The following is a 1,153,433-nucleotide window of genomic DNA, read 5'->3' as shown; positions in this document are numbered from 1 at the left end:
GTCGATTTCAATGGAAGCTGGCGAAGAAGTGCTGCTGCCGTGAAGAGAAGTGTCCGAAGTGATCCAAGCCTGATCTAGGATGGAAGGAACCTGAAAGCAGAGGGGACAGAGTCTGGGTCACTTGCCACTGACCAGGGGTACGATGGACCAATGCCCACAGATGTCGGGTGCTTCAGGTGAGTTGACGGGCGTCTTGACTCTTCAGCCACAAGGTCCAGGAGGCGCCAATGACAGCCAGGAGCTGGATTTGAGCTGTCCCACAAAGTCTGTCGAGTGCTGCGGTGTCGGCGACCAGATTAGACCCAACAAGCCTTGGCAACGGCAAGTTACTGGAAATCAGAGAAAGGACTGCAGTGCAGACCAGCAAGGTCTGAGGGACTCACCCAGCGAGGGTACGTCGGGGCACGTCTGGAGCACCTAGGAAAGCCCAACCTGAAGAGGAGTTGCCTTTGTGGGAACCTACTAACCAACGGGCTAGCGATCGCGAAGGAGCCTCAAGCAGTCGCACTTGAAACTGGCCCACGGGTCACTCGTGGAGTGGAGGCCAGCAATCTTCGGTGCAGGAGGTGCTCAAGGCGGGGGCTACTCGGAGCCCAAGGCACAACTTTTGGCTTTGTCTAGGGAGCTAGCACAGTAGATTTGGGACAGATGTCACGCTCATGATCCCGTACCATTAGGTTACACTTTCTTCCGACCACAGACCAATTTGCATTCTTGGTCTGAAATGAGACGCAGTCTGGCGGGAAGCTTTGCAGAGTACACCCAATCTGGCACGTTCCCGCTCTGCCGGAGATATCAATTCTCCTCTGTTCATGCTACTGTGCGTGAGATCCCCCGCACACGGCAGCTATGCCTGCAAAACGTCTCTTTGATTCTGCCATCCGACCTCCCTCCTGCCTCCCACCCCAGCGTGACTCTCTCCACCATCTCTTGTTTTTAATTGGGAAGTATTCTCATTTTCGGTTTACAACTTAAATCCTTATTGTTAATTAACGAGCAGCCTAATTCACGAATCCTGCCGAACTGTTTCTGTTTTCTTCTATTGTGTGCTGCAAATCCGTTTTCTAAAGGTTAGCTACTGGTTGTGCAGGTATAGCTTTCATGTGACCATTTTATAAGAGTTTTGTTTGGCGGTGAGCTTTAAGGGTTTCAGCTGTATTTATTTTGGCACACAGTGACAAAGCATCCATACGACTTTTCATGTCAAGTAACAACCTGTAGAAGCATACCTTTAATGAAAACTAGCAGAACTGGAGCTGCCTTGCCTAGCTGCATGTCTTTGTCGTGAGCTATTTTTAGGACTGTGTGTAAATGTGTGTTTAATTTTAGTTTTATTTTCAACTATGAGCAACAGAAATCCGTAACCGATATACTGCCTCTCAAGTTTTGAAATGTTGACAAACAGAACTTGTGTAATGCTAGATGTAGTATCACTGTTTCGCTGGTCGGACATGTGGCGCTGAATTGATATACGGGCATAAATTTTATGGTGAGGGGAACACAATTTATGTCACCACTAAGCACTGCACAAGAACTCTGCTTACATAGAACAGAGGCTCAAGCAGTACGTATTTCATTCATTTACACTGCAAACCAGGACAGTCCAGGTCGATAGAGGGGCACTTTCCATCAGCGCCCTCAAGCCCAGAATGGAAGAGCAGCATTCGCATCAAAGGCAAGGACGGGATTTCTTCCTCAAAGTTTACAGCCCAAGCCCATATGCCTTGATTTGCTCTCTTAAAAACGGACATTACAGAAATGCGTTTTACCTCCACCTTTAACCCACTCAGGAGTGTTTGAGGGGACATAATGCACTGAAGTGAAGAACTACATGATTTGCGCCTTGGGTGGCAAAGGAGGAAATACTGCTACAAAGTGGTATTACAGAACACAAAATATGTCTGCACAAGACCATGCTGGCAGAAACCAGTAAAAAGAATACATGTCAAAGTCCAGCCATGCACAATCACCTTACAGCTGGATATCTCGGCCCATTTCTCTGCATTCCGGTCCTGGAGCATTCCCCGTATTCCACGCTTTAATTAGTTTTTAGTGCGTTTAAATGCTTCAAGAGTACACATTCACAATGCCTTTATAACCCTTCTTGCTTTTTGAAATGTGCTTTATTAAAATGTACCATTTGCAACTCATTTTTTACATAATTTTCTTGAGTGGCGACCCTCCACCCCTCCCTTCAACCGCTCTTATATCTGTGAGCTTACTCACATACTCATCCCCAACTTTTACGCCGCACAAACTTTGAAATGTCACTAGCCGCCACCGGCAATGTGGTAGTGAATGAATCATGAACAAAGAGACATCTTAGGCTAATTAAAGGACTCAAACGCCTAACATGATGCACTGAACCTATATATATGGGTAGCACTAAGAATGCTTCAAACAAATCATCTATTGCATTGAGCCATTATATTTGCTCATTTAATCTCACAAAATGCAGAAAGAGCCTCGTTTATGCTATGGGTGCATTTTAGTTGAAGCTACAGGATATGTAGGTCATTCTGTATAATGCATCATGGAATAAACACGTGAGTTCCAGCCAGTCCCTGTAATCAAGACAAATGCTTGCATTCAGTACTCCTGTCTGAAAGGAATCACGTTTTATTGGAAATGTATTGCTTAAACTTCTAAATCGCTGCTTGGCAAATACTGGGCACTTTTAGTCAAGTCTCATTACACAACCTCAGGCACACTGCACAAACACTCTGCAAAAAAAGTAAAAGGAAACAATGAATTTCTACCCAACAGTTCACATACGCACACCATTCCAACCTTTGTACAACAAACCACAAGGACAACGGGGAATCATTAGATTCTCTCACAAGCACTTGGAGAAACAGAGTCACCTGTGCACACTCCTCCCAAGTCAACACACCCCTACACTTTCTTGCAGGGACTACTGTAGTGAAATTCATAAATAGCCTGTTAAATAAAGTGAGAGAGGAGTTTGTGCCAAGCAGCAAAGTGCATGGCAGAGACTGTGTTCAATTGCCATCCAATTGCAAATGTCACAAAGCAGATCAAAAGCAAAACTCTAATCATGAAACAAGCATTTGCAATGCAATAGGTCTCGCATATATGCGAGTTTGACCTATTTGCATTGAAAATAACAATGCCTTTTATGTTTGGTTTTTAAAGCATAAATAAAAGGCTTTGTCATTTACAATGCCAATAGCTTACACTCGTGTGGTTAAAAAAATGCAATAATTTGCAAAAGTTTAAGCTATTGGCATTGTAAAGGACAATGCCTTTTATTTATGCTTAAAAACAAACATTTAAATAGAACGCATTGTCGCTTAAAATGCCAATAGCTGAAACTCTCGCTAATGCGAGACCTATTGCATTGCAAATGCTTGTTTTCCTAGGACTAGAATCACAGGAGTTTAGGTACCCTTATTTTTATTATTTTGTAATTCTTTAAATAACTGGCGACATTAAGGGGGGGGGCCGTTGCCTGTATTAGTCTTTTGAACAGTCACTACCTCAAACCCATGAAAGTCACCTTATTTGATTACAGCACAGATGTTTCTTTTGAAGAAAGTCACACAATTGACATACCGCATGATCACCAATGCACTTTAATTAAAATGTGACCCTTTATTGTTAGTTCTCTATGTGGGCATATAAGTATGGACCGTACGATGTCCTGTTACAACATGGGTTTCCACAGGTTCAAGTGGGTTACTTGAACCTTGTTCCTTTTAAAAACATGTCACAGTGAGTGTCTGCCAAGGACTTTAATTGTCTTATACCCACTATGTTCCAAATATGTATCCTATATGTTTCTTAGCCCTGAGGAAGTCACTTTTTACTTTTTTGTACTCGACAAAACTAGGGTTGGCTAGGCTAAGGCTTTTAATGAAAGTGCTCACGAGAGGAACAATAAACCCTGGATACAAATCGAGCAGTGGATGAAGAGCGATTTTACATTGTCATTATTTGTTTGTAAACTACAGGCCACACAGGGGAATTTTTGTGTTTCTTGCGTTTTATTAAAGCCATTTATTTTTCTTAAATGCAGCTAGTTTTTATTAAAGGAAAATGGGATGCTTTTAAAAAGCAAAAAGGAAACTTTTAAGGTTAATTTTTTAAGAGCAGGCAGTGGTCCATTTGCAAATGAACCACTATTATTTGCAAATGGTTACCACCTGCTCTGAGGTGTCAGTAAAAAAATTAATGTCTCGCGACCATAATTTGGTTGCAAAACATACATACATAGCATTACGCACCGATATTAGGAAGTGACGCCCTAGATGCCTTCTAAACAACGATTTCCAAACCCAAATTGTGTTGCCCAATTGCAATTTGGCTTTTGAACATTTGAAAAATACTTTTGATGTCAAACAGCCCGCTTTTGCAAAGCGGACAATTTGCAGCCTCAAACAAGGTTTCGTACATAAGCCCAAAGTTTTGATTTGTTAAGCTGTATCCTTTCAGTTCTGATGTTAGGGAACTTTTCTTCCTTTTTCATATAACTGGTATCATTTAGTTTTCTTGACTTGTTGTAGTGGGTGAATGAATCAGCAGATTTAATGGAAAGCATGCCTTTATGGTGCAACTGGTGTTAATTTTGGGTGCTGCTTTTTTTAATCTGTGCCTTTTTATTGCAATTGTTGTTTCATTAGGATTTTACAACAGTGTATCTTTTTACTAAGGACGTGTCTATTTACCCGGATACCAGCCAAATAGTATGAAATCTCCACTATTTACCCAGCAGCTGGTAAATAGTACATAATTTCCGCCGTTTAGCTGCCCATAGACTAAATACTAGAGCTGATGTACAATTTGACCAGCAGCGAGATTAATATTGAGAACGAGGTCTTTGGGGAAAACCTTGATCTACACATATGACCCCCTGATGAATTCGGAATTGTTTCTACATTTCATAAATATCTAGTTTTCCTGGATCACCCATGTGTTTCACACTGATTTGCACCACAAACTGGAAGTAGGTTGAAAGCACAACAATAGGAAAAATGGACTACATCTTTAATAAAATGCAAAAATTATGGGAAAAAGTTATGTTTTTAGGTCTCACATGAGCCAGCGCATGCGTTGCACGGTGAGACATTTAGTAAACAGGGCTTTTAAAAGTACGACCGCACTTTTGGCTGGCATTCTGCGTGCGTTCACGTGCACAGGCACGAGCAGAGGCGCCATATGGCTTTCCTCTTGCTCGGCCAAGCGCGCGTGCCTCGCTTCAATGCCCCTCCCCCACCACAGAGCGTGTCTCGCAGCTTGTTGTTATTTATTTTTTTGAACTTTGAGCTCGAGGCGCGCGCGCGGCCAATGCTTGTTTAAAACTCTGCTCAAGATTAGCAAGTAAATGTCCTGTTCTAACTCCAGCCCACACCCCCCACGTCTCTGTTCACAATATTGACGCGTCCAAAGTGCGCAGATATAAATTATTTTGAAAATCAGACTTATACTTCCCGCATTGTACTGTCACTGAATTAATAAAACGCGTCATGTCCCTGGCAAGCTTAGGTGTACGGTATTAATAAAACTGTCGGTTTTAATGTATGGCTTAGGAGGGACGTGTTTCAGTGTTGACTCAAGTCTTTTAGGTGATAAGACACAAAGGCCTACCATAACAGACCCAGAAAGGTATTGAGAGGAAGTACTTTTCACATCCCATCACGACTTTCCTGACGCAGCTCCTCTCCTCTACGACGCTCACTGTGATGTAGCCTGGGCCTCTTTCCTTACCGGGCTGCAGCTGTGACCTGCATCTTTAAGGGGCTGAGCGCGCATGCCGAGGGCGGTAATTTAATAATGTGGCTGTTATGTGTTTATGCTCCGAGGGTGGGGAACGCTGAAGCAGTCGTTTTATTTTAAACTATTCTGCCAGGAATGCTGACACGGAAAAATAGATTTTAATGGCAAACCAGGACCGTCTGCGCCAGTAGCCGCGATCCCTACTGCCTCCTCTACCCACAGGCACAGTTACAGCATTCCCATCATTGCCCCAAGGCTTAGCTACACAGATGCAGGAGTTGAATTCCTGTCTTGTGTGTGTCTTGTGCTTTATAGTCTTGCTTGAGGCATCACTTTTTCAGCAAAGAAGTAATATCGCCATAGGTACAGAGGAGCCGCTCTCTGTAGAGCTTACCGTGAACAGGCCTCACAGGCACAGAGGGTTGGAGAGGGTGACACAGACCTGGCAAGAATACAACTCAAACAAGTTAAGGACGAGGGCAGTGTGAACAGCTTACAAGCACACAGTTTATACAAGGAGGTGAGAGGGCGACCCCTGCAGACCTTGCAGGCACGCAGCTCAGCTGCTTTAAAAGGGCGCATACAGTCAGTCACCAAGTACCTGCATTTATTTATTTTGAAAAGGGGAAATAACTGCACTTCTCAACAAGGGTGGAGTACAATTTTAATGGGACAGTACTGGCACATCCGAGGAGCAAATAGGTGCTCTATAATAGTGATCACCTACCCATCTGCATATCCATTTCAAGCACTGCAGTCAAATAAGTACAGTGGTGAGAGGGGGCCACTTGTAGAGCTGACAGGAAGAAATATTATACAGATACTGAGTGGGCGGGCGAGGTATAGGCCCTTCTAGAGTTTAGAGGTCCAAGCTGATGTAGGTGCTGGCTGACTGACTACAAAGTCCTCCCAGCAACGTCAAATAATCACTCAGAGGGCATTATTCTCTAGTACAGTGGTTCCCAAACATTTTAGAACCATGACCCACTTTTTACAACAAACATTCACAACTCACCTATGTTTATTTACATGATGGGCGATTTTTTAATGTAACTAAAGTATTGGGTGGTAGTGCATTGTCATTTACAGACAACGCATTTTTCATTGAAATGGCCGCTAACTTTGCATAGACATTTTGTTATGTGTTGCAAAAAATAGACATCCTGTAGCCTTACCGTTCACTCTCGCTGTACTCCAGCAAGATTGTCACACAATTCACTCTATAAAAACTCCTCTCACTTTAGTCAGAGAAAGAAAAATAAATACCAATCCCATGTTAGAAGATAAGCAGTAATTTTTCAGAAGACAAAGCCTAACATTTGGCCTCTGTCTTTGAAGCAAAGGCAAACGTGACAAGATAAATACAGAATTTAAAGGCATCTTTAATTATTGCTTGGACTTTTCTGACCCACAAAAAAATTGTCTTGACCCACATTTTTGGGAAACGCTGCTCTAGCACACTGCCAGCTTGGTAAGCTAACGTGGTATTATATTACCACAACATTATACCTTTGACACAATTTCAATGGTAAAACAAACAAGCATTGGCATAGCCAATAGGTCTCGCTTTTGGGACCTTATAAGTATTTAGTTATGCAGCACAATATCCTTGGTGCAACAACATCAACTGTTGCATGGCTAAACACTTATACGGTCCCAAAAGCGAGACCTATTGGCTATGCCAATGCTTGTTATTACTTGTTTCCTCCTTTGTGTGGATCCCACCTTTGCTACTGTATCGGAATCCAAGTCTGCCAATATTTTTTTTTATATTATCCATCCATGAAGATTGGTCTTTAAGTTGTAGATACTGTTTAATCAATTGTCTTAGCGAATCCTCTACCGCTTTCAAAATACCATACCTGTAGTTCAATACTCCCTTCTGATATTTGAAACTGAAGAATAGGCGGAGCTCATGTCTTAGTGCACTATTCACAGAACCTCTTGGTAAACTTAGCCATTTTTTCTAGAGTTTCTATTCTTTTGATTCATTTCATGCATTGCTCGGGAAGAATCTCACCTCCATACAACAGTAAACTAGTTATTTTTGCATTATAAGCCACCAAGAGAAATTCAGTTGACCTGCTACCTAGTGCCGAGTCCATCTTCTTTAATGTTCCTGCGACTGCTTTTGCTCTCTGTTCTTGTTGATCGATGTGTGAGTTGAAATTTTAATTGTACTTAAAAAAACAGACCTAAATGCGTACATTCAGGCACAATTTCAGATTGTTAACCCTTAACATAAGCAACCAGTTCATTTTAAATTTCCGTTTTGCATGTTTTGAGAATATCATTATTTTTGTTTTTAAATATTTTACCCAATATATTTCCCATTATTCTGTGAAGGTATTTAGTTGTCTTTGTAGGTCAACTGGGGTGAGTTCCAATAGAACTATGTCATCAAGCATAAACATTTGATGGAATGAGTTCCCAATTTTAGAGGAAGTAACACTTTTGACTTAATGTTTGATGTGCATCTGCAATATATATAGAAAAGAGGAAAGGTGGCAACATACAACCTTGACCTAAGCAATTTGGTGTGCAATTTTCAGTCCTAGATCCATTATTTCAAACTAACTTGCTCGTCCAGGCACCATCATGTAGTTGCATTATCTTATTTTTTTAAATATCTTAATTTTGTTATTTTACTTTATAAAACAGCACATTTGGGCACAAACCTGCACTCAAAATAGACACAAAAACATCAGAGAGGTCAGGAATGCACATGCCTCTGTTTACACAGGTCAAGCACATCACAACAAGGTGTCGGGCCAAGAAGGATGGAATACATTAATTGCTAGGACGACACCACGGTACACATTAAAAATGTAAGTCAGGTTGATGGATCCAACCCATCCATAGGGAAGTGTAGGTTATAGGGCTTGAGCCAGCTCCCCCAAACCTTGAAAAATGTGCATGGGCACCCCTACTCTTAAATGTGACCTTCCCAGTTGCCATATATAGGTCCATCCCATTCTTCCATTCTCCTAAGGTCGGGACCTCAGGTGCACCCCAGTGACTTGCCACATAGCGCTTGGCCACCACAAGCCCCAGGTTGCAAAAGAGGAGTTTCGCCCTGGGGACGTCCACATTGCCCGGGACACCCAGTAAGATGTATTTGGGTTTGTTAGGGATGATTTCTTTCAGCACGCGACTGAGCTCCCTCACCATCCGTGACCAGTATTACTGAATAGTTGGGCAACCACATATCATGTGGATAAACGTACCCCTTCTTCCCCCCACCAGCATACACAACTCTGGGATGCCGCCCAATCCATACATTGTAGGGAGTTTCTACCATAGTAAACCCGTTGCAGCATTTTGAGCTGGATCAAGCACAGTCTGGACTTTATGGCCACCTCTCTTGGGTGCATCAGAGCTGCCTCCCAGTCCACAGCATCCAACTCCCCCAAGTCTCCCTCACACCTGGCTCTCAGCTTAGCCAGTGTGTCTGGCATATTGCTGTTCAGTGTCTTGTTGGTGAACGAGATAGCCTTCGATTCTAGCTCTTCCAGTAACAATCTGCCCTTGAGGGGGAATTTTCGGGTATATCTAACTCCCAGTCCCTACGCTTGTCAAGCATTCCTCAGCTGTGCGTTTTTTAAGTACTGGTTCCGGTTTATGCAGTACTCTCTTTAAAGGGACAAGAAAAGCACCAGGCCACCCTTTTCCAAGAAATTGCCTATGTGGGCGATTCCCAGCAGGTCCCATGCCCTGAAATCCCTGTGTTTTCCCAGCCCACGCAACCATGCTCCACCACAGACCGCAGTTACCCGTGTTCTCTTTCCTGCCAAGCTTATGCACCAGGTGGCTTTCTTCCAGGCATTCAATGCCACCAGTGTCGCTGGCAACAGCTGTCGGGCTCACTTCCCACTGTACACATAATGCAAGTATGACCTGCTGGCGTACTGATGTAGTTGCATTATCAGTTTCAATAAGGCTGATGAGATGTCTCTCTTTAACACTTTTCCCATAGGTGGTCACAATTTATGGTATTGAATGCCATAGATGGATCAATATATACGCTGCATATATCGGTACCGTCCTTTTAACAATTTAGTCTGATACAACTAATTTTAAGGTGAAACACCCATCCACCGTAGAATAGCCTTAGCTGGGTCATGGGTAAGACTGCCTCTTTTCTAACCCATTCACCTACGGATTGCAGCAGTTGCTTGGCATATATTTTGCTGGGTATATCCATTAATGTGAGAATACAATAATTTTTTGGTGATGGTGTACACCTTTTTTATATATAAGAACCCTTATACCGCCATTCTAAGACTCTGGGATATCGTGACCCTTAATTATGGCTGCAAAGACTGGGGTTAGAATTGGAGCCCATTTACTGAACGCAGACTTCAGTATGTCAGCACATAGGCCAGCTGGGCCTTGTACCCATGAACTTCGTATGGTTTTGATAATTAACTCGACTCCTTTTACAGATTGTATTTAGTATTTCAAACCAGCTTAAGTATTAAGGCAGTCTAAGTTTTGCATAAATAATAGTGTGCTTTGGTTGTTGTTGTTTTTTACACCATAGAGCTCTGTTATATAGTTGCACCATTCTTCCACAACAACTGGAGGGGCTTCAATTTACTTTCTCTTTTTCTGTTTAAGTTTTTGTTTTTATAATCCTTTCTATTTTGTTTAATAAGGTGTAGTCTCATTTTTACCTCAATTTTAAAAGCTTCCTTATATTCTTGTTCAACTGCACTCTTGCCTTTTTATTGAAAGACCTCTTTCGATCCTTTAAATGGTTACCTTCTTTGTTTGATGAGGATGCAATTCGTCTATTAGTGCATAGTGATTTTCTATATTCTTTCAAGAGTTTTTTAGTTCATCTCTCTAAACGAAGTGAAAGTGTCGAATGTCATTAAAGCTGTTGCCCTTTTCACTGCTGAAGACCATACAATCCTTTGATTATTATTACACTGTAGTTGTTCGCTATTACTCAGTTTTTCCTCCAATGCTAAGTAATGAAATAAATTTAACACCGGTACATGTGATTGCTTCCAGTGAATCTCCAATCTCCATGTCATATATATGATGAACATTTTCAGTGGAGATTACAGTGTAGCCTATTAGGGATGTAGTCCTTGCATTATCAAATATATGTCTCCCAGACTGATCACCTTTTGGCCTTTCATTTATTATTGGGACATTTAGGGTGTCAACCACCGTATTCAGTCTTTTCCCTTTACAATCACCTAACAAATCTGTTAAAATCTGCCCTGGAATATGCACTCCCCTCTCTTGTTCTTGCTGGAACTCATCAAAGGGCAGAGCACTTGGTACTTTTTTATTGAAATCTCTCACCAGTAAAATGGGGTTCTTTGGGTCACATGTCCCGATTCTCTCTGTTAGACATACCAAATCTTTTAATAGCTTATCTTGGGTTTTGTAGGGGGGAAATATGCTTTCACAATTATTAAATCTGTTCTGCTGCTTGTCATACTGCATCCTTTAGGGATCTGTATTCCTGATACTATGACAGTAATAAAATCAGTGAATTCTTGCATTATTCACCTTCTCAGTGCTTTTCTCACATCTACTAAGAACATTAGCCCACCGATGGTCTACCATACTTGCACTGTACTGCCTTTGAAGAATAGATAAGATACTTGTTTATCAGAACCTCTTCTGTTTTCTATTTTCTTTGGAGTGCAAAATAGTGCTGTCTGTAATATCAGCGATGTTAGGGATTTCCAATTTCTCTTCAGACCTGCTACATTCTGAGAAATAATTTGCATCAGGGCCTCCAAAATAAAGGCTTTGGGAAATGATGGTCCACATCAATGACTGCAGCTACCCAGTACCAATCTTGTAGATTAACTGAGGCACCTTTAACATTGGTATACATTTGCCTGCCTGATGCTGATCTTGTGACCATGATTCCTTTCCCTGTAGGAAGGTTGCTCATCAAATTAGATTTAATAACTAATCTTTGGTCAATAGTGCACCTCCAGCCAGGGCCGGCTTTAGGGCAGTGCGACTGGTGCGGCTGCACTGGCCGCTCACCTGTGGAGGGGGGCGCTGTGACCTCAGGGGGCGCAATGCTTAGCAATATCTTATGATATAAGAGATGAGGGGCACTTTTGCAGGTGGTAGTGAGAGAATCGAGGAGGTGGTCAAGAGAAGTGGGGGCGCCAAAAGTGATTATCACACCGGGCACCACCAGCGCTAAAGCCGGCCCTGCCTCCCGCCTTAAGAGTTTCCCGTTTCTCATCCTTTGCCAGGGTTATGCCTTGCCCTATGAACTTTTGCTTTTTGAATACATCATAACCTGATCGTCTTAATTTATCTACTGAGGCTAATACCTCATCGGTAACAGTTCTTGAATAAAAATGGACTAAGGCATGTGGTCATGATGTAGACTGCTCGCTCTCTTGTGGAAAATAGACCAATTTTATGTCATTTGAATATATTTTAGAGAACTCTGGGAGTAATTTAAAGATTGACAATATTTTTGACCTCTTTCAGTATAGATCGTGACCCCAGTCTGCAAAAATATCCACTGCTTGAAGAACTCATTCTCTTGTAAAATGACATACTAGAGAATTCCCACTTACTAGCTCTCCTACAGATTCCTACACCATAGACATGGGTGCGTCTGATGAACCCTCCTTGATATTCAGCTGAATAAAAGGGGTATACTGGTTGCTAGAGTAAGCTCTGTTGGAAAGATCTGGTTTAATTGACTTGCCAACACTTCTGATGGTATGTTGGGAAGTTGTGTTTTCCCTATTTTTTCACTGGAGCTTTCTTGAATACCTAGAATAAGTTAATTTTCTGCTTTAGGGTGGTCCTGACTCCAGAGTTTATGATGTGACCTCTAATGAATGATTAGAATTTATCCCAAGTGTTTGTACTAATGTCTCTTCTATCCTTGTATGGGCTGGAGAGAATTCAACAACAATTGAGTCCAGTGCCTCTTTTATTCCTTTAGTCTGTTTCTGAATTCACTGGTACTCTTTCCAGGCCAATAATAACTGTATCCTCTGCAAAACCTATAAATAAATGATGGGGCAAACCTTACTACCTTTCTACCTTCTCTAGGAATGTTTCTGTTTTTTTTGTTTTACCCAGAGCCTCTTTTGTTTTTGTGTTTGAAAGATAGGCAAAACTTACTTAAGTATTTCAAATTGTAATTTTTGGGCTGTTCCATATTTCTAACTTTCTCTTTTGCTAAGTACTACGGGGTAAACTTCTTTACTTGATCCATTCTCAATTATACAAATATCGCCGGCTTCTTCTCCTATCCTACTCCTCACATTAGGATTAGGCTCTCTAACTAAAGTTTGGCTAACTTTTTCAGTCTTCATATTCTTTTGGGTGTTCAGAATAACCCTCTTGTCCATAGTCTTAGGGCCTTGTTATGAGTTTTGAGTGCGGTACCACCCTCTCATGCACTGCCAAACCTGTGTAGGAACTGCCCACCAGATCAGGAGTTTTCTCCTTGTCTGGCAAGTGGTTCTTTGGCGTTCCCAGGGTGGTGCCTATGAAATAGCGACCGCAATGAGCAGTACCTGCACAGCATGGACTGATGCTGTCCAGGCCCTGCATCCACATGGCGTGAGGCACCCCTTTGTTTCCTCACCCCCACATTTTTCATGGCGGTCACATCACAATGAAAAGTGTGGCGGTTAGGAAACTCATAATATGCTTGGTAGGATTGCAGCAGCCCCGCCAAGAATATAGCGGCCTCAGGACTGTGGCACAACCACCAAGGACCGGCGGTTCCCTGACGGTTACGACGTTTGCAGTGGTCCCAGGGCCGACCACCTAGTCGTAATGGGGCTGTCAGGAGACAGCCACCGTGTGTCTGGTGGTCTCTGGATCGTCAGACTTATAATAAGGTCCTATGACTCTAGTAAATGTTGTAATATAAGCAGATTTGTGTCTACATCACAATTGGAGTTATTCACTAATTTAATCAATAGCTGGACAAGAGATTCCAAGACTTTTTTAATGAGGCTAACCTATTCATAGCCTACTTTTCTCCTGTACTTCCCATCCTATTATGTTCAATATTCTCCTCTCCTGGGGTTGCACCATTATTCACTGGTGTTTTGGTCTCTCAGGAAAGATCACTAATATCAAACAGCAATGAATAGTTGCATGTATGGGAAGGATACTTTCCTCTGCGTCCTACAGGAGTCTTCCCCCTCTTTTCAATTATGTCTCAACCCTCATATGGGACCTGAGCACTGATTAGTTTCCAATAATCAATCAATTAATCAGGTTTCTTATAAAGTGTGAATACTCACCTGTGAGGGTCTCAAGACGCTGGGTGGGGGAGTGGTTCTGTGGTTCAGTCGAACAGCTAGGTCTTGAGGTCCTTCCTGAATTGCAGAGATGTCTAGTCGGAGTGAAGAAGGAGAGGCTGTGTTTGAGGTTTGTAGGTCCCTCGTTTTGGAGGGCTTTGTAGGCGTGAGTGAGGGAGCATGTAGGTAATTATTTTGTTGACAGGTAGCTAGTGATGGTTTCTCAGGTGGCAGGTGATGTGGCTGTGGCGTGGGATCCTCTGGATGAATAAGGTGGAGGGGTTCTTGATGTTTTTCAGTTTCTTTAGGAGTTTATGGGTGATGCCGGCATAGAGTGTGTTGCTATAGTCAAGCCTGCTGCTGACAAGCTCATGGGTGACCATTTTCCCGGTTTTGTGGGAATCCACTTGAAGATTGTATGAAGCAGGTGGAGCGTATGGAAGCAGGAGGACAAAACAGTATTGATTTGGCAGTTCATTGAGAGTGAGGAGTCCAGGATGATGCTGAGGTATTGTGTGTGTGGTCCGTGGGTGTGTGTGGGGAGGTTTCCTGAGTGCTGCGGGCCTTCAGGAGTCCTCCCAGGTGGAGGGGGTGAAGCCCAGGATGATGACTTTGGTCTTGTCTGAGTTAAGCTTGAGGCCTGTCCTTCATCCAGGTGGCGACTGCCTTCATCCCATTGTAGAAGTTGCTCTTGGCAGCTGTGGGTTTGTTAGTGAGGGAGAGAATCAGCTGGGTGTTGTTGGCATAGGGGATGATGTAGAATCTGTGGCTTCTGGCGATGGCTCCCAGCAGGGCCATGTAGATGTTGAAGAGGGTGGGGCTCAGGGAGGATCCCTGAGGCACTCCACATCTGATCTCTGTGGGTCCTGAGTTGAATGGTGGACATCTGATTCTCTGTGTTTTACTGGTGTGGAAGGAGCAGATCCATTCTAAGGCTTTGTCACTGATGCCGGCGTCGTGTAGTTTTGCGCAGAGGGTGTGATGGTAGATGGTGTTGAAGGCTACCGAGCGGTCCAGTAAGATGAAGGCTGCAGTTTCACCTCAGTCGAGGAAGGTGCAGATGTCTGTGGTGGCAAGGAGCGCAGTCTCGGTGCTGCGGTTGCTTCTGAAGCCCGACTGGGAGAGGTCCAGAATTTGGTTTGTTTCAATGAACTTGAGGAGTTGGAAATTAATGGCCTTTTCTATGACTTTGGCTGGCAAAGGGAAGATGGGTCTGTAGTTACTGGGGTCCATCGGTCGGCAGAGGGTTTCTTCAGCAGTGGGTTGATCTCTGCGTGTTTCCAGTCTTTGGAGAAGGTGGCGGACTCGATGGAGCAGTTGATAGTGCAACAGAGTTTGGGGGCGATGGAGGTGCTGGCTCTGAAGATGTGGTGAGGGCAGGAATCCAAAAGGGCTCCATTGTGGATGCTCTTCATGATCCTGAGGGTGTCTTCAGAGTGATGGTGGTCCAGTTTGGCAGGGTCTGCTGGGGTCCGGAGCCATTGGGTGCAGTGGTTTTGGGGGGCTGTGTGGCCCTTGGGTTGCGAAGCTGTCGTAGATCTCCTTGATCTTCAGTGGAAGAAGGTGACGAGGTTGTCACAGAGGTCTTAAGAGAGGGGTATGTCTGCTGTTACTGTGCTGGGTTTGGTGAATTCTTTTACCACAGTGAAGAGTTATTTGCTGTTGTGTGCATTTGCGTTCTTGTATAGCTATTTTCTTTGTTGTTCTGTTGAGGTGGTTGTGTGCTATGAGGACGGTTTTGAAGGTTGCGTGGTCTGCCTAGATCTTGCTGCTCCTCCATTTTTTCTCGAGCTGTGTGCTGGTTTCCCTGGATTCTTGGAGGGCGGGAGGGAACCAGCTGGTTTTCTTGGAGTGCTGCTTGCCTGATGGTTTCTTGAGGGAAGCCAGTGTGTCAGCGCAGTTGAAGATCAAACGGTGGAGGTTGTGTGCTGAGGTGTTGGCGTCTGTGGATTTTGGTGGTGCGGTTTTGCTGAGGGAGGTCGTGAGCTGGTCTTCGGTGACTTTGTTCCAGCTTCTGCGACGATGGCCGTGGGTGTGGTGGTGTACGGTGGGTTTGGCAAAGGAGAAGTAGACGCGGTGGTGGTCGGTCCAATGTAGCTCGGAGGTGTGGCTGACAGAGATGTTGTTGCTTGCGGAGAAGATAAGGTTGAGTGTGTGTCCTACTGAGTGGGTTGGAGAGGTGACCAGTTGCTTGAGTCCAATGGAGGCAAGGTTCTCCAGTATGGAAGAGGTGTTATGGTCGAAGAGGTTGTCCAGGTGGAAATTGAGGTCACCAAGGAGGATGTAGTCAATTGAGGCAAGAGATTGGTGAGCGATGAAGTTGGCTCTGGCTTCACTGGTGGGGTCCAGGCGGATCTGTAGACGAGGGTACTGGGGGGGTGGTGTTCAGGTTGGTCTGGATCTAGAAGTGGAGGCGTTCTATGTCAAGGAGTGGTCGTCGGAGTTGGTTGTGAGGCGGAAGGTATTTTTGTGTACGATGGCGCTGCCTCCTCCTGGCTGGTTGTGTCAAGAATTCCTGTCATGCGAGGAAAGGAAAACGGTAACCAGCGAAAATGGACTACATCTCCCAGGATGCTTAGCGGTTGAGAGGTTATGTAAACAGGAGAGCTGTTACATAACTCAAGGAAAACACGCCCTTATGTAAACAGGAGAGCTGTTACATAACTCAAGGAAAACACGCCCTTATGTAAACAGGAGAGCTGTTACATAACTCAAGGAAAACACGCCCTATAAAGGGAGGAACCGGGAGGTACAACGCTGTCGGATATTGTGTTTACACCGACGTACCTGCTTAGTGAAGAGCAGTGTTCCGGAGTGGTGCTCCAGTAAGGCAAGAACGGAGGTAGGTCGAGTCGTTACTCCCTGGGCCGTGTCTTGCCCCATCGTCACCTGTGAAGGACCCGGAAGCTCTACCGGATAACCATTGAGCTTCGCTTTTTGACTCGGCTGAGTCAAAGCGCAGTGGCGCTTTTGCTGGTTGGAGTCGTAACTCCCAGCCCGACCAGAGATACAGGGACTGCCAGCTGTAACGCACACCAGGAGGTGTTTGCCGCGTTACAGACTCGGAAGTCCACAGGATCGATCGAGCGGCTGCTCTCGGTTCAGTCTTCTTTGCTTGTGATTGGGGTATCGGTGACGCATCACCAGGAGGTGACTCCGCGTCCCGGTGCAGTCTGAGGAAGAGGTTGAGCGGCTGCTCCCTTCAGGTAGAGACCCCGGCTGGGTGTTTCCCTGACTCCTCGATTCTCCCCAACACTCTTCGTGCCCCTCACAGCCTACCGATTGGCATTGTCGGCCATTTCATTTCTGCCCTCTGTTGGCATACGCCGGGATCGGCGTATATGCAGAGGACGGTTAGGACCATCCGTGCTGTGGGCTGGTAACGTACTTAGCCTGGAGGATTCCAGTGACTATAACCTTTGTTTATTCCTTGTATTATTTTTGCCTTCATTAAAATAACTAAACCTTCACAAGTGGTTGCGTTCTCATTATCGTGTCTGTTAAACGATCCTGAGACGTTCAGGGCGTTACAAAATATCCGACCTTAATAACACTAACTGTCTCCCGGTCGATAACAGACATGGCAACACTTGATGATGTGCTGGCTGCTTTAGCGACCGTGCAAATTGAATTGGCTGCCTCCAGGCAAGAAACAGCCGATGTAAAAGCCAGACTGGATGCTATCCAATTGGACCCGCTCACGCCCAGCACCTCCCTCACGAACCAGACCCCTGCGATAGTAGTGGAAATGCCGGTAGCCGTCCCCTTGGCAACACCAGAGAGGTACAGTGGGGATCCTAACACAGTGCAGGTATTCCTCACACAAGTGGCGCTACATTTATCGTGCAAACCAAGGGCGTTCCCCACGAGTCAGGCTCGTGTGGCTTTCCTTATATCCTATTTGGCTGGAAACGCGGCACAATGGGCCGTACCTCTGGTGAGCAGAGACGACCCCATCTTATGTGATTGGGGTGCTTTTCGCGAGGAATTCCTGAAGGTCTTCGACAGAAGGGCTGACTCGTACACGGCGGACCGTGAAATGCTTGAGTTGAGACAGGGATCCAACGACCTGGTGCAGTATCTCAACGCGTTCCGAAGGCTGGTTGCGGAAACCAAGTGGCCTGTTGCTAAACAGACGGCGCTCTTCCATCACGGGCTGTGCGATGAGCTCAAGGACGCCGTGGCTCATATTGACCCACAACCCAAGACATGTGAGGGCCTTATCAACCTGGTATTACGGCTGGAACATGGGCTAAGTGAAAGAAAGGGGGATCATGGGAGAAAAGGAAAATCCCTTCCATCCTATGTGACAGTGGGAAGTCCTGAAACTTCCACCGCATCCAAGGGAGAACCCATGGACATCGGCGCAATACGAGCGAGCCTCACAGCCACGGAGAAAGAGTCACGCCGTAAACAAGGATTGTGCCTATATTGTGGCAAAAAAGGCCACTACGTACGTGAATGCCCTGCCAAACCGAAGACGTCACGTTATCGGGCCAACCGGTCGGTAACAGCCGTGGTGGACGTACCGGCGGAAAACTAGAGGACTCCCAGACCAAAGAAGGGGCATCTCGGAGTCACTCATCCATCCCTTCACTTTCCAACTCTGTCACTAAGGGACAACGACACCTGTTTCTCACGGTGCACGTGGGAGTGCATGACCAGTGGATACCCGTTGTGGCCATGGTGGATTCAGGGGCCACTGGCATGTTTATGGACCACAACGAGGCATGCAGGCTAGGGCTAGTGCTTCTTCCCAAAGCTGTACCCGAAGACGTCTATGCTGTAGACGGAAGGCGATTGGTGACGGGGCCCATCGGGCAGCACACGGGGGTCCTTCCGATGAGATGTGGGAGGAACCATTTGGAACAAATCGATTTTAACATCATCCGAGCGCCCCAATATGGCGTCATATTGGGATGGCCGTGGCTACAGAAACACAACCCCTCTGTGGATTGGCCAACACATCACATCGAACTGACGTCACCGTATTGCATCCTGCATTGTGGAATAAGAACGGAATCCCTTGACGCAGATGAGAGCGGGAGTCAGACGGTGGCTACAGCGGCAGAAAAAGATGTGGCTCTCCCCCAGGCTTATCACAGTTTTGAGGATGTATTTGATGAGGTGAAGGCGGAAGTGCTACCACCACATAGACAGTTTGACTGCCAGATCGACCTGGTGCCAGGGGCCAGCGTTCCCAGCGGCAGGCTGTATGCCCTGACGGAGCCTGAAAACGTGCATCTCCGGGGGTACCTGGATAAACTCCTCAAGCTAGGATTCATCCGCCCGTCCAAGTCTCCGGCCGCCTCGCCACTCTTCTTCATCCCGAAGGCTAATGGGGAGCTGAGAGCCTGTGTGGACTTTAGGGCATTGAATGCGATAACCGTAAAGAATCGGTACCCCTTGCCTCTCATCAGTGTACTTCTGGAACAGGTCAAGAAAGCTCGTATCTACACCAAGTTGGATTTGAAAGGGGCATACCATCTGGTGCGCATGAGGGACGGAGACGAGTGGAAGACCGCCTTTAAGACCAGGTTCGGCCTTTTTGAGTACCTCGTCATGCCGTTCGGTCTGTGCAACGCCCCGGCAGCCTTTCAGTACTTTTTGAATGAGGTATTCAGAGAGGAGTTGGATATCTACGTGGTCGTATATATCGACGACATCCTCATCTATTCGTCCAGTGTGGAGGAGCACGTACACCACGTCAAAGCTGTGCTCCAAAAGCTGAGGGAAAACATGCTGTTTTGTAAACTCAGCAAGTGTGACTTCCACGTCACATCCGTGGAATTCCTCGGAGTGATGCTGAGTCCAGAGGGACAGGAGATGGCAGAACGAAAGATCAAGGCGGTGAAAGAATGGCCGGTGCCCCAAAGCATGAAGGACGTCCAAAGTTTAATTGGCTTCGCCAACTTTTACAGGCGGTTTATAGATGGAATTTCAGGATTGGTGGCCCCAATCACACAGCTACTGAGGAAGTCCAAGGAGTTTGTCTGGTCCCCTGAAGCGAACAAAGCCTTTGAGGCCCTGAAAAGCGCCTTTGGTAAGGCGCCGGTGTTGGCTCACCCCGATCCGGATCTCCCCTACGTGGTGGAAGCGGACGCATCGGATGTGGCGCTGGGGGCTATCTTGTCCCAACGCAACCACGACACAGGGGTGCTTCATCCCGTTGCGTACATGTCCCGCAAACTCAACGACGCCGAACGCAACTACCATATTGCGGAGAAGGAGCTTCTCGCAATCAAGGACGCCTTCACCGAATGGAGGCATTGGTTGATGGGGGCAAGACATGTGGTATCGGTGTACACGGACCATCGGAACCTACAGTTCATGACGGCCGCAAGACACCTTTCTCCCAGACAGCTGCGGTGGATGATCTTCTTTGCGGGGTTCAACTTCCGCATCACATATCGGCCGGGGACGGAAAACCGGAAGGCGGACGCCCTGTCCCGTCAATCTGCAGTTAAGGAACCACTGCCTGCGACCGAGCATTCCATCATTTCCCCGAGGATGGTATTGGGGGTTATCCAACCGGATACTTTCCTGAGGGGAATAAAGAGAGGGATCAGGTCATTCGCATGGCGGAGGTGGCTCCTCAGTCACAGAGAATGGCAGCTGAAGGACGGGATACCCCTGAAGGGCAGGTGCCTATTGATACCCACGCCTAGGCTAAGGAAACAAGCATTCATCTGGTGCCATGACTCTCCATGCGCAGGTCATTTGGACTTTGAAAAAACGGTGGCTAGCATGGGAAGGCATTTCTGGTGGCCAACCATGAGAGTGGATGTCAGGAGGTGGGGACAGGAGTGTCCTACGTGTGCTACCATGAAGGCCGACCATGGCCGAACCCAAGGGCTCTTACATCCACTTCCGACCCCGGATAGACCATGGGATAGCATATCACTGGACTTCGTGGTGGGCCTACCGGTAGACCAGGGGATGACGGCAATACTGGTGGTGGTGGATTACTTGACGAAAATGGGGCACTTCATCCCCTGCAAGAGAGTCCCTACGGCCGGGGAATTGGCGTCACTACTCCTAAAGAATGTGGTACGACTGCATGGATTACCTGGGGTGATCGTGTCGGACCGGGGGTCGCAGTTTACTGCGCAATTCTGGAAGACTTGGTGCACTGCGCTGCATGTTAAGACCGCCCTGTCCACCAGCTACCACCCTCAAACGGACGACCAAACCGAGCGCCTGAACCAAACGCTCAAACAGTATCTGCGATGTTTTGTGGACCAGGGCAGGGAAGAATGGGTCGACTTGCTATGGGTTGCAGAGATAGCCTATAACAACGCCACTCACAGCTCCACACAGTCATCTCCGTTCTATAGCAACTATGGCCAACATCCCAGGTTCTTGCCATTTCTACATCCGTTCAGAGAGGACAGGATTCCCGCCACAGCGGACAGGGTGGCACACATAAAAGACACGTTGATGCGCTCAAGGGCTGTCCTAATAGAGGCCAAGAGAAGATACAAGGCTGCGGCAGACAGGAAGAGAAGGCCCGGGCCACTGTACCGCACTGGAGACTACGTCTGGATATCCACAAGAAACATGAGGTTTCGAAAGAACAGTGTGTTCCATCCCAAGTACATGGGCCCCTATCGAATTACCAAGTGTATGGGTCCCGTGAACGTGAAGGTGTGCTTGCCCCAGTCATTGCGGATACACCCTGTCTTTCATGTATCATTGCTCAAACCAGCACCCTCCAAGCCGTCTGGGACACCTAGGCCGGTATGCGTGGAGTCGGAGGTGGAGTATGAAGTGTCGGGCATACGGGCGTCCAAATGGCGCAGGGGGAAGCTGTGGTACCTGGTTGCGTGGAAAGGCTATGGCCCGGAGGAGCAGTCATGGGAACCGGCTGAAGGGGTTCATGCTCCGCGCTTGGTCTCCTTGTTCCATCGGCGTTTTCCTGCCAGCGCTGGACCCGTGGGGAGCCGCTGAGAGGGAGGATGTACTGTCAAGAATTCCTGTCATGCGAGGGGAGGAAAACAGTAACCAGCGAAAACGGACTACATCTCCCAGGATGCTTAGCGGTTGAGAGGTTATGTAAACAGGAGAGCTGTTACATAACTCAAGGAAAACACGCCCTTATGTAAACAGGAGAGCTGTTACATAACTCAAGGAAAACACGCCCTTATGTAAACAGGAGAGCTGTTACATAACTCAAGGAAAACACGCCCTATAAAGGGAGGAACCGGGAGGTACAACGCTGTCGGATATTGTGTTTACACCGACGTACCTGCTTAGTGAAGAGCAGTGTTCCGGAGTGGTGCTCCAGTAAGGCAAGAACGGAGGTAGGTCGAGTCGTTACTCCCTGGGCCGTGTCTTGCCCCATCGTCACCTGTGAAGGACCCGGAAGCTCTACCGGATAACCATTGAGCTTCGCTTTTTGACTCGGCTGAGTCAAAGCGCAGTGGCGCTTTTGCTGGTTGGAGTCGTAACTCCCAGCCCGACCAGAGATACAGGGACTGCCAGCTGTAACGCACACCAGGAGGTGTTTGCCGCGTTACAGACTCGGAAGTCCACAGGATCGATCGAGCGGCTGCTCTCGGTTCAGTCTTCTTTGCTTGTGATTGGGGTATCGGTGACGCATCACCAGGAGGTGACTCCGCGTCCCGGTGCAGTCTGAGGAAGAGGTTGAGCGGCTGCTCCCTTCAGGTAGAGACCCCGGCTGGGTGTTTCCCTGACTCCTCGATTCTCCCCAACACTCTTCGTGCCCCTCACAGCCTACCGATTGGCATTGTCGGCCATTTCATTTCTGCCCTCTGTTGGCATACGCCGGGATCGGCGTATATGCAGAGGACGGTTAGGACCATCCGTGCTGTGGGCTGGTAACGTACTTAGCCTGGAGGATTCCAGTGACTATAACCTTTGTTTATTCCTTGTATTATTTTTGCCTTCATTAAAATAACTAAACCTTCACAAGTGGTTGCGTTCTCATTATCGTGTCTGTTAAACGATCCTGAGACGTTCAGGGCGTTACAGGTTGGCCCGGTTCTTGTGGATGATTTTGTCACAATCAGGAATCGCAGTTGCGATGTCTGGGGCTGAGGTAGGGTTCATCCATGTTTCCTTAAAAAAGGCAACGTTGGGTAAAAAGGAGTCGAACAGGTCCCAGATCTCTACGGCGTGTCTTCTGAGGGAGCAGGTGTTGAGTTGGATGCAGCTGAGGTGGTCGGGTCTGGTTTTCGATGGTCATGCGGTCAATGGGTCTGGTGTGTGGAGGCAGGAGAAGGCGCAGTTGCATCGGGTGAACGGGCCTTGGATGGCCTATGTCGACGCAAGATGGCAGCAGGCAGTGGGGCATCCGGGGTTGATAGCGTGCAGGGTACTGACGTCGTAGTGGTGGGGACCGCGAGAAACAGGGTCTCTGGTGCAGGATGCGGTCCAGGGGCAGACGGGCACGGACGGGCGCAGACGGGCTTGCCTTTGGTGCGGTTGCCATTAAGTAGTGGTGGGGAGGTGGGAGGAGCTCGTCAGATGGGAGGCGGGAAGCTGATCTGGGAGGGGGCAGGGCCACAGGGGCAGGCAGCGGCAAGGGCAGGAAGCACAAAGGGGCACAGAGAACAGCTCAGAAGGAAAAGGGCACAGAAGGAGAGATTAAACCAGAGAAATAGCACAGAAAGAGAAATACAGTAGATAAATACAAAAAATACAGAAAACATAAAGAAATACAGAGAACAGAAAGACAGACAGTACTCACCACTGGACCACCAGGGATAAGGTGCAGACGGGAACCTGCGGGGGAGGAGGGCTCTGAACTCAGGACCTGGGCACAGGAGGGCAGACCACTACTAGGTGGAGCTGCATGGCGGGGGAGCAACACACGCTGACAAGGTCAGTGAGGTCACTCCTTCACTGCACAGCGGCCGCCATTAAGTAGTGATGGGGAGGTGGGAGGGGCTGGTCAGCTGGGAGGCGGAAAGCTGTTCTGGAAGGGGGCGCAGAGACAGGCAGGGACGAGGGCGGGAAGTGCGAAGAGGGCAGAGAGAAGGGAGCAGAAGCAAAAGGGCACAGAAGGAGAGATAAAACAAGAGAAATTGCACAGAAAGAAAAATACGGTAGAGAAATACAAAAGATACAGGAAACAGAAAGAAATATAGAGAACAGAAACACAGACAGACAATACTCACCACTGGACCACCAGGAATGAGGCGCAGGCGGGAGCCTCCAAGTGGAGGAGGGCCTCAAGCTCAGGACCTGGGCACAGGAGGGCAGACCACTACTAGGTGGAGCTGCGAGCGGGGATCAACGCACGCTGATGCTGTCAGTGAGGTCCCTCCTCACTATACAGCGGCCGCCATTAAGTAGTGGTAGGGAGGTGGGAGGTGTTGGTCAGCTGGGAGTCAGGAGGGGAGAAATCATGCTGAAAGGGGGTGGAGTCGTAGGGGCAGGCAGCCAGCGAGGGCAAGAAGCGTGAAAGGGGCACAGAGAACAGTGTAGAAGGAAAAGGGGCAGCAATCAACAACTTAGCCAACCTACCTTCAAGTGGTTTAACTATGTCTTTATTGAGTGCCCCCAATCTGTTGCACAGCATATCAAAAATAGTTTTTTCGGATGGGGCAAGAGTAGGAGCTCTCCTTCAGTGTTGGAGTCTGTTACGATGGGGAGGGTTTTCTATACCTTCTGTACATTGTGCCCTCTCTGTTTATGCCTTACTATGGGCTCTGCGACGGAAGACCTCTGATTTGGGGAGTACTGTGCTTGGATATGACTTTGATTGGACTAACTGCTACTGTTCCAGTGAGATGACGGTCGGTCCCAGGGTCGCTGATAATGGTAACCATGAACATTCCACCCAAGGCAGGGCTTCCGTTAGAGAGCTGCCTCTCTGCTAACTCAGTTTCCTTGTTTAACACATCCACTGCGCGAACAATGAACTTACCCAGCGTATTGCTGCTACTACTAGGCAGTTACCAGTTGCCTTGCGTGTCCTCATTGGGAGCAAGCCCTAAATCACGGCTTTCTAACTTACCGGCTAGAGGCTAATTACTCAGTACATTAGTGAATGAGCAGGAGAATAGTCTGGATCAACACATATCTATTCCCTCACGTGGGGATCTAGCTGTGCTCTAGTGGGATGGTCAGGCCACAAGATCCCTAAATCTAGGAAAAGGTTGGTAATGTCACAATAAGTCCATAGCCAATGAGTTACAATAAAGTTCTGACAGGATGCACAGTGTGATGGCTTGTCAATAGGACATCAAGATCGACACTTAAAATGTTAAAATTCTAGAAACATTTAAAACATTCGCTCACCTTCCCTTGGAAAAAGAAAAAGCCTCGGCCACCACCTCTACCCGCAGAGTGCGCATCCACTCGAGAAACAGAATGCTCAAAATGCTTTCAGATGACGCTGTAGTCAGAGGGTATTGGTACAAGGGCTATGAGTAATCCTTGGAACAATCCTGGCATTTAACAGTGAGAAGGCCGCATGCCTAACCCAAGCTGTCCCCCAAACAGGCCCGGTTCTAGAGGGTGAGCCAGGCCTTCCCAAGATAGCTCTGTTCCCCACCCAAGACCAGCGGTGGCTAGCGTGTACCGAGGGTGGTGGGGCGGGGGCACCAAAAAGATAATTAAATTAAATTATTTCACTTACCTCCCTCAAATGTTTTCCAGGAAGCCTCCAATGCAGGAAACTGCACTACCCAAACCTGGCGCAGCTTTCACAGCATGTACGCAGCTCCAAGATTGAGCAGGCTCTCCCAGCGCTACTAAGAGCACTGGGGGCCTGCGCTTTCTCTAACCCAGCTATCTAAGACAGCTAGGTTAAAGAATTGTAAAATGTGCACGTCTGGCTGGCCATCCCAAGACTGCTTGCCAAATAGACATGCCTATTTTAAGGCACACAACTCTCTACCGCTGCCACTCACAATCGCTGCCCCTGCTCCATCCTGACAGTTCAGGACGGTTGCTGAAAAATAAAACGGTAATATATAAACTTTATTACCTTTTCATTTTTCAGCTCTGGGGCATGTGGGGCGATGCTCCTCTACTCAAAGGGAGGAGCCGCTCTTGCCCAAGGCAGCAGAACCCATCTTTTGTTCTTTTTCTTAATGGAAAAATCACGCGGGTCTGCAGACTTGCAATCAATGCTTTATTGTGTAAATTTCATCTATATGTCTAATGGCTTGGGCTACTTTATGTGCCTGCTGACCGGGGTGAGGTCACGGGGATGGCTATTATTGTGCAGGTGTAAATAGATGGGGTACCTGAGACACTCCCAATGTATCGAAACCCTGGCACACAGTAATTAAGAGAGGAAAACAGTTTTATTGTAGAAATAGTGGGAAGGAATTTGCCATTGCAAGTAAAGTAAGTGAAAATGAACATACACTCAAGATATATATCTTAGTAGTGGTTAGTTATGTCTTCTTTCTCCTATGGCGTTATTCCTACCTTTTGTCCAGGGCCACTGGAATTATGCGGCTGGGGTAAAAGAAATGATGTGGCAGGGTTGACAAAGTTATGAGGCAAAATAAAGCAAATTATTCTGCTTAATCTGGCACATTTTGTGATGACACAAATTCATTATTTTGACATTTGACATAACACAATCTTGGAAAAGTTTACATCTTGTTAGTACTAATTTAATACCGAAATGCAGTAATATGCTACTGAAAGGTGACCAGTGGACCTTATGAAGGGACTTTCAAGTTGCTGTGTTTTTGGAAATTTCGATTTGTTTGAGCTTGAAACAACATTTTGTTTAGTTAAATTCTGCAAATTATGCAGTAGATTATGATTATGTGACAAATGTGGCACATACATAACTATGCGGAATACGCTATAGCTGAGACTCATATAATTCCAGTTGCCCTGCTTGTGCCACTATATTAAGCAAAAACACTTATAATGGCAAAGTTCTGACTATTAATTGAAAAGACTTGTTAAGTTTTTTTTTTTTTTTTTTTTTTTGAAAAACCTTTATTTCAAAAATCAGGACACAGCTATTCAGCCGACAGCCCGAAGGTTCGGCAGCATTGAGAGTTAGATACAGTGATGTGTCCCCAGTACAGTACAAAGAGTAGTGCAAAGGTCCAATTTTAGGTAAACACAAAAAACCCCCAACAAACCCCAGCAAGGCAAGAACATCGAAAGCCCATGGTGAAAGCCCCCAGGGGAGGCCGGTCCCCACTCATCTACTAGTTACAAGACGAAGGGGGACAGCAGAGGCCCAAAACGGTTCCTAAAGCCAAACTGTGCTGGAAAGAAGGTCAGGGAGAAAGCTGTTCCTCGGGAGGTTCCAGATCCGGGGCAAGACATATTCCCCCCCTGTATTGGTTCCACCGCCCCCAGATGGCATGCCACTTCCGGGGGCGACCTCTGGAGCAATAGACCGTCTTCTCCCTAAACATGCTCCAGTCCATGTTCTCTTTCCACGCGGTCAGTGTAGGGGATCCCGAGGAGCCCCACAATCGCGCGATATCCCTTTTAGCGACCATGTTACCCAGAGTCACCCATTGGGTCTGCGCCTCATCGAGGTCAGTGGGCCCCCAGACGTTCAGGAGGCAGCACCGCGCCTCCGGCTGCACAGCAATGCCCGTCACCTCCCCCATAACTGCATGGACTCTCCTCCAGAACTCCACAATGACACCACATTCCCAAATGATGTGCAGGAAAGTACCCACCATACCACAACCCCTCCTGCACAGGCCGTCCTCCGAGAATCCCATGTGGACCAGCCTTGGCCCCGTCACATACACCCGGTGCAGTATTTTAAGCTGCACCAGCCTCAGACGCGATGGGATCGCAACCTCCTTAGGAGAAGAAACCGCTGACTGCCAGTCCTCATTATCCAACTCAAGGCCATCCCTAGTCCACTGTTCTCTCAGCCCCAAAAGCATGTCTGCCCGGACGTTAATCAATTTCTTATATATGAGCGAGATCGTGCTCTCGGGCATATGACCATCAAGGACCCGGTCCTCAAGGGGAGAGGACTCCGGCACCTTCTCACCCTCCACGAGGACTGATCGGAGGGCGTGGCGCAGCTGGATATACCTGAAATACTCGGAGGGCCCCAGCTCATACTCGGTCTGCAACTCCTCGAAGGACTTCACCCTCCCCTTATGCAGCACATCTCCCACCTTGGATATACCTATCAGGTCCCACTTATCAAAGCCCTTCGTATGCCAGAGCCTTCCCAATCTCTCCGATTCAAACAATGGGGTAGCGAGGGTGAGCCTATCCTTCCAGCCCAGCGAGTCAGTCGCCATCTTCCACACACGCACCGCCACACCTGTGGGCCCCGTGAGGGACGAGTCTAGGGACCGCGAATACAACGCCCTGTAGTAGTTGCCACCACGCAGCAACCACCTGTCCATGGCATACCCAGGGCTGAGGGCAGGGCCATAAAACCCATGGTTGATCGCACTCAGCTGCGTGGCCCAATAGTACCGTCGGATGTCTGGGAGCGCAATGCCCCCATCGTACCACGGGAGCGTCAACTTTGCAATAGCTATTCGCGGCCTCCCATCCCACAGCAACGTCCGTTGGAGGCCTTCGACCTCCCGAAAGTATTTGGCCGGTACCCAGTCCAAAGTGTTCTGGAGGGCGTAGAGGAAGCGGGGAAGAGACATCATTTTGAACAGGGCCGCACGCCCAACAAGGGAGAGCGGCAGCCTCCGCCAACCTTCAACATCTCGCCTCAAGCGTGCCAGGGGGGGGAGCAGATTCTTCTCGTAGCGCACAGCAGGGTCCATGGATATAAAGATCCCCAAATACACGAAACCCTGCTGGGCGACCTGTATCGAACATGTTCTAGGGATCGGTGGGACCTCGCCACTAAGAACGTACAAGTACGATTTGCCCCAATTAATAACGAGCCCCGAGTTCCTACCGAACGATGCGAGTACATCACAGACCACTATAAGTGACTTCTTAGGTGAGGCAAGATACAACAGGATATCATCGGCATAAAGCGAGATACGGTCCTCGTGATCAGGCGACCACCGAAGGCCCCGTATATCCGGGTGCCAACGTATCCAAGCAGCCAACGGCTCAAGGGCGAGGGCGAACAACAGAGGCGACAGGGGGCAACCCTGCCGAGTACCCCTACCAAGCCGAAACGGAGTAGATGCCCGACCATTCACCACAACATTCGCTAGCGGCCCCTCGTACAGCAACCTAACCCAACTCACGAATCCGCGACCAAAACCAAACTTGGCCAGCACGGCCCATAAGTATGCCCACTCCACCGTATCAAAGGCCATCGTGGCATCAAGAGACGCCACAATAGCCGGTTCACGCAGCGTGCCCGCCCTGGCGATGACGCCATGAAGACGCCTAAGGTTTAATGCTGTGTTTCGGTGCGGGATGAAGCCGGATTGGTCCGGGTGGACCAAGTCGCCAAGTACCCTAATCAAACGGGTCGCCAGGAGTTTAGCCAGAATTTTCGGCTCAGCGTTGAGGAGTGAAATGGGCCGATAGGAGGCGCACCTATCTCGGGGTTTACCCTCTTTATGTATGACCACGATCGACGCTAGCCGCTGATCCAACGGAAGGATCCCATCCCCCCGCGCCTCCAAAAACATTGCGCGCAGGTGAGGGGCGACCCTATCCGGGAACAGCTTGTACAGATCGATCGGCAATCCGTTCGGTCCAGAGGCCTTACCCGAGTTTAACGCGCGAATAGCCCCCGCCACCTCGTCAACCGTTATGTCACCATCCAAATCGTCCCTATCTATGTCAGAGAGGCAGGGCAACTCGATATCACGGAGGAGATCCGATGAGTCCTCGGGCGGCCTGTCCGACACAGAGGAATAAACCCTACGAAAATACTCCGCGAAACACTTCACAATCCCCTCAGGTTCCACAATCGCCTCTCCCCTCTCTCCCGTCAACTCTGGCACCACTCTATTGACCCGTTCTTTCCTGTCCAACCACGCCAGGAGTTTCCCTGCCTTATCACCAACATCATACAGGCGGCCCTGTTGTTCCCTACTGAGGGTCTTAGCGGCGTTCGTCACCAGGTCCCTATACTCCGTCTGCTTCAAGCAAAGCTCATGCAGTGAGGACTCTGTAACCCCCTCCTCCATAGCCCCCTCAAGGGCCGCGATCTCCTCCTCTACCTGCCGTACCTCGCCATCCCTCCGACTCTTGGCAGCCACCACCAGGGAGAGGGCTTCCCCCCGAAGCACGGTCTTAAAAGCTTCCCACAGCGACACCGCCGAGTCCACGGTTCCCAGATTGTCCTTGAAGTAATTATCTACCTTCTTTACCAGGGCGCTGCGCATCTTGGGGTCTCGGAAATACCATGGGTTGATGGGGGCCACCCTCCCTCCTCCCGCCCGACCTAGATCCAGCTGGATCCACACTGGCGAGTGGTCAGAGATACCGCGTGCCATGTGCCTCGCCTCGGATACCAACGAGGCATGTGCGGCAAGAGTGAGCAGGTAGTCAATCCTGGAGAGGCTACCATGCGCCCCGGAGTGGAACGTGTATTGACTCTGTGTGGGGTGCCGGAGCCTCCAGCAGTCTATCAGACCAAGCGTGTCTAGGAAATCTGGAAGCCATTTCTGAGCCCCCCCTGTGTCCCTGGGCGGGTATCTATCCAACAGTCCGGAGCCACAGCGTTGAAATCCCCTCCCACTACCAGCATACCCCCCGGGAGAGTCAGCAAAGCCCTGCCCAGATCAGCAAATGTGGAGGCCTGCAGGGCCGGCGGGACATAAACCGAAACCAAAACCAAAGTCCTCCCTTCCCACCGCCCCGCCACCGCCACAAACCTCCCCCTATCATCAACAATGGTGGAGTCCACCTCAAAAGGCAACGATGCTCTAACTAGGATGCCCACACCCCTGGACCCAGAAGAGAATCCCGAGTGTGCAATGAATTTATACCCCTTCCTATTCAGGGCATAGCACGTATTACCTATGAGATGCGTCTCCTGCAGCAGGGCAACATCTGGCATTGAGCGTTTCAAAAATTGCAAAACAATCCCCCTCTTGATGCGATTCCCCCAAACCATTAACATTCCAGCTTATAACACTTAAGCCTCTACCCCCCATCCTCAAACGGAAAGAGGCCCACTCCACACCCGAGGAGCCACCATGGAACAGCCCTGAGGATAATCATCATGCCTTGCAGAAATAAACCCCCCAACAACAAACTCCAAATCCCCGAAACTCCCCCCACCCTGCACCCCTGCTGCAGCTTACAAAGCCCCCCCAACTTGCAGTGTGCCTGTCGCCCTACAAAAAAGGGAGGAAAAGAGCACCCCTCGTCCTCCCGCAACCCTCCACAGTTACTGCACTCTGTTCAATTTCTCAAGTATAGTCAAATCAAGTCAGGCCGGCTCTGAGATATCAGCCCTGTCCATCCCGGCCACTGTCTCCATGCTCGGCTGTGTCGTCCCCCGTCCGTCGCCGGGGCAAAGCGTCCAGCCATTCGTCGGCCATAACAGGAGAGTCAAAAAAGAATGTCCGATCTTCGTGCACCACCCGTAGTCTGGCAGGGAAAAGCATGGCATACTTCAGATCCAGTTCCCGAAGCCTCCGCTTCACCCCCAGGAAGCTCTGTCTCTGTCTCTGCACCTGCTGGGTGAAGTCCGGATAAAAATTCACCGACGCATTCTGGAAAGGAACTGGGCCCGCCACCCTCGATGCTTGCAGGATAGCGTCCCGATCTCGAAAATGAAAGAGCCGGGCGACAATCGGCCGCGGCGGGGCACCCGCCTTGGGCCGCCCGCCCGGCACCCTATGGGCCCTTTCCACCGCAAAAAACTTTCCAAGGCCCCTAGGCTTCAGATGATTAAGGACCAAATCCTCAACAAGCAGGTCCGCCGAAGCCTCATCCGAGGACTCCGGGACCCCGATGACGCGCACGTTGTTGCGCCTGGCCCGGCTCTCGAAGTCCTCCAGCCGGCGGGCGACGAGGTCACTCTCGGCCCTCAGCTTACGGACCTCGGTCTGCAGTTCCGCAACATCATCAGTGAGGCCCGTGGTCTTGAGGTCCAGGGTCTTAATGCGTTCGTTCGTCTTGCCCAGGTCCGAGCGGATCAGATTGACATCCACCAGGATGGCATCCACCTTATGCGCCAGGGCCTCGAACTGTCTCCCCATCGAGGTCTGCATCCCGTCGAGCGCGCCCATGACATCCTGTAGGGAGAGCTCCGGTGTCACAGGCGAGTCCTCCTTCTGGGCATCCGGCGCCTGGCTCGATCCACTCGGTGATGCTTTCTGGAGAGCGTAGCGGTCCATGCTGTTGACTTGGGTATACGTTCCCCGCCTGGTAGACTTAGTCTTCAGCCGATCCCCTTCTGCTTTGCCCGACATAATGGACTCCAGGCAGTCCAGTGCAGTTAAGACTGTTCCCTCTCAGGGAGAGGAATAAGGAGTGAGCAGTTCTGCCTTATGCTGCCAGAGTAGCCCGCCAAGCGTCCTTGGGGTAATAAAGCCACCCAGAGCTCTCCAGTGTCCGGGCAGTCAAAGGGAACGAAATCGAAAGTGAAAGAGCGGGGACCTCCGTCCGACAGTTCACACCTCGCCTGGCCGTTGTTGATCAACTAGGAGCCGGGCATCCTGCCAACTCTAGTCCCTGGCATCCCCGGGAGATAGGCCGCAATCTTCCGCCAGGCGTAAGTCCGGTTCCCGATGGGCGATCCGACCGCGGGTAGCATCAATCGCCTCCCTGACAACTCACCAACACGATGCCATGCATACCATCAGGATTAGAGACAGGATAGTCGACGGAGGGCGCGGGGGTCTCGGGAGCTCTAAGCTCACGCGGCCATCTTGGTCAAGCGCTAGGCTCCTCCCCAAGTTTAACTAATAAAACACAGCTGGGAAGGAGCAGTGCATGTGCTTAATATACAAACAAAAGCACTGCCAACAATTGCATGGCAGCACGGGCAACATGTGCTGTCACTGTCATGCCCACTCTCAATCTCCTGAGGTGCACACAAAAAGAGAAGATAGCTAATATAATTAGTAGGAATTTAAAGAACAGACTCCCAAATTTGGCGCACGGGTGACTTTGAATTTATCTTATCCCAAAAAATTCTCTCACTGTGTCTCATAAATAAACAGAAATCGATTATAGTCGGCGCCTCTGGAATTATGCAGCAGTGGCGTTTTATACGTAATTATGGATTTCTTTTTATTTTGAAATGTGTTTTTTGACATTTTCCTAATTACATTACAAAGACATTGTTCAGCAGCAGAACGTAATAGCATATTCAATGTGAGGTCAGCATCATACACGAATAACAGTGGTGAACAATCAAATAGCTGCACCGTATACTTATACATCATTGTGGGCCCCTTCCTGTCTTGCAACCCGTAAACCCACCAGAGGAGATCATTGTGAATCAGAGAGCGAGAGTCCATAATGTGTAAGCCATGGTTTCCATATTTTCCAGAACTTTTTGGGACAACCCTGTGCTTTATAGTTAGTCTTTTCCCCCAACAGGTACATATCCATACTTTTTTGTAGGGAATGTTGTTTCCGGGTTCGTGACATACTTTAAGATGTCATCAGCATATAGCAGATATGCGTTTGTCGGTCTTATCATTCTCTCCACTCCTGAATCCCGTTATGGCCGGGTGTAGTCGGATCACACAGGCAAGTGGTTCCAGCACCAGAGCAAAAAGCAAGGAGGATAGCGGGCACCCCTGTCGAGTGCCTCTACCTATAGGGAATTCCCATGACACTACCCCATTGACTCTAACCCTAGCCACGGGTCTATCATAGAGTACAGTGATACAACAACTGAATACCGGACCAAACCTGAACTCTTCTAAAACAGACATGAGAAAGGGCCAGTGGACAGTATCAAATGCCTTTTTGGCATCAAGGGAAAGGACAAGGTGTGGTTCTTCTCTTTTGTTAACCACTTCCAACCAGTTATGCAGTCTCCTCAGGTTGAGTCTTATCGAACTTTTGGGCATAAAGCCAGACTGGTCTCTATGAATGAGACTAGTAATTACCATGGCGAGCCTGTTTGCTAATATTCTGGCTAGTATCATGGTCTCCGTGTTTGAGGGAGATAGGGTGATATGAGCTACACGCCTGTGGTGGTCTGTCCTTTTTGGGGATTACCGCGATCGTGTCTGTCCGCAGGTCTCTGGGGAGGCTTCCCGTCTTATGCGCCTCCAAGTATAATTGGAGGAGGTGTTGGCCAAAAAGCGCCGCATGTTGCTTAAAGAATTCCGGAGGTAGCCCATTAGGTCCTGGGGCCTTTCCAGTTTTCGGTCTGCCAATGGTTGTCATAATTTCATCTGTTGTAATTTATCGTCTAATGCCTTGGACTCACTGTCAGCTAATTTGGGGAGCTGTATCTCCAGAAGATATATTTGTATTTGGGACAGCTCAGCTAGGTCACGTTGCATGTAAAAAGCCTCGTAATAGTCTGGTGTTGGCTATTGCAACTGGGGTCAGATGATTTTGACTGTCCTCCTCTACTATCAGTGATACCCATCTACTGTCAAGCTCTTTTTTGCTAAGCCATGCCAGCAATCAGTCTTGTCACCTATGTCATATAGACGCCGGTGCATGGCTTGTATCGCGTGCTGCGCGTTGTTTTTGGCCAGTGAAAAATATTCCTGTCGCAGGAGTTGTAGACTGCGTAGCATGGAGGGATCAGTGCTCGCCTGTGATTCGAGCTGTAGTAATTGGGATTCCAACCCCATGATCCCCTCTTCCTCTCTCCGTTTTTTGTGAGCTGTAATGTTTTGTGCCCTATCCTGTAGTACGGGTTTGTATGCCTCCCATAATATAATATTTATGAAAAACAAACGGTCCTTCAAACATAAATAAGTGAGAAAGCAATGAATATAGACAAGAATCAGTACTATATTAGGTAGAAATGTCGATCCAGATATGTGATTTAATATTTTAACCGTAATTATTCAAAATCAAACAGAACGTGATAAAGTGGGACACAGTCCTGTATCCTTCAACATACAACACATAAGGACAATCACATATATAGAGAAATGTATTCAGGCAAAACATAAGCTTATCTCCAATTCAGATAGTAGGGGCAAGCATTTAGAAAGTAAACAGTAATGCACTAGCTTTAACAAATGAGTTTAACGTGCATACTGTTTAAAGAGTCGACGACGTTTCGCTCTATAACAAGATACATAGATCATCATCAGGACGAGAGTTAACCAGCCTGAACACACACTGCCTGTGAAAGGAATGAAAAAACGGGGAGGGAGGCAGGAAGAGCAACATTAGCATTTTAAAAGAAGTGAGCGAAAAAATGAAAATAATGATAATTGACACATAACCTACTGAGGTCCAGATAACAAGTACGATGCAGAACAACGCAGTGATGGTCCAAAAATGAAGAACATATAATTACAAGGAATGCAACACGTCAGGGTGAGTGAGAACATTGGCACCACCTGCTCAAGGCACTGGTTAGTCTTAGGGATTGACATAGCAACTGAAACACTGAAAACACTAAACGAGGAACTACTGGAGATTGAAAAACAGATCAAAGAGTCTAGCACGGTCACCGAAGGCAAAAAACTCATTGACCAAGTACAGAAAACTGTGGATGATTTCCATAGAATTGAACAAAATAAAAAGTCACTCAAAGTAAAAAAAGACATCAAAGCTTATTCTGTTGAACGTACTTACCCGTACTTACAGAAAGACATATACAAACCCCCAAAACAACAGGCCTTGGGGCTGCTTTAGCAAACGTAACACCTTAGTGGCATTCTCAGATACGTCAGCTGAATCATCTGACAACTCAGATTCAGGCTAAGGGCCTAGCACGTCCAACAGAAACCCGAATTTTTTAGGGAGAGGCCAAACAGAACAAACAAAACGGGGACGTGTAAAACAGGCTCAGCATTGGTACAATCCACCCGGCGAACTGATATCACCCATCAAGGACAATTGACTACCATTACCATATTCAATCTATCAACTCTCAACCTAGCTGACTCAGAACTCTCCCTCCTCAGTAAAGGCTTATCCTTCGTCCCAACTACCCACCCTAATTTCCTGGAACTGCACACCGAACTACTTAGATTTTTTAGACGGTTACGCTTACACGCTTACTTTCTACAGAATCCCACACCCAACCTTATCTCAAACACTCCGTTCCGCCCTCCCTCCACTTTCTCACCCACAGCCAGTATGATACCGGGTGAAATCATTACTTTCGAGAAGATGGTGTTAAAAGACCTCACTGCACTTGAAAATAAAAAACAATTCATCCCATACAATATAACACTTCAAGAGAAAAAGGCCATTGAAACTTTAAAAATGAACAATTCCCTTGTAATTAAATCAGCTAGGTATCGTTCTACAAGAAATAGACTCCTACAAAACTGAAATACTGCACCAACTACAAAACACTGGGGGGGGGGCGGAGCTAGCCGTGCTTGGAAATGGCTGCGCCGTAGGCGAGCTCTCCCGATCACGCCACAATCCTGCAACAATCCTGGTATCTAGCTGTGGCTCAGCACATGAAACGGAGGGCCTGAGCGACTGTAACTGCAGGCACGAAATATACATGCCCCGATCTGCTCTGCTGGACCCTGGATCCAAGCGGAGCGGGCGGCGATCCTGGTCGGGCGGACGCCGGGAGTCTGAGGCCGCCTGCGTAGCAGCGCTCTAGGCACGGAAGCCTGGGGTGCTGCTGCGCGGTGTAGGCTTGTGGGCACTCCGGGCGCTGTAACTGACCTGCTGAGAGCGGGCGGCGCTTGGCTGCATATCCGGAGGGCGCCGACGGTGGATCGACGTCTTGCCTGGCTGCGCTGGCCCTGTGATGCTCCTCTGGATGCTGGCGCCACATTCGGGACGGGTGGCGGTCTGAAGCTGCGCTCGGCGAGATGGCGGAGCGGAATCACCCGGAGGGGGTTGCTTACTGGGCCGATTGACCTGAGCGCTCCCCACCACTCAGAAGCGCAGTGCACACGAAGATCTACATGCAGGGAAGCGGCATACCAAATGTGATAATATATGCCTGTTGAGGTAGGCCACAGAATTACAGCCACATGCTAACACTGCTGGGTGCAGCCTACACGGTGACCACAGGGGGTGCAGCAACATCAGTATAGAGCACGGGGGTGACTGCCTGGAGCCGAGCTGGTGATACCACAGACGGTGAGGAATGTGGTGGGGTGCAGGAGAGGCCTAAGTTGTTATGCTCGTCTTACGCAGCTCTCCCCCACATGAGAAGAAGAGACAAATGTGTAAGCATACGTGTTGAAGTCCCATGTTCATGAACGTGCGGTGGTCACGCTCAACGCTTACGCTGCGGGCGCTCTCTTGATCAGGTGATCGCAGGGCATCTTGCAAGTGGCTCGGAGCGTCTCTTTCAAGCTGCAGGGAGTGCATTGGACTGCTGGCATAGGGGCAGGCGGCCCTTGACCACACGCTGCAACATAGCTATTAGCCGCCATACTGAGCTGAGCCCTGGAGTGCTGTGGCCTGGTCTGCTGAACTCTCACCAACTTCTCAATATACTGCTTGGGGTGAGTGGTGGCAATGGGTAAACTGGATAAAAATCAGCCTAAACTGCACTTCGACCAACACCGGAGGACGGGGGACACGGGCACTAGGGTGCCGGAGCAGAATCATGGACAGGTGTCTGCGACGGGATCTGACTCAACTGTGGATTTCCAGGCGATGTTCACCACGATACAATCAACTCTCTCAAATATTGATGGGAAAATAGACTCTTTGACCTATCGGATTGACCGCATGTCAGAAAGGCTGGATAAGCACACAGAGCGCATAGATATGACAGAATGCAGTATATCAGAGGCAGAAGACTCGCAACGTCAAATCGATCTGAAACAAACAAAAGCTGATAAAACAATTCAATCTCTGTTGGCGAAAACTGAAGACTTGGAGGCCCGGTCGCGCCGCTGCAACCTGCGCATAATGGGAGTGGCGGAATCGACACGAACAGGGAACATGGAACTGTACATAGAAACACTATTAGTCACTCTCCTCGGCAGGGAAACATTCTCGGATGTATTCATTGTTTAGCGTGCTCACAGGTCTCTTGCTCCACAGCCGATACCTGGGGCACGTCCTTGCCCTATAATCGCCAAGATACTAAATTATAGAGACAGAGACGCGGCCCGTCGTAAAGCCCAGGAGCTCGGAACACTAAACCATGAAGGAATGAGCGTTTCAATATACCCGGACTTCACGTCACAAGTGCAAGAAGCGCAAAAGAAGTGAAGAAAAAACTGCGTGATGCGAATATCCCGTATGCTATGATTTATCCCGCACGTCTGAAAATCACGGATGATGACAAAAATGTTTTACAACGACCATAAGGAAGTTCTCAAATACTTGCAGCTGAAGCACCCACAGGCCCTATGTCGTAAATCTCCAAGGGGTATGATCGCTGAACAGGATCCCACTTCTGACGTAGAATGAGCACAGAGGCCTCATGGTCTTGGTGTACAGTATCCAGCGGTGGATATAGCGAACTTTCAGAACTCATAGACCTGCTCTATGGTATCCTGTGTATTTCTATATGCCGCGGACTATGTAAGTTTGGTAAATGTGGTTGCTCATGTTGTACTCTACTGAGTTACTGTTCTATTCCTACAACCTCCGTATCATAAATGCTTCATGTTTGGTTCTTGATTGTTACGTGATACCTCTAAATGTTTCTATTATGTGGTTGTGGCGTGGTCCCTCATCCGATTTTCGGGTACCCCACAACTTTGATTACTTGGGAAGGAACTTGAGGGTGGGGTAAATTTGTTTGCTGTTACGGGGATATGTCTTTGCCATGTTTGGGATGGCGGAGTGGGTGGGGGCGAGGTATGGGGCGTTTTTTTTTTAGTTATAAGGACAGTTGAATGTACTCCGGGACGTCATGCCCACATGCGCAACTAGATCGCATGTTCCAGAGTGTTACACACGAGCGCACACTGACTACGATTACAGCACGCAATACTAGAGCCAAAGGTAAACACGGGTAATGGCAAGTGCGTATTTAAAGGCTAAAAACACACCCTTTCAAATTATAACATGGAATGTAAGAGGCCTGAACAATCCCAAAAAGATTAGACAAGTCTTCGCCTATCTTGACAGGCATCACGTGGACATTGCATTGCTTCAGGAAACACATCTACTCAAGCATAAGGCAGATAAATTAGGTACCAGATGGGCAGAGCCGGCAATTTCTGCTACATATTTCGCATATGCTCGGGGGGTAACTACAATTATACGAAAGGGCACAGGTTTTATTTTACACCAGATGTTTACAGATCTTCATGGTAGATATGTCATCATCACTGGCGTCTTAAGGGGAACAAAAATAGGTATCATCAATGTGTATGGTCCAAATAATGATGCACCTGACTTCTTTATGAGCCTCTGGGCGCAGATACGTGCATTGCCAGATATGGAACTGATATGGGGTGGCGACATGAATGTAGTACTGGACGATATGCTAGACAGATCCCAGAATACTACGGAACGACACACACATGCAGCCTCCATTATTCTTAATGGCATGACGGAATTCCACATGCTTGATGTATGGCGTAAGCGCAACCCGACAACTGAGGAGAGCACTCATTCCTCAACTGCGAATAACAGCTGGTCGAGACTGTATTACTGGCTTCTCACTAGCCAGGCTTCTCATGGGCTAATGATATCACACATCTTCCCAAAACACTCTCTGACCACAAACCAGTCCTGCTGGTGTTAACGATTCCAACTTACATAACCCCACCATTTGTATAGCGATTCAACGCCGCTGCGCTCCTAGATCCTATTTATAAAGACACAATACAAACAGCGATAGAAGATTACTTTGTTAACAACGCCAAATCAGTTGACAGCGCTGGCACCCTGTGGGAAGCTTTTAAAGCCACGCTAAGAGATATCTGTATCAGTACGAATGCAGGTATCTTGAAGGATATCAGAACACAACTGAAGGCAAGTGAGGATCGCATACGACGTCTAGAAGCGGAGTATGACATATCTCACAGTGCATCGACCCTCGGTGAATTGCGGGAAGAGCTGACTAAATATAACGCGCTAGCAGATGATGAAATAAAATACATCTCCCGACACCATGTAGTGCGCAGGCTGGGAGAGGGGGGAAGACCAGGTAGACTGCTAGCTCAGAAGATACTCGTAGAACATAAACAGCATATAGTGACCCGGGTAGAGGATGGTAGCGGGCAATTACATTATGATACCCAGGGCATACTTAACACATTTGTGGAAACATACAGTGCATTTTATAAGTCGCAACATACCGCAATTTTAGAATACATCAAAAATATAGCCTTGGTATGGCTATCTGATACACACCGTGAATACCTCGCTCGACCTATATAAGAGGTGTTGACAGCCATCAAATCGCTACCTAATGGCAAATCGCCCGGTCCTGACGGATATACTGCCGAATTCTATAAAGCATATCCAGATCTACTCATCCCACAATTGCTAGAGATGTATGATGAAGCCTATAATGGCAAAATTCTCCCCCCAACGCTCCGCGAAGCGCTTATAGTGGCTCTCTTGAAGCCAGATAAGAGTCCGGACAAGGCAGAATCTTATAGGCTGCTATCGCTGATAAGCACGGACACAAAGATACTAGCCACAATCCTAGCTACAAGATTGCAACCGCTCATGCCCACAATAGTCTTGCCTGACCAATCTGGCTTTATACCGGCTCGCTCAACAGTGCATGACTTACGCACAATATTCGCTCTTCTTCATCAGCTGAAGCCGGAGTTACAGGCCGTAGCGGTGCTACTGGATGCAGCTAAGGCCTTCGACTCTGTTGAATGGCCTTATCTGTTTGCGATCCTGCGAGCGATGGGATTCCCACCCATGTTCATTAACTGGATTGCCCTATTATATAATAAACCTACTGCCCCCGCATCAAGGTAAATAGGAACATATCGGACACAATGGTAATACAACGTGGCACAAGACAGGGATGTACGTTGTCTCCAATACTTTCGCCATTGGCCTGTAAAATACGTCAGAACTATGCACATGCGGTGCTACGGTTTAGCTTGAGACCTATTATCATATCATTATATGCAGATGATATGGTTCTATATCTACGTGACCCAGAAGAGACCCTCTCTCCTCTGCTGGGTGAGTATATAAAGTAGGGGCGTGTTTCGGGACTGCACATAAACTGGAGTAAATCGGCAGTCGTACCACTGACGGCACAAACAAAAGCACCACAAATGGAATTTCCACTTGTTTGGCATGAAGATCCTATCAAATATCTGGGTATCTGGGTGCATCAAGATGTGGAATTAGTACTGAGATATAATTATGGAACAACGACAGACCGCATGGAAAAGCAGATATCCAGATGGATCGCACTGCCTTTGTTACTGGCTGATATAATTTCATTATTAAAAATGGTGCTATTGCCCAGACTGTCATATCTTTTTATTAATATACCAATAAAACCACCAGCTTCAATTTTTAAACGGATACGCTCAAATTTCAGCATGATATGGGCTGGGAAACAAGCCCGTATAAGTCTCCAAATCATGTCACTTCCCTATAACGAGGGTGGTTTCACAGTTCCAGATATTTACTTATATTACTTATGCGCACAGGCACAATATGCGCACTTTTGATATCACCCGGTGAGATATCTGCCACACTTAGCGGTGGAGGATGGTGACGCAGATCCCATACCACTAGCTAGTGTACTCACGCATACTCGACATCACCTATCACTGCGAGAAATAAATACGCTACACACGACATCAGATGCTTGGTGCAGCATAAGTCAGAAAGCGGGCAAAGCCCCGATATATACCCCTAATCTACCCCTAACTCATCATCCTGCGCTGTCAGTCACGCAAGAAAAAAACAGCATGAAGATTGTAGAACAAATAGGCATCACGCAAATGGGGGATCTATATCCAGACGGTACCTTTATCACATTAGAAGATCTGTCCTACATTAGTAACCAAACACTTCTATTCCGATTTAGTTACCACAGATTAAGGTCAGCCATGAAGGAACTGTACCCCACATTCCCAGCTGAGCCTCCAATACTACAGCCATTGCAGATGTTGATAGGCACACCTACGCATACTAACATGCTCTCCAGACTCTATAAGCTAGTTCAAGCCGAAATTGGGACACAAACGCATAAGGCCCGAGATAACTGGAATAAACTCCTAGACACCCCCCTGACGGACGACGATTGGACATCATGCTGTGCTACTCTGCTCACACCTAATGGTAACCTTCGAATCATTCATTATAAGTACATTCATCAAGCCTATCACACTCCAGCCAAATTACATAAATATGGTTTTAGGGACAATGCACGATGTAGGAGATGCGGAGCTGATCAGGCGGACTTTGCACATCTAGCGTGGAACTGTGCCAGGATAAAAGGATATTGGGAAACAGTGACTCATCATTTGAGTATATTGATCTTGTGTGCATTGGCTTGCACACCACAATTCTGTCTATTAGGATTGCGTATACCTGGGAAATCAATGAAATAGAAATTAACTGCCATACTGTTGCTCTTGGTAAAACGCAGGGTGGCAATGCACTGGGACAGTAAGCAGACCCCTACTTTGTCCAACTGGATACAAGACGCTGTATGCTGCAGAGACAATTTTCTGTTATATGCTGAGGAACTGCCGAATGCGTCGAAACCCTCAGACATTTGGAAGCCACTTACAGCATATCTATGTGACCATCCTGACTTACTCCAATCTAGTCATTGATTTAACTCTTGCTTTGTAAATATGATGTTATAGCATATTGTAATGCTCACTTGTGTCCTGTTTGGAAATGTGATTGACAGAACTTTGTTTTGCATTGTCCCTGCATGAACTGTCCTGGAAATGTCGACTGTTATGTACGGTTATCAGAAAATTCAATACAAAAAAATAAAAAAATAAAAAACTACAAAACACTGACCACCATTGTAGACTACCAACTAATCCCACCAAGGAACTACAAGGACTCATTCTTCAAATTATCACAGAGGCCAAAACTGATGGCTATCTCAGCCACAAAGAATTTCAATTCCTTAATGTAAAATCACCAAGAATACCAGTGTTTTACACACTACCTAAAATTCACAAAAACCTCACGACTCCACCAGGTAGACCTATAGTTTCAGGTTGTGGCTCCATACTGGAACCTCTTGGCCAATTTGTTAATTACTTCATTAAAGATTTTGTCCCCAAAACACAATGCTACGTCATGGACAGCATGGATATGATAAACATGGTTGAACATCACCCTTTCAACCAAACTACAGATTTGCTTTGTACTCTGGATGTCGAATCATTGTACACTAACAGCCCTCTTCCTATTAGTGATTAAAAAAAACTCTTGACTCCAGACCTAGACCACATACTGTTCCCACCCTTTTTCTACTCAAACTGCTTGAGTTGTGTCTCACCAGAAACTTTTTCAGCTTTGACGAGTTTTACCAGCAGGTGAAGGGTACTTCAATGGGGGCTGTTTTTGCCCCTAATCTGGCCATTCTTTTCATGGACTTCTTAGAAACCACCATCTTGTCATCCAACAATCCCTTCATTTCTGGCGTCACATTGTGGCATCGGTATATTGACGATGTTTTCTTAATCTGGCACAACAATGATGTTACACCCCGTCAATTCTTACACTGGCTTAATAACAACTGCCTGGGCTTACAATTCACTCTATCTTCAGATCATTCCTCCATTCCCTTGTTGGACCTCACTATATACCACTCCAATGGTGAACTCCTGACCAGACTTTACAGAAAACCCACTGAGCGCAACACATTGTTGCGGTACGAAAGTAATCACCCCACGGCTTTACGTGATTCCTTACCCTATTCCCAATTTTTACGCATCAGGCGTAATTGTTACACCAAGGAAGACTACTTCTAAGAGGTTTCTGTATTATCTGACAAACACAAATCCCGTGGCTACCCGAAACGCTTGGTTCGGAATGCCCAGAAACGCGCATGGTATTGTCCCAGGGAAGCCTTGCTCTCACCTAAAACCAAAAATAACACTAAGAGAATAGTCTGCGTCACAACCTTCTCTATGGCCTCTAACCCCATCCGCAAATCCATTCTCAAACATTGGCCAACACTCAACGTAGGTACTCTAAACATGGAACGGCCACTGTTCGCCTTCCGCAAGAATCGCAATCTGAAGGATCACCTAATACGAGCTGCATTACCCAGCACAACACCTTCCCTCACACTAGATGCACACTGGGGCCTTACACCACTGACCGGGCATGCTAAATGTGGCAATTGCAATATGTGTGACATCACTATGGAAGGTAAAATCTTCACTTTTGGTAACACTGTCATAAAATTCAGCACCTTCTCGAATTGCAATACCTATAACGTCATTTATTTGATCCAATGCCCATGCCAAAAGAACTACATCGGACAGACCACACAGAAGGTCAAGACCCGGATCGGTCAACATCGCAGCAGAATTCGCTGCAGCACCCCCAATGCGCCTCTGGTGGAACATTTTAACCATGCTGGCCATAAGGACGACGAGATTAAGTGGACAGTACTTAAAACTGTGAAACTACCAGCAAGGGGTGCTGACCTAACACAGATTTTGAACAAAGAAGAACTCAAACTCATTATTCGCTTGGACACTATAAAAAATGGTTTGAACAGAAGTGAGGACTGGACAACCCTAATCTAATTCTGTTACGTGTCCTCTGACCTACCACTCAAATGTTCCCCTTTTGCAACTCTGTACTTATTTTAAATTTTAATTTTAATTTTTGTCAACTTCCAAGTATAGTTTCCTCTTTAATCCTTGAATGTATATGTATGTGTGTATATATATATATATATATATATATATCTTGCTCAAAGAAATTCACGGCACACCTCTTGATGATGTTAGATTTGTTTATTCAGTTCGTGACTCCTACGCGTTTCGAACCGTAGTTCCTGATCACGGTAGAGTGTAATTCTAGTCCTTTTTTAATTTCCACTTATATACATTGAAGAGTTCAATAGTGCATTATGGGTTGTGTAGTTTATACAAGCATATGTTTTTTACTTTTTCCACATTTATTCAACAAACTTTATTGGCTTTTGCGCTATGCATTCTTTCACCTTTGTGGCGAGTTTGAGCATCATAAAACACAGTAATTTGGATGAACTTTCATCGCATTACCCCCATGTGCTAATGGGGTCTGATCGCTGAGTAGCGTTCATCCCGTGTGGGTAATTTATCCAATACGTTTTATGTGGTTGTACATGGGGTAGGTTTTAAACTGAGTGTTTCGCAGGGTAGATGGCTGAGTGCCCTTTACTGTGTTTTTGATTGCTCACTTCGCCAGTCAGATGAAAAGTGTGCGAGCATCAGCGTTTTCAATTCGGTTGTATTTATGTACTTCTGTTGCAAACTTATTGGTGAAAATTCACTTGATAGAGCAAATTCGTCGGGTTTCTTCATTTTCGATTTTTATCTTTTTTTCTTTCTTTCTTCTTTCTTCAGTCACCATCAGAGGTGAACATACATCTCCTCATCTCCGTTGAGACCCAGTGGTTGTTTTGTCTTGAATCTCATGATCATGCTGGACTCTAGGCGACGTAGTTTTTGAACTCTGTTCCCTCCACGTTCATTTATTGGAACTGTTATTAATCCTGAGTACTTGATGTTAAGCCAGGTTTTGTCCTTATGCATGGTCATGTGTTTCGCGATAGCGTATGTATTGTCCTTGTTTTGTATCGCTCGGATATGTTCTAATATCCTTTTCTTCAGGGGACAAATCGTGCTGCCTATGTATTGTTTTCCACAATCACATTGGAGAATGTATACCACATGTGTGGATTCACACGTGATGGTTTCCCTTATTTCAAAGTTTTTGCCCGTTGGATCATTCAAGTTCTTTAAATTTTTTCCAATTTTGCATGCCTTGCAGGATGTACATTTGGTGAACCCTTTCGATCTCTTTTGTAGCCAAGTTTCTGGTTTCTTTAATTCAAAGTGGCTTCTGATCAAATGGTCATTGAGATTTGGCGCTCTCCTGTACGATATCAGGGGTCGTTCCCCGATGGAGTTGCCTATGTCTGGATCTTTTTTGAGTACATTCCAGTATTTGGTTATTCTCTTTTGAATTTCATAACTTTCTTTGCTGTAGGTGAGTATAAGTCGTGGTGGATCATTTTTTGATGTTATAATACTCTTTTGGCTGTCTAGATTGTTCTCTGTGTCTGTGCTGTTTTCTTCATCACTCCCTCGTGCTTTTTTAGGTAATAGTGTCTCCGCTCTAGTTTTTTGTCTTGCTTTCATTTCGCCACATCTTATGTCTGCATGTTTGTATCCACGTTGCTTGAAACGTTCTTTTGTTTCTTCAAACTTAACTTCCATTTCTTGTTCTTCCGAGCAGTTTCTTTTCATCCGCAGCAGTTCGCCGTACGGTATGCTCTTTTTCAGTGCTTGGGGATGGAAGCTTAGACCATGGAGTAGACTATTTGTTGCCGTTTTTTTGCGGTGGACTGTGCTGTGCAGTTGGTTATCCTTCACGTATATTTTTGTGTCCAGAAATTCGACTTCTTTTGGGCTTAAGTTGTAAGTAAATTTTAAACCTACATCATTTTCATTAAGCTTCTCAAAGAAGTCTTGAAATTGTTGCTCAGTTCCTCTCCACAAAATAAATAGATCGTCAATAAATCGTAGCCAAAGGGCTACGTTTGACATGTGATGGTCGTTTTCCTCTCTCCAAGCTATGTTCTTCTCCCACCATCCCATCATGAGATTCGCATAGCTTGGAGAGAAAGAAACTCCCATGGCGGTACCGCAGCATTGGGCATAGATTTTTTTGTTAAATAAAAAGACATTATTGTACAGGCACAGGGTGATCATTTCAATCAGCATTTTAGAATGCTCTAATTCATTCATAGGCCTCTGTTTTAAAAAATATTGAATCGCATTGAGGCCCCTTTGATGATCAATTGAGGTGTAGAGTGACACCACGTCGATGGTTGCCAGTAGGTAGGTGGGTTGCCATTCAGTGTTCATGAGTATCCGCAGAAAGTCCCCAGTGTCCTTTATGTAGGAACTCAGAGTTGTTACGAGGGGTGCTAAATAGAAGTCTACATATATTGATATGTTTTCGTACAGGCTTCCACAACTGGAGATAATTGGACGACCTGGTGGCTTGTTGAGTGTTTTGTGCACCTTTGGGAGGAAATAAATGGTTGGCATGATTGGGTATTCAACCATTAAAAATCCTTTCTCATTTTCGGTTAGGAGGCCTTTTTCTTGCCACATATTTAGTTTTCTTTGTAGATCTGTTATCAGCGAGGCAGTTGGATCCTTTGTCAGGATTTTGTAATTTTTTGTTTCATTTAGTTGGCGAAGTGCTTCTTCTATATAGTGTTGTTTGTCAAGCACTACGATGTTTCCGCCCTTGTCGGCCGGTTTGATTTCGATTTCATTATTATTCTTCAAGGATTGTATGGCCTCTCGTTCCTTTTTTGTTAAGTTTTCCGATTTTTTCTTTGAGTCAACATTTTGTATAGTATCTATTTCTGCCAAAATCAGATCATAAAAAATGTCAATTTTGTTCCCTGGATGCAATGCTGGGCAAAATTTAGATTTTTTCTTGAATGTGGTCGGCATGCGTTTGTTTAATTGTAGCCCCATTTCCCCCAAGATTTGGGTGTCTGTAAGTTCAGAAGCATCGGTCTCATTCGCTAATTCGTAGGCTAGTCGCAGATGTGGTGCATCAGAGATACTGTAGATTTCTGGATTTGTGGGATCAGGTATTCGGATTTGATTTAAATCCGCTTTAGGCGAGTACCTGGCAAAGTGTTTCTTTAGTTTTAGTTTCCTTACATATTTATATATGTCTATTTTCGTTTCCAGGGGGTCCTGATGTTTCTCTGGGCAGAATGATAAGCCTTTGTTCAAAAGTGTTGTTTCCGCTTGAGATAAGGTGTATCTGGATAAGTTGATGACCAGATTAGGGATTGTGTAGTCCTTACACTTTATTTTCTTACCACCGCGCGGTTCCTTAGGTTGTATCTTCCGCTTGGGCCGCTTGCTTCTTCTTGTTTTCCTTGGTCTCTTGAGTGAGAGAATCCCCTTCCCCTTGCTCTGGTCCGACCTGATCCACGTCCTCTTGGTTTGTCTCTGGGCGTCTGTTGTTCTTGATAGAGCAGTTTCATCTCCTCTAAAAAAGAAAATTTACGTAGACCGGTCTGTCTTTGTTCTCCTTCGCCTGGATCTGATTCAGAGCCACTTGTTGTGTAGCCCGTCCCAGTTTCTACATTTGGTTGTGTATCCCATTGTTGTTTGTAAATTTCGAATTTTCTCGCAAATGTGAAGATGGTTCCAAATTCATAGTCGTCTTCATCTCTCCGGAACTTGCGTTGTTTCCTCTGCTGTACTTCTTCTTCATGTTTGTCAATGTTGCGATCCATGTCAGCTCGTAGTTTTTTGATTGTCTCGCTGGTTTCATTTGATGCTGCGATTTGGGTTTCAAGTTCTGATATTTTTTGTTGTAATTCATCTACGTCTTTCTTGGCGTATTTGATGATGATGTGCATCATGTTCTTGGAACATTCCATGTTGTTCCTTCCCCACTCTTCGAGCATTTCAGGTTTTGTATCTGGATGGTTTGGGAGCGTGAAAATGCGGAGCCCTCTGGGTACCATGTCGCATTCGATGTATTTTTCCAGGGTAATGATCTCCCAGCTCCGTGAAGTTTCCTTGCGTAGTAATTTCTCAAGCTGCATGAATAATTGTTTGATGGTGGTGATTTGGGGTTGAGATCTTTTGTCCGATGAATCCGCAATCCTCTGCTGATGCTAATACTGTATTTGGACACTTATTTGCCCATGTCTTCTTCCATACATTTTTAGCTATACATATATTACAAATATTTTTTTTTCATAAAGACACATATGTCATCAGCAGAAGATTGCGGTCGCGTGAGTTATAGTTGCCTGCACTAACTATAACGGGGGAATTTCACTGGTTTTTTATCAGTAAAATTTCCGCTAACTATAACATGTGTGAAACCTATGGTTTTTTCAGTGAATTTGCAAGGTTTTTTAAATGCTAATTCCTAACTATAACGTGTGTGAAACCTATGGTTTTTTCAGTGAATTTGTACGTTTTTTTAAATGCTAAGTTACTTTACGCCATTCGTGGCGTGCGCGCCCACTTAACGCAGTTCGTTCCGTTATTTTAAAACCTAACTCTCAGTGCGAGAGAGAAAATGGCGGCCGCAGCTTCCTGGTTTCGGCCGATTCGAATGTTTACTAAGATCTAAGAGCCAATCAGAATCGCGCTCGCGCACGCCACCGTACGCGTACGGTAAGCGTACCGTAAGCTGGCTCAGATATATATATTGATTTAAAGGCTATTTTCTCAGAATCTACTGAACAGATTTACACCAAACCTACAAAAGGCACTTCCTTGACCTGAGGACTACCTCTCTGCCAAATTTCTAGTAATTCTGTTCAGCCGTTCGGGCTGTAGCCCTGTCTAAAGGTCCTATGGAAAAATGCATGGGAAAAACGCGTTTTGGGACCCCCCTTTTATCTCAGCCCCCGCTTGACGAATCCCCCCGAGACTTTCAGGGTAGGAGCGGAGCGTAGCGCCCCACCTATTTTGAAAAATTCGCGAGGATTCGTCGACCGGCGCCAAAGTTATTCAAAATAGAATGTTGCGGATTTCCTATGGAAACGTGGTCCTAACTATAACTACCTACTGGCGACCGCCAGTAGGTAATATATATTTTATAAAGCCTTACGCTCCTGCAGCGTAAGAGAAAAGTCGCACTCAGGATTCCAATCAGCAAGAAAACAAGTTTATTGACTTTGACGCGTTTCAACAACAACTGTCTTTGTCAAAAAGTCATTCAATGACCCGGAAGTGGTCATGGGCTTAAGAACACTTCCTCAGAAATGAGTAGACATAGAGAACAGAGTGTGTTGCAATCAATACATAATGCATATCCAATGAAAGACAGACTGTCATAATAATTTTACATAAAATCAAACATTGAATCAAATTAATGCAACATACATATACAACATTCTGCAAAGTAAAATACAATGAAAAAATGTATATATATGACCAATTCGTATGTGATTGATAAAAAGCCTACACATGCTAATGTCCTACTCCGGGCAAAAGAATTCAACAGTTTATAAATTAGAATAAATGCCAAGTGGCAAAAATGCTCTAATCTTGAATTCATATCTTGTTTATAATAATATAATGCTCCGCTTGTGTATAAATTTTATACTATAACATACTCTGTTACAAAAACTTGTAGCAAGTGCCACTGCTAACAAGAAAAAATCTTTTTCATTACCATCTACTATGGGAGCGAAAAGCCACTCAATCCGACCACCTGTGGGTCACACATTATGTGAAAAGTCATAGAGGGCGAAATACTTCAGAAGGTTAGAAAGAAAAAATCATTGGGCCAATTCAACTGTACATCGAGCAGCCGCTCTGAAAACAAGAAATGGCCCAAAAATGTGTGCATATTCCTTAAATGGTTATGGGAAATTCATCACCCATAATTGACAGGACAAATGTGAGAGGAAAGGGATATAAAGAAGAAGAAGAAAGAGTTAAGAGAAAGTTAGAGTACAGAAAAAGGTATATGCATATGTGTATATACAGAGAAACGAAAATAATCAATCCATTCCTATCAAAGGTGTTTTTTACCAAAAGAGCGAGTGGGGGACAGAAGAGGAAAACTACTGGACAATAGTACCAAAAAGTCCTATATCTCTATTTCTGACCAAAAAGACGTCAGCCTTTATCTATATTAGTCACAAAGTATAAAAATATATAGATATGATCCAGCTATCCAAGATGTATATGGAGGTCCTCCTCATGATTAAGCCCTCCCGGGAACTTGCTGCATAATTTGATGATGTATTCGGATTCTAGGCGTCTCAGTCGCCTTTCCCGGTCACCACCTCTAGCATTTACAGGAACCCTGTCAATACCAAAGAATGTAATTTTAGTATTGATGTCTTTGATGTTAGCATGCATTAAATGACAATGTTTTGCAATTGCATATGACATGTCACCATTTTTAACTGCACGCAAATGTTCCAAAATGCGTTTCTTTACGGGAAAGATTGTGCTTCCTACATAACGTAGGCCACAGATACAATTGATCACATATACAACATACTCCGTGTTGCAGTTGACAAAATTTCGTATTTTACCTTGCTTGCCATTCGGGAGAGAGAACGTTTTTACATTAGTACTACAGCTACAGGCTTTACATCTCCCACATTTGTGGAATCCTGGGAGTTCCCTCAACCAGGATTTTGATGTCAAACTAGGTGTAGTCAAGTGACTGTGTACTAGGAGATCTTTTAAAGATTGACATTTACGATAAGTGATATGAGGAGTTGGACTGACCAATTTACCAATTACAGTATCACTCTTGATAATATGCCAGTGTTTACGTACTATCTGATGTATGTCTCGTGATGCACAGTTGTAAGTGGTGATCAGTCTTATTTCCTGTTTGTCACTGTCCTGAAGCTTAGGAGTTAGTAAACTGCTCCTATCTCTTATATTGACTTTCTGAATAGCTGTTTTGAGATTGTTGGCAGCATAACCTCTGCTTCTAAATCTAGTCTGCATGTTGATGGCCTCTTTCTCATACAGCTCCCGGGTACTACAGTTCCTCTTAGCTCTTAAAAGTTCACCATAGGGAATACTTCGTTTCAAGCCCACTGGATGATGGCTCCCAAAGTGTAGAATACTGTTTCCTGAAGTTGGTTTTCTATACAACTTGGTTTGCAGGGTGCCATCTCCTACCTCCACCTGTACGTCTAAAAATTCAATAGTCAAAGGATCAGTTTTACTAGTAAATTCAAGGTTCAGTTGATTCATGGACAGACCCTGGATAAAGCAATCAAGGTCATCCTGTGGACCATCCCATATCAAAAAGATGTCATCTATGTATCGGGTCCACAGGATGACTTTTTCCTGGTATTTTGCATTACCCTCATGCCACAGATGTTCCGCCTCCCACCACCCCATCATAAGGCAGGCGTAACTAGGAGCAAAACAACTTCCCATGGCGGTTCCTGTGTATTGCTCGTACCACTGATCTTCAAATAAAAAGCAGTTATTGTGCAAACAAAAGTGTAACATTTGTAGTAGGACCGTAGTATGATCAAACAGTGTAAGAGGTCTGTCTCTTAGCAAGTATTTACACGCTTCAATGCCCAAATCGTGTTCGATGCAGGTATATAGAGCGACAACATCAATTGTTGCCAATATATATGTGTCCTGCCAAGGGATCTCTTGTATTTTGGACAAAAAATCCATAGTATCCCTACAATAAGAGGGAAGATTACAAACATATGGACAAAGAAAATGATCCAAATAGATGGAGGTATTCTCTAGGAGGCTCTGGTTCGCTGAAATTATGGGTCTCCCAGGGGGGTCTGTGGGATGTTTATGCACTTTAGGCAATAGATAAAAAACCGGAACCATAGGCTTCTGCACGAGTAAAAAAAGAAATTCATTTTTACTCAGCAAATCATTTTGCTGCCAGTCATTCAGCATTCTATGGTACTCCCATATTGTTTTATTGTATCTGCCCACACTGGATCGGAGATAGCTTCCAGAAAATTCCAATTGGCGCTTAGCTTCAGCGCGATATTTGTCAATGTCCCACAGAACCACATTGCCTCCTTTGTCAGAAGGTTTTATCACAAATGTTGTCGCTTTCTTAAGAGACAGAAGGCCGCTTCTCTGTGAGGGTGTCAAATTTTTTGCAAAAGTATCCTGTTGTTTTTTCCACAGGTCAAAAATATCCTTGAGGATAACTTCGTGAAAAGTGTCAATACCATCGTGCAGGGTTACAGGATTAAATTTTGACTTGGGTTTAAAGTCATTCCTTGACCTCCTGCTAATCTCCATATCCATATTAATCAAAAGTTCTCGGTCAGTCGACCAATCTTTAATGCCTGTCTGAAATTCCCTGAGAGTAGCCAAAGTCTCAATGTCACTGATAGATAACGTTCCTTCAACCAATTCCGAGGTATTTGTACCCTCATGTTTGGAATTAACAGCGTTGATATTGCGTGCAGTATGAATTTTGAGTAATTTCAATTTGCGCATAAAAAGAAACAAATCTATTCTTGTTTTCGCAAAATCAAAATTCGCAGTCGGGCAAAAAGAGAGACCCAGTTCCAAGACTGATCTCTCTTCCGGGGTAATTTCGTGGGTGGAAAGGTTAATAATAGAAAGATTGGTTTGCTCACCTTTCATTTGTTCCGCTTTGATCGCCTGGAGCCTCTCCCACGTGGCGTTTCGTTATATATATATATATATATATATCACCAAAAGATTGCCCTGCATCTGAGCCCGCACTCCATAACAGGTAAAATTGGAACACCAATATTTATTCAAAAGCAAAGCAGGCTTTTCAGTTTGAAGCTTTTCCAGTTCACTGCTAGTCTCTTGCCTGACGCGTTTCAGAGAACATTTCTCCGTTTTCAAAGGCATGTGAAGTTTTCAGCATTCAAAGCACCACAGTTACCTTCCTGCTTTTATTCAATTAATGAGCATCTGGTGTGCTGCTGCCTCCGGTGTGCTTTTTTTCAAAGGCCTGTTGGTCTCTGTAGTGCTTGCAAAATCGTTTTTTTAAACAGGGAAACACAGACTGAAAGTCCTGCTTTCACTTCACTTTTAAATTACCTGCTCGTCGTTTTCTCCTGGCATAATTCCAAGATAAGATCCCTCTCACATTTCAGGGAGGTGCGTCGGCCCCACGGCTGGACCTGCCGTGTATAAATCACCAAAAGATTGCCCTGCATCTGAGCCCGCACTCCACAACAGGTAAAATTGGAACACCAATATTTATTCAAAAGCAAAGCAGGCTTTTCAGTTTGAAGCTTTTCCAGTTCACTGCTAGTCTCTTGCCTGACGCGTTTCAGAGAACATTTCTCCGTTTTCAAAGGCATGTGAAGTTTTCAGCATTCAAAGCACCACAGTTACCTTCCTGCTTTTATTCAATTAATGAGCATGAAAACGATTTTGCACGCGCTGTCATCCTTGATAATTAGCTCTTAAACGATTCATACTAAATCCTTCGCACAAAACTCTTGCTGTCTATTCATCTGTCTATTTACAGTCCCACTCGGCCGTGTTTTAAGTGATGTGGACTCACCATATTCTCACTCACCCTCACGTGTTGCATTCCTTGTAATTATATGTTCTTCATTTTTGGACCATCACTGCGTTGTTCTGCATCGTACTTGTTATCTGGACCTCAATAGGTTATGTGTCAATTGTCATTATTTTCATTTTTTTCGCTCACTTCTTTTAAAATGCTAATGTTGTTCTTCCTGCCTCCCTCCCTGTTTTTTCATTCTTTTCGCAGGCAATGTGTGTTCAGGCTAGTTAACTCTCATCCTGATGATGATCTATGTATCTTGTTATAGATCGAAACGTCGTTGACTTTTTAAACAGCATGCACGTTAAACTCATTTGTTAAAGCTAGTGCATTACTGTTTACTTTCTAAAAGCTTGCCCCTACTATCTGAATTGGCGATAAGCTTATGTTTTGCCTGTAAAAATGTCTATATATATATGTGATTGTCCTTATGTGTTGTATGTTGAAGGATACAGGACTGTGCCCCACTTTATCACGTTAATTACGATTAAAATATTAAATCTACATATCCGGATGGACATTTCTACCTAATATAGTACTGATTCTGGTCTATATTCATTGCTTTCTCACTTATTTATGTTTGAAGGACCGTTTGTTTTTCATAAATAGTAACTACCCAAGGTCCTCCTCACCCTATGGGTTCCCTTGTTGAAAATAAACTCCCATAATGTAATGGCAGAGTCCACCGATCCCACATTCTCCCTAAAGTACAACTCCGTGTCCAACCTGAGTTCTTGAGCAACCTGAGGGTCCTTAAGTTCCCACAAGTTCAATTTCCATTCCCTATTCTGTCGTTGTGTACGGGTGCCCACAGTGAGCCACAAGGGTGAGTGATCAGAGAGGCCTCTTGCCAAATAGTCTACCTTGTGTATCTCCCTCAGTTCCCCCACTGGGGCAAAAATGTAATCGATCCTTGAAAAGGCTTTGTGCGCCCCTGAATAAAAGGAATAAGCTTCGGTCTGGGGATGCTGCCTACGCCATATGTCTGTGAGTGTTAGTGTATCTGCAAACCGTTTGAGCGGCGTCTCTTTGGGGTTCCCCGTTGGGACAGTCGTGCAGTCACTCGTAGGGTCCATTACGTCATTAAAGTCGCCCCCAATAATGTGTGTATCTGAACCCGCCTCTAATAAAATCGATGCACGCTTGTCCATCGTTTGCCTTTGGAGCTTGGGTGGTGCGTATACACTAATAAAAGTAATGTGTCTTTTTTTCCATACTCCTTTGATCGCTACATATGCACCGTTGGGATCTGTCCAAGTGTGTTCTACTCTGAAGGGTGGGTTTTTCCTGATGAGGATTGCCACACCCCTCGGTTTGTTGGAGAATCCATCGTACGCCATCGTTTTATATGCACCTCGACCTAGGAACCCACATTGAGTGCCTTTTAAGTGTGTCTCTTGCAGGAGAATGACATCTGGTTTCAATCTTTTAAAATATGCGGCCACCAGTCCTCTCTTAACCTTACTCCCCATTCCATTCAAGGAGAGGATCAAGTACATCCCTGCGTTAGGTGTAGCCATCTCAGTGGTGCACTATATCCAGCCTATCAGCGGGTCCATTTCTCCCTCCCCACTGCTGATGTCTCTGCAATAGCATGATGTATGCCGTCGTACTGTTTTGCCACTTTGCTTCAATGTCAGTATGTGTGCAATTTCCCAAAACAAAACAAACCCCCCCTCACCTCAAACACGGAATCCAAAATAGTGAACAACGCCCATCATGCCTCCTCCCCACACTCTGCAGGCATCCCCACCATCCCCAAACTTGTCAACAGGACAACACTGGCGCAGGCAAACCATCCAGAGGTCTGTAGCCCACCCCCTCCCCCACCCACTCAACTATATAGCACTACAGAAAAAAGAAAAATACACTCAACTCGTTGTATACTTTCCTGCCTTGCAGCAAGTGTCCCAAATATCCTAAACGTCGCCAGGACAATACAGCGTCTCTGTGAGGGCGTCTGGCCCCACTGCTTCATTCCTCCTCGCCATTGTGTGGGTGCTGCAGTGAGCAGGGATCCCCAACCAGGGGACCCATGCCTGAGGCCTCCAGATGCTGAATAGTCTCCAGAAGAGGGTGCGCAGTGACCTGAGTCTGAGAATCAGGGTTCTCCGATTGATTGGAGTCTCCATGGCCGCTGGATCTCAAGGAAGTCAAGTCAAGTCAAAAGTCAAGTCAAAAGATACTTTTTTCGACAGCCAAGAGTCATAAAAGCACAATTCATTGAAAAGTATTAATACATGAAACCTTAAAACACACTAAAAAGTTGTTTTCTAAAAATGCTAATGCAAAACAATAAAAGCATCGCAATTAGCAAGTTCATCATACACATATAAATCTACAAATAGAGCAGCAATATAAAGTATAAAAAGGCACTAAATATATGACCAAAGTAGAATAGAACTATCTCATAAAGTGCACATTAAGTAAGAGAACAGACTGACTCTAATGCCAGCAAACTTTTCCTGTATCTGATAGCCCCTATTAAATAGCTTGCAACCCCCAGGCAAACTTTCGGGGAGGGTAACATTTGAAGATAAGTCAGAGCCGGCCTCACTTGGGCAAACTGGCGGTCTTTAAACAATGTTAAAATATGGTTTCTGCGCAGAGGGTTGTAAAAGGTGGAAAAAAAATTAAATGTAATGTGTCCTGATCTGAAAAATTGTCACAGGGGCAGGGTTTGAGTGAATCAGGTTTCGAAAAACCTAGGGGAAATGCCAGAAGCCAAGGGACCTGATTCAGACGAAATCTGGTCAAAACAAAGCGGTGATATGCTTTGTTAACATAAGTTAAGTAAGGCTGCATTTGTGTGCCCATGCTTAGTATAACAAATCTTCTCACAGACGGTTTTGCTAATTCCACCTCCTCCCTAAACATCTGCCGCTTGTCCAAAAACTACTTTTTAAATTCTTTGATGGCTGTCTTGCCCAAAGCCCCTGGATTCAGGAACAGGTCAGGACGGCCGAGCCATTCAGTCTGCTCCTTTATATATTTCAACCAGGGAATGTGCAAGGCTCCATCCAAACTGGTGCAGTCGTTAATTATGTTTATTTAGGTTTGGGGTTGGACACGCCCAGATTCTAAGCCAACGCAACAGTGGGGCAACCGCAATCTCGTCTGAAATATATCCCGCTCCCAGTTCATTGTGCAAATTAAAAACAGGGGTTGCAATGGAGACTGCAAGGAGTTTCCGCATGTAATTATTCTCAGCTACCTGGATCCCTTTTACATCCTTGTAACCCCAAATGTCACTCCCATACATAGCCATTGGGATGCATTTTGCGTTGTAGATTTTTAATAGTGCAGGAAGTGGTTTAGACGCCAGTCTTTTAGCAGAATTCAGGGTAGCCCCCGCCGCTCTGGCTAAGGTGTTCTTTTTAAGTAGAAGTTGCGGGCACCAGGAACCCTTTTCAACAAAAACTACCCCTAAATAGGGAAACTTGGGCACCTTGGTCAATTCGGCACCTTTACAATAAAATTTGGCCTTGGCCGCCTTCCCTGAACCTATAGTCATACTGTGTGATTTCTTGTAGTTCGTAGTTAAATCTAGTGACTCCATAAAACTTCTGAAACAGTTTAAAAGACGTTGTAAGCCCAATGCAGATCTAGCCAGCAGAACTGCATCATCTGCATACAGAAGTGCAGGTATCATTTGGAGCAGGCTCTGGGAATGTCTTCACAACAGGCTGTTAGGGTTTCTCCCAATTTATTAATGTAGAGTGTAAACAGCAAAGGTGGCAAAATGCAACCCTGCCTGACTCCCCTTTTTACTTCCCATGGATTTGTCAAACTACCATCTCTGTTATACCTTATTGCTGCTATGGTGTTTTCATGGGCAGTATGCAAAAAGGACACTAGCTCTGCATCTATCCCTAAGTCACGTAACACTAGCCACAGCTTAGACCTGTTGACATAGTCAAAAGCTGAGGTTATGTCCATGAAAGCCAGATGTAAGACTCCTCTCTTGACAATGGTATACTTTCCAATGACTAGATGCAGGTTTCAACACTGGTCCAGGGTCCCTCTCCCCTGCCTGAAACCATACTGCAGATCAGAGATGATATTGGCCTGATCGAGATATCCTGTTAGACGATCCAGAATTACTTTTCCCAATATTTTAGCCACGGAATCTAAAAGGGAGATGGGTCTGTAACAGGTGGGATAATCCCGGGCTCCTTTTTTAAATATAGGAATGATGACCGCCTTAGCCCATGATTGAGGAAGACGCTGCATGCTGCATTAAAAACGTGGGTTAAACTCTTGACCCAAACCTTAGGATCAGCCTTATAGAGATGGTACCCCATCTGGCCCAGGCGCCTTTCCTGCTGAGGTTGAGACTATAGCTTTGTGAACCTCATCTATATTGTTGGGGATTACTAGATGGGCTGGGTATTGATTGTCCCACGGTGGATTCCAAATTTATATCGCTATAGATATTACTGAAATGCTGGACCCAGAGCTCCGCTGGTATCGTACAATCACTACTAGAATTAGGTGTGTTCGAGAAATAAGGGCTGTTAACCACTGACCAAAATCTAGCACTGTCAGCCAAAACGCTGGCTTTACTAAGAGCTTCCCAGGCCTGTTCCCTAATCTGTTTCTTCCTTGCCTGGATTGCAAGTTTATAGGCCATCCTACAACACCTAATCAATATAGCATCCCTTGGGAATTAATATAGCATCCCTTGGGAATCAATATAGCATCCCTTGGGAAGGAAGTCCTTGATGCACATTCCAGGGCTGTGTCGTCGTCTGAGTCAGACGTGGTTTCTGGGCCTCAAGAATCTCCCTGGTGTGCTCCCAGCTGATGTCAGGCACTTGATTTTTCTCCTCTGCCTCTTCGCCTGGGGCCTCTCCTAGCCAGGGCTTGGTTGCTTGGTTACAATCAGGGGAGCAGGAGAAGGCATCCCACGCCGCAGTTGAGGCAGTTTCTTAATCCAGGACCATGCATCCCCCGCGTCTGGAAAAAATGCGTGGTGTCCTGGAAGATAACTTTAAGTTTGGCTGGGAACAGCAGCATATACTGGATTCCAAGGGCACGAAGTTTCACTTTAATGGGATCGAAGGTGCTCCGTTGCTTTTGAACATCACGCGAATAGTCAGGGAACACCATCACTCTTGGTTCTCATACTTGATTTCACCCTTTTTCCTCAACTCCCTGAGTATCAGATCCCTGTCCTGATAGTTCAAGAATCGAGCTATCAGCGGCCTAACCCCAGGCATCCTGTGCGACCTTTCTATAACAAAGCAGGAGGAGAATTGCACCGCAGGAAGGGCATCCTTAAGTAAAGTCATGAAAAAGTGTCCAGGGCCTGTACGCTTCGCATTTTCCGGAAAGCCTACGAAGCGAGGGTTTGTTTCTGCAGGCCCTGTTTTCGGCGTCATGGACTCTCCAGATTACCTCCTTCACTGCAGCCTGAATATCCTTTACATCGTTACTTGCAGTCCCTGAGGTGTCCTCAAGCTCTGAGACACGTTGTTCAACTTCTGTCACCCGCTCAGAGACCTTGCGCAAGTCTTGTCGCATAAATGAGGCCTCCATTTGCACCTCGGCCAGCTTGCCCTCCAGGCGCGGATTGCATCCAGTCGGGCTCCCCTCTGCCCCGGCGGGCGCAGGAAGCACCTTCGTTTATCAATCCATCTTCCCCTGTCTGGCCATCTTGGGTTCCTTGGCTTATGCCATCATGACTGAACAATGTGAAGACCAGAGCTGGCACCCCGAGTGATGGACCCCCAGTAGGTGGAGAGGAGAGGTGGGGACCCCGTCCCGCAGCACACAGATGCCTAAACCTCAAAGGCGCAGCAGGTACCAGCCGGATCACCCTCCCACATCCAGCCCAGCAAGCAACTCAGTGAGGGAGAGAAGCAATACTCCTCCAGTTGTAGAGCCTTCGCGGGACTGACCACCAGCCTCCCTCCACCTCACACAATATATCCCGGGGACTGAGAAGCCCCTGGGACCCAAAGTGTTGAAAAGTGACTCAGCCGTGGTCTTCTCACCTTCCGTCCAGGGAACCAGGGAGTCAACCGCCCAGCATGTCAGAAATTGCGGTCTACGGACAGGTCAGATGGGCCACCAGGAAGCTCAGGTCCTTACGATACAACTGAGCCAGAGGCAGGGATCACAGGAGGTCACACGTCCACCAACCGGGGCTCCCCTCCACTGGGATCCAAAGCCCACACAAACTGTCTTGTGGGCCGGAGGGCTCCCTCCTACACCAGTGTAGATCGCTGCCCGCTGTGGGCCACCACCACTTCACCAGCCCCAAGGTGAGTCAGGAAGGGAAACGGCCACCGGGTACGGCGCTGTGCAGAGGGGGCAGGACAGCGCACAATTCCACTGTCTCTTATTGCTCCCGACGGGGCGCGCTGGTAGAGGTGCGCCACTCACTGCCACTTTGTGTGGGGTCTGGGGCCTCCAGGCAGGGTCTCCGTGCCTCGCCCAAAGTCGTGTCCGCAATTGTATGGCCTTCGGGCTGCGCCGCACAGCTCTTAACGGGTGCACTCTTCCCTCGGGCCTCCACCTACGCAGATTCCACAGATCGTAGGCAGCCACCACTGGCACCCTCAGTGGGTGAGCCGAGGCCGCCAGTCTCGCTGTCGCTGCCGGAGGGGCAAAGCAGGAGTCAGGATCCGCCCCTGGGACCACGATCTGCGGCTGTCCAGCACCACCACCGGCCTGCCGGGCGAAGGCTCCGTCGCACTGTTTCAGAGCCTCCGTTGGTCCGCTCCGGCCGCCGTCTGGGGAGCTGCGCGCCGATTGCTGCGCCGACCAAAGCTCCAATTCCAGTTATGGAGAAGCCCCAAAACTGCCAGCCAGGATCGCCTCCGCCTGTACAACCCTTCCAGGCGCAGATAAGTGTGTTTAGCGGCTAGGAGGAACAGGATTTGTGTCGGGCCAGCGGAGATCGTGGAGAACGCGCCTATCCAGCCATGCTGTCGGCCACGCCCCCTCGTAATTAGAGATTTCTAACCTTTTCCCACATAATTCATCATCTGCTCATGTATGATCTCAGCAGTGAATATGAAGCTAACAGAAGAGAGTGAGGTGAAGAGTCCAGGTTGAGGTGGAGAGAGAGATGGGTGAGGGAAAGAGGGGATGGTGAAGCAAAGAGACGGGAGGGAAATAAGAGGGAGCCTGAGGCACGAGGAGTGATAGTGAGAAAAAAAGGAGGCTGTGAGGGGGAGAGAAGGTGAGTCAGAAAGACAGAGGAGGGCAAGCAAGAGGGAGAGGAGAGAGAGCAAGATTGAGAGGAAGGCGAGAAAGAAAAGGTTGAAGAAGCCAGAGAACAGCGAGGAAAAGATAGAAGGGCGTGGAAGAGAGAGAAAAGTAAGGTGGAGAGAGAAGGGTGAACTGGAAATAGAAGGGTGAAGCGGATTGAGAGTAAGATGATGCACAGGGAAAGAATGACAGGGCCAGGAGAGAGTGAAATTAGGTTAAGGCAGAAAGAGTGGAGGGTGAGGTGAGAGAAACACAAGGGTGAAATGAAGAAAGAAGGGCAGAGCAGGGACAGAAAGTAGGGGGATAAAAATCTGAGCTGGGAGGAAGTAGAGAGTGAGGTGAGCGAGACAGCAGGGAGAACCAGAGAGACAGGAGGGTGAAGTCGGAAGTGGGTACGGACAGATGGAGAGAGAAAAGTGTGAGGTGGAGCCAGGAGGAGAGAAAGCCCTTAGTTCTAAACCTCTTGAACTAAACAGTTAAAATGAGTTATACAGTAGTTGGCAGTAGGTATGGTATGCATATTACATCCATACAAGACCATCCGGCATACCCTGACCCAGCTCTCTCACACCTGGGAGACTCTGGACAACCCCACTTTTCTTTATAGCCGACCCATTCTTTTCCATGGCCTTTCCAGATTACAAGTTCTGGAACTTGCCTGCCTCCAAAGCTTGTCCTGCCTTCCACCCTCCAAATGAGTCTTTCACCCGGTCTTCAAAACGCTAGCCGGGTGGCTGCAAAGCGCCCTGCTGAGCCCTTGACCCGGCTTACCAGGCCAGAACACAGGGATGGGCCTGTGACCGCCAGCTGCAATAGCCGCAATGGCCCGACCAGGAGCAGGGCAGGCAAGCTGGAAAGACTGCCAACATAACAACCAGTGCCCCGGCTCCACAAAGTGAGGGTTCGAGTGGAACCCCCAGACATGGAGGCTATGCTGGGGGTTATTGCCAGTCGGTTAGTCTTCTGCAGGAGCCTGCAAGCACACAGAGCTTCCACAGTGCCTCCCGTCGATCCAGACAACCGTAACCAAGGGGAGGAGCCAATGTGTTAATTAGAAATACGTAGCTGCCAAGGTGTGACATTTTCATAATTTCAGTGTAACTATGAGTGACATTCAAAGACTATGAGTGACACTTTCGCTGGAGCAAAATCAAGCGATGAAGACCAGGGAAACATTTATCAAGTTTTAAAAGAGATTTTTTTTGCAATTAGTTCAATTCAGTATAATAAGTACAAGATAAAATCATACATATAAGGTTATCAGATCAATAAAATATGCAAGAAAAGGGGGAGGGGAGGGGAGAGAATGACAATAAAGTTCTAAGAATGCTTATAATCACAGTTCAATAAATAACATCAAAGTTGATAGTAAAAGAATAGACCAATTAATATATCACTATTGTTGTAATACATGAAAAACAATCATGGAGGTTTAGGAACTTCCTCAATTCGGGGATTATGAGAACAAGCAGTCATAGCAGAAATGTCTAGAAAGGTAGTTATGGGTTGCCATAGGGTGTCACGTTTAATAGCAAGGGAAATGGGAGCGAGATATGCGCTATCCAATCTGTGATTGTAAAAAACGCAAACCACCAGGTTTGATAAGATATGTTTGTAGAAGTCTTTCATTCCCTGGTGATTTGTTGAAAAGCAATGGCAAGGAGAAGGTCTATTATGGAAAAATTGGTTACCTGGGAATCCCAATCTTCAGAGACACTCCCTAAGAAAATGTTAACAAAAGTAAGGGGGACTCATGTATGAAATATATCATTTATTTGTTGCCAAACATGCGTCCAAAAAGTATAAATATGTTGGCAGTCAAATAACATGTACTCTAAATCCGCTTTGTTAGAAGAACAAGACCAACAAGAAGGGAGAAGAGATTGATTTATCTTGTGTAATGAAACAGGAGTAAACCTAAGTCTATTATATATATATATATATATATATATATATATATATATATATATATATATATATATATATATATATATATATATATATATATATATATATATATATGTATATATATATATATACTCACTGAAAAAACCATAGGTTTCATGCACGTTATAGTTAGGAATTGGCATTTAAAAAACCTTTGTAATTCACTGAAAAAACCAAAGGTTTCAGGGGCGTTATAGTTAGGAATTGGCATTTAAGAAACCTTAGAAATTCACTGAAAAACCATAGGTTTCAGGGGTGTTATAGTTAGCTGGACATTTCCCTTGTACAAAACCCTAGAAATTCCCCTGTTATAGTTAGTTCAGCTAACTATAACTCGCGCCCCCGCAATGCACTGCTGATGACCTCACATATTACATAACTCATGACATGGTCAGTGACATCACTGATGACATCACTGATGACATCTCAAATGACATCACTGATTACATCACTGATGAAGTCATCCATGTGATAAATTAGTGCATCTTCTCACACCCTAATATAACCTTTGATACACCGACTCAAAATTTCAGACGGCCATTTTGACAACCATAGATACTCCAACACCAATAACTACTCACCCACTCATTGACTTTTAGGTCTACATACATCTCCACTCACTCACCTGTACAGTCACTCATACTTACAGTCACTCTGTGCATTTATACACCTATATAGACACTCACACACCGCCAATCATCCATTGAGATACTGATACATCTAGTCAGTCATGCAAATAATTAATCACAGTAGAATTTACTCCCCTATACAGTTAAAAACACTCAAGTTCACTTACTCATAAAAATACTAACAAATTCTGTGTCTTCCTGCAGAAAAACAAACAGCACATGACACAGATATCCTTGCACTATGGCGCATACAGCCACTCCCAAAATCACACACTCTCACATATAGATAATTATATACTCTTACACACATATACACTGCGTTTCACATATGTAGTTACTGACACATGTACAACTGAGATATACATTCAATCACTAACACACCCATACATACACTCACCCAACCATACAGTCCATCACAGATGCACTCTTAAAAACATGCACCCACTGAATCACCCACTCACACATCTAGTCACAGAGTCACACACACCCTACCCACACAAACACTCAGGCACTTATACAGATACTCAGACAACCAATCAACAACCCATATAGACGGATGTATGATGTTACAACGCATGCTTATACAACGCATGCTGTTACAATGACATTTTTACAACGCAAATGCAGTGACAACGCAAGTCTTTACAACGGAAGTCTTTACATCGACTTGCACTAGATGGCGTGCTAACATTAAAAAAGTGTAATTTACTATTCTAACTCCAGTCCACGTAACAGTAGGGAAGGTGTTTGGATAGTAAACTACACTATTTTTAATGTTAGCACGCCATCTAGTGCAAGTCGATGTAAAGACTTGCGTTGTAATGGCATGCGTTGTCAATGCATTTGCGTTGTAACAGTTTCGTTGTAATGGTAGTGCGTTGTAAAAGTTGCGTTGTAAAGGTTGTTCCCCATATAGACACTCCTATAGCTATTCACAAAACCATGCAGCCACTTATACACCAACACACAGACACATACAGACATTCACACAGTTTAGTCACTAGTCTGCAGTAAGATACATTTAATGACTCACTTATAGAATCAGTTACGCACCTAGAAAATCATCCATTCACACACTTGTACACCCACTTATTTTTCAACAGGCCTTTCCCTATATATATTAAACATAATAAAACTGTTCAGAAACACATACTCAATGGATGATGTCATCAGTGATGTCATCAGTGATGTCATTTGAGATGTCATCAGTGATGTCATCAGTGATGTCACTGACCATGTCATGAGTGATGTAATATGTGACGTCATCAGCAGTGCATTGCGGGGGCGCGAGTTATAGTTAGCTGAACTAACTATAACAGGGGAATTTCTAGGGTTTTGTACAAGGGAAATGTCCAGCTAACTATAACACCCCTGAAACCTATGGTTTTTCAGTGAATTTCTAAGGTTTTTTAAATGCCAATTCCTAACTATAACGCCCCTGAAACCTTTGTTTTTTTTCAGTGAATATATATATATATATATTTTCACTTAAAAAAACATAGGTTTCACACATGTTATAGTTAGCTGGACATTTCACTTGTGAAAAACCATTGAAAATCCCCCGTTATAGTTAGTGCAGGCAACTATAACTCACGCGACCGCAATCCTCTGCTGATGACGTCAGATATTACATCACTGTATTTAGACACTTATTTACCCATGTCTTCTTCCATTAATTTTTAGCTATACATATATTACAAATATTTTTTTTTTCAGAAAGACACATATGTCATCAGTGATGTAATATCTGACGTCATCAGCAGAGGCTGCAATGTGGATTTGTAACAACACAGCAACCCACTTGGGATTTATTTTAATTTATTACCGAGACAGCGCACCAGCTCACTTGAGTTCTACTAAGTGCAACTACAGAGTCCAGAAGGCCGTGCGGTCTGTCACGCCCACTGGGGCTGGACTTGATTTAAGAACTTAGCTGCACCTGTGGTGGCGCTGAACTTTGAACATTGCCTTTGAGAAAGTGCTCCGCGCATGAAACGCATCAGGCTTTTGTTGTTATGCATGCTGTAAGATGTTCCTTTCCTCGTTTCAGCAGCCTCCAGTAAACGAATTCCTGAAACAGAATCCACTTGTATGAAGGCTCTTTTGTTGGGGAAACTTTTACGTTGGATGTATACGGCTGGTTCCGGCCGTGAAAGAGCCCCGCTGCAATGCAGTCCTCGTGCGTGCCAAACGACATGCGCTTTGAGGGACAAGTGATGGAAGCTGAAGGCAGTTACAGGCTGCAATGTGGATTTGTAACAACACAGCAACCCACTTGGGATTTATTTTAATTTATTTCAGAGACAGCCCACCAGCTCACTTGAGTTCTACTAAGTGCAACTACAGAGTCCAGAAGGCCGTGCGGTCTGTCACGCCCACTGGGGCTGGACTTGATTTAAGAACTTAGCTGCACCTGTGGTGGCGCTGAACTTTGAACATTGCCTTTGAGAAAGTGCTCCGCGCATGAAACGCGTCAGGCTTTTGTTGTTATGCATGCTGTAAGATGTTCCTTTCCTCGTTTCAGCAGCCTCCAGTAAACGAATTCCTGAAACAGAATCCACTTGTATGAAGGCTCTTTTGTTGGGGAAACTTTTACGTTGGATGTATACGGCTGGTTCCGGCCGTGAAAGAGCCCCGCTGCAATGCAGTCCTCGTGCGTGCCAAACGACATGCGCTTTGAGGGACAAGGGATGGAAGCTGAAGGCAGTTACAGGCTGCAATGTGGATTTGTAACAACACAGCAACCCACTTGGGATTTATTTTAATTTATTACAGAGACAGCGCACCAGCTCACGTGAGTTCTACTAAGTGCAACTACAGAGTCCAGAAGGCCGTGCGGTCTGTCACGCCCACTGGGGCTGGACTTGATTTAAGAACTTAGCTGCACCTGTGGTGGCGCTGAACTTTGAACATTGCCTTTGAGAAAGTGCTCCGCGCATGAAACGCGTCAGGCTTTTGTTGTTATGCATGCTGTAAGATGTTCCTTTCCTCGTTTCAGCAGCCTCTAGTAAACGAATTCCTGAAACAGAATCCACTTGTATGAAGGCTCTTTTGTTGGGGAAACTTTTACGTTGGATGTATACGGCTGGTTCCGGCCGTGAAAGAGCCCCGCTGCAATGCAGTCCTCGTGCGTGCCAAACGACATGCGCTTTGAGGGACAAGGGATGGAAGCTGAAGGCAGTTACAGGCTGCAATGTGGATTAGTAACAACACAGCAACCCACTTGGGATTTATTTTAATTTATTACAGAGACAGCGCACCAGCTCACTTGAGTTCTACTAAGTGCAACTACAGAGTCCAGAAGGCCGTGCGGTCTGTCACGCCGACTGGGGCTGGACTTGATTTAAGAACTTAGCTGCACCCGTGGTGGCGCTGAACTTTGAACATTGCCTTTGAGAAAGTGCTCCGCGCATGAAACGCGTCAGGCTTTTGTTGTTATGCATGCTGTAAGATGTTCCTTTCCTCGTTTCAGCAGCCTCCAGTAAACAAATTCCTGAAACAGAATCCACTTGTATGAAGGCTCTTTTGTTGGGGAAACTTTTACGTTGGATGTATACGGCAGGTTCCGGCCGTGAAAGAGCCCCGCTGCAATGCAGTCCTCGTGCTTGCCAAACGACATGCGCTTTGAGGGACAAGTGATGGAAGCTGAAGGCAGTTACAGGCTGCAATGTGGATTTGTAACAACACAGCAACCCACTTGGGATTTATTTTAATTTATTACAGAGACAGCGCACCAGCTCACTTGAGTTCTACTAAGTGCAACTACAGAGTCCAGAAGGCCGTGCGGTCTGTCACGCCCACTGGGGCTGGACTTGATTTAAGAACTCAGCTGCACCTGTGGTGGCGCTGAACTTTGAACATTGCCTTTGAGAAAGTGCTCCGCGCATGAAACGCGTCAGGCTTTTGTTGTTATGCATGCTGTAAGATGTTCCTTTCCTCGTTTCAGCAGCCTCCAGTAAACGAATTCCTGAAACAGAATCCACTTGTATGAAGGCTCTTTTGTTGGGGAAACTTTTACGTTGGATATATATATATATATATATATATATATATATATATATATACAAAACCTCCAAGGAAGTAATTGGTCGCACTCCAGCAGTCTTTTTTTCAAAAAGTCTCAAAAAGTCTCAATTTATTCTTGAATCATTTTTCTTTTTCAGCCACAAAAACACAGATCAACCCATGCGTTTCGGTATATCCATATACCTTGATCACGGTTGGTTTGTCACATGATCAATTACATTTTTAAATGAGACCCTTTGCAGGAAGTGGGCATTTGTGGAGACATTGCACTGCCTGTGCTTTCAAGGTCTCCTACATTTTACTCTCTTTCTACCCTCCGGTGGGTGATCTCCAATTTTGGCATGCCATAACTTAAACTTCATATACCTATAATTAAAAGCATAGAAAACATCCATCCTGTTGCATTGCTTGAGGGTGGCAAATTGTTTTTACATGTGTATGTAAAGTTCCTCTGACTGGTTCAAACCAAAAGGTGTCATAGTTCTGAAATTTAAGATATGTCGGGACTTCTTTTGTCACAAAATCTTCTCCCTGTTACCTCCTCGTTCATTTGCCTGTATGGTCTCAATTCCATAAAACTTCAAAGATTTCCAATTTGCACTATGATATATCTCCATATGTTTTGCCACAGCGTTGTTCCTATCTTTGTTTTTCGTGGCACGTACGTGTTCCAGTATGCGTTTTTTTAAAGTCACAAATGGTACTGCCTATATACTTAAGCATACAGGGGCACTCAATTACGTATACCGTATATTGGCTTTTTGCATGTTATCAGGTCTCTGATTTGCCAGATTTTATTGTTTACCATTGTGACTTCTGTTACTGGTTTCGCAATTTCACATACTTTACAATTGTGGCATTTAATAAAACCCTTTGTATTGAGCCATGTTTCCTTTTGTTTTTTTGCTTTAAAATGGCTGTGCACTAACCGGTCTTTCAAGTTCCTGGCTCTCCGGTATGTTATAATTGGATGGGGACCCATTTTTTCGCCAATAGTTCCATCCATACGAAGGCTTTTCCAATTCTTTTTTATTATTTCGGCTATTTCTTTGGACTCTTGACTAAAGACCATAACGAGTCTTATGGGTTCCCCGTTAGTTGGTTCATCAACATTTCTTGGCGCCAGGCATTCTTCTCTTTGTTTTTCGTTTGCTCTATTCCAACATTTATTTATTATGTTTTTACTGTATTTTCTATCCTTGAATCCTTTTATTGTTCTTGCACTGTGCTTTTTGCATTCCTCCTCCTCACTGCAGATTCGCCGCAGACGGAGGAACTCCCCGTATGGTATACTGGAGATAAGGGATGGCTGATGAAAGCTTGTTGCCTCCAAAGTCGCATTAGTTGCCGTGCTTTTTCTATGTAATGTAGTTTCCAAGCAGTTGTTTTTTACATAAATTTCTGTGTCCAGGAAAACTACTCTTTCATCACTTGATTCAAATGTGAATTTTAGTTTGAGTTTACTTGTGTTCAAAATTTCATAGTATTCCTGGAAATCCACCTAATTTCCATTCCAAATAATGAACAAATCATCTATGAATCGTATCCAGCTAACTAGCCGTTTTGTATGCTTTTCATGCTTGATATTCCATGCTATCTCTTTCTCCCACCACCCCATTACCAAACAAGCGTAACTGGGGCTGAAGGAAAATACCATAGCCGCTCCATTTTGTTGATGATATAGCTCATCCCCAAATAAAAAAACATTGTTGGTTAAGCACAGATTAATCATGTCCAACAACATTTCATTATGTTCCTTAAAATGGATGTTTCTCTCTTGTAGGAAGTGATGACATGCTTTAAGACCAAGGATATTGTCTATATTTGTATATAGAGCGACCACACCCATCGTGATTAAATCGTGATAGTTTTGTAAGATTTGGATTTACTAAGGACATTGAAAAATAATCCAATATTATCTGCAATATGACGACCCTTAACACCACATTGTTCCCCTCTAATTAGTTGGGGTAACAAGGATTCCAGATGAAGAGCTAATATTTTAGCAAAAATGTTATAATCTAAATTGTTCAAAGAAATGGGCCTGTCATTTTTACACTATAAGGGATCCTTATTTTCTTTGGGAAGGAGGCAAATTAGAGCATCCTGGAAAAAGCCACCGGAAAAGATTATGCAATTTAGGAAGAAAAAAGTGAGAAAAGTGGGAGTAAAATTAAATGGTAAACCCATCAGGGCCCGGTACCTTCCTGATTTATTTTGACCTCCATAGTATTTCGCAGATGCCTTAAGTAAAAACGAATTTGCGTTATCTGTGGACAATTTATTAAAAGTGAATTTTAGTTTAATGAGAGCTTCAAGAGAGGATTTAGAATTTGTACGATAATAGGAATGTTCTAATCGTTTAATACATGTAGTGAGGGATTTCAAAGTACTTAAAGAGGATTTCTTTTTGGGGGATACATATGAAATAATGAAACCTCTAGACCAAGATTTAAAAGCATCCTGTATAATTTGCCGGGAGATACGTGAGTGTTATTTTTCAAGAAAAAAGGATTCAAAACTTTGAGTAAGATTATGATCGAACAGGAGGGAATTGTTAAATCTCCATCGTCTAGTACCATGAGTTGGAGGAAGGAGGTCCATATTTAAAAATACTGGAGCATTATCCAAAATAAGCATAGGGCCAATATCTGATTGAGTGATGTGTTGTGCAAGGGGGTGGGAGACGAATAAATAGTCTGATCTGGATTGAGAACAGTGTACCGGGGAGAAGAAGGTATATTCTAAAAGGGCGGGGTTGCAAAGTCTCCACACATCCACTAAAGACTGTTGTGCAATGGTAGAAGTAAATTGAGTGTGTATAAGAGAGGGAATAAATTTGGTTTTAGAGTTACGATCAGGTATAGGATCAATGACCAAGTTGCAATCACCACCCACCAATAGATAATCATCCTTATAAGTCATCAATTCGGACAGAATTGAGGGCCAAAAGTGTTATGCTGCCCTGGGATCCTCTCCTCGGGATAACGATGATGCTAGTTATGGGTCCACCTCCCATCCGTCCCCAGTCCGGCATATGTATAACACCCTCGGACTTGGGAGACAGGTGGGCGAGGGAAGGAAGGGTAGGGACCGCGGGGATGGAGACCTGAAAAGAGAGAAGAAGACAGGTTACTCCAAGGCGGTTCTTTCGGGCTCAGCCCCCTCCCTGGGCCTGAGTTTACTGCTCACCTGGGCTCCTGTCCTCCCTGCGAGGTAAGTCCGCGCAACACCAGAACTGCTAAGTCCCGTTCCGGGGAGCGTCTCAAGGTGATTAGCGGAAAGTGGGGCTTGGACAGGTGGCTACCTCGTTGCTTCACGGGTAGCTGGGATGTAGAGCCAAGTGTCTCGAAGAGGTGATTTGTTGGCTGGGGTAGGCGCTACCACTCAACGCCTCTCGGAGTCTGCACGGGCGGAGGAGCGCTGGAAGTGCTTTGTACTTCTTCCGTTCCTACACGGAGAAGTCCTTGGTCAAGCGATGACTGTTCCTGGCGCTACTACGTCACGTCCTCAATCCTTGGGCGGAGGAGCGCTAGGAGCCGGTTCGGGATTCTCCCGTGCCGGATACGAAGGAACCTGAAGGGAAGGCGGTGAGGAAACCCGGCGCTTCAACGTCACGCCCGGAATCCTGGGGCGGAGGAGCGCGGGGGGTTTCTCACCAGAAAGGAGAAGAAATTCGCTGGAAGTCTTGCTCGCTGTCCGGAAACTGAGCAGAGAGCCAAGCGGAGTAAAGTCTTCGGCGTTGCTGGCGGCACCAGCGGAGGAGGAGTGCCACGAGGCGCAACACACACTGGTAGGACTAGGAAAGTTACCTGGATCTTCAAGCAAGCAGGAAGCGGAGTCACTCAGGAAACGGAGACAAGCGGGTAGCCAAGATAGCGTTCGAGTCCAAACGCTCAGCCTCGCTGAAAGGAATCATTGGCCCCGCCTCCTGGGAGGAGCCGCGTTATGTGTGCTTCCGGAGACCACGTGATGCCGGCCGGCGCCTGGGTTTCTGGTTGTTGGTGTTCTAGCGCCACTATGGTGCTGGGCGGCGTTTCGAATCATGACAGCACCCCCCCCCCTCACACCGGCGCCACCACGACCGCCGGGGCCCCCAGGCCGGGCGGGCGAGCGGCGGTGGAAGGCCGCCACCAGGCGAGCTGCATGCACGGCCGACGCTGGTTCCCAGGAGTCCTCCTCCGGGCCATACCCTTTCCAGGCCAAGAGGTACCACAGCTTGCCCCGCACCATCTTGGAGTCCAGGACATGCCGCACCACGTACTCCCGGTCCTGGTGGACCCACACCGGAGCTGGCGCTTTTCGAACGGGGCACAGCGAAGGTTTGAGCAAGGACACGTGAAACACCGGGTGGATGCGCAGATGAGGGGGCAACCGGAGCTGCACCGCCACCGGGTTCACGTGTCGCACCACCGGGTAGGGACCGATGAACTTAGGATTGAAGACGCTGGGTTTCCGGAATCGGATGTTCCTGGTGGACAACCACACTCGGTCCCCTTTATGGTAGACCGGAGCGGGTCGGCGATGCTTGTCGGCTTGGGCCTTATACTTCCCTTTCGTAACCAGAAGGTGAGACCGGGCTTGTCGGAGAGCAGAGCGGATGGCACCCAGTCGACTTTGGAGATCAGGAAGGGGCGTGCTCTCACGAGGGAGTAGGAATGGAATGAAGCGAGGGTGGAACCCTGAGGCTAGGAAGAAGGGGGTGTGACGTGTAGCTGAGTGTTGTGCGTTGTTGTAGGCCACTTCCGCCACCCAGAGCAAATCCACCCAAGAGTTCGCTGCCCGGTCCACATAACAGCGCAAGTATTGTTTTAGCGTCTGGTTAAGTCGCTCGGTTTGGCCATCCGTCTGCGGGTGGAAGCTTGTGGAGAGGAAAGAGCGGATGCCAAGCTGTTCACACCACACCTTCCAGAATCTGGCCGTGAACTGCGAGCCTCGGTCAGACACTATTCCTAACGGGAGTCCATGCAGTCTCACCACGTGTCTCAATAGAAGAGACGCCAACCCCCCGGCCGACGGGACTTGTTTACAAGCGATAAAGTGGCCCATTTTGGTGAGGTAATCCACCACCACAATGATGGAGGTGCATCCCTGGTCTTTGGGTAGCCCCACCACGAAGTCTATCGAGATTCTTTCCCAGGGGTTCATCGGTGTGGGGAGAGGCATCAGGAGCCCTTGCTTCCTCAGATGGTCAGTTTTCATTTGCGCACAGATCGTGCACTGCTGGACCCACTGCAGCACGTCAGGTCTGACTGAGGGCCACCAGAATTGTCTTAGCACTCTTTCCAGGGTCTTGGTCCCTCCCATGTGCCCCGCACAGGGCTGTTCGTGGCACCAGGAGAAAACGATCTTGCGAAGCCGGGGCGTGGGTACTAGGAGTCTGGATCCGCACAGTGGAAGACCTTGGTGGAGGTGCCATTCCTTATGGCTCTTCAACCATGTGGACCAGGCGAAGGTGCGGAGTCCTTGTTTCACCTTCTGTAGGAAGGAGTCGGTCTCTACCCGACCTATGACCAGGTCAGGTGAAACAAGGGATTGGTCGGGGGTGCTCCTGGGAAGGTCCTGGGTATTCAGGCAGGATAGGGCGTCGGCCTTTCGATGGAGCGCTCCCGGTCGATAGGTGACCAAGAAGTGGTACTCTGCAAAGAAGAGCATCCACCTCTGTTGCCGGGGGGATAGGTGCCGGGCCGATCGTAGGAATTGTAGGTTCCGATGGTCCGTATACACCGTCACCTGATGTCGGGCCCCCATCAACCAGTGTCTCCATTCCAGAAACGCCTCCCGAATGGCGAGGAGCTCCTTCTCCGAGATGGTGTAGTTGAACTCGGCTGGACTCAGTTTCTTGGACATGTATGCGACCGGGTGGAGCACTCCCGTGTCCGGTTGTCGTTGGGATAGGATTGCTCCGACTGCTTCGTCCGAAGCGTCCGCTTCGACCAGGAAGGGTAGGTCAGGGTTCGCATGTCGCAAGATGGGAGCACGGGTGAAGGCACTCTTCAGCTGGTCGAACGCTTCCTGGGCTTCTACGGACCATACAAAGGGAACCCCTTTACGCGTTAGCTTGGTGAGTGGTGCTACCAAGTGCGAGAACTGATGAATGAATCTCCTGTAGAAGTTTGAAAAACCCAGGAAGCTTTGAATGTCTTTCACGGATGTGGGCTGGGGCCACTCGGCTACCGCCTGTACCTTGCGCTCCGTCATGACCTGCCCCTCGGGCGTGAGGAGGACCCCAAGGAATTCCACCGTGGTGACATGGAACTCACACTTGGTGAGTTTGCAAAACAGCCGGTTTCTTTCCAGGGCCGCCAACACCTTTTGGACGTGACCGACGTGTTCCTCCTGATTGGATGAAAAAATCAGGATGTCGTCGATGTATACTACGACATATCGGTCCAGGAACTCCCTCAATACTTCGTTGAGGAAGTATTGGAACGCAGCCGGGGCGTTACACAGCCCAAAAGGCATCACTAAGTATTCGTACAGGCCGAACCGCGTTTTAAAGGCGGTCTTCCATTCGTCGCCCGCGCGAATCCTGACCAGGTGGTAAGCCCCCCGGAGGTCCAACCTGGTGTAGATCTTCGCCCCCTGTACTTGCTCCAATAGTACAGGAATGAGAGGCAAGGGGTATTGGTTCCTGACGGTCTGGGCGTTGAGCGAGCGGTAATCGATACAGCATCGACGTTCGCCTTGGGAATGAAAAACAGGGGTGAAGCTGCTGGTGAGCTCGAGGGGCGAATGAACCCCAGTCTTAGATACTCTTCCAGGTACTCTCTTAGGTGTTCGGTTTCCGGGCCCGTTAGGGCGTATACTCGGCTGCAGGGTAGTTGGGTTCCTGGGACCAGGTCGATGCGGCAGTCGTACTCACGGTGGGGTGGCAGCTCCTCGGCCTTGATTTTATCAAGGACTGCCGCATACCGAGCATAGCAATTGGGGAGAGATACCTCCTTCTCCGCCGCGGTGGCCACGAACTGGGAGACCCTGGTTGTTTCCTCCTCCGGGGTCCCCCGTAAGCGGCACTGGGCCCGACAAAAAGAGGATTCGAAAGTGATTGAATTGGAGGACCAGTGGATGGAAGGCTCGTGTTGTCTCAGCCAAGGTAACCCAAGAATGAGCTTGCATCTAGGTGCATGGATGATGTTTAGGGCAATCCATTCGCCATGGTCTTTTCCTATGGTGATCCATAACAACGGGGTTATTTGTCGAATGGGACCGGAGTCCAGCTCCTTGCCGTCTACCGCATATACCATCTCGGGCACGGGTTTCGTGCGCAACGGAATTCTCAACCGTTCCGCCTCTGTGATGTCCATGAAGCAGCCCGTGGCTCCCGAATCGATCATGGCCCGTACTGCCATAGGGTTCTTGTCTAGGGTTACCTGTACGGTGAGAAACAGGTGGTCGGGTTCTCTGGTACCGTCAGCTTCCAGGGAAGGGATGAAGTGACAGCTTGAAGACTTCCTTCCCAGATCCTTCAAGCTCGTAGGTTTCCCGACGCCATTTCTCCCACACCGACCGTTGCTAGGCTGGCTTTAGGCCTGTTGTTCTTGGGACGTACCGGGCATTCGCGCAAGAAATGGCCCTTCTTGCCGCAGTAGAGGCAGAGGCCTTGTTTCCGTCGGTGATCTCGCTCGGTCAGGGTCAGGGACGCTCTCACCGTTCCGATCTCCATGGGGTCACCTCGGGACGCTGATGATTCCGGCATCCGGGGTGCCTCCCGCTGCAAGGGGTGTTTGTCCCTTCAGGTATTCTCCCCTTTCCTCTCCCGGAGTCGGTATTCCAGACGGGAAGCCAGCTCTATCATGGCAGCGCAATGGACTGGTTGCGGGTCGATCTGGGCGATGACGTCCTTGAGATCCTCCATCAACCCGCGGTAGAAGATCGCGGTCTGTTTGGACTCCGGCCAGTCGGTTTCCGCCACCAACCGACGAAAGTTGTTAACGTACCCCAAATAGTCCAAGCTGGATTGTCGCAGGTCAAGGAGATCCCGATCAGCTGAGAAGGTGTCTGCCCGGCGGTCGAAGGTCTTTTCAAACTCCTGCCTGAACGAGTCCCAGACGTAGAGGAGGGCATCATCTCTCCTCACTAGAGGAACTGCCCACTGTGCTGCCTCTCCGGTTAGATATGATATCAAGAACGCTACTCGGGCCTGATTGGTGACGAATAGTTTCGGTTTACAGTGAAAGTGCAGTTGTATTTGGGTTAGGAAGCCCTGCACCTTCTGTATATCCCCATGAAACCTTTCAGGGGGGGCCAGGGGTATTTGTGTGGGCATCTCTACCACTACCGGGGGGACAGGGACCGGTTGGATTGGACCTGCGTCAAAGGGGTTACGCTGTAAGCGGTCCAAGCGTGAGTGTAAGGCTACGGAATCAGCTCTGGAAGCTGCTAATTCTAGCTGCACTTGGGCCAACGCGGCTAACACGTCGTCCAAGGTGGCCATGACCAACACCACCGAAATCAGGAGGAGGATATTTCGTGGGCCAATGATTCTGTTATGCTGCCCTGGGATCCTCTCCTCGGGATAACGATGATGCTAGTTATGGGTCCACCTCCCATCCGTCCCCAGTCCGGCGTATGTATAACACCCTCGGACTTGGGAGACAGGTGGGCGAGGGAAGGAAGGGTAGGGACCGCGGGGATGGAGACCTGAAAAGAGAGAAGAAGACAGGTTACTCCAAGGCGGTTCTTTCGGGCTCAGCCCCCACCCTGGGCCTGAGTTTACTGCTCACCTGGGCTCCTGTCCTCCCTGCGAGGTAAGTCCGCGCAACACCAGAACTGCTAAGTCCCGTGTGGGGGAGCGTCTCAAGGTGATTAGCGGAAAGTGGGGCTTGGACAGGTGGCTACCTCGTTGCCTCACGGGTAGCTGGGATGTAGAGCCAAGTGTCTCGAACAGGTGATTTGTTGGCTGGGGTAGGCGCTACCACTCAACGCCTCTCGGAGTCTGCACGGGCGGAGGAGCGCTGGAAGTGCTTTGTACTTCTTCCGTTCCTACACGGAGAAGTCCTTGGTCAAGCGATGACTGTTCCTGGCGCTACTACGTCACGCCCTCAATCCTTGGGCGGAGGCGCGCTAGGAGCCGGTTCGGGATTCTCCCGTGCCGGATACGAAGGAACCTGAAGGGAAGGCGGTGAGGAAACCCGGCGCTTCAACGTCACGCCCGGAATCCTGGGGCGGAGGAGCGCGGGGGGTTTCTCACCAGAAAGGAGAAGGAATTCGCTGGAAGTCTTGCTCGCTGCCCGGAAACTGAGCAGAGAGCCAAGCGGAGTAAAGTCTTCGGCGTTGCTGGCGGCACCAGCGGAGGAGGAGTGCCACGAGGCGCAACACACCCCGGTAGGACTAGGAAAGTTACCTGGATCTTCAAGCAAGCAGGAAGCGGAGTCACTCAGGAAACGGAGACAAGCGGGTAGCCAAGATAGCGTTCGAGTCCAAACGCTCAGCCTCGCTGAAAGGAATCATTGGCCCCGCCTCCTGGGAGGAGCCGCGTTATGTGTGCTTCCGGAGACCACGTGATGCCGGCCGGCGCCTGGGTTTCTGGTTGTTGGTGTTCTAGCGCCGCTATGGTGCTGGGCGGCGTTTCGAATCATGACAAAAAGGCATTATTGGGAGAGGTAGGAGCATAAAGATTGAAAAGAGTAATAGGTATTTTGTTAACTAAAAGGGAAACAGACACCCATCTACCTTGCTAATCTCCTGAGGCACAGCCGGGAGAAGATAGAAAGATCGTGTATTTCACATTGTTTATTTTAAATTGTAATTAGAAAGTTACTTTTAAAACTGCACTTACCCTGCCTGTCACACGATTGCTGTGTGCAGACACCCCTTCTTCCAGCAAAACGAGCGCTGGAAAGGCTGAAAATCGCTGATCTCTCACTAAACCGCCATTACCCACGCCCTGACTGGACCACGCCCACTACGAGGCCACGCCCCCTCGCTCTTAAAAAGCGCGCTGAATTGCTAGTGCGCAGAGAACCTTGCTAATCTCCTGAGGCACAGCCGGGAGAAGATAGAAAGATCGTGTATTTCACATTGTTTATTTTAAATTGTAATTAGAAAGTTACTTTTAAAACTGCACTTACCCTGCCTGTCACACGATTGCTGTGTGCAGACACCCCTTCTTCCAGCAAAACGAGCGCTGGAAAGGCTGAACATCGCTGATCTCTCACTAAACCGCCATTACCCACGCCCTGACTGGACCACGCCCACTACGAGGCCACACCCCCCCTCTTCACATCCTCATAATAATGTGCATGGACCGGAAGCGCAGCGGACGAGCGCAGCGGGCGCGACGATTGCGCGCCGAAGGCGCGCTTAAGGCAAGCTCGTCTGCGCTCGTCCGCGATCAGGACGCGACCGGGGCCGGCCTCTATCTCCGACCAACCAGCCATACCACCGCTACTTACACTCGAAATGAGCTGTTGGCTCTAAAAACACCCCAATGCATGACCTGCCCTTCTCCCTCCTCTGACGCTCAGAGCAAAGCCTTTGTTTGCACTGCCTGCAACTTCTCCCTGCCCGTCCCAGGCCATACTATCAGGACGACCCATGCCCTGAACTCCGCCTCCTCGCGCGGAACCCAATCCCCCCTGACCCTCCCAGCCGCCTTAATCAACTGCAGATCTTTGAGTAAACATGCTATCGACATCTGGCAGTCCCTACGGGACAACGACTGGGACCTACTATTTTTAACCGAAACATGGTTGAATGACACCACAAATCCTGCAATCGCCCTCGCACTGCCGGAAGGTTATAACATCATCTGTGCAAACAGACCCAATGGTAAATCTGGGGGTGGTGTTGCGTTAATCCATAAATCCAAATGGACGGTTACCCTCCCCCCTTACGACCCAATCGACTGTATTGAAGGCCTCCCCTTCAGTGTTCAAATCTCCCCATCCTCCTCCTGTTCTGGAATCCTTATTTACCGTCCCCCACATTCCAATACCTCTCACTTACTCGCTCTGGCGGACTATCTCACTCAGCTTAGCACACGATACGCTAACTTTACTGCACTAGGAGACTTCAATCTCCACGTTAATAATGAATCTTGCTTGCACAGCAGCAACTTCATTTCAACGCTAGCAGTATGCAATTTAGTCCAAATAATTACCCTACCTACGCATAAAGCAGGTCACACGCTCGATCTGATCTGCTCCAACTTACCATCTATCCGGGCCACATCTCCTATCCCGGTTATATGGTCCGACCACTTCCTCATCCCTTTTGAAATCGACATTCCCTGTCATGTCAGACCCGCCATCACCCCTAAATCATCAGGCAGAAACTGGAGTCGTATCACCCCTGAATCGCTCCTGGGATATTTAAAAAACACTCTACCCCGTCCATCGTCCGACCCGGACTCACAGATTGACCATCTGGACGCATGGATTAGCCAGGCCATAGACGCCCTGGCTCCCATTAAACCCACTAAAACCTACAGGGCGGCACCCTCCGCACCATGGTACTCAGATGAGCTCCGGCAGAAAAAGGCCTCCTGTAAATCCCTCGAACGCCTCTGGAGACAAAACTACTCCTTGGACAGCAAAACCATTTATAAATCGGCCCTTAAAGAATACCGGAGAATGATCGAAAAACACAAACAAGATTTTCTAGCCTCCAGAATCAAACTTGCCAGCAATGGCGCTAGGGAAATTTTTAATATAGTAAGATCCTTTACAAACCCCAATGCGCTGACTCGTACTCAGCCCGCCTCTCTGTCGCTTTGCAACAAACTTTCACAATTTTTTGAGGATAAAATCGAAGCCATCTACTCTTCCTTCCCTATTCCTAACACAGAAGGGCGTCAAAAGGAACTCGTGACTTCCCCGCTTCTGCAGCCTATCCTACTCGAATTTACATCCATTTCAGAAACAGATTCCATGGCTGAACTTATCAAATGCAAATCAGGCTCACCCAAAGACCCTTGGCCTGCCAAGCAATATAAAAATCTTGCATCCCTCCTCAACCCCCACCTCAACTCTATCTGGAATAACTCCCTCAGAACGGGCTGTTTCCCTGTCAAATGGAAACATGCCTCCTTAGTCCCCATCCTTAAAAAACCCAACTTGGATCCAGACAACCCCAGTAACTACAGGCCTATTTCTCTCCTGCCTGCTCCAGCCAAGATCCTGGAAAAACTGGTACACTCGCAGTTGTCGAATTACATTGAAACCAATGGGCTTCTCCATGACTCCCAGCACGGTTTCAGGTCGGGCCACAGCACCGAGTCGGCCCTAATTGAAATGGCTGACTCGGTGAGGTGGACGCTTGACCAAGGATCGAGGGCGGTGTTGGTGCTGCTGGATCTCTCGGCAGCATTCGACACCGTCTCTCATAAAATCCTGCTGGAAAGACTGGAGGACCTTGGGCTGGGTGGCGCTGTTCTGAAATGGCTCTCATCTTACCTTTCGGACCGCACACAGCAGGTCTTCACTCCTCCATTCACCTCTTCTGCCAGACCACTCAAATGGGGAGTCCCTCAGGGTTCTTCCCTAAGCCCGCTCCTTTTTAATGTGTATTTCACCCCCCTGGCCAAGCTGATTGCACAGACGGGGATTAAATCTACCTCCTACGCTGATGACATCCAGCTTCTTTTCACCTTTGACTCCCCCTCCGCCTCAGCTTTTGATCCACTTAAATCCTGCCTTAGGGACATTTCGAGCTGGATGGATGCTAATTCCCTCCGACTCAATGCTGGAAAAACAGAGATCCTCTTTTTCAACACACCATCCCCTCTGGACTCCAGTATATGGTGGCCAGAAGACCTGAGCCTAGCCCCCACCCCCAAAGATTCGGTGAGAAATCTCGGAGTTCGCTGGGACAATCAACTTAGCTTTAACAATCAGGTGCAAACAGTTGCATCCTCCTGCTTTGCTAAGATCCGCACCATAAAACGCCTCATTAACTTCTTGCCGGCGGACTGCCGTAAAACTGTGATCCAGGCATTGATCATTTCACACCTCGACTATGCCAATGCCCTCTACCTTGGTATCACAGCAGGCCTCTGCCATAAACTTCAGACGGTCCAAAATGCCGCCGCCCGGCTGGTGGAGAGCATTCCTGCTAGACACCATATCACTCCACACCTCCGCAAACTCCATTGGCTGCCCATAGCCAAAAGATGTGTGTTCAAGGCCATGACATTGGCCTACCGAGCATCAAAAGGCAGTGGATCGGCACACCTGAAAAACACTCTGCGACCCTATGCCAACTCCAGGACTTTACGTTCCAATACCCTCCACTTCCTGGAAACTCCCCGATTTAAACGCTCTCGGGCAGGTGGAAAAACCTTTGAGGTCTGTACCTCTCAGCGCTGGAACAAGCTCCCACTAGCCTTACGCACTTGTCAATCAGAATCAGCCTTCCGTAAATCCCTGAAAACACATCTATTCTCCTCTTAAACAGTGGAATTCTGACCCCTGACCTCTATGTTTCAGAGTTCTCAGCGCCGGGACGCCCCGTTGGGGCCGCTGCGCGCTTTACAAAATACTCAAATAATAATAATAATAATAATAAATCATCAGAATCTTGTGATAGTAATTGAATATCTAAGCGTTTGTGACACAGAATAGCCACACCTTTACATTTTCCATTACCAGGGGAAGAAAAACATGGTTTACCGATTGCTGTTTAAGTTTAGCAATTACTTTGTGCACAATATGAATTTCCTGTAACAAGGCAATATCACATTTTGAATTGGAAAGATAAGTTAATACTCTCTGATGCTTTATAGGGAAAACTTAAACCTTTAACATTCCAAGATACAATGCGCAAAGCCATCTGTATTAGAATAAACATATTAAACAATTTAACTTGTAAAATAGAAAGAAAATGGAGTGATAATAAGATATAATAGAACAGATACATAATTCAAACATTTTAAAAAATAACAGGGAACTGGAATGTATATGAAATATAAGATGTGATTATAAAGGAAGAAATTAGTAAGATGAGATGTGAAGGAAAAAGGAAGAAACAGGGACCATGATTTAAAAATGAAAGGATTGTCGTAAAAAGAATAAGTAAGAGAAAGAGAGAACGGAAGAAAAAGAGAGAGAAGAAAGGAAACAAACACTAAATATACATAGGACAAAACAAATACAACAAAAAAGACATACCAAAATCGAGGGTGGTGAAGCCACATAACGAAGATGACACAACTGACCAGGCAGCTCAGGGCAAGGTCGGGGGGGAAGACACTCCATCCAAACGAACCAGTAATCACAAGGGTCAAATAAACAGGATACCGAACCTAATATAGACTGGAAGAAACAAGAAAACATGAAACAATGTAAAACAGTTCGAAACTCGAACAATTAACGTCATTCAGAGATAGAGTATTATAGGAACTATTGCAGAAGAGAGAAATTACTCATCATAACATCAAATATTGGAAAGTCTGGAAACGTTCATGTCTTCTTCTCCACAGTTCTCGATGAAGCGTTGCAGCAAAGCCGGATCTTCAAAATTTATTGTTTTGTTTTTATAAGTTACTTTGAACAGACATGGATGAAGGAGGCCAAATCTAGCATTAAAAGTTTGCAGTGCTGAGGGAGGAGCCTAGCGCGCAACCAAGATGGCCGCGTAGGTGCGAGGCTCCCGAGGACCTCCGCAATCTCCTACATTTATCCTGTATTCATCCTGCCTCGGTTGAGGGGACTGTGTTGGTGAGCCTGAGCTGAGGTGGTACCCGTTTCCCGTTCTCAAATCGAACCTCGGGTGCCGGAGTAAGCACCGATTGAAGTTTGCGGCCTTCTTCTCGCCGGACCCCGGATTTGCGCTGGGGGGTGACCCGGTGGCAAAGTGAACAACAACGGCGGGCTGGGCCTGGCGAGTCGCGTACCCCGCACTTTCGCTTTCACTTTCGCACCCCCTTGCCTTCTCTGCGAGTGAGATCGCGGAGCTCTTTGTGTTGGTGTGGCCTCGCTGGGGGACCCTGCCTGCCTGCCGGCTGTTGCCCACCCCGCCGATCTGGGGTGGCCCCCCCGGAGTTCGTGGCCCTAATTGCCTGCCCTCTACGGCGTCGCTGGTGCGAGTGTGAGACCTGTGGCGATGGCCACGAAACAAGATGGAGATCGGTCAAAGACCAAGTCGTCCCGGCGTGGCGCCGTACATCAGGCCAACATCATGGACCGCTATACCCTCCAGAAGGGATCTCCCGGCGGACCGCACAAGTCCTCTGAGGGCCCTTCTGATGCCCCGGACTTGCCCACGGATCTGACTCTGCAAGACGTCATGGGCGCCATTGCCGAGATGAAGGCCTCGGTGGGCCAGCGGTTCGACACCCTGGCACATAAGATCGACGCGGTCCTCGTGGATGTTGGCCTGGTAAGGGCTGATCTCTCCAAGACCAACGACCGGGTTGATTCTTTGGCCCAAACCGCATCGGGCCTCACGACTGAGGTGGCGGCCCTACAAACGGAGGTGCGCCGACTTCGTCAGGCGAGTGCACTTATGGATCGGCGCCTTGAGGATTCCGAGAGTCGGGCCCGGAGGAATAACATCCGCATCATCGGTGTACCTGAGGGACGGAAGGAAGCGGCGGCGGATCTATTTGTAGAGGACCTGATCGCTACCCATCTCCAGCCTCGGGGACTGAGTAAATTTTTTGCCGCGGAGAGGGCCCACAGAGTTCCCGGGGGAAGGCCGAAGGTCGGTGCCCCTCCGCGACCTCTCATTGTCCGGATTTTTAACTTTCGGGACAGGGACGCGATCTTGCAAGCCTCCAGACTGCAAGGGCCGATTAAGCTGGAAAATATGGAGGTGAACTTTTACCCTGATTTTACCCAAGCGGTCCAGAAGCAGAGACTGAGGTTCCTGGACGTCAAGCGCCGACTTCGGGACATGAACTTAAAATATGCCATGCTCTTCCCGGCCAAGCTGCGAGTGGAGGTGGATGGTCGCATGCACTTTTTTGATCGTCCCGAAGCGGCCGGGGACTGGCTGGACACTCTGTCTGGGGATCGTGATCGAGATGGCGGGGGGGGCGGCGGGAGGAGACGGCCCACTGGATCGGGACTGAGGGGTTGATATTGGGCCTCACTCTGGACGACTATGATGCCACTTTCGACCAAGCTTCTGTCTTTGTTCTTTCCTCTCCCATGGAGGTTGTGTGGGGTCTAGAAGGGGTACTCTTTCCTCCTCTAGGGGGTCTAGCTAGTTTTCTAGGGGCGACAGGCACACTGCAAGTTGGGGGGGCTGTCCGGGCTCATGCAGGGGTGCAGGGAGGGGGGAGTTTTGTTGGGGCGGGTGGGTTGGGGTGGGGTGTTGTTCGTTTACACCACAAGGCAAATGTATCATTGTGTTATCTCTAAAGTGCTCTCTGGGGGACGAGTGATGGCTTCTGCTTATGATGGGGGGTAGGGGACTGAGTTTGTTGTCCTGGAATGTCAATGGACTGGGGGACAGGATAAAACGAGGGGTGGTCCTGCAGTTCTTGAAGCGTATTTCGCCCAATATAGTTTTTCTGCAGGAGACACACCTCATTGGCAACTCCTTTTGTGCTATGAATCGACGGGGCTACCGCCTTGTGGCCCATTCGGGCTTCACGTCTGGTTCAAGGGGTGTGGGCATTATGGTTAAGAACTCGCTCCCGTTGGAGATTGATGAGGTGCTCCATGACGACAGGGGACGTTACACGGTTTTGGTGGGCAGAATGGAGGGCAGAGTGGTTGTTTTTGTGTCAGTATATGTCCCGCCGGGGCTGCAGACGACCACCTTTGCGGACCTGGGGCACCTCCTCCTTGGCCTTCCGGAGGGGATTCTAGTGGTGGGGGGGGATTTTAATGCTGTGGTTTCCAGAACTGTGGATCGTCACCACCCTAGGGATCTCCCCCGGGCCCAGGCGTGGTTGTCTGGCCTCTTGGATACCTTGGGGCTGGTGGATTGTTGGCGTTTGAAACATCCCGCGCAGCTACAGTACACCTTCCATTCCGGGGCTCATGGTAGTCTCTCATGGCTAGATTATGTCCTGGTCCCGGCGGCTCATGTGGGGAGGGTGGGGGAGGTGAGCCATTTGGCACGGGGTGTCTCGGACCACTCCCCGCTCTTGTTGCGCTTTGATATTCTTCCGAGGGGAGAGGGTAGGGTGGTCCCGATTAATCCCTGGTACCTGCGTGACCCCACTATTCGCGCGGAGCTGGTTAAATCCCTTAAGCGCTACTTTGACGAGAATGTGGGGTCTGTGTCATCGGCGGTCTCACTGTGGGAGGCGTTCAAGACGGTACTCCGGGGAGAGGCCCTGTCCCTTATTTCCCACTCCCGGAGGCGCGAGCAGGAGGAGGTGACCCGTGTTGAAGCTGAGATAACCGAGTTGGAGGGTGATCTAGAATGTGGGGTGACGGATGATAAATTACATGTTCTCCGACTCAAGCAAGCGGCCTATAAGGCCCTCGTCACGGAGGCGGCCAGGGGCCTCAGTAGGGAGCAACAGGGGAGACTGTATGATGTGGGTGATAAGGCTGGTAAATTGATTGCGTGGCTGGACAAAAAGGGGAGAGCGAGTTGAGTTGTCCCTTTGATTGAGAAACAGAATGGTGTGTGTGTCACTGAACCGGAAGAAATTGTTTCCTGCTTTTCAGACTATTTCCGTGGGGTGTATTCCCCGGTGTCCTCCCGCTCTGGAGAGGATTCCCATGCCCTGCTCAGAGATATCGCGCTGCCTTCCCTTTCGGAGGAGGACAGAGTGTCGTTGGACGCCGCTCCAACTTCTGATGAAATTGCCTTTGCCATACGCTCGGTCGCTTCCGGCAAGGCCATGGGTCCTAATGGTATTCCCATCGAGTTGTATAAACTGCGACCGGATACGCTGGCGTCACATCTCCGTGCTATGTTCCTTGCGGCCCACTCGATGGGTTCCCTCCCGCTAGACCAGCGTCTGGCTACAATCGTGGTTATCCACAAGGAGGGGAGGCCGCGGGACCGGGTCACATCCTATCGGCCCATTTCGCTATTGAATGCGGAGCCCAAAATTCTTGCCAAAGTGTTGGCCAATCGGCTGGTCGGCGTAGTGTGTGACTTGATTCACCAGGATCAGTCCGGCTTTATCCCCCATCGCAACACAGCGCTTAACCTGCGGCGTTTGCATGGGGTGCTCACACGTGTCCCGTTCATACGGGAGCCGGCCATCTTGGCGTCCTTGGACGCCACTATGGCGTTTGACACACTTGAATGGCCATATATTTGGGCGACGCTCGCGAAATTTGGGTTTGGCCCAGGGTTTATCAGTTGGGTTAAATTGTTGTACTCTGGCCCGCTGGCACAGGTGGTTGTGAACGGTAGAGTGTCGGCTCCGTTCGAGCTGGGCAGAGGCACGCGGCAGGGCTGCCCGTTATCGCCGCTCCTTTTCGCGCTCGCCTTGGAGCCCCTGGCGGAGTGGCTGCGGTGGCATCCTTCTATCCGTGGTCTCCGCTGGACCCCCGAGTATGAGGACCGCGTATCTCTATACGCTGATGACATTCTCCTGTACCTGGCTTCCCCACGTAAATCACTGATAGTACTGGTTGATGTACTGCATTCATTTGGCCATAACTCCGGCCTTGTCATCAACTGGGCTAAATCGTGCGTGTATGTTCTCTCCGGGGAGGCTCCTATCCTTCCGCGGGGCTGTCCTATCCAGATCGCCCCGCGGGGATTTAGGTACCTGGGTGTCTTCATTACCCTGGACGCGGAGGCCCGATATAGTCAGAACTTGCTTCCCCCCCTTCAGCGCCTGAAGGAGGATGTCGCGCGTTGGAGGCGCTTGCCGCTCTCGCCGCTCGGCCGGGCGGCATTGTTTAAGATGATGTCGCTGACGCGTTTCCTGTACGCTCTGCAGAACACAATGGACGTCGTCCCGGCGCGCTACTTCCGCGAGGTGGAGAGTTTGCAACGCCGCCTGTTCTGGGAAGGGAGACCGCGTATCGCCCTGGCGAAGCTGACGCTCCCGTGGTATGACGGGGGGATTGCCCTCCCGGATATCAAACGGTATTATTGGGCCTCCCAGCTGGCTGCGATTAATCACGGCCTATACGGGCCCGCTGTAAACCCGGCCTTTGAAATGGATAAGATGTTACTGCCGGGTGGTGATTATAACCGAGCGCTTTACTCCAGCTCGCTCGACGCACGTCTGACGGGCCCCACGCGTGTCATGGTACGAGTGTGGCACGCGGCTAATGTAGCGATGGGGTGGAAAGATCGTTTGACCCGGGCGTCGCCACTATACGCATCTGAGCAGTTGGGCTCCCTGTGGACCTCGAAGGGCTTCGAGAAGTGGGACATGATAGGCATCAGCAGGGTGGGTGATCTCTGGACGAGGGGGGGATTCAAAACGTTCGAGATGCTGCAGACGGAATTCCAGTTGCAGGACAGGGAGTACTTTCGGTATATGCAGATCCGTCATGCGCTAAGCTCCGTCTTCCCGGATGTTGCCTCCATCCCGGAGTATTCCCCTCTGGAGGATAGAGTGCTAGATGGACATGTACCGGAAAGCACGATTTCACTAATCTATAAAAAACTTATCAATGGCCGCGCGGGATTGCTAACTAGCCTTCGGGAGGCATGGGTTGCCGATGGATTGGAGCTGGACGACGAGGACTGGGTCTCTGCGGTGGCCTCCCCGAAAGAGGTGGCCATACCGGCCCGCCTTCGCTTCGTCCAGCTCAAGATACTCCATAGGGTCTACGTCACGGGGCCAAGGCTATTGCGTATGGGCTATGCTGTGGACGGGTTGTGTAAGCGTGGGTGTGGTTCTTTGGGGACCTTCCTTCATATTTTGTGGGAATGCCCGGAGGTGGAGCGATTCTGGTGCGGTGTGCATGAGGTCCTGCGGGTGGTTACGCGTGTGTCGCTGCTGCCCGAAGCGAGGAGATGCCTTCTGAATGTGTGGGAACCAACCGACTACTCGGCGCCGCAGACGTGGTGGGTGACTCTGGGATATATGGTGGCCAAACGCGACATTGCCCAACTGTGGGGTTCCCAGAGGTCGCCGACTGTCTCGGCCTGGAAGGACAACATGGACTGGTGCATGTTTCGGGAAAAGGTGGTGTATGTTGTGAGAGGTAAGCCTGGGACATGGGTGAAAGTATGGGGCCCCTGGAACGCCTACCGCGGGGGAATCTGTACCCCGCCGTTATTGCCCGATCCCTCTCCGGCCCCGTCCCCTTAGCCGGTTTATCTCCCCGGTACTGGGCACTGAGTCCACCTAGTCCCTGTCCTGACCTTTTCCCCCCCTTGATACTCCTATGGATTGGTAGGGTCCCCCTTCTAGGGGAGCACATGCTGCTGTTTCCAATTGTGGGTTGCCTTGTGGATTTGTTTTCTGTTGTTATTTATATTAAAAAGAAACCGTTATGTGGGGTCCGGATGGTGTGGCTATCAACGCTGCTAACTCCTGTGCATTTCCCTTTGCCGCAGCATGCGCGCTATTGTTTGTATCATATGCTCCTTTTGTTTGCTAGCGGCCGGCCTGAATGTTGTAGGCCCATCCTTGTATATTTTTTTGAATTTTGTAATAAACGGTTTCAAAAAAAAGTTCGCAGTGCTGGTCTCATATCTAAAAATGTCTTTCTCTTGTCTGCTGTTTCCTTTGCATAATCCTGGGAAAAGAAGAGATTAGAACCCTGCCAGGTTATCTGACCTTTAAGTTTGGCTTATTGTAATACTCTCAATAATTTAGTGTATTCTAAGAAGTACATGATGACACCTCTTGGTTTTGGAGAAGTTGAAGAACGTGGGCTGTGTCCTAAGCAATGCTCTCTCTGAATATTGAGAATTGGAGAGTCAGGAATACCCAGGATTTTTGGAAGAAAATACTTGAAAAACGGGATAGGAAACCTTCATGCCCCTCCATGAGACCATATAGACACAGGGTGTTACGTCTGATGCGATTTACAAGATTTTCAATTTGTTTTTTAAGAGATGTAATTTCCGTTTGCATTGCGAGAATCCGGTTTACCACAACTTGAATAGAATAAACACGTTGTTCCACTTGCACAACTTATTTTTCCATATGTGACCACTTATCCTCCAAAGCTTGCAGGCGATTATTCGTTTCTTCCATAGGAGGACAAAGGGTACGATTTTATCTAAAAGTAAGTCCTTAAATGTGGGTGGAGGAGAAGTGACAGGAGATGAAGGGTCCTTTTTAACACGTTTGCCAGACGAGAGAGTGGAAGAAACTGATGATTTGAGCAAAGGTTTCGAAGTTGGAAGTGGAATATTAGAGGAAGATGATGGAGTACCCACTGGGTGCGGTACGGTATTGCCAAAACTCTCTTCCATGCTGGATTGAAGAATATTGAAAGGAATATAATCTTCGAGAGGAGATGACTAGGCAGATAAGTGTATAGAGGAGAGGTGTGGCTCACTGGTTAGAGGCGGCAGACCCGCAAGCAGAGAATCGGCCAGGGACCAGGGTTCAATTCCTGACGCGGCAGGGTCGTGGACCAGGGTCAAAACGGACTCGATAATTCTCGCCTCGGTACCTACTCTAACCAGGAACACACTCGGCAACTCTGGGCATTAGCTTGCCTCATCTCCACAACGGCCCCCCACATTCGCCGGGGATGCCTGGTTTCACCTTGGAGATACCCTGGAGGTACCATCTCACAGGGATAGCCAGGACGGGTTCCCCAGCGGTCTACAGCGCCAGGACGCCTCAGGGCAGCAGTGCGCTTTACAAGACACATACATTTACATTTACATAGAACGCCCCACTGGCTTTGTTCTCGCCATAAAACAGACAGCATATGCACAGCAAAAGTGCTTAGATTATTGGGGGAGATTAGTAGATTTGTGGGAGAAAAATACGTTATAGAAGAAAATCAGATCCTGAATGGACACCTCCCTCAAATAATGTAAGCCATTGAAAGCAAGTAAAAAGCCGTCATGTGGATTCTAGCCAAAGAGACATGTTGACAGAAAATATGGTGAAATTAACCTCCCCACATTTCCTCAATAAGAAATGGTGAGAGGGAGTGCGAAACAAAGATATGAGGCAATGAGGGCAACAGTCAACAAAAACAGAAGCGTTGGGATGAGAGTGGAGACTCCGTCAGGAAATTATAAATGGCGGTCGCGAGTCACGTGAGGAAAACGCGCCGCACACATTGAAGGAAAAAGGAGCCATAAAGCTGCCGTTCTATTGAAGTCAGGTGAGGTTCAAGATCTGAAGGAGCCCAAGTTAGCGGCTGGATGTGCGGTTTGCCAGAACGGAGGTCGAAAACCCTCCCGAGATGCCACGGATCATCACCGGAGTGCGGCCTTCTTCTCCTGGCGTCAAGCCACGCCCCCCTCCCCCAGGGAAACCTTTATAAATATCAGAAATTACACCCATTTTCTCTTAAAACTGCTACACAGCATCAGAAATTGAAGGACTCTAACCTAGTGCCCTTATATAGGAGTGCCGACTGGAGGCTGTGCGTCGCTGCATCCAGGCTCCAGATTCGGGGGTTTTGAGGGAAGCAGTGGAGTGTTAGAAAGCTTCATACTGTATTTTACTTGGTGTTTCGCTGTACTAATATTTCTTTTAAGCACTTTAAATAATAAAATATTTGCTATTTTCATGAAACTCAATTTTAACACCACTTTGCTGGCTCAAACCCATAAGCATGAATAACCCCTGTGGCATCAAGCACATACTTCTAATAAGGCGTGCAATGACCATTGGGCTCAAAGGGCCTCCCCCCACCCCCGACCCCCATCATGTGTGTTAGCCCGGGCTGAGACAGCTTCCTGGGCTGACACACAGCCGCACCCAAGTACTTTACATGTCTTTAAAAGACCATTTACTTGTTAACAAGGCTTTGTTGTTCTTTCACCCCTTCTTAGAGCCCCTGCATCTTCACTTTGCCAATTGTTGTAAGAAATAGCCCCCCCCCCGTAATAATAGCCCCGCAAAATTTTGCTCTAGTTGCGCCTCTGCTGCCAATGTTATTATTATTATTATTATCTGGGAATATTACAAGCTCAGTCTTTCTTCTGCTGCTTTTGTCCCTATGTGAGATGTTTCAGCAGAACACATTTTACTGGATGCAGTTACTAATGTGTCGGTGGCTATCTTCACATTATTAACTAGGGCAGCAGTTTTTTCAAGCTTAAGAAAATATAATTTGTTAATAGGAGGAAACAGCACTGGATTTAATAGCAATGTGGTTAAACAATGTTCGTTAGTTTTTAGAAGAGTCACCGCTAGTACTGTTAAATGTTTGACATTTTGACATAAATACTTCATCATGCGACATACGAGTCTACAAATCGCAGTAGGAAAAGCGTTGTCTATTTGTGTTGCATGCCACAGTTTTCCAACATTATTTCAGATTAGAGAAAGGAATTGAGGTGGGCGTTGTAGTGGTTGAAGAGAACTCTCACACTGATTTAGCAATAGTGGTTGCAGTGCTTCCCAATCTTAGACCTGGCAACTGGTGATTTTTTTTCATGTGGGGTGGTGGGCCCATGAAGAGGGAGGGGCTTAGTGCTGAGTACAGCCCAGACACTTTTAAATCCACAGTCCCCCTCCCATGATAAGCCTTCACCCCTCCTACGATGCTCACAGCCCCCCAAAAATCAAAGCTTTGAGGCTGCCACCAGTGTCCTGATGAGGTTTCACACAATTAGCTGGAAACCTACTCTTTGCAGGGCGTTACAGCTAATTGTGTGCCCACTGTGTGATATCGGCTCCTCAATGGTTGACTGTGTGAAAGAAGCTGATATCGTGTGACACAGTGGAACGCTGTGGGCAGGCAGTACACTGTGTGTGCACTGGAGTCACCAGGCTCACGCTGCTTTACATAATGGAGTGCAGCTCCAACATCCATCTCGGCTTGTGCCACACAGCACCAATGGTGTGAGAAGGCACTATAAATGTGTGACTTTTGCATTTTAGTGCGGTGATGTGGACCACCATACTAAAATGCCATGGTACTTGGCAGGGCTGGACATACTGAAATTCAGCTATTCCACATTAAAAAAGTAGTACCTATGGCTTCGCCTTATGCCATACAGATCTTCTGTAGTATACCTCCATATTTTAAGGTTACATTTAGTTACGCTATCCCACACCCCCAGAGATGTTTATATTGCCTTGATCTCTGCGGCGAAATGAACGAATAGATACATCTCACTCTTTTATTTGGGCTATACTCATAGTATAGGAATATTAGAGATGTTAGAAATCCAACTGACCTGCGTGAGAAGCTCTTTTAGGGCATAATTGATGAGCAGTGTCCTGAACCATCCGAAACAGTACACACGCTTGTTTGCACTATGTTGTAATTAGTGGTCACTGTGTTGTGTTCTAATGTGTATCATATGTATTAAAATTATCACCACAGTAAGAGGTAATTTATCAGTAAGATGTATTATGAGAATGAGTAGGGTATACACCCCAGAATTAGTTGTATGCCAAATATATTATTCTAAAATCCGTGGTTGGCCTTTGGCATTACATTATTATGCTGTCTTGTTGCTGAGCCATGTTTTAGCACCCCACATACCAGCTGCAGACTTGGTCTGTTGGAGGAAAAATCTGTTGAACAAACACCAAGAAAACAAGTTGACACAGCAATATATGTTCATTACAATACTTCAGTGAAGATCAGTCACTACAGGTGAGATAAGTTCACCTCCGTAGAGATGCAAATTGATGTCTGAAGTTTTAGCTCAGAAGCAGCCCTATTTATTCCCAAAAACCACAAAGGAAAAGATTACGAGTTCATCACTGACCTAAGCAATGTTCAAACAGGACATACAAGATAGCATCAGTAGATGTAGCAATTTCTTGGAAACAAAAGCACATATCCGTGTGGGCCACATTGCCCTCTCCTCGCATGATTAGCAGAAACCCCCTCCGTGGGTTTTCAATTCTTGAAACTTAAACAATAGTAACAACGTTGCATATATAGTTGTATTTCTGCACAACGAGTGATGCGGATTGGCTATGCAGATCCAAATAAGCCAGACATTTCAACAGTAATTTTACCGGATGATTGGCAGGTGTATTTTAAAGGGCTCTATAACCACCCCACAGATCAAGTGGCCTTTTTGGCCCCAGTAGTCTCTATGGATTCCACACAGTCACTATTTTTCTCTATGGAGGAAGTCAGTGTAGGTATTGCCGCCCTAAGCCGTAACAAGGCCCCGGGTCCTGACGGTATCCCGCCAGATCTTTATCATAGCAATCCTGAAGTGTGGATCCCGCTTCTGACTAGAGTTTTAAATGCTGCTATTACAAGTGAAATGCCAGCCTCATGCAATAATTGTCCCGATATATAAGAAGGGCGACAGGGACAGCCCCCGCTGTTATCGTCCAATTTCATTAATAGACGCCACCATGAAGGTTTTGGGTGTGGTGATTTTAAACAGACTGGAGGACTGGGCAGAACTTAAGGGGGTGATTACCGACACCCAGTATGAGTTTCGGAAGGGAAAGTCCACAGTGGACCAATGTCTCAACCTATATTTAATTAGTGCCAAATACACCATAGCCAAAAAGGGATCATTATTTCGGGCCTTTATGGACCTCTCAGCTGCGTTTGATCGTGTGAATCGCAGCAAATTGTGGGCACTGCTTGGCGATATGGGGATTGACCCCTCACTTATAGGCATACTGCATACTCTTCACTCCGACACCTCAGCCGTAGTTAGGTACTCGCCCGCCGGGCATCTAACCAAAAGTTTTGAATGCTCGAGTGGGGTGCGCCAGGGTTGCATTCTTGCACCTTTTTTATTTGTGTTATATATAAATGGGTTGGACTCCACTCCTAGCAGTATTGCGACAGATGTCCCTAGGATAGGCTCACGTAAAGTTCCAGTCCTATTATATGCAGATGATGCTGTTCTCCTGGCTCGTACTCCCTCTTCACTACAAATTTTAATAGATGGTTTTACAACTTTTATGACAAATCTGGACATGTCTACTAATCTCACTAAATCATATGTGATGACGGTAGGGGAGAAACCACGAAGACAACAGAACTTTACAATTGGCGTAGTGGGCAAAAGAACGATGGATTTAACCCAGATCTCTTGACTGGGGGAGAATGTCTGCATTGTCAGCATTCCGTCCATTATTTGTTTGTTGTAACGCTTTTTGCCCTAAGTGGGATGGGTATTCCCAGACGTGGGACCCGTGCTCACTACGCCAGTCAAGCTATCCTGGCTGATGACGGCTGATAGCCAGAAACCGGTCCTAGGATGCTTGATTCCGGTCCAGGAAAGACATGGCTTGGCAGTTCGGGCTGGACTGTTCCCATGAGGCACAGGGTCAAGACTGATTTGCATATGGCCATGTCTGAACTGGGGTGGCGTAGTGGGCAAAAGAACGATGGATTTAACCCAGATCTCTTGACTGGGGGAGAATGTCTGCATTGTCAGCATTCCGTCCATCATTTGTTTGTTGTAACGCATGTTTACTTACTTAGGCATAACCTTTGATGTAAAGCTGAATTTTAAAAATGTAATTGACGTAAAATGTCTTAACATGTCCAGGATTACAGGGTCCATCAAGGGATATGCCACCCGGTTGGGGTACTGGACGCCCGGTCTTATTTTAAAATTGTATAATTCCATTTGCTGTTCAGCGGTTCTATATGGTAGCGAACTTTGGGGTTTCACAGCAACGTCGAACCTTCAAACTGTGGAAAATAAATATCTGAAAAGATTGCTGAGAGTTCCGCCTAGCTCACCTACTTTCAGCATTCACGAGGAGTTGGGGGTCAGCTATATCTCTGACTTGGTGGCCGTCAGACCTCTCCTTTGCTGGCTTAAAATTTGGCTCAATGAAGACTCTGGACTAACAAAATCTGTTTTATTGGACTGCTTGAACTTGGATCATAGCAGCAGAATCCCGTGGCTGCGATACGTCAAAACCACCTTTATGAAGTTGGGACGTGAGGAACTGTACAGTGTACCCGAGACAATTAGGCCCAGCGACAAGAGGAGTATAAAGATCTTGCATTCTAATTTTCCGGTTACCACCCGTGAAAAGGCGGAACTTTTAAAGCGGACTGTGAGAGAACATGCCTTGGTCAAAACAACCACTGGTATAGAACCCTATCTGTCTTTTGTACTTAACCCACATGAAAGATTTTTAATGACCCGTTTTAGATTTGGTCTTATCCACTTTTTATTAGCAGTGCCAGAGGGTTTTACTGATAAACTTAGTGATAAAGGGCCCTGTGGCTGCCATCATAGATCTCCACAGGATACCCTTCACTTTATATTTTTATGCTCTTTTTATGCCGGGCCAAGGAGACAGTATCTGAACGATCTGCTTAAGAAACTTATGTTTAAACATGTAAGGGTGTCATTACTGTTTTTAAAAATGTCTACTGATCACTTTACATTATTCTGTGTTCTAAACTTTTTGAAGGCAGCAATGAGATTATGAAAAACTAGAGGAGTTGTCTATTAATCCATTGTAATGAACTTGAAGATTGTGTATTGCATTGACTGGTTGGGAGGTTCTTCTTTTAAATGTAATGCTCTTATGATTTTATTTTAAATCGAAATAAAGCTTATTGAACTGAACTGAACTGGCTATGCTTATCTGCCCTCTGTATGTGGTCTCTTCCATCAAGCCTAGATGTTAAGTGTGAAATATGGTTTCCAGCTAAAGCGGGCATTTGCAACACCGTGTTCAGAGGCAGGATGTGCAGCTGGGTCAGCCCATCCTGTGTACGTACTTAATCTATGGGTGCATGTACCATCAGCAAGTTTACGAAGGAAACGGGCCCTAAAGTGATTGGTGCACTTTGGCCCATCTTTCTAGTCGATGGAGATTGTGGCAACCTATTTTTGTAGCCTCTGCACTTAAGCAAGGATGGTTTCCTGAGTCTGGAGGTAGATATGATCTAAGTTTCATGCAGTAGCTCAACTTACTAACCTCTAGATATTTCCTGACCTTCTAACAAACTATATGACCTATTAATCTCTACTAGACATATTGTTCTCCGTGGCATCGCTATTTATGTGCAGAGGCCTATGTTCCTACAGGGGCCTAAAACTGTCTCTAACTTGAAAACTTTGCATTGAAGTTTTGAGCTTTAGATCTGTGTGGGTCAGTGTATAATCTACCCGACTTTTCCCTATATCATTCCCCCCACTAGTTGATTCTTCAACTACTTCTCCTAACCACCCATCTTCTAGGGATAGCCTCATACTCACTACTCTGTCCCCTTACATGCTAGCACTCTTCCTAACCATAAATACTCTTCCAATGTTCGCTGTCATCCTCTTGCAGCACACTAATACTACCTGAAAAATAAGACATGTCAAGAGCAACACAACCATCAGAGGCAACAAGGCCTTGAACAACCTGACACATAGGATGGCACCAATTTGAACCAGCCCTCCAACTACCGGTCAGGTGAACCCCTCATTGACCATTTTCTTGTGTAGGTCATGCAATATCTCAATGGCCTCCGCCAATATCCCAGTGTCCTCTTGCACCCCCCCCCTCCTTCATGGCCGTCATCATCAACTTTAATTCTGGTTCTACTTCAAAATTAAGTGAGGGGAAGATCACAGGGAGTTTGCAAACCACATCTGGGCCTAGTTAGACTGTCACCGTTTCCCCCGGCTCAGCCCTCCGGTGGCAACCTCTTACCACGCAACTTATGACCAATTGTGCCATTGAATAGTCTGTGTTCCTGTGGTACGTTTTTCCAAACCGCAGTGTCATAGTATTCTGCAGCTCGTTTCTTCTACTGAGGGTGAAACCAAGGCTTTTAGATGGCTTATGGGACGATCATACAAATCGGAGGAGTCTACTGCTGGAATCACCAGTGAGAGGATGTGTACAGTCTGAAAGGCCATTCTAATTCAGGGGTAGTTGCATGTGGAGCCGGGTCCCGCACTGGCAGAAGTGATCCATCAGGCCGGGGGTGCCCCCTGCATGTCGGCATCATCCATAGAAGTGTTGCAGTCGAGCTTCCCTCCCACTTTTACTGTCCCATTTCCTCTGAAACAAAGAAAAAACTGTGTTAGTTTCATTGCTGTTCTAGGGTGTGTTAGTTCCTGTCCATGTATATCCGTGTATGTATGCATCCCATATTTGCTAACATTGTCCTATTACCTTATCAAATCTTAAATGGTAGTTTATCTCTGTGCCATTCCACAATTACATAGCTCTACGTGTGAACGTGGCTCCAGTATGCCATTTGTGAGCATATACTGATCCTGTGATGCTGAGACCTGGTATGACCGCGTAATCAGGGGATGGGGGCTCAGCCTCATAGTTACTACATTCAGACGGCGGTTGAGTTAGTAAAATATGCCAGTCTAATATTGACTTTTCCCAGTTTGCCCACTCTCCTATGACCTGCTTTCTTTATTCTTGATATTTGATCTCTTTTCTCTAGTCTCTGTCAACATCTGTAGTACTTCAGGGATGGCATCAAATCTAGTACTTTTAACTTGTGCAGTAACAGGGCTAACGTGCGTTGGTTGCAGCTGTGCTTTTATTCTACATAAGAAAGGTCCAAGAGACAGTGTTTAATGTTTGGGGACACCTATTTTGGGTGATGCAATTTATCTACTGTAGCAACATGGAGGATGAGAGAGGATGAGAGAGCATACGTAACAACTAGTGTTAGATGGAGATGTGCCTATACTGTGCATGTGCTGGTACCTGGTACCACATATTTTCAAACAATGCAGTGTATAGAGGATGATGGTCAGTATCATAATCAGCAGTTCTATGCATGCGTATAAGAGTTGATGTTGGATAAAAGAAATAGACACGGGCTAAAAGCATCAGTATTAGTGCACCGAGAATGATAAAATAAAACTAAAGTACATAACTTAAAATAAGTGTCTCTTGTTGAAGCGGTGGAGGAAGGCTTTACCCAGATTGCTTCTCCTGTTTTCCGATGCTGGAAAGAGAGAGTGAGCTCCATGGCTTGTGGCTGCAAATTTTCACTGTAGTAACTGTGCTGTCAGAATCTCTCCACTTCTGAAAAAGTTCCTGATGAAAATTGAAGTTTCCAATGGCAACGGTGTCTGTTGGCCATGCACTAGAGGGGCTTTGACATGCATGTCAATTACACGTGTATCCTGTTTAGAGATGAACTTTGACACTTGTGTTAGCTGCGACAAATTAACAGACATTTCAGTTCGTACAACTTCATGTGCACTCCCGCCTATGTCTAGTTAGTGGCACAACGGTGTTCATCCTTCTCTCTGTCACTATCTGATGTGGGGTCAAAGGCTGACACTGTGGTGTTTCTCAAGGTGAACAGTGCTAGTGGGAGACAGTACAACCAGTTATTTTCCAATGTTACACACAGTTTACTTATTTTATGTTTTAGGAGGCTGTTGAAGCACACCAAGATGTTGTTACTTTTGGGGAGGTAAGCTAACAAGAATTTGTGTGTCATTCCTAACAAAGAGATAAAGTGGGAGGAGATATTATTGACAGAAGTGTGTGTAGGCCAATGTTGAATCTGATCCCCTTAGGAATTCCCCACCGGGGCACTCAGACAAAATCAGTGTTACACAAGAAATGTTACATAAGATAGAGAACTACAAGGAGTAAGAATCACATGTCATCCATACTGCTGGGCAGTATAGTTTAAGAGTGCTTTGTCTGGAGAAACACAAACATAGCATTTAAACCCTAATACCATGGTTAGGAGTTCGCTTTATTAATAAGAATTTCTTTCAACTTTTTGCAACATTCGAATAACGAAAGACTGAACAAAAAATATATTGCTCTAATTTATACCTTGTAGTATCTCTACAGCTCTTTGATGACAGTTAATTACCCACTGCTATATATAATGAGTATAACTTATAAAGCTGTAAGTAATGCAAGGATCTTACTAACAAAAGTAATAAGCCACTCACCTGTTTACATTGTATGCACTTCGTTATTTGCTGGAGGCAAGGAATGCCAGCAATTGCTTTTAGAACCATAATATACTTGGAACCGGCACCCCTTTGCCCCCGAAGTTCAGTGCCCGGTATGGTGGCACCAGTCATACCGCCCTAGAGCCGGCCCTGATTACTGTGGAGGCCCGTTGTCGTCAAAGTATTGTGGAAACTATTGCCTTGAAGGTGGGGTTTAATTAACCCTGCTGGCACACAGTACAGCTGTGTACATACATTGTGATCATCTCATGCATGTTGTGAACAAACCTATCCTGGTGTAGTTGGGGCATGACAGACTTTCCTGTGGATATCTGTCTGTATATTAAATCTTTTACTGTCTGTTTGCATCCAATGGGCCTGAAGGTGGTGATGTTTCACTAGCTAAAAAAACTATAGTATGTGTGTTGCTAAGGGGGGCATTTGCACTGTACGGGTGACATAGGCTGAATCAAAGTATATGGTTATTGCTTCTTCTTCCCCTTGGTTTAGCGCTGGCACTAACACTACTAGTTCAGCAGCCTGAGTTTAGTAATGAGGTGGCAATGTTATCTGATCTGGTATCAGCAATATATCTCAATAGTCATGCTACATGGCTTTGACCACTACTGCACCTGTCTTAATCCCATGCCCTAATCTATGATGGAAAATCCATCTACCAAATATACAACACTGCCTGGAATGGGGTCTTATTGTGCTTGGCTACACCCATCTGGAGTATATGGGGCCCAGTCATGGATATCATCGCCTGTATCTAAAATGGGGTATGTAAAGAAGGCAGCTGTGTTGACTTTCTGACCCATAACTACCTTGATGATGTGAGTCAACATGAGGAGGGCATTTGTTTTTCTTGATCTCCCCTCTTCTGCTTTGTTATCACTAGGACCCTCTCGATTTGGCCATTTTCAGGGCCTCCCTCTTGGCCTCTTCTGGGCTTGTGCAACTTCTACTTGCTTCAATGAGAGGCTTGTTTTATACTAGAATGATGCTGGTTCAATAAATGCTTATTGAAAAGGTCCCCATCGTTTATTCTTTTTATCTCTCTGAGACTGAATGAGGATGATTGACTGAGTGAAAAGCCCTACACTGTTTCCACAATCCCTGAAGGATCAAGGGTTGTCATGTTTGATAGTTGGCAGAAACTATTTGCTCCTTGGTAAAGTTAGGGGGCTTATGTTGGCCCTGTGAGCTAGCTGGTCTAAAGGCCAACATATCCTTTGGGGGCGTCTGGAATCAGTCTGGACACCAATCCCTTAGTTTATGTTGTCCAAACGCGCAGATCCTATGTGTTATTAGGAACTACACGACATGGCGCCACAAACATTGGTAAAATCTGAGTAGTTCAGTTGGGCTTTCTCAGAGACCTCTACATACATATACCCAGAGACGTTGTAGTGCTGGAGGCACTCCTATGGTTTGGAACCATAAGTCGATAAGTCAAAACCACCTTTATGAAGTTGGGAAGTGAGGAACTGTACAGTGCACCCGAGACAGACAATTAGGCCCAGCGACAAGGGGAGTATAAAGATCTTGCATTCTAATTTTCTGGTTACCACCTGTGAAAAGGCGGAACTCTTAAAGCGGACTGTGAGAGAACATGCCTTGGTCAAAACAACCACTGGTGTAGAACCCTATCTGTCTTTTGTACTTAACCCACATGAAAGATTTTTAATGACCCGTTTTAGATTTGGTCTTATCCACTTTTTATTAGCAGTGCCAGAGGATTTTACTGATAAACTTAGTGATAAAGGGCCCTGTGGCTGCGATCATAGATCTCCACAGGATACCCTTCACTTTATATTTTTATGCTCTTTTTATGCCGGGCAGTATCTGAACGATCTGCTTAAGAAACTTAAGTTTAAACATGTAAGGGTGTTATTACTGTTTTTAAAAATGTCTACTGATCACTTTACATTATTCTGTGTTCTAAACTTTTTGAAGGCAGCAATGAGATTACGAAAAACTAGAGGAGTTGTCTATTAATCCATTGTAATGAACTTGAAGATTGTGTATTGCATTGACTGGTTTGGAGGTTCTTCTTTTAAATGTAATGCTCTTATGATTTAATTTTAAATCGAAATAAAGCTCATTGAACTGAACTGAACTGGTTATGCTTATCTGACCTCTGTATGTGGTCTCTTCCATCAAGCCTAGATGTTAAGTGTCAAATATGGTTTCCAGCTAAAGCGGTCATTTGCAACACCGTGTTCAGAGGCAGGATGTGCAGCTGGGTCAGCCCATCCTGTGTACGTACTTAATCTATGGGTGCATGTACCAGCAGCAAGTTTACGAAGGAAACGGGCCCTAACGTGATTGGTGCACTTTGGCCCATCTTTCTAGTCGATGGAGATTGTGGCAACCTATTTTTGTAGCCTCTGCACTTAAGCAAGGATGGTTTCCTGAGTCTGGAGGTAGATATGATCTAAGTTTCATGCAGTAGCTCAACTTACTAACCTCTAGATATTTCCTGACTTGTTTCCTGACCTTCTAACGAACTATATGACCTATTAATCTCTACTAGACATATTGTTCTCCGTGAATCGCTATTTATGTGCAGAGGCCTATGTTCCTACAGGGGCCTAAAACTGTCTCTAACTTGAAAACTTTGCATTGAAGTTTTGGGCTTTAGATCTGTGTGGGTCAGTGTATAATCTACCCGACTTTTCCCTATATCATTCCCCCCACTAGTTGATTCTTCAACTACTTCTCCTAACCGCCCATCTTCTAGGGGGATAGCCTCATACTCACTACTCTGTCCCCTTACATCCTAGCGCTCTTCCTAACCATAAATACTCTTCCAATGTTCGCTGTCATCCTCTTGCAGCACACTAATACTACCTGAAAAATAAGACATGTCAAGAGCAACACAACCATCAGAGGCAACAAGGCCTTGAACAACCTGACACATAGGATGGCACCAATTTGAACCAGCCCTCCAACTACCAGTCAGGGGAACCCCTCATTGACCATTTTCTTGTGTAGGTCATGCAATATCTCAATGGCCTCAGCCAATATCCCAGTGTCCTCTTGCACCCCCCCCCCCTTCATGGCCGTCATCATCAACTTTAATTCTGGTCCTACTTCAAAATTAAGTGCGGGGAAGATCACAGGGAGTTTGAAAACCACATCTGGGCCTAGTTAGACTGTCACCGTTTCCCCCAGGCTCAGCCCTCCGGTGGCAACCTCTAACCACGCTACTTATGACCACTTGTGCCATTGAATAGTCTGTGTTCCTGTGGTACGTTTTTCCAAACCGCAGTGTCGTAGTATTCTGCAGCTCGTTTCTTCTACTGAGGGTGGAACCAAGGCTTTTAGATGGCTTATGGGACGATAATACAAATCGGAGGAGTCTACTGCTGGAATCACCAGTGAGAGGATGTGAACAGTCTGAGAGGCCATTCTAATTCAGGGGTAGTTGCATGTGGAGCCGGGTCCCGCACTGACAGAAGTGATTCATCAGGCCGGAGGTCCCCCCTGCATGTCGGCATCATCCATAGAAGAGTTGCAGTTGAGCTTCCGTCCCACTTTTACTGTCCCATTTCCTCTGAAACAAAGAAAAAACGGTGTTAGTTTCATTGCTGTTCTAGGGTGTGTTAGTTCCTGTCCATGTATATCCGTGTATGTATGCATCCCATATTTGCTAACATTGTCCTATTACCTTATCAAATCTTAAATGGTGTTTATCTCTGTGCCATTCCACAATTACATAGCTCTACGTGTGAACGTGGCTCCAGTATGCCATTTGTGAGCATATACTGATCCTGTGATGCTGAGACCTGGTATGACCGCGTAATCAGGGGATGGGGGCTCAGCCTCACAGTTACTACATTCAGACGGCGGTTGAGTTAGTAAAATATGCCAGTCTAATATTGACTTTTCCCAGTTTGCCCACTCTCCTATGACCTGCTTTCTTTATTCTTGATATTTTATCTCTTTTCTCTAGTCTCTGTCAACATCTGTAGTACTTCAGGGATGGCATCAAATCTAGTATTTTTAACTTGTGCAGTAACAGGGCTAACGTGCGTTGGTTGCAGCTGGGCTTTTATTCTACATAAGAAAGGTCCAAGAGACAGTGTTTAATGTTTGGGGACACCTATTTTGGGTGATGCAATTTATCTACTGTAGCAACATGGAGGATGAGAGAGCATACGTAACAACTAGTGTTAGATGGAGATGTGCCTATACTGTGCATGTGCTGGTACCTGGTACCACATATTTTCAAACAATGCAGTGTATAGAGGATGATGGTCAGTATCATAATCAGCAGTTCTATGCATGCGTATAAGAGTTGATGTTGGATAAAAGAAATAGACACGGGCTAAAAGCATCAGTATTAGTGCACCAAGAATGATAAAATAAAACTAAAGTACATAACTTAAAATAAGTGTCTCTTGTTGAAGCGGTGGAGGAAGGCTTTACCCCGATTGCTTCTCCTGTTTTCCGATGCTGGAAAGAGAGAGTGAGCTCCATGGCTTGTGGCTGCAAATTTTCACTGTAGTAACTGTGCTGTCAGAATCTCTCCACTTCTGAAAAAGTTCCTGATGCAAATTGAAGTTTCCAATGGCAACGGTGTCTGTTGGCCATGCACTAGAGGGGCTTTGACACGCATGTCAATTACACGTGTACCCTGTTTAGAGACGAACTTTGACACTTGTGTTAGCTGAGACAAATTAACAGACATTTCAGTTTGTACAACTTCAGGTGCACTCCCGCCTATGTCTTGTTAGTGGCACAACGGTGTTCATCCTTCTCTCTGTCACTATCTGATGTGGGGTCAAAGGGTGGTCTGACACTGTGGTGTTTCTCAAGGTGAACAGTGCTAGTGGGAGACAGTACAACCAGTTATTTTCCAATGTTACACACAGTTTACTTATTTTATGTTTTAGGAGGCTGTTGAAGCACACCAAGATGTTGTTACTTTTGGGGAGGTAAGCTAACAAGAATTTGTGTGTCATTCCTAACAAAGAGATGAAGTGGGAGGAGATATTATTGACAGAAGTGTGTGTAGGCCAATGTTGAATCTGATCCCCTTTGGAATGCCCCACCGGGGCACTCAGACAAAATCAGTGTTACACAAGAAATGTTACATAAGATAGAGAACTACAAGGAGTAAGAATCACATGTCATCCATACTGCTGGGCAGTATAGTTTAAGAGTGCTTTGTCTGGAGAAACACAGACATAGCATTTAAACCCTAATACCATGGTTAGGCGTTCGCTTTATTAATAAGAATTTCTTTCAACTTTTTGCAACATTCGAATAATGAAAGACTGAACAAAAAATATATTGCTCTAATTTATACCTTGTAGTATCTCTACAGCTCTTTGATGACAGTTAATTACCCACTGCTATATATAATGAGTATAACTTATAAAGCTGTAAGTAATGCAAGGATCTTACTAACAAAAGTAATAAGCCACTCACCTGTTTACATTGTATGCACTTCGTTATTTGCTGGAGGCAAGGAATGCCAGCAATTGCTTTTAGAACCATAATATACTTGGAACCGGCACCCCTCTGCCCCCGAAGTTCAGTGCCCGGTATGGTGGCACCAGTCATACCGCCCTAGAACCGGCCCTGATTACTGTGGAGGCCCGTTGTCGTCAAAGTATTGTGGAAACTATTTCCTTGAAGGTGGGGTTTAATTAACCCTGCTGGCACACAGTACAGCTGTGTACATACATTGTGATCATCTCATGCATGTTGTGAACAAACCTATCCTGGTGTAGTTGGGGCATGACAGACTTTCCTGTGGATATCTGTCTGTATATTAAATCTTTTACTGTCTGTTTGCATCCAATGGGCCTGAAGGTGGTGATGTTTCACTAGCTAAAAAAACTATAGTATGTGTGTTGCTAAGGGGGGCATTTGCACTGTACGGGTGACATGGGCTGAATCAAAGTATATGGTTATTGCTTCTTCTTCCCCTTGGTTTAGCCCTGGCACTAAAGCTACTAGTTCAGCAGCCTGAGTTTAGTAATGAGGTGGCAATGTTATCTGATCTGGTATCAGCAATATATCTCAATAGTCATGCTACATGGCTTTGACCACTACTGCACCTGTCTTAATCCCATGCCCTAATCTATGATGGAAAATCCATCTACCAAATATACAACACTGCCTGGAATGGGGTCTTATTGTGCTTGGCTACACCCATCTGGAGTATATGTGGCCCAGTCATGGATATCATCGCCTGTATCTAAAATGGGGTATGTAAAGAAGGCAGCTGTGTTGACTTTCTGACCCATAACTACCTTGATGATGTGAGTCAACATGAGGAGGGCATTTGTTTTTCTTGATCTCCCCTCTTCTGCTTTGTTATCACTAGGACCCTCTCGATTTGGCCATTTTCAGGGCCTCCCTCTTGGCCTCTTCTGGGCTTGTGCAACTTCTACTTGCTTCAATGAGAGGCTTGTTTTATACTAGAATGATGCTGGTTCAATAAATGCTTATTGAAAAGGTCCCCATCGTTTATTCTTTTTATCTCTCTGAGACTGAATGAGGATGATTGACTGAGTGAAAAGCCCTACACTGTTTCCACAATCCCTGAAGGATCAAGGGTTGTCATGTTTGATAGTTGGCAGAAACTATTTGCTCCTTGGTAAAGTTAGGGGGCTTATGTTGGCCCTGTGAGCTAGCTGGTCTAAAGGCCAACATATCCTTTGGGGGCGTCTGGAATCAGTCTGGACACCAATCCCTTAGTTTATGTTGTCCAAACGCGCAGATCCTATGTGTTATTAGGAACTACACGACATGGCGCCACAAACATTGGTAAAATCTGAGTAGTTCAGTTGGGCTTTCTCAGAGACCTCTACATACATATACCCAGAGACGTTGTAGTGCTGGAGGCACTCCTATGGTTTGGAACCATAAGTCGATAAGTCAAAACCACCTTTATGAAGTTGGGAAGTGAGGAACTGTACAGTGCACCCGAGACAGACAATTAGGCCCAGCGACAAGGGGAGTATAAAGATCTTGCATTCTAATTTTCTGGTTACCACCTGTGAAAAGGCGGAACTCTTAAAGCGGACTGTGAGAGAACATGCCTTGGTCAAAACAACCACTGGTGTAGAACCCTATCTGTCTTTTGTACTTAACCCACATGAAAGATTTTTAATGACCCGTTTTAGATTTGGTCTTATCCACTTTTTATTAGCAGTGCCAGAGGATTTTACTGATAAACTTAGTGATAAAGGGCCCTGTGGCTGCGATCATAGATCTCCACAGGATACCCTTCACTTTATATTTTTATGCTCTTTTTATGCCGGGCAGTATCTGAACGATCTGCTTAAGAAACTTAAGTTTAAACATGTAAGGGTGTTATTACTGTTTTTAAAAATGTCTACTGATCACTTTACATTATTCTGTGTTCTAAACTTTTTGAAGGCAGCAATGAGATTACGAAAAACTAGAGGAGTTGTCTATTAATCCATTGTAATGAACTTGAAGATTGTGTATTGCATTGACTGGTTTGGAGGTTCTTCTTTTAAATGTAATGCTCTTATGATTTAATTTTAAATCGAAATAAAGCTCATTGAACTGAACTGAACTGGTTATGCTTATCTGACCTCTGTATGTGGTCTCTTCCATCAAGCCTAGATGTTAAGTGTCAAATATGGTTTCCAGCTAAAGCGGTCATTTGCAACACCGTGTTCAGAGGCAGGATGTGCAGCTGGGTCAGCCCATCCTGTGTACGTACTTAATCTATGGGTGCATGTACCAGCAGCAAGTTTACGAAGGAAACGGGCCCTAACGTGATTGGTGCACTTTGGCCCATCTTTCTAGTCGATGGAGATTGTGGCAACCTATTTTTGTAGCCTCTGCACTTAAGCAAGGATGGTTTCCTGAGTCTGGAGGTAGATATGATCTAAGTTTCATGCAGTAGCTCAACTTACTAACCTCTAGATATTTCCTGACTTGTTTCCTGACCTTCTAACGAACTATATGACCTATTAATCTCTACTAGACATATTGTTCTCCGTGAATCGCTATTTATGTGCAGAGGCCTATGTTCCTACAGGGGCCTAAAACTGTCTCTAACTTGAAAACTTTGCATTGAAGTTTTGGGCTTTAGATCTGTGTGGGTCAGTGTATAATCTACCCGACTTTTCCCTATATCATTCCCCCCACTAGTTGATTCTTCAACTACTTCTCCTAACCGCCCATCTTCTAGGGGGATAGCCTCATACTCACTACTCTGTCCCCTTACATCCTAGCACTCTTCCTAACCATAAATACTCTTCCAATGTTCGCTGTCATCCTCTTGCAGCACACTAATACTACCTGAAAAATAAGACATGTCAAGAGCAACACAACCATCAGAGGCAACAAGGCCTTGAACAACCTGACACATAGGATGGCACCAATTTGAACCAGCCCTCCAACTACCAGTCAGGGGAACCCCTCATTGACCATTTTCTTGTGTAGGTCATGCAATATCTCAATGGCCTCAGCCAATATCCCAGTGTCCTCTTGCACCCCCCCCCCTTCATGGCCGTCATCATCAACTTTAATTCTGGTCCTACTTCAAAATTAAGTGCGGGGAAGATCACAGGGAGTTTGAAAACCACATCTGGGCCTAGTTAGACTGTCACCGTTTCCCCCAGGCTCAGCCCTCCGGTGGCAACCTCTAACCACGCTACTTATGACCACTTGTGCCATTGAATAGTCTGTGTTCCTGTGGTACGTTTTTCCAAACCGCAGTGTCGTAGTATTCTGCAGCTCGTTTCTTCTACTGAGGGTGGAACCAAGGCTTTTAGATGGCTTATGGGACGATAATACAAATCGGAGGAGTCTACTGCTGGAATCACCAGTGAGAGGATGTGAACAGTCTGAGAGGCCATTCTAATTCAGGGGTAGTTGCATGTGGAGCCGGGTCCCGCACTGACAGAAGTGATTCATCAGGCCGGAGGTCCCCCCTGCATGTCGGCATCATCCATAGAAGAGTTGCAGTTGAGCTTCCGTCCCACTTTTACTGTCCCATTTCCTCTGAAACAAAGAAAAAACGGTGTTAGTTTCATTGCTGTTCTAGGGTGTGTTAGTTCCTGTCCATGTATATCCGTGTATGTATGCATCCCATATTTGCTAACATTGTCCTATTACCTTATCAAATCTTAAATGGTGTTTATCTCTGTGCCATTCCACAATTACATAGCTCTACGTGTGAACGTGGCTCCAGTATGCCATTTGTGAGCATATACTGATCCTGTGATGCTGAGACCTGGTATGACCGCGTAATCAGGGGATGGGGGCTCAGCCTCACAGTTACTACATTCAGACGGCGGTTGAGTTAGTAAAATATGCCAGTCTAATATTGACTTTTCCCAGTTTGCCCACTCTCCTATGACCTGCTTTCTTTATTCTTGATATTTTATCTCTTTTCTCTAGTCTCTGTCAACATCTGTAGTACTTCAGGGATGGCATCAAATCTAGTATTTTTAACTTGTGCAGTAACAGGGCTAACGTGCGTTGGTTGCAGCTGGGCTTTTATTCTACATAAGAAAGGTCCAAGAGACAGTGTTTAATGTTTGGGGACACCTATTTTGGGTGATGCAATTTATCTACTGTAGCAACATGGAGGATGAGAGAGCATACGTAACAACTAGTGTTAGATGGAGATGTGCCTATACTGTGCATGTGCTGGTACCTGGTACCACATATTTTCAAACAATGCAGTGTATAGAGGATGATGGTCAGTATCATAATCAGCAGTTCTATGCATGCGTATAAGAGTTGATGTTGGATAAAAGAAATAGACACGGGCTAAAAGCATCAGTATTAGTGCACCAAGAATGATAAAATAAAACTAAAGTACATAACTTAAAATAAGTGTCTCTTGTTGAAGCGGTGGAGGAAGGCTTTACCCCGATTGCTTCTCCTGTTTTCCGATGCTGGAAAGAGAGAGTGAGCTCCATGGCTTGTGGCTGCAAATTTTCACTGTAGTAACTGTGCTGTCAGAATCTCTCCACTTCTGAAAAAGTTCCTGATGCAAATTGAAGTTTCCAATGGCAACGGTGTCTGTTGGCCATGCACTAGGGGGGCTTTGACACGCATGTCAATTACACGTGTACCCTGTTTAGAGACGAACTTTGACACTTGTGTTAGCTGAGACAAATTAACAGACATTTCAGTTTGTACAACTTCAGGTGCACTCCCGCCTATGTCTTGTTAGTGGCACAACGGTGTTCATCCTTCTCTCTGTCACTATCTGATGTGGGGTCAAAGGGTGGTCTGACACTGTGGTGTTTCTCAAGGTGAACAGTGCTAGTGGGAGACAGTACAACCAGTTATTTTCCAATGTTACACACAGTTTACTTATTTTATGTTTTAGGAGGCTGTTGAAGCACACCAAGATGTTGTTACTTTTGGGGAGGTAAGCTAACAAGAATTTGTGTGTCATTCCTAACAAAGAGATGAAGTGGGAGGAGATATTATTGACAGAAGTGTGTGTAGGCCAATGTTGAATCTGATCCCCTTTGGAATGCCCCACCGGGGCACTCAGACAAAATCAGTGTTACACAAGAAATGTTACATAAGATAGAGAACTACAAGGAGTAAGAATCACATGTCATCCATACTGCTGGGCAGTATAGTTTAAGAGTGCTTTGTCTGGAGAAACACAGACATAGCATTTAAACCCTAATACCATGGTTAGGCGTTCGCTTTATTAATAAGAATTTCTTTCAACTTTTTGCAACATTCGAATAATGAAAGACTGAACAAAAAATATATTGCTCTAATTTATACCTTGTAGTATCTCTACAGCTCTTTGATGACAGTTAATTACCCACTGCTATATATAATGAGTATAACTTATAAAGCTGTAAGTAATGCAAGGATCTTACTAACAAAAGTAATAAGCCACTCACCTGTTTACATTGTATGCACTTCGTTATTTGCTGGAGGCAAGGAATGCCAGCAATTGCTTTTAGAACCATAATATACTTGGAACCGGCACCCCTCTGCCCCCGAAGTTCAGTGCCCGGTATGGTGGCACCAGTCATACCGCCCTAGAACCGGCCCTGATTACTGTGGAGGCCCGTTGTCGTCAAAGTATTGTGGAAACTATTTCCTTGAAGGTGGGGTTTAATTAACCCTGCTGGCACACAGTACAGCTGTGTACATACATTGTGATCATCTCATGCATGTTGTGAACAAACCTATCCTGGTGTAGTTGGGGCATGACAGACTTTCCTGTGGATATCTGTCTGTATATTAAATCTTTTACTGTCTGTTTGCATCCAATGGGCTGAAGGTGGTGATGTTTCACTAGCTAAAAAAACTATAGTATGTGTGTTGCTAAGGGGGGCATTTGCACTGTACGGGTGACATGGGCTGAATCAAAGTATATGGTTATTGCTTCTTCTTCCCCTTGGTTTAGCCCTGGCACTAAAGCTACTAGTTCAGCAGCCTGAGTTTAGTAATGAGGTGGCAATGTTATCTGATCTGGTATCAGCAATATATCTCAATAGTCATGCTACATGGCTTTGACCACTACTGCACCTGTCTTAATCCCATGCCCTAATCTATGATGGAAAATCCATCTACCAAATATACAACACTGCCTGGAATGGGGTCTTATTGTGCTTGGCTACACCCATCTGGAGTATATGTGGCCCAGTCATGGATATCATCGCCTGTATCTAAAATGGGGTATGTAAAGAAGGCAGCTGTGTTGACTTTCTGACCCATAACTACCTTGATGATGTGAGTCAACATGAGGAGGGCATTTGTTTTTCTTGATCTCCCCTCTTCTGCTTTGTTATCACTAGGACCCTCTCGATTTGGCCATTTTCAGGGCCTCCCTCTTGGCCTCTTCTGGGCTTGTGCAACTTCTACTTGCTTCAATGAGAGGCTTGTTTTATACTAGAATGATGCTGGTTCAATAAATGCTTATTGAAAAGGTCCCCATCGTTTATTCTTTTTATCTCTCTGAGACTGAATGAGGATGATTGACTGAGTGAAAAGCCCTACACTGTTTCCACAATCCCTGAAGGATCAAGGGTTGTCATGTTTGATAGTTGGCAGAAACTATTTGCTCCTTGGTAAAGTTAGGGGGCTTATGTTGGCCCTGTGAGCTAGCTGGTCTAAAGGCCAACATATCCTTTGGGGGCGTCTGGAATCAGTCTGGACACCAATCCCTTAGTTTATGTTGTCCAAACGCGCAGATCCTATGTGTTATTAGGAACTACACGACATGGCGCCACAAACATTGGTAAAATCTGAGTAGTTCAGTTGGGCTTTCTCAGAGACCTCTACATACATATACCCAGAGACGTTGTAGTGCTGGAGGCACTCCTATGGTTTGGAACCATGTGATGACCTTTGACTACCATTATTTTAATTGACTTTTGGTGTTTTACATCATTTTTTTCCTGCCTGTGCCTTTTTTACCTTCAAATTCTTTTTTTGTATCTCTTGTAGTTTTTTAAAGTGGAAGGTGTCACAGAGTAGAACAGCTTTCCAAGACCAGAATGCGTGGGATGCGCATTTGCAAGCATGAGAGAGAGCGAGAGAGAGAGAGAGAGAGAGAGAGAGAGAGAGAGAGAGAGAGAGATGTGGACAGGGCCGAACTGGCCGTAGCGGGCACCGGGCAATCCCCCGGTGCGCCGCAAGGATGGGGACCGGTTTTGGGCCCCTGGGGGCCGTCTTTGTTACTGGGCTGTTTTTGCAGCATAGCTGCAAAATCGGCCCTGTAACAAAATCGGCCGAAAACCGGCCCTGGCAAAGAGCTCGGCGGCACCCCAAACCCCCGGGGGGGGGGGGGGGGTGCAGGCCGAGCACTTTGCCAGGGCCGGTTTTGGTTCCCAGTCCAGCCCTGGATGTGGAATGTACTTCTTGGTCTCGAAGTGCAGTGTTATAAGCAGTGTTGCTCAAATGTGCATTATGTTGTACATTGGGAGATGAAGTTTGTGATGCTATAGGCAGTGATGCACAAATATGCATTGTGTTGTACATTGGGAAGTATTATGAAGTTCTCGCTATTGACTTTGACATGCCCTCCTGTCATCTTGAATTCTGACTCTGTCTTGCTTGTGCTTTTTGCGCGCACAGGAGGGCCCCCAGATTACTCAAGTTGTTTAGTTTATTCATGTTCAAGGTTGTTTTTGTTTTGTGTGCTTTCGGAGATTGTTGAATGTACTGCCGGATACTTTCATAAGCTTCATTAAGATAAAGGCTGGAACACATGAGAATGCAGAAGGAACATGAGTACGCCTTTGCCTTTGGAATGCTTGCATGGAAAGTTGTCAATTCCAGTAAGTTTCCTTGGCATGGAGGGAGGCCTCTCGAACCTTCTAGTGTGTTTTGCGACTATAAAGCTGGGGTTTGTTGACTTGGAGACCGGGATTGTTTGAGCTTGAAGGATGGACGCATCTACAGTGCAGTAGTTCCCGGCTTTGCTGAGTCTCTTGACCCCGGCTGTGAATCCCCCAGTCTGGAGTGGGCCAAGATGAAGTTTGCAGCCGGTGATTATCTTGTTTTTGATTATTGCCATTGTGATGGGTGACTGTCTGTGTGCGCCATCAGTTTCCAGTGGCTGTAACAGTCATTGTGATGTGTGAGTGTCTGTGTGCACCTTCAGTTTCCAGTGGCTATGATCATCAGAGATGTTTTATTTTTGATTATTGCCATTGTGATGCGTGACTGTCTGTGTGCGCATTAAGTTTCCAGTGGCTGTAACAGTCATTGTGATGTGTAAGTGCTTGTGTGTATCTTTAGTTTCCAGTGGGTATGATCATCAGAGGTGTTTTCTTTGAGTATTGACTTTGTGATGTGTGGGTGTCTGTGTGCACATCCAAGTTAATCATCTGATGTATTTAGTGTACATATCTTTCTGATTTCTTGCAGGACGTCCAGTATTATCTGCTTGTGTTTTATTCCATATTATTACCTGCTTGTTTTTCATTTTATTATTATCTGCTTGTGTTTCATTTCATATTATTATCCATGCATTTAACAGTTGCATTTGCCAAGTGTGTTATTATTGCTTGCATATACATATAATTATTTATTCATATACTCAACTATTGATTGACCTAGAGGACAGAGGACCTGATTTAAAATCTCTCATAAAAATCTCAAAAAATCCTCAAAAAAATCTCAAACGGTTTTATTAAAATGTAGCATCACTTTCTATAGTTACGAAAAGTTCATAATACTTAAATCTACCTGCATATATTGCCATCAATATTTGACAAACTGAGATATCCACTTTTCTACATACATTATTACAACTTGTTTGTATCTTACAGCGAGTCTAACTCATATGTCGTGACTCCGAGATCGTTTAACGGAAACAGCATTATTATTATGCACCATTAGGCCGCTTTTACATGTATTGACTTTGACTTGCGTATTTGCACAATTGGGACTGGTAGAATCCACAATACCTTCTGGAGGCCTGTACTGCCACCTATCATTCCAACAGGAGCTGACCACATCATATTAACTATGATTTATAATACGTATGCAACGAAGCTTGGTTTATAGCAGACATGTTAACATGACATGTATAAACGGTATCACTGGGGCTCCAGTGATGATTTTCTTTCACACACATTCATGTTCATTCATTCACCTATTCAGGTTCTTTTCGTTATGTTATTTCTCAATGTATTCTACTGAGATGCATTCATGCAGTTTATTGTGGTTATACACTTTGTATTGAGAAATCATGCACTAAACAGTGCAAATGGGGTATGACAAAAATATGCTCAAAAATATTCTCAATTACGCAGAACAAAGATCCCGTTGACATTATTACCGTCCATAATGTCAAAGGCTGTTTATGTACTACCATACTGTGTATCCCCCCTGGCACTATGCACTTTAGTATATTCTTTTCTGAGGTTTACAGATATAGTCAAGCGTAATGTAACAAACTTGCAAGCATTAGTTCCGCTCATATTAACAACTTGTTCTCAAAAAACCTAAATTATGTTATTTAAACCTAAATTTCCTTTTAAATACATTTTAGATGGTTTTAAGGTTTTTTAATCTTCTTGTCAAATTACTTGTATTTTACTCGTAGTTTTAAGCTGGAAAGAATATGCAACTATTATCTATTTGCTTGTAGTCTGTCATCCATGTCATTTGTTTCAACACATGCCAATCAGCTTGCTTGTTATTCGTATCATATAAACCAATGAATTGTAACGTTACCGTGTCATGTGATCAAGGCCCATGGTCGGGCTGAAACGCGGCATGGCGGCAAGGTGATCTTGAATAAAACATATTTTCTGCACGAAACTGTGGTCCGTATCCGTTGTCAGAAGCGACATTAGCGGATTTTTTGGATACATTACAAGTCGGCGGAGTCTCTTTCCGGCCAACATACGGACCCCCTCTCGGCTGAGGACCGAAATACTTGGAGAGACCGGATTTCCACGTTGTAGGAGATCAGTAGCAGTGACCCGGAAGGAGTCGTATTTCGGACCCCCCTGATACCGCTAAGAGAGAACACGAGCCTGTGATAACCTTGTGCGGGACTGTCTCGGAGGAAACGTTCATCCCAAGGATACATCCAGGTATGTGTATATTGGCGCGAAAGGGGTGAGAGGTGTGCAGACCGAATAATTCAAACCGACACTTAAAGTTTCTGTATTGGTTCGGTCATAATATATTTCAAACACATCACCATGACGGCTGACACGGTGAAGGAGAGAGAAGCAGCAGCATTAGCCATATTTAATGACTGCAAGGCGGGGACAAGTAAAGAAACAAACATTACCATCAACCCCCCGGAAAAGAACGCCACAATGAAAGAAAAATTCAAAATCCTAGAAAAAAAGAGTCGCTCCGAACAAAGTAAATGGTGGGAGTCACGCTCATTACGGATGTATCTGGACGTGGATAGAGTCCCGCGAGGGCTAAGAATTCTACTGGCTCCTAGTTATGAGGCACCTAACCCGCTTATGATGAGAGAATGGGCGGAATGTAATTTAGACTCTTCCAAACGTCTTATGCAGATTCTTATCAAATATGCGGATATAGATCGTGCAGTACTGCTGGAGGAAATAGCTAAATTGAATGATGAAATTGAGGCAATGGAACCAAAAGAAGAAAAAACGAAACTACGCCAAGAAATGATATCTAGGCTAAAAAAAGAAGAGGATAAAATAAAAGAACGAAAAGCCTTTAAATTCTGTCGAGACAAAACGGACTACGAAGTAGGTCAAATCTTCACGTTTTCGAAAAAATACGAAGCATTAAGAGCTAATAAAGGACAGAAGTCACGAGCGATTATACCTAATGTACACGAAGCAAGTGAAATGACCTCCGGCACATCGTCGGATCTAAGCTCGATCCCAGACAGTGATTCGGATAGAGGCTCAACAACCAACCTCAGCGGACAAAGACACACACTTGACGAGGAACTCAGTTTTTTATGTGTGGACAGGCGACAAACCCTTCGCCCACGCATAGAGAAAAACAATTTGGACCCACAAAGAACTACAAACGCAAGCAACGGCGAAAGGCAAACAAGGCAAGGAACAAATCAGAAAAGATGCGGTACATGGAGAAGAGGCAAATAAATGAAACAGGGAATGAAGGAGACATTAACAAAACTATTGTCAACCTATCTGAAATAACACTAAGCGACAATGAGAAGAAAATACTCAATCTTGGCCTCACATACTGTCCACCCAACAACTTTAATTACGCCAAGACGAGACTAGATATATTTAAGAGTACTCGCAAACTAAAACTTAAAAAGTATTTCAGACTGAATAACAATAAAAAATACGTTCCACCAAGCGGTGAAGGCCAAACAACTCCTATGCCAAGTCAATCAGAAACATCCTTCCTTAACACAATGCAAGAATTATGGGACTCTTCGGAAAACATAAATCATGCGGAAAATCAATCAGTGACTTCTACTTCCAGTCAACAAGATGTGTGCAATGAACACAATACAAATACCCAAAGCCCTAGAACTAAAACCAACTTCAAACCTAAGTCCAAATTTATTCCAGTGATGCTACGGGATTCTATAGACCTATTCCATGATCAAGTGACTAAGGAATTAAAGGCCCTTAATAGCAAAATATACAGAGGCAAAAGGCAATACAACAAAAAAGATGAGGACTATAGAAACTTAATTGAGAAACTCAAAGAAAACAACAATGTGATTGTCCGTGCTTCAGACAAGGGTGGAAACATTGTGCTGATGTCCAGAGAAAATTATTGTAAGGAAGCCTACAGTCAGCTCAACGACAGAACATGTTATGCCAAATTCAGTGGTGCAGAATTAAAAAGCATGTATGCATCGTACAACAAAAATCTTGCAATGTGGAAAACAAATGGTATTCTCACAGGAAATGAATACAAATTTTTGAAAAACAATCATCCTATTGTCACCTACTATTTATTTCATTCCCAAATTACATAAGGACCCCGCAAATCCTCCTGGAAGACCTATAATATCAGCCATGAACTGTCACCTTGAACACACTTCACAATACATAGATTTTTTCTTGCAGGATTTGGTGAAAGCTTTACCGTCGTATGTGAGTGACACTAGTGACTTTCTAAGAAAAATATTGAATCTCAAATGGAAAAACAACTACCACTTCATAGCGCTTGATGTCGTCTCTTTATACACGAGTATACAACATAAAGATGGACTACGCGCCATAAACTTTTTCTTAGATAAAGCCTTAGACACAAGTAGAGAACATAAGACTATGTTGATGAAGATAATCACATTCTGCTTGGAAAACAATGTATTTATGTTCAATAATATTCTATACAGACAAACAAGAGGCGTAGCAATGGGGGCCAGCTTCTCCCCCAGCTACGCGTGTTTACACATGGGATGGTGGAAGGAGTTGGTCCTCAAAATAGAGCATCATGACAAAGTTAACTCTCATGTGAAGCTATGGCTGCGATTCATTGATGATTTATTCGTAGTATGGGATGGAAGTAAGGATGAAGCACAAAAGTTTGTACAAGATATCAATGTCAATGATTTAAATTTAAGTTTCACAGCTGACATCAGTGATTCTTCAGTAACATTTCTAGACACCCAGGTATACATAAAGGAAAATCAAATAGTCACAAAATTGTTCCGCAAGAAAACAGCGGGCAACTCTACATTGCACGCGAGTAGCTCACATGTAAAGCACTTGATAACCAGTATCCCCTATGGGGAAATGCTTCGCCTTAGACGAATCCATAGCCTAGAAAGTGATCTTATATTAGCTCAAAATGAGAGTAAAAAAAGATTTAAAGAAAGAGGCTATTCAGAAAAGGTTATACAGAATGCGATCAATAAATCTATGCTAAAGAACAGGGAAACGCTACTCTTGGAAAAGCAAGTGACTAGATCATGTATACAAGAAACTACATCAAATGATGATACTAGGGGTGACTTTAGAATCATACTACAACACAGCCAACAGCACGGAAAGATTGAATCCATCATAAACCGTAATTGGTCTATGGTTCTTAGTGATCCAGTGATAGGATCTGAACTCCCGAAAAGACCCCCAATAACTTACAGTAGAAGCCGCTCCATGAGAGATGACTTAGTCAAAACAAGCCCAGAAGTCATAGAATCCACGAGCTGGCTCCAAACTCATACTGGTTTTTTTAAATGTAAAACGTGTAAAGCTTGCTCACAGGGTGAAAACAAAACATGTTACATTAACCCTTTCAGTGAGAAAAAACACAAAATATCTAAACTCCTAACATGCAAAACAGAATTTGCTATATATGTACTCTCATGCCCATGTAACCTACAATATGTAGGAAGTACAACACTTCAAGTACATAAACGCATACTACAGCACTTAAGGGCAATTACCAATCAAGATGAGACATATCCTGTAGCCCGGCACTTCAAATCCAACCATGGCTCCCGAAGTAGTGATTTAAGATATTTTGTGATAGATTCAATCCCAGCCAGTAGAAGAGGGGGTGACAGGGAGCATAGATTGCGCTAGCTAGAAACCAAATATATCCTGGAACTAAATACCAAATACCCATCAGGCCTTAATGCAACGGAGGATCTCTATACATGCCTATGATAACTCTTTGAAAGATACAAACCCATATATAACTGGGGTCACTACTCAACTATCTATGTATTATGTAAAATGGTGATAAATATACTCTTTTAGGTTCTTTTAAAAAAAAATCTTTTTAAAGGGAATTTTATAAGTATTTACTGAACTATTTATGAAAGTGTTTAGGGTCTTTTATATTCATTCACTCTTAGATGTATTTATTTATTTATTTATTATAGAACATAATATGTAAGCGGAATAATATCTATTTTTGATTATATTAGGACGCTCATACACCCGTATATTATGTAAAATGATATTTATATATTTAATTATTTATTCATATACTCAACTATTGATTGACCTAGAGGACAGAGGACCTGATTTAAAATCTCTCATAAAAATCTCAAAAAATCCTCAAAAAAATCTCAAACGGTTTTATTAAAATGTAGCATCACTTTCTATAGTTACGAAAAGTTCATAATACTTAAATCTACCTGCATATATTGCCATCAATATTTGACAAACTGAGATATCCACTTTTCTACATACATTATTACAACTTGTTTGTATCTTACAGCGAGTCTAACTCATATGTCGTGACTCCGAGATCGTTTAACGGAAACAGCATTATTATTATGCACCATTAGGACGCTTTTACATGTATTGACTTTGACTTGCGTATTTGCACAATTGGGACTGGTAGAATCCACAATACCTTCTGGAGGCCTGTACTGCCACCTATCATTCCAACAGGAGCTGACCACATCATATTAACTATGATTTATAATACGTATGCAACGAAGCTTGGTTTATAGCAGACATGTTAACATGACATGTATAAACGGTATCACTGGGGCTCCAGTGATGATTTTCTTTCACACACATTCATGTTCATTCATTCACCTATTCAGGTTCTTTTCGTTATGTTATTTCTCAATGTATTCTACTGAGATGCATTCATGCAGTTTATTGTGGTTATACACTTTGTATTGAGAAATCATGCACTAAACAGTGCAAATGGGGTATGACAAAAATATTCTCAAAAATATTCTCAATTACACAGAACAAAGGTCCCGTTGACATTATTACCGTCCATAATGTCAAAGGCTGTTTATGTACTACCATACTGTGTATCCCCCTGGCACTATGCACTTTAGTATATTCTTTTCTGAGGTTTACAGATATAGTCAAGCGTAATGTAACAAACTTGCAAGCATTAGTTCCGCTCATATTAACAACTTGTTCTAAAAAACCTAAATTATGTTATTTAAACCTAAATTTCCTTTTAAATACATTTTAGATGGTTTTAAGGTTTTTTAATCTTCTTGTCAAATTACTTGTATTTTACTCGTAGTTTTAAGCTGGAAAGAATATGGAACTATTATCTATTTGCTTGTGGTCTGTCATCCATGTCATTTGTTTCAACACATGCCAATCAGCTTGCTTGTTATTCGTATCATATAAACCAATGAATTGTAACGTTACCGTGTCATGTGATCAAGGCCCATGGTTGGGCTGAAACGCGTCATGGCGGCAAGGTGTTCTTGAATAAAACATATTTTCTGCACGAAACTGTGGTCCGTCTCCGTTGTCAGAAGCGACATTAGCGGATTTTTTGGATACATATATATCTCTATATACATTTGAATGTTGTTGATTTGACATCAGGGAAAGCCTTTCTGTTAGAGAGCATTGCATAAATAAAACCCCATGCTTTATTCTGAAAACAGTCTTTGATGTGCTTCATTTTATAAAGTGAAATCCCTTTCCAGGTGGTGTTGTGCTGTATTTATTGCTTTGTTACATTTGAGCCTCTGTGTAGGAGAGTGGTATTATCTGGGAGTGCAAAGCAATACAGACTTCTGGGGTGGGAAGGGAAAAATCAGCAGTAGCGGAGTAGGAATATCCTATGTATTGCCTGTAGGTTTGTTCAAGCTTGAAGGATTATAGTTCCCTACATTGTGCATAAACCTAATCTCTTCTCGTAAATACTTCCTCTCATAACGTCTCAGACTGGAGACACTAGTATGAGTGGTACTAGTGTAGAGGAAGCTGACCAGGAAGGTGCTCTTAACATTTCAGAAAATTGCAGACATGCTCTTACTATGAAATTATTAGATTTTGGAATCACATCATTTGGTAGGACCGTAACCTTCGTGATTGAGGCACACGAGGCATTCAGAACAGAAGTATTCTATTATTGAGTTAAATTCCCACATGCAGATGCACGCACACATATGTTTGTCTTATACATCAGATGAACTACCAGAAGAATACTTTCCATTCGAGGACATAGAAGTCCTGTTAACTTACTAAGAACATATAAACTGGTTAAAGGCACCCTCCCCCACACCACAGACAAAGTGAGACTCGTTCTGCTCAGCAGAGATGGAGCAACTTGGCCGGTCCTAGCTGCTTACACACCGCATCCAGAGATTGATACACTGCCAGCAGCAGAATACAGTCCACTTCACAAAGAGATAATAAATCTCTACAGAAATCTTACACACTTCGTAATGCGAACACTTACAATTCAACCTTTGACGGTCACTCAAGCTGGTCAACCGCAAGGAACAGCAACAAAAATCACCCCACAAATGCTGAATGTGATTATGGGAAGAATGCCCACTAGACATGAGCAAATGCCTTTCTGGATAGCACAGGAATTAGCCAAGCTTGAGGCAGTAGGGAAAACACAGAATACTGAATACTGACTATTTGCTTCCCAATTGGAACTGCTCCCTTGATAGAGGATTGTACCACTTGGGGTACTGTTTTCACTGCTGCTTATACCGGAACTCATGGTACCCCCTCAATAGCAGTCATATCAGAAGTATTGAAACACAGAATGAGTACGGACAGAACCTGGCCTGCACTTGGGGATGAAATTGATAGGCAATTTTGCCCAGGTATCGGCAATAATGTTAGCCAACATAAAAGGGTGGGCAGCAGTGGTGGCTATACGCCAACGCCTAAAGGAGTACACTCCTGTGCAACAGGAACACCAACTACCTAAGATTATCAAAGATACCTTTGAAAGTCCCTGTAGGCATGTCATTTGCAAGCAATGTTGTGCATTGGCCCGACTCGGATAATGTGACCGATGCAAACCTATCACTTTTGATGCATGGATTTGAGACCGCTTCTGCTGTTTAAATATGTCTGTCTGTTCCCTAGACACTTCACTTGCCTGCACTACCTGCATCATTTCTGCACCTCCCCATCTCTCTGCTGCTGTTACCACATCCTCTGGTAGCTCCTATGGCACTGACACAGCCCAGGGCCCCAGCTTTCTCAGAGGAGGAGAACCAGGCCCTGCTGGATACACAGCTGCCACTGCACAGTCAGATATATGGCAAACCAGAGGAGCAGGTGAGTGATGCTTACAGTGCATTGCCATTGGACATGTCCAATAACCATGCACTACTGGCATTAGGAATCTCACTTGCAAAAATTTAATTTGGGTTTTTGAAAGTTTAGCAGTGTGTTGGAAACTGTTCTGGGCAGGTACACTGCTGTAGAAGTGTGTGCACTTAGTCGTCTTTTTAGCATGTTTGGCATTAAGAATTAAATTAGGAATTGTGTCCAAACTGATTTGATTATAAATGTTTTTATTGCTTTGTACTTTTATGATGTGTATTCTGAAATGGATCGAATAAAGTTTTGTTGAGTGTGTGCACTGAGGCAAACATATCATCACTGTTCTCATCGGGCAGAGTTGTCAGTGAGCACAGGACTAATGCACATGATGCCATATGCATACCCCTTAGACATTTTTGTCAATCTCACCATGACCTATATGTAGAAGTGTATGACTCAGAAACATGTTGCATGTGAACTAAGGGACTGTCACCATGTCATCCTTACAGGCCAACCCCCATGAGAAGGCAAAGATGTGGAGGACCTTCGCCCGGAAGGTGCGTGACGTGGGAGTCACATATCGGCGCGTCCGTCATTGCCGTAAGAGATGGCAGGACCTTCGTGGCTGGGCCAAGAAGATAGCGGAGGTCCAGCTGGGCCTGTCACAACCTGGCAAGAGAGGCGGGTGCTGAACTCTGACCCCCCACATGCTCCGCATCCTAGCAGTGGTCTTACCTGACCTAGATGGGCGGTTGAAGGCCAAACAGCAGCAAGGAGGGGGTGAGTATGTGCCTGGTCGCACTTCTATCTTTAAGCATGCATGTTATAATATCTTAGCCTGATGGCACTTTTACAGGTCGTAAGTCTGCCAAACCCACTATTATTTTCAAAAGATGCATATGCAGAAGGATCATTACATGGCTGGTTATGCCCCTTTCCTCAGGGACATGTGAGTAAATTATGTTCAGGGCAGTGACAGTAGTGCCGTGAACATGTTTTCATCAAGAATTCCAAGAACGTGCAAGTGGATGAACTTCAGCAGTAATGCCATAGCTTGACATGTGTCTGCACATTGACTGATGGGTGAGCCTGTTCTCAGTGTGGTTTTAACAAATCATTGAAGTATGTTGTAATTGGAGCACTCGATTATGGAATGCCCTTGGTATACATTCTGGCAGAATGTGTTGTCTATGTTCTGGCCTAGGTGAGTTTGGCTTGGTCCTTGTGCCAATGTTTGGTCCCAGCCGTGCTGCTAAATGTAATCAAATGTATCCCATGGGACAATCACAGCTATGCTAACTCTGGTCACATGTCACACTGACCTTACACGTGATACTGTTGAATATTCCATTTTCTCCATTCTAAAAAGTGAGTCAGTGCGTCTGACTCTGTAAGGGTGAGAACACAAGCCATTCTGTGTCAAACACAGGTGGTCACTGGTCGATACATATCTGCAATATTGAGGTATGATGTGAGGTGCACAGTCACAACAGTTGACATGTATGAAATTGCTCTTGACTATTCCTACTTGATGGTTTTGTAAATCATGTGTTTGATGCATCACTGCCAGATTCAGAGATGTCAAATATGCATCAATTTGGAGTTAGTTACCAAAGTGAGATGTTAAACAGGAGCAATATCAGCTGTAGAAAGTGTGCAATACGTCTAATAGAAGTGAGGGACATTCAGACTTGGCCCATACAAATGGGGACTTGTGCAGTCTAATATTGCAAACTAACGGGGCCCCTGGAAATAGGATAAAAGGCTACCAAGGAAATGACAAATGTTTTAAAAAAGAACCAACGATCATAATTATATGCAAGCATAGAAGGGCAAGTTTCATGCAAACATGCAATTTGTCAAAACCTGTTGATCAGTGTTTTAAGAAGAGAAAGAATCATTAAATCATTCTATTTATCTTTATTTTTTATTTTTTATTGAATATATGAAAATTATTTGTCATATAAAAAATAGAAAAACATTCATGTGTACAGATTTACAAAAATAGAGTGAATAAATACATATACCCAATGATAATAATCAACACCACATGTGGAATTACCTCTATACCAAACAATGATTTTAGACAGCTGATAGCAATTGGCATAGTATAGTATTACAATATACATGATAAATCTAGTACCAACATTTCAATGATTGGCTGAAACAGTCTGAATTACTGACATACATGGTAAAGAAATTGATGACACATAATGAGAAAACCAGAAATCCAACGCGTTTCGGCAATGCCTTCATCAGGATTCCATCACTGTGGTTGACTGAACAAGGGAAAAAATATATATATACATATATGAAAAAACTAGAATACAAATTTGCCCTTACATGCATATACACAATACTTAAGTTCATCTTTAATTGATGCTGTATGATGAACAAGTGACTGATCTAAAATTTAAATAATGTGAGTCAATGGAAAGGAAAGGAGAACCTAGTGTGTGGTAAACAAAACCACTAATGCAATAAACACAAGTGTGTGAGTCTGAAAGTTATATACCCTCCACCATCCAGGTATTCATGTTTTCAATTCTCTCTGTCTCATAAACAAATTTATACAGATTAAATAGAGTTGGTATCTCACTGATTCTCTCATGAGTTAGAGACATTGCATCATTAAAATTGTCATTTCATTCTTTCATATTTTTCTTTTCATTTAGCTTCCAGTCTTATTGAGACACCATTTTTTATTAATGCTGATGTCTTGAATAAATAATGTCTTCGCCCCAGCAGGAACTAACAGAGGTAATTACCTGAGCTATATATAAATTGAGAACAGTACATCTATAATTCAACATGTGGTTTTGATTATTATCATTGGGTATATGTATTTATTCACTCTATTTTTGTAAATCTGTACACATGAATGTTTTTCTATTTTTGATATGACAAATAATTTCCATATATTCAATAAAAAATAAAAAATAAAGATAAATAGAATGATTTAATGATTCTTTCTCTTCTTAAAACACTGATCAACAGGTTTTGACAAATTGCATGTTTGCGTGAAACTTGCCCTTCTATGCATTGCATATAATTATGATCGTTGGTTCTTTTTTCAAAAATTAGACTTGTGCAGTCTAGACAGGATTGGTACACAGTGTTGACTGTACTCATGACGGATATTGGTTCAATAACAATAGTCTCTACAGTCAATGCACCCAGACGTGCCAGTGGAATGGTGTCCCACGTGCAGCATTGTGAAGCTGAAGACTTGGAAGTTTGTAGACCATTTTTCACATCTGTGAAACTTGAGCTGTTTTCAATGTGCAAAACATTCTGATTCTTCTACATGACACTGTGCATAGATGACACAGGACAGTGTGCCATGTGCCTTTCATCCTAGCTATGCGTACTGCTTTGGTGTCTCTGCAATGAGAGTCAGATGTGTGAACTGACAGTAGAGAAGCTAAGTTACAGGAAAAATGGGATCAATCACTGTTATCTGTGTGACATGACTCATGCAATGACTACGCAATGTGAATGTTTGACAAGGAAGACATTTGAGCTGTGACATATGAGCCAATGGTTCCCCATTTGATGACTAAGGATAGCAGAATGGATACCATGTCTCATTTCAAATCTGTGAATCATATTCCCATTGTGATGGCTAAACTCACTTGCAGAAGAGGAGAGAGGTATGTCAGGACACAAGACTGTCTGTGGTTCCCGCCCCCTGTGGTTCCCGCCCCCCCCTCCCGTTTCTTTCCTTTTCCCTTAGGAGTAAGTGAGGCAGAAACACTTGAGGGGGAAATTACGGGATTCCTTTATTAGTTGTTATGGAGGTAGTTCACATAAGGAGGTCAGGGACGTTTGCTTGGTACTGTCTCAGTCTTTGGGTATAAACAAAAAGGGGGGAAGAATAAATGTCTTCGCAGTCTTCAGGAGGGGGGGAGGAAAAGCTGTAGTGGTTGTCAGCTGCGGTCAGATGGTTCTTCTTCTTTGCCAGGGGTCGCGATGGGTAGCCGTTACCCTCAGAACAAGAAAAGAGGAACGACAGGATCAGTAAGCAAGTCACAGGTTGATTTGGGCCGACACCCTCAAGCAGTGTTTGTGTGCAAGATAGTGTTGTCTACAGAGAAGGGAGTGCTAGAAACAATGGTGTGTGACCAAAAAAAAAAAAAGGACAGAGGAGGGAAGAAGAGAGAAAAGGGCTCTCTATAATCCTGCCCACCACGAGCCTAGCATGAGGAATGTAAACAGGGGTACTTGCCTCCAGCCACGGCCCTCCAGGGTCGTGGCTGTCGGAGTCTGGCCGCCCTCTCCCTCCTCTCCGTGGGGCCGGCTGGACTCAAGCGCGGTGCCACAGGGCGGTATGCTGGACTCCTCTTGAGTCTTCGTGGGCTCCTCTTCCTCTGTTGTGGGGTCGTTTTCTGCCTCGCTCCTTCAAGCCTCCCAAACGCCACAGTCCTCTGCGCTGCCTCCCTGCTTCCTCCTTTGAAGGTCCCCCTCCTGCTTCGGCGCTCCGCGTGGGGAAAAGACTAGACCGCCTATGCTATTCTCCGGCGGTCTAGTCGCGAGCGCCGTCTTGGAAGTCCCGCTACTCGCAAGTAGCGCGGGACTACATGGCTTTCCTTCCAGGCATGGACGTTTGGGCCATGTGTCAGAGGGATACCGAGAAAGAAAGTACACATTTCCTTAAGCACGACCCGGGGCATGGATGGTCTGAAAAGAAAAAGGTTGCAAGGATAGGAACCATCGCAGTATTTTGGGGTTAGTGTCCTTGTGGGTAGAAAGCCAAGTGAGAGGGGCATGATCAGTAATTAGAAAAAAAGGTCGACCCAATAGGTAGTATTGTAGGGCCCCCATAGCCCATTTGATTGCCAGGCATTCTTTTTCCATTGTTGAGTAATGGGTCTCACGTTGGAATAACTTACGACTAAGATACAGTATAGGCCTCAGTTCACCTTTTTGGTCAGGTTGAGAGAGAATAGCTCCCAAACCACGGTCCGAAGCGTACGTCTGTAAGACAAAGGGCTTTTCAAAATTGGGACATGTGGTACTGTAAAATTCGGAACCACATTGGAGGCATGGCCCCACCATGCCTATTTTGGTGTCAACGAACCGCAAATGACAAAAGCGGTATGCACGAGTGTTTTCGTCATGTTTCAATGATGAATTCACCGTGTATACGATACTACATATTGTATCCATGGGTTCCATTTTACAATAGTAGCCATTTTTGTGGTTGCCCTCACATAGGCTGCGCTCTGAGGCCATGCCTAGGCCTAAAGGACACGTACACCTTCTATGACCCGTGTAAACTGACTCCGCTGCCCGAGGTCAATCCTGTCCGGCCGGTTCCTTTCCTCGCGGCCTAATGTGATTAGCATCAGGGCTCACACATCATAAAGTCCTTGTTCCCACACGATCTCTGACTAAGCTATTTCACACCTGACTCTGTTTCCTACTTTATGGCTTGTTTTACGAGCAGGAGGTGCCCGTGTTATTGGGGTCTGCTGATATCTGATGAGGGTTCTGAGCCTTGCTGGGTTAAATGATAGTGGGCTGAACAAGCTGAAATGTGGGATTGTCATCATAACTCTGTTTCTTCTTTGAAGCGAAAATATGTGAATGACCACTTGTAAAACAGGGGCGGTGTTGCCCAAAGCGTAATATTCTGTATAAAAGAGAAGACTGGTTTTTGTTCAGGAAGCTGCCTTGTTCAGTTGCTTTGGGTGCTTCTGGGCGACGTAGCCTCACTCATTTGAGTTTAATAAAGATGTCTTTTCATATTTCAGCTTCTTTGCCAAGTTCTTTGCTATATTACCCTGAGAGTAAAATTTTTAAGTACCGCAGACACATCAATACAGGGGCCTGGCATAACAGGGTCTTTAAGGTTTCAAAGCTATGGTTTTGGGCGTCCTTCCACCCTAGCTTGTTGGGGTATCGTTGTGCTAATAAGTCGGTCAGAGGGGAGGCTAGGGAGGAGAAATTAGGAATAAAACGTTGGTAAAAGCCTACTAGACCAAGGAAAGCGAGTACGTCCTTTTTGGTGGCTGGTCGAGGTATGGCCTGTATTGCTTCTAACTTGGTGTGCTGGGGTTGTAGTGTCCCATCTTTGATGGAATACCCTAAGTATTCTATATGGTTGGTTCCCAGGGTTGTTTTTTTCGGATTGAGTGTGAGACCTGCCTGTTGTAGGGAAGAGAAGAGACGTCGGAGGTGTTTTAGATGTGTCTCCCAATCGGGGCTGTAGACCACAACATCATCCAGATAGGCTACCGCTTATTGTTGGTGGGCCCGTAAAACAATGTCCATTAACCTCTGGAATGTTGCGGGGGCTCCGTGTAGCCCAAAGGGCATGACCTTAAAGTGGTACAGGCCTGAGGGAGTGGAAAAGGCCGTTTTTTCTCGAGCAGCAGGATGGAGAGGGATCTGCCAGTACCCCTTTGTTAGATCAATAGTGGACATTACCCGGGCCCCTCCGAGTCTCTCTATCAATTCATCAACTCTCGGCATGGGGTAGCTATCAAATTTGGAGTGGGCATTTAACTGGCGGAAGTCAATACAAAACCGGAGACTACCATCCGGTTTGGGTACTAGGACTACTGGGGAACACCAATTGCTCTGTGAGGGTTCTATGATATCGGCTCGTAACATTGCCTCTACTTCCTGTTCCACAGCCTGTCGCCTCGCGGCAGATATGCGGTAGGGCTTTAGTTTTATGACCATCCCTGCTTCGGTTGTTATATCATGGTGTACTAAAGTTGTTCTTCCCGGGTTACTGAATCAAACGCCGGGAATGTCCTTCAAAAGGCAATACAGTTGTGTTCTTTCGCTCTGGGTAAGTGATTCCCCTACCATGGGGTTTTCTGGGAGTGATGACTTTGAAGGCCGGTCGGGGATTTCCAGAGATTTGGTATAGGTGATATTGTTTACACCCACTACAGGATCCCTATCTTGTGAGGGTGGGTCCACCCATTTTTTTTTAATAAGTTAATGTGGTAGATCTGTTCCCTGGCTCTGGTCCCAGGTATGGTTACTCTATAAGTGCCGGGGGTTACCCAGCTGACTACTGTATAGGGGCCTTGCCAGGTTGCCAATAATTTCTTTTCGGAGGTGGGCATTAATATAAGAACCTTGTCATCGACAGCCAGCTGACGGGCCTGAGCGCCCTTGTCATACTGTGTCTTTTGCTTTTGTTTGGCATCTTTGAGGTGTTGGTGTACCTCCTCCCAGAGACCAATAAGATTTTCTTTAAGGGCAGTGGTGTATGTTAACAAAGGTCTTCCTTCCTCTTCTTCCTCAGTCCACTGTTCTACAGTCATATCTAAGAGGGTGCGTGGTTTACGACCAAAGACTATTTCAAATGGACTGAACCCGGTTGATGATTGTTCGTGTGTACGTATGGCGAACAGGACCAGGGGGAGCTTTCGGTCCCAGTCTTTTCCTGAACCTGTGATACATTTCCTGAGTATAGTTTTTATGGTTCTGTTATAGCGTTCCACCAGGCCATCCGTCTGGGGATGGTACACGGCAGTACGCAGTTGACGGATATTCAATAGGGCACAGATCTCCTTCATTAACCGGGACATGAATGGGGTTCCTTGATCGGTTAATATCTCTGAGGGGAAACCAACCCGTGAAAAAAAAGTAATCATCGCTTGGGCAACTGCAGGGGTAGTCATGCTTGAAAGGGGTAACGCTTCGGGGTAACGGGTGGCGTAGTCGACAAGGACCCATATATATCGGTGTCCTCGAGCAGAGGGGAAAAGATGGCCTACTAGGTCCATGCCTACCCGTTTGAAAGGGATATCGATTATGGGTAAAGGACGTAGCGGGGCCTTTCTGTCTGTAGACGGGTTAACCAACTGACATCTGACACAAGAAGCACAGAATCTGGCAACCTCCCTATAGATCCCAGGCCAATAAAACTTCTCTAGGAGGTAGTGTAGTGTGTGTTCTTGTCCATAATGCCCACCCCCAGCCTGGCTGTGTGCTAGGTGCAAAGCCTGTTCCCTGAACGCAAGGGGAACTAGGAGTTGTTCTCTTTTTGAGGTCGGGGTCCCACAGACTCTATGGAGGAGTCCCCGGTTGATAAGGAAATATGGTCCTACCTTATTGGGGTCTTCTTTGTAGGCCTGGTTCCATGCCTGGGTTAGGGTGCTGTCATCTTGTTGGGCACTGCGGAAGCTACGAGCTGGCCATTCACTGTTTTCTGGAGAGGAAAGAAAACAAGTAACAGGGGGACATAGGGATTTTGCATAACTTATCCGGTCTTTTCTTTTCTCTGACCTGGATTTCGGTACTTTAGTTTGTTTTGGGGTAAAGTCAGAGGACGAAAAGGGTGCTTCTTGTAACCAGTTTAGTTCGGGGGATTTGCTGGACACACTAGTTAGGTAGTCGTTAAACCGAGGAAGGTCTGTTCCCAGTATAACCCTTTCTGGGAGAGCAGGAACAATGCCGACCTGTCGCACCTGGGTTTCCCCATCTATCTCCATAAGAACGTTGGCTACGGGGTACTGTTGTACGTCACCGTGGACACAGGACACCTGTATATAGGCCTCAGTCTGGACATGATTGAGGGGGACAAGATCTTGGGATATCACTGTGTGGTGACACCCTGTGTCTAGTAGGGCGTCAATAGGTCCGCCATTAATGCGGATGGTCTTCCTGTATCTGGAGACATCTCCTCCTGTAGCTAAGATTCTTCCCAGAGTCAGTCCAACCTCCATGGGTTCTACTGTTTCTTTTTTTTCTGGACAATTTCTGGCTATATGTCCCCACTCCATGCATTTGAAACACTGGGGCCCGGAAGTTGAAGGAAAGAACGGTGGGGTTGGTTTCATCAGCCCCCTTCCTATGTTGGGTGTTTTGCTTTCGCTCGGCCTAAGGGAGGTTCTCAGAGCAATGGGTGGTGATGCCTTTACGGGCTGTGCTTTGAAGTCCGGGGACCGGTGATAGGCACACGCAAGGTCTACCGCCGTTTGAACAGTTAAATGGGGATGTTGTTTCAACCAGGATCTAGTATTGGTAGGGAGGGCGTCTAGATATTGTTCTAGGTAGATCTTTTCTGTAACCTCCTCCATAGTGGAGTTATTGGGTTGTAACCACCTTTCGCCCAAATCTCTGATGCGGTAGTATAAGGCTCTGGGATTGTCGCCCACCCCCCATTTCTCCTTACGGAATTTGGACCTATAGTATTCCGTATCATATCCCAACCGCTCAAGGATCATCTTCTTTATGTCAGGATAGGGAGTGTCTCCAGCGGGGTTAGCAGCCTGGTACGCAGCTTGCAGTTCACCTGAAAGGAGGGAGCTATATATTGACCCCATCGTTCGGGAGGCCAACTAGCTGTTGTGGCCACCCTCTCAAAGTTGACGAAAAAATAATCGGGGTCCTCCCCTTCCTGGTATTTTTGGAGCACTGAACTGGGGATGTTCGGATGGACCCGAGTTGTTGTTATGGCGTCGGTTAACCGCAGAATAGCGGTGTCCTGGACTTGTTGATTCGTCACTAGTAGGGAGGCTTGTTCTTTCAGGGCAGCCTGAAAGACTTCTCTGTCTTTCTGGGCTGCCTGCGTTTGGCTTTCCAGGACCAGTTGTAGGTGGCTCTGCCTCTCTGCTAACTGGGCGATCATCTCCTCCATGGTGACGGGTTGGGTCATAGTGTCTTTAATGACGTTATCCCACTTCTGACACCACTGTGGTTCCCGCCCCCCCTCCCTTTTCTTTCCTTTTCCCTTAGGTGTAAGTGAGGCAGAAACACTTGAGGGGGAAATTACGGGATTCCTTTATTAGTTGTTATGGAGGTAGTTCACGTAAGGAGGTCAGGGACGTTTGCTTGGTACTGTCTCAGTCTTTGGGTATAAACAAAAAGGGGGGAAGAATAAATGTCTTCGCAGTCTTCAGGGGGGGGAAGGAAAAGCTGTAGTGGTTGTCAGCTGCAGTCAGACGGTTCTTCTTCTTTGCCAGGGGTCGCGATGGGTGGCCGTTACCCTCAGAACAAGAAAAGAGGAACAAAAGGATCAGTAAGCAAGTCACGGGTTGATTTGCGCCACCACCGACACCCTCAAGCAGTGTTTGTGTGCAAGATAGTGTTGTCTACAGAGAAGGGAGTGCTAGAAACAATGCTGTGTGACCAAAAAAAAAAAAGGGACAGAGGAGGCAAAAAGAGAGAAAAGGGCTCTCTATAATCCTGCCCTCCACCAGCCTAGCGTGAGGAATGTAAACAGGGGTACTTGCTTCCAGTCACGGCCCTCCGGGGTCGTGGCTGTCGGAGTCTGGGCGCCCTCTCCCTCCTCTCCGTGGGGCCGGCTGGACTCAAGCGCGGTGCCACAGGGCGGTATGCTGGACTCCTCTTGAGTCTTCGTGGGCTCCTCTTCCTCCGTTGTGGGGTCGTTTTCTGCCTCGCTCCTGCAAGCCTCCCAAACGCCACAGTCTTCTGCGTTGCCTCCCTACTTCCTCCTTTGAAGGTCCTCCTCCTGCTTCGGCGCGCCGCGTGGGGGAAAAGATTAGACCGCCTATGCTATTCTCTGGCGGTCTAGTCGCGGGCGCCATCTTGGAAGTCCCGCTACTCGCGAGTAGCACGGGACTACACTGTCATTAGCACAAGATGAAACATCCCCTGCTACATAGTGCATTAGTCGACCTTGTGGTTGTGTAATTTCATGTTGATACACCCAATGTTGCAGATCACATCATGTGTGATTGAGCAATGGTTAACTGTAAGACTAACAAGTACAATGTTATGTCTTTTTGGATCTGTGAAGATTTGTGATGTTACCTATGTGTCAAGTACATATTGATGACTTATGTAATTCATTTTCATTCTTGGCCACAGCATCATCAGTGCCCACCGGAGGAGACAGTGCCACGGATTTGGTGGGAGCAGTACGTCAGTCTGGGTCCAGTGATGAGTCATTGGAGGAGGGACCCAGTGACGAAGAGAGTAAGGGGAGCCTCACTGAAGGCAGCTCTGCAACTTTATCAGCAGGCTCAGAAGCAGATCACAGCTCCCCTGAAGACTCCCATGTGGTGGTAGGGGAGACAGTGACTGGATCCTCAACCTCAAAGTTCACTATCACCACCGCTACCATCTCCACCCTCCCAGCTGCACTCCGTCCCACTGTCTGTAGCCACTCCCGTGGCAGGGGAGCCATCTCCTTTATGCCAGGCATCTCACCCCCTGCCCCTGTCTCCCATTTTGCCCCCAGTGTGGAGGCCAACGACTTCCTGAGGCAGATCTCTGTGGGGCAGACATACGTGCTGAGACATACCACTCTTTTGACACAAATGTCCTCATTCCTGGAGGTCATTCACTCTAACATGTCTGCCCTACAGAGATCCAATCAGGCTCTGGCCTCCACACTGATGGCAGCAGTGTCCCTGCTCCAGCAGAACCTCCCTCCTCCCCATCCACTGTCCCAACTACCCTCCCTGACCCAAGCATACGCAAACACACACATGCACACACCTCAACATCTACACGCAGCACACAAACACACAGACACAAGTTGCAAACCCCACACACTCACACTCAGGAGACAGAACGCACACTCTCCACCAGGGACATGACAGCAGACGATACACATGCATCAAGAGACACTCTGCATACCTCACAACTCTCTGCCTCCACAACCCCTACCCTTTCCTCTCCTGTTCCCCCCTCAGCCAGGCACCCCACCATGTTCCACTTGAATTTGTCCCTCCCCAAACCTACACCCCTCCTCGTAAGAAGAGAAAATACCTCCCCCCAGACCCGGCATCAGCATCTACTCCCCCCGAGAGGAAACAACCTAAACAAACAACCCCCACCAGAAAATCTCACTAGGCTCAGAGCAAAATAAGCTCCAACAACCCATAGTTCACCAGACCTGCTCAGTACCTCCGTCGCAAAAACCCACACTAAAAAGACCTGTCCCATCCCCATTTCTGACTCACCCCTCAAACATTACAAAATCCCCAAAATAGTTAAGGCCACCCTTCCCCACCTCCATCTGCCCCTCCACTACAGCTGCCCCCCTCAATTAGAGCCAACAACTGCAGCAGAGCCACCCCACTCCATCAGAATCTACCACTGCAGTGGACCCTAACACCCCTCCTGATTTCATCCCTCCCAAAACACAACGCAGTACCCACTAGTTTGTTCCCTTTGGTGCCTGGCATGCCTCCTAGATGCCCCTCCCAGGGTATGTCTCCCCTAGCAGAACTTGTGCAGGCAAGAGTAGATAGGCATGATGTTTTTAACCCATAAAACCAATGAACATTGATGGACTAGCGATTGGCCTTTTACTATTTATTTATCTTTATTTTGATGCTGAGTAAAGCATGTTTGCATTTTTAATTTCAAATTTCTGTGTCCACCAAATTGTTTTTTAGTTAAAAGTATGACATGTACAATTAGTAGTTCATGTATACAATGATGTTAGTATGACATGGATTTCATATGGTCCATGGAGTATGAGCACTATGGCAGTATGTATTCAAGAATTTTTGTGTCTACATTTCCTGGGCGTCATTGTCAACATCAGTTTTGGCTAAGACTGTGACATGAAGTCACAAACCTTTTCATTTTTAAAACACACTTACACATAGGTCATGCTTTCATTTGTCAACATAGTGCAAGTGTCTCAAAGTGCAACAGTATAGGCGAAGCATGCTGCATATGTTTGTGATATACAGAAACACTCGTGCCTCATTAATACACCTGGATACATATAGAGTTTGACTTCATGGAAGTGACTTTGGACACACCCATGTAAACAAAGTGATGTTACAATACTTGTATGTGACTTGATGGTGGTGGACCCATGAATGTGTCTTCTTCACATCTGGTAGAATAGTGCCAATGTCAACCTTGCCACAGGTGGCTTGCCACTGTGGACAAAATCCCTTCATGGCTGTGAACTCATCTGATGCATTTCCTGAACCCATGGGGAGTGTAAGGTGAGCACTGTTCTCAGTCTTCCGACCCTGTTGCCTCAACAGGACTCCACTTACTGCAGGGATTCTTGTTATTCTTGTTGCTATATGTGGTAAGGCAAGTGGACAGTGAGTGGACGTGTGTCTGTCTACTGTGTAGGTGCTCCAAGATCGGGAGTCTCCACCATGCTCTTAGTTGCCACACATGGGAGGATGTGTTTATGGAAATATGCATCCTAGCTGCGGATGTATTATCAAGGGTTCATGTTGCATGTGCTGAGCTTGTTTAAACAAAGGTAAAGGTGAGAGTGACTAGTATTTTAATTTTTGGTTGGAGTGGAGATACATCCGTCATGGTGGCAGGACAAATTTAGTGATTGTCACAGAGTGTAAGGTATGAGTTGAGTGCATAGGCAGATCTTGTGTGGGTGACATGAGGTATCCACATTCACCCTATGTGAGTGTTTAAAGATAGAATGATGTGATTCAGAGTATGATACTGGTTAAATCCTGTGCAAGGCATGGTATGAATGGGTAGATGTGATAGGTGTTAAACCACTTAGACAAGGTTTTATTCTGACAGGAGGTGAGCTGTAGTCTGTGCCTCTACAGTGAGGGATGGCTGTAACCAGGCAATTCCAATGAGTGAGGATAGTTGTTGAAATGCATAAGCCAATGGTGGTATTGAGCATGTAAGTCACATGTGGATGTGACAGAGCCACAGTGAGACAAGGTTCAACTTGTCATTTGTGACAATTTAGATAAGTGTATGTAAGGGTTATGCAGCATTTGTGTAATTTAGGGTGCTGAACAGTGACATATGAGGTGTAGTATAGTTGATGCATGTTTTTTTACAATATGTGGAAGCATCAGTTTCAGAAATGACAATCTGAAGAACTTAAACAGAGTATGGTGGGTGTCTATTTATATGCAAATGGCTGAGGACATATTCATTGAGCAATGTAAGTGTCTTGTTGTAAGATGTGTTGATGTGAGCATGTCAGAGTAGGCTATGATGCTGCACATTGTTAAATAAGTGCAGTCTGAGACATTATTGAGGATGCAACTGGGTATGAGAATGGTGCTGCCACTGAATGCTCATGACTGATTGTTGGAATGTCTGCATTGAGTGCAGTGTAATATGCCAAACCTATTCTCCTCACAAAACAATTTGCCTCCATCTAGCCTTGCCTTGTCTGAGTTGTGTGAGGGCATGAGTGGCGAGTTACCCTTTGTAGGTAGATGTTGTCACTGATTAATCATTCTTCATCTTGTATACTGCCCTGGAGATTGCTTATATTGTACAGTCATGATGCAGAAACTTTGGATGGCAGTCCATTGATCAGAGGGTTATTGCCCCCACAAATATTAAGTCAAGGATGTGTGTTGTTGGGCCATCTGGGGTCAGACTACTCCTGAAACAGATTCCCACACTTCCCAGGAGACTGCACACACATGTAAACTGATGTCACTTGTAAAGTCAGAGGTATGAGGGACACCAAGGGAGATGGACTCATTGTAATGATATCTCTGGTTGTGCTGAAGAAAATACAGTGCACTGCCACAAAACACACATGTGACACCAGATCATTACACCTAGTTCCATACGTTTTATCGACTGTAATCTGGTTTGGTAAGTGAAGCCCTTGTGTGGGTCCATATGAGGTTCCATTTACCACATTGAAAAGTGACACAGAGACAGAGAGCAATATGTCTTTGTAGAGGGTCTCATTGATGTTTTTAAATATAAAAGGTTCATTGTTTCATGACCAAATAAGGACACAGAAAGCTACATTCTGCACATATCCCTCATCCTCACAAGGTGTACCCATATCCCTTTGATTGAGGATGTATATTGTGTCCGAGAACCACAGGTTAAGCCCTGTGGCATCCTCAACAATGGTGGCAGCTCAGCTTACACAATGTGCTGTGCAGTGGTCCCTCCAATACTGTCAGTGGAACCTACGTCCTGAGGCTCATGTGTACTCCTACTACTCTGCAGTACACAATCTGCACATTCAGAATGGAATTATTTGTTAGCAGCACAAACTACAGCCTGAGTAGGTAGATGCTAAATTGGTATGAATGGCATTCTCAGGAGATGACCCACGACACCTACAGATTGGGTGTTGTGTGCTGTGCACCCAGTCCACACATGGTGACTGTAGCCTACATTGTTGTCGACCCATGCATTTTTCGCATTCCTGCTGGATTTTGTCTTAAAATAATTCACTGATGACTGGGACAGAACAACTTCTATGTTGTTTGAGTGGCAAACACTAAAATCCTTACTGTGTGGCTGTGTTTGTTTACTTGTGTGTTGTCTGGGCCAATTTCCTCAGGGCTTTGCTGTAGACAGAGGCATCACTATGTCATCAATAGACTGTGGTTCAGTTGCAGGCTGTGATGTTAGTCATGCTGACAGATGCTCAAACACACCACACCAATCTGATTGAGCAACTGGGTTGCTTTTACTTTGCCACATGACAAGCTGTGAAGAATACAGAGTGGGATAAGTCAGGACAACTTGTGTCCTGCCTCGTCTGTTGCTTGTCAACAAGCCAGCAGATGTTCCGGATTATGGATCACCATCCACAGATGCACAGTTTTGAGGCAACCATCCATGAATTGCTCAGTGTATTGTTTTCGCCTAAGCATTCACCCCTACTCTGAGCGCATTGCAGATGTTTCCTGATTCATGACTGGATTGAAGCTAACTGAACTTGATCTAGCAGCTCATCCAGTGATCAACACCACGTTGACTGGTACAAGAGATACTCTGAGTGATTCTGCACACTGCCATGTTGACCACTCATGCGTTGGACAGCCACCCGTACAGTTTCAATGATGCCTATGAGCTTTTACTTGGACACAGATGGCTGTATCTCTCTTGGACATGTAATCAGGAAAGGGGGGGACAAGACAGCTGGTTGTTTAAAGAGGTCCTGTTCTAATGCTCCCGGGGGTCTACGTAGGAAAAGACAGGTAAGAGCAGTTCCTCTAAATGGCCAATTTGGAAAAGATCGTGATGATTTTACTGTTGAATCTGATCTGGGAAGGGAAAATTAAATTTCAGATCTTGTTGCCCTCACACACCTGTTAGGGTGTCATGCTTCATCATTGGGCGCTCCTCGAATATATTCAGGTGAGGAGCAGACACGTCCTGTTTTGGCCTGCCCCCCGCTACTTTTTGGTGGGACCGTTCCAGTGGTCCGGTTGCTACTCCTTCACCTATGAAGCTCTGACCCCTCACTCTGAGGCGGAGCCATCTATTCTGTACCATATTTAGGTTCAGCTTTACATGTGGTTGACCTTAAGTACCCCGTTATAAGAAATTGTGGTTTATGTACTTATAATTGGTCCCACGGTCCTGAAGAAGTGTCGCTCGAGTTTGAGCATCCATGACACGAAACATGTTGACCCCTGTCAACTATAGGCTACCCTGATACCTAGAATCACCTGAGTAGCCTCCCTGGTTTTACCTAGTCCCAGCCCTACTTAACCTAATTAAAATTACTGAGGGGCCAGGGTCTATTTTAGTTTTTCCGAATCCCCACATTCTTAGGAGCTATTACCCTCCACAGTCATACACATGGTCTTCACACAAAACGGCGTTCTCAGATCAAAAGATCTCCGCTAAAGATGCCACCAGGCCCGTTGGACATTGCAGCGCCGGTCCGACGAGGAGCGCCCAATGATGAAGCATGACACCCTAACAGGTGTGTGAGGGCAACAAGATCTGAAATTTAATTTTCCCTTCCCAGATCAGATTCAACAGTAAAATCATCACGATCTTTTCCAAATTGGCCATTTAGAGGAACTGCTCTTACCTGTATCTCTCTTGGGCCACCTTGAGTGATTGGCGAAACCCACAATCCATGTAGAAATTTCTTCACTGTACCTTGCTAAAACAAAACAGTGCCCTGCTGACTGGCTGGCCTGAGTGAACAGTGGTGTTTGAATGGCCCGGGTCCACAAGGGGCGTGTTGACCTAGCCTGGCAAAGCATAGTGTGCCCAAAGATAGGTGTGTCCTTTATGTATTTGAGTGTGGTGTGTGTGCTATCTGACCTGTGTGCATGTTTGTGATTGTATGTAAGGGATTAATCTATCTGAGTCCTGCTCTGGATCTGCGCTGGGTCCATCCCATGTTGTTCTTACAGACACACCCAACATCTCGTTCTGGTTATGTCGCCCTATGATGACCTGTTCGGACACTGGTGTACTCATCATGACACAGGATGTGGGGCTGTGTGATTAGTCTGATTGGGGAGTGTAGGCCCTGGTTGGACTGTAGTAGTCAATTTGTTGTTTGTAGACATGTATTGCTCTGTCAACAGTTTGTGCATCGAGTAAAGTTAGGTGTGAGACAGTAAATAAGCCAGGCCTAGGTTATTCATCTGACTGGGTGGATGTTTTATCTTGCTACTTGGTAGATCAGCTATTGCTTTTGACTTCACTTTCCTGTGTGATTTATACATGTCGTAGTTTCTTTGGCTCCTATCCAGAGTAAACCATGTAATTCCTCTATGGTGTTTGTAAAATAGTAAGGTGATATGGATGATGTCACTTCTTGCAAAGTGAATTCCTATGACATGAAATGTAGTGGTCTTTGTATGCATTTCAGATCTTAGGATTTAGCCTATATCACAGATGGATGTAGGTGCAGGCATAGTGCCAGTGAATATGTCTCTGTGGACATACTTTGGTGAGTACATTGGAGTTCTGTTGCCCTGTGAAGTTTCGTTGTGTGTTTTGGTGGACTCATGCATTCACTTTGTGATACATACATAAGTGTGGCTATGGGCATTCCTGTTCCAACTTCAAATGTGTGTTTCTCCTAGTATTTAGCGGTCTTACTTTACCTACATGGTGATGACATTCCCTGATTTGACATACACAACATGCTATGGAAGCAGGGTCGGATTGGGATCCCAACGATGTTTGGGCACTCTCAAAGTCATTGGCACACATTCCATGATCATCACTTCCATTGTAGCCTCTGTGCATTCCCTTGGCAAGGGATGTTTTCAAAAGCACACTGCTGCTGATCAAGTGGGTGTGGGGTAGGTTAGACTGGACAAATGAAACTTGCCTTCCTGCGAGGCCACTACATGCAACGCAACCTCCCTTCACCTGCACCTGCCATGACCTGACAGTGATGGGTGGTTGGGGGAGATAACATTGCTTCTGTCAGGGCATGCGAGGCAGGGTGCCAAGGTGAGTATGTCCTGAAGGCTGTCCCCCAGCCTCAATTTACAGAACAGTTGTGGAGCGAACAACATACTGGCACCACATTGCAGTGGCCTGGTGGTGACTGTGGAAGTAAGTCAGTCTCTTGGTGTGGTTTACAAAGGCCCTAAAACTGTGTCACACGGGTGACCCTCGTGCACCGGCCCGTCGCCCAATGCTTAATTAGCTGCATTCCCAATCCAGGCCTATACCGAACACTTTCTCGTGGAACTCAACGCCCATAGGGCTCTATGGGCTTCAGCATCCCCATTGTGTGTGTCAGCCCAGGCTGAAACAGCTTCCCCACACACACAGACAGTTCTTGAGCTGCTGTGGGTGGCTGGTCTGTCGTCTTTGCACATCAGCACATGAGTATTTCATATGTATTTCAAAGCTGATGTGGCTTTGTTGGTTTTTTAACAGTCCCTAGTGCGCCGGCATATCCACTCTGCCCATTTCTTAAAGTTGACACTTACATTTGCTGCCACAGTGTGAGAAAGAATTTCCTGCCAAGTAACCTTAGGCTTTGTTTTTTTGCTGTTTTCCACAGCTTGTACTCCACCCAGAGTTATTGAGGCACTTTGCATGAACACCAGTTACATTAGTGAAGGACACATATGTATTTTTTTTGTAGAGTTTTATAAAGCGCGAACTTGACCAGAATCCAATCCGGTATCAGAGCGCTTTACATAGCACCAGTTACTTACATGAGGACACACATTCATTTTTAGGTCGGCAAAAAGACCCGGCTGTTCGCAAATTTAACAAAAATTCCCCCCCCCCCCCCCCCCCTTTTCCCATTTTTGCACTGTCCAATTTTCTTCATTAGTACAACATAAAATGTTCTTATTTGGATACCTACACTGTCCACCTCTTTATTTTTCCCTGAAGCAGACGTTCCGTTCGACCCCACAAGAGGCGTTTTGGCTTCTCTTGATCGGGCATACCTTGATGAGATTGATAATATTTCCACACATTTTATTGTTTAACATTTTTTAATATTCGAGAAAGAAAAAATACAACTTTTCCCACCACTTTTCAATAGCTTAGAATAGTTCTTCATCCATCACTTCGCCCATTTTGTGTTTTGGTCCCAAAACAGACAGCTTGTTATTCTTTTTGTAATTTGTCTCCTGTGTTTCCTTCTCAACGTTTTTGTAGGAAGAGATTTAAGGATCGATGTTGCATGCAGGCAGTTAATACAATTGTCTCGGTTTTTCCTGCTCTCCTAGATGCATCTTCAGTGCAGTTTTATCATCCTGGAGTAAGAGCCGACTCTTCACTTATCTTTCATTAGAATTTGTATTGAGTTCCCGCCTTTATGGGGGTTTCAGCCTGTGTCATTGCTTAAACTTGGGCGACATCCAGTGAGCTTGTTGGGGAGGGACAAGGGCACAGTTCCAGGCTGTTAATCATCTGCAGGGGGGTAGCAATTAGTAATACTACTGCTTTATTACTTGCCCCCAAAGAGCAAGATTATTCTCTTCAGCGAGTGCGCCAGGGTATAGATCCTCTTCCAAAAGATGGCCATTGAGTCCCGGTTATGCAGTTCTTCGAATTTAATATCAAATTTCACAGCTTTTCTGTTCATATTTATTATATTTCCGAGGCATTTTAATTTCATAAACTGTGTATTGTCAACTTTTCAAATGTAATAAAATAACCACACAAGAGGCTATTTGCTATTTCCTCACCTTGGAGTTCTTTTTAAGATAACCCCTCCAAAGGCTAACAAATGTCTGATTTCTGCCTCTAGTTGCATGCATGATTTGTTATCATAGTCTAATCAATATTGCTAGCATTCTAATGTGCTGTGCAATGATGCCTACCATTCAAAAAGGAATCATCTTGTGGCAGCTGTTTTTTTTCCAGCTGGGACCCGGGAGAGTGACATTCAACAATAGGCGAGAAGAAATGGAATTACATCAGATTGGCTAACATATTGCTCAAGATTATTGTTTGCACAGTAATATCATTGCCATTCTAAATAATGCTTAATAGAGAAGTCCGGCGTGGAAACTTTGTGAGAATAATGTTTCTCGTGGCATGGATTTTCAGTGGATTAGGTTAACATGAGACTGCAGCAGTGGTGTCTAAAATGAGTATTGAAGGGCCAGAGGCGTAACAGATTTTCAAACTAACGAAGGCCTGTGTGAATTATCAATTTTTCTTACATAGATATTGTGAAAATGTATCATAGAGCTTTACTAAGCCTGACAAATACTCTTCATGTTTGTAGAAAGGTGGGTTGATAGGGCCGCTCCACCCTTTAGGACGGATCCACATTGGACATTCTGAACCATAGTAGAACATGGATGGGAAGTGAGGGGGGTACCACATGGCACTTCATCTGTTGTGAGAAAGACATGACAGTACAGTGTATTGGGTGCGTGGTGGATTGTTTCTTTGAGTACTTTGTGGCACCCCCTGCATACTGGCCTGTGGTGAAAGGAACACCTCGTCAGTTCATTATTCTTAAGTGGTTTAGCTGCTGTCCATCCGCATTATAGGGGTGGCCTTGTATTACTGCCAGCCGGCAGCAGCCCTCGCGCACACATCACATTGAGAGTTGGCGTCCTTCAGACTCTTGGTTGTTAGTGGATTCCAAGTCTGGCAGATCAGTATAATACCTGTTAGGGGTCAGACGCCTTGTGCACTCGTTACTGGGATTGCTACTGTAGCATAGAGAATTGCTTGCTTGCCTTATGGTGACACACTTTTTACACGGTCCCTTAAGCAGGTGGAGTTTTCACAAGTTACCTCCTATATAAACCTTGGTTGGACTCGAATTCGGTGCTTGGCTTTCGGAGTTCTGAACCCTGGTCCACGCCCCTCTGTTTCCTGTCTGAGCGTTTGCTGTGTCCGTTAGGCTGAGGTCTACGCTAGCGGAGCAAACGGTGTTTCCTGTTTAAGTCCTCTGAGCTTTGCCTGGAAGTTTGTGTTGGTTTAGAGGCGCTCCCTTTATTTTTTATGAGAGAGAAGTGTAGGAGTATTTAGTGCTGGCATAAAAAGACGCGGTGAGTTGAGTTTTCTTCATACCGCGAGTATCGTTAGCAGTATTCTGCTCTGCATTGACTCTCTCTTCCGTCCCGTGTATTGTATTTCTCGGCAATGCATTGTGGGTCTTGTAGTTAAGAACGGTGTCGTTCTGTTGCCTTTCCCCAATACTACCTGAGTGCCAGTTTGTACCCTTTGAATCCTTACGAGAAAGCTTCCCCTCTTGATTACTTTCACAAGTTACATTGTTTCCACACTTCTGAATCTTCCCGTAGTTTTAGAAGTAGTTTTGCGCGGCCGCGCTACTAGAAGCCCTGGGAGTGTAGTCAGACGTATAATTATCACGCTGCTTTGGACACTACAGGATTCTCCCCTATTCCCTTGTACCCTTCCCCACTGCTGAGAGATATAACAGTTATCCACATAAAAGCCTGTTATACCCGAGGTAACTGTTTCAGTCACAGATTGTTACCTTTGCTGAATGAAACCTGACATATTTTGGGACGCTGTGGCCTGTAGCATGATACCTGTCATCTTGCTGAGTCATGCAGATATTCTTCTCAATTAAGGAGATGTTCAGTTGGTAAGAGACATTGTGTGGTGTGTCATTCATATTGTTAGCAATTGCAAGTCTCCTTTATATTCTATGCTAGGGGAGGGGGGCTGCTTGATTAATGGTATCTTGCTTGTTCTTTCTGTAGATTGTCCCATTCTGTTCCTGTGGCCACCGATCAACTTGGGGTTCCACACAGCTGCCTCTACCTTACCACCCCACATCTCCGTGGGTTCCCCTGTAGGCGAGCATTTCTTTGATTACGGCTCCCTCATAGTGGGGCTTTAGGAGTGTGGGGACTTCCTCGTCGCTCCCGTGGATTGAGCTAGCAGTCATCGTGGTGATCGGCAACAGAAAGCCAAGCCCACGTATTTAGTCCACCTGAGCGACAATGGATTCTGAAGGGGCCACTTCTTTAGCAGAGAACCCTTCACGTAGTCCCACTGTAGAAGAGTTAGCGTCAGCTCTTATAGATCTCCAAAGAGAGGTAGGGAGACTTAGAGGTGAAAATCTTCAGCTCCACACAGAATTAGAGAGATACCGTCACAGGGAGAGCGCTGTGGCAGGAGAAACACCACAAACACAGAAGCGCACTTATATACAACCTGCTCGCTTTACACTTCCTCCTCCTTTGACAGATAATCCCACACCTAGTACCTCTAGTCCTCCAGCAATTCAGGTGTCTGTGCAAACACAGAATCCTGTCCTGTTAGCTGTGCCTGAAAGATTTTATGGGGATAGCACAAAATTTAAAGTGTTCCTCAATCAATGCCAACTACATTTTCTTTGTAAAGCTTCTGCTTTTCCAGATGATGCGGCTAAAGTGGCCTTTGTTATTTCATATTTGGGTGGCAACGCTGCCAATTGGGCGGTTCCTCTAGTAGAAAGTAATGACCCTCTTTTGTACAATTTTCCCTTGTTCAAAGATAAACTGAAAGGGTTGTTCGCACGTCATGCATATGTACAAACTAGCGATAGTGAGTTACTTAGTTTAAAGCAAGGGAATAGAGATCTCATCTCCTATGTAACTGAATTTAACAGACTAATACTTGAAACCCATTGGCCAGAGGAGAAACGAACATCTTTATTTTATAGAGGTTTAAATGATGATCTTAAAGATCTTCTATCGCACATAGTAGATCCTCCTGAAGAATGCAATGCGTTCATTGATTTGGTGGTGAAGTTGAATCACCGAGTCACAGAACGGAAAGGAGACAAAGCCCGTGGCAACCTAGCACGTTATTGGATAGTAAGAGGAGATAAAAAAGAAACTAAGGATCCCAAGGATACTAGTGAACCGATGCAAATAGGTGGAATGAGAAACCCATTGACAACAGAAGAAAAAGAGAGGAGAAGAAAGCAAAACCTTTGTCTATATTGTGGCAAAGGCAGCCATTATGCCAGAAGTTGCCCTGTGAAAACCTGTACGGGTAATAAGATAGCAGTGAGTAGTCAAGAGACAGAATACCCTAAGGGAAACTAGAGAACTTGAAGAATAGAGAGACCGTTTCTTCAAGTTGTTCTCATATGGAGGTCTCCTTAGAGGTAGCCAGTGTTAACGCCCCTGTAGCACGACATTTTACTATACCTGTTACGTTTATTGTCTCTGTACAAAGTCGAAAGACGCTATCAATCTTACTTGATTCAGGAGCTACGGGTAATTTTCTGGACATACAACTTGCTCGCACATTGAGAATACCTTTTCTTCCCAAGATCAAGCCTGAACCCATTAGAGCAGTGGATGGAACCGAGCTGTCTTCGGGGTTAGTAGCTTACCATACGCCAGCAATAACCATGGTATGCAGTAACGGGCATTCCGAAGATATAGTGTTTGACTTAATTGACACTCCTAATTTTGGAGCTATTCTTGGGGTGCCCTGGTTGCAAGTTCACAATCCGCAGATAGATTGGAATGCAAGAAAAATCACTTTACGTTCAACCTATTGCATGTTACATTGTTATCAAGATGCTCAGGAGTGGGAAACCCCTTTATGTTGTGCATTAGAAGCTCCAGAAATGAGACTCCCTCCTATGTATCATGAATTCAGTGAAGTTTTTGATGAGGAAAAGGCTTCTGTCCTACCTCCTCATAGGAGCTATGATTGTAGGTTAGACTTGATTCCTGGGGCAGACTTACCGGTGAGTCGAGTCTATGCTTTAACGGAGCCTGAGACAGAATATCTTCAACAATACATTTCGGAGATGCTAGAGAAAGGATTTATCAGACATTCAACCTCTCCTGTGTCATCCCCCCTCTTCTTCATTCCAAAGCGTGAAGGAGGCTTAAGAGCGTGCCTCGATTACCGCGCACTAAACAAGGTGACTATAAAGAATAAATATCCATTACCCCTCATTTCGGTTTTATTGGACCAAGTGAGAGGGGCCAAGGTCTTTACAAAACTTGATCTCCGCGGGGCCTATCATTTGATCAGAGTCAAGGAAGGGGATGAATGGAAGACCGCCTTTCGGATGAAATTCGGTCTCTTTGAATATTGCGTAATGCCATTTGGCCTCTGCAATGCCCCTGCGGCCTTTCAGTTTTTTATCAATGACATATTGCGTGAATATCTAGACCTCTTTGTAATTGTATACATTGATGATATCCTGATTTTTTCTAAGTCAGAACAAGAACATGTAGATCATGTACGAAAAATCCTGTTAAAATTGAAGGAGAATCATTTATTTGCTAAATTGGATAAAAGCACCTTCCACACGGATCGAGTAGAATTTTTAGGATTTGTCATTTAACCTGACGGAATCCATATGGACCCAAAAAAGATAGAAGCGTTGGTCAAATGGCCTAGTCCTACCACGGTTAAGGAAGTCCAATCCTTTATAGGGTTTGCAAATTTCTATAGACGCTTCATTGATCATTTCTCAGACTTAATTGCTCCAATAACCAGATTGTTGCGGAAGGGCATGGTCTTTCAGTGGTCAAGAGAAGCGGAAAGTGCTTTCTCGCTGCTCAAACAGAAGTTCACAACCGCTCCTATCATTAGTCATGCGGACAATTCACAACCGTATTTTGTAGAGGCGGATGCCTCACAGTATGCGGTGGGAGGTGTATTATCTCAAAGGAATCCCACAACAGGCCGTTTACATCCTGTGGCATATTTTTCTAAAACACTTCTTCTAGCAGAACAGAACTATACCATAGGAGAAAGAGAACTCCTGGCTATAAAATTAGCCTTTCAGGAATGGAGGCATTATCTGTTGGGGTCGCCACATACGGTTACTATCTACACACAGACCATCGTAATTTGCAATTCTTTAAATCCGCTAAAGCGTTAACACCCAGGCAAATGAGATGGGTTTTATTCTTTAGTGAGTTTGACTTTGTTATAACCTATCGACCAGGGTCCCAACAAGGAAAGGCGGACGCTTTGTCTAGGTTGGGAGTCGATAAAAGAATTATAAGATGCAAACCTCCCCCTCTCATTCCTTATCATAAAATTGTGGGAGTTATTGAAAGGGACAAGGTAACCAACTCTTTTTTGAATAAGTTACTGACAGCCTATGGAGATATTTCTCCGGTGGAATGGATGAAGGATCCACTGCACACGATAAGAGAAGGCTTATATCTTCATGAGACGAAGATTTATGTGCCTTTAAAAGATCTACAACTACAGATCATCATGTGGTGTCACGATAACTCATTGGCAGGTCACCCTGGGGGTGAAAAGGCCATACAATTGTGTCAGAGATGGTTCTGGTGGAAACGGTTAAGTCAAGATGTGCTGGCTTATGTAGCGGCTTGTCCAGTGTGTGCCAGACAAAAATCGTTGAGATCTGCTCCTGCAGGATTATTACACCCTACACACATTCCTCCCGTCCCTTGGCATACGTTGAGTATGGACTTCATTACGGATTTGCCGCCTGTGCAAGGTTACACTACCATTTTAGTAGTGGTAGATTTGTTCACCAAGATGGCTCATTTTATTCCTTTGAAAAAATTGCCATCTTCCAAGGAATTGACACAAGTGTTCATTGATCACATTGTTAAATTACATGGGATTCCCTCTGTGATCATAACGGATAGGGGGGCCCAATTCATTTCCCGTTTCTGGCAAGGATTATGTGCAACGTTAGGCATAGATCACAGATTGTCTACAGCCTATCATCCTCAGACAGATGGACAAACAGAAAGAACTAATCAAACCCTAGAACAATTCCTTAGATGTTTGTTGTCTACTATCACATCTAATTGGGTGAAGGCGCTATCCTTGGCAGAATTTGCATACAATAATTCCACACATTCTTCTACTGGGGTGTCTCCCTTCTTTTTTGCTCATGCACATCATCCTTGATTCCTTCCTTTTCCAGCCCCTAGTCATTTAGATAATATCCCTGCAGTGCAACAACATCACGATACACTACGTGACATTTGGGAAACTGCCACCAGGGAATTACAAAAATCCAAGGATGCCATGAAAATACAATCAGACAAACACCGTAGGCCTGCACCTGATTATCAAGTAGGAGACAGTGTCTGGCTGTATACTAAGAATTTACGATTAGCGGGGCCGAAGAAGTTACATCCCTGTTATGTTGGTCCATATAAGATTCTGAAGATCATCACCCCTGTATCATTGAAACTTGAGTTACCAGAGGACATGCAGATTCATCCTGTCCTCCACATCTCGTTACTCAAGGAATATAAAGTCCCTCTGAATCCTGAACAGCCACCTCCTCCTCTTGTAGTGGGGGGGGGAACAGGAATATGAAGTGAAACGAATCCTAGATTCCCGCAGAATCAGGGGTAAGCTACAGTACTTGATAGACTGGGTGGGTTATGCACCTGAAGATCGCTCTTGGGAACCTGCTGGGAATGTTCACGCCCCTGTCTTGGTACGTAGGTTTCATGCCCTCAATCCCTCCAAACCTCGTCCTGTAAGACGGCCTTTGGGTGGGAGAACTGTTAGGGGTCAGACGCCTTGTGCACTCGTTACTGGGATTGCTACTTTAGCATAGAGAATTGCTTGCTTGCCTTATGGTGACACACTTTTTACACGGTCCCTTAAGGAGGTGGAGTCTTCACAAGTTACCTCCTATATAAACCTTGGTTGGACTCGAATCCGGTGCTTGGCTTTCGGAGTTCTGAACCCTGGTCCACGCCCCTCTGTTTCCTGTCTGAGCGTTTGCTGTGTCCGTTAGGCTGAGGTCTACGCTAGCGGAGCAAACGGTGTTTCCTGTTTAAGTCCTCTGAGCTTTGCCTGGAAGTTTGTGTTGGTTTAGAGGCGCTCCCTTTATTTTTTATGAGAGAGAAGTGTAGGAGTATTTAGTGCTGGCATAAAAAGACGCGGTGAGTTGAGTTTTCTTCATACCGCGAGTATCGTTAGCAGTATTCTGCTCTGCATTGACTCTCTCTTCCGTCCAGTGTATTGTATTTCTCGGCAATGCATTGTGGGTCTTGTAGTTAAGAACGGTGTCGTTTTGTTGCCTTTCCCCAATACTACCTGAGTGCCAGTTTGTACCCTTTGAATCCTTACGAGAAAGCTTCCCCTCTTGATTACTTTCACAAGTTACATTGTTTCCACACTTCTGAATCTTCCCGTAGTTTTAGAAGTAGTTTTGCGCGGCCGCGCTACTAGAAGCCCTGGGAGTGTAGTCAGACGTATAATTATCACGCTGCTTTGGACACTTCATGATTCTCCCCTATTCCCTTGTACCCTTCCCCACTGCTGAGAGATATAACAGTTATCCACATAAAAGCCTGTTATACCCGAGGTAACTGTTTCAGTCACAGATTGTTACCTTTGCTGAATGAAACCTGCCATATTTTGGGACGCTGTGGCCTGTAGCATGATACCTGTCATCTTGCTGAGTCATGCAGATATTCTTCTCAATTAAGGAGATGTTCAGTTGGTAAGAGACATTGTGTGGTGTGTCATTCATATTGTTAGCAATTGCAAGTCTCCTTTATATTCTATGCTAGGGGAGGGGGGCTGCTTGATTAATGGTATCTTGCTTGTTCTTTCTGTAGATTGTCCCATTCTGTTCCTGTGGCCACCGATCAACTTGGGGTTCCACACAGCTGCCTCTACCTTACCACCCCACATCTCCGAGGGTTCCCCTGTAGGCGAGCATTTCTTTGATTACGGATCGCTCATAGTGGGGCTTTAGGAGTGTGGGGACTTCCTCGTCGCTCCCGTGGATTGAGCTAGCAGTCATCGTGGTGATCGGCAACAATACCTACTGCAAGTGACGTCTCCTCTCAAGCACTGGACTCTCCCAAGCAGCAGTAGGCTAACTTTTAATGCGTTTGCTGCTTTGTGTGCATGCTTTCAAGGCAGCTTTTATAGCAGAGAGGGTACTACAGAGGGAGTCACTGTTGCTCTTTTTCATCTAGAATTGGCCTTTTTTTCCTTGACAGTAGAAAGCGCACATTTCTGTTTGGTAAGAATGGTGGATCACATGGATACTCATGTAGCACATTGTTAGTGATTGAGTTATCATTCCTGACTTCATTTTACCTTTCTGAAAACCAACTTGTTGCTTATTTCTTTTAGTTGTATTCACAGACATGCATTAAAGGTGATTGTGCACAGGATTGTTTTCCACCCTGACCTTTACCACCTCGTAAGTCACCAATGCAAGCATTAAAAGTATTTACCAGGCAGATTTGGCAAGACTTCGGGTCACACACCCAGAGAGCACAGCACTTTCGCTCACTATATGTACAGATTTTGTTAGGTCTGCGAGGCCATGGTAGCTTATGCTAATGGCAGAATGCACGATATTCAAATGACTATAACGGATCATATTGAACAGCAGTGTTTTTATGGTATGACCATTTGTCTACAGTGCAACTATCCCACGGATTTGTTAGCAGGTTAATTACCCTAGGACAAAATTTCTTTGCAGTTCTCATCCGAGTCCCACTGATCACTTAGTGCTTAAAATTCCCCACTCCCTCAGGCATATTTTCTTTAACATCTGCTGGCAATCTAGTACATCTTTCTACCAATGCCACCCATGAAATAGATAAAAGCTGTGGCCGTTGGAGTCAGTCGGGATCAGATTGGTAAGTCCAGCAGGACTTACCATGCTATCCCTGGATTCTGCGTTTCTTCTGCCACCTTTCACTTGGTCTCAAGTATGGCTAATATGAGAGGGATTCCTGGTATGCAGTTGCACTCGCCAGAATCTCTGGTAAAGTGGTGAAGCAGGCAGTGGAATACACAGCATCTTAGTTGCAACGACTATGCGCCCCATTTCAGGCTTTTCTGGTTATTATCCTTTCTCTTGTTCTCAGTAGGCCTCAAAGCAGTGCCTCAAAAGTGGAAAGGAGACAGCTCATAAACCTTTTCAACCAGGGCCGGCTTTAGAGCTGGTGGCGCCCTGTGCATCAATGTTTGTTGGTGTCCCCTCCAACGACCATCTTTGGTACGGATTCCTTCACTACCACCCTTTAACAGTGTCCCTCGTGTCACCATAACCACTCACTCGCTGAGATGCATTTATTTAGGTTTATAGCGCCACTGTAGGATGTCAAAGCACTTTAAATCACACACACATTACACAGAGATAATCAATCACACATGTGTAAATCAGTGTACAGGAATATTACATAACACAGAGGAATACAAGGTGTAGGAGTCACATGACATTCTAACTGGTAGACAGTATAGCTTTAAGAGTGCTTGGTGTGAAGAAGCACAAGCTCAGAATTTAAAACATAACACCATAGTTGGGGGTTACATTTAAGAATTCATTTTTTTCTTCTTTTTTACAGAAATGAGCCTATTTTGCAAGGTTAGAATAATGTAAAGGGAAAAGCATAACGCTACAATAATAATATACCTTGCAGTTTGCATGCAGCTCTTTGATGTCAATTAGCTCACTGTTCTATATTAGGTTTTTAACTGATACACTTCAAGGAACAAAAGGATCGCTCTTACAAAAGCACTGACCTCTTTAGATTATATGCACTTTGTGATCTTCACGGTACACGCACTTTGCATCAGGCATATTAACCCACTGCGCTACTTTTAATTTAGTCACAACTTCCCCTAAACAAAACTTGGATCTCACTCCAGGAAGAACGTTAATCACCGGAGTTATATAGACATTTTTATTTTATGAAAACTGCTGGATGCACAGAACGCGGCAGCAGGTGCTTTTAAAAGTATAACATAATTGTAAACGAAGGCGCCCTCAGAAGTCAGCACCCGGTGCAATGGCACCGGTCGCACCGCCCTAGAGCCGGCCCTGTTCTCAACCCCTCTTCAGTTGCCATTTCATTATCGGGAAGGAAAGGCATGTTGCCTGCACTTATCTTCGCCTGTCTTAGACTCCTATAGCAGGCATGGATACCTACCACTTCTGTTGTCATCCACCGCCCCTAACAACTGGCGCAAAAAGGATTCTCAAACTTCGTAGCAGCTTAATAAAAACAAACATTAGCATAGCCAATAGGTCTCGCCGTTGGGACCTTATACGTTTTTAGCGTGCAGGGCCCGGAATTATGGATGCTTTTGTTCTTTATTGCATTGGCAGTCGACACTCTCGACTTGGCCTTCAAAATGGCACAGTGAGGGTGAACTTTACAGCGAGGCATTAAGATGCGATGGTGCTTCAGTGATTGACGTACGGGTGCCCGGAGGAGGGGGTGATGCAAGGGTGCCCAGGGAGGTTGCAGAGTCATAGAGACAGGGCAGCGTCACAAACGAGAGCAGATATAGCTGTGCTTGGGGAGGGTCCCTCCCTGGGGCAGCAGGCCTATTGACGGAGAAGCATTGTGTGGATGGTGGTGTGGGGGCAGTAGTGCAAAAGTAGCAGCAATGGGGGATGCATATAGGGTGGACCGGTGAGGCACGTAGAATGCACGAGGGAGAGGCCCGCGGTGTGGAAAGGGGATAGAAGGGCAGGGAGCATGATTAGGGACAGAGGGGAACAGCATAGACGGGAGGGCAGAGAGGCAGAGCGTGGACAGGAGACAGTGGACGGGATGTGCATCTTACCCGGAGATGTTGGTATCCCGCGAGGTAAAAGGGCGTCCATTCTGTGGTGTGTGGTGGTAGAGGATTTTGCGGCACCGGCGCTTTACGCATGTTTAAAGGTAAAGCACCGGTGCCGCGATTGCTGCAAAAGTAAAGAAATAGAAAAAAAACATCTATTTCTTTACTTTTGCTATATTCACGGCATCGGCGCTTTACTTAAAAGTAAAGCGCGGGTGCCACAATTACAGCAAAAGTAAAGAAATAGATGGTTTTTCTATTTGTTTGCTTTTGCAGCAATCGCGGCACCGGCGCTTTACTCATAGTTAAAGGTAAAGCGCCGGTGCCACGATTGTTGCAAAAGCGTGGCATCGGCGCTTTAAAGCCAGATGGCAGCTGTGCACGTCGCGCGCACTTGTGCGCGTAACAGCAAGCTGGTGGCCGGCTGCCTCTGGGTAGCACTTCCAAAACCAGCTTACTAAATGTCTCGCTTGAAACAGCGGATGCGCTGGCTCAGGCGAGACCTAATGATTAACTCTTGGTCTATAAAACAGCTCACGTTTGTGGGGTTTAAACTTGCAATTGCTGAACTTTTGGTCTTGGTCAGTTAGATTCCCACTTTGGTTTGAGAACTGGTTCAAAAACTGATTTGTAAACCAACCTGTTTACATTTGCACCATTTTATTTCAAATGAAAGAAAGATTTGTAATTTAACCAATCAACCATGACATTCCTCCCAGGTTTCCTGTTAAGCTACCAACTAGTTTTTGCCATGTACCTAAGCTAAGTATTTTGATTGGGTAAGACACGTTTTGGTCTCCCAGATGTATTGCCCCCTTGACCAGTCAACACACAATTTTGCCAAAGAAGTAATCAATAATTTCGCAAAATTTCATGTGGTTTCATTGAAGAAATGGGACAAGAATTAGTTATCATAAAATAAAATGTTTTTCTTATTAACTATCCAACTCGCCCATATCTACAGAGTTGCTAATAGTGTCTTTGCAATAACACATATGCATACAAGAACCTCCGGTTGACTTTAGAGGCCCATCACGATGACTTGTCTTTTTCTGTATAGCGCCTGCCACTGCAGATGTGGAAATGTTATCAGATGTCACCATTACTCAACGTAATAGGGCACATCTTATCAATCTTTCAAAGTGCCACTCTGATTTGGCCAAGCCAGGATTTAAGTCTGAACTCCAGGTTACCATGTTTCCTAATAAATATTTCAATATAGTACGTTTTTGTGGTTTTACATCAAAACTGTGATTTGTTTTACCAGACGTCACTGGCATAGTGTATAAACTTGTAAAGTATGGGTTCTAAATCTACAGTTGTAGTGTAACAATAATTGAATACATGGTAATTAAAATGCTTCTATATTTGTCGGTGTGTATAACTTTATTAGATGGCTGGTAGGAACAGAATACTTTCAACAACTTGAAAAGGGTGTTTGAACTAGTGTTAATGTCCATGAGTCAGGAATCCCCAATTCAGCTAATATTACAACCATATATGTTTCTTACTATACCACTTTTTATGTCCAGTGTTCGCCATGATCTTTTGATTTTACCAAAATGTGTAATTTATTTACTTATAGGGGCCCTCTTCATCCTTTTGTCTGTCATTTTCATTCATGTTTTTCCTCTGCCTACTAGTGCAAACCTGCTCTATTGTTTGCACCACGCTCTACCTCTGGTAGCTAACCCTTTCTCTCACCCTCCCAGGACAGTCCCACCTCCAATTCATTCTGAGCAGATGCCTTTTACGCTGTGCCGTACCTTGGTGTCCACCACTCATGCTGGCACCTTGGTCCCTTTAGGTGAGTTTGCCTTCTCGCCTGTCCCCTGCCTGCACCATCTGTCACCCCTGTCAATTCATGCCATCTCTCTTATTCCTAGGGAAGTCCTACCTATCCCTGACCACGCGCAGACGCCGCCCATGCTGTGCCATAGCCACGATTAACAACATGCACAGTGGTACCCTGATTCTTCTTTGGACATACCAGTCTGCCCCTCGCAGCTTGCTCTTCTTTACCTGCAGGTAAGCCGTCCTCCAACTACCTCACGCCTACCGCAGTCCCTGCACCCCCTACCCTTGGTTCCTACCCTGAACTTTCCTTTTCCTCCCTGATACAGCACCTCTTAAATTTTGGCAACCCGGTCCTGATGATGGTCCTGAATTAATGGGACCGAAAAGCCGTCAAACGATTTATCAGCGCAACTCACAGCGCACATTCAACTTTGGTTCAGAAAAAGTTTAAAATCGTGTTCAATCATTGTAAATAATCATTCTTGTTGAACCACTGATCCCTGTACATAATTTTTGTCACTTTGTCACCTTGCGCCTTTCGCAGTCTTTTTCTCACTTGTCACTTGCGCCGTCACTCCTTGTGTCACAAGCACAACGTGCACCAAGTTCCTATGGGTTGCCTTCGCAATTTATGCTCACAGTGCTGATATAACTGTTCTGTATCAACTGTGATTTCAAATATATGATGCCATGAGCACTTTTGAACAAACCACCAGGAGTCTCCCTCTTTCCTTTTTGTAATGTCGTGGACATAAAGATGTATTCGCCTTTCTCATTGAATCCGGTTTAGACATTGTTGCTAGTCTTTAGGTCTCTCCTACGCAGCGCGCAAGCGCTGCATTGGAGTGACCTTTTGGAATCGCTCTGGGCTTTTTTTCAAACTCGTGCATGTTTTGCACTGTTTTCTATTGGTACTCGTGCACGTTTGGCGTTTTCCTTGCGGGAGCGAGCAGCGGCGCCATCTGTTTTCAATTATCTGGCTCGCGCTTTAGAATCAGATGGCGCTGCTGCTCGCTCCCGCAAGGGAAACGCTGTGCATGTCTCGTCCCCGTTTCAAACTTTATCTGTGTGCTTTGTCCCTCATGGCGGTCCTATTCATCTCTCTTTTATTGTCTATCACCTTTAACTTCCTCTTTCTCTGTTCATTTATCTTTGAGAAGTTTGAGTTCATTTGCCTTTTCCTACATCTGTTTTTCTTTCATTTTATTTGTGTTTATCTTTTATTATTTCTTTTTTGTGCTTTGCGGCCTTTTTTCATTTCAGCTGCGTAAATCGCAAATACGGCTGGATCAAAGATAGTTTAGAACACATGGCCTTTCAACTCGAGGCCACGCCGCACCTCTACCCCCTTCTGCCCTCCTGCTGTCTGCCCGTACCGTGCCGCGATTGCTCCTTCGTTTGTGTTTCTTTTATTATTTCTTTTTTGCGGCCTTTTTGTTCCAGCTGCATACATTGCAAATATTAATTTTTATATTTTCTTTGCAATGCTGTTGAAAAGACGGTGTTGGGATTAGAACAGCAGAGACATGGTTCACTGCCATTAACAAAGCTGCTCTGACACACATAAGATTTACGACTATTTACGACATGGCAGCCACGCACTGCCTCTGCTATAAAGGCAACAACTTCTTTCACTCGTGAGGGTGGTCCATGGGTCACTCACCCCCGCTGTGTCTCGGTCTGACAGCTGTAAAAGTAGCACGTTCAAATTTGAATGTGTCCCCCTGGGCACACGGAAGGAGGAAAAACGTTACAATTTTTTCAAGAGTTTAGCAATTTTATTCATTGCTTGGTTTGAATCAATAAAGTTTTCAATGTTGTCAATACGTTGTATTCTTTGGAATATACATGTTTTTTCACCAAATCAATGTCTGTTTGTAATCCAATGCATTTCGTGTTACTGAGAACCCTTCGTCAGGGACAAACATTGGGTATTCGGTGTCTGGGTTTTTCGGTTATCTGATGGCGGTGTTTCGGTCTGACAGCTGCCATTTCTGCAGCCGGGGAAGCTCACTTTACGAAAGCCATTTTCCAAACCTCCCCATCCCCCGCAGTCAATCTGCACACCCCGCACTCGGCAGCGAAAACAGCACTCAGCAAACATTTATACAGCTTAGAGTAACAGCAGCAAAGCAGCTAAGTGATTATTTACAGGGCAGCCGTGGCAATTTCTAGCTCTATTGTAGGTTCTGGTGCAGTAGCAAGGACAGCTTCTTCCAAGAAGAGAAACATGCTTCACATAAAAAAGTAATGTGCACTGATGCGCTGGACGTTACATCCACATACGCCGGCGGAAAAGTGGCAGTCTGTCCTCTGTGCACTCATGAAGTCGTTGCACACTCCCACCCAGGGACTGGAATCCCCTTGGCGCACTACTGCAAAATGGCTGTCCTTTTTTTATGGCAAGAAAGTTGGGTATTAAACAAACAAAACTTGACGGCCATAGTAAACGCCACAGTAATCTGGTTACAATAGAAGCGCTGTTACTTCTTGGTGAGTGCACATATGGGCTTTTGAGCTCCTTAAATCGACATCATGCTTTTGTTTTGTCATGAAATCGATCTGGGTTTCAGCACCATGAGTTTAACTCTCCACACACAAACCTTTTCACGGTCTTCCGACCCCCTTTTCCACAGCAAACCGGTCGCTTCACCTGCAACTTCACATGTTTTTAATTTCTTTTGTCTCATGGCTCTTGATGCACACACATTGTTTATGGCCCAAGAATGACCCGATAATATCATTTGATCCCCGATTCTGCAGACACACAAACTGGAATCTTCATATCTCGTTTTATTAATTTTATTAATTTAACTCACCTCACGACTTGTCACACACCACGCTCAGTTCACGGCTCCAGCCACTTACATATTAACCGGAGTTACCTAGTATATCGACTCACCTGTGCCATGAATGTTCACACGCACTTTATTTCAGTTTCCATTCTTCACGATGAACACAACTTTATTCTTTTTCATACACCCATTGAGGATGCTCTGTAGATGGTTCTTTTACCTGTTTAACTCAACTGAAAGTACATGCACTTATGACTAATTTTTTCAGGATTTTCACAAAGCTACCATGATGATTATGTATAGCGATTCACTATCAATTAACTGATCTGTTACTCGTGTTAGGAAACGAAAGCTACTTACAGATCGGTGCTCTCGATGCACTTTCTTGAAAATGCTGTGTGTGAGCTGGCTGCCAATGGCGTCTTGTTGGTGGACACTCATCTGCAGACTTGGCGGTCAGATTGAAACTGGGCGTTGAAGTACTTGTACACTGAACTGGAATCAGTACAGAAAGTTCCTTGGGTACAAGTCATGATTATGAAATCTTAAGGGAGCTCGATGAAAATTATGAATACTTGTGGGCTGCCACCCAGGCTTTGTTCACCCCAGCCATTAGTTCCTGGGCTTGCCACGCTTCAGCCTTCCTATTTGCATACTCTCCAGCTGCCTCTCATAGACTCTCCTTGTAAGAATACTGCACCTCCGCCCATGCCACACAGAGCCTGTTGGATGTAAGGAAGTAACACTGAGCAAGGTGCAGCTCCCAAAGTGTGGAAGCACTGGGATGTTAAATACTCTCTCTTAATTGTTCACATTCACTCAGGGAGTGCATGTGCCTGCAGTGCCTCTCCCTCACCCCCACTCTCTGTCTTTGTTTTTAACCCTCCCCCACCTTTTGTTGTTTCTAAACCCTAGTCCTTCTCCCACGTTCCCTTGTTTGTAACCCACCCTCCATTTCAACCACCACCCCCTTTCCACTGTCCTTTATGTTCCCTGTCGGCCTCCCTCATGTAGCTTGGTTATCACCCCATCCATCCCTAGGTGGACATTTGTGCGTTTTTGAGAACACCATAGAAGGCATTTTGCTCCAAACTGGATCAGAACAAGAACATACAGTGTAATCGTTCAGGTGGAACACGACTCGCACTGGATTGCTTGGCATCAAAGCACACTTGTTTTCTGGCTTTGACTGGAGTTTTGACCGAGTCGCAAAAGATTTTGGAAGGTGCATGCTGTGTACAAGTTTATTTTATCAAAAACATAAGAACAGTTTTCAAGAAATTCTAAATATCTGCATTGTGTTCCACTGCCGGATACATAATTATGGGATGCTGCTCATGCTTTGTTTGCGCCAGCCATTTGTTCCTGGGCTTGTTACACGCCACACTTCTGCCTTCTTGTCTTACTCTCATAGAGATTCCTTGTGAGAAATATGCGCCTCCACCTCTTCCACACACCGCCTGTTAGATGTAAGGGTGTAGCACTGAGCAAGGTATAGCTCCCAAGGTGTTGCAGCACTGGGATGTTAGATGAAGGTCATGCAGGCAGACTCCACCTCTTATGTGAGCGGCTTTTCAAAACTGGGGTTCTTACAGTAACCACACTCCTCTGAGCACAGAGCATTACGGACACTACAATGAGGGACACAAGCCACTTGAATTGAATATAAGCATCTGTCCAGCATTTATTAATAAGTCCTTCCTGGATCACCAAACAGATCTTTCATGTACTCACCACTCTTGACTCTCTAGATACTATAGGTGGGCGTGCCAACAAATTAACAGAACGCGAACCAGAGACAAGCCAAGGGTCTGGCTCGAATCTTAGAGCCCTTGCTTGAGGTGATCATTGAAAATGCTTGCTGTGTATATCACTGAACAGAAATCACATTAAATATGATTAAGTCTCTCAAATTCAATAATGTTAAATACTTTTTAAAAAGCCAATAGATCTTGCTTAGGTGAAACCTTCTGGCTTTTTGCCAGCTTTTTTATTGGGTCCCTAAGCTGCAGAAAAATGATGTAATGAGTGTATGCTACACCGTATTGCTTATGTCAGTTTCCTTAGTCACAACTTTTTCCTTCTCACACACTAGTGAAGCTTTATCTTAAAATGTCTTACTTCCGATGTGATCACATGTGGATCGAGACACATCACTAAAACACATGGGTGGGATGCAATGTTGCACTGGTTCTGGGCCTTTTTGCAGTCACATTTGCACTGACATGAAGAGGAGTGCAAACATCTTTAATTTGGCTTGTGGCGCTCTCAGCTCACTTTAAGGCATTAGAAAGGTAAAATTATTCAAACATTCTTCCTTGCAGCTTGAAAGGTTTTGTTTGTTTGTTTGTTCAGGTGCAATGCTTCAGCTAGAGTTCAGCCACCAAAGTAAACCATGTGGCAAAAATAAACGTGTCCATTCCATCACATTTAAAATGGTGTGTTTCAGAGCATTTTTACAATTTCAATACTTACTTTAAACTGTAGCCTACATTTTGGGTAAAACAACCCACAGTTCCCCCAAATCATGCAAACCGACATCTGTAAGTAAAGGCAAGGACATCTCTTCAGTAACCTCTTATAAGGACCCAAAAGCGAGACCTATTGGGTATGCCAATGCTTGTTTTGTTAAGCACAGGGAGATTAAGTGATTTGCCCAGAATCACAGGATGTTTAGCGTCATTACCGAGACTCGAACCCAGTTCCCCAGGTCCGAAATTTGGCTCCATATTGCTGGAGGTATTTGCACCCCAACCCCCAAATTGTCTCAAATTTGTTGTGGATATTTGCCCCCAAACCCCAATTTGGCTCTACATTGCTGGAGGTATTTGCCCCACAACCCCCAATTTGGCTCTACATTGCTCGGGGTGTTTGCCCCCCAACCCCCAATTTTGCTCTACATTGCTGGGGATAGTTGCCCCCAACACGAAAATTGTCTCTACATTGCTGGGGGTATTTGCCCCCAAACCCAAAATTGTCTCTACATTGCTGTGGGTATTTGCCCCAAAACCCCAATTTGGCTCTACATTGATGGAGGTATTTGCACCCCAACCTCAAAATTGTCTCTACATTGATGTGGGTATTTGTCCCAAAACCCAAACTTGTCTCTACATTGCCGGAGGTATTTTCCCCCAACCCCCAAATTGTCTCTACATTGCTGTGGGTATTTGCCCCAAACCCCCAGTTTAGCTCTACATTGCTGGAGGTATCTGCCCCAACCACCAATTTGGCTCTACACTGCTGTGGGTATTTGCGCCCCAATACCAAAATTGTCTCTAGATTGTTGGGAGTATTTGCACCCCAACCCCAATTTGGCTCTACATTGCTGGTGGTTTTTGCCCCCAACCCCAAAATTGTCTCTACATTGCTGGAGGTAGTTGCCCCCAATACCCAAATTGTCTCTACATTGCTGTGGGTATTTGCCCCCAAACTCCAATTTGTCTCTACATCGCTGGGGGTATTTGCCCCCAACACCAAAATTGTCTCCACATTGCTGAGGGTATTTGCCCCCAAACCCCATTTCAGCTGTACGTTGCTGGAGGTATTTGCCCCACCCCAAAATTGTCTTTACATTCCTGGGGGTATTTGCACCCCAACCCCTAAATTGTCTCTACATTGTTGGGGGTATTTGCCCCCAAACCCCAATTTGGATCTACATTGCTGTGGGTATTTGCCCCCAAACCCCAATTTGGCTCTACATTGCTGAGGGTATTTGCTACCCAACCCCAAAATTGTTTCTACATTGCTGTGTGTATTTGCACCTCAAACTTCAAATTGGCTCTACATTGCTGGGGGTATTTGCCCCCTCAATTTGGCTCTACATTGCTGGTGGTATTTGCCCCACAACCACCAATTTGGCACTACATTGCTGAAAGTATTCCCCCCCCCACCATTGGCTGTAGTTGCACCCCTGCTTTCTCTTGTATTGTCTTTCGCAGGGTAGTTACGTTATTCTGTATAGGTAGGTGTCAGACTTACCTTCTGCGACGACCGTGTCAGATGTGGTTGTAGTAGTGCTCAAAGAGGTAGAGTATAGTGATGACATGCACAGTGGGATTCAGGGCCGCACCATCTTGTTCGCAGGAATAATGTTGCGGCGCGAATCGGAGCTGAAATACTCTACTTCCGGATGCTCTGACATGTTGATTGTGGCGACCGATTCAGCACATTGGAAGTACACATCGTACTTGGGCGTTCAGAATCGGCTCTGGAAATGCCTCCGGACGGCTCCATTCTGTGTTTCCCAAGGCTTCTCGTTTGGAATATGAGGACGAATTTGGAGTGACCGACTTGTTCAGTAAGTAAAGGGTTTTGGGCATCATACTGCATCGTTTGCTAGAACCGGATCCCAGTATGAGTTGATTGGAAGGTCCGACTCCGGACGGCTGTGGGATGGCCTTCTGAATGAAATCGGAATCGGGCCCTAAATTGTGACATTTAAATTTTTACATCCATCCTAGTGACTCAGCTAAATCATACATGTCCTGTTAGACCTGGCACCATTGGCGTGGGTCTCCCTTCCATTTTTCTGCTGTTGCATCCTATATTTTTGCTATGTGTTTTGCTGGTCTAGATACTTTGGGCACTTTGCCACTGCTATTCAGTGCCAAAGTGCAAGTGCTCCCTATTGTAAAGTATTGTATTGGATTAGTGACTCCATGATTGGTTCATTTGATTTACTTGTCAGACCCTAGTACAGTGCACCATGTGTGCCCAGGGCCTGTAAATCAAATGCTGCTGGTGGGCTTGCAGCAGTGGTTGTGCCACCCACAGAGGCAGCTTGAAAGATGTGACTCACGCCTGCCATTGCAAAGCCTGGTTGCAGCCTGGGGCTGCCATGTCGACTTGGCAAGTGCACCCACTTGCCAGTCCCTAAACCTTCCCTTTTCTACATATTAGTCACCCCTAAGGTAGTGAATAACCGCCAATTTAGTTTTTCACTATTGCAAGATTACCTGTACCCATAGGCAAGAATGGGCAGTTTGATTATAACATCTTATAATCCTAACTGACTCAGGGAACTAGGTAGAATTTCAAGTTTAGTATTCCTGAACTCGGAATGATAAAATACATCTTTTAGTGAAGTTGGTTTTAACATTCTGTGTTTGAAAATACCACTTTTAGAACGTAGGTATTTTTTTGCCTAACCATCCAAGCCTGCCTCTGCTAGGTTGTGTATTCCATGTATGGTTTGTGAGTGACAGGGGCTGGGGTGGCTCCAGGAGACAGGGTGAGTGAGCACAAGGCTGAATAGACCTATCTGCATGAGGAGTGGTGGGAGGAGTAGCACCTGGGCCTGAATACGGATGTGCCTGCCTTCCACAATGCTGGCTTCACCTCCTGTGGTGTGTCTGATGACCCTGGCCCACACTGACAAAGGAAGAAGTTGTGCACTGGCAGAATGCACCCAGAACTGGTTTGGACTAGGTATAGACACTCTCTGCCTTAAGATACAAAGGATTTTGGTGTATAAAAAGGGGGACCCAGACCCCAGAATTTTAGATCACTTCTGGGAATCAAGACGACTCCTTTTCCAAGGAGAAGAACCAATGAAGCTGAAGGAGGAGACTGCCCCTGTACTGTGCTGTTGGGGTTGGTCTGCAGTGGTTACATTTTATTGCCAAGGAAAGGTGAAAAGGAACTTTGGGGCCTATGCATCAACAATGCCATTTGCGATTCCTTATTAGCGAAAAATAAGGAATCGCTAATAAGGAATAGCAAAAGGCTATGCATGTAGGAATCGCTATTCAAATAGCGATTCCTTAATATTCCTTATTACCGAATCGGTAATACCGAATCGGTAATAAGGAATACCTACCCATTCATTCCTATGGGCTTGGAGGCCCATAGGAATGAATGTAAAGCCAGTCTGTATTAGCGATTCGGTATTACCGAATCGCTAATAGCGGGAGCACTTTCAAGGGTGCCAGGGTGTCAAAAGGACACCCTGTTGCACCCCTGAAAATGATATGTGCACATATGTTGCACACACACATGCTCTAAGGGCATGTGTGTGCGCAACATGAAACTTTGAAAAATGCACAAAAGTGCATTTTTCAAAGTTTTTGCAAATTACCATGCAGTTCATCTTCATGGTAATTTGCTCCCCCTATTAGCGAAATCGCTAATTTTTTAACTTTGATGCATTGCATTTAAGGAATCTCACTTTGGGATTCCTTAAATGCAATCGCTATTTAAGGAATCGGTATTTAAGGAATCCCTATTTAAAGAATCGCTATTTAAGGATTCCTTAAATAGCGATTTCTGCTTTTGGGTTGATGCATTGGGATTGGGTATTTTTTACTTAATACCGGGAGCTATTACCGAATCGGTATTTTACCGACTGGATTTTGATTTTGGGTTGATGCATGAGGCTGTTTGTGTGTACTTTAGCAATCTTGAAGAATAATCTCCAAGGGCTCGAACTGTGCTTGCCTACTCCTGAAGTCTCAGGGATACAAGACTTCACCACCAGCTCCCCTGAATTCCCTTGCTGTGGAAATCTGCCTGTAGAGAGGTGCCTACTGTTGTTTGGACCCTCTGAGAAGACTGCGAGTCGCTGGGAGCTGGAAGAGTGTCACCGCCGCAGCAGTTGCCATCGCATCGCCAAAGAAGCGTGCCGCCGCTGCAGCTGTTCGCTGTCGCATCATCGACGAGGCGTGTCGCATCACCGGAGAAGCATGCCGCCGCAGAAGTTGCCTTCGTATCACCGAAGAAGCGTGTCGCAGGGCCTGTGACGGCGCAGAAGTTACCGAGTTCGCCGCATGGCCGTCGGGCGTGCACGCATCACATCCAACGTAGTCGCATCGCGACGCCATTTTCTCGCATCGAGGCACCATCTTGTCACATCGCACCGGATCACAGTAAGAAACCGACGCATCACCTCCTCTCAGGTAAGGAACCGATGCATCACCTCCCCTGCGCTGCAGTAAGGAACCAATGCATTACCTCCCCCGAAGCAAGGAACCGACGCATCACCTTCCCTGCGTCTCTATTGTTTGTATTGCGTGACGCATCCAAGGTACTTTGAGAGTAAAGTGTCGCATTTACCATCTACATTAAACTAAGCTATTTCTACCATTTTAACCCTTTGCGTGCTCATGACGGAGCGGTTCCGTCATGAGCCACGGTCAGCGTGTGCTCATGACTGAACCGCTCCATCACCCACCCATGGGGGAAGCGCTGGCGCTCCCCCCATGGGCAGCCGATCAAGCCCCCACGGAGCGGGATGGCAGCAGAAGAGATTCCGCTGCCACCCCCGAACCCCCCTCGGTGATCCTATGATGTCAGCGCGCACAGCGCATGCTTACGTCGTCAGAAAGCGCTGGACGCCTGGAAACCATTTGTTTCAAGGCGTCCAGGCGAGGAGAAGGTACGTTTTGTGCTCCGGTGGGGCGGGGGAGACATCGGTCCACATTGAGGCATCGGGGGAGAAGAAAGGGTGTTTCCTCTCCCCTGATGTCTCAATGCAGGGCATTCCTGCTGCATGATCGCGCACAGCGTCGCGATCCTGCAGCAGGAATGCACCCACTAGACACCAGGGATTTTTTTTGTGTAAAGGAAGTGGCCCCTTGGGCAAGGGTCGCTTCCAGGGGCCATATTTTTTTTAAATGTGGGGGCAGATCAGCTGGTTTATTTGGCAGAATACACCACTAGACACCAGGGAGCATGCGCCGACGTCATCAGGAAGAGCTGGACGCCTGGAAACCATTTGTTCTCAGGCGTCCAGGCGAGGAGCAGGTAAGTTTTGTGCTCCGGTGAGGTGGGGGGGACATCGGTTCACATTGAGGCATCGGGGAAGAGGAAAGAGTGTTTCCTCTCCCCTGATGTCTCAATGCAGGGCATTCCTGCTGCACGATCGCGCACAGCGTCGCGATCGTGCAGCAGGAATGCACCCACTAGACACCAGGTATGTTTTTTTGTGTAAAGGAAGCGACCCCTTGGGCAAGGGTCGCTTCCTTAGGGAGCAATATTATTTTAAGACTTTACTGCCCCCCCCCCTGGGGACAGATTGCCTGAATTTGTGGGCGTTTCTGGCCCCAGGGGGGCAGAAAAGCCCACTAGAGCCAGGGATATATAAAAAAAATAAAATGGAAGCGATCCCTTGGGCAAGGGTCGCTTCCAGGAGGCATATTTTTTTAAAATGTGTATTCTGCCCCTGCGGGGGCAGAACAGACCCCACTACACACCAGGGAGTTCTTTATTCATTTAAAGGAAGCGACCCCTTGAGCAAGGGTCGTTTCCTTAGGGGGCACATTATTTTTCAGCCTTTTCTGCCCCCCCCACCCGGGGACAGATTGCCTGCGTTATTTTGCATTTTTGGCCCCAGGGGGGCAGAAAAGCCGACTAGAGCCAGGGATATTATAAAAAATAAAATGAAAGCGACCCCTTGGGCAAGGGTCGCTTCCAGGGGGCATATTTTTTATAATGTGTATCCTGCCCCTCCTGGGGGCAGATCGGCCTGTTTATTTGGCCTTTCTGCCCAGGGGGGGGGGTAGAATACCCCACTAGACACCAGGGAGTTCTTTAAAATTTAAATGGAAGCGACCCCTTGGGCAAGGGTCACTTCCGGGGCGGCATTTTATTTTTTATATGTGTATTCTGCCCCCCTGGGGGCAGATCGCCCCGTTTTTTGGCCTTTCTGCCCCCACTAGACACCAGGGACTAATTGTAAAATCAAAATGGAAGCGACCCCTTGGACAAGGGTCGCTTCCAAGGGGCATATTTTTTATATGTGTATTCTGCCTGTTTGTTTAGCCTTTCTGCCCCGGGGGGGCAGAAAACCCCACTAGGCACCAGGGATTTTGTTTTGTGTGTAATGGAGGTTGCTTCCAAGGGGGTAAAATTTGCTTAATGTTTTTTCTGCCCCTCCTGGGGACAGATCTGCCCCTTTTTTTTTGCCTTTCTGCCCTAGGCGGGAGGGGGGAGTCAGAAAACCCTACTAGGCACCAGGGATTTATTTATTTTGTAAGGGGGCGCATTTCTGTCTGCTGTTTTCCTCCCCACCTGGAGGACAGATCGGCCTGGCCGACAACCTCACCCGATCCCTTGGGCAAGATCACCCCCCATTTTTCGCAGCCCTATTTGAAGGCCCATCAGGCAGATTGACTATTTGGGTAGTGACATAGCGTGTTATAATGTGAATTGTTTTTTTTTTTTTGTGAATTTCAATTGTAATACTTTATTTCTACCTTTTTGTTCTAGGTGAAGGCTTTTGCTCTTTAGACTGTTCCAGGTTGCGGTTTTGTTACTGGTGGTTCTGCTGTTTGTGTAGTTGCATGTGTTTGGGAAGAAACTTTTTTTTGTACAATGTAAATGAGTTTCATTTCTCTGCATGAATGTGTTTTTTTCAAATGGTGTAATAATAGCAGTATGTTTGGCTTCTGTTGTTTAAGTGTCAAAATATTTTTGCATTTGTGCTCGATGTGTATTTTGTTGTCTTGTGAGTAATTGGTTTTGTTTTTTTCTTTCTAGTGGGATATCGTTTCTGCAGAGTAGGTGCTGGTGAGTGTAGCTGTCTCTTGCAAATGAATCGTATAGTTTTTGAGTATATAGATCTTTGTTATAAAGGTACACATGTTTTTACTTGCTTATTTTGCAGTGTTGGTTGTTGTTGACTTGTTTGTGCAGTCTCCTTTCTTAATAAGGATAATGGCTAGCCGCAGGATTACTGCTCAGCAGGTTGTTGGTATGCTTTTTGAGTCTTCCTCTGACCATGGTTCAGAGACTGACTCTGCATCTGAGGCAGAGGAGGGAGGGGAAGATTCAGGCAGTGAGTTTTCTCTCCACATGGAATCATTGGATGATGAAGCCACTCTCAGTGCGGATGAAGCTGCTCTTACTGAGAATGAAGTGCCTGTTTTAGAGGAGGACATTGATGTGCCGATAGTGCAGCAAGAGGCATCTGGGCTGCAGCCTGGGGCTGCAAGACTTCCAGTTGGAAGTGATGACCTCTGGGTTGCCCCAGGCATGGTGAAGCCGGCATTGCCAGACTTTACTGGTGTTCCAGGGTGTAGAGTGAATACAGAAAAGTTTTTGCAGAGACATTTTTTTCAGTTGTTTATAAACGATGTGTTTTTGGCAGAGATTGTTGAGTAGACTAATTTGTATGCCGAACAGTTTTTGAGGGACAACAGTGCCAGCCTTAAGCCCCATTCTAGAGCTACCTGGTGGACTCCCACAAATCTCGAAGAGATTAAGAAGTTCTTGGGTTTAACTTTTTTGATGGGCTTGCTAAGGAAGCCATCAATGTCTTCATATTTGTCTACTAGTCCCTTGGTGGCAACAGCTATATTTCCGGCAGTCATGAGTCGTGATAGGTATTTGCTTCTGCTTCGGATGCTGCATTTTGTCGATAATGGTTTAGCGTTGCCACAAGATCACCCTGAGTGTGACCGTCTTTATATGATTCGGCCTCTCATTGGTCATATTGTAGATCAATTTTCTGAGATCTATGCTCCAGGGAAAGAAATAGCAGTGGATGAGTCTTTGGTCTTGTTCAAGGGCCGCTTGGTTTTGGGGCAATACATTCCTAGTAAGAGGGAACGCTATGGAATTAAGCTGTATATGCTGTGTGACAGTAGTACTGGATATGTCTCTAATTTCAGGGTGTACACCGGTAAGGAATCCAGGATTAACCCCCCTGGTTGTCTGTCCACTTTTGGAGTGACTGAGAAAATTGTGTGGGAACTTGGTAGAGGTCTTTTTAACAAAGGTCACCATTTATATGTAGATAAGTTCTACACTGGTGTGCGGTTGTTCAGGGAATTGGCCAAAGTGGACACTGTTGCTTGTGGCACAATCTGCTCTAACCGTAAAGGTTTCCCAAAAGAACTAGTTTGTCAAAAGCTTGTGTGGGGACAGTGCAGTGCGTTGTGTTGCGAGGAACTTCTAGCTATGAAGTTTTCAGACAGGAGAGATGTCTACATGCTGACTACTATCCATGATGAAAGCACTTCACCGGTGACTGGGGTCAGGTTGCTGAAGCGCGCAAACCTGTGTGCATTTTAGACTATAATAGGCACATGGGTGGTGTGAGTAGATCAGAGGTTGGAACCTTACGCTGCTCTTCATAAGGCTTACATTTGGTATAAGAAATTGGCTATCCATCTTTTCCACTTGGCAACCTTTAATGGTTTTGTTGTTTTCAAGGATTCTTGTCCTGAGTCAAAGTTGACTTTGGCTAAGTTTCAGGACTCTGTAATAGGCAGCCTTGTTTTAGCGGAACAGGCAAGTGTTCCTAGAGTTGGAGTGGTGGAGGATGTGGCTAGATTGAAAGATCGCCACTTTCCTGATCACATTCCTCCCACACCCTCAAAAGTCTTTCCCAGTAGGAGATGTAGAGTCTGTTGGCGAAGAGGTACGCAGAAGGAGACTCGTATGTACTACCCCGAGTGTCCTTCTAAACCTGGGCTGTGTGTGCCTTCTTGTTTTAGAATGTACCACATGCTGAGGTTCTGTAATTCTCGAGTCTGACTCTATTTTGTTCTGTGCCACCATTTTGTGTTGCCCTCACGTAGGCCTGTGAAGGTAGCCTGGCGAATAAAGTGGCCTGGCCTTCTTAGTTCATGTATACATTAACTAGGTTTCTTTTTGACTCTGAAATGAACTGTAAGAAACTGACCTCTGCACCTGAAACTGACCCCGCAAAGCCAATTTCCCTGATTGATCTTTGTCTGAGATTGCCAATCAATGTTCAGGACATCGTTAACTTTTAGTTTCCTTGCACATGCCTTATCTTGTTCAGCATCTGTTACCGTTTCTTTTTTCATGTTTCTTCATTACATGGGTTATGCTTTCAATTATAGGTTTGTCCGACTTGTGGAGATTGAATTTGGGACATTCCTAATAATTAACTTTTGGGTTGGGATAATGTAAATTGAGTTTGTTATGTGACACTTTATTTGAAAATGTACTTTATTGGCTAGAATTTTGTGCAGTGGGTGTACATTTATAATGTGAATATTGGGTATAAAAGGAGACGTCTCGCCTTAGTAAAATGAGCAGTTTCCTGAGAATTTACACCGTGATGTATTTTTAGGATCACTGTTACTAGCTGCAGCTAATAAACTTGGTCTCTGATGACATCCAGAAGTATTCCGTGTCTCTGTATACCAAGACAGGTGAACTCGAAGATCTTAGGTGTGCCCCTGACGCCGCTGGGTTAAACCCCGGTTCTTCAACTGGCGCCCAACGTGGGGCGACTTCAGCGGTACTGGTCCAAGCCCGAAGATTGTGAGGAGCCCCGTGAGGAAATTCTGGAGGACGGCCGCCACTTCATCGACCCCTGCATGTCGACGTGGTCCGAAGGTTTTTTTCTGCGAGGCTTCCCCTTTCCGACGGCTGCGAAGGACTGCTGCCCTGACTGTCGCCCTGTCTTGGACCCTCTTGTGATGATTTGTAAGGCGAGACGTTAGACGGTCTTCTGGTGGCGTGACAGACATTTTGGTTAAGTATAAGTGGGTCGCTCCCACGACTTTGTTTTGTTTCTTGGTTTTGATTCGGCCATTGCAATAGTCGAAGCCGGGGGGTTCGTATATTTGCGGGTGTATCATTTTTGATAACCCCTTGAAGTTTGAAGCAAGACTAGTGAGCTAAAATATGCCTGGTTTTAGCAAATTTAGGAAATGGTTTTGTTGTAGTTGTAATAGGGATTCCCGAATGGAGGACTCGTGTCCGATACCTCCGGTTGGAACTCCAACTTATGAGCTCTATTCAAAGCATGGTGTAGGTCCCCTTACCTTTAATGAAGTATGGGTCCGTTATACAAGGAAAGAGGGTGTTTTACGATGGCCCCAACATGGTAGTTTTGAATCAGATGTTTTAGATAACCTAGAAGTTGCGCTATTTAAGAAGAAAGCCCGGCCGGCGATGTTTGACTCTTTCCGCCTTTGGCGTAAGGAAGCCAAACAGCGAGAAATTAAGCAAGCTAAGAGAGATAGGAAGGAAAGGAATATATCGGTAATGCAAGCTGCTAGGCAGTTTAAGGAAGATGAAGAAGATCGTGCGATTGAAGTGTCAGATAGACAACATTGCATGGCCATTGAAAAAATGTTACCTGGCTTTGCCACCTCCCCTTTCAAATGTGACTATAGACCCTGAAAAGGATCCTTTGATGTCACATTTACTGAGATTACCACCCCCTTATGTGCAGGGTGCTAATGCACCTCCGTTACCTCCAGTTGTTGCACCCCTTGTTGTCGTTCAACCCCCTGTTGTTGTTCAGCCACCCGTTGCTTCACAGGTGGTTCTTCCTCCCCCGGCGCAGCCCCCTCCAGGGCCGCCAGCCTTGCCACCAGCCTTGCCTCAAACTCCTTTGCCTTACACTCCTTTATCTTCGACTTCTCTTATTTCTGTCCCTACGTCTCTGTCGAGATGACTGAGACTTTCACTAGTCTTTTGTCTCCTTTCTTTGGGTCACTGAATATGACCCCTGTTTCTGAACGTAAGCAGAGACGTAGTCAGCTCCCTGGTCCCGAAGAGCGGGCAGTGTTAGATCTCCTTGCTCGTAGATGGGTTTCGAATACCTCCAAGTACAGTCCACAAGTGGTTATGGATATCTTCCTACAGTGGTAGGCACCAAAACAAAGGTATGTTTTTGATGTCATGTGTACCTTCCTTCGTCAGGAGTGGGAAGATAATGAGTTGGGTTCAATTCCACTGGAATTGCTTAATGTTCAGTCTGAATTTGCTAAAGGGACGATAGTGGGTTCCGATGTTGAGGAAGCGGTAGAGACACTACTCACTTTTAGGTCTAGACTTCCACCTCAGTCATTGTTCGAACCTGACCCTTCTATTAGGAGAAAAGTGAAGCAGTATCCTATGAGAGAGGTTCCCCCTGTATGGAGAGAGGCAGTTGTGGCTGATGCCGCTCATGGTATTGCGGCTGCACCGGCTCATTTTCAGCGAGTGTGGGTGCATGTCCCTTGGAAGAGAGCTGAGGTCCTGGCTCTTAAGCAGACTTTGCCTGACCCCCGTAAAAATCCTGCTGGTTATTATAAGGAGTTGTCTCAGACAGTTGATGCGTGTGTTATGAATTTAGCTGACATAGATATGTTGATGGGTAATGTAGTTCCTCAACCCTTGTGGGCGAAGATTCGTCACGAGGATCACGCGCCAGAGTTAGGAGATATGTGGGTTAATATTACTGCTGCAGATGGTCGGCAGGTAGGAGGTGCCAAACCTGAACCCTTAGTTGCAGAACTACCTGGTAGGATTATTAATTTAATGAAAACTAAGATGCCTCCTCTGCGGGTGAATTGGGACAAGTTAGCAGCATGCAAACAAAAGAAAGACGAGAGTGTGTCTGATTTCTTCACTAGGTTTGAGGAAACATTCATTGATCATAGTGGTCAGGATATGAGTACAGAAGGTGGTCAGAGGTTGTTTGTAGATAAGTTTGTTTTTAATTTACTTCCTGAACTTTCTAATAAGTTAAAGGACTCTGAGAGTTCATGGGCTGTTTCTTCTTCGGCTCAGATATTGGCTACTGCGCAATACTATGAGAATAGAGATAAAGATGAGAAGGATAAAGTAGAGAAGAAGACTAGAGAATTAAAAACGAAAGTTCTTCTGCAGCAGGCTTATCCGCCTCGCCCTAATAAGCGTCAGTTTCAGCAACCTTCCCAGTTTCAGCAACCCCCACAGTTTCAGAAACTGTTGCAGAAGCCTGAGTCTTTTGCTTCGCGACTCCCGCTAGGCCCTAATCAGTGTGCTTATTGTAAAGAAGAAGGTCACTTCAAGAATAGTTGCCCGATCTTGCTACAGCGTACGAATGGTATGTCTGGTCTGAGAGGTCGTGGTGGTTTCTAACAAGTACCTAGGGGTAGAGGACGTGGTACATTTCCCCAGAATGAACGTTCCTTTTCCCCTCAGAATTCTATGAATTATTTTGACCAACAGAATGTTCCGACCGTCCAGTCCGCTCAGTACTACACTGATGATTATTATGTTGGAAGTGAGAGTGATGGTTTTAATGATAGTTAGGACAGCCATGGACAAAGGGAGGGAGTAGTGTCAGTTCCAGTAGACCAGAGTGGACCTTATGTTGAAGTGATTACATCAGGTGTGGCAGAACCTTTTCTTTTGGATACTGGTGCAGCAAAGAGTTCTATCATGCACTCTAAACTCCCCGGCGCACCTTTGTCTGGCTTGACCAATGTTTCAGTAGGATTTTCTGGCGCCCCAGTTCGTAATCCGGTTTCTTGTCCTTTGCCCCTTTCTATTGGTCCCTGTGAATTGGAGGCTCCCCTTATTCTAACGACGGGATGTGGCGAGAATCTGTTGGGTTTGGACTTGTTGAAAAGATTGCATGCAACATTACATTGTTCTCCTTCGGGAGTACATCTTACGGTGGGTAAGAAAGTGATTTCCCCGATGTATCTGTCTAAGGATCGCCTTCCACTGGAACTGCGTTCTCTCCCTGATACACTTTGGGCTACAGGTCCCAATGATGTTGGTCTCTTGCAGATTCCACCCTACGTTGTTACCCTTAAGTTGAATGCTAAATTACCTCGCATTCCCCAGTACAAAATTTCCAGTGATGGCGAAAGAGCTCTTTTAGCGATTATCTATGATTTGGTTGAGAAAGGTGTGGTTGAAGAAACAAGAGGTAATGTGTGTAACAGTCCTGTTCTGCCTGTCCTTAAGCGTACTGACTCTTCTCAGCCACCTGTGTATCGGTTTGTGATCGACCTTCGAGAGGTCAATAAGATCGTTGTGCCACAGTTTCCTGTTGTCCCGGACATTACTGCTTTATTGACTATGATCCCTGCCTCAGCTGCTTGGTTTTCTGTTATTGATCTGAAGAACGCTTTCTTCAGTATTCCGATTGCTGAGGAAAGTAGGGATATTTTTGGCTTCTCTTTAGGAGGCCGCAGTTTCCGGTTTAAGCGCGCTCCTCAAGGTTATTGTGAGAGTCCCTCCATTTACAGTCAGGCTTTGAAAACTCAGCTTGATACTCTTGCATTGCCTTCTGTTGTTACCCTTATCCAGTATGTTGATGATCTGTTGGTTGCTGCTGATGATGAAGAGATTTGTAAAGAAGTTACTCTTTCTTTGTTGCAACACCTGTCTGACCTTCATCATAAAGTGTCACCTTAGAAGTTGCAGTATTGCCGCCAAGAAGTGACCTACTTCGGTCATCTCTTGTCGAAGGAGGGAAGGCAATTGACCCCAGAGCGTATTCAAGCAATTGCCCAAATGACTGTGCCATGTACACTGAGAGAGGTGCGTGCCTTCTTAGGTTTCACCTCGTATTGTAGACAGTGGATTCCAAATTTTTCTTTGCTTGCGAAACCTTTATTGGCACTTACTCTTAAGGACACACCACACCCTCTTCCTTGGTCTGACGAATGTCAGAAGAGTTTTTCCGAATTGCGTGAAGCATTGTGTTCTACTCCGGTGTTGGGTACCCCCAACTACAGTAAACCTTTTACACTTTATGTACACGAGAGAGAAGGTTGTGCGTTGTCAGTGTTGACGCAACAATTTGGAGACAAGCAGCGCCCATGTGCGTATTTTTCAGCTACTTTAGATCCGGTAGCTAGGGCGTTGCCTAGTTGTCTAAGAGCTACAGCGGCAGCGGCTGTTTCTATCCGACAGTCTGCTGGTTTGGTATTGGATAATACATTGATTGTGATGGTCCCACATGCAGTGGATACCCTATTAAATAGAACGAAGACTCAACATCTTACCAGTGCACGTTTGTCAGGTTATGAGTTGACGCTTTTGGCTAGCCATGTGCACATCAAGTGGTGCCACACATTGAATCCAGCTACATTGTTGCCGATTTTTGTAGAGACAGATGCTCAGGAACACCATGACTGTTTTCTCCGGACAGAGGAGGAAACGAAGGGTAGAGTTGATCTGAAAGATACTCCTCTTTCGAATCCTGATGGTACCCTATGGGTAGATGGTTCGTGCTTTAAGCTTCCGAATGGAGAGACGACTGCAGCATATGCTGTCACAACTTTGCACGCGATTGTTGAAACAGCACGTATTACACAGAATTTAGCGCAAGCAGCGGAGTTGATAGCATTGACTAGAGCGTGTGTGTTGTCAAAAGGAAAGAGAGTGAATGTTTATACTGATAGCCAATACGCATTTGGCGTGGCTCACAGCTTTGGTCGCTTGTGGAAAGAGAGAGGATTTCTTACTTCCCATGGTACGAAAATTCAGCATGGACAATTAGTGAGTGAACTTCTTGAATCACTTACTTTGTCGACCCAAATTGCGATAGTGAAGTGTAGTGCGCATAAGAAGGTTACGGATGATGTGGGTCAAGGGAATGCGTTTGCAGATGAAGTAGCGAGAGAAACGGCGAAAGATGTGACGAGTCGGATGTATGTTGCAGGTCCTGCCAGATGGGTTGTGGAAGGAGGAATGTGTGAAGATACAACAGAAAGTGTGAAGATGATTCAGGCAGAAGCTACTGAGAAAGAATTGAGTATGTGGAGAGAGAGTACGGGAATGTTGGATTCAACAGGCTGTTGGGTTGAGTTGTCAGAGCACCAGCGATGGTTGTTGCCGGATGCATATGTGCTTCCGGTGGTTACTATGGCTCATGGGTTGGCTCACATTATGTCATGGCCCAGCGGAGGGGGCGCTGCAGAGCAGGTACGGAATGAGCGGTGTGAATGGGGGGCATAGAAACTACGATTCCCAGAATGCACTTGGAGGACTAACATTACGTATATAAGCCCCGCCCATAGGAGAATCCGTGCTTGTCACTCGAGCTCCCGAGACCCTGAGAGAAGCCACGGCGTATTTCAGTCGTCAGATCCCCGCAATCCAACTGCCTGGTGAAGAGTTACCAAAGACCGTCCTACAAACCAACGCGTCATCCCGGAGCGGTTACGGACTGTTCAAACAGAGTGAGAGAGCGGCGTTGCAGACATCCCCGCAGGCCAACGCGACGCACGCCAAACCTGAGAACTCGTTGCAGGCTCTTGAGAGAGAGAAGAGAGCTGCGTATCCAACACGTCTTCCCCCTTACTCCGCTACCTCCTCAGCGCTGATGCGGAAGTAGAGGGGTGAGGCGACCTAGTCTTTGTGCGCGTTGTTTCAGCGCACTGGTTATTTTCACAGCAGTTTCGGCACCAGGTCCGGCGGAGAGACTGCTGCAACTTTTAGTATTTCTTTTCCGTACGCCACAGAGGCGCAGCAACGAGGCTGCTAACAGAGACTCGCACCGCAGCAATCCAGGCACGGTTCAACCCGGTCTTCATATCCAGAGTGGAGTTAACTCTGGGCCAGGAACTGGAGACTTGTCCCATTGTGCGCTTATGATAGCGCTGGATACGAACCCATCCTATGTACTCGGAATTGCTGCACAGAACAGGAAGGCCAGGAAGGCGCTTCCCCAGCCCCCAGTGGCGTACTTACCTCTCGTTGAGAAAGAACTGTCTGCCACCCACCGGAAGGATAAGTACCATTTTCGATCTATATTTACAAGACTAAGTGCTAGAACTTTAACCTAAATATAGGTTTCATTGATTTGTGACACGCCTGTTTCTCCAAGCATCCACCCTGCCAATATCAATGTAAGTGACAGCTTGTAGAATAAGTACGGGTAGGGGGATTAGGAAGTGCAGGGCCTCGTACCTTATTGAATGTATGTTGTGTTTTCCTTGCAGGGCCTAGAGAGAGAATTCCGAGAGACGGGTCCTCAACATTAATTTCATGCTGGTCCGAGTGGTGGAGGCAACACTGTTTTTGTTTCCTTTGTCCCTTTTTTCCCTTCCCCGGTAGGGGTGTCATCTGTGCCGTTTAAGGCAATCTGCGCGCAGGTGTCACCTCTTAGGGGAGGAGATTATCTAGCATCGTTCCTGCTGTACCCGGCTTCCAGGTTAGTGGCACTCTCTGTTTTCTGGACCGCGACACATTAGTTCAAAAGGGCTATGTAAGTTGTTGGCTCCGGTATGGCAGAATGGTGGAATTCCTAAGTGTGCTGAGAATTTGGTTAAACACTGCATGATTTGCTTGATGCATAATCCTGGAAAGGGAACCCCAACTCCAGCGGGTCATTTTGCTCCTCCAATGTATCCGTTCGAGGTGCTGCAGATCTACTGTATTCATATGGAAAGATGCAATAACTTGAAGTATGTCCTTGTCGTTGTTTGTGCCTTTTCCAGATGGATAGAGGCCTACCCCCTAAAGGATAATACTGCCTTGTCTACAGCCAAGGTTTTGCTCAAAGAATTCTTTCCCAGATATGGCTTGCCGAGGATGGTATGGAGTGATAATGGAAGTGAATTCGTGGGTCAGATTATGAAGAAAGTATGTGCGGGTCTGGGTATTAAACAGAAATTTCACGCTGCGAATCACCCCCAGTCAGCAGGCCTGGTCGAGTGCTATAATGGCACTCTGAAGCTGAAGTTGGCCAAGGTGCAAGCGAGCTCTGGTCTTACATGGCCCGATGCCTTACCATTGGCACTTTTGTCCATGAGAACGACAGTACATTCTCGCGTGGGACTTAGCCCATACGAGATTGTTTTTGGACGCCCGGCAAATGTCTGGGGTGTGCCGAGGCCTAAGAAGTACAGTGATATCGAGTACCCTATGTTGGTTGACTACTTACATGATTTGACTGCTAAATTGCGTGTTCTTCACCAACAGGTCCATGACACTTTGCCTTCAGTTTCTGTAGACGCAGGCCACACGATTCAACCTGGCGACTGGGTTCTAACCAATAATTTCCAGAGCTCAAAGAACTTGGAACCAAGATGGACCGGTCCATACCAAGTCCTGTTATCAACTCGGACTGCTATTAAGGTGTTCGGCAAGAAAAACTGGGTACATGATACCCATTGTAAGAAGATACCTTTGCCCTTACCGTACGATAAGTGGGTCCGGGAAGGTGTTGCCGATTCCGAGAGTGAAAGGGTTCCGAGATTTGTACCTTTTAGCGATGCACATCTGGAATGGACTCAGTCAGAACGTGCGGATGATAAAGTCTTGCAAGAAGCTGTGCCGCCGTGTTTGAGACTTGATACTACGCACCCAGAGACACTCTTTCTGGATCAAACTGTGCCTGGTAAAGAACGCTACAACTTAAGGTCTAAAAAGGACAAATAAAATTAGAATTTTTTTGTGAATTACACTCTTTCAGACAAGAGACTATTTTTCTTTTTCTTTTTTGAACCACCATCCGGGTTCAGCTGCAGGGTCGCGGTATAAGAACTTAAGGGGTGGCCCGCGTATTGACGAAAGGTCTGTGGTTCTAGGGACGTCTAGGACGCCTGGATGCACACTTGAGTGAAGAAGGAAAATTGCTGCGAGCAGCACGTTAGAGGATGGAGTCTGTTGTAACTGAAAGAGATGTTGAGAGAATAGATCTTAAGATAAGATTTTGTAAATTGATACATAGCAAATGTTTTATAATCTTGTGCTTTTTGATGTTTTTAAGTATCACATTAGCTTGTGTGGGTTGGACTGTCTATGCTACACAACAGACATCTGCACCCACCTCCCAACCTATGCTTTCTTTCACTACTGTTTCTTTGCACCAGTTTTATACGTTGCCTGAACATGAACAGACAAGGAGATCAGAATTTGTCAACAACTCGTTTATACAGTTGTTGCATCAGCATCAGTTAGTAGTAAATACCACTAATTGTTGGGATTGTGGTCTTATGCCTCATACGACAGATAAAGGTATGCAATATTTGGTTTTGCCTTTTTCCTTTAATGGGTCTGTGTGGGCTTTTCAGACCATGTTTATCTATGCAAATGAGGTACGCCCCACACGTTCCCTTAAAGATAACTCGAGCAATAGTGCCTTAATAAGGGGAATAGTAGCTATGATCCGAGATATTGATGCATATAATGCTATCCCTAAAGATGAGGTGCAGGCTTACGTTGGTTGGAACGTGACTGGATATAGTACTAGTTTGACAGAGAAGGAGAGACGAAAAAGGTCTCCCCCTATTTGGATTGTACCCCACCGAGGCCACTTTTGTTTTCAAGGTAATGGTCGGAATACGAAAGCTCAGCTAGGTAAGAGTGTGTGTGCTCAAACCTAGGTCTATTCATCTCGGACTTCTACGCCGTTTGTGCCAGCTAAAGGCACATATTTTGTTTGTCATAACCGAGCCTACACATGGTTGCCGCCTTATTTTTCAGGAACGTGTTATGTGGCGTTTCTACTTCCCCCTACATACACTACTGCTTCAGACTATCATAGAATGAGATATGGTAGAGGTGTCTTCAATAAGGAAGATACCGCAGCACACGAAGTAGGAGATTTCTTCAAGGGCTTCTTGCCCTTTTGTGGTCCTATGATCAATAGTAGGCATATTCGACAGCTTGTCCGCGTTGTTGAAGCTACTATTAATGAGACAGCAGGTGCTCTTAGTAATGTTACAGCTGAGCTTCAAGCGGACCGTCTTATGACTTTGCAGAACCGTATGGTATTAGACATCATACTTGCAGATCGATGAGGAGTATGCAAATTGATTGGATCCAGTTGCTGTGTTTACATACCAGATAATGCCCCTACAGTGTACCAAGCCATCTCTAGGTTGTGTAAAATCCCTGAGTCTATCCATGTAGACGAAGGAGACTGGTCATTGACGGGATGGTTTTGGGGACTGCTGTCCAAATGGGGATGGAAGATTTTGACATTCCTTTATGGTTTTAACCATCCTTTTCTCTTGTTGTCTTTGCATCCAGTGTGGTCCCGCCATTTGTAGTCTTTGTGCTACTATGTGTGTTCGGAGACCTGTCCCGAGAGAAGTAGAGAATAATAAGATGATGCTACAGCAACACCTTGATGACCTAATGAATATCGACATAGACCTAGATTCTGATTAACATGAGTCTTAGGTTATTGCCTACGTAATGGCAAAAGGAGGATCTGAGGTTCTGTAATTCTCGAGTCTGACTCCATTTTGTTCTGTGCCACCATTTTGTGTTGCCCTCACGTAGGCCTGTGAAGGTAGCCTGGCGAATAAAGTGGCCTGGCCTTCTTAGTTCATGTATACATTAACTAGGTTTCTTTTTGACTCTGAAATGAACTGTAAGAAACTGACCTCTGCACCTGAAACTGACCCCGCAAAGCCAATTTCCCTGATCGATCTTTGTCTGAGATTGCCAATCAATGTTCAGGACATCATTAACTTTTAGTTTCCTTGCACATGCCTTATCTTGTTCAGCATCTGTTACCGTTTCTTTTTTTATGTTTCTTCATTACATGGGTTATGCTTTCAATTATAGGTTTGTCCGGCTTGTGGAGATTGAATTTGGGACATTCCTAATAATTAACTTTTGGGTTGGGATACTGTAAATTGAGTTTTTGTTATGTGACACTTTGTTTGAAAATTTACTTTATTGGCTAGAATTTTGTGCAGTGGGTGTACATTTATAATGTGAATATTGGGTATAAAAGGAGAAGTCTCGCCTTAGTAAAATGAGCAGTCTCCTGAGAATTTACACCGTGATGTATTTCTAAGATCACTGTTACTAGCTGCAGCTAATAAACTTGGTCTCTGATGACATCCAGAAGTATTCCGTGTCTCTGTATACCAAGACAGGTGAACTCGAAGATCTTAGGCGTGCCCCTGACGCCGCTGGGTTAAACCCCGGTTCTTCAATGCAAAATAATTTTTGGGAGCATCCATGAGTGGTAAAGTGAACTGCCTGGTCTCTCTTGTTTTATATTTTTTGTTCAGTTTCAAGGTTGGCATTTGTGCAATGTATTTAGTTTCAGATTTTGTGTTAGTAGATTTGTATCTATTTGCAACTTGTTTGGGTTTTCTTTTTTTTATAAAAAAATCCTAAATGTGATTGTGCTGTGCGTGGACTGGCACTTTGCTGGTGGTGTGCGTGGACTGGCGCTTGGCTGGTGGTGTGCGTGGACTGGCGCTTGGCTGGCGGTGTGCGTGGACTGGCACTTGGCTGGTGGTGTGCGTGGACTGGCACTTGGCTGGCGGTGTGCGTGGACTGGCACTATGCTGGTGGTGTGCCTGGACTGGCGCTTGGCTGGCGGTGTGCCTGGACTGGTGCTTGGCTGGCGGTGTGTGTTTACTAGCACTCAGCTGGTGGTGTACGTGGACTGGCACTTGGCTGGCGGTGTGTGAGTAGTGACTTGCTGCTGGTCACTACACACACTGCTAGCCAAACGCCACTCCATGCAATCCGTGAGCTGGTGTGGTTGCTGTGTCAGGAATGTGGGTGTGTGAAAGTGATGGACCCTTGAATGGCGCTGTCTGCTGGTGTGAGTGTTGTAATGTGTTGGGCCCACGGCTGACGGTGTGAATGGTTTTGTATGTGTCACACGTATGAAAGCTGTATGAATGGCCTGTAAAGAGGTTGGTGCCTTGTCGTGGCTTTATAGCTCACAAGCTGTGAGTCAATGGTTCAGTTTCTCGTCTTTCCAATTATTAACAGTGGATTTCACTTTTATGAAATCTCTGGTTAATACAACTGTATATACTGAACCATCACTCACCCACGTGCCAAATCCAACCAATATGTCTGTGTGCTTGAGGAATAGGTGGTTGTGCAGAAATATTTGTCTTTTCTGTCTTTCTCAAGCAGGGTGTACCTTGTCCCTTTTTGTGAATGTTGTAATGTGTTGGTTTCGTGCCTGGTGGCGTGAATGGTCTTGTGTGCATCACGTATGAAAGGTGTGTGAATGGCCTGTAAAGCGGTTGTGGCCTTGCCGTGGCTATACAGCTCACGAGCTGAGAGTCACTGGTTCAGTTTTTTGTCCTTTCAATTATTGACAGTGCATTTAATTTTTGTGAAATCTCTTGTTAATAAAATTTTATATACTGAACCATCACTCGCCCTCATGCCAAATCCAACCAGTATGTGTGTGTGCTTGAGGAATAGATGTCTGTGCAGTAATCTTTGTCTTTTTTGTCTCTCTGCCAGGGTGTACATTCCATCTAAGAATAACCTACCTACTGTAGATATTGTTGTAAAGTAAACACCCATGGGAGTACATGGTGATGTCTCTCTTATGGATCCCAACAAGTTATCTTACCTACAATGTCCAGCAAACCTCTAAATGTGTCAATTACATTTTCCTTGCATTTTTGTGCCAATATCTTCACGCTGCAGTAAGAAACAACGAATTTCATACCTCCGCCTTTCTCCAAGTATCCCAATAGAAATGGTATATCACTTTCGTGGGTAGGTCCCAAAACCTAGTGAGGCGACATCAAAATTACCTATCACAAACCAACCTGGTTTTCAAGGGGGATCCCATGAGTTTTGGCCCCGGGCTCCGCGGCCATCTAGGGAAACCTACCAAACCTACACATTTCTGGAAACGAGACACCCGGGGGATTCCAGGGAGGTATGGCTTGTGTGGATCCCCCAACGTTTTCTTACCCAGAATCCCCTGCAAACCTCAAATTTAGCTGGAAAAATCTCTTTTTCCACACATTTTTGTGTGGGAAAGTTGTGTCATCACCGGGCTGACACAAATTTCCTACCACCCAGCGTTCTCCCAGGTCTCCCGATAAAAATGGTGCCTCACTCATGTGGAAGGCCCAAGTACCCGTGACAGGCAAGGGCCCAAAACGTATTGAGGTGACATCAAAATTGCCTATCACAAAACAACCTGGTTTTGCAAGGGGGGGGGGGGTCATCTGGGTTTTTTGCCCCGTGCTCGGCGGCCAGCTATGGAAACCTACCAAACCCAAACATTTCTGAAAATGAAACACCCAGGGGATTCCAGGGAGGTATGGCTTGCGTGGATCCCCGAACGTTTTCTTACCCACAATCGCCTGCAAACTTAAAATTTAGATGAAAAAATCACTTTTTCCACACATTTTTGTGTGGGAAAGTTGTGGCGTCAACGGGCTGACACAAATGTCCTACCACCCAGCGTTCCCCCATGTCTCACGATAAAAATGGTGCCTCACTCATGTGGGACGCCCAAGTACCTGCGACAGGCAAGGGCCCAAAACGTATTGAGGCGACATCAAAATTGCCTATCACAAAACAACCTGGTTTTGCAAGGGGGGTCACTTGGGTTTTTGGCCATGTGCTCGGCGGCAAGGGCCCAAAACATTTTGTGATAGCCAATTTTGATGTCGCCTCAATACGTTTTGGGCCCTTTGCCTGTCGCGGGTACTTGGGCCTCCCACACGAGTGAGGCACCATTTTTATTGGGAGACCTGGGGGAATGCTGGGTGGCAGCTAAATTTGAGGTTTGCAGGGAATTGTGGGTAACAGAACCTGGTGAGAGCCAGTCAACTCACCCCATCCTGGATTCCCCTGGTTGTCTAGTTTTCAAAAATGTATAGATTTTCTAGGTTTCCCTAGGTGAGGGGCAGAGCTAGGGTTCAAAAACTACAGCTATGCATTTTGCAAATAAAGGGTCATTTTCACTGTGAAATTGTGGTGTGTCCACGTTGCGTTCTGCGCCGTTTTCTATCGCGGGCACTAGGACTACCCACAAAAGTGAGGTACCATTTTTTGCAGAAGACTTTGGGGAACGCGGAGTGGGTGGAAATTTGTGGATCCACTCAGACTCCAGAACTTTCCACCACAGAAATGTAAGAAAAATGTGTTTTTTGGACAAGTTGTTAGGTGTTTAGGTTTGCAAGGGATTCTGGGTAACAGAACCTGGTGAGAGCCAGTCATGTCACCCCATCCTGGATTTCCCTGGGTGTCTAGTTTTCATAAATGTATAGGTTTGCTAGGTTTCCCCAGGTGCCGGCAGAGCTAGGGTTCCAAAACTACAGCTAGACACTTTGCAAAAAAAGGGTCATTTTTCATTGTGAAAATGTGGTATGTCCACGTTGCGTTTTGAGCCGTTTCCTGTCGTGGGCACAAGGCCTACCCACACAAGTGAGGTGCCATTTTTATCGGGAGACTTAGGGTAACACAGAATTGTAGAGCAACTGTTATTACCTATTGACTTTCTTTTTTTTTATTTCCACAGCAGCATGTAAAAAAAGAAACAATACGGAAATACCGTCGCCTTACAGCGTCTATAATTAAATTGGGAGCGGCCACAACTTTTTTCCGCATTAAATAATCCCGGATTTGAAGAAATTTAAAAAACTGAGAATTAGGTCAATTATAATATTTCCCCAATTCTTCATATGACATTAGTGACCCCTCCTGGGAGAAAAAATCACCTAGTATAATAATACCTTTTTTCCTCCACCCGTTGTCAATATTGTCCCAGAAAATGGGAGGAAGGATCTTAGTTGCATTCATTGGTGTATAATATGATAATCTCTCCAATATACACATTTTCCGTATTCTCTTCCACACTTTAAGGGCTCCTTCCATCACTTTAAATCTTGTTCGCTTAAAGTAACTGCCATCAATCTCTTTAAACAAACAGTATCGGGCTTCAGATCTCAGCAAAATCTCAAAAATCGACGGGGCCTGGGCAATATTAGCTATTGCATCCCCTGTCAATAAAATCCGCATTTTTAACAAAAAGCATACATAAAAATGAAAGGCAAAATCTGGTATGGCTAAGCCACCTCTCTCTATTGGTAGCATCATAAATCTAACCGCTCGTCTTGGTTTGCCAGGAGCCCATATAAACTTCATACATAAAGATTGAAGATGTTGTAACTGAGTAGTTGTCACCTCCAAAGGAATTGATCTAAATATATATAAAACCTTTGGTAAGATATTCATTTTAATAATGTTGCTTCTACCAATTAAGGTAAAATGTAATTGTCCCCATTTATCAAGCGACTCCCTAACACTATGTAACATAGTATTCCAATTGACATCGACCAGTTCTAGCATTGAGGTCTTAATTTTAATGCCCAGATAAGTCACCTCATGTAACACTCTAATATCCTGTAAATCAATACTGTCTGAACAAAGAATTTGTGTTTTATTTATATTAAGTTTGTAACCAGATATCTGGCGAAACAATCTTGCTAAGTGTTCAATCTCTTGAAGTGCAAAAGAAGGATCCACCGACGTCACTGCAATGTCGTCTGCGTATGTGAAAACAGAGAATGGAATATAAGTACATAAAAGGGTTTAATACAAGGGTTGTTACCCAGATGTTCAACAAAAGGATTTATATACAAGGCAAACAAAAGTGGCGAGCAGGGGCAGCCTTGCCTAGTCCCTCTGGTGATTCTGACAGGATCAGTTAATAACCCCATAGCAGTAATTCTTCCGATCGGCGAAGTGTATAGTACCTGTAAAGCCTTCCTAAATCCCGATCCAAAACCCATGCATTGCATCAGTTACCATAGATACTCCCACTCCACTCGATCAAAGGCTTTCTCTGCATCCAATAAAATTAGCCCTAAATCTCGTTTTTCAGTATGAGCAACATCAAACAATGTAATTACTTTATTTACATGAGTAACAGTCCCAGAAGCTGGAATGAAACCATGTTGATTTAAAGAAACTAAAGAATTTATAACCTTAGATAACCGCATTGCCAGTATCTTAGAGTATATTTTACTATCGCAATTTAACAACGAGATCGGACGGTATGATCCTACTAGTTACGGATCTTTGCCCTTTTTACAAAAAAACGCTATAGTAGCTTCAGCCCATGAGATAGGAGCATAGCCCTTCTGAGCAGTCTGAAAAGTTTTCAGCATTTCATCCTTCAAGTGATGGAAAAACAATTTGTATATCTCAACCGGCAATTTGTCAGGGCCAGCCGCTTTTCCTAAAGATAAACTATTAACGGCAATTTCTAATTCTACCAATGTAATAGGGCTATCCAATAATTCTGCGTCAAGAGAGTCTAAATGTAATACTCCTTGCTTTAGAAAAACATTATCATTCTCCTCGACTCCCCCAGCATCCTGTTTAGTATACAATTCAGTATAAAACTGATGAAGAATAGAAAGTATCTGCTGCGGATCCTGATGAAGTTGGCCATTCTTATCCTTCAAAGCAGCAATAGAGCAAGAAGATTCTTTCATACGTAGCCGTAAAGCCAAGCATCTTCCAACCGTTTCCCCATATTCATACATTTGCTTCTTATAAACTAGATATTTTTTGGCATTTTCATAATTCCATACACCCTGAATTTTAGCTCGGGCTCCAGCTACCGAATTTTCTAACTCCAAAATGTTATTACTTTGCTGTATAATCCCCAAAGTTAAATTACCCTCTGCTTCTTTCAAGGCCGCATAGAGATCCTGCATCTCTGTTTTCATTTTCCTTTGCTGATGCAATCCAAAGCTAATTACTTCCCCCCGAAAGCAGGCCTTAAACGCATCCCAAATAATTCCAACATTAGCCGATTCCCTGTTATTATCAAAAACATCCTTCATTCAGGGGATTATGTGTTCTCTAAACTCCTCATTTAAACATAATTTCCTGTCAAAAGAAAAGTTCTTAGGTAAGACCTTCTGATCTAAAGCGATCAAATCCAAAACAAGTGGAGCATGGTCAGACGATATCCGAGGGAGTATTTGAGCAGAAGCCCCTGCCAAAAATTTGGTTGAGACAAAACAATAATCTAATCAGACTAATTTTTATGGGGAAAAGAATAAAATGTATAGCCCGGATCCTGAGGGTTTAACTTACCCCATACATCAACTAACCCATGATCATTTACAAAGTGATGTAAAGCTTTAAAAACACGTGGTTTACGACCTTTATAGCTACGAGGTCCATCCTGCAATTCATGATTCGCTAAATTTATATTTATATCCCCACAGATTATCAAAGGTTGCACCCATGTTGCTAATTCTAAATTTAGCTCCTCCAATATTTCTGCTTTGTCTATATTGGAGCCATAAATGGTACATACAGTGAATTTACTATCCCCAAGTCTGCATTCGGCAATAGCCCAGCGCCCAAGATTATCCGCCAAGGATCGCCCAGCAATTTGCACATTTGTTTTAGCTAATATAGCCACCCCACGAGTCATAAAAAGTTGTGTGGAGGCCGTTAGCAATGAAAACCCAAGTTCCTTTAAAATATGTTGTTTAGGCCAAGGTGTATGCGTCTCTTGAAGACATACCAGATCAGGCTGAATAAATCTTTCGTTTTCGTTGGTTGTTAAGACCAGCCACATTTAACAAACAAAATGTAATCCCTTTAGCAATCATCATGAAAGTGTGATAATATCCATATATATCAAGTCATATATACTGCTATAGCTAAGCAAATCTAATATCTTTGTGACCATATCGTTATTTTTTCGAATAGTTTTGCTGCTGTGAGTATTTTTTCCCCCCTTTTTACCCCGCCTAAGTGCCCCATCAACCCCCCATGCTCCCTATGCACCCAAATATCCCCCTTTCCCCCTCCCTCCCAACCCCCCTGTAACGAGGCTTTAGGACGCAAGGTCCTGTAGATGCAAGCTCCTGTGTGCCTCCTGCCATTCCCCGAATAAAAAAAAAGAGCAGAAAGGAAAAAGACCTCTCACTACCTTATGAAAATTCTATAAGGAGTTTCAAACGATATTTAAAGAAAAAAAAACTACTCGGTGCCTTCATAAAGGTCATAGATCAAAATCCGCCTCATTCAATAGAGCTTAGAAACTCCTTGGCTGACCCGACATTAGTAAAAAAGCGGGTGCGCTCATGAAAAATAATTTTCAACTTCGCAGGAAACATTAAGTAAGCTTGAGCCCCCTTAGCCTGAAATTGAGTGATCAGCTGTCGGAGTTGCCAACGAAGATCAACAGTATGGTGGCAAAGATCCGGTCTCACAAAAAATTTAACATCCCCCCCTATTCGTTTTATATCAGGTCGAGCTAACTTAAACACCTCCTCACGGGCCAAAAAACTATTAAATGAAATTAAGAAGGCTCTAGGCTTAGATTCCCCCTGACCAGGTCTATGTCGGATAGTAAAAGGAAACCTATGTGCGCGTTCAATCTCTTTATCCCAATCCCATCTGTTCAGCTCAGGGAAAGCTTTTTTGAATAAATCTATAATGAATCCGCGTGGGTCCTGCCCTTCTTTCCCCTCCGGAATCAAAAGTACTCTTAAATTATTTTGGCGCACTCTGTTCTCAAAATCCGCCATCTTCCACTGGATATCCTCTTTAGTGGTCAGCAACAATTCAGTAGTGCCCTTTTGCTGAATGAGTTCATCCTTTAAATTAGAAATACGTGATTCAGCTTTGTTAAATCTGGTAATAAAGTCAACATGAGATTTAGCAATGCGCCTAACCGAGTTCTGTAACTTTCGGCATAAATTCTATACTCTTTGACTTTCTTCTCGGGTTTCATCTCAATGAGACATTATAGATTGATAGATTAATGCCAAAGAGATCTCTTCACCATCCGCATTATTCAGCTCCCTCTGTATATCACTTTTATTTGTATTCAGTTCCAGTTTTTTTCGTACCGTATAAGGATGATTCTCCGCCATTTCCCCTGACTCTTCTAAGAAGAGATTACTATGGTCGCTACCATCTAATGTTGTATGCCGAGTAACCAAGTCCTCACAGGATGACATAGATTGCTCGGAAAGAGAAAAAAATCACCTGATTCTGCCTCAGGCACCTGTAATTGTTCGTGGCCCTGAGAATGTATTGGGACATTAGAGTCTTGACCCCCCAGCATCAACAGCGGTTGAGACTTCTGAAGGGAGAGGGCCAATATTAGGTGAACTAATAATCACAGTCAAGGGGTTCTCTTCATTTGATTCTATCAAATCACTCCCCCCTAGCAGAGGATCAGCCTTTTTACCCTTCCGTTTGTCTTTAACTGCGGAAAAAAGTGCTGGAATCTTTTTCCCCGTCAGGCTGCCTTTATCTCTTGCATCAACAGCGTCGCCGCTTCTAGCCAAATTAGCAATCCCACTCAAATTGCCGTTTCTCACCTGAGTGTCCTCGGCAGGTTTCCCTGTGCTACCGACTCCCTGAGTGCGAGGTTTCCCTCGTATCCCCTTCGGAGGCATCTCACCAATCTGTTTCGTAGTGTTCACCTCAGCAGCTCCCACCGCTTCGTAGGGCTGCCGTCAAGCTCCACGCCACAGTACGCACTTCCCAGCGGCAACGCCCACCACCTGTGCAGCTACTGAGCCAACACCGCTACAATGCTGATCGGCGTTCCAGGTATGGACGGTATAGACGTCGGCTCCGCAGCCCTTCACGGGTAAGTATAAATGAATTAAGGCAATTGCAGTCAAAAGAGAGTTTTCCGCAGCATTCCAGCAATATTAGCATCCAGCGAGTACATCAGGCATAATCACTTTCTGGGTCCGGCAGGAGCGGTCAGCTACACGGTCAGCTACACGGCCGCAGCAGCGGGCGCCATCTTGCCTCAAATCCCGCCCCTCTACCTATTGACTTTCGATGCCTTTCTGCCTTCCAAATGAAAGACAATGTATAAAAATTAAGTCATTTTGAAAAATGCCCTATAATTCTCATGCTAGTATGGGTACTCCCAATTTCAGAAATGTGCAAATATCTACTGTTTCTAAACTCTATATTTTGTTCCCATTTCAGAAATACATAGGTGTCTTTCATACCGATTTTTCCATGAATACATTGTCCCCAAATAATTGCTATATACCCGGTACATAATAAAAAACCATTGCAAGATGCTGCTCAGTTATTGGCTCTGGGTGCGTCGGGTTCTTGGTGAACCTACAAGTCCTATATATCCCCACAACCAGAAAGGTCCAGCAAATGTAACGGTATATTGCTTTCAAACAGCTGTCATAATTAGAAGAAGTTACAGGTAAAAATGTTGACACAAATGGCTGTTTGTTTCAACTAATTTTCAATTTTTCCTATATTTAACTGTTAGTTTCTAAGAAGAAACCTTTAAGGATCTGCACAAATGACCTCTTGCTGAATTTAGAATTTCGTCTACTTTTCTAAAATGTATAGCTCTCCAGGATCCATTATTGCTTTCATACCAATTTCTACCATTAACTGGAAGGAGGTTGAAAGCACAAAAAATTGCATAACATAGGCTATGTCCCATTAAAATCCCAAAACTGTGTAAAAAAGATTGGTTTTCAGACAAAAGTCTGCTTGTCCCTGACAGCTGGGAGATGGTGATTTCAGCACCACAAGCCCTTTTTTATACCATTTGCAGGGAAAAATCCAGACACTTTCATCCGGAGCCCTTTTTTCCCCATTTACCCCCCCCCCCCCCCCAAAAAAAAATATTTTGCTGTATTTTGGCTAGTTTCTGGGTCCCCTCCAATGGAATCCACAAACCCTGGGTACCTTTAGAATCCCCATGATGTCAGAAAAAAAGGGCGCAAATTTGGCGTGGATACCTTATGTGGTCAAAACGTTACAGAGGCCTAAGCGCAAACTACTCCAAACAGCCAAAATAAGGCTTAGCACGGGGGGGGGAAGCCTAGCAGCGAAGGGGTTAAAGTCTGTTTTTGAGTACAGTTTTGTGGATTTTTGTCGTTTGGTCTTGTGTTAAGTCTAGTAAAGATTACTTCTTTTTCTAAATTGGCGTGGTGTCCATTTGTAGTGTTTTCACTGTATTACTGTATGTGTTCACAAATTCTTTACACACTGCCTCTGAGATAAGCCTGTCTGCTCGTGCCAAGCTACAAAGGGGGTGAGCAGGGGTTATTTTAGAAGTGTAGCCCCTTACCCTGACTAGAAGCAAGGGTCCCTATTTGGTCAAAGGTACCTACCTCTGCCAACTAGAGACCCCAGTTCTAACATGTCCAATGCTAACATTGAAATCCTAGTCGGGCTCCATAATAAATTGACAGCCGAATGATTAGACTAACAGTTGACCTCTTAAAGATGGCAGAACAGAAGAAAACAAAAGTGATCATTTTCTCATTAGATGCGGAGAAGGTATTTGATCGGGGGTTTGGCAATACTTGACCAGTGTCCTACCTAAAAGAGGACTGAGTCAAAATATGACTTCATTTATATTAGCCATCCATACATCTCCCAAAGCTAGAATCAAAGTAAATGGTGAGTTAGGTTTACTTATTCCCATGTAAAAAAAAACAGGACAGATGTGTGTGTGCACTGCCACCCCTAGGCTTAGCTCTTACAATGAAACTGCTGATTTCCAAAATAAGTATCAAAGAAATTACCGGGAATAACAGCAGGCAGGCAGATGTATAATTATAAACATATCATGAGCAGATGAATCTAAATAGAACCAGCTTCTACATTGGATTTGCACATAACACACTAGGTGAACTCAGCAAACGTAAAGGAAGGAGAAAGAACCCCTTCAGGGACCAAGTATGTTCATATAGATAGAAGCACTCGAACATCATGAACTGTTAAAATAACAATGAATTGTAATGCCATACAATGATCAATAATTAGATATGGATGAGAGTGCTTCTCTCTATATGTACATGTTTGGCCCCTGTACACCAGTGGTTGTGAGTAAGGGTCTGTGATTGTGAAATTATGAGTGTGTGCAAGTGAGAAACAGTAAGAGCTAGTGTACAGGTACATTTGTGTGCTAGGGCACTGAAGGCAAATGTTAACAATGAGGTGTACCCAAGGCAAATATTATGCCACACCACTTTCAGAGATCACCAGCCGCCACCGATGGCTACCATTCAAAACCTTTGCAAAAGAGATTGAGTGGGACGCATATATTCTATGCCCACGGTTCTGAGAACATCGTAGATGTGAGAATTCATAATTATCAGACAATGTTGATGGATGTTAAATAATCAACGATTGAAACACCCTGACATTATTATTCGATATCTAACAATTATCAATATGCTTTTCTCAGAGTACAATCTGAAAATGACTCTACTGTACATATTTTGAGAGGGTAAATGGATTGGGATGCCATATGGTTCCTCAAAAGCAGCAAAACAGCTAATGCCTCCGCAGTCCTTTAGAATAGCAATGCTTGAACTACACATTCACTTGACATCCAGCCTTCAGGATCCAAATAAAACACAAAAGAGCGTGCTTTTGGAATTCTACTGGCCTGGAACATATGCCAATACTACCAGATACTGTCAGCAGTACCCCTCTTGCAAGTTAACAAATCCCCCATTCATAAGAAAGGCACCTCTAGAGTCCTTCCCTATGCAAAAAAACATTGGCCCGCATTACGATGGCGGGCAGACCGTTGGTGGCGGTCCCCCGTCATCTAAGGCATCGGTCCAACCGCTGCATTACAATGCAGGTGATCAGACCGCAGAGGTGGGGGGTAGGACTGCCACCTCTGACAGGATCAAAGAACCCGTAAGGATGGCAGTCAGCTTCCTAATCCCTACAATGGGGGCGGTGCCTGCGCAGACACTCCTTTAGGGATTAGGCTATCCCTTTCTGACCACCGCCATGAACAGACAGCCAGAAAGGGACTTTGGGGGCCCCAAGCAGGGCCCCCGTCTCCCGGTGAATAGATGTTTAAAAATATCCCTTTTTAAATTGTGGCTTGTGCTGTGGTCCTTTTCTGGGCTGCGGCACAAGCTGCAATTGAAAAAGGGATGTTTCCAACCTCCTACACTGCTTGCATCCTAATCTGGCAGGTAGGACTTCTGACTACTTGTTGGCCGGTCCCAATCCCGCAACGATTGACAGCCATCGTAATGACCCCCATTGCTTCGACTTATAGGTGTAACTATAGTGAAACGCTGAAATCTTCTGGACGAGGAAACTGTCAAATCTTAGTTGTTGTGGACTATACCCTCGCTACCATAAGGATTTTTAATTTAATGGTATCACTGTATCAATAGTCGATTTTCTCATACAAATGTTTGATGGGTAGGATTTCCTCATGAAGCTTTAACGAAATGAGGAACAAACTTTATGTTCATTTTGTTTAAACAACTTTGTCAAGTGATCCACATCAAATAAAACAATTAAAATTCCTCAAACAGTCGATTGAGGAGTCTAATTAGGGCCCCTGATATTATGCGAATCTGCGGCTGATGCATTTTCCGTCTAATTATGTGTTATGGATTCGCTGCATTTGCCACATGATCCATCATCTGCTGCATAATTTGCAGATTTTAACAAAAAACATTCTAGCTCAATCAAATGAAAATTTACAAATTAGTGACATGTGTTGCCCCACAGTGTAAGGCACTTCGCACTACGGATACCTTTCAGTAGTGTATTGCCGTATTCGGGTGTTAAAAGTGGTACTAGTGAGGTTAAAACCCTGCTAAGGCAGTGTTAACATGGATAAAAATGACAAAGAAATGTAGTAATACTTTCACAAAAATATGCCGCATCATGCTACATAATTTGGCTTTTCTTGCAGCATATTTAGTAAACTCTTCCACGTAATTTGGTCTTCTCCTGACACATAATTCCAGTGGCCCTGAATATAATCAAACCAATAAACAGATGCTGCCAAAAGTGAACAGCACAACCCGAAAGAATTGGGACAAAGTGTTATCGCTAGTTTTCTTCGCATTGAGACGAGAACTGCAGAATGTACACCTTTCACCTGTTGTTCTGAAGACAGACACATAACATGTTATACTTGGTGCTAGATGAATGGAGTGGAAATAAAGAGAGGATAGAAACATGTCTGAAGTTGCATTGCTTTAATTTCCAAGAATGCCTGAAAACCATCCAGAACATCGCAGTACAAGACTGGTTTTAGCTTAGCTGGGCCTCATCACTAAAGTACTCTTTGAGCCTTATGGAACAGTTTACACTGGATCCATGTGTGGGCTGGTATTGATGAAAACACAAAGTGCTTGGTAGAATGCTTGAAAAGGATTTAGCCACTGACTTACTACAATATGTGTACTAAAAGTCTCAATCAATTTGCAGCTATGTTATTTAAAAGAATGTGATATGTGTCTACTCCTCTGGTTCAGTGCTTTCAGGGTTCAACATTGGACAGCTCAGTTCAAAATATAGAAATGCTTTCACTCAAAACTCCACTTCCCAAACAGCAAAGGTCCAGTATTGTCAGTGGCTGATTTTTAAGGTGGCAAGAGCCTCGGGGTCCATTTCAATGGCTACTGGGAGCCTGATATCCACAGTGCAGGTGGGAAATTGTTTTTAGTTAGAAACCACTTAGGGACCCAAGCAGTCTCTGTGTCTTTCAGTGGGGTAGATGTGGTAGTGAATCAGCACTCAATACGATATACCCAAGGGGATCAAAGTCTAGGGGTCCGTATCTTAAAAACATCTGGTGGCGTTTAAGGTTTTCCAGGGACAGAGGCATCCACGGAACTGAGGGCACCCAAGCCATCTCCACTTCACACTGGAATCTGGGCTTTGCAGTTAGCAGTGACATAACACAGGCCCGCAGCATCCGTGGTACGGGGGGGTCTAAGCTCCAGGGTGGCCCCTCCACACAGTACTCTGGCCTGAGAGCTCCTGATTTAGTCCGAAGGGGGCCCCTCGACGTACCCTTGCAAGGGGGGTCTTCCTCAAGTTTCGTTACGCCAGTGGCGTTTAGGTGTACTAACGCCAACTTAAATAAGGTGGAAAATGCCTCTAACAATTCCAGAAGCAGGATGACAGGCTTCAGCCAGTGAGGACAGAGCCCACACTGAGAAAGTAAAGGATTGAAATCCACAGTTCCCTCTGTGACCAGGAGAGGGCAGAGGCACCCACCCTATGGGTACAGGATGGATTCGAGAAGGAGCATGTTCACTAGTGATGATACAAAAAAGCGTCTCTGCACCTGCAGGGTTCAGCCGATGTTTCCTTCTTGTTTTTGCCTTGCTTCCAGGTCTCATGTGTGGCAGGTTTCTCATTAGTCCTGTGCTTCCTCTGTTCAATGTGTCATCTTCCATGCAGAACCTCAGTCATCTGGGCCCTGTGGAGGTCAAGGTGATGGCAGCTCCTCTCTTTTCAGGGTGCTTCAGCTCCTCACCTCCCCAGGTCACAGTAGCAAACTGCTGTAGGACTCCAGCTTTGTGCCCAGTTGAAGTGAGAGCAACCACCAGCAAAGGTTCCATTTCTGGCAATACATCTGTCCAACACTGATGTGGAAGTTCTCTTGCCAGGATGCTCCAGCACCTAGCATCCCATAGGTCACAGTAGCAAAATACTGCATAACTCCAGCTTTGTTCCCAGTCTAGGTGAGAGCAACCACCAGCAAACGTTCCACTTTTGGCAATAAATCTGCCCAACACTGATGTGAAAAGTCTTTTGACTGTCCCGATAATGTACAAGTTGCTGGCTCAGAGGTATTTGAACCACTGAGGAAGGGTAGACAGGAAGTATAAGCCAACTAAAGTTATGCCTTGACATTTAATTTCTTACAATCAGGGCAAAGTAAATATTTTCCCTTGTTTTTATTTCTGCTGCCTCCAAGAACAAAGAGTTCAAGGACAGGCCAGTTTAGATTGGACCAGTGCTAAATTTGAGCCAGTGGTTTCTGGTGCTCAGCACTTAATTACCAAAACCGGGACTTATGCCAGTCTGCCACATGGTGTCGCCGTTTGTCTAATACAGAGATCATCACAATGTTAAATGGTAATCCGTATTTGTAAAGCGCAAACTACTTACCCTTTCGGGTCTCAAGGCGCTGGGGACCGTCGTGGAACTTGTGCTCCGAAGTCAGCTGCCCTGGCCGCTGCACCACACCTCTCCTAACCTAACAGTTGTTTATTAATTCAATATAACCTTATAGCCCGCCGTAGCGGGCTATACTGGCTATTAAAGGCCTGCTGCAGCGTTAAAGGCCCGAGCCGAAGGCGAGGGACTTTAACAAAGCCGCAGGACTTTAATTGCCGGTATAGCCCTGCTACGAAGGGCAATAAGGCTATTAGAACATTCTGCCACTAGAGGGCAGAATGTTCTAACAAATAAAACAAAGCCTTCAGGGAGCGCAAGGGGATTGAAATCCCCTCGGGTTCCCTGAAGCTCTGGCTGTGAACAAAGAAACATTGGAATGTTGGAGCTCCGGGCTTATACCAGCAATTATAAGCCCGGAGCACTCCATTGTTTTCAATGGAGCTATCAACATTCCAATGTTCTAATATAGCCTTATAGCCCGCCGTAGCTGGCTATACCGGCTATTAAAGGCCCGCTGCAGCGTTAAAGGCCAGAGCCGAAGGCGAGGGACTTTAACAAAGCAGAGGGACTTTAAAAGCCGGTATAGCCCTGCTACGAAGGGCTATAAGGCTATTAGAACATTCTGCCACTAGAGGGCAGAATGTTCTTACAAAACAAAGCCTTCAGGGAGCGCGAGGGGATTCAAATACCCTCAGGCTCCCTGAAGCCTTTGTTCAAAGACACATTGGAATGTTGGAGCTCCGGTCTTATACCAGCCATTATAAGCCCGGAGCACTCCATTGTTTTCAATGGAGCTACCAACATTCCAATGTTCTAATATAGCCTTATAGCCCGCCGTAGCGGGCTATACCGGCTGTTAAAGGCCCGCTGCTGCGTTAAAGGCCCGAGCCGAAGGCAGAATGTTCTAACAAAACAAAGCCTTCAGGGAGCGCAAGGGGATTCAAATCCCCTCAGGCTCCCTGAAGTCTTTGTTCACAGCCAGCGCTGTGAACAAAGACACATTGGAATGTTGGTGCTCCGGGCTTATACCAGCCATTATAAGCCCGGAGCGCTCCATTGTTTTCAATGGAGCTCCCAACATTCAATGTTCTAATATGCATTAAAAACGACTGATACCTGCCATCCAAGCTGTTTGTATAGCTTTGGGGCCTGGAATAGTCTAAGTTGATCCCTTGCAGGTGTGTGGTGGCAGTAGTTGTGTCAGTAATGTTATTGGCAGCGCTGGAAGGGGCAATGAATGGTGCATGCTGCAATTACCTCTTGACGAGGACCCCAGCAGTTAATTTTTTTTACAAATGAAGTACTGAGAGAGATTGATATCTGTGCTGTAGAATGTAATGCATTATTACGTGGCAACGATAGACGCTAATGCACTATGACACGGCAATGATGCACACCAATGCAGTATTACACGGCAACGATGCACGCAAATGCACTGTTACACAGTGCAGATACATGCTAATGCACTATTACATGGCACCGATACACGCTTGCGCTATTACACAGCGAAGATAAATGCTAATGCACTATTACATGGCAACAATACACGCTTGCACTATTACACAGTGAAGATACATGCTAATGGACTATTACATGGCAGCGATACACGCTTGCACTGTTACACAGTGAAAATACATGCTAATGCACTATTACAAGGCAACGATACACACTAATGCATAATGACACGGCAACTATACATGCCTCGTGTTATCCACACTCAGATCCTCAATGCTCTACCTTATGTCCCCTCAGATGAGTTCTTTTGTTCCTCAGGCTGCAGTATACAATGGGAGCGAGGGTGGCCCACCAATCCCCCTAGGGCCACCAGTAAAGCAGCAGTGTACGAGCCACAGGTTAAAGCGAACAGAGACCAAAACCCCAATATCCGGGCGAATATGTGAACCAAGACCTGGAAAATATCACCACAGACTTTCAAAACAACTTAACCCCCCCCCCCCCCCCCCCCCACCCACCCATCTCTAAAATCAACCATGGCGTTGTAAGAGAGTGTAATCTAATCTTAACCACTAAGTGTAGATTACACTCTCTTACAATGCCATGGTTGGTTTTAGAGATAAGGAGGAAAATACTAAATAAAGGAAGTGGAGGGCAATGTCTCCAACAAAACATGTAACACTGGTTTTGGAAGAAGGTTGGGATCACTGGTGTGTCCATCACGGCCAAAGGACAGCTCATGCAGCCACCTTCGTTGTGTCCTAATGGACCCCTTTCATTTATTTGGTTACAGCAAAACTCATACATAGCACAACCATGGCCATCACTAGTGAGAGCTGGCTGTCACTCTACCCACAGGGATGCAGGAAAAAGGATGGGCATTTCTTCACCACCTCCAGTCATCTCACAGCCTTCAATTATGGGGCAGCCATTGCTGAGGAGAACCATGAGGCAGCCGAAGAGAGGACCAGGTCCGGGAGCCTCAGCTCTTCCAGGCCACGCAGAGCCCCCTTGATCCGGGATGAGGACACTGGTTGAGAGAAGGTTGGATTTGCACACAAGAGCATTCAAAGTGCAATAAGTGGATAATACCCCATGGGCGAGTATGGTAACCTTATAAGCGATGGTCGTAGTTTCCTCAAGTGCATCTTCATTCTGTGCAAGATACAAACATGGAGGTCGTCAGTATGACCATCTCGACCTTTAGAATAGAAGGAACACCGTCTGTTATACATGTTTCTGTTCAGCGGTCATCATTATGACACAACAGTGATTGCTTTAAAGTGTGTCAAAAGTAGCATAAGCAATATTACTAAATACCATAATTTAAATAATAATACTGCAGATAAACGAGACGTCTTTCATGAACGTCCTCCTCTCAATTTTCAGTCACTTAAAAACAACTTTTATTTTTTGCATATTTATATAGCGCGAACTCGACCCGAAGGTATTGGAGCGCTTTACATGAGCACCGTATTTACATTACACATTCAGGCCGGGGAGATTAAAGTGATTTGCCCAGAATCACAGTATGTGGACGCGACCTCGAGGCTCGAACTCCGGTTTCCAGCACCAAAGTCCCCATTTTGACCCCATCATAGACCCCTATTGACAACAGCATCGAGGTTTTCATTACATTTCCATTTCCATGTGTGTCTTCGCTGCCATCTAAGGGCTTTAGATCCTATAGCATAAACATACATTAAAGGTGTGCTCTGCGCTGCCCCTTTCCATGAGGAATACTGTCTTAAAATTGAAATAGGGAGGAATCACTTAGTTAAAGTTGCCAATAATAATAATTAGAGCGAATGTAAACCTGTAATTAGAGGACGCTGAAAGAGCTGAAATAAACATCAACAGTTTGGTGTTTTGACTTTCCAGTTGTAAAACGCCTTCCACTTTGAAGAGCATTACACAAGATGAGATATGTCATACACCAATAATATTTTGTTTCTGGAGTTTACAAAATTAAATCCATTGGATAAAAGGTGCCAGAATGATGAGGCATAACCCTAACCCGCTAACACCACCATGGTTGCAAATCTGGTGGAGGTAGCTTCAGTCCATGGAACCCAACAGGATTCACAGGCAATAGTTAAAGTATTTACAAAATATATCAAGATGATTGTGACTTCCTAATAAAAAACAAATAGTAAAAAATAATCGTGGGTCATCATATGTGAGCTATTATTAGCCCATTGCAGTGAAATAGTACCATGCACCTGCATGACCTTCAAGCACTGAAAAGAGAGAGGAAGGACTACTGGCGTCGTTAAAGGTGGTCCAGATGGGGCCCGTACCCCATCTATAGTAGTCCTTCCCCTCAACCCCTTGTGCCATAGCTGTTGAGTGTGCTAGGAGAGGACACTTAAAAGTAAACACTGCTCCTTGCCACACATTTTCATTTGTCTGACTTTCACTTCAAAGCAATGTTGTTTATACAAGCCTAACTTTGTATATATGTGTAAATGCATGCAAATACATATATATAAAGTCAGACTTAATCATTTTAAGCAAACGTACAAACATAGATGTGTCATTAGACATATGTATATACACACACGCACACACACACACACACACACACATTTGTAGATGGCCCTACCGCCAGTTTTTCCTCTCCCTTTTTAGGTCTCACCTGACCCAGCGCATGCGCTGGTCTGGCGAGACTTATTGAGAGGGCTCCAAAAAGTGCTACCAGGCCAGCCTGGAGCTACAGTGCATGTGCGCAGGCGCGCGCGCTGCACTTTACCGCAATTACTTTCACTTTCGCGGCCCCATGGCCGCTTTGCATAGCCAATAGGTCTCGCTTTTGGGACCTTCTAAGTATTTAGTTATGCAACTGTTGCATGGCTAAACACTTATAAGTTCCCAAAGGCGAGACCTATTGGCTGTGCCAATGCTTGTTATATGTGTAAATGCACAGACACACACACACACTTGGAGATGGCCCCGCCGCCAATTTTAACTGTGACCTAATGGTGCTCCCCCCCCCCCCAATTTTTTGTTTACTTCTAGAGACGTTACGAGGAAGAATGATCAAAGTGTGCTTCCTTTTAATAGAAACAATAACAACTCTCTAGCCTACAGCTAACAGCGGGAATGCCAGAGTGGTAGAATGAACAATTTGCCCATGCCTTTGAGAGGCTCAATGGTTGGCTTGCTGGAGCGCAGTAGTGATGCCTACAAGGAGAGGTTCATACTCGGCGATGGTACAATTACTTGTCTTGGTAATCAGAGTTGCGAAGCCTGCAGTGAACCATCGAATAGACCTGGGTGAGATCTTCCCTTTCTAATCGTGCAGAACTAAATCCTTAATCCTATCCCAGGTACACATTAAAGTGACCCCCTGCTGGGAAACCACACTCCCCGATATAGCCGAGACAAGGGTCAGACTGGCCTATATGGCAATCAGGCAGTGCCCAATAAGTTGCTCTGAAAGGTCAGTGTGTGGGCCTGTTTTTGGCTCTTTGTGAGCCTGTTTGATTGTCTGCAGGGCTGTTTTCTAGGTTTAGCCTGCACAGCGCATGCGCTGTCCTTGTGGGGGTGTTGATTACAGTAGAGGGCTTGGAGCCTGCCCATTGCTTACCATTCCTTAGCATCATTGTCACTCTTCTATGTGCATCCTAATTGGCCAGCATTTGCTTGATGTCACTTCAATCAATCAAATGATCTTTATTCGGATATGTTAGAAACATCCATAAAAGTACATAAAAATTATTCCATATATTCTCATACAAAGTGCAAAGTCAAAGTATAGATGTGCAAGTGATACTTCTAAGACTAACAGGCCAGGTCCAGTTTGTTCACATCAGAAGCTCAATAAATACATCTTTAAAATCCATAAAAAGATCATCCCAATGAATAATTTAAAAAGTTAAAATATATGTTCAACACGTATTGTCGTACGCCTAAAGTGCAGAGATGCAACATACAATAATATACAAGCCGTTATACAGAAATCTAAAATAATAGACATAATTCAAATCGTGTTCATTGAGGCACGGGAGCGGACAGCAGTTCGAAGAAAATGACTGACTCTATAAATTACATCCTCATTGCTTAGTGTCCGCAAGGTTCTAAAGGCCTCTTTGAAAAATGTCAGGGCATTGGCTTTAAAATAAGGGATGAGAAAATATTTAGTATATTTTTTGTAAAAGCCACAAAACAGTGTAAAGTGCATCAAACTTTGCTTGCCACCTTGGTTACATGGACAGGGTAAGTCTTTTAAGTTATGGGAATAACCTAGGGGGAAACAAAGTAAATTTACCACGCTCCCATCCCTAAATCTAAACAACAGACTCCTGTCCCATCTGCCCAATACCTTACACAAATAACCTTGGGGTTTGATTGATGGCCTAATACAATGTTCTTGTATGTGTAGGTACCCAAGGATGGCTGGCTTTCTAAATTCAATATTTTCTCTATTTATTCGATATAGGTCGAATAAGGCCCTTTTCACTATAAGCTTGTGTGATGAATTTATTGTGTCAGGTGCTGAGAAAAGATGCCCCATTTCAACGCTTACTAGGCTCGCCTGTACCGCTTTAAGCCAAGGAATGCAATTTACCCGCTCACATTTTAAACAATCTGAAATTATATCGCGGGTCAATGAGGCAGCTTGGTTACGCCAAATTTTTAACCAGAATAGAGCGGGTCTTGATTTTATAAAATCCTCTATATAGGGGAGGTTCAATTCTCTATGGCATACGTATGATGGAGCCGAGAAGACTCCCCCCAGTACCTTCCTACAGAACTTATTTTCTTCTACCTGAAGATTGGTGCAGCTCGAGTGACCCCACACCTCGGCGCCATACGTTCCTGTAGGGACGCACTGGGTTTTATAGATTTGTAGTAAAGATAAGGTGACCTCAGCGTGCCTTGGTTGGCGTAAAGTAATTAAGGAATTAATAGCTTTACCCAATTTGTTCCTCCCTCTGGCAACATGTGGTTGCCAGGATCCAAAGTCAGAAAACAACAGGCCCAAATAAGGGAAAGTGCAAGTGCTGTCTAGGATATTATTCCCTGCCATTATATGTCGGATTTTATGTTTCTTTGGCCCGCAGGACATTATATAAGATTTTTTAAAATTTGTACATAAGTCCAGGTCGGCCATAAAAGAAACAAAGCCTGTAATTAAAGTGCGAAGTGCATTAGGTGTACGGCCTATGAGTACCGCATCGTCGGCATAAAGAAGTACGGGTAAAGGATTGCCATTGACGAGCGGAACATCAGTGGTTAGTTTATCTATTGATGAACTTAATTCATTTATATATAAGATAAAAAGTGGGGGAGCCAGGACGCAACCCAGTCTAACACCCCTACCAATTAAAATCTCGTCCGAAACCTCACCATCGTTATTGATGCGAACACGGGCCTTTAAGTCTCTGTGTAGATAAGCCAGAAATTGGACCAGAGATTCGTCTAAACCATAGCTCAGCAAGGCAGTCCATAGGCGAGATCGGTTGACAAAGTCGAAAGCAGAGCTTAAATCCATAAAACCTAGATAAAGTGGGGATTTTTTGGCTCTGATATGTTTATCTAAAACTAGGTTTAGGTTCAAGCACTGCTCAACCGTCCCTACGTTATTTCTAAAGCCTAGCTGGCAAGGGTGTAAAATTTTGTTTTCCTCGGCCCAGGTGCTGATCTTATTAAAAATGACCCTGCCCAAAATCTTCAATGTATTATCAATCAGTGATATTGGGCGATAACAGCCAGGGTCGAGTCTGTCGCCTTTTTTGAAAATAGGGACGATTGTGCTATTTGACCAGGTCTCAGGCAATGAGGTAATGGACAAGTTATTAAAAACATTGCACAGTAATGGGGACCATAGGTCGGGCTCTGATTTTATTAAATCGATGGATACTCCATCAGGCCCGGGCGCCTTATTTCCTGCGCTCTGAGAAATTGCATCCTCCACTTCTGTTATTAAAATATGTGGAAGCTTAAAAGGTTGACGATTTTCGGTGGGAGGGGTCGATGACAGATAAATGTTAGTGAAGTGCTTCACCCATACGTCCCCTGTTATACTACAATTTGTGGGGGTAATATTGGAACCAAACGTTTTCAGGTTTTTAACCTCTTTCCAAAACCCAGCAGCATCCCTAGTTGCTGCAGTACGTACGAGTGATTCCCAATGAGTTTTTAGTAGCTCTTCAGATCGTCTTTTTAAAGTACGTTTATAACTGATCCTCAGGGACCTCACCAATATTTGGTTGGGTGGATCGACTTTTAGGGCAGCTCTCAAATCTCTGTTTGCTCTAGAACAGGAGTTATCGAACCATCTAGGGTTAGTATCAAAGTTGATTTTAACTGGCTTAGATATCTCCTTTTTTATGGTCCTACACAGCTCCGTGAATGCTTCAATGATCGCATGATCTGGGCCTTCAGAAGATAAACAAGTAAGAACTAATCTTGGTTCAGATTTGATAACTCGGGCTAACACCCCCTTATTGTCAATCCCCTTCCAGACCACCCTAAGTTTGTCTGTAGATGCAACTAGGTTTTTTGCCCCAATTTCTATCCGGTTCACCCTCTTAAGGGGAAGTTTCAGAATGGATAGAATCGGGTGATGGTCACTATGTACAGACCTAACTACTTTGGCCTCTAATAAAAGGTCCACAAGTGCGGAGGTCACAAATACATAATCAATTGTGGATGCACTCCCATGCCCGACATAAGTGACCGCGGGACATTTATTTTCCATAATGTTGGCTTTTTCCATAACATTAATTAAGTCCCTTGTGGCCAGATGGTTAGATAATTCTTTGCCTCTTTTACAAGGAGGGGTTTGTCGGTGAATGTGTGCATTAAAATCTCCTCCTACACATATCCCGTCGAGTTTCCCAAATTTTTGTCCCTCTAAAATATCGTCGATAAAATTAAACAACCTTATAAAATTCATATTGGGATGTGTTTTAAAATCATTGTTGTAAAAATTTATTAAACATATTCTAATGCTACTGATGTAGAGCAAAGCCTGGAAATTCCTGTCGTGTGTTGCCAATGGTTCAATTTTGATATCTGCGCCTAATTTAACCCATGTGGATAGTCCCCCACTTGGTCTGCCTAACGCAGGAATTAGTGCGGTTTGGTTAAAACAGCGGTATCCATCAAAAAACAAAGGAGTGGTACACCAGGTTTCCTGAAACATCAGGATATCAATTTTAGAGACCCAGTCCACCCAATCCCCATTTGTTACTTTAGTATTTAAACCTGCTATATTCCAGCTCAGGATTGTCAAGTTATTGGTAGATATTACCGAGGGGGAGACATAACACCTGTCCGTGGCCGCCTTAGGTGCATTAGCAGTCATTTTAGTTGGATCCAAGGACAGATCCCCTACTGGGTCAAGTATATTAGATTGATTTCTACCCAGTGGGTCAAAGGAAATAGTTGATGGTCAGTCCAGGGTACCCAAGTCAGACAATGCACTATATCTATTGTGTAAGGGAAGAGGTAATGAAGAAGGGCTAAGTAATCTATGATGCGGTCTGTAAAAATAGCCCAGTTGCAGAGAAGTTATGTCGCTCGGAAGGGGAAAGCGCATGTTAGTACTGCCAAGGATATATTTAACTATAGAAGGGTTTCTAAAGTTGATGACAATACAGTCCCCTTCAATATTCTTGGGTGATGGCCCGACCCAACTCACCCGTCTAGTGGTTATAATTTCTCTCATGATGTTGGGGCCTACTCCTTTGTGTTTACATAGCCAGTCTGTGCATTTGTTGTTTAATTGCATCCATGACTCGCTCTGCCCCTCTCTTAGCTGTGGTACGCCTGCCAAAATTATTACATAAGGGCAGGCGTCGGGGGGCAGATGAAGGACAGGCCCAGAATGCGTTGTTGGCCTAATAGTAAGTGTATGGCCCTTATCTAATCCGATGGGAGCAGAAGCCTTCCCCCCAGTGGATAACAGGGTTGGGGCATCGTTTGGCATATTACTAGCCTGACTAATGTGGCGTATTGGTTTTACCTTCCTCCCTGAAGATGACAAAGTGGAAGCATCATTTGTCATATTACTGACCTGACTAGTATATGGTGTTGATTCTGTAGCTTTGTTAACACCTCTGGGTATGATGATGCTAGGGGTGGTCGTTTTATTGGGAGCATTTTGTTTTTCAATCAGAGTGCCCCTATTTGCAGCTTCTAGATCTTTAATGAAGCGCTCACCCCTTGTTAAGTCAAGGCTAATAGCCCCCTTCCTTTTTGCATCTTCGTTTTTGATCATAGTTTCAATACGATCTAGTCTTTTAAAAACATTATTAAACTGTTTGATCATTTGAGATTCTAGCTGTTTAAAAATGGTGTCCACAATGGTTTCCATAAAATTAGCATTTGGCTTATTGAGTGTGGAACTTTCACTCACTGGATCAGTCTGTGTGCAAATACAGTTTATACCGTCTCTGGGGGGGGTAGTATTCAACAATCCTTCGGCCAAGTGTGCGAGTTCAGTCCTGGCATTACTACCCTCTGTTGTTTTTTGTTTCCCTCTAGTCCACATGCTCTGTGGTGTGGGCTGATCCTTGTTGCATGTGGTTGGTTTCCTTCTATTAGTTGACTGTTTAATAGGCCCTTTTTTCCTTGTCCCTCCAGTGGGTTTGGTTTTTGAAGGTACCTGGGGAATAGGGACATATTCAGTAACGTCAAGCTGAGAATCAAGGATGATAGTGTCGCCCTCCTCCTCGGGGGTAATAGTAGGTGGATGACACGTGTTGGGCTTGGTAACTATCACAGTTGGAGATAGGGGTAGGGTGTGTTCTGTACTTGAGTCCCCGGGCTCCGGGTGTGTACGTAAAAGGCCCAATGACATCCGTCTCTCAGTGCTCGCGATTTCATTAGCGACCATATTAAAGGCATTATCCAGCATGCTTTCTAACGATGAAGGAATGGTGGGATGTGCCATTATTGATTTGCTGGTTTGATTTACAGGGCACTTCCCACTGATAGGCATTTTTTCGTTTCTCTCACCTGATAATCCCTGTGTAGGCAGCTTAGATGTGTGGCCCGCCCGACCACTGTTGACCTCTGAGGGCCTCAGAGGGCCCGCCCTTTGCCCGGGCTTAGCCCGGGCTTAGCCCGGCGCCGGCCCGCGCGCGATCCCGCGTCGCGGGGGCTCTCACTGGCTTTATGCGCCTTCAGCGCGCTCTGTTTGCGTGGGCGGGTTCCACCCGCAAGGGTTGCTGGGAGCGGTAGTCTCCCTGCACACAGCGGCCGTGTTGATGGAAGCTACGGCGGCGGCAGGGAGACGCTGTAGTATGCAGGTGTGGGCGACCTCACAGGGAGCAGGTAGGCAGCGTGGCGGGTAACAGCAGGCTAGAACAAAGACCCCCGCTCTGCCGGGGCTCTCACTGGCTTTATGCGCCTTCAGCGCGCTCTGTTTGCGTGGGCGGGTTCCACCCGCAAGGGTTGCTGGGAGTGGTAGTCTCCCTGCACACAGCGGCCGTGTTGATGGAAGCTACGGCGGCGGCAGGGAGACGCTGTAGTATGCAGGTGTGGGCGACCTCACAGGGAGCAGGTAGGCAGCGTGGCGGGTAACAGCAGGCTAGAACAAAGACCCCCGCTCTGCCGGGGCTCTCACTGGCTTTATGCGCCTTCAGCGCGCTCTGTTTGCGTGGGCGGGTTCCACCCGCAAGGGTTGCTGGGAGCGGTAGTCTCCCTGCACACAGCGGCCGTGTTGATGGAAGCTACGGCGGCGGCAGGGAGACGCTGTAGTATGCAGGTGTGGGCGACCTCACAGGGAGCAGGTAGGCAGCGTGGCGGGTAACAGCAGGCTAGAACAAAGACCCCCGCTCTGCCGGGGCTCTCACTGGCTTTATGCGCCTTCAGCGCGCTCTGTTTGCGTGGGCGGGTTCCACCCGCAAGGGTTGCTGGGAGCGGTAGTCTCCCTGCACACAGCGGCCGTGTTGATGGAAGCTACGGCGGCGGCAGGGAGACGCTGTAGTATGCAGGTGTGGGCGACCTCACAGGGAGCAGGTAGGCAGCGTGGCGGGTAACAGCAGGCTAGAACAAAGATGTCACTTCTGTTATATCCTGTGGTGCATGGACCAAGCACATATTGATTCAATTTAATTAGTGTGCATCCCCTGCTCTCGATGTGACTGAGGTACTATTTCTTTCACCTCTGCCACCTTGCTCCATCTCCTTTATCCCTAGCCCTACGGTATATGTTGCTCCCTTGCCTACTAGTCCCTCCCTATCTAAAACACTTCTATTTGTAAACCAGTTGTCAGGAAACAACAGTCCAGGGCCTGCAGATCACTGTCTGTCCACAACAGAGCTACAAAACAGCACAAGATAACTTGGTCCGTGCAGCGTTTACTGCAAAAGATCTGAGTGGAACATGCAGGCCAATGCTTGGAAGTCTACCTCGGGCGACTTGGCCTTGTATCCTTCCTTGGTCGATAAAGTGCCTACTGCTGCATTGAGAAATTAATTTCTAATTCTAACCAAGAGAAAATGTAATGTCTCTGCTTTATAAGATGGATCAATACAGTTTCACAACTCACAGTAACTGAAGATGAAGGATTTATCCTGGTCTCACCAATTCAGCCACTCCAAAAACTTTAATCTACGTCAGGGTGGGCAAGGGACACAATGTCTTTGAAACCTATAATTTAGACTGGCTGACTTATTTATGAAGAAGTGTAATCTCGATCCCATCTGACGATAAAGTACGAAGAGTGCATCATAGTCACGAATAGTCAGCACTCAATATATACTCTGTTGTAACTAATGTACTATAAGAGTGGAGTAATGCATATTGAAAGTTCTTTATTTGAAATATACATGTTTAAAACGTGATTAATAAAGTTACCTGTTAATTTACGTATTAAAATGACAGGAGAGATTACATAAAATGTCTTATTGTGAGATGTAACCAGGATGTGTGTAACTAGTGTTTTAGGTTCATACGTATAATCCAAATTAATATTGTGAAAGTATAAATATTATAACACCTCTGTAGTTGTTGCATTGTATTTATGCATATTTATTATAGAAATTAGCACACATTTGTAATCCAGTGCACTAGCCAAAGCTGATAAGTAAATTAAGGCCTAATGCATATGTTAGCCAGATTTCATATTTTATTTCATTTCAGCCTATCTTTTCTGTTTCAGTGCAAGCTCACATCATAATCTCATGTTTTATCTATGTTCAGCCTTCGTTGTGGATTTTTTTTGTTTCATTTTGCTTCAACTGCAGGTGTGGAGAAGGTTCATTAGCTAGAATAAAGGAGTTTCTGTCTTAGTATATAGTAAAGCATGAGAAGAAGGAGTCGGACGAAGAACGCGAGGTGACAAGCGAGGAGAGGAGTTCTCATGGGAGAGGATTGACCAAGGACGAAGAGAGATAATTTGCTATCTAGCTGAGAAAGGTGCTGAAAGAATCCAAATGTGCAAGAGCTATGGAAATTCCCAAGGAGAAGTCACATGAGAGCGTCAAGTTGATGGCAGATGATATTATGGGCCATATGTAGGTAGCCTAACATTTACCACTTCATAAATAACGAATTTTACCGATTCGGTATTTATGAAGTGGTAAATGATATGTAGGTAATCCATCGGTAATATTTACCGATTCGGAATGGGTCGGCAATTTAGAATCGGTATTTACCGATTCGGTAATGGTAACTGGCTTCCCATTGATTCCTATGGGCCAGGAGGCCCATAGGAATCAATGGGAAGCCAGTTACCATTACCGAATCGGTAAATACCGATTCGGTAATGGGGGGAGCACAATCAAGGGTGGCAGGGTGTCACAGTGACACCCTGTTGCACCCCTGATTCCTGCATGTGTGCACATGTGGCACACATACATGCCCTAAGGGCATGTATGTCTGCCACATTGCACACTTCAAAGTGCAAAAAAATGCTTTTTTACAGCTATTCGTCATTTACCACCAACTTTTAGTTGGTGGTAAATAACGAATCCCCACAACAACCACACACTCCCCCTACATATCATTTCAGGATTCGGTATTTACCGATTCGGTAAATTATCGAATCCTGAAATGTGCCCCCTACATACCAGAAGCCTGAATACCGGTCGGTAACGGGATATTTACCGAAAATCGGCCGTTACCGATCGGTATTGGGCTTCCTACATATGGCCCTATATGTTGTGTTTAGTGAGGAAGAGGGTCCATCTTGGGTTTCCTTAGAGAACAGACCTATACTTCTGCATGGGTGGCTTTAAGCTACTTTACCCATAATTGGAGTGTTTTCTGCTGAAGACTCTGACAGCTGACACCTTTCTTATTACCGTATTTGATTAAGTCCTTACTCAAATGCTTTTGTTGAGCGTTGCCCTTATTAAGGTAGTGTAGGAAAAGTAACTCTACTCATTCTCGTAAAGAGAATCAGCTGATGCAATTTAACATTCACTTCTTTTTCGTGATTGCTTACGTCATTATCTTAGAGTTAGTCATTTCATTTGTACTGTATAGGGTACATATCTTAAGGAGCTTTGGACTTAATTTGTCTTTTTGTACTTTTATATGCATTTGCTGAGATTGATCTACAATGATTTGTTTCTTAATTTATGATTGAACCTACTAAATTCAAATCAAAGAGTCGAGTGGCTTAATGTGTAGCCAGCGACATTGGTTGCACTGGGTTACGAATGAAAATGAGTGATTTATTTCCTTTCACCACTCATTCTACTAGAAAAACTAATACCCCTTGGAGAGAATTGTGTAAATGGGCCTTAACTTTAAAATGTACCATGTATGGTCCCTGCAAGGCTACAACTTGCCTGACCTCCTCCGCAGTGAAAATACATATGTCATATTACTTGGATATCATGACACAAGTTATACAGAACAGTAGATGAACACTACTTTACTTGTAGAAGGACACTGGACAAAAACACAAGAGATGAAAGCATACCTACCTGCCAGATCTAGTATCAATGTTCGCTCCACTGTGACTTAACTGTGCCCTCGGGCCCTTCTGGTATGAACACAAATGTTCAGGCCAGTACAGTAGCTTAACCATAGACATAAGTGATAGGCACAAGACGAAAGTGCATAAGAGACATGAGCTAGGTGTTATACATTGCAACTGTAATGTTGTATAGATTTGTAGGGTGTGCACATCACCCCCCTGAGGGTATGTTGCCACCAGAGAAGGAAGTTGCACTCAATCTATCTGAGGAGTGCCTATTGGAAAAGTCAAGTTTGAATATTCCCAACCATGCAATCTGTATTACCTTGTCAGTCAACTGTTCATGCATAGTTTTAATTGTAGATAAAATGCAATATATTTTGTGACGTTGACCCTATAGAACCATATAGAAAACATCCCTTCATTGAAATGTAAACTCTACAAATGTTTGTGTTCAGATCTGTCCTTGAGTCCCAGTTTATTCAGCCATCGTTAGGCAATAATCGGTCCCTTGTCAGCTCTGCCATGGAACAGTGGCCAATGTTCATAAAAGCACTTCCAGGAGGTACTGCTCCATGAAGGTCTTAAAAGAACCAGGAACGCTTGAGACTGCCCGCTGCAGTGCTGCCACACTTTTATTATGCCAAATGCAACCTAAAGCAGTTTTCATGAATCAATTAATCAGCAATACCATTTATACTAAAAAACAAATTCCAGCCATTGACTGCAATAAAAGTAATCCAGTGTTATCAAATGAGAAAACTGCGCTTTTCTGCCGGAGGCGGGCCAAGAACGAGTACCGAAAATATGACTTAAGTCTTTTTCTGGATGGTTAAAGCAAAACTGTACTTCTGAAATATGAAATGTAAACATTAATTTTTTGTGTCATGCTTAATCAATTTATTTGTAGTAATGAGGAAAACAACAAATTGAAAAGAACTGCAGAAGAGGAGATAGGCATGTTGCTGCATTCTTCCACTATCCTCATAAGCTTCCTAATTCAAATTACACTTCAAGATGTCCTCTGCTTCAAAACATTTATTTCTTTAAAGAAGCCATACACTGAATATTATTACAATGTCTCCCAAAACTCAATCTGCCATCATCAGAGAAAGGAACATTCTGGAAACAAGTAGTAAAGAGACAACATTGAGGGTATTACACTGTGCTACTGATTACCTTAGATGTGGAGGCTCTCTACACTAACTTCCCCCAGGATGCCACCTTAGAGGTTATTGAGGAGGTTATGAGATCTGAAACTTGGACCTCTCCGACACCAATACATTTCATTATAGAATGCGCAACCATCGCCTTGAAAGAACATTTCTTTATGTTTGAAGACATTCTATACCTACAAACACAAGGTACCACTATGTGGAGTACATGTGCTCCCAGCCTAACATGCTTGTATATGTCCGATTTCGAAAAGCATTTTATCCTGTGTGCTGACAACCCATATACAGATAACATCCAACTGTGGCGTTTCTATATGGACGACATTCTGAATTATGGAAAGGCGATTTCGTCACTTGCAAGGAATTCACATGATGGGTTAATTCTCTGAATCTATACCTCCACTTCACAAGAAATGTCTCTAATAAAGAACTGTATTTTTTAGATCTCCATATCATGATTGATAATGGTATCCTTAAGATCAGGACTTTTTTAAGAAGCCCAGAGACAACAATAGTTTCCTTGTTTATGACAGTCACCATCCTAGGGCACTAAGGAACAACCTTTGGGCAATTCCTCAGGATCCGTTGGAATTGTAGTGAGATCAAGGACTTTGACATGCAATCTGAGACCCTTAAAGAAAACCTGGCAGCAAGAAACCTCACATGCGTAATGACCTTTACCCTCAACTCTAATAAAATCAAAAAGATCATTAACAAACCATGGGACATCGTTAAGAGTGGATCCCTTGATCACCCCATCCCCTGGGTTGCTTGTAAATGCACCAATAACTTGAGAGACATGCTAGTTCACACTAGACACCACACTACAGCGTGTAAGGAACAGCTTAACCTATGGAACTTTCCCCCATTGACGGGTCATTTTCCATGTGGCAACTGATGCTGCCTCTCAAAACCAGCCAAAGAGATCCCGCTTGATTAAGCACATACATGGTCCTCGATCAATCATCCTAATTGTAATTAGGGCTCCCGGTTTTCCGTTTAAATGGATTTTTACATATAAATACAGACGGAAAACAAGTTTTCCTTTGTCTGTAATTATATTTAAAAACTGGTAAATACTAGCACATTTTGTGGCGCTGCCGTGCTCCAGCAGAGAGTTGCAAAACAGGATAGTATGGTGATTGCTCACAGAGTAATTCTTTCAGCCATAGGCAGAGTGGAAATGCAGGGGCTCTAAGAAGGAGTGGAAAACAACAAAGTCTCGTTAACAAGTGAATGGTCATTTAAAGACCTGTGAAGTACTTGGGTGCAGCTGGCAGCACAAAAACTGTCAGTGTGTGTGCCCGGGGAAGCTGTCTCAGCCCGGGCTCACACACATGACGTGGGGGGGAGAGAGGGGGGGGTCTGAAATATAAGATAAAATACATCCATGGATTGAGGAAATGCAACAGAAGTTTCCGTCTAACTTTAAGGTCACACGCTTGAATCCTTGTCGGGCCAACTCAGCCTTCCTTCCTTCCTTCAGATGTTGATAAAATGATATAATTGAAACAGGCATGGCTTAGAGTACCAAAACACCGTCAGTTCTGTTGGTATGTTGCATTCATTGTATTAAATCAAATGCAGGCATCTTTCTACGGTGCTCCACGTGTGCCTCTCTTATCTGGAGCAGCAAGGGTTAATAGATGCCTAACTGACTAACACTGAGCCCAGGAGGAAGGTGAGCCAGCTCGTCCTTTAAGTACAAAAACACCAGCCTTGATGAAAGTCATACCAGAGGTTCTGAAAACTTTGTAACTTGATGACACGTCTTCAGAAGGGCAGCAGACTCGGCCATCCAGTCTCACCTGCCAGTATTCTGCTATTAACAGGTCTTTATCTGTCCAAGGGATCTCTGCACTTCCTTGGAGCACCCCCGGGTCACCGCCTGCTTAAAGTGAGCAAATTCAACAATGGTGTGCAGAGGAGGGCTAGGTTTGTGGGGATAAGAGAGCGCCCACATACTAAACCATCATCAAAACCATCTTAGGCGTATCGCCTGACTCACAGCCACAACCAGCATATTTATAAGACATAAAATAACCGTAAAAAAAAGATCAATATACCGACTAAAACTTTCTAAAACTGACAAACACTAGAAGCTAGTCTGCGATAAAATCCTCGAAAGCAGAGGTCTAAAATCGAATGGTAGCAGAAAATGGTAGAATTCGTGCCATGTAGATAAAACATAACATATAAGTTATATTTGGGACATTCTGCGAATGGCAAAGTTTTCAGATTAATGTATTGACCAATAACAAATGAGTGTATGTGTGCATTGTCAATTTAAATAAATGTGGAAAAATACTAGCTGCAGCGACGTCTTTTACTTGTGGGAAAAATAAATACGGAGAAATACAGATAAAATATCCCAAAAATAAATATAGAGAAATACAGACGGAAATGGCAAAAAAATAAATACCAATAAACCGGGAGCCCTAATTGTAATACAAATAACTGTATCAACATGAACACTTGTCCCTGTAAACTAAGGTCTATAGGGATGTGTAGGAAAGTAGGATCTGCTTCTTATGGTTACCCCCACGTTTTTCTAAATGTGATCCTGTTTTTAACTAGTCTGACTGTGATCCTGCTAATCAGGACCCCAGTCTATTTGCTTTCTCCATAAACTGTTCTCATATGTACATATGAGAACAGTTTATGGAGAAAGCAAATAGACTGGGGTCCTGATTAGCAGGATCACATGCTAATCACCACTTACTTAAGATTTAGGTTTACTATATCTAAGTGTCACTGCACTTAAGACCTATAAGTCACCCCTCTAGCAGGCCTTTACAATCCTGAGGGCAGGGAGCTTGGTCCTAAGTGAAAGGGTGCCACTGCATGAGCAGAACACCCCTGAAGCCTACAAAGTCCATTCTTCCGGGTTGTCAGTGAGGCAGCCATTTACGACATATAGAGTGGCAGTATGCGACAGTGTGATGATCAACTCTAAAATGGCTGAAACTAACCCTATTGTGTTATGGCACCATTTCCTACCAAGAGCTCCGGCCTCCTTGCACCAAGTGCTCCTTCGGCTGCTGTTTGGTGAAATCACTCAAGGTCCTTTCGCGATTCCTCTGCCTCCGGCTTGAGGGTCCACTTGAGGGTCAACTTTGCTTTTCTTGGGCTCCCCTGGTTGCTCCAGGCCTGCCCTGACTCCCTTTGCTGTGGTGAGTCTCCTGGAACTTGCTGGTCCGAACCGTACATATCCTTGACCTTCTGCGTGGGTTGCCATTGCCAAGGCTTGTTAGTGCTCCAGCCAGACACTGACCACTCAGTACTCGACATTCTTTGTGAGACAGCTCATATCTGACTCCTGGTTGTCCTCAACGTCTCCTGGTCCCCGTAGCTGCAGTCAGGAACTCAATCAATGCACCTGAAGCACCCGACATCGGTGGACATTCATCTACCGAGCCCCTGGTCACTCCTGAGTGACCCAGACTCTGTCCCCTCTGCTTTCGTGTACTCTTCGACAAGAATCCACCTTTGGATTTCAACTGACACTTTTCTTCCTTCCAGCACTGGCTCTTCTGCGAAGTCCTCCATTGTGTTCGACGGCGGTTTCTGACGCCACTTCAGACCTATGCACCCGGCTTCCCTGGGATAGGTAACTTGGGTACTTCGATATCCAAGGGTGGGGTGGCTCCCCATCCTCCTATCTTTCACTGGGTTTGTTCGAAGTCCTCTGGGAAGGGTCCATAAACTCTAAAACTTCTACCACGACTTTCCCATAGAATTATATGGAGCACGCGGTCGTGTTCCCACACTGCACCCGTCCTCCGTAGGGTCCCTACTTACTCACCTTGGTTGGTTTCCTGGGGTCCCAGCGATTCTACTTCCTCTCAACACTGTCTTGACTCGAGTCGTGGTTCTTATACCACTATTTTAGTATATGGTTTGGTCCCCCCCTGGGGCCCACTGTGTATTAGTGCTATTTACTGTAATTTCTGTGCTTAAGTATTGTTTGCTTTGTGACTATCTCAGTGTAAGAGATACTGCGTCGAACAAGATAGTATTATATTAATAAATACATATTTTTATAACTACTGTGTGGTTCCCGTTTCATTTAACCAATACAATAAGGTTGCATTCTGGTAAAACAAGTTGCTTAATATGCCTTCGAGACTAAGCCTGAAGGCTGCTCTCCACAGCCACCACTTGGGTAGCTTTCTAAGGTTATCTTCAACCTCTTAAATCACCATAAGGATTGTTTGGACTGGTACACAGTGCCCACTTTAATTAGTGGACAGCATATACCAGGCCAACTTCTCACAAGATGACTACAAAACCAATAAAGACTTGCATTATTGAACACAGAAGCGGTATTAGATGCAATAGGGTAACCACTAATGAGTGCAAATTTCCTAGAAAGGAGCCACATTCCTGACGATATTGAATGGGCAATACTGGAGGTACGGCACAATGCTGACAGAAGAACAATTTTTTTGTAGAGAACCAAACTGGGTGTTTCGCCTCTAAACCACACTAAGGGAATTAAGAATGATAGGCCGTGGCGTGTACTCCTCCAGTCTGGGTCATTTTGCCCGTATGTACTATATATACAATCCTTTCCCTATTTGTTATCTCTATGGTTTTCCTAACTGTCTACTATGACCTTCACCAGTTCAGAAAAATACCTTTCCCTACTGCATACATTGCTACTTTTAGAAGTTGGGAACCTTTCTGATATCACACAGAAATTCCTGGCTGTGATTTAGAGTTTTACGTTACATAAAGATGGTATTTTGCTGATCAACAGCAGCACTGTGCAACTTCTAGAAGCTGATAACATTATGGAGCGTCCTGATTTGATACATCAAGCAGTTCGCTAATACAACCATCTGCTGTAATTATGATTTTTATTTCTGCTCCACTTAGAGTCCACTATGAGGGTTCTGCTTATTAGTAGAGATACCAGTTTTCCAAAGACACACAGTAAGCCCTGGGTTTACTACATCCGGTTTCCATAATTATCATCTTTAATTTCAATCTGTACAGAGTCCCCTAGGTGGCCTCTGTCAATTAATGGCGGCATAATGGTTCATTTTGAGCTGCCTGTCTCGCCTTTCTGTATACTTCAATCCCCGCAATTAGGTACCTGATATGCCCATACAGATCCCATTCCTAAACGCTCACTAAGCTCCCCACTCTGATGACGTCACTATACATGTGGAGCACACTTGCACAGGAGATTTAAGCTCCGTCCGGACTTACGCCGCCACTTCCAGGATTTCGGTGATGGGGTAGGTTCTTCGGCATTGTCCTCTTGTTGGCTGTGAGTATACTCTTCCACGATTTCAATACCCCTTGGAATCTCATCACCGACCTCCTTACTCTGACAGCCTTGCCTAGAAACCGCACATGGAGCGGTAACTGAGATCCTGCAATACCTAAGGGGCCCGATATCTTTATCAGTTGGGTAAGACACTTAAAATGCAATTCTATGTCAGGACCGGAGGCGAGTATTATGCTCAACTTTCTTTATTCCTTTTTCCAGCAGCATCTTCAACTTTGAACAAAAAACTAATGTTCCTATCATGCATGCAATAGGGTGTATGCTTCCTGCTTGACTTCCTCTTTCTTTCGTGCTTTCCAGCAGATAAGTACACTGTGATGTTCGTGAAATGAAGACACGAAGAGGAGGTAAGATCAAGCCGAGTTTAATAACACAACCCCATCCAACGACGAAGTAAAAGCAACTGTCACTTCATAGAATTCTCATGGTGAGCCACCACGAGAATTCTGAATGTGACTTCATAACACATCATCATACTTCTCCCTTATTATACAAAGAAATGCAAATGGAATATAAACAACAACAAAGAAGTATATAATAAAATCCAAAGAAGAACGAATTAGTTTTGAAAATAACAGATCTGCTCAAACTACAAAATCTTTAAGATAAGCAGGTCTCTTGATCACCCTAACACTACGTCTATGTGCAGGTGATGCTCTTCCAGAAGAAGTATACAAACATGAACTAGAAGAATCACCTGCAACCGGGAGAGATCTTGACTTTGAATGGAAAATAGGATCAGATATCTTGCGTGTAACCGATACCCTGTTTTTGTTCCAAATACGACCATCATGAGTCTTGACAGCATTGCTAAAGCATTTGATAACTTGTAATTCTTTGGTGAACTTGGACGAATCTGCACATCCCTTGGGAGCTCTGATCTTCACAAAATCACCAACACCAACTTCCACCTCTCTCACACACCTGCGAAAGTCAAAGTCATCTTTTCTTTTACATTGAGAAACTATCTCTTTCTCTCTCCACTTACAGGGGATTTATCCACACAACCCTTACTCCAATTCATCCACCCAGGGCACACAAAGGTGGAAGGTGACCTACCTTTGAATAATTCAAAAGACAATTTCCCAGTAGGGCTATGGGGAGAGAATCTAGAGCCCTGAAGTCTTTTGGACAACTCTTTTTTCCATTCTAAACCATTCACCCTGGCTAACTGAATCCCTTCCTTCAGAGTTTTGACAACCCTTTCAATGGCACCATTTGTCTGAGGATGGTACAAAGCTGATTTTTTATGAATGATTCCACACTTTTTCAAGAACGACTCTGTTTCGTAAGCACAAAACTGCACACCATTATCAGTAAGCAGATATCTTGGAAAACTTTCTCTCAAAAATATGTTCTCTAGAAACTTAATAATTGCTGAGGAAGAAATATCCTGTACACATGAAACCTCAACCCATCTGGAATTCAAACCCAAAAGCACAATGACATAAGGTGTGGCATGCTCACCCCTAATGGGTCCAAGTATATCCATTGCAACTTCTTCCCAAGGGTATTTAGGTAAAGGTCTACAAACCATGGGAAGTTGACTGGTCCTGAGATCTTTATCAGAGACAGAACATTCAATACAATCCCTAATCAAACACTCCACATCATGATCAAGTGTAGGCCAACAAAAATCTCTACGAAGCCTTCCTTTAGTTTAAACAATTACCATGTGTCCTTCATGAGCCAATCTCAAGATTTTCTTTTTTAAACTTTCAGGTGGAATTAATCTTGTGCCTCTCAACAAAAAACCTCTATCAGCAGCTAGTTCGTTCCAAATCTTTTCCCAACAACCAGTAAATTCTTTAAATTGAGAACTATGTGTTGTACCAGAGGCAACAATATCTCTAATCTTGACTAGAGTGATGTCCTTAATCATTTCCTCCAACCACTCTGCCTCACTAATGGATCCTTCAGTAACTTCACACACACTCACACTTTCTTCTAGATCCAGATCTTCACAACAATCAGACTGAACACAATCTAGATCAACAAGCCTGGATAAACAATCCGCTGAGAAATTTCCAGTTCCAGGAATATATTGAACAGTGAAAGAAAAATCTTTTAATCCTACTACCCATCTTCTTATGCGTAATGAAATAGGATCAAGACCTTTCTTTGCAAAAACCTCCACTAATGGTTTATGGTCTGACTCAACAGAAAATTTGATGCCCCAAAGAAATTGTTTGAACCTCATGATGGACCAGAAAACAGCCAACGATTCTCGCTCAATTACAGCATAATTGCGTTCAGAGTCTCTAAGAGTTCTTGAGATGCAAGCAATTAAATTCTCCTTGCCATTCTTAGTCTGAATTAGTAGAGCACCTAATCCTTTGCCACTCGCATCACACACAACTTTTATGTCATAAGACGCCTGAAAAGATTGTAAGGAAGGAGCATTGTTTGAGTCTTGTTTCACATTCCCAAACTCTTGACTACATTCTTTACCCCAAACAAATTCTGTGTCCTTCTTTAACAGTTTCCTCATGTGATACGTTTTGCTTGCAAAGTCTTTTATGAAACGACTGTAATATTCTACCATTCCCAATAAAGATGAGAGTTCCTCTTTAGTTGTAGGTTCTTTCAATGATTTGATTGTAGCAACCAGCTCTTTCTTTGGCTGAATTTCTGAAGCAGTAATTTTATATCCTAGATAGCTTACTTCTTTGACTCCAAACCTGCGCTTTTCAGCTTTAAGTGTAAGACCAGAGTCTTGAAGTCTTTGTAGAACTTGACGAACACATAGATCATGCTCTATGTCGTTTTGCGCAAAAATGATAATGTCATCCTGGTAACATTTCACTCCAGGCTGACCTTTAAGAATCATGGTCATCGCTCTCTGAAAAACTGCCGCTGCAGAGATTAAGCCAAAAGGCATTCTTTTGAAACGAAAAATACCAAAAGGAGTCGTAAAGGCTGTCAAGTCTTGGAAACTCTCCTGTAGTTTAACCTGATGATACGCCGACATCAGATCTACTGTACTGAAGACTTTAGCATCCGAAAAAGTAGTGATCATCTCTTCAATGTTGGGAAGTGGAAATTTATCAACCACGACCTCTTTGTTTAGTGCCCTCAAGTCCACACAAAGACGAATGTCGCCATTCCCTTTGCGCGCGAAGACAATGGGGGCTAACCAATTTGTAGCTTCTACCTCTTCAATGATTCCACAATCTAAAAACTTATTAAGTTCATTCTCAACTGCAGTCTCAACTGCAGTTTGAAGATGTAGGAGAGTGGAATCTGACTAATGGTTGCCCCCAACTTTTTGCCTGGTATTTAAGTGGTTTTTGACTAGTCAGGCTGGGATCCTGCGCTCCAGGGCCCCAGCCTATCTGCTTTCTCCCTAAAACTGATGTGACGTACCCTAGGTACAAACCTAATTGGATGCTGGGCATGCCCTACCAGTCCCTTGTAGATGGTACCCTAGGTACCCAGGGCATGGGTCCCCCAGTAGGCCTACCAGGGCTGCAGCACTTATTGTGCCACCCTGGGACAGCCACACAAACTGACACCACCAGACCACTACTGTAGTCTGGGTAAGGTGGTGCTAGAACCCCTTACAGGGATGTAGGTACCCTATATCCCACACCATTACAACACATATACTCTCATAGGTCACCCCTATGGCAGGCCCTGGTAATCCTACAGGGCTGGGTGCTGAGGTATGTGTGAGGGGGGACCCCTACATGAGTAGGGCCTCTCTGCAACCTTCGTAAAATCGTTACTAGGTTGTTTGTAGTGTAGCCATACCATATACTCTTAACCGCATTATAAGTGAATCGCGTCATCGCAATAACTTGAGAATGGCTACACAGAACCATATCGTGTTTGGTGTCAAACATGAAGGAATCATACCCCCAGTCCAGCCATGGGCATGAGGGTACGATTCCCCCTTGCTAGAAGGGCGATATGGGAAAAGCGGTAGAATTTAGATACCAATTTAAAAGTGCACATGTACCACAAAATGGCTACTGTCCGCCACCTACACGACTCTGGCTGGCTGTTGCTGGGGAAAACCCCAGCCTCGCCATCTGGACAATAGGGCTCCTGTGGCAGGGAGGTGCCAGCACCTCCCCAGACAGGATATGTGGATTGGAACAGGGTGGGTGCACCAAATGTCCTTTCAGAGTTGCACGTAGGCAGCTGCAGAGCCCCAATTCTGCATACACCGCCTGGAACCGGTTCAGGGGCATCCTGCCCCTCGCCCAGGCGGGAAACACACAAGAGGAGTGGGTGTAGCCACCCTTTCCCGCCTCTACTCTGATTGGTAGGCTCTAGTTGGGACCATCCCCTAATCTTGGGGATATATGTGAATAACTTGGCCCCAGAGCCTCAGATTAATCCAGAACTTTACAGAACTGACCTTCGACGAGCTGCTGCCCAGCTGACTGAAGAAATCTCCCTTGGGATAAAGGAGTTATCCCCCTGCTTGACAGGCACCTGAAAGACTGCAAGATACCCGGTTGGAACATCGCTGCTCTCACGAAGTTCGACGTCTTCCAGCAACCTTGAGGTGGATCTCTAGAGCATCCCAGAGTCCTGTGAGTGTGCCCAGCAAGTCTGAGCACCGTGGACCATGTGGGTGCCGAGATCCCTGCATACCCCAAGACCCCGGCCACCTCTTGCATAGCACATGACTCCGACCAGTGGGGAAATTGTGCTTTGGCCCATTTCTGAGCCAACCTTCAAGCAGCATCCGTGCCAAATCTCAGCTCCCTAGCCCACTCTGGTGGCCCGTGGGAGCCCTTTTACGCACTCCATTTTGCTGCCTTCCGCGGTCCCTTGTCTCTCAACTTGTGGGCCCTGGCGGACAACAATCTTCACATCCAAGAGTTCCCCTGGTTGCTCCAGGCCTGCTCTGCGCTCCCTCCAAAGGAGAGCACCCTCAGATCTCGTGGGTCTGCACCAGCAGCTGCTTTGGTCATCTTGCGTGGGTTGCGGTTGCCAAGGCTTGGTGGATCCAATCGGGACACTAACACCGCAGCGACCCTCACCCAATGTGGGACAGTCGCCCTCCAGAAGCTGGCCTTCCTTGAAGCCTCCCGGAGCCCGTGACTGCAGAGCCAAGCTGCATCTTCCTCACCTGAAGCACCCGACATCGAAGGGCTCCTTGCTGTGAGCCCCCTGGTCACTGTGCCGTGACCCAGACTCTGTCCCCTCTGCTTTCAGGTTCTTCTCTACATTTTCTACATCTTAGATCTTCACGACTTCATCGACGCTTTCAGCTAGCAGCAGTTTGGACTACTTTTCCATTGAAAATCAGCCCGCGACCCGACACCAGAATCGACCTATGCACCCGGTTTCCCTGGGGCAGGTAACAGTGGTACTTCGGTACTCCTGTGGTGGTGGGCTCTCCAAAGCCTTAAGTCTCAAGCCTTAACTTTGTACTACTGCTAGAAGTGTCTTTGATCTCTAAATATTCAACCGCGACATTCTCCATAGGCTAACATTGCGATCCCGATAGCAGCTCTTTGCACTGCACGCGTCTCCCGTGGGTCCCCTTCCTCATCACTGTGGGTGGATTCTGAAGGGGCAAAAGATCCTGAATGCCCTAGGCATTGCCTTTAGCATTGTCGTGGTTCTTATACCACTATTTTAGTATATGGTTTGGTCCCCCCCTGGGGCCCATTGATTTCTGTGCTATTTATTGTGTTTATAAATGCTTGTTTGAAGTGTAACTTTGCCACTAGTCACATAAAGTGACTGTGGGATTCTGTCTAGAATAAATACATATATTTTATATATATACCTGTGTGGGCTACTCTTTCATTTGGTTATTCAAGAGGTTATTATGGTAAAACAATAAGCTTAACACTCCTTCAAGACTTAGCCTGAAGGCTGCTCTCCACAGCTACCACTAGGATAGCTTTCTTTAAAGGTTGTCTTAAACCTATCATCAATAAGAGTCGAATTGGACTGGTGCAAGGTGTCCCTATAACTAGGAACAGCATATGCCAGGCCAACTTCTCACAGAAGATGAATAGGAATCCTTCTCACTTTGGCTACAACAGGGACGGCATTGTCTCTGAGTCTGATTTTGTGTTTCTAACCAAGAAGTTTCCCAAGTTTATTCTGAAACAAAGCACCAAATTCTTTGACAAACTTATTGTTACCATGTTCAATATGACCCACTTGTACCTGTGGAATTTTGTTCGGATGTAAACTGACGCCCAACTCCTCTTGGTGAGCCCAACCCAAAAGATCATCACCCTTGCAGGATACATAAACTTTGCCAGATGTCACCTTCCCACATACACCAATCTTAGCAGTAAAATAACCCATCATGTCAATCTTGCTTCCTCCATACCCCCCAGGTTGAATATCCATTTCATGGAGAGATTTATTATCAGGAAACAAATTTACCAGTGTATGTTTTGAGATAATAGTAATACGAGAACAAGAGTCAAATTTCATCATGGTCACCTTCCCATCAATGCTGACCATCTCAGATGGGAAAACTTTTCCATCTTGATTTACCTGTAATAATATCTCTTGACAGGTCTCTTTGTCTCGATTCTTATAATTCGTCCTATTTCGATTCCTGCAGCATTTGCTAAAGTGTCCTCTTAAACCACAAAAGTTGCAAGATTGCAACAAAGCCGGACAAGATTTGTCATTAGCTCGATGTCCACTATAACCACATCCGAAACACATGACATTGAGACTATGATCTTTACTCTTGGCTCCTTTTACTTCAACTGTTTGTTTAATGTTAGACTCACTCTGGGTTTTGACTCCACTAGATCTAACCACCTGAACTTCAGCAGTATTCTCTTTCTCTGTAGAATTAGAGATATCAACTTCCTTCTCTACTTTAAGTTCACTTACACACTTTAACATGTGCTCAACTTGTTTTGCTACAATAATTACCTCTTCCAGGGGGGGATCATCTTTCATCCAAAGTTCCTCTCTTATTTTATTACTGTTACAGCGAAGTAGAAATTGATTTCTAATTCTTTCATCTAGCATCCCACCAAATTTGCACTTGGATGGGAAATTCCTCAGAGAAGTTATGTAATCTTCAACTGACTCATCTTTCCCCTGACATCTTAATCCAAAATGGTACCTTTCTAAAATTGTGCTTACACATGGTAAGTAGTGTTGATCTAACTTTGTTATGGCAATTTCATATTCATTTAAATCACGTGCCAAAATATGAGGAAGATCAGATAAATTCTCCAAAACATCTTGCCCCTCTGCCCCTAGACAGTGTAACAATAGTGCATGTTTCCTTTCAGCACTAAGATTAGTGCCACAAACATGCGCATAGTTGGTAAAACCCTTTTTCCATTTAGACCACTCTATAGAGGGATCACCAGGTGAGGAGAGGAAGAAAGGAACAGTTGTGACATTCTGCATTTTCCTTAAGCAAGCAAAGAATGAAAAACAAAAAAAAACAATAAAATAAAATATATAAGATAATAAATGTGATCTGTATTTAAATATTCAAGTCCATACTATAAATACTCAAAATTGACTACACTGCATTCACTCAAGTCTTTTAAACACCCAATACAGTAAGATTGAGAAATAGTTGTCAAAAGATTAACAAAATTCTCTTCAATAGCCTGTTTAGAACATAAAACGAAAATAACAGCCTTTATATTTAGTAATTAAACATTAAGTCCAACTTTTACAGCTATTGTTGTAATATAAAAGTTCCAGTGACTCGAACAGATGAACTCTCCTTAATTTTCAAAAAACCATAAAGACTCTTTATGCCAGTTCGCAGTATATTTTTTTTAAACAGTGTAGGGAATCGTGAAGGTAAAAGAGAGTTTATTTCCCAAAGTATTTAATCCCAGAAATTCACTCCCTACGCATTCTAGTCGTTGCCTTCTTCCTTTTTTTTTTTTTAAAGAAATCATGTGATATCCTCCAGTCGCCTATGAGCATGCGCAAAACACACACGTCGGAGGGGTAAGAGTCGTTCCTCCCGACGTACAAAAACAAACAGGCTAGAGGGCGATCGGTCGTTCCTCGGAGCCCGTGGATTCGAAAGAAATGTACCTGAAAGCGGTGGTATGCCCACTGCCACCAACAACTCCAGCGTCAGCGCAAGTAAACTCCGTGTACCTTAGGAGGCGATTGTCGCTTCCGGTGAATGAACACTCGCCGAGCTCAATTAATCTCGCAAAAGCCTCAATAACACATCAGTGAGGCACATCAGATGCATTCCTACGCAGATCCCTGGCTACACGACAGCTCGCCTAGAACGACAGACTCCGCTATCAAGAGCGACCAGGTGAATTCAACATAACGTCTTGTTGGGGTGTAAATCCAGAACAGGATCCCGTCCTCGTCCGCAAAATATGATGTTCGTGAAATGAAGACAAGAAGAGGAGGTAAGATCAAGCCGATTTTAATAACACGACCCCATCCAACGACGAAGTAAAAGCAATTGTCACTTCATAGAATTCTCATGGTGAGCCTCCACGAGAATTCTGAATGTGACTTCATAACACATCATCACGTACACGTTTCTTGCTCTTATTGATTGCCACATAAAGTTTTACAGTTGTTCTTTAATAAGGCTTTCTCTTTAACGCTGTTATTATTGTGGTCTGTCACTCATTTGTAGAGGTTCGGGGCCGTGGGAGTGTTTCATCTGCTCCTCTCGGGCCCCTCATTGCCAGGCAGTGGTGCGGTGTGTTATGGAAATCACAGGGGGCGCGTGTCCCCGTCTCGTTGATCCCAGCTGTACTACCTGGCGGGATCAACGAATGTTTGACATCTCGCCGCGCCATGCACTGGCTGCCTGGATTCTTGCCTGGAAGCCCTGACGCCCACGTAGCAGCGGGTCTGTAACAGATTTGCCTCATCTTGCCCTGACGCCCGCGACGCAGCAGGTAGATATAAAGATTGCAATCGGTATGCCCGGCAGTCGGGTCTGTAATTAGACATGCGGGACGCAGGAACGCCTTCAGAGCGAAAGAGGCTTTAGGGGGCGGGCCCAGGTGTGAGAGACACCCGGTAAAGTTTTAAGGGTGAGTCGTCCGTAGAGGATTGGGAAAAATCCGTATAGCTCCTTGTGAATGCCAATATAGTGGCTTCTGTCACGCCGAGACTAGCCTTTGGCTGACTGGATTCCAGTGATAGCACATCGAACACTTGAGTAAAGGATTTCACAGAGTTTTACCCCATTACATTGCACAGAGCACCTAAGCATATTGTTGGCTGCATTACAGTGGGCCTGAGCAACTAGTTGCTTGTCCTTGCCCAGGGGTAGTGCTCGCTTTCATCATCATGGAGGACTACACAGAGAAAAAGTCTTTACATGTGCTCCCCCTTGATGATGAATTTTGCATAGCGGTGGAGGTGGATGCCTCCATCCACCAGGCAGTGGTGGCGGTCATGTGCCCTTTTGAACGCCGCATAATGCAGTTTGCATACGCCTGTCAGACTGATCAGTCCCTGCGTGCCCCGAAACGCAAAAGCGCCCCAGATATGGATATGGGGGCTTTTGAGCGCCTAAAGAGGGCTTTCCTAACTAGAGCAGACACATGCCAGCAGACTGTCCTGGAGACCCCAGAGGCTCCCAGCCTGCAGGATGATGGGGAGGAATCTTTGGGGGAGTCCGCGGTTCAAGCAGGTCCCTCCAGACCTTGGCATCCTATTGGGTCTCCCTCCTTAGACATGCCTATAGGCTCAGAGGAGCTATCTGACATGTTGGTCCCTGAAGTCCTAGTACACCCCCGGTCCTTGGAATGGGCACCTTTCCCCAAGGTCTCAGCGTTTGTAGCCAGGCGTCTCCGTAAACCCCTGGAGAAGGAAGTGAGAGCTTGCCTCAAAGTGGAATGCCCCTGCCCCGCCCTACCGAGCAAGGTGGCACTGATGCCAGAGGTGGATCCTAAAATGGCCACCTTCCTAAAGAAGTATATTAGGAACCCAAAAAAGGGGATCAGTAGATCGTGGAGGTCCTGTCAAGATAAATTATTAGATATATCGGGACCCATTACTAAGATCCTGGTGGTAGCAGAGGAGGCCAAACTGGTGGGCACCCCTCTTTCCCCGGAGAGGATCTTAAACTGGGCGCAACGCGCAATAGTGTTTTTGGGAAATGTCAATTGTGGTCTCTCTACAGGGAGATGCCGTTCATTCCTCCTTAAGGTCGATCCTAAATTAGGGGATTTGGCTTCCTCTGAAGCAGGTACGGTGGGACAAGGGGGGCTCTTCGGGGACCCTTTTATCAAAGAACTCACTAAGTTTGTAGCCACTTTCACATCGTTAGACAAGGTGCAGGCTTCCATTAAGAAGGTGTTTCATCCTAGAATTTTTGTCGGGGTCTGCCGTGGCAGGGGGCGCTCGGCTGGACGCCTTTATACACAAAGCCCTCAAAGAGGTGGCAAAAAAGGCCGAGATCTAGGCAGATAGGATTGATGCCGTGGTGGCAGAGGAGCAGCCAGAGGCCAACCCTTGGCCACATCAGGTGAGCCTTTTACCCTTTCCTCACTTAAAGATGGGCAGCAGGTTGACGGTTTTCGCACACAATCAGGGATCGATCCCCTCCGACGCATGGGTGTTGCAGACCATTCAAGGTTTCCAAATAGAGTTTTATGGGTCCACTGTTTAGGAGTTTTGCCCCCATCCGCTGGTTTTTGCACGAGATCAAGTTACCCTCATAGAACAGGAGGTAGCGGATCTGCTGCAAAACGGAGCAAGAGTACCATCACGCTTCCACCCGAGGGGTTTCCTCAGCAATATTTTCCTGGTGGACAAAACAGACGGCTGGCAGAAACCGGAGATAACTTTAAGAGAGTTTAATCAGTGGTTGGTTTATCGCTATTTCAAGATGGAGGGCATCCATCTTTTGCGGGGCCTCCTTCAACCCAACGACTGGATGGCCAGGTTGGATTTGAAGGACGTATACCTGGCGGTCCTTATTTTTCCCCCGCATCAGCAGTTCCTGCAGTTCCAGTGGAAAGGGCAGGTGTACTATTTTGCGTCTCTCCATTTCGGCCTTTCTTCGGCCGGTAGTGCTTCACCAAAGTCCTCAAGCCTGTGGTGGAGACACTGAGGGTGAAGAGCAATCATCTCATTATATACCTAGATGACATTCAGCTCTTAGAACAGTGACCGCTCCGCCTCCTGCATCAGTTACAAGAGACTGTGGATCTTCTCCAGAACCTGGGGCTTGTGATCAGCGCCAAGAAGTCGCTGTTGAAACCTTCCAAGCAGGTGACCTTCCTAAGGTTTGTCATAGACTCAATAACCTGCACCCTAAGTCTTTCCTCGAGGAAGATTATTAAAATCCGCAGGGAGCCCAGGAGAATAATAGCTCGTCCCTCCACCTTGCTGAGGCAAATAGCAAGGTTAGTAGGGCTTTTGTCCTCGTCTATCCAGGCAAATTTTTCAGGGCCGCTCCATTACAGAGCGCTACAACGCCTGAAAGCCACTCACTTGCGCAGAGGTCTACAGTATTCGGATCAGGTGCCGGTTGCAGACAAAGTGCGCATGGAGATGAGATGGTGGCTGGAGCACATGGAAGCCTGGAATGGCAGAGCCTTCTTCGGCTGTTATCCGGGATTAGTAATAGAGTTCGATGCCAGCAAGACTGGATGGGGAGCGCAATGCGGGGACTCCTTTACAGGAGGAAAGTGGTCTGCCACAGAAAGCAGCCTCCATATCAACTGCCTGGAGTTTATGGCAAGTTCCTTCACAATCCAATGTGGGACGAAAGACAAAATAGCTTGTGCAATGTCCTCCTCAGAATGGACAACGTCTCAGTGGTCCGTTACATCAATCATTTGGGGGGAACAACGTCCAAAGCCCTGGCAAACCTAGCAATGGACCTTTAGACATTTTGCCTATCCCACAATATTTCGGTGATGGCAGAATATTTCCCAGGGGCTTCCAATGTGGTAGCGGACTGGTGCTCCAGGAGCTGGTCAGACATGAGCCTGTGGCAACTTCATCCAGCAGTATTTCAGAGACTCCACCTTGTATGGAACCCATTCACAATAGATCTGTTTGCCTCATGTCTGGATCACCAACTACTGGAAACCAGACCCTCTGGCCACAGTGACAGACGCATTTCTCCAGGATTGGTCCGGGGAGATTGGCTACGCCTTTTCCCCCATTTGTGATGATAATGAGACTCAAGACTCTCGTATGCAGACAGCAGGCAAAGGTGGTGTTAATCTCTCCACATTGGAGGTCTCAAGTATGGTTACCAGTTCTTCCGGAACTTTCCTGAGATTCTCCAAACCTTCTACCCCGAGATCAGTTTATTCTGAAGGATCCCCAGGGCAATCCCTATCCTCTAGTCCAGCAGGGGCGAATGCCATTGGTGGCCTGGCGGATTTCAGGCATTGTTGGAGAGTCTCAGGCCTATCGAGCAAAGCTCAGAAGTTACTGGGAGCAGCGTGGGCTGACAGCACAAGCAAACGCTACAAGTCTGCATGGCCAGATGAGTCGGTTGGTGTGTTTAGAATGACCACAATCCCATGGGGTGCGAAGTGGCAGCTATCATGAATTTCTTGGTCTCCTTGCCAGCCCAAGTGTTAGCGCACCGTACTATTACCTCTTACAGCTCAGAGATCTCGGCGGGTCATATGCACATTCAGGGAGCCCAGATGATTTGCAAGTTAATGCGAGGAGTTCGCCTCACGTTGCCTCTGGAACCCAGGTACTCCTCTCTATGGGACGTCAATAAGGTTCTATACTTGTTCCGACCTTGGCAGCCTAACAAGTATTTGTCCTGTAAGGAACTGTCGGCTAAGCTGGCCGTGCTCCTGTACCTTGTGTCATGCCGATAGGTGTCGGATGTTAGAGCCCTGGACATCTCGGGAAGAGTATTCACCCCACAGAACCAAAACAGACTCCAGAATGGTGTCATATCCAGCTTTCAACAATTCCCCTATACTCTGCGTTGTCTGATGCCTCAAAGAATATGAGAGTATGACAGAGGAAACCTGTCCCCCAGGGGAACGGCAGTTGCTAATCTCCCTAAGGAAGCCTTTCAAAGCGGTTTTGCCACCAACCATAGCTCGTTGGATCAGATGGGTTATGAAAGAGGCGGGTATAAACGTCTCACAGTTGAGCACCCATTCAGTGAGGGGCACAATGGCTTCTAAGGCCTTTTCCCCGGGGGCCATACTCGAAGATATCATAAACGCCGCAGACTGGTCATCGGACTCAGTGTACAAGAGATTTTATTTCAAACCAGTCATGGACATGGCGTCGTTGGTGGTGGATAAGCTTGGAACGAGCATAATCCTCAGCTCCGGTCCTGACATAGAATGAAAAATGTCCTAGTAATCATGACGGAAAGTTTAAATTCTATTAAGGACGCTGAGGTGAGGATTATTCACACCCGAGGCTCAGGGAGTCCTGTTCCCAAACCGGAAATATTCAGTCTTACTGACATCAAGACGGTAGGACTAGTATGGTAGAAGTATGCGTTTTTTGGGAACAATGTATCTTTTCTAATAATGAAGCATGTTACATCGTCAGGTGTACTGTGATTAGTTTGCAATGTGTTCTTATGGTACTTACCTAAAGTTACAAAGAATAGGAGCCATCGGTCAGCTCTGGTTTCTTTCAGGTTCTGAAAGTTCCATGGCGGACTAACGAGACTTGAGGATGAAGAGGTCGCAGTCAAGAAAGAGGAGGTTAAACAGGAAGCGTACGCCCTTGTATCCTTCGGGGATTGCCTATTGGTGGATTGGACCTGACCCCTGCTGCGTGCATGATGGGAACATTAGTTTTTTATTTAAAGTTGAAGATGCTGCTTGAAAAAGGAATGAAGAAAGTTGAGCATAATCCTTGCCTCCGCATCCTGAATAAAATTACAACTTTCCGTTATGATTACTAGGACATTTTTCATTCTTCCGTTCATCACCGGAGTGCTTTTCCCTATTGTGTGGGGTATCATTAGTGTGTGTTTACGTTGCGTGCAGGTCATTATATATTGCAACGGACACATAGGTGATTATCGTGTACATTTGGCCACAAATTTGTGCTTGTTATAATTTGCTTTAGCTGCGTAAGGATTTGATTCACACTTATAGTTGAAAAGTATGAAGATGCATAACGATCTTTCTTTTGATCCACTCTGCAGGTCGGAGGCTTTTAATGACAATGTTTATTTATCAAGTAAGAGGAACTTATTTTCCTACACTGTAATGCTGGGTTCTAGTTTTGAGCACTTGACCACTTCAGATCCTTGCCCCAACCTAGTGTAGATTAGGAATTAACAGGTCATGATGAATTGCCACAGATCATTATGACTCCCTCTATGGCAAGAAGCATGTTGACCAGATATTGAATTTTACCATATTTCGAGAACAAGAAGGAACATCATTTTCCTTCACGCTCTACTTTGTTTTATCCCTTAACAAGGACCACCACTATAATAAACTAGTGACCTGGAGACCCTTGGTTAATTTTAACTCTCTCTCACTCTAGTCTACACCATTATTATACCTCCACTACAGGTTTGCAACTGCAAACCAACCAAAAGAATTCCGACAAAGAGCCCCTTAAGGTGCCTGCTGGGCATCAACGACGTCCCAAGGAGATGCCCGATGATAAAGTATGCCACCAAGTTCGGGGTGGGCGAGGGCTGTAGCTCCGAAATTGTAATATTCCACCGACTTGACTTCCTTAGGATACACTAGTGGTGTCTATCCTTAAGTAACATCAGGAACTGCATACTTTTTGTAGATATATATATATATATATATCCGCCGTAGCTCACAGTGAAAACCTACCAAGCAATTGGCCCGTGACTGCACGAAGGTACATTACTTACCAAGGTAGTGTTTCCAGGTTCTAGGTGTGAATACTACGGCGGGATGAGGGTCCAGGACAGCCGTTTTTCTTCCACAATAACATCCAGGCATGGGGTGAGAGGAAGCAGTCACCGCCCACTTGGGGAGTACGAACGCTGGCCACTGCTTCACAGAGACTCGGAGTGCCGGGGCTCAGGACACTCTCCCATTGGCTGTTTCAGAGTGCCTCAACCAATCGTAATGGGGCACACTGTTTTTAAAGTGGACAATATTTTGAACATTTATTTTTAGGCATTTGAGAAAGTCAATAGACGAAACGCGTCATGCCGCACTGTTCAAATAAAGCGTGCTTTCCTGATGTACCCGCGTGGGCTCGCTCTTTTCGGTGGAAGGGAGCATGGTTTTGGATATATATATATTCACTGAAAAAACCATGGGTTTCACACACGTTATAGTTTGGAATTAGCATTTAAAAAACCTTAGAAATTCAATGAAAAAACCAAAGGTTTCACACACGTTATAGTTAGGAATTAGCATTTAAAAAACCTTGCAAATTCAGTGAAAAAACCATAGGTTTCACACATGTTATAGTTAGCTGGACATTTCACTCGTAAAAAACCAATGAAATTCCCCCGTTATAGTTAGTTCAGCTAACTATAACTCGCGCGCCCGCAATGCACTACTGATGACGTCACATATTACATCACTCATGACATGGTCACTGACATCACTCATGACATCACTGATGACATCTCAAATGACATCACTGTATTCCTAACTATAACGTGTGTGAAACCCATGGTTTTTTCAGTGAATTTGCAAGGTTTTTTAAATGCTAATTCTTATATTGACCTTTTTTTTTTTTTTTTTTTAAATTTTTTTAACATATTTTTATTTTAATTTTCTATCCTTTTTTAAAGACTATGGTTAAATTTAAAAAATTCTACAATATATTTTTTATTTTTACCATTTTTTTAAACTAAACAGGTAAGATTTATTAGTATAACATAGTGGGTTTTTTTCCCCTTTTTTTTTTTTTTTTGTATTTTTTTAACGTTCGCGTACGGTAAGCGCACGTCTTGCTTTTATAACGTTAGATTTCTACGCTGTTTGCGTTCAGTTACGCAATTTGCGTAGACGTACGTCACGCGTGCGCAGCGCGTAACGCGTACGCTGCACGCGCATGTTACGCGGAAGTGAAGGGGCGTGCCTGTTTTGCGCATGCGCACGTGCGCGTGTCTTTTTTACGCGCATGCGTACTTTTGCCGTAAGCGCTCCGTAAGCGCACCGTAAGCGTAACGTACGCGCACGGTAGGTCATGTGATCAAGAAACACAAATTTTGATTGGTTGAAACTAATTTCAGTTCTAGAACTCTCCTACACCACACCCATTCCCCTCATTTCTGCTTGTGATCCCTTAGGAGAAGGAGCTGAGTTGTCTTTGTGATACGATGGCAGAACAGCAGAACTCTTCTGAGAGTGAGGCTAGCAGCACTACCTTGAGGCAGAGAAGGAGGAAACAAAAGAGCTCTTTCATATGGGAGTATTTTTCTTTTCCAGAGGGCAAGAAAAAGGTAAATGCACCCTTAGTGACTTGTAAGCTTTGTGGCCGTGTACTTTCAAGAGGGAATCCCAACAAGAAGTATTCCTTCGGGAATCACACCATGTTGAGACATCTTCAAGATGTACACGGTAGGACATATGCTCGACATACTGAAGGTAACCCTTCAGTAAGTCAACCAAGCACATCCACAGCAGCTCAGCCTGGTCCATCTTCGGCAGGTCAGCTGAGCCCTTCATCTGTGGGGGGAGCATCTCCTTTTTCTCGTCCTCTGGAAACTAACCATCGGTTTGCGAGGGTTTTAATTCGGTGCGCCACTTGTCATGATCTAATTTGTCATAGGGAGACCAGTGTTGCCCTAGTGAACAATTTAATAGATCAGCACATTTGTCGTACCGACTAATATTCCCATTCTTTCTTTCCTCTGTCCCTGCATGAACACAACGGCTCTTTTAAGAGCCAACCTTACCTTTCAACTTTTTTTAATATATTTTTTTAAACTTTTTTTTATTTTTTTTTACCGTACGCGTACGGTACGCGTAATTTTTTTTTTTTTTTTTAAAAACACTAAAAATCAATTATCACATTACAAGGTCCTTGAGAGACTACAATGAAAAACTGAAAATGTGATTGTGGAGAAGTGGAAAAAAGGGACCATGAAATTTTTGACTTACCATACCCACTCAAAAAATTATTTATTAATTAAAATTTAATTTTTATTGCTTTAAAAATGGTTCAAGTTTTCGAAAATTTTCTATCTCAATCTGAAAAAAAAGAAAAAAGTATTAATATTTAATAAAACATTTTATAATACAGTACACATATTTACATATTTACCCAAAAAATGTTTTGCCTTTTTTTTGCTGTTTTCAGAATATATTGCATTTCACTATAAATTGTGAAAGCAATTGCATTCATCATTTAACAGCGGGCAAAAAAAAAATAACAATCTCAAAGATTGTTTTAAAAAAGCCCAGAATCTCTTTTTACTTAAACATAACATTATAGAAATGCATAATATTCTAAAAAAATTTCATCTAATATCAATACTTATTTCTTTAAAATACCGTCTGACATTTTTGTTTCAGAAGTATAATCACAAAAATATATCTCAAATAACTCCACAATACATCTGGTTCCATTTCCTTTAGGCCAAATAGTAATTTTAAAATTCTTTTTTGATTAAATTTCCAATGTTAATCCAATAAAATTCTAAAGTTGAAATTGTACAGATCTCACCGATTCTCTGTAACATTTTGGTTTCCGAAAGATTAATTAATAATTAAATAAGTCCACAATACAATTGTTTACCTTTCCTCATGGCCAAATAGTAATTTTAAAAATCTTTTTTGAATAAATTTCCAATGGCAATCCAATAACATTCCAAAATTTAAATTGTGCAGATGTTACCGATTTTGTCTAAATTTTTGGTTTTCCAAAGTTTCATTAAAAATTTAAAAAGTCCACAATACAATTGGTTACCTTTCCTTTAGGCCACATGATAATTTTAAAAATCTTTAAATTTGAAAATTCCAATGGTAATCCAATAAAATGGTAAAATTGTTTTGTACAGATCTTGCCAAGTCTCTCTAAAATTTAGGTTTCAGGAAGATTAGATAGGAATTTGCTAAATCAAAAGGCAAATGTTGCTTGAAAATCAATTGGGAATCATTACACAGTGTCCAGCCTTTTTCACATTTAAGATAAACTGTGTAATGTCCAGAAGTAACAGTAGGTCCTTCATGGAAAATTATTGCAACTGTTACAAAAGTTTTTCCTGAAATTGATAATTGCTGTCCTGTAAACTTCTTTATTAAAGTATCCAATTTTGAACCATCAGCTTTACATCGTTGCATCATTAAAATTACATATTGTCTGTATTCCTTTAAAATTAACGTTGAAAACATTTCAGATTGACACTCACCGCATTCCATGCTATGATTAGCATCTTTAACTAATTTAGCAAAAGTGACTGTTTTACTTTCTGGCAATGTTAAATAAATAAACCTTTCAGAATCAACATTAGAGCCACATGTATTGTAACAGTTTTCACAACTATGTTCCCATTTATAAGAGACACCAAACATATTTTCAATGGGAACCCCTTCTTCTTCCAGTACCTGAAGAAAAAACATCAAGAATTCCTGTGCGTCTTGCTGTACATTTTGAGAAAACTGTGTTCGTCCTGAACATACATCTAAAAGTTTTCTAATTTCAGTAGCACTTTCTATTTGAGTTTTATCATTACTCAGCTTTTGAAAAAGGAGACTCAACTCAGAACAGAATCTTTTTCTCTGATTTACTATTATCTGCTCTTGCAAACTTTCCAGATAAAATGCAACATTCAGCACTACATTAGCGTAGCAGTTGACACCAGAGCTATTTTCAAAATGACATCCTACAACCTCTTCTTCATTTTCCTTTTTCTTTTTGCTTGCAATTACATCACTCCTTATTTTTTTCCTCCTCTCTACATCTTCATTACAGATATTCTCATTTCTCCTTTTACGAGAAACTACACGTTTCTCCAACACAGGATACTGACCTAAATGAGGAGCATAGGTTCTTCTTAATCTATTATACTCCTTTACACAATTTGTATCAGCACTAACTTTTGAGTCATCAAAGTCTATCATGAATAAACCAGATAATGTTTTCACTCGTGACAAAGCTACATAAGCCATACCTTCTTTGAACACAGTTGAACCAATGTTCACAAAAGCACAATCTACAGTCAATCCTTGAGACTTGTGAATAGTTACAGCATATGCTAGAGAAAACGGAAACTGCTTCCTACGTACATATAAGTCTTTCACAAGCATGAAACGAACTGAACAACGACAAATGTCTTTAACTTCTTCTATCTGATCAAATTTTATTTTTAAACATTCAATTCCATCTTTTTTCTGATAATTAATAAAACCCACAACTCTTCCCATAGCTCCATTAACTAAACCTTTTTCAACATCCAAATTTCTCCTTAAAAATACTCTACAGTTCATGCAAACATATAGATTTTTTTCTAATCCAGCTGTTTTGGAAATGTTCTTCTCTAGTGATTCCAATTTATTTTTCAGTGTGCCTGTTAATGGGATTGTAATTCTTCCATCCTCAATTTTGTCCACTGCTTCCAATTTCCTGATATCTTCCTTTTCCAATTTTAAAAGCTCCTCATTGAATATTGAGCATTCACGTAGAGTTGGCATTAAGCAGATGACACTTTTCTTTTCTGCAATGTTCTTGTATATCTTCTCTGCAACTATTTCTTCCTTTGGAAATAAATTATGTAGCAGCCGACTCTGTAATGCTTTTTTGCCAACTTCTGTGAGTAGTCCAATTCTGATATCTTTCAGAATACTTCCATATTCTTCATCGTTTGCTTGCCTCATATTAGTAGTAAGTTCCTTGTACTCAAAGAAGGACCAAATATTTGCATTACCGATGCTTCCCAATGACTTCTTTGTGTCTTCATGTGTCACAGTATTAAACACTGGTTGTCCTTTAACTGGAGTAAGTTGTAGAAGATCCCCAAAAACTATGACATGTTTTCCACCAAATAACACGTCATAGTCTGTCCTTAGAATTTGCTGCATTCTTAAATGCACAAAGGCAAGCATTAAGTTTGATACCATGCTCACCTCATCAATAATGAGAACTTGCATCTTCTTCAATACTCTTGAAACTTCCAAGCATGCTTCTCCAGTTAGCTTGTTGTATTGTATTTTGTTCTCATGCTCCACTGGTAACATTAGCAAACGATGTAAGGTGATTCCTTTTATGTTATATGCTGCTAACCCAGTTGGAGCAGTAACCACACAAGACAAAGTAGAATCCGTTTTTTGCTGTAGGTAGCTTCTGATGACTTTTATTAAGAAACTTTTTTCCAGTTCCAGCTTGTCCGCTTACATACATCCTGATTGGATGAAATGATGTGCATGAGCACTCTTTTTTTTCATGTAGAAACCCGTGATCAATTTTGCTTCTGATCTCTTCATAAATTTGTTGCTGCTCTTCATTCAGTTGTCTTTCCAAATTTTGTAAGTCTATAAATTCTTCTTGAGCTTGATTCATAGCCGTTTCCACTTCATTCATGGCTATTGATGCTTCATTTTCAACGATTGGTTGTCCTAGGGGATCTTGACTGAGTGTTCCTGAACTTTGGCTGTCTTGAGAACTGTCTCTAGCTACTTCAGCTGCAATTGTAGTTTCCTGTTCAATTTCTTCATTTAACATTTGCAGATAAGTTGAGAATGTACTGCATTGTATGCTGTCTTTGCAAGCATTAAAAGAATCTTCATAGCTTTGAAATTCTCCCAGTAGTTCGTCCTCTGTACGCCATGGTTTAAACAGCTGTAAAAGAGCCAAGTAGTAAAATTCCTTTTTGTCAGTAGTGTCGCAACTCAGCTTCCTGTGATTTATCAAACTTCCTTTTGTTTGCTTCACCAAACATCCTTCCTCACCAATGACTTTATATTTTCCATTGTTGATGTCTTCTGCGGCTTTCCGTGAATAAATGTAGTTCTGCAGCACTTCATAGAGACACATGTTCTCCAGATGATGACTTCTTTTTGGATAATATGTGTCCAACATGTTTGATTTCAAAATATCTGTACTTTCTGGGTCATTCTCGGCCAAATATTCAATTTCTCCAACAGATTTCAGTACCCGATTTCTCATTGCTGCAAGGCCTAAACTTGCCCAAATTATTCTTCTTGATTTCGAGTAGAGACTTGCAGAAGATAACCTATCTGAACATTCGTAGGATCCAATTTCTCGATGCGATAACATCTTTAAACTGAAACTGTACAGCTTCTTACTGACAGTCTTCTCGTGAGAAATCTCTTCCCACATTTCTTTCAATTCAGTTTTTTCAGATTTAGTAATGTAAGACGTTACATATCGAGCAACAGCAATGGAATTGTCAGCTACATACTGTATATCCATGTTAGCATTCCACATGGATAAAATGACTGGGTTGTAGTCATTTATATTTTTTGATTCTTCTTTTCTTTTTAGGTTGTAGGTATTCTTAGGTGATTTTCTTGTGATAGTATGTCTCACAGATGACATAAAACTGTTTACTCTTCCATTTGAAAGAACAGGTCTAGGAAATCCAAATCGACATTTAGTGTAGTATTTATCTTTGCTCTTGTACTTCCGTCGACAGTATTTTCCACACCGATGACTTTGGAAACGTAAAACTTGCTCCTTTAACTTTTTCTCTTCTGTGCTTTTTGGTATAGCACATGTTGCATATTCTTCAATGTAAGATAACACTGCTTCATCAGTATCTGTTCCAAACTTTGGGGCATCCTTGATCCACAACAGCATATGAATATGAGGAGCACCTCTTGCCTGGTACTCTTTTCTCCAAAAGAAATCCACTACTTCTCCAAGAGGTGGATTTTTTTTGTTGCAGATGAAGGACATCATAGCCTCAAATCTATGATTGAAATATCTGCAAACATTAACCGGATCCAATGAGCACAGTTCTCCTGCTGTCTTGTATTCAATGTTTTTAATGTTTGAATTTGCCTCTCGTAGAAAATCCAGTAAATCATCCCAAGCGTACTCAGCACAGTTTAGGGTAAGGAACCATGTTGGTGTTCCTAAATTCCGTAACATGCATTTTAATTCACCATGGCGTCGGTACCAATATTCATTTGTCCCACGCTGACAAGCCATCAGATTGATCAGTTGTGTTTCCAAATGATCATCTCGGTGCTGCACTTTCTCCATAAAATCCTTAGCAGACACATTTTGTAAATGTACTCCACTTTTTAAAATGTGATTTACTGCATAAGATAGTGCAGACAAGTCGCTTTCAAATAAAAGATGGAACAAATAAGGAATACTTTGTCGAAATCTGGGATCTTCTGCATATAGTCTTGTAGTCCGATACTCAGAAGCTGGAATCTGTTCTGGACGTTCATCGTATCGTCCTCCTTTTCCTTTAGGAAACAGCTGGGGAAAACATCGAGCTTCCAAGCTCTCCTCCCATACACTCACGGGAGTTCCTTTTGCTTTCTTCATCTGAAACAGAACAATATTGTCTCCCATAACTTCTTTTGAATGTAGAGGATGTATGCTAAAATGTTCATAAATTTCTTCTTCCTTTGACTTGTCCACTTTTTCAATTTGTCCAGTTGGTGTTTCTGTGTCTTCTTGTAAATCTTCTTCTTCTTCTTCTATATAAATTGATTCATACCATTTGTTATTCCTTTTCAAATACAAATTTGCTCTTTGTACTTTCCGTACATCTACCAGCTCCTGCCAAATCTTCTTATTCTTTGTAGGTACACCATTAACCAGAATAACTAATGGTTCAGTTTCCAAAGTATCTGCATCAATAGTTTCCATATTTTTTTTCAAATCCAAGGGCAAATACACCACTCTACCTTTTAAACCTCTCAGTAAATCTGAAGGAGGTAATTTACCAGTTTTGGGCTCCATACGTACTATGGTCTGGAACGGATGAACACATTGAATAAGTATAGACTCATATGTATTTAATTCAGCAAGTTCGGCAGGAATAACATCCAATTCTAAATTATTATGTACAGCTCTGGTTGGCATTCTATTTTCCTCTAACTTGTTGTAACAGTATTTACAAATACGCTGATCTTCACCCAATTCAAAACAATTTTCAAGAAATATATATGTGGCAAAATCCTTCCACTTATAATTATCTTCATTTTCACTCTTTCTGTAGAGATCAACATTCCTAGTTTGTTTTCTATAATGAGTTCTGCGGCAACAAATACAAGTTATATTTGGTCTTTCATTAGAGATTATTGCAAATTTTGTGATGTGATCATTAAATGTTTTACTTACAGAGGGTTCTACATTCTCTTCCACCTCTTCCTCATTTACTGTGTCCTTTTCTGCACTGTCTTGTTCAGGACCAAAGTAACAAAACTGAATTTCATCAACAACCTTCTCTACATCTGATACCGATCCACGGAACAGAGCCCTATTCAATTCATCTAACTTTATTGCTGGACTTTTAGCAAAATACAACCGTCTCACAAACTTTCTCATTTCAGTATGATGAACAGCCAGCATCCTAAAATGATGGAAAACACTATTACACACTTTTCTAGATAGACAAGCCAGAGAATGACCCTGCAAACCAGTATTCTCTCTCACTCTGCATGGATCTAGACTTTGAAGCACCTTAATCTTCTGTTTTACACTTTTTTTACTATATTCTCTTAGAAACTCACGAAATTTATCAATAGATTCCTGACGCACAGTGCAAATACTACTACAATTCCAAGTGTACACTGGGGCTTTAGGACGTCTCCCCATAGCCTCATCCGCCATCACTTGTACCTTATCTCTTGGAACCATTATCTCCTTCTCCATTATGCAACCATTTTTCACTTCATAAGCACGACCTCTGGTGTCAACTGCATGCAGCAAACTATTACTTTGAAAATAACTCTCTTCATTAAAAAAAGGTTCACTACTTGAACTATGCATCCATTCTCCTAAAAACACTTTACAAAAGTTTGTTCTTTTCACTACTCTTTTCCTTTTGCTTTGTGATTTCAGTACATTAACCATTGTATCTAATGTACGCATCCTATTCGAAATTAAAATGAATAGTTTCCTTTTTAATTCTAATGCCTTTGCTGCAATAGCTTCAATTTCTTTTTTTCTCTTGTAATATTTTGCCTTTTTCTTATATTTCTTCACATCCTTTATCAAATTGGACATAACTCTTCTCTGAAACATTTTTCTACGTATCTCTTTAAACGCTGTTTTTCTGTTTAAGTTAATCTTTGTTATTGCAGAAGGTATATTTGCATTAACTAAATTCTCAATTTTTTCCTGTCCTTTTCTATTGAAAACGTTCTTTCCAGTACAGACATTTTGTACATTTTTCCTTTTTTTGAAGATGTTCTTTAAAAAATCTTTTGTCTGCTTATAAGAAGACTTTCTCTTTTTCCCAACATGAGCATCTCCAACTAACTTAGGTCCTCCAGTTGTCTTCAAATGTAGTTTTTTTTGTGGTTTTTCGTTACTCTGGATTTTGTAGGCATCTTAAATTTTGTTCACTGCTCTTCAGCAATACCTGAAAAAAACTAAAAAAAAATTCCTTTTTTATATTTAAATATATTACTACATTTTTTATGATCTTTTCAAATCTTAAAATACTAAGTACCCCTTTCCTAGAAGTGAAAATCACAATAACACATTCACAAATTAAATATCTGTTATGTTATGTTATGTTAGGTGCCATTTGTAAAGCGCACTAACGCCGAAGCTTCCTGGCGCTGCTAGACAGGGAAAGAGAAAACGGAATACAGAGCAACCTAACATAGGGGTGGGAAGAGATGGGTCTTTAAGAGTTTTCTGAATGAAAGAAGAGAGAGGGAAGATTTGATAGACAGAGGGAGGGAGTTCCAAAAAGTGGGGGCCAAATGAGAGAAGCGGCGACCACCAAATTTCTTGGTTTTGTTTTTAGGGATAATTAGTAAGTCATTGTGGGCAGAACGAAGATTGCGTGTAGGGCGGTAGGGTCGGATGAGGGAGTTGAGAAACCCTGGACTGGGGCAGTGAAGACATTTAAAGGTGAGACATGCCACCTTAAAGGCGACCCTTTGATTCATTGGGAGCCAATGGAGGCTGTGAAGCAGGGGTTTAGCGGATTGCCATCTAGGTAATCCGTGGATCAAGCGGGCTGCCTGATTTTGTACGACCTGAAGGCGGTTAAGCAGATAGAGTGGGAGACCGTGGTAAATAGAGTTGGAAAAATCAAGACGAGAGAGTACAAGTGAGGTGACAGATTGAGTGAGTGCCGCAGAGGGGAGAAGGTGACGGACTTTACGAATCCTCCGAAGTTGGAACATGCATGATGAAATTACCGCTCCAACTTGGGCTTTGAGGGAAAGTTCAACGTCGATAATTACACCCAGACTTTTTATTGTTTTAGCTGGGGTAGGAGGGGAACCAAGCTCCGGCGGCCAGAACTGAGGGCCCCAATGAGTGTGGCTTAGGCCGGGGAGAAGGAGCTCAGTTTTTCCTGGGTTCAATTTTAATTGATTCTGGTCCATCCAGAGTTGTATGTGGATCATTACTACGTGGAACGTATTGATAGCTAGTGGGGAATTAAGTGAGAAAACGAGCTGCAAATCATCAGCATAATTGAAGATTGTGATGTCCCATTTGAGGAGGGATTGAATCAGTGGCCGGAGATACAAATTAAATAGAAGCGGAGAGAGGGAGGAGCCCTGGGGGACTCCACAGGGCGTAGAAGAGCTTTTGGCCGTATAAGGGCCCAGGCGAACTGCCTGTGTTCTTCCAGTAAGGAAGGATCTGACCCATTCGAGAGCAGGGCCTCGGATGCCAGCCTGCCCGACACGGTGGAGAAGGATGTTATGGTCCACCGTGTCGAACGCTGCGGACAGATCCAGAAGGACGAGGGCTTGGGGATTCCCGACGTCAGCGTTGCTCCTGAGAGTATCAAGAACTGCCAGAATGACCGCCTCGGTCGAGTGGGCAGGTCGGAAGCCCGCCTGGTTAGGCTCGAGGTACTGGGAAGATTCAACAAAGTTTGATAGGCAGCGGGTGACATGGGCCTCCAAGATTTTAGAGAAATAGGGAAGGAGGGAGATGGGACGATAGTTCGATGGCTCGGCAGGGTCAGCACCCGGCTTCTTAAGAAGGGGCACTAAGATGGCCTCCTTAAAAGAGGTGGGGACACTGCCACTGGTGAGTGATCTATTGAGTAAGTGTAAGATGCTATCTGGCAGATTAAGGCAGATGCTACGCAGAACATAGGGAGGGCAGCAATCATTAGGGGAGCCCGATTTCACACGGGTGGCAAGTTCCGCTAAGGAGGTCGTGTCTAAGACAGGAAAGGAAGTGAAGGTCAAGGTGTTATTGAGGGAAGGGTCCAGAGGAGGAAGCTGGGCGGGGGGAGGGATAGATTTTTTAATTTTGATGACTTTTTCCAAAAAAAGGAGTTCAAAGTATCACAGGTGGCCTGAGTAGGGGTCTGAGCTGGAAGAGATCTTTCATCAGTGGTTAGCTCGTTTAGAACTCTGAACACTTCCTTGGATTTATTTGTAGCTGAAGCAATCCGATTGGAGAAGTGTTCCATTTTTGCTGACCTAATAGCAGATTTATAGTTATTACGTGTAGCCAGGTAGGCCTGTCTGGCTGAGTCAGAATAGTCGCGCCTCCAAGTGCGTTCTGACTGGCGAGTTTTTAATTTCAGAGTCTTAAGGTCGTCGGAGAACCACCTGTGAGAGTACCGATGCCTGGTACAAGGGAAAGTGACCAGGGGGGCGAACTGGTCGCTGGCGGACTCCAGCCAGGAACCTATTTCCTGTTCCTGTATCTAAAAACAATTCCTGTGTGCCCACAGAGTCATGCTTTGAAATTAGGCAGAAAACAAAATTTCTTTGCCAATTGGAAAGCACACATTCTACTACTTTTTTGGCAAGTAATAAGTACTTTTACAGTCTGACACATTTTGAATCCACTTTTCAGATTCTGATAAAAGCACATGTCCAAACTACTTTTTGAGACCAGCACCATGTGTAACCTGGGTGACTGACTACACTCCAGCAAGGGCAACCAGCCTTAGTGATGCTGAATGTATTTGCATTACTGACTGCAACCTCAAACCCAACTCGGTTGTGAATACTGTGCATGATTCCACAGGATAAGCAGCTAGGTGTGTGCTAAGAGTCTGCTTCTGCATAAAAAAATAGCTCCCCCTTTCCATCTAATGCAAATGTAAAATCACCAGAGCAATACCAAACAGATTTCTGAGACCAGCAACATGTGTAACCTGGGTGACTGACTACACTCCAGCAAGGGCAACCAGCCTTACTGATGCTCAATGTATTTGCATTACTGACTGCAACCTCAAACCCTAAAAGTTTTCCTCATTTATACCACTACACCTTTATTTATGATGAAAACATAGTCCATATTATTTTACATGTTTTTATTTGCATTATGAAGTGCAACCTCAAACCCCACTCAGTTGTGAATACTGTGCATAATTCCACAGGATAAGCAGCTGGGTGTGTGCTAAAAGTCTGCTTCTTCATAAAAAAATAGCTCCCCCTTTCCTACTAATGCAACTGTAAAATCACCAGAGCATAACGCAATAAATCTCTGCCTGTAATTCCTGTTTGCACACAGAGTCATGTTTTCATATTAGTCTGAAAACGTAATTTCTTTGCCAATTTGAAACCACACTTACTACTCTTTTTTTTGGCAAGTGATAAATACTTTTACAGTCTGACACATTTTAAATCCACTTTTCAGATTCTTAAAAAAGCACATGTCCAAACTGCTTTTTCAGACCAGCAACATGTGTAACCTGGGTGACTGACTACACTCCAGCAAGGGCAACCAGCCTTAGTGATGCTGAATGTATTTGCATTACTGACTGAAACCTCAAACCCCACTCGGTTGTGAATACTGTGCATGATTCCACAGGATAAGCAGCTGGCTGTGTGCTAAGAGTCTGCTTCTGCACAAAAAAATAGCTCCCCCTTTACATCTAATGCAAATGTAAAATCACCAGAGCAATACGCAATAAATCTCTGCCTGTAATTCCTATTTGCACACAGAGTCATGTTTTCATATTAGTCACAAAACGAAATTTCTTTGCCAATTTGAAAGCACACTTACTACTCTTTTTTTTGGCAAGTGATAAGTACTTTTACAGTCTGACACATTATGAATCCACTTTTCAGATTCTTAAAAAAGCACATGTCCAAACAACATTTTCAGACCAGCAACATGTGTAACCTGGGTGACTGACTACACTCCAGCAAGGGCAACCAGCCTTAGTGATGCTGAATGTATTTGCATTACTGACTGAAACCTCAAACCCCACTCGGTTGTGAATACTGTGCATGATTCCACAGGATAAGCAGCTGGCTGTGTGCTAAGAGTCTGCTTCTGCACAAAAAAATAGCTCCCCCTTTACATCTAATGCAAATGTAAAATCACCAGAGCAATACGCAATAAATCTCTGCCTGTAATTCCTATTTGCACACAGAGTCATGTTTTCATATTAGTCACAAAACGAAATTTCTTTGCCAATTTGAAAGCACACTTACTACTCTTTTTTTTGGCAAGTGATAAGTACTTTTACAGTCTGACACATTATGAATCCACTTTTCAGATTCTTAAAAAAGCACATGTCCAAACAACATTTTCAGACCAGCAACATGTGTAACCTGGGTGACTGACTACACTCCAGCAAGGGCAACCAGCCTTAGTGATGCTGAATGTATTTGCATTACTGACTGAAACCTCAAACCCCACTCGGTTGTGAATACTATGCATGATTCCACAGGATATGCAGCTGGCTGTGTGCTAAGAGTCTGCTTCTGCAGAAAAAAATACCTCCCCCTTTCCATCTAATGCAAATGTAAAATCACCAGAGCAATACCAAACAGCTGTCTGAGACCAACAACATGTGTAGCCTGGGTGACTGACTACACTCCAGCAAGGGCAACCAGCCTTACTGATGCTGAATGTATTTGCATTACTGAGTGCAACCTCAAACCCTTAAAGTATTCCTTATTTATACCAGTACACCTTAATTTATCGTGAAAACATAGTCCATATTATTTTACATGTTCCTAACATTTAAATTTCTCCCAAAACAGAAAATGATAAACACAACTTCAACAAAAGGAATTCCAATTCTATTATTCATTTCTTAATTTACCATATACATCCCCTCTCAAACTCTAAACTCACCTTTAAAATTAGTTAGTTGTGAAAGAAATGTGGCACTCAAACAGCAGATTATCAGAGCCAGGATCTCTGTTCTGTACACCTCTCTCCTCTCAGCAGAACCAGATAATGGCAAAGTTTCCCTCTCTTTTTCCACACATATACATGTAAGTTTCAAATCTCAGTGCTTCCCCCTTTTTTTCAAATGTAATCACACATTTCTATTGGTTGAAAACCAACCCTTTTCCAAAAGTACCCTTCCCCCAACTTGACTTCTGCCTAGTACCCTTCCCCCAACTTGACTTCTGCCTGCTACCATAGCAACAGCTCATGAAACACTGCTGTGCAGAGTTAGGTCAGAAGTTCACCAAACAATGTTTCATTTTCAAAGAGCAGGAGTGCTTGACTTATCAAACCTAACAGCAAATCCATAGTACTGTTCTTTGGTAACACATTTTTCTGTACCAATACAAAACATGCTTCTATAAATTTACACATACAGCCTAGTTTTTATTGTAGAATGGTATGAAACAGCCAATCAGTTTATTTAAAAAAAAAAAATATGTATGCCTCCATTTCCAAACTGTCTTTCATTTCTTTTTACCATTCTACTGAATTACACCTCCTGAGTGCATCCAGTTCTCCTTTGAAGATGTTCACAGTGTGGATTGTAGGGCACAGCTATGTCTTCTGGAGTGAAAAGTATGCAGAGAAAACAGGTATGGTGAGAGACCTTGCTTTGCCAAATGTAGACATTAAATGGATTGGTCAGAGAGGGTTAAAGTGGCACCAATTGATGCCATTGGTGAAATCCTTCATGCAAATCCAACACCCTGACCTCATAATAGTGCACTGTGGTGGCAATGACCTAGGCACTTTGACTGGGGTAGGTCTGGAAATGCTTATGAAGGAGACCTTTGCACAACTGTTTTCACTTTTCCCTAAAACTGCCTTTGTGTTTTCTAACATATGCCAAAGGCAAAAATGGAACTGGTCCAATCATTTCTGTCCACAGATTGACAAAGCAAGAAAGCACGTCAACAAATCTGTTTCTGCTTTTCTCCGAGACTATGGTATGGGTTCCATTTACCACAACAACTTGCGTTACGACATGCAAGACATTTATAGAGGTGATGGTGTGCACTTCAATGATGAAGGGAACAGAGTCTTTCCTCTTGAACCTTAGACTCTGCATCGGTACTTACTTGTAGGTACCACTAAAAAATCACTTCATAAACACAACGGCTCTTTTTAGAGCCCCCTAATATCTAAACACTTAAATCTGCATTTCATTTCTTTTTTTTTTTTTTTTCTACCGTACGCGTACGGTGAGCTTACCGTACGCGTACCCCGTGATTTTTTTAAAAATTAATAAATGTTTTTTTTGTACTTTTCTGTCCTTCTTTGACCCCCTTTCAAATGTTAGGGGGTCTGTAACTCTCTTCCTTGCCCCCTTTTCAAGTTATCTCCCTTTTTTTTTCTGACTGAAACACACGAAATGGCGGCCGCCGCTTCCTGGTTTCGACCGATTCGAATGTTTACTAAGATCTAACAGCCAATCAGAATCGCGCTCGCGCACGTCACCGTACGCGTACGGTAAGCGCACCGTAAGCGCACCGTAAGCTGGCTCAGATATATATATTGATTTAAATGCTATTTTCTCAGAATCTACTGAACAGATTTACACCAAACCTACAAAAGGCACTTCCTTGACCTGAGGACTACCTCTCTGCCAAATTTCATTATTAAATTCTGTTCAGCCGTTCGGGCTGTAGCTCTGTCTAACGTCACATATTACATCACTCATGACATGGTCAGTGGCATCACTCTTGACATCACTGATGACATCATCCTTGTGATAGAGTGGCGGTCGCGCGAGTTATAGTTATCTGAACTAACCATTACGGTGGAATTTCATTGTTTTTTTACGAGTGAAATATCCACCTAACTATAACATGTGTGAAACCTATGGTTTTTTAAGTGAATTTGCAAGGTTTTTTTAAATGCTAATTCCTAACTATAACGTGTGTGAAACCTATGGTTTTTTCAGTGAATTTGTCCGATTTTTTAAATGCTAAGTTATGTATGTATTATTATTTTTTTTATATATTAATTTTTCAATAAACTACGTATTACATTTTTTATTATGGTTTTTCACCGTGCGCGCACCCCCCTCCCCTGATTTTTTCTGCTTTCGGGGTCCTTCAGGGACCCCCTGACAAAGGCTAGGGGGTCAGGAACTCTCTACCGGCTAGGGGGTCAGGAACTCTCTACCCTGCCCCCTTTTCAGGTTCGCCACCTTCCTTTTCCACTCTCGCACTGAAAACAAACAAAATGGCGGCCGACACTTCCTGATTTCGACCGATTCGAACGTTGACTGACATGTAACCAATCAGAATTACGCTCGCGCATGTTAGGGTGCGCGCACGGTGCGCGTACGGTGCGCGGCTATAGATATGTATGTGCTTTTACTGCAATTTTCTCAGGAACTACTGAACAGATTGACTCCATATATTCAAAAAGCACATCCCTGACCTGAGGACTACCTCTCTGCCAAATTTCAAGTAATTCTGTTCAGCCGTGCAGGCTGTACCTTCGACTAAAGGTCCTATGGGAAAATGCATGGGGAAAACGCGTTTTGGGACCCCCCTTTTTTCTCGGCCCCCGCTTGACGAATCCCGCCGAGACTTTCAGGGTAGGAGCTGAGCGGAGCACCCCATTAGTTTTGAAAATTTCGCGAAGATTCGTCAACCGACGCCAAAGTTATTCAAAATAGAATTTTGAGGTTTCCTATGGAAACACGGTCCTAACTATAACTATCTACTGGCGACCGCCAGTAGATAATATATATCTCCACTGAGTTGTCGCTGTATAACTAATCAACTTTTTATGTAACAGAATACACAGATTGCAAATACCTTTCAGAACAGGAATTTGCTAAATATTTTACTTGTACAGTTGATTAAAAATTTTTTTTTTTTAAATATTAGAATAAATATGTAAAACGTGAACTTGTATCTAGTGGTGTGTGCAGTGGCGTAGCTAGGGGGGAGGACAAAGGCATTCAGATATACGTGGACGTTTGGGGACGGGCAGAGAAGGAATAGGACTCGGGCAATGTCCTCTTCTTTTTTGTGCTGGCAGCTGTCCCCCCCTCTCATCCTATTATTCTTTCTCTTTCTGTCTTGCTCCTCACTTACTGAAAACCGTGACTTGAAGAAACGGTTCACAACCTCTATTTCCTTCTTTCATTTAGTTGCTTCCCTGTGAAATGGATCCAAAAAAGAAAACACTCTTGCGAGAAATGCCTTTTTTCTGACATTTTTCTATTCCAAAGTGCAGCGGGATGGAGAGAAATAGAAGGTTTTAAATATGAAAAATAAATACATAACTAAATAAAGCAAGACAGCGTGGTTGCAAAGTGTACAGATTGGTTTTATTTACATCCAAATACATCAGCATCACTTTACAGAGTTTGCCAGTGAAGCGCTACTTTAGTTTTCTCGTCTTTCTTTGAACAGCATTCTTGTTCCCAGGTGGGAAAGTGTACCATTCCTGGAGGTACTGCAATACCTGGTTGATGGGTGGATTGGAAAACAAAATGTGGACCATGGCTCCGTGTTTATGGATGTGGTCTTTTTAAACCATACTGCTTACGTTTTGTAAGGATATAAGCAATGGACATTGAAACGGTTCCCTTCAGGGCCCTCTAGTCATGTCCTTAACTTTTCAGGTAAAACCACTCGCTGATTTCTGAATAGTGAGTGAGAGATCGTTAAGGTAACCATGTTGTCTATGCTTACATTTCTCATGCTTTACTTAATCTTGCATTCCCGATGAGTGGTTGCTTTTACTTTTTTTTTTAGGCAGCATATTACTCTTATCAAGTGCATAATTTGAATTGAGCCACATCCAAGTGTTTATAGCGGGCAGAATTAGGTTATAACTGAAGGCAGTGCGAGTTTCTCTCAGTGGGTAAGTATGGTGTTCAGTGGGGGAGAGGATGTGGCACTATGGCCAGAGCTGTCGAATTTGGAACTGGGGAACCGGGTTCAGCCTTCATGACCAGTCCACCAGACCACTCTACTGAGGGAGCACATTCCCATGCTAGACCTCAGAAAGCCCCACTAGACCTTAGAAGGCTTGATGTCTTAGCACAAGCAGGTGTACCCTAGTGGTGTCAATTGTGGGTTAACCTTGAAGGCCTGTCCACCACAATCCATACTGAAGTACATCTCCAGTCTTGCGGGCAGGCCTACAAAGCAGCACACCCTAGAGCAACAGTGATCTAGTCGCTGTGACTCTGTCACGGAGGTCACATGAACCTTGAGCAGGTTAGGGCGATGCGAACGGTGTGACCGTACTGGGTACCTATTTCATGTGGGTGCGTAGTGTTTGCAAGTATATTATGGGTTTAAAAAAACTTGCTGCCTCCTTCCTGGCTGTGAGAAGTTGGCCTGGCATATGCTGTTCCTAGTTATAGGGACACCTTGCACCAGTCCAATTCGACTCTTATTGATGATAGGTTTAAGACAACCTTTAAAGAAAGCTATCCTAGTGGTAGCTGTGGAGAGCAGCCTTCAGGCTAAGTCTTGAAGGAGTGTTAAGCTTATTGTTTCACCATAATAACCTCTTGAATAACCAAATGAAAGAGTAGCCCACACAGGTATATATATAAAATATATGTATTTATTCTAGACAGAATCCCACAGTCACTTTATGTGGCTAGTGGCCAAGTTACACTTTAAACAAGCATTTATAAACACAATAAATAGCACAGAAATCAATGGGCCCCAGGGGGGGACCAAACCATATACTAAAATAGTGGTATAAGAACCACGACAATTCTACAGGCAATGCCTAGGGCATTCAGGATCGCTGGCCCCTTAAGAATCCACCCACAGTTAAGAGGAAGGGGACCCACGGGAGGCGTGTGCAGTGCGAGAAGTTGCTATCGGGATCGCAATGTTAGCCTATGGAGAATGTCGCGGTTGAATAATTAAGGTTTAAGGACACTTCTAACAACAGTACAAAGTTAAGGCTTGAGACTTAAGGCTTTGGAGAGCCCACCACCACGGAAGTACCGAAGTACCACTGTTACCTGCCCCAGGGAAGCCGGGTGCATAGGTCGATTCTGGTGTCGGGTCGCGGGCTGATTTTCTATGGAAAAGGAGTCCAAACTGCTGCTAGCTGGAAGTGTCGTTGAAGTCGTGAAGATTAAAGTTGAAGAAAAGACAAAGATGAACCTGAAAGCAGAGGGGACAGAGTCTGGGTCACAGCACAGTGACCAGGGAGCTCACAGGAAGGAGCTCGTGGATGTCGGGTGCTTCAGGTGTGGAAGGCACAGCTGGGCTCTGCAGTCACGGGCTCCGGGAGGCTTCAAGGAAGGCCAGCTTCTGGAGGGCGACTGTCCCACGTCGGCTGAGGGTCGCTGCGGTGTTAGTGTCCCGAATGGATCCACTAAGCATTGGCAACCGCAACCCACGCAAGATAAACAAAGCAGCTGCTGGTGCAGACCCACGTGGTCTGAGGGTGCTCTCCTTTGCAGGGAGCGTAGAGCAGGCCTGGAGCAACCAGGGGAACTCTTAGAAAAGAAGATTGTCCTCCGTCAGGGCCCACAAGTCGAGAGACAAGGGACCGCGGAAGGCAGCAAAATGGAGTGCGTAAAAGGGCTCCCACGGGCCACCGGAGCGGGCCAGGGAGCTGAGGGTCGGCACAATTGCTGCTTGCAGGTTGGCTCAAGAATGGGCCAAAGCACAACTTCCCCACTGGTCGGGGTCGTGTGCTGGACAAGAGGTGGCCGGTGTCTCGGGGTATGCGGGGATCTCGACACCCACGTGGTCCAGGGTGCTCAGACTTGCTGGGCACACTCACAGGACGCTGGGATGCACTGGAGACCCACCTCAAGGTTGCTGGAAGGCGTCGAAGGTCGTGAGAGCAACGAAGTTCCAACCGGGTATCTTGTAGTCTTTTAGGTGCCTGCCAAGCAGGGGGATAACTCCTTTATCCCAAGGGAGATTTCTTCAGTCAGCTGGGCAGCAGCTCGTCGAAGGTCAGTTCTGTGAAGTCCTGTACGAATCTAAGGCTCTAGGGCAAAGTTATTCCCATATATCCCCAAGATTAGGGGATGGTCCAAAATAGAGCCTGCCAATCAGAGTAGAGGCGGGAAAGGGTGGCTACACCCACTCCCCTTTGTGTGTTTCCCGCCTGGGCGAGGGGCAGGATGCCCCTGAACCGGTTCCAGGCGGTGTATGCAGAATTGGGGCTCTGCAGCTGCCTACGTGCAACTCTGAATGGACATTTGGTGCACCCACCCTGTTCCAATCCACATTATCCTGTCTGGGGAGGTGCTGGCACCTCCCTGCCACAGGAGCCCTATTGTCCAGCTGGCGAGGCTGGGATTTTCCCCAGCAACAGCCAGCCAGAGTCGTGTAGGTGGCGAACAGTAGCCATTTTGTGGTACACGTGCACTTTTAAATTGGTGTCTAAAATCTACCGCTTTTCCCATATCACCCTCCTAGCAAGGGGGAATCGTGCCCCCATGCCCATGGCTGGACTGGGGGTATGATTCCTTCATGTTTGACACCAAACACGATATGGTTCTGTGTAGCCAGTCCCAAGTTACAGCGATGACGCAATAACTTATAATGCGGTAAGAGTATATGGTATGGCTACACTACAAACAACCCAGTAACGGTGTTACGAAGGTTGCAGAGAGGTCCTACTCACGTAGGGGTCCCCCCTCACACATACCTCAGCACCCAGCCCTGTAGGATTACCAGGGCCTGCCATAGGGGTGACCTATGAGAGTATATGTGTTTTAATGGTATGGGACATAGGGTACCTACATCCCTGTAAGGGGTGCTAGCACCACCTTACCCAGGCTACAGTAGTGGCCTGGTGGTGTCAGTTTGGGTGGCTGTCCCAGGGTGGCACAATAAGTGCTGCAGCCCTGGTAGGCCTACTGGGGGACCCATGCCCTGGGTACCTAGGGTACCATCTACCAGGGACTGGTAGGGCATGCCCAGCATCCAATTATGTTTGTACCTAGAGTACTCACAACAGTTTTAGGGAGAAAGCAGATAGGCTGGGGTCCTGGATAGCAGGATCCCAGCCAGACTAGTCAAAAACCACTTAAATACCAGGCAAAAAGTTGGGGGCAACCATTAGTCAGATTCCACTCTCCTACATAACCCCCCCCCCCAAACGAAAGGAGATAAGGCTAACCTTGTCCAGATAAGCCTTTATTTCCTGAGTGGCCATATAAGGAAGAACCTGTACTAACATGGTTGCTCCCTGTGTCATGGTCCACTTGGGAAATCCTACCCCAGGGGGTTCTAGAGTTTCTCCAAAGTCTAGGGAAATTACCTGTATTGGTTTTTGGGTCAGAGGTGGGCTGGTGGGGTGTCTGAGTCTGGAAGTGGGACCCTACTTGGGTTGGTCTCAACCTCCTCAGATCACTGGCCACTATGGAAGCCTTTCTGCCCAGGACGGTGTCATATCTGGCCCTAAGGGTCAACCTCTGGCTGCCTACAGCTGGGGGTTGGATCCCTTTGGCTGGAATAGTGGAGGGCACTGGAAGGTTTGGGGCAGCTAGGCCCCAGGTTTCCCTGTGCTCAACAACATCCATTTGAGGGGTGCCTATACCTAGGGGTAAGGGGGATCCCTCAGTTTGTAGAGGAATATTCACCTGGCTGAAACTACTCTGCTGGGTGTCCCTAATCTGTTGATGAGGGGGTTCCTCTGGGCAGGGGCCCAATAAGGGTCCACTGACCTCCCTGACCTCTGCAGCCCTGGGCTGACTGAGGCAGGGTAGAGAGGGGCAGGATACCTGCTCCAGACTGGGTACCACCTTGGAAGGATCCCCTGCCATCAGAGAGGTGAGCAGGCCAGGCCTGTCCACTTCTGGGGCAGTTACTTCACAAGGGGCAGGATCAGTTCCCTGAGAAACTGGACCTTTACCTGTAGTCTGGTGGGGGGAAGACTGCTCCTCCTCCCCTATGCTCTCTGTTTGGGTAGAGTGATCCATAGTTTCAGGCTTCACTCTTTCTATTTTCTCTTGGGGTGGAGGTGAGGCCCTCAGGGTCTCATCCACTCTCTCAGGGATTCCTACCATTTTCAAATGGGCCTTGTGGTCAACCTCAGCCCAGGCTGAGATTTCTAGATCATTCCCCAGTAGACAATCTACAGGCAAGTTTGGGGACACTGCCACTCTCTTGGGGCCAGTGACTCCTCCCCAGCTGAGATTTATCACTGCCATGGGATGATCTGTCCTGATTCCATCAATGTTGGTCACCTGATAGCTAAACCCAGGTAAAAGCTGATCTAGGGGCACTAGCCTCTTGGTCACCATGGTGACACTGGCCCCTGTGTCCTTATAGGCCACAGCCTTCTGACCATTGATTATTGGTTCTTGTCTGTACCTGCCCAGAATACTGGGGCTCATGGTAAAGTTGGCAAACCCCATGCCACCATCACAGACCATAGTTGCTAATGCAGGGGACCTGGCTAGGCCAGAGTCCACTGGTGTCCCCAAAGAGAACCCAACTAAGTTTTTGGGTGCACTCCCACCACCTGGGGGATTACTACTAGTAGTAACAGGAGGTGTTGGAGCTGGTTTTGGAGGAACATTTTCTTTATTGCCATTCTTAGGACAGCTGGAGTCAGTCTTCCAGTGGCCAGGTTTCTTACACACATGGCAATATGGTTTCTTGTTATTAGGGGAAGTATTTTGGGACCCACCCCCAGCACTGGGTTGTTGGGGCCCTTCAGAGGACTTTTCTTGTTTATCATCCCCACCTTTCTCTTTGGGCTTAGTGGAATCCTTCTTCTGGTCACCAACTTGGTTCTTAGGCCTGATCCTGGTTCTGACCCATTTGTCTGCCTTCTTTCCCAATTCTTGGGGAGAGGTCAGATCAGAGTCCACCAGGTGCTGGTGTAAAAGTTGGTTCTGACAATTATTAAGAATCTGCTCCCTCATTATGAGATTATACAATCCTTGATAATCATTAACTTTACTGCCATTTAACCAACCTTCCAGTGCCTTGGTTGCACAATCCACAAAGTCTACCCAATCCTGATTTTGTGCTTTCTGGGTGTCTCTGAACTTAAGTCTGTACTGATCAGTGGTTAAGCCAAACCCATCTATTAAAGCATCTTTCAGGATATAATAATCATCAGCATCCTCTTCTCTTACAGAGAGGAGCTTGTCTCTTCCTTTATCTGAAAAGGAGAGCCACAGGATTGCTGCCCACTGCTCTACAGGGACCCTCTGTACTCTACAGGCCCTTTCAAGAGCAGATATCCATTTGTGGATATCATCCCCATTCTGATAGGGGGGCACAATCTTGTGGAGGTTCCTATTGTCAGGGACTCTCTCTCTAACTCTAGGGGTTTCATCACTGCCACCAGGGATCTCTAGACCCCATTTCTTTGAAGCTTTCTGAAGCTCCAGGGTTTCCCTGTCTAATGCTAACTGTTCTCTTTTAAGCTGAAGCTTAGCCTGCTCAAATTTGATCAGTCTGCATTTCCTCTCATGAGAGGTTTCTCTTCTCTGAGAAGAGGCAGAGGACCCTTTGGATCCCCTAGAATGGTTGGATCCCACTGAGGGGGATCTGTTCCTTCTGGGGCCCACCACTCTCCTTTTAAGGGTGGAGGGAGTGCCCCTTGGGCCATCACCTCCATGCTGTGAGTGGTTTGTGTCTTCCAGGTCGGGATTTTCATCCTCTTCCTGTTCCTCTTCAGATTCCACTCTGGGAGTGTCCTCTTCTGAGGGGTGCCCACCCACGTTGTCCGTCCCTCTGGATCCTATGGACTCCATAAAGTCTGCTATGAGCAGGATTTCCCTGAGACGTTTTGTGTTGGCACCTTTGTTTGTCTTCAGTTTTCTAAGGGTGCACATTTCCCTGAGCTCTGCAAAGGTGAAATTATCATACTTATCTATTGGGACCCTCTGGGGTCCTTCCATAGCCTTAGTGCCACCTGAAGACATGTTTAGTGTAGTGATGTATCTACCTACACTAAGTGTGGCCTACTGAACCCTCTCTTGAGTTGTAGTCAAGGTGTGCTAGACCCTCTACACACAACTCCAAGTTCAGTAGAACTTATTGTATTCTAGCTTGAATTTATATGTACCTTTGGTACCTTGTGGCTTTCACTTTAGAAATTCAATGTGTTATCTGGTAAAACAATGGCAAGCTTGAATCCAACCGCTGCACACCAATGTGAGAAGTTGGCCTGGCATATGCTGTTCCTAGTTATAGGGACACCTTGCACCAGTCCAATTCGACTCTTATTGATGATAGGTTTAAGACAACCTTTAAAGAAAGCTATCCTAGTGGTAGCTGTGGAGAGCAGCCTTCAGGCTAAGTCTTGAAGGAGTGTTAAGCTTATTGTTTCACCATAATAACCTCTTGAATAACCAAATGAAAGAGTAGCCCACACAGGTATATATATAAAATATATGTATTTATTCTAGACAGAATCCCACAGTCACTTTATGTGGCTAGTGGCAAAGTTACACTTTAAACAAGCATTTATAAACACAATAAATAGCACAGAAATCAATGGGCCCCAGGGGGGGACCAAACCATATACTAAAATAGTGGTATAAGAACCACGACAATTCTACAGGCAATGCCTAGGGCATTCAGGATCGCTGGCCCCTTAAGAATCCACCCACAGTTAAGAGGAAGGGGACCCACGGGAGGCGTGTGCAGTGCGAGAAGTTGCTATCGGGATCGCAATGTTAGCCTATGGAGAATGTCGCGGTTGAATAATTAAGGTTTAAGGACACTTCTAACAACAGTACAAAGTTAAGGCTTGAGACTTAAGGCTTTGGAGAGCCCACCACCACGGAAGTACCGAAGTACCACTGTTACCTGCCCCAGGGAAGCCGGGTGCATAGGTCGATTCTGGTGTCGGGTCGCGGGCTGATTTTCTATGGAAAAGGAGTCCAAACTGCTGCTAGCTGGAAGTGTCGTTGAAGTCGTGAAGATTAAAGTTGAAGAAAAGACAAAGATGAACCTGAAAGCAGAGGGGACAGAGTCTGGGTCACAGCACAGTGACCAGGGAGCTCACAGGAAGGAGCTCGTGGATGTCGGGTGCTTCAGGTGTGGAAGGCACAGCTGGGCTCTGCAGTCACGGGCTCCGGGAGGCTTCAAGGAAGGCCAGCTTCTGGAGGGCGACTGTCCCACGTCGGCTGAGGGTCGCTGCGGTGTTAGTGTCCCGAATGGATCCACTAAGCATTGGCAACCGCAACCCACGCAAGATAAACAAAGCAGCTGCTGGTGCAGACCCACGTGGTCTGAGGGTGCTCTCCTTTGCAGGGAGCGTAGAGCAGGCCTGGAGCAACCAGGGGAACTCTTAGAAAAGAAGATTGTCCTCCGTCAGGGCCCACAAGTCGAGAGACAAGGGACCGCGGAAGGCAGCAAAATGGAGTGCGTAAAAGGGCTCCCACGGGCCACCGGAGCGGGCCAGGGAGCTGAGGGTCGGCACAATTGCTGCTTGCAGGTTGGCTCAAGAATGGGCCAAAGCACAACTTCCCCACTGGTCGGGGTCGTGTGCTGGACAAGAGGTGGCCGGTGTCTCGGGGTATGCGGGGATCTCAACACCCACGTGGTCCAGGGTGCTCAGACTTGCTGGGCACACTCACAGGACGCTGGGATGCACTGGAGACCCACCTCAAGGTTGCTGGAAGGCGTCGAAGGTCGTGAGAGCAACGAAGTTCCAACCGGGTATCTTGTAGTCTTTTAGGTGCCTGCCAAGCAGGGGGATAACTCCTTTATCCCAAGGGAGATTTCTTCAGTCAGCTGGGCAGCAGCTCGTCGAAGGTCAGTTCTGTGAAGTCCTGTACGAATCTAAGGCTCTAGGGCAAAGTTATTCCCATATATCCCCAAGATTAGGGGATGGTCCAAAATAGAGCCTGCCAATCAGAGTAGAGGCGGGAAAGGGTGGCTACACCCACTCCCCTTTGTGTGTTTCCCGCCTGGGCGAGGGGCAGGATGCCCCTGAACCGGTTCCAGGCGGTGTATGCAGAATTGGGGCTCTGCAGCTGCCTACGTGCAACTCTGAATGGACATTTGGTGCACCCACCCTGTTCCAATCCACATTATCCTGTCTGGGGAGGTGCTGGCACCTCCCTGCCACAGGAGCCCTATTGTCCAGCTGGCGAGGCTGGGATTTTCCCCAGCAACAGCCAGCCAGAGTCGTGTAGGTGGCGAACAGTAGCCATTTTGTGGTACACGTGCACTTTTAAATTGGTGTCTAAAATCTACCGCTTTTCCCATATCACCCTCCTAGCAAGGGGGAATCGTGCCCCCATGCCCATGGCTGGACTGGGGGTATGATTCCTTCATGTTTGACACCAAACACGATATGGTTCTGTGTAGCCAGTCCCAAGTTACAGCGATGACGCAATAACTTATAATGCGGTAAGAGTATATGGTATGGCTACACTACAAACAACCCAGTAACGGTGTTACGAAGGTTGCAGAGAGGTCCTACTCACGTAGGGGTCCCCCCTCACACATACCTCAGCACCCAGCCCTGTAGGATTACCAGGGCCTGCCATAGGGGTGACCTATGAGAGTATATGTGTTGTAATGGTATGGGACATAGGGTACCTACATCCCTGTAAGGGGTGCTAGCACCACCTTACCCAGGCTACAGTAGTGGCCTGGTGGTGTCAGTTTGGGTGGCTGTCCCAGGGTGGCACAATAAGTGCTGCAGCCCTGGTAGGCCTACTGGGGGACCCATGCCCTGGGTACCTAGGGTACCATCTACCAGGGACTGGTAGGGCATGCCCAGCATCCAATTATGTTTGTACCTAGAGTACTCACAACAGTTTTAGGGAGAAAGCAGATAGGCTGGGGTCCTGGATAGCAGGATCCCAGCCAGACTAGTCAAAAACCACTTAAATACCAGGCAAAAAGTTGGGGGCAACCATTAGTCAGATTCCACTCTCCTACACTGGCCTCCAGCAATTTTCAGAAACAAACAAAAATGTCATGATAACTATAGTGATTAATGTTCTTCCTAGAGAGAGATCGGAGTTTTGTCTAGTGGAAGGGTTGACTCCTGGAAAGGTAGCGCAGAGGGTTAATGTGCCTGCTGCAAAGAACATGTACCATGCAGATCACAAAGTGCACTGCTGTAATGGGGGGACCATGATGAATGGTCATTTAATGTCAGCTGTAGATGATGGATCCCTGAACAGTGTCATGTATGTGCATGTTTGCATTGTGCTGAGGGGATTACCAGGTAATTATTCACGCAGCTCTCTGATGGATGTCACATGTGGTTTTTCTGAGTCCCCAGATAGATCATGCAGTCTGTGTGTTCTCTTTTGTACTGCCAGTCACTGGTGTATTCAACTGTGTAGCCTTGGACCGTGTCATGTATGTGCATGTAACTTGCATGATCGAGGTAACTATTAGCGGCGATACTATGTGTCTCTCGGACCTCTTTCAAGTGCTCGCCGTCCTTTTTCCCCAGCAACCCCCCCTCCCCAGGGGCAGCAATCTGAGGGATAGCCCCGGGCGCCACAAGCTCTAGCTACGCCTCTGGGTGTGTGGGAGAATTATGAGCCTAGTACAGTTATGCAAAGATTAGAGTGATTTAACAGTACAAACGCCAATTTATTTTGTGCAGATTGTCTGCCCAAGTGTTCAGCCTCTAATAGCGACACAGAATGTACTGTGGCAGTGCCCTGGTGACCAGGCCCCCCTGTGCTGTGCGAGGCGGGACCCTTTTGTCCAAGCCTCAGAGCAGATCTCTGATGTAGACACTTATTTTTAGTCTCGGCTGCACAGCGCATGCACATACCTGGCAAGGGTATTGTTTACACAGTGAAGAACCTTCAAGACCGCCCATTGCTTACCATTCTTTGGCAGCATTGTCACTCTTCTATGCTGCCTTCTAATTGGCCAAAATATGCTCAGTCTCACTTCCATTTCATTCTGTGACACATGGACCAAGCACAGAATGATTTTATTTTATTAGTGTGCATCCACTGCTCGTAATGTGACTGAGGTACTATTTCTTTCACCTCCCCCACCTAGCTCCATCTCCTTTATCCCCAACCCTACAATATATGTTGCTCTTCTCACACACTAGCCTCCCCCTTCTAAAAAAACCCCCACAATTATTTGTAAAGTATTCCTCGCAGAAGCGTTGGACATCTTACCATGCCCCTCAATCGGATCAAAGGCGTCAGATGCTGACATAGATCATCCATCGAGATAACTGGTAAGCTATTGTATTGGATTATAATGGACCAGGCTTTGAAGTGCTATAGGGCAATTAAATATCAAATCTGATAACTTTTCATGACAACAAAAAAGGGGGAGAAAGAGGTAAAGACTAGATTTATCCTCCTTATAGATATGTTTATCACAAAAATCATTTAACTACATCGATAAGTGCTCCAGCGTAACCGTTAAGTCGTAGCACGCTTCAATCTGTAGAGGATTGGGATGAACCCCAATGATGAAGCATGCCAACAAGGGGCAACACTGGTGAGTGAAGGGTCTCTAGGAAAAGGATTTTTTCCGACTAAACGATCACAGTGGAATTCGCTGCATCTCACACACCATCCCTTGGGCAGGTTTTTTTTAGAATCTTTCGATTTTTGTGATAAACTTTTTATACCACACAGTGGCACTCCATGCCACACAATTTTACGCCACTCAACACCACACAATACAACTCCACTGTATGTCACTCTACTGTGTATGTCACTTGCCACTCCACTCTACGCCACTCCACTCCATGTCACTCTACGCCAGTCCACTTCACAACACCCCACTCTACTCCACGCCAGTCTACTCTATGCAACTCTACTTTACTCACTCTATGCCACTCTGCTCTACAACACTCTTCTATATGCCACTCTACTCTGCGCCATGCTATTGCCCTCTATGCAACTCCACTCTATGCCATTCCATACCACTCCACTCTGCTCCACTCCACTCTACTTTATGCCACTCTACTCTGTGCCACTAAATGTTACTCCACTCTACACCACTGTGAGTCTCTATTCTCCTCTCTACACCACTTTACACCACTGTACGCTACTATATGCCACCCTGCTGCAGTCTAACCCACTTCACTCTATCCCACTCCATGGCACTAACCTTTAGTCATGCTGAGTCACAGTCACGCTGCTTTACAACATGGCTTAAAGACATTCGCAAAGCAAATAGCTCTTGCACAGGAAAGATCTATTGGCATGAACACTATAATAGACATGCTGTACATTCTTTGTCCTCTCTCCCCTTTGAGTCTTACTGAATGGAAGCCACACACTCAAAGAAGAGAGGAACATGTGTAAGTGAACATACATAGGACGTGCAAAATCTTGGACATTCTTAACCATCACTCCGTCCAAAACCCACAAAGTATTCGTCTTTGCTGATGCCTGCATTTTGGAGAGAGAGATCCAGCAAACTTATAGCAATTGTAAATGTGTGCTACAGTGGGCTAAATGTTTAGCAGTGTAAATATTTAGGTCTGACAAGAGACAGAACTAGCTGCTCATAAGAACATACATCATCTATAATGCGGGAGGAGTGGATATGTCCTACTCAGCCATTGGTTTTTATAACTGTTTATCATGATTTATAGAGTTTTTCCTCTTTATCAACATACAACAATTTCATTTGAACATTAGTTGTATGTGTCCACATTGGGAGCGGCATACTCTGTCTTGAGAGACCTCCATAAAAAGGACAAGCCTGGGCTCCCATTTGAGAACTTGACCTAGAGAGGAGCAATAGGTGGCGCGTGGCGGAAACAATACCTGCATAGCAGCTTCTGCTGCTGTCTTTTGATGTGGAAGCCATTTTGGAAAGAACACTTTCCACACTAGAGACAACAAAAGCCGCATGAGGAAGAAATGTTTAGTGAAAGTGTATTCTAGCAAAGTGGGTAATTTTACCTCCAAAATTGTCAAATATTATTTCTCAGTGCCTGTCTGAGTTTGTGTCATGAATCTGTCTTGCCTATACCACTTCCTAGTTCTGCTACTGTATTGGTCTTGTTCCTGTTACTTAAGTGTCTTCACTCTTGTCATGAGCCTGTTAATACTGGTTGGGAGCCTAAAAGCGGAGTGGTTGCTTGGGATCTCTTGTTCAAACTGTTACTTCTGCCGCCGTGGGTTCAGTTGTCGGAGCAGATCCATCCAAGCAAGGTGGCATGTCAAGGAAACGAGCTGGCATAGACATGATATTGAGCTTGATTTTTCGCTGAGAGGGATCTTGAGTTCCCCACGGGTGCTGTGAAACCCCTCTAAGAACAGTTATGGAGGACTTGCCTGCAGCCTCACAATTTTCAAACCTTTTTCCCACACTAGAGTCTCCATTTTGGTGAGTGTGCGCTCTAGTGTTACTGGATAATTATGTGCAGACTGCCCCTGCCCTATGTAGGGATGGCTGCAACGCCACATACTCCCTTTGTGCCCAGACCATGCCAGACCCAGCATTTTTTCCTTTATAAACCTTATGCTCATAATAGGGTAAGCTGTGATCTTATCCTATTTTTGAGGAAATCTCTAGTGACTGGCAATATGCGTTGGTGCCTAATTTCACTTCTGGATGCCTCAGGGTTCATGCTGTCTCAAAATCGTACTTCTGCTGCTTATTCAAGTTTCAGTAGGTCACATTGTCCTAACCAGCGTATCAATGGGTCAGCTGACCTTCTAAGTGTACTAATAGACATGATTTCAATAATGAAACACGCGATTATCAGTACGCAGCCGCCTTGATGATTAAAAAATTGATCTCGCTTTTATCACCAAGACATGGCTAAAAGACCATTCTGCCCCTGATTCCTATTCTTTTTGGATATGGCATAGATTTGCAAATCACCCCACCCGTGCAGGTGGGGGAGTTGTGGTGATTTATAAAAAAGAGCTTTTTATATATTCATGGACTATCCATTTACTTTTTGATACTGAATTCCTGGCAGTCACTGTCCCTCTCAACTCTAAGCGCGCTCTGAAATCACTATTAGTATACAGTCTGCAAGGATTGGTGAACAACGTAATTGTTGTCATGGCAGGAAGTGATATCCTCAGCCTTCTTGGAAACAAACAATGTGATTTTACTAGGCGATTTTGGCATCCATGTAGATAATGAAACATATGCTGATGCCACAGAGCTTTTAAACACTTGCTTGGCTCTTTACATTTCTTTGGGTCCACCCAAGTGGCACGACATACTTTGGATCATATCTATGCTAGGCGGAACCATGTGAATCTCTGTTTGCTAAAGGACCATGACTGATCACAAGGCAGTTTTCTTCTTAGTAGCTTTCAAGGGATATAAATCTGTAAATACTACCATCAAATCTACCGCCTTATTGTGCTTGGTCTAAACTCAATGTACATTAATGGAACAACCTCTTAGGGTCGAATGAACTGGCAAAGCATGAAGATATTAAGACTTCCTTAGAGCGTTTTTATAACTGGGTAACTAATGTGCTTGATGCCATCTTATGAAGATTGTTTATTCCTATCTTTCCACCCCCTCTGCTCCTTGGTATACTATTCACCTCTACTTAGCCAAAAGAAGGTGGGAAAAGTTTGAAAGGGCTTGAAGGCATACACAAGACACTGTTCACAGTGTCAACTATGAAAGTGAGCTTAAGAGCTATAAAGATCTCGGGCCTCATTTACGAGGCTTTGGCGCAGGGCAGTGCTGCAAGGAATCTTGCTGCGGTGCCCAGAGTCAAAAGAAAAAGGCAGGAATTCACCGTATCTATTCTTGTCCTTTTCCCCTGCGCTTGCACACAATGGACTACCATGCGCCAACGCAGTCACCCTTGCCCCATGGTGCAAGGGTGTCTGCACTGTAGGGGGTGATTGTGGAAAGGTGTCCCTTCCTGCACAAAAACAATTACTAGAGGTGTTTTCCTCTTTCTGCAGCACACATAGAAAGAGGAGAAAATGAGGAGGAAAACGGATATTTCTCCTCATTGCGCCTCCCTAATGCCACCCCTGGGGTGGCGTTAGAATGTGACGCATTCCCAGATTCCTCATAAATCTGGGAATGCTTCAGATTCCATGGGTGTTGTGTGGGAACAGGATTCTACTTGAAAGGGGCACATATTTACAAGGCCATGAAGAGCCAAATCAGTGGTTTTGCATAACCTTGTAAATATGCTGCCGCACATTGCGTCACCAGAGCGTCAAAAAAGTGACACTCCAGCGGTGCAAAAGTGCCACTAAGGGCCTCCTATATGAGGTCCCTCATTCGTGCCGCTCACACTTATTATTATTAATAGAGACAAATTTTATCTGCCAAAACCCTACTAAATAATTAACTTAATTCTGTGTGGTCTACAATTCCTTGGCCAATTGTGTGGCCATCACTTTTAAAATCACCCCCAACCAAAAACTCTGTTCTCATTTGGCTCGATTTTTCCTAGACAAGATTGTTCACTTTTTGCCTTCCTTAATTCCGCTCCCTGGATATTTTAGACATTTACCTTTGTCCTTGCCAGGTTTTTATCCAGTATTATACGATAGCACGTTATCTAAGACACAATCTATAAATTCTGGCTCTCCACTAGATCCCTGTCCTGCTAAACCCTTTAAGACTATTGCCTTGTCATTAGACTCTGTAAATATATCTATAACCAGTCTTTAGCTATAGGCCAGGTACCAAATTCTGTTAAAACATATTAATGGTTCCTCTACTAAAAAGTTTTAATTGGACCCTGGGACTCTAGCTCGTCCTATTTCTCTCCTCCCGTCGATCATGAAGATGCTAGAGAGATGTGTGAACTTTCAGCCACCACACCATATAGAGATGAACTCCCTCTCTAATATTTCTCATTCAAGATTTCCCCTGCCCTTGAGCACAGAGAGCACGTTGATTGCAGTTGGCAATGGTACTGACATGCTCTTAGATTTTGAGGGATCGGCAGGCCTCATCCTCGATTTGTCGATCGCTTTTGACACGGTCTCTAATAGCATCCTTCCAAAAAGACTCAAATTGGGCGGCCTACAAGGCAGTGTGCTTGTCTTGTACAGATCCTTTTTTGAGTTCAAGTATACAGACTGCTCCACTTACTCCCTTTTGATCTTGTTTTAAAGCCTAAACTGCAGTGACTCTCCGGGTTCCACCCTGAGTCCCGTGCTTTTTAATTTATATGTGGGGCCCCCTAGCTAATTTGATTGCCTCTTTTGGTTTCCAAAGTTATTCTTATGAAGACATGCAGATTCTTTTTCCTTTGGAGGGTGATTCTAAATCACTCCATAATCATTTGGAAAAGATGTCTTTTAGAGGTTTCCTTAAGACCGGAATCAGACGCAACCAGGTTTTGGTGTTCCTCCTATTGGTCTATGCTTTGGTGGCCCTAGTCTCTGGGCATTAGCCCCTTCCCTAGCCCTAGTGCCCATTAACTTGGTATTTATTTTGACAACAAACTTTCCTATGAGGTTCATATTCACAAACTCACCTATACCGGTTTTCCTATGATGAAACTTATGTAAAATCGTATATCTCATCCTCAGGGCCACCAGGTAATTTCTGATCAAGTCTCTGATTATAAGTAGACTGGATTACTGCAACACTTTGTTTGTAGGCCTTCCTTCATATCTGTTTCATGAATTACAGTTTACCCAGAACGCTGGAGCCAGACCTCTGCTGGACATTCCTAAACATACAAAAATGTCAACAAACCTTAAGCTTTCATTGTTTCTCGATTCACAAGAGATGTATCTTCAAGGCACTCTGTTTCTGCTATAAGCTATTCACATGCCTTCTAGCACTAGCTATATGTTGCAGATGCTTTCTAGATGCTCACTGCCCAGACTACATCTCTCCTCTGCCCTTCATCTGATCTCCATTCTAACATTTAGTAGATCACAACTAGGAGGACGCTGTATTTCGGCATCACCACTCAGGACTGGAACAGCCCCTTCTGGGCTATTTGTTTTGAATATCTCTCTACAATAAACCTCTCTATTCTTTACTAACAGACTCTTCTATGGAATGGCTAACAGATTATAGCACCAGAACTGTAATGAGTATTTGTGCTCTCTATAAATCCAAAAATCTAAATCAATAGGAAATCTAGTTGTAGTTCTAGGGAACACTTGACAAAGAGATGGAGGAAAGAGCCACTGCCTGTGTGCTAAATACTGAGATCTCGAATTTTGTCATCAGGTTTCAATATTGACATTTCATTCCAGTGCAATACAAAACAGCGATTTGTTGCACGCTAAGCAATGTCACATCAAAATAAGTTTGAGCAGTAAATAAAGAATGTCATTACATGTGTAATATGTTAAAATAGGGAATTGGAGACGTAAGTCTCTTTCATAAAGGTTGAGCCAATCCAGTCAAAACATGAAAAACAAATATATAATTCCACTCCCCTGAGAAAGCTGGAACCCGTCGTACACAACAGTCTGGTCGATGGTTCTTATTATGCAGCATGATGGGTAAACAGAAAACCTCTTTCACAATATCTAAATTAAAAAATCTAAAGTACTTAAGTAAGACCTCAGTTCGACAGCTAAATTCAGATTAGCGTTTTTATTTCAATTTCTGAAACAGATTAATGTACACCAATCTTAGCATTATGGTGTAAAAATACTAAGTAAACAGATTGAAACTAAATCTCCGGAACCGAATCACCCCACATAATAAAAGGAAAACGACTAACTTAATCACCACAACATATGTATTCAGGAGACAAAAATGCATGTTGGATTGCATCAAAATTCCATGCATAAGCCTTACAAATCTGTCCCTACGCTACCTTAAAGTGGAAATCCTAACCTAAAGAAAGTTTCAGCAGAGATGGGAAAAGGCCTCAGCCGTTAGAGCCCTCCTAAGAAGTACTCCAACCAGGGTCATGTAGCATGAAACCAAAAAGCCAAAGATGAGGTCTGTACCTCAAGGCATCCTAAATCAGAAGTGTCAGCTCTCCCTAACTACGTTACAACATATGCAATTTCTGAATTAAGGGACCTCCCATAGTGTTACTGGTATGTTTCCATTATTCTAGCATCCTCATGCTTCCATTCTCCGCCCACATGTTCACACTTTGGGGTATTTCTTAAGTCCTTTGTGCCATCTCCTTCTCCCACGAGAACTAGTCTCTCATCCATATCTCATTTCTTCTTCACAGGCCTCTCTATCTACTAGGAACAAGAACTCTTTCTCTCAACTAATGAAGCCTTGTCCACCTGCATTGCGATACATGCAATATTCCACAGTGCAAGCAAAATACAAATTCAAACGTTAGCTGAAAAATACAGTGAGAATGCATTTCAGGCCTACAGTTAGGCAAAATTAACAATGCACAGGTTACATTATGTGCACATTTCTACAAGCAAATATGCCATACGTTCGATATATACCTTAACAGTTATAAATTACATTTAGTATCATGTGTATAATATTAAACCAAATTAGCAAACATGTTTAGTTTGTTATCCCTTAACTAAGTATTAATGTACTATCCTGTCAGTTACATTTCTAGAGTACGCATGATTTGTGTTAACCATGGGGAGTCTTTCTTCTTTTTCATGTATTAGTTACACATAATATATGCAAGTGCAGACTACCCGTGTCTATAATGCACTCCTACTTCAATTCAAACAAGCATTTGCAATGCAATAGGTCTCGCATTATTAAAGTTTGAGATATTGTCATTGCTAATAATAATGCAACACCAATAGCAATAGCTATTGCATTGCATTTTTGCATGCGCACTGCTACAGGCTCCACCTAAAAATTAGCTGAAACACTGGTGAGGAGAGTGGGAGAAGAGAGAATAGAAGGCATTAGTGATGAGGCAGAGGGGATACAGAAAAATCATTGTGCAAGGACGAGAGAGAGCGAATGGCAGTTGAGAGTAGGCTCGAAAACGAAATTGTAGTGAGACAGCTGCAGTAAAAAGAGTAGAGCGAGAGAGAGAAGGAAGGATAGAGGTGCAGCCGGTCAGTCGGAGGTGGGTCACTCCACTCAGGGCAGGCCCAGTCCCGGGACGCCAATATTCTGAGGGGCACATGCCAACAGCACCCTTCTCATCTTGCTCCAGCCTTGTCCCTGACAGTTTCTTTCGGTCTGACTCGCCTGTTTAATGTACTTTTAGGCCTTCATTATCACAAGGTGGCGATGTTTTAACACCCCTTTAATTCCCTTCCTTGCCCTCTCTTTAGCCCCCCTTCCTTGCCCTCCCTTCACCCTCTAACCCTGCTGGCACACATCAACAAAACCATCATCTGTGTGAGGCAGCGAAGCTATCGGTGATTTAGGGACCCCCTGCTGCAATTTACTACTAACAGCAAGGGCGCCAAATTTCTCTCTGCTCACGCCCAGGGCGCTATCTTAGCAAAGGTTGACTCTGATGTCTTCAGTGACAGGGTCTCCACACAAAAAATAAAGTAATCATGTTTGTTTGCACAGCTTTCTCTCATCAAAAAAGTAGAGCAATTGAGTCATTTACAGAAAACACACTGAAGATGAGTAGGTTGATCGGTGGGCGGGAAACCTGATGTCATCTGGGGCACGCCTTCGTCTCAGAATGCGGACATCCGTGAAGGGACTTTGCAAGAACTTCAGCAATGAATAATGTATATAAAGTGAGTGCAGTGCCCAGCTGCTCCCTGCTGAGTGGGGGAGGGGAGCCACAGCTGATCAAAACACATTCCAAAGAGTCCCTTTGTGGCCGCAGGTTTTTCGCTAGCCCAGCCAAGCGCGACAGGACATTGTCTCGGGACCTCTCATGCAGTGGACGTGCTGGGGTTAGACGGTAAAGCCCGTTTCCACAGCACACTGGGCGCACTAGCCCCGACTGAGTTACAGGTTCAAATCGCAAATATAGGCCAATCAGGCTTGCACATTCATTCCAAGGCTGGTGACGGGTACACCCACTAAATTATAGGGAAAAAAACATTATAAAGTAGCCAAGTGTTTTGCTGATCCCTGCGCCACCACACCGAACGAGAGGCCTCACCCTTCCTTCTCTGTTCCCCTTTCCTGCCCGATCCCCAAAACAGAGGGAATGGCCAGGGCTTCCGATGAAGGTTTGAATCTAAAGTATTCTCATCCCCATGTAGGGATGTTGGGGGTAAGGTGATTTTCAGAGAGGAGCTAAGTAGTTCTCATTCTCAGTGGGCGTATTTTTGAGGGAATAACATAACATTTTAGAATCACAGTGCTTTTAGATTTGGTACATTCCATGGCTTCTTTGTGGCCAATATCGGAATAATAATTTATAGTTGTAATTATTGCATATGCGATAAACTATGATAATTCAGCATAAGGCAATTAAAAAAAAAAAAGCACACATGGTAAACTTAAAAGTAAACCAGTGGTGCCCGCGCACCACAGAGAAGCGGGGGCAGGAATCAAAACCAGTGGTGCGCGCGCACCACAGATGAGCGGGGGCGAGGGAGCGCAGCAGCGAGGCAAACGTGCGCTGCTGCGTGTAATAGACACCAATGGGAATGGACGGAGCAAAGGCGGGACATGCGCCCGCCTTTGCCCAATTGCGTGCCTTATTTTTTTTTTTAAAAACACACTAAAGCCAATTGCAGCCGGCGAAAGCAAAACCACATGCACAAGCATGTGGTTAGCTTTCAGAACTCCCTACATGAGGTCTCGCGCAGCGCGAGCGGTGCCGCAACCTGCAACGCTCGGCGCGAGACCTAAAAAGGGGGTTCAAACTACTCTCCTCCACCTCCCTCTCCCTGCGGGTGCGAGCAAAGAGTTCACAAGCCATTCTAGATCAGCAGCATTTCTCACGAAGCTACATAGTAATGTCTTTGCCATTATACAGGGTGTGCGTGCCAATTACTCTCTGCCCTTGGCTGTCCCTACCCGCCAAGCATAATAACGATTTATATTTTAAACATAATTGTAGCTACTGTCTGGGGTGAGTGTGGAATTCATTCATTTTCACGAGACCCTCCACATGTTTATCCTTATTGCTAGAGTGTTGTTTCATGGGAGTCTCTCATCTGTTTTGTTACAGCTTCTCACTAGCAACAGTAAGGCTTCCCCTTGCTGTGCTATGGGGCCTATTCTTATCTCTCTTTTCCTCCCTAAGCAACGCATAACTTTAATCTACGCCAAATTATGTCAGGGCCTTCTTCCACTTGCGCAGCAGTGTATGGTGTGGTTGCCTTACTGCTCATGTCATTTCGCTTTTCAGAGCATGCAACACTCGGTTAATACATTCAGAGTAAGATTTACCAATTTCTCACGCAGCACAGAGCAGCACCTGCAAAATGCTGTTCTGCGTGAGAAGGAGAGAGCAGGAGAGTGCTAAATTCACTGATATATGGCACTCTCCTCCCCTCTCCCTAATGCCAGTGCTGAAATCAGCTGCTGGGGCGCAATGGAGACACCTTTGTGCCATAGTGCAAGGGTGTCTCCATGAGTCAAGTGTAGGTTTTGTACTGTAAGGATGCCCTTCCAGTACAAAATACTATGCCTAGACTAATTTAAAACATTTTCCCACTTTGTATGTGTGCTGTACTGTGCAGCACACATGCGAAGTCGTAAAATAAAGGAGAAAAAAAGCATTTCTCTTTTATAGCGGCTGGTTGAAGGGTGCACTATTTTCTGACACTAACCCTGTGTACTTTATTTAGTAGATTGGGTTTAGCATCAGAAACCTTAGGTGGTTTCATGGGAACGCCCTTGCACCACCCATTGTACGCCCCGTGGTGCTAAGTAATTCAAAGCAGGGCTATGTTCTGCTTCACGTTACTTTCACGTTATTTATAAGAAAATCTGACAAAAAGATTTTGCACTGATTGCATTACTTTTGTGACGCAAACACAACGTAAAATCTTAGTAAGTCTGAGATGTCATCAGTGGTGTCATCAGTGATGTCACTGACCATGTCATGAATGATGTAATATGTGACGTCATCAGCAGTGCATTGCGAGGGCGGGAGTTATAGTTAGCTGAACTAACTATAACAGACAAATTTCTCTGGTTTTGTACGAGTGAAATGTCCAACTAACTATAACGTCCGGTGCCCCTTGTCCCCCCTCCTATTTGCCCTGGCTATTGAGCCCTTGGCCGCCAAAATCCGCCGACATTACAAAGAACATGCCCTTATTTACCCTGAGAGGCAAATATTAATTTCTCTATATGCTGACGACATTACCTTATACCTCCACAACCCGGAAGACAGTCTCAACCCTATTCTAAGGCTCCTCATCCTCTTTAGACACATCTCTGGGGTCAACATAAACTGGGGGAAATCCCAGATTTTCCCCCTCACTGACGCCACCACACACTTCATGCCTGACTACCCCCTTGCATGGTGCAACGACAGTTACCTATCTAGGAATAGTAATAACCCGCAACCGTAACGATTTGATGGCAGCTAATTATGGACGCGCACTAAACCTCCTTATCAATAAAATCACCAGGTGGATTGCCATGCCACTCTCGCTCGCTGGGAGAACCTCGCTTATAAAAATGATAATTCTGCCTAAATTTCACTATTTATTCACTAATATCCCATACGCCCCCAGCAGACATTTTTTCAAAGCTTTAAAAACGCAACTCATCCAGCTCACCTGGGGTGGGAAGCAACCTAGTCTGCATTGGAATATCCTCACTCGACCCTTTAGCGTTGTAGGGTTAGAAATCCCAGACTTAGAATTATACTTCAGCTGTGCACAGGCCCACTATGCAGCATATTGGGTGAATCCCCCTCCTTATATGCCCCACCTTGCAGTTGATGATGGGTACATGACCCCAACCCCATTCTCCGCCTATTTAAGCACTCCTGCCATTCCGAGACACCTAGCTTCTACCACAGTAGACTGCACCACCAGTGCCTGGCGCGACCTAGCCAGACACCTCAACATGCCTACACTATACTCCCCCATGCTGCCCCTCTCTGGCTGACTCGACATCCCGGTCAAGCAGGAGGGAGCATGCCGCCAAATCTTCCAGAAACTCCCTATTCGGAATTGCGGTGAGCTATATGTTAATGGTAAATTTCGCACCCGCGACAAGCTCTTTGCCGACTCCCCACCCACCCCCTTGGAACGCTTTTTCTATATCCAGCTGCGACAAGACATCAGGGCGTTAACCCCGTGCTTCCCACAGGAGCCCCCCACCGTGACCCCTCTGCACGCTCTCCTCCAGCAAGACACCCCCTCACATGTTGTATCGATGCCGTATCGCACCACCCAAGCAGACTGCGCACATGACCCCCCCCATTGTCCAGGGCGCGCTGGGAGGAGGAACTTGGCTCCCCACTCTCGCATCACCAGTGATCCTACTGCTGTCAACAGACTGAAAAAATATCCACTAGCAGTAGGTTGCGCATCATTCACTACAAATATCTACATCGCCTCTATTATACACCTGCACGACTGATGCGCCTCCACCTGCGAGACACTGACTGCTGCGACTGCTGCAGGAGGGAGGGGGCGGACTTCCGCCATCTGGCTTGGGACTGACCTCCCATCAGACGCTACTGGCTGGAAGTGCTTGCGGCACTGGACCAGATGACCGGTCTACACATTCCCGACGATCCCCTAGTCGCACTCCTCAGTTATACCGGGGCCCTGGCTGTACCAATGTGGAGATATGCCTCGTTGGCACTCGTGCTAGCTAAACGACGAGTCGCCTGTCGATGGGGCCGAGGAAGGGAGCCCAAATTTAAAGACTGGCTAAATGACCTTATATTTTGTCAGGATCAATTACACATCTATGCCGAGTTCCTACCGGCATCCTCCCGCCCACATGCTATATGGTCTCCCCTTCAGACGTACCTTCTGGAGCGGGCTGCCACAGGCGCATGACCGAACGACTGACAGGTCTCGCGGGAGGGCTGTAGCCCAAACCCGTTCACACCTCAGCATGTCTGAACGTAAAGCTCTCGCTGTATGTATAAATGAAAATGCATGTATCATCAAGAAGAACTAGTTTCAGTGTACGTGATAAAGGGGGGCTGTATGTTTAAGGTAAAAAGAAAAAGATTTTTTCTTTTTTATGAAGCCCTCACCCACCAACCTAGTTGGTGGCATGCTTGATCATTGGGCCCACCTGGTGACACCCTGTGTGTCCCTGGTGTGCTACAACGCCTATTTACAGCGGAGCAGGTATTTCAAATGTTTTTCAAATGCTAATTTCTAACTATAACGTCCCTGATACCTATGTGTTTTTCAGTGAAGTTCAAAGGTTTTTTAAATGCTAATTTCTAACTATAACATCCCTGAAACCTATGTTTTTTTCAGTGAATTTCAAAGATTTTTTAAATGCTAATTTCTAACTATAAAGTCCCTAAAACCTATGGTTTTTCAGTGAATTTCAAAGGTTTTTTAAAAGCTAATTTCTAACTCTGCCTACAGAGGTAGGACATGTGTAGAAAGAGGAAGAAAGGCAAAGAAAAAGCTAGAGAAATGCAACAGAAGTCCAGAAAGATGAAGAAAGGTGCAGAAAGAAGCAAGAGATATACAGAAAGAACCAACAGAGGTGCAGAAAGAGGCCTTGTTGCAAAGTCATCCCGTGCCCCCAACATTTTGCTGACTGGTACTGGTGGTAACTGACTCTGACAAACTAAGCTCGGAGCCACTCCTATGCTGAAAGACACTTAGAATACAGTGAAAACACCTACATACAGTAAGGTACACTATGGGTTGGGGTATCCCTGTGATTGGCATGACCTCCCCTGTAAGGCCCTACTACATAATGGGCAGGGAGATTAAAACTATCTCTAACTCAGAGGTGCAAATGAGGCAAGAGAAGTGCAGAAAGAAGCAACAGAGGTGCAGAAAGAGGCAAGAGAGGTGCAGAAAGAAGCAATTGAAGTTCATAAAGAGGCAAGAGAGGTGCAGAAAGAGGCAAGAGAGATACAGAAAGAGGCAGGAGGTGTGCAGAAAGAGGTACGAGGGGTACTCAAAGAGGCAAGAGAGGTACAGAAAGAGGCAGGAGAGGTACAGAATGAGGCAATAGAAGTACAGAAAGAAGCAACAGAGGTGCTGAAAGAGGTGCAAAGGGTGCAGAAAGACCAAGAGAAGTGCAGAAAGAGGCAACAGAGGTACAGAAAGAGGCGCGAAGGGTGCAGAAAGAGCAAAAGAAGTGCAGAAAGAGGCAACAGAGGTACAGAAAGAGGCAAGAGAGGTACAGAAAGAGAAAAGAGGGGTGCAGAAAGAGGCAAGTGAGGTTCAGAAAGAAGCTAGAGATGTTCAGAAAGAGGCAATAGAAGTGCAGAAAGAGGCAAGAGGGGTGCAAAAAGAGGAGAGAGAAGTGCACAAAGAAGCAAAAGAGGTAAGAGGGATGCAGAAAGAGGCAAGAGCAGTGCAGAAAGAACGAACAGAAGTGCAGAAAGAAGCAATAGAGGTGCAGAAGGAGGCCCGAGGGGTGCAGAAAGAAGGAAGAGAAGTGCAGAATGAAACAACAGAGGTGCTAAAAGAGGCATGAAGGATGCAGAAAGAGGCAGTAGAAGTGCAGAAAAAAGCAACAGAGGTGTAGAAAGAGGAAAGAGAAGTGCAGAAAGAGTCAAGTAAGGTGCAGAAAGAACCAACAGAGGTTCAAAAAGAGGCAAGAGGGGTGCAGAAAAAGGTAGGAGAGGTGCACAAAGAGGCAAGAGAGGTACAGAAAGAGGTAGATGGGCTGCAGAAAGAAGGAAGAGAAGTGCAGAAAGAAGTAACGGAGGTGCTGAAAGAGGCACAAAGGGTGCAGAAAGAACAAGAGAAGTGCAGAAAGAGGCAACAGAGGTACAGAAAGAGGCACAAGAGTTGCAGAAACAGGCAGGAAAGGTGAAGAAAGAGGCAATAGAAGTACAGAAAGAAGCGACAGAGGTGCTGAAAGAGGCACAAAGGGTGTAGAAAGAGACAAGTCAGGTGAAGAAAGAAGGAACAGAGATACAGAAAAGGCAAGAGTGGTGCAGAAAGAGGGAACAGAGTTGTAGAAAGAGGCAAGAGAGTTGCACAAAGAGGGAAGGGGTGCAGAAACAGGTAAAAGGGGTACAGAAAGAAGCAATTGAGGTGCTGAAAGAGGCAAGAGAGTTGCAGAAGGAGGCAAGAGAACTGTAGAAAGAGGCAATAGAGGTACAGAAAGAGGCAAGTGAGCTATAGAAAGAAGCAAGACAGGTGCAGAAAGAAACAAAAGAAGTGCAGAAAGAAGGAACAGAGGTGCAGAAAGAGGCAAAAAGGGTGCAGAAAGACTCAAGAGGGGTACAGAAAGAAGCAAATGAGGTGCAGAAAGAGGCAAGAGAGTTACAGAAAAAGGCAAGTGAAGTGCAGAAGGAGGTAAGAGAACTGCAGACAGAGACAAAAGAGGTACAGAAAGAGGCAAGTGAGCTGAAGAAAGAAGCATGATAAGTGCAGAAAGAAGCAACAGAGGTTCAGAAAGAGGCAAGAGGGGTGGAGAGAGAGGCAAGAGAAGTGCAGAAAGAAGCAGGACAGGTGCAGAAAGAAACAAAAGAGGTGCAGAAAGAAGGAACAGAGGTGTACAAAGAGGCAAAAAGGGTGCAGAAAGACATAAGAGGGGTACCAAAAAAGGCAAGAGACTGTAGAAACAGGCAAGAAGGGTGTAGGAAGGTGGAATCTGACTGCATGGTTACCCCCACTTTTTGCCTGATGTTTTGCTGGTTTTCGACTTAGTTTGACTGGGATCCTGCTAATCAGGACCCAAGTCTATCTGCTTTCACCCTAAATTGATTGCATATACCTTGGGTACACTACAGATTGGATTCTGGAGTACCCTTATAAGTCCCTAGTATATGGTATACTATATACCCAGGGCATAGGTACCCCAGATGCCTGTCAGGGGCTGCAGTATGATTATGCCACCCCTGGGAGACCATTCAAAATGACACAACAGGTCTGCTACAGCAGCCTGTGTAAGGTGGTGCATATCTATCCATATAACTGCACATATACACCTATGAGTCACTTCTATGGCAGGCCTTATCAATCCTGAAGGCAGGGTGCTGGGTTTTATGTGAGAGGGTGCCCATGCATGAGAAGAGCAGCTTTCAGAACCTATATTCCGGGGTTGTTTGTGATGCAGCCAACCATATATACTTAAGTGCATTATAACTAGGGCTCCCGGTTTTATGGTATTTATTTTTTTGCCATTTCCGTCTGTATTTATCCATATTTATTTTTTGGGCTTTTTTTCTGTATTTATCCATATTTATTTTTGCCACAAGCAAAAGGCGACGCTACAGCTAGTATTTTTCCACATTTATTTACACCATACTGCCCCACTGAGAGAAACTCGCACTGCCTTCAGCACAACTCAATTGTGCTGCGACTAAATTCAAATTATGCACTAGACACAGTAAAATGCTGTCTGAAAAAAAATGAATAACACCCTGGAAAAAGCAAACACTCATAGGGAATGCAAGAATAAGCAAAGCATGTGAACTGTAATCAGAAAAAAACATGGTTACCTTAACGGTTTTAAACTCATTATTCAGAAATCAGTAAGTGATTTTGCCTGAAAAGTTCAAGACATGGCTACAGGACCAGGAAGGGACCCCTTTCAATGTCCATTGCTTATATCCTTTCAAAATGTATGCAGTTTGGTTTAAAAAAGACCACATCCCCAAACACAGAGCCGCATTTTATAAGCTAAAATAATTAAAAAGTTGAAAACGATCATATTAAACGTTTCCACTCTACCCATCAACCAGGTATTGCAGTCCCTTTAGGAATGGCGCACTTACCCACCCTGGGAAAACATTGTTGTTCAAAGAAAGAAGATAAAAAGAAAGTAGCGCTTTCACTGGCAAACTCTGTAAAGTGGCGCTAATGTGTGTGGGTGTAAATAACAGTCTGACCTGTCTGCTGTCCACTCTGTATTGCTTTATTTAGGTATTTTACTATTTTTTCTCTCCATTCCGAGGTTTTTCTTTTCAATAGAAAACGGTCAGAAAATGAGGACACTTACAGCCAAAGTGTTCAGCCTTTTTTGGATCAATTTCACAGGGGAACAAATAAAGAAAAGGAGAGGCAAGAGAGAGTACCTTAAGAGCTGCCTCTTGAAATCAGCACGTAAGCAGGAGCGAGACAGAGACAGAAAGAGGTGGATGAATAAAGAGAGAGGGCAGCCGCCAGAGGCAGATCAGGAGTAGTGGACACGGTCCTTGCCATGAAGGAAAAGAGACAGCGTTTATTTTTTCTCCGTTCTCTGCCCTTCCCAGAACGGCTGAGCCTTCCTGCAGCATAACAAAAGGCAGAGGGCGGGTGGCCTCTGACTCCAGGCAGGTCAAGTGCAGGGCCATTAGGTAGCGCTTTCTCGTGCTAATGGCCCTGCGATAACAGAAGGGAGAGGGGAAATTCCTTTGTCCCCTCGTCCCCCCCACCCTTGTCCCCCGTGTCCCCCCCACTCCAAAATCTGGGGGGGATATATCCCCGCGTCCCCCACACTTCCTACGCCCATGCCCAGAAGGAAAGGAGAAGAGCCTATGCAAAGGGGGCGGGAGGGGCAGGACTGGACATTTGAAACGCAAATGCACTTTGTTTTCTTACCTTTCAGAAGCATGGCGCGCAATGGCAGAGAGAGGGTGATGCAAGAGTTGTGCACTGGCCTGGCAGGTTGCTGGCAGTGCGTACCTCCCCCCCCCCACGTTTGTGGCAGCCCGGGCTAAAACAGCTTACACACAGCCGCCCCGAGCACTTCACAGGTCTTTAAAAGACCATTCGCTTGTTAATGGGGCTTTGTTGGTTGTTGGTTGTTCACCCCTTCTAGAGCCCCTGCATCGCCACTCCGACTATTGCTGGAAGAATTAGCACGTTACACAATACTGCCCTGTCAGCTGAAACCCAGAGGCATCGGGTTTTTGCTTGCAGGTATCGGGAGGCGGGAGACTAGCGCGGCAACATTTACTCGTATTTTACCGTTTATAAATATAAATACAGACAAAGGAAATATCGATTTCCGTCTGTATTTATATGTATAAATCCGTAAATACGGAAAACCGGGAGCCCTAATTATAACCTCGCGGTAAATGCTAACTTTAAAACGGCTGCATGGAAACATGTCGTGTTTGGTGTCAAACACCTTGGAATCATACCTCCACACCAGTAACTGGTGTGGGAGGTATGATTCCACCCTACAAGAGGGAGAAATATGACAGCACCGGTAAACCCGGTACCAGCTTTGCAAGCCGTGGCATTACAAAATGGATGCTGCCAGCACAGACACGAGTCTGCCCTCCTGCTGCTGGACGAAACTCTGGCAGGGGAAGGTTGGACAATAGGTTTCCTGTCACAGGGAGGTGTGACCACCTCCCAGACAGGCTTTAGTGTATTGGGGCTGGGTGGGTGCATTCTGAGAGTGCTTTGATGTCTGCACTGGGGGCACATTTGGTGTCCCTGTGCATAGTCCAGCTCAAACCGGTTGCAGGGGCTACCAGCCCCTGCTCTGGCGTGAAACTGGACAAAGGATATGGGTGTAGCCACCACTCTGTCCTGACCCACCCCCCAGAGTTTGTCTCACCCCTTCCTTGGGTATAAAGTAGGAACCTCTGGCTACAGGACTTTAGATTTACCTGGACGAAACTCTGCTACAGAAACCAAGTACTTCAATTAACTACACTACGCTGGATGACCGAAGAATCGCCCTTGGAGTAAAGGAGTTACTCCCCTGTAGCAAGCACCTAAAATGCATCTGACCGGTTTGCATCTACGCAGCTCCCGACAGACTCCGAAGATTTTGAAACACAGGAGGTGAGTTCCTAAGCTTCCCTGAGGCTAACCAGTGCTCTCAGCAAACTTGAGATCCGCAGCCCTCGTGGGGACTTGCAACCCAGACCCCTGGACACCGTGCACATTTGCAGCAGCATATGCTTTTTGGCGATCCCTGAGGTTGTGCTTTGGGCTACTTGTAGTCCAGACCCCAAGCAGTGATTCCACTGAAAATTACTGGCCTACACTCCACAAGTGTTCTGTGGGTTGGTATTTAGTGATTCCTCTCAAGGTCCCTTCGCGATTCCTGGTCCGGTGACCTGTGTGTCCCTGAGGAGGGAACTGTAACTTTAAGTGTGCTTACCTGGTTGTTTCAGACTTGCCCTGACTCTCCATTGCTTGGGGAGTCCCCAGGACCTTGCTGGTCCACACCAAAGCATCTTTACTTTGACCATGTGGGTTGCAGTTGCTAAGGCTTGTTGGTCTTCAATCCGGACACTGACCCCCCAGCACTCAACATGCTTTGTGGGACAGCTCGCCTGTGGACTGTGGTTGTTGTCGATGTCTCCTGGTCCCCGTGGCTGCAGAGTCAAGCTTCACCTCATCGCAGCTGAAACACCCGACAACGGTGGGCATTCATCTATCGTGCCCCTGGTCACTGGCAAGTGACCCAGACTTTGTCCCCTCTGCTTTCAGGTTCGTCTCATTTTCGATCCAGGCTTGGATCACCCTGGACACTTTTCATCTTCCTGGCAGCAGCACTTTGCAACATCTCGCCATTAAAAACAACGAAGATTCCCGACACCATTTGACACCTATGCACCTGGCTTCCCTGGGTTAGGTAACAGGAGTACTCCGGTGCTCACATGGGTGCTGGCCTTAGAACCTTCTAAGTTTGAAAGGGTTTGCTCAAAGTCCTCTCCTAAGTGTCCTTAATCTTTAAATATCTAGCCGAGACTTTCCCATAGGATTGTACAGAGCTCACGGCTGTGTTCTCACACTGCATGTGTCCCCCGTGGGTCCCCTGTGTCACTACCTTGGGTGGTTCCTTGGGGTCCCAGTGATTCTACGTGCTCTAGGCACTGTGTCTAGTCAAGTTGTGGTTCTTATACCACTTTCTTAATATATGGTTTGGTCTTCCCCTGGGGCCCACTGTGTATTGTGCTTTTTACTGTCGTTTTAGTACTGTAATATTGTGTGCCTTGCTCTCTAATCTTATAAAGAGGTTAGTAGAGAGTGTTTAGAAATAAATACATATATTTTATATATATACCTTGTGTGGTTCTCCTTTCATTTGGACATTCAGGAGGTTATAATCTGGTAAACCAAGCTGCTTTACATTCCTTCGATACTTAGCCTGAAGGCTGCTCTCCAAAGCTACCACTAGGATAGCTTTCAATAAAGGTTGTCTTTAACCTAATCATCAATATAACTAGTGGACAGCATACACTAAGCCAACTTCTCACAAAGGGTGCAGAAAGAGGCAAGAGGGGTACAGAAAGAAGCAAATGAAGTACAGAAAGAGGCAACAGACGTGCAAAAAGAGGGAAGAGAGGTGCAGAAAGTACAAGAGATTTGCAGAAAGAGGCAAGACAAGTGAAGAAAAAGAAAGAAATGTGCTGAAAGAAGCAACAGAAATGCAGAAAGAGGCAAGAGAGGCGCAGAAGGAAGCAAGAGTGGCTTGCACGTCATTAGTACCAATTTAACACCCACATTTAGCAATAAGTAACAGGTGACCATTCTAGGTTTGCAAAGGGCCTTCCACCACGCTGTTACACTTGTCATTGTATTTTTGGTAACATTTGAGCCATTTGACGTAGCAACAAGGCTTTTTTTGTTCAAATCTGCAGATTAGGGAGCAGATGATGAATTATGTGGCTAATGCAGAAAATGTATAATTGTGCAAAAGACGTTGCAGCCAAAGAGTCACATAATTCGTCCTGCTCATACCTCTGACTAGATCCACAAGTGCTCCTCAGTGATTCCTTCTTTTTTTGTCTCACTGAATTCATAGTTGAGCTTCTATGGAAATGAGGAAGACTAAACCTGAGGTTACCACTCCAAAACACAAACTACCATGCCACATAATTACATTGCAAACACTTCTTTAACTGGTAGTCACGTTTGCAGACTGTTGGAAAAAGGGTGCAGGGCCTCCGACCAGCGCTCAGGAATTCCGCTGCATAGGACTTACAGGAGGTACCAGGAGGGCTTCTTGGCCCCCAAAGTCCCGCAGGAGTAAATTGGACTTCATCCCCATCCCGTAGTCTGCCAGGAGGCGCGTTTGCAGAGTGGTGGAGAAAGGGGGGCATGGCCTCCTAAAACGGCTTAGCAATCCCACTGTGTGGGACATACTGGAGGTAACAAGAGGGGTAGTTGGCCCCCAAGGACATCCTTGGGGGCCAACTATCCCTCCTATTACCTCCAGTTAGTCCCACACAGCAGGATTGCTTAATTCTCATAGCAGGCCACGCCCCCTTTGCCCACCACTCTGCAAACGCGCTCCCTGGCGTGCTCTTGGATGGGGATTGAAGTCCCCTTTGCTGCCTGGGTCCTTTAGGGGCCAACTAGCCTACCTCTTACCTCCAGTAAGCCCCACACAGTGGGATTGCTGAGAGGTGGACAAAGGCCACGCCCCCTTTCACCACCACTCCACAAACGCGCCCCCTGGCGCGTTCTAAGTTGGGGAATTAAGTCCCCTTGAATACTGAGTGTCCCTGGAGCCCAACTAGCCCACCAGGTACCTCCAGTAAGCGCCACACAGCTGGATTGTAGAGAGGTGGTCCGAGGCCATGCCCCTTTTTACACCACTCTGCAAACGCTGCTCCTGGTGAACTACTGCTCGGGGAAAGAAGTCCACTTGTATCCTGAGGTCCTCAGGACACAGAGGACCTAATCGCCCCACCAGCAGTGCTCCAAGAGGCACGTTTGCAGAGTGGTGTAAAAAGAGACGTGGCCTCGGACCACCTCTCTGCAATCCAGCTTTGTGGCACATACTAGAGGTATCTGGTGGGCTAGTTGGCCCCCAGGGACCCTCAGTATTCAAGGGGACTTAATTCCCCAACTTAGAACGTGCCAGGGGGCGCGTTTGCAGAGTGCTGCAGGAAGGGGACGAGACCTCCGGCGAGTTGCCGGTTTCTTCTTTTTATTTTTATTGCTATTATTTTCTGTGAGAGGCGGCCCCTTTTGCACCCGGGGACCCAATCCCCTGGGGCCTAGCAGCCTTGTTCTTTAAAAAACAAAAATTGGAGACGGGGACCACGTGGCCCCCCTCCAGAGGCCAATTATGGCCCTGGGACCCCACTCCCGGGACCTGGCCAGCCTTCTTGTTTTCATTATTTTTTTGGAGGGGGGCAGCGTGGCAACCCTCCTCAGGCCAATTATGGCCCCGGGACCCCATCCTCTGGGGCCTGGCCAGCCTTTTTATTTAAAATAAATTTTATGGGAGGGGGCCCAGTGGCCCCCCTCCCGGGCCACTCCTGGCCCCAGGGACCCCATTCCCCGGGGCCCGCCCTTTGCAGTGGGGACAGTGGGGGGAGCTGCAATGCCCCCACGGTCCCGCTGGCTCCCCGCCTCCTGCAGGAGCTGGCATTGCTTTTGAGCAAGTGAAGCTGCTGACATGCAGCTCCCCTTGCACAAAAGCAATCCTGCTATGCTTCATTGAAGCGAGTGCAGGTTTCCTGCTCTCGCTTCAATGAACCAAAGCAGTGTTTGCTGTGGCAGGACAGGAGCCATGCTCTCGCCCTGTCATAGCAAACAGCAATGTCCTGGGGGTGGGCACCCCGGGACATTGCAGGAGCAAGCCCTGGGGGTTGGCGGTCCCCGGAGCCATCAAGGGCTCCAGGAGGGAGGCTGCGCAGCCCCCCTCCCTTCATTTACATAGCCCCGGGGGGGTGGTTGTGGTCCCTGGGGCCGGATTTTGAATAATTAGTGCGACGGGGAGGTGAAGGCCCCCGTGGCAGTGTGGGGGGAGCAGGAGCTCCCCTCACACCTATTTACAGATATTTTAGCTACGGAGAAATGGCGGTCCCAGGGCCATAACCAATTAAAGAAGCCCCGGGGAGGTGGCGGTTCCCGGGGCTGCGGGAACCCCCGTGGCCCCCTGCTATTTAATTTCAGCATTGCCCCCGGGACCCCGCCCACCCGGGGCTCCAAAAAATGTGCACATCCAGCGTGAATTCTGCAGATTCTTTGTTTTTTAATGCTATTTTTGGCCCTGGGGATCCCTGTGAGACTCCCTGAGCAGGCCTAGGGGGTTAAGGGTTACCGAGTCACAAGATGGCTGCCAACACTTCCTGGTTTGGAGTATTGGCAGCCAATCAGAGTGAAGCTCATGCCCTGGAGGGTTCGTGACTCCTCCTCGGTGCTCGGATATCGAAAGTTTTCTTTTTTTAATTTCTCAGGAACTACTGAACGGATTTACACCATTTATAAAAAAGGTCGCTTACTGGACCACGACCTACCTTTTTGCCAAATTTGGTGAAATTCCTATCAGCAGTTCGGGCTGTAGCCTGTTCCAATTTTTCCTATAGAAATTAACATGGAGAAAACGCATTTTGGGACCCTCATTTTTTCTCGCCCCCCGCTTGACGAATCAGCCCAAACCTTTTAAGACAGGAGCTGACCAGAGCGTCCCATTAGTTTTGAAAATGTAGCCAAGATTCGTCAAACGGCGCCAAAGATTTGAGCAAATCAAAAAACGCTTTTCCTATGGAAAGTAGGTTCTAACTATAACTACCTACTGGCGACCGCCAGTAGGTAATATCCCTAAGACATGTATGTACCAATCTCACTTTAACTCAGTCACGCCCATCTCATTCCACCTGTGTGCGTATACCCTGTCATCTGTTTGCGTACCCAGACACTGACGGTGCATCTAGCTTCCTCTCACCAGCAGGAACATAGCCCCCCACTCACATTTATGTACCTAGTGCCCATCAATACTGAGACAAAGACTGCTCGAACCCATGTCTAGCAATCCCTTCCTCACCTGTGCACACTAATTGCTCTCTCTTATGACATGCTTTATAATAGGACCCCCAGGGCCCCATCCCAGCACCAAATTAGTGCTCGGTGGGCTCATCTTACACTACTATTTTATGGAAGAAATTTCTCTTATGTTAGTTAGAGGGTTTAGAAGCTAAAATTCGACAAGGCTCTATGTGAGCTTTATTCAAATGATGCTGGGCTTATATAAGGTGAAAGGCAAACCGAGACGCAGGTTTATTGACCTTATTTATGAGGTCTCCCTCACGATCATAAATGAAAAACCACAAAAATATTGATGAGGGGGAGGGGGTCTATGATGAAACAAGTCAATATGCGTGAGTGAGGGGTTCCATCCTATACAATTTTTTTTTACTTTGGGAGGAATGGTTGGTGGATGAAGAAGGGATAATATCCCCCTTTTTGGAGTTCCCTGGTACAAATTTGTGTTTATAGATTTATGATAGGAAGGTACTACTAAGATGACTCCTCAATAATTACTCTCTCTCCCCCTTGTTCATGTGCCAGGTTTCTGAACATGCCTCTTCAACTTAAAGGTTGTATAGAGTTGGGGCAAAGTAAGTCAGTCTCCACTTTTGACCGAAGAAAGTAGGTCTCTAGGCAAAATACTGTCAAGCAACTTTGTCCTATACTGTGTTACTTTAGATTCTTTACTCTCATGGATTGTTACATGCACCTATAGCTTCCCAGAGGTCTCCTGTCATTTGAAACTCTCAGTCATACCTGTATTATCTGCAATTTTTGATTTCATATATTAGTATCACCACCATTTGCAAGTTACATCAACAGTTAGAAGCTGTCATTGATTTGGAGCAGTGGGTCTTAACCTGTGATCGGTGGACTCCTGGGGGTTAGCAAATCCTACTCGGGGTTGGGGGGGGCGAGAATGTTCCGATAATTGAAAAATATTAGCAGATTAATAAAGTAAATAGACGGGGACCGCTATTTGGTTGAGATCTGGGGTCACGTTTGAGGTGCAGGATCAATGCATTGACATGGAGGGTAGATTCGTCTTGCTTTGGGGTAACCTAGATGGGAGCCCCATAGTCCTGGGTAGCCTGTATGCACCGAAATCCGATCATGAATGATCGAGTGAATGCTGCTCTGGCCGATTGGTCTGAGTTTGACTGGGTGCTGGGAGGCGACTTGAATGCGGTGGCTGATGTACAAATGGACAGGTCCTATCCCCCTCTGGCTGGGGCACCCAACACTAAGCCACTCGAAAACATTGCTTAGTTGGGTGCTGGGGTGGAACCTGGTGGATGTTTGGCGCAAGCATAACAAGGGCATGAGAGAGTATTCATTTTATTCTGCCACACACGGCCTCTATACGTGGCTTGATTATATCTTATTTAGCTTTTTGCTTACTACCCGGGTCACTCAAGCCGCCTTTGTGGGCAAAACAATTTCTGATCATAGTGCATTAGAGATTACACTTTGCTGGGGCCGCGTCCCCACACCAGTACCCACATGGTGATTTAACCCTTGCCACTTGGACGACAGAGTCTATCATGCAGCACTCAAATCCGCCATTACTCAGTATTTTGCTTAGAACACGGGTACATCCTCTTCGACGGGACTGGAGTGGGAAGCATTCAAAGTGGTAATAAGGTGTACAGCCATTAGCACCTTTACTGGAGCTCGGCAACAGATTTACCGGGAGTTGCAAATCACTGAAGATAGTTTACATACACTCGAAACTAGGGTGTATAGGGACCCCTCCGTTAAATCGGACCTCCAGGAAGCACGCATTAAATATGCGGAATTACTGGAGCAATTGCGTATGATTGACCACCGCACATACCTACATAAAACACATGCGGACTTAGATAGACCAGGTAACATGCTGCCACGGATTTTGAGAAATGCCATTCCCCCGCTCCCATCACTGCAATTTGGTCACCCCAACATATTAAGGTTGTTACACAACTGGACATAAATGCATAATTTTATGAATACTATAAAACACTGTACGCTGCTCCAACTCAGATTTCTCACTCGGAAGTTATTGTATTCCTAGACTCATTGGAACTCCCACAGGTCTCTGAAGAGAACAAGAAAATTCTGGCTGCTCCTATAACATTAATGGAGATAAAAGCCGCAATCAGGGATCTCCTTAGAAACAAAACTCCGGGGTTGGATGGCTTACCTGTGGAATTTTATGCTGCGTACGTACAGCAACTAGCACCACAGCTTCATAAACTATACACGGACGCTTTTGAGACTGGCACACTCCCCCCTTACACAACACAAGCGTTAATAACCTTGCTCCCTATACCCGGGAGGGATCACTCTCTATTAGCTTCATACCGTCCACTCTCACTGCTGAATACGGAGTTTAAGATTCTGAGCAAACTCCTAGCTAACCGCCTACAACTTTTAATAGAGGGATTAGTGCATATTGACCAATGTGGCTTTGTCCCTGGTTGCAGTACATCCTTGAACATACGTAAGCTCTGCAGCATTATGTTTTCCTGCACCGAGGAGACCTCCGAAGCAGGATGCATAGCGTTGGACCTTACCCAAGCGTTCGATACCTTAAGTTGGGAGTATATGTTGTCTGCATTATCGAAGTTCGGGATCCAAGTATTATATCATCTCTCCACAGCGAGGGTGTGTACAGGAGCGCACATTTCGGATCCATACCAGATACAACGTGGCACTAGGCAGGGCTGCCCTCTTTCTCCCATTCTGTTTGCCCTTGCCCTTGAACCTCATGCCCACAAACTCCAAGCGAGCTTTTTCTGGGGATTGGGGAATAGTTATTAATAACACTCACCATGCCCTGTCTCTTCATGCAGATGATATCATTTTATATTCTAGGAACTTGCGGACTAATTTACTCCCAGTAGCAAGTTTGTTCATACAATTTGAACGCATAGCTGGGCTTGCCATTAACTATGAAAAGTCTCAAGCTTTCCCCTTTGTCTCTAACATGGTTGACCAGACTATTCCATTTGGACACCGTGCGATAACTATTGCTCATCACACTTTTAAATATTTGGGGATACAAGTGTACAGAAATAAAACTGATTTAATTGAAGATAATTTACACAAGGCTATCCGTTCACAAAGGGCACAAATTACGTTTTTGACCTCTCTTCCTTTGTCGGTAGCGGGACGGTTGTCAATCTCCAAAATGGTTATGCTCCCGCGCCTCCTGTATTATTTTGTTAACCTGCCAGTGGTTATTCCCAGAGCTGTATTCACAACCCTAAACACACCTGATTTCCCTAATCTGGGGCTCAGGCCGTCGGCACCTGAGCCTGGCGAAATTATTGCTTCCAGACGATGCTGGAGGAATGCGAGCTCCTGATTTCTATGCATACTGCTTGGCTTCCCAGCTGTAATGGCTTTCCTACTAGCTAGCCGGGCGTAATCTACAGGAAATAGCATATTCGGAACACATGTTATCGCATGGTACATTACACAGGCTGCTCTCTCTGTGCGGCACATTACATCACACAGTGGGAACCCTTCTCCGAACTGCTATCACTTATTGGAAACAGCCACAGGCATTGAAATACGTGAACACTACTCCCGCATATTCGTCGAATATTCCCTTACTAGGTATCCCCACTACATCAGTAACACTTACCACTCGCCGGCTGGACCCGTGGACACAGGCTGGAGTGACGACTATATGGGACCTATTCGGAGATAAAATACTATTTACACATTTTAATTTTATAAATGAGAGGGGAGTCACTGATTCACTTTTCCTGAGATATGCGAGCCTGACACGGTATGTTAAAAAATGTTGGGCACCTCATGGTGCAGAGTCCGATACCCATGAGTTGGTTCATTTAATATAGCCTTATGGGGACTGGCAGCCATTTATCAGATGGTTTTACCGGGGCATACGGGCTCACCGCCTTTCCCCCCTCGCTGCAACTCGTTCCAAGTGGGAACTGGATATTGATAGGCCATTGTCTGACAGAGAGTGGGCAACAGTCTTAGAATACCTGAAACGGGTCTCTTGTAACTCCAGATTTAAGTTCATTCTTATATGATCACACAGAGAGCGTACTTGACCCCCCATCGCCTACTTGCCATTTTCTCTGGTCTCCCGTCGAGTTGTCCTCGTAGCCCCGAGCAAGACGCTAATCTGCTACATATGCTGTGGGACTGCCTCACCTTGAGGGCATATTGGGGGGGTGTAGTCACGATTCTGCAGGAGGTGGTAGGAAGCATGGGATGGTATAAAGTAGAAACAAGCATACTAGGTCTATACAAAAGATGTAAAGAACTTAAAGCACAAACCAGATTTGCGGACTTAGCTTTACTCCTTGCCAAACGGGGTATTACTAAGAGGTGGAAATCCCCTAGGTCCCCTACACTACTTAACAGAAAGGACGAAGTGGAGAGGTGGGGTCTAGCGGAGAGTGTGGCGATCTGCAGGGAAGAGAAAAGAGGCCTCAGGAAGGAACCGATCGTTTTGAGTTGGGACCAACTGTTGGAATCTTTCAAATCATTCGACATCCTGACTTTGTAGATGCTAAACCTAGGGGCTCCATCGTAATAGAGTAATACTTAAATAAGTGAACTTTTGTTAATTAGTCTTGACTTGCACCTGATAAGCGTACTCATTCTGGTCTTAGGCAATTTTTAACTGGACTAGAAGTATTGTGAAGAGTTGTGGTTCGTCGGCACGGGTGGAGGGAGGGGAGGGGAGTTAATTATAAGTATGTTACTGTCGCTTTATGTACACAGGTACTAAGTTATTCGCTACACAACATAATTTGAGGAAATGATCTGTTCGAATTACGGCGGTCCCACTGATTGTGTAGGCGGGACAGCGTTTGTATTACATAGATGTGCATTGGTATGTCTTCTCTCTTGCGCTGTTATTACTTTGCAACTGTGTATGGCCTAGTTATACAGAAAATAACAATTTAATGTCTTTTCTTACCTGTATTGTAACTGGCACTGAGGAATAAAGTTTGTTTTAAAAAAAAATAAAGTAAAGAGACAAAAAATAATTTTTTAAAAATTGTGAACTAAAAAATTAACAGGCGCATGCATCAAACATGCCATTTGCGATTCCTTATTTGCAAAAAATAAGGATTCGCTAATAAGGAAGCGCAAATGCCTATGCATGTAGGAGTGGCTGAGAAAATAACGATTCCTACAAATTCCTTAATTGCGACTCGCAAATTGCGAGTCGCAATTAAGGAATGGCTCCCCATTCATTCCTATGGGCCTGTATGGGAGATTGCATGCGCAATTTGCGAGTACCAATAGGTACTCGCAAATTACACATGCAATTTCAAGGGTTCAAGGGTGTCAAAATGACACCCTTTTGCACCCCTGAAATAGTGATGTGCACCCATGTTGCGCACACACATGCCCCAAGGGCATGTGTGTGCACAACATAAAACTTTGAAAAATGCACTAAAGTGCATTTTTCACAGTTTTGCAAATTACCATCAAGTTCAACTCCATGGTAATTTGCGACCCCTATTAGCGAAATCGCTAGTCTAAAGTGGTTCTTGCATTGCATTTTAGGAATCGCAAATTGAGAATCCTTAAATGCAATCACAATTTGAGAAATAGCAAATAATTGCGAATTCTCAAATTGCGAGTGCCTTGGACCTTGATGCATCGCAAATGCCCACTTTGCGGAGGTGTTAAATGGTAGCGGCAGTTTCAGTCGATAACCTTTCAAGTTTTGCCCGGCAGTAATCGCCTCTTATACCATTCGATGATTTACCAATAAAGAGGCAGGCGCTGAAGACTGGAAGGCAGGAAACAAAGTTTTATTCCGTCGGAGCAGAACACATCAAATCGGACAGCAAAGTATCGTCTCGAGGTGCTCTAACCACATCTCTGAGGCCTGGCCTCTTATACACAGGTTTATTGCTTCATTACATGTTACACATTCTTGTTGAGACTTTGATGTACGGAAAGACATCCTTGGAATCCCCACTTCAAGCTCGTTCCCACACATATCTACAGTGGAAGTCCCCACCCCACCCACAGTAGGAGATGGCTATCACACAGCTGGATATTCCGCCAATTCCCGGGGGTGTGTGCGACTGGTCGGGTCTCAGGGGGTGGGGGGCCTTGATCTACTGTAATCCCTTTGATGTGGGGTGTTTCCCTTACAGTAGGGGCAATAAACTGCATCCGCAGGGCTAGGTGATGGCCTGGGATCGGTTCGGACAATCGGGCGCAGAGAAAGGGGGTTATCAAAGGGATGTATGACCATGTATGGGATGAAAGAAGGTGTCGGTCAGGCGTGGGATGTGGTTCCATGGCAGGGTCGCGCAGAAGGAGAGAGTTTATGACCCATGTACGAGAGAGCGGGGGTGGTCAGCGCGCGGGGGGATGTTCGCAGCGCCAGAGGGACGCGCTGGCGATCGGCAATGAGGTCATGGTGCCTAAAATGGCCGTCGCGCGTTTTCTGCGTGTGGCGCTTGGGGAGAGACAAGATGGCGCAGAAAATGTTCAGTTACGAACTAAATTTCCACAGTCCTCCCTTTTAACATATCTCACCAGCTTGTTTAGTTCGGATCTATCCCCATAATACCACAAACTTCTACCTCGTATAAAGCTTTCATATGTTCTGCTTCAAAGTTCAGAGTCTTAGGGCAGATGCAGTTCGTGAAAAGTGAACATAGAGGTGGCAAGCATTGAATCCCCAAGCAGCATCCACACAGTACCACAATCGGTATTAGGATAAACGTAAACAACCTCCACCCCCAACTTTTAATAGTGTCCCAAAACCAACTCCCAAGCGACCAGCCTTCTTGCTCCTGATGAACCTCTGCGGAAAGTCTGTGGAGGTGTTCAATCGCCTTGTAGACTGAAGGCGAGTTATCCGGTACGTAGGTACAACAGCTGGACCCAATGATGCGGCATGCTCCTCCACGATCAGCCAGAACCACGTCTAGAACGAGGCGGTTCTGAAGAGCTACCAGGCGGACGGCCTGAAGCTCAGCGGTGTTGTTGGCGAGGATGCCGGCTGTAATGTTCATTGTGGTTTCGACTGCCTGGGTTAGGTGCCGGATGGCACGGCTGTTTGCCATTGGTCCCCACAGTGGAACAAGTCCCTTTACTGTGTCCATGAACTGCGCTCCAGTGGAGTCGGCTTGTACAATGTCCTTTGCACGTTTCTGCCGGTGATGGTTTGCTGGCGCCACATATGTTGGAGGAAGGATAAAAGCGATGTAGCAGGTGCCTCTCCAACCTTTCGGAAGCCAGGTGTAGGCCTTAGTACCACAGACGAAGTACATATTTGGGGAGGTAACAAAGGAGGGTGGGTCAACTGGGTCCAATGTTCGGGTGATGAGACAGGAACTGTGGCCTACCGGCTGTGTTCCTAGGCCTTCGAGGCACACCAGACCTGTGATGTTGACGACGGATAGGGCCACTGTTAGGGTGGCGGCCGTTCGTTTCCGGAGGTAAGAGAAGGTGGGTCTGGCTGGGTTGTTGAACACCTGCATTTCAACTCGCTCTTTGGCAGGGATGTCCATATGGAAAGAGGTGGTTGATCTCAGAGGACAAAAGGGGGCAGAGGTTTTCCCAGTTTGGTTCAGCCAGAACCCATGGTAGAAGTGCGACACAGTTTTGCCGGAAGTGGCATTGTCCTTGTAACTTTCTTGCAGGAGGATTAGCCAAGCGAGGCAGGAGCCATGGACAGAGAAGGGCGAAGGGATGAAAGGGATGGAATGTCCAGTGGCATGTGGTAGCAATCCACAGATCCAGCAGTTAGTGGCATTGGCGGCAAGGTTGTGTTGGTGGAGCAGTTGCACAAAAGAGTTATTCCAGAACTCCTTACGTCTTTCTCGGAGTTGGGGTGAAAGTGAAATCAGATGGTGTTCTTTCATGGTGGTGGGTTGGGCAGTGGTCAGCAATGTTTTATGAGCGGGTGCGTTTTCTTCCAGGATCCAGAAAGTGACCATGAGAAGGAGGCAAAGGAGAAGGGTAACAAAAAGTGCAATGGTCTTTGAGCTGTGCATTTTGTCAGTCTTTGGATTTTTGTAGTGGATCTTCGGACGTCCGGTTGCTTCCATCATCTTCATGTCGGGTGCTTCCATCACCTTCAAGGGACTCGGTATCGGGCAGAACCACAGACTTTGTTTAGTTTCTCTCCTGGAGGCCTTTGAGGTGACTAGGCAACCGCTCTGAGATTTCAACTTAGTTCGTGGTCTGCTTAGCCGAAGTTCCCTCCTTGCATCGTAGGTTATACCCTTCTTTGGATGGTACAGTGGGATCGGGATATTCAGTCAATTCAAGTGTCTCTGTATTCGGGCAGCAGCTCAGGGATGGTCGGTCCTTGTCCAGAAGTTCCTCTTGGGCGGTGATGTTGTCGGTGGTCGTCAGGGTCGATGATACCTTCTTGCAGTGGTGTGCATGCAGCCAATTACGTTTCCCCTCCACTCGAAGAGCTGTTCGGGTGGTGATCAGGACTTGCAGGGGGCCCGTCCACTGGGGCTCCAGACTCTTGGTGCGCTGGAAGTTGCGCACTAGGACAAAGTCGCCGGGTTGGATGTCGTGTCCGGGGCCCCTGGAAGCATCGGGAATGGCTTGCAGCACCTGCTGATGGATAACAGACAACGTTTTAGTTAGATTGTACAGATAGTCAGACATGAGGACGTCCGGGACGTCGTGAATGGATGCTGGTTTTGGTGCAGTCCAAAGGTTCATGGGTCGCCCGAAGACGACCTCGTAGGGGGTTAAGTGGTGTTTAGTAGGAGTGGAACACATTGATAGCAATCCTAGTGGGAGGGCGTCTGGCCATTTCAGTCCTGTGGTGGCAACTATTTTGGCTAGTTTGAGTTTCAATGTGGCATTATGTCGCTCAACCAAGCCTGCAGATTGGGGGTGGAAGACCGCATGAAATTTCTGTTTTACACCCAACCCTTTTAAGATGAGTTGGATAACTTCGGCTACGAAGTGGGGGCCGTTGTCGCTCCACAAAATTCGACAGAGGCCGTAACGGGGGAAGAATTCTTTCAGTAGTACTTTTGCGGTAGTCATAGCAGTGTTGTTGCGGGTTGGGTAGGCTTCCACCCATTTGCTGAAGGCGCACACGACGACAAGCACGTACTTCAGGATTTGGCACCTTTCTAACTGAATGTAGTCCATCTGTAGGACCTCAAAGGGGTGACTAGGAACCCCAAACCCTCCCCGGGGCACAGCAGTTCCTTTACCAGGGTTGTGTTGGAGGCATATCAGACATTGTTGGACTAGGCGTTTAGCTGAGTCTGGGATTTTGTCGTTGTGCCAGACTTTGGAGATGAGTTCAATCATGGGGGCAGACCCTATGTGTGCGGGGGAGTGTGTCATGGTCAGCATGGGAATCAGGTATGAGTCAGGTAGCAACCATTTGTTCGTGTCTCTAGTTCGCCAGCAACCTTCATCATCTTTCAATCCCACCCGTGCCCATTCAGTCAATTCGTGTGGTGAGCTGGCCAATTGTATGTCTCTAATGGTTTCCCTAGCATCCTTCCATTTTTCAGTTTGTGACCTGGTCACGTACATGTGTGTTGTTGACCTATTCTCGGCTGTGGTTCGGGCAGTAATGTCAGCCAACGCATTTCCCTGTCCTATAAGGTCCGTCACCTTTTTGTGTGCCTGGCATTTGATCACAGCTAGCCATGTGAGGAGGAGGATTGCTTCGGTCAGGGCGGAGACTAGATCTCCATGTAGGATGGGTGTGCCATGGGAAGTCAGGAATCCCCTCTCCTTCCATAGGAGCCCAAAGTGATGAACCACCCCGAAGGCGTACTGGCTGTCGGTGTAAATGTTTGCGGTTGTCCCCGCTGCTAGGATGCATGCTCGTGTGAGAGCAATCAGTTCAGCCGCCTGTGCGGGTCGCTGTGTGATGCGGGCTGTCTCAACAACTGTTCGGGCTGTGGTGACTGCATAGGCGGCTGAGGTGGTGCCGTCGGGGAGCTTGATGCATGAGCCATCTACCCACAGCTCTCCGTCAGGATCAGGGAAGGCAGTATCTCGGAGGTCAACCCTACTCTTGGTCTGTTCGTCGGTGAGGGTCACACAGTCATGTATAGGGGACGCATTGGAGTCATTGTTAGGGAGAGGTAGCAGAGTAGTGCATCGTTTCAACGTGATGTGGGGTGCAAGCAGAGTCAGTTCATAACCAGTTAGTCGTGCGCTAGTCTGGTGTTGAGTCTTAGTCTGGTTCAGGAGGGTGTCAACTGCATGGGGTACTAGCACGGTGAGGGGGTTTGAAAGCACGATCCCCTCACTTTGTCGGATAGAGACAGCAGCGGCGGCTACCGCTCGAAGGCAGGCGGGCAAAGCTCTGGCTACAGGATCAAGAGTGGCAGAGAAGTAGGCACAAGGGCGTTGCTTGGGACCTATGGACTGGGTTAGAACAGACAACGCGCATCCCTCCCTTTCGTGGGTGAAGAGGGAGAAAGGTTTAGTGTAGTCTGGGGTTCCTAGGACCGGTGCTGAGCAAAGGGCATCTCGTAATTCTTTGAAGGAGGATTGGCATTCGGGTGTCCAAGGGAGGGGGAAGGGGACATCTTTAGCCAACAGGGAAAGCAGAGGTTTCACAATAAGACTGAAGTTTGGCAACCACTGTCGACAGAAGGAGGTGAGGCCTACCAGAGACCGCACTTGCTTCTGAGTTTTGGGAACAGGGGTTTCTAGGATGGTCTGAATTCGGTCAGGTGTAAGCTTCCTCCCATCTTTGGATAGGAGGTGGCCTAGGTATGTCACTTGGGGTTGGCAGAATTGCAACTTCTTCCTGGAGACCTTGTGACCGTTCTCCGCAAGGAAGTGGAGGAGGTGGATGGTGGCTGTGACTGCGAGCGGAGTGGTGTCAGCCGCCAAAAGAATATCGTCGACATACTGTATTAACACCACTCCGTCCGGTAGTTGAACTGCATCCAGTTGTCTCTTGAGGGCCTGGCTATATATGCTGGGACTCTCAGTGTAGCCCTGTGGTGCCCTGCAAAATCTGTACGAACGGGCTTTTAAGGTGAAGCCGAAAAGGTAGCGGCTGTCTGGGTGGATGGGGATGGAAAAGAATGCGCTCTTGAGATCAATAACGGTAAAGGTAGTGGCAGTGGACGGAATCAGGGTGAGGATGGTGGTGATATCTGAGACTACGGGGTACTGAGGTATGACTACTTTGTTAACCTCTCGTAAGTCGACAATGAAGCGGTATGCTTTCTCATCTCCCTCGCCTTGCTTCTTAACAATGGGTAGGATAGGGCTGTTGCAAACATTACTAACTACTTCTTCTACCACTCCTGCATCGACTAGGGACTGGATGATTTCCACCAACGCCTTCTCGCCTTCGGGCGATATCCGATACTGCGGAAGCTTTGGGAGCACTGCGTCCGGTCGGACAGTTATGTGTACAGGGTCGATCACCATGCGTCCTACGTCGGAGTCGGTTTTAGCCCATAGATGTGTGGGTAACGTGTCAAGTAGGGACAGGTCAGCATCGGTTATGGAGAACATACGTCGTGTGAGACAAGGCCTGAACAGATCTGGGTTATCGTGCAGTATGACCTGGACTCCGTCTGGGGAACATCTGATGGTAGCCCGGAAATGTTTTAGTAAATCAAGACCCATAATGGCGTCGGGGGTGTTGGAGGAGAGCAGAAATGTCGTGTCAGTGGTGTTATTTTCCAAGTCAAAGGAGATTGGTGCGGACAAGGGATTAGTGGAGGGCGTTCCATCAAAGCCTATTGAGGTTACATGTGAGCCAGACAAGGGTGCCCTTGGGATCAGCCGTTTAGATAGCGCACTACGTGTTGCCCCAGTGTCTACCAAAAATGGAGACTTTGTGCCCAAGACCTTAGCAGTGACGTAAGGACCTTGTTGGTCAACACGGAGTTCGACTGGACCCCTCCCTTGCCCCTGGCGGTCCTATGCAAAGTCATGGGTGTTGTCGTAGTCGGACTGCTGGCACTGGTTCTGTCGGGGGCGGTCGAAGGTGTTTGGTCTGTATGGCCTGTCATTGGTGGTGTCGTTCGTGTACCCTCGTCCCTGTCCTCTATTTCTAGGGCTGTTTGCTATGTCTCGTGTCCCTATTCTTGTTCATATCCAGAAGGACCGGGCACTGGGATTTCCAGTGTCCGAACCCTTTACAGAACGCACACTGATTCTCGTCTAAGTCCCTGCGTCCAACGTAGGGTGCGGGTGCATGGTCTCTAGGGGGTGGTTTCCTAGGGGCAGTCGGTTGGTAGATTCCCTTGGGAGGTTCCCTTCCTATGGTCACCCCTTGCAACTGTGCGATCATTACCCTTTCCTTCAGCTCCTTTTTCTTTCTCTCGGACGCCCTATCGTTCTCATTCTTTTGGTGTTCGTAGTACTGGGCCATCTGGAGGATAGCCGCGGGTTTGGAGGCTGCCCAACTACTCTCGCTGGTCTGTAGCTTCTGGGAGACTTCCTGTGACAGACCCTTCACATAATTCTGGACAAAGAGGTGATGTCCGGTTGCAGTGGTCATGTCCTGGCCACTATAATCGGAAAACACTGTCTCGAATCGAGAGAAGTATTCGGATACATCCTCCTGGGGTTTCTGGCGGCAAGCCGTCACTATCGACCAGTCTACTTTTCTTTCTGGGATTAGGGTCTTTAATTTCTGAACAATCCTGTCTGGGAGTTCCAATATGGCTTTTAGAGGTTTCTGTCCAGGTTCTCGCTGCTTGTCTATGGTATCGAGTTGCACCCAGGTATATCCGAACGGTTCAGCGTGGTCGACTTTCCGGATTTGCTTCCACACATCAGCCGGCAGACATAACCCGAAGAACAAATCGATATCCGCCAAGGTCATTATAGTTGAACCTAAGGCCGTACCTAGTTCTGTGTAAAAGGCAGTCGGGTTCTTTCTTAAGTCGGGTAGAGTTTTTCTAAAGGTCAGGATGTCTTGTCGGTCCCATGGCTGATAGACCCAGTTATATACAACCCTTCCCTTCGCATCTTGGTGGTTGATGTCATCGTGTGTTCCCTGACCTCGTGGGGGGACCCAGTAAGGAGCGGCTTCCTTGATGGGCATCATGGTATCAGCCTTTCCTGCCTGGGGTTCAGTCGCTATGGGGGTTTCTGTCTTGGTCGTCAGTCTGTGTTCTTTAAGATGTCGGAAGACTTCGAGTGTACGTGTGAAGAGGTCCGTCACATCGCCCTCTCCCCCTTCTCCAATATCAACCTTTCTATACAAGGTTGCTAAGCCTTTGGGACCTCTATCCTGGTACCTATCCTCATAGGCATTCAGAGCGTGATAGCAAAGTCGTACGACAAGGTGTCGTCTGTGGTTGCCGGTATATGAGTTGTACATATCTGTCACATATTCCTCACTTTCCTTCCGTTCTACTAGTGTTCTCACTACCTTATCGATTCCGTCTCGTTCACCCTTTGTTAGCCGATTCATTTTGGCGGAATCTTTCTTTCTCGTCTCGGGGTCATCTAACGTTATTGCTAACGTCGTGTTCAGAACAAGAGGCTCGGCCGGCGCGGAGGCCGTGAGGACCGAGGCCCTGGTACTGTTTTCGCTTGCATTCGGGGGTTGTGGGTGCTGCACTATAGGTTGGGAGGGAGCGTATGGAGGGGGCATGTAGATGATCGGAGGACCTAATAGCAATTCATCGTTCGCCCGTTGCTTGGAAGGCAACTCAGGGTAGAGCGTAGAGGGGGTCCTAACAGGGCATTGGCCTGACGTTTCAGGTTTTTGTCTTTGTTTAGCTTCCTTTCTCTCCTTTATTTCTTCTTCTAACTTTCTAGCGACAAGGTGAGCTGTCTTTCGTAGTTCTTTTTCTGCCTTTACTTCTTATCTCTTCTTCCGTTGCGTTGTTTCTTTGCGCCACATGCCGAAACTGTCGAGCATAGTGGGCGTCGTTTTATTGCTACGTAGAGCTATTTCTAGCGTTTCTATTTTATGGTCATCAAAGGATCCCATCAGTGGCCACTGACTTTCGGAGTCCTTCTTTGTATATTTATGCCATAGTTTGCTATAAGCTACAGCGACTAGTCCATATTTAGTAAACATGTCCTTATTAGGGGTGCCTTCCAGTGGAGCCGGATGGTTCATCTCTAATAAGCGGTCCGGGCAGAACCAACTACCAATCCGTGGGGAGAAGATAGGCATGACGGGTTACAACGGGGACAAAAGTCTGCACTACCTATCTTTTCACTGCTGGCAAAGACTAGACAGAATATCTCTATTCCACGTTATTTGTAAGCAGAGAATACCTCCAAAGAACCAATATCGAACAACCAGTGTTCGGACAATCAATCATTCAATGGTGAGAAAGAGATAGGCACGACGGGTTACAACAGGGGACAAAAGTCTGCGTTACCTACCCTTCACTATCTGCAAAGACTAGACAGAATATTTCTATTCTACGTTATTTGCAAACAGAGAATATCTCAAAAAGCACTATTCGTCATAAACAATCAATGTTCGGACAATCAATCAGTGGGGAGAATAATAGGCACGACAGATTACAAAGGGGGACAAAAGTCCGCGTTACCTACCCTTCACTATCTGCAAAGGGAGAGAGTATCCCCATTTGTAGACAGCGAATATCTCAAAAAGAACAATCAAATAAGCAATACTAGTATTTTCAATCAATCAATCAATCGTTTCGCAATTTGTCATGTTATACGACCTTACCCGGACCGCATGGACAGTTTCTCGTCTTCCGCCTCCAGCGCCCGATCGTCCTCTACTCTCCGTATTTGCCACGGCACTCCTGATGGTTCCCAGTCAGGACCGTAGATCACTCGAGAGAGGTCTGCTCGGAACCAGTGAAGTTCGGATGATCGGCTGCCAGACGTGGATCTATCAGGCAGGAGCTCTCCCGATCGCTGCAGTCGTTCACTCTGTCGTCGGGACCTCTCCCACTGGATCCACGTGTCGCTGATGGGCCCTACGCTTGGGACGCCAATTGTTAAATGGTAGCGGCAGTTTCAGTCGATAACCTTTCAAGTTTTGCCCGGCAGTAATCGCCTCTTATACCATTTGATGATTTACCAATAAAGAGGCAGGCGCTGAAGACTGGAAGGCAGGAAACAAAGTTTTATTCCGTCGGAGCAGAACACATCAAATCGGACAGCAAAGTATCGTCTCGAGGTGCTCTAACCACATCTCTGAGGCCTGGCCTCTTATACACAGGTTATTGCTTCATTACATGTTACACATTCTTGTTGAGACCTTGATGTACAGAAAGACATCCTTGGAATCCCCACTTCAAGCTCGTTCCCACACATATCTACAGTGGAAGTCCCCACCCCACCCACAGTAGGAGATGGCTATCACACAGCTGGATATTCCGCCAATTCCCGGGGGTGTGTGCGACTGGTCGGGTCTCAGGGGGTGGGGGGCCTTGATCTACTGTAATCCCTTTGATGTGGGGTGTTTCCCTTACAGTAGGGGCAATAAACTGCATCCGCAGGGCTAGGTGATGGCCTGGGATCGGTTCGGACAATCGGGCGCAGAGGAAGGGGGTTATCAAAGGGATGTATGACCATGTATGGGATGAAAGAAGGTGTCGGTCAGGCGTGGGATGTGGTTCCATGGCAGGGTCGCGCAGAAGGAGAGAGTTTATGACCCATGTACGAGAGAGCAGGGGTGGTCAGCACGCGGGGGGATGTTCGCAGCGCCAGAGGGACGCGCTGGCGATCGGCAATGAGGTCATGGTGCCTAAAATGGCCGTCGCGCGTTTTCTGCGTGTGGCGCTTGGGGAGAGACAAGATGGCGCAGATAATGTTCAGTTACGAACTAAATTTCCACAGAGGCAAACGGCTGAATTTTGCGAATCGCACCGTTTGCACTCGCAAAAATGGTTGATGCATGTGCCTGCAAGTTGGTATCTTTATCCTATTCATGGGAGCAGCACAAGTACAGCAAACAGAATCTAGTGTGGATGATTGATTACCTCAATTGAAGCAGCACTGGTGTGAGTAGGCAAGAAGCGAGCATGTGTTAGGAGCAAAAAAGATAAAGCTATGTGCTACAATCTAGCACATTGCTTTATCTGTAGAAAAATAACTACATTCTGAAAAGCTACAACCTTCACATTAAAATTGCCATTTTGATTTTCAAATTTTTTTGTGAATTAAATAACATATTCCATAATTTGTATTTTTGTTTCATGTATACAGGTTCAAATTATTTAAATTGCTGAGGTGGAGGTTCTCAGCTTACCGTAGTGATTGAGTGGGGGTCCACAGAATACAAAAGGTTAATAACCACTGATTTAGTGTATTCTGCAGTATGATGCATGTAGTATACAGGGCACTATTCATCAACCAAAATGAATACTGAAAAGTGTCCATCTCTTGAGGCCGGCAAAACATTTTGTCCTTATTTTTGTCCTAAATAAAATCCATCCACACACCCAGCAGAGCGACCATCTGCAGTGTTAACGCTTGGGTCTCCATCTCTCTAAATGGATGAAATGTGCTCTGCTTCCCAACAGAACATATATCATCAAATTCAGAAGGATGAAAAGTTGATTCGCCAAAGAAGGATTTAATGGAGTCGAAATCTTATTTAAATTGTAGGGGTGCATCATAATCACCTGTAGAACACACCTTCATATAATCTGGAAACTGTATTAAACTGAAGTGCTAGAAATGTGAAATGTATTAACAAAAATATGTGACGTATTTAGGCCATTGATAAGTGTTATGGAAAATTAACGTAGAAAATGAATGTAACTATCAGAAAATGCTAACATGAAACTGACAATTACTCATGTATTAAACGTGCTTATTGATTTTAACATTTCATACGCAGGTAAAAGCATTAGTCAAAATTGCTTTAATGTTTATGTGAATTCGTAAAGCTTACATGATGTTTTCTTATGTTAGCTGAAATTGTACACCTGAGATGCAATTCTCTGAAAACTTTCGCTTTAGAATTAACAGTTGTATTTCATGTGTGCTGTGGAATTTGTTCTTTCACAAGTTTTTGTATCGCATGTGAAGAAACACTCTTGTAGGCAGAATAATGTGTTTGTTTTATTAGTTAGGCAAGGAGGGAAGAAGTTACAGCCGGGTGACTTGGGCCGATAAAGGAAGACGTTATGATTCACACTGGAGAAGGTCTGGGAACCAAGGACAAATTGTTGTGAGAAAGGTACACGGATGACATTGTGGAAAGGTACTTTCAGGACTGTACCGAGAGTGGATGGCGTGATGCAAGATGCATGATGGGAATGCTACCTGAGAATAATTGAATGCTGAACTAGGGAAAGAGCCCCAGTTCTTGGGTTCAAATGCCCCTCCCTTGGTTAAACAGTCTAGGGTTGAATTGGATTGGGTTCGCCCTGGGGAGGGTGCCTCTCATTCAGAAAGTAATGGGTTAAAAGTACGAAAGGTGAAGAATAGGATTCAGTATATTACAAAACGTAAGCCAAAAAAAAAAAGTTTCCTATGGTATCTAAGGAACCTGATAATACAACTTTGCCTCAAAATGGAAATGACTCCAAGTCTGTTGGGTCCCATGTCGGTCAGGATTTGGGGCGCCCGGAGGAAAATCCTCTCCCTTCCTCTATTATGATAGAAGAACCTGCATGGGGAGGATTAGGGAAAGAGGAAGGGTACAAGGGTATGGAGATAACTGGATACAACAAGGGAGGGATTGGGCACTGAATGGGAGAGCCATAAAACAAGGATAGACCTGGTTTCAGAAAACCATGAAACAAGGATAGACCGGGATTCAGAGAGTATAGCCGTAAAGGCAAATGATATTTCGCCACAGGCAGGGCGTATTCTTGATAGTTTTCCCCAAAACCTTTCTCTTAGGGATACCATCCCTGTACGGATAGATCCAAATCAAGGGAGCTTTTACAAAGGGGGCTTGGTTTTACTTCTCCTTTAGTATAAATGTCAGAACCAAAGGTTGATCAATGGGGTATGTGCACGACTTGGGTCAGGGCAAGCATCTAACACTCTGATCTTTGCTTCCCTGTTTGACAGAGAACTGGGCCCACTTAATAGGAGTTTCCTTTTACAGTTATTATCTGAAATTGAGGACCTGAGATTGGTAACAACTAGAGATTTTGAGCGAGTACTCTTAGACCCTCGAAGTGGACTCCCGAATTCCAGAGTATTATTTAGCTTTGAGATAATTGCAATGTTTGTTTTGGCCAATGTCGATAATTTCAGGAAAAGTGGGATTGATGTTTTGCCTTTTGAGGAGCCAGTTTATGCTCAGATTGAATCCCATAGGAAAGATCATCAGGACTTAGGTAGAGTGTTATCCAATAGTAGAGGGGGCTGTAAATTTGAAAGATATTAAAATCACAGTTGGCAGTTTTACTGGGAAAAGAGTGATTAATATTGCGGCTATGAGGACCAAAGGGTCACCAAACCCAGAGGGAAGGTGGAGGTGGCCCAGTGGATTTGGATAGCTGGTTCACTGAATGCTTCCAAAGAAAATATAAAACTCCCTATGCTGCAGAGGTAGCCCCTTGGGAACAATTTTGTCCTGGCACCTGCAGGTGTAGGACACCCCAGCTCTAAGCTAAGTTCCCTATGACATATGATCCAAAGATAATTTGCCTTCAGGAAACATGGAGCTGTGCAGATTTTAATTTTGAGAATGTCTTTATCTTCTGTTGTGCAACAAAACCTTCAGTAAAAGGTCATGCAAGTGGAGGGCTAGCTATCTTACTCAGTTGAGGTCCATCCTGACCTGGTGTTCCTTACGGAAACTTGGGCCAGTGAGATTTCTGACCCTGACTGGAATGTTGCAGTCCCCGCTGATTATTCAGTGGTTCATGTAGACAGGACTAACACCAAAGGTGCAGGGATTGCTATTATATATCGATCATGTCTTAATGTACGGATACTGCCTCAGTTCGCGGTAGAAGCGGAGACTCTAACCTTTGTCATTAAGTACAAAGATCTAGAACTTTTTAATGGGTTATTAATATACCGACCACCGGGGGAAAGGTCCAAGTTTATAAAAGCTCTTCAGGTAATTTAGAATCCTGTTTGGACTATCCCACTTTCACCATTCTGGGTGATTTTAACTTTCACTTAGAGGCCAATAGTAACTCTGATACCTCTAATCTGGTGGATAATCTGGCAAGTTATGGCCTTAAACAACTATTTGCAAAACCCACACATATAGCAGGACATACCCTGGACGGCATTTTTACCAATCACGAGCAGCTTCTAGTTGAGAGTGTTTTACCCACTCTGTGGTCTGATCACTCAACTATCCATTTCAGTATAAAACTTCCGTCAGTGTTGACAGGTCGGAAACGAAGGGCTGAGACATTTAAGTCTCGTCCTTGGAAAGAAATCAGAAAGAATGACCTGCTGACTACTTTGGAGACTGTGTCACCTAAGATGTCGTCCGACATCAACACCTCAGCATATAATTTTGAAGAATGGCTGAGATCAGCTGTGAATTTACTTGCTCCGGAAGTTATTAAATCTTCCCACAATAAAAGAGTTACTTCACCTTGGTATACGCATGAGCTGCGGCAAATAAAAATGATGTGTAGACGTAAGGAGCGATTGTGGAGATCTGATTATAGCTTGGAGCATAAGAAAGGGTACAATAGTATATTGGAAGAGTATAAGGCAGCGATAAAACAGGCGAAATCTGTGTATTATAACACAAAGATCTCAGAGGCTACCAGCTCCTGGAAAGAGCTGTTCAAAACAGTAGTTGAGCTAGCTAAGGATCCGGGTGATGTGCCTGACCAAAGCTTTGTGGAACAACTGTCTTTGTTCTTTCAGAATAAAGTTCAGATGGTATACAATTCTTTGTTGACTACCGTAGGTGCCCAACAACACCTGACTGTTCCATCCCCGAGTAACCGGGATCTTCCACATAAGCTAGCTCACTACGTCCCCCTGAAAGAGGACCAAGTGGTCAATCTGCTGCTCCAGACGAAGTCTGGCTCTCCATTGGACCCTTGTCCCCCGTATATCCTACATCTACTGCCTTACAAGATCAGTTCCTTTTTGACACCTCTCATTAACGCTGTCATTGCTTCTGGGGTCTTTCCTACGCCGTGGAAAACAGCCTGTATTAGGCCTATTCTGAAGAAACCCTCTTTAGACCCTTTAGATGTAAAGCACTATCGGCCAATTTCCTGCCTTCCATTACCTGCCAAAATCCTGGAAAAAGCTGTGAATTTACAACTAACAGAATATCTGGATAGGAACAACCTGTTGGATTCCACACAGCATGGTTTCCGCTCGTCTCACTCCACTGAATCTGCATTGCTCATGGCTATGGAACAGATTCGGAAGGTGATGGATGGGGGAGGCAGAGCCATACTTATTCTGCTCGATTTGACCGCAGCCTTCGACACGGTAAACCACTCGGTGTTGGTGCAGCGGCTGAAGGAAGTGGGTATTGTAGATAAAGCCTTAACCTTACTCACCTCCTTCCTAACATCGCGTGAGCAACAAATTCATTGGAATGGTGTCCAATCAGGATTATTTAAGCTCCCGTGTGGAGTACCGCAGGGCTCTGCGTTGTCTCCCACTCTTTTTAATCTGTTTGTCAGACCTCTGGCACAGATTATTACTGAACGTGGCTTAATGTTGGTGTCGTATGCTGACGACACTCAACTAGTGGTCTCCATGTTTCAGAATGTAGAACAAACAGCTGAGAGGTTTCGGAACTGTCTTACCGACGTAATGGCGTGGATGACTGGGAACTTCCTGAAGATAAATACTGATAAGACCGAGGTTATAGAGTTTGGCCAACTTCCTTCCATCTGGAGCCAATCCTGGTGGCCCCCTGAGGCAGGCTCTTGTCCAGTTCCGGTAATCAGGGCAAGGAACTTGAGAGTGGTACTGGATAAAGATCTAAAGTACGCCTCTCAAGTCAACCAAGTTACTTCAGCCTGCTTCTTTACTTTGAAAATCTTACGGAAGATTCTACCTTTTATCCGGTTGTCTCTCCGTAAAACGGTGGTGGGAGCCCTTGTCCTTTCAAAAGTGGACTATTGTATATCGGGATAGGAAAGGGACAGATGAAAAAACTCCAATCCCTCCAGAACGCGGCAGCCCGACTACTTTACGACCTTCCCAAATATCATCCGACCTCAGCAGCAATTTAACAGCTGCACTGGCTTCCAGTTGGCCAGAGGGTAAAATTTAAAGCTCTGTGTCTGGTGCATAAGGCAATTTATGGGGGCGGCGCCTTGGACATTCAACTGATGTTTCCCATGTACCGACCTCTTCGTACCCTCAGATCTGCCAATGCAGGGCTGGTCTGTGTCCCCAGAATGAAAAGAGCTAGATGGGGTGGAGCTGGCTTTTCATATAAAGCCTCCAATCTGTGGAAATCTCTTCCGGAGGCTGTCAGGCTCGAACCTAACAGGCTTCTCTTTAGGAAAAAGATAAAGACCTTCCTTTTTCCAAGACCCTAGTACTTCGCGCTGTGTGTTTGGTCCTCTCAGCGCCAAGACGCCACGGCATAAGCGCGTTTTATAAATGTTTCAGTCAGTCAGTCAGTTGCAGTAGAAATTGGAAACATCTGGTCTTTCTCCACCCATCAAATCTTTGTATGGGCATTAAACTCACTTTAGGTAATGGGATACAAGGTCAGTACCAAACCCTTTTATTGGTAAACTTATATATTCCCCCGGGAGGGCGTCTGACTCTCTGGTTGAATCATTTTTTTTCTTTTGTGCATAAAATTAGTACCTCAGAGTGCACATTGACATTGAAATTTTGGAGTTAAAATCTACCACCACCAAACTGTTCTTCCCTGGCCTTTTGTAACTGGGAGCTGGAAGATGTATGGACCATCCCTGAAACATCGTTGCCTGGCCATATCAGATCAGATAGGCGACGGTTGAGTTTTTTGGATTGTTTTAGAACTAATGATCTTTTTATTTTAAATGGGAGATTGCCAGAGTACTCTGCAGCCTCCCTTACTTTCCATGTTCCTAGGGAGCAGCCACTAATTGACTATATGGTGGTATCCTATCAAGTCTTTGGCACTGAGGACAAACTTGAGTGGCCACAGTATTTTATCAGTGGATGTCAATTTGGAACTCAAGACACTGGAGCTCTGGAATCCCAGATATGGTAATATGGTGTATAATAAAACAAATAGGTGCAACTTTTGGGCTAATAAAAATCTTACATGTTTAGAGAGGCTTGTTAAAAATGCAAGCTCTGGTCCCATACAGGAAAATCCCATCACCTGGTTCGAGAACTATCTGGCTTTATTTAGATCATGTGGAAGGAAGAAACAAGCAAGTGGCATTAGCCACCCAGTGGTCATTACGTGGGAGATAAAAAAGTTCAACCAGGAGCTAAATGCCCTAGTAAGGGATCAATTTAAGCAGTCATCCTTAACTAGGCACAGAGAAATCAACAGATTGAAGCGGGAAAGCACAAGAATGAAGGCATTCAAACATAGGGGGATGGAGGATTCAATTGGATTAAACTGAGAGATGATGCACATTCCGGTGATTCACGTAAATATTGGGCTCTAATAGCCGAATACTGTGATAGTAGAATTAAGGCTGAAGCCATATTAATATCGGCTGCAGAGTGGACCCAATATATCTCACAGTTATATGCATTAAACTCTAGGAACGTGCTCAATTTGGAGCTAACTATGGAGCCTTGCTTGGGGAATGCTCTCTGTAGGAAAACAGAGTGCTTCATTAAAGAGGCAAGGTACTCAGGTGTGATGGGCCCGGACGATCTACCGCTAGCTATAATTAAACAAGATAACTCCGCATGGGCTCATTTCCTTTGTTCGGTGGTCTCTTACTGCAATGCACATGGGATCATTTTGTCCTCTTGGAGAGGAAGCATTGTAGTTCTATTATATAAAAAGTGTCCCTAAATGTCCCCTGCCAGCTTTAGGCAAATCGCGTTACTGTTTGCAACTGAGAAACTGTTTGCTAAGAGCATTCTTCTCCATCTCCAGGACTGGGCTTTTGGTAATGACCTTGTCCCAGCAGAGCAAGAGGTGTTCCGTAAGCATAGCGGCACTTTAGATAATATTACTACCCTGCAAGCCTTGATCAAAAAATATTCAATAGGCAAGGGAATGGGCCCGTACACTGCCTTTCTAGATTTTTCCACGGCTTTCGACCGGGTTGACCGGGAGACACTGTGGAGGAAACTGGCTGCAAAGGGGATTCCAGTGCATTTGCTCAGATTGATCATTGCATTGTATTCCTCAAATTGGACTCAGGTCCTAATGGGAGGCAATAAGGACCAGTAAAGTGGAGACCAATAATGGGTTGAAGCAAGGGTGCTTACTATCTCTTCTCCTTTCCTCTCTTTATATTAATGACTTGCCTAGTAGTGTAGGGCATTGTAAAGGGGACTCACCGAAATTAGGAACAATGAAACTGAGCTGTCTACTTTATGCGGATGACGCCATCCTGATGGACTTAACTCCACTAGGTATACAAAAGCGTCTTAATGAGTTAGGCCATTACTCTGAAAATCATTTCTCAAAAATAAATTACTCAAAAAGTAAAATCATGGTTTTTAGGTCTCGAGGATGCAGAGTTAGGAAAAATATGAATTGGTTTCTGGCAAAAGATGAACTTGTAGTGAAGTTGTACTCGTACTTAGGAAGTCTTTTTACAAGCAAGTGTTCTAACAGTGATCACATTGACCAGTGCAGAAGTAAGGCAATGTCTCAGGCCTTCGCAATTGGTACGCTATATAAATGCTGCGGGCAAAGACATTTTGCACGCTTAATCAGTTTACAAAATTAAAATCCCACCTGTACTAAGTTACGCCTGCAAATCAGTGGATGAAAATCGGTGGGACTTTATTGAGAAGGTGGAAGGGCACATTTTGATCCAAATTTGTAAGTTGAATCATACAGCCTCCATAGTGGCCGTCTTGAATTCGGGCTCCTCTCGACTTATTTGTTTGCCATGTCTGCGTGCGTAAGGTGGGGTAATGCCTTACTGAAATAGTGTTAAGAACCCTATACGGGCAGAACTAAGACAGGAAATATTTTCCTGCCTGAAGGGGAAAAGCGTCGTCTTCAGGAATTATGAGAAAGCCGTAGACTTATTTGTGAGCGGGTCAAAGGAATGAGGTCCACAACAATAGGCGTTATGAGAGGATTTTATTTTATATACACGACGGGCTGATGTTGCCAGGGTTTATTTCAAGGATAATACGTCTTATCCAGGTATTCCCTTCTTCGTGCCTTCTGGTTTCTTGTGGCTCTGACGTGCAATGGGGAATCTAAGGGACCCAGGCTCCTCTCGAGAGAAAAAGACAAACAAACAGAGCGTTAGTGGAAGATTCTCTTTCCTAACCTTCACCACAGGGGGAAAGGAGTGAGGAGACACCAGGTGCTCTCAAAAGAAAAATAGAATTGTTAGGGTTGTGTACGTGAGAGGGGACGGTGGTCGGAATGGTCAGGGACGTGGGGAAATGCTTGATGTTTTATCACGACCTTCTCCCGCATCCCGTCCCACCCCGCAAACCGTGCACGCACCTGTGACCTCCTGGAGCGTGGCTGGGGGAGTGTGGGAACGTTGGCCTCCCGGCTCTCCCGACACTTCTGGGTGTTCATCCTTGGCTGTCAGCACCAGTACCAGAGCGTGACTGGAGGGCGGGGTCTTCCGAGGACAGCTCACAGTTAAAGGGACCTTGCGCGGATGTGGGTGAGTATCTGTCCTGACGGGGGCTCCGCGAGATAAACCAGTCCGGGGATTCCTCTGGGTGTGGAGAGAGGAGAGGATCCCCGCTGTCAGGTAAACTCCACCATTCGCCCCCTGTTATAGTATTAGTAACGGGGACGGGGGCCCCATGACATTATTTGAAATCAGGCATAGTGGCGTAAGCTCGCTTCCAAAACAAGTATTGAAAACTCTAAACAAAAATACCATTTATGAAGTCTGCCGCAAAAGAGAGACTGCCAGTGGTCTCCAGCGTGCTTTGTTACTGTTTGCGGAGTTTTGCCATCTTCAGGGTCTGCAAATTACCGTATCCAAAACAAAATTTATGACCTTTAACCACCACAAAACATTTAAAGGTGGTGTACGCATGAATAACCGTCCCCTGGAACAAGTTAGGATTTTTTACCTATCTGGGGGTTATTTTGCAAAATGACCTGAGGTGGAATTGCCAACTTCAAACGGCTACATTAAAACATCGGCAACTATCTGGGGCCCTATATACTGAGTTTAATACCTCCCTTACAAAAGCCAATTAGCACTGTGCTCCAGATTTACAGTATGAAAGTTGTGAGCTCTGCCTTAAATGGGGCCGAGCTCAGGGGTTTTCAGAACCTTTCCCAGCTAGCCGTTGCAGAAAACAGGTTCTTACTCAGGATTACTGGTCTCCCGCAAAGTACCCCAGTGCACCCATTGCTTTACGAACTAGGCCGAAAAGCACTGGTTGATATTGCCAGATTACGTCCAATATTATACTGGTGAAGAATTTGATGTACGCCAGAACTGGCATCCTACGCTTCCGGCTTCAATTATCTAATTCAGGCAGATTGTTATCACAAAATTAGATGGTTACGGGAGGTTTAAACCTCACTAGTCAAGATCAGCATGGCCACTTTGTGGGAAAATCCTTCCAAAGTATAATTTCCTCCAAAGGAATTCTTGAAAGAAAAATACTGGGAATTGGTGTTTCTTAACATCCACCGAAACAGTGACACATCTTCGCAGGAGGTTTTTTGGAAGTCAAATAGTGGCCAAATCTAGAGCAGTATTGGGATTTAATAACTAAACCGCATGATCCAAAGTTGTACTACCAATTTAGGGTGGGTACACTGCCAATAAGATCTCATACAGAAAAATGGGTCCCATCTGGTAACAGCAAGTGTCCCTTGTGTCTGGACCAGCAGGAGACCCTGGCTCATCTATTGTTTGTTTGTCCAGTTTATGCTGCGTGTGGCTCATGCCAATTTGTAGGTCACTGGGCACTAGAAGGTGCGCAGATGCACTAAGAATATTGCTCACAGAAACATCACTGTGTATTTCTATTGTCATTGCTAAATTCCTGAGCTGGTCATGGGTTATTAGATCACGATCAACCCCAGCAACTTGAAGAATGTTTTAAATGTCATCCTGGCGACTGTACACATGAAGTTGGATATCGTTTTTTTTATTCTGTAATGAATCTAAGTTTGGCCTTTTGATAAAGTGCATGGACCTTGAAAGTAATACATGTAATAGTGCCCATATTCACTCCTATGTACGGTAACAATATTACTAATTTGATCTGTCTCAGCTTTTTAACCCATATGATTTGTGTTTTATTACATGCTACCACAGTCTTCATGTATATTTAATATTGTTTTAAAACTAAGCCTATTTATTGTGTAGTGAGTTATGAAATATTTTTATCCTATGTATTGTGCTTTTATGACTCAACTGTTGAATAAAGATTTTTCGATTGGATTGGAGATACCGTATTGTGTTCAGGGCATTCCAGTAATGACACAATAGTGGGCAGCAACGTGTATAAACAAACCCCACCGCATGTTATATGGAACCCTCCCCATTGAGTGCGTAGAACTATCCTGATGCTAAGGTTGAATTTGCTCCCCTTGCGAATTATAACAGGGGCATGTGAGGGATTAGTCAGGGAGTACAGACTTTGTGACCTGTGTGGAAACCGGGTGCAGGATCTAATTTATGTGTTATTTGTGTGTCGCCTACTACAGCCATTTCCACGTCGTTTTTTAAACCAATGTTTCTAAAGTACAACATCACCATGGTAGAAGAGGCCCGGAACTGCCGTTTGGCACCTCCCTCTTAACCAGTATGTTTAAAAAATCATTTAGTTTTTTTTAAACGATTCTTAAATATATTTTAGAGAAGGACTATTGTGTTGTGTTTAGCTTTGGTATGTTGAACATGGTCCCCTTTATGCAACATACCTCGCACATTACAAGTAGAATTTTAGTCAGATTTGTGCAATTGGTTTTATATTTGCGCACTTGCACTTTATACATCTTGTACTTCTACTATAAGTGGAGTTTTTTTTGGTCTAATGCTGCTATGAATTTTCTACTGTATAGTGAAATTTGTAACTGTTAGGTTCTTGTATGTATTTTACCTTTTTATTAAGCTCTAAATGACTTTGTATACTGGAGTTTTCCTTGTATATTTTTATGTCGTATTCCTTGGAGTTCCAAATCATAATAAAATTGAATTGAGAGAGCGCATCCTAGAACGAGCTCTTTGTTGAGATGGGGGATTTATGCTACTTGACCCATTGATGGTGGAGAGGCTGCTTAGGAAGACTCCACTAACTTACACCTATTATCGGTTTCCTTGGGAATGCTTATGTAGGGATGTCACCTTAGTGTTAGTGTGGGGATAGATTCAATGCTTTATACTCACCAACCCTTGATGCAGGGGAATTTGGACTCATGCTTCCTGATTTTCGGTGTTGATTGTTATGTTCATGCTGCACTTGTTGCGGGGATTCTGCTCATGCACAGAACTATGCACAGGAAACCAGGACCTCAGTGAATTGAGGTGTACCAAAAAACTCACCTCAGTACCCAGAACCCCTATCCGACTAGCATAAGTGTCTCATTCGTTCTCCGTATCATCTCGAAGCTACCAATGATTAGACAACCCAGAACAAGTGACTTAGAGTACTCTCAGGAATGGTGGGAATCAGGGCCGGCTTTAGGGCGGTGCGACCGGTGCCACCGCACCAGGTGCTGGCTACCTGGGGGCGCCATGTTTGAAAGTTTATTATGCTTTTGCAGCACCTGCAGCGTTTCTTTCCCCGGCAATTACCGGGCCTCACATAAATGTCCAGATAACTTGTGTGATTAATTATCTTCCTGGAGAGAGATCAGCATTTTGTAAGGTTGAGGTTTTGACTTAGGTGAAGTTAGTGCAGAGGGTTAATATGCCTGCTGCAAAGAACGTGTACCAAGTAGATTACAGAGTGTGTATGATGTAAACAGATCAGCAGGTTACTGCTTTCAAAAGAGACATCTTTTTTTTACTTGCAATTTATAACTTAAAGTCCTAATATAGACTAGTGAGCTATTAACTTTCATCCTAGAACTGCATACACACTGCAAAGTATACATTATTAGAACATTGATTAATGTTGCAAAAGGGGAACAACCTTTACAACGCAACTTTTACAACGCACTACACTTACAACGCATTTTTTACAACGCAAAATCCACTACAACACATTCCATTACATCGCATGACACTACAAAGCATTTTTAAAAACTACCTTTACAACGCATTCCATTACATCGCATACTACCTTTGCAACGCATACCATTACAACGCATAATATTACACTACACTATCCAACACTTACCCTACTGTTGCACCCCCTGGAGTTAGAATAGTAATTTTTACCCCTATACTATCCAACACTTACCCTACTGTTGCACCCCCTGGAGTTAGAATAGTAATTTTTACCCCTATACTATCCAACACTTACCCTACTGTTGCACCCCCTGGAGTTAGAATAGTAATTTTTACCCCTATACTATCCAACACTTACCCTACTGTTGCACCCCCTGGAGTTAGAATAGTAATTTTTACCCCTATACTATCCAACACTTACCCTACTGTTGCACCCCCTGGAGTTAGAATAGTAATTTTTACCCCTATACTATCCAACACTTTCCCTACTGTTGCACCCCCTGGAGTTAGAATAGTAATTTTTACCCCTATACTATCCAACACTTTCCCTACTGTTGCACCCCCTGGAGTTAGAATAGTAATTTTTACCCCTATACTATCCAACACTTACCCTACTGTTGCACCCCCTGGAGTTAGAATAGTAATTTTTACCCCTATACTATCCAACACTTTCCCTACTGTTGCACCCCCTGGAGTTAGAATAGTAATTTTTACCCCTATACTATCCAACACTTTCCCTACTGTTGCACCCCCTGGAGTTAGAATAGTAATTTTTACCCCTCTACTATCCAACAATTACCCTACTGTTGCACCCCCTGGAGTTAGAATAGTAATTTTTAACCCTATACTATCTAATACTTACCTTAAATGCAATTTAATATTATGCGTTGTAATGGTATGCGTTGTAAAGGTAGTATGCGATGTAATGGAATGCGTTGTAAAGGTAGTTTTTAAAAATGCGTTGTAGTGTCATGCGATGTAATGGAATGCGTTGTAGTGGATTTTGCGTTGTAAAAAATGCGTTGTAAGTGTATGCGTTGTAAAAGTGTGCGTTGTAACGACATACATCCGTTGCAAAAAGCGTTAATTTGGCTAGAAATCGATTCTTATTATTAAAGAAATCTCCCAACTATGCAGTTTCTTTTTCGACTCTGAGTTTGTGCTTCTCCACACCAAGCACTCTTAAACTATACTGCCTACCAGTATAGATGACATGTGACTCCTACACTTTTAGTCCTTTGACTTTTGTAACATTTCCTATACACTGATTTACACATGTATGATTGATTGTCTCTGTGTAATGTGTGTGTGATGCAAAGTGCTCGGACACCCTACACTGGTATGAGTGGCGCTATATAACTAATTCAATGCATCTGAGAGAGTGTGGTTATGGAGACTTGGTCACTGTTAAAGGGTGCTAGTGAGAGAATCCGTGGTGGAGGTGGTCATTGGGGGGGGGGCGCTAACAAACATTGTCGCACAGGGCGCCACCAGCACTAAAGTTGGCCCTGGTGGGAATCAGAAACACCTTTTCGTTATTTCATTTCATTTGTTAGTCTTTATTTCGATCAAACTGATCATAAAAGACAAAAAATATTAACATCATTACAAAGTACATATATAAAATCCATATCCCAACAACGACTGTACAGATAATATGATAATACATGTTAAAAAAGACAAACAAATTAAAAAACTGTTAAAAGACTGATTAATAAATGTCCCCTATTACAGTAAAAAGCCGAGATCTATACAAGCTAGAAGAAGAATTCATAAAAATTCATAACATATTTTGTACTGACTGGACCCAATCCAAGGTGAAACAAATTTTAAAAATATGTAGATATAAAAATATGAAAGGTAGTATAAAACAGGGCTGAAGAACTAAGCAGAAGACAGAGCATTGTTGGGCACTGCCGCAGTCTGCTTGTTTACAATCTTATATCTTATTCTCCACACCCACCCCAAGAACTTCGCTATAGCGATCACAATTGCCTCTTGTGTACTGGTCTTTAGTAATCGTAGCGCAGTGGCACTCGACCTAGTACCCAGAGTCTGACAAATTGGTTTGAGCCATTTGCTCCGTGGAGAACTATATGCAGGGCAAGTAAATAATATATGAGGAATTGTTCCGTCCATACTCTGACAGAATAAGCATTTGCTATCTTGAAAATGATGCCAGTTTTTAGAGAAGACTTTGGTCTGTAATGTTCCTATCCGGAACTGAAAAAAACATTTTCTATCATTGGGGTTGGTTATAAAGTCCCAAAAATCTTTATATAGTGGTTCGGGCTTATGATCCAAGAAGGTACTTGTCAAAGATGGAGATTTAGAATGGCTCAAAACACCTGATCTGATCGTGGCCCAGTACACTTCTTTGAAACCTTTTTTGAAGGAAAAGTATTGTTCTGGATCTTCCCATAAATGTCTCATGCCCATATTTACCAGGGAACTCTTCACCTGTTGTAGCCATCTAATCTCAAGGGAAGTATCAGCTCCTCAAATATCTTTGAGAGCTAGTGCAAAATGGGCTAATTCCGGGGTAGACCAGAGTCTTCTCCAATAGGCCAGTGGTTTAAACCTAGCAGCCTCTGTCAGAGAATGTAATCCCATATCAAAATATAAGGGTGTAAGAGGGGTACTTTGGGGGAGGCCAACCAGACCTCTCAAAAAACTATTTTGAGCCTGAGCTATTGAGGACAGATTTTCAAACCCCCACTGTTCTGCCCCATTCAGAATAGACGCCACAACCTTAATATTGTATATCTTGAGTGCAGGGCCAACTGGCTTTGTCTGAGAGAGACTGTTTTCTTTCATGATCGCACCTGCTAGCTGGGAATGCTTAAGCGCCATTAATTCTATCTGTGGTTTCCAGTCTAATTTACAACTAATATTTACTCCAAGATAAGTAAATAAGTCTGTTTGCTCCAAAGGCTCATTGTTCATAGTAACCCTAGATTTAACAACTTTGCGGTTATGCAGCACCATGAATTTAGTTTTATCCACATTTACCAATAACTCATGTTCCTTACAAAATGTCTCAAAGCGTATCAATGCTTTCTGCAGCCCAACTTGGGTTTTGGATAGAATTAAAGTATCATCCGCGAACATGAGTATTGGTATTTTAATGCCAGCAACAGAAGGAGCATTGGTTGGATAATCAAAAAAATAGTTACCCACTCCATTTATAAATAATGAAAACAAAGTGGGGGCCAGTACACACCCTTGGCGTACCCCTTTAAGAATTGGAAATTTCGTGATAATATTCCCTTGTGCACCCCAACGAACCTGCGCATAGTTGTGTTCGTGCAATTTAACTACCAGCTGCAAAAGTTCAGAGGGTATTCCTAGATCTCTCAATACCGCCCAGAGTTTGTTTCTCGGGACCGTATCGAATGCTGCTTTGAGATCTACAAAGGTGGCATAAATAGTTCCACCCGCTAATAGTACAACACGCCAATAGATTAATACAAAATAAAAGACTTGATCTATTGTACTTACAAGGGCCCTAAAACCTGCTTGGAAGGGGGATAGTATGTTGTTCTCTGTTATCCAAATCTGGATGCTATTCAGAACCAACCTTGCCATGATCTTTTGGGTGAGTTGATCAGGCTGATGGGCCTGTAATTACCAGGACTAGAACGGTCGCCCTTCTTATAGATAGGCAGGATCTCGGCCCCTCGCCAGGACTCGGGAATGGATGCACCACTGGCAATCGCATTTGCAAGGATCAAAATATACTTGAGCCAATTATCTTTGTCGGATAAAAATAGATCCGACGGGATGCAGTCAGGTCCGGGGGGCCTTCCCTTTGGTGTTGAAATCACAGCGATTTCAACTTCCCTTAAGGAAAATATTACCGGTGTCACTACACTAGGGACTATAAATGGAAATGAGTTCTCAGCTACAGCGAATTGATGCTCAAAGAAAGATACCCATTTGTCAGGGGCAATATGATTTGACGGGACTTTGCCTTGACCTCCTCTGCCCCAATTAACAACCTGCCAAAATGATTGTGTGTTTCTCATCTTGCTAGCTTGCAAAAGCTCCATCCACCTTTGTTTGTCCTAGACCTTTTTTGCTAATGATTGCGTAATTTTGTACTGCTTCTGAGCTGTTCTTATCCTATCAATATCGTTAGTTTTTATAGCCCGGGACAGCTGCTTATAAGCTGCCTTACATGCCTTGTTGTACCAATGGCCATGGATTGATGACTGTCTCTTGGGGGTCTTGTGTGGTTTGACAAAAAAGCGCTTGATGTTTTCAAACATAGTCTCATGGGTACGTGTGATATTAGAATTAATTTCCTCCTGGTTATTACATTTTTCAAGGAGTTCTGGTGTGTTTGTCACCTTCGCTTTCATGTTTGTGAGAGAACATTCGTTCTCAACCACCCGGGACCATTTGACCCTCCTCATATCATTACTGATTAGAACATCAGCAGTCTCAGTTACATCAGCTAGGGGCAAGAGTACAGCATGAGCTGGGCTATTGAGTTTTAACAATAGTGGATCATGGTCACTTTCGTTCCTTGGGCAGACCTTCATGTCCACTAAAGATGACCAGTTTTCTATATTAATGAAAATATAGTTGATGCGGCTATTTCTAAGGCCACTATTATAAGTGTGGGATCCTAAGCGGTCTGAGGGTGTACCGTTTACTGCTCCCACACCCCTCTCTAGACTAAAGGCTTTCAACTGAAGTGCTGCCTCTGTCCATTTTTTAATTGGTGGGATTTCCAACTGGGGGATACCCCACTGGGAATCTTCATCTGCACTTAGGTTGCCATCTTCATAATCCAATGGCTCAAATGTAGTATTAAAATCACCAGCAATGATTATATTATACCCTTCACCCTTGCTAGCTAAATAATTATTGAGATCAGTGATTGTCTTGGAGGACCTACCACCCCCAAGGCCCCTGGCATATACATTAACTATAAGTAAATTTGGAGAATGCTTAGAGCTAATAAGCAATGCCATAATGTCAATATTTTCAATCTCCAATTCAACTATCTTGAAGGTGGGGCTCTGCCTTACCCATATTGTTAACCCTCCAGAGGGTCTGCCTTTATGACCACCTACCGCGGATTTATGGAAGTTTAAATAACCTAGATGAAAAACCGGAGCCAATGCCCAGGTATCCTGGAACACTATAATGTCCTGTGTTCCTATAAAATCTGTCCAATCGGATGAGTGAATCTTATGGGACAGCCCTGCCATATTTCAGGATACTCGTCTCAGTAAGGATGTGTCATAGTGGTCCGTAGTTTTGACTGGGCTAGCCTCCACTTTGATGCCTGTTTTGGGGGTAACTGGAAGTGAGGTAGGATTTTCAGTTTGGCTAGAATTGCCTGTTTGACTATGGGGAGCATTTAATGGTGTCACTAGGGTCCTAGACATTTCTATTTCACAATCCGTCCCATCATATTCAATTGTAGGTGGAAAACTTAAACAAAAGCTTTCAACCCTTCCTGTTGGAATTGCTGCCATAGATCTTACTTGGGAGCATGGATCAATCAAGAGTCAATCTATATTTTGAAGGGACGAATCTCCAATTCGCATGGGTTCGGGGACATTAATAGGTGAATGATGGACAGAATCAGGAGGGTTTAATTTCAACCTAATATTTGTGTGTATCAGATGGGAGGAACTTAATTCAAAAGCCAACAGGTTTTCTACCAGCGATGGTGAGGCTAGGGTAAGACACACATAATCAGAATCGATGGCCTTCGAAGAGTATCGTACAGCAGAGGATATATCCTCCCTGATTATTGATCCACACTTGCGCATGTGTCTTAGCCACTGGATGCACTTGTTAATCAGGGACTGCTCATCCTCCTTAATTAGACTTGGCAAAACTTTAGGAACATTAGTTAAGAAGATTTGCGGCATAAAAGGGCGGGGACGGGAATTCCTTACAGGTAATTTAGTCCTAGGTTGAAATGTGGGAGCATTCGGGTTATGCATTTCACTTCTAGTATAAGCATTAGACAAAATGGTAGATCTATTCACTGCCTCGTTGATAACCATAGATTTTTGCATGATATTTGGGTCAGTAATCGATTTTTTGGGAATTCTCTCTATTTGTCCGATAGCTTTGTTTTTAGTAGTTAAACAGCTTACATTTCTTTTTGTTGATATTAGGTATACTACTAGCTTGTGTCTGGGTCAAGGCTTCTGTGGCTGCATACTCCTTGCTTGTACTTGTTTGCAGTACTAAGTTAAGACTTTCTATCATGCCCTTTAGCTCCTTAACTTCCTCCATAAGGTTCCCAGTCCGATCTTTTAGTTCTGTTATCTGATTTTTAAACATAGCTGGACAAGAACACTGAACCCTATTATTTGTGTCATCACAACTAGTGCTTACACCATCAGACCCCTTTGGGTGTTGCTGAACATTTTGTTCCTGGGAACTTTGCAATAGGGGTAAAAATCTATTTGAACATATAATGGCAGGTGCATTTACACAAGTTGTTGAGAGACATGGGCTTAACAGCGAAGAATTAATACTCTCTTCAGATTGAGCATGTTCATAATTGGTAGTTTGTTGACCCTTTAGGGGAGGTTTTTTAAACATATCAGGAATAGCCAGGACAGTTTTTTTGATGGGTGGGGTCGATATAAGGGGTGATACACTGGTCGTATTAGAAGAACTACACAAACCGGACAATTAATATCTCCTCACAATCATCAACAAGATTGGCAATGCGATCCATGACAGCATGGGTTTTGCTTAACAATTTGGACTTTTTTTTCCTTTTTTTCCTTTCTTTGTAGGCCCCCCATCCCCGGTATCCAAGGCTTTCCTTTTCCACATTATATTCGGCCAAAATTAAATGATTAAGATCAAACAATTATAAAGTGATTGAAAAGAGAAATTAAATAATATATATAGGCAGTAATAACAAGTGATAAAAAGCAGTACAACAATATTCGAAATACCAATATGTGCCTCACAGTTAGGTTAAAAAGCCTAAATCTTTGATCGCCCACCGCTTATGGAAATCACAATATAAAAGAGGACAAAAAATATGGGTCCGGTGCTCGTTGGAAGGAGAAAAAGTACCTTTAGGGTGGATGTTCAGAACCTGCCGTTGGTTTAAGACACAGGGGGAGTAGCCCTGCCCTGTTGCATCTGGCGCAGACGGGTGCAGATTTTATAGCGCCTCCGAGTGCTTTCGAGTGATGCAGGTGATGCGGTGCAGGCAAGGCAGGCTGGGCGATGAAGTCCCCCTGGACCTCCCGATACCGCCAACAACAGCAGAGATGATTGCAGGAGCGGGACCTCGTTATTATTCTCATATCAGTCCACAACAAGAGTAATCAGAGACACAGAAAAGTTTAAAATGTTTTTTTTTAACTACGTGCTCTAAGGTGCAGTACTTTGGCTAACATAAGCAGACAAATGATTAAAAATAAAACTATCAGCATTGTTACAATTCCATAGAAAATTAAGGGAGAAATCATATTAAAAATGATAGTGGAAAACAAGTCCTATAACACTTTGTGAACCATCCTCCCTTGGCTAGGAAACTAGTTTTATAAACTATTAGAAGGTCTCTAGGTTTGAAAAAGATCAGCTTAGGTGAATCACATCACAGGATCAGCTCTGCTCTCTGTGTCTGGAAAGGTTTTCTCCAAGTGTCTGAATCATGCATGCAAATGCAATATTAAAGGCACCAGAGTTTCAGATATTTGCAGCTGTGTGCTTGTTGTGTCTAGAGCGTGGGCCGATCAACCTGAATTCAACAGCATACATTGTTATTTGACCTTGACGGCTTCTGCACACAGTGTTCAGACTAAGGTCGCGGGGCACGTCTAGGGATGTGAACAACAGACCGTTCTCATGTGAAGAAAAAGCAAGCAAGCAGTTTTACTTGTAATAACAGCTACCTGTAGTGTTGTGTGCAAAAGCAGCAAAGCGACAAGATGGCGTTTAGCTTCTAAAACGCTTATGCTAACATACAAATGTGTGCACATAAAACCCTGTCTTCACTACACCCTCCCTTGATCGGACCACGAACAGAAAAGGGAAGCAATGTAAGAACGCAGAGTTCAAGTTCGAGTGAGACAGGACCAAGTTCATATATTGGAAAGCCTTATAATTGGTAGTGAAAGTTTGAAACATTTGTTGGGAAAAGTAAAAATTTAAAACATCTCTCACGGGCGGTATACAGCCCAATTTGGAGTAAAAAAAGAAAAATTAAAAAATCTGGATTAGGACCTGCGGAAGATGGATAACTGCCAAATTAATCCATCAACGTGTAGGCACAATAAGTTGCAACTGCCTCCAAGAGGAAGTCATTATAATGTTCAGTAAAAGAGTCAGCCATCCAGTCAAGTAAAGTAAATGAACATACATGTTCTTCGATAACCGGAGCCGCTAGCACCATCAGAGGACAACTTGTGTGTTCTTCAAGATAACTTCGCACCAGGAAGTCATATGCTGCCGCATATATATGCCAATTCCCTAGGACTCCGTGCGCCGCTCCACAGGCCATAATCCCAATACCAGAACAGTCCAACTCATGAGCCACTAAGGGACTCATTAGTCGATCATAATCCGGGGCAGGAGACGCTGTGTTCAACAGGCACAAATCCAGAGCCCATTCGAATGGCAATGGAAAACAGGTGGCATGCAAGTAAAGTATGAGAACCAGAAGGATAATCCGTAGGCTACACTCCAAGTGGCCAGTGGTAGTGTTCCATAGTATTCAAGCAACTGGTTGCGCAGCTGAAGCAGCCGGGGCAGACTGTCGTGTGGCACAGAGCATGCAGCCATTGCAAACCAACAGCAGCACACCAGCAGTCAAGGCAAGAATTAACGGAAGCCCGCTGAAGACGCTGGAAAAAATAGAATTAAAAAAGGCTGGTATCACACCAAATATTGTTTGGAAGGAGGTCACAAGGCCGGAGCCCACAACTTTGAAAAAATGTACCAAGCCAGTTGTTGACGAGGCATTGAATATAGTGTGAATCAGAGCACCGAAATGAAGGGGGGAGATCAGTATTTAAAAGCGCATGCAGCTCAGTGCGGGTGTTTGTTACGTGAAGGACAAATGTTTCATGAGAGGACGTTAGGGCGACTTCTTTTTGAGACAATAGAGCCCTTAGTCTGCTCATCTTGTTGAGCTCTGCTTTCAAGGTTGGTATGGAAGGCCAGATGGATACATTCAGTCTCCCATGCAGGGGTGGGAAAAGGACATTCTTACAACAGACTACTCGTTGTGAGACAGTTACAATGTACGGAATCCCTACTAGCATCCCGCAGCACGCTTCATTATTTGAAAGTAAATAACTACCGTTAGCTAATAATGTGAAAGTGGGTGTAACCGCTGGTAGAGGATTTCCCTTCAGAATGCAAGCTAAATTTGGTGCGTGAACGTTGCATGCGCCATGCAATTGGATGTTCCTACAGACTACTGAGTGATCAGGTGTGGAAGTGCATTCCTCCCCTTTTAAATAAACCTCTTTATCCTCTCTCAGGCACCTGTATGTAAATGGGAGTGACCAAACTTCATGCAGGAAAGCGGTACCCAATGGTTCGTATCTACGTAGGGCATAGTGCTTCATACATGAACTGAACTTAAACAATGGAAATGGTAAAGTGATCAATCCATGGATAAGCCACACAGCTGAGTTCGATTCGGCCACAGAGAATGGTAAAAGTTCCAACTTTTCAATATGCAATAATGAGTATGTTGCATCTTTCATGGACATGAACTGTTGTTTATCAGTCAGATTAAATTGCAGGAATAAAGATGATGTGTTCATGTAGTCCCAGGGAACTTTTCCAGCCTTCAATGTTTGTAAAGTCCATGCAAACTGCATTATAGAACGCAATTGATTTTGACCATGGTATAAAACAGACATATCATCCTGTACAATGTCCACAACAGATGAAACAATATTATCTAATATGTAAATTCTGTAAGAAAGGGTGTTAATGCTATTATCTATGTCAGCAAGCACTTTTTCCAAATTTGCTTGATCAATAGCTATTAACCTAGAAGCAGCTACAATTTGAGATAATTTCCAAACTTCGTTGTAAACAGCATACACCCATCTTTTGAACCTGCCACCCACAGGGCCCTTAACAAAATCATTCAAATCTACTCTGTCATTTAATTTGGATAAATGAAGTTTAACAGATGCCAAGGTGAAATGTTGCAGCCAGGTTTGACATAACTTTCCTACAGAATAGGTAGTAACAGAATGGGAAGATTCAAACCGGGGGTCCACCCTAACCTGTCTACGATTCTGAGGTTATTGTGTTCTGAGGTTGCCAAAAACTAATCTCTGATAGCAGGAGAGTCTAGTGGCACTGCGAGCTAGCTAATGCAAACCATAGGCTAACATATGCGGCGGGGGTGTACGGAGTTAGTCTGCCACCAGATCCACAGTCTATGTTATCCGTAAACGTCGTAGGTCCTGCATGACAGGGTACTTTTGGGACTACACTACATGTGTCGCCCAACGTGGTATAATAAAGATACACTTACTCAACAGTAGAATCTGAGTAGCACAGTCGTGCTTGGTCTTATTCTCAGAGACCCTACTTACAAAACCCAGAGACGTCTGGAGTAAGTGGGAAAAAACTCCGCCACAGCTGAGTAGGTGAGATATCATATGCATTGGCTGTTTGTTAATAAAGCTTGAAACGAAAATTCCCAAAATTTGTGCATAATACCTTTGCAGAAATCCCTTAAATAACTTCCTTAGACAGTTGTTCTGTGTTCACAACACAATAGTTGAAGTGGGAAATTTAGACGCAGTAAATTAGGGACTTAATGAGACTAATGAGGAAGATGCAGATGCAATAGAGATTGCACCCAAAGTAAGAGAAGCCTTAACAGTTAAACTACTCAAACATGGGTTACCACCCAGAAGAGGTGTATTTATATTTGTGATAGATTCACACGAAAATTTCAAAACAGAGGTATTCTACTCATGGGTTATATTCCCAGCAGCAAATGCTGTAACAAAAACTTTTCATTATTACAAACATGATGACATTCCAGCGGTCTACACTCCTTTTGAGGAGACTGAGATTCCGCTTACTTTCCAGGAACATATTTTCTGGTTTAATGGTGCCATACCCCACATAAGAACAAGAGCAAGGCTTGGTCCTCTAGGGATTCCAGGAGCAACATGGCCGCTATTAGCAACCTAAACACCACATCCAGACATTGACACAATGCCACAGGATGAATTACTTGTTCAACACAAAGAGTTAATAAAACTCTACAGAAACATGACAAACTTTTTTCTGAGGACACTTGCGGTCCAATCCACAGTAATTACAACTACAGCAGCTCCTCCACAGAGCTCAGGGACTAAAAGTACTCCACAAACATTACACGTGGTAATGGGCAAGGTGCCCACAAAAAGTGAAGAAATTCCATTCTGGGTAGCTCAGAAAATAACCCAGTTAGAAGCAGTATTTCCAAATACAACACCATTTGAAAAACACAGAATGTTAACACTCTGTTTGCCCATAGGTATTACACCACAGTTAGAGGATTGCACCTCTTGGGGTATAGTCTTTGCTGCCATATATACCAGGACACATGGTATTCCTTCAATAGCAGTAGTGCATGTGATGTATTAAGACAAATACAAAACGACTATGGAACAGAACCTGCCCTAAATAACTATGACCAGGTATCAGCCATTATACTAGCTAACATTAAAGGGGAAGCAGCATCAGAGGCAATTCACCAACGCCTTACTCCATTAGAATAGGAGAATAGGAGAATGAACTACCCAAAATATTAGAAACTGCATATGCAGAATTAGGCAGAGATAGTTTGGGGAGAAAATCTTTAAAACCCCAACTACAGGGCAGTCCTGAAAAGGGCACTTTTAAACAAACACCAAATTCGGCGAAAATGAAGTGGGATAATAAAAAAGAAAATGTTAAAGACAAGAGATCTCAATCCCAAGGTAGGTCTCCCCAAAGGGAGCCCTCTGAAAAGAGGTACAACCTTAGGATAGGGATAATATTAAGAAACCTGACAGGTATCAGGATACTGATACACGTTCCTCTCGTTCCTTTCAGTGTTTGAAGAAAGGCTCCGAAAGAGAAGGACGGTCAGAACACAGAGAAGAGCGCACACAGTCCAGAGACAAGCAGCGCTCAAGACTTTACTTCTAAAAAAGAAGACAAACAAAATCCAAAACCTCAATTTAAGAAAAAGAAAGTTGCTGGTCTGAAAATCAAACATGCCCAGAATTCTGAGGACACAACTTCTAAACGGGGACGATGCTAGACAGTGTAGCTCGCCGGAACCTGAAGGAATTTCTGGTGACAGCGAATTTGAATGATTACATCACGATGGAAACACCAGACACCAGAGTGACCGTCCCACATAAGTTATATGAAGTAACACTCCGGCTTGAGGGGGACAAGCCCAGGAAAGTAAAAAGTATTTTTGGGAGAAACTAACGTCTGGTTATGACATCCTGTTAGCAGAACAAGATTGGCCGCATGCATTCATAATAGAGTGCCCCAGGGGAGAAGAAATAATTTTTGCTGCCTTTTCCGACTTTGTACCCGTTCACTTAAAACATGCTTATGCACAGGAGTGGGCAGTAGCCCAAGCTCCAGCACTGTACAAAAATCACGCAGGGTGGGATGAGAACTCAACCTACCATGTATTCCCGTTAAAAGTTTCACCCGCTGCTCAGAGGCAATACCCGATAAAGCAAGAAGCTAAAAAACAGGTCAGGGAGATCTTAGATCAACTTGAGTACCAGGGGGTCATTGAAAAATGTACCTCACCAATGAACAATCCTTTGTTTCCCGTTCCTAAACCTGACAACACATATCGTCTAGTTTTAGATTACAGACATTTAAACTAATGCACGAAGACATTTGCCGTCCAAAATGCACATAGTGCTGCATTTATGAATAACAATGTGCGCAAAAATACAAAACCACACTTGATATCTCAAATGGATTTTTCTGCCGAAATATAGCGCCTGAAAGCAGGTATCTGACCGCCTTCAGTGCATTGGGGTCCCAGCGACAATTCTGTCGTTTAGCACAAGGGTATAAAAATAGTCCAGGTGTATTTTCAGCAAGAGTAACAGAGTTACTTCAAAATTTTGATGAAGAAGCTTTGTCCTATGTGGATGATATTTATCTGACTGACGACGACTTAATGAGACACTTGACCAGGGTAAGCACCATTATTATGGGATTTGCCGCAGAGGGCTATAAGTTGAACTTTAAAAAGTCAAAAATAGCCCACCTCAATGTCCTATTTTTGGGATATGAGCTGTCAAGTGAAGGCAAAAGTCTGGCAGCTAACGTTTTAGAGAAGTGTGCGCTGCTCCAACCTCCAAAATCATAAAAAAATCTACAATCAATACTGGGATTCCTAAATTTCGGCAGGACATACATTTTAGATTACGCACAAAGGGTAAAACCTTTCTATAAATTAATAAAACCTGACTTTTCAGCCAGGGACTGGACACAAGAACATATCAATATTCTTTGCTTACTCCAGGAAGATATGATGGCTTCCAAACACTTACAAACATGCGTAAACGTACGCCACTTAGTGATCAGAATCATAGCAGGTCAATGCGGGTACATATATTCAACCTTTAATGAGGGGGAAACTGTACCAATTGCATACAAATCACACATGTACACAAATGCAGAAATGTGTTTCACTTCAACAGAAAAATCTTGACAGCAGTTCAGACTGCTGTGGCTAGAGAAAGAGCACTGGCTCAGGGGAAACGCATCATTGTCGTAACCCCAGTACCAGCTTTAGAAGCTGTCACAAAGGCCAGCATCCAAATGCAAAAGAGTTACATCCGAGGTGGATACAATGGGCTAATTCTCTTACTTCAACAGATGTTGAGTACAGATTTGATCCGAGTTTAAAAACTCAAGCATTCCTGCAATATGAACAAGAATATCCTCTGCCAAATGAAATCTTGCCTCTTGATCAATATGAATATATTATCTATACTGACAGATCTGTGCAACCTGCCATAGGGAGTAAGCAGCAATATTTTTCAGCGTGTGAACTCGTTAAAGGTCACATGCATGATGGCAAGTTCAACACAAAGAGTTAATAAAACTCTACAGAAACATGACAAACTTTTTTCTGAGGACACTTGCGGTCCAATCCACAGTAATTACAACTACAGCAGCTCCTCCACAGAGCTCAGGGACTAAAAGTACTCCACAAACATTACACGTGGTAATGGGCAAGGTGCCCACAAAAAGTGAACAAATTCCATTCTGGGTAGCTCAGAAAATAACCCAGTTAGAAGCAGTATTTCCAAATACAACACCATTTGAAAAACACAGAATGTTAACACTCTGTTTGCCCATAGGTATTACACCACAGTTAGAGGATTGCACCTCTTGGGGTATAGTCTTTGCTGCCATATATACCAGGACACATGGTATTCCTTCAATAGCAGTAGTGCATGTGATGTATTAAGACAAATACAAAACGACTATGGAACAGAACCTGCCCTAAATAACTACGACCAGGTATCAGCCATTATACTAGCTAACATTAAAGGGGAAGCAGCATCAGAGGCAATTCACCAACGCCTTACTCCATTAGAATAGGAGAATAGGAGAATGAACTACCCAAAATATTAGAAACTGCATATGCAGAATTAGGCAGAGATAGTTTGGGGAGAAAATCTTTAAAACCCCAACTACAGGGCAGTCCTGAAAAGGGCACTTTTAAACAAACACCAAATTCGGCGAAAATGAAGTGGGATAATAAAAAAGAAAATGTTAAAGACAAGAGATCTCAATCCCAAGGTAGGTCTCCCCAAAGGGAGCCCTCTGAAAAGAGGTACAACCTTAGGATAGGGATAATATTAAGAAACCTGACAGGTATCAGGATACTGATACACGTTCCTCTCGTTCCTTTCAGTGTTTGAAGAAAGGCTCCGAAAGAGAAGGACGGTCAGAACACAGAGAAGAGCGCACACAGTCCAGAGACAAGCAGCGCTCAAGACTTTACTTCTAAAAAAGAAGACAAACAAAATCCAAAACCTCAATTTAAGAAAAAGAAAGTTGCTGGTCTGAAAATCAAACATGCCCAGAATTCTGAGGACACAACTTCTAAACGGGGACGATGCTAGACAGTGTAGCTCGCCGGAACCTGAAGGAATTTCTGGTGACAGCGAATTTGAATGATTACATCACGATGGAAACACCAGACACCAGAGTGACCGTCCCACATAAGTTATATGAAGTAACACTCCGGCTTGAGGGGGACAAGCCCAGGAAAGTAAAAAGTATTTTTGGGAGAAACTAACGTCTGGTTATGACATCCTGTTAGCAGAACAAGATTGGCCGCATGCATTCATAATAGAGTGCCCCAGGGGAGAAGAAATAATTTTTCCTGCCTTTTCCGACTTTGTACCCGTTCACTTAAAACATGCTTATGCACAGGAGTGGGCAGTAGCCCAAGCTCCAGCACTGTACAAAAATCACGCAGGGTGGGATGAGAACTCAACCTACCATGTATTCCCGTTAAAAGTTTCACCCGCTGCTCAGAGGCAATACCCGATAAAGCAAGAAGCTAAAAAACAGGTCAGGGAGATCTTAGATCAACTTGAGTACCAGGGGGTCATTGAAAAATGTACCTCACCAATGAACAATCCTTTGTTTCCCGTTCCTAAACCTGACAACACATATCGTCTAGTTTTAGATTACAGACATTTAAACTAATGCACGAAGACATTTGCCGTCCAAAATGCACATAGTGCTGCATTTATGAATAACAATGTGCGCAAAAATACAAAACCACACTTGATATCTCAAATGGATTTTTCTGCCGAAATATAGCGCCTGAAAGCAGGTATCTGACCGCCTTCAGTGCATTGGGGTCCCAGCGACAATTCTGTCGTTTAGCACAAGGGTATAAAAATAGTCCAGGTGTATTTTCAGCAAGAGTAACAGAGTTACTTCAAAATTTTGATGAAGAAGCTTTGTCCTATGTGGATGATATTTATCTGACTGACGACGACTTAATGAGACACTTGACCAGGGTAAGCACCATTATTATGGGATTTGCCGCAGAGGGCTATAAGTTGAACTTTAAAAAGTCAAAAATAGCCCACCTCAATGTCCTATTTTTGGGATATGAGCTGTCAAGTGAAGGCAAAAGTCTGGCAGCTAACGTTTTAGAGAAGTGTGCGCTGCTCCAACCTCCAAAATCATAAAAAAATCTACAATCAATACTGGGATTCCTAAATTTCGGCAGGACATACATTTTAGATTACGCACAAAGGGTAAAACCTTTCTATAAATTAATAAAACCTGACTTTTCAGCCAGGGACTGGACACAAGAACATATCAATATTCTTTGCTTACTCCAGGAAGATATGATGGCTTCCAAACACTTACAAACATGCGTAAACGTACGCCACTTAGTGATCAGAATCATAGCAGGTCAATGCGGGTACATATATTCAACCTTTAATGAGGGGGAAACTGTACCAATTGCATACAAATCACACATGTACACAAATGCAGAAATGTGTTTCACTTCAACAGAAAAATCTTGACAGCAGTTCAGACTGCTGTGGCTAGAGAAAGAGCACTGGCTCAGGGGAAACGCATCATTGTCGTAACCCCAGTACCAGCTTTAGAAGCTGTCACAAAGGCCAGCATCCAAATGCAAAAGAGTTACATCCGAGGTGGATACAATGGGCTAATTCTCTTACTTCAACAGATGTTGAGTACAGATTTGATCCGAGTTTAAAAACTCAAGCATTCCTGCAATATGAACAAGAATATCCTCTGCCAAATGAAATCTTGCCTCTTGATCAATATGAATATATTATCTATACTGACAGATCTGTGCAACCTGCCATAGGGAGTAAGCAGCAATATTTTTCAGCGTGTGAACTCGTTAAAGGTCACATGCATGATGGCAAGTTCCATCCTAGCTGCAGAAAGACGCAATATCTAGGAGACTGCATGGCTCAGTTGGCAGAATTAAAAGTACTAATACTTGCACTGAAAAATACGGATCACGAATTCCCCACACTTAACGTGTGTGATTCTTTTTACTGTGTACAGTCGTACAATGAGTACTTACAGCATTGGGAACAGAACGGGTTTAAAGATGCAAAAGGTGGCACGATTTAGGATAAACTGCTATGGGAACAGGTAGCGGAATTGAAAACAGCACTACCAAGGACTCAAGTGATCCATACACTGAGTCATCAACGTGATAGCGTTTACGTTGAAGGGAATTCATTGGCTGATGAAGCCGCAAAGGGGGCTGTTCGCTCAGCTTCCGTGTCTGTGCTGACTCGTTCACAAACGAGAATAGACAGAGAACTAATGGTAGCTGTCATTGCATCACGCAAAGGCAGCACAGCAGTACCTAAAAAATTTCCACTCAAGTACTCCTACAAGTTAGATGCACAGAACATTCCATATGCTCAAATTCCTGGAGTGGGGGACAGAGTAATACCAAATATGGATCGTAGGCAAGGTTTAATACTAGCTGCACACAAGGGTTTGGGCTCTGAGCACACAGGTGTTACAGTGACCATTTCTTTACTGAAACAGCGCTATTGGTGGCCAGGGTTATCTAAAGACTATGTCTTGAAATGCGACATCTGCCAGCAGATTAAAGGCTCTACCATTTCACACCCAGCACAGACGCCATTACTGAAGACAGATAAACCTCTTGAATGTGTGTACTTGGACCACTGCGGCCCCTTACAAACGGATGGGGATAACAAATACATCATGGTTGCAGTGGATTCCTGCTCGAGATTCCTATGGGTTTGGCCTCAGCATTCTGCTGACGCTCAAACTGTTATAAAAGATTTGCGAGTCTTTATCAGTACATACGCAGTTAGCACGTTACACTCTGACCGCGGCCCTGCGTTTAGCTCTCTGGCTTACAAAGAGGCCATGGAAGGAATGGGCGTGCATTGCAGTTCTCATCTCCGTATCATCCTGGGGGAAATTCTGTTGTGGAGAGAAAAAAACGTGGCTTAAAGCAATCTTAAACAGCAAGGCGATTAGGCAAGGGCGGTGGTTGGGTCACACACCGGTATGGGGTTCAGTGGGCATTAAATAACCAGCCAAGAAGCTCACTAGGGAGAGTCACTCCATATGAGATCCTCTTTGGGATCAAATGTGGGTACCTGATCTTGATTGTGAAGGTGCAGTGGCGGATGAAAAACCATTTGACATCCATGATAATTTGGCTGTTTTACAGGATCTGAAAGAATCGAGGACAAAACAAAGCAATGTCCATCTAAAGCAGACCGCCACTGAGGAAGTCAAGGTAGTCACGGCAAGACCTGTCTCGATCCCAAAAGTCGGGGATCTTGTCAGAGAGAAAATTGCGGATAAAAAGGAATTTGGACCTTCTTACAGAAAACCTGTACCAGTCCTTGCAGTGCACAGAACAAGAACTGTGCTTCTCTCGCCTCTTGCCGAAAAAAAGGAGAAAAGATTTGTCTCAATTGACTTAATCAAACCACACTATGTGGCCAATACTGAACAGTAGGCCTAGTGGACTCCGATGTAGCAGATATCCTCCTCTAGCTACAATCCAAGAAGTTCAAACAGAGAGACTCATCACGTTTGAAGAGCCACCTGTCAGAAATGAAGGACTAAGCAACAACACTATGGAACGTATTCCACTTAAAGCAAATATTCAAAATTAAAATAATTCACAAGTTGCAATTCGACCAAATACAGACGTCTACATCAACTTGTCTCATCGAGAGGAAAATAACATTTCAACTAATCCCGGTGCAATTCCAACAATTGATCGAACAGCTTCTGGCTATTTCATGAACTTTGATACGTTTTCACTGGATCCAAGCGAACCGGAAACGACGCCAGCCAAAACACCGTTCAAGCTACAAACAAAGAACTTTCTTCTCTTCCTTCAAAAAACATACCTAGTATCACCTTGGATTGAACTCTGGGTAATTTCAGGGATAATGTTTTTTCTTTTATGGCTAGGCTTAGTATTGAATTTTAGTATGCTTATTAATGGACATTATCTTCCACAAGATTCCACAGCCCAAAAGGTAACGTCATCCTGAAGCCACACACATCGTCACATCGTGAACAGAGAGACTTGTCATCAGTGGACATCACAGCTGTTCCTATACCGGATGGTATAGTTTGGGACAAGGTTGATTACAACATATTCGAACCGACCGAACTTTTAAAAATTAATCATGTATTTAAAATCTCATGATGTGATTTCATTACCGCCAGTACATATTCTGATGATTGGGACACTGAAACAGTTAATAACATGTTATCTGATTTAGAGAAATCTGCTGCATTTTCTAAAAAATGAAATGTTAGGTGGTTCATCAAATTTATTATAAATGGTACTGCTATCAGCATTATGGCCATCACCACCGAAGAGTAGCTCACAAACATTTGCACAAAAATTTGCATACTTTTCTGGGTTTAACATCACAGATCCAGCCTAATTTTATTATGAGGTTACACCAGAATCAGCACTGAAAATGATGTTAACAAACACTAAACAGATTTACTCTGCTTCATTTTTGGTCCAATTGTCTGAACAGGGTTTCAACCTATGGCAAGACGAAATTGACACAAAATCGATTTGGGGTTCAAAGGGCTGGCAAGTCCAGGGTACAGAGGCACTATTTAGAACATGCCTCATTCCACAGCAGATAATCTTTTTAAATGACACTGTGCAACAAACATCCTGTCTAGAAATAGCCAAGATGAAGGAACTGAACACTCCAAATTTTCCAACACCACGCAGTGGTGGGCAGAATTCTTCTGAAAGGGAAAGGGCAACACTTGATGACATACTAAAGTACAATAGAACAGATCCCAACTGGAAGGAGTAGGTGGTTTGGCCCTTAGACAAAAACACATGTCATAACCGGTTCCTGCACATCACCGAGGGACTCAATATGCATAGGCCAGACCCACGTTATGTACAGAGAGAACATCCAGGGGTAGTGACATCGTATAGTGTTGGGAAGTTGTGCCTACAATGGCTAGAGACCTCAACACTTGCAGAAGTGAAACAACACTTAACTTTACTCACACAAGACATGGATCTTAGGGACTTTATAGTGGGACCTAGGAAACAACGTCAAAAACGCTTCATATATGCAGGCATTTATGCTGCCTATAATGAAATCTGGAAGATTTCCCAACAGGAAGCCGCAGAGAGAATACAGGAAATAGACCGTATTAACTTAGAAAAAGCTTTTGCTGTGGTAGATAATGGGTTAACAACTTTGACCTCCTGAGTATATTCATTGGGCAACATTGTATCTTCTGCTATTGACATACTGGAACAGGATTTAGCCATATCACAACACGGCCAATCACAGTTACGTTCTATTATGTTATTGAGCTGGACGCTACAATCTTTGCGTGCAGGCCTTGTGCCTTGGAATTTTATAAACAGTACGTCTCTGTTTTCAGAATACAATCTGACTGATACACAGATAGAAATGGCACAAAGGGGAGCTAAATATACAATGCTGCAAATTGAAAAACTGGACAGGTTTCCATTTACAGTAGCTGAATTACAATCAACTGAGTGGCTTATCTATGGCCAAATCACTCTCCCGGTCACTACATTTCAGTTTCACTATTGCCTTGAGCAGAGGCAGGCAGGCACATATGAGAGGGCGGGTAAAGAATACATTAGGAAATCCTGGGATTTACCATATAAGTTCAGATGCCGGAGTGGGGATCGAGAAGTGTTTCTTAGTGGTACCAACTGCAAGAACGCTTTAAGCGGTTCTCTCATATGCCAAGATATTGTTTTGCACAGAGCCTGTAATGGTTCAGTTTCAAATCTGTCTTGCCACATGAAAGGAACACCAGCTGCGATGATAACGCCAGTGTTGGAGTTACTTTCAAATGGGAGTTACTTGATGCTGAACGATCAAGGTTGTTGTGGCATGCTTCCAGGCATTGCATATCTGGTCACAGTGAACACCAGGGTTACTTACTGTATGCAAGTATTGTTTCCCCCGATTAATACAGCCAGGGAGGTGCTATTATGGCCTTCACTGAATGTTTCGTTGATACAGTTTGATGCTTTGAGCAGAATGAAAGCCATGCTTTTACAGCAAACCGTGCCGCTGACCTCCGCTCGAGAGACCCTTGAACTTCAGGTTGCAAGGACCTCGACAGAGATACTGGCGCTAATTCGAACTAATTGCCCCCTACATTTATGAGAAATGGTGGGTTGTATCGTTAACATGTCTGATGCGAGTGGCATTATTCACCTATTTAAGACCATAGGGTCCGGATTCCTTAGCACATTCCAGACTATAGCTGTAGCTGGAATCCTGATTATCGTCTACCTTCTGTGCAATTCACGGACCATCCGCCAGCGAGATTGCGAAAGCTCTCCTGGAAAGACATTACCGTGAGCGCATGATACAGCATCTCGGTGCACCTCGCCTACGTAAACGTCATAGGTCCTGCATGACAGGGTACTTTTGGGACTACACTACACGTTTAGGCCTGGCAATATGCAAATCAGTCTTGACCCTGTGCCTCATGGGAACAGTCCATCCCGAACTGCCAAGCCAGGTCTACCCTGGACCGTAAACAAGCATCCTTGGACCGGTTTCGGGGTTTCACCTCTCTTTAGCCAGGATAGCATGAAACCAGTGGCAAAGTGAGCCCGGGATCCACATCTGGGCATACTCGGCGCACTTAGGGCGAGAAAGCCAAAGACACACAATTGAGGGACGGAATGTAAAACAAATAAAAACATTCACCTCCAGTCAAGGGATCTGAGTTAAATACATCATTCTTTTGCACACCATGCCACCGAAGTTTAGACCTGGCCATATGCAAATCAGTCTCGACTCTATGCCTCATGGGAACAGTCCAGCACAAACTGAGAAGCCAGGTCCTTGCTGGACCGCAAACAAGTGTCCTAGGACCGGTTTCGGGGTTACACCCCTCATCAGCAAGCATAGCTTGAATCCAGTGGCACAGTAAGCCCGGGACCCGGCGAACTTAGGGCGAGAAAGCAAAAGACACACAATTGATGGACAGAATGCAGAACAAATCAAAACATTCAACCCTAGTCAAGAGATCTGGGTCAAATCCATCATTCTTTTGCTCACCATGCCACCCTAGTTTGGGCCTGGCAATATGCAAATTAGTCTTGACCCTGTGCCTCATGGGAACAGTCCATCCCGAACTGCCAAGCCAGGTCTACCCTGGACCGTAAACAAGCATCCTTGGACCGGTTTCGGGGTTTCACCTCTCTTTAGCCAGGATAGCTTGAAACCAGTGGCAAAGTGAGCCCGGGACCCACAACTGGACATACCCGCTGCCCTTATGGCGAGAAAGCGAAAGACACACAATTGAGGGACGGAATGCAGAACAAATCAAAACATTCACCCCCAATAAAGAGATCTGGGTTAATCCATCAATCTTTTGCTCGCAATGCCACCCCAGTTTAGACCTGGCCATATGCAAATCAGTCTTGACCCTGTGCCCCATGGGAACAGTGCAGCCCGAACTGTGAAGCCAGGTCCTTCCTGGACCGGAAACAAGCATCCTAGGACCAATTTCGAGTTTCACCCCTCATCAGCCAGGATAGCTTGAATCCAGTGGCACAGTGAGCTGGGATCCAGGTCTGGGCATACACGGCGCACTTAAGGAGAGAAAGCAAAAGACACACAATTGATGGATGGAATGCAGAACAAATCAAAACATTCATCCCCAGTCAAGAAATCGGGTTTAAATCCATCATTCTTTTGCTCACCATGCCACCCCAGTTTAGGCCTGGCCATATGCAAATCAGTCTTGACCTAGCGCCTCATGGGAACAGTCCAGTCTGCTCTGCCAAGCCATGTCCTCCCTGGACTGTAAACAAGCATCCTAGGATTGGTTTCAGGGTTTCACCCCTCATCTGCTGGGATAGGTTGAATCCAGTGGCACAGTGAGCCCAGGAGCCACATCTGGGCACTCCCAGTGCACTTAGGGCTCAAAAGCAAATGACACACAATTGATGGATGGAATGCAGAACAAATCAAAACATTCACCCCAGTCAAGAGATCTGGATTATATACATCATTATTTTGCTCACCATGCCACCCCGGTTTAGACTTGGCCATATGCAGATCAGTCTTGACCCTGTACCTCATGGGAATAGTCCAGCCCGAGCTGCCAAGCCAGGTCCTCCCTAGACCCTAAAAAAAATCCTAGGACCAGTTTCAGGGCTTGATCCCTTATCAGCCAGGATAGCTTGAATTCAGTGCAGTGTCACAGTCAGCCTGGGTCCCACGTCTTGGTATACCCGGCGAACTTAGCGCGAGAAAGCAAAAGACACATAATTGATGGACGGAATGCAGAACTAATCAAAACCTTCACCCCCAGCCAAAAGATCTGGGTTAAATCCATCATTCTTTTGCTCATCATGCCACCCCAGTTTAGACCTGGCCATATGCAAATGAGTCGTGACCCTGTGCCTCATGGGAACAGTCCAGCCCGAACTGCCAAGCTAGGTCCTCCCTGGACCGCAAATAAGCATCCTAGGACTGGTTTCGGGTTTCACCCCTCATCAGCCAGGATAGCTTGAATCCAGTGGCACAGTGAGCCGGGGACCTATGTCTGGGCTTACCCGGCGCACTTAGGGCGAGAAAGCAAAAGTCACACAATTGATGGACAGAATGCAGAACAAATCAAAACATTCCTCCCCAATCAAGAGATCTGGTTTAAATCCATCATTCTTTTGCTCACCATGCCACCCCAGTTTAGGCCTGGCCATATGCAAATCAGTCTTGACCCAGTGCCTCATGGGAACAGTCCAGCCCGAACTGCCAAGCCATGTCCTCCCTGGACTGTAAACAAGCATCTTATTGACCGGTTTCAGGGTTTCACCCCTCATCAGCCAGGATAGCTTGAATTCAGTGGCACAGTGAGCCTGGGACACTACGTCTGGGCATGCCCAGTGCACTTAGGGCGAGAAAGCAAAAGACACACAATTGATGAACGGAATGCAGAACAAATCAAAACCTTCACCCCCAGTCAAGAGATCTGGGTTAAATCCATCATTATTTTGCTCACCATGCCACACCAGTTTAGACCTGGCCATATGCAAATCAGTCTTCACTGTGTGCCTCATGGGAACAGTCCAGCCCAAACTGCCAAGCCAGGTCCTCCCTGGACCGGAAACAAGCATCCTAGGAACAGTTTCGGGGTTTCACCTCTCTTTAGCCAGAATCGCTTGAATCCAGTGGCCCAGTGAGCCCGAGACCCACGACTGGACATACCTGGCGCACTTAGGGCGAGAAAGCGAAAGACACACAATTAAGGGATGGAATGCAGAACAAATCAAAACATTCCCCCCAGTCGAGAAATATGGGTTAAATCCATCATTCTTTTGCTCACCATGCTACCCCAGTTTTGACCTGGCCATATGCACATCAGTCTTGACCCTGTGCCTCCTGGGAAAAGCCCAGCCCAAACTGCCAAGCCAGGTCCTCCCTGGACTGGAAACAAGCACCATAGGACCAATTTCGGGGTTTTACCCCTCATCAGCCAGAATAGCTTGAGTCCAGTGGCACAGTGAGCCGGGACCCAGGTCTGTGTACACCCAGTGCACTTAGGGCTAGAAAGCAAAAGACACACAATTGATGGACGGAATGCAGAACAAATCAAAACATTCATCCGCAGTCAAGAGATCTGGTTTAAATCCATCATTCTTTTACTTACCATGCCACCCCAATTTAGGCCTGGCCATATGCAAATGAGTCTTGGCCCAGTACCTCATGGGAACAGTCTAGCCCGAAATGCCAAGCCAGGTCCTCCCTGGACCGGAAAAAAGCATCCTAGGACTGGTTTTGGGGTTTCACCTCTCTTTAGCCAGGATTGCTTGAATCCAGTGGTACAGAGAGCCCGGGACCCACGTCTGCACATACCCGACGCACTTAGGGCAAGAAAGCAAAGGACACACAATTGATGGACGGAATGCAGAACGAATCAAAACATTCACCCCCAGTCATTAGATCTGGGTTAAATCCATCATCCTTTTGTTCACCTTGCCTCCCCAGTTTAGACCTGGCCATATGCATATCAGTCTTTACCCTGCCTCGTTCCGGACTGCCGCCGCTGCGGTTGTTTTGACCTTTGTTTAACGCGAATTTGTGCCTGATTGTCTTTAACCCGTTTTTTCCCTTGTTTTGACCAATCTTTGTGCATGTTTCGCTGTATTCCGTTTCCCCGTGTTTTGCCTCCTTCCCTGGTTGCCCGCCGCCCTCCGCCCTCCCTTCCCGCCAAACGCCGCTTTTCCCCGCCCTTTCTTGTATTCTGTACCCTCCCCGCTCCCGCCTCCCAGCTGCTCCGCCCACCCGCGCACTTGGCCTCAAAAGGCGACCGTGCGACGCAGGTGAGTGTGACCCACTTGTGGGACACCCCCGCGCCGCACGGCCACCTGCTGCTGCGTGTGCCCCTTGCTTCCTTGTGCCTCGCTGCTGCCTCGTTCCGGACTGCCGCCGCTGCGGTTGTTTTGACCTTTGTTTAACGCGAATTTGTGCCTGATTGTCTTTAACCCGTTTTTTCCCTTGTTTTGACCAATCTTTGTGCCTGTTTCGCTGTATTCCGTTTCCCCGTGTTTTGCCTCCTTCCCTGGTTGCCCGCCGCCCTCCGCCCTCCCTTCCCGCCAAACGCCGCTTTTCCCCGCCCTTTCTTGTATTCTGTACCCTCCCCGCTCCCGCCTCCCAGCTGCTCCGCCCACCCGCGCACTTGGCCTCAAAAGGCGACCGTGCGACGCAGGTGAGTGTGACCCACTTGTGGGACACCCCCGCGCCGCACGGCCACCTGCTGCTGCGTGTGCCCCTTGCTTCCTTGTGCCTCGCTGCTGCCTCGTTCCGGACTGCCGCCGCTGCGGTTGTTTTGACCTTTGTTTAACGCGAATTTGTGCCTGATTGTCTTTAACCCGTTTTTTCCCTTGTTTTGACCAATCTTTGTGCCTGTTTCGCTGTATTCCGTTTCCCCGTGTTTTGCCTCCTTCCCTGGTTGCCCGCCGCCCTCCGCCCTCCCTTCCCGCCAAACGCCGCTTTTCCCCGCCCTTTCTTGTATTCTGTACCCTCCCCGCTCCCGCCTCCCAGCTGCTCCGCCCACCCGCGCACTTGGCCTCAAAAGGCGACCGTGCGACGCAGGTGAGTGTGACCCACTTGTGGGACACCCCCGCGCCGCACGGCCACCTGCTGCTGCGTGTGCCCCTTGCTTCCTTGTGCCTCGCTGCTGCCTCGTTCCGGACTGCCGCCGCTGCGGTTGTTTTGACCTTTGTTTAACGCGAATTTGTGCCTGATTGTCTTTAACCCGTTTTTTCCCTTGTTTTGACCAATCTTTGTGCCTGTTTCGCTGTATTCCGTTTCCCCGTGTTTTGCCTCCTTCCCTGGTTGCCCGCCGCCCTCCGCCCTCCCTTCCCGCCAAACGCCGCTTTTCCCCGCCCTTTCTTGTATTCTGTACCCTCCCCGCTCCCGCCTCCCAGCTGCTCCGCCCACCCGCGCACTTGGCCTCAAATGGCGACCGTGCGAACGCGCAGCGGTCACGCGCAGCGGGCGCGCCGATTGTGCGCCGAAGGCGCGCCAAAGGTAAGCCCGTCTGCGCCCGTCCGCGACCGGATCGCGACCAGCGCCAGGACCCCTGGCCCACGAGGACCCCGACCGACCCGCCTGACGTACTCCGCCGCCACCCTCACCGCACTCAACACCGGCCGACTCCCTGATTGCCACCAAGCCACTCCAGAACGCACCCACGGACCCTTCAGCTGCCACGCCTGCAAGTTCTCCAGCACCCGGACCAGCCCCGTACCAGCACCCGCCAAGTCGAATACCAGCAGCACCCACCTCAAGTGCATCCTGCTCAACACCCGCTCCGTCCACAGACACGCCATCGAACTCTGGAACCTCCTAGACGCCACAGCCCCTGACGTTGCCTTCCTCACGGAGACCTGGATGAACGCCTCTTCAGCTCCCGACATCGCCATCGCTATCCCAGAGGGCTACAAGATCGTCCGGAGGGACCGAAACGCCAACCAGATGGGAGGAGGCATCGCCATCATCCACAGGAACACCATCCGTCTCACGACCAGCACCGACAACACCCTGACCACCGCCGAACACCTGCATTTCCAGATCCACACCGACCCGAAGACCACCCTCAGAGGCACCCTGATCTACCGACCCCCTGGACCACGCACGCAATTCAGCGAGGACATCGCCGACTTCGTCAGCCCGCATGCCCTCCCCTCCGCTGACTACATCCTCCTGGGAGACCTCAACTTCCATCTGGAGAACAACAACGACCACAACACCAGCGCCCTGCTCGACAACCTCGCCAACCTGGGACTCAAGCAACTGGTGTCCACCCCCACCCACCTCGCCGGACACACACTCGACGCCGTCTTCTCATCCAGCACAGACATCGACTTCAGCCACGCCACAGAGCTTCATTGGACGGACCACAGCTGCGTCCACTTCACCTTCAAGAGAACGACGACCCACCAACACCAGCAACACACCGCCCGCAGAAGCTGGAACAAGATCACAGCAGACCAGCTCGCAACCTCCCTGAGCCAACACCCTCCGGCCAGCTCAGCGAACCCCAGCCAGGCCGCCGATAACATCACGAAGTGGATCAGCAACTGCGCGGACGAGCTCGCCCCGCTGAGGACCCCGCCCAACAGACCCGGCAGCAAGAAGGCCCCATGGTTCACCGACGAACTCAAGAGCTCCAAGAAGAACTGCCGAGCCCTCGAGAAAGTCTGGAAAAGGGACCCGACACCGGACAACAGGACCTCCTACAAACTGGCCACCCGGAAACACCACCAGCTGATCCGCGCCGCCAAAAGAACAGCATTCAAGGACCGGCTGGACAACAACGCACACAACAGCAAGGAACTCTTCAACATCGTGAAAGAGCTCTCCAACCCCAACGCAGGAAACAACGACATCACCCCATCACAAGACCTCTGCAACTCCCTCGCCTCATACTTCCACAACAAGATCACGGACATACACAGCAGTTTCAACAACCAACCAACGCACACCACGGCCGACCAGCCACCCCCCCCCACCACCACCCTCCACGCCTGGACCCCGATCAGCACAGAAGACACCATCCGCACGATGAACTCCATCCACTCCGGATCACCAACCGACCCCTGCCCTCACCACGTCTTCAACAAGGCCGACGCTGTCATCGCACCCCACCTGAGAGACATCATCAACACATCCTTCGACACCGCCATCTTCCCTGAAAGCTGGAAACACGCCGAACTCAGCGCTCTACTCAAGAAACCAACAGCGGACCCCACCGACCTCAAGAACTACCGCCCCATCTCGCTTCTCCCGTTTCCAGCCAAAGTCATCGAGAAGACCGTCAACAAGCAGATGGCCGCCTTCCTCGAGACGAACGGATCCCTCGACCCCTCACAGTCCGGCTTCCGAGCCAAACACAGCACCGAGACCGCCCTCATCGCCGCCACAGATGACATCCGAGCCCTGATGGACAACGGAGAAACAGCGGCCCTCATCCTCCTAGACCTCTCCGCGGCATTCGACACGGTCTGCCACCGCACCCTAATACGGCGCCTCAGCAACATCGGAATCCAGGACAAGGCGCTGGAATGGATCATCTCCTTCCTCAACGGAAGAACACAGCGAGTCCGCCTACCACCGTACAAGTCAGAGGCCTCCGAAGTCATCTGCGGCGTCCCCCAAGGATCATCCCTGAGCCCCACCCTCTTCAACGTCTACATGAGCCCCCTCGCGGCCATCGTACGCAAACACCACCTCAGCATCATCTCCTACGCCGACGACACACAGCTGATCCTCTCCCTGACCAACGACCCCGCCGCCGCCAGAGCCAACCTGCACGAAGGGATGAAAGAGGTAGCCGAGTGGATGACGACCAGCCGCCTGAAACTGAACTCGGACAAGACGGAAGTCCTCATCCTGGGCCCTTCACCCTCCGCCTGGGACGACTCCTGGTGGCCCCCCGCCCTGGGCACCGCACCCAAACCAACTGACCATGCACGAAACCTGGGCTTCATCCTGGATTCCTCCCTCTCCATGACCAGACAAGTCAACAGCGTCTCCTCGGCGTGCTTCAACATCCTACGCATGCTACGGAAGATCTTCTGGTGGATCCCCACAGAGACCAGGAAGACCGTCACCCAGGCCCTCGTCACCAGCCGACTGGACTACGGCAACGCCCTCTACGCCGGGACCACCGCCAAGCTCCAGAAGAGACTCCAGCGGATCCAAAACGCCTCAGCCAGACTCATCCTCGACATCCCACGATCCAGCCACATCTCCGGACATCTGAGAGGCCTTCACTGGCTCCCCGTCAACAAGAGAATCACATTCCGCCTCCTCACCCACGCACACAAAGCCCTACACGACCAAGGCCCGAGCTACCTCAACAGCCGAGTCAACTTCTACGCTCCCAAACGCCACCTCCGATCAGCTAACCACGCCCTCGCCGCTGTCCCCCGCATCCGAAGAGCGACTACAGGAGGAAGATCCTTCTCCTACCTGGCCGCCAAGACCTGGAACTCCCTCCCGTCCGACCTGCGCCTGACCCAAGACCACCTCTCCTTCAGGAAGAAGCTGAAGACCTGGCTGTTCGAGCAGTAGCGGCACCACCCATCCCCAGCGCCTTGAGACCCTACGGGTATGTAGCGCGCTCTATAAGTGTCACTGATTGATTGATTGATTGATTTACCCTGTGCCTCAGGGGAACAGTCCAGCCCAAACTGCCAAGCCAGGTCCTCCCTGGACTGGAAACAAGCATCCTAGGACTTGTTTCGGGGTTTCACACCTCATCAGCCAGGATAGCTTGAATCCAGTGGCACAGTAAGCCCGGGACCCAAGTCTGAGCATACCCGGCGAACTGAGGGCGAGAAAGCAAAAGACACACAATTGATGGACAGAATGCAGAACAAATCAAAACATTCAACCCTAGTCAAGAGATCTGGGTCAAATCCATCATTCTTTTGCTCACCATGCCACCCTAGTTTGGGCCTGGCAATATGCAAATTAGTCTTGACCCTGTGCCTCATGGGAACAGTCCATCCCGAACTGCCAAGCCAGGTCTACCCTGGACCGTAAACAAGCATCCTTGGACCGGTTTTGGGGTTTCACATCTCTTTAGCCAGGATCGCTTGAATGCAGTGGCACAGTGAGCCCGGGACCCACGACTGGACATACCTGGCGCACTTAGGGCGAAAGAAACACAATTGAGGGACGTAATGCAGAACAAATCAAAAAATTCACCCCCAGTCAAAAGATCAGAGTTAAATCCATCAATCTTTTGCTCACCATGCCACCCCAGTTTAGACATGGCCCTCTGCAAATCAGTCTTGACCCTGTGCCTCATGGGAACAGCCCAGCCCGAACTGTGAAGCCAGGTCCTCCCTGGACCAGAGACACGAATCCTAGGACGGTTTCGTGGTATCACCCCTCATCAGCCAGGATAGCGGGAATCCTGTGGCACAGTGAGCTAGGACCCAGGTCTGGGTACACCCGGCACACTTAGGGCTAGAAAGCAAAAGACACACAATTGATGGACAGAATGCAGGACAAATCAAAACATTCATCCCCAGTCAAGAGATCTGGTTTAAATCCATCATTCTTTTGCTCAACATGCCACGCCAGTTTAGGCCTGGCCATATGCAAATCAGTCTTGACCCAGTGCCTCATGCGAACAGTCCAGCCCAAAATGCCAAGCCATGTCCTCCCTGGACTGTAAATAAGCATTCTAGGACCGGTTTCAGTGTTTCACCCCTCATCAGCCAGGATAGCTTGAATCCAGTGGCACAGTGAGCCTGGGACCTACGTCTGGGCATACCCAGGGCACTTAGGGCGAGAAAGCAAAAGACACACAATTGATTGACGGAATGCAGAGCAAATCAAAACATTCCCCCCAGTCGAGAAATATGGGTTAAATCCATCATTCTTTTGCTCACCATGCTACCCCAGTTTTGACCTGGCCATATGCACATCAGTCTTGACCCTGTGCCTCCTGGGAAAAGTCCAGCCCAAACTGCCAAGCCAGGTCCTCCCTGGACTGGAAACAAGCATCATAGGACCAATTTCGGGGTTTTACCCCTCATCAGCCAGAATAGCTTGAGTCCAGTGGCACAGTGAGCCGGGACCCAGGTCTGTGTACACCCGGTGCACTTAGGGCTAGAAAGCAAAAGACACACAATTGATGGACGGAATGCAGAACATATCAAAACATTCATCCGCAGTCAAGAGATCTGGTTTAAATCCATCATTCTTTTACTCACCATGCCACCCCAATTTAGGCCTGGCCATATGCAAATGAGTCTTGGCCCAGTACCTCATGGGAACAGTCTAGCCCGAAATGCCAAGCCAGGTCCTCCCTGGACCGGAAAAAAGCATCCTAGGACTGGTTTTGGGGTTTCACCTCTCTTTAGCCAGGATTGCTTGAATCCAGTGGTACAGAGAGCCCGGGACCCACGTCTGCACATACCCGACGCACTTAGGGCAAGAAAGCAAAGGACACACAATTGATGGACGGAATGCAGAACGAATCAAAACATTCACCCCCAGTCATTAGATCTGGGTTAAATCCATCATCCCTTTGTTCACCTTGCCTCCCCAGTTTAGACCTGGCCATATGCATATCAGTCTTTACCCTGTGCCTCAGGGGAACAGTCCAGCCCAAACTGCCAAGCCAGGTCCTCCCTGGACTGGAAACAAGCATCCTAGGACTTGTTTCGGGGTTTCACCCCTCATCAGCCAGGATAGCTTGAATCCAGTGGCACAGTAAGCCCGGGACCCAAGTCTGAGCATACCCGGCGAACTGAGGGCGAGAAAGCAAAAGACACACAATTGATGGACAGAATGCAGAACAAATCAAAACATTCAACCCTAGTCAAGAGATCTGGGTCAAATCCATCATTCTTTTGCTCACCATGCCACCCTAGTTTGGGCCTGGCAATATGCAAATTAGTCTTGACCCTGTGCCTCATGGGAACAGTCCATCCCGAACTGCCAAGCCAGGTCTACCCTGGACCGTAAACAAGCATCCTTGGACCGGTTTTGGGGTTTCACATCTCTTTAGCCAGGATCGCTTGAATGCAGTGGCACAGTGAGCCCGGGACCCACGACTGGACATACCTGGCGCACTTAGGGCGAAAGAAACACAATTGAGGGACGTAATGCAGAACAAATCAAAAAATTCACCCCCAGTCAAAAGATCAGAGTTAAATCCATCAATCTTTTGCTCACCATGCCACCCCAGTTTAGACCTGGCCCTCTGCAAATCAGTCTTGACCCTGTGCCTCATGGGAACAGCCCAGCCCGAACTGTGAAGCCAGGTCCTCACTGGACCAGAAACACGAATCCTAGGACGGTTTCGTGGTTTCACCCCTCATCAGCCAGGATAGCGGGAATCCTGTGGCACAGTGAGCTGGGACCCAGGTCTGGGTACACCCGGCACACTTAGGGCTAGAAAGCAAAAGACACACAATTGATGGACGGAATGCAGGACAAATCAAAACATTCATCCCCAGTCAAGAGATCTGGTTTAAATCCATCATTCTTTTGCTCACCATGCCACGCCAGTTTAGGCCTGGCCATATGCAAATCAGTCTTGACCCAGTGCCTCATGCGAACAGTCCAGCCCAAACTGCCAAGCCATGTCCTCCCTGGACTGTAAATAAGCATTCTAGGACCGGTTTCAGTGTTTCACCCCGGGAGGGGATGTAAAAAGTATGCAGATTGGCCAGAATACATGGAGATGAGAAATTAAGGATTTTAAAAGTAATGCAGAGGGTCTTGAACTCTAGACGCTTGGCCACAGTAGCGGCGTCACTATGGGGGTGCGGACCGCACCGGGTGACACCCTCACATGGGGTGACACCCAGCAGGGCGCAGGGGGAGGGCGAAGGCAGTGAGGAGCGAGGTTGGTTGCCTCTGATCACCGAGTTGTGGGCCCATCTTTTGAGCTGTCGGGTGGCCTGGGAAGACGACTTTCAGGCACAGCAGCTCTGTGTACCAGCTGAGGCCTCTCGCTTGCTAGCCTTACTGAAGACAGTGGCTGCAAGACGGAGTTCTCACTCTCTTTCCTCTGCTTTCTTTTATTTGCTTCCCTGTGAAAGGGATCCAAAAAAGAAAATCACTGTTTTGCTGGAAAATCAATGTAATATTTTTCCGACATTTAATTCCAAAGTGCAGCATCGGGAATAAAAGTTTAAAAATATGCAAAATAAATAACTAAATAAAGTAAGACAGAGTGGTAGCTAACTGGCCAGATTGATTTTATTCACACCCAACCTGGTGCAACCTGGTGCAACCGGTGTGACCGCACCAGGTGCTGACTTTAGGTGGAGGCATCATTTTTGCAAGTCTATTATGGTTTTAAAAGCGCTTGCTGCCTCCTTCCTGGCCTCCAGCAATTTTCGGTAACAATAAAAAAGTCATGATGACTCTGGTGATTAATGTTCTTCCTAGAGAGAGATCAGAATTTTGTCTAATGGAAGATTTGACTCATGGAAAGGTAGCTCAGAGGGTTAATGTACCTGCTGCAAAGAACATGTACCATGCAGATCACAAAGTGCACATAATGTAAATAGGCCAGTGGGCTACTGCTTTTGTCAGAGAGATCCTTTTGTTACTTGCAGTTTATAAGTTAAAATCCTAACATAGAACAGTGAGCTATTAACTGTCATCTACTCCGCAGCAACAAAAGTCCAATTATTTATTAACTTTTGATACGTTTGGTCTACAAACAATTTATTAGTTGAAATGGTCAGATCATGCTGCAGATCTTGCATTATGAGGCAAATATGGCAGAGCCATTATTATTTAGAAAACATTTGCAAACTAGGATTTTTAGCCATTTATGTTTGAACTGCTGTTGTGGAAAAGGGAGAAGTGCTGATGATAGAAACTTCATGGCTTCGAGACAAATGGCTTGTGCTTTTATCGTATTTGGGGACATTCTGTGATTAGAAGTGTATCCCACTTTGTGAATACATTTTACTGTCAATAACTCATTATAACCTTAAATAATTATGTGTATCCATTGGTTGATAAAACTGGGCAGTGAAACCAAACACATACAAAAAATTGGGATGTTTCCAATCCAATCCCATAATTTGTATAGCGCACTACTCACCCGGTAGGGTCTCAAGGCGCTGGGGGGAGGGGTCCGCTACTGCTCGAATAGCCAGGTCTTGAGTTGCTTCCTGATGGAGAGATGGTCCTGGGTCAGCCGAAGGCGGATGGGGAGGGAGTTCCATGTCTTGGCTGCCAGGTAGGAGAAGGATCTTCCTCCGGTGGTGGCTCTGCGAATGCGTGGTACGGCGGCGAGGGCGAGGCTGGTCGATCGTAGCTGGCGGGTGGGCGTGTAGAAAGTCAGGCGGTTGTTGAGGTACTTGGGGCCCAGGTCGTGGAGAGCCTTGTGTGCGTGGGTGAGGAGTAGGAACGTGATCCTCTTGCTGACCGGGAGCCAGTGTAGGTCTCTCAGGTGGCCGGAGATGTGGTTGTGTCGGGGGATGTCCAGGACGAGTCGTGCGGAGGCGTTCTGTATGTGCTGGAGTCTTTTCTGTAGTTTGGCTGTGGTTCCAGCGTAGAGGGTATTTCCGTAGTCCAGTCGGCTGGTGATGAGTGCCTGGGTGACCGTCTTCCTGGTTTAGGTGGGGATCCATCGGAAGATCTTACGGAGCATGCGCAGGGTGTTGAAGCACGATGAAGAGACGGCGTTGATTTGTCTGGTCATCGAGAGGGAGGAGTCCAGGATGAAGCCGAGGTTGCGTGCGTGGTCCATTGGCTTAGGAGTGGTGTCCAGGGCAGGGGGCCACCAGGAGTCGTCCCAGGCGGAGGGGGCTGATCCCAGGATGAGGACTTCCGTCTTGTCTGAGTTCAGTTTCAGGCGGCTGTTCTTCATCCACTCAGCGACGTCTTTCATCCCTTCGTGTAGGCTGGCTCTGGCGGTGGCGGGGTCGTTGGTGAGGGAGAGGATCAGCTGGGTATCGTCGGCGTAGGAGATGATGTTGAGGTTGTGTTGGCGTGCGATGGCTGCGAGAGGGCTCATGTAGACGTTGAAGAGGGTCGGGCTGAGTGATGATCCTTGTGGTACGCCGCAGATGACTTCGGTGGCCTCGGATCTGAGCGGGGGGAGGCGGACTCTCTGGGTTCTGCCGGCGAGGAACAAGATGATCCACTCCAGTGCCTTCTCTTGGATTCCGATGTTGCTGAGGCGCTGTACTAGGGTGCGTTGGCAGACAGCGTCGAACGCCGCAGAGAGGTCCAGGAGGATGAGGGCCGCTGTTTCCCCGTTGTCGAGCAGGGATCTGATGTCATCGGTGGCTGCGATCAGGGCGGTCTCGGTGCTGTGGTTGGCTCGGAAACCGGACTGCGAGGGGTCGAGGGATCCGTTCGTCTCAAGGAAGGCGGCGAGCTGTCTGTTGACTGTCTTCTCGATGACTTTGGCAGGGAAAGGGAGGAGCGAGATGGGGCGGAAGTTCTTGAGGTCGGTGGGGTCCGCTGTTGGTTTCTTCAGTAGGGCGCTGAGCTCTGCATGCTTCCATCTCTCCGGGAAGGTGGTGGTGGTGAAGGAGACATTGATGATGTCCCGGAGTTGGGGTGCGATGATGGAGTCGGCCTTGTTGAAGACGTGGTGGGGGCAGGGGTCGGTTGGTGATCCGGAGTGGATGGTGTTCATCATGCGGGTGGTGTCTTCGGTGCTGACCGGGGTCCAGTTGCAGATGGTGGTGGTGGGGGGCGTTGGTTCGGTGGTTGGGTGCGTGGTTGGTGCGCCGCAGCTGTTGTGTATGTCGGCGATCTTGCGGTGGAAGAATGAGGCGAGTGAATCGCAGAGGTCTTGCGAGGGGGTGATGTCGTTGTTTCCGGCGCTGGGGTTGGAGAACTCTTTGGCGATGCTGAAGAGTTCCTTGCTGTTGTGGGTGTTGTTTTCCAGTCGTTCTTTGAATGTTGACCTTTTGGTGGTGCGGATCAGCTGGTGGTGTATGCGAGTGGCGTTCTTGAGGGCAGTTATGTTTTCTGTGGTCTGGTCGTGGCGCCAGGCTTTCTCGAGGGTGCGGCAGTTCTTCTTGGAGTTTTTGAGTTTGTCGGTGAACCAAGAGGCTTTCTTGCTGCCGGGTCTGCTGGGAGGGGTCTTTAGTGGTGCGTGGTCATCTGCGCAGTCGGTGAGCCACTGTGTGAAGATGCGGGCTGCTACGTTGGGGTTCATTGCGCTGGCGGGAGGGTTCCGTCTGAGGGAGGTGGTGAGCTGGTCGGCGGTGATCTTGCTCCAGCTCCTGCGGGGAACCTGTTGCAGGTGGTGGTGGGTCGTGGTTCTCCTGAAGCTGAAGTGGACGCAGCTGTGGTCAGTCTAATGGAGTCCGGTGGAGTGGCTGAAGGAGATGTACTTGCTGGAGGGGAAGACTGGGTCAAGCGTGTGGCCGGCGTAGTGGGTGGGGGTGTTGACCAGATGCTTGAGTCCGAGGTTGGCGAGGTTGTCCAGCAGGGTGGTGGTGTTGCTGTCATTGGTGTTCTCCAGGTGGAAGTTGAGGTCCCCTAGGAGGATGTAGTCTGAGGAGGCGAGGGCGTGCGGGCTGATGAAGTCTGCGATGTCTCAGCTGAATTGTGTGCGTGGTCCCAGGGGTCTGTAGATGAGGGTGCCTCTGAGGGTGGTCTTTGGGTAGGTGTGTATCTGGAAGTGGAGGTGCTCGGCGGCGGTGAATGTATCGTCGGGGTTTGTCGTGATGCGAATGGTGTTCTTGTGGACGATGGTGATGCCTCCTCCGGTCTGGTTTACGCGGTCCTTCCGGGTGATCTTGTATCCGTCCGGGATGGCTATGGCGATGTCGGGCACTGAGGAGGCGTTCATCCAGGTTTCTGTGACGAAGGCGACGTCTGGTAATGTTGTGTCGAGCAGGTTCCAGAGTTCGATGGCGTGTCTGTGGGTGGAGCGGGAGTTGAGCAGGATGCACTTGAGTTGGTTGTTGCTGGTGCTCGTCGGCTTGGCGGGTGCGGTGCAGGTCCAGAGGCAGGTGAAATTGCAGGCTTGGCAGGTGAAGGGTCCGTGGGTGCGTTTCGGGGTGGCTCGGTAGCAGGCGGGGTTCCGGCCGGGTTTGAGAGCGTTGAGGGTGGCGGCTTCGTAAGTCCATTGTGTGGGCTGGCATCTTCGGGGGCCAGGGGTCCTGGCGCTGGGCGCGGTCCAGGCGCGGATGGGCGAAGACGGGCTTGCCTTCGGCGCACAATCGGCGCACCCGCTGCGCGTGCTCGCTGCGCGTACGCGTGGACTCCGCCATAAATGGCGAAGTGGGAGGGAGGAGCAGCTGGGAGGCGGGAGCGGGGCGGCGAATGGGGTACAGAAAGAAAAAGGGGGCGGGCCGCAGGGAGCAGCGGCGGGGAGCGGGGGGAAAGGAAAGCGGGAATAACGGGCGAGGGGGCAGGTACACAGGACAAAAACGGGCAGTACAATGAGCACAGAGACAAGGCAAAATACAAAATACAAGAACAGAATACAATACGTAGCAATAAAATACAATACTTAGCGGGAGCGGCGACAAAACACGGGCGGAAAAACCGGCGAAGGAAAAATCAAAAGCTCAGCTGCAGGGCAGCGGCGAACTCGAGGCAGCAGCGGTGGAGCCTGGCACACTCACGGGGAGTCGCGCAGTGTGTGGAGCGACCGGCCCTGAAGCAGGGACAAGGGTCACAGCTCACCACCGCGTGGACTCCGCCAAAAATGGCCAAGTGGGAGGGAGGAGCAGCTGGGAGGCGGGAGCGGGGCGGCGAATGGGGGGTACAGAAAGAAAAAGGGGGCGGGCCGCAGGGGAGCAGCGGCGGGGAGCGGGGGGAAAGGAGAGCGGGAAAAACGGGCGAGGGGGCAGGTACACAGGACAAAAACGGGCAGTACAATGAGCACAGAGACAAGGCAAAATACAAAATACAAGAACAGAATACAATACGTAGCAATAAAATACAATACTTAACGGGAGCGGCGACAAAACACGGGTGGAAAAACCGGCGAAGGAAAAATCAAAAGCTCAGCTGCAGGGCAGCGGCGAACTCGAGGCAGCAGCGGTGGAGCCCTGAAGCAGGGACAAGCGCATTCTGGCCACACCGGCTCCGCCCACTGATCCAATCCTTGGGTTATTCCCGCCCTCTGATTCTCCCCCCACAGTTCCCCTACTTTTTTACCCCCACTGCGACCACTGATATATCGTGTTGCTGGATAGTGGGAACACCACACCAGTACAAAGTACCATACCTATGATATTATAAATTCCAATAAACTCTTGACTAGCAGGTAGCCCACTGTACAACCTGATTAATGAGTCATTATTACACTGTTGTTAACAGGCACATTTTGTAAATATAGGACCTACATTTACAAACGTTACTAAGGATTCTGTATGGTCCCGTTATTTGCCAACTGTGTCCACTGGCGGACTTAGAGCGGAGGAGGTCCATGCGGTAAGTCGTGAGGGGGTGACACCATGAGTTACCCGCACCGGGTGACACCAACCCTAGTGACGCCACTGGGCCACAGGCCTCCAATGGAGGTGACGGATAGCATTAGAAGTAGGACACCTCCTCGGCAGGCCAAGGAGTGCTCGTGCCACTGCATTCTGGACCCTTTGTAGTCTGACAATCCCAGACTGGTTGACCCCCAGATAAAGGGAGCTGTCATAGTCCAATCTTGACAGGATCTAGGCCTGGACGATAACCTGCCTAATTGGGGGATCGAAAAACCCAACAGAGCTTTGAGCCCCCGCAATAACCCAAAATAAGTCCCTGCCACCTTCTTGGTTTGGGTTCGAAAGCAAAGGGCGGTATCAATTCAAACCCCAAGGTTTTTTACCACCTGTTTAGAGGCAGGTGCCGGCCCCAGCGTGGCAGGCCACCAGTGCTCGCTCCACAGCTCCGAGTCTCTCCCCACCAGCAGTACCTCGAGCTTGCTGGAGTTGAGCTGGAGAAAGTTGGTAGTCATCCACTCCGAAACGGCCTCAAGATCGCTACGGGACTTACAGGCGTCCCGAGTAATGTCATCAGAGAGTGTGACTACCAACTGAGTATCATCTGCATATGATACTACCGTAAGTCCTCTGTTCTCAGCCACCATCGCCAGTGGTTGAACATACAGATTGAAGAGGGTAGGGCTCAAAGCTGAGCCCTGCGTTACCCCCTGCTTGGTAGCATAAACTCTGCAGACAAAGGGAGAGGCTGCAACCTGGAAGGTGCTCCTGGAAAGAAAGGAGACAAACCAATCAAGGGCGGAGCCTGCTATTCCCACCTCCCACAGATGCCTCAACAGGATCTGGTGGCAGACCATGTCGAACGCGGCAGTGAGATCAAGCAGAATCAGTGCCGAAGTACGACCCTCATCCAAGGCCCTTCTCAGATGTTCGGTGACAGCAAGAAGGGCAGATTCCGTGCTGTGACCGGAACGAAAACCATTCTGAGAGGGGTCTAGTAGGTTATTTTTCTCCAGATACCCTGTCAAGATGGTATTGACGCAGGGCTCAGAGATTTTAGAGACCCAGGGCAGGAGGGAGATGGGGCCAAAACTCTCTGGTTTAGCCGTATCCATGTTAGGTTTTTTTAGCAGGTGGACCACCTTAGCATGTTTCCAAGTGCTCGGTACAACAGACGTAGAGAGAGATAAGTTAATCACATGACTCAACGGAGGAATGAGCAAAGGTAAAACTTTCATCGCAAAGGCCGGCTTAAGAGGATCGGACGGGGAACCGGGCTTGACTTTACTACGCAACACAGACAACATTTCTTGGGAGATGGCAGGGAAAGTAGTCAGAGTGTAAGAAGTAGGAGACCGAGCCACAGGGACAGAACCAGACATGACCTGAGGGAAGGATTTATAGATCTTCTCCACCTCCTCCACAAAGAAGGAGGCAGGAGCATCGCATTGCTCGTCAGATGATATCGGAGTAGCAGTCAGGGCTGTTGATGATTTCAGCTCTTTCAGTATCGATAAGATACTTTTAGATGGATTTGCACTGGTCTTGATCTCCTCTGCATAGTAAGTGGCCCGTTCCGACTGGATAGACCTATGATATTGCTTAATTGCTATGTTATAGGGCTTCTTCAGGTTAAAGTCATAGTTCCTTCTCCATGCTCTCGCCAACCTCTTATACTCTTTGCGCATGGGAGTGAGCTTAGCACTGTACCAAGGACTAGATTTGATACTGCGGCTTTTAGACCATTTTACTGGAATAAGAGTGTCGAAAGCACCAAAGATCCAGTCGGACAATGATTTATCGGCAGAGTCTGAATCTTCTGGAAGACTGGGCACAGATGAAGAAGGAAGCTCTAGAAATTGCACGATATGTAGAGGTCCATTACGATGGCGGTAAACAGGACCGCCCACAAGAGGTGCTGCGGTCCCGCCATGGCGATCACATTGCAGCGGGCGGTGCTGCAAGCAGCACCTGCCGCAATGTCAATAATGCATGTTGTGCATTAGCATGCACAACGTGACAGGCACCACGCGGTGCCTGCCACCTTCTCCATGCCAATGTTGGGGAGTACAATAGGTACACCCTAAGTGCAGCCCCCATCCCCCCACCCCCTTGGGGACCGCAACGGGCCCCCGAAGCGAAATCCGCAGTGCCTTTCCATGGCAGAGTCTCCGCCATGGAAAGGCATTGTAAATGCCACATAATAATATAGATGGCGGTGCCTGCAAGGCACCTCCACCATATCAAGGGCCTTTTCCGCCCAGTCGGGAATCCGACCGGCGGAGAAGCGGCGGACGGTCTTTCCATCCGCTGTGGTGCCCCTCGCCATTCTAATATGGCGGGGGTGATACGGCCCATCTGGCTGGTGGATCGCCACCGTTGGCCCGGCTGTGCGATCCACCTGCCATCCTTATGGGGACCTAAGTTTATGCCAAGGGCGCCTAAGTATGCACTTCTGAGGCACCCTGCTCATAGGCACAACCCCATCGTTATGAGATAGTGATCCGACCAGCACATCGGCGAGGGAGAGTGAACAGTCAGGAGAGCAAGATTAGTAAAGACTGGATCCAAGAAATGGCCAGCAGAGTGCGTAGGCCCTTGCACCAGTTGGAGTAACTGGCAAGCCTCAAGATCAGCCAAAAAGTTACCCATGTCAGCATCCTGGGGATTATCCAGATGCAAATTCAAATCCCCAAAGATACTGAAATTTGCTGCTGTCATGGCTAAAGGCTGTACAACATCAATAAGAGCCATTCTGAACTCTTTGGAGGGTCCAGGAGGGCGATAGATCAGTAGGCCCGACAAGGTATAGTTAGCATTAAAAGAGATTCCAAAGTGTGCAGCTTCGCACCCAACAAGGGACTCCCTCACAAAGAAGCATGAATAGGGAGATTTAAAAATGCCACCCCCTCTAGACCATCTGATGAGCATCTTGATACTAAAACCCGGGGGGAGCGCCAAACCTGGTTGAGCCACATTATCATCAGACAGCCATGTCTCGGTTAAGAAGAGGGCAACCTGGGCTTCATCCAGTATCAAGTCATAAACAACAGCATGATGTTTGACTAGGGAGCGGCAGTTTAGACTAAGCAGTTTTATTTTGGGGCTAGTGCTAAGGACAGGGCCTGGGGAGGGCAAAAGCAGGGGACACCCAAGAGTTAAACCCACAATGCAAACAGCAAAGAGGCCCCTCCAAAGTGGTACATGGAGGATGTCTGCAGGGTTGTACACCCCTCCAAATAACAACGAGATCTGTCATAGAGTAGGTGACCATACCTCTGTGGAAACCAGCAGCATTTCTGGCGTCTGGCGTCCGCTGCGCGCTCGCCAGGTCATAGATTTAAATAAAGGCACAACCCGGAAAATGCCACAAGTACACGCCGGCCCAGCTAACCTGATAACACGCCCTCTGCTCAATCGACACACTGCCGTGGCGGAACGGGGCGGAGGTCAGGGAAAATTGGGATGACCCTCGGCAGCAATAAGATGAAAGTACAAAGCCCCAAAAATGAAGGGTTACCCCAAAAGGACCCCCCCCAAATCCCTCGTATGTGTAAACAAAGGAGGCAAGTATTCGGCAACACAGATTGACAAATTTTAAAAACTAGAGAAACAGTGGTTAAAAGCTGAGAGCTGCCAGAACAAACCTCAGCGCTTGACCCTTTGCCCCATGGGAACAGTCCAGCCCAAACTGCAAAGGAAGGTCCTCCCTGGACCAGAAACAAGCATCCAAGGACCTGTTTCGGGGTTTCACCCCTCATCAGCCAGGATAGCTTGAATCCAGTGGCACAGTGAGCCCAGGACCCACGTCTACGCATACCCGGCTCTCTTAGGGTGAGAAAGCAAAAGACACACAATTGATAAACAGATCAAATCAAGACATTCACCCCCAGTCATGGGAACAGTCCAGCCTAAACTACCAAACCAGTATATATGTATGTGATGTATGTGTTTTTGTATAAGAATTGCTTGTATTTTTATTATATTGGGTTGATTCCGATACCGGGTCAGACAGCTCTCCGAGAGCTGTCCGTAGCCTTACCGTGCGACCGACACGTACCTGTAGCCGGTCCGTCCTGCAGAGGAAGTACGATGCGCATACCTGCCAAAAACCCGACCGACACGTACGCTGTGATTCAAGCTCCATTCCCCATCCGAGCCATAACTCCGAACGCTGAACCGAGTCGCCCGGAAGCAGTATCCATAGCAGTTTCCGGCCTGACAAGTACGATGCGTACTTCCTACGTGCCGGACAGGTCGCCACGTACAGGACGTCACAGCATTCGGAAAACAAGCATATCAGCTACGATTCGCGCCACAACTCAATACACGGCTACCAGACGGACCAGCTTGCAGCGGATATGAGACGGAGCAACAAGCAGCGTGTACGACACAAACACATCATGAATCCCATCGTGCAGGTCATTCCAGTACTCTACATCTATGACCGGCTCAGGAACCGACGCCGATGGCGCAGGCGGTAAGTCAGACACCTACCACATAAACAAACGACACGTACCCGCAAAATGGTACACACACACAGGGGATCCACATCCTGGCCACTAACAACAGACCACCATAGGGGTTGCCTGGCCAGCACCACTAACATCCCCACCCATAGGACTTATGTTTCCCATCACCCCTGCCACCCCTAGCCATAGGGCATATGTTGCCCATAACCCCTGCCACCCCCAGCCATAGGGCATATGTTGCCCATCACCCCTGCCACCCCCACTCATAGGGGACCTGTTGACCATCACTACTGCCCAACCACTCATAGGGGACCTGTTGCCCATCACCCCAGCCACCCCCACCCATAGGGCATATGTTGCCCATCACTACTGCCACCCCCACTCATAGGGGACCTGTTGCCCATCACTACTGCCACCCCCACTCATAGGGCATAAGTTGCCCATCACCCCTGCCACCCCCACCCATAGGGGACCTGTTGCCCATCACTACTGCCACCCCCACTCATAGGGGACCTGTTGCCCATCACTACTGCCACCCCCACTCATGGGGCTTACGCTGCCCATCACCACTGCCACCCCCACCCATAGGGGACCTGTTGCCCATCACCCCTGCCACCCCCACTCATAGGGGACCTGTTTCCCATCACCCCTGCCACCCTTACTCATAGGATGGGTGATGCGCCACACATCCATCATACTCCAACATTAGGTATGTCAGCAAAATACATCCCCCCTAACATCTTGACAACAGTGTGTAGTCTGTGACAAATGCCCACAACAGTGATTATGACTTCGAACATACAATGTAACTATCAGCACATGTGTGACCAACAAATGAGTGTGCCCTACACAAGGCAAGCATCACCATAGCACTGTGGCAATGTAAAAAGAACACCCCCTCACTGAGTAGAACAGAAGTTAAGTATGGTCTTCCAAACTGCAGCAGATGTTGAGCATTGTGGTGATGGGGTCTAAACCCCCCCTCATCACAGTGACCAAAAGGTAAGTGTCATCATGGTCAAAGCTGCAAATAACAAACAGCAAGTATGATCCCTGCTCCCAACACATTAAACACTTCTGTGGCAAACTAGTGGTTGTGTCCCATTCCCACAGAGATGTGGTGAGGCTAACAGTGCTGTGAAAACCAAACACACTCTCTGCCATGTGCAGACAAGCACCACACATGGGGACTGACAATGCATACAGTGTACAATGACACAAGAGCAGAAGTGACCATCACCAAGCATACACACATCTCGAAAATGGACACACTAATCAAAACAACCTGTGTAGAGTGTAGGTGTCAGTTCACAAACTCCCATTCTATGCCAGCAATGGCACTAACAACCAGGATGAATGTGCACAATGACGTGATGTGACTCACAGGGACAGCAGGGAAAATCACAGAAACAGCATCCAGACAAAGGCCTACAACAGCAATACCAATGCACTGATGCAGATGCACAAACACAAACAGGCAACCTCACACTGCACATCTGACACAGCATGTGTGTGTGTGTGTCACAGTATCCCCAGGCAACTACACAACACATGAGGGGGGCTGAACCACAGTGACACAGATGTGGACACAGTGCCATACAAAAGTAAACCATCATTGGGACACCCTTAGTGGGCATACAGGCATTGTGAGATGAGAGGGAGCACAAAAGACACATGTGACACAAGCTGGAATGAACACAAACTAACACAGCAAGAGACTGGCACACAACAGCACTACCCCCAGGGACCAGACATTGGGGTGAGACAAGCATGCATGACACCTCCACTGTGATGACAAAGGCAGATGTTGTATAAACTGGGAAACCCAGACGTGTCCTGTTCCACAGACGTACATCACACATACACAAACACAAATCACTCAGCATGGCCCCTCATCCATGGACAAACGGGAGCTAGGGGACCATCCATGCAAACATTTACATCAGTCCAGCCTCAACACCACACACCCTGAACTGCAACAGTGCGCATCTGTGAAGCCCACATGGACAGGTGACATTGCACATGCACCCATGACAAACACAGGAATGTTGGGAGGAACTAAGGTGCACAGACACATCACACAAGGACAGTTTACAACCCTGGGGAATGACAGACATACTGCACAGTATGCGGTACATGGCCATGACTTCAAAGCTCATGTAACCTTCAGAATCTCTGCCACAGTCCCAGGACAATGCAGAAGACAAGGAGAACCACAAGGCACACATGCTGACACCTGCCAACATTGCAGCAATGAACCCAACAAGTGGGAGCAGTCATACACACATACAAATGTGTCAATCCCTGAAAGGTACCACCTAGGGACAACTACATGATTTTGCAAATAAGAAAGTGCCTTGGGGAACCCTGACTGTGTCCCATCTGTGTCTGACAACATCATCACCACTCGGAACTGACAAATCCCAATGATGATACACCAATTAACAGTAGTGTGTCATGCACCCACACATCTGGTAGCCCATGGCAAAGTATTGGGATGAACCCAGTACCACTCAGCAAGCATCAACAACAGGAACATATCAAGGGAACACTGACTGTGTATGAACAGGGATGTGGACACAAACACATGCCCATACAACACACACCATGGGCCCAGGCTATGTCACGGGACAACACACTTACTTGAGGGGACCCAACTCCTGTGGAACCCCAGCTGTGCCAAACATATTCACAGCACCTCTCACTCATGTCTGCAGAACACTTGGTCAGTCAGCCATCAGTTACCACACAATGAAGGCTCTGGTCACAACAGCCTGGGTAAGTGAGTCTCCCCTAAGTCATCTGCACATACTCAAAACATATGTCTAGCAAGTTGCACAGAGGACCCAGTTGCTCCTATACCAATGATGCCCACACCTGTAGATCCAGTGGTGATGCACACAAAGTTTGTGGAATTGACAAATTGGACAATGGGAAGCACATCATATGTGCATGGGTGCAAACCAGAGATGTGACCATGCAAATGAAATGTTCACAGAGATGTCCACAAATAGTTGCTCATGACACACCCAGGTAGCTGCAAAGGATGACATGGATACCCACCAAAATAGGACACATATCTCATGGAACAGATGGAGTACCTCACAGCAACACATCAGTATTCAACATTGGCAACCATGCATTACAGGTGCAAGGGCATTTTAAACATCATCAACATAATGTACAGTTAAATCAAGTTCACAGGGATAAAGAAAAAAGCTTTATTCAGCATATTAAAAGTTAAACGTCCGTTCAAACAAAAGGCCAATGGCCAGTCCATGTCCAAATGCCGAGTGAACTAGTGTGACAACTGTCACACGTTGCTTGCCTGCACTGCTAAGGACCGGGGTCATCCCCTCGGAGGAGCATGCATGGGGGCAGGCCAGGCACCGCAGGGGCAGGATCAGGGCGCAGCAGAAGGAGGCAGTGAAGAGGTGGTGGATGCAGGCGAGACACTTGCAACTGCAGTGGAGCTGACTGAAGTGGTGGGTGCAGTCACAACTGTGGGGCACAAGTCAGATGGGGTGGGTGCCGGCACAACTCCAGTGGGCAGGTCAGATGGAGTGGATTGGCTCACCACTGCAGTGCCCAAGTCAGAAGGGGTGGTCGTGGCCTCCAAAGCAGTGCCTACATCCATGGGAGCAGAATGGGGGACAGGTGAGGTTGGCAGGGCAGGGGGGGGGGGGGGACACAGTCCCCACATCAGTGGCACTAACCGTATGACCAGGTGTGGAGGAGCAAGCGGTAGGGGGGATGGCTTTAGCATTTTGGGGATGGTGTATCTGTGGGTGGGGGAACCCAGGGCAGGGAGTGGCGGGGGAACCTCTGGAGTGGTGGCCTGGGGGATGGAGGACGGAGACTTTGCCTTGGAACTGCGTGGTGGCGGAGGGTCTTGCTCTTCCGGCTCCGGGGGGGACTTGAGGGTCTCAGTCTAACTGTGCCTGGAGGAGGGTGTCCGGGTGTGAGGGGCACTCCCCTCTGTGTGTGGGGACTTCCTCCTCCCCTTGTAACCAGGATCTTCTGGGTCGGTGGGGAAGAGGCCAAGGTCACAGAGGAAGAGCTTCTGGGGAGATGGGGTTGCAGGTGCTGCAAGGGAAGGGGGCTGGGAGGGAGAGGTCTTGGAGGACTGCAGAGTGGTTGTGGATGACTGTGTGTGTGTCTGCAAACCAGCCCCTGTGAGTGTGGTATCAGTCCCCTGCGCTTGCTTGTGTGCACGTCTAGACCTTGGTTTGAGTGTTTGTGTGCTTGGGACAGGTAGGCTGCTAGGAATCGTGGGTGGGGCAGGGGTAGGAGGGTTGCAGGACTGTTGGAGGAGGGACACTGCTGCCGTCAGGGAGGAGGCCATGGACTGATTGGTCCTCTGTAGGGCAGACATGCCCGAGAAAATGCCCTCCATGAACGACACCAGTTGTGTCAACAGACTTGTGTGTACATGGAGGACCTTCAGCATCGATGTCTGCCCTACATGGATCTGTCTAAGTAAGTCCGCAGACTCCTCACTCAGGGCAGCAGGGGACACAGGGGCAGGGGGTGCGGTGCCTGGCACAAAGGAGACATGCTCACGAACATGGGAGCCTACAGGGACATCTGGGATGGGAGCCAATGGGAGGGTGGTGGCGGTGGCGGGGACAGCCTCACTAGCTGGGGTTTGGTGGCTGCTGACACCCGCCACCACAAGGGAGTCATCCTCAGAGCTGCTGTGGCCCTCATCTGGGGGTGATGGTGCTGACGACTCCTCTGTGTGGCTCCACTCGCCCTCCGTGTAACTGGGTCCCCCCTCTCCTTCTGTCCCTGTCAGGCTCTGTGGCTCCTCCTGGTCCGTGGAGCTGTTCCCTCCTGTGGCCGTGGATGTATCTGGATAGGAATAGGAAGTAAGAGAACAACATCCGTCACCTGCACTGACTGCACACACCACAGTGCGTACATCGCATCACAGGGCAAGCCCTGGCATCATCAGCTGAACACAGCTCAAAGTGCCAACACTGTTTAGAATAAGCCAATTGTCATTCTCAACATCAACCATGGCACACATATCCCTCCTTGACTTGCACACATATGTCTGTTGCATGTTGGATGCTAACACCCCAATGTGCCGACATGCACCACCCACACCTCATTTGGACATGCAAGTGAACATGTAGGAGTATGTCACTATACACACAGCACATCTCTTGCTACTGACTCAGTACAGGTGTCCGGATGAAGGGATGGGCAGAGACTCATTTCACATGCTTGAGATGCATGCCAGCAACACACACTAAGATGTTCTCATGTCCTGATGGGCAATGCCACAATGGGGTGCATGGTGCACACTTGAACACAATGCAGGATCACTCATAGCAAGTTAAATGCCATGGCACTGGCATGCCTGGAAAGTCAGTCAACACTGTCTCCTGTCACAGGGGCAGGGCATCGAGACAACAACAATATGCACTGTGTCACAATCATTGCCCCGGGAAAAAGCTAACTTTGCAGATGACAAGTGCACTTGCCCATCCCCTGCAAACAACATATAACGGACCCAGAAGACCCCACATCATGCAAATCAGACATATGAGTTTCCGAAAACACAACTCCCTTTACATTAACACATCACAGTCTGCCATGCATGTAACCCAGCTGCATGAAGGACACGGTTGCATACACCATTGTGCGCTGTCAGATGATCACACCTATATGTCACACAGGTCTTGTCTCTCACAGTTACATCTCAGATGTCAGCGCCATGATGCTCCCTCCGGAGCGAACGCTGCGCTTTAGAAATACCCCCTCAAAATATCAAATATCAAATGCTGACCCTCTGAACCATGGCCACCCCAGTTGTACGTAACAACAAGCCACACCCTAATGACACAGAGGCAGACACCTGAGGGCACATGTCACTAAGCACAACCTGTAATTTGATACACAGGAGTGGGATTACAGAGTGTTTCTAAATGCCCTTGAGGAGGCATGACTGGCAAGGTCTACATGAAACAGTGTTTGGCCCTGGACAGTAGTCAGGTGGCCAAGCAAGTGTGACATACTTGATATACATACTCTTGAGGCCCCAAAAATGGAGTCCCCTGCTGCATGGGTTTGTTTGGAATACCCCAGCCACATGTGGCGAGTCAAACCAGCAATTGGAACACATCTCAAGGGCACACACAGATCACATGTCAGATCTCAGGCATAGTGTAAACAATTGACCCACCCATGAAACACACAACAGAGTCACGGGAACAGATGCTGTCCGGTAGATCAAGCATAGCTGACTGCAGGGACACAGTGCCCTAGTGACACAAGCAACAGACTGTAGGGGCCACACCTGTGGAACAGATGAGGAGGGTGCATCACACAATTGAGGGACCTGAGTATTGGACTACAAGACCTACATAATGTGGAAGTGTGACCAGGCCAAAAGACTGCAATTAGCATGTCAGACATAGTACACAGATTAGGCATGGACTTACCCCCTTCCTGCTGCTGTCTGGCCTTCAGCTGCCTATCCAGGCCCGGGAAGACCACCACCAGTATCTGGAGCATGTGGGGGGTCAGGGTCTGGTGTCCGCCCCTCCTGCACGGAGGTGACAGCTTCAGCTGGACTCTAGCTATCCTCCGGGTCCAGCCCCAAAGGTCCTGCCACCTCTTCTGGCAGTTGCGGATCCGGCGCTTGTAGACCCCCACCGAACTAACAGCCCGGGCGATGGTCAGCCATATCTCCTGCTTCTGGTGGGCATCAACCTGTGAGGATCACAAAGTAAAAAGTGCATTAACACACATGCCCCATATTTGTGCTGCACACATTTGGATATACATGTCATCATCACAAAGGGAAATGAGTTTCACAGGTAGTGCAACCATGGGGAAGGACAAATCACCTGCATGTCTGACATGTTAGCAATGCCTGGATAGTTTAAGCTTGCACTAATGCACTTTAGCAGCAGGACACCTGTTCATTACATGTACCTACACACTATGGGGGATGAAAGTAGTCAGTGAGAATGCTTGCCACTGGTGTACACACTGCTAGTCCTGCTAGTCAGACAACATGCATAATTAGGAAGGCAGTGGACTGCACACTCACCTGCTCCCCTGGTTTCCCATAGAGCTTGTTGTACTGTGGAAGGAGCCCGTCTAGCAGGGCCTGGTTCTCCTCCTCAGGGAAGGCTGGGGCCCTCTCCACAGTACGTGCCATAGGAGGTGCAAGAGGATGCAGAGACAGCAGCAGTGGTACCAGGGATGTGGTCCAGTAGCATGTAGCGCAGGCATGTGAGCTCCCTGGGGGCCAGCCAGCCTTATATCTGTGCTGCAGAGGCAGAATCTGTGCCATGTGTCCCAAGTGATAGGTCCAACACGGTTGCATTCTATGAATCTGGCCAATCCATTTAAATGTACGACTCGTACACGCCTTCCGCATCGTTCAAATCTTCACCTTCATGAAACACTTGAAATTGCAACATTGTTGTAGGCATCCAACTGAATTTCCAGTGCACAACTCGTATAAGTTTTGAATCCACATCTGTCTCCATGACAGTCCGGAGCCAATGGTTGTGCCCGTGTCGTTCAACTGACTGTACAACGCGTATTTTGAAAATACACATGCACTCGTCTCCACACGATTCAATGGCCAAGGCGTACGCCTGTCTCGGACCATGCCTGCCCGACGCGTATTCATGATAGTCACCCGTGTCTGACCTCATTGCAGTCAATGACAAAGCGTACGCACGGCTCGGTCATGAACCGTGCAATGCGTATGCATTGTCACCCGCGTCGGACCTCATTGCAGTCAATGACAAAGCGTACGCACTGCTCGGTCATGAACCGTGCAATGCGTACGCATTGTCACCTGAGTCGGACCTCATTGCAGTCAATGACAAAGCGTACGCACGGCTCGGTCATGAACCGTGCAATGCGTACGCATTGTCACTCGCGTCGGACCTCATTGCAGTCAATGACAAAGCGTACGCACGGCTCGGTCATGAACCGTGCAATGCGTACGCATTGTCACCCACGTCGTACCTCATTGCTGTGACTATTCTACGGCTGCAACACAAATTTACTGGACAGGGACACCTGTGCACATCTACCACACTACAGCATTGGCCACACAGTGTCCCATAGCATGTAAGGCTGCATTCCCTAGGTGTTTGGGGGGGGGGGGCACATGTGGTTTGTTGGATGGCACTTTTGTGCAGCCACTCCCAGGCTGTGCATGTGTATATGGGGGCAGAATCCTTTGTGTGTTGTGCACATTACCACTGTGATGTGCAATTGTACAGTAATGGGCATGAGTCACGGACACAGTTTCATGTTGGATATGTTTGGGGCATGTCACATACACCCTGAGTCCAGGGGGTGATGGCATGTACGTCACAGTGAGACCTGTAGCCACAATACTGATGTGCACCCACAGTCTGTGTGCATGTTGTGTCTCAGATGTGTCTGATCAAATGTGCCCAATGGGTGACAGTCTCCACATCCATGTGGTATATGAATCTACCTTGATGGTGTGTGTGTGCCTAAGAGACGTACATGTAGGGCCGGCAGGAAAAACAGTGGCCCCTACCTGTGGTACTTACGCTTGCCTTGTGGTGTGTATGTGATATGCTTTGTCCATGCCAGTGTCGATGTGGCAATACAGGGACCCTGGGCTTCTGCATGGCAAATATCTGTGATGCCTGGGAGACATCAGGCCTCACTAGTCACTGTGGTGTGTGTTTGGAACGTTGCAGCAGTACATAGGTTGGGTGACACAGCCAGATGATTGGCCATTGCACTACATGAGACTCATGTGGACATGTGGAATTGAGATGTGAGGTGGTGGTCTTGTAGGTGACATATGTGTCCATGCACAACAGCACACACCTCAGTACATTGTGTAATGTCATGATCTATCATGTGATATTGAGCCTGGTCATGGCCACATGGGTGGATGAACTGACAATCTTCCTTTGTGCATCTCTGTACTGCAGGGCACCAGCTGTCCATCGACCGTTGCCAGACCTTACGACCATGCAGGAACGCGACTGCATCAGATAGTACCGCTTCACCAGGCCACTGATTGAGGAGTTGGCGGAGCAGTTGGCGCCACATCTGCTACCTGGCCGGACATACCCTACAGCACTGACCCCAGAGGTGAAGGTGATGGCAGCCCTGCACTTATTTGCTACTGGTACCTTCCAGTACACTGTGGCTACTGCTGGTGGTATGTCGCAAACGATGTTTAGTCGGGTGCTACGCGATGTCTTGGAGGGGATGTTGCATTTCCTAGACCTGTACATCAAGTTCCCTAGCCCAGCTGAACTCCCTGAGATAAAGGATGCCTTTTATACACTGGGGAGGATGCCGAACGTCATCGGATCTATTGATGGGACACATGTGGCCCTGATACCACTACAGGCACATGAGCATGCATACCGGAACAGGAAGCACTACCACTCCATCAATGCTCTGGTGGTATGTCTTGCTGACATGTCTACCACACATGTGTGTGCACGGTTCCCTGGTTCTGCGCACGATGCCTACATTATGAGAAGTAGTCGCATTGCAACGCTGATGTCACAGATGCCAGCTCAGCATGCCTGGCTTATCGGTGTGTACTGACTGTTTATCATTGTGTGTGTTTGTCAATGTTGTATTTCGCACTCCTACAAAACTCAGCTACTTGTTCATTTTTGTGTGTGTATGTGACTACGGATACCCCAACATACCGTGGTTGCTGAGACCCCTCAGGAACCCTGTGACACCAGCCGAGCTGCGCTACAATGAGGCACATGGTCGGAGCAGGAGGGTGATTGAGAGGACATTCGGCCTCCTGAAAAGCCGCTTTTGCTGCCTGGACAAGACCGAAGGGGCCCTCCCATATGAGCCTGCAAAGGTGTGCAAAATAATCCTTGTATGCTGCATGCTACACAACATGGCAGTGCGGGAGGAGGTGCCTCTCATTCAGGAAGACGATGACCAACTTCCGGCACCTGTAGAGGATCCCGGCCTGGCCAAGATGCCAGTGATGATGAGGATGAGGGTGACGTCTGCTCACAGCTCATCAACAACTTCTTCACCTGAATGTGAGTTTCCAGGGTTGTTATGTCAATGTATGGAGGTAGCCTGGAATGTGTTGTGACAGCTCTGTTGCTGTCTGAGTGTGTCTGTGTGCCACTTGACTGGATGCGTGCAGTGATGTGTCCATTCAGGTGGTGTGTACTCCACAATAGGGTAGTACTGCTAACTTGTTTTTGTGTAGGTTTCTTGTGACATGTTTTGTGCATGTGTATTGCATTTCTCTCTCCTGTTCTGCTGTGCTTTTGACTGTGTCTTGTGTCTGTCCTTCCCAGGGTACTTTGCCTGTTGTTTGGTCAACACTGCCCCCCAACACCCAGAAGCCAACACCAGTGTGGAAGTTGTCAATAACCATCAACTGATGTACCACACATCCCTGGACTTCAATTCTCTAACACTTTGTGAGCGTGTGCCAATTGTTACGTAGTATTGCGGTGCAACTATTGTGGAATAAACGTGTTGCTAATGTGTAATGAACCTGTGCTATGCTTTGTTATGTGCGTTGTCTGTCTTCCCACATCTGAGTGACATCTGCTTACCTCACCTGTGGACTTGTTACCACTGACTGGGGTTGGTGTTGTGTCTGTGCATGCCAATGTGTTTCAGGTCAACATCATTGTGTGGGATGAGTAACATGGCCATGGTGAGTATGTGTTGTGGTGCCATAGTGGCGTGTCTCCCTCACATGTGTCACATCACCATGACTCACCTTACGTTGGTCACATTGTTGCAGTATTTGGCATGCACTGTGTTGTGTAGCAGATCGACATCTCCCTGAACATGACAAGTTGGAATCACAACAGAGGCAAGTATGGTGTACTGGTGAGTTTATTTTCAAACATGTGTGAGGGAATTGCACAGGATGGTGGGTGCTGTACAATGTTTTGGGAATCCAAAGTTCACATTAGAGTTGAAAGTGCTGGTAGATAAAATGTCCAGAGTAATGTCCACAGTCATCTGCTACATTGGCCCAACATGAACCCTCCATGTCATGTGGGCGAGTTGTGTGCGATTGAACAAGGTGAACGGGTTGCGCATTGTCCAGAACAGGTTTAGAGTCCCTGGGGGATGTGCTGGGACATCTGCCTCTCACATGTCCTTCTTCGGACGAACCCTCTTCTTCCCGGGGGAGGATCACCAGGTGCAGGCCTCTGCGGTGCAGGGGACTCTCCGCCAGAGTCCTCCTCCCTCCCTGTGGCGCTGGCAGATGGTGTTGCGACAGATGTTGTGGCCACACAGGGAGGTGTGGACAGGTTGGTGTTGATCTGGCGGAGGCATTGGAGTATGTCCCGATGCACCGCAGTACGGGCATCCCACTTGGCCTTCATGCGGGCATGGTGGGCGACCTGCTCCTGTTGCATGTCCTTGAGGATCCCCACTACCTGCCCAAATCCTCCGGTGCTATCCTGGTACGCATCTATGATGCGTGCCAGGTGGGGGTCACCATGCATTCCAGACCCCTCTGCAAAGCACGCCCTCTGCCTCCCACCCCTCCCAGCACCCCTATACACACGGGCAGGACCAGCGGCGGGACGCACAGGTGACACTGGGACCCCTTGGGTGGTGTTGCTGGTGGTGTTTGCTGTAACTTCCGGGGGGTCCTGTGTCCCTGTGCTGTGGGTGGTCAGTGGCCTTGATCTGTCCGTGTTGGCGGGGGTGCCCTGTCGGTTTCCAGATGCTGGAGGCGTGGATACAGGGGGTGCAGATGTTGATGCTGCTGGTACTGCATGATGGCTCACACCGGAGGAGCCAGGTTGGTCGTCGTCATCCGAAGAGGACAGAGAGAGAGTCAGACCAGAGAGCTTAGTGTCCGCCAGAGTCTGGGACTGGGAATCCTCATCATTTGGTGCTGGGTGCCCAGCACCACCTGTGTTTGGAAGAGACACACAATGTGAGTTATGTTTCTACATGCATAGATGGTTCCCAAACATGACATTGTCTACTTTTCGAACAGATGCCTGCCTGTACGCTGCTTTTTCCCAGCTTGTCACGGACAGAGTTTGATATTGTTGTTGGCCATTTCCCAGCATGGCCTTATGTTCCCACAACAGAGCCCTGTGTCAGACATCTTGTCAGTCCCTTCCCACTCCCTGTGAGGCGAGTATGGTTCAGTGTGAGCTTGCTGGGCAATGTGGGTGGGTGTAGATTATCTGTGACTGCGACTCCCATCATACTCTTGGCTACACCCCCCTTCCCAGCATGCACATACTTCCTTCCTCTTGACTCTGCTTCCCTGTGAGGGGGTGTGACAGCAATGGCAAGACAGCTGACTGTGAAATCCTGGTATTTGTTTGGCTACAAGTCCAAAGAGAGCCCCTGTGCTTCACACAGCAGCACCCAGTATGGGGTATCTTTTGCTGATATTTCAATGAGGTGTTTGTCAATGCATTCTACTCGGTGAGTTGTGTGGAGTTTGTGTTGAGGGGGGTGTCTCCACATGCTGGTAAGTATGTTCAGTGCTGTCAGTCCTCCTTCCCATCATGAAACGTGCTTCCATTGTAGGGCGTGCAAGTTGTGCTCCCCACAGCAGGACCCAGTGTTAGCCATCTTGTCAGTCATTTTCCACTCCCTGTGATGTGGGCATGTTTCAGTGAGGTCTTGATGGGCCAATCAGGAGGGGGAGCATTATCTGTGACTACAGGCCCCATCATGCTTTTGCATACACTCACTTCACCTGCATCCTCACAATTCCTTCCTGTCAGTCAGCTGCACTGTGAGGTAGTGTGTTTGTGGTGGCAAACTGTCTGGCGTGTCTATTTAGCTTTGTGCCACTGGCTTGCTCTATTTGTTTGTAGGTTGGTGCATGTCATGACACTGTTCCAAGTCCCTATGAGATGGCAGGTATTTTGTTTGTCTGACTGGCATACACATCTTGGGCTGATTATCTATTGGTTACTGTAGCTTTGCTTGCGGTGCATGGTTTCACTGTCCCCTTGCCACACAATCTTGGGTATGTTGTTTGTGTACTCACCAGTCTCTGGGATGTCTGTTAGGCCATGGACGCTCTCTGGTGGTAGGATGTCCCGCACCTTCTCCTCCCAGGTCCTGAAGTAGACTGGTTTGGCAGGAGGGCCACCGCCGGTGCACTGACTCAGGGCGTGATCTTTTTCGATGAGTTTCTTGACCCTCCTGCGCACGTCATACCACCTGTTCTGGATATCGTCCTTTGTGTGCCTTGCTGGTGCTTGAGCGTTCACCTTGTCCACAATCCTCACCCACATCTTGGTTTTCTGTGACATGTGGGTCCTTTGGACCAATGTACCAAGCAAATGTGGCTCTACTCTGATGATCTCGTCTACCAGCACTTCTAACTCACTATCTGTGAATTTTAGATTCTTCTTTGGGGGCATGGTGATGGGTGGTGGTGGTGAGGGATGTGTGTGTGAGGGTGCAAGTGAGGGTGGGTTAGTGCTGGTTTTGCTGGGTGTATGTGTGTGTGCTTTTGGATGAGGTGCTGATAGTGTGTGGGTTGTGTGATGTGTGAGTTGTGAGTGTGTCTGTGGTTGCTGTGTAGTGGTGTTTGCTGCTGGCTGTGTCTCCTGTTTGCAAGGGATGATTGTAGTCCTTTATATAGGTGGAGTTGTGGGTGTGTCTTTGTTCCAATTTTTTTTTTGTGGTATTTATTGGCTTGTTTGGTCCTTTTTTTGTCTTTTTTCCTTTGTGTTTTGTAGGCATGAAGGAGACGTTCATGTGACGGAAACGGACGCTGCTGTTGTCTCGTGCGGGCTTCTCCGCCTCGTTCACGCTGCCTATCTTCTGTGTTTGATACGCGTCGGTCGCGAAGGTCTCTATTGCTTGTGTGCCTGGTTTTCTGTGCGTGTCGGTCGTGCGGCTTGGTCTCCGTGCGAGTCGGTCTGGTTTTGCACGCATTGCATCGTAAGCGTGGTTGGGACATCGCGGGTACGGGTCGGTCGGGTTCATTCCGGGTTTGTGTCGGTCGGTGAAATTCGTGTCGGTTTTCCGGCCGAATCACTATTTTCCCTACGGCTTGGTCGTACGGCTTGTATTCCGTACGTGTCGGGTGTAATTCACTCGTGTTGCATCGTACTGCACGGGTCATACGCCGCTGGTCCGTGTCGGTCGGTATTCAGTCCAGGTCGGTACGATTTGCGGTCGGAATCGGCCCCTAAGTGTTAAAATTTTAGTAGTTATTCTTTTTTTTTATTTGAACTTTGCTTTTTTAGTTCCGTAGTGGGTTGTGGGTTTAAAGGGGAAAACGGTGGGAAATTATTTAGTTATATAAAATGTATAGATTATTTTTAGTTGTTATTAATATTTTTTTATTTAAATTTAGCATTTTTAGTTTCGTAGCAGGTTGTGGGTTTATAGGGGAATAGGTTGGGAAGTAATTTATTTATATTAAATCTATTGAATATTTTTTATTTAATAATATGTGTTTAATTTAGATGTTATAGTGTTAAATCTGTAATTTATTATTAATTACAAATTTGTTGTTAATTAATTTTAAATAATTAATTGGAAATTAATTATGGCAATTGTGTAATTCGTTTTAGGTGTGTGTTGAGGTGTTTATAGGTGTAAATGGTGGGAAGGTTGGGAAGTAATTTATTTTTAATTGATGAATTAACAATTAGTGTTAATTAATTTTAAATAATTAATTAGTAATTTATATAATGCTCATTGTGCAATTAGTTGTAGGTCTTTGCTGTGGTGTTTATAGGTGTGAATGGTGGGAAGGGTGGGAAGTAATTTATTTTTCATTGATGAATTAATAAGTAGTTGTTAATTAATTTAATTAATTAATTAGAAATTAATTATGGGAATTGTGTAATTAATTTTAGGGGTTTATTTTGGATATTATACTGTTAAAGCGTGTGTATTTAATGAATGTTTATTTTTTTTATTAATAATATTTTTTAATTTATTATCCCTTATGGTGATTATGGAAATAAATGTAAATAAAACTGTTAAAGTTTTTTTATTGGTGTGGTGTTATAGGGTAGAAAGAAAATACATTTATGTTTTAAATAAGTTTTTTTGTTTGTTAATATTTGCTCCTTTTAAATAATTATTATTTATAAATGTATTTATGAATCATTTTATATAATCTTTGCAGCTTTTTGTTATATGTAATTTATATTATAATGTGTGTGGTTTTTATATGTTTAATCAGATATTTTTAGGATTCTGTATATATTTTTATGATTTTTAAAACAATTTCTATTGTTTAAATGTTATTAGTAATTTTTGTTCCTCTGCTATCCAACACTTTCCCTAATGTTGCACACTGTGGCGTGTGAATAGTAATTCCCCCCCTCCGTTATCCAGCAGTTTCCCTACTGTTGCACTCACTGGAGTGGTAATAGTACGTTTTTACCCCTCCGCTATCCAACACTTTCCCTACTGTTGCACTTACTGGAGCGGGAATAGTAATTTTCACCTCTCCGCTATCCAGCACTTTCCCTACTGTTGCACTCACTGGAGTGGGAATAGTAATTTTTACCCCTGTGCTATCCAATACTTTACCTACTGTTGCACTCTCTGGAGTGGGGATAGTAATGTTTACCCCGCCTCTATGTAGCACTTTCCCTACTGTTGCACTCACTGGAGTGGGAATAGTAATTTTTACCCCTCATCTATCCAATACTTTCCCTACTGTTGCACTCACTGGAGTGGGATTAGTAGTGTTTACCCCTCCGCTTTCCAGCACTTTCTCTACTGTTGCACTCACGGGAGTGGGAATAGTAATTTGTACCCCTCTGCTATCCAACATTTTCCCTACGGTTACACTCACTGGAGTTGGAATAGTAAATTTAATTCCTCCGCTATCCAACACTTACCCTACTTTTGCACTCACTGGAGAGGGAATAGTAATTTTTTCCCCTCTGCTATCCAACACTTTCCCTACTGTTGCACTCTTTGGACTGGGAATAGTAATTTTTGCCCCTTCACTATACAACACTTTCCTTACTGTTGCACTCACTGGAGTCGGAATATTAATTTTTGCCCCTTCGCTATCCAATACTTTCCCTACTGTTGCACTCTTTAGAGTGAGAATAGTAATTCTTTCCTCTCCGCTATCCAACGCTTTCCCTACTGTTTGCCTTACTGGAGTGGGAATATTAATTTTTATGCCTCTGCTATCCCACACTTTCCCTACTGTTGCACTCACTGGAGTTGGAATAGTACATTTAATTATTTTGCTATCCAACATTTTCCCTACTGTTGCATTTATTGTATTGCAAAATGTACGTAGTAATTTTTTTTAATAATTTAATGTTTTAATCTATTATAGAATGTTTTTTTATTTTGATATATATATATATTATTTTTATATAATTTTACAATTTAAAAATTGAAAAAAGATAATAGTTAAATATATGTATATGTATAAATTATTATGTTTATATTTTTTAATTAAGTATATTTGTGATATTTAGTTAAAATGGATATTAAATCTAATTAATTTTGTTAAAAAGAATATTAATATTTAATATATATTTTATTTTATATATACTTTTAAATTGATATTTTGTACATCTATATTTTTTACTTCAATATTTTTGATTCAATATTTTTGTACTTACGTGTTTAAGTATAGGAAGTCGATATTTTTGCATTCTATATTTTTTCATAGATATTTTTGTCATCGATATTTTTAACATCAATAATATGTCAGTGAACCGAAAATATAAAAGCAAAAGCTACTGTTTTTCTAGCCGATAAAGGAAGGTATTCAAATAATTTTTTCTGTGCTTTTATAAGGCTGCAGCACATGCCATCTACAGCTATAGCTTGTGGGCAAAATGGCAGAGGGGCATCAAATGTTACACCAAGGTTCTTCACAACCTCGGCCAAAGGAGGTGGTGGAGGGGTTGCATTGGGCCACCATAAGTCCGGGTCGAAAGAGTTAGACTTCCCGAGAAGCATAATCTTTGTTCTATCGGTGGGGTTCATTCATCAAATTACTTCAGTTAAGCAGTTTTTAAGACTGGTCTCGGAATCGATAGAACCATTATCCAACGACAAAATTAACTGAGTATCGTTAGCATAAGATGTAGATTCAATACCATAAGAAAGTGATCAGCAAAAGCAAAGGGGCCATATAGATAGTAAACAATGCAGGGCTGAGCGCAGAGCCCCGAGGTACCCCAGATGTGACAGGTTTTTCTGAGTAAAAAAGGTATCTAGCATAACCGTCTGTCTGCAGTCTGAGAGGAAGGATTTAACCCAGGCCAGCACCCGGTGTGAAATCTCACAATCCTCAAGTAGTTGAAGCAGAATATCATGAGAGATGGTATCAAATACAGCTGATAGGTCTAATAAAATCAGAACTGCATTTTTTCCCTGCACTGAGTGTTAATTTCAATGTGTCTGCAACTTTCAACAGGCCAGACTCTGTAGAGTGTGTAGGATGGAAACTGGACTGCCATGGGTGTAAGATGTTCACCTCCTCTAGAAATGCAGTAAGTTGGTTATATACCAACTTTTCAGTGGTTTTGCTTAAACGGGTAAGTAGTGAAATTGGACGAAGATTTGAAAGGGCAGTGGGGCCTGCTAGTTGTTTTTTCTGTAGTTGTCACCACTGCTAATTTCCAATCCAGCTGGACTACAGCCCTTACCAGTGAAGAATTCACAATTTCATTAAACACAAGATTTACACAGTCTACAGTTGTGTGCAGTAAACTGGGAGGGCAAGGGCCAAGGGAAGATCCTTGTTTATAGGTTAGAATAGCATGGTGGGACTGAGCTAGAGTAGCAGTCTGAAAAGTTGCAGAGTGATCCTGTCAAGGGATTTCTTCCTATCCTGAGATCTACGGGGGGAGGAAGTACTGAACTCCTGTTTGATGATCTGTATATTCTCCTCAAAGAATGCAGAAACGTTATCAGGGATTGAGAGGGTGGAATATCCCTAGTCATTACTGTTGGTTGAAAAAGAATTTAGTAAATTTAGAGATAGTTTTTGATTACATTGAACTTTGCCTATCTGGACAGTGAAATAAGCCTTTTTTGCAATCTTAATTTGGCCATGTTATCTTTTCAGGGTCCTTCTATATTGAAGTAGATCTTCCGCATTGTAGGCTCTCCACCATTTACTTTCATGCTATTTACATCTAAGATGATATTCTGCTATGGTCTGTGAATACCAATGAGCTAAAGGCTGAGGCCTTGGTTTGTTCCTAAAATTCTTTTCCGGAGCTACTTTATTAATGTCTTGGCTGATCCCGTTTGCAGAGGCTGAGATATATTACATAGCAGAGTGGGAGTGGAAGAAGATAGCACCTTAGCTAGGGTTGGGTCTTGTCCCATTGTCAAGAGGATTAGGGGCCTGTCACTGATGAGGAAGAACAAGAGTTCCCTGAAACAAATTGAATTCTAAGCGATTTCAACACATGGTCAGGCCAAGCCAGCCTGATGGGATTTCGGTTGTAAGCCTAGCATGGTTAGAAAGCACTCCATCAAGGGTGTGCCCTGCAGTATGTGTTGGTGAAGTAACCAGTTGAGCAAGCCCCAGCGAACTCAAATTGTCCAGAAAATCGACTACGTCCAAGTTTTTGCTACACTCCAAACGGAGATTAAAATCTCCGAGCATTGTAAAATGTGCAGTACCAAAAGACACCTTACTGCACTGCGTGAAAGGAAGAGGGCACCCTCTCTTTGCGCTGGCACACTTTGGGCAAGCTAGCGCCAACACAGGCACCCTTGCACCATGGTGCAAGGGTGCCTGTGTTGCAGCCAAGATTGATTGTGTGCTGGAATGGCTAACTTCCTGCACTAAAACAATACTTTGAGGCTTTTTCCTCGTTCTGCGTGTGCTGCAGAATGAACAAGGAACAAGCAAGGAGATATAAAGATATTTCTCCTTGTTACACCTCCCCTGGGAAGGCAGAGCATTTTGATGCATTCCCAGTTCTACCACTCATAGTAAATCTAGGAATGCGTAGACACACACACTCCACCCATGGATCACCTCCCTTGGGCAGAGTAATGCATAACAGAGATTTGTGCTGCCTTGCATTATTCCAGAATAACCAAGTCATGCAGGGCCATGTACACTGTCCGTGTGTGGCTTAGTACAGTGGCGTCACTAGGGTTGGTGTCACCCGGTGCGGGTAACTCGTGGTGTCACCCCCTCACGACTTACCGCATGGACCTCCTCTGCTCTGAGTCCACCAGTGGACACAGTTGGCAAATAACGGGACCATACAGAATCCTTAGTAACGTTTGTAAATGTAGGTCCTATATTTACAAAATGTGCCTGTTAACAACAGTGTGATAATGACTCGTTAATCAGGTTGTACAGTGGGCTACCTGCTAGTCAACAGTTTATTGGAATTTATAATATCATAGGTATGGTACTTTGTACTGGTGTGGTGTTCCCACTATCCAGCAACACGATATATCAGTGGTCGAAGTGGGGGTAAAAAAGTAGGGGAACTGTGGGCAGAGAATCAGAGGGCGGGAATAACCCAAGGATTGGATCAGTGGGCGGAGCCAGAGGTGTGGCCAGAATGCGCAAACATCCCAATTTTTTGTATTTGTTTGGTTTCACTGCCCAGTTTTATCAACCAATGGATACACATAATTATTTAAGGTTATAATGAGTTATTGACAGTAAAATGTATTCACAAAGTGGGATACACTTCTAATCACAGAATGTCCCCAAATACGATAAAAAGCACAAGCCATTTGTCTCGGAGCCATGGAGTTTCTATCATCAGCACTTCTCCCTTTTCCACAACAGCAGTTCAAACATGAATGGCTAAAAATCCTAGTTTGCAAATGTTTTCTAAATAATAATGGCTCTGCCATATTTGCCTCATAATGCAAGATCTGCAGCATGATCTGACCATTTCAACTAATAAATTGTTTGTAGATCAAACGTATCAAAAGTTAATTAAAAATTGGACTTTTGTTGCTGCGGAGTAGATGACAGTTAATAGCTCACTGTTCTATGTTAGGATTTTAACTTATAAACTGCAAGTAACAAAAGGATCTCTCGGACAAAAGCAGTAGCCCACTGGCCTATTTACATTATATGCACTTTGTGATTTGCATGGTACATGTTCTTTGCAGCAGGTACATTAACCCTCTGAGCTACCTTTCCATGAGTCAAATCTTCCATTAGACAAAATTCCGATCTCTCTCTAGTAAGAACATTAATCACCAGAGTCATCATGACATTTTTATTGTTACCGAAAATTGCTGGAGGCCAGGAAGGAGGCAGCAAGCGCTTTTAAAACCATAATAGACTTGCAAAAATGATGCCTCCACCTAAAGTCAGCACCTGGTGCGGTCACACCGGTTACACCGCCCTAGAGCTGGCCCTTCTCAAGGGTCCAGTGATCTCAGTGACAGGGTCACTGTTGTTCTACGGTTTGCTGCTTCATAGACCTGCCCTCAAGACTGGAGGTGAAGTTCAGTATGAATAGTGGTGGACAAGCCTTGAAGGTTAACCTACACTTGTCATGCTAGGGTGCACCTGCTGGTGTTACGACACCAGGGATTCTAATGTCTTGCGAAGCCTTCTAAGGTCTAGCATGAGATAGTGCTCTCTCAGGAGAGTGGTCTGGTGGACTGGTTATTAAGGCTGAACCTGGTTCCCCAGTTCCAAATTCAGCAGCTCTGGCCATAGTGCCACATCCTCTCCCCCACTGAACACCATACTGCCCCACTGAGAAAAACTCAGACTGCCTTCAACTACAACCCAATTGTTGCCAGCTATAAACAGCTGGATGCAGCTCAATTTAAATTATGCACTGGGCAAGAGCAATATGTGGCCTACAAGTAAAAAGTGACAGCATCCTGGAAAAAGTAAACAATCATAAGGAATGCAAAATTTTGCAAACCATGTGAAATGTAAGCAGGAACAACATGCTTACCTTAATGCTTTTACACTCACTGTTCAGAAATCAGTGAGTGCTTTTGCCTGACAAGTTAAGGACATGACAACAGGGCCCTGAATGGACCCATTTAAATGACCATTGCTTATATCCTTACAAAACGTAAGCAGTATGGTAAAAAAAGACAACATCCCTAGATGCAGAGCAGCAGTACAAATTTTGTTTTTCAATCCTCACATTGCAGTACCTCCAGGATTGGTGCACTAGTTCCAAGCCCTGGGAAAACAAGGCCAAGACAACAAAAATAGCGCTTCACTGGCAAATTCTGTAGAAGTGGCGCTAATGTGTTTGGGTGTGAATAAAATCAATCTGGCCAGTTAGCTACCACTCTGTCTTACTTTATTTATAGGCACATGCATCAAGCTAAGAAATAGCAAATCCTTATTAGCGATTAATAAGGAATCACAAATAAGGACTCGCTATCTCCTATGCATGACGCAGATACCGGAAAAGTACCGAATCGCTAAAAATCGCTAAACGCGTTAGCGAAAATGACCAAAAAAGCGGAAAACACTCATATAGCGATCTCGCAAATAGCGAGATGGCAAATAGCGAGATCGCTAATTGCGAGATCGCTAATTGCGATCTCGCTAATTGCGAAAGTCGCATTGGGAACAGCCTGATGACATCAGAACCAGGAAGTAGCTCTTCCCATGGTGCATTCTGTGTCCAGAGGAAGCCAGAGCAGGAAGCTGAGTGCCTGCAAAGAGCTGTGCAGAGGACCACTGAATATCCAGACCACTGACAACCCAGGAAATGGCCAATAGATCTGCTGAGGAGGGTGCAGGTGCCAGGAAGAGAAAACTGAAGTTCAGTGAGAGGGAACTGGAGTACCTCATAGAAGATGTGGTGAAGAGCCATGACAAGCTCTTCGGGAAGCTCTCCCTGAAAGTCCCAGAGGCAGAGAAACGACGCCTCTGGAACAAGATAAAGACAAGGGTAAATGCTGTGGGTGTGACACACCGCAGCATAGATGACTTAAAAAAACGCTGGTATGATTTGCGCAGCCGTGCAAAGGAGCACATCGCCCAGAGGCTGAGGGAGGCTAAGAGCACCAGAGGAGGACCATCTACAGTCCCGGACAAGACATCCCTGGAGGACCTGGTCGAGGGCACTATCCTGCCTGAAGCTGCTGCGGGGGTCCCGCAGTTGGATACATCCGGCGCAGCCTGCAGTACTGAAGGTAAGAGGCACAATGATATACCCATCAATGTACATCATAATAGCGCCCATACAGGAATACGAAGGCAGGCAGCTGTAACCAACCCCAGTCCACAGTCCATATACAATAACTGATGCATCATGGGAGTTGTAGTCCCCTGAACCAATCATTGAGTCACATAGCACATAGTGAGACCATTATGGCCAAGATGCATTACAGACAGGGAATACAGAGAGTGAGAACGTAATAGCAGACATAATCACAATGTAGCAAAAATGTATCCAATGAAACATTAATCCTGCACTGTTTCACACAACAGGTGCTGAGGAAGGAGACAGTGATGACAGCGAATGTGGGGAGCACATCCAGTCCACCGCAGACACTGCCGTCGCAAGACCAGTCACACCTCCCAGCACATCCCAGGCACCCACACAACGCAGGGCTACTGTCCCTCCCATGCAGCCAATGGAGAGCTCTCCTGAACCAGAAAGGGCAACTGCAGAAGGGGCGCCTCGGGTCTGGTCCACCACCCCGCAGACAACCGTCCCGACGAGGCGTAGACTCAGGGCAAGGGGCCAGACAACTGCGCAGGAGCCATCTACACCAAATGTCTGGGGACCCGTTGAGCTGCAGATGACAAGGGTGCAGCGCCTGCAGGCACGCCACATGGGGGCCATCAGCCTTCAAATATCCAAACTGAACAAAAACCTCTCCACCATGGCAGAGCGCATGAGTGCCCTCACTCAAGCTGTTGTGGAGGGCAACAGGGGCACCAACGCAACATTTCACGAGCTTGTGCGTGTGATGCAGGAGGGACAGATTAACGAGCGAAGGAGGCATCGCCAATTCATCGGGCGCCTGTCTGGATTGACACGCTCAAACCTCAAGTTGAGCAATGCCACAGCACTGCTGTCACGTCGGTCGGTGGCAATGCAAATCAACATGTGGCATTGTTGTGGGGACGTGGCCAGGGCCCTTGGACAGGTTACAACAGCGGTTGAGCAGATCCAGGCTGGTGTAGGTGGCCTCAGCACTGCCACTGGCGATGAGGGGAGTGAGGGGGCATCCAGCGTAAGCAGCATGTCTGCGCCAGTCAGCACCGGCAGAAGGTGTAGTGCACGCCGTTCGACGCCTACAATTCCACCAATGGGTGAGGAGGGCGCAGCAGGAGATAGGCGCCCCGGTGTGCGTGGGAGGAGGCGCTGAGCAGTGACATCCTTCCGGACATTTGGCCATGGTGACGTAACCATGGTCAGGACCTACAGAGGGACTGACAATTGAGTCCTAAACCTTGTTCATCATCGTGCCTCGGTACATGACGTCATTGTATCCTCAGCCTACATGTCTGTTCTGACACCCAAGAATCCATGTGCAAGTGACAATAAAAACTTAGCATTTGATGGATGATCGTGTCTGTCTCAATAATACGTACCTTTGTTGTGATGTTGGGTGATGTGGGCACGTATCAACAGCCCCGCCGCATAGCTTCCATGATGCTGGTGTAGTGTGTGTACAGGGGGCTGATTGGCCGCAGTGCCGTGGTTATCTATGGGTATGCGTATCATGGTAGCTACGATGGGCTACATTGCACCTGCTGCCACCTTCCGACAGCAGGTCACCGGCTGGTCCTGCATCGCAGCCCTAGGTCTGTGCAGGATGTGGAGGCGACTATTGACCTATCCAAATGTCCTTTCAATCACATTACCTGTGCTTGTGTGTGGTGCGTTGTACCGCAGCTCCAGTTGTGCGCCTGTGTTCAACTGTGGAGTCAGGATATCGTACCTCACCGCGCATGCACTATCACCTACAGGGTAGCGTGGAATGTGTATGTGCCAGGTTTGCATTGCCATTACAGTATGCTTTAGTGTGCATGAGTATATTGTCTGACCTAGCAGGTGTCCCTCGGCATGTCCCCCCCTGAACAGGCGTGTGTGAATGCCAATGTTTCAGAAGATGTATGGATCATTGATGCTCCAAGGAGATTGCGCTGCGATATCCGACATGATCTCATCCACATTGCACATTAGTTGGACGTGGATGGAGTGATAACATTCCGGTCATGGAAGCTCTACTCATTGACTGATGGTGGACATATGGGTCGTGTGGGCTATCTCACCATTCAACTCACATCAGGGAACTGTGCAGTCATATTTGTATGGAGTCTTGGTGGAATCAATTCCTTTTGGGTTCTGGGGAGGCTGATGTGGTCGTGGGTCTGAGTCATCATGGCAGGCAGGGAGGTTATCTGGACACGTGAGTGGGAGCCCAGTGATACCCCTCCCGCTAATGCCACTACACCCTGGACACCTCATGATGCTGTGGGTGCAGGCAACATTACAGCTGGACATGGGGACCCTTAGCATGGGTCCTCTGTGTTTAGCGCAGCATTGGTGTTGTCAATTTGGATTTGTGGGTGAGTTGTATCGCAGCGTTGATCATGTACTACTCATATCAGTCATCTTGGGTGTGTCACATCTAAGTGATGCGCAGGCAGTATACCCTCACCTGGAATCTCCGTCTGACCTGCCCTGCTGCATGGGTCCTCATCCCCCCATCACACATGTTGTGTGCCGCCTTTGTGTGCCTCCTACATGGACTCATTGGTTAGTTGCAATAGCCCTCACCAGCTCCATTATTGTTTTACCATAGAAATGAGAAAGAAATATTTTTACCACCTGCTTCTGATACTCCTTATTCTGCACTTGCTAAATAGCGATTTTGGGTGAAATCGCTATTAGCGACTTTTGATGCATCCATTTGCGGGTTCATTCTGCGATTCCTTATTTGCTCCCACAATTCTGGTTGGTGCAGAATCCGATTCGCTATCTCTCAGGGATCCCGGTTATTGCGAGTCGGTATTTTTGCGAATTTCGGGGATTTGTTTGATGCATGGGAAATAGGTGGTTTGCGCTCGCAATTAGCTACTCGCAAATTTAGTGAGCTGTTTTAGGCTTGATGCATGTGCCAGTAAGTTATTTATTTTACATATTTTTAAACTTTTATTCCCGATGCTGCACTTTGGAATTAAATGTCGGAAAAATATGAAATTGATTTTCCAGCAAAACAGTGATTTTCTTTTTTGGATCCATTTCACAGGGAAGCAAATAAAAGAAAGGAGAAGAAAGAGACTGAGAACCCCGTCTTGCAGCCACTGTCTTCAGTAAGGCTAGCAGGGGAGAGGCCTCAGCTGGTACACAGAGCTGCTGTGCCTGAAAGTCGTCTTCCCAGGCCACCCGACAGCTCAAAAGATGGGCCCACAACTCGGTGATCAGAGGCAGGCAACCTCGCTCCGCACTGCCTTCGCCCTTCCCCTGCACCCTGCTGGGTGTCATCCCATGTGAGGGTGTCACCCGGTGCGATCCGCACCCCCCGCAACCCCATAGTGACGCCGCTGGCTTAGTAAATCTCATTCTAGGTTTGGCATTGCCCTATGTCCCCTTGGGTGGCCAAGCGTGATGCAAAACCTTTGATAAATCTTGCCCAATATGTATAAAGACATGGATTTTATCGAGCCTTAAAACTGTTTTAGTTCCAAAAGGAAAGGAGAAACCCAAAAGACAATTATCTGAAATTCAAATAAATTATATGCAATGACAAGAAAAAAATGCAGAGTGTCTCAGTAAAAAACAAATAAAAGAAGAACATAGTGAGGATGCTGTAATGTTGCAGGCCGAGGGGTGTTTCTTCTAATGCCCCCAGCATCAAGTAAGTAATGGTTCATCTGGAGGGTCACATGACCAGAGTTAAAAAATAAACGGGTGGGGCCGCCTGCTGGCAGGTCTGCCCTCAGGCAGGTGGTCCCCTCCCCAAACACAAATGGGCCCTGGGCACTCCATCGTCCGGGACATAGTTTAATTAAAGAGGAGTTGTCATGCGGCCCTCCTCCCCGTGTCTTAAAAGGCCCGCGGAACCCATCCTTACGGCACAATGTAATAAAAAAGGGGAGGGGCCACATAGCCCACCTCCCTAAGACTCATTAGGCCCCGAGGACCCATCCCCCGGGGTTGAATTCTATGATTAAGGAGGGGGGGCACAAGCGTAGGGAAACTACTCTGTCTCAGGGTTGGCTCCCCAGGACAGAGTACTTGAGTCAGTCCCAGAGAATGAGGTACTTGGGGCAATTTAAGGCTCAGTGAGAGGTGCCCCGGGGGCCCTCCTCCTTTACAAGTTATTTGTTACGGCCCTGTTTATAAGAAATCAGACCCAGGTAGGATGGAGTTCCTGGGGCCTACAAAGGCTTGGGGATGGGAAGCTGAGCGCCCCCCTCCCCTTACCTAATGCACCCCTCCCCTTACCTAATGCACCCAAAACTGACGCCTTCCTCCTAAAAGCAATGTGTTTGTAAATGGTGGCCCAACATTTTGTATTTTTGTGTGCAGGGATCCCACAGGAGGCTCTTGGGATTGTAGCAAAGAACAAGTTTGTTTTTTTTAGGACCCAGAGCGGGCTCTCCGGGTCCCCTCCACAGGGCCTAGGGGGCAGGGTATACCTAGTATTCCCCCTTATATTATTTTTATTTTGGAGCTTCAGGATAGGGGACTAAGTCCCTGAGTCCTGTAAGGCTGCCACCAACATTTCTCTCATGTTGCTGGCAGCAAATTAGAGCTTTGCTCCCATGGGAGCAAGTTGCTCAACGGAAAAAGAGCTCCCTGGGCCAATCAGAAGGCTCTATGTTTTTTCATTCGGTTCGAGGGACTCTCGCAAGAGTCCCCAAACCCAAATATCCAGATATATGTAAATATATTATTTGACCTTAATTTTTCAAAAACTACTGAACGGATTTACACCAAATCACAAAAAGCACAATTTATGGATCGAACTCTAGCTTTGTGCCAAATATCCTGTAATTCCATTCAGCAGCTTTTGTGATAGTGCTCCTTGAAGAAGTCTATGGAAAATGCAAACGGATTTTGCGTTTTGGGACCCCTCCTCTTTTCTCGGACCACTCTTGACAGATCACCTCAAAACGTTCAATGCATAAACTAGATATAAAAAGAGCAACATTCTGGTAAGTTTCGTGGAGATTCATCAAACGGCACCAAAGTTATTAGCGAAACAAAAAAGGCATTTCCTATGGAAATTCAGACCTAACTACAACTACAGTGGCGACTGCCACTGGGCAATAGATGTATATACATACATATATATTCACTAAAAAAATCAAAGGCTAAAGTAACGTTATAGTTAGGTGAAATGTTCAGTTCCAATAAAACGTTTTAAACAAAAAAAAAAGAAATTCATCAATTATAGTTATATCATGTTACTATAACTAAGATAACTGTAACTCACAACCCCATCATGCACTGTTTTCTCATCAACAATTTCATTGCAAATGTTGCAGTGATGTTATCAATGATGTCATAGAAAATGTCATGAGTGATGTAATATGTGGGGTAATTAGCAGTGCATGGCGAGGGTGCGAGTTATAGTTACCTTAGGGCACGAGTTATAGTTACTCTAGAACACTATAATTATAACTGATAAATTACTATGGTTTTTTTATTTTATAATGTTATGGTGTTACTGTACATTTCACCTAACTATAACGTAACTTTAACATTGATTTTTTCCAATTAATTTCTAGTATTTTTGTTAACAAAAAGTAGTATTTTGTTACCATATGTAAAGCCAACACCCCACTGCGCATGGCCGGTGAGGGGTTGGCCTCAGGCCCTGGCCTGCAGCCAGGGTCTGTTTCCAACCCCCCTACCGCAGCCAATCGCAAGCTGCACACTGTGGCCCTGCGGTAAACCCACCTGCAGGCAACCAACCCCACGCTGCCCACGACGTTTGACCATGCGCTGTGAGAGATTGGCCATAGGACTTGGCCTATGGCCAGGCCCTGGGGCAACTCCGCCCCATAGGTAGCCAATTCTATGATGCAAACAGCCTGCGGCCAGGCCCTGTAGCCAACACACCTGAAAGCAGCCAAACCCCCTCAGACTGCCAACCCATGCCACGCACATCCTTTGGCATGTGCTGCATAAAGTTCTCTCTAAATTACAGGTGGGTGTCCTGGAGCCCACCTGGGGCACCCACCAAACAAAGCTTAAATTAAGTGGAAAGGGGAGCATATCCCCCCTCTTCATGGCTCATTAGGCCCTAGGGACACTGTAGTCCCGCATCTCGCCAGAGCGGGATTTCCAAGATGGTGCCCGTGACCAGCCTCCCAGAAGGGGAGGGCAGCGGTCTAGCGGTTGAGGCACCAGGACATCAAAAGGGCAGAAGTGGGATTATGCCGGTGTTCAAGGGAGCAGAGGAGGACGCCGACATCGAAGGAGCAGAGAAGGACACCGACGTGGAGGCAGCAGAGGAGGATGCCATCGCGAAGGACAGAGGAGCAGGAGAGAAAACCTCGGATGACCTGGAGATCCGGACCAGCCTGCAGCGAGAGGACAGCCCAGGAGAAGGAACCTCGACCATACTGCCTAGAAGCACTGTGTGCAGGTCTGATCGACCCGAGGGTGGCAAGACCCCTACTGCCACGTCCCAGGAGGGCCGTGGCCAGAGCCAAGCACCCTTTGTACGGTATCTCACAACAGGGTGGTGGAGGTTGGGACACTGAGCGTCTACACCTGTCTGTCACTTAAGGGGGCCAGCACATCCTTTTCTTGTCACGTGTTGAACCTAAGCCCGCACATCCCTGGTGATGGTGACGGTATTTAGAGAAAACAGGACAGCTTTATTGAGTTTTGTTTATTTTAGTTTTTGAGGGTCACTGCTCCTATTCTCCTTCCCTGACCTAGCGGGAAGGAAGAGCGTCCGCGCATGCGCATTTGTGAGAAGAAGTTGAGGCAACCAGGAAGATGGAGCCCCGGGACGCCGCACCGCAGGTAAGGCATTTTACTTACTTTAAAATTCTTTAAATTATTTTAAAATGAGGGCGGCAGGCGGCAGGTGGCGGGCAGCTCTGCTTCGCCGTGGCATGTGTGTAGCGCTGCCTGTTACGCCTACTTCGTAAACCGCGAAGCAGGCAGCGTGTCGTAGTGTGCAGTCGCCCACGAGGGGCGGGACCGAAAAATAAGGCGTCTACTGATGATATGGATATTCTGCTTTATTTTGCCATACGTTTGAAAGAGTTTGTCAAAAGGTTAACCAAGTACAAGTAGGAGTTCTCTCCTCTCCCAGAAAAGAAACGAAAACAACTTAGTCTCTGTTTGAGGAATACATCTTCTGATGTCTTCTACGGGGAGGGTATCCTGTCTTCAGTGTTCGTAGTCTGCCACTTGAAGTACTCAGTGGTTGAAGAGAGGGAAAAAGAAAAGAAAACCGGTCTGAGGTACTGCTGTACTTTTGGTTCGCTTTGTGCTACCACCACCACAGGAGCGTGTGTAGGAAGGGAAGTGTGGGAGGCGGAAATTCACACTCTGTCCTAGTGCCCGTGCTTCCCGTTACACTCCTCCCCAACAACCCCACCCGAAAGGTCCCCGTAGCGTCACTTGCCTCAAGCCACGGCCCGTTCCTCGGACCGCGGCGCTGGGACCCGGGGCGTCTTCTCCTCCCTGCAGCCCACCGGGTTTGCTCGCCTTGATACTCAGGATGTTTCTTCTGTGTCCGCCGTCCTCCGCCTCTCCGTCCTTCGATTCTCCGTCCTCCGACTCTCCGTTCTGTACTCCTCCCGTCTCCCGATCTCCAACGCTCTCCTCTCGCTCTCCGCCGTTCGTCTCTCGATCGCCGTACTGTACTCTGTTCTTTCGCTGCTCTCCCACGCCACTCTCACTTCCTGTCGTCGTCTCTCCCTTTTTCTGCCGGGCTGCTTCCTCTTCCGATTGTGGCTCCTCCCCCAAGGGTGGTAACAACACTAGCCCGTCTCTCTCTTCCGGGTCGGAGCACAACGGCGCAGTCCCGCTGTGGTTCCGGTCTGGTTCGTTCTCACACAGCGCTACGTACACTCCGTGGGCGAAGCGGAGCACTACGCCCGGGCTTAATTTACACTAAATTACAGGAAGGAGTTTTCTGGACCAAAATCTAGCTTTCTGCCAAATTTGGTTGAATTTCGTTCAGCGGTTCGGGCTGTAGTCGTGTCTAAAATCCCTTCGGGAAACTGCATGGGGATGACACATTTAGGGACCCTCCCTTTTTCTGGCTCTTGCATGACGGATCACCCAGAAACTTTCTGGATAGCAGCTGATGTGACTTGCAAACAAGTTTTAAGATTTTGTGAAGATACGTCAAACAGCGCCAAGTTATTAACAAAACAAAAAATGCTTATCCTCTGGAAACTAGGTCCTAACTATGGGGCTCATTATGATGGCGTAACGATCGCCACTACCGAGCCGGCGTTGGCGATTGTTACGCCATTGTAACGAGAAATACCCCCGCCATATTATAATGGCGGTGGGTATCGCGGCGAACGCAAAGTCTGTCCCCTCTTTTCCGCAGGTTGGCAATCGTTACGATTGCCGGTCGGGCGGAGCTGGCCAGTAGTATGGTGGCGGTGCCTAGCAGGCACCGCCAGCCATATTATGATGTGGGTGTTGTACAGGCCTTTCATGCCGCAATGGAAAGGCGGGCGGGGATTGGCTTTGGGGGCCCATTGTGGGCCCCTGGGGGGTGGGGGGTGCACTTGGGGGTTCCCATGGACTTACAAGGCAATGGGAGGGACCGCTCGGGGGCAAACAACTCACCATGACACAAGTTTGACTACGGGGAGTTGTTCTTCCTCCCCCGCCAGTTCAAGTATTGAACTTCAATAAACTCGGTTCCCCACGGAAATCATCTCAACACATTTGTAGGGAGCATTCCTTGAGAAGGGGAGTCTATTCCCTGCTCCTGGACCGAGGAGGTAGGGATAGTACCTTTGGTATCTTTTCTTCCATCTGAAGTCCTGAAAAAACCTGGGGTAATGATTAAATAAATCTTTGATTTGGCTGAAACATATCAACGCTTGCTTGCAGATTGGAGGGGTAGGTGATTCATTATAGCTCACCTTACCTTCATCCACTGGTCAAATTTTTGACCTTCTTCTTTTACTCTGGGCAAGGGAGTTCATAATTAAAGTTGGATTGAGGACATCCTTTGATCCAGTTTTATATCACTACTTCTGCACCTTTATTCACATTTTTAGATCCCATGTTCTGCATTTTCTTTAAATGTTGTATTGTCTTCCCCTTCCCTATTGCTCCACATCCAGCATTGGCAAGCGCGGAGGTGTGTTAGCAGCCCTATGATGAAGCATGACAGAGCTTGCTGTGTGTGAGGGCAGTTTTACACACCTGGGCACTCTCCCCGGGACCCTAATAGTTTACAGCGATCCAGGTTCAAGAGTCCTACTTCTTTGTTGTGTATTTATGGCATTCTAGGAGGTTGAAGTGGGACTTATTTTCCTCCTAACCCTTCCTTTCCGTTTGTGTGGTTACCCCCTGCAGTTCCCTGCACCAAGTGGCTGGCACCACGTGGTGCCTGCCACATGGTGCAGGGAAATGCTGTGCATGCCCTTTTACCATTGCGGACGGTGCTGCAGCCAGCAGCACCGTCCGCAATGGTAAAAGGGCAGGATGCGCCTGCCAGTATGGCGGGGCATCCTAATTGGGCCGGTGGGACCGCCGCACGTCTGGCGGTCGGTCCCATCACCGTTATGGTGGCGGGCGGACTGATGTCTGCCCGCCATCATTTTTTTGATTAAATCTGTTTTTATTGATTTGAATTTTGCATAAGTATGATAGGCAACATACATTTGGAAATACATTTATACATAAGACCTTCTGCCGACAATTTGGTGTACATTTCCTTTTTTTTTGTGTGTGGCTGCTGGGCATACCATGGACCTCTATGGTCTCGTTCATACAGGATCAGATTTTTGGCCTTGGCATTTGGTCCATACTACAAATTGCAGAGGTTACAACCCAATAACAATGCATTTTCATAATGACGTTGTGTAGAGTCTTTGCAATATATTCACCTAGGGCTTCTAAACAGATGGTATGATTAAGAATAAAGAAAACAATAACAACAGCAGCATTAACGGGTACCTGTACATGTACATTCATCCCTCCCGCCCCTTCCCGTCACCCATCTCTCCAGTGGTTGCTATCCACCCGATGATTACTTGTACGCACTAGCAGCGACTACTTCTATGCTGGGTATCGATTAATTGGTATGTCTTCTTGGAATATCACGGTATTGCGCTGGTGGGGTGAGTGACTTCCACTGTGTGCTCACGGTCTGCTCCCTCGGGTTGCCCCCTAGAGCCCTCCTCCGTCTGATGTAATGCGCAGAGTAGTCCCTCTCATTGAGTTGCAATGGATTTTTCCACTGTCCCAGTGTTTCCTCCCGCTGGACGGCAATTCCCTCTGCTTTGGCCAATGCCAAGAGGGAGCAGCACCACGCTCGCAGGTGTGGTGGGTCTTGCACCTTCCACCACTTCGTTTGGAGGCGCTTGGCAACCAGCAGCCCTGGGTCTAGGAACCGAGATGTTACCTTTGTGGTGGGGGTCCTCTTAAAATGATGCAATAGGTACACAGTCCATTCAAAGGGTATGTCGCGGCCTGTGCATACTTGTAGCAGCCTGCTGATTGTGTGCCAATATGTGCATAGTCTAAGGCAACTCCACAACATATATATCAACTCAGCCCCTTGCTCGGTACATCGGGGGCACGTCGCATCGGTACGGTGAAAATACCTGTTGATCATCGCGGGTGTAAGGTATGCTCTATGGATGATAAATAATTGTATTTGTCGGAATCTCATGTTTCTGGGTATACGCACTGGACTTTTAAGTATCCTTTCCCATTCTTTATCTGCCAATTGCCGCCCCAAGTCCAGTTCCCATTTGCGGCGGAGTGGATTGAACTTATCGCTACATGGGTTCGGAGTGATGCTTCAAACCAGCGAACAAGGTGTCTGCCTTGTCCCACAACATTTAGGTACTGTATGGTTTGTTGCTGACTCGGCTCCGTGGTCATGTCCCCCCATCTGGCAGTCTGTGTCGCTACCAGCGAGCGGTGTGTTAGGAATTGCCCCGGTGGGAGTCCCTCACCCGCCACCCAGGACTCACACGGTATGTGTGCACCATCTCTGTACAGATCCCCTAAGGTCAGTATGTCAGCTTCTCGCCATTCCATGAGTGAAAGAGATGTGAGTATCCCTGGCCCACTAGGGGAACCCTCTAGTGGTATTGGGGGTGCGTAAGGGACAATATCCCTGGTGAGATATAGGCATCTGCGGTAGCATTTATATGCCACTGCTAATAGAAGCGGCGTTGGTGGCATGGCTTTGGCAGCTGGGTGAAAGAGTCTAAGTATTTGCTCCAGCGAGTGCGGTCGGCAATGTGGTTGCCGTGTCATCACGGCCTCTATCCGCGAGCCAGCGGGCTATCCAGCCAGATAATAGTGTTCAAAACAAGGCGCAGCAAAGCCCCCCTGATCAGTAGGTAAATATAGTTTCGCTAGTGCCATTCTATGCCAGGCGTTCCCCAGATAAAGTTTCTGAGCAGTTTAGTGAGTGTAGTGAAGAAGGCTGCCGGAACATACAAAGGTAAATTAACAAAATAATACAGTAGTCGGGAGAGCATCACCATTTTAGCCAGCGCTACTCTGCCAGTGACCGTCAGTGGAAGCGTGCTCCAGTAGTGCACCTGTGATCTGATTGCTGTTACAGCAAACAGGTCCTTCGGTTGGCGGTATATCTGTATCAAAGCAAAACCAAAGGGAATGATGGACGGAGTGTTGAACATTGCAAGCACTCACCCCCAGTCAACTGATCTGGGTTTAATCCATCATCATTCTTTAGCTCACTCGGCCACCCCAGTTCAGACATGGCTATATGCAAATCAGTCTGACCCTGTGCCTCATGGGAACAGTCCAGCCCGAACTGCCAAGCCATGTCTTCCCTGGACCGGAAACAAGCATCCTGGGACCTGTTTCTGGCTAATCAGCCGTCATCAGCCAGGCTAGCTTGAATTCAGTGGCAAAGTGAGCAAGGGACCCAAGTCTGGGCATACCTTGCCAACTTAGGGCAAACCAAGCAAAACCAAAGGGGATGATGGACGGAGTGTTGAACATTGCAAGCACTCACCCCCAGTCAACTGATCTGGGTTTAATCTATCATCATTCTTTAGCTCGTGAATTGCGGTGACAGTGTTCCCTGGGGTATCAGGTCTCGTAGCCAGCGCTCAACATACTGTTCTGGATTCCTTCCTTCCTCTCCTTCCGGAAGTCCCAGCACGCAAATGTTTTTTTTTTTTTTTTTTTGCAGCGTTTTATATAGCGCAAACTTGACCCAAATCCAATCAAGTATCAGAGCGCTTTACATAGCACCAGCTACGTTACATGAGGACACGCTTTCATTATTTTTGTTAGGCACGGGGAGATTAAGTGATTTGCCCAGAATCACAGGATGTTCAACGTCATTACCGAGATTTGAACCCAGTTCCCCAGGTCCGAGGTCGAGCGCCCTAGCCGTTAGGCCAACTCCTCTCCCCTGAATGCTGTTGCGGCGGGAGCGTCCCTCCGCGTCTTCTACTTTATCTTCGAGTGCATGCATACGATCCATCATGTTGTGCAGCGCAGCAGCGTAGTTTTGGGTGACAGGCTGAAGTTCCTTGAGGGTCTGACTGTGGGCGGTGACTTTCTCGGCCAGCTTACGGTGATCTGCATGTAGGAGTGTGAAGTCCGAAGTGACTTTAGCTATCCGTGTTTCCAGAGAGGTTCTGTTTTGTTCCACCGTGGCGCCAATCTTCTCTACTGCCACGAGCACTGAGTCCATCTTGGCCGCCAGGGTCGCTGTCTGTGGTTCCATCTCTCCGTCGTCTCTCATGTGCGAGGGGTCCAGGCCTCCCGTGCGTAGCGGTCCTTGTTGTATCTTTGCACGCATTCGGCCCATCACAAGTTGCTGCGCAGTTGGCATTCGCAGGTGGTCTTTAGTGAGGTTATTCTCGACTATTGACAAGCCACTAAGTGAAATCTGGAGGTTGTCTGGCTCACATGCGGCCTTTGAGCACTCGAGCCATGAGATTGTGTGCTGCAGGTGTAAATATCACCAGTGGGCTACTTCGCTAGTTAAGCGCAGCTGTCTCGGCGCAGGCAGCCGTCTCCTACACTATGTTACTTCTGCATGCCGGTCCGGTGTTTTAGTCGCTCACCTCGTCTCGGTCACAGCAGTAACGAGGTGGCGCTTGTTGGGCCTGTTCGGTGCCACTGTTTGGCCCACCGCCACCAGTGGTCTCAGGTCTCCGGCAGCCACCCAGTGCCAGTGCCGCGGGGTCCCACAATGATCTGGCTTCGGGGGGTCGCGGCCTGTTGTCTGGCGGCTACCCGCCTCTTCCTCTGCTTGCACAGCCTCGCCAAATATCCACCCCTCAGGGGGTCAGGCGGCTCAGGAGGCCTCCACCACAGTAGGTAGCCACGGTAAGTGCCTCCCCGGGCTCAGCACTCATGTACTCCCTCGCTACTGTGGTCGCCTTGTGTCCAGCTGCTTGGCGGCTACCCGCTTCCTCACATATTTGCGGGGCCAGGACAAACGCCTGTCGGCTTAAAGCCTCAGCTCCGGCGCGGATGGCCGTTTCCTACTCTGTGCCACCTCCTTGCACCCGTTCGACGTGTTGGCAGCACTCCTCACCTCAGTCTCAGCAGTCAGTAAAATGGCGCCCGTTATGTCTGTCCAGCATCATCTCGTAGTTCGCTACCACCAGCGACCTCAGACTCTGTCAGCAGCCCGGATCCGCTTCCAAGGGATCGTGGCCTCCTTGTGCCCAGTTGTCTGGCGGCTGCCCGCTTCCTCTCATATTTGCGGGACCGCATCCAATGCCTGGTCCCGGGGGCCCCCCTTGCTACTCAGGAGGCCTCCACCTCAGCAGACGGCTTCAGAGTGCCTCCCCAGGTTTAGCGTTCATTCGCGTTTACACTGCCGTATTTGCTTGGGGTCAGTCTCGCTGGGACCTAACTGCTTCTCCGCTCCAGTGCGTCGCGTCGTCGGGTCAAGGCCTCAGCTCCGACGCGGGCAGTCTTCTCCTATTCTACACTGCCTCTGCACGTCCCCTCTACGCGCGCGCTGCACTCCTCACCTCAGTTACAGCCATGGCCTCTGTCTGTAAAATGGCACCCGTTAGGTCTGTCCAGCGCCGCCTCCTGTTCCGCCACCACCAGCGACCCCAGGCTCCATCAGCAGCTCGGAGTCGCTCCCAAGGATCGCGGCCTCCTGGGTAGTGGCAACTCACCTCTCCCACCAGCGGGGTTTCGTCGAAGGTCTGCTTCCCCAGGGGTTCGACGCATTGTGCGACCTCCCCCACACCAGCATGTGTGTCTGGTAGGTGCTGCGTAGGTTTTAGCTCCCGTCACGCACTGTTCCCATGCGTTTTCACTTCTCGTAGGCCTCGCTTTCCCAGTCGGCCACGGCTGCGGCAATATCCCGGCGATTGGCAGGGCTTCCTTGCTTCTATGACCCTACACCTGACCAGTCCCTCGTATATCCAGCACGGATGGCTCGATTTCAGGATGGTTTTGGCGGATAATTAGGGGATGTCGGCTGGAGCGTCAGAAACTCGTGTCTGCCATGTTGGCCGGCTACACACGCCCCCCGTCTGCCCGCCATCATAATGCGCCCCTATATTTCCACACACACACACACACACACGCACACACACATATATATATATATATTTTGCAAACAATTCAGTCTTCATTCTCAGCGTGCTCTACATTGGGTGCTGGTGATGGGGCTCGACCACCTGCCCAATTTGATAGTTTGCCACAAAATTATGCTGCATTCCGTGAACTCCAATTCAAAAGAATTTATTTAGCTACGCACTCACTCCACCAATGCATTTCAACCCCTCAAGGTCTTTTTCACAGTCGGTGAGTCTTTCTTCACAAAGGTGTGTAGATTTATTAAATACAGGCCCTGTGTCCTGAATAATACGATGTCAGAGACTGCTTTTCAACTCACGTGCAGTGATTATGTTTGACTGCTCACTTGTAAGCTTGTATCTCTTTTAGCGGAGTTCACTGCTCGATACAATGTATCAAATTATGTTCTACAAAACTCCTGTGTATTGCAGAATCAGGGCCGCTTCAGCAACAACAACTACGCATTAGCACATCGTCGCATCCACTTTGGGGATACCCCTGTGCAGGTGGAAACCTCCAACTCCGACCTCAGGCGCTCTACCCAAGTGGGCTACCCTTGCTCCACGTGTTGTGCCGTGTGCCATCGAGTCTTTCACAGTATAAACAATTCAGTCCTGGTTCTCAGCTCGCTTTACAGTGGCTGCTGGCATTGGGGCGTGACCAGGGCTCGAGTCGGGGTACCACGCGGGTGGACGGCGTCCCCCCACTTATTTTACCAGGTTTTTCCGGGTGGACGCCGTCCCCCCTGCCCAAAAGCTGGACAGCATTGTGTGAGCAGAGAGCCCGGGTGGGAGGGAAGTTTCCCGTAAATTACCAAAGATATGCTAATGTTTGTAATTGGAGACTTTAAGAGGCACCGGTGGTGTGTGCAGGCTGGAGTGATTGGGAGGCGGAGCGAGCAGGCGTTGGCGGTTAACGCTTGGAATGTGTGTCCTTCTGTATCTTGTGCACTTTTGAGCACTTCGTTGTGCAACTGGGGCACCCCCTGGGGGAGTGGGGGGGAGGGGGGGTTGCAAAGGACATCGAGGAACAGACCAGGGGTAGCAGTGCTGTGAAATGCCCCGTCATCTAAAGGCATATGAATACTCATGAGATTCCTGTTGTGACGTCACTTCCGGTGACAGCGTCCCCCCACTTCTTTTCATGAGATTCCTGTTGTGACGTCACTTCCGGTGACAGCGTCCCCCCACTTCTTTTTTTAGGACTTGTGCCCTGGGCGTGACCACCTGCCCAATTTGGCAGTTTGCCACAAAATTACACCTCACTCTGTGAGCTTCAATTCAAAAGAATGTATTTAGTTACACATTCACTCCACCAACGTGTTTCAAAGTAGTTGAGTCTTTCTTCACTAAGGTTTATATACTAGTCCCACTGCAGCAATTTAGGAGGCTTCGTGGGAGCTGTAGTTGCGTAATAAATATGTTTTAAAACAATAGATAACTTATTACAAAGGAGACAGCATTGTGTTTAGTACATAATTCAAGAGTGTTCTTTGTTAAGTAACCAACTTTTCAAGTTTAGTACTTTGGGTCTGTGGTATGTGACGTGGGAAGTTGGTACTTCTGATTCACAGCTTGATATAGTACATACATAACCCAATTGCATTTGTCATAAGCAGGTCTCGTTCACATATAGCCTGTTTACTAATTTCGAATTGGTTGAATACCTCTTTCTTTATTCATTACTGTAAGTTGGTGTTTTATCTTAGGCATATAAAGTTTCTCTTTGGTATTCAAGTTCAATCTCACTTTGTGTCAACGTCGTTTTTCTTTGGGTCATTCTTTCTAAACAAACATGGAAACAATGGTTAATGATATCACATCACAAATGTACATAACATTCTTCATCATTGCTAGAGCCATTTGGTGTCTTAGTTTTAAGTCTGATAATGTATTTTGATTCCAACTTTCCCAGTTGTTGGGTCCTGTTTCTGCAGTGTTTATTTAGAGGAATCACATCCAGTCCAAAATATTGCATTAACTTGCAGTTATTATTTTGTCAGTGTGCTAGATGTTTCGCTGTTGCAGAGTTTGGATCCGGATGTCTTGTTGCTCTTAAAAAATATTTGTAATTTTTTGTAACATACTTTATTCGATAGCAAAGTATCATAAAAGTAAATGCAATACAACATACATCAGATAAAATACAATCTAAAAAAGTTAATATAAATTCATGAAACAACACTTGGGCAAATACACTTAAAATTTATAAAAAAAATTCCCGGGTAGGAATAAAAAGGGCGACGAACCCAGAAAAATACAAGCAAGCAAGTACATATCAATTAGGGCGCAAATTCAGAAAAATTGACACAGTTACACAATATAGCGACCTAGCCAGTACTTGATTCAACAAGCTTAGTTCGTATTCGCCACGCTATCCCCAGGTATTTAGCAACCCCACAGATTACCGACAGGGATGTAGTATCCGTTGTTAGGATACGTAGGGCCACTGAGTACTGTCTAGTTCCCAGATTTCTACATACTGGGCTTAGCCATCTTTTCCTTGGCCCCTTGTATGCCTTACAGGCAAACAGGAAGTGGCCCAAGGATTCGGTTGGGTTAGAACACCCCGGGAGAGCTGTTTGATGGGATTTAAAAATTTTCCAGCTGTTTGTAAAGACATTCAGAGGTAGCGTGCCTAACCTCATTTTAAGGAACAATGCTCTGTCTCTTGGAGTGGAAATAAAATCAAGAAATGGTTCCAGCTTTGGTACTGGCTTATGAGTCAAAAATATGTCAGTTAGAGTACCCATCTTAGGATTTCTCAGTTCCATTGCTTCTAAGCTTGCCCAGTATAGTTTCTTGATGGTATCTTTTGGCGGGGGCTGTTGTGATGACCATTCTTCTTTTAACCCCAGATTAATTACCAGGTCCAGTTTACGTAGTGGGTCGCGACACTGCTCGTCATACTAGCAAATAGCCCCAAAGAATTCTGGATAATGTAGTGGCAGCGGTGAGTACGCCTATGCCACGAGTATGTGAAATAATGCCATCCCTGGACACGTGTTTCGAGGTAATTGCCTCTCGTCAGCAGGGAGCAGGTAGGTATGCGGGGTGCCAAGTAGACTGCCAAAATATATAGGTAAAGTACCTTTCAAGGCGCGCAGGTGCAGACACCAGGCTCGTCAGCCCAAAGTCGCTCGAAAGAGCTTTAAATAGTTTACGTAGTGGGTCGCGACACTGCTCGTCATACTAGCAACTTTGGCTGACGAGCCCGGTGTCTGCACCTGCGCGCCTTGGAAGGTATTTTACCTATATATATGGCAGTCATCGGCACCCCGCATACCTACCTGCTCCCTGCTGACGAGAGGCAATTACCTCGAAACACGTGTCCAGGGATGGCATTATATTTCTATATACTCGTGGCGTAGGCGTACTCACCGTAGCCACTACACTGTCCAGAATCCTTTGGGGTTATTTGCAGCATGACGAGCAGTGTCGCGACCCATTTACGTAAATTACTAATAGCTCATTCGAGCGACTTTGGCTGACGAGCCCGGTGTCTGCACCTGCGCGCCTTGGAAGGTATTTTACCTATATATATGGCAGTCATCGGCACCCCGCATACCTACCTGCTCCCTGCTGACGAGAGGCAATTACCTCGAAACACGTGTCCAGGGATGGCATTATATTTCTATATACTCGTGGCGTAGGCGTACTCACCGTAGCCACTACACTGTCCAGAATCCTTTGGGGTTATTTGCAGCATGACGAGCAGTGTCGCGACCCATTTACGTAAATTACTAATAGCTCATTCGAGCGACTTTGGCTGACGAGCCCGGTGTCTGCACCTGCGCGCCTTGGAAGGTATTTTACCTATATATATGGCAGTCATCGGCACCCCGCATACCTACCTGCTCCCTGCTGACGAGAGGCAATTACCTCGAAACACGTGTCCAGGGATGGCATTATATTTCTATATACTCGTGGCGTAGGCGTACTCACCGTAGCCACTACACTGTCCAGAATCCTTTGGGGTTATTTGCAGCATGACGAGCAGTGTCGCGACCCATTTACGTAAATTACTAATAGCTCATTCGAGCGACTTTGGCTGACGAGCCCGGTGTCTGCACCTGCGCGCCTTGGAAGGTATTTTACCTATATATATGGCAGTCATCGGCACCCCGCATACCTACCTGCTCCCTGCTGACGAGAGGCAATTACCTCGAAACACGTGTCCAGGGATGGCATTATATTTCTATATACTCGTGGCGTAGGCGTACTCACCGTAGCCACTACACTGTCCAGAATCCTTTGGGGTTATTTGCAGCATGACGAGCAGTGTCGCGACCCATTTACGTAAATTACTAATAGCTCATTCGAGCGACTTTGGCTGACGAGCCCGGTGTCTGCACCTGCGCGCCTTGGAAGGTATTTTACCTATATATATGGCAGTCATCGGCACCCCGCATACCTACCTGCTCCCTGCTGACGAGAGGCAATTACCTCGAAACACGTGTCCAGGGATGGCATTATATTTCTATATACTCGTGGCGTAGGCGTACTCACCGTAGCCACTACACTGTCCAGAATCCTTTGGGGTTATTTGCAGCATGACGAGCAGTGTCGCGACCCATTTACGTAAATTACTAATAGCTCATTCGAGCGACTTTGGCTGACGAGCCCGGTGTCTGCACCTGCGCGCCTTGGAAGGTATTTTACCTATATATATGGCAGTCATCGGCACCCCGCATACCTACCTGCTCCCTGCTGACGAGAGGCAATTACCTCGAAACACGTGTCCAGGGATGGCATTATATTTCTATATACTCGTGGCGTAGGCGTACTCACCGTAGCCACTACACTGTCCAGAATCCTTTGGGGTTATTTGCAGCATGACGAGCAGTGTCGCGACCCATTTACGTAAATTACTAATAGCTCATTCGAGCGACTTTGGCTGACGAGCCCGGTGTCTGCACCTGCGCGCCTTGGAAGGTATTTTACCTATATATATGGCAGTCATCGGCACCCCGCATACCTACCTGCTCCCTGCTGACGAGAGGCAATTACCTCGAAACACGTGTCCAGGGATGGCATTATATTTCTATATACTCGTGGCGTAGGCGTACTCACCGTAGCCACTACACTGTCCAGAATCCTTTGGGGTTATTTGCAGCATGACGAGCAGTGTCGCGACCCATTTACGTAAATTACTAATAGCTCATTCGAGCGACTTTGGCTGACGAGCCCGGTGTCTGCACCTGCGCGCCTTGGAAGGTATTTTACCTATATATATGGCAGTCATCGGCACCCCGCATACCTACCTGCTCCCTGCTGACGAGAGGCAATTACCTCGAAACACGTGTCCAGGGATGGCATTATATTTCTATATACTCGTGGCGTAGGCGTACTCACCGTAGCCACTACACTGTCCAGAATCCTTTGGGGTTATTTGCAGCATGACGAGCAGTGTCGCGACCCATTTACGTAAATTACTAATAGCTCATTCGAGCGACTTTGGCTGACGAGCCCGGTGTCTGCACCTGCGCGCCTTGGAAGGTATTTTACCTATATATATGGCAGTCATCGGCACCCCGCATACCTACCTGCTCCCTGCTGACGAGAGGCAATTACCTCGAAACACGTGTCCAGGGATGGCATTATATTTCTATATACTCGTGGCGTAGGCGTACTCACCGTAGCCACTACACTGTCCAGAATCCTTTGGGGTTATTTGCAGCATGACGAGCAGTGTCGCGACCCATTTACGTAAATTACTAATAGCTCATTCGAGCGACTTTGGCTGACGAGCCCGGTGTCTGCACCTGCGCGCCTTGGAAGGTATTTTACCTATATATATGGCAGTCATCGGCACCCCGCATACCTACCTGCTCCCTGCTGACGAGAGGCAATTACCTCGAAACACGTGTCCAGGGATGGCATTATATTTCTATATACTCGTGGCGTAGGCGTACTCACCGTAGCCACTACACTGTCCAGAATCCTTTGGGGTTATTTGCAGCATGACGAGCAGTGTCGCGACCCATTTACGTAAATTACTAATAGCTCATTCGAGCGACTTTGGCTGACGAGCCCGGTGTCTGCACCTGCGCGCCTTGGAAGGTATTTTACCTATATATATGGCAGTCATCGGCACCCCGCATACCTACCTGCTCCCTGCTGACGAGAGGCAATTACCTCGAAACACGTGTCCAGGGATGGCATTATATTTCTATATACTCGTGGCGTAGGCGTACTCACCGTAGCCACTACACTGTCCAGAATCCTTTGGGGTTATTTGCAGCATGACGAGCAGTGTCGCGACCCATTTACGTAAATTACTAATAGCTCATTCGAGCGACTTTGGCTGACGAGCCCGGTGTCTGCACCTGCGCGCCTTGGAAGGTATTTTACCTATATATATGGCAGTCATCGGCACCCCGCATACCTACCTGCTCCCTGCTGACGAGAGGCAATTACCTCGAAACACGTGTCCAGGGATGGCATTATATTTCTATATACTCGTGGCGTAGGCGTACTCACCGTAGCCACTACACTGTCCAGAATCCTTTGGGGTTATTTGCAGCATGACGAGCAGTGTCGCGACCCATTTACGTAAATTACTAATAGCTCATTCGAGCGACTTTGGCTGACGAGCCCGGTGTCTGCACCTGCGCGCCTTGGAAGGTATTTTACCTATATATATGGCAGTCATCGGCACCCCGCATACCTACCTGCTCCCTGCTGACGAGAGGCAATTACCTCGAAACACGTGTCCAGGGATGGCATTATATTTCTATATACTCGTGGCGTAGGCGTACTCACCGTAGCCACTACACTGTCCAGAATCCTTTGGGGTTATTTGCAGCATGACGAGCAATGTCGCGACCCATTTACGTAAATTACTAATAGCTCATTCGAGCGACTTTGGCTGACGAGCCCGGTGTCTGCACCTGCGCGCCTTGGAAGGTATTTTACCTATATATATGGCAGTCATCGGCACCCCGCATACCTACCTGCTCCCTGCTGACGAGAGGCAATTACCTCGAAACACGTGTCCAGGGATGGCATTATATTTCTATATACTCGTGGCGTAGGCGTACTCACCGTAGCCACTACACTGTCCAGAATCCTTTGGGGTTATTTGCAGCATGACGAGCAGTGTCGCGACCCATTTACGTAAATTAATTACCAGGTCCCTTAGGTTTTTCAGCCACGGAATCACCCCAAAACCATTCAAAGCAATGAGTTCATCAAGGACTGCGGCATAGTTGCTAAGTTCCGCGGTCCTTCTAAGGCGAACCCAAAAAAGTTAAGGGCGGAGCCCAACAATATCTTTAATTGAGCGACGTCCCAAATCATTGAGTAATGGTTTAATGAGGGTAGAGACAGGGAGACCCACTAGCTCTCTCATAAATTTGTGTTCCGCTATGACTAGATCAGTAACTCTTTCTGACCCCCATAATTTAGAGCCATAGGTTGCGGCAGACAGTGCCTTGCCCTCATAAACTAGTAAAACAGGGCTAATAGGCTTACTAGAGGTCAGACGATAATCTCTAACAATTGCTCCTGTCACTCTCTTAAAGTTTAGTAACATTTTAGCGATGTGTAAATCCCATTTCATTTTAGAGTTTATCCTGACCCCTAGATTGTCAAATGCATCCCCTTCCTCTAATAAAGTGCCATTTAGTGCAATATTAATTTTCTTGGATTTTTTTTCCCTGGACAATACCATTAGTTTGGTCTTAGTAGTATTGACAGTAAGGCCACGATTATTGCAAAAGTCGGTGAACCTGTTTAGCAGTTTCTGGAGACCAGAAGGTGTTTTAGACATAAGAAGAGTGTCATCTGCAAAAAGGAGGGTCGGTATTTTCTCCCTTGCCAGGGCGGGGGCATCCGCTGGGTCCTCCCTCAAATGGTCTGCCACCCCATTAATAAAGAGGGAGAACAAAGTCGGAGCCATTGCACATCCCTGGCGGACCCCCCTCTGGACGGGTATTCTATCAGTCAATTGGCCTTCACTCCCCCATCTGATTCTTGCATACGTGCCATCATGCAATCTTTTAATCAGTTCCAAAAGATATCGTGGAAGTCCCATATCATGCAGTACCTGCCACAGTTTAACCCGGGGAACAAGGTCAAAAGCGGTTTTAAGGTCAATAAAGGCCAAGTACAGAGATCCCTTGCCAATCAGAACCACCTTTTGGATGACATCAATAAGACTTATCGGTCTGTAATTGGCGGGGTCCTCTCTCACCCCCTTCTTGTAAACTGTGACGACCTCTGCACCCTTCCAAGAATCTGGAACTGAATGACCCCGTAACAATAAATTCATCAGATTAAAAATAAGGTTTGCCCATACTGTAGGGTCATGAAGAATCAAATCACCTGGCTGCCCATCTGGACCTGCCGCCTTCCCAGGTGCGATGCTTTTAATAGCTGTCTGTACCTCCACAAGTGTAAAAAAATCTATTGGTTCCGGCTGGAGAGGCGCTGGCTTAGGATCTAAACTAACAGTCGAGGAGAGATCAAACTCTACCTCGCTGGAGTAAAGGTTTGAAAAATGCAAAAACCACTGCTGTTCAGATATGTTATTGGGAATGGGTCGGAGCCTCTTTTAGCTAGTTGGGTTATTAAAGCCCAAAAAGTTCAAGAGTCTTTTAAAAAGGCTGCCTTCTTTAATTCCTGCCAATGATCCTCCTCCCAAGCCCGTTTGGCAACTTCTATGGATTTTTTGTAATCTTGTCTGGCCAACCTTACAGCTACGGGATCTCTTTTCTGTAGGGCTAGTGAAATGGCCTTTCTCCGGGCTCTACATTCAGTAGTAAACCATGGATTACCTCGCTTAGCTGCGGGATTTGTCCCACCCTTTGGCCCTCTTATTTTAAAATGAGAGCCTGTGCCTTCTATAAATGCTTTATAAGAGTTGCTAAGCTCTGAACAATTCATCTCAGCCATGGTAGAATTAAGAAGGGCAAATTCATCTGCCATGGAGGCCACTTGGAGAGCTATAGCGGATAAGGTATCCTCATGGCATGACACTTTATGCCATTTAAGTCTTCTGTTGCAGTTTGTAGGGATTACTGCTTTTAAAACTAAATTCGTATTTGCAGTAGTTTCCTTAGTATGCCATTTGACAACTGCACAGAGAGGGTTGTGATCGCTATCTGGCATCTGTTCTACCTTCATGTCGACCACGTACCCCCAAGATTTTGTGTCTAAAATAATATAATCAATGCGCGAAGGTCCGTTTAATCTATTAAAGGTCATAGCCCCATGAGAGTCGGAGAGAGTTCTTCCATTTAATGCTCGAAGGTTAAATTCCATGGTAAAACCAGTGATCTGCAATGCCCTCGCTGTCCATCTCTTGATGGGACTCAGGTTTAAAGAAGGGATGAGATTTTTAGTATCATCCTCACTAGTCCCTATGAGATCTTTATCACTTAGCGGCTCATATGTACAATTTAAATCACCTCCTAAAATAATATTAGAAAGTGGGGGGGTACCTGCTAGAACATTTTCCAGAGAAGAGATAGTGACCGAATTTTGATTTGGGGGGCCACCTCTTGCATACACATTAAAAAGATCAACTCTAGTACCATTCCATGGCCCTTTAAAGGATAAATGAAGAATATCTAGTGATTTGTCATTATGGACTTTAATGTCCAATTTCAGTGCTACCTTGATCCAGATGTGTAGACCCCCCGAAGGGCGGCCCGCACCCTGGGTCACTGCCGGTATATAAAAGGTAGAATAGCCGGACATATAGAGGGGATCCAGGCTCCAGGTCTCCTGGAACAGGCAGATTTCATATTTATTAACGAAATCATGCCAATCCGGATTTACCAGATGTTTCTTGAGGCCTGCAATGTTCCAGGAGAGTATATGGATTATTCCAGAATTACCCCCCCCCCTCCCCCCCCCAGTGTCTGGTACAGCATTGTTCAGTGGTAGAGAGCAGTGATCACTAATTTCTTGTACCTTCATTGGGCCACCAGAAGGGCACCTAATATAGATTCCCTGGGAAAGTCAATCCACTTCCTCTAATCCTCTTAATGGGGAAAAACGATTAAAAGTAGGTAAATTAAAATTGTAATTAGAGGGCCCTACTTGGGACCATGAATACATGTTAGAGTGTGTTAAATTCCTGGTTAGTGTCTGTGGATAAAAATAAGTTAGGTCAAAGGTTCTAATGGTGCTCTGATGTTGGCCTTGGAACCAATTAATTATGTGTCTGGTTGCCCTATGGTCTCTAAAGTTAACAATGATTACATCACCTTCAATATCCTTTGGCCGTGAACCCACCCAACCAAGCCTACGTACATTCAAAATTTCGCCATTTATATTAGGAGGTAAAGGTCTATTCTTTCCTAACCAGTGCATTACCTTATTTTTTAGGTCATAATAGCCCTCTTTTTTCCCTACCTCTAGTACTGGGACTCCTGTCATAAGTACAGCATAAGGGACTGCCTCCGGGGGCAGATCTATATGGTGACAATTAGCACCATATGTTTTACTTGAGAAAATGACAGCAGATGTATTACGTGTGGGAAGATCGGGGCCATCAGAGCTAGAAATGGCGGTTGTCTTGTCATGGTTTGGCTCGGTATTATTCTTTCGATTCAGTGACAAATTAGTTAAATTTAGTGAGGATGAAAACATTTTAGTTTTAGTTACCTCAGAACTAATTTGTCTGTCGTCTAGGACTAAAGATGGGTTAGGATAAAGGGTACTATTTGATGGTACCGCAGCGTTAGGCGATATTTCTTTTACTTGATCACTATTTTTTGAGATCAGCTTCTCCATTACCCCAAGTTGTTTCGACATGCCCTTCATTCTTTCTAACAATGGCAAAAGAAGTGATTTGACCAGTGTCTCCAATCGACCCACAATCTCATTTGCTAATAAGTCATAATTGTGGGAATCCGAATCCATTTCTGGGTCAAAAGATTGTTTGACAACTGAAGGGGGACAGATCGCAGTATTTTCCACATGGTTGCACTTGTCATTACCAAGTTGGATCGTTTTATTATATTTCTTTCCTCCCTTTTTTCTTTTTTTCAAAGGGGGAGGACCTACATTATTGCTTCTCCTTCCCTTCTTTTGTGGGCTAGCAATGATGGCAATAGGAGTAGCCCTAGAAACTTGCGAGTTCGATGGTATACAATCAGAAGAATGATTAACATGAGGATTAGGAGCAGGCGGTGTTCCATGTATATGAGGATGTGTCACTATATTACAAACACGAGTGGGCGAAGAGGATCTAGAAACAGTCTGAGAAGTATTTGTTAAACAGAGAATAGGTGGAACCGACATCGGTGAAACGACCGTCTGAATGTGGCCGAGCGAAGAGCGTTTAGTTTGTAAATGCTCGGCCGATAGACGTCGCTCCACCATGGCAATCTCCTTCTCAAGAACTGAGGCTGCCCTTGTGATGAAATTGTCCAGCGTGCCTCTAACTGAGCCTCCCAACAAGGAAGTTCTACGTATTGGTGTGCGTGTTGACATAATGTTAGATAGATGAGGCAACTGTGCGAGATGATGGAAAAATAGCAATGGCACAAAGCAAAATCTACAGAGCACTCAGTCGAGACCAAAAGTCAATAAAGTAGTGTCAATTGAGATACACCATAATACGGACAGTACCTTAGGTGGAGTTACACAGATCTCAGGGAGTGGGCCCAGCCCAACCTCTTCCTGCCCCGGACGGCCACAGACGGCCCGCCCTTTGCCCGGGCTTAGCCCGGCGCCACCCGCGCGCTACCCACGACGCGGGGGTTGCGGCGATCTTTTGAGCGCCTCCTGGCGCGAAAACGGCGTCAGCGGCTCCCCTGCCGCAAAGGATGCTGGGGTGTGTAGTCCGTCCCCACTCCGCGGCCGCTGTTGGAAATAGCGGCGGCGGGAGACAGTAACACAACAAGGGGAGAGGCACTGGTGCAACAGGTAAGCCGACACGGAGGAGAAATCCACTAATCCACAACTAGAGACAGGAGCCCGCTCTGCCGAGGTTGCGGCGATCTTTTGAGCGCCTCCTGGCACGAAAACGGCATCAGCGGCTCCCCTGCCGCAAAGGATGCTGGGGTGTGTAGTCCGTCCCCACTCCGCGGCCGCTGTTGGAAATAGCGGCGGCGGGAGACAGTAACACAACAAGGGGAGAGGCACTGGTGCAACAGGTAAGCCGACACGGAGGAGAAATCCACTAATCCACAGTAGAGACAAATATAATATTCTTTTTTTTGAGCACACATGTAGTGCTTCCTACATAACAAGGCCCGCAAGCACACTAAATTATGTACAACACATACTTAGTGCTGCATGTAATCCTGTGTCAAATCTTAATGATTTTCCCTTCCCTGTCTTTGATGGTCTGCATATTCATACCAGTTTTGCATGCTTTACAGCTATTACCTTTTGTAAAGCAACTTTGTCTTTCTTCTAGCCAGTTCCTTTCAGTTATCCTGTAAATGGCTTCTTACTAATTGGCTTTTCAGTAGCTCACTTGAGGATACTACCCTAAAAGAGTACCAATGTCTGGATCCTTGGATATGAGATGCCAATGTTTCTGGATTATGTTTGTGATTTTTTTGCTCTCCTTGCTGTATATCAATATCTGTCAGAACCCGCTGTCATTCAGTCATGAACAAGAAGTCAGTGAATTTATTTATTCATAAAATCCCTCGCAGTGTAAGAAAAAATGGGGCTAGGTAGTGCAAGGAGAAATTCCAAGATGGCTGCACTCAGGAAAGATCAGCAGTCTAGTGCATCTCCCTGCCCCCAGGTGCATCCATCGGAATGTCCCAGAACGTTGCTTCTGGAATCTCGCACTTCACCTGAGATTCCAGGGGATTAGGCAGCATATCTTGATGCGGCGTGAAAGTTAGTCAGGGTAGAGGCGTCGAGGCTTTGTCGTTTCTGAAATGGAGTGCGTCGTGTGAAATTCCTGAATTCAAGTTCCTGAGTGTCTTCTGACTAAAGTAAGACTGTCCATGATTTATTTGTGGCGCTTGCGAGTTTAGAGGTTTAATTACGCACAAGGGAAGTCTTGTGAGGAACCTTATATTGTGAGCACAAGAGAATTGGCACATTTTGTTTAAAAGCGCATGTTATTTTACGGAGCTTCTGAGTGAAATTAAAAGCGCAGGGTTTATTATTTGGTTTTTAAAAGGTGAAAATTCTGTGTATGCATCATAAGAGTGGTATCGAGTTACCAGCAGTTGCTTTAGCTTTCCTTTGACAGAACACGTATAGTTAGAGGTTTAATTACCCAAACAGTTTATTAGCAAGTTCGACAGACAAGAGGTCAAAGGTTATTGCTTGAATTATTAGTTAACGTTACAGGCTCACAAGAATACTTCCCCACAGCTTAGTTTATTTCTGAAGTTGTAGTGAAGCCCGAGTTTCATTAGTGTTGTAAAAGAAAATAAATTCAAACGTCAGAGAAAAGAATTATAATTAGAAGTTTATATCAATACAAGGAAAAAAGGAGAGTTGCTTGAGGTAAGAATAGGAGCCAAAAAGTTATAAGAATTAGAAACAAGGGATTAACAGAGATAATAATGGGCTCATTTTTCTAATTGCAGAGAAAATTAAAATACGTAGCAGTTTTAATAGAAGAAAAGCAAACTCTTTTTAGAAGAGAAGCAGTAGCCAAGTGAAAGCGAAGTGGATAATACTAATATAGAGAACTAGAGCTTAATGATTAGGAATGGTAAGAGTAATGTCAATTTAACACCTGTATTACAGCTTGACCCACAGAATCAAAAAGAAGACCAAGGGCCCGATTCACAGAACTAACTTAAGACAAAATTCTAAACTTACTACTTTTGGTATTCACAGAAGTTAGGATTTTGTCTTAAGTTTGTCTTAAGACAAACTTAAGACAGACTTAAGACAGACTTAAGACAGACTTAAGACAAACTTAAGACAAACTTAAGACAAACTTAAGACAAACTTAAGACAGACTTAAGACAGACTTAAGACAGACTTAAGACAGACTTAAGTTAGGAGTTTGTCTTAAGTTTGTCTTAAGTCTGTCTTAAGTCTGTCTTAAGTCGGTCTTAAGTCTGTCTTAAGTTTGTCTTAAGTTTGTCTTAAGTCTGTCTTAAGTCTGTCTTAAGTTTGTCTTAAGACAAACTTAAGACAAAATCCTAACTTCTGTGAATACCAAAAGTAGTAAGTTTAGGATTTTGTCTTAAGTTAATTCTGTGAATCGGCCCCTGAAAGAGCAGGACGAGAGTCCAAAGAGGGAGAAAAACCTGGTGAAGACTTGACAGTCTCTTCTCTGTCCCACACCCCTTTCCCCCCTGAGGGTTTCTTGCCGAGCAAGTATATAATTTGGCGGCGGCAAAAGTCTTGGAAAGGCATTGGGATCTGACGTCATCCTACTCCCTTGCAAGTGGCCTAAAGGCGCTCTGACAGAGTAAAGTGCCCAAGTTTTACTTGCATCTGGGTGGAATGGCTGAAGGTCTAGACTTAAAGAGATTGGGTGGAATTTTAGAAGCAATTCAGAAGGAGGTGTGGCAGTAAGGGAAGAGAATAGAGATTTAAGGCAGGACCTTTTAATGGCTAGAAGAGAAAAAGCAGATTTAGCAGTGAAATTAAAAGAGGCTGTACCAGGTCTAAGTTATAAATTCCCTACTGCTCAGGAAGGAGTTTTTAGTGATGTCTCTGATTCCAGTTCACAACCTAAGTTAGCCACTCAGGTCATACATTCCTTGTCACCAGTGATTCCATTAGCTCCTCCCGAACGCTTTGCAGGTTATCCACAGAAAGCCCAAATATTCTTGACTCAGTGCACACTACATTTTATGTGTAGGCCAGCAGTTTTCCCAGATGCCCAGTCAAGAGTAGCCTTTGTCCTGTCCTATCTTAGTGGGGATGCAGCTTCTTGGTCGATGTCGTTAGTGTCTAGGAATGACCCCATCCTATACGGCTTAGAAGAGTTCAAGAAGGAGTTCCTCCGAAGTTTAGATCGTAGACGAGCATCCCAAGCAAGCGACAATGAACTCTTAGAATTACGATAGGGAAATCGAGAACTAATTGCTTATTTAGCTCAGTTCAATAAATTGATTGTCGAGACAGACTGGCCAGAATGCAAGAGAGCTGCAGTGTTCTATAGGGGGTTAAAGGATGAATTGAAGGATGCCCTTGCTCAGGTGCTCAACAGACCTACAGAAGTGTCCGCTTTGATTGACCTGGTATTAGAACTTGATTTACAACAAAATTAATGGAAAGGAGAAAGAAGACGAGATTACCGTTCAACACTTCCCCGTTTTGATCGAATTAAATCAGAAGGTTCGAGAACAAGTGAAGCACAGCAAGGTATAGAGTCGATGCAGATCGGAACTATTCGTGGGACGTTATCCAAGGAAGAGAAGGAAAAGAGAAGACAGAATAAATTGTGTTTGTATTGTGGAAATAGTGGGCATTTCGTGAGGAATTGCCCGTGAAAACCAAAACAATCGTTGAAGGAAAACTCTCAGCACCACCAGTGAGCGGAGGTGAACTGTTGAATGCAAGTATTAATCCGACTCCACAAAATAACCTTTTGGCCAACACCTTGCAAGTGTCATCTCCTCATCTGATAATCTCAGCGACTCTCAGGTTTCGAAACTCACATCTAAGGAACATTACAGTAATGGTAGACTCAGGAGCAATGGGGAATTTCTGTGATTTGAAGTTCGCTAGCAAGGTTGGTTTACTCTCTTTGAAGAAAGAAAGGAGTGAAGCAATTCGGGCAGTAGATTACACTAATTTATCATAAGGACCTGTCATACTGAGTCTGTTGAAATGACAACTGCAGAAGGGCATGTTGAAGAATTGCAGTTTAACCTGATTGATGTTCCCCAATTTCAGTTGATTCTGGCTCACGGAGCATAATCCTACGATTAACTGGAGTGCTCGCACCATCATTTTGGACTCTAAATTTTGTAAGAAAACTGTTACCAACAAAAATAATTTGTTACCAACAAAAAGAATTTCGAGCAGCTAATTCTCCATCCCTGCATTTATATGAAAGAGGTTCAACCATTTATGTGATTCACACCACTGAAATTCCTTGCCAATATGCAGGCGGAAAGATTACCACCTCACAGACTCTTTGATTGTAAGATTTAATTAGAGCCTGGTGCAAATTTGCCTTGTAGTAGGATTTACGTGTTAACCGAGCAGGAGAATGTGCATTTGAAGGAATACATACACAAGTACCTAGAAAATGGTTTCATTCGCCCCTCCCAGTCTCCCGTCTCATTTCCTCTTTTCTTTATACCAAAGAAGGAAGGCGAATTAAGAACTTGTATAGAGTACAGAGTGATTAACGGGTTTACAATCAAGAACAGATATCCATTGCCTTTGATTTCTGTGCTGTTAGATCAGGTTAAGAAGGCGGAGGTTTATACCAAGCTAGACTTGAGAGGAGCCTACTATCTAGTGCGAATCTGTGAGGATGATGAATGGAAGACAGCTTTCAGGACCAAGTATGGGCTTTTTGAATATCAGGTCATGCTGTATGGATTGTGCAATGCTCCAGCGGCTTTTCAGTATTTTATAAACGATGTGCTAAAAGACTTTATTGACCAATGTGCCATCGTTTATATAGATGACATCCTGATTTACTCAAGAACCGAAGAACAACATGAACAACAAGCGAAAGGAGTATTACAAAAGTTAAGGGAGAACAGTTTATTTGTAAAGCTGGAGAAGTGTGCCTTCAGTGTTACATCGGTGGAATTTTTGGGTTTCGTGTTGACACCCACAGGCATAACAATGGATCAGCAGAAGGTAAAAGCTGTGTCTGAATGGAAATTCTCTAAATCTGTAAAAGAAGTTCAAAGTTTCATTGGTTTTGCCAACTTCTATCGGTGATTCATTCAGAACTTTTCACAGAAATTGATTCCACTTACAGGACTCCTCAGAAAGGGCACTCCTTTCGAATGGTTGGAGAGTGCCGAGGTGGCCTTTAGGGCCTTAAAGCAGGATTTCACAACTGCACCAGTGTTGTTTCATGCCGACCCTGTGGAACCATTCTATGTGGAAACTGACGCTTCAAATTTGGCATTGGGAGGAGTGTTATCGCAGAGGCATAAGAAAACAGGTCAGCTGCATCCAGTGGCTTTTCATTCCAGAAAACTATTTTCGGCAGAGATAAATTATACAATCACAGAAAAAGAATTGCTTGTGATCAATGATACCTTTAAAGATTGGAGGCATTATCTTATGGGAGCCAGGCACACAGTTACAGTTTTTACAGACCATCGCAATTTGACGTTTTTGAAGTGTCATGATCATCAACTATCTGGACATAAAGGCATACAAAAGATTATAGAACTGATCAAACAATGTTTTTGGTGGCCTAAAATGAACAAAGATTTTCAACAGTATGTGTCTACTTGTGAGCTGTGGGCAAGAGGAAAACCGAGTAGACATTTACCAGAAGGCCTCTTACAGCACTTACCCAATCCCCCACACCCCTGGCACACAGTGACCTTAGATTTGATTGTAGATTTACCATCCAGTCAGGGTTTTGATACCATTTTAGTTTGTGTGGATGCTTATAGTAAGATGGCTAGATGTATTCCTTTAAAAGGGGTCCCAACGGCTAAAACTAGCACAGGATTTTAGTCAACACATAGTGAGAGCACATGGCATTCCCAAGGTACTGATTTCTGATTGTGATTCGCAATTTCTTTCTCATTTTTGGAGGGCCTTTGCCAAGAAGTTGGAAATTGAAATTAGATACTCCACCAGTTTTCACCCTGAGACAGACGGACAAACAGAGAGGGTTAATCAAGTGTTAGAACAGTATCTAAGATTATATTTGTTAGATCAAGAGGGAGATTGGCCAGAGCATTTATGGACTGCAGAATATGCATTTAACAATGCCAAGAATACTTCCACAGGGTTTTCTCCTTTCTTCTTGAATAAGGGTAGACATCCTAATCTATCGTTAAGTTTCCATGAAGCAGATGTCCCTGCAGTTAAAGACTCAGTACAGCACATAACACAAATACATAATTCAGCAATGACTAATTTAACTAAGGCAAAAGAAAGTTATAAGTAGTATGCCGATAAAAAGAGGAGGCAGGATTTATAATTCAGTAATGGAGACAAGGTTTGGCTAAGTACAAAAAACCTGAGACTGAAGGGAAACAAAGTTTCAACCAAGATTCGTAGGGCCATATAAAATAGAGAAAAGGATAAACGCAGTATCTTACAAATTGAAGCTACCAGATAGTTAGCAGATACATCCAGTTTTCCATGTCTACTTGCTAAAGAAGGCAGTCCCCGGTACAAACTGAACAAGGAACAGAGTTTGAAGTAAAACAGATCCTAGACTCAAAAGAAAAGAAAGGGCAGGTCTACTATTTAATAGATTGGTTGGGTTTTGGTCCTGAAGAGAGGTCATGGGAATTGTCTTCTGAAGTGCATGCTCCTCGGTTAGTCAGAGCATTTCATAAAAAGTATCCTTGCAAACCCCGGCCTGAAGAATCTGCTTTGCGAGTGGGTACTGTCAGAACCCGCTGTCATTCAGTCATGAACAAGAAGTCAGTGAATTTATTTATTCATAAAATCCCTCACAGTGTAAGACAAATGGGGCTAGGCTGTGCAAGGAGAAATTCCAAGATGGCTGCACTCAGGAACGATCAACAGTCTAGTGCATCTCCCTGCCCCCAGGTGCAGCCATCGGAATGTCCCAGAACGTTGCCTCTGGAATCTCGCACTTCACCTGAGATTCCAGAGGATTAGAGAGCATATCTTGAAGCGGCGTGAAAGTTAGTCAGGGTAGAGGTGCCGAGGCTTTGTTGTTTCTGAAATGTAGTGCGTCGTGTGAAATTCATGAATTCAAGTTCCTGGGAGTCTTCTGACTAAAGTAAGACTGTTCCTTGATTTATTTGTGGCGCTTGCGAGTTTAGAGGTTAATTTATGCACAAGGGAAGTCTTGTGAGGAATCGTATATTGTGAGCACGAGAGAATTGGCACATTTTGTTTAAAAGCGCATGTAAGTTTACGGAGCTTCTGAGTGAAGTTAAAAGCGCAAGGTGAAAATTCTATGTATGCATCAGAGTGGTATCGAGTTATCATCAGTTGCTTTAGCTTTCCTTTAACTGAACACGTATATTTAGAGGTTTAATAAAGCAAACAGTTTATTACCAAGTTCGACAGACAAGAGGTCAAAGGTTATTGCTTGAATTATTAGTTAACGTTACAGGCTCACAAGAATACTTCCCCACAGCTTAGTTTATTTCTGAAGTTGTAGTGAAGCCCGAGTTTCATTAGTGTTGTAAAAGAAATAAATTCAAACATCAGAGAAAAGAATTACAATTAGAGGTTTATATAAATACAAGGAAAAAAGGAGAGTTGCTTGAGGTAAGAATAGGAGCCAAAAAGTTACAAGAATTAGAAACAAGGGATTAACAGAAATAATAATGGGCTCATTTTTCTAATTGCAGAGAAAATTAAAATACGTTGCATTGTTAATAGAAGAAAAGCAAACTCCTTTTAGAAGAAAAGCAGTAGCCAAGTGAAAGCGAAGTGGGTAATACTAATATAGAGAACTAGAGCTTAATGATTAGGAATGGTAAGAGTAATGTATATTTAACACCTGTATTACAGCTTCACCCAAAGAATCAAAAAGAAGACTAAGAGAGCAAGACAAGAGTCCAAAGAGGGAGAAAAACCTGGTGAAGACTTGGCAGTCTCTTCTCTGTCCCATACCCCTTTCCCCCCTGAGGGTTTCTTGTCGAGCAAGTATATAATTTGGCGGTGGGAAAATCTTGGAGAGGCATTGGGATCTGACGTCATTCTACTCCCTTGCAAGTGGCCTAAAGGCGCTCTGAAAATATCAGTCTTGGTATTTCTTAATATTTCTTTAATGATATTATTTGTTTTTCTTTTCGAGTAATAATGTCTCTGCATGACATTTACTCCTGACTTTATCAAAACTTTTTTGTAGATCTCGTTGGCTATACTCTCAGTGTCTTAAATTCTGTTATTGTATTAGAGATTTTTTCTTCTGCATCTTTGGTTTTGCGAACAGTTTCTTCTCATTCTGATTAACTTTGGATGAGTGAATTTGGGTGGAAGCTTGTTCCATGTTAAATGCTGTTAGTAGATGTTTCTTTTCTATGTAGTGTTGATTGAATTTGGCCTTGTTCTATGTGGACTTGTATGGCTAGGAAATTGATCCTTCAGCTACATGTGGTACAGGTGAATGATAATCAAAGATTGTTTCCATTCAACCTGTTAAAAATGTCATGAAAGCATTGTTATCACCATTCCAAATAAAAAACAAATCATCAATGTACCTGGCCCATAAAATAACTTTTTCTTGTACTTGCCGATTGCCTGGTCCCCAGGCATGTTCCTTTTCCCACCATCCCATTACAATATTTGCATAGTTCAATGAAAATGATATGCCCAAGGCAGTTCTGCATTGTTGATGGTAGGTTGAAAAGGAAAATATTGTTGGTCAAAAACACTTCAATCATGGTCAAAAACATACATTTGAGTGTTGCAGCACTTGAACATTCCTTTGTTTGAGAAAGTATGTGCAAGCTTGAAGACTGATTTCAATATGAAATTAGTGATCGGGCTTTATTTGAATGAGGATGGCGTATTTCAAATGCAATTGGGTTATGTGGGTACTATACCAAGCTGTGAATCAGAAGTACCAAATACCTAGGTCACATACTATATATACAAACCCAAAGTACTAAGCATGAAAAGTTGGTGACTTAACAAATAACACTTCTGAATTATGTACCAAACACAATGCTGTCTCCTTTGTGATAAGTTGAAGGTTTGTTTTTTATTGTTTTAAAATATTTTTAAATGCAACTACAGCTCCTACAATGCCTCCTAAATGGCTGCAATGGGACTAGTATGTAAACCTTTATGAAGAAAAAAACTCACCTAATGTGAAAAAGACCCTGAGGGGTTGAAAGGCGTTGGTGGAGCGAGTGTGTAACTAAATGCATTCTTTTGAGCTGGAGTATACGAGTGTCTTGTAATTTTGTGAAAAACTATCAAATTGGGCAGGCGGTTGATCCCCAATGGCAGCACCCGCTATAGAGCGTACAGAGAACCAGGACCACATTGGTTGTAACGTGAAAGACTCAGGGGCACCCAGCACAACACGTGGAGGAAGGAGGGCCCACTGGGGTAGAGCACTGGAGGTCAGAGTCGGAGGGTCTCGCCTGCACGGGGTCTCCTCGAGGTGTCTAATCTGTATGTCTTTGCAGATGTAATGGTGATTTAAATTGAAAATCTATTGCCTGTAATGGCAATGCACCACCACTCCATGTGTACTGCACTCTATGACACACTATTCTATTCCATACCCCTCTATACCCCTCAACTCTATGCTATTCTACTCTATTCCATGCCACTCTACTCTACTCCACTGTATTCGTCTCTCCTCTTCTCCACGCTACACCACTCTATGACACAGTACTCAACTCTATGACACTGCCAACACCTCGACGCTATGACACTCTGCAACACTTTACTCCACTCTATACCACTCCACTCTATGCCACTTTACGCCACTCCACTCTACTCCACTCCGCTTCACTACACTATGAAACTCTGCAACACTACTCCACACCACTCTATGCCACTCTATTTTATGCCAATTCACTGCACAAAACTCTGCGCCACTTAATTCTAGGCCACTCTACTTCTCTCTACGGCACTCCACTCTACGACACTCAACTCTACGCCACTTCATGACACTCCACACTATGCCACTCCACTCTATGACACTCAACCCCACTCCACTCTATGACACTCTATGCCGCTTTACGACACTCCACCCTAAGACACTCTATGCCACTCCACTCTATGCCATTGCACCCTTTGCCACTACACTCTACTACACTCCATGTCACTTTATGCTGTTCCACGCCACTCCACTCAACAACACTACTTCACTTCATTCTATGCCATTCTACGACATTATGACACTCCACTCTATGACACTCTCCGCCACTCCATGCCACACCACTGTACCACACTGCACGCCACTTTACTTCACTCTATGCCACTCCACTCTGACACTTTACTCCACTCCACTCTACAGCACTCCACTCAATGCCACTCCACAACACTCTGTGACACTTTACTCCACTCTATGACACTTTGCAACACTCCACTCTATGCCACTCTACAAACACTCAGCTCTATGACACTCTATGCCACTCTACAGCACAGTGCCACTGCATGTCACTCTACTCTACAGCACTCTACGACACTCCATGCCACTCCACACTACTCAACTCTATGCCACTTTGTGCAACTCTACGACACTCTATGCCACTCCACTCTAATACACCTCACACCACTTTACTCCAAGCTATGCCTCGCCACCCTGACACTAAACTCCACTCTACTCCACAGCCCTCCATTCTACGCCACGCCACTCTATAACACTTTACTCCACTGTACGATGTACCACTTTACGACACTCCACTCGACGCTCATCCACTTTATGTCACTCTATGCCGCTCTGTGCCAGTCCACGCTACAACACTCTATACCATTCTATTCCACTTAACTCTAGGCCACTCTGCTCCATGCCACTCCACTCTACGACTCTACTACACTCCAGTCTATGACACACCACTCTATGACACTCTATGCCACACTAATCTACTCCACTCTATGACTCTACAACACTCAGTCTATGTCGCTCTACTCCACTCTAAGCTATGCCACTCCATTACACTTTACTTTATGACACTTCACCTCATTCTACGCCCATTCCACTCCATGCCCCTCCATTCTACAACACTCTATTCCATTCTATGCCCCTACACTCTGACACTTTACTCCATTCCACTATACGCCCCTCCACTCTACTACTCGGCCACGCACTATGCCACTCCACTCTACAACACTTTACTTCACTCTACTCTACACCACTCCCCTTTACTCTATTCCATTCTACGCCACTCCACTCCACTCCACTCTACAAACCTCTACGATTCTTATCTCTGCGCCACGTTAAACCCCTTCACTCTACAAATCTTTACTCCACTCTAATATACACCCCTTTTTTGCAGTTGTATATAGCGTGAACTCAACCCAAAGGTATCAGAGCGCTCCAGTTGCATTACAGATGGACACATTCATTTTTAGGCATGGGGTGATTAAGTGATTTGCCCAGAATCACAGGATGTTTGAGCCTCTGCACCAGACTAGAACATAGTTTCCGAGCTTCAAAGTCGGCCACTCTAGCCATTAAGCCACATCCTCTGCCTTCACTCTACAGCACTCCAACCTATAACATTCTACGTCCGCCACTCTACACCACCCTACTCTACTACACTTCATGGCACACTACACCCTTCCCTCTACGACCCTCAACTCCACGACACACCACTCTATAACACTCCTTTCTATGATACTCTATATAACTCTACCCCACTCTATGCCACTCCACTCACAACACTCTATTCCACTCCACTCTATTCCACTCTATGCCACTCAACTCTATGTAACTCAGTCTATGCCAATCCACACCACTTCACTTCACTCTATAACACTCTACTCTACTCTATTCTGTGCCCTTCTACTCTACACCCCTTCATTCTACACTACTCCGGTCTGCGCCAGTCAACTCTACAACTCTACTCCACTTTACACCGCTCTACGCAACTTTCTCCAAGCCACTCTAAGACACACTACTCCACTATACTCAGCTCCACTCTATGTGCCCCTGACTCAACAACACTACTCCACTAAATGCCATTCCGCTCTACGCTCTTCCACTCCACACCACTCTACTCTACTCTATGAAATTTCAACTGTACAAGACTTAACTCTACGACACTCCACTCTACTCCACACCACTAACTTTTAGCCATTCTGAACAGCAGCCCCGCTAGCTGATGTGACATTGGCAAATTCAATAGCTCTTGCATAGGCAAAACCCATTGGCTTGTTAGGTAGAGTCTAGAGGCTGTCCGCTCTGCGAGGCATGCAGTAGTAGAGTATGCTGTGTAAGCCTTGTCCTCTCTCTGCCCATACTTTTCATTGGCTGATGTCATTGTCCTTGGTAAATGCTGGCTTCCGATTCATTACGAGGCTTGTTAGTCCCTCCTTGTTACCGCCTTGTCTCCATTTGTTACTGCCCATGAGGACTCCATCTTACTCGGGAGCTTTCATTACCAGTTCAGAGAACTATTTACTTCATTAAGGGACTTAGCACGCATGGGGTGCCAGCTTCGGTAATGGCGGCCGCTTCTTAACCTAATTTGCATTTCATTTTCTGTTTTATTTTATTCAGACTTTAATATGGAGCGCGCGCCCTCTTCAGGGCCACGGCGCTCAGTTTATTATTTTCATTTTTTTATTTAATACCGTCTGGTCTGAAATAACAGGAAAGCTCATTTATGGTTGCGAACTTTCTTCTGGCTTCTAGATCAACTTGCATTCTATTCTATAGGTGCCATCTGAAACCTCAGTATTACACCAGAAGTTACGACGAGTCTCTCAATGGCATTACCCATCATCCTTCTTAGCTCCCCTCCCCAAAAAAAGTTAATCCTGTCCTGTTTATTTGAATTTTGGTTGTGCTTTTTAAAGTGTACACGGTAAAATTAAATTGAAGCATTGTTTAATCTATTTTTCTTCTCACGGAGACATCTAACTCAATGTTCTAATTCTACATGTTTGTGACGCAGTACTGTGAAATTACAAACAAGCGATGTTTTTCTGTAAGAAACATGTCATTATTGGTATGATTTAAAAATAAAATCTGTTTCCATTTTTCTTAAATTGGCTCAAAGGTTCTCACTAATTTTGCTTTAATGAACTTGAGTTTACTCGTCGATAAGGTGTTTAAGACACCTTACAACATAATGTATGTGTAAAACGCATATTTTGTTATCCTTTTAAAGTTTAAACGACAACAATTTAAGACTGAGCATTTACGATGTAAGAAAATGTCCCTTCCTCCCTACTTTTGAATTCAGCTCAATTGGGTTTCTGTCCACCCAGTCCAAACTGCTGGTCTCCTCTGTCCATCTCATAGCCTTTTACGTTCATCTGCACCTTCCTTCCCGACTGAAGGGCCTTACTGGCAACTTTGTGAACAAGCATTGGCATAGCCAATAGGTCTCGCTTTTGGGACCTATAAGTGTTGTTATGCAGCACAATATCCTTGGTGCAACAATATTAACAGTTGCCTGGCTAAACACTTACACGGTCCTAAAGGCAAGACCTATTGGCTATGCCAATGCTTGTTCTTTAAAATGTCATACGGAGCGCGGCGCACGCTTCTGGGACACCGTGCTAAGCTCTTATTAAACGGGTGTGGCTTAGCAGGAGGCCTGACCGGTAGTCCTGCGGGAGAAGACTAGTCTGTTAATACTTTTAATTATAGCTCTCTGCTCGCGTTATCTTCTGCATGTCTTTACATATAATGGCAGGCAGCCCCACCTGGATTTATTCTCACCTGGCATACTCGCCACCCGAGAGGCTGCTGCCACGTCTCTCCACGACCCGCTCTTCCAGAGTGCGCCTGGTCTACCGGGCGAAATGACGCTGCTCACTTCAGGGTGCTCCATCTAATCGCAAGCAAGTTCCGCTCAGGTAAGTTGCCCACCCTCCAGTAGCGGCTGGTGACATTTGAAAGTGGTGAGGGCGTAAAATGATTGTCATACTGCACCGTCGCAAGCAAGCATAGCGAGCGGACCCGAGCAACCTAAGGGGGTTTCAGGGGGATTCTACCCCGAGAAAATTTTGAAAAATAGTGGACAAATGGTGCATTTTCAAGCAAATTTGAGAAAGCAGGAAGGTTAATAAAGCATTTGTGAAAGTGCAGTTATTACATTAATAAAGAGATGTCATATAACATAGGTAGCTGCTTATTCAGTATAACTAGGAATATTAATCTGAAAATGTGCGAGTAGAAAAAACGCATACAAATATGAAATACTTGAGATGAACTGCTTCTAAAACTGAACTATCCTGTTCCTCCGAACAGGAGTGTGACATGTTAATTACTGACGATGCAATTTAAGTCAGATGAACATTCTGCTTTGAAGAAATGAATATGCTTCCCAATGGTTTTCTGTTAGAATGCATCAACTGTAGACACGCCGAGCTGGTTATCATATTTACAGCTTAAACATTACATTTACGAGAATCACCATCCGCAAGCATTAAATTGGGAAATCAGTGCTGGGAATTAAAATGAAGTCTACTTCTAAACAAAATGCAAATATAATCTAAAAATGTATCTCAATAATTATAAAAGCAAATGTACTGCGAGTGTGTTTACCTTTATAACACATGTGTCTGTGTGCATTAGCTGCCTCAAACTTAAATCCTTCCGGTCCACTGCCATTTTCTCTATTTAACATAGCAGTACCCCCAAAAAATCTGGGTTCTTTTAAGGGGCCATGCTGTTCTTTATACTCGGTGCAATGTCTGCTGAATGTAAAAGTAGACTGCGTGGTGGAAGGGAGGGGGATGTACGTCTAATCTCTCATAACCTTCAGAATCTATCCTTGATCTCAGCAAACAGAGCAGAGCAAAATGTTATTTATGGATTAATTCATCTTTTCATCAAGGGTGACTTATGTGGTCTTTACTAACTTAACGCACCCGTTCTGGCCCAAGTTCTGATGAATAAAAATGAAGATGTTGCCAAATAATAAAGTGACAGGTTAATTTATTTACAGCCTGGAATGGTATGAACAGTGAAAGCACTACTTTTGCAATCGGTGCTACGGCATGCGCCGGGTCGGCCGGGGCTCAGGCGGGACACGAAGGGCTTCTGTCTAACACAGCTCTGTTTGAGTGATGGGCACTTTGGCCGAGCCTACGCGCACCATGACATTCACTAGCCAAATCCCTTCTGGTCGCAGTAGTGCCTTGTACTTCCCTGTCCACCCCCACTTTCAAATGTGTGCCAGCATGTAGCCACTTGCACCGTCCCAGATTCGCTTCCCCTTCTACCCCTATTGATCAAGCAAAACTACAGTGCAGGGGCAGCTCTCTGCAGATTAGCAGAAGGCCTTGGATACACCAATTCCAAAACCGGAGGAACACGGCGGGATGCTGCTCAGTTGTGTTAATATCAGAGGAATGGATTTGATGATAAAGGCAAAACGTGAGATTAAGGTTGTCCCAGGCCAGGCTGCTAACAGGCCCTGCTGTAGGCCTTGGCGGCTGCTTGCGCACTCTGGGTCAGGAAAGCGCTGAGAAAATCAACAACAAACCTACAAGGTTTAAGGTTAACCGTTACAATAATTGAAACACATCATATCATTGGCCAAGCGTGCAATGACGCATTTACAGACGCATTTACGGATTCTTACTTATTCAATATCTATCTGATAATCTGACTGATTCTCATGTTAAGAAGATGCTCACACTTAGATGAAGCAGAAAGTTCCTTTAATTAACATAAACCAACACATGCTCCGGAAGGGAGGAGCGAATGACGACTTGCAGTGTCGGCGATCAGTTGTCAACTGTCAGTGATACAGTTGGACAGCTGATGACCTCACAGGTATGGTGTCCGCGCAGGGACACACAGTGGCAAACTAGAACGGTGTCCCAAGTGGGACACAAGAGGAACGTAACACATCTTCCCCCCTTGAAATCAACGTAAAAGTCAGGAAACTATGGAAGGGGTGAAAGGTCTAAGTGAGGTAAGTATCAGTCACAAACAAAGTCCTTGAGCTTCATGGGTGCCCCCAACAACCTTCCCGCACGTGTTCTGCGGACTTGTGGTAAATCTCCTTCAAGCGGTGTGGGTGGCAACTTGCGCCGGTTTTCCTTAATGGCCTGAGTGTCTTTAATCGTTATTGATGGATCCATGGTGGTTCCTGTATCGCTTCTTTCCACAGTCACGGGTGTTGCAGGGAACTCATAGTCAGACTCGTAGTCTGAAAAGTCCATAGATGTTTTGTTGTCTTTGGAGGCAGTACCTTGATTATCCCTGTAGCTTTCCGGAACGGGATCCTTCTTGGACTCAGCTTCGGGGTTTGCTGGATACTTGTACGCTGACAGTGCTGAGAAATGCCACACTCTTCCGTCGCTCAAACGCGCTGAGTTGCCATAAATGTTCCGTACTGACAAGGGTGGGGTATATCTATTCTGCATCTTCCCCACGTGACCACTCCTTCTCACCTTGACAAGATCTCCCACTTTGATTTCTACTTCCTTGCATCCGTGCTTTTTGTCATAGAAATCTTTTGTTTTGTGCTGGGCTAGCCTAAGTCTCTCTTGGATTTCTCTTGCCGACCACTCCACTCTTTTGGCAGCATTTATCCACCCCACGTTGTCTTTAGATAGTGGCGTTCTGCCGCGCATAAGTTCAAATGGGCTATGACCCGTGGTGTCACTTGGTGTGATGCGGTAAGCCCACACAGTTTTCAACACTTCTTGTTTCCAGTCGAGGTTATTGTTCGCTGCCAGTTTGATGGTCCCCTTCAACACTCTATTAAATCTTTCAACCGCACCATTGGCAGCGGGGTGATACACAGATGTGGTTTTATGTTTTATATTGTGTTTTTGTATATAATTTTGAAAAATGTGAGACATGAATTGTGCCCCATTGTCACTAATAATCTGCTTGGGTAGACCTTTCCTTGTAAATGTCTCGTCCATAAATTTAACAAGGTTGTGCGCATCTGGCTTACTGGTTATTTTTACTTCCGGCCATTTGCTGAAGTGATCCTTAATTACTATCACATACCATTGGTCCTGCGCTTCCGTGATGGGTCCCATCACATCAATGCCGATTCTTTCCCACGGCATGGTGGGTGACGCAATGGGTTGTAATGGTGGTCTAAACGGGACTTGTGATTTGTCTGCGTCCATGCATAACTTGCATTCTCTGATCACCCTTTCAACGTCTTTGCTCACGCCTGGCCACCAGTACATATTTTTCACTCTGCTCTTAGTCTTGGCAATACCCAGATGTCCTTCATGGCATATGTTGAGAATTTTGATACGTAATGACTCCGGCGGTACGAATCTTCCATTTCTGATCAAAAATCCATCCTCCTGGCACAATTCATTCTTGACTTCCCAAAAATGTTTCAGTTTTTCTTGTAGCCTATTCTTTGCTGGCCACCCCTTATTAATTTTTTCCATCACTTGAACGATGGTGTCATCTTTACTCTGTTCGGCGAACCATTCGTCTTTTTCTAACCTGCTGTTCTCATCAAAAATTTTAGCAATGCACATTTCTTCATTTTCCTCTTCAGTCTGCTCCCTGTTCTTCAAAGGCATTCTGCTGAGATAGTCAGCCACGACATTCTTCACACCTGGTATGTAATGCACCTTGTACACGAAGTCAAACAGGCGTACAGACATTCTCGCCAACCTTGAGGATGCAGTGTATAATCCCTTGGTTGTCAGCACTTTGACTAGGGGCTTGTGGTCAGTGCAGAGATGGACCATCCTTCCCCAGATATACTGCCGGAAATGCTCCAATGCCCATACACACGCGAGTGCCTCACGTTCAATCACGGAATATTTTTCCTCCGCTGGAGTTAGTGATCGTGAAGCGAAAGCCACAGTATTCTCATTGCCCTTGGAGTCTTTTTGGGTTAGGACAGCACCAATGCCCTTGTTACTGGCATCAGTTGTCAAATAGTTTTGCAAGGTTGAATCGTATCCTTGCAATGGTAAAGCCGTGCACATGTCGTTCTTGAGGTTTTGAAAAGCGGTTTCACAGTCCTTGCTCCATTCAAACCTGTTCTTTGTTTTGAGCAGTTGTCTAAGATCGTAAGTTTTCAATGCAAAGTTTTTGATGAATTTGGAGTAAAACTCCACCAGTCCTAAGAACGATCTTACTTCATCCTTGTTGGACGGAATAGGGGAATCCTTAATTGCCTGTAACAATTCCATTTTTGGGCTAATACCTTCACCTGTTATCTTATGGCCCAGGTAATTTACAGATTTACATGCAAATTTGCACTTGGAATGTTCTGCGGTGAGACCTTTACTTTCCAGGATTTCGAGGACTTGCTCAACTCTTACATCGTGTTCTTCCTTGGTCTTCCCCATTATCAGGATATCATCCTGAAATAGTAAAATCCCTTTAATTCATTTGAAGGCATGGTTCATAAGTCTTTGAAACATAGCTGCCGCTGAGGCCAAACCAAAAGGTACTCGGGTGAACCTGAAACAGCCATGTGGAGTAATGAAAGTCGTCAACGACCTGCTGTCACGATGTAGTGGCACTTGGTGGTATGCAGACTTCAAGTCCACTGTTGAAAACCATTTTATACCCTTGGTTGCAGCCAACATTTCGTTTATTTTTGGAAGTGGGTACTGTTCTACAATGATGTTTTGATTTAGGTCTCTCAAATCGACGCAGAGCCTCAATTTTCCGTTGGCTCGTTTGGCAATGACCAACGGGGCGACCCACTCAGAGGCATCTATTCTTTCAATAATTCCCTCGTTCAGGAGTTGGTCCAATTGAGATTCAACCTCCTCTCTGATGGCAAAAGGGATATTTCTTGATTTGTGTATCACGGGTGTGTTAATAGGTTTAAGTTGTATCTTATGTTGATACCCTTTGAGCTCTCCTACAGTCCCACTAAATGATGACCAGCTGATGACCTCACAGGTATGGTGTCCGCGCAGGGACACACAGTGGCAAACTAGAACGGTGTCCCAAGTGGAACACAAGAGGAACGTAACATCTCAATCCCAACGATGATCAGGGGATCTTTCTTGAACCAACCAAGGCTGAGCGCGAGGTGTGCTCCGATCCGAACTACACCACGAGTGGACCAACCACGAGCAGTAGGTACTAACACGAGGTGTCGTGTGGCGTGGTGACGGTCTGCTGCGACGACGTCATGTCGTCACGTCACCACGAATGAAATGGCCAATCACTGTCTGCATTGCTTCACATAAGCCACAGTGATTGGCCATACGCTTCACCAAGTGAGGCAGTGCTGTGCCACCCACGCGCGGCACCCAATGATATTTATGCCAGCCTCAGACTGCGCGGTGTCTCACTCTCAGCCAATCCAGACGCTGCATTAGCAGCGCCAGCATTGGCTAGAGACCGGGGGCTGCTGCATGAAGCAGCCCTCGCTCTCCTAAGGGGAAGAGCATGTTCGGGCTGGTCGTAAAAATACCAGCCCAAAACCGAACATGCACACTATTGCTGCTACACTGCGCTCTCAACAACAGTAGTCTGTCAGTCACCAAGTGGGCATGGCCCGGTGCCAGAAATTGCATCTGTTGTGTTGTATGCCTTCACAGCAATATTATTTGAAAAGACTTTAGAATTTCACTTAATAGAGAGGGCCTGAAAATGGATCATTACTCGTAGCAAGAAGTGGGTTTGGAGGCCATCTACTTACAGCAGGAGCGTCGTTCCCTTACGGGGAGCTTTGTACCACTATACGTGAGGTTGAGGTAACGAAGGACACATTTTTAGTGAAATTACAGAATCTACAGATAAACAGGCATCCGCTGCTGCCATTTGCAAAAAGATCCTCTGGTTTGGGTGCAAGTATGGATTACAACAAATTAAAAGAGAGTGGTAGAGACCTGTATACAAATTAACCAGGAGGGGACAGTGTCCATATTGAGACATGATAATAAACAGCACTTTTAATAACCCATTTAAAAATAATTTAGAAGGCATAAAGAAGACCATTTTGCTGCCTTATTTGTACAATTATGGAGCAGCTGATTATTTCTCTTTTGTGTCCTCCCAGGAGTAAGGCTCTTGATTACTAGGAGTGAGCAAAATAGGTGTCCTCCTAGATAACAGAGAGCCAGCAGTGTGGTAGAGAAGGCTAACGGAGTAGCGTGCCCCTCGCCGGAAAAGCGCTTCGACGCCCTGTCAGGGGTAGTAAGCGCTATATAACTGCAATTACAACACATTACGATATAACGACGCTTCTGTCGATATTAAGATACAGCGTCTAATGATCTGTATCGTCTTTTTCTCCTTGTTTCAGACTGCATTGCTCCTAGGAAGCGATATTTAAAACTAGTTTTGGAGCACTGTAGTTGCATATTTATTTTTCTTTGCCCCAGGACCAACTTTCATTTATTTCAGTGTTCTACTCTGTCACCTTCCAGGGCTGCTTTGAGACGCTTCAGTCATCGTAACATTGTTGAAGTTGACTTGTGTACCATTCGTTGGAGAGTTCTCTTTATCCACCACGTCCTTAGCCCTCCCTTCATTGATTTGCTTTGGCAAATTTTACTTATGGTTCTGTCCGAACTACACAGAAGCCAAACGTTGCGTTTCTGCACTGAGCCCGTTACTGAAGGAACAAAAATGAAGTGCTCTGAGCCTCACTGAGACTGCGCAGGGAGGCAGTGTCTCAATAAGCTTTGACAGAAGTTTAGGTCTCCCAACACGCATGTGCAGATTGTCAGTTTCCGCATCTCCCTTTCCTAGTTTTCGCGCATGCTCTTGAAATTCTGAGCTTTATATACAGAGGCAGCTCACTGTCAATGTCCCAGTGCTAGTAAACAATCCCGAATATTAAGGAAGAGCTGTTTGAGTCATTCCGGGCTCCTTTGGAGAGCTTTGTGTTGCAATGGCATCTAAAAACGAAATGTACGGGCTGGACTCAGGCGAGGTAAGTTGTGCTCTGTGGTGTTGCAAGCCCACTTGCTGCCCGTGTGTCGAATATGATTGTAACGAAAAAACTGTTCTCAGGTAAACCATCACTCCGCGGAATAAACCTGCAATCTTGCCTCTGCTGTTTGTAAAGAAAGAAACACATCCCATGCTGCGCCCGTTAGATCTATACTGCACCTCACTTTAGATTTATTTTTTATTTTTATTTAATGCATTTTTATATAGCGCGGACTTTATCAGAAGGTGTCAGAGCGCTGTACAATAGAACCAGTTACGTTACATGAGAGAAAGGGTACAAAATAGATCGTTACAAAAATAAACAGGAGAGGTACAGTAAAACCATAAAGGCAATAATGTGCCCGCCTCACCTTTTTAAGGACGAGGGCTAAGCGTTCGTGGGGTTGAACTCCGCAAGTTGCTGCTTCTTTTGATCTTGCTACAGATTTCCAACTAATCTGCATACAGCTCTACTTTGGGGCTTTCTTCTCGTGCTCCCTTGGGATAGTGAGATTTTTCATTTGAAGGTTCAGTTATATTTACATATACCGATCATGTCATATCAATGTCGTTTCCTATAATTGAAAGCATTACTTTTTTTTTTTTGTCGTCATTGTAGTGAGTTCAAAGTTAACCTTTGTTGTTAGAGGAAACAAAGATGTCATTGCAGCGCCTTCCCTTCCAAAGTTGAACTTCTCATAAACCCATTTTCCTTGTCTTTATGCCCCTCGGAGGAGGTTGAAGGTTCAGATGATAATTCTACGGTGTACATACAAATTAAAACGTAGCTCTGGTCATCATGCCCTTTTCTGTTTAGGGACCATTTCATATTGCTTTAAAATGCAGGGGCTTGATTTTGACCTGTATATGGGTAATTAACATGGATTGCTAAAGGCTGTATTGCTGGCTTTTTTTATTCTTCCAATGGAAACCTTAAGCGGGATGGTGAGCATGAAGATGTGTGTCAAGCTATGCTTGTGTTACGGAAAGGTATTTTAATTTGTTGGCTGTCTCAGCAGCGAGGCCTAAGGACAGATCGAAAGTAGGGTCAGAAGTCCATTTTATCCTCCTCCAAAGCTGGCACATATTGAATGGGCACAGAGCCGTGAATTCTCTGCATTGCCACTATATACTAATTCCACAGAACCAACACTTCTTTTTTGTATTCTTCAGTGCGAGAGCAGACCTGTTTACTTTGAATTAGATAGATATGGTAGTTCTCAGCAGAGAGGCTAGGGGATTAGTGGGGCGTTCATTTCGTGTTTTAGCAGGGCTGTCATATTGGTATAACTGCAAGTAGCAAAATTCACCAGAATGCGCTGGCAAAACGAAGGTTATAAACTCACTAGAACAAATATCAAAATTCAAACAAAAAATACAATAGAAATTTTTTTTATTTTCAATACTTACCATACAAACTTTGGCAAAGCTTGAATATGCACAATATCTTTTGGCATATTTATAAAAAAAAAATATAAAGTTAACTCAGTTGTTAGGTTTAATTTGGTCTCTCTGAAAGAATGTACCAGTTGACAAGCCTACTTAAGTGATGTGGAGATTTTCTGTTTTGATAAGAAAATTGTCCATATGTCAGTGACAAATACACATACATTAATTAAAGTGAAGCGAAACAGCTGCTGGCACATCCCTACATTCTCAAACACTGCTCCCACATGCACCACAACAAAAAAATCAACACAATAAATATTTAACTGACAAGCAAGGCCAACGTTTTTGTATGTGCTCCTTGTTGGAAGCTGGGTTTGTGTTGCAGTAACCCCCCCCACTTTTTGCCAGACTACTGATGCACTTTAACTTGATGTGCCCTAGGTCCTTGCCAATCAGGTTCTCAGGGCATGTGTTCTTTCCCAAAACTGTACCTTGTATCCCCAATTGGCACCTCTCTGGCCACATGTTAGTCTCTTGTAAAAGGTACAATGGGTTCTAAGGGCACTGTGGCCAGGGAAGGCCTCTAAGGGCAGCAGCACTTATTGTACCACCCTTAGAGGCCATGTACCTTTCCACACGTATACACTACCATTGCAGGCTGCGTGTTTTGGTGCAGAACAAAGTGAAGAGTTGACATGGCACACATCCCTGTGTGCCATGCCTACAACCCACTGCCCTGGCATAGGTCAGCCACCCCTCTAGCTGGGTGCACTATACCAGTGGTGAGGGAACAGGTGCATGAGCCGTGTACCCCTACAGTGTCTAGACCAATTTTGATAGAAAAAACAACAACAATCACACTCTGCTAGGTTAAATGAATGTGTAAATAAGTAATTCATTCAAGGGTGCAGATGGGTGTCGCTTTTTGATCCATCGGCGCAAATTTGTAACCTGAAAATAGCCATTTCCTAGAATGGAAAAACGCCCCTACCGTTCACTCCACAATGTTTATGAATCTTTCTTTCCAACCATATGAGTTTTTCCATGTATGTATCCAATATTCTCTTAATTCATATAACGTTACATACTCATAAATAGTGTTCAGATGTCACACTATTCCAAGATGTTTAACAAGTATCCATATCCATTCAGTCCGTTCATTGAGCCCAATGCATTTCGAGACTAGCCCTTCGTCAGGGGAAAGTTCCTAAAATGTATACAGCCAAATGCGAGTCACAGTACTAACATACAGGCAATACTAAATGGTCTCCAAAATCAAATTATTCTCAAATATAATCAATAATAACCACCATTGTCCTCCAAAAAGATGAAACTAAGTATGACCAGTTTGACAAACCCTTTCCAGCTAAAACGACTAGTTGGCTTAAAGAAATATATGTAGCGCCACTAATACCCGTGATTTCCACACAACGTGCATGCATCACTACTCTACCAGAACTATGCTGTCTGTTAAATAACATATTAGCCAATGAAAAGATTAAAAAATAAAGCATTCAAGTGTTCTAGTAATCATCAAATAAAATTGTCCTCAAAGTAAACGTGCTAGGTGAAAAAACTTCCGTGTGTAAAGTAAGTCCGAAATTGAACATAAGTGTTTTGGAAAAAAATCAGTGCAGAGAAAACCTTAGGTCGTGCTCAAGCAGGTTAAATAGTGAATAATAAATGTCACGGGGCGTGGCTTAGCCAACAATGGAGCCGGTCGTGTTGCTATGAAGCTCCGTCCTTGGCTACCTTCTCTGGCCTAATTAATCTGTGTATGACTAAGCTGGGGAAGCCGCTGCTAGCAGGAACCACTCCGTAGATGGCTCTGATGCACCAGTGAAGAAATGAGGGGATAGCTGCTGGGGGAAACTGAGGCGGACCCTTTGGCCCGCACCTCTGCCGCGAGTGGCTCCAGGGCATCGGGCGCAGTGTGGTACGCGGCGCTGGAGATTGACTCCTCCTCCCAGGCCCTGTCGACCGCTGCGGCCCGTTTCGCTCCTTTGTTCATTCCCGACAGCGGACGGTCCGGCATTGAACCGGGGGGACCCAAAAGGCGGCATGGTGTCAACCCCACCTGATTTTGGGGCGAATCCAGTCGCCCACAGGTTTGCTGAGTACGAGGCAGCTCAGCCTGTTGCGACACTTCATGTAAGGCCGAGGCCGGGCTCCGCCCACTGGGCCTCGCTGAGTGGGGTGCAGCCGCAACTACGTGGAAGCTGTGATCCACTGACGGGGTCCTGAAATCTCCAAGGAGACTCCGTTGTCGGGGTGCGTGGAAAGGAAGTTGCAATTTGCAGGCGAGTCCGAAATGTTGACCTGTTGCTGCTTGGGATAGCTAAGAGGCACTGAGCCCTGAGGCCCGTCTGGGACTGACGACTGCCCTGCCCCTGCCCCTGAGACTGAGCAGCTGAGCTGAAGCCCTTTGTTGCGGCCGCTCTATCCTGATCGTGTCTGTACAGAGATATCCCCAGGTGCCTGCGAGATAGTGACACATAGTTTGCTTTCATCAATGACTGCGGCCTGCAGCGTAGCAACTTGAACACCCTGCTGGGCGCTGACTGAGCAGCGGAGGCCGGGCCCGTTGGGGCGGACTGAGTTGTACATCGTGGGAGTAGGAGAGCGTGAGATTGCTCAGAGCGGTCCGGGGTGAGTTGTGCTGGTGATGCCCCCTTACCGTGCGTCCTGATTTGAATGCTCTGCCCCCCTGTGTGCTGTTCTCCCCGGAGTCCTCCTACCTGCGAAGCAGTTACTCGATGATTGACTATACATTAATGCCTAGTGCGCCTGGCTCACCCTACCTCCCATGACTGCAGCACTGGACTCAGAGGTGGTGGAACCCGCCTACTTACTTCTGTGCTGAGGCACTTGCGACATAGGCCACGGACGGGGCTGGTGTGACGCGGCTGCTCTACCTGATTGATCTTGGGCTTTGGCTGTTGCGTACGGAGGATACGAACCCCAAGGGTCGCTTCTGGGACACCTGAGAAGTGGGACGCCCGGTTTGGTGACGCTGACTACTGTCCCATGTCACGTGGAGGTCGCACGAAGGTTGGCACTGGGGGTGCAGGCTCTGACCCCACAGACATCTGGCTTAACGCCAGAATTGATACTGAGTGGGCAACTTGAGGCGGTACAAGCAGTGGTGAACATCAGTGGATCGCCGGAGGGAGAATCCAATTCGGACTCTGATCGTCAGGGGCTGCACAGTGACGAGGAACTTTCGGACAGTCTTCTTGTCTCCCAAGGCTCCTGTGTGTTGCCGCATGTCACCCCGCAGACTTCTGACAATATTGCCTGAACATGTGCATGTCAGCTATTTGCCTATCTTCTCCTTTGCAGTCTGAACATTACGCGACCTCCCCGGCCACGCAAGTATAACGGACTTACTTCGCTATCTTTGAACTGTAATGTTTATGCTTGATGCTCATGCAGCTTTTGCTCCTGTGGGACATGTTCTAGGCATGTTAACACACCCAATTTGGTAGCCCCCCCCCCTTTTAAAAAAAAAACTCTTTTATGTATGGGAATTTCATGTATAATGCGCTGGCAGCGGCTCTGTCCTATAAGTGTCAGGCCAGGGATAGGTCTAGCCGCACATGATGGTTCTCTCCTGCTCTTCAATTAGTCTTTAGATTGCTGCACGCAATAGTCTCCCCCCAGACGTTGGTTGTGTGCCATTACACTTTCTGTTTGGGCACTTGCTTGTTGCAAAATTGCTCTCATGGTATTTTCAATTGTTTGTTGTTTAATTGTTTTTCATGCCATCACTTTTCGACACAGGTATGATTGTTGCACCATTGGACTGTGCAGGGAAACACACGCTAGAGTAACCTCTACACATCTATTGTTAGTCATTCTCATCATTCGGCGGAATGGTTCCATCTCTACCTCTGGCACTCACCGATTATGGCGCCGATTAAGATAGGCACATGGAACGTGCGGGGCATTCATAGTCCGGCACGTCGTTATCTTATATATTCATATTTAAAACGTCATCACATACAAATAGCACTCCTTCAGGAGACTCATTTAACCAAGGTAGAAGCCACAAGTCTCCACAGGTGCTGGAAGGGGCAATTATATACAAGCTACTCTGCATACGCACGGAGTCTTAGTGTGGGTAAGACCAGGCACTCCATTTCGAGTGGTGGACACGATAATAGATGCGGAGGGCAGATACGTCATAGTTCAAGGGGTACTTGATGGGAAGCCGGTGGTAATAGCCTCACTTTATGGACCCAATACTGAACAAGCAGTCTTCTTAGATCAGATCTCACAAAAATTATCAACTTGGCACGACATCCCTTTGATTTTAGGCTGAGACTACAACTGTGTGCTAGATGTCTCCTTAGACCAATCCTTCCCTCCTCTACCTGGCACTGCCACATACACAGCTGTGAAGGCTTTGGCATACTGGGCCACGCAATGGCGCTTCTCAGATGCATGGCGGCACAAAAACCCAATAGATAGGGTGTATTCCTATCACTCTGGGGCTCATAAACTTCATGTTCGCCTGGATCGTTTCATGGTGTCGACCGACCTCTTGTCATGTATACCTGACTCCATCTACATGGGGAGTACGCACTCTAATCACAACCCACACATCATAGAGTTATAATTGGAGGTGGAGTTGCCGTCGATCCCAATATGGCGCCTCCAGCCGGATGTCCTCCTGGATGCGCCATTCCGAGTCTTACTGGCCACTACTGTGGCTCAATATTTCGAAGATAATGCGGGCACTGCCACATCGCCTGTGGTGGAGTGGGATGCACTTAAAGTGGTTGTTTAGGGGCACTGTTTGGGGGCGCAGGCAGGTATACGGGCGCAACTAGAAAAAGAGCTCACCGTTTTAGAGCGGAGATTAGCCACCAGCGAACAGGCAGACGCAGACGGTGTTCAGGGGCAGCTGGGCTGCCTCAAGGACGAGCATGCGCAACTGCTGGAGCGGCTGCACTGTATTAACTATGCGGCTCACTCGGCAAGGGCATACCATATGGGCGACCAGGCAGGCAAGCTACTAACATGGCTCATCCATCAGAATGAGACGTCGGCGCCCATAGTATCGGTGAGAAAGGTGAATAGGGAGATTGCATACACACAGAGAGACATTCATGATGCGTTTGTAACACATTACTGAGATTTATATAAATCGCGTATGCAGGCTGCGCCCCTCGCATTACAGACGTACTTGGCAGGCCTAGATCTACCACAGCTCATGCGCGCCCAAAGTGAAGAACTAAATACCCCTCTTCTCCCTGAGGAAATTCGAGAAAGTATCTTTTCACCATTCAATTGGAAGACGCCAGGGTCGGAGGGTCTACCCACCGAGTTTTATAAGGCATATACACATATCCTAGTGCCGCAGTTGTTAAAAGTGTACGAGACCGCGCTTGATGAATCTACTCTCACTGCCACGCAGAATGAGGCCCTGTTGGTCTCCCTCCTCAAACCTGATAAAAATCCCGACCTCCTAGGTTCCTACCGCCCGCTTGTGCTCCCGGTAAAAATGGTGCCTCACTTGTGTGGGAGGCCCAAGTACCCGCGACAGGCAAGGGCCCAAAAGATTTTTGGGATAGGCAATGTTGATGTCGCATCACTGCGTTTTGGGCCCTTGCCTGTCGCGGGTACTTGGGCCTCCCACACAAGTGAGGCACCATTTTTACCGGGAGACCTGGGGCAACGCTTGGTGGTGGGAAATTTGAGTGAGCCCGGTGATGCCACAACTTTCCCACACAAAAATGTGTGAAAAATGTGATTTTTTTCAGCTAAAATTGAGGTTTGTAGGGGATTCTGGGTAAGGAAACGTTGGGGGATCCACGCAAGCCATGCCTCCCTGGAAGCACACGGGTGTCTAGTTTTCAGAAATGTATGGGTTTGGTAGGTTTCCCTAGATGGCCGCCAAGCACGGGCCAAAAAGACAGTTGACCCCCTTGCAAAACCAGATCGTTTTGACATAATTAGTTGTTTGTTTCTACAGCGTGAGAATTTCGGCACAATATTGCAAGGAAAATGTGACAGACATTTTGAGGTTTGCAGGACATTGTGGATAAAATAACTTTTTGGAATTCACAAGAGAGACATCACCATGAACTCCCGTGGGTTTACGACAATATCTACAGTTGGTGGGTTATTCTTACCTGGAACATACACCTTGGCAGAGAAACTAAAAAGACAAAGATTCCTGCACAGCCATCTATTCCTCAAACGCACACACATACTGGTTGGATTTGGCACGAGGGCGAGTGATGGTTCAGTATATTAAATTTTATTAACAAGAGATTTCACAAAAATGAAATGCACTGTCAATAATTAAATGGAGAAAAAACTGAACCAATGACTCGCAGCTCGTGAGCTGTAAAGCCACGGCAAGGCACCAACCACTTTACAGGTCATTCACACACCTTTCATACGTGATACACACAAGACCATTTGCACTACCAGGCACAAAAACAACACATTACAAAATTCACAAAAAGGGACAAGGTACACCCTGCTTCAGAAAGGCAAATATTACTGCACAGCCATCTAATCCTCAAGCACACACACATACTGGTTGGATTTTGCACGAGGGTGAGTGATGGTTCAGTATATACAATTGTATTAGCAAGTGATTTCACAAAAATGAAATGCACTGTTAATAATTGAAAGGGCGAGAAACGGAACCATTGACTCACAGCTCGTGAGCTGGAAAGCCACGACAAGGCACCAACCTCTTTACAGGCCATTCATACACCTTTCATACGTGTGAGACATACAAAACCATTCACACCGCCAGCCGCGGGCCCATCACATAACAAAACTCACACCAGCACACAGCGCCATTCAAGGGCCCATCACTTTCACACGCCCACATTCCTGACACTGCAACTACACAAGCTGATGGATTGCGTGGAGTGGCACTCAGCTAGCAGTGTGTGTAGTGACCAGCAGCAAGTCACTACTCACACACAGCCAGCCGAGCGCCAGTCCACGTACACCGCTAGCCGAGCGCCAGTCCACGCACACTGCTAGCCAAACACCAGTCCACGCACACCGCTAGCCAAGCGCCAGTCCAGGCACACCGCCAGCCAATCGCCAGTCCAGGCACACCGGAAGCCAATCGCCAATCCACACACACCGCCAGCCAAGCGCCAGTTCACGCACACCACCAGCCAAGCGCCAGTCCACGCACACCGCCAGTCCACGCACACCGCCAGCCAAGTACCAGTCCACGCACACCGCCAGCCAAGCACCATTCCACACACACTGCCAACCAAGTGCCAGTCCACACACACCGCCAACACATTTAGAATTTTTTTAGACAAAAATAAAAACACAAACAAATCGCAAATAGATACAAATCTACAAACACAAAATCAGAAACTAAATACATTGCACTAACGGCAACCTTGAAACAGAATCACATTTTTCAAAGAATACAGACCAGGCAGTTCACTTTACCACTCATGAATGCTCCCAAAAATTATTTTGCGTGTGGTACGCTCTAAAACAAGCAGGGCCCAGGTTTAGAAGGACAGTCGGGGCAGTACATACGAATCTCCTTCCGCGTACCTCTTCGTCAACAGACTGCATATCCGAGTGGGAAAATCTTTTGACGGTGTGGGAGGGATGAAATCAGGAAAGTGGCGATCTTTCAATCGAACCACATCCTCCACCACTCCAAATCTAGGAACACTTGCCTGTTCCACCACAACAAGGCTAGCTATCACAGAGTGCTGAAACTGAAGAAATATCAACTTTGACGCAGGAGAACACTCCTTGAACACAATAAAAGCATTGAAATTTGCTAATTCAAAGAAATGGATGGCCAACTTCTTATACCAAACATAAGCCTTCCGAATAGCAGAGTAAGGTTCCAACTTCTGATCTACTCTGTCAACACCACCCATGTGCTTATTGTAGTCTAGAATGCACACAGGTTTGCGCACTTCAGCAACCTGACCCCAAACAGCCACAGTTGAAGTACTCTCATCATGGATGGTAGTCAGCATGTACACATCCCTCCTGTCCACAAATTTTACAGCTAGTAGTTCATCACTACGCAAGGAACTGCACTGCCCCCTCTGAAGTTTTTTGCAAACAAGCTCTTTCAGATAACCTTTACGGTTAGAGCGGATTGTGCCACATGCAAAAGTGTCCACTTTATACAATTCCTTAAATAATTGCACAGCAGTATAGAAGTTATCAAGGTACAAATGGTGGCCTCTGTTAAACAGTCTTCTAGCAAGATCCCACACAATTTTCTCTGAAACTCCAAAAGTGGACGGACAACCTGGGGGGTCAATAGTAGAATCTCTACCAGTGTACACACGAAAATTAAAAACAAATCCTGTCCTACTCTCAGACAACATATACAGCTTAATTACATAGCGTGCCCTCTTGCTAGGGATGTACTGCCTAAAAACCAAACGGCCCTTGAACAAGACCAAAGTCTCATCAATAGATATTTCTTTCCCTGGAGTATAGATCTCAGAAAATCGATCTACAAAGTGATCAAGAACGGGCCGAATCTTAAAAAGACGGTCAGTCAGCGTGAGCTCGAGGCAACGCCATAGAATTATCAACAAAATGCAGCATACGTAGCAAAAGTAAATACCGATTACGAGTCATAACTGCAGGAAATATGGCAGTTGCCAACAAGGGGCTAGTAGACCAATATGAAGCCAAGGTTGGCTTCCTTACCACACCCATAAATAAAGTCAAACCCAAAAACTTCTTAATCTCTTCCAGATATGTGGGAGTCCACCGGGTAGCTCTAGACTGGGGCCTAAGTTTGTCACTGTTGTCCCTCAAAAACTGTTCAGCATACAAATTTGTCTGCTCAACAATCTCAACCAAAAATACATCATCCATAAACAACTGAAAAAACTGTATAGGCAAAAAGTGTTCACAATCCACTGTACACCCTGCATCACCACTAAAGGCAGGCAACACCGGCTGCACCATGTTTGGATCAACCCAAAGTCCAGCACTTCCAGTAGGAAGCCTAGCAGCCTCAGACTGCAATCCAGATGCCTCTTGCACCATCGGCACAGCAGTTTCCTCCTCTAAAACAGGCACTTCATCCGCACTGAGAGTTGCTTCATCCACACCAAGAGTACCTTCATCTGCACTGAGAGTACCTTCATCATCCAATGATTCCATGTTGAGAGAAAACTCACTGCCAGAATCTTCCCCTCCCTCCTCTCCCTCAGACGCACACTCAGTCTCATAATCATGCTCAGAGGAAGATTCAAGAAGCATACCAACCACCTGTTGAGCAGTCATTCTACGGCTAGCCATATTGCTTACTAATAAAGGTAACTTGTCAAACAAGTCAACAACAACAAACACTTTGTAAAATAAGTAATAAACAAAAAGCACCTTTATCAAAAACTCATATATACTCCAAAACAATACCACTCACTTGCCAGAGGCAGCTAAACTACTCACCACCACCTACTCTGTACAGACACAGTATGGATCAACAATATCTCACTAAAAAGAAAGAGAAAAGAAATTACACATAAGAATATGCAAAACACATCGCAAAGAATTTCATGCTCAAACCACTAACTAAATATACCGCCATTATGACATCACTTACAAAAAAAATCATTCAAACATTACAATATTACTCATTTGGAGTAAATACAACAAAAAAAAATTCTTACCAAAACAATGGAACTACACAAAACTGCAGAACAACCACTGTCGAAACCGGAAACGGGAATCAAAAGCTTTAGACTAGAATAAAAAGGAGAAAAAAACATGAATGTCACATATGCATATAATGCTCTAGACCATCACGTACTGCGCAAAATTTATTGCTTGAACCTCCCACTTTCAAGAAGGAAAGATCGATGGCCCAATTCTTTACAAGCAACGCGGCGAGAATCTGGAACTCAGCCTCAGCTCCGGACCACCCCCTCCCTCTTCCCAGTCCTTCAAAACTGACCTCAAAGTTCTCCTCCTGCAAAGACACTTCCAAACTTAATTCACACCCTCTCTATTGTCTGAAGGAAGTCTTTACATTATAGGAAATTCTGTTCTCCATGCCCGTAGAAGTGCCTTCCCAGTGTGTTCCTGTGTTTTGAGTGTCTGCCATTTATTGCACTTTTATACCTCTACTTGTACTTTGTACTGTTTTGTAACTTGCACACATGTCACCTTTCCTCTTGTAACATATTGTTTGCTACCTCTTGTGTTTTGTTTGTTTTTGATACATGCACAGTTACCACCATTGCCTCATGTAACGTAACGTTTCCTCTTGTTTTCAGAGTGTCTGCCATTTATTGCAGTATTTGACCTCTACTTGCATTTTGTACTCTTTTGGTAACATGCACACATCACTTTTTCCTCTTGTAACGTATCGTCTGCTACCTCTTTGATTTTGTTTGCACTTTAAAATATTTAAAAAATAATGTGGCCATAAGGGGAGCGACCCTTGCCTAAAAAACGGAGAAAAAAAACCTGGCACTGGTGGCCATTCCTGCTGCACGATCGTGCAGCAGGAATGCATAAAAGTGACATTGGGGGAAGAGGTGTAGCTAGAGCTTGTGGCGCCCGGGGCTATCTCTCAGATTGCCGCCCCTGGGGAGGGGGTGTTGCTGGGGAAAAAAGACAGCGACCACTTGAAAGAGGTCTGAGAGACAAGTAGTATCGCCACTAATAGTTACCTCGATCATGCAAGTTACATGCACATACATGACACGGTCCAAGGCTACACAGTTGAATACACTGGTGACTGGCAGTACAAAAGAGAACACACAGACTGCATGATCTATCTCGGGACTCAGAAAAACCACATGTGACATCCATCAGAGAGCTGCGTGAATAATTACCTGGTAATCCCCTCAGCACAATGCAAACATGCACATACATGACACTGTTCAGGGATCTATCATCTACAGCTGACATTAAATGACCATTCATCATGGTACCCCCATTAAAGCAGTGTACTTTGTGATCTGCATGGTACATGTTCTTTGCAGCAGGCACATTAACCCTCTGTGCTACCTTTCCAGGAGTCAACCCTTCCACTAGACAAAACTCCATCTCTCTCTAGGAAGAACATTAATCACCAAAGTTATCATGACATTTTAATTGTTTCTGAAAATTGCTGGAGGCCAGGAAGGAGGCAGCAAGTTTTTTTCAAACCATAATATACTTGCAAACACTACGCACCCACCCGAAATAGGTACCCAGTGAGGTCACACCGTTCGCATCGCCCTAACCTGCTCAAGGTTCATGTGACCTCAGTGACAGAGTCACAGCAACTGGATCACTGTTGCTCTAGGGTGTGCTGCTTCGTAGGCCTGCCCGCAAGACTGGAGATGAACTTCAGTATGGATTGTGGTGGACAGGCCTTCAAGGTTAACCCACAATTGACACCACTAGGGTACACCTGCTTGTGCTAAGACATCAAGCCTTCTAAGGTCTAGTGGGGCCTTCTACGGTCTAGCATGGGAATGTGCTCCCTCAGTACAGTGGTGTGGTGGACTGGTCATGAATGCTGAACCCGGTTCCCCAGTTCCAAATTCGACAGCTCTGGCCATAGTGCCACATCCCCACTGAACACCATACTTGCCCACTGAGAGAAACTCGCACTGCCTTCAGCTATAACCTAATTGTGCCCGCTATAAACACTTGGATGTGGCTCAATTCAAATTATGCACTTGATAAGAGTAATATGCTGCCTAAAAAAATAAAATAAAGCAACTATTCATAGGGAATGCAAAGCATGTGAAATGTAAGCAGAAACAACATGGTTACCTTAACGATCTCTCACTCACTATTCAGAAATCAGAGAGTGGTTTCACCTGAAAAGTTATGGACATGACTAGAGAGCTCTGAAGGGAACCGTTTCACTGTCCATTGCTTACATCCTTACAAAACGTAAGCAGTGAATGGTATAAAAAGACAACATCCATAAACACAGAGCCATGGTACACATTGTGTTTTCCAATCCACCCATCAACCAGGTATTGCAGTACCTCCAGGAATGGTACACTCTCCCAACCTGGGAACAACAATGCTGTTCAAAGAAAGACGAGAAAACGAAAGTAGCACTTCACTGGCAAACTCTGTAAAGTGATGCTGGTGTATTTGGATGTAAATAAAACCAATCTGGCCACTTTGCAACCCCTCTGTCTTGCTTTATTTAGTTAGGTATTTAATTCTCATATAATACATTCAATTTCTCTCCATCCTGCTGCACTTTGCGATTGAAAATTTCAGAAGAAGGGCATTTCTCGGCAGAGCGTTTTTCTTTTTTGGATCCAGTTCACAGGGAAGCAACTACAAAAAAACACGAACGAAGCCGAGCCTTGTGGCATGCCTTCGACCTCCCCCAACATAGTGCCCCCACCCTAACCAAACCCACCGATCGCCAAAATCCCCCCTCCCGAGCCCCAAAACTCACCATCACTCTCCGACGCGCAGGAAGCAAATGGCTTCCTACGCCTCGGAGAACAAAGGGGAAACCTCCAATGACGTCAGCGCGGCTCGCGCGCTGACGTCATTGATGACGCGGGGTGGGGGGAGGCAGAGGAAGCTCTTCCCAGTAAAAAAAAAAAAGATCGACCACTCACGGGGGGAGTGCCAGCGCTTACCCCGTGGGTGGGTGTCATGACGAGCTGGACTCGTCATGGGCACAGCGCGACTGTGCTCCATGACGAGTCCAGCTCGTCATGGGCACAGAACGGGTTAATATACGCAGGTTGTTTAGAGTGCAACAATATGCAACGCATAGGTGGCCCCGATCAGGCTGCCTAAAGACTTGGAGAAAGCCTTCGATTCATTGGAATGGCCCTATTTGGCATCTGTGCTAGAGAAATACGAACTAGGGGACCACTATTTAAACATGGTTCGTCTATTGTATCAGCGACCCATTGTTCGAGTCCGTACTGGTAGGTTAGTTTTGGACTGCCTTGGAGTGAGACGAGGGACGCTCCAGGGCTGTCCGTTATCTCCTCTACTGTTCTCCCTAGCTATGTTACCTTTGGCTGTGTTGCTCCGGAGAGATGGTGAGGAGTGGGGGATACGACTAGGAGATGGGCTACATACTGTCTCTTTGTACGCTGATGATCTGCTTGTATATCTCTGAGATGTCACAGCAATACCTTCGTCCATAGCGGATATTCTTGCAACTTTTGAGGAGAAATCGGGGCTCTGGGTCAACTGGGCCAAATCAGGGATTGACTCGTCTAATGCTGACCCAGTTGAGGAGAATGTGTCTCTAAATGGCGCGCCTCTCACGTGGTATCCCACAACATTTAGGTTTCTTGGCATCTTTATGTACCGATCGCCCAATGACTTACTGGAGAGCAATCTGGTGAGAGCAATCTCAGCCATACGGGCTCTTTTGCAATTTTGGAAAACGCTTCCGTTGAATGTAATGAGTCGTGTCGCCTTGCTAAAAATGATTGTGCTCCCCAAACTGCTGTATTATTTCTCAAACCTCCCACTCTATATTCTTCTTAAGACTTTCAGAGACCAGGAACGGCTATTCCGGAAGTTAATATGGAATAAAGGGAGACTGCGAGTTGCTCTGTTGAAAATGTATGCTCCCATCAGTCAGGGTGGGCTGGCTGTCCCTAATATGGAATTGTATTACTTAGCAGCCCTGTTCCAATGGGCGATGAAATGGTTGGACGGCAGGTGTCTGGAAGACACAGTGACTACGCATCTGCCCTGGACCCACTCTCAAATTTGTCATCTGTTTCATCCCATCGCCAAACTTCCGCGACCACCGCAGTTACATTTGGGTTTAGCTCATAGGTGCTATAAAAGAAGTTTATACCTCACTCGCACAACTCTTCCATACGCCCTGATTTTGCCACTGTTGGAGACACCAAGGGGTACACTAGTCACATCGGAAGCAGCCCTGGCGACCTGGCGTGTGGCTGAGCTAGACACTTTAGGCGATTTATATAGAGACAGCGCATTATTACCGTTTGAAACGATAGTTGAAGATGCTGAATTGCAAGCAGGTCAATACCTTTTGCATACTTCTATTCTGAAGACTTTGACAGCCGCCTGGGGGAATCTGACAACTGAGCCACCAACACACCTTTTGATACAATACTTGCATGTAATGGGAGCGGGATCACATGTGGTACACTGGCTGGTGGGTGCACTACTTGCACACACGCTGAAACCGATGCAACGTCTCCGAGTGAGATGGGAGACGGATAGAGGCCGGCCTTGGACTGATAAGGAATGGGACGTAATATTAGCGGGCGCTAAACATATACCAAGGAACTCTAGGTTTAGGCTCATACAAACGTATATCATACAGAGGGCATACCTCTCACCTGACATGATAAATAGATATTTCCGTATCGCCACCTCTGCATGTCCACGTTGCCAACATCCTGATGCTGACCTGCTTCATATGCTGTGGGCTTGTGCGTTCCTTCAACATTATTGGCAGGAAGTGGTCACAATCTTAGCTTCATGAACAGATACGTCGATACCATTGACATGGGAAGTATGTATCCTAGGGCTTTATACCAGCTCCAAAAAGAATAAGGTCACTTTGAGATTCCGAGATTCAGGTCTCATTGCGGCAAAGCGCTTAATAACCAAGAAATGGAAAAATGCAAACCCTCCAGAGATACTCAATTGGAGGCGTTCACTTACAGTCTGGGCACAGGCGGAAAGCACGTCGCAACACAGAGAGGAAACAGCGGGGCTCCGCAAATTTCCCATTGAGCAGAGCTGGGACGCCCTACTCACTGCCTTACGGACAGGCCACGCAACGGAAGACAACAATACTCAAACTGCTGTCCTGAGCCAGGTACACTGATTCCTCACCGCTTAGTTAAGGGACGCAGATGTGCCTCAACACATACAGTAGAATGAACCACTGGACCCCTGGATCATTATAGATAATTGTCCATACCACCTCTGTTTTCGGATATAGAGGACCTCTTTGCTAGCTGGCAATTGCGCCTCAATATGAACACTGCTCCATTCTTTGGTTGGGTATGTTGTTTAAATGACACTGCACTGATGATACAGCTCTGTACCTATTGATTTTGTTTGCATTTTATAGATGGCATACTATTATTCTTTTTTTATTTTATGTTATTTGTTTCAGTTTGGTTGGAGTGTTTTTAAATATGTGTCTTATTGGTACATTTCAGTGTTTAATTTTTATGTCCTATCATCGTGTAAATCATAAATTATTCTTTCGCAGTGCGTGGTCGACCAGGTCTGACTTGCAAGGTTTTTTTTACTTTATAAGCAAGATGTATAACAATAATATCCTGCAAAAACAGTCCAGTCCGGAAATGTCATAAGTAAGATGCGGTCAGTGATGATTGTAATATGTAATATTTGGTGTAGCAAAAATGTGAACAAGGACACGCAGTGACTCCATGACACATGCTCGCAAGATGCACGGATCTGTGATTGGAAATGGCACACTAATGTCACTTTTATGTTGTTGCAATGGAAAATATTCTTTTATAAATGTGTTCTATATTTTTGTCTTTCATATATGAGCATTTTGTATAAAGTTGTGATGATAGTTATGTAAAAAACAGAAAATACCAATAAAGATATTTTTCAAGAAAAGAAAATGAATGTCACCATTATCGCGAAAATAGAAACCAAAAGATGTGCAAACATGCAGTTCCAACCAGTAAGAAATAATTATCTCATACCAGTGAGCTTCAAACTGTCTGTTTTGAGACGCCGATTCCAGACTGCGAATGGAGTCAGTGTCGGAAGTGTAGGAAAAATAGTGAGCGAAAGTAGAGCTAGAAAGGGGTTGCCATGAGAGTGAACGCCATGTTGGAAAAGTAACAATGAGTACGAAGGAAAAAAAGTACTAGACAAAGTAAACAGAGTAAAGCGCTCAAGAAATGAAAACATATTACAATAAAGAAACGAATACAATCGTAAAAATAGCAATCAATAGATAAAATGATATCATAAATAAAAGAAATCACCATGCTGATGGTAAAAAACAACTAAAAAAGTTTCAGAAGACAAATTGCAAAATGAATTACAGTCCTGCTTCTAAAAAGCAATTTAAATCCAAGCGTTCATTAAGTCCTTTCGGATTCACTGAATCAAGTAGGTTTAGCCAATATACTTCTCTTCGTAGGAGACATTTCAGATTGTTTCCTCCTTTTTTAAGGGTACCGTTTCTAAAATGAGAAATCTTAGTTGACTTATGTTGTGGTTATGACTGTTGAACTGTACCTGTAGATTTCTGTTTCAGTTGTTGTTACTTTTATGTTCTATTTTTTCATTTTTCGTTCAGTTTTTCCTACATTGACATGGACATGTAGATCACATTTTTTGAATTGCACATTGCGGTCATTTTCAATTTTTTGGGTGTTCCTTCTATAGGGTGCATAATGGTGGTACCTCGATTGATGCTATTGCAGTGGCCGCAATTAAGACACCGTACAGCACCCTTTTGTTTTGTGTTGATCGGTTCATCAGGTTTGGATAACAATTCTTTTATGTTTCTTGATCTTTGATATGCAAAGATAGGTTGATGGTTGAAGATACCTTTGAATTCTACCTCAGTCTGTAGCATAGACCAATGTCTTAAAAATGATTTTTTAACTTTGTGGCTCCTAGTCGATTATTTTGAAACAAACACTGTCCTTTTCGGCTCGTCTTGCCGATTACTCATTTCCAAAAGTTGAGATCTGTCCTTCTCTTTGGCTCTATCCATGGCATCTTGTAAAATTTTCTTCGGGTATTCTCTCTGTCTAAATCTGGCAGCCAAACTCACTTGACTGTTCTTATACTGTTGCTCACTTGAAGAAATGCGTTTAACCCTTAACATTTGGGAGTATATGTCGCGGGGCCTCGGGAGATGAGGAGGAGGGCTATGAGAAAACCCTCATTGACGACACCTTTACACCTCCTATACAGGGTGCAGGCGGCCCCTTTAACGCTGGCTGGCTCGTCTCGGCCGAGGAGACACCCCCTTTGACATCACCAACGGTGCACCAATCAGCGACAGTGAACCCCTGTAAGGCGGAAGGCCGCGAGAACAGCAGCGCGAAAGCCCAAGGAGGAGAGCGAGGAGTGAGAGCGGCAGAGAGAGAGAGGAGGCACGAAGAGAGAGAGTCGGAGGTCGGGACCGGAGGAGAGTCGGAGGTCGGGACCGGAGGAGAGTCGGAGGTCGGGACCGGAGGAGAGTCGGAGGTCGGGACCGGAGGAGAGTCGGAGGTCGGGACTGGAGGAGAGTCGGAGGTCGGGACTGGAGGAGAGTCGGAGGTCGGGACTGGAGGAGAGTCGGAGGTCGGGACTGGAGGAGAGTCGGAGGTCGGGACTGGAGGAGAGTCGGAGGTCGGGACTGGAGGAGAGTCGGAGGTCGGGACTGGAGGAGAGTCGGAGGTCGGGACTGGAGGAGAGTCGGAGGTCGGGACCGGAGGAGAGTCGGAGGTCGGGACCGGAGGAGAGTCGGAGGTCAGGACTGGAGGAGATGAGAGAACTGCAGAGCCTGGAGGCCACCTACACGGCGGCTCGCCCTGCCACGCGCCTGGAGAAGCGTGGCTGGGAAAGGTACGGGGCCGGATCCTGGGCTTACTATCCACACGGGGAGGCAGGTAGTTGTCTTGGGGTGGGATTGTTTAACCCCTTCAGTGCCCCGCCCTTTCCCCCTCCTGTGCCGGGTGTTACATTAGCGGGCGGGGTCCATGACGAGATAGTCTCGTCATGGGCACAGCGCAACCGTGCTCCATAACGAGACTATCTCGTCATGGGCATAGAAGAGGTTAACTTTGATTCTTCGGGGAGGTCACGGGGCTTCTAGAGTTATTGCTTTCTTGCATTCTCGGGGACTCGTCTCACTCACAGAGCTCCTCTTGAACCACGTGTATTTTTGGTGGTAGACCCCGGTGACTCCTCACTACCCCTCCCCCTCCCCCCTCACAACCCCCAAGGGAAAGGAATAGCCATCTGAATATTTGCTCTCCCTTCCTTACATGTCCACGGAGGCCTACTGTCTAAGAAGGACCCAGGACGTGGAAGACGACCCCAGCACGCCTGTCCCAGCCAGGAAGAGGAAGAGAGAGAGGCCGAATTATTGCTTGTAGACATTAATAAACCCCCAAACCCAGCATACCGTCTAGCAGTATTCTTGTTCTACTCACAGGAAGTGTACTGCCGGGTGACAGTATAGTAAATGTTTTTCAAGGCCATTTGATGAAAACTCTGGAAATGTAAATTATTTCGATCAGTGGGTTTTATAAACACATTTGTAACCAATAGTTGGTTGTGTATAGATACTTCAACATCCAGAAATGTGATAGCTTCCTTGCTCATGCAGTAAGCGAATTCAATCCTTTCATTGACGTTGTTGAACTTATTGATGGCCATTTCTAGATCGTATTTGTTGCCCTTTCAGATAACAAAAATATAATCAATGTATTGTAAGTAGATCATCAAGTTGTCAAGCCAATTCTGTTTTGAAAAAATGTTGTTCAAATCGATATATGAAGAGGTTAGCATAGCAGGGAGCTGCACAATTCCCCATAGGAGTTCCAGACAATTGTATGTAGTACTCCTTGTTCAATTCAAAAGTAACTGTGGTAAAGAGTAAAATGTAGTAATTCCAAAAGGAAGATTTTAAAATCCTCCTCCATTGAAGAATTTATAAGAGAAGATTCAACAGCTTCAATACCAAGGTCATGCAGAATCGAAGTATATAAAGATTTCACATCAATGGTGCAAATAATGAGTACAGTATCCTCATCGAATTCAATGTCTTTAATTTTATTTAAAAAATCAGTCCTGTCTCTGAGGTATGTAGTCATCTTCTGAACAATGGGTTGCAAGTTTTGGTCCAAATAATTGCAGACGAGTATATGATGCTGGGAGTTTGTCATTATGAACTCCACAGCACCATAATGGCTTTACTGAAAACTGGGAAGTTTGGTATCAAACCTCTCAACACATTAAACCCACACTGATGTCAGAGAGGGATTTAATGAAAAATGCACTCAGAGGGCATCTTAGAGATGCCCCCTGAAAAACGACCAGCCTCTGTTGAGTTCCGTGACTGGTACACACCAGCCTGCCACCACGAGACATGTTTCTGGAACCTGGGGAGGGAGCCTTCGCTCCCTGAGCCCAGAAACAAAGCTTTTCCTGGGCGGAGGTGGTCACACCTGCCCTAGACCAGGAAGAGCCATCTGTGGCAGCGGAGCCTCAAAGGCCTTGCTGCCTTTGTAACGCGACCCCCAGCCTCTCCTGCTATCAGGAGCAGGCCCCCTTCCTGTCTCCACTCCCATTTGGCGGGAAAAATTAGCCCAGCCCAGAAAGTGTGTCCACTTCTGCCAACCCCACCCCTCAGGTGGGGTAGACAGGGTGCAGCCCACTCTTCAGTGCCCACCATCTTGCAGATGGCAGGCACTCCAATCAGGATTAGGGATTGTGCCCACTCCGACTCATGGAGGGAGCACACCAAGGGTGTAGTCACCCTAAGGTCAGTAGCCCACTGGCTACTCACCTCAAGGCCCCTAGAATGCCCCCTAAATACAGTATTTAGGGGCTGTCCTAAACCAAGAAGAGAGATTCTCGCAACCTACAAAAGAAGAAGGATGAAAGAAGACGCCCAGCAGAGGAGACTGGAGAGAAGAACTGACTTGACTCTAGCCCTATTGGCCCGTCTGCAGTATCTAAAGATCCTGCACCAAAAGTAACCTTCTCCTGCAGCCAGCGACCTCCAGAACCCTGGGAGGACTGACTGCCTTAAAAAAAGACTGGATATCCTGAGAACAGCAGCTCTGTTCAAAAGAAACTCCCAAGACAAACTCTGAGCCTGCTGAGGACAAAGAAACCCAACGCCTGTAACCACCACTGCACCTATCACCTACGGCCCGAGTTCGAGTGGCCCATCTGTCCCAGCGAGGTCCCCCAGCGCTCCAGAGTCTGTGTCCACCGTGGGTTGACCCCTCCAGGACTCCCTGACATTACCTGCAGCCTCTGCACAGAGACCCCCTCACGTGGCCCGGTAAGGTGAAATCCGACCTCAAAAGCTACCTCTGCATCCAGCCATCCTGCGCCCTGGAGAAGAGAACCCAAGGTGCACCTAAGTCTCAAGCCCTTCAACTTACCTGCCCAGCTGTTGGTTCCTTCCGGAAGTCTTCCTGGACCGAGCCAGCAGGCCAAAATCCAAAACCGGCAACTCCTATTGAAAACAACAGGGCACCCGATGCCAAAACAGCACCCTGCACCCAGCCGCCCCGCGCCGGTGCGGGTGCACCTTGTGTACTAACTCGAATTCCCTTTGCCCTGAGCCTATAAACCAATAACTCCATTTCCTCCCATAGGACTGCATTGACTTATTTTCCTTGAAAATTCTTTTAAGTGTGGAGTTGGTTTGTATGAAAACTTGAAAAACTGCAAATGTACTAAAAGTAAATTACTTACCTTTTGTCTAGGAAATGTCTCAGTGTGATATCTTGGCATATCACAATGATTAGCAAAAGCAACTTAAAATGTAATCCAAGAAGTAATGAGTATTGTAATCTACAAAGTAACTTAAAAGTAATTCTGATTATTGACTTTCCTGTAAATCAACCAACTGCATTTGAACTTGCATTCAACTGTAAAGCACTGCAAACGATTTTGCAAAGTATTATTTTACTTACCTGCACCAGGCTTGGCTTGGTTTGGTTCTAGAAATAAAATAACTAGATAATATTTTTTTATACAAAACATTTGGTCTGAGTTCAGTCTTTGAGTGTGTGACATCACTTTTTGCCTGAGTGTGTACCACAAATGCTTAACACTACCCTCCAATAAAGCCTTATTGCTCGACCACACTACCACAAATAGAGAGTAAGGTGCTATCTACTTTTACCTCTGCCTACCTTTAGGGTTCCACTGGACTCTGTGCACACTATACCTCATTTTAGTATAGTATATACAGGGCCAGCTTCCTACACTGCTACCTAGTAACAGCCTAGGTTCTAATAACTTAATGGATGAGAGGGAGGTGGTGTGGCAAGAGACATTAAGTGCAAGAACGAAGTAGGTGTCTGACTGCATGGATGTCAAATGAAACAAGCATGGAAAAGCCAATAGGTCTCACCTTATGACTTCTGGGCTTTGCCAATAATCTTTGGAAATGCTGTACTGAAAAAATGCATCATGATGCTACTGGTGCCTCATCATTCAGTAGGCATGTGGATGCATGATAACGTATGCGCACCCTCGCATATTAGAGTGGGCACTCTTTCTAATACGTTTTTTAGTTAGTGATCCAAGGTGGTGGACACCACTTCGAACGGTAAAAACAAATTTTACATACTCAGAAGCACTTTTTAGACTTTGCTAAGACAGCGCGTACGCTGTCTCGTCTAGGCCTTTTGTTTTCTATTGCTGGGCTTAGAAACCGCCTATTGCTTACCATTAGTGGGCTTCATTGCCACTCATTTGCTGATTTTTTTTGTTCAGCAGCCGCTTCCTTCCTTCTTCATGTGTTTATCCCTCTCCTAGAGCATGGACGCATTACTTCTGTCCTTCTGCCGCTCACTTTTGCAGGTGCTACCTTTTTCTTTGTGTTAGTACACTGTACCACAGTGTGTCTTTTTCAGTTGGCTTTCTTCTGTACTTCTCCCCCCTTTGTTGTCTGTCTTCTTGCCCCTTTCCTACTGCCCTTCCTTCTTATGTTGTATCCATTTTGCATGTCCCCATATGCCCTCCTTCCGGGGTTGTTCGTGTTGATTGCATCTAACTGCCCTCCCTTTTTCCATTGTTGTCCAAGTTGCTTGCCCCCACTCACCTTCCCACCTTCTGTTGTTGTCCATGTTGCTTGCCTCCTCACTCCTACCTTCATTCTGTTGTCCTTGTTGCTTGCACCGATCTGTCTCTCTCTTTACGTTGTTGCCCAAGCTTCGCTTGCCCCCTACTCTCCTCCTTTCATTGTTTCCCTTGTGGCTTGCCCTTACATGCCCTTCTTTTTAGGTCTCGCGAGCCAAAGGCTCGAAGAGACATTTTATATGTGGGATTTTCAAAGTGCTACCCACAGTCTTTTGGCTGGCCTAAACCTTGAGTGCACGATCACATGCACGTGCACAGCTGCTCCTCTGCTCATTGCATTCCCCCCTCCCTTCTCACCCAGCCCTTTGATGCTCTGCTCGATTACTTTCACTTTCGCCGCTTTGACCCTTGCATTCCCCCCTCCCTTCTCACCCAGCCCTTTGATGCTCTGCTCGCATCTCCCTCCTCCCTGGGCGTGAAGGGAGACAAAGCCATCCTGCTTGATCAATGGCTTTGCATTCCCATGTGTTCCCGTAGTAAACATGCCCGAGGCGCCAGCCGAGCACAAGGCTCACGGAGACATTCTCTTTACCCTCGTTTATGGTTCTTGTTTTTCATGCCACTACAGAGACACATCTTTTTCACCATGATAACCTTTCCTTAAATCAAAAGTAGTTAAATCCTCTCCTGCAGACCTCCCCCGCCCCCTCCCTAAAAAAAGCTCTGAGGTGGGCAGTAGTAGAGGTGCTTCATGCCAAATAAACAAATTCACTCAGACAACCGTGGGTGCTACTTGTAGTTCCCAAATGTATCCACTTTAAAGTTGCATTTTTTTACTTTATGAACACATACTACATACAGTTCACATTTGCACTGTTACTCTGGGAATCCGTTTTTTAGCTTCATCTGCAGCCAGTGCTTTCCTTGCCCCGTGTCCTGCATAAGCCCCATTTTGGCTGCAGGCAGGAGGGTTTGTCAGGCAGACTGATCTGAGAATTTTCACATGCAGTAACTCCGTGTCAAAATGCATTATCATCTGCCACATTATCGTACAAGGAAAATCGGCGATTTGAAAAATGGGCAGTTGGATCAATTGTTCACAACATGTGCCGGGACTAATTCGGTGTGGCTTGTGTTACATTTCCCATTGCTTTCAGAATGAAGCATATGCACATGTGACATATGCGGTGCTAGGGACTACAGCTCGCTCTGTGGAAAGTATCCAAGTAACTGTCCGGAGCCCCTGCCTGTAAAACAAATGTCTTTTCCACGTTTATCAGCTATTTTTAGTCGGCGAAGACCACAGCGCTGTATGTTTTAGAAGCAGCTTTCCTCGAAGAACAGGTGCCGTTTGTTAATGGAGTACAACACGAACACTGACATTTTTATTTACAGGAAAATGTTTACCTATTTTTGCACAACTAACCTCTGTTTTCCCACAACTTTAACGGTTTGCGTACACATTCATTATTTTGGGGAATAAAAGCTATCAAGATCCAGTCAGTTTGACTAAAGCCGCGTATACATCTGGCCTTTTACTGCCTTAAAATAATACACGTTGCACTTAAATTGTCAGAACGTATGTCTTTGTGTCTCATTGAACCGAAAATCTATATCAACTAAACGCTTTTTAGTAACACATTTTTCATTGGTAGGGCTTTTTTTAACCCTCCCAAGGGCGTTTGTGAAAATAGAATTGGCTCTGTGAGAACCCAACTGTGAACAACAAAAGCAGGGCAGACAAAAAACAAGCATTTGCAATGCAATAGGTCTCGCATTTACGCGCGTTTAAGCTATTGGCATTGTAAATGACAATGCCTTTTATTTATGTTTTATAAACCAAAATATAAATAAAAGGCATTGTCATTTACAATGCCAAAGGCTCAAACTCGCGTAAATGCGAGACCTATTGCATTGCAAATGCTTGTTTCTTTTGTTGCCTGTGTTGCTTGCCCCAACTCGCTCCCCTTTCAGTGCTGGCTACATCATATTGCTTTCTTTTTTACTTTCAGCTATGCTGCACAGCTAAAACCAAGCCAATACCTCGCATAGGCGGGACCTATTGGCATTGCTAATGCTTGTTTACAGTGGAATTGGTCCGCAGCAAACGGCAGCTGCTGAGCCCTTCCAAAAAAAAAAAATACATATATGTGTATATACATATATATTTTTTATTTTTTAATGGCCACTAGGGGTGGAGGAGCAACAAAGTAGCGGGTGGTAGGAAAGAAACAGAGAGTGGGCTGGGGAGCAACAAACCAGGGTAAAGAATGATTTAAAAATATAATTTAAAAGCAAGGAGGAGAAAGAAACGGAATAAGGTGAAGGGAGCATCACAGAGCACATAGGGTAGGAGACTTGTGAAATTAAAAGCACCACACTAGAGAGAGAGCCAGTGGGCAATAACAATACAGAAGGCTTGTGGAGGGGAGTGTAAGAAGTTGATGGGGAGGAAGCAGCACATCAAGGAGAGAACCTGAAAATGCATACACTTGTGTGTTACTTAATGGAAAATAAAAAAATAAATAGTTCCCTGATGTGAGCAGTGAAAGGATGCTGATCACCCTTCAAAAAGATGGTAAAGAAGCTATACTCCAGGAGAGGTACAAACACAAGAAGAGACCGACAATCCATTGAATGAGAAGGAACAAATAAGAGTGACAATAAAGCCAACCAATGGTAGGCAGTGGGCAGATACTTCTAGCCTAAATACAGCTAAAAGGTGTCTGGTAAATGGGACCTAAAAAGGTCGAGAGTTCTCTGTTGAAGCTGCTATGTCAGCAGCCCTCCACCCCCATGGTGCGGCAGCTAGGCCGGTGCCCAGCCTCCATTTGCTTAGGGTTTGCACTCTGTAACTATGCACAGGTATGCCTCTTGTCACGACTCCTTTCATATTGCAAGAGGGGGTTTTGTATCTGAAGTGATGGACATTTTCTGGTAATGTCTCAACCCATACACATTTTTCTTCATACAGCTCAATGTGTATCATTTTTGGTTTCAGAAACCCATTACTTTTTGCGACATTGTTGCATGTTTCTCCGAAGAGGAGTGGAAGCTTCTAGAGCACTGGCAGCAGGATCTTTACAAGAACGTGATGAAGGAAATCCACCAGGCCTTGCTGTCTCTTGGTAACGTTTCATTTTACTTAACAGCTGTTTATTCCTGTTTAGAATTAACAAATATGGTGGTTGTTTTCTTATGGCTTCAAACATGTCTAATCGAAATGTTTTGGCATTGATACATATTTATTTGCCGGTAGGTGAATAGTGATGCAATTAGTTTTTTCCATTTTTATTTGACTGATCAATGTACACTTGCACTTTGATGTGTTAAGTGCCCTATCTACATACAATAAAATAGTTAAGCTCCCTGAAACCATTCGAGTTGTACTACTAGCACATGTTCAGATTCACAGCAGTTTAAGCTTCATTAGGAAATCTCACTCTTGTTCAGTTTGACGTTAGCCAATACCTTGTGAGTTTACTAATATTATATGTAAACTATACTTATTAATAGGGGCTTTTAGCGAGCACTTTTCATCCATTGGCCTGTTATTGTGCATTCACATTTTACTACTACAGTATGATGCAAATTGTCAAAACACTTTTCATTCCAACTTAAGGTATTCTGGCCTTTCACAGGAAGCACATCTGCACACATAGTAGTATCCGTTACTGCCATGGATCTACTGTGGCAATGTGTTTCTGTATGAGACCAAAAAAGACTTTTTCTTTTAGCCAGTGTTTTTTTTTTCCAATTGACAAGGGCCTAGCAGTTTACTCAAAAATAATGCTTTCTGGTTCGCCTCTCCATCCCTGCACCCACCACGATGGGTGGAAATAGAGACTGCTCTGTGTGCTCTATTGAATCTTTCTGCTGTCATCACGGTGCCAAAATGTAAAGCGCCACAATCGCTCACAATCTTTTCCAACACTATAGGGGCTCTCAAAAGGCTGGATAAACAAATGCAGACACCAGTACAAAACTATGCTAACAGCACTGTGGTATAATCCCAAGACTAGAATTGATACCGATAATTTCACTCCGGAGTCAAAGGCATCCAAGGGCATTATACAAAAGATCTATTTGATAGTGACAATAGCCCCTTACCCTTCTCTGGCTTAGCACAAACTCATAACCTTTCAACGCTAGATTTCTATAGTTTTCTAAAATTAAAAGTCAGACTGTCTAAACTTCTCAGGCCTAGATATCCCTCCTTACCAGGCCGCTTATTGAGCTGGCTTAAGTCTGGTCACATCAGCTCCAAAATATACAAAACAATCTCTAGCTCCCCTCTTCCACAACATTCCACCCATCCTATTAATGGACAATCATTTTGATACAGAAACAATTGGACACATTTCAGAAGAAAGCTGGTGAAATATCAATAAACTAGCCTTGAGGAAAAACTTTTCCCCCTCTATTTTCCAAGCAAAATACTTTGCTTTGAACCTTTTACACTGGACACAAGCTGGGGTACACAAATTAGAGCTTTGTGAAGACAACAAATGTTGGAATTGGAAAGAGGAGTCTGGTCCCCTCCAGCATATGTTTTACCACTGCGACTTCTCAAACAATACTGAGACCAAGTCCAGTCATAATTAACGGCAGTTTTCCTTACTTCCATAGCTCTAGACTACGTCATATTGATAATAGGCCTTTGGGCATCTAACTCTATGACTACTTTATGCAGTATTGATATGGCCCTGCTGGACCTACTCCTAACGGTTGCTGTGATGTTCATCCTATCCGAATGGAAATCGTTTAACCACATTTCTTACCATACATGGTGGGCGTGGGTCTCCTTCCTAAGAAGTGGTCATATTTCACACTAAAAAAATTGACCTTCCCCCAGATCTCTCCTGAAATCTGGATCACCTACACAAGTTTTCTGCACTCGAGAAAAAATTAGCAAACTGGATCACAAACTTACCTTGGCACCTACCATGGGGTATAGCTGAGCATTCTGATTACCCCCCTTTTTTCTTCCCTCCTCACTACGTACACCGGTGTCTTGACATGGTTGACTGCTACACCTTGCGTACATTAGGGGTGGGCGGAATTTGCGGAATTAACCTCCGCAAATTATCGCGAGAATGCAGAAAATCTCCGCAAACACGCCGGAAATATCGCGAAGATGCGGAAGTTTTTTTGCCGCCTGTTCGCGGTATTTTTTGCGTGTTCGCGGGTCGCCAACTTACCCATGCGGTCGCTCACGGGCGCGGCCATCTTGTTTTCACTTGTCCCGCCCTCTGGTGTTGTTTACTTCCTGTTCCGGGTCGCGCAATGCATGTTCGCGGTCGATATTTCCTGTTCGCGATCGCTTTTACTTGATCGCGTTGCTTTTTGCTTGCTCAGGGAGAAAATATCGCGCGAACTTGCGCACGTGGTCGCAACGGGCGCGGCCATCTTGTTTTCCACTCTATTGCATGGTTCTGGGGCCTGATTTTCAATCCTCCCTAAATCTTTTCAATCCTTTGTTTATAGCCACTTTTTTTGGATCTTTATTACTTATTATTTCTCTAACTATTTTCCTGCCTCTATATTTTTGGTTTTTGTGTACTTTTTTTTTGTTTTTTAGCTACTTTTTCTCTTTGTATTGCCCGCTATTTATTTCCTTTACTCCTTTATTTATTTTACCTTTTCTTTCCCGCCCCGTCCCCAGAACCATGTCCAAGGGCAGGGCTGTTCGCCGGCGCAGCCAGAGCCGCGACCGCCTTCCTTGCGGAAGGCGGCACCCACAAGGGGTGCATGCACGGGCCTTATTTGGGGAGGCGGAGTTGGCTGCACTAATTTTCTTTGTGCAGCGCCACCTCCCCTCAACCCTGGCAGCAGGTGGCAGGCCTGGGTCCGGGTACGGCCTCCGGGAGCGTCGGCAGCGGTGGGGGAAGGTGCGCCGGGCAGTGTCGCGCATCTCTGGGGTCCGGCGCACCCAGGCACAGCTGACGCACCGGTGGTCTGACATCCTGGACCGTGAGCAGGACCTGCTGGACCTGCTAGGAGTGGAGGTCCCGGGGCTTGGTGAGTACCTATTTAATTATTACAACTTTGTGTCTGTTCTTCTGCTCTATGTTATATATTGCGAATATCTTTTTTTCCTTCCAACCAGCTAGAATGTTGCTGCTTGCAATACATTCCAGGTTAATAACGTTTAAAAGTCTTCTGTGATTATGACACAGGTGCTCTTCTGCGCTACTACTAATCTTACTTGTTTGCAGCTTTCCGTTTGCGCTTGCTTAGCGTGATTCTTTACGAGTTTATTTTAGAGAAATTAAGTTACGTAATGCTACAGTGACTCACGTCCACTCCTTACTTTGTCCTGTCACTAATAGATAGGGGCGGATTGATACATAGGTTTAGGTACTTTGTATGAGCTTCTAATTGGTTAGTGGTATGCGTGATGCCCCCCTCACTCAGTTACGTGACGTGCTGCTAGTACGCCAGTCTTTAGAACCTTTCTAGTTTGTTCAATGAGTGGAGGTAGGCTTTGCAGTTACTTAGCAGTAGCAGATCAGCATCAATCAACCCAAAATTTGGTGTATACAAAAAATGTAGTCATGTTCATGTGTCCTCCATGATTGGATCATACACATTGTTGAGGAATACAGTCGAAATGCATACTTAATGTACAATTGGCATGCCTGGAATAGGTGGGCTAGGTTGGGTGGTACGTTGTACTAATTCTTAGGCTTACTTGTAACTTAGTTTTCTGGAATCAGAATGGAAGAATGGATTACTGTTGATAAATAGTAACTTAAGTAGTCGAACTGCGAATCCCCCGATATTACATGTTGACCAGATGAGATCGGTCAATGTAGTTATTGCAATTGTTTACATAAGTGTTTTTTGACCGTTGTTGAAAAATATTGTATTTGCTTAAGTTGACACCATCCATCAATGTTTGTCTCTTTCTTATATCTTTCCTGTTCATCAGCACCCAGGGGCAGACGGGCAGGGACTGGGCAGTCGGCGGGACAGGAACACCACGAGGAGGACACCGCTGAGGGCTCCTCTGCTGGCCCCAGTAAGTCTTCTTGTTTTTAATAATATTTCTTATTCCATAACTTTTACTGCCCCATTTCTCCCGAACTATAGTGTGTTTCCAAATGCTATTCTTTTACCACCAATTATCCTTCGATCTGTACGGTTTCAAAAAGCTTATCCCTGCCTCCGCTATGATGACTGAGTACCACTACATACTATCAGTCTGTCTGTCTGTACTGTAGTAGCTAGTCTTGCCCAGTTGGCCAGTGCCACTCTTTGTGAAAGGTTGTAATATAAAACTCATATTCACCAGTAGCTCATACAATCCGTTGGGTTGTTGTCTTGTACTACTTTTTACTCTTGTTGATGTTTAGGCTTTGAAAATTCACAGCAACAGCCCTACCAGATTTCTTAATATTTTGATATGATACCCTATAGGACATACAACTGTTGTAGGGATCTTGCACATACATTTGCACCAGAAAATAGGATGTTGGTGATGGTAGGTTGGACCTTCCTTGCACACCTCAATCAGAAATTCCGCACCCACCACAATTCCACTGCTTGACTATAGTACTGTCTTGTCATACCTATTAGGTCTCGGAACCCTCCCCCCAAGATAACCAACAAGTAGACAACCCAGAACATTAACACACGCAACCTCTGTCGTGGAAGCTATTCACATGCACACCCTTACTTTAATTTGCTCAATCGTGTAAGTTAGTCCACTCCACACCAAATACCACAAAGTCTATGTAAGTTTCAAATTTTTATTTCGATTTGAGAAGGTCTGTACACTGTTTTCTTAGCAGCACCAACCGGCAAATCAATAACATTAAAACAATATACATTGTTACACTTATACAGTTGGGAATTAAATCATGATAACTGAAGTGGTGGAAGGCAGCACCACCATCCCATAGCAATTTAGTTTATATACATTTATAAATGAAGATGTGAGTGAAGGGACCCCTCACCTCAGAAGAACCTAGTACTGGTAGTTGGTGCATCGTTCAGAAGCTCTGGTTCGTAGAAGCGAATCTTGCGTCTGTAATGCGAAAAAAGAAATGGTGTGCGTTAGTATATTGCAACTTGCAAGCATTTCTCAGCCGTGCCAAAAAGTGTAGCATCTATGGATAAGCAATATGGACTAACAGTAACAGTAGTACACCAGTTCTTCCTAAAAAAGTGGCTTGTTAATGTTTGTTGACCGCCTGTACGCAGCGCGTAGACTAGACAGTAGCAGTGTGAGGCAGGTCATGTGGGCTCAAAGGTGTCTTAAGAAGCTGCAAGGTAAAGGTAACGTCACATGTGCATGGCTAGGGCTAATCAAGCAAATGCTACAATGATCATATAACTTAGTGTCTACTCTACTACTACCTGATTTGTACTAGTGATTTATGTTAGTATTAACTCATTTTTCAACCTTGCTACTGATCAATAGGGGGGAGGTGTATATGTTGCCTAATAAATGTGTAATGTTTTCTAGGCGCACTACCGACCACCATTGCTGGGGCCAGCGAAGGCGACGCAGAGGGCGAGGATGCGGCAGTTGCAGATAGCAACGGAGGGGGAGTGGCAGCACCAGTGGCAGGCGGTGGTAAGTTAGATTCATAATCTTTAACTATTGTTGAACTTGACAGCACACTCACTGCAAAGGTGTACTGTATGTATATGTATACTGTAAAGTTGTGAATTAGGGCCCCATTAGGATGGTGGGCGTATTGCCCCCGCCGGGCTGGCTGGAATTCACTGCCGTCACAGCAGGGGCAAACCTCCCGCCATCCCTGTAGAAAATATTCAGACATGTCTAGGCGGAAAAGGGTTCAATATGGCGGTGGTGTCTCTCTCACCACACCGGCAGCCATATAATCTGCATTTTGGAATGCCTTTGCGTGGCGGCATTACCGTCCGCCACGGAAAGGCATGCACACATTGCAGAGTATGCTTGGGGGCACCCATGGAGGGTACCTACCGATGCTATGGTACCCCCCCGACTTTCAAAGCAAAACGTGACAGGCTCCGTGCGAGGCCCGTCATGTTGTGCTTGGAAAAGCAGCACAACATTTTAGCATTGCTTTCAGCAAAGCCAACCAGAATTTAAATTTAAAATAACAGGGTGCGCCCGCCACTGTGCCGGGCGCATCATCCTAATTAATTGTCCCCACGGGACCCCCACCCTTTTTTAGCAGTCGGATGGCGGGCGGACAAAGTCCGCCCGCTATCCGATGTCGTAAGTAAGTATGAGTTCTTGGGGACGTTTGAAGAGTGAACTAGAAGACTAGAATTCCCTTTAATTGGTATAGGACTAGGAGCCAGAGTATTGAGTAACCAATGGCCTCATCTATCTGATTTCAACTCCGCTTTGAAAGTTTTATGGAGAAGAGCACCTGGTGCACTGTTCAACTAAAAAGTGTAAGACAGGTGGAAGGAAGAAGGACGGGCGACATTTAAAATGTTATGTACTACTGTGCTTTATTTTATAGTGCTACTCTACCATGCCACTATGTGTGTAAATAATTACCTTGTCCTACTGTTTTATTAAGACTATATTTTACAATTGTCTTGCTTTTTCTTTTTGATACACAGCTACTCCAAAAATCAACCGGAAGGAGTTGGCCGCCAAGGCACGGCGCCGGAAGCTGGAGGCAATCCAGCATGAATACCGGCGGCTGGTGGTCCTAGCCGAGGAGGAGGAGGAGACTGCAGCAGCAATTCAAGCCTCCTCCAGTGCCCCGGGCCCCAGCCACTGCCCTCCAGCGGTACGGCGCCACCGTCTGGCGGCTGCCCGCCGCCACCGTGCCATCTCCGGTGCCCCCCCCCCCCCCACTGTGGCTGCAACTGCCGCGGCCTTAGACGCCGCGTCGCCCATTTAGAGGACCAGATTTGTGTCCTCCTCCAGTCCCGCCCCACCAGTTAGTCCCTGTCACTGCCCCTTTTTTAATTCCTGTTCGTTCTTGACTCGTTTGGGCGTTCTCTATTTCTATGGACAGTCGTTGGGGTTAGGGAGGTGGGTGGGTTAGCTTTTGTGGGTTTAGTTTATTTGTTAGGGTCAATTAAATATATTTTTCTATGTTACATGCAATGTTGTTAATGTTTTGTAGGTGGGGTAACTGTTTTACATCACACTGTTTCTTTGCTGGTGCATGGCCGCCCATAGCGTGTGTTTGATTTCAATAATTTGCTGACTGTATAAGACACAAACAGATAGATGCGACACACCTCACTCATTGACTGGTCCTACTATGCATTCTTTGGAGTGGTGTTTGAAACTGACATCATTGACAACATGTCCATTATTGATTCTGCCTCCCCCAAACTTCTCTCTTACCGGTGCTTGATGTTTATGTCCAACTGTGGCACAGCACTGGCTGCATGGTGAAGATGGTTTCCTTTTTCATACATGCCATGATTGGGGTGGTGGTGGTAGTATAGTAGTAGTAGTATACACTGGCAGGGTGGCAGCATTTCCAAAAAAAGAAAAGGAGATAGTCAATCGCCTTTGAGAGACTGTTAGAGGAGTAGTTGAATGAAGTACATCACAGAATTTACCGAGCAACAATTATATGCTCAAATATTTGAAAAAAAAACTGAATGCTGGTTATTATGAGGATAGCCTACTAGACAGAGTTACAAACTATAGTTTTGTCGACTTGGCTATGCCTACAGTCTAACAGTTAGTGCTGTATATGAGGAATGACAACAAACAAATCCAATCAATGCCGGCAATTCATGCTGAGGTATATGTTCCTTTGTTAAATAAAATAACCTGTGAAATATCCTACTCATGGGTGGGCAAGCAGAAGAAGTTCATCGCTCTGCATTGAAATTGAAGTAGTGTTGCTTTCACCACATCCGCCCCAGCAAGTGTGTGATTAAGTATTGGTGTACATTTAATTTAGTTACACCTCGACAATAAGTCACACAGCCCGGGGGAAGAGGGTTAGGGTCCGTTGATTGGATGGGAAGGGGGATTTTGGGAAAGGTTTGACATAGAAAAACAGTATGCATACATAGACAAACAAACGACAATCATTGAAGACTACCATACCATATCCATTCCATATGTTAAGGTATAAAAAAGGAAATGCATGCATGATGAGACCCGGATTACATACACTTCTATTTCTTGTTCTGTTCCGGCCTTAATACTTTAACAGATAGCAAATAGAAATTTAAAATATTGGTAGTGAAGAATCGTAAACACAGAGCAAACGTAATGATGATTGATAACAACAACTCCAAGAACACACTGTTGTAAAGAATGTATACAAGATATTAATCAAATTATTTAAAAGAAGTGAAAAGTGGATACTGTTACTGTCTTATCCTGGTCAAAAATGTGGACTGGTTTTTTGCATCTCGGCATTCCTCTTGCTCCTCTCGTCCATCAATCTTGGGTGTGTCGCCTCACCACTCGCCACTGCCCGGCTGGAATAAAAAGGTGATTGATTGGTAAGGTAATTAATATGCATTGTAATGTTTTACAAAGTTTTGACAAGGCCCGGCCTGTAATTTTAGATTGAAAACCAAAGGGGATATTCAGAAAGAAAGTGAAAACAAATGCACAAGTGATGGTGTAGTGCAACAAGAACACTTTCCGAGGTGGCATGTATGCATATGCATCATCTCTACTGTAGTCTGTTTCCAGCATAGACCTTCAACAGTAACAGGAGAGATCAGGCCCACAGTGCTTACCATTAGCACATCCTACGTTAACACTTTAGAGTCCTTTTTTTTTTTCTCTCAAAGAGTTGGACAAACGCAAAGCACATTATCCATTCCAGACATAGCATTTTACAGTTAAAGTTAGTAAAATCAATGCACTGCAGTCATCCCACCGCTACACTCTATTCAACTTCTACACAGACATTTGGGTGTGCTGTGGTTGTGGTTCACGTGTTTACCTTTAGGCTTTTCCGTTTTATGCCACTCATGAAACATCCTCCTGACTTCATCATCAGCTCTGATACTTCTACTGACTGAAGATCGGCCTGCAGTACAAGTGTAATTTTTATAACACAACAAGAGTAGAAATATAAATATTACTGACTTGAGTCATTCTTTATTGTGTACAGAAAGATAGATTAACACTAGTACACTTTGACATCACTTTGTGCACAACAAACAACGCAAACACAAAGACCAATAGCTCAGAGTCAGGTGTCCAATGCATGCCATTAATTATCATCATTTATTACCTGTTACTTCTCATCTTAAGTTAACGGGCCGTCTCTTTCGCCATCATCATGACGGACGGTGCTGTTAAGTCACAGTCATTTGCATTGCGCAGATTGAGTGAGTCCCCTTCCTGTATTGAATTAAAAGCAATGTATCACCAAGATGCAGGAGAAGTACACATTTCTTGTTTGCCTGAAGAGGAAAATTAGTAATTACTAGTGTGTTCTGTAGAAAGTTGATTAGTGGCAGTGCACAATTACATCAATTCATGCGCAACACACCACAAAATCTACATCATTCAGTCTGCTATTCTGCGGCCAATGCATGGCATCAATCATTACCTGTTGTATCTCATCTCGTTAACGCTGCAGGCCGTCTCTTTCGCCATCATCATGATGGACGGTGCTGTTAAGTCACAGTCATTTGCATTGCGCAGATTGAGTGAGTCCCCTTCCTGTATTGAATTAAAAGCAATGTATCACCAAGATGCAGGAGAAGTACACATTTCTTGTTTGCCAGAAGAGGAAAATTAGTGTGTTCTGTAGAATGTTGATTAGTGGCAGTGCACAATTACATCAATTCATTCATGCGCAACACACACAACAAAATCTACATCACTCAGTCTGCTTTTCTGCGGACAATGCATGGCATCAATCATTACCTGTTGCATCTTATTTTCAGTTAATGGCCAGTCTCTCTCGGCTCTGAAGGAGGATAGCTATAGAAGTCATCAGATTCATGGTCCACTTGTTTTGGAAGGACGAGGAAAGTTTGAATTTGTTGTTACCATCATCCAATCATCATTCATGAGGGAAATGGAATTGACCAGGAGATGCAGTATGATCGAGCGGAGGAGCTGGATTCTGAGGACTGTAGTGTCAAATGGCAGACACCTGAAACTTGTATCTTAAATTAGAAGATTAGAAGACGGTGATAATGCATTGGTTGCGATTCACAAGTTTATAACCGGAACAACAGACACAAACAAAGGGGGAAAAAAGGGAGGAAGACAGTAAGTGCGAGCCTAATTGTCAGGGAAGTATAGCTCGTCCTCAAACTCTGGGGGATCTTCCAGTAGTAGGTAATCATCTGACACAATACTTCCGTCACCTGAGCCGCTGTCCTCATCTTCCTCTGTTGATTCATGCATTGTGTAATTCGGTGGTATGAAGTGCTGATTCATTTTGATCATTGTTAACCTCTCCACGTTTTTGGGAGATAGACTGGTCCTTCTCAAGGTTACAATGGAACCAGCAGCACTGAAAACACGTTCGGAAGAGACACTTGCGACAGGGCAAGCCAGATAGCTTATCGCCAGCCTGCTGAGCTGTGGCCATTCAGACCTTTTCCTATACCAATACTGCACTGGGTTTTGATCAACGTACACCTCTGTTGGGTCGTCCAGATAGGCCTGGACCATCCGCTCAATGTTCAGGGTTGCTGCTGGTAAGCTTTTGTGCTGTTTTTTCTGTGCATCAGCACTGTGCTTACGGCCCATCTTTACATACCAATCTGATAATGATTGTACTCGGCTGAATGATCCAGTTCTTGTTTTTGTAGTCGATGGTGATGGTGAGTGTTGCGATTGTGAGCCAACCGCACTGCCCTCAGCCGACGAAGTTGCACTTGATTCTGCATGGCCTGCTTCAGTATCAGTACTTGTTGTGGGTTGATGTGGCGGGCTTTTAATTAGCAGCCCTTCGTTTTCAAACTTGATGGCTGCTTCAGCTATACAACTTTTGTAGCGGGCAACATCAGTGTCGGAAAAAGAAAGGAATAGTCCTAATTTTGCACGTGGATCCAGAATTGTGGCACAAATGTAATGTTCTTGTGACAAAATTTTATTTTGTATCCTTACATTTTCTGATAAGCGCCTGGATAAGCTCTCCACCAAGTCATGGGCTTGCCTTCTGTCCTCTACACCTTTGTAGGATTCAGACACATTATTCAGCTCATGCTCTAGCATTTGCAACAATGGGATAGCTTGGCCCATTGTACAGTCCTTCTTGCTGACTTCACGTGTGAAGACCTCAAAAGGAGACAGCATCTCAGTCAGGCATTGAATTAGGGTCCATTGCTCCCTCTGAAGGGTCATGCCTTTAACACTAGCATCACTGCTTCTGTACCAGACATAATCATTGAGTGACCTGTGCTGTTCGTACAGACGATCAAGCATGTAATACGTTGAGTTCCAACGTGTTGCCACCTCCTGGATGAGTGCCTTGACTGGCATCCTACGCTCACGTTGGAGGATCCTCAGCTGCTTCCGAGCTTTAAAAGAATGGCTGAAATGAGTGCATATTCTTCGGCAGATGGACAGTAAATTGCTTACTATGGGTTCTTTTTTCAGAAAGTCTTGCACTATAATGTTTATGCAGTGTGCCAAACACGGAACCCTGAAATAGGAACCAAGTTCCATGGCCTTAAGTACATTACTGCCATTGTCTGTGGCAACAAAACCAATACCAAGCCCTCTGGGCCGCAGCCATTCCAAAACCTTGGTGCGAAACTCTTCTAAAATGTTTTCAGCCGTATGAAATTTCTCCATGGCGAACATGGCTACAGTTGCATGTTTCCGAGTACCTTCAAAAATCGCAGCTGTGTCAACAACACCTCGTGCAGATAGTTGATCTTTAACCCCCACAAAAGAGATCCAGTGTGCAGTGATACACATGTAATCTGTGGCTTGGCAACTGGTCCACATGTCTGTTGTCAGGTGGATATTGTGCACAGCACTCTTCTGCAAAGCTTGTCCAACCAATTCCAGCACATCATGATGTAGTGCCGGAACAGCAATTCTTGCGAAATAGGACCGGCTTGGAACTTTCCATTTCGGGCAGATGGCAGACACAAATTCAAGGAAACCCACCCCTTCCACAAATGAAAAAGGAAGAAGGTCCAGCGCTAACATTTTAGCCAGCTTCGCATTGTACAATCGTGCCGTTGGGTGGTTGCGTTGTAACTGCCCCTCCAACCTAAACATGCTGTCAATGGTAGGCTGGCTTACTTTCCTTAGTGGTGCCATTAACCCACTAAGGCTCAATGACACAGATTGTCTCATTGAGGTACTCGCCGGTCGCCTTGGTGTCTCACCCACACTCTGAGTATGGCTCTTACTGCGGTGCCACTCTGATGTTACTGAGGAGGATGTGGGCGTTACCACTGCAGTGACTGCACTACTGGAGACAAGGCTAGAAATGCCTCCCTGTTCTTCACCTGCCACCACAATAATATCGCTCCCTGATTCCTGACCAACTTCAAAGGGTTTAGTTTTCCTACTTTCTTTTAACTTAAGTAGGTGATCCTCCCACACAATAGTGTGGTGTATTCTGAGATGACTTGCTTGTCGTCCGGTACCATAGTTTGTACCAAGCTTACCACGCCGAACACCTTGCCGACAAATTGCGCATATAGCAACGTTCTCCTCCTTGGCGCTAACAGAAAAGAAGTCCCAAACTGGGGAGGAGAACTTTCTGGCACTGCTGGATGTGCCACTTTCAACACCAGATGAACTTGAGGGGGTGCTTGAAAATATGTGACCCTGTCCACCTACACTGTGACTTTTACTACCACTTCCTACTGAGGTGGTTGAGCTGGATGTAGGTCCCTGCCGGGCCTTGGAAAATATGGCAGCTGGAGGTAGTGGTGGTGTAACCTGTGTTGGTGAGATCCGTGCTACATCCCGCTCAGTAGCAGCCTTTCTGGATAGGGTTAGAATGTCGGTCTCCAATCCCTTTGGGGCGGGAGTAATGTGCGTGATGACTGGCTCGTCTTCATCAACATCATCACCCCCCTCTTCTACATCTACCTCCATAACTCTAAGTTTTTCTGGGACCTTCCTTTTCAGAAGCAATGTCTTGTGGCGTACTTCACTCTCAGACCGAGCTGGTGGGACCCAAGTGTCATCACGATCATCAGAAGCGGGGCTTGAAGAAGAAGATGATGGACTAAGCCTCCTTTTCCTTGCTGGTGGTCTGGAAGACAATAGATGTTCTGAAACAGTGGTTTGACTTCGCTCCGCTTTGTCTGCAGGAAGCTCGATTTCCTGAAATGCCCCTACGTCAGGAGCAACAACTACTATGGTGGGCTGTTGTGGCGGCTGCTGCTGTTCTGGTTGCGGCGGCTGCTGCTGCTGTTCTGGTTGCGGCGGCTGCTGCTGCTGTTCTGGTTGCGGCGGCTGCTGTTCTGGTTGCGGCGGCTGCTGTTCTGGTTGCGGCGGCTGCTGTTCTGGTAGCGGCTGCTGCTGTTCTGGTTGCGGCGGCTGCTGCTGCTGTTCTGGTTGCGGCGGCTGCTGCTGCTGTTCTGGTTGCGGCGGCTGCTGCTGCTGTTCTGGTTGCGGCGGCTGCTGCTGCTGTTCTGGTTGCGGCGGCTGCTGCTGCTGTTCTTGTTGCGGCGGCTGCTGCTGCTGTTCTTGTTGCGGCGGCTGCACACTGATCTGCTGAGTTTGCGCCTGCGTTTAACTTGATTGTGTACTACTTTGCGGTAATGACATTTCTTCAACATCGCTGCCCGTTAGTAGACTGGCTACCTCTGCGACAGTAAAGCCCTTGGGCCTAGGTTGGTGGGGTTGCTGGACCGCTGTGCTGCTCCCAGCTTGGTTCCCGGACAACGCTTTGGTGCCAAAAAAAACCTTGGCCGGCACACCACCAGTCGTGGTTAATGGCACTTCCTTTTTCTGTTCCTTCTTCTCACCAGCAACTTTCTTGGTACTGGACCTGGTACCTTTCTTTGGGGCCATCTTATTCCGACGTCTGGCAGGAGGCAGATGCACAACAAGTTCTGGTCACACGTGGGCGTGATGCGCAGCAGGACTTCTGTCTGGCTGGCAGTACAACGGGTAGCCAGGTGATGCCGATGACACCTCCTACTCTGTCTTTTGTGCACCTAAAAGCAAAGAAGACAGGAGAAGAACATCAGTGAAATGTTGCATTTGTTTTTGTGGTTCAGTTACTTAGTACTGTACTAGTGCAAACAAAAGATAGTCTAGCCATTTATGAATTTTTTTTAACTAGAGCTATGTTATACTACTAGTACTGTGTACAGCCACACTACACTCTCAGGAAGGTGATGTCTAAAAATTCAACTGATCACATAGAAAACACTTGATCAATAAAGCTGTGGCTACCTGCTCTGGTAGCAGTGGATGAAAGCAGGCCTGTTGGCAGACAAGGCCAGGCAAGCTTGCAGGCCTAGGCCTCAAAATGGCCACCAGCCACATGGCGAGCCCCAACAACATCAGCAAGGCCACCCCAAAAAACACACTTCCCCAACTCAATCCAATGCCATCCATGCCCTAAATGATGTCTAAATTCAACAGAGCACACAGAAAACAGTAGATTACTAAAGCTGTGGCTACCTGCTCTGGTAGCAGTGGATGAAAGCAGGCCTGCTGGCAGACAAGGCCAGGCAAGCTTGCAGGCCTAGGCCTCAAAATGGCCACCAGCCACATGGCGAGCCCCAACATCAGCAAGGCCACCCCAAAATACACTCTTCCCCAACTCAATCCAATGCCATCCATGCCCTAAATGATGTCTAAATTCAACAGAGCACACAGAAAACAGTAGATTACTAAAGCTGTGGCTACCTGCTCTGGTAGCAGTGGATGAAAGCAGGCCTGCTGGCAGACAAGGCCAGGCAAGCTTGCAGGCCTAGGCCTCAAAATGGCCACCAGCCACATGGCGAGCCCCAACATCAGCAAGGCCACCCCAAAATACACTCTTCCCCAACTCAATCCAATGCCATCCATGCCCTAAATGATGTCTAAATTCAACAGAGCACACAGAAAACAGTAGATTACTAAAGCTGTGGCTACCTGCTCTGGTAGCAGTGGATGAAAGCAGGCCTGCTGGCAGACAAGGCCAGGCAAGCTTGCAGGCCTAGGCCTCAAAATGGCCACCAGCCACATGGCGAGCCCCAACATCAGCAAGGCCACCCCAAAATACACTCTTCCCCAACTCAATCCAATGCCATCCATGCCCTAAATGATGTCTAAATTCAACAGAGCACACAGAAAACAGTAGATTACTAAAGCTGTGGCTACCTGCTCTGGTAGCAGTGGATGAAAGCAGGCCTGCTGGCAGACAAGGCCAGGCAAGCTTGCAGGCCTAGGCCTCAAAATGGCCACCAGCCACATGGCCAGGCCCAACAACATCAGCAAGGCCACCCCAAAAAACACACTTCCCCAACTCAATCCAATGCCATCCATGCCCTAAATGATGTCTAAATTCAACAGAGCACACAGAAAACAGTAGATTACTAAAGCTGTGGCTACCTGCTCTGGTAGCAGTGGATGAAAGCAGGCCTGCTGGCAGACAAGGCCAGGCAAGCTTGCAGGCCTAGGCCTCAAAATGGCCACCAGCCACATGGCCAGGCCCAACAACATCAGCAAGGCCACCCCAAAAAACACACTTCCCCAACTCAATCCAATGCCATCCATGCCCTAAATGATGTCTAAATTCAACAGAGCACACAGAAAACAGTAGATTACTAAAGCTGTGGCTACCTGCTCTGGTAGCAGTGGATGAAAGCAGGCCTGCTGGCAGACAAGGCCAGGCAAGCTTGCAGGCCTAGGCCTCAAAATGGCCACCAGCCACATGGCCAGGCCCAACAACATCAGCAAGGCCACCCCAAAAAACACACTTCCCCAACTCAATCCAATGCCATCCATGCCCTAAATGATGTCTAAATTCAACAGAGCACACAGAAAACAGTAGATTACTAAAGCTGTGGCTACCTGCTCTGGTAGCAGTGGATGAAAGCAGGCCTGCTGGCAGACAAGGCCAGGCAAGCTTGCAGGCCTAGGCCTCAAAATGGCCACCAGCCACATGGCGAGCCCCAACATCAGCAAGGCCACCCCAAAATACACTCTTCCCCAACTCAATCCAATGCCATCCATGCCCTAAATGATGTCTAAATTCAACAGAGCACACAGAAAACAGTAGATTACTAAAGCTGTGGCTACCTGCTCTGGTAGCAGTGGATGAAAGCAGGCCTGCTGGCAGACAAGGCCAGGCAAGCTTGCAGGCCTAGGCCTCAAAATGGCCACCAGCCACATGGCGAGCCCCAACATCAGCAAGGCCACCCCAAAATACACTCTTCCCCAACTCAATCCAATGCCATCCATGCCCTAAATGATGTCTAAATTCAACAGAGCACACAGAAAACAGTAGATTACTAAAGCTGTGGCTACCTGCTCTGGTAGCAGTGGATGAAAGCAGGCCTGCTGGCAGACAAGGCCAGGCAAGCTTGCAGGCCTAGGCCTCAAAATGGCCACCAGCCACATGGCCAGGCCCAACAACATCAGCAAGGCCACCCCAAAAAACACACTTCCCCAACTCAATCCAATGCCATCCATGCCCTAAATGATGTCTAAATTCAACAGAGCACACAGAAAACAGTAGATTACTAAAGCTGTGGCTACCTGCTCTGGTAGCAGTGGATGAAAGCAGGCCTGCTGGCAGACAAGGCCAGGCAAGCTTGCAGGCCTAGGCCTCAAAATGGCCACCAGCCACATGGCCAGGCCCAACAACATCAGCAAGGCCACCCCAAAAAACACACTTCCCCAACTCAATCCAATGCCATCCATGCCCTAAATGATGTCTAAATTCAACAGAGCACACAGAAAACAGTAGATTACTAAAGCTGTGGCTACCTGCTCTGGTAGCAGTGGATGAAAGCAGGCCTGCTGGCAGACAAGGCCAGGCAAGCTTGCAGGCCTAGGCCTCAAAATGGCCACCAGCCACATGGCCAGGCCCAACAACATCAGCAAGGCCACCCCAAAAAACACACTTCCCCAACTCAATCCAATGCCATCCATGCCCTAAATGATGTCTAAATTCAACAGAGCACACAGAAAACAGTAGATTACTAAAGCTGTGGCTACCTGCTCTGGTAGCAGTGGATGAAAGCAGGCCTGCTGGCAGACAAGGCCAGGCAAGCTTGCAGGCCTAGGCCTCAAAATGGCCACCAGCCACATGGCGAGCCCCAACATCAGCAAGGCCACCCCAAAATACACTCTTCCCCAACTCAATCCAATGCCATCCATGCCCTAAATGATGTCTAAATTCAACAGAGCACACAGAAAACAGTAGATTACTAAAGCTGTGGCTACCTGCTCTGGTAGCAGTGGATGAAAGCAGGCCTGCTGGCAGACAAGGCCAGGCAAGCTTGCAGGCCTAGGCCTCAAAATGGCCACCAGCCACATGGCCAGGCCCAACAACATCAGCAAGGCCACCCCAAAAAACACACTTCCCCAACTCAATCCAATGCCATCCATGCCCTAAATGATGTCTAAATTCAACAGAGCACACAGAAAACAGTAGATTACTAAAGCTGTGGCTACCTGCTCTGGTAGCAGTGGATGAAAGCAGGCCTGTTGGCAGACAAGGCCAGGCAAGCTTGCAGGCCTAGGCCTCAAAATGGCCACCAGCCACATGGCCAGGCCCAACAACATCAGCAAGGCCACCCCAAAAAACACACTTCCCCAACTCAATCCAATGCCATCCATGCCCTAAATGATGTCTAAATTCAACAGAGCACACAGAAAACAGTAGATTACTAAAGCTGTGGCTACCTGCTCTGGTAGCAGTGGATGAAAGCAGGCCTGCTGGCAGACAAGGCCAGGCAAGCTTGCAGGCCTAGGCCTCAAAATGGCCACCAGCCACATGGCGAGCCCCAACAACATCAGCAAGGCCACCCCAAAAAACACACTTCCCCAACTCAATCCAATGCCATCCATGCCCTAAATGTGATTGAAAATGAAATATATTCAAAAAACAAAAGGAACAGTTGCTTCATCATGCACACAGTCACACACACCCATGAGGCCATGCCCATGGCTAGCTCGGGCCTACTACTACAACCCACAAAATTAAAATAAATTAAAAAAAAAAAAGGAATGATGATAATTAATTATCAAAAATAAATTGTAGTTACACAACAACTGCAATGCCCACAATCAAACACAACAACCACTTACTTGTAAAATATCCTATTCCAAAAATCCTGAAATCCAATTGCAATGATGCAGCAGACAAAAAGAGTGATCTTTCCAGCTCCAAATCCAAAGGCAGAATGAGCAGGAGATGGACAAAGCACTGGGAGGAGCCTGCTGGACAGGAACAGGAAGTTGGAGAATCTGTGTCACTTCCTCCCTCTCTCCACCTTGTAAAAAAAAAAATGACTCCTTGCACAAAAAAGGAAAGCCAAATGTGAATGTAAGGAGTTCTTTTCATCCAAAATCAGTATTTGCAGATGGTTTCATGCTGCTAGAGCCGATATTCCTCTCCAAATTGTAAATTTTACGTTGTTGAGTTCTCCAGCTTCACATTACTTCCGCCGGCGTGTCGAAAACGATATGATCGCGTTCTCTTCTTTGTCCCTGTCGCGTTGGATATGACGTGTTCGCGGTCTCTTTCTCCTGTTCGCGTTCGATTTCATGTGCCCGCGTCCTCATTCTCTGGCTCGCGATGTAGAATGACATGTTCGAGATCTCAATCTTCTCATACTCGCGCGGTGCATGATCGCGAGAAGAAAGACGTGATCGCGCGACAAATGACGTGATCGCGTGAAAAATGACTTGAATGCGGCCGCGAACTCTCGCGAGACAGCGCAAAATGGCTACCAAAATCCAACATCTCGTGGAGAACGCGACCGGGTCAAGAAAACTTGTCGGAGAACGCAGGGATTCAGGTAAGGCGATCGCGAGAATGTATTGTTTTACAGCGCGAGCAAGAAAAAAATTATCGCTAAGCTGCGGAATGCGGAAATTTTGACATTTTCGCGCTTTCCGCGGAACGCGAGAATGCCAAAATATCGCAATTTCCGCGAACGGAACGGAATTTTGGCCCAGGCCTAGCGTACATCTCACTATATGGAGCCACCTTCGTGGATGTCTATAGACTATAGACTATCTACTGGATGAAGTAGATCAATTTAAAAAAACTCTTGAAAGCACGGAAATATTATGCCATATTGTTATACAGAAAAAGTCTTGTATATACTTATGGGTTACTTAAGTGGTTATCAATAGCATGCTCTTAGACATCAGTACCAAATATTTAGTATTATATGGCTATGCTTTTCATGCACGTCTTGTATCATCTGAACTATACAATGTTGGGTCACAATATGTTACGCTTGCAACCATATTATGATATGTGTACTACATAATACAATGAATTATTCTGTACTATGTTATGCATCTTTAATGACGCAAGGTCTAATGACCTTTGAACGGTTACTATAGTAAATTAAATGCCAATAATGTCTCTGGAACACGCAAAAAATAATGTTTTGCAGGAAACCTTACAAAACCAACATTGACTAAGCCAAAGGCTGGCAACCAACTCCAGATCTGTTGGCTTTTTTAACTGTCTGTGCTATCAATGTGCAGACCTATACTTTACCACTGAAAGTTTCTGCAGTTGGGCGGCGATGCCTGTATGGGAAAGTATAAGGAAAAGTAAAAAGTAAGTTTAAGAATAAGTCTTGGCCAAGGGACATATTTGCAGACTCGATCTTTGCATCTTGGGAACACAATGGGATTAGAAGGATAGGGGATATTCTTGGGTTGGAGGGAATGGTGCAATTTTCGGATTTAGTAACTAAATTTCAAATAGACAGTAGGAGTTTCTTTAAATATTTGCAGGTGAGAAGCTTCCTGAATGCTAAACAAGGAGGTTTATAGGGTTTAAGAATAATGAAATCTTGGATAAGATCGAGAAGGGGAGAGACTGTAATATACGCAGCTTCTACGCATGCCTTTTAGCTGGTAAAAAAGATGATCTCGATAAATATGGTAACAAATGGGCCATGAAGTTGGGTATTGAGCTCGCTTGGTTCCAGGAATCATTGGATTTTGGTCGTACAGTGCTATGTTCGGCACCATTACAATCACAGCATTATAAAACTTTATACTGTCTGTATTATACACCAGCAAGAATAGCACAATGGGGTGGTACTTTAGGGACAAATTGTCCACGGTGCAATCATTCACAAGCGGATTTAATTCATATTTTCGCTACCTGTCCTCAACTTTCTACTTTGATTAGGGAGGTGGAGGGTTTTCTGGTAAACGTAGGAATTCGAATTACAATTACACCTACTGTGGTTCTTTTGGGAATAACAACAGAGAGTGAGGCTACTAATCGAGAGTTTGTTTTTGTCGCTATGGCAGTATTTCGGCTGGTGATAGCAAGAGCATGGCTTAATAAGGTACCTCCCACAAGGAATCAATGGTTGTCTATTCTTTTGTCAGTCTATAACTTAGAAAAAGGGATTTATGAACGGAAAGGACGAAAGGGGAGACAACTGGGTTTGAAAATTTGGGATCCAATACGGAGATGGAAAGATCAAATGGGGTAAACATTTTTGTTATGTCATGTTGTTTGGATTACCCTATCTAAAAGAAAGTTCTATGAGGTAACATTGAAGCTACTTACTTATAATATGTGATCTTCTTGGTTGTTCTCTTTATTGTTTTTTTTTTTTACAATTAATTGATGGATTCCATGCTGTGCTGTATTGTAATATCTGGTACGGAGTTTTTTAATAAAAAAAAAAAAGTAAAAGTAAAAAAGTTTATTCAACTTGGAAAAAGATTGTAAACATATTTTGATGGTAAATAGTAATGTAAATTAATTTTATTTTAATGCGGAGCTAAAGTAAAAATGCTCCAGCATGAATAACTACATTTTAAATAAATTGTCAATGTGAACATGTTAAATTACAAAAAAATGGTTTTCTGAACTTCAAAATAAAAAATAAATTCCTGCCTAAAGTGCAACAATATTTATTGTTCAATAATAATTATTATAAGTAATGTATAGAATTAAATGAAAGTAATTTAATTCGATTGTAATAACATGTATTGTTACATTAATTTTAAAATGCAAAAAGGTTATTAAAATACCTGATAATTGAACTGCAAAAAAATTGCTATTTTATTATCTTTTAACATTAAATTATAAGTATTTATATTTTCTACTGTTTTTAATAATTTATGGGCCAGTGAGCACTGCACAAGATGTGTGCTTTTTAATGAAGCTCTCTACCTGCTCCCGTAAGCCCTCACAATATCCTCTAGAAATGACCATCATGCCTGTGAATTACTAATATAATCTGTTTAGAATCAAAACGAGAATGTGCTGGCTTTTGTGAACTTAGAGCTGCCAAGTCAAGGGCTTGAACGATGCAGCCTATTTGAGGCATTGAATAGAGGCACAGCTCGGCTGCAGTAGAGTGAGCGGCTTAGTCAGTGAAACCTTCACCACAGAACCGAGTGCTAGAATGTGCGGGACCGCTGAAGGAGCCTCGCCTCGCACCAGAAGAGCATTGGACCGTACTGGGCCAAGAACCCTTGGAGGAGGGTGCACTGCAAATGAGAACAGCACTGAGAAAAGGTGGCGGGCAGTAGCCTTTCATGCAAGGATGCCCTGGACTTCGGGTGAGCACTATGTTAGTCATCTGTGAGGGCTGGTAAGAACACAGTCACAGTAAGATCATGGTCCTGGGGGAAGAGATTGACTGAACTTCAGGGAGAGTTTTGGGCGCTGCACTAACTTCTGAACTATCGCTTAAACTTGCTATACCCCAAGACGCTTACACCTGCTGGGGACACAAACCTCTACTGCTGCATACCCGGGTGGGACTCCTGTCCCAGGGTGCAATGTGCCTTTGTGCCGCTACTGTGTGCCATTACCCTGCGCTGCTGTATACCCTAGTGGGACTCCCTGACCCAGGGTGCAATCTGCCCTTGAGCCACTGCTGTGGGGGAGGCATGACTAACACGCATAAAGCGCTGCCTCTCCCCCCGCAGAGTGGGATGCGTGCGGGCTGTGCCTGGGCAAAACCCAGGCTAAGGGCGGGCCTGTCCGTGCCAGTCGAAGCCTGGAAGAAGCTGGACCATCCCTCTTACTCCTGCTCTTCGGGCTCCATTCAAGGTACTGTGTTTATTGTAGTCCATTTAGTGCTTTGTTATCTTTTCCCCACTGGCTGTGGTCGCTTGGGGGCTTGTTTTCTCTCCCCCAAGTCTGCACATCCAAGACCCACTTAAGGCATTGTGCCCACTGAAGACCAACTAGAGCTCTATTTACACCCCTTTTATTGGGTGCTTTGGCTTGGAAGTTCCTCTTCTCCTCTTGCATCCCCCCTCTGTCTTTGCCAGGTCTGCAGACACTATAGAGCTGACCCTAGCTAATGAGAGTTTAGTGCATAATCTTATTGCCCTGGAAGTTAGGACTCTTCCCCCTCACAAGTCAAATATCCAATTCAAGAGACAGTTGGCAACCTTTAGCCCATTGTGCAACTCTAATTTGCAGCATAATAGGATTTCTTCATTGTCCCCTTTAGCGGATATTGACTGACTACAACCCAGTTTTGCACTTAAGCTCACAGAAACCAGTGCCCCTTGCTTTGTCCCGAATTCAAACCTTCCAACAATCAAGGCATTATTGAGATCATCAAATTTTAGGGCTGGTCCAAAGTCCCCTGTGCAACTCATCTGGTAAGAAGTACCACATAGCCAGGATAGCATCAACATCAATCTTAACATAGGACCTGCTCATGAGGTAAGGGGCCTGGAGATACTTCCCCACTCTCCACTCAAGTTGCCTACAAGCCATCACTGTTCAAACTAATTTCAAGGAAAGTGGCTGGAATTAGAAGTAAATTGTGCCTAACCCATTCAGTACAGCTGGTCCAATCTCACGATATATGTGTTTTGCAGGAAACTGGGAGCTTAACTCCAACGTTTATGCCAGGCTACGTGTCATTCCAGCTGTCCGCAACAGCATCTAATAAGGGTCGCCCATCATGTGGAATGCTGATATCGATTAGTATTGAACTTAACTGAAGAACTGAGCTACCCACGAACAGCTCCGACATTCAAGCTGTTACATTGAAAGGTAACTCCGGCTACATTGTAGATATCTACAATGTGTATGCCAGAGGTACCAGAGGGGGAGGTAAATCCTTTACCTTGCAGACCTTGGATAAGTTCCTAGGCAATAGGCAGCCGGCCCATCCCCTGATTGTTGGGGGAAATTTTAATATAACCTTTGAGCCGTTTGATGAGGATGACATCCTTGAATTAAATAAGGAGGATAAACTCTCTGGTATGTCCCTTTGCTTAGCCTGCCTCAGATTAAGAAATGGCCCCAACCAGCTTTGCAACTAAACGCAATGAATATAGAACATAGATTAAGGGCCACCAATGGCAGGACCGTATCAGATATAGAAGGTGAACTGACTTGTATTGGCCCAACAGGAGCTAGCCGTATTGACTATTTTCTAGTAGATCTTAGGTTGTGGCCCACACTAGTTGAAAAGGTTATAATTAAGAACATTGATAGTGACCACAACCCACTTAGTCTGGAGCTAGTCTCTCCTTGGGAGGGGAATAATAGTGCTCCTAGGAGCAATCTGATCACAAAAGAGGTACTACCCACTAATGATAAACGTCGCCTCCAATGGCCCATGGTCTTGGGGGATGAAATTAAACGTAAACAAATTAAGCAGGATTTACTTGCAAGGTTGTCAGAGATTCAATCCTATGCCGAGGTCACAGGAAAGGTGGAGGGTGCCAGTGGGTTACACGCAAAGTTTTTTAATAAACTTACTGCATATTTTATTGTGCATTCCAAACGTACAAATTATAGTGATGGGGAATTAACTAAGTTGAGCTCCTGGTTCACAAGTGAGTGTAGATCCCTAAAGAATCAATTGGTTAGAGCTACCAAAACCAAAAAGGTACCCTTAGTGCGAGATCTACGGCGGTTTTACAAATTAGCTATAAAGAAGGCCAAGCGAAATAGGTACGAGTAAAAGTGGAAGCAAATTCGGAAGACGTGCTCCCAGAAAGTCTTCAGGAAATTTTGTTTTCTTGTAGGGAGGGGTAATTTGGGAAATCAACCTGTACTAGCCAATAATATTACAGCTGGGGTCTGGCATGATCACTTTGGTGCCCTCTACTCTACTGTCATTAACTATACTGAAGGGATGCCTCTGCTAGATCTACTCCCAAATCCAGCAAGGGTTATTTTTACCAATGAGTAAATAGAAATCTCAATCGAATCCATTGTATCCGCTAAAGCTATGGACCGGATGGAATTCCCAGAGATTCGTTTCGGCACACCAAAAGTAATTTGTCAAATTACTTGCTGTCACTTTTTATTGCCAATGCAGGGGGTGTCTGAATTCTGGACTCTTAGAAGGGAGCTGAGTTTATACCAGTTTTTAAAAAGGGGACCGAAATAATCCGACTAACTTTAGGCCTATCAGTTTAATAGACTGCATACAGAAGGAATTCAGCCTAACCATTATAGTGAGAAAATCCAGAACTGGATGGCAGAGAAAAACATACTGTTGCCATTCCAGGCCAGATTCCAACAAAAAACTGGAGGATTCCAACAAAAAACTGGAATAATTGACCAGGTTTATAAATGTATTCTTCTTTATTGGAAGGTGGTGGTATTGGGTAAGGGCAGACTATATGTTGCATTTGTTGATCTGAAGTCAGCATTCGACCTTGTGCCCCGTGGGAAGCTTTGGGTGGTGTTGAGAGGTATTGAGATGCCTCTGGAGATCATGGCATTGGTTGTTTGTCTTCATGATTACAACTATGCTCGAGTTCGATGGTGTAATCGGGGCCAAGTCACCAACCCCATTATTGTCACCAGGGGTGTCCGGCAAGGCTGTGTCCTGGCCCCCACGCTTTTTTCCTTATATATTAACCAAGTTGTAGACTTCTTAGCTAGGATCCGGACTGATGCTCCTTTGCTTGGGAATATGAAGATCACCACGCTTCTCTTTGTGGATGATACGCTCCTTGTTCCTGAAACTCCCAATGGTCTCTAGATGCTATTAAGCCAATTCAAGGCTTTCTGCGACGAGAGGGGACTAGAAATAAACACCACTAAAACAAAACTTATGGTGCTAAACCCGCATAAATCCTTTAAGGATGCTTAACTTTAAACACCACTTGTTTAGAGCGGGTATGTAGCTTCGTATATTCGGGCGTAAAATGGGCTGAAGGTATAACGTGGAAGCAACATTTGACTAAGACTAATTTAACATTTAAACAGATAGTTGAAGCCCTGAGAAAATAATTCTCTTGCTCATATACTAAACCGTCGCCCCATCCCTAGAGATCTATAAAAGCAAAGCAGTAAGCAGTGTTATTTATGGGGCTGAGTTGTGGGGCTTCGAGAAATTTGACGACCTCACAGCAACCGAGCATAGGCACCTTAGGAATTTAGTATCCCTTCCACCTAGCACTCCACTACTCCCACTTAATTTAGATATGGAGGTTAAATCACTAAAAGACTTTGCCAAAAAAGAAGAGGACGCAATTTGGCTGAGACTGATTTCAACCCCCTAATTGCCCCCGTATGCCACACCCTTAGAAGAAGTTTGCATCGTAGATACATCTAAGAAGGTAGTCTAGATAAGGAACATCAATATTCAACTTAAGAAGATTGGGTTAAAAAGGGGCTGTACCTGTCGTCTGGACCCCCCTCCACCCACCCCACAAAAAAACAACTAAAATCTATGTATTGGGGTTGGGTATTTGATAATGAGTCCAGGAAGAGCAAATTAGGAAGATTAACTGGGGAGTTCTTAGATTTTAAACTGTTGCGATCCCTGGAGGGTTTCCTTGATCTCATACAGGTGCCAGTAGATAGAAAATTATACATCCAATTTAGACATGCCACAATTCCTCTGAATACGTTTGCTAGTTCATGGCTATGCAATACTGCTGGCAACAAGGGTTGTCCCTGCTGTTCTGCGCCAACAGAAATTATAGGCCAAACTTTCTTTGGCTGTCCAGCATACTTAGTCCCTAGAAGCAGATGGCTTACTCCTATATGCAAACATCTGGGAACTAGAGATTATAGTGTGGCACTGTGTGTTTTAAGATCGAATGCAAGACCTGTCTGCTTGTGCAATTGCTACATTCCTAGGCCATATGTGAGGAACCAGAAGGAAAGTTCAATCTGAATTTGCTATTTCGTTGATTTGATCTAATGTGATTCCCCCAACTTTGGCCAGTGAACATCAACCAAAATTACCCTTGTAAAGCAGACAATGTATAGCTTTTTAATAGTGGAAGGTTTGGGGTCCATTGTTTAATAGTATTTTATCTCTTTCATTCAAATGATGAATCTTAATTGGCATTGTCTTTATTTGTTGTATCTGATTCGTAAAATGAGAATGTTTTAATGCATTGTTTTAATGAAATCAATTAATTTTGCATATATAACCTTTATTCATTTATTTATATGCACTTTGCACTTTCAAGGTCTGTAGACCAAAATAAAGTTCATTGATGATGATGGTATGAAGTTTCTTACTCAGTGTCTCCCTATGGCAGTAAGCAAATAGTAAATGTATTATTAGTGCGAACACAACTGCGCATATACGTCTGTCAGGGGCGGCCCTTGTGTACATATCAAACTCCACAGTATAAACAATATTGGGAATACAGGAGGGCTACGAGAAAGTAAACACCATCTTGCGGAGAAGCGTGTTGTGTCAGATGCCAAATTGGGTACCATTTGAACCGCTGATTTAAACGTGCCTGCACTTCTTTGAAGCAATGGGAAAACGGATCAGAAGCAACCAAACCTAACCTTTGAGACCAGGAGGGGAGTTAGAGAGCTGTCCACTGGGGGCACAGGACAAACCACAGGCAACAATATGAGTTGCCCTGACTCCAGCGCCATTGACTTTAAATCTCAGTTACTAGACATGCAATAGAGCCTACAAACCTTTGACAACAAAAATAGACACCCTAATATTTAGCGTTGATAGCATGTAGAACTGAATAGATAGATTTGCTGAATGAATGGACGGCGCTGAGAGACACATCTTGGATGTTGACGACGACTTAGGTATACAAGTAAAAGCTAGCCAGCAACTTGAGAAGGCATTAGAACTAGTCAAGTCAAGTCAAGTCAAAACCACTTTATTCGATTACTTAAAATCATAAAAGTATACTACACAAATAAATACATAAAATCATGCGATTCACAAATCTACAGTTAAAAACAAGTCCTAATAAAAATTCATAAAAGACCATAAACAACGTGCAATCAATAATACAGAATCAAATTCCATATATCAGATAGGCTCCACATCCTGTATAGGTTTTAGTCTCACCCTCCTTTCTCTAACAGCTGCCACCAGAAAACTAGCGACACAGAACATAATTAATGGACAATCAAGCATGCTTAGGAACAATAAAGCTGGTTTATACTGAGTAAAATTCCTACTCTTTAGCAAGGGAATAATAAACCTCTTCCTGGCATGTTTGAAAAAGGGGCAGAATAACATAAAGTGCGTAGTGTCTTGTGGAGAAATATCATCGCACTTGCAAGGTGCAACATTTTCAGGCTTATGCCAGCCAGCCACATCCCAAAGTACAAGGTGTAATTGGTTGAACCGGAATTTGGACAACAACCATTTGTGAAAGGGATGGGTTACCACTGTAAGATATAAAGACAACCCTGAGGATTGAGATACCAGGACGTGTCCCCTGACGGAAGGTTTACGTAGTTCAACTTCTTCCCGCTCGGCCTCCCTTAACTTCGTGAAATTGGATTTTACCCAGTCAAGATCTGCCTTACAGAGAGTTTCAGGGCTAGAAAAAATTTCCGGTCTCCCAATGTAGGCAGATAACCTCTCGATATTTGACAGCCATGGAATTTTATTCATGTTGTCAAGTCGAGTACAGTCCTTTAGTATTTTATGGTTTAGAGTAAGTTTCGGGTTTAGCCAAATTTTAATCCATAGCAATAATGGGGCTAATTTAATCATGTCTGCTATGTATCCTAACCCGAGTTCCAAATGGACTGAGAAAGAAGCAGTAGATTGTGGGAGGCCGAGGAGGGTGCGAAGAAATTTATTTTCTTCCGTTTGGATCGCATCGTGTTTAATGTAACCCCAGATTGGCGCCCCGTACCTTACAATGGAAACTGTTTTGGCTTTGTAAATTGTTAGTATTGCCTCTGTCGGTTTACCCCCCAGCCTTTTTGCAAAGCCAAGTACAGCCGCAGTTGAGATTTTTATTGAGTTTATCTTTATAGAGAGCTGGGGGGACCATGAGCCCTTGTCGTCAAAGACTACTCCCAAGTAGGTGAAAGTCTTTACTCTTGAGATTACGGCTCCCCTACAATAAAAAGGCTTTACCTTATTTTTCGCAAGGCCTAACGACATAGCGTGAGATTTGCCGTTATTAACCACCAAGTCCAGGCTATGCATAAAGTCCCCGAACGAGTCCAGCAATCTTTGCAGCGCCAGGGGAGTCCTAGCCAGCAGGACAGCATCGTCCGCGTATAGGAGGACCGGTATCGGGGTACCTCCCATGCGCGGGATGTCCTGCGTTGCGGCCAGCAGATTTTGTTCCAGGGAGTTTATGTATAGGGTGAACAGCATGGGCGCAAGAATGCATCCCTGTCGTACCCCTCTACTAGACTTAAAGCTGGCCGTACACTTCCCATCCGTCGTCATCCTTATCGATGCATTCAAATCTTGGTGGAGCTCTGAAAGGAAATACACAAGTGGGGGGTCGAGTCCCAAATCCAAAAGCATTGTCCACAGCTTTGACCTATTAACAAGATCAAAGGCCGTGGACAAATCCATAAAGCCCAAGTAAAAAGAGCCCCCGGCCACCCTAGTATATTTATCTATTACTAATAGGAGGTTCAGACATTGATCCTCCGTGCTCCGGCCAGCTCTGAAGCCATATTGAGCATCGGACAAGATGTTATTGTCCGAGGCCCAATTGGTTATCCTAGCAAGTATGACTTTCCCCAGGATTTTTATAGAGGAGTCTATCAAGGATATGGGCCTATAGCACTTAGGGTCTGCCCTTTGGCCTTTCTTGAACACCGGTATTATGGTAGAATGGGACCAGGATTTAGGAAAACCTGCGATAACCGAGGAGTTAAATACATTGGTTAATATATTGGCCCAAAAAACCGGATTTGCCTTATACAGGTCGGTGGGGACCCCATCCGGTCCGGGAGCCTTCTTACCCGCAGAGTCTTCAATTGCTTTTAAAACTTCAGTTAAATAAAAATTAACTGGAATTAAAGTAGAAGCCGAATCTTGCCTGTTTATGGGTTCTAAATCTAAGTCGCTACCATATATAATTTTAAAGTGGCTTAACCAGTCCTTCTCTGTTATATTAGTATCCAACACTCCATTTTTAACATCAGAGAATAAAGGAGTGTTGATAATAGACCAAAATTTCGCACTGTCTTTTAGAGTTGCCTTGTCCATAAGATCGGCCCAGGCGTTAAGTTTAATTTCTTTTTTCCGGACCAACAGTGCTTCTTTATAGTCGCTCCTTAACTGCGACACTAAAATTTTATTCCTCGGGCTGGCCTGAAGTGCAATTTTAAGATTGTTATGAGCTTTAGTGCAGTTATGGTCAAACCAGCCGGAGACTACTTTAGTTTGTACTGGTCTACTTTTACTAGTTAGGTCCTTTGACACTAGGAAACATACGGCTTCAAACGAGGAGATTACTTCCTTCCCTGTAGAAAGTTGGTCCCCACAGATTTCCAAGTCTAGGGCCGCCTCTAGCTTTATTGAGTTAAAAAAATCCTCTGGAACTACCTTAGACCAATTTAACCTTCTACCCTGATCCTTTGCCCTAAGATTATTGTCCAACATGGGTGAGGCAAGGGAATTTAAGAGAGAGAGGCCATCTAACATTTCGATTACCACCGGATTGTGGTCACTGAAAATAGATGGAATCGCGTTATAAAAACATACAAATTGTAAAAGTCCAGATGAAAGAAATATGTAGTCAATAATGGTGTTACTGTCCCTTCCAATAAAGGTGGGCACCCGTACGGTTTGTTCGTGGAAGCCTGGTTGATACAGCTGGTTTTCAATAAGAAGATTTTCCAGAGCTTCGCCCTTACTTGAGTGCTCAAAATGTTGGGGTGATGTCAGATCAGGTCCATCAATATCAGTTAAACAACAGTTATGACTACATAAATGTACGTTAAAATCACCAAGCAAAATATAATAACAAAAAGTGGTTTGCTTCAAAGAATACATTTTTAAAAAATTCGCCAACCATAGCAAGTGTTCATTCGGCACGACCTCTTGTTGAGAATTATAACAATTTATCAGTAACAACTTCCTATCATTGGGGAGTTTAAATTCCAGAATAAGAAAGTTGTTACATGTACAAGTTATCCTGCTAACGGTTCCTTTTAATTTCACCGAGAGCAAAACCACTAAGCCTCCTGAGGCCCTTCCGGAAACTGATTTAGAAGCTGGAACAAAGTGAGAAGTAAAACCATCTAGCCAAAAATTACTTTCTGTTTCCCAGGTCTCTTGAAATGCCAAGATATCAAAGTCCTTCAAGAAGCTTAACCAAAATAAATTATCACTCTTAGCACGTAAACCGGCAATGTTCCATGTTAATAGTTTGATCAAGTTTTTGGGTGAACCCCCCTTGCGGTCATCGGCAGGCAGATGACTCTCTGTAGGTAATGCGGGGGGCTGATCCTCTATGTGAAGAGCCTTAACCGAGGATGACTCGTCCCCCCCCCGTATACCAACCTCCTGTCAGTCGCACGTATCTAACAGGGAGAGTGCCTCAAAGCGATTAGATGTGGGTATATTTAGCCCACCCATAACCTGGTGGGGAGCACCTGCCCCCTGGTGAAAAAGAGGCAGCGAATTTGATGCTGGGATGAAGTTTCTCTGTCTAATCAGATGGAAACTATCTCTCCGTGGAAATTGAGAGTAGAAGAATCCAAGGGGGCGTACTTGAATACTATTAATATCTAATGGCAGTGAAGCTGCTCTCAGTAAAACAGTAGCCACATGTTGTGTGTGTTTAAAATTGACTATAACACAATCTCCATTTGATGTTTTTTTGGAAGGCCCAATCCAGTTTACCCTGCGAGTACTTAAGATATCGTTCGCCATGTTAAAAGGGAACCCACACTTCCTATGTAACCACGACACTGTCTTTTGCTTAAGTGAGTCGTGCGATTCCTCTTGCAAGGGAACTGCCAACCTATCCTGGGGAGGGACATTGGCTAAGATCACAACGTAGGGAGAGCAAGCCGGGGGGAGGTTAATAGATCTAACTTTCGTTACCGCCTCACCTTTAGACACTGAAACCCGCTCCTTTTCTATTGGGCAAGCTGTGTTTGAGGCTATAGTAATCATAGGTGATGATGGCGTGACACTAGCATTAAAGCTAACGGGCTGAGAAGAAGTTTGTGGGTTTTCTACTCTACCCAGATTGACGTGCCCAGCTACACACTGCCCCTTCTTTTTGTTACAGTCAACCCAATCAAGATGTTTTGTTAATAATCCTCCCAACCTTTTTACCTCGTCAGCGACCATATCGAGTTTCCTTACCAGAGGTTGAAAAAGTAGATCTAGCTTTGTATCGAGTAAAACCTCAAAGGAGCTGAACAATTTTGAAAAATGGTCAGGGAGTAAAGTAGTTGTTGCACCAGGACTGCTGTTTAAAGGCTCGTCTGGCACGATATGAGATTTTTCTCCAATGTTCTCCCTTTTTTTCCCTTTGGTAGAAGCCCCCCCCTTATTCCTTTGTTTCCTTCTGCAGGTCCTAACTGGTCTGGGAACATATGTATCCTCAACTGTCTCATCACTTGCAGAGTTCACATCCAAATCCTGATCTACAGGGCCCTTGTGAACCTGGGCAGTGGCCGTAATCATAGCGCTTGCTTGAATAAGGGGAGGGGAAACACAAACAACTTTGTCCGAAAGCGAACTCTCATTAGTTAAAGGATTTTGGGGGCTCACCTGGAGGCAATCCTTCCCCAGGGAAGCCCGTCGGTCACTGTTAATTTTATTGACCTTTTTAACTAAATAGTTATCAAGAGGGCCGGTCCCCGTTAGCCCTGGATCCCTTAAGCTTTTAGGCATGGTCAAGGCAAACAAAAAGACAAAAGACAATAACCAGGGCAATTAACACCAGTTAATAGTTCGACTGTACAGTCAACCCTTTGACGAAATTACCAGCTTGGAAGTCTTCAGTGTTCTGTGGCTGCTTAGGTCGACAAACACTGGGTAGGGCCCAGCCCAGCCTCGGACAGTCCCGGACTGTCACAGACTGTCCGCCCTTTGTCCGGGCTTCGTCCGGCGGCGTCCGTGCGCGTCCGCTGCGCGTCAGCGGCGAGGCGCTTTAAAGGCGCCTGGCAGGATGGCAAATTGCAACCAGGTGAGGGCGATGGCAGCAGGCCCCCTGGGAACTGTAGTCCTCCAAACGATCCTCGCGGCAAATCAGGCGAAGCGGCTCCCGCGACAGCGGGAGCGGCGAGGCGCTTTAAAGGCGCCTGGCAGGATGGCAAATTGCAACCATGTGAGGGCGATGGCAGCAGGCCCCCTGGGAACTGTAGTCCTCCAAACGATCCTCGCGGCAAATCAGGCGAAGCGGCTCCCGCGACAGCGGGAGCGGCGAGGCGCTTTAAAGGCGCCTGGCAGGATGGCAAATTGCAACCAGGTGAGGGCGATGGCAGCAGGCCCCCTGGGAACTGTAGTCCTCCAAACGATCCTCGCGGCAAATCAGGCGAAGCGGCTCCCGCGACAGCGGGAGCGGCGAGGCGCTTTAAAGGCACCTGGCAGGATGGCAAATTGCAACCAGGTGAGGGCGATGGCAGCAGGCCCCCTGGGAACTGTAGTCCTCCAAACGATCCTCGCGGCAAATCAGGCGAAGCGGCTCCCGCGACAGCGGGAGCGGCGAGGCGCTTTAAAGGCGCCTGGCAGGATGGCAAATTGCAACCAGGTGAGGGCGATGGCAGCAGGCCCCCTGGGAACTGTAGTCCTCCAAACGATCCTCGCGGCAAATCAGGCGAAGCGGCTCCCGCGACAGCGGGAGCGGCGAGGCGCTTTAAAGGCGCCTGGCAGGATGGCAAATTGCAACCAGGTGAGGGCGATGGCAGCAGGCCCCCTGGGAACTGTAGTCCTCCAAACGATCCTCGCGGCAAATCAGGCGAAGCGGCTCCCGCGACAGCGGGAGCGGCGAGGCGCTTTAAAGGCGCCTGGCAGGATGGCAAATTGCAACCAGGTGAGGGCGATGGCAGCAGGCCCCCTGGGAACTGTAGTCCTCCAAACGATCCTCGCGGCAAATCAGGCGAAGCGGCTCCATTAGAACTAAAAGGCGTCAAAAATGAAGAGTTAGAACCACATTCACACAGAAACCACTTCTGCCTTTTAGGGGTTTTAGAGTCCATGAACACCGGAAAAATGAAGTTTTATGTGAGAAAATGATCATGGATTTCTTTAGTACAACACACTTTTCTACAAGGTTTACAGTGGAATGAGCGCATTGTGCAATATATGCACGCTCCTCTCCGGGGACTGGGCCGAGACCCAATATAGCTAGAGTGCTTAACTTCACAGATTGTTACACTGTGCTTAGACTGGCTCAAAAAAAATCATATAAATTAGGAGGGATCCACTATCCAATTTTTGTTACAGATTGCACATTCTCATTGTAGGAGGCTCATAGGGATTTGCTGCCTGCAAAAAAAAACCTTTAAAAACTGGGAATTGAGTATGCAGTGCCGTACCCTGCCAAGCTACTAATTAAGCACATGGTAAATATGTGTTTTTCACAGATCATAAAGTGGCCCTTGCATACAAAAAGACAGAATGGTTAATGTTGCTGAGTAGTGCAAAGCAAACAAATAATGAACTTGAAGCAGCAATGGAACAGAATGATTAATTGGCAAGGACCATCATGACTGAATACAGCAAGATTTTAGACTAGAGCAACTTACTGAATTTGCTATGGTGAACAATGCCGGGAGTAAATGTACAAGCAAAACTGACCCACTGATGGTGACATTAAGCTGTTATTAATAAGGATGAGATAATAGCCAGATGTTAATTGTCTCCTAAATGAAAATGCAGAGATGAGTATCACATTGGTTAATGAGTGAGGGTGCTGCATATTTCCTGCGGCGCGGGATGCCTTAACTGCTTTTCTACAACACCTCTGAGCCACAAGGAGTGGGAGGAGGAGTTTTGACACCAGCTGACCCATAAAGGTGCTGCTTATCTCCCGCGGCATAGGACGTGCACGGGCCAAGGGCGGGCCCGTCCGCGCCTGTCGGAGCCTGGAGGACGCTGGGCCCCCCCTCTTGGCTTTCACCCCTCAATCCTTATCTTCAACTTGAACCATGGAACTGGAACTGGGTTTAGGATCACAGTTCTGATCACTAAGAATTCACTTGGATCCTTGGAGCTTCCAGCTTGGCCAGGACTCATACATGATCGGATCGTAGGTAAGAGCACCGCCTTCTTTTTCTCTAGCACACGAGGCATGGATTTACCTTTCACTCAGACTAGCAGCTGTACTCGTGACTGTGGGGGCTTAGTGGATCTTGTGGACTTTAAGAATTTTATCTCCCCATTAAGACATTTTGGCAGTTGTTGGCGCCTGTTGGGTCAGACAGGGCACTCTCAGGCTACAGGCTCAAGCACCTAAGCACTTCCACAATGGGAAAACGTAGGGGGGTGGCAGGGCCCACATCCAAAGATCCCCCGAATACAGTGAGCACTATGGACGCTTTTCTGCAGCGAGCTGTTGTAGTCCTGGAAAAGGAGATCGAATTGGCAGCTAGGCCATTGTCCCGTTCACCCATCCCCCCATCCCCCCCCTTTCCAACAGGTTTTAGTGCCAGCCCTACAAGAGGGCTACCAAGTTCAGGCACAGACACTTTGTGTAGGACTGATGGAAATGGACAAGGGACAAGATCGGGTAGGGGTTACCTCCCCTCTTATGCTAGAGGTCTCCACACGGGATAGCGCCCAGTTAGCAGCCCCCAGGGCAAGTTCTGATGTAAACCCCTGGTACAGGGGCGGGAGTGGAAGTGGGAAGCGCAAAGAGGAAGCGCACCTCAATGAGGGGTTCCTGTAAACGCAGAAAGAACACTGCCCACAGTTGAACTTGGCAGTGCCCCAAGTAGGGCCCAACTTGGACACTATTTCGTTTGACATGTTCCAAGCAGCCCTGCTGGACACTAAATTGGACCCTATCTTACTTCGATAATCTACGCTGGAAAACAACCTATGTATTTTGACTGCTTCTCTGCAAAGGGACTGTATCCCTCCCGCAATAAGCCCCCCTTCCCCATAGGCCACGGCCATTGTTAACAGCTCCTATGGCAATGGCATGGAGACTGGCCCTAGAGCTAAGACCATCACGGAGCGGTCAAGTCATGCTGTAGCTCAAGCCCGCTCTGATAGGATTGCACCACTTGCAAACAGGAATGATCTTTTGGCCCGTCAAGATAATCTCAGGGGGAAGAGTTTCTTGAACCCAGAACTCTCTCCGTTTCGCCAAGCTCAGGAATCTAAAGTGGGCAGTTTCTACAGCTCTGATGAAGGGCGAGAAGGGCGGGAATGTTTGCTCTCTGGGGAATTGAATAAGCATCCCCCAGTATGGGTTATGTTCACCTAAAACCACCCCGCTCGTTGTGGTTTTAGCCAATGTACCCCGTCCCGATCCTGGGACAAAGGAAGACTTTGTCCACCTGAAGAATAAGGTGGTGCCTCGGCTAAATTCAAACATTGCTCTATTGCGGAAAATTTAATTATTATGGTGCTTGGGACACAGTGGGTAGGTAGTGCCAAGAAAGCTTGAGTGGAGTATTGTGTTGTTGTTGATTTTAATAATTCTTTTATGGTAAATTGAATTTTCAGTACTGTCGTGCACATCAATTATAGGTGTAGGAAGGACTTCTGGCAATCATTGCCGCTTTCTTTGATGGGGAGAGTGGCGCTTCTGAAGATGGTGGCCCTCCCCAGGTTGTTATACTACTTTCGGACGCTCCCGATCTGGATCCCCGCGTCGACGTTCAAGAGTCTCCAACAGATGATGTCGGGTTTTCTCTGGAATGCTGGCCGCCGTCGGGTGGCTTTGCATACATTGTTGAGACCGCGGGGAGAGGGAGGGCTGGCGGTGCCGGATCTGGAGACCTATTACTTAGCTGCTCAGCTACAGTGGTTGACTCAGGCGGTGGCTCGAGAGTTTCGGGGCGTAGGAGACGGCGTGGGTGGGCAAATTACTGCCTGTCTTCTGGCCAATATTGTTTTGCAACAACCGCTCCGCACAGGGGATCTTTCAGCCGAAGTGCAGACCTTTCGGTTATGTTGGAATAGAAGTTAACAAAGGGCCCGGATCCCCTGTCCATATGCGCCGGAGATTCCAATCTTGATGTGTTAACAACTACCGCATGGGGGCAACTGGTCAGCGCTGGCGGGCTGGTGTGATGCGGGACTGATGGTGGTGGGGGATCTATACGAAGACGGGGTTCTACTCCCTTTTGAAGCCATTTCTGAACGTTACGGCCTGCCTCGTGGGGATTATCTGCTTCATGCGGCCCTGGTGTCGGCTGTTCAGCGGCGGTGGAAGGGAGGGCTATCTGAGCCGCGGACATCCATGGTCTGCCAATATGTTGTGCTGGCGGAGGGCGCCATTAAAGCGGTAACATGCCTGTATCGCCGAATGACCTATGAGAGGCTGACCCCCCTGGATAGGCTGAAGCGGTGCTGGGAGGAGGACGTGGAGAGGGACATCCCGGAGAAAATATGGGGGGAATTGCTTGAACGTCCCTGGAAATGCTCCAGGAATGCCCGTTTCCAACAGATCCAATTTTTTATTGTGCACAGAGCCTATCTTACTCCAGTCAAAATCCAGCGTTACTTTCACACGCCTGCGGCGTCCTGCCCACGCTGCTGAACGGAGGATGTTGATTTTCTCCACATGCTGTGGAGCTGTCCTCGGGTTAGGGACTACTGGTGGGAGGTGTGGGCCTTGCTTTGCACTATCACAGACAGGGAGATTGAATTTGGAATGAGTCCGTGCCTGTTACACTGGTTCCCTCACACTTCCAAGACGAAAATAACCAGTAAATTCATAGATTTGGGGCTGGTACTGGCCAAGCGGGAAATTACTGCTAATTGGAAGGCGCAGCGTGGGCCGTGGTTGCAGAAGTGGAGAGCGGAGTTTACCCGGTGGGCAGACTGTGAAATGACTATTAGATTACAGATGGCCACCCGGGCCCATAGCGACAGAGCCTTGGAGGCAGCCCATGCCTGGGGGACATTGGCAGTGCTATTGAAAACTGCTGACTCTGGTGGGGAGGAGGCTTTGGAGAATGAGGGGGCACAGAGTCAACCCTCTACTATGTCGGGTTAGTGAAATATCAAGGGGATTAGACACTGTTTCACTTGGGTTCTCAGTGGTCCTGCGCTAGGGTGTTTCACACGGAACTGAATGTCTGCTCATATACTCAGTCAACGGGTCATGCCGGAGGAGGTGGGGGGAGAGGGTGGGGTGGGGGGAGATGGTGGGGGGAAGGGGTTGTACTTAGGGTTCGTTGATCAGTTTAGGATTAGTCATACTGATTATGCGCTGAACCTGTTGAACGGAAGCTCCATTGTTTATATGACTGTAAATGTGGCCTTGCAAACTGTTCCGATGGCGGATTTGCTAGAGACTTTATTGTAAAGTTGGAAGGGGGAGCGTTTATTTAGAGAGCCTGTCAACTGGGTACAGTGAGCATGGTTATACTAGGGCAATTGTCCAGTTGGATGTTTTCAGCAATGGTCGATTACTGATTGTCATGTATTCGTATGATCTTGATTGTTAATAAACATATTTACAAAAAAAAAAATCAATTATAGGTGTAGGAACTCAGCAATTCTGGCACTCCTGCTGTGCTACTTTTGCAGGTCCAGAAGTCATCAACTACGGTACCTACAGGAGCAGCGTTTAGAGGTGGGCCGTAGAAGTCAAATGGAGGTGACCACAGGAGTTTGCCTAGTAAATAGGTTTGCCCTCCTGAGCTCATTGGAAGGATGCGATTGACTATGTGCTGGTTCTCAGGACCTTGATGCCCCACACCCCAGGGGAAGGCTTGGCCCCCGGATCAGGTATCTAACGAGGGTGAAGAGTGTAAATTTATTTCCTGGAACATTGCTGGGCTTACAAGTAAGATCGAGGACCCAGAATGGTTACACCTAGTTAAACACTTTGATGTGATTTTCCTCCAGGAAACATGGGCTGTAGAGAATAGTTACCACTTGGAAAGCTATAAAACCTTCTTCATGCCAGCTACTCCATCGAAGCTAGGATGTGCCAAGAGGGGGGCTTGTTACCTTTGTTTCAGTAGCAGTTCGGGGTCTTTCTGCCCCACCGCTTTATGCCTCCTCCACTCTACACGTGATGTTAATATCCGGCAGAAAGAGCAAGCTCCTGCTGGTAAATTTTAACATTGCAGGAGTTGCACACTTGGGAAGAATGTAGTATAACACGGCTGGGGTCTGTACTCAGGAATATCAATATGAGAGAGCAGTGTTACCATAACTTTTTTTAACAGGGGATTTTAACACCCACATGTGTGGAGAAATTAGGCAGGGAGGAGTGAAAGCTATGGGCTTAGCGCAACAAGCAGGCTTGCATATAGAACACACCTCAGGGTACTGCACTTAATACTATCTTGCAAGAACTTGATTTAACATCCACCATGAATAAGCTGCCCCCGGGGAAAATTGATATCACCCCTACTTTTATAGGGAGAGGGTGTGAGACCATTATTGATCGTATCCTTGTTTCTACACCTTTTTATTCCCTGATCACGGATTTTTCTATCTGTCATGATAGTGAGGCCAGTGCATCAGATATCATGGATGCATTTGGACATATGTCTAGTGCTATAGGGAAGTTACTATGGGCCCCAAGTGGGCGTTGCAAGTGCAAGCACGCAGGACCAAGATTGTTTGACTCGGTGTGTTCCCAGGCATCCAGGAAATTAAACAGGCCTTGGGAGTCAAACCTCGAGACCAGGTGGCTGTCAAAGGCCTCAGGAGAGTCTACAAGGCTGCTCTAGCAAACCGCAAGTCTGCCTTGAAGGAGGCGGCATGGATCGATCTAGTAGAGGCCAGCACATTGAACAGTAGCTCAAAGTTCTGGGGCATTATCAACAGTCCCTTTTTAGCTGGAGAAAGCGGCAACTTACTGAATGCCCACATCACAGAGGACGATTGGGTAAACCATTTGAGGGTATCTTCCAGTCGGACACCTTATCGAATGAAGGGCAGGAAAGGGAAGAAGGCAAGATGGGGCTCGTTTTTACAACACAAGAGGTAGGAGCTGGCATCATGGGACTGTCTAAAAATAAGGCTCCTGGCCAAGACGGGATCCCTCCAGATCTTTACATTGCACATGTGGAAACCTGGGTACCTATACTTACAGCTGTCATCAGCGCATCAGTCCAGGTCGGCCGCCCAGACTTTTGGGCCTTATCTACTATAGTCCGGTCTTCAAAAAGGGGGAACGGGACAGTGCTCTTTGCTACAGGCCCATTTCTCTTTTGGATTCTGTAGTGAAGGTAGTGGGTTGTATGGTATTGAATATACTTGTATCCTGGGCAGACGAATACAACATTTTAGCCGAGGTACAATATGGTTTCCGCCTAGGTCGTTCCATGGTGGAACAATGTTTAAATTTGTATATGGTGCTGAAAAAGTACACCGTGGCCTGTTTTAGCTCTATCCACCAAGTCTTTATTGACCTGTCCTTAGCGTTCGACTGGGTAAACAGATCGAAGCTGTGGCATTGACAGGGATATCGTTTTATTTCCTAGGGACCTTCACAGAGACTCAAAAGCGGTTGTCCGTTATTCAAAAGACCTCAAAGTGACCCACAAGTTTGACATCAAGAAAGGGGTGTGCTAGGGGTGCATATTAGCCCCCTTTTGTTTTAACCTATACATTAATTCCCTGGAGAAGGCCCTCTTGGACACAAAAGCTGACTGCCCCCAGGCGGGTGAGTGTAGTCTGCTGGTTCTCCTATACGCAGACGATGCTGTTCTCATGGCAAGGACAGCCAGGGGTTTACAACTCCTGTTGAACTCCTTTGTGCAATGTATGAAGAATTAAGATCTGTCATCAAATCCTTTGTCATGCAGGTGGGATCCTGCAAAGCTAAGTAGGCCCTTTTAAGTTAGGAACCTTGTCAACACCTAAGACAAACGTCTTTTATCTGGGAGTAGTGTTCAATGACATACCTGAGCTGGGGACCCTTAATCACTCGTAAGAAAGGGGACCTAGCTAAAGCGACTGCAGCAGTTTTTATCTTTGCTTCCAGGTGGGGGGGGGGGGGGAATCAATAGGGGCACTTTTAAAGATTTATAAAGTGAAATACATTTCAAAGGTCAGTTATGGGAGTGAGATATGGGGTCACATTGGGTTGGAGGGCCTTCAAATTGCTGAAAATACCTTTCTGAGACATGCCCTTTCAGTACCACAAAGTACCCCGTCCTACGTTGTGCATTAGGAGTTGGGGATGCCCTTTCTCTCAGACGAACTGGCTTTTCACCCACTAGCATTGTGGTTAAAGATCTGGGCTAAGCAAGAAAACACACTTAGTAAAGCCATTTTAAAGGATTGTCTCTCCCTTGACCACGTCACGCGTATCCGATGGCTACAGTATATAAGCGCAGGTATTTCTAGGCTAGGTAGGGCAGAACTATTTGATAAACTCGAGCTTATATGCAAGAGGGACTTTGCCCAGGCTAAAGAGAGTTTTATTAGCAGGAGCTGCTGTGACATTACGTTAAAAACTGTACCAACGACCAAACCATATCTTTTAGGGCTTAAAAGCATTCATGATCGCTTTTTATTGACTAGATTTCGACTTGATCTTTTTCATTGTCTCCTGGCACTACCACGTGGTGCACTTAGAGGACAGTGCCTCATGCCCTGTGGCTGCGACGGTCAATCGCCACAGGACATTATGTACTTTTCAATGTTTTGTAGTTTTTACGCTGCTCCCAGAAAGTTATTCATTATCCCCACCCTTAAAAATGCTTATTTTAGGAGGGTCAGACGATCTCTTATCTTTTCCAATGACAGTTTTGTATACGCTTAATTAATTACAGGTTGTATTCGGCTTAGGTCAAGCTGTGACTAATCCTGGCATCGGGTCTCACGAGCTTTTACCATGTAAATTAGATCACCCTGGATAGTCTGTATTGTGAACTTATATTTTGGTGAAGTTTTTATGGATGTTTGTTTGACTTTATGGTTTTTATTTGGAAAACCAAATAAAGTTTTTTTGATGATGGTGAGTGAGGAACTTCAAATTATGTTTTGTTACTGAAACGGGTGAGGATCGCTGATTGAGCACATCTTGACATGGTCGACTCATGGTTCCCTCTAGCGACTATTGCACTCTGGGATTTATTGTTCCTTTTTTGGTCCAAGTCTACCAGAGAGCACAGTGTCAGGTTTGCTAAGACTATTGGGAACGTTCTGAAAGCCTCCCTGGTAATGCATTCCGCCCATTTCTTACCACTGGTTTTGTGGTTTACTTTTCTTTTTCTGACTTCAAAGTGATAAGATTTATGGGACTATCTTCCTTGGTATTGGGGGTGTGCTGGAGGAAAGGCTGTGGGATGTTCTTTTGTTCTAGCACACAACACAATCTAAATGCCAGTAAATGAAAGGTACAAATATTTCAGAATATATCAGAACTGGGAAAGCACAAATGAAACAATTTTTTTTGTAACTGAAGTGTAGTGGAAACAAATACGATGAAAAAAAATCAGTACACTACGTGATGCCATTTCCATACATTATCATTTGTACGCTGTATAGTTTTATCAGTGAAAGTGTATGCCACTAAGGAGGGGTGGGGGGGGGGGGCGAGAGGCTAAGTGGCACCCTGGCCAGATTGCTGAACCCTTTGAGGACCTCAAGAGATATACTGGCTATCATGAACGCAGATGGCAACAAAATTGGTGACGTTTGCCAGGTTTTATGGCAAGCTATTCATAGCAAATATTTTAAATATGGGAGATCAACTTACTAAATACTTCTTTGAAATGGAGCCCCTTAACATGCCATTAACTGAAGACGAAAGAAAGGAACTGTTAAATCCTTTTCTGGATGTCGTGCCACTGGATTAGATAAAGTAACTGCAGAATTCTACCATGGCCTAAAGGTTTTAGAGGCATATAGTGAATCTCATGAGTGGCGAGGCTTGCCGCCTTCATTGAGGCAAGCACCTATAACTGTTTTATTAAAGCTGGGGAAGTCACCTGGAGAGTGTGCATCATACCACAGACTATCCTTATTAAACTTAGACTCCCAAATACTTGCCAAAGGACTAGTTACGCACCTACATACATACATGAAAAGTCTGGCATTGCCTCAGAAGTCTGGATTTATGCTGGGAGATCAATGTCGGAAAGGGTGCATACATTTCTTACTCTTGTGCTCCTCCTGGCGTCAGCCCTATTGGACACTCAAAAGGTGTTCAATTCTGTCTCCTGAACATACATGTTTCAGGTCCTTGGCTGTATGGGATTGGAAGAGAGTTTTCTGGGGTAGATCAGATTGCTATATGCAGAACCTTGTACTAGATTACTGGTCAATGGTAGCCTCTCACTGCCCTTCCCAGTAGCTCAAGCCACCTGTCATGGGTTCTTTTTATCAGCATTGTTATTTGCTCTAATCATGGAACCATTAATTAGTATTTTGAAGGATGGATCCTCACATCAGGCTCATGGATAGCAGGTGGGTTTTACTTACTTTCACGCTATATGGGTGACATTATCTTTTATGTCAAGCACCCAACTTGTAATCTTTCTCCCATGCGTAGGTAGATTGTTTGATTCAACGATTTGTTTGGCCTCTAATTAAACAGGAACAAATGTCAGCTAATCCCATTTAACCACAATACTCCCCAGCCTACCACTTATTTTAATCTTTTATAGTGTGAACAACCAGTCCGATATTAAGGACTTCTGGTGCATTGGAATCCAGAATTGGCGACTCGTACGAATAATGGCGCAGCAGTTGGTAAACTCACATGAACAGGCTGAATGCAAGGTCAATCTCGCAATTTCCATAGCGGTTTTAAAAATGATCTTTCTGCCCGGACTGCTCTATTTATTGAACAAGTTACTTACCTTTGGTAACTTATTATCTGGTAGAGACGATATCTAGCTGCGAATTAATTACCTTTGAATTCCCCAGACGTCCTCCTCTTCTTTGAACGGGACTGGGATCTCTGCAGAGTCTAGTTTGCCGGTGTCAATTGACGGCCACAAGGAGCTTCAAAGCTCGCTCCCGCAAGGCCTTTGGAGCCTTGGCCCGACAGTCTAAGCACAACTTCGTGTTGTGCCTGCGCTTGAGACACAATGGAGACAGACGAGGTGGGGGGGGTCAGTTACCGACATGCCGCAATGACAGGTGCCACACGGTTTAAACCCTGTCCTTCTAGAAGACATACCTCAACACACAGAAAACATTTTGCTCAACATAAACGTTTTTTTAAAACCCTTTCAAAAAGAGACAGAGGGGAATATCTTCTCCGGATCAGCGCTTAACTAGCAAGAAAAAAAAAGAACTGACATCCGCGTGCCTGGGTGGCGCATATATAGGTGACCATGACGTCATAACCGACGCTAAAGATGCCTACGACATCACGCGGAGCCAAATAGAGTCACCTGACAGCACGTAGGGGTACTGCTCACGCAAAGTTTCCAGATCTAGCCTGATGCTTGGCAAATATAAAGGAATCTGCTGCTAGAAGTCTCTATCAGATCAGCAGTTTTCCTAAGCCATTGTCTAAGGCCTTTGTTTAGCATTCTAAAATTAGCATTGTTAGAGTGTGTAGGGGTTGGGTGGGACTACTTCCCCTAATTTTGAATATTATTATTTGGTAGGCTGTGTTAAATATATGTTTCACTGGATACATGCTGAATACTGACTCCATTCATTAATGATAGAGCAGAATATCGCTAGGAACACCCACTCTAGCCACTGTGGTAGGCCAAGATTGACTTGGGCCCACCATTACTCAGACACAGTGACTTGTGCTAAATAAGCGTGGCATCAGTTCATGGCAACTCTAGGGCACTCGTTGGTCTTCTCACCTTAGTTAACGAAATGCAAGAATCCACTAATTCCTGTATCATTTTGCCGACGGTGCAGATGCAACTACAAAACATATGATTTCTTCTTGATGGGGAATTAATTCCACTAGAGGTGTTTAAACAAAATGGTCGAATCACACTGCTAAACAGGTACTTGCACCTAGAACTTCAGAACACACTCAAGAATCCATTCCAGATTCCCCGAAGATGGTCCCAACTGCAATATTTCCCACAGTGATAAACCCTCCCTGTCAGTATCACGCATCAGGAGTTAGATTAATGCATGTTAGTGCTGGTGTCCGCATCACTGCACTAAAATGTATTAGTCATGCTTTAGCATCCACTCCGACCACCTGCTGTAGGGCACCAGCCCTACTGTTACATGTTGCATTAAATCTCCGAACCCACAGTACGCGCTTCTGTTGTTAGTGAGACCTACAAACACTTAGACGATCCTGTATTGATATCCGATGATCACAATAATGCCATTTTGTGGCCTTGGCTTCCACCACCACATGCGCGGCATAATGGTGAAAAAATATACTGAACCCTGCACAGATAGTGCATGTCTCATATGGAACTAGGGTTGGCGGTGTCTCACCGCGATCTGCCCACTATGACAATGTAGGGAGCGACAGGTGAGGACTGAGAGACGGGCACTCAGGCGCTGGGCTGCAGCGTTGTTTTTCTTTGCCATGGTTGCCGCTTACACAAATTGGGCACAGATTGTGTTTAATATAAAACAAGTGCTTTCAGAATATATATTTTTAGCAAAATGTAATCCGACTGTACCTAGCATAAACCTCTTTTATAAGTGTTATTTATCTCTTTCCATGTTCTTCAAGTTGAATATCACCCAGAAGTGCTTTGAAACCATGGAAATGTAACACATGAAAATTTGGCAGCTATGATGTACACTTGTTTATCCCCACGAGGGCTGAGACCTATAATGCACAATGAAACTTCCAAGGCTAGGGTGATACCATTGTCTAATGCTAAAAAAAATGGGAATGAGACTTGGGAATACCTACTGAATGCAAAACCTGGCAATTTTGTGCTACGCAAATTCAGAAAGTGTCATTGAATAGTAGCCACAGTTTAATACACTTAACAATTATACATAGAGTGTACTATTCCCTAGCTGGCTTAGAGTCCCTGGTACTCAATGTTGACACAAAATGTATAAGTTGTAATTACCATAGGGCAGACTATGCCCATCTACCATGAACCTGACCTCTGGTATATTCATATTGGGAGGAAATATTTAATACACTCTCGGAAATTAGACACGCGCAGATGGCCCCCAGATCCCTGGCTAGTACTGCTAGGTTATGTTAAAGATCTGCCAAAATCCATGCGTAGATCTTTAGGGATCGCTCCTAAATTGGCAAATTTGAGGGTGGCCATGCAATGAGGAAGTGGCAACGTCCCATTGAAGAGCGACTGGATCAAGGATCTCATGCCCTGTAACGATACACCAAACTCATATTGTATGCTCTGACCACTGAAGTTTCACCGAAGCACCTAAGGGTAAGCAAGAATATCATATATAGGTTAATGACCACCCTTAGCGTGCATAGATGCACATTATAAATATTCTCAGATGAAAGTGAGCAGAGTATGAAAATTTGTTAAACAAATTCAATGGATATTATCTAGTTGTTGCCTAATAGCACACCATGAATGACAGTGACTCTGCTTTTATAGGAACATTAATTGTAAACTACTTTTGAACTTTGGCATGCTCTGTTTTAGAGAATTGGATGATGCTGAACACGGTTTTGAAATAATAAAACTCATCATTACTGAGTGTGGGGTAAACTAGAGCTTTGATACCATTGCTAATAAGCATAAATATATATATTTTTTAAAGTCCGAGCCTCTGTAATTTTCTTTGGGCGGGTGTTTCAGTACCAGTGGCTGGCTATGTGTGGTCCTAGACCAGGGGTCTTCAAACGTTTTGATGCCGTGACCCCCTTGTCAAACCTTTTTCTGCGTATGGACCCCCTTCTGACAAAATTTTCTAGAAACTGGTACTCCTCATCTTCAACATCTATCAACAAACTTAAATGCCCCTGTTAGACCTGGCATCTTTTGTCATGTTTCCCCTGTTTTTTTTCCTTGCTGACCTCCTAATTTTGCTGGTTTAGTGTCTCTGTGCACTTTCTCACTGCTGTTCAGTGTTGAAGTGCAAGTGCTCCAATTGTAAATTGAATTATGGATTGGTGTTTCCATGATTGCCATGTTTGACTTACTAGTAAGCTCCTAGTAAAGAGCACTGAGGGTGCCAGGGCCTGTAAATCAAATGCTGCTGGTGGGCCTACAGTACTGATTTTGCCACTCACCCAAGCGCGCAGTTTGTAACTGCCATGGCGACCTGGCATGTGCATCCACTTGTCAGGCTCTAATTTTCACTTTTCTTACATGTAAGTCACCCCTAAGGTAGGCTCAAGGTACCCCTGTGGGCAGGGTGACGTGTATATTAAAGGTAGGACATGTACTGGTGTGTGTGACATGTCCTGGTAGTGAATTACAGTATGTTTCATTTTTCACTATGGAAAGGCTATCTATCTGTCTCATAGAATAGAATTGGAGTTTTCTTATAGCATCTTATAAGCATATCTTCCCATTGGGACAAGATAGAGAAATGGTGTTTAGTATGCCTGAACTCAGAATATAAAAATGCACCCTGTGTGCCTTTGCTGGGTTTGTGGAATGACTGACTGGCTTTGGGGTGATAGGGGCTGGAAATGTGCATTCTCATCAGACAGCCACTGGGGGGTGGACCTGGTCCTGGCTGCATTTATAGTAGTGGGAGGAGATTTCCTTGCACCTGAATGGGCCTGGTCTGCCTTGGACAATGCTGTCTCCACCTCCTGCCAGGAAGCTGGGCCATGAGGATAGAATTGGTTTGGGCTGGGCACAGGCACTCTCTGCCCAAAAGTACAAAGAGAAACTGAGTATAAATGTTGGGGACAAAACCCCAGAACTTTAGAACTTGCTGGAATTAAGAAACCTGTCAAGAAGAAGAGCTGGAATAACTGCCAAGAGGAGCACTGCCCCTTTGCTGTGTTGTTGCTTTGTTGGGTTGGCCTGCAGTTGCTACTTCTGCCTTGGGCAGTGAAAGGACTGGACGGAACTTTCTTTAGTTGTTGCTGAGTAACTCCAAGGGCTTGAAGTAGAGCTTGCCTCCTGTTCTGGAGTCTCAGGGAACCGCAAAGACTTCACTGACCTCTGGGTACCGCCTCTGGAACCGTGGTTTCAGTTGCCACAGAGGGAGGGGGGGGGGGGGGGGGAGAAACCAACTCCGTCGCTGGCTCCATGTCCTGAAGGCATGCAGAGGGCACCACCGCATCTCGCACCGCATCCCTGATCTCACTGAGGACGACTGCCACCGCCGAGCTACAGCGTGCACCGTGACCTGTGGGCACCGCACTCTACACCGCCTAGCTTTACTTCGCCATCATGGACTCACCAATGCCGTCGCTGACTTCGACAACTGTGACCACACCGTGGCTTGGGGGCATTGCTTGTAAGTCTTGCGACACACCGCACCATCCCACACTGCAGTCCGGACGGACCGACGCCGGCTCCCCGTAACTGGCTCTGTCACCTGCAACGTGATCTGTCCGCACCGCAACGAGCACCGCCTTCACTCCTGCACCGCAGCCCTGGTCTCGCCGATGCCGCTGGAAGACTGTCACCGAGCCGCTGCCTGCACCGCGACTTGAGGGCACTGCACGATGTACCGCTCTGCTTCACACCGCAACCGCGACGGTAGCTACGAACAGCCGGCACCAACGTCATCGGCCACAACGAAAAGGTACTGTTTATGAGTCTGCGGTAACTCCGACCGACGCGGCCAGACGGAACTGTTGGATTCTGTTGTTCTCAGCACCACGGTAGCACCGGGCGGCGGCACCAACTTCAAGGAACTGCATATTTAAGGTTATTCTTGCAAAGTGCATATTTTTAAGTATTGTATGTTGGAATTTTATCGTTTTGATCTTGTTTTAAATATATAAAGTATTGGATATATTTCTAAACTGTGTGGTGTCATTCTGTAGTGTTTTCACTGTATTACTGTTGGTTATGTACAAATCCTTTACACACTGCCTATGTAATAAGCCTGACTGCTCGTGCCAAGCTACCAAGGGTGTGAGCAGGGGTTATTTTAGTAGTGTATCCCTCTTACCCTGACTAGAAGGAAGGGTCCCTACTTGGACAAAGGTGCAAACCATTGCCAACTAGAGATGCCCATTTCTAACAGCACCCAATTACCACAGCAAATACCTTTTACAGTGGGGAAATGATATTAAACAGTGTTTAGCAAACCAAAGATCATTGAGCGTAGGGGTGTAGCCAAAGGTATAGCAAAAACAAAGGGCCTTATTTATGAGGAATTGGCGTAGGGCAGCGCCACAAGTCTTCCTGCGGAGCTGCCCTACACCAATGTAAAAGGGCAGGAATGCACCATATTTATGAAATGCGGTGCGTTCTAGTCCTTTTCCTTTGCGTTGGCGCACAAATTGGTGCCTAGCACCAACATAGGCAGGATTTTTTTGTTTTGTTATAGGAAGAGGTACCTACCTTCACCAAAACAATCCCGAGGGGCGTTTTCCTATTTCTATGTGAGCTGCAGAATGCAGCACACACAAACGGAGAAAAAAAAAGAGGAGAAATGAGAACATTTCTCTTCGTACGCCTCCAATGGGACGCATCTGTTTTTGGAGCTGCGCCAGGTTTACGTGATTTTGTAAATTTGGGGCAGCATCAAAATCCATGGGCTTTGCTTGGGAACCCCACGCAAAGCCCAAGGAACACCTTCTTGACGCAGAGTAAGGCAACGCAGTGACTTGCGCTGCTATGTCTTACTCCATATCTATGAGGCCAAGCAAAGCCATGCATAGTGACTTTGTACTGCCAAATAGGTATGGTTGAGACGCTTGCGCCACCGGAGCATAAAAAAAAGTGATGCAAGCCTCTCATATATAGGCCCAAAATATTCTGTACTTTTTTAGGTCTTTCACCATCAGGTATCTACATATAAAATAATGGGCAGCGTAAATTAAAAATAAATTTTAAAAAGTTATTGCGCAGTGGGAAATGCACTGTAGTACATTATGAAACCTCTATTAGTTAATGCACTGCAGAGGTCTGTGTGTAACCAAAGAACCACAGAATTAAATCTTGATTGGAGCAGTGGAGAATAGTGATGTGTATTTTTAGTGCTACGAAGTCACAGCCTGTGACAGAACGCACTGTGAATATGTAAGTCAAATTTTTATACTTGCATTACACACAGGGTAAGATAGAATGCTGCAAAACGTGCAAATAGTTTAACTATAAAATGGTGCTTTCAAAATGCAGATTTTAATAATACCCGAGCGTATGTAATGCATTTTTCTTTTTAAAATAACTGTCCCTTCAACACCTCTTTAGGGGCACTAAGGGCTGTGTAAATGCTGTTGAAATTAAAAACAAGGATTTCCCAGCCCAGTTGTTAACTCTTTGCACTTCCACTCAAAAAACACAAATCTTTGTAATCACAAAGAGCCAGAACTGCTCCCAAGCAGCCTTTACACTTGCAGATGAACTGATAAGGCACATTTGCCTTTCATTCAGGCAAGCAGCTAATAACGATCTAAATTAGCTATCCCAGGATGGCTGTTTTTTGCAAGGACAAGTGAAGCTGGGGAATCTATGACCCCCTTCTCAGGACTCCATGACCCCCCTGGGGGTCGCGCCCCACAGATTGAAGACCACTGCTAGACTTACTGCTGTTTTTTATGTTTTGATAGTATCTTACTCTCATATGGTGGACTCCACCCCACTTTCTAGGGAGTGGAGATGTGTAAGTATACTTCACATCCAGATTTTGTGAATAGCCAAAAGTAGTAAAGTTACTCAAAAGTGTAAGAGTAAAGTTACACATGTAAATTATTTACAAGTGTAACTTACCTTTGTGAATAACCCCAAGAATGAATACATGTTTCAGAGTCCATACCACAAATTTGGCAAAGGCTATATTTGTCTTATGCAATCTGAACCAAACCTAGCATAATTCAACAATGGAGCATAATGCAATCAAATCTTAATCATTTATTCTTACCATAAGGTTTTAAGAAATGTGTCCTATATTATTGTGGTCGAAGACAGGTATAACTAAAGCCCAATTCCCTCTGTATTTGTAGTTTGTTTCTGCATGTCCCAAGGTTTATTTCCGTCTAGAGCCAGGCTCTCCGCTTTCTCAAACCTCCCATCCAGCATCATGGGGATCACTCAAAGGCCCTTAGTGCTTGGTCACGCGATTAGGCCTCTTGCCTACATTCCCGAACATCCCCACTTGCCTGCCATCTTGTCCTGGCCTATGGAGCACGAGCCCTGCTGTAACTAGTCTGCCAAAACCCACTTTAGTGATTTGTTAAGTATTAAACCTTTTTTCTGAGCTGACACTGTGGCTACCTGTTTAAATACTCAATTTAAATCTAACTGCATTTCTTGATTCCACAGTTAAAGTTTTTCCTTTGGAGTTAGCTAAGGTAGGAAGTGGCCCTTTACATAAAAGAAGGAAGGACATTGTATTTGTAGTTTGTTTATTTCTTTCTAGTCTGGGGTTTGTTTTCGTCTATCCACTCACTTCCATTTCCCAACCAGCATCACCTTCTGAAGTTTGGTGGCGGAGCTGGGGCCCTGCCGCGGGCTGAACAGCAGCACACGGCACAACTGAGACCCCGGAGGTGAGGGCGACGAGCGGCAGCCGCCATCTTGATACGGAGGGCCGTCACGTCCTCGGAGCTCGAGGCAGCGTGGAGACCTCAGCTGCGGCACGTTACACACCCGTGGATAGCACGTGGGTGCTCCTGAGGCTGCGGCAGCACATACTGCTGGGAACAGCCTCACTGGGACCTCAATGCTGTGACGGCGAACAGCGCCTGCAGACTGTCCCGCCTACACAGTCTGGAGCTGTGCAGGAACACCTGCCGGAACCTACCTGACGTCGGGCAACGAGACACAGAGCGCCTCCAGATCTGAAGCAGCGAGCTGGGATGAACTCAGACACCTTGGGGCCATTCAATCTGTGGTGATGAGGGGTGGCCTCCATTTTGTTGGGTGAACCTGTCGGATTGCTATGGCCGCACATCTGAGGAGATTTACAGCGGGGTGCTGTGTACATCCCTTCTTGAGCCCCTTGCCCGGAAACACCTCAGACCGTGGCACGGGCAGCTGAGACTTCCTGGGGCCCGCCCGTCATTATAGAGCTGGTGAGTGTGCGGTGCTGCGCAGCGCCTCGAGGGGGAGGCTATCCCGCAGCGGACCATCCACCTGTAAAGTTTTGGGGTGGGCGCACATGCGAGAGTTGGATAAAAGACACCCCGCCATCCCTGGACCCCCTTCACAGAGACTGCTATATTCCCTGCTGGACGGGCTGTGACCCTTATGGGCTTTGTTGTCGCTGAGGAATCGAAGGGACCAGAGGCAGCTTGACACCAGTTGGCATCAGCCCTGGTGAGCAGTCTGAGACCTGGAGCAGGGTGACTGGGGCCTCCCCATGGCATTGCTTGGAGTAAGGTGGGCACAGCGACTGCGCCAGGCCACAAAACAGAGGGCGGCATGGACCACCTCCGCCCTTGAACTTTCACACCTGTCTCCCACAGAACAGGGACCCCCCCCCTCGACGCACCTATAGAGCGGATCCCTGCGACATTGACACACAGTGAGAGCTCGCAGGGAGAAGGCAGGGATTCACGGACCCCTGCGGATCTGCATGGTGGGGTGTCACAAGATCCCTGAGGTGGAGGACCACCACGGGCCTACGCTCACGGAGAGCGGGCCGTGAAGCTGGTGCAGAAGTGTATGCCTCGCGAACACCGCCCTTCGCCCACAACACAGGGAGAGAAGATACAGGTGTCCTTCCCGGTTGCTTTGGACTGTTGGAGCCTGGTGATCCTGGGCGCAGACCTGGGAAAACCCAATATTTGCATGTGCCCGTTGCTGGACTTTTGAAGAGGGGAGCACTCCTGCTGAGGGAACCCTCGTAGAGGACCCGGACCGGTCGGAGTTGACGGTGGTACAACATAGCGGGATTTGCAACTGGAACCTACTGGCGACATACTTAGCAGGCGAACACCTGCGCAGTGGAGGAACCCCATACTTTGGCGCCTCTGGACCCTTGCTATGCCAAGTTCTAGGGCACATAAAGAGAACCTGGTGACAACCTTGTTGAATAAGGCCCCACAGCCGGAGTTGACAATGCAATCCTCTGCTTCGACCCTGGCACCGGTGGGTGGGAAACCCTCAGCACCAATCACTCAGGGATACATGGAACTCTTCCTGCAGGAGATATGGGCAGACATCTCCTCCCTCAAAGAGGAGTTCATGTCGGGCGTTCATGACATCTGGAGAGAGGTGACTTAGATTGGAGACAGGGTGGATGACCTGGAGCGGACTGTCGATGCTAGATCGTAAGATCATGAGATGCTGCCGAGGCGCATTAGCGCATTGGAGGACCAACGCATTGAGCTCTAGACCAAACAGGAAGACCTAGAAAACCGGAGCCGCCGCCTCAATATCCACATACGGGGGTTCCTACAGGCGCCGAAGGCACAGACATTGTGGCATTCACAGTGGAGCTTCTGCAGGCGGTCTGGGTGACAAGGATGCAGCCCCGCCTCACAGAGTCTCCGTGAGAGCGGCCCGCATGGACAGCGGGCCGGACATCCTAGCCTCGGTGCATTTTTTTACAGAAAAAGAAGCAATCATGCAGGCTGCCAGGATAAGACTGAGATCAAATTTCAGGGATACATGATCCAGCTTTATCAAGACCTCTCCACTGTCACTCTCCTCAAGCGCCGGTACTTCAAGCCTGTTCCCGAAAAGCTGTGCGCATAGGGTATTCGGTACCAGTGGGGCCATCCCTTCGCGCTCCTGGTTCAGTGGGAGGGCAGGCGCCGCTCTCTACACTCGCTGGCAGAGGCCAAAGCATTGATGGGTCTAATGGATGAACCCCCGACAGAGGAAACTCTTCCTCCTTGGATGCCCCTGGACTTAATCTTAAGCCCAGATGGACCACAGTCCCCCAGCATCGCCCAAATAGACAGAGTGCAGAACTATCGTCTCAGGAGGCAAAAATAGACATTATCGATCACCTGCGCACTCTTAGAAGGGGCCCCTCACCTTCCCACTTGACTGCTGTCTCTGTCTGAAGGGGAGACATCCTGATAGCGGCCTCATGCAAAACACACAGATCTTGTTTTGGCTAGACAGATGTCCCAAATATTGCAGTGTCGGCTGCGGGCCCTCGTCCCTGGAACTATAGATGTAATTGGTGGTCCTTGGGGGCGCATAGGGTCTGCTTTGGCTGTGCTCCGACTCTCCTGTTACACCCTCGATGGCCCGCCTCCCCAGATCTTCTCTCCTAGAGGGGGACTCCACCAGCAGGATTAGAGCGCCTAGGTGTCGATTTCTGCGGACTGAAAAGTCCTTGTTGGGCCCCTTTGGTCCGCTGTTGCTTCTTGCATTACTTTGGTTTCTTCCACAGGTTGCTTAAGACACTACACGTAGAAATGATGCTAGGGTGCTTGCTGCTGTGGGCAGGGGGTAGGACACAGATAGGGTGGCACTTACTGATCTTTGTGATGGGATTTCTCATGGGTGGGGGCCTGACGGATTGGGGGCCACCTGGCCTGGCTGAGGTGGGAGGGCAAGCACAGGACACGGGCACAGCGACTCTTGCCTACAACACAGCATATCCTAGCCTTACAATGCTGGATCTTGCACACAACCCCGGGGCGCTCCCTTTCACCCCTCATTTTCTATGGGGGACATTCAACTACTCTCATTAAATGTGCGGGCCTAAACTTCCCGAACAAACGAAAGCAAATATGGCGCTACATCCTGCACCCCGACCCAGGTGTCATAATGCTCCAGGAGAACCACCTAATGAAGGCAGACCTACATCGCATGACTCACCCAAAGTACCCCCACCGTCACTTGGTTTATACAACCTCTAAAACTTTGGGGGTGGGAGTGTGGTGTAAGGCTTACTGTTACACCTGTGTAACTCGGGTGACCCGTGATGGGGGGAGCCGATATTTGCGATTGCAACTGCTTCGGGGGAAGCGCCAGCTGATGCTACTTAAGGACGCATAAATCAGACCCGTTTCACGCAAACAACTTAATGGGGTGGACAGGGAAATAATAGTATGCAGAGATTTTGACCTATTTTGGGACCCCTCCCTAGACAGAAGTAGCGCGACATTTCAAAAGACTGGGGCCATGTCGGCGTACCTTAAGACAGACATTGAAGACTGGGGCCTGGTAGATGCACGGCGATACAAACATCCGGATGTGAGGGACTACTCTTTCTATTCACATGTGCGCACTTCCTAATTGCGCATCGACTACGCTTTTGTCGCCCCCTCTCTCCTTAAATGCCTGCACACAGCGGAGCTCTCTGATATTTCCATCTCCAACCATGCCCATCTTGAACTCACATGGGAAAACCAGGCCTCTCGTCTCTTCTGCCCACCCCGATGGCATATGCCCTTGCATTTGTTGCGAGACCCGGTAGACAGAGGAGATACGGAAAGGAATCACAGAGTACTTCCAGCTCAACACCTCCCTCGAGATCTCCCTGCACACACTGTGGGATGGGTTTAAAGCCACGATACGGGGCACAATAACGTCCATTGCCATTGCCAGGGGGAGGGAGGCGACATTGGTAGAATCTAAACTCATGGCAGAGATGAAGCAGCTAGAGCGCACAGACAAAGAAACCCCAGCCTGATGAACTAAAATACAATTAGCCCTGTTGCGTGGTCAGCTGCATGCCCATCTCATGGTAAAGGCGGAGCGCGCACAAATGTCCCTGTAACAGAAATATTATGAGGGGGTAATAAGGTGTATTTCAATCAAAAATAGGGAAGTAGAAGGAGCTGTGATCCATTCAGCTTCCAGATAGTTAGTTGCAATCAAAGGGAATGGATCACTTGTAGCTGGCACCAGGGTTCGGGTGGTTGTTTCCGATATTTGGTAAAAAACCCTCATTCACGTAAGGCAGTTCGTGGGCGGTATATCTTGATTCTCCGTCTTGATATCTAAATACGTGACAGCATCATCATAGGGTTTTTCCCCATGCTTCCTCCAACCCGGAGGGAACCACTGGATGTTCCAGTAGTGATCAGGTAAAAAAATTAAAAATAAAAAAGAGGTGAGAAGTGCTCAAGTGTAGTGATTGGTTATTTTAAAAAGTTCCTCAAGCTACCTATATTCCAAAAAATGTATTCTATTAGGTGCAGGGAAAAAGATAAAAAACAGCTAGTTGCAGAGTGGACATGTAATGAATCCGCTGCAGTTTTAGTCTGAGTGGTCGGTCGACATGTTTCAGCCCCTAGAGTGCCCAGAAGGGTCGGGGGGCTTTTTTCAGGACCTCAGGTGAAAACAAAGTGAGATTGGGATATTATCCAATACTAGGTGGTAGTTCCAATACTATTCGAATGAACTTCATCAAGGATAGTACCTTCGGGGCTCCAAATTAGAACTCCGTAGGGCGAACAAGTCAGCGATATTACGCGATTCCGGTGCAGCCACGACTTGTGCTGACACTGTCTCAATGTGGATATGGTAAAATCTGGCATGGATGCGGCCATCCAGGATTGACTTTGTACAACCCTGCCCTAACCCAATTATTTTGTTTGCAGACAGCAAGTACAAGAGATTGTCACACATCATATGGCACAAGATAGGACTCGCACAGGACGATGACATTCATTTAAATATAGTATGTTGGGGGCGTGGCCAAGAGGGCGGCCGAGCGAGACGCTTCTGTGATTCTCTCCGGCACCATCGCCCGTTAACTTCTACATAGCAGCCCTGTGACGGCCATTTCGACTGTGGGGGACGAAGCCACAATCACAGGGATACGTTCCTGTCCCACTCAGAGGTTCGGAATAGAAGTTCACGAGACCGCCGCGTTGGATGAGGGGAGATGGATACTGGGCCCGCAACGTGGTCCCGGGACCTGTGATCGGGAGGAGAGACTATTCTGACAGGCGGCCCCACAAGACTGACCACCCAGGTCATTAGCCACAACAAGAGCAGCGGGAGCATGCCAGGATCTGAGGAGGGATCGGACTGCGGTTGGCCGACCCGAGACGCACCAAGGGACGTGAGAGAGGCCTGGGAGTGACGGTGGCCTCGCCTCGAGCAGGGCCCGAGAGAGCAACAGGCAAAAGGCAGAGTAGGGGGTCGCTGAGACGGATCAAGCTGGCGTTTGGCAGAGCCTGGCAACCACAACGGTGACGCCAAGTGAGGGAGACCTTGCGATGACTGTAGCCCCGGCCGGGGACCCCCTGCTGACGCTGGCGTGGCCTGGAAGCATCGGATGCCCCTGCCGGAAGAAACTGACCTGCGGATGGAGGCCGAAGAGGCATCCCCTGGGACCCGGTGAGTGGAGCGCTCTGTAAGCAGGGCCCAGAGCTGGTCGACGGATGGCTGAGCGGCGACAACGGCCGGGAAACCTGGGGAGTGGATAGCTACTTGCGACGAGCTCAACACATGCATACGGCTTCATGCACTCCCTCTCCCCCTTCCAAAGAGGTTGTCCTGTTGAACGCGAGCGGGGTAAGAGATCCAGGGGCACAGAGCTGTGGTGTGGGGCCAGAGAGACATTCCCCGAGGCCCAGCGTGCCATGCACTATCTGAGAAGGGCCTTTGAAGGGCAGCACCAGACCCCAGACGGGGGTCTGACCATTAGTGTCAACGAGCTGAGTGGGCTCCGATGGGGGCCGAGAGCGAGGGCAGACAGACCTGGCATTATAAAACGCCCCACCGGGACCAGGCCAATTGGAGAATGATTGCTGGTTGCTCCAAGGCACCTATAAGGACACGAGAGTATCAGCACCCGATGGCTGGTCTGCTTGGATCGTGCACGGCGCTTGTTCTGCTTTGATCTGGTGCTCCCAGAGCAGCCCATACGTGGTTCATAGTGGATTGTCCTGATTTAAAACGCAGAGTACCAGTTGGCACCGAGGTTTGGCCACTGTTAACAGTATGAACAGTACTTTCCCATGGATATCGCTTTTGCACCCACCCCTGCTATATTATTACATCCACCAGCTGCGAGATCGGACATGGCCAGACCTCGGGATCCCTAGAAAGGATTATGTGGCCTGCCCAGCGCCATTTCTCAGAGAGGCTGTGAGGGGTGGCACCGAGTTAGACCTCCGGGCCAGGCCAGCATCGCGGATTCCCTCCACCCATTCAGCTGCCACCCCACACATAGCTCCAATGGCCTCAGCCAGGAATAAAAAAGACAGGTCTGTTAAATATATGCTAATGAAGCAACCTCTGGCGCCCTCCACAGTAAGTGCGCCAGTGGAAGACCAAGAACAAAAGGAAGATTTGGAGGCCCCCGACACTCCTGCAACCCAAGCCTTTATGTCCAAGCTCTTCACATCCTTCCGAGAAGACCTGCTCACCATGCAAACTCAACTCTCAGCAGACCTGAAAGACGTTAGAAAGGACCTGGATGAAGTAGAGGATCGTGTTGCATCCTTGAAAGAGTGAGAAACCGGTCGGGACGAAGAGCTGGAAATGATGCAGCAAGAAATATTGCGACTGGGCGAGCAGCATATTGATCTAAAAGCAGCCACAGAGGACTTAGAAATTTGCTCTCACCACAACAATGTGCACATCAGAGAGGCACCTTCCCAGAAGGTGACGACATCGGCGAATACGTCCTCGCTCTCTTCAAACAAGTGCTGGGTGATGACTGCACCGCGGAGATCCAGATTGACAGAGTGCATCGTGTGGGTCTGCCCAAGGGCAATAAAGCCCCCCCACCAGACATACTTGAGTGCGTACATGATTTCCAACTCAAAGAATCTAGCCTCCAACAAGCTAGGAAGGCACACCCGGTAAAGTTCAGGGGTCACACGATATCCTTCTTTCAGGACCTCTCCTTGACCACACTCTTTGAAAGGAGGGAGTTTCGGGCCGTCACCACACATCTGCGTGAAAAGGGGATAGCATACTCCTGGGGTCACCCTTTTTGCATCATCTTTCGGTATGAGAACAGGTTATGGCAAATAAAATTTCTAAAAGAAGCATCCGAGGTACTGGGCCTCACAGAAGAATCTCCCCAAGAAGAAACTACCAAGCACAGGAAGACCATGAAATCCATTGACTGCCGTTGGCGGCGGGTGGGGGGGCCCTTCACTAGCCACAAGCCTAACTCAGAAACAATAGCAAGTAAAAGACTGGCAGTGATCAACGCCCTGGGCAAATCGCCTGAACGCATTGTCTCCCCTGGATTTGCATCTTCTGTGCACCGGATGTTGTGATTCCAGATGGCGCCGGGGAACTCTCGCCTATCGGAGCTTTCCTTCCTGAGGGCCGAACAAGAGATTTGAATATTCTCACAACTGAAGATCCATCCTGGGCGGATGGTCCAAGCCCTCTGAGCTCTCTTTTTTGACAGACTGATGTCACCAGTTGGGATAAGCCTGAATGTTTGTTCTTCTGTTAAGGGAATTTTCTGAGTCATGTTGGGGTTATACTACTGTTCTTGTTTCCCCTATTTTCGCACCGCTTCTCCTCCCAGTTACCTGCCTACAACACTGTTATGGCAGGACGAGAGTGGTTATGGGACAAGCGGGCTAGGCACACTTGCACTCCCCCCTTTACACCTTTAGATGATGGGTAAAGCTTTAAAAATTGTTAGCCTAAATGTCCGGGGTCTTAATCACCCGATGAAATACGCAGAGATCTTGTCCCTCCTGGAAAACTCTTGGAGGTACACCTGCCTCCTGCAGGAAACTCATCTTTAGCAGCGCAACGTGCATCACATGCGCTCTAGGTGCTTCCCCCTCCAGGTTTGGTCTTCTAATACGGCCCAAAAGACCAATGGGGTCGCTATTCTCTTTAGCGCGGAGTTTAGCGGCAAGCTCCTATCCACCATTGCGGAAATAAAGGGGTGGTTACTGGCGGTCATGATTCAGTGGGAGACCTCGCAGTTCACGCTCGCCAACATCTACACCCCGAATACCCAGCAAGAACAGTTCATTTGCAGAGCCCTGGGTGAGATCTTGTTGTCTACAGATACAGAAATTTTGGTGGGTGAAGATCTAAATCTGGTCATGAACACGACTCTAGATCGCTCAGGACAAAGACACACGCAGACTGGATAACTGTCGGGCGACTGCCTACGCTGGCTAGGGGAACACTGTTTCCTTGATGTGTGGTGCGATTATCACCCAGACATCAGGGACTACACACACTACTCAGCAGCACACAAAACCTATACACGCATAGACCACTTCCTGGCTTCGCCGTCGCTGGCCTCAACTCTATCGGATCCCACCATCGAACCTTGCTCTGTCAGACCACGCCATGATCACGGTCACCCTACATAGGAAGGCACATACCCCACACCTGACGGTATGGCGTCTGAGGGAAAGCCTCCTACAATCCGGGCCAGTGGTAGAGGCGGTTTTCGCCCGTATTATGGATTATTTGCAGATCAATGACACAGAGACTACATCCTTTGTTGCAGTGTGGGAGGCACGGAAACTAGTGGTCAGGGGAGAGTGCATAGCGATCTCTGCAGGAGAAAACATATCTCGCCGGGAGAAAAGGCAGAGCATAGAGCAGGAAGTAAAGGAGCTGGAGGCAATACACAAGAGGACAGGGGCGCCCAAGACTTGGGGGAACTAGAGAGAAAGAGACTGTTGTTGTCACAATTAGATCTTGATAGAGCAGAATATGTACACATTTTTGATTAGTAGCAACAAATGTGGCAAAATGCTGGCACAAAGACTCAGAGCAAAGACCCTAACGACAACGATCTGCTCAATAAGCACCGCCTCAGGGGACTTGGTGCAAAGAGATAGGGATATAGCAAGAGAATTTCAAAATTTCTATCAGACCCTATATGTGGAGGAGGCTATGCCTCGGACACCCCTCCACTTGTTTTTTGCGGGACATACATGTTATTAGGCTGACAGAGTCTATTGCAGAGCAATTAGACCAACCTATCCGTATAGACGAAGTGGTCTCGGCTATTGCAAACCTCCAAAGACACAAAGCGCCAGGACCGGACGGGTTCACGGCCCAATTTTATAAATTGTTCTGCCCAGAATTGGCACCCCTTCTGAACCGAGTCTTTAACTCTTTCCGATAAACCGGCTATCTGACCGACTCGATGCTGGAAGCCACTATTTCTGTTATCTTAAAACCAATGAAAGACCCAGCAGAATGCGCCTCTTATCGCCCGATCTTGTTACTGAACATCAACGCTAAGATATTCGCTGGCATCCTAGCGACCCGGCTCAACCCGCTGATGGTGGGATTAATTGACCCAGATCAATCTGATTTATCCCCACCCGACAAAGTGGGGACAACACAAAAAGACTGCTACACCTTACAGATGTTATACAAAGATCAGGCAGGGAAGCGGCATTCCTTGCAATTGACGCAAAAAAGGCGTTTGACCGGGTGAGGTGGTCCTATTTACTTGACACTCTACAACATTTTGGCTTCAGGGAGGGCTTTATCAAATGGGTCTCTTGTATATATAGCGGCCCTGGAGCTTATGTGAGGGTCAACAGAGAGTCCTCAAATCGGTTTCCTATAGAAAGAGGCACAAGACCGGGATGCCCCTTGTTGCCGCTCCTCTTTGCGCTCTATATTGAACCTTTTGTGCAGAAGGTCCTGGACAACCCTCTGATTAGCGACATCAAGTTCGGCACGGACACATACCTTCAGCGTATACGCCGATGACGTGATCCTCTCATTAACACAACTACACTCCTCACTACCGGGCCTGCTGTCGGAGAGGGATCGCTTCGGAGAGGTGTCGGAATTTAAGGTAAACCTGCGTAAATCCCAGATTCTAAACCTCTCGGTAGCCCCCGGCTATAGGGACTTGCTCGAGAGAACGTTACCACTTACCTGAGCGGAAAAGTCCATAACATACTTGGGTATTTCGCTAGCCTCTACTGTGTAAAACCTCAGCATTGAACTGCACAGACCTTCTGGCACAAACTTCACAGGCTATGAACAGCTGGAGCTGGATGGGTCTGTCCTAGTTTGGAAGGGTGGCTGCGGTCAAGATGACGGTCTTGCCGCCCATACTGTACATCTTTCAGACCATCCTGGCGTCTCCTCCCTGAGAGTTATCCGCTATTTGCAGTTGGCCATCAACAATTTTGTATGGGATGGGAAGAAAAGGTGAATAGCTAGTACCCAGCTGACCCAGCACAAACGGGAGGGGGGAGTGGGTATTCCCCTGATTCATAGATACCTTCAAGCAACGCACCTCGGGTATATACTTGAATGGAACCGTCTCCTTGAGAAAAATATTGGTCATTTATGGACCAAACGGTTGTAGGGGTCAACATCTGGAGGGAAATCTGGCTCCTGCGTAAGCATAGAGCTTGGGGCCTATACTCCTCCCCAGTGACCTCACACACGATGGAAATTTGGGACAATGTGTCATGTGCCAAGGACCTGACTTCATTCTCCTCACCAATGACTCCAATCATGGGGAATCCTGACTTTCTGCCGGGGCGTAACTCAACAATCTTTGATAGATAGTGAGAGGAGGGCTGTAAGCGGGTCGGTTCGCTATTTGACCCGGATGGCCTTATACCCTTTGACCGACTGATACAAGACTACCGACTGTCGGGCGTACGCCTTCCAATACTACCAGTTACATCACTGGATTATAGGGCCCACTTACAAAGAGGCGGTGTCACAAAAACTGACGGTCTTTGAGAAGTGGATAGTCTGCAAACATGATGATAAACACCTCATTTCGGTTTGTTCCAAGGGTCAACAGCGGTGGAAGGAAGAGCTGGGGCGGGTTCTCTCTGACCAAGAATGGGAGGACATACACTACAGAGCCTCGTACACAACACATAGCACCGCAGGAGCGGAATCCACGTACAAAGGGCTTTCTTATTGCTGTCTTACCCCAGCGCGCATTCACTGTTGGGACAAAAGCAGGTCTGAGAAATGTTTTTTTTTTTTAAACTTATTTTTATTGCCATTTTTACATTGGACACATTGTACATCATATAGATCTTTCAGATAGTTATATCAGATTTTACATTCAATAGTGGTACACATCAACTGCATATATCAGTGATACGTCATCGGAGAACTTAACCCACGTACAGACTTGATATGAGGTGTATACCCCGTTGTCTCAGGTTCCAGATATGGCACAGAAACTAGGCTAAAACGAAGGCCTAAACTAGGGGGGGGAGGCATGAACAGGCACAACCAATGATATCGGCGAGGGTTTGTAGCGTCGTAGGGGTAAGGCACCTCTGTGTCTCATGAGTGCCTATCCTATTGGGGGTCGACCTAGAATTACGTTAGCATAACCGATATTGGGGTATGTAATGAGATCATGTGGGCGGAATGTGTAGAGATATGTTGGGCGGGGTCTGTGACTGCGCGTGCAGGGCCGACGGTGTGAGTTGGCTGTCTGTTGGATCTGCACCTGGGGATAGCTGCTTGAACTGATACAATAGCATGGCCCATTCCATTGATATGTGGCGTTTGCGGACCCCAGCAGGTCTGAGAAATGTTAACCCCTTTTCTTTCCTACTTGATTTTGTGCCTTCTTATGTATTTTATTGTTAATATTGGTTATATGAGATTCCTGATCGCTGCCTGCCCCCTGGGTTGTTGGCATTCAAGCTGTGTACTCTACTTAATGTTGATATGCTGCCAGCCCCATAGTTGTAGGTGCATAGCTGTGTTTATCACTCGGATTTCTTAATAAAAAAGAATGGTTCCATAAATATAGTATGTTTTGCCTAGTCCAGTATTCCTGGCAGCAGTGAAAGTAATGCTGGGGCATGATGATTATGGCATACAGACCAGCTCAAAGGCTTTCTCCCAGCCCTCAGTACCTGAAGTTGTTCTTGTTGGATCCTACGGAACTTCCCAAAGGCCATGAAACTTGTTTTCCAGACAGAGCGCTGGTGTCACAATCTGAAAAGTTTCATTTTGTGTTTACTGTGCTTACTTTTGCAGTCTGGCTCCTTCAGCATGTTTCTATTGCGATTTACACACATATAATTTGGCCTAAGAACTGCATTCACAGTACTTATCCGTAGGCCTGTGGTAGGAGAGTCACAGTGCATACAAGCTTGAATGGAGGAGGCTTCAACATCTCATGTCATGTGAGTGAGCGCCTGTGTTGGGCGTTCAACTTCCAACTATGTCATATTCTGGGAATCGGGCACACATACGTGGGTGAGAACTGGTGTCAGGGTTATATCATAGGATACTTCATTGATATGACTAAATATAACTATTTCCAAATCTTGGCTGCCCTCAGTATTCCTTTTGAAATAATCACAAGACACTTTATATAACAATAAAGGTGTGTTTTTATTGCACTTGGTCCATAAACGGAACTTTTTTGCAATGTGAAATATGGCACTCACACTATAATATTAATTTGTTCTCTTTAAGAGTGCTTCATGTTGCCTTCACAGAGATCCAAGAGAAGTATGGCATATCTCTCCTACATGCTCCTCATTATTCTCACCACAGATCATCTATAATTCAACTCCATTCCCAGAACTCTTCCTTAGCCTCACACAATCAGACATCCACTCTCTCGCTAGATTTCTCTACTCAATTCAAGGCATCCGATATATATAAGATATTATCTTACCCCATTGATCCTAGAACCAAATCAAGTATAGAACTTCTATGGGAAAAAGATTTGGCACAGGAATTTTCGTTTCAGACTTGGGGCTCCATCTGGGCAAATATTCACACCTCCTCATGCTCAGCAAGTACAACGCAGACTCTGTATTACTTTTATAATAGGCTTTTTCTCACCCCTACAGCTCTTCATAAGTTCAACTTGTTGGATGCTACAAAATGCTGGTCTTGCCCTCATGAAAATAGTGACTTACTTCATGTGTTCTCTCTCTGCCCTCTGGTTAAGAGTTTTTGGTTACTTATTTGGAAGAAATTGAATGAAATGTTATCTACCAATGTTCCTTTTGATATTGTGCACGTTTTTCTGGGTGGGTCCTCCCATATATGGAGTACCCAGGGAAGCATGGGTAAATTTATTAACTTGTTTATAGCTATTACTTTTCAGATCATAACCACCAATTGGATATATGCTACTAAAATCTCATACCAAGTTTGGTGGAACCTGTTACGTCATCATCACAGACTAGATCACGCGCATGCCATACCCCTATTGATTAAAAAAAAATTACTTTGGTCACCACTCACCACATTTCTTTCCAGGATGGCTGTTTTGTTGACCATGTTCGTATGTGCATTGTCATGTACCTTCTTAATGATATTCTGTTCAATTAGCTCTTATTGCTATTTCTGCATTATTGTTTAGCTGTCTTGTATTATCTTCCCTTTTCCTCCCTCCCTCCCCTACCTCCCCACTATTTTAAAATACTAAATGCATTGGTCTACGTACAGGTTTTAGAAGGTTCAAATTGGTTTTGAGCATATATTTCTTAATATGGCTCTTAATTGTTTGTGGTTAAACTTATTTCTCTCTTATACTGATTTTATTTCAATTTGGGTAATCGTACTGCTTGACCTTTGTTCTTATAATTTGTACTGATGTTTTACTTTCTATATTAATTCAATAAAGCATTCTAAACGTTAAAAAAGAGTGCTTCATGCTGCACTCCTGACGTTTCTAAGGGCTGTTGATAACAGGTTTTAGTGTTGGCGAGTTTTATGGAACTCTGGTAGGTCTCTTCTCAGAATGTGAGTGCACAACATTACTTTTCCCTTTGTAAGGTATTTACTGTTACATTGTTTAGTCTCACGCAGCAAACGTTTTCAGTACAATATTGTTAAAAAACTAATTAAGTCATAGAGCTAGCATAAGCACTTTGGGATGTTGCAGCTGTTTTATGGCTATACATAAATCAATAGTGTGCAAAAAAACGGGCATTTATGAAATTCAGAAATTTGACCGATTTGCGCTACTAGTGATAAAATACTACTCAAAGTGGCATCAGAGACTCTGAAATGTTACACCTAAATACACAGAGAAGATGGAAGTGTCACACATGAGCACAATGAAATGAGATGTTAAGATGGTGTCTGTAGGAAATATGCCTGTTCTGTGTGGTTACTCCAGATTTTTCATCTTTTGCTGAACCCTATATTTTTACTTGCTTCAGAATTCTGTACACTTTCAACTTGCTAACCAGTGATAAAGGCCCTGTACGCCCCCCCACCCCCCTATTAACATGGTTGACTTGGCATACTTCAAATTGGTATATTTACCTTGTCTATAATGTAAGCCTGTAGTATGTGGTACAAAAAGTACCCAGGGCCTGGAAGTTAAATGCCACTAGTGCACTGCAGCATCTGTTGTGCCTTCCACCAGTGAAAACGTGGCTTCATGCCTAACATTGTAGCCTGAATGTAGGAGCATAAAAAACTATGATTTCATCTCTCAAAATTATCTCTTTTGACAGGTCAAAACCTCCCTTTTAAACATTAATAGGTCACTCCATTTAGGCCCTGTAGCCCACAAGGCAGGATATGTGGTATTTAAAAATAAGAGAAGCAGAAATGTAATGTAAATATGTCCTTACAGACCAGCACCCAACAGTTATTTTTCACTGTGTCCAGTCTAGCTGCCCTATGTAGAAAATGAATGAAACAACCATTTTTAATAGTTATTAAAAATCTAATTCAATGGTGAAGTCGGATTTTTAATCAGTATTAAAGAAAACTGTTTTGTTTAGAAAGTTAAACTTTATCTGCATGAACTGTCAGAACACTACTTAGCATGACCCGCTGTCATCTCCCAGCCTGTCATTAACCTTTGAATATGTGTTTAATACTTCCCATGAGCAAACAATAGTCTAGCCTGAATGTGCAGAGCAACTCCTCTGAGCTCATCAGAATATGCAGGATGAGTCTGTGGGCCTCCTTTTGACAACACAGTGTCAAATTCTACTTGGCAGTTCTGTTGAGCCACATGCAACTCTTAAAAAGGAAGAGAACCGGATAGCAAGACAACCAGATAGCAAGACATTTCTTGTGTATTTACTGTGTGGTTGCTGAAGGGCCTTGCTTTGTCATACCAGATTTCTGTCTCATAGTTTTGCAAAAAATTATTAGGGAGACCTGGAGGAGCGCCAAAGGACTGTACCTGCTTCTTGTCTACCCAGGACAAAAAAGTTGACTCCAAGGGCCATAAGGCTGACCTCCTGTTCACGCTACAAAGATACAACAAGCCGCAAGAGGCCATTTTTGCAACTGCCCAGGTGACCTGTGGCAACTGGACATAGACCAGACCCTTCTGTTGGCCTCTACCTAGCTCTCTATGAGTCTGTAAGTGCCTCCCTGAGGTCCTGGAGGGTTTTTAGAAGTGTACTCCTGTGGCCAATTTGGACTTAAAGGACTAAGGGCCCTATTTAGACTTTGGCGGAGAGGATACTCCATGGTCATGTGATTATCCGCCCTATTTAGAATGGGCAAATATAGAGCCAGTTTTCACTATCTGTCAACATCGCTACAGATTGACCCTGCCCCCGCCCCCCAAGCATGTGAGAAATCTTCCAAAGCACGATGGTCATTGTTTTTCAACCTCTTTGAAATTTTCTGTTTGATGATAAAAAAAAGATTGAAAGTTTGATGGATGGCTCTGCTATGTTTATGGAGCCCTCCATAAAACTTTCAAATCATTTACAGGAATCACCTTGACAGCAGTTCCTGTAAATCAAAGAGTTGTCCGCTGGGCTGACGTACATCTCAAAATTTATCAGGGAGGTACTCCTTCATGGAGATGGAGTACTTTACTATGTTGCTCTGACGGACTAAATTCCTGTCCGCTAAGCTCTAAATCAGACCCTACGTCAGAAGGACTGATGCGTGCCTTGAAATCAAAATACATCTCGGATCCACAAGTTAAGCTAAGTTAACAAATGCACGGGTTACATTATGTGCATTTCTCTACATGCAAATAAAACCATTTCTTGATATATACATGTAAGAATTATTAAGCAGTGGCTCAATTATTCAGTTTGGGTTCATACACCCATAAATAGTTCTTTTCAGTAAACATAACACTATATTACCCCCCATGAACACACTATGAACACTTTCATTAAATATTTATACGCAAGTAACACAATCCTGTCAGTTACATCTCTAAACACACGTACAATTTGCATTAGTTTACAAGGATACTTTAAATATGTCATACCGCCTCTTCTTATTAATAACATTAGTCACATGGAATATATGTGATTGCAGACTACGTAGGATTATAATGCACTCCTAGCACATTTCTCGAGGTGCGGTCAAGTCTACACTCCTCCAATCCCCCTCTGATGGTGTCTCAAGCCATTACAAAATCTCTTCATTTTATCAGATGATCTTTTCAGATGGACCAATCCACACTGTTGTTTTTGCTATTCTTTCTCTTGAACTCCTTCAAACGCTTCATATCATGATAGTATTTATCTTGTACCCTTTCCATTCATGTATCTCCCCTTTCTCTAGTCACTCCTTTCCTTGCCCTGTACCTCATATACCCTTTCACCATTAACACTAAAACAAGTACATAAAAGCCAATTATTAACAAAGGCTTCAAAATAGAACCAATTATACCACTTCCCAGATACTCAAACAATCTACCTACGGCATTAAATCCTTTTCCAACTGAATCCCAAACACCCTCAGTTGCCAGACCACTCAAATCCTTATGGATGTCTATAATGTTCCTTATGTATATTTGCAAGTCCCTACTCTTACCTGAAATGTAAGTGCAACATTGTTGGACCTTTAGTATCCGACAGACTCCGCCTTCTTTTGCGAGCAGAATTTCTAAAGCAATCCTGTGCCGCAAAACCATAGCTCCAAAAGCAACCATCTCAGAATTTACAAGCAACAGAGCATCAGCAGTATTGGTAGACAACTTATCAACTACTGTGGACAACTTTCTAACCTTTATATTGTCCCGTATCACCCGTACATTCATTATTATAGCTCCAAAAATATCTACCACAATCTCTCCAGCACTCAGTCCACATTTATGTCTCAACTTCTCTTCCCAAACAGGGTGATCAAAGTCTTCCACATGGTTAATCTTCAGAAACACTGCACCTAAATAACAAGTACCATACCATTTGCTAAGCAATTTGAAGTAAGCATACTTTCCACAAACAAAATAAATTCAATAAATCATGAGATCCGTTCCATTCACAAACTACTTCTACAATCCTCGACCCTCAAAAGTATGATCACATTCACTCTTTACTAATATAGAACTGTGGTCACACCTGTCGTGGTGCATACACAATCTCCCCTGATGTTGGCAATCCAGTGATAATGCTCCGATATTCCCTGCTGTTTGATGTCCCCTCTCCTCTGGTTACCAGTTTTGAATGTCAACCCTCTTTGCTGCATCAATCAATGCTGCTCTATATCTTTCTTTTACTTTGATCTATACATTTCTTTTCACTTTCAGTGAGTGCACATGTCAAATTATGTCTATGCGCATAAGCTGTATCTATCGTTTTAGTAGAAACAAAATATCTACCAGCCATTTCAGCAGTCTTGGCATATGAATGTCTGTTCAAGTGCTTAAACATTGGCACTTCTGAAAGAACTAAATCATAGTTTGAAAAATAATACTCAAAATGACCCCTGGCATAAAATATACTAAGAAGCAAACTACAGCTAATGCCATATGTCAAAGGGAGATGGTGATAGGTAATGCCTTCATGTACAGAGACCAGTAACTGCACACAAACATAGCAATCCCTCGCCTCCATAGTATCTATGTATTCATGTAGTAATCTAGCATAAGCATTTAGTGTAAAGTTTCCCCTAGACAAATTAGTATGCAAATGTTGTTCTCCTAACAAAGGTTATCCTTCATCTGCTTTAGGTGAGGGTTTCCTCTCAGGGGTGATCTCCTCTACATTAATATCAGGACTCAAACATAACCCTGTTATAAAAAAAAAACATAACCCTACAACCAATACTATTATTCCTAGTGTTATAAGTGTTAAGGGAGCACCTCACATTCAATTAGATTTGCTAGTTTCCATACTATTTCAGATTCAGACCAAGTTAGGTAGAGAAATAGCAGCTACATAATCTTTCCTGTGATTCTCCACCTGTACAAAAGCAAAACCAGTTTCTGTTCAAAGTCCACATTTTATTTACAAGTGTATATACAAACTTTGTGGGGCTTCCCTAGCCCTACTCCATGTTCTTCAAAATTGTTATGCCCTAAATGTATTCCTCTACAGCTCGGGTCTAGGTATTCTTCTTTAACCAACACAACAAAGTTAATTCATGATCGCTAATAAGAAGAGAACCAAGTTCATGAATGAGCATTTCCAGCGACGCTCCTCTCAGTTCAGTACCCAATGCAGGAGACTCTTCCAGATCCAAATAGAAATTTAGCTTAATTCAATATCAAGTTTCTCAAACCACTCAATGTTGGCAGCTAAGGAAGTGCAAACGTGAGCAGAACGTTTACATCAGTCCCTGGATTCTTCAACAGAACCTCTACTATGAGTCCAGAACTCCCAGAAGCCTGCTTCGTCTTCATTCACAGCCAGATAGCCCCACTCAGGAGAAGAGTGCCCCTGACAAGGCAACCCTTGATATTTTGGACCCCCTCAAACCAGGCCCTCCACCTTTGTTTCCACTTTGCTCTGATTCAGACGATTCAGCTATGGGTGCAAGTGCTCTTTCAGGGGACATCTCTAGACCTCTCCTTAAGTGCCCCTTGGGCCAGCTTTCTTCCACTTGTGGGCCCACAGCACTAGCTCTTTCGTCGGAGTAAGGATCTGGCTCATTCACCACTGCAGCACCAGTTTCATCCAAGCCAACTCCTACTTCTTGCTCTTCAGGACCTCCCTCTGTGTTTTTTAGTGCTGCTTCAGACTCAGTGTGTTCCCTTACAACTTGAATTACCCTCTCCCGTGGCCTTTCGGCCATCGCTGGTGTTTCTTCTGGAAGAGGAGCTGTTTCATCCAGGGGACATGGGACCCTACGAGTGTGGGATGCATACACCCAGTTCAGAAGGCCACCACACTTCACAGAAGTCGTTTTGACCAGAATCACCTGGAACAGACAATGCCAACAAGGCTCCAGACATTTCTTCCTCATGTGTTTCTTGACGACGACCTAGCCTCCTAATGTGGAGGTGCAGTTGTGGCTTGAACTTGATGAGACACAGAACGAACTACATCAGCTAGTCCTTTACAGTAGTTGAGCACCAAATTATCCAATATGTTCACAAGCATGTTGGCAGGCACAGTAGGCAAACACATAGCTGGCCCCATAAGGATCTCATGTGGCGAGAATCTGGTCCTTCTGTCTGGGATTGTGCTGAGACTTATCGCCACAAGAGACAAAGCATCATGTCATTTCAAGGATGTTGATGCACATACTTTGACCAACATGGATTTCAAAGTACCATCTATCTGTTCCACAAAGCCTAAAGCCTCTGGCCGATAACCGCAATGCAATCTTTGCCCCACTTGTAAAGCTACACACAACAATTTCAAAATCTCATGAATAAAATAAGTTCCTCAGTCGGACTCCAAAGTAGTTGGAAATCTGAATCTCGGGATGAGTTCCCTCAGTAGTAACTTAGCTACAGGGAGACTGTCACATCTCCTAATAGGATCAGCCTCCACCCAGCGAGAAATATGCACACCACCACCAGGATGTATCTCAGTCCATTACAGACAGGAATCTCAACAAGGTCTACATGCATCCTATTAAAAGACCCTCCTGACCTCCCTATGTGATTCAACGTAACCACAATTTTTGTTCCCACATTAATTTGCTGACCTGTCACACACCCAGTACCAGCTAACACAGATAAGGATTGGTGGGGCGGGTGGAGAGGTTTGAGGGGAGCGCAAGGGGGGAAGCAGGGGGGTTTAAAAATACATTAAAAAAATAAGACTTACTCCTCTGTTTCTGGTCCCAGCAGCCCCCGAGACAGCATTTCGGACTCCTCATCCAATCCCCGTGCTGCTCTCAAGCTTGAGAGCAGCGTGGGCATTGGCCTGAGTGGGCTGGATTAATTCTCCCTAAGACACAGGGAGTCTGTGACAGCATGCTGACATGCGCACCTAAAAGTGCACTTAACACTCTCCCTCCCCTCCCATGCCCCGGGCCAGCCCCTCCCTGCACACGCTGGCTTAGCAAGTAGCTGAAAAATAAAACAATAGAAAAATATTGTTTTATTTTTCAGCTGCTGGCTCTGAGAAAGTGGGGCGATGCTACTGTGTCATTGCGGAGTATCCGCCGCTGCACACACCTATGGCACAGTACCTCAGCAATCACTCAGAATTTCGGATCAAGCCACGTTTGCTTTAACGATCTCTCCATTGCATCCCTTCCTACATTTGTCGGTCCATGAATGTGTCTTGCCATCGGGTACAATAAGCTATTGGGCAACACTGGACTCCCGTAGCCTGAAACTGAAATGTCATCATCTCTTTTCACACAACCGCTTTAATCCACCCCGCTTGTTCTTCCTCAGAAACTTCCTCTTGTAACCTCTTCACTTCATCCCAAATATCAGCAACTGTCATCAGGAGGTTGAAATTGGTCTCATCTGCCTTATCGTTCAAGTAAACCCCATTGAGAATGCAAACATTCTGGGCAAAGTAACGTGCAACGTTGCCAGAGTAACGAGCAGGGCACCTAATTACAGCAATCTCCTGAGGCATCAGTTAGGCCTCCAACAGCTGTCTCACAGCTTTTCCATTGCGGACTGGCGACCCTGATGAGGCCATAAAACCCCTCTGAGACTACAACTGTCCAAAATCATGGACCACACCAAAAATGTAATGACTATTTGTAAAGCGTGAACAATTACCCAAAGGCGTCAAGGCGCTGGGGGCCATTGGGAAGATTAAGTGAGCTATTGCCCAGAGTCACATGGTGCTGGGCTGACCTGCTGCCGGTGTTGGGGATCGAACCAGGGGACCCCGTGTTCCGGCGTTAGCCGGCCTGGCTGCTGCGCCACACCTCTTCTACGTAGACACCAAACCTGTACAGGCTGTCAGTGAATATTGTCACTCACAGCTGGTCTCAACCACAGCATGTCAGGGCAACCAATTCAGCCACTTGTGTGGATAATACTCCTTGAAGCTAAGCAGCTTCCACCACTTCTGAAACAGTACAGACTGCATAAGCAGCCCTTAGGTTTCCATCATGAGTCCTTAAACATGAGCCATTCACAAATAGGATTTTGTCAGACTCGGGTAATGGCTCATTAACAATGTCAGGATGGGGTTTGGAGCATAGTTCAGTGACATCAAGACAGTCATGCTCTCCTTCATTTCCCTCCTCATCCCAATCAGGCAATGGTAACAGCATTGCGGGGTTGAGTATGGAAAAACACTTCAGGGTAACATTTTCAGCTGCTAATATTACTGCATAACATGTAAGCCTACTGTTGGTCAAGTGTTGGGTGTGTGTTCTTCTTAAGTTACACAGAATGCAGAACATAAACAGTTAAAGGGTGACCCATCACGAGGCCTTCGCATCTCTCTAGGCTGACACCTGTTGCAGCAGCAGATTTGAGACATCCGGGCAACACAGATGCTACTGGATATAAAGTAGCTTAGATGTAAGCAACATGGTCCACACGTACTTCCATGATTCTGAGTTAACACTGAGAGAGCCCAACTCTCTGTTTCATGGCAAAAAAGTGAAAACGTTTGTTATAATCAGGCATTCCCAGTGCAGCAGCACGGCAGAGGCTCTCTCACAACTCCAGGATTGCATTCAAACAATCATTGTCCCAAGACACCAAATCAAACACATCCTTGTGTGTCAACCTCTGCAGAGGCTTGGCCACTAGGGAAAAGCTAGGTATCCACTGGCAACAGTAGCCCACCATTCCCAGAAACATCCTGACTTACTTCTGCGTGCGAGGCGTATCTATTTGCATGATCACCGAGATTCTTTCTTGTGACACCTTTCTCGCACCTTTCTCACTACGTTGTCCCAAATATAAAACCTCTGTCATACAGAATTGCAGCTTACTCTGGGACACTTTATATCCATTCTCAGCCAAATGGTTCAACAGGGTAATGGAATCAGTTTTGGAAGCATCCCGAGGATTGGATGCAACCAGAAGATCATCGGTAAACTGCACCAGGATCAAATTACAGTTCATTACCAAAGACTCAAGATTTTACTTCAGGATCTGGTTAAAGATTGAGGGACTCTCGGTATACCCTTGAGGGACACGACACTATGTTAAGACATGACCCCCAAGCCGAAATGTGAATACAAATTGACTATCTTCATTCAAGGGGATTGAAAAAAATGCCTGGCAAAGCTCGATGACATTGAACCATTCATCCTCACATGGAATTCGAAACAATATGGATTTGGTACCACGGGACAACAAGAATCCACTGCACTGTTTATTTTGTGAAGATCCTGCACAATGTGGTACTTACCGCTAGACTTCTCTGTAAGCCCATAATGGGAGAGTTACATGGACTCCCCAAGAGCTCTTTCAAAATGCCTTGCTCAATCATGGACTCAATCACAGGTTTGATCCCAGCAATCGTCACGGGCATCAAGTTATATTGTGCTCTTCTCGGGGTACTCAGCATTAGGCTTAGTTTGTATGCAGACTGGCTCAACTCCTTTAATGAGTCCAATGTTTTTTTTAATTTATTTTTTTAGAAATCCCAAACCACATCTGCCACTGTATCTCTGAAATCCAGCTGCAAATAGTCTATCATCTGCAAAGGAAACAATGGAACACTCAGGTTCTGATTTGCCAATTTAAACGCTATGCCTTAATCATTTGTTTGGAGCTCAATGCCTTTTGGTGTACAATATATGGTGCAATTTAACTTGCACAACAAGCCACGTCCCAATAGAAACACAGAACTTAAATCACATACTACAAACTGATGATTATCCTCAAATGTCCCTATCTTCACAGGTACTTCTTACGTCAAAGGGGTTTGAAATCCTTTTATTTGCAACTGCTACAACTTGGATTGTTTTTCCCCAAGAGGGGTAGGTCTGAAATGTCTGCTGTTCTCACAATAGAGCGGGTAGTACCAGTATCTCACAATAGAGCGGGTAGTACCAGTATCAATCAGGAAAGTGACATTGTGGCCATCTACATCAACATATGGTCCACTCTGTTCCAACTTTAAAACTGTGCCAAGTGTACAGACATCCTCCCCCCTCAGGCATCGTCATAAAGACTGGTCTGTGCCGTAATCATCAAGAGCCTCGATCATGGGGAATTGTTGGAACGGATTGCTATTCTGGGACACATCCAGCACAACTTGCTGTGGCATCAGAGCTGTTGCGCTTGCATCACAGGATCCTGAGACCCTCCCAAATTGTCAGACCTGGATCCAGGCACATTCTGAGGTTGAACTGTGTTACCCGGTGGCTGTATAAATCCCCCATTCTGATCCTGATTTGCGGGATTAGGACAAAATGTACACTTCCAATGCCCCAACCTATTGCAATAGTGGCATGGGCTAGACTTCTTGAAAGTGGCTGTATCAACTACACTCTTTCGGTCTATCGGAATACCTCTACCTCTCGCTTGTTCCTGCAATCTTCCACCTGCTTATACTTGAACTCCCATCTGATATGCCCCTGGCACAGGGCGGTATTTCCTACATAGGGCTAAACCTGATGCAGATTCTCGTCAACAGGATTATTCTGCCAGCTAATCAAATGTTGTTGAATCATCATGCTAATCTCAGGTCTCAGCCCAGTCAGAAATCTAGATACGAACTGTCCCATATCCTGGGGTTCAACCTTATCCATCCCACTGTACAGCTTGGGAGCCTGTAACAACCTTTCATTGTATGCAAGAATTGTCTCTTTGGGCTCTTAGGTCGTTCTATCAATCTTCACCCAATCGATATCCTGCGGAACCACCTTAGCCTTTAGCCATGCAATCACCTGGTCATATTTCTTCATCACTACCTGTGACAGACAGTCCATGCGTCACTGGGTCTCTCCCAGGATCACCCTCAGTCCATTCTGTAGCTTGTTTACATGCAGAGCACAAATCGATAGGGACCATTATTACAAACAGCGTGTTTAGGTCAATCCACAGCACCTTCGAAATCTTCACTAAGTGATCAACTTGTTTGTATCATTCTAAAGGCTTCTCTCTCAACCTCGGGAAGTCATTTTTAAATGCAGCAAGGTTGCCTCTACTCCAAGGCACATGCACATAACCTCCACTAGGCACCTCTTGTAATAGATAAACTCCAATTCCCGTAACACTTTCTCCCAAAGGAGGTCGTTCTCTTGCTGCTCTCTTAGATTCCTTTGTCTTAGACCATCTATCCTCCCACTTATCTAATGTTCTCCAAATCTAAATTCCTGTAATCAATTCTCAAATTTGTGTGTTCAGTCCAGGCATTCTCAAATCTTCAATATCCCGATCACTGTACACGAGCCTATGGCTCTTCTGCAAAGATTTTCCTTGTTCAATATCAACATCATATTTTTGAGCCAATTCAAACAATTTCTCATGAACCTGCCTTGCCCTCCTGGTAACGTCTTTAGCCATGAACACCAATTCTTTTGATTGAATGGTGTCGATTTGAGATATATATCCAAACTTCCACTTATCGTTTCATCCAATTCCATTTTCAATCAGACCACATCAATCAAATCTACTTTTACAGCCGATTTTATAGTTCCCTGACTTGGTTCAGTTCTCTGACTCTCATTAATATTGATACGTTCTTTCAACCGCGTCTCTAAATTAAAAACATCAAATATGTGGTGACTTCTGTGTGGTAGCAGCTTCTCGGTGTGTACTGTTATGCACTCTATGAAGTGTTTACCATACAGGCGAATCCAGACCTGCCAATCCAGGAAAGGACCTTATGGGTCCTGACCCAGTCTGGGCTGCAAAACGATCTGCAGTTGCTGCGCAAGGGGTACTTGCATTCATCTGAGTTAATGGAACAAATCTCCCATGAGGGTCCTCTGTTCTTTTCTGTGGGGTTCCCCCCTCTATAGCGACGGGTGTTCTGAGTCTCATTCCCAGCTGAATTTGGATCAATATAGGGAAACAATGAGACCAATGGTAACTGGTACTTGAAGATCATCTGCAATCCTTGAGGCGGGACTGGGATCCCAATGTCCGGAGGGTTCTGGGGCACATATTCTCATATCCTCTCGCACCGCAGTTTGTTTATTCCCTGTCGATATAACCCCACAACACCAGGATCCGGCACCCACAGTGTCGAAGCACTTACAGTATGATTGGTGGTACCTGGACTTTCCCACTTCTGGGGTGTGACTGACTTTATAGAGGTGCTTATTCTGCTAGTAATCCATCCAACAAGCTATTGCTAGCATCACTACGCTATCACTGTCTTCCTGCCCTTCTCCCCTTCTGTTTATTCCTCCTCTCTTCCCCCTTTCCCCATATGGTTTCCCTCTGTCACCAATGCAGGGTACAACCTTGCTCCCTCAATCATGTCCACTCTTCATCTCTTTTGCTGTTCTTCCCACCTGGCATCTGCAAATGCAAACACCTTTGTCATTTTCCCTTTGTATTGGTCCCTTGTTTTTACATGTGCTGCTCGTTCCCAAGCATTGAGCGATTCAAACTGTGTAGGCCTAGGTAATGGCTTCATTGCAAACAGCATTCCCCTCAAATGATTAATTATTCTCAAATGTAATGTACCATAGCATGAAAAATGTCAGTGCACCTTCTTTCTCTGTGATCTATATCCAAATTTTAAGCTAAATGAGAAGTCCTACTTCCATTGCCATATAATGAGCTGGCGGATCGTCTGGTGGTGCCTCTTCGCCCGTCCTATTGGAACATCCAGATCTCCTCTAATCATGTCCCTGAGCGCTCTAAAGTATTTCATTTGACTTCTTTCTTTCAAAATGTACAATTCAACTTAAAATTCAATATTTTCGAGTTCCATAGCAGTATATCAGCCAACAACAACAACATGTCAGACAATGAGTCCAACCAACCGCAGCACTGCGTTACACCAACCGGCTTATCCCAGCGCGGCACACTTTGACGTCACTCTCGCTCCTTGCAGCAGCTCACCCTTTCTTCACACATACGCATTCCTTTAAATAACAATTGTCTGCTTCACTAAAAGAATGGATAGAATACAATCGCCCAAAGAACACACATTCACAAATGAAACCTCGACCAGCTGGAAATCACCTGAATCAGTATAGTTTCCTTTCTGCGCAAAAAGATCCACCACCCTATTGACAGCTGTCCCATTCACTCTAAGTTCCCTATGGGCCGTCGACAACGTCTCACGACAAACCCCCACACAACCCAGCAGACAAATACAACACTGGGTCTTCTGCATCTTACTATATATTCTGGGATCTTAGGCCATGACGGACCCGATAACAACTTCAACAACAATTTATCAAAACATTCACACGGCTCTCACAACATATCTGCCAGAAATCACACAATCAATTTTCCACCACAATCTAACTTAATCCTCATGTACACAACCCTATTGATTCTCACTTCTCCTCTGCATATATTTTCGCAACACGCAGCTGGAACTCTGTTTGTTTTCCAAATCTCAATCTTGGGCTGTAAACTAGAGACACTGGGGTTGGGCTCTAGATTTGATTCTAAATCTCCCCCTACTTCAAGTGCACAACCATCCTCTATAGCTACCAACTGAAGGAGCCTGGGCCCATATATATATAATAACACTCGGTCGACAGTTCTTTTTGAGCTGCTTGAGAGGTAAAGGGAGATATACTTTCAAAAGCAAATATTAAACACAGAATAACAAATGTAGTTACACAAAAACTCAGTTTGACAACTAAATCTCTATATAGTAAGTTTTATTCAGACTTTGAAACACTAAATATTTTTCCATACTAACACACTGGTTTCTTTCACCACCTCTTTGTTCCCATAGATCGTTACTTTGGCCTTCTTTGGTCTCGTCTCTTTCTTCCACAAGAACTTGCCTCCCATCCGTTATGTTTCTTAAGGCCAGTCGCTGCTTCACATACCTTGCTCTCTACTAAGAACAAAGAGCCTTTTCTCTCAACTAATGAAGCCTTGTCCACCTGCAGTGGGAACATAAAATGCATGCAACATTTCTACTGCAGAAATAAAATATGAATTCATTGACTTGAAATAGAAATACATTTCGGGCCCACAAGTTAAGCTAACTTATAACATATGCACGGGTTACATTATGTGCACTTCTCTACATTAAAATAAAAATGTTTCTTGACATATACGTCTAAGAATTCATAAGTAGTGGTACAATTATTCAGTTAGGGTTCCTTAACACATGAATAGTTCTTTTAGTAAACTTAACACCATGTCACCCCATGAACACACTACAAACACTTTCATGAAATATTAATACGTAAGTAATGCAATCCTGTCAGTTACATCTGTAAACACACATATAATTTGCATTAGTTTACAAGGATACTTTAAGTATGTCATATCTCTTATTAATAGCATTAGTCACACAGAATATATATGCGTGTGCTGACTACGTACGATTATAACGCACTCCTAATACATTTCTTGAGGTGGAGCCTAGTCTACACTCCTTCAGTGCTCCACTTATTGGCCTAAAAGTCAGATTCCATTGCATACTCTCCCCAGTGACAAGGATTTGTATGGATCATGCAGTATGTGTTTTTTTGTCTTTCTCTTGTCCTAAGAGGGCCGATTCTTATTATGGCCGAAACACGTCTACTCTAAAATTGGAAAATTTCATCGATATCAAATAACATTTTGGATTAATTTATACACTTAATTAAGAGGTTGCTTAGGTAAACAATAATGGGAGTGTGCTCTGGGTTACTTCTTGTTGGTATAACTACCTCCGGGTGGATTTGGACTGAAATTACTATGAAACATCCATTACGGTTTTACCACTAAGGAGGGACAAGGAACATTCAGACATGATAAAATCCTGCCTAGAGCAGAGAGTTGTGATATACTGTTTTTTGGTATAATTATGTATGTGAAATAGGTGTGTGTCAAGGTCATTTTGTGGTTATGTTTAGCTCAGCAAACTGCTGCAGTTGTTGCTGCAGCTTTTTCCTAATTGACAGGTCTAAAGGTTCTTTTGTAGTTAAAACTGACTGTATTTGGTTTTGTGTGTAAGTGGGGTAGAGGTTAATGGAGTACCTCAATTGAAGGGTACATCGTGAATGTAGGCACTTTTACTAATAGATGATCCAGGCTCTATTAAAACATGTAGCAGTCAACACACTTGAAGAATTTAGTACTTGTATGTATTATCTAAAATGTGTAATTTGGCATCCTAGTACTCTGCTTTTTTTTTTGTCATTTGTATGGATCCCTTTTTTTTAACCTAGCTTAAAGTATTTTCATAAACACACACTAGGAGGTAGAGCAACAAAAAGGCGGCCTATATATGTTTGCAAATGTAATGGATTCAAAAGAGCACACACACTATGTAAAAACTGCCCTCACCCACAACAAGTTGTGGCATGCTTCATCATAGGGCTGCTACTAACGCCTCTGCGCAAACCCAACGCTAGAGGCGGAGCAATAGGGAGGGGTAACCAATACAACAGTGATAAAGACAAACGGGAAAGACAGGATCCTAAAGTGCAGATAAATCATGAGTTTAAAACTGGCTCAGGGATATCTCTATAATAATTTTTTTCATGGATTCCCTAGTCAGGATTAAAAAGGTATATAAAAGAATATATACCTAATGGATAGTGGTGGTGTGAGTAAATTAAGTGCTCACCGCCCCTCCATTCTGCATAGCGGTCAACATGTTTCTGCCGGTTCAAAGCTTAGTCTCTGGCATTCCTCAGGACAAGTTGGATCCCTATGCTCCTTTTCCAAAACCCCTCTGACTACCCACTATAGTGGGCTATACTCCACCTGTAAGTCTGGGGTGTTTTTGTAACTTTACTCTTCCAATAGGAACAGAGTTTATTAAGTAGCTAGCTAGAAATGGCACTGGAGTAGAGAGCGACCCTCTGTAGTCACACATTCGTCAAGAGTGGTACGCCGCCTACGAAATACGTCTCTCCTGGTGCCGTGTAGGTTTGCTGTGGGTATTAAAGTATTTTCACACAGGGCAAACTGTTCGCTGCTAGTAACTTGTTTTTAGGTCTCGCATACGCAGCGCGCAAGCGCTGCTTAGAAGATGACCTCTTGGAATCACTCAGGACTTTTTGGGAAACTCGTGCATGTACTGCACTGTTCCCAATGAGCCCTCGTGCAAGCGTGTTGCTTACCTTGAGGGAGCAAGCACGGGGCACGCAGTGTGCCATCTGTTTGGTTTCTTATTTCAAAGGCTTCCTTCACGTTGTGGCCGCTCGTCCGGGCACTGTGTTTTGCATTCCCCGCTATTCCTCGCTTTCACTTTTGCCGTTGCGCGTCTGAATCATTCTGAACTTCCGGCCTACATGAGCGCCCGCGCACTACTCGCGGGAAGGTGCAGCTGTATTCCTCCTTTGTCTGCTTGTTCATGTGATTACAGCTCCCAGTCCGTGTTGCAGCAATGCTTTGTGCTGAGGGCTGAATTCCCGAAAACCTTGGGCAGAATCTTACAGCACATCAGCCCGTGGCCGACAGGCCACAGCCTCCCACCCCTGATATTTCAGATGCCCAGGTGTTTATTTTGCCTTCTTTCTTCAGCTTTACTCAGCTGTACCGTTGAAGTTTACTTACTTTAAAGCTGAGTTGCATAGTTTTTCAACTTTAAAGAGGAGCATGGCGCCCGCTTCAGGGACACTTCGCTTTATGTTTCTGCATTTATTTAAACTTTTAACCTGAGCACGGGGCTTGCTTTAGGGTTGCTGCTCGCTCCCGGTCTTGTTGTGACTGATGGCTGTGTGTATGTTTGAGGACAGCCGGGCAATAACATGGATTCTTTTGCCCGACCAGTGGCACACGCGGCCAGTTTGGTGTCTACATTCTTTTTTAAATCTTTCAGCAGCTCTCCACATGCTGCTTCTCCAGATGTCTGGCACCAGGGTGGAGGCCAACCAGCTGTTTCTATTACAGCAACACTGAATTATTCCACCGTCTCCTCTGCGTTTGATGGCCAGATTTTTTCTTCTAGCTATATTTGCACATTTCCGATCATCTAGGGTTATTTTGCATACGTTTACAAATCTGTGTTCTGTATAATCTTTAACTTCAAGCTCCGTATCACCTCCATGAGCATTTCACCTTGCTCTTCTCTCGCTCAATATTTTGGCATCAGTGTTTTTCTGTTGGCTGCATAAGTGTGCCTTACGCTTCCATTAGAGTTCTTGAGCAACTAATTTACAGTCCACAAGCAGTCCTGTAAAACTGGGGAGTGAGCATTGACAAAAGCTGAGTGTGGCGCCTGCTTCAGGGACTCCGCGCGTTATATTTTAGCATTCTTTTGCCCATTCCTTTGCTCCGATCGAGCGTGCACTTTACAGTGCCCCAGGACACAAGTAGGGACCGACTAAAGTGCTCCCGTAGCAGCACGCACTCTATGGTCCCCCCGGGGCAAAAGCAGGCATCCACTCTAGTGGCCTTTTTTTTCAGTGTGCGTGCTTTATAGCAAGCAGCATGGAACATGAGGAAAATCTGCGCCTGGCTGCTGGTGTCAGCCTTTTTTCTGCAACCTTTTTAAAATGCTGCTCTCCTTTCGTAAGTAAATTGGGATGGAGAGCTACTACGCCGAAAGTCTTATGGTGTGGGTACTGGTTTTTGTTTCTTGTGGCTTCTCCCTTTGTTGTTGTTGTATCCTATTTGACTGCAAGCCTGCTTCCGGTTGCAACGCCCAGACCTCTGTTATTTTTTTGTATTATTTTCAAAAACATTGTTTTTAGGCTTGTTGGGTCAATTGTATCAACTGATTCAGACCAATAACAGACTTCACCATGGCAAACATAAGCTCAGAACAATAACTCAGACTTCACCATGGTAAACCTAAGCTTAGTCTCTCTGATTTCTATCACATTAGTTTATTCTTCTCCCTCCTTTTTTTGCAGTCATACACTCACTCCTTCAGCTGATCTGTCTTTCCCACCAACACTTTGTATGGCTTCTATAGCGCCTTCATCCTGCTCCAAGCAAAGCCCTTGCAGCACTATATGTTGTGTCTCCTCCCCATAAGCACAATAATTATGTACCGCAATGCAACAACAGGCTCTTAAGTAAAAGAATTGTTATAGCCAATAGGTCTTGCCTTTGGGACCTTTTAGAAGTGTTTAGCCATGCAACAGTTGAATGATGTTGCACCAAGGATATTGTGCTGCATAACTAAATACTTATAAGGTCCCAAAAGCGAGACCTATTGGCTATGTCAATGCTTGTTATAAAGTGACTCATACTGCAAATTTCTGCAGTTACTAAGCTCTGTAAATAATATACGTTGCTATTGCCCAGTTTGATGGTGTTCAGTTTGCAGGCCTCTGAAGAAGAGCCATTCTGGTATCTGCAGCTTTGACATTAAATTAACTAAAACTGCAATGTCTAGACACAATTACCAAGACAGGACTAATTAATCACACGTATAATGTGGATAAAATTATTTTCCTTTTTTGCCTGTACTGTGCCTAATATATCTGAATTAAGTATTACTACTCCTTATATTGTACCATTCCTCTGTGTATGCCAGGGGGAACAACCTTTACAACGCAACTTTTACAACGCACTACACTTACGTCGCATTTTTCACAACGCAAAATCCATTACAACGCATTGCATTACAACGCATGACACTACAACGCATTTTTAAAAACTACCTTTACAATGCATTCCATTACAACGCATACTACCTTTACAACGCATACCATTACAACGCATACTATTACACTACACTATCCAACACTTACCCTACTGTTGCACCCCCTGGAGTTAGAATAGTAATTTTTACACCTATACTATCCAACACTTACCCTACTGTTGCACCCCCTGGAGTTAGAATAGTAATTGTTACCCCTATACTATCCAACACTTACCCTACTGTTGCACCCCCTGGAGTTAGAATAGTAATTTTTACCCCTATACTATCCAACACTTACCCTACTGTTGCACCCCCTGGAGTTAGAATAGTAATTTTTACCCCTATACTATCCAACACTTACCCTACTGTTGCACCCCCTGGAGTTAGAATAGTAATTTTTACCCCTATACTATCCAACACTTACCCTACTGTTGCACCCCCTGGAGTTAGAATAGTAATTTTTACCCCTATACTATCCAACACTTACCCTACTGTTGCACCCCCTGGAGTTAGAATAGCAATTTTTACCCCTATACTATCCAACACTTACCCTACTGTTGCACCCCCTGGAGTTAGAATAGCAATTTTTACCCCTATACTATCCAACACTTACCCTACTGTTGCACCCCCTGGAGTTAGAATAGTAATTTTTACCCCTATACTATCCAACACTTACCCTACTGTTGCACCCCCTGGAGTTAGAATAGTAATTTTTACCCATATACTATCCAACACTTACCCTACTGTTGCACCCTCTGGAGTTAGAATAGTAATTTTTACCCCTATACTATCCAACACTTATTAAGTAATTTTTACCCCTATACTATCTAATACTTACCTTAAATGCAATTTAATATTATGCGTTGTAATGGTATGCGTTGTAAAGGTAGTATGCGTTGTAATGGAATGCGTTGTAAAGGTAGTTTTTAAAAATGCGTTGTAGTGTTATGCGTTGTAATGCAATGCGTTGTAATGGATTTTGCGTTGTAAAAAATGCGTTGTAAGTGCATGCGTTGTAAAAGTGTGCGTTGTAACGACATACATCCGTATGCCAGGGTGGGTTGCTTAGCTGTCTGTGATGTACCTGTTCTGTCAGGAGGGGGGTGGGCGCACACTGCCTCACACTCCAGCACTCAGTTTGCCCCGATGCATCATGATAAATGCAGTGCATGGTAACACTTTGTTTGGTGTCAGGCTTTAGTTTTTCACCCTTGTTGGTGCAGCCAGTGCTGTGTATCTCTAGACACGTGTTTCAGGATAATTGTCCTTCTTCAGTAGGGAGCAACACTTTTTTTGGGAGGTGCTGAAGATGCTGCCCAAAGTCTTCTCAGGTCTCAGTACCACTCCATGGGCGCAGGTGCATCAACCAGAGCTCGTCAGCTCAAGGGAGCCTTTTCAAACAGGAGGGGGATGGGCGCACACTGCCTCACACTCCAGCACTCAGTTTGCCCCGATGCATCATGATAAATGCAGTGCATGGTAACACTTTGTTTGGTGTCAGGCTTTAGTTTTTCACGCTTGTTGGTGCAGCTGACGAGCCCTGGACCAGCACCTGCGCGCCATGAGTGGTACTTTACCTGTTAATACTTTTTTGGCAGTCTACGCGGCACCCCCATACACTCACCTACTCCCTGCTGCCGAGAGGCAACTACCTCGAAACACGTGTCCAGGGATGGCTAATGCGACACTTACTTTCTTCGAACACTTTGGCACAGGCGTACTCGCCGTCGCCACTACATGGACCACAGTTCCTTGGGGCAACTTGCTGGTAAGACGAGCAGAGTGCGGCCAATTGGATTTGTTGTATTAAGGCTCCCTTGAGCCATTGGGCTGACGAGCCCTGGACCAGCACCTGCACACCATGAGTGGTACTTTACCTGTTAATACTTTTTTGGCAGTCTACGCGGCACCCCCATACACTCACCTACTCCGTGCTGACGAGAGGCAACTACCTCGAAACACGTGTCCAGGGATGGCTAATGCGACACTTACTTTCTTCGAACACTTTGGCACAGGCGTACTCGCCGTCGCCACTACATGGACCACAGTTCCTTGGGGCAACTTGCTGGTAATACGAGCAGAGTGCGGCCAATTGGATTTGTTGTATTAAGGCTCCCTTGAGCCATTGGGCTGACGAGCCCTGGACCAGCACCTGCGCGCCATGAGTGGTACTTTACCTGTTAATACTTTTTTGGCAGTCTACGCGGCACCCCCATACACTCACCTACTCCCTGCTGACGAGAGGCAACTACCTCGAAACACGTGTCCAGGGATGGCTAATGCGACACTTACTTTCTTCGAACACTTTGGCACAGGCGTACTCGCCGTCGCCACTACATGGACCACAGTTCCTTGGGGCAACTTGCTGGTAAGACGAGCAGAGTGCGGCCAATTGGATTTGATGTACCTGTTCTGTGTTTGCAAATAGAGCTTGCAAAGTTGGCGAGAGTACTGTTACTGTTCTTAGTATGGAAAAAAACTTGTGCTGGTGCTGATTGAGGTACACCGACCATCTGGGTATGAACTATGGACTTGATTTCATATGGGCCGTCGAATTATGTTCCACCCAGACTACTATTGGCCCAAAGGCCAGCCAGAGCTGTCCTCCTGCCAGGACATCTCCAGTGTTGTTGCTCAGCAGTCGGTCGGATCCTTATTTTAAAAGAGAAGCCCAAGATAGTTCCTCCTGTCAAGGATAGTTGGCAGTGGATAGCCCAACTGTGGAGCACAAAAGAGTTCTCCAGTCACCATTGGTATGAGGCACTGAGGTCTGGTAGATGAATCGCAGCACACTCGCTAGAACCTTCTGCCCATCTTTATACTAAAGTTGCAAGCAGTAGTTGTGTATTCTAACAGTCAGTCCTGAGACTGGTTCTGTTCAGTTCCGTTCCTTTGTTTATTGCACTCAAACTGCACCAATTTAGGTCTTGGTCACAAGGTGTAATCAGGATAGTGGGGTGGAGCTTGGAGTCCCATGGGGGTTAGCCCTTCCAGTGAACTATTGGCCTGAAAATGGCAGGGGAAACTCCCTAAGCACAATATCATCCAGGTACACTGTGCGGAATTCTATGTCAGGACCGGAGGCGAGGATTATGCTATTCTTTCTCCACTTTATTGAATAGCAGCCATTTCAAAGTCAAAACTACTTTTCCCATGAACAATAGGGAAACAATAACAAAACAATAGAGTGTCTCTAGATAGAGCGTCTCATCCATTGCACCAATCAGGAGTCCCCATGTAGCTGATAGTCCTCTGTCCCTGATTATGCTTCCTCTTTCTTCGCTGCTTGCAGCCAAGATAAGTCCATTTTTCTTATACTACTGTGTTTAAATTGTATTGCCTATAGATCGGTTTTTAAACCTATTGTTACTGATGTAGTTACCTAGATTGGTATCCTTGCAGTGTTTCATTGACTGTGGTTGATTTTATGCCTTGTTCGGCTGCCGTTGACTGTTGTTTCAGGAAACGCGCACGCGCGCCATGTTTTCATTGTAGGACGCGCGGCGCCGGTTTTCCTCGTTATACGGGTTTTGCTTTCAGGGATTGTTTCGCTGCGAGGCGCCGCTACTCAGCGCCTCGCTCCGGCCGTGGGAGTCTCCCTGCTCCCTAGCGGCCGCATATTGGTGCCTGGCTTGCGGTGTTGTTGGACGCCGCTAGAGGGCGCCTCAGAGCCTCTCTGACGCGGCGCGCGCCGGGGTTTCCGCGCATTCCTCAGAGCGTCGGATCCCAGGCTGCAGCGCCGCGAGAGCCACGTCTTGTCTGCCCGACGCCCCTGACGAGGGTCGGTACGATTTGCCTTTGGGCATTGGATGTTTTATTTGCACTGCACGCCCCATTGAACGCCCGTTTTACGGGTCTGTACCTGCTATTAGGCAGTCTTTTGGCAGCATTTCACTGCCTGGGGTCGGTATTACTTAGGCCTAAGACACTCTTTGGAGTCTGTAAAGCAGAGAATTACTGCGGGGATCCTGTGATTGGCAGACTGCCCGATTAATTATTTCTATAGTTGGCACCAGGGCTGTTTGGATCCCAGGCTTTGAGCCTATAATTGCGAGCACTGCCCGCCCCTATTACAGGCTGACACCCAGCCTTTCTTCATTGCCTGTTATCAGATACCCATTACTGCCTTTACTGTCTTGTCAGTACCTACCTCTAATTTTACTTACCTCCATGGAGTCTTATGAAGATGACGTCTATCAAGACGATCAATGGGAAGAGGATCCCCTGGCGACCCTGCCATGGGAGGATGACTTCTATGAAGCAGTGGATGACTCAATCCATAAGGCAGCAGAGCAGGCCATGACCCCCCTGGAGGAGCGACTGTCCTGGAAAATTGACCAGGCTTGCGAAAGGCTAGCCAGAGCTGCACAAGCTTCCTCCAAAGGCCTTTTCCCCAGCGATCCAAGCTTGGATGGGCAACAACCTCTGGCCAAACGTGTAAAGGAGGCGGGGGTGGATTCTGATGCTTTTAGCCGCCTTAAACAGGCCTTTCTAGCAAGTTCTACCACGCTGGCAACCCCTGCTACTTCGGCGGATGGGGACCATGGGGGCGAGGGCGCCTCTCCTGAACAGTCCCGCCCTTGGCTGCCGTCTAATTCAGCGTCAGCCTCTAGTGTGCCTGATTTGTGTGCCGACATGCTTAACCCGGATGACGTCCTGCACCCACGTTCCTCGGATTGGGCCCCTTCCGAGAAAGTCGCACAGTACGTGGCCAGTCGGATCCGACGACCCCTGGAGCCGGCAACTCGTAGTTGTCTCAGAGCTGAGTGCCCCCGTCCTTCCTTGGAAGGGAAGGTAGCCGCCACTCCTGAAATCGACCCCAGAATGGCTACCTTTTTACAAAAATTTGTCAAAGACCCTAAAAAAGGGATCGACAGGTCCTGGCGGGCCTGTCAAGATAAACTTCTAGATGTCTTGGGACCTGCCACCAAAATCCTTGATATGGCCGAAGAAGCCAAGGCCTCGGGCTCTCTCATATCTCCCGACCACCTCTCCTCTTGGGACCAGCGGGTTGTGGTGCTCCTAGGGAACGCCAACTGTGCGCTCTCTACGGAACGACGTAGGTCGCTCCTGATCAAGGTTGACCCCAAACTCGGGGACCTGGCAGACACGGAGGTGGGTACCGTTGCCCAGGGTGGCCTCTTTGGCGAACCCTTCATTAAGGAGTTAGGGAGGTTTGTTAACACCTTTACCTCCCTGGATAGAGCGCAAACTTCCATCAGGAAGGTGTTTCGCCCTCGGGTTTTCCGCGGGGCCGGACGAGGTAGGGGCCGCTCGTCCGGCCGTCCTAATCAGAACAGAGGGCAAGGACAATATCAGGATCAAGCACGCTTTGGCAACTTCTACCCCACCCGTGGTCGCAGAGGCAAGAACAGAGGTGGCAGAGGAGGAGGCGGATCCAATTCTTCCGGTGAGTGTTCTCCCTTCTTCCCTTCTAAAAGTGGGGGGCCGTCTGGCGCATTTTTTCCCAATGTGGACTTCCATCACGGGAGATGCTTGGGTTCTGCAAACAGTGAGGGGTTTTCACATAGAATTTCAGGGGACCCCTCTCCAGCGTACTCCTCCCCGCCCTCTCTATTTTTCCGAGACAGATTCCGCCCTAGTAGATCAGGAGGTCCATTCTCTTCTAGAAAAAGGGGCAATAGTGGAGGCCATACAGCATCCCCGAGGTTTCCTCAGCAACATCTTCCTTGTAGACAAGGTGGATGGGGGTCAGCGCCCAGTTATCAACTTACGCGAGTTCAACGAATGGCTCGTTTATCGTCACTTCAAGATGGAGGGGATCCATCTTCTTCGCGATCTTCTTCGTCCAGGTGACTGGATGGCGCGTCTCGACCTCAAGGACGCCTATTTAGTGATTCCCATCTTTGCCCCTCACCGCAGGTTCTTGCAGTTCCTTTGGCGCTCCACGTTCCAAGACTTACGAGTTCACGACACTTCCATTTGGCCTGTCCTCCGCCCCTTGGTGCTTCACCAAGGTTCTGAGACCGGTGATAGAACGTCTTCGAGCGTCAGGCATGAGGCTCATAGTCTATTTGGACGACATCCTCCTAATGGCGCAGGATCCTCGGACCCTTTCTCGGCACTTGCACAACGCGGTGGACCTCCTTCAAAATCTAGGATTCGTGGTCAACGAAGTGAAGTCCACCCTGGTCCCTTCTCAAAGAGTGATTTTTCTTGGTTTTCTAATCGACTCAGTAGAGTCTACTCTCAGTCTTCCTGCTCGCAAGATGACGAAAATCCGTCACGAGATTCGGAGGGCCCTATCCCTAGCTCGGATCTCTCTCGGGCAACTGGCGCGAGTGGTGGGCTTGCTGTCGGCATCCATCCAAGCAATCTTCCCGGGCCCGCTCCATTACAGAGCACTCCAGCGTCTCAAGGCGACGCGTCTCCGCCAAGGCCGTCCGTACTCCCACAAGGTGATTCTGACACGGGAGGCCAAGGAAGAGCTACAGTGGTGGCTTTCCAACATGGAAGCCTGGAATGGTCGAGCCATTTTTCGATCCGCGCCAGACATCATTATCGAGTCCGACGCGAGCAGATCCGGCTGGGGCGCAAAGTGTGGCGAATTCACCACGGGGGTGTGTGGTCTCCGTTGGAGCAACAATTACACATCAACTGTCTAGAACTTCTAGCAGGTTCGTTCGCGATCAAATGCTGGACCAAGGATTCGATTCAATCGTGTGTCCTTCTCAAGATGGACAATATATCGGTGGTCCGGTATATCAATCATCTGGGAGGCACCCGCTCGAGTGCTCTTTCGAACCTGGCGGCGAACCTGTGGCAGTACTGCCTGGATCGGCAGATATCAGTCTCTGCGGAATACCTTCCCGGTCAGGACAACCAAGTGGCGGATTTTCACTCCCGCCACTTCCACGATCTTAGTCTTTGGAAATTACACACGGGGGTGTTTGCGGACATCCAGTCTCTTTGGGGTCCCTTTTCGGTAGACCTCTTTGCCTCTCGCCTGGATCACCAGCTTCCCCGATTTTACAGTTGGAGGCGGACCCTCTGGCGGAGCAGACGGATGCGTCTCTCCAGGATTGGCGGTCCGAGATGGGCTACGCTTTTCCTCCGTTTGCAATGATAACTCGGGTCTCCGCCCAGATTCGTCGCCAAGACGCGAACATTGTGATTATTACGCCGATTTGGAGGTCGCAAGTGTGGTTTCCGGTTCTTCTGGAACTTTCTTGGGATTCTCCAATCCTACTCCCCCTCTTTCCAGATCTTCTTCTCAGTCCGGACGGGTGTCCTCACCCGTTGATACAGCAGGGCTCCCTGGCCCTCATGGCAGGGCGGATTACAGGGGAAGATGGGCGATCCCAGGCCTTTCGGGAGCGGCTGAGAGCTTCTTGTCCAAGGCCTGGGCAGACAGCACACTTAAACGTTATCGGTCCACCTGGAGAAGGTGGTGTCGTTGGTGTCTGCGACGGAGTTTCAGTCCCGTGGCAGCGGATGTGTCTGCAATATTGAATTTTCTGGCCTCCTTAGCAGAGGACGGTCTCACCTACAGAACCATCAATACCTTCAGGTCCGCAATTTCGGCCGGCCATGCCTTAGTCGACGGTTCGCCGGTGGGAGAACATCCTTTGGTTTGTTGTCTTCTTCGGGGTATTCGGCTCTCGCTTCCCCCGGAGCCTCGTTACTCTCAGTTGTGGGATGTCAACAGAGTACTGAATCTCTTCCAATCATGGCAACCGAATAGGTTTCTCTCCAGGAAGGAACTGTCGGCAAAGCTAGCAATGCTGCTGTGTCTGATTTCTTGCAGGAGGGTTTCGGACGTCAGAGCCCTGGATGTGTCGGGACGAATGTTCTCCCCCGATGGGGTGACATTCGTTGTGCGTCGGCGCACTAAATGCGGCACGACTTCTGTGTCCTACCCGGCTTTTCCGGACTCTCCAAAATTATGTGTTGTTGCATGTCTCAAAGCCTATGAGGAGATGACAGAGGAGTTCCGACCGCCTTGGGAACGCCAATTGCTCATTGCGCTTAAAAAGCCCCACAAGGTGGTGTCTTCCCCCACGATCGCCCGTTGGGTACGATGGATAATGCAAGAAGCAGGCATTGATGTGAAAGCGTTTGGTGCTCATTCTACCAGAGGCGCTATGGCCTCTAAAGCCTTTACCCTGGGAGCTCGTCTAGATGACATCCTCAACGCTGCGGATTGGTCTTCAGACTCTACCTTTAAACGGTTTTACTTTAAACCGGTGATTGACATGGCTCATTCGGTTGTGAGCAAGCTTTAAACGAGCATAATCCTCGCCTCCGGTCCTGACATAGAATGAAAAATTTCCTAGCTAACGTAACGGAAAGTTTCAATTCTATTAAGGACTCGGAGGCGAGGATTATCCCGCCCAGGGTACAGCTTTGCATACCTTCCCTCCCTCGTATTGCAGTAAGTACGATGTTTATTTCTGGTATGTCATGCTGTTTCAATTGTATTGTACTTCTATGCAGTTTGCACTTTTCTCCTCAGGGCTAAACCTTAGCCATGACTGTCGCTCACGCTTTCTTTTCATTTCCAGGGGACTCAAACAAACAAGACTCCTGATGCGGGTTTTCCTGGCTGACCGAGCGACGAAAGAGGAAGCATAATCAGGGACAGAGGACTATCAGCTACATGGGGACTCCTGATTGGTGCAATGGATGAGACACTCTATTGTTTTGTTATTGTTTCCCTATTGTTCATGGGAAAAGTAGTTTTGACTTTGAAATGGCTGCTATTCAATAAAGTGGAGAAAGAATAGCATAATCTTCGCCTCCGAGTCCTTAATAGAATTGAAACTTTCCGTTACGTTGGCTAGGAAATTTTTCATTCTTCACACATAGTTGACTAGGCCTTTAAAGTTTCAGGAGAATGTTTTAACCCAACGGACATAACCTTGAACTAATAGAGGTCTTCAGGATTGGAGAATGCAGTCTTCTCCTTGGCACTAGGTGCCAGCACCATCTGACAGGAGGGAGCCACTGCAAAGTACAGGCGCCTGTGGGAGAGCTGTAGTACGTGATACATGCGCCTAGAGGGGCCACCATGAAAAGAGAGCTATGGCACTGGTTCGTCATACCAACAAGGATATAGAGTACACTTAATGATAGCTGATGGAGCCAGGAGAGTATGTCTGACACCAAAGCTAGCTGTCCTCGGACTATGGAGCTCAGACGTTTCGTAGGGGAATGACAGCAAGATGACACAGACCCTCAGAGAAAGGAGACCAGCGCTCACAAAGGACTACCCTGGCTGCAAACAGGCTGGGTAAGATTTTTCTGGGACATTGGGGCCACTGAGGTCTTACACAAACTTAGCATCACGACGTAGACTTTGGGGTGCGTGGGACTAACATGGGCTGCATTTAGGGGAGTAGCCTCCATTATTCTAATAGGGAATAATCACCCCTACTAGAAGGGACAGAGGGACTCGGATTCTGCCGTGGATATTGTTAGCACGCTGACCTTCAGTGGACTCTGTGGATTATTTAGTGTGCCATTCTTGCTTTGTGTGTTTACAATATATTCTACTTTTTCCATCATAATAGCTAGTATCTGACTGAAAGTTCATTTTATTGCTGTTTCTGCTTGTGTGTTGAGTTATTACTCCATGTATGTATAGCAGCTATCTCCCCCTGTAGAGTCTTTGACTACTCAATCTGTGATACCATTGAGAGTCAAGTGCTGAACTGGGTAGTACTTGTCCCAGTTAGGTGCCTGGACCCAGCAGCTCTTACTTGCCCATGGTTCTTTGAAGTAGTGATCTGACAATTGGTATCTTCCCAGCACTCCCTGACCAAAGTAGGTGGACCCTGGACAAGATGCCCAAATAGACGCTCAAAAGAGCAAAATACCACCTTCTTCTGTGGCATTCAAAAAGGTGAACAAGAGAAATGGCAGAAGCAGCTTTCATATTCTCATGATGTTTAGGGTAGTGTTCCAATCAAGCTTTTTAGACTTTGTGGAAGCAATCCAACAATTAATTGGTTTGCAGGTAGTACATGGTGGAAAAGTGAGTTACACAAGCTTGCTCCCACGTCGTCCTCATGTATTATTACATTTTCTTTTCTATCAGAAACCAGCCTTCGGTAATATGACCCTGGAAAAGATCGCAAGGAGGGCCCTTGCCCCTAGCTTGGCAGTTGTGCTCTTTAGGAGTACTGCCTGAGGATCTTGTTGCATGGTCCACCACAAACAAAATATACTTATTGCCTGAAACGGACAGGGGATTAAAGTAACCAAATATGTGGATGGCCTCTTTCGCCATAGGCGCACGGAATAACATGTTTTTAGTGCTAGAACAATACAATCTGTACAGTAAATCTAGTCTGAAAAAAAGGCAGCCTTACCACCTTCCTGCTTACTAAGCGAAGTGTTGAAAAAGTGGAAAACTCACACCCAAGAAGAAGAAAACATTTTATTTCAAATTTGAAGGTATTCCAAAACAATAGATACCGTCCGAAAAAATAGCAGCAGAACACATCCCTACAGTCACCAAACATGCTTGGTCACAAAGATAACCTTTGACGCAGTGTGACAACAATGCCCAGAATCTGGAATTTTCGAATTCACTGTTCTCTAAACTATACAGCCTCCCTTCCCGGCCAGTAGAAAAAACAGGCTGCAATCACAAAACTCGACTTTTAGAACAAGCACATGACCGTCCAAGACTCTGCAGCAGTTTGAAGAAATCAAAACCTTCTCAGGGGCTTCACTGATACAACTGGTCCTTTTAAACCAACAAAGAAGAGATTGGCACAGAAGCTGTAATATAAAAGACATCTTTTTATTTAACCTCAGAAGAAGGAGAATTGCGTCATACAGTATTCTCAAGTCACTGTAGGAGGCATTCTAAGGAGTACAGAGAACAGGGGCCTTATATGCCCACACAGGGGCTCAAAAGAAGGCGGTACAAGTACACATGAGAAGAGTTACACACATAGATGGTCATACAGAAAATGCACAGTCAACAAGTAGGAGGAGTAATACGTTGCAGACATCAGTTAGAACAGCCCGACAGTTCTATACTAGGAGCAGGTGCATTCTACTAGCTAGGCCCTTCTGAGCATGTGCAAGGCTCTGAAAGAGGGAAACAGCAAATGACCAGCACATAGCTAACTAAAATGGCTGCCAAGTACAAAATGGCTTTCAGCTCATGCTAACAGATTCCTGTAATCTTTAACAAGTTGTCTGTTGCAGTATTGTTATACAGAAACTGTCCCAACGGAAAAAGGAGGTTAAAACATCCATTCAGAGCACCTCAGAGTGTGCTCATGTAAAGTCAATGTAATATCATCAGGAATGTTAACATTAGTTCAAAGTTCCACCCACTAAAGCTTAAACAAGCACTTTTTAAATGAATGCAGCAAGGGAAAGATAAGTATTGGTAAACTGTAAATGCTGTGCAGACTTAACGTAAGAAAAAATGTTCCACAACTTTTGGGCCCGGTGCCACAGTACCTGCTACTGCATTTAAATCATGACCCTATTGCCTGAAAGGTAACTGCACATGTGACTGCCTGTTTAGTATCCCCGGGGCTAAATAGTATTGAAGGGGAGCCGATCGCTGCCATGGCCACCCCGTCCCCCAGGGCCTGGCTTTAACTGGAAAGGAGAGGGAGGTCATGCCCCCCAGAGCGAGCCACTCAAGGCCCAGGGGATCCCATCCCCAGGACCCCGCCCCATTAACTGTATCCTGGGGAGCCCACTCCTGGAGTTACCCTACCCACAGGAGCGTGGACAGGAACTTGTCTTCTCTTCTCCTCTCCCACCCGGCGAGAGCTGCAGAAATGCTCCTGCCACTTGGAAGCAGGGAATCATGTATTGCTCCCACCCGGCGGGAGCACAAGAAAATATCTGCTCTTACAGGGCGGGAGCAATGCCGGATCCTGCTGCTCCCAGGATGGGTGCATCCAGGGAGCCAGCAGGGCCCCGTGTGCCCTAGGGCCCCCCAGTCCCCAACCAAGTTTGTAATGGGTGCCATGGGTGAGCACTGGGGGACCCCACTTCCCTGGCGTTTACCCGGATACTGAAGGACTGTGGAAATCAACTGTATCACGCCATTGGGCGTCTAACCACCTTATATATACCCTCTTACCTAATCGGGGCCCCGATGCAGTGATCACCCATGAAGACAGACAGGACTCCACCACTGTGTTGTCACTACCGATAACACTATTGTAGTCGCCGCTCTACTTCTAGCCCTTTTTAGGACTTCGGCACATGGACATGTGGCTACGGCGTCCTTGGTATCTGATACTCAAGTGTTCCCCCCCCTTTGATTCTGGCTTGTGAGTTCTCACAGGCTATCACTCAGGTATAAACCTTTGTGTTTTGATGATGATGCCCCAATTATAGCGGGGATCGAAACTTCATCGACCTTTACATCTTGACTCCTTATTTCCTCATTTGAATTTCTATTGTGACTGTTTTAAAATGTATTTATTGCCAAAGGCACCATGTACCTTAATGCCTGAGGTCTGGAAATCTGTTAACTTTCAACCTGTTACCCACGTAATTATGTATATGCTTTTGCTTTCTGTCTTTCAATTGTTTTATATTTAATAACTGTGTTGCATCTCCATTGGGGAGAATATCAACACAGGTCCTACTGTGGTTCTGTGTGACATTCTTCTTAACCCCTTTTGGAGGGACCAGTGTTTCTTATAATACTATTGGTGAGCACCGGGGCACCCACCTCTGGCCCTGGGTGATTGGGTTCCCGTGGCCTCATTAATGCCTGGGGAGGTGCATCCCTTCCCTCTTGAAAAGCATAGGCCCCAGCCATGGTGTCCCTGGGGCCTCCATAGGCTTGGGGAGGGAGTCATACGGCTTCCTCCCATTTCTTTAAAATAGTGGCCCTGGAGAATAGGGTCCCTGGGGTCTTCAGAGGCTCGGCGAGGGGGATGCGTGGTTCCTCTCTCCCTTTTTAAAATATTTGCCCTGGGGGGAGAGGTCTCCTGGGCCCATAGCGGCTTGGTGAAGGGGACTGCGAGTCCCCTCCCCTTTTGTAAGAGAAGGCTCCGGGGGACGGTGTCCCCTGGGCCCCGAGGAGCATGCAGAGTGGCTCTGCGTGCCCCCCTCACCATTATACTAAAATAAGGCCCTGGGTGATGGGGTCCACAGGGCCCATAGCTGCACTGGGAGGGTTAACACGTGCCACTCCCTCCTTAAAATATATGTTTTGTTCCCGGGTAAGTGAGAATTATGAGGTTTTCAGTTACAATACAGATCTGTTTTCTGAGATCTCAGCTGCTAAAAGCGGGCAAAATCTCCAGCAGAAAGTCTGGGCCAAAATGAGGAATTACCAGTAGAGATGGTCCGAGAATTACTGATTCCCTTTCCCACAGAGTTACTGATGCCTACGGCACCAATAAGTGTAGGGGTGGTGAAATACCAGACCGTTTCCTGGTCACTCCTAATGAGGACCATAATACAGTGAAGTACTAAATGGCACCATAAAGGTCATTGTATGGATTAACATTTTCAGATTTGTGCTAATATAATTGTTCTGTTCCAGCTATGTGTTAATCCCTCTATGTTGTGAAAATTGTGCCTTTTGTAGAACTGGTGTTTTATTTCTCTAAGCAATAGCTGGTATTAGTATTGCTTTTGATTTAATAATAAGTTGTTTCAAACCCTATTAGTCTATTATATTCCTAAATGAAAACTAGTTTTATTGTTGGTTTTAATTTCATAATTGGACATTTTATTCAGACCTTTGACATTGATTTATTTTGTTTTTAAACAATAACTTGCAATAATGTTGATTTTCTTTTCACAATAGGTCCTCTGATAGCGACTTCTATCTTTTCATTAAAACCAAAACAAATGGAAGATCTTTGCTCCAAGGACGTTCAGGACTGTTTTATTAAAGGCAGCCTTGCTCCTTCGTCAGGTGGGTAGGAGAAGCAAGAGAGATCGTTCAATTTTAAGTTCAGTAATGAATAGGGTTCATTTTCATCAGGTATATGAATTTTGGCCCCTGCTATTTAGAAAAGGCAGAAAGTTCCTAAGCTCAAATAAGCTGCTGTTTGTTTTTAAGGTCTCGCCTACACAGAGAATGCGTTGTGATGCAAGACATATTGTTTACAATTCAGTGGGCTTACAACCCACCCACAGCATACCATTAGTTGTTTTTGTTTTTACTTTTATGGCCATTGTTTCGATTGCTTAGCTCCTGTAGGCTCCCCTTAATTTTTAGTGTTAGTTTCTCCCTGGAGCATGGACCAAGTACAGGTGTTCTTTCTTGTCTTTGTGCGACACTCATTTCAGTATTGTTCCCAGATGTGCAGTGTGCTTTGCCACTTTAAACGAATGCATATGGCTTCTTATTTTTGTTGCTTTCACCCTATCTGCCGTCTATAATGACGCTTTAGTAACTCACACCTACAACTGTACTGCTCTATGCAACTCCACTCCACTCCACTCTACTCTGTCACTCTACTCTGTGCCACTACTCTATCCCACTGCACTCTACTCTACATCTACGCAACTTCACAATGCCACTGCATTCTATGCCACTCTACTCTTAGATACTCTACGTCACTCTACACCACTCCACTCTGAGCTATGCTACTCCAATCCATGCTACTCCACTCTCCGCCACTCTACTCCACTGTATTCTGAGGCACTCTGCTCTGTACCCCTCTACTCTTCGACACTCCACTCAGAGCCACTCTGCAGCACTCCATGCCAATCTACACTGCTCCACCCTACTCTACGCCACTCCACTCTACTCTAGACCACTCCACCCCGCTCTATGACCGTCTGCTTCCTGCCACTCCACTCCATTTCACTCTACTCTAAGCCACTCCATGCCAGTCTGTGCCCCTTCACTCTACCCCACCCCACTCCACTCTGCACCAGTCTACGCCACTCCACTGTATATCTGTCTAATCCATGCCAATCTAGTCTACGCCACTCCATACCACCAACGCTGCTCCACTCCAGTCTTTGTCACTCTATGCCACTCCGCACAATGCCACTCAATGCCACGCCACTCTTCTCTTTGCCACTCTATGCCACTCGACATTACTCCACTCCATTCTACTGTCCACCGCTCTGCTTTCCCCTGCTCCACACTATGCCACTCCAGACTATGCCACTCGACTATACTCTATGCCACTCGATTCTGCACCACTGTACTTCACTCTCCTCCATGCTATTCTGCTCTACACCACACCACTAGCATTTAGCCATGCTGGACAGCAACCATGTTGCTGTATAACATAGCTGAAAGACATTGGTAAAGCCAATAGCCTTCATATAAGCGAAGCCCATTGGCTATGCCAATGCTTATTCTCTTTCCATTCATATGGCAAATTGATCCAACAATCAGGCTTATTCCATTTCCACTAATGCTTCAAAGAGCTGGGTTCAGTATTAGAGTATTTATGGAAATGGCCAAGGAAATTGCTGCTTGAGTTTTCCAAGTGAATGCCTGTCTTTATGATAATTCATAGAAATTTCGAAGGTGGTGGGGGTCCTGCTAGAATGTTTGCTCCTGTTTCTATCCCTAAGTTTAAGAGGTTGGTAATAGGGAGATCTGTATGTGTCCCTCAAGGTTTATGTTCTCCTGTTAAATCACTAGAGTGGGAGTTCGCACTGAAAGTCTTTGATAAAGATCTGAAAATGTTAGCCTGTTTCTATTGTTTGTAACTATTTTTATTCCTTTTGAATTCTCAAGTTTCATTTGTTCTCCAATATTTGCTGAAATGAATGCTCTCTCCTTGTATAATTTCATGTTTGTCTGCTTTCAGAGATCCATTGCACACATGTATTCTGCTAAATCTTCCTGGTTTTTACAGGTGGAGTTTAGCATGATTTTCAAGTTCATGTATGATCATGAGCACACGTCCCTCAGGGAGACCCTATTAATCATGATTTTGTTTTATATTTAAGGTGCTACTTCTGATGTTTCGTTCAGAGGAAAGCAGCAACTGAAGGATAGGCCAGACACAGCTAAAAGCGAATGCAGCAAAGGTAAATCTTCTGTATGCCACTGACTTTCAGGTCAGTGACGCTCACAGATGTGTCATTTCGGGAGAACAATACAGTGTGTCCATGTCTCTGATCTAAGTCCTATGCACATTCTCTCAAAGACAGTGCTGCACATACTACCTGCCATTCTCAGTTGGAGTTTTTGAGAGTATAACTCACAGTGAAAACAGTCCTTGACAAGCTAATGGGGTTATCCTATAACTGAAAGCGTCTGAATGTAACCATACATGCATTCACAATCCCGGCCACCTGATTTAATGTTGATAAAAAAATTGATGTCCAGAGATTTTCATTTTTGATTTGTTTTTTTGGATCAGTAATTTAGCTTCGGTATACATTGCTGATCCAGTCTGAATTTTTCTGGACAACATTTTTTAAAAATGGCGAATATGTTGTAGTGATGATGTAACATTTCAGGAACCATGAAACCTATATACTTAATTTTCGTGTAAAAACATAGGTTTTTGGGGGTCAAGTAGTCTTATTGAGACAGAAAACTCCTCAGAGGAACCCTTCCGCCATTTTCCAAAATGGCGGCTATAATAGACGAAGAAGAGACATATATAGAAATGAAACAAATAATGATGTATTTTAATCCTTCTATGTATACACCTAAAAATGTGTATGATCTGAATATGTGTTTTTGACACATTTTAATAGTTTGATTTATTTATTTGTTTCGGAAATTGCTCCTGGTACATTTGCAGAATGTTGAACATTTGCGAAGAGCATACCGAGGGGGTCATCTTTTTGTAGCACAGGTTTTGAAAGTACAAAGTTCTATGAGTAGAGGCTTTAGAAATGTTGTAGGTTTTAGCACCCCATCATCTATCTTCCCAACAAAATTCACACAGATCTTTTTCTGCATATGATAAGAACACTGGGCATCTCTGGTTAAAGATTCTTGTATAGAATATGAAGCGGGATTAAGTGCCTTTTCTTGCCTGTTCCATAACATATCCATAACTCTAACAATGGTTGACTTATGAACATTGCAACAAATCTAAGATGCACAATAATAACATCTGTGTCATTTGACAGTACAATGACTCGATTGGAACCATTTCGAACAGCCCACTCAATATGTGGCACAACACGAAGGTCAGCTTCCTCTGATTTGCTGTTAAGTTCTTGAACAATATGGCCCATACCATTTGAATATCTCTCTGCAGGTTCCTCATTGACAATCCTTTCACTTGGACTAATTGGAAATTCAGTGTTCACTGAAGCATCATCAATGTTTTAGAAAGTTAACATCTCCAAGTTCATCTTGTTCAATGTTGCTGAGCAGAATTTATCAAGCCTCACAGGTATAGGTGACGAATTTTCGATGCAGGCAAGGTCAGTTGTTCCACTTGTAGACATTTGTCTAATTCTCTCACATTCTTTGACAGATAGTTCAAGTTAACTGTCAAAGACAATGTACTGGTCTTGCAAGGTGCCTACTGACTGTGATATCTGTAGAACAGTCTGAAAGACCGCTCCGTAGTTTTGCATGGATGAAATCTTTACCATTTGCAATTGTAACATATAGTCTACAACAGCAGTAGTTTTCAATGAGGACACCTTTTCGAATTGTAATTCTTCAGGTGAAAGGTTTTTCGACCTCTTGTATGAGTTTGTGCTTCACTGGTTTGGGTGCAGCATCTCCATCAAATAGTGCGTTTGTTGGAAGAAGATCATGTGTAAAAAAATTAAGAATGTGCAAAACGGTATCACTAAAGAGAAGTTGTAAAAAGATAAAAGCTGGTCTCACCCTCCTAAAACCCATTTTTTCAAAAATGAGAACAATAAATAACTTTCTGGGTACAACAGAAACAAGCATTGGCATAGCCAATAGGTCTCGCATTTGGGACCTTATAAGTGTTTAGCCATGCAACAGTTGGTGTTGTTGCACCAAGGGTATTCTGCTGCATAACTAAATACTTATAAGGTCAAAAAAAGCGAGACCTATTGGCTACCTTTTTTGAGGTGGCGCAAGGTAGGGGGGGGGAGGGGGGGGGGAGGGAGTCCTGTGTCAGATTCTACATGAATTAAGTACAAAGGCTCTAATGATGCTAGGAAGCCATCATGCGTGTTAAGAAAAAAAGTGGTATATGCATCATATATATGGTTAAAGGGACCACAAGGCAATGGATGTGGCGAAGAAATGTCACAAGTTAGGAGAACTGTGTTTGCAAGTAAGCAAACAAATATCACAGAAACAAGTTCAAAGCTGAACACAGAAACAGTGTCAGGCAGTGCATGGGATATTTATTTATTTTTGCATATATATATTGTGCGAACTCGACCCGAAGGTATTGGAGCGCTTTACATGAGCACCGTATTTACATTACACATTCAGGCACGGGGAGATTAAGTGATTTGCCCAGAATCACAGGATGTGGAAGCATCCCCGAGGTTCGAACCCTGGTTTCCAGCACCAAATTCGGCAGTCTAGCTGACGGACCACATCCTCTCCCCATATATGAAATGGGTATCGCAGGAACCCCACCGGCGTATGAATCTGAGCTGAAGGTTCCCCTCCATAATTCTGGAGGTGATAAGGTCATCAACCGGGAGGAGGTAGTAGTGAGTTCTGAGAGAATTGCTCTTTCTCATCTGGCCAATACCTAACTTTGTGTCATTAATGCCACCAGAAGGCAATCGGGTGCCTTGAAATTCCAACAGCAGGCAGCATCAGGAGCCTCCAGTTCTCAAGGTGGTAGTGTTTTACCTCAAGATCAACACTCCATTAGCCGGTGTTGCTAACGTGTGTAGATCCTGAGACAGAAGCGGTATCAGGTGCCTTTGAAATTCCCGGCAGCGGCGGCTCAACATGTGGTCCGGTAACCCTCACTGGTTCAAACACATGGGGAGGGGTGGGGGGGGCAATGAGAAAAGCCCAGCAGCCAGCCCCAGCAGGCTATGGGTCGCAGGAATGAACAGGTGGGTCGAGGTCAGGAGATGCCGCAGAGCACTGATGCAAGATAGTGGTGCTTCCGCAAGCAGTCAATAGGTTCAGATCTCGGACGATCGGGGAGGGGGCGAAAAGCAGCTTTGGCAGCATTGCTGGAGTTTTTGATGATGATAATACACAGAGAACTTTACTCGGTCGATTTAGGAGTGTAAACAAAAAGAAACACGTTTATTGGCTCGGAGTTTCAAGTTTTTATTATGTCAGGAGTAGGGTACTGGCCACCAGCATGTTTCTCTGCAGCAGAAAAGCTCAACTTTAAGTCTGTATACTGAATATATGATTCCTACTGTCCTATCATGTCCATAACTAACATCAAAGGGAATAATCATTAACCTTTAGGGACAACAGGTGTTGACAAGTGGGTCGAGGTCGGGTGAAGCTGGACAACACAGTTGCAATATGGCGGCTCCTTCCGCAAGGAGTCGATCGGCCCAGATCTCATATGATTGGGGAGGGGGAGAATGAACGGGAGCAGCAAAGTGCTGTATTGGCAGCACTGTGGGAGCTCAGAGGAGCCGACCCCTTTCAGGGTGAAAAGGCAGTGGCAGGTTCCAGGACATGGTGGGGGATGGCCTGATTTCCTCACCCACCTCAGAGAAGATGATTGGTTCCTTTGTCTGAGCAGAATGGTCAAGAACTTGGGCGAAGAGTGGGGAGCAGAACTGGCGGCACCAATGACCTCGCAGTCAGTCCTAAACTGGCTGTGGGTCACAAGGCAGAACAAGCACAAGCGCGCGCGCCTCGCATGGCAGTAGGGGAAGGCGCGCGCGTGCATCGCGCGGGAGGAGGGGGGCCTGCGCAATTCCCTTGCGGGAGCGTTCATTATCTACTATATGGCACCGCTCGCTCCCGCAAGGGAATCGCCAGACGTGCATGCGTTGCCAATGAAGGCAATGGAATGCGTGCACGTTTTTGGCTGAAAAGCCAAAGCAATTGTTAAAGGTCTTTTGCCTTTGCGGCGAATGCGCGCTGCGTAGGCGAGACCTAAAAGTACAAAACATTAAAAAGTGCATCATGTCCTGAGGAGACACTCTGTCGCAGTCACAGGGCATGAGGCACTGACCTCTATGAGAACCAGTAAAAAGGGAAAGAGGTTGAGCCGGAACATCGTCAATGAAAAACGGTTGTAAATACTTTTAAGCTCTAAAAGGTAAGGCTCAGTGGTGGGCACAGTTTTCAATACAACTTACTTTCGCACACTAAGTTTACACAGCTCTTTATCCTCTCTATCACGATGACATATTCTTAAAAAACCCTCTTTGGTCCAAACAAGGTCCCTTTTACGAATACCCTCAGGGTTCGTGTAAAGTTCTGCTCCTCCTAGCCTGGGGAGTCTAACTCTAATGTACTGGAGCCAGCGAATATGCGAGGCATGATCAAGAGAGAGACAATCCCGTATGACGTCTTTACTACGTGTATTTTGTTGCTTTGACCTAATCTTGAGCCACGAAGACATAGGGCGGAATGCTAGATCATCAGCAAGGAAAGACATCCCCAATTCCTCGTGAACAGCATAAGATGGAGTACATTGTGGAACAGAGAGAACTCTGCGCAAGAATGAGTTCTCAGTGCTCTGCACAGCCCCGAGTTCAATATGACCCCATATCTCACTCCCATAACTAACCTTAGAGATACTTTTTGCTTGATAAATCTTCAGGAGGGCCCCTATTGGTTTCCCTACCACTCTACTGGCAAAGTTAAAAACGGCTGCAGAGGCTCTCACAAGGTCCCCTTTCTTGCGATTAAGCAAGGGGCACCAGCTCAAGGAGTCGTCGAACACTACTCCCAAATAGGAGAAGACCTTTGTTTTAGGTATTAGCGAACATCCTTATTTAAAAGTGGGCTGCTTTGCCTTTGCCTTACTGGGACCCACTTGCATGATCTATGATTTAGAATGATTCACTGACAAATCCAATTCCTCCATAAAAGAGGCGAAAGAGTTGAGAAGAAGTTGTAAGCCTCTTGCAGTCCTCACCAGGAGGACTGCATCATCCGCATATAAGCGGACCGGTAGACTGAGCTTGCCTACCAGGGGAGTGTCTGCTTTAGTATCTAGAAGGACCTTCTTTATGGAATTAATGTAAAAATTAAAGAGGAAGGGTGCGAGGATACATCTCTGGCGCACCCCTCTCTTTATGTTGAACTGGCGGGACACTTTCAAGTCCTTTGAGTAACGTACTACTGCTCTAGAATCTTGATGAAGATCCCTCAAAAACCAAATGATGTTATTATCAATGCCGCTAGATGACATCAGCTGCCGTAACTTGGACCTGTTCACACAGTCAAAGGCTGAGGACAGGTCCATGAAGGCTAGGTATAAAGGGCAGGCGTGAGCAACCATATACTTGTTTAGAACAAGTTACAAATTTAGACACTGCTCCACAGTGAATTGACAGGGGCGAAAATCGTATTGAATCTCCGATAAAAAATTACTTTCGTCCGCCCAAGATACCAATCTATCAAGAATTATGCGGCCCACCACCTTCACCACAGAGTCCAGGAGGGAAATAGGCCTATAACATGAAGTGCTGGCCCTATCAACCTTTTTAAATATCGGGACTATAGTCGATAAAGCCCAGGAACCAGGGCGGCTAACCTGGACCGAGGCATTAATAACAGCAGTGAGGACGGGCGCCCAAGTATCTACAGGCTCAGTCATTTCAAGGGGGTTTCCTTGCTGTTGCATGAAATGAAGAAGGCTGTCAATATGCTTATTAAAACGTTCCCCTCTCTTGCTAGCAAGTTTGTAATGGGGAACAGTTTCACAATGGTCTATTAATTTTGAATTTGTCATCTCTCTGAAAACATTGCAAATAGAAAGGACTTCATGGTAAATTAGGTGCCATTGAGCAACATATTCACTTTTACGTGCCTGACTAACAATTCCCTTGGAACTTTTCTGTGATCTCCGGATCATGACTTCCAGTTTCTTATCTGGAGCCAAAGAATTGAACCTTCCCTCTGTCGTTGTCTTTGGATGCATTTTCTGTAGAGGAATGGTTTTTCTACCTCTAGTTTCTTCACTCTTCCCAAATTCCAGGACCCAAAACCCAGGTAGTTTATGCAATCGAATTTGCGAAACACATTAATTAGTGACTCAGTCTTCACATGTAGCTCCCAATCAACTTCTCGATCAGCATGTACCAAGTTTTTCACTAGAGCTATCATGTGTACAACATTTCCACAGTATTTGCAAAGTTCAGATTTTTCTGAACATTCTTTTACATACTCTACAAACTTGGTTTTCTGATTTTGAACTGAAAATATTGAACATTGCCTGGTTTTGCATTATATCTTTTGAATGAATTGCACCCGGTGCTGTCTTCACTGAGGTAAGCTATGCAAAATCTAATTTGACATTCTTGTTCCAGAAAGAAGTCCAAAATAATATTTCTAAAGCCTCATATATGATGAGCATACCTTGCAACAAACTAACATTATGAGTTCCACTCAATTCTGACTGGACAGTTTTGCTTCCAAAGATTTCAGTCTCAATAAGTGCATCTTCTATGCCACATCCATTAAGATAACTTCCTGCACACCGCAACGCAACTTTTGTCATGTGGAAAACGCCCATCATTAGATAAAGATCATCATATTTTACTGGATTCCACATAAAAATGTCCGCTTCAATACGGAAAACACCTTCATCGCAGAAAATTGGCAGGATAGGCTGGTCTTCAAGCTGAGCATGCACATTTTGGACCTTTTTTAGAGCTGTGTATCCTGTTGCGTAGTTCCTTCCTCAGTCGTACGGTATTCTGGGAGCCAAATATAATGTGTGCTAGATCCTATTAGACCTGTATTGCTTCACAGGTGGCTACAAAGAGGACAAAAGACTTTCCACATAAATTAACCTTATAAATTCAGAATGTACTCATTGTAACTATTAATTTCACTTATTGCTTAATTTTAGTAATCATTGTTTTAGACATGTTTGATATATATATATATATATATATCAGAGAAGCAAACTCTCACTACTTCCATGCAGGCGAAATTAGAGAAATGGACCCAACGGCTCAGGGAGGCAGATGTTTTATTCTTTAAACCTTTCCCTCTGTTATATATATATATATATATATATATATATATATATATATATATATATATATATATATATATATATATATTGTACATAATATGGACACAACCGATATTGGTTTATATACAATACAAAATTGTTCTGCAATAATCAATACTAGCTCAGTTAGTTATTCACATCAATTCTTATTAAAGAACACATAGTTTCATCAGCCACTATGGCGGACACAGCTTAGCAGAGCTCCGTTTACCCACGCCATCATCTGTTATCCTACATAATCCTGCTTGTAGACGACCCACCACGCTTCACTGCTTCTCCGAATTGACCTGGAACACGGCGGTGTCTTCGGCTTGGTGCTCGGCTGGGCGGTTGCGGAGCTCTTCGTCGCGAGCTCCTTCAGAGCGCTAATCACTGTTCCTGCCGCTACAGCCCACCCGGGGTCTGCTGGACGAGGCTGCGGCAGGGGGTCCGTGTCTGACGCCCTGAGGCCCGGACCCCGGAGCGGAGGTGCCCGACGCTCCTAGCGTGCCACCGTTGAGGAGCAGAAATGCACGGGCATGTGAAGATCCTGGACGGCTTGTCCCCCTCGACTCCCGCGGCCACCATCATGCCGGCAGGGTCCGGGGCGCGTTGGTGCCGGCCCTTCGGTGCCACCTGGATCGTTGTGGGCGCTACTTGGTGCCTTGGGGACATCGGGGGTGGCGCCTTGCATCCCTGCCTGGCTGGTGGTGTGGCCGGGAGCGTCGTGTTGCGGTGGAGTGCCCGCTGCTGATTCCACCATTTCCCTGAGGGCCGAGCTGGGGCCCTGATTTCCTGCTGTGAGCGGCACTGAAACGGCGACTGCCGCATCCTGAACCGGCGGATATTGGCTCCTACACCCGGGACTGACGAGCGGCTGCCCTGATGGGGCTGCCCTGGTGCAGCTTCCTGACGGTGAGTGGCCTGCCGATGTCCTTCTTTTGCCCGTGACCGGTGGTGGTCGGCCGGCCCGGGGGCCGACTGCGAGACCAGCGTCAGCGCATTGGGGACAATTGTGTACACTGTGGGGATCATTAGGTGGAGACGGCCCTTGACTGGTATGCGAGGGCCCTGAGGGTGCTTGGCTTGTGCGTGGGGCGAGCGCACGCAGTCCGCCGCCCTCTGGCCTGCGTGACCTGCGATCTTCAGCATAATGCCCAAAGGCCTGTGGGGGCCCCCCGGATCCAGGGTGCTTGCTTGGTGCGCCGGACTGTGGTAGCTGCCTCCCCACCTGTGGACCCATATTTTCCCCTAGCCAGATCCCTTGGTTACGCCCGGCGCATACTTTGTGACTGTATCTTCCTGGCTTCTGTCATCCTAGTTCCATCTTGGGAGGCGGCCGCCTGCCCGGTGGGGTGAGTTTCACATCCCCTGTCCTCTGCACAGCCCCGGTTCCGCGTCTGGATGGGCAAGGGCAGGGCCGGCCCCCGGGGGGGCCACCAGGGGTGCTGTGGGCGGAGATGGGGACAGCTCTGCTCCAGACAGCGCTGCCCTTCTGGCAGCAATCAACAATGCCGGGAAATGTTGGACGCAAAAATCGGCACGGTGGGGTCTGAGGTTTTCTTTCTCCGCCAAGATCTCCGCAAAGCAATAGACTGGATCACCGAGGCGGAAACGAGGGTCTCAACGGTGGAAGACTCAGTAACCTCACTCCAAAAGAAAGTCAATAAATTGACTGTTGTCACACAGGAACTGGCTTCTAGAGTGGAGGATGCGCAGGGCCGCGCCCGGAGGAATAACCTGCGCTTCGTGGGCCTGGCCGAGGGCTGCGAAGGGGTATCTATGACAAACGTTATCACTAAGTGGCTTAAAGGTATCCTGCCTCCTGATCTCCTATCCTCTGCCTTCATAGTAGAGCTGGCGCACAGGGCCCTGACGCAGAGGCCCCCTCCAGGACAGGCCCGAGGCCTGTTATCTCTAAGATCATGAACTACGCCGACAGGGATGCTATTCTGCGTTTCACCAGGACACATAAGGACAGCTGTGTATATGAATCCAGCTCTATCTTGGTCAAGTGCAGGTTTAAACACTGACCTAATGTGCTTCTTCCCTTCCTGAAACCATATTGCAGATTTTGACAGTACACCGCTGTCTTCCAGCCATTCCATTAGTTTGCTAAGTATCACTCTCCCTAGCACTTTCACAGCGGAGTCAATCAGGGATATAGACCTCTAACAGCGTGGGTCACCTCTCTGGCCCTTTTTAAAGACCGGTATAATGGTGGATTGGAACCAAGACCTCGGGAATCCTTGCTGACTCGCTACATTAAAAACGTTCGTTAAAATTTTTGCCCAGAAGGTTGGATTCAGTTTATAGAAGTCAGCCAGGATGCCGTCCGGGCCAGGAGCCTTATTACTGTACATCTGCATAATTGCTAGTTCTACTTCTTCTTCGTTAAAAACCAAAGTAAAAGAGCCCGTACTTTGTGAGGGGTGTGTGGGGGGACCCATCTCTACCTGATCATTATTTAATGAGTTTAAAATGAGAGAAACATTGATCCTCCGTGATATTACATTCCAGTGGGGAATTGTTAATACCAGAAATAAAACGTTTATTTACTATTGCCCAAAACCTGGTGCTATCCTTAAGGACATCTACTGCAAGTAAGTCATTCCAGGCTTCTTGTTTAATTTATTTTTTTACGGGATTCTAGGGCGCACTTATATGACTTTCTCAGTGTGGCTATATAGGGTTTATCTTGTCGTACCTGTTTCAGGGCAGTAAAATGTTTTCGCTGGGCTTCAGTACATTTACTATCAAACCATCTGTCGCCAGTTTCTTTTAAATTTCTTGTGGGCAAAGTAAGACCTTTAGCTACCTGGTCACAGATTCTTTCAAACACTAAGAGATCTTCTGCCCCCACGCCTGGTGAAATCAATACAGAGGCCGAGGTCCTCATCAGCGATAACCCGTAGATCTTGCTCCATCAGCCTGTGACCCTAATCAGATAGTATTAAACAGTTAACAGTAGAAGCTTCCCATGTTTACCCTTTAAACTAATTCCCGGGCCCAAAATAAGGTAGATGGGGTTTTGGTCACTGAAGTGTGACCACAGCGCGTTATAGGAGACCACCTGAGTTGACAGGACTCGGGAAATTAATATATAGCCAATTTTAGAATCCCGCCATCTTGCCTTAAAAGTGGGGATCCTGTGCTCTCCTAGATTTATACTAGGTTGTACGAGATCTACTTCAGCTAGTAGATCCTCCAAGAACCCACCTTGTTGTGTGTGCTCAAAATGCAAACTAGAGCAATTAGCAAGGCACAGGAAATCTGTAGCATGACAATTCCAAGCACATAAATGAATATTAAAATCGACTGAGATTATTATTGAGTAAAAAGAGGTTTGCTTCTCCCTAAACACCTTTTAAAAACATTTTAGATTGCATAGATGTTCAGTTATAAAGTCACTATCAAAAGAATTATAAAAATTGACAATGAGTAATTTTGTTGTGTGGGCTGGCGTTTAAGTGAGATGAGTCACAAGACCCCCCTTTGCTCTGCCTGCTGGAGAGGGCCATGCGGGCTCACTGTAGGTCTTTATCCCATCCAAACAAAAATTATTTTCCCTGTCCCACGTTTCTTGTAAGCTCGCTACGTCGTACTCTCTTAGGAGATCAGACCACCTAGGATCATCTCTTTTATTTCTTAGACCTATAATATACTTATAGAGGCTTTCAGCCAGGCCACTTCTTACATTGGTCTTTTTTTATGTCATTAAAATAATTTAATTACTGCCAGTGCAGATGACAGCACGGGGCAGTGAGTCAGCCCACTTCAGCCATTGGCTAACTTTACTGTGAGTGACAGCATTCTGCGCTTTCAAAAAGAGCACTTGTACAGAAAGTGGTTCCCTGCAGTAAGTACCATAGGCTACTGTGGCACAGTGTGCTTGGTGAGGCCCCAAAAATACTTTTGGTTTAGCCAATATTTCTTTTTTTATATTGGTTAGAGCGTGGCACCTCCTCAAAAGAATCTTTTACAAAACCATAACTAAACAAACATTGACAAATCCAAAGGCCTGGTAGCCAATGCCAGGCCTGTTGGCTTTGCCAATGCTTGCTCTTTCTAGCTTCAGGCTGCAATGAAATATAGCTGCGTGGTTTGCATCAATCCATAGTCCTCATTGTAACAAAAAAGACCAAAGGGGTAAATGTGTTTAAACTACCTAACGCGAAACACATCAGCAAATTGTTAAATTCAGCTGAAGGTTCAAACCCCACAGAGTTGCCCACCTTTGACCCAGAGACATCCGAGCATAGAGCACACAGATATCTAACTTAAGGTATTGTATCATAGTGTCTGAAATCATTGACCTATTAGCTGACATCGGAAAGTAAACACAGTAGTAAAATCCTTCAAACAAAATCTTAAGGCTTGAGCTGTAGAGCCAGTCGTTATTTAACATTGACCATACATCTCCATTTTATTAGTTTTTATAGCACTTATACCCTGATTGAGTATTCTGGACTGGTATTCGGTATTTCTCTTCCAGGGGATACTCATCAATAGTCATAAGCACTGAATAATCCTGCCACGTGCGGGATACCGGAGCATATAGAAATATATATAAAACCTTGCAAATTCACTTAAAAAACCATAGGTTTCACACATGTTATAGTTAGCTGGACATTTCACTCGTAAAAAACCAATGAAATTCCCCTGTTATAGTTAGTTCAGATAACTATAACTCGCGCGCCCGCAATCCACTGCTCATGACGTCACATATTACATCACTCATGACCTGGTCAGTGGCATCACTCATGACATCACTGATGACATCATCCTTGTGATATAGTGGCGGTCGCGCGAGTTATAGTTATCTGGACTAACTATAGCTAAAAATTAATGGAAGAAGACATGGGTAAATAAGTGTCTAAATACAGTGATGTAATATCTGACGTCATCAGCAGAGCATTGCGGTCGCGTGAGTTATAGTTGCCTGCACTAACTATAACGGGGGAATTTCAATGGTTTTTCACGAGTGAAATGTCCAGCTAACTATAACATGTGTGAAACCTATGGTTTTTTTAAGTGAATTTGCAAGGTTTTTTAAATGCTAATTCCTAACTATAACGTGTGTGAAACCTATGTTTTTTTTAAGTGAATTTGTAAGGTTTTTTAAATGCTAAGTTATATATGTATATTTTTTATATATTTATTTTACAATAAACTACCTATGTATATAGTTATAGATTGACTGTATCCTGTAATATCGAATGTCTCGTTTAAAATGTTTTTTTTTAAAGGTTTTTCACCGTTCGGGGTCCTTCAGGGACCCCCTGACAAAGGCTAGGGGGTCAGGAACTCTCTACCCTGCCCCCTTTTCACGTTCTCCATATTTTTCACTGTCACACACCAAACACACAAAATGGCGGCCGACACTTCCTGATTTCGACCGATTCGAATGTTGACTGACATGTAACCACCAATCAGAATTGCGCTCGCGCACGTTAGGGTGCGCGCACGGTGCGCGCACGGTGCGCGCTTATAGATATTTATGTGCTTTTAACTGCAATTTTCTCAGCAACTACTGAACAGATTGACACCATATATGCAAAAGGCACATGCCTGACCTGAGGACTACCTCTTTGCCAAATTTCAAGTAATTCTGTTCAGCCGTTCGGGCTGTACCTTCGACTAAATGGGGAAAACGCGTTTTGGGACCCCCCTTTTTTCTCAGCCCCCGCTTGACGAATCAACCCGAGACTTTCAGGGTAGGAGCTGAGCGGAGCACCCCATTAGTTTTGAAAATTTCGCGAGGATTTGTCAACCGGCGCCAAAGTTATTCAAAATAGAATTTTCAGATTTCCTATGGAAACACGGTCCTAACTATAACTATCTACTGGCGACCGCCAGTAGATTATATATATATATATATATATTAAAGTAACTCGCAATTCTTTCCCTTTTGGGAATCACGAGCGCAGACCTCTTGTAGTACCAACAGTTTTTATTTATTTCCCATTACTGATGTCCAGACGCGTTTCGGACGTCCAAGCGGCCTTGATCATATATCTATCCTAAAACCGTTCCACTAGGGCAAAATGCCAGAATTACATAGGTTTCTCTTGTATGAAAATAGTCCCCTAAATACATTTTGTAATAGAGAAAAATACACTGTAATTGTATCATGCAAGAATTCTTTATTTACAGAAAAGGAAAACCGGTAATAGAAGGCAGTTGGCCCTTAGACTGCTTAGATAAAAAAACTATCCTAGTACAGTAAAAAAAAAAAACTGGCGCCCTGCCTTTAAGGCTTCCAAGATTCTGGACACTGTGCCTTTAAGGCCTCCAGGAGCCCCTCTGCTCCGATCATGCACCACAGATGACAGGTAGGTCAGTTCTTTTTTCCGGCTCCTTCTATGAGGATCCTGGAGCTTGAGCTCAACAGTTTTTGATTATCTTTTGTCAGATATTGTTTTTGTCTCTCACTTTTGGACGTTTTAGACTGCTGGTTGTTGTTTAACCTTTTCTGACAATTTACCATAATTTTATCTGTCAGGATGCCAGCTTTATTCAACAAATGTCCTTCATGTGGTAAAAAGATGGCAAAATCAGACCCACACTCTGTGTGTATTGTGTGTTTGCCATCTTCACACAAACCTGATACCTGCAATTATTGTAAGCAATTTGCTAAAGGGACTCTAAGGGACAGGGAGAAGATTAGGCTTTATGCCCTTCTGGAGAGAGGAAAAAGTCATCACAAAAGTGGCCTTGGGGGCTCCCAAGGGCCCTCCTCAAATCAGGAACACCGAAAGAGGCGAAGATCTACCTCTCCAGAGACCAGAAAGAAACAGATTCCTCACTGTTCGGCGTCGAGATCACAGTCGAAGAAGCAGGCAACTCTTCAGCGTCGATGGACAGATCGCCATTGAGACGGCGACACTCTCCGTAGCACAAAAGTAAGTCGACGTCGCGACATACTTGGGCTCGAAGTATGCTGGTCCCGAGAGACCTGATAAGCACCCATCGACGGTGAGGAACACTCCACCTCCTTCTCGGAGGTCGGCGTCAAGGGTTTCGCCAGCGAAGACCCTGCCGAGAGCTTACCGACTGACGACGTCGAGAACTCTGTCGCAGTCGAGGCGCTCGCCGTCGAAAAAGTCGACGTCGAAGAAGCGCTACAGGCGGTCGACGTTGAAATCTGTCCACCCATGTGGGCGTTCGACGTCGAGGACAACGTTGAGATCTCCGCGGAGACGAAGGTCTGCCAGTATCTCGCCGCCAAGGAGATCAACGTCGAAGACGGCACAGTCGGTGTCGTCGTCGAGATATCGGTCGACGTCGAGAGACAGAAATCCTGTAGTCTCGGAAGAGGTAACAGAGAGGGCGAAGTAGACATCGAGGTCAAGACGTTCAACTTCGAACACACGTTCATCAACCCCGGGCCTTAACATTGTCCAGATTTCACCGGAGGGCTCTCCGGTTCCGACTAAGAAGTCCCATCCTTTCAATCTTTTGCCAAGATGGCTGGAACGTACCGGTGCTGATCAAGGAAGTCCTGATTCAGAGTATTCTCGCACCTACTCTCCGTTGAAAGCTTCCAGGGGTCCTCCTCCAACAACATCATCGAGGATCTCTGAAAAGAACCCCGAGAAGGTCAAGGTCTCCTTCTTCTCGCCACACAAGGTCATGGGAGCGGTCTCGCTCGCACCATGCTTCCTCTCCCAAGAGGAGGAAACGAAGATCACCAACGTGGTCCACATCCACCAGATCTCCAATCAAGGATTATTCCCCAACTCTGTCAACAACGCCACCATCCAGTGTCCCCGATTGACGACATTGGAACTTTCTCTGATGTTCTCTGCAGAGGGGCCACAAAGCTCAACTTCAGCATGTTGGCTCCGACAGTTTCCACATCTGTGAACTTTGAGACTTTACACCATAGCTCGTCAACCAAGTCTCTACTGCTTCTGGTCCCAGGCCTCTTAGAGCCTGCTATGCAGACTTTCTTAACTCCCTCCACAGTGGGCGCAGTGCCATCTCGTATTGCCAGGAAATATAAAGCCTCGGCTCAGGACCCGCTTTTCTTCTGTTCTGATCCTCCACCAGACTCAGTCATTGTGGCGGCAGCCAGGAAGGCACACTCTGCAGCTTCTTCCTAGTCAGTCCCTCCCAAGAAAGACAGTAAGAATATGGACTCAATGGGCAAGAGGATGTGTAATACCTCTGCAGCTGTTATGAAGGTGGCCAGAGCATCAGCTCTTCTAGGGAGGTATGACAGGTCTCTCTGAGACTCACTCGCCAGATTCATGGATAAACTCCCGAAAGAAGACCAGCAGGACTTTCAGGAGATACTGCAAGAAAGGGGCTTGGTGGCGAACCAGGTGATAAGCGCAGCTGCAGACTCATCGGATCTGGCCGCACATGGATATTCGCACAGCATTTGTTCCAGACGCTCGGCCTAGCTGTGTCTCACAGGCCTGAAACCAGATACCCAATGGAGAATTGTCAACCTTCGGTTCAATGGGTCTTCGCTGTTTGGGTCTCACAAAGATGATGAGATGGCCAAAATGAAAACACTGTGAAGGCCGTTGGCCTAGAGAAGCAGAAAGAATTCTGCAAACGATTCCGCCCCTATGACAGGCGCTCCTTCCATCAAAGAGTTCATACCCCTCAGTGGTCATCCCAGAGTCAGCAGCAGCAGAGGTCGCAATTCCATCAAAGACGACCTGGTAGAGGTAGAGGAAACAACAGGCAGCAGGCTTCAACTGCTAAGCAACCAGCCAAGCAATGAACGGAGGCTTCCTCCGTGCCCGTTAGCCAATCTAGGTAGGAGGAAGTATCACTTTTCATCTGGAAGAGTGGAGATCAAAAACAAAAGACAAATGGGTGCTGAATATTGTGCAAAATGTATACTTGCTGAGGTTCAAAGCCCCCCCTCCACCACTTCCTCCTCAAAGAAGATCCAACCAACATCACCAATTGTTGTAAAAAGAGGTGGTCAATCTTCTACAAAAGAACGCCATTGAGTATGTTCCAAAGCAACAACAAGGGCAAGGCATTTACCCTCGTTACTTCCTGGTCAAAAAAAGAGGACCGACCACAGAATGCAGACCAATTCTCGATCTGCGGCTCTTGAACAAATTCATCCGCAAGGAGAAATTTCGGATGTTGGTTCCGCACCAGATCTTCCCTCATCTACATCAGGGATACTGGATGTGTGCTATAGACTTGCAGGACGCCTACTTCCATATCCCGGTGACCAAAAGGCATCGAAAGTTCCTCCGCTTTCATGTAACCCATCAGCATTTTCAATTCCGAGTTCTACCGTTCTGGCTCAAATCAGCCCCCCGAACCTTCTCGAAGTGCATGGCGGTGGTGGCAGCTTTTCTACGCAAATGCAAAATCTTAATTTACCCCTATCTGGACGATTGGCTCCTGAAGAGTGCTACACCTTCTCTGCTTCAGGATCACCTCAACTACTGTCTCCAGCTGTTGAACACACTGGGACTTCAGGTCAACTTCAAGAAGTCAGTCTTCAATCCGACCCAGAGAATCCACTACCTGGGCTCTTAACTGAATACCGCAAAGGCAAGCGTGTATCCTTCGGTGGAGAGGTTGTCATTAATCAGTGACAAATGTCGCGATCTCCTCAGCGCTCGTCATCCCACAGTCAGACAGGTTTCGTCTCTATTGGGCTCCATGGCCTCTTGCGTATTCATCGTCCCCAATGCCATATTGAACATGCGTCCTCTACAGCAGTCTCTGGAGGACCAGTGGATGCAAGTCTCGGGTCGCTGGGAAGACCGCGTGACTCTACCTCAATCAGCCAAAGACTCCCATCAGATGGTGAATGAAGCAGTCACACCTACTAAAGGGAGTCCCATTCCACCAAGCCATCCTCACTCAGACCATAGTCACGTATGATTCCCTGCAAGGTTGGGGAGCGCACATGGGGCTTCTTCAAGTACAAGGTCTCTGGTCAGAGACAGAACGAGGGTATCACATCAACTTCCTGAAGCTAAGAGCCATCCACCTGGCTCTCAAGTTGCTGTACCCTTCTCTCCAGTCCAGCTCCAACACCACAACAATGTTTTATCTGAACAAGCAGGGGGGCACCAGGTCGAGAACTCTCTCTCTGGAGTCACAGACCATCTGGAAGTGGCTTCTCACCAGGAACCTCAACATTGTGGCCATTCACCTTCCCGGGGCCATGAACGTTCAAGCAGACTCACTCAGCAGAGACTTCGTAGAAGCACACGACTGGGTGCTGAACAGCGCAGTCACGCAAGACATCTTCCGACAATGGGGAGTGCCAGACATCGATCTCTTTGCAGACGCAGCCAACACCAAATGCCCCGTCCAGGTTTCCCCAACCAGGGTCCCGAGGGAATGACCTTTTGATAAACTGGTCTCAGATATTACTGTACGCCTTTTCTCCGCTTCCGCTGATCCGTGCAGTGATCAACAAATTTGACAGGACCAACACCAGAATAATCCTAATAGCTCCGGAGTGGCTGCGTCAGTGGTGGTATCCGGACCTTCTGTAATTATCCGAAGTGCCACACCGGAGGTTGCCTTGCCGTCCAGACTTGTTGTCCAAGAATGAGGGGAGAGTGTTTCATCCCATTATCTCATCACTCAGATTGACAGCATGGCTCCTGAGGTCCTGCAATACGGACACTTAGACTTACCAGCGGACTGTATGACCATTCTCAAGGAAGCCAAGAGACCTTCCACCAGGGCGTCCTATGCTTTCAAATGGAAGCGGTTCTACTTGTGGTGCATGAACAATGCTCATGATCCGGTGAGGGGTCAAGAGCAGGTAATCTTGCCATACCTGCTACATTTGGCCAAATCTGGCCTACAGTTCTCCTCGATTAAAGTTCACTTAGCAGCAATCACTACGTACAGAAAGTCCCCTACGCAGGTTTCTTTCTTCCAGATGCCAGTGGTTAAAGATTCATTTGAAGGGATAAAGGTGTACCCCCAGGGAGATCTCCTGCGCAACCTTGGGAGCTCAACATAGTCCTTACAAAACTAATAGGTACTCCTTTTGAGCCCATTCACTGGGCTTCTCTGCAGCAACTTGTCAGGGAAAGCTGCCTTTTTAGTCACCATCACGTCTGCCCGCAGGGTTAGTGAGATACAGGCCCGGTGCTGTAAAGAGCCTTACACTGTTTTTCATGCAAACAGGGTACTTTTAAGAACCCATCCGAGTTTTCTACCTAAAGTTGTCTCAGATTTTCCCATCAATCAGGCTATCATTCTCTGCCCACATTTTTTCCTAATCCCACGACTCCTCCTGAGAGGTCCCTTCATTCTCTAGACCTCAAGAGGGTACTGAAATTTTATCTATACAAAACCAAGTCTTTGAGAAAGACGGACCGGTTATTTGTTAACTATGGTTCTATAAATACCGGTTTGGCGGCCTCTAAAAGATCCATCTCTAGGTGGATAGTCTCTTGCATATCTTTGGCCTACCAACTAGCCAACAAGTCTCTTTAGGGAAAACCTAAAGCACATTCTACCAGGGGAAAAGCTTCTACCAGGGCTCTCCTTAGAAATGTTACTATAACAGAAATTTGTAAAGCAGCTACATTGCGCTCTGTTCATACTTTCTCTCGCCATTACTGTTTGGACTCTGATGCACAGGTGGATGCCCAAGTTGGGCAAGCCTCGTTGAGAAATTTGTTTGGTTGACTTCATTTTAAGATGCATTGTTGTATATTTCGTGTACTGGTTGCTCATCAAGTAGTGGGTATGGGCTTGCTACTCTATTCAGTGCTTATGACTATTGATGAGTATCCCCTGGAAGAGAAGGATAAGTTACTTACCTGTAATCCTAGTTCTCTTCCAGGGGTATACTCATCAAAGTCATAAACGTCATAAGCAACCCTCCCGCCTCCCCGGACGAGCAATGTTGGTACAATAGTGTGTTTTTTGCATCTTATATTCAGTATGATACAAGTTAGTACACCGTAAAAAAGAACTGACCTAACTGTCACCTGTTGTGGTGCATGATGGGAGCAGAGGGGCTCCTGGAGGTCTTAAAGGCACGGTGTCCAGAATCTTGGAAGCCTTAAAGGCAGGGTGCCAGTTTTTTTTACTGTACTAGGATAGTTGTTTATCTGTGCTGCCTATATATATATATATATCTCCTACTGGCAGTCGCCAGTAGGTAGTTATAGTTAGGACCAAGTTTCCATAGGAAGAACTTTTTTTTTTTTTGCTTTTAACTTTGGCGTCATCTGATGAATCTTCATGAAATTTTGCAATCTAATTCTTTGTTCATATCAACTCCTATGTTGAAAGTTTGGGGGTGATTTTGTCAAGGGGGGGCCGAGAAAAAAGGGGGGTCCCAAAACGTGTTTTCTCCATGTTCATTTCCATAGGAAACTTTAGACCAGGCTACAGGTCGAACGGGTGAACGGAATTTCCCCAAATTTGTTAGGGCGAAGGGTCTTGGTCTAGAAAGCACGCTTTTGTTTATTTGGTGTAAATCCGTTCAGTAGTTTGGGAGAAATATCAAAATTTGCAGATCTCGATATTTGGGAATTCTGCCATCTGGTTGACGTTACGAGCACGAGCTTGATGCTTATTGGCTGCGAGCTGTTGCAACTAAATGTTGGCAGCCATTTTGTGATTCTGTTGAAACGAGGCGAAAAGAGTAGGAAGCAGGAGGATAGGAGCACTGTAACCTCTGTGGGGGAGTGCGAAGCGAAGTAGTCACTCTTACCAGACTGAAAGTGCGGTGTTGCTTAGCTGAGATGAGATGCTGCTACACTCGGGTATGAAACCAAGAGCCTAAACCGTGAAGTCATTGCTGTAAAGTGATGTGATCTGGTCTTTGTAGCATACGTGGGGAAGTAGTGTTAGTAGGCGTTTATACCATACAGGGAGTGGGAAGCGAACTACTGAATTCTACCGTGCGTTTATACTATACTGGAAGTGGGAAGCGAAGCGAAGACTCAGGGTTCAAACCAAGCTGATAGCTGTAAAGTGATGGGCTCTGGGCGCTGTAGCATACTGGCCGCTGTAGTATAAGTGTGTAAGTAGTGTTAGTATGCCTTAATACTATACAGGGAGTGGGAAGCAAACTACTCACCCCTACTGGTCTGAAGACTCAGGGATTAAACCGTGAGCTCATTGCTGTAAAGTGATGTGCTATGGGCGCTGTGGCATACCTGTGGAAGTAGTGTTAGTTTGCGTTTATACAATACAGGGAGTGGGAAGCAAACTACTCACCCCTACCGGTCTCAAGACTCGTGGATGAAACCATGAGCTCATTGCTGTAAAGTCATGTGCTCTGTGTAGTATTCCAATGTAAGTCATAGTAGAATGTTAGTATGTAATGCTACTATAATGTAAGTATGTAATGTTAGAATGTAGGGCTGTCATGAGGGGAATCTTGGGGAGTTTGTACACTGTGCTGGAGAAGACGGTTGCCTTGCTGTCTGGTCCTGTTGGTTGCTGTTTAAGCTGTCTTCTTTTCCTGCAATAAATCTACTTATCGGATCCAGTGCTGTCTTCCTCTTCACTAAATACATTTGGCAACGAGCTGGAGAAGGTAAAAAGAAGGCAGCGCTCACCAAGATTTTGAGCTTGCTTGCGTTCTGCTGAAGACCCGTTTTCTTGGTGAAGCTGTTTCTACTCATCCCAGGGTTGTCGACTCATCGAACTATGTGATCCTACCTCTGGTAGGATTTATATTTTTTGATTTTGGGTTTCCTCTGCCTCTTCACTACACTCTGGTTGATGTACTAGACGTGTGCAAGTAGTGATAGTATGTGTTTATAATAATTCTTTAGTTATGCAGTAACCAATTCATCATGGCCCTATGGAGCGCCACCTCCCAGGCACAGCTCATACAATGTCCCGTGGTGTGCATCCGCGGGACATTTATGTTTGCTATTACAGGGCGGGAGCATGGCTTCCATCCTGTGATAGTAAATTCTTGTTTGCCTTGTTGAAGCGAGAGGAGGAAAACCTCGTATCACTTCAATAAAGCGGATCCGGATGGTAAAAATGGAGAAAAAAAAATGAAGCGGGGTCTCACCCGTTCATTTAAAGGAGCCCAGTGGTGGGTAATGTTCCGGGGCAAATCCTATTATTATATTGTGGGGTCTCTGCAGCACTGGGGACCTTAATCTCACATGTAAATTAGGCACGGGAGGGCACAGAGACGTTTCGTAGCCTAGGGGATCGACACCTCCCCGGGTATTGTTTACGAATTGTTCGGGGGGCTTCGAAGCCAACTCAAGACCGGGGATCGGCAACCTCCGGGGCTTTACTTAAATATGCAGGGTGGCCTCGCCAGTCCTCGAAGCCTCGGTGGCCCTAGGCAGCCTTATTGGTTCTGTAATCACACGGGCAGTACTCATGGTGTTATAAAGTGATACACTCATAGAACCCTTGCCGTTGTACAGTTACCCAGGCTTCATTTATGTAATAGTCTGTTGGATTATATTTGGTAGGTGCACCGCAAAATTACAAATGTTTTCCCTCATAACCTCCTATCAACCGCCGATTTTCACAATAAACTACAGACAAGTGTTGTCAGAAAAAGAAGACCCATACACTCACTTATTTATTGGTAAAAAAAAAACTTTTATTAAAACAACACAAATAAATGGAAACTTAACTTTATTCGAACAAACAGTAAAACATGTAAGAAGTGGGTGGGACACCTCCGGAAGCAGCGTACAAAACCTGCAAGAGAAAAAAGAAACATAAGTATGTGTGCCATGTCCAAGAAAAAAAACAATAGAATGAAAAGAAGAAAGTGAGAATGGGACAGAGAGCGAGTGGGTGGAAGGGAGAAGGGGAGGGAGAGTCAAAAGAACAGAGGGAGGAGGATACAGTGCGTCAGCCTACTGCACCCAGCCCTCACTGTTCGCCTCCCGTCACCCGTGTGTCTGGATGCTGGGGTCCTCGAGAAACAGTGCGGTCCAGCAAGTCTTTAAAATGAAACCGAGATATGAATGAGGCCATAGATTATATTATTATCAACGGCAACATCGCTTGCCTGCACCTGTGCACCCAGGCTGCTGCACCCCAGCCCCTTCCCCCGCACTGTGCTCAAATGCAGCTCCTGCGCACTGAGACTTCACTGCTCACCTGCCACAACCGGTGTGTCCAACAACGTGCCGGTGCGAGCTCCGACTCCGGGGTGCCTCTCAGGGTGGCACAGCAGGTCTCCGGTTTGGGACGGTGTCTTGATACCACGATGGAAGGCGTCAGAAAGGCCAGGGCATCATCAACGGTTGAGCACCTGCTGCGTGCTTTTTCGTGCAACTAACTCAGTGTCTGAAAAGGGAGAAATAATATAATGGTGGAGGTAAATGAAGGTTTATTTCAAGCTTAAGAGAGAACACCAGTTGAGTGCATCCTTCCTTCTTGATGTACGATCTACCAACTGTTAGTGGTAATCATGGTTCAAAGAGAAGTTGGAGTGCACGAGAATACACAAGGGTAAATAATAAGTTATGCCAACGTTCACATACAAAGGAACAGAGCACATGCTAGAAGCATAATGTGCGCGTGCAATGCATTGGTGCAAGCCTGTGTGCATGTACACTTAGTAGTCAGCTCACTACAGTGCCCCAAAAGCCAACGCCACGTGTCCGTAGGGCAGCCCGCTGGCTCAGGCCTACAGTACGGTCCAGCAGCTCCTTAAAATGAGAGAGATGTGACTGAATAAGGTCAGAGATCACATTACTGCGCACGGCAACATCGCTTTTTTGCACCTGTACACCCAGGCTGATGCACCCCATCTCTCCCGCCGCAACGCGCTCTATTGCAGCCCCTGTGCACCCAGGCACCACTGCTCACCTGCTGTCATTGGTGTGTGTCCAAACACGACGGCCAGCAGGGTTCACAATTCAGATGTAGTTTTGATTGCCAGGATGATGTACACCTCATGGATACCTTTTTTTTTATTGCGCATTGTGATTTGCGAGGTGGATGCGGCCATATCACCTAAAGCAGTGTGGAAGAACTGAGACATGTGGCGTCGTCGTTATCCTATTGATACGTATGCAAAGTGGGCTGGGCTTGCGTATGCCAGGCCAGCGTAGGGGTGTGAATAATTATTCCGGGGACCTGGGCGTTGTTCAGTTCCTGCCTGGGCAGGAAGTGTACTTATGTGTGTGTCCCTGTTGCAGTTTTGACGTTGTGCAATCCACAATTTAAATTAATGTAGCATGTACCGGGAGGGCGGCAACTATCGCTAATGAGATGCTGTCCGAAAAAATTGAATGGACAACATCACATGTCGTTGTCAAGCTGGTGGATATGCGCAGACACGCATGTCAATGGTGTGCGGTATTATTGAAAGTGTTGCTATCGCGTAGCGCACACATATGAATGTGCTCGGATGGAGGGACGATCAGCAGTGAGGTTATGTCATACACAGTGATAATGCTCATTACAGTCAAGCAATGCATGTCAAACGTGAAGTTGAAAGTCTCACATATGACACTACTATACTGGTAAAGCCTGACAACATAGCATACTGTAACACAAATCTACACATTACTCTTTACTGTTTGTCACATGTGATCTAGGATGTGCACTCTGCCCGTGGCTGATGATACCCCTTCGAGCCACCAATACCCAGGCCGAAAGGCAGCACAATAATGCGCGCACGCACACACACCAGGGGCATTGTGTAACGCACATTTGTTTTATAACGTTTCAGATGCATGGCTATCACACGTGGAAGGCTACTGTACAGAGCATGATTATTGATCAAGATGATCGTTGCATGTTGTATGTACTATAAGATATGTGTACACAGCAAAAAACTTTTCAAAAAAGCTCTGTAAGTAGAAGAGGTGTCTCTCAAACGGTGTAGAGAGAATGACTAAAATGAGTGGGATCCTCCAACTGTTACAATGGGAAATGTTATGAACCAATCAAAAGCTTTTTTATTAAGGTCACATGGCTGTCGCACACCGAGTGCGCAAAGAGGCCGCACCCGACGTGATTTTGAGAAAATATATTTACCATAATATAAGTTTATTATAGTTAGCAATATATAAACCAAAAGCACAGGTGCACCACACTAGAGCAAAGCCAATCAATTGGAACAATTATACAGTCCATCTCCAATTAATAGACGGATGGAAGTTCCTTGATTTTATCTCTTTATTCCGTGTTCATATAACATTGAACATTGCAACACAACACAGCCGACGCGTTTCGTCCTGAGAGCGGACTTCTTCAGGGCAATGTATAGCAAGACCAGAGATGGCTTCGTGATTGACAGGAGTTGTGAGAGAAATGATATTCTCTACGACATTGTTCCATATAAGGATATCTTCACTAAATTAAATGTGTGCGGGATCTCGATGCGTTGTAATGGGTTTAAACGACCAATATATAAGTATGTTTGAGCGATTGTAGCTGGACCGTAATATGCTGGTCACGATCGGCGAAAAAGTATAACAGCAAAGTTGCCTCCGGTACGATATCGAGTGAAGATATCCTGATATGCGTCAGCTGTGTTGTGTTGCAATGTTCAATGTTATATGAACACGTAATAAAGAGATAAAATCAAGGAGCTTCCATCCGTCTATTAATTGGAGTTGAACTGTATAATTGTTCCAATTGATTGGCTTTGCTCTAGTGTGGTGCACCTGTGCTTTTGGTTTATTTAATTAAGTTCCTGCAGGAACAAGCATTGTGACAGTGGGTGCTGTTCGGTGTGCACACACACCCTTGATAAAAAAACATAAAAGGGATATGAATTTGGGAGTGATATTGGGTTAGGTGCTGGTAGTAAGAAGGTTCCACTGTTACCCTCAGAATTATTTTTACAGTTAGAAATATATAAATGTGGAAAATATCGCTTGTTCTCATATACATTTTAAACTTATTTAGACATAGTTTTGAATAAATGAGGGAATGGCGTACCCGGCGTGATACCATACATCTATGACGTAACACAGGGCCTGGCAGCGCGCACTTGTCGCATACGGAACGCGCAGCTGGCGCGACCCTATATTTATATGACGTAACGCGCGTATTGGTACAGCGCACCCGTCACATACCAAACTAGGAGCTGGCGCGACCTTATACGTATATTATGTTAGGCGGGACACGGTGCTACGAAGCCGTCGGATAAGAAATGCGCATCCTTTCCGTTTCGCAATATGGCAGATAGGATTCGCGTGGTGATGGAGCTTGGTACACTGCCGGTACGGGAGTCTAGTTTTCCCCCCCCAAAAATTATATATACATACTTTTTTTTGAAGATATAAAAAAATTACATAATTTTTCACATTTTTCAAATAAAAAAAAAAAAGATAATAGAGTTTCAAAATATTACCAAAAAAAATGTAGGTTTTATAAATATTAAAATTTTGAAATTAACATTTAAAAAACCTTAGAAATTCACTGAAAAAACCATAGGTTTCAGGGACGTTATAGTTAGTTGGACATTTGACTCATATAAAACCAGAGAAATTCTTCTGTTATAGTTAGTTGCGCTAACTATAACTCGCGTGCCCGCTATGCACTGGTGATGATGTCACATATTACATCATTCATGACATGGTCAGTGACATCACTGATGACATCACTGATGACATCATCGAATGTCAGTCAGTCAAAACCACTTTAATCGATTAATTAAAATCATAAAAGTACATCACAATAATTCATACACATAATTAAATACATTATAAAATACAATATAATTAACAATTCCTATAGAGATCATCCAGAACAATGAATAAAACATTGGGATCATGGACCGGGCTGGGCATCAAGTTTTTTCCTTGTCCACACCGCAGCAGTCAAGAAACTAGCAGTATTAAAAATAGTCCATGGGCAATCTAGTAGTTGCAAATACATCAGAGCAGGTTTAACCTGATTAAAACCTTTCCCATAGAGCATTGGTAAAATTTACTTCTTTCTACTTTCTACATAATAATTACAAAATAGAATAAAGTGTGCAGTGTCTTGAATTGAACTATCATCGCATTTACAAAGAGCAGCATCCTCAAGTTTACTCCAACCCTGAAAACTCCCTAAATTAAAATGTATCAGATTAAAACGAAACCTGGTCAACAACCACTGGTGATAATGATTCGTAACCAACTTGAGATAAGGCTCAATCTGGGGAGAGGTTAATAATAAAAAGTGGGCCCTTACCGACAGTTTGTTTAGTTCCACTCCCTCCCGCTCTTGAGACCTTAGGTTCAGGAACTGAGCGTTAACCCAAGCGATATCGCCCTTGGTGATCACATCCGGGTTCTCGTAAATCTCTGGGCGCCCTAGGTTATAAAACATCTTCTTAATGTACGAGAGCCAGGGGATATCGGACGCTCTATCTAGACCAGTACAATCTTTTAAAATTAATCGATTTAGGGAGAGTTCAGGGTTCAGCCATGTTTTCAGCCAGAATATTGAAGGGGCCAGGCTAATATGGTCAGACACGTAATCCATACCCAGTTCTTGATGTATAGAGAAGGTAGGGGATGATTGGGGGATGGAGAGCACTGATCGGAAAAATTTATTTTCTACCGTCTGGACCTCCTCCGCTTTTCTATACCCTCAAATGGCAGCACCATAAGTCGCTATAGCCAAACATTTCGCCCTATAGATCGCAAGGACTGCCTCGCAAGGTTTACCACCCAGACGTCGGGCAAAACTTAATATGGCAGAGGAGGCTCTACCAACACTGTTCTTCTTTGCTGTAAGCTGTGGGGTCCATGAACATCTATCGTCAAACAGCACCCCCAGGTCATCGAATGAATGTGGTTTGGTTCAATATTTAAATATGTATTATATAGCAATCTGCATTGAAGAATGAGTGGAAGTATAAGTGTCTGGATGGATGATTCACTAGCAGTGTGATTGACTAATTTAAAGTGTCTCACTAAATATATGGGATAGTGATTAAACTGTATGAATATCAGTATCACTCTGTCTCTTGTTGTGTAAACTACTGCATAAGTTGGTTACTAGCTATGTGAAAGTCTATATTAGTTATTGATTAGTTAAGTGAGTATTTTTTGGGAGAGTGAATGTGTGTGTGGTTGGGTGGGAGGTGTGTAACTGTCCAAAGATGTGTAAATAGTTGATTTAGTAGGTATATGAGGTTAAGACTGCATGTGGAAACAGTTGTTTGGGTGAGTGAATGTCTTTATGGGTGTAGTGATGAGTAAATATATTTCTCAATGATACATGTCCAACAAAGTAGAAATATAAAAGGCAGTGTATGTGACAGTTGTTGTATATAAATAAGTATACATAAGACTCAGTGATTCTATGAGTGACTGTATGGATAACTGTATACTTGTAATAGTGATTCTATAACACACTTAGTATGAGTTACTATCTATATGAATAAATGAAGTGGTGTTTATATAAGTGTGTAGCTGAGTAAATGTAAGTATGATCAATTGTTTGCATAAGTGAGTAGGACGACTGCATACATGAATAGGATGTATGCTGGTGTGTAATGTTGATGTAGGTGTATTTGATAGTGTTCTATTGATCTTTTGTCAGCATGTATGAGTGAATCTATAGGTAAGTGTTTAGATGTGTTTGTAGATCTAGGAATCAGAGTGGGTTTTTAGAAACTTTTATATTGGTGTGTCAATGGTTTCAAATATGGTACTCCATATTTTATAATGAGTGATGATAGGTTATACTAGTGTATGATGAGGTGTATCCGATTGTCACATGGATGATGTCATCAGTGATGTCATCAGTGATGTCACTGACCATGTCATAAATGATGTAATATGTGACATCATCAGCAGTAGAACTAACTATAACAAAGGAATTTCAATGCTTTTGTGAAATGAGAAGCTAACTATAACACCCCTGAAACCTATGGTTTTTTCAGTGAATTTCAAAGATTTCTTAAATGACAATTTTTAAATGTAATAATAGTTATATTTTTTTTTTAATACTGATTTTCTACATTTTTTTGATTTATTTTTACATATTTTATTTTTTAAATTACATTATATATTTTTAATATAAATAGAAAAAAAATGTTAAATATTGAAACTCTAATGTTTTTTTGTTTTATATTTTTTTTAATATATTTATATTATTTTCTTAATTGTTTTTTGTGTTTTCAAATTTCTTTTGGGAGTCGCGCACCCGAAGCGTACCTTTCTCGATCACTGCGCGGAACCTAACTGCCATTTTAGGATGGTTGTGTAGGATCCGCGTAGGAAGTGCGATGGGTGCGTATTTTCGTGCGCGATCGATATGCGACCGTTGCGCGACTCCAGGCGCATACGTAACACATATGTATTACTTTACTTGCGCGTGAAAAGCCCCGGGGTGGCGGTCCCCGGGGCTGCAGGGTGGCCGTGAGCCCCCCGCATATATTCTAAAGAAGCCCCGGGGGATGGCGGTCTCCGGGGCTTGGGGGGGCCTTTGAGTCCCCCCTCTCATTAATATTCAAGCCCTGGGGGTGGCTGTCGCGGGGGCTGGGGGACTGTGAGCCCCCCGTACATAATTTTATGAAGCCCCGGGGGTGGCAGTCCCCGGGGCTGGGGGGCCCAGAGGGGCCCCCCATTCACATAATAATATTGCCCCCGGGACTTGCCCCCCCGGGGGCTAATTACCAACGAAATGCAGGAGCCCCCGCTTCGTTTTTTTGTTTTTTTTTAAATGGCAGGATCCGCGCACCCTGCGCGCATCTTCCCATTTAAAAAATAAAATACAAATCTAAGCAGGCCTAGGGAGTCAGGGTGTTTCTACCCTGCCCCCTTTTTGCGTTTTGCGCACTTTTTTCAAGGATTTCTCCCGAGGCACAAAATGGCTGCCAACACTTCCTGGTTTGGAGTGTTGACAGCAAGTTGACAGCCAATTAACATGCAGCTTGTGATCGGGAGGGTGCGCTCAGTGTGCGCGGATCCAACGCGCCCATAGATGTATATGTGATTTTACTTTGGATTTTCTCAGGAACTACTGAACGGATTTACACCACGACTCTGAACCAAGGGCTACCTTTTTGCCAAATTTGGTGTAATTCCGTTCAGCAGTTCGGGCTGTAGCTGCGACGAAAGGTTCCTATGGAAAATTGCATGGGGAAAACACGGTTTGGGACCCCCCTTTTTTCTCGCCCCCGCTTGACGAATCACCCCAAGACTTTCAGGAGCGGACCGGAGCTGGCCAAAAGTTTTGAAAATTTTGCGTAGATTCATCAACCTGCCGCCAAAGTTTTTGGGAATAGAATGTTGCAGATTTCCTATGGAAAATAGGTCCTAACTATAACTACCTACTGGCGACCGCCAGTAGGTAATATATATATGTTACACCAGGATTCCCACGACTATTCCAAGTCGAAGTACGGGACACGGACACCAGGTAAGTGAAACTAAAAGAAATACTTGTAGTCATTCTCAGTTTACTACGTGCATCAAAATAAGTTTGAAATCAATAACATATGACAGCATGGACTTATTGGGTTATACAGCATTTCTGGGATCAATCCAAAACAATATATAAAGTGCACAGTGCTTGTTTGCATTGAGGTGGAGGCAGTTGCTACATTTGCTTGTATGCATACACATTTAATAGTCGCTATTCCAAACTAGAAATTCATCTAGGTTCTGTGCAAATAGCAATAAGGATAGTAAACATACACACTATGCCTGAGATCAATCCGATGTATATTGTAAAGTGCTAAGTGCATGGTCACAACATTTCTTAGACAAATTGCTGATGTTTTGTTCAAATGCTTATTAAAATGGCAATCGTTTAATGAAGGGGATAAATAGGTACTGGACCTATCAAAAAGCATGGTTATTCTATGTCTCATGTCAAAATTACACTATGTCCTTATATTTAGTGTATTATAGATTCCATTACTAATAGAGGCCAGTTAATTTGACACCCTAATGAACAACATATCTATAAACTTGATATATACCACATCAATCATATCTGTACCATATATATATATATTCACTGAAAAAACCATAGGTTTCATACACGTTATAGTTAGGAATTAGCATTTAAAAAACCTTGCAAATTCACTTAAAAAACCATAGGTTTCACACATGTTATAGTTAGCTGGACATTTCACTCGTGAAAAACCATTGAAATTCCCCCGTTATAGTTAGTGCAGGCAACTATAACTCACGCGACCGCAATCCTCTGCTGATGACATCAGATATTACATCACTGTATTTAGACACTTATTTACCCATGTCTTCTTCCATTAATTTTTAGCTATACATATATTACAAATATTTTTTGTTCAGAAAGACACTATGTCATCCGTGATGTAATATCTGACGTCATCAGCAGAGGATTGCGGTCGCTTGAGTTATAGTTGCCTGCACTAACTATAACGGGGGAATTTCAATGGTTTTTCACGAGTGAAATGTCCAGCTAACTATAACATGTGTGAAACCTATGGTTTTTTAAGTGAATTTGCAAGGTTTTTTAAATGTTAATTCCTAACTATAACCTGTGTGAAACCTATGGTTTTTTCAGTGAATTTGTACGGTTTTTTAAATGCCAAGTTATGTATTTTTTTTTCTTTTAAGGTTTTCACCGTGTGCGTACCGTACGCGCACGGTGCGCTTCCCGCACCGCGCGTGCGCTGTGGGCGCTCGGTGCGCTTCGCGCACCGCGCGCCCACGTTACGCAGTTCGCGGAATTTTTCCGTTTCTACCGTACGCGGACGCTACGCGTACTCCGCGATTTTTCGCAAAAAAATTAAAGGATATTTTAGCCCTTGGGGGTCCTTCTGGGACCCCCTGACAAAGGCTAGGGGGTCAGGAACTGTCCACCCTGCCCCCTTTTCACGTTCTCCACCTTTGTTTTTCACCCCCTCAGACTGCGAGAGACAAAATGGCGGCCGACACTTCCTGGTTTCGACCGATTCGAATATTTACTAAGATCTAACAGCCAATCAGAATCGCGCACGGCAGCGTGCGCGTACGGTAAGTTTTACCGTACACGCACGGTGCGCGCTTATAGATATATATATGCTTTTAAATGCTATTTTCTCAGGAAATATTGAACAGATTTACACCAGACCTGCAAAAGGCACATCCCTGACCTGAGGACTACCTTAATTTCAAGTAATTCTGTTCAGCCGTTCGGGCTGTAGCTTGGACTAAAGTTCCTATGGAAAAATGCATGGGGAAAACGCGTTTTGGGACCCCCCCTTTTTCTCAGCCCCCGCTTGACGAAGAATCCCCCCGAGACTTTCAGGGAAGGAGCGGAGCGCCCCACCTATTTTGAAAATTTCGCGAGGATTCGTCAATCGGCGCCAAAGTTATTCCAAATAGAATGTTGCGGATTTCCTATGGAAACACGATCCTAACTATAACTATCTACTGGCGACCACCAGTAGATAATATATATATATATATATTGCTATATGCTCTGGGATCCCGCACATGGGCGGGGATTATTCAGTGCTTATGACTTTGATGAGTATACCCCTGGAAGAGAACTAGGATTACAGGTAAGTAAGTCAATCAATCAATCAATCAAACAATTTATAAAGCGCGCTACTCACCCGCTAGGGTCTCAAGGCTCTGGGGGGGGGAGGGCTCCGTTACTGCTCGAAAAGCCAGGTCTTGAGTTGCTTCCTGAAGGAGAGATGGTCCTGGGTCAGCCATAGGTGGATGGGGAGGGAGTTCCATGTCTTGGCCGCCAGGTAGGAAAACGATCTTCCTCCGGCGGTGGCTCTGCGAATGCGTGGAACGGTGGCGAGGGCGAGGCTGGCCGATCGCAGCTGGCGGGTGGGCGTGTAGAAAGTGAGGCGGTTGTTGAGGTACTTGGGGCCCAGGTTGTGGAGAGCCTTGTGTGCGTGGGTGAGGAGTCTGAACGTGATCCTCTTGCTGACGGAGAGCCAGTGCAGGTCTCTCAGGTGGGCGGAGATGTGGTTGTGGCGGGGGATGCCCAGGACGAGTCGTGCGGTGGCGTTCTGTATGCGCTGGAGTCTTTTCTGTAGTTTGGCTGTGGATCCCCCGTAGAGGGTGTTCCCGTAGTCCAGTCGGCTGGTGACGAGTACCTGGGTGACCGTCTTCCTGGTTTCGGTGGGGATCCATCGAAAGATCTATCGGAGCATGGGCAGGGTGTTGAAACAGGATGACGAGACGGCGTTGACTTGTTTGGTCATCGAGAGGGAGGAGTCCAGGATGAAGCCCAGGTTTCGTGCGTGGTCCGTTGGCTTGGGGGTGGTGCCCAGGGCAGGGGGCCACCAGGAGTCGTCCCAGGCGGAGGGGGATGATCCCAGGATGAGGATCCTTATCACACCTGACAAAATTCTGCATCCACCTGTGTTGGATCTTATCCGGTGTAATAAATAGCACCTGTTACAAGTTTTGCCTTAAAATTGGGGCTTTGCATGTGGGTCATGCTGCTTAATACGCCTGCATGCCCATTTCCCCGTAATTACCGACTTTTTTCCCCTGTTCAAGTTTTTTTCCAGGTTTGACTAGCCAAAGTTTAGCAGGGGCTGTCGAATATTTTACGCCCAGGTGTGATACTGTCTGCACAACTCAGTTCCAACCCCAGCACAAATGGGTTAACGCAGGGTCGGAATTTTCTGGTCCACTTGTAAGCCTTGTTTGTAAATTATATAAATATGTGTGGCGTCACATCTTGGATGCGCCAAAATTCAGTGCAATTCGTCACAGATTATGTAGGTTTTGGACTCTAAAAACAAGATCTTCACTAAAGTGCGGCATTTTGCGTGCTGGCTCGCTGGGCCCATCAACAGTACATATTTAGCTAATTCCTTCTTTATAGTGATTTTCATTCTTTAGGGACCAATCATATGGCTATTTCTAGGCTCTCTGGCTTGGTTCCCATTACTTTTCAACGTTTACTGTGTATGAAACCTTAGAATACATTTGCGTGTATATGTTTGTACTTCTTCATGACTACGTTGAACTGGCTACATAAAACCAAATCTTTCTGCAAATTAAGTGAAATAAGGGCGAGTGGGGCTAGGTTTAGCCATGGACCTTCACTTTCAGCTCACAGACCATTTCTCAGACATGAAAATATATTTAGTTATCTTAATTTTTTTAAAGTGATGGGTGTCCCTAGTTTTTATTACCTATATGAGAGTAGTTGCTGCAGTAGAAAGATTATATATGTAGCTTATTTATGCTTATATTTTATTTTACTTAGTTGATTCTGTCTTATATGCCTCTATTCTCTTCTTAAGGTGGCCATTAATTTAGTTATATCAATGATTGTGTTTATCATTTTAAAGAACCATGATTTTTCTGAACCCAGACATTTAATTCTTTTTTTAAACCTACAGAACATGCTGCTATACCACCGCGTGCTGCATTCAGTATCAAGACAGAGGGAGATTCTTATTGCATTGACCACCTTGATTCAGAAAGGAATGTAAGCACCATTTGTCCTGTAGGTGAGTAAATCCCATTACCAGATAACAGGTACAGGAAAAAAATTAATCGCTCACCCAAGAAGGGGCATAACCCAGAGCAGGTGTGAAGGTACTGCCCTTCACTGGAAAACAAACATGGATTGCTGTTCTATATTTTTGTTTTAGCCTTCAAAGCAATTAACAATAGTGATCTTTCCCCTTAAGCTAGAAAGGTGCAATAGTCTTTACTTTTACTTTAGAAACATTATTCAGTCTTTCCAGTTAAGATCATATAAGTACATAAAAACAGAAAACTGCCAAAAGACTACAGCAGTCCCTCGAACCTTCCCCGCGTCTGCAAGCACCTAGCACCGTGACAGGCAAGGACATTGCTCTCCGACGTTAGATTCACAAAGTCTATAATCCCAGATAGGGTGCACTCCCCAGTTTATATGTCCCCAGTTCGTTAAGAATAATTAGTTGGCCGCGCTTCAATGACCTGAGGGACACCTAACTCAGGGGATATGGATACATATAGCAGCCCTCATGTAGTGCGGCATCCACAGCGCACGTCAGTGGGATGGGCCCAGACATAGGATAAGGCAGGGACCTTGACACTGAGCCTGTGAGATCCATTGACTATAATAGCAACAGCTATACACGTTGGTCCAAGGGCACATGAATACCGTAAATCCGTATGTACATATATTTGCAATATGTTTACTATAAATGCCAATAAAAAGAATAAAAAAAAAAAAAAGACTACAGCAGTCAACATACAACCCCGATTCATGTTGGTTAAAAGAAAACCCAAGTAAAAAGTTCATTATTAAAATTTCTGATACACATGCACACACAACCACTTCAAATATAAGTTAAAATACAGTTTATCTAATATTAAAATTATAACAGGTACATTGCGAGAAGCACCATAGCCAATTATGAGCCCAACTGCTTCCTTTTTTCATACATGCCCACAAAAATGTCCCTACCCCAAAACAGACTAAAGGGAAAGCAATATATTCCTTTCTTTCCTTCTGATATAACCCGCAAAAAAATAATAGGTGAAGATCAGTCTGTGGAGCTTGCGTGTCTTAAACCTTTTCTCCGGGATCCCTAACATCAGTGGTAACAAGTTCAAGCGGAATCTCAAAATTTATTTGTGCTGTATCGTTGGGATATCCGCTATGTAAGAGTATCCTCCCTCTAACATGGGTGGAGTTAATTGATAGGCAAGGACCGACTGTTTATTATAATTCCTCTCCCTTCGGTTATATTCGGCCCTCTGCGTAAATATGTCAACCAGGCTCAGCCTTGATGTATTTCTGCAGGCAGTTGGGTCCTTAAATAGTTCTTTCTGACCCATAGCAGTCAGCTACATAGTTCAGCCATCTGATCCTGCTGTGCAATAGTCCAGTTGCTTCTGAAGAAAAATGATCCAGCTAACACTAAACATTCTTCTAATTAGTTTATTAGACATTGGCTCAAAAACATAAGCTAAACTAAGTCTCAAGTATATGAAAGATTGAATAGATCTAAACCATCTTTGACATTTGGATCAAGAAGGACATTCAACGACTGACCATTGCTATAGTCTCTGGGCCAGCAAGCAATGGAACATCGAGGGAGCCTGTGTTGTTGCTTCATTGACTTCTGCTCTGTCTCTGATTTTGCAAACTGTACAAACCTATTGGTGAAAATAAGCAGTAAGAACATTCCTAGAAAGCTACTAAGGGTGTTACACCATGGGAACCGGGAGAAGGTAGAGGTAGATGGACACTGAACATTATCCTGCAAAGTTTCTATAAAGAATGGGTAAGTCAGGGTTGTGTACTAGCTTCCATCCTGTTCACTTTGTATCTTGTTGACCTCCCCACGACTTTAGAGAGTACCCACTCATTTGCCCCAAAAGATGGGAGGAGGGACATACCGTGTTTATACATAATGACTTGGTTATTCTGAATTTAACTCAAGTGGGGCTGCAAAGGAAACTACTTGCTTTTAACAAATACGGTGAGAAGAATAATTTAACAATTAAAATAAAATGAAAAAAATAACAATTCTGACAATATGAAAAAAGGTTAATTGTTTTTTATTTGGTCAGTTGGTAAAATGATTGTGGAAGAAACCCTCTCCTATAAATACATTGGCATGACTTTTAATAATAATCTGAATTAGAAGCTGCACCTAGATATGACCAAAACTCGAGCCCTGGCATGGCAGAGTAGTTACTGTGTTAAGAGTGACAGTCACTCCATAGATCCTCAATGGGGCAGAAATTTTAAGCCTGAGAATGAGTGGGAAAAGTTAGAAGGTAAATGTCTCAAAACTCTTTTAGGCTTCCCCAGGTGATATGTTGCAAGTGGTTAGAGTTGAAACCAGGTTGAATTCTTCGATTTGTATCTCGGCCAGGCAGGGTGTGCGGTTTTGGCATAAACAATTGGCCACTTACGAAACAGAAGTGTTTCCCTTTTGCACAAAGGAAATATGTCAGAGTAATCTATGCTGAGCTAGAAGTTTAAGGGATGACCTTCAGAAGTTTGCCAGATATTTTAACATAAATAATTTTAACATTGAAGTCCCTCTCTTTTTATCCAAAAGGGAATTACAAGACAAAAACCGGTGTGGAATGTAGGGCAAAAGATTTGCGTTAGCTAATGTTAAAGAGCTCCACTCACTACTTGAGAGAGAAGAATTTAGTGGTGTATCCTCACCTTTTCAAGTTGCCAAACACTCAGATGTGAAGAACAATATTGAAATTCCAAATAGGGCTAAACCTAGTCTATGTGTACAGAGAGGATGTGAAAGCCCTTTTGAATATTAACATCTGTGGTCGTGGGCAGAGGTATGCCACTCCACCGTACGTGTTAATGGATTATTTATATTTTATGACAAAAAGGTCAAAACATTTTAAATCAGTGCTGATCAAATATGGGATAACGGTTAGCATGGACACCATAAGATTATTATATGATGTTCATTTTTTTAGGTGTAACTTGTGCAGTGGGAAAGTTCTGAATGGCTTGGGTGACCGTTCGATTTTATGCGATTTTAAATGATTTTCATTTTGTATTGCTTAATGTAATGAATGATGTTTCATAGTTTAATAGTATAAGGTCTAAATAAACATGTTTTACTACTACTACTTACAACCAATTCACCTATTCCTGCATCATTGCTGCACAGTTACAGAAGCACTCCTGAAAGATGGTGAATTATGACCACAGCCACCAGGCACCCAAAGCTCATTTCCCATCAAGTCACGGTTGAACTGTCTCAATAAGTATAGAACACAGCTATTGACATGAAGAACAATAATATCAACATTGACTGCCTCTTTCAAGATATCCTACAGTTTACTCATACTTTTTCAATTTGTGAAACAGTAACCACCCCAACTCCTCTTCGCAGCATATCTATGCCAACTAGAGAGAAACCGAGTGGAAATTCAGACTCCCAGCTTCAGAGCTAAAGAAGGAGATGAATGGGTTTAAGGGCATCAACTGTATTAAATGACTACTCAGCCCTTCAGTGTACCTTAGAATAGGAGCAGGTGAATTTCAGGTTATCAAAGGGTAGACTGCACCGACTTGAAGATTTCTGTGAGTCTCAGCCTGTCTTAAAATGTATGTTGTCATTGTCATTGTGAGTTGGTGCATAGAAGGCAGCTTGCTGCTGCAGTCAGTTTTTCCTCATAGCCAGGGCCACAGAAATTAGGTGACATGGTTGACTAAATTATGCTGCAAAAAGAAACAAATTTTACAGTGTGAAATTATTTATGGTGTGCAGTAGCTTAACTATCAGTAGGAGTGCTGATGCAGTGATACTGGGGCCTTCTTCATCCTATGTCTTGTGGTATCCAACTGGGGAGAATAGGGCCTACTCTTCCTTGCATTACAGCACATGTTATTCAGTTCAAAAGGGATCGTGTTAACACTTGTCACTGGCTGTTCCTTAAATGCAGTAATAGATGATGCATTCAATGGTCTTTTAGAGAGTAGGCTTTTTACATCCAACGTCTCCTTTCACTAAACAACTAGAGATGACAAGCCTTTGCAATGCAATAGGTCTCACATTTACACAAATTTGACCAATTGGCATTGTAAATGACAATGCCTTCTATTTATGTTTCTTTTTCTAAAACATAAATAAAAGGCATTGTCATTCAATCAATCAGGGATTTATAGAGCGCGTTACTCACCTGTGATGGTCTCAAGGTGCTGGGGGGGGGGGGGGGGGGTGCATCTCCAGATCAGTCGAAGAGCCAGGTCTTGAGGCTCTTCCTGAAGATGTGCGGAGCCAGTGGAGGTCTCGTAGGTGCTGGGTCATGTGCTCGTGTCGTGGGGTGCCGAGGACAAGTCTGGCTGCGGTGTTCTGGATGGTTTGGAGCTTATGTAGCAGGGTTCTGTTGATTCCGGCATAGAGGGTGTTGCCAGAATCCAGTCTGCTGGTTATGAGTGCGTGGATGACGGTCTTTCTGCATTCGGGGGATCCACTTGAAGGTCTTGCAGAGAATGCAGAGGGAGTTGAAGAAGGTGGAGGTGACTGCGTTGATCTGGCGGGTCATGGTGAGGGAGGAGTCTAGGATGATGGGCGTGGTCTGATGGGGTGGGCGGGTTTCAGTGGGCAAAAGGCCACCAGGTGTTGTCCCAGGCAGTGGAGGAGGGTCCGGGGACGAGGACCTCTGTCTTCTCCGAGTTGAGCTTCAGGCAGCTGTTGTTCATCCAGGCTGCGACGTCCTTCATTCCTTCCTGGAAGCAGAGTCTTGTGTCTTTGAGGTTCTTCGTGAGGGAGAGGATGAGCTGGGTCTTGTTGGCGTAGGATACTATGCTTAGCCCATGCTGTCTGACGATGGCGGCGAGGGGGGCCATGTAGATGTTGAAGAGCATGGGGCTGAGAGAGGATCCTTGGGTTACTCCGCAGTTGATCTCTGTGGGTTCGGCGAGAAAGGGAGGGAGTCTGCTTCTTTGGGTTCTGCCAGAGAGAAAGGAACGGATCCTGCCGAGGGTGGTTCCTCGTGTACCAGCGTCATGGAGTCTGGCTGCGAGAGTGTGGTGTGAGATGGTGTAGAAGGCTGCGGAGAGGTCTAGTAGGATGAGGGCCGCAGTGTGGCCCTGGTCAAGTAGCATGCGGATGTCATCGGTGGTGGCGAGGAGGGCGGTTTTGGTGCTGTGGTTGCTGAGAAAACCGAACTGGAAGGAGTCGAGGATGGCGTTCTCTTCGATGAAGGTGGTCAGCTGGGCGTTGACGAATCTCTCGGTGACTTTGGCTGCGAAGGGCAGGAGAGAGATGGGTCGGTAGCTTTTCAGGTCCATCTGGTCAGCCGAGGGTTTCTTGAGGAAGGGCTTGACCTCTGCCCGCTTCCACTTGTCAGGGAAGATGCGGGATTCGAAGGAGGCGTTAATGATCAGGCCTAGTTCGGGTGCTATGGAGGCCCAGTGGTAGATGTGCGGCGGGCTGGGGTCCGTGGGGGCTCCTGAGTGCGTGTTCTTCATGGTCGTGGCGATATCATCGGTGGTAGCAGGTTTCCAGGTGGTGATGGTGGGCTGGTTGTTGGTGGTGGAGATGAGGGTGGTGTCCGGAGTCTGTTCGCTGAAGTTGTCGTAGAGGGCCTTGATTTTTAGGTGGATGTAGGAGCTGAGCTTGTTGCATAAGTCCTGGAATGGTGTGATGTCTGTGGCTTCGGTGGGGGGTTTGGTGAACTACTGTATGATGTTGAAGAGTTCTTTTGTGTTACTGGCGTTGGTGTGGATCTTGTTCTTGATAAAGCTCAGCTTTGTGATTCTTATACGCTGGTGGTATTCAATCATGGCTTTCCTGTACGTGTTCTGGTCTTCAGTGGTTTTCCTGTTCCTCCAGAGTTTCTCGAGGCGTCTGCAGGAGCGCCTGGCTTCTTGGAGGTCGGTAGTGAACCAGGCTGCCTTCAGGGGGCATTGTTTGACGGGGGGACAGAGGGATGCAAGCTTGTCTGCGCACCTGGAGATCCAGCGGTGTAGTTCTTTGGCTGCGGAGTTGGCGTCGGTCGTGGAGGAGGGTGGTGTTGAGGTGTTCCTCTGTGATCTTACTCCAGTTCCTTTGTGGCGGGCGCGGGGCGGGTTTGGGTGCGGTGGTGGTGTTGTGGGGGAAGTGTACACAGTGGTGATCAGTCCAGAGGGGCTGCGTGGTGTGGCTTAAGCGGATGTTTGTCCCTCCTGCGAAGATGGGGTCGAAGATGTATCCGGCTCTGTGGGTGGGGGTGGTGACGAGCTGCTTCAGTCCGAGGTTGTCAAGGAGGGTGGTGGAGTCGGGGTCGTTGCAGTTGTCGAGGTGGAAGTTCAGGTCTCTGATGAGAATGTAGACCAGGGAGACAATAGCTTGAGGTGCGACGATGTCGGTAATGGTGGCGGCGGAAGAGGCGTGAGGCCCTGGGGGTCTGTAGACGAGGGTCCCACGCAGCGTGGTTCTGGGGCTGGTCTTGATCTGGAAGTGGAGGTGCTCTGTGTTGGACAGGGAGTCGCTCGTGCTGGAGGTGGAGAGTCAAAGGGAGCTCTTGTGTGCGATGGCGAGTCCTCCTCCTAGGCAGTGCCAATAGTTTAAACTGGCATAAATACGAGACCTATTGCATTGCAAATGCTTGTTTCAAGTAATACAGACAGTGCTTAGTCTCGTGAAGCAATCTTATTGGCATGTGGCACTTTATAGAAATTCATAAACACTCTGGTGACTGAAAACATCTCAGAACAGTACCCGTATAAGCAACCTGTCTAGAGTTGTGAGGGCATGAAGTGCTACCTGTGTTCCATGTTCAAGAATTTCTCCCACTCTGCCAGCGTGCATTGAAAAGTAATCAATTGATGGTTTTATTATCCTGCAACACAGGAAACTCCAAGTACAACTTAAAAAGCTGTGGTAATTGTGGTTGGCGAGAAGTAAAAAAAAGCGTGGCTGTTGTGGAACGGGCGCTGTGCTGATAGTTTGAATGTTTACAGCGTGACGGGAAGGAGCTGCGGGCACCATTGTTGACTGGGCGCCCGTGTTAAAGTGAAAGCGGGTACCGTGCTGAAACCTAAAGCGTGGCGCCCGGGAGAGGGAGGGGCAGGTGCCAATTTTGACTGTGCGCCTGAGCTATTAATCTAAAAGGGTGCATTTTTGGAGGTCTGCACGTGATTTAAATTTAAAAAAATGTGTGCACGGAGTGCACAATCACAGATAAGATAATTCTCAAAGAAAAAAGGATGGGGAGGGAGAATGTTAAAAAGGAAAATGATCGGGCGCTGCGTGTGGCCCCATTGTAAAAGTAAAAATGCACATAGCGCGCTGCAAATTAATTTTAAAAAAGCAGCCGCTGTTATTTAAGCTGGCGTCCCATCAGGGCATAAAGATGGCAAAGAGTTCTCAGAAGGGCTGATGTAAGCTAAACAGTAAGGACATGGTAATAGGTCCAGTCCTGATGGGAGATTACAAATGCTGACAAGGCGTTACTAAGGAGGGACTAACAAGCCTGTTAACGAATCAGAAGCAACTATTTAGAAACAACAGCAACAGGAGCCAATTGAAAAGATGGGCGGAGAATAGGCAGAGGTTTAAGTCCATACCCGAGTACCCAATTCCTTGCAGCACACATGCGCTGCCCAGGCTCGACCTAAAAACTAATCTGTGGAACTTGTTTTGCAATACCCATAGTAGCTAAGTTTCAGCAACTGGCAAGATTTCTCAATACCTAAAAATATAGCTGTTAGATAACACATACGAATCCCTTTAAGGCCAACTCCATGTTTCATACTTAAGCTGTTATTAAGTTAAGCATCATTAAATAGGGTAGTAGTAATATATGGGTTTTTTTATGCCCGAGAAGTAAAAAAAAACTGCAGTAGCAAGTGCTATATGAAGTTGTTCTTTTAAAGGTATTGGGATCTATTGCATCTAAATCTGAGTAGGCCTTTATGCAATGACTTAAGCCGTGCTATATTTTTTGGTTGCTTACAGTAATTCTGTTTTAACAGAGCAGACAAATAAAGAATGTATTGTATTGTAATTGCATTTATATATCACTTACTACCCCTGACGAAGCGTTTGAGCGTTTTTTTGGCACGTAGCACACTACTCCAGAACCCAAAAAAGATTTGTGCTGAATTGTTATAGTGAAATATGAAATTAATTTGAGTAGTGGATATGTTAGTCTGTTATTTGGATTGAGAAGAGTATAGTGGAGAGATAGAAGAGGAAAAGGTTTGCATTTACTATCCCTGATGAGGTGTTGAAGCACTTTTCGGCGAGTAGCACGCTACTCCGGAACCAGAACAGAATTAGTGGTGAATTAGTCTAGGGAAGTATGAAATTAATTTGAGCTGTGGACATGTTAGTTTGTTATTTGGATTGAAGAGGACAGTAAAGGGATGGAAAAGGAAAGGGTTTGCATCTATATAGCACTTGCTCCCCTGATGAGGTGGTGTAGCACTTTTCGGCAAGTAGCAGGCTACTCTGGAACCCAAAAAGGATTAGTGGTGAATTAATGTAAGGAAATATGAAATTAATTTGATTTGAACAGTGGACATGTTAGTTTGTTATTTGGATTGAAAAAGGAATAGTGGAGGGATAGAAGAAGGAAGGGTCCAGAATTTTTTGGGGGGAGTTCATAGCAGTCGGAGGAGGTTTGAGATGAGTAAAGGGGAGATGAAGGGGAAAAAAGTCAAAGGGAAGGGTTTAGAAAGGCTTGTTTGGGAGATCTGAATACTAAAAGAGGTATGAGATGATGCAAGGAGGGGTAGAGGAGGTAAGAGTCTGGACAGGGTTATTTTGGGGATCATAGTAGTGGTATGGGGTTTGGGATGAATGGGAGAGTGGCGATAGAGGCTATATTTTTTTTTTAACACACTTTATTGGTGACTGCTGTACATCATGTACTTACAACATATAAACACACAAATACAGTCTTTTGGTTATCTCCCCTCAGGCGGTAGAGGCTATATTGGGAGAGGTATAGGGTGGGAGATAGGGTACTGCATTGGAAAGAGTAGTATAATAATGAGATTTAAGCTGAGTCAGAGAGTTGAGGTAGAGGATATATTGAGATGCACTGAAAGAAATCGTGCACTTATTTAATAGATATTCTAAAGCAAGTGGGAAATAGCAATCAGAAAGTTACCCCTTCAAGAACAAGCATTATATATTTTGGATGTTAAAAAGCTCATTTTAAATCGTCCACAGGCAATATTATCATTGAGTTAGTTACAACGTACCCATGTTTAGCAATGAGAATTGACAACAAGCCAATTTGGAGGGCGCATATTTTCAATCTGTCCACGAGAAGTGAGATCATTTGCAATGGCATAAAACTGTTTGGGCAACTGCCCAACGCATACATTTGCACCGCCAATTATAATACCAGTCAGAGTATATGGTTCATTAGTGTTCAGTGAAAAAAATCCTATCTAGCTTAGAAAAATTGCTTATAAAAATATTAGATCTTAACTAAATCTAAGATCTTCGATGCCTTTTTGCCAAAGCGGACTTGATTTAGGCATAGCCACGTTAAGCACTGTTAATAACATTAAAACCATGAATTCTTTTTGTGATTGCATGGAGGCAGAAATAGATACTCTAAAAAGAATCATTTGGCATGAAATTATCAGGTTGTCTAAAAAAATCATAAACAATGTATAATCAAAGCATTATATCTCTTACCTAAGAATACCTGCTTCCCCCTATTTAAGAAGTGTACACTATGAATAAGCACAGACAAAAAGTGGAGCCTATAAAAGAGTGTCACTTTAACAAACATATTGTGCAGTCTGAAAATCACATATGCTTTGCCGCCGACAGGAGGGACTATGATTCCCAGAGGCATCAAGGAGAACCAAAGCGCCCACAGGGAAGGAGGAGGTGCTGCACCTTCATCGCGCTATTTAGCCCTTGCCAGCTCCCAACTGCGCTGGACACGCCCGGGCGAAGAGCGGGCCAAGCTCATGCTCGTCTGTGCCTGCCTGATCCCAGAAAAGAGCGGTCCTCCCTCTAATTCCCTCTTTCTGCTTAACTGGTGAAGGACTCCATTATTCCTGATGGGAAAATGCAAGGCAGACACTTCTGGGGACTGCCCTATGGAAAAACGCAGTTTCGTCTAAGCCCCCTCGGGGCAAGTCTAGTATCCTTTCCTTCTTAACCTCAGCGTTGTGGGTGCTCAATGAGGAGATCATTCATGAAGAGGAAGAATTGGCTCGTCAAGGACAGGCTGACTATGAATCTCTTGCGCCATTTGGTAATAATTCTGATGCACCAGCCTGTCATTTATTAATGTCCCAGTACCTCCGGTAACCACTGAACCTATGAGGAAGGATGCTACATCTGGTAATGCTAACACAGTGCAGGTTCAAACGCTTGTACATCGGCCATATGCCGAGGCTGCTTCCTTTCAAAAGGGGAGTGTGACAGAGACTGTAGTGGATCATTTACCCCTGTCTCAGAAAAGATAAAAAAGGGAGTGGGCAGCCCCCTATGGTTAATCCCTCTTTAAGTCTGCAGGCAAAGGCTGGTTTTAAGGTGGAATCTTCTGAGTCTTCTATTAGTGACAAGGTTCAAGATTTTGTGGATACGCTTTATCCTAAAATAGAGTCTCTTGACAAGGGTCTCTTTGAGACTTTAGACCAATGCCTCAGCAATATTGAACAGTCTATCCTGGCAATCAGAGGAGTATTAAACAAGCTTGCTCAACCCAAGCTCAGCTGGATAACCCATGTTTCGGCGACATCTTGCGAGTATTTTGATGGGGACAAGACTGTTAGGTGCCCTGCAAGGGGAGGGGCAGCCTGTTGAGGACAGGGTGTTGGTTCCTGTTCTTGTTCAGAATGCTCCTCTTGACACTTTGAAGACATGAGGAATGGCACACAGATTCTGCATTCTCAGGGGTATATTAAAAAGGTCTGAGCCTTGTTCTAGGAATTCCCAGATAGTGACATCATAGGATGCTCCCACCTCAAGTACCTTGTCTCTAAAACACAGACCTTAACAACTTAACTCAGAATATTCATTGAGTTCGAATTCAAGGGTCGTTATTGAGTTACCTCCTGAATCCACTTTATATGGAATATGACACTTTACCCCGCATGCTTTTAAAACGCGTGCCGTTACCCTGCATTTTTTTTTATTTTTTCCTTGGAGAAGAAACTTAAATCTTGCTGGTGACTGTGTTGTGATAAACTTTAATCGGTCCACCGAAGCAGCATGTGTTTTGACCGTCATCGGCTCTTCCAAAGTCAGCAAACCCTCTTTAATACAGTGTCTTCCGCCAGGCTACTTTTACAGGCCTGAGGTAGTATGTTCTGCACCTTAGAAATTGGTGAATCATCAAGGAGATGCTCCTCAAAGGAGACCTCCTGCGTTTCATGCGCTGATGACCACAAATAGATACACCCCTCGGAGCACTTTGGACACATGCGACTTACTTGACAAATCTGCATCTCACCAAAACCCTGGTATTTTCTCCCCTGAATGCTTTCCTGTTGATCAACTTGTCTGTAACCATTACGTTCTTAATTTCTTAAGTTGGCACATTGCTGGTCTTGTTTACAAATTTAAGGACACATCATTGCTTTATTTTATTAAGAACTATCATGTTATTTGTTTGCAAGAAACCTGGGAGACAACTAATTGTTTTTTCTTGGAAGGCTACAAATCCTGTTTTATCCCTGCAGTTGAATTGGGTGCTTGAAGGGCCAAAGGAGGCCTTGTAACCTTTATTTCTTTAGCTGTTAATGGGAAGAGTAATGAAATTTGCACAAGGTCACATATACCTCAGGTATTAAAAATAACCCTCATTGGTTGTACAACGTTACATTTGTTAAATTTTTATAATGCTAAAACCTGGTCACATGAGTTGATCAATCTGCATACAATGGGCTTCCTTATTAGTTCACTAGTAGAGAAAATGGAAGGCCCGACCAACGTAATTGTGGCAGGAGATTTCAGTTTACACTTACACTTAGTCCCCTTGAGGTATCAAATAAGTCCTCATGGTTTAAGATTTTAGAAGGTCTTCATATGGAACACACTAATGAGGGGACAGAGTTAAATGCTATCTTAAAGGATAATAATCTTGTTTTTCTCTAGTTGAGCTGGTTAACTCTGTCATCCCATGTTCACCCAACCTTTATTGGCAGGGGTTGTTCCTAAATAATAAACTATATCTTTGTTTCAGCCCCCCTTTTTCTAAATACATCCACTACTGAAACACCTTAAAGTTCTTTTAGTGACCACAACATTGTCTCCCTATCAGTGAACTGGTCGCGACCCCTTGTTACAAGAACACTAGGGGAGCTGGGCCAATGGCTTCCAGTCAATCAAGGCAGGCAAATATGTTGTCTCTGGTAGAGCCCGAGCGCTTTAGACAATCATTGTTTTCAAGTTGTGCACAGGACTTCTCCACCTGTTTAGATATTCAAGCTACCAAACAGGAGATCTTAGTTGGTTTGGGAAGCATTTCAGAAAAAGTGGCAGCCCTACTTCATCTCCTAGTAGTCACTCGTGCAGCATCTGCACCAAGCAAAAAGGCATAAAGCAAGCTCTGAAAGCCACATCTAAAGATGTTGATCGTATAGCATATAGGTGTAGGATCTATAGGTCTGAACATAAAAAAAGCCCTCAGATGCATAGCTTTGGAAGATTTAATGCAAGCTAATAGTTTGAAGAACAGTACCCTTCGTCGTGGGCCACTTCAGTTATGGTCCCAATTTTAAAAAAAGGAGATAAGGAGATTCTCCAACGTTATAGACCCCTATCTCGGATTGACTCAGTAGTAAACGTCCTGGGGTGGATACTGGTGGACAGATCGTCCTCATGGTAGGACAAGAATAATATAATTTCTGATTTACAATACAGATTCAGACCTGGCGAGTCTCCCATCGACCTGTATTTGAATCTATACATGTTAATCAACAAATGGACAGTGGCTCTTTCTAAATCTATCCATCTGGCTATCAAGGACATGACCTCAGCATTTGAACAGCGATAAATTGGGTGCATCTTTCTCTCGTTGTGGATTGATTTCCTATGGGACCTCCATGCTAATTTGACAGCGTTGGTGCGATACACTAAAGACATCACGTTAAAACTGTTAGGGAAGTTCGCCATGGGTGTATCCTTGCCCAGTTCTTATTTACCTTATATAAAAACTGGCTGGAACAGGCCTTGATGGCTACTCAGGCAGATTGCCCTCAAATAGGTATACTCCTGCAGCCTGGTCTGTTTTACGCAGTTGACACTGTTTTGATGGCAAGGAACGCAATGGGTTTACAAACCTTATTAATTTAATTTGTGGCCTTTCTGGACAAGTTGGACTTGTAAGTTAATTTTCTAAATCCTTCGCTATGGTGGTGGGTCCCAGTTCAACTAGGTGTAAAACTGTTAGGGTGAGTAACCTCAGCTTATCTAAGGTAAAGGCCTTCCCAAATCTGGGCTTATTGTTTGATTCAAACTTAAGTTGGAAACGCTTAATAATAGGAAGAAAGAGGAGTTCACAAGGGCCAATGCAGCCATGTTTAGTTCTGCATCAAGAGGGAAGCAAACTGATAAAGACCTTGGTGAAAGTCTATCAGGCATTGTATTTCTAAGGTCTCATACCGTTGTGGCATCTGGGAATATGCAGATGTCAAACAACTCCAGATTATAGAAGAAAACACAGTTTTAAGGCACTTGCTATGTGTCCCCAAAAGTACTCCTCCTTTTGTGTACACGAGGAACTGGGTGTTAATTACCTTAGTGACCTGTTAGTCCTCCGCCCCCTGCTCGGTTGGATTATGGTTTGGATAAGGGCAGAACCTAATTTAAACAAGGTTATTCTAAGGGATTTAATGTCACTAGTTCAATTAAATCAAAAAGTGGTTTAAATTCATGGGGGGGTTGAGCTATTTTCTAACCCTACAGATACACTAAAGGCTGATTGGAAATGGTGAGGGATCACTCCTTAGAATGGAGAATGTTGGCTAGAGAACAGGAGGAATTGTTCAAACCAACAGTATATGGTTATGTCTTGTTGAATACGACCCAGTTGATTGACATGAGATTGAGCTAAATTCGGAAAGATTGATTAATTTAGTGGGAAAGAGATAATCGCTGCATAAGATCTCAATAGATACTCCAACTTAGCCCTGTAGCTATAGAACCTGATGTTATACCGACAAGTTCATCACATACTGGAAAAGAACCTCAGCACATAAAGCATTTAATATCATGGAATATAGCAGGATTAAAAATAAAGTTACTAGACCCCAAATGGCAGGAGTTCAAGAACCAATACAATATATGCCTATTACAAGAAACCTTGGCTTTGAAACCACTGCATAACATGGTTACAGAACATTTAGTGCCAACTGGCAAGTTCATCTTAGTGTCTTAGCAACAGTATCTTAGCTACCCCAGCAACTAATTACCATCTCCACTGGATTCAGGAGTGTGGTATCCAGGGGACAGACAGCAAGCAGTTTCTGAGGGAGAAGGACCTCGATGCCTTGGCGGTTGTTGTTGTACCTACTAATAAACCTCTTCTTGCCATATAATCGGTCTCCTGTGGACTTTAAAAGTGGCGAGAAGGATGGGATGCCTTTGATGGTGCTGCCCTGCGTGCAAGAAGAAATTGGAAACTAAATCTATAATATTTCTATGAAGCGGACAACCCCTGGGGCGTGTGGTAACCATTTTTGTTGGTGAAGACACTCTCTAAACTGTGTGGAGAAAGGAGGAGTCTGCGATCTGCTGTTGGCCAGAACTACGTCTTTCTGTGGAGGTAAGGCCAAGTGAAAGATATTTCAGGCCTTCATGTGACACTTGGAGGGTGCGGAGGTGCGCGCTAAATAGCTCGTGCCTACCTCAGTTACTGTGGTTGTGAGCCTACAGCGTTTACATTTGAATGGTGCAGGAGGTGTGCGCCCGACAGCTCGTGTTGACTATGTGATGGAGCCTGATCCTCATTGACTGCATGACGACTGGTTACCTTGGAAATTTGGTCTCTGAGGTGGGTGCCGTGCCGTGCATAAAGGAATGCAGTGAGGAATCGGCGAAGGGACGATTAGACTTGCCTGACTTGAATTAGCCTGACCTCTGTTGTGACGCAGGAGTGCGTTCAACAGGAAGCATGTAGACGCGTCTGCATCTGATGCCAGGGAACTGAGTAACTGCGACTAGAGCGACGGCAACAGCGCTAAGCAGTAAGCGCGGACAGGCCTTTAGCAAGAAGTACAGAGACGTCTGCATGCTGTTGTGTGAATTAAACGAATTGGTGGCAAAGCGCAACACGCTGGGGAATGTGTATGTACTAAGAAGGTGAGTCTAACGTAAGGATATAATCGCAGACCAGCTGGAACTGAAAGATTTGTAAAGGTGGAACTTGGCAAGATTTGTGGTCTACGGTGACGACTTCTATTTAAATTTTTTGTGCTGCCAAGCTGGGAGAACTCAGTCAATCGGGACTCATTAGTTCTTTTAAATGTAGAGTGTTGTCAAATCCTTGATAGAGCTGTGGAGTCAATTGCATTACTGGTGGTAGGTGTTTTTGTGTCAGTGTATAGTTTACTATCTAGTATTACACAGTATTTTTACATTAACACTTTATATTTTTGTATTCCATTATGGATGCCACATCTGTGCTTGCACCACCTAACTTTTTACAAGGACCAGGGATTCCAGCCATGGTATGGGAGGATTGGCGTGAATCTTTTGAAACCGATCATGAAGCAATAGGGGGAGAAACTTTTGTAGCATCCTGAAAACTTGCATTGCTCAAACATAATTTAGGTGTTGAAGGCAGAAAAGTGCTAAGAACACTACCTAAACCTGCACGTGTCACCTCTGCCAACCAGGAAGGAGAAAGAAGGTGAAGTAGGTTAAACAAGTTCTGATGAAGTAATAATTGATGAGTACCTTGAAGCCTTAAAAGGGTTAGAGGACAATACGGTAAAAAAAAACAGTATAGTTGTGGAAAGACACAAGTTTTTTTCTAGGACACAGTTAGTGGGTGAAAGTGTAAAACAGGACATAGCAGTTGTAAGACCTTTGACTGCCACATGCAAATTTAGAGACTTGCATGAAGAAATAATTCGAGATCAGTTCATCAACCGTACTAACAATGTTAAGATTCAAGAAAGATTGCTTGAGTTGAAGGATCCGTCCTTGCAAAAAACTATTGAAATTGCAAGAAGGGTAGAGAACACATCTTGTTATGTTAAGGAGCTTAGCAACGACCAGGGAAGGGACAAAACTGATTGAATGAATGTAAATGCGGATCATAAAACTAAGAAACTTGCTGATGAGGTAAAATCTCCGATTCGAGTTAAACCATTAGTAGAAACAGCACACGCAAACAAAAACAGACACACATGTTATAGGTGCGGAAGTTTCAGACACACTGCTGAAGCTCTAAGATGCCCTGATTCTAAAGTCACTTGTTTCACATGCAATAAACTGGGACATTTTCCCAGAATGTGTAGATCTGGTAGTAATGAGGCTTGGAAACATTCTGTAAATTTAGTGAAGGGGTATGAAGATGAAAAGTATTCTGAGGGCGAATAAGACAACAACATTCAGGTTATGGTAGTTTGTGGTGATAGTGTGGATGAAATATCAGAGGGGTATCGACCACCCAACTGTGCTCTATCAATGAACAAGGTAAATGTGTCATTGTGGGCAGATTCATGTTCCCCTTACACAATAATTGACCAAAGAACATGGGAAACCGCAGGCAAATGTGAGTTGTCACCACCTGACGTTGAACCTGAAGGATACTGTGGCACAAAATTATCGTTTTTGTAGGACTTTATGTGTCATTTACTTCACAAAGACAGACACACACATGGTAAGGTGTATTATTTAGTAACAAATTAAGATGTTTAAATAAGTTTGAACACTGCATTGTGTTAAAGACTGGATGTATTCCTGTAGTACACAAAGTCAGAAATGTTTCATTTGTTCAACGCACACAACTTCAAGAGGAATTGGACAGAGTGTGTGTGGCCAAAGTTATTGAACCAATAGAAGCCTCAGAATGGCTTAGTCCCATAGTGTTTGCACAGAAACCTAACACCAAATTGCGCATGTGAGTGGACTTTTGGGATTTAAACCGTAACATCTGGGTAGATTGCCATCCCCTACCGCTCATCAGTGAGACGATGGCTAGCATAAAGAATGCCATTTATTTTTCTTCTATTGATATATCCAACACATACCACCAGGTGAAAATACATTCTGATTCCAAACACTTGACTTCATTTATTACACCTGAAGGAGCATTTCAATTCCTACGCATGCCATTTGGTCTGGCATCCGCCTCTGTGGTTTTTTAAAGGCTCATTAGTAGCATTTTGAGGGATGTTGCTAATGTAAGAGTTTTCCAAGATGACATTTTAGTTTGAGGCAATGACATGAATAAGCATGATGAGGTGGTGTTGACAAGGCTGCAAGAATCTGGTTTGACCATGTGTGCTAAAAAATGTAAATTTGGAGCTAAGCAAATAGATTATCTTGGGCACACACTATCAAGGATGGAGTCAGGCCCAAAAAGAATTTACTAGAAGCAATTGAGGGAGTCCCTGCACCATCTGACAAGGAGCAATTGCGTTCCTTCTTAGGACTTGCCAAGAATTACTTGAAATTTGCGGACAGGGTGCAATATTTAAGACTTCTAATGAAAAACGGTACACCATTTGTTTGGTCGGATGTATGTCAAAGTGCGTTTGAGGGAATTAAGGGAGACATTGGGGAACAGCATTCGAACTTAGACCTTACCACAGACCTCTTATCGACATTTTCACCACCAAGGGTGCGGGAAAGGCTACGCCGAGGATTGCGAAGTGGTTATACCGTTTGCAAGAATATGATTTTTAATTGAAATATGTACCTGGGCACAACAACATTAATGCTGATTGTCTATCCTGTTTGCCTTTCGCATATCAAGAGGAAGGAGTGTACAAGGATAAGGAGGAGTGGCTAGTGGCAAATGTAGAGGAATCATGTAAGGTGGCTGTGAGTGAGGATGAGTGGAAACAGACAGTGCTGGAGTATGCCGTGATATCGCAAATTAAGTCGTGTTTGACATGCAACACGGGACAACAAGTGTTGGTAAAAAGGGAACTTGCTGACTACAGGATGGTGTGGTCAGAATTATCCGTTGTGGATGAGATCATTAGGAGGATTGACAAATTGGTAGTACCTTTGGGACTACGCGCCAGGCTTTTGGAGTTGTTGCATGAGGGACACAGGGGCATGTCTGGCATGAAGAGGAGAGCCAGGTGCGACTTTTGGTGTCCAGGCATGGATAAAAAGATAAATAGATGTGCATGCAACTGTGTGGCATGTATGTGCAGTGATAAATCTCATAAGTCACAGGAAACCTCTATATCGTCCACCATTATGCCTAATAAACCGTGCGAAAAGGTTGCACTTGACATTTGTGGTCCTTTCAGTGCTAGAGGCATTGAAAACAAATATGCCATAGTTCTGATGGATTATTTTTGTAAATGGGCTGAAGTTGCTTTTGTGAAGGACATCAAATCGTCCAATGTGATGAACTTTTGTGAAGACGTGTTCGCAGGGAAGGGTATCCTGGTTCAATCTTAACAGACAATGGACCGCAGTTGGTTGCCGGCGAGTTTAAAAAATATTTGGTCAGAGTAGGTGTTACACATCTCACCACTGCAGTTTACAATCCCAGAGAAAACTGTCTTGTGGAAAGATTCAACCGTGTGTTAAAGGAGTGTGTACAGTTGGCCGATGTGTGTGGGGAAGAATGTAAAACGCGGTGAAGGAGATGTTGTGGAGCTATCGGAACACACCTCACACGGCCACAAAGGAAACACCTTTTAGTCTTCTTAAAGGCCCTGTTGCAGGTACCAAAGTAACACCGTCTTGGATGTGTAATTCAAGTTTCACTCGTGTAAGTAGGGCTAACTTGCTGCGCAGAGTGCAAAGTTGTCAGGATAAATATACTAACAGACATAATGATAAAATCATAGAGTTCTGCATACAAAATTAGAATTGGTGACTGGATAAGGACACGTATCAGTGGAAGTCAAAGAATGAGTTCATCAAAATGGTCCAAACTCCCCCACTCATAGACTCCTTGTCGGAGACAAGTGACTGATTGGACCATAATAACAGACTGGGTACGAGCTGAAATGTATGCCAATGGCCTGCGAGATAAGGTTAGCATGGACCCCACATATTACGATGCACTGGCTACTGTACTAATGTAAACCCTACTGAGTCAATTTGTATGTACTGTCAAAAATACTGGAAGGTCTTTCATTGTTCTTTTAATCAAAATGTCAATAAAAAATGTTTAAAAAAAATAAAATGGTCCAAACCCAAGCAAGTTACAAAAGCTGGGGGTAATAATGTGTGGTTAGATGATGGGAAAAGATGGAATGTGAAGAGTATATCAAGGTGCAATGATTTGGAGCGCAATGCATGGTTTAAGAAGCAGTCTTCTGTATCGCCACACACAAATCCTGCGATCATGCAGGAATGCAAGAAAGTAGTGCATGTTAGATCCAAACCTGTTTGGCAGAAGGATTACATGTGTACATAGGCTGGGAGCATCTTACATTTGTTTTATGAATTACGTGCATGTATTGTATTTGGTGCATCAAGTTTTTTATGCATTATGACATGCATTGTATTTTTTGGGGGGTTCTCTGTCCTATTTGTTTTAGTTATTGAGAGGGAAGATGTGTTGTATCTTGACAACCATGGCAAGTGTATCTTAGTTTCTTAGCAACAGTATCTTAGCTACCCCAGCCTCTGGTTGCCATCTCCACTGGATTCTGGAGTGTGGAATCTAGAGGACAGAGAGCAAGCAGTTGCTGAGGGAGAAGGATCTCGATGCCTTGGGGGTTGTTGTTGTACCTACTAATAAAGCTCTTCTTGCCATATAATCGGTCTCCTGTGGACTTTAAAAATTGGCCTAAAAATAAAGAACCCTGATAGAGCAGATGTCTACTTGCTCAATGTTTATAATAGACAGAGAGCATCCAGTATTGAATCGCCAGAGATAGAGCATTTGGATAATCTATTGGGCTCTACTGATCCCAATATATCTATAATTATAGGAGGGGATTTCAGTTGCAAGTTCGAGCCAATAGTGGGCTCAAGAATATCTTGGAAGAAGAGAACATGGCACAAGGGATCCTATTAGAGGTTGGTGCTTCTGCACACTGCACAACTGCACCTATTCAGCTAGCTCAATTTGTGATGGGGCAAGGATTAAGGGCCTGTAACGATAGGCTACCATCAAATAGCCCAAGTGCATATACTTTTAAAAGAGGCACTACTACTAGGAGCAAAATTGATTATATATTGGTCAGTGTTAACATGTGGAATAGTTTAACAGATTTAAAAGTTGAGCTAAGAGAAGATAGTGATCATTACCCACTTTGTTTAAGACTGGGAAATGAGGATGGATCCCAATATTGGGAACAAATGACAACCTATCATTAGTAACAACCGCAGAATGGCCAGCCATAGTAGGCAATTACGAAATTATGACTGAGATCTATAACATCTTTTCGGACATTCTTCTTCCATATATAAAAAACACTCCAGGTAAGATACCAATCACGCAGATTCACCACACTTTGGAGGAAAAATGTTAGCCACTTTTGAGCAAAAACTGCCAAACGAAAGAGCGGTCAATTGCATTAAAAGAATAACTCTTATAGTCCATGGTTCACCAAGACTTGTCGAGAAGTAAAACTCCAACTATTAGAGGCAATCAGATCGAGCAACACACAGAAAATAAGAGATAAAAGGGCAAAGTACAAGAAAACAGTAGCACAAGCAAAGAAAGATTTGGAATGATCTAATTATAGCAGCAGAAAAGAAGAATCATGCTGGTTTTTGGAATACACTAGCATGGGGGAACAGAACTGGTAACCATGGCCTAGACCACTATTTGGATCCAGGTACATGGAGTAGTCACTTTTCAATCTTGTACTCTGAAGCTGTAGATCCGGCTATAAATTGCACTTTTTCTATGGAAATGAACTTCCAGGAAATCGATTGGCAGAGCTCAAATAGTATCCCTTTCTTTACGCTAGAAGCTACAGAGGCAGAAATAGAAAGTATTAAGCGAGGAAAAGCACCAGGGCCTGATAAAATTCCAGGGGACCTCCTAAAGCATGACAAATCTGTTTGGGTACCGTATGTGAACTTACTTTGCAACGCTTTGGCTACAGGGGCACTAATTCCCGATTCTTGGAAGGGGGCCGAAATAGTACCTATTTTCAAGAAAGGAAACTGTCAAGATTCCGCAATTATAGGCCAATAAGTCTAATAGACACTCTACAAATGGTCTATGCAAAACAAATTTTAGCAAAGTTGAATAATTGTTTGGAGGAATATAACATCTTATCCCAATATCAAGCTGGATTTAGAACAAAAACTGGCACAATAGATCAGGTTTTTAGATTGTTGTTTATAGCCTGGAAATATACTATTTTAAAGGGAGGACACTTGTGTATATTTTTTATAGACCTGAAAGCTTCTTTTGATTTTATTCCTAGAAAATCGTTATGGAACGGTCTAAAAAGTCAGGGAGTTCCGGACGACCTCTTGACTCACATGTGAGGTTATATAAGGTTAACTATGCAAAAGTCAGATGGGGACCTGGGGGGAACTGACGGAGGCAATACCGATAAACAGAGGGGTAAGGGAGGGTTGTGTGTTGGCACCAACCCTGTTTTCTTTATATGTGAATAATGTTGTGCAATACCTTAAGGGCTGTAAACACGACTCACCAAAGTTAGGAGGGTTGCCAGTTCCAGCATTACTCTTTGCTGATGATGCAATCTTAATATCGCAAACACCCAAAGGTTTGCAAGCCCTCCTAGAGGCCTTCTATGATTTTTGTATGTCAAAGGGCCTTGAAATAAACTCAATCAAAACTAAATACATGGCTGTTTACCCAAACAAATCCTTCAAGAAAAACATTATTGTACAGAAACAAAAATTGGAATATGTGGCGAATTTTAATTATTTTGGTATTACACTTGACACGAAGCTATCATGGAAAGCTCACATTCAAAAATCTAAGCTAGTCCTGATACAATCTGCCATGGCAATAGTAAAAAAACAGCAGAGTAGTTCATCAAAGGCAGTGTCACCAGCACTAGAAATGTATAAGTATAGGGCACAATCTGCGTCCGTTTATCACGCAGAGCTTTGGGGGTTGAAGGTCAGAATGTGCTTGCCAGGGAGGAAAATACATTTTTGAGAATGCTGCTGAAATTACCGACATGCACATCAATGATTCCCATTATATTTGATACAAATAGTAGGCGCATTGAACATCAAGCCGCGCTAAGACCGATGTTGTTCTCGGTCCGTTTATGTTCTACACCGGAACTTAAAAATTACCAAGATGGGTTACTTGAGATATTGCAACTTGACCAAAGCACTCTGCTTCCCTGGGTCCGATATATTTGAACCTGGTTCTATAAACTAGGCTTGAATAGATATTAGGATGCTCCTGAGTCTTTCACGACTATCAAAATCTGTTTTAAAAAGCACATACTGGATGCATATAGGAAACAGCATACATTGTTCCCCAAAGATAGGAAGGTTGACTTCGCAGTTTATATTCATCAAATCGTTTCCTGCCTTTGAGGAATACTTAGGTGAAATACACCCCCCAATGGCCACATCACTATATATGAAGTTTCGCTTCAATGTTTTGAGGATAAAACATAATACATCGAAGTGGACGGCATAGCAAAACATATGACCGGGACGGTTTCTGCTCCCTGTGTTCCCAAAATGCAGTTGAATAGGACTCCCACATGTTATTCTTTTGCCCAACGCATGTTACCTCTAGGAAAAAGTGGATTGAACCAAAATGTCAGAATATGGGATTCAGGAAACATCTTGAAGCATTGAGAATTTTAAACCCAGAAAATCGTTTTTAGTTTAAACAAATATCTATTTGCAGTAAACCTTACTCGCAAGAGAAAGGGTCTGGAATTCTGATGGCTTATAACCTATAAATACAAACATCAGGAATAGACTACTGGGGTTGTTGCACTTGCACTCCAGCACTTTTTATTGCATTTTAGCCTTAGCTGTAGTTAATTGATACTACAACATTCTTCTTTAGGGATGTATTCTCCTCCTGGACTTATGTTGCTGTATTTGCACTTTAACATTTCCACTGGTTAACACCTGTGCTTTGCTCATAATAATTTCTTTACGGTTTATTTATTTATTTATTTTTTGATAATTTTTATTATCATTTGGAAAAAACAAACAAGTCTTCAGCACAGCTCATACAAGATAGAGCATGGAGGAGCCACCAACAAGCAGCGAAAGCCACATTTTCGATAAGACTAAACAAGCAAGAAATCAGTACATTGTTACATGATAGAGTCATAGGAAGGAGTTCAAAACAGCAGATTCAACCATTTACCCCAAACCTTGTGGAATTTCGCTGGTCAGCCACATGCCTCGTAGAGGGGCTCTTCCTGGGCAGCACACCAGTCCACTCCTCGGTGCCATTTTCTCAGGGTAAGGGAGTTAGCCTGAGCCCAGGCCACCGCAAAATCTCACTTGGCCACAGCGACTGCCGTCCCTAGAAAACATATATCAGCTCTGGAGCCGTCTAAACCATCAAACACGCCCAGAAGAAGTTGTAGAGGTTAAAGGGGGAACTGCCAGCCCAAGGTCTGTGTGAACTTAGTTTCCACCCCCGACCAGAATCGGGCAAGGCCCGGACACATCTATACCATATGATAAAAGTCAGCCAGAGCTTGGCCACAATGTGTGCAGTCAGGGGAAGGGTGCAGCCCCACTCTGTGTAGGCGTGCGGGAGTAAGGTAGGCCATGTGCAGGTAGTAGAGTTGCACGAGACGAAGTTTAGAGGAGATCAGGAGGGTCTTGGGAGCCATAAGGGCATTGCTCCAGTCTGCCTCCTCCAAGGGGCCTAGCCAGCCCTCCCAGCGAGCCCGCAGTGAGGCTAAAGTGGTCGGACCATTGTTTACCAGGGAGCGGTATATCCGAGACACCCCCACTCTGCCCAGATCTCCCATCATAACCTGTGCTTCTAGCGGGCTAAACTCGGGCAGAGATGTGCCAGTTGGGACGTGGGCAGCAAGGGCATGACGAAGCTGCAGGTATTTGAGGAATTGGGAGTTGTGAAGGGTGTAACGCTGCTGCAGGTCAGAGAAGGCCTTGATGTGATCCCCCACCCACACGTCCCCAAGGAGAGAAATCCCGACATGGTCCCACTGCCGGCATCCTGTGAGGGTCGCCGTCTCCTGCACCCACCTGCCCTGCCATAGAGGTGTGTGCTGAGTGAGATGCTTGTCCCATCGCGTGTGTCGCAGGGCGGAGCTCCAGGCCACCAGGACCGCTCTAGTGATTGGTGGGAACGCTTGTGGTATGGGGGCCCCGTACAGGTAAGATTGGATGTTTGGGAAGTCCATGTCTCTAAATTCGATCCGATAGGCCGGATCAGACCACCCCCCTGTAAACCAGTCATAGATGACGAGGAGTCTGGTGGCCAGATAATAGAGGCGGAGGTTCGTCGTACCCATACCTCCGTCAAAGGACGGAATCCTGCAGCGAGCCAGGGCGATACGTGGCCTCCCACCCGCCCATAGAAACTTTGTGATCTTCCCATTGAACTCTCGGAACCAACTACCCGGAAAGTGAAAGGTGGTATTCTGAATAATATATAGAAAGCGAGGAAGGATCATCATTTTAAAAAGTGCCCCTCTTCCAAGAGGGTTTAGTGGTAGCGTTTGCCAGCATTTAAGATCGTGTTTGGCCTTCGTGACCAGGGGGGTACTATTGAGCTCCCACTCCAGCTCCGGGAGCACAGCCAACCAAATCCGAGGTACTTGAACGACTGTCTCCTAATGGGGATAGTTGATTGCCAGTCAAAGCATGCCCTTGAAAGATGGAGAGGGATCAGGGTAGATTTAGCCGGGTTGAGCCACAGGCCAGAGACGTCCTTGAAGGCCCGGAGCACCTCCAAACATCGGGCCCAGAATTCTCTGGATCTGCTCAGAAGATCAGGACGTCGTCCGCATATAAGGCTATCTTGTCCACGTGGTGGGAGTCCCAAGACCAGCCCCGGATCCGGGGATCGCTGCGTATGAGGCAGGCCAGGGACTTCATCGCCAGCGTGAACTAGAGGGGTGAGAGAGGGCACCCCTGGCGTGTGCCTCTCCGGATTGGAAATGTGTCTGAGATTGGTAAGGACCCTGGCTGTGGGAGTAGAATAAAGGGCGCAAACAAAATGCCGGAAATGGGGTCCAAAGCCCATCGTCATGAAGACGTCCTCCAAATACCTCCAGTCCACCGTATCAAAGGCCTTCTCAAAATCTATAAGTAGAAGTGCTAGGTATGGTGTCAGATGGTGACGGTGGGCCAAGGCGAGGTGGAGGCGCCGTATGCAATGTCTGGTGCCGCACTGATCAGGATGGACCAGCTTGTGCAGGAGAGTGCCAAGACGCTGGGCCAGGGCTGTGGCAAAATCTTTATTTCAGTGTTGATTAAAGAGATCAGACGGTAGTCCGCACAGGAGGCAGATGGTGGCTGGGTTTTCGGAATGACAACAATAGAGGCCACATCGGTCTCGGGGGGGGGGGGGGGGGGGTTTGAAAGAGCCCACTTCGGCAACATGCTGAAAGAGTTCAACCAGTTGGGGCACCAACAAGCCCCTGTAGGCCGCATAATACTCCTGTGGGAAACCTTCCAGCTCTCTTCACCGAATTCAGCGTGGAAATGGCTCCCCGTATCTCTTCCGGGGCAGAAGGGAGATCGAGATCTGTTACTTCTGCCTTAGTTAGGCAGGGAAGTCGGACCGCAGCCCGTCCCAACAGGTCCACAAGAGCAGCCTCGGTGGGGGGGGGGGGTGGAGTACAGCTGAGCATAGTACTTTGCAAAGGCCTGTGTGATGGCCCGAGAAGTGTGATGGAGGGTTCCGTTGGCGTCCCGAATCTCAGGGACGATCCTGCTTGCCCTGGGGTACGAGATCAAATTGTGGAGCAGCTTCCCATTTTTATCGCCCCAGCCATAAAACACGGGCCAAAGCGCACTGGCCGAGTCGAGGGAGATTTCATCTCGAATCGCTGCCAGTTCCCTAGCAGGTTCGGGGTAAGTAGTGTCAGAAAGGGCCAGTTCCAGTCGTGTAGCCCAAGCCTCGAGCAGAGTCTGCGTGTACTAGGCCCCTCGCCACGCCTCACACGGTGGCCTTACTGGCCTTCCAAAGCAAGCCCGGGGAAGGAACCAACCCCTGATTAATAAGGAAGTAGTGGCGCAGTTATACTTCAATAGCATCTTTGACCTCTTTGTCTTGTAAAAACCACGTGTTCAGTCTCCAAACTGTCCGCGTCCCCACTGAGGCTCCCCCCAAGCGTAGTGATATGGCCGAGTGATCCGAGATTCCCCGGGGTCTTATAGAGATACCAGAGACCATTTGACAGTCAGTGGCGGGTAGAAAGAATAAGTCGATACGAGTGTGTGTGTGATGGGCCACCGAGGTATGGGTGTATTGTGTCCCTCGGGGGTTTCAGACCCTCCAGACGTCACACAGACCAAGAGCCGCCGACCAGTCCAACAGTTTCTTGGCAGCGGTTAGGTGTGCTGAAGAGGGCGCGCTGGTCGCGTCGAGAGACAGTTGCATGACCAAATTAAAGTGACCCCCAATTAATATCTGTCCCAGGGGCAAGGCAGAGACTATGGCTGTAAGGTGATAAAGGGTGGAAGTAAGCGCCGCAGGCGGGACGTATGCAGATACCAGGTTCAGGGTGTGTCCCTCAAGCCTCCCCGACACGGCCACGCAGTAGCCCTGGTTGTCCGTCGTTACCCGCTCGACGATGAAGGGGAGACCCTTACGTAGTAGTATTACCACCCCCCGGGAGCCCTGTTTAAATCCGTAGTGCCAGACCCTGTCGAACCCATACCTCGCTAAAAAAGGGCAGTGGGTTCCCAGGAGGTGTGTCTCCTGAAGGAGAAGAATGTCAGGCGCATGGCACTGAGCATACTTAAGGACTGCTGTGCATTTAATGCGATCTAGCAGTCCGTTCACGTTCCAAGACAGAACATGAAGGGATCTACTGCTAATAGACATCTGGGTCAGTAGTGGTGCATGAACGAGACAGGCAGAGGGAGCATCGGCCCAAAGGGGAGCAATGCTCTGCAGCCAGGGCGGAAAGGTGTGGCGCGCATGATGTGAAAAGCTGTCTGTCACTGGCAATATGGTGTGTTGGTGTAGAGGTGCTGAACACAACTAGAAACAGTGGCTCGAACGGAGCCGGTTCGAAAACGTTCTTGAGGACCACGCCCCCCCCGAAATCCCCCCCACCTCCCCCCACCCTATACTTCCGCAATCGAAGCAACTGTCGCCCTAAAACACGGTTTAATTATTATCACAGAACAACCTTTGGTCGTACAGCAGTTTGAAAAATACAAAAATATCCAATTTTATCATGAATTTAATATGTACTTTATTTACCAAACTAGAAACCAACTACTGTACCAGCCTTATTTGTCTTTTCCTCTGTGAATATCATGATTCGAATCAGCATATTACCTGTAAAACTGTTTTAAAGAATGATTAGTTGCTAAATTCCAACTTCTATATTTATGGTAGCATTTTAAATTTAAAAATTTAAATTTTAAATGATTTATTTATTATGTTCTAAACTCGTAAAATGTATATGTGTATCTTTACGTTTTTGGTTTAACCCCTTCCATGCTCATTACGGAATGGGTTCCACCATGAGCACAAGTTCAAGTGTTCATGAGCACACTATCAAAAAATCTCTCTGCTGTAAACAGCAGAGGGATTCCCCTTTTTTTTGCTTTGGGAGGTGGGGGAAGGGCTTCCCCAACCTCCCAAAGTTTGGTTCGGGTTTTCATTGCAATGACAATCGTGCGCGTGGCGCTCTGTCATCATTACAATGAAAACGAAACTGAAACTTAGTTGCAGTTTCACAGTTTCGGTGCTTGTGGGGCTATCTCAGCCACCCAAGCATCGACAAACATGGGAGAGGTATCGTTGGAAAGGGGAGAATCTTCCCTTTCCAATGGTACCTTCCCTAGTGGATCCCTACTTGGGGATCGCCCCAGGAGGGCGATACCCAAGCAGGGATCCACCTACTAGCCACTAGGGAGGGGAAGCGGCCCCTTGGGCAAGGGTCTTTGCTCGCCCCGTGCAATTTTGCCAGACAGCCTTTCTGCCCCCCCGGGGGGTAGATGGGGGGGCAATAGCCCCCGATCTGCCCCCTGGGGGGGGGATGAAAGCCCTCTAGGCCACAGGGATTTTTTTTATATATATGTTGGAATGGGGGCTGCCCAGGATAAGCATGCAAATGTTCCTTTTTTTAACAGTCGTTATGGCCCCTCTTGGAGGTAGATGGGGCAATAGCCCCTTATCTGCCCACGGGGGGCAGAAAGCCCACTAGGTACCAGGGATATTTCTCTAAGGTTCAAGGCGGGGGCTGCCCAGAATAGGCATGCCAATGCCCCCACCCCCCAAAAAATGCCACAGTCTTTCTGCCCTTCCAGGAGGGAGATGGGGTCAGTAGCCCCTGATCTGCCTCCGGGGGGGTCAGAAAGCCCACTAGGCACCAGGGATTCTTTTTATACGTAGAGGTGGGGGCTGCCCAGAATGGGCATTCCAATGCCCCCACCATTAAAAAAATACCACAGTTTTTCTGCCAACCCCGAGGAGGCAGATGGGGGCAGCAGACCCCTATGCACTAGTTTTTTTTTGTTTATAATACATAGGGGTGGGGGCTGCCCAGAATGGGCATGACAATGCCCGCACCCTCAAAATATTACAACAATCTTTCTGCCCCCTGAGGCTGATGGGGGCAATAGCCCCTAATCCCACTAGGCACCAGGGGTATATTTTTTTCAAAACTCAGGGTTGGGGGCTGCCCAGAATGGGTATGGCAATGCGCCCCCACCCCCCAAAAAAAGCCACAGTCTTTCTGCCCCCCCTCAGGAGGCAGATAGGGGAAGTAGCCCCTGATCTGCCCCCCGGGGGGGGGGCAGAGAGCCCACTAGGCGACAGCGATTATGCTGGATTTTTTATACATAGGGGTGGGGGCTTCCCAGAATGGGCATCCCAATGTTCCCACCCACTCAACAAAACAGCCAGTCTTTCTGCACCCCCTTGGCATATCGGGGCAATAGCCCCTGATTTCCCACCTCCCCAAGGCGGCATAAAGCCCACTTGGCACAGACTTTTTTTCGGAATGTGCCTACCTGTGGATTTTGGGTCCTAGCGCAGCTGGCTCCCAAGGAAACCTAGCAAACCTATACATTTTATAAAACTAGACACCCAGGGGAATCCAGGATGTGGTGACTTGTGTGGATCTCACCAAGTTCTGTTGCCCAGAATCCCCTGCAAACCTCAAACTTAACAAACATTTTCCTCATATTTCTATGATGGAAAGTTCTGGCATCTGCATTGATCCACAAAATCCCACTCCTGCCGCGTTCCCCTCAGTCTCCAGAGTAAAATGATACCTCACTTGTGTGGGTGTCCAATGCAGAATTGGCTAAAAACGTATTTTTAAAAAAATGTAGCACTTAGAATTATCGGTGCTATACCCTTAATTCCTAAGTAAGGTATCATTTTACTCGAGAGACTGAGGGGAACGCTGTTGGGTAGGACATTTGTGCCGGCACGGTGATTCCACACATAAATATGTGGAAAATGTGTTTTTTCCAGATAAATTTGAGGTTTGAAGGCGATCCTGTATACGGAAATGTGGGGGGGGGTCCACGCAAGCCATACCTCGCTGGACTCCCCTGGGTGTCTAGTTTTCATAAATGTGTGGGTTTGGTAGTCTCCCTAGATGGGCGCCGAGCCTGGGGCCAAAAACCTAGGTGACCCCCTTGCAAAACCAGGTTGTTTTGTGAAAGGTAATTTTGATGTCTCCTCAATATGTTTTGGGCCCTTGCCTGTCGCGGGTGCTTGACCCACCCATGCAAGTGAGGTACCATTTTTATCCGGAGACCTGGGGGAATGCTGGGTGGTAGGAAATTTGTGGATCCATGCAGATTCCAGTACTTTCCCACACAGAAATTTGAGGAAAAAGTTGCTTTTTTTCATCCAAATTTGAGGTCTGTAGGGCATTCTGGGTAGGGAAACGTTGGGGGATCCACGAAAGCCATTCCTCGCTGGACCCCCTGGGGTCGGCAGCCATCTCAGGAAACCTACCAAACCCCCACATTTCTGAAAACTAGAGACCTGGGGGAGTCCAGGGAGGTTTATTGTACATGACTTTAAGTAAATCGATACGACAAAATGTTACCCTACACAGTGAGTAATACAAATCGAGATTCTATGGATGAGTCAGTGAAATGTAATAATGAAGAGCTTATTTATGCATTAGGTTTTTGTTTAGGTTTTTGTAAAGCCCTAAACTAGTTTGCCTCTGTGCTAGACCAAAGAGGAACACAGTAACTCTGTTTATAAAGGCATATGGGATACGTGCGTCATGACACTTCATTTAGGATACATACCCTTTGTATTGTCATACAAAATAGCCGGTTAGCTGAAACGGAACAGGTGCCATTTAAAAACATGTATTTCCTGTAAGTCATTGGATTAGATCTTTATATTATAATTTTCCTAGTGGGTCTTTTTAACCGGATGACTGGTGAAACGCAGTGTAGAGCCTGCAATATCAAGGGGAACTCTGTACCCCCCGAGAGCTATTGCTTTGTGGGCGAGATAGTGCGCAAGGAGGCCACTTTAATAGAACAGTTCTAGTAACTGTGCCATTATCCAACAACAAACCTAGGCCAAATGCCTTACAAAACTAATAAACCTCACCAATAAGTAGTCACTTCCTAATACCCAACCCACCCTTCTAAAATCTCCTTGCCCCCCCCAAATCTGTGACACAACTCCTGCCTCCCAGTGATATAATGAAAAAATACTCTCCTGTTATCTTCGTCCCATCCATCCCTTTGCTCCTTGACCATATCCCGACCTCCCTGAGCTGTATTCACACCCCTTTGACCAACCCCTCATCCAATAATTGTCTTCTTTACCTGCCAAGCAGGAAAACCTACAGGGGTTTTCCAGCCCACCCATTGGAAGAAGATATAATGTTCACCCAAACTACAGTGAACAATTAAGTCCATAACCTCTCACCTAGTAAGTCTGCAATCTTCGAACGAAAGTCTAACAAGCAGTACTCATTACCAAAGACTGATAAGTGTACTCCATCTTGCCTAAAAATAGATTGGTCTTCCCACACTATCTCCTCATGTTTCAGAACTGATATACCTGCAGTCCTACAAAACCCTCTCGGTTCTCCTTCCTCCATTGGTTCTCAAAAGCACTCGGTTTTCTAGCCCCTCGCCAAATTCTCTATTGAGCCAAATATGTCCAAAGAATGTGAGTTCCTCACTAACCATCCTTGATTCTCATCAATTCAACTTTATTACCTTTTTCAATGCCAGATAATTGCACCAAATAGTTTTCACCCAAATGAATTACCAGTAAATCCGGGCAAAACTCACACCCCATCCATTTTGACTTTGCGAACACCACATAACGATCACCCTAGCCCCATCCAGACTTAGTTGCCTGCCATAAATCCAGAACTATGCTTGTTTCGCTGCCCAGCACACAAAATAATTTCCCACAATCCAAACTGTAGAAAGCAATCTGAGCAGACTGCTACACAACCTATACAAGAAAGGCAACTGTTAAAATGCTCCGAAAAAAGCCTCAATTCAACCTATATTTTGTTCTAAAAATGCACATAGTGCTTGTAACAACTGAACCTCTATCTGCCCAAAATGTTCACCTTGTATTCATGCAGCCCCAATCTAAAAAGAGTGAGGCCAATAATCAGTGACATAGACCCAACAACTTAAAAGCATGGTGTATTACTCCTAATACCTAAAATGCTGTCAAAAGGGAACCGTCTTCATGTGGGGACCCACCCAGAAATCCATTAAAGACCATCCATCTAGCAACTGGACAAAGAGACCTGGAATGTTTATTCAAAATAACTTCCTGAACCCAACAGATCCGACTTGCAGCGGGACATCCAAATCCTCACCTCCCTTGCGGAAGCTGATGCATTCTTCCTGAGTAAGCCAGATTTTCCTCTCGAACCCAACAACAATTCAGAAATATGAAATGCCCCATGAAAGAGCCAAACCATGCTTAATGCAAACAATCCAACCTCCCAAAAAGAATACAAATAATGTCCACGTTTCCAATCTTTCCAAAAGGGACTTACCAGATATCGGTCTCCTCCTGTCACATTGAGCATCCCCCTGTCTAGCCCACCCAGCCAAGATCGTCCCACAAACTTCACCTTCCATCGGGCCATAATCCCAGAAAAAAACTTACTGTAGAATGTTGCCTGCCATCTTACCCAAAATCCTGGCTGAATTGAGAGCCAGCTCAATTCGGCCCATAATAAAAAAAAAAACACATCTGCTTGCTTCAGCGAACGCTCCACCTCATCCACACCTCTTCTGCAAGTCCCAGAGCAAAGAAATTCGATCCAAGCTTGTTTGTATGATTTTCTGATTGATACAAATACTGACTTTTCAATTAAATCAAGCATTCCTAATTTCCCAGCAGCCATATGTCCCGAGGCGTCTTGGTAATGATAAAACTCTCACAATCATAAAACCCTCTCATCCTTCACTTTCTTAGAATTCACCAATGCCACCACTGTCTGATTGTCGACATGAAACACCACACTATTTGGCACCTCCAAGGGAAAGAATTCCAAGATAGCCATGCTTCTTTTTTCTGCCCTCAAGATCTGGGCCATTTGTCTGCCAACCATGGACCGTCGCAAAACAATCCAAAACCATGCGCACCTGCAGCATCCAAAGAAATGTGAACTTGCCACATCTAATCCTTTTCCTAAGACAGCATTGTGACCTCGTTGTATTCCTTCAGAAATGTGATCCACATTCTCAAATCTGCTCTGACACTTACCTGCAGACAAACTCTGTGCTGTAGAGGACCTGCATCTTCACTGAAAAAGCCATCATCGCCTCAACCCTGCAAGCTCTTACTATGGCGATAGCCTCGTCCACTGATGCATAGCGCACTGCAGAAACTTCGCTTGCTATAAAGTCATTAACTGACTCACCTTCCAGCCATGACAGATGGTGGATTTGTCGGAATTCCCCTTGTTGTTTCGTACGTTCCACCCCCAAAGGAGGGACTGCCAGCTCTTCCAATGGCCATACAGAAAAGGGGCCCACAATCCCCCCTTCCTTCACCTCCTTTGCTTTACCACCTCTGGGTTCTCAATTGCTGGGCACAAATTATTGGCCCATCGCCTTTTCCTGGGATCTTGATGGCACTGGCTAAAACCTTCTGAAAAACCCCAAACAAACATTTTGCCTCCAATTGATGCAGACAGAATTACAACCAATACTTCAAGACTTGTAAAGCAGTTGGAGTAGTCCCCCTTTCCCACCAACTGTTGTTCACCTCCTCCCCTGTCACACTCTATATATGCGTTTCCTTGCTAAAACAATGTGGATGCCTTCCAAACATTGAACCACTGGGTGCCTCCCACCCACAGTTGTCACAATCATGCCTAAATGTGCGATGTGGTCTTGTGCAGTTTCACCTGTTGAAAGACCAGCAATCTCCATGCTGTGGCCATTGTCCTCACCCTGAGAAACCCACACCAAATTGGGCAGGATGCCCCTGAAAGGGCTTGTACTGCAAGGGCAAACCGCTGGCTGTGTGTACCACCAGAATCAACCTAGCCGATATCATCCATTGCATCCACAATTCGTTATCTATGACCCCCCCCATTCCTCCTCTGAGGCGACCTCCAAACGTGCTCTGAATTCTGCATCATACCAGAGCCAACTATAACCTCCATAATCCATTTACACTCTCTGAACCACATCCATATGTTTAAACATCGCTGTGGATGGGCTTCACAAAAAAACTTGCATAAATCAAAAAGGGAGGTGTCTAATTCTCAATCATTGTCTGCTCCTGGGGGCAAACTGCCAACTCCCATTGTACCTCTTTGGATCCTTCCTTGGCCTGAATTTTCTTCTGTAATAACTTATATACATCAACAAATACCCTCTTCCAAATTATTTCTTCCACGGCCTGTGTCAAATGTGCCCCAAAGGCATTGGCAAAAGTGCTTTCCATCTATTGCTTGTTTTTAAGTCTCCCCTAGCATTGCTGCGCACATGGCGCTGCTCGCTCGGCGAGATTTAATGCAGATAAGTACTTTTAGAAAAGGGCTTTAAGCCCCGCCCCTTATTTCCATTGGCTGGCGTCACCGTTTATGCTAAATGATGGCCAGCCATTGGAAATAAGCTATCTGTATTGCCTCCCTTTGGCTTTTTTGTCTGGCCCACCCGGACTGGATTGCCTGCATTATGGCTGTCGTGACAAAGTTTCTTCTCAGAAGCTTCGTCACGCTGCCTTGCACGCACCAGTCCGGCTCTCTGATTGGGCCTTACAAAAAAGGAGACATGGTGCTGCGTGTTTATTTTTGCATCTAGCTTTCACTTTAAAGTGAAAGCGTGATGCAAAAAAAAACTGCGAGAATGGCGAACGCTTGTTGCAGAGCGTGAACAGCTGCCTAGGAGGGGTAGTTTGCGCATGCCCAGTGCGTCCCCTCTTCTTCGGCCAGAGTCCTGCAATCCGCCGAGGCTGCAGGGAAGCTGAGATACCATAGTAAAGAGAGAGAGAACGTTCGTAGGCAGCAGGCTCCGAGGGCGCGGGAAGGAGGTAGCCGGACACCCACACCCAGACAGACATCTAGCCTCGCCTCCCCCGGAAGCCCCGAGCCTTGCAGCAGCCTCCCCATCCCCGGTGAGTACAGAGGAGGAAGCCTGGTGTCTGCGGGGGTACTGTAGAGATGGAAGGAGAGGGAGCCCCCAGCCCCCTTCACTTGTTGATACAGACATGCTGTCGCACACTCTGTGTCGATTCTGAGGTTAAATGAGTTACTGTGTCTTCCTTTCTGTCTGTGAGCATCGCACTGTCTAAAACAACCCCAATTGTAAAGTTTGGGATGATGGCAGCTCGCAGACCGGACCCTAAGACACTTGGACAATTTTGCAGGGAGAAACTCTTTCGGCGAGGGGGTGGGTAGAGAAATTTGAATACACAGCGATCCTTTATATTTACAGATCAGACGGTTTAAAACAGTGCCATCTGCAAATTGTCTCATTAAAATGCTTTGTGCAATAGATTTATAGAAGGGCGATTGCATAAAAATTACTTCATAAAGTAGCTGGCAAAATGAGGATTACCACTTTAGGGGTAGGCTGTCCGTGTTTATGTGTGTGGGGGTGTTTACCGCCAGTCTCGCAAGTCATTGACTTGCTCACCTCGCACAAGAGAAAATAGCATGGGATGCGCTGTCCAGATGGTTTCCCTTCCTTTCTTAGTCTCACTTGGAGTCGTTCCTTTTCTTCCACTCGAACGTGCATTAATTTTACAGTAAGGGAGGTACTGTTGATCTGTGTATGTATTCCCTGTATTAAGCTGTGAAGCCGAGAGAGAAGCACGTCGGACTGGCTCAGAGGAGAGATACTTATGCATACAGATAGTTTATGAAGGCATTATTTGCATGCCTCTCTCTTGCAACCACTTTCGATTGACAGGAGAGCTTAGTTTGTAATTCTAGCATCCATGCTAAGAGATCTTGCGTTGCTCCTTGTCAGATCCAAATAACGCAACATGCTCGGGCGTCGGCTGTGCATTCTGGTACATGTCGTCTTGAAATTCCCTTTAGGAATCCAGGACTACATTTAAAGCCGGGACTGACTGAACTCCTCACACCTGACACAGGGTTGCTTGAGATCGCGGTGTTAGTCTTGACATGTATGTAAAGGTCAGCCATTGTCTTATTGCTGCAGAGGACATCGCTAGATAGACCCTTTATTGTAGCTTTAAATTAAGAAAAAGTTAATTCGGAATGTTGAAGGGAACAAGCACCTTTAGGAAGTTGCAGGCGGCTTTTTGATACAGGCATGTGGTATTTTTCTAACAGATGAACAATTCTAAAAAAAATTCCTTGCCGATAATTTGAAACGTGAAGGGCTAGGTGGATTCGCTCCAAGGCAGGTTTTGGATGAAGTGGCAGGGGTAATAACAGGTAACCTTCCAAGCTGCAGAACTTAGTAAAACATGTGTCAGTACGATGTACGTCGTGACATTGGCACAGAGAATGCTGGTACTGCCACCCTTAGTATGCAGAAGAAATTATAAGAAAAATCGCTTTTAGTAATCCCGCCATTTATGTAGCATCGTGTCGGTTTCCCGAGATTTGGAATAAACCTTACGATTCCCACTTTCTCGCCTTGGGTATGTCACAGGCCCGGCTCTAGGAATTTTTGTTTTGGTGGGTCAAGTGTACATTAGGGTGGGCTCTGCTGGCCCGATTTATCACTTCTATATCTAGCCAGGCCTGCTTCTGGGCCCTCCTTTTATCTCTCCTTAGTCTTACAAGGTACAGTAAAACACACTCTTTTCCAAGTCTCTTTCTAAATGTTATCACTCTCAAAAAGTGCTTTTCTTCCATGTAATGTCCCTTTGATGGGAAGAGGAGGTTTCTAAGGTGGGAGTATCTAGCAAGTGACTCTACTGGGGCTCCCTCTGTGCGAGCCTTCAGGGAGAAACCCTCTCCATTACTACCTCCACCTGACTCTGCAGCACACTCCCTTACAGACTTGATTATCCACTTTTCTACCACCCTTCTCCATCACACCTTATCTCACTGCTCACCAATATGTGAGCAAGATCTGGCTAGGTCGAAAAGGGTTCATTCCTTGTGCTAAATAAACCTCGAAGCGACGTATGCTAGAGTGTGGCTCGCTCTCTCTTTCCGTGATGAACAAGTGAATACGAGTGTCTTCTTTTGCGATTGATAGCTGACATTTGAGACACCCGCAGTCCCTGCCCTTTGTTCTGTAGATATATATATATATGATGGGTCTGTGTTCGTCACTTGTATGAGGATTTATGCAAGCTTTGAGACGATTTCTTTGGTGTATGTATATATATATATATGTGAACAAGGCTCAGGTGGAGCCGAAACGTTATGGCGACTAGCACGCGAGATTTATAAATAATAAAATTGCACTGAAGATCGAGGTCCGTGTCTGTATTGTTGTGGGCTGGCACCAGAAGCGGGCAGACGCGACGCAAACTACGGAAAGTAGCGGATATATATATATATATATATATATTATCTACTGGCGGTCGCCAGTAGATCGTTATAGTTAGGACCATGTTTCCATAGGAAATCTCAAAATTCTATTTTGAATAACTTTGGCGCCGGTTGACGAATCCTCGCGCAATTTTCAAAACTAATGGGGCGCTACGCTCCGCTCCTACCCTGAAAGTCTCGGGGTGATTCGTCAAGCGGGGGCTGAGAAAAAAGGGGGGTCCCAAAACACGTTTTCCCCATGCATTTTTCCATAGGACCTTTAGACACAGCTACAGCCCGAACGGCTGAACAGAATTACTTGTAATTTGGCAGAGAGGTAGTCCGCAGGTCAAGGAAGTGCCTTTTGTAGGTCTGGTGTAGATCTGTTCAGTAGTTCCTGAGAAAATAGCATTTAAATCAATATATATATCTGTAAGCGTGCTCCGTGCGCTTACCGTGCGCTTACGGTAAGCTTACCGTACGCGTACGGTGCCGTGCGCGAGCGCGATTCTGATTGGTTGTTAGATCAAAGTAAACATTCGAATCGGTCGAAACCAGGAAGTATCGGCCGCCATTTTCTGTCTGTCGCACTGAAAAAAAAAGGTTGATAAAATGAAAAGGGGGCAACGAAGAGAGTTGCAGACCCCCTAGCGTTCGTCAGGGGGTTCACGAAGGACCAAAAAGTAAGAAAAATAAATTTAATAATTATTTTTTTTTAAATCGCGGGGTGCGCGTACGGTAAGCTTACCGTACGCGTACGGTAAAAAAAAAAAATTAACAATCACATTTAATATATAAATCTAAGGACCCCCAAGGGAGAAAAAAACAATTGATATTTTGGAAAAAATGGCGAGGCGTGCACGGTACGAAATGCGCAACGTGGGCGCTCGGCGCGCGAAGCGCACCAAGCTCCCCCAGCGCGCGCACGGTGCGCGAAGCGCACCGTGCGCGCAAAAATTAAAAATAAATACATAACTTAGCATTTAAAAAAACGTACAAATTCACTGAAAAAACCATAGGTTTCACACACGTTATAGTTAGGAATTAGCATTTAAAAAACCTTGCAAATTCAATGAAAAAACCATAGGTTTCACACATGTTATAGTTAGCTGTACATTTCACTAGTAAAAAACCAATGAAATTCCACGTTATAGTTAGTGCAGGCAACTATAACTCACGCGACCGCAATCCTCTGTTGATGCTAATACTGTATCTTTAGCTATACATATATTACAAATATTTATTTTTCATAAAGACACATATGTCATCAGTGATGTAATATCTGACATCATCAGCAGAGGATTGCGGTCGCGTGAATTATAGTTGCCTGCACTAACTATAACGTGGAATTTCATTGGTTTTTTACGAGTGAAATGTACAGCTAACTATAACATGTGTGAAACCTATGGTTTTTTCATTGAATATATATATATATATATATATATATATATATATATATATATATATATATATATATATATATAATATAAATTACCTACTGGCGTTCGCCAGTAGGTAGTTATAGTTAGGAAATCCGCAACATTCTATTCCCAATAACTTTGGCGCCGATTGATGAATCTTCGCGACATTTTCAAAACATTTGGCCAGCTCTGGTCCGCTCCTATCCTGAAAGTCCCGGGATGATTCGTGTAGCGGGGGCCGAGAAAAAAGGGGGGTCCCAAAACGTGTTTTCCCCATGTAATTTCCCATAGGACCTTTTAGCCGCAGCTACAGCCCGAACTGCTGAATGGAATTACACCAAATTTGGCACGGAGGTAGTCCTCAGTTCAGACTCGTGCCTTTTGCTTAAATTGTGTCAATCTGTTCTGTAGTTCCTGAGAAAATCAAAATTGAAATCATATATATATCTGGGCGGAGCCTAACCACACAGCTCATCGTGAGATCTGATTGGCTGTCCGCACTTCATCCAAGAAGTGTTGGCAGCCATCTTGGGACCAATATACATGATAGCACCTCATTAAAAAGCATTGCAGTTAATAGAAGATTTTAAGACTTTAGTTACATTATAAATCATTTGTTGATGGTATCATACTCGTTTTAGGAATTCTGGTGTGTTCTAAGGTGATCTTACCATGTGAAAAAGCCTTCTGCTGGGATATCATACATGTTTGAGAGATATTTTCTCATGCTTTTCCCACAGAGGTTTGGAAGGTGATCTATAAGCTAACCTGAGAGCATATTTTCTGTAAATTCACATTATCTTTCTCAGTCATGTGAGAATGAAGTCTGACATTCTCAGTAAAACATGTACATCTAACAAGGGCAGAGACTGTCAGTTGATTCCTTTGTGTTCTACTGCAGCTTCCCAGAGTGTTCTAAAGAACAACTAAAGCGCTAACAGTCCTACTTATGACAAACGTATGGCACACCTGAAGCCATCTTGATTGGAATAAAGTGGTAACTCTTAAAACATTTAATTTAAAAAGGAACAAAATGAGGGGGTTCATTTTGCCATAGAAAGTATGATTAGGGCTGCAGAAAGAAAAATTAGGGCACATTTTGAGTGACTTCTCAAATCCTCTTTTATTTCATTAAAATATTCTGACATGCAGACTGAAACATGCACTTTCAATACCAGCAGCAGACTTCCCTGGTGAGCAATAGCTTTACTACAGTGATCTAATAAGAGACTACAGTGCTAGCATTCCGAATTTATGGCAAATGTGTGACGCATCTGAATGCCTTCTTGATGGAATCAAAGTAAAAAACTGAAAGTATTTCCTACTGAGGAGACTGTAGTAAATGAGGAAATAAGGAAACTTCATAACAAATAAGTCTCCCAAGATGGCCACCAGAGACAAAAGAGCCCAAATGTAGCACAAATATCACCCAGATGTAGCCCAAGTATAGCCCAATGACAAAATGTCCCAGAGTGTTCTAAATAACAACTAGAGCGCTAACAGTCATACTTATGACAAAAGTATGGCACACCTGAAGCCATCTTGATTGGAATAAAGTGGTAACACTTAAAACATTTAATTTGCAAAGGAACAAAATGAGGGGGTTCATTTTGCCATAGAAAGTATGATTAATGCTGCAGAAAGAAAAATTAGGGCACATTTTGACTTCTCAAATACTCTTCTATTTCATTAAAAAGATCTGACATGCAGACTGAAACATGCACTTTGAATACCAGCAGCAGACTTCCCTGGTGAGCAGTAGTTTTTCTACAGTGATCTAATGAGCAACTAGAGTGCTACCATTCAGAATTTATGGCAAATGTGTGATGCATCTGAATGCCTTCTTGAAGGAACCAAGTAAACAAGCATTGAAAATGCAATAGGTCTCGCCCTCGTTTAAGTTAAAGCAATTCTGTTTGTATTTAGGTGGCTTTTTAGCTTTGCTTGTATTAGTGTTTTATCAAACTTTCATGTACATAACATGCATATGTATGCATATATGTATATGTATGCATGCATTTATATTTGTATTTATATAGATAATATGCAGATTATATATATATATATATATATATATATATATGTTTATACATGTGTGTGTGTGTGTGTATATATATATATATATATATATATATGTTTCCAAGGAATCGTTGCGAAATCACCGCTCTCCCTCCTCTCGACGCCGGTGCCAGCAGCGGTCGCAACTCCGCTTTAAATGTTTTTCCACAAGGATAAGATCCGAGAATTCCCAGTAAATAATCCAGCTGCACACCAAAGGACAACACAATAATATTGTGTTAAACAAACAGAACTACGCGTTTCGGCCAGTCGCCAGTAGATAGTTATAGTTAGGACCTATTTTCCATAGGAAATCCGCAACATTCTATTCCCAATAAGTCTGGCGCCGGTTGACGAATCTTCGCGAACTTTTCCAAACTTTTGGCCAGCTCCGCTCCGCTCCTACCCTGAAAGTTTCGTGGTGATTCGTCAAGCGGGGGCCGAGAAAAAAGGGGGTTCCCAAAACACGTTTTCCCCATGCAATTTCCCATAGGATCTGTTATCGCAGCTACAGCTTGAACCGCTGAATGGAATTACACCAAATTTGGCAAAGAGGTAGTCCTCAGTTCAGACTCGTGCCTTTTGCATAAATGTTGTGAATCCGTTCAGTAGTTCCTGAGAAAATTAGAGTTAAAAGTACATATATATCTATGGCCGGGGAGGATCCGCGTAACCGACCCGCACCGTAAGCGCACCCTCCCCGAACCGAGCACGCACCCTCCCGATCGCGAGCTGAATGGTAATTGGCTGTCGAGTGTCTGTCTATATTCGAAACCAGGAACTGTTGGCGGCCATTTTCTGCCTCGGTAGAAGCGAGGCTGAAGAAGCAAGGGGAATAAGTGTGTAAAACATATAAAGGGGGCAGAGTGGAAATACTCTGACCCTCTAGAGGGCCCCCTTTTTTTTTTTTTAAACGGCGAAATGCGCACAGGGTGCGCGCATCCTATCGCGTTTGGTGCACGGATCCTCTCGCGTTGTGTGCGTGGATCCAAAAACATGGAAAAAATATATATAAAATAAAGTTTTTAACATAATATTTTGAAAAATATAAAAAAATAGGTTTGAAAAACCCATTAAATTCAAATAATATTTTTTAATTTTTAAAAGGATTAATTGAAAAAATAAGTTTAAAAAATGGTGATAAAAAAGTATTTTAAAAAAACATAATTAATGAAATTGACACACTGAATTGGAAAAATATAGAAATCCAATCAAAATCATTAAACATGATATCTTTAGAGATAAGTTATAGATAGGAATTAGCATTTAAAACACCTTTGAAATTCACTGAAAAAACCATAGGTTTCATGCACGTTATAGTTAGGAATTGCCATTTAAAAAACCTTTGAAATTCAATGAAAAAACCAAAGGTTTCAGGGGCGTTATAGTTAGGAATTGGCATTTAAAAAACCTTAGAAATTCACTGAAAAAACCATAGGTTTCAGGGTCGTTATAGTTATCTGGACATTTCCCTCCTACAAAACCCTAGAAATTCCCCTGTTATAGTTAGTTCACCTAACTATAGCTCGCGCCCCCGCAATGCACTGCTGATGACGTCACATATTACATCACTCATGACATGGTCAGTGACATCACTGATGACATCTCAAATGACATCACTGATGACATCACTGATGACGTCATCCATGTGATAAATTAGTGCATCTTCTCACACCCTAATATAACCTTTCATACACCGACTCAAAATTTCAGACGGCCATTTGGAAAACCATAGATACACCAATAACTACAATCCCACTCATTAACTCTTAGGCCTACATACACCTCCACTCACTCACCTGTACAGTCACTCAAACTTACAGTCACTCTGTACAAGACTATCATATGCATTTATACACCTATATAGACACTCCCACACCGCCAATCATCCATTGAGGTACTGACACACCTAGTCAGTCGTACAAATAATTAAACACAGTCCAATTTACTCACCTATACAGTTAAACACACTCAAGTTCACTTACTCATAAAAATAGTACCACATTCTTACGCTTTTATACAATCATTGATACAAGCACACACTCATCCATACAGCCACTCTCATAATCACACACTCTCACATATACCCACTTATATACTATTACACACATATATACTGCCTTTCACATATGTAGTTAGTCACACATGTACCACTGAGATATACATGCAATCCCTAAAACACCCATACATACACTCACCCAACCATACAGTCCATCACAGATGCACTCTTAAAACCATGCACCCATAGAATCACCCACTCACACATCTATGCATAGAGTCACACACACCCTACCCACACAAACACTCAGGCACCCATACAGATACTAAGACAACCAATCAATAACCCATATAGACACTCATATAGCTATTCACGAAACCATGCAGCCACTTATACACCTACACACAGACACATACAGACATTCACACAGTTTAGTCACTAGTCTGCAGTTAGATACATTTAATGACTCACTTATAAAGTCAGTTACGCACCTAGAAAATCATCCATTCACACACTTGTACACCCACTCATTCTTCAACAGACTTTTCCCTATATATATTAAACCTGTACAGAAAAACATACTCACTGGATGATGTCATCAGTGATGTCACTGACCAGGTCATGAGTGATGTAATATGTGACGTCATCAGCAGTGCATTGCTGGGGCGCGAGTTATAGTTATCTGAACTAACTATAACAGGGGAATTTCTAGGGTTTTGTACGAGGGAAATGTCCAGCTAACTATAACGCCCCTAAAACCTATGGTTTTTTCAGTGAATATATATATATATATACACATACATATATAAATGCATATGCATATATGTGCATATGTGTGCGGGTAGAGAGTAGTAGAGAGAGAGGTAGAGAGTGAGGTAGAGAGTGAGGTAGAGAGTGAGTAGTAGAGTGAGTAGTAGAGTGAGTAGTAGAGTGAGTAGTAGAGTGAGTAGTAGAGAGTGAGTAGTAGAGAGTAGTAGAGTGAGTGGCAGAGAGTGAATAGTAGAGAGTGAATAGTAGAGAGTGAATAGTAGAGAGTGAATAGTAGAGAGTGAGTAGTCGAGAGTGAGTAGTCGAGAGTAGTAGAGAGGGAGTAATAGAGAGTGAGTAGTAGAGAGGGAGTAATAGAGAGTGAGTAGTAGAGAGTGAGTAGTAGAGAGTGAGTAGTAGAGAGTAGTGGAGTAGTAGAGTGAGTAGTAGAGTGAGTAGTAGAGAGTGAGTAGTAGAGTGAGTAGTAGAGAGTGAGTAGTAGAGAGTAGTAGAGTGAGTGGCAGAGAGTGAATAGTAGAGAGTGAATAGTCGAGAGTGAGTAGTCGAGAGTGAGTAGTCGAGAGTGAGTAGTCGAGAGTGAGTAGTAGAGATTAGTATAGAGTAGTAGTAGAGAGTGAGTAGTAGAGAGTGAGTAGTAGAGAGTGAGTAGTAGAGAGTAGTGGAGTAGTAGAGAGTGAGTAGTAGAGAGAGAGAGAGTAGTAGAGAGTAGTGGAGTAGTAGAGAGTGAGTAGTAGAGAGTAGTAGAGAGTGAGTAGTAGAGTGAGTTTTAGAGAGTAGTAGAGTGAGTAGTAGAGAGTAGTAGAGTGAGAAGTAGAGAGAGTAGTAGAGAGTAGTGGAGTAATAGAGAATAAGTAATAGAGCGAGTTATGGAGAGTGAGAAGTAGAGAGTAGTAGAGAGCGTGTAGGGGAGAGCGAGTAGTAGAGTGAGAGTAGTAGAGTGAGAGTAGTAGAGTGAGAGTAGTAGAGTGAGAGTAGTAGAGTGAGTAGTAGAGAGTGAGTAGTAGAGAGTGAGTAGTAGAGTGTAGTAGAGTGAGTAGTAGAGTGAGTAGTAGAGTGTAGTAGAGAGTGAGTAGTAGAGAGAGAGTAGTAGAGAGAGAGTAGTAGAGAGAGAGTAGTAGAGAGTGAGTAGTAGAGAGTGAGTAGTAGAGAGTGAGTAGAGAGTGAGTAGTAGAGAGAGTAGTAGAGTAGTAGAGAGTGAGTAGTAGAGAGTAGTAGAGAGTGAGTAGTAGAGAGTGAGTAGTAGAGAGTGAGTACTAGAGAGTGATTAGTAGAGAGTGATTAGTAGAGAGAGAGTGATAGAGAGTGGAGTGAGTAGTAGAGAGAGAGTGATAGAGAGTGGAGTGTGTAGTAGAGAGAGTAGTAGAGAGTGAGTAGTAGAGAGTGAGTAGTAGAGAGTGAGTAGTAGAGAGTGAGTAGTAGAGAGTGAGTACTAGAGAGTGAGTACTAGAGAGTGATTAGTAGAGAGTGATTAGTAGAGAGAGAGTGATAGAGAGTGGAGTGAGTAGTAGAGAGAGTAGTAGAGTAGTAGAGAGTGAGTAGTAAAGAGTGAGTAGTAGAGAGTGAGTAGTAGAGTGAGTACTAGAGAGTGATTAGTAGAGAGAGAGTGATAGAGAGTAGTAGAGTGAGTAGTAGAGAGTGAGTAGTAGAGAGTGAGTAGTAGAGAGTGAGTAGTTGAGAGTGAGTAGTTGAGAGTGAGTAGTTGAGAGTGAGTAGTAGAGAGTGAGTAGTAGAGAGTGAGTAGTAGAGAGTGAGTAGTAGAGAGTAGTAGAGTGAGTAGTAGAGAGTAGTAGAGTGAGTAGTAGAGAGTGAGTAGTTGAGAGTGAGTAGTTGAGTGAGTAGTAGAGAGTGAGTAGTAAAGAGTGAGTAGTAAAGAGTGAGTAGTAAAGAGTGAGTAGTAGAGAGTAGTAGAGTGAGTAGTAGAGAGTAGTAGAGTGAGTAGTAGAGTGAGTGGCAGAGTGAGTAGTCGAGAGTGAGTAGTAGAGAGCGAGTAGTAGAGAGCGAGTAGTAGAGAGCGAGTAGTAGAGTGAGTAGTAGAGAGGGAGTAGTAGAGAGTAGTAGAGAAAGTAGTAGAGAAAGTAGTAGAGAAAGTAGTAGAGTAGTAGTAGAGAAAGTAGTAGAGAAAGTAGTAGAGTAGTAGTAGAGAAAGTAGTAGAGAGTGAGTAGTAGAGAGAGTGAGTAGTAGAGAGAGAGAGTAGTAGAGAGTAGTGGAGTAGTAGAGAGTAGTGGAGTAGTAGAGAGTGAGTAGTAGAGAGTGAGTAGTAGAGAGTAGTAGAGTGAGTAGTAGGGAGTAGTAGAGAGTGAGTAGTAGAGAGTAGTAGAGTGAGTAGTAGGGAGTAGTAGAGAGTGAGTAGTAGAGAGTAGTAGAGAGTGAGTAGTAGAGAGTGAGAAGTAGAGAGAGTAGTAGAGTAATAGAGAGTGAGTAATAGAGCGAGTAGTGGAGAGTGAGAAGTAGAGAGTAGTAGAGAGCGTGTAGGGGAGAGCGAGTAGTAGAGTGAGAGTAGTAGAGTGAGAGTAGTAGAGTGAGAGTAGTAGAGTGAGAGTAGTAGAGTGAGAGTAGTAGAGTGAGAGTAGTAGAGAGTGAGTAGTAGAGAGTAGTAGAGTGAGTAGTAGAGAGTAGTAGAGTGAGTAGTAGAGAGTAGTAGAGAGAGAGTAGTAGAGAGTGAGTAGTAGAGAGTAGTAGAGAGCGAGTAGTAGAGAGTTAGTAGAACGTGAGTAGTAAAGAGTGAGTAGTAGAGAGTAAGTAGTAGAGAGTAAGTAGTAGAGAGTAAGTAGTAGAGAGTGAGTAGTTGAGTGAGTAGTTGAGAGTGAGTAGTAGAGAGTGAGTAGTAGAGAGCAAGTAGTAGAGAGCAAGTAGTAGAGAGTGTGTAGTAGAGAGTGAGTAGTAGAAAGAGTAGTAGAGAGTGCGAAGTAGAGAGAGTAGTAGAGTAATAGAGAGTGAGTAATAGAGTGAGTAGTGGAGAGTGAGTAGTGGAGAGTGAGTAGTGGAGAGTGAGTAGTGGAGAGAGAGTAGTAGAGAGAGAGTAGTAGAGAGAGAGTGATAGAGAGTAGTAGAGAGTAGTAGAGTGAGTAGTAGAGAGTGAGTAGTAGAGAGTAATAGTAGAGAGTAGTAGTGAGTAGTAGAGAGTGATTAGTAGAGTAGTAGAGAGTGAGGAGTAGTGAGTAGTAGAGAGTAGTAGAGAGTGAGTAGTAGAGTAGTAGAGAGTGAGGAGTAGTGAGTAGTAGAGAGTAGTAGAGAGTGAGTAGTAGAGAGTGAGTAGTAGAGAGTAGTCAGTCAGTGTCTGTCAGTCAGTCAGTCAGTGTGAGTCAGTCAGTGTCAGTCAATCAGTGTCAGTCAGTCAGTCAGTGTCAGTCAATCAGTGTCGGTCAGTGTCAGTCAGGCAGTCAGTCAGTCAATCAGTGTAAGTCATTGTCAGTCCGTGTCAGTCAGTATCAGTCAATCAGTATCAGTCAATCAGTGTCAGTCAATCAGTGTCAGGCAATCCGTGTCAGTCAGTGTCAGTCAGTCAGTGTCAGCTAGAGCAGCTCTACTGACCTGTCTCTCTGGCTCTAAAGCAGCTCTGCTGACCTTGTTCTCTCCCTCTAAAGTAGCTCTGCTGACCTGGTTCTCTGGTTCTAGAGCGGCTCTGCTGACCTAGTTCTTAGGCTACAGAGCAGCTCTGCTGACCTGGTTCTCTGACTCTAAAGCAGCTCTGCTGACCCGGTTCTATGGCTCTAAAGCAGTTCTGCTGACATGGTTCTCTGGCTCTAGAGCAGCTCTGCTGACCTGGTTCTCTCCCTCTGGAGCAGCTCTGCTGACCTGGTTCTCTCCCTCTAAAGCAGCTCTACTGACCTGGTTTCTCTGGGTCTACAGCAGCTCTGCTGACCTGGTTCTCTGGCTCTAGAGCAGCTCTGTTGACCTAGTTCTTAGGCTCTAGAGCAGCTCTGCTCACCTGGTTCTCTCCCTCTAAAGAGCTCTGCTGACCTGGTTCTCTGGCTCTAAAGCAGTTCTACTGACCTGGTTCTCTGCCTCTAGAGCAGCTCTACTGACCTGGTTCTCTCCCGCTAAAGCAGCTCTGCTGACCTGGTTTCTCTGGCTCTACAGCATCTCTGCTGACCTGGTTCTCGGCCTCTAGAGCAGCTCTGCTGACCTGAGTCTCTAGCTCTAGAGCAGCTTTGCTGACCTGGGTCTCTGGTTCTAGAGCAGCTCTGCTGACCTGCTTCTTAGGCTCTAGAGCAGCTCTACTTCCCAAAAATATATTTAAAAATAATATAAGTTTATTATAAGTACAAATATGTTATTTTTATGACTATCTTAGGTAATCTCTTGCCCTAATATGTATATTTAAGACACACACATATCATTTTGGAACATAACATTCTTTTGCAGGAGTTGCGCACCCAGCTCGCCCCAGCACGTATATGACATCACGCAGGACCCGCCACCGCGCAAGCATCTCGTACCGTAATGCGCGTGTGTTGCGAATGCGCTGGAGCAGGAGTCACGGTCTGGTCGCATACCAATCGCGAACATCATGTAATATTAAATGTATATAATGTAACTGAAAAACAAGCAGCCGTCACACACCGTACGCGGATCCTTCACGACTTTTCTAAAATAGCGGCTAGAATCCGCGCACCCACCATGATGTGTATGCTTTGAGTGCTAATGTTTTTTTTGCAATTTTCAGAAAAATATATAATGTCATTTAATGAATAAAATATTTATAAATGAAGTTAAAAACTGTAGAAAATCAGTAAAAAAAAAATAGGTATAACTACTATCACACTTAAAAATTAGCATTTAAAAAATCTTTGAAATTCACTGAAAAAAACCATAGGTTTCAGAGACGTTCTAGTTAGAAATTAGCATTTAAAAAACCTTAGAAATTCACAGAAAAAACATACGTTTCAAGGGTGTTATAGTTAGCTGGCCATTTCACTCGCACAAAACCATAGAAATTACTCCGTTATAGTTAGTTCTACTAACTATAACTCCCGCGCCCGCAATGCACTGCTGATGATGTCACATATTGCATCATTCATGACATGGTCAGTGACATCACTGATGACATTTCAAATGACATCACTGATGACATCATCCACGTGACAAACTGATACACCTCATCATACACTAGTATAACCTTTCCTCACTCACTGTAAATATTTGAAACCATTGACACACCAATACCAGTTACTACATACCCACTCACTGATTCCTAAGTCTACCCACACAACTACCCATTCAACAACAGAATCATTTATACATGCAGACACTAATTAATAGAACACTATCAAATGCACTTATACACATATATAGACATTGACACATCAGCAGTCATCTTAGTCGGTTATGCAGTCATCCTACTCACTCATGAAAAAAATTAATCACACTTGCATTTACTCTCTTACACAATTATCCAACAACACCTCATTTATTCAAACACCTAGTAACTCATAGTTAATATGTTAAAAAATCACCATTACAATTATACACTCATTCATATAGTTACTCTCACAATCACTGACTCTTACATATATTTATTAATATACACCAACTCTCACATACAATGCCTTTTATTTTTTTACTTTGTTGAAGATGTACAACTAAAACATATATTCGCTCACCAACACACACATAAATACACTCAGTCACCCAAACAACTGTTTCCACATGCACTCTTAAACCTTTACACCTAGTCAATCAACCATTCACACATCTATGCATAGAGTTACACACACTCCATCCAACCACACACAAACTCAGTGTCCCATACAAATACTCACCCAACTAATCAATAACTAATATACACACTCATGTAGTTAGTGACCAACTGATGCAGCATGTTATACAACAACAGAGACAGTGATGCACAAATTCGCATAGTTTAGTTACTAATCCATGTATTAAGTGAGATACTTTTAATTACTCACTTAAACAGACAATTAGACAGTTACTAAATCCTCCATCCAGACAGTTATATATCCACTCAATCTTCAATACAGATTGGTATATATATAATACATATTTAAATTTCAAACTAAATTACATTCAGTGATGTCATCAGTGATGTCATTTGAGATGTCATCAGTGATGTCATCAGTGATGTCACTGACCATGTCATGGTTAGCAGAACTAACTATAACGGAGGAATTTCTATGGTTTTGTAAATGCTAATTTCGAACTATAACGTCTCTGAATCCTATGGTTTTTTTCAGTGAATAAATATATATATTCGCTCACTCCTTTCTCCCTTCTGGCATAAGGAAAGCACTCGCAGGGGTTTTCTCTTAGAGTTTCTTTTAATTCATCCGCTTTACAACATTACTCACTAAGCCATGTATTCACTAAGATACTAATCAGTCAGTTATACAATCAATTTTTCAAAAACAAATCATCCATTTAGACACTTGTATACCTATTTATTCTTCCATCAACCTTGAGATATACATATATAAAACATATGTAAATTTCAGAAAAACACACATTCACTGGATGATGTCATCTGTGATGTCATCAGTGATGTCATTTGAGATGTCATCAGTGATTTCATGAGTGATGTCACTGACCATGTCATGAGTGATGTAATATGTGATGTCATCAGCAGTGCATTGCGGGCGCGTGAGTTATAGTTATCTGAACTAACTATAAAGGGGGAATTTCAATGGTTTTGTACGAGTGAAAAGTCCAGCTAACTATAATGCCCCTGAAACCTATGGTTTTTTCAGTGAATTTCTAAGGTTTTTTAAATGCTAATTCCTAACTATAACGTGCCTCAAACCTATGGTTTTTTCAGTGAATTTCAAAGGTTTTTTAAATGCTAATTTCCAACTATGCCTACAGAGATAGGACATGTGAAGAAAGAAGAAAAAATGCACAGAAAGAAAAAAAAGAAATGCAGAAAGAAGCAACAGAAGTCCTCAAAGACGAAGAAAAGTGCAGGAAGAAGGATAACGTGCAGAAAGAACAAACAGAAGAGCAGAAAGAAGCCTTGTTGCAAAATCATCCTGTACCCTCAACTTTTTCAGACGGATACTGGTGGTAACTGAGTCTACCAGTCCTAGAGCCAGTGCTATATTAAAAGACACTCAGAATACATTGAAAACACCTACATACACTAGGGAACACTATGCGTTGGGGTCCCCCTGTGATTAGCATGACCTCCTCTGTAAGCCCCTAGTATATAATCGGGCAGGGGATTAAAACTACCTCTTAAAACGCGCCACAGGGCGTCTTTGCACAAGTCACTTCAGGCCCCGTCCCCTCCCTTCCCCACTGTGTAAACACGCCCTGTGGCCATTTTAAGTTGGGAGATTAAGTCCCCTTGAATCCTGAGGGTCCCTAGGGTCCAACTAGACCACTAGGTACCTCCAGTAAGCGCCACAGAGCTGCATTGCAGAGAGGTGTAAAAAGTGGCACAGCCTGGACCACCTCTCTGCAACGCAGCTCAGTGGCGCTTACTGGAAGCACCTGGTGGGCTAGTTAGCCCCCAGGGGCCCTCAGGATTGAAGGGGAATTATTTCCCCAACTTAAAACGCGCCATATGGCGTGCATGCACACGTCACCTCAGGCCCCGTCCCCTCCCTTCCCCACTGTGTAAACACGCCCTGTGGCCGTTTTACCATTACCGCGTATTTTTAGCATGCACCGCCACTTATAGCACGCTTTTGACGCTGCCTCACGTGCCGTACCGCTCTGCACCTCCACCGCGGTATACCATGTCACTCATGTTACTTGATATTGCTTGAGGCTAACATTATATGTGGTATGTTTTGTGTATGTTTGTCTTTTCCCTCCCACAGGATTGGAAATAAGAGGAATACCACCTCTGCCAGTTAAGGCGCCTTAGCGTGCGCCGCACATAGATGGCTATACACACTCTGTTAGACCTGTCCTCTCACCTTCCACTTTCTTGGTCCTGATGAAAGCCAGCCCCAGTTTCCAGGCACTGGCTGGAACATGTTGACCCCACTGGATGGTGGCGGCCATTGATACCTCCTTAGCTATCCCCTGCCTCCTTTTAATGCTGCCTATGGCCCATTATTAAATAATTCTAATTGGTGTTTGGGACCAGAGGGACAGCTTTTAAATATACACGCACTACACCATCACTGCACACTCACCTTGACAATAAACTAGCTCCGCTGCAATTGCAGGCGTCGCAGCACACTTGGGGTACATTCGGTACCCCTAGTGGGGGCTGATGATGAAGCATGCCACCAACTAGGTTGGTGGGTGAGGCCTTTCTTAAAAACCTAAATGGTTTCCCTTGACTAAAGAGACTATTCGTTTTCTTCATATCTACATACACATATCCCCCTCGACCGTGGGGCTAGTTCCTTTTGATTTTCTACATTTGTACTCAGGGGAATTGAACCAGCTTCCTTTTTCCTCTCTCTCTCTTTGATTTATATAATATTTGAGCAGCGTACAGCTGTGAGAGTAACACATAATGGCTGAGAACCAAGGTCTTGCGTTTACTGAGAGTGATCTAAGTGAGATCCTCTCTGACCCCGCTTTCTTAGCTGACATCAACATCTCTCAAACCATAGCACAAACATCTGATTGGGACACACATACCGAAAAGAAGCGCAATAGGATTAGGACGATCCTACACGCAGTCATCCTCACTGAGTATCTCCGTTCAAATACTGCACCACGAGGCCTGCTGGTTACCAACGCACCAAGGATTTTTCTTGATGACCCCGTCTTCAGAAAAGACTGGTCCCAGATTGCTTGGCGGTGTACCAGGGACTGGCTAGTCTTAATTATCAAAACAGCCAAACGTCTTTCTGATGCCATGATTATTGATATTCAACTTACCAAGAGTCACTTTAAGACCACATTGACCTCCTTAAAAAAAAAAGCTTGATGAGACCAACATGGAAATGGCAGGATACAAGGAATATCTGACCCAGGCCAAAATTTCTAAATTCCAGAAAGATCTTAAGAAATTCAGTTACTCTAAGACTTATCCGTATGCTGATGACAACTACACGGCTCCTTCCAAGACTGATAAATCTTCGGACTTGTCAGGAGATTCCAGTTCGGCATCAAGCGACTCCAGCACTAGCTCTAACAAATCCAAGGGCAAAGGCCGGTTTCAACGCTGGCAACAACCGTGGAGTATGCCACAGCAGCAACATTACCCCCCACCCCACTTTATGGCACCACAACCATTCTTTGGCTGGCCTCCACAATATCACCCGGGGCCGCAACCTTTTTTTCACAACAACCCTAGGCCCCCTCCTTTTTTAGGACAAGGCTGCCGATCAAGGGGCCGCAGAAGAAACCCCCAAGTCCACTGGGTAGAAGAGAACGAACCGGTGAGCGCCAACACAAGGAACCGGATGAGGGAACCCCAACCGGGGACAAGCTCGTCCCATTGAATCAGGGCATACCCTGAAGCAGAGGTCAGACCCGGAACCAGGGTTCGATTCCCGACGCGGCAGGTTCTGAAGCCCAATTGTCCACGGACTCGATAATTCTCGCTTCGGTGCCTACTCTAAGCACGAGTTCACACTATGCAGCTCTGGGCAACAAGCTTGCTTAATCTCCACAACGGCCCCCCCGCGGCGGGATGCCTGGCTTTCACCTTGGGGATGCCCAGTACGGGTTATCTCACAGGGAAAAACCAGGACGGGTTCCCAATGCAAGCGCCGAGATGCCCAAGGGTAATTTGAGCGCTATATAAGACTGCACATACATACATACATACATACATAGGACATTACACAGAAAACCTCCCTTGTTTTCAATCTGTCTTCCATTCCCCTCACACCGGTTGAAGAACAGGTTCTTAACAAAGGGCTCTCCTTTGTTCCAACCAGCAGACTGGATAAATTCCAGTTACATAAAGAAATATCAGTTTTTTTTCACAAACTCAAACTCAAGGCCTTCTTCGAAAACACTTCGGAGCCCACTGCCCCAGTGAAGAGCAATGAGACAGGCCTAAGACCTAAATCGACTTTCGTTCCACCTCCATGTGCCATCCCTGTGGAAATCTCCACCTTTGAACAGGCTGTTACTAATGATATTATCAGCTTACAAAATCCTAACCCTTTTAATAACTTCTCCAAAGTTGAAAGAGATGCCCTCTTGTCTCTCCAAGAAAACAACAACATTGTTATTAATCAAGCCGATAAAGGTGGGGGTATTGTGATACAGGACAAATTGGATTACTCTAACGAATGCCACAGACTTCTTAATGATACCACTAACTACTGACTCCTTCGCGAGGACCCATCTGATCGCCTAAAACTGACTATACAGTGCCTGGTTGACCACGCCGAAAGCCACGGGCATATATCCAAACAGGAAGCCGATTATCTATGCAATACACAGGCGAAGGTCCCATATTTTTACACCCTCCCTAAAGTGCATAAACCTCCCAGACCCCCTCCCGGGAGACCCATTGTCTCCGGTATTAACTCCCTACTAGAACCTCTATCGAGGTACTGCGACTTCTTTCTGAAACCCATGGTGCAAAAGGCCTCTACTTATATCCAGGATACAAAGCATCTCCTGGACATTCTCAAAGACATCACCTTTGACCCCACGACGGAACTCCTGGTGGGTCTCGATATTGAGAGCCTCTACACGAGCATCCCCCAAGACGCCACCATCCAAGTTCTTGAGGAGATGCTCTTTGCAAACCCCTGGAGCTACGCTACTCCCAGACACTTTATCATTCAGTGTGCAACCCTAGCGCTGAAAGAAAACTTTTTGGAGTACGAAGGCAAGATATACTTACAAACCAACGGTACCAGCATGGGTAGTGTTTTCGCTCCTAGCTTGGCGGGTTTATACGTATATCACTTTGAACTTACGCACATCCTGGGCAACACCAATCCATTCAGTTCTAATATTAGACTGTGGCATTGCTACATCGATGACATCCTCCTCATATGGAGGGGCTCCACAGAGATGTTGCGTGCCTTTACCACCTGGCTCAATGCCCGGGACACCTTCTTAAGGTTCACCCATACAGCCAGTCCTAACTCTTTGGACTTTCTTGACCTGACTATTAGGAGCGAGAACAGCGTTCTCACAACCACCACTTTCCATAAACCCACTGCCAAGAACTCCTTGCTACACTTCAACAGCTTTCATCCCAGACCGCTGCGGGAAAACCTACCCTTTGGCCAGTTTCTCCGACTCCGCAGAAACTGTAGCTCTACTACCGATTACAAACACCAAGCGGCTGACCTTTCAGTGAAGCTACAACAGAGGGGCTACCCACGCAAGGTTGTTGAAACAATGAATAAAAGGGCTCGCAACCAGAACCGCGATGCCCTGTTGGAAGACCACGCCAAGGCGGATTCTACTGCCCCCCTCACCTGTGTTACCACCTTTAATACTGCCAGCAATCAAGTGATGAAGATCATTAGAAAAAACTGGCTTATCCTGAATACTGGTACTAGAAACTGGGATCCACCTCTATTTGCACACAAACGAGCTACCAGCTTAAAAGATCGCCTGGTCTCTACACGGCCTAAACTCAAAGAACCTATCCGCAACACTATCTGCGACAGTTGGGGCCTCCCCGAAGTCACTGGCCACTACCCTTGTGGGGATTGCAGCATCTGTCATCTGACTAGACCATCCAAAAACCTGGACTTGGAACCAGGCAAGGTGTGGTACCAACAAAAACACACTAACTGCAACTCTACAGATGTGATTCAATGTCCCTGCAACCTCAGGTACATTGGCATGACTACTCGAAAAGTGAGGCTAACAATTGTGGAACACCGCAGCATAATTTGTTGCAAAAAACAATGAGCAAATTGAATATATATATAGTTTCTATATGCTCCGGAATCGCGCATGTGGGCGGGGAGTATTCAGTGCTTTTGACTTTGATGAGTATACCTCTGGAAGAGAATTAGGATTACAGGTAAGTAATTTATCCTTCTTCACTTTCTTCAAAAGACATACCTGATATCGCCTTGGGTAGAACTCTGAGTAATTATTGGGAAACTGTTTTTTCTTTTCTGGCTAGTCTTAGTAATAACTTTTAGCATGCTTATTAATGGAAGATACCTTCAGCAAAGCTCTACAGCCCAAAAAGTCAACTTGATTTTAAAGCCACATCAGTTGTAATGTTCACTGACTTGTCATCAGTGAACATTACAGTAGTTCCTATACTGGATGGTATAGTTTGGGGCAAGGTTGATTTCAACATATTCGGCCCGACCGAGCTTTTAAAAATATCTCATTTATTTAAAAATGCATTAAGTGATGTCATTAGCTCCAGTACATTTTCTGATGATTGGGACACTGAAACTGTTGATAACATGTTATCAGATTTAGAAAAAACTGCTACATTTCCCAGTACTGAAATGTTAGAAAGTAATTCAGACTATCACACTTTGTACTGTTACCAACATTATGGTCATCATTTTCTACACAAATCGATTTCACATAGAAATGTTTTTGAATACCATCAATGGGAACATTGTCCTACACCACCCAAAAGTAGTTCGCAAACTTTTGCACAGAAATTTTCATATTTTTCAGGTTTTAACACCACTGACCCGACCTCATTTTATTATAAGGACATCTGCACTGAAAATTATGTTCACACCAAACAGATTTACTCTGCTTCCTATTTTTCCCAACTGTCTGAACAGGGTTTTGACCTATGGAAGGACACAATAGACTTAAAATCAGTCTGGGGTTCTTGGGACTGGCAAGTACAGGGAACAGAAGCACTTTTTAGAGCATGCCTCATTCCACAGCAGATGATATTTCTAAATGAAACTGTGCAACAGACATCCTGTCTTGGATTAGCCCAGATAAAAGACCTTAATACACCTCGTTTCCAACACCATCACAGGGGTGGCAAAATTCGACTACACAGGTTTGGGGCAACAGTAGATGACATTATACGGTATAATAGAACAGACCCAAATTGTAAAGAATGGGTGGTATGGCCCTTAGACACGAACATATGTCAGAAGAGATTCTTGGGTATTACCGAAGAGTATAGTATCCACATGCCAGACCCACGTTGTGTACAACGAGAACATCCGGGGGCAGTGACATCGTATAGTGTTGGGAAGTTTTGCCTTGATTGGCTAGAGACCTCAACACTCACAGAAGTGAAACAACACTCCTCTTTACTCTCACAAAACATGAATCTTAGGGACTTTTTATTAGGTCCCAGAAAGACACGTCAGAAATGTTTCATATATGCTGGCATTTATGCTGCCTATAATGAAATCTGGAAAATATCCCAACATGAGGCCACAGAAAGAATACGGGAAATAGACCATATTAACTTAGAAAAATCATTAGCTGTGGTAGACAATGGGTTAACAACTTTGTCCTCCAAAATATATTCTTTAGGCAATATTGTGTCTTCTGCGATAGACATCCTAGAACAAGATTTGGCCATATTACAACACGGGCAATCTCAATTACGTTCTATCATGTTATTGAGCTGGACGCTGCAATCTTTGCGTGCAGGCTTTGTGCCTTGGCGTTTAATAAACAGTACGTCTCTGTTTTCTGAATACAATCTAACATATAAACAGGATGAAATGGCACAAAGGGGAGCAAAATATACAATGCTGCGTATTGACAAACTGGAACGACTACCATTTACAGTAGCGGAAGCGCCGTCTACTGAATGGCTTATCCATGGCCACATAACTCTACCGGTCACTACTTTTCAGTTTCAATATTGCCTTGAGCAAAGGCAGGCGGGCAAATTGGGTAAAGATTACATTAAGGAATCCTGGGATTTACCATATAGATTTCGATGCCGGAGTGGGGATCGAGAAGTGTTTCTAAGTGGTGCAAACTGCTAGACACTTTGAACGGTTCTCTTATGTGCCAGGATATTATGTTGCACGGGGCTTGTAATGGGTCAATGGCAAACTTGTCCTGCCACATGAAAGGGACTCCAACTGCTGTGAATAAACCAGTGTTCGAGCTGCCCTCGAATGGGAGTTACTTGATGCTGAACGATCAAGGTTGCTGTACTATGCTTCCGGGCATTGCCTATGTGGTCACTGTGAACTCCCGGGTTACTTGCTGTATGCAAGTATTGTTTCCCCCTACAAACACAGTCAGGGAGGCACCGTTATGGCCTTCGTTAATTGTTTCTTTTATACGATTTGATACTTTGAGCAGACTGAAAGCCATGCTTTTACAGCAAACCGTACCCTTAACCTCCGCTCGAGCGACCTTTGGTTTTCAAATCGCAAGGACCTCGACTGACATACAGGCACTCATATGTACAAACTGCCCCATTCATTTCACCGAAATGGTGGGTTGTATCTTTAATGTCTGATACAAGTGGTATTGTACACCTATTTGAGACCATAAGGTCAGGATTTCTTAGCACCTTTCAGACAATCCTCAGAGTTATTCCAAACTTTATACTCTCCGTATTTGGAAGCATTTTTGGGGGTCTGCCTCTGATCCTGCTCTCAATAGCTGGAATCCTGATTGTGATTTACCTGCTACGCAATGGACGGCCCAATTACCAACGAGATGGCAAAAGCGCTCCTGCAGCGGAAGTACCATCAACACATGGTAGCGTCTGGGCGCACCTTGCCTACGAGAACTGAGCGCCTCTTGGTTCTTGTCATTTAGACCACTCTAGATGGACTGCATCTTACCTGTTCTTTGATGCCTGTTCTGCGGAGACGAATGCTTGTTGGATCTCTGTCTGACATATTCATCAGCTACGCCTTCTAACATGAGTGCTATGCTGGACCCCATAAAGGCCCATGCTATGCATTGTCCCCAGTGTATTCCTATACTGGTGAATGCATTCCTCGAGAATCCACAGGTGCCCTTTGCTCCTGCTGGTTTAGGTGGTGACTCCTCCACAGGCTTGCAGGTAACAACTGCTGCACAACCTTCCCCAGCACTGGCTGTTGGCAGTACTGAATATCATCTATGTGCAATTGACATCCTCTGCGAGGTGTTAGACTCGTCATCTGCTGCTACAAGCACCGATAATATTACATCTCCCAGCCAGAACATCTCATCTCGAATTGGCTCATCGTGTGCTGAGAAAGAATTTGGCTTCTTCCTTCTTCTCATAAACAAAACACACAAAATTTGGAACATTTCCTAAATGGACACTTTGAATTGGAAAGACATGGCCTTCTTCTGCTCGTAGTAATGCAACTTCTATAAATGAACAAATTGAACTTTTTGCCTGAGTGGCAATCTAACAGATCAGAACTTTTCCTTTTTATTTTTAAACACTATTTTTAAATACTTTAAAAAATGGTTTTAAAAAGTCAAATTTGTATTGTGCTCTAGTTACCTCAATAATAGTGGTTTGTTAGCATTTATCATTGTAATCTGGTTCGGAAGAGGAGTGGGTGTTATGTCTTATATAGAGGCCCTAACATAGGCATGACCCTAGATGTCCTAATATAGGCATGATTCTAGATGCCCTTATATAGGCATGATCTTTCACCTACATTAGTTCCCTAAACTACACAATAACGAGCTCTTAAGGATTGACCTTATCTAGTTTCAATTCTGGGTGCAGAAGGAGAGTTTTTCCCTGAACAGAGGCCTTCTACAACATCTCCGATGGGCTCATACATTATGTATGAGCAACCATGAGGGTTCTTGGAAACGAAGCAGAAACTACATCACCTGCATAATATCTATGTACAAGGTTCATCCTTTATGTCTTCCTCAGTCCGACAATGACCCATATAAAACATACTTTCAAGTATAAATACACCACATCTTGCCAAGATAAGGCAGAGGGAATCGAGACTTCCAGGCTGACACACTGACCAGAGACGCTGAGGCCCCTACATGCAGATGATCCAGCTGACAGTGGTCTGAACATCCCATGCGGGGTGTCCAACTCGAGACTAAGAAGGGCTCCGACATATCTCATACTTCAGGTAATGGGGTTCTACTAACTCCTAGAGGGATTCTTGGCTTTTACACCTACTCATATGCTAGGTACACTTAGGTACATCTAGATGGGCATCGTAGGAGTACGTGCACTTTTATCATGCATTTGTATTTATTCATGCTAATTGCACAATGGTAAAACTGTACTATCCCTTTATATTCATAGTACTGCTAATCATATATCTCTGCTACTGTCTAATGGTTGTTACAGCTCATATATTCTACATGAGAATAACAACTGATCAAAAAACCTTTTATTCAAACAGCCAGGCTGTTTATTCTGTGTACCTCTGAGATAAACTAAACGAGCACAAGTGGCTGAGCGAAAAGTAGTACATTGTTTCCACGATCTTGAGGGATCAGGGTTGTCATATTCTGAGGCTGCCAGAAACAAATCTCTCCCCGATTAGAGGAGACACTAGTGGCACTGTGAGCTAGCATATATGCAAACAGGCTAACATACGCGGTGGGGGTGCACGGAACCAGTCTGCCACCAAACCCACAGTTTGTTATCCAAACGCCCAGATCCTGCATGGGTACTTTAAGAACTACACGACAGTGCTTTTTAATAAAAAGCTTAAAATGTCACAAAGAGCCTAGGCACGTATGTCTAAAGTCAAGAGAACCCCTCAGCTAGTGGGACACTTCACCAGGGGCCATATGTATCAAAATTGTTTTTTGCGATTCTCAAAATGCGATTTTTAGTGAATCACATTTTGAGAATCGCAAAACCAGATGTAAATTAAAGATTGCAAAATGTTAGCGATTCTCAGAAATTTGCAGAATAATAATACGAATACCTATTTTGCGATTCCTTAATTTCGAAATCGCAAATAAGGAATCGCAATTTAGAGAATCAGCAATTCAGGTGCAGCTTGATGACATCAAAACCTGGAAGTGTGACTGCCCATGCTGCACCTGATTGCCAGAAGCTGAGTGAGAGGCTGGGAGGAGAGGGAGAGAACTGTGCACTGCAAGTGAGAGAAGGAGAAATGGATCCCCAGGAGAAAGAGAAACAGCAGGGGGAGAAAGTAAGAAAAAGGAAGCATAAGTTTAGTGAGAGGGAGCAGGAGGTGCTCATTCAGGAAATGGTAGTCAGCAATGAAGAAATCCCTATGTGTGCCAGAGACACGTACAAGGAAAATTTGGCTTGAAATCCAGGTGAAGGTGAATGCCATCGGTGTGACCCACCGAACTGTGGAGGACCTCTGCAAAAGGTGGTACGACATGTGCCAAAGATTGAAGGAAAAGGTGGCAACAAGGTTGGCAGAAGCAAAGAAGACTGGTGGGGGAACATTGAGGAGTTGGTGGAGGGCACCCTTCAGCCCGAGAGTGTCAGTGGCGTGGCTGACCTGGACAGCTCTAACCCCCCCAAACACCAGACAAGGTAAGATGCATGCCATTTCTTCCCTGATACATCACCACCCCACTCACACACTCAGGAAACACCCAGACACTAAACATGAATGCAACTCCAGTACATGTTAACAAGCACACCCAGCAATGCATTATGGCAGATGAAGTCACATGCACCAAACAGTGTATCTGAGAACTCTATTGCATTACCAATGCGAGGCAGGACACCAAATTAATGTGTGCATTTACAGTCACAGCACCACCTGAAACACGGGAATTAATTGCAGAATGTGACGATGAATCCAACAGTGAAGACCAGGCAGGGCAAGAGGAGCAGGATGAAGGCAGACCAGCAATCCCTGTGCCATGCAGATGGCGCCTCATAGTGTCACCACTCCCACTGCTGGAGGCAGGACCACAGGACACAAGTGGAGAAGCCCAGCCAGTCCAGGGCCAGCGTGCAGTACAGCACACAGCACAGTCCCCTATCCATCCTGGTGAAGGAAGTGGGTCCAGGCGCAGGGCACGGCCTTCCACCAGCGCTGCTGTCGTAGGTGAAGACAGGGTGTTTGCCGAGCTTGAAGGCACCATGGTTAAAATGCAGCGCCTGCAGGCAAAAGCATTAAGGTCAATACAGCGCCAGTTTGCCTCACACAACCACAACATGACCGAGATGAGGGTTGGGTTCATGGACATGACAGGTGCACTACAAGGACTGTGTACAGAGATGAGGAGAGACCGGGCAGCCAGGCGCAGGGAGAGACGTCTCCACAGCCGTCTGGACATGTACACCAAAGCTGTGAACCGCCAGTCTACTGCCACGTCCGTGCTGGCACGTCACTGTGTAAGCATGCAGCATGAAATGGCTCACTGCTGCCAGGATGTGGCCAAGGGCCTGGTGCAGGTCACACATGCCGTGGACCAGCTGCGGGCAGCTGCCACAGGTGGCACAGGATCCCTGAGCTCATTGGAGAGTGAGGATCAGTCCAGCAGGAGCAGCATCACTCCACCAATTCCCCAGGACAGACGGTGGAGTGCGTGGCAGGGGAGAACACCCGATGACTCAAGGGAGGGCAGTGGTCACCCTGAGCGAGGGGCAACAGGCCGTGCCCTCAGGAGATTAAGTGGCATCAGTGGCACATGGCAATGAGTGAGGCAACACATTGCATCTTGACTTATATAGGAGCAACATCCTTGCACTGTGGGTGTAACATGTGCAAGCAATTGGGACACACATTAGGTGTACGTCAGGTTGTGTGACAGATATGTTCCTGCACCCAAGGAAATAAAAAACACAGTTTTGCACCAATCTGAAACATTGTTTCATCATTACTCACCTAGAAATAGTTCTGTGTGATCTCATCTCGTCTCTGGCGCCCGGCAGCAGCCCCGACACCACCTGCTGGTCTACACCGTGGAGTTCTGCCCTCCTCATCTGATGACTCGGAATCTGTGAGCTCCACTGGGGTGCCTTTCTTGGTGGCGATGTTGTGTAGCATGGCACATGTGGCCACGATTTTTCAGCATGTCTCGGGGCTGTACTGTAGCGCTCCTCCACTCTTATGAAGGCAGCGGAAACGGCACTTAAGGATTCCAAATGTTCTCTCAATGGCACTGCGTGTGGCTCTTTGGGTGCTTTTAAACCTCTGCTCCCCTGCATTGGCTAGATTCAGGTACGGAGTCAGGATGTAGTCACGTACAGCATACGCGCTGTCACCTGCAGGGTGACAAGAAGTAGGTTAAACACTGTCCTGCCACTTCAGACCTTTACTGATTGTGTGTTTAAAAGCCATGCATTTACCTAGCAGGTAGCCCTCACCAACCTCGCCATCTGTGATTCGGCGGTTTATTCCAAAGTGGCAAAAAATTAATGAGTCGTATGTGCTGCCTGGGTATTTAGCAACAATATCAGTGATGACATGTTTGGCATTGCACACTACCTGTATGTTCAGGGAATGATAGGACTTGCAATTCCTGAACACACACTCATTCTGTGAGGGGAAGGGGAGTGCGACATCGTGGGGGTAATTGGGCTATCTGGTAGAAATCCTGCTTGGTCTGATCTAGTGCCTGTTGTGTGCTGGGGAATTGGATGTGATGATGCAGCCTCTGTACCATTACATCAAGGAAAGTGTGGAAGAAGCCGATAGTGAACTCTGAGACACCCCTCCTGCTGTGTCTATCACTCCCTGAAAACTCCCTGATGCCAGTAAGTGCAGTGAGCACAGGACCTGTACATGGGTGAGAATGGTGTGTGCCCTGCGTGTGGGTTGTTCTAGTATGGGTTTGAGCTCCTCTATTAAGTCCAGGATGCTGTCTGCGTCCAGCCTGCAGTTCACATGAATCTCCTCCTCGGTCTGCTGGAACAGGGTGATGCGCGCTCTGAAGATCCTTTCCTGGCATCTCCTGCTTTGTGCAGCAGCTCTGATTCGCAGCCTCCTGGCTATTACATACAGCCCAGCCATTGTGAAACCCCCTGTAGCATTGTGGGCCTGTTTAAATAGGTTGTACCTGGTTACCACCTGCTCAGAGTTGGTGGTAATTGCGATGCGCTAAATTGCGATTTTTCGCAAATTCGCAATTTCCAATTTTTACATGCATCTCATTTTGCGAATTCGCTATTTGCAAGCAGGTTATTAGCGAATATCGCAAATAATGTGTCGCTGATTGCGAGTTCGCATATTTATTCCCAGATTCCTGCCTCGCAAAATTGGTAATCACTAAATTTGCGGTTACCGTTTTGGCGCACCACATCCCTTTCTTACATAGGAACACTCTGTTTTGCGATCGCAAACACAGTTTTTTTGCAATTCGCAGTGTTTGCGATCGCAAAACAGCTTCATACATATGGCCCCAGATTAACTAGTGCGCTGCGGGGATAATGCTAATAAAAGAAAGAAAACGCACACCAGGCAAATGAAGAGAAGTCTACGGATAGAGAAAATACCCCTTGTTTGCCCGGTACATAAACACTCGCTTCCATCCGTCCATTCTTTCTCCTAACACCCACCACCTACTTAGCAATGTCTTCGGGTATGATGCCTGCTCACAAATCCCTGAAACATAACTTCTGATCTGATCCAGATATTTTTTGTACAATGGCCTGCCCCAGAGTTACTTATTATTTGATCACACACCCCTAGATATAAGTTGCCCCAGAAACAATAGTTGCACCGAATCCCCAGGGTTATTTCCTTACCTAAATTATGAACGGCTGACCGGATTTCCCTCCCTGAACCATTTGTGGCGGTGGTGGTGTATGTTGTGCACTGTTTCCCTGAGAGTTACCCTACTAGATTGAAATGCCTTGCAAAGGGCCCCTGACTTAATGCTTTATGCATTTAATTTGATATTTTAATACTTCTCACGAAGGCCTTACTAAGTCCACCTCACTGACGAGTATCTGAAGTGGGAGCATTCCTGAGCAAGCCATATATGGGTACGTAATGGCGCTTGTTGACTAGAGTTTAAAACTGAGATGCCGGCAAAGTTTGAGGGGGAAATGGAGGCACACAAGAATGGGCAGACGTGCTTTCAGCTTCCATTTATCCTGAAGTTCTGTGTTAACTCAAGCGTACGTAATTACATAACATCGTCTCTGACGAGGCGGGTGGATTTTTCTGACATATGGTATGCTATCTGCAGAAGTCCGTTTCTGTAATTTAGTTGTGTTTTGACTATAACCTTACTGACTATTCTGCCGCCCTGGTATTTAATTGTCACGCTGCAAGCTAAGGGGTTGCCATCAGAGAAGGAATAGCTCACGAGAACCATGGCTACATTATAGCAGCAACCTCCTGCAGGGTTGAACTAGTGTGAACGTTTTTGTCAGGGTTGATTTTGGTTGCTAGCCAGACACTGGTTATGGGGTCCATCTTTATAATCGGATGGACTTTTGCAGAACATTATATATCTTTGTACATAAGGTACCCTCCCTCGACAAAGATTGCAACATAATTTACAAACATTGAGCGACCAAATAAATTAGCACTTATTATTCAGGTTTTGCAATTGCTAGAAACAGGTTTGGTTTTAACTTTAGTGGAGCTTCTTTATTGGCAACCAACCCCTTCAAACCACCCATCCCACTAATTCCCTCACTACCACGATCCACCAGTGCCCCTCATCGCACCATAGCCCCTCTCTTACACACATTCCATTTGTTTTATAGCGCTACTCAGACCAGCGGTATGGTGTCGGAGCGCTTTATATCTCATACACAGAACAAATGAATCATATATGTATAAATCAGTCATCAGGAAAGATTTCATTAAACAATAAGGATTACAGAGTGTAGGAGTCATGTGTCACCAATACTAGGAGGTAAGACTTTAGGCTAATGAAACACTGGAGGAAGCATAAGGTTCTAACCTGTAACATGTAGTTTGCATGCAGTTCTTTGATAACAGTTTATATCTCACTGTGCTTTATTAGTGTTATAACTTATGAACTGAAAGTACCACAAGCATTTGCAATGCAATAGGTTTCACAATTACAAATATTTGAGCTATTGGCATTTGTAAGTGACAATGCCTTTTATCTGTTTTGAAAACAACACTTAAATAAAATGCATTGCCATTTACAATGCCAATTGCTCAAACTCTCGTAAATGCCAAACCTATTGCATTGCAAATGCTGGTTTCCACATGAAAGGATTTGCTGATCCACCGCAGCGCTCAGCATGGCCCTTTGTCTTGTCATGACGGATCTGCAAATCCTGCCACAATTATAAAAATTACACACCCACTCACACACATGCTCACACACCCACACAGGCACTCGCACACTAATTTGCAGACCCATAGTGCCACTCAGACACCCACTTATAGACCCATACAGCTACTCACACACACCCTCACAGACCCATACAATCACTCACACACCTACTCACATACCCTCTCACACACTTACACATATACTCAAACACCCTCTCACGGACCCAAACAGACACACAGACCCACAGTGCACTCACACACCTATTCGCAGACCCATGATGGTACTCACACACCCACTCACAGATCCATACAGCCTCTCACACGCCCATTCACTAACCCATACAGATACTCACATGCCCACTCATAGACCCATATAGTCACTTACAGACTCACTCATTTACCCACAAAACCACTCATACACCCACTCACTGGACCATTAACGCCACTCACACACCTGCTCATAGACCCAAACAGCCACTCACACACCCACTCACAGACCCATATAGCCACTCACACACCCAGTCATTGATCCATACAGGCTCTCACACACACCCACACACTCACCCATTCACAGATCCACACATACACTCACACACCTTCTTACAGACCCACACAGACACATACACTGACTCAGAAACCCACACAGATATTCACACACCCGCTCACAGACCCACACACGCCCACTCACAGATCCACACAGCTGCTCAGACACCCACCCTCAAACCCACACACTTTAAAAAAACAGTTACAGACCCTCGGACACCCACACAGCTACTTACAGATCCACACAGGCACCCACAGATCCACACAGCCACTTATACACCTACTCACAAGCCTACACAGGCACTCATAAACCCACTTGCAGACCCATACAGAGACACACCTATTCAAAGACCCATACAGCTACTCACAGATACACACGAACACTCATACACTCACTTATGGATGCAATCAAAAAACACCCACACCCACTGACAGACCCATAGCGCTACTCACATACACACTCATACAGCGCCATACAGTCACTGACACACCCATATAAACACATCTATTAACCCATACACCCCCCCCCCCCCACACACACTGTTCCACAAAATCTGTAATACATCCACTCAGAGACTCGGAGAGCCACATACATGCCCACTGTATTAAGTGTGTTGTTGTTTTAAAATAAAATGGTTTGGGTGGGAAACGGAGCCGTGGATCCATCTCTAATCCCAAATGTGCTTCTTTGTATTGGATGTGTGCTTTTAGTTTGGGGATTTGCGACAGATCAACGGAGCCAAGAGAGAAATTTTAAAAAAGGATTTAAAAAGAAAATGAAGCATTGTTTGGGAAAAGGGTTTTCTCTGAAAAGAGACTTTGTGTTTATGGTGTGTTTATGATAATAAATCAATAAGGGGGGACCGGGGCACAAAAGTTCCAGCACACGAGCCCCAAGAAATGACCTGTAAAGTCCTTAACATGGGGTATAGCTTACCGGGACTCCAAGCTGGCCACCTCCATTATAGATAAACAATGGGTACAGTGCATCAGCCACCCAAAAACTATTTCGACCAATGCCAGGTTGAAGTACACCCAATTCAACTATTTCCATCACACGTACCTCACACCTCATAGGTTGGCGCGCATGTACCCAACCACCGTTGATATATGCCCCAGGTGTCGGGACCTGGGGGCCACATTCACACACATGGTGTGAACATGCACAAGCATTTAATTATACTGGACTGACATAGCTACTATACTCACAGAGGAAGCAGACACCCAGGTGGTGGCTCAACCTACCCATTTCCTGCTGGGCGTTAGGAAACGCAGCGCCTCCCGTAAGGGCCTAAATGAGTTCCTGTATCTAGCTTTGGGCCTCGTTAAACGCAAATTTAGCCATGACATGGAAGGCGCAATTAGGCCCCAGGATATACTCGTAGCTGCTTGACTTCGCAGGGCACTGGTGTCAGAACACATGAATCAACTAGTGAATACAGCACAAACGTTAGCGCCCCGCGACTGAACCCCATTCAATGGCTGGACTACCTCCCTCCTAGACCTGGATACTACTGCTAGGCCATTAGATTTTCTAGAACCACACTCCTACACATACCTAGCTGCTGGACGCGTTGCGCTACCACCCTTCCGCCCCGGCTCCCCCTCTTCCCCCTCCTCCCGCTCTCCTCTCGGCTCACTCCCCACCGGACGGGTCAATATACCCCTTTAGCCACACACATGATGTACAATGACACGCTTCACCAACATGTACACTCAGACTCAAACCTATATGTAAGGATCGACTTTTAGTTCCTTTTTTCTTGTTATTTCACTTTGTTACTCACATATGGTTAAATGATGGAATTGATTTGTGTAATACTGATGAACTTTTGGCCCTATACCTCATGTAACTGTTTGTAAATGCACCTTGCCCTGGAAATGTGAGGCGACTTAGGTAACAAAGTGTGCAATCTTCACTGTATTGGATTCTCTCGACAGCCCTCCTAAGCCATTCAAGTTACTGCCATTGTAATGCCAAAGGTTGATTTTTGTCGTCATACAGATGCTATTAGTATAATTTTGTTGAAAATCAATAAAGATCATTTACAAAAACCAAAATGGTGGATAGCGCCTATTGGGAGCAAGGGCCCTCACAAACCCTGGGGGGATGTCAAGCTTCATCATAGGGCAGCTCCTCTTTGGGCTGGCGCTGCAATGCCCAGCGGGGTCCGCAGGGGGGCTCTTTGCAGGAGATCTTTTGCCTGTGATTTTGGCCGATGATGAAGTGGGTGTGTGTGGAATGTGAGGTGTATATACAGAGGTGAGTAGAGCGTGGGGAATATGTAAATTTAAAAATAACTATTGGAAACAGCTGAACCAAATTTAATTAGTGGGTTCCATGTTATGAATAAAAACCTACAGTACTTGCAAGAAGAGAGTCTAGTGGTCTCATCAAGCATTTAGGTAAGGATATCAGTCAAAATGTTTCATTCCCATTTTGTGTCTTGGAGATCATGGCATTTCTTCATGAACGAAAACCCTACTGGCTAATCATAGAGGGGCGGCTCATAACTGTGTCTAAAAATAGATAACCATACCCTCACCAAAAACACCAAATGCAATGAGGTTCCTCTGAGGAGGGACCTAAAGAGACAATGGGGACAAAAAGGGGGGGAAGGAAGGGAAGGAGGGAAGAGATCAAGCAAGTGATGGAAGACATTAAAATATGAACATCATTCCCTATCGGATTTTAAACAGTGGAACGACTCATGATCCTCTCAATCAAGCTTTATACACAGCACATGGGTCAAAGGGGTCCAGGTAATGATGAGAGTTTACTCATACATCAGTGTACATTATAATCAATCATTCCTCATAGGGAATAGGTAGACCAGAGGTCTAGCAACACATGGTCACCCCCAAAAAGTGGTACGATATGCGAAGGGATTGAAAGGCATTAAAAACCAAACATGGTGCTATAACGGCAGCTCGCCCTCTAAATCAAGCTGTTTTCACAGTCCTTGGTATTTAGTGACCCGGTCCCCCACCTGTTAGTATACCGTGTTTTGGCCCCTGACCCATTGGGCCTTCATTCCTGCTATCTAGCACATCCCTTTCAATAATCTGTCAATGCTGTCCTATTTCCACACACTGTGATGGCCCCTTGGATCACTTCCGCGATCCGTCCTTTCCAACATGGCTCCTGCGCGCCGCCATACCAGGCCAACGCCTGTACACATTATAGCATTCCACTGGGACAGGTTTGCCCTCTGACCCGGCACTTTACATGACACGCTACCTTTAGTCACTGAGCTTCTACGGGACTTCACTCCGCTCCGGAGGGTAGGTCGGTCACTAATTGCATACCCGACAGATGTAAGTACATGCCCGAGATTTACTTGTATCTGTCCTCCTTCATAGCACATTCTTCTTTCCCACACACCCTCTCACAGACCCACTCCCAGACCTACACATACACTCACACACCCTCTTATAAACCATACAGACACACCTACTCTCAGACCCACTCAGACCTTCACATACCCATTCACAGATCAACACAGACACTCACACACCCACTCACAGACCCACACAGCATCTCAGACACCCACTCTCTGACCCATACACTTGAAAACACAATTCCAGACCCTCTCAGACACCCACAAAGCTACTCACAGCTCCACACAGGCACTCACACACCCTCTCACAGACCCATACAACCACTCCCAGACCCACACAGACACTAACTAACGCACCCACTGACATATGCAAACAAACACACACACACCCACTGACAGACCCATAGCCCCACTCACATACATGAACATGCGTGTTCATGCAGCCATATAGCCACTGGCACACCCATACAAGCACTGAAACACCTAGTAACCCATACATCCACACTCACACAAACCCACACAATCTGTAATAGATCCACTCAAGAGTTCTAGAGTCTCATACATGCCCACTGTATTAAAAGGCCGATTTGGGCCCCAAGGATCTCATTGCCTGGAGCCGACTTTTGAAAACTAGCATTAGTAAGTGCATTAGGATTTGCCTATGTGAAGAATAATAAGCTTCTTTTTGTTGTAAGTTGTAGATTGCTGAGTAGTTGTACAATATAAGTTGCCAAAAGTCTGTTAACGTTTTATGACTTGTTTATGTACAAAAAGTTTTTTATTTTAGTTTGTACTGCACATTTTTTTTATTATTGCAAAAAAACTTAAAAATGAACATAGTAGGCATAAAGCGAGAAAGTGAGCTAAATTAGACAAAGCGTTTGCCTGTTTTAAGAATGTGCAGTCGCTGTTCTTTATATTACAATGAAAATGCAGGAAGCTCTTTAAATTACTTTGGAGAACTCAAACCCTTTTTAGCAATTATTAAGCTAAAATACCATGCGTTAAATGTATGCAAATAAATATGAATACATTTTGAAGCCATGGAAAGATGAACGGCAAAATTCTCACTATTAGGAAGTAAATCGCTCAATTACCACGTTGCTTATTCATATGACAACGGAAAATACAGCAAATGATACAACATGTGTTTAGTGCTACAACAATACAATCTGCACAGTAAAGGCCAGTCTGAAAAGAAGACCGTATAACCACCTACCTGCTTACTAAGCTAAATGTTAAAAAAGTGGAGAACTCACACCAAAGTTATTTATTTAAAAGTATTCCAAAACAATAGATACCTTCCGAAAAAATAGAAGCAGGACAAATCCCATACAGTCACCAAACACGCTTGGTTACAATGACAAGTTTTCACTGTTCTCAAAACTATACTTCTCTCTTCCCGGCCAGTAGAAAAAATAGGCTGCAATCACAAAACTCAAGGAATATTATAGAACAGGCACATGACCGTGTTTAAAATCCAAGACTCTCCAGCAGTTGTCTGTTGCTGTAACATTATACAGAAACTGTCCCAACGGATAAAGGAGGTTAAAACATCCATTCAGAGCACCTCCCTTCAGAGCACTTCGTTCAGGTTTCCTCTACATAATGTGCCAACAACAAGTACATGACACAGAAATAAAACAATTTTATTAGTGCAACAATATCATAAATAATGTGGAAATTAGTTAAAAGTTCCATCCACTAAAGCAGAGTTAAACAAGCATGTTTTAAATGCATGCAGCCAGGGGAAGATAAGTATTGATAAACAGTAAACTCTGTGCAAACTTAGCGTGAGAAAAAAAGTTCCACAACTTTTGGGCCCGCAGCCACAGCACCTGCTGCACCATTCAAAACATGACCCCATTGCCTTCAAGATAACTGCACTTGTGACTGCCTGCTTAGCAGTAAAATATAGCAATATTTGATGTTTAGGGGGGTCCCTAGAGCTTTGGGCCCTGGTTTAACTGCACTTGCTCCTCCATTGAACTCACGACCCTAGTGCCTGCTAGGTAACTGCCCTTGTGACTGCCTGGTTAGTAGTTAAATATAGCAATATTTGGCATTTAGAGGAGTTCTGACAAATATTGGCCCCGATGCCACTGCACCTGCTGCACCATTCAAAACATGACCCTATTGTTCGCAAGATAACTGCACTTGTAACTGGCTGTTCAGTAGTAAAATATAGCAAAATTTGGTGTTTAGAGGAGGCACAACAACTTTTGGCCCCAGTGCCACTGCAAGTGCTGCACCATTACAATCATGGCCCTATTGCCTGCAAGGTAACTGCACTTGTGACTGCCTGTTTAGTAGTAAAACATAGCAATATTAGGTTTTTAGTGGTGTGTCTAGAGCTTTTGGTCCCAATTTCACTGCACCTGCTGTACCATTGTAATCACGACCCCTGTGCCTGCTAGATAACTTTACTTGTGACTGTTTAGTAGTAAAATGTTGCAATAATCTGTGTTTAGTGAGGCCCCTAGAGCTTTTGGCCCCAGTGCCACTGCACCATTTAAATCACGCCCCTTTTAACTGCAAGGTAACTGCAATTGTGACTGCCTGTTAGAAGTAAAATGTAGCAATATTAGGAATTTATAGGGAAAGATAACAAAATGTAAACTGTAAATTATATGCAGCGTAAACCAAAAGAAAAGCGCCCGAACCACAATGGGAATGAGTAGTTTGGCCACAGGAAACTGATAAGAGAGGCCCAGAAGGGAGAACAGGGTACAACCAATAGAAACAGTGGTAAGTAAACTGGCAATCATATGGACCAGTAAAAAGTGAAGGCGAGATGTAAGTCCCTTTTAAGATATATTAAAAACAATAGATTTCATGCGCTGTGCAGGTGAAACCTAAAAAAGGGCAAGGGGACGCGGCCTCCCTCCTTGAGCATTTAAGGGCAGGGTAGTTTAATTAAGGAGAAGGGGGCAGGCGAACCACCTCCCGAGCCGATTGTGACTCCGAAGTCCACATACCCAGGGACCCACTAGATTCATTAACGGGAGGGGGCACATGCCCGCCTTCCGTAGCCGATCACAGGGACACCTCCCCGGGGCCAAGTAGTTTAAATATGGTAAGAGGGGCACTCAACCCCCCTCCTCAAGCCGATTGCAGCCTCTGGGGTCACATACCCAGGGGCCTGCTACATTACATAAAGGGAGGGGGTGCATGGCTCCACTCCACATGCCTATTGCAGGGACCCGATCCCCCAGGACTGAATTGTAATGAAGGGGAAAGGGTCTGCATTCCCCTCCCTCCCTGAGCCTCTAATAGCCCTGGGGACCGCTCCCCCAGGGCTGATTGGTAATGAAGGGGAGTTAATTGCTTCCCATGGGGCCCTGTCCCCCAGTACCTGGCTTTAACTAGAAAGGGGAGGGAGATCATGACCCCAATGCGAGCCACTCAAGGTCCCGGGGACCCCATTCCCAGGACCGAGCTCCACTAACTGTATCCTGGGGAGTCCACTCCTGGAGTTACCCTACCCACAGGAGTGTGGACAGGAACTTGTCTTCTCCCACCCGACGAGAGCTTCAGAAAACCTCCTGCCAGTTAGAAGCAGGGAATCGTGGATTGCACCCACCTAGTGGGACCAGAAGAAAATATCTGCTCTTGCTGGGCGGAGCAATGCCGAATCCTACTGCTGCCAGGATGTGTGCATCCAAGGAGCCAACAGGGCCACTTGTGCCCCGGGGCCCCCCAGAGCCCCAACCAAGTTTGTAATGGGTGCCATGGGTGAGCACCGGGGCACCCGCCTCTGGCCCTGGGTGATTGGGTTCCCGGGGCCTCATTAATGCATGGGGAGGGGTGCGTGTGCATCCATCCCCTCTTGTAAAGCATTGGCCCCGGGCCATGAGGTCCCTCTGGCTTCCAAAGTCTTGGGGAGGGAGCCAAGTGGCTTCCTCCCATTTATTTAAAATATTGGCCCTGGAGAATAGTGTCCCCTGGGTCTTAAGAGGCTCAGGGAGGGGGCCGTGTGGCTCCTCTTTACCTTTTTAAAATATTGGCCTTGGGGAAGGGGTCCTCTGGGCCCATAGGGGCATGGGGAAGGGGGTTGCGAGTCCCCTCCCCTTTTGTAAGAGAAGGCTCCGGGGTTCGGGGTCCCCTGGGTCCATAGCTGCTCCAGGGGGGTTGCCACATGCCCCTCTCCTTAAAATATGTTTTGTTCCTGGGTGGTAGAGAATTCTGGGATTTTCAGTAACTCTACAGGTCTGTTTGCTGAGATTTCAGCTGCTAATAGCTGGCAGAATCTCCAGGAGAAAGTCTGGGCCAAAAAGAGGAATTACCAGGAGAGATGGACCGAGAATTACGGATTCCCTTTCCCACAGAATTACTGGAGCCTAGGGTACCGTTAAGTGTAGGGGTGGTGAAATACCAGACCATTACTTGGTCACTCGTAAGGAAGACCATAATACAGTGAAGTACTAAATGGCACCATAAAGTTTGTTGTATGGATTAACATTTGCAGGTTTGTACTAATATAATTATTCTGTTCCCGCTATGCGTTAATCTATCTATGTTGTGAACTGGTGTTTTATTTCTCTAAACAGTAACTGGTATTAGTATTGCTTTTGATTTAATAATAGATTATTTCAATCCTGATTAGTCTATTATATTCCTAAATGAAAACTAGTATTAATGTGGGTTTTAATTTCATAATTGGTCATTTTATTAGGACTTTTGACTTTGATGTATTTTGTTCTTAAACAATAACTTGCATTAATGTTGATTTTCTTTTCACAATAGGTCCTCTGATTGCGACTTCTATATTGTCATTAAAACCAAAACAAATGGAAGATCTTTGCTCCAAGGATGTTCAGGACTTTTTTATAAAAGGCAGCCTTAATCTTTCGTCAGGTGGGTAGGAGAGGCAAGAGTGATATTTTAATTTTAACTTCAGTAATGATTCATTTTCATCAGGTACATCAAATTTGGCCCCTGCCATTTAGAAAAGGAAGAAAGTTCCTAAGCCCAAATAAGCTGCCATTTGTTTTTTAGGTCTCACCTACACAGCGAATGCGTTGTAATGCAAGACATATTGGTTACAATTCTCTGAGCTTAGAACTCACCTACAGCATACCGTTAGTTGTTTTCCTTGTTACTCTCATGGGCAATCTTTCGATTGTTTAGCTCCCATAGTCTTCACTTAATTTCTTGTGTTAGGATCTCCCAGGAGCATCGACCAAGAACATGTATTCTTTCTTGTCTTTTTCAACCCTCATTTCAATATTGTTCCCGGACGTGCAGTGTGCTTTGCTACTTGTAATTTTAGAATTTTAGTTTCTTTCACCCTATTTGCCGTCTCTAATGACGCTTTAGTTAGTTACTTACACCCACAACTGTACTACTCAATGCCACTCTCCTCTATGCAACTCCACTCCACTTTGCGGTACTCTACTGTATACCACTCCACTCCACTCTACGCTACTCTACTCTATGCAACTCTACTCTACTCTAATCTACTCTACTACACTCTGCGTCACTCTATGTCACTCTACTCTGCGCCACTCTACTCTATCCCACTGCATTCTACTGTACATCACTTCACACAATGCCGCTCTACTCTAAGCCACTCTGTCACTCGATACCACTCTACGCCACCCCACTCTGAGCTATGCTACTCCATTCCGTTACTCCACTCTCCGCCACTCTATGCCTCTGTATTCCGAGACACTCTGCTCTGTACCACTCTACTCTGCTACACACCACTCAGTGCCACTCTACAGCACTCCATGCCAATTTACTCTACTCCACGCTACCCTATGCCACTCCACACTACTCTAGGCCCCTCACCCCACTCTACTCTATGCCACTCCACTTGACTCCACTCTAAGCCACTCCACGCCAGTCTATTTCTTTTCACTTTACTCTACCCCACTCTACTCTGTGCCACTCTACTCCAGTCTACACCACTCCACTCTATACCTATCTAATCCATGCCACTCTAGTCTACGCCACGCTATACCACTAAACACTGCTCCACTCCCGTCTATGTCACTAGATGCCACTCCGCACAATGCCACTCTACTCCACGCCACTCCATGCAACTCTACACTTCTCCACTCCATTCTACTCCCCACCGCTCTACTTGCCACTGCTGTACACTATGCCACTCCACTGTGCCACTCCACTCTGTCACTCCAGACTATGCCAGTCTACTCCACTCTCCCCACTCTACTCTATGCCACTCTAATGTACGACTCTCTCCTCTACGCCACTCCACTCTATGCCACCCCACGCTACTCTAAGCCACTCCACACCACACCACTGTACTCCACTCTCCTCCATGCCACTCTGCTCTACACCACACCACTAGTATTTAGCCATGCTGAACAGCAGCCACATTGCTGTTCAACATAGCTAAAAGACATTGGTAAAGCCATTAGCCCTCATATAGGCGAGACCCATTGGCTTTGTCAATGCTTATTCTCTTTCCATTCAGATGTCAAATTGATCCAAAAATCAGGCTTATTCTATTTCCATTAATGCTACAAAGAGCTGGGTTCAGTATTGGTGCAATAATGGAAACGGCCAAGGAAATTGCTTCTTGAATTTCCCAAGTGAATGCCTGTCTTTACGATAATTCATAGAAATGTGGGAGGTGGTGGGGGTCCTGCTAGAATCTTTGCTCCTGTTTCTATCCCTAAATTTAAGAGGTTGGTAACAGTGAGATCAGTCCTTGTGTCTCCTGATTTATATTCTCTTGTTGGATCACTAGCATGGGAGTTCACACTGGAAGTCTTTCATAAAGATCTGCAGATGTTAGCCTGTTTCCATTGTTTGTAACGCCACATATGTAATGTCTTTTTCTGCCTATTGAATTCTCAAGTTCCATTTGTTCTCCAATATATGCTTAAATGGACATTCTCTCCATGTATAAGTTTCACGTTTGTCTGCTTTCAGAGATCCATTACACACATGTATTCTGCTCAATCTTACAGGTGGAGTTTAGCGTGATTTTCAAGTTCATGTATGATCTTCATGAGTACACGTCCCTAAGTGAGACCCTATTAATCATGATTTCTTTTTTAAATTTAAGGTCCTTCTTCTGATGTTTTGTTCAGGGGAAAGCAGCACTTGAAGGATACGCCAAACAAAGCTAAAAGCGAGCGCAGCAAAGGTAAATCTTCTGTATGCCACTAACTTTCATATTAGTGACATTCACAGATGTGTAATTTCGGAAGAACAATACAGTGTGTCTATGTCTCTGATTATAGCCTCATGCACATTCTCGCAAAGACAATGCTGCACATACTACCTGTTTTAGGGAGTGTGAGAAGTTGGCCTGGCATATGCTGTTCCTAGTTATAGGAACACCTTGCACCAGTCCAATTCGACTCCTATTGATGATAGGTTTAAGACAACCTTTAAAGAAAGCTATCCTAGTGGTAGCTGTGGAGAGCAGCCTTCAGGCTAAGTCTTGAAGGAGTGTTAAGCTTATTGTTTTACCATAATAACCTCTTGAATAACCAAATGAAAGAGTAGCCCACACAGGTATATATATAAAATATATGTATTTATTCTAGACAGAATCCCACAGTCACTTTATGTGGCTAGTGGCAAAGTTACAATTCAAACAAGCATTTCTAAACCCAATAAATAACACAGAAATCCATGGGCCCCAGGGGGGGACCAAACCATATACTAAAATAGTGGTATAAGAACCACGACAATTCTACAGGCAATGCCTAGGGCATTCAGGATCGCTTGCCCCTTCAGAATCCACCCACAGTTAAGAGGAAGGGGACCCACGGGAGACGCGTGCAGTGCAAAGAGCTGCTAACGGGATCGCTATGTTAGCCTATGGAGAATGTCGCGGTTGAATATTTAAAGTTAAAGGACACTTCTAGCAACAGTACAAAGTTAAGGCTTGAGACTTAAGGCTTTGGAGAGCCCACCACCACGGGAGTACCGAAGTACCACTGTTACCTGCCCCAGGGAAGCCGGGTGCATAGGTCGATTCTGGTGTCGGGTCGCGGGCTGATTTTCTATGGAAAAGTAGTCCAAACTGCTGCTAGCTGCGAGTGTCGTTGAAGTCGTGAAGATTGAAGTTGAAGAGAAGATAAAGATGAACCTGAAAGCAGAGGGGACAGAGTCTGGGTCACAGCAAGTGACCAGGGAGCTGACAGCAAGGAGCTCGTGGAAGTCGGGTGCTTCAGGTGTAGGAGGTACAGCTGGGCTCTGCAGTCACGGGCTCCGGGAGGCTTCAAGGAAGGCCAGCTTCTGGAGGGCGACTGTCCCACGTCGGCTGAGGGTCGCTGCGGTGTTAGTGTCCCGATTGGATCCACTAAGCATTGGCAACCGCAACCCACGCAAGATGGACAAAGCAGCTGCTGGTGCAGACCCACGAGGTCTGAGGGTGCTCTCTTTTGCAGGGAGCGTAGAGCAGGCCTGGAGCAACCAGGGGAACTCTTAGAAACAAAGATTGTCCTCCGTCAGGGCCCACAAGTCGAGGGACAAGGGACCGCGGAAGGCAGCAAAATGGAGTGCGTAAAAGGGCTCCCTCAGGCCACCGGAGCGGGCCAGGGAGCTGAGGGTCGGCACAAATGCTGCTGGATGGTTGGCTCAGAAATGGGCCAAAGCACAACTTCCCCACTGGTCGGGGTCGTGTGCTGGACAAGAGGTGGCCGGTGTCTCGGGGTATGCGGGGATCTCGACACCCACGTGGTCCAGGGTGCTCAGACTTGCTGGGCACACTCACAGGACGCTGGGATGCACTGGAGACCCACCTCGAGGTTGCTGGAAGGCGTCGAAGGTCGGGAGAGCCACGAAGTTCCAACCGGGTATCTTGTAGTCTTTTAGGTGCCTGCCAAGCAGGGGGATAACTCCTTTATCCCAAGGGAGATTTCTTCAGTCAGCTGGGCAGCAGCTCGTCGAAGGTCAGTTCTGTGAAGTTCTGGACGAATCTAAGGCTCTAGGGCAAAGTTATTCCCATATATCCCCAAGATTAGGGGATGGTCCAAAAGAGAGCCTACCAATCAGAGTAGAGGCGGGAAAGGGTGGCTACACCCACTCCCCTTTGTGTGTTTCCCGCCTGGGCGAGGGGCAGGATGCCCCTGAACCGGTTCCAGGCGGTGTATGCAGAATTGGGGCTCTGCAGCTGCCTACGTGCAACTCTGAAAGGACATTTGGTGCACCCACCCTGTTCCAATCCACATTATCCTGTCTGGGGAGGTGCTGGCACCTCCCTGCCACAGGAGCCCTATTGTCCAGCTGGCGAGGCTGGGGTTTTCCCCAGCAACAGCCAGCCAGAGTCGTGTAGGTGGCGGACAGTAGCCATTTTGTGGTACATGTGCACTTTTAAATTGGTGTCTAAAATCTACCGCTTTTCCCATATCACCCTCCTAGCAAGGGGGAATCGTGCCCCCATGCCCATGGCTGGACTGGGGGTATGATTCCTTCATGTTTGACACCAAACACGATATGGTTCTGTGTAGCCATTCTCAAGTTATCGCGATGACGCGATTCACTTATAATGCGGTTTAGAGTATATGGTATGGCTACACTACAAACAACCCAGTAACGGTTTTACGAAGGTTGCAGGGAGGTCCTACTCACGTAGGGGTCCCCCCTCACACATACCTCAGCACCCAGCCCTGTAGGATTACCAGGGCCTGCCATAGGGGTGACCTATGAGAGTATATGTGTTGTAATGGTAGGGGACATAGGGTACCTACATCCCTGTAAGGGGTGTTAGCACCACCTTACCCAGGCTACAGTAGTGGCCTGGTGGTGTCAGTTTGGGTGGCTGTCCCAGGGTGGCACAATAAGTGCTGCAGCCCTGGTAGGCCTACTGGGGGACCCATGCCCTGGGTACCTAGGGTACCATCTACCAGGGACTGGTAGGGCATGCCCAGCATCCAATTATGTTTGTACCTAGAGTACTCACAACAGTTTTAGGGAGAAAGCAGATAGGCTGGGGTCCTGGATAGCAGGATCCCAGCCAGACTAGTCAAAAACCACTTAAATACCAGGCAAAAAGTTGGGGGCAACCATTAGTCAGATTCCACTCTCCTACAGGGAGCATAACTCACAGTGAAAACAGTCATTGGCAAGCTAATAGGTCTAGCCTATAAACTGAACGCGTCTGGATGTAACCATACCTGCAGTCATAATCCCGGCCGCCTTATATATGTCCATGAAAAAATTGTTGTCCAGAGATTTTCATTTTTGATTTGTGTTTTTGGATCATTAGAGAAGTAATTTAGTTTCGGTATACATTGCTGATCTTGTCCGAATTGTTCTGGGCAACGTTCTTAAAAATAGCGCATGTGTTGTAGGGATGATGTAACATTTCAGAAAACATGAAACCTAGTAACTTCATTTTGGTTTCAAAACATAGGCTTTGGTGGTCAAGTAGTCTTATTGTAACAGAAAACTCCTCAGAGCAACCCTTATGCCATTTTCCAAAGTGGAGGCTATAATAGACGAAGAAGAGACATATATAGAAATGAAACAAATAATGTTTTTTAATCCTTTTATGTATACACCAAACAATGTTTATGATCTGAATATGGAAAAAAAGTAATGTTTATCACTCCTGTTTTAGACACATTTTAATAGTTCACTTTAATTGTTTTGGCAATCGCTCATGGTACATTTGCAGAATGTTGAACATTGTAGAAGAGCGTATCGACAGGGTCATCATTTTAAAGTACAGGTTTTGCAAGTATGTGCAAGTCCTGTGGGTAAAGGCTTAATGAATTTCGTAGGATTTAGCACCCCATCAAATATCTTACCAACAACATTTTCACGGATCTATTTCTACATATGCATGATCCAAAACATTTATACATCCTCTGATCAGAAAGAATTCTGTTTTAATGTGTCCACGCACAGAATATGACGTCAGTAGAAGGTCACTTTGCGGGACTGATCTCTTGAACTGACTGTATCTAAGAGCGTCAAATGTATGAAAGTCAGAACTCGTTTTACACACACAAGGTATTTTTCTACGTCTTTAATGTGACATTATTTTTCTATCCCAGCACATCCTTTTAGAAACTTCACAGGTTCAGCAGTTAAGGCTCCAAGCTTTGTTCCAATTTTGCTCATAGTGTCTTCACCCATAAGAATATGTGCCTTGAACACTGGGTATCTCTGGGCCAAGTTTCTTTTACAGAATATGAAGCTGGATAAAGTGTATTTTCTTGCCTGTTCCATAACGTATCCATAACTCAATGCCTGACTTATGAACATTGCAACAAATCTAAGTTGCACAATAATAATATTTGTGTCGTTTTACAGTACAATGACTCGATCGGAACCATTTCGAAAAGCCCACTCAACATGTGGCACAACAAGAAGGTCAGCTTCCTCTGATTTGCTGTTTAGTTCTTGAACAATATGGCTCGTACCTTTTGAATGTATCTTTGCAGGCACCAACTCCTCATTGACAATCATTTCACCTGCAATATTTGAAAATTCAGTGTTCACTGAAGCATCAGCAATGTTTTGGCAAGTTAACATCTCCAAGTTCATCTTGTTCGATGTTGAATTTATCAAGCTTCACAGGTATAGGTGTCCAATTTTTGATGCAGGCAAAAGTCAGTTGTTCCACTTGTAGACATTTGTCTAATTCTGTCACATTCTTTGATAGATAGTTCAAGTTAACTGTCATAGACAATGTGCTGGTCTTGCAAGGTGCCTACTGACCTCTCCGATGTTTTATATGGACGAAATCTTGACTATTCCCAATTGTGACATATAGTCTACAATAACAGCAGTTTTCAATGAGGACACCTTTTCGAATTGAAATTCTTCAGGTGAAAGTTTTTACCTCTTGTATGAGTTTGTGCTTCACTGGTTTGGTTGCAGTATCTCCATCAAATAGTGCGTTTGTTGGAAGAACATCATGTGACAGAATGTCCTTGATAAATTCACCTCTTTCATTTGCTACATCCATCTCTCCATGTGCTTGCAAAAGTAGTTTTTTTTGTAACCTGTTTTGCAGTGACTGGTTAGACGAAACTCTTACCATGGCAATTAAAGCGTGGAAGTTTAGCTTTAGTGATTATGTCAAACTGCTTTTTTCCTTTCAATACAAATCTCTTCTGCTTCAGTTCTGCATATAGTTTCGATCCATATTCCAGGACATCTAGTAGACGTGTCTTTATATGGTTATGCACTTATTGTTTGGTCACGAAGTTGTGTAATCGCACAGGCTCAGTCATTTCAAAGGGGTTTCCTTGCTGCTGCATGAAATGAAGAAGGCTGTCAAAATGCTTATTAAAACGGTCCCCTCTCTTTCCAACAAGTTCGTAGTGGCGAACAGTTTCACAATGCTTCATTAATTTTGAATTTGTCATTTCTCTGAAAACACTGCAAATAGAAAGGACTTCATGGTAAACTAGCTGCCATTAAGCAACATATCTACTTTTACGTGTCTGACCAACAATTCCCTTGGAGCTTTTCTGTGATCTCTGGATCGTCCGTTCCAGTTTTGTATCTGGAGCTACAGCATTGAATATTCCCTCTCTGTCTTTCACCACAAAATGACTTTGGATGAATTTTCTGTAGAGATATGGTTTTTCCACCTCTAGTTTCTTCACTCTTTCCAAATTTCAGGACCCATATCTCCGGTAGTTTATGCAATCAACATCGCGAAACACAGTAATCAGTGACTCAGTCTTCACATGCAGCTCCCAATCACCTTCTAGATCAGCATGTACCAAGTGTTTCACTAGAGTTATCATGTGTAAAACATTTGCCCAGTTTTTGCAAAGTTCAGATTTTTCTTCACATTCTTTGACAAACTCTACTGACTTGGTTTTCAGGTTTTCTGAATTTTAACCGAGTGTATTGAACATTGCCTGGTTTTGCATTATGTCTTTTAAATTAAGTGCACCCTGTGCTGTGTTCAATTCTGAGATAAGATATGCAAAACCTAATTTGTCTTTCTTGTTCCAGAAAGAATTCCAATGCAATGTTTCTATAGCCTTGTATATGATGAGCATACCTTGTAACGAACATATAATGAGTTCCGCTCAATACTGACTGGACTGTTTTGCTTCCAAAGATTTCAGCTGCAATAAGTGCATTGTCCATACCACGTCCACTGATATAACTTCCTGCACACCGCAACGCAACTTTTGTCATGTGGAAAACACCCATCCTTGGATAAAGATCATCAGATTTTACTGGATGGCTCAGAAAATGTCAGCTACAATACGGAAAACACATTCATCTCAGAAAATTGGCAGTGTAGGCTGGTCTTCAAGCTTAGCATGCACATTTTGGAAATATTTTAGAGCTGTGTATACTGTTGCATAGTTTGTGACTGGAGATGTTATAACTGGTAAAAACCCAACCTTACTCAGTTGTACGGTATTCTGGGAGCCAAATATAATGTGTTATTTTAGTAATAATTTTTTTAAACCTGCTTTTGTTATATATATACTGTACATAATATGGACACAACCAATATTGATTTATATACAATACGAAATTCTTCTGCAAAAATCAATACTAGCTCAGTTAGTTATTTACATCAGTTCTTATTAAAAACACAGTTTGTCAAACAAAAGCCTTTGAAGTGTTAGATATAAAACACTGATGTCATACCCCCAAGCACACATTCCCACTCTCTCCTTTCACACAAAAACATTATTTTACTCACTTATACCATTCATATCCATTCCAACCACTAACAACATACCCCAGCAGTGCAGAGGGCTGAGGGAGCGGACCACAAGTCCCAACTCTCTTAGTGGCAGGAGCCGCTTGAAACGCCGTCCACGCCTACCGCGGCAGGAGTGGCAGGTTGAACAGCCTTGCTTGGCTCCCGCAGCTTGGGAGCCGATATTTAGACTTGCAGCAGTGCAGAGGGCTGAGGGAGCGGACCACAAGCCTCAAACGTCTTCACGGCAGGAGCCACTTGAGACACCATCCACGTCCACGCCTACAGCGCCAGGAGGCGCAGGTTGAAAAGCCTTGTTTGGCTCCTGCAGCTCCTGGAGGAGGCTGGGCCCTGCCTCTTGCAGCTGAAATAGCTGTGGTTCGGGGCTTGGTGGGTGAGTTTTTCATTTTCTCCTCTCACCAATACCTTCAAGCTGCTGCCTGGGCAATTTGGTCTTAGCTATCCGGGCTGATTTTCTGCTCCCCAGGCTAGGGTGGATTTTGGCAAAATGTTGAAACGCAAAGTTCCTGAGCCCGCATGAGCCGAGCATTAACTTTACAAATAGTACCACCCTGGATTCCTTCCTAGCAAGAGCAGTGGGGGTTATTACCACCGAACTTGACCTGGCCGAGCACAGGTTATCGATGGAAGTGGGGGGGGGGGGAAGGGGTGGCTGGATCTTCACTAGGGGGTGCTGCAATCAAGCTCCACAGTCTGCCCTCTAAGGACTCTCGGGCCTCAAAATAAGCAAAGTCTTTTGTGCGTCTCTCCCAAGGTTCATTCCCTTGACAACCCTGCCACGGAAACCCCTAACAACAGCATCTGCTCACCCCTGCCTAAAAGGAAGAGGCAAACCAAACAGCCACCTAAGGTGAAGGGCACGAAAGGACCCTCAAATTCATCTCTAAACTGCTAAGTGGCCGGGCTCAGTGAGTCCTGCTGGACTGGTCAGATGTGATTGGCAAACTTAAGGACGCGATCCAGCTAAGTTTTTCCCCCTTGGTGGAAAGATTATTCGCCCTGGAGTCAGCCATAACCAAACTGTCTATAGGGTTTGATCCACTTAAAGAAGCCATTAACTTGATTTGTCACATGGGTGGAAGGATTATGGGGCTTGTTCCGCTCAATACCCGTGGGCGAGATACTTTGTCCAAAGGCTAAGCCACGGTAAAGGCCAAGCCACAGAAAGAACGGATATCTGTGTCCCTAACCCACCCCAGTTGCTCTTCCTGCCCTTGGTTTCTCCGCCTTCGTCTGCAGTAGGGAATCTTCCAGATGAGGACAGGTCCTGCAGGCCTGGTTTGAAACAACCAGTGCAGAGGGAACCGGTGGACAGGAAGGCTAAGCCAGATGCACGGCTCCCCTGATTAAATTTACCTCCGGATTGTTGTCCCTACGTAGCTATTTTGTCAGGGCTTCCAAGTATTAGTGTTAACACAATAGATACCACCGGCCAACTCAAAAACAAAGTATACCATTGTTTGGCAAATAACGCACATTTTGACAGTAAGGACTAAGACGATATTTTGTTTGTCAGAAGGCTGGGGTGGGTTGGTCCTATGTCTAAATACCAAGGGGGGGATTGTATTGTTATCAAATGCAGGTCACCTGCTCTGGCCAAGCGTTTACTTTCTAGCTCAGTCCCACTGTCCACCAAGGAAGCACGTATTAATATCCTTCCGCTTGGCTTTTTCTACCGTTGCTTATAGCCCCATCCCCCTATAGGGGTTAGCATGAACCATCACACTTTTAGATCAGCTATCTACCCTGAGCAAATAGCTATCCCTTTGAGTAATAGAATTGATCCCCTCTGTGCCTTAGACCAAAATGATTGACATCAGGATATTTACCCTTGTACATCTAGTAATAGTACCCACCAGCATAGACATTGGTTATCCAAGTAATCTTCTTGCTAAGTCTACTTCTGTAAGTGTTCCAGGGTGCTCCCTAAAAATTCTTAGCTGGAACGTCGCAGGTATTTAGGTATAAGCTGGTTGATTTGAAAAGGCAGAATTGTATTTCTAATTTTGATGTCATTTTGCTTCAGGAGACCTAGGCGCTTGATCCGATTGGCCGGGATGGATATGAAAATTTTTGCGTGGTAGCAATTTCCTCCCCTAGTCATAGGACACGAGGGGGACTAATTATCTTAGTCCGATTCTCAGCTAATTTGAGGGTATTTCCAATTTCCCTAAAACACAGTGGAATTCAGATCCTTTGGGTGTTTATCAGTAAAGATTTAAATTTTTTCTTAGTGAATTTTTATAACTCTATCAGCGACCATGGGTGCCAGATCGAGGCACTCTTTTAAGTAGTGTCACTCCTTGAGATTAGATCATATGCCTATTCTTAAAAAATATATATTACCATGGGGGGCAAGATTTTAACGCTAAACTAGGACAAAATCCCAACAATGGTAACACTTTTGTGGTAGAGGACCTACTGTCTAGTGACTCCAGGCAGGTTGGATCAGAGGGGACGTAAACTATCAGAGGCGCTAGGTCAAGCTAGCTTAAGGAATGTAATGCATGTGGGCCCTAGCCCGTCCAGGGAATTGCCCACTTTTGTTGGTTGGGGTAAAGGGACCATTATTGATTATATTTTTATCTCAAGGTCTCTTGAGCGTTATGTCAGCCCAGGGGTGGTACATGAAACTAACTTTAGTGACCACAACCCAATAGAAACAGTACTAAGAGTTAATGTTGGTCCTAGCGTAAACTGATCCAGGCACACTGGCTTAACTACGAAAGATGGGGGTGTGAGGGTAAAGTGGCGCAATCTCTCAATGGCTAAAGTGATTAAATCAGTAGTTAACCTTGATATCGCTGTTATCATGGAGCCCCTGTTAGCCCTGGAAACATAACCTGCTTTAATTGTGGAAGCTTTTGACCAATTAAATCAGTCCACCGCCAGGGCCGTTTCTACCATTAGGCAAGACTAGGCGGCCGCCTAGGGTGGCAAAAGGGGGAGGGCGGCATAAAACATGAGTTTGGGAATCCCAGCCAAGTGAATCGGGAGTGGCGTCTTTCCTGTATTACTATGTTCGAGGCATATGACCTGCAGATTACACACTTGTGCAGATTACACACTTGTGCATAGATCGCCATCTGGTGTTGGGGCCGGATGTTTGCAGTTGTTTTTCCTCTTGGAAAGTCTTTGGAAGTCACGAGGTCGGTGACTCCTCCTTTGGATCGTATTGCGCATGGGCTTCGGCTCCATCCTCAGATTGTTTTTTTCTGCCATCGGGCTCGGATGTGATCTTCGCGCTCCAGTTCCGGACAGCTTCCAGTTCTCCAATCGAGGCGCAATCCTCACCCTAATTTGCGGTATTGTTTCGATCGCAATCTCCACACTCGGCGCGGCTCTCATCGATCAAGACCTTCGATTCCAGTCGTCGACGACGGCCTTCGGGCCTACCCAAGCTCCGGTCCTGGCTAATGGAAAGGACTCCCTTCAAGAAGTGCCCTCGATGTGGGTCCAAATTCCCCCACACCGATCTCCACGAAGTATGTAACCTCTGCCTCTTCCCTGAAGACGAGGCTCGAGACTGTCCGGCGTGCAATTCCTTCCGGTCCCAAAAAAACATCCGAGGCCGAAGGGCACGAAGAACCATGGCACACTCGTCGACGGCGATTCCAGATGACATCTTCGGAGAAGGCGTCGACGCCCCAGAAGAACACCACACCGGACGAGGGCCTCGTCAGCGCCTCCGAAGCTGACGATTCAGATGTGGAGGACATCACTCAGGCACAGAGGGTCGTGAGTACCGAACTACCACCAGCCCCAGCTCCACCTCCAAAGAGGTAGGACTCTGCTACCTCCCCTTTCAGAATGCCTTCACCACCTCCTCCACCCCCTCCACCGTCCCCTCCTCCACCTTCTCCACCCCCACCATCATTCTCCAACACCCTCTCCGGGTGATGATAATGTCTATGATGACATAGGGGACGTACCCCATGACCTACCCACAGGGGACCCCACTCCCACAGGCTCCCCAGACCCATGGGACGACCATACATCCCTGACATTCCTAATGTCCCACAAGATGATCTCTACCCTTCGAAACCATCCCCACCAGAAGACTCATTAGGGTTCAACCACTTACTCCAGAGGGCTGCACACTATCACGGGGTAGATCTCCATACCGACCCCGTGGAGGAGGACTTCCTTCTCGATACCTTTGACACTACGCACAGGGCCACCGCCATACTGCCCATGCTCAAGGGAGTTATTAAACACGCACCAGAGGTTTTTAAAGACCCAGTCAGAGCCAGGGTCATTAACCCGCGCGTTGACAAAAAATATAAAGCCGCCCCTACAGATCCCTCCTACATCAGAGGGCCAGCACCACTAGATTCCCTGGTAGTGTCTACAGCACGAATGAGGGCCAACTCCCAAGCGTCAGGCGAAGCACCACCACCTGACAAAGAGTCATAACTCTTGGACGCATCCGGCAAGCGAACTGCATCACAAGCTGCCAACATATGGCGTATCGCTAACACACAAGCGCTACTAGTAAGATACGACAGGTCCCATTATGACGAGCTAGAAGCCATAATGCAACACCTCCCTGACAAATATAAAAATAGGGCAAATGAGTTAATTCAGGAGGGCAAAACCATCACCAATACCTCCATCCGTTGTGCCCTAGATGCAGCTGACACCGCCTCCAGGGCCATTAACACCAGCATCCTCCTCCGTCGCGATGCCTGGCTAAGGATCTCAGGCTTTAAACCAGAAGTGCAAGCTTCCATCCTGAACCACCCCTTTGACCAGGAACATCTGTTCGGCCCAAAAGTAGATGAGGCCCTTGAAAAAATGAAAAAAGACACTGATACGGCAAAGTCTATGGGAGCCTTACAGTCACACCCTCCCAGGTGCTCCTTTCGCCGCTCTTCTTTTCGGAGCACATCCAGAGGCTACTCCTCTGACACCGCTTCCACTTCATATAAGGCCCCTACCCAATCCACCTTTACTAGGGGTTACCAAAGAGGCGGTTACAGAGGCAACAATAATAAAGGCAGAGGCAAGACAAACACCGCCCGCTCTGCCTTCGCACCTACCCAATGACTTCCCTCCACTCCCCCCAGACCATCCCACTCCGGTTGGGGGCAGACTCCAAAATTTCCTTCCTGTCTGGACTACCATCACCTCAGACAAATGGGTAACACAAATAATTTGGTCAGGCTACTGCCTAGAACTAATATCTACCCCCAAACATTCCACCCAGACAACGCCCAATGTCACAGGAACATCTAACACTACTAAAGCAGGAGGTAATCTCCCTCCTACAAAAAGGGGCGATAGAACACGTTCCTACCAACCAACAAAATATGGGGGTCTACTCCCTATATTTTCTCATACCAAAAAGGAACGAGACTCTACGGCCCATCCTAGACCTCAGGCCCCTAAACAGATACATACACTCAGACCACTTTCACATGGTAACACTTCAGCAGGTACTTCCACTGCTTTCCCACAACGATTTCCTGACCACTTTAGACCTAAAAGACGCCTATTTCCACATTCCTGTGCACAACGCTCGCAGGAAGTTTCTCAGATTTGTAGTGGATTGCCAACACTACCAATTCAAAGTACTCCCATTTGGAGTCACAACAGCACCACGAGTATTCACCAAGTGCCTAGCAGTAGTGGCAGCACACCTGCGGAGACAACACATCCATGTCTTCCCATACCTAGACGACTGGCTGATAAAAGCCAGCTCATACAACCAGTGTGTACAACACACGCACGCCACTATCCAGCTACTTCACAAACTGGGCTTCACAGTAAACCACGTAAAGTCCCATCTACAACCATCCTACATAAAACAATACCTCAGTGCCACCATAGACACCTCAAGAGCGCTAGCCTACCCCAGTCCAGCCAGGATTACAAGCATTCAGGCTCTACGCGCAAAATTTATAACACAACACTCCCTTCCAGTTCGAGTGTTTATGCAACTAATAGGGATGATGGCCTCTTGCATATTCATAGTACCTCACGCAAGACTCCAGATGCGTCCTCTCCAAGAGTGCTTAGCGCGCCAATGGAACCAGGCCCAAGGTCAATTAACAGATCTGGTGTTGGTAGACGGTCGTACCCATCGCTCTCTTCAGTGGTGGACCACCAAAAACCTTTCCAAAGGGCGAGCGTTCCTGGACCCGGTTCCTCAGATAGTACTGACAACGGACGCATCGCTCTCCGGCTGGGGAGCTCACCTACTACATCACAACATGCAGGGCAGATGGACACCTCAACAAAAGTTACTCCACATCAACCATCTGGAGTTACTAGCCATCTTTTTAGCCCTAAAATCTTTTCAAACAAAGATTACAGGCAAGGCAGTCCTAGTCCGCACAGACAACATGACAGCCATGTACTATATACAAAAGCAAGGCGGCACACACTCTCCACAGCTCTCTCAGCTAGCACAGAGCATATGGAGATGGGCTATACCCCAGAAAATCTTTCTCCTAGCCCAACATGTCCCAGGAGTCCAAAACACCATAGCAGATCTGCTCAGCAGACAAACACAACAACTCCACGAGTGGGAACTCCACCCACAAGTTCTTCACCCGTACTTTCAAATGTGGGGACATCCACAGATAGACCTCTTCGCCACCCACGAAAACGCCAAATGTCCATGCTTCGCCGCCAGATATCCACACCCATTGTCCAAAGGCAATGGGATATGGATGAACTGGTCAGGCAGATTTGCATACGCTTTTCCGCCTCTCCCACTCATTCCACTAGTAGGAGTGCGCAAACTACAACAGCACTCCCTCACAATAATCCTAGTAGCTCCAACCTGGGCCAGACAACCGTGGTACACCACACTGCTGGAACTATCCGTAGTACCGCACCAAAAATTACACCTCTCTCCACACCTCTTAACCCAGAGCCATGGAGAGATCAGGCACCCGGACCCAGCCCAGCTCAACCTTGCAATCTGGCTCCTGAAATTCTAGAATTCGGTTACCTAAATCTTCCCCCTGACTGTATGAACGTCATCAAAGAAGCTAGGCGGCCCACCACTAGAGCGTGCTACGCGGCCAAGTGGAAAAGTTTTGTTGTATATTGTAACAACAATACCATCAATCCCCTAGATGTGTCCATTCGACACATCATATGCTATTTACTACATCTACAAAGATGCAATCTAGCCTATACGTCCATTAGACTGCACCTTGCAGCCATAGCAGCTTATCTACAAAACAGGCAACATCTATCACTCTTTAGAGTACCTGCCATTAAAGCCTTCATGGGGCCTCCCTTCGAACCTCTACACAAATGTGAGCTTCAATTCCTAACGTGGGAAACCGCTTTTCTTGTAGCCATCACTTCCCTCAGAAGGGTCAGTGAAATACAAGCACTTACCATTCAAGAACCTTTTCTCCAAATGCACCAGAACAAGATTGTTCTCCGTACCAACCCAAAATTCCTCCCTAAAGTCATTTCTCCCTTTCACCTAAACCAATCTGTAGAACTACCAGTATTCTTCTCACAACCACAGACGGCTGCAGAAAGAGCTCTTCACACATTAGATGTCAAACAAGCCGTACTCTACTACATAGAGAGAACACAACCTTTCCGTAAGACCAAACAACTGTTTGTCTCTTTTTCACCACCACACAAAGGCAACCCCATCTCCAAGTCGGGGATAGCTAGGTGGATTGTCAAATACATTCAGATTTGCTACCACAAAGCAAAACTAACGCTATCCGTTCCCCCTAAAGCTCACTCTACACGTAAAATAGGGGCTTCAATGGCATTTTTAGGGAACATCCCATTAGATGATCTCTGCAGAGGAGCTACATGGTCAACACCGCACACTTTCACTAAACACTATTGTGTAGATGTGCAAACAGGCTAGTGTGGGCCAGGCTGTACTCAGAACATTATTTCAAACCACTACAACAGATACGGGTAGTCGCCGCTAAGGATGGGTACTGCTATATAATCTATGCACAAGTGTGTAATCTGCCACTTATATGCCATGAACGGAATATGCTATGGGTACTCGTGCCCGCTACTAACCCACGTAAATACGCACCCTTGTTTTACGAAGTTCGGAATTCGAACCTCGAAGGTATTATCCCTTCCCAAGTTCATACGCGTAGCACTCGAATTTTCAATTTGGATTTGGACATTACCCACTTCCCTCATACATCACTTTCACTTAAGGTCCTGAAGAAAGCCCCCCGACCCTTCGGGGCGCACAAGGGGCTGAAACATGTCGACCGACCACTCAGACTAAGACTGCAGCGGATTCATTATACATCCTATCTGCACATAGCTGTATTCTAAAAAAAATTCCTTGTGCCAAACGGAATAAAGTCAAGTCCAGGTAGCAAGCGGAATTTTTTTATCATTCACACCACCTGAGCACTCCTCACCCTTTATAAATATATTTTTTTTTTTTCCCTGATCACTACTGAAACATCCAGTGGTTCCCTCCAGGACGGAGGAAGCATGGAAAGAACCCTATGATGATGCTGTCACGTATTTAAAATCAAGGCGGAGAATCAAGATATACCGCCTCACAATCGTCTTACGTGAATGAGGGTTCTTTACCAAATATCGGAAACAAGTACCTGAACCCTGGTGACCACTACAAGTGATCCATTCCCCCTTATTTGCTCCACAATGTCCCAGATGTCCCCACCATCCTGCCGATTTTACTCATATGTTATGGTCATGTCCTGTCCTGGGGAGGTTTTGGACTGAAGTTACCCACGGGCTATCTATACTAACGGAACGCACCCGGCGGGACACCATGGAGGTGTGTCTATTGGGTCTCCTTCCACTCCCAAAGGAGGCAAAACGGCGCTTTGCAGGGTTAGCCCTCGCTAAACGGCTAGTAGCACAGCGGTAGAAGTCTTGCAGGGCACCACGGGAGGGCAAGTGGAGAGATGAGGTCATCCGATGGGCGGTGGCGGAGGGAGAGGCGTTGGCTCGCGAGGAATATAAGGGATTAAGGAAAAGGCCAATTGCGCTAGAATGGGCCAAAGTGTTAGAGCAATTCAAGGCAGAAACGACAGATGAAGCGGAGGTAGCCCTGGACCCCTCTGTTGCGCTTGCCCCGTCCACCTAATTCTGGCTTGGACAGTGATTCGGATAAGAGGGGTGAGCGCGCTGGTGGGGGCCCCCCCTCACCCTCCATCCCTCCCCCGTCCCGGCCACACAGCCACTCTCCTGCTTACCAGTCTGATCCCCTCTTCCCTGCTTCCTTTTCCCCCCTCCTCTCCCTCTCCCCATCCCCCCACATGACCCACACTGGAGCAGCACTGTCTTAGCTGCTCCTCAAGGCATTATCCCGGTGGTACAGGTTGGAATACTGCAGCAGAGTTTATGGTTCACAGTTTATAGGGTGGGAAAGTTGTGGGTGGGGTACTGTGGGTGAGTGGTAGGTAGGAAACAAATGTTATGCATTGATACAAGAATTATTGCTCTGAGCGTATTCTTGTGGTTTCATTTGGGGCCATAGGCTGGTACTTCATGTGTCGAGTAATAATATGCATTAAGATGATGTCACTCAGATACTTCTTCAAATATGTAAGCAATTGGATGACGTATGTATAAAAGGATAGATAACTATGTAGTGTTCCAAAGTATCTGAAAGAAACACGTTAGTTAGATTCCTCACCTTAGAATATCCCCAGGCGTCAGACTGGATCAGGAAGATTTTTCGTCAGCAATACCCCTTGCGCGTCGCTAGGCGTCGTCTGCGGCTCCGGGCGACCCCAGTTTTCTGTCGCAACACCCCACCCCCGAGAGCCTGGTTATCCAGGCCTCTACCTCCCAAACCTCCTTACCGTCCGCTCCTCCGGACCGGGATTCCAAGAGACTGGAACAGTTTGGCAAGAAGCTGTTCTCCTCCTCAGTTTCGGCCTGCGGTCTTTAAACACCGCCTGTCTCTTGGACCGTTTCTTCCCCGCAAGCTTCCGCTTTTCGCCCCTTTCGTGGCCAAGGAAGGGGTGGCGCCTCACGTCCGCAGAGCCACCGGCCGCAGACCCAACCTGCACTCGGTCGCGGACGTGGTTTCCGCCGAGGCGGTTCTGGAGGACGACGCGGTCAGTCCACATCCACCCCGGCAGCATCCGCCTCAAAGCCTTCCTAGTCCGAGCTTTCAGGCCCATTCATCGCCAGTGGGAGGCAGAGTTCGCCATCACCTGCTCCACTGGCGTACCATCACTTCGGACAGGTGGGTGCTGCAAATCGTCCGAAGGGGCTACTCCCTCCCCTTCGAGACGACCCCTCCAGCCATGCCACCGCAGCACCACCGTCTCTCGGAGGATCATTTGAATCTTCTGCGAGGGGAAGTTTCGGCCCTCTTGGCCAAAGAGGCCGTCGAGCGCGTTCCGAGCCCAGAAGTAGTTCGTGGTTGTTATTCCCACTACTTTCTGGTTCCCAAGAAGGGCAAAGGGGGCCTACGCCCTATCTTGGACCTCAGGAACGTCAATACCTTCCTCCGGAAGGAACGGTTCAAAATGTTGACTTTGGCTCAGGTTCTAGCTGCCCTCGACCCTGGAGACTGGATGGTAGCGTTGGACTTGCAGGACGCATATTTCCACATCCCCGTCCTGCCGGCCCACCGGCGTTACCTGCGGTTCACGGTGGGCCAGGAGCACTTTCAGTTCACCGTGCTCCCCTTCGGTCTCACCAGTGCCCCTCGGGTGTTCACGAAAGTGATGGCGGTGGTCGCAGCTCATCTGCGCAGATCAGGGGTTCCAGTCTTCCCCTATCTCGACGACTGGTTGTTGAAGGCGGGCTCGCCCCAGGCAGTCGTCTCCCACCTCCAGACTACGGCGGATCTCCTGCATTTGCTGGGGTTTTCCATCAACGTGCCGAAGTCACACCTGAGTCCCTCTCAGAAGCTCCTCTTCATCGGAGCGGTTCTCGATTCGGCGCAGTTCCGGATCTATCCGCCGGAACAGCGGGTCCGGGATATTCAGGCCCTGATTCCCATCTTTCGGCCTCTATCCTGTGTTTCGGTCAGGCTAGTGTTGCGGCTTCTGGGGCTGATGGCCTCCTGCATCCTGCTAGTGCATCACGCCAGGCGGCGCATGCGGGCTCTGCAGTGGGACCTGCAGTTTCAGTGGGCCCAGCATCACGGCAACCTGTCCGACCATGTCTTGATCTCGGAGGGCACTGCACAGCAGTTGCAGTGGTGGCTCACGGACCGCGATTGGGTCATGGGCAAGAGCCTCTCCCTCCCCCAACCGGAGCATGTCGTAGTGACAGATGCGTCCCTCCTGGGATGGGGTGGCCATATGGGAGAGGCGGAGATCAGGGGCCTCTGGTCTCCGGCGGAGTCTCGCCTCCACATCAACCTGTTGGAGTTGAGAGCGATCCGACTTGCACTGAAAGCCTTCCTTCCCTCTGTCAGGGGAAGTGTCATGCAGGTGTTCACGGACAACACCACCGCCATGTGGTATTGCAACAAACAGGGCGGGGTGGGGTCGTGGACCCTTTGTCAGGAGGCTCTGCGCCTCTGGACGTGGCTGGAACACCAGGGCGTCACCCTAGTGGTTCAACATCTGGCGGGCTCTCTGAACGCCAGAGCAGACGAACTCAGCCGCCGGTGCATGATGGATCACGAATGGCGTCTGAACTCCGAAGTGGCGCATGGTCTCTTTCAGCAGTGGGGAGAGCCTTGGTTGGATCTATTCGCCACCGAAGAGAACGCGCAATGTCAGCAGTTCTGCGCGTTGGAATTTCCAAGGCGGCACTCGCTCGGCGACGCTTTTCGTCACGAGTGGAGTTGCGGTCTGTTGTACGCCTTTCCGCCTATACCACTTCTGCCCAGAGTGCTGAAGAAGATCAGGCACGACCGGGCCCAAGTCATCTTGGTGGCTCCGGATTGGGCACGAAGGTACTGGTATCCCGAGCTACTCAGTATGTTGACCGATCCTCCGATACGTCTGCCCCTTCGGGAGGATCTTCTGTCGCAGCAGAAGGGGACGGTCCTCCACCCGAACCTGTCCAGCCTCCACCTCCATGCGTGGAGATTGAGCGGCGGCAGTTGATGCCATTTGACTTGCCTCCTGAAGTCTGTGATATCATTCTGGCAGCCAGGCGTCCCTCCACAAAGACGGTATACGCCTGCCGGTGGAACAAATTTGTGGCATGGTGCACAGCAAAGGCTGTGGATCCCCTTTCCGCCCCTCTTTCTGAGGTTCTCCTCTTTCTTCTTTCTTTGGCCCGGCAGGGCTCTGCCCTGGGCACCTTGAAAGGTTATCTTGCTGCCCTCTCTGCCTTCTTACGGCTTCCTGATCAGCCTTCTCTTTTCAAGTCCCCTGTGGTTCAACGCTTTCTTAAAGGCATTACTCATACGTTCCCTCCTGTTCCTTTCGTAATGCCTCATTGGGACTTGAATCTTGTTCTCACATTTCTGATGTGCGCTCCCTTTGAGCCTCTTCACAATTGTCCTCTTCGTCTTCTGACGCTTAAGACTGCTTTCCTGGTAGCCATCACCTCGGCTCTACGGGTGAGTGAGCTCCAGGCTCTATCGTCCAAGCCTCCTTTTCTATCTGTTCATCCGGACAAGGTTGTCCTTCGGCCTCGTCCTTCCTTTCTACCGAAAGTGGTGACTCCCTTTCATCTTGGGCAATCTGTCACCTTGCCCACCTTCTTTCCGCCTCCGCATCCTTCCAAAGAGGAAGAGAGGCTCCACCGTCTGGACCCAAAACGTGCGTTCTCCTTTTATTTGGACCGCACAAAACAGTTCCGGGTGGACGACCAACTTTTCGTTGGATACGTGGGTGGACGACCAACTTTTCGTTGGATACGTGGGTGCTAAGAAGGGAAAAGCTGTGCACAAACGGACCATCTCCCGGTGGGTCGTTTTGTGCATCAAAATCTGTTACTCCTTGGCGAAAAAGGACCCTCCTGTTGGGCTGCGCGCCCATTCTACTCGGGCTACAGCGGCTACCACTGCTTTGAGACGGGGAGTCCCTTTGCAGGACATCTGTCAGGCGGCTATGTGGGCTTCGCTACACACGTTTGCCAGGCATTATTGCCTAGACAGCCAAGTCCGGAGGGATGGCTTCTTTGGCCGTTCTGTCCTCCAGGACTTTCTGGTGTGATCTTGGTTCGCAGACCCACCGCCGGGGCTGGTATTGCTTGGGTATCTATTCTAAGGTGAGGAATCTAACTAACGTGTTTCTTTCAGATGAACAAGTTACTTACCTTCGATAACGATGTATCTGTAAGAAACATTAGTTAGTTAGATTCCTCACCGACCCACCCATCCTCCCCGTTCTGCGAACTGACACCTAGGGTTAAGGTTGTCCTTTTCAGGCCCCTAGACTTTTTTGGCACCAGTGTCGGTCTCTTGCATGGCTCTGCGTTCCTGGCGCGGAAAGCTATGTACAAAAACTGACGTCAGCGCGCGAGGGCGGCGTCTAAGTACTCCGACGACGTCATTACGGCGCACGACGCCAACGACTGACGCGGAGCCGCAGACGACGCCTAGCGACGCGCAAGGGGTATTGCTGACGAAAAATCTTCCGGATCCAGTCTGACGCCTGGGGATATTCTAAGGTGAGGAATCTAACTAACTAATGTTTCTTACAGATACATCGTTACCGAAGGTAAGTAACTTGTTCATCTAATGGAAAATGCAAATAAAATTGGTTAAAAAAAAAAAAAAAAGGGAAGTATGTTGTGGCGAAGCAGAGGTCCATTTTTCTTGCATTTATGGACCCCAGTAGCTCCTTTGACAGGGTGAATAGGTCTAAGCTTTGGGACATTTTTGGGGTAATGGGATTGCCAGCTCAGTTGATTGATTTTCTTAGAGCACTTCACGTGGACGTAATTGCCCGTGTTAGATATGGTACAGAGAGGAGACAAAATAATCTTTTAGCCTCCCATGGGAGGGTCAGGCAGGGATATGTGATGGCACAAATATTGTTTTTATTATATATTATTAGCCTGAAAACCTTCTTGTCGGAAAGGGATATTGTAATCCCGAGGGCAGTGCCTACCTCAGCACCACTGCCATTCTTGGATGCTCCTCCAACCACCACACTGTCGGTATCTATGATCCTGGCGGAGACGGATGTGTTGCGTCTGACTGCTGTGGGTCCGACCGAAGGGTTTTGCTTCCGGCATCGTAATGATGCCCTATTTCATTGTAACTTGTTGATACACCCAGATTCATTGAAGTGATTAGCTCTCTATTTCTGCACTTGTCATAGATTGCAGGGGCATTCATCATGTGTAGTGGAGTTTTGCCGTGATGTAATTCATAAAACCTGATTTGGAAAAGACAGAACATTTGCAAAGCATATGCCTGTTTATTGGGATTGTCTTCCACTTCTTCGCATATATCTTCAAAGCCATCATCAATGTTGTCAGCTTCTTTTCCGAACTCAAGATTTTTAGTTTGTATCAGCTTTGCTTTGCTGAGTCTAAACAATGATGTATAAAACATTTAGACATCATGGGGCATTCTTGTTGACTCCCAAGTCTAAAATCTAAATCTTTCAGGATGTTTCTTAAAATGGTTCCTGCCAATTTTACTGCACCCTATGATCTTATTTTGGCAGCAAGAACTTCAGGAGTCCAATCAGCTGAGAGCACCATAAGTAGCTCACTCTTTTTGTTGGACTGACAAAAACGAATTGTGTCATTCTACATTCTCATCCCAAAAATCTTAATTATTATAGATCAATACAGTTTTATCAATGTTGGCCATTATTTCTCTGATCTCACTGAGTGTGAACCCATAGCCAGCACTCAAGAGTGGCTTTAAAACTTAATTTGCTTTTTCAAAGAGCGCAAACTTAACTGAAGGCTGGCGGTTACGTTGCTGCTGGGAGCTCATTGTACATTCATAGTTTTCTAATGTATGCATGCATGCAGTTTGAGTGGGCATACAGATCCACTGCTAATGCATTCACCTTGCTGCTTAGATCAACTACTCAGCTGAAAACATCATCTTGGAAGAAACTAGCTGCAGATGAAAACATTTTTGCCCTTTGAGACTCACATACTCTTTTCTTTCTTCAATCCCTTTGGCCCTTGTTCTGGCAAAACCAAATATAACACATTGAAGATCCTCTGCTTTCTGATTAGTTGTTGTACGTGGACAAGGGATAGCCATCAATCGTCTAAGTGGATGGACGTTGGGTTTGGTTGTCGTTGCTTTCTCATAAGACTCGGATTCTGGTTGTGATTCACTGGTTTCTGCTATTTTTTAATTATTTTTTTCCAGTCTTTTTTCTATTGTATATACCTTGTAGCACTTGTTGTTACAGTGATAACATATTTGATCCTATTCACTCATCAGTTTAAATCTTTTGTGAACTTTGTCTTGCCGTATTTTTGCAGCATCTCTTTCTCTCTTCTGTACAGCCGCAGTTGATATTAGCTTTTCTTTCAGATTAGTTTGGCATATGACACATTTTTCTTTGTTGAAGGAGTCCTCAGATTTTGTAGCAAGCAAAACTCTGTCCGAAGGTAAAGATTCTTTGCTACCACCTGCTTCGCTCATGTATACGACTTTGAATCATAAGAAAACATGAAACAAAAACAATATTAAAATAAATTACCAATATGATGGCTAAAAACATCATTATAGAGTCCCCATTTGGACAAATGATGGAAGGGTTGCTCGGTGGAGTTATTTTCTGTCTCTATAAGACTACTTGACCCCCAACACCTATGTTTTGACACCAAAATGAAGTATATAGGTTTCATGGTTCCTGAAATATGACATTATTTCTGCAACACATCTGCCATTTTTAAAAATGTTGTCCAGAAAGATTCGGCCCAGATTAGCAATGTATACCCAAGCTAAATTACTTCTCTAGTGATCCAAAAACACAAATCAAAAATGAAAATCTGTGTACACAATTTTTTTATGGTGGTATATCAAGGGGCCAAGACTATAATTCATTGAACTATCCATGCACCCATTGACTCTTTTATGCATTCACCCACTCTCCCATTTCAGTACCATATACAGAATCAATGGAGGGGCACAGAGCGCATCAGCCAGAACTATTATTTTTGCTGCTAATTTGTAAGGAGGGTGAGAGTGCTTCATGTAGTGTGTGACCCTTACACTGTGAGGGATGTGAGACTTCTGTAGGTAGTGTGTGACTGCTAGTCTATAGGATGTTTGACATTGCTACCATTACTATGTGACTGCTAGCCTGTGATGAATGTGAGTCCTATCAGTAATGTGTGTATGCTAGTCTGTGAGGATTGTGAATGTTGTTGGTACTGTGTGATTTGTGGTGTGAGAGATGGTGACTAGCACAATGACCTGAAAGTTCGCTGCTGTAACAGTGTCGATCAGCAGGTCACTAGTTTGAATCCTGGCAAAGCCAACTCCACCTTCCATCCTGTCGAAGGTATGTAAATTGAGTAGCATGAATGGGTAATAGTAACACTTGTCATTTAAAGCGCTTACAAATAGAAGAAGTGCTGTATGAAGCACTATAAAAAACAAGGTATTATTAGTGTGTGAGAGTTATGAGAGTGCTATTCTCCCAGCTTTTCATCAATCTGTGTTTACTGATTGTAAATTATATATATGGCTATAGAGACATGCTATCTTTCCTTCTTTGTCTATTTGCAAATATTGTCTCTAATTTTCCCTACTCGCCTACTTTCTTACCCTAAATGTGCTTAATCAGTGCAACTGATGAGTTAGTCGGAATTCATCCTCTTGATTTAAAACTAGACTGTACAAAATCTCCTCCCTTAAGATTAGTGTCCCTACTGAGAATAAATCTCTCACCACCGGTGGTTTGTATTGGTTCCATTTTCTGAAGCCTATATTTGAGAACCATTGTTTATAGTCAGGATTATGGGTGATTTGTTTCACTTCGGAAAGTAAGTTGTGGCTTTAAAACCTCATTTTGTCACTACGCAAAAACGATTGTTGTCGATGGTGGGAGATTTTGGTTTTCTAATGTAGCTTTGGATGGGAGCCACATTAGGTAACTTAAAGATATTAACTAGCAGCTTTGTTTAACCTGCACTGATGGATTGGCTCCCATGTTATGGTTTAGTACAGTATTTGAGCTGCTTGATTTTATGTTTGAGAACCCAAATGCTTCCTCTCCTGTGATGCTGAACAATGTGTTCTTTCTGACTCTCAGGGTTCTGTCCTTTAATATGAAGAATTGTATTTTATTTTGGATTTGATCCAGCACCACCGTAAGTGTGTGTCTGGGCTATATATATAATAAACGGGTGAGAAAAGTCATTTTATTCTTTTCATTGTTCATAAGTTATTTCGACCTTCCCCATAAAAAGATGTCTTAGTGAAGTGTTTGGAGGAGTGGAGGGATGTTGCGTTGGTATATTTTCGAGACATTCTGAGATACGTTTATACTTTGGTATTTGATGGTTACCCATGTCCGAGTGAATCTGTTGTTTGATAGTGGCATTTGGCATTCATTCCATGGGCCGGACAGACTCATCCCTTGCAACTTTGTGTAATTTATCAGAAATTCAGAGACCTCTGTAAAAAAGATTAGCTCTTCTATCAGGGCTGGAAGGAATTTCTCAGACTCTGCAATAAAACTGAGTAAGTCGTCTGCAAATAATACCAGTTCGTTTTCTTTGATGCCCTCGTTTTCTTTGATGCCCTATGCGCAAGTTTTGTTCTTTATGTTTATTGAGATTTTCTTAGCAAAGGGCTCCACAGATTGGTTGAATATCAGAGGGTATATGTGATAGCCCTGCCTTGTTTCTCTTACTATTAGTATTGTTGCTTTGTATTCTCTTTTCACTTACATTTTATTTTCTGCTTTCTTTTCTCTGGATCTTAGTCTTACGGCTTTTGTGTTGGTGCTTGTGAGGCAATCTGTTATGAAGCCTGATTGGCGTTCCAAAATCAACTGAGGACAAACGAATGGGTAGACGTGAGACCAGTATTTACATGAAGATTTTTACTTTGCAGTTGAGTTGGATCATGGTCTACAGGAGGTACAAGATGTTGGATCTTTGTTTGGTTTCAGCACTAGGTTCGATTTGAGTATAGCATGGTTCCTGGCCGTCACCTGCACAATCTCCCCAGGGCGATACGACTACACTAGAGAAGGTTGGAAAAGCCCTACTGGTGTTTTGCACCAGAGGGTTTCCTTTTTTTCCTCCTGCAGCTTGGGCTGCTCAGGATGAGCTTCCTGAGCAGCCTGAGCTTTTTTTGTGTTTGTAATGATCATCATGCAGGACACGCTGACATCATTACTTCTAAAAGTGAAAGTAAAACAAGCCAATTGGCTTGTTTTACTTTGAGTGAATCAATGCCCAGGGGCATATCTCAGCCCCCTGAGCACTGATTCTCTTGGGAGAGGTATTGTTTGTAAGAGGAAATTCTACCCCTTCCCAGTGGATCCCTCCTTGGGGATCGCAACAGGAGAGCGATTTCGAAGCAGGGATCCACCCACTAGGCATCAGGACGAGGGAGCAGCTCTTTAGGCAAGGAATGGTGCTTCCCTTTAACCCCTCTAAAGTTTTAGTCTTTCTGCCCCCTCTCCCGTTGAGCAGATGGGAGTAATTACCCCCAGAGGGAAGAAAGCCTATTAGATACCAGGAATTCTTTTGGGTTAGGGCTGCCCACCAGGGCATGGCCATGCCCCCACCCCCAGTAGGCATGGCAACATTGTTTCAGCCCGCCCTACAGAGGGGCTGATAAGGGGGATTACTCCCAAAGTGCGCTCCAGGGGGCCAGAAAGCCCAATAGACACCAGGTTATTTTTTTCAAGAAAATAATAGTGGTGGGCTTTGCCCACAATGGGTATAGCCATGCAGCCTTCCCAACAACAAGGCAGCCTTTCGGCCCCCCAGCGGGGTGATGGAGATGATTGCCTCCAGTCTGCCCTCCTGATGGGGTAGAAAGACCACAAAACTCCAGGGAATATTATAGCAAGAAATGATACTGGTGTGGGCTGCCCACCATGGGCATGGCCATTCCCCCACCTAAAAAATTTGGTGACAGTTTTTATGCTCCCATGGGGGGCGGCTGGGGTGATTACCCCCAATATGCCCCCTCGGGGGCAGAAAGCCCTGTAGACACTTGTAATTAGGAGGCTGCCCACCATGGGCATGTCCATGCCCCCACCCCCAAACAAAGGCAAACAGTCTTTCTTCCCCCTTGGGGCAGATAGAAAGTTTGCCCCAATTGAAGAGGTAGACCCAAATTTGCCCCCGTGGGGGACAGGGGGATTTAAAGCCCACTAGACACCAGACATCAGATATTTTGCATTGGGAGCAGAGGAAAGGGGCACAGGCATTGCACTCTGGCATTGCCCACTCCAAAGGGGACAAACCAGTCTTCTTAGCCCCCACCACCCCCAGGGGCAGCCATTTTGTTTGCCTCCAATTTGCACCTGTGGGTGGAAAAAAGTCTACTACACCCCAGAGTATTCAACATGGCAGCAAAACACACAAAAGGAGATGGTGGTGATCCAGCGGTGTACCAACATCAGATACTCTGCTACCATATACTCACCTGGACCCATAGACACACAAATTGAGTTAACCGCTGGAGTCAAAGTTTATGTGTGTGATCACAATATCAGGTTTAGTTATTCATTATCCTTAACAAACCTTTCACTGATGAAAAAGTTCTTTCCTCTGGTCGATGGACCATTAGTTGAACTAATTGATGGAGATAATGACATAAATCTAACTTACCTAAACTTTAATTAAATGAAATAACCACAGACTCCTTTAAGATTTAAAGCTTTATCTAAATTTTAGAGCATGTGAACCACTTCAAAAATACAGTACAGTCACCTTCACACATTAGGAGAGAAAATTCAATTCATGAATCATCAAACACATACTTCGAACACTTGCAATGACTTATACTCAGTAAAAGAAGAGGACAGAGAGAAAAGATCATCTGCAAATACGCAAAATAATAATTACTAAGAATTGTGTGAAGACCAACCCCCTGGCCAAAGGGCTGGTAAGAGTCCCCCGGGATAGTTCCAGTGACAAACACTTCAAGACAGGATTCAGGACATGATAGTTGACCTCTCTAATATCGACGATTGCGCTGCACCCCTCTCTGACACTCTCTTCCTCCTCATGATTCTTCCGCGATATTCATATCTAACCCCAATTAAATTAGGATAGAAAGTTCTGCATTCGGCGTCTTCATCAGCATCTCACAGCGTCTCTCTCAGCATCAGCATCGCCCGCTACACCGACAGCATCTCCCCACTGCAACATTCAGCAATTTGCGCTCTCTCTAACTAACTAAAGTTACCTTAAATATACCTTTCGTTCTGGATGTTCCACCCACCAAAGTTTCAATATCGTAAAAATTTGAATTCTAATTGGTCAGGCAAGGGGGAAAGATCATCACACCATGCTTGCATGTCACTTTATTCAGCTGGTTCATTGTTCATAAATCCATCCCCTTAATTTTTATTCATAAATTTTATTTCCCACCTGCATTCACATTATATTTGTTAAAACTTCAACATGTAGTTTCATTCTGCTGAACTTTTCACCGTTTGTTCTCACGCAAAGTCATCGTGCGACCTTGGCTCTGGTTTAGATCAGTGTCATCATTCCGGGCTCACTTTCAATAGGCATGCACAGTTGTACAGTACAGTCACATGGCTCAGCTTACTTCAGTCTCACACGAGAGGCCCAAATGCGCACTAATAATAAAGTCAGAAAGACAAATGTTACTTTAAAAAATAAACGGTTTCACTGTTTACCACCAGCCTCTACTCTATTCCCCTTTATTTATAAATACTTTCCCCGCATTAGCATTAGTAAAATAGCGCGTTTCCGCTGCAGCTATGCAGGTGCCATGCACGCGAGTCTTTAAGACTCCATTTTAATGCCTTCTGCTCATGCGCAAGAATTTCCTTCCAATCGTTATTTCGTCACATTGCGTAAATGCAGTTGACGCATGCGCAGTAAAGATTTCCCCGTTAAAGCAATTTTAGTCCTTTGTTCATATTATTAGCGTTAGTAAACACATAGGCAAGCTTCACTAACCCGCATTTTATGTGGTGCGCATTAGTTTTACACACAACAAAATTAATAACATGTTAGTGAGTTAAACAAGCGGATTGCTTACAAGCAAGTCTCTTTTCTACGCGTCCTTGCTCCATCAATCCCCTCTCTGATGGCATTTTTGAGCCATCACAAAATTACCCATCTCAAACCAGATGCCAACGTTCTGTATTTCTCATTGTCATTCTCCTCTTTTACTTTCTCATCTTCATCTTTATTTTCTAAATCTCTCATCTTTTTATAGATCCTTCCATTCATTTCCTCTATTTGAATCTCATCATATTCTCTCTTTCTTTTCCTTCCTTTCCCATTCACTTCATATTTTCTTACTCTTCCTTTGTTTCTGCAACATTTGCACCAAATCATTATTGTCAAAACTCTTATTGTTATTCCAACTACTGGAAGAATTATTTGACCTAAAATACTTTTCCCTAAATCAGAAAACCAAGTCCCTATTGAAGAAATACTTTTTGTTCGTCTTCCCCATATACTGTCAACCTCCAGTGGTTTCAAGTCTTCATGAAGATTTGTAATATTCTTAATTTACCCTCTAATTTCCTTACTCTTATCAGGAATGTAAGTACAACAATGTTGCACTTTAAGCATTCTATAGACTCCGCCCTCTTTTGCTAAAAGGTTTATCAAGCACAAGTCGGTTTTGTAAAACCATGGACCTAATCGCAACCATTTCTGTATCAATCATCAAGAAACCCCCAGCAGTATCAGTCGAAAGTCGATCAACTACTGTCAACAATTTACAAAGTCTGTGTGAATTCAAAATGACTTCTACTGAAGGTATCAGTGCACCAAATATATTGCCTACTATTTCTGAAATACTAGCTCTCTTTTTTCATGTTAGTCCATTAGTGTTTGCATTGCTTCCATTGATTTTTTTACATGATAAATCTTAGGAAATACAATCCCCAAATAACAGCTTCCGTACCATTGTGCAGGCAGCTTATAATAAGCATTATTCCCACACATGTAAGAAACCCCAGGAAATACTGGATCAGTTCCCCCTTTTAGTCCCCAACCGCCCAAAATTAGGCAGTTATGTTCACATTCACTGGAACCAATAAATACGTTATTATAACCGGTCTTTAATCTATGGAGGCAGGTTTTCCCTTTCTCCACAAAGTCTAGGGACATCGCAGCATGAGCCTTGACAGCTGTATAAATGCCCTCTTTCTCAGCCCATGGTGGTACATGAGTGTTCTGTTCAGCAGCTTTCTTTTGGAAATCCTGTCTCCTTTCTTAAATTAAATCCAAAAACACTTTCTCTTCTTCACGTAATATACATGTTAGGTTATGCTTGTGTGCCTTTACTATATCTATTGATTTCATGGTTAGGAAAAATTCACCCATAAACTGTGCATCTTATCTACTAAGCACTGGATTTATATTCTTTCGAATAGGAAGTTCTGAGAATACTACATCTAAGTTTGAATAATAATACTGAAGTTTTCCTGTTCTATAGAACAGACTTGCTAGTACACTACATGAAATACCATATGTTAAAGGTAAATGGTGATATGTGACACCTTCCGACACTGACGCTGGTAATTTCATACAAACATAGCAATCACTAATATCCATGGTATCTACATACTGAAATAACAATTTTGTGAAAGCATTTAAAGATGTATCATTATCTAATACTATGTGATGAAAATCTGTCTCATCTGATGCTTCTAATTCTACTCTATCTCCTTTTACTGTATCTGCCTTTCCATTAGTATCTGTATCATTCTTCTTCTTTGTTATCATAAAATAAGGAACTGCTACTGTTAGAAATAGCCATACTGAGATCAGTAACACAATGCTACATATACAAGCTCTACAGCATCTTTGTTTAAAACTTCATTTTGGTCGCTCAGTGACTTCACTTTTAGCCATATTTAGTCTAAGAAGATTTCTTTTCTTTATTTCACTAGGAATTTCAAATTTTGTTTTCAAGGTGGCCTCACTTTCCCTTCATCAATCTGTGCAGCATCTACTTCTTTAGACTGTTCACTTAAGTCTAAATTTTCAAATTCTTCCAATATTACATAGGTCCACTCAGGACCCTTCTATTTGTTGTTCAAATTTCTCAGTCTTGGGCTTCTTCAAGTGTTTCTCACAATCGACTGTTTATACTGAGTTTGACTAGTAACCTCATTCACTTGCTCTGGTCTTTCTCTTGTTTTTCTCAGATAGTATCTCAATCTTTTCACTCCACCTGGCCAGTTGTCACCTTTTTTGACTCTTTTAATCTGAATTGCACTTTCACCCTCTTTGTCTTTCTCTAAAGTTATTTTATTTTTTGGGTGTCTAGGCACAATCAGTTCTTCTTCCTCAGAATCACTTTCTACTTGTTCCTGTTCAGGCCTGTTGTCATCCACCTGAACCTGTTCTTCTTCCTCTATCGGGTCCTGTTCAGGTCTTAGTTCAAGTTGATCTTTTTCTTCTGCCCAAACTTGTTCTTCTTCCCCTAACTGGTCCTGTTCAGGTCTTACTACAATTTGTTCTTCTGCGGCCTGAACGTGTTCTCCTTCTCCTGTCTGTCCCTCCTCAGGTCTTTGAATGTATCTGTTCACCTCTGCCTGAGTATGTTCTTCTCTCCCTGTCTGGTCCTGCTCAAGGTTTTGGGTAACTTTATTCTCTTCTACCTGAGCGTGTTCTTCTACACCTATCTGTTCCTCTCTATTTTCCTGTCTCTCTAATCTGGTTCTTCTTCTTGTTTGAATAACAACTTTTGATGGATACCTCACTTTGTGAATATCCCCTGCACCAGCATTCCACTGAACTTTTTCCCACAGCTCTCTACGCCGACGTGGACGGCGTCATAATGCATCGGCTCCGCTCGCGACTCCGTATGACGTCACCGGAGCCATAAGAGAGCCACGTCGGCGTGATGACGTCAGTTCCCTTTTTTCCGCGCCGTCGACGCGCAACGGTTTTCCAGCACTCTCCTGCTACTTTGTAGTCGTGTAGTGTGTTACTGTTGAAGAAAATTGCCATGTCTTCAACTAGGAAGTCGGGTTTCAAACCTTGTAGGGAATATGGGGGCCACATGTCAATGACAGACTCCCATGAAGATTGTTTGTGGTGCCTTTCTTCTGACCACGACGTGGAGGATTGTTCCAGCTGCAGAAGGATGAATCCCAAGGCCTTGAAGGAAAGGGAGGCGAAGCTCTTCATGGCCAAGGCTAAGAAGGAGAAGAGAGGTAGGAAGAAGGAGAGATCGAGACCGAAGTCGTCGACTTCGCATTCTTCGAAGTCGAAGAAACATCATAAGAAGAGGAAGCATTCCTCTCGGCGCCGGTCTTCGAAGAGCAAGGTGTCTCCTTCTCCATCTAAGTCTCCAGAGAGATCTCCTTCGCCGAAGCGGCCCCGGCGCGGTCCCCGGCGCAGTCACCGGCGCAGTCTCCGGTTCCAGTTGTGTCTTCGGCTTCTGAGGCCGAGCAAGAACAAGGAAAAGAGCCTTCTCCAGAGCCGGATGATCCTGCGGCGCCTGTTGAGGACACTGCGGCTCCGGTACCAGGTACTCCTCAGCCGGATCCGGGATTATTCTCTTATCCGCAGTTCCCGACTCCGGGTGCGGATTCAACGCATTTTTTAAATGCTATGTACGGGATTTTCCAACGGGCTGCCTTCCCATCCGGCGCACCTACTGGTCCCGTGGGTCCTATGGCATACACTCTGGGAGCCCCGTTTATGCCCTTTCTGCCGATGGCGCCTTCGTGGCAGTTTCCGGCGCCGTCTGGGGATCCATCTCGGCTTCGATTGGATCGACCTTCTTTGGAGCCTCCCTCGACGCCGTTGCCGACTCCCTCGTCTCCGCGTCCGGTGCCGTCGACTCCGACTCCGGCGCCGCCGACTCCAACACCTCTGGCTCCACGTTCGGTTCCACTGACTCTGCGTACGTTGCCGCCGGCGCCGGTTCCTCGGATCCGCTCAAGGAGTGAGGCCCTGAGAGCCTTGGAAGAGGAGCGTTATAGGGAGGAGGTGGAAGAAGGTGAGGTGGATACTTCTTCTGATGACTTTGAGGGGATTCAAGAGGCTAGTGGTCTCGATACAACTCCAGAGTGGGAGCATTCTTCCACTAGGTCCTCTCCACCGCATGAACTGGCTCCTTACCATCTTGTAATAAAGAAGGCCGCAGAGTTGCTGGACTTGCAGTTGCCCTCTGCTGAGTATAAACCTAACCTTCTGACGGAGGTGTTACATTCGCCTACCTCGACCAGTGAGCCTTTGCTGCCTTTTAATGAGGCTATTTTGGAGCCAGTTATGGATGTCTGGCGTAAGCCACTCTCTTCGCCGGCAGTCTCCAGGCAGGTGGCAAGAAGATATAGGGTGGCTCCTGGGGATCCAGGTTTTCTTTTTTCTCACCCTTCTCCAGAAAGTCTGGTGGTACAGGCGTCATGCTCGAAGCATGCTTCAGGAGCTTTTCCTCAGACTCCTGCGGATAGGGAGTCTAAGAAGGCAGATCAGGCGGCTAAAAAGACCTTTTCTTCGGGGAGCATGGCGCTTAAGTCCACTAATGCCACCTGCTTACTAGGGCGCTATGTTCATGCTCTCATGGACTCCATGAAATCTTTAGCCCCTAAGTTGCCAGAAGGTGATAAGGCGTCCTTTATGGAAGTGGTCACGGACACTCAGGCTGCTGCAAGGCAGGTGATTCAGTCGGGGCTTGATACGGCTGATTCGGTGGCAAGGATAATGGGGTCATCTATAGCCACTAGGAGGCAAGCGTGGGTTCGTTCGTTTGGCTTCTCTACGGACGTTCAGGCCACATTGGTGGATTTGCCTTTTGACGGACAGAGACTTTTTGGTGAAAAGGCTGATTCCGCCTTGCAGAGATTTAAAGAGAGCAGGGTGACCGCGAAATCTTTAGGTCTGCAGGCTCCTGCTAAAGGTTTTGGGCTTAAGAAATTCAGAGGCTTTGGGAGATCTTCATTTTGCTCCTTCCGGCAGCCTCAGCAGCAGCAACATCAGCAGCAGAATCCCCTCTATAGGTCCTATAGAGGAAGACAAAGAGGACGGAGAGGTTCTGGCCGCAACCCATCTTCATCTTCTGCCTCCTCTGCTCCCAATGAAGCTTCAGGGAAGCAGCCCTAGATCCCCCATCCTAGATCATGTAAGACCTGTGGGGGGTCGGGTGTCCCACTTTCTGCGAGGTTGGAAATCTGTTACAACCGACCTTTGGGTTTTAAACCTCGTGGAGACTGGGTACGCCCTTACCTTTCGGGAGTTTCCTCCCCCTTACCCTCCTTGCCAGGGTTACTGCTCAGAGGACCATCTACTTCTTCTGCAGAAGGAGGTACTAGCTTTGCTTCAAAAGGGTGCGATAGAGGTGGTTCCAGAGCAGGAAAGGGGTCAGGGATGCTACTCCCGGTATTTCCTGATTCCCAAGAAGGACGGCAGATTGCGTCCGATACTGGACCTCAGAGTCTTGAACTTTTACCTGAAACAGGAGAAATTCAAGATGCTGACCCTTGCGCAGGTTCTTCAAGCGTTGCAGCAAGGAGACTGGATGGTGTCGATCGACTCAGGACGCGTACTTCCATGTCCCGATCCTGAAATCGCACAGGAAGTATCTCCGTTTTACGGTTGGGTCGCAACATTACCAGTTTGCGGTCCTCCCGTTTGGTCTTACTACCGCACCTCGAGTATTCACGAAGGTGATGGCAGTGGTGGCAGCCCATCTCAGGAGGTCGGGGATTCCGGTTTTCCCCTACCTGGACGACTGGCTTCTGAAGGCAGAGTCCCCAGAGATGGTGCAGCATCATCTGCAGGTAACATCTCAGCTGTTATTCGACTTGGGTTTTTCGATAAATGTGCCCAAATCTCACCTGGTGCCCTGGACGCAACCTGTTCATAGGGGCGGTACTGGACACTACTGTGTGTCGAGCATTTCCTCCACCTCAAAGAATTCTCAACATTCAGGAGATGGTCCCTTTATTCCACAATGGAGCGGTTGTTCCAGTTCTGAAGGTCCTTCGCCTGCTCGGTCTGTTCGCCTCCTGCATTCTGTTGGTCAACCATGCACGCTGGCACATGAAGGCGCTCCAGTGGTGCCTCCGCAGGCAGTGGTATCAGCACAACGGAGATCTCAGGGAGTCGATCAGGATCTCCAGAGAAGCTGCAGCGGATCTATCTTGGTGGAGCGTGGAGGGCAATCTGTCTCAAGGAAAGCCCTTCCATCTACCTCCATCGGTGGCCACAGTAATAACGGATGCCTCCACCCTGGGGTGGGGTGCGCATCTGGGGGATCTGGAGATCAAGGGTCTTTGGTCTCCAGAGGAAAGGTTGCTTCACATCAACTTTCTGGAATTGCGGGCGATTCGTTTGGCACTCAAGGCCTTCCTCCCTTCCCTTCGCGGTCAGTCTGACGGACAACACTACTGCGATGTGGTATGTCAACAAGCAGGGAGGAGTGGGGTCGCATTGTCTCTGCAGAGAGGCTCTGCGTCTCTGGTCCTGGGCCCAGGACCATCAGATTTGTCTGATGGCTTATCATCTGGCCGGGGTGCTGAACGTGCATGCGGACAGTCTCAGTCGGCAGTTCTCCGCCGACCACGAGTGGAGGCTCCATCTAGAGGTGGTTCGTCATGTCTTTTGGACGTGGGGGACTCCTCGGGTGGACCTTTTCGCCACCCGCGAGAACGCGTACTGCCTGTCATTCTGCAGTCTCCAGTATCCGATGCAGGGAGCGTTGGGGGACGCGTTTCAGTTGAGTTGGGGCTCACAACTCCTTTACGCGTTTCCTCCCATACCCTTGATTCCTTGGGTTCTGAGGAAGATTCGCCAAGACCGGGCCCAAGTTATTTTGGTCGCCCTGGATTGGCCAAGAAGGGTGTGGTATACAGATCTTCTCCACCTCTCCTCTTGCCCTCCGCTCCGTCTCCCTCTGAGGGCAGACCTCCTCTCGCAGTCGGAGGGGCAGGTTCTACACCCCCACGTCCAGAGCTTACACCTTCATGCCTGGAGATTGAACGGAGCAACCTGAATTCCTTCTCTCTCCCGCCAGATGTGGTCGATGTTATTTTATCGGCCAGGCGACACTCCACTAAGTCCGTTTACTCATATAGGTAGTCTAAGTTTGTTAAATGGTGTATAGAGAGATCCATTGACCCTTTAAAAGCCCATCTTTCTGATGTGCTTCAGTTTGCTCCTTCCGTTGCCACGGTCAAGGGCTATCTTTCGGCCTTATCGGCTTTTCTATGTCTCCCTGATCAACCGTCATTATTTAAATCTCCGATTGTGATAAGGTTTGTCAAGGGCCTTACAAACAAGTTTCCTCCTACTCCTTTTGTAATGCTACAGTGGGACCTTAATCTTGTCTTGACTTTTCTGATGGGGTCCCCGTTTGAGCCTCTTCATAGTTGTACTCTGAGGCGGTTGTCCTTTAAGACGGTCTTTCTTGTAGCCATAACCTCGGCAAGGAGGGTGAGTGAGCTTCAAGCTCTTAGTTCTAAACCCCCTTTTCTAACATTACAGGCTGAAAGGATGGTACTCAGGACCAGGGCTGCTTTCCTGCCTAAAGTAGTTACTCCGTTTCATTTGGGGCAGTCTATTACTCTCCCTGTTTTTTATCCACCTCCTCATCCCTCCAAAGAGGAGGAAAGACTTCATCGCCTGGACCCAAAGAGAACTGTGAGCTTTTACTTGGACAGAACGAAGGACTTTCGTCTGGACGATCAGCTTTTCGTGGGCTATGTTGGTCATTCTAAAGGACGAGCGGTGCACAAGCGCACTTTATCGAGATGGATCATCCTTGCCATCAAGATCTGCTATGCCCTGGCTGGTAAGGTTCCTCCTGAGGGTATTAGGGCTCATTCAACTAGAGCTAAATCATCTTCATCTGCTTTGGCCAGGGGTGTTCCTGTGGCAGCTATTTGTAAAGCTGCGACTTGGGCCTCCCTCCATACTTTCGCAAAGCATTATTACTTGGACTCTGAGATGAGGAGGGAGGGCCACTTCGCGCGCTCTGTCTTGCAAGACTTTTTGGTATAGGAAGGTGGACACCCTCCTCGGGGAGTGGGGACTGCTGTGGGAATCTATTCACAAGGTGAGGAATCCACTGGCAGATGTATCCATCAGAAGAACAAGTTACTTACCTTGGGTAGCGCTTTTTCTGGTGGATACAGTATCTGCCTGTGAATTCCTCACTGGCCCACCCGCCTCCCCGTTGTCCACCTTTGTATACCTTAAAAGTTGTCTTGTTTGAGATGTTGTTATGCTTTCAGGTACATTGGTAGCTTGTTTTATTTAGCTTTCCTTTCGTTTATGTACTATGTATATTTGATTGTAAATTGTATACTGTGTATACTTTGAATCTGTCGTTGGTCCACCTGTGCGCCTCGGGGGCACGGAAAAAATGGGTGGAACTGACGTCATCACGCCGATGTGGCTCTCTTATGGCTCCGGTGACGTCATACGGAGTCGCGAGCGGAGCCGATGCATTATGACGTCGTCCACGTCGGCGTAGAGAGCTGGGGAAAAAAGTTCAGTGGAATACTGGCGCAGGGGATATTCACAAGGTGAGGAATCCACAGGCAGATACTGTATCCACCAGAAAAAGCGTTACCGAAGGTAAGTAACTTGTTCTTCAGGTGCGTCAATCACTGGTATCCTTTCCCCCTGACTTGTGCTCAGTTGTTCCTCGCCTATCACTTCAGAATCTATCACTCTAGATTCTCTGACCTCACAACCTTCAGCAGACTCAACTGGTTGAATCAGTTGCTGTTCTTCTTCAGTGGGGCCTGGAACTCTTTTGGTATGGCTTGCATGAATCCAATTTGGTAAACCTGCACACTTCACTGCTGTAGTAGTGACCAGTATGACTTGACGTGGTTTATCCCACCTGGGTGCTAAGCACGATTTTCTGGCGTGTTTCTTCACTCCCACCCAGTCTCCAGGATTCAGATCATGCGCCTGCGTTGGCTGTCTGGCAACTGCGTCTTCTCCAACCTGATGAGAGACAGAATGCACCAGGTCAGCAAATGCTTTCCAATTGTCCAATACCAAATCATTAGTTATATTCATCAATTTATGTCCAGGAATGTATGCTTGTCTCATTGCCCTTCCCATGAGTATTTCATGAGGACTCAATCCTGTGTTTCTGTCAGGAATACTTTGGAGTCCCATTAACACAAGAGGCAATGCATCTGGCCATTTCAGGGATGTTGATGCACACACTTTTCCTAACCTTGACTTGATTGTGCCGTTTAATTGTTCAACCACTCCAGAAGCCTCTGGGCGGTATGCAGAGTGCAGTTTTCGTTCAATTTTGAATGCTTCACAGATTAATTAAATTATTTCATTATTAAAATGAGGTCCTCTATCTGCTTCCAAAGTCACTGGGAAACCGAACCGAGGTATCAGTTCCCTTAACAGTAATTTAGCCACTGTGAGGCTGTCATTTCTTCTTTTGAGATATGCCTCTACCCATCTCGAGAAAAGGCACACTATGACAATTACATATTTTAATCCTTGGTGTGGGGTTAACTCAATAACATCTAATTACAATCTTGTGAATGGGCCTTCTGCCTTTCCAATTTTTCCCCAACTGACCACTGTCTTCCTACCTGGATTTAGATGCTGACAAATTAAGCATCTCTGCAAAGACTTTCTGCGACTACCCTAAACTTTGGATTATACCAATTTTGTCTGAATAGTCTAATCATGGCAGCCCTACCGACATGTGTGTCCCCATGATACATTCTTACCATTTGAGAGAGTAAGCAATGTGGCATGACAGTACACCCAAACATCATCTCCTGTCCTTCTTTCGCAACCTGACCTTATCCAGATCTCTCTTTCCTTCGCCTCAATTTCTTCCTGCAACAGTTTAACCTCATCCCATGTTTCTAGAGCTGAGAAAAGCATAAGTTGGCAGCTGATTTCACTTGTTTCAATCTTTCAGTTAAGTGCCATTTTATTTTTTGCACAATATTGGGCAATTTGGTCTGCATATCGGTTACCTGCACCACATAGTCATTTCCTGACTGGTGAGCAGCACACTTAACCACTGCTATTTCTTTTGGCATTTGTATTGCTTCTAATAATTCTTTTACATTTTTGCCATTTCGTATTGGAGACCCTGAAGAAGTCAGAAATGCCCTCTGCATTCAGAGCTGGCCGAAGTCGTGCACAACCCTGAAACCATATTGACTATCAGTAACTATGGTTATTCTCCAATTTTTCCCAATTTTGCATGCCTTTGTTAAGGCCACCAATTTGACTACTTGTGCAGACTTGACTACCGGTAAACAGGATGCTTCAATGACCCCTGTTACTTTACACACAGCGTAAGCTGCACTGAGTCCTCCTTACTTTGTTCTCAGGCAAGAGCCATCTACAAATAGTTCATGATCTGGCTCTTTCAGGGGCGTTTCTTTTAGGTCGGGACGGGGCTTGGTACACATTTCAGTCACATCCAGACAATCATGATCTACTTCGTCTTTCACTTCCTCACAGCATGGGTCTGGTACTAGGGTAGCAGGGTTAATTATTGTTCATCTGATTACTGTCACATTTTATGCTCCTAGAATCACTCTTTCATACTTAATCACCTGACTAGGGATAAGGTGCTGTGTTCGAGTTCTTGATAAAAGAATCTCAACTGAATGTGGAACATAAACTTTGACTGTATGTCCCATCACAATCGACTCACTTTGTTCCAGACTCATACAAGTAGCAGCTACTGCTTTTAAGCAGCCAGGTAAAGCAGAAGCCACAGGATCCAAGATAGCAGAAAAATATGCTAGTGGACGTCGGCTTAGTCCATGTCTTTGAGTCAGCACGGAAAGTTCACAATTTTCCCTCTCACAACAGAACAATGCAAACTCTTTTGTATAATCAGGCATGCATAAAGCAGGGGCCTCACACAGACTATTTCGTAACTTCCCAAACGCTTCCCAAACGCTTCCACGCACTGATCATTCCAGACAATTGATCTTTGCTCTCTTTCGGGTCAACTGAATCAATGGTTTTGCTAGCAGGGAAAATCCTATAATCCACTGCCTACAATACCCAACTATTCCGAGAAACATTCTCATCTCCATTTGTGTCTTTGGTAACTGCATTTGCTTTAATTTTTTTATTCTTTCTGGGGTAACTTTTCTCACTCCTCTTTCTATTTTGTGGACTAAATATTTTACTTCCTGTTGACAAAACTGCAATTTCTCTGGAAACACCTTGTGTCCTCCTTCTGCCAAATGGTTCGGTAATGCAATTGTGTCAGTGACACAATCTTCTTGTGATTTTGATGCCACCAGTAGGTCATCAACGTATTGAACCAGGACTGAGTTTCTGGGCATGACTAATTTCTCCAGACACTTTTTCAGGATTTGATTAAAAATCAAGGGACTTTCTGTATACCCTTGAGTAACTCAGCACCATGCCAAGATATGGTCTTCGAACTTAAATGTGAATACATACTGGCTGTCTGGGTGCAAAGGGATTGAGAAAAAGGCTTGACACAAATCAATTACTGTAAACCAGCTTGCATTCCAGGGTATCTGATAAAGGATCACTGCTGGATTTGGCACTATGGGGCAACAAGGCACAACAATGTTTTTTATTTTTCGTAAATCCTGCACTAATCTGTACTTCCCACTAGGCTTCTTAAGTCCTATTATTGGCGAATTACAAGGGCTACTCATTATTTCTTTCAAAATTCCTTGTTTAATCATTCGGTCAATTTCTGGAGCAACTCCTGCTTTTACTTCCGGGCTCATTTTGTACGGTCGTGTGTTTGGGTAAACCGCTCCATCTTTCACCATTACTTTCACTGGATCTACATTTGCCAAGAGCCCAATATCTTTTCCTGTAAAATCCCATACACCGGGATTCACTGTGGTTCTCAATTTTTCTGGTAATTCACTTTCAGTCATCAATGAAAACATTCCGTCTACCTCTCTACCTTGCTTGGCTAACAACATCTTGTATACCACGTCCTCATCAGGAGTTTGGAAAGTGACACCATCCGGTGTACAATAGATTGTGCAATTCATTTTGCACATTAGGTCTCGTCCTAACAGATTTACTGGACTAGAATCACACACTACAAATCGATGTAGGTCTTTAAAATTTCCAATATGTACTTCCAATGGCTTTGTGATTGGGGTTCTACTCTGTTGATTTGACAGTCCAACTACTTGGATTTTTTCTCCAGAGAGGGGTAGGTTTGGGATGTCTGCTGTTCTCACAGTAGACCGGGTAGCACCAGTATCCAATAGAAAAGTGATATAATTTCCTTCTACTTTCCCATCAATAAATGGACCTGACTGATCTACCGGCAAGGATGCACCAAATGCAGGATCCTCTTCCTCCCCCCTCAGGCACTGTCATTGCTAGTATTCCTCTTCGTCATTATCATTTTGTAAAAGATATTATGAAACTACAGAGTTTTTCTTACCACTTTCTCCTTGAAATCCGGCGCTGGTACTGTACTTTTGTGGGTTCACAAGGTTTTGCATAGGAGCTGGTGGAACCTGATACTGTAGAGTAACTACCTGCTGCGGCTGATTCATAATCACTTCATTCTGTGGATTTAAATTTTGATTTGGCCCATTATTATTCTGTATACTCTTACACTCGTTCTTCCAATATCCAAGCATTCCGCACGCATGACAAGGAAACTTCTTCTTCGCTTCCTCTCTGTTCATTCGTCCTCTTAATTTACCACCATTCACCACTTGATCATTCTGATTCTGCTCTTTCACCCGACTATCAATCTGAGTATTTAATTTATTTTCCGTGCCTCAATGTTGTCTCTGCAATACTTTGCATATTTCAAAATGTTGTCGATCGACTTGCTCTGCCAGCACAACATGTGCTGTTGAATCATCTGACTAATCTCCGGTTTCAACCCATACACAAACCGATACACAAAATGTCCCATATCCTTATCATTAATGTTCTCAAAACCCATATACTGCTTAAACACCTGTAACAACTGCTCATAATATGCATGTACAGTCTCATTTAGCTCTTGAGTCGTTCTATCTATCTTTACCCAATCTGTTTTTTTAGGAGGGATTTTCCCTTTCAGAAAAGTAATTACTTAGTGATATTTCTTCATCACCTCATCCGAGGGTGCTCTTGTTTTAGAATCTCTTGGATACTCTTCACTTGGCCAATCAATCGTAATCTTACACTCTGTCCATAAATCATCAGGTGCCACTATATCAAACAATCCATCTAGATCCTTCAGCAGAAATTTCGAAACTTTCACAAATCTTTCAACCTGTTTATACCATTCAACTGCTTTCTCCCTCAACCTAGGGAAATCGTTTGTAAATGACAGAATATGGAAACATGGACATATCCACCACCAGGAACTTCCCTCATGGTACACAATCTCTCTGCCTTTTCTGATTCCTTTAACAAAAATGCAGATGACACTTCCTTTGCCTGTGCTTCCTCCTTCTTTCTTGTCCACCTAGTTCTCCACTTGTCAATGTCTCCCCACTTCTACAAAATGTTAATTCGTTTACCTGTAGTTTTCTTCCAGACACATTCATATTCTCCACATCTTTATCAGTAAACTCCACTCAGTATGGTTTCTGTAACAATTTTTATCTCCCTATATCCACTCCATTTTCTGAAGCAAGCTCTGTCAATCTCTCATGAAACAATTCGCATTTCTGGTTATGTCCTACATATAAACAACAACTCTTCCTCATTGTAATGATTCTACCTATCTATTCCCACATTTCCAGCAATCATTTCTTCCAAATCCACTTTTAATTTGTAAATTTCTAAAATCTTTGGTGCTAAGCTTTGTTTTTCTAGTCCCTGTGCCCTAGAGAAGAAATGGCACAGTGAGCAGACTCCGGACAGCCCCGCAGCCCACAAGGACGCCATCTGCAACCACTATCACCTCATCAGGACTGCCAAGAGGACATCCTTCAAAGACCGCCTCGACAACAACACACACAATAGCAAGGAGCTCTTCAACATCTTCTTTCCAACCCCAGCTGCAACACCAACGACATCCCGCCATTGCAAGCCCTGTGCGACTTCCTCAACACTTTTTTCCACTGCAGGATAGCAGACATCCACGACAGCTTCAACACCCAGACAGCCCCAACAGACATCAACACAACTGACTCTCCGCACACCATCGACCATGACCCCCTGCTAGCCTGGGCCAACGTGAGCCTCGATGACACCATAAAGACCATGAGCACAATCCACTCCGGCTCCCAGTCAGACCCATTCCCGCACCACATCTTCAACAAAGCCAGCAGCTCCATCGCACCCCATCTGCGCAACGTCATCAATCTCTCCCTCGAGACCCCGACCTTCCCAGAGAGCTGGAAACACGGCGAGATCAACGCCCTACTCAAACAACCCAAGGCGGACCCAAGAGACCTCAAGAACTTCCGGCCCATCTCTCTGCTTCCGTTCCCGGCCAAGGTCATCGAGAAGATCGTCAACAGACAGCTAACCCGATACCTCGAAGAAAAAAGAATCCTGGACCCTTTCCAGTCAGTGTTCCGCAGCACCCACAGCACCAAGACTGCCCTCATCGCCGCTACCGATGACATCAGGACCCTGCTGGACAATGGTGAGACCGTGGCCCTCATCCTCCTGGACCTCTCTGCCACCTTCGACACCATCTGCCACCACACACTACGCGCACGCCTCCACGCCGTAGGGATCCGAGACAAGGCTCTGGAATGGACCACCTCCTTCCTCTCCGGCAGAACCCAGAGCGTCCACCTCCCCCCATTCCGATCCGATGCCTTCGAGATCATCTGCTGCGTACCCCAGGGATCTTCCCTCAGCCTGACACTGTTCAACATCTACATGGCCCCGCTCGCACACGTCGCACGACAGCACGACCTAAACATAATCTCCTACGCCGACGACACTCAACTGATCCTCTCCCTCACCAAGGACCCCATCACCGCCAAATCTAACCTCCACGAAGGAATGAAGGCCGTCGCCGACTGGATGAAGATCAGCCGACTGAAGTTTAACACGGACAAGACGAAGGTCCTCATCCTCGGCTCCAACCCTTCAGCCTGGGACGACTCCTGGTGGCCGACGGCACTGGGGGCAGCCCCGACACCCACCAACCACGCACGCAACCTGGGAATCATCCTCGACTCAACGCTCTCCATGACCAAGCAAGTCAACACCGTTTCCTCCTTCTGCTTCAACACCCTCCGCATGCTCTGCAAGATCTACAGGTGGATCCCGACAGATACAAGAAGAACAGTCACCCAGGCCCTCGTCAGCAGCAGACTCGACTACGGAAACGCCCTCTACGCGGGAGCCCTGACCAAACTCATCAAACGACTGCAACGCATCCAAAACTCATCTGCATGACTGATACTCGACGTACCTCGCCACAGCCACATCACCCCCCACCTGAGAAACCTGCACTGGCTCCCCGTCAACCAGAGGATATCCTTCAAGCTCCTCATCCACGCACACAAGGCACTCCACAAGACAGGCCCAGCGTACCTCAACAGACGACTTTCCTTCTACATTCCCAACCGCCAGCTCCCCTCCGCCGACCTTGCACTCGCCACCGTCCCTCACAGCCGAAGAACAACCACCGGCGGGAGATCCTTCTCCCACCTCGCCGCCAAGACCTGGAACACCCTCCCACTGAGTCTACGACAGACCCAAGACCTGCTGACCTTCAGGAGGCTACTCAAGACCTGGCTGTTTGACCAGTAGCACCCCCACCCCCCGTCCCAGCACCTTGAGATCCTCGCGGGTATGTAGTGCGCTCTACAAATGATTGATTGATTGATTGATTGATTGATTGATCTCTCGAAATCTTCTGGAGTGACCGCTGTGGAACATCTAGTTCCTAAAGGTACCATGGTCCTTCTTTCTCTTGAATTTCCGGGTGTAATTCTTTTAGGGGTCTCGGTTACATTTTCCCTTATTTGAAGGTCCATCAATGACTGAATCACACTCACTGACCTGATCATCAGCTATTACTATTTATTATCTTGGATTACTCAAAGGAGTTGTTACAGCTTGGGGTTTTGGACAATTCAGTTTATCTCCATATAATGGGATAACAGGACCTATGGTCACTGGTACTGTCAATGCTTCAGGATTTATATTCAATTGACTTATTTTTTAAATTAATTCCTCCCTATTTCTATTTAATGCTTCTCTTTCTTTGTCTTGAAGCACCCTATTGACTGATGTATCATGTAAAACTTGAGGTATTGAATGTGTTCCCATTACCGGTGCACTTGGGGTGACTCTACTGGGTCCTTCTTGGTACGGTGGAGGATTTTTAGTTAAAATATCCTCTATCAATTCATCATCTGACTCACCATATCCTGTCACATTCAGGTGTTTCGTTTTCTCCTTACACTTGCCTCCAGACTGTTCCTCTGCCATTAACACTGAATATAAATCCTCTGATACCATAGCTCTTCTCCATTGCTTCATCTGACCTTCTCGTGACTCATGCACATGTTGGGGGAAAATCCCTTGTATCTCCCACCTCGGCATTTCTCCCGTTCATACGATTCAGTCTCCCATTCTTCCAAAGCCTCATACTGAATTAATCTAGGTCTCGGTTGCAAATCATTCATTTTCATCCTCAAATTCTGAAGAATTCTCCCATTAAACTTACCATTTTCAGGGAAAGGTAGCACTCCATCACCTTTCGTATATTCTATCCAATTTTCCAACCATACACAAGTGTGATATCCTCTGTCCATCATCGTAAAAGAAGCAGGTATTTTTCGGTGGCGGAATAGGAATTCCCTCTCTAGTCAATACAGGCTTATCTTTCTTTAAGAAATTCTTAATTTTCTTTATTAATGACATTTTTCTCTTTTCTCCATACATTCTAGATGAACGTTGTATAAAATTGTATTCTGCAAACCCTTGAAATCTTCTGTCTGCGCATCTCACACTGGCAGTCAAATCAGAAACCTGCATACAATTTCTCTTTCGACCAATTCTAGCGCTGCATCTAACTATTCATCGAATCAAACTCAGGCTCATGCTTGTGGTCTGACCAATGCCAGCGCTGCCTTTTGTGACGTCAGTATTACTCCTCACTACTGACCCCTTCTTTTCAATCTGCTTCTGTCACACGCCTGCTGTTTCAACCAATCCCAGGGCGGTTCTCTGTGACGTCAGTGCAACTCCGGCGACTGACCCTCCCTTCACAAGGTAATACGAAAACTTATTTCTTAATACCTTTTATTAAATTTCGTTAATAACAACATAAAAACATTCGCTACTCTGCCTGTTCCACTAAACAAAGGATAGATTTCGACGTATTCTGGAGTCTCAGAATTGCTCCTCTTCTAGTACGAGTAAAAACCTCTGTTTACCCTTCATTCAAGCTCAGAAGAACTTGTTACTTCTTCAGTGTTACCCTTACAAGGAAATAAAACCAAAGATTCACTAGCAAACTCTCTGCTATCACTCACACTCAACTTTTATACGAAATAGTCCCTAATTTAACACTGCCAGCCCTGCGTAGCTTCTCAGTGCTATTCCAGCAGACAAGTAACCTCACTGCAGTATGTCTTCTGTGACCACCCGCTATTCATTCCCCGGGAATTTCTGGACAACATAATACGAGACGCTAACTCTTTTGTTAAAGATAAATCAATATTTATCATCAAACTAGTCAATAATAACCATAAATCTGCTACCAGAAAACTGATCCAGCGGTGTACCAACATCAGATACTCTACTACCATATACTCACCTGGACCCATAAACATACAAATTGAGTAAACCACTGGAGTCAAAGTTTATGTGTGTGATCACAATATCAGTTTTAGTTATTCATTATCCTTAACTAACCTTTCACTGATGAAAAAGTTATTTCCTCTGGTCAATGAACCATCAGTTGAACTAATTGATGGTGATAATGACATAAATCTAACTTACCTAAACTTTAATTAAATTAAATAACCACAGACTCCTTAAAGATTTTAAAGCTTTATCGGATTTTTAGAGCATGTGAACCACTTCAGAAATACAGTAGTCACCTTCACTCATTAGGAGAGAAAATGTAATTAATTATTCCTCAAACACATACTTCCAACACATGCAATGACTTATGCTCAGTAAAAGGAGAGGACAGAGAGAAAAGATCATCTGCAAATACACGAAATAATAATTACCAAGAATGGTGTGAAGACCAACCCCCTGGCCAAAGGGCTGGTAAGGGCCCTCAGGATAGTTCAGGCGACAAACACTTCAGAACAGGATTCAGGACAGGATAGTTGACCTCTCTATTACCGACGATTGCGCCGCACCGCTCTCTGACACACTCTTCCTCCTCGAGATTCTTCCGCGATCTTCTTATCTAACCCCAATTAAATTAGGATAGAAAGTTCTGCATTCGGCTTCTTCATTAGCATCTCACAGCGTCTCTCTCAGCATCAGCATCACCCGCTACACCGACAGTATCTCCCCACTGCAACATTCAGCAAATCGCGCTCTAACTAACTAAAGTTACCTTAATTATACCTTTCGTTCTGGATGTTCCACCCACCAAAGTTTCAATATCATAAAATTTGAATTCTAATTGGTCAGGCAAGTGGGGAAGATCATCACACCATGCTTACATGTCACTTTATTCAGCTAGACCATTGTTCATAAATCCATCCCCTTCATTTTTTATTCATACATTTTATTTCCCACCTGCATTCACATTATATTTGTAACATTTATTAAAACTTCAACATTTAGATTTATTCTGCTGAACTTTTCACTGTCCGTTCTCACACAAAGTCATCGTGCGACCTTGGCTCTGGTTTAGATCAGTGTCATCATTCCGGGCTCACTTTCAATAGGCATGCGCAGTTGTACAGTACAGTCACATGGCTCAGCTTACTTCGGTCACACACGAGAGGCCCAAACGCGCACTAATAATAAAGTCAGAAAGACAAATGTTACTTTAAAAAATAAATGGTTCCACTGTATACCACCGATCTCTACTCTACTCCCCTTTACTTATTAATACTTTCCCGTATTAGCATTAGTAAAATAGCGCGTTTTCGCTGCAGCTAAGCAGGTGCGATGCACGCGAGTCTTCAAGACTCCATTTTAGTGCCTTCTGCTCATGCGCAAGAAATTCCCTCCAGCCGTTATTTTACATTGCGTAAATGTAGTTGACGCCTTCGCGCAGAAAAGATTTCCCCGTTAAAGCAGTTTTAGTCCTTCGTTCATATTATTAGCGTTAGTAAACACATAGGCAAGCTTCACTAACCCGCATTTTATGTGGTGCGTATTAGTTTTACACAAAACAAAATTAATAACGTTAGTGAGTTAAACGAGCGGATTGCTTACGAGCAAGTCTCTTTTCTACGAGTCCTTGCTCCGTCCGTGGTCTACCCATGCATCATACCATACCCCACCTCAGAAGGGGCAATAGTTTATTTCTGCTCTCTTGGGAGCAGATAGGAAGTTTGGCCCAAATGGGGAGGTTGCACCAAATATGCACTTTGACATTAGCCAATACTCTGACCCCAATGGGGACAAACCAGTATTTTGGCCTCCCAGATAAGCCCCCTATTAGCCCCAGGGGGCAGAAAGCCCACTGGATGGCAGGACTATTATTTTTGTAAAATAATGGAGTTGGTCTGGCCCATCCTGATTTCAGGCCCCATCCTCATCCATAAAGCCTCAGCAATCTTTCTGCTCTCATGCTGACTGTAACATCCCATCCCACAGGCAAGGGAGAGAACATTTGATTCTTTTGGGTGTTGTTTTACATATAGGCCAGGAGGGTGGTGTTAAAACCCAATATCAACACACTTGCCATGGTGAATGGCTGCACTTTTTAGGCTTGAGTAGCCACCACCTGGAGAAAACTGTCAGACCCTTACATTTTAGAAACCTAGACATCAATGGGAGTCCAGGGTGATATGCCTTGTGTGGATTCCATGACATTTACTTACCCACAATGCTCTGCATTCTTCAAGCTCTGCATAAAACACGCATTTTCCTTGCATTTCTTTTATGTAAACTTCGGGAGTATACAGGAATCCACAAAATTCCCATTACCTAGCATTCCCCCACATGTTTTGTTAAAACTCTACCCTTCTTGTATGAGTGGACCTAGTGTCCGCAACAGACAAGGCCCCAAAATGTAATGTGGAAACATCAACATTTACTGTTTTATAAACTAACCTGATTTGGCAGTGGGGCGAGCTGTATTTACTGGCCTGGGCTTGGCCGTTACCTAGGGAAACTTACCAAACCTACACATTTCTGAAAACTAGATGCCTGGGTGAGTCCAGGGTGGTGTGCTCTGCATGGATCCCATGATGTTTTCTTACCCACAATGCCCTGCAAACCTCAAACTTTTCCTAAAATCACACATATCCCTTGCGTATCTGTGATAGAAACCTCTGGAATCAGAAGGAATCCACATAATTCCTACCACCCAGTGTTCTCCCACTTTTTCCGATAAAAATGCGACTCCACGTGCGTAGCTGGACACCCGGAAAGGAAAGCATCAAACCTGGGTCAATAGAATTACCACAGTGGAACACCCATTAACCTTGGTTTGATTTGAGAGATTTTGGATGTTATCAATTTTGTCAACCATTTCAGTTTTTTAATTTAAAGTAATGTCGTCTAACTGCTTGCTCATCCCATTAATGTGACTGTTCTGCAAGATTATTTTCAATGTAGCCTTGTCTCGTTTTCCTTCTCGAGTGAGTGGTTCAAGTCGGAAAGTGCTTGCCAAAATCCTGGCTCAGAAACGCAGTGTCTTTTGTGAATTCTGTAAGGAGATCTTAGATGTCTCCAATGCTAACGGACTACATGTACATTGCCACTGCTGGAAGCCACATCTTTGCTGCTTTCGGGGTGGTCGACTGTATCTTTAATTTGGCGTTGGCAGATGACTCGGACCTGCCACAGGGGCAATTTGTGTACTACTTGCAGCTGTTATAGGCACGCTGCGGTGACGTGGGGCAGCATAGAGCAGGAGCCGCCCGCGCACCTAGTGGTGCAATATTTACAGGCCGACATCTCGTTAAGTGGCTCGCTGGGGCACTGAGAACACATACGGCACTGCAGTTGTGCACTCCGCGCGCTCATTGGGAGGCTGATTTACGGCGTCCATTCGCCAACCGTGATTGGTTGGCCTTACTTGAGGGTCCCGCCTGAATCCCGCACAATGCAAGATTTCATCTCATCCAATATTACATAATGCATATAGCCTACCTATTGCCGGCCAAAATACGCAAGTATTTTAATCGTACGGACGCTGAATGTCTGCGATGCTGATTTGCTCCATATGCTTTGGTCCTGCCCTGCTATGATATCCTACCGGGGTGCCATCACCACGTCCCTGGCGCAGTGCACGGAGCAAGTACTGAATTGGTCTTCGGAGGTCTGCATATTGGAACTATATAGCAGATCCCGGAAGCATAAAGTGACATCTCAGTACATAGATCTGGGACTCATAGCTGCCAAGCGTTTGATTACACGGCACTAGAAGTCTCCTGACCCCCCCCCCCCCCTTCTCTGCTGGGTGCAGGCGGAGAGTGTGGCATCATGTCGGAAGATGCTTTGGGTATTCGTAAACAACCGCTCGCGGGCAACTGGGATGCAATCCTGTCAGATTTCCGCGCGACCTGGCGGACTCAGACGGGGGGGGGGGGGGGGGGGGGGCACCTGCACTGCACATGAGCTATTTTCGAGGGAACACTGCTAGGTCCCTAGGACCTGTACCATCATCTGCCCCTGGAGCGCGTTTAGTCAGCCAGGCGTAAGCCACCATCTGACCACTGACTGCGCCTGCTAAGGCAGTAAGCGTCAAGACTAGCATAGTGTGGCATGCACCTTGGGTATTGGGGAACAGAGCGATAAGACTCTATCCAAGCGCTGCGTGCGGATGGGTGAACAAACTTATGCAGCTAGCAGACATCAGTAGTGCATTGTGTTGCTATGATTCAATGTTATAAGTACAAATGTAGGAGCCAATGTGATATGTTTTCTGTTATATCAAAGTTGTGATGCAAGCAGCCTAATCCTATGCTTATCAGGTTCATGAATATATATTGAAAACACCGGTTTTAGCTGTTAAGCATTGACATTTATTTTAGAGATGTCTTCATTGATACCTTGGCCCATGCGCATATTTTCTCGAAGGCTTCACTGTTTTCTTTGGGGGGGGGGGTGTTGGATTCACGGGAGATTCCTTGTGGTCCGCAGATATTCACTGACCCTAACGGGAATCCCTTTTCACTTCTGTCTCAGAAAGTGCTCTTCCAGTACAATCACATGCACACTTAGTTGTTCACTCTGTTGCTACCCTTTAAGTACTCGGTAGGCCTCCTCATACCCTCACCCCACAGCGTGCTTGCTTGCTTTGGAGCCACAGGCCTGTATACGTCCCGCCCTGTGCTCCTACTGGATGCTAGCTCTTGGCAGTTGGAATTGCACTCGTGTTATCCACTAGGGCCAGTGGATGTGAATTGTTTAAAGTTATTCAGATTACTGACCCCTTTTCTTCATGAGTGCAAACTCCCTTTGTTCGTCTGTTTTCTGGCGGTGGCCTTCTTGGACCCAGACGCCCACATCTTATTTGCTTCTTCACTCCTGTCCATGCTGCCCGGATTATTCGACTTTTGCCGACATAGGTGAACTCTTCTCATATTCCAGCGCTTTGCCCCATCGCTAGTGGCCTTGCAGGGGGGCTTTCTCCATCGGCAGAACGTTTTAGTGAGAGCCAGGTCTATGGAGCTCAAGCAATAAGCATCTGTGTGGGTCCCTGCCCTGGCTACATGCTCACCCTTTTACTTTTAAAAAGAAAAAGTACTTTAATTCACACACAATTAAACATTAAACATAAAATTATAAATGTACACAGTGAAAACCAGAAGTCAGTAGATCTGTGTGATAAGGTCTCTTAGATTGAAAAAAATGTGAAGTCCCTTCCTGTGCTGTTTGTCGAGGAGTTCACAATATGGAACCGCTTCCTATTATGTTAGTTACAGAGTTCACAAGATAAATCCCCACCTTCGTGTATTTCACATACCCTGGGGGTGACATCTGTGACCCATTTATAGGGTTCCATACAGGCTTTCTGTGGCTTTCCAAATTTTCCAAATGCACCACACTCAGTTTTATCACTTATTGGCAACCTGAATGAATTCATATCTTGTATCCCTCACTGATGAGACACAGAGGATAAAAGATGGGGTCAAGTTTTAGTTGGACCACGTTCTTGCGCAAAGGAGGCTGGAGGTAATTGCCATGTTTCGGAAAAAAAATTAAAAATCTGACAAACATAATATTCAGCGTGATCTCTTGTCCAGCCAATCAGGCAGGGGCGTAACAAACACCCCCGCAGCCCCCGCAGTGCGGGGGGGCCCCCACTCTTCAGTAAATGAAGGGGGCCCCCTCAGCTCTTCGGTAGAGAGCTGTGAGAGAGAGGCTTGCTCCAAATCAAGACTCTCTCTCTAACTAAAGCAGGCAGCCGGCACAGAGCTCCTACGCTGACCCAGGACTGAAGAGAAACAATGTAACAAGTTACATTGTTTCTCTTCAGTCAGAGCCACGAGCCAGGCCCGGAAAAAGGGTGGTGGTGGGGGCCCCAGAGAGAGCAGGAGGCCGCACAGCATTCCCCACAGGGCACTGCCTCTGAGAAGGGAGAGGACAAGGATGGGGGTGGGGGGCCCCAGAGACAGCAGGCAGGAGGCAGCACAGAGGAGAGCTGACATGGGAATGGATGGGGGTAGGGGCCCCAGAGACAGCAGGAGGCAGCACAGAGGAGAGCTGACAGGGGAAAGGATGGGGGTGGGGGCCCCAGAGACCGCATTCACCACAGGGCACTGCTCCTCTGAGGCAGCACAGAGCTGACTTCAGCCAGAAAGTTTGCAGCTCCAGAAACAGGATCTGCTGGGATGCATCGGAAGGTGAGAGTTAGAGCTATTGATGTTGTAATGGACAATGTATTTTACTATGCGTTTTCTGTTTGGAGTGGAGGGAATGCGTGTGGTGTCAAGTGGACATATATGGTTTGGATTGGAATTGTTGGTTGTGGAATTGTGTTGCGTGGATTGGATCTGTGTAGTGAAATAATGTGGCATGGTGTGCAGTGCAATTATGTGGTATTGAGTGGAGTGGGATTGTGTGTCTTGGAGTGGGATTATCTTGAATGGTATTTTGTGTTGTGGAGTGGTATGTAGTGGAGTTTCCTTATGTGGTGTGCTGTTAAATATTATAGCATGATGTGGAATTTGTGGTGTAGATTGGATGTATGTGGTGTGTTGTGCATTTGTGGTGTTAGTCTGAATTATGTAGTTTGTTCTGAATTATGTGGTGTGGAATGGAAATATGTAGAGTTGAATTGTGTGACGTGGAAGTTGCGGTGTTGAGTGAAATTATGTTGAGTGGTATTATGAGGCATGGTGTGAAGTGTAGCTATGTGGAGTGTTGCTACGTGGCATAGACTGGATTTATGTGGAGTGTATGTATGCAGTATGGAGTAGAGCATAATTATGTGGAGGTTAATTATGTGGAGCTGAGTGGTATTATGTGGAGTGTTATTATGCTGTGTGATAAATTGTGTGGGGATGAATTGTGGAATTGTGTGACTTGTGGAATTATGTGGCATGATGTGGTGTATAATTATGCGCAGTGGAATTATGCAACATGTTGCAGAGTTGTATTTTGTGGAGGGTAATTATGTGTTTTAGAGTTGAGTGTAAATATGTTGTGTGGAGTGTAATTATGTGGTTGGGAGTGGTATTAAGTTGTGTGGAATGTGATTCTGTGATGTGGAATTATGTGGTATGGAGTGAAGTGGAAATAGGTGTATTTTTTGGATTGTAATTATGTGGTATGGAATGTTGTAGGGTTAAATTATTTATAGTTGAATTGTGCAGTGTGGATTTATAAGCAGGGGCGTAACACAGGCCCCAGGGGCGTAACACAGGCACCCACAGCTCCCGTGTTGCGGGGGGGCCCCAGCGCTCCAGAGGCCCCCTCAGCGGTGCCAGCAAGCACCACAAATCCGTGACTGTCTGGGATAGGTAATTAATTAATATAGGTAGGTTATGTAACTTACGCTTGCTCTAGACTTTTCTTTATAAATTAAATGATAACATTTAAAAAATGGTAATGGTGCACACTGCGCAGCGTGCAGATGTCTCCGTCGCTGCGTCTGCGCGGTCTTACTCTTCACCCTTAGGGTGGGGCTGGTGACCAATTGTCATGCGCATTGCTGACTGGTGAAGCGAGGCGGCATCCCAGAGGCCAGAGTGGAGACAATTGAGAGGTAACGTGCGGCGGCGACTACCTGCCATAATTTAATTATTTCTCTGGCTAGCCTTGTTTGCCCTGTCTTCTGCGGCTCGCGCAGGTGAGTCTGTCTGATCGCCCAGTCTACACCACCCCCCGCAGACAAGTGCACCCCACCCAAAATTAATTGCGACGACCACTTGTGTGCGTAAGGTCTCCAGTTTAGTGTGAAGGCATTTAGTAAAAGAAAGGCGCCTTTGGTACATGAAGGTTGTTTGAAAAATATGGGGGTGGTTATGTTACACATTAAAGATTAAAAGTGCGTGTCATCAGTTTCACCTGCGATTTATATTGATTTGCGGATTTTACAGAAAACACAAAAATCGTCATTGAAGTTTGTGGGCGCAAGAAAATATACCCTTCACCTATGAATTTACACCTTAGTCTGTGACTTTGGGAGAAGTTTCCCGGTTTCGCCCGACTTTGTCAAGGCAAAGTGATACCCACTTCCCCCCAAAACTGACCCGATTTCTTGTCGCTGATTTCTAGTTGTCAAGTGATGTCGGTTCTGAAGGGGCAGGTCCAGCTGAACTGGACATCAGGGTGTGAGTGGGGCAGAGAGGGGGAGGATTGGGGCTGTGGTGGCAGTGGTGCTACATAATTTGCAGCTTGCAGATAAAATGGTTTCTAGCTGAAACAGTTAAAAGTTACTAAAATACAGCAACATGCCTTGCTGCACAGTCGAATGCCCTTCGCTAAAATTGACGGGCCACCTTTCAGTTACACTTTGTTGTTTGGTTGTTAAACTGAGACTGAGGTGAAACATTTGCCAGAACAGTCTTAAAAGGTGCAAAAATTACAAAAAATTAAGTATAAATATCACAAAATGTGCGGCATTAGACCGCATAATTTGCCTTTTCCTGCTGCATAATTGAGTACCTGCAGCATAATTCTCATGGCACTGCATACCATGTACTTCCCCTCTGTTTTCTGCTGTCGCAAACAGCCACCAATCCTACCCCATTGATATGAAAGGAAAAAAATAACATTTACAGCCTTTCTATGTTACGAAGCATGTTCTACCAGAGGTTGTACGTGACTTTCGTGGAAACAGGCACTAGCGTGTGAAACTCTCGTCTCTTTCTGGACTTTTTTTTAACACCAGCACAACCTACCTCATTTGCGACCTGTACTTGCATGCACTTTCCCGCCCTGAAGCCGTCGTACTCCACTCAGTAGCAGTAAAAGGATCAATGTTTCTGGTCCATAAATGGCTCCAAATCCCAGACTCTGTGGGTGTGACAAGATCACCCAGCATCCTGCCCCAAACACCTGCCAGCCCCACAGACCTCTCCAGGCAGAGAAACCTGCCAGCCCCACAGACCTCTCCGGCCACAGAAACCTGCCAGCCCCACAGACCTCTCCGGGCACAGAAGCCTGCCAGACTCACAGACCTCCCCAAGCAGAGCAACCAGCCAGCCCCACAGAGCTCCCCAGGCACAGAGACCTGCCAGTCCCACAGACCTCTCTGGGCACAGAAACCTGCCAGCCCCACTGACCTCTACAGGCACAGAAACCTGCCAGCTTTACAGACCTCCCCAAGCACAGAAACCTGCCAGTCCCACAGAACTCAAGCAGAGAAACATGCCAGTCCCACAGACCTCTACAGGCATAGAATCCTGCCAGACCCACAAACCTCCCCGGGCAGAGAAACCTGCCAGCCCCACTGACCTCTCCAGGCACAGAATCTTCCATCCCCACAGACCACTCCAGGCAGAGAAACCTGCCAGCCCCACTGACCTCTCCAGGCACAGAATCTTCCATCCCCACAGACCACTCCAGGCAGAGAAACCTGCCAGCACCACAGACCTCCCCGGAGACAGAATCCAGCCAGTCCCACAGATCTCCCCAGGCACAGAAACTTGCTAGCCCCACAGACCTCCCCGGGCACAGAAACCTGCCAGTCTCACAGACCTCCCCGGGCATAGAAACCTGCCAGCCCCACAGACCTCCCCAAACACAGAAACCAGCCAGTCCCAAAGACCTAAACAGGCACAGAAACCTGCCATCCCCACAGATCTCCCCAGATAGAGAAACCTGCCAGCCCCACAGACCTCTCCAGGCAGAGAATCCTGCCAGTCCCACAGACCTCTCTGGGCACAGAAACCTGCCAGTCCAACAGACCTCCCCGGGCACAGAAACCAGCCCGTCCCACTGACCTCCCCAAGCACAGAATCCTGCCAGTCCCACTGACCTCTCCAGGCAGAGAAACCTGTTAGCCCCACAGACCTCCCAGGGCACAGACACCTGCCAGTCCCAGTGACCTCCCCAGGCACAGAAACCTGTTAGCCCCACAGACCTCCCAGGGCACAGAAACCTGCCAGTCCCACAGACCTCCCCGGGCACAGAAACCTACCAGCCCCACAGACCTCACCAAGCAGAAAAACCTGCCAGCCCCACAGACATCCCCAAGCACAGACACCTGCCAGTCCCACAGACCTCCACAGGCACAGAATCTGCCAGCCCCACAGACCTCCCCCAGCACAGAAACCTGGCAGTCCCACAGACCTCCACAGGCACAGAATCTGCCAGCCCCACAGACCTCAACAAGCATAGAAACCTGCCAGCCCCACAGACCTCCCCAGGCACAGAAACCTGCAGCCCCACAGACCTCACCTAGCACAGACACCTGCCAGCCCCACAGACCTCCCCAAGCACAGAATCCTGCCAGCCCCACAGACCTCCCCAGGCAGAGAAACCTGCCAGTCCCACAGACCTCCCAGGCAGAGAAACCTGCCAGTGCCATAGACCTCCCCATGCACAAAAACCAGCCAGTCCCACAGACCTCCCCAGGCACAGAAACCTGTTAGCCCCACAGACCTCCCAGGGTACAGAAACCTGCCAGTCCCACAGACCTCCCCGGGCACAGAAACCTCCCCGAGCACAGAAACCTGCCAGTCCCACAGACCTCCACAGGCACAGAATCTGCCATCTCCACAGACCACTCCAGGCAGAGAAACCTGCCAGCCCCACAGACCTCCCCAAGCACAGAATTTTGCCAGCCCCCCTGACCTCCCCAGGCAGAGAAACCTGCCAGTCCCACAGACCTCCACAGGCAGAGAAACCTGCCAGCCACACAGACCTCCCCAGGCACAGCATCCTGCCAGTCCCACCGACCTCCCCAAGCACAGAAACTTGCCAGTTCCATTGACCTCCCTGGGCATGGAAACCTGCCAGCCCCACAGACCTCCCCGGGCACAGAAACCTGCCAGCCCCACAGACCTCCCCGGGCACAGAAACCTGAGAGCCCCACATACCTCCCCAAGCACAGAAACCTGCCAGTCCCACAGACCTCCCCAGGCAGAGAAACCTGCCAGCCCCACAGACCTCCCCAGGCAGAGAAACCTGCTAGACCCACAGACCTCCCCAGGCAGAGAAACCTGCCAGTCCCACAGACCTCTCCGGGCACAGAAACCTGCCAGTCCCACAAACCTCCCCGGGCACAGAAACATGCCAGTCTCACAGACCTCTCTGGGCACAGAAACCTGCCAGTCCCAAAGACCTCCCCAGGCAGAGAAACCTGCCAGTCCCCACAGACCTGCCCGGGCACAGAAACCTGCCAGTCCCACAGACCTCACTGCTGGGGCATATGAGAACGTTTTTCTATTTTTGGGCTGTGGCCAAAATAGAATCATCTTACTATGGACTAATTATTGTTGCTATGTCAGTGCAAAATGAATTTGTTCTGTTTTTTACCTGGTGTGAAAGTGGATGTCTTATGGCCCGAAGTTGTAGGTCTGTTGTTTTTCTAATGAGATAGGTCCATAACTGAAATAAGAGGCATGTCTGGCATCTTCACAGTGGCGTAAGATAAGCCCCCGCAGCCCCCTCGGTGCACGGTGGGCCCTCAAGCTCCAGGGGACCTCCTCTGCAAAAGTGGTAGGTGGTGGCCCGGGGAGGGGGCCCCCTCCGTGTACTTTGCAGGGGGGCCCCCTCAACTTTCGTTACGCCACTGCAATCAGGGTGACTAAGGTCTGGCGCCTACCAATAGAAAACTTTGGATGTGTCGATGTTGAAAATATATGGTTGTGATATGTTTCCTTACAGCCCAGGGATGATACTTGTGACTAAAAGAAAGGTAACCTAAGCTGGAGTTACACTTTCACTTGAGTTGAAATTTCCCAAATTCACTGAACCGAGTTTATTGCCTGTGGGTGTCAAGGGAAACTCATATCTTTTTTAGTTCTCCCATATTTACTAGACCCAGAATAACCTAGAAGGCGGGGGGGTTGTCAAACTTTGACAGGGATATGTTCATGTATGAGGGATACAGAAAGGAATTGCCATGTTTTGGTAGCAATAGGCCAGATGTACAAAGCTTTTTTGCGTTGCAAACGGCCCAATTCACAGAATTGAGCCATTTGTGACTGCAAAAATGCTTTTTACAATGTACAAAAGTCAAACTCCGATTCAGTAACTTGTTACCAAATTGCAATTTGTGTTTGCTACCAAATACCGATTCAGTATTTGGAAGAGACATTCCTTCCAAATACCGGATCTGAATGGTATGTATTAATGTTTTATGACCAAATTCTGGTCGCAAAATTGTAATACTTTACCCACCAGTTTGAAACTGGTGGTAACCTGTTTGCAAAGTGGAACATTTCCCTTGGAGACCCCTTCCCTTTTGAAAATGTAATTTTTAAGAGCAGGCACTTGTCCCATGGACAATTGCCTACTTTAAAAAAATTAAACTGCAAAATGTCCTTTTCCTTTTTAAACATGTCCTGTTTTCCTTTAAGGATCCCTGTGATGGCTGTGATTCTTATTGGGTAGCAAATTGCGACCTGCCTCATTAATATGCACGAGATAGGTCTATTTGCAATTCACTTTTTTATGTTTCATATAGGTATCCCAATATAGACTCAGGTAGCTACCAAACCTTTCACCCATATTTTCCCTGCCATTACACTACATAACGGTTCTTGGGACTGACCTTTTACCTAGTTACAGTACTACTTACTGTACGTGGGATTTTCCCTGAAAACTAGCCTCAATCATTATGCATGAGGATACTTGGAAACTCAGCAGGACTACCATCTCCTGCATAATATAAGGGTCATTCCTTCCGTCATCCTAAGTTCGACATGACACAGTAAGGTAGATTCCCTGAGGGTACCCCTTTGGGTATATAAACCCAAACCATATCGTTGTTGAGGCAGGGAGAGGAGAAAAGGGACTTCCATGCTGACACACTGGCATAAGACGCTGAGTTACCTGCATGCAGACTCTCCAGCTCGCAGTGGTCTGCCATCCCTTGCAGGGTGTCCATCTTGAGACCAAGACGGGGTCCCACAGTCTCTCACTTCAGGTAACGGAGTTCGCCTTATCCTAGGGTGATTCTTGGCTCTACACCCACATACATGCTAAATGCACTTAGTACATCTAGTTAGGGTCGCATCGTAGGAGTACGCATTTTATTACTGCCATGTATTTTATAAACTTACCTGTATTCATTGTTTTAGCACGATGGTAGGGATCTACCATCCTTTTACTCTGTTGGTGCTTATAATCATTTATATCTGTTTCTGTCTTATAGTTGTTTCAGCACACCTATTTTATACTAGAATGACGCTGGTTCAGTAAATGCTTATTGAAAACGTCCTCACCGTTTATTCTGTGTATCGCTCTGAGACAAAGTGAGCACGAGTGACTGAGCGAAAAGTACTGTACTGTTTCCACGATCCCTGATAGGACAGAGTTGTCATGTTCGATAGTTGCCAAGAACTATTCTCTCCTTGGTAAGAGGAGTTTACAGTGGCACTGTGAGCTAGCTGGTATACAGGCGGACTTAACCAGTAGGGGTGTCTTGAATCAGTCTGGACACCAATCCCACAGTCTATGTTGTCTAAACGCGCAGATCCTATGTTGGTTTATAGGAACGACAGGACATTGCCTGTGGGTGTCAAGGGAAACTCGTATCTTTTTTAGCTCTCCCACATTCTTTAGACCCAGAAGAACCTAGAAGGCGGGGGTTGTCAAGCCTTGACTGGGATATGTTCATGTATGAGGGATATAGAAAGGAATTGCCATGATGTTGTAAAAATGGGCCAGATGTACAAATATATTTTGCAGTTGCAAATGACCCGATTCACAAAATCGAGCTATTTGTGCCTGCAAAAAAGCTTTTTACAATGTACAAAAGTCAAACTCCGATTCAGTAACTTGTTACCAAATCGCAATTCGCGCTTTCTACCAAATACCGTTTCGGTATTTGGAAGGGACGTCCCTTCCAAATACCGAATCTGAATGGTATGTATTAATGTTTTATGACTAAATTCTGGTTGCAAAATAGTAATACTTTAACACCAGTTTGAAATTGGTGGTAACCCATTTGCCAAGTGGAAGGGTTCCCTTGGGGCCTCCTTCCCCTTTGATAATGTAATTTTTTAAGAGCAGGCAGTGATCCCATGGACCATTGCCTACTTTTAAAAAATGAAACTGCAAAGTTTCATTCTTCCTTTTTAAACGTGTCCTGTTTTCCTTTAAGGATCTCTGTGATGGCTGTGATTCTTAGTGGGTCACTAATTGCGACCTGCCTCCTTAATATGCATGAGATAGGTTTATTTGCGACTCACTTGGAATCACTGATGAAACTCAAAAGAGCATTTACATTAGGAAACCAGTATTCCACTGGTCAGGGCAAGGGAGGCATCCCTTGCACAAATACATTCCATAAGTTATACAGAATTGGAAAATATATATAATTTTTAGGTCTTGTCCTGATAGAAAACAAAATATTTCAAAGAGATAGTGTGTGCGCTAATAGTGTGCTTTCAGGTCGCCCATCACTTACCGTTAGTTGGCTTTGTTGTCACTCTCATTTCCCTGTTTCTTATTGGTCAGCTACTATAGGCTTTCTTCTTTTTCGTCTGTTTGTCCCTCTCATGGAGCTGCTAATTTTTTATATTCGCTACTTTTTTAAATTTGTGTTTAATCACCCTACGAGAGCGTGTCTTTTTGAGCTGTGTCCCTTGTATACTTGCCCCATCCATGTTAATTTCGCTCGCTGATCCTCTGTCTGCATGCCCCCAGAACATTTGTCTGTTGTTATCCGCTTGCCCCAGGCATTCCCTTCCACCCTCTGTTGTCATCAGCTTGGCCCCAGGCTCTCCCTCCCACCCTCTGTTGTCATCAACTTGGCCTCAGGCACTCCCTACCTCCCACCCTCTGTTGTTGTCAACTTGGCCCCAGGCCCTCCCTCCCACCCTCTGTAGTTGTCAATCTGGCCCAAAGCACACCCTCCCGCCATCTCTTGTCGTTAGCTTGCCCCAGGCCCACCCTCCGTTGTCATGAGCTTGCCACTGGCGGTCTTCCACACCCACTGTTGTCGTCAGCCTGCTCTGAGGCCAATATCCCTGTCTCTGTTGTCGTCAACTTTCCCCGGGCCCACCCTATGTTGTTGCCATCTTGCCTTTGGCCCACCCTCCATTGTCGTCAGCTTGCCTCAGGCCCTCCCTGCCACCCTCCGTTGTCATCAGCTTGCCCCAGGCCTTCCCTCCCTCCGTTGTCAGCTTGCCCCAGGCCCTCCCTTCCACCCTCCTTTGTCATCAGCTCTCCCCAGGCCCTCCCTCCCATCCTCCTTTGTCATCAGCTTGCCCCAGAAACTGCCTCCCACCCTCCTTTGTGGTCAGCTTGCCTCAGGAGCCCCCTTACACACTCCTTTGTCGTCATCGTGCCCCAGGCCAACCCTCCATTGTTGGCAGCTTGCCCCAGGCTCTCCCTCTGTTGTTGTCAGCTTTCTCCAAGCCCTCCCTCCCTCTGTTGTCATACGCTTTCCCCAGGCACTCCCTCCCTCCTTTCTCGTCAGCTTGCCCCATGCCCTCCCTCCTTCTGTTGTTGTCAGCTTGCCCGATACCGTCCCTCCTTCTGTTGTATTCAGCTTGCCCCAGGCCCTCTCTCCCTCCATTGTTGTCTGCTTGCCATAGCCCTTCCCTCCCTCTCTTATTGTCGGCATGCCCCGGGCCTTTCCTCCCACGCCCTTTTTTTGGCCTCTCTTTACCACATTCTGTTGTTGTCACTTGCCCCATCCCCTCCCTCCCACCCTCTGTTGTCTATATTGCCTCTTCCCCCACGTGTTGCCTCCCACCCCACACGTTGCCTCCCACCCCACACCCTCCTTGTTGCCTTCCACCTCCCACCAATAAACAAAACATAATACTATGACATGGCGAGTGCTGGCTAGTGTCATAGCACCCTCTAGCTGTGTCAGCCCCCTGCACACACCTTCCCTCTGCAATGCCTCCCACCCCCTCTCTCCCTGTCTGCAGTTACAAAAAAGGCGATACAACTTGGCCAGTACTGGTCGCATTGTACTGTTTGTTTTATTTAATTTCAGCCATGCTGCACAGCAGACAAAATGCTGTACAACATAGCTAAAAAAACAGTGGTAAAGACAGTAGCTCTCTCATAGAAGTGAAACAGTGACAAAGCCAATATCTTTCACGTAGGCTTGACCTATTGCTTTTGCCAATGTTTGTTCTACTTTCCATGTAGTCCTTCGTTTAATATCTGACATCAAATGAACAGTGCACCAGAACCATTGGGTCTGCCACAATTTAGTGATTACGGGCCTCATGTAGGTAGCCAAATACCGGTCGGTAACGGCCGATTTTCGGTAAATATGCCGTTACCGACCGGTATTCAGACAAGTGAGATGTAGGAGTCCAAAAACGACTTTTCGGTAAATATGAGGCGGTAAATACCGAATCATATTTACCGAATTCTAAAATACCGAATCAGATTTACCGAATACATACTTAACGAATCGGTAAATATGAAGTGGTAAATATGAAGTGGTAAAAATTAAAATGACATGTAGGAGCACTCGGTAATTAAGAAATCCAAGAAAATCGGTAAATAAGAGTCGGTAAATAACACGGATTGAAAGCAGGTGGTAACCATCAACAGTGCATATTAGCAATCCCAAAATGCAACAGCGTGGACAACATGGCCGCTATGTATGTCATTGCAAGGCGCCTACGTCTACAGGCAGCAGGACTGAGGGTTTGGCGACGGGAGGAACGCATCTACAGACAGCGCATCACACTATTCCACCTGACTGATGCAGAGATACATGAGAGGTACAGGCTACACCCCGAAACCATCATGGACTTAATCAGGGACCTTCACCCACTCCTGGACCAGCCAATAAGAAGGGCGCACGCCATACCCCCACATGTGCAGGTGCTCTGCAGCCTACATCTGCTGGCATCCGGCAGTTATCAGGTGGTGATAGCTGCGGTGGGTGGTGTATCCCAGAGTTGCCTGTCACGTTTCTTCAGGAATTTCCTGGATGCCATGATGCAGAGAATGCAACACTACATCAGCTTCCCCAACACACAGGCTGCACTGCAGAAAACAAAAACAGACTTTTATCACATGGCACAGTTCCCCCATGTCATCGGCTGTATTGATGGTACACACATCCCAATCTGTCCACCAGCTGACACAGAGCACATCTACAGGAACAGGAAGTCCACCCACTCCATCAATGTGCAGGTGATCTGTGATGCAGGGAACATCATCACAGATATTGTTGCAAAGTTTCCTGGGAGCACCCACGACTCGTACATCTTCCAGAATAGTGGGATCTACACACGACTGAGTGCCGGAGAATTTGGAGAGGGATACCTGCTAGGTGAGTAACAGTGACGCCCCTTGCAACCTGCAAATCATAGTGGAAAGAGGCATGTGACTGATGTTTCCCTTCAACTCATATAGGCGACAGTGCATATGCATGCCGGTCATTCATCCTCACTCCCTACCTACACCCAGCAACCCAGAGTGAGAGACGATACAACGTGGCACACAAAACAACACGCAATGTGGTGGAGCGCACGTTTGGACTACTGAAGAGCAGGTTCCGCTGCCTCCACAAGAGCGGAGGCGCACGCCAGTACACACCCATCACCTGCTGCAAGATTATTGCCACTTGTGCAATGCTGCACAACCTTGCCACGAAAAAAGGTACAGATGTGGAACTAACATATTTTGAGAACAACGAGGATGAGTCAGGCCAGCCACAGGGCAACGCAGCTAGAGTGCCAACTGCAATCGATGGGAGAGAGTGACGGGCAGAGATCACATGCAACTATTTCTGAGTAAGTAAGGGGACACAGCCAGTTGTGATTAGTCATGACGTGGTTTTAATGTGGCACCACGCCATGAACACATGAACAAGCCAATCTGGCAATATAACATCTATACAAGGAGTATGTCCAGGGTTACGTCACCCATTGGGAAGTGGCTAAGCAGGGCCACATCAATGTTTGCGCATACGCGCTGCAGCGGTGGATGGCACGGCCTGTGCATCCTCACTAGAGCCAACCCCAAGCCGCCTGCTGCTCCTGCGTGCTTCTGGGATGGGGGGTGTGATGCTGCTCCTGCTGCTGGTGTCGATGCTCTCCGCAGCATCCCCTGCAGCAGTTGTCGACGCCTGACTAGTCAATAGCACCCCTAGTGCACTTGTCACCTGCACCATCCCCCGAGACAGGTCGCTGCAGCAGTGTGTTAGGCCCTCCTGCATCGTCACAGAGCGCCGGCACAGTAGAGAAGTCGCAGTTGCCAGACGGTTGAGTGCCCTGTTGGTAGTGTCCCTTCTCTGCCGTTCCCGGCGCCGTGCCTCGATGTCAGCATCCAATTTGCTGCACAACTGCTGGACTGACTGGGACATGTCCCGAATGCCCGCAGCCATGCCGCTGATGTTATTGTCCATGTTGAGTAATGTAGTTTTCATCACCCGCATGTGCCTCTGGACTGTCATGACTGCCTTTGTTTGCAGGCGCTGTTGTTTCAACATTTGGCCCTCGAGACCCAAGAAGACACCATGGCCGTCAATGGGTGCTGGTGGACTCTGGACACGCGACCTGCGGCGCCCTCTTGCTCCCGTCTGTGCTGCCTGTGAGGTGTGGGGCACAGTGGTATGGCTCCCTTCCTGGGGCCTGGTGAGTTCTTCAGGGCCCATGCTGTCGTCTGACGAGGTGTCTAAGGCTCGTAGCCTGGCTGCTGGACGCCTCCTCATTCCCACACCTGCAAGCGGAGATGTGGCCGGTGAATCAAACATGAGTGGCGATGCTGGCTCTGGGTGAGGTGATGCTGGCTCTGGGTGAGGTGATGCTGGCTCTGGGTGAGGTGATGCTGGCTCTGGCTGCGGCGAGGCTGCCTGTGTTGGTGGTGCGGCTGCCAGTGGGCCTGCTCCCTGGTCTGAACTTGTGCTGGCTAGAGGTGATATTTGTGGCCGGTGTGCCGTCTCTCCTGCAGCATGCCCTGTCCTACATGATGTCACATCTGTGGACAGAAATACAACATTGGCTCAGTGTCCCCGAAGGGCTGCATTGAAAGCGTCACAATAAATAATTCCACATTCCAAAATGTCCTCTGTCTCCTTGTGCCTCGAGTGCGTGACATGCCTTGTTGCCCTGTAACATTTACGTCATGGTTGGTGTTTCCCTGACTACATCTCCCGGAATGCATTGCCTGTCTGCACTGACACGTGTGGACTGCAGTGTGATTCTCGTTTCACATTGGGGGATGTGGGATAGGGATAGGGGGTGCTACATTGCTGTGCTTTCGTCTTACCTTGTTGTGTGGCGGCTCTGGCAGAGCTGTCGGCGTCCCCAAGACCCACGACGCTCTCTTGCTCGATTGTGGCCCCCACCAGCTCCTCCAGTTCGGTGAGGGCAGGTGCCCTGTTGGTTCCACCTCCAGTCTGGCTGGCCTCCTTCTGGATGTCGCCCATCTTCCTCTTGGTTACAATCCTCAGGTCATACCAGCGCTTCTTTAGGACCTCTATGTCCCTGTGGGTCACTCCCACGGCATTCACATGGGCCTGGATGGCCAGCCATATGTTGCGCTTTTCAGCCTCAGGCACTTGCAGGGATTGCCTTCCAAACAGCTTCTGGTGCTGCTTCACCACCTCCTCCACCAGCACCTGGAGTTCCTTGGGGCTAAATTTCAGCTTCCTCCTCCTTTCCCCTCCGTCTCTCTGTGTTCTCTGGCTGGACATGATGTTCGTTTTCCCGCTCGCACAGACACCGGCTCCCTGCCTCTCCTCTGCACTCCAAGCCTCTCCAGGGTCGGCTAATTATGTACACCTGCCTGGGTGTGGCCGCTTCCTGGTTGGGTGGGCTGTGGTTGCACGGGATTAGCTGTTTCGTCAAGTCATGTGATTTTATTTACCGATTCCGTACATACCGATTCGGTATTTTCCGATTCGGTAAATACCACCTCGGTATTTTCCGATTCGGTAAATACCACCTCGGTATTTTCCGATTCGGTAAATACCACCTCGGTATTTACCGATTCGGTGAATTCCGATTCGTGATTACCGAATGTTACCGAATCGGTAACTGTTACCGAATTTTTACCTACATATAACTTACCGATTCTAATTTACCGATTCGGTACGGCTCGGTATTTAAGAAACGGTAAAATTTATTTACCTACATGAGGCCCTACATCTTTACATAGTTCACAGTGCAGAAACCCCGATCATATTTGGCAATTCTAGACTCCATATATTCCGAGCGAGTATCCTTGGTTAGTGATCCAGGATTTATGTTCCTTCAGTTAAGAAATTGAAGAAAATATTACGCTAATTTTTCAAAAAAAATAAGTATCTACAAATTTGTAGGTCTGGCATGAGACAAGATCTTTTGATTTTAGTAAAGTTATATGTAGGAGATCAGACCACCTAGGATCATCTTTTATTTCTTAGACCTATAATATACTTATAGAGGCTTTCAGCCAGGCAACTTCTTCCATTGGTCTTGTGTTATGTCATTCACACTTTTAGTACTGCCAGTGTAGCTAACAGCACGTGGCAGTGAGTCAGCCCACTTCAGCCATTGGCTAACTTTACTGTGAGTGACAGCATTCTGCGCTTTCAAAAAGAGCACTTGTGCAGAACGTGGTTCCCTGCAGTGCCATAGACTACTGTGGCACAGTGTGCTTGGTGAGGCCCCAAAAGTACTTTTGGTTTAGCCAATATTTCTTTTTTTTATATTGGTGAGAGCGTGGCACCTCTTCCAAAATATACTTTTACAAAACCATCACAAAACTAACATTGACAAAGCCAAAGGCCTGGTAGCCAACGCCAGGCCTGTTGCCTTTGCCAATGCTTGCTCATTATATCTTCAGGCTGCAATGAAATATAGCTGCAGGTTTGCATCAATCCATAGTCCTCATTGTAAAGGTACAAAAAAAGACCAAAGGGGTAAATGTGTTTAAACTACCTAACGCCAAACACATCAGCAAATTGTTAAATTCAGCTGAAGGTTCAAACCCCACTCAGTTGCCCACCTTTGACCCAGAGACATCCGGGCATAGAGCACACAGATTATAGCTAACTTAGGTATTGTATCATAGTGTCTGAAATCATTGACATCGGAAAGTGAACACAGTAGTACAATCCTTCAAACAAAACCTTCAGCTTAATTACCGGCTTTTTCCCCCGTTCAATTTTTCCCCAGATCTGACTAGCCAAAGTTTAGCAGGGGCTGTCGAATATTTTGCGCCCAGGTGTGATACTGTCTGCACAACTCAGTTCCAACCCCAGCACAAATGGGTTAACGCAGGGTCGGAATTTTCTGGTCCACATGTAAGCCTTGTTTGTAATGATATAAATATGTGTGGCGTCACATCTTGGATGCGCCAAAATTGAGTGCATTTCGTCACAGATTATGTAGGTTTTGGACTCCCAAAACAAGATCCTCACAAAAGTGTGTCATTTTGCGTGCTGGCTCGCTGGGCCCATCAACAGTTCGTATTTAGCTAATTCCTTCTTTATAGTGATTTTCATTCTTTCGGGACCAATCATATGGCTATTTCTAGGCTCTCTGGCTTGGTTCCCATCACTTTTCAACGTTTACTGTGTATGAAACCTTAGAATACATTTGCGTGTATATGTTTGTACTTTTTCACGACTACGTTGAAACTGGCTACATAAAACCAAATCTTTCTGGAGATGAAGTGAAATAAGGGCGAGTGGGGCTAGGTTTAGCCACGGACCTTTACTTTCAGCTCACAGTCCATTTCTCAGACATGAAAAGATATTTAGTTATCTTAATTTTTTTTAAAAGGATAGAAAGCGATGGTTGTCCCTAGTTTTTTTAAATCTATATGAGTTGTCGCTGCATATTATATGTAGCTAATTTATGCCTATATTTTCTTTCACTTAGTTGATTCTGTCTTTTATACCTCATTTCTCTTCTTTGGGTGGCCATTAATTTAGTTATACCTATGACTGTGTTTATCTTTTAAAAGAACCATGATTTTTTTGAACCCAGACATTTAAATTTATTTTTTAAACCTACAGAATATGCTGCTATACCACCCCTTGCTGCATTCAGTATCAAGACAGAGGGAGATTCTTATTGCATCGACCACCTTGACTCAGAAAGAAATGAAAGCACCACGTGTCCTGTAGGTGAGTAAATGCCATTTACCAGATAACAGGTACAGGAAAAAAACAAGCATTTGCAATGCAATAGGTCTCGAATTTGTCAGAGTTAGAGCTATTGGCGTTGTAAATCACAATGTCTTTTATCTATGTGTTTTGGTTTGGAGTGTAGTGGATGTTTGAATAGAGACACCTGGAGCACTGTCAAGAGGACTTAAAATGTGGAATTGCCGATGAGACCAGAGAAGCAGGTAGCAGTTCTGTCTAGAAGACTTAGTTTGAGGAATTACTGATAGGACTAAATATGCAGCTGCAGCATTGCCTATGGACTTAGAATGAGAAATTACTGATAAGACCAGAGAAGCACCTAGCAGCACTGTTTAGAGGACTAAGAATGAGGAATCACCACTATGACCGGAGACACAGCTGCAGCACTGCCTAGAGGACTAAAAATTAGGAATTACTGCTATGACCGGAGACACAGCTGTGGCACTGTCTAGAGGACTAAGAATGAGGAATGAAAAATTTCCTAGCTATCTTAACGGAAAGTTTCAATTCTATTAAGGACTCTGAGGCGAGGATTATGCCTTCTTTCTTCGCTTTATTAAACAGCAGCGTTGGAAGAAACTAACAAAACTACTTTTCCCATGAACCATTGGGAAAAAAGTAGTCACAAAAACAGAGTGATAATAACCAATCATGACCGAGACAGTGTCCAATCAGGGCTCTTCAATAACCCTATAGTCCCTTGTTAGTGTCCTGTCCTCCTCTTTCGGAGCACGAAGACAGCCCAATCATCATCTTCAGGAATCCTGTTTGTGGGTCTCCGATCCTGAAACAAACAAGGACGTATTACCAGAGGAAAATACAACCCTAGGTAACATTTTTCAGGAAAGAATACAATACCAACATCCTTTACGTCATTGAGAAAGCAACAACAGTTCCCGCCATAGGGGAAAAGGCAACATACCTACCTCCATACGGGGAGGGATCTCTTCCAAGAGCATAGGGCGGGATAATCCACGCCTCCGAGTCCTTAATAGAATTGAAACTTTCCGTTACGATAGCTAGGAAATTTTTCATTCTATGTCAGGACTGGAGGCGAGGATTATGCTTGTTTAAAGCTTGCCCACAACCAAATGCGCCATATTTAGAAATGGCTTGAAATAAAAACGCTTGAAGGTAGAATCTGAGGACCAATCCGCCGCATTGAGGATGTCCTCCAAGCGAGCACCCAGACCAAATGCCTTAGATGCCTTGGCCCCTCTTGCCGAGTGGGCTCCAAAATGTCTGAGGCTAATGCCTGCTTCTTGCATCACCCAACGAACCCATCTGGCTATGGTGGGCGAGGAAACCGCCTTAAAGGGTTTCCGGAGCGCAATGAGAAGCTGACGTTCTCCCGGAGGACGGTACTCGCCTGTCATTTCCTCATACGCTTTAAGACAGCGAACCACGCACAGCTTCGGAGAATCCGAAAATTCTGCATAAGAGATGACCCTTGTGTGGCACTTTGTCCGTCGTAAAAGGGTAAACGTCACCCCCTCCGGAGTGAACATGCGACTGGAGATATCAAGAGAGCGCACATCAGACACTCTCCGGCAAGACACCAGGCAAAGGAGCATTGCAAGTTTAGCTGACAACTCCTTACGGGATAAAAATCTATTAGGCTGCCATGAAAGGAAAAGATTCAAGACCTGATTAACATCCCATAAAGCCGAATATCTCGGCTCTGGTGGCAAAGAAAGACGGATACCTCTTAATAGTCTGCAAACCAATGGGTGTTCCCCCACCGAGGATCCCCCCACCGGGCTATGGCCAGAGGAAATGGCCGACCTGAAAGTGTTGATAGACCTGTAGGCCATACCGTCTGAAGCAAGCTTAGCCAAGAAATTCACGATGTGGACAACGTCCGCGACCAGGGGATCGAGACCCCTTCGCAAACACCAACGGGACCATCTGCCCAACGCGGACTTGTATCTCTTAATCGTACTGTCCGCCCATGCCTTGGAAATGAGCTCCTCAGCCACTCGCGAAAGGCCTGGGGCTTGCCATCTACCCCTGAAATCCTCCACGCCATGAGCCACAGCGAATTGGTGGACGCTAGGGGATGAGGAGCGCCGAACGGATCCTTGAGAAGATGAGGAAACCGGGGGAGTAGGATTGGAAAATCCCATGAAAGTTCCAGAAGAACTGGAAACCACACTTGAGACCTCCAAAGTGGGGTGATTAGGACTAAGTCCGCTCGCTGCCGGCGGACTTGCGCTGTTGAACGGGTGATCATCGCGCATGGAGGGAACGCATAGCCCCGCTCTTTGCTCCAATCTTGGAGAAATGCATCCGTGGCTGCTGCCCGGAGATAGGGTCTCCCCGAAATTTTTCAGTTGAGTTGATGGTCCAGGCGGGACGCAAATAGATCCACTGTGAACGGACCCCAAAGGCCGTTGAGGGACGCAAAGACTGAGACGTCCAGCTTCCACAGGCTGGTATCCCGAAAGTGGCGCGAGTGGAAATCTGCCTCCACGTTGTCACGGCCCGGCAGGTATTCCGCTGTGACAAATGTGGCTGTCCAGGCAGTATTGCCAGAAACTTGCTGCCAGGTCCGACAGAGCCTTCGATTTGGTGCCTCCTAGGTGGTTGATATAACGGACTGCTGAAATGTTGTCCATTTTGAGGAGCACACACGACTGCACCGAATCTCTCGTCCAGCATCTGACGGCAAACGAGCCCGCCAGCAGTTCGAGACAATTTATATGTAACCTCTGTTCTTCGGGTGACCACAAACCCCCGTAGAAAGGTCTCCGCAACGCGCGCCCCAACCGAGTCTGCTTGCGTCCGATTCGATAGCCAGATCTGGAACGGATCCAAAGATTGCTCTCCCGTTCCATGCCTCCATGTGTGTTAACCACCATTGGATCTCTTCTCGAGCATCGTTGGACAAGAGGATCTTGTGGGAGTACGGAAACCCCTTCCGAAGGAAATAAGCCTTGAGGCACTGAAGGGCCCTGTAGTGGAGAGGGCCCGGGAAGATAGCCTGAATTGAAGCCGACAGGAGCCCTACCACCCGAGCCAACTGACGAAGGGACACTCGGTGGCTGGCCAAAACCCGTTGCAACTCGTGACGAATCTTTGCCAGTTTTTTGTTTGGCAAACTTAGAGTAGAGGAGGTGGAGTCGATGACGAACCCCAAGAAGGTGACGGTCCGAGCAGGATGAAGGAGGGATTTCTTCCCATTGATCACAAAACCAAGATCTTGCAACAGAGTTACTGTCATCTGAAGCTGATTCGTCAAAAGACGAGGACAGGCCGCCATCAAGAGAAGATCGTCTAGGTAAACGATCAGTCTTATCCCTCGAGCCCTCAGGAACTCTACCACTGGTTTGAGCACCTTGGTGAAGCACCAGGGTGCGGAAGAGAGACCGAAAGGAAGAACGTTGAATTCGTAAACCTGACGATGCCAGGCAAACTGGAGAAATCGGCGATGTGGCTGAAAAATTGGGACCACCAGATACGCGTCCTTCAAGTCCAGGCGGACCATCCAGTCGTGAGGTCGGAGGATATCTCGAAGGAGATGAATGCCCTCCATTTTGAAATGGCGGTAAACCAACCACCCATTGAACTCGCTTAGGTTTATAACCGGGCGCTTGCCCCCGCCGGTCTTGTCGACCAAAAAGATGTTGCTGAGGAAGCCGTTCGGATGGGGCGACGTAACCGAAATGGTGCCTTTGAGAAGAAGGGAGGCCACTTCCTCGTCCACCAGCTGTGTGTCGGAAAGTGAAAACTGAATGGGACGTGGAGGGACCTTTTGTACCGGGTTCCCGACGAATTCTATGTGGAAACCTCTCACCGTCTGAAGCACCCAGGCGTCGTGCGTGATAGACAGCCAAGTCTCGTAACAATCTGCCAGCCTCCCCCCTATGTTTTGTGGGGAAGAAAGGGGAACACTCACCAGAGTTTGAGTTAGACGCTCCTCCCCTGTATCCTCTGCCTTTGCCTCGGCGACCTCTTGTGGGGTAAATATTTCCAAACTTGGACTGGTCCTGGAACTGGGAAGGGCCTCTCTGGTTGGATTGGTGATTCTGCCGACCGGTCGAGCGGCCCCTCCCTCGACCGGCCCCTCGAAAAACACGAGGGAACACTTTTTTGATTGTAGACTGAGCTCTGTCTAATGAGGTAAAAGTATTTACAAATTTACCTAGCTCCTTAATGAATGGTTCACCAAATAGTCCCCCCTGGGCAATGGCACCCACCTCCGAATCAGCTAGGTCTCCGAGTTTCGGATCAATTTTAATAAGGAGGGACCTGCGTCTCTCGGTGGACAGGGCGCAGTTAGCATTGCCCAAAAAGATTACTACCCGCTGAGCCCAGCCGGATAGTGTCTCAGGTAAAATCATGGAGCCGGAAGCTTTGGCTTCCTCCGCCATGTCCAAAATTTTTGTGGCGGGTCCGAGGACGTCCAAAAGCTTATCTTGGCACGATCTCCAAGATCTATCAATTCCCTTCTTGGGATCCCTAATACATTTTTGCAAAAAAGTCGACATTCTAGGGTCGATTTCAGGGGTGAGGGCCACCTTACCCTCCAGGGAAGGACGGGGGCATTCCGCCCTAAGACAATTGCGGGCCTCTTTTTCAAGTGGCTTTCTAATGTGTTCTGCGACATACGTCGCGACTTTTTCCGCACGGGTCCAGTCCGAAGACCGTGGGTGCACTATGTCATTAGGGTCTAACATGTCAGAAGGCGGCGGTGGAGGCTGCGAATCAGAGGGGACCAAAGGAACTTGAAGGGGCTGGGAGCTTCGGGAAGGAAGCCAGGGACGGGACAGGCTTGATTCAGGGTCCCTTGAAGGACCTGGCTCTGGGGAAAGAGCCGGAGCTGGAGGCAGGGAGTCCCCTAAACCCCTAACAGGTTGACTATCTATAAAAGCCTGTTTGAGGCGCTCAAAAGCATCCACATCTACCCCCTGTGAACAAGGACGTTTAGAAGGGGGCGAGCCAGGGCTATCCTGGGATGCTGGGGCAGGATGAGACCCAAATCTACGCTCCAGGCAAGAAAAAGCCTGCTCAATCTTGAGTGTAAGTCTGTCCTCCAAAGGAGACATGGCTTGGTCAACAGCTTTGTAAATGGAGGTATCCACCGCCTCATAAAAGGCATCCCCCCATGGCATCTCCGCCAAGGGGTCCTCCTCTTCCTCCTGGAAATCATCATAAAACTCCATTCTAGTGGAGGAACAGAGCAAACAATTTTTTGTGCCACAACAGCAAATGATAACAGAGCTGGGTGTCAGCTACAAGATTGTTGCGTGGTAATAACCACAAATCAATAGGGTGACTGACCCTAAAGGGGATAGGAGCTGGTGAAACCAAATTTAAATATGACTGAAAAACCTGGGCTGGCAATATCCCCTTTAACGTTAAGAAAAGCCTAAAGGCCATTACAAGACCTCCCCATAAGGAGGCGTCAGCGCTATCAAAGCGGTACCTGACTCGAAACCCACTCTCTTGGGAATCGAGCGTCAAAGTAATAAGTGCTGCGAGCTGTTCAACACCGCTCGCGATCTAAGTACACACCAAAACTGGCGTTGAAAGCCGCCCAGGAGCTCCGTTACACACAAAGGCGCGCGCGTCTCTGACAGACGGTTGAAACCGCCGAGACGCGCCACGCTCACCACATCCTCCCGAGCCCCCAGGCGGCGGGAGGACCGGAGCACACACACCAGCAGATGTACCGCGTAGGAGTGATAGAAATCACTCCCGTGGCAACGAACAATCGCACATGCGCGATAAGCGCAAAACAAGAAACACCGAAGAATTCACGCGTGTAACGAAACAATGGGGAAAAAATCCATAACTCAACCTGACAAGGTAATCGCTGCTCAGCGCAAGAGCGATACTTTAAGAATAAACGAACGCGCTGCAAACCAAACAAAGCACATTTTGAATTAAACCAAACCAAGCCCCCAAACAGAAAAGAATCTGATGAGAACTTAACTGGCTGCGCAGCAGCTAAGAAAGAGGAGGACAGGACACTAACAAGGGACTATTGGGTTACTGAAGAGCCCTGATTGGACACTGTCTCGGTCATGATTGGTTGTTAGCACTCTGTTTTTGTGACTACTTTTTTCCCAATGGTTCATGGGAAAAGTAGTTTTGTTAGTTTCTTCCAACGCTGCTGTTTAATAAAGCGAAGAAAGAAGGCATAATCCTCGCCTCCAATCCTGACATACAATTACCAATGGGAACAGAGACACAACTTCAACATTTGTAGAGGGACAAAGGGGAATGGCTGTTTATTTCCCTGGTCATTTATTTACCCAAAGGTGTCCATGAGCAACTTGTTCAAAACTTTGATCTCTTATAATGTTCTCTTGGTCATGCTTGTAAAAAAGAAATTTCAAAAATTCAGCTGCAAAACTTTAATTAACAAACCAGGCTTAGAGTATATTCCTAAGCCTCTAAATTATTAAAACCACGTTGGGATAAATAAACAACATAACTACACCAACAAGCTAGAGTTGAAGATTGACAGAGCAAAATATAAATATAAATAAAAGGTTGTTCTGAAGAAATGACAGATTGAGAATTTTATTCCTCCTCAAGAAAGTCACTTTTTCACACTGGGCAGGAAGGCCACTTTAGGGTAGGTTTAGAACACACCTTATAAACAAAGGATTAGCAAGACATACCATACAGTTATTACCCTTTCTGGTGGTAAAGGCCAGGGTGTTGTTATTATGAGGGATGCATGTGGAGTTGTACTGTGGCGCAAGATTTTGAGGGCCCTCTATTTATCCTAATTATACAACTCAGAGGGCAGGGCCTAGTTTTGATAGTGCATATGAAAGAATCAACTATTGAAGAATAATTAACTATTGTTGACAATATACATAGGAGACGTTTGGTACACTGCTTTCAACCCTCTACTTTATGCGATAAGCCAATGCATGCCACCGACCAGAGAATCTGTAGCTAGAACTTTTGAATTTGCTAGTACTTATTCTTGTTTGCATTACGACTCATGACATACATTCAATCAGAAACAATGGTTGCACATACCGTGGAATGCTGAAGATGAGCCTGCTTTAGTAGATGTGTGCGATTTGGTCGTACACTGTGCTCCCATTCTCCGACTGTACAATTTTGCAGCAAATGCTTATGTGTCGTGAGGACATAATTTTATGAATTTCACTTAAGAAGCACAACTCGACATTCCTGAATCACCAGAAATTTCGTCCGGGACTACCTGTAACTCACCCACATAAACACTTCGATACAGTGTCGGAGTATGAAGAAATAAAGACCAATACAATAAAACAAGGCTAAGACTAAACCGCTGTGTTACAACAGAAAACACATTGTGTACATCTTGTCCAATAAAGGCCATGTCCGGTATGGTTGCGGGCCCTGCGAGGATTTGGTCTTTCCTGTCTGCTAATAAGAGGGGTCAAATCTGAGAATTCTTTTTACTCACCTATGTGCTTGGTGATTTAAATTGTGCCGCACCATAAAGATTAACTGTAGTGCATACAAAGCTCACAGACTTAATGAGTCTGCCTTTCTGTGTGTGTAGGCTGGAGGCTGACGGAAAATCCCTTTTATTATATACCCAAACAGAACACCCACCTCCCAACGAGTGTGCATGCACTGAAAGGACGAATGTATTCCAAATACAGCGAACCACTTCTACACGCTGTTGTAAGACAAAACCAAGTCCGCTAGGTGTTCAGTGCTGTGTGAAAACGTGTATACATTCTAGAATATGGAATACAAACTCCTCTGCTGTTTCTGCCAGCAGCACAGAAAAAGGCGAAACTGTTATAGAGGAGGGGAGGGGAGGAGGCTGAGGGGCGGGTGAGGAGAACTGAGAAGAAGGCGTACCCAGCCCTGCAGCTGCCTCTGGTTAAATGCTGGCGCTGGGAAGATTTTGCTGTAAGCATGGGGAGCAAGTCCCCTCGCTCCTCAGAGCACTCAGTGTCCAGGAAGCGACTGGCCAGAACATGCAGTCAGAGGACGCAAGAGGGAGGGCAGACATCCCTTCTAAAATACAGCGTTACTCCCAAAAATTCATAATGGTTATATAAAAGTGCAAAAACCCCATTCGAAAGGTAAAGGAGGAGAAAGACACGTTTGCGCCCTGTGATGTCCTTCACAGCAGGCAATGGCATCAATAGCAACACGCAAGATTAGAATAATGAAACATGAAAGCAGCATCCTATTTACATATCACGCAGCGTTCTTTATGGTGAATTATGTTCACAGTTCAGCTGCAGCGCACAAATTACTTTATACCTGCTTATGATGTTCCCTAAACTGCCTACCATGTGGAATGTAGGAATTCATGTTGTACTCACGCTACACGGCATAGGAGTACCCGTCATCCGGAGTGTTTTTTTTTAGTTTGAAATGCTTTATTGAAAAAATTTGTTAACAAGTAAAGACATCAGCGTAAGCAGGAAATATGCTCAAACATAGTATAGATCGATAACAATGGTAATATCAATGTTAAAGAGACAGAAAGCATTTTATGGGAATTTTAAAGATAAGGGGAAGGAGAGAAGGAGAAAGATAGGAAGGGAAGGAAGGAGGAGGGGAAGAGAAAGTAACATTACAAAATATAAACTCTAAAAATAATTACGGCATACAATCAAATGATATCAATGAACAATACAAAATGATCAGCATAAAAAGTGATATAACATGAGAAACCTATAAAAGATAACAAGAAGGAGAGAGTCGAAGTCCTTCAAGGAGGTTTAAAATTTTCTGAATTGATATGCGTAGATTTCTTCACAGCAAATCGATCCAGGTATGTAGTGAGGGGTAACCAGAAAAGATCAACATTACGTATTGGTTTGCAGGAGGAGGCAAAGGCAACATCAAGTCTGTGAAAATGACGTAAAGTGTTCCACCAGCCTTGTATGGAGATGTTTGTGAGAGATTTCCAATTAGATGAGATGTGTTGGAATGCAAGAGCAAGCATGAGATCGAAAAGACTATGTGAATGTGCAGGTAGTTCTAAAGAAACAGAAAGACTACCCAGAAAGAGAAAAGTGATTGAGAAAGGAGCAGAAAATGTAAAAATGCGAGAAAGTTATAGCCAAAGTTTTCCCCAAAAAGCAGAAACAACAGGACAGAAAAAGAGCAGATGAAGATGATCAGCATTAGAAGCACCACAAGTCCAGCATTTAGAATCAGGAGAGGGTAAGAAACGAGACAAGGAAAGAGGAGAAAGATAAAGTCTATGATACAGATAAAATAAAGATTGAGTAAGAGAAGCAGAACGAGAAATTTTTAAGGATCTGGACCAAAGCTTATCCCAGAGAGCAACAGACCAAGTACAACCAAAATCCGCTTCCCAGGAAAGCTCCACTTTAGTTTTGGTGTGATCTGGATTAGGAGAGGCGAAAAATGTATAGATAAGAGATGCTTTAGGGAGGATAGTGAGAATTCTAAGAAGAGGAGATGGAGGTACTAATGATGATGAAGAAGGAAGAGAATAATAACGGTCAAGAATTATTGCCATGAGGGTAGTACATTTCTGCAAAAAAGATCGGGGACAGTGAAATAAGAGTTGAAATTGGGGAAAGGAGCAAGGTTATGATTCATCAAAGAGTTGGTTAACCCACATGACGCCTGTTACTCTCCAAGAGTGCCAAAATATGGGCCTATTATTTAAAAGAATAAGTGAATTATATCAAATTGGGGTATTTAAAAAGGAGTCACGTGTAATGGTAGTAGGATGAACCAAGGGTCTTAAAAGAGAAGAAGTATGTTTGAATAAGGGAAATGAGGAATAGGGAGTCTTGGCAGTACCACTTCATCGAAGAAGGGCAACAATAACGTTTGTTCAATGAGTAGCCAAAGAGGAGTAAAAGGGGAAGGGCTTGATTAGAGCCATCTCGAGGCTTGACGTAAAGAAAAGGACTTACGGTAGGGACGGAAATCCGGAAAGTTAACTCCACCATTAGGTTTGGGTTTACGAAGAGTAGTAAGAAATTCTAGATTTTTTATTTTTCCAGAGAAATTTCGAAAGGAAAGAATCGATACGATTAAAGTAGAATGCAGGAACATGAACAGGTAACATGGAAAAGATATAAATTAGAATAGGGACTATCATCATCTTAATTGAGTCCAATCGACCCCACCAGGAAAGAAAAAGAAAATTCCAGGCGGAGAACAATTGTTCAATTCTGGATAAAACTGCGGACATATTTAATTTAATTGAAGAAGAAATAGAGTTAGAGAACCAAATACCTAGATATTTAATCTTTGAGCTATTCCAAGCAAAGCCAGTAGAGGAGAAAAGATGAGGAAGACAGGTTGTGGTGAGAGGAAGTATTTCAGTCTTATCTGAATTAATCTTATATCCTGAGACCAAGGAGAAGGAATCGAATTCAGATAATAAGGGGGGAACAGATATTTCTGGATCGGAGATAAACAAGAGAATATCGTCTGCATAAGCAGAAAGTTTCAATTGATTGTTACCATAAAGAAATAGAGGTATTGCTACGAATGGTAGATAAAAATGGTTCAAGAGCCAGGACAAAAAGAAGTGGGGATAACGGACAGCCCTGACGAACGCCCCGCTGAAGAGTAAAGGCCGAAGAAAGCTGACCGTTTACAATAATAAATCTTCTTTATTCGGTTTTTGAAGAAGAAAAAACCATAAAAGAATTTCAACAATAACATACAATTTGATAAAAATAATCCATAAAATAGATTTGATTAAAATGTTCAAGAAAAGAATTATTATTAATACAATTTAAAAGTATATTATACCATATAACCTCAAATAACCGGCTATACATCCTCAAAGATTTTTCCTATGATAAAAAATGCATTTAAGAAAAGTACTAACACTTTTGGAGACAAATTCAGAGTCCAGGAATTGCAACCGTAACATAGCTGGCCGGCACCTTCTAAAACCTAACCGTCTCAACACAGGAACTAACCAGAGTTTGCGGTGTGAAGTATAATATTTGCAGAACAAAATAGTGTGCATTGTAGATTGCTCTGCTATTTCGTCACATGGGCACACCGGCAAATGTTCCTCCCAAGTGTTTTTAAAAGGGAAGGCAACTATCCTGTGGAAGATGTTTAACCTAAATCGGGTCAATAAAAACCGCTCAAACTGTGACTGGACATACGTCAGATATGGTTCGATATCCAGAGTTGTCATCACTACCATGGAATGGCGAACCGATGGTTTCCGTACCTCTGCGCACATACGTAATTGTTCGACATGGGACAATGCCCTTATTTTTAGTTCCTTCTTGGGTATTTCAGAAATAAGTTCTGGTGTCAGATAGTATTTACCCAGTCCTAGGTCAGATAAAAAATGTTTTATGTACATCAGCCACTCGATCTTCCCCACGTGGTCCAATGACATACAATCTGCCAGTTGCTTCTTTGTGAAGGTATTTTTGGTCGAAGTCCAGACGCGGCGCCACAGTAGGAGTGGTTCAATTTTTGCGAGGTCCTCAATATGGGGAGTCCCCAATTCAGTATGGCATGCGAAGGTGGAGGCTCGTTTTGGGACCGCCAGGAGAAATCTCAAGAAGTTGTTTTCTGCCACCTGGAGGGAGTTAATATTTTTTATATCCCCAAAGGCCTGCTCCGTAGAGTGCTGTCGAAAGGCATTTCGCTTTGTAGATACGGAGAAGCTCTACAGGTGGCCTCTTACCCAGTTTTTGTGAAAATTTTATTAGGGCGGCATTTGCCCTCAGAAGGTGATGTTTGCGGGCTTCTATGGCTGGCTTCCAATTTAGCTTCGCATCTATCATTACACCAAGATATGGGTATTGGTCCGTTGGTTCTAGCCTTTCCTTGTCTAGATAGATACTCTTCCCCCTTTTTCTGCCATGCCCCACCACCATAACAAACGTTTTTTTTATATTTATGCGAAGGTCTAATTTGCCCATGAAACTTGCGTACCGTTCCGTTGCCTTTTGTAATTCTTGTGGGGTACGTGCAAGTATCACGGCATCATCCGCGTATAAGAGCGCTGGTATCAAGCGTTCTCCAACTCGAGGGAGGTCCTGGGCCCCCTGTAACATCTCCATCTCAAGACCATTTGTATATAACGAAAAGAGAAAGGGGGGCCAGGACACAACCCTGCCTGACACCACGTTCTACGGCAAATGAATTCGAGAGTTCTCCCCGGACTCCAAAGCGTACCCTGGCAGAGGCATTCCTATATAATTCACGAAGGAGGGTTACTAGGACCGGGTCTACACCCATTTTGCTAAGAATTATCCATAGTTTCGAGTGAGAGACGCAGTCAAAAGCCGCGGACAGGTCAACATAGACCATATATAATCTGCCCCGCTTTGCAGAGACATATTTCCCCATAATTAGGGACAAATTTAGGGCCTGCTCAATTGTCCCAAAGCCCTCCCTGAAGCCAAACTGGATATCAGAGAGGACCTTGTCATCGTCCACCCACTCCTGGAGTCGCTGGAGAACCACTCTGCCCAGTATCTTCCCCAGGGAGTCCAGGAGCGAGATTGGACGATAGCAGGAAACATCCTCCCTATCTCCCTTCTTGAAAATAGGGACCATGGTTGATTGTGTCCAGGATTTAATCAAACCGCACTTCATTACTGCGTCGAATACCCTTTTTAGGATGGGGGCCCACAGTTCTAGATTAGATTTAAAAAAGACCACTGGCACACCATCCGGGCCAGGGGCTTTCCCACTTTTGCTTGACTTAACTGCATTGATGATTTCAATTAGTGTGACATCTATTGAAATTGGGAAGGAGTTGGGCTGGGTACTCCTGACATTATCTTCTATTAGGTAAGTTTCTGAAGGTTTGGCAAAGATTTTTGAGAAATGGTTTACCCACGTCGGGCCATCAATTGCCACATCTACTGATGGCTGATTGCTATTATCTTGCAGAAATGGAGCCTTGACCAGTTTCCAGAAGGCATCGCTGTTTCTAGTCAGGGAACTCTCATGGAGTTGATCCCATAATGCTTGTTTCAATTCTTGTTTCCTGCCCTTACATTAAAGTATAAGTTCTTCTTAGCCTCCTAATCTCGTCCTGGTCTCTAGTGACTTTTGACAGGGCTTGCTTTAATTTTTTATGTGCCATAGAACAATTGTGGTCAAACCACCCTCTTTTCCCCCCCCCCCCATTTCCTTTGCACTTTTTGGTTAGCAACTCCTTTACCTTGTCTAAGATTTCCCCGAAGTTATCCAAAACCTCCTGCTCCCCGTGTTAATATCTAAGCATTTTACTATTGCCTCGTATGTCGTACGCACCACCCTTTTTGTTAAATCTACGGGGTCTATCTTACCCTACCCTAAGGTATAGCCGTTTATTCTTTTAAGATATATTTCGTGTTGGGCAAGGATGGAATTTATATGCGAGGGCGGGAGCTGACCTTGGTCCAGGAATAAAACTATGGACAGGGCAGCATGGTCACTTAGGGTATTTATGAGAATACTAAAATTTCCAACCTTGTTTCCTAATGTGGCTGTGGCCAATACGTAATCGATTGTCGACTCACAGCCCCTTCCCAGATAAGTTGGTTCCAGCTGACCATTAAAAGGTTTTAGCGTATTTAATATTACAAGGCCTAATTCAGACATGGTTTCGTTTAAGAGGTTTCCCACCTCTGAGTGGCTGAAATGAGTTGTTTGACCATCTGTTTCATCCACCACCCCGCAGAGGTTAGTGTTACTTCTGATACAGGGGTGATGGTTGAAATCACCTCCCCATATGATGCTTGGGGGATCCTGAGTTTTTTTCTGTTTAGACCAGGTTACAAGTTTCTTACGAAGAGCCCCTAATATGTGCAATCTGTCAATTTCTGTCAAATTATCGTATAAGTTTACGACAAGAATGATCTTTTTCTCCTCAAATGTTAGTTTTAGTACCTGATAGTTTGGTTTTAGTGCAAGGGGTGTAATCTCTAGGCCCAATAGAGTGTTCGCTATGTAGATTACCAACCCACCGTTGGGTCTACCATGCGGGACGGCTTTTGCTGAAGTAAAAAAGGTTTTATACCCTATTAAATGCAGCTCAGTTGTTGCCCATGTCTCCTGTAACCAAATCACATGGTGTTCCTGTACATAATTTAAAATACTCCCGTTTATGATTTTTCTCTTGAGCCCCGCAATGTTCCAGTATAGAAATTGTATTTTTAGACTTTTCTGGGTTACATCAGTCCTTTCAGTCGAGTGTACTTCCTCTTGTGAGGAACTCTTTACGGTCGGTTGACCTTCCTCTCTTAATAAACTAGATATGCCGTTTAGTGTGTTTTCCAACATGGGGGGGTCGTCTTCATTGGGTAATCTATGTACTGAGTCGTCTATGACTTCCTGCAGAAGGGGAATGTCTTCCTCATTTGGAGATGGTAGATCACCCAATGCATCTTGCTCTCTGTCTTCTAATGCTCTACCAATGACATCCCTTTCCGCAGTTACAGAGTCCTGCACTATGCACGGCTCTGAAGGAGGCGGCCTTTGCGGGACTCTCCACTGCCGTCTAAGTCAATCAACTTCATCTAGTCCAAAGAGCATTAAATAACGATTATAGGTGGGCACGTTACACCCATAATGTGGAGGAAAATTATTATTGTTGTTGTGGATCCCCCTATATGACTGGGGATAAGGGCGATAATTATCCACGTTTTGACGCAGAAATCGGGGACCCACTTCCTTCCAATCCAAATAAGGATTTTTTACTGGGATAGATTTTGAATATAAGGTTGGGTCTCTTGGATAAAAATAACTGACGTAATGGGTGGAAATAATGTCCCCCCCTCTTGTTTTCATACCAGTCTCCGATGCACCTTACTGCTCTATGATCTTTAAAGTTTATAATTATCACATCCCCAGTTCTATCTTTGGGTCTGGATCCCACCCAGATTGCTCGTCTCGTGGTCAAAATGTATCCACTGACATGGGCAGGTAATGGTCTATTCTGCTCCAGCCAATGGATAGTTTTATTTTTTAAAGCATGATGATCCTCTCTGGCCCCCTTTACAAGCTCTGGTACACCAGCCATGCTAGACTGGACGGTCTCCCTGTTTCCCTGACTATTGGCTAGAGAGGAGAATTTCTCCTTACTAGTTGTTGGTTTATTTGTTTTGAACAGAGCTTTTTTCCCCTGTATGCTAACTGTTGTTACAGGCATGGCGCTTGTCGAAGATTGTGATGTTGACAAAATAGGAGGCATTATATGGTTACTATCAATGTTTTTGGCATCAACGCTTTGCAATTCTATCAGGGCGGCAGTATTCCCTTCTATTTGGCTACCCAAGCTATCTAGATGTGCACTTATCATTCGTGTTCTCTCTAACAAGGGGAGTAGAAGGGATTTCATCAAAACCTCTAATTTGTTGATGAAATCTGTTTCTAAGTGTAAGGTGTTTAAGGATCCTGAAGGATTAGAAATAGCGGGCGGATTGTTTATCTCTAAGAAGAGAGAGGGTCCTACCGATTCAGAGGATCTAGTAGAGTAGGGAGCAGAGGGACTGATTTTTTGTATTTTTGTTTGGGTTGTCACAGATGGAGATCGCCCTTCTTTTCCTATTTTTTGTGTCACCACGATGCTGGTCTATGGTCGATGGAGAAACTGAGAATAATTTGGGGGAATTTGATAATCCAGATGTATTTGAGCAAGGTGAGGAGTAATTTGTAAGAAGGACAGCGTTAGCGGTGGAAGGTATATCATCATCGTCCTCCACCCTTACCGCTATTGGGGGAGTGGAACCCTGTGCTAAGTCCAAGTGTGTCCTCCTTGGGGAAGCAACTTTGGCTAATAACCCCAGAGAAGAGCGTTTCCCAGTTAGTAAATCTAGTGAAAGACGCTTCTCTGTATCAGCTATTTCTTTTTCAAGTACATTTGTTACCCTCTTAAAAAATTGATCGATTGTCCCAGTTGCAGTTGCAGTTCCATGTGATGTATTGACAGTTATGGTGCGGGATTTTCCCATTTGTGTAGACATGGTAGAATACTAGTCAACAGAGATTGTACTGAGGGTTTCCAGGCACGAAGAAATATAGTTACAGAAAAAAAAAATAATAATTCCTGTAAAATCTTTGAGAGGTCCAAACAGTGGTCGCAACAAATCCGGAGGACAGTCTTACCATGTAGTAGATGTCAGGGGAGTGGCTCGTCCCGTCCCTCGTCGGCCTTAAATGGCCCGCCCTTTGCCCGGGCTTAGCCCGGCGCCGCCCGCGCGCGTCCCGCGACGCGGAGGAAGCGCCGGACTTTTAAGCGCCTCCTGGCGCGGGAAACGGTGTCAGCGGGTCTCCTGCCGCAAAGGATGATGGGATTTGTGGTCCGTCCCCGCTCGGCGGCCGCTGGTGGAAATGGCGGCGGCGGAGGACGAAGGGCAGCAACGAGGCAGTGGGCACAAGGTGAGTGGCAGCACAGGCACTGGGAGCACGTCCACAGGTCAGCAAAGAGAAGCTGTTTAGAGTTCAGTCAGTGCTTCCACCTGGGGGGCTGTCCCTGCCCCGACACCCAGGGAGGTGTCTACCAATGTGCCAGTCCTTGTCCCAGCGCGCATCCCACTGTGCACAGCTTCGCTGTGTGGTCGCAGCACTTGCTCTGTGTAGCACTCAGGTCACTCGGGATGCTCCTGACGCCTCCGGTAGGTTGAGCTCCAGGCTTATGGCAGGTGCAAGCTCCCCAGTGACCCTAAACAGGCAGGCAGGCAGGCAGGCAAGCAGTCTAACCTCTTCCCGCCTGCAAGTCGCGGGCCCTTCTGTCCGGGCCGGGACACTCCTCCTTAGCGTTCAGAGCAAACCCGGCAAGCCCAGCATCTGTGCTATCCCAGCCTCGGAGCGGCCGTGCTCACCTTCCTTGTAGCCGTGTAGCCGTGGGCTCAGGTATCTCTCTGGTGCTCTGAGTTTCTGCCCTGTTGCACCATTCATCACTGTTGCGCCATTCGCCACTTTGTTCACTTGTTTGCGTACACCGTCGTACCTTGCACTCGATACCACATCCGGGACAGTTCTGTCAAACGCCAGTCCCTGATCGGAGGGTCGTCGGTCTCCGTGTGCTCTCTGTCCGCCGATCGCCGGCTGCCGTGAATCCCGGGCGCAGCACACCCCCCTCAGGCAGAGTTGGAGCCGGGGGGGCTAACAGTTGGAAGCCACAGGGCGCGAGACAGGCGTCCTTCAGCGTCGCCCCTCACAGCCTCACAGACACAGTGTTTCGCTCTAATTAGAGCTCTTCAGAGAGGTATAGCTTTGACCATTTACAAGCACCGAGGCCTTGGGTGCAGAATATAACAGAGAGATAAAGGATATGAATTTGGGACCAAAGCCATGCCAACGTAATGAAGCAAACAAAAAAGGCCAATCAACCCTGTCAAAAGCCTTTTCCGCATCAACAGAGATAGCTGCTAAAGGAGTTGGAAGAGAGGAAGCTTTGTTTAAAACATTAAGAAACAGGCGAGAGTTATCAGATGTAAGCCTACCTTTAACAAAGCCACATTGCTCCTTTCCAATGAGATGGGGCATAAAGGGATGTAAGCGCAACGCAAGTAATTTAACAAATTTATAGTCTACGTTCACTAAAGAGATCGGACGATAATTTTTACATTATTGGGGGTCACAACCATCTTTTGGGATAAGACAAATGGTAGCATCTTGAAAAGTGCCTTCCGCCTTACCAGATGAGTAAAATGACTGAAAAAGGGTCAAAAGCTTGGGCAATAAACAATCAAAAAAGTGTAAATAAAATTCAACAGGGAAACCATCAGGACCGGGCGTTTTACCTTTAGTAAGGGATGTCAAAGCTATGGAAAGTTTGTGTAATGAGAGGTCAAGTTCAAGGTCTGGAAAATTGAGATGAGAATTAGGAGGTTTAGGAGGTTTCTCAAAATAATTCTGAATAAGAGGAGTAGGAGGAGATTCTGGGGTATAGAGTTGTTGATAAAACAATTGAAATTGGTCAAGTATTTCCTTATCTTTATGTAGGAGAGTGTTATCAGAAGAGTAAATGGATTCTATAAGAGCACGTTCTTTACGAGATTTAAGATAATTAGCTAAGAGTTTCCCTGATTTATTGCGGCCTCCATAATAACGAGCACTGCTACGAAGAAGAATTGAAGATGCATTATCAGTAGTAAATTCTTAAATTCTAATTTTGCTCGTAAAAGACCTGGTGACATTAATTTATCTGAAGAGGTATAAAACTTATGCTCCAAAGATTTTATATAAGCTAGGGAGGTTTTCCGTTTTTGAAGATATTGCTTCTTTTTCCTAGAAACAAAATCAATAATGAATCCTCTTGCAGTGGCCTTAAAGGAATACCAGAGGATATGAGTAGGGGTACTAGGGTCGCAATTAAATAGAAGCAATTCCCTAGCAAAGGAACGAAAAGAGGAAGCGAAATTGGGATCAGTAAGAAGTGCGCCATTGAAGCGCCAACGGGAGGGCTTGGGATGTGGTGGAAGCAAGTCAAGAACCTTGCATGGTCCGAAATAACTATGGGTTTGATAGAAGAAGACAGTAAGTTTTGAGATAGAGGTTGAGAAGGAAAAATATAGTCGAGACGAGAAAAAGATGAGTGAGGAGGAGAGAAAAAAGAGTAGTCCAAAGTATCAGGATGCGAGAGTCGCCAAGAGTCAATAAAGTGTGATTGCAAGATAGTGTCAAGAAATTGTTTGTGAGATTTGTGAGGTATAAAGCGAACTGCGGTTTTACAATCAAGGAATGGATCAACAATGTGTTTACAGTCTCCTCCTAAAATAAATGTCATCTTTATGTTGAATAAATTTTTTCGTGATTAAAGGCCAAAAAGAAAAATCCGGTTGCGTAGGACCATAGACGTTAAAAACAGTTAAAGGAATAGAGTTAATTAGCAATTTAGTTAGTATCCATCGACCGTCAGTGTCCTTTTCTTGTGACAAAACATTACATTTGAGCTTTTTGTGACATAAAATGGCAACTCCATTCTTTTTGTTGTTGGAAGGTTAAAATAAGACTGTACCTATCCAACTCCTCTTTAATTTAAGGGATTCAATTTCAGTAAGGTGGGTTTCTTGCAAAAGAACTATATCAGGGTTATAGGAGGCTAAATGGGAAAGAACTCTCTGCCGTTTAATGGGATTAGTAAAACCATTTACATTCCAAGAAACAACTTTGAATTTGCAAATAAAATAAAATCAATAGAGACAAAAAGTAAAAAAATGCATATACGTACTATAAAGCTGAAAAATGAGAGAAAGAGAAGGAGGATAGAAAAATAGGAGAGTGTGAGAAGTTGGCCTGGCATATGCTGTCCTCTAGTTATAGGGGACACCTTGTACCAGTCCAATTTGACTCTTATGGTGATAGGTTAAAGACAACCTTTAAAGAAAGCTATCCTAGTGGTAGCTGTGGAGAGCAGCCTTCAGGCTAAGTCTTGAAGGAGTGTTAAGCTTATTGTTTTACCATAGATAACCTCTTGAATAACCAAATGAAAGAGTAGTCCACACAGGTGTATATATATAAAATATATGTACTTATTCTAAGAATTATCCCACTAGTCTCTTTATGAGGCTAGAAGTAAAGATACAATTCAAACAAGCATTGATAGTTACAATAAATAGCACTGGAATCATAGGGCCCCGGGGGGGGACCAAACCATATATCAAAAAAGTGGTATAAGAACCACGACAATTCTACAGACAATGCCTAGGGCATTTAGGGTCGCGGGCCCCTTGTGAAACCACCCAAGGTAGTGAGGAAGGGGACCCACGGGAGACGCGTGCAGTGGCTAAAGCTACTGTCGGGATCTCTATTAAAGCCTATGGAGAATGTCGCGGTTGAATTTTACAAGATTAAAAACACTTCTAGCAGGAGTTCAAGTTCAATACTGTAGAGTTAAGCTTTTGAAGGGCCCACACCCACGAGAGTACCGAGGTACCACTGTTACCTGCCCCAGGGAAGCCGGGTGCATAGATGTCGGGTCGCGGGCTGATTTTCAATGGCAAAACGTGAAGAACTGCTGCTAGCAAGAAGCGTTGTCGATGTCGTGAAGAATGAAAATGTAGATCTTGAAGAGAAGGACCTGAAAGCAGAGGGGACAGAGTCTGGGTCACAGCACAGTGACGAGGGGGCTCAAGAGAAGGAGCCCTTCAATGTCGTGTGCTTCCAGGTAGAAGAGGTGTAGCTTGGATCGTCAGCCACGGGGTCCAGGAGGCGTCAAGGAAGGCCAGCTTCTGGAGGGCGACTGTCCCACGAAGGATGAGGGTCGCTGCGGTGTTAGTGTCCGGATTGGATCCACTAAGCCTTGGCAACCGCAACCCACGCAAGAAACATAAAACTGCTACTGGTGCAGACCCGCGAGGTCCCCAGCGAGGAGACTGAAGAGCAGGCCTGGAGCAACCAGGGGAACTCTGGGAATCTAAGATTGACCTCCGCTAGGGCCCACCAGTCGAGAGACAAGGGACCGCGGGAGGCAGCAATTTGGCGTGCGTAAAGATGCAGCCACGGGTCGCCGGAGCGGGCTAGGGCGTCGATCTTTGGCACAGATGATGCTGAGAGGTTGGCTCAATAATGGGCCAAAGCACAACTTCCCCACTCGTCGGGGTCGTGTGCTGTGCAGGAGGTGGCCGGTGTCCTGGGGTATTGGGGATCTCGGCACTCACGGGGTCCACGGTGCTGAGCTTTGCTGTGCACACTCACTGGCCTCTGGGATGCTTGGAATCCCACCTCAAGGTAGGAAAGAGTCTTCGATGTCCGTAGGAGCAGCGAGGTTCCAACCGGGTCACTTGCAGTGTTTCAGGTGCCTGCCAAGCAGGGGGTAACTCCTTTACCCCAAGGGAGATTTCCTCATTCAGCTGTGCGGCAGCAAGTCGAAGTTCAGGTCTGTGAAGTTCAAGAATAATCTGAGGCTCTGGGGACCCTGTATTCACCTTTATCCAAAGATTAGGGGAGTGTCCAGATCAGAGCCCACCAATGAGAGTTCAGGCGGGAAAGGGTGGCTACACCCTCTCCCCTTTGTGTGGTTTCCCGCCTGGGCAGGGGACAGGATGCCCCTGAACCGGTTTGAGGCGGTGTATGCAGAAGTAGGCACTGGAGAAGCTTGCGTGCAAGTCTGAAAGACATCCTATGGTGCACCCACCCAGTTCCAATCCACATAGTCTGTCTGGGGAGGTGGGAGCACCTCCCTGCAACAAGATCCCTATTGTCCAGCTGCGGTGGCTGGAGTTCTGCCCAGCAACAGGCAGCCAGAGTCGTGTGGGTGGCGGGTAGCATCCATTTTGTACTACGTGTGCACTTTTAAATTGGTGTCTAAATTCTGCCGCTTTTCCCATATCGCCCCTCTAGCAGGGGAGAATCATGCCCTCAGTCCCATGGCTGGATTGGGGGTATGATTCCTACATGTTTGACACCAAACACGATATGGTTCTGTGTAGCCATTCTCAAGTTATCACGTTATCGCGATTACTTATAATGCGGTTAAGAGTATATGGTATGGCTACACTACAAACAACCCAACAATGGTTTTACGAAGGTTGCAGAGGGGCCCTACTCAGGTAGGGGTTCCCCCTCACACATATCTCAGCACCCTGCCTTGTAGGATTAGCAAGGCCTGCCTTAGGGGATATATGTATATATGAGGATATATGTGTTGTATTAAGTGGGATACAGGATACCTATATCTCTGTAAGGAGTGCAAGCACCACCTTACCCAGACTACTGTAGTGGTCTGGTGGTGTCATTTTGTATGGCTGTCCCAGGGGTGGCACAATAAGTGCTGCAGCCCCTGGTAGGCCTCTGAGGGACCCATGCCCTGGATACCTAGGGTACCATCTACAAGGGACTGACAGGGTATCCTCAGTATCCAATTGGAAGGTACCTAGGGTACTCACATCAGTTTAGAGAACAAGCAGATAGGCTGGGGTCCTGGATAGCAGGGCCACAGCCTGGCTAGTGTCATAAAACATCAGACAAAAGTTGGGGGCAACTATGCAGTCGATGCCACTCTCCTACAGAGAGAGACAAACTAAGGAAAGATGAGTTCGACCAATAAGTGAAGAGGAAAGAAAAGGAAAAGAGGGGGAGGAAAAGAGAACAGAAATACAAGAAAAGACAGTACATATCCAAAAAGGATGACTGAAAATAACATACCTGAGAGGGACATAAAGGAGGATAATGGGACAATGGCGACACTCAACAAGACGAGCCTCCCGAGAGTTGGGAGTCCATCCGCACCAGGACGAAGACGCAGAAGGGGAACCACATGGGTAGAAGGTAAATAAATCGACCGATCTGTATAACTCAATACAAAAAGCAGTTAACAACAGGGAAATATATAGGGATATATAAAACAAATATAAGGTCTGGAAAAGACTAATATGTCAGGGAGAAAAAACATAAAAGAAGAAGTATACAATGAGAGGAACCATAGTAAATCTGGTTAAAAGAACAACAAAGGCAAGAACCACAATATAACAGATATATAACAGATAAAAATAAATGCAAAATAGTCCCAAAAAGAAGACCTGTAAGGAAGAAGAAAATTAAGCAATCAACCACAAGGAGAAGTGGAAGTATCCATGCCACTGTTAGTTTGAATATGAATAAAGTTTTTAAGTTCTGCTGGATCTAGAAAAGTCCATGTTTGGTTCTGGTGAGTAACTTTGAAAATACATGGGTGAAATAAACCATATCGAGCACCAATAGAACGTAAAGGAACACGGAGGCTTAGGAATTCTTTCCTTCTAGAAGCGGTAGCATTGGAAACATCTTGAGACAGAAACACTCTCTGACCCAACCAAGAAACAAGACGCTTAGATCTGGCTGCGGAGAGAACTGAAAGAAGATCAGTGAACCTCAGGAAGAGAATGATGACACCACATGGCTTAGTTGAGGCAGATGAACGGGGACCAAGCCAGTGCGCCCTTTGGATGTTGAGAGAAGTGGTAGATGGCATGTCTAGAAGTTTTGGAAGGAAAGAGGAAAAGAACGTCACAGGGTTCACCTTCCAGAGACTCCGGCAATCCATAAATGCGTAAGTTATTCCTCCTATTCCTGTTTTCTAAGTCCTCAGTGTGCTGCTGAAGAGCAAGGACCGACTTTTCCAAAGAAGAGATGTGTTGGGAATTAACTTGTAGGTCTGAAACTTGCTGCTCTACAGACGTCACTCTGTTATCCATTGATGACCATTTCTCCTCAAGGAACTGCATTTTGTTATTGGTCTCCTCTACAAACGGACGTAAAGCGCGAATCTCCTCTAAAAGTAGTTCCATAGAGATGGGAGATGGTGCCTTGTCTGGAGATGGCGGGTAGTGTTTCAGGCGTTTAGTTGACGCAGTAGGTGGAGAAGGTTTGCTTGAAGGGGGCTGCGTGGAGGAAGAGCGATTAGGAGCAGCTCCCGCCATTTGACTTGTATTAGGAGGAGAGCCTGAAGTAGAGGAGTGACGCCCCCCCATCCGGAGTGTTTTGCCTAGAAACTTCACGTGCAGCCGTAATTAGCGTGGTGTGTTTCGAGGACACCTCCTCAAGCTGTATAGCGTGCCGCACTGTGGACAGAAACCCATCAACCCGGCCTCTCCACTCCTCAAACAGTAAACAAAGCCCAGTGCTTCTGCCACAGCTCATTCAAAGCTCTCATTTACCGGGCAGTAAATGAACAATATAAGGAGCCGGGAGCCTGCTGCCACGGCGATCACAATGTGCCTAACGTTTAATCTTGGAGAAAAGAAACACATTAAAGTGAGCACATAAATGACAGTATTTAGCGGCAGAGTAGAAATTACCCCGCAACGTTTTAAACACTGCGTTTGTGTCCGAGGGTGGTGGGAGGACAGAAGCAGTGTCCGGCATAAAACAGCTTAACAAACAAAAGTTCGCTACAACACAGATAAGGAAAATAAGAATAAGGAGACTGTGCTCGGCTGATGCTCCTTAGTCTTAACCAGAAGTGACGTGTCCGCTGAGTGAACAACTTAGGGGCCAGCAAAACAGAGCGACGGAGCAGGGAACTAATGGTAAGTGGCGGGTGTAGGAAGGTGGAATCTGACTACATGGTTGCCCCCACTTTTTTCCTGGTGTTTTGATGCTTTCGCTTATAAATTGATTCCATGTACTTTAGGTACACTCCAGATTGGTTTCTGGGGTACCCTTGTGAGTCCCTAATATATGGTATACTATTTACCCAGGGCATAGGTACCCCAGAGGCCTACCTAGGGCTGAAGCATGTATTATGCCACCCCTGGGAAGCACTCCAAAATGACACCACAGGTCTGCTACTGCAGCCTGGGTAAGGTGGTGCATGCACCCCTTACTGAGATATAGGTTCACTATATCTCACATTTCACTGCACATAGAAACCTATCAGTCACCCCTATGGCAGGCCTTATCAATCCTGAAGGCAGGGTGCTTGGTTATATGTGAGAGGGTGCCCAGGCATGAGCTGAGCCCCTCTGCAGCCTTCGGAATCTATCCTCCGGGGTTGTCAATGGTGCAGCCTGACACACAAGATGATGGACGGAATGTTGCACATTGGCAAAACATTCACCCCCAGTCACAGATCTGAGTTTAATCCATCGTTATTTTGCTCACCACGCCACCCCAGTTCAGACATGTCCATATGCAAATCCGTCTTGACCCTGTGCCTCATGGGAACAGTCCAGCCCGAACTGCCAAGCCATGTCTTCCCTGGACCCGAATAAAGCATCCTAGGACCGATTTTGGGGTTTCACCCCTCTTCAGCCAGGATAGCTTGACTCTAGTGGCGTAGTGAGCACGGGACCCACGTCTGGGCATACCCTTCCCACATAGGGCGAACAGCAAAACACACAAGATGATGGACGGAATGTTGCACATTGGCAAAACATTTACCCCCAATCACAGATCTGGGTTTAATCCATCGTTATTTTGCTCACCACGCCACCCCAGTTCAGACATGGCCATATGCAAATCAGTCTTGACCCTGTGCCTCATGGGAACAGTCCAGCCCTAACTGCCAAGCCTTGTCTTCCCTGGACCGGAATCAAGCATCCTAGGACCAGTTTCGCGGTTTCACCCCTCTTCAGCCAGGATAGCTTGACTCCAGTGGCGTAGTGAGCACGGGACCCTCGTCTGGGCATACCCTTCCCACATAGGGCGAACAGCAAAACATACAAGATGATGGACGGAATGTTGCACATTGGCAAAACATTCACCCCCAGTCACAGATCTGGGTTTAATCCATCGTTATTTTGCTCACCACGCCACCCCAGTTCAGACATGGCCGTATGCAAATCAGTCTTGACCCTGTGCCTCATGGGAACAGTCCAGCCCGAACTGCCAAGCCATGTCTTCCCTGGACTGGAATTATGCAGTGGTGCAGCCTGACCATATACTCTTAAGTGCATTATATCTAAAATGGTTAATGCTAACTTTGGACTGACTGCACGGAAACATGTCGTGTTTGGTGTCAAACACCTTGGAATCATACCCCCACATCAATTCCTGATGTGAGAATATGATCCCACCCTTCTAGAGGGAGAGACATGGCAGCACCGGTATACCCGTTACCAACTTAACAGAGCCCTGGCATCACAAAATGGATGCTGTAGCCACTGACACGGGTCTGACCCCCTGCTGCTGACCAAAAGTCCGGCAGGGGAGGCCTGGACAATACGTTTCCTGTCACAGGGAGGTTTAACCACCTCCCAGACAGGCTGATGTGTATTGAGGCTGGGTGGGAGCACTCTCAGAGAGCTTTGAAGTCCTGCACTGAGGGCACATTTGGTGTCCTTGTGCATAATCCAGCTCAAACCAGTTCAGGGGCTTCCAGCCCCTGCTCTGGCGTGAAACTGGACAAAGGGAATGGCTGTAGCCACTCCTCTTTCCAAACCCTCCCATAGGTGGGTCCCCAGAGTTAGTCCAACCCCTTCCTTAGGTATAAGTAAGGAACCCCTGGCAACAGGACTTTAGATATCCCTGGACGAAACTCTGCAACTGAATCCAGGAACTTCGACGCTCTACTAAAGACTAGAGGACGGAAGTAACCTCCCTTGGGGTCAAGGAGTGACTCCCCTGCTTGGCAGGCACCAACAAAGCAATTGCCGGTCTGCATCTCCGAAGCTCCCGCCGGACACCGAAGACTTTGCAACACAGGAAGAGGATTTCCAGACTGCTCAGAGGCTGACCCGAGTCCCCAGCAAAGCTGAGACCCGCAGCCCTCGTGAGTAACGTGGAACCGGAACTCCTGGTCCCCATGCACTTTTGCAAGTGCATTGACTTCTTGACGTCTCTTGAAGTCGTTCTTGGGGTTACTTGTAGCCCCCACCTCGAGGAGAGAATCCACCGAAGATTGTCGGCCGAGTCACCCCGAGTGACCCGTGGGCCGCCATTTTGTGATTCCTCTCGAAGTCCCTTCGCGATCCCTGGTACATCGACTGGTGGGTCATGTGAAGGCAACTTTGATTTTCCTTGGGCTTCCCCGGTTGCTCCAGACGTGCCCCGACTCCCTACCAAGTGGTGAGGCCCTCAGACCTTGCTGGTCTGCACCGAAGCATCTTTCTCCTTTCTGCGTGGGTTGCTGTTGCCAAGGCTTGTTATGTCCAATCCGAGCACCGACGCTGCAGCACTCGACATCCTTCGTGGGACAGCTCGAATCCTGCTCCTGGTCATCCTCGACGCCTCCTGGTCCTCGTGGCCGAAGAGTCAAACTTCACCTTCTTCACCTGAAACACCCGACATCGGTCGGCATTCATCTATCGTGCCCCTGGTCACTGCCAAGTGACCCAGACTATGTCCCCTCTGCTTTCAGGTTCTTCTTGACTTCAATCCAGGCTTGGATCTCTTCGGACACTTCGCATCTTCCCGGCAGCAGCACTTCTTTCCCAGCTCCCATTGAAAACGACGATGCAACCTGACACCATTTGACACCTATGCACCCGGCTTCCCTGGGTGAGGTAACTCAAGTACTGCAGTGCTCCCGTGGGTGTTGGCCCTAGAACTTCCTAAGTCCAAAAGGGTTTGGTCCTGACTCATTTCTAAGTGTCCCTAATCTTTAAAAATCTAACCGCGACTTTCCCCATAGAAGCTAACCGGAGCTCGCGGCTGTGTTCTCACACTGCACATGGCCCCCGTGGGTCCCCTGTGTCACTACCTTGGGTGGCTCCTTGGGGTCCCAGCGATTCTATAGGCTCTAGGCCTTGTGTCTAGTTAAGTCGTGGTTCTTATACCACTATTTTAGTACATGGCTTGGCTCGCCCCTAGGGCCTGACGTGTATTTGTGCTATTTTACTGTAATAATTGAAGTGTAACTTATGTGTTTGGACCTCAAGCCTCATAAAGAGACTAGTAGGGTGTGTTTAGAAATAAATGCATATATTTTATATATATACCTGGTGTGGTTCCTTTTCATTTGGTCATTCAGGAGATTATGGACTGGTAAAACAAGCTGCTTTACATTCTTTCAAGACTTAGCCTTGAGGCATGGTCTGGCCACGTAGGAAGATTGCCGCCTAACTGTGAGGCTCTACTCTGGGTCGGTACTCAAATGATTGAACATCTACTTGCAGGTGTCTAAGGATGTTATTTTGGCATTTCTGAGTAATCGGAACATTGAAGCTGTCAGCTGTGAAAATTCCGTCCTGCTAGACCATCTCTGACTGGCTTTTCTGAGGTGTGGATACATTGTGGCTTGCCGGGCCTAGCAGAATCCTAGGATCCCCGGTGCTTGCGTAACCTGAACTCCCGATGACCTCACTGCTAATTGGGCTGTGACTCCAAAGACACCTGCTGGAGCAAACATTCCCGGTCAAAAAATGTTTTTCTTTATGAGGTAAACCGGCCCTTTTTATAATCATCTATAACTGAAGTGTTGTATTCTGAGGAAAAAACCACGTCACAATTCCCTTTTATTATACAAGACTGCTAATACAACATTTTTAAGCAATACTGCTCCTCTCATTTTATTAAGTTGCCTTTTAAAACATTTTTCCACAGTTCCTTTTCAAGCAAGAAACATTGTTTCAATACACTTCTGCCAGGCCCAGCAGTAATTTATGTTCTCTGGGTTAAGGTTAAGCTTTTTTCAACTGCTTCAGTGAAATAAGAAACATTGCTTCAACACACGCTGCCGGGCCCAGTAATAATTTATGTTCCCTGGAGCATGTGTGACTTGTATTGCTGCTGACTCCTCTGCTAAATGGACTAAGAATGGGACAATGTGAACCTGGATATAAGAAACAATCTTTATTTATGAAAAAAGGCAGCTTTACTTTTTGCTAAAAGTAATCAGTGTACAGACATGTGTTAAAAAAGGAAGTGAGTTGATAGCACATTATATTCAGTGCTTACCTGCTAATTGGGCTACAAGTGTTGCAGGCATCAGTCCGGAGGTAATATTCCCGGTCTCGTATTTTATATCTGATGAATAACGACTCCACTTGAGGCTTAACATAATCAAAGTGCAGAACTGCGCAATCTGCATTTTTTCTCTCACATGGGGATTGTTACTGAAAGAAAGTGAGGGAAATCATTGTTGCAGTGATTTTTCCAGCATTACCTGAAAGGTTTAATGCTGTCTGCATGTATATCAATATGCATCAATGCTATTTATATAGCGCAAACTCCTCATTTCTTTTTCTCCTCACAACTTAAGTCTTTGCAATTTTCCATTTAGATATATGTCTATCAGCTTAAGAGCTCATTTTTGTTGGTCATGCTTTTCATGCTCTACCACAATATTCAAATGATATCATCAATATTTATACGCAACCTATTTCTCTCATGATAATTTTCATTAAAATAAGGAGATTTTTCAGCTGCAGGCTTACTTAATGCTTACTCTGCTAATCTACATAAAACGGCTGCGCTATTTTCCTCAATGCTTTTTGACTCCAATAGCACTTGACTATATCTTGCTTTGTGGAATCTGGCTCATATGTCATTTAAGTGCTAATTCCTTTAATATTCTGATAATTATTTATTTATTCACAACTGAAGATTACTCATCTTGGTGCCTTACATTCGCTCTACTTGAAGGGTTGTTTGTCTGCAGTTTTATATATTCCCCGACATTTGAAGTTAGAAGTGAATGTCTAATAACAAGAGTGGAAACAAACCTTCTCATTCACTTTTTTTTGCTGATGTATTAAAACAACCACGCAAGATGTCTGGGAAAAACTCCACTGCATAAACTTCTAATAAGGCACATAATACTTCCTCGGCGGTATCCAATGCTGCCATGGATCGTCTTTTCCAAGAAATTTCAACAATCAGCTGTCGGCTAACAGACCTGTATATAAACATTTCATCTCTTATCTCAGAAACTAAATCAATATGAGCTGACATAGCACTATTCCATGCTAAAACGGAGGGTCTTGATCAACGTTTGACAATTGTTGAAAATAAAATCGCTTCAACGCAGTCTAGAGATGAAGAACTTCTTTTTCTGCATAGTAAGTTAGTGGATTTAGAAGACCGCAGCAGAAGAGACAATATTAGTTTTTTTGGATTTCCAGAAAAAATTGAAGGCCAGAATACCAGAGCCTTTTTGTGTGATGTACTCCCTAAATTAGTTGGCATTCAGTTCGATCCACCGCTTGAGATCCAGCGAGCACATCGATTAGGTCCTCCACGGCACGGTAAAGACACACGTCCAAGACCCCTTATTGCTTGTTTCCTAAGGCATGAGCAAGTTCGACAACCACTGATAGCAGCACGTACTCAGGGTTCCTACTCTTATGACGGTTATGAAATACGATTGGCAGCTGATTTTTCCCGTGACACCAATGAAAGAAGGAAAGCGTTTCTCTCCATGAGACCTCAATTGAGGAAATTGGACATTAAGTATTGTTTGTTTGATCCAGTACGCTTTCGAGTCTCTAAGAATGGGGACACCAGAGACTTCTACAATCCAGATGACTTACAACGTTTTTTGGTTGACATGACATCTCAAGACATGGACACGCAGTCTGCTCCTACCCCTGCTCCTTCTCGGAATCCTCAAGCTATTCCCACATCTGTGGATGACATGCGTCGCAATCTACATGAATCTCGTCAAAGGGGCAGAGTATTTGAACGGTCTATTCGCAGTCAAGATGATACATCTTCCGCCTTAAATACTGTTTCCACCTTAACTCAGGAACAACGTCGAGATAAGTCCCGTTCTCCTCTAAAGTCTGCCTCTAATGAGGAATAATTTTGATGTCATGGCTCCTATCTAACTTATTAAGCCATAGGTGGCAGCTACTTTTGCTTATGTCTCTCCAATTGACAGATATAGATGAACTCTGTGCTGTTTTACTGGTTAAATTCTCTTGTCCTTTTGGAATGTTCTATTTATTTTCCTGTATTCATGAATAGATAGTCACAACTCTAGCATTTTACATATATTAGTCATCAAAATGTCTCAGTATTAACTTTTCATGCTTATCTTTTATTAGGGCTATTATTTAGGTTATGGATTTTGATTATTCACTACTATTATATTTCTTGATGATGTCCTTTATAGGTTATTAGTGCATGATTTATCTATCACATGCAATTTGACCTATTCTTAGATATTTATATATTTCAAATCCTATATCTTTATCAATATTTAGTTTACTATGACTTAAATCTTCTAATATATTTCCAAAATGTTATATTATAAATGTTATGCTCTCTTAATATGCTATCCTTTAAAGGGCAGATTTTATATCCTTCATATTCCTTACCAGCTTAGTTCATATTTTCTATTTTTACTTTATTTTATTCTCTCAGGGTTTTTCTTTTCTAGCTTCTCATATCAATGTTATTGGCCACTTTAAATTTAATGGAGTCCCGGCCCAGAGCGGTGCTCTAGTGCACCCAGACCCGCGGTTAAAAGTGTATTGTTATTCTATTATACTCTTTCTATTATTCTTTTGTAGTCTATAAATCTTTCTTTATTTGCTTTCTATACTTTATCTTTATTTATCTTTCTTATTGGTGTTTTTTTTCCTTTCCTCTTTACCCATTTCCATCACATCTTTTTGCAAGTCTCTATCTACCTTTTTTATTTTATTTATTTATTTTTATTTCTAACATGGTCCTTGCTCATGATTTATGTGCTATATCCTGGAATGTCAATGGATTAACACACTATATCAAACAGAAGGTTCTTAACTATTTACAATCTAAAAAGGTGGATGTGGCTCTTCTTCAAGAGACTCATCTTAATACACTTGAGTCTGAAAAACTTTGTAGAGATTGGGTGGGTAAAGTTATCCACAGTAGTATCAGCAATGGGACTTCTTCAGAAGCAGGCCCTACTCGAAAATATGGGGTAGCAATCCTTATCAGAAAAACATTACCAGTTTGTGTACTTAAAACATGGGAAGACTCACAAGGCAGATATGTTTTTTGCAAAAATGTGCATTGGTAATATTCATATATGTGTGGGTTCAGTTTATGCTCCTACTGGTGCCAAAAAAGATTTCTTTCTACGTTTGAATCGTTTGCTGTCGGAGATTGATGCCTCACAATACATCATCGGAGGCGATTGGAACCTGGTGAGAGATCCAGTTTTGGACAAAACTGGACCTCTTGATAAGAATAATGCAGCGGACAGAGCCCTTATGAATGATATCATTGCAGACAACGGCCTTATAGATCATTGGCGCTTATCACACCCAATTGATGTTGAATATACATTCACATCTCCCTCCCATGGCACCTTATCGAGATTGGATTACTTTTTAATTTCTCAGAGAACGGTCCAATCGATCCAAGATTCTTGTATTTTGGAGGCATCCATCTCTGATCATTCTCCGGTCCTCTTGTGTCTACAGACTGGGACACCCAAACCAGGTCGTAAACCCTGGAGAATGAACATCCAACGTCATAAAACACCCCTTAGTAAAAAACAATTGCAAGAACATCTTCATGATTATCTCACATTTAATCAAAATTCAGTGGATTCTCACAGGGTCATATGGGCTGCTGCTAAAGCTGATATTCGTGGTAGACTTATGCGAGATGCAGCCCAGTTCAAGAAACAAAATATTGCTAAACAAAATCAATTGGAACAGGACATTACCAATTTCACACGTTTATATACTAAAAGCCCTACTTTACAAAATCGAAAATTACTGGAACAATCACGCATGGCATTAAATTCTCTTTTCACCTCTAAGGCGGAATATGCCTTACAAAAAATGAAAGGGAGGCATTATGAACAGGGTGAAAAAGCAGGTAGACTTCTAGCAGCACAATTGAAGCAAAGAGAGGTTGCTATGGCTATCCCTGCGTTACAATCCTCTAAGGGTTCCATGTTAACATGTCCTCAGGATATTGCTAATGAATTTGCCACATACTATAAATCTTTATACACTCCAGACGCCCATATAGATCGGGGTAATTTTTTTATTTGGTCAGTTGGTAAAATGATTGTGGAAGATACCCTCTCCTATAAATAAATTGGCATGACTTTTAATAATAATCTGAATTAGAGGCTGCACCTAGATATGACTAAAACTCGAGCCCTGGCATGGCAGAGTAGTTACTGCATATTGAGTGACGGCCCCTCCACAGATCCTTAATGGGGCAGAAATGTTAAGCCTGAAAAATAGAAGAATTCAATGGTGTATCCTTACCTCTTCAAGTTGCCAATAGGGCTGAACCTAGTCTATGTGTACAGAGAGGATGTGAAAGCCCTTTTGAATTTTATTAACATCTTTGGTCATGGGCAGAGGTGTGCTGCTCCACCGTACTTGTTGATGGACTATTTATATTTTATGGCAAAAAGGTCACATTTTTTAAATTGTTGCTGATCAAATATTGGATAACGGTCAGGATGGACACCATAAGATTGTTATATGATCAATTTTGTAGGTGTAACTTGTGCAGTGGGAAAGTTCTGAAGGGCTTGGGTGACAGTTCGATTTTATGTGATTTTAAATTATTTTCTTTTTGAATTGCTTAATGTAATGCATGATGTCTCATAGTTTAATAGTCCAAGGTCTAAATAAGCATGGTTTACTAAAACTACTTACAACCAATTCACCTATTCCTGTGTCATTGCTGCACACTTACAGAAGCACTCCTGAAAGATGGTGAATTATGACCACAGCCACCAAGCACCCAAAGCTTATTTCCCATCAAGTGACGGTTGAACTGTCTCAATAAGTATAGAACAGAGCTATTGACATGAAGAACAATAATATCAACATTGACTGCCTCTTTCAAGATATCCTACAGTTTGCCCATACTTTTTCAATTTGTATAACAGTGCCCCCTCCCCCCCACCCCCCCAAAAAAAACTATTCCACGCAGCATATCTATACTGACTAGGGAGACACCGAGTGGAAATTCAGACCCCTGGCTAAAGAAGGAGATGAACGGGTTTAAGGGCAGTGACTATATTAAATGACTACCCAGCCCTTCAATGTACCTTGGAATAGGTGCAGGTGAATTTTAGGTAGACTGCACCGACTAGAGGTTTTCTGTGAGTCTCAGCCTCTCTTAAAATGTATGTTGTCATTGTGAGTTGGTGCATAGAAGGCAGCTAGCTGCTGCAGTCAGTTAGTCCTCATAGGCAGGGCCACAGGAATTGGGTAACAAGGTTGACTAAATTATGCGGCAAAAGGAAGCTAATGTTTTTTTTTTTTAACCATATTTTATTGGCATTTAAACAGTGTCAACACGCATATGCATTTCGGACATTCGGATCTAATTTTAAGTGTGCATAATGCACCATTGACATTCTCTGGTATATGTTCATCAACAGTCCTGCAGAACCAAAACTATCCCCCCTCCCTCCTTGAGTTGCATTCTGATAGACAGGCTGTGGTGTTTACATACTACTGGGTTCTCGTGCGCAAGGCCCCCAAAGGCTGTGTGTTATAATGCTATACCTCCTGATTGTTTTAGGCCGGTTGTCCCTCTTGTCCATCGTCTGGGTCCGGTTCTGCCACCCTGGGAGTGCCTGCACCACTAATATCGTCTTGCTCAGTCACCACCAGTTCACATTCTAGGCTTTCCCAGGCTCTGGCCCTCTCCATCCTCCCTATTCCCCGCTTGGCCTATCGGAGTAGCAATCTACCTTCTGCTCCCGCCCACCGCTCGAGCTCTTTTTTAGGTCTCGGCTAGCGAAGGCTGCGCTTGCGCAGTCTCGCTTGCGAGATTTAATGACTTGGAGAAGAGGGGCTTCAACCCGCCCCTCTTCTCTCCTCTTCTCCATTGGCTGGCCTCTTGAATACTGGTCAGCCATTGGAGAAGAGGTTCGTCTCTCCAAACAAGCCCCGTCCTTTTCGGATTCGGGGGCGTGTTTTTGGTCGATTTTTCTCTGGGCGTGTTTATTCCATTCTTTCTCTCCTCCAGTCAATGGCAAGAGGAGAGTAAGAAAAACACGCCCCCGAATCCGAAAACGCAGCTGCCTTTCTCCGAGGCATTTCTGCTTCACCTCGGAGAAAGGCAGTGGTGTGCTTGTTTCTCTTGAAATTATTTGGGGCATTTTGTGTGAAAGCACTGCATACACAGTAAGACGATATACTCTAGCTACTATTTCTCCCTTTTACCCATCCCCACACACAGTATCACCATTTGCCACAGACACACAAAACGGTGGGCTCCAGGTCCGTAGTTTCCTATCCATTCCTGACCTGCCCATTATTGGCATTAAACCAACTACCCACTGCCTGTGCCCCTCTCAAACTTAAAAGTTGACTCTAAGCATTTGTGCAAACCCCATTTGCTAAACGATACACCTTTCAAATGAAAACTTGTAGAGTAGAATTATCGCTCAAAAGTTAATGGCCGGAATGAGCTAAACCTCATCGGTTCACGACGCTTTTATTTTTTATTATTATCGGAAGACACTGTACTCCTTAGTTATTGAAGTATTCACATCTGCCCAACGTATCATGGCTACTACCGCCCTTATAACGAAGCCTGCTATCGATACCTTTCCCATCATGGCTACTGGTGTCGCCCTGTTAGTATGTGCCCCCAAACCATCATGGCCGTCGGGCTGCTGTGCTGAGAGTGGCAGCCAGGGCAGGGCTGGGAGCGAGCACGGGCACTGCAGATGCTGAAAGCTTGTGTCTCCGCCCCCAGCGGCATGTGAACCGATTCCAGAGGAGTGTGTGAGCGGTGCATGTAAACGTTACAAGGCTGTACAGAAACACCAAATAGTCCTTAAAAATGTGTCATTTATAAACGTAGAGGAGGCTTTCACGTCTGCACTCAGCCAGCTACAGAGCTTCAGCCCGTGCCGCTCTCCTTTCCGCAACTGAAGCCAACTCCGGCTAGCTGATTTCGATGTTCATTTAGACTGAGTATCGTTTTTTGGGAAATCCTCATTGAGAAATACGAGTTTCCTTAATATTGTCTGCATACTGCCTGCGTCCTCTGTTGCTCATGCCATGTTTAAAATGGCAAGCACCACAGTGTTATTAGACTCTGCTGTGCACAGTGGAAACTGAGCTTTGATTTCTGATCGTTCGCAAGCCGGTGATAGTGTGGTTTGTACAGCACACGCCTGAAAAGACTAGTGTGGGCATTACCTTCAGCAAACACAATATTGTGACACTAGGAGTTTATATACGTCAATTCACAACCATGTGCCATTTCCATATCTGTGCACGCTATAACATTCCAAAAAGTGACCGTGCCCCTCACACCAATAATTTTCCTAGCATTGTTTTATCACGGAAAGTGCATACCACCCGGTGGAAGAAAATCCGAAAGCCCCGGATTGAACACCACAGTTCAAAAGCTCTAGCTTAACATGAACATGTAGGGATTACATCAAGAGTTCAGTGAGGCTCATGTGCGGACCAGCATCGACTGCACTGACTGCAGCCGGTTCAGCTCTCCCTGTTCTGAGTCTGCCTCCCTCCTCCTCTACTCTTACCACTCTTCTCCTTTCTTTCTCTTCCTTCTCCTTTCTCGCACTCCTCTTGCTGTCCCTTTTCCTCCTTTCATTCCCTTTTCTACCCTCCTCGCTCTTCCATCCTCTAGCCTTTCTCTCACTTGCCGCTCTATCCACTTTTCCTGCTTCCTTTTTCTTCTCTCCCCTTCATTCTGTCTTTTTCCCATGTTATGCACTCTCATCCTTACCAGCTTTTCCTTCTCTCTGTCGCCTCTCTTGCATTCCTTCCAACCGAGCCATCATGCCACATAACTCCTATCAGCATGATTTCATTCAGCGCCACACAGTTCCACGCAACACCATTCCATTCCACACACTACCATTCTACACCACACAATTCGACAACACACCTCATAATTCAACTCAACACATATACACAACACACCACATACATCCAATCCACGCCACAGAATACCACATAATCCTATCAAATTCAACAACACACCACGTAGTTAAACTCCACCATACCACTACACAACACAAAATACCATTCCATATAATTCCACTCCATAACACAGAATCCCAGGCAAGGTTTTAAAAACAAAAACATAAACAAAAATAATGTCATGAGCAATGCCAATAGCTCTAACTTTAACAATGCCGAGACCATTGCATTGTAAATGCTTGTTTCAAGTAGTGATCCGCGGGCCTCCCGGCGCTTTCCAGTACCTAGCTATCTCCCTCTTGGCCAAGACATAGGCAAGGTCCTGAAACTTTCCTGTCACCTTATTTGGCTGTGTGAGGAAAACACCCCAGGAGGAAGTGCTCTGGGGTCTGTTGAAGCTCTTTGTCAACCAGGTCGCCTATTACCTGCCGTATTTCCCCCCAAAAGGTTTGCAATAGTGGGCAGTCCCAGAACATATGGAGTATGTGCGCCTCCCTTTCCCTGCATCTCGGGCAAGCCGCCGTTTCCGCACCAAAATGCTTCCTAATGCGGGCCGGCATTAGATATGCTCTATGCAGCACATAGTAGTTAATTCATTTAAATTGCGCATTCCTAGATGCTTTCAGGGTACGTTCTAGGATTTTATCCCACTCTCTCTCTGGTAGCTGTTTACCTAGGTCTTCCTCCCTCTGTAATCGCAAGCGCTCTAACGGCTTTTGCATATCCCTCTGTATTGCCTTATAGAGGCAGGACACCGTCTTAATTCTTCCTGCTTACAGCGCGACATACCGGCATCCCGCCAGAGCTCGCGGCTCCGCACCCCCACCCATCCAATGCATCCTAATCCTGCGCGTTAGGGCCCTATGCTTCAGGAAGTCACCCCCAGGTAAGTCAAACGCAGTTTGCAGGTCTTCAAAGGGAAGTAGCGTGGAGTCTCGGTATAGGTCTCCCATCTCTCTCAGTCCTGCCTCAACCCAATCCTCCAGTCCTGCCCAGTGTTCCGCCTGTGGAAGATAGTGCAGCATCGTGATTGGTATGTCAGGGGAATAGGGAGTCGCAGCGCCCACCTTCTTCAAGTATCTGGTCCAGCAACGCACCACCACCTCAGTTGCGGTTGTGTCCTCGGACGCAGTCCGACGCACTCGCAGAAGGATTTTCACCAGAGTCGCAGTATCTGGTGCAGTTGGGCACTGTTACCCCTCTGTATTGCCTTATAGAGGCAGGACACCGTCTTAATTCTTCCTGCTGACAGCGCGACATACCGGCATCCCGCCAGAGCTCGCGGCTCCGCACCCCCACCCATCCAATGCATCCTAATCCTGCGCGTTAGGGCCCTATGCTTCAGGAAGTCACCCCCAGGTAAGTCAAACGCAGTTTGCAGGTCTTCAAAGGGAAGTAGCGTGGAGTCTCGGTATAGGTCTCCCATCTCTCTCAGTCCTGCCTCAACCCAATCCTCCAGTCCTGCCCAGTGTTCCGCCTGTGGAAGATAGCGCAGCATCGTGATTGGTATGTCAGGGGAATAGGGAGTCGCAGCTCCCACCTTCTTCAAGTATCTTGTCTAGCAACGCACCACCACCTCAGTTGCGGTTGTGTCCTCGGACGCAGTCCGACGCACTCGCAGAAGGATTTTCGCCAGAGTCGCAGTATCTGGTGCAGTTGGGCACTGTTACCTGTCTGGGTTACGATCCGCTGCCAATCATTGGATCAGCCAGTATAGTTGTACAGCTAAATAGTAACTCTCGAGGTCAGGCACCGCCAGCCCACCCTCCGCTGTGACAACACCACTCTCCTTCTGCCTGTACCCCAAATAAATGATGTGATCATTGAGTCAAGCTCTTTAAACATCGCTCATGGGATCCACACCGGTAGAGTCCCGAAATAGTATAGTAGGCGTGGTAATGTTACCATTTTCAGGACTGCTACCCTCCCTGCCACGGACAGCGGGTGCGTTCCCCAGAAGTCCATCTCTGCTTTCGCTGACCTCACCGCCTTACCCACATTGCTTTCCAATAAATCCACCGCTCTGTGATATATTTTAACTCCAAGATACTGTAGGCAGTTAGGTTCCCACCTTAAGTGTTCCAGAATAAGCGGCGGGGGGTATCAGGCGCCAGTGGATATAAGCTGGATTTTTGCGAATCGACCTGAAGGTCAGACTCGGTGCCAAAGCGGGCCAGCATGTTGCGTGCTCCATGCAATTCGCCTGCCGTGTTATGTAAAAATATCAAGAGGTCATTCACATACAATACAATAAAATGCTGCCCCGTTACCGTCTCTAGTTCCCTGTAGTCCTGGCTGCTCCTGGCCCTGCACGCCAGCGGTTCCATAGCCAGGGCGAACAGGAGCAGGGAGAGGGGACATCCCTGCCTTGTGCCTCTCTCCACCCTCTGTCTAGGCGAGATGATCCTCCCAGTGCGCATGCGGGCTGTAGGGGGTGTGTATAGAAGCCGCACCCATGTCAGGAATCCCTCCCCCAGGCCCATCTTGGCCAGGACTTCATATAAATACTGCCACTCCCTGTGACTTTAATGTGATGCATATATATGTGTAATTGTAATAAGTTGTAACCAATGGGATGAAAACAAATAATTAATAAAATGTGTTATAAAAAAATAAATACTGCCACTCCAGGCTGTCAAATGTCTTCTATATATACACTGCGAACACTGCCGTGTCTCGCTTATCGTACCCTTCAGAGTCCATCACTGCCAGGAGTCATCTCATATTTATGGCCGTGTTCCGCCCCGGGATAAACCCCGCCTGATCAGCATGAACCAGGAGTGGCATGTGTGGTAGTAAGCATGACGCAAGGATTTTACTCAGGATTTTATAGTCCATGTTCAGCATGGACAGTGGCCTGTAGGCCGTATAATGATTGGGTTCCTTCCCTGGCTTGGGTATGGGGACAATAAGGGCCTCTCTGGCACTTTCGGGTAGCTCTCCAAGCTCTCGTGCCCCTTGGTACATTGTGACCAGGTGGGGGGTCAGCTCGTCCACATATGTTGCGTAAAATTCGGCCAGTAGGCCTGCCGTACCTGGTATCTTGTTTCGCGCCATACCCTTAATGGCAACCCGTATCTCCCGCTGGGTGATATCAGCCCCCAGTAGTTCCGCGACTTCCAGGCTCAAGCTTGTCAGAGGTAGGTCGGCCAGATAGTCCCTTACATCTGCAGGTTCGCTTGTGCACGTCCTCTTATAAAGTTTGGCATAGTAGCGCGCAAAGACCTCATTGATCTTTTCTTGTGTGAAATGTCTGACCCCCCACTCATCTTCTAACTCCACTAGGGGGGAACCCCTACTCACTGGGTTCGTCAGCCATGCAAGGAGCGATCCTGAATTGTCCCTCTCAGCATGCGTACGCTCGAAATATTTCTTACAATCGAAGCTCCAGAGCCTCTCTGTTTGCTTCGCCACTTCCTCCTTGACATCTAAGAGCGCCTGTTAAAAGCTCCGGGTGCCCTGGCCTTCTGCGTTCCACCTCTCTGAGAGCTGACTCTGCCCCCTCTACTTCCCGCAAGATGACGCGCCTGACGCCCGTGGCATACATAATACATTGACCCCTCAAAACCACCTTGAAAGCGCCCCACTCTGTTTTCAGCGATGCAGTGCGTTTTTTCGCCTCTAACCTCCTCTCTAAAGACCTGGTCTTCCAGAGTGTCCGGGCAAAGTCGCCACGTAGGAATCGCCGTTGGCAGGGGCACCCATTTCAGAGACAAGACCAGCGGGTTATGGTCCGAGATGGTGCGTGCAAGGTATTCCGCAGCAGTGACATGACGCTGAACATCTACTGAGCATAGGAAAGCATCTAGTTGTGCGTGCACCTCATGGACCGCTGAGCAGTGGGAGTAGTCCCTTCCCTGTGGGTTTAGGGTTCGCCATGCATCGATCAGTCCCCAGCTCTGCCGCCATGTATTGAACGCATGAGAAGCGCGCGCCGCCTGGGAGTTTTGCAATGGGGGTTGGGACCTGTCCAAAAGTAAGTCATCTACACTATTAAATTCGCCCCCCACTATAACAGTACCCGCAAAGTATTGTGCTAGTCTGTGGCTCAGCGTTGCAAAGAAAAAAGGTTGTTCTACGTGGGGGGTGTAGACACTAACCATGTTAATCTCTCGACCCTCTAGTCGCCTCTTTGTGGCCACATAGTGACCCTCTGGTCTATTACTGAGCTTAGCATTTGGAACGGGACTCCCACTTGAACCCATATTAATGCCCCTCACGCATAGGCCGAATAAGTGGTGTAAAAGAGCTGCCCTCTCCACCGTCTGTGTAATCTGTGTTAGGTGTGTTTCCTGCAGGAGGGCTATCTGGGCTCCCCGCCTCCTAATGTATAGCAGCCAAGTTTCAGCAACTGGCAAGATGGCTCAATATCTTAAAATATAGCTGTTAGATAATGCGTTTGAATCCCTTTATGGCCAACTCCAAAGTTTCATACGTAGGCTGTTATTTAGTTAAGCATCATTAAATTGGGTAGTAGTAATATATGTTATTTGTAGGCCTGAATAGCAGCAAAAACCTGCAGTAGCAAGTGCTATATGAAGTTGTTCTTTTAAAGGTATTGGGATTGTATCTCTAAATCTAAGTAGGCCTTTATGCGATGACTTAAGCTGTACTATAGTTTTTGGTTGCTTACAGTAATTCTATCGTAACAGAGCAGACACATGAAGAATGTCTTTGGAAAGAAATTGTGCATTTATTTAAGAGACATTCTAAAGCAAGAGGGAAATAGCAATCAGAAAGTTACCCCTTCAAGAACCATTATGATATCTTTTGGATGTTAAAAAGCTCATTTTAAATCGTCCATTGGCAATATTATCATTGAGTTAGTTACTAAGTATCCATGTTTAGCTATGAAAATCAACAACAAGTCAAATTGGAGGGCGCATATTTTCAATCTGTCCCTGAGAAGTGAGATCATTTGCAATGCCATAAAACTGTTTGCTACTGAATTCAACCTGCCCAACGCTTACATTTGCATCGCCCATTACAATACCTGTCTGGCTATATGGGTCATTAGTGTTCAGTGAAAAAAACCATATCAAGCTTAGAAAAATTGCTTATAAAAAATCTAAGATCTTCGATGGCTTTTTGCCAAAGCGGACTTGATTTAGGCCTAACCACCTTAAGAGCTGTTGACAACATTAAAATCTTGAATTCTTTTTGTGAATGCATGGATGCAGAAATAGATACTCTTAAAAAAGGATCATTTGGCATAACTTATCGCATTGTCTAAAAAATCATAAACAATGTATAATCAATGCATAATCAAAGCATTATATCTCTTATCGAAGAATACCAGCTATCCCGTATTTAAGAAGTGTACACTATGAATAAACACCGACAATGTGCAGGCTATAAAAGAGTGTCACTTTTTTTTTTAATCAAATCTTTTTATTATAAAGGACATCAAAATAAAACAATACAAAGAAAAAAGGAAAACAATATGGAGGGTTTATTGAATTTCCCGAATTCAAAGTTTAAAAATATGATTAGAAACAAATCATTACATTGGGTCTACTGCACAATCAATTATAGCAGGATCCCACATAGCCAATAAAGCCTTACCGTGTCTCATTATCAACTAACTACAAATGGGGGAGCATCTCCAAAAGGGGTACATAGCCAACCTCTGCTCTCGTTCCAGGAGCCCCATATCCTAGTCCATTTGCCCGGGCACCCCCTGCCTTCGTACACCACTCTCTCTGCTTGCATACACCAGTCCATATCGAATTCCCAATCAGTGTGTCGCAGCTCCACCCCACCCCTCCATGTTCTAGCATTATTACGTTTTGCCACTTTGCAGCCCAGGCAAACCCATGTTCTTTCTGGTCTAGATAAATCAGTGGCCTCCCAGATGTTTAGAGGGCATAGTCGTGGGGAGACTTCTATAGTTTTATGGCATATCTGGGACATGATGGAGACAGCCTTTCCCCAGTACTTCTGAAGGCTCGGGCATTCCCACCATTGGTGTAGAATGGTACCAGTGTGCCACAGCGGTGGGGGCAGATAGAGGAGTTAATGAGACCCATCTTAACAAGTGCGAAGCTGGTGTAATAGGTTCTGTGGAGTATTTTAAGCTGTATAAGCTTGAAACGGTAACAGATCGCCACCTTCCGGGGTGATGCCAGGGCCTCCCTCCAATCCTCATCAGTAATGTCTCCCAGGTCGTCAGTCCATTTTCAGCGTATTTTGTTGTGTGTGTCGCAGGAATTATTAAGGATTTTCCGGTATGTCAGTGAGATAACTTTTTGGGAGGTAATCATCTAGTAGGCTATCTTCCAAAGTAGAGGAAACTGGTATGTCAGAACCACTGGGTAATGCGCTATGGGCCTAGAGATATCGAAAAGTTTCCCTCTCATGTAACTGATATTGTGTCTGCAGATCACTGAATAGAACTACCCCAACCTTCATCCATAAGTTCCCGACCCTGGACAGGCCGATCAGGTCCCACTTGTCGAACCCTGGTTGTCTTGACAACATGCCTAATTGACATGACTCACGTAACGGAGTAACCTGTGTGATTTTACCTTTTCAGCCCAACTCTGCCATTACTGTGTGCCATATGGAGACCGTAGTAGAGGTTGGGGGAAATCCAGGCATGTGTTTTGTCCCCCCATACAGAGCCCTCAGATAATTGCCAGAGGACATATTGTGCCTGTCCATCCTATACGCCGGGTCTGTGATGGGTCGATGTGTCCAATGGTTGAGAACCACCAACTGTGCAGCCCAGTAATTTGATTTGATGGCTGGCAAAGCGATACCACCATCGTACCAGCTTTTAGTAAGCTTGGCGAGAGCGATTCGAGGTGTACCACTATTCCAGAGCAGACTGCGAACCTCGGACTCAATTAACCGAAAGTATTGAGGTGGGACCAGGTATGGCGTATTCTGTAATGCATAAAGGAAGCAGGGGAGTGCCATCGTTTTGTAAAGGACGGCTCTTCCCAGGAGTGTAAGCGGTAATGATTTCCAGTGTTGCACATCTGCGCGGAGACGATGCAAGGGTGACACCAGATTTCTCTGATGGAAGACCCCTGCATCCCTGGTGATGTATATACAGAAATACCGGAAACCTTCGGTGACTACCTTGGCCTCACAACACCCCACTTAGAACATAGACCAGTGATTTATCCCAGTTGATGGTATAACCGGAGTATTTTTGGAAAAGGACAAAGATATGCAATACCCTATTAATAGAAAATTTGGGTCTGGACAAATAGAGTAAAATGTCATCTGCATAGAGGGAAATTATATCCATCCACTCCGGTGACCAGTTGAGTCCGCAAATAAGGGAGTCTCCCCATATCCATATAGCCAAAGGTTCAAGCGCCAAGGCAAATAACAGGGGCGAAAGGGGGCAGCCCTGTCTCATCCCTTGACCCATTTCCACAATCGCTGACCGGCCTTCATTCACCGTGATTCGGGCCAGGGGTTCTGAATAGAGTAAACGCACCGAGGATAAAAACCGACCACCAAATCCATATCCCTCAAGCGCAGCAAACAAGAAAGGCCATTCTATCATGTCGAAAGCCATCTTTGTGTCTAATGACATGATTACTGAATCCTCTTGTATAGCAGAGGCCCGACCAAGTACCCTGAACAGGCGGGGAAGGTTTAGCACAGTGTTTCTGGCTGGCATAAAGCCGGACTGATCCGGGTGTACCAATTTGTGGAGGTAGGATGTGAGGCGGATGGCCAGAATTTTAGCAAATATTTTGACCTTCGGATCAAGGAGGGAAATAGGTCTGTATGAGGAGCACTGCTCAGGGGGCTTTCCCTGTTTATGTATAACAGCGATATTTGCCAACCATTGTGTTGCCGGCAAGGTACCCCATGTCACGATTTTGTCATACATACGTATGAGTAAAGGTGCAATCACAGAAGCAGTAGTTTTGTAAAGTTCGATTGGGAGGCCACTCGGGCCAATGGCTTTCCCATATTTTAACTTGCCAATCGCTTTAGATACCTCCTCGGCAGTCAAGGCTGCATCTAGCTCTGTCACCTCATGGGGATCTAGTCTTGGCGAAGGCAGCGTGGACAGTAACTCGATTGCGGCTTCTTTGGTAGAAGTGGGCGAAGGGGCATAAACTGTGTCAAAATAATTGGCAAATACCTCGGTAATTCCAGCTCTGTCATGGGGTTTTATGCCTTGCAAGTCTGTAATTCCCACTGCCCACCTGTTTGCCAGCTCTCTCTTATCGAGCTAGGCCAACAACCTGCTGGCCTTATATCCGATATCGTATACATGTTGTTGGGTGGCCCGGTAGTGGGTCTTGGCTGCATACTCCGCAATGTCTCTATATTCTTTTTGCTTTATGGCAAATTTGTGTGAGGTTACTAATGATACTGATGCGACCAGTTTGCGTTCCAGTATGGCGACCTCTCCCTATATTCTCGAGTTGTTTACGTTTTTCCTGCCTGTGACCCGCCACTCCACAACCCCGTATTACCGTCTTATATGCCTCTCATAGTGTTACGTCTGACTCCACCGAGCTGTCATTCTCCGCAAAATACTATTGGGTGGTTACCGACAGCTTATCCTGTATCGCTGGTATTTTAAGGTACCACGGATTGAGAACCATTTTGCGGTGAGTGGGGGGTGGTACACCACCATAATAAGTTACAATCGGCAAATGGTCAGAGATACCCCTAGGGAGTTCTCGTCAAACATAGATTATCTTCTCTGCAAGGCCTCCCAGATCCCTATCAGGGACGTACTCCCATGTACCCCGCAATGGAAAGAGTATTGCTATACTGTAAGGTAGAACACTCGCCAGACATCTACCAGTCCCAAGGCCCCGAGGAAATCTTACAATAGCTTCCCAGGAGGTTCATCTTCTCTGGGTGGTAAATGGCCTAAGTCCCCATTCAAGGCAGCATTACAGTCTCCTCCTGTCAGAACGTCCCCCTCGGTCAGGCTCAACATATGTGGGCCCAAATCAGTCAGAGTCAAGGAGTGAAGTTTGGGGGGGAATATATATGGACGTGACGTTAAGGGACCTACTCCCCCACTTCCCAGAGACTGAGACAAATCTGCCAAGGGGATCACGTGTAACTTTATGGACCTGGAAAGGAAGGGAGCTGCGCACCAGGATGCCCACCCCTCTGGATCCCCGAGCATAGCCCGCATGAGCAATCTGTTTATATCCCCATCTGTTGAGCGCACAATAGGAGACACCCTGAATATGTGTTTCCAGGAGTAGTAGTAAATCGGGAGCCTGTCGTTTTAAAAATTGTAATACTATCCCCTCTTAATTCTATCTCCTAACCCATTCACATTCCACGAAAGAAGTTTAAGTCGGCCCAGTGGTGTAATGGCAGTGTGGTTGGTGCTCATCTGTTCGTGTAAATTGAGGCCCGTGTTCCCAAAAGACCTCTGTAAATTAGACACAGTGATGCAGATATCACGCTTTTGACCATGAGAAATACGTTAAACGCACAATTGGCGACCCAAATAACTTTGAAGGCGACATCATTAAATAGACTGCATAAAAACACAATACGAAACAAAAATTAAATCCCGGAAAACTCCCTGGAACCCTCCCCCGCCCTGCCTCCCTGCAACGTGGACTTATAACTGCCCACCTCCCAATTTTGCAGAGTGCCTGTGTACCCAAGAACAAATAAACTATATGAAGGGGAACGTTGCACTGTCAAAACTACCCAAGAATATGGCCTTTCTTCCCCAGTAAAAGCTATGACTGTGCCCAAAATAACACACTTTTAATCTCTTGTATTATGATTTGATTGGTATTCTCTTGCCCACAGTGGACAATCCTATCTCTAGTAGTGGACCAAAATAACAATCCTAGATTTCTGATTATTGCCGGTCAAGGCCCCTGTGTATTAATATCTAAAGGAAAGGAATGGATAACCCTAATCCTTGGTCAAATATAGTCACCTTTGCCCCGATGAGCCAAGAGTGTCACTTTAACACAGATATTGTGCAGTCTGAAAATCACATATGCCTTGCTGGCGACAGGAGGGACTATGAGTCCCAGAGAATCATCAAGGAGAACAAAAGCGCCCACAGGTAAGGAGGAGAACTGTACCTTCATTGCGCTATTTAGCCCTTGTGTGCTCCCCACTGCGTAGGACAGGCCCGGGCGAAGACTGGGTCAAGATCAGGCCCGTCTGTGCCTGTCCAACCCCAGACGAGACTGGACCGGTCCCCCCTCAAATTCCCTCCCTCTGCTTAGCTGGGGAAGGACTTAATTATTCCTGATGGTGAAATGTATGGCAGCCACTTCTGGGGACTCTGCCCTGTGGAAAGACGTGGTTTCATCTACGCCCCCTCGGGGCAAGTCTAGTATCCTATCCTTCTTAACCTCAGCGTTGTGGGCACTCAATGAGGAGATCATTCATGAAGAGGAAGAATTGGCTCTTCAAGGACAGGCTGACTATGAATCTCTTGCGCCATTTGGTAACAATTCTGATGCACCAGCCTGTCATTTATTAATGTCCCAGTACCTCCGGTAACCACTGAACCTATGAGGAAGGATGCTACATCTGGTAATGCTAACACAGTGCAGGTTCAAATGCTAGTACATCGACTATGTGCCGAGGCTGCTTCCCCTCAAAAGGGGAGTGTGACAGAGACTGTAGTGGATCCTTTACCCCTGTCTCAGAAGAGATAAAAAAGGGAGTGGGCAGCCCCCTAAGGTTAACCCCTCTTTAAGTCTGCAGGCAAAGGCTGGTTTTATGGCGTAATCTTCTGAGTCTTCTATTAGTGACAAGGTTCAAGATTTTGTGGATAAGCGTGATCCTAAAATAGAGTCTCTTGACAAGGGTCTCCTTGAGACTTTAGATCAACGCCTCAGCAATATCGAACAGTCCATCATGGCAATCAGAGGAGTATTAAACAAGCTTGCTCATCCCTAGCTCAGCCTGATAACCCATGTTTCGGCGACATCTTGCAAGTATGTTCATGGGAACAAGACTGTTAGGTACGCTTCAAGGGTGCCCTGCAAGGAGGGGGGCAGCCTGTCGAGGGCTGGGTGTTGGTTCCTGTACTTGTTCAGAAAGCTCCTCTTGACACTTTTGAAGACATGAGGAATGGCACACAGACTCTGCATTCTCAGGGGTACATTAAAAGGTCTGAGCCTTGTTCTAGGAATTCCCAGATAGTGACATCATTGGATTCTGCCACCTCCAGTACCTTCTCCCTAAAACAAAGACCTCAACAACTTAACTCAGAATATTCATTGAGTTTGAATTCAAGGGTTGTCATTGATTTACCTACTGAAGCCACTTTATATGTGATGATTTTAGGAAATGTGCCACCTTTGTAAGGAAATGTGCCCGAAACCTATTAACAACTTAAAAATAAGGTTATCCATTGGATAGCATTGCATTCTAACCTGGGCCTCTACATCTATCAATATGGTAAGAAGAACTGGTTGGAGAAGGAAACAAAAATCTGGCTGGTGACTGCGTTGTGGTAAACTTTAATCTGCCCACCGAAGCGGCGTGTGTTTTGGCCGTCATTGGCTCCTCTAAAGTCAGCAAACCCTCTTTAATACTGGGTCTTTCCCAAGGCTACTTTTACAGGCCTGCGGTGGTATGTTCTGCACCTCAGAAACTGGTTAATCATCAATGATGCACCTCAAAGGGGACCTCCTGCGTTTCCTGCGCTGATGAACACAAATAGATACACCCCTCTGAGCACTTTAGACACATGCAGCTTACTTGACCAATCTGCATGAAATGAAATGAAATGAAATGAAAAGAAGATTTATAGAGCGCTTAACATTCACCCGAAGGTGTCAAGGCGCTAGCTCATCAAAAAGAATTAACTGGACAGGGCAAGGCCACGTCAGATTTTAAACAGCCAGGTCTTCAAGGCCTTCCTGAAGGCCAACAGGTGCGTTTCTTGTTTTAACCTTAGAGGAAGGGAGTTCCAGAGTCTGGTCGTGCCGACCAAAAAACTTCTTCCACCCCAGGAGCATTTTGTAAACCTGGGAATTATCATCTTATGGGAGTGGGATGAGGAAAGATTGCAAGCAGGTATATAAGGCTGTAGATTATGTTTAAAAAAGCCTGGCCGTATATCATGCGTGGCCTTAAAAGCGATACAAAGAGCCTTAAACTCAATCCGCCTCCTCACTGGCAGCCAGTGTAGTTCCTTAAGCACTGGTGAGAAAGATTTGTGTCTTGGAATGTTCAGCAAAAGACGTGCAGCAGCGTTTTGCACAATCTGTAGCTTGGACAGGCACTTCTTCAGAAGGTTGATAAATAAGCCATTACAGTAGTCGGCTCTAGATAACACCAGAGCTGCAACCACTAGCTTCCGCAGCTCAACCGGAATAAATGGAAGAATTCTTCTCAGTAGTTTTAGTGTGAAAACAGAGAGGGATGTGACCTGATTGACGTGGCTTTCAAAAGAAAGTTTAGAGTCAAACGTGACTCCCAAGTTTCTCACCTTATTCGTAGGTGTTGGTAGCAGGCCCAATTCTAACGGCCACAAGGTAGGACACCAGAAATTAGTATGGCCGCCAAAAAGTAGGACTTCGGTCTTACTGGAATTAAGTTTTAAACAATTGGCGGCCATCCAATCCCCAACCTGACGAAGACAGATGTGAAACTGTGCAGCAGTGTCATCAGGGGAGCCTGTCACTGAGACTACAATCTGGGTGTCATCGGCATAAGAAATAGCCGAGAAACCCAGAGACCTGATTATCCTTGCCAGTGGTGCAACATAAATGTTAAAAAGGGTTGGGCTTAACGAAGAACCCTGTGGCACTCCGCATGGCAATGTAAAATTCGGTGACTTAAACTCACCAAGAGCCACAAATTGTTCCCGATCACATAAAAATTATGCAAATAAAGCAATCGCTTTCTCTTTAATACCGATCCCCTTCAGTACTTCCAATAATTTTTGGTGGTTCACCGTATCAACTGCGACAGAGAGGTCAAGTAGCACCAGTTCTGCATTGCCTCCTGCATCAACGGTCTTCCTAATCAATTCGGACTCTGTAATCAATGCAAATTTGGTACTATGATGCTTTCTAAAACCAAACTGGGTTGCATCCAGGAAAGCATGCTTCTCAATATATTCAGAAATAGCACCATTCATGACTTTCTCTACCATTTTAGCAGGCAGACAAAGTCTGGAAATTGGACAATAGTTGTTAGGATTTGCCCCATCCAAATTTTGCTTCTTCAACAGGGGAAGAACAGACGCCAGTTTCCAACTTGTGGGAAATATGCCTGAAGAGAACATTTGATTAAAAATAGGAGACAACTGAAGGGCGAAAAAATTTGGCAAAAGATGGAAGATTTTAGGGGGGCATCTCACCATAACCCTGGTATTTTCTCCCCTGAACGCTCTCCTGTTGATGCACTTGTTTGTAATCATTATGTTCTTAATTTCTTAAGTTGGAACATTGCTGGACTTGCTTGCAAATTTAAGCACACATCGTTGCTTTATTTTATTAAGAACTATCATGTTAGTTGTTTGCAAGTAACCTGGTAGAGAACTAATTGTTTTTTCTTGGAAGGCTACAAATCCTGTTTTATCCCTGCAGTTGAATTGGGTGCTTGAAGGGCCAAAGGAGACCTTGTAACCTTTATTTCCTTAGCTGTTAATGGGAAGAGTAATGAAATTTGCACAAGGTCTCATATACTTCAGGTATTAAAAATAACCCGCATTGGTTGTACGACGTTAAATTTGTTGAATTTCTATAGTGCTAAAACCTGATCGCATGAGTCAATCGATCTGCATACAATAGGCTCCCTTTTTAGTGCACTAGTAGAGAAAAAAGAGGGCCTGGCCAACGTAATTGGAGATTTCAGGTTACACTTACACTCAGTCCCCTTGAGGTATCAAATAAGTCCTTAAGGTGTAAGATTTTAAAAGGTCTGCATATAGAACACACTAATGAGGGTACAGAGTTAAATGCTATCTTAATGGATAATAATCTTGTTTTTTCTCTAGATGAGCTGATTAACTCTGTCATCCCAAGTTCACCCAACCTTTATTGGCAGGGGTTGTTCCTAAACAATAGACTATGGGCCATATGTAGGTAGCCTCACATTTACCGATTCATAAATACCGAATTTTACCTATTCGGTATTTATGAATCGGTAAATGTGATGTAGGTAATGAATCGGTAAAGTTTACCGAATCGGAAAAATTCGGAAATTATGAATCGGTATTTACCGATTCGGTAATGAGGCATACCTTCCCATTGATTCCTATGGGCCTGGAGGCCCATAGGAATCAATGGGAAGGTATGCCTCATTACCGATTCGGTAAATACCGATTCGGTAATGGGGGGAGCATATACAAGGGTGGCAGGGTGTCACATTGACACCCTGTTGCACCCCTGAATCTTGCATGTGTGCACATGTGGCGCATATACATGCCCTAAGGGCATGTATGTCTGCCACATGGCACTCTTAAATCAGCAAAATATTGCTTTTTGCAAGGTATTCGTTATTTATCACCAACCTGTATTTGGTGGTAAATAACGAATTCCTAATACTGATGTTCACTCTTTAGAGTGCTCCCTACATTGCATTTCTGGATTCGGTATTTACCGAATCGGTATTTTACCGATTTCTTAATTTCCGATTCGGTAAATACCGAATCCAGAAATCAGCCCCCTACATAGCAAATGCCTAAATATTTACCGAATTTCGGCCGTTACCGACCGGTATTTGGCTTCCTACATGAGGCCCTATATCTTTGTTTCAGCCCCACTATTTCTAAATACCTCCAATATTGAAATTCCTCAAAGTTCTTTTAGCGACCACAACGTAGTCTATCTAAGTGAACTGGCCGCAACCCCTCATTACAAGAACACAAGGGAAGCTGGGCCAATGGCTTTCAGTCAATCAAAGCAGGCGAATAAGTTGTCTCTGGTAGAGCCCGAGCATTTTAGACAATCATTGTTTTCAAGATGTGCACAGGACTTCTCCCCCTGTTTAGATATCCAACCTACCAAACAAGAGATCCCAATTGCTTGTGGAAGCATTTCACAAAACGTGGCAGCCCTACTTCATCTCCTAGTAGCCACTCATGCTCCATCTGCACCAAAATGGTTTGATTTAAATTGTTCTAAGGCATTACGCAAGGCATAAAGCAAGCCCTGAAAGCCACACCTAAAGATGTTGATCGTATAGCAGCTTGCCGTAGTACCTATGGGCCAGATGCATCAAGGCAAAAAACGGTCGCCAACGGGCAGATTCTCAGAATCTGCCCCTTTGTGACCGATATTTTTGCATTTGGGAAGCATCATCCCAAATGCAAAAATCGCAATTTAAGAAATCACAAAATTGCGATTACTTAAATTGCATTTGCATTAAAGGAATTGCTATTTGCGATTCCTTAAATGCAATGCAATAAAGTAAAAAGAATTGCGATTTTTCAATTAAAAATCACAATTTACCATCAAATGAAAAGTGATGGTAAATTGCAATTTCTTTGAAAAAAGCACCAAAGTGCATTTTTCAAAGTCCCATGTTACACACATGAATGCCCCAAGGGCATGAGTGTGCGTAACATGGGTGCACATATCAATTTCAGGGGTGCAACAGGGTGTCCTTTTGACACCCTTGCACCCTCGAAATTGCATGCGCAATTTCCCATTCATTCCTATGGGCCTTTAGGCCCTTTGGAATGAATAGGGAGCCATTCATTAATTGCGACTCGCAATTTGTGAGTCGCAATTAAGGAATGTTTGGGAATCGCTATTTTTAAGTGATTCCTACCTGCATAGGCTTTTGCGGTTCCTTAATTGCCATTCCTTAATTATCGCAAATAAAGAATCGCAAAAGCCTACATTGATGCATGTGCCCCTATAAGTCTAAACTTAGTGGACATAAAAAAAAGCCATCCAATGCATAGCTTTGGATGATTTAATGCGAGCTAGTAGTTTGAAAAATAGTACCTTTCATGATGGGCTACTTCAGTTATGGTCCCAGTTTTTAAAAAAGGAGATAAGGAGAACCCCCAATGTTATAGACCACTATTTCTGATTGACTCAGTGTTAAACGTCCTGGGGCGGGTACTGTTGGACAGACTGCCCTCATGGGAGGATGAGAATAATATAATATCTGATTTACAATACAGATCCAGACCTGGCGAGTCTCCCATCGACTTGTGTTTGAATCTTTACGTGTTAATCAACAAATGCACAGTGGCCCGTTCTAAATATATCCATCTGGCTATCATGCACCTTACCTCAGATTTGACAGGGTAAAAGCGATAAATTGGGTGCATCTATCTCTCGATGTGGGTGGACCCGGATATTGTGTATTTCCTGAAGGACCTCCATGCTAACATGACAGCGTTGGTTCAATACACTAAAGACTCAGCTTGTACTCATCACTTTAAAACTGGTAGGGAGGTTCGCCAAGTGTGTATCTTTGCCCCGTTTTCATTTGCCTTATATAAAAACAGGCTGGAACAGGCCTTGATGGCCACTCAGGCAGATTGCCCTCAAATAAGTATACGCCCGCACCCATGTCTGTTTTACGCAGATGACGCTTTTTTGATGGCAAGTACCGCAATGGGTTTACAAACCTTATTAAATTACTTTTTGGTCTTTATGGACAAGTTGGACTTGTCAGTTTATTTGACCAAATCCTTGGTTATGGTGGTGGGTCCCAGTTCAACTAGGTGTAAAACTGTTAGGGTGAGTAACCACAGCTTATCTAAGGTAAAGGCCATCCCATATCTGGGCGTGTTGTTTGATTCAAACTTAAGTTGGAAACTCTTAATAATAGGAAGAAAGAGGAGTTCAAAAGGGCCAATGCAGCCTTGTTTAGTTTTGCATCAAGATGGAAGCAGACCGATAAAGATCTTGGTGAAAGTCTATCAGGCAAGGTGTATTTCTAAGGTCTCATACGGTTGTGGCATCTGGGGATATGCATATGTCAAACAACTCCAGATAATAGAAAAATACATTTTTAAGGCACTTGCTATGTGTCCCCCAAAGTACTCCGTAATTTTGTGTATATGAGGAATTGGGTGTTAATTACCTTAGTGACATTTTAGTCCTCTGCTTCCTGCTCTGTTCGATCATGGTTTGGGCAAGGGCGGAGCCAAATTTAAACAAGGTTTTTCTACAGGATTGCATGTCACTCGATCATGCACTTAATATCCCCTTAGCTCAATTAAATCAAAAAATGGTTAAAAATCATGGGCAGGGTTGAGCTATTTTCTAACCCTATAAATGCGCTAAGGCTGATCGGAAATAGGCGAGGGATCACGCCTTAGAACGGAGAATGTTGGCTACAGGACAGGAGGAATTGGGCAAACCAACAGTATAAGGTTAGGACTTGTTGAATATGAACCAGTTGATTGAGCCTTATTTAGCAATTGTGAAAAATAATACGGAACACTTTCTGCTCACCAGATTTAGGCTCAATCCACTGCATTTATGGCCAGCTTCCGCTACATGATGGCTTGAGGTTGGCACACTGGGTACTTGTGGCTGCGACAGTGTGTCTCCACAAGATACAGTACATTGTACTATGTTCTGTAGATTTTTGGATGTGGCCTGGAAAAGTCTTTATTGATCCATTTTTGAAGGCTATGACATTTTCACACGTCCGACGTGCTCTTGTGTTTTTACAGCTATTATCTGATGAATATGGTATTTTTAATGTCTCCTGTTTTCTATAGCGATCATGAGATTGAGCCGTGTTCCGAAAGATTGATTGATTTATGTGTTTTAAATATATCTTAAGGTTTACTGATTATTACAATGTATGTATGACTTTTTTAAATATTGTGCTTTTATTGTTTTAAGGCAGCCGAATAAAGCTTGATTTGATTTGAAACATTTGCACCTTCTACAATGTACACGTGCTATGCACAGACCAAAATATCTCGACTCAAACATTGAATCAGTGAATCATTGAAATGAAGTTCTCAAGGTTCCCATTTCTCTCTCTGTCTTACACTGAGTTAGGGCTAACTGATGGTAAGAAGTTCTGATACGCTCTAATTCCAACGTGCCCGTTTGGTAGACTGACTAATTAAGCACTTTTCCGCTCTGTGTTACTGGAAGCTTTCTGGTAAATTACATCTCCCATTGTTTTTTAACTGTGACACTTTGTCTTTATATTGTTTGTTTTATTTTTGACTGTTTATTGTACATGACTTTAAGTAAATCGATACAACAAAATGTTACCGTACAAATTGAGGAATACAAATCAAGATTCTATGGATGAGTCAGTGAAATGTAATAATGAAGAGCTTATGTATGCATTTAGGCTTTTGCAAAGCCCTAAACTAGTTTGCCTCTTCGCTAGAGCGGTGAGGAACACAGTAACTCTGTTCATAAAGGGATATGGGATCCACATCAGTTGCTTGCATCACCACACTTGATTTAGGATCCATACCCTTTGTATTGTCATAAAAAATTGCCGGTTAGCTGAAACGGAACAGGTGCCATTTAAAAACATTCATTTCCTGTTCGTAATTAGATTAGATCCTTATATAATAATTATCCTAGTGGGTCTTTTAAACCGGATGACGGTTGAAACGCAGTGTAGAGCTTGGGATATCAAGGGGAACTCTGTACCCCCAGAGCTATTGCTTGTTGTGCGAGATGGCGCGCAAAGAGCCCACTTTACTAGAACAGTTCCAGTAACTGTGCCGTTATCCAACAACCAACCTAGGACAAATGCCTTACAAAACTAATAAACCTCACTGATAAGTAGTCACTTCCTAAAACCCGACCCACCCTTCTAAAATCTCCTTGCCCCCACCAAAACTCTTCCATTCCCACCCCAAATCTGTGACACAACTCCGGCCTCCCAGTGATATCATGAAAAAACACGCTTCTGTTACCTTCGTCCCATCCATCCCTTTGCTCCTTGTCCATATCCCGACCTCCCTGATCTGTATTCACACCCCTTTGACCAAACCCTCATCCAACAATTGTCTTCTTTACCTCCCAAGCAGGAAAACCCACATAGGAAGAAGATCTAATGTTCGCCCAAACTACAGTGAACAATTAAGTCCACAACCTCTCACCTAGTAAGTCTGCAACCTTCAAACAAAGGTCTGAGAAGCAGTACTCATTACCAAAGACTGATAAGTGTACTCCATCTTGCCTAAAAATAGATTGGTTTTCCTGCACTCTCTCCTCATGTTTCAGAACTGATATACCTACAGTCCTACAAAAACCTCTCGGTTCTCCTTTCTCCATTGGTTCTCAAAAGCACTCGGTTTTCTAGCCCCTCAAAAAATTCTCTATTGAGCCAAATAAGTCCAAAGAATGTGAGTCCCTCACTAACCATCCTTGATTCTCAAATTCAAACTTTATTACCTTTTTCAATGCCAGATAATTGCACCAAATTGTTTTCACCCAGATGAATTACCAGTAAATCCGGGCAAAACTCACACCCCATTCGTTTTGACTTTCAGTCAGTCAAACAACTTTGTTCAGTTTACAGCTGTAAAACCATAAATGTTCACATATATATATATATATATAAAAACAACCATGATAAAAATTCATAATACCATTTGTCCAATTCATTACATACAGAAGGTTAGTTCATAAATAAGATATCCATTAAAATCAGATCTCTGGTAAAGTCAGTGGTTGGAATAGACCTAGCGATAAATAAAGCCCACAGACCTGGCGGTTTATTGTGGCACTGGCAGGGGACGAGGTTAATAAGTTACCCTCCAGGGTACTGCCTTCTAGTCAAGTCATGCCCTGTTTTTTACTGCTAATTTAAGAAAATTAAGAACAAATAGGACGGAGTCTTCAGATAACAGCTGTAAATAAATCAAAGCTGGGCGTGCCTGCCTAAAATTCAATCTCCTTAAAACAGGGACTATTAGTTTCCTTCGGGAATCGCATAGAAACTACAAAAGAATTTTAAAAATGGAGCAAATCCACCGTCGCAGCTGCAGGATGTTAAAGGCTCTCCTCTATGGCAACCCCCAGGGAAAGCTAACAGGAGATGGAAGAAACCCAAGCGAAACCTAGTCAACAGAAAACGGTCATATGTGCTGAAAGAACCTAAAAGATTGCGCTCTGTAGTTGGTAATGTTTTCAGGATTATAAAATTTCGCACACTAGGTTTCTTCAATTCGTGCTCTTCCCTCTCTAATTTCAATAGGTTACGGAAGGAATCCCTGACCCAAACCAGATCCTTTTTAGAAGCCATTTCCGGATTGCTATACAGATCTGGTCTGCTCAATCTATCAAAACTGGACCTTATATATCTTAGCCATGATATGTGATGTGCGTGATCCAGCAACATACACTCTTTCAATATCCTCTGGGTCAGCAACAGATCCTCATTACGCCACGTTTAAAAAAAAAAAATTAGTGGGCGTAAGGCCAAGGTGTCACTCAAGTAAGGGACCCCCAGTTCTTCGTGTACAACCAGATTTGAGGTCCCAATTGGGACGCCCAATAAACGCTTAAGAAACCTGTTCTCGGCCACTTGCAGATCTTCCATAGTCACGTGCCCCCATATTTCACTTCCATAAGCAACCAACGCAGCACATTTGGCCTGATATATTTGTAGCAGTGCCGCTATAGGTCTTTTACCGTATGAAGTCACCCCTCTTTCTCTGCTTTAATGGGCCCCAGTTCTGATGATCATCAAGTATTACTAAACTCACCTAGAGGGTCACAAAAAAGGAGATAATTTCTTCACGAGACCGCTCCATATAGTATATACTCACCACAAGTACCGAAAGAAAGAAAACATGTTTTTTTAGAGTAATAAATGTAGGGACAATTGTTGTCTTAAAGACGAGAACCCTCACTCACCCAAAGGTGACATGCTTCATCATTGGGTCCCCTCTTACACACTGCGACCACAAGGTACACAGTGTGGGCTACAACTCTTCCGTAGGAGAGGAGCGCCAGGTGTTCTAATCATCCAATGGTGATCGAAGTGAGGGGCAGAGTGCAAAAAATAATTTATAAAAGTGTGAATTAAAACTATCTCTTGTGAAAGACCAAAAACTTTAATCGGTGTCTTCACAGGATAAGAATTAAAAAACAGTGTGAAAAATAGGGGTATGGATATTCCCTATTATACATGTTTCTGCCTGGATGACCTCAAAGGTTTATGGCATTCATCAGGACCATATTATGTCACTTTGCTAATATTTAGTGAAAATAAAGTGGTTTTAAATTACCATACTTGAATAGGATGGACCTTATCACAACCAGCTGCAGTCTGGTCTTTGTTCAGAACTAAACACCTCTTCTGCTTCTGCCTTCATAAAGGTCCATTACACTTGGATCTCGAGAATTGACTGTCCCGAAACATCAGTTCATGGTGTAACGGCCGTTACACCGTGAACTGATGATTCAGGACAGTCAATTCTGAACACAGACCAGACTGCAGCTGGTTGTGATTAGGTCCATCCTATTCAAGTATGGTAATTTAAAAAACTCATGTGCGTTTGTCTACTGAACTGACTGGGAGTCAACAATCAAATTTCCCCTGGCATCCAAAGTTGTGCCTAAAGCCGTGCCAGGATGAAGCCTGGATGGGGGCAAGGTCAATTGGGGTTGAACTATCTCGATGTAGGGTTTTTAGTAAAAACAGGAAGCTTGGCGCTCAGACTAGTTAGTGTTATGTTTGTTATGCTGAGATTACGCACGGTGCTACCAGGTCAGGGGAAATACCCTGTCACCCGTGAATGTGTGAGTCGTAAAACCCACCCCAGTAATGAGAACACAGTCCTGGGCACACATTCTGGGGTTGAACTGTATTACTTAAGGATTTTAAAGAGAGGAATAAAGGGTCCTTAGATACAGCGTTTAGGGCTCCAAGTATTGAGCCCTCCACGGTTGAGGGGACCCTTGCAGAATTAGCATTATGCGTATCAACCCCCGACAATAGGTTACTATTGAACCTAGAAATACTGCTTTCAATCACAGACAGCCGTTGTATAATTGGGCCGAGCTTAGTATCCAAAATGTCTTTAAGGGGATTCTGCATGGATTGTAAAAAAGGCGTCATGTCTGCGTTATCAGCTCTTGCCTTGTAGATACGTTCTTAGTTATCGTTTCGTCTCTCAGTCTTTTTGCCTTCCCCCCAGGTGTCTGGCCTTTTCTTTTCACTCCTAGACCATGATTAGCCCGCTCTACACCTCCAGGCCTCCCTTGAGTGATTGGTGAATTAGTGGATACAATTACAGGATGATTGCAGGCCCCATTTGCCCAATTAGTCGATCCTGGTGAACCCTACAGCCACCCCCCCCCCCCCCCCCCAGGGGAATTAATCAAGACGGTGGGGCTAAGAGGTACCTGGTGGCCACAGCGATGCTTAATCGAGCCATTCAGACCAACTGGGTCCTGAGTTATTAAGAAGATCCTCAATACTATCTACAGGAGTAGCTGTGCGTGTTGGCTGAGAAGGGATAGAAATAACAGGGGCTCTTGACTGGCGCCGGTTCACCAATTCTATCTCCTTATCCAGCACTGACGCAGTACGCCATGGTTACTATGGGGCCTGAAGAGCCTGCCGGGGCTGCTACCCTGCGCTTCCCCGTCAGGAACCGTCTCCCGTCTCCCTTGTGTTACACCCATCCTACGGCTAGTACAATTGGACACCAGTCCCCAAAGAGTCCCCAGATGCTCCCCAGAGTCGGAGCAAGATAAGCAAAACTGGAATTAAGTGGGTAAGGTCGATATGCCCCTACATGCTCGATGGATTATGTCAAGGTAGTTCAGGTTGGGGTTGATGCCAGGTGACAATGTGTGATCCTTCTCTAGTCCTGCGCGAAGAGTGTTGTATTCGGAGTAGGTCAGGAGCAAAAATATGCAGGCCAAAAGGGTATGCCCAGCCCAGCCTCCTCTAGGCTCTGACGGGTGCAGACGGGCCCGCCCTTCGCGCTGCGGGATCCCTGCCCTCCTCTTGAGCGCCTCCTGGCGCGTGTGCCAATGTGTGCGATGTGCGCGCCGCAGGGGCTGCTGGAAAATGTAGGCCCACACCCTCGGGCACCGGAGAAGCAGACTTTAATGGTGACAGTGGCAGAGTCCTGCAAGACCCTGCCTGGTGCTGTGGCAAGTGGTGGGCGAGTGATCAGGCGCTTCACAATTAAGGTTGGGCTTCTGCGATACGGGATCCCTGGCCTCCTCTTGAACGCCTCCTGGCACATGTGCCGACGTTTGCGGCGAGCGTGCCACAGAGGCTGCTGGAAAATATAGGCCCACACCCTCGGGCACCGGAGAAGCAGTCCTTTTTTTTTTTTTTTAAAGTTTGGAAAACCTTTATTGAGAAAAACTGAAAATCACGGCCTTAACTTGGTGCCTACATCCCATGAGGGACGGCACAGCGATGTGATGAATAAAAATTGTTCGAAATTATGAGGGGCTACACAGCAAGCCGCCTACAACCACATCAGGCCGGCCACGCCTTTAGGGGCAGGGAGTCGTATTGGCCTATACCTTAACCTGCTAGCCTGTGATTTAAACCCACAACCTTTTAATAAGAAAACAAAACAGTCCCACTGTCGTATTATGTGTGCCTTGAACATGCGTGTATGTGTTGGCACTTCTCTGTCCTCTATATCTGAAATGATATTGCATGGTGACCCATCTACTCCTTTGCATATCGTGTTTCGTATAGGAGAAGGGTGTCCCCTGTGATACTGTCCCTCACTCCGTGGGGGAATGGCGGGGGGGGGGGGGTTGTGCCGGCTGTGGAGTTGGTTTGTTCTAATAAATAAGTATGTAAGGGTGTCCATATATCTCGTGGCCGGGAGGAAGGGGGCAGGAGTACCGCATAAATATGCAATTGTTCTTGACAGTAGACCAGGTCCTGAAGCCAATCCTTAAATTTTGGCGCCCTCCCTCTTCCCCATCTGCAAGCAACCCTTCTCTTTGCAAGGAGGAGTACAAGAGACGTGTAAATGTTTACATTTAGAGGTTTGGTGTATCCTGAGAGTGCAGTCAGGGGGTCATCAGGGACGTGCAGTCCTGTCATGTGGTCAGGAGCCACGAACACCTATGTCCAGAAGCGCCGAATGGGCAGACCGTCGCAAGCAACGTGTTGAAATCCGGCTCCTTCCCTACCACATCAGTCGCATCTATCGTTATCGCAGAGGCGTAGGCGGTGCAAGCGCGCCGGAGTGTAGTAGAGCCGATGGATATATTTATAAAGAATAATTCGAAATTTGCTATTTGCGGACATGTCTCCCGTCTGTCTGCAACAAAGGGACCATTGATAGTCGGTTAAAGGATGTCCCAACTCTTCCTCCCATCCGCCCCTGGCGAGAGGCTGCTCATATCCCCTTTCTTTCTGTACTGTGCGGTATAACAGTGATATTACATGTGCAGGAGTAGTTTGCTGTAGAAGGGCGTGTAGCGGGGACATGATGGGGGGCTCCCACAGAAAGCAGGGCGTTAGCGTTTTCACGTCTTGGCGCAGTCGAACATAGTAGAAGCGCTCTAGAGGGGAAGGGATTACAGACCCAAAGAATTCCTCGCTCGTGCGGAATTTGCCCCCGGTGTATAGTTGTCTCCATGTCTGTAGTGATAGCTTGCGGAGGAGTTTACAACATCCACCCTCTTGTGTGACTGGGATATCCTGTCTACCAGATAGGGGCAGAAGGGAGGGGGGTATAGCAAAGCCCATTGTGTGTAGTGTGCTTAGTCCTGCCATGCACTTATGGTACATTGCGCAGTAGTGGAGGCATGATGCCGCGTGACTGCAGGGGTGCTTAAATAGGCAGCGCATGGGGTCGGGCCATATATCCTTCCTCAATCGCTAAGTGAGGCATATAGGGAGTGGGTTCATCCAATATGAGGCAAACCGGGCTTGCGTGCAGCTAAAATATAACTCCAAGTCTGGTATTTCGAACCCAACATCATCAAAGGGATGCGTAAGGGTGTTCCATCGGAGTCTGGCTATTTTCCCTCCCCAAGTGAGTTTTATGAGTTGGCTTTTAATTGACGAGAAGAAGTGCTGGCTGGGAACGTAGGGAATGTTGACGAACAGATATAATAGTTTGGGCAGTATTATCATTTTTATAAGAGCGGTTCTACCCGCCATGGACAGAGGGAGCGCGACCCACCGCGTAATTTTGTCCGTTATTGAATCCAGTGCACGCCCTAGTTAGCCCTCATGAGTTCCTCTCGGTTACGGGAGATGACCATCCCTAAGTAAATAATCGTTTCCTCGCACCACTTTAGGGGATAGTCCGGTTCAAATCTGGGAGTGGAATCGGTGAGGGGGAAGATTTGAGATTTGCTCCAATTAACATTGACTCCAGAGAGTCGTCCGAAAAGTATAAAGAGTCTGAGAATGGGGTTCAAGCTTTCATCCGTATTGCGTAAATAGAGAGTAATATCGTCCGTGTATAGGGAAATCAGTATTTGCGTCTGTGGATAAATGATGGCGTGGTCGTGGAACTGCTGGCGGACCTCGGCAGCTAGAGGTTCGATAGCAAGGGCGAAAAGGAGGGGAGACAGAGGGCACCCCTGTCTGGTACCATGGCCTATGGTGAAGGAGGGCGAGCGCTTGCCATTGATCAATACTGTAGCATATAAGGCAGTATATAATGGAGTTATCCAGGCCAGGAAAGGGAGAGGGAACCCCATGTGGTTTAGTACAAAGGCTCGATAGTCCCACTCCAGGGAGTCAAATGCCTTAGTGGCATCTAAAAAAATGGCAGCTGCATTGGTATCGGGATCAATATCTTGAAGTATCGCAAAGAGGGTACGCGAATTGTGAAAGGTGCCCCTAGTCGGCATGAATCCCGACTGGTCGAGTAGAACCAGGCGTAGCATTAGAGGGCTGATGCGATTCGCTATTAGTTTAGCCAAAATCTTGGCATCAACATTAAAAAGGGATAGGGGTCTATACGAATCCACTTGTGTGTTCGGTTTCACTGGCTTGGGTAGGGAGATAATCAAAGCTTCGCGCATCGATTGGGGCAAAATGCCCGATTCGCGAGCTTCTTCAAAAACGTGGCGTAGAATAGGGATAAGCAAATGTCGAAAGGTTTTATAAAATTCGGCCGGGAGGCCGTCCGGCCCCGGGGATTTGCCAGATTGCAACTGCATTTTGGCAGATATTATCTCCTCATCTTTGCGGTGTGCAAGTAGTTATTCTCGCTGACCATCGCCTAGCCATGCAATAGCAGTATCCTCAAAGAATGGGGCAAAGTCAACCGGCTGTTGTCTATGCGTTTTGTATAGGTGTTTAAAAAAGTTTCTAAAAATATTTAGTATATCTGAGGTATCCCTATATGTTTGGCAATCTTCGTCCTCTAATTCTAATATAGTGTTGGCGAAGCGGGGAGGGCGAAAGGTGGAGGCAAGTGCTTTACCCGGTCTGTCACCCTCGCCATATCAACGTGCTTGATGGTATTTCCCCCTATGTTTGCATTCCCTGTCAGTCGTTTCCTGGTACTCATTGACTAGGTCTCGTAGGCGCACCTTCAGTTCAGGGGTGGGCGAGGTTTGAATATCTAGTTCCACCTTCCGCAGCGTAGTGCGGATATCTTTTAGCATCCCTCCTCTTTTAGCTATGCAGATGCCACGTATGGTAACCTTAAAGGCGTCCCATACCGTACAGTAGTGTGGGACCGAGTTCTCATTTCGGGAAAAGAAGTCTGATATTTCTTCCTCAAGTTCATCTTTGAAAATGGGGTCTAATAGAGTTTGGGGGTTGAGGCGCCAGTACGTGTGTGGTGGGTCGTCATGGGGCGGTGTGTCGTCATGGGGCGGTGTGAGGGTGAGAAGTACAGGAGAATGATCCGAGTATATGCGGGAAAGGTGAGTTACACAAGTTATCCAGGTTGCTAACCCTTTATCTATTAGCCAGTTGTCTATGCGAGACCAAAAGGAGTGGGCAGTGGAGTAGCAAGTTCCTTCTCGGGTTTGTGGATGGAGAGTTCTCCATGCATCTATTAAGTCATGTTCCTCTATGATGTATTTAAGGGCGGTCTGCACGTTAGTGTAATGGTGGCTTTGTGGGTGCGACCTATCCAGAGTCGGATTTATCGTGACATTAAAATCTCCCCTATACCAGGTGTGTAGAGCCTATGTCCATTATTTTTCCCCAAAGAATTCGGAAGAATACCGGGTCATCTGTGTTGGGCCCATAGCAGGATACAAGGGTGATAGATTGTGCGGACAGTCTACCCCACAGGATGCAGTACCGCCCCTGTGGATCTCCAAAAGATCCAATGGGGGTATAGGGGAGTGTGCGTTTCACCAAGATTAAAGTTCCCCGCTCATATGACGAATAGGACGAGAAACATCTGCTGGTAGCCCATCTACTTGCGAATGTGGGAGATGCTTTGGAAGCCAGGTGTGTTTCCTGGAGCATGGCGCAATGGATATTGTGGTGGTCTAAGTAGGACCGGATATGGCGGCACTTGCGAGGATCCCCCAGTCCCCGTACATTCCATGTTGAAAAATTATATTGCAAGGAGATGGGTCGGGTTTCCATTGAAATATATAGAGTGTGGAGGACAAGAAACGCTCAGTTCGTGTTCCAAATGTTCAGAGACGGCATGTGTAGGCAAGGCAATATAATATACAGTGGTGTAAAAACATTTCCCATTCCCTCCCCCCACCCACATCAGCAACCCAAACTCGCCGTGGCCCGTCCCTCCCCCCTCCCCATAAAACCCAACACCCGCTGACCCAACTGAGGACAGCAGGATAAACATTTTTACCCATTGAGAGTGTATAATGTCTTAGAGGTCACCTGTAGCGTGGCGTCTAGAGGCCAACCAGTCTCTCCTCGTAATACAAGGGTGCTTGGGTGATGGTTTATAGTTTCATCTCGTCACTATGGCTGCTACGATTCGACAGTGGAGAAACACCAGCTGGTGGAGCGTCGCGGGATATGAGGCTTGTTGCAGACGGCAGTTTCCAGCTAATGAGGAGGTTACCATGCGTTATTCGTAGAGGTCAGACCTCCATTCCCCTCCGTCCACAGTTGCGATCGAAGGGGATCGACAGGAAATTGCTGGATGCTAATTGAGAGAAAATACCCCTCGTCACAGTTGCTTCCAGTTAGCGTCCTCTCCCATGCTACAATATGAGCTGCATTTTTTTTCTCCTGTTTTTGCTTTCCCTTTTAGGGGGGAGTCCGCGCTTCTTCCAGACTATGCGGTATAGGCAGGGAGTCATTAGTTAATGCTGCTTCTACTGCGTTTCCTGAATATCAAATTCAATTATGGGGATCTGATTCCTGTCTGTGCGGCTCCAGGGTCAATCAATTCAATATTATTCAATGTCGGATGTGCCGCCTTCGTCTCCAGGGCGATGGGCAGGGGACGACTGTCCTGCTGGGTGTTTGGGTAGGGTTCTGAGTAAATCTTGAGTATGTTGCGGGTTGGTAAAAAAATGCTGTTTTCCCTGTTGCGTTACTTTAAGGCGAGCTGGGAATAGCATAGCGTAGGGTATGTTGAGTTGCCGTAGTTTTTTCTTTACTTGGAGGAACTTTCGTCTTTGGTCCTGGACGGCCATGGTGAAATCGGGTTACATTGATATCTCCATCCCCTCGTGTATTAGTTGTCCTTTTTCTCTGGAGATGCGGAGGGCAGTGTCCCTATCCCGGTAGTTTAGTATCTTGGCTATGATGGGTCGAGGGGGGGCCCCAGGGGCCGGCCGGTTAGCCAATGAGCGGTGCGCGCGCTCAACAACCATGACCGGTGAAAAGGCCTCCTTGCCGAATAAGTTTTTAAGGAGACGTTCTACATAATCTTCCATCTTACCAGTTGCTGTCGACTCCGGTATTCCAAGGATTCGTAAGTTGTTTCTTCTCGATCGAGATTCCAAATCCTCATTTTTGGCGGTGATCTTTTTCAGAGCCCTCTCCATCTCTTGTGCGCGATTCACGGTAGCAGTAGATGTGTCCTCCAGATCTGAGATCCGTCGTTCTGCTTCGGTGAGGCGATCATCGTGCTTGTCCACTCTGTGCGTGAGGCCATCCAGCCTGGCGTTCATGGAGTCCATTTTTGATTCAATAGATGTCAAACTTGATTGCATCACCAGCAACAGCACCTTCAGTTCCGCAGTGGAAGGGGTCGGCGCGTCAGGTTGTTCCTCGTCAGCTTCTGTCTGGGAGCGGGCAGTCTTGCGGGTATCCAAGGTAAGTTTTGGTTGTCGCCCATCTGGCTTCCCCATGGCTGCAGACCGGGAAATGCAGCTGGGCGATCGCGCCCAGGAGAGGTCTATTGTACGCCGAGGAACAAGGATCCCAGCGCTCGTCGGGAGCGGCACAGCAATGATGCGTTGGGGGGGCGGGAATGGTGCAGGAAGGTGCCGTACAAACGACACCCCCGCAACCACACTCCACCGCCAATAGATCAGATTATGTGAAAGACGCTGCGGAGTACTCAGTTGCACCGCTGAGGGTCAAATCTATCCTGTTCAGTCTAGTCCCGGGGGGGGGGGGGGGCAACAAAGGACTTTTATGACTGTGGGGCAGGTAAGTTTAGACCCAGTTTGTGCAGCACCGTTGGAGACAAGCGCAGGGTTATGTATTGGGCCGGACTCCCAGGAAGACAGAGCTGCGTTGGCGTTCCCCCGCCTTCCTGCGTCACAAACCCAAGTCGCACAAGTATGGACCTCTGAGTATGGTGGTCTTCATATGCAGGCTGGAATATGCAGCAGTCAGGCGGCAGTCAGGGCAGTACAGCAGGCGCAGTGCAATTGAAGGGTGATACTCTGCCTTCCCTTCACACCCCTCCGTGCTCAGTAGGTTTCTGTGAAGAGGCACTCGCTATTTGGAAGAAACACAGTGGAGGCTGGAGTCTCTTTTCGCCGCGCAGGACTGCTGGTGCGTCCTATGCCTGTCCTTAGCTGTCAAAGTAATCTGGTCGCATCCCCTATCGGAGCCCAGCACAGCACAGAGAACAGGCCTCAAACCTGTGCGTTGGCTATCCCACAGCGGTCAAAGCAAAAGTCATTCGCGACTGAGGCATAGCAGAGAAGATCGCTTTAACCAGCGGTGCATTTCAAAGCCTGCACAGGCGGCGCGCACGACTCCCGATGCTTCTCCCCAAGGCCAAGCTGACTATCGTAGCCCCGCAGCGCGGGCACTCCAACGGCCGCAGGGAGCAGAAATCAAAGGCGCAGCTCACTCACCGTCATCGACCGCAATGTCCTACTACCATATCGGCGTCAGGCGGCTCAGGGTGTCCCGAGGCCTCCCCTCTTCAGGCCGCAACAGCACGCCGCAGGACTCCAGCAAGCGGCAGCAGTTTCAGTCGCTGTAATGCAGCGCTTTGGCCTCCCGGCAGCTCCGGTTCAGAATGGATCACAGCGATACCAGGTACACTCCCAGGGCAATGATTGCCTTAGTGCCGGAGGCGATGACACACCTCCGGTGGCACTGGGTCATCTCAGTGGAGGCTCCGGGAGGGCTCCGCCGCCATTTTGTGTTGTCCACCGTCAGGAAAGGCAAGTCGGGTATCATGGGTTTCAGACCAATATGTTTGCTCCGAAGTGGCAGCTTTCAAGCAGGGTTGTTTGACAGGCTATAATATAAGAGATGACCAGGATATGTTGCGGATGGGCACCCAAGCAGCAAGAGCCTCAAGCAAGTGCGTCCATCTTGCTTGGCACCCTCTAGCGCCCCCCCCCCCACCGGAGAAGCAGTCCTTAGTGGTGACGGTGGCAGAGTCCTACTCGACCCTGCGTGGTGCTGTGGCAAGTGGCGGGCGAGTGATCAGGTGTCCTGCCACCACTGTGAAAACACCCAATACTGCGGTAGCGAAGAATAATCCCACTCCTCTCCCTCAGCTCCGGTCACCACCGCCCTTTTTATATATAGGCGATGGCAGACAAGAATCACAGGAGAAGGTGGGGGGGAAAACAAAACAAGAAGACAAGATATAGGACCAGCACTGGTGCCGTGATAACCCTTGCCTCCTTACTTGACCGGGAACCCAGGGCAACCTACAAAAACTCAACAGAATGCAGGTTACAAACATGAAGTCATACACATACGCACATGATTAGGCATAGCACTTAGAAAAACACTCTTACCCCTTATTTAGGTTCCAACAGTTAGTTATGGGGGTGTAGTAGTGTCACAACTTTTGTGTCCTCACCACGACAACTTGATACACACATTGCAAAGATCCAGGGGTACCTATGGTTCCAAAGTCCATAGGAGGAATGATACTCCCAAGAAAAGGATACCTTCTTTGTCATAGGGAAAGGGGAAAAAGCTCCAAAACGACATTAAAAACCCTCTAAAACATACAAGAGAGATGGATACTTTCATACCAGTCCTCTTGATAGGTGCACCCAAAAAACTAAACAAAATACTCACAGGAGATCTCACTTGGATCTTAAAAATCTCCGGCGGGAGGAAGTATATAAACACGGGGAAGAACGGAAACGCAGCCGCGTCATAAACTCCGCATCCTCCGTACTAAACTTTCACTCCCGCCCGCTACATATGTACACATACACTCGCAGCGAAGAAAACAAAAAGAAGAAAAGGCAAGGCTACCTATACTCTTCCAATCCTCAGGATAACGATACGAGTGTCCCACTAAATCCACAGGCTCCCATAACCCAGCATGGGCTCTCAGCACGCGAGCTTCCAGCATCCACGAAACAGGAAGTCAGGCAATCCAGGCAAAACAGGAAGTTCCAAGGTTACCAGCGAAGACCTTCCGGGTCACAGGACTGGGAAAAAAAACAAGCACCGATCATGTGCATGGAAGGGCGTTATATACTCCTTGTTCAACCCGCCCATATCCCCAAGTGCATGCTGTGGTGTTTCCGAACAGAAGACACGAAGAAGAGGTAAGTTCAAGCCAAGTTTATTATCATGACCCCATCCAACGACTATGTAACAGCAACTGTCACTTCACGGAATTCTCTTGGCGAGCACCCCGAGAATTCTGAATGTGACTTCATTAACACATCATCACACTTCTCCCTTATCATACAAAGAAGTGTAACCAAAATAGGAACAACAACAAAATAAATATACAATAAAAACCAATTGAAGACAAATGAATTTTGAAAATAGCAGACCAACTCAAACTACAAAATCTTTGAGAAAAGCAGGTCTCTTGATCACTCGAACACTACGTCTATGTGCAGGTGATGCTCTTTCAGAAGAACTATACAAACATGGACTAGAAGAATAACCTGCATCTGAGAGAGGTCTTGACCTGGAATAGAAAATAGGATTAGATATCCTGCGTGTAACAGATACTCTGTTTTTGTTCCAAATACGACCATCATGAGTCTTGACAGCGTTGTTAAAGCATTTGATAACTTGTAACTCTTTGGTGAACTCGGACCAATCTGCACATCCCTTGGGAGCGCTGATCTTCACAAAATCACCAACACCAACTTTCACCTCTCTCACACACTTGCGAGAGTCAAAATCCTCTTTTCTTTTGCGTTGAGAAGCTATCGCTCTCTCTCTCTCCACAGACCAGGGGAATTATCCACACAACCCTTACTCCAATTCATCCACCCAGGGCACACAAAGGTGGAAGGTGATCTACCTTTGAATAATTCAAAAGGCAATTTCCCAGTAGAGCTATGGGAAGAGAATCTATAACCCTGAAGTCTTTTTGACAACTCTTTTTTCCAGTCTATACCATTCGCTCTGGCTAATTGAATGCCCTCCTTTAAGGTTTTGACAACCCTTTCAATGGCACCATTTGTCTGAGGATGGTACAGAGCTGATTTTTTATGAACAATTCCACACTTTTTCAAGAACAATTCTGTTTCGTAAGAACAAAACTGAACACCATTATCAGTGAGCAGATATCTTGGAAAACTTTCCCTTAAAAATATATTCTTCAGAAACGTAATAATTGCTGATGAAGAAATGTCTTGTACACACGAAACCTCTACCCATCTGGAATACAAATCGAAAAGCACAATGACAAAAGGTGTGGCATGCTCACCCCTAATGGGTCAAAGTATATCCATTGCAACTTATTCCCAAGGTTATTTAGGTAAAGATCTACAAACCATGGGAAGTTGACAGGTCTTGAGGCCTTTATCAGAGACAGCACATTCCACATATCTCTTCGGAGCCTTCCTTTAGTTTTGACAATGCCCATGTGTCCTTCGTGAGCCAATCTTAAGATTTTTTTTTTCTCAAATTTTCAGGTGGAATTAATCTTGTACCCCTCAACAAGAAACCTCTATCAACAGCTAGTTCGTTCCAGATCTTTTCCCAACATCCAGAAAATTCCTTAAATTGTTGTACCAGAGGCAACAATATCTCTAATCTTAACTAGAGTGATATCCTTAATCAGATCTTCCAACTACTCTGCCTCGCTAATGGATCCTTCAGTTACTTCACACACACTCACACCTTCTTCTAGATCCAGATCATCATAACAATCAGACTGGACACAATCTAGATCAACAAGTCTGGATAGACAATCTGCTGAGAAATTTCCAGCTCCAGGAACATATTGAACAGTGAAAGGAAAATCTTGTAGCCCAACTACCCATCTTCTTATGCGTGATGAAATAGAATCAAGACCTTTCTTTGCAAAGACCTCCACTAAAGGTTTATGGTCTGACTGAACAGAAAATTGGATGCCCCAAAGAAATTGTTTGAACCTCATGATGGACCAGAAAACAGCCAACGACTCTCGCTCAATTACAGAATAATTGCGTTCAGAATCCCTAAGAGTTTTTGAGATACAAGCAATTCAATTCTCCTTTCCATTTTTTGTCTGAATTAGTAGAGCACCTAATCCTTTGCCGCTCGCATCACACACAACTTTTGTGTCATAAGACGCCTGAAAAGATTGTAGGGAAGGAGCATTGTTTAAGTCTTGCTTCACATTCACAAACTCTTGACTACATTCTTTACCCCACACAAATTCAGTGTCCTTCTTTAACAGTTTCCTCATGTGATACGTTTTGCTTGCAAAGTCCTTTATGAAACGACTGTAATATTCTACCATTCCCAAAAATGATGAGAGTTCCTCTTTTGTTGTAGGTTCTTTCAATGATTTGATGGTATCAACCAGCTCTTTCTTTGGCTGAATTCCAGAAGCAGTAATCTTATATCCTAAATAACTTACTTCTTTGACTCCAAATCTACACTTTTCAGCTTTAAGTGTAAGACCAGAGTCCTGAAGTCTTTGTAGAACTTGACGAACATGTAGATCATGCTCTATGTCGTTTTGCACAAAAATGATAATGTCATCCTGGTAACATTTCACTCCAGGCTGACCTTTAAGAATCATAGCCATCGCTCTCTGAAAAACTGCAGCCGCAGAAATTAAACCAAAAGGCATTCTTTTGAAACGAAAAATGCCAAAAGGAGTCGTAAAGGCTGTCAAGTCTTGTGAACTTTCATGTAGTTCAGCCTGATGATACGCTGACATCAGATCTACTGTACTGAAAACTTTAGCATCTGAGAAAGTCGTGATCATCTCTTCTATGTTGGGAAGCGGAAATTTGTCAACCACCACCTCTTTTTTTAGCGCCCTCAAGTCCACACAACGACGAATGTCGCCATTCCCTTTGCGCGTGACGACAATGGGGGCTAACCAATTTGTAGCTTCGACTTCTTCAATAACTCCACAATCTACCAACTTCTTAAGTTCATTCTCAACTGCAGTTTGAAGATGAATGGGAATCCTTCTTACCTTGGCTACCACAGGGACAGCATGATCCCTGAGTCTGATTTTGTGTTTGTAACCAAGAAGTTTCCCAAGTTTATTCTGAAACAAACCACTAAATTCTTTGACAAACTTATTATTACAGTGTTCAATATGATCAGCCTGTACCTGTGGGTTCTTGTTCGGATGTAAACTGACACCCAACTCCTTTTGGTGAGCCCAACCCAAAAGATCGTCTCCTTTGCAGGATACATAAACTTTACCAGATGTGATCTTCCCACAAACACCAATCTTAGCAGTAAAATAACCCAACATGTCAATCTTGTTCCCTCCATACCCCCCAGGTTGAATATCCATTTTATGGAGAGATTTATTATCCGGAAACAAATTTACAAGTGTTTGTTTCGAGATAATAGTAAAACGAGAACAAAAATCAAATTTCATTATGGTCTCCTTCCCATCAATGCTGACCATCTCAGAGGGGAAAACTTTCCCATCTTGATTAACTTGTAATAATATCTCTTGACAAGACTCTTTGTCTCTGTTCTTATAATTCTTCTTATTTCGGTTCTTGCAGCATTTGCTAAAATGTCCTCTCAAACCACAAAAGTTGCAAGATTGCAACAAAGCCGGACAGGATTTGTCATTAGCTCTATGTCCACTATAACCACATCTGAAACAAGTGACATTAAGACTATAATCTTTACTCTTGGCCCCTTTTACTTCAACTGTTTGTTTAATGTTAGATTCACTCTGGGTTTTGGCTCCACTAGATCTGATCGCCTGAACTTCAGTAGTGTTCTCTTTCTCTGTAGAATTAGAGATATCAACTTCTTTCTCTACTTTAAGTTCACTTACGCACTTCAACATGTGCTCAACTTGCTTTGCAACAATAATGACCTCTTCCAGGGGAGGATCATCTTTCATCCAAAGTTCCTCTCTTATTTTATTACTGTTGCAACAAAGTAGAAATTGATCTCTAATTCTTTCATCTAACATCCCACCAAATTTGCACTTGGATGCTAACTTCCTCAGAGAAGTTATGTAATCTTCAACTGACTCCTCTTTTTCCTGACATCTTAATCCAAAGTGATACCTTTCTGAAATGGTACTTACATGTGGTAAGTAATGTTGGTCTAACTTTGTTATGGCAATTTCATATTCATTTAAATCACGTGCCAAAACATGGGGAAGATCAGGTAAGTTCTCCAAAACATCCTGCCCCTCTGCCCCTAGACAGTGTAACAATAGTGCATGTTTCCTTTCTGCGCTAAGGTTAGTGCCACAAACACTCGCTTAGTTGGTAAAAACCTTTTTCCATTTTGACCTCTCTATAGAAGGTTCACCAGGGGAGGAGAGGAAGAAAGGAACAGATGTAACATTCTGCATTTTCCCTTAAACAAAAAAAATAAAATAATATTGGGTAATTAATATAGACTGTATTTAAATAATCATGTCTCTACAATGAATACTTGAAATTGACAATACTGCATTCACTCAAGTCTTTTAAACACTCAATCTGAAAGAAACACGTTAGTTAGATTCCTCACCTTAGAATATCCCCAGGCGTCAGACTGGATCCGGAAGATTTTTCGTCAGCAATACCCCTTGCGCGTCGCTAGGCGTCGTCTGCGGCTCCACGTCCGTCGTCGGCATCGTGCGCCGGAATGACGTCGTCGGAGTACTTAGACACCGCCCTCGCGCGCTGATGTCAGTTCTTCTTTTTTCCGCGCCAGTAAGCGCAGATCCGGGAGAGCTACCCCTTTAGTCACTTTTTGACTAACTTTTTTCGATCCTTTTTGATCTTGTCTCGACTCCGGTGCCGGTAGGATGCCTGGTTTTAAAGCCTGTGCTAACTGCAACCGCATCATGTCTCTACAATGACTACTTGAAATTGACAATACTGCATTCACTCAAGTCTTTTAAACACTCTATATAAATGAGAGTGAGAAAAAAGTTGTCAAAAAGATTAACAAAATCTGCTTCAACAGACTGTATAGAACATAAAACAAAAATAACAGCCTTTATAAATAATAATTAATCGCTTGGTTCAACTTTAAAACCACTTTTGTAATAGAGATAAGTTCCCAATGACTCAAACAGCTGATGTCTCCTTAAAGCCTTAAAATCTGTTAAAATTCTTTGTGCCGGTTCAGAGTCTATTTCCCAAAGCGGTGTTAGGATTCGTTATGGCAAAACAGAGTCTATTTCCCAATGTATTTATTTCAAGAAACTCATTCCCAATGCGTTCTAGTTGTTGTTCACATGGTTTTTTGTTTAAAAAAAAAAGACTTCCTTCAGCTGCCTAGGAGCATGCGCAAGACACAAGACGTCGGATGGGGAAGAGTCGTTCCTCCCGACGTACAAAAAAACTCAGGCTAGAGGGTGAAAGGTTGTTCCTCAGAGCCCATGAATAAAGAGAGAAACTTACCTGAATGCGGTGGTATGCCCACTGCCAACAACAACTCAATCTCCGTACGAGTAAACTCAGTTTATCTTTAGAAGCGATCAGAGACTCCGGTGGATGCCGTTGAGCTTCCGAAGCACTCACCGACCTCAAATGATCTCACTTTAGCCTCAAAGACTCAACAGTGAGGCACATCGGGGGCATTTCCAACGCAGGTCCCTGGCTCCATGACAGCTCGCCTCCGACTGCGGACTCCGCTATCAGGAGAAACAAGGAGAAATCAAAATGACGTCTTGTTGGGGTGCAATTCGAACACTGGAACACTATCCCGTCCTCGTCGGCCAAATGTGGTGTTTCCGAACAGAAGATACGAAGAAGAGGTAAGGTCAAGCCGAGTTTATTATCATGACCCCATCCAACGACGATGTAACAGCAACTGTCACTTCACGGAATTCTCTTGGCGAGCACCCCGCGAATTCCGAATGTGACTTCATTAACACATCATCACACACACCAAATCATGCACGCATGGCAGACGGAAAGGAAAGTAGATGGAAGCAGGAAAGTAGGCTTTGCTCCGTTAATTCCCAACAGTACCTCCCCCCCCAAACACCTCCCCGTAGGGCGAGGCTTGCCAGGATGGCGAAGATGAAACAAACGAACCAAACTAGGGGCATGTACATTACCAGCCGGTTCCCATGTACGATCTTCAGGACCATAGCCCTTCCAATCAATGACATAATAAAGCCTCCCTCTCCTTCTCCTAGAATCCAGAACGGCATTTACCTCAAATTTCTCATGGTCATCCACCATCACATGGGGGGGGGGCAGGGATAGGGTGGTAGGGGTATAGGGCTTCAATAAGGAGGTGTGAAACACAGGATGTATGCAGTACTCATTGGGCAAAGCCAGCATCATGGCCACAGGATTAATCACTTTACAAATACTGGGTCCCACATACCTTGGCTGTAATTTCCTTGGCCCATCTAACCTCAAATTCCTTGTAGCTAACCACAGCATATCCCCCACTGCATACAAAGGGGCGGGAATTCTATATTTATCTGCTTGCGTCTTCATGTTCAACTTAGTCGCTAACAACTGTTATTGAGCCTGTTCCCAAATAGCCACCAAAGAGCGACTCAAGGTATCCAGTGCTGGTACCCTCCCAGAAGGTTGGATAGGTATAGCCTTCGGATGAAAACCTGATGAGCAAAAGAAAGGGGTCATGCCCAAAGCTGAATGCAGGCTGTTATTGTACACAAATTCAGCTAAGGGAAGTGCTAACAGCCAATCATAAGATAACGATGATGATAGACAATGGATATACTGCTCCATCGTTTGATTGGTGCTTTCCGTTTGTCCATCCGATTGAGGATGATAAGTGGAAGATAAACACAATTCCATCCTCAATGAGGAGTATAACTCAGTCCAAAAAATGCGACACAAATTGCGGACCCCTGTTGGACACAATAGCCGATGGCAAACCATGTAACCTCACGATATGCGAAATGAACACCTCCGCTAATACACGGGCACTAGGTACCTTCAACAATGGAATAAAGTGCGCCGTCTTGGTGAATAGATCTACCACCACAAACACGGCAGTGTACCCCCCACCTCAGGAAGATCGGTGACAAAATCCATACTAATAGTATGCCAAGGGGAAGGGGGCACCGGCAAAGGGTTCAACAAACCAGCGGGCCAGTATGCGTTTATTTACTAACTGCGCAGACAGGACGCGACCCCACAAGCACCTGTACATCATGGCCCATTGTTTCCCACCAAAACCAGCGCAGACATATCTCCTTGGTCTTATGAATTCCTGGATGGCCAACCAAAGAGAAGGAATAACACTACGTAAGAACCTGTTGCCTCAGTTCAGGCGGGATAAACAGACGTCCCTCATGATACAACAACCCAGCACGTAATTCAAACAACGGATCTGTCAACCATGGGGTCAAATCTGTCTTCCCGATCTCTTTCTGTACAGACTCAAGAAATTTTCCCTCAGAGGTCCCACCCACGATCCTCTCTGCAGGAATTATTGGCCTCTCTTCTGCACCCACCAGATCCTCCATGGATCCACCATGGATCCGAGACAAAGCATCAGACTTCACCTGTTGGGCTGCAGGTCTGTATGTAATGATGAAGTCATACTCCTTGAAAAACAACACCCACCGCATCTGTCTCGGGGTTAAAGCCCGTGCTGAACGGAAAAACTCAAAGTTTTTATGATCCGTATAGATCGTAACGGGGTGTCTAGCTCCCCACAGATGATGTCGCCTTTCTTCAAAAGATAACTTAATCGCTAGAAGCTCCCTTTCCACTATTGTATAATTGCGTTCTGCAGGTAACAATGTCTTCGAGAAAAACGCTATGGGGTGCATAAAACCAGTTTCCACATCCTTGTGGGATAACACACCACCTACTGCATACATGGAAGCATCCGCTTCCACATAAAATGGCAATGCTGGGTCCGGATGCACCAAAACAGGAGCAGAAGTAAATCTCTCTATCGGCAATGGCAGGGCTGCCTGAGCCGACGGGGACCAAATAAAAGGAACACCTTTCCTCAACAAGGCAGTCATGGGCGACATAATATCCGAAAAATGGCATATAAACCGCCTATAGAAGTTGGCGAACCCCAACAGAACCTGAATATCCTTCACGCACGTAGGTGGAGGCCATGAAATTATTGCCTCTATCTTACGAGGATCCATCTTGATACCATTAGCGGATACAAGAAAACCCAAGAATTCAACACAAGTAGCGGGGAACTTGCATTTCTGCAGCTTAACATATAACCGATTCTCGCGTAACTTCTGTAATACCTGTGTGATATGACCTATGTGTTCTTCGATGGCTTTAGAAAAAATCTAAATGTCATCCAGGTAAACCATAACACTTACATCCAGAAACTCACGCAAGACCTTGTTAATAAAAAACTGGAACGCAGCAGGGGCGTTACATAACCCAAAGGGCATGACACAGTACTCAAACAACCCGAACTTTGTACGGAAGGCGGTCTTCCATTCGTCCCCTTCCCGAATGAGATGGTAAACACCGCTTAAGTCAAGTTTGGTGAATACAGTAGCATGCTGCAGTTGGTTCAACAAAACCAGTATCAGTGGAAGGGGATATTTGTTTTTTATCTTCACTTTATTAAGCGCCCTGTAATCCACACAAGCGCGGAGATCACCCTCCTTCTTCGGAATGAAAAAGATAGAAGAAGAGACGGGAGAAACGGAAGGACGTATACACCCAGAACTCAACATGTTGTCTTAATAATCCCGTAAATGCCTCTCTTCTGGCTCAGACAAGGCATACACCTGACTGCAAGGCAAAGTAGCACCCGGCTGCAAATCAATGCGACAATCAAATGTTCTATGAGGTGGTAACACCCCTGCCTGCACCTCATCAAACACCTCGCTAAATTCCTTGTAAGGATATGGAACACCAGAAAGCTCACCCTGCGTACTAGCTGCACAAATCAAAGGCACAACCCAGTCTGTTGCTTCCTGATAGCACTGCTGTAAACAATGTATGGAATCCAAAGTCACCGTCCCCCACACCCAGTCTATTTTCGGGTTGTGCAGTTGCAACCAAGGCTCTCCCAATATTACCCCAAAAGATGGAGCATCTATCAGGTCGAAACTAACGGTCTCTGAATGCCCATTATCACAAATCAACAGCAGGGTTTCGGTCTGATGTGTTATTAACCCACATGACAATTCGGTTCCATCTATTGCTCGAACAGGTTCCGGCTGTTCCTTATACACATAGGGAGCCTTCAAGGTCTCAGCCAACTGATTATCCATAAAATTTCCAGTGGCTCCGGAATCAAGTAATACCGTCAAGGATGATCTACTGCTACTAGACAACACTAGACAAACAGTTATAGTGAAGTGCCGTGGTACCCTCTGAAAGGCTCCTGGAATCTCATAGGGGTTGCTGCCCGCTACTTCAACATAGACTAGCCCACCTTAGACTCTTCCTACATATGCCACTGCCTTATGCTGAGGGAAAGAAGATGGTTTTATGGGACATTCACGAGCAAAATGCCCACCCTTCCCACAGTATAGGCAGAGATTGTGTAGGCGCCTTCTAGTCTTTTCGTCACTAGTCAATGGCCCTCTCACCTCACCTATCTGCATGGGTTCAGATGTTTGTTTGGCCTCCACATGTTCCTTGGTATCTCCCCTCATCATCACCACTCGGGACCCCAGGAAACTGATCTTTTCCCCACGTCTTTCAAGGAGTCGATGGTTTAACTTAACCACCAGATCGATAAATTCAGTACAAGCCTCAGGATCATCCACTACCTGTGATACCACATCCTTAAGTTCCTCACATAACCCCTGATAGAATATAGAGGTTCTCTTTGCCATGGGCCAGTGGGTCTCAGATACAAGACGATTAAATGATGTAATATAAGTCAACAAGTCCTGTTTCCCCTGTCGTAACTTCAACAACTCTGCGTCGCTTGCTTGCATAATAGCATGTTTAGCAAACAAACAACGCATCTGTTCCCTGAAAGCTGGATAGTTATTTAACACAGAATCATCCCCCTCTACTAATGGAACAGCCCAGGTAGCCGCAGAACCTGGCAGGTAAGATATAACAAAAGCCACCCTTGCCGCATCATCAGGAAAAGAAGAGGGACGACACATGAAATGTAAATGACATTGATTCATGAACACTGCATACTTATTACAGTCCCCTGTGAATTTCTCAGGGACGGCCAAAGGAACAGGAACTGGGGTATTTACAGTGATAGCAAGAGGGTTAACACCACTAGCACCCTGACTAGATGTACGATCGAAGTGAAATGTAGCAGGCTGCAATACAGGCCCCTGAGTCTTAGAAGATGGGCCTGCTCCTGCACCCCACGTTCGTTCCCTAACTCTAAGGGCATTTAATTCCTGATGTAAACCCACATTCTACTGTCTCAAACCCTGTAATTCACACTGAAGGGACGTAACAGCAGCCATCAATTCCTGCATTGAGGGAATCCCTTAATCCCCTATCCTAGGCGTCCCCTCACCCTGGTCCATCTTCGCTCAGACAGTATTTCAATTCGTGGGCTTGGTTTTCTGTCCTGCCACCACTGTGAAAATACCCAATACTGCGGGAGCGAAGAATAATCCCACTCCTCTCCCTCAGCTCCGGTCGCCTGCGCCCTTTTTATATATAGGCGATGGCAGACAAGAACCACAGAAGAAGGTGGGGGGAAAACAAAACCAGAAGACCAGATATAGGACCAGCACTGGTGACGTGATATCCCTTGCCTCCGTAGTAGACCAGGAACCCAGGGCAACCTGCAAAAATCAACAGAATGCAGGTTAACACCACAAACATGAAGTCATACACATACGCACATGATTAGGCATAGCACTTAGAAAAACACTCTTACCCCTTATTTAGGTTCCAACAGTTAGTTATGGGGGTGTAGTAGTGTCCCAAATTTTGTGTCCTCACCACGACAACTTGATCCACACAGTGCAAAGATCCAGGGGTATCTATGGTTCCAAAATCCATAGGAGGAATGATACTCCCAAGAAAAGGATACCTTCTTTGTCGTAGGGAAAGGCGAAAAAGCTCCAAAACGGAAAAAAAAAAAAACTAAAACATACAAGAGAGATGGATACTTTCGTACCAGTCCTCTTGATAGGTGCACATAAAAACGAAACAAAATACTCACGGGAGATCTCAATGGGATCTTAGAAATCTAAGGCTTGAAGAAGTATATACACACGGGAAAGAACGGAAACGCAGCCGCGACATAAACTCTGCATCCTCTGTACTAAACTTTCACTCCCGCCCGCTACATATGTACACATACACTTGTAGCGAAGAAAACAAAAACAAGAAGAAGAAAAGGCAAGGCTACCTATACTCTTGCAATCCTCAGGATAACAATACGTATGTCCCGCTAAATCCACAGGCTCACATAACCCAGCATGGGCTCTCAGCACGCGAGCTTCCAGCGTCCAGCATCCACGAAACAGGAGGTCAAGCAATCCAGGCAAAACAGGAAGTTCCAAGGTTACCAGCGAAGACCTACCGGGTCACAGGACCGGGAAAGAAACCAAGCACCGATCATGTGCATGGAAGGGCGTTATATACTCCTTGTTCAACCCGCCAATATCCCCAATTGCACGCCCAATCATGCACGCATGGCAGACGAAAAGGAAAGTAGATGGAGGTAGGAAAGTAGGCTTTGCTCCGTTAATTCCCAACATCAGGCGCTTCGCAATTAAGATTGGGCTCCCGCACTGCGGGAGCCCTGGCCTCCTCTTGAGCGCCTCCTGGCGCGTGTACTGACGTGTGCGGTGTGCACGCCGCAGGGGCTGCTGGAAAATGTGGACCCACACCCTTGGGCACCGGAGAAGCAGTCCTTAGTGGTGACGGTGGCAGAGTCCTACAAGACCCTGCGTGGTGCTGTGGCAAGTGGCGGGCGAGTGATCAGGCGCTTCGCAATTAAGATTGGGCGTTTTGACTTTGCCCACACCACAAAACCACCACACGAGCCCCATCCAGACCTAGTTGCCTGCCATAAATCCAGAACTCTGCTTGTTTCGCTACCCAGCACACAAAAGAATGTCTCACAATCCAAACTGTAGAAAGCAATCTGAGCAGACTGCTACACAACCTATAAAAGAAAGGAAACTGTTAAAATACTCAGAAAAAAAGTCTCAATTCAACCTATATTTTGTTCTAAAAATGCACAAAGGTGCTTGTATCAACTGGACTTCTATCTCCCCAACATTTCCACCTTATATTCATGCAGCCCCAATCTGTAAAGAATGTGGCCCATAATCAGTGACATAGACCCAAGAACTTAAAACCATGGCGTAATACTCCCAATACCTGAAATGCTGTCAAAAGGGAACTGTCTTCATGTGGCGACCCACCCAGAAATCCATTAAAGACCATCCATCTAGCAACTGGACAAAAAGACCTGAAATGTTTATACAAAATAACTTCCTGAACCCAACAGATCCGACTTGCAGCGGGACATCCAAATCCTGACCTCCCTAGCGGAAGCTGATGCATTCTTCCTCAGAAAGCCAGATTTTCCTCTCGAACCCAACAACAATTCAGAAATATGAAATGCCCCATTAAGGAGCCAAACCATGCATAACGCAAACAATCCAACCTCCCAAAAAGAATACAAATAATGTCCACGTTTCCAATCTTTCCAAAAGGGACTTACTAGATATCGGTCTCCTCCTGTCACATTGAGCATACCCCTGTCTAGCCCACCCAGCCAAGATCGTCCCACAAACTTCACCTTCCATCGGGCCATAACCCCAGAAAAAAACGTACTGTAGAATGTCATGCCTGCCATCTTACCCAAAATCCTGGCTGAAGTGAGAGCCAGCTCAATTTGGCCCATAATAAAAAAAAAACACATCTGCTTGCTTCAGCAAACGCTCCACCTCATCCACACCTCTTCTGCAAGTCCCAGAGCAAAGAAATCCGATCCAAGCTTGTTTGTATGATTTTCTGATTGATACAGATACTGACTTTTCAATTAAATCAAGCATTCCCAATTTCCCAGCAGCCATATGTCCCTAGGCATCTTTGTAATTATAAAACTCTCAACAATCATTAAACCCTCTCATCCTTCACTTTCTTAGAATTCACCAATGCCACCACTGTCTGATTGTCGATATGAAACACCACACTATTTGGCACCTCCAAGGGAAAGAATTCCAAGAAAGCAATGCTTCTTTTTTCTGCCCTCAAGATCTGGGCCATTTGTCTGCCAACCATGGACCGTCGCAAAACAATCCAAAACCATGCGCACCTGCAGCATCCAAAGAAATGTGAGCTTGCCACATCTAATCCTTTTCCAAAGACAGCATTGTGACCCCGTTGTATTCCTTCAGAAATGTGATTCACATTCTCAAATCTGCTCTGACACTTACCTGCAGACAAACTCTGTGCTGTAGAGGACCTGCATCTTCACTGAAAAACCCATCATCGCCTCAACCCTGCAAGCTCTCACTATGGCGATAGCCTCGTCCACTGATGCATAACGCACTGCAGAAACTTCGCTTGCTATAAAGTCATTAACTGACTCACCTTCCAGCCATGACAGATGATGGATTCCTCGGAATTCCCCTTGTTGTTTCGTACGTTCCACCCCCAAAGGAGGGACTGCCAGCTCTTCCAATGGCCATACAGAAAAGGGGCCCACAATCCCCCCTTCCTTCACCTCCTTTGCTTTACCACCTCTGGGTTCTCAATTGCTGGGCACAAATATTGGCCCATCGCCTTTTCCTGGGATCTTGATGGCACTGGCTAAAACCTTCTGAAAAACCCCAAACAAACATTTTGCCTCCAATTGATGCATACAGAATTTCAACCAATACTTCAAGACTTGTAAAGCAGTTGGAGTAGGCCCCCTTTCGCTCCAACTGTTGTTCACCTCCTCCCCTTTCACCCTCTATATATGTGTTTCCTTGCTAAAACAATGTGGATGCCTTCCCAACATTGAACCACTGGGTGCCTCCCACCCACAGTTGGCACAATCATGCCTAAATGTGCGATGTGGTCTTGTGCAGTTTCACCTGTTGAAACTCCAGCAATCTCCATTCTGTGGCCTTGTCATCACCCTGAGAAACCCACACCAAAGTGGGCAGGATGCCCCTGAAAGGGCTTGTACTGCAAGGGCAACCCGCTGGCTGTGAGTACCACCCGAATCAACCTAGCCAATATCATCCATTGCATCCACAATTCGTTATCTATGACCCCCCCCATTCCTTCTCTGAGGCGACCTCCAAACGTGCTCTGAATTCTGCATCATACCGGAACCAACTATAACCTCCATAATCCATTTACACTCTCTGAACCACATCCATATGTTTAAACATCGCTCTGGATGCGCTTCACAAAAAAACTTGCATAAATCAAAAAGGGAGGTGTCTAATTATCAATCATTGTCTGCCCCTGGGGGCAAAGTGCCAACTCCCATTGTACCTCTTTGGATCCTTCCTTGGCCTGAATTTTCCTCGGTAATGACTTAAATACAACAACAAATACCCTCTTCCAAATTATTCCTTCCACGGCCTGTGTCAAATGTGCCCCAAAGGCATTAACAAACGATGAACCCCGAGCGGGGCTCTGCAGAAGGCAACATTGCTTTCCATCCGTTGCTTGTGTTTGTTGTTGTTGTAGTTTTATATAGCGGAAAACGACCCAAAGGTATTGGAGCTCTTTACACAAGAGCACCAATCGATGCATTCATTTTTGGGAAAGCTCGGGGAGACGCGCTTTATTTTATTTTATTTGCATCTGACATCATTGAACAACCATAATACCCCCAGTGGCACCCCTCTGTCCCCCCTCCCCCAGCATAGGTTACCCAAATAACACACACACAGACTGTTGGGTTGGGTAACAAATGCTGCAGGTTTATTACATAATTCCAGAATATGTAATGGGTGGGTTATCTTACGGGCGATCCAAGGGCAGGCAACCAACTGGGCTGCCTGCCCGCCTGATGAGCCGGGCAGCGCGGGAGCGAAGCCCGTCATTGCTGCCATCCAGGTGATTCTTTCTACGATCACATGTCGTTGGTAACTTCTACTCACGCCCCCCCTCTCGGGGCGGAGCGTCGCATAGCAAACCCCCCGGTTGTTCAGGCCCACAACCGCCCGCAGGACTAGTGGGGCGCCGACACGGCTTCCGGGACTCTCCCATGAGGCTCCACGGTTTTGGCTCAGGCACCCCCTATGGTGCCGCGCAGAGGTACCCTTTGTACCGGCCTGCTTCCAGATCGCCCTGTAACTCCGCCTGCAACGAAAAAAGAAACATTACAACGCTCAGAAAACCCCCCCACCCAATGCCTACGCCGGGTAAGCGGTAGGGAGGGATGTGGCGTGGTGGGCGACAAAGAGGTCGCCAGGCGGGTGGGGGAAGGCTAAATAGCCTCCCCTGCCCACAGGGGCCAGGAAGTGACACGCTTGCGCGTCACTTCCGGCCGGCCGAGGAGGGGGGCTCCGGTCGGCGTCCCCGCCCCCTCCTTATGTGAGGGGGTGGGGAGGGGTGACCGGTGCCCCGGGGGCACTAGGGCGACGACCGCTGAGTGGCCCCCTGCAGGGGCCGCGGTCAGTGGCATAGTACCCCCCAGCGGCACCCCTCTGTCCCCCCTCCCCCAGAGTAGGTTACCCAAATAACACACACACAGACTGTTGGGTTGGGTAACAAATGCTGCAGGTTTATTACATTATTCCAGAATATGTAATGGGTGGGTTATCTTACGGGCGATCCAAGGACAGGCAACCAACTGGGCTGCCTGCCCGCCTGATGAGCCGGGCAGCGCGGGAGCGAAGCCCGTCATTGCTGCCATCCAGGTGATTCTTTCTACGATCACGTGCCGTTGGTAACTTCTACTCACGCCCCCCCTCTCGGGGCGGAGCGTCGCATAGCAAACCCCCCGGTTGTTCAGGCCCACAACCGCCCGCAGGACTAGTGGGGCGCCGACACGGCTTCCGGGACTCTCCCATGAGGCTCCACGGTTTTGGCTCAGGCACCCCCTATGGTGCCGCGCAGAGGTACCCTTTGTACCGGCCTGCTTCCAGTTCGCCCTGTAACTCCGCCACAGCCCTGGAGGTGGCTCACCGTCGCAAACAGGGCCCCCCACCAACCCGCTATAGTCTTCCTGCAACCTCTCCTGACGAGGGCTTCCTGCAACTAGCTGGAAGGGAACCATCCCTGCAGAAAGAGAGTTTGAATTTTTTGCCCCCTTATGACACTTGACAGCGCTAGCGGGACTCAAACCTTTTTCCTGTGAGATCCTGTGCAACCACAGGCACAAGACTTACCAGTGAGCATTATAGCTCCTGGTGCTATAGATAGCCCCATCTATGTCCCAAAGCCCTAGACGCTATCCTGGGTCAGATAGTGTCTGCTGAAACAAAGGACCCGTTGGGGCCTGGGAAGCTGTGCCAAGAACCATTCACCTCCCTGCGGGAAAAGTTACACCTCTCCGCTAATCTGGGCGGGAGGATGCCGGCACCCCGGCTCGCCAAGCACCATCAATTTGATGATCTCACCTAGCAGCCGCCCTCCGCACCGGGTGTGCCTGAACCTGCGTGCCCATCTCTGGGACAGCAGCCCACTTGCTAGGTGCCACTCCCCCCACCCGCCTGCCTGCTTTGGCTATTATGGCGAGAAGGGTTTTACTTAACCTTTGGACAATCCCCTCTGATTGCTAAACCTGGAGCACAGGAGTGCTCCTAGCTGACAACGTGTGACCATGGGCAAGGGGCGACTCTTGCCCCTGCCCACCATCCCTTATTCCTTATGGGAATTATGCCCCTACAGATCCCTCAGTGATGAAACCCCCTAGGCATACCAGCTTCGGGAATCTGTCAGGTTTAAGCATTGCGCGCTGTCTGTAAAGTTCAAGCATTGAGAATTGACTAATTCCTACTTCGCCCCTCCCATCATGCTCCCCAGTGGGAGGGTGGCCGGGGGGTGCCCCCCCGCAAACCCGGAGCATCCCCAGCGGTGCCAAATTCCTGCTCCGTTGAAGCCGAGTTTTAGTGACACCCAGGGCGTGCCAAATGTTCTATTGACATAATGTCCCCTTGCGTTAGGCCCGCTGATACCCCAGTTATTGGGACGGCAGCACCATATGTTGGCTGGCCGCATCCCCTAAGTGAGGTAAAAGTGTCACGACCAGTGGCACCGCTGGGAGATACCACCAACCGCGATGGTCCTCCGGACATTTAAGAAATGCCCCATTCTCACCTGGGCCTACCTCTGCCTGAAAGTGATTTCACACTGCTGTAGGCCAGAGGCCCGCCTTATTAAACCTATTTACTTGTAATTTGCTACTGGGCACCCTATGGTGGGAGCTCTGTGTAGCGCTGCGCGCGTGCTCCCAGGGCACGGAGTTGCTGTAGAGCTGGTGCCTGTTACCCACTCGCTGATACTTTCTCTGATGCTGACTGTCCTACTGCTGGATGCTTCCCGAGAACTGTAGACTTTGTGGTCCCACCTAGGTTGATCACAGCGCTTGGGGGAAACCCAGTAGTAGTCAGGACCTTCCTGGTACCTCCACCACAGCGTGGACTATCGACATATTTGGGGCGCCGGAGCAGGAGGTGCCCCCTCAAGTCTCAGGTTCTGACCCATAGAACCCTGGGGGCAGACAAGTCTGTGGGAACCAGCAGAAACCTTCGGTGCAATTACCGGCCCTATCCTGAATGTTGAGAATGCTGAATGGTCAATAATGCCCTGTCGCCATAAGGCTCTAACGTAGGGTTTACCAAACTTTTGAACCACCGCACTCTTGTTTGTATGACAACTACACTACCCCAGTGTCGATGGCCTAACAAGGCTTGTTAGTTGTAGAAGATTACCAAACACACAATTCTGGCTTCGCCGCGTGGCGGGCCACAAAGAGGTCGCCAGGAGGGTGGGGGAAGGCTAAATAGCCTCCCCTGCCCACAGGGGCCAGGAAGTGACACGCTTGCGCGTCAATTCCGGCCGGCCGAGGAGGGGGGCTCCGGTCGGCGTCCCCGCCCCCTCCCTATGGGAGGGGGTGGGGAGGGGTGACCGGTGCCCCGGGGGCACTAGGGCGCCGACCGCTGAGTGGCCCCCTGCGGTCAGCGGCAGTCCTGGAGGAAACCTCTCCGCGGCGCAGCCTTAAATCAGGCACTGGTTAGACGCCTTCAGTAACGAGGGACTCTGTAATAAGCCTTGGCAAGTTAGCGGGCGGGCGGCGAGCTCTGTCACCAGCCTGGCGAGCGATGAATCCCGAGGCGGACTCCGCAGAAGGCAAAATTGCTTTCCGTGCCGTCAGAAGCCGCGGCTCAGGCTTCTGCAGCCTGCCCTCGATTGAGAGTTTCTCAATTAGAAGAAGCGCTCTCTGGTTTCGATTGATATTTACTTTTAACGTGGCGCTGGACAGTAACTTGTTACTAGCAATTGAGGGAAGGAATGGGGAGTCTTGGCGGGAATGGGAGGGCATTGCTGTGGAGGGAATCTGGCCCCAGCGCGATAAATCCACCAGGAGTCAACACCCTAACTTGCGGCGTAGCTTCCAGTGGTGCAGCAGGTGCAGTGGCACTGAGGCCCAGAGGCCTGAGAGGTCCACTGATTATTGCTCTATTTTGCTGTTCAAAAATGGCTATGTAACCTATTTCCTTCATTGCACTAGGTCCCATGAGACACTGGCTGCACCACTGATCATAGAGAGGTAGGCTGGGAAAAAACATTTATTACGTGAAAAAAATCTGTGGTGACTTCCTGTGTTTGTTATCCATATTTTCTGTGATTTTTCCATTTTGCCCATATTGCTTGGAAATTTCATCCACAGTAGACTGCTTTGGTCATAACCTCCCAGCAGGAACAAAACTGATGCTTGGAGTGAGAGAGAGACATTAGCTTCTTAAGTCTGTCCCCGCCCTCAGTTTCACAATGATGTTTGAACACTCATCTTGATCTGGCCCATTGTATACATCATACATGCATATGTGGTTTTCTTTCTAGTTCCATTCTACGAGGAAAATCCCTTTAAGAAATGGAAAATAATATAACCGTTTCTTATTTAAATATTTGGATGCTTTGTAAAGCGCTTCACTCCGTTACTTCATAGAGCTCTGTTGAAATGCAGTTGTAGAAATGCTCTCTCAGAAGTAGTCACCGTTTTGTTCCTGCTGTTATTTTGTACTTACTTCGTTGTTCGTCAGTTGTCCACACACATATTTAAACAAGAATGTGCAATGCAATAGGTCTCGCCATTTACACGAGTTTGACCTATTGGCATTGTAAATGACAATGCCTTTTATTTATGTTGTGGTTTTTAAAACCTAAATAAAAGGCATCGTCATTAGCTTAAACTCTCGCACATGCGAGACCTGTTACATTGCAAATGCTTGTTGTTACTGGCAATGGGTTCAGAAATTATTGCTCCACGCACCCCCCCCCCTCCCACCCCGCCCCCCTGAGCGCTCCTCATCACCCTTTGGATCTGACATTAAATTCGGCTGAGACCAAGGCACATTAGATAGACGCCGTCATCTTGGAGGGCGCTGCTCACTGCTTTTTCTCTCCTTGCTGATGGAAGCTGTCTGTCCCACTGCTGCCCTTCACTAGACCCCACACGTAAAATCACGGCTTACCCCCTGCCCACTATTTCCTTGAAGAAAGGTGTGGTGCCCCTCACTGCAAACCGCCTGTCACCACCATTACTTGCTGCTTCATTACTGGTGGCTGCCTCCGTTGTCAAAGCCTCCTTGACACTCTCCAGTAACGTAACTGTTCTCCTCACACCAGCATTTTTCCTCACGCATTTTTTTGTTTTTATGCACAGTTGGAACTAAGCCAGGACCGTGGCTTCTACTCTCTCCATCAATACAATTTCTCTATCACTTCCTGTTTGTTCCTTTCTTTTTCCTGCCTTTTCTTGCAAAAATGAATTATGTGCGCTGGTATTTCTGTCCAGGGTTTGGCCTCTAGCGCCCCCATGTTATCTAGGCTGTCCTGCACGTCAGAGGGCAACCCCTATTTAACTACTTTTTAAAACAGCACAGCATTTCATCCTGTTACTTCCTAACCCTGACCTACTTCTTGGATCCATTTCTCTTTCATCCTACCAAGAAACTGAGCAGGATCCTCATTTGGTTGCATTGACCAAGCCATGAGAGATCCAATATCTGGCCTATCAGGATACATTTTCCTCAGCTGATCCCAAGCTACTGTTCTAACCAAATTAAATGGAGTACCATCTTATCCAGTCTCAGTGTGGGTAACATTTCTTTTTCCAGCCTTTTGAAACCGTGTCTGTTTCATCTCCTATTAGAGCACTAATCAGACTTTTTATGTCCCCCACTGCTAGGTTGATACCTGCTGTTGGCTTTTCAAACTCTCTAATCCTTTTCCCTGCTCCCCCTGTGAGCAGCGGCAACAGTTTTCTCATATTTTCCTCGTCCATCTGTGATCAATCAACATAATGTAGTGCCTCAATTCCCTTGGGTATTCAGGGCATTTGGTGTAAGGGAGTGGTTGAACGCTGGGCATTATGCTGCTGGTGTATGTCTGCCATACACGCAAACATTTCTCCTTGTAAGGCTAATCTCGGCTGGGTCTCCCTCACTGTAAAGAATACAATCTTCAGCATTCACCATATTGCGTGGGTAAAAGGACCCTTCCGTAGTGTAGTTCCTATTTCCCTTTAGGCTCTGCGCATTGGAATAATATACACTATAGTTTTTGTGTAGGACTAAGGTCAGTATGCTCCTATCGAGTACATTAAACTTAATTACTTGTGTGTGCCAGCTAACTCGGCGGTCACTAGAAACTTCTCGAATGAACAAGAAGGGATTAGTTTCTGACAACCGGATAAACATGACAACTTTGTGGAGTACCATCTTATCCAGTCTCAGTATGGGTAACATTTCTTTTTCCAGCCTTTTGAAACCGTGTCTGTTTCATCTCCTATGAGAGCACTAATCAGACTTTTTATGTCCCCCACTGCTAGGTTGATACCTGCTGTTGGCTTTTCAAACTCTCTAATCCTTTTCCCTGCTCCCCCTGTGAGCAGCGGCAACAGTTTTCTCATATTTTCCTCGTCCATCTGTGATCAATCAACATAATGTAGTGCCTCAATTCCCTTGAGTATTCAGGGCATTTGGTGTAAGCGAGTGGTTGAACGCTGGGCATTATGCTGCTGGTGTATGTCTGCCATACACGCAAACATTTCTCCTTGTAAGGCTAATCTCGGCTGGGTCTCCCTCACTGTACAGAATACAATCTTCAGCATTCACCATATTGCGTGGGTAAAAGGACCCTTCCGTAGTGTAGTTCCTATTTCCCTTTAGGCTCTGCGCATTGGAATAATATACACTATCGTTTTTGCGTAGGACTAAGGTCAGTATGCTCCTATCGAGTACATTAAACTTAATTACTTGTGTGTGCCAGCTAACTCGGCGGTCGCTAGAAACTTCTCGAATGAACAAGAAGGGATTAGTTTCTGACAACCGGATAAACATGACAACTTTGTTTCCCCTAGAATCGGAATGCGTCTCAGAATCGTGGAAACAATAGATAACAGTTTCACTCAGTCAGTCGTGCATGCTTAGTTTCTTCAGAGTTACACAGAAATAGAAAGATGCGCGTTTCAATAAAAGGGTTTATTGAACAGTCTTGTTTCTCGTGTAAGGGATATGCACTGTTACGATCATTAGACAGAAGGCAAAATATAATACACACAGCGTAAGCAGTAGGAAGAAATAATACTGCGATAGCATTGTCTTTTAGCTATGACATATATATATATATATATATATATATATATATATATATATATATATATATATATATATATATATATATATATATATATATATATATATATTTCGCTCCAATGTCCACCTGGGCGCTCGCAGCACTCTTGTGACGGGTGCAGAAAAATGGAGGTGGGTCCATTTAAAACATCAAGCTCAAGTCTTCGTAAGAAAACACTGCACTCACGGGGTAAGTTGCACTCTTTAATTCAGCGAGGACGCGTTTCGGCGTTCTGCCTTCTTCTGCTCGCTTTAGTCAAACATTAAACAGCGTATGCATGATTGTTCTTTAAACTGTTAGATAGAATCCCATTGGGCGCAGCAGGTGAGTGGAGAGCAGGGATAGGTCCATCCTCCACCTATCATATTCCCCCTCCGTTGTTAAAGAGTGCAACTTACCCCGTGAGTGCAGTGTTTTCTTACGAAGACTTGAGCTTGATGTTTTAAATGGACCCACCTCCATTTTTCTGCACCCGTCACAAGAGTGCTGCGAGCGCCCAGGTGGACATTGGAGCGAAGTATTGAAAGGCGCCTTGCACCGCCACGCAGGCTATTGTGGTGTCAGCGTTGACTTTGTCGCCAACCATACAGGTTCGTGAGGTATCGGATATCTACCGACCTCTGCGCTGTGCATCACGGAACTATGTGGCTGACGAGGGGTACTTAAGATCATCACCTTGGCAGCAGCATGAAGCTCTTCTAACTGATTTAGCGGCAGTGAATGGAGAGGTAAATTGGTTGCTTTGGGAGTGCCCATGTCGTGGTCCAATCTGTAACAACGGGATTTGTCATCCAGACTGTTTGTTTACTGACACTTTCACTCCCGGAGCAATTTACAAGAGGTCTCCCGAATGAACAACGGAGGGGGAATATGATAGGTGGAGGATGGACCTATCCCTGCTCTCCACTCACCTGCTGCGCCCAATGGGATTCTATCTAACAGTTTAAAGAACAATCATGCATACGCTGTTTAATGTTTGACTAAAGCGAGCAGAAGAAGGCAGAACGCCGAAACGCGTCCTCGCTGAATTAAAGAGTGCAACTTACCCCGTGAGTGCAGTGTTTTCTTACGAAGACTTGAGCTTGATGTTTTAAATGGACCCACCTCCATTTTTCTGCACCCGTCACAAGAGTGCTGCGAGCGCCCAGGTGGACATTGGAGCGAAGTATTGAAAGGCGCCTTGCACCGCCACGCAGGCTATTGTGGTGTCAGCGTTGACTTTGTCGCCAACCATACAGGTTCGTGAGGTATCGGATATCTACCGACCTCTGCGCTGTGCATCACGGAACTATGTGGCTGACGAGGGGTACTTAAGATCATCACCTTGGCAGCAGCATGAAGCTCTTCTAACTGATTTAGCGGCAGTGAATGGAGAGGTAAATTGGTTGCTTTGGGAGTGCCCATGTCGTGGTCCAATCTGTAACAACGGGATTTGTCATCCAGACTGTTTGTTTACTGACACTTTCACTCCCGGAGCAATTTACAAGAGGTCTCCCGAATGAACAACGGAGGGGGAATATGATAGGTGGAGGATGGACCTATCCCTGCTCTCCACTCACCTGCTGCGCCCAATGGGATTCTATCTAACAGTTTAAAGAACAATCATGCATACGCTGTTTAATGTTTGACTAAAGCGAGCAGAAGAAGGCAGAACGCCGAAACGCGTCCTCGCTGAATTAAAGAGTGCAACTTACCCCGTGAGTGCAGTGTTTTCTTACGAAGACTTGAGCTTGATGTTTTAAATGGACCCACCTCCATTTTTCTGCACCCGTCACAAGAGTGCTGCGAGCGCCCAGGTGGACATTGGAGCGAAGTATTGAAAGGCGCCTTGCACCGCCACGCAGGCTATTGTGGTGTCAGCGTTGACTTTGTCGCCAACCATACAGGTTCGTGAGGTATCGGATATCTACCGACCTCTGCGCTGTGCATCACGGAACTATGTGGCTGACGAGGGGTACTTAAGATCATCACCTTGGCAGCAGCATGAAGCTCTTCTAACTGATTTAGCGGCAGTGAATGGAGAGGTAAATTGGTTGCTTTGGGAGTGCCCATGTCGTGGTCCAATCTGTAACAACGGGATTTGTCATCCAGACTGTTTGTTTACTGACACTTTCACTCCCGGAGCAATTTACAAGAGGTCTCCCGAATGAACAACGGAGGGGGAATATGATAGGTGGAGGATGGACCTATCCCTGCTCTCCACTCACCTGCTGTGCCCAATGGGATTCTATCTAACAGTTTAAAGAACAATCATGCATACGCTGTTTAATGTTTGACTAAAGCGAGCAGAAGAAGGCAGAACGCCGAAACGCGTCCTCGCTGAATTAAAGAGTGCAACTTACCCCGTGAGTGCAGTGTTTTCTTACGAAGACTTGAGCTTGATGTTTTAAATGGACCCACCTCCATTTTTCTGCACCCGTCACAAGAGTGCTGCGAGCGCCCAGGTGGACATTGGAGCGAAGTATTGAAAGGCGCCTTGCACCGCCACGCAGGCTATTGTGGTGTCAGCGTTGACTTTGTCGCCAACCATACAGGTTCGTGAGGTATCGGATATCTACCGACCTCTGCGCTGTGCATCACGGAACTATGTGGCTGACGAGGGGTACTTAAGATCATCACCTTGGCAGCAGCATGAAGCTCTTCTAACTGATTTAGCGGCAGTGAATGGAGAGGTAAATTGGTTGCTTTGGGAGTGCCCATGTCGTGGTCCAATCTGTAACAACGGGATTTGTCATCCAGACTGTTTGTTTACTGACACTTTCACTCCCGGAGCAATTTACAAGAGGTCTCCCGAATGAACAACGGAGGGGGAATATGATAGGTGGAGGATGGACCTATCCCTGCTCTCCACTCACCTGCTGCGCCCAATGGGATTCTATCTAACAGTTTAAAGAACAATCATGCATACGCTGTTTAATGTTTGACTAAAGCGAGCAGAAGAAGGCAGAACGCCGAAACGCGTCCTCGCTGAATTAAAGAGTGCAACTTACCCCGTGAGTGCAGTGTTTTCTTACGAAGACTTGAGCTTGATGTTTTAAATGGACCCACCTCCATTTTTCTGCACCCGTCACAAGAGTGCTGCGAGCGCCCAGGTGGACATTGGAGCGAAGTATTGAAAGGCGCCTTGCACCGCCACGCAGGCTATTGTGGTGTCAGCGTTGACTTTGTCGCCAACCATACAGGTTCGTGAGGTATCGGATATCTACCGACCTCTGCGCTGTGCATCACGGAACTATGTGGCTGACGAGGGGTACTTAAGATCATCACCTTGGCAGCAGCATGAAGCTCTTCTAACTGATTTAGCGGCAGTGAATGGAGAGGTAAATTGGTTGCTTTGGGAGTGCCCATGTCGTGGTCCAATCTGTAACAACGGGATTTGTCATCCAGACTGTTTGTTTACTGACACTTTCACTCCCGGAGCAATTTACAAGAGGTCTCCCGAATGAACAACGGAGGGGGAATATGATAGGTGGAGGATGGACCTATCCCTGCTCTCCACTCACCTGCTGCGCCCAATGGGATTCTATCTAACAGTTTAAAGAACAATCATGCATACGCTGTTTAATGTTTGACTAAAGCGAGCAGAAGAAGGCAGAACGCCGAAACGTGTCCTCGCTGAATTAAAGAGTGCAACTTACCCCGTGAGTGCAGTGTTTTCTTACGAAGACTTGAGCTTGATATATATATAAATATATATATATATATATATATATATATATATATATATACATACATACATACATACATACATACATACATACATACATAAATAAATAACACAGGCTAAAATGTGAATACTCGTCTGATGCTTCTAAATAGTCCTACCCCGGTGTACCTAACCTAAGTGTGGTGCGAGGTAAAAGTAGGTGCTGATTTCTATAGTATGGTATATACTAAGTTTAGTATGCCAAGAGTCCCTCTAGGTTCTAGTCGGCTCCATACCTTTAGAATGAGCGAGGTGGGAATCTCTATCCAGGTCTCAAACTATAACACCCCGCGAAGGGAGTCAGAACACTGGAAGCTGGATTCTCTTCGAGCAGGGATGAGAGCGTCTGGTCAGTGCGTCAGGCCGGGATATGGTCTCTTCCAAACTTGCCGTGGCGAACCGTGCAGTCAAGTCGTGCAGAGTCGTGCCGTGCCGTGGTTTGCCATGGTAAGGGAAGGTATATTTATACCTGGAAGGTATTTAGGAATGCTAGCATTGACGTAAAGTCGGGCAGAGGAAGACGTAATGGATGAACCCCTAAGGAATAGTAGTTCATGCATAATAGATGAGTTCTTGGAGACATCAATAATCCTAGCTAGGGAAAGTCCCGTTCGGCTTAAGGGTCTCGTTTCTAAGAGCTCGTTGTGACGTGGGATGGACGGATGTAGGTGACCATGCCTGTATTTGGTTAGCATGGCTAATGCCTAAATAAGGACTGGGATTCTATGCCTAAATAAGGGCAATGCGAATTGTGCCTATATAAGGACATGATTCAGGGAAACCTATATACGGGTATCTAAATCGAAACGCAACACCTACTCCAATGACTACTGTTCGATATTACTAAATGCTAAACATGCTAAAACACATACAATTGAGTATCACATGTTCACTAAAAACATTTGTAAAAGCATACTAAAAAGTCTTTGTTAAAAGTTTGCTACACATGAAATGCAGGTGCTGTACATATTAAAGCAATGTTTCATTCTTAGCATATATTTACAGTGAATGCTAAGAGAATGAACACAAATATATACACATATGTAATGAAATGGCCCAGTTTTACAGAAAGGAAAAAAATAGTTCGGAGCCATTTCATGTCATGATTACATAAATTTGAAAAAAGTGACAATATGTCCCTGGAAGAGTTTCAAAGAAGTCTGTTCTCTATGAATAGTTATACTGTAAGCAGAGCTTTCAGCCATAAAAGAAAAGTCAATATTCACAAAAATGCGATCTTAGGAAAGTTCCCAATTTAGTCTTTTGTTTTGAAAAAAATGAAGGCCAAATTCATAGATTACATGGTACACTGAGCCAAATCAAAAGTTATTTGAAGATGCTGGGGAAAACATGAAATACTGTAGACAAAAAGTTGTCTATTGTTGTCGGTGATAGGTCGATTACCTCGTTTAGAAGACACTGCACATAGATGTGATGCATCGTCAGTAGCAGTGCTCGATGATACCTCTGTGCCTGTTGATCCATCTCGTACCTCAGCAGTAGCATGTTGCGTCTGTGAGCTCTCAATGAATGCCGTCATCAGGATTGGTAGCCGCTGGGGACAACACAGAGCATGGGCCGTTATCGGGTCCAGCAGAGTATCGATATCCGTTGGCATGACTGATGGCAGTGGTAGACAGATGTCTAGCACGCATTCTTCACCGCAAAGCAGGCAGTGTAGAACAGGTAAGATGCAATCTTGCCAGATTGGTCTGAACCACAGAAACCATGTGGTATTTAGTTCTCGTAGACGAGGTAACCCCAATAGTTGTACTATGCGCTCACGACACCTCCTTTCCAGGAGAGCATTCTCCAAGGTGCTGGGAGTGACGCTGGTGGATTGGCTTGCCATAGCGCAGCAGTAGGAATAAAGGATTCCTGCAACGAGTGCTAGAAGTAGCGGCAGACCACCAAACACCGAGTGCATGAAGTTTGGAATGATTCCGAGGACTGCTTGAAAAGGTGTTAACAGTCCTGAACATATGGTCTTAAATACATGCACAATACCGCTCGTATCAGACATGTTTAAAATACGTCCCAACATTTCTGTGAAATGTGTAGGGCAGTTTGTCCTTAACAGAGCCTGTATCTCAGTCAAAGCCCTTTGGACTTGTAGATCATAGGTTTCTTTGGCTGAGGCCAAAGGCACGGTTTGTTGCAAAAGAATGGCTTTTTTTCTGCTTAAAGTATCAATTTGTATAGAAGAGATGTTCAGTGAAGGCCATAAAGACAACTTCCTGACTGTGTCTATTTGGGGGAACAAGACTTGCATACAGCAAGTGACCCTGGAAGTAACCGTTACTAGATATGGGATACCTGGCAACATGCCACAACAGCTCTGATCATTCAACATGAGGTAAGTCCCATTTGAAAGTTGTCCAAACCGTTGGATTAATCACAGCGGCTGGTGAACCTTGCAGGTGGCAGGATAAATTTGCAGTGGAACCGCTACAAGCCCCGTGTAAACTAATATCATGACATATGAGTGAACCGCTCAGTGCATTTTCACAGTGTGTACCACTAATAAACACTTCACGCCCCCCACTCCAACATCTGTGTGTGTAAGGTAAATCCCAGGATGTCCTGATGTATTTTTTACTCAACCTTTCATATCTACCTACTGGCATGTGTTTAAGGCAATACTGAAAATGGAAAGTTGTAACGGGCAGAGTTATTTTGCCATGTATGATCCATTCAGTAGCTGGTTTTTCTGCTAACGTAAATGGCAATTTTTCCAGTCTTTCAATGCTCAGCACTGTATACTTCGCTCCCCTTTGTGCCAGTTCGTTTTGTAGCGTTTTGTAGCGTCCAGCCTAATGACAGAATAGAACGTAATTGAGACTGGCCATGATGCAGCAGGACCAAATCTTGTTCCACAATGTCTATAGCAGAGGATACAATGTTGCCCAATGAATATATCCTGGATGACAGAGTCGTTAACCCATTGTCGACAACAGCGAGACATTTCTCTAAATTAATACGATCAATTTCTCGTATTCTTTCTGCAGCGTCTGCTTGGGTAACCTTCCATATTTCATTATAAGCAGCATAGATGTCGGCATATATGAAACGTTTTTGACGCGGTTTTCTTGGACCTATCAAGAATTCCCTAAGGTTTGCGTCTTCTTTAAGTAAAGATAAGTGATTCACATCCTCTAGTGTAGATGTCTGTAGCCAATCTAGGCATAATTTTCATACACTGTATGTTGTTACTACCCCTGGATGCTGTCTTTGAACATAGTGTGGGTCTGGCCTATTGATTGTTAAACCTTGTGTTTTGTTCAGGAATCTTTCTTGACAGATGTTTTTGTCTGTTGGCCAGAGCAACCATTTTTTCCATTCGGAATCTGATCTGTTGTTTTGTAAGATAGTATGTACGTCGACCACCCACTGTGTAGTGCTATTACTTGCAGGTGTAGGTATGGACGGTGTGTTCATGTCTTTGATCTTGGCTAACCCAAGGCAAGACGTTTGTTGGACAGTGTCATTCAAAAACATTTGCTGTGGGATGATGCAGGCTCTAAACAAAGCTTCTATCCCCTGTACTTGCCAATCTTTTGTACCCCAGACAGATTTTGTGTCAATAATCTTTTTCCAAAGGTTGAAACCCTGTATAGACAGTTGGGCAATAAAGGCTGCAGAATAAATCTGTTTCGTATTGGATTGGATGTATTGTACAGTGAAAAATATGGAAACTTGATTGCAAAAGTTTTTGAGCTACTCCTTGGTGAAAGCCTCAGAAAGCCAGATTTTCCTCTCGAACCCAACAACAATTCAGAAATATGAAATGCCCCATTAAGGAGCCAAACCATGCATAACGCAAACAATCCAACCTCCCAAAAAGAATACAAATAATGTCCACGTTTCCAATCTTTCCAAAAGGGACTTACTAGATATCGGTCTCCTCCTGTCACATTGAGCATACCCCTGTCTAGCCCACCCAGCCAAGATCGTCCCACAAACTTCACCTTCCATCGGGCCATAACCCCAGAAAAAAACGTACTGTAGAATGTCATGCCTGCCATCTTACCCAAAATCCTGGCTGAAGTGAGAGCCAGCTCAATTTGGCCCATAATAAAAAAAAACACATCTGCTTGCTTCAGCAAACGCTCCACCTCATCCACACCTCTTCTGCAAGTCCCAGAGCAAAGAAATCCGATCCAAGCTTGTTTGTATGATTTTCTGATTGATACAGATACTGACTTTTCAATTAAATCAAGCATTCCCAATTTCCCAGCAGCCATATGTCCCTAGGCATCTTTGTAATTATAAAACTCTCAACAATCATTAAACCCTCTCATCCTTCACTTTCTTAGAATTCACCAATGCCACCACTGTCTGATTGTCGATATGAAACACCACACTATTTGGCACCTCCAAGGGAAAGAATTCCAAGAAAGCAATGCTTCTTTTTTCTGCCCTCAAGATCTGGGCCATTTGTCTGCCAACCATGGACCGTCGCAAAACAATCCAAAACCATGCGCACCTGCAGCATCCAAAGAAATGTGAGCTTGCCACATCTAATCCTTTTCCAAAGACAGCATTGTGACCCCGTTGTATTCCTTCAGAAATGTGATCCACATTCTCAAATCTGCTCTGACACTTACCTGCAGACAAACTCTGTGCTGTAGAGGACCTGCATCTTCACTGAAAAACCCATCATCGCCTCAACCCTGCAAGCTCTCACTATGGCGATAGCCTCGTCCACTGATGCATAACGCACTGCAGAAACTTCGCTTGCTATAAAGTCATTAACTGACTCACCTTCCAGCCATGACAGATGATGGATTCCTCAGAATTCCCCTTGTTGTTTCGTACGTTCCACCCCCAAAGGAGGGACTGCCAGCTCTTCCAATGGCCATACAGAAAAGGGGCCCACAATCCCCCCTTCCTTCACCTCCTTTGCTTTACCACCTCTGGGTTCTCAATTGCTGGGCACAAATATTGGCCCATCGCCTTTTCCTGGGATCTTGATGGCACTGGCTAAAACCTTCTGAAAAACCCCAAACAAACATTTTGCCTCCAATTGATGCATACAGAATTTCAACCAATACTTCAAGACTTGTAAAGCAGTTGGAGTAGGCCCCCTTTCGCTCCAACTGTTGTTCACCTCCTCCCCTTTCACCCTCTATATATGTGTTTCCTTGCTAAAACAATGTGGATGCCTTCCCAACATTGAACCACTGGGTGCCTCCCACCCACAGTTGGCACAATCATGCCTAAATGTGCGATGTGGTCTTGTGCAGTTTCACCTGTTGAAACTCCAGCAATCTCCATTCTGTGGCCTTGTCATCAACCTGAGAAACCCACACCAAAGTGGGCAGGATGCCCCTGAAAGGGCTTGTACTGCAAGGGCAACCCGCTGGCTGTGAGTACCACCCGAATCAACCTAGCCAATATCATCCATTGCATCCACAATTCGTTATCTATGACCCCCCCCATTCCTTCTCTGAGGCGACCTCCAAACGTGCTCTGAATTCTGCATCATACCGGAACCAACTATAACCTCCATAATCCATTTACACTCTCTGAACCACATCCATATGTTTAAACATCGCTCTGGATGCGCTTCACAAAAAAACTTGCATAAATCAAAAAGGGAGGTGTCTAATTATCAATCATTGTCTGCCCCTGGGGGCAAAGTGCCAACTCCCATTGTACCTCTTTGGATCCTTCCTTGGCCTGAATTTTCCTCGGTAATGACTTAAATACAACAACAAATACCCTCTTCCAAATTATTCCTTCCACGGCCTGTGTCAAATGTGCCCCAAAGGCATTAACAAACGATGAACCCCGAGCGGGGCTCTGCAGAAGGCAACATTGCTTTCCATCCGTTGCTTGTGTTTGTTGTTGTTGTAGTTTTATATAGCGGAAAACGACCCAAAGGTATTGGAGCTCTTTACACAAGAGCACCAATCGACGCATTCATTTTTGGGAAAGCTCGGGGAGACGCGCTTTATTTTATTTTATTTGCATCTGACATCATTGAACAACCATAATACCCCCAGTGGCACCCCTCTGTCCCCCCTCCCCCAGCATAGGTTACCCAAATAACACACACACAGACTGTTGGGTTGGGTAACAAATGCTGCAGGTTTATTACATAATTCCAGAATATGTAATGGGTGGGTTATCTTACGGGCGATCCAAGGGCAGGCAACCAACTGGGCTGCCTGCCCGCCTGATGAGCCGGGCAGCGCGGGAGCGAAGCCCGTCATTGCTGCCATCCAGGTGATTCTTTCTACGATCACATGTCGTTGGTAACTTCTACTCACGCCCCCCCTCTCGGGGCGGAGCGTCGCATAGCAAACCCCCCGGTTGTTCAGGCCCACAACCGCCCGCAGGACTAGTGGGGCACCGACACGGCTTCCGGGACTCTCCCATGAGGCTCCACGGTTTTGGCTCAGGCACCCCCTATGGTGCCGCGCAGAGGTACCCTTTGTACCGGCCTGCTTCCAGATCGCCCTGTAACTCCGCCTGCAACGAAAAAAGAAACATTACAACGCTCAGAAAACCCCCCCACCCAATGCCTACGCCGGGTAAGCGGTAGGGAGGGATGTGGCGTGGTGGGCGACAAAGAGGTCGCCAGGCGGGTGGGGGAAGGCTAAATAGCCTCCCCTGCCCACAGGGGCCAGGAAGTGACACGCTTGCGCGTCACTTCCGGCCGGCCGAGGAGGGGGGCTCCGGTCGGCGTCCCCGCCCCCTCCTTATGTGAGGGGGTGGGGAGGGGTGACCGGTGCCCCGGGGGCACTAGGGCGACGACCGCTGAGTGGCCCCCTGCAGGGGCCGCGGTCAGTGGCATAGTACCCCCCAGCGGCACCCCTCTGTCCCCCCTCCCCCAGAGTAGGTTACCCAAATAACACACACACAGACTGTTGGGTTGGGTAACAAATGCTGCAGGTTTATTACATTATTCCAGAATATGTAATGGGTGGGTTATCTTACGGGCGATCCAAGGACAGGCAACCAACTGGGCTGCCTGCCCGCCTGATGAGCCGGGCAGCGCGGGAGCGAAGCCCGTCATTGCTGCCATCCAGGTGATTCTTTCTACGATCACGTGCCGTTGGTAACTTCTACTCACGCCCCCCCTCTCGGGGCGGAGCGTCGCATAGCAAACCCCCCGGTTGTTCAGGCCCACAACCGCCCGCAGGACTAGTGGGGCGCCGACACGGCTTCCGGGACTCTCCCATGAGGCTCCACGGTTTTGGCTCAGGCACCCCCTATGGTGCCGCGCAGAGGTACCCTTTGTACCGGCCTGCTTCCAGTTCGCCCTGTAACTCCGCCACAGCCCTGGAGGTGGCTCACCGTCGCAAACAGGGCCCCCCACCAACCCGCTATAGTCTTCCTGCAACCTCTCCTGACGAGGGCTTCCTGCAACTAGCTGGAAGGGAACCATCCCTGCAGAAAGAGAGTTTGAATTTTTTGCCCCCTTATGACACTTGACAGCGCTAGCGGGACTCAAACCTTTTTCCTGTGAGATCCTGTGCAACCACAGGCACAAGACTTACCAGTGAGCATTATAGCTCCTGGTGCTATAGATGGCCCCATCTATGTCCCAAAGCCCTAGACGCTATCCTGGGTCAGATAGTGTCTGCTGAAACAAAGGACCCGTTGGGGCCTGGGAAGCTGTGCCAAGAACCATTCACCTCCCTGCGGGAAAAGTTACACCTCTCCGCTAATCTGGGCGGGAGGATGCCGGCACCCCGGCTCGCCAAGCACCATCAATTTGATGATCTCACCTAGCAGCCGCCCTCCGCACCGGGTGTGCCTGAACCTGCGTGCCCATCTCTGGGACAGCAGCCGACTTGCTAGGTGCCACTCCCCCCACCCGCCTGCCTGCTTTGGCTATTATGGCGAGAAGGGTTTTACTTAACCTTTGGACAGTCCCCTCTGATTGCTAAACCTGGAGCACAGGAGTGCTCCTAGCTGACAACGTGTGACCATGGGCAAGGGGCGACTCTTGCCCCTGCCCACCATCCCTTATTCCTTATGGGAATTATGCCCCTACAGATCCCTCAGTGATGAAACCCCCTAGGCATACCAGCTTCGGGAATCTGTCAGGTTTAAGCATTGCGCGCTGTCTGTAAAGTTCAAGCATTGAGAATTGACTAATTCCTACTTCGCCCCTCCCATCATGCTCCCCAGTGGGAGGGTGGCCGGGGGGTGCCCCCCCGCAAACCCGGAGCATCCCCAGCGGTGCCAAATTCCTGCTCCGTTGAAGCCGAGTTTTAGTGACACCCAGGGCGTGCCAAATGTTCTATTGACATAATGTCCCCTTGCGTTAGGCCCGCTGATACCCCAGTTATTGGGACGGCAGCACCATATGTTGGCTGGCCGCATCCCCTAAGTGAGGTAAAAGTGTCACGACCAGTGGCACCGCTGGGAGATACCACCAACCGCGATGGTCCTCCGGACATTTAAGAAATGCCCCATTCTCACCTGGGCCTACCTCTGCCTGAAAGTGATTTCACACTGCTGTAGGCCAGAGGCCCGCCTTATTAAACCTATTTACTTGTAATTTGCTACTGGGCACCCTATGGTGGGAGCTCTGTGTAGCGCTGCGCGCGTGCTCCCAGGGCACGGAGTTGCTGTAGAGCTGGTGCCTGTTACCCACTCGCTGATACTTTCTCTGATGCTGACTGTCCTACTGCTGGATGCTTCCCGAGAACTGTAGACTTTGTGGTCCCACCTAGGTTGATCACAGCGCTTGGGGGAAACCCAGTAGTAGTCAGGACCTTCCTGGTACCTCCACCACAGCGTGGACTATCGACATATTTGGGGCGCCGGAGCAGGAGGTGCCCCCTCAAGTCTCAGGTTCTGACCCATAGAACCCTGGGGGCAGACAAGTCTGTGGGAACCAGCAGAAACCTTCGGTGCAATTACCGGCCCTATCCTGAATGTTGAGAATGCTGAATGGTCAATAATGCCCTGTCGCCATAAGGCTCTAACGTAGGGTTTACCAAACTTTTGAACCACCGCACTCTTGTTTGTATGACAACTACACTACCCCAGTGTCGATGGCCTAACAAGGCTTGTTAGTTGTAGAAGATTACCAAACACACAATTCTGGCTTCGCCGCGTGGCGGGCCACAAAGAGGTCGCCAGGAGGGTGGGGGAAGGCTAAATAGCCTCCCCTGCCCACAGGGGCCAGGAAGTGACACGCTTGCGCGTCAATTCCGGCCGGCCGAGGAGGGGGGCTCCGGTCGGCGTCCCCGCCCCCTCCCTATGGGAGGGGGTGGGGAGGGGTGACCGGTGCCCCGGGGGCACTAGGGCGCCGACCGCTGAGTGGCCCCCTGCGGTCAGCGGCAGTCCTGGAGGAAACCTCTCCGCGGCGCAGCCTTAAATCAGGCACTGGTTAGACGCCTTCAGTAACGAGGGACTCTGTAATAAGTCTTGGCAAGTTAGCGGGCGGGCGGCGAGCTCTGTCACCAGCCTGGCGAGCGATGAATCCCGAGGCGGACTCCGCAGAAGGCAAAATTGCTTTCCGTGCCGTCAGAAGCCGCGGCTCAGGCTTCTGCAGCCTGCCCTCGATTGAGAGTTTCTCAATTAGAAGAAGCGCTCTCTGGTTTCGATTGATATTTACTTTTAACGTGGCGCTGGACAGTAACTTGTTACTAGCAATTGAGGGAAGGAATGGGGAGTCTTGGCGGGAATGGGAGGGCATTGCTGTGGAGGGAATCTGGCCCCAGCGCGATAAATCCACCAGGAGTCAACACCCTAACTTGCGGCGTAGCTTCCAGTGGTGCAGCAGGTGCAGTGGCACTGAGGCCCAGAGGCCTGAGAGGTCCACTGATGATTGCTCTATTTTGCTGTTCAAAAATGGCTATGTAACCTATTTCCTTCATTGCACTAGGTCCCATGAGACACTGGCTGCACCACTGATCATAGAGAGGTAGGCTGGGAAAAAACATTTATTACGTGAAAAAAATCTGTGGTGACTTCCTGTGTTTGTTATCCATATTTTCTGTGATTTTTCCATTTTGCCCATATTGCTTGGAAATTTCATCCACAGTAGACTGCTTTGGTCATAACCTCCCAGCAGGAACAAAACTGATGCTTGGAGTGAGAGAGAGACATTAGCTTCTTAAGTCTGTCCCCGCCCTCAGTTTCACAATGATGTTTGAACACTCATCTTGATCTGGCCCATTGTATACATCATACATGCATATGTGGTTTTCTTTCTAGTTCCATTCTACGAGGAAAATCCCTTTAAGAAATGGAAAATAATATAACCGTTTCTTATTTAAATATTTGGATGCTTTGTAAAGCGCTTCACTCCGTTACTTCATAGAGCTCTGTTGAAATGCAGTTGTAGAAATGCTCTCTCAGAAGCAGTCACCGTTTTGTTCCTGCTGTTATTTTGTACTTACTTCGTTGTTCGTCAGTTGTCCACACACATATTTAAACAAGAATGTGCAATGCAATAGGTCTCGCCATTTACACGAGTTTGACCTATTGGCATTGTAAATGACAATGCCTTTTATTTATGTTGTGGTTTTTAAAACCTAAATAAAAGGCATCGTCATTAGCTTAAACTCTCGCACATGCGAGACCTGTTACATTGCAAATGCTTGTTGTTACTGGCAATGGGTTCAGAAATTATTGCTCCACGCACCCCCCCCCTCCCACCCCGCCCCCCTGAGCGCTCCTCATCACCCTTTGGATCTGACATTAAATTCGGCTGAGACCAAGGCACATTAGATAGACGCCGTCATCTTGGAGGGCGCTGCTCACTGCTTTTTCTCTCCTTGCTGATGGAAGCTGTCTGTCCCACTGCTGCCCTTCACTAGACCCCACACGTAAAATCACGGCTTACCCCCTGCCCACTATTTCCTTGAAGAAAGGTGTGGTGCCCCTCACTGCAAACCGCCTGTCACCACCATTACTTGCTGCTTCATTACTGGTGGCTGCCTCCGTTGTCAAAGCCTCCTTGACACTCTCCAGTAACGTAACTGTTCTCCTCACACCAGCATTTTTCCTCACGCATTTTTTTGTTTTTATGCACAGTTGGAACTAAGCCAGGACCGTGGCTTCTACTCTCTCCATCAATACAATTTCTCTATCACTTCCTGTTTGTTCCTTTCTTTTTCCTGCCTTTTCTTGCAAAAATGAATTATGTGCGCTGGTATTTCTGTCCAGGGTTTGGCCTCTAGCGCCCCCATGTTATCTAGGCTGTCCTGCACGTCAGAGGGCAACCCCTATTTAACTACTTTTTAAAACAGCACAGCATTTCATCCTGTTACTTCCTAACCCTGACCTACTTCTTGGATCCATTTCTCTTTCATCCTACCAAGAAACTGAGCAGGATCCTCATTTGGTTGCATTGACCAAGCCATGAGAGATCCAATATCTGGCCTATCAGGATACATTTTCCTCAGCTGATCCCAAGCTACTGTTCTAACCAAATTAAATGGAGTACCATCTTATCCAGTCTCAGTGTGGGTAACATTTCTTTTTCCAGCCTTTTGAAACCGTGTCTGTTTCATCTCCTATTAGAGCACTAATCAGACTTTTTATGTCCCCCACTGCTAGGTTGATACCTGCTGTTGGCTTTTCAAACTCTCTAATCCTTTTCCCTGCTCCCCCTGTGAGCAGCGGCAACAGTTTTCTCATATTTTCCTCGTCCATCTGTGATCAATCAACATAATGTAGTGCCTCAATTCCCTTGGGTATTCAGGGCATTTGGTGTAAGGGAGTGGTTGAACGCTGGGCATTATGCTGCTGGTGTATGTCTGCCATACACGCAAACATTTCTCCTTGTAAGGCTAATCTCGGCTGGGTCTCCCTCACTGTAAAGAATACAATCTTCAGCATTCACCATATTGCGTGGGTAAAAGGACCCTTCCGTAGTGTAGTTCCTATTTCCCTTTAGGCTCTGCGCATTGGAATAATATACACTATAGTTTTTGTGTAGGACTAAGGTCAGTATGCTCCTATCGAGTACATTAAACTTAATTACTTTTGTGTGCCAGCTAACTCGGCGGTCACTAGAAACTTCTCGAATGAACAAGAAGGGATTAGTTTCTGACAACCGGATAAACATGACAACTTTGTGGAGTACCATCTTATCCAGTCTCAGTATGGGTAACATTTCTTTTTCCAGCCTTTTGAAACCGTGTCTGTTTCATCTCCTATGAGAGCACTAATCAGACTTTTTATGTCCCCCACTGCTAGGTTGATACCTGCTGTTGGCTTTTCAAACTCTCTAATCCTTTTCCCTGCTCCCCCTGTGAGCAGCGGCAACAGTTTTTTCATATTTTCCTCGTCCATCTGTGATCAATCAACATAATGTAGTGCCTCAATTCCCTTGAGTATTCAGGGCATTTGGTGTAAGCGAGTGGTTGAACGCTGGGCATTATGCTGCTGGTGTATGTCTGCCATACACGCAAACATTTCTCCTTGTAAGGCTAATCTCGGCTGGGTCTCCCTCACTGTACAGAATACAATCTTCAGCATTCACCATATTGCGTGGGTAAAAGGACCCTTCCGTAGTGTAGTTCCTATTTCCCTTTAGGCTCTGCGCATTGGAATAATATACACTATCGTTTTTGCGTAGGACTAAGGTCAGTATGCTCCTATCGAGTACATTAAACTTAATTACTTGTGTGTGCCAGCTAACTCGGCGGTCGCTAGAAACTTCTCGAATGAACAAGAAGGGATTAGTTTCTGACAACCGGATAAACATGACAACTTTGTTTCCCCTAGAATCGGAATGCGTCTCAGAATCGTGGAAACAATAGATAACAGTTTCACTCAGTCAGTCGTGCATGCTTAGTTTCTTCAGAGTTACACAGAAATAGAAAGATGCGCGTTTCAATAAAAGGGTTTATTGAACAGTCTTGTTTCTCGTGTAAGAGATATGCACTGTTACGATCATTAGACAGAAGGCAAAATATAATACACACAGCGTAAGCAGTAGGAAGAAATAATACTGCGATAGCATTGTCTTTTAGCTATGACATATATATATATATATATATATATATATATATACATATATATATATATATATTACCTACTGGCGGTCGCCAGTAGGTAGTTATAGTTAGGACCACGTTTCCATAGGAAAACCTCAACATTCTATTTTGAATAACTTTGGCGCCGGTCGACGAATCCTCGCGAATTTCTCAAAATAGGTGGGGCGCTACGCTCCGCTCCTAACCTGAAAGTCTCGGGGGGATTCGTCAAGCGGGGGCTGAGATAAAAGGGGGGTCCCAAAACGCGTTTTTCCCATGCATTTTTCCATAGGACCTTTAGAACGAGCTACAGCCCGAACGGCTGAACAGAATTACTAGAAATTTGGCAGAGAGGTAGTCCCTAGGTCAAGGAAGTGCCTTTTGTAGGTTTGGTGTAAATCTGTTCAGTAGATTCTGAGAAAATAGCCTTTAAATCAATATATATATCTGAGCCCGCTTACGGTACGCTTACCGTACGCTTACCGTACGCTTACCGTAAGCTTACGGTGGCGTGCGCGAGCACGATTCTGATTGGCTCTTAGATCTTAGTAAACATTCGAATCGGCCGAAACCAGGAAGCGGCGTCCGCCATTTTGTCTCTCGCACTGAGTGTTGTTTATCAAACATGATGGCCAAAAACATGTTACGGGGCTGTTTTGACAACTCCCTCCCACATAGTCATGTTGAGGGAGTCCCCAAACATCCCCCAAGAGCAAAAACGGTTTTATTTTTTTTTCGGCAATTTCGCGGGGTACGCTTACCGTACGCTTACCGTACGCTTACCGTAAGCTTACCGTACGCTTACGGTAAAAAAATAAAAATAAAAAAAACACTATCCACACTTACCCCACCCCCTGTGCTTTTGGTGGCCGCAGGCCACCAAATGTGCAGGGCTTATTAATAGAGAAAAAAAACGTAATTTTGGCAACATGAAATTATAAAATCGAAATAAAAAAAACACTATCCACATTGACCTCACCCCCTGTGCTTTTGGTGGCCGAAGGCCACCAAATGTACAGGGCTTATTAAAGTTGATAAAAACTGTGCACGGAACGAACTGCGTTAAGTGGGCGCGCACGCCACAAATGGCGTAAAGTAACTTAGCATTTAAAAAACCGTACAAATTCACTGAAAAAACCATAGGTTTCACACGTTATAGTTAGGAAATAGCATTTAAAAAACCTTGCTAATTCACTGAAAAAAACATAGGTTTCACACATGTTATAGTTAGCTGGACATTTTACTGATAAAAAACCAATGAAATTCCCCCGTTATAGTTACTGTAGGCAACTATAACTCACGCGACCGTAATCCTCTGCTGATGACATATGTGTCTTTATGAAAAAAAAATATTTGTAATATATGTATAGCTAAAATTTAATGGAAGAAGATATGGGCAAATAAGTGTCTAAATACAGTATTAGCATCAGCAGAGGATTGCGGTCGCGTGAGTTATAGTTGCCTACAGTAACTATAACGGGGGAATTTCATTGGTTTTTTATCAGTAAAATGTCCAGCTAACTATAACATGTGTGAAACCTATGGTTTTTTCAGTGAATATATATATACATACATACATACATACATAAATAAATAACACAGGCTAAAATGTGAATACTCGTCTGATGCTTCTAAATAGTCCTACCCCGGTGTACCTAAGTGTGGTGCGAGGTAAAAGTAGGTGCTGATTTCTATAGTATGGTATATACTAAGTTTAGTATGCCAAGAGTCCCTCTAGGTTCTAGTCGGCTCCATACCTTTAGAATGAGCGAGGTGGGAATCTCTATCCAGGTCTCAAACTATAACACCCCGCGAAGGGAGTCAGAACACTGGAAGCTGGATTCTCTTCGAGCAGGGATGAGAGCGTCTGGTCAGTGCGTCAGGCCGGGATATGGTCTCTTCCAAACTTGCCGTGGCGAACCGTGCAGTCAAGTCGTGCAGAGTCGTGCCGTGCCGTGGTTTGCCATGGTAAGGGAAGGTATATTTATACCTGGAAGGTATTTAGGAATGCTAGCATTAACGTAAAGTCGGGCAGAGGAAGACGTAATGGATGAACCCCTAAGGAATAGTAGTTCATGCATAATAGATGAGTTCTTGGAGACATCAATAATCCTAGCTAGGGAAAGTCCCGTTCGGCTTAAGGGTCTCGTTTCTAAGAGCTCGTTGTGACGTGGGATGGACGGATGTAGGTGACCATGCCTGTATTTGGTTAGCATGGCTAATGCCTAAATAAGGACTGGGATTCTATGCCTAAATAAGGGCAATGCGAATTGTGCCTATATAAGGACATGATTCAGGGAAACCTATATACGGGTATCTAAATCGAAACGCAACACCTACTCCAATGACTACTGTTCGATATTACTAAATGCTAAACATGCTAAAACACATACAATTGAGTATCACATGGTCACTAAAAACATTTGTAAAAGCATACTAAAAAGTCTTTGTTAAAAGTTTGCTACACATGAAATGCAGGTGCTGTACATATTAAAGCAATGTTTCATTCTTAGCATATATTTACAGTGAATGCTAAGAGAATGAACACAAATATATACACATATGTAATGAAATGGCCCAGTTTTACAGAAAGGAAAAAAATAGTTCGGAGCCATTTCATGTCATGATTACATAAATTTGAAAAAAGTGACAATATGTCCCTGGAAGAGTTTCAAAGAAGTCTGTTCTCTATGAATAGTTATACTGTAAGCAGAGCTTTCAGCCATAAAAGAAAAGTCAATATTCACAAAAATGCGATCTTAGGAAAGTTCCCAATTTAGTCTTTTGTTTTGAAAAAAATGAAGGCCAAATTCATAGATTACATGGTACACTGAGCCAAATCAAAAGTTATTTGAAGATGCTGGGGAAAACATGAAATACTGTAGACAAAAAGTTGTCTATTGTTGTCGGTGATAGGTCGATTACCTCGTTTAGAAGACACTGCACATAGATGTGATGCATCGTCAGTAGCAGTGCTCGATGATACCTCTGTGCCTGTTGATCCATCTCGTACCTCAGCAGTAGCATGTTGCGTCTGTGAGCTCTCAATGAATGCCGTCATCAGGATTGGTAGCCGCTGGGGACAACACAGAGCATGGGCCGTTATCGGGTCCAGCAGAGTATCGATATCCGTTGGCATGACTGATGGCAGTGGTAGACAGATGTCTAGCACGCATTCTTCACCGCAAAGCAGGCAGTGTAGAACAGGTAAGATGCAATCTTGCCAGATTGGTCTGAACCACAGAAACCATGTGGTATTTAGTTCTCGTAGACGAGGTAACCCCAATAGTTGTACTATGCGCTCACGACACCTCCTTTCCAGGAGAGCATTCTCCAAGGTGCTGGGAGTGACGCTGGTGGATTGGCTTGCCATAGCGCAGCAGTAGGAATAAAAGTAGGATTCCTGCAACGAGTGCTAGAAGTAGCGGCAGACCACCAAACACCGAGTGCATGAAGTTTGGAATGATTCCGAGGACTGCTTGAAAAGGTGTTAACAGTCCTGAACATATGGTCTTAAATACATGCACAATACCGCTCGTATCAGACATGTTTAAAATACGTCCCAACATTTCTGTGAAATGTGTAGGGCAGTTTGTCCTTAACAGAGCCTGTATCTCAGTCAAAGCCCTTTGGACTTGTAGATCATAGGTTTCTTTGGCTGAGGCCAAAGGCACGGTTTGTTGCAAAAGAATGGCTTTTTTTCTGCTTAAAGTATCAATTTGTATAGAAGAGATGTTCAGTGAAGGCCATAAAGACAACTTCCTGACTGTGTCTATTTGGGGGAACAAGACTTGCATACAGCAAGTGACCCTGGAAGTAACCGTTACTAGATATGGGATACCTGGCAACATGCCACAACAGCTCTGATCATTCAACATGAGGTAAGTCCCATTTGAAAGTTGTCCAAACCGTTGGATTAATCACAGCGGCTGGTGAACCTTGCAGGTGGCAGGATAAATTTGCAGTGGAACCGCTACAAGCCCCGTGTAAACTAATATCATGACATATGAGTGAACCGCTCAGTGCATTTTCACAGTGTGTACCACTAATAAACACTTCACGCCCCCCACTCCAACATCTGTGTGTGTAAGGTAAATCCCAGGATGTCCTGATGTATTTTTTACTCAACCTTTCATATCTACCTACTGGCATGTGTTTAAGGCAATACTGAAAATGGAAAGTTGTAACAGGCAGAGTTATTTTGCCATGTATGATCCATTCAGTAGCTGGTTTTTCTGCTAACGTAAATGGCAATTTTTCCAGTCTTTCAATGCTCAGCACTGTATACTTCGCTCCCCTTTGTGCCAGTTCGTTTTGTAGCGTTTTGTAGCGTCCAGCCTAATGACAGAATAGAACGTAATTGAGACTGGCCATGATGCAGCAGGACCAAATCTTGTTCCACAATGTCTATAGCAGAGGATACAATGTTGCCCAATGAATATATCCTGGATGACAGAGTCGTTAACCCATTGTCGACAACAGCGAGACATTTCTCTAAATTAATACGATCAATTTCTCGTATTCTTTCTGCAGCGTCTGCTTGGGTAACCTTCCATATTTCATTATAAGCAGCATAGATGTCGGCATATATGAAACGTTTTTGACGCGGTTTTCTTGGACCTATCAAGAATTCCCTAAGGTTTGCGTCTTCTTTAAGTAAAGATAAGTGATTCACATCCTCTAGTGTAGATGTCTGTAGCCAATCTAGGCATAATTTTCATACACTGTATGTTGTTACTACCCCTGGATGCTGTCTTTGAACATAGTGTGGGTCTGGCCTATTGATTGTTAAACCTTGTGTTTTGTTCAGGAATCTTTCTTGACAGATGTTTTTGTCTGTTGGCCAGAGCAACCATTTTTTCCATTCGGAATCTGATCTGTTGTTTTGTAAGATAGTATGTACGTCGACCACCCACTGTGTAGTGCTATTACTTGCAGGTGTAGGTATGGACGGTGTGTTCATGTCTTTGATCTTGGCTAACCCAAGGCAAGACGTTTGTTGGACAGTGTCATTCAAAAACATTTGCTGTGGGATGATGCAGGCTCTAAACAAAGCTTCTATCCCCTGTACTTGCCAATCTTTTGTACCCCAGACAGATTTTGTGTCAATAATCTTTTTCCAAAGGTTGAAACCCTGTATAGACAGTTGGGCAATAAAGGCTGCAGAATAAATCTGTTTCGTATTGGATTGGATGTATTGTACAGTGAAAAATATGGAAACTTGATTGCAAAAGTTTTTGAGCTACTCCTTGGTGGTGTAGGACAATGTTCCCATTGGTTATACATAAATACATTTCTAGGTGTTGCAGATTTATGCACGAAATGATGACCATAGTGGTTATAACAAAAAAGCTGTTCATAGTCTGTTGAACCCTCTACGTATTCATGGTTAGAGAATGCAGCAGACATTTCTGGATCAGACACCATGTTATTAACAGTCTCAAAGTCCCAATCATCAGAATAGGTACTAGAGGTAAGAAAGTCACTTAATGATATCTTGAATAAGTGTGGAATCTTCAAACGTTTCGATGGACCAAATATATCATAATCCGTTTTGTCTCAAACTATACCATCTTGTATAGGAACGGCTGTGATGTTCACTGCTGACAAGTCTCTTGCTTCACGATGGGACGATTTGTGTGGTTTCAAAAGTAAGTTCACTTTTGTACTGTGTCCAAATGAATATATCTTCACTTTATCAGCATGCTCAGAGTCATTACTAAAGCTAGCCAAAGCAGAAAAAAAATATATTCCAGAAATAATCCATAGTTCAATCCATGATGAAACCAGATAAATCTTTCTCACGTGTTGAAAAAAGTCTTGTGCTTGTTCTTTGAAAGTTCTTTTAGCTGGCGTCGTTTCAGGCTCGCTGGGATCCTCAGAAAATGTATCAAAGTTAATGAAATAGCCAGAAGCAGTTCTGTCAATGGTTGAAATTGCATCAGGATTCGTTGAAATCGCTGGAACCTGTTGATCACTTGCTACGTTGGTGTAAGCCGGTGTATCATGACGAACTGTTATTTGGGTTTCAAGAGAAATGAGTTCCATAGCATTGTTGCTTAGTCCTTCATTTCTTACTGTTAGATTCTCAATAGTGATGAGTCTTTCAGTCTGAACCTCTTGGATAGTAGCTTGAGGAGTGAATCTGCTACTTGGTCGGAGTCCACTTGGCCTACTGTTCAGTATTGGCCACATAGTGTGGTTTGATGAGGTCGATGGACACAAATCTTTTCTCCTTTTTACTAGCAAGGGGTGGCAGAAGTACTGTTCTTGATCCGTGGATTGCTAGGACAGGTACTGGTTGTCTGTAAGAAGGCCCAAATTCCTTCTTGTCCACGATCTTCTCTCTGACTAGATCCCCAAGCTTTGGGATCCAGACAGGCCTTGCTGGGACGGCTGGATTTTCCCCAGTGGTGGTTGGCTTCAGGAACACGTTGCTTTGTTTCGATCTTAGTTCATTTAAGTCCTGTAAAACAGCCAAACGATCTTTGATATCAAATGGTTTATTTTCCACCAGTGTGCCTTTACATTCAAGATCAGGAACCCACATTCTTCTCCCAAATAGAACCTCATATTTCCCGTTTTTTTCTTTCCACAACCGAATTTCCCTCAGGATGGAATGGAGAAGAGTACCGTAATGCAACACCCAAACTGGCCATGGCTTCTTTGTAAGCCCGAGAGCTAAACGCAGGGCCCTGGTCAGAGTGTAGTGTGCCTATTGTGTATGTGCCGATAAAGACTCGCAAATCTTCTATAACAGTTCGAGCGTCAGCCGAGCGCTGAGGCCACATCCATAGGAACCTTGATTTAGTGTTTGTGGGATTGCATTCGTCCAAGAGGACGCCTGCTCGAAGATAGTCTAATGCTGTTTAACAATGGTGTTTGTACTGGGCAGGCTACTTCGTAATCTAGTGTCTGGTGGCGTTCTGTACTGCAATCTCTATTGCAGTCTATGCAGTTATTGATGAAGATGTGAATAAGTGTATTCATTTCAGGCCACCAGTACATCTCTTTTAATGTTAAAATTGTTTAGAGATCCCCTGATGTGACAGACCCTCTCCCAGATGTGCTTCATAAATCAAAGCTGCTCTACGTTCCATGTTTGGAATTACCCTATCCCCCACTCCAGGGTTTCGAGTAAACGGAACGTTGATCACATCAATTATATACGAGTATTTGAGTGGAAACTTTTTAGGTAATGTTGCACCACTGCCTTTGCTTGAAGCATGGACAGCCAACAATATCTCACTGTCTATTTTCGTTTTTGAACGAGTGATCACAGCTACCGAAGCCGTTTGCACAGCCCCCTTCGCGGCTTTGTCAGCCAGTGAATTCCCTGCAACGTGAACGCCATCACGTTGATGACTCAGCGTGTGTATCACAGGAGTGTTTTGTAGTTCGTTTCGCAACTGAACTACTTGTTCCCAAAGCGTTTTATGCTAGATTGTGCCACCCGTTGCATCTTTGAAACCATTTTGAAGCCATTTCTGTATATATTCATTTTATGATTGAACACAGTAAAAAGAATCGCACACTATAAGTGTGGGGAATTTGCGATCTGTTTTTTCAAGTGCCAATTTGAATGCGTGTAGTTCAGCTCACTGAGCTGTGCAATCTCCTAGAGATTGTGTTATAGTAACCATCGGTCGGATTTTACCATTGCGCATATGACCTTTAAAGATCGTGCAGGCTGCACTGTAAGCTTGCTTACTTTCCGTAGCGGGTTGTGCTGATCCGTCAGTATAAATTATAAATTCGTACTGGTCAAGAGGGAGAATCTCAATAGGCAGAGGACATTCATGTTCGTATTGCAGAAATGTTTGTGTTTTTAAATAAGGATCAAAAACATATTCAACATCAGTTGCAACAAGAGAATTAACCCATTGTATCCATCTTGGATGTAAAGCTTTTGCATTCGGAATGCTCGCTTTTGTTACCGCCTCTAAGGCTGGTACTGGAGTCACGACAATAATGCGTTTCCCCTGAGCTAGAGCTCTTTCTTTTGCTACTGCGGTTTGAACTACTGTCAGAAATGTTTCTGTCGAAGTGAATCGCATTTCCGCTTGTGTATACAAATGTGATTTGTATGCAATTGTTACTTTTGCACCTTCATTAAAAGTTAAGTAGGTGAATCCGCATTGACCAGAAATTATTCGGATCACTAAATTGCGTGTATTTACGCGTGTTTGTAAGTGATTTGTTGTTAACAAGTCAGTTTGTAGTGAACGCAGGATTTCTGTGTGTTCCTGTGTCCAATGTTTGATTGTGAAATCAGGTTTGATTAGTTCGTAGAGAGGTTTAACCCTTTCTGTGTAATTTAGAATGTAAGTTCTTTCAAAATTCAGGAAACCTAAAATCGACTAAGTTTTTCAGGGTTTTTGGAGGTTGGAGCAGCGCACACTTTTCTAAAACGTTTGCTGCCAGGCTTTTGCCCTCACTTGATAGTTTATATCCTAGGAAAAGGACATTGAGATGGGCAATTCTTGATTTAAAAAAATTAAATTTATAGCCCTCCGAGGCGAAGCCCAGTATAATGGTGTTCACCCTGTTCAAGTGCCTATCCAGGTCATCGTCTGTCAGATAGATATCATCGACATATGAGAATGCCTCGTCATCATAAATTTGTTGTAACTCTGTTACTCTTGCTGAGAATAACCCCGGACTGTTCTTGAACCCTTGTGGGAGTCGACAGAATTGACGCTGGGTCCCCATTATTGAGAAAGCTGTCAAGTACCAACTTTCAGGTGCTATGTTTTGACAAAAGAAACCATTTGAAATATCCAATGTGGTTTTATATTTTTTACGCACAATGTTATTTATCAATACTGTGCTAAGTGCATTTTGCACTGCAAATGTTTTAGAACAAGTGTTCAGGTGTCTGTAATCCAAAACTAGGCGATATGTGTTGTCTGGTTTGGAAACAGGAAACAAAGGATTGTTCATTGATGAGGTTGGTATTCAAGTTGATTTAAGATCTCCCTGACCTGTTTTTTAGCTTCTTGCTTAATTGGGTACTGTCTTTGTGCAGTAGGTTGACTTTTTAATTGGATTTTATGGTGAGGTGAGTCCTCATCCCATCCTACATGATTTTTGTATAATGCTGGGGCTTGGGCTACTGCCCATTTCCTGGCATAAGTGTATTTTACATTTATAGGAACATGATTGGAGAAGGCTGGCATAATGATGTCTTCGCCATGTGGGCACTCCCTGACAAATTCTGGTGGACAGTCTTTTTCTGCTAGAAGTATATCATAATCCCTTGAAAGTTTTTCCCAAAAGAGTGCTTTCACTTTTCTTGGTATGTCTCCCTCCATCCGGAGTGTTATTTCATTTAACTTTTGTGGAGAACTAACCGTGGTGTCTACAGTCTCAACTGTGATGTACTCATTCAAGTCCACTGCCTTCTGAAGTTCCTTCAGGTTCTGGCGAGCTTTTGTTACTTCTGCTGCACTGTCCAGCATTGTCTGAGCCCATTCTCCGTTCTTGAGTTGTGTTCTCAGAATTCTCGGCATGTCTGATCTTCAGACCTGCTACCTTTTTCCTAGTGAATTGAGGTTTTGGTTTGTTTTTCTGAACGTGTTGATCGTCTCTGGACTTCACGCGTTCTTCTTTGTGATCTGACCGTCCTCTTCTTTCGGATGTCTGTGAAGATGTCTGAAAGGTACAAGAGGAACGTGTATCAGTATCTTGATACCTGTCAGGGTTTTTCAAATTATCCCTATTCCTGAGGTTGTACCTCCTATCAGAGTGCTCCTTTTGGGGAGATCAACCTCAGGATTGAGAACGTTTCTCTTTTGAAAATTGTTTTTTGTTTTCCCACTTCTTTTTAGAAGATGTAGGATTGTTTATAATTGAGTCTTTTTCAGGACCTTCAGACAGTTGTGGTTTTACTGGTTTTCCACCTAACCTGTCTCTTCCTAACTCTTCATAGAAATGTTATATTATTCTGGGTAGTTCATGTTGATGTTCTGTTACATCCAATTACCTTAATATTTTGCGGATCGCCACTGATGCTGCCTCCCCTTTAATATTAGATAATATTATTGTTGAGACATGGTCGAAGTTTTTCAGTAATTTCATACCTAAGTTCCGATCAGGCTCTGCCCCATATTCATTTTGAATTTGTTTCAGGACATCAGGTATTACCGCAATAGACGGTACACCATGTGTTTTGGTATAGATGGCAGCAAAGACTGTGCCCCAAGTGGTGCAGTCTTCCAGATGTGGTGTGATCCCCATTGGTAAACAGATTGTTAGTATTCTGTGTTTCTCATAAGGGCTAGTATTAGGAAATACTGCTTCGATTTGAGTAATTTTTTGAGCTATCCAGATTGGAATATGTTCACGTTTTGTGGGCATTTTACCCATGACTGCGTGTAAAGTCTGTGGAGCATTTTTAGTGTATTCCCCTGATGAGGGGTCTGATTTAAAATTGTTATTGGTGGTTGGACTGTGAAAGTCCGCAGCACATATTGGACTAATTGTAAATTGTTGTCAACTCTTTCAGTTGGGTGAGTAATTCATCATCTGACATTGTTTCAATGTCAGGATGAGGTGTGTAGCCGGCTAAAATCGTCCAGGTTGCTCCTGGTCTAGCTAGTGGACCGAGCCTGGTAATGTGATTGTAATGTTTTAGGGAGCCTTTAAACCAGAGTTGATGCTCCTGGTATGTGAGTGGAATTTCAACATCCTCGAGCGGAATGTATTCCTCAGGTGGATCATCTTCTTTGTAGAAGTGAAACACATGTGTTACAGGATTTGATTCTGGGAATGTAATCCATGAATAGAATACCTCTGTCTGAAAGGATTCATGTGCCTCTATCACAAAAACTGCTATACCACCTCTTGGTGTCAGGCCATATTTTATAAGTTTTAGAGTGATGGCTCTCCTTAAATTTGGATGTATGTGTAGAACACCCTCATCGGTTTCATTTAAACCTGTAGTATTAAAGGCTGTTACGACTGGATCGGCCGTAGCCTCTGTATCTCCATTATGGTACATTGTTTAATGAAAAACATAGAAAAAGTTTCAAGGGAACAAAGATAAGGTGCACAATATTTTGGAACACTGTATCCTTCAACGTTGAACAAACCAAACAGCTAATACATAGGATTCTCGTCCTACTCGGCTATGGCGGATATTATCCCTACCCACTCCAGACGTCTTATGGAGTATTATGAGTAGGGGTCTCTGAGATAAGCACGACTGAGTTACTTCAGTATCTAGCATTAAATTAGTGCCTTACCAAACCGTTGGGCGCCATGTAGTGTAGTTCCTATTTCCCTTATAGTCTCTGCGCATTGGAATCATATACACTATAGTTTTTGCATAGGACTAAGGTCAGTATGCTCCTATCGAGTACATTAAACTTAATTACTTGTGTGTGCCAGCTAACTCAGAGGTCACTAGAAACTTCTCGAATGAACAAGAAGAGATTAATTTCTGACAACCGCATAAACATGACAACTTTGTTTCCCTTAGAATCGGAACGCGTCTCAGAATCGTGGAAACAATAGATAACAGTTTCACTCAGTCAATCGTGCATGCTTAGTTTCTTCAGAGTTACACAGAAATAGAAAGATGGGCGTTTCAATAAAAGGGTTTATTGAACAGTCTTGTTTCTCGTGTAAGAGATATGAGCTGTTACGATCATTAGACAGTAGGCAAAATATAATACGCACAGCGTAAGCAGCTGGAAGAAATAATACTGCAATAGCATTGTTTTTTAGCTATGACATATATACATATAGATATACATACATAAATAACACAGGCTAAAATGTGAATACTCGTCTGATGCTTCTAAATAGTCCTATCCCGGTGTACCTAACCCAAGTGTGGTGCGAGGTAAAAGTAGGTGCTGTTTTCTATAATATGGTATATACTACGTTTAGTATGCCAAGAGTCCCTCTACGTTCTAGTCCGCTCCATACCTTTAGAATGAGCGAGGTGGGAATCTCTAACCGAGTCTCAAACTCTAACACCCCGCGAAGGGAGTCAGAACATTGGAAGCTGGATTATTTGCGAGCAGGGATAACAGCGTCTGGTCAGTGCGTCAGGCCGGGATATGGTCTCTTTCGAACTTGCCTTGCAGAACCGTGCAGTCAAGTCGTGCTGAGTCATGCCATGCCGTGGTTTGCCATGGTAAGGGAAGGTATATTTATACCTGGAAGGTATTTAGGAATGCTAGCATTGACATAAAGTCGGGCAGAGGAAGACGTCATGGATGAACCCCTAAGGAATAGTAGTTCATGCATAAAAGATGAGTTCTTGGAGAAATCAATAATCCTAGCTAGGGAAAGTCCCATTCGGCTTAAGGGTCTCGTTTCTAAGAACTCGTTGTGACGTGGGATGGACGGATGTAGGTGACTATGCCTGTATTTGGTTAGCATGGCTAATGCCTAAATAAGGACTGGGATTCTATGCCTCAATAAGGGCAATGCAAATTGTGCCTATATAAGGACATGATTCAGGGAAACCTATATACGAGTATCTAAATCGAAACACAACACTTCTTGTTGCAATGGGCTCATTTGTGAAGCTAACCACTCAGTTCAATCTTTCTACATATGGCACAACACTGTACGAGCTATTCTCAGCTTCAGCGACTATCTCACTTGGAGTGAGATCTGCACTGCACAAAATTGATTGGACACTCATTTGGTGTACTGGTCTATTCAGTAGTGTCAATCCCCCCATGGCCTCACAGGATCCTATCCTGGGGTCTGGCTAGCCATGTGTTCCCTGAAACCCCAATTGCTCAAGCTCTGTCGTTCAAGTTCTCCTACCTCTAGGAAGCACATCCTGCTCTCTTTCTCTAGAATCAGTAGGTTTAGACAATCTCCTTGCATTCCATGTGTGGTCCAAATCAATAAGAGGTCTTTCTTGACTATCAACATCATAGGTAGGGTCCATAGTATTTGTTGTTTGAAGCAGTTCACCCCTATTATCCACCTTCATTGTTATTTTTTTTTAAATATCTTTATTGGTTTTTGATTACATTGTTCCTTATAATCTTTGCCCTCTTTCACATTACAGTCTGCAGGCTAATACAAAATAATCAACATACAAAAACAGCATGTATATCTGCGGATTGCAAACATACGCCATCTGTGCGTAGGCTGTTGCTTCGCATTGTGATGGCCCAGGTACCTACTATCCACCTTCATGTATAGATTCTAGTCTATCTGTTATTCTCCCAAACCCTCCCTGAATTTGTCCTGAAAAGTCATCGTAAAATCCCTCTCTCCTTATTTCCCTTGCATCTCTCTTTCTCTCAATTCGTAATAGCCATTCTTGAACACTTTCTTGTGAAGCTATTACATTCTCTTTCTACTTTTGCCAAGATGGTACACTGTCTCCAGTCCTTTTAAGATCCTCATCACTTTCTTGATATACTAGCAACTGTGTCATACCCACAGCCCTATCCACATAGTCTCTCTATCTTGCATCATCTGCATCCCTTCGCCGTGGGGTAAACTCTAGCTCCCTTACTACCCTTCCTGTGGTGTCCCTTCTCTGTAATAAATGCAATGTTGCTGATGATACCTGTGACTGCTCATCACTATCTTATGGGATTTGCTTTTCAGTCAATAACTTTATTTCGACCACTAGGAGACCATAAAAGTACATCATTACAAAAACACAGTAGACATTAAAAAAATAGAAGGTGTGCACACTCGCAATCATATATCTACAGTCACGCAAATTATAAAAAGGCAGCCTCCGCTTCTCTTAAAATCCATTAAAAAGCAACCATTAGGTTAATGACAGACTGAAATATTCACAATTAAAATCGATGAGTAAAACGGAAGGCTGAGACAAGTTTCCCTTTTTGCTGAACCGTGTTGTGACCTTTTACAGTTTCATTGCGTAAAACATCCCAGAATGTTACTTGAGGAAGCCCCGCCGCATGGACCACATAGTGTTTAAAAAAACGTGATACAGCAAATACGATTGGAGGGTGGGTATCGTATTTTAAGACTCGGCAGGCCTCTAAGCAAAGCCCAAACCCTAGGTTTCTACATATTTGAATTAACCAGCGTTTGCGAGGCAGGTGGTATGCAGGGCAGAAAAACAATACATGGATTTCAGACTCTACCCTGTAATTGCACCCATGTTCTCTGTGGCCCATTTGCTAGTGTGGCTCATTAGTTGAGGGTTCCCTAGTCTAAATTGTGTATACAATTTCCTGGCCAGTGGGGATAGATCACATCCAGGAATTGTTCTTTTCTGTATACATCCTTTACTTGTAGGAACTCTGCTGTCATCCGACCGCCAGTAGTGCTTTCCTATAGGGACATTAAGTTGGATTGCCTATAGTGTTGCACTCGATCCAGCCTGGATATCGATGGGCATGATGTCTCAGGGGTTTTCCAGAGGTCCTTCCTGCCTCGCCTAGCAAAGAGATCCCTTATGTGGCAAAGCCACGGTATTTTCTTAGTAGTTGGAATAGACAAGATCTCCTTGAGCTTGGCTTTGTAGAAGGACAGCTCTGGAGTCACCCACTCCCGACGCCAGAATGTAATAGGCCTCAGGGCAATCCCTTCGTCAATAGACCTCATGCCCAAATCCATACGGAGAGGAACTAGAGGGGTGCTACGAAGAAGGCCCAGTAACTGCCTCATGAAGTTGTTCACCACTTTCGTGAGGTTAGAGGAAGAGCAATGCCCCCACAGTTCCGCCCCATATAGAGTGACCCCCCTTGCTTGGGCTTTATATATTTCCACAACAGGGGCAGCTGGCTTGAATGTAGAGGTTCTGTGCAATTTCATAATCCCACCCACGGTCTGAGTTAACCTAAATCTCGTCTTGGCCATCTGGGACCCCCACTCAAAGTGCTCTGATAGAGTAATACCCAGATACTCTAATATCCTCACCCTTTCCAGAAGTATACCATTTAGGGAAGGATTTGGATGAGTGGTTTTGGGGGGGATTGAAGACTATATATTTGGTCTTAGTTAGGTTGATCTCCAAGTCCCTCATATTACATAACTCTGCAAAGCCATCAAGAGTGCGTTGTATACCCGTTGGTGATTTCAGGTTATAGTCCCCAAACATCAACGCGGGAAGATTCCCCGAGACTAGCTTAGGGGCGTCATTATTCTTGATGTTATTTAGGTGGTCTATGAGCCTGTTGATATAAAGACAAAATAGAGTGGGGGCGAGAACGCATCCCTGGCGTACCCCCTTTTTGACGGGGAAACGTGCAGAAAGTTCTCCGTGTTTTCCACATCTTACTTGGGCATAGTTCCCTAAATGAAGCCTCACTAGCACATTGAGGAGGTACTGTGGAATCCTAAGATCACTTAGTACTTTCCAGAGTTTTTCCCTGGGTACAAGGTCAAAGGCCAACTTCATATCAACAAATATAAGATAGAGGCTACCACCCTCTATGGTCACCGTTTTCCAGAACAGTAGTTGTAATCTGAAAATCTGGTCTACGGTTGACATATTTGTTCTGAAGCCGGCCTGATAGGGACTTAGGATCTCCTCCTCCTCTATCCAACCCTGTAAGCAGTCCAAAAGGACCCATCCCATCAGTTTTTGGGTGATGTCAATTAAACTGATGGGTCTATAATTTGAGGGTAGAAGAGGCCAGTCTTTTTTAAATATGGGAACTAACTCTGCTCCGCGCCAGGTGTCGGGGTGAGGATCGATGCCCTTCATGATAGCATTAAATAGGGAACACAGATAGGGGACCCAAATTTTGTGTTCATTCCGGAAGAGGTCCCCTGGAAGTTTATCTAGACCTGGCACTTTGTTACAATGTAGATTGTTGATGGCACTTCCCACTTCGGTCATGGTGATCTCCCACATCCCTTCCTGTTGGAACTCCAAGGGTGAGCTCTGGGAGCCAATGATAACACCTACGCCATCTTCCCCGTCATACAATGACCCAAAATGCGTCTCCCAGACTTCGGGCGCTATGTTAGGCTCTATGACAGGTCGTCCTTCCCTGTCCCCTGAACTTACTATTGCCCAGAACGAATTCAAATCTTTGTCGTTCAGGAGTGTCCTAAGGGCTTCCCGCCTATCTAGTTCCCAGTTTTTCCTTTCTTCCTGGATGGTCCCTTTATACCTGGCCCTGGCAAGTTTAATTTGTGGCCTAACCTGCGCCTTCACCGCATCCAGTAGATCCTGTTTGGCTTTACGACAATTGACGTTAAACCACGAGCCTTTGGGACGTTTGTTTTCCCTCGGTTGCGACACCGGTTAGAATACATCAGTCAATTTTGCAGTTAACTCCTCGTGTATTTTGCGTGCCTTATCTCGACCCCATGTATGAGCCTCTGCCTGTCCTACCTCCCACATTTCAGTTAACATAGGTAATGCTAGCTGGTAAACTTTAGCCAGCTTTGAGGGAGAATGCTGGATATGATTCCATCTCACTCTCCTTCTGTTATTAGATAGTGTTAATGCGTTGGTCTCAGTTGTAGTAAGGGGTGACGGGTTGGACCTACCCAGTTCCCTATTTTCATGATCACTATTAGGGCATTGTGGTCACTGTCCTGTCTCTGCTGGACATAGAAGTCAGAGACCTTTTCCCAGGATCTGGTTTCCACCAGGATGTAGTCAAGCAAAGAGGCCTGCCCTTCTCTGTTAAATGTAAACTGGCCCGGCTGGTCGGATTTAGTCCTCCCGTTACATGCCCTCAATAAAGAGGGCCAAAGTAAGTGAGTGGAGTTGCAGTGCCAGTGGTGACCATACTTTGATCGGAGTAATCTGCGGGTCAGGTATTGACCAATGCAGATCTTCTTCTATGGGCACGGAAAGATTAGGATCGGTAAGTGGCTCAAATTGACAATTGAAGTCACCTCCTACGATCAAAAAGATCGCTGGAGCCAAGGTTAATATGAAACGCCCCAAGTCTATGACAACAGATTCCTGTCCGTTTTTCACGGGTCTGGAATACACATTAATTAAGGCTATTTTTGTCTTTGTGGGAAATGTCAGCAAGACACATTGAATGTCGTTAGTGGGAGGTGTCATCTGCTCGGCTCTACAGCCAAGGTGTGTGCCTACCCAGATAGTCAATACACCGGAGGGTCTCCCCCTCGTAGTGGTCATGATGTTAAAAGATGCAAAACCCACCCTCTGGAATTCATCCCTCGCCCAGGTCTCTTGAAATATATAAATATCCTGGTTATCCACAAAACGCCCCCATTCTGGGCAGGGCAGTTTGTTTTTGAGTCCTGCCAAGTTCCAGGACAAGATTCGCAGGCCATCACCCTGTGCTTTTAACCCATTCGATACCTCAGAGGCAGTGGCACAGGGGGGCAGAAGATCACCTGGTTTGGCCCCGGGATGACAATCGGGTATTCCGCCGGGTTCACCTTCTCTATTTATACCCATCAGAGGAAGTGAGGAAGAGGCATCAGAGACCCGACTCAGTTGTGTCCTGACTCTTATCGGGCTGATCCGCAGGACATTGTCCGAGCTACTGTCCCTGGTCGGATCCCACTACGCTCTACTTCTGCCCTTTGGACCTGCCCCAGTATTTTAGGATTATACCCATCCAAGGGCCCCTCCCCCAGTCAGTCTACCTCCTCCAGACTTTCAAATCTATTATTCACCGGGATATTGAATTGGGGGCGCCTGTTGTATGTGTCCCAGCTTCCCTCCATTAGAGTCCCTGGCCCCATCATTGGGATTGCAGGTATTACACTATCTCTTGTGAGTATTTGCTGTTGAGGATAATAAAAGTCTAAGGGACGGAGTCTAATTCCTGTTGGTACAATGTGACAATTAGTGATAGTATTCAGTAGCTTTCTAACGGTGTTAGGATTTTAAAAATGAACTGCGCTTCTAGTTGTCCTGAAAACTGGGAGTGACACACTCTTGTTATCTGTATAGGTGTACTTGCATGCTTTGGCTTTTGTGTGGTGAAATTAGGGGTGGCTGTTGGAGATTATGGATGGGTCACAATTTCAGGGTTCTCAAATCCTACTGTGGCCTCTTGTAGCTGTACAAGTGGATAGATACTAGGTACCTTGGGAGAGGTGCCCATGATATCGAATGGTGGTGGAGGAACAGACCGATTACTAGAGGCACTTGCCATTACGCTAAAATAGCTTCTCTACTGTGATTTGGTCCCTGCATATTTACTTCTAAGATGTGTAGTAATATGCTTGATTGTTGCGTCATTGAAACTACCCTCTCATGGCCAGGGGCACGTATGTTTTTGGGTGGCTTTTCTCTAAGTTATATTGTTGCAATTTTCTCCGATCATGTGGAAAAGTCTTTTGTATATGCGCTAAGGAATTCTCCATGATCATTTGTGTTTCTAGTGCTTTTTCACAACCTACATTTTTATCTATCTGGACAAATATTATTGCTCTTTTGAAACGACTTACACAAGTATCTAAAAAAAGATGCACATTATTAACATCCAGTTTTGTCTTGCATTAGAACGTCATTATTGCTTTACCAAGTACGGGATTCACATTAAAACTTCAGTATTGTCTTGCCAAGTATACGATTCATATTAAAACATCAGTTTTGTCTTACCAAGTACACGATTCACATTAAAACCTCAGTTTTGTGTTTGTAATTTTTCGATGCAAAAAACTGGAACTCTTAGTCTTACTGCTCATGCAGAGCACATCGCAAAATCCAATTCTGTATCGGCCAATTATGCGATGCACATTAAAATGACCAATTGCGCTAGGTGGCGCCTGACCGTCATGGACGCCTTTCCGTGAGGCTCCCGACGCCGGTCCCCGCAAATCCGCCTGATTCCCCCCTGGACTGCCCTGGCCGGCCACGATCTGGGCGCTGGGGTGTGTGAGGCCGCCCTGCTGCCCCACGCCGGCTCCTTGGGACGCTGTGATCACCGGGGGCCCGCCTAGACGACGCGCAGCCCGGCCGGCGGTGAACGCTGGCGGCTGCGGAGCCACGACCCGGGCAGGCAGCAAATTTAGCTCGCGGCGCCCACGAGGGGCACAGGCCTGATCCGGCCAGGGACGAGGACACGGCGGCCGCGAGGCTGCCGCGGATGCTGTGGACACCGGCTGGGTGCTGTCCTGCTTCGCGGATACAGCCCGAGGCCCCTGGAGTGCTGTGATGGGACCCCCCCCCGTGCGGAGCCCGAGAGCAGATTAGGCGGTGAGTGCGGCGGCGTGTGACCGTTTCACCGGGGCAGCTGCGGGGGTCGGGGGCGGAGGGGAGACCCCCCCATCGGGCCGTGCGTCGGCGGCCGGGGGACCCGGACCCCCGCTCCCCCCCCCCTTCTCTATACCTTCTCCTCCTGGCTACGGCGCTGACCCGGCCCCACTGCTCTGAGACTGGCTGCCGGTTCCGGGGGTGGGGGGGCCCTCATCGACTCGGGCCGCACATCGGCGGTCGGGGGGAGTCGGTGCTGTTTCCCCCCCCCCCCTTCCCCCCCTCATCGTTTGGGGCTCCAGCTGGAGAGAGCCGACAGGTGGCACCGTGCCCCCCCCCTGGGGGTGGCGGGGAGAACGCACGGGCGAGGTGTCCCCCCTGGAGAGGTGGGCTATGCTCAGGAGTGCTGGCCCTGGCGATTCCCGGCTGCGGTGCTCTTGAGGAACGATCCGCCGGCCTGAGTCTGTGAGCTGCGTTGATGGACCTCGCTTCGCTGGGGGAGGCCTACGGACGCGACTGCCGCGGGGGATCGGACCTGCTGCCCCGCTGAGGAGCTCATCGGAGATTGACCGCTGGGGCTGGTGGTGCCGGGCCCTTTCCGACCGCGGGTCCCCCCCGCCGTCCCCCTGCTGGGCTCCCGTCCGCTCGAGCACCCGCTGACATCCTGCTGGTGTGTCTTCCGTCCGTTGCCCCGATTCACTGATGGCCGCCCCAGAAATGGGTAAAGACAAAGCCAATAAGCCAGCGTCCGGGGCCACCCAAACCAGGATGGACAAATTCACGACTTCCGACAAGGGGCCCGGCTCCGCGGCCGTGCCGGCCCCGGCCCCCGCCACAGACCTTGCTGCCATCCTGCAGGCCATCAACTCCTCCCGCGCCTCCCTCGAGGGCATGGTGGGAGAGGTCAAGGTGGACGTTGCTCTTCTCCGACAGGATCTGCGGAATGCCATCGCCCGCATTTCAGAAGCCGAGTCCCGGATATCCACCGCTGAGGATGACATCCGCCACCTACAGGACCAGGTTCGGGAGTTGACCACCCACTCTAAGGAACTACACCGCCAGGTCGAGGATGCAGAAAACCGCGCTCGGCGCAGCAACCTGCGCTTAGTGGGATTTCCGGAGGGAGTTGAATCGGGCCGGGCGGACGATTTCATGGAGCGATGGTTCCGGTCCTGGATGCCGGCGGACAGCCTATCTCCTTCGTTCGTGGTGGAGAGAGCCCATCGTTCCCTGGCCCCCAGGCCCCCGGGTGCGCCCCCCCGGCCCCCGGGTGCGCCCCCCCGGCCGTTCATCCTCAAGCTCTTGAACTTCTGCGACCGGGACGCCATTCTCCGCGAGGCCCGCTGCCAGGGTGCCCTCCACTACCAGAACCACAAAATCATGATATTCCCGGACTACACCCGCGAAGTCCAAGAGCTGCGCCGTTCCTACACGGAAGTGAAACAAAAGCTGCGCTCCCTGGGACTCCAATATCAGCTCCAGTTCCCGGCCCGTCTCCGGGTCGTCTTCCAGCACAAGACTTTGTTTTTCGATACCCCGCGGGCGGCCTGGACCAGGTTGACGGAGGAGCACCCCCTGCAGTGCTCTGGGCGCGGATCGCCTACGGGTATGCGGGGGGGACGGGGAAGGCCCCGGACATCGAAGACCCGTCGGCGGCACCGCACATTACCCCGGGAGCGCACAGCGGAGGAGGTGATCACCACGCGCTCTGGGGGACGGTCACGCCGAGGGTCGAGAACCTCCTCTGCCTCCTCGGCCGCACACGCCAGTCCCGTGGCAGATGGACGGCGGGCCGTGCCACCCCGGCTCACGGGCCCTGCAACCCAACCGACCGAGTTGGTGGACACTTCGGACCTCTCTCGCAGCCCTAACATTTGACTTTCTTTGCTTCTTTTGGGGTAGGGGGGGTGGGGGATGCCTGGGCGGGGGTGGAATGCTCCGCTATCAGTGTTGCTCTTGGCCAGGGCAGGTAAATCAGGCTTGACTTTATTTGTATCAGGGGTCCACTAGCGCTCAAGCCCAAGCGTTTTAGCTTGGTGGTTCTTCCATTTGGTTCGGGCGACAGATGCTTCCGTTTTCGAAGTATAGGGTGGGGGGTGGGGGGTTGGGGTTGGTTTGGGGTTGTTTCTTCCTCGTTGGGGAGATTTTGTTGGTGGGGGATGACTCCCTCTTAATTGTTGTGCTAAGGTATCATGTGCTGTTTGGCCTGTTCTCTTGCCCGACTTCCCGCGGTCCTTCCTCTCTAGGGGCCTGCTCAGACGCGCCTCCATTGGCCCCCTCTTCTGTCCTAGACCATGGCTGACCCACCTGTCCCTAGGGCCGCCATGCGCATACTATCCTGGAACGTCAATGGTCTTCTGGACCGTTTTAAACGCATGGCGGTCCTCAAATATGCGCAACGCGCGGAGATTGATGTACTCCTCCTCCAGGAGACTCACCTGTTGGGTAACAACTGCCCCTTCCTTGGCCGTTACGGTTATGACAGGGTATGGCACTCAGGTTTTGCACGGGGATCCCGAGGGGTGACCATTTTGCTTCGCAAGTCCTTCCCCTTTGTCCTGACCCGGGTGCATTTGGACCCCCAAGGTATGGTAGTGGTGGTTTCTGGCAATCTGGAGGGGCGGCCCCTTACCCTGATGTCCCTTTACGCGACGCCATCCCTCTTGCCGTCGGCCCTCTCCCACGCAGCGGGTCTCCTCCCGGCACTCCCGGCGGGCTCCCTCATTCTCGGCGGAGACTTCAACGCTGTCTACTCGCCCCACCTGGACTCGACGGGCCCGGTCTCCCTGCCCCGCGTCGCCCGTGCAAAACAGCTCTCATCCTGGGCTGAATCGCAGGGCCTCTGCGATGTCTGGAGGATCTGGCACCCGCAGGCGCGCCAATACACCCACACGTCGGCGGCCCATCACTCCCATGCCCGGATCGACCTCATCTTCGTACCATCCACCGACTGCGCGGGGGTGCGAGATGTACGCATTCTCCCGAGGGGCCTTTCAGACTACTCGCCTGTGCTCCTCGCTCTCGGCCCCCCCCCCTCTCTGCCCGTCCGATGTGGCGTCTGAACGCCTGGTTCCTCCACGACAAGGCTTTTCGGAAGGCGGTCGGGGGCGAAATAGCCGATTATTATTCTCATAACGAGGGCTCTGTCATCTCCCCTGCCGTCCTGTGGGAGGCCGGCAAGGCGACTGTCCGGGGCGCCGCTAAGGGGCATCTGCAATGCCAACGGCGGGCCCGATCCCAGAAGCTCGCGTAATGCGAAGCCCAAGCCTTGGAACTAGAGCGCAGTCTGGGGGACTTGGATGATGCCACACGGTCTCGTCGTTTGGCCTTCCTGCGGGAAGGGATTCGCCTACACTCCCTGGAGGCGGCGAAGATTCTATGGCGCTCCTCGGTGGCCCGGGTGTACGGCTGGGGAGACAAAAACGGCACTCTTCTCCACCGACTGGCGACCTATCCCCGGGCGGGAAGGATCATTCCGGCCATCGCGGACCCGGCGGGTGGCATTCACACGGCCTCGGTGGCGATAGCCCAGGCGTTCGCTGACTATTATTCCCAGCTGTACCGCCACAGGCCGTCCACGCTCTCCCTAGAGGAGTTGCTGGGGACGACCGGGGCGACGCTTACGCGGCTGCAGCCTGAGGTTTCTGAGACCCTTGATTCGCCGATCGAGCTGCAGGAGATCGAGGAGGCTATCGGCCGCCTGGCGCCTGGGAAGACCCCGGGACCCGACGGGTTCCCCCAGGAGTACTACGCTCACTATCGTGAGACTCTGGCCCCGAGGCTTCGGGACCTATTTGCAGCCGTGGTGGAGACGGGCTCGTTCCGGCCTGAGACGGACACAGCAACCATAGTTGCCCTCCCCAAGACACAGCCTCCCTCGCGGTCCTGCTCCGACTACCGGCCGATATCCCTTATCAACACCGAACTCAAAATCTATGCTACGGTCCTGGCGCAGCGTTTGCGCCCGTCGCTTGCCTCCCTGGTCCACCCGGATCAATGTGGCTTTATGCCGGAGCGGGGGACCAGACACTGCCTGCGGCGTCAACATCTGGCGATGGCGCACCACGGCCGCCTTTCCCCCTATCTGGCCCTCCTCTTGGTCGACTTTGAAAAGGCCTTCGACTCCGTGGGATGGGCGTACTTAGATGACGTCCTGGAGTGCATGGGCTTCGGTCTCCGGTTCCGTGCCATGGTAGCGGTCCTGTATGGGCACCCGCGGGTCCGTGTGTTGGTCAACGGGGCTCTATCTCGCCCGTTTCCCATAGGTTGGGGGACGCACCAGGGATGTCCGCTCTCGCCCCTCCTTTTCGCGTTGGCCATGGAACCCCTGGCGGTGCAGATTCGCGCGGATCCCGTTCTTCGCGGATGGGACTGGCCAGACGTGGCCCCCGATAAGATTGCCCTATACGCGGACGATGTCCTCCTCTACCTTTCCGATCCAGCGACCTCGGGGCCCCGGGTCCGCCGGATCCTCCATCGATTTGGCCAGGCGTCGGGTCTCCAGCTGAACCCCAAAAAATCTGTTCTAGTCCCGCTACACCCGTCGCGGGAATGTTTCGACTGGCAATCGGATATTCCCCTCCGGAGACTCTCCTTTAAGTACCTGGGGATCTGGGTCACCCTCCTTCCGGAACTCTGCTGGGCCCTCAATGTGGCTCCAGTAGTCAACAAAACCAGATCAGATATGCTCCGGTGGCAGGCCCTCCCATTGAATCCGCTAGGGAGAGTCGCCTTATATAAGATGATGATCCTCCCCAAGTTTCTTTACATGCTACAAAACACTCCATGCCCCTTTCCGCGCCCGTGGTTCCGGGACCTGGATAAGATGGTGACCAAATTCCTTTGGGGCGGTGGTAGGCCTCGGCTGGCCTTGGATCGCTGCAGGGTCCCCTCCTACGACGGCGGCCTGAGCATGACTAACCTCTACCTTTATTATCTGGCCACCCAGCTACTGGTGATCCACGACTGGTTCTCGGGTGGTTGGGGCGACCCGGCTTATCGACTCGAGGTGCACTGCCTCGGGTTCTCCTCCATCCAAAACATGCTCTATGGTACAACGATCCCCCTGTCACTCCCCGACGTCGTACGGGCTCCCTTTCTCGCGTGGCGCGCGGCCTTGCGACACACCAGATGGTCGGGGCCGTCCACGCAACTCACTCCGCTTTGGCACGGGACGTGGCTGCGGGAGGTGGTGGGACTAGCGGGCTTTCGGCAGTGGGATCTTCTCGGTATCTCCTGTCTGGGCGATATATGGCGTGGAAGCCGCATGTGTTCCTTCCAGGAGCTTCAGACCCGCTTCTCGCTGCAGCCTTCTCAATTCTACCGCTACCTTCAATTGCGCCACGCGGTCCGGGCTCACGTCCCTCTAGATTCCAGACTGCCTTCCCATAGTCCGCCTGAGGCCCAGGTGATGTTGGGGTATCTTGGGAAGGGGGGCATATCTCGCATTTATAAATCCCTGATTAACAATACCCCGGTGGACTGGAGCGGGCTAAAACAGCGTTGGGAGGCCTGGGTGGGACCCCTGGATGAGGCGGACTGGAGGGACGCCCTTAGGGGCCCTCGGTCGCTTACCACCTCCGCTAGGCTGCGGCTTATCCAACTCTATTACCTCCACACTGCCTATCTGACCCCGGACCGCCTGTATCGTGCGGGCCTCCGCGTGGACGCCTCCTGCACTCGCTGTGGGGTGGTTCCGGCGGACTTTTTCCACATGGTGTGGTCTTGTCCCCGTCTGGAGGACTACTGGGCAGCGATCGAAGCCGAGCTAGCGGAGGTCCTGGGTTGGGAGGTTCCCCACGAGCCTAGAATGGCCCTGCTGGGCATCATGGACGGGTCCCGTAACGAGAAGTACTTCCTCGCCACTGCCCTTATGGTGGCTAAGAGAGATATAGCGGCAGTGTGGTCACAGCCAGACCCGCCCAGAGTTGCTACCTGGAGTAGAGGGATGGATTGGTGTGCGGCCCAGGAGCGGTCGCTATACGCTGCACGGGGCTGCCCAAAAAAATTCCGCAAGATATGGGGGAAATGGTTGGGGGGCCTGTTTTGAAGGGTGGGGGCGCAGAGGGTGGGGACGGAGGATGGGAGGGGACGGGAGGGTCTTTGCAATTGCCTGTTGATGCTTTCCTGATTGCAGGTACTGATGCCTTGTCCACTGCACTGCTGTATATCATTCTTGATATTGTTCTTTATGCCGCAAAACACAATAAAAAGAAGTTTATCAAAAATGACCAATTATGTATTAGCAATTGTGCAATGTCAATCAGTCAGTCAAAAAGCTTTATTTCGATAAGAATTATCATAAAAGCATATACAAAAAATCATAGTAAAAGTAGAAGTTCATTAGGGAACAAATTTTACAGCAGATCATGATAATAGCTTAGTGGCTGATTTAAAAAGAGACATCCTAAAAGTACTTATTTAAAATAAGGTTAAAAAATGCAGTTTAAAAAAGACATATATAGAAAAAACAGTTCATTGTGTCGTCTAGTGCAACTATTAAGTTTGCTTCTAATGATCCAGGACCAGCCCAGAAATTTGGCCACAGCACAGACTAGCACCAAACTTGTGTCAGAGCGAAGAATACGTAGGGCGACACGATAGTTCGAAATGCCCAGGAGACGGCAGGCAGGGGCTAGCCATCTTTTTCTCGGGTTACTGTACGCTGGGCATTCAAACATAATATGGGCTATACTTTCTACTTTTTCAGAACATGTCGAACAAGTGGCAAGGGTCTGGTAGGGAGGCTTCCATTTACTGGTAAATTCACGAGTAGGGAGGAACTCAAGTCTGAATTGAAGGTACAGTGATCTGTCCCTAGGTTTTTGTATAAACTCAAGGAAAGGCTCAAAGTTAACTGTCTGCTTGAAGGTGAAAAGAGCTTCAGTTAGTCTACCATGACTTGAGCTACCAAGATCCTGGTTGTCAATCCAGGCCCAATATGCTTTTTTGAGATCCACCTTGCTAACAGGGGCTCCGTGCTCCCAAAGATCATTTAGACCGAGCTGGATAAGAGATTTTTTAATATTACGAAGCCAGCTTATTTTTTGGGAGCCGGCTGTATTCATGATTTCTCTCAAGCCCTTAGTATATTTGGCTAGCTCCGGGGTGCGCCATAGGCGAGCCCAAAATAACAGAGGGCGTAGCCTAACAATGTCTTTGAACGAACGCCTACCCAGGTCACTAAAGAAAGGTTTCAAAGGAGTACCCCTTGGCATTGTAACTAATTCTCTTAAAAATTTATTCTCGGACAGAGTAAGTTCTTCTGTATTTTCGAAGCCCCAGAGTTCGGCTCCATATATGGCCGAACCGACTGCTTTGGCCTGGTAAATCATTAGTGCGGGAGTGATTGGCTTGCTCCTCGAGGAGCGATGTTCTTTGGCAATTACCCCCGTGACTCGTTTATGATTAAGCAGCATTTTTTGAATGTGGGGCTTCCAGCTCAGGGTGTCGGAGATCCTAATACCCAGATAGTCAAATAATTTGACATATTCTAGGGGAACTCCATCAGACATGATGGATACACTAGGTGATTTGCGAGATTTAAAAGAGAGGAGTTTAGTTTTTGAAGTGTTAATGACCAGTCCTCAAATTGAGCAAAACAAGTGAAATCTGTCTAAAAGCTTCTGTAACCCTGCTGGTGTCTTGGAAATCAGCAGGGTATCGTCTGCGAATAAAAGAGTGGGGACTTTTTCCCCCGCCAAGACAGGAGCGTCCGCCGGGACTTCTAGCAGAAATTTCACCACTCCATTCACAAAAAGGGAAAAAAGAGTGGGCGCTAGTACACAGCCCTGGCGGACTCCTCTATTGACTGAGATCTTGTCAGTTCTCTGAGCCTGGCTACCCCATCTCACCCTGGCAAAATTCCCCTCATGGAGGCGTACCAGGAGGTCGAGGATATAGGGCGGAAGACCCAAGTCATGGAGGACAGACCATAGGCGATCACGAGGGACCAGGTCGAAGGCCGACTTCAGATCGATAAAGGCTAGATGGAGATTGCCCCTACCAATCAGTACAGTTTTCCAGTATAACAGTAGGAGCCTAAAGAACTGGTCGATCGTGCCCGTAAATGGCCTGAACCCAGCTTGATAGTGTGACAGAATATCATTGTCAGTGACCCACAGTAGAATTCGCTCCAGCAGAACTCTGCCAACCACCTTCTGACTAACGTCAATAAGACTTATAGGTCGGTAGTTAGCAGGGTCCTCCCTGGAGCCCTTCTTAAATATTGGTATAACCTCCGCCCCCCTCCATGACTCGGGGATGGGAAACCCCTTAAGTAAGGCGTTGTGCAATGCGAAAATCATCATCTCTTAGTCTTACCGCTTATGCGATGCACATCCCAACATCCAATTCTGTCTCTGCCAGTTATATGATGCACATTAAAATGTCCAACTGTGTTTTAGCAATTATGCGATGCAAAAAGCATCGACTCTTGCCGCTTATGCAGTGCACATCTCAACACCAAATTCTGTCTGATCTATGCAGCAGGGGGTAGGCGGTCTTCCAGTGCCAGCGGTGTGGTGGGGGCAAAAAAGGGATCTCTTAGGCTGGCTCGCCAACTGTTACATGTGACTTGAAACTGTCAAAATGAAAAACGACACCGACTTCTCTTGGCAATGCAAAGACAGTTCTTTACTGACTATCACGACAGGGAGAAAGACCCTTCTTACACACAGGCAGGCTGCTGGTATCTCTCCAATTGTTGCATCAATACTTTATAACAAACTGTAAACAATAATTGGCTTGCAGGTTATAGACTGAAAACGGAAAAACACTCAAGGACCTGTGACCCGAAAACCCCCAAACTCTGACCTAATCCTCAACACATCCTTTAGTTTACTGCACTTCCAACAATGCTTAACAAATGACGCATTCTTCTGCTTGTGAATGCATTTGTATTCACGGTACATGTAATTTAAATAGAGTGTGTGCTTTAATCATTGTGCACCTAAGACCTCTTCTAGAGTTCTAAGCTAATTTAATTTTCCTGCACCCAATGTCTAACCAGGTTACATTCTGGTTGGAAGCACGGAGTGCGTGCTAGTGATCTTGTGTGGTAAACACATAAATATTTTCATGCTTGCTAACACAAGTTGGTCTTTTAACTGAAGCCCTGTCAAGTTACTTATCCCTTTGTATCCACAAGTGAACTTTCCACCTTACCCAGGTCGGTGCAAAACTTGTGCCTAAACTGTTTTTTAACCACATACAGCTTTGTGTTTTCTATTTGTGTTTGTTGTTGCGATATATTCTCGTGTTCTACATCTGCTTGTTCCGTATTTTCTGTGATGTGGTCATATTTTACATTTCCTACAACAACACACCCAGGCACAAACCAATACAGACACTGACACACCCAACCAAAACACTAATACAGCTACTAACACACCCAACCAAACACTAATACAGCTACTAACACACCCAGACACACACCGATAGAGCCACTAACACTCCCAGGCACACATCAATACAGCTTCTCAAACACCCAGGCAGACACTGATACAGCCACTGACACACCCAGGCTCGCACTGATATAGTCACTGACGCACCAATACAGCTAAGTACGAACATAATTTCAAACACACAAGCACTAATGCAGCCGTACAAAGAACGAAACAGCCAAACTTATATATGTAGACATACAGAATTAGACCTTCTTTTTGTGTTTTTTCTTATGTTTCTAAAACTGGGAACTGTAGAAATTAAACTGTAAAAACAGAATTTACACAACTTGTGCAACAAGTCTTTTACCAAAAAAAATTAACATTTGTGGATTCTTGCAGCGTCAAAATTCCTGGAATTGACTGTTCGCTAACAGTTAAAACGTTATTGCACAATTTGCAAATAGTGCCAATATTAACAAAGCTCAGGAGCTCTTGTCGGGATTAGAGGTGGAGCTGGAGCAGCAGATCGTAGAACATCTCCTGGTGCATGATGAGTCACACCCAAGGTAGAAGGCTGCTGTAGCACCTCCCTCGCTAGTTGACGTTTGTTTTGAGATGTTTTAACATCAAGCTCGTACCATGAAAGTAATTCTGCGAAGGGGGGCGTGGCCAAGCACCTAAAATGGCGGACGTGTTCTGAGGGCTCTCCGCTCCGCATGCCCCGTTTATCCTGGCAATCCGCCGGAGTAGCAACGGGAAGTTTGCCCCACTGCCCAGAAGTCCACTAAGGAGCGCTCCCTGATCTGGGTGATGGGCCTCTCATAGCCAGAATCACGACTGGGACGCAGAAGAGCTCGAATGGGCCTAGATGGTATAGCCCTGTCAGCGAGTGGGAGTGGACGCAGTGCCAACAGCCGAGTGGCAACCTGGGCCGGGATGACACCGCTACCCTGTCAGTTTAGACCGCTATGAGAGCAGGCGCGGCGGAGCCACTGCTGATGGTGAGGCGGGAGCGGCGTAGTGGGTGAAGTCACCCGGGGCCCTCACGAGACTGGAGTGACTTGGTATCCTGCCCCCGGACCTACATGTTGCGGCATAGACCCCCCCCCCCGGCTATCGGCCGGGTGATCGCCCGGAGGCCACGGCGGGTCTTGGTCGAAGTGCCCCTGAAGGCTCTGCATCCAAGACGTAGAGGGCCCCCTGTGTACCTATTAAGGCCCGGGTGGGCCGGAGCAGACCTGGAGCACAGCGCGGGATCGATGCGTGCCTGGCCGGAGTGGGAGTCTCCCCTGCGATCGGGGGTAAGGCCCATTTTCCCTTTTCCTCCCGCTCCCCCCTGTGGCACCTATGAAGCGGATCGGTGTGCGGCCAGGCCTGGTGTCAAGGCGCTGCACCCGCCACAACACCCATTGCCTGAGAGATGCGGATCCGGCCTCTGCCGCTTGGAGGTGGGGACCCGCTGAGACTGACATCTTGGACTGGTGTGGATTGAGTGGGGCAGCGGGGCTGAGCGTGTCAGGGGTGAGACCCGTCTTTTCCCCCTCCCCTCCCTGTAACATCTTTGGGCCAAAGGGAGGGGTGACCAAACCCGGCGTGGAGGCCAGCCAGGGGGAAAACCCTCTGCCAAGCCTCTATCAGCTGGAGGTGGGGGCCCGCTGGTTCTGACCTCTTGTACTGCCACAATTTGAGTACGGCGGCGGAGGCAGGCCTGCACACGTGGTGACCAGCACAGGCACTGTGCACTGCCCCTAGAAGCGGCAGGCATCCACCTGGAGGGATCCTGAGGACAGCAGAGGCAGCAAGAGGCCTTTGCCCATGGTGAGAGGCGATATCCTGCAGGTCACACATCCACTGAAGCAGAGGCGTACCAGGTGAGCATGCGGCGGCGCTGTTTGACTGAGGTGGGGGGGTCCGAGGGTCGGTCGGGCCTAGCCCCCCCCAAGCACAGCACGGAGTAGTAGTGGGAGACTGCCTGGACGCTGTAGTGTGAGGACCAGTGCGGGTGCCGGATCGGGCCTTCGCTGATCCTGACTCTGTCACAGAGGTCATTGCCAGAGCTTGGGGGTACTGGTTGCGATAGGGGGGTTTCGGGGGCCATTCAGGCCTAGCTCCTCACTCACAGGTCCTCCCCTGCTTCGGTCTGGCAGGGCCGTGTCAGTGCTAACAACTGACTAGAGTGGTCCCTCATCCATGAACCTTTCGTTAAAATTACACTTGCTTAGATCATCTGGGTGACTTCTGGGGTAGGGCATAGCCCTAAGATGCTGAAAAGAGAGGTGGAGGCACTGCGAAGTCTGCAGAAGATAAACGTTCATAACTCGCCCCCTATGCGGAGCGCTCAGCAGATCGTCATGGGCTGCCTACATTCTAATATGCACCAGAGTGTCCCTCCCAGAGGCCAATCTGAGGGACCACCCAAGGCTTCAGGACCACTAGTGGGGGCAAGCCAACTGGACATAGTAGCCAAATTAGACTCAGTATTGGCGGCGGTGGAAAGGATTGGCACCACACTAGAGCTGACGCGCACCTCCCTGGAGGGCAGGATGGACACAATCACCTCCGACTTCACACTCACCCGCGCTGATCAACACAAGCTGTCTGACAGTGTCCGCGACACGGAGGCAACACTGGCGGACCTCCAGCCCCAATCCCGTAACTGCACATCCACACTGCAGGACCTGATGGATCAAGTGTGCACCCTAGAGGAGAAGGTGATAACGCCGAAGGGAGGTCGCGCCGCAATAATGTGAGGGTGATTGGACTACCGGAGGGGGCGGAAGGCCGGGATCCAGAAGCTAACACGAAAGCTTGGATGAGAGAACTGCTTCCCTCGGAGTCGGTCTTGCCGCAGTTTCTAGTGGAACGGGCCCATAGAGTTCTGGTTTGCAAACCCCCTCCGGGGGCTCACCCTCATCCCTTTTTGTTCCCTTTAATGAACTTTAGGGACAGAAATACCATACTGCAGGAAATCGGCAAGCACCCCGGCCCTGAGGTGCAAAATGTCACCGTCTCCTTCCTCCCAGACTACACTGCTCACATTCAAAGAAGGCGAGCCACCTTCGGGGCAGTCAAGAAACAATTTAGAGATTTAGAACTCTGATAGTCCCTACTCTTTCCCGCCCGCCTTCGAGTTATCAGAGATGGTAACCCCCGATACTTTGATTCCTCTTCGGAGGCCTGGGACTGGCTTTAAGAAAACGGGCTGACAACAACCCCTAGGCCATCTGAGGATTCCCGAGCAAACGTGCGACCCCCGTCGTGGCCGGTGTAGGAAGAAAGGCGAAGGTTTACGGTCGCCTGTTGTGGCCCCGGGTCCAGATCAGATCGGAACGTTAAGGGGCATTGCAGGTCGCGGTGGCCTTTCAGCCTGCCAGATCACCTTCGCCCACCAACTGCGTCAGATCCCTGCCAAACTCCGGAGATGCCGGCTCCACGCTAGAGTGGTCAACTGACGGGGGCTCGCCTCGACTGCCGGATGTCACTCCCCAGACCTCGGATGACATTATCTGAGAACATGAGGTCCACCACCCCAATTGCCTCGTATTTCCCTGAGACAGAAATCACAGCTTCTGGATTGCTCGCCGGTCACCGTTGATCCACAAGGCACTCCTGGGACTTTCCATGCACAATTACACACCCGATGCTCTATCTCCTACTGTAGAAGGGGGATAAGGGGGATGGAATGTGTACCCGTTTCTCTCTTCTCTCCTCTTTGTTCAATCGGTGCTCCCCCCCCAAAGTCAAACAACGACGATAGATAAGGCGTGCTTGTTTGGGTCGACCTCCATGTTGGGGTCCGCTCCCATGTTGTTTCAAGATGTTCGGAAGATACATAATATTATTTTCTCCCCCGCATGAGTCGCCTTGCTCAGAGACCTGCTGCCGCTGCATATACCCTTCCCGGGGTGTTCATTTCACACGGGGAGGCACACCATATGGGTGGGACCTGTTAGCCTTGGATCGCCACAATGACCCTAGGCCATCTGAGGATTCCCGAGCACACGTGCGACCCCCGTCGTGGCCGGTGTAGGAAGAAAGGCGAAGGTTTACGGTCGCCTGTTGTGGCCCCGGGTCCAGATCAGATCGGAACGTTAAGGGGCATTGCAGGTCGCGGTGGCCTTTCAGCCTGCCAGATCACCTTCGCCCACCAACTGCGTCAGATTCCTGCCAAACTCCGGAGATGCCGGCTCCACGCTAGAGTGGTCAACTGACGGGGGCTCGCCTCGACTGCCGGATGTCACTCCCCAGACCTCGGATGACATTATCTGAGAACATGAGGTCCACCACCCCAATTGCCTCGCATTTCCCTGAGACAGAAATCACAGCTTCTGGATTGCTCGCCGGTCACCGTTGATCCACAAGGCACTCCTGGGACTTTCCATGCACAATTACACACCCGATGCTCTATCTCCTACTATAGAAGGGGGATAAGGGGGATGGAATGTGTACCCGTTTCTCTCTTCTCTCCTCTTTGTTCAATCGGTGCTCCCCCCCCAAAGTCAAACAACGACGATAGATAAGGCGTGCTTGTTTGGGTCGACCTCCATGTTGGGGTCCGCTCCCATGTTGTTTCAAGATGTTCGGAAGATACATAATATTATTTTCTCCCCCGCATGAGTCGCCTTGCTCAGAGACCTGCTGCCGCTGCATATACCCTTCCCGGGGTGTTCATTTCACACGGGGAGGCACACCATATGGGTGGGACCTGTTAGCCTTGGATCGCCACAATACCAATCTCAACATCGTAACATGGAACGTCAGAGGCTTGCATACACCCTCCAGTCGGTACTCCATATATGCTTACCTGCAGCGCAGAGCGACCCGCGTCACACTATTACAGGAGACGCATCTGACGTGTCTTGAGGCTGTCCGGTTGCGCCGTCGCTGGCGAGGTCAGGTATATAGCACTAACTACTCATCCATGGCTAGAGATTATATGGGTCAAAGCAGGGGTTCCCTAGGAAGAAGCGGAGGTGCTGGTGGACCCCGCTGGGCAATATGTGCTGGTGAGGGGTAGACTGAATGGCCAATCTGTCTTGTTGGGCTCCATCTATGCCCCCAATACTGTGCAGGGCGCCTTCCTGAACAGTCTGTTGGCGGTGCTGCTCCAGTGGAAGGATGTCCCATGGCTACTGGGGGAGATTTTAATGATGTGTTAGATGCATCTCTCGATCGCTCCTTCCCTCCTCTAAATCGCACGACAGCTTCCTAAAGCGCGCAACTTATACACACCTGGATGGGCCATTGGTCGCTTTCCGACGTCTGGCGGGAGCGTCATCCGCATTCTTGAATTGATTCCTTCTATTCTCCGGTTCACGACTTACATGTGCATCTAGATGGCATGTTAATATCCGCTGCCTTACTCCCTCTGATACAATCTACAGAGTACCTGGGTAGCACACATTCGGATCCTAATCCACAAATAATGCATCTGGCTGGAAGATGAGACCACCTCCGACCCCGGTCTGGCGGTTGCAGACAACGGCCCTATAAGACCCGGTGTTTCGAAGCTCGCTGGAGATTGCGGTGATCAGTTATTTCGAGCTCAACACGGATTCTACAGAATCAACCCTGACAGAGTGGGAAGCTTTTAAATTAGTGGTTAGAGGACACCGCCTGGGGCAGACATGGAGTATCCTTAAACAGCTGGACACGTCACTGTCTGCTATCAAGAGACAATTGCTCCAGCTCGAATCGCAGACCATTACTCGACTGGACCAGCGGGGGCATCTGTATGATGCCCACACGGAAAGGCGGGCATGATTAGAAATACTGCGGTGCTATAATTATTTGGCACATTTGGCCCGTTCACACTCTGCGGCGGACAAAGCTGGGAAATTATTGGCCTATTTGATACGGCAAGAGCATCCCCAACACCCTATACAGATGCTGGTGGATGACCAGGGACATGTGCGAAGTACTCAGAAGGACATTCACACATTAATGACAGATCATTATGCCAGGCTGTATGCGACCCGGCAGATAGGAAACGGCCGAAGTGTGGAGTCATTCCTTGACACAGTGGAGCTGCCCATGACACAGTGGAGCTGCCCATGCTCACGGTAGATCAGTTCCTTGACCTAGAATCCCCATTAACGGAGGAAGAAATAAGGCAAGCACTGCGGTCCCTGGCCTCCTGCAAGACGCCGGGACCTGACAGACTCCCGACGGAATTCTTTAAGACATATGCGGAAAGACTGGTGCCCCGTCAGCACTTTCTATACGCAGCTGCAATCACTGACAGGACCCTGCCTCTGACTATGGGTACAGCCAAAGTGGTCTCTCTGTTGAAGCCCGGCAAAGATCCCACATTTCCTGGTTCCCTTCGACCGATTGCAATCCTAAACTCGGACTATAAAATTCTAGCTAAAATTTTGGCCAGTAGGTTGGCTCCACTTGTCCCCGGCTTGGTACATTCTGACCAGAACGGGTTTGTTCCCCACCGCAATACAGCTTTGAACATACAACTCTACTTTCGGGTGACAGAGTACGACCCTATCGACTGGCCTCGCTCGGGTTGCGTCGTTTTGGACCTTGAGAAGGCCTTTGATTCGCTGGCTTAGAATTTCCTTTTCGCCGTCCGGGCCCTGTTTGGATTGGGACCATACTTTATTAGTATGATACAACTGCTATACCATTGCTCGACAGTCCGGGTTAGAACGGGCCCTATATTTCAGATTCCATTGAGGTGCGACGGGGGACCCGGCAGGGATGCCCGCTGACTTCTCTCCTGTTTGCGCTGGCAGTGGAGCCGCTGGCGGCACACATCTGCACCCACGTTGACATGGGTATTACTTTGGGAGATGGCATGCACATTGTTTCATTATACGCAGACGCCTTGTTATTGTATGTCCGTGACCTTCATAACATTCCGCCTTCCCTAAATCAGGCCCTAACGCACTTCGTGCAAGCCTCGGGATTGCGGGTTAACGCAGCGAAATTATTCTCTCACAGTTCCTATAAGAGACTCACGATCCGTGATATGCCCTTGGGGTAACTCCAGTAGCATGGTGCAGTGAGCCTTTTAGATACTTGGGGGTGCGTGTCTACCGTACCAGGGTAGACTTATTTTAAGGGAGCCTACTTAGAGCCACCACAGCCATCCAGTCACAAATGAACTTCTGGAAAACCCTCCCGCTGGCAATCTCCGGGAGGATTGCTCTTTATAAAATGGAAATGGTAGCCCTCCCCCGCTTCCTTTACTACTTTACCACTCTGCCTATAATCATTTCCCCTCCATTCTTCCACCAATGGGAAAAGACTGTGAGGGACTTTGTATGGGGGACATCGAGACATAGGGTGTCCATGGGGAATCTTTATTTGCCTGCGGAGCTGGAGGGATTGGTGGTGCTTAATTTCGAGCACTGTTACTTAGCCTCTCAGCTGCAATTGGTTGCTAGGTGGCTCTCCTCTCGGTATTTGGCAGACACAGCTTCATTACAGCCCCCAATAGCTCTTCATGTCTTACTGTATCTTTTTCATCCATGTGCGAAGCCTAGGCTCCCTGACATGCTCTTACTCACTGTAGCTTATAAATGCTTTCGTAGTACCCTTTTCCTCACCAGAACTACCACCCCATATGTGCCTGCTATCCCATTATTAGGAACACTAAGAGGGGACATTCACATGACTTCAGCCGAGCTACATCACTGGACCGCAGAGGGCATACAAGACCTGAGAGATCTTTTTCTAGATGGCTCACTCATCCCATATCAGAAACTCAAAGCGGAGGGAAACTTACACTGGGACAGTTTTTATTACACCAAGCACTTATAGCCTCGCTGTCTTCTAAGTGGGGTACACTTGCTCAGGAACCGCCTACCTACCACACACTGCAATATCTTCATGTGATGGGAACTGGGAGACACTTGACACGATGGTTCGCGTCCTCCCTTCATCAGCACACGGAGGCCGACCTGACCCCTCTGAGGCAACACTGGGAGGGGGCCCTGGGGAGGGGCATTCACAGACAAGTAGTGGATTGCCGTCCGGGGCAGTCCGACATGCATCCCGTGTAATCAGCGGTTTAAGCACATCCAATTCTTTGTGTTACATCGGGCTTATCTCACCCCAGCTCAAATCAATAAGTACTTCCTCAGCACAGATGCGTCCTGCCCTCAATGCCGTCAGCTAGATGCGGACATCCTCCATATGTGTGGCAATGCCCTGTCTTAGAAGAATATTGGAGTAGCGTGGCAACCAAACTGGCCACTTGCACGTCTCGCACTGTCCCGGCCAGGTGGGAGGTGCATATACTGCACCTATTCAGCAGGAATAAGAATCACAGGGCTACCACCTGTTTTCTCGATCTGGGACTAGTAGTGGCAAAACGCTTGATCACCAAGCGTTGGAAATCCCCTCTGGCACCTCATACATTAGCCTGGCACTGGTCCCTACTTAACTGGGCTAGGGCGGAGGGAATGGCTCTGCGTAGAGAGGACCTACTTTGTATCCGTAAGTTCCCCCTTGCGTCTCAATGGGATACTATTACCATATCTTTTCCATCCTTGTGCGAAGCCTAGGCCCCCTGACACGCTCTTACTCACTGTAGCTTATAAATGCTTTCGTAGTACCCTTTTCCTCACCAGAACTACCACCCCATATGCGCCTGCTATCCCATTATTAGGAACACTACAAGAGGACATTCACACGACTTCAGCTGAGCTACGTCACTGGACCGCAGAGGGCATCCAAGACCTGAGAGATCTTTTTCTAGATGGCTCACTCATCCCATATCAGAAACTCAAAGTGGAGGCAAACTTACACCGGGACAGTTTTTATTACACCAAGCACTTATAGCCTCGCTGTCTTCTAAGTGGGGTACACTTGCTCAGGAACCGCCTACCTACCACACACTGCAATATATTCATGTCATGGGAACTGGGAGACACTTGACACGATGGTTCGCGTCCTCCCTTCGTCAGCACACGGAGGCCAACCTGACCCCTCTGAGGCAACACTGGGAGGGGGCTCTGGGGAGGGCATTCACAGACAAGTAGTGGATTGCCGTCCGGGGCAGTCCGACATGCATCCCGTGTAATCAGCGGTTTAAGCATATCCAATTCTTTGTGTTACATCTGGCTTATCTCACCCCAGCTCAAATCAATAAGTACTTCCTCAGCACAGATGCGTCCAGCCCTCGATGCCGTCAGCTAGATGCGGACATCCTCCATATGTGTGCCCTGTCTTAGAAGAATATTGGAATAACGTGGCAACCACACTGGCCACTTGCACATCTCGCGCTGTCCCAGCCAGGTGGGAGGTTCATATACTGCACCTATTCCGCAGGAATAAGAAACACAGGGCTACCACCCGTTTTCTCGATCTGGGACTAGTAGTGGCAAAACGCTTGATCACCAAGCGTTGGAAATCCCCTCTAGCACCTCACACATTAGCCTGGCACTGGTCCCTACTTAACTGGGCTAGGGCGGAGGGAATGGCTCTGCGTAGAGGACCTACTTGGTATCCGTAAGTTCCCCCTAGCGTCTCAATGGGATACTATGATGTTGAATTTGCAGGACATAGATACTAACACAGGGGAGCCACCAGACGGTATCCAGGCCTGACACCCAACGCTCAACCTCCATGGGCACATGGGTAGAGTAGTGCCACCTTCCAGAGATGTATGGTCCCGCTTCATAATGTCGCTGTCATTGAGCCCTGATAAGGCTGGTCCACTCTTTTATACCACATGTGGCAGCAGGTGTCAAGCGACTCCCATACCCCTCCTTTGATTAAGTTGTCCTCATTTTGTTGTACCCTATGTCCACAGTTTGGCCTAGGATATACCATGTCTGAAATGTCTAAAGACTGGTCAATGGTAAGACTCTTGGGCATTGTTACGCCCTCTACACAGACACTGTCACGAGTCTTCTCTCAGTATCCTGTTGAATAACTCCTTTGTTTATACAGTACTGTACTGGATATCGCAGCACTTGAAAGTACCTATACATGGTATCTATGCATTGTTCATGTTGTATGATTAAAATGAGAACATGTCAATAAAAATTTATTTAAACCAAAAAAGAATTAAAGTAATTCTGCGATGTCCCTCTTGATAGAAACCGGTCGTACAGAGTGCATTGCACCTTCTTCAATACCACTCTTTCCTCCCCTAACGGAATTGTTACAAATTTCCAAGCGTTGCTCTCCTTTTTTGGTGCAGGATGCTCTTCCTCTGATGAAGTGCCCAACTTCTGCAGCTCTGACTGCTGACTTGTAGAAGATGCCATCATTAAAGTTAGAAAAAACCCTCAAAGTTAAAACAAGCTGATATCCAGCTCAATGGTAAATAAGTTAGATAAAGTACCACACCCAATGAGGAAGGAAATTTGGAGGGAATTCCTCCAAATAAGGTTGAGAGGTTTGTCAACCAATCAAACAGCTTTCTTTCTCTGTCACATGGGATTTGTGATGAAGTCGCTGTGACGTTGCGACATTATTTAGAATCTGGAAAATGCATTAAAATAACGGTCTAAACTATATTTGCGTATTACAATACATCGGAAATAATTTTGTGTTCTAGGGCCCACTCCTGGAGGCGGTCAAGTAATATTCGTCCTGCCATTTTGCCTAGGGAGTCCAGGAGGGAGATCGGCCTATAGCATGTTGGACTATTTCGATCTCCTTTCTTGAAGATAGGTACCAAGGTTGATGTTTTCCAGGATTCCAGGATACCTACTTCAGTGGTGGCGTTCAAGACATTAGTTAGTAGCGGGGTCCAAAGATCTGGAAGGTGTTTAAAAACGTCAACCGGAACGCCGTCCGGGCCTGGTGCTTTGGCTGTTTTTGAGGATTTTAAAGCTTTTTGGACCTCTTCATGGGAGAAGTGAAGATTTAACGGATAGACAATTTGTGGCAAAGGTTCAGGCTGATCTGTGTCTTCGGTCGGGTCTATGGCAAAGACTTTAGTAAAATGGTTCACCCATTCGTGTTGGCTTATAGATACATCAATTGATGGAAGGTTGGATTTCTCTGTTAGGAGTGGGGAACGAACTATCTGCCAGAACAAAGCACTATCATTAAATTCCGAGCTTTGGATCAGTTTTGACCATAGTTCAGCTTTTACTTCCTTTTTCCTGTTTTTTAGGGCGGCTGTATACTCTTTTCTAAGTCTGATGATTTCGACTCTGTCCTTATGTTTACTGTTCAACGCTTCTTTTAGGCGTGTAGATGCTTTAGTACATGCTGTATCAAACCACCCTTTCTTCAGTTGGGGTCTTTGTTTGTGCTTTTTAGTCAATTCTTTTTGTATGGTTGTTGTAATTGATAGAAAGCTTACTATAATTTCACTAGGGTGATTGATGGAATCCAAGCAGTTAATAATATCCGTTTGGTTATTTGTGACAATTTTTTTTGTTGTGGCTTCTTTATCAATATTACCCCACTTCAATGTAAAGCCATTCAAAGAGCCTAGCTCTAGATCGCTTTGATTTAGAGCGGTCAGAATATCATGTGGCTTATTCTTTGTTCTTTCAGCAAGGACCATGATAATGGGAAAATGGTCACTTAAGGGGTTGTTAGAAACCTTAAAATCTTCTACGATGGATCCTATGGGTGATGAGATCAGTATAAAATCAATTGTACTTGTTAAACCTCTTCCGTTGAATGTGGGCTGAAATTGAACAGGTGGATTCTTTGTTTCATTAGCAAAGTTTAGTTCTAGTTCAGCCATGAGTTCATTCATTTTTTCCCCTCCATTAGAGTGTGTAAAATGCGTGAGGTTTATATCGGTCTCATCACTAATACCACATTTATTATTGTCACTATTACTGCATAGATGTAAGTTGAAATCTCCGCCCCAAATTGTTATGCATGCCTTTTTGATGTGAATAGTTCGTTGCTTTTGTATTATTGCGGAGATCTCTGGTAGTAGCGTGTTCATAGCAGAGTTGGAAAGGTTATTATAGAAGTTTATAATAAGGTAAAGTCTTTGTTTGGTGACCTTAACTGCTATGATCTGAAAATTTGTATCTAAGCTTATGGGAATTATCTCATCCACGGAAAGGGTGTTTTTGAAATAAATAACTAAGCCTCCGCTATTTCTGCCAGAAGTTGATTTCGTCGCAGGTGACCAAAAAGTTTTAAAGCCTAGTATATGTATAGGCCTTATGGCCCACGTCTCCTGAAGACAGATACAACCGCTCAAATTGATCTGGCTTAGGAAGGCGGGGTCAATTTTCTTTGCGGAGAGACCTGCGATATTCCAGTAGGTAAAATGAAACTGCAATGTATCTAAGATAGAGTCAACTGGTTTGCCTGCTTTAACCCTCCGTTCGATGATTTCCTGATTAGTTTGGGTCGGTGTTGCAATTGTAACAACTTCATAATTGTTTTTTGAGCACTCAGGTTTAATGAGAGGAAGAGGCAAATGCGTAGGAGTTATTGCAAAGGTGGGATATGTGTTAGATGACTTGTTTTAATGAGAGGAAGAGGCAAATGCGTAGGAGTTATTGCAAAGGTGGGATATGTGTTAGATGATTGCAAAGGTGGGATATGTGTTAGATACACCCACTCACACATCCACATTACTACTCATTCACAGACCCATACAACTATTCACACACACACACTCACTCATCCATAGAGCCACTCACACACCCTCTCACTCACTCACCTATACAGCCACTCACTCACCCATACAGCCTCTCAACACAGCAACTCACTCGCCTATACAACCACTCACACACCCACCTACATACCAATTCATGTATCCATACAAACTCTAACACACCCACTCACTTACCCATTCAGCCACTCACAGAGAAACTCACTCTCCAATACAGCCACTCACTCACCAACTCACTTCACCAACACCCACTCAAACAGCCACTCACTCACCCATACAGCCACTTACACACCCAGTCACTCATACAGCGACTCACACAGCCACTCAGTCACCCATACCACTGTTTACCCACCCATACAAAGCGATACTAAAGGGGATGATGGACGGAGCGCTTGAGCAAATCAAACACTCACCCCCAGTCAACTGATCTGGGTTTAATCCATCATTCTATAGCTCACTCCACCACGCCAGTTCAGACATGGCCATATGCAAATCAGTCTGACCCTGTGCCTCATGGGAACAGTCCAGCCCGAACTGCCAAGCCATGTCTTCCCTGGACCAGAAACAAGCATCCTGGGACCGGTTTACCCACCCATACAGCCACTCACGCACCCATACAGCCACTCACGCACCAATACAGCCTCTCACACTACCACTCACTCACACATACAGCTACTCACCCATCCACTTAAACACACAAACAACCACACACACACACCCATAGAGCCACTCATACACCTACTCACTCAAGGATTCACAAGCCACTTACATAATATATTTTAGAAATAGTAACACTCATTAGTAGTACACCAAGTGTACTAATTTAACTTTTGTCGTAACTCATAAACTTTTAGAAAACACGCACAACCACTGCATGAGGTCATAAGTGATGTCACTAACCATTTAATGAGTGAAGTAATATGTAAGGTCATAAGCAGTGCATTGAGAGGGCGTATGTTATGGTTAGCTCAGGTAACTATAACTGCTGAATTTCTATGGTTTTGTGTGTGTACTATCTGAGCCTAACTATAATGTCTCTGTAACCTTTATTTTTCTCTGTGAATTTCCAAGTTTTTTTAAATTCTATTTCCAAACTATAACGTACCTGTAACCTTTAGTTTTTTTCAGTGAATATATATATATATACATCTCATTAAAAGAAGCCTTATTCCTTGCATCTCATGTGTGCGTGCTCTTTTCCTTCGGGAGCAGGGGTTTTCTGGATTACTTTCAAACATCAGCGGTTGATGTTTTTCACGTACCACCAGTTGCTTGTGGCAGTCGGAGTAACCGCAACTAAGGAGGAGTCAGGACGGTAATGCTTTTCCGACTTGCCCCCAGATTAAGCCTCGGGACGAGTAATACGAAGCGTGGGCAGTGTGGAAGACGGAGACTCGGCGCGGGGAAATCATCTGATTTTCAGCGCGGGGACGTTGTTTTGCCATGCACACTACAGCTTCACTCAGCAGGCCGAGGATAGTCTGATGACTGGGCACCTAGTGAGCATTTGCTCTGTCTGGTGAGGAATGCAGCGCGTATTAATCTTGGTATGAGGATCTCCCCTGACCATGGCCAATGATTCACATTAGGCTGTTAAACTAATGGGAGTCTTCCCCAGCTGGATATGAACATGGTGATGATGACCGGAATGCCTTTGAACTTTGACCTGCTTCTGTAAGCTCATTTAATGCTGAACTCCATATGCTCGAGGCCGTTTTATTTTCACTTTGCATGACGGCTTTATAGCAGCAATGACATTCAATGAATGTTTCTCGGACATTTTACAGTTTGTCCTTGTTTTAACACCACGGTATTGTTGCGTGCTCAGGTCCGTTAGGTGCCATACCAGAGTATGCATAAATAAGTGATGCTTCAGTGGGGCATTATGGGACTGAGAGCCCTGCGTAATCTTTCGCCTGTGGGTTGGCAGTAACAGGGCCACAAGTGATTTTAACTGCACATCGGTGGTGTACATAGCACTGTTTCCGCTTAGATAGGAACGATTTAATTTCTACCCTGTGTTTCTGAGGCCATGTAGAGATTTTTTACATTTTGACACGACTGCAGGCAAAATGTGGTGTTCAGCGTTCGAGAGGCAGGCAGAATGTGTAATTAGTTAAGGCAATTTCACGGCAGAACTATGATATAAGCAGCATCAGCCCTTGTGACACGTTAATGCTATTGGAGGTGGTTTGCGCCGATCTCTTGAACCTAAGAATAGCAGTGCTTTTAATATTTAACATTTTATGTGCTATTGATACTTCATGCTAAATGTGCAACGTAACACTATGGGAGTACACTTGTACTGGCAACATCATAATAGGGGTAGTGCACCTCGAAGATAATTAAATTATTAGCTTATGAGGCCATACAGTGTTACCACATAATACAAAGTTATTCAGGCACATACTGCAATGTATTTTAAATCATTAGACAATGTATGATTTTGCATGTAGTGTGCTTTTACTCTAGCTATTATTGTGATACTATATATTGTAAGAAAAAAATGGCGCTCACCAGATTGACAAAGGCTGTTTGACACAGCCGAAACGCGTCTCTCTTGGTAGCTGGGTCGTGAGAGGCCCATATCAAAGAAGCCTTATTCCTTGCATTCCTCGTGTGCGTGCTCTTTTCCTTCGGGAGCAGGGGTTTTGTGGATATATATTTATATATATATATATATATTTTTTATTTTTTTTCACTGAAAAAACAAAGGTTAAAGTTGAGGTATATATAAGTTAGGTAGTAGGATTTTAACTTTCATTAAAAAAAATCCTTAGAAGTTATCTGAAAAAAGGAAGGAAGATTAATGTGGAGTTTACATACAGGTTTTCCAATATTTATAAAAACAAATCTTTAAAAAAAATACTGAAATTGACCATTTATACATAACTGATATAAGTATAACTTTCACCGTCATAGATTTCAGAAGTCATCAATACTATGTGCGATAATAAACTGTGCATCATAGAGGTTCAAGTTAAAATTTAAATCAAGTTCCTAAAGACTTCCTTCTGTGTTCAATCAGCGGCACTGAACCAAAAGTTCAGAAAATGAAGTAGCACATTGCAAATGGAACAATTCACCGTTAACTTCTTATTTTTTACCTCATGAAAGAGAGCCATCTGAGCTTTTTCAGCACAGATAGTTTCAGTTTACATTTTATAACAAGCATTTGCACAGCCATGGAATTGGTAAGTGTCCGTAAGCCACACTGTGATAGGCACAGATAAAAAGGTCTGGTCACAATATCAGTCTCAAAATAGTAGTGGCAGCATACTGTGCTTCATGTGCTACACCCAAGAGAATGACCGTAGTCCTCTCTTAACTATGGGGGCTTGCTTGCTACGCCCATCAGAGTCTCCGAACATGTCCTAAACCTTGCATAGAACAGACCTAGGCCTCTGTGCACATGCTTAAATTAGTGTGATGCTTGTACCAAAAGTACAAAACAGGATACTAGATTCACACGGAGTCAAGGGCGGTGGAACATACTTGAATACAATGCAGGGGAAATTCCTGTCCAAACAGTCTAAGACATCTAGACACCTGACCCAAAAAGGACCAGCGGATGTGAAAGAGAAAGACAGATTGAAGCAGCGATGTTGGAGTCAGGCTTGGAATTGAGCCAGACAAAAGCGTTTAAAAAACATTGCTTTCTGTATAGAGTACATGTGCAATATAAATGACTGAAAGTGACAAAAAGTATGATGATTAAGTGCACTTTTCAGATCTAAACTTGTCACTGATGCATTTCAGTGGAACCATTTCCTAAGAAGCCAAAGTCTTACACCGAATGGTCATTAGCATGAAATGAGGGCTCTATGCTCCCCTGAGTTGACCCACCTTGTGATTCTCAAAGTCTCAAAACAATGGCTGAAGTGCCCTGATTCAAATAAACTATAGGCTGAAGGGTGATCTGGCAAAATCCACTATCTGCATATTTGAAGCAATAGGTCATACTGTCAAGCCAAACCTAAACACTGATATAAGGAAATGTGAAGAATACTCTGGCAAATACAAAGGTCTTAATGCCAGATTAAACAATAGTGGAGATTGCACTAGTTACACACATTCCAGCTCTATATAATTGATTCACTTCCTAATCATTGGTAGCATCTAACTCTTATTATATTACTTTTTTTTATATGTGGATGAATATGAAATAATCAAAATGTATAAACATAGTTTTCAAAATAAAAATGTTTTTTTTATAACAGCACCTGAGAGTATGCCACCAGTTGCATCAATGGGCATTAATGAAGAGGGAGAAACGTATCCAATTGAAAGTCAAGACTATCAGAGAGGTGAAAACTGTGCAAGTACAGGTGAGTAGCTATATAGGTAGCCTTCTAAGAAGGTGTTTGGATACATTTGTAATAATTGCAGCTGTGCGAAGAATGACTCTTACCGCTTTCTGCAGAAATCCTGATGTGACTCAGGTTTTCTGAAGATTTCTGCTATGACAAGCATCTGTGCTGGTAACCTTTATTTGTCAGAGCACATGTAACATTTTGTAAAGGAGAGCAGTGGTACCCCAAGTGTTCAAGAACAGAACATATTGTAGGGACTCTAAACATGTGCTGCCTCCAAGAGATTGGAGGATCAAGGCAACGTAATGGGATTGAGTAAACAACTGTGGAGAAGGCAACTCATGACTCCCTGGCTGGTACGCACCTGATGCTGGCATGGCTTAGCATCTATATATATGTAATGCAGAAACTGAGCTTGACACTACTATCAGAAACAGCACTAAGCATCAACTATTTGACATTTTGGATAAGATACTTTAAGGTAATTTAGGTTCTGATGGATATTTTTTACTGCAGATTCCTCACCTTATGAATATTTCCCAGGTATCAGACTGTATCCGGAAACTTTTCAACAGTGCCTCTGCGTGTCTGTAGATTGCATCAGGCGGCTGCCTGCTGATGTCGTCAGCCCCAGAAGCGACATGGGGGGGCCGCATATAAATGTCATCCATCCATGGTGACGTCAGTTTGTTTCTTTCCCTAACATAAGACGCAAACCCGGAACTACCCTAATTTCTATGACAAGACAAAATGTTCTCTAAAACTTTTGAATATACCAGTATGTATAAGAAATATCACCTCCTTAGGCCACAGGATTCAACTCTGAGGCTCTGTCACGAACCAATGTCGGGTACATATTCCCATCGGGTATGCATTTGGTGCTTGGGGTCCGAACACAACTCCAAGGCCTATTGTGAATGTGCCTAGATAACCCAAAGGCCATATGGGATTGTGAGGTGAAGCTTTACACTGTCATATATCGAAAAACACCACACCGTGACTGGTTGAGGTCGAAAAGAAGGTCCTATTCCAGTTCCAAAAGTTGTTCTTACGGCATATCATCGTCGCAATCTAAGTCATTGTGTAAGCCTAAAAATAAGCATAAGTCCAAGCGGAACTCGGCCTCTTCCCACCACTTTCAAACTCCCGAAAAGACCCAAAGTCAGCAACAAGCCTCTCATTCATGCTTTCTCTCTCATTCACCTTCGAAGTAATTACTGACCCTCAAACCGAGGTCAGTTGAATTTTCAGGCCCATTGGCAACTCCACAGTAGATAAAGGAATTTTGTGAAGCGATGCATCTTTTTGGCACCCTACTGGCTCCCTCTGACAAGCATCTGGGCCCTAGGGGACTGCCAGAACCCCCTACTGGAATCCCACTGGTGGGTTTTCGCTCACCGTCACCTGAACCCTCTGAACCTGCTGTGGGTTGCTCACCTGCTTCAGTACCAGCATTGTAAACTGCTCTGGACCCCTGAATATCAACACCGGTGGCTCCGAAAGAAAAGGCATAATCAATTGTGATCCCAGACTAAACTATTCTCGACTCGACTTCAACCCAGGCTGAGCCCTGATTCCACCAGGGTGCAGCCTTAAGGCAATCCATCAGCCTCTGACACATTGTTCTTACCCCATGGAAGGGCTCAAACTGTCCACAATCTTTTTGGGACCGACTCAGACAATTATCAATATTGTAAGGAAACAATATTTTTGCAGGTTTCCCCTCACTTTGTGCCCCCATTCGGATTGCTAGCTGCTGTTTTTTCAACTCTGAGAGTACACTGAGATCTCTTAACCAGACCTCTATGCCAGTGCCAGTGTTCTTACCCCTAACAAAAGATATGTCGAAATGCCTATACCCAATTGGCAAGGGCTGACTTACTTATAAGTCCCTACTATATAGTACCCTGAGCATGGAAATCATAGTGTCCGCATAGGGCTGCAGCACTATTTGTGCCACCCTACATGTGACAAAGGACAAAATGGCTCCCAGCCTCCCACTGCAGATTGGAAGGGCAGTGTGTACAATGCTAGTTCGACTTTGCCTCTAAAGTCAATGGCAAATCCCCTACATTCCTTAACACTATATCTAAGTCTCCTCTGAGGAACACCCATAGAGTCCTATGGCAGCAAGCTGTATTTTGTTAGGTTAAACATATGTTGCTCATATGTCTTAACAGCAACTGTTCGAAATTGTTGTTTAGGTGTGGATAAAGTTATTAGCCCCATTGGCAAGTACAAGGTTTACCAGTTGGCACCCCAACCCTATTAACTCCTAAATGAGACTACCTAACTGGGCCATCCAAGGTATCAAATTGATCATGACATAAAATGCAATTTAATGGTCAAGTTGACGTGTATGGCACTTTTAAAGTTTGCCAACTTTAGACAGTTGCCATTTCTGTGTTCAGTTAGTCCAGTGACTTCACATAGGCTTTAGCACACAGACAGATATCTGTCAACCTAGAGAGAAGTGTGAATGACTCCCAGGCCAGGAGCAAAGGCTTGTGCCATGCTGGAAGCAGAGACCCCCTCCCACAGGATAGCTGCCCAGGGTATTAGCTCAAAAGGTGAGATTCAAAGTTGAAGTCACTTTTGAAGGGCAGCTGTGACGACACTCTCTGGCAGGATGCCTTTTGTTTTCTTAGAGTAGAGACAGGGTTGAGGAAGGTAAACTCGCCCCATACTGTTTTTACTGTGGGCATGTAGCAATCTGGTAACCCCACCATTAAGGTGGGCTATCAAGCTCCTTATGACCAAGGAAGTGTCTTGAAACAGGGCAAGAATTTGGCACTCTGGGATAGTTAGATGCCACACATCACAGGAACTTCATCACTAGGTTGGAAGGGACCCAGTAGCCCATTGGTTAATGCCCATGTGGTCCCCTCAAGCCACTTTCCTAGGATTCATAAGGCACCCTGCTTAGTAGTACTCACTAGATTTTGAAGAAGGACGAGAAGAAGCCCATTTTTCACCCATTGGATGTGCACAAAGAGAGGCTGCGACGCCAGAGCTACTGAACCTGCTGTACTTTGGTCAAGTGAAGTTTGGATCCTGTTCTGTGTGCCTGACTCAGGGAAAAGTTGATTCCCAGCCCCAGTCTGAAGCAGTGACTCCGAGGTCAGTTGGCTGACCTCCCTTACCAGCACTGGGGGCATTAAAGCTGGAAGAGCTCAAGTCACATCTCTGGTAGCCACTGCGGAATTTTTGCCTCTACCAGATGCTGATGCAAAAATGGGCAGAATGCTGAAGCAATTTCAAACATTCACCTCCAGTACAGATATCTGGACCTAAATCCATCTTTTTTTGCACACCATGCCATTTCAGTTTAGACCCAACCATATGCGAATTAGTCTTGAACCTGCTCCCCATGGGAACAGTCCAGCCCGAACTGCAAGTATGGAGTGAGCAAAAGAATGATGGATTTATCCAAGATCTCCTGACTAAGGGTGAATGTTTGATTCATTTAGCTTTCCGTCCATCATTTGCTGAGCAGCACTTTTTGCCCTAAGTGGGAAGGGTATGCCCAGACGTGGGTTCTGCTTGCTGTGCCAATGGATTTAAGCTAGCCTGGCTAATGAGGGGTGTTACCCCTAAACCGGTTCCAGAATGCTTGTTTCTGGTCCAGGGCGGTCCCGGCTTGACAGCTCAGGCTGGACTCTTCCCATGAGGAGCAGGGACAAGACTATTTTCATATGGCTGGTTCCAAACTGGGGGGGCTTAGTGAGCAAAAGAACAATGGATTTATCTCTTGACAGGGGGTGAATGTTTTATTAGTTCAGCGTTCCGTCCATCATTTGTTGGCTCTACCGGATGCCAAGCACCTCAAGGGCAATTCGGGAAATAGCCTAATAGTGCTCCCGTGTCTGCTGGGATCATGAGTGTTGGTTGTGAGCAGATTCCAAAGAGAGCATCACTGGCACAAGTGAAAATAGAATACATCACAAAACAGCACTGGGCCAGTGGCAGTTATTTCCTTAAATTCTGCTACCGGCTCAGACTGGCCCCTCCCGATTCCATGCATGCTCTAATCTAGGTCGAACTGAAGCAATCTGGACAGAGATCATCATACAAACAACATCTTGAAACCAAACTGGGGGATTTCGCATTAACTGAAGTCTGGAGTAAATATCGTTCTCAGCAGGTCTTCAAGAAATTGACATCCTCCGTGGCCCAAACAAAATTGAAACTAGAGGATCAGTTAGCTCTGTACAAACGCTCCCATGCGTGGTCAGTCATTTATTCTTACTCCTCAAGGGGGGGACGGAGCTTGCCTGGCTCCGCAAGTAAGTGGAGCTCTGCCGGCCCGGCCACAATCCTTCATTATCCCGCTTCCCTATTGGGAGTTACGTGCTAAGGAATAGAGGTTGGGACTTCTCTGTGCCTCCTCTGATCTCGAAGTTGCTGCCTGTTGCCTGTTTCAGCACCTGGAGGCCGGCGCCCGCGATGTGGGGTGCCACGTGTGCCGTGATTACAGTAAGGAGGAGGCCTACCGCGAGGTGACTCGGGTAGAGGCGAGACCGCGTATGTACTTTGTGTAGCCTGTTGCCCTTGCTGTGATCCTCTGTATTGGCCATTCTGGGCCATTCTGCGAGGGCCTATGTCCTAGGCCGTCTTCAGTGATCCTGGGCCTGCTGGTGTGCCACCCCCTTCGGCCTATGTTGACGCCTGCTGGAGTTTGGGCGCCGCGTTCAGAGCAGTGCGATGAGTGCATGAACTGCAGCGGGGGTGAGGCATTGCCGCTGCTGTTGGTTTGGCTTCCCCCTAGCTGGTCGTTGATCACGGCTGTGCCTTGCAGAAGCCACTTTGAGCGTGATCGGCCTCGCGAGCCCCGTGCCTCCGAGGAGACTGGGCCTGCTCCATTGTGACTGCTGCCTCTGCTGGGGGGAATATTGCATGGTGCGGGGCGCTCCCGTTCGGGCCGTGCTACGAGGTGGTTTGGAGCTTCTTAGCAGCGTGGGATCGGACTGGGACACCTGCTGGAGCCCACTGGGGCTGTACCTTATAGCGCATAGTGCCCTACCCACTGGCCTTAAGCTGATGTGCGCACAACCTGATTGAGGAAAGCATTGAGGGTCAGCAGTGATGCTTTATCCCCATTTGTGGTCCTGAGACAGTTGATGCTGGGTCTCTTCTCCTGACCGGTCGCAGGGCCTGCTTACTGTTCAGCGTTTACTTCTCGAACATATACCCGGTTGGTCACTGGGACCGGCAAGATCAGCCCACGTTGATTCTGCTGACAGACCCACTGAGGACAGATAAGGAGGCACAAGCTCATTAGCTTCATCATGGGCAGAACAGAAAAATCCCAAACTAAATTGCAAATTGAGCCAAGGAAGACCCCGAGACATCATGACTCCAAGAAGAACCTATCTGAGTCTGGTTCAGAGGCAGGCGACACTACTGCAGATACTGATCTCCTATCGTATGGATAGGATGTCTGAGCGCATTGATAAGCACACAGAACGTCTGGACGCTGTAGAGCAGAGGGATGCGGAGACTGAGGACGCACTGAGCGGGGGTGCGCAAGCTCAGGCAAAGATGGAGAAACTACTGCGGAGTGTTCAGGCTAAAGCGGAGGATTTGGAGACATATTCCAGACGGAGCAACTTCCGCATTGTTGGAGTGCCTGAGTTGACCAATATTTCAAATATGGAACACTACGTCGAGCAGCATTTGGTCGCTCTCCTGGGCAGGGAGAACTTCACTACCATGTTTGCGGTAGAGCGTGCACATAGATCGTTGGCACCTAGACCTTCTCCGGGGGCCCCAATGCCCCATAAGTGCAAAACTCCTAAGCTACATGGATCGGGACGCTCCCTCTGTAGGGCTAGAGAGCTTCAAGAACTCCGCCTCAAAGGTGTGACTATATCTCTCTACCCCGATTTGACTCAACAGGTGCAGGAGGCTCGGTGCCTGATCGCTCCTGTGAAAAGGCATCTACCTGAATTACACCTGGAGTATAATATGTTGTACCCTGCACAGCTTCGGATCATCGTGGATGGATCCCCACAGGTCTTTATGGACCCCAAACAGGCACTGCAGTTTCTCAAGAAGCATGAGGGTGCAGCACGAAAGGCGAAGTCCCCTGGTCGGCACACGAGCAAGGAGCCTTACAGGTCTGATCCTGATGAACAGTGAGTGATGGACATGGACGGTAAGCTGGTTAGCATGATCTGAACATGTTTTGGGACTAGTTCACTGGCCTAGGCTCGCTCATGATACCTGCCAGGGAGATAACATTGCTGCTTTGGTGGCCTGCTGTAGGTGCAGTTCGATTTGAAAGCATTAAGGCACCAGACAATTCAGAAAACGGAGATACATTGTTGGGGTCTGAACTTTCTGGCAAGGATATTCTACCTTCCTATCATTGTGGGGGAGGGGGCTCTCTGCAGGCAGTAGGGCGAAGGGGGACTCCACAATGGTTTACTGGGAAGCACCATATAATTTGACTTGAAAGATCATGCCGGGCCGCGACTATCCCACCATTGTCAGTAACATCCGCCCTAGAGTGTGATCCACACAGGGAAGGCAATATTTTTGTTAGTAATTGCATAAAATAGACGTAGGGCTGCTGCAAGAGACTCACCTTGCCCCTGACAGTAAAATGCTTTCACATAGAATCCTACAAGGTATGGTGACGGATGCTGGCTTCTCCTCGTATACTAGGAGGGTGCTGATCTGGCTCAACCCTAAGTCGGGAGTGACATTTCAGAGTTTGCATAGAGACCCTAATGGCAGGTACATTATCGCAAGATGCCATAAAGCTAGCCAACATGCTTTAGTGGTTAATGTGTAAGGGCCCAAATATGACGACCCTCTCTTTTATCGGACGCTTGCCGCACTGCTGTTGCGAAAGGACGAGGTGCCCATAGTGTGGGGCGGCCACTTTAACCCGTTCGCTGCGTTCGTCGGCCAACAGCCATCGCAAGCACTACCTCCATAGTGCTGCACACGTCCGTTGGTCGATGCGGCCCCGCCCGCGCATGGAAACGCCTGCACCGCGGTGGATTTTACGCCGCGGGTAAAGGGTTAATTGTATTTTAAACCCAAATATAGATAGATCTAAGGGCCCTCCTCGAAGACAGTCGGTGGCTGCAGGTGCCATCATTGAGATTACCGACCAGTTAGGCCTGGCGGATGTCTGGAGACAGCGATTCCTGGACATTACTGGTACACTCAGTCAGTCAAAAATCTTTATTCGATTCAAAGAATCATCAAATCATACAAAACAAATCTTTGTCCATATTTCAAATTTCATTCCTCTAATACAAACGTAAAAACATGTATCAATTACAAGGGGCTAAAATACAAGACATATATACAGTTTAAATCTTTCTCTTTTTGGTCTTCGCCCCGATTGCACATAGTTTGATTAAAATTCTTGCCAATACAGTGCAAGGATAACTATTTGATTATCGCACGCAGCACCGATTTAGGCTCCGTTACTGCTAAAATTGTCAGATGATTCAATCCAAGACCATAAAAAGTTAAAACACATATACAATTCTAAAAATCTATATTTATAAAACTTTTAAAATTTAAGCCCATTCCTAGATCTTTTGTGACTGGCAGCTAACAAAAATTTGCTGACACCAAATATAATAAGTTGGCGGCTGTCAGATTTTCTGTCTGTCTGTTACTGGTACACTCTTTACTCAGCTAGCTATGACATACACACACGCATAGATTTCTGGTTAGTTTCTAGATCCCTGCTACTGTGAGATAGCTCTTGCGAGGTACTCCCCAGAACATACTCTGACCATTCTCTGGTCATTCTGGAGTTGGATATTGGTGTGGGTGCTCCGGGGCCCTTTCTTTGGAGATTTCCCCCATACTTGTTATTAGTCCCAGTATTTAAGTCAGAATTGGCCCAGCTCATTGAAACGTTTTTTGAAAATAATGTGGGCTCAGTCAATAGTTTTGCCACAGTCTGGGAAACGTTCAAAGTGTACATTAAGGGTATGACAGTAGTTAAGCACGCGGGGGTGCTCCGTGACTTGCGAGACAGACTGGCAAGGTTGGAGAAAGAAATAGCTGGTCTCGAACAAACGTATCAACCCACAGGAGACGCTGCCCTGCTTGAGGAGATTAAAAGGGCCTTGGAGGACTTTCACGACACAGCGGATGTGGAGGTTAAACACCTAGGTAAATGCGCAACAGCTAGGGTCTATGGTGAAGGGGACCACCCGGGAGCTACACCTGCGAAGCTCTCGCGACCCAGAAGGGAGGCTGCTGTGATCTCAGAAATTATAGATGAGGAAGAGCACACACTTACATCTCCTTGGGCAGTAGCTGACAGGTTTCATAGATATTACACTGATCTCTACACCACCAAAGGCATGTCTGACGAAGAGTCGATAAGACACTTCCTCGATACATTCAAATGTCATGGCTTTCTAATGCACATAGGGAACATCTTATGGCTCCGCTTCACCCAGGGGCAATACGTGCAGCACTTAAGTCGATGCGCTCAGGTAGTGCCCCGGGCTCTGGTGGCCTCTCTGTGTTGTTCTACAAAACATTTCAGGAGGAGCTTATCCCTCACCGTACGACCCTTTATGAGGAAATGGCTGAAAAGGGGGAGATGCCCCCTTCTATGAGGAAGGCACTTATTGTAACACTGCTGAAGCCTGGGAAGTCGCTGGATGTCTGCTTCCTATATAGACCTTTGTCGCTTTTAAATGTTGATGCGAAGATATTCGCTAAAATATTGTCTAATCGGTTGGCCCCTCTGGTCCCGTACTTAGTAAAACTAGAGCAGGCGGGATTTGTCCCAGGTCGCAATGTCACATACAGCCTGCGCACTATATTTGGAACAATCCAAAGAATAGATCCAGAAGTGAAGGCCGTAGCGGTTTTTCTTGACGCCGAAAAGGCATTGTACTCGGTTGAGTGGGGTTTCTTGAACGGCGTCCTGAATAAGGTGGGGGTTGGCGAGGTTTTCCTCAGATGGATTATGGTCTTCTAGACTAGACCGCTTGCCAGGGTTTGGGTGGGCAATACTGTCTGTGGTCTTATCAAGATATCGCGGGGTACCCGTCAGGGCTGCCCGCTTTCTCCGTTGATGTATGCTTTTGGCAGAACCACTTCTTTGTGCACTCAGGGAATATCACAGTCCCAGAGCTATCTGCTTCTGTGATTACCCTCTTATTGTGACACCTTAATATATGTGCGTGAGCCAGAGAGAAACCTCGATCCAGTGCTGGCAGAGGTCACATAGTTTGGACAGGTTTCAGGGCTCCGTATCAATTGGTCCAAATCAATTATGATCCCCTTGACCCCTTGCACCACCCCAGGTGCAACTCAAGCTCCCTTTGTAATGATCTAATGATCCAATTCGATACCTGGGTGTCCAAATTCACACTAATCCTGAGATAATCATTAAACCCTTACTGAAAACTATGGCAAGACTATTTCTAGACTTGTGGACGACATCAGTAGGTGGATTATGTTGCCCCTCTCTCTGATGGGATGCATATCTATGATGAAAATGGTTGTCCTGCCTGGATGTCTTTTTAAAAATATACCCATGATACTGCTGACGCGCATACTGAACATATTATGGACTTTAATGACAGGCTTGCATGGGCGGGTAAACAGCCTAGGGTCAAATGGGAGACGCTCACATTGCCCTACTCTGCTGGAGGACTAAATCCTCCAGATCTTGAACTGTATTACAGAGTAGCCTAATCTTCGCATGCACATGTTTGGATACATGTGCCGGAGGACATCCCACATTATCGCATCAAGAAGGTTGTTGCTGAACCGATTCCCCTGCCCCATTTGATCTTTTACAAGCCCAATCGCAGACATGGAGTCTTAGACTCTATGCATGGAACTATTCATGCATGGAAGTGCCTGTTGGAGAGACAGGTGGGTGCGCTCCTGTACTCTCCTTTAATCCCGTTACAAAGGTGCACGTGGTTCCTGACAGGAACTGAGCCTGAAGTCATCAGGGCTCTACAGAAGTTGGGAATAGAGCAGCTGGGGCATTTTTTTAACGATAGGGCGGTCAGTGCATGGGAAGACATCCATAAGGAGTAAGGGACCACCATGGGACTGGAGCAATTTAAATTCCTCATGGCCAGGCACACCTGGTGGGAATTGCTTGGGGATGATCCACAGGAATCGGATGAGATGCAGACTCTCACATATGTCTTGCAGGCAAGCTCTTCTTAAAAGCTGGTGACCAGGCTATATGGGTTGCTGCAGGAACACAAAAGGCCTATTTCACTGAAAACATACCAGGATTGGCAGAAAGACGTAATCACTGTTGTTGACGATATAAGCATCTCCCTAAATAGCAGGCACAGGCTCATACATTTCAAATACATTAACAGAGTATATTACACACCAGAAAAACTCTGTAGATATGGTTTGAGTGACACAGCTGCTTGTTAAAGATGCCCTGATCAGGCTGTTGGTTTTATTCACGTGGCTTGACACTGCCCGAAGATCTATGTGTTCTGGGAGGAAGTTTTTCACAAACTGAGTGAGATCACAGGACATACACTTGCACCGAATCCCTCACTAGCCCTGCTTGGCTTCGATAAGGAGGGTGACAAAGATATTAGGAAAATAGTTCCGTTTGGACTGTTGTTTGCTAAGCGTAGGGTCGCCATGAGATGGGGGAGATGTCCCACACCTACATTAGATGAATTGGCTGCAGATATGCTGTATTGGATTACCCAATCTGATGTATATAATGAACTGTTGCCTCCCCAAAGCCACCCTAGAAGCTTCTGGGTCTATGTAATACCTAGCACTGTATAGATTTGTTATCTAGATGTATGGATAGTTAACATTCATTTTGTAATTCTTTTGCTGCTCTTTCAATGGTCAAGTTATTCTGTCCTTAGCCTCCTTTTGTTCTTGCAGTTGCTATTTGTATGCATACACAATTACGTGATCTCTGTGACCGTAATCTTCATCATGTACGCTAATCTTGATTTAATACCATCGCGTAAGGGGGCACTGTTGTGCTGTTTCCTTCTGTGCTGTTGTTGAAAAAGCAATAAAATAAAATAAAAAAAGGGTGAAAGGGATTCACATGTCTAAGATCACGTTTTGTGTATACCTTCCACTCATAAGTCGAGACATCTGCACACTAAGTTGAACTTGTACACGAAGCAAGAGCAAAATATATGTCAAGGGCAATACACATTTTCAAAATGCAGAACTCAGCTGGTGACTGACATCCAGGAGTCCATCACTACTACCTGGACCTTACATCCCGAGACACTTATTTCTCAAATGTATTTATAATTTATTCTCACGTTCAAAAATTCTGCTAGTCTGCCCGAGGATGCTTACTAGGTATACAGAATTAACTACAGGCAAGGCCTGCTCTGTTGTTGTGGGAGTGGTCAGGGTGACCTCCATGCTGGAGGCTTCCATTTTGAAGTCTTGTAGAACTGATGCTCACAGACCGCAAAGCAAGCAACTTTGCAGTCGGGCGCAGTGCAGGTAAGCTGTTAGGAAGAATTTTTGTTTTTTCTCAGGACTTGCTTTATTGTACTCATAATGGGGGACTGAACATAGATATTGAGGTGGAAATATGCTATATAAATGTCGTAGCCAGATTATTTATTACCAAAATATTGAGGAAGAAATTATTATGACTAAGCATAGATTCAATGTTCTTAACTGCACTTATCTGTTCCTTGCTAATACATAGATATATTAAATGCACTTTGGATGTGGAGTTAACAAAGCAAGTCTATACTGACCAATTGAATACTTCTCTTCAAGAATTGTTGGTAGTTCACATGCTGGATACAATTTTTTTGTAGAAAAGTAGGTGTGCGCCGGATATTCTGACATACAACTAGTGACACACTGTTGCTCCTTCCATAGATAGAGGTGAGGCCAATGAACTCATTTATGGCTCTCAGTGTACCAATGTTTGCCTCAACTGTCTTTTATCAGACTAGAAACAATGCAGGAGCATATTAGGAGTAAGGCAAGCTGTTCCAGCTTGTTTACAGTAGCGTAGCTAGGGGAGGGCAGGGGAGGAGTGGGGGTGGTCCGCTACGGGCGGCACTGTTTTTGGGGGCGGCGGAGTCGTGTCTACCGATTATCACCATCCCCCGTCCCCGAGAACAAGTTGTCCGATGGCCACCACCACCCCGCTCTTACTTGCACCGGGCGGCAAACTTAGGGTCCGTCCCGGGTCGCAGTAACTCTGTCCCCTACACCAGTTGGGACCGGAGGCTGGGAAGTGGCATACCATTCTCTTAATGGTGCCTTTTGTATGTATACAGTGACCTACTACTGAAACAGATGGATCCTGATTCTACTGTGAGCTGCAGTTCAGATCAAAATAAAGAAACGACCTATTAAAAAATAAAAATACATTCTTACTCCTCAACTAAGCAACAGAATTACATAACCTGTACTTACCCAATTTGATTCAAAGCCCAGCTCGTGGCTCTAAGAATGGGCGAGTGGAATTTTTTAGTTCACCTCCCGTCTTGGCACCACTCTACCACCCATGGCACAAGGTGCCGCCTATGCAGGCAAGGAAAATAAACTTTAATCTATGTTTTATGTATTTGTCCTCAGCTACTGCAGCAAAGGAAATCTCAATTCCTTACTGACTTCATGAGGCTAGGCGCGCATACTTGCCGGCAGGTAGTAATTGCCAGCCTTAACCCACAAAATTCTCAACTAAACATCAATATTGTTAAATTTCTTTGGATAGCAGCGACCAAAATAGGCTCAGTAAGCATCCCCAGCGCTGCGGCACTACACAGCAAAACGCAGCTACCATCGCCCTCAGTGCTTATTGGAACTGCTCCAAAACACTCGGACTGTATCAGGCCAATCAACGGACATGATGTCCTGAGTTCTTTATTTTTGCAGACAGCCTCATATCCAGGACCTTGCTCTACAAAACCAGTCTCTGACTATCAACCCTTCTGAACCTGTTACAAAATCTACCGTCTGGACCGCATTAGGACTTCCGAAACCAGTTTACAGCTCACAGATCTTTGCACAATGCTGGCTCCTCTATACCCCCTGTAGGCCAGCACATCCTGTATAGAGCTTTAAAAAAATCGTGAGGTCTGCACTAGACCAGCTTCACTGCCCACTGCAACCATCATCTTCACCGGACCTGTTTACAAAATCTATCATCCAGACTGCATCGAGCAAGTAACTGAAATTTAGAAGTCACATTTCCACTCTGGCAGACAGACAATTCAAGACTCATGGCCTGTGAAACTTGCATCTAGCACACAAAACTTTAGGGAACACAGTCAGGCATGAGATTAGTGAAATTTGCACATGGCTCGACACTCTTAGCCGGATCCAAGTTGCACACTGCTCGCACTTTCATGATGGTTCGCTCTGGGTAAACAAGCTTAAAATGTCCCACTCGAACGCGCCAGGCTCGAGCAATGGAACTTGACATCCATCCTTCATGATTCATTTTCATGATTGGAATTTGCGGAAATGGATTCTGTTTGTAACTTCCTAGCCATCACAATGTTTTACACTGACTGCACTTTTATGCTGGTTCGCCCTGTGTAGTCTGAAATGCACTGGACCAACCTCAAGCAAGAGAACCTCTGATTTACTTCTAACTATTTCATATTTAGGCTTGAACTCCGCAAAATTTGCACATGGTCTGTAATCCCTTTGTGCTCAGCTGGTTCCATGTTATGCTCTGTTTCTAGTTTTACCTTCATTTATCATGGGTTTATCATACAGCTTTTATAGATCTCTGTAATTTAATACTTACTACTATTTGTAAAGGTTTTTATTAACTACACAATAGAATTGAGTATGACTATGAGCGGATTCATCACCTAAGGCAGATACCAGCCTCCACCAAAGGTTTGCACTGTGACTGCTGTGTTGCAAAAGCACAAGGTTTGCATCGGCAGCCCCTGGAGCCCTGCACAGAGGACATGATGGGACGCCGAGATCCATGGAGAGATTCATCCATCCTCGCCTGTGGACTGAAGACTCGACTGGACTTGCAACAGCATCAGGCACATCCTTGAGCATCTTTAAGCCTGCACCCCTCAGCATCAGGACCACTCTATTGTCGTCCGTGGCCATCATCCTGTAAAAACTCTATCTTGCTTTAAAAATGCTCTGGTGGCCACGTAACTGTCCAAAGTGTCCTCTCTGGTCCCCTGGACATTATTTGGGTGCCCAGCTCAGACAGGAGTAGTCAAACTAACTCTTTCAAACTTTTCAAAGGTTAGCACATTTTTTGTTGACCAATGCTTGTTTGTGGTTACAATTAAAAGTTCTTACATTTTCTCAAATTTGTACCTTCCGGACCCTCCAGTCCATTTTGCTAATCAAGGTCTCTAAAAATTCATAAAAAGACACTCTATTTTTATAAATTATTGTCGTGTCTCTTTCTTGTTGTGTGACTTTCTTATTCTGTTGTTTGTTGCTGTTACATCCTTTACACATTGTTCCTTTGATCAGATTTGCTGCTCAGAGCTGTCATTTGAGATGTCATCAGTGATTTCATTAGTGATGTCACTGACCATGTCATGAATGATGTAATATGTGACGTCATCAGCAGTGTATTGCGGGGGCGCGAGTTATAGTTAGCTGAACTAACTATAACGGTGGAATTTCTCTGGTTTTGTACGAGTGAAATGTCGAACTAACTATAACGTCCCTGAAACCTTTGTTTTTTTCAGTGAATTTCTAAGGTTTTTTTAAATGCTAATTTCGAACTATAACGTCCCTGAAACCTATGTTTTTTCATTGAATATATATATATTCACTTAAAAAACCATAGGTTTCACACATGTTATAGTTAGGTGGACATTTCACTCGTAAAAAACCAATGAAATTCCCCCGTTATAGTTAGTTCAGATAACTATAACTTGCAATCCGCAATCCACTGCTGATGACGTCACATATTACATCACTCATGACATGGTCAGTGGCATCACTCATGACATCACTGATGACATCATCCTTTTGATAGAGTGGCGGTCGCGCGAGTTATAGTTATCTGAACTAACTATAACGGGGGAAGTTCATTGGTTTTTTACAAGTGAAATGTCCACCTAACTATAACATGTGTGAAACCTATGGTTTTTTAAGTGAATTTGCAAGGTTTTTTAAATGCTAATTCCTAACTAGAACGTGTGTGAAACCTATGGTTTTTTCAGTGAATTTGTACGGTTTTTTAAATGCTAAGTTATGTATTTATTATTATATTTTTTATATATTTATTTGACAATAAACTACGTATTAAAACATTTTTTGGGGGGGGATTTTCCCCGTGCGTGCACGCGCACCCCGCGATTTAAAAAAAAAAATGTAAATGTTTTTTTCTGCCTTCGGGGTCCTTCAGGGACCCCCTGACAAAGGCTAGGGGGTCAGGAACTCTCTCCCCTGCCCCCTTTTCACGTTCGCCACCTTCCTTTTTTCACTCTCGCACTCAAAACAAACAAAATGGCGGCCGACACTTCCTGATTTCGACCGATTCGAACGTTGACTTACATGTAACCACCAATCAGAATTACGCTCGCGCACGTTAAGGTGCGCGCACCGTGCGCGGCTATAGATATTTATGTACTTTAACTGCAATTTTCTCAGGAACTACTGAACAGATTGACTCCATATATGCAAAAGGCACATCCCTGACCTGAGGACAACCTCTTTGCCTAATTTCAAGTAATTCTGTTAAGCCGTTCGGGCTGTACCTTCGACTAAAGGTTCTATGGGAAAATGCATGGGGAAAACGCGTTTTGGGACCCCCCTTTTTTCTCGGCCCCCGCTTGACGAATCCTCCCGAGACTTTCAGGGTAGGAGCTGAACGGAGCGCCCCATTAGTTTTGAAAATTTCACGAGGATTCGTCAATCGGTGCCAAAGTTATTCAAAATAGAATTTTGAGATTTCCTATGGAAACACGGTCCTAACTATAACTATCTACTGGCGACTGCCAGTAGATAATATATAGACATACATATATATATATACACATATATATATATTTTTTTCCTGCAATGTGGTTTTAGCCGGATCGCTCAACAGCGGATGAAGCCAAACCAATGGCCGGAAATCAATTTTATAACCAAGGGCGCCACACTCTGAAACTTTGAAGTTTTTAAGATTCATTACAGAGCCCAGTCTGTCTCACCGACGCATTTCGGCCATAACGTAACGGCCTTTCTCACGGTAGGGGGCACTACTTTTTGCATCTGTTCTAACTCATTTCCTGTGATTATGCAGTCCCATTGAATTCTGGGATTTGTAGTTCAACACGAATCAATACAGATCACCTTGTAACAGTTCAGATTTTGAAACAGTAAACACATTCATGTTACATTTTGCAGTTACCAGTTATGATATCTATGGCAGCTTTTCACAGTTTTGCATATATTTTGACCATGATGTTATTGAGCAAATATTCATATAATTTGCCAATGATTAATGTAAATGTACACAAATTGTCTGTATGTATAGTACAGTTCAAAGAAACCATCATCTATGCATTGTGGTTCTGACATTATAAATCACAATTTCATGGGTATAGTACCCATGATCGTATTTTTCAGTTCAGAAGATTCTCCTGATTGCAACAATGGTCCTGCGTGATCTCTTAATTTTGTGTTTTATCGTTTCGTTGGGTATTCATGATTCATGAACACTTGTTCCCTAGGTCAGTCTATCACATTGATATTTTTTGTCTTCACAGATGAACGTAAAGTTCTTCGTCAAAATTCATCCTTTTGGAATGTTTTGTGCCAAGTCTGATAATGTATTTTGATTCTAATTGCCTGTGTCTCTTTTTCCGGTCGCCCATCCTTTCATTGCTTTCTACTGTGTCTATACCAAAGAAGCTCATGTTTCACCAGTCACCTTTCTGGCATGTGAGTAGATATTTTGCAGTTGCGTATGCTTGGTCCTTGTTTTTTACTGCCCTAATGTGTTCTAAAATTCGTTTTTACAACATGCAGATGGTGCTGCCTATATACATCATGCCACAATTAAATTGAATGGCATAGATTACATATTTTGTTGTACATGTTATTCTTTGGTTGATATTAATAATTCTTCCTTCCGGATCTCATATATTTTTCTTGTTTACTCCAATCTCACAGGCTTTGCAATTATTACAACTTTTAAAACCATCCTGTTGTTGTTCCAGCCAGTTTTTTCCTTTTCATTTCGATTGGAAATGACTCTGTACTATTGCATCTTTGATGGAGGGTGCCTTTCTATAGGTAATTTGTGGATTTCCACCAATGATCTTAGCAAGGTCTTGATATTGTTACATGAATGGCCAGTATTTTTGGATGCTTTGTCTTATTTGTTGTGCTTCTTTGCTGAATGTCAGTATAATGCTTGGAGTATTTTGCTTGGCATCTTCATTTATACATCTTGTTTGTGCAGTTTTTTTTTTAGAAGATTTTCTGTCTGTGTCAGTTCTTTGACTTTTTTTGATGCTTTTGTTGAGATCTCTTTCTCTGTATCCTCGTTTTTTTAGTCTGTTTGCACTCTTCAAGATTTCTTTTTCTGCCTCCTCATCTTTCGAACAGTTCCTTCGGATCCGGATAAATTCCCCGAAGGGGATGCCTTTCAGTAGAGGTTTGGGGTGGAAACTATCTGCATGGAGAATGCTGTTTGTTGCAGTTCTCTTTCTCTAAAGCGTTGTTTGTATTTGTCCATTATCAATGTAGACTGAGATGTCCAGAAAGTCTATTTTATGACAGCTGGTGGTGCAAGTGAAAGAGTCCAATGTTGTTTTCATTTAGTGATTTAAAATATTCCATGAACTCATCTTTGTTCCTGTTCCAAATCAGGAACAAGTCGTCTATGTATCGTGACCAGAGTATAATCTTTTCTAGGGCCTTGCTGTTGTTAGGGCCCCAGGCAATTTCCTTCTCCCACCACCCCATAGTGAGATTCACATAATTGGGAGAGAAGGAAATGCCCATAGCACAGCCACATAGTTGATGGTATATCTTGTGATCAAAAAAGAAGATGTTGTTGTTCAGACACATGTGTATCATTGCAAGGAGCATTGCTGAATGTTCCAATTCACTTATATTTATTTGTCTCAGAAAGTATGCACAGGCATTTAATTCAATCGAATGTTCTATAGATATGTATAGGGACACCACATCAATCGTTATCATGATGTATGATGGATTCCATGCTGTATTAGAGAGCACGCGAAGGAAGTCTCCTGTGTCCTGAATATATGATTTTAGGTTTTTGACCATGGGTGCGAGGTAGTAATCTACATATGATGAGATGTTTTCATATAATGAGTCGCATGATGACACGATAGGTCTGCCGGGAGGAGTAATCAAAGTTTTGTGAACCTTGGGCAGGAAATATATTGTGGGAATTGTTGGAAATTGGCGTTCCTCAACATTGATAAATTGTGTTTGTACCAGTCATCCAGATGTTGCTTGACATCTTCAATCATTTTGTGGATTGGATTGTTTATTAGTTTTACGTATTTGTCAGAGTCATGTAGTTGGCGGTATGCCTCATTTTTGTAATCGCATGTGTTTTGGATTACAACATTACCGCCCTTATCTGCGGGCTTGATGATTATGTTTGGATTATTTGCCAATGTTTGAATAGCTTGATTTTCTCTTCTTGATGTATTCTCTATCAATTTATTATTTCTCAATGTTTCCATTTTGTCAATTTCATCCATTATAGCTTTAGAGAAGGAATCAATTTTATTGCCTGGTTATAACTGTGGGCAGTATTTGGATTTGTTCTTTAAGCCACTTGCTTCATGTTGTTTAGTATTGATTTCAAGGTTTTGAAGCATTTCAATCTCAGTGGTCTCGTCATTTTGGAAATCATTGGCTAAATCATACAGAGTTTTAAGATTTGGGATTTCTTCTATGGTTAGTAATGAATCACTGTTCATTTTCTTGCTAGATGTATCCTGAGCAATTTACAACTTGGCTACTTGACAATTGTTTGCTGAAATGTACTTTAGTTAGTTTGAGCTTTCGCACATACCTATATATATCAATTTTAGTGTTGGTGTAATTGAAATGTTTTTGTGGACAGAAAGAGAGGCCCTTGTTTAATATTTGACATTCCATTTTTGTTGGTGTATAGTCAGATAAATTGATTATTAGGTTGGCGTCATTCAGTTCATCTTGTTAGATTCCTGAGAGGGTATTGTCTTTGTGTTTGGATCGTCGGGTTTTCCTGAGGTTTCTGAAGACTTTGTATTGCCTCTTCCAAACCCCTGCCTCTGCCTCTGCCTCGGCCCTGTCCCTGGTTCCGTGATAGATTTTGGTCCAGGTTGACAAGGCGCATCTCCTCTAAAAAAGTGATATTACTAGGTGGGTTCCTGCTAGTTGTTGCTTCATTTTCACTTCCACTGATATCAGACTCTCTTTCTGTTTCTCCAGCTGGCTGTGGTAGTTTTTTTTAATAAATCTCAGAAACTTCAATGTTCCAGAGTGCGGCGTCCTTTGTTATAAAAATTAAAAAAATAAAAAATTAATAAAATATATATATATTCACTGAAAAAAGGTTATAGTTAGTTGGACATTTGACTCCTATAAAACCAGAGAAATTTGCCCGTTATAGTTAGTTGAGCTAACTATAACTCGCGCGCCCGCAATGCACTGGTGATGATGTCACATATTACATCGCTCATGACATGGTCAGTGACATCACTGATGACATCATTGATGGCATCTCAAATGACATCACTGATGACATCATCCAGTGAATGTGTGTTTCTGTAAAGTTTAAATATTTTCAAATATATCTATGCCAAGGTGTATTGAAGAAAGAGTGAATTTACAAGTCCCTGAATGGATTATTTAGTAGGTGCGTGACTGACTGTATAAGTGAGTGATTGAACATGTGTTACTGAATGTATGGGTTAGTGACTAAACTGTGTGAAAGTCTTTATTAGTGTCTCAGTTGGTGTGTAAGCGGCTGCATGGGTTGGTGAGTAGCTACATGAGTGTCTATATGGGTTATTGATTTGTTGTCTGAGTATCTGTATGAGTGCCTGAGTGTCTGTGTGGGTGGGTGGGGGGGGGGTGTGACTCTGTGCATACATGTGGATGATTCACTGGTTGTATTGATTCAAAAGTACATCTGGGAAGGGCTGTATGGGTGAGTTACTGTGTGTATGGGTGTGTTGGTGAGTGAATGAATGTCTCACTGGTATATGTGTGAGTAACTACATATGTTTTAAGGCAGTAGAAGTGAGTGGTGGAGTATATAAATGACTATACGTGAGAGTAAGTTATTTGAAGACTGGGTGTATAAAAGAGTGTCTGCTTGTATCAGTGATTGTATAAGACAGTAAGTATGTCTTAGTATCTGCATAAATAAGTGATGTGGTGTGTGTATAAATAACACAGTTGGTGTGTATAACTGCATACATGAGTAAATGGGTATGTGTTTGATTCTTTGCATGACTGCAAAGATTCAGGTGAGTGAGTAACTCTATGGATGTGTGGTGGCCTATGACTGTATGTATAGGTGTATGAGTACATATTATAGTACTGTATTGATGAGTAGCTGCATGTATAAGTGAGTGGATGTGAGTGTAGACCTAGGAAATAGTGGGTCGTATGTACTATCTGGCCTTGTTGTGTGTATGGTTTCAAAAATAGTATTCTGTATTTTAGAGTGCCTGTATCAAAGTTTATATTAGGCCATCAGTATGTGCATCAGATTATCAGGTGAATGATATCATCAGTGATGTCATTTGAGATGTCATCAGTGATGTCATCAGTGATGTCACTGACCATGTCATGAGTGATGTAATATGTGACGTCCTCACCAGTGTATTGTGGGCGCGCGAGTTATAGTTAGCTCAACTAACTTTAACGGGCTAATTTCTCTGGTTTTATATGAGTCAAATGTCCAACTAACTGTAACGTCCCTGAAACCTATGTTTTTTTCAGTGAATTTTGAAGGTTTTTTAAATGCTAATTCCTAACTATAACGTCTGTAAAACCTATGTTTTTTTTTAATTTCAAAGGTTTTTTAAATGTTAATTTCATATTTTAATATTTATAAAACCTATATTTTCTCTATTTTTTTGTAATATTTTGGAACTCTATTATCCTTTTTTTTTTTATATGTAATGTTTTATATCTTAAAAAAAAAAGTATGTTTATCTCTTTTTTTTGTTGAGAAAACTGAAGTCCCGTACCGGTAGTGTACCAAGCTTCATCAGCACGCGAATCTTATCCGCCATATTGCTAAACTCGTAAAGGATGCGCATTTCGTATCCCACGGGTTCGTGGCACCGCGTCCCGCGTAGCATCATATACATATGTGGTAACGCCAGCTGCTACTTTGGTATGCGACGGGTACACAGTACCAAGCCGTGCCTTACATCATGTTCGTATGCGGTCACGCCCGCTGCGCGTTGCGTATGCGACGAGTGGACGCTGCCAGGCCCTGTGTTACGTCATAGACGTATGGTGTCGCGACGGGAACGCCATTCCCTCATTTTGTTTTGTCTCAAAACTATATCTAAATAAGTTTAAAGTGTATATGAGAACAAGCAATAATCTTAAATATTTTAAACATTTATATATTTCTAACTGTAATAAAGTTATATTATGGTAATATTTTCTCAAAATCGCTTCGGGTGCAGCTTCCTTACGCGCTCAGTGCGCGATTGCCATGTGACCTTAAAGAAAAGCATTTGATTGGTTTATAACATTTCCCATTGTAACAGTTGGAGGACCCCACCCATTTTAGTCATTCTCTCTACAGCGTTTGATGAGACTCCTCTTCTGCTTACAGAGCTTTTTTGAAAACCTTTTGCTATTTACACATATCTGACCCTACACACAACATGCAACCATCATCTTCATCAATATTCATGCTCTGTAAAGTAGCCTTCCACCTGTGACCATCTCACTCTGGGCAAAACAGCACTTTTACACCGCTAGGGGTGAATACTTCACTTCACACTCCCTGTATAGCACACTCTAACCACCTATACCCACACTAATACCACTTGCACAGCTATGCTACAGCGGCCAGTATGCTACAGCGCCCAGAGCACATCAGTTTACAGCAATCAGCTCACGGTTTCATCCGAGTGTACTGGCACCTCACCTCCGCATCATCTCACTCTGGGTAACAGCACTTTCACACCGGTAGGGGTGAATACATCGCTTCACACTCCCTGTGTAGTACACCCTTACCACCCCACAGACCTCACAGCGCTCCTACCCTCCTCTTTCCTACTCTTTTCGCCCTTTTTCCCCCTACTCGCTTCAATGGAATCACAAAATGGCTGCCAACACTTCCTAGTTGCAACCGCTCGCACCGCTCGCAGCCAATAAGCAGCAAGCTTGTGCTCGTAACACCTCAGCCAATCAGAAAGCAGAATTCCCAAATATCGATATCTGTAAATTTCGATATTTATCCAAAACTACTGAACGGATTTACACCAAATAAACAAAAGCGTGCTTTCTAGACCAAGACCCTTCTCCCTGCCAAATTTGGGGTAATTCCGTTCGACCTGTAGCCTTGTCTATAGTTTCTTATGGAAATTAACATGGAGAAAACACCCCCCTTTTTTCAACTTAGGAGCTGATATGAACAAACAATTAGTTTTGAAAATTCCATGAAGATTCATCAAACGACGCCAAAGTTATCAGCAAAACAAAAAATGCTCTTCCTATGGAAACCTGGTCCTAACTATAACTACCTACTGGCGACCGCCAGTAGGATATATATATATATATATATATACACATACATACATACATACATATATTCTTAGATTCCTGAGATCCTATAGATGGTCCTGTGGTATGACAGTAAACATATTTTTAGCCAACAGTCTATTAATAGGTAAAAAAGAATAATAAGCCAGAATGTGCCTACCTCATTTCCGGTTGTATGTGCAACTCCAATATGAAATATCGAGCCTTATAGTGGCCAACTAGAAATGTAAGCAGCACAATTCTCTGGAAAGTCTACCCTGTAAAGTAACACAAGCCACCATAATGGTACCTCTAGTATCCACACTATACTGGATACCAAGTTTCATATAATGACGAGTGCCTCATATTGTTAAAACAAACTTCACTTATGCACATGCCCTTCGTTGGCTCTTGGCTTTTTAGCAAAAGAGCAGACTCAGCCCTTGAGCAATTTAAAGATTACAAGGACACAGCATACTCATTCAGCCTGTCTTTGCCCAGTGAGGCAGTTTCACCTCTCAGCGGCTTCAGTCAACACAAGCCTATGCATACACACCCAGTCCAGAAAGCTTCCTGGCCTAGAGATGACATGAACATTAAGGACAGCGTACAGCCCAGTCACCTGCCCCACCAGCTGTTGTGGCCACAAAACCACTTTAGTGAGTTATTCCAGACAAACAGTTACCCTGCCAGAGGCAGAATTTGGCACTTTCTCCCCAGATCGCAAGCAATTACTTCAGACAAGTAGGTTCTGAAAATTGTCTGTTGGGCTATAAACTGCCATTGCTTTCCACTCCGCTGTACCTTCCACCACCCTCTGGGTGGCTGACGGAGGACCACCTATCCATGTTACAGTGAGGAGTCCTACCCTTCTTTCCAAAGGGGCCATAGAGAGGGGCCCAGCATTGTAAACAGGCACTGGCTGTTACTCCTGCTACTTCCTGGTGCTGACAAAAAACTCAGACCTTTCTACAGTTTTGAACTTCACCCTCAATGACTTTCTGCAAAAGGACAGATTTGAGATGATCACCCTAGGCCAGGTTTTGTCTGTCCTTTGCTCTGGAGACTGAATAGTAGCAGTGGACCTGCAGAACACTTATTTCCACATCTCCATCGTGCTGGACCCCAGATGTTATCTGCATTTCATGGTGAGGCCAGGGGCGTAACACAGGCCCCCGCATCCCCCGCAGTGCGGGGGGGCCCCACGCTCCATGGGGCCCCCTCACCACTGCACTTCGGCTGGGGAGCTCCTTATAGAGTCTGGAGGGGCCCCCTCCACGTACCTTGCAGGGGGGCCCCCCTCAATTATCGTTACGCCACTGGGTGGGCCAGGAGAATTTTTAGTTCACAGTGCTCCCCTTTAGCTTCACCAGTGCCCCCTGGGTGTTCACGTGAAGCCGCTGGTGTCAGCTTAATTACTCAATACTTTGGTTAGCCAACAAGTGGAGACGGACTCGTGCACTTTTTCTATCTTTAATGAACCTGACACACGCGGCCTGCTCCTGTTATCCTGAAGTTATTCTTGTACCCGAGTTCACCTATCCACACGAATTGTGACTGGAACAAGTATTGAGTAATTAAGCTGACGCCAGGGGCTTCACGTTACCCTGGTGTGTCACATTGTGAGCCTCGCGGTGAAACAGTGGATCCGCATGGTTTCACCATGACATTCTCCCATTTGATGTAGCAATTCAATTACGGAACACGCACGACTGTCAGTTCCTTCCCCTCGCTGGGTTCCCGGCCAGGTTTCCTGTGAGTACCCTTCTTTTTCCTTTTTCACGCCCGTGGGCCACACCCATTTCACTCTGAGACCAGAATCTTTATTCAGGTGTCCCTGCATTGCTAGGTCCTGAAGAGAGCCTTCATTGTTGACAGGGTCGAAACATCGTTGACAATTTCAAAGTGAACCATATATCAGCCTCTGTTATTGCATCAGAAGGCTGTGTTCATCTATTATTTGTGTTTTGGTCAACTTTGTAAATAAGGAAACCATTTTTGTATGTCACAAAAACTTCACTAAATATGTTGGTTTCGTTTCCACTGGGGACACAATGCACCTGATTGTGATTATGTATTGAAACTATATATATAAACATTTGAACCTATAAAACATCATGCAGTTTATAGTGTAATATCTCTCTTCAACATCCACTTAACCCCTTGTATTGCCATTGCGCTTATGATTATTATTGTCTATTAATTACATTTTTCCACATGAGCCAATGTCTCTATGTGTTATGGGCCCAGCAGGAGTCAGAAATAAGAGAGCCCCATCCCTTCCCCGCCTGCACATTGTTGTGGATCGAAAGCAGATAACGTGCAGGCACTGCTGAAAGTGTCCTGGTGTTTGGAAATTACACAGGGATGAATTCAGCATCTTTTTCAGTGGGGCCCAACCTCTTGGCAAGGTGGAGGGCGTCCACCCTGTGAAAAAAGTGGATGGGCGTCCACCCGCGTGTACCCCCAACTCGTACCCTGGAGACAATTCAGACTAACCTAGGCAACAAAATGCTATAATGGTGTGAGCAGCAGGTATTGTTATTTAAAAAAAAATCTCTATTGACATATTAAACACTGTTGCTGTGCCCATCTTAAAAATAGACCGCGCCACCCTGGGTGCCGTTCACTGGAAACCACCGACTCACATTAAGCACTGGCACCAGACCAAGAATGAAGAGGAGGGTGTGTGTATTAGTAATGTGAAGAGGTGCCTGTGGTCTGCCGTCCGGGGGTTAACAACAAGAAGGTTTGTATCCTTGCACAGTTAGTATGAAAAGGAGATGTGTGTTTGTGTGTGTAGGAGGTGATGTCCCAAGTGTCTTTCTTGGAGAGCAGTATCCCTGAGGGTCTTGGCCCCTGCCGTCCAGACACACCGATGAGGGTTGTGCCCTCTCATAGTTAGCGCTCTGATCTATGCCAGCCGCTCTCCACTTCCAACCTCTGGTGATTCAGGTTGCATGGGTTGTTAACCGTGTTTCGTGCATTTCCACAATAAGGTTCAATATTCCTTGAAGTGTTCGATAATATTGTAACATTCTAGAGTTTTTACTGCCTTAATGAAAATGCACCTCTCCTTTGTGCACACACCGCCGCCCATAAAATAGGCATTGGCAAAGCTAGCAGATTTTGTCTTTGTGACCTGTAAGCGTTGGCGATTGTTTAAAGTCAGAATTCTGTGCAGCGTGGCTAAAGTTAAAAAAACAAAAATAAAGCCTACGTTGTGGCCGCCAGTGTCATTTTTTAGATTCTTGCACCACGCATGCGCACGCCTACAAAACATCAATCCTACACTGCAGCAGGCAAGCGAGTAGGGAACAGGTCAGGGGAAGGGATTTGGGTGAGGCTCGGCAGATTTCTCCCACAAATATTTTTTTTTCCAAATAGGTTCAGACAGTTACATTTATAGGCCAAATTACCATGTATGTTAATTAAAAGCCTATGGGCCTCACCGGACGATTTGAACATAAGCTCATGAAATGTTGCAATACTTCAGATACTGGCACCATACTAGGGGACATTATCCATTCACAGCAGCAAATCATATGTGTTTCTTTGAAAAACCTGTGTCCTGCTCCCTCGGTGGGCTGAGGACGCCTCAGCCGTGGAAGCAGTGCAATTCCCTAATTCTACCAAAGATCCATGTTTCCCATATGGACAGCACCCACCTGTCTTCAAGCCAGGCCCCACCAGAATATTGTGACAGGGGAGGGCCAAATTATGTGGCAGGGTTGATTAAATTATGCATCAAGAAAAGGCAAATTATGTAACATAATGTGGCTCATTTTGTTATCATATGTATCACTTCATTATATTGTCATTTTTACACATATTAATCCTGTCTGGGAAAATATTTCGTCTTGTTAGTACCAGATTAACACCTAGCTACAGCAATAAACAATTGAAGTGTAAGCAGTCAACCTTTAAAAAGGGCTTTCCACTGCGCAGGAATACATCACCTTTTTAGTAACTTTTGATCCATTTAAGATAGAAACATTGTTATAGTTAAATTCTGCAGATTATACACTAGATGATGGATTATGTGGTAGATGAGGCAAATCAATAATTATATGGAAAATGCCACGGTCGCAGAATCACAGAATTTCGGGGGCCCTGCGTAAAGCTGCTTGAGGCATGCTTAAATTGTATTACACCCCACATATCCACCATTTCAGCTTCCAGAAGAATAATGCCCAATTTAGGCAAATGTAGATGTCGAAGAAGCAAACACATATATCTATATTCCATGCTCCATGGCTTTTTCATTTGTCTTGTGTTCACCGTAGACACACAGTATGGCTTACAGATCGGTGTGTGGTCAAGACAATTATCTGTTCCAATATGTAACTACAAATTAGGAACTATGGTTTTCTTAAATTCAGTGTTACAAAGCATTTTGCCCTTTATTGCTGTTTTCATAGATTCCTGTGTCGTTTTTTGTGATAGATATTTTTGATGTCTCCACAATACGTTATGGGCCCTTGCCTGGCGATGGTACTTGACCTACCCACACAAGTGAGGTACCATATTTATTGGGAGACCAAGGGGGAGTTCTGGGTGGTAGGAAATTTCTGTCAACCCGGTGATCCCACAACGTTTTCACACAGAGAAGTGAGAAAAATTTGATTTTTGTCAGCTAAATTTGAAGTTTGCAGGGGATTCTGGGTAGGAAAACGTTGGAGGACCCAGGCAAGCCACACCTCCCTGGACTCCCTCGGGTGTCTAGGTTTCAGAAATGTGTAGATTTGGTAGGTTTCCATAGATGGCCGCCGATCCTTGGACCAAAACGTAGGTGCCTCCCTTGCAAAACCAGGTCGTTTTGTGATAGATAATTTTGAGGTCTCAACAATACGTTTTGGGCCCTTGCCTGTCATGGGAACTTGGCCCACCCACACAAGTGAGGTACTGTTTTTATCGGGAGACCTGGGGGATCGCTGAGTTGTAGAACATTTGTGTCACCCGTGATCCCACTACTTTCCCAAACAGAAATGTGAGAAAAATTAGATTTTTTCAGCTAAATTTGAAGTTTTCAGGATGATTCTGGGGAGGAAAACGTTGGGAGATCCACGAAAGCCACACCATCTGGACTCCTCAGGGTGTCTGGTTTTTAGAAATGTGTGGGTTTGGTAGGTTTCCCTAGATGGCTGTCGAGCAGAGTTTTAAAGCTTGATCTTGCTACTTTGTCAACTTAGGTATTCATTGATAGCTTGGAGTCCATGGTAATTCCGAGGTTTCTTACTTCCTTTGATACTCAGGCGGTGTTCCAAGATCACCAGGCCTTGCGGCAAATGGGTCATACCTCCCTTTCCTGGAGCAGGACTGTCCCCTGTCCACCTTTGAGCTTTTTACAAAGCGCTTCATAGCATTTTTGGGCAGCCCAACTCAACCGGCTCGCCTCTGGGCCCTGCGGACTCGGCTCGGGTCCTGGGCCTTAGATACCGGCAGCTCTGGCAGAGGGCCCCCGAGGATCCAGGCCTGGATCCAGATCTGCGCCTGTCGGCCTCACTGTATCTTCCCTGGCACCGATTCCAGTGACGACTCCCCCGATGTCAGTTGTGCCCCCATCCAGCATCGACCCCAGCCTCACCCCGACTTGGACACGGTACCGGACCGACGGCGTACATCGACAGTACCGGCACTAGACGGTACTTTTGTACCGCTGTTCATCCCTGGCATTCCCTACCGCCCTGAGTGGCAGCCAGAGGAGGGTGAGGAGGACCCTTTAGCTGACTGGCATGAGGAGCAGGACTAGCGAGAGGACCTGGGTGACGCCAGTGGTCTGGATACCTCCCCAGACCTTGGCATGCTTTCTCCCCCTACCATGGCTTAGGAGGAGGGATCGTCATATGCAGTGGTGTTGCATTGGGCAGCTGAAGCCTTGAGTCCTGGAGCTTCCTAAGGTGAAAGTCAGGGCTTACCTCCTGACAGAGGTACTTCGACCGGCAGCGGCCTCTTCCAAGTCCCTGCTGCCTTTTAATGAAGCCCTCGCTGGCATCCTTCTGGGCACTTGGTCCAAGCCCAGCACAGGGGTTCCTGTGGACAGGATGATTTCCTAATGCCAGTGCCTGGCCCCAGGTGACCCACTTTTCCTCTCCCAACACCCTACCCCCGAGAGCTTGGTGGTCCAAGCCTCATCTTCTAAGGGCGCATTCCCTACTTCTCCCCCAAATAGGGACTCTAAGAAGCTGGACCATTTTGGGAAGAAGATGTTTTCTTCCACCAGCTTAGCGCTGCGGTCGGTGAACACAGCATGCCTCTTTGGGCATTATACTCATACAGTGTGGGATACAGTTGCGCAAGTGCTGCCTCAGTGCCCAGAGGAAGCCCGGGCTGTTCTCACACGCTCAGTGGCAGAGGGTTGAGACGCAGCTAAGTTCACCATTCAGAGTGGGCTGGATACCGCTGATTCGTTGGGTAGAACGGTTTCCACGTCAGTAGCCTTGAGGCCCTACACCTGGTTAAGGACGTCTATTTTCTCTGGGGATGTCCAATCTACCCTTCTTAACAGGCCCTTTGATGGCCGTCGCCTGTTCGGTGACAAGGCGGACTCATCGCTCGAGCGCTTAAAGGATTCCAGGGCTACGGCCAGATCTTGGGCCTCATGGCAACCTCTCGCCCCACACAGTCCGCCTTTCACCCCTTACGTGGCTACGGAAGGGGTGCCCCACTAGGTTCCACCCAATCTGGCCAAAGGGCCCGCACAAGCTACCCAGCCTCTGCGTGGACGTGGGACCCAGCGACACGGGTCTGGGGGCCAGCGGGCTGGCCAGTTCACCCATGCCCCCCCTGCAGCAGCCTCCAAACCCTCCTAGTCTGACCTCCCAGGGCCACCAGAGGCCAGTGGGTGGCAGGATTCACCATCACCTCCCCCACTGGCAAAACATCACGTCGGACAGGTGGGTTTTGCAGATAGTCCGAAGGGGATACTGCCTGCCCTTCGAGACTACCCCTCCCTCCATGCCACCAGCACTCCATCGCATGTCCGAGGAGCACTTGGCCCTTCTCCGCCAAGAAGTTGCAGCCCTCTTAGTCCAGGGAGATATCAAAAGGGTCCCAGTGCCAGAAGTAGGTTGTGGTTGTTACTCCCACTACTTCTGGTACCCAAGAAGGACGAAGGCCTGCGTCCTATCTTAGACCTCAGGGCCCACAACCACTTCCTCCAGAAGGAGAAGTTCAAAATGCTCACATTGGCCCAGGTCCTGCCTGCTCTCGATCCCGGAGACATACCAGCGCCCCTCGGGTGTTCACGAAAGTGATGGCGGTGGTCGCAGCTCATCTGCGCAGATCAGGGGTCCCAGTCTTCTCCTATCTCAACGACTGGCTGTTGAAGGCGGGTTCGCCCAGGGCTATCATCTCCCACCTCCAGACTACGGTGGACCTCCTCCACTCGCTGGGGTTCACTATCAACGTGCTGAAGTTACACCTGATTCCCTCTAAGAAGCTCCTTTTCATCAGAGCAGTTCTGGATACTGCTCAGTTTCGGGCTTATCGAACAAGTTACTTACCTTCGGTAATGATATATCTGTAAGAAACATTAGTTAGTTATAGATTCCTTACCTTAGAATTACCCCCAGGCGTCAGACTGGATCCGGAAAGATTTTTCGTCAGTAGTATCTCTGCACGTCGGACAGTGGCGTCGGTTGGCTCCACGTCTGTCGTTGGCATCATGGTCACCGAGATGACGCCGTGGTAGCAACTTAGACGCCGCCCTCGAACGCACGCGCTGACATCAGTTCTGTACACGACTTTCGGCACCAGAAACGCAGAGCGATGCAAGACACTGACGACTGGTGCACAAAACTAGGGCCCTGAAAGGATGTCCTTAACCCTAGAAATCAGTACGCAGAACGGGGAGGATGGGTGGGGCGGTCAAGAATATATAACTAACTAATGTTTCTTACAGATATATCTGATAGAGACATCTAGCCGCAGATTCCTTAACTCAAAATATCCCCAGGCGTCATACTGGATCAGGAAAACCTTCTGCAGGAGCACCTCTGCGCACCAAGGTCGGTGCCGCACGGCTGCGCACTGACGTCGTCCACGGATGTGACGTCAGTGGAGCCATATAAGCCCCCGTCCACCCCCCCGCCCCCCGGCGTGCTGACGTCAGTTTTCTTCTTTTCCACGTCCCAATGTGGATTCAGGAAAATCAGCGGTTCTTGGCCTGTTTTTTCAGGCCTTCGGCTTCACGAAACAGTGTGCGATGCCTTCGGGTTTTAAGGCGTGTGAGACCTGTACGCGGCAAATGTCTGTCACAGACCCGCATGCCATATGTATGTGGTGCTCGGGAGTGCCCACGACTCCGAAGAGTGCGACGCCTGTCAGCAGATGAAACCCAAGTCCCTAAGGGAGCGTCGTTTGAAGCTGCTGGCCTCCTGGATGTCCGGTGCTGTACCTTCAGCCGCCGATCTCCCTCTCGGGATCGGGCCGGCTCACAGGGTCGTTCCTGCGGACGTCGTTCTGAGACCGGTAAGCACAAGCATAAGTCGTGGAGGTCGTCCTCCCATAAATGTGAGGCTGGGGCCCGCTGCTCTCGGTCTCCCTGTACCCACCCTTCCCGGCTGCCGGAGCAAAAAGGGCCCAAATGGAGGCCTATTCAAAGGCTCTCCAGTCTTTCTTTGGGTCACCCCCTCTCCCTGGTGCACCTTCGGGTCCCACAGAGGAGGAAGGCACTCATGTCGGGTCTTTGCCGGCGGATTCGTCCTCGGCGCCAGCTGCGTGCATCAACTCCGGTTCCGAAGTCGATACGACGTCGACGGGACACGGCCCAGAGGGGCATCCCAGTTGTCTGAAAGGGGCAAAAAGCAGACTGCCCTGGGCAGCTGGAGAGGCCCAAGGACTTGGCCGTAGCCCATGAGTCCTTGAAACGCTCCAGAGCATTGTCCGCTTTGTCACCAAAAAGGCGACGGCCATCAAAGGGCATATCCATCAAGGTGTTCTGGACATCTCCTGAAAAGCCAGTCGATCTCATCCAGGTGTAGCGACGGAGTAATACTGACGTTGAAAGTTTCCAGCCCAGAGAGTCGGCGGTATCCAGCCCACAACGGATAGTAAACTTGGCCGCATCCCTCCTGACGGCAACAGCCTGAGAGAGCACTGTACGGGCCTCCTCCGGACACTGGGGCAGCACCTGCGCAACCGTATCCCACACAGAGTGGAAATAACGGCCCAATAGACATGCCTTGTTTACCAACCACAGTCCCAAGGTGGCGTACGAGAACATTTTCTTCCCAAGATGGTCGGGCTTCTTGAATTCCCTTTCCAGGGGAGCAGTAGGGAATGCGCTCTTGGAAATGGAGGCTTGGACCACCAAGCTCTCCGGGGTGGGGTGTTGGGAGAGGAAAGTGGGGTCACCCGGAGCCGGGCGGTGGTGTCGGGCAATCATCCTATCCACAGATGCCCCCGTGTTGGGCCTGGACCACGTGCCCAAAAGGACTTCTGTATGGGCCTCATTAAACGGCCACAGGGGCTCCGAAGAGCTCGCCACCGGTTGAAGCACCTCAGTCAGGAGGTTAGTCCTGACCACCACCGTAGGAAGCGCGAGGTTGAGAGCCTCAGCTGCCCTAAGCAACACCACTGCATATGGCGCCCCCCCCTCCGTAGCCACTGTAGGAGGAGACAACATGACTAGGTCAGGAGAGGTGTCAAGACCACTGGCATCCCCCAGTTCCTCTCTTCAGTCCTGCTCAGATTCCATCTGAGCAGTTAAAGGGTCACCTGTCCCCTCCCAATCCTCCTCCTCCGCCTCAGGTGGCCAATCTGGGTGAAAAGGGACCCCAGGAGTGAACATGGGCACAAAAACCCCGGTCTGGCTCCGGGTCCACTTCGGGATGGAGGCCGGGCTCGACGCCGGCCGGGGACACAACCGGCGTCGGTGGCGGTTTCGGTGCCGGAGGAAGTAGCGCCGGTTGAGGTGTAATCAGGTCAACCGGTGCCGATCCGGATCCAAGCCTGGATCCCTGGGGGCCTGGCGGCACCGGGGCCAGAGCTGACGGCGGAGAAGGCCTACGTTCCCCAAATGAGTCTGTGGGGCCCAAAGTCACGCCGGCGGGTTTGGGTCACCCAAAGATGGCATTCATCGCTTCATAGAACGTACGAAGTTGGGCGGGAGTCGTTCTGGGTCCCGTGAAGGGAGGGAAGCCCGGAGTCGGCTGCTCGGGCTCCGCGCGCGGAGCCGCGAGAGAGGCACCGCCCACATCCCTCGTCACGTCAGCCGACAGACGGGTAGAAGTCAAAGAGCGATGGTGCTTCTTCGACTTCTTTTTGTGCTTCGACTTACCCGACCCCGAGTGCGAAGACTTCGTTGATTTGGACGAGTGGTGATGGCTCCGCGACCGGTTCCTCGACCTCCCTCGCGACCGGGACCTCAAACGGCGCGGAGCCGACTGCCGACTCTCATACTTCCCGGATCCAGTCTGACGCCTGGGGGTAATTTTAAGGTAAGGAATCTATAACTAACGTGTTTCTTTCAGATCTCCCGAGCGGGTCCGGGATTTTCGGGCTATGATACTGATGTTTCAGCCTCTATTCCAGATTTCGGTGAGAATGACGCTGAGGCTGCTGGGCCTCATGGCCTCCTGCATTCTGCTGGTGGATCATGGCAGGTTGCATATGCGGGCTCTGCAGTGGGACCTGAAGTTCCAATGGGCGCAGCATCAGGGGAATCTTTCTGATGTTGTCAGATCTCGGAGGGGACTGCACGTCAATTGCAGTGGTGGCTCAAGAACCAGGATTTGGTCAGCGGCGATCCCTCTCCCTTCCCCAACCGAAATTAACAGTAGTGATTGATGCATCACTCCTGGTATAGGATGGCTACCTGAGAGAGTCGGAAATCAGGGGTCTCTGGTCTCTGGTGGAGTACGTTCCCCACATCAACCTTTTAAAACTCCGGGCGATCCGTCTTGCACTGAACGCGTTCCTTCCTTCTGTCAAAGGAAGAGTAGTGCAGGTATTCAAAGACAACACCACCACCATGTGGTACTGAAACAAACCGGGCGGGGTGGGGTCCTGGACCCTATGTCAAGAGGATCTTTGCCTTTGGACATGGCTGTAACATCAGGGCATATCCTGGTGGTTCAACAACTGGCCGGTTTCCTGAATGCCAGGGCAGACAAACTCAGCTGCCGGTGCATGATGGCTCACGAATGGTGTCTTCACTCGGAGGTGGTGTGAGGTCTCTTTCGGCAGTGGGGAGAGCCTTGGTTAGATCTGTTCGCAACCGAAGAGAACCCAATATGTCAGCAGTTCTGTGCATTGGAGTTTCCAAGGCGGCACTCGCTCAGCTACATTTTTTGTCGTGAGTGGAATTGCGGCCTCCTGTAAGCCTTTCCGCCTGTATCACTTCTGCCCAGAGTGCTGAAGAAGATCAAGCATGACCGGGCCCAAGTCATTCTTGTGGCTCCGGACTGGGCATGAAGAGTCTGGTATCCAGAGTTCTTGAGCATGGCCATCAATCCTCCAATCGGATCTGTTGCAGCAGAACCCGAACCTGTCCAGCCTCCATCTCCTTTCGTGGCGATTGAGTGATGACAGTTGACAGCTTTTGGCCTTCCTGCCGAAGTCTGTAATGTCATCTTGATAGCCAGGCGTCCCTCCACTAAAACGATATACGCCTGTAAATAGAACAAATTTGTGGGATGGTGCACAGCAAAGGCTGTGGATCCCCTTTCTTCCCCTCTTTCGGAGGTTCTCCTCTTCATTCTATCCTAAAGGCTACCTTTCGGCCATCTCTGCCTTTTTGTGCCTTCCTGATCAGCCTTCTCTTTTCAAGTCTCCGATTGTAGATAGATTTCTAAGGGGCATTACGCATCTCTTTCCTCCTTCTCCTTTCGTAATGCCCCACTGGGACTTGAATCTTGTTCTTACTTACCTTATGTGTGCTCCCTTCGAGGCACCACATAATTGTCCTCTTCGTCTTCTTACCTTGAAGACGGCTTTCCTGCTTGCCATCACATCTGCTCGCAGGGTGAGTAAGCTTCAGGCTCTTGCCTCCAAGCCTCCATTTTTTGCAGTTCATCCGGACAAAGTGGTCCTTCGCACTAGGGCCTCTTTTCTGCCCAAAGTGAAGTACTGGGTTTTTCAGAACCCAGCGGTGCCAGGGAACACACCCTAAGACTTCGAGTTCTTCCTGTTTCAGACTACAGAAACACAGAGTCTTCTTGGTGAAGTCAAAGATCGCATTTATTGGCTGCAACCAGTAACCGGTATCCTAGAAGTACAACACGGTGTATATTCTCAGGAGACTGCTCAACCTTACAAAGCCAGCCTTCTCTTTTTATACAAAATATTATGCTTTAGGCAAACATTCCTTATTTTACAGTTGACCATTCACATATTTTCACTACAAAGAAAAAGCAGAGTCATGATGACAAGCCCATATTTCAGTTTGTCCAGCCCTCTATCAATTACCTGGCGAGGCTTAGTACTTTCATCAGATATCGACGGGCCCCCAATAAAAACGGGCACCTCCTCCTCGTAAAGCAAGTCATAAAGTAAGAAACAGAGACAGGTGTGTGTAAGATTAGGCATGGTTTGTGTGTGATGAAAAGGTTTTATGATATATTGTGCCTTGATACTAATCTCATTCGGCCACTGGGAAAGGAACTGGCCGAACAGGTTTGGCTTCAGGCAGTGGAGTCAGCTTGCCCAGGTCACAGAGGAGTCAGCAAAGGTGCAGGTGTCCTTCAGACTCGTTTTTGGCCGTAGTCATTGGCTTATGTGAGGGCAATCACAAAATGGCTGCCGTTCAATGGAAAACCGAGGTTTCAGGACGGAAACTCTGATTAAAGGGTGATTTCGTCACCCGACTATGACGAAAATACTTGTGCATAGTATTCTAATCATTCTCGGTCTGCTGATACCAAAATCGTCATGATGCGACGATGTTTATAACACGGGTCCAGAATTTTCAGTACCACACCCTCCTTTTGCCCTTACATAGGCAATAACCTATCCTCACGTTAATCTGAGTCTAGGTCTGAGTCCAGGTCTATATTCATAAAGTCGTTGAGATGTTGCTGTAGCATCATCCTATTACTTAGCTCGTCTCTTGATACAGGTTTCCTTACACACGATGTAGCACAGAGGCCACATATTGCAGGAGCACACTGTACACACAGACAGAACAGGAAAAGAATGGCTAAGATCATCCCAATGACTATCAGAATCTTCCATCCCCACGCGGATATCAGTTCCCAGAACCACCCCATCAATGACAAATCTCCTTTATCCTCGTGAATAGATTCGGATATCTTATGCAGTTTGGAAATGGCCGGGTAAACTGTCGGAGCGTTATCTGGAATGAAAACACAGCAACTTGATTGGATCACTTTACATACCTCACCTCGGTCTGCAAGTATTACGTCTAATGCGACCCTGTTCTGAAGAGTCATAAGGCGATCCGACTGGAGCTCAGCAGTCAAATTACTAAGGGCACCGGCGGTTTCATCTACCGTGGATTCAACCACCCTTGTCAATTGCCTTATGTTCCTGCTGTTAACCATAGGCCCCCAAAACGGCAGAAAACCCTTTACGAAATCTCCAAGTTCTTGTCCTACTCTAACTATCCTTGTCTTATGGTAATCTGCCGCGGCCGTGTAGGTGGGAGGCAACAGGAACGAAACAAAACATGTGCCTGAGAAGTCAGGGGGCAACCATGTATAGGCTCTATTATGGCAGATGAAATAGGTACCCTTAGCTGCTAAGAACGAAGGGGAAGTCTGAGACACAAAAACATATGTTTCAGTGCAGATACTTTTCCCTAACTGAGCTCTGGGATTCTTGCCATTACCCTGCAGACATAGGTGACCCTGATGGGGTACAATCCAAATCGGGGAGGATCTCTTTGCTCGATGGTTCTCACTCAGAGTAACTCCATATCCTGTTATGTTCCATCCAATATATGCTAGTGTCTCATCTCTCGGGATAGTCTCATAGGAAATATCTTCCCTAATCATATCTACTATACCCTTAACTAGAGCACTATTCTTAGGATTAACTTTCACAGAACGTAGGGGGTTGGCTTCATGAGCGTATATGAATATCGTTCTATATGCCCACACAGAACCATTATGGCTGAAAGGCAGGACCAGATAAGGGATACCTTTATCAGTAGTATGAGGCATAAGACCACACACCCAACAATTAGTTGTGTTAACTACTAATTGGTGTTGGTGTAGAAGCTGAATGAATGAATTATTGACAAATTCTAATCTTCTAGCAGACTCGTGTTCAGGCAGAGGGTGAAAAGAATGCGAGGAAATAGTAGAGGGAGGTATGGGCTGTGTAGTGGGTGGAAATGTCACTTGAAAAGAGAATAAAACATATCCTATTAAAAACGTCATTACACTAAGCAACATGAAAATACATAATATCAAAAATCGTTTCTTTGTCATCATTATACACATTCTGGCTTTAAAGTCCATCTGTTTGGCAGGTCTCTCATTCTCGAAAAACTCCATCCTCTCTAATCGCTGATCGTGGTGGTAGGGTGTTCTATGCTAAGGAATGCTTCTGTTAGTCCAGGGCAACTCCCTTAGACCGGCCTAACGTCTTCAGCTGCACTCCAAAGACTTGGGCAACCACGACCCTACAGCTGAACCCGGATGGCGGTTCGAAAAAACAAAAATAAGAAAGTTTCTCAGATGAGAGAGCTGCACTTTCAAAAATAGCAAAGAAAAGGAATTTTTTATTTGTCCATAGTTCTCGGCCTCAGATTGTAACGGGTTTTTCCAGGTACTGTCTGGTTCTGGAACAAGAGTTCAGGCTCTGTAGTGTTCAATCGAATTGACGGTGGCACAGCTTCTTGCAAAATATTGTCACTTTCTTGTTCAGAAAGTGTTCCTTTTACACGTGCATCACTAAAAGGCAGAAAACGAGGCACGGTCTCAGTCTCAGAGTCAGCGATTCCCTCCTGGACCCACCGGTCATACGGTAGAGGCAAAGGGACCCTCTTGCAGTGTACGCCGTGGATCCAGTTCTTTTTCCCTTCCACTCGAACAGCTGATCTTGTTGAGAGAAGGACGAGATGGGGGCCGGTCCAGCGGGGCTGGTCATTGCTTGTCCGCTGGAAGTTTTTGACCAGCACCCATGATCCAGGATCGATAAGATGTCCTGGAGCTTCAGAGACCTGAGGCAGAGTATCGTGAACCTGTTGGTGTAAAACACGCAATTTAGCCTTCAATTCATACAAATAATCAAGCAGTACAGGGTGTTCGATCTCACTGAATTTTGTCGGCCTTGGCACTCCCCATATGTTGGCCGGGCGGCCAAACACAATTTCATAGGGACTAAGTCCCACTCGCGAATGCACAGTCATTCTTGTTGATAGGAGTGCTAATGGCAGAGCGTCAGGCCATTTAAGACCAGAGCTCGCTTGTATCTTTGCCAACTTCAATTTTATCGTGCCATTATAGCACTCTACTAGTCCAGCTGATTGGGGGTGATTTGCAGCGTGAAATTTTTGCTGGATACCTAGCCCTTCACATACTTTCTTCATCACACGACCCACAAACTCACTCCCATTATCACTCCAGACCATTCTCGGCATTCCAAACCTAGGGAAGAATTCTTTGGCAAGGGCTTTAGCTGTGGATAAGGCAGTGTTGTCTTTTGAAGGGATATGCTTCTACCCATCTTGAAAAGGCACAAACAACTACGAGTACGTATTTCAAATTGTTGCACCTTTCCATGTGGATGAAATCTAGCTGCAAAACCTCAAACGGATACGTTGGAGGCGCAAAATGACCAGCTGGAGTTGGGGTTGCCCTACAAGGATTGTATTTCAGACACACCATGCAATTCTTGACCATATTCTCTGCACATTTAGGAATTCCAGCATTTTGCCATACTGGAGCCAACAACTTACAAATCCCTTTCACACTGATATGGGCCATTCCATGAGCCATTGTCACCACTGCGAGCACATACGCATCGGGTAACAACCATCGCTGATGTTCTGACAAGTCAACCCAACAACCATTTTCATCCAATTTACCCGTACTTTCTCTCCACACACTCAACTCTTTCTCTGAAGCTTCAGCTTGAAGGGACTTTACACTCTCTATTGTATCTTCACACATTCCAACGTCACCAACCCATCTTGCAGGGCCTGCAACATACATTCGATTCATCACATCTTTTGCTGTTTCTTTTGCAATTTCGTCAGCAAATGCATTGCCACGACCAATATCATCAGTAACCTTCTTGTGTGCACTGCATTTCACAATCGCAACTTGTAGTGGCAAGGTCAGTGACTCAAGAAGTTAATTCACCAACTGACCATGCTGAATCTTAGCTCCATGCGAAGTCAGGAACCCACGTTCTTTCCACAATCGTCCAAAACTATGAGCTACACCAAACGCATACTGGCTGTCGGTATATATGGTCACTTTCATTCCTTTCGATAACACACACGCTCTCGTAAGTGCAATCAACTCTGCTGCTTGAGCTGAATTATGTGGTATACGTGCAGCTTCAACAATCGTATGCAAAGTCGTGATAGCATATGCTGCAGTCGTATCACCATTTGGAAGCTTGAAGCATGAACCATCCACCCATAAGGTACCATCACACTTTACAAGAGGAGTATCTTTAAGATCTACTCTCCCTTTCGTTTCTTCTTCTGTCCTGAGAAAACAATCATGCTGTTCAACATCATCTGTCTCTACTGAAATCGGCAATAACGTGGCTGGATTCAACATATTGCACCTCTTTATGTGCACATGACTCGCTAACAGTGTCAACTCGTAACCTGACAATCGAGCACTAGTTAAGTGCTGTGTCTTGGTCCTGTTTAACAACATGTCCACTGCATGTGGAACCATCACAATTAACATATTATTCATCACTAACCCAGCAGACTGTCGAATAGAAACAGCTGCTGCCGCTGTGGCTCTCAAGCAACTCGGCAATGCTTTAGCTACCGGATCCAAAGTCGATGAAAAATACGCGCATGGACGCTGCTTGTCTCCTAAAGACTGTGTCAGCACTGACAATGCACAACCCTCTTTCTCATGGACATACAGTGTAAAGGGCTTACTGTAGTCGGGGGTACCCAACACAGGAGCCGAACACAGTGCATTCTGCAATTCGGAAAAACTTTTCTGACAATCTTCAAACCATGGAACAGGATTCGGTGTATCTTTACAGGTCAAAGCTACCAAAGGTTTGGCCAGCAAAGAAAAATTCGGTATCCACTGTCTGCAGTATGATGTAATGCCCAAGAAAGCACGTACTTCTCTCTGTGTCCTTGGCACACTCAATTTTGCAATTGCCTGAATTCTTTCTGGGGTCAGTTTCCTTCCCTCCTTCGATAAGAGATGACCTAAGTAGGTCACTTCTTGTCGACAATATTGCAGTTTTGAAAGAGACACTTTGTGATGTAAATCAGACAAATGACGCAACAACGACAAGGTGGCTTCTTTACAAATCTTTTCAGAATCTGCAGCGATTAGCAAGTCATCGACGTACTGAATAAGGGTAGCGCCATCAGGTAAAACAATTGCATCAAGCTGTGTTTTTAAAGCCTGACTATATATTGATGGACTTTCACAGTAGCCTTGAGGAGCGCGTTTGAAGCGGAAGCTTCGGCCTCCTAAACTGAAGCCAAAAATATCCCTGCTCTCCTCGGCAATCGGGATGCTGAAGAAAGCATTCTTCAAGTCAATCACCGAGAACCAGGTGGCGGAAGCTGGAATCATAGTCAATAGGGCAGTGATATCAGGAACAACTGGAAACTGTGGCACAACTATTTTATTGACCTCTCTAAGATCAATCACGAACCTGTAAACAGGTGGCTGAGAAGGGTCAGTACGTTTCAAAACGGGCAGAACAGGACTATTACAAACGTTGCCTCTTGTCTCTTCAATTACACCTTTTTCAATCAAATCATAAATGATCGCTAGCAACGCCTTTTCACCTTCACTAGAGATCTTGTATTGGGGAATGCGTGGCAATTTAACATTGGCTTTCAATGTCACAACATATGGCGGTATTTCCAAAAGACCCACATCATTAGGACCAGTAGCCCAAAGAATATCAGGAAGAAACGACAATTCTGTCGGAAGTTTATCCTTCGACAAATACATTGGAGAGATCACTTTCTTACCCAGTGTAAGTTGTACTCCCGAAGGAGAACAGTATAATGTCGCATACAATCTTTTCAACAAATCCAATCCTAACAAGTTTTCACCACAACCTGTCGTCAGAATAAGGGGTGCTTCCAATTCACAAGGTCCAACAGAAAGGGACATAGGACTAGAAATCGGATTCCTAACCAGGGCGCCAGAAAAACCTACTGAAACATTCATCTCGCCAGACAAAGGTGCGCCAGGGAGTTTTGAGTGCATAATAGAACTCTTTGTAGCACCAGTATCCAACAGAAAAGGCTCTGACACACCTGATGTAATCACCTTAACATATGGCCCACTCTGATCTACTGGAACTAAAACAACTCCCTTTCTTTGTCTATGGCTGTCCTAGCAATCATTACCTTCGATATTCTCATCTTCTGCATAGTAGTCGTTAGCATAGTACTGAGCCGTCCTACCAGACGCGTTATTTTGCTGGTCAAAACTATTCATTGAATTCTGAGACGGAAGGGGACGCGCGTTCTGGGGGACACTTCCACGTCCTCTACCTCTAGGAGCTTGTTGAACACCTTGACCTCTTGCGCCAGAAGCACCATTCGCACGCTGTAACAAAATAGGACAACTATACTTAAAATGACCCTCTTCTTTACAATATGAACACTGATTGGGACCTACAGGAACACGTGGTTGAGAGAACTCGAACCTTTGCGAGTTTCTCTGAAACTGTTGAGGCTGCTGATAGTTACTCTGACCACCACGTGGCGGATACGCCTGTTGTAAAAGAAACTTCGTCTTCAATTCTTTAGTTTTCTTTTCTGCTCTATCCTTCTCATCTTTATCCCTATTTTCGTAGTACTGTGCTGTAGCCAATATTTGTGCTGAAGAGGAAACGGCCCAAGAACTCTCTGAATCTTTCAATTTCTTACACAGCTCGGGAAGCAAATTGTGCACAAACTTGTCAACGAACAACCGTTGACCACCTTCTGTACTCATATCTTGACCACTGTGGTCGATAAACGTTTCTTCAAACCTAGTGAAGAAATCAGACACTGTTTCATCTTTCTTCTGCTTACACGCAGACAATTTATCCCAATTCACACGCATCGCAGGCATTAAAGTCTTCATGTAAGTAATGATCCTAGCAGGAAGTTCTGCTACCAAAGGCTCAGGCTTGGCACCACCAACTTGTCTATCATTTGCAGTACTAATATTAGCCCATGTGTCACCTAACTCTTGCGCATGATCTGTATGGCGAATCAATCCCCACAAAGGTTGTGGAACAACATTCCCAAATAACATGTCTATGTCAGCTAAATTCATAATGCATGAGTCTGCAGTCTGTGATAATTCCTTATAATACCCTGCAGGGTTTTTACGGGGGTCAGGCAAAGTCTGCTTAAGTGCTAAAACTTCAGCTCGCTTCCAAGGAACATGTACCCAAACACGCTGAAAATGAGCTGGAGCAGCAACAATGTTATTACCGGCATCAGCCGCAACTGCGTCCTTCCATACCGGAGGGACTTCTCTCATTGGGTACTGTCGCACCTTTTTCCTAACAGAGGAGTCATGTTCAAACAGTGACTGGGAAAGATCCTTATTCCTAAAGGACAACAGCTTCGCAACTGCTTTCTCAACATCGGAACCCACAATCGTGCCCTTTGAAAACTCAAACCGTACACGGCACAACTCCGGCGGATTTGTTTCTAACTCATTATCTTCCAATTCCTCACAAAGGAAAGCACACATTTTCTCAAAAACGTATCTTTGTTTTGGTGCTTCCCATTGACGGAAGACATCCATAACAGACTCTACATCATATTTAAAAGGGAAAGTAACCCATTTACGCGCCATATGGTCAAACGCTTCTGTCTCTCGAGAATCAGGCAGTTGACTACGCGACTGCTTACGTTCCTAATTAGGGGTCACACCAGCTGACCCGAAGAGAGGAAATATAATGCTAGCAACAGTATCAGTCATTCTCTGTCGGATAGAAGGAGAAGTTGACAAGAGAACAGGAGAAAAAACAGAGGGAGGCAAGGCAGACGCAGATACAGACGCAGAGGCAGTATCAGGAAGAACACCAGAAGAGGCAGTCGATGTAGTAGACAAGGTCGTAGGGAGTACCGATGGAGCAGGTAGCGAAGTCGGCGGCCCTTGAGGGGGCTGCACCATAGGAGTAGGAGCCAACTGAAGAGGAGCTGGCGGCTGTGGAAGAACCTGAGGCACAATATTTGGGGGTTGCACAAATAAAGGTTGCGGTGGTGCTGTAGCACTCTGCGCATAAGGGGGTGGCGAACTCAACAAGTGTGACATTAAAGGATCTTTCTCAAGTTCTTTTGCTGCATCTTGCTGAAGAAGCGGCAAAACTGGATAACATTGATCGATCACCATTTTACGTTGCCTGTGCAACTGCTCACTCATCTGTTCTTCTTCATTATCTTTAAACTGCATAGCAGCTTGCATTATCGAGATACCCTTTTCTCTCTTTATTTCTCTTTGCTAATTTAATTTCCTTCTGTTTGGCTTCCTTACGCCATAGGCGGAAAGAGTCAAACCTCGCCGGCCGGGCTTTCTTCTTAAAAAGTTTAACCTCCAGATTATCCAGAATCTCTGTGTCAAAACTACCATATTGGGGCCATTTTAAAGCACCATCTTTCCTGGTGTATCGGATCCATACTTCATTATATGTGATGGGGCCTACGCCATGTTTCACATATAGTTCATAGGTTGGAGTTCCAATCGGAGGAACGGGACACGAGTCCTCCAATCGGGAATCCCTATTACAACCAAGACAAAACAAATTTCCAAGTCTGCTAAGACCAGGCATCTTCGCTCTCTAGTCTAGCTTCAAACTTCAAAGGATTATCGAATACGATAGTCTCGTGAATACACGAGTCCCTCGGCTTTGGTACTTGCAAGTTCCAAATCAAAGATCCCAAGGGGATACCAAACTAAGAACCAAACTAAGGACTGGGAGACGCTCCACTTATACTTAACTGAGGTATCGATGACGTCACCAGAAGACTCTTCTATCGTTTCGCTCTACCAATCATCAAGGGTCCAAAACAGGGCGATAGTCAGGGCAGCAGTCCTTCGTAGCCGTCGGGAAGCGGGGAACCTCGCAGCAGAAGATCAAGCATGACCGGGCCCAAGTCATTCTTGTGGCTCCGGACTGGGCATGAAGAGTCTGGTATCCAGAGTTCTTGAGCATGGCCATCAATCCTCCAATCGGATCTGTTGCAGCAGAACCCGAACCTGTCCAGCCTCCATCTCCTTTCGTGGCGATTGAGTGATGACAGTTGACAGCTTTTGGCCTTCCTGCCGAAGTCTGTAATGTCATCTTGATAGCCAGGCGTCCCTCCACTAAAACGATATACGCCTGTAAATAGAACAAATTTGTGGGATGGTGCACAGCAAAGGCTGTGGATCCCCTTTCTTCCCCTCTTTCGGAGGTTCTCCTCTTCATTCTATCCTAAAGGCTATCTTTCGGCCATCTCTGCCTTTTTGTGCCTTCCTGATCAGCCTTCTCTTTTCAAGTCTCCGATTGTAGATAGATTTCTAAGGGGCATTGCGCATCTCTTTCCTCCTTCTCCTTTCGTAATGCCCCACTGGGACTTGAATCTTGTTCTTACTTACCTTATGTGTGCTCCCTTCGAGGCACCACATAATTGTCCTCTTCGTCTTCTTACCTTGAAGACGGCTTTCCTGCTTGCCATCACATCTGCTCGCAGGGTGAGTAAGCTTCAGGCTCTTGCCTCCAAGCCTCCATTTTTTGCAGTTCATCCGGACAAAGTGGTCCTTCGCACTAGGGCCTCTTTTCTGCCCAAAGTGAAGTACTGGGTTTTTCAGAACCCAGCGGTGCCAGGGAACACACCCTAAGACTTCGAGTTCTTCCTGTTTCAGACTACAGAAACACAGAGTCTTCTTGGTGAAGTCAAAGATCGTATTTATTGGCTGCAACCAGTAACCGGTATCCTAGAAGTACAACACGGTGTATATTCTCAGGAGACTGCTCAACCTTACAAAGCCAGCCTTCTCTTTTTATACAAAATATTATGCTTTAGGCAAACATTCCTTATTTTACAGTTGACCATTCACATATTTTCACTACAAAGAAAAAGCAGAGTCATGATGACAAGCCCATATTTCAGTTTGTCCAGCCCTCAATCAATTACCCGGCGAGGCTTAGTACTTTCATCAGATATCGACGGGCCCCCAATAAAAATGGGCACCTCCGCCTCGTAAAGCAAGTCATAAAGTAAGAAATAGAGACAGGTGTGTGTAAGATTAGGCATGGTTTGTGTGTGATGAAAAGGTTTTATGATATATTGTGCCTTGATACTAATATCATTCGGCCACTGGGAAAGGAACTGGCCGAACAGGTTTGGCTTCAGGCAGTGGAGTCAGCTTGCCCAGGTCACAGAGGAGTCAGCAAAGGTGCAGGTGTCCTTCAGACTCGTTTTTGGCCGTAGTCATTGGCCTATGTGAGGGCAATCACAAAATGGCTGCCGTTCAATGGGAAACCCAGGTTTCAGGACGGAAACTCTGATTAAAGGGTGATTTCGTCACCCGAATATGACGAAAATACTTGTGCATAGTATTCTAATCATTCTCGGTCTGCTGATACCAAAATCGTCATGATGCGACGATGTTTATAACACGGGTCCAGAATTTTCAGTACCACAAAAGGGGTTACCTCTTTCCACATAGGTCAGACCATCACATTGCCCACCTTCTTCCCGCCTCCGCACCTTTCCAAAGATGAGGAGAGACTTCACCGTCTGGACCCAAAATGTGCACTGTCCTTCTACTTTGACCGCACTGAAGATATCCAGGTGGATGATAAACTCTTCGTGGTTCATGTGGGCGCCAAGAAGGGTCCGACCATTCAAAAACATACCATCTCTGGCTGGGTTGTTCTATGCATCAAAATCTGTTATTCTTTGGCGAAAAAGGAACCTTCAGTAGGACTGCGTGCCCACTCTACCCAGGCAACGTCAGCCTCTCCTGCTTTGGGACGTGGAATTCCTCTAATTGACATAAGTCAGGCAGCCATGTGGGCTTACCTACACACGTTCACAAAACATTACTGCGTGGATAGCCAAGTCCGTCGAGATGGCTTTTTCGGCTGCTTTGTTCTCCAGGACTTTCTGGTGTGAACTTTGTTCGCAGACCCTTCTCCGGGGTTGGCATTGCTGGGGTATCGATTCTAAGGTAAGGAATCTATAACTAATGGTCTCTTTCAGATGAACAAGTTACTTACCTTCGGTAACGATGTATCTGTAAGAGACATGCATTAGTTATAGATTGCTTACCACCCCGCCCATCCTCCCCGTTCTGCGAACTGACTTCTAAGGATAGGGACTCCCTTCCAGTGCCCTAGTTTTGTGCACCACTGGTCAGTGTCTTGCATGGCTCTGCGCTTCTGGCGTGGAAAGTCGTGTCAGAATTGACATCAATGCGCAGGGGTGGCGTCTAAGTAGACACATGACGTCCTCCCGGTGACCGCGACGCCCAAGACAGACGCAGATTAAATCGACGCCACTGCCCGACTCGCAGGGGTACTCTTACAGAATAATTGTCCAGATCCAGTCTGACGCCTGCAGGTAATTCTAAGGTAAGTAATCTATAACTAATGTATGTCTCTTACAGATAAATCATTACCGAAGGTAAGTAACTTGTTCGGAATGCTCGACAACCCCCAAGAGAGCCTGCTCCATTTCCTAAAAGAGATGTAGCAATTTGGTATGGCCTCCGGGTTCCGCATGAACATCCATAAGTCTCAGGCCCTCAACATCTCAGTCCCCCAGGCAACAGTTAAGAATTTCCAATGATCATATACAGTCGGCTGGGGGACAGAATCCATTCCATACTCTTCAACATTGGAGCACACGAACGCTCTCAACTACTGAGATTTTCCGAAGAGGGTGTGGAACAATGGCGGCACTACCCATTTTCTCTGCTGGGCCGCATCACAGCCTTAAAGAGGACAACCCTACCTAGAATACTTTTTCTCTTCAAAAACCCTGCCATTTAGTCCTCCAATAGGTATAATATTGACTATGCAGGCTGCTCTCCACTGCTTTGTCTGGGTGGGTAAAAGACCTAGGATGGATAAGGAGCATAGCTGGCTCCAGACAGCGGAAAGTGGACTTGGAATACCTTGCCTTCTTCGATTCTTCCAGGCGGCCCAACTTCGATACCTTGTTGAATGGTCCAGAACAGAGTCGGAGAATCTTTGGCTCTTCATAGACAGGGCTATAGCACGGACGTCACTAGAAAAAGTTCCATTCCTACAACTTCAACTACCGAGCACCTAGTCTCTACATCTCCCCAGTCACAAGCTCCCTCCTGAAAGCGTGGGATGGATGCACGCGCAGAGAGCAGCTAACTACCCTTCCGTCACCCCTGACACCAGTCGCTGATAACCCGGCCTTCACACCAGGGACAGGGCCGTCCTTTCGAGTATGGAGGGGAGCCGTCTGCAAGGCGGCAGGACATTACTTCGACCTGGAAGGCCCTATACCCTTTGACGTGCTTAAGAGGGACTACTCCATCCCTGAGGACGAACTCTTTAGATCCTTCTAGATTAGTCATTGGCTAATACACCCATCAATGAGACGCGGAGTGGAGCGTGCATTGTCCCCCTATGAGAAATAGCCCTTGGGCAAACGCTCAGACAAACGCCTCCTTTCAGAGCTATATATTCTTTTACGACCTACACAGACAGCAGACAAAAGCCCAGCCCACGCCTTTGGGAAGCAGAACTGGGACGTCCGCTTTCTCAGAAGGAGTTGAAAGACATATACCAAAGAGCACGACACACACAGCAGGAACAGAGACACCCATGAAAATCACTTCATACTGGTACCTAACCCCAGTACGGCTTCATTGGGGTAACCCGACTCATAGTGCGAATGCTGGCAGCAGTGCGGAGAGAAGGGCATGCTCACATCCTTGGGAGTGTCCCAAAATAACACCGTTCTGGAATTCGACCCTAAATGACATAGACACCCACCTTTCAACACAGCTCCCAGGTTCCCGTCATACATATTACTGGGCATCTCTAAACCCTTGACTTATCCCTAGCATTCCGTAGAGGACGTCAAATAGAAATTGCGCAAGGCGCTGCCCTCCAGACCATCCTCTTGCTCTGGGAGTTGGCCACCATACCAACACATCTGGGTTGGCTACAACATCTGTTGGGTGTCTTAAGCATGGAGAGACTCACCGGCCGTGGGGACACATTTAGTACTACTTGTCGATCTTTCCTAGCATTACTTTCCCAAGAATTTCAAGAGATTACATGTCCCCACTATCTACGACTATTAAGACTTACACACTCATGGGCGGGCATGGCTAGCCTGACTCCGTGATGGCCCCAGCTCAAGAGGGCTCCGGCAGTCGCTACATCAATCCTGTATTATTAGCACCCTCTGGTAGACGAGGTGACGCTGCGCTGGCTGAAGTTGGTCAGAGGCTGCGTTGAGTGACTTTTAAGTGTTTGGGAGCGCTCCTTTACCCGGAAAAAGTGTTTTACCCAGCAGCGTACTTTGCCTCGGAAGACCCGCGGCCATCTTGAGCCTCGCCGAGGCCGTGAAAAGTGACGGTGAAAAGTTGCAGGTTTCCCCAGAACGGGGTGCGGGATGGTGGCGTCGCTCACTGAAGAGCGCTTACAAGAATCCTGAGGTTGGCATCTCACAAGTGCTTCTGACCTGAAAGGCCGGATGGTGTGGGGACTGCGAGGCCGGGTCTGTGGCCCATTTCGCAAGTAGCTGCGGGCTGCGTGCTCCGGGACAGGTGGAGCATCGGCTTTTCCCGTGCGCCTCCCACCCCGTGAGTGTGGCTGCTGTCGGAGGCGCACAGAGGAGAGAGCTGAGTAGGACAGGTGAGCGGCGGCGTGAGGGACGTGCGCGGCTGCATGTCCGCGATTATTGGCTCCCGGGGGCCTGTGATTGGCTGACCTGTCGCATTGCCCTGGATAGTGCGGCAGGAGACCTGTGGGCCTCTGCTCGATATCCTGTGGCGGCGTTGCACCCAAGGACCTGTCACAAATAAAGCTGCTCGCATGACCCTGGGGGTTAATTGACAGTGCTACGGTGCCTGGGTAGCTGCTACTCTCTGCTTTGCTGTCCCCCCTCTTCATCATTCAGTGGGTGTGGGCCTGGAGGCCTATGTCCTTGGGGTTTGCCTCTCGGGGTCACGACGGGGCTCGCCTGGTCTGCTGGGTGTGATCGAGTCTGCTACCCCCTCACGATTGCCAGTCACGGAGAAACGACGCTTGGGGGTCTAACTGAGCATCTGTATGGGACTTGGCTTGTTCTGCTGCTGAATCACCCTGCACGTGTTCTAGCTGCGTGGCCTGGGTGCACTTGGCCTGCTTTGAGGTCCTACATGTCTGTAGCGGAGAAGAGGCCGCCTCCGAGATGGGCAGGTCCGATAAAATGCAGTCGAACTTGCATTTTGAGCAACGTAAGTCCTCTAGACATTGTGACGAGGAGCAGGACTCATCGGCTCCAGACACTGTGGGGGCCCCTGCAAACCCAGAAGGGGACATTCGCCAAATACTGGGAGCTATGCAACGCAGCCTCACTTCCATCGATGCTAAGATGGACACGCTAGTTTACCAAATGGACAGAATGTCCGAAAGAGTCGATAAACATGCAGAAAGAATCGATATGGCGGAGCGTAGGATCTCGGATGCCGAAGATGCCCAAACGGATATGGGGACTGCACAAAAACAAATGGAGAAGCTTGTCGCGACACTGAAGGACAAAGCAGAGGACATGGAGACGCGCTCCAGACAAAATAATGTGCACATTCTGGGAGTGGCTGAATCTACCGCCATTGATAACATCGAAAAGTTTGTGGAAAATCTGTTGGTACAACTGTTGGGGTGCGATACATTCTCTGAAGTCTTCATTGTAGAGCGTGCTCATCGCTCGCTGGGCCCGCGACCTCTGTCTGGCGCACCTCCTCGCCCCTGATAGCCCGCCTGCTCAACCACAGGGATAGGGACACCACGTTGAAAAGAGCTAGAGAGCTGAAGGTTCCCTGACTTCACTCCACTTGTGCAGGAGGCGCGCAAGAAATTTGGACCAGCTAAGCGCCATTGGCCCCTCTCCTCCCTACGCTTATTGGTCCGGAGCAGACAGGATTTGTTCCGGGGCGGTCGTTATCCGGTAATCTCCGCACTTTATTTGGTACTATTGCGCGCATAAGCCTGAAGGTACGTGCAGCAGCACTGTTTGTTGATATTGAAAAAGCTTTTAATTCGGTGGAGTGGAGGTTTCTATATGCAGTCCTGCGCAAGGTGGGAGTTAGTGATATTTTTATTCAATTTGTGGCGGTACTGTATGCTCAGTCGGTGGCCCTAGTAAGGATCAATAGTATGTGTTCTAAGAAGTTTAATATCACCAGGGGGACGAGGCAGGGCTGTCCCCTCTCCCCAATGCTGTACGCCTTGGTGGCAGAGCCTCTTTTATGCACAATGCATGAATATCACGCCTATAGAGGTATACGTTCTCTGAACTACAATCTTACCATTTCAGCGTATGCTGATGATACGTTGTTGTATACACGGAACCCAGAGCAGAATCTTGCCCCAATGCTCCAAGAAGTTGAGCGATTAGTCAGCACTCAGGGCTCCACATTAATTGTCACAAATCGCTTATTTTCTTGCTAACGCCTTGCACGATCCCAGTACAGACCACCTATCCGCTGGAATGGACAACTGAGCCGGTTAGGTATTTGGGAATCAAGATCCATACAGACGCTGAACTCGTGCTTTTTGAGAATTATGGCCGTGCGGTCCAAAAGCTGACTGAAGTAACAGAAACATGGATTAAGCTCCCCTTGTCTATGGTAGGACGTATAGCGCTGGCAAAGATGGTGGTGCTACCACGCTTTTTATTCCTCTTTGCCAACATATCCATCCGCCTTCCACAGTCCTTTTTTTGTACATTGCGGGTTTTGCTATCACATTTGTGTGGGCGGGCAAGCAACCTAGGGTTCGCTGGGACGTGCTGACTAGGCCATATGCAGAGGGCGGGCTGAACGCGCCAGATATGGAAAGGCACTACAGAGCTGCGCAGACTTTCCACACACATGTATGGCTACACGGACCTAGCAATTTACCACATCGTCTTATTGAACATAAAATGGTATCTTCAGTACCACTTCCATGGCTACTGACTGGAGCGGCTCGTCCTGTCCGCGCAATATAGATCTCATACATTACACTGGGCATCAACTATCGAAAATAGCTAGCAAACATCAAACCAAAATAGTTTACTCTACCAAACTCCACCTGCGATGGTGTGATTTGGCACCCCCTTAAGGAGGGCAGTCCTGTCCTACATACCTTGTCCAAGTTGGGCATAGACGTTATGGGAGATATGTTTCAGGAAGGTAAGGTCAAAACGTGGGACCAGTTGGTGGCCCAAGGACGTATGGTCACCTCGCTCAATGCATTCCAGAATCATAGGATCCGCTGTGCCATGCGTGAATTGTTGGGCCATGATATGCTTGAGCAGGACAGTCTACAATCGCTTACATACCTGCTGACTGCGCAATACCCACAGCGTGGCATATCTATTTTATATACACTTTTCAGGGTTAGGGGCACACAGGACAAACTTAAATCCCTACTAGACTGGGAGGAGGAATTGGCCACTGTGATCACTACTGCACAATGGTCGTGGGGTTTTAACAAAACCAAGTCGATCTCCTTGAACGGCAAGCATAGACTGCTTCATTTTAAATATATGCATAGATTATACTCTACTCCAGCGAGGATGTGCAGATTAGACCTTAGAGAGGACAGTAAATGCATGAGATGTACAGCCACGCACGCCCACTTCACTCATTTAGCTTGGGAATGTCCTGGCATACGTAAATTCTGGAATGAGGTGCTGGGTGTCTTATCCAAAATGATAAAACATACTATACCAGATTCACTGTTGGTAGCCCTGCTGGGGTTTGATGAACAAATACCTAAGGGAGTGTGAAAGCTGGCGGCTATAGGACTCCTGTTAGTGAAACGCAGAGTTACCATGAGGTGGATGAGGGGTCCACTTCCCACCATAGCAGATTGCCACACCGACCTGGCATACTGTTCTACCCAATCTGATAACTACAATGCATTAATGCCAACAAAATGCACACCCAAAGATATATTGGGTCCGTTTAGACAATATTTGCTAGACACTGCGGCCTCGCGGGAGGTGTCAGACCGTACTGGGGTGGGGTAAGGGGATGTGGCAGGTAGATGGGTGGTGACTGGCATCTGCCATAATAATAACAACAGAACAAAGTGGGAGAAGGCCCAAGGGAAAAGTTTTTAAAGACCAGCAGGTTGTAAATCCCCTTAACCAAATCACTATAACACAGAACAACCCGGGTCTGATGTTGAGTCAACAGGGATAAGCAAAAAGCATATCTACTAATTTCGACATCTCTAGTTAGATAAGAACCCTTCTGGGAACAGAACCCATCAATCACCGAGGAGTCAGTGTGTTGTCATCATCTGGGTCTGTCTCTCTTAATACATCGCAACAAGTCTGGGTGGAACGACCTATTTGCGAGTAAAGAGGAATGGTATACGAGGGTTATAATCAAATCTCCACTAGAGATGACACAGACCAAAAATTGAACTCTCGTTCAGGTGAAAGGGGTTCTAAAAGTGCAGCATTAAATCAAAAAAATTGTGAATAAAACTGGCTAGGGGAACTCAAAAGTGCTTTAATTAATAGAGTGCCTCTGCCAGAATTAAAAAGCAAAATGGCAACCTGGCATAAATACGTTGTCATTATGCGCGTTGTCCATAGTATATGGTCGACATGTTTCTGCCCGCTACGATCTAAATAGTATCAAGGGCATTCATCAGGACCTAATTTTGCTGCTACTATGTAAAAAGTGTGAAAATTATAGAAATATAACTGACATTCCTACCACCGGTTGAACTCTACGGATGTCAAAACCGGATACCCCAGAATTCTGGGTAATGCCCTCACCTCAACCTGGTCTCTACTCAGGGAAGGGGGCCCCGCTCTCTCCGTCGGTACCCCGGGGCGGTCTATGAGTAAAGACCGGTCTTTACTCATAGACCGCCCCGGGGTACCGACGGAGAGAGCGGGGCCCCCTTCCCTGAGTAGAGACCAGGTTGAGGTGAGGGCATTACCCAGAATTCTGGGGTATCCGGTTTTGACATCCGTAGAGTTCAACCGGTGGTAGGAATGTCAGTTATATTTCTATAATTTTCACACTTTTTACATAGTAGCAGTAAAATTAGGTCCTGATGAATGCCCTTGATACTATTTAGATCGTAGCGGGCAGAAACATGTCGACCATATACTATGGACAACGCGCATAATGACAACGTATTTATGCCAGGTTGCCATTTTGCTTTTTAATTCTGGCAGAGGCACTCTATTAATTAAAGCACTTTTGAGTTCCCCTAGCCAGTTTTATTCACAATTTTTTTGATTTAATGCTGCACTTTTAGAACCCCTTTCACCTGAACGAGAGTTCAATTTTTGGTCTGTGTCATCTCTAGTGGAGATTTGATTATAACCCTCGTATACCATTCCTCTTTACTCGCAAATAGGTCGTTCCACCCAGACTTGTTGCGATGTATTAAGAGAGACAGACCCAGATGATGACAACACACTGACTCCTCGGTGATTGATGGGTTCTGTTCCCAGAAGGGTTCTTATCTAACTAGAGATGTCGAAATTAGTAGATATGCTTTTTGCTTATCCCTGTTGACTCAACATCAGACCCGGGTTGTTCTGTGTTATAGTGACTGGCATCTGCCCCCATGCTTCTGTCACATTGTCTCAACAATGGTAGGAATTGCTCCTCTGTGGTTTATTACTGCAGGGTAATGGAAGTTACTTACAAGATATAATGGTGAAATAGGTGGACTTCATGTATAAGTACTTGTTGCATACCACAGGAGTGTTAAGGGGCGGGAACTTTGAAATCTATGAATTGCTCACATGTTTGGAATGACGATATTGGTCAGGCACATTAGGGGTCTGTGTGCAGTATATTATGACTATGTGGGGTTCTTTTTGTTTTTTCTGTATTGTGTATTATTTGAAAATGACAAAGTTTAAAAAATAAAAGACTCTTTCACAGGTTGAAACAGAAGAGGGCACACAATGAATGATCCACACGCAGAACCACAGACATTGCAAACTGAATAGTTATTGTTACTGGGGAGGGTGGAAGGGATGTTGTGGGGGGGGTGTTAATGTTCCTTTGTTCAGTCTTTGAAAATAAGGCACGCCTGTGCTGATGCTTACAGAAATTTTTCTAAGCCTGAAGATGTGCAAAGTAATATGTACTGAAGGTGTGATAATAATACAGATTTAAACCATAAAATCACTTTTTAGAAAGGTCAGGCGAAATTAAAAGTTCCCACCAAATGGAATAGCCAATTGTTTGTGTGTTCCGAGTGGTAGAGTGAACATTTCTGTTTCCAGCAACCGCAGGCGATGTTCCCAGAGGCGTACCTCGAAGCAGGTTTGGGGAGCAGATGTGGTCCCATCCAGCCCCCACAGCTGCTGCTGAGGGAGTAACAACAGCCTGTAAACGGTCCGCAGAGCCAAGATGCATTTCACTAGGAGCTGAAGCATCCCAGGATGGCTCGAAAAATGCGAACAGCAGCAATGGAATACACTGGGGACAACTATTCAAATTAGCCTTTAAGGGGTCCACCAGAACAGCTATGTTTGATGGCTCAACCAATTGTGATCTTTAGCATAATTCCAGGGCACATTTGTAAGTGCACAGCAGACAGCAGAATGCAGGCTGCACGCAGTGAAGCCAGATAGGCTGAATGGACAAGAACCAATTCTCATTTAGTTCCCAAAGTCGGGGTGTACATAAGCATTGCACCATGCATTCACAGCACAGCAGCACAAGTGGTAGGGCTTGCTCCATTTAATTTTGAACTAGGGCATCCATTGCAGAGCAGAAAAATTTAAATCACAGTCCCAGCAACAAGGAGCAGGACAAGTCGAAGACCTCCTAAGACTCTTCCAGTACGGAGTATATAAAAGATGGAATTACTTTGAAAACTGTCTGGAAGGCCCTAACCAATCCAGAGCCTATAGACTTTAAAAATTTGCTTTTCCCTTCATATCAGACATATTAAGAATACAATGGACTAGCTTCCGAAAATGCTGTGGGAAGTTAGTATGAAGCAACTTGGAGATCAAACATCTCTTTAGCGGATATTAGAGCCACACCTCTTTGAAACAGCATGGCCTTCAGTTTGCTCAGAGCATCAAAGCCTATGTTGGAAACATTTATCGAAGGCCATAGCGTTGCCTCCCTTACTCTGTGGACAGGTGGAAACAGAACTTGAGTAAAACAAGTAACTTTGAAATTTACTGTCGCCAGATAAGCGATAGCGGGTTTCATTCCACAACAGCCTTGATTGTTAAGCCTCAAATATCTCCCATTTGAAAGCAATCTGTAAGCTGGATGAATCACAACCGCCGGGGAACCTTTCATGTAACAGGACAAGTTTGCTTCAAGCGCATTCCAAGCCCCATGAAGTGAAATGTCCTTGCAGACCAAGAACCCACTTAAAGGGTTCTCACTATTACAGCCGCTGAGAAAGACTTCAGTATCTCCATTCCTACATCAAAATCTGAACGGCAGTTCCCAATACTCATGTGCAAACCCTTCCCCTAACGCTTCATATCTGCCTACTTGGTGGCGTTGCATACAATATTGGAAATGGAATGTCGAAAGTGTCAAAGTAATATACCCATGGATTATCCAATTCGCGGACGGCGTTTCCGCAACAGTTAAAGACAACTTCTCTAGTTTTCAATGTGTAACATGGTGTACTTTGCATCTTTATGTGCCATGAGTATCTGTTGCTCTGTCAGATAATTTGGAGGAAACAGACTTGTGGCATTATTATGGTGCCATGACACGTGGCCAGAACGTGGCCGAGTTGTGACTCTCCATGTTGTAATGCGGGCATGTCTTGTTGTATAATGTCTATTGCAGGTGATACTATGTTGCCCAAAGAGTATATTCTAGAGGATAAGGTGATTATACCTTTGTCAACCACTGCCAAAGCCTTTTCCAAGTTAACCCTGTCAATTTTGTGGAGTCTTTCAGCAGCATCCTGCTGAGAAACTTTCTATAATTCGTTGTATGGCATACAAAAAACACTTTTGACTTGGCTTCCAGGGACCTAATAAAAAGTCCCTGAGATATAGGTCATCTGACAAAAGGGACAAGTATTGCTTCACCTGAGCCAGTATTGAGGTTTTTAGCCAATCAAGGCACAACTTCCCAACACTGTAAGTTGTCACCACTTCCAGCTGTTCAGACTAAACATGACATATGTTAGGTCTATTAATTTTTAAACCCTCGCTGTTACCCAGGAATCGCACCTGACAACCATTAGCGTCCAGTGGTCAAACTAACCATCCCTTCCAGGTGGGGTCAGATGAATTGTATTTGCCATTACTCAGTATGGCATCCAATCTATCCTCACTGTAGCGTGTAAATTGTTGCCAGTTCTCAAAGCGTGCAAATGTGGGAATTTGTAGTGTTGTAGGGCAATGTTCCCATTGAGTGTAATTGTAACTAGCACCTGGAACACTTGCTTTATGCAGGAAATGATGACCATGATGTTGAAAACAGAACGTCATCATAATTAGATGAGATGTAGCTTCATACATTTTATCTGAAGAAAATTCAGTTGAATCCTCTAACCCGTTCTGTGTAATCTGGAATGTATATTCTGCAAAGATTTAGGAATCCTAATATGGATTGTAGTCTTTTCAATGTTGGTGGGTGAAGCAGCGCACATTTTTCTAGGAAGTGTGTCGCAAGGCTCCTGCCTTCACTTGACAGCTCATATCCCCAAAAAAGGACATTGAGGTGAGCAACTTTTCTTTTTTTTTTTTTTTTTATTTAATTTGGTGCTCATGTGAGCAATTCCCAAGATTATGCAATCCACTCTTATCAAGTATTCTATAAGGTCATCATCCGTCAGATAGATGCCATCAACATAGGACAATGCCTGTTCGTCAAAGTTTTGTAGTAGCTCTGTTACTCCGGCTGAGAACAACCTGGGGCTATTCTTATACCCCTGGGCAATTGACAGAATTGCCTCTGAGAGATGAGCTCACTGAAAGCGGTCAAATATCTGCTTGTGGGCTCTATATTTTGGCAGAAAAATCCATTCAAGATATCTAGTGTTGTTTTGTATTCCTTCCACACAATGTTGTTCATTAGTGCGGCACTGTGTGCATTCTGTACTGCAAATGTGGGGGTAGCTGTGTTTAAATGTTTGCAATCAAATACTAGACAATAGGAATGGTCTGGTTTCATTACTGGAAACAAAGAATTATTCATAGATGAGGTGCAACTTTCAGTTACACCCTGGTATTCAAGGTTGTTCCAGGATTTACCTAACTTGTTTTTTAGCTTCATGTTTAATTGGGTATTGTCATTAAGGTTGTGGGGTTATGCTCAATGGGATCTCATGATGAGGGTAACCGTCATTCCACCCCACATGTTTTCGGTATGAGGTAGGAGTTAGGGCTAACACCCACTTCTTGGCATATGAATGTTTTACTGAGTCTGGAAAGACGGTCGAAGAAAGCAGGAAACATTACAGTTTCCCTGTGTAGGCACTCCATCACGAAATCGGGTGGCCAGTCCTTTTCAGCCAAAACAATATCATAACCATACTACACAAAGAAAACACTGATGATCTGTTTATTTCTCTTTCCAACTGGAGTTGTATTTCATATAAACGTTGGGGAACACTTACCCTAGTGTAAGATGTTTCCATCATGATATGCTCACTCAGGGCTACTCCCCCCAGACAATCTGTCACGTTCACGCAAACTATTGTGACTTCAGACTCGCTGTCCAGCATTGTCACTTCTCACTCCCCGCTCAGAAGCAGAGTCCTCAATATCTGGAGCATGCCTGACTTTTAGTCCAGCTACCTTCCTCTTTTAAAATTGAGGATTAGAAGTTTTCAGTTTATCCTCCTGTTTTATTTTGTAGTCAGGTGAGCGTTGGGAGTCTTTCTTTAGTTTCACGTGCTTCTCAAATCTGCGATCTGACTGTCCACCCCTCTCTTATTGGATGACTCCTGTAGGGAACGAGACGAATGGGTATCATTATCTTGATACCGGTCAGGGGGTCTAATATTATCACTGTTTCTGAGATTATACCGTTTTTCAGCAGCTTCCTGTTGAGAAGACCCACCCCGTGATTTTGTCTTGTCATTATTATTTTTTGTTTATTTTACCACTTCTTTTTTGTTGAAGTCAGGTGCTTCCTTAGAGCTATCCTTTTCAAAATTACTCTTTAGTTGTAGTTTACCAGGTCTGGGCCCCAAATAATCTCTACCTAGCTTGGCATAGGTTGCTTTGATAATTTTCGATATTTCGAGCTCCTCTTGTGGAGGAGTCAGATCCCTTAATATATGGCCAACGCTGTTTCTTCCCCATTTATGTTACTCAATATAATGGCGGATACTGCAGCAGAATTGGCCATCAGTTTCACCCCACGTCTAGGGCAAGGCCGGTGCTGCCCCATATGAATTATGAAGCAATTTTAGTACTTCAGGCAAAACCGCCAGAGAAGGGGGTACCATGTGTTCTGGTATATACTGCAGCAAAGTCTGTACCCCTTGTGCTACAGGCTTCCTCAGGGGAGTCATTCCCATTGGCAAGCAAAATGTTAGTATTTCTGTGTTTTTTCTGCAGGCCCATATGGGGAAACACTGATTCAAGCTGGTTCATTTTTTGTGCAATCCAGAACAGAATCTCCTCCTACCTGACGGGAACCTTTCCCATGACTGCATTTAGCATTTGTGGGCTGTTTCCCAGGGTAGCTAATTGAGGTTGTGCAGTTTGCGCAGTCCACGCATGGTTAAGTGTCAATGTTCGCATAACGAACTGTGTAAGACTTCTGTATATGGTTGCAATATTTTTGTATAGTGTTTGCACCTCTCCTGCTGGTAAATTGTCAACATTAGTGTGTGGTTTGTATCTGGCTAAGGCTGGCTATGTCCCTCCATCATTGCTGAGTGGACCTAGTCTAACGTTTGCTGTTGTGTGTAGGAGGGCGTCTTTAAACCAATATATGTGTACTTGTTAAGTGAGAGGAACTTTTATTTCCTCATAAGGAGTGTAGGCATCCGGTATTTCATCCTCCGTGTAGGTGTGAAACAATTGTTTAGTGTTGTCTGCTTCTGGGAATGTAACCCAAGAATAGAACACCTCTGACCAAAATGCTCGTGTGCCACAACCATGAAGGTAACATTACCACCCCTGGCCAAGAGACCATGGTGTACTAGTTTCAGAGTAACCGCTTGTCTGCAGTTCTCTGTAGTGTTCAATGCCTGGGGATTTTCATCTCCAGACATGAGTGGGTATACACACTGAGAAGTAAATCTTTCAAAAGTTCAAGCTTGAACTGCCTACATCCAATACATAGGGGTCACCTACTTAGCCAAGGAGGGTATTCCCTACCACCACGGATGTCTTCGGTTTGGAGGTAAGTAGGGGTCTCGAGAAGGCACAATTAAACTGCTCAGGCGATCCATTAAAATAGGTATGTGACCAATCCTGGCGCCGCCATGTCGTGTGTTAGTAAATGCGCGGTTGTGAACAGCATAACCGTGGAATGGTACCATACTGATTCTATGTACTCAGTCATGATATGTTCTCCTATAGACCAGCAAGCTCACAGTGCAACCATAAGCACCCCTATACCTGGCAGGGCTCTAAAAATTCACTCGCCCACTTGCTATGATGAGCCAGATTTAATCAGGACAAGCTATTTTTAGGGCCTGCTCACCCTTTCGGTCAAGCTAAAAATACTCTAACTTCAGTGAGTCACAGAAAGCAAGGTAAATGTAGGAAGACAAACTGACTTTTGGCCTCTGTCTCTGAAAGCAGAGCAAATGTGAAATAATACGATTTAAAGGCATCTTTTTTTTTTTTTTAATATCTTTATTGGCCATTTTTACGTTATCATACAGTGGGTGCAAAAAGAATACCCAGAAAAAACAAAACACAGTGCACCATCAGCATTTGACTATTTTCCAGAGTACATGCTCCGTCCCAACTGTTGCTCTTATAGAATTGTTAGGAGAGTTACTCCACCACCGGGCAACCATTACCCAGTTCCGTAATGTTATACACCTTTACATACCAAACACTTTAGTTGGACTCGAAAATCAGTACGATGAATAAAAGAGAACTTAGAGAATAAAGTTTAGCCACACAAGGTGGGGGGGAATAAGACAATGAGTAAAAAAAGAAAAGAATAATGAAAACTAAACTACTCATGCAGAGGAGTGGTTTGCGCACATCTAGTCATCTTCATACAGTGGAGAATGAGTTGTGAAACTTCTCAAAAGCAGAGGCAGCAGGGGGGGCCCCCTCCCCGGGCTTCCACAATTCCTCCACCTAGTCTGATACAGGTGAGGTCTGTGCACTTCTAAACCTCACTTTGTCTAGCGCAATCCCTTTGGGCATTGGAAGATCTCTCGCACTGGGTATCAACCCCTGCATCTGTATGGGTGTCGTCCTCTATGTCCCCCTCTCCACTGCTGGCCCCCCTCGGATTCTCCCATTCCACCAGTGCCTCTCTCCATTGTTCTGCTATGGGGCGCAATCTCACTTCCTTTGCCTCCTCCCACACCAATGCTCTGCCATCCACCCCAGCCCACGCAATGACCTCTCTGTTCCAAACAGCTATCTGTGGCCCTCTAGGTGACTTCAATTCCAATGCTTTCCTACATTTGGCAAGACTCCGCGCTAGATCTATCAAGCGATTTCCCACTTTACGTTTAGGGGGTCTAGCCAAGAGACCCAGTAGACACGTCTGGATCGTCAGGGCCAATTCCCTTCCAAGCGCGTCCTTGATCTTGGCCAATACCGCCTCCCAGTAAAGGCGCACCCCCAACACTCCCAGGTCTTGTGGGCGAAGTCAGCATCCGGTTGGGCACATCTGGGACACTGTCGCACCTCCCCTCCTTACATCACGTTAAGTCTATGTGGTGTCATGTAAGTCATGTGGGTGTATTTGAATTGAGTATATTTCAACCGGGTGTTCAGGGAGACCTTCCCTGCGTAGCACAGAACTCTGTGCCATTCGACGTCCGTAAGGGGCCTGTCACCCGTCCTTTCCCACTGCTCCCACAGGCCAACGAGGGGGCCAGTGGAGACCTCCACCATTGTAACATACAGCCATTTCACCAGGTCGCACACTGTTCCAGTGGTAAGGAGCGTGTGGAGGACAGGATGAGTATTAGGCTCCGCCCTCCCTTCTCTCCACAGTCGTGCAAAGGTGCGCGTCAGCACCTCATGAATCAAAAACTTGCCCATGGGGAGTCCACTATCCTCCGCCAAGTCCACAAAGGGAATCCATTCCTTATCCAGGGTAGCAATCCCCGACGGTGTCCAACCCGGCCTCCGACCACCTGATCAGCTGGGCACCTGTGAATGTGGTCCTCCATGCAGCAACCCCACCAGGGATAGCATGGGGGAGTATTTTGCACTGTGTTGTTGACCACTGCCGCATCTCCTCCACGCCAGAACGGCCGTGTTCTGGAGTAGGGAGCAGGAGGGGGCGGGGTGGCCAGCAACAGGAGTTTCAAAATTATCAACCCGCGACTCAGCGCTGTGTCAATCAGGCACGTTCCTTCCCCGTTTACCCCTGCCACCCACTGTGCTAACCATTGTAATTGGGCCGCCAACATGTAATACTTGAAGTTAGGTACCCAAGACCCCCCTCAGACATAGGGCGCTGTAAGGTTTGCATGGACACTCTTGGGTGGCCATCTTCCCAGACCAGGTGCCGCAGGAGTGATTGCAGGGGTCGGAACCAGCTTCTCGGCATCAAGACCTCCAGGTTTACGAAGAAATACAACACCCGGGGCAGCATAACTCTTTTGGAGAGCATGATCCTGGCCATTATGGACAGTTGCAATGTGCACCAGAACCGAACGCAGGAGCGGAGGGAATCTAACGCTCGGCCCAGGCTCCGTCCCTCAGATCTTCCAGGTCGTGAAAAATATTAATGCCCAAGTATTTGAAAGTGCGCTGCGCCCAGAGTGTATCATTCAGCAACGCCTCCGGCCTGGGCAGGGGTCCAGCTATAGGGAACAGGAAGGTTTTGGTTCTGTTAACCCTAAGGCCCAAAAGGAGGGGGAAGTTGCCCGAGACCCACAGAGCTTCCGCTGCCCCCTCGACTGCCTCCTCAAGATAAAGCAGTAAATCGTCTGCATATAATGAGATGTGGTGCTGCCGCCCCCCAGCGTCAGTCCGAGCCCTCTCCCACCCAAACGAAACCGATCAGCCAATGGTTCCACCGCGAGCGTGAAAAGGAGCGGGGACAGGGGGTATCCCTGCCGGGATCCAAGGGAGATCTTGTATGCCCTAGATATGGTTCGGCCCGTCTTGACGCTAGCAGTGGGCACAGCGTAAAGGACCCAAGCGGAGCATCACTGCAAAGAGGTATTCCCAAGACACTGTGTCGAAAGCCTTCTCTAGGTCGACCGATAGCACCGCCACCTGCTGGAGCGCGGGCACTTCCGTATGGTAGAGCACAGAATAGAGCCTGCGAAGATTGTAAGAGGTGCTACGTGAAGGGATGAACCCATTCTGATCCGGGTGGATCAGGGCCTTCATATGCGGGAGTAGCCGGCCCACCAACACTTTACTCAGGATCTTGAAATCTAGGTTAAGCACTGAGAGGGGACGGTAGTCCCTGACTCCCGCGTCAGGCTGCTTGGACTTGGGAAGCAGAATCACAAGTGCTGATTGGGTGGAATCCGGCAAGCATCCCCCTCCCTCCAACGCTTCAGCATAAAGAGCCACCAGACGTGGGGACAGTATATCAGTGAATCGCTGGTAGAACTCAGCCGGTAGGCCGCCAGGCCCAGGAGTCTTACCAGACGCCAATGCCGCTATTGCTGCCTTAACTTCATGAACAGAGATGGGGGCCCCCTAGGGCCTCCCTATCCTCCTCCTCCAACATACGGAGCTGCAGAGGAGCCAAGAAGCACTGTATATCTAGCAGGGGGGCCGCTATCGGGGCGCCATATGACTGGTCACAATAGTGTAGAAAGAAGTAATTAATGGCTTCAGAGTCATGCACCACATCGCCCGTGTCCAGGCCCGGACGTGTGATAAGCGTTCCCCCCGACTCAGGTTGTATAAGTCGTGCTAGCAGTCTACCCTCCTTCCCCTCCTCCCTCTGCACTCTGTCCAGGTAATCTTTGTAACTGTAGCACCGTAATCTACCTAACGCGTCATTGTATTGAGTCCGCGCCTCTTGCAAAGGCGCCTGGGCTGAGTCGTCTATACCTTGTAAGTTGTCCCGCGTACGAATTGTCCCTTCTAAATCCAGAAGTTCCTTATTCAGTTCCCTGTACGCCTCACACACCTGGGACATGCAGTGACCTCTCACCACCACTTTGAACGCCTCCCGCTCTACCTGCAACGGGGAGGCGGTGCCGGCATTGATAAGGAAATACGCCTCAGTTAGCGAGGACAGGGAAGCGCGAAAGGGGCCGTCATCAAGCAGTGCCGGGTGAAGCTTCCAAGTGGGAATCGGAGGGCGCCGACCCAGTGGTCGGAGTACTAGAAGCAATGGGCTGTGATCCGATAGCGTCCGCCCTAGGTATTCAGTGTGCAAGACCAGGGTTGGGGAGCATAAGACCGTGTCCAATTCCAATTATGTATGGACCTGGTGGACCGGCGAGAAAAAGAAATATTTCCTATCTGCCCTGTGCTGCAGTCTCCAGGTGTACTCCAATCCCCAATCAGATATCCAGGATTGAAAGCCAGCTGCTGTGCGATGTGGCTGCGTCCCCAGCAGGGGAGGGTGTGAGCGGTCCACTGTGACGTCAGCCACGCAATTGAAGTCGCCCCCCCCAATATAAGGGAACCTGTGTGACAGTGAGCCAAGGAGGCAGAGAATGTCTCAAGAAAGCCGATATGGTCCTGATTAGGAACATAAACAGTGCCCAAGGTCACCTCCCGCCCCCCAGTCGCCCATTAAGCAGGACGTACTGCCCATCCATATCGATCCATGAGCGGTCGAGGGCAAAGGGAACCCCGGGCTTCACCCAAATCAACACCCCCCTGGCAAAGGCAGGTGGTCGCAAATATCTGGCTCCGCCACCGCTTCTTCACCCGCCCATCCTCCCCCGCATTCAAGTGCGTCTCTTGGAGAAACGCAATGTGGATATCCCTGCACCTCAGGTAGAATATATATTGTGCCATTTGGACATCGAGCCCATCCCCCAAATGTTCCACGTGAGGAACCTCAGACCAATAGGTGTGCCCTCCATTCCCGCAAAAGTGTGCCCCGTGGTGCCCATAGGGTGGACCACCATTCTCCGACCGCACACACACTCGCCCTCTCCTGCAATCAAGCAAACAGAAGAAAACAAATGAACCCCCAACGGCGAACAACTCCCCAAACCCAGGGCATCCTGACAACGATCAGTCGCCCAAACAGCATACAGAACATTTCTCATAGGGAGACCCTACACTAGTAAGGTACACAGGGAGGGGTGGGCAAAAGAGCTAGATTAGGAAGGAAACACAAAGAAGACACACAAACGGTTCTGGGCGCGCCGGCCCCTTCGGATTCAGACGGCCCAAGTCCAGCGTTCTGCATCGGCAGGCCGGCCATGACTTAAACAACAGGTTACGGTCCCAGCTAAATCAAATGACTTCCTCCGCCGTACCCAGGGTCACCACTGGCATCTTCATGCTGCCACTGCCAGAGGAGTCCAGGTCATTGTCCGCAGTGCCTCCCGACGTGCGGGATCCAGCCTCCAGGGAGGGGCTCCTGCTCCGCATGAGCGCTGCTACAGCCTCAAGGGCATCCGCCCTCTCCTGTTCTGTTTGAGACACAGTCGGTTTCTTGGGGGCCCCTCTGCGGGTGTGGCGCCTCATTCGCCTCCTCGGCCCCACTTTATGTCGCTCCTGAGGCCGAGGGCCCACAGGCTGGGAGGATCCAGCCCTGTAGGATTCGATCCAGTCCCAGGCTTCTTCCAGGCTGTTACAGAAATGGGTGCTACCATCAAGCTCAATCCTCAACCGGGCTGGGAACATCAGTGAGTACTTGAGGCCCTCATCCCACAACACTTTCTTAGCCTCTAGGAACAAGGCTCATTTCCGCTGGAAAGAGGGAAACCCTGCTGTTGTCGACAGAGATGGGGCGATCCGTGAGCGCTCTCCGCAGGAGTAGGTCCCTATACCTGCAGTGGAGTAAGCGAGCCACCACCGGGCGCAGCGGACGCCCTGGCACCGGAGGTCTAGCCGGAACCTGATGAGCTCTCTCCAAGGTGTAAAAGGCAGACAGGCCTTCAGGTGCTACCACCTCTCACAGACAGCACTCCAGGTAGGACACCATGTCATTGCCTTCAACTCCTTCCGGTAGGCCCAGGATTCGAACGTTGTTTTGCCGATTATGGCCTTCCGCATTTTCGGCCCGCCGTTCCAGCTATCCCACCCTATCTGCGAGGGCTCCCATCTGCTGCCCCAGGGCTTTTTGGGTGGGGGCTATAGTTTTGATGATGGACTCGGCCTCCTTCACCCGCTCTGACAGCTTCTTATGGTCCTCTCGCAGGAGACCCAGCCCTACCGCCACTGTGGTTATGTCCTGTTGGAGGGTGGCCTTTGTATGTGCTATGGCCTCCAGTATCTTGCCCACCTGTTGTTGCAGCAAAGCCTCCGGCGGGGGTTGCGATTGTTCTTGGGTGCCGTCCTCTGGGTCCTAAGAGGCCCCAGCCTGCTTGCCCCGTGGTTTGCTCATGATAAGTAGCGGCCCACCAGTTATTGAATCGTGTCCGGGAGGGGGCTCAGGATTTCTCAAGGCCACCACTCACTCCAAAGCTCCGGGGGAGGCCCAACACTCCAGTCACTGCGCCTGCTCCTCTGCCGCAGGGCCCACAGTGGTGCAATCAGGTGTGTGCACTCCGCGTCTGGGTGCAGACTGTGATCTGAGAAGCGCCTGGCAGTGCACAGCCTCCTGCAGTCTAGAGCTGCCAGGGCCATGTGTCCCCTGTCTACCACCAACGTAGTCCAGTCCTACATGAGCAGGGCCTCAGGGTTTTGATCGGTTCTATGCCAGTGCACTCGGGCGATGGGGCGGGGGGCGGAGGCACGGTCAAGCGAATCGCGGACCACCTCTGTTGTCGTCGCTGCAACCCCCTCAACTCCGCATGCCCTCTCCTCCAAGGTGTCACCCCCGTATTCCCCGTCGCGCTCCGACTTGAGCGGGCCTACTTTTGTCCACCGTGCTACACGTATCACCTGGTGAGCACGGGCAACGGCACTGTGTAGGCTGTGACCCCACGGTCCAGACTGCCCCCCACCTCACCTCTGCCCGCTATGGGCCTCCAAGGACGTGCTCTCAGGTTCAGTGCAATCCACAGGAGAGATCGGGGCTCCGCACTGTGCAGCTAGCTGAAACCGCCCCGGGCCGCCATCTTGGATCTTCGCCAGTGGCCGGCAGGGATTCGGCTGCTTCGCCACCTTTCCACCGCCTGTGCAGACGTCAGGGCCAGCCTCCGTGAACACAGGTGGCGCCCGGTCCTTGCTGATGCGTTCCCAAGTACATTACAGTTAGGTCAAGTTGATTTTTCAAGTTACTAGACCTGCAGGTCTAGTAACATTTTTATGATTTTTTTAGCCTTGCCTGGGCGGGTAGCAAATGGTTCTGGCAACCACTGAACATGACAACCTTGATCTCACCCAGTAATCATGGTTACCGATCTAGAGCCCTTTTGCTCAGTCACTCTTATTCTCGGAGAAATATACAAGGAATACACAGAGAGATATTTCCAATGTTTATTGAACCAACGTGATTCTTATATAAAATGTATATGCTGCAATAATCAATAGAGAGAATCAAAGTAAGGTAATTAGAAGCACCAAGATAGTGAATAGAATAAAAAGCTCCACCTTCGTGCTGATACAGTGTATGTATGCAGGCATATAAAACAATATAATCATGGTACCAGGCTGATTCTTTGCACTCCCTCAGGATATGTTGTCCTATAGCCTAGCTAGCTCACAGTGCCACCTTAAGGAATTTCAAGCAAAGCAGAATTTTTAAGCAAAGCAGTTTCAGAGAAACTAAATCAACATTCTCACGCGCGCAAATGTGTTTAAAAGGTTAATGTGTGAAAGGGAAGGCAATGTAAGAAAACGTGTTCACAGTAAAAGATGGCAGCTTTTTTAAATGGTCCTAACTAAGACACATAACAGGCCATTATGAGAATTCAGCTACCCATTAGAGAAAAGAGGTTATGGATTCTAGAATAGTGGCCATTGACATTAGTAGATTGATTAAAGTAGTCCCCTGAGACACCTTGCTTTTCCCACAAGGCAGCAGGTCGCTCATCCATTTCGTCATACTGTCGCTTCTTGCAGCCCTGTCCTTCGGAGACTTGAAGTCTGACTTTTTGTTCTGTCTAATCTCTGTTATTCCTGACCCTTTAGATGTTATTTTTTTAGGTCGAGCCTACATGGTGCTTGAGCTGTTAGGCAATATGTTGTCTGTTCTTTTTGGGTTCTGACTCCTCCCACGCTTTGGATTGGCTTTTGTGTCCATTAATTTAAAAATAGTAGCCTGCAAATGGCTAATGGTGGGTGCATGTCCCACCTCTTTTGAGAAGTTCACACTCCTGGTGTATTGCCGAGCAGCGACGTGCAAGCAGTCCCTACGCGCAGTCTGGTGCATTATTACTGCTTTTCAGTTTAACAGACTTGAGGGAAATTTGCACATGTGGGAATAATGTTCGCTCCAATGGAGCGTGCACTTTACTCTACCGCTCCTGGGCTCTGCATGCTATCAAGTTTGCCCGTGCTATCTCATAAACTGATTGGGACATGCACTTTGCGCTGCAGTATTAAGACTCAGGTCTGCAACTTACTGATTTGTTGATCTGCACATCAAGATGTGTGTAACTGTTGTATACCATTTGTTATTTATCTGTGATGAATTCTGTATTAAGCCACATAGATAGCAAAGTGAATGGAATGAAACCGCCACTATTGACGCGGTTAACTATGAAATGGTATTTATCATGCAAATTACAAATGCATTGCCACTATGTAAACAATCTGTTCCTTTCCTCTCATTATTCCTGACGTCTATCATGACTCACACCCCTCTAAGATGGCGCCTGCCCCCATTTCACGCATTTGCACATATATTTCCTAAACAACATTCTGATCAAATGGTAATTCCGTTATAAACTTCCGGCTTCACATTGGCGTTCACATTACCTGCGCTCGGGGACCGCAGAAATACTCATTCTCAATAACACATTGCTGCACACTGCACCGCAGGCACGTACTCCTCTGATGGCCAATACGACCCATATCTCTTTTTCCATGTTTTTATTCTGATAGAGGGTTTCCTTGGTGCGGTTGACCCTCCCTCTCCTTTTCCCTCCCTCTGCCGACCTTTCCACAGCACTGCAATATCCGACCCATTTATATGTGCGTCGAGAGATGTAGTAAGTACGGCTTGACTCACACTTTTTCGCTGATACCAAGTGTGTTTATAGTATAAATATGTTATCTAATTCCTTTTAGGACACACGCACATTCCATTGCTCACAGTACAATTATGACCAGACTAAAGACATGACGGTAATCCTCCAACTTGATTTAATGAGGCATGCCTATGGTGCCCCCGGGGTTGACTTTAACTCTAGGCTGCATGAGCCAGATGGCACCATGTACTGATACTCCGTACTGCACGGAATATTTAGCATACACCCTGATTCATGATATGCTCTACCACAATATGGTAATGAAGACTGACACGGACCCCCTATCCCCAATGCGGAATGTGCAAAAGGTACTGAACACACCATCATTCAGGGTCCGCACTATTACGGATCCTTTTAAATTGTCAAGGGCCCACACTAAATCAGCTTCTGTTTGTAACTTTTACCTGACCATTGTTCCCTCTTTCCTTTCCCTGACCCTACGACATATACCATGTTTGGTTAACCTGGCACCTTCTGGATATTTGACTGGACCTACTTCAATCCACCAAAGCTGTATGTATGATATGTAACAGTATATTGTATGCTTCTTTTCTCCATGGTAACTTGATGGTCTTGGACGATTCTGTATCTATTGACTGTGTCTTTTGATGTTGAACATTTGTGACGTTTATAATTTTGATGTCTTGTTACCCTTGTTTAACACGGACAAACTTTGGGTTATCTCATTATGTGACTAATCCTTTTTAGGCTGAGGTTATACAGCGCTTGCGCTGTTAGGCGATCTGTTGTCTGTACTTTGTGGGTTCGGACTTCTCCAAAGCTTTGGATTGGCTCTTGTTTCTGTCATTTAAAAATAGTATGCAGTAATAAACTACAGGATGTTACCTGTAAACCCGGTAGAGACCAGGGTAAGTAGTATATAGCATTCAACAGTGTCTCAAAGGGTTTTGTATAGGAGGCAATTTACTAGGTAGCACATCCAATTGCTGTGAGCAGGGGAAGGGGAGCAGGGAGACAAGAAATCAGGAGACATATTGTTGATGAAAAGCTTTTTCTATATATTTAGTCGTATGGTCAAAATAAACGGTCATAAATGCACTGTTACATTGAATGTCATGTAACCTGTGCTATACTGTGCACAAGTGCTCGTGAAAGGGTGAACGGCACTGGTGATAGGTGAAGGAGTATATACAGCGGAAAGAAGGGTGCAGACAAAACCAATCATATATACAGTGTGTATTCTTAATGATGCCCATACATAGGATACAGTGAGTACAGGTTAATGATGATAATTATAACAAATCTGGGCACGTGCCATTATCTTGCTTTTGCTTAGCACAGCAGTCTGCGACGGCAGAGATGTAGCTTAGAAATTCCTGGTGACAAAGGATTTTCACAGACACAAGGTCTTTTGTATTTGCTGGTACTTGCCACGTAACACAACAGGTGCAGCCAAGGGCGTGTTCCACAGAGCATCCTCCGCCTCCATTGAGCATTGACCATTAATGTTCCATGCAGGAGCTGAGACTTTCTGCTTTAGCCAGTGGGAGCCCCGTTTGCACTACACTGTTCTCTACAGGGTATCTCATCTTTGTATTGTGCATGCAGGTGGGATATATACAGCTGTGATTCATAAAAATAACTAATCCCTCGGATTAGACATATATAAAAATATAAGCAAACATGTTTTGCACATCATTATTCAAATTGACGTTTCTGATGTTGTTTATAGTGATTCTTTTTGATTTGGATGACAACATAGTTTTGCCTGCTATTAGTTCTTACCTTTCATATTGCTAGTTTTTTTTCCATTGCATTAACTCCCATGACACGATACTAGGCAAACTATTCTATTAACACAACCTTGGATTTCATTTAGCCTGTAGCAATAGAGGACAACTGACGTAAACTGGTGAATGTTCCCTTCTTTCCACATTCACATAGTCTCTTCATTGTGAGTCATGTCTTGGAAACCCTGAGTTTCTAATGACATAACCTCAGCATGCTTTTCTGTGGAAAGCCTCTAACTGTCCACCCCTGGAAGGCATACCTTGTTCAGGGTGCAATTTCTAACGCTGTATTTTTAGGTTTCGCCTGCACATTGCTTGCGTTGTGCTTGTGAAATCTCTTGTAAACAAAGATCTTAAGAAGAAAGGACTTGGAGCCCACCCTTTACTTACAACTGGTTGGCTTCCACTGCAGTCTGAGCTTCTGCTTCTCATTGGGCAGTGGCTCGATTTCCACTGCCTTCTTGTATTTCGGCTGATCTGTGGAGCATGGACTAAGTACTGCTTTCTTCTGTGTCCTTCCACTGGGTGCAGCACTTTCAGGGGTAATTCTTAGGTTGAGCCTAGGGAGCGCCAAGGTGCTATCTAGCAGCCCTGCCCTGCTGTATTTAATATACAGAATATAATCCCGCCTGCTGCTTGCTATTGGTTCACTCCTGCATCGCTCTTCTTTGCTGAATCCCTATTGGTTGATGCTCGTGATACATTACTTCAATTTGTCACTCAAAATCACTGGCCAACTACAGTTTTCTTACACTGTAGGTATTTATGTGTTCCTTTGGGGACTGCTTCTTTTATTTCCTGCTCGTGTCAGTTACACTGTGGGTGCATGTTTGTAATACCGTGCGCCGTTTATTTCATCATCACGCCGCCTGCTTCATGGGCTGCTGCGTGCATAACCTTTATGTTAATGGGCACAGCTCTTCATGTTTCAGCACAGCGCCCACTTTTGTTTCTTGTCTATTTTTTATTCTCCAGTCTTGGGATCTCCTCCGCTCGGTGATGTGTGCATGACGGCGGGCACTGCTCGCTTTTCATGCTCCACAAGTTGCAGCGTCGCAACCATACAGAGCCTTCAACAGGGGCTCAGCTAGGGAAAGTGGCCGGAGACAGCTGTGGGGCCTCGGCAGAAGGAAGCGGAGGTGACTTCAACAGCCTAGTCTATGCGCACACATGCTCGGGCAGCAGCTGTTTGTTGGTGCTGCACGGCTGCTGCTTAAGAGACTGGCGGTGGTGGCAGCAGGGAGCAGCAGAGGTGATGGCTGGCCAGCCCTGAACGTGATGCAGTTTGCTGGGCTGGAGGATTCCTGGCTCAAAATCGAGGTGTATTCCAGCAGTGGTGAGGTGGGTACTTGGTTCAGGCATTCATGGGGCTGTGGGGAGGGCTGTTTGGAAGTCACAGACTAACCATTATCCTCCTGTAGCTTTGTGGCATCCTGGAGAAGTTGCTGCCCATCCCCAAGAATTGTTTTGTTACGTCTATTTTTGTTTCACCCCAACCAAGCCTCAGATAGTGGTATAATCTTGGTACCCATTGAGAAATTAACCACACACAAAGAAGATGGAGATGGAGATCCCCTACTTCGACCACCTCTGAGTATAACTAGTCACACACTGAGAAGCAGGAGTGTATAGATCCCTTGTTAAGAGAGGTAAAACTGGCAAAGTACAATTCTTTGAAAAACTGCCCTCACCCACAAAAAGTTGTGGCATGTTTTATCATTGGGCTGCTAGACACACCTCTATGCAGACCAACGCATGAGGTGGAGCAATAGGGTGGGGGAGACCGTACAAACCTATAGAAAAGGTCAGGATCATAAAGGAAAAAAGTGCAGACAGACTAATAAAAACTAACTCAGGGATATCCCAATATCTATTTTATTCATGGATTCCTTGGGCAGGGCTAGAAGGTGACCACCCATTGTGAAATCCCTGTGGGCATCCGCTGTCAAGTGCCTCAGTAAGAAGGCCCACCCACCAGCAAGAGTTTGTGATACTTGTGTCTGGGTATTTGGTGGAGGGACAAGTTTGGAGTACTGGTCTGTGGAGCATCCTTTCTGCCCTGCTGTAGAGTAATGGTAGCCCATACCAGGGCAGCATATGCACTTTGCGGAGTGGATTTATCTGAGGGATGGATGATACCCTCGGAGCTCCTGCTGCTGCAAACAAGTTGCGTGTACGTCATCCAAGCGCTCCTTCTCACACAGTGTAATTACATCTCACAAATATGCTAAGGAAGCACTGTATACAAGCCAGCTTTGACAGTAGTTGTGTATTTAGTAATGCTAATAGATGATTACTGCATTATTGGTGCAGGGTGGGAGAGGAGCCACAGGAGTTGCGTCTTTCCTGGTGGTGTTTAAGCCTCTCGTAGAGCAAACTCAGGCAGTACTTGCAGGAATAGGATGGAGGGTGTATGACAAAATGAATTGCCCCTGCCTTGCAAAGGATGCATACACCTGTCCTTTTAGGAGCTGTGAACAAAGCTATAGTACTACTCCTCTTTTTGGGTGGTAGGTGTGAATGTATGGTTCCACAGTGCTGAGCAGTGTGTGACAGGGGCGCATGCGTGAAGGGGCGGTAGATGATAACAGAGCTGCAAGCCTGTTATTTAGGGAGGAGGGAGCAAGTACGCAGCAGCCCAGATCTCCGCACTGGAGAAAGGTTGCTGTCCTGGGAGATGAGGAATGCACACTTTTTGTCTGGTGTCGGAAAGGGCAGGAGGAACAGGCTACTATGCTGTTCTGCAGTGGATAGAGGGCGAGGATGCACACGGTAGCCCTGTTGTCCAAGTTCCATTATGAGACAAGATGCCCATAGATCTCAAGTCCTGGAGGAGGATGGATTCCAAACCCCCTTGGGCAGTGACAGGGAAGGTAACTGTTCCTTGCCCAGGTAGTAGGGCTATATTTAAATCTACTAATTTATAATTTTGTTTGTAGTGGATTGGATACGATGTATGTTGTGTAGGAGAACGCCAGCTCCGACAGCAGTGCTTTTAGCTGCTTCTCAGGTCCCAGTGATAATTCCTCATTCTAAGTCCCCTAGAAAGTCCTAGCTGCTACTCTGGTCCCGTCGGTGACCCCCCCCATTCAAAGTCCTCTAGGCAGTGCTGCAGTTGTGTCTCTGTTCCTAGTGGTAATTCCTCATTCTAAGTCCTCTAGGTAGTGCTGCTAGCTGCTTCTCTGGTCCTGTCAGTAGCTCCTCCAGTCTAAGTCCTTTAGGCAGTGCTGAATCTGTTTCTGTTGCCAGTGGTAATTCCCCATTCTCAGTCCTAGTCTGTTCATACATCCACTACACTCCAAACCAAAACACATAGGTAAAAGACATTGTGATTTACAACGCCAAAAGCTGTAACTCTGACAAATGTGAAACCTATTGCATTGCAAATGCTTGTTTACATATGTTATTGTTTTGTGTATAAAAACAGCCAGTGCATTAGGAAGAAACACATCTCTGGTATAAGTACTAGTAATTATGACCTTGGCATTCAGCAATTCAACTCTGCATTACAATAGTGGTTCTCGTCAACAGTTAAAACAGTATACTTGTCACGTACCCAAAAACCTTGTCTTAACCAATGTCAGTACAATGTCATGGGGGTATCAAGAACTCCGTACTGAGTAATAGCATCCCTTCAACACTTGTTACTGTCTTAAGACTGCCAGGAAAGCTATTCTTGGGCCCCTTTCCTTGTGTTGCTTATGCCCATCTATTGGAGTATCACTAAGGCCGGTCACAATCTACCTCTAAACCACAAAGGCCTAGAGTATTGCATCCCATGCCCGGGCTAAGTCAGACTTCCTCAACCCTCTTTTAACCTTCATGTGTAAAAACATACTATTGCATACAGCCAGCTCCTGCAATTTTGATTTCTACTTAGGCTAAGCCCACCGTCCACTTTCCAGCTCATCACTATTTGCCAGAGCAAATTTGGCAAACATACTATTGCTTTTCCTGTTACTAAGGTGTAGAAGGCCTCCCGTATCCATCTCTCTTGTCTGCATGGCGCTTCATTTAAAAGCAGCACTACCTCTCCCATTGCAGCTCTCATACAGGACTGCAGACCCATACTTTGTGGGAAAATCCGTATTTGCATTCCCACACGTAAGGCACTGTGCAGTGGCAAGAGGATAGAATGTGTAGGTCCTCCTATGTGTATGAAATGTAATAGTATCAGCTTGAAGCAAGCATTGCTAAAAGCTTTCTGGGTGTTGTTCGATGTTATGTTATGTTATTTTAATCTTATAAGGCGCACAGCTACCCAAGGGTTTCCCAGCGCCACCTGTCAGGAACTGAAGAGGAAAGGAGGTGTACTACATATTAAACAACCAGGTTTTTAAACACTTACGAAAATTCTCATATATAGTTTCGGTCCGCAGTGACATAGGGAGGGAGTTCCACAAAGAGGGACCTAGACAGGAGAAGGACCGACTGCCCATTCACCACAGTCTGGTCCTAGGCACCGTACCTTTAGCCTAAATGGCAGAACATAAGGGACGTGAAAGAAGATAGGGGTGAACTAAGGCATTCAAGTATTGGGGTGCCTTACCAAATCTGATCTTAAAGATGTAGCTCAGGACTTTTAATTTAATACGATTCTCAACCCTGAGCCAATGAAGATCTCTAAGAGAGCCTGAGATGGAAACTATTTTGTGAAACTTACAAAGTAACCTAGCCGCCGCATTCTGCACCAACTGTAATTTGCATAACACGTCCTTGTTGACTCCTAGATACAGAATGTTGCCGTAGTCCAGTCTTGAGGTAACAAGAGCTTGGACCACAGTTCGTTGCGTAGACAAAGGCAACATCCAAAATATTTTCCTGAGCCATTTGAGAATAGTAAAGCAGGTCTAAGACACTTTCACCGCTTGTTGCCTCATTGATAGCTGGTCATCGATTATAATGCCTAGGTTCCGAACCTGATGATTTGGCTGGGGCAGAGAGCCCATTTCAGGCGGCCAGTGTTGAGGTCCCCACAGGTATTTATTCTTACCTAGAATCAGTACCTCCGTCTTTTCACCATAGAGTTTAAGCAGGTTGGCTTGCATCCAACCTGCTATGTTCCTCAGCCCAGACTGAAGAGATGATGATTTAGACGCCCTTTCTGCAGAAAGGGAGAAAACAATCTGGGTGTCATCCGCATAGGAAAAAAGAGACAGCCCAGCATCTTCAGCAATCTTCGCCAGAGGCCTGACGTAGATGTTGAATAACAGAGGGCTAAGGATAGAACCTTGGGTAACCCCATAAGGTGATAAATGAGTATTGGAACTGGACGTGGGAGAAAAGACTTGGAACATGCAATTAGTCAGAAAATCAGCAAGCCAATTGAGTGCTGAACCAGTCACTCCCAGTGATTGCAGAGCTTGCAGTAACACGGTATGAGAAACCGTGCCAAACGCGGCACTTAAATCCAGGATTATAAGCGCCACAGTTTCCACTGTATCAACATGGTTACGTATCATTTCTGTAACTTCGAGCAGAGTAGTCTCAGTTATAAAGCCTGGTTTAAAACCAGACTGCGAGCCATGCAAAAAACTTTAGGATTCAACAAATGACGTCAGTTGAATGTTGATATGTTTTTCCAAAATTCTGGAAAATGCCGGCAGCAAAGAAATGGGCTGGATATTAGACAATTGCACGGAGTCGGCATTAGCTTTTTTTGAAAGTGGGAGAACCATCGCGTGCTTCCATGCAGATGGAACCTTTGCTTCCTTTAAGGAGGCATTGAGCAACTCCATAATTAACAGCAGAGAGGACTGTTCGAGTTTCTGGAGCACAGAGATGGGGATAGGGTCCCTAAGAGAACCAGATCTAAGGCTGTCCAAAATCCGCCTGAAACAAGTTCTATCCAGAGGCACCCAAGTTTCTAAATTGCTGATAGGTGCGGAGGATGCACAGACCTGTGGTTCCGTGCTCCTAATTGACTGAGGAAGAATCTTGGTTTGCTGTATGGCATTGATCGGCACATTAAGTACGGAGTATATTTTTTCAACTTTATTGAGAAAGATCTTCACATTGCGATTCAGTGATATCCGGGGATTTGGGTTGGCATGCTGTGCCAGACATTTCTTTGACAAGCTTGAACAACGTCTTAGAGTTATTCTGTGCCTTAGAAGTGGTAGAGGTCACATGCTCCGTACGTGCAGCTTTACAGAGTAAATCGTAGTCTCTTTTTGCCTTTTTATAGGCTAGTTTGGCGTCCGGAGCGTAGTTCTTTCTCCAGTGTCTCTCTGGCGCTTTACATTTTCTTTTCTCCACTTTTGGACTCTCAGAAATCCAAGGGGCAGGTGGCCGGTGATTATTCACCTTCTTGACAGACGACGGAAGACAAGCATCAGTGGAATTAAGAATCCAATTGTGTATGGCACCTGCTAAAGAAATTGGACAAGAAATGGAGGTAGTCTTAGATAAAAGCTTGTTAAAAGCTTTGATATCCAGTTTACCCCAATTTCTTGAATTGGACTTAAGACCGAGAGCAATCGGGGCTAGGCTAGATAGATATTTTTTGACCCGAAAGCCCACCAGGAAATGATCAGACCAGAGTACTGGAAGAGCTGGGGGGCAACAGCTGTTAGGCAGATTAGAGAAAATAGGGTCCAATAAGTGGCCAGCAACTTGGGTGGAACCCTAATTTCAAAGCAGAATGTTCATAGCTGCTAGATCTAAAATAAGTGCAGTGCTAATAGCACATGTCAGGTCATCAAAATGCAGGTTCAGGTCACCCAAGATAGTGAAATTAGCGGCGTCCAAAAGGTAGGGAGTAATTAGGTCAGGAAATGAGTCAGCCCATGACCCAGCGGGCCCAGGGGGGGGCGATAAAGCAAAATGCCTGAAAAAGTAAACTGGGGGGTTATGGCAAGTTTGAATAACGCAGCCTCACAACCAACAAAGGATAGATCTTTAAATATGCATGTGTAGGAGTTGTTATAGATGATTGCAATGCCTCCCCCCATTTATATTCCACTGTCTCTCCTAACTATTGTGTAATTGGAAGGTAAAGCGATTGCAATATCAGGCCCACATCACCCATGCAACCATGTTTCTGTGAGAAAAATAGCATCAGGCTGCTCATTAGTCAAAAGATCAAAAATATCTGACATGCTTAGGGAGTGAACGAAAATCTTTATCAAAAGTATTGCAAGGTTTTACAAAAACATTACCCTGAACATTGTTAATCCATGGGGTAGAAGTTCGAAAACTGCATCCTTTGTATGAGTGTGTGTCAAATGCAAAGCTACAACAAGGGCAGCAAGAATCCGTAATCTCTGGATTGAATACCATGCAGTTAGAAAGCGATGCACTATTAAGGTCCACCAGCTGTTTGTGGGAGTACCTTATGGGAATCCTCCTAATCGGACCAGGGGTATAGCCCCTGGCCCCGGTCGTATGTGGACGGGCGCAGACAGGCTTGCCTTAGGCGCGCAGCGGCGCGCCCGCTTCGCGCGTCCGCTGTGTGTCCGATCGTGTCCATTAAATAGAGTAATGGCGGGACGGCGTGCATAAAATGGTGCGCTAACCGGCCAAAAACGCGTGGCAACACAAGATCGCCGACCGCGACTGGGCAGCTTCAAGTGAACAGGCAAACTAACTAAAAGGAGTATAACACACTCCAGAAGGCAGCAAATTCAATTGTTAATAACCCCCCAATAGTGCAAAATGTTGTTTCAAATACAAATAAACAGCAGATAAAACATAATTAAAAATTAATTGAGAATGAACCTCACAGGCGCCGCTCGTCCGATCCATGTCCATTAATGGCAGGACGGCAACGGGATGTCCGTCCCTAGTCTCCTTCTTCAATGACCTTATTAATGCTCGCTTCTCATTTTTCCCTTATTCAATTCAGCAAACAGAGAGCTAAAGGAATATGTAATACAGCAGTGACACAAATGTCATCCCTTTACCTACTGTGTAGATCAGACTTAGTCCGTTGTGTGTGTGTGTGTGTGTGTGTGTGTGTGTGTGTGTGTGTGGTTGGGTACTCCGTTCCTTCCAGAAACGTTTTATTGTTGTGACCAAGGATGCGTGCAGTAGGAATTGTCCAACATGAATATCATAGTGCCATATTAGGTCCTAGAAGTGTCTAAGGGAACCCAACATTGTATAGACCTCCTAGCAGTGGGAGTTCCTTTTCTTTTCAAGCCTACGCACAATCTGTGCCCTCCCTAGTATGAAGTCCAGACACCCCCATTAGTGATATCTCAGACATATAAGATGTAATTATGCATGTTCTTTTGAGGCAACTAGCCCAGCAGTGTACGAGGACTTTCAGCAGTCATGCGAGTGCCCCAGTACCACTTTTGGGTACAAGGATACCCATTGATTTTATTAATGCAGGGACTTTAGTCCCCACTACTTTCTCATCGGTCCCTTTGGATTGCTCACCTGTGCATTGTAGTTGCGGTACAAAAGGGGGGTGGTGATAGACGGAGTATCAGAACCAATCAAACACTCACACCCAGTCAACAGATCTGGGTTTGATCCATCACCGTTCTTTAGCCCACTCTGCCACCCCAGTTCAGACATGGCCATATGCAAATCAGTCTGACCCTGTGCCTCATGGGAACAGTCCAGCCCGAACTGCCAAGCCATGCCTTCCCTGGACCGGAAACAAGCTTCCTAGGACCGGTTTCTGGCATTTCAACCGTCTTCAGCCAGGCTTGCTTGAATCCAGTGGCAAAGTGAGCAAGGGACTCACGTCTGAGCATACCCTGCCAACTTATGGCGAGCAAAGTGGTACCAAAGGGGGTGGTGATAGACGGAGTATCAGAACCAATCAAACACTCACACCCAGTCAACAGATCTGGGTTTGATCCATCACTGTTCTTTAGCCCACTCTGCCACCCCAGTTCAGACATGGCCATATGCAAATCAGTCTGACCCTGTGCCTCATGGGAACAGTCCAGCCCGAACTGCCAAGCCATGCCTTCCCTGGACCGGAAACAAGCTTCCTAGGACCGGTTTCTGGCATTTCAGCCGTCTTCAGCCAGGCTTGCTTGAATCCAGTGGCAAAGTGAGCAAGGGACTCACGTCTGAGCATACCCTGCCAACTTATGGCGAGCAAAGCGGTACAAAAGGGGGTGGTGATAGACGGAGTATCAGAACCAATCAAACACTCACACCCAGTCAACAGATCTGGGTTTGATCCATCACCGTTCTTTAGCCCACTCTGCCACCCCAGTTCAGACATGGCCATATGCAAATCAGTCTGACCCTGTGCCTCATGGGAACAGTCCAGCCCGAACTGCCAAGCCATGCCTTCCCTGGACCGGAAACAAGCTTCCTAGGACCGGTTTCTGGCATTTCAGCCGTCTTCAGTCAGGCTTGCTTGAATCCAGTGGCAAAGTGAGCAAGGGACTCACGTCTGAGCATACCCTGCCAACTTATGGCGAGCAAAGCGGTACAAAAGGGGATGGTGATAAACGGAGTATCAGAACCAATCAAACACTCACACCCAGTCAACAGATCTGGGTTTGATCCATCACCGTTCTTTAGCCCACTCTGCCACCCCAGTTCAGACAAGGCCATATGCAAATCAGTCTGACCCTGTGCCTCATGGGAACAGTCCAGCCCGAACTGCCAAGCCATGCCTTCCCTGGACCGGAAACAAGCTTCCTAGGACCGGTTTCTGGCATTTCAGCCGTCTTCAGCCAGGCTTGCTTGAATCCAGTGGCAAAGTGAGCAAGGGACTCACGTCTGAGCATACCCTGCCAACTTATGGCGAGCAAAGCGGTACAAAAGGGGGTGGTGATAGACGGAGTTTCAGAACCAATCAAACACCCACACCCAGTCAACAGATCTGGGTTTGATCCATCACCGTTCTTTAGCCCACTCTGCCACATGGCTTGGCAGTTCGGGCTGGACTGTTCCCATGAGGCACAGGGTCAGACTGATTTGCATATGGCCATGTCTGAACTGGGGTGGCAGAGTGGGCTAAAGAACGGTGATGGAACAAACCCAGATCTGTTGACTGGGTGTGAGTGTTTGATTGGTTCTGATACTCCGTCTATCACCACCCCCTTTTGTACCGCTTTGCTCGCCATAAGTTGGCAGGGTATGCTCAGACGTGAGTCCCTTGCTCACTTTGCCACTGGATTCAAGCAAGCCTGGCTGAAGACGGCTGAAATGCCAGAAACCGGTCCTGGGAAGCTTGTTTCCGGTCCAGGGAAGACATGGCTTGGCAGTTCGGGCTGGACTGTTCCCATGAGGCACAGGGTCAGACTGATTTGCATATGGCCATGTCTGAACTGGGGTGGCAGAGTGGGCTAAAGAACGGTGATGGAACAAACCCAGATCTGTTGACTGGGTGTGAGTGTTTGATTGGTTCTGATGCTCCGTCCATCACCACCCCCTTTTGTGCATTGTAGTTGGGCAGTCAAATAATATAGTTCACATTCTGGGATGCCCAGGACCCCCTCCATCCCTCCCATCAATTGATCCGTGTTACAGATTTTAATTCTAAGGGGCTAATTATGATGTCGGGCAGACTTGAGTCCACCCAACACCATCTTGGTCCTGGGACCAACCGACCTCTGGTCGGTGGTCCCGACCGCCTAATTAGAATGCGATCGAACAGTGTTCGATCGCATTCCTACATTTCCCAATGAGAGCATGCATTACGGGCATATAGTGGTTTTATTACATGCTCCCATAGGGAAATGGGAGGTGCAGTTCATCCCCGTACCCCATGGCAGGGGCCTGCCACGGGGTGCAGGGATCAACAGGGGGGCACCATACCCGCAACTGGAGGCTGCACGCCCAAGGGGGCCCTCAAACATGCTTTCCGACATGGTTTCCATGTCGGAGAGGCAGGCATGGAAACCAGGCCGGAAACCGTGAATAGTAATCCCAAGGGCAGAAAGGCCCGTCCTTTGGGATTACAAGCCTGTTGCGACTGAACGACAGGCTCCATTGTAATGCTGCAGTCCGAAAGTAAACCGAGCGGCCGATTACGATGTGGCCCGGAAGGCTTTGACCGTCGGTCGAAGCCTTTATGGGCGCATAGTAATCGGCCCCTATGTGTCAGAACCTGCCATTAGATTCCCCTTCCATCGCTGGTAAGTGAAGTTATTTCATATGTCTCCCTGAACTCCATACAAGATCAAGTAGTATATTAACTAGCTCATGAAAGGTCTTTCCCAGGATCCACATTGGGGGAGAAGCAAAATAATACAGAAGCAGGAAGAACTACCATTTTTGAAAACACTATCCTCCCCACTATCAACAATGGCAGAATCCTCCAAAAGGCTACACTATTCCTCATCTCTGACACCATGAATCTAATATTCCGATCGAGTATATCAAATTCAGGTGGTAAATTTGTACGCCCAGATACCAAAAGATTGTAGGTTCCCATTTCAACCTTTGGCAGGCCTTCAGTAGTATCTCCCAGTCTGTAGAATGGTGCAAAGAGAAAATGCTGAATTCTTTTTTACTTTACCTCAAGCCCTGATTTTCTACCAAACTCTTCTAAACCCTTATATCCTCATCATCTCCATCCTGTACATCATTCAAAAACATCTACTTATTGTCAGCTTAGAGCGAGGTCAAGTGGGTCTTGCATTTGACAGTTATTCATTTATCTCCCCTCCTCAAGTCTCAAAATATTTGCTAAGGGCTATACTACTATAGCTAATATGAGTGGGGATGGGGCATCCATGCCATTCCCTCCTTCCACTAGTATAAGGATGAGAGATCACGTGTCATGTTAGAGCTCTTCGTGTGAGGTTGGCATATAGTACTGAGTTCCATTAAAAAAAGCCTTACAAATAGGAACCTTCAAGTTTAATCTATTGAATGCCTTTAAGACATCTACTGCTCAAAAAAGGACCGGACCCACAGATCCATCCATTAATTGAAGCAACCACCTGATGTTCATGGATGTGTTGGATCCCGGGATGAAACTGCTCTGGTCTTTGTGTGTCATTTGCAGCACTAATGGGAGGAGCCTAGTGGCCAGAACTTTCATCAAGATTTTATAATCCATTTGAAGCATCAACAGAGGTCGCTATGATCCCATTTCTGCGGTGTGCCTCTCTGATGTTTTAAATATGCCTACGTCTCTCTGTTATTGGCTGTCCTGACTTTAGTGGGGCCTATCTGTGAGGCTTCTCCAAAAAAGACTAGGTGCAATAGCATTTGACTCCTTTTATGAAGTATGGGTCAATGAAATCAGACCACTCAGATGTGATTTTCTGAAGATCTGACTAGTAATGCTGCTGACCACTCATTACTACGGATATGATTTCTTGTTAATTATCAATTTATGAATAGGAAGTTAAATATATTGTTTTACAATCATGTATGTAGTACGAGAGGAATTGGAAGTTTCAGGGTTTGCACCAGCTCTACACGATCTAATGGTCCACAATCAGATAACAATTTTATTTGCATTCAGACCACCTTCCTCAATCTTGTTTATCTGACTTTACAATGTCACAGTCTGCAGTAATGTTTCCTAACTAATTTTGTGCACGCTTAAACTATCTGTGATACCACACTAATGCCAAATTATATTGTTTTTGAGCCAGGAATCTAACCATTAAAGACTGCTGAACAGGGGTTGTGGGGGAAGAGGGGGGGAATAAAAAATACAATAAAAGGTCTTACCTGGGTGCCGCCCTCCGCCGCCGCCTCTCCTCTGTTGTCTTCTCCATGCTGCAACAGGAAGCACACAGCCTCCCAGAATCCCCTGCCCAATCACGACACTGCCTTACAGATTGTTCTGAGCGCCATGGTTCGGCGCTCAGATGGGGACAGGGAGGTTGTGCATTTTCCCCACCAAGCATGCCAAGTGCGCAGGAGTGTGCTTAACACTCCTCCCACTGCCCCTGCTCTGGCCAGGCAGCTTCACCCACACCACCCTGCACCGCAGCAGGATGGACAACTAAAATGATAACAACATTAGTTATTATCATTTTAGTTTTCCTTTTCAAACTGCTCACAGAGCAGTCAGGCGATGCTCCTCCGCCTTAGTGGTGGAGCCGCCACTGAATCTAACATCTTGTAGAAAAGAAGGCGCTGTGCCCAAAAGGCAATCCCGGCACTGCTTCTCCATGGCTTTAACAGGCAGTATGCTGATCTATGACAGAAAGGCAGCTGCAAAATTATCCTTTTATATATATACAGACTTTCAACGTCTTTTTTGATTAATCTGGTAACAGCTATTTACCTTTCTGCCCATATATTTAAGCATGCGTTTGTTTCAGTTCTCCCATAGTCTCCTGATGCGTCAGTTTAGATTATAACAGTTGTCTGCCTTTGAGGCACTGTACAAGCCTCAAAAACACGAGCTCCATACTGTGTGCAGGAGGGAACAAGAGGCGCTGGGTTTTAGGAGCTAGCAGCCTCAAACTATGAATGTTTAACCACAAAAGAGCTGCTCCTAAAGTGACAACCACTATAAGGTTTGAGTTATATTGTGAGTGAGGACATCTCACAAAAAGTAACGGACTGGTCTCACACACCACCTGGTGTCATGCTTCATCATTGACCAGTCCTCGCCCTCTTAAACCTTGGTTTGATAGAGGGCGATGACACCAGGTGGTGTGTGAGACCAGTCCGTTACTTTTTGTGAGATGTCCTCACTCACAATATAACTCAAACCTTATAGTGGTTATCACTTTAGGAGCAGCTCTTTTGTGGTTAAACAACCTGTACAAGCCTCCACATAGCTTGGTATAACATTATCCTTGTGTACATTTCACCCATAGAAAGCTGACATTGTTTCATTTTTATTTTAAACCTGCAGGTAAAGAAACCAGTAAGGCAAAAGAAGAAAATTCAGCAAAATGTAATGAAAAACTGAGATTCTGCAAACTGAGGACAAAAAAGAATGAAGCAAACTTCGTCCAGAATGTTTATGATCCAAAGCCTTTTTTAAGTGTAATGCAGTCAGGAAGGGATGGGGAAATGAAAGAAGGAACATCTGCAGAGTGGCAAAGTGTTTTCAGTCAACCTACCAATTCCAACTCACATCAGTTAGCACCACATGTGCAGGCATCAGAAGCATACAATAAATGTGAGGGGGCTTTGAGCAATAAAAACAATGTTCCATGTAAGTCAGATGCACTGCAAACATTTAGACCATACAGTTGTACTCAAAATCTTAAAATAGCACAGAGGAACAGTCATAGTGGGTATCAGCGCACACATCAAGGAAGAAGAAGGCACACATGTACTGTGTGTGGAAAAAGCTTTACAGCGATATCAAATCTTATAAAGCATGAAAGAATACATACTGGTGAAAGACCTTTTCATTGCACTATCTGTGGAAAAAGCTTTAATCAGCTTGGAGCTTTGCATAGACACCAGAAAATGCATACAGGCGAAAGACCTTATCAGTGCAACATATGTGGAAATCGCTTCAATCGAACAGACACTCTCATGAGACACCACAAAAGACATGAAAAGATGCTACAAAAATGTGAGCTTGATATGTTGGAAATTGTTTAAATTCTAAATTATTTCATTCTAGATGCATACTGGGTACACAGTATTGTATTTGTATTTAACTCTGTACATATTATAGAAGACAGTCCATGAGGTCTTAGAATGTGGATTGGTTACATAAAATAATTATGAGACTCGTCGGTTGTGCAGTACAATGGCAATATCTAACACATAACTATTTACAAATTTTAGCATGTGCAAGATAATAAAACACAGAAGGCCGAGGTTGAAAATCACATGACCATTACTATAGTAAGAGGGCTGTTACTTTCGTGCCTCCTGTGTTAGCCTCACTTTGCTACTTGGTTTTAAAGCATTCGGGTTTTTTTTCTTTTCAATCTTTGATTTTCATTACAGCATTTTTTTTACTGTACTTTCTACTGCTATATATTTTAGCCGCTCTGTCTCTGCTGCTGTTTTTCAAATATTAGGGCCACCTACCTTGTTGGAACTCCCTTGACTCTCCGGTCCACCGCCATTATACCTCTGTTTTTGTGGAGAGAGCCAAGGGGAGGTTCCACCCACCAGTGCCTACTCACTTCCGGTCCAGCCGCCATCTTGGAGGTTAGCGCTCCAGTCTTTAGAACTCCCAGCCAATAAATGGCAAGGAGGGACCAAGTGCACAGCGGACGCGCGCAGCATTCTATCTACTGAGGCAGACACATTGCGGTGCACCCACTGCCCGTTTAAATTGACCACACTGATGGTAGGCTCCAGTAAAGAGCATAAATTAAAGTTCCTATTTATTAACTGTAGGTCACTTAGTAAGCATAAGATTTAAATTGATTATATTGCAGATAATCAACCTGATGCCATGTTCCTTACGGAAACATGGCTGAATGGGGCTTCTGCCCCCAAGATACTACAAGCTCTTCCTCAGGATTATGGTATCCTCAGACAGGACCGCCCTATTAAGAGCAGAGGAGGAATAGCCATTATTTACCAACTATCCCTAGCAGTTTTCTTTACTATAACATCGGATAATTATCAAACGGTCAGTGGCTTTCTAATCTACCGACCCCCTGGCCCGTCCACCAATTTTATGTCAAGCCTTGTGGAAAAAGTGGTGCAACAGGCGCTACGTTATAACAATCTGACTGTTCTGGGCAATCTAAATTTACACTTTGACGATCACACAAATAGTGAGGCGCAATTCCTATGTCAAGAATTAGCCGCCCTTCAGTTAGAGCTTAAATCCACTCATCCGACACATCTATTGGGTCATGTACTGGATCCTATCTTTTCCAACTGTTTGGAGTTGGAGGCTGATGTCCCGATCGTAGTGCCTTGGTCTGATCACCATCTTGTGGCATTCGCTATTTTATTAGTCAAACATCCAATCACAGCTAGAATAGGCTTAATTATTCCATGCAGGAAATGGTCCAGATATAATGCTGAGAGCTTTATCCAAGTTCTTCAGCAGAGACGGCCACAACTGGGAGAAGATTTTAATGCTGCAAACTTAGCAGTGGATAAGTGGATCACTGAAACATTGGATGTAGTTGCTCCATGGACTAACTAAATAGGCATGGTTCAATGAGGATCTAAGGACAGCTAAAAAAAATCCTGCAAACACTTAAAGCGTCAATGGAAAAAAGATGTTTCTGATGGTAATAAGGCTGCTTATAAGTTAGCACAAAAAAACTACCATTCCCTTATTAAGAAAACCTGTGCTGCTTATTATGACAGAATAGAGCTCTTGAGAACTATTTGCCATCCTTAAAGACGTATTCTCCCTAGAGAGAACTATGGCTCCTGCCATTAGCTCTCCTGAGTCGTGTAACAAGATTGCAGACCTTTTTGCTACAAAGGTATCGAAAATATATGATTCCTTTCCTGATAAGGCCCGTAATAGCAATTTTTCCCAATCTGATAAATCCCTGTATTTGGGGACAGCCATCTCTTAGAGTTCTTGCCACCCTCTTTGGAAGATTTAAAAGATATAGCTCTAAGCATACAAATCTGGTTCCCCAATGGATCCAGCCCCACCTAAAATTAATAGGGAACGGCTAGATATAACACTACCTTATGTTCGTTACAACAAACAAATGATGGACGGAATGCTGACAATGCAGACATTCTCCCCCAGTCAAGAGATCTGGGTTAAATCCATTGTTCTTTTGCCCACTACGCCACCCCAGTTTAGACATGGCCATATGCAAATCAGTCTTGACCCTGTGCCTCATGGGAACAGTCCAGCCCGAACTGCCAAGCCATGTCTTCCCTGGACCGGAATCAAGCATCCTAGGACCGGTTTCTGGCATTTCAGCCGTCTTCAGCCAGGATAGCTTGACTCCAGTGGCGTAGTGAGCACGGGTCCCACGTCTGGGAATACCCATCCCACTTAGGGCGAAAAGCGTTACAACAAACAAATGATGGACGGAATGCTGACAATGCAGACATTCTCCCCCAGTCAAGAGATCTGGGTTAAATCCATTGTTCTTTTGCCCACTACGCCACCCCAGTTTAGACATGGCCATATGCAAATCAGTCTTGACCCTGTGCCTCATGGGAACAGTCCAGCCCGAACTGCCAAGCCATGTCTTCCCTGGACCGGAATCAAGCATCCTAGGACCGGTTTCTGGCTATCAGCCGTCATCAGCCAGGATAGCTTGACTCCAGTGGCGTAGTGAGCACGGGTCCCACGTCTGGGAATACCCATCCCACTTAGGGCGAAAAGCGTTACAACAAACAAATGATGGACGGAATGCTGACAATGCAGACATTCTCCCCCAGTCAAGAGATCTGGGTTAAATCCATTGTTCTTTTGCCCACTACGCCACCCCAGTTTAGACATGGCCATATGCAAATCAGTCTTGACCCTGTGCCTCATGGGAACAGTCCAGCCCGAACTGCCAAGCCATGTCTTCCCTGGACCGGAATCAAGCATCCTAGGACCGGTTTCTGGCTATCAGCCGTCATCAGCCAGGATAGCTTGACTCCAGTGGCGTAGTGAGCACGGGTCCCACGTCTGGGAATACCCATCCCACTTAGGGCGAAAAGCGTTACAACAAACAAATGATGGACGGAATGCTGACAATGCAGACATTCTCCCCCAGTCAAGAGATTGTTTGTTGTAACGCTTTTCGCCCTAAGTGGGATGGGTATTCCCAGACGTGGGACCCGTGCTCACTACGCCACTGGAGTCTAGCTATCCTGGCTGATGACGGCTGATAGCCAGAAACCGGTCCTAGGATGCTTGATTCCGGTCCAGGGAAGACATGGCTTGGCAGTTCGGTCTGGACTGTTCCCATGAGGCACAGGGTCAAGACTGATTTGCATATGGCCATGTCTAAACTGGGGTGGCGTAGTGGGCAAAAGAACGATGGATTTAACCCAGATCTCTTGACTGGGGGAGAATGTCTGCATTGTCAGCATTCCGTCCATCATTTGTTTGTTGTAACGCTTTTCGCCCTAAGTGGGATGGGTATTCCCAGACGTGGGACCCGTGCTCACTACGCCACTGGAGTCTAGCTATCCTGGCTGATGACGGCTGATAGCCAGAAACCGGTCCTAGGATGCTTGATTCCGGTCCAGGGAAGACATGGCTTGGCAGTTCGGTCTGGACTGTTCCCATGAGGCACAGGGTCAAGACTGATTTGCATATGGCCATGTCTAAACTGGGGTGGCGTAGTGGGCAAAAGAACGATGGATTTAACCCAGATCTCTTGACTGGGGGAGAATGTCTGCATTGTCAGCATTCCGTCCATCATTTGTTTGTTGTAACGCTTTTCGCCCTAAGTGGGATGGGTATTCCCAGACGTGGGACCCGTGCTCACTACGCCACTGGAGTCTAGCTATCCTGGCTGATGACGGCTGATAGCCAGAAACCGGTCCTAGGATGCTTGATTCCGGTCCAGGGAAGACATGGCTTGGCAGTTCGGTCTGGACTGTTCCCATGAGGCACAGGGTCAAGACTGATTTGCATATGGCCATGTCTAAACTGGGGTGGCGTAGTGGGCAAAAGAACGATGGATTTAACCCAGATCTCTTGACTGGGGGAGAATGTCTGCATTGTCAGCATTCCGTCCATCATTTGTTTGTTGTAACGCTTTTCGCCCTAAGTGGGATGGGTATTCCCAGACGTGGGACCCGTGCTCACTACGCCACTGGAGTCTAGCTATCCTGGCTGATGACGGCTGATAGCCAGAAACCGGTCCTAGGATGCTTGATTCCGGTCCAGGGAAGACATGGCTTGGCAGTTCGGTCTGGACTGTTCCCATGAGGCACAGGGTCAAGACTGATTTGCATATGGCCATGTCTAAACTGGGGTGGCGTAGTGGGCAAAAGAACGATGGATTTAACCCAGATCTCTTGACTGGGGGAGAATGTCTGCATTGTCAGCATTCCGTCCATCATTTGTTTGTTGTAACACTACCTTATGTTCAGCAACTTTTGGAGCTATCCTTCCATTGTGGTGAGGTCCCTAGATAGTGGAAGCAAGCAATTGTCCTCCCTTTTAAAAAAAACATTGGCAGATCCAGGTCTGTTGGATAACCTACGTTCCATTTCTCTTCTGCCTTACTTCTCTAAAATAGTAGAGAAGGTGGTGAACATGCAATTGGTTGCGCATATTAATGCTCAACCTGCTTCATCCCATGCAATCAGGCTTCAGAACCACATACTCTACGGACTCAGCATTACTCCTGGCCACGGAGACATTACACAGGCTTGCGGATGATGGACAGACTGTAGCCTTGGTACTGTTAGACCTCAGCGCAACCTTTGATACGGTATCCCAATACTGTTTCTGCATCGACTCTGGTCAGGTGGACTAGAGGGAGTAGCTTTAAAGTGGTTGTTTCCTTCCCTCAGGATCGCAGCATTCAAGTTACACAGTGTCCACATATGTCCAGAAGCATTCCACTCTCACAAGGGGTCCCACAGGGTTCAATTTTGAGCCCAACTCTTTTTAATCTTTACATTGGACACCTGGCGGAGATCGTGGACAAACACAAAGTTACCACAGCTTGGCTTTATCCCACAACTCAGAAGATGCAGCCATCCAGTTTTCCTCTTGTTTGAAGGACCTTGCCTCCTGGATGTCAAGCAATTGCCTTAAGCTGAATGCCAGTAAAACTGAGGTCTTGGTCGTAGGGAAGTTCCCTTCCATATGGTCCTTAGCGTGGGGGCCTCAGACTTTGGGCCCAACACCCGTCCCGAAGGAGGAAGTGAAAAATCTAGGTGTTTGGCTAGACCCCGAAATCTCTCTCTATGTTCACACTAAGAAGGCTACAGGGAAATGTTTTGGAATTGTCAAAATGCTGAGAAAAACTTTGGATATCCTCCCCATCTCAGCCAGGAAAACTCTGGTCCATACTCTTGTAACGTCCCAGTTGGACTATAAAAATGTCCTCTATCTTGGAGCAACAAAAAAATATCTTCATAGGCTACAATGCATCCAGTATGCGGCTGCTCACCTGCTTCTCATCTTACCCAGGAGAGCCTCCTCTGTGAAAGCCCTCGACTCCCTGCATTGGCTGCCTATTAATAAAAGAATTATTTTTAAAACCCTGTGCATTTGCCAGCAGAGTCTGCAGGGCAAAGGACCCAGTTATCTTCATGATCTTCTTGTTCCCTATAAGCCGTTGTGCTACATCAGGTCAACAGGGGCTTATTTGGTTAAAGTTTCAAAGAACAAAAATGAGTGTACGTTCATTTGGTTATTTGGCAGCCAAAAACTAGAATGCACTACCTCTTTTTCTCCGAGAAGAGGCATTGGAGAATGTTTTCCAGAAAAGATTGAAAACTTGGCTCTTCCAGGTCTGAGGTTTAGTGCTCGTACTGCCCCTGTTTCCCTCTCTCTTTTTTTTCCTCCCCTGCAGCCTTTCTCATGTAGTGGCTCCTAGCTCGGGGACTCACCAGCTGATGTAAGCAGGCCTTTATAAATGGTTTTATTATTATTAATATTACATATAGGATGGTTTAGTGATCGGGGGATTGTCTGTGCTGGATCAAGGAGTGTACCTTGAAAGCTGACTTAAAAGTAGAGGAGAGGAGGACCTGACTTGAAGCTGAGCAGGGAGCTGTTTTGAAGAATTTATGTAGGAAGTTCAGCAGCCCTAAATTGGGTTGCGTATTAGGTAGTCTTAGGAACAGAGAGATAAAGGTTTGGGAGTGGAAGGATTCAGTCTGTGCGAGGTAGTTGGTGAAATAACAGGTACAGTTTTAAATACCAGAATGAGGAGTTTGTAGGGTGCCCTAAATTATGTATGTAACCAATTAACCTATTGGTGGTCAGAGTAAGTCCAGAGGTTTCTTGGGCGATTCATAGATTAATTGGTGTTGTGCTAGATGAATGCAGTAGGATGCTGAATAGGATATTGGTGAGGTAGTCAGGCTTATTCATGACCAGTATCTCAAGGACAGTTGTAGCCAAGTGGAAGGTGATAGGTTCTTGAATATTCAAAATGTTAAGGAGTTGATACATGACAGTATGAGGATTCCATGTGATTGAGATGTAAAACTTTTCATATTCTGGCAGTATTTCTATCCAAGCTTTTTCCAGATATTTTTCAGCATGAATGACATTAACAAAAGTGTTAAAAAAAAGTCTATTGTTGTCATGATCAGATAGAGCCTTTCCAGCTTATCTTTTGGAACCCCAGTGCTCAAGACCTCTGAAGAGTATGTGTCTCCAAACACTTTCTCGCCTCCTCTATAGCGTTTCCTCATTTCACGTTCTACACTCCCCATACCTTTCGCTCTCTAACTCCTTATCTGTTTTACTTATCTCCCCTCCTTGTTTTCTTTTTTTTGCCTCCATTTGAAACTTATTTAGATCGATTATTCATCTAGCCCCCTTCCTTTGTACTCCATAATCCTATTTAAATCATATTTAAGCTAACCCTCGTCTTGCAATTATACACCTAGGGCTCGATTCACAACAACTCATAAAGTTACGAATGTGGAGTCTCTGCACTTGGTGCGGAGTCTCTGCACTCGTGGTAGAATCTCTGCAGTGTGTCGTATGGAGATTCTGCCCCGAGCGCAGAGACTTCGCCCGAGTGCGGAATGCACACGTAACTTTACGAGTCGTTAGGCCCTTTGTGAATCTGGGCCTAGTTCTTATTTTTGGCTGTGCCTTTATTTTGTTGGGTAACTGTGAGACACATATTTTAGAGTGGATTTCAGTTGTAATGGACAGAAACGAGAAGCATATCTGCATATCATTGCACATAGGTGATTGGGGAACCTAAACAGAACACAGGGATGGTGTGATCATATTGTTGCTATACCAATAAGCAGATAGTTAATACATACATTCGGCTAAGAGTTTTAATAACACAGATATAGCTAGGTTCATAGACAGATTCCTTATCAGTCATCTCCATGAGTAGGCAGTCAAGTATAAAATGCCAGATGTAATCCATTATATGGAAGAAAACTACTTAAAATTACCAGGCATCTTGACTATTGAACGTTACATCAAAATTTTTGTAACAGAAAATAAAACCCGACTTAGAACTGTTAATGAAGAGGGCCAGAGGGCCTTGCTCTACTACTTGACTTACCATCATAGGCTTGTGTATAATAGGTCTGCAATCTCTCTCTCTCTCTCTCTCACACTCTCTCTCACTCTCTCTCTCTCTCTCTCTCTATATATATATATATATATATATATATATATATATATATATATATATAGAGAGAGAGACTCTGGCCATGGTCATGCTAATTTGAGTTAATCTTGATGTTATTATTATCGTTACACCTGAAAATAAAATTTTGGAGAAAAAAAGTCATAGGCTCGAAAGAATGCCTTACAACATTGAAGTAACCAAATCTTCGGATAGCTTCAAAATTTGATAGATGTCATCCTGTCACAGATTCCTTTACAGAGAATGGAGCACTGCGTTTCACAAAGTTGTTTGCCTGAGTTTGAATCGTTTGAGGCACAATTAAGAGCAAACACGCAGGGTCTTCTCTTCTCTCTCTTAGGTTGATGCCTTGGATGCAGACACAGTGTATCCATCGCCACCCTCAATGGAAATAAAAGCAGACTCTTGAGGTTTTGGATGTAAATTAGGACTGGATGAAATCTGCGTAATTCACTTTTGCATAAGTACACAACAATTTGGAAAAACTACACAAAATGTAAATCCATAATTTTGGTACAGCCAGGGCGAAATATGTCTTCACAATAATATTTGACGCAAGGCAGCATTTTTGTGAACAAAATAGTGAAAAAATACTGGAAACAGCTGCTTAATTTCTGTTGTTCCTGTTCGTTCGCTGTTAATTCTTAACGCAAAATGCCATCTAATTAAGTGACTTGGTATAATTTCTGGAAATCTGTGTAACAATTGTAATACACAATTCCGAAATTATGCCAGAGTAGTTTTAATTTTGCCGTGGCCTAGTGAAAATATCAGGTAAAGAAGAACATAAAAAACACCCCTCTAGTTTTCAATTCTCAGTCTCTTCGTGTTTCACGCAGCCCAGAGTGTCTATCACCTGTTTCAAAGGAAGCATACAGCCCTAGTTCCCATCACACAGGTTGTACCTCATCAACAGCACCTTCTGTTGTCACCCCACCAATGGCGTGGTTACTGTGCTCTCTCTCTCTCAAGTTCGCAACCAACCTCCACCAGCCCTTGTCCTTCTCAATTGCTTGATTCTTATTCAATGACATCGTGTGTGTCCCTACCCGGAGCATAGCCTCTATACCAGCGGTTCTTGACCCTTTGACTTCTGTGGAGCCCCACTGAATCCTTATTTGAATCCAGGGACCCCCACTGAGTCATTACTGAAAGACTGAGACCACTGCTTAAGCATTTTTTTGTGTTAAACTTGGCTTTATTAGTTTTCCCTGTAACAGTAAAAAGGAAAGAAGGAATAAAATATACGAAAAACATAACTAGCAGTGCAAAAGTCTCAAGTACAAGTGCTCCATGTCAAAATTAAGTATTCCAATAATTGCAAATGCTGAGTGGCTTTGAACATGACAAAATAACACAGGATGAGGGTACATAGAAAGGAATACAATACAACATAGTTCAAGTCACCAAGGTAGTCCCATACAAGGAAATCAATCATAGCCACACTTGACTGTCACATGTCTTGTACATATCAATACACATCACGCAGACATCACACCTCACCTTCAAAGCCAGAATCAAGGTCCAATTCCTTATCACCATTAAATCTATCAAGTAGAAGCCCCCAACACATCTTCAGCAGCTTTTTTGTCAGTTCGAGAAAGGCGCAGGTGATGCTCTTCCGCCACCCCCCACTCGAGCACAATCCCTAAGCCAGAAGGATGTCTGCGGTGCTCTGGATCCTAACCACCCAATGCCACTGGCCGCTTAGCTAGAAAGAGTGCAAGCTGAGAAAGTTTGTATGGAATCTTCCGCCCCATATGACCTGCCACTTTACCCAGCAGGCATGCCCCGGGAGTGAGGGTATTACGAGGCCAATGGCTGCCTCAGGTTTGGGCACCACTTCCCTCCAGAACCCCTGAACTGTAACGCAGGCTCATGCAAGATGTAAACAGGTGGCACCCACCACGTGTACACCTTGCTGCTCTAGTGGGACCTATCTTACTGAGTTGAAAAGGGGTCACATACATGCGGTGCAGGTAGTTAATGTACAGCATTTTGAACCTTTTATTGCAGGAAACAGTACTCGCCAGTTCACAGGCACGCACCCAATCCACATCCGCGATGGGGTCTTCTAGCTCTGTCTCGCAGTCCTGCCGTGCCTTATAGTGAAAGACACACAATTGATGAACGGAATGCAGAAAAAATCAAAACATTCACCCCCAGTAAAGAGATGTGGGTTAAATCCGTCTTTCTTTTGCTCACCATGCCACCCCAGTTTAGACCTGACCATATGCAAATCAGTCTTGACCCTGTGCCTCATGGGAACAGTCCAGCCTGAGCGGCCAAGACAGGTACTCCCTGGACCGGAAACAAGCATCCTAGGACCGGTTTCGGGGTTTCACCCCTCATCAGCCAGGATAGCTTGATTCCAGTGGCACAGTGAGCCTAGGTCCCACGTCTGGGCATACCCGGCGAACTTAGGGCGAGAGAGCAAAAGACACAATTGATGGACGGAATGCAGAACAAATCAAAACATTCACCTCCAGTCAAGAGATCTGGGTTAAATCCATTATTCTTTTGGTCACCATGCCACCTCAGTTTAGACCTGACCATATGCAAATCAGTCTTGAACCTGTGCCTCATGGGAACAGTCCAGCCCGAACTGCCAAGCCAGGTCCTCCCTGGACCGGAAACAAGCATCCTAGGACCATTTTCTGGGTTTCACCCCTCATCAGCCAGGATAGCTTGATTCCAGTGGTACAGTGAGCCCGGGACCCACAGGGCATCATGCCCCCTCTTAAGGGTCTTTATGAAAGAGGGCAATCAGGTGTCCAACTTCTCCCCATTGAAGCAAGTCACCCAATAACTGGAAGGGCTGGGTGCCACTGGGAAGCCGCTCCACTCCTCCCTCGCCGTGTTTTCCAGATTAACGTAGTGCAAGAAATGACCCAGCCCTATGTTAAAAGCCTCCTGTGCATCTGCAAAGGTCTGAAAATACCTCAATACAGGTCAATACAGGTCTCTTGCCAACCAACAGCCACCCGCCCTCCACATGTCCATAGACATATTCAAATCAATTGCCCAAAACAGTGCAAGATCCCAAGACCCAGTTCCCTGTCAAAGGGAGCCCTGAGAAGTACCTTCTTAACCCCCGTTTCCATATCACAGCTATGTGCCGGACCAGATACGGGGCTGAACACTCCGATCAACCCCCTTCGCATCGTCAAGCTTTCCAATGACACATCCCCAAGCATGTCTCGGAAAAGTCTCTTTTCCAAATTGTCAGGCTCTGCAAGCCACTGTGCAGCATGTTGTAAATATGCCGCAAAATATTGGAATTGCATGTCCGGGAGAGCAAAGCCTCAAGCCTCCATCCTCCATGTCCCTTTTAAGGACCAATAGAGCCACCCTGCTCCGGCTTCCAACCCAGACCAACAAGATCAATAGGCTGTTCAGTATGTGGAAGGTTTGTGGCCCAAGGGGAAACAGCCAGCTAATTCTGTACCAAATAGAGACAGCATGGAAGAAAAAACATTTTGACTACCGCCACCCAGCCTATTACTGACAAGAGCAATTTATTCCAAAATCCAATAGAACCCACGTGGCCCTCTAGAACCCTATCCATGTTGAAGTGCTGATGAGCGGCCTTTGTGTGTGTATTCATTATGCCCAAGTAGCGGAAACTCTATGTTTACCAGCGAATTCCTAGGTCCTTATGTTGTTGAAGAGGTGTCACCACCAGCCCCACCAGGGCAAATCGCATCTTCTGGATATTGACCTTTAAACCAGAGATATCACTAAAGTCGGCTAGCAACCTCATCAGAATAGGCACTGCTTCTCCAGGAGAAGGAACTGAAGGACTGGGTTATTCTAAGACCCAGCGGTGCCAGGGGACAACACCTGAAACCTTCGTGGGTTACCTGTTCTGGCGTACAAAATACAGAGACACGGGACACTTCCAGCGACGTCAAAGATCGGTATTTATTTACTGCAGGGATACAGAAATCGCAAGAAGTACACAACGTGTAGGTTCTAGGAGACTGCTTCGAATTGCAAAAGTGGATCGCTCCTTTTATACATATTTTTGCCATTGCACAACATGGCAAACAAAGGTTACAACTCAGTTCCCACAATAAACTTCAAAAGAGTCGCGTTCATGTTTCAGGAGGCCGGAACATAATTACAGCAGCATTGCCGGTTCCCAACTGTAAAAGCATATCATCCCCACAGTTAAACACATTCCATTCTGACTGTAAACACATTAGGAGAAGGGACAGAAACAGATGCAAAGAAAGAGCAAGGATGCACGACAGATTGGAAAAGAGTGTTGGGAGTAATAACGGAAACTTGATTACAGGATCAAAGACCTCGTGCCCAATGCATGCACGACTGAAACAATAGACTAGCACGGTAAGATGAGCCTCGAGCGGGGCCATCTGCCTTTGCCGTGTCATTCCCCCTATCATAAAAGTCACCCTCAAAGAAACACGTGTCCTTAGTGTAAGCTTGGGAATCCCAGGGTCACAGAGCGGACAAAGTCCGTTCGCTGGCTACTTGAGGGCAAGAGACAAGATGGATGCCGCATCTAAAATGGAACCCGAGGGTTCGGATGGACAAACCCAAAAATGAGACGAACCATGCGTGGTTGCGTAGCGAAACCGCGTACACCCACTAAACTCGTCATTTGCGGTTCGTAGATACCAAACTCATCCATATTCGACAACACCCAAAAAGTGTCGTTCCGTCTCGCACGGAACCTCAGACGCTCCTTTTGCCCTCATGTAGGCAAGCACTAGTCAAGATCGGAATCAATTTCAATATTCATCAAATCGTTCAGCTGCTGCTGGAACATCATTCTATCCATCAATGTCTCCTTGGTAACAGATGGCCGTCTTATACACGTTGTAGCACAAAGGCCACATAAGGCAGGACCGCACTGCACGCAAAGACAACACATGAATAGAAACGTTACAACAACCCCTACGATCATCAGAATCTTCCAACCCCAAGTGGATATCAGACCCCATAACCATCCTAGAAGTGTCCAATTACCTTCGTCCACGTGTATGGACTCGGAGATCTTGTGCAACTTCGAGATGGCTTGGTAAACAGTTGGAGCATTGTCAGGAATGAAAATGCAACAGCTCGAATGGATAACTTTACACACACCACCTCTATCTGCAAGAACAACGTCTAGAACCATACGGTTCTGCAACGTCATGAGTCTATCCGCCTGAAGTTCGGCTGTTAAATTACCAAGAGCACTCGCAGTTATGTTAGCAGTCGACTCGACTACACGGGTCAACTGTCTTAGGTTCCTACTATTAACCATAGGTCCCCAAAACGGCAAGAAACCCTTAAAGAAGTCTCCTGCTTCTTGACCGGCAGTGTCCTCTTTGCTAATAATGCCTCTCACAATTCTAGTCTTGTGATAGTCTGAGGCAACTGTAAAAGTCGGCGGTAAAAGATTCGCAATATAACAGGTTCCCGAGAAATCACGGGGTAACCATGTATATGCACGTTCATAACATACGAAATAAGTGCCCTTAGCAGTCAGAAAAACAGGGGAAGAGAGCATTGGTAGGACATACGTGTCAGTACAAGCACTGTTCCCAAGTTGTGCTCTCGGATTTTGACCCAAACCTTTCAAGCAGAAATTACCGAGGTGGGGTACGATCCATATTGGGGACGAACTCTTGAGCTGTCTATCACCCACTGACGTACTATACTCAGCCTCACTCAGATCCTTATAGGCTTGCACCTCTTCATCTGGAATAAGCGATGCATCAAAGACATCTCTATCTAGATCAGCAATCGCTATCGCCAAAGGCTTGTGGTACGGACCAGGACCGAAGTTCGCAGAGCGTGGCTCTCGACTGGGGTAGGAATCTAGTGCACTACGGAACATAGTTTGGAATGCTCGAGCTGACCCTTGGGAGCTATAAGGAAGAACCAGATACGGAATACCCCTATCCATGGTATGTGGCATTAACCCACACACCCAACAGTTGGTAGTATTCATCACCAACTGATGCTGATGTAGGAGTTGAACGAAGGAGTTATTCATGAATTCCGCACGTCTAACCTGTTCGTGTTGAGGCAGGGGATGAAAAGAATGTGGAGAAACAGTGGTAATGGAGCTTAGTTTAGGAGAAAGAGTAGGTGAAACAGAAGGTAATAACGACTGTATTCCAAAATACACTCCGCCCACCAATAGCATAGACACAGTCAGAAACAGTAGGAATACCTGAAACAGAAAACATTTTGTTCGTACAATCTTATGCAATTTTGATCTTTGCGCCGACATCCTTTCTACTTCCAACAGCTTAGAGAATGCCATCCTCTACAAACCGTCCGTGACGTACTTGACGCACTTCGTTCCGAGTAGCGATTATCAATTCCTAGGAGTTCCCAGGAGTCGACAAAAGTAACCGACCTAGTGTCAGAAACCTGCTAAACAGAAAGGAGTACCCGCACGGCCCTACGGTTAACCCGGATGATAGGTTTTCTTAAACGCTCAGCTTTAATACAAATCTCTTAGCAGTGAAAAGCACATAAAAAGAAACTCAAAAAGAAAGGATGTAATTGTTCGTAATGTTCGTAGCACCAGTAAAGGAAAATATAAAACAAAATTGTATTAGTCCTTGCTACGTGGACGAAGAAAGTATCGATTTCTTCCAGGTCGAGTCTGCTCTACAAACAATTGTTCAGCTGGTAAAACAGTGTTCGGTGGAGTGGACGACGATTCAGACCTTGAGTTCTCTACGACTGATGACTCCACAGGTGTGTCTGGCAGCGACAAATTGTCTCCTACAGGTTGAGCATCACTAAACGGCACAAAGCATAAAGGGGTCTCAGTTTCCGTTGCCGCAATCCCAGTTCTCACCCAACCATCTGTTGGTGAGGGGATTGGTACTTTTTTCTAGTGGCCAGCGTGTACCCAGTTCTTTCTGCCTTCCAACAGAACTGCAGTCCTCGTTGTTAATAACACTTGGAAGGGTCCCACAAATCTCGGCTCCAAGTTACGTTTTCGGCCAAAATTTCGGGTAACGACCCAATCGCCTGGCCGGAGCCGATGTCTAGGACCCTCTGTCTGTGCCGGTAGAGCTTCAAAGACCTGTTGGTGAATTAACCTTAATTTAGTAGTCAGATCATGAAGATAATCAATTAGCATTGGATACTCAAGACTATCAAAGGCCTTAGGTCTCGGGACTCCCCAAATGTTCGCAGGGCGGCCGAACACAATCTCATATGGGCTAAGCCCTACTCGAGAGTGTACAGTCGCTCTGGTTGATAGGAGAGCCAGAGGCAAGGCATCAGGCCATGATAGACCAGTCGTAGCTTGTATCTTTGCAAGTTTCAGCTTCAGGGTACCATTGTACCCTTCAACTAAACCCGGTGCCTGAGGATGATTAGCGCTATGGAATTTCTGCCGAATTCCAAGGCCCTTACATACACTCTGCATCACACTCCCCACGAACTCACTTCCATTATCTGACCACACGATCCGTGGCATTCCATACCGAGGAAAGTATTCCTTCAGTAGGACTTTCGCTGTGGACAGGGCAGTGTTATCCTTAAGAGGATAGGCCTCAATCCATCTGGAGAACGCACAAACCACAACCAAAACATATTTTAGATTATTGCATCTCTCCATATGGATGAAGTCCAGCTGGATAACCTCAAAGGGACAGGCAGGAGGAGCAAAATGACCAGGTGGAGTGGGGGTGCCCTTGCCAGGATTATGCATCAAACACACCATGCAATTCTTAACCACTCTCTCAGCACATTTAGCAATACCATCATTCTTCCATACAGGGGACAAAAACTTGCATATCCCTTTCGCACTAATGTGTGACAACCCATGAGCCATCGTCACGACAGCTAATACATACGCATCCGGTAACATCCACCTCTGACGTTCCGACAAGTCAACCCAACATCCATGCATATCCAACTTTCCCGTGCTTTCTTTCCACTTGGTCTTTTCAGCTCCAGTGGCCTCGTTCTGAATTGCTTTCACACTCTCAACAGTGTCTTCACACATACCAGTTCCCGTCGACCATCTCGCTGAACTTGTCACATACATTCGGGTTGCAAGATTCTTAGCCGTTTCCTTAGCAATCTCGTCCGCAAATGCATTACCACGACCAACATCATCCGTCACTTTTCGATGCGCACTACATTTAACGATCGCCACCTGTTTAGGCAATGTAAGTGCATCCAAAAGATCATTCACGAGCTGCCCGTGCTGGATCTTCGTACCATGCGATGTCATAAATCCTCTTTCTCTCCACAATCGACCAAAACTGTGCGCAACGCCGAATGCATACTGACTGTCGGTAAACACATTCACTCGCTTTCCCTTAGACAAAAAACATGCTCTTGTCAATGCAATCAACTCTGCCGCTTGCGCTGAATTCTGATTCAATCTCGCAGTTTCCACAACCGTGCTCAACGTCACTACAGCATACGCGGTCGTCACATCGCCATTTGGCAATTTAAAACAGGAACCATCAACATACAAAGTACCATCGGGATCTGTCAATGGAGTGTTTTTCAGGTCCACACGACCCTTTGTTTCTTCCTCAGTTCGTAAATAACAATCATGTGGTGGTACATCATCTGATTCCATATTAGTCGGCAACAATGTCGCCGGATTCAGTACATTACAACGCTTGATCTGTATATGACTTGCCAAAAGGGTCAACTCATACCCAGACAACCTTGCACTCGTCAGATGTTGAGTTTTTGTCCGATTCAGGAGAGTGTCAACTGCATGCGGAACCATCACTATGAGCATATTATCCATGACCAGACCTGCGGATTGTCGAATAGACAATAGCTGCCGCCGTCGCCCTCAAGCAACTCGGCAACGCTCTAGCTACCGGGTCTAAGGTCGAGGAAAAATATGCACACGGACGCTGCCTGCCACCAAATTGTTGCGTCAAAACACTCAACGCACAACCTTCCCTCTCGTGGACATATAATGTAAATGGCTTACTGTAACCAGGAGTACCTAACACAGGAGCCGAACACAACGCATCACGCAGTTCAGAAAAACTTTTCTGACATTCTTCCGTCCATGGCAAAGGAGTCGAAACATCCTTGCACGTGAGAGCTATCAATGGCTTCGCTAACAGTGAAAAATTTGGAATCCACTGTCTGCAGTATGACGTGATACCTAGAAAGGCATGCACATCTCTCTGAGTTGTTGGCACAGTCATTCGAGCAATTGCTGCAATTCTTTCGGGGGTCAACCTTCTTCCCGCCTTTGACAATAAGTGACCTAGATAGGTTACTTCTTGACAACAATATTGCAGTTTAGAAGGTGACACTTTGTGATGTAAGTCACAAAGATGCTGTAACAGTGACACTGTAGGAGCCTTGCAAATCTGTTCAGTGTCTGCAGCTACCAACAGATCGTCAACGTACTGAATCAAGGCCGCACCAGTTGGCAGCACGAACGCATCAAGTTGACTCTTAAGAGCTTGGCTGTAGATCGATGGACTCTCACAGTAGCCCTGAGGTGCACGTTTGAACCTGAAGCTACGACCACCTAATGAGAAACCGAATAAATCTCTGCTTTCCACAGCAATCGGAATGCTAAAGAACGCATTCTTCAGATCGATTACCGAGAACCAAGATGCAGAGGCTGGAATCAGAGTCAGCAAAGCTGTAATGTCAGGTACCACGGGAAACTGTGGAACAACAATTTTATTTACCTCCCTTAAATCAATAACTAGACGGTACACAGGAGGCTTGGAGGGATCAGTTCGCTTCAAAATAGGCAACACAGGACTATTACACACGTTACCTCGTGTTTCCTCAATGACCTCTTTATCGATCAAATCGTAAATGATCGCTAATAGTGCTCGTTCACCATCAAGGGAGATACGATACTGGGGTATGCGCGGCAGTCGCGCGTTGAATTTCAATTGAACAACATAAGGGGGTATATCCAGCAGGCCCACATCATTGGGACCTGTCGCCCACAAAGAAGCCGGAAGAGAACTCAATTCCGGTGGGACCTTATCAACCGACAAATACATAGGAGAGATCACTCTCTGACCCAATGTAAGCTCCACTCCCGCGGGAGAGCAATACAAAGTCGCATGTAACCGTTTCAACAAATCCAAGCCCAAAAGATTCTCACCACAACCAGTAGTCAAAATCAACGGAGCTTCTAACTCAGAAGACCCAATTGTAAGGGGCAAAGGGCTAGAAACTGGATTGCTAACGGGGGCGCCAGAGAATCCAACGGAAACATTCGTTAAGCCAGACAAAGGCGCGCCAGGGAGTTTCGAATGCATGATGGAACTTTTCGCTGCACCAGTGTCCAACAGAAAAGTCTCGACTACGCCCAATGTGGCAACTGCGACATAAGGCCCTCTCTGATCAACCGGAACTGATACTTCTCCCTTCCTCTGTCTACGGCTGTCCTAGTAGATACCATCCGCATCAACATCATGCTCGACATAATAGTCATCCACATGATACTGTGCAGATCTACCAGACGAGAGATCGCGTCGATCGAAACAATTTTGCGAGTCTGAGGAAGTGGCAAGACGCTCGATCTGATTCTGAGTAACACCGCGACCTCTACCACGTGAAGCTTGTTGAGGACCACTACGACCTCCTCGAGCCGAAACACCATTGTTCCTGTCACGTAAAACTGGACAATTAAACTTCAAATGGCCCTCACCCCGACAATACGCGCATTGATTATACCCCAACACAAAGCGAGGTGCAGAAGAGTCATTACGCAACTGTGATCTAGAAAACTGCGATTGCGATCGATTTGGCTGTTGCGAGTCATTGTAATTCGAGCGCGGAGGATACGCTTGCTGCAATAAGACCTTAGTTTTAAGATCCTTCGTTTTCTTGTCTGCGCGTTCGCTTTCTTCCTTCTCTCTGTTTTCGTAGTACTGGGCCGTGGCTAATATCTGAGCAGTGGTAGAAACAGCCCACGAACTTTCAGAATTCTTCAGCTTGTTGCTGAGTTCAGGCAACAAATTCGATACGAATTTATCAACGAACAACCGCTGACCACCCTCAGAGCTCATGTCCTGACCACTATGATCAATAAATGCCTCCTCAAATCTCGTAAAGAAATCGGAGACACTCTCATCCCTCTTTTGTTTGCACGCAGACAACTTGTCCCAATTAACGCGTATTGCTGGCATAAGTGTCTTCATAAGGGTAATTATCCTCTGGGGCAAATCCGCAATAAGCTGTTCAGGTTTAGCCCCACCAACTTGCTGTGGGTCTGCCGCCGCAAGAGCAGCCCAGTCACCGCCTAACTCGGCCGCGTGATTCTCATGACGGATTTTCGCCCAAATCGGCTGAGGCACTACATTGCCAAACAACATGTCAATATCGGCAAGGTTCATAACGGTAGCATCCACTAGTTGGGACAACTCCTTATAATAACCTGCAGGATTTTTACGGGGGTCGGGCAAGGTTTGTTTTACCTGCAAAACTTCCGATCGCTTCCAAGGGAGGTGTATCCAAACTCTCTGAAAACGTGCTGGAATAGCAGGATTAGCATTAGGATCACCTGGCATCCATACTGGGGGAACTTCCCGCATAGGATACTGACCAGGTCTTGCCATCCACTCTTCAGTCTCGTCCTTAAACAATGCTTGAGGTTGCACTGTACATCGAAAAGATATCAGACGCTCTAGAGCACATCGAACATTATCACCTACAATCACACCAGTCGAAAATTGATTCTGGAGCTCAGAGACCTCGGGCGGTACATTATCAACCGCATCATTATCCCACTCTTCTCTCAAAGATTTACACATTTCCTCAAACACGAATCGCTGTGTGGGCGCATTAAACTGGGAAAATGTCTCAAACACTATACGCGAAGTGTACTTCACAGGATGGCGAATCCATTTACGCGCCATTTTTACCAACGACTCACATTCCCTACCATCAGGAATCTGACTGCGCCTCTGAGCAACATCAGAAAGAGTCGATCCGAGTATTGGCCCAAAAAGCGGAGAATAGAGAGTAGCAACAGCATTAAAGAGACGGCTACGAACAGAAGGAGAAGAAGAAGGAGGTACAGGAGCAACAACAGTAGGAGTAGAGACAGTAGTAGTGGACGGGGTAACAGGAGCAGTGGTAACAATAGGCTGACGAGGGACTGGCAAAGGAGCAGTAGGAAGAAGAGCTGGTAAAGGAGGATGAACAATCTGCGGCACAAGAGGATTCGGGAGAGGAGGAGGAACGACGGGCTGACCAGCAGCCGCCAGAACAGCAGGTTGAGGAATAGGAAGAATCATAGGACCCACGGTATCTGGAGCATAGGGAGGTGGTGATTTCAATAGATAAGACAATAACGAATCTTCTATCACTTCCTCTCCCGTTTTATCAGAATTAGACGGTAACGCCGGATAACACTTATCCACCGCCATGTGATGAAGTCGAGCACTGACTTCCTGCTCCTTCTCATCTTTGTCTCGCTGATACTGTTCTGCATTTCGCATCACCGTAATAACACCTTCTCTCTTATTTTTCTTAATCTGTTTGATTTCTTTCTGCTTGGCCTCTTTGCGCCATAACCGGAAGGAATCAAACATGGCCGGCCTAGCCTTCCTTTTAAACAGTTTAGCTTCAAGATTATCTAAGACGGGAGTTTCGAAACTACCATGTGATGGCCAACTAAGAACACCATCATTTTTAGTGTAACGAACCCAATATTCATTATATACGATAGGACCTACGCCATGGCGACTACAGAGCTCATAAATTGGAGTTCCAACCGGAGGTATCGGACATGAATCCTCCAGCCGGGAATCCGTGCTGCAACATTGAAGGAAACCAAACAAAGTACTACGGCCAGGCATCGTGCACACTAACCGAGTGTGAGGGATTGCGCGATGACCGCCCGAGACTGACGTCACGGAAGCACTCTGGTCCTGACCTCACACACTCCGTCCCTCACTCCGCCCCTCTGAAAGAGAAGAGGAACGTACGGGAACTGCAATATCCATGCTCCTCTCTGGTTTATTCACAGACGGGAACCGAAGACCCGGAAGAGGGCGGGGTTAAACCCGGAAGTACTGTCCCAGCACCAATGAAAGGCGGAGGAGAAGAAACGTCGGCGTCGAGGACCAAACGCGAGAAAGAGGAAGGAACCCGGAACGAACCACACGGAGAAGACGAACTCGGAGAAAGCGCTGAGGAGAGAGCGGACCCCGAAGACAACAAGCAGGTGGAAGACCGAGACGAAGCGGACGTAGAGGACCGCTGGTACGAGGAATGGTGGTGCCCGCCGGAGGACGCTGAGGAGCGGCCGTAACTCTGGAGAGTTATGGCGGGGGTCGGTGAGTGAAACCGTCTCCGGGGTGTGAGCTGGGAGGGGGATTGAGGGAGGCAACGGAGGGACTGAGTAGAGACCTGGGAGGCCTGAGTTACCGTGTAGTTGTCGTAACCAAGTAGAAATCTGTATTGATAAATGTCTGACCTCGCTACCTCTCATAGCCAAAGTTAACTATCCTGCTGAACCAGTTACTCCCAATACTTAGCCGGACTACGTTCAACTTGCAGTATTTCCCTTCACGTCCATACTTCCCTTCACGTCCCTATTTCCCTCACGACCCCTCCTACTGATCCTGAACAACACTCGCTGGTGCGGTGACGGTGTTAAGACAGTCAAACGTATCGCAAAATATCACCCTGACAAACCCCTTTCTTTTCCCTCCTATGAGCCTCCGGGAAGACGGCCACGCCATCGCCAAAGAAGTCCCCGATACATCCACCTTGAACCCTACGGAGTCTCCGGACCAGGAAGACAGTCTCTCAGGAGGGAAACCAGAGGAACCAACATCATCCGGATCTCTATTCTTACAGAAAATCAATAAAAAGCCTTCCTTAGGCAAATATATACAGCCTCCTCGCCTGTTCATTAAGCCTGCCCTCCCACACCGAGTTTACAAACTTCGAGGGCTATCGGATTATGATGTCCTCGCACAAAAAATGCAAGAGCCTCGGTTTTTGGCAATTGCAATCGTCAAATAAAACCCAACAACTAAGAACCAACAACTAAGAACCACAAATGCAATGGAACCATGCAAACAACAAGGTAACTCTGGGAGCGACCCACAAATACTTAACTGAAAGAGCAATGGCGTCACCAGGAAGGCCCGTCTATCGTCTCGCCGTACAAAGGAGTACGCCAGGCGCCAAAACAGGTCGACAGTCAGGGCATCAGTCCGTCGCAGCCGTCTGGAAGCGGGAATCTTCGCGGGAAAAGACTTCGGGCCACTTATTTCGACAACTGGATCGATGAAGCGGGGTGCACCTTCCCTCGGAGATTTCACACGAAGTTCCTCACGATCGTCGGGCTTTGGACCGGTACCGCTGATGTCGCCCCACTTTGGGCGCCAACTGAAGGACTGGGTTATTCTAAGACCCAGCGGTGCCAGGGGACAACACCTGAAACCTTCGTGGGTTACCTGTTCTGGCGTACAAAATACAGAGACACGGGACACTTCCAGCGACGTCAAAGATCGGTATTTATTTACTGCAGGGATACAGAAATCGCAAGAAGTACACAACGTGTAGGTTCTAGGAGACTGCTTCGAATTGCAAAAGTGGATCGCTCCTTTTATACATATTTTTGCCATTGCACAACATGGCAAACAAAGGTTACAACTCAGTTCCCACAATAAACTTCAAAAGAGTCGCGTTCATGTTTCAGGAGGCCGAAACATAATTACAGCAGCATTGCCGGTTCCCAACTGTAAAAGCATATCATCCCCACAGTTAAACACATTCCATTCTGACTGTAAACACATTAGGAGAAGGGACAGAAACAGATGCAAAGAAAGAGCAAGGATGCACGACAGATTGGAAAAGAGTGTTGGGAGTAATAACGGAAACTTGATTACAGGATCAAAGACCTCGTGCCCAATGCATGCACGACTGAAACAATAGACTAGCACGTTAAGATGAGCCTCGAGCGGGGCCATCTGCCTTTGCCGTGTCATTCCCCCTATCATAAAAGTCACCCTCAAAGAAACACGTGTCCTTAGTGTAAGCTTGGGAATCCCAGGGTCACAGAGCGGACAAAGTCCGTTCGCTGGCTACTTGAGGGCAAGAGACAAGATGGATGCCGCATCTAAAATGGAACCCGAGGGTTCGGATGGACAAACCCAAAAATGAGACGAACCATGCGTGGTTGCGTAGCGAAACCGCGTACACCCACTAAACTCGTCATTTGCGGTTCGTAGATACCAAACTCATCCATATTCGACAACACCCAAAAAGTGTCGTTCCGTCTCGCACGGAACCTCAGAACGTAAATCAACACATCATCTGTGCATAGCGAGATTACATGGTTGGAGCCGCCCACCCGAAAGCCCCAGGGTTCTAGCTCTTTGCATCTCAGTAACGCCAAAGTTTTAATGCCAGTCGCAAAAAGGAGCGGCAAAAGAGGGCAGACCTGCCTAGCACTCCTCCCCACTGACCAAGCCTCTGAGATTGCACCCACAACCTTGATGCGCACGACAGGGTAAAGTAAAGTAGCCTCATCCAGTCGCGAAAGATGTGTCCAAAACCCATCCCCTGCAACAGCACCATCAGATAGCCCCATTCCACTGTATCAAAGGCTTTCTCCAAGTCTATTGATACAAGGGCCAGTGCCCGGTTGTCTTATTATAGTGTCATGCAACACGTGTGGAATGACAGATATTAATAGCCGTACTGCGAGCCGTCATAACCCCACACTGATCTTAATGTACCAGTCCTCGTACGACCCCCACCAATCCCCTTGTCCACAGTTTGCAGAGGATATTAGTATCCGAATTAAGCATAGGGAGTGGTCCACAGGATATCCCCCTGGTTTTAACATGAGACAGATAACACCTTCACACATGGTGGGCGGAAGGATCTGCCCCCTTAAAGCTTTAAGAAGGACCTCTAGCAGCTTCTCTCTAAGCTCAGAAGAATAGGTCTGAAAGAATTCTATAGGGGAGCCATCCCCACCAGGGGCTTTGTTTTTATTAAGGTAGCTGAGGGCCACCCCCAGCTCCTTAAAAGTGAGCACGCTGTCTAACTCTCCGACACAATCGGGCGCCAGGCGTGATAAACCCACCCCTCAAGAAAGTCTTCTACTGCACCAGACGCCCAACTGCACCAGCACAATACAGTTTGCAAAAGCACCCAAGGATGTCCTGCCGACTCATCACCAGGCTGCCATCTGGCACGTGAAGATGCAGAATAGGGGGGGGGGGGGCGCCTAATTCACACTTCAGAATCCAAACCAGGAGCCTACAGGATTTATCCCCCTCCCTGTGCAAACATTCCTGGTAAGCCTTAAGAGTACATTTGTCTAGGGTGTCTCAGAGCCCCCTGACAGCACACTGAGTTCACATCACCTCGGCGTGTGCCTCCACAGAGCCCACCTATGACTTCTGAAAATCAGCTAAGCGGGCCTCCTTTATATTATTGTCCACCTCCACATTATTGTCCACCTCCACTGCCTCTGGACACTGCGAGTGGTCCCCATGCATGCCCCTTCATGACTGCTTTGAGACAGTCCCACTCAATAGCTCTGGCGGCAGTGGTCCCCCACTTAATCGCCAAATAATCAGTGAGTGTGGTCACTAGTGATTCCCTACAAACTGCATCAGTCAGGAGATCAGGAGGCATCTGCCAACTTCCAGCCAAGCGGAATCCTCTGTCCCACTGTAAGTGGAGCAGAACTGGAACAGGGTCAAAGAGGAACCGCTCAAGATGAGTAACTCCATGCAGCCACACAGGATCCACCCCAGCCACCAGCAGGCGGATATAACTGTTGTGCGTCAAGTAGAGGCAGGCCCTCCGGGTACAGCATGCGCCATCCATCCAGGAAACCCAGATTCCTCTGTTTCGGCAGGTGCCATTCCCTTTCGCCATTCAGGACACAATTAAAGACTCCCACCCACATCACTGGGGACCCCATACTGCCCTCTAAGAATTTGTATGTTAGTGTTTAGAATTGTGCTGGCCTTATGTCTAGTGTACCTTGAAGCAGAAGGTAGCGCACCTCAACATCCATTTCATTGTACGCGTGATGAAAGGGGACACCAGGTGCTATCCAAATAACCACACCCTGGCATATGAGGAGTAAGTTACCGAAAAGAGCTGCCCCCTCCACTTCTTCCCCAGCTTTTTAGGTTCACTACCCATAAGATGCTTTCCTGAAGGCAGGCTAGCTGCACCTTATGACGCCTAAGATATAAGTATACTCTATACTGCTTGGAGTAGCCCTTCAATCCTCGGACATTCCACGTGACAATATTTGTGCACTCAGCCATCAGACAATGAAGCCCAACCCCCAGAGTCTGGCCAAATCTCCACCCACTGAGTCAGCCAGCCCATAGAGCCCACCAAAAGAGACCTAGCAAATTGATACATAATTTGCACTACAACCGAAAGCGCACTTTCCTCAAAAAACGGAGTACAAATCAAAACAAACCCAACTCTTCCACCCCAGGTAAACAGTAAAACAACAGTAAATCATACTGCTCATCCAAGTGTATCAATGCTGATAGGACCCACCACTCACAACCATGGCCTACCACTACTTGTGGAATGGACTCATCGTAATCCCAAACAAGTTGCAATGCCATACCAATTGACACATCACAAACAAAGCCAGCTTGTAGCACAGGTAGTGGCCTGATACAGCTCCATCAGCACCTCCAGCAGGATGCCTCTACCCCCCCCCCCCAGAATGAAACAAGCATTGGTATAGCCAATAGTTCTCGCCTTTGGGACCTTATAAGTGTTTAGTTATCCAGCACAATATCCTTGGTGCAACAACATCAACTGTTGCATAGCTAAACACTTATAAGGTCCCAAAGGCGAGACCTATTGGCTATGCCAATGCTTGTTTAAATAAACTACTTTTGCAGAACCCTCCCATCATGTGCTTTAAAGCTATGCATTAATGCCAATATCTTAAGATACAAACAGTCCACCATACTCTCGAACTTCAAAAGACTGAAAAACAACAATTCATCCCACTAAAACGTGTTCTGAAATCTACTGAATTAAATAGTAGCAATAAACACAGATAGGTCAGGTGTCCCCAATTCGACTTCTCTCACTGACAACGCATTAACTGCTCCTAGATCTGCCTGTCCGTCCATTTTCTCTCTTCTGATATCAAGCAGACTCTTTGGTTCGCGAGTATTCAATCCTTATCCAGCACCATTCGTATCCGCTGAATACATCCACAGAAAAGTGTGTGCACCAGTTGTGCAAGGTGAAGTGTGAGACAACTGGTGTTTCTTCATATGTTGGATTTGAAATGCAACTGTATCTGCCAGGATGTGTCAATTTAACACCCCCAGTCACTTTGCTTAGTAAAAAAATGGCGAACCTGGTAGCAGCTGAATGCACCATTTCAATCATTCCCTAATTCTCGGTGTGATTTCTCTAAAAAACAAAGCTGCTGAACCTTCGCTGCAAAACCCAGCTCAGCATACGCACAAGTCCCAAAAAGTAATTTAAAAACTTGAAATCTCACGGGTGCATGATCCTCCTCACTTGAAAAACAACCACTGTGGAATTCATCTCAGGCAGCCCTCTCATAGGGCACCCATACCAAAGGCGAAGTAACAAATTACTCGTCTGTGCTAAGCCATAATCACTGCACCCGAAGATCTTAGAACCTGTCGTTGTCTGAGGCAATATGTTTGTGTAACCTGCTCCCTTGTGTCAGTGCAAGATAGCAGGTTGTGCTGCGTGCAAGGAGCAGCAGAAAATGTGTTGGAATGAGGTAAACGAAAAGCAATATGCATCCAGGATGGGGAAAGAGGAGGTCGACATTATGGAACACATGGCGGGGCCGGAGGGAGAGAGAAAGGGAAAGAGTGAGAAAGAGAGAGGGGGGAGAGAAAGAGAGTGGGAGAGACAGAGAAAGCGAGAGGAAGAGAGAGAGCGAGAGCCTGGGAGAGGTGCGTGCGTGCAAAGTCTGCTCTTTTTGGAAGCATTGCACTCGTGCTTGTGGCATGCCGCTGCACGCTCCCGCAAGCCGGATGCCGCCTCAAGCACGAGTGTGTACTTTCAAAAAGAGCAGAGTGACGGCTAAAGGTCCTCCTATGCAACACATGCGCGCTGCGTAGGCGAGACCTAAAAAGGAAAAGTGGAGTAAAGAAAGCAATACAGATTTCCCAATCAGGTAGCAGAGTCACCCAACACTATGGCCGCTGCTGGGGTAGGTAGGTCTCCCTGTGGTCTCAATGCATCTTCAGGGGCAGCCAGTGCCATAGTATTATCGACCTGAATGACGATCCTAGAAGCAATCTTACTGCCAGACACAGTCTTCGTGCTATCTCCAGCTGGAGCTGTGCGACCTTCTGTCATTACGGGGTCCAGTTCTCCAGGATCCCGCTTTGTCTCGTGGCGAGTTGAAGAAATGAGATTTGCCCTCCGAAAGCACCCGCAGTCTCGCAGGATACAGGAGCATGTACCAGAGGTCCATGGATCTTATTTCATTTTTAACCTTCTGGAAATTTCCTGATTTCCCTATACTTTTTGAGTATAGTCCAGGTACATGGAGATCTTGTGGTTTTTTAAGTGGGCAAGATCTGTCTCCCGAACCGCACATAGGTTACAGTTTCTATCCTTTTTAGTTCAGGATACGTGCTATGATTGCCGCAATGGTGCCCTCGGCCGGGGAGTAGCCACCAGCGTCCGATGCGCCCTCTTGATGACAAAGAAGGGGGCCAGCCCACTAGGCTTTAGTGTGTCCCGAACCTAATGTTCAACAAAACTCTCCGACATGCCCTTCTCGGCTCGTTCCGGGAACCCCAGGAGGCAGTTATTGTTGCGGTGGAACCTCCTCTCTGTGTCCTCCGGGGCTCCAGTTTTGGATGTGATTGAAGCCACTTGCTTCCTGAGCGGAGCCACCTCTGACTGATGTTCAGCACTGGACCCCTTAGCGACCTAACCTTGTCTGATACCTTTCAAAGATCCGTGCAGAGGAGGTTTGCCTCAAGTGCCACTGCTTCAATTCTACCTTCTAACACCACGTGGAAGCCCTGAATGACAGCAAGGATCTCCACTCATGAGGGGTCCTCAGTTGGAAAGTCCAGCACCATGTCACCCCATGTGCCACCCTGCCGTGTCTACCACTGCAAGGAGGATGGCAGTGCAGTATAGTGTTCCATGATGTTTCCCTGTGGGGGCCAGACTCTTTATTCCACCCCATGTGGGGGGCTGGGAGGTCCCCACACGTATGCCACAATCACTGGGCATGCCGATGCAGCCTCCTCCGGGGTCCCTGCACATCCTGCGCCACCTGTCTGTGCACCAGTCCCCACACCAGGTCCAGCGCGAGCACCAGCCGCCTCCGGTGCGCTCATGAGAAGTCACCAGCTAGGAAATCTCCCTGGAACCTTCCAATCGCCCACCAAGGGCTTGAGTAGAAGTCCAGGGTCATTGTTCAGGGCACTTCCCCAAAGGAGAAGGAGGCAGCAGGTTAGATAGACGCCAGAAGTCCTTCGAGTCCAAGGGCAGGCCCCCACCAGCAGCGCTGTTTAAATTGCATGCACCACCCCCAGCAGTTCAAAGGGGGAGAAGGAGGAACAAGCATTTGCAATGCAATAGGTCTCGCATTTACGCGAGTTTGAGCTATTGACATTGCAAATGACAATGCCTTTTATTTTTGTTTTTTTAACATAAATAAAAGGCATTGTCATTTACAATGCCAATAGCTTAAACTCGTGTAAATGCGAGACATATTGCATTGCAAATGCTTGTTATTACTGTTTTAAACAGTCTGTTTACTTTGGGACTTGGAGGGAACCGTGTCAATATAATGGTGTTCCTGTGCTTCCTTGTAAGATGATAATATAATTATTTGTCTTAATGTGTGTTCAATAAAATAGCAAGACGCCCCAGAATGTGGTACATGTTTTGTCGTCTTGTTTTCTGCTTGATGTAATCAGTCCTGACGCATAACTTGGGCTTCCGTTGCCACATAATTCTAGTGACCCTGCTTGTAAACAGTAACGCAGTGTGTTCTGTGAGACGCTCCATTCGTGTCCGTCTCTATGCTCTTTTCACTTGGGTTCACTAGATCTGTGAGCCGAATGCATACCTTCCTCACCGCACCCTACCTCACACCTACGTGTTTGCATTAATTGTGGCTCCGTAAGAGGAATTCGTGCCACTCTTCTAGGAAACATCTCACTGAGTATTTGTTACTATGAGTACAACATGTACTTTTCGAGTTGATTTAGGGTGTAACAAGTTTACACCATTTGTGTCATTCTTACAAGGGGGTGAGTGATGAGAGACTTCAACCGACAGAAGTTTGTCTTTGAGTGAAAATGGTATTCGACGGTTCATGACCCTCGTGACGCTTTACTTTCGGTTCTTGTTTGTACTGACAATCGTATGGCCTATGGGCACTGAGAGCAGCCTCTCTGCACTGAGCATTCAATCAATCAAACATTTCTAGAGCGCAGCAAATCACCAGTGAGGGTCTCGAGGCGCTGCATTGACGCGTGGTTGGGAATCCTGCAGTCCATTGGTTGGAAGCGGTTGGTTTGACATGGGTGAAAGCAGTGGCGCAATACAACGTGAGGGGGGTGGGGCTGCAAAGCATATGCAGAGGGCGCCACATGCTCCAGTTCGCACCTAGTCTGGAGCTTTCGTGCTAGGGGCCTGCAGCCCGTGCCGGAGGGGGGCCCCCTGGGGCTTGGCGCCACCGTAGCCACAAGGTAGCGGCTGTTACTCCACTGGGTGAGAGAGATGACACTATTCTTGTTGCATGGACTTCGCGTGCTTTATTTGTATGTGCTTGTGTGCGTGGCCCACAAAATAGGGCCTGGACTGGCACCCAGAGTAACGGTAAAGTATTGGTGCGCACGCAGATGGTCTGTGTGGTCACCGAGTGCTCTGCGTGGACGGGTACTTGTAATGCTTTGTGTTTGGGGGAAAAAAATCCACAAATATTAAAGCAGACACATGGACTTGGGTCATCTGCACACAATATGTCAGTATCCAAGCGGTGCTGGGGCTGGAGTAGTAAACACAGGTAGCACTGCTCCCGTTGGTCAACGTCACAGGCTTAAGTCTCGGCAGCAGTGCAACTTGAGGGGTTGATCTGAGACTCGAGCCTGTGAGAGGAGTATACCTGAGCAAGAAGAGCAGTGTCACTTACCTACTGATGTTAAGGAATACACTTGTACATAAATGAGTCTTGCTGGGAACTGACCAATGGGGGCCACCCCTCCCAGCCCTTACTTGCAGTTTTCCAATTGTTCAATAAGAGACTCAGGGCTTGAGTCCGAGTTTGGTGGACTCAGGGGGGTGTTGTAAATTGATGGTCCTGCAGGCTTGTGAAACTAGTGTCTTCCCCGCACCCTTACTATTTAAAGTTGGGGAGACTCTAAATTGACACCGCTGAAGCTTCCATTTAAAAAAAAGCCACCAAAGTGAAAGTGATCGCGATCAAAGATCAAAGCGGCCGTGACTGAAAGCAAATGGTGTGCAGGCTGCCAAATGGTGCGCCCGGGGCACATGCACAGTATTTGGAGGCCTGAAAGCACTCGTTTGCACTTCCAGATCCCCCATTTACAAAAGCTCTCGCGAGAGCAGCGCTAAAGCGCTGGCTCAGGCGAGACCTAAAAAGGGAGGTCACCAGGCCTCTGTCACATGATCTGGGGCCCCCTGCAATAACACCGGATGAATTGCCCAGGGGCCAGCACTCACCAGTAGTCTGAAGCTGCCTCCAGCAACAAAGATCAGACCCAGCGGATCTGGGAGAAGGAGGCCTCCCAAAGCGCTTAGTTTGCTGCGGTTGATGGTCCCCAGGCAGCCCACACAGCGCAGCAGTCGTACGGGTCGGCTCCAGAGCACAGGAGCCCCCGTTGGATGGTCCGCTCTCTCCAGGCGGCCATGCCAGTCTGCAGGGTCGGGGGAGAGGCCGACTGCCACCTCCCCATTGAGCCAGTGCCACCTCTCATGGGTCCACACACCACAGCAGTCGAGTAGGCTGGCTCCAAAGCATGAGAGCCCCAACGATACAGTGCTCGGTCTTTAGGGGGTCCCACTAGTTCGTAAGGTCAGAGGGGGGAGGAGTCAAATGCCACCTCCCGATCGCCAAGTCCCTGTGCAGCTGCACTCACAGGTTTACCATTAACATCGGCAGGAAAACAGGGGCCTCCACTCGAGACCTCAGGCAGTGCAACCCACCTTGTCCCCTCGGGCCTTAGTGACCCCAGCTAGGCCACGCCCCACAGCCTACAGGCCTGCAGTGGCAATCCCCGCTCCAAGGGTGACAGCACCGGGTTTAAAGTTGCCAGAGTGCACCCGAACAAATTTCAACACTGCTGGTCTGTTGGCAAAGCAGTAGACTGCGGGTTTATGGAGGATCCGGTTGGTAGCCGGCGAGGAGCCTCTTCGGTACGCATCCTATCATCCATCTTGCATGTCCATGGCCACTTACCTTAGCATTTTCAATGATTTGTACCACAAAACAATATACAAAAAATACAGAAACAAGCCTTCGTCAAACAAATACACAAAAGATGAAATATTATCTTTAATTCACGAATATAGAAAACTAAATTTTAATTTTATTTGCAAGGTTGTAGCTTTTCTAAATTGAATTGAAGCCGCTCATCGTCCATACTGTTTTTAATTTGATGCACTTGCACTGCTCCCACCAATCAATCTGAGGATAGTAACTTAATTTTTACCTTGCATTTCAAATTCCTTCCCATTTACAGATCGTTTTAAAAGTTTTAATTGTACATTTTGCTCTTTATTTCTATACACTTTATTAATCTGTTTTCTTAGCAGTCATGGACTCCCAGAGTAGGTTTTGCAGACCCCTCAAAGATCCAGGACCACAGGTTAAGAACCACTGCTCTGTACCTGTTGAGTGGCTGCCTTGTTGCCTTTCACTGCTCTCTTTTATAAAACAACTTTTTTCTTTTCAGCTAAGCAGTTCATGGGTGTGCCTGTGTTTTCCATCTTTCTTCCTTGCTAAATACCTGTGCTCCATGTTGCTCTCTCCCTTGTGTGCTTATTCTCTGCCGCATGCGTCACCCCCACCACCCCTGCCGTCTGTGCTGCTCTCTCCCTTGTATGTTGCTCGCTCTCTTGTGTGCTTCTACCCCAAGTCATGTTGTTCTTCCATTGTGTGCTTCTCCCCACCCACCTGTTGCTCTCTCCATTGTGTGCTGCTTCCCACCTACCCACCCTCCCCATCCGCTCCTCTATTGCCTCCCCAACTCTATGGTCCTTTTTTGTTAATTTGTGCTTTTGTGCTAAGAGGTCTCAATATATTAATTTACCGGCCTGAAGGATGTCTTGGACCTGTAAATAAAGCAAACTGCACCCGTATCATTCTGCAGAAACACACATACACTGTGACACATTGAAGCGCATGTCTTCATGCATGCATGTTCCAGCAGAAAGACATGACCACCTTTTTTGTTCTTGAAAAAGCATTTTGGCCAATAGGCCAGCACGGCGAGACTTTCTGGCATTGTCAGGACTTGTTTGGATTGTTGCTGGAGCGGACGTAGCAGGTGGTTCTTCCTAATGGCTATGTCCTCTGGTGTATGGTCTTGGATCGATGCGACTCTTCAACTGCGAGGCCACAACTGGGTCTGCTTAGGTCTCCTGTTCCTTTGGTGTTCAATCGTCCTTGGCTTCTTCTTCCCTTTTTAATGACCAGTTCACATCATTCCTTCCACTGTTCGTTTCTTGTTGTCCTAGATGGTTGGCTTTCAGTGCTGTCCTCGATTATTTGGAGTGTGTGCATGTTTAATCCAGCTCCTCCTCTTCTCTACCCCTCCTCTCAGTAATCAAGCTTGAGTATTTGGAGGATAATCGGGGTTTTTTGAAAATACAATCCAAGATTTCTCCTTGTCAGTCCTGTGCCGGTCAGACTTGAGGACTAGATAAAGCATTATAGGCATGAAAGGTGAAACACACTGATCTCAAATGTCATAATGCAGATGCCAAAAGATGTCCTTGTCGGATCCTCTGGACATCTGCATGTATCTTGCCTCTGATTGTTGCTCCATAGCCTGCGACTCCTGTTTATTTATGCATTCAGTGCCGTCTCTAGAAATTATGGGGGCCACCTACAATTTGACGAGTGTCCGCACTTATGTTTGTGTGTATGTGTATATATGTTTTGTTGTAGACACACGTGCTGTTCATACTTCTGCCCTCTAGTGTTGGGCACAGTCATTTGCAAGTTGTTTTTCTTCAAAGACGTCTTCGGTCTCAACATTTCTTGTTATTCCTACCTTAGCCCACAATGCACCAGCACAGTCTCCATCTCAGATTTTTTGGGGGGACCGGTGACAAGTTCTCAGTTCCTTTCAGCTCCAGTCATCAGGAATTCCGATCCACCATCTAAAGCAGAGACACGTTCACCAGGCAAATGATGTCGCTTTCGCTACAAGTTCACCGTAAGCATTCGCAAGTAGGTGGACAGAAAGAGCTAGTCGGTGCTAATCAATGATGACAGGAAGAACAGAGGAAGAGTAGTATTTCCATCTATATACATTTTCCGGGGGTCACCAAGACCCTCAGAGGTGCAGCTAGATGGAATTGAAAGAATGCACTGGATCCCTAGTGTCGTAATCACACAAAGACGTAGAGCAAAAACTGGTAAACTTTGCACTTACACATTCATCCACATAGAACACAAATAGCTAAGGTCTCTCCCCAGGTGATGCTTAGATACCCAAGCACCAGTTCCCAGTGTTTTAATCCTAGAAGAGTAAGAATGTGAGCAAGAGGAGTATGGGAATATCGAGTATCATAAGGATTGCCACATTGGCAGAAGGTAATGTGCCATAAAGAAACGGGGTCAGAAGATTTATTAGCCAGTCTGACATCATACGTTTATCAACACATCAGATGAATCAAAAGGGAAACCAAACAATATCAGTATACGTTGTGGTCATGTCAAAAAATTAAAGGAGAGAAGTCTGGAGAAGTATCTGCAGTTACAATCCCAACATCACTGGGAGTGCACAAACTGCGACTGCACCCTTTTCCTGTGGGCCCACACTGATGGTTCCCCTTGAACCCTGGCTAGCACGTGAGGATGTGCACCCACTGTGACCGCACTCTTTTCCAACGGCCTCTTTGACCATTCCCACACAGTCCCCTCATGGACCACTATAAACTATGCCCCCTTTGGACAAAAAATAAGCAAGCTCTCTTCCTGGGCTAAACAACATGAGGAAAAGGTCTCACCACAGCAACTCAGTGAGATACAGAATCCTCACAGCAAATGCAAAAAAAAAAAAAATTTGATTCAGAGCTCACAAGAGATAAACGAATACAGATATTTAAAATTATTATTCTCGGGGCTTGAGTAAAACTGTTGGATTTCTAATTAAAAAAGATTAATTATTACTATTTATAACAACATACTAAAAATACTAAAATTAAAAATAACATAAAGCTTTTGAAGAATATAAATAAGTGATTACATACAAATTCATTTGCGGGAGAGTTACACAGCATAATTAGATCTTGAGCTAACATGGCATTGTAACTTAACTGAATAGGCGATATAAACCGTTGTCTAGCCTCTACCATTCTCGGGTTGGGGCAAATTAATAAAACATGATGCAGATCTTGTTGGCCGCCTTTGCATAGATCACATGTGCCTTTAGAATTATTTGTGCCTTCCCACTTAGCTATTAAAGTTGCTAAAGGGAGAATGCTCAATCATAAGAGGAGGATACAACGCCTTGGCCCATTCTCTAATTGGAACTGTAAGTAAGGCTAAGGTTTTTTAAATACTATTTTATCAGCAAAGATTTTATAATGCTTTAATTGAATACAGTGTTCTTTATCCCTTTCATAACTAATTCTTGAGGCCATATGTTTTAAAAAGAGCTTCAGATGAGCTAGAGACCAATCCTGTAAAAGTGCTAAAAGTGCATTGTGAGACCTCGAAGGGCTTTTAGCAGGTTCCTATTAAAAGTGTACCAGAACGCCCCCTCTCTAAAAGTCTCCAGTTTTATCAAATATCTCAATGTGTCTGGCGCTGCATGCAAGAGGTTATATGCCCACCCTATGATATTAGAGATCACTCTGACAAATCTTCCCGTTATAGATGGTTCGAGACGAAGACCTTGAACTGGGACAGATTGAGAAACTTTTACCAGTTTTCGTAGTATACTACCTTCCTTTATTTTTATCTGCTGCCATGTTTTGATTTGTGTATATTCCATGGCATAGGATAATATCGGGGGAGTTTTCATGCCATAGACCTCTAATAACGATTTGAAGTGTCTGTTTCTCGTTGAACGATAAAATCTCAGTATTGCCCCAACATGTGAATCTACCTTCCGCCCTAGATGTTGAAGGTGGGCTGTATCTTGTAGATTATGCTTAACCCCTTCGCTGCTAGGCCTTCCCCCCCTAACCCCACCCCCCCCCCGCCACCCGTGCTAAGCTTTTTTTTGGCTATTTGGGGTAGTTCGCGCCTAGGCCCCTGTAACTTTTTGACCACATAAGGTATCCACGCCAAATTTGTGTCATGGAGATTCTAAAGGTACCCAGGGTTTGTGTATGCCCTTGGAGTGGACCCAGATACTAGCCAAAATACAGCTAAATTTTGTTTTTGGGGGTAAAAATGGGAAAAAAGGGCTGCAAATCAAAGCGTCTAGTTTTTTCCCTGCAAATGGTATCAAAAAAGGGTTTGTGGTGCTGAAATCGCCATTTTCTCAGCTTTTAGGGAATGACAGACTTCTGTCAGAAAACCACAAAGTTGTACACAGTTTTGGCATTTTACCAGGATATTGCCTATTTTTGCTATTTTTTGTGCTTTCAACCTTCTTCCAGTTAATGGTAGAAATGGGTATGAAAACAATAATGGATCCTGGAAAGCTATACATTTTAGAAAAGTAGACAACATTCTGAATTCAGCAAGGGGTCATTTGTGTAGATACAGGCTTCTTTATAGAAACTAACAGTTAAATATAGGAAAAATGAAAAATTAGTTGAAAAAAAACAGCCATTTGTGTCAACGTTTTCACCTGTGAAAAACAAACAGGTCCCTATAGAACAATGATTGATAAATCACAAGATATTATATAGCGCTAGTGGTCAGAGAACAAAAATTAAGAAAACGCAACAATTGTCCAATATCAGAAAGTCAAAGCAACAATTATGTAAAAATATCCAAAATATCATATATTGACATTAATATTTATTAAACACATATATATATACAATAAAAGTTAAAAACATTTCATTAAAATACATAGTCATAAGAAACCAGTTGTCGACGCTGCGTCTCGGTGAGTACGTGAATATACACCTTCTTCAGGACAGTTTTCTAAACAGTAAAAACATTAAATTATTATCATGAACATGTTGCTGACAGTCCTATATATTAAGCAATTGACAGTCATCATTTTAATCTTTATATTACATGATCTTCACAATTTACCACCAGCGCTAAGTATACACAATGTGAATTACACAATTTGAAAACTATTATCAACAAAAAGGTCATCAATATCAAAAAGGAACACATACCTAAACACAATTAAAATGGTGCTAGAGTTCAGTTTTGCTAAAACTTCTGGCGATTAAAACTTGTAGAAGTGAGGCATTGACGATGTTGTTTTCACCTGTAACAACTTCTAATTATGACAGCTGTTTTGAAAGCAATATACCGTTACATCTGCTGGACCTTTCTGGTTGTGGGGATATGTAGGACTTGTAGGTTCACCAAGAACCCAACGAACCCAGAGCCAATAACTGAGCAGCGTCTTGCAATGTTTTTTTATTATGTACCGGGTATATGGCAATTATTCTGGGAAAATGTATACATGGAAAAATCGGTATGAAAGACAACTATGTATTTCTGAAATGGGAACAAAATATAGAGTTTAGAAACAGTAGATATTTGCACATTTCCGAAATTGGGAGTACCCATACTAGCATGAGAATTATAGGTCATTTTTTCAAAATGACTTCTTTTTTACACATTGTATTTCATTTGGAAGGCAGAAATGCATCGAAAGTCAATAGGTAGAACAGTTGCTCTACAATTCGGTGTTCCCCCAAGTCTCCCAATAAAAATGGTACCTCACTTGTGTGGGTAGGCCTAGTGCCCACGATAGGAAACGGCTCAAAACACAACGTGGACACACCACGTTTTTCCGATGAAAAATGACTCTTTTTTTTTGCGAAGTGCCTACCTGTAGATTTTGAACCCTAGCTGTGCCGGCCCCTAGGGAAACCTAGTAAACCTATACATTTTTGAAAACTAGACAACCAGGGGAATCCAGGATGGGGTGACTGGACTGGGTCTCACCAGGTTCTGTTACCCAGAATCCCTTGCAAACCTAAAAAACTGTCAAAAAAATAACATTTTCCTCACATTTCTGTGGTGGAAAGTTCTGGAATCTGCGTGGATCCACAAAATTCCACCCACCCCGCATTCCCCAAAGTCTTCCGAGAAAAATGGTACCTCACTTGTGTGGGTAGGCCTAGTGCCTGCAATAGGAACCGGCGCAAAACGCAATGTGGACACACCACATTTTCACAGTGAAAAATGACCCTTTTTTTGCAAAGTGCCTAGCTGTAGTTTTTGAACCATAGCTCTGCCGGCACCTAAGGAAACCTAGCAAACCTATACATTTTTGAAAACTAGACACCCAGGGAAATCCAGGATGGGGTGACTTGACTGGCTCCCACCAGGTTCTGTTACCCAGAATCCCTTGCAAACCTAAACAATTGTAAAAAAAACCACATTTTCCTCACATTTCTATGTTGGAAAGTTCTGTAGTCTGCGTGGATCCACATAATTCCACCCACCCCGTATTCCCCAAAGTCTTCCGAGAAAAAAGATACCCCACTTGTGTGGGTAGGCCTAGTGCTCGCAACAGGAAACGGTGTAAAACGCAACGTGGACACACCACATTTTCACAGTGAAAAATTACCCTTTTTTTGTAAAGTGCCTAGCTGTAGTTTTTGAACCATAGCACAGCCGGCACCTAGGGAAACCTGGCAAACCTATCCATTTTTTACAAAACTAGACACCCAGGGGAATCCAGAATGGGGTGACTTGACTGGCTCTCACTAGGTTCTGTTACCCAGAATCCCTTGCAAACCTAAACATTTGTAAAAAAAACAAAAAATAAAAAAACATTTTCCTCACATTTCTGTGGTGGAAAGTTCTGGAATCTGCGTGGATCCACAAAATTCCACCCACCCCGCGCTCCCCAAGTCTTTTGAGAAAAATGGTACCTCACTTGCGTGGGTGGGTCAAGTACCCGCGACAGGCAAGGGCCAGAGACCTATTGAGCCGACATGAAAATTACCTATCACAAACCAACCTGGTTTTGCAAGGGGGGGGTCCCATGAGTTTTTGGGCCGGGGCTCGGCGGCCATCTAGGGAAACTTACCAAACCCACACATTTCTGGAAACTAGACACCCGGGGGAGTCCAGCGAGGTATGTCTTGCGTGGGTCCCCCAACATTCTCCTACCCTGAATCCCTTGCAAACCTCAAATTTTGCTGAAAAAAATACTTTTTTCTCAAATTTCGGTGTGGGAAAGTTCTGGAATCTTGGGAGGTTGGGTCTGCCCCCGTGCCGCCACATTTGGCCTTAGCTACGCCGGCGCCCTGCCCTGCGGTGCCACCGGCGCCGGCCTCGGCGCTGCCATCAGCACCAGGCGCGGCACCGCCACTGATGCCGGACGGCGCCGAACCAGGATTGGTCTCTTACCCCCCGATTCCATTCCTTGGTGGGGAGTTTGTCCCATTTCCCCAGGCACCTCATCCTTACCGGCCTCTTCAACAACCGGTGGATGAAGGGGAGTACTGGGATGGGTCGGAGGACCCTCTTGCAGCTCAATGCGAGGATGAGCCTGAATGGGAAGGCGACATGGAGGGTGCAGTGGATCTGGATGTCTCTCCACACCCTGGTACACTGTCCCCTTCCTCCGTGACGGAGGAGTTTGGGACTTTTTCAGTGGTGTTGCTTAGGGCGGCTGAGGCTCTTAACCTCGAGCTCCCTTCTGCGCCTATCAGGACCAATCTCCTGACCGAGGTGCTGCAGCCACAGTCCTCATCCGTGGAGCCGTTGCTGCCCTTCAATGAGGCGCTTACTGATTTCCTGTTGAGCACCTGGAACAAACCTAACACAGGGGTTCCTGTAGATAAGGGTGTGGCACGCCGCCATCGCCCGGCGCCGGGCGACCCCAGATTTCTCACTCAGCACCGATGCCTGAGAGTCTGGTTGTCCAGACATCTGCCTCGCCGAGCGCATTCCCTTCTGCTCCTCCGGACAAGGAGTCTAGGAAACTGGAGCAGTTTGGGAAAAAGATTTTCACTTGTGCCAGTTCCGAGTTGCGAGCGGTGAATACTGCATGTCTGTTGGGCCGCTATTCCCAGTCTGTGTGAGATACTGTGGCACAGGTGCTACCTCAGTGCCCTGTGGAGGCACGGGCGGTTCTCTCCCAGGCCATTGCCGAGGGATGAGATGCTGCTAAATTTACCATCCGTTGTGGGTTTGACACAGCCGATTCCCTTGGCAGGGCACTTTCCATAACGGTGGCGCTACACCGTTACACTTGGCTCCGAACTACTGGCTTCTCCGGGGATGTCCAGAACACTTTGTTGGACATGCCTTTTGATGGCACACGCCTCTTTAGTGACCAGGCGGATAGCACCTTGGAACGGTTTAAGGACTCTCGGGCTACGGCCCAGTCCTTGGGTCTCGCCACCACGTGTACTCCCTCGGGGTCCGCTTTTCGCTCCTTTCGAGGTCAGGGTCGAGGCGCCCAAATGCATTCCTTTCAGACCCACAAGCTTGTGCAGCCTCAGTCTCAGCGCAACCGCGGACGTGGGACCTGCAGTGGTGGGTCCCGAGGACAGCGTGCGTGTCAATCCACCACCGCCCCTGCCACCTCAAAACCTTCCTAGTCCGGTGTTTCAGGCCCACCAGATGCCAGTGGGAGGCAGGATTCGCCATCACCTTCCCCACTGGCGCACCATCACCTCGGACAGGTGGGTTCTGCAAATAGCCCCCTTCGAGTCTACCCTTCCAGCCATGCCACCTCAGTACCACCGCATGTCGGGGGATCACTTGTCACTTCTCCAGCAGGAAGTTGCGGCCCTCTTGGCCAAGGGGGCCATCGAGCGCATTCCGATGCCAGAAGTAGGTCGTGGTTGTTATTCCCACTACTTCGTGGTTCCAAAGAAGGACAAAGGCCTGCGTCCTGTCCTAGACCTCCGAAACATCAAAAGCTTCCTCCGGAAGGAGAAGTTCAAGATGCTCACGCTTGGTCAGGTCTTGACTGCCCTAGACCAGCAAGACTGGCTGGTAGCGTTGGACTTGCAGGGTGCTTATTTTCATATCCCTATCCTGCCGGCCCACTGGCGTTACCTACGGTTCACGGTAGGCTACGAGCACTTTCCGTTAACCGTGCTCCCTTTCGCCTTACCAGCGCCCCTCGGGTGTTCACGAAAGTGATGGCGGTGGTCGCAGCTCATGTGCACAGATCAGGGGTTTCAGTCTTCCCCTATCTCGACGACTGGCTGTTGAAGGTGGGCTCGCCCCAGGCAGTCTTCTCCCACCTCCAGACTATGGCCAACCTCCTGCATTTGCTGGGGTTTTCCATCAACGTGCCGAAGTCGCACCCGATTCCCTCTCAGAAGCTCCTCTTCATCGGAGCGGTTCTGGATACTGCGCAGTTTCGGGTTTATCCTCCAGAACAGCGAGTCTGAGACGTTCGGGCTATGATTCCAATCTTTCGGCCCTGGTCCTGGGCTTCGGTCAGGAAGACCTTGAGGCTGCTGGGCCTCATGGCCTCCTGCATCCTGCTGATCTATCATGCCAGATGCGGGCTCTGCAGTGGGACCTGAAGTTCCAGTGGACTCCGCATCGGGGGAACCTGTCTGACTACGTCCAGATCTCGGAGGGCACTGCACAGGACTTGCAGTGGTGGCTCACGAACCAGCGTTGGGTCAGCGGCAGATCCCTCTCCCTTCCCCAACCGGAGCACACAGTAGTGACGGGCGCGTTCCTCCTGGGATGGGGCAGCCACATGGGAGAGGCGGAGATCAGAGGCCTATGTTCTCCGGCGGAGTCCAAGCTCCATATCAATCTTTTGGAGCTCAGGGCGATCCTATTTGCACTGAAAGCATTCCTTCCCTCTGTCAAGGGGAGAGTGATGCAGGTGTTCACAGACAACACCACCGCCATGTGGTACTGCAACAAGCAGGGCGGGGTGGGGTCGTGGACCCTATGTCAGGACACTCTACATCTCAGGACATGGCTGGAACGTCTAGGCATTTCCTTGGTGGTTCAACACCTGGCAGGTATACTGAACGCCAGGGCGGTCGAACTCAGCCGCAGATGCATGTTGGATCACGAATGGCGTCCTCACTCGGAGGTGGTACAAGGTCTCTTTCAGCAGTGGGGGGAACATTGGTTAGATCTATTCGCCACCGAAGAGAACGCGCAATGTCAACAGTTCTGCGCGTTGGAATTTCCAAGGCGGCACTTGCTCGGAGACGCTTTTCGTCGCGAGTGGAGTTGCGGTCTATTGTACGCCTTTCCACCTATACCACTTCTGCCCAGAGTGCTGAAGATGATCAGACGTGACCGGGCCCAAGTCATTCTTGTGGCGCCGGACTGGGTTTGAAGAGTTTGGTATCCCGAGCTACTCAGTATGAGCGTAGATCCCCCGATCCGACTGCCTCTTCGGGAGGATCTGCTGTTCAGCAACAGGGGACGGTCCTCCACCCGAACCTGTCCAGCCTCCACCTCCTTGCATGGAGATTGAGCGGCGGCGGCTGATTCCATTTGACTTGCCTCCTGAAGTCTGTAATGTAATTCTGGCAGCCAGGCGTCCCTCCACTAAATTGGTATACGCCTGTCGGTGGAAAGAATTTGTGGCATGGTGCACAGCGAAAGCTGTAGATCCTCTTGCTGCCCCTCTTTCTGAGGTCCTATTGTTCCTTCTCTCTTTGGCCCAGCAGGGCTCTGCTCTGGGCACCATCAAGGGCTACCTGTCTGCTCTTTCAGTCTTTCTTAGGCTGCCTGATCAGCCCTCTCATTTTAAGTCCCCAGTTGTCAATAGATTTCTCAAAGGCATTACTCACCTTTTCCCTCCTATTCGTTTTGTGATGCCTCAATGGGACTTTAACCAAGTTCTCACATACTTGATGTGCGCTCCCTTTGAGCCTCTTCATAACTGTCCTTATGGCGGGTGAGTAAGTTCCAGCTCTTTCATGTAAACCTCCTTTCCTGGCGATTCATCCGGACAAGGTTGTACTTCGACCGCGTCCCTCCTTTCTACCAAAAGTAGTCTCTGCCGTTCATCTCGGGCAAACTGTCACTCTGCCCACTTTCTTTCCGCCTCCGCACCCTTCAAGAGAAGAGGAGAAGCTCCACTGTCTAGACCCAAAACGTGTGCTTTCGTTCTATCTCAACCGCTCACAACAGTTCTGGGTGTATGACCAGCTCTTTGTTGGCTACGTGGGTGCCAAGAAAGGCTGTGCACAAGTGAAATATCTCCCGATGGGTTGTCTTGTGCATTAAAGCCTGTTACTCTCTGGCTAAAAAGGAACCTCCGGTTGGGCTACGCGCCCATTCTACCAGGGCGACAGCAGCTACTACGGCATTGGGACGCTGTGTCCCCCTGCAAGACATCTGTCAGGCGGCCACTTGGGCCTTGTTGCATACTTTCACTAAGCACTATTGCCTTGACAGTCAGGTCCGGAGAGACGGCTTCTTCGGCCGTTCAGTTCTCCATGACTTTCTGGTGTAATCACACTTTGCAGACCCACCACCGGGGTTGGTATTGCTTGGGTATGTATTCTAAGGTAAGGAATCTATCACTAACGTGTCTCTTTCAGATGCACAAGTTACTTACTTGTGTAACGATATATCTGTTAGAGATATTAGTTGGTGATAGATTCCTTACCTCCCACCCATCCTCCCTGTTCTTTGAACTGTTCTCTAGGGTTCAGGTCATCCCTTTCAGGGCCCTAGTTCTATTGCACCAGTAGTCGGTCTTTGGCATGGCTCTGCGCTCCTGGCGCGAAAAAGTTGTGTACAGAACTGATGTCAGAGCACGTGGGCGCGTCTAAGTAGCTCCGACGATGTCATCTCGGCGGCTACTATGCCAGTGACGTACGCGGAGCCGTACAACGGCACCTACCGACGCACAGGGGTACTGCTGATGAAGACTTTCCGGATCCAGCCTGACACCTGGGGATATTCTAATGTAAGGAATCTATCACTAACTAATGTCCTTATGGATATATCGTTACACAAGTAAGTAACTTGTGCAACAAGAAAGAAAACACAAACCAATTGCAACTAGATACAAAACTATACATACAAAAACAACAGCAGTAACTAAAGACATCATTCTATTGTCAAACGTGAAACTGAACAACTATATAAAACCATACAGACTATGCAGTACACTATTAGACTCATGGTTGCTCGCAAAAACTCTTTTGAGTGTGATACAATCTGAAACATGTGGGCACATGCAGCCCAGGATTAGAAGGATAATCGGCACAGTGCATACGACTCTCCTTCCGCATACCTCTTCACAAGCAGACTCTACATCTCTTACAGGGATTGTTTTTTTGGGGTGTAGGAGGAATTAAATCAGGAAACGTGGGCACACACAGCCCAGGATTAGAAGGACAATCGGCACAGTGCATACGACTCTCCTTCCGCATACCTCTTCGCAAGCAGACTCTACATCTCTTACAGGGATTGTTTTTTGGGGCGTAGGAGGAATTAAATCAGGAAAGTGTCGCTCTTTCAATCTAGCCACATCCTCCACCACTCCAACTCTAGGAACACTTGCCTGTTCCACTACAACAAGGCTGCCTATCACAGACTCCTGAAACTTAAAAAGAGTCATCTTTGATGCTGGAGAACACTCCTTGAACACAACAAAAGCATTAAAAGTTGCTAAATTGAAAAGATGGATGGCCAACTTCTTATACCAAATGTAAGCCTTACAAATAGCAGTGTAAGGTTCCAACCTCTGATCTACTCTATCCACACCACCCATGTGCTTACTGTAGTCTACAATGCACACAGGTTTGTGCACTTCTGCAACCTGACCCCAAACAGTCACAGGTGAAGTACTCTCATCATGAATGGTAGTCAGCATGTGCACATCCCTCCTGTCCACAAATTTCACAGCTAGCCATTCCTCACTACGCAAGGCACTGCACTGACCCCTCTGAAGCTTTGTGCAAACAAGTTCTTTTGGGTAACCTTTACGGTTAGAGCGGATTGTGCCACAAGGAAAAGTGTCCACTTTGAACAATTCCTTAAACAATTGCACAGCAGTTTAGAAGTTATCAAGGTACAAATGGTGGCCTCTGTTAAACAGTCCTCTAGCAAGATCCCACACAATTTTCTCTGATCCTCCAAAAGTGGACGGACAACCAGGGGGGTCAATAGTGGAATCCCTACCAGTGTACACCCGGAAATTACAGACATATCCTGTCCTACTCTCAGACAACATATACATCTTAATTCCATAACATGCCCTCTTGCTAGGAATGTACTGCCTAAAAACCAAACGGCCCTTGAACAGGACCAAAGACTCATCAATAGCTATTTCTTTCCCTGGAGTATAGACCTCTGAAAATCGATCTACAAAGTGATCAAGAACAGGCGGAATCTTAAAAAGACGGTCACAGTCAGGGTTATCTCGTGGCAATGCCAAAGTATTATCAACAAAATGCAGCATCCGAAGCAAAAGTAAATACTGATCACGACTCATAATTGCAGGAAATATGGTGTTTGCCATCAAGGGATTAGTAGACCAATATGAAGCAATGGACGGCTTCCTTATCAAGCCCATCAAAAAAGTCAAACCCAAAAACGTCTTCATCTCTTCCAGATTTGTGGGTGTCCACCTGGTAGCTCAAGAGTGGGGCCTAAGTGTGGCACTGTTGTCCCTCAAAAACTGTTCAGTATACAAATTAGTCTGCTCAACAAACTCAGCCAAAAATACATCATCCATAAACAACTGAAAAAACTGCATAGGCAAAAACAATTCACAATCCACTCTACACCCTGCATCCACACTAAAGGCAGGCAACACCGGCTGCACCATGTTTGGATCAACCCAGAGTCCAGCACTTCCAGTAGGAAGCCTTGCAGCCTCAGGCTGCAATATCAATTTCTCTTGCTGCACTATCAGTGTCCCCCTCTAAAACAGGCACTTCATCCGCACTGAGAGTAGCTTCATCATCCGATGATTCCATGTGGAGAGAAAACTCACTGCCTGAATCTTCCCCTCCCTCCTCTCCCTCAGACGCACTGTCAGTGTCATAATCCTGCTCAGAGGAAGATTCAAGAAGCATGCCAGCCACCTGCTGAGCAGTCATTCTATGGCTAGCCATAATGCTTACTAATAAAGGTAACTTGTCAAACAAGTCAACAACAACAAACCCTTTGTAGAAAAATAAATAAACAAAATGTAGCTTTATCACAAAGACCTATATACTCCAACACTATACCTCTCAATTGCCAGAAGCAGCTAGACTCACCACCACCTACTCTGCACAGACACAGTAAGGATCAAGAATATCCCACTAAAAACAAAAAGAAAACAAAAATTACCCATAAGACAATGCAAAACACATCGCAAAGAATGTCATGCTCAAACCACTAACTAAATATGCTGCCACTATGACACCACTAACAAAAAATTATTTCATGCTTGACAATAATACTCATTTGGAGTAAATACAACAAGAAGGTTTTTCTTATCAAAACAATGCAAATACGCCAAACTGCAGAACAACCACTGCCGAAACCGCAAACAGGAATCAAAAGCTTTAAAATAGAATAAAAAGGAGAAAAAAAAACATTACAATCACATATGCAAATAATGCACCAGTCCACACACAAATCACCAGCCAAGCTAAGGGGTAGGTGGGCCTAAGAGTATAAATAAAATATTCACCCCCGTAAAAGGGGAGCAACCCTTGCCCTTGAGGCCACTCCCCAACACAAAAATGTCAAAACCCCTGTTGTCTAGTGGCTTCTGCCCCCCTTGGGGGCAGATGGGCCAAAACAACATACTGCTAAGAGGACAGAAATGGCCACAATCATCCTCCCATAAAGGGGAGCGACCCTTGTCCAAGTGGCCGCTCCCCAACATTGAAAAAAAAAAACCCTGGTGGCCTAGTGGCCATACAAAAAAAGAAATCAGCCAATCTGCCCCTCGGGGGCAGGAACAGCCAAATTAATTCTCCCCAAAGGGGAAGGACCCTTACCCAAGGGGCCACTCCCCACAAATAAATCTCTGGTGAACTAGTGGCCATACAAACAAAATGCCGATCTGCCCCCCAGGGGTGCAGAAACGGCCAAATTATTGCTCCCCAAAGGGGAAGGACCCTTGCCCAAGGGGCCACTCCCCACAAACAAATCCCTGGTGGTCTAGTGGGCCCAAACATGGCGAGACACACCCCCCGAAGGTGAGCGACCCTTGCCCAAGGGTCCACTCTCCAAAATAAAAACCCTGGTGGCCTAGTGGGCCTTAAATAATAAAAAAAAAGGCGAGATCTGCCCCCTCCATGGGGTCAGACAGCCAAAAACATAGCCCACAAGGGGAGTGACTCTTGCCGAAGGGGCCACTGCCCACAAAGTATTCCCTGGTGGTCCAGTGGGCCACTTTAAAAAAAATAATGGCGCAATCTGCCCCCCAGGGAGGCAGACAAAGCCAAAAAACATTGCCCCCATAAGGGGAGCGACCCTTGCCCAAAGGGCCCTTCCCCACAAACAAATCTCTGGTGGTCTAGTGGGCCCAAACATGGCGAGACACAGCCCCCAAAGGAGAGCGACCCTTGCCCAAGGGGGCACTGACCAAATCCCTGGTGGCCTAGTGGGCCCTAGATTAAAAAAAAGGCGAGATCTGCCCCCCCCATGGGGGCAGACATCCAAAAACATAGCCCCCAAAGGGGTGACCCTTGCCCAAGGGGCCACTCCCCACAAAGTATTCCCTGGTGGTCCAGTGGGCCACTTTAAAAATAAAATAATGGCGAAATTAACATTGCCCCCATAAGGGAAGCGACCCTTGCCTAAGGAGCCGCTCCCCCCAAACAGTAAATCAATTTTGCGATAGAAAAAAAAATCCCTGGGTCTAGTGGGCATTCCTGCTGCACGATCGTGCAGCAGGAATGCACAAAAGAGGCATCAAGGGAAAGGAAAACCCTTTCCTTTCCCTCGATGCCTCTTTTGTTTAAATCCCCCTCCCACGAGGAGAAACTTACCTCCTCTCTTCCCAACCCGCTGGAAGCAAATGGCTTCCACCATGTTGGGAATCCTCTTATGACGTCAGCGCGCCTTGCCCGCTGACGTCATTAGATGACGTGGAGGCGGGGGAGGCAGGGGAAGGGCTTCCCCTGCCTTCCCCAGTGGGGGCACGTTAAAGGACATCCCATGGGGGGAGCGCCAGCGCTTCCCCCGTGGGTGCATGCTAGGACGGCTGGGAGCCATCCTGCGCACACGCCCACCATGACGTCGGGCGGCTCCCAGCAGTCCGGCGCACGGAAGGGGTTAAAAATACGGCTCAAATACACATATTCTTTTACTGTCTCAATTTGCTTACCTGCCAGTGACCAAGTGAAAGTTAAAGGTTTCCTTCTGCCATTAAAAGGTAAAGCTTTAGTTTTAGATATATTTGGGACCAGAAGATTTTCAGTCGCATAATGACTCAATTAGTTCAGATTTCTTTGCAGGCCAATTGGAGTACGATCGATTATGATGATGTCATCTGCACACATTAAGCAGTGTATATCAACATGTGCTAACTTTGGAGGGAAATTCTTAATTTGGGAAAAGCGCCAGGAAGGTCACTGATGTAAATAGTGAATAGTAGGGGGGCTAATAAGCAGCCCTGCTTCAACCCATTCTTCATAGGAAATGGTTTAGCTAGGCCTCGCCCCCCCCCCCCCCCCCCATCTGGACTCTACACCAAGTAGCTGTATGTAGGGAGATTATTATTGTTAAAAGATCAGAAGGGATTCCCAGATTCTCCATTTTTCTCCACAATGTCGGTCTATCTATACTATTGTATGCGGTCAAAAAATCGATAAAAGCACAATATAAAATTTTAGCATTTAACGTTACATATTTGTCAAGCACTGTCTGAAGTACGGCTATGTTATTCAGTGTCGAGTGTTCAGAGCCAAATCCGGCCTGTGTCTCCGAGATCACTTTATTTGCGAAGGCCCAGTCTTTTAGGTGGTCCAGGACACATTCTGCAAAGATTTCCAGTATCTTCATCAGACAGGGAAAAGTATATTTATAAGCTTTATAAATATAATCCTCAAATCCGGACTATTCCTAACCAGTATCCTGCGCAGAAGCGCCAACGTGGGCTTGAACCGATGAAAACTTCAGCTACACAAATCTCAGCTTTAATAACCTCTGCAAGGCCATCAATAGCGTTGGGTTCGGATAAAATCCCAATTAAAGTTTTACAAGAAAACGCAGATGACTGGAGCAATTTCTAGTACCACTCTTCCAATACTGTTTGATGAGTGGATAAATACAAGAATCCTCACACCAGAAAAAGGTATAAAGGAAATAGATGCAATATGCAATAGAAAAGACCCCAAGAAGAAAACTAAAACAGTAAAATCCATTGGGTGCCTAAACCAAAACTGGCTGCATGGAAATTAACATTGGCTGCATAGTAGAAACAACATATTGACAGCATTTAGTAGGATAGTCACTAAGGACGGGCAGAGGGATCATAACAAACACAACAAATGACAACAATCAGAATGCCTACACACAACTCAGTAAAAAGTACTCTAAAACCAGCAGTGGAGAGAGCCATTCAGGCGAAGTTAATGGAGGCACGAAAAGAGTAGTAAAACTTACCAAGGAGTTGGCCAGCAAGTGCTGAGTAGAGCGTTCAGCTACTCTCTCTGACAGTCAATGCATGCAGAAGGTGCAGTGGTGCCCACTCCGTTCCAAACCTTGGAGTGTCACGGCAGGCTGAAGACAGAAGCTGGGGGCGGTTGTGCGCCCTCTCGGGGGCACAAAGGCGGCAGTCAGTAGCATATAGTTAAGGCTTAGGAGACCGCATTAAGCAGAAGTAAGATTAAAAGTATATACAGTCCTAACCACAAGATTTCGTTACAACGTCTCACGCGTCACAGGATATGGGTTGGGCCATCATATTCCATAGATGGTGAAGAAATTAATAATGCTTCGGAAACTTACAGCACAACATTACACAAGAATATATCTCAAATACACTTAATGTGTACGTGACAAGTCCCTTGTGTCTAGAGTTCGACAGTTATATTGTGTCCAAGCCCAAGCAATAAATACTTACCAATCACAAAGTTTCACATTATCTTATGCGTATTATGATATGTTTCTTAGGCCTACTGGGCTTGTTGCTAAGGCAAGCAGGCAGAATGCAGTAACATGGAAATGTACTCTCTTGTACAAGCCTTGAAATGTGTTGCTTTACCAGCGGCTTACTGGCAGACAAAGTACAAACTGTCTACCAGCAGAGTTACTTGATATCCAGTAATGATTAGACATTTTTTCGACAATCATTGGATTATCACAGTGTCAAGTTATACTAAATGGGGGGATAATGACATACATGTTCCAGGTTCAACAGTAAATTGTATCGCTAGTTTGGCTTCACAACTCCCGGATGCTCCTACAGTACAGTAATCATTGGTCCTATAGTTCCTATGTATGATCCTAGTTCTCTTGGAAACGGAAGTCAGAGAATGCCCGCTTCTGCAGAAGTAAAAGTAGCAGAGAAAGGTGTAGTAAGTCAGAGAATTCAGTTTGTCCCATTGGTTCCAATGAATGCAAGCTCACCATGTCCAGTGAGTGCAGACACTTTAGTGATGCAGAATGGATTTAGACCCATGAGGTTGTTTCCAGGATTGGCAGCAATAGATTCTCCCATATGGGAAACTCTCCAAAAAGAAAGCATGCCTCAAGAAAGTGATACACAGAGAAAGGCTACTGTAAAGTAAAACAATTTGATGTTCAAGATTTAAAACAGTGGCTGAAAGAGCACAGTAATAATTTGAATTAAACCCAAGTTACATAAACGAGTCATGAAACTATAAAGGCAGCTATAAAAGTGGATTTGATTGGTTAGGTCAAGTTAAAGACTGGATTGGATTAGATGATAAGTGGAAGTCTAGAAATCAATAGAATAGACACTTGTCAACAAAGTGAACGGCTTCTCATGAGTAAAGATGTTACTAGAAGAGTTAGACAAGCACATGAGAAACTGTCTGAATTAGCACAGAGATATTATGTTGACATAGAAAGAACCAAGGCTTTACAGAAGACGCACAGAATTGCATGTAGCGATCAGGACATAGAGAATTTGAAATTGCCAAGATTGAAAATGCAGATTCTAGAATTAATTCTGAGCATTCGAATTTGGGGAACTATGGACAAACGGGAAGAGAGATGCTCAAAAAGGCAAAGTTCTAAAAGAGCAGTGGGAGAACCTCCTCCTTCAGGAGAAAACAGGATGGGTGTCAAGGCTTTCCCATTACGGGAATTACGGAGTGGAGGCTATGTGCATGTACTTTGGAGTAGAGGTGATCTTGCTGCATTTAGAAATGATCTTCCCAGATTGAGAGAGAAGTCTGTAGAGTGGTACAAACAGGTTGATCGAATTGTGAAGATTTTGAAAGTGTTGTGACTTGACCTGAATACGTTGTTTGAACTCTCGGTCCTGAGTAATTTATGGGGAACATGTAAAATAGCTACAGAATGGCCTGAAGGCGAACCTCATAGAGACCCATTGACACATGGTCCGTCAACTGTAGTAATTAAGAAATGCGAACAGGGGATTACTTGGCTAAAATCAAAGGTGCCACCACAGGATATCGATTGGGTGAAAATAGATAGAATGACCTGTTATATTCCGAAGTTAGGCCCATGTAGCGAAGCAGCTTATTTCTCTGTGACCTTTTGCAGATATTTACATGCACTACAATGTTGGATTAGTTTTCCTGAAACGAAACTTGTTTACACATCTAGCTTTGCACAACATTATCACAACGCCCTCAACATCATGTACAAGGTCTTGTTTTCTGAAAACATATTTTATTTGATTTTTAACACTTCGCATCATTCATAAAACAAGCATATATATTGTGTTCATCAGGTTTCTGAGTACATCGGACATAAAGCCGCACCCTTGTGGGTTCCCGAGTGTAGTATTGTACCTTTTATACAGCAATATACAATTGTGCTAGTCGGTGCTGTTGGTCAATATTGTACATATACAGTATCACATGGGCTACCTATCAGTATTACATAAGTACTTGAAGACCTGAGAAAATAAGAATTGAAATGAAGTTAGCAAACTAACCCCACACTTCCCTCCCTCCCTTAACTCAGCTGGCCCTACCGTACCCCTTCATCTTGACGATGTGCCGCTATGGCAACTCCCATCATCTCAGAAACTGTGTGGATGTGTACACTAGGTTGTGTGGATCATGAGTCTGTGTGCAGATTACATTATGTTCGCTTGAGGGGGGTCTGGGTTCGGAGAAGATGCTGTGCTATAGGGACTGGTGCCGGTGCTAGCGGCTTGAAGGCTTCCAAAATAATATTCCATTCCATGGAAATTACTTTTTTGCGCAGTCCGCGGGCTTCTTCAAGCCTAATTGCCGCGCTTTCTGCGCTACCCCATCTCACTACCTCCCCGTGCCAAACATGGAGTCGTGGGGGTTTGGCTGATTTTCACCGCATTGTGATGGAGCGTTTAGCCATCAGCAGGGCTTGTACAAGGTCTTGTTTTGCACTATGTACAAATGTTATCTCTTTCTCAATCTACTAGGAGCCAGGACTATCTACATATCCATAATATCACTAATCTGTGCACACATTGCAAGGCTGCTTTCTATTATAAAAGATGAACATCCCAATAGATTAGCAGAGGAGGCACTTCTGCTGACACTGAAGGTCCTTGCATGCTAAGAAATCACCACGCAGCGGTCTGACATCTTGTGAGAGGTGTTCAGTTTGTGACCAAGATGGGGTCCTTCATTCAATCCCATCAGGTAATGAGGTTGGATCATACCAAAGGGAGATTCTTGACTTCACACTTACACACACTCTAGATCCACATACAGTAGGATTTGCAATATAGGAGTATGCCCAATTACCGCCTTGTTTTATATGCTTACATATATACATCGTTTTAGCACCATGGTAGAACTATATCTACTATTTAAGCTTTTGGTGCTTGTAATCACATTTATCTACTGTTTAATAATTGCAGCACACATATTTCATCAAGAATAACATTGGTTTAACACATTTATTGAAAACTTTCCACTGTGTAGTCTCAGTATTTTTCTCTGAGAATAAGTGAGCACGAGTGACTGAGCGAAAGATTTGGTACTGTCTCCACGATAACTGAGGGGTCAGGGTTGTCATGTTCAGTGGTTGCCAGAAACCATTCACTCCCTGGTAGATTAGGGGGGCTTACAGTGGCACTATGGGCTAGCTGGTTTATATGCTAACATATCCTGCGGGGGTTTGGAATCAGGCTTGTCACCAAGCCTCTAGTTAAGTTGTCCAAACACTGTGCAGATTCTATGGATTCGTAGGAACTACACAACATGGCACCGCCAACGTTGGTTGGGTTCTTATTTAACGGTCAAGTTGAGTAGTTCAATGAAGCTTTCTTAGAGAGCCCGACTCACATTTAAAACAGAGACGTCCGAAGTGGGAAGGGAACTAAATCTGCCTCAGCTGAGTAGGTATACCCCATGTATTGGCTGTAGGTGATTCAAGCTTGGAGGATTAGAAGCTCCCACATTGTGCAAACCATATCTCTATAAATATTTTAACTATATACCACTCCTCTGACAATGACCGAACAAGCTGAGGACGTCAATGAGCAGGTAGTGGCTCTAAATAGTACAGAAAATTGCAGACAGGCAGTTACTATGAAAGTATTATAACATGGCCTCCCGGAAACGGGTGGATATCTTACCTTCATGGCTGAGGTGCACGAAGCATTCAGAACAGAGGTATTCTATTTATAGTTTAAATTCCCGCCTGCATATGCATGTACACAGTTGTTTCGCACTTACAGTAAAGATGAACTGCCTGAAGAGTATTTTCCAGACGTGGACAAAGAAGTCTCATTAGTTGGTTTAAAGGCGCCCTAATCTATACCAGACGAAACATGAAACTCGGTCCGCTCAGCAACAAAGAAGGAGCGATCTGGCCAGTCTTAGCTTCATATACACCACATCCAGACATTGCTACTTTAACAGCAGTAGGAATGCGTACACTTTATAGAGGGCGGCTCAAGCTGCACAACTACATGTGGCTACTACAGGTATTAGCCCATAAACAAACACTATACAAGCCTTTATGAGAAAGATTCCCACCAGCCGGGAGCAAATCCCATTCTGGATAGCACAGAAAACAGCACAGCTTGAAGCCCATATGGGCCCGCATGAAAAACCGGAATACTGACAATTTTCTTGCCAATGGAGATGGCTCCCCCGATAGAAGATTGTGTCACTTGGGGTACAATCTTCACTGCCGTTTATACCAGAACACATGGTACCCCTTCAATAGCAGTTATACCAGATGCACTGAAACAAATTCAGACTGAGTACGAGGCAGAGCCTGCCCTAGATCTGAGGATAAAACTGATGGGCAAATTTGCCCAGATATCGGCCATTATGTCAAGTAACATAAAAGGGGTGCAGCAGCAGTGGTTATACGCCAATGCCTGAGGGAATTCAGTCCTGCCTAGCAGGAACGAGAATTGGCTAAGATTATCGAAGACACGTATGCTTCGCTTGGCAGAGATAATCTGGGAGCCAGACCTGGGAAACCAATAGTTAAGAGCAATTCTGAAAAGGATAACTCTAAGCAAGCACCTGATTCTTCAAAGAAGAAATGGGATAATAAACAAAAAAATAAACTAAACAAATCACAGTCACGGGGTTGGTCTCCTCAACAGGAACACACCCAAAGAAAATACAATTTGAGAAACCATGACAATATTAGGAAGTCTGACTGGTATCAGGATACTGATACACTTTCCTCAGGTTCCTTTCAGGAGTCATCCAAAAAACATTCGGAGAGAGATGGACGGCCAGGGCACAGTTTGGACGAGCGAGTCAAGCTGAAAAAGGAGACACATCGCACTTTGGACTACTTCATAAAAGAGGGAGACAAACAAAAGACTTCTAAACCTCAATTTTAAAAGAAGAAGGTAACCGGGAATAAAATTAGGAATGCCCAGGCTACTGAGGACTCTGCTTCTGAATGGGGAATGGGCAGTGATGATGCTAGACAGCGTGGCAGAATTCACAATAGGTCGTCGGAACCTGATGGATTATCTGGCGGCAGTAGCACTGAGTGACCATATCACGGTAGAAACACCTGATACAAGGGTAAGTGTCCCACATTCTTTATACGAAATAACGCTCCAAATGGTGGGGGACATACCCAGTCGAGTGAAAGATCTCTTTTGGGAGAACCTGACATATGGCTACAAAATTCTTTTGGCTGAAAAGGATTGGCCACCTGATTTCATAGTGGATTGCCCAGTGGGGGAAGATGTAATTTTACCTGCTTTCTCCGACCTCGTATCAGAATCAGTTAAAAAATCATATGCGAAGGAGTGCGCTTTAGTGCTAGCTCCTGCACTTTACCGCAGTCATGTTGGGTGGAATGATGAGTCACGTCATCACTAAATAACATTAAAATCGATTCCTCAACCACAGAGACAATATCCAATAAAGCATGAAGCAAAGAAACAAGTCAAGGAGATCCTAGATCAACTTGAGTACCAAAGTGTGATAGAGAAATGCTCCTCACCTATGAATAATAATTCATATTGTCTAGTCTTAGATTACAGACATTTAAACGCATCCACACCCATTTCTGCAGTACAAAATGCACATAGTGACGCACGGATGAATAACATTGTGCAGAAAAAATTCAAAACCACACTTGACATCTCAAAGGATTTTTCTGCCAAAATATAGCACCTAGGAGCACATATTTGACAGCCTTCTCAGCGCTAGGTTCTAAACGCCAATTTTATTGATTACCACAGAATAGCCCCAGGCTGTTTTCAGCCAGAGTAACAGTTACTTCAAAATTTTGATGAAGTGGCATTGTCCTATGTTGATGACATTATCTGACGGACGATGAATCAATGGAACACTTGTCTAGGGTGAACCACATAATTCTTGGGTTCGCCCACCAGAGATAAAAATTTCATTTAAAAAAATCAAAAATTGCCCATCGCAGTGTCCTATTTCTAGGGAAGGAGTTGTCAAGTGAAGGCAAAAGCCTGGCGGATCAGTTTTCAGAAAAATGTGCACTGCTCCAACCTCCAACGACCCAAAAAAAGACTAAAATCCATTTTTAGGATTTTTTAATTTTGGCAGGACATACATTTTGGATTACGGGTGAAACCTCTCTACGACTTAATTAGACTCGATTTTTCAATACATCATTGGACACAGGAACATAGATATTCTGCGTTCCGTTCAAACTGACATGATAGCTTCTAAACATTTACATACACGTGTTAACACAACTAGCCTGGTGATCTGCTAAGTCGCTAGACCAACTGGGTGGACATATATCACTTCAATTAAGGCGATACAGTCCCTATTGAATACAAATCACATTTGTACACATACGCTGAAATGTGTTTTCAACCAACTGAGAAGATACTCACAGCAGTACAGACTGCTGTAGTGAGAGAGAGAGAGAGAGAGAGAGAGAGAGAGAGCGCACTAACTCAGGGGAAACGCACAATTGTCGTGACCCCAATACCGACCTTAGAGGCTGTTACAAAAGCAAGCATCCCGAATGCTAAAGCATTGCATCCACAATGAATTTAATGGGCTAACTCTCCCACTGCAACAGATGTAGACTACAGATTTGACTCTACATTACAAACACAAGCATTCTTGCAGTACGAACAATATCATCCTCTGCCAAATGAAATCATGCCTCTAGATCGATGTGAATGTATCATTTATACCAATGGTTCCACCCAGCCAGTCGTAAGAATGAAACATCTACATTCTGCAGCATTCACAATTGTCAAAAAGAGCATGCATGACTGAAAGTTCCATCCTGGGCAAACACACACTCAGTCCCAAGGAGACTGTATGGTGCCTGTGGCGGAACTGAAAGCTCTGATACAGGCATTAGAAAATACGGATCATGAATTCCCAACATAATTGTGTGTGATTCACTTTACTGTGTCCAGTTCTATAACAAATATTTACATGGGGCCAGATTGGGTTTAGAGATTCACAAGTTCCCTTACTGTTAGAGCATCATCTGCATGGAACTCACTTCCTTTCGCTCTACGCAGCACTCAAGACCTCCGCCTTTTCAAGAAAATCTGAAAACTTATCTGTTTGTGTAATCTCCCCATGTTCTCCTATCTGGCTCGCACCGGGACACTCTTCAGAGTAGCGGAGCGCGTTATAAGTTTATATAACATAACACAGTAAAGCACAAGATGCTTTGGGAACAGGTGGCAAAGCTGAAAGAAGGCCTGTCACGGGCTCAGGTCATTCATACATTGAGTTATCAACGTGTTGGCATTCACATTGAAGGGAATTAGATGGCAGATGAAGTCGCCAAGGCAACAGTTCGTACTGCTGCCCTTCCTGCAAAAACTCGTTCAAGTGCGAAGGATAGATGGAACAACAATGGTGGCTCTTAATGCCTCTTGCAACGGAACAGCCCTGCCAAAGGGCTTTCTACTCAAGTACTTCTACAAGCACAAAACATTCCGTACGCTTAGATCTCAGGAGGGGGATAGAGTTTTACCAAACACTGATCGCAGATTAGGACTAATACTAGCGTCACTTGAGGGACCGGGTTCTGCTCAAGCAGGTATTACTGCTACAGTTTCAGTACTGAAGCATCGATATTGGTGGCCAGGTCTATAAAAACAGACAATGGACTTTGTCCAAAAATGCAACATCTTCCAGCAGATGAAAGACTCCACCATAGCACGTCAAGCACAGACACCTCTATTGATTTCGGATGAGCATTTGGCTTGTGTTTATTTGGACCACTGCAGCCCCTTACAATCAGATGGGGCTTACAAGTATATCCTGGTGGCAGTGGATTCACTCCAGATTCCTGTGGGTTTGGTCACAGCGCTCGGCTTACGCTTTAACTGTTAAAAAGGATTTGCAAGTTTTTATTGGGACATACGCAATTGGCCTGCCACATTCTGACCAGGGTCCAGCGTTTAGTTATCAGGCTTACAGAGAAGCCATGGGAAGTTTGGGTGTGGCATTGTGGTACTCTGCCCCATACCATCCTGAGGAAAATTCGGTCATTGAGAGGAAAAACCGTGACTTAAAGCAATCCTTAACAACGAGGGAATTAGGCTCGGGTGGCAGTTGGGTCAATCACCTATATGGGGTCCAGAGGGCACTTGGCAACATGCCAAGAAAATCCCTAGGGGGTCCTACCCCTTATGAACTCCTGTTTGGTGTGAGAATGGGGGTACCAGACCTCAATAGTGTCAGCACAGTGGCGGCTGAAATACCATTTGACATCAATGAACGTTTGGCTGTTTTATAGAAACTCAATGAATTCGGGGCTTTACAAAACAATGTCCAAGTAAAACCCACCAGCACTGGAGAAGTCAAGGTAGTCCTGGCAAGACCTACCTGGGTCCCCAAGATTGGGGAACTGGTCAGAGAACAAATAGTGGACAAGAAAGAATTTGGGCCCTCTTACAGAGCGCCTGTACCTGTCCTGGCTGTCCAAGGTACTAGAACTGTACTTCTCCCGACCCTTGCCATCCACTGAGACAAAGAGGTTTGTCTCAATTGATCTGATCAAGCCACACTATGTGGCCGATTCTCAACAGTAGGCCATGTGGGCTCCTGGGTAGCTGCCGCTCTCCTCTTGCTACTGTGCAGGAAGTTCAGATGGAAGCTTTAATAACGACTGTGGACTTCACTCTCCAAAGAGAAACTGTAGCTCACAACAAAATGATACTTCTCCCTGTTGAAACAACTACTACTGTACAATCAACAAGTACAGAAATTTAAATTAAAAAAATTGACGACGTCTATGTAAGTATGCCACAGATCGAGTCATCTACCAGTTCTACAAAACCTGCTGAGCTGCCAAGAATACTTTTTCAAATGATTGAGACATTGAAACTGTGCATAATTTGCTTGCAGATCTAGAGCAATAAGCTGCATTTTCTAATGATGAATTGTATCCAAGTTATATAAGTTGCGAACAAGAAATTAGCAAGCCCCCATCTGAAGAAGTTCATGTAAAGATAGAGACTTTCTAAGACAATCACCAATTTGTAATATGTGACTCGAGTCCTGTATGTCTCTTAGGACGCAATCTGTTGTGCAAATTAAATTGTACTATCTATTGCACACAAAAAGGAATAGAGCTCCAAATGAATGATGTGGACATTGCCTTTAAATGAGTAAATCAGAAATGTTATGCCTCATTGTTTCCCTTGTTAACAGCAAAAGACGTTGCATTGGATCCTAGAGACACGGTAAGGGACATAGTATGGGATTTTCAGGAAAGAACATTGAACTCATCAAAGGAGTTGAGCCTGTCCGGATTCAAATAAAGCCGAATGCTGAATATCGGATAACGCCACAATGCAACCTGACGCCCGAAACAATTAGACAATGATAGAACAAGGCATTTTGAAAGAGATCCAGGGGAATCCATGTAACTCCCCGATTATGGGTTTATAGCAGTCAAGCAGTAAATATTGCATCGTACAGGATCTCTGTAAAATTAACACCATAGTGGTTCCTCTGTGTCCCGTGGTACTGAATCCTTCTGTGATATTGTTTCAGATTCCATATGAGGCTGAATGGTTCTTTGTCATTGATCTTTGTCATGCCTTATTTTCGATTCCCCTCCATGAGGAAAGCCAGTTTTTATTTGACTTCCGTCTGGGAAACCGAATTTTAACCTGGTGGCGTGTCCCACAAGGGTATACAGGGAGCCCACCCATTTTCAACCATATCTTGAAGAAAAATCTGGAGTCTTTGGTTATGCCTGCCATCTGTCCTGGTACAGTATATTGATGACCTGTTGGTTGCATCAAATACTCAAGAAGCATGTAAGACAGATACAATACCCCTATTGAACCAACTAGCTGAGAATGGATATAAAGTGTCCCCAAGTAAACTGCAATACTGCATGACAGAGGTTCTTTACCTAGGACACCACATTGTGAAGGGTGCAAGAAAGATGTCACAAGGGAGAACATCGGCAATCAAGCAAATGAATCCGCCTCGGACACAGAGGAAGTCTGAATGCTTCTGGGAATGGTGGGCTGCTGTTGCCAGTGGATACCCAGTTTATCCCTAGTGGCTAAACCTCTACAGAGGTTGACGCAAAAAGATGTGTCCAATCTGGTGTCCTAGGACAATAATTGTCTGAACGCATTCCTGGAGTTGAGAGAGGCTTTATCGAGCTTCTGCCTGAGGAATGCCAGATTACAACAAAGCGCCTTCGCTCTTTTGAAGTGAGAGAGAAGGCTGTGTGCTCTCAGTACTGACTCAGGATCATGGAAATACCCGTAGACCAGTTTCCTATTTCCCAGCTACTCTAGATCCAGTAGCTTTAGTGTTGCCCGGATGTCTCAAATCTGTTGCCGCAATAGTTGTCAGTATCAAAAGATGCGAGAGCATTGTAATGGTTCACCCTTGACTGTATATATATCTCACTCTCTAGAGATTTTATGGACTAGAACTCGTACTCAGCATCGGACTAATAGAAGGCTCACGAGATATGAGCAGACAATTTTGGCCACTGAGAACGTGAATTTAAAGAGATGATCTGTACTAAATCCTGCCACACTGCTTTCATTACCTGATTTCGATACGGATATGATTGAGATAGAGCATGACTGTCTCGATGTCACTGAACTGTGCACCAAGCCACGGCCTGACATTACTGACGAGCCATTGCCTGAATCTGATTATGTCCCATCTGTGGAAGGCTCTTGTCTTAAAGACAATGAGGGAAATTTGAGGGCTGCCTATGCTTTCTGCACTGATATGGGAGTGGCAGAAGCTGCCTGGCATCAATGAGTATTCTCCACACAAGTAGCAGAACTGATTGCCCTTACTAGAGCATGCTGTGTTTCAGACCAGCTGAAGGTGGCAATCTTCACTGATATAATCAAAATAGGGTGGACCACCACAATTGCTATGCCAGAGTTTCACGGTTGTGTCCCGGACACCCTCAAACCCTACTTGACTCCAACTGTGTATATTATCTCCACTGAGGCGTTTTTTGTGGGTGGCATCATATTGGGTTCCGCACCTGGGTACTCACTTCCCCAGGTGAGTGACGCCTCCTACCGGAGGGAGAGTCTCTGGTAGATAACACTGGTGGGATCCGTACATAAAAATAGATTTAAAATGATCTCCTAAGCTCAAAGACCATTTTATTGTGAAAAGAAGGTATTAGTGATAAGGTTAAAAACAGTATGTGGCACTAATAAGAAGAATTACTTATCCTTGGCGTCATCAACATGTTTCGGCCAGTAAATGCCTCTTAGGGGTCAGTGGCCTTCGTCAGGACGTTATGAGTTAGATCTCTTTATCTTCTTGGTACTCCAATGGGTACCTTCATTCGTTCGGGACAGGGAGGATATGCCGACTGGAGCCTGGAGATTCTACTAATGAGAGATGGAGAATACTCCTGTCCTCACGGCTACCCATGAGGCGTTAGGTGACCCACTTAAAAGCTAATACAGCTACAGTCACAACTGGATACAAAAAATGAATGAAGATACCCAGTGGAGTACCAAGAAGATAAAGGGATACCAGCACCACCACATCAGGAGCAGTGCCATGACCTTAGTCCAAGAGACTGGTGACAACGTCTAGTGCTGGGAAGTGTGGAGGTGTTACAAACTTGGTGCATGCTTCTTACACCCGTAGAGTCCTGTGTTCTCTTGAAGACTCAATAGCACCTCACCCAGAAGAGACGCCAGTGGTGGTCGGAAGGCCATGGAGGGCCATGGGAAGAGGTTAGTCAAGGAGTGCATCATATCTATGAGTAGTCAGAACTCAAATGTATTTTGTGTGATTGATGTACTAAAAGAAATATGAGGTACTGCATTTAAAAGGTGCTTCATCTATAACAGATAATTTATAAAATGTGTGTTTCAAGCGTTCCTAATGGAGAAAATTAATGTAATGATTTATTAATAATTAGGGAAAATCTATAGACATGAGGACTTATCATAAAACTAATGAAACAAAATGTACAAACTGTTTAAGAGATTTAGGTACAAGACGACATCATGTTCATTTGAGAGTATTTTATTAAAGGTTTTAATAGCTTTGCATTATTAATGTGTTATTAGATTTCATTTGGGATGCATTTATATTTGTGTTCATATTTGTAACCTAAGTGTACTTGCTAAAGTTAGCTATTATTTTGGGGCCTAATGTGTGCTTTAATTCAACTTCATGTGCAATTTAATTCTAGTTCATTCTAGTCTGTTATGTTTCAGCACAAATTCACGTTGCAGTCTTACGTCCTGTTTGTGTTAAGCCTTCACTGTAGATTGTTTTGGCGCATTTTGTTTCCACTGCGGGGGTGGACAAAGCATCATTAGTTAGCATAAAGGAGTTTTGTTTTAATAGATAGCAAGGTATGAGAAGAAGGAGTTGGCAGAGATAACTGCGGTAACGAGCAAGGAGAGGAGTTCCCATGAAGGAGAAGGAGAGTGGCCAAAGACGAAAGAAGTTGTAACTTATTGATGTGGGAAAGGAGGTGATAATGTCCAATTTGTGCCGGAGGATTGCGAAATGGGATAGGAGTCGCGTGGAATTTTCTACTTGGAATGCAATTGATATTATGCTGTGCTTAGTGAGGGAGAGCAATCCTTCTTTCTTTCTTCTTATAGAAGAGACATCTTGAGCCTTCATAGGATGCAAACCTATGTTCTGCGTTTGTGACTTTATGCTACTTGACCCATGCTTGGAGTTTTTCTACTGAAGACTCCAGCAGCTGACACCTTTCTTACTTTCCTTCTATCTCAAACTAAATCAATGTTTATTAAAATAGCTGGTCCCATTAGAGTAGTGTAGGGAAAGATAGGACTAATGCTTTCCTTTGAAACCCGATTAATGCAATGTAATTCGCAATTCTTTTTCCTCATTGTTTGTTTAACCACAATTGAGCTAGTCGGATTCTTTCTTTTGTAGAGGGTGAATCTCTTCAGGGAGATTTGGACACCTTTTGTTTGTTCTGTATTTCTATAGCCTTATGCTAAAATTGAGGTATGTAAACTTATTTCTGAATTAATGAGTAAAATCTTACTAATCCAATGTAAAGTTGTGGTCTGGATTTGTGTGTGACCCAATTGGTTGCACTGTCATGGAAAATGTGGATGACTGATAGTGTTCTTCTTCTGCCCCTCATGCTTCCAATAAAAGATCATCATGTCTGGGTAAGAGAGTAAAAGGGCCAAAGCCCTCACCTCTGGTTACAGAGCTGAAACAGTAGGTAGCAGTGGATGAGCCCCAACAATCTCTTCACCACAGCCCAGAAGAGGAAGGCTCCACAGGTTTGTGCTTTAAACTTCTTTCTGAATGGTCCCTCCTTCAGATGTCTTCAGGTTCAAATGGTCACGGGGGCCAGCTGTACACTTTGCCACCAGTTCTGCTTCTATCAAGAGTCTTCTTCCTCTCCCACAGTGGGAGGACCTGTTCTCACAGTAGGATAGACAGTCAAGTCCTCTGCCGTAATCTCCAAATGCTGACGCTGCTGTAGAGATTGAGAGGTGCCAGCTAGAAACCTTTTGCCGCACATCTTCAGTTGTGAATGTTATTCTGACTGCCAAGAATCCTCCCACAAATCCATTTACGTTGGACTATGAATTATTTTTTTTTCAGCGGTGCAAGGCCAATGATCTGAATCCTGTTCAGTCTCACATTTCCAGTGTTCCATGCTTTTACACTGACTGTTGCATTGCAGGTCCTAGCAGTGGTTGCTGTAAAAAGGTATTTGGCTGCCCTGCTCATCTGTATTTGGGGTTATTTACTAAGGTTTTGGGGATCGCTCGCATGATAAAAATTATTGCTTCTGTTACTTATACAATTATAAAAGCCTGAGGATGCAGAGCTCACACAACCCTTAGCAAGCAACTCCCCATGTGCCTTCCTGACCATCCTTCTCTGTTTAAGTTACCACAAGTGGTTATTAGGACTGAGCGTCATTGCATTCGTCTCCTAAACCCACTACCCCATTGCAGGCAGAATGTGGCCATGGGGGTGGCAGTCCACATAGTAAGGGCCTTCAGAAAAACAGACATCATGCAGGGAGCTAGAAGCCACCGACTAGTAATCTCTGTCCTTATAGTACAAGTCACTCTGGTGGGCCTGCCTTCTTTTCCACACATTCAGCCAGTGCACTTGACACTAATTAGCAATAAGGGAAAGGCTTATGAAAAGGTACAGAGAAACAGTGTCTCAACAACTTTGTCTGTAAGACAGATGACCTACGGAGTCTGATCTCATTTGACCAGATCTCCTCCTGCTTTTCTGCCTTGACTTCTTACATATTTAGACTTTGCACTGATCTCATTATAGTTACTGCCTTACACTCTGTAAAATATTCCATATTAATGCAGAGGAAGTCTGTGGAGCCAGTTCAGGTAAGAACTTTATTTAAACACCCCAGACAGTTCCTCTGCTCAGCCCAACTGACCTCTCTCGAATGCTGTAATATAATATTTTCAGGTTGACAGACTTTGAATAATGAGTACTAGCCAGGTGACTTCATTTACATCATGTCATAGGACATCACACTTCTCCCTCCATGATAACACAACAAAGGGATACATAAGTAAATAAATATGACCTATACCTTTTACACATTAATAAAATACCAATTATTGTTGGCTTCACAAGAGTACATAGATTAGAAAAACGTAAACGTAAGTGAGATAAACATAATTAAAAAATAACTTAATAGTACATGAGTAACAATAGTCAAAAGAACATCATGAGCCAAGCTATTCACTGACAAAAATCTTTGAGATAAGTAGGAGCTTTGTGAATGTTACGACGACTCCTGCCCCCACCAAAATTGTTTTGCCCATCCTTAAAGAAATCCTTCACCTGATACCTATCTTTGTTATCCGATAAATCAGTCTCTTCTTTCGCTCCTACGTTTCCCAGAGCAAACATAGAGGAAAAAGCCTCTCAAGATTTTTTTTGTGCAGGAAGGTGCCCCTTCGTGCACAAAAACAATCCTGCATGCAATGGAGGCAAGCCTTCGCCATGGTGCAATGGTGCCTGCATTGGTGCTAGGCTGACAAAACTGCGTCAGTGCAAGGGGTGCACCATATTGGATAAACACGGTGCACTCCTGCCCTTTCCTAGTTATGCAGGGCATTGCAGCTGGATGACTTGCTGTGCTGCCCTGCACCACTATTTTCATAAATATGCCCCACAGTTCTTTCTCACACCACTATACCAAACCATTGAATTTAATTCCTTTACCCCACTTCTTCCAGCTAGGACTCAGCAACGTACTTGGAGAACAACCTTTAAAAAGTTCAAAAGGCATCTACCCCATGGACGAATCAGGAGACATGCAGTAAGCTATGATTTACTCTTGTAAAGCTTTTCTCCAATTTAAAATATTAGTCTTAGATAATTGAATTCTCTCCTTTAACGTTTTATTTAACCTCTCAATAGCCACATTAGTTTCTGGATGATAGACTGAACATTTGTAATGTTGAATTTCATAATTTTTTAAGTAGTCTTTGAATTTTGCCTACCAAAACTGCAGACCATTGTCCGACAAGAAAGAATTGTGAAAGCTCGCTCTTTTGAAGGCTTCATTAAGAAATGTTATGATACAAGATGGAGATATGTTCAGCACACAACTAACCATGGGCATAACTCGCAGAGTTTCACTCCACGTAATTCAGCGGAGTTACATAAAAATTCGGGAGATTGTTCCACGCTGCAAAATCAGTGTGAATGTGCCAGAGGGTGCTGCTTCTTTTCTGCCGTACGAGTAGAATTTCTACTCGAGCGTCAGCTTGTTCACAGTGAACAGCAGCAACCGCCTGTGTAGGGAAAAGCACACCTGGTGCCAATTTAGCGCCCTAAAATCATACTAGGGGATGCCAATTATCGCTCTCAAACTTTAAGTTGGCAAGCTACTTGTGGAAAAAAACTCTGCCACGCGGCAGTTGGCAGAGTTTTGCCTGAACTCCGCATTACAAGAGGAACTCGGAGTGGGAAAAAGTCTGTTAACTCCGCCGGTGGAGTGGAATTTATTGCCCACCTGTGGAAATGAGCTATTTTAGGGGCCCACTGGTGCAGGGGTTCACCCTTATCTGTCCACTGGTTCTTTAAACCAACAAAGAAGAGATTGGCACGGAAGCTGGAATATCAAATAACAAGTTTATTAATCTCTCATGAGTGGGACTACATCAATAAAGCACCCTCAGGCACTGTAGGAGGTAGTCCATAGAATACAGAAACCAAGGGTTTTATATACCCTGTGTACAGCTGAGTAAGCATGGAGACTCAAATGGGAGTCTCATATACATATACATAGCTCTGGCTCAGTACTGAAGGAGTTAACTACAGTTGATGACTCAAGCAGAATAGAAAGGCAAGCAACAGTGAAGACGGAAGAATCACATGGCTAGCACAAGGCTATCAAAATGGACGCCACAACCAAAATGGCTTCAGCTCATGCTAACAGATTATCTGCGATTTCCACAGACGGCCCTTTTAGCATTAGCTGAAGACATCCACTATGCAATGGAAGAAACATGGAAAATATCTTGCGCATCTATTCTCATCAGGTTATTGATTTCCTGGTCTATTACTAGTTGGGCATTTACATTCTGAACATTTCGTTTAGCTAATATACATGAAGTACAGGTAGAAGCACAAAGGGAACAGAACATTGGGTCACATTGTATACAAAGGCGGCAGAAAAAAAAGGATCGCAACAATTATATATAGGGCTGATAATAACTTCCAGCCCCAGACAGAAAACAGTGTCCAAAGCCATCCAGTCCAAGTCCATGTCCCTGAACTCTAGTGGATTTCAGTGGCTATTTTATTCAGTTTTGGAAATAGCCAACAGCACATGTCTGATGCAATGTCTAAATAAAAATATTATCTTGATAAACGTTCTAGTGTTCTTCTTTATGAGGGCTAGAGTACCAATTATATGTTCAGGGGGAGGGCAGAGTAGTACTTATCAAAGTGTACACAAGATGTTTTTCTTGCTGCGAAAACAGTATTCCAAATACAAATATTAAAGCAAACACAATCATTGTTTTGGGGGACAAGGAGGACCAAACGGGGCCATGGGAATTAGGATGAGGAGCCGCAAAGGGCTGCTCCTCCTCAAAAATGCGACGACCAAAGGAATTGAAGCCGCTGTACAACCAGGCAGAGCGAAGTCTTCTTCCTGTGTCCGTCTGAGTCTCACAGGCAGGCTCTTATCACTCATTAAGTGTTCACTTCTCCCACGGTGGAGCTGCACAACTTGCAACCCAGAAAAACAATCTCAGCCCAGGCTAAGGAAAAAGTCTTTCTTTCAGGATAGGGCAATCACCCTCCAGGGCAAATACTCTCAACGATCCTGTCCAGTGTCTCAGGCAGTGCACCAGCATTCTTCACTCTAATCTAACAGGCACCAGAGGCACAGCACCTGTACCCTGAACTCAAGTCCTTCCCTAACTCCTGTGTTGCTCTGCAGGTGCACTGCTCTTTCGTCAGGGCCGCAGATTGTACCTAGTGTGCCCAGGCACCTCTTTATCAGCAACAAAGGTGCAGACTTGCATTCACTTGAGGATCGGGACTCAGAGGCCTGATTCTGGAGTATCTTGTTTCAGAGGGGGTCACCTCAAGCAAAGCCTCCTTGCCGTCCTTGTTGGTCTGTGCCTCTCTCAGCTTGGCATCAGGAAAAAAGGAACAAAGCAAGGAATCAGCTCTCCATCCTGATTTGTGACCCCGTCCTTCGCCCAAGAATTTTCCGAGAGTGGTAGGGGTACACGTTTCAAGTCACTTTCATGTGCTTCTGGCCTTCTACCTTGCTGGTTTCCTTCACCTCAGCTCCAAGCTGGACTTCACTGAATCCCCAGGTTGGATCTGATGTCCGGGCCCCTCTGGCAATGGTTGTAAGGCAGCAGATATCTGTTAGTGAACAGAACAGAAATCTTTAGACACAACATACAAATAATCAATCAAAAGAGGATATTCAATTTCAGAAACAAAGGGTCTCCTCGTGCAGGGTAACTCCTCAGTAGATTCCTGTCCTCCGTCAAGACCGCTCCTTCGGATGGCCGCGTCTCCGATGAGCCCCACAAGTCGGGCGCCAATTTGTGAAAATGAGCCTTTTTAGGGGCCCACTGGTGCAGGGTTCACCCTAATCTGTCCACTGGCTCTTTAAACCAACAAAGAAGAGATTGGCACGGAAGCTGGAATATCAAATAACAAGTGTATTAATCTCTCATGAGTGGGACTACATCAATACAGCACCCTCAGGCCCTGTAGGAGGTAGTCCAAAGAATACAGAAACCAAGGGTCAGCTGTTTACAGCTAAGTAAGCATGGAGACTCAAATGGGAGGTACAGGCATACACAGGAATAGCGATTGACTAACATGGGCAGGCAAATATTACTTAGCCAGCAAAATGGGAGGGGAGATAGAACTGCTTACATCAGTTGAAATAGCCTGAAAGTTACACTCTAAGACAGGTGCATTCTAGCAGCTACAGACCTTTCTGAGCATATACATAGCTCTGGCTCAGTACTGAAGGAGTGAACTACAGTTGATGACTCAAGCAGAATAGAAAGGTAAGCAACAGTGAAGACGGAAGAATCACATGGCTAGCACATGGCTAACAAAATGGACGCCACAACCAAAATGGCTTCACATCATGCTAACAGATTATCTGCGATTTCCACACACCGATAAGTATAAGTCAAGAAGAACGATTAAATACTGTGTACTATGCTCTCCCTTTAACGGACCTACAATGTCAAGATGATCCTCATGAGCTTATGATATAAGGATGTTCGAGAGGGACTCTGGTCTTGCACCACTCAAAAGAATGTAATCTTCCACTCCCAAATCGTCCTTAATTGTGGACCAAGGTCTGGACAGTAAAATGACTTTTTCACACTTTATTGCCTCAGTGACGTCACATAAAACGCAATCTTTTCTTAACTCAGCTTTTCATTCACTATGTGTCACAACACCAGCAGTTATCTCACATACATGCACTGTTTACTCAAATATATCATCCATACTCTCTACAGCCTGCTCATTATTTATGTTTACTAGACGCGAGGGACAGTCAGCGGAGTAATTTTTGACTCCTGGGATATACTCAATGGTGAAAGTAAACTCTTGAAGGAAAATTATTTATTGACGTATTTTGGATGATATTGAATCAAGTACCTTTTTCATGAAAACCTTTTTCAAAGGTATAGGGTCAGAGCGAACCTGAAAACAAGTCCCCCCCCACACATTTCAAATTTCAAGGCCCAATAAATGACTAATGCCTCCTTTTCAATTACTGAGAAAAGTTTCTCAAACCCCTTCAAAAAACATGAGGCGCACACAGTCAGTTACTCAACCTCATTTCTTTTTTAAAGCACAATTGCACCAAGACCCTTCAAGCTTACATCTGTAACTATAATGGTGTCATTACCACCACCTTGGGATCAGAGTTGGGATCAAAGTTAATACCTAAAGCTTTCTGGTGAGTCCATCCAATCAGATTATCTCTGACAGAAATGTAAACTCTTCCTACACATAAACGATCATCCAGTTCTAAATTTGCGTCAAAATAACCATGCATTTCTATTGGAGCCCTACCATAACCACATCAGGTTCACACAAAGGAGTTCTATCTCCAAATTTATTGCAAAATTCCTTATTCAAAATGATTGTTAAATGTTAACATGAATCAAATCTCATCAGTGCATCCATATAGTTGACTCTCACCACAGGAGAAGGATTTTCATGTTTAGAATTATTACACGTGCCACCATAACAAGATGTTGTCCCGACCTGAAATATGAACTCTTATGTGATTTCTCATATTTAACTCCATCTTTTCTTTTCTTGTTTTGGTCCAGCAACATTTTACATAATGATCTCTCTTCCCACACTGATTACAGACAACATGTAACACAGGGCAGTCGCTCACATTGGCTCTGTGTCCCTGCCTGCCACACTTGAAACATTCTTCCTTAAATCTTTGCTTATCATCTTTCATGCCTACTTTCTTTTCTTTAACCTTCTCATGAACAGCACCTTGCTTAGTTGAGTTACTCAATTACTTTACACAACTCAACATGTGCTACACTCTGGCAACATTTATAACTTCTCCAAGAGGAGGTTTATCCTTGAGCCACAACTCTATTCTGATCTCATCAGTGCTACACCTCAAACAAACTGATCTCTGAGTCTTTCATCCGTGGCCCCGCCAAATTTACATGTGGAAGCTAGCTTCCTTAAAATGATGATGTCATCGCTGACAGGTTCATCTCTTCCTTGTTCCCTTAGTTCAAAATAGTATCATTCCATTATTATCTCTTCTCTCCAACCCTCAAATAAGGTAGGGTTTCTAAAACTTCTTGTCCTCCCCCCAAGCATTGCAAGTGTATTTTCTTTCAGCACTCAAGTTTGTTACACAGACTCTTGAATAGTTAATACAAATATTTTTCCACTTAATCCATGTTATTGGTGGATTACCTGGAACAGTTAAATAAAACGGTATTGGTGTTACGTTCTGCATGTTTCATCACCTCCTATGATATGAACAACTAGAAATAAATGTTCCAAATGCACACCACAGTTATACAACCGAATATTACTGTACTGGATTATAACATACATGCCAACATTTAGGAAAAGGAAAGTTGGAGATTTCATTGTCTTTTATTGCAGCGGACGGGAGACACACAAAATAAGACATATTGGTTTAAAAAATCGGGTCTCCTACCTAAATCAGGCCTTTGGCATGTATGTTATGAGGTATGCCCCTCACTGTGGTATAGGCAAAATCCCAGTAAAACCGTTTTTTGCCAATGTGCCTATCACTGCTGTATAGGCATGGTTCAATATGCCTTCCACCACTTAATAAATTATACTTCCAGGTGGAACGGTTTGCTCTCTTACTTGTTACTTGAAGTTACACCAAACTTCTAAAATTGCCAAATCTGTTCTTGTTAAACAATGAAAGGGAAAAGAATAACAGAAAAACGATGTAAAGGTTGTGTCTGTAAAGTAAGATAGTGAACCTGTTCCAAGATGGCTGCCTAAACTTTCACTATATATTCAATGGACACTGGAACTTGTTTCAATAGGTGAACCTGTTCCAAGATGGCTACCCATACATTTGTTATATTTTTTATGGGTAGTAGAGCTTGTCTCAATAAGTGACCCTGTTCCAGGATGGCCACCCATGTTATGTTTTCTATGGGCAGAACAGCTTGTCTCAATGAGTGAGTCTCACCCAAGATGGTGTAAAATTGGATATTCACTGCACATACACGAAGTTGAAAGGAAACTGAAGTGCAGGATTTAATTAAGAACACTTCACCCATTTGGCAAGAGAAACTGACTCTAAAACATACTACAACACTATATTAGTCTACAGCCTTCTTCCAAGCATGTGATTCCAAGTTGGAACTCACATGCTGACTGCATCACATTCCTCCTCTCCTTAATAACAATACTATGACTTAAACATAAAACAAGATGATACATTTTCATAGGCCACAACAATATATATATGTTACCCTACTGGCGGTTTCCAGTAGGTAGTTATAGTTAGGACCTAGTTTCCACAGGAAAAACGTTTTTTGACTTGGCTATAACTTTGGCATCGTTTGACCAATCTGCATGACATTTTGCCAAAAATGTGCCACCTTGGGTACTATTGATTGGGAAAGGTTAGGGGTGATCCGCACAGTGGGGACTGGAAATTTGGGGCGCGAAATAAGGTTGCGTTTGTAATGGTAATTCCCATAGGAACCTTTAGCCACCTCTACAGCCTGAACCGCTGAACGGACTTACACCACATTTGGCAAAGAGGGAAATGTTGGTTCAAGGAAGTGCCTTTTGCTTATTTGGTGTGTATCCATTCAGTATTTTTTGAGAAATGTAAGTTTAAAATTATAGTGATATCTCTGGCTGCAGATATTTTGAGATGGTTTTGCGATGAATCGCAAATGCACACGCCAACGTAATGCTCTGATTGGCTGGAGACAACCTGAATAGAAAGTTGCAGCCGCCATTTTATCTTTCGGGATTGGTTCCCAGGGCTGAAAATCTGTGTGAAAGCCCACATGAGGGGTCAAGGTGGAGATACTTTACCCCATGGTTGAGAAATGAAGCTGTTAGTGGCAGAAATTATATGTTCAAAATGTTTTTTTTAATACCAGGTGATTTTCGCAACGCAACCACCAGCGCCGCCCCCAGTGTACCATCGCATGGACATTGCGACTATCAACGTCGTCATGAATATTGGTGAAAATATTTTTAAAAATATCAATGAATCATTAGTATGCATTGTTATAGAGATACTGATAAATGTTTTTATAGAGTTATTTATATAGTGAGTTATCTACTGTGATGGTTTGAATTAATTATATAGTTATAATGTTTTTAATGTGGTGGTGGCTATGAATTCCTGCTTTTACTTTCTGCCTTCGCGAACTAAACGCGGGGATCGCAATGGCCAACGTCATTGCGATCTCACAGCGAAAACGGAAAATAGGTTTTGAATATAGTTGTTCTAGAAATACATTAGAAAAACATGAGTTTGAAATGTACAGTAATAAACCCCTACTGTAATATGTGTGCATATATGTGTTTTCACTTTATGGAAAAAGCGCGATCATCGCAGTTAACGACGTCATTGCGACGTCCCAAATAACTGCGTAAACAAAAAATAGGTCTGAGAGATGGATTGTAAAGAAATTCAGTCGAAAAATATACGTTTAAACATGCTTTGAAATAAGTATGTATATAGTAATATGTGTAGGGCAATGTTCAGAAAGGTTTTTTTTACATATTATTTTTGTCTGTGTTGGTGGCTATTGAATGTCTACCTTTGTTTTTCGTTTTTGAGAGGTGTCTGCAGGGATCGTGACCTCGTCGCTCAGATACCCAAACACTAGTGAGAAAAAAACCCTTTAGAAAATTACTTCACAATATTTCGGGTACTAGGGTGGCTCTCACAAGAGCCATTGCATTGATTGTGTGTATATGGCTGCTACACATAAGACCTGATGCAGAGTTTCAGGTTACTTGGAAACACCCTGTTGCCTTCATCTGTAAAGTGCACTCCATCATTTCCTTAAATTCCATGCATGTCAAAACGCACATTGTTGTTATAGCAATCATGCGATGGTCTCTGAGGAATGCAGGAACAGTTTTATTCAAATATTTCCTGGCTTTGTCAATCTGTGGACAGAATTGATTTGACCGCTTCCATTTCTTTCTTAGGTATATATTAGAGTACACCAAGACAGTGTGAGTGAAAAGTGACATCAGTTAAGCAAAGGTTTCTTCCATTAGGCGCTTATTGTTAATCTACAGCCCATATCAGCCATACAGCCTAGGGCAGCCACAGACGTGATGGCGCAGGTGGGGGGCCCGAGGCACTGACGCTGCTGCAAGACTCAGGAGAGGCCGTACTTTACCCCCAATCTCCCTAAATAATGTCGCATGGCCTCCACATCTTAAGGACTTCCCCCCCTGGGACCCATTTGAAACGATTTCAGACAAGAATCGTAATGAGGGCCCCGTAGATAGTGGGGCAACAGACCTAGCAACTCTGGCCGATGTCCGGTGGAGCTACCTAGGTAGCTATAGAGGACATGGGCTGTGGATCACCCCCTCGGCCGCCACCTACCCAGTTGGACAATGGACAGACTTTCCTTTGTCTCTCCGACGTGTCTCCTTCCTCCCCCGCCTTCCGATGAATCAGCCGGCTTGTTTGACTTTCATTGTGTCTTTTTGGTTCTCCTGAATTACTTTCCCCCTTGCTAGTCTTTCCTGACCTGATCTTCATTCCAACCCCATTTTACTCTTCCCCTCTTCCTCTCTTCCTTGTATACCCCATAGATTGTGTGTATATGTTAAGCTATGCTCTAGTAACTCATGTTACTGTGTAACACTGTTTTTTTCTCTATGTTATACTAGGCTCCTGTAACTGACGTAACTTTGTAACTCGCTAATCCTCATGTAAAGCACTCTGATAGCTCCAGGTCTAGCCAGCGCTAATAAAACTCTGCAAATAAATAAATAAAATACATAAAAATGAGGATTTCTGGCCCTACCCCAGTCAGTTAACGCTGAAGGACTGTGTTATTGGTTAAAGGTTTATTCAAGGAACAAGGCAGCAAAAGTGTTGGTTTGGAGTTTTGAAGAAGGTGTCATTGTATTATCAGGGACCCAAAACAGGGAGATGGGGAAATAATTTGAATTAGCAGAGGCAAATACAGAAGTAGTACGGCAAAAGCTGTTTAAGGAAGTAAGACAAGTGAGAATTTTAGGTACTTTTCATTTTGGCTTTTGGAGATTGTATCCATTGCCCAATTAGGGCAGTTACGAAAAACATCAAGGTGAATTCGGACTAATATATCACTTTTCTTGTTCTGAAGGAGATTCAGTTAAAAACTTTATGGCTGCTAAAGACGCATAAGTGTCAGTTGATGATACCTTAGTTTTAGTGAGAAGTTGTGAGAGCTGTGGCGAAGGCCACTATATGTTGGGTTCAGGTAGCAGCGGGATGCACCTGGGGGCAACTACCAGTGCTTTACTAATTACAGTCATTCATAGTGGCACATTGGTCTTTCTCAATGGCCTTTTAACCCAGGGAAGGAAGCCATGGTTTCAGAGCCCATCTGTGTGCAGCGTCACGTTTAGCAAGAACATAGCCTATACCAAACTGGAGGTGGTTGCCCTGTGGTCCACTTCCTTCCTCAAGCAAACCCAGGAGTTCCACATGGGAGTAAATCTCAGTGGTCTGTTTTACACGGCTGTCAAGGACACGTACATTTTGGGACCAGAAACGCTGGATGGCCAAACCATGAGAAAGAAAGAGCGCTTCTCTGCTGAACAGGGGGGACAGCTGTGATTTGATTTGAGGCCCATCCTCCAAAATCTGTCTGGAGAATAAGACGCCAAGTGTAGATAATTAATTTGAATCAGACTGAGGTGGGCCGACATTACCAAGACTGCTGGGCCACACTAGCTTCCCTCCATTTGTCATCAACCAAACCGCCAGGTCCTCCTGCCATCTATCTGTGTCACAGTGAATATAGTGGGTCAGGTGTGTTGGCAACAAGGGGACGATAGAGTTATGAAATATCTTCCTTTCCGAGGGGTTCCTGGGTCAGCTTGGCTTATACTGGGTTATATACCGGAAGGGGGTCTGCGGTTGTTCGCAATGAGTCTAATAGCCTCCTAAGTTGCAGGAACAAGAAAAATTGTGAATTATGTAATCATATGATTTCAGGTGTTTGCCCACCCACACATCCCACAACTGGGAGAGGCTTCTGCAGTTCCATCATACAAGTTGCTGGACCATACAGGAGCTAGCCAACCTGGTACCTTTTTGAGTGGCGTTGATTGTGTGGGTTTCCCAAACCAGCTAATGTGTTTCCATATGCTCTGCCAAGCGGCACTGTCGCTTTGGTAGTTTCCAGTAAAGAAAGTGGTATCTCAGTGCCATATAACAAGTGTATGTATGGCTCACCTTTACTCCAAGGTGCCTTACGCCAGCTGATAAATGGAGTCATGCCTGTCCCCAAACGACCAGTTATTCTTGATTGTCATGTGCGCAGCCCAATAATAAAACTGTATATCAATCCCTACATCTTGCATGCAGAGGACACACTTCATATAGTGCTCTCCAATGGGCAACTCGCTGCCCCCTCCACTGAAACGACTCCCAAGGAGATAGACAACTGCAATTAATGTGGTTTAACCAAGGGCGAAGCCTTTTATTCATATAGGCACATCACATCAGTGATGAATAATAACCATAGTTAAGCATACATTATTGTTATGAGAATACAGGACACAAGATTGGTCAGAGACATTATTGTTATGAGAATACAGGACATAAGATCAGCAAAAACAGCTCACAGATTGTGCAAGCAATAAAACAGTTGACAACACTTCGGAATGCAAAAGTGCCAGCAGACCCCTTTTCCATATCCATCACCCATGCCCTCAACCAAGGGCATCTGGGGCAAAACTTGTTGGCAACTTCCCCACCAGCACTCAGAGGGATGGGTAATACCCGCTGTTCTACAACAACCAAGGCACCGCCAAGCACTCCGTCCCTGTCGGAGTAATACCTGTCACCAGCCAAAAACCCCCAAAATTTTCAACCCCAGGCATCCCAGGGCAGGGCAGAAAGGTCAAGGACCACCAGCTAGTCAGTCCCCCCTCCTGCCTGCCTAGTGCCCGCACAAAATAACACCCCTCCAAGGTGTAAGTTTAGTAAATCAGTCCAAATTTTAGGTAGCCTCCTTTTTCTGCGGCAAGAAATTCTGCCAATTCCTCCGTACTCCAGGAAGGGGTGGGTGGGTGGCTGGTCGATGCGGTATGTTGGCTGGTGTGCGGTAGAGAGAAAAAGAGGTCGATATCTAGCCTCACAATCCTTATATGTTGCCTCCCTGGGCACCCCCTAATGACGTCACTGGACTGGCAACCCTCTGCCTGGCGAAACAGACGAGGGATGCTCTGCTTTGGTTTCCCCCCCCCCCCCCCCCTGGAGCGACTCAGGGCACCCCTCTGCTATCTGCCGGGGGCACCTGTTCAACAGATATCCTGGAGTGTGGTTTTGCGTTTCAGAAAGGTGCTTGTTGGTATTTCTTATGGGATATTTTGCAGAACGTATTGCATGCGGGAGAGCACTTTCATTTTATATGGACAAATTTTGCCAAGAATAGAGAGGGGTTGGACCTAGTACCCAGTATAATGGGAAGGGTCCAGTGAGAGTGGCATTGGCTCTCACTTGGGCCTGTGGAACCAAACATAAGATCTTAACACAGGATATGAATCAGAGGCCATCGTTCATGTTATGCAAAAACTGAAACAGGAAATCCCAATTAACTGAATCAAAAACCTTTTCAAACTCGAATAGGAGCAGTGCTAAGGGCCATTCAATGTCCTGGCATTTTGCCAGTACGAACTATAGACATCTGATGCAGTGTCTCGGACTCTGACCCAGAATAAAGCTTTTTTGGTCTTTGTGTACTAGTATTCAGATAACTTGAATGAGCCTACCTGCAAGCAGCTCTGCCAATATTTTAGTCTTGATGTTGAGCAAAGATATGGGTCTGTATGAGGGACATAGGCCCGGAGCCCCATCTGGTTTAGGAAGCACCAGTATCATGGCTTGTTATGGTCATGCGATAATTGATGACTTGGTATGGGGTTGCTCAGTTTCATGTTCGCTGTTTGAGTTGTTTAGTTCCTTTTAGCAGTGTATTTCTACTTTTAGGTCAGGCTTTTCCAGAGTGACCCATTATTTGAACGATTTCTTGTTTGTTTGTGGGGAAGATTCAAACAAACAATTGTTCTGCATGTATTTCAAAGTGTGATGAGAGAACTGGGCATGCAGTATGGAAAAAATGCGAGTGAGGGTGGTTCAGGAGACATTGCAGATCATTTTACTGTTATTTTAAGAAACTGTTTCAGTAAATAAATTGCAGAAGACAAAGTTTCAATCGTAACTTAATCATCTGCATTTTGTGTGCAGGGTAGTTTCTGCTGCTATGGCTTTCTGCTGGCATTTGGGCTTTTTTTAGTGCCAGAGGCAGTTTGACCGCACCACAATGTGTCAGTACAGATTTAAAAGACAACTTGAGAGTTTGGATAATATTTTTGAAGGATTCAATGTTGTCTTTACAAGATGAATGGTTACAGCAAGTCCACTTTTTTTCAATTGCATCAGGGTTTAAGGGTTTCGGTTTATTCTAGGGCAGTAAGCGGGTTACAGAGCCCTGGGCAGGAAATTGGTTGAGAGAAACAAAAGGCATGCTGCAGCTCACCAGATAAGTACACCTTACTCTCTCTCTCTTCCAATTGTACTATCCAATACTACTTTTGATCGTATTTAAGTATTTCTTTGCCTTATATAGTTTATTATAACTTAGAAATGATTTATTATGTACTATTTAGAAATGATTTATTATGTATTCACCCTTTAACCTATTAGATTCCGTCTAATCTCGACTCCCCGGATCTGTCACTGTGAAGTTTATCACCTCAATCCACACTCTACCCGTCTCTTTGTCCCCTAACAAATATTCCCAAACACGGACACACCCGCGACTGGCTCGCGCCCTTTTCCCCCATCGACACCATTGCCCAAATAAACAAGCATTTTTCAAACGCACAAAGTGTTTAACCGGACCTTTCTTTCCTAATAAATATTCCGCAAATAGCGACACCCGTAACTCTCTTGCGCCGCTCCCCTCATCCGCACCATTGCCCAAATAGAAAAGCATTTGATAATCATTTCAAACCCACGAAGTGTTTTCACACGAGCATTATTTAAAACTTTTACTCACACGCGCATCGCGCTACAATGCAGAAACACCGATCTCGGCGTCCTCGCCTTGTCAAGGAATGTCGGGTCTCCCATTTTAAATACCAATTTAATAAATTATAAATCACTTGAAACTCACCTCCCGAGGTACCCACCCGACCCACTTTCTCCCGGTGCGGCCTCTCTTCTAACGCGACCGCACCGGGAAGAACAACAAATTCCAGGAAGTGAACGCCTCCTCTCCCATTAGAGGAAAGGCCCTTAGGATTTCATCTTTTTTCACCGTTTAAGCTCTTTCAAAGCACAAACAATGGTTCCACTCACCAAAGAAGAGCCTTACACATCCACTTACAACCTTCTGCCACATTTAATCCCTAACAGAACCTTTTGGACGCAAGTACATAGCTGATACTACTTTAACCCCCGACTCCATCAATTTCCCCTTCATAACTTTCTTAATACCAAAAAAAAAAAAAGAGAGAGACACAAAATGTCTCATAACCAACCTGATTTAGACTCTTTAGTACAAAATAAAGTAGAGGACATAATTAATAAGGTATCAAGTAAATTGATGGGGTTGCTCGATGAAACCATCAATAAAAGATTAGAAACACTCTCTAATAATCAACCTGGATGCTCTTACTGGCTCCAAATCTCTCACAAAAAAAGGCCATCAGGTGATTTGCCTCTAAAAAAATAAAAAAAATCTAAAAGGGTCACAGAGGATCTACCGGATAACGCTGGAGATAGAGTGAGTGTACCAGACACTGTGGATGGGCAAGAAAGAGGCCCCACTGTCCATATATCAAGAGACTCTGAGGATGATGAAACCTACGAGCCAGAAATAGACCTATCATGCTCATCAGAGTTCGACTCTGATTGTGAAGATTCATCCACAACCAAACAAAAAAATTCAAATGAAGGTTCAAAGACCTCTGGCTCCAAGATGGAAATCCTCGACCCCTTTGGGGACATGATATTTGACCCGCTCCTAATAAGACACCCATTATCACCTGAATGGACCCCCTTCCGCCACGTTGCCGACAATATCACCTTCTGGCTCAGAAGAGAGATCCCCAAAGAAGTGAGATCACGCTTACGCTCAGAATGCCCTGACCCTTCCCTCCCAGACAAAATTACCACCACACCTGAACTCGACGCGAAGGTCGTCTCATTCATTAATAAGGGAGGTAAAGACCCAAGAAGAGGCCTAGACAGAGGCTTGAAATCTTGCCAGGATAGACTCCTGGATATTACTGGTCCCCTTACAAAGATATTTGAGATGGCCAAGACGGCCTATTTGAACGACTCTCAGGTCGACCCGAAAGAATTACGAGAATGGGTGCAAAGAGCTGTGTGTCTCCTTGGCAACGCCAATACGGCACTTTCAAATGAAAGAAGAAAGAGCATCCTTATAAAACTTGACCCTAAACTCATTGAACTCGTCAATAAAGAAGGAGGTCCTTCTTCACAAGGACAACTTTTTGGCGACGATTTTATTAAAGAAATGGCAAAATATGTTGGAGTTTTCAACTCAATACAGAAACCGCAAAAAGATATAAGAAAAGTCTTTCATGATCGAATTTTTGCAAGGGCCGGGCGAACAAGGGGTCGGTTCCCCAGCCGAGGTACAACTTCATCCAGACCCTATATGGCACGAGGAAATAGGGGCTTCCATCAACCCTTTGCATCCTACTCCAACTTCTACCCCAAAGGCAAAGAGGGCGCTTCCGCAACTCCAGAGGCGACAGGAGACAAAGAGGCTTCTCATCAGGTACGCTACTCCAAACACCATTCAGATTCCCCCATAAAGGTGGGGGGGAGATTAGCCCTATTCTCTGGAAACTGGAAGCTCGTGACTCAAAACCCCTGGGTATTACAAACAGTCAAAGGCTACAGAATAGAATTTTTACACACCCCCTTCCAAGACAAACCCCCAAGAGAAATCTCTTTCTCGCAAGATCACTCAAAGTTAGTAACAAAGAGGTTCAAGACCTTTTATCCAAAGGCGCCATCAAAGAGACTACAGACTTAAAACAAGGCTTTATCAGCAAAATTTTCTTGGTAGAGAAAAAGAACAGAGAAATGAGGCCAGTAAAAAACCTAAAAGACTTGAACGAATGGGTGGTCTACCGTCACTTCAAAATGGAGGGTATATACCTCCTAAGGGACATCTTAAGAAAAGGGGATTGGTTAGCAAGACTAGACCTCAAAGACGCTTACCTCACTATTCCCATTTGCCCCCATACCAAAAATATCTTTGTTTTACATGGCTAAACAAAACTTGGGAGTTCTCAAGCCTCCCATTCCGACTTTCTTCAGCACCCTGGTGCTTCACAAAGATACTCCGACCAGTAGCAGCCTGGCTCAGGACCAAAGGTGTAAGATTAAGAATTTACCTCAACGACATCCTTATAATAGGTCAGTCAAAGGACTTAGTATCCCTACACACCCAATGGGCAATAGAAATACTAGAAAAACTAGGATTTGTAATAAATCTAAAAAAATCATGTTTAACACCATCACAAGATACCCAATTCCCAGGCTTCATCGTAGACACCCTCCAGACAGAATTACGTCTCCCCAGAGACAAACTAAAAAAATTACGAAAGGAAATAAAAAAGATCTTATCAGAGAAGTCTATCTCTCTAAAAAAACTTAGCCAGAATTCTAGGGCTCCTGTCCTCAACCATCCAAGTCATCTTTCCGGGCCCACTTTACTATCGGGCCCTACAAAGACTAAAGAAAAGATGCCTTCACAAAAATCACTCGTACTCTCAAATGCTGTCTTTAGACCACGAATCGAGAGAGGAACTAGAATGGTGGCTCAAGAACGCACAAGCTTGGAATGGAAGGGCAATCTTCGGAGAAAATCCCGAACTGGTGATAGATTCAGATGCGAGCCTAGAGGATGGGGGAGCGATATGCGGAAACTCTTCCACAGGAGGTCTATGGAGAGAAACATGCACATCGACTGTCTGGAACTCTTAGCGGGCTCCTTTGCAGTCCGGAGTTTCACTCAAGAGAGAATGAAATGTTGTGTGATGCTTCGCATGGACAACATTTCAGCAGTCCAATATGTGAGCATGATGGGTGGACCACACTCCAAAGACTTGGCTGACCTGGCAAAGGAATTTTGGGGATACTGCTTGGAAAAAGGAATTTCGGTTGTAGCCCAACACATTCCTGGTCTGAGCAATGGAGTAGCAGATTGGTTCTCCAGGAACTTCAGAGACTTCAGCAACTGGAGACTGAACAGACAAATCTTTCTACACATCCAACACCTATGGGGTCCCTTCAATTTAGATCTGTTTGCAGACAGACTCAATACTCATCTAACACGCTTTTTCAGCTGGAAACCAGATCCTCTAGCTGCTGGGATAGATGCTTTCCTACAGGACAGGTCAGAAACCATATGCATTCCCTCCGTTTGTGATGCTACCCAGATTTCTACTCCAAGTCCGGAGATTCAAAGAAACTGTAGTTCTAGTAACTCCACTATGGAGATCCCAAGATTGGTTCCCCATAGTGCTAGAAATGTCAATAGACTTCCCCCTCCTCCTACCCCATTTCAGAACTCTCCTACTAGGCCCTCGAGGGTAAATACACCCCCTCCTCGAAGAGGGATCCCTCACACTGATAGCAGGGAAGATTTCCAGAGACAATGGGAAATCCCTGGCCTTTCGCCAGATGCTTTCAGACTCATTTCCGAATCATGGGCTTCAGGCACTAGAAAAGCTTATAGACTGGCATGGAATAAATGGATTTGCCGGTGTCTTCAATGGGGTATCAATCCCATTTCAACAGATGTACTACCTCTCTAAACTCTTTGAGTCAGGCCTGTCCTATAGAACTATAAACGTCTACAGATCAGCAATTTCTGCAGGTCACTGCCTCATAAACGGCCTCCCTGTTGGCCAAAATTCTTTAACAAAGAAAATTATGAGAAGCATTAGGGTCCTCAAACCCCCCATACCCTAATACACTTCCCTTTGGGACGTTAAATTAATACTTCAGGTATTAGAAAGCTGGGGTGACAATCAAGTCTCATCTCTTAAAAAACTCTCCTATAAACTCACGACCCTCCTTTGCTTAGTTTCATTTAGACGAACATCCAATGTTAGGGCTCTAGACGTCACCAGTAGGACATACAAACCTGAAGGAGTATGTTTCTACATTAAAAGAAGAACTAAGACTCTTTCCTCAACCATCTTCTACCCTTATTTTCAAGGAAACCCAAGATTATGTGTGGTGCAATGCCTAAAAGAATATGAAAAGAGAACCGATATTATAAGAAACAATGTATCTCAACTACTAATTTATCACAAAAACCCTCATAAAGCCGTTTCTTCCCCTACCTTAGCTAGTTGGGTGAAAGACGTAATGATTGAAGGAGTGGTAAACACTTCTATTTTTGGGGTTCACTCCCTTAGAGGCGCTTCTGCCTCCAAAGCTTTTATCCTAAGGGCAAGTTCACAAGATATCTTAAAAGCGGCCGATTGGTCCAATGAAAGCATGTTCAAAACTTGTTACTTCAAACCTACGTCTAATGCAATTGACAATGTATTAAATGCACTTTGAACTTGCATAATATTGGCCTCTGTGTCGTGCCATAAAATGGAGATTATCCACAGCCTGATGAGCAGAAAATCTGGATTTTATTAAGGACACGGAGGCTAAGATTATCCCACTACTATTTCCCACCCAGGTGGATTAATCTATTTTATATTTATTTTTTCAGAATCACGGATATTCAATTTGGAAAGTTCCTCCTGTTGACTCGTTCTTTTGCTCTTCAGAAAATCGTTTGAAATTTACCTTGTTCGCAGCACACATTAAAGAAGTAAGATGGCTGCCTGTTGCTGGATTACATTAATGTTCAGGATGTTTTCAAAGTTCTAAATTCTTCTCTATTGTTGCTGCTGTGAGCTGGCAATAAAAGGAGATTGCATAATCTTAGCCTCTGGGTCCTTAATAAAATCCAGATTTTCTGCTCATCAGGCTGTGGAAAATCTACATTTTTCTACTATTGGTGGTTACCATAGTTTTATGGAGAAAGATACTGGCTAATAGGAACGTTATGTTTGATGTAGATAATCAAACAGTGCTTGCTTTGGTGAATTCTCAGGAGGCCAAAGCCAATAGAGTTTTGTGTTTATTGTGGGTTTTCCTGCTGGGTTGTCTAAAATGTAATATTTTGTTCAGGGTAAAGTGTGCACCTGGGACAGAAATTACACTACAGGTGCCTTGCCTCGCTTTCCAGTGGCAGAGGTTCTGTGTACTGGTGCAGTAGCAGAAAGAGTGAAGACCAAGAAGCCACAAGACCTCTGGGAGGCTGGTGAACTGAGGGCGCTGGAGTTAATAGAGACGTCTGTTGCAGAAACGCATAAAAGAAAGCTTGGAGGGAGTTTGTTTTCAGTGGGGCAACAAGAAGGGGTTTGTCCGAAAGGGACTTAGGGTAAAACAATTGTGATGCTGACTGCTTCATTATGACACAGAGAGAGACCTCTTGGCAGTCATTGTGTCAGGGAAATTGGCAGGTGTATCTTTTTACAGTGTTTTGGGGGATATGACCCAGTTACGGGTATAGTGAGTAGAACGATTGTAATGGGCAGGACTAGGGAAAAGGGTTGTTGTGATAACAAAAGATATTATGACTGAAATATTGTCTGATATTTTGGCTTACCTCGTATGTTTGCAGCTCTTCTTGAGAGCTAGTGTTGTTTGAGTTAAGCAGAGTTTGCATGTTTTTGTTGCCTTTTGGAACTCAGAGTTGTGGAAACTAGAAGGGAAGGGGACATAAGGAGAGAGAATGTATTTGCTCCACATTGGGTGCAGGTAGGAAAAGGTCAGTAAATTGTATTGTACAGTCTGTCTGGTGAATTAAGATGTCCTAAGAAGGCTTGGTATTAATTTTTGGAGGCGAGAAGTACATTTTCAGGTAAGATATTTCAACAATTAGAGGGTTTGCCTGTGACACAATTTCTGATGCTCCAGGTTTTGTGTAAGGTGCTGTCTAGGTCGGGTTTAAATGGCCGTGATTTTGGTGCACATTTTTTTAGATTTGGGACAGCCACTGAGACAAAGAGGGTGAGTGCCTCAGAGGAAAGGTTAAAAAAATTAGGGAGGAGGGGGGCACTAGAGGGCCCGCGGCAAGATGACTGCATGTAAATGCTGCTCTGTTGATCGGGAATGACAATCCAGCATTTATCCTGCCAACATCCGTCCTCCACACGCAGGATTCACAACTATAACCCTGGGTGCAGAGGCTGGGCTCTGCTGGGGTTCTTGCAGGAGGTATGAACTGACTAGAAGCCATTAACAAGATGCTGGGAAAGAAAATGGCGGCCGCACCTGTGTTCGTGGCAGAATGCAGTGGCGACCAGCCCTACCCGTGAGCCTCACCTCGCATCGCTGCAGGATGTATTTGTCTGTGTATCCCTGAGGTGAGGCCCCGACTAGAGAGTGTGCTGGCGGCAGGTGCCCTGACTAGTGGCTGTCCTGGTGCGGTGACTGGGAGCTCCTGGTCCGGAACGGCGTTCAGAACCTCTTGCTGTGGATTTAGGGACCTGAGGAGCCGGCGTCGGATTGCTGTGTACCCACCCGAGGTGTGACGCTGGGTCGCGCTCCATCAGCTGCACCCCGCTGGAGACCGACAAGGGCCGAGCAGAATCACTGCGGCAGATGGCCTGCCCTGGTGGCTGCGATCCTGCTGATCGACATCCTTGCAGTGGGGGACAGGCGTTGAGGCACTGAAGTGCCCTGGTCCAGCGTGGCTCCCTGGAGGTAGGGTGAACAACTGGCATTGGTGCAAATTCAGGACGGTGAGTGTAAAAATTCAGGACAAAGGGTCAAAATTCAGGACACAAATTCAGGACAGGAGGTCAAAATTCAGGACAAAACTTCAGGACAATAGGTAAGTTTTACAGACACATCAGAGGAGGTTGCACAATAGTATATAAGTAAGCCCAGCCATATCCAAACATATTCAACCATTTGCAAACCTATCCATCATGTATCCTTCCATCTATCATTTCACTCATCCATCCCTTCATCCAGCCTTTCACTCATCCATCCATTATCCATCCATCCACCCTTTCACCCTATCCATCTGTACACTCATCCATCCACTCTTCTACCCATCCATCCATTCACTCATCCATCCAGCCATTTACCCTTTCACTTACTCATCCATCCACCCAGTCACTCATCCTTCCACTTATCCACCCTTTCAGTCATCCATCCATCCTCCCTTTCTCTCTCCATCGACCCTTTCACTTAGCCATCCTTCCTTCCATCCATCCATCCACCCACCCATCCATCTACTCATCCACTCATAAATCCATCCATTGACCCTATCACATCCATCCTTTCTCTCATCCATTTATCCTTTCACCTCTTCACTCATCTATTCATCCTTTTGTCCACCTACCCTCCCTTTCACTCACTCATCCATCCTTACATCCACCCTTTCACTCATCCGTCCATCCATTCACCCTTGCACTTATCAATTCATCAATCCATCCACCTTTTCACTCATCCATCCTTTCACTCATCCATCCACCCTATTACCCATCCAGCTACCCTTCCACCCATACATCCAGCTATTTACCTCATCCATCCTTCCACTCACTCATCAATCCATCCATCCTCTCTCATTATCCATCTATTCAATCTTTCATTCATCCATTCACCCTTTCACTAATTCATCCAGCCATCCACCCATCCCTTCACTTACTCACTCGCTCACCTTTTCATATTAATTTTGAGCTGAGCCTTTTTGAGAAGAGGCCCATCAAGAACTTCACCCTCGCTGCAGGAGCCATTCCAGGACTGGGACAGAAGCCACCCAGGGCAGAGACAGGATCCACCACAGGGGGGGGGGGGGACAGGAGCCATCACAGGCTGGGGGTGACAGGAGCCACCACATGGGGGGACAGGAGCCGTCACTGGGGGGTGGGGGGGTAGGAGCCATCACAGGAGGGGGAACAGGATCCACCAGGGTGGGCACAGGGGTGGGCATGCAGTATTCTAGTATCATCTTGGTCTCTTCCAGGGTGGGGTAGGGCTCCTCACCCCCTCCTGGACAAGACAACGAGACGACATGCTCTCTTTCTAAAATATTAGTTTTGCCATCCCCCACTGTGATGTACACTACTTAAAGGAGATCCTCCAAGAGAACTGATTTAACTGATTGTCCTCCATACTTGTTTGAAGAACCGATGTTTGCTTACAATTTAGTAACAGTAATTAAGCTCTGTGAAGAGAACCATGTGCTGCCTCGGTGTAATCAGGGCCGGTTCTACGATTTTTGGGGCCCTGGGCAGAAAGGGAATGTGTGAGGCCCCTCTAAAGTGCAGAGACATGACGCATTCAGGGCTGTTTGCATCTGAATAGATGCCCCTGCTCCGGAAGCTGCAGCCCCTCTCTCTCAGTCACCTTCAAGCACCTCTTAACAGCTCATCAAGGGCTGAAGGCGTGAGGGTTGTCATCCGCTGTGCCTCTCCAATGCTGCTGGGTATCTGAGCTTTGGTACTGCATCGGAGTCTGTTACACCCGACCTCAACAGCATCGGAGTCAAGCAGGGAGGTGGGTGGAAGCTGTGTCCGCTTTAGGGTGGTGCGATCGGTGCCCGGTTAAAATTACAGACAAATGGCGTCCGTTAAAGAATCCTTCACGGACAACAGACAGGATGCCGAAATGACGGACTGTTCATGAAATTTATGGACGGTTGGTCACCCTACCAACCAGGTAGGGCTGGGCTGGGGTGGCCGGTTGGAGGCGGATGCCGAGCCTACCGAGGAGACAGATCGGGCGAGGCTCTACAGCCTAGGATGACGGCTTTGTAAAGGATGACTGGCATGGCCCTAGCGGGAGGAAAGACGACCTACCATGAACAATGGTTAGAAAATTCCCTCTGATGTCAGCTTGGTGTTACTGATCGGTGCGGTGCTGTGAGTTCTAGAGCCTGATATTTGCAGGGGATAATGACAGCAAATAGTGCCCCCAACTGGCCTTTTGGTGCCCTGACTTGTTGTCTCTGTTCTGTGGTGCACCTGTGGAGGTGGTGGGTAAGGCACACCCAACCTGCGGTAAAAAGTTTAACTATACCGCGGCTGCTAATCCTTCCGGTTGCTAAAGGGATGTGCTATTTATTGTTCATTCTGAGGTTGCTGTGACTGGCACACGTTGTACCTAGTTTGTTCTGCATCTATCACAGTTGTGGCGAAGTTCCAAGTATAGCGCTTTTGATGGCTGCACTACTACGCTTGCGGACACCCTGTGAGGTCTCTGCCTCAACATGGGGCAGACAGACAAAAAACAGGCCCAACTAACATTTGAGGCGCAAAACTCTTCAAGGCTGCAACAATATGCAAACAATATGCAAACTCTGACTCAGAAAAGGACCTTCCGCCCCGAATCCCCCCTCGTTGAAAGCTACACTGCTAGCCATGTAGCAAAGACTATAATCGATAGATGGCAAAATTGATTTGCTGAACATCAGGATTGATAGTATGGCAGCAGAGCTAGACAAACACGTGACACATCTGGCAACAGCTGAACAGCGCGTTTCAACTGCCGAAGATGATATTCAGACTTTAACAACCAAACAATTGAACATGGACAAGGTACTAGAAGTAATACAGGCAAAGAACGAGGATCTTGAGGCTAGATCGAGATGCAGCAATCTTCGTGTTATAGAAATTCCAGAATCGACCAACACAGAAAGGCTCGAAGACAACATATAAAATATGCCACGCTAAATATTTGGTCCTGAACACCTATCGTCTGTGCTGATGGTCGAGAGAGCACACCGATCACTGCAGGCAAGACTTTCACCAGACTCCACCACAAGACCTATTATAGTTAAACTGCGATTGTGACACAGTTCTGAGACTATCAAGAAATAACGGTACAATGCAGTTTCCGGGAAACAAAGTGTCCTTCTACCCTGATTTTACTATTCCTGTGCAGGCTGCTAGGTGAGAATATGCCCAGGTTAAAAGGAGACTGCAGGCAGCAAGGGTCACATATGCGATGTTGTACCCTGATAGGCTGTGTGTGGACTTCAACGGGAAGCAAAAACTTTCTCTACACTGAGTTAATGATGTTACTTCAGAAATACAGCATATATATAGAGGAACAATGCCGGGCTGTCCTCTATTGCCAATCCTATTTCCCTTGGCGCTTGAACCCCTCGCTTGCATAATTAGACAACATCATGTTGCAGCAGCATTGCGATTCTGTCAATGTCCATTGTCTATATCACTATATGCAGATGGCATGGTCATATAAGTCAGGGAGCCTGCCACATATCTAAAATATAACACATACTCAGGCTTAAGTATTAACTGGTCTAAATCAACTATATTTCCCCTGATCCCAAACACAAGGCCTCTCTCTCTGGCCTTTCCTTTAGAATGGTGTGCAGATCCAGTCAAATATCTGGGCATTGGATACTTCACGACCGGATATAGTTATAAGACAGAATTATGGCACTGAGATTTCAAAATTGCAGGAACAAGAATTAGCAGACAGGTTAGCTCTTATGAAAATGATTATACTCCCTAAATTCATATATTTATCAATATACCCATACGCAGGACTCCTTTAAATTGATAACCTCTGCCATGATAACGCTTGCATGGATTGGTCGACAACCTAGAACGAGTTGTTGCACACTTCCTAGACCATATGCATAAGGTGGATTTGATGCCATAGATCTCTACTTTTATTATTTATGCGCACACAACCACTTTACGCATTATTGGTACAAACCACAAAAGTACCTCCCACCCCATAGCCATCAAGAGCAATGATGCCCACCCTACCCCAGCACTCAGGCCATACTCACAACACCAGAGAGATAAATACCATACACAGCAAAACGCACGAATAGCAGGCTCTCAGTGCACAAGCGGGTAAGACTCATCTATATGTACCAGCACAGACCTTATTACACCACCCAGATCTCTCAGTAACCCAGGAGCCCAAGGCGTTGTCCCTGCTTCGGACGGCGGGGCTTCAGAAAATAGGCGATATGTACCCTGGAGGGACTTTATTCGCATCAGACGCATTTATTTTTATTTATTTAGAAATCTGTTTATTGAGTTCGCAACCATAAATCATACAATACATCTCATATTGGCAGAGAGCATAGTTACATCTATTGCATGGTAAAGGCTCAGGACATATAATCTTAACATTCTGTACCAAATGGGTGGCATGTAGCATTGCCCAAGGCTATAGCCTGTGAGGCTGTAAGTAAAGCTATCACCACGCGCGGTTTTGCGGTCGCATCACTTGTGGAGATTATTATACCGCCGTCTCTGTTGCCAAATGCGTACTTGTCCCAGTGCACCCCTAAACAGATAATCAAACATTGCTAAACGCCACATTCTGCAACTGGGAAGCTGTCTCCTCCACAGCTTAGCAACTAGAACAACATCCAACAGCAGCTCTCAACTTGATTCTAGGTGCCCCTCCCCTCATACCCCTCTCCTGTCGGGTTCCTCCCCCCAGCCCCCGCCTCCAGGAGTTTTACATTTACTATTATCCTTGCAGCGTCATGCATTATCATCTGTGTCAAAGTAGTTATACCCAGCGTTGTGACACCCCGTCAAGCCAGACAGCCCCCTAGTTTCTAACGCAGCTCTTGCAGCTCGCTACTGTCCCCTGCCAGGGTCACCCCATCCGATTGTAGCAGGGCCTGCAGCATCTCCCCCCATTGGGATGCGATTGGAGTCAACCTAAGGCCCAGTGTTTCCTCCCGTCGAAATGCCACTTCCTCCGCCTTTGCCCAGACCAAAAAAGAGCCGCGCCACGCCCGCACATGCGGCGCAGCGTCTGCCTTCCAGCTCTTAGTGATAAGTCGCTTCGCCACTATGATCCCCAGATCTATAAAACGAGAGGCAACCTTAGCCTGGGGTGGCCTATGAAAGAGGTGCAACAGGTAAGTAGTCCACTCAGAGGGGTGCTCCCGTCCCGTGCACCTACGGAGCACCCCTTGTATTGTCTGCCAGTATGTGCTCAGCTCCGGGCAACCCCACAGCATGTGAAGCAGATCAGCATCAACCTCCGTACAACGGGGACAGCATGCATCTACGCGATGGAAATATCTATTAATGGCAGCCGGCGTAAGGTATGCCCTATGTAAGACAAAGAACTGTATTTGGCGGAATCTCATATTTCCTAGGCACCCGCCTCGGCCCCTGTAGTACCCTCTCCCATTCTTTATCCACCATAGGGCGGGCAAGGTCCACCTCCCATTTCTCGCGCAATGCCCCTAGGCTCAGCGCCGCATGCGCTCGCAAGGCCGCGGCGAACCATTTAATCAGGTGCCCCCCTCGTCCCATGACATGAAGATATTGCACCACTTAGTGCTGTTCCTGCTCCTCCCGTAGGTCTCCCCAGTGGTCTGCTAGCGTCTCCACCAGAGCCCGATGGCGGAGGAACTGGCCCCACGCTAACCCCGTCTCCTCCGCAAGGGTCGTGAATGGCAGACTCCCTCACGGTAAAGGTCCTCCAAGGTGTGGATATCAGCCGCATGCCAGTCCCTCAGCTCGACAGCCCCAAGTATGCCCCGCCCACAAGGGGAGCCCTCCAAGGGTATAGCCGGCGCGTAAGGGATCCTGGTGCTGGTAAGCCGGAGACTTCTACGGTAGCATTCACACGCCACCACTAACAGCAGTGGCGTGGGTCCCAGTGCGCCCGTTGTCAGATGAAAGATCCGAAGGAGCTCGGCTAACGTCAGCGGAGGGTCCTCTGCCATCGCAGTGTCCTCACGACTTCTGTCTGCCAGCCATCGGGCCACCCATTGCAACTGCGCCGCCAAATAGTAATGTTCAAAACATGGCATTGCGAGCCCACCCTGGCCTACGGGGAGACACAGTTTGGGCAGTGCGACCCTGTGGCGTGCCATTCCCCATACGAAGTCCCGGAGGGAGCGCGTGAAGCTCGTGAAGAAGGACGCCGGTATTTATAATGGCAGATTGGCAAAGTAGTACAACAGTCGAGGCAGTACTACCATTTTGACTAGTGCTATTCGGCCGGTGACCGAGAGGGCAAGCGTGCTCCAGAACGCCATCTGAGCCCGGATCACCGTCAAGGCTCGTCCCAGGTTACCCTCCACCAGATCCGCCGGGCGGCGATATATCTGGACTCCTAAATAGCGAAAGGTGTCTGGCTGCCACTGCACTCGTATTCCATCGAGGTGGTAATCAGGGTCTCGAGTGTCGTCTCTGAATGCATATAGGCAGGATTTGGCTGCATTCACTCGGAGCCCCGAGAGCTGTGCGAAGGTGGACAGGACACGTTCCAGCCCCACAGGGATAGAAGACACGTCCCTGACAAACACTAGGAGATCATCCGCATAAAGGGACACCTGGTGTGTCGCATCTCCCAGCGGGATGCCATCTGCCAATTCCTTACGGAGCGTCGCCGCCAACGGCTCCATTGCAAGCGCAAACAAGAGGGGTGACAGCGGACATCCCTGCCTAGTGCCGTGGCTGACTGAGATGGGGCCCGAGATATACGGACCAGTGCGCACTCGCACCGTAGGGCCTTTATACAGAAGAGCCGCAAGCTGGGGAAAGCCAAGCCCCAGTCCGAATCGTGACAGCGTCGTCACCAGGTACCCCCATTCCAGACAATCGAATGCTTTCTCCAGGTCCAAGACCAGACAGCATGCTCTGGGCCAGTGCTGGGCGCTATCCGCCATTACTCGGAAAAACCGCCGCAAATTAAGAGAGGTGCTGCGTTTAGACACAAAGCCATTTTGATCGCCGTGCACTAGCGTGGGCACCACTGGCGCCACCCTCTCCGCCAGTATCTTCGCCAGGATTTTGTAGTCCGTATTGAGCAGGGCAAGCGGGGGATAGGACCCCTAGCTGAGTGGCGTCTCGTCCAGGCTTGAGTAGGGAAATCAGATAGGCCTCCCGCATCGACTCTGGTAGAGCACCGTCCTCTAGGGCGGTCAAGTAAAGTGGAGTTTTGGTATCAATGACTCTGGGTAAGATTTATAGTATTCCGCCGGAAGCCCATCCGGCCCCGGCGCCTTCCCCATTGCTAGAGAGGAGATGGCATCCCCTATCTCGTCTATTGTGGGGGGGCACTCCAGGGATGCATAATGCTCCTCCGGGACCATGGGTAACTCCACAGCTTCCAAGAACTCATCCAAGTCACACGCTCGCCTCCTTCCCGTTGACCGGTACAGAGAGGTGTAATGCGCCGTGAACGCCTGATGGATTTCCCATTGTGTATGTACCAGTGAGCCATCAGGACCAGAAATGGCACCTATTGGGTCATGAGCAGTTTCCCGTCGTATCAGCCAAGCCAGGAGTCTCCCGGCCCTATCTGACGCAGCGTGCACCCGGGCCGAGTGAGCTGCATAATTGAGGCAGCGTAGCCGGTCTAGTAGTTCGGCATGGCGTGCCCGGAGCTCCAGCAAGCAATTCGAGTCTGTACCCCCACCCTCCCCACGTAATTCGCATGAGAGGAGGCGGGACTCCAGGGCAGCAAGAGCACACGCCAGCTGCTTTCGAATATTCCATGTCACGCCTAAACAGTGCCCCCTAATATACACTTTATGGGCGGCCCATTCTATCAGCTCGCTATCAGTGGAGCCCTCATTAAGGTCGAAATATTGTTCGATCGCTGTGCCCAGGGAGGCACGGAACTCCGAATCTTCCAGGGCCACCGTCTGAAGGCGCCATGTCGGAACCGGAGGTCTATCAGGCTGCCACTGGAACCCCAGGATGAGGGGATTGTGGTCCGAGTGCGTCCGGCCCATGTACTCCGCACAAACCACCCACGGGAGCACCGAATGGGTGCCCACCACCCTGTCTAACCGGACATGGAGGCCGTGGACCGCTGAGTAGTATGAATATACGCGGTCATCAGGGTGGACGTTCCGCCACAGGTCAATCAGAGTCCAGTGTGACAACCAGGTGGCCAGGGCTCTTGCGTTCGACCCCACCTGTGTGCCCCGCAGTGGCGGGAAAGACCAGTCCATGTGCACATCAAGTACGGAGTCCCTGGCTCCCCCCAGGAGCCAGGGAAGGCCAGCATATGGCGCCAGCACCGCCGACAGACTGGCTAGGTAGGAGGATTGCTCCACATTCGGCGCATAGAGGGATGCCAGTAGCACCTGCAGCCCATCAATTCTAGGGTGTACCTCCCACCTGGGTCTACCAGCGCCTCCAAACAGACAAACGGGGTTCCCGCCCTCACCCATATCAGCGTGCCTCTAGCGTGTGCCGAACATGTAGTGCCATACACCTGCCCCCTCCAGTGCGCACGCAACCTGCCCAGTTCCCTCGGCGTCATGTGCGTTTCCTGCAGGAGAGCTATCGCCACTGCGTGTCGCTGCATGTATGCATAGACGGAGTATCTACGCACCGGCGTATGCATACCTCGAACATTCCATGTGACTATATTCGTAACAGCCATGCGGAAACCCTAAGTGTAAATCTGTGGCGGGGGCTAGGGACGCCCCTCCAGGGCGAGGAGCAGTGGGCCTTCACATGACTATTTAGTGAGCTGCAATGAAAACCCATCAAAACAACAACGCACAAACATAGAACCGTGTGCATAAATAAGCCAACAAGGCCAAAGTAACCGCTAGGGCGAACCCCTCTACGGGTATTCGTCCAAACCATGAGGCAATGCTCACAAAGCGTAACTAAGCCCAATTGCGGCTAATGGGGCTGGTGAGTGGTAGTCGCCGTGCGTGGGTGCTCCCCTACAAAGGTGCCTGTGTATATGTGGTGCAAGGGACTCCCTTAACCGTGGCGCAGCGCAAGCCTGGGGAGTGTATGGCCCCCGCTACATAATCTTACGGGTGCGAACATACGTCTTCACAGGTGCCCATACCGCTGCAAAGGAGTATGAACCTGGCTGCCTCCCCATCTCCCCTTCCCTGCCGACCCCTCAGAGATCCATTAACAAGTCCTCCCCCGTCCGTATCTCACCACTCCGTTGACCACACGGGCTTGAACCAAGAGGTGTCAGTCTTCCGCCTCTGGGGATTACGCTCTTCAATGAACACAGTCTCCCCCTTGCCCACGCGCTACATTACTTGGTCCGATGTCTGGGGGGTGACCAGTGGCATCAGTTGGTCATCCGAGATCACAGTGGACGGGGAAGATGAGCCGCTGGTTCCCGGGTCACCCCGCTCCCGGGTGGCCTCTCCTCTCTTACTGTCCGGGGATCCGAGAGTGGCCACCGCTGCCAATGCTTCTTGTCATTCCATTCGACTCCTCTCCGGGCTGGGAGCCACCCCCAGTCCCCGTCCCTCCTCCCGCCGGGGTCCTTTCCCCTTGCGTCGCCGAGACCTCCTGCTGCGTTGCGTGGCTGTCTCCAAACCCTGCGGTCGCTGGCCATTACTGCGCCCAGTTTCTTCCAACCAGTTCCAGACCTCGGATGGGGTATCGAAAAAGCGGGTGCCATCAGTGGTAACCACCCGCAGATGCGAGGGGAACAGCAGCGCATATGATATCTCCAGCTCACGCAGGCGGCGCTTTACTGCCAGATAGCTGCTGCGGCGCTTCTGCACCAGAGCGGTATAGTCCGGGAAGAATTGCACCAACGGTGATGTCTCCAATCCCTCTGGTCTCGCGGAGCACCACATCTCTGTCCCGGTAGTTAAGGAGCTTAAACAGGAAGGGTCGAGGTCGAGACCCTGGGCTGGGCCTCTGTGTTGGAACCCTGTGGGCTCGTTCCACTACAAAGTGTGGCGAGAGTTTCTCAGGTCCTATCAAATTGCGCAGCCATTCTTCCACATAGTGCTCCGGCTGTCGCCCCTCCTCGCCTTCTGGCAGGCCCACCACTCGCACATTACTGCGCCGAGAACGCCCTTCTGCATCGTCCACACGATCTTCCAAGGCATGGACGCGGTCAATTAAGTCTTGGAGGGTGGCTGTGTGGGCGTTTACTACAGGTTGCACTTCCTGAAGAGTTTGCCCCTGCAGAGTCACCTTGTCCGCCAACTTGCAGTGATCCGCGTAGAGCAGGGTGAAGTCAACCGTGACCTTATCGATGCGGGCCTCCAGCGATGACCTCGTCTGCTCGAGTGTGGAGCCGATCCGCTCCACTGCTGCTAGCACCGAATCCAGCTTAGTTGCCAGCAGCTCAGTTTGTGGGGCCGCGCCAGGGTCTCTAGGCTCCAGGACGTGGCCCGGGTTGGCAGCCGGGGCCTGGCTGTCCCTCGGGGCGTTGCGTAGCCGGCCCATGACCAGCTGCTGTGCAGTGGGCATCCGCCCGCAGTCCAGGCAACCAGTGGACCAGTCTAGCCCAGCCGCTGCGGGTCTCTTCTCCCCAAAACCGCCGTCTTCGCAGGCCCACTGCCACACTCGCAGATCCGCAGCGCCAAAAACGAATGTCCAATACCAACTTGGGCAACTGGGCGACCTCTGGTTGGGGGATGTATTCCTTGTCTCTCCCTGGGGCACAAGACCGCCGCGGCCTCCGAAGGTCACTTGCTGCGCACTTCCGTGGTCCTCCGCAATACCGCCCCCTCACGTATGTACCTTCAGGCCCGTGGACCCGGGCTCTGCCGGCGCCTCACCTCGCGGTGAGGCACAGCTGGGGCCCCCACTCCACTGCCTGCAGATGGGCGCCGGGACACTTCCAGTCATCCTCCAGCAATGACCCGCCACAGGTCGTCTCGCTCCCAGCGCCTGCGGTGGGGGTGACAGGAAAATGGCCACTATCTGTGGGCTCCGCGCAGCACACCACGTTCTGGTCCCCCCGTTACCTCCACGGCACTCCCACTCGGGAGTCGAGTGTCCAGGGGTATAGGTACTGCCGTGTTGTCGTCGTTCCTCCTGTCCGCCGCCGTCTCCACGGGGCAGGCAGCCGGGCGCCGCACCAAGGAGCACGTCTCCTCTCCCGCTGTATCAAGGTGCCCATGCACTGGTGAGTACAGGACTGTAGAGCGCCTCCGACTGGAGCGTCAGGCGTATCCCGCTCCCGTCATGTCCGGCCGATGAGTCCTCCGTCCAAGGCCGACTGCCTCCAGCGCACTCAGCGCAGATCTCCGCTGGCTCCACTCATCCCCCAGGTGCCGGCATATCACAGCGTGCATACAGGGCACAGACCTCCGCAGATCCACGGCTTCCCTTCAGGGCTACGATCGCTGCTACACCACCATGTCACCACTTCCGGCGCCTCAACCGCCGCGGCCCAGGGAGCAGTCGGCGAGCCGCGGCGTGCAGTCGGGCGCGCGGCCCTCAGCGGAGCTCCAGCCCCACCCCTCGGCCGCCGGTCTTAGTCTGCAGGCGGCCGGGGCTCTCCGCACAGCTACCGCGCGTGCCGATCGTCACGCCGATGTGTCGGGAGGTGAAAGGGCCACCACTACCCCGGCTCACAGCGCCCAGAAGGGGCCCCTTGCAGGAGAAATCACAGGATGAGGGCACCGACGAGATGGAGCTCTACAGGCTCACGGCCATCTTGGTCGCGCGTCAAGCCACGCCCTCGCATCAGACGCATTTATGAGAGATCCGAAACACACCTCATCAATATTGTTTATATATTATTGAGTGGGAGCAGCTGTGAAAGCCTTATATCCATCCTTTCTGCAAGAACCACAATCGCTGTTATCATTACTGGCACTGCTCATTAAATCTGAGTGCAAGAAACTTGTCACTCAGCTATATAACACCACTCAGCATGAAACACTGGAAGCCACGAATGTTGCATTAAATAGATGGCATGCTGTCCAATCGAAGCCCCTCATCTTGTCTACTGGGAATCTTGCTCTGCATTACATGATAAACTCACATCAAATTGCAACCTATGAATGATCCACTTTAAGTACTTACAGCAGGTGTACTATTCCCCAGCTCGGTTAAAACAGTATGGGTTACGAGAGAATGCAAATTGTGCTAGGTGCCATGACTCTAATGCTGATTTCCTGCACCTGGCCTGGTCATGCGAGCCTGTATATAGATATTGGTTGCAGGTTACACGGGCCTCATCTGAAATGACACTAGAACATATACCATGTACTCCATCATTTGTGTGTCTTTCGCTTTCATCCCTTAAGTACACCAGGTATGCCCAGACATGGGTCCTGGGCTCACTGTGCCACTGAGTTCAAGCTAGCCTGCCTGATGAGTGGTGATATCCTGAAACCGGTCCCAGGTTGCTTGGTTTTGGTCTAGGGAGGACTTGGTTTGGCAGTTCTGGCTGGACTGTTCCCACGTGGAGCAGGGTCAAGACTGATTTGCACATGGCTGTGTGTAAACTGCGGTGGTATGGTGAGCAAAAGAACGATGTATTTAACCGAGATCTCTTGACTGGGGGTGAATGTTTGATTTGTTCTGCATTCCGGCCATCATTTGTGTCTTTTACTTTCTCACCCTAAGTGTGCTGGGTATTCCCAGACGTGGGTTCGGACTCACTGTGCCACTGGAATCATGCTAGTCTGTCTGATGGGAGGTGATACTCCGAAACCGGTCCCAGGATGCTTGTTTCGAGGTCCAGGGAGGACAATGGCTTGGCAGTTCCGGCTGGACTGTTCCCATGAGGAGCAAGGTCAAGAGTGATTTGCATACGGCTGGGTGTAAACTGGGGTTGCCTGGCGAGCAAAATAACAATTAATTTAACCCAGATCTCTTGACTGGGGATGAATGTTTGATTAGTTCCACATTTCGTACATCATTTGTGTCTTTTGCTTTCTCGCCCTAAGTGCTCCAGGTATGCCTAGACATGGGTCCCGGGCTCACTGTGCCTCTGAGTTCAAGCCAGCCTGCCTGATGAGGGGTGATACCCTGAAACTGGTCCCAGGATGCTTGTTTCTGGTCCAGGGAGGACTTGATTTGGCAGTTCTGGCTGGACTGTTTCCACAAGGAGCAGGGTCCAGACTGATTTGGATATGGCTGGGTGTAAACTAGGGTGGCATGTTGAGCAAAACAACGATGGATTTAACCCAGATCTCTTGACTGGGGGTGAATGTTTTATTTGTTCTGCATTCCGTCCATCATTTATGTATCTTTTGCTTTCTCGCCCTTAGTGTGCCACATATGCCCAGATGTTGGTCCCGGGCTCACTCTGCCACTGGATTCAAGCTAGTCTGGCTGATGAGAGGTGATACCCCGAAACCGGTCCCAGGATGCTTGTTACTAGTTCAGGGAGGACCTGGCTTGGCAGTTTGGGCTGGACTGTTCCCATGAGGAGCAGGGTGAAGAGCACATTGCATATGGCTGGGTCTAAACTGTGGTGGCATGGAAAGAACGATGGACTTAACCCAGATCTCTTGACTAGCAATGAATGTTTGATTTGTCCCGCAATTCATGCATCATTTGTGTGTCTCTTGCTTTCTCTCCCTAAGTGCACCGGGTAAGCACAGACATGGGTACTGGGCTAACTTTGTCACTGGATTCAAGTTAGCCTGGCTGATGAGGGTGATACTTCGAAACCGGTCCGAGGATGCTCATTTCTGGTCTACGGAGGACCTGGCTTGGCAGTTCAGGCTGTGGGGTTACCATGAGGAGCAGAGTCAAGACTGATTTGCATACGGCTGGGTCTAAACTGGGGTGGCATGGTGAACAAAAGGACAATGGATTTCACCCAGATCTCTTGACTGGGGGTGAATGTTTGATTTGTTCTGCATTCTGTCCATCAATTGTGCGTCTTTTCCAAACACCGAGCAGGCAGCCTGCCTAAATCCTCTATCCAGGATTCAGTCGTACTGGAGTGGATTCCTCTGGTTATTTGGGGGGACTTCAACAGCATCCCAAATGTTGAATTGGTCCACACTTTCACTCCTTCGAACTGTCACCACTTCAAGCACACACATGTTATCTAGCTGGCTCAGCCACTGCAGCCTCCTGGAAATCTTGATTTTGCGTAATGCCTCATCAAGGATTTATTTGTTATATCCACATCCTCATAACCTCTATATTTGAATAGATGACCTAGTTAGCAAGCTGGAGTTAGCCCCCACCACCCCCCCAGTTGCTTTCACTGATTACCTTGGAAGAGCCCATTCAGACCATAACTCCCAACACCTGAAACTGTGCAGGGAACACTGCCATCCTCCTGTATCGTACATGGCGCTTGCAGGTGATGGCGCACTAGGACCCTCCCTTTCACGCTTCCCTCAGCAATAACATATCTGAATTCATTGACAATGAAGTGAACACTGTCCCCTCGTGACTGGTCGAGTAGAAGGCCTTTATGGTGGTGACCAGAGGACACTGCCTGGTCAGCGCCCTGAATATGTGCCGCCAGCTCAATGGTGAACTCTTCCAAGTAGAGAAAGTGGTGCTCTATTACAAGAAGCAGGCACAATCCTCTGCAAAGGGCAAGGAGCGCCTCAACTAGCGTGCTGAGAACACGACGTGTTACTAGAGAGTTTCCTGCCTCAGTTTTGCAGCACACTAAGTGAAGAGATACTCTGAGGCAGACAAATCGGGTGTGCTACTTGCCTGGCATGTCCGGCAGGATCTGCCACAACGTCCCATACTTGCCATACGGGCAGTCTGGGGCTCTCATGCATGCTTAGAGGGATATACGGTACAAAAGGGGGTGGTGATGGACGGAGCATCAGAACCAATCAAATACTCACACCCAGTCAACAGATCTGGGTTTGATCCATCACCGTTCTTTAGCCCACTCTGCCACCCCAGTTCAGACATGGCCATATGCAAATCAGTCTGACCCTGTGCCTCATGGGAACAGTCCAGCCCGAACTGCCAAGCCATGCCTTCCCTGGACCGGAAACAAGCTTCCTAGGACCGGTTTCTGGCATTTCAGCCGTCTTCAGCCAGCGTGGCATTGCGTGCTATCCTGGACATACAGACCTGCGTGCCCCTCTGCCCTGGAATCGCACTGCGCACTGGACACACTTGCACTGCTGGCCCAGCGGGCCCTACTACCCTGAACTCACACTGCGCACTGGACACACTTACACTGCAGGCCCAGCATGCCCTACTAACCTGGACTCACACTGCACACTGCTGGACACACTTGCACTGCAGGCCACACTTATCCTGTACACACTGTGCACTGCTTGTCCAGCTAGGAGGACACTCTGCGTTGCGTTGCCTGCTGTCCTGGACACACTTGCACTGCGTGCCCCTCTGCCCTGGACTCACCTGCCCACTGGAGCTTCGCGGCCGCCTCCTCCCAGTTGCGGAAGATGGCCCAGTACAAGGCGAGCGGCTCCAGTTTTCCGGGTACCAAACACCCTGCACGCCCCCACTCTCTCCGTAGTGGAGGGTGAGGTACTTCACCAGGGGCACAAACCTCCATTCGCCTCCCTCGGGGCTCTGCCAGGCCTGAAGAGACAGGGGGTTTGGTTCAGGCAGCAGGAAGGCATTTTGGAACAAAAGTGCGCTTTGTACGAACATGACGCGCTGCGTGACTGCGTCACATTGTTTACAACTATTACGAAGTCAGTAGTCTCCGGAGTGCAGCCATTCATGGGGGGTGGGTCCTAGTCCGACAGAGTCTGTCCAAGTGCACCGACCTGACAGACGCCAGATGCCCTACTCTGGCGGAGGGCGCCAATTCAAGATAAAAGAAGTGTGATCTTCTGCAAAAAAAGGCCGCAGGGCCGTCAAAAGGTGTCATGTCAGTGGCACTAACACTAAGCAGGAGTGGGTGCAGTAGCACCAGGCAGTTCATTGCTGAAAAATAGTAATACAAGAAAGGAGCCACTCTCGATTCACTTGGCAGGGATTCCCAAACTCCTGTTTTATGCCGCCCTCCCCCTTTTGCCACCCTAGGCGGCCGCCTAGTCTTGCCTAATGGTAGAAACGGCCCTGAACGAGACGTTTACAGGAAGAGGTGAGGGGGAGAGATCAAAGAGGAGGAACAGAGCAAGACACATGGGAGGGAGCCCGCAGAAAAAGACAGAGTGGGCAGAAGTTATAAAGCAGGTCAATGAAAACATTCAAGATGAGACACAAGATGCACCATAATAGCCAATATCGTTAGCGGAGAGTTGACTACCTCACTGCGCTTCGATATGATTGACAATATCTCAACCAATGGCTGAAATAAGCTGGTTTAAGAAAGCCAGTGGTTGAAAGGGCGGACCCAAAGTCTACTTTACGAATATTGGAAGTAATAGGTCTATTTGACTGCTATGCTGTCAATTCTAGGCATACAAAACTACAATGAAATTTTATTGAGTCAATGATCATTTAATGTCACTTACTGTGATCGCTACAACTCTGCGTTTCTGGTGAACTAGCAGTCCTGTGTTAAAGCCTCTTTGTCAGCAATCACTACATACCCAATCCCACCAAGGAAAGCACCATGAAACTGCACAATTCTGTACCACAAGATGAGACCTTTCACCACAGGCATCCCACCAACAGAGCATAGCGTAATCAAAAACTCCACCACCAGCCCATAACCTCAACACCGACTCTTTTAACCTTTTTTCACTCATGATCTAAAATGACAATGTGATTTCAAAACACTTCAATTAATCACCTTGAAACAGAAGAAAAGCAGAGCCTCCTTAATCATTAGCAAATAGGTCTTGGAATATGTTTTTTTTCTTAATTTTTACTTGTTTAATTTTTTTTTTAACGAGGAATGATTGTTCAGAAGAACGCTATACTTTACCATCACGTAACATGATGAACGACAAGATCATGTTCTTCGCCTTCCTATCTACAGCATGTCTTTACCACATACCATTTCAGCTGCAATAAATCAGATATTGCACGCATAACCAGTGGTTAATTTGAGCTGGTGGTTGCCAGTGGTGGGCACCAGCACTTTTTTGTGGGACAATCACTTATTTTCCCCCCTATCAGATATTAACCGATCGCAAGAGAAGGAAAAACACACATCTGAAAAATGGAGGAAGAAAAAGATGGCCCAACTGTCACAAACTGAGAGCTGGAACCTGCAAGAGTGAGAAAAAGGGACAGGAAGTGTCTGGTAGTGGAGTAAATACTACCAGCCTTGGTGCTTAGCACACTGACGTTTATTTGCATCAGTCACCAGCTTCTTAGTGGAGCAAAAGGCACCAGCACTCTTTCTTTCACAAATTAAGCACTGTGCATAACCAGACAGTTGGTGGAGTCAGACAGCTGAAAATAACATGAAATTGCAATTCCTGTTCTCCAGCATTGGTATCTTTCATATATCCACATGCTTGATTCATTCTTCGTCACCAAGTTGGGAATACATGGTAACTTATAGAAGTGAGTTGTGTTAAAAGAACCATAGCCCTCATAATAGTGTTTGTTTAGTTGTACATTCACCAAATTTGAAACAACCAGAACTTCAGCCAATGAGGTGTAATGGCTGAGCTCTAGCCTCCTCCTAATAGCTGCCAAAGCTCTGATTTCACAGAAAAAGTGTGCATAATACATAGCAGTGATCGTATGGCCCAGGAGAAGAGAGGTTCGCATATAACTATATGAAAGTTACCATTGGAGAACTGCAGTTACAGCTAAGTTACTAATTTTGTATCCCGCTTTGAAGCTTTCACAAATTCACACATTTTGAATCTTAATAGCGATAAGTATGTAACATTTGAAAATATTTGATTACAGCCTTACCTATTGAAAACAGTTGATTAGAACTGCTTGCCCCTCTGCTGATTTGAATACTGCATTCGTATTCAAGCAGTAATGCCTGGTCAAGCTATGCCTCTTTTTACGGCACGGCTGCACAGCAAATGTTTTGCGAAGACAACTACAGCATAAAACACAGCTGTTGTTATCATGCTTCTGGTGGAGTGCGCCTTCACTCTGCCCTGGCGCAGATGCTTTGTTTTGTAACGGGCGGTGATACAGGCAGACAACCAACGTGTGGTGCCGTGGTTGGACAGCAAGTGGACCCTTCCTGTATGGTCGAATGAGACAATTAATTGATCTGAAAGATGTAAGTCAAGTTTTGTCCATCTAGATCGGGTTCACCCCTAAGAGTCTTTTCATAAATTGCTGTATAATTAATTCTCCATGAGAATAAAGATGAGGAAGAGTCTTCCATACTCTGAAATATGGAAACTGCAGCCAAGTCAACCCTGACCCATGAATATTTCAAACCACTGTTAGCTAGCTCACTCCAAGGTTGTGTTGGCCATCTGGATCAAAACAGCTTGTTTTGTTAACCTTGGAAGGCATGGCTGCAAGCCTAGTCTGATGGTCAATAACTCCAGGATGTTTATGTGGAGTTCGTTCTCCGCCTCTGACCACAGGTTTCCTGTGGACAACTCCTGGGTGTTGTTCCATCCATCATTTCAGTGATACATCTGTAATAAGGAGTACCCTGTTATTTGAAGGTTGGAACAGAAGACCTGCTTTGAGTTTTGGTGGGAATTTCTACCACAGCAGGGCTTGCCTGAGCGGTCTATGACTTTTACTGTGCCCCGCACTATGAGCCAATCTGGACTGCCCATAAGAATTGCAATTTCATCGGAGGATGGGCAGAAGATTTCTTGGTGTTCAGGGTCATTCCTAGTTCTTGGAATAGGATTTTGAGGCACAAGTCTTTTCCTTTAATAGAGTTCTGACAATTCAGTTGTCCGAGAAAAGGTATACTTGGTGACCTTGGCTTCAAAGGAAGGCAGCTACTAGTGTCAGGAACTTGGTAAAGATCCAGGGCACAGACTTTCGACATATTTATGTAGATGTTTATTTGAGTTTTATATAGCGCTGGCTAGACCCAGAGGTATCAGAGCGCTTTACATAAGGTTCCACAAAATTACATCAGTTACATGTTACATCAGTTACAAGAAAACATTTCAAGAGCGTCAGGAGATTAAATAAATTGAGCTGAGAAAGGGTAAGTGGGTGGGATAAAGGTGTAGAAGGGAGGAAGGATGGAGATAGGAAGGATGGAGAGACGAAGGAGAGTCTACCCAAAGTCCGGCTGGGTAGGTGATGGCCGAGGGAGAAGTCCACAACCCATCTCCTCTATAGCTATCAGGTAGCTCCACCGGGCATCAGTCAAGCGGCTAGGTCTCAATGATAAAACAATTAGAGAGCAAAGAGGAGGGATAAATGGAGCATTAAGGAGAAAGTGAGTGGAGTAAAGGGGTAGGAGGGAGAGTACGACGGAGAGACAAAGTAAGGCCTGCCCAATGTCCATCTGGGTAGGTAACGGCCGAAGGGGTAGACCACAGCCTATCTCCTCTATAGCTATCCAGGGGCGGCTGGTGAAATTTGAAAGGGGCGTAAAATGATTGGCATACTGCACCATTGCGAGCATGCGCAGCGAGCGTGCCAGAACCACCTTCAGGGGGGTCCTCCCCCCGAGAAAATTTTGAAAAAAGAGAGGAAAAATGGTGCATTTTCAAGCAAATTTGAGAAAGCATGAAGGTTAATAAAGCAATTGTGAAAGTGCAGTTATTTCATTAAAAAACAGATGTCATATAATATAGGTAGCTGCTTATTCAGTATATCCACAGAGCTTCATAACATACTTCGAGATACAATGCATTTCTCAGTACCTCACTCACAGATGTTTTTTATTTAACAAACAACTAAACTGGTGGCAAAGTAGCAGCATTCAACATACATATTGTTTGCTTTTTGTAAATGAAATCAGCACGTCTCTCTTTAAGAGCAGAAAACTTTTCAATTACTTGAATGTTAAAGTCTGGGATTTTCTGAACTAGCTTGCTCTCTACAGAGAGCATTGCCAAAGCATTGAGTCTTTCCTCAAGCATGGTGTTCCTCATGAATGTCTTATTCCTCTTTAAGGCTGAAAAACATCGTTCTGACTCGACTGTTGTCATAGGAGTGGTTATGACAATTTTTAGTAAAGCCATTGTCTCTGTAAGTGACTTTTCCATATTAGGTTTATGTATTAAAGCCAACAAAGACATGGCACTTGTGGCCTTCCGGTACACAGGCATTGCGTACAGTACAGTCAACTCAGTTCTCAGCTCCTCTTTTTTGAGCATAGGATAAGCTTCCACAGCCTCATTCAGAGCACGCTCAGGGAATGATTCCTCATATTTGGCAAACTGTCCACTTTGCAATAATGTGGCACTCACCAAATGTTTTGTGAAAGAAAAATGTTCTTGTGCCTGCACAATTACAGTGTCACATATCTCCTTTGCAATTCGGACCAGAGTGGTGATGTTTTTCCTGCGGTTTGAAAAAGTAGAATGCTCTGGCAGTTTGCTGCCTAAATTGTCAACCCCATCCCTCATTTTGCTTATGCTTTGTACAAACATAGTGGTATATACTTGCACTTTGACAGTATATATCTCTCGTGCTTGTAACTGATTGTATAACAGGTCGACAGCTACCATTATATCATGAAATAAAAACAGTAAGAACTAAAACTCTCTGTCTTGTAGTGTTCTAGCAAAGCCACGGCCTTCAGTCTGACTTTTGTAATCAAACTCATCATTGTCTTCTATGGCGGCAAAACATTTCTCAAGGTCCTCTCTATGTTCATAGATTAGGTTGACTGTACGGATGTTAAAGTTCCAACGAGTTGAGGATCCCCTTGGAACGCTTTTGTCCACAATCTCATGAAGTGCTTCTGTTCTTTTGGGGGAACGTGAGAAGAATGCTGCCATGCCTCCTATATCCTGAAAGAAAATTTGTGTCTCGGTGATCCTTGACACTGCCTGTTGCATAATAAAATTAAGTTGGTGAGCGTAACAGTGCACATAATGAGCATTAGGGTACACATCTCGAATTCTTTCCTGAACTCCACTAAGGCTTCCACTCATTACGGACGCACCATCATAGCTTTGTGCGATTCGTTTTTTTTTTTGAGGTCTGGAAAACTTAAGCTCAGTATAGTTGCAGTAATGGTTTCTGCACTAGAGTCTCTTAAATGTGTGAAACCATAGAACCTCTCCACAACTTCTCTGTCATTGTCAATGTACCGAAACACTAATACGGACTGTGTTTTAGTGGCCACATCAGTGGTGTCATCAGCCTGAATAGCCACAAAGTCCATGTTTTGCAATTCTTGCACAATATGGCTTCTCATAATTTCGAGCATATACTCAAGGAGTTCATTTTGTATCTTTTTAGAGGTGCCCTTAAAGACTGTAGCACTTGCTAAATGTGCTTCCATTTCCTTGTCTATGCTTGCTATTAAATCCACAAGGCCTCTGAATATCCCAGGTTTTGAGGAACTTGGTGATTCATCATGGTCTCGCAATGCCAGTTTGAAAGCACCACAGAAACGAATGCAATCAATTATTTTGGATAGAATCTGTCTGTTCCTCAACTGCTTCATTGTGTTTCTGTATTGTTTTGCGGTATGCATCACTTACCTGCTGCTCAATCGGTGCGTCTTCCCCCAACATTCCCAGTCTCGTCAGGTTTTCCATATGCTTTCTTGTGTGTGCATGCCTCTTTATTTTTTCAGACAAATGCTTCAAGTCTGTTACTCCTTGATTTGTCCAAGAAAACTCACCACCAAACAACAAGCAGGGGAAGCAGAAGAGAGAATTTCTTAAAGGGCACCCTGTAAGCCAATCAGTTTTTGTGTACCAGGCGTTTGAGAATGTACGTGTGGACATTTTTCCTCTGTCCTGGGAAGTTTGCTGTAGCTTTATCTCAGGCTGATGAGGTCCTAATTGCTTTAAATGTAGTTTCTCTTCAAGTGGCCTTGCCTGGAATGACCTTGTAATCAGCTCTTGTACTGTATTCATGATGCCGATGCTGGCCTTACCAATATATATTAAAGAAACCTGTCAATAATCAAAGTACAACGTATAAGGTGCGGTGCAATAATATCACATTTCAGTATAAATACATATATCTTGTGCAGTATCGCAATAAATCTCCAACAGCTCCCCTCTGCACAACATGACTGCTAAAAATACAGCCTTACTGCCTGCTGCCTCTGTGTGCCATAGTGGTTGCTGAAGGCGCTGAAACAGACACTGCTTGAGGGCCTTGTACAAGGCAAGGGATAGATAGTGCTGTTAACAACCGTTATTGCCCAAATCACAGGGCTAAGGCTATTAGTAAATTCCATCCACTGAGGGTACAATGTTCAGAATGTGCACCTACCCCAACCACCAAGTACAGTGACCACACACATAGCCCTAACTCCAATCTAAAAAAATATAGCATCAGTTTCCTTACCTTTAACACTGGTGTTTGCTGGGTCGTAGCTGGGGTGAAAGTGCAGCAAAGGAGGTCTTGTTCTTTGCTGAAAAATTGAGCAAAAATTTGGTAATGGTTGTCAAGCTTTAGCAGGTGCTGAAAATAAAAATAGAACAATTTATTTTTGAAACATCACTGTACTCTCAGCTAGCTCTAACGCTGTAAGGATGCTCTGGGAAGTAGGCTAGTGTCAATCTCTCATAATTGTTTTTAGAATCTAGTACATTCTGTGGGTTAAAGTCTTCATTCACTTACATTGAATTTATTCAGGTAAGGTTTATGAAAGGAAAGCCAAAGAGCAGGATATGATGTACCATCTGAGATGGACTAACCCAGTAAACCTGGCTAAAATGATAGGGTTGCTTGCTGTAATCATGAATGCCTGGGTAGAGCTTCCCCTTCAACACATGACACAATTTTAGAGGTTTAGAGCTATGGATATCACAGTGTCAATTTAGATCAGGTGTAGTTTTTTTTTTGCCGCCATTACCTGGCAATCGGGCACCTTTGCTGCATCCAAGGTCAATGTGATGCAACCTACTGGGGACACCCCATAGCACCCCTTACAATTGCTGTAAATATAACAAGAACCCCTGGTATTATGTGGCAACGGACGACCAATTCACAAAGCAGAGTTGACTAAATTATGAAGCAGGTAAACATGTCTGTTTTTAATTACTGCCGAGTGATAGACCCGGACAGACCTGACCCACTTAAAGCCATGATTTCTAGGCATTACTACAATGCTTCTGCAGCTGTGAGGCCTCCCAACCCACCCCTGTTTCTCCCTTTTAAGTGTTCTGCCTCACTGTCTCACCCAGGGGCTTTGTATTGTACTGAAGCATTTTTATAACAGTACACTTAACTTACTACTCTGCTCCTGTGTGGAGTGTTGAAGCGCTTAACTACACCAACAGCAAGCTACACTGTGTAGGTTGGGAGGGAGCATTCCCTTCCTATACCTCACTTCCCGCCTAGCCCCGCAGGGCCGCAGCTGTTCTTTCTCATCTCCCATCATCTCTCTGTGCTTCCCCATCTCACCCAGGAGGCTATTACCCACCCCCAGCTCCAGGCCACATATGTTTAATTATATGCTTGGAGCTACCGCCCTTTTAATTAACTGTATAAGTAGGAGTGACGTCCGTCCCTAAGGGTACAGTTGATCGTGCAAGACTGTAGTTTAGTATTTCTTGTAATGCTGTTTATCTAGGTTTCACTGCAGCATTGTTGATTGTGCCCATAGCAGTTTAGGAATTCTGTATGCGCTGTGTTTCTTTAACCCTAAAAGGTGATATAACTTTCTCTACCTACTTAAGTGTTTTTTGCATCCACATCCTAGCATTTATCTGCCAACACTGCAAAATTGTGTTTGTAGCCGAAAAGCCTTGATGATTCTAGTGACCAGACTATTGCCATCCAATTTGAGACACCTAGCCACTCACAATGTGACACAGTCACCTAGGCAGCTGCCATCTTGGAGAGATGTTTGTGATAAAGTAAAACTAAAACGATTGAAGACGGCAGCAATGAGTTCACACTCAGACAACTTCCAATGAGATAGGCTGTTTAGAATGCTATACGAACCTTGTATTGAATATTTCCAAATGTAAATAAAAGAAGTTCTGCAAGGAAGCATCTAAAATGCCTTCTTGGTCTTGTAGCTTTGCCATCGTTCAATAAATGTAGCAAAACAAACAGAAATTCAAACGCTCCTGCTTGTGCCCTCATTGGCAATGGCCACAGAGAAATTGTCTCTCCTACGGTAGATACTTACTTGTGTAGTCTCATTAGGTATGCCAAAGATCCCTCCCATGGGCTGTGTTAATGTACAAGAAAAAGACGGACCTTATCCTTTGTGTAAAACTGTACAGAGTGTGCGTTCTCTTTCCTGTGCAGCTTGGCATAATGCTCATTCCTTTGTTATATGCTGGCTCTCCAGTATAAATCTCAAGTGAAATTCAAATACTGGATGAAAAGGCGACAGGCTCGCAAATCTTCTTAGACGATCTGTTGCACTTGCTGTGTGATAAATCCCCCTAACAGGGTGACAAAGCCCTGTCTATAGAAATATTTAGGGCCGAAGGAGTTTCCCCCTGACACAACTATGTGTACCAAGAACGTGCATTTCATTACATTATTAACCAACGTAATTTCTTTGAAAAACGGAAAGTGGAAGAAGCATGCAGGAAATAATCTAGCTACCTCATAACTTAATCAATTGGTGCTAAACTACTTAAACAATTCACTAAACCACGTATACCTGAACATCCTTCCAATTTGTTTCACACTTCATTGCCATGTCTTCGCAATAACAAACTAAAGTGTCTACTCTATGGCCTGGGCCTGTCACGCATTTACCGTACGGCGTCTGACTCTTCCCCCCAAAGAATAAGATACATAAAACAATTCACATATTTTATCACATACATTCAACTGATTCAATGGCGTAGGACTCGGCAATGAATTCATTCAATCCAACCACCGCACTGACACCAGGGCCCGGGGCCCAGGCCCAGTCCACTGAGTACTGTCTCAGAATAATCATGATTGATTGATTCATTCTCATTCTAATACTTAACTTCTTACTTTGAGAATCAGATAGCACGCGCACCGCGCACCACACCACGCACGGAGCAGCAAACACATACGACATCGACGATCAGGAGGGAGTCAGGGACAACAACAAGTTGTTTTTGGTCAAGGACACAGCACTCAGTCAGATCAGAGAGTAGAATCCGCAAGTGCGACACAGTCTGAGTCACCACACAACGGGAGAGTTAGTGACACACTGTACAGTACACCGTCACCGCCATGAGGTGTGTATGGCAGTGGCACCGTGCGTGACGACGCAACGGACTACAGAGTGCGCTGCGCACCTCATGGCCAATCACTGTTCAGACATAAGCCACAGTGATTGGCCATAGTTGCGCGGCACCTAATGCTTCTTTCTTTGTAGGCTGTGCGGTGTCTGAGACTGTCTCAGCCACTCCAGAGACGCTGCATTAGCAGCGCCTGCCCTGGATTGGCTAAAGAGCATGGATAGGGCTCGCCCATACCGAGAGACGGGGCTGCTGCATGAGGCAACCCTCGGCCTCTCGGGGCCCCCTCCCTCTCAGTACATAGTGGCTGGCTGGCTGACAGACAGTGCGGCAAGTGCGCATGCTCGGGCTGGTCATAAGCCAAACTCGAGCATGCGCAAATTTGCGAGCCGCTGTCGGTCAGTCAGTGGGTGTCTGTCACAAACTGTCACTCAACCTTGGTGCTCTCCCCCCCGGCCCCACCCCCTTCATAGGCCGATTGCCTCGGGCGTGTCCCGACTCCCGGAAGAGCTCAGCTGAACAATTCGCAATTCATTTCTGCTTGTGCACGCAGCATGCACCGCGTCTCGAACGCTTAGTGGGGCAACGCCCCAGTGCCCCAATGGACGCACCGCTACTGTAACTATCAAGTAGCTCCACCAGGCGGGGCGTGGCCAGGATGGCCACCATGGTGGACGTACCTTGCTGAGGCTCTGCGATCGGGCTTCCACCTCGACCAACTACATGGAGCCCAGCTGGTCTCCATCTACACTCAGTGGTACCGGACCACACCAGGAACCCAACGCCAGCGACGACGTGCAGCCCGGCAGCGGCAGAAATCTGGCTTCTCAGCAGAGGAGCGGCGCAGAGCATAAGATGGCGCTCACCCCACCTGCAGATCCCCGCCTCGATGACTGAACCGCCGCGGGCCCACAGAACTCCCACGGCTCCGTGACGGAACCCTGACATCCCAGAGGCGATCTGGATGAGCCGCATACACCGGAGGGGGTAAAGATAGACCTGAGAACTCAAGAGCGCTGCACGCTCACATTCTAATAGCTGCGAGAACCCCGGTGTGGCCGCCACTCATTGCCTGGGCCCTACCTGTCTCATGCCCTGCAAGCAACGGAGGCTCCTTGCCTGCAATACATCGCAGATGAGAAGCGGCCTGAACGAACCGGTGGCGATCCGGCGGATGTGGAATGCCTGTAAGCGCCGCCGACGACCAAACCTGCCATAGGAGCTCTTCGACTGCCGAACTGGATGGAGGACCCGTTCCATGTACAGGACCAGATACGTGACCGCTTCCCCCGAGCGGCGTGTCTGGTCTTGGACCTAGAAAAAGCCTTTGATACCCTCTCATGGGCATACTTATTTTGGGTCCTGCAACACATGGGAATAGGACCCCGCCTCCAGGCTTACACTAAGCTCATCACCTCCATGCCCACCTCCAGAGCGCGACTAGGCCCCCTCATCTCTGCCCCTTTTTCGGCCAGCCGGGGCACCCGGCAGGGCTGCCCACTCTCCCCCCTACTTTTCGCCATGGCAATGGAGCCTCTGGCAATCCACCTCCGTGCCGCGGGTGAGGAGTGGGGAATCCCTATCGCCAATTCCACCCATGCTGTGTCACTGTACGCTGATGGCGTACTCATTTACGTCTGAGATATTGCAGCAGACCTCTCCCCTATACTATGCATTCTACAAGATTTTGAAGAAGTGGCGGGACTCAGAGTCAACTGGTCCAAATCCACCGTATATCCCTTGGTACAGGCCATGCCCCAGTGCTGGCTGAGACTGGGCAACGTTGACCTCTCATGGAGCCCCCAGGCGGTACAATACCTAGGAGTTTGACTATATCCTGCACCGCAGGACATCTACGAGGGCAACTACCGCAAACTGATAGCTGGCATTAGATCCTCCATACACTTTTGGAAAGATCTCTCACTGGCAGTCACGGGGAAGATAGCGGTCGCAAAAATGATCCTCGTCCCACAACTCCTATATCTCTTCTCCAACCTCCCTATGGTTCCCCCACTCATTTTTCAGCAAACTCAACACCCTGCTGCGGACCCTCATATGGGGCTCCGGCCGCAGGCGTATCGCCCTTGCAAAATTGCAGCTTCCTCTCGACCAAGAAGGGCTAGCTGCCCCATCCTTTGAGGCTTACTTCCTGGCCGCCCAATTACAATGGGTGTTCCGTTGGACAGCGGGCCGGGCGCAAAGGGAACTGATCACAACGGCTGAGCAACTTCAAACCCCCACCATCCATCGCATTCTGCTGCCAGGGGCTGCGCCACAGCCGACCCAGCCACTCCAAATGATGACAGCGTGCGCCTGTCTCACACGCATCCACAGAATGCACCGTGCGGCACCTCCGTACTCCCCTCTCCTGCCGTTGATAGGACTCCCCAAAGGCCGCACACACTACACGGAGAGAATGTTACACATACGGACCGAACACGCCCTGATGGACACAGGGGCACTATTTCTTAACGGACAACTGCAGACATTTGAGGCACTCATGAATGACTTCGACCTCCCCAGGGGACAGTTCCTGTTACACAGGCAGCTCCTAGATGACTGCCGCAAACAATGGCACACAATTGATACAGAACCCTCCACACACCCGGTCATCCATGCAATTCTACAGATGGGCCCAGGGCGACACCTAGTCGCCTGGATATACAGAGCCATACGGACCCTTAAGCAGCCCACTCTTGCACCCCTCAGGGAAAAATGGGAAACCGACTTTCGCAGGCCACTACATGATAGATAATGGACTAAGGCACTTGAATATACCAAGAAGGTATCCCGCAACTACTGCTTCAAAAACATACAATTGCACATCCTGCATCGGGCATACATCACTCCCGAAAAACTCCAGAAGTACTTCCCCAAAAGCTCCTTCGCCTGCCCTAGATGCCTGGAGCCCACTGCCTCATTTTTGCACATGCTATGGGACTGTCCATCACTCCACAGCTACTGGCATACAATCCATACCACCCTCAGAACGGTCACAGGACTTCGAGACCTCTACACATGGGAAGCTAGCGCCCTTGGTATCTGTAAGCGCCACAAGCACATGAAAGTAGAAATGCGCTTTGCCTCCTTAGTGCTCCTCCTGGCCAAACGATGCATCACTATGCATTGGAAGGCACCGTAAGGCCCTCCCCTGGTGGCCTGGGTGGGCGCAGTCAAAAAATGGGGCACAGCGGAAGAGGGAATACTTCGAGGGGTGGAAGTCCAGGGAACTCGCAAACATCTAATCTCCATGCCCTGGGCCATGCTACTCCACTCCTTTACACAAGACACGCTAACAGTGGTAGGAGCACGGATGGAAGGTTCTCCCAGAGCTCCTATAGCCCCTGAGGCTGCCCGGGTGGACGTACGAAGGGCCCAGACACCCGACAGGCCACACCTAATGGCCACCAATGACCCATCACCACACCCTCATACAGACAGCTTTCAGCGATCCCCCTCCCCCCCTCCCCGCACCTGCGCAACTCCAACACAACATCTCGCAATAGTGCAACATTCAGGCGCTCAAATACACAGTGTTGCAACATAAGACACAGTGCATCCCAGTTCTATACCCCAAGTTTGTTCAAGGTTAGAATACGGCTGACATTCCATAACCCCTACGATAATACGTGCAGGGGTGAAAATACACATCCCCAGCACGACACAGCGATCACCCTGCATGAACGTTAAATGTATCTTGACATAGGCCTCTAAGGGCCATTACCAATCAATAGACCGAGCGGGGAATCTAAAACCTTGAAATTATATGCTCTTATGTCAATGTATGATACACCCGTGTGATATCACTTGTACTCCAATACCATCGGCAATGATAGATGTGATATATGTAATTATTTCAATGCTAATACAAATGTTTTACAAAAAAAAAAAGTAGCTCCACCAGGCATCGGCCAAAAAGCTAGGTCTCCACGGTCAGAGGTAGGTTTACAGATTCGGTATCCTGAAGGGTAGGCTGGATGGTGGATGTGTTAGAGGTCTGGTCGAAGCCTGTTTTTTTCTCAGAGGAGTAGCATAACGTGGTAGGGAACACTGTGGCAGCCATCTTGGGGTCAGGCAAGGGATTCTGACCTTGGAGTAAGAAACAGCCAGTTCCCATTTTAGTCTTTTGCTCAAGAGGGGGAGGAGTGTGTGTTTGTTGTGCAATGGAGCAGAGGCTAATGGCTTGGGTAGAGGACATAATGGTGTCAGATGCCTTGCTGGATTAGTATTTGCCTATTAAGGGGACTGAACAAAAGGAAAACGCATCTCCTGTGCCACCATTTTACTATCTGAGCTATTAAAATCGACTATCTTCACTGCATATTTTTCTTTTTGTCAAAGAGACTCATCAAAACTGCTGTTGTTGCTGGATGGGTCTTCAACAGTCATCAATTAAGCATACAGTACTGACACTGATGAAGCAGCTGAAATGGTGATGAAACCAATAACAGACTGCAGAGGAATTGTGAATGTTGACAATATGGAGTGCAAATTCTGCATTATTGACAACCACGGTGCCTACATTGAAGCAGGTTCTGTGGATGCCAATTACATTTTCAATACTGCCAATAAAGATAAGGTCACATATTGGGATGCTGAAGGTTTTTTGTAGACATCAGGGGAGGTTATGTTCTATAAGTGTTTTCATCACCCTAAAATGGAGAATGTGAGAAGTTGGCCTGGTATATGCTGTCCACTAGTTATAGTGGGAACCTTGTACCAGTCCAAACAACCCTTATTTGATGATTAGGTTAAAGACAACCTTTATTGAAAGCTATCCTAGTGGTAGCTATGGAGAGCAGCCTTCAGGCTAAGTCTCGAAGGAATGTAAAGCAGCTTGGTTTACCAGATTATACCCTCCTGAATGACCAAATGAAAGGAGAACCACACAATATATAGAAAAAAAATATGTATTTATTACTAAACACTCTCTACTAACTTCTTTATGAGATTAGAGTACAAGATACACAATATTAAAGCACTAGAACAACAGTAAATAGCACAATACACAGTGGGCTCCAGGGGGAGACCAAACCATATACTAAGAAAGTGGTATAAGAACCACGACTTGACTAGACACAGTACCTAGAGCACGTAGAATCGCTGGGACCCAAAGGACCCACCCAAGGTAGTGACACAGGGGACGCATGCAATGTGAGAACACAGCCGCGAGCGCCGTACAATCCTATGGGAAAGTCGCAGTTGGAATTTTAAAGATTAAGGACACTTAGGAGAGGACTTCAAGCCAACCCTTTGGAACATAGAAGGTTCTAAGGCCAGCACCCTTGAGAGTACCGAGGTACCCGTGTTACCTATCCCAGGAGAGCCGGGTGTATAGGGGTCAAGTGGTGTTGGAAACGCTCGTTGATTTCGATGACGTGATGCAAAGAAGTGCTGCTGCCGGGAAGATGAGAAGTGTCCGGTGTGATCCAAGCCTGGATTGGAGCTGAGAATAACCTGAAAGCAGAGGGGACAGAGTCTGGGTCACTTCACAGTGACCAGGGACACGATAGACGAATGCCCACCAATGTCGGGTGTTTCAGGTGAGTTGAGGTGAAGCTTGACTCAGCAGCCACGGGGACCAGGAGATGTCGACGATGACCAAAGTCCGCAGGCAAGCTGTCCCACAAAGGATTACGAGTGCTGGGGGGTCAGTGTCCGGATTGGAGACCAACAAGCCTTGGCAACTGCACCCTAAGCGGTCAGAGAAAATATGCTTCGGTGGGGACCAGCAAGGTCCTGGGGACACCCCAAGCGATGGAGAGTTAGGGCATGTCTGGAGCAACCAGGAAAGCCCACTGAAAGTTAAAGTTCCTTTCTCAGGGACCCACAGGTCGACGGACCAGGGATCGCAAAGGGACCTCAAGAGGGATCACAAAATACCAGCCTATGGAACACTTCTGGAGTGTAGGCTGGTAATCTTCGGTGGAAACACTGCTCGGGGTCTGGACTATAAGTAGCCCAAAGCACAGCCTCAGGGATAGCCAAAAAGCATATGCTGCTGTTAATGTACACAGTGCCCAGGGGTTTGGGTTGCACGGTCCCCACAAAAGATGCTGATCTCAGAATTGCTGAGAGCATCGATCAACCTCAGAGACCACGGGAACCCACCTCCTGTGTTGCAAAAATCTTCGGAGTCCTTCAGGAGCTGCGTGGATGCAAACCAGTCAGATGCGTTTCAGGTGCCTGCCTTGCAGGGGAGTAACTCCTTTGCTCCAAGGCAGATTCTTCAGTCATCCAACGTAGTGTAGATAGTCGAAGTACTTGGTTTCTGTAGCAGAGTTTCATCCAGGTAAATCCAAAGTCCTGTAGCCAGGGGTTCCTACTTTATACCCAAGGAAGGGGTGGGACAAACTCTGGGGACCCACGTATGGGAGGGTCAGGACAGAGGGTGGCTACACCCATGTCTTTTGTCCAGTTTCACACCAGAGCAGGGGACCCCAGTGCAGACATCAAAGCACTCTTGGGCGCACCCACCCAGCCCCAATACACTAAAGCCTGTCTGGGAGGTGGTCACACCTCCTTGTGACAGGAAACCTATTGTCCAGCCTCCCCTGCTGGAGTTTCGTCCAGCAGCAGGAGGGTAGGCTCGTGTCTGTGGCTTGCAGCATCCATTTTGTGATGCCAGGGTCTGTGAAGCTGGTATCGGGTGTACCGGTGGTGTCATATTTCTCCCTCTAGTAGGGTGGAATCATACCTCCAACACCAGTTACTGGTGTGGAGGTATGATTCCAAGGAGTTTGACACCAAACACAACATGTTTCCATGCAGCCGTTTTAAAGTTCGCATTTACCACAAGGTTATAATGCACTTAAGTATATATGCTTTGGCTGCATCACAAACAACCCTGGAATAGAGGTTCCGAAGGCTGCAGAGGGGCTCTGCTCATGCATGGGCACCCTCTCACATAAAACCCAGCACCCTGCTTTCAGGATTGATAAGGCCTGCCATAGGGGTGATCGATAGGTTTATATGTGCAGTGATAAGGATAGATATAGTGAACCTATATCCAAAGTAAGGGGTGCATGCACCACCTTACAAAGGCTGCTGTAGCAGACCTGTTGTGTCATTTTGAATGGTTTCCCAGGGGTGGCATAATACATGCTGCAGCCCCTGAGAGGCCTCTGGGGTACCTATGCCCTGGGTACACAGTATACCATATACCAGGGACTGATAAGGGTATCCCAGAATCCAATCTGGAGTGTACCTAAAGTACATGAACAATCAATTTAGGCAGAAAGCAGATGGACAGGTGTCCTGATTAGCAGGATCCCAGTCAAACTAAGTCGAAAACCAGCAAAACAACAGGCAAAAATTGGGGGGTAACCATGCAGTCAGATTCCACCTTCCTACAGAGAACAGTGCTTTGTATGGACGAAAAGCAGCGTCAAAGTTCTTTACTTTTTATTGTGGATGAAAATTCGTAACAAACAGAACTGTTGTCCATGGCGTGTTTGCATACAAAATTAACTGCAACTTCTTGAGGGTGTAATTCGGATGAAGCTTCCTACCATTTTACAGTTGTTGAGTGCTGTTTTGAACTACTCTTAAAATGATGGAGAATAAACAGGTTCTAGAAAGCTTTGTAAAATAATTTAAGGCCGTTATTGGAGGCCAGCAGGCCTGTAAGAACAGCAGTCTCAGAAAGTGTTTTCTTAAAAGCAGGTTTGAAACCTGCTAGCAGTTTTAAATTGCAAGAAAAAATGACAAATAAATACATTTTACTTCCATTATTTGAAAAACTGAGCTGGAGCGTAACCAAATAGCCAATAACTTGATGTACATACAAATTGAACACCGACCAATTTGCAAAAATTGATGCAATTTTGTGATGCAAACTGTTTACAAAATGTCGCATTGCAAACTGTCCATTTGTGCCACAAAATGGCCTGATTAAGGAGTAATTAGGCCTTTCAGCATTTGCGACCTCCTTTGTGTTGACTGCTAGTACAGGGATGGTGGCTTGCAAGTGACAGCTAGCCTTCATCCCTATTTCTGCATTCCTAATTTGAAAGGACCAGGTGCAGCATATAAAACTTAATAGGGGTCAACAGCATGCTTCCCCAATCCCCTCCCCCACTTGTGGTCGCCCAACATAATCACAAAGTCCCACATTGACAGCATCATCTTTAACAATTAAGGATCAATATATGATCAATTGGCCACAACTCATTGATACATTACATTGTGACTCGCTGTTAAGAAGTAATTACCCTTTCATGTGCCTTCCTAATTGCAGTTCAGAATAAGTCGTTGAACTCATGTTTTTGCAGTGGGAAGTATTTTTTGACTTGCAAAAGGGGTTTAAAAACATTGTTTTGTGACAGTAAATCGTGGAATTTTGCGAACTGCAGGGTATAAGACAGCAAAACGGTTTTTGTAGAATCTAGAGTAGGCCATGGTGGAATTGCTTGGGTCCATCAGCTCATCCGATGTGGCTTGCCAAATTGCCGCAAACGTTGACATAATGGAAGTGCCCTGAATTGATAATGCTGCCCTGCCAGTGATTTTGATGTATAGTGTCACAATACGTGTCTGGAAGATCCAGAAAGGTGAGCTAGTCCAGTAGCTTCTTGGAGGGTTACTATTCAGAAATATTGTTCATATTAGGAATTTGTTACCATTTTGGAGTTTCAGTATTGGACTCAATTAGCCTGATTTCTTCCTGACCAAAAACAAAATTGTGGAGTAGAATTGATTCTGGATTCTTCTCTTTACTTGAAGCTCTTGGTAGGTGGGAAAGGGGGACAGCTGGTAAAGTCTAGCTCTGATCTGGTCCTAGCAGCGGAGTTTTCTTTGCCGATTTTCTACCGCAGATGTGGCTCTGTTCTTTGCCTGAAGAGCATCCTTGATTTTACCCCGATTTTCTTGTAGGGTACTAGGGTCTTCATTGACCTCTGTATTGGGAGAAGCCTCTTCTGTACGCTTGAGACGTTCTTGAACCACAAAACACCTTGGAAAAGGAGCATCTTTACTGTAAAGCTTACTTTGGAAAGTGCAGTGTCCATCTTGATGTTTGTAGGGCGTTGTTTACATATTATCTAAATGTTTGTTCATTATAAGTTATATCCAAAATCTTTGCCTGGAATTCAGAATGAAAGGAAGTTGACCGAAGCCATCACTGCCTGTGCAGGACTGCTGCCCTTGCAAGCTGACGAGAGCCTGTTTTGGAAGTATCCATTGCTGTGTAGATGAGGGCAGCTGATGTTTGAAATGTCGTGCTATGTCTGATAATCATATCATCCCACGGTGACTAAGGCAGTCCCTTTTTATGGATGCCTTAAGTTTTCTATTCGTCATACCTGGCTGGAGTAGCCGAAGCCTGAGTGACATGGTTTTCTGATCTTCGCTGGGCAGCTGCCAAAATACTGGGTTAGTCTTTGGGAAGTCAGTCATAAATGCTGAAGCAGATTCTGGCGCCTTGTACTTATTCTCTAGGTGGGGTATGACTGCCTCACCATTGGCTGACATACATGTTGCCTGAGTCAGACCTGCTTTTGCAAGTCCCTTGGTGTCAGTTTGAAGGGCATAGAACTGGAGCTAGTTTTGTCAGAACAGGTGGCGGTGTAGAAAAATGTATCGGTGGTTGTGGCAGAGGTAGCCGTGGGGGTATTGGGACCCAAAGAGGAGGAGGAGGTACCATTGGTGGAAGATTTTGAGGTTGATGTGAAAGTACCTCGAGAATGTGCCCATCATCTGTTAGAACATGATCATGAATATCACAGGAACTTGCTTCATAAGTGTGTCCTTGTAGAGGCACTGTGGGTAAGGCCGCACAAAGGTGTAAGGCTATATACATATTCCAACTTGTATTCCTGCTCCTCATAAGGCCCCTTCTTAAATTCAGGTACATTATATACATTCAACTGCGCAGGACTGTAGGCTGTCTGATGTTTGTTACCGGTCGCTGACATCAGCTTCTAACTCTAAATCTAATATTTGCCTCGGTGCTGGGTGGAGTTGGGTAAAAGGCTTAAAAGAAATTCATTTTGTCTACAATGTTGTCATTGATGGGACAAATGCTTGAAATAAGTCTAACCACTGGCAATTGATTGAGTATTCCAGCAAATCCTTCTTTTGCCCACCATGCCACCTCATTTTTAGTTGGGTGAATAATGACTTCAGTGGCACAGTAAGCACAGAATCATGTCTGGGCATAATTTTGCTACCTAGGGTGGTACATCAAACACATAAAAGGAGGAATGCTTCTAATAAGCTAACCATTGGCAATCGCTTGTGGTAGTCCAACACACTGTTCTTTTGTCCACCATGCCATCTCAGTTTGGACCCAGCCAAATGCAAATCAGTGTGACTAGCAGCCCAGCCTTGGGGTTGGATGTTTCCAGGGGGCTGATGCGGACCACCCCATGTGTCTACCACCAAAATGAATACCCGACAACATTGAAATACTGGAAGAAGCACTGAAATGTAAAGCTGGGACCTTTTTTTTTTTTAATTGCTGATGAACTGGGCCTTGCTTCTCCCTCTTGGCTGTAACTGCTTCTGGCGAGTGACTGTCTTGCCTGGTAGATTGGGTCCCCAAGTGTAGCACAGGCTTGGACCAGTAAAGAAACGACAGTTGAGAGTGGTGTGTCTTCTCGGGGGTCCCGCTGGTTTGCTCAGGCATAGGAGGGGTGCCTGCGATGTGGCAGGGACGATACACATGGCGTGGAGGGGTTATTGTCGTTTATGGATGTGGCGGCCTCTGGTGAGCTGTGGGTGCTTACGCAATCACACTGAGTCCGCAAATTTGTTGGCTGAAGTTACTGTGAGAGATGACACCTGAACGAACTGAAGTTCGTGTAGCTGGGCCTACAAGGCTGAAGATCATGCATTGGGCTTATCCATACAATGCTACAAGAGTGCTTTTGCAGAGGCACTTCTCACTCCCCCACCCAGCTTCAGTGCACACACCGGTAGCCCCCAGCAGTGGAAGGACCAGAAATTATGGGGCGCTTGAAAAGTGTAGGAGGTACGGGGTTCACCTTGGGACTGATAGTGATATGCAGGAAGAAGATGCATGTCGGATGCCGTCCCCTCCTTATAGACTGGACTTTATCCTCAATGTTGTCAATGTATCTCAAGAAGAGCTTGAAAGCAGAATTGACAAGGTATCTGTTGACCTGGGGATTCTTCGCAAATTCTTTAGCTAATTAGCTGACAAGGTCAAAGCAAACGCAGAAGCACTTGAGGGTGTGGAAGTGGCAGATTGAGAACTGCAAGAAACAGTGGCCACTCTACTTCGCCGAGTCAAACTACTGGAGAGATGGGCGGATGATGCTGAGAGACGTAAATGTCGCAATAATGTCAGAATAGTCGGTCTACTGGAGAAAGCAGAGGGACCCAACATTTCTTGAGAAATGGCTAACCTTAGTGGTTGCTCTTGAGGGCCTGTCAAGATTCTTTGCCTTGGAGCAGGCGCACAGGGTCCCTGCTATGTCAGCACCACCAGGGGCGCCGCCTCGGCCTATGGTTTCCCACCTGATAACTATAAATATGGAAAAGTGATCCTTCAGAAAGCTTGAAAGGGCCTGGTGATTCCACCTCCAGAATGCTGAAGCGGCTATCTTTCTGGATTATACTACTGTTGAGAAGGAACTGAGAGATGCAGGCATCCGCTACATGCTCCTATTTCTTGTCCACCTCAAAATCATGCTTGATGACGCACATTGTTTTCTAATGACCCGTCAACAGCTTGGGACTGGATAGAAACCTACAAAAATGGCACGGACTGGAATCAACGCTCTGGGGCCATCAAAGCCTAAGTGTTGGCACAAACAGCACCGAGCACACGCTGGAGCAGGGCGTCCTACAAAGGGACAGACAGAGAGGGAGAGAGCAGCAGCGACTGATGCAGCATCTTCACTACGGAGTTCAGGGGCAGGCCCCTGGGGGTCCCTGCTCACTCTCTTCCTCTGAGAGTATGGACTCTGAGACTCTGCCAGAGGACTTTGCTAATGGACCACTGCTGATGCCTAGAATAGCGGATGACATTTAAAAAACAAGTTACTTCCCTTTACACTGTGGTTCTCCAGTATTGATATCTTTCATAGATTCACATGCTTGGATCTTCCCCGTCGTAATGATAGGAGTCTCGTAGTAGTTAGAAAAGCACTACTATAAAAGGACATTAGAAACCATCAAAAGAAAGGAAAACTTTAATATTTGTCAGCATCTTTATGTAGGTCTGAACTTTGACCAATCAGGGACAAGCCCTAGACCTCAACTCCCCAGCAGCGCCACCATACCTCAGATTTCATGCACCAGTGTGTTAGGGTTAATAGTTGCATGAGGTAAAAACTGTCAAGCCTAGACGGGGAGGAGGGAGGGCCGCATGTGAATCTATGAAAGATATCAATACTGGAGAACCACAGTGTACAGGTAAGCAACTTGTTTTTTTCTCCAGTATTTAATCTTTCATAGATTTACATGCTTGAATGAGAGTAGTTAGCAGTACCATTCCTTTGATCATCGCAAATAGGCGAAGACACCTGTGATCGCAATCCAGAAAATAAACGGCTATCTAAATAAAATAGATAACACTATAGACCAAAAAATAACTACAAACATAAAAATATCTAAACATTCATATATATATTCATCATAAACCTTGCTTGTGTCTAATATCCAAAAATAGAACAGAGGTAGCAGATATGAAAAGACTGTCCCTCACAACAACAGATGCCTCAGGACCGCTTGACCAACTGCAGCATCCGACTTCCATGCCAAATCCAGGCAGTAGTGTTTGGTGAACGTAAGCACGTTCAACCATGTTGCCGCTCTACAAATGTCTGGCAGTTATGCTCCTAATGTCACACGCAAATGTTGATTCGTAATTTTCAACAAAGTCTCAACCACCTGAATAAAGAATCCTTACAGATAATGAGAGCCGTGACTCAATAGTAGTGTCTACTGTTTGTTATTACAGAATTAAATCATCCATCAATATTTACATAAGTAGTAGATCAAGGCTGTCAAAAAACGATACAATAATGGTAACAATGTGACATATGTGCTCAGTGCTACACAAGTGTGTAATATATACAGAGTGATAAGGACTTGTATACAAAGGTGGGGGGGAAGGGGGAGGTTGGCCAGACATATATGTTGAACTAATGGCTCTGTTGGCTGATCCTGCTCCTTTGGGTGTGCAGAGCCTTGGTCAGTCTGGGTCTTGTATGGTTGTCGACGTTTCAACCCGTGATGTGCTCCATTAGGTAGTCACGTTGGGTCTTCATCAGGACGGGACGGGGAGAGGCAATGACAGCCTAAGGATACGAGACAGGTGGGTATTAGGCAAGTTTTTGCGTGTTGGGTGATACATATTACATGGGAGGTAAGGGACTCAACCTCGGTAGACCAGACGGAGTCCTGGCTACGTGAGCTTCAATCAGCTGTCGCCTGGCAGTAGAATCAGGGCCACCAGGGCATGGGGTATCTAAAATTGGAAGTAAATTGAATTTTAAGCCCAGCACGGAATGCTAATGGTGACACACTGAGACTAATGTGTGCCCGTGGTAGGGGGGCTGCGGTTAGTTGGCAGTTTCTGATCCCTGACAGGGTCGTGCATGGCGTGTAAGTGCCCAGGATCGGCAGTATCTATACATGCACGCAAACAGGGAGGCCTCTAGTGAGAATGCTCAGTGCAAGTTAACGGTTAAAGACTTGCGTTAAGACTCGAGTGAAACCAGCTGCATTGGCGGCCGGCAACTACCGAAGTGCGCCTAGTGAGGTTAACGCTGTTGATTGTGCCTAGATACCATGTGATACCGACTTACAGTGTGATTGAGGTTTGCTCTACGTCGTGCTTGGTGCTCATGCCGGTCTGACCGGTTTTGGGAATGAGCGTAATTAATTCAGATGGTGAGGTGCGTACCGGATTGCCGTCTTATGTGCGATCGGAAATCACGGACCGTCGCCAGAATTGTAAACCATGACATAATTGTGCTGAGTTGCCGGTGGGCAAATTCAGTTGGTGAGGGGCGTGCCGGATTGCCATCTTGTATGCGATCGGAAACCGAGATCGCGTGGGCAGTGAAAGACTGTGGTGTGCCAGGGTTGAGTTGCCGGTGATTGTGCGATCGGCTGGCAAGATTGGGTGTGATAACAGCGAATACGTGCTTAAAATTGCAGTGATCTGTGGGTGACCGGTAAAAATTATTAAAGAATAACTAGGGCCTCCCGCTGACATGTGGCAGATTTAAGACAAGAAAGGAGGTTATCACATGGCTCCATGGTTAGGGTACAATGGCGGGGGGTTTGTCGCTCATCTTGGGTATTAATTACTGCGGAGGGCAAGCGGGCATTTGTCCTGCGTTGTGGCTGCATACAGTCAGTGAGTCTTCATTGAGCTAGAAGACTCTTATATTCTGTGGGACACAGCGTGCACGTCTGGCACGTTTGGTTGCTAGGTGACGGGGTGAGATCGATTTCAGAGAGGGCAGATGCCTCATAGACTCTGGTGACTAGCACAAGGCTGGAGTGCCGTGGTTGCTGAGTCAGCCAATGGAATGACGTGATTATCTATTAATTCAAGCTAGCATGTGGATCTCTGACTCGTACAGTGAAAAATTGGTCAGAGTATGCACAGTTATCTCTTGGTTAAAAACTGCTGTTAAATGTCAATGCATGCATGTTAAAAGCACAGTTGTGAAGTGCTAACATGTGAATCTGTGACTTCTGCATCAGGGTCTGCCGCTCTAATCATTGAGCCACACTTCTCCACAATTGATTTAGAGACCCCCAATGCATTTTAGAGTGAAACATACATGCAGATTGCGTGGATACACAGTTATCGCATAGTTAAAGGCACAGTTTTTGATTGCTAGCATGTGGATCTATGACTCATTCACATAGTTAGGTACAAAGCTAAAAGCAATGAGCAAGGTCTGTGTGATATTTAGCGTTTGGATCTATAACTGATTCACAGAGTTCGGTACATAGCTTAAAGCAATAGTCAAAGCCTGTGTGGTATTTACATTGTGATGTGCACAAATTTCTCAATCATATGGGTGAACAAGGGCACTCAGTGTCTGGCTGCTTGCTGTGAGGGATGCAGCCATGTGGATCTCAGCCAGGCCGTAAGATTCCTCCCCTCAGAAACACACGGGGAGATCTCCACACACAGGCAAACATACAGATGGTGACAACACTAACACCCACCTCTCTGAGTAACCATAACAATTTGTCAGAATATGACCACCTGACCATTGAAAGTGGAAAGGCCTCTGACGATCAACGAGGAATGGATAATAACCACACGGACATGCCGCATACTTTAAACAGTACTGCGAATGAAGACACTCTGATCCCCATTCCGAATAGACAAGAACTGACCACGGAAACCCTCTTGACCATCACTGGGCCCGATCCCGCACTTGATCCCATCATCAACCTCTCAAGCTACAGCATGACAACTGCTGAAAAGGAGGTACTAAGCAAAGGGCTGTCTTTTGTCCCCTCATAAACATAGGGATCCACCCGTGGGTACAGTATGTCAAGAAACTCCCGCAGAAAAAATATGTATCCCACAGTCGTGGAGAATACACATCAGTTGTTTAAATACCCCTCACACACAAAAGGGCCCTTGGTGTCATGCTTCATCATAGGGGTCTTCCCGCCCCTCTATGGGACGGGGCGTGCTACGACCTACGTCTGCGTGGGAGCACTGTTATTAATGAGACGACTATGTGTGATGTGAGGGTGTGAGAGGAAGGGTCAGGAGTGGATGGAAACGTGAATTAAAAAAAACCTGGCTCTTTGGTCCATTAACGACGGAGCCGAGCGGGGTGGTTTATTTGGCAGGACATTGTTCCAGGGAGTTATAGCCAATTTGGCACTTCCACCACTCGGTCCACGAGCTCATGAGGTCATTTACTCTCTTTACAGCAAGTTAATGGACCATGTAAGACCTATCTAGGCATTACTAACCTTAGGAGGTTATTTACTTCCTTTTTCATTAATTCATTCATTATTTTTCATTTTAACACATCACAGTGAGTTTTAGGAAGGGATCCTTAAGGTCCTGAAGAAGAAGCATGGGGAAGCTTCGAAACATGTCGGCACCATTAGGAGGCACAGCTCATTGAGGCACACTCCCTCCTCCCCCTCACCTTTTTACTAATACCAGCTCAAACGGTATAATAAACTTCTTTAGACCAAAGAGCCAGGTATTTTTTAATTCACGTTTCCATCCACTCCTGACCCTTCCTCTCACACCCACGCATCACACATAGTTGTCTCATTAATAACAGTGCTCCCACGCAGACGTAGGTCGTAGCACGCCCCGTCCCGTAAAGGGGCGGGAAGACCCCTATGATGAAGCATGACACCAAGGGCCCTTTTGGTGTGTGAGGGGTATTTAAACAACTGATGTGTATTCTCCACGACTGTGGGATACATATTTTTTCTGCAGGAGTTTGACATACTGTACCCACGGGTGGATCCCTATGTTTATGAGCGTATGACTGGGAGGAAGCATCCACCTCCACCACTTGTGCGAGTGGTACCTCTCTACTCCCTACTTTGTTCCTTTTCGTTTGTCTTTTGTCCCCACCACAACACCAGACTCCTTTACAATCAATCTGGAAATGCAGAAATTCTTCCCAAAATTTTGACTGAAATACTACTTCAGTAAAAACGTGTACAACCCACTGACGACAGCAACACCATTCAGACCGAACTCCACCTTTACACCGGGAGCATACCTGATGATCCAAAGGATACTGGCATTCGAACAGGTCATCCTCCAAGAAACATTGGAGCTGCTGGAGGAGCGTCAATATATAAGACACAACATCAGCAAGGAAGAAAAATTGGCATTGAACACTCTACGCCAAAACACTGCCATCATCATCAAGGCCGCGGACAAGGGTGGAGCGGTAGTAGTGCAAAACACCACAGATTATGTGGACGAAATTGAGCAACAACTGGGAGTACGGGAGAGTTACCTCCCCACACCTGAAGACCCCATGGCGGAGATTAAGTCCCTCATTGAAAAACTAACAGAAAACGGATTAAGGAAAGTCTTCTTGAGCCAATCAGAGAAAGAGTTCTTGAACAAAAAGGACCGATGATATTTACCCTCAAAAAGGTGCATAAACGCTTGGAGAAGCCACCAGGGAGACCCATCGTGTCTGGGTCTGTTCTAGAACCCCTCAACCAATTCATCGACCATTTCCTGCAACCTTGGGTCACGGAGACAAAATCTTACGTAAGGGATACCATGCACATTATCCCGCTATTGGAGGGCCAGGAGTTCGATACCCAAACACAACTACTTGTGACACTGGATGTCTCCTCCCTCTATACGTCAATCTGGCAGGCCAAGGCCCTTGAAGTGGTACAATCCACACTGGACAAGCATCCAAGACCACACTGGATCCCGACAGACTTTTTGACTACCATGCTGGAAATAGCAATGAAGAAAAATTACTTCATTTTCAAAAAACAGTTTTATTTCCAATGCACAGGCGTGGTGATGGGGGCCACATATGCATCGAGCCTGGCTAACTTCTTCATGGATGACTATGAGGAGGAACATCTGTACAGCTATGACAATCCATTCATTGAGTCTATAGCAGTATGGAAACACTACATAGACGACGTGATAATGATTTGGTCAGGCACAGAGGATGAGCTCAAAGAATTTGAACACTGGCTCAACTACAGAACAAATGACATCCAGTTCACGATGAATTACAATGATAAAGCTGTTGACTTTCTGGACCTGACTTTTCGAGTTGAGGACGATCTCTTGTACTGTGATCTTTACCGGAAACCCACAGAAAGGAACACACTCCTCAAGTATGAGTCACACCACCCATGCAACCTAAGGGACAACTTACCTTATGGGCAATACCTCAGGCTGAGGAGGAATTGCACAAGAAGGAGTGACTACTTTAAAGAAACTGAAATCCTGACAAAACGCCTAAGAGAGCGAGGGTACCCAACTGGACTACTGAAACGCGCCAAGAAGCGCACGTGGTACTGCCCCCGTGATCAACTATTACAAATCAAAGAAAAAAAGACTAAAACTGAGAACATTGTCTGCGTGACCACATTCAATGCAAAAAGCAATGGTATTAAGAAGATTGTCAAGAAATACTGGAACCTGGTTGCAAAGGAGCTGAATGTCACGGAGAATCCCTTATTTGCCTTCAAAAGAGGCAGAAATGTTAAAGACAATGTGGTCAAAGCTTTCCTGGAGCAACCCAAGTCACCTGACTTGAGGAGTCAACTGGGACTACCACCCATAACTGGGCACTACAAATGTGGTTCATGCAAAGCGTGTCCATCAACAATGGAGAGGGTCACATTCACACACAAGAATATAGCGCATAAATTACCAGTGTTCTCGAATAGCAACAGCGCTAACGTGGTATACATCATTCTCTGTCCCTGTAATTTACCATACATAGGTCAAACTACACAGAAGGTTAAGACTAGGATACTCCAGCACATGAGCAGAGTGAGGTGTAAGGTGCAGGGAGCCCCACTCGTGGAACATTTCACTACCCATCTCCATCTCCCAGAGAGCATCAGATGGAGAGTAATCGAGAAAATCTGCCTGCATCCCAGAGGGGTGTCGATATCCACTTCTTGAACTACAAGGAGTGAAGATGGATTAATTCCTTGAACTCTGTAGTTGATGGCCTCAACGAACACGAAGAGACAGCGAGACAGATGGGCCAACTGTAACCCGCATATCATTTTCCACACCAGTGGTTTACATATAGGCCCACCCTCAATGTGGTTCATGAGCCCAGCCTGACTGAGATCCACATGGCTGCATCCCTCACAGCAAGCAGCCAGACCCTGAGTACCCTTGTTCACCCATATGATTGAGAAATATGTGCACATCACACTGTAAATATCACACAGGCTTTGACTATTGCTTTGAGCTATGTACCGAACTCTGTGAATCAGTTATAGATCCAAATGCTAAATATCATACAGGCCTTGCCCATTGCTTTTAGCTATGTACCCAACTATGTGAATGAGTCATAGATCCACATGCTAGCAATCAAAAACTGTGCCTTTAACTATGCGATAACTGTGTATCCACGCAATCTGCATATATGTTTCACTCTAAAATGCATAGGGGTCTCTAAATCATGTATGACTCAGTAACTCCGTTTGTTTACAAATCGCAGTTCCACACATTAGCATTGAACATCAGTGGTTTTGACTAAATGACAATTGTGCATGCTTTGACATTCAACAACATGTATGTTTTATTGTATAACTGCACGCCAGTATATTGGGGTTTGTCAATATTAATTACTCAGCAACTCCATCTATCGCAGCAATACTGTTCTATGTATAAGTCACAGATTCACATTTTAGTACTTCATAACTGTGCTTTTAACGTGCATGCTTTGACATTTAACAGCAGTTTTTAACCAAGAGATAACTGTGCATACTCTGACCAATTTTTCACTGTACGAGTCCGAGATCCACATGCTAGCTTTAATTAATAGATAATCACGTCATTCCATTGGCTGACTCAGCAACCACGGCACTCCAGCCTTGCGCTAGTCACCAGAGTCTATGAGGCATCTCTCCTCTCTGAAATCGATCAGACAGACTCACCCCGTCATCTAGCAACCAAACGTGCCAGACTTGCACGCTGACACCGTGCTTACGTGTCCCACAGAATATAAGAGTCTTCCAGCTCAATGAAGACTCACTGACTGTATGCAGCCCCAACGCAGGACAAATGCCCGCTTGCCCTCCGCAGTGATTAATACCCAAGGTGAGCGACAAACCCTCCGCCATAGTACCCTAACCATGGAGCAATGTCATAACCTGCTTTCTTGTCTTAAATCTGCCACATGTCAGCGGGAGCCCCTAGTTATTCTTTAATAATTTTTACCGATCACCCACAGACCATGGCACTTTTAAGCACGTATTCGCCGTTATCACACCCAATCTTGCCTGCCGATCGCACAATCACCGGCAACTCAACCCTGGCACACCAGGGTCTTTCATTGCCCAAGCGATCTCGGTTTCCGATTGCATACAAGACGGCAATCCGGCACACCCCTCACCAACTGGATTTGCTCACCGGCAACTCAGCACCATTATGTCATGGTTTACAATCCTGGCACACGACGGTCCGTCATTTCCGATCGCACACAAGACGGCAATCCGGTACGCCCCTCACCATCTGAATTAATTACGCTCATTCCCAAACCCGGTCAGACCGGCATGAGCACCAAGCACGACCTAGACCGAACCTCAATCACACTGTATGTCGGTATCACATGGCATGGTAATCAACACCGTTAACCTCACATTATCCCTATGTTCTTGAGGGGAGATTACAATAGCGTACTAGACGTATCATTGGACCGCTCCTTTCTGCCCCTTCCGGGCACAAGCACACACAATGCCATGAAGGCGCTAACCAGCTGGGCAACGCAATGGCGCCTGAAGGACATCTGGAGACATCGCAATCCCCACAACAGGGTATACTCCTACTACTCAGGTGCTCACGATTTGCATATGCGATTAGACCGCTATATGCTCTCGGAGGAGCTGCTCCCACATATATCTGCGGTCTATTATCTAGGCAGGACGCATTCAGACCACAATCTGCATGTGTTGGAGGTGTGGTGGGAACACCCCCGACCGCCAATTCCAACCTGGCGGTTGCAACCAGATGTACTGTTGGATGCACCTTTTCGAAACCTGTTGGCCACTAATATCAACCAATAGTTTGAGGAGAATGTCAATACCGCCACAACGCCACAGGTAGAATGATATGCGTTTAATTTAGTTATTAGAGGTGACTGCCTCTGTGCACAGGCGTGTATACAGAGACAGTTGGAGGCGGAACTCACACAACTTGAAAATAAATTACTTCGGAGGGAGGGTGAGGCACTAGGGGGCAACGCCATGTCATTGGAGCGAGATAGAGAGGAACACTCCAGATTGCTAGACCGGCTACGCCATTTGAACTATGCAGCGCACTCGGCATGCACCCACCACATGGGGGACAAACCTGGCAAACTGCTGTCGTGGCTGATACGACAAGATGCAGTCACTGCACCTGGGACGTCCATAAGGAACACACGAGGTGTCACGGTGCATACACAGCGTGACATCCACAACGCCTTTGTGGAACACTATTCCGCAATGTACAAGTCTTATTTGCTGGCTACAGACGCAGACATGGGGGAATTGTTTTCCGCTCTAACGCTGCCGCAACTGACATCGCATCAACAAGAGGAACTGGATGCTCCTCTGCTACCGGAGGAAATAAGGATTAGTATTTTCTCCCTTTCGAATGGCAAATCTCTGGGTCCGGACGGACTACCGGTTGAATTTTATAAAGCTTACTCGGACATATTAACACCAGAATTGTTGCGGGTATATGAAGCGGCGCTAGATGACTCAGCACTCACACCCACGCAAAATGAGGCAATGCTGATCTCCCTCTTAAAACCAGGCAGAGACCCTTAACTCCTGGGCTCCTACTGTCCACTGGCTCTGTTAAACACAGACTATAAACTACTTGCTTCCGTCCTAGCTAAACGAATAGCCCCATTTGTACAGACTCTGGTGCATAATGATCAAAATGAATTTGTCCCAACCAGGAGTACCTCTCTAAATATACGCAGACTATTTAGAATCCAGAAGTACGCAACGAGGGACTGGCCACGATCTGGCTGTCTAGTGCTGGATCTGGAAAAGGCTTTCGACTCATTGGAGTGGCCCTATCTTGCAGCGGTCCTGCGTAAGTACGAGCTGGGAGAAGGATATTTGCAACTGGTGCGACTACTGTATCAGTGCCCTACAGTGCCGGCTTGCATGGGCAAGCTAATTTCTGACACAATCAGAGTCAGGCGGGGAACTAGGCAGGGGTGCCCATTGTCCCCGTTGCTCTTTTCGATTGCCATGGAGCCATTAGCAGCTCTCCTCCGAGAGAGTGGCACGAACTGGGGCGTTCCTCTGAATGATGGATGATGGGCTCCACACAGTGTCCCTATATGCGGACGATCTGTTGCTGTACATAAGAGACCTGCATGTTGTGCCACCGGCCATATCCACATTGTTCCGTAGTTTTGAGGCAGTGTCGGGCCTCAAGGTAAATTGGGCTAAATCGGGCGCCTACTCTTTCCACCAAGACGTGGCTGATATAATTATCAACGGGACTGCGCTTACCTGGTATCCGACCACATTCAGATACTTAGGCATATATATCTATAGGTCCCAAACAGACATATTGGAGGGGAACCGAGTACACGCCATCTCCTCAGTCAGGGCACAGGTGCAGTTCTGGAAGACCCTACCGCTCAATGTGATGAGTCGTATCACCTTAACCAAAATGATAGTACTGCCGAGGCTATTGTATTACTTTGTGAACCTTCCAGTGTATGTTCCGGTACGGTTATTTCGGGAATTGGAAGGATTAATCCGAGGCCTAATCTGGAGTGCGGGTGGCCCAGAATAGCATTGCAAAAATGATATGCACCACCTGAACTTGGAGGTTTGGCAGTTCCTCATTTGAAACTCTATTACCTAGCTGCACAGTACAATGGGTCACAAAGTGGTTGAGTGGCAAGAGCCTGACAGACACAGCGACCGAGTCATCATCATGGACGCAGTTTCAGATCTATAGTTTGTTTCACCCGCTAGCGCAACTTCCCCGCCCAACGGGAGATACATATTGAACTGGCGCATAAATGTTACTGGAGGAGCCTACAACAAGATACGGTCCTTTATGCCCCAATACTGCCGCTTATCGGGACGCCCAGAGGCAGAGACTCTGTGACAGACGTAGCGCTGACATCCTGGACTGAGGCAGGAGTGGAGACACTAGGAGACCTATACGTGGACGGTGCCCTTCTACCTTTTGCGACCCTGACGGCAGACAGTGGTTTGCCGGGGGGTCAGTTCCTTCTTCATGCAGCCATCATATGGACGCTGACGCAAGCATGGGGAGATTTGACGAATGAGCCGCCGACACATCAGTTATTGCAGTATTTGCATGTAATGGGGGAGGGGTCGCATGTGATCCACTGGCTAGTACAGGCCCTGCTTATCCACGTATCAAAACCACTACAGGGACTCCGTGCGCATTGGGCTGAGGATAGAGGCCGTCCCTGGACCGACAAGGAATGGGAACATGTCTTAGCCAGCGCCACACACATACCACGCAATTCACAATTTAAGCTTATAAAAAACATACATATTACATAGAACATACCGCTCACCGGATAAGATAAATATTTTAAAATCAACACCTCCGATTGCCCAAGATGCCGGCTTCTAGGCGCTGACTTCCTACACATGCTGTGGTCTTGCCCCCTGCTCCTGCCCTACTGGCGCACGATAACAGAGACACTCACGAATTGCACTAACACCGAGGTACCTCACACATGGAAGGTCTGTATCGTGGGGTTTTATAAACGAACTAAAGCCAATAAAGTAAGCTCTAGATTTCACGACCTAGGCCTAATAACCGCAAAAAGACTAATCACTAAGAGATGGAAGCACAAAGATCCCCTGGAGGTACTCAACTGGATAAAATCCCTAGAGGTGTGGGCGCAGGCGGAAAGCACTATCCTCCACAGGGAAAAAACGGCAGGGTTGTGAAAGTACCCCATAGCACAAACCTGGGATAATATCCTCAAAGCCCTTGCACATTCAAATGCTACACTGCATGCATTCTCTGCGCACCAGACAGGGGATAATGCCCAGAATGTCGCTCAGTAAATCAGATACGCTGAAATCATAGGAGGGCCTGGTCACAACCATTGGGTTGGGTAACGGCTCCCCATGCCTTAGTTACATTTCATGGACACGACAGTCACAAGCTGCCCCAGCATCCATATAATCCTATATAGAATAGGAAAAGCGGCATTCACTACAAACACACCGGCTTAGTCACAACTAAATTCGAAAGGCACTTTATATGACGACTTCATATTCCTTTTGATATTTGATAGCTCTCTTTCTTTTGATTTTCCTTTTTTGTATCAGTTGTGGTTTAAGTGTTAAAAATGAAGATATCTAGCACCCCGTAATGGTGTATACATATTTTGCCCACGAAACACTGTGATTTGAATTTCACAGATGAGCTGAGTATGTGCCGAGTGTCCCTACGAAACTCAATGTATCTGCACGTAAATGACCACTGTTGGGGAGATGCGCACATGGAAGGCATGTCTTGCTCTACAATTAGAGATGACAATGTGCGTAGGCAGTCGATGCCAATGTTACTTTACACATACACATGAAATCTTGTGCTGTAGATGCAGAACTCGCTATGACTGTATGATGGAAATGCTCGGCTTTATGTACACGGCAACATAGCAACATTATTTCTGCTATAAGTGTTATATGTATCAATGTTTGTGTTATATGTATCAGAAAAGATAAAATGCAATACAGATATATATTTAAAAAAAAAAAAAAAATCAACACAGTTAACCTCACTAGGCGCCGACCGTCTATGCAGCTGGCTTCACGCGAATGTTAACGCTAGTCTTTAACCGTTAAGTTGCACTGAGCCTTCTCACTAGAGGCCTCCCTGTTTGCGTGCAAGTATAGATACTGCCGATCCTGGGCACTTACACGCCATGTACGACCCCGTCAGGGATCAGAATCTGCCAACTAACCGCAGCCCCCCTACCACGGGCACACATTAGTCACAGTGTGTCACCATCAGCATTCCGTGCTGGGCTTAAAATTCAATTTACTTCCAATTCTAGATACCCCACGCCCTGGTGCCCCTGATTCTACCGCCAGGCGACAGCTGATTAAAGCTCACATAGCCTGGACTCCGTCTGGTCTACCGAGGGTGAGTCCCTTACCTCCCATGTAATATGTATCACCCAACATGGAAAAACTTGCCTAACACCCACCTGTCTCGTATCCTTAGGCTGTCATTGCCTCGCCCCCGTCCCGTCCTGATGAAGACCCGACGTGACTACCTAATGGAGCACATCACAGGTTGAAATGTCGACAATCATACAAGGCCCAGACTGACCAAGGCTCTGCACACCCAAAGGAGCAGGATCAGCCAAAAGAGCCATTAGTTCAACATATTTGTCTGGCCAACCTCTCCCCTTTCCCCCCCACCTATGTATATAAGTCCTTATCACACTGTATATATTACACACTTGTTTAGCACTGAGCACATATGTCACATTGTTACCATTATTGTATGGTTTTTTGACAGCCTTGATCTACTACTTATGTAAATATTGATGGATGATTTAATTCTGTAATAACAAACAGTAGACACTACTATTGAGTCACGGCTCTCATTATCTGTAAGGATTCTTTATTCAGGTGGTTGAGACTTTGTGGAAAATTACAAATCAACATTTGCGTGTGACATTAGGTGCGCTGAAAAGAAATTGTTTCAAACACGACAGAACCACTTCTTGTTTACTAATTTATACCCAGGTTCTGAGGGACACAGGGTCACCCCATTTTTGTCTAATTGGCAGTGATGCTCCAGCATAAAGGGCTGTAGAAGCTGCCATCTTCCTCGTGGAGTGCACAGTCACCTTTGCGGACAGATGTCTTCCAGCATTGTTATGACAGAAAACAATCGCAGAAGAAATCTAACGTGCGATGCTACTCTTGAAAGAGCCCGTCCTTTCCTTGGAGAGGTAAAAGATACAAAGAGCTGTTCAGATTTCCTAAAAACCTTTGTTCTATGGATGTAGAATTTGAGGCATCGCTTCACATCCAAAGAATGTAAAGGCCTTTCAGCAGGGGTAGAATGATTTCCAAAGTACGTTGCCAGTACTATTGGTTCAATTTGATGAAAAGAAGTTGGAACCTTTGGTATAAAGTGTGGATTTGTTCTCAATATTAGTTTATCCTGTTTAAATTGGAGAAAAGGTTTGGCGACAGTGAAGGCCTGAATTTCACTGATTCTTCTAGCCGACGTCCGGGCCAAAAAAAAGAGCCATTTTCCACGAGACGTATTTTAATTTAGCTTTGTGGATCGGCTCAAAGGGCGATTTCATCAATTGAGTGAGGACTGTGTTCAACTGCCATGGACTCGCAGGGCGCTTTAGTGGTGGAAAAACTCTGAAAAGGCCCTTCATGAACTCCTTTACTATTCTGGTAGACCACAGTGAGAGTTCAATCGCTTTCCTGCGAAACCTGGAAATTGCTGCCAGGTGCACTTTGATTGATAATGCACCAATTTTGATCTTGCTAAATGAAGAAGGTAAGGCAATACCTGTTCCGGGGTCGAGAGAAAAGGATAAATACCCTTTTAAACACACCAGTGGCAGAATCTCTTTCATTTTGCAGCGTATGATTTATTAGTGGAGAAAGCTCTGCCACGCTGAAGGATGGACTTGCAATCCGGAGCAATGTCTAGACTCGTAAATTCATAGTCGTGAGGGTCCAGGCCGATAGACTCAGAGATTTTATCTGAGGATGAATAATCTGACCATTGTCCATAGACAGCAAGTTTGGCAAAGGTTGGAAGAGAATTTGTGGAGATATTGAGCACAGTATAAGCTCCAGGTACCAAAACTGCCTCGGACATAGTGGAGCTATGAGAATGAGATGACATGGTTACGTCTTCATTTTTCAATGCACGTTTGGGATGAGAGGGAACGGCGGAAAAGCATATGTGAACATTCCTGTCCACTTCATGTGCAGAGCGTTTCCCCAAGAGTTGGCCTGAGGAAACCTGCTGGCGAACCTTTCGCACTCCATGCCTGGAAGGTGTTCTATTTGCAACACTATTTTGTGCTGAATTAGCCATTTCCCTATTTCCTGCGCTTGGTCTGATAACATGCGAGACCTGGTGCTGTGATGTTGTCCGTTCTCACCATAACAGAAGCGCCATGGATACTTGGAAGGAACGCCTGTAGTCCCAGAAAAACTGCCCTCAGTTCTAAGAGATTGATGTGCATTTGTATTTTCTTGAACAGACCATCTTCCATGGATTTGCAATTCTTAGTGATGCGCTCCCCAACCGTCCATCGAGGCATCTGTAGTCATAACGTAACTGGGCTGTGTTGTCAGAAATGAAAGGCCTGAAGAGATTTTGCGTTCTTCCTCCCACCATGACAGGGCCTGTTTGATTGTCTGAGAGATGAGAATGATGTCTTCGAAGGCGCCCCGCACCTGAATTCACTGCATGTTCAGCTGCTCTTGGAGAGGTCTCATGTGTAAACGACAATTTGGTATCAACGGGATGCATGATGACAGCATCCTCAGCAAAGATTTGTACATTTTCACAGAAGTGGACTCTTGCGCACAGAAGGACTGCCAAGTGTATTATCTTGTGTTTTCGTTCTGGAGTGGGAAAAGCCTTAATTAATCTGGTGCCAAAACCGCTCTGAGAAATATACATTTTTGGTTTGGGATTGGACATGACTTCTCTACATTTAGTTGCAAGCCTAGAGACTTGAACAGCTGTTGACAAGCCCGTGTAGATCTTCCTGCAGAGTGGAACGTGGACCCTTTTACCAGCCAATCGTCCAGGTAGGGATAAACCTGGTGACCCTGCCTTCTCAGAAAAGCTGCCACCAGAGCCATACATTTCCTGAAAACTCTGGGAGCTGAGCGCAGGCTGAAAGGTAGAACTTTTAACTGAAAGCGACACCCTGCCAACTCGAACCTCAGGAATTGACATTGCTTCGCATGAATGGGAATGTGGAAGTATGCATCCAAGAGATCGAGGGATGCTAAAAATTCCCCTTTGTTCACCAATAAGAGAACGTCTTGCAGGGACAAAATTCTGAGTTATTGCTTCTTAATGTATTTGTTCAGACGTCTGAGATCCATGACCTGTCTCCATTTCCCGCATTTTTTCCTTATAAGGAAGAAGTTGGAATAGAAGCCTTTCCCTCGTTGACTGGAAGGAACTCTTTCTATTGCCCCCTTTAAGAGCAAGGACAAGGTCTTCTGTTTTAGCAAAAGAAGATGTTGATGTGTTCTCCTTGAAGGCGGATTTGGAGGAGACTTCTGAACAAATTCTAAGGTGTGGCCCTGATAGATGATGTCCGCCGTGATGGCTTTCCATTGGCACAGAAATGGAGAAAGATGGTGAATTTCCTGAAGCCGACGTCGAGAAAAGGTGGCTGGTGGATGGACGTCACTGTCATCTAGAGGAATCTTGTGAATTACCTCGTGCCGAAGGCTTGCATCTAGCTGCTTGCTGATTGTACTACGCATTGGAAGCACAAAACTGTTGTTGCTGCTGACCCCCATACTGTGGCCTAGAATTTTGTTGGGAATAAGGCTGATATCTGTATGATTGATAGGATGGTCTTTGTTGAAACTGTCCTCATCCTCTTCCTCCACATAAGGACTGAAAACGCCTCTGCTGCAGCATACCTAACGAACGTGCTGTATCTTTCTTGATACCCTGTAATTCGTTGTCGACGTATATTTCAAACAGGTTTTCCCCATCAAAGGGCATATCTAAGATCTTCCATTGAACTTCAGGGGGGAAGGACGTCGCCTTCAAACAGCACTGCCTACGGAGAAAGCGGATCCTGCCATCTGTCTGAAAGCAGTTGAAGACAGATCCATTGCGGAATCAATAACTTCAGAAGAAGCTCTAGCACCTCTATCGCTTCCTTCTGTTTATCCTCGGGAAGGTGTTCAAGAAGAGGTGCAAAATCTGACCACAATTGGAGGTCGTACCGCCCCAAGATCGCTAAGGCATCAGTGGCCTTGATGGAAGTAGCAGCCATAGTAGCAAAGCGTCTGCCGATGTTATCTAGCCGTTTCCCCTTTCTGTCTGGAGCCACCAACAAGGAGATGCCGGATTCCTGGAGCGCTTCTGTGCCGCTTGCATTATTACTGAATCGGTCGAGGATGCCCAATCAAGCATATCGGAGGAGAATCAGGTGCTTTGTATTTCTTTTTCATCCTTGGTAATAAAGCCGGAACGGAGGCCGAATTCATCATAAGTTTCAAACCTTCTTTTCAAATATAATCCACTATTGGTATGGATCGAGACAATTTTTTAGCAGGATCCTTAAAATCATAGAGTAAGTATTCGGTCCGTACTATGGGCAAAGGCAAATCGAATCTTTTACAGGCCCTTTCCAGTAACTCATGAAAGCCTCCAATATCTCCCGGAGGCGAACTTGCTGGAGGGGGATAAGGCGATGGCAAGGATGGAGCAACGTAATCATCCCATTCTCGCTTAACCAAGTTCGGATCCTGAATGAGTGCACTGTCCTCCGACTGATCGTGCGCTTCACTTTCAATGTAGTCATCTTTTATTGTAAAGCACCGAGGTGCTGGTCTCTCTTCTTGAGAAGCAGGTGGTGGATTAAACCCTGGTGGTGGTGAATGAACCTGAATACCCTGTCCACCATGCGTTAATGGAACTGGTGCGTGAGAGTCCGGAAATCACCTGTAGTAATCATGGAGCATGTGCCTAAGGTCAGTGACCAGGGAGGTTGACACCAACATGGAATCCCTCTGTACCTCTGTTGCTCTTCGTAAGCTTCATATGGGTAGTGCTCTTGAAAAAGGTTGTATCGTTGAGTTCTAGGATGATCCATGAAGGAGTAGTCCCCTTTCAACAGACTGAACAAATACTCGTCTCACGATTAGTTCGTATCAAGAAGGAGAGAGGGAGGCAGAGGTGAAATCTTGGTTAGAGATGTCAGACCTGGAGACTTTTGAATTAACTGAAGTCTTTTAATGTCCTGTTTTTGGGCAAAGGGAGGCATCTGAAAGTGATCGTCGTCAATACTGGCAGTCTAGAAGGGAACTTAAACACCGTCATCGACGGACTGCTCATTGACGGGGCCGTAGACGACGTCGTTGACTATGTTCCCACTGTTGGAGCCGTAGACGTGACCATCGACGTAGTAGTAGTCTTCGTAGACGAGGTGATTGTCATCACAGTATTGGTTGACGAGGCCGTCACCATGGCCGTCGTCGACACGGTCATAGCCACATACGTCGACGGTGATTTAGCTGTATTTTTTTTTTTTTTTTGAAACCGTTTATTGCAATCTCAAGTGTATACAAGTATGGGCCTACAACCTTCCGGCCGGCCGCTAGAGTGACAGGAGCACCTGACAAATTTACAACAGGGCACTTAGCGTTACAGAGAAGCAAATCAGGAAACATCGACGACGTGGGCCACATGACTCTAAGCCCACAATACGGTTTCATTTTATACACACGCAACAACATAGAAAAACACACCCGCAAGGCAACCCGCAATCGAAGGTAATCACACGTGCTCCTCGAATGAGGGACCCCGACCATCCACAGGAATCTGAAGAGGGGGAAGGGAAACAAGTCCAGGACTGGGGGAACTCTGTGCCCGGGGCTGGGGGAGGGGGTCAACTAGGGGGACGGAACCGGTGAGGCAGCAGGCAGCAGTGGTGGCTCGCAAATACCCCTGCGGTAGGCGTTCCAGGGGCCCCATATTTTCACCCACGCCCCAGGCTTGCCCCTCGCCACATACACCACCTTTTCTCGGAACATGCACCAATCCATATGTTCTTTCCAGGCCGACACCGCCGGGGGCCGCTGGGATCCCCACAGTTGAGCGATGTCACGCTTAGCTATCATATATCCCAGAGTCACCCATCGCGTCTGCGGAACCGAGTAATCAGTTGGTTCCCACACATTCAGCAAGCATCTCCTCGCTTCAGGCAACAGTGCGACATGTGTAACCAGACGCAGGACCTCATGCACACCACGCCAGAATCGCTCCACCTTCGGGCATTCCCACAAAATATGCAAAAAAGTCGCCAAAGCACCACACCCACGCTTACACAACCCATCCTCAGCATAACCCATACGCAGAAGCCTTGGCCCCGTCATGTAAACCCGGTGGAGTATCTTAAGCTGGACGAAGCGAAGGCGAGCCGGTATGGCCACCTCCTTCGGAGAGGCCACCGCGGAAATCCAGTCTTCGTCGTCCAACTCCAGCCCGTCGGCAACCCACGCCTCACGGAGGCCGGTCAGCAGGCCCGAGCGGTCATTAATCAATTTTTTGTAAATGAGGGAGATCGTGCTATCCGGAACGTGGCCATCCAGCACTCTATCCTCCAGGGGGGAAGACTCCGGGATGGAGGCGGCGTCTGGGAAGACGGAGCCCAGCGCATGACGGACCTGCAAGTACCGAAAGTATTCACTGCCCTGCAGCTGAAACTCCGTCTGCAGCGTCTCGAATGTTTTAAATCCCCCTCTCGTCCAGAGGTCCCCCACTTTACTGATGCCAATCGTGTCCCACTTCTCGAAGCCCTTCGAGGTCCACAGGGAGCCCAACCGCTGAGGCGCATACAACGGTGACGCCCGGGTCAAACGGTCCTTCCACCCCATAGCTGCATTGGCCGCGTGCCACACCCGCACCATGACACGCGTGGGCCCCGTCAAGCGGGGATCCGGCGCGCCAGAGTAGAGTGCTCGATTGTAGTCGCCCCCGGGCAGGAGCATCTTGTCCATTTCAAATGCCGGGTTCAAGGCGGGCCCATAGAGGCCGTGATTAATTGCAGCTAGCTGGGAGGCCCAGTAATACCGCTTAATGTCCGGGAGGGCAATCCCCCCGTCATACCACGGGAGCGTCAACTTCGCCAGGGCTATACGCGGCCTCCCGTCCCAGAACAGACGGCGCTGTAGACTCTCCACCTCACAGAAGTAGCGCGCCGGGACTAGGTCCATAGTGTTCTGGAGAGCGTACAGGAAGCGCGGCAACGACATCATCTTAAACAATGCCGCCCGGCCGAGCGGCGAAAGCGGCAGGTGCCGCCAGCGCGCGACGTCCTCCTTCAAGCGCTGGAGGGGGGGAAGCAAGTTTCGCTCGTAACGGGCCGCCGGGTCCAGCGTGATATAGACACCCAGGTACCGAAACCCCTGCGAGGCAATCTGGATCGGACATCCCCGCGGGAGGACGGGAGCCTCCCCGGAAAGCACATAGACACATGATTTAGCCCAGTTGATGACAAGGCCTGAGTTACGGCCAAAGGAGCGCAGGACGTCAACCAGGACAATCAGTGATTTGCGCGGGGAGGCTAGGTACAAAAGGATATCGTCAGCGTAGAGGGACACGCGGTCCTCATACTCAGGGGTCCAACGGAGACCACGGATGGAAGGGTGCCACCGTAGCCACTCCGCCAGGGGTTCCAAGGCCAATGCAAACAGGAGCGGCGACAAGGGACAACCCTGTCGCGTGCCCCGTCCCAGCGCGAACGGGGCCGAGACTCGCCCATTCACTACCACCTGCGCTAACGGGCCCGAGTACAACAATTTGACCCAGCTGATGAATCCCGGTCCAAATCCAAATTTCGCCAGCATCGCCCAAATGTATGGCCATTCGAGCGTGTCAAACGCCATGGTGGCGTCTAAGGACGCCAAGATGGCCGGCTCCCGCACAGACGGAACACGCGCGAGCACCCCGTGCAAGCGCCGCAGATTGAGGGCCGTGTTGCGATGGGGGATAAAGCCAGACTGGTCTTGGTGGACCAAATCGCCCACCACGCCGACCAGCCGGTTGGCAAGCACCTTGGCAAGGATTTTGGGCTCCGCATTCAAGAGCGAGATAGGCCGATAGGAGGTAACCCGGTCTCGGGGTTTCCCCTCCTTGTGGATCACCACGATTGTAGCCAGACGTTGGTCCGGCGGGAGGGAGCCCCGCGAGTGGGCCGCAAGGAACATCGCGCGGATGTGGGGTGCCAGTACGTCCGGTCGCAGCTTATACAACTCGATAGGGATGCCGTTCGGGCCCATGGCCTTGCCAGATGCAACCGAGCGTATAGCGAGGGCAATTTCGTCCGAGGTAGGAGCAGCATCCAACGACTCCCTGTCCTCCACCGAAAGGGAGGGCAGCGCGATATCTCGAAGCAGGGCATGAGAATCCGCCTCCGAGCAGGGAGAGACCGGGGAATACACCTCGCGGAAATAATCCGCGAAGCAAGAGACAATGTCTTCTGGCTCGGTGACACGTACACCATCCATCCTCTCAATCAGCGGAACCACACGACTCGCTCTCTCCTTTTTGTCCAACCACGCAATCAATTTACCAGCCTTATCACCCACATCATACAGTCGCCCCTGTTGCTCTCTGCTGAGGCCCCTGGCTGCCTCCGTGACGAGGGCCCTATAGGCCGCTTGCTTAAGGTGTAAAACATGCAGTGCAGCATCCGTCACCCCACTCCCCAAATCACCCTCCAGTTCAGTAATTTCGGCCTCCACTCGGGTCACCTCCTCCTGCTCGCGCCTCCGGGCATGGGATATGAAGGAGAGGGCCTCCCCCTAATAACTGTCTTAAAGGCCTCCCAAAGGGAGATAGCCGACGGGACAGACCCCACATTCTCCTCGAAATACCGCTGCAAGGATTTAGTCAGGTCAGCGCGAATAGTGGGGTCGCGCAGATACCAGGCATTGATTGGAGCTACCCTGCCCACCCCCTCGGGAGGACACCAAAGTGCAACAGGAGCGGGGAGTGATCTGAAATACCCCGCGCCAGATGGCGCACCTCTCCCACCCTCCCAGCATAGGCCGCAGGGACAAGGATATGATCAAGCCGCGAGAGGCTACCATGGGCACCCGAATGGAAGGTGTATTGCAGCTGCGTGGGATGTTTTAAGCGCCAGCAGTCCACCAATCCCAATGTATCTAAAAGGCCGGACAGCCATGCCTGCGCCCGGGGGAGGTCCCTAGGGGGGTGACGATCCATAGTCCCAGAAACCACCGCATTGAAATCCCCCCCCAACCACCAGAAGCCCCCCCGGAAGGTCAAGGAGGAGGCGCCCCAGGTCCGCAAAAGTGGTAGACTGTAGCCCCGGTGGGACATACACTGAAACAAAGACAACCACTTTGCCCTCCATTCTCCCCACCAAGGCAGTGTAGCGTCCCCTCTCATCATGGCGCACCTCATCTATTTCCAGCGGGAGCGAGTTCTTAACCATGATGCCCACCCCCCGCGAGCCAGACGTGAAGCCCGAGTGGGCCACCAAACGATAGCCACGCCGATTCATGGCAAAGAAGGAATTACCAATAAGGTGTGTCTCCTGCAGAAAGACCACATCTGGCGAAATTCGTTTCAGATACTGCAGGACCACACCTCGCTTAATCCTGTCCCCCAGTCCATTAACGTTCCAAGACAACAAAGTCAAGTCCCTACCCCCCATCACATACAGAAGCCATCACTCGTCCCCCCGAGAGCACATCAAAAACACCAATACAGTAAAGGGTTTGCCTTGCGGTAAAAACGAACAACACCCCACCCCAACCCACCCGTCCCAACAGAACTCCCCCCTCCCTGCACCCCTGCATGAGCCCGAACAGCCCCCCCAAAGTGCAGTGTGCCTGTCGCCCCATAGATAAAAACACTAACTAGTCCCCCAGAGGAGGAGGGAAAGCCCCCAAGAGACCCCGTACGACCTCCACGGGAGGGGAACTTACACAATCAGTCAATGATGACAATAATGTTGTCCAGAGCAAGGCCTACTATTAGTCCCTCAGTCCTGATCCGGCAGGCCCTCCCCACCAACCGCGCCCCCCCCACCCCCCCGGCCCCGATCCCCGGGCAAAGTGTCCAACCAGTCCCCGGCCGCCTCGGGACGATCAAAAAAGTGCGTGCGGCCATCCACCTCTACCCTCAACTTCGCTGGAAAAAGCATCGCATACTTGAGGTTCAGGTCCCGTAGGCGACGTTTGACTCCGAGGAAACTCAGTCTCTGCTTCTGGACCGCCGGAGTAAAATCAGGATAGAAGTTTACATCCATATTGTCGAGTCTGACCGGTCCTTGTTGCCTAGAAGTCTGCAGGATAGCGTCTCTGTCCCGAAAGTTGAAGATCCGGGCAATGAGAGGCCTCGGAGGGCCTCCGATCTTAGGTCTCCCTCCGGGGACCCTGTGGGCACGTTCCACTGCGAAGAGTTTACTCAGCCCCCGGGGCTGGAGACGGGTGAGGATCAGGTCCTCCACAAACAGATCCGCCGCCTCCTCCTCACGTCCCTCCGGCACCCCGACAATGCGAACATTGTTCCTCCGGGCCCGACCCTCGGAATCTTCCAGTCGACGATCCATCAGGGCGCTCGCCTGGCCCAGTCGGCGCACCTCCTTTTGGAGGGCCGCCACGTCCGTTGTGAGGCCCGAGGTGGTGTGGGCCAAAGAGTCGACCCGGTCATTCGTCTTGGACAGATCGGCCCTCACCAGGCCCACATCCACGAGGACCGAGTCAATCTTTTGCGCCAGAGTGTCAAAGCGCTGGTCGACTGAGGCCTTCATCTCGGCGATGGCGCCCATGACGTCCCGGAGGGTCAGATCCGCGGGCAAAGCAGGGGCATCAGTCGGGCCAACAGGGGACCTACGCGACGCCTCTGGAGATCCCTTCTGGAGGGTGTAGCGGTCCATGCTGTTAGACTGAGGGGCTGCGCCACGGCGGGTCGATTTCACCTTTGCCCGGTCGCCATCTTGTTTCGTGGACATGGCTCCAGTCCCCAAATCGTGCCAATCTCCTTGAAAGGGGCTGACAGACCGGTTCACGGGCTCCGGCGGAGGGCGACCACAGCTCCGAAGGGCAGATCACAGCTGGCGGGCCGGCAGGGCACCCCGATGAAGTCACACCACCGCACGCCGCCTCGCGACCCTACCTCGCTTGGCAGCAAGGAGGGCGCGAAAGCGAAAGTGAAAGTGCGGGGTACGCGAATCGCCCAGCCTCGCCCGCCGCTGTTGTTCACTTTGTCTCCGGATCGCCCCACAACTCCAATCCGGGGGGCCGGCGTGGAGAAGGCCGCAAACCTCAATCGATGCTCCCGCCGGTGTCCGAGGTCCGATTTGGAAACGGAAAACGGATGGCACCTCAGCTCGGTCTCACGAACACAGTCCCCTCGTCAAGGACAGGATATAGTCAGGATTTATGCAGGAGGTCGCGGAGGTCCTCGGGAGCCTCGCACCTACGCGGCCATCTTGGTTGCGCGCTAGGCTCCTCCTCTAGCTGTATTTCTTGACGACGGTTCCGTCGACTATGCTTTTTTTTTGACAATGGAGCCTCATTTAGACGTCTGACAGGCAGAGAAGCAGCAGATTACTTTTTCTGTTCAGAGTCTCTGTTTCAGGGCTGCTTTTTGGGCAGTGGAGGATTTAACAGCCTTAGGTCTCCTTGGATTGGCCTTTAATGAGGTAGAGCCCTCATTGTTACGTTTCCTCTCAGCTGAGGACAGCCCAGGACTTTCATCAACATCAGATCCAAAATCCGATCTGGATTTTTTCTTTTGGAGCCATAATAACAATCTGGCCTTCCTGTCCCTCAAAGTTTTGGCCAAAAAGGTTCTGCAGTATTTACAGTCCTTAACAGTATGTTTGGTATAAAGGCAATAGAGACAGTCCTTGTGGGGGTCCTCAGAGAAAAGTCTTGCCTTCCATCAAGATCTGCAGGGTCTAAAAGTCTCTTCTTAGATCCCTCTGACATTTTAGAATCCAAGAAGATAGAAAAACAATACCTTGAGGTGAATTCAGCAGGGTCAAAAGTTCACTCACTGACAAACTGAGCAGAGCTCAGGGAGACTCCCTTACTCACGACGTGTGGTTAGAAATCTGAGGTATGGTGATTCTGCAGGGGAGTTGAGATCTAGGGCTTGTCTCTGATTAGTCAAAGTTTAGACCATCATAAAGATGCTGACAAATGTTAAAGTCTTCCTTTCTTTTGATGTGTTTTAATGTACTTAAAAAAATCATTTTTTATTATTTTTGAAAACAATTAAGTCACTTTGGGCCACATGCATCAACGAGAAACCTGCTCGCAAACGGGCAGATTAGCAGAATCTGCCCCTTTGCGACCGGTATTTTTGCATTTGGGATGCATCATCCCAAATGCAAAAATCGTTATTTAAGGAATCTCTAAATAGCGATTCCTTAAATTGCGATTGCATTTAAGGAATCCCAAATTGAGATTCCTTAAATGCAATGCATGAAAGTTTAAAAATTAGCGATTTCGCTAATAGGGGGAGCAAATTACCATGAAGTTGAACTTCATGGTAATTTGCAAAAAATTTGAAAAATGCACTAAAGTGCATTTTTCAAAGTTCCATTTTACACACACACAAGCCCTTGGGGCATGTGTGTGCAAGATGTATTCATATGCAGATTTCAGGGATGCAACAGGGTGTCCTTTTTGACGCCCTGGCACCCTTGAAATAGCATGAGCAATTTGCGATTCTCTAATTGAGATTAGCAAATTGAGAAAGTCCTCCCATTCATTCCTATGGGCCTCTAGGCCCATAGGAATCAATGGGGAGGTATTCCTTAATTGCGACTCGTAATTTGCGAGTAGCAATTAAGGAATGTTTAGAAATCGCTATTTTGTAAGCGATTTCTACATGCATAGCCTTTTGCTATTCCTTATTAGCGAATCCTTATTTTTCGCTATTAAGGAATCGCAAATGGCATTGTTGATGCATGTGCCAGTTTGTTTGTACACATTTCAATGCAGTTACAGCCGTCGTATATTTAACAGAAACCAATAATAAATCAGTCATTTGCTTCTGTAATATGCTCAATATTTTTCCTTAATTTCCATCTCCTTTGAGATACACAGTTCCACTTGCTCTATTTTTTATCCCATTTCTTAGGACAACTCCTCGATTTAAACACCTCTTTTTCTGCTATTATGCATCTATCTAATTATTTAGCCCAATACTTCGGCGATGGCTTCTCTGCTACCCCCCACTTCATTGCAATTGCGCGTTTCACTAGTGTGTACCCCAGAGTGGTCATTTGTTGCTCTAGCATCCCATATATTAAGGAGTTCCAGTTGCGGTGTTAAAATTATCTATTTTTCTAGTGCTCTCTGCATGTGTACTGTGGCCTTCTCCCATAGAGTCTGCACTTGGGGACAGTCCCATATTGTGTGGTAAAATGTGGCTTCTTGATTACATTGGCGCAGACACCGCGTATCCTGTCTCTTCCCTATTTTTGCTAACGTAACCCCGGTAAAATAAGTTCTATGCAGGATTTTCAATTGAATAAGAAGAAGACTAAGGGGAATGGCTGCTTCTCTTGGGGACATCAGTGCTGTCTGCCAGTCATCATCTTCAAGCTGCCCTACATTGGCCTGCCATCTCTCTCGAAGCTTGTGAAATGGATCTGGCAAGTTGTTGCACAGTTTTTTATGTGTTAAAGATACCGCTTTCTCTAGTATAGGTTCCGAAAGCAGTCGGTCCTCCAGAGGGGAGGATTGTGGTATATCAGCCAAGGTTGGGAGTGCTGCTTGAAGGGCATGCCGTACCTCTAGGTACCGGAAGGCCTCTCCCTGAGCTAGTTCATATTGCTCCCTTAGTTTCGTGAATGTTAGTAACTTCCGCATTTTTTACTAAGTGGCCTAGTGTAGAGATCCCTATAGTATCCCACCTATCAAAGCCAGGTTGATTACAGAGCGATCCTAGCTTTTGAGTAGACTATATTGGAGTGGCTAGCGTCATTACGTCTAACCAGTCGAGCTGTCTGTTAGCCTGTCGCCAGATTTCCACCGTGTGGGCTGTGGGGCCCAGGTATCCGCCTTTCCGGACTTTCGAGTAGAGAGCCCCTAGGTAGTCTTCCCTGCCCATTTGATATTTGTCCAGAAAATATGCCGGATCCAGCGGGGAATGATAGATCCAGTGATTCACCACTATAAGTTGTGACGCCTATTAATATAAACACATATCCGGGAGTGCAATACCTCCATCGTACCACCCCTTAGTTAGTTTATGTGACGCTATGCGGGGCGCTCTCCCATCCCATAGTAGCGTTCTTACCTCGCACTCTATGTTTCTGAAGTAGGAATCAGGGACCTTGTGTGGGCAATTTTGGAGGACGTATAAAAAAACGGGGGAGAACAAGCATCTTAAAAAGGGCAGCTCAACCCAGCAAGGAGAGGGGTAGTGATCGCCAGTGCATGACGTCACCGCACAGTCTCTCTAGGGGGACAGCCAGGTTTCTTTCGTGGAAGGTCTGAGGATCCGAAGTTATATAAATACCGAGATATCGGAATCCTTTGGTGGCTATCTCCACCTCACACCCAGAGGGGAGTTTCGGAATCAGCCCTTGAGTCGCAAAAATCACAGATTTAGACAAGTTAATTGAGTAACCAGAGTATTTACCGAAATTCGTAAAGATATATTCAAAATTCTGTGCGCCGAGGTATAGGGGGACGCCAGGTATAACAGGATATCAACGGCGTAAAGGGATATCCTATCTTCATGTCCCTCTGCCCACTTCAACCCTCTTATCAATGGGTCCGCCCTCACCCAGGAGGCCTGTGGTTCTAGTGCTAAGGGAAAAATTAGGGGGGGGACAGGAGACAACCCTATCTCGTGCGCCGTCTTAATGAGAATATTCTGGACAGGCGGTTGTTGACCCTAACCTGTCCATTCAGGTCCATCTACAGCAACTTAATCCAATTTATAAATTTTGGGCCAAACCCTAGGCGCTGCAGCACTTCAAAGAGATATGGCCATTCTATGGAGTCGAACACCAATTTGGCATCTAGAGATAATACTACAGCCGCCTCCGCTATTAGTTGTTTGCGGCCCAGAACACTATGAAGCAGTGTTCTGGCCTGGCATGAAGCCTGACTGGTCCACATGGACCAGTGAGGGGATCCTAGAGACCAGGCGAGACGCCAGGAGTTTGGCAAGGACTTAAGCTTCCACATTAATTAACAAAATCGGCCTATAGGAGGATCCGCAGCTGTCAGCGGGTTTCCCGGGCTTACGAATTACCACAATTGAGGCCAACCGTTGGTCCTCTTGCAAAACTCCTTTTTCGTAACTTTCATTGTACATTTCTCATAGGTGGGGGGCAACATGTGAAGCCCTTGTTTTCTGAAATTCTATTGGGATCCCGTTGGGTCCCATTGTCTTCCCCTATTATACACTGGTTATAGCTAAGGGGATTTCATTATCTGAAAGATCCTCCTCCAGCTTATCCCTATCTTCAGTGGATAGGGTAGGCAAACATATCTGCTAGCAATTGGCGGGAGTCTTCTGCCGTAGCAGTGTTCGAGGATGTGTACACTTCCTCTAGATGGTCTGCAAGCATCCGCTATGGCTTGCGGGTCTGAGAGATGTTGTGTATTACTGAGTTTTAATCTGGATACCCAGTGCTCTTCCTGTTCTCTTTTCTCCAGCAACGCCTGCATCTTGTCAGCTCTGTCCCCCAGTTCGTACAGCCTATGTCGTGTGTCAAGCAAACGGGCCCTTACCCTCTCTTCAGCGAGGGTTTTATATTCCAATTGTTTAATACATATTTGATGGGTAGTAAGTTCGCTGGGTGCTGTGCGTGTTCTGTTTCGAGCTGATGTAATTCACTCTCAAGTTGTGCTAGCTGCGCCTGTTGTTTTTTATAATACCCCACTTCGAGCTCCAATGCCTGCCCTTGCAGGACCGTTTTGAAGGTCTACCATATTATTTGGGCCGAGTCCATTGACCCTACGTTCTCCTTAAAACAGTGTTCCGTCGGGGTCATTAGATTCTCTCTAATGTCTGGGATTTTAAGCAACAAGGGGTTAATGACTATTGTGTTACCCTGCCTCTGATTATAGTACGTAAGCTCCACCCACACCGGGGAATGATCAGAGATTCCTCGCGGTAGACAAGGTGGGTTCCGAACATTGCCAATATCCGCCGCGTATGTCACAAAATAGTCTATGCGAGATAGGCATTTATGATATCTCTGTCAGCTCTGTCCCCCAGTTCGTACAGCCTATGTCATGTGTCAAGCAAACGGGCCCTTACCTTCTCTTCAGCGAGGGTTTTATATTCCAATTGTTTAATAGATATGTGATGGGTAGTAAGTTCGCTGGGTGCTTGTGCGTGTTCTGTTTCGAGCTGATGTTATTCACTCTCAAGTTGTGCTAGCTGGGCCTGTTGTTTTTTATTATACCCCACTTTGAGCTCCAATGCCTGCCCTTTCAGGACCGTTTTGAAGGTCTCCCATATTATTTGGGCAGAGTCCATTGACCCTACGTTCTCCTTAAAATAGTGTTCCGTCTGGGTCATTAGATTCTCTCGAATGTCTGGGATTTTAAGCAACAAGGGGTTAATGACTATTGTGTTACCCTGCCTCTGATTATAGTACGTAAGCTCCACCCACACCGGAGAATGATCAGAGATTCCTGGCTGTAGACAACGTAGGTTCCGAAAATTGCCAATATCCGCCACGTATGTCACAAAATAGTCTATGTGAGATAGGATTTTATGGGTATTTGAATAGTAGGTGAATTGAGTTTGGTCTGGGTGGAGGTATCACCAGATGTCAGTAAGTCCCATGGCTGTCAGAAAGTCTGACATTTGCGTGCTGGGGCGAACTTGGGAGCGTGTTGGTTGCCTATATATGTGATCGTCAGGGGTCATGTTGAAATCACCCCCCAGGATAAGGGTGCCAACCGGGAGATCCACCATAATTTTCCCAAGGTCTACAAGCGCCGCCTTACCTAATGCTGGCGGGAGGTAAGCCAATATTACATTCAGCGCTTTCCCCTCCCAACATGCTTCCATTAAAGCAAATCTACCATGGGGGTCTGCCCATGTTCATGTCGGGGTAAGTGCTATACTTTTTTTTACTAGAATGCCGGTTCCCCTAGATCCCGAGGTGTATCTTGCAGCAACCACAGCACCGAGACCGCCCTCATCGCCACCACAGACGACATCAGAACCCTGCTCGATAACGGAGAAACCGCAGCCCTCATCCTCCTAGACCTCTCAGCTGCCTTTGACACGGTCTGCCACCGGACCCTAAAAACAGGTCTCCACAACACAGGGATCCAGGGAAAGGCCCTGGACTGGATCTCCTCCTTCCTCACCGACAGAACCCAGAGAGTCCGCCTACCCCCGTTCCACTCAGAGGCCACCACAGCCACATCACCGCCCACCTGAGAGACCTGCACTGGCTCCCCATCAACAAGAGGATCACGTTCAAGCTCCTCACCCACACACACAAAGCGCTCCACAACGCCGGACCCGAATACCTCAACAAACGCCTCTCGTTCTACGCCCGACTCGCCAACTCTGCTCAGCCAGCCTCGCCCTCGCCACCATACGACGCACCAGAAGAACAACAACAGGCGGCAGTTCCTTCTCCTACCTCGCCGCCAAGACCTGGAACTCCCTCCCCACCCACCTCCGACTGACCCAAGACCTTCTCACCTTCAGGAGATACCTCAAGACCTGGCTGTTCGAGCAGTAGTAGCACCTCCCCCCCACCCTCAGCGCCTTGCAACCCTCGCGGGTGAGTAGTGCGCTCTATAAATGTACTGATTGATTGATTTGTAACCTCACCTCGACAGGGCTTTACAGTTATTCCCCACCAGGTGTGTTCCCTGTAAGAGGACCAGATTGGGGCGTGTCTTTTAAGATATTGTAGTACAATGCCCCGTTTTATTTTATCCCCCATTCCGTTAACATTCCAGGTCAGGATGGTAAGAGATGTGTCTTCGAGTCTACCCACCATATGTCCATTAGATAGGTGTCCCGGGAGCTGAGGGACAAATCATAAGGAACAGAGACTTCCATGATCGCTGCACCTGTTGAGGCTCTAAACAGTAAATAGCAGGCAATCAGACAGATTTTGTGTAACAATATTATCGCATCCCCTTCACCTGTGAAGATGTGACGTTCGACTGGTTCCAGTATTTCACTCCTTGTGGAGACGCATCGCCAGCAGTGGGGGCCTGAGCAATATGACGCCTGCAATACTACCTGACCCAGGAGCCTGTGGGGTAGCGCCGGCAGCAGAGGTCCCGCCCCCTGACACCGGGGCTTGTATTTACATTTACACTCCTAGCGCCTCCCGCTGCGCGGGAGACGCATCGCCAGCAGTGGGGGCCTGAGCAATACGACGCCTGCAATACTACCTGACTCAGGAGCCTGTGGGGTAGCGCCGGCAGCAGAGGTCCCGCCCCATGACACCGGGGCTTGTATTTACACTCCTCGCGCCTCCCGCTTCGCGGGAGATGCATCGCCAGCAGTGGGGGTTTGAGCAATACGACGCCTGCAATACTACCTGACCCAGGAGCCTGTGGGGTAGCGCCGGCAGCAGAGGTCCCGCCCCCTGACACCGGGGCTTGTATCTACACTCCTCGCGCCTCCCGCTTCACGGGAGACGCATCGCCAGCAGTGGGGGCCTGAGCAATATGACGCCTGCAATACTACCTGATCCAGGAGCCTGTGGGATAGCGCCGGCAACAGAGGTCCCGCCTCCTGACACCGGGGCTTGTATTTACACTCCTCACGCCTCACGCTGCGCGGGTGTGCGCCGGGCTAAGCCCGGGCAAAAGGCGGGCCGTTTGTGGCCGGAAGAGGCCGGGCAGGGCTACCCCCCTGAAGTTCAGCTCAAGGAACGCTTGCCATCGTTGAAAGCTGTAAAGGTACTGTGATCTGTATTATTCCTTCTGGGGCTCCTGGGACCTGCATATAGTGACTTTTGTCATCCATTTTTCTTCTGCCTGGACTATCCAACGCACCGGTATTTGCTGTTTCTTCCGTGTTGTTATTGGTGGCCATCAGCATGGGCAAGAGAAAATCCACAGAGGGGGGTCTGGTGATTAGCAGTAAAAAAGGGAAAAAACCTAAAAACGCAACACATGCTGCAATGAATTGTGTGCTGTCCTGAATAGAGGACATTGTTAATGAATGTGAGGAGTCTTTGACCACTGGGGTTATTGATGTTATTACTCAAGGGGGGTGTAAAGTGGTGAAGCCTGCTCCTAAAAAACAGCAATAAAAGAATCCCCGCGATGTTTTTTAACCAACATCAAAGCAGCAATTTGCTGCTGTTCCATCAAAGGACGCTGTTGATCCCTCAATTATTGTAGCCCAGGTTACCGTACCCACTGCACCAGTTTTACATAATTATGAGCTTCCTTCCAATCCTGTTTTATGTCCTAACAGGTTTTCCTTATTAGATCCTAATCCCGATATTCTTATCTTATCTTATATTTTACCTTCTGATAGGGCGCTTGTAACTTCTGCTAGCCCCGTCAGGTCTCCATCTGGCTCTTTAGAAGATCTACTGGATAGGATCAAAAGGTTGGAAGAGCTGGTTGCAGTACTGAATACCAGGGTGGAGACTCTTGCATTAAGTCAAGGTATGTCCCAGGTAATTTCTGCCCCAGCACCACCTTCGGGACTCATACCCATTCAGAAGCTGATTGATCCGGTCCCTCTTATTTGCCCCCAGCCAAAAGACTCCTTAGCTAAGGCCCAAGGCAGGGTTCTAGGAGAGGCCAAAAACAAATCAGTGCCCACCTCCAAGTCCTCCGTCAATGATACGTGGATTTTGGCCCCCAATAGGCTGCCAAACATACATTCTCAAACTAGGGCTAGTATTTATGCTACCCACCCCCCTAGTAGGGGAGAATTTGGCCCCTTTCCTTGTCCAGTGGCTGGTGGTTCCACGTCATGTCATCCTCACCCAAAGCCCTCTGTTTTCATGACTGGTGTCCCGAAACTGATTAACCAGGGGGGTATGAAAGTAGTGACTCATTGCACAATAAAGTCATCCATTGGCTGAGGCACACTAGAGGATGTAGATCAATTATCAGAGATGACATATTGAGAGTGTGACGACTGTCTAGAGAGGACTCGTTACTGGACTGTGTGGAGGTTGAGCTCAGAGATCTAGCCCTAGCGGAAAATCTAATATTGCTAGAATACAGGACATCACCTCCTGCACACTCCAGCATTCAAATCCGTAGCTCCCCGGTTTGGTCTTATCATAGCGAGCAGGGGGACTCTGGGCTCAGACAGGTGGACTGACTAACTAATCCTTATGTAAACACCGTTTCACCAACTCTCGAGTGCCCCTGTCCAGAGGGATTGGGCTACAATTCTGGTCCCTTTTTAGATTCCATAGGGGCTGGACCTGTTTTGCCAGTGATATCTGGTGCAGCTCCTGGGAGGGGCCCAGATGGGAGGGGCCCAGAGAGCAGGGAAATAGTTATAGCTTACCCCTCCACTATAAACCCCCCAAAAGCTATTCAGCTCATCTCTTGGAACATCGCCGGATTAAAAAGGAACCTTGCTGATCCTGCATGGAATGACTTTATCGATAAATTTGATATAGTTCTCCTCCAGGAAACCTGGAGCTTGGTTCCCTTCCATAGACCCCGGTTTTCCACCTTTTTTGTTCCGGCGATTAGTTCCCCTAGAGGACGTCCATCGGGGTGCCTTCTAATCTGGGTAAACATTGATTTGAATTGGACAGTCAAGCACAATGTATGTGCGTCCCATGACATTCTCCGCTTATCCACCGGTGTGTTAGAACGTTATCCTGGCGTAGAAATTTTTTATATTTATGCTAGAGGGTCGTCTGGTGCACAACCAAGTCCTACGATAACAACTCTTGAGACCGAACTTTCGGCCATCCCCGTCGCGTCGGGTGTCATTGTCACCGGTGATTTTAATTGCACCTTTGAGCCCCTTAGCGACGACGACATCTTGGGCACGGACGAGGTTGACTTTAAGCGAGGCATTCCTTCCCTTAGCCAGTAAAAAAGTGGACAAAAAGGGCTGTGCAAATTAACGCCCTGACTCTAGAGTTCAATTTAAGGGCGACAAATGGCAGAACCCGCTCAGATACTAAGGGAGCACCTACATTCACTAGAACTAGGGCCCCTTCGCGCATAGACTACATCTTGCTGGATGTCAAACTGTGGCCGGATCTCATTGATATGGAAATCATTCCCAGGCATGAGAGCGACCACGACCCGCTTACCATGCAATTCAAGCGCGAGCTGTCCATTACATCTATTGAGCTTGATAGTGCCCAGACATTATGGTCTAGAGAGGTTGTCCCATCTAATTGTAATAGACGGCTCAAATGGTCTAGAGTCGCAAAGCGAGAGTTGGATCTGGGCAGGATCAAAAATATTGTGGAAGAAAGCATAAGTTCAATGTACGCTGCCCCTGCTAGTTCTTCCAATATCTTGCCTGTTAAGGGTTTTAACCAGATTTATTTGGAGTCCGTGGTAAAGGTGGGGAAGTTTTTCGAATTAAGTGTCAAAGGGGATCACAAGCCACCCAGACTGAAAATGGTAAACCTGTGGTTTTCAAGCGATTGCAGGGAAAGGAGACAGGTACTTGCTAGGGTCTTAAAAGCAAGGGATCAGCCCTCCATCATTCATGCCCGGAAATCCTATTATAGCGCCATAAAGAAAGCAAAGCGCCAATGGGAAGAAGATCACTGGCAGGACCTGAAGCGCGCAGCACGTTTGAAAGATTCAACCCCGTTTTGGGATCTTATTAACATCAGCGCAAGGGGTGGGGCAGACCCAATCCCAAATCATATAACGGGCGCCAGTGGTTTGATCATTTCTCTGGTCTATACTCTCCCGGTGATGAATCATCTCCGGAGGAGCTGGGTTCAGTTCCTGAGCCCTTAGCTCCTCGGGGGGGGCAGTTTGGTCTGACTGAGATCCAATTAGCAATTAAAACTATAGCATTGGGTAAGGCAGCGGGACCCGATGGTCTCCCTGGTGACCTCCTTCTTCATGATAGGGAACTCTGGGGCGAGTTTATTTTACAAACTCTGAATAATATAGCGTCAGGGTACCCGGTACCAGATTCCTGGAAGGGGGCGGAGGTGGTGCACATCTATAAAAAAAGGTGATCGAGAGGACTCTGCCAACTACAGACCAATCAGTCTAATTGATGTGATTCAAAAAGTGGTAGGCAGGGTCCTCCTGACCAGGATTAAGGCCTGGCTTGATGAGGATGGCATTCTCTCACATCTCCAGGCCGGATTCAGGCAAGGGGTCGGATCGATCGATCAGGTTTTCAGATTTTGCACAATTTACTGGAAATCTGTTACTATTGAAAAGGGCAGCTTATACCTGGCTTTTATCGACCTCAAAACAGCTTTTGACCTGGTACCTCGGCCAAAGTTGTGGCAAGTCCTGGCCGATTTGGGCATTCCCCCCTTAATTTTGGACCTTCTTAAATGGCTCCACGAAGGCAACTTTGCGAGAGTAAGATGGGGGCATCAGGGTCAGTTGACTGACAGAATAGCAGTAAGGCGAGGGGTCCGCCAGGGCTGTGTTTTGGCGCCGACCCTGTTCTCTCTCTTTATAAATGGGGCAGCAGACTACTTGAGAGACGATGGGGTCAACGCCCCAGCCTTGGCCGGCGAAAAATCACCCTCTCTGCTTTTTGCAGATGACACGCTGCTGATCTCAAAGAGCCCCATGGGTCTTCAAAAATTGCTGTCCCGCTTTACCGAGTTTTGTAACATCAGAGGCTTGAAAATCAATACATCAAAGACCAAGCTAATGGCCATGTCCCCCTCTAAAAGATTTAAGAATAACATCAAGGTCGACAATTGCAATCTGGAGCTTGTGTCAGCCTTCGATTATCTTGGGGTGAGGATTAATAATAAGTTGAAATGGGCACCTCACATATCCAAAATGCTCCTAAATCACAAGCGAGCTGCAGGAGCTATTGCTAGACACCAGAGGCTGTCATATAGTCGGCATATAGCTGCAGCAACCAAGGTATACCAGAGGAAGGCGCTATCAGCATCTCTCTACGGGGCGGAACTTTGGGGATTTGAAAATCTAGCAGAGATGACCAAATCCGCAAATAAGTTTTTTAGAGACATAGTCTCGCTTCCTCTGTCTACCCCAATTGTTCCTCTCCGTAGCGATCTTGGCAGACATCCCATAAATGACATGGCTAGGCTGTGCCCCCTATTGTACTGGGTGAGGCTCAGGAGGTCTCCGGACCTATGCCGATATGCCGCCGCTCTGGACGATATATTACATCTTGGAGCCTGTCATAAGATTCCGTGGGTATCCAATTTACAAAAACTGGTGCTGGGCTTGGGCGACTCCTGGGAGAACCAGCAACCACCTTCTAAGCCCATTGTTAAAAAATTGGGTCATCGCTATTACTCGGCGGTCCCAAAAAGGCATCCTCACTGAAATTTTTTTGGATGCCAAACCTGCCCCCAGTTTAGAGGCTTTTTTAGATATCATTGAATCGCCCAGCGACAGGTCACTCTACCTTAAATTAAGATATGGCACATTACCACTTCACGATTTTCAAACAGGGTGGAAAGGTGGGAAGGGGGGTGATATAGGTTGCCCAGGTTGTGCCTCCCCCTCGGTATCCATCGGCCACTTCTTGTTTGCATGTCAGGCCTACAAACAACCCAGATCTAGATGGTTGAAACCCGTATGTGTTAATCTGGGCTGTAGGTCGCATAGGGTGGCCTTGCGCATTCTAACTCACGAGACGACAGTCCCTAGCGTTATAATCGGGACTGCAAAGTTTCTGGGGGGAGCCTGGAGGATAAGGCAGAGACTTCTTAAGAAGCATTAAAATATTACTGAGAATAATTTCATCCCTTTAGCCTATCCCCTAGTTTTTAGCCTGTAAAATAACAACATCTACAGCCCTAATTCCCCCCCCCTTCATGACACGTTTTATCTTTTGTTTCTCGTCCTTTGATGTCAATGAACTATGCTGTATTAGACATTGTTAAAATTTCATGCTGTATACATGGGGAACCCAATGTTGTAGTGGGTTCTTGTTTTTTTTTCTTTTTTAAAGATTATAAAAACAATGTTTTATACTTTTATGATATTTTTATATCGAATAAAGTTAATACAACAACAACACTCCTTGTGAATTGAACATAAAAACAAAACATTCCCCCCTTCCATTACAAGGAGCAACCCCCCACCCCCAAGATGTCCCACTTCCTCCCCCCGCCCTGCCTCCCTGCATGACGGGCACTGAACCTCCAGCCACCCCAACTGTGCAGAGTGCCTATCGCCCTGTGGAAATCTGAAATAATTTCCGTTACCATAAGCTGAAGCCATCCTGGTTGTGGCATCCATTTTGTTAGCTATGTAATTCTTCCGTCTTCACTGTTGCTTGCCCTTCTATTCTGCTTGTGTCATCAGCTTTAGTTAACTCCTTCTGTACTGAGCCAAAGCAATGTACGTGCTGAGAAAAGGCCTGTAGCTGCTAAAATGCATCTGGTTAAAGATGCAACTTTGAACTATTTTCTACTGTTGTAAGCAGTTCTGTTCTCCCTCCCACTTTGCTGACTAAGTAATTACCCATCTGCCCATGTCTGACTGTAACTATTTCTGTGTAGGCTTGTACCTTCTATTTGTAACTACATGCTTACTCTGCAACAAACTCTGTATATAAGTCCCATGGTCTGTGTATTCCATGTACTGCCTCAGGCAGCACTTGGGAGTGCTGTGTGGACGTAGTCTCACTCATGAGTGAGTGATTAAGAAACTTGTTATTTGAATTCCAGCTTCAGTACCAATCTCTGTTTTGTCGGTCTATGGACCCGTGGACAGAGAAGGGTGACCCCTGCACCGGTGTGCTCATTAAAAGGCACATTTCCACAGTTTGGCGCCTGAACGTGGGTCCTCATCGGAGACGCGGCCATCCAAAGGAGTGGTCTTGACGGAAGAGTGCAATTTTGCTGAGGAGACGTCCTGCATGAGGAGACCCTTGTCTTTGCAGCCGTAGTGATTTTTCCGGTTTTCTCGATTTGACCCTCCAGGTGTTGGCCAGTCTGACTGAGGTATCCTTTGGTGTTATTTTTGCAGTGACCATTAGGTCGACCAAGAGATTGGCAGTTGGAGGTTGGAGACTCTTGTTTGGTAAGGTCGCTGAAGCGGCACTCTTGTTTGCTTGGCCAAGATTCTGGTTTTGTTCGTTTGATTTATTTTTTGCAAACTATAAAGACAGGTAATGTGGAGATTTTTCTCTACTTTTGAATATTTTGAAACGTAATATTTTAAAAAAACTTGGGAGCATGCCTGTTTCCAGCACACTCCGTAGGCTGTGTTGCTGTTTTGGTGGTACCAATATGTCAGCCGGCTACCCCGGAGGGGACACCTAATAGACATATGTTTATTAAATACGGTATTTCTTCCATAATGTATAGTACACTGTGGAACAAATATACGAAAAAGGATCCTAATTTACAACGGCCTGTGAATGGGTCATTTGATTTAAAAAAGATTCAATATGTAGAGCAGTGTTTATTCAAGAAAAAAAGTCGACAAGCAATGTTTGATTGTGTACGAATGTGGGAGAAAGAAGTGTAAGAGAGAGTGAGGAAAGAAGAAGCTATAACAGAAAAAGAACAGCGAAAAACGATATATCAAAACACGTTAGAATAATAAAATAAAGAGATGAAGGCAATAAAAGAAAAAGAGGAAAGGGAGCGGCGTTTAGAGGTAACTGGCCAGTACCCTGTTAGGCACCCCATTTATCCCATACTTAATAAACCTCAGGATGATTCCATCTTGTTAGATCGACCTACGCCCCCGTATAGGTTTCCCTCTGCCCCTGAGAATGATATTTCTGAAGAATAACATCTTTCCTCAGACGATAAAGACTTAGATAAGCAAGATGGCCGGCAGACTCGCTCTACTTTGACTGTTGGCGAAAAACCCACTATTAGATCCACTGCTCGCAAAGAAGCTCATGGGACTACTTCTGCCCCAGACCTTGTAGCGATGATTCAGCAGTGGAAGGATTTAGAGCAGTTATATTTTGCAGAGAAGTTCACTTGGGAAGTAATACTTGGTTTTAGGAACGTTTCTAAAAATATATTTTATCAAAAATAAAAATAAAAAAAATAAAAATTTAGAGCCCACTGATATCAATTCAGATTATAATCAATTAAATGATGGAACTTTCCTTTTTTCAAATATACCTGATTTAATTAGGCGAGTGGTTAAATTAAGACATGATACACTACATTTAAAAGCGGAGCAAAAATCAGTTAGTAAAGTTAAAACTGCACAAACAGTTCAGACCCCAGTGCAAAAAGAAGTTTTGGGGACAAACAATGACCCCATTGATACTGTGGTTACTGTGAAACTGATGCGTGAAGCTGTGCCTCTGAATGTTCCACTGAAGGGTGCGGGAACAAGTGCTGATGCAGATTCAGATGATGCAAAGGGATGTTTTGTCTATAATTGGGTCTATACTCCTTGTAGTAGAACAGATTTTATAGCTCATAAGGCTGTTTTGCCCGACCCGCGGAAAAATCCAGCCGCTTTCTATGAGAAAGTGGAGGGAGCTATTAGCTCCTGCACTATGACCTTGCCAGATATCGATATGTTTTTTGGACTTATTTTGCCCCCTGATATGTGGAGAACAATTCGGAAAATAGATGATAAAGTAGCATATGGTGATACTTGGGTACATTTAGAAGAAATAGATGCGGCTAGAGAGCCTGCACAGAAACCACACCAGGAGATATTAGATCTTCCCAAAGCTATTGTGACTAAGTTGAAAACTCTCATACCCCCTAAGAAAATAGATTGGACAACGTTAGCATCTTGTAAACAGAAAGCAGATGAGTCAGTTTCTGATTTTTTACACGATTTGAAGAGACATTCCATGACTTTAGTGGGCAGTCATTGACAGATGACACGGGTAAGCATCAGTTCATCGACAAATTTGATGCTAACATGTTGCCAGAAATAGCTAGTCACCTAAAGACCAGCGAGAGTTCATGGACAGCCTCCCTTTTGACAATGGCCCAGTATTATGAGCGCCAGGAATTGGAAGCAAAAGTCAAAGAGGATAAGAAGGTTAAGGATTTAAAGATTAAAGTTATGTTGGCTGAAGTATATGGTCCACCATTCAGAGGTAGTGGTAGAGGCAGACGTGCAGTATATACACCTGGTGTACCCCCTTTTTCTCGATCAACTTTGTCTTCTGATCAGTGTGCTTACTATAAAGAGATTGGACATTGGCGTTCTGTGCGCCCCCTTTTGCGAGGTCAGAAGTATCAAGGGGGTAGAGGAAGTATGAGAGGACGCCCAGGGAATTCAGGAAATAGGGGAGGAATAGGAACTCGTCCCAGGTGTGAGGCAGTTGAACACGGACCAAATTATTCTAATACCTTTGATAGACAAAATCAATATCAAATGTCTGATTATTTGGCCACTGGTCTCGCGGATTCTGATTATGCATAGGAATGCCTAGGATGGGGTAAGGAACCGGTTGAGGTCACAGTAGATCAGAAAGGTCCTTATGTTGATGCAAATGTTTTGGGCTCTACTGATAGGTTTCTGGTTGATACAGGAGCTACTCATAGTGCTCTGTCTAAAAAATTTGTTCCTAGGGCTCCCCTGTCTGGCGCAATGATAACATCGATGGGATTCAATGGGACACCTACATCTAGCCACCTGCATTTAGTCTTGATAAATTCACTGCAGCATGTCCATTTTTGGTTTCCCTTACCACGCCGGATAACATTGTGGGTATCGATATGCTTAAACATTTTCATGCTACCATACGTTGCTCCCTAGAAGATGTGCGTGTTATCTTAAATGATAACTATCCAATGGTTGACAGGTCTTGTCTCATTAAAGAAGATATCGCTTTGGCATCATTACCTAGTACTTTATGGGCTACATCAGATACCGATGTGGGACAAATGGTTATTCCACCAGCGCATATTCAAGTGAAGGAAGGTGCTTCTTTGCCTCGGTTGCCCCAATATAAAATATCTCGTGAAGGCGAGGAAGCATTGACGCACATTGTTCAGGATTTGATTAAGGTGGGGTTTGTGGAAGAAGTCCCTTATAACATTTGCAATAGCCCTATCCTTCCTATTTTGAAAAGAGACACTGACACTAAAATTTACAGATTCATTATTGATTTACAAGAGGTTAATAAAATTGTAGAGCCCCAATACCCGGTAGTCTCTGACATTACGACACTTCTTACTATGGTTCCTCCTACTGCCACAACATTTAGTGCAATTGATTTGAAAAATGCATTTTTCTCAATACCTATTCATCCTGACAGCCATTATTTGTTCGGCTTCACTCTGAATAATAGATCATTCAGATTCTGTAGAGCTCCACAAGGGTATACAGAAAGCCCTAGAATTTATAGTCAGGCATTGAAAAGACAGCTTGATTCCTTTCCCGTGCCAAAAGGGGTGGCTCTTATTCAATATGTTGATGACATCTTGTTGGCTGCCGTTACCCCTGAACTATGTAAAGAAGGAACACTGTCCTTCTTATCATTTCTTGCGTCCCATCATCACAAAGTCTCTCGGAGGAAACTGCAATTTTGTAGACAGCAGGTTACCTATTTAGGTCACCTCCTGTCTAAAGAGGGACGTGCACTCACACCAGATCGCATTCAGACCATTTTAGATACTCCTGTGCCCTGTACTCAGAAGGACGTCCGTGCATTGATTGGCCTTACTTCCTTTTGTAGACAGTGGATCCCTAGCTTTCCATACATTATTAAACCCTTGTTGGCCCTTTTGACTAAAGACACTCCGATGCCTCTCCCATGGACTACTGAATGCCAGAATGCTTTCCAACAGCTATGTCAAGCTCTTTGTTCGGCACGAGTATTAGGAACTCCAGACTACACTAAGACTTTCACACTCTATGTACACGAGAGGGAAGGTTGTGTCCTTTCGGTTTTAACACAGATACACGGTGATAAACAACGTCCTTGTGCATATTTTTCAGCTGTCCTTGATCCATTTGCCTGCGTGCTGCCTGGTTGTTTTCGAGCGGTAGCGGCAGCAGCTGTGTCCATACGTCAGAGTGAGGGAATAGTCTTGTCACATAGATTGTGTTAGTACCTCATTCAGTCGATGCCTTGCTAAATCAAACAAAGACACAGCATCGGACTAGTGCTCGCTTGACAGGATATGAATTGACACTTTTGGCCCCTCATATCACGTTGAAAAGATTTTTGACTCTGAATCCTGCTATATTATTGCCACTTCCAGCTACCCAGTCTCAGTCACAAGAGCTACATGATTGTATATCCCTTACTGAAGAACACACAAAGGTTTGTGTTGACCTACACGATACACCTTGAATTGTGGGTTGATAGATTCTGCCTGAAATTGCCTGACGGCACTACATCTGCTGCTTATGCAATTACAACACTTCAGATAGTAGTTGAGACAGCTCGTATCCCACAGAAGTCAGCTCAAGCAGCCGAATTGATAGCACCAACGAGAGCCTGTGAGCTTAGTACAGAGTTGCTTGTTAACATTTACACTGATAGCCAATATGCCTTTGGCGTGGCTCATAACTTCAGGCAGCTTTGGAAAGAAAGAGGCTTTCTCACTTCACATGGGACACAAATAGTGCATGGGGAATTAGTACATATTCTCCTTGCTGCCGTGACCTATCCTAAGAAAGCGGCGACTGTTAAATGTAGCACACACAAGAAAGTGACCGATAAAATAGGCGCAGGCAATGCCTTTGCGGATTACACAGCTTGAGAAACCACAATGCAGCAAAGTACCACATCCATGTATGTAGTTAAATCACAGGTTGAACGTTGGCATGATGCCAGGCAAGAGGTGCTTGACATGCAACAATCTGCATCTGTTGATTAATTAAACCAATGGTCTAAGGAGGGAGCATTGGATGATGAGGGCTGTTGGAGGAATAAAGAAATGACAAAATGGAAGTTACCCACAGCCTATTTACACCCCATGATTCACATGGCACATGGACCGGCACATGTTGGAGCATCCTCAATAGCAAAGCAACTTATGCAAGTTTGGGATCATCCAGAGATTGTCGGTACGGCTAAGAAAATAGTCCAGTCCTGTCAGATCTGTCTCCAGTATAATCCTGGAAAGGGAACACAAACTCCAACAGGAGGGTTTGCAATACCTACTGCACCTTTTGAGGTCTTGCAAATGGATTACATCCAGCTTGAGCGCTGTAACAACCTGCAGTATGTCTTGGTAGTGGTTTGTGCCTTTAGTAAATGGGTGGAGGCATACGCTACGAAAGATAATACAGCTCTTACGACAGCAAAGGTGCTCCTAAAGGAGTTTTTTCCCCGATTTGGCATTTGTCGAATTTTGTGGAGTGACAATGGACCCCATTTTATTGGGCAAGTTGTTGAGTATCTCATGAAAGGATTGGGAATTAAGCAGAAGTTTCATGCTGCTTTTCACCCACAATCAGCAGGACTAGCGGAACGTTACAACTCTGAAAGTGAAATTGGCTAATATACAGGCTTCCACATCTTTGAAATGGCCTGATGCATTGCCCTTAGCATTACTATCCATTAGATCGATACCACATACACGATCTGGCCTCACACCGTATAAGGTGGTTTTTGGAAGGCCAATGGATATTTGGGGGGTTTCTAACCCACTCCTATACATGATGTACCCTATGTATTGATGAATGCCTATTTGTCTCAGTTGACTGACAGTTTGTCTTCTATTTATCAACAGGTTCAGGAGACTCTTCCAGACAGGTCGCAAGGTGAGGGCCACTGCTTGCGCCCTGGGGATTACGTTGTGATCAAGTCCTTCCAGAGGACGAGCTTCCTAGCACCAAGCTGGCGAGGACCGGGCAGGTACTACTGGCTGCCAGGCCTGCAGTTCGAATGACTAACCGGAAAAATGGGGTCCATGTAACACACTGTTGAAAAGTGTTGCAAGACCTAGTGAGCCCAGCTGTGTAGGCAGGTCACCGCGATATCCTGGTCACAGAGAAAGGACAAGCTGTGTCACCTGAAGGATCTGAGGAAGTCTTCCCGGACCACACGATTCCTGGTACATCCTGATATCAACTGCGACCCAGGAAGAAAAACACTTCGTTGCTGAAAAAGACTGTTTGAGCCACTGTCCTGGGTGGTTAAAGACTGACTTTCAAGGGGGGGGTAGTATTTTAGTGACTATTCGTCTCAATGTTAGTGAAGAAATCAATGCCTGCCCAGGACCTTAGGGCACCATCTGTTTTGTTGTTTGTCGATGAAATGAATATACCGAAGGAGAAGAAACCAACTGCTGCAAGAGTTTGTAGCAAAAGAACAATAATTGCTACTGGACTTACTTTGACTATTGTTATTGTTGCTATAATAACATTGGTTGTAGAGGAAGTAGCTCCTGTCCGAAATCTACTGACTGCTACTACTCCTGTCCCTATTGAACACCACTACTTTACTCTTCCTTGTCATGAGCAGAAGCACAGAATGTCCTACCTCAATAACACTTGCATTCAAATGTTGCACCATACACACAATGCTACAAACCTTACCAACTGCTGGGTATGTGGAATGAGGCCAGCTCATCAGAAAAAGGGAGGAACACCTTTTATTCCTTTGACGTTTTCACATAATGGCTCCTGCAGAGCCTGGTTTGCATTGTTGTGGGCTTCTGAAGTTGCTTATATCACTTGTGCGGATGTAGGAGGACTAAACACCCAATTGAATAAAGTTTGTTACCCTGATGAGGAAGTAGATCCACAAGCTAAAGGAACTGTATGGGAAGTGGAGGAGTATCGTCAAGGAAATTCCTCCGCGCGCTATGTTTTCCGTAACACTCAAACAACCAAGGGAAATGGGCCTCCTGTTATTGCTGTTACTAGAGCTCGAGCGGATCTCTGTGTGAGCAGTATTGGCGATATCCCTGTGGGGAAAAGTGACTGTACTAAAGTGTTAAATATTACTGGAATGAACAATAGCAGCTTTTTGTCCTCACACAACACCTATTTCATTTGTGGAAGTAAAGGTTATTATCATCTACCTATTGGTTGGTCTGGCATCTGCTATGTGTCCTTTTTGCTTCCACCTGTGTTTTTGGCACCTGCATCTTACCATAAAGACTATAAACTGTATAATGACATTTCTGAGAGCAGATTGAAAAGGACAATAAACAGTGATGAGGTGGATCAAACTGATACTGCACTGCAACAGTATATTGACTTTAATTTGGGACTATTCTTCTTTGTTGGTGCGGCCTTAAATAGTAGGAAGAGCCGACGCTTGACACATGTTGTAGAGGCTGTAACCAATCAGACAGCAATGGCGCTTGGAAAAATCACAGAACTACAAATTGAGAGAATTGTGACGCTCCAAAATAGGATGGTCCTTGATGTTATATTGGCTGACCTTGGTGGAGCATGTCGCATCATCGGGAGTAGCTGCTGCATTTACATCCCTGACCACGCCCCTACTGTTTTTGATGCAATTTCTAAGATGCACAAAATAGCCACTGAAATCCACCAGGATTCAGGGACATGGACTGTGACTGGATGGCTATGGAACATGTTTACTGTATGGGGCCGGAAACTTTTATCAGCCCTATGTATAATTTTTGCGATTCTTTTCACTTGTTGCCTATGTATTCAATGTGGCCCACTGCTTTGTTCCCTATGTGTTTCTACATGCACCTTGTGCATACCGACTAAACAGAATGTTAAGAATGTAAATGCCAGATTAGCAAGTGATCAGGAAATTAATGAAATGATGCAAATCAATGTCAGTGATATTTTTCGTATTCCTTTAAAAGTATAAGAAAATGTCTTCAGCTCATGCTAAAAGGGTCGTCAGTGGAAATCTGAAATAATTTTCGTTAGCATAAGCTGAAGCCGTCCTGGTTGTGGCATCCATTTTGTTAGCTATGTAATTCTTCCGTCTTCACTGTTGCTTGCCCTTCTATTCTGCTTGTGTCATCAGCTTTAGTTAACTCCTTCTGTACTGAGCCAAAGCAATGTACTTGCTGCTAAAATGAACCTGGTTAAAGATGTAACTGTCAACTATTTTCTACTGTTGTAAGCAGTTCTGTTCTCCCTACCACTTTGCTAAGTGATTACCCATCTGCCCATGTCTGGCTGTAACTATTCCTGTGTGGGCTCGTACCTTCTATTTGTAACTACATGCTTACTCTGCAACAAACTCTGTATATAAGTCCCATGGTCTGTGCATTCCATGTACTATCCCAGGCAGCACTTGAGAGTGCTGTGTGGATGTAGTCCCACTCATGAGTGATTAATAAACTTTTTATTTGAATTCCAGCTTCAGGAGGCAGTATGGGCATTGGTGTCAAAGTAAGCAGCAATCTGGTCACCAAGTGGGTCCTGGAAGGTTGGTTTATAGCGATAGTTAGGTGAGCGTCTCCAAGTGAGAATGGTTGCCCTGCACCTACCCCAATTAAATTTTGTTCTAAGTGTATTGTGGTCTGATCCTGTGTATATGCAATTATGATAAATGTCAATAAAAAATGTAAAAAAAAAAAAAAAAAAAAGAGGGTTGTGGTCTGACAACGTGCGACCCAAGTACTCAGACTGGACAACCCGGACTACAAGACTCATCGAGCCCTATATCTTATCTAGTCTGACATGCAGATCATGCACTGGGAAGTAGAAAGAGAAACCTCTCCGATCTAGGTTCTGAATTCACTATATGTTTAGGATAATGCACTGCTCTAGCCAGTCCTGAAAACCCTGTGCCAGTCTTATCACGGGAGTATCAGCCAGTGGGGGGAACAGATGTGTCTAGATTTGTATCCACCACAAAGTTATAGTCACCTCCAAGGGTAGAGGGAGATGTGGGTCATGTAAGAAAATTCTGGTGGGGCCAGTGAGGAAAGTCTGTTGTCGTACATTTTTAGCAAAAATGCTCTCCGTAAGAGGACAGATCCCATTAAATCTTCCAACCAGAATAACTGCTGGCCGTCATGATCGATGAATGACTTCTCCACATCCAGAGGGATCCATCGCTGGACCCAAATTAGTGCCTCCCTGGTAAATGTGGATTATTGAACTGAGACTTTTGACTCCTTCCAGCATCTCTGCAGGTTAGGTGTCTGCCCTCGTTAAGTGAGTCTCCTGAAGGAGGGTGCTTTCCACTCCCCTGCGCTTTAAGTAAACTAGGATTTTGTACCGTTTACCACTAGAGCCCACCCCGGACATTCCAGATCAAGAGAGAATATTGCATTAGAGTCTCCATTGCAGGTGATATGTACTGTGCCTCCCCCACTCACCACTGCCCCATGAGACTCCCACCCTCCCACACCCGCCAAATACCACTGCAAAGCCCACACTTTCCAAGGCTGGGTAACAACAGAACAAACCCCACTTCCTCTCCCCAGGTCAGAATCGTAATGCCGCCCTCCTAGCCAGAACAGAGAGCCAAACAAAACTGTAGAAGTCAAACCTACAGAAGCATGATATTGTACGTGGGCTTTCCCATGAGGGGTGGGGCCACACAAGGGTATATTCTAAAGGTCATCCTACGCTGACTTCTTTTCATGAGGATAATATTGTCTCTCTCTGTTGGCTCACATGCTTTAATCTTCCCCATCGTCCTGGTGGGAGTCTCGCGGTAGTTAGAAAAGCAGTACTATAAAAGTTAATTGGTGGGCGTGGCCAACTGCCGAAGGGAATGGCCGCGTGGTAGCCTAGCTCCGGCATACCACTCCAGAAAATCCGCTATGACCCGAGAGAAAAGGGCTGAAAAACGGATCAACTGATCCCCCACACAGTAAGGACTCCGCACACCGAGCCTCAGCTGAAACAAGCGGAATCCAGCGGTGTTTTCTCCGGTTTCGGGCCTGCAGCGTGGGAGACATGGGGTGCTCCTCGCGGGCCTGTGATCACCCATCAGAGCAGCCATCGTTGCTGTGGTGGGACCTAATATCCAGCATCCGCCACGCGGGCCACACGCTGGGAGCCAGTAGCTGTACCTGCTCGGGGTGAATCCTGGAACTTGGCGTGTTCTGTCTGGCTTCCACCGGCATGGCCGGCGGTGGCAGGGCGGCTTCCAGCCACTACAAGACGGCATGCCCGAGCAAATTGGGCTGAACAATAGATCGCTTGGCCCCCACACACGAAGGAACCTACATGCTGCCGTTGTTTGGACTGGGTGATGGCGGACGCTGCTTTCTCCGGCCCTAGGCCTAACTCGTGCGTGGCACAGGGCGCGCCCTAACAGGCCCATGGACGATCGTCGGTGGAGACACCGTGGCTGCGGTAAGAATAAACAACTGAAACCCGCCCTGGGACCGTGCATGGGACGCCACCCGATGTACCTGCCTGGGGGTGCACTGTGCCCCTGCGACGTCAAAACACCAGCGTGCTCTTCAGGCTTCCCCGGTGACACCTGTTGCGGCCGGCGGCCGTGGAGATACTTGTGAGTAGTCGCTCTTGCGCTACCCATCTCTGAGCCAAATTGCCTTGTGGAGTGAGGGGGTGCCCCCGTCGCCTGTATGCTCCGGGGAGGTGAAGGGGGAGTGCTGGCCTCGGCTCCTAGTTCCGGTGGTGGGGGGCGCAAGGTGCGTGAGTGGGCCTCCAGCAAATTCGTGTAGCTGCAACTGCGTGGAGAGGCAGCATTTCTCCATAGGCAGGTGTATCTGGGCAATTGATCCCCTAGCCCCCATGAACACCGGGGTAACAGAAGGCCATGTGAAAACCCCGCAGGGACCTGGGGCAGTTGGAGCAGGATCTGCACTTGAGACTCTCGAGAGCGGAACCCTCAATATTAAACACACAACAAGGCACTGTGGCACCTGCCATACCCCACCCGGACTACCAGGGTGATCAGCATAGTGGAGGTTGGCAGCACCAATGCCACAAAAGTGTCCCAGCCCCATGCTCCATGGCGGTGACAGAATGATACCCTGAGGCGCTAGTACTTCCATAGATACATGGAAAGACTGTCTGGTGGGACTACTTGCTGGCGGTCATGACTAGAATGTCTTTAGGTGACGGTTGGAATAAATGGATCACTCTTATATGCTGGGGCTTACCCTTTGAAATTGGCAAGGGCACTCAACAGGGTTGCCCCTATGTTGGTCACAGGGGCGATTGAACGATTTGCTTGTGTGGTGAGACGGGAGAGTCGAGGTGAGTGAATCTTGCTCTGGGATGAGATACATGTGGTCTTGTTATGCGCAGACTACATGCTTATTTACCTGCGGGATGCTAGGACTGGGATCTCGTGGAGCGCTGCACTCTTGGAGGACTTCTGCCGGGTCTCTGGCCTCCACATGAACTGAAAGAAATCATGTGCTTTTCATGTGTCGATGAGACTTGACAGACAGCCAGCAGAGGCGCTCGATAAGAGCCCATGGTCCTAAAATGCCTGGAAGTAAAGGTGTATCACACTGAAACCGGCATAAAGGAGGGTAATCTTGAGATGGCTATGCGTGGTCTGCGGAGAAGTGTGACCTTCTCCCAGACACTGCAAGGCAGACATTGCAACTTCCTACCATGGCTTGGAATTTATTGACTAAAATGGTGACACTCCCTTGACTCCTATATTATTTTGTTAAATTCCTGGTTTGGGTACCGAAGGCCTGGTCCAGATCCTCTGATGCCCCGATCAGGGAACTGATATGGGATGGGGGCCACACATGGGTATCGCCACGCACGCTGAAAAGACCCACATTCAAAGGCAGCTTGGGGATTCCTGTCAGTGAACTATATTACTACAGAGCCCAACTGCAGCGGCTGGCTCGTTGGCCGGAGAGACTGAATCAGACAGAACTGGGAGTATTTGGTGGTCTGGGTAGAGAATGGGTGCTATTGGCTCTGCTCTTGGGGGTTAAAAATCCCACACCCCTAAACCTAGACTTCTTTGCATAGCTCTCAGATGCTGGAAGGGAGTCAGCCGTCGGATTGGATCGATCCACCCTTTATGCCCCAGGGACCTCACTGGTGGGCTGGCCGACGCACCTGGAGGCTTTTTTACTGCCAGGCAGATAACAGTGGATAGCGGCTGGGGTTGAGACCATTGGGGAGTGCTACTCGGAAGGTTTCTTTTGGTCCATGGAGGCCTTGAAGAAAAAGGAAGGCTTGCTTGGAGCCCAGTTCCTAACCTATGGAGTACTGATCCGAGCTGTGAGGCATCTATATGGAGCACTTGATCCAGAACCTCTTACACATGGCCTCTACCAGACCATCCTAAATGTGGTGGAGGCAGACACCTCTTCTTGTGGATATATAAACCAGTGCTGAGCACAAGAACAGATGACTTGCTGGCCCGGAGAACAGGATGGGAAGACATTATAGGTAGATCCTTCCGGGGTAAGGAATGGGCCCACGTTCTCGAACATACTTACTCTTCCATGCGTAACACCACATTTAAATACACACAGTTTAATTACTCGCTCTGCTCATAGACTCAAAATTATGATGCATACAGAAGAATTGCTGTGTCCTAGATGTACATAGCTCAATGCAGACTTCACCAAATGGTTTGGGAAGGTCCAATTATAGTGCAGTTTTGGTTACATGTCCCAAGGGATCTGGAGTACCCCTCAATTGTCAACATCTGTATACAGCAGAAATGTGCCTCTTGGAATAAATAAAAGACGCCCAAAGTGAAAAGTGGACAATAGATTCCTGAATCTGGAGCTTGGCGTAGCGGAAAAAGATATTGCCCTCCACTGGAAGTCCCCATATGGACCTCATAGCAGGTGGCAGATTGAGGTGCAAACCTGGGGGACAGCTGAGGGCGAGGTGCTAAGAGCCAAAAGACTACAGAGGGCTGCTCATATGGACGCTACCAGATTTGGGGGTGGGGTAGTGGTCACCAGATTCATGGAGCTTGGGTGACAAGAATAGCTTTGCTTGGAGCATAGTGCCCTGTTGGCTGGTGAACCAAATAGCGCAATCGAATGGAGAGGAAATCAGAAAGCACTATGTGTCAGGCTAGAAAGAGTCTTTGGGACACAGGCAGATAAAATCTGAGACCTTGGTTTCTGGAGACTTCACGGGCCAGGTATCCCCAGTGCCTGCTCCATTCAGATACATCCTCATGTGACACTAATCATTGCATAGCTTTAGAAAAGCTAAAACTAAAAATACTGGGTACAAATTTTGATTGGTTGCTCAATGGTTTTGTTTCTTTTCCAATATATTGATCAGAACATTCTACACATGTATGTTTAACATAGAAGGTGACATGTGGTGAAACAGGAAAGCAATGCCTCATTGTACTGAAGAACAAGTTACTTACCTTCGGTAACGCTTTTTCTGGTGGATACAGTATCTGCCTGTGGATTCCTCACCTTGTGATTCCTCACCTTGTGAATATCCCCTGCGCCAGCATTCCACTGAACTTTTTTCCCCAGCTCTCTACGCCGACGTGGACGATGTCATAATGCATCGGCTCCGCTCGCGACTCCGTATGACGTCACCGGAGCCATAAGAGAGCCACGTCAGCGTGATGACGTCAGTTCCACCCATTTTTTCCGTGCCCCCGAGGCGCACAGGTGGACCGACGACAGACTCAAAGTATACACAGTATACAATATACAATCAAATATACACAGTACATAAACCAAAGGAAAGCTAAACAAAATAAGCATTTTCTACAAATGTACCAGAAAGCAAAACAACATCTCAAACAAGACAACTTTTAAGGTATACAAAGGTGGACAACGGGGTGGCGGGTGGGCCAGTTAGGAATCCACAGGCAGATACTGTATCCACCAGAAAAAGCGTTACCGAAGGTAAGTAACTTGTTCTTCTGATGGATACATCTGCCAGTGGATTCCTCACCTTGTGAATAGATTCCCACAGCAGTCCCCATTCCCGGAGGAGGGTGTCCACCTTCCTATACCAGAAAGTCTTGCAAGACAGAGCGCGTGAAGTGGCCCTCCCTCCTCATCTCAGAGTCCAAGCAATAATGCTTTGCGAAAGTATGGAGGGAGGCCCAAGTCGCGGCTTTACAAATATCTGCCACAGGAACACCCCGGGCCAAAGCAGATGTAGATGATTTAGCTCTAGTTGAATGAGCCCTAATACCCTCAGGAGGAACCTTACCAGCCAGGGCATAGCAGATCTTGATGGCAAGGATGATCCACCTTGATAGAGTGCGCTTGTGCACCGCTCTTCCTTTGGAATGTCCAACATAACCCACGAAGAGCTGATCTTCCAGACGAAAGTCTTTCGTTCCGTCCAAGTAAAAGCTGCCAGCTCTTTTTGGGTCCAGGCGATGAAGCCTTTCCTCCTCCTTGGAGGGATGAGGAGGTGGATAAAAAACAGGGAGAGTAATAGACTGCCCCAAATGAAACGGAGTAACAACTTTGGGCAGGAAAGCAGCCCTGGTCCTGAGCACCATCCTTCCAGCATGTAATGTTAGAAAAGGGGGTTTAAAACTAAGAGCTTGAAGCTCACTCACCCTCCTTGCCGAGGTTATGGCTACAAGAAAGACCGTCTTAAAGGACAACAGCCTCAGAGGACAACTATGAAGAGGCTCAAACGGCGACCCCATCAGAAAAGTTAAGACAAGATTGAGGTCCCACTGTGGCATTACAAAAGGAGTAGGAGGAAACTTGTTTGTAAGGCCTTTGATAAACCTTAGTACAACCGGAGATTTAAATAATGACGGTTGATCAGGTAGACATAGAAAGGCCGATAAGGCCGAAAGATAGCCCTTGACCGTGGCCACAGGACAGCCCTGCGGAGCCAAGGAAAGGGCAAACTGGAGCACCTCAGAAAGACGTGCTTTTAAAAGGTCAATGGATCTCTCTCCACACCATTTAACAAACTTGGACCACCTGTAGGAGTAAATGGACTTGGTGGAGTGTCACCTGGCCGATAAAATAACATCCACCACATCAGGTGGGAGAGAGAAGGAATTCAGGTTGCCCCGTTCAATCTCCAGGCATGAAGGTGTAAGCTCTGGAGGTGGGGGTGTAGAACCTGCCCGTCCGACTGCGAGAGGAGGTCTGCCCTCAGAGGGAGACGCAGCGGAGGGCACGAGGAAAGGTGGAGAAGATCTGTGTACCACACCCTCCTTGGCCAATCCGGGGCGATCAAAATGACTTGGGTCCGTTCTTGGCGAATCTTCCTCAGAACCAGAGGAATCAAGGGTATGGGAGGAAACGCGTAAAGGAGTCGAGAGCCCCAACTCAACTGAAACGCGTCCCCCAACGCCCCCTGCATCGGAAACTGGAGACTGCAGAATGACGGGCAGTGCGCGTTCTCGCGGGTGGCAAACAGGTCCACCCGAGAGGTTCCCCACTTCCGAAAGACGAACCACCTCTGGATGTAGCCTCCACTCGTGGTCGGCGGAGAACTGCCGACTGAGACCGCACGCACGTTCAGCACCCCGGCCAGATGATTTGCCATCAGACAAATCCGATGGTCCTGAGCCCAGGACCAAAGACGCAGGGCCTCTCTGCAGAGACAATGCAGCCCCACTCTTCCCTGCTTGTTGACATACCACATCGCGGTAGTGTTGTCCGTCAGGACTTGAACAGACTGACCGCGAAGGGAAGGGAGGAAGGCCTTGAGTGCCAAACGAATCGCCCGCAATTCCAAAAGGTTGATGTGAAGCAACCTCTCCTCCGGAGACCAAAGACCCTTGATCTCCAGATCCCCCAGATGAGCGCCCCACCCTAAGGTGGAGGCATCCGTTATCACCGTGGCCACCGATGGAGGTAGATGGAAGGGCTTTCCTTGAGACAGATTGCCCTCCACGCTCCACCAAGATAGATCCACTGCAGCTTCTCTGGAGATCCTGATCGACTCCCTGAGATCTCCGTTGTGCTGATACCACTGCCTGCGGAGGCACCACTGGAGCGCCCTCATGTGCCAGCGTGCATGGTTAACCAACAGAATGCAGGAGGCGAACAGACCGAGCAGACGAAGGACCTTCAGAACCGGAACAACCACTCCATTGTGGAATAAAGGGACCATCTCCTGAATGTCGAGAATTCTTTGAGGAGGAGGAAATGCTCGACACACAGTACCGCCCCTATGAACAGGTTGCGTTGAGAGGGCACCAGGTGAGATTTGGACACGTTTTTAGAAAAACCCAATTCGAACAACAGCTGAGATGTTACCTGCAGATGATGCTGCACCATCTCTGGGGACTCTGCCTTCAGAAGCCAGTGGTCCAGGTAGGGGAAAACCGGAATCCCCGACCTCATGCGATGGGCCGCTACCACTGCCATCACCTTCGTGAAGACTCGAGGTGCGGTAGTAAGACCAAACGGGAGGACCGCAAAGAGGTAACGTTGCGACACAACCGTAAAACGGAGATACTTCCTGTGCGACTTCAGGATTGGGACATGGAAGTACGCGTCCTGCAAGTCGAGCAACACCATCCAGTCTCCTTGATGCAACGCTCGAAGAACCTGTGCAAGGGTCAGCATCTTGAACTTCTCCTGTTTCAGCTAAAAGTTCAGGAAGTCCAGTATCGGACGCAATCTGCCGTCCTTCTTGGGAATCAGGAAATACCGGGAGTAGCATCCCTGACCCCTTTCCTGCTCCGGAACCACCTCTATCGCACCTTTTTGAAGCAAAGCTAGCACCTCCTTCTGCAGAAGCAGATGGTCTTCCGGGCAGTAACCTTGGCAAGGAGGGTAAGGGGGAGGAAACTCCCGAAAGGGAAGGGCGTACCCAGTCTCCACGAGGTTCAAAACCCAAAGGTCTGTAGTAACAGATTTCCAACCCCGCAGAAAGTGGGACACCCGACCCCCCACAGGTCTTACATGATCCAGGATGGGGGATCTAGGGCTGCTTCCCTGAAGCCTCATTGGGAGCAGAGGAGGAGGAAGAAGAAGAGGGGTTGCGTCCAGAACCTCTCCAACCCTTTTGTCTCCCTCTATAGGACCTATAGAGGGGATTCTGCTGTTGTTGCTGCTGCTGAGGCTGCCGGAAGGAGCGAAATGAAGACCTTCCGAAACCCCTAAACTTTTTAAAACCAAAACCTTTAGCAGGAGCTTGCAGACCCAAAGATTTAGCTGTTACCCTGCTGTCCTTAAATCTCTGTAGGGCGGAGTCAGCTTTTTCTCCAAATAATTTTCGTCCATCAAACGGCAAATCCACCAATGTGGCCTGAACATCCGAAGAAAAGCCAGATGAACGGAGCCATGCCTGCCTCTCGTGGCTATAGACGAGCCCATTATTCTTGCCACTAAATCTGCTGTATCAAGCCCGATTAAATCACTTGTCTTGCAGCAGCTTGAGTATCTGCGACCACCTCCATGAAGGACGCCTTATCACCCTCAGGCAGCTTAGGGGCTAAAGACTTCATTGAGTCCATTAAGACATGCACATAACGACCCAGCAAGCACGTGGCATTGGTAGATTTAAGTGCCATACTTTCTGATGAAAAAGTTTTCTTAGCTGCCTGGTCCACCTTTTTGGACTCCCTGTCCGCAGGAGACCGAGGGAACGCTCCCGAAGCATGCTTCGAGCAGGACGCCTTCACAACTAGGCTCTCTGGAGACGGGCGCGTAGAAAGAAAATCTGGATCCCCAGGTGCCACCCTGTATCTTCTCGCCACCTGCCTGGAAACAGCTGGAGAAGAAAGTGGTTTACGCCATACCTCCAAAACAGGCTCCAAAATAGCCTCATTAAAAGGCAGTAAAGGCTCAGAAGTCGAAGTAGGTGAATGCAACACCTCTGTCAGCAGGTTAGATTTATATTCCGCAGAGGGCAACTGCAAATCCAACAACTCTGCAGCCTTCTTTATAACCATATGGTAAGGAATCAATTCCTGAGGTGGAGATGATCTAGATGAAGTATGCTCCCACTCAGGAGTCGTATCCAGGCCACTAGCCTCTTGTATCCCTCCAAACTCATCAGAGGACGTGTCTACTTCACCTTCCTCTACCTCCACTCTATACCTTTCCTCATCCAAGACTCTTTGGGCCTCCCTTCTCGACCGAATCCGTGGAAGCAGCGTCGTCGGCGCCGTACGTGGCGTCTGTGGAGCCAGAGGTGTAGGAGTCGGCGGCGCCAAAGGCGGAGTCGGCGGCACCGAGGGAGTCGGCAACGGCGTCGAGGAAGGCTCCGAAGCATGACGATCCAGCCCGAGTCGTGATGTATCCCCAGACGGCGCCGGAAACTGCCACGAAGGCGCCATCGGCAGAAAAGGCATAAACGGGGCCTGAGCATACTGCTGCGGTACCCCTAGAGCATACGCCATAGGACCCACGGGACCAGTCGGTGCACCGGATGGGAAGGCAGCCCGATTGAAGATTCCATACATAGCATTTAAAAAATGCGAAGAATCCGTACCCGGAGCCGGGAACTGCGGATAAGGAACCGATCCTGGATCCATCTGCGGAGTACCTGGCAAAGGCGCCGCAGTGTCCTCTACCGGAGCCGTAGGATCCTCAGGCCCTGGAGAAGGCTCCTTCCTTTGTTTCTGCTCATCATCAGAAACAGACGACTCCACTGGAACCGGAGACGGCGCCGGTGATGGCGCCGGGGACTGCGCCGGTGACCGCGCTGGAGTCCGCTTCGGCAAAGGAGATCCTTCTGGAGACTTAGAAGGAGAAGGAGACAAATCCTTACTTCGGCGTCGAGGCGAAGTCGATCTCGATGCCTTGTTCTTCGAAGACCGGCGCCGAGAGGAATGCTTCCTTTTCTTATGATGTTTTTTCGACTTCGATGAACGTGAAGTCGACGACTCCGGTCTTGACCTCTCCTTCTTTCTACCTCTTTTCTCCTTTTTGGCCTTGGCCATAAAAAGCTTCGCCTTCCTTTCCTTCAACGCCTTCGGATTCATCCTCCTGCAGCTTGAACAATCTTCGACGTCGTGGTCAGATGAAAGGCACCACAAACAATCATCATGGGGGTCTGTCATAGACATGTGGCCCCCCACATTCCCTACAGGGCTTAAAACCCGACTTCCTAGTCGAAGACATAACAGATTTTCTCTAACAGTAACACCGAACAACTACAAAGTAGCAGGAGAGTACTGGAAAAACCGTTGCGCGTCGACGGCGCGGAAAAAAGGGAACTGACGTCATCACGCCGACGTGGCTCTTTTATGGCTCCGGTGCCGTCATACGGAGTCACGAGCGGAGCCGATGCATTATGAGGTCGTCCACGTCGGCGTAGAGAGCTGGGGAAAAAAGTTCAGTGGAATGCTGGCGCAGGGGATATTCACAAGGTGAAGAATCACAAGGTGAGGAATCCACTGGCAGATGTATCCATCAGAATGATAATGCGAAATGGAAACTGAACTGTATAATCTAACCATGGCTTAAAATGTAACCCTAGTCAATGCCAAATGTTCTGATGCTGTTTATTGAAATCAATAAATATATTTTTAAAAAAATCAGTGGTGTAATAGACCATATTGATCTTGTTGTCGAAAATAGCCACTTGCTCATCAACAGTGGGGCACAGCCGATGGACTTCGTTGGTGAGGTGCCTGTGGATGGGATAGCTGGTAGCAACAGGGCCTTTCTCGTCAACGGAGTGACTTGTCTGCCAAGTGTGACTGGATGTCAGTAGTGCTAGATTTTCGTTGAATTTCTTGCTCAGGTTGTTTCTCACTCTTTAACGACTTTTCTGAGAGAGGCTTTGTCTGGTGTTTGAAAGTGGTTACCATGGATTCTTTTGAGGTAACTTTCAACTGAGAAAGTTCCATATGTTTACTGTTTTTGAGCCACCTTCATGGAACTGCTTGGTGGGGCACTTTTCACTGAATCTTTTCCAGAGGAGGGAGAACTTCATTGAGAAGGGGGAATTCTCTGCCCGTAAGCGCCTTTGAAGGAAAGGTCTTACAGAGGTTGCAGTGTGTACCTTATGAGTGGGATGAAGGCAATACATGCACTGGTCATGAGGATCCTCAGTGTAGATCTTCTTTTGTCCGTAGACTAAGCAGGACTTGGAGGGATCTTTTCTCTCTCTTAGCCATTGTGGCAGTTGGCAACAGTTAACAGCCCCAGGGGCAGAACTGAGGTGAAAATCTGTCTGCAGTCCAGAGAGAAGAAGCAAACATTGAGGAGTAACCAATATAAGGTCATTCACAAGGTGGAGCAGAGCTTGTCTCAGGAACTCCTTTACCCACCAACATGCAATAGCAAATCTGAGCTTTGGTGGCCTCTAGGGGGAGCACATAGCTCAGAATGTCCACCTCTAACCGAGTTCAGGTTGTTTTAAACAAGATGGATGTGGTACTGAACAAAAACTCTTAGCCTATGGCCATTTTAACACCTTCACTGCTATTTAAAGTTATTGGGGATTCCCAGCATGAAGACAAGAGTTATTCAAGCATTTGAATATATGAAAGACCCAATGCCAGAGAAAAGGGAGCTTGTGGAAAATAGAGATACAGTGAAGCTCGGAAGGCACTGGCATGGGAATAATAGATCCAGATTAGCAGAGGAATCATTGTGGATCCCAAGAGGAAAGCAGAACAACAATCCACCCCATGTCTCTGGCCAACCACCCTGTGAAGTGATGGAAGGGAGCAGGGTCAAAGGGAGGGGATGAGGGACCTTGGGGTTATCTCCCTGCTGTAGAAATGTGTGCAATTAGCAGTTCTATGGTTTAAATCCTCACTGGCATGGCTTGGCAATTCAACCTTCCAAAACTCATTATACTAAGCTGTTGGTTCTGCAATAGTTGTTCTGGTACTACATTTGTGATGGTCTTCGAAACAAAGGCATATATTATACATTATTGAACTACACATATTGCTATAATAAGGTAGCCAACCACTAGAAAGTGCAAACTAGTGATTTTCAATTGTCTGAAACACCTCTAATCTATGCCCACATTTTGTGGATCTCAAATGCAGAGTGCACAACATTATCAAATATTCGTTGCAACTCAAATAAGGCAAGATATACTGCTTTATCAGCTGAATTTATAAGCAAAGTTCAAGGTACACAGTACTATATTTACTCTTAATGAAAACCCAGGTTTCCATAATCCATCTCAATAATGAATTTCACAGTGAACAAATTATTGATTTCCAACTGCTAACATGGCTAACAAAACAATTAGCAGTTCAATCAATCAATATATTCTTTATTCGATTAAAAAAAAAAAAAGAACATTAAAGTGGAACACAATGGGATACATTACTTTCATGACAACATCAACACGAATTACAGTTTAACTTGCTTTGAAAGACCGGAGAGGTAACTTAGTAAAAATTAGCATACTGTAGGGGTAGTTATATCTCGAGCAAATCATAACTATGTGCAAAGTATCACTAATAGACAAATTGTCACATTGACATAAGGACAACATGGAATCCTTATAACAACCATGGTTAGATGGCAAAAGCTGCAGAAATAATTTAAGCCTAAAAAGAGTCAATAATCTTCTATGGTAGCTGGACATGTGCAAAGTAAGATAAGGCTCCAAGCCACTCACAGTTTTCACCACTATCACATCGCGTACTGAATGCTTATTCAATGCTATTGCCTCTCGTTCTGCTGCCATCTTACCTCAAAACACTCGTTTAACCCATATGTGGTCAGTTTTAACAATACAACTTGGATCAGTATAAAGCGCAGGTCTCCCTAAAGTATTCATATTAGAAAAAACATAGGACATCCAAGGGATTTGAAATGAGTTGTCCAGAGTCATAAAATATTGCACTATCAGTCTGTTCAGTTCTAGCTCGCTCTTCTTCCAAACCAAGACCCAGTGCAACAGAGGGCAAATACTAATTTAATCTATAACGTGCTTCGTGACCAACTCTTCATGAACAACCTCAGAAGGTGCACTTTGTGGAACCACTTAGAGTCCCCTGAAGAATTTATTTTTAGCTATTTGAATTGGGGCAACAGGCCCATAGCCCCAAATCCCACAACCATAGCAGACTATCGGTAGGCATTTGGCCTTAAACATATCCCAAACTTTCTTTATGTGGGTGAGCCATAACCGACAAGAGAAGTCTCCTATGCTATACGTAGCCCTATGTAAAGCCATTCCATTATCATTTATCAATGCCATTTAAGGCAAGAGTCCAATTCAACACCCAAATTTAGAAACTTATCAACCAGGCTGAGGTTCTCATCCTTTGCTACAAATCTCATGGTTTTAGTCTTAGACGCACAACATCACATAGGATTTGGACTATTCATAAAACCAATTAAAAAATCTAAAAGTCTCTGTAACCCCATGGTGGTCCGTGCCATTAAAACAGTATCATCTGCATAAAGCAGAGCAGGGATTGGTCAACTTCCAATTCTAGGGACATCCAGGGAGAATTCCGTCAAAATTGATTCCAGTTGATTGATATATATATATATATATATATATATATATATAAAAGGGCGCTAGTATGAAAGCCTGGCGAACGCCAGACCTCAATTTAAAGTGCGATGTGCATTCCCCAATTGGACTGTTTCTAACTGATGCCGAAAGATCCTTGTGTAAATCAAGCAAAAAGTGAACAAGTTCAGGTTCTACACCCATCTGAGCCATCATGGACAACAGTTTAGAGCGATTAACACTATCAAAGACTGACCTGAGGTCAATGATGGCCAGTTGGGTTACACCCACCCTTAGCCTTAGTGTACACGCATATTAGCAGAGAAAGATTTAGGCTTTGTTCGATAGTGCCGCGCCCTGGCCTAAACCCATATTGCAGATCTGACAAAATGCTGTGCTCCTCTGCCCAAGTTGAAAGCTGATTCAAGAGGATCCGACCTATAATTTTAACCTCCAAATCAAGCAGAGATATGGGCCTGTAACAAGCTGACCACATTGTGAAATTCTTTCAATAAAGGCAACTGAGTCCAGATAACGGACAGTGTAAAAATCTAAGGGACATATCATACTTGGATTGCTCTATCACAAGGGTCCTAAAATGTACTACCTCCTATGTGCACTACCTAGGACATTCTGCGAAAACAGTAGCCACTCTTTCACTAGTGAAGCAAGGTGAACTATATGTCCTAACATGCATAAGGAGTAACCACAAGCATAACTCAAGTCTCCCATTAAAAGAATTTACATAGCAATCTGAAAAAACACTCTGACTGTTCCCATTTGAATGCAGCAGCCATCTTAAAACATCAAGTAGTCACATTCAGGTGGGAAGATTCCAAACAGTTTTTGCACAAAAGCGACAGCCATATTGGAATGTCATAATGACTGTCGCATTTTGAATTAAATAGGATTAAAGAGTAGATTAAGGAAACATACTTATCTTTTTAGTACTCCCTCGTGTATTGCAAGGAAGTAAATTCTTCTAGTTGGTAAATCACAATGATACCAGACAAACCTACTAACGAGCAAAATTACATTCATATAATTTTCACTGCTGGATTGACCTACCTCACAGTTGAAGGTGCCTGGTTGAGCACATCTTACGAGTTTGGAACATGCCCCTTTCGTGTCAGGTTGACGGACCCAGCAGCGCACATGCTTTTTATCTGCCTCCTCTCTAACCGTTTTAAATGTCACAGAATATAAGACATTGATTTTTTAAATATTGAGTCACCACTTCTGACAAAAGAACTTGACATTTATTGACTGTACAGTGCAATTACATCCACTAAGATTTTGTACATTTTTAGTCCGTTTTATTAGAGCTCATTATGAAATTTGTACTTAATTAAGTACTGTTTTTTTCTGTATGCATTGAACTTGTTGTTTATTACATAGGAAATCTTAATGCTGTAACAATTTTACATCATACAAACAACCCTTAAATTACTTTAAAAATATTATCTTGTTACCAAAAATGCATTTAATTATAAAGATATACATCAAAGATCAAGTATGAAGCAGAACATTTTGATTTCTCATTACGGTGAGCCATCAAATTTCTTTAGTTTTCATTTCATAGCTCGATCAAATTAATATTTATTATTATTTTCAAACCCAAGGCTGCCCTCCAAATTACAGAACGCAAAATAATGTTAACCAAAACATTGTTATTTGAAACTTCCCACTCTTAGGTTGGTTTCAAACTTCATCATGAATAATGCACTTACTGCTCTCCGATGTACTGTTTATATCATCAACAAATTTCACCAGTTTAGTCACCAACTGCAAATTGAATCCTATCAAGCGGCCGGTATCGCTTCATTAACTAGATTAATATTCATTAAACAAAACTTTGTCATGCTCAATGTTTGAGTGCGACTGAGGTGAAATTTTAAAAGTATTTTCGAAGCATTTAGCTCTCGAGATCATGAGAACACGAAGATTGCCATATCAACCTAAAATTGAGCTCACTTTTTATTTATATTGCTGCTATTAGTCAAAGAGTTCTCATGGTCAATCTATCCTGTTGCTTGATAACCCATGAATTGTGACTTACCAGTTCTAACAGAGGCAATTTCTTTAGGATATTTTCTCCCCGGAGTAGTATTTCAAATTTTCATGGTCATCTACCAACACAATAAAAATAATTTTTTTTGTGTCTAGCACTAGACCTTGTTTCACCAGTCTTCATTCCAATCGAAGTTGGCCCTGGCCTATGGTAGTGAAAACACCAATTTTAAAACCAGGCCTCCACCCATGTCAAACCAAAGTCCAAGTTTTACTGTAAACACTGTCAATCAGTCTGTCAGGGTTGGACTATATTTTACTTCCAAAACTTTAAGGGAGGGCATTATAGACAGACTGATTTCCATATGAATTGTTTAATGCAAAATCAACTGAAGATTTTGCCTCCACTGAGTTCAAATGAGGTTTGTGTCTGGCCATTCATTCTAAGAATCCCTGTACATAATAATATGACTAAAAGTTGTCAACTAAAGCAACGCACAGCTTCAATTTTTTATTCCAAAAACAATAAGCTTTGGTTTCTGATGCACGCTTCTTCCCACATGTTCTTCACCTTATGAATATTAGTGCGGGGCCAGACTGGATAAGGAAACTTTTTCTCTTACCTTTGGTAGTGCCCCATGACTTCAGTCATGTTCCAGCCAAGAGGAAGTGATAAAACCAGCCAATATACAGGGCCACCTGGGTTGCTGTTGTCAGTTCCTATTTTTCCACCCCTTAATGATGCATATACAGAACACTCCTTCAGTTTTTACACATTTTTTCTAAATTCTGACAATGCATGTTCAACAGGCTAGGTCAAATGTCACCTTGTTAGGTATGAGAGTTATAACCCTGTCAACAATGCTGCAAGCAGGTGTGTCTGTTTAACCATTGAAGGCCATCAGAAAGCAGACACTAAGCTATTCTTGGCTTGGGCCCATAAGGAGAACCCTAATCAATCCCTCAGGTAAGTCTTGAAATAGACACTCAGGTAAGATCCTCAGGTAAGTCTTGCAATAGACATTGAGGCTGCTCTCACAAGCATACGAAAAAAGAGAATTCCTCTTCTTTATCATCAAAGAGATGGCATTGCTTTCAGAACTGTTTGGAGAATCAGCAGCGCAATTCCCCTAAGCCACATTCTTTTTCTGAGCAAATTCCAATTTCTAAGAAGTTTCAACTTGAGTTTCCAGCTTACTTTGTCTATCCATACCAGATCTATGCTCTTCAGAAGGCCATCTTAGATCTTTGCAGGGCTGCCTCTCCTCTCCTGGACCCCTTCTGGCTCCCAAGTGTGGGCCAGATCTTTTGGGCCTAGCAATTCTGGCTCAAATAGCGAACAACTCCACACCTCTATCTACTTCTCCGGCGTACCTGGCGTTGATGCTGCTATCAATGTTGTTCTGGCAGCAACTCCAGTTTCACCTCGGCCCTTGAACTTGGAGGAAATCCTTGGGGGTGGGGTAATTCGAGAGAGAGTCAAAGCTTCACTTGAGGACCAGCCTTTTGCTGACCTTTTACCAGTGCTCAGAGATTTGCATGAATGGAAGACCTCTTTGGATCATTATTGGGCACAGTTTGTATGTCCTACCTGGATTTCCAGTACACTGAAGAGGAGAATTACATTTTCCCTCCTTAATATACAGATGCTAGAATTTACTCAGATATTCAAAATACCAGTTGCGTTGAAAGGCTTATCCTTCATTCCTCCCTCTGAGAAAGTATGTTTGATTTCTGCACAACAACACTGAATTACCCCTATCAACTGTGAAGCCCAAACCTAACATTCTTGCAGAAACCTACAGCTGTCTTCTGTGGCTTGCTGATCTCTTCTGCCCTTCAACAAGGCCCTGCTGGAGCCAGTGCTGATTGCATGGCAGAAAAAGTTTTTGGCCTGGCAGAGCATAGGCAGATTGCCCATCGATATCCGACCCAAAATTCTTAACATTCCACCATGCTGGAGAGAGCCAGGTCGGTGGCTCAAACATCTTAAGTGAAACGGAACCACAATATATGCCTACCAGTCCTTCCAGACGAGGAGTTTGAATGTCTTGACTCCAATGGAAGCAACGTTTTTGCATTGGGCAACCTGTTCTTAAGCAAGGTCAATGCCACGCGCCGTCTTGGACATAATGTTCACAACTTTCGGGATATGGTAAAACGGGGTGCAGTTACATTCCCAGAGAACATGAAAGGACTGTTTTCTGAGTTGAGTAAGGGTAAACTTGATACTTCCAAGCAAAGTCTGAAATGATGACAAAACTCAAGATATTATGGGCCACTTTACGGCTATTGTGGTTATCTTGTGTCAACATGCTCACATATCCTCCGCAAGGTCTATGGATCCATCTAGGCTGCTCTAATGGATATACTATTTGCTAAGAAGTTTTGAGGGGAAAGAAAGGACTGTACTGTGCCATGCTCTCTGGGACTGGCCTCTCTGACTAAACAGTTTCACTAAAAGTACTAACATTTGGCAGCAATCCTTATTCTCTTTTGGGAGAGGACGCTCAAAGGGTCATCCGCAATAGTAGCACCAGTCTTACCCTTCTTCTGATGGGCCTACCACCACAAATCCACTTGATTTACTCTCTCTCCACAATCAAGTTCCAGTCGAGTGGCGGCTCTCTCATTTTATTTGACCACTGACCATTAGGAGTTGCTCCCCAGGACACATCCCACTCTTGGCTGCAAAAGTCCTGGGCTTGTTACAAAAAAGGAGCCACAGAAGTGGAGGAGAGAGGTCATGGATTTTATTTCCATCTACTTCTTGGTGTCCGAGAAGAACAGGGGACCTAATGCCTGTTCTGGACTTGAGGCTCTTGAACCTCTTTGTCCACCAGGACATGTTAAAGATGTTGTCTCCGAGTCAGATTCTTTTGGCCTTGAACTTGCAGTCCTTGATGTCTTTGGACTTGCAGGATGCCTAGTTCAGCTCTCAATTCTCTCAGTTCACAGGCACTACCTACACTTCATAGAGGGGTCACAACATCATCACTTTGGGGTACTGCCTGTTGGCCGTATAGCTGCTCAAAAAGGATGTTTTCACCAAGGTGCAGGCTGTGGCAGCAGCCATATAAGAAGGTCGTGAAATCCATGAATTTCTATACTTGGATGATTTGCTGAGGAAGACAGGTTCCCATTAATTGGTTCTGGACATTGCTGAGCACCATGACACTGCTTCATCACCTGGAGTTCGCCATCAGCCAGCAAGGTCCCACCTAACTCCTGAATTAGCCATTCACTGGAGCGATTCTGGATACTACTTGGGTGAGAGCTTTTCCTCTGACTTGGAGGATCTTGGACATTCAGTATATGATAATTGCTTTGGACTCTATTACCAATTCCAGTTCTGAATAGCCTATGCCTTTTCAGCTTGATGGTCTCATGTATACTCTAGGTGTTGCATGCCTGGTGGGGATGAGGTCCCTGCAGTGGTGCGTCAGTTGGCAGTGGTTCCAGTATTAAGAGAACTTCAACTCAGTCCTTCCAGACCTCAAATGGAGGACGTTACTCTCCAAACACACGATGGGTAGTCCCTTCTGTCCTCCACAGTCGCAGGCCATCAATTTTACAGATGCCTCCCTGTTTGGCGGAGGCACTCATTTGGTGGAGAAGATGATGCAAGGTCTTTGGTCTCTGGCACCGCAACAAATGCTCATCAGTGTGCAGGCCCTAAGGGTCGTCTGCCTAGTTATGATGGTATTCCTCTCCCCATCTTGTGCCTGTTGTGCAGGTCATAATGCCTACCAGGTGCATCTCACCTGGTAGGAATTATGAATGCAAGGGCAAAAGCCTCAAGTCACCCGATTCTGGAAGGTCATGAATCAGTAATCCACCCCAAAGTGGAAGGCATGGTCTTCTCCTATTTGAAGGCTTCTTCACATCTGCGCCCAGCATCTTCCACCATGTGGTTCTCGGGTGGACATCTTCAGCTTGAGATGGTCACATGGTTCTACTTCATATGTTCTAATTTCACTAATATCAATAGTTCTGCGGAAGATGTAGAAGAATGGTGCACAGCTGAATCTCATTTGGTATACTTATCCGCTGGAACTCAGAACTTGCCTCCTCTGCCAGACAGAGAAGGTCTGCTTTCGCAGCATGATGGTATGGTCCTCTAACTCTATCCTTGGATGCTTCTTCAGCATGAAGATTGCATGCTGCCAATTAGTAGCTGTCAGGTTTCTGCCAGACACAGCAGATGTTATTCTGGATGATGGAAACCAGCCACGAAGTCTGTGTAAGCTTGGTGCTTGGACGAGTTTGTCACTAAGTGCCAGTATGCAGTCTTAAACCCATTGAGGCTTGACGGTCAGATGCTTTGTGCTTTTCCTCACCAAGCAGGATTTGGCAATTTCTATTGTGAAAGACTAATGGGCTGCTCTATGCACCTTCTTGTGTCTTTCTCATAAGCCTTTGTTCAGAGTGTCCCTCGTGGTTCATTGCTTAAAAGGGTTGCTGTTTATGTTTCCATCCACAACCTTCTGCAGCAGGGACTTCAATCCTTTCCACATGGCATCTCTGAATGGAAATTTGCACAGCAGTTCAATGACTATTTTGCCTCTCAAAACTGTCTTTCAAGTGGTGATTACTTTGACCGATAGGTTCGGAAAGTTGCAGGCCCTACCAGTCCAACTGCATTTACATCACTTCTCTTGGACAATTTGATCTTGTATACTCACTACTCCTTTCTTCAAAAGGTGATGTCTACCTTCCATGAGGGCTAGATTGTCATGATTCCATCTTTCTTCTCTCCTAAGGATGAGGAACAGTTGCATAGGCTTGACCATAGACAAGCTCTTGTCTATATTACAGTTATCAGACAAGATAAGATTGGGTGGATGACCAGCTGGTTTATATAGCTTCTATAGCCAAGCCTGGGGTGTCCTGCTGGATGATTTTAATGGGTGGCTACTTGGTCTTCAATGCCTAGTTTTATCAAGCTATATTGCCATATGGCTCAGGCCTAAAGTGGTCAATATTCCCTAGAACTGTGCATAATTCCCTTGGTTAATCAGCATTACCGAGTCCCACCTCCTGATGGGCACTGCTTTGTGACTCATTCATACATTAAGAAACCTGGAAAAGTTGCCCATTGAAAAAAAGGTAACTTACTGTTGATAACAATTTTCCTGATGCATACTATATCTTCCAGCAGTTTTCTCATTGTCCTCCCTCCTCCCCTTCTGAAGTAGCGTTGTAAACAATAAGGATGTAGGGTATCTAACTTCTTACAATATGTTGTTCCATAGTTGGCTGTCATTTATCTTCGGAGTTCTTTTTCCTACACCTCAGTTGGCTGCAGGCAAAAGTAAGGAACTGCCTCCAGCACACCAGGCAGAACCAAAAAATAGGCTAGTGTTCAGTATATAGCCAGGTGTTTTTACTTCCTGAGTAGCACCACCTAGAGGTTCTGGAGATCAGGCCCGGCACCTGGGGAAATTCATAAGGTGAACAATCTACAGAAAGATACAATATCAAGCAGAAATAATATAAGTATCTTTTTCTTTGGCACTTTCATTGTGTACCCTTCTAGAACTTTCAAAGCTTGTTGTAATCTCATTGATGGGTTTGTATAGAACAAAAGTGTTGTCAGAATATAATAGGGTATGCATTTGTTGCTTACCCAGAGATCGTTGATGCTGGCCCTTTCGTTTACCATATAAGTAGCATCAATGGGATACAGGCTCATCATTGGTTGCTAAATATCTTACTGGTCATTGTGAAGCCATACTTTACCTTAATTCTTACTCCTGTGTTTTTTGTATAAAAGATATACGACTCTAAATAGGGGTCAATATATTGCCCATTTGAAAACTTTTGCCAAAAGACTCTTGACTGTCAAACAACTCTCAGTAGTCCAGAAAAAAGGCTAACACTGTTTCTTGGCATGCTCGAGTTTGTGATCCAGCATGTTTAAAGTTACAAGTCTTGCTCATTCTACAGATGCCTTTCCGAGTTCAGGGCAATGTATGATCATTTTCTAATCCTTCTTCAAAGTACGTCTTGCTAGTTTTTACTGTTATGTAAAAGATGTTTTATACTGGCTTCTATAGATTCCTTCTTTAAACCCCTCAGACTACATCCTAATAACTTTTCTCAAGAACGTCAGTTCAGCAGCTTCATGTAGTGCCCCACAACACCAATAATGAAGTAGTGTGTATGCCAGCATGAAGTCAGAAACACAAAATGCAGCTGGCTACTTTTTTTTTTTTTTAACATCTCACTCAAATACAGTAAATGTTCCTTTATATCTGCATATATACACACACACATATATGTATGTACATATATATTACATATATATATAAAATAACCTACTGGCGGTCGCCAATAGGTAGTTATAGTTAGGACCTAGTTTCCTTCGAAACAGCATTTTTTTGTTTTGCTAATAACTTTAGTGCCGCTCCCTGAATCTTCACAAAATTTTCAAAACAAGCATGCAGCTCACTTCAGCTGCTGTCTGGAAAGTTTCAGGGTGTTTCATCAAGTGCAGGCCTAACCGCTGAACAGAATTACACCACATGGTGTGTAAATCTGTTCAGTAGTTTTGGAGTTAATAAAGTAAAAAGATTTATGTATATCAAGAGACATGGATCCACTGCGGTGTATCCATGAATCCACGTGCCAACAGCAATGCTGTGATTCGCTGCCACCACTTCCTGGCGGACTAGAGACTCTCCCCGAGTCCCAACAAAAATGTGAGAAAAAAACCACAAGGGGGAGGGTAGGAATGCCCTGACCCCCTAGGCCTGGTTGTTTTAAAAAATGTTGCCCCAAATTTGCAGCAGGTCCGCAGCAAAAGAAGCTTTTTTCATGCCCCTGGGTAAGCAAGGTCCGGGGAAGAACAATATATATATTTGGGGGGAGGTGGGTGATCATGGCCCTCCTCCCCAGGCCGAGTTCCATAGACTTTATTTAGACAAACCTACAGCAAAAACTGCTCAATAGAATTACACCAAATTTGTCAGAAACTAGATGTTGGTTAGCAGATTGTGCTTTTCATGATTTGGTGTAATCCGATGTCAGCAGAGATGTCATAAATGATGTCATAGAACATGTCATGAGTGATGTCATAAGTGATGTCATAAGCAGTGCATGGCGGGGGTGCAAGTTCTAGTTAGTGCTGCTAACTCGAACTGGTAAATTTCTGTATTTTTTTAGTTTAAAACATTAATGTTGTCCATCACAAATTCACCTAACTACAAGGTTACTTTAACCTTTGTTTTTTTCCAGAGACTGTATATATAAAAAAGCATTAAAAAACAACAAAAATACTGCGAAATCACAATATTTGCCAATTTGCGATAACAGAAAAACAAAAACAAAAAAAAAGTGTGGGCTCTCATGCTGGTTTTTAATTAACCCTGTACGGGCCAGGTCCCTGGGGGGCATGCCAGTGAAATATAAACATGGCTCCCGCTCCTAGGGCTTAGGAAAGCCCTGGGTACTGCCACCTCTCTGGGACTAAACAGCACATTAATGCAGGGGCCCACAGAACACCCACACATCCCCGAGGACAGCCACCTCCCCGGGGCAATTCTTTCAAATTAAGGAAGGGGGCGTGCTGCCCTCCGCAGCACCAGGGACCACCACCTCCCCTGGGCTGTGTACTACAATGGAGGGGGTCTGAGCAACCCTCCTCCTGGAGCCATCGATGGCCCTGGGGACTGCCACACTACGCCCCAGTTCCTGCTATGTCCCATTTATCTGTTTCCATGCCGGCTCTTTCGCGGGCAGAGAAACAGACACATTGCTTTCACACACAGGGTTGCTGCATGTTCAGCAGCTCCCTGTGTGTAAAAGCAATGCCGGCTCCCGCAGGAGAGGGGGAGCCGGAAGGGACCACAGGAGCCATGATGCTCCCCACACAATCCCAGTAAAGACTGGGTAACCTGGGGCACGGAGAAGAACCATGGCCAGGCTGCGTGGCCCCCTCCCCTATTTAAAAAAAGAATAAAAAGATCGGACTCCAGGAGATATCACTAGCCATGTCATCAGTGATGTAATATGTGAGGTAAAAAGAAGAGCATTGAGGGGGCGTAAGTTATAGTTATCCCAGCTAACTATTACTGCTGAATTTCTCTGGTTTTGTACAAGTGAAGTGTGAGCCTAACTATATCTTCCCTGTAACCTTTGATTTTTTTCAGTGAATTTCTAAGGTTGTTTGTAAATTCCATTTCCTAACTATGAAGTCCTTGTAACTTTTGTTTTTTACAGTGAGAATATAAATATAAATATATATATAACATTTTCTTTAATTGGGGTGAGAATCCCCCAAACCTCCCATTTTTTTACTCTCAACCTTCCTTTACCACTATCCACTCCCCTAAACTCTAAAAATACCCTTACCACCCTGTACCACTACCAACCCCCAAAAATTACCTTCACACCTACCCAGGCCTATCCCCTAAATCATATATGTGTGTATATATATCTATATATATCCAAACCGCATAAAACTCCTTCCAGACACCTTGGGACCCGTGAAGAGTGGCACGCACGCCGGCGGAGACTACCGGTATGTCAATCATATATCAATCCTCAATAAGCACGCTCTCAGAAACACCGACTCCGTATACGAGGATTGAGATATATATATATATATATATATATCTATATAAATAGCCCCCGTAATTGGCAAATTGATATCCATTAATATACAAATTAGTTACAAGTGCACAGTGAGAGGCACTAGTAAAGAGTAGCTGTGAGCTGGTTTAGCAGAGGAGTTGGTTGTAACCTAAAGCAGGTTTTAAAAAATGCACTAGATGCAAAGCCTGCAGCATAGGTAAGAACATGGTTGAGTACACATCCCTTTTTAAAGATAAGCCAACCAAGATAAAGGGTTCCTACAACTGTAGGACAGAATTTGTCATATATGTACTAACATATGTATGTAACATTATTTATATTGGCAGTACAACACTCACAGTAAACAAGTGGGTGCTACAGCACATGCGTGTCATAAGCAACACTAATCAGGCATACCCAGTGGGAATGAATTGTGAGTTACACCATAACCACAATTCTAAATAAATTAGCTACTTTGTAATTCACGCCGTCCCATTTGACAGACGGGGTGGTGATAATGTACAGGCACTGCAGGAACTTGACATGTGCAACACTGTAAGCCTAAACTGTAAAACTCAAAATGGGCTCAACACAGATGAGGAGCGGTACGCCTGTCACTAAGTCGGTCCGGGAAGAAAAAGATCTGTAGGCAATATTGCCCAATACATGCACCAGAGCAAATTGGATAACAAGTTGCAGTGTGGAGCAAGGCAAAACACCAAATGCATATGTGCCATGACAGGTTTGCCCACATGGGCTTGGCTTTATTTTGCTTTTTTTGTACTTTACTTCAGGATGCACGTTGTTTTGATGAACTGCTGGATTGCTGATATGGTGAGTTGTTAAAACATGCCTCATAGGATTTTTAAACAGATAAATTCTAATCATAGTTTACCATATTTGAGTTTGCTAGCGCTTTAGTTGCGATGCAAGCTGCAAGCACAGAGAAGTAGTGGCATGTTAGAATGCTTTTGCACTTTAAAACGTCAGCCCTCAGGGGTCCATTTTATATGCGCTTTAATTTGATTTCACGCTCTGACAATATGAATTTATGACAATATGCAATGCGTTCAGTTGACTGTGTATGGTTCCGCACACATGGTATATTATTCAGGCACAAGCATTCTTGATATAATGGTGTGTGTCCACAAGAGCTTGATTGTTTCAATATACGGCGTAATGTAATGGCACCCTAAATTGTCTGCCAATCAGAACACAACAAATAATCACTTTAGTTGATTTCGTCCACATGGACGGTATCACTGATGCTATACTGATATATGTAATTTGTGCTATGAAACTATCTGCCAGTAGAGGGCTTGATTGATTGAATCATTGTACTATAATGCATTGTATGAATTTACAGGTCACAATACTGACATATGTGCAAGATGTCAATTTTCTATAATATAGATGTAAAACTGACAAAAGTTTTATTTAATGTATTTTATCTTTGTGGTTACATTCACGAACCAACATAGTGTGCATGTTGCGCTAAATAATAATGTGCTAGATGCCACCGTAAATACATTTCTTCTCTGGGAAAGATTACTAAAGTCTTGTCCTTATGTCTATGATGATGTAATAATTGAAAAGCACACTGAAATGATGCTCATATCATGTGATTAAGGCCGCACTGGACAGCTGAAATGCGTAACGGTGGATACTGATATCAAATCTGTCGTCTGCATCAATCCTTATTGATGGTGTTTGAGGACTGTTTTGTTGGAGATATATATATATATATATATATTAACTGCAAAAACTAAAGATTACAGGGACGTTATATTTAGGCTCATATTTCACTCATACAAAACCAGTTAAATTCAGCAGTTATAGTTACCTGATTGAACTATGACTTACTCCCCCGCAATGCACTGCTTATGACCTCACATATCCCATCACTCATGACATGGTCAGTGACATCACTGGTGATAACTCAAGTTACAGTTTGAGTTTTTTGCTGTGAAATCACAATCCTGTCATGATCTCGCAGCATGACTTTTTCAAAAAATCATTTGCTGCCCTGGCGTTGCCCCATGGAGACCTAAGGATCAGTTCTAGGGAGTCAGGGTATTCCTACCTGCCCCCTTTTCTTTATTATAACTTTTGGGGTGGGGGGACCTGGCTGAGACCAAGTCTCAAGATGGCTGCAAAAAGTTCTAGGTTGAAGTGTTGGCAGCTAATCAGATATCAGCACAGGGACTCTCGGCTCCTCTGAGGATCTGCGTTCCTATATAAAAATGTGGATTTCTTTTATTATCTCCAAAACACTTTAATGAATTTACATCAATTAACAAAAAGAAGGCTTTCTGAACCAAGACCCACCTTCCTGCCAAATTTGGTGTAATTCTGTTCAGCGGTTAGTGTCTAAAATCCCTATGGGAATTAACTTGAAAAACACACTTTTTTGACCCCCTCCCTACTTTTTCTCAGCCTGCGCTTGACCGATCACCCCGAAAAATGTCCGTGAACAACTAGAATCTTCAGAGCACTTCTTTTGAAAAATGTCATGAAGATTTGTCAAACCGCACCAAATAATATGCAAGTCAAAAAAACGCTTTTCCTAAGAAAACATGGTCCCAACTAGAACAACCTACTGGGGACCGCCAGTAGGTGATATTATATACATACATTTCCCCCACTGACTCTTTTGTGATTCCATTATGGGACCTCATTTTGCTTCTGGCTGTTTTGTTTCTGTGCTCTTGTTTGCAGCTGATACATACATATCTTAGAATTTTCTGACAAGGATGGTCAATAAACTCCAAACAATCTCAGCTTTCCCTTGCATGGTGTTTTCAAAAGACAAAGAAACAATTACATGCACAGGATAGCTATATTTTCTGACTTAAGTTGTATCAGTTTTATTAAAAAAGTGATACCTCTATCTTCATTTTTATAACCATCAGAACCATTCAAAAG

At 46.0% G+C, this 1,153,433-nt stretch overlaps 1 protein-coding gene and 1 pseudogene across 2 annotated transcripts; one reads left to right on the top strand and one right to left on the bottom strand.

Annotated features, from left to right (window-relative positions):
- Positions 1-124,519: 124,519 nt before the first annotated feature.
- LOC146861714 (uncharacterized) lies at positions 124,520-130,765 on the bottom strand (annotated as a pseudogene).
- Positions 130,766-421,096: 290,331 nt separating this feature from the next.
- On the top strand, positions 421,097-961,223 carry LOC146861713 (uncharacterized). Of its 2 annotated transcripts, none has more exons than XM_085646067.1 (10): positions 421,097-421,345; positions 447,464-447,590; positions 544,122-544,232; positions 546,239-546,319; positions 579,581-579,691; positions 653,634-653,744; positions 655,927-656,007; positions 723,098-723,208; positions 874,548-874,655; positions 958,497-961,223. In XM_085646067.1, the coding sequence occupies exons 1-10, from the start codon at positions 421,304-421,306 to the stop codon at positions 959,198-959,200; spliced, it is 1,587 nt and encodes a 528-aa protein (XP_085502193.1). In that variant the 5' UTR covers positions 421,097-421,303; the 3' UTR covers positions 959,201-961,223. The 2 variants fall into 2 exon arrangements, with proteins under 2 accessions (XP_085502193.1, XP_085502192.1); XM_085646066.1 differs by lacking the exon at positions 421,097-421,345 and adding an exon at positions 424,424-426,108.
- The last annotated feature ends 192,210 nt before the right edge of the window (positions 961,224-1,153,433 follow it).

Source organism: Triturus cristatus, chromosome 3_1 (assembly GCF_964204655.1).
Source record: "Triturus cristatus chromosome 3_1, aTriCri1.1, whole genome shotgun sequence".
Classification (NCBI taxonomy): Eukaryota; Metazoa; Chordata; class Amphibia; order Caudata; family Salamandridae; genus Triturus; species Triturus cristatus.
Note: the sequence above shows the minus strand (reverse complement) of the source record. Positions and strands in the feature narration are given on the sequence as shown.

Coding starts and splice junctions, on each gene's coding strand:
- LOC146861713 (XM_085646066.1), top strand. CDS start 426,037: ATGTGCATGTCAGCTATTTGCCTATCTTCTCCTTTGCAGTCTGAACAT. Junction 656,008..723,097: donor TAAAAGCGAGCGCAGCAAAG/GTAAATCTTCTG, acceptor TTAAACCTACAG/AATATGCTGCTATACCACCC. Junction 723,209..874,547: donor AAGCACCACGTGTCCTGTAG/GTGAGTAAATGC, acceptor TTTTTATAACAG/CACCTGAGAGTATGCCACCA.